The sequence below is a fragment of the Equus przewalskii genome, chromosome 15, assembly GCF_037783145.1.
Source record: "Equus przewalskii isolate Varuska chromosome 15, EquPr2, whole genome shotgun sequence".
In the NCBI taxonomy this organism is placed as follows: Eukaryota; Metazoa; Chordata; class Mammalia; order Perissodactyla; family Equidae; genus Equus; species Equus przewalskii.
The window spans coordinates 37,313,631-38,285,927 of record NC_091845.1 but is presented as its reverse complement, the minus strand read 5'-3'; the positions used below and the strand labels follow the sequence as shown (position 1 = coordinate 38,285,927).

Below are 972,297 nucleotides of genomic sequence, written 5' to 3'. Positions count from 1 at the left end.
CAAAGCAAGGCAGGTGCCAGGACAAATGCAAAGAGCAGGGGACCCCTCGGTGGCCTAGAAACAGACCCTGGAGGTCTGGGGACCCCCCAAGGCAGAGTCAAGCCCTCTCCCTGTAGAGTAGAGCCATTGGAGAGCTTCACTGGGCTCAAGGCAGGCGGAAGGGGATGCTTGGGAAGCTGCATCTGGATAGGCCAATGAGAGTCCGGAGGAGGGTGAGGAGGCTTCTGCTTATGTTCCTACCAGCTGGAAGGGCTCTCCCCAACACCTACACCAAGGCCTCCCTGAGCCTGGTCTGGCAGCTCCAGAGCACCATCTTGCTGAGGTCTTAATTTCTAAATGAGTGAGGAGGAGCTTTGGAGAGGCAGAGGCGGAGGGAGAGACACACAGAGACAGAGAAAGACCTCTGGGAGGATGAGGATGTGGACTCAGCAGTTTGCAACAAGCCACTCAGGTCTCGCCTAAAATCCAAGCCAGCTGCCATCGAGTGGCTGGGAGCAGGCCATGGACAGGAAAGACTGGCAGTGAGTCAGGCATGGGGTAGGAGAGGGGATGGTGCTCAAACCCAGGGGTAGTAGGTATGCCAGGCATGCTCAGGCCCCTCGGAGGGAAGGGCATTATTAAGTGTCGATGAATAACTAAATGACTGTATAATGGTATACCACCTCCATCATGCTGGGGTCTGTGGTTGGGCCTCCATGTGAACCTGCCAGTCCTGCAGGTCAGACCCCTGGGAGTGAGATGGACCCTGCCCTCAGAACTCCATATAACCTTCTCCGGGATTCCTGTGCTCTTCTGTGCCAGGCACATGCTCTGATTGGACTGAGGGCTCCCTATAAACCCCAGCCACTTACCGCCTCCCTATACACACATTGTAGTGATTCTGCTGGACACTCTAGGACAGCTGCTCTTCATTCACGCTGAAGAAGCTTAGCCTAGCTGCTCTTATAGAAAACTGGACAGGTCTGGGATCTCCTCACCCAAGGCTCTGGTGACCCCGTAGCCCTCTATACCTGCTCTTGGCAGAGCCTGGGGACCACATTTTGACCTCACTGAGAGTTTGCTGCAGCTTCCTGGTAAACTGCAGGTAAAATGCCCCCTGGGCTCTGAGGGTGCTCGACCTCCCCACAGGAGTGGCCCTATCCCAACCTCCCCTGGGACTCAGAACATTATGTTCACTGTCCAGAGGAAAAGGGCTTGCTCCCCGTGATTTCCAAGTGAGAATTCTTGATGTTTCCTCCTGAAAGTGAGTGAGAATCATAACCCCCATCATCATTCCCCTTCCCCTCTAGTCCCTCCTTCCCTTCTACATGCCAGGCAAGGGGCCAGAAGGATGCCTACTTCTCACAGTAGCCTTCCAAATAAATAGCATTAGCCCTACTAGGTGGATGAGGAAACTGAGGCTCCAGTAGTTCCGAGTGAGTTGTTCGATTGGGTGGAAAGCAGTGAAGATAGGATCCAACTCTCAATCCAGCTCCTCCTGGGTTGAGGCATGAGGAGCATATTGTCATCTTTTAAAAAAATTTAATAAGCCCATCTTATCTCAATATGCAAAACTATGCACATGGAATGCAAATTAGCCCTTCCTGCCTGCTCCCAGGATGGCAGTGCAGCGTTTGGGTTTGACTAACATCCAATAGTCAGACCTCCTCTCTCTTGCTTGGACTGAACCTCTCTGCTCTGCCTGCTCCACCCAAGGTACCTCCAGGCAGGGCTTTGCAGGCAGCAGTTGGAGATCTGTCTCCCCGTGGCCAGTGAGCAGGCCTCAGATCTCAGAGGTGAGGCAAGGGCTCCCTGCCCCACCCTCTCCCATTCCCTCCATGGACTCCAGGCCCAGCAGAGGTCCTTTGGGATGCACCAGGACAGGGACTGCTTTCTGCTGCGTGATTATGGGAAGACTTTCTAGAGGTAGAGGAAAGGACATTCCAGACGAAGCAAACATTGGAAAACCAGTAAAAGGTGTCAAGGTAGGATCTGCTCCAGGGAAAGCCAGTGAAGCATTTAAGGTCTGTTCTCTTGCGAGAAGTGAGGCTTATCCATGATAGAAGAGCCTAGTTCTGCACTGGAGTAGGCAGGCCAGGAGGCCAGGAGGCGGGCGGCAGGGCTAGATAAAGCTGTGCCCACAAATCATGGGAGAAATGTCCCATGAGCACAGGGTGGAAAGGACAGTCATCCCAGCTCCTTAGCCTGATTCATGGCTGGGGAGGCAGCAGACATCCACTGGGCCCAGGTGACATTGAGTTCATTATCTAATGTCACTGTACCTCAGTCTTCTTGAAGGTAAAATGGGTCCAACAAGCCCCTTCGTCTTCCTTTCAGAGCTGCTGGGAAGCCACTGGGGGCTTGATCCATTGCTGAGTCATAAGCCTTCGCTGAAGGGCACCTGTGGTACCCTCCAGGCCCATGGAGGGAGGTGGGGCAAGAGTGCCACCCTTGCCCCTACACACCACCCAGCTGAGGCAATGAGCCAGGCCCAACACATACCAGGACTGCCGCAGACAGCTTGGAACTGAGCCCCAAGCCAGGGGTAGGACTGGGACTGGAGCACATTTCAGAGTGATGGGTCACTGAGGTTGGGGCAACATGCAGAGGCCTCCTTGCAGCTGCTGAGGTGCACGGGGGTGGCACTGAGCAATGTGACAGGTAAGGACAGGAGGTGGGTGGCCCAGGTCAATCTGAAATTTTACCTTCTGTTAGAGAGGTCCCAGGAAGGATCCCAGGGACTAAACAGATTTGCCCATTAAATTGGTGAGATGGGGGCAACCACCAAGCAGAGAGGGTCCATGGAAGTCCTGTCAGCCTTGTCCAGGACACTGGATTTCCAACTGTCTTTTTTTTTTTTTAAGATTTTATTTTTCCTTTTTCTCCCCAAAGCCCCCCAGTACATAGTTGTGTATTTTTAGTTGGGTTATTCTAGTTGGGGCATGTGGGATGCCGCCTCAGCATGGCTTGATGAGTGGTGCCATGTCTGTGCCTAGGATCTGAACCAGTGAAAGCCTGGGCCGCCGAAGCAGAGCACGTGAACTTAACCACTCGGCCACGGGGCTGGCCCCCAACCCCAACTATCTTTTTAAGCAACAGGGAGTTCGCTTTAGACCAAATTTGATGCAGATCCCCAATATATGTCAGATTTAAGTGGAGGCTGCTCTGATGGAGGATGGCGGGGGTGTCCAGAGGCTCCCAGAACAGAGTTAGGGTGCACACCCCATGCCAGAGGTGGACACAGGGAGGAACAGGTGCTGGGCACAAGACCTCAGCTCCAAACAGGGTCCGACTGTCATTTCTGACCTCCTTGGATGACCTTGGGAAAGGCCTTTTACAGCCGTGGGACTCATGTCCACATCTGCAGAATGGGGAGCTCTTGGTCCCCCAGATCAGCTTGCCCCTCAGTTGCTGGAAGAGGGGCAGAGACTTTTCTCTCCTGGGCTGCCCCCCATCAAGGAATGGGGGTATTTATTCATCCTCCTGAAGCGCTGAGGTCTTGGCGAACTCATTTGCCTCCTGGCCCAGCTAATTGGAATCTCTTCCCCCCTTCTCCTCTGCCTCTCAGTAAATTATGCGAATTCCCCCAGTCAGAGGCCTGGGTGATGGACAGCCCTGTCACAGCAGCCTAAGTGTTTAGAGAGCAATTGTTCTGGGGAAGGCTGCCATTCCTCAAGCCTGTGCTGTGCAAGGAGCCAGAGGGAGAGAGAGCCCAGCCCTGCCCTGGCCTGGCCTGGCTCCTGTTCCACCCCTGCCCAGCCACCAGAGCCTGCTGCCTAGCCCGCCAAGCACAGGCTTCCGGTACGTTATCCTTGTCATAACAATCAGAGCAGCCGAGAGGTATTGCTCTTAAACCCTCAACACACATTTTTATAACCTTTCTGTTTAATAAGAAAGAGACAGCTCCAATTAGCTGGGAATATTCTGCAGAAATGGGATTATTTTAAAAGCTCTGGCAATATTATAAAATAGCTTCAGTAAGTGAACAGCTGTTGCCGGGCTCCACCCGCCATGCGCACTGCGCCTCCCACACCCTCTCACCAGGTGGGGGCCTCTCTCCCCTCCCCAGGCACCCCAGAGTCCCTGAGAACTCTATTCTGGCTGGCAGTCAGGGACCCCTCTTCCGGCACAAGATGTAAGCTGCGGGGTGTGGGGCACAGAGCGCCCTTGTCCAGGCTGGAGGTGAGGGGCAGCTTAGACCTCCCCGTGCAGCTGGACCATGACCTTGCTGGAGTCCTGCCTTTCCCAGGAAAGCCTATGTGGGCGCTCCAATGTCATCTCTAAAGGGCCTCCAGCCCCGTTGTTGCCCTGTGACCCAGACATATCCCCCACTGACAGGACTCCCATCCACTGCTCAGGCTTTCCCAGCCTCTCTGTCTCTCCAGTCAAGGGGGCAGGGCAGAGTTACTGCAGCCCTGGTTATGACTACCGTGTCTGAGTCCACTCTGCCCAGGCCTGCCCCAGGGCCAAGTGAGCATTTTACCTAAGGGCTCCACCTTCCTCCTTCTTGGGGCCAGTTGCTACCCCTTCTTTGGAGCTTCCTCCACTCCCACTCACAGGCCCCTGCATTTCTTCTCTCTAGAAGGAAACTTCTCTCTGTTTCCTTGCTTATCACAGCTGGCAGCTTTATCAGTAACAATGTCTAAGACCTCAGAGCTGAGGGCAGGGGTCCTGTCCGTTTTCTCCTGGGGATCCTGTCCTTTCTCCCCCTTCCCATGTTTGCTGGCAGCGCTCTGTAGAAAGGGGTTCTCAGCTCCTGCCTCCCAAAGCTCTGGGGCTATATCTTTTCCATAGCCCCCTGCATCAGCAGTCAGCCTCACCTGGACCACTTTGGGCAACAGCCCAATGCCACCTCCTCCCTGGGGCCAGCGCTGTCTCTGTGGGGAGGAGCTGGGGGCAGGGCTTTGGGGGAAGCCTTGTGTCCTCTTTGGCCTGCTGGGCAGAGGGTCAGAAGGCTCTGCCTTCCTGCCTTCTCTGTCTGCTTGCCCCTCAGCCGACAGTGATGATGCCCCATGGCACTGGCCCCCTCAAGGCTCAGGCTGAACAGCAGATGTTGGAACACTCTTCAGGGAAGGATAGACTTAGAAGGGACCTCAGAGTCTGGTCCATGGAACCTGTCACTGTGTGGTTGGGGAAACAGAATCCAACTGAGAGGAAGCTCCAAGGCTGAATTCTAAGACAGGATGGGAGGCAGGATCAGCTGTCTGTGTCAGCCTTGGCATTTGACCTTTGTGGGCCCTGGCACAGGTGATGATGCAATTTGAACTCTTGGCCCTGGTGTGGTGGGATGGAATGAGCCCTGCCTCTGTTGCTCAGGTGATCATAGGAAACTCCCTTCCCTCTCTGAGAGTCAGGGGCCCCGTGAGGCCTTGCCTCTGAGGTCAGGACTTCTAGAGCTGCAGGAGTGACGGGACACTATGGGAAGCTGCTGGCAGGGTGGCCTTCTGTGGGCCAAGGGAACACCCACATGACGGGCCCCTCCCAGCGCCATGGCCCCAGCCTCACTGGGCCCAGATCTTGGGGACACTACCTAGGGAATGGGAACAATTTCAGGGCATCCTTGGGAGGAGACTGCAGCCTAGGAACCTCAGCACGACGCAAATGCACCATGTGCTAAATGGGGAAAAATGAATTTTACACCCAGACAAAGTGACTTTTATCATGTTAACGACCATGGTTTGCTCATCATGTCTGCTGCAGCGAAATGGGGCCTGTGGATGTTTTTCTTTTAGTTCTGCTTTTAAATGGAGGCATTTCCCCCCCTCGTAGCAGACAAGCCAAGCCCCTCAGATTGGGATGACAGAAGTGCCGATTCAGCAAAAACAAAATGGAGGATTTTTTTTTTTTTAAATCTTCATCTGTGCCTTCCAGCAAAAATAGAGCTCAGAATGAAGAGCTAGGGTGTGGTGTGAGAAGCCCTGGCCTGGAGGCGGGAAGGTGGCTCTGGACTTGCTCATCCCCAAGTCCCTGTGTGACCCAGGACCTACCTCACCCATTCCTGACCTCAGTTTGCCCATTGGTGGGCTGGAGGTCCTTATACTCAGAGAGCTACTCTGCCCTGGCCTTTGCCCGGGTATCCACATCAAACTCATCATGCTGCATGTGGCTGGGTCAAGAACTGTCTTCTCGGGGGGTTGGCCCGGTGGCTCGGTGGTTAAGTGCACACGTTCTGTTTCAGCAGCCTGGGGTTAGCCAGTTCGGATGCTGGGTGCGGACATGGCACCACTTGGCAAGCCATACTGTGGTAGGCGTCCCACATATAAAGTAGAGGAAGATAGGCACGGATGTTAGCTCAGGGCCAGTCTTCCTCAGCAAAAAGAGGAGGATTGACAGCAGTTAGCTCAGGGCTAATCTTCCTCAAAAAAAAAAAAAAAAAAAAAGAACTGCCTTCTCCATTAGACATTAGACTGGGACTCCCAAAGGACAAGCCAGGGCAGAGTCATCACTGAGTCCATGATACCCCCAGTGGCCAGTGCAAAGCCCTGCATGGAAGGGGCACAGATGTTTGCTGATGGAGCCAGGGCTACTTCTCTGACAACTGTGAGGAGTGTCCAAGAGAAGACTCCGTTAGCCAAGTCCCTGAGAGTCCCCCCAGCACTGCACCCCGCACATATCATTGACACATGGCAACTCCATATTGTGCTAATCAAGAGTCAGGAAAACACCATCTGACGCTTTGTACAGCTGCCCAGCCCGGCACCCAGCTCCCCGGGAGGAGCCTCTGCTGTGCCCAGTGGGGGAGTGCTCAGTTAAGGCAAATGAAGAGACCTCTGGGCCTGGCATATCTGGGAAACCTCTGCCCCAATATCATGCAGTACTGCACTGGAAGGCTCGCCTGGGTCAGGCAGGTAGGGCATTTGATGAGCAGAGATCAGAGGACAATTAGCCAGCCCCAGAGGAGGCAATTAATCAACATCCAAGGCCTTCCGTCCAGGTCTGCTGTGATTGCTCCCCTGCCTGTGCCCTGCCTGTGAAGTCAGGGCTGGGGCCAGGCTGACAGGAATGGACTCGATTGCTGTCAGCATGCCCATTGCTGGCACAAACTCCATCACCAATACTACCTCCAGCAGCTCAGTGTTGCTGTCACCATCACAGTCAACATTGCTGTCACCCTCACAGTAGCATCAACACCTAACCAGGGACTCACTGTCACCATCCCCATCCACACTTACCTGTGCTTACTCTTCCCAATTCAAGACACTTTCACACTGTCCCCTCATTCAATTCTCCTCAGTCCCAAAAGATACACAGGTGGCTTGCTGGTGGGGAGACTGAGGCACAGAGAGGGGAAGGGCCACGGTGGCTAAACCAGCGTGAGAATCTGGCCCTTGGCATACAGCCTACATACCATACATACCATCACTACCATCCCTCTCCTTCTTTCTCCTAGTACTACCTGCTCAAAGAGATGTTCTTCCTCCCCTTCACCAGTCAGGATGGGCTCAGTTAGATTGTAATAACAAAAACTCTAAAATGTAGTGGCTTCAAATAATGAAGGTTTATTTTGTTTCACCGATACATGTCCTTCATAGGTCAGCCAAGGCTCTGCTCCACGTCATCCTCACACTGAGACCAGACTGACCAAACAGCCAAAGTCTGGAAAACTGTCATGGCAGAGGGAGAGAGGGGCCTGAAAGGTCTCACACTAGCAATTAACTGCTCTAGCCTGGAAGCATTGTTTCTGCTCGTCACTCATTGGCCAGAACCAGACGTGCAGCCCCTCTTTACCACCAGGGGGCAGGAAGCTGCAATTCTACCTTTAGCCTGGAAGCAGGGAGAACAGGGGAATTCGGCAACTGCCAACAGTGGCTGTGGGATTTCCCCTTCCTTCACTCCCTGCCTCCATCTCCCAGACCCATGTGCCCACATTCTCTAGCCCCTGGCCCAGCAGGACTTCGAGGGTTGAGATGGGGCTTCCTTAGTCCCCCTGGGATCACAGGCTGGACTTCCTGCTTCAGGAAAGTATGCCTCTGGGGATGAGGCTGGGTGAGCCAAGAAGACCTGGGATCCTGTCCTGTCCCACTGGAGCCTTGTGGAAAGGGAGGGAGGGTTTGAGCTGGGCTGCAGGCAGTGACTCTGGCCAGGGGTGTGGTGAGGGTTGGAATGAAAAAGGCTAAGGCAGAGGCCAGCCAGTAGAGTCCCGTGAGGATTCAGAAAGGGAGAGGATGGGCAAACTGAGGGTGGGAGCCTCAGTAGAGAGGCCAAGACAGAGGAGAATGATGAGTGAAGTGGCCAGAGAGGCCTCCAGCGGCTCTGGGTGACCAGCTGGTTAGCTGGTTCTGGGCTGTGAGCCTCATGGTCTGTGCGAGCATTAATAAGGCACCATCTGGGGTACCCCAGTTACACGATGATCCTCCAAACCTCTAACATGCAGCCTGGCCTCCCAGGGGCTGGGCTGCAGGAGTAAATCTGAGACTAGAGATTAGTGAGGAGAGGGCTGCTTGGGGGCTCTGAGTATTGGGTCTGGAATTCTGGGATTCAGCCCTAGGGCTCCAGATTCCGAATTTAGTGCTCATTTTGCTCCACCCCCACAAGCCAGGGCTGGAGAGGGGCAGTGAGCTGGCAGGATGGGGAGGGTCTGCATCCAGGTGAGGCCACATATGATTCTTCTGGTGCTGGGGTGTCTGTGCCAGGCCAAATGTTGCTCTTCCTACATCATCCATCACTGGGCTACAGAAGGCTGATCATGATCAATAAAACAAACAATTATCCTGTCATTACTGATTGCAAGCCTGGGGTGGGGGCAGCAGCTGAGGGCGGAGCACTTGGGGTCTGGGGGAGCTTCTCATGAGGACAGCCCACACCTGGGGTGTTGGCCCAGGTTGAGGGGGGCAGGGGATGAGGATTGTGGAGGCTGACAGGCAGGGCTGTCTGGGAGTGGGAGGCAGGGCCCAGAATTGGCAAAGCAGGGGGAGTGAGCTCTGTCTGAAGGAGGTGGGTGGCAGGCCAGTCCCCATCCCACTGACAGAGGAAGCGACTCTGAGCGGGCTGGCTGGCCCCACCCTCTTACCTACTCCCCTCATTCTAGTGTCTCTCCCTGAGCAGCCTAAGCTTGGGGAAGGGAACAGATCAGGAAAGGTGGTAACTGAGCAATCCCAGGCACAAATTAGGAACCCTCTTATGCCCACCTGCCCCATCTCAGGATCCCTAAACACTCGGCCAAAATAATCTTGTCATCACTGTCCCTGAGGGCACATTGTCTAGGCTGCCCAGGCAGCCAAGTGTCAAAGGCAGTGGGTATGAGTCTGGCTTCGTGGGGGAGGCAGGAGTGACCACCACTCTGGAACCTGGGTCCCAGCTCCTGAGAGATGCTCGGCTTCTGGCCTGGGAATGGAGGACCTGTACTCGAGCCCCTTGGAGACCCAGGCAGGCCCAGGGCTGCTGACTCAGCAGAGAGGAGCCAGGGCTGCACAACTATAGCCACCTCAATCCCCCCAGTGCTTTGCCCTGTCCTATTCCCAGCCCCACGGAGGGGAAATCTCTCCATCAGAGGGAAGGGAAGAAAGGAGAAGTGATTTATTATTCTATTCCATTGTGCCTGTTTCCAGAGAAACTAATTATGGTGCATTGTTGTATTAGATACTTTCAGAAAGATTACATTTTCTTACTTTGGCCGATAAAAAAATTAAATCCATCAGTTTTCCTAAACACATTACAGTAAAGACAGACTTGCTCCTTGTAATTATTAATCAGTCGGATTTGGGGATGCAAAGCATTTGACTTAAGCTCAATACAGTCACGAACAATGTTCCGGAATCGCATTTGGTATTGAAACAATTTTTCAATTTATTAAAAAGTCATTAAGGCAGTTGGGGTGGGAGGTGCGGGGAGCTGGGCTAAGCCGCTGAGTCAGGGTTGTGGATCTGGGGGTGTTGGTAGGCAAGGGGGGCTCTGCAAGCAAGAAGAGACCTCAGGTCTGTCTCACTCCTAAGCCCAGCTCTATCCGAGGGGGCGGTTCAAGGTGAAATGGGACCCTGGGAAGTCAGCCCCTGCCCCCACCCCACCCCAGCATCCCTATCCTGTGCCTTTGCCTATCTAGCCATCCAGAGTCTCCCGTTCCAGACCGTGAGCTCCATAGGACAGAGCAGTGGCAGTAAAGGGTCCCTCTGGGAACAATGTGGCCTACTGAGCCTTGAGCCCACTTTCTAGTGGTCCTGCACAGAGAGCTGAGAGTCCATCTGATTCCCATCCCTGGCAAGGAGACAGGCCCCTGCTACCAGCTCAGGCCCTTGGAGCCCCCAGGTGGGGTCATGTGGCTATTTGGAAGGACACCTGGTATGGCCAAGTGCCTTGTTCCAGTCGCTGGCCCTGCTCACTCAATCATTTAATTACTCCTCTGACACTTCCTACTCTTGGGAGGGATTTACAGGGGTTTAGGAGGCTGGCAAGCTACAAGCCCAGCTTAGCCTGAGTCCTGGGTGGCGTGGGAGCTGATGGGCAGCAACAGGACCTGGACTCAACTCAGAGCTCAAGTGCATGCAAACTTGACTTTGAACAAGTCAGTTAACCTTGCTGCACCTTAGTCTGCACTCCTGGAAAAAGGGGGTGCGGCTGCCTGTCTCCTCACACACGACAAGGGAGGTGATAAGATCTGTGTCTGTCTCTCCTGGTCTGGAAGTCGGTCATGTCACCTCTCTGCCCCTTTGCCATCAAGGTAAAGTCCTGTCTCCTCCCTCAGGGGCTACTTCACACGTTATTCCCTCTGATTGGACTACTTATCTCCTTCCATAGGTTTTCCTGCTGAAGAATTCCACCCAGACTTCCTTCAGGCCTCTGCTTTAATGACCTTCCCAAATCTGAACGAGGCATGTGGGTGTTCCCAAGGCCCCTGGGCTGCTCCCTGTCATCACATAGTGCCTGACCAGGGCCTTGTCTGCCCCCATGAGGTATGGGCCCCAGAAGGGCCAAGTCCTGTCCCTGACATCCACCAGCAGAGTGGAGACCTCATGCCCTCTCTCTACATGAGACCTAGCCTGACCTAGCCTTGGACCTTGCTGGACCGTGCTGGTCATTCTTTCTGGGGCTGTGTTGGAAGGGTCCAGGACCCCAGAGTCAGAGGACCAGACAATGCTGGGCCCTCATAGGCTCTCTTGATCCAGTGCTGAGAGACCCCATCCAGCAGCAAGACCTCTCAGCTCTGTCCCCTACCCCACCCCAGTGCCCACTCTGGATTTGTTGCCAAGGAGGGAGCTGGGGAGGGAAGCCAGCTCCACTCTTAGGATGCCCTATAGCCACCAAGAAACCCAGGATGAGGCAGGGGCTGGAGCCAAGGCTTGCATTGCCACTGACTTCTGGGTTACCTTGTCTAGCTCTGCCTCCTTGTGCCTCAGTTTCCCCTGTGTATATAATGGCCCCTACCCCATTAGCTGAATAGGGATGGAAAAAATATCTGAATGGAGGGGAAGACTCCAGGATAGGAAGGACCTTGGAGCAGGGCTGGGGTTTGAGCATCAGCATAATTAGGGGTGACTGGTGATATTGGCGCTGGGCCTCCTGCACAGGGTTGGATTCCAGACCGGTCCCGCCCCCTATTGTCACAAGTCACAAGGCCACAGAGAAGGACTGCTGTGCACGGGGGGCACCCTGCCTCCCTCCTTGTGCCTCTCACCTGCGGGCAGGTGGAATTGAGCGTGTTCCAGACACTTCATTTCCCAGGAATTTATGGAGGGTTTTATCTTCCCTCTTTGATTACCGGTGAGGGGAAGGAGAGGGCACACTTGGCTCCCTCCCCTCCAGAGGGGCAAGGAACAGCAGCCTGGCCACCCTTGAGCTTGGAAAATACTGTCTAAATCCCGCCTCAGCAAACCCTCCTTCCCTCTATGGGGCCTCGTCAGGGCCCGGCGGGTATGGGGAGGGGATGGCAGCCATTTAAGCTGTCACTAGCTCCATCAGAGGATTTAAATCACTGACACAGAGTAACAGCGCCATAGATTACAGCACGGGAGCCACGCGGCACAGCCCAGCAGAAGCAGACAAGGGGAGGGAAGGGAGTAAGGAGATATGGCCATTGCTCTAGCATTTCAGTGGGGTGGGGGGAAGCTCTCTGCCACTCGGGTCAGCCCAGCAGGGAGTTTCTGAGTGTCCTGCCTGTCCCTCCATTTGGACCAGTCCCCCACAGAAGCCCCATACCCCTGGGCTGCTCCAGGGCCCTCCCCAGCTGAGGACCCATCCCTTGTGCCCTCCAGATAATGGCTGAAGTCATGGTTCATTTTTCTCCCAGGCTCCCTGTGGACCTTGCACCCAGAGGCCTCACAGCCATGGGCACCCCTGTGAGTGGGTAGGGGTGGGGAGTTGGGGGCACCTGGCAGGGAGTCTGCCTGCTCTCGCTCACAGGCGCCCAGCCATTGTCTCTGATTGCATGGTATTAGCTGTAAATTACAGCCTTTGGGAGGCCTCATGTAAAAATAAAATAAAATAAATGTCAAAAGACAGAGAAAATATTGATCCTTCAGAGAAAAGAAAGGATTGCTTGGTTAAATTAAAACTTTGAGAGGAAGGAGAGTATAGGAAGATGGTCCCTAGGACTGAAGAGCAGCCTGGGGCATGGTGGAGGTAGTCTGGGAGACCATGATTTACTTGGTCATCAAACATGTTGGTTCTGAGATCCTGGCCTGTCTATGCTGATGTGGAGAATACATAGACAAGATGTGACACCACTCACTGGGGAGACAACAGACCCATGAGACTCACCAGGAGGGACCCCAGGCACTGAACCACAGGTAGAATGGGCAGCTGGTCTCCGGCAAGGTTGCAGGAGCTCTCCGTGGCGCTGAAGTCCATCTACGAGGTAAGAAGGCCACTGCCCATCCTGCCCGCCCAGCCCAGGGAGAATCCCAGGCCCCTCCCTCTCTGCCTGGGTCTGGGGCCTGGAGGGAGGCCCACATCAGAGCCCAACTTGCCCCACAGTTCCCCCTCCACAAATACTCCTCTTCTGGTCCCTCCTCACTTTCTTCCTCTCCTCTCTCACTGAGAAAGACAGGGAGATTTCCTGAGCCTGCCTCAGTAAGGGCAGAAACAAAAGAAATATAGACTGAAGGATGGACAGAGGCTCTGACTGCCTGGCAGGTGGACCATGTCCACAATGACATTTCTGCAGCAGGGGGCATTTCCCATTGGAATCTGACAGATCCCAGACCTGCGGGACCTTGAGGCCAAGGCTAGGTACTCAGCATCCCTGCATTCCCAGGCCTGTGGGGTTAGGCTGGGGCAAGGAGGACACTTAGAATATCAGGGGGTGTTAGGGCCAATGGGACAGATAGGAGCCCCTGGAAGTCTTAGCTCATAAGGGCTGGAGTGGCAGAAAGCACCTCTCCCCTACTACCACAGATTTCCTGGAACTTCAGATTTCCAGGGGCCCCCCTTGAAGGGTCCAGGACAAATTTTTTGGAGGCCCCTGGGCCTCAGGTTGGGACACCCATTTGTTTCTTCAATGAGAAAAATGCAGTAAAAGGATATCCCACTCCCAGCAACATCCTCTGGGTCCTTCACTCACCTACCATGGCCATGGGACAGAGGCTCCAAGCTAGCCCTGCCATGCTCTCTTTCCTATTCTGAAAGTGGTCACAGTAGGGGCATCTGTAGGGTGCTTGCAATGAGGGACAGATAACTGGTCACAGAAAGGGCTGGGAAGTTGGATAAGGTTTGAGATGGATCCTGCCAGAGGTGGGGGGAGGGGTTCCTGGAAGTGAGACACCTCACACCAGGGGCACCTACCTGAACTTCTCCTCTCTCTCTCACCTGCAGCCCCTAGCCCCACACATCTGGCTGCTCCTACTTCCTGAGCCCATGACCCAGTCCTGCTTGACCTTGAAGTGTGGCAGGATGGGGCACTGGAGCAGGTCTGCTGGAAAGGCCCTGGCACAGCCTGCACTTCAGCACCTGCTCCTCCATTAGCAAGTGGGTCCAGGTGTGCTATGGCCTGGGCTCCTGCCTGGGAACACCTCCTCTGGTGAAGGTGCCCACCTGACACCAAGCACCTGGGATGAAAGGTACCTGCCTTCCTGAAGAGAAGAGGGAAGCAGCCTCTGGTGTCAGGAACCCCCTACCCACCCTCCTGCTCAGTAGCCCTGAGGCTGGCCATGTTTGATTCTCCACTGGCACTCAAGGCCAAAGCCTAGCCCAGGCCTCCTCTTGCCACTTGGGCTCCCCTGACTCTGTACTCTATGTCCAGCTGTCCTGGATGTCCACACTGGATGACAACTCCAGGACTCAGGAGGTGCCTGGGGTGGGTGACTCCTCCAGGGCCCTACAAGGATCAGGCCTAAAAGCCCCCTCCTCGATGCCTCCTCCTTGACATGGGCATCCACCTCTGGTGTCCTTGAGCCATCCTCCCCTCCCTGTAACTTGGCCCCCAAGGGACCTTTTCCGTCATCCCTCCTTCCTCAGGCTCCCTCACCCCAGAGCCTCTTTGAGTCCCCTCCTTTTAACCCCCTCCCCCGTCTGAACCCTTCCTCTGCCAGGCCCAGGGGTCACGCCGGCTGATTTCACCTTGAAGCTCCCTTATCAGTCTCCATCTCTTGTTTGGCCTTAGCTGGAGCAAAATTGTTTTCTCTGTGCCTGCCTTGAGCAGTGGGGCCAGAGTGGGTGCAGGGATGGGAATGAGCTATGGTGGAAACTCAACTCCTGAGATCCAAGGGCCTCCTCTTCCCCCTCTTCCTGTGCCTGGACCCTATCCCTGCTCTCCACCCGTGAACCCAGGCACAAAGATTTGCTGCTCTTCCCCAACCCACTCACCTCTTTCATCCTGGGCAGAGCTGACCTAGTAGACACTTAGGATGCACCCTCCCCTGTGTGAACATGTTCCCCCTACCCCATGGGCTGGGATCCACACAAGCACAGGCCCACATTCCTTTGGAATCCCCATTTTGTACTTGTGCTTCCCTCTGGACATGCACAGACTCCCCCACAAGAACATGTACCCACATACTTGTGCATGTGCCCAACACAGAGCTCCACAAAGTCAGAGCCCATAGAATCCCAGAAGTCCTTCCCTCCCCTAACCCAGTCCAGATACCCTGTTGTACAGATGTGAAAGCACAGGCCCAGAGGGGTGGAATGGAAGCAGGTGTCCCAGGTGGGACATGGGGCTGGAAAGTCCTAGAGAGGGGCTGGGGTCCAGTTGGTTTCCCTCACTGTTTTGAAAACAGTTCTCTCTGCAGGGCCATTCACCTGGGCACATTCTCCAGCACCCCCACATCCCTCAACCCCTGCCCTCCATCCTCTCCTCTCTATCCCCAGCTTTCTCTCAGGGCCACCTCCCCATCAGGAAAATCATCTCAAGCCCTAGCCATGCTCTGGACTCCTAGCTCCACAATTCTGTTCTGTGACCTCAGGCAAGTCACCTCACCTCTCTGTTTCCATTTCCTCAGCAAATGAAGATGATAATAGAGCTGACCTCATAGCCTCACATGATCTTGTGAATCTGAAAGACTCATCTGGAAGGGACTTAGGGCAGAGAACAGGGTCCTATACCAATATAACAGTAACAGCAGCAATAATAATAAATGTGCTGCCCTTCCTTGCATCCCCCCCTGGCCTCACATTTGAGGATCTTTTCTTCTCTATTAAACTTCTTGCAAGAGTTGCCTGCACCCCGGCTGCCACTTCCTTTCCACGCACATACTCCTACACACATGTGGCCACTGGTGGGAGCATGTCCCTCAAATCCACACCCCCATATGGTACTCGCACATGCTCACACACACGCATGCACAAATGGTAAACAGAATATAATTCATTTGTAAAGGAGACTCCATTCCTGCCATCCGTCTTAACCTAAAATTCAATACTTCCTGCTGCAACTCGCCAGGCCTTGATAAATGGTGAGGACAAAGGCCCCATCCCATGCACCCTGCTCTCTGGAACAACGAAACACCAGCCACCAGCCATGAGGGGCCCAGTGGGGATGGAAAGGCAGTGCAGTGTCCCAGGGATCCCGAGAGTTGGCTTGTAACAGTCTAGAGACCCATGTGGAGCCAGAGTAGGAACTACTCTGACTTCAGTCTCCCATCTGTAGCCTCCCAGGGGTTCAGAATATCCCTTTCTGATGCTGTGTTTTTTTCTGGACCTTTTCAGGGCCAGTGCAGCCTGACTAGGAGTGGACTGAGGCCCCTCCAACTACCTGGATGCCAGCACCCACCTCAATTCCACTCCTCCATCCCCAGCCTCTCCCTCAGCCACCCGCTCTGAAACAGTTCCTGTATCCCTGCCTGCGCTCCACGCTCTTTGAGCCTGTGGCCACTTCCCAAGTACCCCTGACCTTTGCATAAACTGTTCCTCACCCCAGATCGCCATTCTTTCCCTCCTTAACCTGGAGAACTCCTCCACATGATTCAAAGCCCATTTCAAAGGCCCTTCCTCCAGGAAGCCGGCCCTGACCCTCCTGGAAACAGCCAAGTCCCAGGAAGTCAGGGTGGCTAGAGCCGTGAGGCCGGACATGGTGAGGGAGGCCAGAAGATCTGTCTAGGTCCCACTGCGCAGGCCCCTGCAGACCAAAGAGGGGCCTCAAATGCAACCCAGGCAATGGGGAGCCACAGCAGGGATTAAGGGGGAGCAGCACAGCCAACGTGAGGTGCCTGGGCGGGGCTTTAAAAGGCGCTGCCAGGTGCCTTCTCCATCCTAAGCCTGTGTGAGGAGCCCCGGCCCAGGTTGTCAGGGGTCCCAGGCTCGGCGTTGGCGCCAACGCCCGGCTCGCCAAGTGAACATTCTTCCGCTCGCTCGGGGAGTTTTATGGCTCGCGGTGCTTCCTCCGCAATGGTCTGTGCTGTTTACGAACCCCTCTCCGGCTTGGAAATAGACTGTCTTTCCTGAACGATTTTCTCTTTTCCCATTTACTAAACATTGATTTCCCCCCTCCTGCGCCTCTAATAGAGCAGAAACCAATACGTCTTTGTTTGCTTTTCTCGCGCGTTCGAGGCGCGGGCGGCGGCGGGGGGCGCCGGCTGCTGCGGCAGGGCCAGGCGGCTGCTCGGCGCATGTGCATTGTCCAGGTGGCACTGCCCTGCGGCCTCCCGGGCCCCACCGGCACGGCTGCCCGGTGCCCGCAGGATACCAACGTCTTGGACACCGGCACCGGGTGGGGGCACACGTCAGGCCGGCAGAGCCCGATCAGGGAGAAGCCTGAGTCGTCTGGGGCTGCTGCGAGTGCTGGTGGCAGTGGTACCGGGAAGGCAACCTGTTCAAGCCCCCTCCCAACTCTTCGTCTGCAATTTCATTAGCAGTGCCTCACCTCCTCCAGATTCTCCTTTGAAGTTCGAGTGCTTCTGGATGAGGGGCCCATTAATGCCTGGGGCTGTATTCAGTAGTGGCCAAGTGGGGCTGGGACATTCATTCCTACTTTCCTTCATGCATTCAGTCACCAAAGGTGTCAGAGTACCTGCTCTGAGCCACGCTCTGTGCTGGGGGCTTGGCATGGAGGAGGGTGTGCAAGACAGGTGACGTCTCTGCTCTAACCAGGGGCCCCATACTGCTTTCTCCTCAGAAGGGGCTAGAGTGGAGATAATTCTCAGACTGGAGGAGAGGCTCTGTGAGGGGTGGGGGGAGCATCAGATTCCCAGCAGGAGGCCCTGGGCAGGTCACTGCCCCTCTCTGAGCCTCAGGCTGCACATTTGCAAAACGGGATTATAATAGCTCCTCCTGAACAGGGTGGTTTTGGGGATTAAGTGTGGCCTTGCCCAGCATTGTACCTGGCACAGTGTAGCTGCTCAATAACATTTCCTTTCCATCCTGGCCTTGCCCTCCCCTCACCCACTGAAGAAGCAAACAGGTCAGGGCAGGGAGAAAGGAAAACTGAGTGAGAAGACCTCAGTCGCCTGTGGCCGCAGCCTGATTCATGCCTTCCCCAGGCCAGCCAGCGGTGAGAGGCCTTCTCCTGCAGGGTGGGGGCCCATCTCCTTGCCACCAGGGAGCTGAGGAGCCCGGCAGATGGAGGCCCTTCCACACCAGGATTCACATGTGACCTTGGCAAGTCTCTTCCCTCTCTGGGCCTGTGTGTCTCCATCGGGAACGTGGGTCCAGTGCCCAGGTGAACTAACACTGCTGACCAAGGCTGATGCTGCCCATCCCAATTGGAGCACCCAGGCTTACCAGCACCTACTGACCAATCCCAAGACCAGCAGCAGCAGCCCTGGGTTCAAATTCTACTCTGTCCTTGTTACCTGTGGGACCTTGGGCACATCTCTGGGGCTACTGATGGTCCCTACTTCATAGGGTTGTGCAGGGGATCAAATGGCACCAGGGAGCCCAGTTCCTGAAGTCCAGTAATGACTTCATTGGCGGAAAGGGTAGAGGGACTCAGAGAAGGGAAGGGTGGGCCTGGATGAGAGGTCCTAAAGGATGGATAAAAACTGGGTCCCTGGCCTCCTTGCCCACTGGTTGTGTGGCTACATGTCCATCCAGAACCACTATGAGCCTCACAATAGCCCTATGAGAGGCCATGTGGAAACTGTGGTTTGTTTGCATTTTATAGATGAGAAAATTGGGAGCTCAGAGAAGGGAAGGATCTTGCCCAAGTTGCACAGCAAGAGAGAGGCAGACCTAGAATAGGGCCCAGACTGGCTCTGAGTTGGGGGGTCTGTGGTCACTGGATGGGTCAAGGGGAAGAGAGGGTGCATCTGGCAGGGACACCTGCTGGGAGCAAAGGCCTGAGGCAGGAACATGTGTGTGACTCAGGCTGGGGGAAATGAAGGTCAGGTTCAATTTTGAAACTTCCCAGAAACTTGGCTCTGGCTCATTTGTAACCAAGAAAAATGTAGAAAGGGCCTCCATGGAGTTGTGCCTGATGGAGAAGGGGAAACATGAGGCCTCAGGGGGCAGAGACCAGGGGAAGGACCAAGGCTTGGGCAGACACAAAGAGGGCCTTGGCAGACTGAGGGACAAAAAACCAGGCCAGGAGACCCACCGACAGGCTGACAACAGGCAGACAGATGGATAGATAGAGGGATGCACAGACAGATGAGTAGACGATGGACAGATGGATAGACAAATGGACAGACCAATGAACAGACAGAGAGCACTAAGCAGGATTCAGCAGAGCCAAGAGGAGGAAGAGCCTCCCTGGCAGGAGAACCTGTGTGAACAAGGGCTGGAGATGAGGCTGACAGTGACCTCTGGGCCTTGGGCAGTGGAAGAGGAGGTTGATGTCCTGTTACAGTGAATCTCAGAGGCCCAGTGCCATGAGGAAAGCAGGGCTGGGGTGCGTGTCTCCCTCCACCCCACTGCTGACCACAGGCAGCCCTCCCACAACAGGACAAAGACAGTTCTTGGGGGGGGGGGGGTCCAGTCGCTCCTATCCCCCAAGGATCACTGCCCCACAGACCTGTATAGCTGGTGCCCATTGTGTGCTCAGAGGATGGAGCCTGACCACGAAGCCTTCACTGCACCGGGAGTGAGGTGTGTGGCCGGCCTCTGGAGCAAATCTGTGACTCCCCAGGGTCAACCTGGGGCAGGTGGTGGACAAGCCTTGGCCACCCCGAAGGAGCCTGCTGCAGCCACAGCACAGGGAACCTCAGTAGGGGCCTGGACCAATTAGGAAGGAAGGGGAAGCAGCAATAATTAAAAATTAAAAGCCAACAAGACAGCAGTTTAAAAATGGAAGGAGTGAGTAAAAACAATTAGCAGAGACGAGGCAACAGGGTGGGCACGTTACAAATGGAGCTGATCACAAAACACTAACGACGTGGGAAACCTAATTTTTACGGTGTCAGGACTGCGTGATGAAGCACTGGGCCTGCTCCTCTGAAACAGGCGTCATGCGGTCCGGTCTGAGGGCCGTGAGGCTTCATCTCCCTCCACCCACTTCAGAGGGGCCTGAATGGAGGGGCGGGGGCTAGAGAGCAAGGGCTGGTGGGGAGGTTTGAAGGAAAGGAGGCCGAGTGACAGTGCTGAGGGGCAGAGCTGGGAGGCCAGGAATCTGAGGCACGAGCTGGAGGGGAGCAGATATCGCCCCCTTGGCGTCCCCACCGACAAGGCAGCAGTGGTGAAGTCACAGTCCTCCACCGCACCCGGTTGCCGCGGAGACCAGGCGACCCTCCCGGCAGAGGGAGGCTGAGTCAGTTTGAGTAATGGCGGAGAACGCTGCCGCTGATGGGGAAAAATACATCTTCATAACAGGGTGAACCTTTTGGAAAATGGAATAAGTAAAATAATTGAGAGAAAGAAAATTGAGTTTTTATTGCTTTTTAAGTGTTTAAGTGGAGGTTTCATTTAGGGAAATTATCGTTGCTTTTATTTTTAGCCACGGGGTAGGGTGGGGTGGGGCCTAGGGGAACTTTGATTCAGGGCGGGGCTTGGGTCTCCTGCCCCTCCCGCAGGAGCCCCAGGGGCACCCACATCTCAAGGAAGAGAGAAGGAGGCCAAGACTTCAGCAGATGGTCTGCATCCCACCTTGCCTCTTGATGTTTTAGGCTGACCACTTCAACTCCCCTCTTGTTGGTCCCCTGACTGTTGGAATGCCCCTCTTCACTTCAATAGCTCTTGCCACACAGCCTGGAATGGACCTGGTGCCTCCCCTGAGCACCCTCCCCTCAGCCTCTCCATGCCCCCTTGTGATTTCCTGGCCCCTCCTGACCAGTCCTGTGTTGCCTGTACCCAGCCCCACATGGCATGATGGCAGAGGTGGGGAAGGGGGCTCAGTAAATCCTATTGACTGCCTCATCTGCTCCATCAGAGGTGGAGGGGTGAGGAGGGACTCCTTAGACCCTCCCTGGACCCATGCCTGGAAGGTGCTGTTTGAGCCTCTCTGATGCTCTCTGCTGAGCCCAGGTGTCTATAGTCTCATTCATGCTTCTCACCCCCATTCTCTCCCCTGTCCCAGCTCTAGCTGGAACCCTTCCACACCCCGGGAATGGTCAGGCCAGGGCCACCAAAAACCCCACTGGGAAGATCACACAGTGAATGAGGTGGCCTGCCTCTCCAGTCCCCACTGCCCTCCCCCTGCCCCATGTCTAGCTGCTACTTGGGATTCTATCCTGGGCCTGCTCCCATACTCCCTTTCCTCTCCCTGGGATTGGCCTCTCCCAGGCTCCAGTCTTCCTAGGATCTCCTAGACTCCCTCCTAAGCCCCAAATGGAAGCCCCTGCTGGCTGGTCTTCTTCACTCTTTGCTGACCCCACCATCCCCCCTTGCTCAGTTCAACCCCTGATTCATTCATTCCACAGACTCCCTCATCTCTCACCAAGACAGTAGCTCCGGCAGCTCCCTGTCTCCTGCCTCCACTCTTGTGCTCCCTGCCCCAGTAGCTTCTTTAAATTCCTCAACAGCATCAATCTTTTCTCAACCCCAGGGCCTTTGTTCATGCTATTCACTTTGCTGAGAAAGTTTTTCCCCTTGCTTGGCCTGACCAAGCACAGGGGCTATTCTCACCCTTCAGGTCATGAATCAGGAGGCAGAAACCATGACTCATGTTACTGCAGTCACAAAGTGGAATTTATTGGTACAAGTAACTAAAAGTCCAGATCTTTGAGCTTCAGGCATATCTGGATACAGGTGCTCAAACATTATTACCAGAGCACAGCCCTCTATCCTGTTGTATCTCCTTGAGTGTGAACTTCATGCCCAGCCGGGCTCTCCCATGTCCTGCCCCCTCGGTATACCTCATTTCCTGTCCCTCTAGCAGAATCCCAGCATCTTAGAGATAGGGGCAGGGCATGTGTTTGTCCTCAACCCATGGAGAGAGTGTGATGGGTTCAGGGATTCCCCATGGACAACTGGGAGTGAGCACCTGAGCAGGCCTGGCCTCTGCTGAGCCTATGGCAGCGCCTTAACTCTTCTTTCCCTGATTAATTCCGGGAGGGGTGATTCTCTTCTCGTCTGGCCCTGCTTTGGCTGAGAGCCCGGAGGCAAGAACCACACTGTCTTGTTCATCTTGGGTTCCCCAGTACCCATGAGTGAGGGGGATCCCCTCATGTTACAGATGGGGAAACTGAGGCATGAGCTTGGCCAAGATCACACATCCTTGTTCGTGCTAAGATGCTCTATGCTCTGCCCTTCATGTCATCTTCATCGCTCCCTCCATCATCCCTCCTGCCACCCTCCTCCCACTGCTCCCACATCCGTCTCCCCTCTCTAAAACCCCTGCTATTCCTGAACATGGGTCCAGCTCTGCCTGTCTGTTTACTGATCTCTCCTAAACTCCTCCCACAGTGTCCACACTTTGTTTTCTGCTTCCTCAGTCCTAGAGCAGCTGTTTGCTAGCTCCTGCCCAGCTGGACTCCCTCCAAGGCCCTGGTAGCCCCCCACTCACTGACATGCACAGAGCAGCCCCTCACCAGCATGTGGCTTGTCAGTGACTGCTGTCCACATCACATACCTGCCTCCCCTCCTGCCCCCTGGCCACACTGTCTCGGTCCCTTCAGATATGTCCTCTTCTAGCCGCCCCTGCACCATGGCTGTCCCTGGGACCATCTCTCTCACTGCTGGTCTCACACCTCCTCTCCCAGCCCATGCTTGCCCACGGCCTCATTCCCATCCTGGGCCCTGTTGCACACCTTGTTCTCCTAGGTCCCTGACCTCTGCCTCCAATCACCCTATAGGCACCTCCCCTGGGTGTTCCTGAATGCCTGGAACCCAGCAGGTCCATGCCGAGCTCAGGGGCTGTCCCCAGACAAGCTGCCCCGCACCTCATCCAATCCATCCCTCCTCCCAGCCCTGCAGCCCCTATGGAGACCAGGTTACAACACTCTGGTCTGGAAAACCCAGCCTCCCAGGTGGGCCTTCCCATCCCTCTTCTACTCAAAACCACCCTTGGCTCCCTATTGTTCTCAAGACCAGCCCCAGCTCCTTAGTGGGCCCCCAGGCCCTCCCATACCCACTATGCTGACTTCTCCAACCCAAAGCACATGCCCTGACCCTGGCCTCTTGTTCCTACAGATAGACAAGGTGCCATCTCTGGAGGGTGTTCTTGTCAGCCCTCTCCCCATGCCGCTGCCTTCTCCAATGCCTGAGTGCCTTCCCTCCCAGTCCTCCCCCTATGCCCACTCCTTTCCCTGGTTAACAGCTCTTGTTTTTCAGCCTTAGCTCAGGGGTCACCAACTCTAGGAAGCCTTCTGTGCCCCGTCCCCCAAGCCAGACTCCTTTTGTCCCTGTCTCCTCCCTTGCTATAGGATACTTCTCCATGTATGCATTTTCTTCTTGCAACACTCTGTCCCCTCAGGGTAGACAGTGGGTGATTCCTCTCGGTGGCAGCCTGTACCAAACCCTGAGCCTGGTGCTTAGTGGGTGCTCAGTGCACGTCACTGAATGAATGAATGAGTGACTTTCCAGTGATAGTCAGGGCTTTCACACATGGGACCAGTTCTCCTGCACGCAGGATGTGGTCAATCCAAAAGACTAGGCACCCTTGGCAGAACTCAGGACCAGTATCTCCGAGGAGTGGGTCATGAGGCATCCTAGAAATCAGCTAATATGTCTGCAACCTGACTGTGGCCCCTGTCCCACTAGGAAAGGACCCCTGGGAAGCTGAAGGGACACAAGCTCGTCCTCTTGCCTACCTTGTGTCTCCTTTCCATCCTTCCCATTCTGTCTGCCATCACCCAGTCCCACCTGGCCCCCTTGGTCAGTGGCTTTGGTCATAGTTCCTTTCCCCTCCCCTTGGCATCTGCTCTCCTCCCCAGGGGTATTCCACAGCTGTCTCCAGCAGCCACCCCTCCACCTTGCCCTGCCAACTCTTCATTGCCCTCCCCTCCCCGCACAACCTACCTCTCCTACAGCCCTGCCCTCCATCAGCTAAGTATGGCTGCTTTCCTCTTAGAAGTTAAGCTGAATTGATCTGCTGTTTAATTACCCAATGTGTTCATCGCCCACGTGGCCCCTTAGCAGAGGTGGCTGAGGTGGCAGGCAGGTGGACACCTGGGATGTCTCAGTGCCTAGAGGGGCACCTGCTTGCCCAGCTGGGAGCATAGCAGTGCAGATGTGCAGGGTAGCAGGAGAGGAGTGCCCACACCCACCCACACATGCATTCACAGACACACACACATAAACACCTTGTTGAGTTTCCACACACATAAACACATGCACACAGTCATGCCCCCACCCCCTCATATGGCCATCCTGTGTATGCAAACTCACACACACACATACACACCATCATCACACACACACACATCATCACACAACACACATACACACATACCCCATCACACACACACACACCGTTGTCTCCCTCACACACACCCATACCAGCTTACTGTGCTTCCAGCTGCAGCCAACAGATGTTCTTACCTTCTCTCCTGGGCTTGGCATTCAAGGCCTTCATGACCATGCCTCAGCGGACCACTCCAGCCATACCTCCTCGAGGTGTCCCTGGACACAGAAGGGGAGGCTCTCCATCTCTGTCCATCAATCTGTCTGTGTGTCTGTGTAGGCATCAGTCACTCTGGGAGAGTCCCCAGGTTAGACACTCTGAGTGCCCCTCTACAGGTGGTCAGGTCCCGGCCAGGCCTCCCATCCACACACCATCTCTCCCCTTCGCTCTCAGCGCTGACCTGGGCAGCACCTGGCTTCTGAGTTGCCCTGAGCTTGTCCTAGGCACTGGAGAAGGGGGCGGGTGTGGCAGGGAGGACACTTCTGGAGGAGGCAGGACTCACAGGAAGATGAGCTCTCACAAGCACTACTGTGTGCTGGCGATTTCACATCGCTGTTGCATTTGGTCCTGATCACAATCCTGGTCATCCTCAGCCCGCACACCTCCATTCCCCTCCTCTCACAGAATGAGCTCCTCAGGGAATGCCCTTCCCAAGTCACATCGGGTCTGCTTGACCCTCTCTCATGTTCCTTGGCAGTTTTTGCAAGGTGAGGGATATATCCCAGTTGCATCTCTTCTCTGGGCCGGGCAGGAGCCTGGGTCGGGAGGGAGTGGGCCTCATTGTCCTTTCTGTCCACTGCTAACCTAGGTTCATCCGGCCGCATTCAGCCATGATCCTCTCTGGTCTTGCCTCCTATGGGCAATGACTGAGAGCCAGGCAACTCCTGAGGTCCTCACATGCCCTATGGCAGAGGCAAGCCTCATGACCCCATTTTATAGATAGGAAAAGTGAGACTTTGAGAGTTTAGGTGACTTGCTAGGGAGCTCACAGGTAGGAAGTGACTGAGGCAGGAATTGACCCTGGGTCAGGTCATCAACTGGGCTGGCTGACACCCCATACCTTTGATACAGAGGGGAAGACTGAAGCCCTGAGGCCAGGAAAGGAAGACACATGGTGGCCCCAAGTGCTGCAGCATGCATGGTATTCTTTCTGGAACTGGAGGACAAAGCTCCCTCCTGAGGATTTCCCAAGGATTAGACTCCAGATTGCAGGGAGCATGTTTAGGCTGCTGGGGGTAGGATGCAAATCCTTCCAGGTCACAGCTCACATTTGCATCTGGTAATGTGCTGCCCATTTCTAGGCCCTCTTATCTCCACTGTAAAACAGCCTCCAGGGGCCTCTTTGTGGGGTGTCATTAGCTCTTCTTCCCCTTTGGAGGAAAGCGGCCAAAGGGGTCTTTGTTCAGCTGCCCTCAAAGGCTGACCTTGGATGAGTGAGTATAGTGGCCGCTGGCCACAGCCCCCCAACTCCTTTCTTTCTCTAAGGGAGGGCATGGGGTGGGGGAGAAGGAGGAGAAAGAGGGGGAGCAAGAGGAGAGGGTAAAAGGCAAGAGAAAATAGGGAGAGGGAGGAGGCTGAGGGGGAGGGAAGGGGAGGTGAGACGGAAGGAGGGGGAAGGTGAAGGGAGGAGAGTGAGGGGAGGGGAGGGAGGAGGACATACCAACCTGACCTGCAGAGAGGCTGGAGGGAGGGGGAGGCTGGCCGCAGGGGAGTCAGCGATGGCTGCAGGAGACAGATAAGGTTGGGGAGAAAGACGCTGCGCTGATGGGAGCGCAGGGATTAGGGGCTCCAAGGACCTGTCCTGGGCCTGTGGGTGGAAACTCAGGAAGAAGGGAGGGCACCCTAACAAGAAGGGAAGAGAGAGAAGAGAGATCCCTTTTCAGGGGACCCCTGTGTCCTTGGGGAGCAATGAAAAAAGCCCCCGCCTCCACTCCACCTTGGCTGCCCAGTGAACTATCAAAGCAGGCCCAGGCCTCTGGACCCGGGCAGGGCCAGGAGGGACAAGGCAGCATGGAAGAGCCCCAGGGCCCAGGGCCCTCCTCCAATCAAAGAAGACAACTCATGGCTATGGCCCATCCCCCACACGACAACCTGGCATGCTCATACTCTGGCAGGCATGTGTTCCGGCCCATGGAGGCAACAGGAACTCTCCCTGCCCTGGTAGAACTTGGCTACCCTTCACACGTGTGCTATGTCCTCACACACTCATGGCCACGCACCGTCTTTTGGATTCCCACACTCAGCTTGGTGCCTGTGGACTCTCACCTGGGGCAGGTGAGGACATGCCCATACCAGTCAGGCAGGGACCAGATGGCACGTGAGGGGAGAGCCCTGTATGGCACATTGACACTCTCAGGGCTAGATTCTGAGAACACTCCTGTCCTCGCCTCCCAAAGCAGAGTGAGGCAAGTCCCTTGTGGAAGTCCCAGGCCCCAAGCTGGAGGAGTTCAGGCCTGAGACTCCCTGAGTTTGCCCTGGTCATGGGGCTGGGCCTGGGAACCAAGTCCCTCCTGGCCAGGGGAACACAGATCTGTGTGGGTGGAGGTGGGATGCTGACCTTGTTTACCGTGCTGTACCCAGTACCCAACACATGTGGGCATGTGATGGGCACTCACACATGTCTGGTGTGTACTCCTGAACTATTAAAAGCTGAGTCCCTCAGGTTTGGTGGGAATGGGCCCAGAACTGTGCAGGGAATTGCCTGAGGTGGCCTCCTTCCTGGGAGAGTCCAACTGATGAGATTGAGAGTCAGAGAAGGGCTGCCCAGCATCAGCCCCATGGGATGGAAATAGGACCTGTTGGCTGAGAGCCTAGCTGCTGGGAGCAGCTGATGGAGATAAATGGTCCCTGTCCAGGGGTAGGGGTCAGGGCTGGGTAAGGCAGCCTTGGGCCTGATAGATGACTCAGGGCTGTGCCAAGAAGTCAGGGAGGCCTTCTGCAATGGATCTCTCTGGGTAGCAGGAACTCAGCTGGCCGCGGTCTTCTCAGACCACCTCCACAAGGGCTGAGAGTATGGGGTAGGGGAGGGGCTGGACCCTCCCTATAGCAGGTGTGGAAGCTGAGGCCCCGTGGGGCCCTCTACTGCCCAGTGGGCCAAGCCCCGCCAGGGCAGGAAGCAGTGGGTTTTCCTGGGCATGTTTGTCAAGTGGACAAAGACCCTCCTCACAAAGACCTTAGGGCAAGGGTTGGGCCACTGGAGGGGCCTGATCCCAGGCCTCATTCGTCTGTTCATTTGTTCATTCATTCCCATGCCTACCCCTGGTGTCCTCTCTAGCCTGCTATAAACCCCTCTGCACTCAGGGAGGCCAGGCCCTTCCCTCTGCCCTGGCATCGCCTTGCTCATGCCACTCTCGTCCTGTCACACTGGCCTCCCGCTGTTTCTCCAACAAGTCACTGGACCTCTGCTTTTGGTATTGTTTTTCCATCTGGAACTCTCCTGCCCCAGGCGCCTTCATGGCTAGCAACTCTTGACACTCAGGTGTTGGCCCAGGGCTTTAGATGCCTTCCCCTCCTTGAGCACCCATCTGAAGCTGTCCTCCTCCAGTTTTTATTTCCATACAGCCCTGGTGTGTTTCCTTCAGAGCCAAAAAATATCTTTTTTATTGGTCCATCTGTTTATCAACTGTCTCCCCCAGGCACTGGGAGCCCAAAGAAGACATCACCTCACCAAGTCCTAGGGGCCAAGGTCCCAGCTGCTTTCCTTGCTGGTCCATGAGTGCCCAGAGGTCCCCAGAGCCACTCAGGGCCAGGTAAGGCAGGCCCTGTTCATGGACCAGGAGCAAGAAGACAGTTGCCAGGGCAATGGGCTGCCCATCCCTGGGGGTTCCATGTAAAAGCTTAAGGCTTTGAACCCAGGACCTCCAAGGAGCCTACACACCCAGAAATTAGGTTCCTTGAGCCCTGCCTGGGCTAAGCCCTGTGGCTGGAGCCCAAAGAGGGTGCATATGGAGGTTGGCTCCAAGTCTGGCACCTCCGCCCCCAACATGATGGAGATAAACGAGAGATGTCTGGAGCTGTAGCAGATGACAAGGAGGCTGGTGCAGGCTGAGTGATGCAGGGCTTGGGGAGGGGGACAAGGCAGTGGGGGATGAGATGCTGGGAGAATCTATAAACCCTCCAGGGCACCGCCATCCATGGAGAGGAGGGGGCCCAGTTCAGCCTCAGCCTTTGGAGGGGCAATGCCAGAGTCTTTAATACCAACCCGGTGCTGAACCTGGGTAGGAGACCAGGAATGGGCCAGTGAAACCTCACCCACCAGTCCTGGCTCCTCTTCCCACCTGCCCCTCCCTCTTTCTTTCCCTCTACCCTCCCAGTGTCCTTGGGCTCCAGGAAGAGTCCTCTCTGGTTACATTCTGAGAATCAGTGGGCTATGTTGAGCCATGGCTGTGGGTGTCTCGTGTAGCCAAGCTCCTGAGATCCACCCCAGGAGCCCCCAGTCTCTGTTCCTCCCACCTAGCTACTGCCCCACGCAGTCCCTGCATGGGTCGTGCTGGGAAAAGAGTAGGGCCACAGGTCTCCCATTCATCTGAGATGGATGGGGGTCCTGTGCCTTGGCGGGGTGTGGCCTCATCTTTCCTCAGCTCCTTGGTGATCCAGAGCCACCAGATAACCTCAGAGTCTCTTTGGAGGTCAAGTCCGCAGCTCCCAAGGATGGAGTGAGGCAGAATATGACTTCCACTGTTGCCACCTGGTGGTTGAAAGAGGCAAAGCATCTGCTATTCCAATTTCCAGAAGGAGGTGGAAGGACTCTCCTCAGGGTTAGGGGAGAGGCACAGGGGAAGAGGATATGCACTCCCCCAACCCCCACTAACATCTTGGCTGGGAACCTGGGCCTTCACTTGCTTTGGTTCAGCACCATCCCAGGTACCATCAGACATGTGCCCACCAGAACCTTTCAGGATGCCTTCAGGGCAGATCTAGCATCGGAGATGGGCTGTCTGGTCTTCACTGTATTAAATAGAGGACCAATGGCCTCCAGGTCCTCGACATCCAGAGCCACAGCTAATGGCTCTTGATGGCAGAGAAGAGGGGGAGGAGTGGGAGCCAGGAGGAGAGCAGGGAGAAGGGAGAGCAGGGAGAAAGGGGAGCAGGGAGGTGGGTACAGCCCAGCCAAGTTCTGCCTGTCCTGTCCTTGCTTTACTCATGAATGCAGCTGGTTCTCTCTTTGCGGGACCTGAAGTGAGTCCCATGAGGCTCTCCTCAGCACTGTGCAGTCGCCCACTGTGTTGTAATAACCTCCCTCGCTGCTGCAGAATGACGGGAGGCTTTGGCCAACTGGTCCCAGCAGAGGGTTCTTAGGGAGGAACAGATTTCCCTTTCTGCTACCCCTCAATTCCCCACTACACTGCCTGTATCAAGGTTATGTCAAGGTTACAAACTCTACTGAAGGAGTTACGGCATGGCAGGCAAAGCTAAAACTGGGTACCAAAAATGACTGTTCCCGGAGTCCAATGAAAAGATCAAAGGCAGCCCCTCATGTGGGCATTCCACCCCTTTTCTCAACCTCCAGGTTGCCACTGTCTTGCCACTCCATCCTATGGGCCTAGTCTCATGACGTGATTTGCCCCTTTCCACCCACCAAACCCTAGGACATGATGTTGCTCCGTTGGTACATTTCCCAAAGTCTCAATAATTCAGTCAAGAATAACCTCCAAGGGGCCAGCCCGGTGGCACAGTGGTTAAGTGCACACGTTGCGCTTCAGAGGCCTGAGGTTTGCCAGTTCGGATCCCAGGTGCAGACATGGCACCACTTGGCATGCCATGCTGTGGTAGGCATCCCACATATAAAGTAGAGGAAGATGGACATGTATGTTAGCTCAGGGCCAGTCTTCCTCAGCAAAAAGAGGAGGATTGGCAGAAGTTAGCTCAGGGCTAATCTTCCTAAAACAAACAAACAAACAAACAAACAAAAAAAGAAAGAATAACCTCCAAGAAGATATGGTGTCGAAATCACTGGATGATAATCTGGGGAGAAAAAATTATCTTTGACCCCTACCTCACATCTTAAAACAAACACCAAATTCCAGTTGGATCAAAGCTGGAGGGACTAAAGAATGAAGAACAAATCCTAGAAGAAAACAAAGGGATTTCTGTACTGGTTTACTTTGATACGGCCTTTTCTGAGTATAACAAAAACCAGAAAAGCCACAAGAGAAAAAATGTATACATTGGATTACATAAAAATCAAAGTCTAAAGACTAACAACAAGCTGAGGAAAAAAATTACAAATTTCATAATATATAACAGGCCTCTATAAGTTTAGAAGGAAAAGACCAACAATCCCACTGAAAAATGGGCAAAGGAGTGGAACATATAGTTCACATGAAGGGAAATCCAAAAGATTCAACCACTGAAACCAAGCTCAACCTCATTCCTCTAAGAGAAATGCAGATTAAATAGGCAAAGCCGGGAAAGGTCCGTGCACATTCGAGGTGAGCATGGGGAAGCAGAAACTTGTAGTTGCTTGTTAGAGCATAATTGTGTAAGCTCCATGAAAGCAATTTGGCAATATCTGTCAAAATTAAAAATGCACAGATCCTTTGACTTAGCACTCCTCACTTCTAGGAATTTATCCTACAGATAAACCCACACATATGTTATAAGCTCACTCACAAATTATGCCCCAGGGTGTTCACTGGGTGATGTTTCTGAGAGTAATCAACTGGAAACAGCCTACCCTGAGGAGCCCGGTGAGTAAATGTGGGGCATCCTCACCATACATACTATGCAGCTATTAAAACGGATGAAGGTGAGGTAGTGCCACATGCAGTGATATAAGAGCAAGGGGTAGTATGTGTATAGGATGCTAACCTCATGGTCTTTGAAAGGAGGATAAGTGTTCTGGAATACTGCTGGTACCTCCAGACCTCTCAACCCCCATCTCCCCTACCCTGTCCCACCAAGTTGAGCATTGTAGGCGGCATCCACCTGGCTCTGCTCTCTGGTATTGAGTCTGGCCAATGGGAGCCCCCCAGGAGTTTAGCAGGCAGGAGGGGGACGTCGTGTTTATTCCCTTGGTCCCTCTCAGTCCATCCTTCTCTTTCTTTTTCTAAACAGAGATCTGGTCACATCCCTCCCTGTTCAAAACACTCTGTGGCTCCACATTCCCCTCTGGATAGAAGCCGGATCCCCATCATGGACCACGAGGCTTTACCACGGCTTTTGAGGGTCTGCTCCTGCTGGCTGCCTATTCTCTAGGTATCCAAACCTCTCCCAGGCTCCTGGTCTCAGCATAGTTCCCTCTGCTTATAACCCTCCTCCCGTCTCAGGGGACAGCCTCAAAGGACCTCCTTGTCCTCTTCTGGCTGCTGTGTTCCTGCCCTCACAGTGTCAGCCTTCCATTTTAGTGCCTGCCCCCAGGCTGGACTTTACCAAGGGCTGAAAGCAGGGAGCACTCCTCCCTTGCACTCTGCTAGCGCTCCTGGGATGTGAAGTTTGGCTAAATGGACAGAGGTTCCACAGGGCTCTTGGCCTCTGGAACCCTTCAGAGACTGTCCTGTTGCAGGGCCCAGCTCTGGTCCTCCTGGACTTTGGGAAGAAGCTGTCCTGCTTGACTCATCTCTGGGAGGCTGGACTAAAAGAAGCCAGTGAGGACCCAAGGGACTGGAGACTAAGGCTCAGGGGAGAGCCCTGGAAGGCCTGGCTGTAGGAAGGGGCTGTGTGCAATCAGTAAGAAGCTGTGTTTTTAAAAATAACTGCTGTCAGCCGTGGTGAAACAATATAATAAATATGAGAAATAAATCTCGTTACCACGTAATGAGCTGCCTTATTAATGTGTTAAACTTGTAAGAAATGCTTAAGTGTTTAATTGGCACCTAATGAGGGTGCCAATTAGGAATCATTATACATTTCTTTAAAAAATCCTAATTGGCAGGGGGGCATTTCAATCAATGCCACAGGGCTGGCTCCACAGGGACCCCATCCTGGTAAGCATCTGGTAGCTATACCTGCAGGGCATACATCTGGTGACTAGCCCCCCTGGGGCCCACAGCAAGGTCAGGGCCACCTGGATTGGAGCTGCCCCAAACCCCACCAGGCACCAGGACAGGGTTTCTCCTCGGCCGCCAAATCCTGCTTCTGATCAAAGCCCGTCTGCAATGGTACCTCTGTCAGGAGGTCACCTTTTTCTCCGGTCAGATGGGGGCGTTGGTCTGTCTGGAGGCTTCGAGAGGCTGGGAGCTCGCTGAGGCCCAGGACTGTGGCTCTCCACCAGTGCCCAGCACATAGAACCTCAGCATCCCTTGTTGAGCTCCCCTAGGAGCCCAGAGGAGGAGTGAAGGCTGAGCTGGGCAGGGGGCTGCTCCTGGGGTAGTGAGATCCCCGTGGCTGAAGACGGGCTGAGAAGCGGTGCTAAAGAGCATCCTAGGGCACCCTTGAGACCTCCCCAGAGGCACAACTTGGGTCTCTCTCTCTCTTTCAGCTAAATCTCATCCTGGCCACTTTTAAGAGCAGCCCCTATGTGCCTGACAGGGCCTGGGAGAGACCAGGCAATGGATTTCAGAGTAGATTCCATTCCTCCAGCCTCCAGGGCTCAGCCTCCTTCCCCAGGAAAAGTAAAGTTGAGCAGATCTACATTCCAGGCCAGACCATCCGAAGAGAAGCGTCCTGAGCAGCCGGAGCGTGATTAATTACCAAATTAATTACCAAATGAATCACTGGGGTAATTGCCAGAGAGCTGCCAGGGAGGGAGGATGCTGCCCACCAGGGGCAAGGCCCAGCCAGGGGCAGGGTGGGGTATAGCCCTGGCCCAGGCATAGGGTGAGAGGGCAGAGGTGGGAGACTGGCTGCAATCTGAACAGGTGACTTGGGCAGGATGGGAGGTAGCAGACTGAGGGCCTTGGAGGCCAGACTTGGGGGTTCCAGGGTTCAGTGGAAGACTTGCAGGCCTGTGAGTGGAAGACAGAGGAGCCATGGGGCCAGTGGCAAGTGGGGCATGGCTGGAAGCCCTGTTTGGGTGGCTGGGAGGCCCAGGAAAAGATCACCAGGTGGTCTGTGTAGGCATGCTTGTAAGACTTGGGGGGAGGGAGGTGACTGGCCTTTGGGGCTGCAGGCTGGGGGAAGGCCTCAGTTTCTGGCCTGGGGATTGGGAAGGCAGTGGGCATCCCAGAGCCAGACAGAGAACAAGATGGAGCAAAGGGCCAGCCTCTCCCCTGCAGCCTGTGGACTGCAGAACTCCTGGGCCCTAACCTGTCTGTGGCTCTTGTATTAGGAGTGATTGGGGAGGCCACCAAGTAGCCTCTGCCATCTGCTGGTTCTCAGGAACTGTCAGGAACGTGAGGGACCCTATCCTTCCAGTGAAAGAATACTCAAGGTGGCCAGTTGGAGTTAGGTCAGGGGCTCTCTGACCCCCGAGCTCAGGCCCTGCCCTAGACTTGTCACCTGCCCCAGCTGCTCCTACTCATCCTTCCCAGAGTCTGGGCTGTATTTCCAGGAGGCCCCAACTCAGGCCAGGTTTGGAGCAGGGGACTGCCCTATGGCCCTGCCTGTACCTGGCACTGGGGGACTTGGTAGAGACACATTCATTGCTGGGCAGAGACAACTTTAGAACTTGGGCCACTCAGGAGGGTTTGGGGGGTAAGACCAGAGGCCAAGCCAGGAGGTGTGACCTGAACCAGGTGGGCCTGCAGCCCCTGTGACCCCAGGGCTGCCGGAAGGCTGAGCCTATATGGAGCTCAGAGGCTCCTGCTCCTGAGAAGACCCTGTACCTCCAGGCCACCATTTGGCTCTTTAGTGTGATATTTATTTAGCAAATACTTACCTAGCGTTTCCTATGTGTCGGACACTGCTCTAGCCCGTCTACAAATATGGACTCTCAATTCTATCAAGTGGGGAGGACTGGCCCCACTTTGCAGATGAAGAAATTGAGGCAAGAGTTTCAGGGACTTGCCTCAGGTGGCATGGTGGCTGACCTGGGATTCATACCAGCTCATTCATGCAGCAAGGGGCATTGAGGTAAGTCTAATTGTCACAGGGTCCTTGGGCAGGGGTCTCTGGGACAACTGGCACTGGCACCGGCACCGATGCTGGAAGGCAGAGCTGACCTGCCATTAGTCACACCTCCTCCTGACAGCTGAAAGAGGGTCTGGGGCCAGTTGCACCACCACCTCCTCGGAGTCAGGCCGCCTGTGCACTTGATCACGAGGAATCACTTTGCAGGAGCTGCTCGTTTCCTGCTATCTGCCTTGTTGGAGATGATGTATGGGGAGGAGATGGTGCAGCTCCTGCCCTCCCTGGCCATGGAGCTTTGCTGCCACAGGCAGCAAATGCCCCATCTCACGTGTTCACTGATGGGGATGCAGGAACTAAAAGGAGGGGGCCTCTCGGTGACACACCCATGAACCTACCCAGAGTCCAGGACGGAAGCTGGAACGCCATGAGGGATGCAGGGATGAAACAGACCCATTCAGAATCTGGCCTGAGTCCCACAGAGCTGGGTTCAAATCCTGTGTGACCTAAGACAAGTCACTCAGCCTCACTGAAACTTGGCTGCAGGTGGGACAGTTGATGGATCTCATGAAAGCTTAGTGGAAAGAAGCCTCCATGGTAGGGGGAAGGGAGAGACGTTTATCTTCTTTCTGTGTGATGCCCTGGTGGGCACTGAAAGGAGCTAGGATTTGAGGTAAAGATGAGAGAGGTATGTACAGTGGAGGTCCCAGGCTGGGCATCGGTGGCGGTGAGAAAGTCCCAGTAGCGAGGGATCTGTAGATGCTGTGAGCTTGGGCCATGACCACCAAAAGGGCCCCCGAGCCTCACCCCTGCCCAACCTCCAGCCAGCTGAACCTGCCAGCCGGCCAGCCTCGTCAGGGACAGGAGAAGGTTGGCTCCGTCTCCTCCCTATGGAAGCTGCCTGGTGAGTGTGGGGAGGCCTGGTCCTTTTGCCACCCTCAGGGCTTGGTACAGACCTCACTTGTCCCCAAATGTCAACAAAGGCTACTGCGTTGAATGGTGAAGCCTTGGAGTTCGGTTTTCATCCCCAGTTGGGAGAGGCTGTGCAGATCCTAGGGTGGGGCCCACGGCTTAGACCCCTCGAGCTCAAGATGGGTGGGGGCTCTGGGGCCCTGTCCATGCACTGGGAAGAACCAACCTCCATAATAAAAGTACAAGTAACTGCACACATTTATTGAAGACTCTTCACGTGATTTTAATATATTAACTCATTTAATCTCCATGAGGGAAGATCCATTTATCAATTCTCCACTCATGAGTAGCCCGGATTACCTACTATGCAGCCCGCTCCATTCTGGAGGCTCAGGCCCCAGCCTTGATCAGTCTCCCTGACCCAGCCCCGGTCCAGACCTGCTCCCAGCAGGTGGGAAGGAAACAGCTTCTGTGCACCAGCCACTCAGCCTCCTGGATTACTGAAAAAGACCTCAAGGCCAAATTTCACTCAGGGCACCAACCCCACCCCGTGGCCTCACGCCCTCACCCCATAATCTGGGCCTGCACCGCCACCTGGTGGTCATATCAGGCAGTGCTCCAAACAGAGCTCCCTTGCCTCCCTCCACCAAGGGAAATTGCCTCCACTCCACCCACTCAAGCTTGGGGAGATCACCTCTTGGGCGTGAGAACAAGCCTCTTGGGTCCCTCTGGAAGGAGTGGAGATTGGTGTGGTCTCTCTGGGGGAGTCATTCAGCAGCACCATTGGCCTGGTGATTCTCACAACGCAGATCCCCACCCCACCCCACCCCCAGCAACAGCCTGGAAGATAAGGTGAGTACTCAGTAGAGAGGCAGCATGGGTGTGGCACGCGGGGCTGGCCTAGTGCAGCATAGGCACTCCATGTTTGCGAGGTCACCGGGTAAGATCTCCACTGTTAGAGTCCTGGCCCTGAGGAAGCCCATCATCCCTTACGTCTTGTCCCCTGCCTAGCCTGAAATGTCCCCATTACCTTGTGTCTAAACCCAGCCACAAGGCCCAGCACAATGAAAGCCTTGCGCCCAGTCAGAAGTGATGATTCCCCCTCTGAATTCTCCTGTCACCTCACCTGTGTCTCTTGTCACCTCCCAGTGAGGGGTGTGTTGCTGTCGTCAGTGTTGCTGTTCTGGCTCTCACGCCGGGTGGGACTCTTCCAAGGCCAGCCTGATCTGAGTGCCCCTCAGCTCCAGAGTCAGCTGAGGGCCTGGTGTGGAAGAGTTGGGAACATCTGAAGAGAATGAATGAGTGGTGAGAGGAGAGGACAGCTCTGTCTTCAGAGAACATTCTTTCCTTCTTTGGGAGTCTTGAGTGTAAACTCTGGGGTTAACTCACCTGGGGTCAAATCCAGGGCCTGCTGCACGCTAAGCAACCTTATTGTTCTGTGCCTCAGTTTCTTCATCTGTAATATGAGGGCACAAGTGGTGCTCACGCTCTGGGGTTGCTGGGAGATTAAATGGGCTCTGATGCTGCCTGTGAGTGCCTCAGGAGGTTCACACCACAGTCTCCGGGTCTGACCAACCTACAGGGATTTACAGCAGGAATTCTGCCCTCCTCCTTCACCCTGGGCTTCAGCGTCACATTATTGACCCATTATCGAGTCGTTGCTAAGTCCCTTATGTCTCTCATGATCTGGTGTTCTTAACCTTCTCTGGGTAAAGAGCATCTTGAGGATCTCCACCAGGGCCCACATGCTCATTGCTTGGCTGGGGTCTCCAACCTGCTGGCGTGGGAGTCGGGTGGGGTGGGGGGTTCAATGTCTGCCTGCAGGGCCCTGACTGAGTGGGGCCTGCGCAGCAGGGCCAGGACTAAGATGAGGTGAGTAAGGCACCCCAGGGCACAAGCTGAAGGAGGCACTCGTGCTCATGTTGGCACAAGTGCAGTGTCAGCACCTGAGTAAGTGGCTCCTTACTTTTTGAACCCTAGGCCCCTATTCACCCTAGCTTACTCCTGGCTCTAATAGGTGAGCCCCCACGGGAGGGCCTGTGGTATGAAGGCTGCTCTCCATGCCACATGGGGGAGAGACTGAGTGCAGGAGAAAGATCCCAGGATGGAGCCAGAAGAAAACCTGGGGAACCACCAGACAGGTGATTTGGCTGAGGGTGGGCACAGGAGGGCCACCTGAAGTTTCTGTAGCTGCCAGCAGGTGGCAGCACAGGCCAGCATTGGAGGCCGGAAGGCAGATTGGGCAGCCAGGTGGGCAGTGCCTGCTGGGTGCCCTTTTGGGCCCCAGCATCCTCCTGTTTCTGGGGCTTATCTGAGACTCCTTTCCGGAATGGTGTAGGAGAAGAATCGAGCCCCTGGCTCAGAGCCTGATGACCCCACTCTCTGAGTGCTGGATCTCTTCCTCCGTAAGATGGGTGACGGTATGCCCTTGTGAATGACACTGGGAATAAAATGAGATTGTGCCAGGATGGCGCCACTCAAGGGTAACTGTTATTAAGACTGGATTCTGGCCCTTGAGGTAGCCCAATGCCCATTTCCAAGTCCCCTTCTGGCCACTGTCCAGCTGTGCATACCTGTGAGGTGAACGGCATTGCAACTGACAGTGGGGAAGACTGACCTGGCCTTCCCTCAACGAGCTGGTCCACTGTGTCTGGCACATGGCATGAGTTCAATAAATCACATGTCATTATTATTACTATTAGTATTATGGGCATTGTTATTACCCTGAGCTCCTTTATCTCCTGCTGCACCCCAGCAAGGGAGTGCCTACTCCTCTTAACCTAGGCCTCCAGGCCTCCAACAGAAGTGCACTAAGGGCTGGCTGGGTGGGAATGGCCAGGGTGAATACATCCCTCCTCTCCTGTTTGACCAGTGGACAGAGGGACAGGAGGCCCGTCAGCTGTAAGGGCCAAGACATCTGCTGTTGTCCCCTCTCTACACTCTCCCAGCCCAGACCCCGGGGGCAGCTGGGTGTAAAAGACGCTGAGGGGACTGGCTGGGCCTCAGCCTGGATGTCACTGGGAGACACAGGAGAGGGGCCAGCAGGTGGGCACATTCATCCACGAAGCCTTCTAGGACGGCAGGAGCTGGACTAGTGGTGTGAGAGATTGGCAGACTGGGTGCTCCTTGGCAGTGATCTGTGGAACTTTGGCAGCCCCAGGTGGGAGATGCTGGCATCCAGCAATTGCACATCAGAACAGAGGGCTGGCAGGCAAAGCTGTGGGCCCTCCCATTCAACCCCCTACACACACACCTGGAGGATACAGGGCTAGGATCCAGGCTGCCATGGAAGCTCAGAAGTGACCCAGTCCTAGCCCTGGCCTTGGAAAGCTGAGCTGAATCTGTGGCCCTTTCCCTGAGATGCCTAGGTGCAGGGAGCTTAGGGACATGCCCAGCCTCCTGCCAGGCTAAAGGGAGGCCAGAGACCAGGAAGGTGGGGTCTTGGAGCAACTTGGGCCACCCTGGTGGGTGCAGGCAGTGTTGCTTTCCTGAGAGACTCCATGTCAAGGCCTGCCCAGGCCACATGAGCTGTGAGACCTGGGCCCAGGTTGTACCAGGTTCAAAGCCCGGCCCTGATGTGCCCTTCACCGGCTGTACATGGAGTCCTGGGCTGCTTTCCCCTTGCTCTCAGTCTCAAGGTCCTCACTTATGAAATGGGAGTGAGACAGCCCACCTTCCCTAGCCACTGAGGGCATCAGAGATAATGCGTGTGAGTCCCGAGCTGAGAGAAGCTCTGGGCCTCCCTCCTTTCCCTGACACCCGACCCACAAAGGAACCCTCAGCTTACCACATTCGTGGATCCAACCAGGCACCCAGGGAGTCACCTTCCAAGTTGAACCCTGAGAGAGAAGGGAGCCCCTCAAAGCTGAAGGGAAATCTGAGAAGCAGGGCCTCCTCCCCTGCCCAGCATGGAAGATCTCTGACACAGACCACATTCCCCGGGACAGTGGCTGGGAAAAGAAAATCCCCTTCCCAGACAGATTTCAGCCCCACCTCCCCTCTGCTCCCCACACAGACCCCCTCCTGAGATGAGGGCTCTAGACCTGGGGTTTTCTCTGCGATGGAGGAGACCACCCCTGCTTCCTGTTCCTCCTCCTGCAGACTTGCTGTCCTTCCTCTAGCTCTCGCAGGTCTGGGTGTGTAGGGGGGGTCTGCCCCCTGGGGAGAACAGACACCTGCCCTGATCTTCCACTTGCAGAACCGAAGCTCCCAGGATGTGGGGTGGGGGACGGGGACCCCTGCCAAGGGACTCTGAGGTGGGGGTGAGAGAGGTGCCAAAGGCAGACCCGGGCCCAGGTGGGATGGCATCCTCGTCTCACCCTGCTCCACCCCACCTGAGGGGTCTCCATACACCTGATGCTCACACACTTCTTGTTCATTTCTCAGCATCTCTGGCCTTTCAAGAGTGTCCTCTGCATGGCCATAGATGCCCCTGCCTGCAGCTACCCTCTATCCCGAGCCCTCAGAAGCCAGGTGGGATGGGGATGCCGGACCAGCAGCTCCTGGGGTTCCCTCAGACATCCTCAGCCAAGGCCCTCCACACTGAGGCCTGCTATGGGTGCAACTGGACAAGACAGGGAGGAGGTGTCTGCCCCAGCCCCCAAACACCCCCAGGCACACCCGGCCCCTGTTCCTGCCTTCCTTTTCATATAGATATAGATATAAAGATATAGACATATGGTGTGTATGTGTGTGTATAACACACACACGTACACACACTCAACCTTTTTTCCTATTTGACATCTGTCTTCTCCCATCTCAAATGGAGATGCAGAGACTAGGTTGGTTCACTGATAGGACTGTGGTGCTGGGCCCACGTTGGGGCTCGGTGATGTTTCTGGAAGGAATCCACAGCAAGATCAGACTGCTTTACTGGAGTTTCTGGGCTCGCCCCCACAAGGACTTTCCTTTACATTCTGAAGGTGTCCCTGGTGTCTGCCTGCAGCCAGGCAACGGGATTATTCTATTCACTTCGACTCAAAGGTGACACTTCACCATATTAAACTAGAGGATGGCCTCCTCTGAAGGTGCCCATCCACATCCACCCTGACACCACCCACTGCAAACCGCAGCAGCTTCTGCCCTGAAGCCTGGGTCACTATTCATAAGGAGGGGTTTCCCTTATCCCTGTGTGTCTGTGTCAGGTAGGGGGCATTTCCCAAGGGCTCCCTCTAACAGTCATTTCAGGGGCCATAATGGCAGCAGCTCTGTGGCTCTCCCTCTGCCTGGCTGAGGGCAGTGAGGAGAGGCCTGGTCAGCCTGCCAGGTCCACAGTCACAGGAGGACGTGTCAACCAGAACCTTTTACCCCAGTATTTATTGATCCCACACTCTGTGGAAGACCTGGGAACTTGTGGGGAATTTGGGTTTCCTCCAGGACTGGGAAAGAGAGCTAGAAAACAGAAGGTGGGTGGGAGGGAAGAGGAGGTGACTGTGAGGCGACAAGAGATGAAGAAGCGGTCCCCATCACCATAGAAAGCTGCCTGCTGTCCATCACCTAGCCAAGCCCACCCTCAGGGAAAGGAACATGGGGCAGGCAGTGGGAGAGAATGGGGACAGGGGTCCTCCTGGAGCCCCCAGCCCCAGCCCTGGTCCCTGGGTGCCAACCTTACTCTGCAGGCCCTGGTTTTTTAGGGCCCCTCAAACATTGGGTCTTCTGCAGCTTCCACATTCTTGGGCTGAAGGGGTATCCAACAGCATGGGGGCACACAGCCCATGCTCCCTTTCTCCTCTCCCTCCATACCCTCAGAAACCCTTCCGCCAGTCCGTTAAGGGAAGGAGACCCCTCCCCAAGACCAGGATTGTTGCTGACAGGCCCGGCTATCTAACCGTGGGTGTGGTTAGACACACACGTGTGGGTGGCCCATGGGGTGCTTGGGGCTCTCATCCTTACCCAAGGCCCTGTCCCACAGCTCCCACCTCCAGCCCAGCCCTCCACCATGGAACTGGGGGGCTCACTCCCTCCTTGTTTCCATTTATGCTTGCCTGAAGGCTCAGCTTTCTAGGGGAGGGTCTGGATGTCACTTAGAGTCCTGGTTTGTGGAACTTTCAGTTCTAAAATTGGGCAGTTGTGAGAAAACCAGGACAGTTGGTCACCCTAGTGTCATTTTCCTCCAAACCCTTCTGAACCCTGCAGGTGGGTTCCACACACATAACCCTTATGGCTTCCCACCCTACCCATCCCGTGTGTCCTTGTGTTCTGGGAAAGACCACATTATTTTGTTCCCTTTTGTTTCAGACCCAGCTCCTTTGGGTCCTGAGGTGCCATACCTCCCCCTGGCCCTTAGGGATCATGCTCTCTCCCTCCTCTGGTCCCACAAGGTCCTGTCCACTTGGTTTCACCACCCAAGGGGATGGCAGGCATTGTGACCCCATTCCACAGTTAAGATGCAAGGCTCCAGAGCAGCCTTGAACTCAGGACCAGAGGCATTTCATCAGAAAGATCAAGGGAAACCAACTGGGCTGCCACCTCATAGCTGGGATCCAAGTGACTATCCCCTGCCCCCCAGAGCCCCTCACCCATCCTGCTACTCCTGGGGTTTCACACCCCAAGTGTCACAGGCTCACACTCTCTTCGTGTAAACATCTTAATTACATCTTTAATGCTTTCACATGGAGATGCTGTGAGTTAAATTACAGCTTCTGTGCATTCTAAATTACCCACAGCCCTCCACTTGGCTCAAGTGCTAACATATTTATAGCATCTAGAGGAGGGAATAAATCCAGAATCTTCCCCATGTGGGCCTCCTAGGCCCTCACATCCTGACACGTGGTATTTGCCCAACAGAAGATTTGTACATGCCGCCCCCGTGTCCCCTCCAACCAGCGGAGGACCGAGAAGGTGGTGAGGCTGGGCATAGGGGCATGCTTCTGTGCATGCTCATGTGCGCATGCATGCCCAGCATAGAAAAAGTGCCCAGCTTTTGGGGTCTGGCTTGGCCCAATGCCTTTCCCAGATCCCCTAGACTGGTAGAATTCCTGAGGGGCGTGGCGTGGGTAGACAACAGGTGGGTGGGCTGGGTGATCAAAAAACAGACTAGACTTTTTAGCTGTTTCCCAAGGGGTCATCCCCACCCCGTTTCAGGTAGTCAGAACATCCTCTGCTGGCCCACAGCCTGTGACTACTGCCCTCAGACCAATAGCTTCTCCCCCAACCCCAGATCTCCAATATACGCCAGGACAGGGAACCGTTTTCAGAAGCAGGTTCCCTGGCTTTCAGAGCCCAGAGAAGAGATGTGGTGGGCAGCAGAAGCCTTGCCTTTGCGTCCTTCTCCTTTCCGTCCCTGAACATCAAAGGCAGAAAAGGTGGCTACCCTGATGCTCCTCCACATACCATGGGGTGGGGGTCGATTTGGAGGGTAAAGCCAATGCAGAGGGTCTCCATCCTGGCCACTGTGCTGGGACAGGCCCACACGGGCAAGTGGGCACATTCATGCACATGCATGAGGCCTTTCTGCAGGTCTGGGCACTGCATCCCTCCACACCAGTTCCCCCTCTTCCCCCTCGGCTCCCAGCCTAGCTTGGGTCCAGCTAACAGCTGGCTGCCAGGGAGGGGTGGCTGGGAGACCTCATGGGCCCTCTGGAATATGGATGGATCTTGGGTACAAGCAGCCCTCCTCCTGGCATCCTTGCCCACTGGGCAGTTTTAGCTCCATCCCTGGGCCTCTCCCAGGGTGCCACCACACCCTGTCCCCAAGACCTGGGTGGTTGCCTCTCCCCATCCCAGAGGAGGCTCTAGATTCCAAATTTCTCCACACATTTCCTCTACATTAGAGGAGCAGACCCTGATGTGAGGGGTCTGGGCAGGACACAAAGAAGCCAGCAGTGACTCTCAACCTCCCTGACATAAGGGATGCCCTCCATGCCAGGGCCCTCAGATCAGGGATCATCACTGGCCACATGCCCAGCCTGGCCAAGGGCCTCTCTTATAGCCTGGAGAGTCAGCAGGTGGGTCCTCGGAACAGCTGGGGCCTTGGCACTGCAGGTCCTGAGAGTAGGTCTTAACAATCACGGAGTGGGCAGCTCTGTGGGCACTGTGGCAGGTGTCTTCATCAGAGGTCCAGGCCTGTTCCAAGGCCACTCATGCATGGATGGCATTGGCTACATCAGTGAACACCAGCCGGCTGGGCCTCTGCAGTGGGCCTTGAGAGGGGAGAGTGGTCTGCAGAGAGACAGTCAGGGGCTTCAGGGACCTTGACAAAGGCCATGCACTCCCTGGCCCAGTCACCTCCTCCCTTGCTTCCTGGTGTCTGCTTGTGCTTGGCACAAGCTACACCTTCTGCCTGGAATGCCCTCCCTGCAAGCTCAGCCTAGAAATATGACCTGGCCCCAAGGTTCCTCCCCCCACAGCCATCCCTGGCTTACCCTGCCACCTCAGGTGGCTGCAGTACTTACCCTGTGGGCCCAGAGGCTAGATTAATTATGCATACACCACTCTCTCCAGCAGAGGGGGCTCACTTCTGCACCCCCAAGCCCCAGCACAGGGCTGGCACAAGGGAGGTACATAGGAAACTACTGTCAAATGGTCAGTAGTCCCATGGGCTGGATGGACCAAAGTTCTCAGCCCAGTTTCCCGAATATCCCAAGGGGGAAACACGTCCTGATCCAAGTTACACAGAACTTGGTGGCAAAACTGGGGGTCTCCAGACTCCCAGCCTGGACTCTTTCTGAATCCAGTCTCCCAAATCTGTCTCTGGAAGGGCCAGACCCCGCAACAACCTGTGGGGTCAGGGCAAGGAGGTATGTAAAGGGGCTTTATGGGTCTGGGAACACCAGGCCTCCTCATGCTCTGGCCCTTGAGGATTTTGGGGACTGGTGGCAGGTGGCCAGGCAGCCCAGTGGCTCTGGCAAGATGACCACACAGGTACTTGACCCTTTGGACATAGGAGGCCAGTCTGACTGGGGTCTCCACCTGCCAGGGATCTGTCAGTTACTAGGAGCCCACCAGTCTACTCTGAGATACCACTGCCCCAGAGTCTGACCCCAATCTCAACCCATTCAGGACCAGGGACCCTCAGGCAGCAGAGGAACCCAGGGTCTCAGCCCCCAACAATCTCTCCCATCAGTCCTCTCCTGCTTTCCTAGCCAGTACATGGGGGCACATAGGGCAAGATTTAGGATTTTCATTTGTAGATGAGAAGACTGAGGCTCAGAGAGGCCAATGGGGTTTCCAAGATCACCAGGCTATCTGGGCACAGCCAGGCTGGACCCCAGGGCTGCCCCAGCCTAGCCTTGTGCAGTGAGTCCGTGGCTGGCCATGGAGAAATTCTACCAATTTCTAAACAAACCTGACAAAACCCATATACCCGACAGCTGTCACCTGACCACATGGCAGCTGCTGCAAAGCTGTATGAGAAAGGAGGGAGGGTGGGGGTGGGAGAGTCCTGAGCAGGCTGCAGGCTGGGTGGGGAGCCTGCTCATGCCCACCTTGCCCTGTGTGGCCTGCGCGGAGGCAGCAGCCTGCACAGAGGCAGCGTCCCGCCCGTATTCCAGCAGCTCCTGCTCCAGTTCATCTTGTTCCTCCGTGGGGTCAAAGTTGTACATGGGCATGAGCTGGTGGCGTAGCTTCTCAAGCCTGGGGGTAGGGGCAGAGGCTGCTGGGGACAGGGAAGCCCCTTCCCCTCCCACCAGCCCTCCAGGCCCTGCCTGCTGACCAGCTGAGCCACAGCACACAAACATGTTTAGGGTCCTAAGATTTCCCTTGGGATTAAATAAAAGACATTTTCATACCCATAGTACCAGCTTGACCTCTCAGATGAGTGGCCTGCGAGGGATAGTTATGCACTCCTGGGACCAGAAGGGCCCATGAGCCACAGAGCTGTTGTCCGTAGGGTGCACGGGGACTGCCTAGACTAGGGTCTTGTGTGATCCACAGCCCCCAAGAGGCCTGGGTTGGGGGAGGGAAGTTGGTGGCAGTTAGCTCAGGGCAATGGGGCAAGTGTGGCTCAGCCCTCCCCAAGGGAAAGTGGTCATCCCCAACCCAGAGTGGGCAGAAGAGGCCCTGACCAGGGAGGGGGCCCTGATGGTGGGGGACTGTCCTTTCCCACCAGCATCCCTGGGACTGTCCATGGGCTGGAGTTTGGAGTGGCAGCTGGGGAGTTACCTCTTCTTCTTCCTGATGTACAAAACCTGCAAGAGAATGAGCAGCATCAAATGGCCAGGAAAGGAGGCTCTGTTTAACCCAGCAGTCCCCCAGAACAGGGGACTTTCTGAGGCTAATAAACAGGAGAACTGTGGCTCCCCAAGTCCTCAGGAACCTCACCCCAGAAACACATACATCCTTCATTTGTGCCTCCCTTTGATGTTTATTAGATACTGACAGTGCCTAGACTCAGAGGTGGGGAGCAGGCCTGCCCTCGAGGAGCTCAGCATAGGAAAACCACACAGTCAGGCCTTGCCGGGGGGCTGGTGGGCCCCATCTCTGCCAATACTGCTTGTAGCCCCAGGAACTCAGCACCTACCTGGGGCTCCTCAGGACTGAAGGGAGAGGGGAAGTCTTCGGCACACCCCCTCCTCTCAACTCTCTCCAGGCCCAAAGTCATGTATTGGCAAAAAGAACAGGGACAGGCAGTGGCCAGACTCTGCAGGGCAGTGACTATGCAAGGCTCTGGGTTGGGTTCCTAGGGCTTCCATGGGAGGCTGATGGCCCTCAGTGGACAGGGGCTGGAGAGGAGGGCCTGAGGCCCTGGGCATCAGCCCAGACCTAACTCCAGAACCTTGAAGCTGGAGGAACCTAGGAAGGCCCCTGGATCCTAACCCCCATTGTACCGACTTGAAGATAAAGGCCTAGGCAGTCTGAGATACATCCAAAGCCCAGGAGCTCTGGGCTGGAGCAGGAAATCTGGCTACAAAGCACTGAGGGGAGGGAGGAAGAGGGTGAGACTCAGGTGACCACCTGGCAGGGACTCTAGGGACCTCTGCCACCATCTCGCTCTTCCTTAAACTGGAGGTTTCTGACTACCAGGAGCATGACCACTTTTGTCTGGGGGAAAGCCACATCCCTAGAGTCTGTCCCAAACCTTCTGTGGTTCCCACACCCTTTCAGGCCCACTCACAGCTTGAATTTGGTTTGGTTTCCAGCCTGACTCAGAGCTCCTTCTGTTGCTCACTTCTGAGGGACCCCAAAGCCCTGGAAAGAAACTGAGGTACCCCTTGCTCCCCAATCCCCTCCAAGGGGTCACATGTGGGCAGTGCCCCTTGCTCTTCTTTGTGTGGGATGATACAACAGGAGCTTCAGGTTTCTTGCCTGGCCCCTACCCACTCTGAACCAGTGGCTCCAGCCCAGCACCCTGTACTCCCTCGCCTCTCAGCCCTGCCCCAAACCCTCCTCCCTGCCCTTGGCCCGGTGGTACAGAAGGATCTTCAAGAGAGGCCAGAACCTTTATCCAATCTCTACGCCTTGCCTCTGCTGCCCCCCTCTGCCCCAACTATTTACACCTCCCCCACACACATACCTTCCTTTTCAAATCTTCCCTACCCCTCACCATTCAGCTGCAGCCCCATCTCCTCCAGGAAGCCCTCCATGCTCCTCCTGTGTGAGGCACACAGCTTGGTATTGATTTTTCCTCCTTGTACCCAGCATGACCTGGCTCATGGTTGGCATGAGGTGAGAGGAAGCAGCACTCAGAAAACATCTCTGGACCTGTCCCCTGGTACCCAGGAGCTGTTTCCTGCCCTCCACTGCCTTTGCCTCTTTAACTCCCTGCCTCTCTTCTTTTGACAAGGCCGTCCACCCTGGCCCTTCAAATCTTCCTCTAGAACAAAGAGTAAGGCAGTCCCTCAAGTTCCTGGGACAAAATCTTTCACCAAGAGTTACAAGGGCAGATTCTAGGCCCTGCTTTGCACCTGAGTTTAGGATGTCTTGGTCTGCTTAACTGCTGCAGGGGAAACACTGGCGTTCTGCCTCACCCCCTACCCAGGAGACTGCTGAGGCCCCAGCCTCACTCTGCGTGTTGCATCTTGGCCCTGTCTGCTGGCCAGCAGTTGTTCCCTGGCAGCAATCTGGAAACTGCAGGGCCCATATGGCGACCTCGGTTTAACAACAACTCCAGCCAGGCCATGGAGGGAACATCCATACCCCTATTTGTCAGAGCAACATGCTTTTGAGCCTAAGGCCAGCCATCAGAGCCTGTGAGGGGCAGTAGGCAGGATGCCACCATTGCCAGGCCCACTGGGGGACCTCAGATGCACCCCTACCCTTCCTGGTCTCAGCCTGCATGATCTCCAGTGATCCCTCAGTGACATTTTGAGTGTCCAAGTATCATCTTAGGGGGAAAGCCTGTATCTTCAGGGGCAGACACCAGATCTGGAAGCATCATATCCACCATCGGGATGGTGCAGCTCTCACCCCAGCTCACCTCCATCCTGATATCTGCCCAACTCTGCCCCTTCTCATGACACTGAAGCCAGGCCTGCACCTTGAGGTCTCAGCTCTAATGTTGCCTCCTCAGTTGTCCCTGACTGCCGAGCCTAGAAAGGCCCCCTGCCCAATTCCCCAACCCAGTCTTCATGGGCTTCTCTGGGCACCCTTGGTTTTACCTGTCTCCCACTCCCTGAGAGAACCACAGGGCAGGAGCTTCTCTCCCTAGTTCCTGTGGTCCCAAAGGCTTGATCCAGGGCAGGTGCCTAGTAAATAATTGCCAAGTAAATAAAGGAATGAACACTGCCAGCAGCCTGCCATGTCCGGAGCATCCCACCCAGACTCTGCAGCCCACGATCTATCCCAATCACCTTCTGGCCTCTACTCTTATTGCATCCCACACTCACTCACCTCACTGTCTGCCTGCTGCTCACAGAACCTCCTATCTGCTCTAAACTTCTGCCCATCAGAACCCCCCACCTGGAACACCCTCCTCCCCAACTCCTCTGTGACCTTCATGGCCCAGCTCAAAATGCCATGTATTCCTCAGCACCTTCTCTGGTTCTTCCAGTCAGAGGCAGCCTCTTTGGTCTCTGGGCCCCAATGCACAAATCCCTGGGGGAGGGGAAGATTGCACTATCATTAACAGACAATTGTCTTCTGATTAGAATCTCTAATTTCTAAACACTGACTACCTTCCTCCAACTGAGGGCCATCTGGGCCAGCCCCAGCCTGCCCCAGCTCTCACCATGGCCACAGCCAGGCCAATCACTGTGATGATCCCAAAGGACAGAAGCATTGTGCCCACGCCGGCCGAGCCACCAGCCACATTAGGGATTCTGGTGTCATTAAAGCTGGTGGCTTCTGGGCTGAGGGTGGTGGTCTCAGAGGCTGGCCCATCTGTGGCAGGCTCCAGGGCAGGCTCCAAGGTGGGTGGGCGGCTGCTGAACCAGCCCCTAGCAGACGGAATCCTGGAGTTCATGCTGCCTCTGAGACGGCCCCTGCTGAGAGACTGCTTGTGGTCAGTCAGCCTGCCCAGTCACTTCTGACATCAGGAGTGTTCCAGCCTGTGGCCCCCACCACCCATGCTGGCAGCCACCTCCTTGGATAAAGGGAACTCCCTGCCTCCGTGGGTGCTAGAAAGGAAAGAATAAAAACATGAGCCTGAGGATGGGACTTGGTTGCGAGATGAAGTCTCCCTAAGTTCTGAAGGCACTGGGGAAATAAAAGTTCGAGGGCAAGGGCAAGTTCAGGGAACATCAAGACATGTGCTTTACATATCCATGGTTCCCATGTGGATTTAGGAACACAAAAATGAAGCCCTGCTCCCTCTTTGTGGGTAGGATGATCATAGTGAACAGACTTGGAAGATATGAAAGGCAGTGGGGAGGTTAGAAAGAAAAAGTTTCTTCCCTGTGTAATACCCCACCTCCACCCCCTACTCCCCACGCTCCTCCCCTCTTCACTCCCTGCCCCCCATAGCCCTCACCTCCTGCCCGGGGGAAAAAAATACTGCAGCTTTTTCCTTTTCTGGAGGGAAACACTGGCCCAAGGGGCAGACAGGCCTATCTTTGAATTCCAGCTCAGCCACTTAACTGGATGACCCTAGGCAAGTGTCTCCAACTCTATGTCTCAGTTCTCCTGAGTCCAAGGTGGGGATATTAAGAATGCCTCCCTCACAGGGTCATAGCGTCACTGAAATGTCAGGATGAACCAGTCCCCAGAAAAGACATAGCTCAGCATAGCCTCTGCCCACAGTAAGCACCCAATAAATGTCAGATCTTCCCTCTTGTCCAACCCAGTTAGGAAAGGGGGAGCCACCAAGCCCCTGGACCCAGCCCGCTGTGTGGTCCAGGCTGTGCTTGGAGTGGGGGTGGGGACAGGTGCGGAGAGACCAGAAGACAGGAAGGAGAGGGAGGTTAAAGTGAGTTCCTCTGGCAAGGCTTCTCTGCAGGCTCTTGGGGTCATTGGACCCCCTATAGGAGAGCTAGGGGCTGCCAGGGACAAGGAGAAAAGCAAGAGAAGCATATCTTCTGAGGCAGGGATGGAACGCCATCAGGGATGGAACTCTGACATGCTTCTCCTCCCCTTCCCTCCTCCCTCAGGAGCAGAATATGGGAGATATATCCAGCCCAGGATGTGGCTTAGGTCTTCCCAGGCCAGAGGGCCCGGGTAAGGCAGGATGGGAAGGGGCCCCAGCCAAGCTGCAGAATGGCAAGCCTAGGGAGAGGAGGGATACACAGCTCATGCTGCACACATACCTCCTTGTGCTAGCTCGTGGGTATATGTGGGGTCCCTCCCTGTGCAGGTGCATGGGTATGTGTGAGGTGTGCACACACCCATGACGGCCCCTTAGGAAGGGGCAAGCGTGACAGAGGGACATGGGATGGGAGAGGCTCATCCCTCTCTGCCCTCTCCCTCCAGCTAGTCTGGGAACACCAGGAGTCCCAGATTCTTTCTTGGCTCTGCCACTGACCCCAGGCGTGACCTTGGGGCAGCCCCTTAACTCTTGCTCTGGGGCTCAGTTTACTCCTCCATCCAGAGGAGAGAAAAGGCCCTGCTCATCACTGTCCGGGACTGTCTCAGGATTCAAACAGCAAGAGAAGGAAGCCAGGGTGAAAGGGGTCGGAACGACCTCTGAGAACCCGCATTCCGTTCTCCACCGGGTTTCTCAGTCCTCCCTGCCCCAATCCCCATCCCGGTTCCGCGACTGTGATTTCTCCATTCTTGCACAGAAGCGGCGACCTCAGCACTTACTTAATCCTCTCTGGGGCGCGGAGCTCAGCCGGAGAGGCTAGGGGTGGTGGTGACCGGCAGGAGGCCGGGGCGAGGGGTAACCCCCAGGCCCCAGGATGAGGGGTGGCGGGTCCAACCAGAGGACCGCCCTCTCTGTCTGCTCCAATCCGCGGGCTGGGCCTCGCTACGGCCCACCGCCCGCAGCTGCGAGCACCTGCTGTGCCACCTTGGGCCGGGGCAGGCAGGGCAGGGACCCACGGCGGGTCCGCGACGTTCCAGCGCCCCTCCTCGCTGCGCGCTCCTTGGCCCCGGCCTCCGATTGGTTGTCAGGCCCAGAACCCGCCCGGCATTGGCCCGCTCGCCTGTCGCTCGGATCTGGTCCCGTCCCCAGCAGGAGCCGGGAGCCAGGTCGCAGTTCTCGGCGACCACCCCTCACTCCCCGGGTCCTGTGCCGGAGTAGGGCAGTGGACCGTGGGTGGCCAGCCCCTTCCTGGGCAGAACTCGGGCCCCCGGCCGGCAGGGGCTCCACCTCCGCCAGGACACTCGCCCTCCCATAATGCAGGCGGACGCGCGAGGCTTGGGGAGAGCACTGGACTGGGAGTCCTCAGGCCTGCTTTGAACTCTGGCTCTACCTTCTACTGGCTTTGTGATCTAGAGCAAGATGCGTTCTCTCCCTGGGTTTCGGTTCCCTGCTCAGATGGGCTCGTGATAATGATACCCACCCCGGACTAGAAATGGGGCATCTTCAGAGAAGTTGGGAGCGGGATGGTATTATTATTGGAGTCGTATTATTGGGCACCCCAACTCAGGCAAGTCTACATATACGCCTCACAGCCTCGATCCAGGGCGAGATCGTCTGAGGGGAGGGGCCTTCAGATACCATCTAATCCTCAGGTTTTCAAAGGAGTTCATGGGGATTACTGGAGAACGTTGTTAGAAACACAAATCCCCGCAGGGCCTCAGGTCTGGAATGGAGTCCGGGAAACTGCATGTTTAATAGTAGTTTAGTTATCAGTGATCTAGTTAACAATAGATTCTGGGGGCAGGGGGCGTTGGCAGGCCACACTTTGAGGGATTCTGCCATGAATTTTATAGAAGGAGCAACTGAGGCCCATCGAGGGCCAGGCACCTGGACAAAGCCTCGCGACGAGTTGTCAACAAAGTCAGCATTCAAACCCTAGTTTCCTACGTCCGGTTTCGAGCTCCCTGCTCCAAATCCTAAAAGGCAAGCTAGAGTCAAGAGCGACGCTGAGGTCCAGTCGCCACCTGTCCCCGCCCGCACTCAGCGCAGCTCGGGACTCTCCCTCAGCCAGGTCTTGGATACTGGGTCCCGCCCCCAAATTGGTACCCACCCCCAACACTGGGACCCGCCCACGTGCAGCTCTACCAGCTCGCAGGTTCTGTTAGGTCACGCCCCTGGGCGTCTCGCCTCAACAGTGGAACCCAGGGCCGGCTGATGACAGGTCTCGGTTCGGGTTGGTTACACACCGCCTCGGCTGGGTACCCAGACGCCAGCTCGGAGCAGTCACTGCAGGCTGGAAGCCTTATCCCTGCCAAGACCTTCAGGAAGACTCGCTGGTCCGGGTCCCGAGGGAGCAACCATACACGCGTCCATGCACGTTCCGGTCCACTGTTCCTAAGGGCGTGGTGGGCGTGGCGTTCACAGCCTCCACTACTGCCCGCCGAGGCCTCCCAAGTGGAACCCAGTGGCCCTAGGAACCCTGGAGCTGGGCCACGGGGTCTGCCCGAGCCCTTTCTCAGCTGCGCCGACCCCGGAAGCAGGGCTTCGGAGGGAGCTCGCCGCGGACCCACGCCCGTCCCGGAGCTCCGGGCCGGTTCTCCACGTCCGCGGACGCGTGGAGGAACCCTCAGGCGACTATGCGCTACAGGTGGGGCTTGGAACGGGGACGCTTGGACTGCAACACCCTCGAGACGCCCTATCCCCCGATGGACAGGTGGGGAGACAGGCTTGGAGAGAGGCGACCTCGCCTGGGTCATTAACGAAGCCATTCGGGACTGAGAAGGAAGCTGGGCCCTTGACTTCAGGCTTCACCTCCTCCTGGGGCAGCGCTCAGGTGAACAGAACCGCCTCTGAAGTCCAGAGGACCTGGGTTTCGGTCTTGCCTGGCACATTACCTACCTGGATCACTTTGGACAAGTCGCCTCCCATCTGGGAGCCTCCTTTCCCTCTTTTATTGTCTCTGAAAATGTGGCCCCTAGCAGATCCTCAATAAATGCTAGTGTGGACCTTGGTCAGTGTGAAAAGAAAGGGGACCACTGATTCTAAACCTTCAGTTAAACTTGCTTGTTATAACTTAAATATAAAATGAACAGATTTTGTAAATTTTTTAGCTGGCAATTTATGCTAACATTTCAGATTATGGGTTAAATTGGGGAGGTGGTGTTTCAGCATACAAATCAGTGACAGGGCATGCAAAATGTCAAAAGCGAAACTCCCAAGCAAAGGTGATCTCCTCCCACTTGAATTACTACTTAAGAGCATATAACACTGAGTCCCTCCTGAGTGTTCACCTGGCTCCCAGGCCCTTGACATTCATTGACTAATGCACTGTTTGCTGTGGAATTGATGTTATTTTCCTCATTTTTATGGATAAGGAAACTGAAACTCAGAAATAGTGACTTTCCAAAGATCGCACACATCTGTCCAACCCCTAAGCCTCGGTGTTGACCCACCACCAGCCCATTTATTAGCAGGGACTGCTTCAGCCAAAAATGTGAAGAAAACACCACTGGCCAAGAGAAGAAGAATCAGATAGGTGGGTGAGGGTCTAAAATGGAGTCAAGGAGGTGACAGAGCAAGAGTATGCCCTCTCTCGGGCAGCAGATACGAGGGGAATGGGTCACATAAGACTCAGCTGCTTTCCTGGTTCTCCTTCCCCCTTCCAGGGTGGCAGCCACATCTGAGGACGAGAGCCACTTTGAGGAGCCAGGATCTGTGACCTCTGCTGGTCCAGCTGGGACCAGTGACTATTCTAGCATCTGACATCACCAGGAAGACTTGGGGACCTGGGAGTGCTCAGAGGAGCCTTCCCCTGAGACATGAAACTTTGGGGCCGAATGCTGTGGGCCCTCCTTTCTGGCTCGGGGAAGAGGGGAGGTACTCGGGGCTGGGCCTCCAGCTCATGGCAACCCCATCTGCCTCTGGCTGGGTTGAGTGCCACAGAGCTGGTCAGCCACTGGACGGCAGTCTTTGAGAAGAGGGGCATCCCTGAGGCCCGGGAATCCAGCGAGTACATCGTGGCTCATGTCCTTGGAGCCAAAACAGTTAAGTGCAGTGTTGTCAAGAGGGTAGGAAGGAGGGGGAGAGAGGACCTTGGGGAAGAGACATTCAGGCTTTTCTACCCCACTGAGGGTGCTGAGTTGAAAGCCATGGGACTTTTCTGAAGGAATGTCTTAGGCAGATACTTATTCATTCACCCAACAAACTATTACAGTGTGTGCCAGGCATTAGGGATTCAAGGATGACTAGAAGTGGCCAGTGTTGGGCCCACAGGCATTATCCACATAAGAAACCTGGGTCCGGGGAACCAGCCACTCACATTCTCTGTGGGACAGTTTCAGAGCCTGAGGCCAGCACTTTGGACCCAGCCCCTGACCCCTTGGCAGCTACAGTGCATCGAGGAGCTGAGTAGCTGCCGATTGCAAAGGTGAGCATTCATGGGCCAGACCTGAAGGCTCTGTGTGGGGAGCAGGGGTCCAGCTTCCCCCAGCCCCACCAAGTTCATGGTCAGGGAGGAGGAAAGTGTCCAAGGACCAGGGAGGTGTTGAGACGACAGAGTGAAGAGAGGGGAGTCAGGATAGTAAATAGGAAGAAGGAAGGGAGGAGGGAAGACCTTGTCTAGGAGTCCGAGGCCACAGGAGACATGACTCTACCTGACACTTTTGTCCACAAGTGGTATCCCTCGATCCAGGGATGGTCCTGTTGGTCTAGGCTCTGGCACTGATGATCACCCTGCTGCCCCCTCTGTAGGATGCCTGTGCAGTACATCCTTGGTGAGTGGGACTTTCAGGGCCTCAGTCTGAAGATGGCGCCCCCAGTGTTCATCCCTCGGCCAGAAACAGAGGTAGGTGTGCCACCCGGCTAGGACACCTGTTTTGCCCCAGACTTCCTCCAGGGGGCGGTGGGGCCCCATGACTGCTGTTTTTAGAGGCAGTGCCCTTCCATAGTGGTGTCTCCTGACTGGCTAGGTATGTTGGGCTAAGAAGACAGGTCTCCTGCTGGCCTTCTTGACTGTTCTCACATCCCAAGCCCCCAGGGCTGGCAGTGCATCAGGGTGCCCCAACTAGTGCTGCCCACCAGGTGCTTAGCTTGTTCCTGTCATTTCCTTAGGAGCTGTCCTGTGGGCCCATGGCCTGCCTAACCCACGGGAAACAAATGCCCTTCTCCTCCTCAGGAGGCCTGAACAAAGTTGAGAGTCCTCCAGTTGGACATCTGGAAGCCTAGTACAGCTTTGCAACCTTGGGCAGGTCACTGCCCTCTCTGGTCCCAGATGATGAGAGGGTTGGGCCTTCACACCAGGGAATCTGTGACTTGGTGGTCCTTTTAAATCCACTGTCTGGTCAGTAATCAATTGTGTCCCTCAAATTACTAGGACTGGGGAGTGTGTAGCCCCAGAATATTGTCCCTTGGTGAGGCACCATGATCCTGGGAGAGATGCTTTCTATGGCCCTTCTTGGGCTTCTGCCTGACCTGGTAGGTGGCAGAGCTGGGAGCCAGAGAGAGCAGAGCAGGTGGATGGGACTGGGTGGGGGCTGGTGGGCAAGTCTGGTTCTGAGAAGGAGTGTTTCTAGAAAGGCACCTAGTCACACAGACATTCCTGGGAAGGATCAGGTTTCATCCATCTGCCCCAGACAGGGACACAGAGGCCTTCTTCACTTTCCAGCCAAGAAACCCTCAGACCCCACTCACCCCCACATCTTGCAGTTGGGAGGCCGCCAGGTCCTCACCTCACTGCCCAGTGTCAGTAGGAAGCCTGAGACCTTGCTGAAGTCACAAGGCTGCTGAGCGGGGAGCATGGGGACAGCACTTGGACATCCTGACTCCCAGGTCAAGGCCCCATGCTTTACATGGGGCTGCCCCATCTGGCATTGGATGAGCTGGAATAGGTTGCAGAGACTCAGAGAAGGATGTGGCCTGCCACTTACAGACTTTTGAGCGGCCATCCTGTGGGCTCCCCCAAGCACGCGACCTCTAGCCAGGAGGTCATTCACTATCCCTTAAGGCTGCCAAGGGGCAGGGCATGGGAGGGAAGCTACCATGATGACCTTTAAGTCCTCTCAGAGCTGACCTGGCACCAGCCATATGTTCCAGTGTTGAGTGTGGACTTCCAGCTCCCATGTGGGCCCCCCCGCACCTTTCCTGGGTAGGTCTGGACCAAGAAAGTAGCTCTGCTGCAAGGGGCAGGGAGTGGGGAGGAGGGAGGCTGCGGTTGGGAAGCCGGGTCCTTACATCACTGTACAGACATTTCTCAGAACTTGCCAGGTTCGCCCCAATGTGAAGCCGCATTGGGGGTGTCTTACCAAGAACTTGAGAGGACGTGGCCTGTGGCAGGAGTGGGGAGAATGGGTGCAGGGGAGGGATCACAGTGCCTGCATTCTCTCTATCCATTGAAGGGCGGTTTCTGATGATAGGTGCAGAAGTCTGAAATGCAAAGTTGTAGGTGGCATGTGGCCTGACGAGTTGGGTTTTCCCTGGGGGTGGGAAGGTGGCTCAGTCCCCTGCCTGGCAGTGTATACAGTGGGAAACCCAAGGCTGGGAGTGTGAGCCATTCCCACGCAGGCTGGTGAGGTGAGGCACTGTGGGATGTGGGAGACTCAGTGCCTTGTATGTGATTGGATTGAGGGAGGCAATGCCATCTTCCTGGGCCTGTCCTACCAGGGATATAATCATCATGGAGGGTGCTCATGGCACCCAGGTCCTGCTGAGGCCTTAGGCCAACCTCTTGAGGGGGTTGTGGAGTCTTGTTGAGGCATTGGCTCCAGGCAGAGCTGACAACTGCCTGCTCCCTGCCTCCTTCCCACATACCCATCTGCCCCCACCCCACTATGTTCTTGGATTCTTCCCTTGTTCACCTGGAAAAGGTGCCCTGGATCTGTGACAAGCTTGGCTTTCAGCCTCCCTTAAGGAGCCTCTAGCTTTAGGCTGAGGAAGGTCCTTCACTGGGTAAGGAAGAGAGAGTTTCTAGACTTCTTGGGGATGGTCTTCCTCCCTATCCTCCAGGTGGTCTCACAACCAAGATGATCCTCCCATGGTCTGAAGCATAGGGGAGAGGCTTCTCCCTTCATACCCTGCCCAGTCTCTTACCTTCACACCCTGCCCAGGATGGCCATTCACTTATGTGGCGTGTCTCTGAGGTTGGGGGTGTCTCTGTGAGGTGGCTGGCCAACATGGCTGGCTGAAGGGTCATTCTCCAGCCGGAGTAGGTCTGTCTGTGGCCCGGAAACCAAGAGAAGCTCACACTGCTGACAAGTCTGAGCTAATCCTGCCGGCTGCTTAGTACATGGCCTCATCACTGAAACCACAGGCTCTTGGCCACAGCCTTAGATTGCTTACTCTGTGCCAGTCCCAGTGCTGTGGGCCCAGCTTGCTGCCAGCACCCCAACAGTCTCCAGTAGTGCCTGGGAGCGAGTGAGGGGAAGCCCTCTCTAGTTGAAGCCAGGCTCCCTCACCCATAGGCAATAGTTTGTCTGGTGAGGAAGGGGCTTGGGACAGGAACGGTTGGACCCAATGGCTAAGTTCTACCTGTCTTGGATTTGGTACCCTGGGATTTGGGGAGCCCATAAGGATGAAATGCTTTTTGGGACTCAGCACTGAGGAGCTTATGTGAAAAGTGGATCTGAGTGATCTGGAGCCTTCTGCTCCATTGGGGCCTGACTATTGATATTTGGGGCTTGGGGGAACCTGGAGGTCTGAGACTCAGAGAGTAGCTTCCCACAGCCATGGAGAGCTTGCTCAGCACTTGAGAAGTAGCCAAGAGGCCCCTCTGTGGGCCAAGCCCTGGCTGTGGGAGACACTGCGGTAGGTTAGATCCCTTGTCTTGCCATCATAGAGTCTTCAGCCTGGTAGGAGAGGCAAACCCCATCCTAGACCTTAGGCTCCCAGTGAGGAAAGCCATGGTAGAGAGAGCCTGGTGGGAGGTTGAGGAAGCCTTCTGGAGGAAGTGGACCTCTTTTCAGATGAGGGAAGCACCCACCTGCTGACCCCTCCACCAGTTCCCTGAGCCAGCCCTTCCTGGCACCCCAGGTGTCTTGAGCCTCTTGGGGAGCCTCTCCTGCCCTCATCCAAAGGGATGCCTTTGAGAAGGGACTACACTGCTCTTTCCCTGCTCCATATCTGGCTACTTGGGCCCCTACTCACTACTGGTTAGAAACATTTTGGCCAGGGCCGGCCTGGTGGCACAGCCGTTAAGTGTGCGCGTTCTGCTTTGGTGGCCCAGGGTTCACTAGTTCAGATCCCAGGTACGGACATGGCACTGCTTGGCAAGCCATGCTGTGGTGGGCATCCCACATATAAAGTAGAGGAAGATGGGCACGGATGTTAGCTCAGGGCCAGTCTTCCTCAGCAAAAAGAAGAGGATTGGCAGCAGATGTTAGCTCAGGGCTAATCTTCCTCAAAAAAAGAAAAAAAAACATTTTGGCCTTTGGGCAGCAGCAACCCTCCGCCTTCACCTTTACCCTATATTGACTCCCATGCAGTCTGTGGAGGTGGCAGATGAGCAGGTGAGACTTGAAACCATGTTGGTTACAAAGTGACTGTCTGAAATTGTTCCCCTGCTGCCAAGGCAGGTGTGGTGCAGTCAGGCACCTCCCATCACGCCATGCACCTTACCCCATGCCCTGTGTGTGCCATAGCCCCCTTTAGACCCGGGGCTCAGGCAGGACTGTTTTCTCCCTTTCCCCCAGTCATGGGGATTCCCTGTCCATTTGGCCTAGGATCCTCTCTGGGGGCCTCCTACGCTCTCTCTGTGAAGAAGCTGGGGACACACTGGCCCCTGATTCTGGGCCACCATGAGCTGCAGGCCAGGCTTCAGGTGGCACCTTGACCCCTAGGCCTCAGTTTCCTCAGGGGCTGGTTGTGAGGATCCAACAGATTCGTACAGGGGAAGCTCTGGAAGCAGGGCCAGGCACAGAGGGAGTGGCCAGGAACCATCAGGTATGGTTCTTAGCATTGTTGTGAGCATAAAACAGGAGGATATCTGTAAAGGGCTTAGCTGGGGTTTATTGAACACTCACCATGTACCCGGCATGGGATCAGTGCTTCACAAATGCAGTTCTGATTAATCCCCCTCACCTGCCAGTGAGGTGGGTTATCCTCAACTGTGTTCATGTTTACACATGGGGAAACGGAGGCATGGAGAGGCAGAGTGACCTGCCCGTGGCCTCAGCTGACATGTAGTTCAGACTGGCTTTGGTTACCCCCACTCCTACATTGACACAAAGGCTATCTATGCTTTAGCCTCTGTGCCAAGACTTCCAGGGGCCAGGTCAGCACTAACTCTGATCCAGACCCCTTTGCCACCCAGGAGCTGGTTGAATGGGTACTAGAGGAGGTGACCCAGAGGTCCCACGTGGTGGGAGCCCAAGGTGGGCCCCTCATCCTGGAAGTGGGCTGCGGATCAGGAGCCATCTCTCTCAGCCTGCTGAGCCAGCTCCCTCAGGTGAGCCCCCTCTGTATCCCTCCACCCCACCCTGGGTAGACTGACTGGCACTTACTGTCCTTCCTGCTGATCCCTTCCCCACCCGTCTCTGCTAGAAGCACTTGAGGGGAAGTGACTAGAAATAGGGGGACCAGGCTGTCCCTAGGCACCATGATCATAGCCTCTAACTCCCATCCACTTCTGTCTGGCCAGGCCCTGGCCACAGAGTGGGAAAAGCTGTTGGGTATTTCCCTCCTTTTCCAGTAGGGGTTGGAGGAGCACTCTGGTCCCTAGGCCTGGCTTCTCCCATCACCTTGCATCCCACGTACCCTTGGTTTGTTCTTGGGGCAGAGCCGAGTCATTGCTGTGGATAAGGGAGAAGCTGCCATCTGCCTGACCCATGAGAACGCTCAGAGGTAGGTGGGCTGGGGGGACCAGAGGGTCAGGGTAGGGGGAGTCGGACTTTTGGGCCTGATCAACCCTATTCAGGTATCAAACCCACCAATTTCCACTCTATGGGTGTAGCCTGACATGGGTTCCACAGGGTTACAAATGGACGGTGAGTACCAGGTATCTTGCTGGTCCAAGAAGGGTTTATTCTCCCAGTCCTTGTAGCCAGGGGTAGGAGTCTGCCCTCCATGCTCACCCTCACCTTCCCATCTCTCCAGGCTTCAGCTGCAAGACAGGATTCGGATCATGCTCCTCGATGTGACCTTAGGTACCTTCCCCACCCAACTTCCCTGTGGTGGGGATCCTGGGTATAGGTGCTGCTGGGTGGATGAGGCACTCTGCAGAGATGGCGGGAGGGCTTCCCCAACATGCATTCACACACACATGCACACGCAAGGGGTATCTCAGGCCAATCCTTGCTGAGGACAGGCAAGTCCCTTTTGCCTCCTGGGCTGACCTGACCCATAAGGGGACCAGCCACAGGGTCTTTCTTATCTTCTAAATGCCCCATAACTAATGAGTTTAACTAGGGCTTGATGGTGTTAAGAGATAAGCTGAAGCTCAAGAGAAAGCCTTTAGGACCAAAGTACTTGATTGCCATCCCTGCCCTCACCTGACCCAGGCATGACAGCTTGGCCATGGCCTTTAAAGAGTGTCCTTGGGGTTCTGGCTCCATCATGTACCTGCAGGATCCTTGAGCCTCATGTGTCCCTTCCATGGAGTGTGATAATACCTGGTATAGCACTTGGCAAAGGGTGGGACCAGTAAACAGAGCCACCAGAAATCGACTGAGTGAGGCTGGGCCTGCCCTGCATACACTCAATCCATGCTGGCTGTGAGGCAGAGTGTGGCATGCCCAGTGGGGCTGCAGAGGACAGAGGCTCTTGATTTGCCCAGGCAATCAAGAGGGCTTCCTAAAGGTGACACTTGAGCTGAGTCTTGCTGATTGAGGAGGTTTTTGACAGGAAGAAGAGAGGGCAAAGACATTCGAGGTGAAGGGCTGGGGTGTCAAAGCATACACATTCCCAGCCAGGCTGCTGGCTGGGGACCTTGAGCACTAGTCTGTAAGTCTGGCTCCTCAGGTCCAGAGACAGACCCACAGTGTAACATGGGGAGAGGGACTACCCAAGGGACATGGTGGCAGGTGGAGCTACCACCCTTTACCTCTCATTCTCTGCTGTGTTCCCTTTGCCCACAGAGGGGAGCTGGGCACACTTTGTGCCCTGGGGCCCCATGGACCTCGTTGTCAGCAACCCTCCCTACGTCTTCCACCAGGACATGGAGCAGCTGGCCCCTGAGATCCGCAGGTGCAGAGTGGCATGGGACAGGGAGACCAGGCCTGAGAAGGCCTAATGGAATGGGTCGGCCCTGGAGGACACACCATCAAGAGGGACAGGGAGGGTGGGGGTGCTGAAAGGGCCAGTGGTATTGAGAGAGGCTCACTCTGGAGCTCACAGACCTCCTTGGGTTCAGCTTCTGCCTTCCTATACAAGACCACTGGACCTCTCTGAGCCTCATTTCCTACCTCTGAAAGGGGAGTGATAGAGATTTGCAGGGCCATAGGGAAGACTCAGTGATGACTGAAATATCAGATGCAGTGCAGCATACATAGAAGGTGCTCAAATGGGTGCATCATTTTACAGAAGACTGAGGCCCAGAGAGGGAAGGTGCCTTGTCGACGGTTGTGTGGGGGCTTAGCAGGAAAGCTGGGCCTAAGTGCTCCAGGCTTTGCACTGAGCCATCCTGTTCCCAAACACGGGCTAAGAACCAGGGGTAGCCCAGGAGCCCCTGGACGAGGCAGCGGTAATGTGGGTCAAGGTACTGGCTCCCCCTTTCTGGACTCTCACGCATGTCAGGGCCAGTTCCAGCATACACACATTGTTTTTCCCAGACCATGAACAGGAACAGCCTAGTTGTGGGGAGACCCTCATGTCCTGGGGGCTGTCAGTCAGTGAGAGTCACTGAGCATGCCCAGCACTTCCTGGTAAGGTGCTGCCTATAGGAGGTTGGGGAATAAGAACTGCCATCATTAGAGGGCCCCCTCCTCTGAGTCCTCAGACTTTCCTCTCAGGCCAGAGTGTAAGTTCCATGGGACTCTCTTTGGGGAGGGCCCTGCTTAGCTTTCCCAGCCTTTCAGACGTACCCTATCCAGGCTCTCACCTCCCACTTGTTTTCCCTTTCAGCTATGAAGACCCAGCAGCCCTGGATGGTGGAGAGGAGGGCATGGATGTCATTACCCACATCCTGGCACTGGCATCTTGGCTCCTGAAGGACTCTGGGTATGGATGGAGCAGGTCTCTTTGGTCTGTCCCCAGCAGCCTCTTCCCTTCCCACTGTGTACTGGGCCTACCCTGGCAGTCATTCTGTCCCTACCCCTCCCAGCCTGGGCAGCCCAGAAATGCAGGTCCCAGCACTGCCTCGTGGAGCTGACCCATTTCTCCCTAATGTAGAAGCATCTTCTTAGAAGTGGACCCAAGACACCCAGAGCTCATCGGCAGCTGGCTTCAAAGCCGGCCTGACCTATCTCTTGATCTTGTGGCTGTGCGCAGGGACTTCTGTGGGAGGTAAGGCCCTGTCCACCCCCAAGCCCCGAAAGGTATGTTGGTCCTTCCACTCAGATCATCCACAGCTCCGGCTGTGGAGAGAGTGTACTATTTCCACTTTCTGCTCATTCCCCACTGCCCAGGCAGTAACTAGCCCCTTGTCCTTGTCTCCTTAGGCCCCGGTTCCTGCATATCCAGAGGTCTGGGCCACAGCATGGCTGCCCCACAGATGCCTGGCCAGGGCCCCAGCCTCCCAGAGTGCCTGGCTGACACTTCCTCCTGGAATGCTACTTGGAAGGAAGTGGATGGCACCTTCCAGAACCCCAGATGCTTGTGGCATTTCCCATGGCTCTGCGATTCCACATGCTCTATGTTTCTAGGAGACTTAGGAGTAGTCTGCCTTCCTGGGGTGGCGAAGAGCAAGGGCATCCATAGTTCTGCTCAGAAGCTGAGCACACCCAGATTCCCAGTCTGGCCCCATCACATCACATGATGGCCAAGGGCAGGTTGCCAGCTATTTCTGTGGGTGGAAATGCTCTGGGCATGTTGGGAGATATGGTCAATAAAGTGTGGAGAGACCGACAAGTAGTGACCTAGTGTTTTGTTACCATGATTTGTGGGTCCCCTGACCCCTTTCCCCCAGGCAGTGCTGGGGGTAAGGGCTTCCTTCTGGTGGTCAGTCTCCCACCTGGTGGAGATGTGCGAGAGCAGTGTGGAGGAAAGCATGTGGGTGCTCCTTTTGGCCTTGGATGCTGGGGACTGGCACTAAACATCTCACTTTAAGGGTTGACTTAGCCCCCCACTGCCCTGAGGGTGCTCCCGCCACTTTGCTGACTGGGTCTAGGCTGTGGGCACAGGAACCTCATTGAGCCTCATCAGGGATGGCTGCCCACTTCCTGGAGGGTTGGGGCTGAAGGTCCTTGCTGCACAGTTCTGGGGTCATATGTCCACATTCATGTAACTGAGTCTTGAGCCAGTGAGAGGTGAGCAGGACTTGTGTTTACTTTTTACTCCTATACCTTTTAGCTAAAACATCCCTTCCAAGTCAACTTGGAGTTTCAGATAACCCATCTGTCCCTGGTTGTAGCTGGGGAGAATGAAGAGCTGAGACAGTGGGCACCGGGTTGTGACCTCCATTCCAACTCTACTCTTTGCAGACTTGCGGCCACCAGGAGCCCTCAAGGCTCAGCCTGTCTGTCCACAGTGACGGCAAACCTCCAGGTGGGCAAATGCTAATGTGAGCCTGCATCAGGGTGAGTCCTGGGGAACACAGCAGACCAGGCTGGCTCCTTCCTCCAGACTCCTCCACTCCCAACCCTGGTACTTTCAAGGGCCTGACTTGGTGGTGCGGTGGCCAGAGGCAGTGTGGTCTGGTGGGCAGCATCCTCTTCTAGAGCCAGGATGCTGGGTTCCAGGGCTGTGTCTTGCAGTGGGACCTTCGGCATCTCCTTTCCCTGCGAGAAGCTGGTTCTTCTGGCTCCAAGGCCAGCACAAGGTGGCAGCTTCATTTTAGTCTCAGAGTGCCACTCCCCAGGCAGGAACTCCCCAAGGGAAGATATGGCCTGCTTGAGGTAGCGTGGTGGGAGGTGGCCAAGTGAAAATGGGAAGTTAGGTCCTTGCCTTTGGGAAGTCTATATTGCTGGAATCATTCCTGGCCTGAGTGACTCCTCCACCGTGACTAGGGGTTGCATTTGCCTGAGCAGAGACTACGCTGCATCTGCTAGAGCCCTGATATCCTGCCCCCTGCCCAGACCCAGCTGCGTGGACCCTAGGCTGCCCCTGGCTTCCCTTGAAGAGGAGCCAGGGCCTCTCCCTCATGGCTGCTCCAGAAGGAACCTGAGAAGGTGAGGTGAGGCACAGCCAGAGTAAAGCTCCTGGGTTTCCAAGCCCCTCTGTGCTCTCAGACCTTGTCTTGCCTAGGGCATCACCCTGTTGACCTTCCTCTCCTCTGCCTGTGCCCTTTGGCTCTTGCTGTCTTCAGTGGCATCGAGGGCAGCTGCCCTGATCTCCTAGCAGTCTGTTGCCCCTTTGTCACACAGCCTGGGCCACACCTCAGCCAGTGCTGGCTTCCCTGATGGTCTCACCCGCTTGGCTGCAGGCCCATTGTGAGGAAAGGCCTTGGCAAGCATGAGGGTATGGCACCCCAAGAGAGCATAATGATGGAGAGTGACAGTGTAGGAGCAGCGGGGGTCACTGAATCAGGAGCCACGCTTGGGCACAACTTCCTTCCCAGAAAACTATGAGGCTTGACTCTCCTGAGACTGGTGGGGCAGGGCCTCCAGCCTTCAGCCACTGGCTTGATTGGGCCTCGGACATTGAGCTCCAGTGTTGGAGCAATGTCAGCCTGGGTGCAGATCCTGGCATCTGCCTTTCACCAGGATGTGACATTGGGCAGATGATTTCACCTCCCTCAGCCTTGGCTTCCAAGCCTGAGAAATGGGACTGAGTGCTTTATCTTAATAAGATGATTGTGAGGAGCCCATGGGCTGCACCTTTTATGGGGCACTGAGAGTGTTTCCATTGCCCCCCTTGGAGGGCAGACACAGGGAGGGCCCTGTCCCCTCATGTGTCTGTCTGGTGCTCAACAGCAACACAAGGCAGACATAGATACGGCAGTCTAGAAAGGAGGGAAGGCAGGAATTTATCTTAAGCTCTTGACTTCTCTCTGCTCTCTGGAGATGGAGCCACCAAGAGGCTAATAGCCTGGCAGCCCAGATCTTCCCTCAGCCCCTGCTCTCCCTCCTTACCAGGGCCTGAGTGCCCTGAGGTCCAGGCCACATCAGCCAGTGGCTCCAGCCCAGGGAAAGCCAGGCTCACCTGCCCTATCTCCTCCCTCCTTCCTGGGGCCAGAGCCAGAGCCAGCTGCCTCCTTTAACATGTGTCATGGAGCCCTGGGGGCAGAATGGCAGGAAGATCTGGGGCTGAGTCCAGGCTCTGTTGGCCCTGAGGTCTTGAGGGATGTGTCTGCTGCCCACCCAGCCACCTTCAACCAGAGCCCTGAGCATGGCAGAGGGGGCAGGGGGGTCCTGATCAATGTACTCTGGAAGAACAATTTCATCCCCTCTTTCCACAGTGGAGGAAACTGAGACTTTCCCTCACAGTTGGATGCTTTTCCCAGCTGCCTGTGTGTTTCTCCATGGGGCCCATCTAGCTGCTTTATTGAAATGTGCTGCCCAAACTCTTTCTGCTCTCCCGCATCCCTCTTGCACTCTGGGCCGTTAACTGCTCCCAATCCCTGCCCTAAACTTTTGGTTGGCTCCCCATGACCTGAGTGTTGTCTCTGTGTCCTGCAGAGTCCAGGCCTGAAGAGTAGGGGAGGGTGACTATGAGAAAGGCCCTGGGGACTCCTCCCAAGGCCCCATCCGTGCTCTGAGTAAGCTTCCATCAGACAAAGTGTTCCACTGCTGACTGGCTCTGAGAACTTCAACTTCTGTAGGCCAGCACGTTCTTCCCCATCCACCTTTGGATTCTTTTCTCCACTGCCCTAGACTCCAGCCTCCCTGTAGAATTCTCCATTCCCTAAACACATCTCCCTCCTTTTGCCCACCTAGTGCACCCCTCAGAAATGCCCTTGCCCACCACTACCAGTCCAAATCATCCTGTCCTTCAAGCTCCAAAGCAAATGCTGTTGTCTCTGGAACACTCACCTGACTGCTGTGTTCTCCTGGCCAGCCCCTAGCCCATGCTTCTGCCAGCACCAGTGATATTATGCCGCATGCATTTGGAAACCTTCCTGTCCTTCTCATCTCTCTGGGGCTCCATGTAGGTCTGGCATTCCTCAAGCTCAGTAATCGTCCACCAATAAGCCAACAGTGGGTGCATTTTCTAGAATGGAGCTGGAACTTCCCGTGTGGCTCACATCTGAACTGACAGCAGCTGTCACATTTTCCAGTCAGCAGGGAGAGGAAGCTGTGAGGGCCTGGCCTCCCACCCAAGCCAGGCAGCTGTTCTAGTTGAGCCATGGCCACTTCAGGCTCAAGTGCACCTGATCTCTACATGGCGGCCATGCCAGGAGTACAGGCTGTCCTTGGCGGCAGCAGAGGCAGGCGCCCGTTTCTTGGAGCTCTGGGCCCCAGCTAGCCCCCAGCCAGAGTGTCGGCCAGAACAGTGGCCTGATCCCCCCTCATGACTCTCAGTCCTGGATAAGCCCTCTGGATGGGGCTTGGGACTGGTAAAGCATCCCTACCCATCCTGTGGTAGGGAGAATAATGGCCCCAAAGATGCCTACATCCTAATCCCCCAAATCTGGCAATATGTTAACCTTACATGGCAAAAGGAAGTTTGCAGATTTGATTAAGTCAAGGACCTTGAGATGGAAAGAATATCCAAGATTATTCAGGTAGGCTCAGTGTAATCACAAGTGCCCTTGTAAGAGGGAGACAGGAGCATCAGAGTGAGAGAAGGAGATGTGATGATGGAAGCAGAGGTCAAAATGATGTAGTTTGCTGGAGGAAGGGGCCATGAGCCAAGGAATGCAGACATCCACTAGACACTGGAAAAGGCAGGGAAATGGAATCTCCCCTAGAGCCCCAAGAAAGAATGCAGTCCTGCCAACACATTGTTTTTAGCCAAGTAAAATTGATTTTGGATTTCAGACTTCCAAAAACTATAAAATGATAAATGTATGTTGTTTTAAGCCACCAAATTTGTGGTAATTTGTTACAGCAGCAATAAGAAACTAATACAGATTTTGGTACCTGAAGTGAAGTGCTGCTGTGATAAATACCTAAAAATAGAAGTGGCTTTGGAATTTGGAAATGGGCAGAAGCTGGAAGAATTTTGAGGTGCGTGATAGATTGCCTTGAATACCTCTTTTCTGAGAGGCGAGGTGGCTGGGGGTGGGGTTTGGGGAACCCTCCTCAACCTGGGGACCTGAGCTGCCCAGGCCCCTTACCCACATGTCTAACATGTGGTAGAGCTGGCCCTTTCTTGGAGTGAGAAGACTAGAAGCCTGCCCACGGTGGGCCCCAGAGAGGCTGGCCTGGGCCTGGGGGTGAGCGGGAATGGGACTGAGACCAGGGGAGAGGGAACAAGGTTGGCCTCCATAGCCCATCTCTAATGGCATGGGGGCCACCTAGGCCTTAAAAGAGGATCTCAGAGACTGCTCCAAGACTGATCCTGACCCCCTTGAGTTTGTGAGGGTGAGCAGGGGCCCTACACTCTGTGAGTTGCAGGTGCCACTTCTGTGAAATGAGCATGGCAGCTCCTGACCCTGAGCTGGTAGACCTGACCCCTCCCTGTGAGCTGTGGAGAGTTGGGCTCCTTCCAGCCACCAAGCAGTGCTGAGTCCTGCTCCAAGCCTGGACTGGGCTGTGTCACCACTCTGTCTCTGAGATAGAATCAGATTATCCCTGGGATTCTCAGTCTCACAGTTCCCAAAGCTGAAGTGGCCAACTGGAGCCTGTGACCCTGTCCCTGTCCAGGCTGGGACCTGGATGCCCTTCAAGGTGAAGGATACTCAGGGGCTCTGAAGACACCATCCCACCTGGCCAAGGCCTAGAAGCCTTAGTCCCAACTCAGGAGCCACATGGAGAGCTACTGGTAGGCCAGACATGAGCTGATGTGCCTCATGCTGGGTCTGAAAACTGAGAATCTGGGGGATAGACAGTCTGGACACCTGAGTTCAAGGGTCAGCTTAACCCCAAATCTCCTAAATATGTTTTGGATGAAACCAAGAGGGCCTGTTTGTACTGGAAGGGGTGGATTGTATCAAGACTCCCGTCCAATCCCTGATCTTCCCTCTTCCCAAACAGAAAAGGAAGGGTTTTACTCAAGGTCACACAGCACTTGGCTCCTGACTATCAGTACAGTGCTCTCAGTCCCCATTGCTTCCAAGGGTGTGTGATCATTTAAGGGCAGTGTGGCTCTTCATGTAGCTCCTAAACCTAGGGATTTTGGCTCAGAAGGCCCTTTGGGCCAAGTTCATGGGCTAATGTCAGCCACATTAGCCCAACCATAGCCACCGGATGTGTGGAGAGATCTGGGTCCCATCTGAAGCTGGGAGGAGAGCAGGGTTTCCCCTTGCAGAATGAGTGAGCACCTCGTCTTTTGAGGAAACCCCACAAAGGACCTTTGGGCATCTTTGGCCTTATAACCAGAAATCAAATGTGTCAGAGCTTCAAATCCTGAGACCCCTCTCCTTCCAAAGACACCGCACCCCCAACCATCCTGCAGGAGAATGGTCAGGAAAGGTCAATTTTACAGTTCACAGAGTGGGAGAGGCAAGGGGAGCCTATCTCAGCCTCACTGGGAGCCCTGAACTAAGCTGGCCTCCACATGGCCCCAGCCATGGCTGAAGGGAGATGAGATGGCTCAGAGCATCCCTGCCCCGTGGTAGGCAGGCCTGGGTGAGTGGCCCCTTTCCAGGGGCTGGGGTGTCTCCCAGAGACTACCTCTCAAAACAGGGAATGCCACCTTATTGCCCCTGCTGTAGTGGGTCTGTAGCCCTTTCTGAGGCATGCGTCTTGTGGGGTGGAGAGGCCAGATATCCTGCCCTACTGCGCCCAGGGAGCAGATTGTTGGGGCTTGGAGCCCCCAGAAAGATCCCTGTGCTACAGATGACAACACTGAGGCTGAGCAGGGCAGGGCTGGGGCTCAAGCCCAGGTCTCTTCTCTGGCTCGCAGCCATTGGCTCATCATTAACAGCAGACCCCTACTCTGCCTTGCTTTCCAGAACAGTCCTGTCTGCCCGAAGAGGGAGCCAAGTCCCTCTGCCATACCTAGAAGTCTGTGTGAGGCAGAGCTACGTGGGTGAGCAGAGAAAACCTGGAGCTGGAGCTGCTTGAGCCTTGCTTGCCCTTGGACCCTGCAGCTGAGTGAAGTATCTGGCAGTCCCCCCAGCTTTCCTCCTCCTCCTCCACTTCCTTGCCATCATTTCCTGAGCTCCTGTGGGACACTGGGCCCCAAGCAGCTGCTTTGCATTTATTTGAATCCTTATGTAACCCTGCAGACTGGGTTTTTAATCTTCTCCACGATGAGGAAACCAAGGCTCAGCAGAGTGCAGTCATGGGTCAGGTTGCACAGCTGGACTGGAAGGGAGAGTGAGGCTGCCATTGGTGCCCATTTGACTGTCAGAGACACTGAGGTCAGCATAGCTAGGTTCTGGGCTGCCCCCTGCAGAGCTCAGTGCAGAGGTCCACCTGGGCCTATGGATCCTGGGAGCAGGAGTTGCCATGGCTGTCCCCAGAGGGCTTTCTAGAAGCCCAGTAGCTACCCTAATGGGCCCTTCTCTTGAGGTGTGTGCAGCATAAGCCCAGGACCTCAGTCTCCCAAGCCCAACTATGTGCCAGGCTCTGGGGAGACGACACCAGCCAGAAGGGCCTGTAAAACATGGTGCTTGAATGGTGCACCCTGAACCAAGTGCTTCTGGGTTTATTTTACTCAACTCTCATGACATCCTATGAGGCAGACGCTGTGAACCCTTCCATTTTACAGATGAGGAAACTGAAACTGAGAAAAGCTAAGGAACTTGCTCATATGCTGGATGAACTGGGATTCCAGTGCAGGCTGAGTGACCCAGGGCCTGAGCTTCACACAAGGCTTGAAGAGGGTAAGGCACAGGACAAGGGTATAGCAGGCAGTAGGGACAGTCTGGGCAAAAGCCCAGAGGCCTGAGGCAGATGGGCAGGGATGTGTAGGGGCAAGGTGGTGATGGTGGTGGGTGCCCTTGGATGAGCTCCGATTGCATTTCTGGGTACCAGGAACATAATACAAGGGTTTTGAGGTGAGTTACAGGGTCAGGTAGGCATTGAGAATGTTCTCTCTAGCTGCCAGGAGGAGGGAGCTGGGACAGGACGCTGTATCTGGGCCAGAGTCTGGAGGCATCTAGGGGCTATAGCAGTGGCATGTAGCATCAGGCATTCTGGAACAGAACTGACTCACAACCATTGCTGAGGGCTCAGATGTAGGGTGGGGGAGGGGGGTGGCCAGGACCACGATGGGGCCCAGGGCTCTAACTGGGACCCGGGGGTCCTGGGGCTACCCTAAGCTGGGGACTGGAATGCTAGGGACAGTCAGTGAGCTTAAGAGTGTGGAATGCCCTCGAGACATCCCAGAAGCAGTGTCAGGGGTAATGGACAGGGTCATCTGAAGATCCAAAAGCAACCATGTGGGGACCTTGCCCAGAGGCAGCCCTTGAGGTGGAGTTGGTCAGTCCTTCCCAAGCCTGAGTGCTGTCAACAGCAGTAACCGGGCATCTCTGTGTGTAGGCAACTGCTAGGTGCCACACACACTTTGTCATAAATCCTTCTGTCTGGACATCAGGAACACCTTCCTTGCCCCGGTAGACAGATGAAGAGACTAAGGCTTAACCTGCCCAACATCACACAACCAGGAAGTGGCCATGCTAGAGTTTGAACCCAGTCCTCTGACATCCCAGCTGGAAGGGGAGTGAGCAGGCTGTAGAGGGTGACTGCAGCCCAAGGCCTCAACTCCCAAAGGGGTCCCCAATCCCCTGGTGGGGTGCCCCCAGGACTGACGTGGGCATCCAGGGCAAAGGGGAAAGGGGTAAGTCAAACAGAAAGCACCAGACGTGGAGGGAGCTTCCTCCCCTCCCAGCTGCCCCTGAGTGCCAATCTTTCACACTCCACAGCGGAGGAGCTGGGCAAAGAGCCCTGGGGGGTGGGGGTGGGGTTGGAGGGCAGTGAAAGTGGCTGCTACTGAAAGGAGACTGATGTACTCCGGATGTGGGGTGGGACTGAGAGACACCCAGACTCTGGTTCTCAGCTGACAGGTACCTGAGGAAAGTGAGTTCCATCTTAGCATAAGGGGATATGAAACCTGCTGTGTCAGGGGGATCATTTCAGGTCCCCAGGCCTGGGAGGTTCCGGAAGGAGGCACTGGGTGGATGTGCCTAAACCCTTATTGAAGGTATTCCACAGCTGAAGAGCTGACCATAGATCCCACTCTGCCTGCACGGAAGTCCACTGTCTCTTCCTCACTCTGCCCAGCCCCCTAGAGCTGTGGAGTTCATCCTTTCAAACCAAGTTTCATGTGGAACTCAAATATGTGTTTAAAAAAATGTAAAAGAAGCATCTTAAACATACACATATTTTGTGAGTTCACATTCTCAACACTTTCTTAGTATTAAGTCCATCTAGGCAAACAACGATGAGCACAAATGTTTGAACTGGGGGCCAGGATGGGGGTTGCTGTCTTATGTCAGCCTCAGCATCCAGTTTCTTTCAGTGTTTGATTTTGGTGGCACAGGGCCAAGTGACCCCTGGTTCTCACAGATAAGTGGTTGCAGATGGTGGCAGTTTCTTTCCTTCACAGGGACAGCAGGAGAAGCCTTATATCAAGCTCAGCACAAACTCGGTTCTCTGGACATGTGGGGAGGATTCTAATGTGTCATAATTTGGTATTATGCCCATTTAAGTCTGCATGTGGTTTTTTAATTAGGCTTTGTTCAGTTGTTAAAAATATGAAAGAAAGAAAAAGAGGAAAGAAAGGAGGAAGGGAAGGAAACAGAAAGGAAGGGAGAGAGAAGGAACTCACATGGGTTATCTGGGGAGGCCCTCCCTTGGGTTCTTGGTATAGGCAGCCTCTGCCTCTCCCAGGAAGCCAGCCCTGACTACGCAGCCTGGAGGCCCCCAGTGTCTCCACTCACCCATCTGTCCTAGCAAGTGATCTGAGCCACATGCTCCTGAAAAGTCTTGGGAGTCCATGGCCCACTCCTGGCTCTGGTGTGGACCTTTCAGGCACTCAAACTTTGGTTCTGGGGCAGGCAAGAAGCCCCCAAGCAGGGGTCACGGACAAGGGGCTTCCTCCAGGTCTAAGGTAATGCCTCCTAGGGTGGGAGTACTGGGGAACCCAGTGCTCCTGAAAGCCTGGTGTTTCGGTAGTTCTGGGTACCTTCATTTCTGGGAACTTGCTATGCTTTGGAAAGAGAGAAATGAGAAGCAAAACCCTGGGGCCCCAGCACCCCTGCCCCTCCCCTTTTCTATCTTCCTTCCGCTGAGTCACAGCCAAGAGCCCAGCACTCAGCCTCCTCTTGGGGCCACCCCAGTGGGGTCGAATTCAGGGTCATGTGAGGACACAGCATCTGGGATAAGTCCTCTTTTCTTGCCAACATCCTCTGTGAAGGCCCCAGTTGCTGAGGGCTGAGGCTACCTCCCAAGCCTGGGGAAGGGTTGACTGAGGTCCTTATCTGTCCTGTCTCCCCTGCCATCTCCAGATCCATTGTTCATCCACAGGCATTGAGCACCAACTGGAAGCCAGGCCTAGAAAGGTGGGGTGATTCAGGTGAGGTTCCGTCCTTGAGGAACTCGTAGACTTGAATATAGACTTCTGACAGGCCCCTAATGAGTGGCTGGATCCTTAGGCTTGCTCTGGTCAACAATGGGGAGCCATGGGAGGCTTTAGGCTCTGGGAAAGCCAGGCCACATCGTAACACACACATCACAGAGACTGCACACCCCTACACAGGTACCTACATGTACATGCATGTGCACAGGTGTGGGACTTGAGCACTTGGGTCCATGTCCATGATCACAGGTGTCTGGACAGGGTCTCCCTTGGAAGGGGGAGCTCTAGGCTCTGGAAACCAGGTCAGGACTGCATATGTGGGAGTGTCACCCTGTCTTAGAGGCCAAACTACTGCCTCTGAGTCAGGGGAGACCATGGGAGCTTGAACACTGCCCTCATTCAATGGAAAAGAAAGCTGAAGTGCAGAGGGCCCATGACTTGCCCAGGGTCTCATAGCAAGTTGGGAGAGATCTAGGAGGTGAATGAGCCAGACCTGGGCACCTTGTCCACATCCCTGACCTTTCTGGCCTGGCACTTGGGGCTTGACACCCCCTGCTGACCACGCTACATCAAACTCTGGGAGATGAGGCTGGTGATTCTCCTAGCAAACCCACCTGCGGACCAACCACAGGGTCCCCCCAAGCTTTACTGACCATTCCTGATATTTCCCTCACACACCTTTGCTTGGCCTGTCTTAGCTGCCTGGAATGACACCCCCATCTCAATCAATCGCTCTCTCTCATTCTTCGAATACAATCCAGACTTCCAAATTCTGCTTAAATGTTTCCTCCACCTTCTCTGACCCCCTGGAACTTTCCCCTGTCTCTAGCCTCCCCTCGGCCTTTGTCCCCCTCACTCCCACCCACTGTTCACCCACCTACTAAATGTAAAATTAACCCATAGAGCCCTAGGCTGGGGGTGGAGGGCCCTTGGTGGTTGGGACAGCAGGAGCCACACCCAGGCCAGGCAAGCCCTTCAGACTTTGCTAGGCACTGGTGTGGGCCCTGGACGTGGGGGAGGAAATAGCGCCTCTGCCAGGTGTCACCACCTGCCCCAACTCTGCTAGCAGACAAGGCCTGGAGCACTGCCCTCCAGGCAAGGTTGACCCTGAGGAGTATACCACTCCAGGTTTTGGTTATTCCTCTGCACCATGAGCATGCCTCAGCTGTGTGCTGGGCCCGTGCCTGTGTTTGGCAGAGCAAGGGTGGGGGCCAAATTGTCGAGAACCCTCAGGTTTGTTGAGTGTTGCCCTTTCACTAGAACACCCCAGACGGGGTTCTCTGCTCATTTGCAGAGCTCTTCCCTTCCACTGGGTCTCAGGAAGGAGGCAGAGAAGCTGCCTTTGCCCCATAAGGCTCTGAGCTCCATCATTACCTGGCTGTCCCCTTGCTCCCCCACCCCTGATTGGGAGCCTGAGAACCCTGTCCCAGGCTACAGCTGAAGGCTTTGCTGTGTCTCAGGGAATGGATCCCCTCTCTGGAATACCAGCTTATGTGCAGCCCCTAGTACAGGGCCAGTTCAGGGAAGGACATCAGGACCTTGCCTGCACACCTGGCTCCAGGCCCTGTAGAAGGTTTGGTGGGTTATCAGGGGGCGGGAGGGTAAAACTCATAGCCAAGAGGAAGATGGCTCTTGGTTCCCCACGCCTCATTTCCTGCTCCCCAGGCTACACCAGGCCCAGGCCCCTAGTGAAAAGTGAGCTTTGCTGCTTATCTCTTCTCAGATGTTATACAATATTTGTTGTTATTTATCGTACAGAGAGATGACCTCACTGGTTCTTGCTGGTGCATGGGAAAGCTGTTAATTTATGTTGGTTTGTCCTATAACTGGCCACTTTCTTGGTTTCTCTTGGAGTTGTTCGTTCCTTCTCTTAGATTTTCTACATTGATGTTTTACCCCTGAAAATAATGACAAATTTGTCTTTTCCTTTTTAATTTTTGTAGCTCTTATTTGTGTTCCTTGTCTTATAGCTTTGCTAAGATCTTCGATATAATATTGAAAAATAGTAGTGGCTAGAGCATTTGTATCTTGTTTCTCATGTATGCAGGGATGCCTCTGGTGCCTTCTAATAGTACACTTGCTATTGATTTTGGACAGGGAGGCTTTCTCTAGTTCAAGATGGCTCAGTCTAGTCCTATTTGACTCAGTTTTGTTTGTTTACTTTAGAAGCTTAGTTATTTGCATCATTCATGCCACAAACCTTCAGTGAATATCTGCTGACTGTCAGTCTACCCTTGGTACTAGAGCATGAAGGAAAAATTGACACAGACACTGCTCGTAAGGAGCTCATGGCCTAGTAGAGGATAGAGGTAAGTAAAAAGGCCCTTATTCTTGGGCCATGCGGCATGCATTTGATCACTGTCTGCTCAGCATTGTGCCAGGCACTGGAGATGGGCAGTGTTCAGATAAGGCCCTGCTCACATGGAGCCCACAGTCTGATGGGGTCACATCCCCTCGCACTCAAGTTTCCATATAGCAGTTACAGTGCTCAGCCCGAGGCTTTCTCTGCTGCAGAGACCAGCTTGGTAAGTGACCAAAAGTGCCAGGAGCTCACCCTGTGGAGCAGCCCTAAGCCAGTGAAGGGTGGGAGTTGGTGGATACACACCCGAGCTTCTTCATCCCTTCTTCCTCCCTTGGGTGGGACAATCCTGAGGTGTGTTCTATACTATCTCTCAACTGAGGACTGAGCCTCAGGTGCCCACAGAGGGAACCCAGCCCTTAACACACCTGCTTTGGCTTCCTTCCCTTTCCTGTCTCACTTCCCCTCTCCTCTATGTCAGGAACTGGGAAAGCTCTGAGATTTTACCCAACTTGCAAGCTAACAAGTTGGCCTGCCATATTCCCAAGGATGCTGGCAGAAGACACCAGACTCCTGGTTCAGAAATAAACATCAGTTTTTTACCCACAGTAATAGCAGTAGACAGAGGATCAGCTTTTTCCTGTACCACTTTCCTGAACTCCAGTTCCCACAGGATGACCCAGTAAGGGCCAGATGATGCCTGTACATGCAGTGGGTTGCATTACAGGAGGAGAATCCTGAGTTCAGGGAACCCAAATCTTTCATAATAAGGCTTCAAGCAAACCTGCCCAACCTTTGCCCTAGATGGAGATATGATCTTTATTACACTGGACAATAAACAAATCTGCCTTTTTCCCCGGAGGGAGACGCTATCTCTCTCTTCTAAGGCTGCTCACTATAATAATCACCCTTGAAAGGATTTGAAACAAGGTTAGTCAGTGCTTCTACTGGCAAGTGTACAGAAATGGGAAAGACCCATGGGGAATTGTGTCCCAACACCCTACTGGTACTTCTTGGCATCACCTCTCAAATAAGCTATTTGGATCCTTGTACCAGAGCCTGCTTCTGGGGGAAATCCCCCAAGATGGGGCGCTGACGCTAAGTGGGCATTAGTGGATTTCTGATGTGACTCTCCTCTTTTCAGACCTGTCCTGCAAAGAATGCCGGGGAGCCACATGAAGGAAGAAGAGCTTTTCTCACCCAGAATCGATACTGTTGTGACTCCCAGGGAGGTGGTCCAAAGGATTCTTTGGGTTTCATTTTTCAGGTTTAAATTTAGTCCATCTAGAATTTATGGTGGTATCTTGTGTGTGGTGGACATTGGAGTTATTTTTTTCTGAATTGGTCTAATATCGTTTATTGGAAATTGTGCCTGGCCTGTCACCACTCTCTTCTAATCTGCCTGAGATCTGTTATTTAGAACATATGACAGACACACAAAAGATGAGTTCACAATAAGTGGACTAAAGAACACATGGGCGTCACCATCATTGGAGATTTGACACTCAGCGCTGGCACAGCGTGAGACAAACCTGTGAGAACATCCACTCCTGACGATACCATCTAAGCCTCGGGAGGTGCAGGGAGGTTGTGAACCTGCCCCAAAGTTCACAGAGGATTTGAATGTGAATTGGGAAGGTTTATTTCTATAAAAATATTTAACAGTTAATAAAAATTTCAAGAAGTTAAATAAAATTTTGGTTAAAAAAATTTTTTTTTTTAGAGATTGGCACCTGAGCTAACAACTGTTGCCAATCTTTTTTTTGTTTGTTTTTCTCCCCAAATCCCCCCAGTACATGGTTGTAGGTCCTTCCGGTTGTGGCATATGGGATGCCATCTCAGCATGGCCCCATGAGCAGTGCCATGTCCGCGCCCAGGATCTGAACTGGCGAAACCCTGGGCCACCGAAGGAGAGCGTGTGAACTTAACCACTAGGCCACAGGGCCGGCCCCTAGTTTTAAATATTTTTGACTTAAATTTTGATATTAGTTAATTAGAACTTTGTGTTTTCCTTTTAATTTTACTAATTTTGATTATTTAAAAAGTAACTTTGGAATATATTTTAAATAATTTTAGCTTTTTTATATTTTAAATTTAATTTAATTTATATTTTGTGCTCTTTGGACATAATATTTTATTTTAATCTTTTAAATCATTACTGCTAATAAAATAGTAAATATGTGAAAATCTTAACTATAACAACATAATCAATAGTTTTACTGGAATGAAAGCAAGAACAGTAAATGTTACATAATTAGCATATAATACCTTATGAATTAGGTGTGTCTTTATTTTCTTACTCACCTAACATCACTGAACACCTGGAAATGAGCAATAATCATTAAATTCAATCATCTTTGATAACTGACTTTCTGATATTTTTATATGACTTTCAGACATAAAAACCACGTATTTACAGATTTTTTATTGTTACGAAAGTTTATTTGCTGAGTAGGAGGATAAAACGTTTAATTAGCAGTTTGTAACTTGATTTATGACTTTTAAATATTTAGACTCTGTAATATGGGCCTCCATTTGTCCTCTTGCCCAGAGCACTGCAAACGTTAGGGCCTGTGCCTTTGTGGGAAAAGCAGATGTGGCCACGGGTACTTCTTGTTGCAATAAGGGCCAGAGAAAGAGTGCTTCTGAAGGTCATGTCTACATGGCCTCATGGTCAAGGGGGAGCTGGAGGGGTTGGGTGGACTAGGGAGGAGACTCCAAGGAGAAAGAAAAATCACCAAATCTATACATTTACTCCTTACCATAATTCCGTCACCCTACTTTACAGAGGGGGGCTCAGAGAGGATTTGTGACTGGCTCAAGTCACACCGGTTGCCTGGCTCTGGAGCCACCTACAGCAGGGCACCAGTATCCCCTGAAAACCAGGTCGATGCTACCCAGCAGCTCTTCCCACTCAGGCTGGGGACCCTAGGCCCAGTTCTCCCGTGGAAGTTTCTTTCCAGTTGAGGCCAGCCTGACTGGTGTGCAGGTGCCAGGGCCTCTAAGTGGTGGAGAATGTAGCATTCCCACCCACTGCCAGCTGCCTCAGGTGGCCTCAGAGAACCAGTGCTCCAAAGTACAAGCACAGGGGTGAACTATCCCCCTAGGCTGTCCCATCATCCTCCTACAGGGGTCAAAGGACCTCTCTGTCACACCTCTGCCTCACGTGACACAGGCACTGAGTCTCAGCCCTTCTCACTCCCTGGACTGGCCCCTGGAGGATGGTTTGGGGGCCCCCTTCTCTGTGACATGTTGTGGGGAGGGGGTGGGTAGCAGGCTTGGAACTGTGCTAGAGGGAGCCAAGGTGTGACCTGACGGCCTGAAGGGAGAGACAAGTCCCTGCCCATACCTCTGTCCAGTCTTGGCCAGGGAGGGTTCTCCACGCTTCTGAAAGCAAACAGGTCCTGAGTGGTTAAAAGGCTTGCCCAAGGCCACCCTGCCAGAGAGGGAGGCCCTTACTTCCCCTCTGTGCTGACTCTGAACTGCCTCTCAGCCCAACTTCGAGGCCCCTGCTCTGAGGGTGCTGACCCTGGGACCCTGGGACAGGAACACTCATGGCCATTCTCTCAAAATGTGGCTGGGCCCCAGCCCAGTCCCAGACCTGGGTCACACCCGCTACGACCTTCCTGGGGGCCCTGCAGCTTCTCCTCTTCATTCTCTGGGTAGGAAACTGGAGCTCCAGCAGGCCACATGTATGCTCAAGGCTGCACAGCTGGGCACTGGTGCTGGGACTACTCTAGGTAGCCTGATGCTGAAGCTGGGGCCTGTACTCGGCTGCGGGACAGGGATCTGAGGGAAAGGCCTTGTAGGAAAAGACTGGCCTGAAGGAGCCACAGGAGTCCTGGCCAGAGGCTGCCGATCCATCAGCAAGGGGGACTCAGTGAGCAGGGCCCGGCACTGCTGACCCAACCATGCTCTCCCTCTTACACTCCTTTAGCCCTTCACACCCCTGGCTGCTCACAGGCCTGGGCAATACACTCACACCTAACATCCCACTTTCACCTGTGTACCCACGCCCACACACTGCCCCTCCCCCAAGCACACATGCTCCCTTTTTTCCCCTACTGTTTCTGGTTGTCCACACTGTGCCTATCCCTGGACTGAATGCTGAGTATCGCTGAGATCATGCCAGACCTGAGCCTGTCCTGGCAGAATGCTTAGAGGGGCCTAGCAGACTCAGTGCTGAAGATGGGGGAGTCTAAAGAGGTGCCTGCAGTCAGGGAGGGCTTCCTGGAGGCAAGGACCCAAGCTGAGGCCTCAGCATTCCTTCCCCCTCACCTAGGTCACTGCCTGTCCTCTGAGCTTCTCTCCCTGGTGTAGCCAGCGAGTTCCAGGAAGCGTCCCCTCACCCTGCAGTGCTGGTTCCAAGAACTGCAGCTCCTGGCAGTGCTTGCTCAGGATCCTTTCCTAGAACATAGGCCTCGCCCCGCCCAGGCTGCTGGGGTCTCATTGGGCAGCTGATGGAGGTAGTGGAGGAGGGGGTACCCTGGGAGGGGCCTCTGTAGGGACCAGACACTGAGAGGTGGGCCCAGGCTGTTAGCCTGGAGAGGGTGGTCACACTAGTGTGAGGGACAAGGGATCAGTGTATGTGAAAGAGCTTTGACTACCAGTCAGTGATGGGGGGCAGGCCCAGCGGGTTCAGCTCAGAGCCTCCCTGCGACACGAGAGGCTCACTCCTCGGGCCAAGAACTTCCACCAGCTTGTGCACGCCACCCCCATCTCCCCTCTTCCCACTAGCCCAGCATCCTAGCGGCCCATCCCACAGGCAAATGGCACAGGCCTTACTCTGGCCTCAGAGCAGGCCTTCATCAGATAACCTCTAGGTGGACAGGCCAGGGGACAGGAGTGGCAGGTTCTGAGCAGGAAAGGGGGGATGGGACTGTCAGTCTTGGGGCCCTTTGAAGGACGTGACACCTCTATTATTAATCCTGTTATAATTTCACCTTGCCTGGTTAGGGTAGAGGAAGTCACCCCCACCCCCACCCCCACCCCCAGCAAGTCCTGTTGGGTAGGTGGGGGTTGGGGGTGACAGGCCGTGATTCATGGGCAAGGACAGAGCCCAACTTCCCTCAAGGTCACTGGGCCTCCCCTCTGGGGTGTGTCCTCCACCCGCCACCACCTCTGAGCTGGCACCAGGCCTGCTCACCCGCCTGGGACCTGCCAGATCACGTTGAGCAACCAGTTCCTGAGAAGCGTTGAAGGCTGTTTGGTTTAAAATTAACTCCCCCGCTTCCCCCTCCCCTGCCTGTGGGCCTCCTCCGAGTTCTTGGAAGAGGCACTCTGCTCTTTCTTCCTGGGAAGAGGCCTCTAGCCGCAGCTGCTGCAATTCTAGTGAAAACACCTCACCCAGGGTGGGGGCGGGGGGTGCCCACACCTCGCCTTCTCTGCCCTCTGCAAGGCCCAGGAATCCTCCTGGAGTCTAGCATGCCCCTGTTCACCCACTGAGACCCAGAGGAGAAAGGGGGTGATTGTTAAGGTGCTGAGAGGGGGTGTTACTGCCCCCAAAGCCCACAGTCCCCAATCAGGCACCCACTGGCCCTGAGTAAAGAGGTAAAAAGCTATAGAGACCCAGCCTGGGCACCTCTCCGGGAGGGAGAGAGCGAGCGGACTGCACTGACAGCAAACCCAGGACTTTGGTCTATTTTGAGACATATATGGCTCAGAGAGATAAAGCAACCTGCCCAGCGTCACCCAGCTTTGCCTGCCTAAGCTCTGCCTGCTACTAGATGCCAGGCTGATAACGCTTACCTGGCAAGGATGCCCAGGGGCCAGTCCACACAGACATTCACACAGGAGTTAAGAGTGCTCTCTGACAGGAGGCCCCTCCTGTCTCTTACCCAACTCTCTGACTGCCCTGGGACCCTGTCTCCTTCTGGACAAGCCTTTGTTTTCTGGTGTCTCTTTGGGCTCCATGTCTCTGGGGCTTTGGAGAATAGGTTTCCTGAGAACCTGCCCTCCTAACAGTTCCTCCTGCCATGGCCATCTACCAGAAGGAGCTGAGAAAAACAAAGAAATGTTGGCCAAGTGGAAAGGTCAACACACACACACACACACGCACACACACACGCAGTGATGTTGCTCAGAAGTGGGGCTGGTGGGGGTGGGGAGTGGTGAAGTGCTTCTTGGGAGGAGGCTGCGGGCCGAGAGGCACTTTTAAGAACAAAGCTTTGGCCCAACCCAGACTATGAGTGAAATCCTCACCCCTGATGGAAGAGGAGCCCAGCTCTGGTGACAGGAAGGGCCCAGTCTGGCTCCTTGGTGCTGGGTGTGGGGAAAGTCCCTACAACAGGGCTATGCCTGGGGAACATTTGCTGGGTACCATTCCACCTCCAGCCACAACATCGGAGTGTGGGTCTCACCAGTGGGGACTGTGTAGTGGAACAGTCCTAGAGGACTGCCTGGAGGAATCGTGGCAGTCCCAAGTTCCCTCAGCCCTCAGAGGCCACCTCTTGTGCTCTGGGCCCTGCTTGTTTCAACTAGGCCTAGGTCATAGAAGCAACTGTCTTTCTATTGAACGTAAAGCTTTGGCCACACCGGAAAGGCTCCTCTTGCTCTGGGCCTGCCTCCTCTCCTCCTGCTCATAGATGAGCATCAGCTTCCACTCGCTCAGCGTTCCCCCAAAGCCAGGCCCAGCCACCTTCCAACCACTCTGTGGCATGGGCACTATGACTATCTGTGTTAGACAGATGGGGAAACTGAGGGTCCAAGAGGCTAAACTATTTGCCTAAAGTTTCAGAGTGATTTTGGAAGGGCTGAGATGTGAACCCTGCCTACGTTCTTTCCACTTGGCTGATTTGCCTCTTCAAAGACCTCCCCAGGGAATTTTCATGGGAAGCATGGCGTGTGTGCGTGTGTATGACAGAGAGACAGACAGACAGACAGAGAGACAGAGAGAGAGAGAGAGAAATTTCACAAGAAGTTAAAGAATGACAGTTTTGAATTCGTTACGGAAAGTATGTTTTCTGTTCCCCAAGCTGGAGAGACCGGGGAAAACTCAGGCTCCAGGGAGATTCCCCAGGATGCAGTGGGTGCCTAAAGCAGGCATGAACAAATGCTGGGAAGTTAGGGAAGGCTTCTCAAAAAGGAGCATTTGAGTTGGGCTTTGAAGGGTGAGTAAGAGTTTGCCCTGGCAGAACTGAGAAAGAAGGACATTTCAGGATGACTGATACAGTGTGGTGGGCTGTTTGGAGGGAGGCAGAATGGATTGGCTTGGGAGTTTGGGAATCCCGAAGCCTGGGGTAAGGCATGGGCAAGATATGGGAGGATCCTGTGAATATCACTAAGTGGGAGAGGAAGGGCAAGGTTGGGTTTGTAAATAACTCACTCTGGAGATGGTGATAGGGCTGAGGGGCCAAGGACGAGACCATCAGGATGGTCCAGCTAGGTGAGTGAGTGATGGTAAGGCTAGATCGGGCAAGGCAGCCATGGAAAGCAGCAGGAGGGCAGTTTGGGAAGGACTAGGGGCAAGGTGGACAGACTTGGAGAACAACAGGTTGGGGAGTGGGGGTTGTGAGGGTTGTCTCCAAGATGGGAAGAGCATGGACGCATGTGTAGGGGGCAATGAAGAGTCCAGGTCTGGACACAGGGAGTCTGGGAGGGCATGCACCAGGCTGTTCATGTTGCCAGCCAGCAGGCAGCAGACTCCAGTTCACAATTGTAGGATGAGGGGGACAAGCCCTGGCCTGGGATTCAAAGACCCCGGCTCTAACCCCATATGCCCACTTCCTCTCTGGGTGACTGTGGACAAGCTACTTTGCCTCTATGGGTCTCAGGCTTGCATCTTTGAAATGAGGGACAGACCCAGAGTCACCTGCCCAGCTTACCTCCTTCACCTGTAACTCATCTCTGAGGGCACAGACTACTGAGAGCTGGGAGAGTAATAGGCCTGAGGGAGACCCACCCCAACGTCTAGGGCAAGGGTAGCAGATGGCTTACTCTCTACTGGAGCTGTCAGAGAAGTTGCTAGAAGGTTGGGCTGGCCTCACCTCCACTCCAGCCCATGCAGAGACCAGACCAAAGTGTCTGTTCCCCAGGACTAGAACCCAAGCCCTAAGTTGACGAATGATGCCTGAGGATGGAGGGATGGGCTTGGAGGGCAGCATTAGAGCTGATGGGGAGAAGGGCTGTTTATAGCTCAGGGGAGTTCCAGCCCAGCTCCTCTGCAGCCCCCATGGGGACCTCAAGGGTCATCGACACCTGCCAGGCCCACCTCTCAAACGGGATTAAAATAGTGGACAAGGAATATTACAATGACAGCTGCAGCAGCTGCCAGGTTGAACCCTATCAGGCTCTCCTCAGCACCACCTCATAAATCCTCCTGGGCCTCCCATCCCCCCTCTGAGAGGTGCTGTCACTCTCCCCACTTCACAGGCAAGGAATCTTCTGAAGTTCAGTGAAGTTGAAGGAAACTCCTAGAACCAAGTGCACAGTTCATAGCCCAGACTGGAGGGGAGGTTGGGGTAAAACCAGGGGTGGGGATTGGGGGTGCTAGCCAGGTTTGAACCTCCAGGGACTTCCTCTATCTTGAGTCTCAGATGTGGGAGCCTTAGCCTGCTGCCCAGAGTGACCATTGGAGTGACCCCTTGGGTAGCTGGCAGTTGGGGACGGGGCCCCACACCCTGCAGTCAGGGGTGGGGAGGACACATTTGCCATGAGAGGCTGTTGAATTTCTGGCAAAGCCCAAACCTGCTTTATATTAAAACTGGTCTAACAGGTTGGTATGACAGGGCTGCCCAAACCTGCACAGGCTCCACTGCTGGAGGAAGAAGTCCTTTGGGAGGTCCCCAGAATCCTCCTGCCTTCTTGTTCAGGCCTTGTTTCAGGCCCCTTGCCCCTCCACTTTACTGTGGGCAGCTGTGCAGGGTGAGACGGCTCCCAGCTGAGAGTGGAAGCAGCCCAGTCATGCCCTCGGCCCTATTCAGACCTGTGTTCAGCCCAGCAAGACTTGCTCAGTGGGCAGATTAAAAGCTGGGCCCAGGTGCAAGGGCCCCGGTGCAAGGGCCCTGATGATCCAGGGGGTGTTAGGACACTTGGTGATCGTGGTCGAAGCATCCCAGCAAGACCTCTCACTGATGAGAGAAACCTGGATGACCTAGTGGCATCTCTGTTCCAAAGTCATTCCAGAAGGGTGTTGTGAGTTCAGGGAGGGACACCATGCAGGATCAAACGCCAAACTCTCCTCCCTGTGGTCTGGTAGAATCCTCCAGTCCCAGCCCCTGTCCTCCAGAAAGCCCTCCTGAATCACCCTGCCCCTTCTGCATGCTCTCAGCACCTTGCGGGGGCCAAGGCTTCAGCATGCCAGCCCCTGGGAGGCAGAGCAGAGCAGTGGTTACACAAGCAAGGTCTTGAATCAGGGTTTGAACCCTGGCTCTCCCCCTCACAAGCTGTGTGACCCTGAAAAAGCCACCACATCTCTTAGTCTTACCTCTTCTGCTGTGAATCGGGACAACCTCTGCTGGTGTGCAAGCCTGCGTGAGAACTCAAGGGGCACGAAGCCAGCCCAGGATCACAACGTTGCAGCCTTCACCTCCTCCTCCCTCTCACACCCTACCCTGCCATATCCCATACCTCTTAAACTCCTGTCTGGCCTCCTGCCCCCAGGCCCTTGTGGGGCCATCCCTGCCCAACTGACAGGTTCACCCCTTAGAAATGAGCATTGGATCACAGCATTTCCCTGCTAAACTCTGAAGAGGCGCTCCACACACCAGAATAAAATCCACGTGCCCCCCTATCCTCTCCACCCTTCCTCTACCTCCTCAGCCTTCCTGGGCAGCCATTCCAGACTCCTTACTCCTGATCACACCAGGTTTGTTCCTGCCTCGGGGCCATTGCTTTGGTGGTTCCTTCTACCTGGGATGTCCTTTCCCTAAGTTGTCCGTCCAGGTTCAGTGCCACTCTGTTCCACAGCTTTCCCTGACCCTCTCATCTGCAGCAATGTCCCCACACCCAAAGCCACTCTCTGCCCTGCCCACTGGTGTGCTTTTGTCACACTCTCAAAACCTTCCTGAGCGCCCATTTGTTCACTTGTTCATTGTCTCTTGCCCACCAGCCCATGAATCCCACAAGGATGGGGACTGTGTCTGTCTTGTTCCCTGCTGTGCATCCAGGGTCTAGCTGGAGTCTGACCCAATTGGTGCCCAAGGAACATGTGTGCTGGTAAAGGACTCAGTCAGTAAAGGGTTGCCATCAGTTACCGTCTGTATGTTGTGCAGGGTTCTGTGAGCCCACCAGATGGCTCCTCTTTCTCCCCAGCCAGTGTCAGCAGGGCATGCCCCTTTTCCTAGCTCAGAACCACCCAGGGGTAAGTGCATTGCCTAGCGGATTTTCAGCATCTGTTAGGCTGGGTCTGGGGCCCGAAGGCATGCCCTCACTTGCCCCTGTCCTAGGCAGGCATCACTCACTCCCCTGATTGGGAAACACGAAAAGAAGATTGAAGCAGAAAAATATCAGAGGTCAGAAGTAGCTGGCAGCCCCTCCCCAGGCAAGAGTTGGACCCTGGCTTGAGCTGAGGCAAGGGTGAGGAGGATAGGATTCTCTTAGCCATGCCACTGGCTCCAGAGACCCTAGCATGCAGGGACACAGGCATAAAACCAATGTCCAAGAGCAACTCTCCTGAAAGCTGCCACTGTGGCTGCCTGTTCTTGCCATCTCATGTAGCAGGCCAGGGGCAGATGGGCAGTTGGGACCCCTCAGGGTTAGCTCTGTTCTGTGCCTCACTTCCTTAGCCAGTCCCTTGCCCTCTCTGGGCCTCAGTTTCCTTACCCATGGAGTATGGGTAATATTTAGACCCACTCCCAGGGTTGTGGTGAGCACTACAGAGGGTGTAAAGCACTGTCCGTTGCCAGCACCTGGCAGGCCTCCTGAGATGTGTCCCCCTCTATGGACAATGAAGAGTTTCTGGGCTTTTCTTGCTACAGCAGCTTTCTGTCTAGGCTACACAGCACCAGCTAGGGAACAGCCTGCCTTTGGCTCCTCTGTGTCCACTACTCGCCCTCTGGGTGACTTAGATCTGGGAATGGAGCAGACTGAGGGGCCAACTCAGGCATTTTGGGAGTCAGAAAAGGGCTGGGATCCAGGCTGAAGCAATGAAGAACCACAGACATCCCTGGCAGGGCCACGGTGACCTGGAGGAAGTGTGCCATCAGGCCCTGCAGTTAGCAGCAGATAAAGTGCCAGCTTGGATATTTGGGGCCTGGGCACCACTCCCAGTAAAAGCAGCCCTCATCTACCTCTGGCTCACTCTCCCCCAGCATCAACTCCATTCTTTGCCATGACTATCTCCATGTCCCCCAAGGTGCTGTGCCTCCATAGTTCTTGCTTTTTATCCTTTCCTGCCTCCTCCTTGTTATCAACATGTCACTCTTCACACCTCCCTGCTCTCAATCTGCCAGGATTTGCCTTTTCTAATCTGCAACTTCTAACTATCTAAGGGCTAAGAAAACAGGAAGGTTAGAACCATTTCTAAAATAAGGGTTAGAAGGCTATGAATGAGGTTCAGAGGAGCTTTCTTATGATGTATTTAAGTAAAGCTGCAGAAAATTTCAGGATGTAGTGGGATTATAGGCTGAAGTATTCCAAAGTCAGATCATCAGATAATGGAGAGTTTTCATTTTAATGGCTCTTCCACCCACTTCTGGTGTGCAGGACCCTGAATGAGAGAAGAGGGTCCCCCAACTCCAACCAGCCTGGGCCAGAACCCCACCAGCCTCCACCTCAGGCCAGGCCCTGCCAGCTTACTGGCCACTATCCCCAACTCAACTATTCTTCCCCACAGCACAGAATGACCCCTCCCCAGGCCTCTCTATGGTCAGGAATATGAGCTTCCCAGTCACGCCCTGGTGATTTCACATGACCTGTACCTTCTCCCCGGAATGGCTGGCCCTGATTCCTCTGACTGTTGGCCTCATCTCAAATATGCTACCCCCAGGAGTGGTCCACATCACTCATCCCCCAGAATTCTCTACTTTCAATCTTTAATTGGCATCTCCTGTTTACACATCTTTCAGGTCTGGTGCTCCTCTGTCCACCCGCCACCTGGCAGTGACCTGGGCAGTGACTCTGCAGGAAATCTAACTGGCCTTCACCTCCTGCCTCCCATCCTCCAAGGGGAACAAAGGGGAATGAGAGGAAGGCTGTTCCCTGTCCCATCTATTTTATAATGGTCCCCCGGCAGGGCCTGCTCAGCCATATAAGGTCTCTAGGCCTCGGCTGACTCAGATGTAAAGCTGAGGATAGTGATAATAAGATCAAAGGGGACAAACTATGTACAGAACTCAAAAGAGGCCCCAATGGGTGTTCCTTAAATGAAAGGTACGGTTTTATTGTGATTACAGAAAAATCAGTGGAAGAAAAAGACTACCAAACTTTTTTTTGTTGTAATAATTATTTTATAAAATCTTATCAGGTATGTATTTCTTCCCCTTTCTCACGTGCAGGCACCTTCCCGGGCAGGAAGCAGCCCCAGCAGAGCGCGAGCGGCAGCCCTTCAACCAGCACCCGCTTTCCTGACACAGCACATGCGCTCACGTGGGGCCTGTACCCCAGCAAGACCAGCTCTGCGCAGATGGAGCTCTGCCCTGCAAGAGGGTGGAAGGCAGGCTCTGCTGGAAACTGACACTTTGGTTCCAATTTCTTGTCCATTCACTCACCCTCCTAAAACAGGGCTGCGGGCAGAAGAAGGTGGACACATTGACAGGCAGGTGGGTCAGTGCCAGGACTTCCAGGACTGCCTTGGGTCCAGCAACATGTCTCAGGATGGGGCTCTCCGTAGGGAGGAACCAGAGAAGCTGGGGCAGAGCTGGAGTCTCCAGAGCACTCAGGGCTCAGGGCTGAGAGGTGGGGTTGGCTTACCCTGAGACCAACCCAAGAATAAATAAATAAATACTATATAACTGTGCAGTCCCCAGCCCGGCTTGCTCCCCTGCTCCAGGGGACTGTCACTGTCAACCTCAGTTCCTCTGGCTGCCAACCTCCCTGAGATGGGCTGGCTGGAAGGAGGGGGCCCGCCCCACCCTATGGACTAAGAAACCAGGGTTAGGAAAGTCCACATAGTTCAGGAGGCCACAGCAAACCTGTGCCCAGCCCACAGGGTAAGACGAGGTCCTGCCTGTCTCCCTCTCTTCTGACACATGGCTCACCAAAATGGAGCCACATGGGAGCTGGGGGCACAACCTCCAAGTTGTGTGACACTTCCCCCTACCCCTCACCTCCAGCCTTGCTCCTGCTGGCTCTTCCTGCCAGATCCATGCAGGCACCAGGATGACGGGAGGAGGGACAGTGGGAGCCCAAGTCCAGCTGGGCCCAGTGTCTCTAGGGGATGGCTGGGTAAGGCTAGGCGGATGCTTGGCTGAGTCAGAGCTGGAAAGGGTACTGTCGGAGGTAGTCAGCCATGCGCCGGGGCAGTGGCAGGCAGTCCACGTCGGCCACCAGACGGTTGATGACAAGGCGGCATAGGTGCTGCAGGCTGCGGGCACTGCTTCTGCGCACAAAGGGCTGCACCAGTTTTAGGTGCACAGCAGTGGCCGCAGGGGCAGGCAGCGTTGGGTCACCAGGTGCATCTTCCTTAGGGGTAGGCAAGGCCGGGGTGGGTGCAGGCTCAGTGCTGTCACTTCGGGTGTCAGCAGCACAGGAGGCCACATAGTGCTGCACAAGGCTGACCACATCTGGGAAGGCCAGGATGCGTGGCCTGGACAGGCAGTTGGAGTCCAGACGGAAGCTGGAGTCGGCGTACTCAATGCGCACATTGGTGGGGCCGCGAGTGGTTTTGACTGACAGAGTGAACAGGTAGCTGGGGTGAGTGCTGTCCCGTACTAGGAATGTGCCCTCTGGCATCTTCTGCAGGTGTTGCCGGGCCTCGCTGGCAGTAATGGAACCCCAATACCAACCTAGGCAAGTGAAGAGGGGACCGAGAGACTGGTCACAGTGGAAATTAGCTGGGGACACCAAACCAGGGCAGGGCTCTGTCTCCCCCTTCCCACTTTCTAGGCAGGGCTGTACCTCTTCCAGCAGACTCTCCTGGGCAGGGGCATGCCTCCCAAATCAGACTCAACAGGCAAAGCCAAGCTTCCCCTATCAGACTTCCCAGGGCAAGGCCTGTCTCCCTCCTCAGACTCACCGGATTCCCGAAGGTAGGAGAAAGTCTTGGCTATGCACAGCAGATCTTCCTCGGGGTCCAGCACCTTGGGCTCACTCTCTGGCTGGGCTGGGGTCTCCTCTACCACCTCCTCCAAGAAGGTCCCAGCAGGCAAAGGCTGCATAGCTGGCTCAGGCAGTTCCAGGGACTGGGCCCACAGGGGCCGTTGCCCAATCTGCTCCACGGCCAGCAAAGGACAAGGTCTAGAAGAGGGTGGATGGGCAGTGAATGGAGGCCCGGTTCTCTCCCCATTTCCAGAAATCACCTACACCCAAGACTGGCACATGACATCTGGCCAGTTCATCTTACTCTGAGCCTGTTTCCCCTCTGCCCACCCAGGGGCTCAATGAGACCAGTACTTCACCTCCTACTTGTCATCACAAAAGGCCCCTTGATGGCTTCCCATACATGTTGTCCTCTTTTGAAAGAGACTTCTCCACCCTCCTGCATTTATTAAACAGTACTCTCTCTTTCTCTGTTTTGCACTAACCAAAAACACGGATCATTAACTATAGGCATTTCTAGCTCACAGTGGCCAGTTAGCGTTCCCACCACACTGATAGGATCCAGTGCAAAGAAACCTCACATTGGTGCCCTCCTGGCTGAGGTGGGCTGATTAAATGGCACTGGTTCTGGTTGGGTCATGGGATGGGCCTGTGTGGGGTCCTCCAGAGAGGCCTCAAGATTATGGTAGGAGGCCTGAGGTCACATGCTGCTACCTCCCCACAGATAAGAGTATCTGTCACAGGGACCTGGGTCCACACTGGCCAGGACTTAGAGGCTGGAACAATCTCCCCAAACAGGGGAGACTCCTGTTCTCTGTTCCTCCAAGCCCAAGCTCTGAGGTGGACAGTGGCCTATAAAGGCACTGGCAAGTCCCACCTCCCATAAATATGAGCTCCCACCAAAGGGCAGGGTACTCATCCTACATTCCAGATCCCACCCTGGCAAGTCAGCTGTACTAGGCTCTATGATATTTTACACACCTTGCCCTTCACTAGGCCTCAATTTCCACCCTGCAATGAGGGGTCCTACCACCCCAGATACTGACGGGTGCGGCCACTGGTATTCTTAGATGGCTACGCCTGGGTTGCTGAGTTGGCCTCAAACAGAGCAGTAGCTTCCCTCTAGGGTAAGCCCACCCAGCCAGCATGGTGATCCTGGGGCTTCCTGGGAGTGAGAAGCAGGGCATGGCCCTGGTTGCCAAGGAAGAGAGCGCTGGTCCTCCCTCCCTCCTCACAAAATACATCCTCAGGCTGGTCCCCTGCTGGGCCTTTGAAAACAAAGATAATGAAACCATGGGCCCTGCCCTAAAGGAGAACTTATAACCCAAGTGAGAAAAGCAAAAGTGTCATTGGGGAGTCAGGGTCTGCCTGCTCCTGAGCTGAGTCTGCCAGGTCAAAGGAAGGAGGGGGAGGCATTCTGGGCAGAGATGACAACAAGGGTAAACGGTCCCAGGTAGTGCTTACAAGGCAGGAAGAGGTAGGCAGGAACTGATGGCAGGAACCAGATAGAGGAGTCAGATCTGACAGTGTAGGTTATAGGTGACCCTTAGAAGATTTTAACAAATCAGGGCCCCATGCCCACTCATGAGGAGAAGGGGCAGCAAGACCCTGGCACACCAAAGCCTGCCTAATACTTTTCCACACCCAACCTGGCTGCACTATGGGAGCTCTGGAATCCCACTCGGGGAGCTGGAGGCTGAGTTCCAGGGAACTGACTTGTGGCCTGCCTGCTGGGGCCCAGAGTTCAGCTCAGGCCCAGGAGCCTTCCAGGAGCATGGTAGTAGCTAGGTGGTCAGGCCAGAACCTCTGGGGGTAGCCATGTCCAGGCAGTTTAGCAGGGCACATGAGGGCCTGGGCACCTCTGGGGCCGATACGGTGTGTAGGTGTGTGAGTGGCTATATTGGTCTCCACAGGCTCCTGGTGAGTGACTGTGTATCTGAGGAGAGGTGTGTCCAGGGCTGTGTCATCGTCATGGCAGGGGAGGTGGCTGGTGTGTTCCAGGTGTGGGTGGCCTGTACGTGTGTGTGCCTGCTGTGGAGCCCAGCCTGTGAGTCCTGCCTGGGGACGCATGCCAGTGGGGCACGCTCAACCCCGAGGGAGGAACCCTCAGCAAAGCTAGCAGCCCAAACCTACAGTTGGGAATCCCTGCCCGCTACCCCAAGAGGGCACCAGCTGGTCTGTGGCTCTGTGTGTGGTCTTAAAAATCTTACTCCCTGACACCCAACATGCGCTCTGAGGCTCCAAGCGGAATTTCAGCTGGAGCAAAGTGAAAAAGAGTGTGGGACCCAGAAACTGGGAGGGTCCGAGGAGGAAGGCAGTAGTGGGGGAAGTGTTCAGGAGTCCCGAAATTCAGAGAGGAGGAAGGTTGATGCTGGAGACAATCAGGGAGAATTACAGGACAGTTTTCCTGGCACCTCCAGGTTTCCTCCCTAGAAACAGGACTGCTCAGAGCAAGGGGCACTTCAGCCTTGCCCCACCTTCCACCCTTCCTCACTCGGTACCACGCCAGTTCTGATAGCAGCCACTGGGCCACCCGGCTCTCCCTGGGTGTGGAGCACCCAGGCATATCTCCTTTCTCTCTCCCTGGAGTTTTCTGAATTCCTGTCAGATCAGTCTGGAGAGCATCAGACTCCTCTGATGAAGGGGACGCTGAGGCTCTGGGTGGAAGGAATATGCCAAGAATGCTCAGCTGAAGCCAAGACTCTGTCTTATTAGCTCTCACCCCACCTCCACAAGTCTTTGGGAAACTGGAGAAGGGAGACAGAAGCTGAAGTCTTTCTCACAATGGGATCCCAGGCTGGGCTGAGAGGTGGGGTGAGGCGATGGTAGGGGTACCCCAGGAAGGACCAGGCCAAATCCAGACTTTTCCAAGAACTGCTGGTCAGTAGGTCAGCCTGGGGAGAGGCAAAGATCTCAGGCTGGCTTCCCAAGAAGAGCCTAATTTGCTAGCCCACGGCAGGAGAGTGGATGACAGGATAGAGAGGGGCAAGGGCTGGCCCAAGGTCACCACTAGGTCGTGTGGCTGGCAGGCTAGGGTAGAGCGCTCTGAGCCCAGAAGGGGGTCTGGGCAGGTGAGCCACGTCTTGGAGGACGCGCTGCCGTTGGCGTCCACCTGCTCCAGCCAGAACCCAGGCTTAGCTCACCCTGTGTTCCTCCTGTCGCCAGCCGACCTCACAGTTGCCCTACCCACAGTGCGAGTAGAGGTGGTGACGGTGTTGTCACCATTCCCTGTTGTCACTCCCGAAGTCCTTCCGCGCCAGGTCATCTCCGACCCGTCAAGTCCTCTCAATACCCGGCAGCTAGCATGAGGCCGGTACTCCCCGGTGTTCGGGCGCGGAGGCTGGGCGGGAGCACAGAGCCGCGCTTACCCCTGAACGCAGAGGACCATGTCCCGGCAGCGGCAGCTCCGGAGCTGGGGCTCGGCCGGACGGCGGCGGCTGGAGGGAGCCAGCGGGCGCGGATCGCACTCGTAGGGCAGGCTCCCGGGGCGCACAGGCGGCGGGCAGGGACTGAGAGGCGGCAGCACGGGCGGGCCAGGAGGACGCGGGGGGCGGGCAGGGCCGGGAGGGCGGGGCTGGGCGAGCCACCTAATCTTTTGTCCTCTGTGTCCCAGCCCTTCCCGGAAGCGACGTCTTCCTAGAACCGCCGCCTGTGCTGCCGGACTGGGGAGGGGCGCGGTGGGGAGGTGTCAGCTCCTGCGTCTGGGGCGGAGGGTGACTAAAGGAAACACCTTTGACAGATTTCCAAGAACTTTCCAGGAAAATAGGGCGGGGCCACACGCGCCGACCAATCGCCTCGGAGGAGGCGGAGCCAAGTGGCCAGGGCGGGCCAATTGCAGTGCGTGAATCCGAGGCGGACGTGACCCAGCGGCGTTGAGCGTAACCAAGAGACCAGTAGTGAAAGACCCAGTTGAAGAAGGCCAGGGATGGGGAGGGAGAGGGGCAGGGGTCCTACCTCTCCCCCCCACCCCCACCCCCACCCCGAGTCCAGACTTCCTTTGGGCGCTCCGCTTCGTCGGGCACAGGGCCCCTTATCTCTCTGCCGAACCAGTGGCAGCGCGAGGGCGGGGTCGTGGGCCTGTCCTCCCAGCTAGCGGCTACTGCAAGGCGGTCTGTCTGGTGTGAAGCGCCCCCTCTGGGCCGCGCTTGGATCCCGCCCCCCGTACTCTTTGTGGGACGGTGGGAAAGTGGGTGGCTTGGGGTGGGGTTTGGAGAGAGACACGGCCCGGGGAGGAGTGCAGGGGGAGGCCTTAGATCAACGATGGCCCTGAGCAGATCCACGGGGGTCAAGCCTGCGGCCACCACAGCCAAAAGAATCCGGGAGAGAACGATTTCTCTGAAAGAGATGGGTGTGAAGGCACATCCCAACCTTGTGCACCAGGCAGGGCCATCCAGTCTCGGCCCCACGCTGGCCTCTGGCCGGCCGCCAGCCAGGGAAGAAGTGACTACCGACTTGGAGAGGCAGGCACGGATGGTCAGCTCTAGCTGACCCCACAGGACAGTCCACATGTGTCTCTGGGTTGGTGGTCCCCTGCCCCCAAATGTGAGAAAGAGACCTGGAGCTCCAAACACACAGAGATAAACTGAAGTTAGGAGGATAAAGATAGAGGGATGGAGCAAGGACACCTGCTGCAATCTACATGAAGCAGTTGCTGTGTTTGATCCTCAACAGCTGTTATTGCCCCCATTATGTAGATGAGAAGACTGAGCCCCGAGGAACAAAATGCCTTGCTAGGAAATAACAGGGCCAGAGTTTGATCCCAATGCCAAGTCAGAAGTGCATGCTTCTACCCCCCACCCACTCCACCTTTTCCCAGTTCACTGCATTCACCAGGGAGCATCTGGAAAGGCCATAGGGGCTGTGCACACCTCCTCCAAGTCTTTAGGCCAAAAGGAGAGGGAGAGAATTGGGCAGGTGGCAGGGTCCACTTCCCCTCACTGCCCAGTGTATACCCCCAGGTTCCCCAGAAAGAAGGTAAACGTCAGGTTCCCCTGGCAAGGATGACAGACTCCTGGCAGTGTTCAGAAGCCTGAATGATAGTATCCAGGCTTTTCCCAGGGCAGACAGCGCTGAGCTTGCCCTGCCTGGGGTGAGGAGGAGGACAGAGGGGATCCAGCAGCAAAACCCAGTGAGACAGGAAACAATAATTAATTAAGATGAGAAATGACTTCAGGGGACCAACTTCTCTGTAAATTTCCAGAAGGGAAGTTGAGCTTCAGTGTAGCCCTGTGAGCCCCTTCTGAGTAGGCCAGAAGGTGGTTTCTTGGGATGGGGGCTGATGTGGAGACCTCATCACTCACTTTGATGGCTGGGGCACCTGGAGAGCCCAGCATGGGGCCTCTGTGTAAGGTGCTGTCTCTCCAGTAGGAAGTCTGCTGTCCTATTACAATGAAGAAAAAAGGGCTTCACAACTGCCAAGCAACAGAGCTAGGATTTGAACCTGGGTCTCTATGGGGCCAAATCCCAAGCTCTCTACCCCAAGACTCTTCTACCTCCCTCTAACTTTGACTGTTTTACTGAATGCTTACCATGTGCCAGGCACTCTCAGGAATTTCTAGCTTCATTTCATTGTCTAACTACTACATATTGTCCCCTCTTTACAGGTGAGGAAGAGGCACAGAGAGGTTATACCGTACCCTAGATCTCACAGCTAGCCAGTGGTGAGTTGGGGCTTGGATCCCAGGGCCCTTCCCCCACCCCCACTTCCTCTTGAGGCACCTGCGACATGCCAACTCTTAGGCGTCCTTCAGGATCCAGTTTTAACCTTCTCATTGACGCTTCCTTGCCCCAGGCCAGTCAATGTCAGAGCACCATGGGTGTCCCCTTGAAAGTGTCCCCTACAGAAATCAGTGATTGCACAGTTCTGTGTGTAAACTAAAGGGTCCCAAGCGTTTTGCCCTCCACCCACCCTTTGTGAATTTGAGTGTTACGCACCTCACCTGTGGTGTGCTCCTGTTTTGCCCCAGGCACCTGCCTGCCCCATGTGTTGTGGGTCCCTCTGGCCATCTCATTATCGCCTCTCCTGCCCTAGCTGCTCTGCTGGCACCCCTGCTTTGACTGCTGGGCCCACACTGCCACCCAGTGGCAATTCCTCCAGCTAGTGGCAGTTCCTCTTGTGGGTTCACTTGCCAGATCTCCATAGATATTTTTGTTTGTTTGTTTGTTTTAAGATTTTATTTTTCCTTTTTCTCCCCAAAGCCCCCTGGTGCATAGTTGTATATTTTTAGTTGTGGGTCCTTCTAGTTGTAGCATGTGGGATGCCACCTCAGCATGGCTTGGTGAGCAGTGCCGTGTCTGCGCCCAGGATCCATGAACTGAACCACTCAGCCACGGGACGGCTCCAACCATAGATTTTTTCCTTCCAGGATAACTCCTCCCCTGCACTCCAGGGATTGGCCTTGCGGGATCTTCCTACCCCTCCCTACCCAGAACAGTCCCAGCATGGGTCATGAGAATACACAGCAGTGCCTTCCTCCAAGTCTGGCTCATTTGGTTTCTACATTCTCACCATGTGCAGCCTCTCCTCTCCTGGAAGGATAGTCCATAGGTGTATGTATGGGGGGGTTGGGGGTGTATATTCAGTACCTCCTCCCTTAGGCACGCATTGGACCCCCCCACCCCCCATCTCTGTAAGCTATTCCAAAGGCCTTGGCCCCCATCCCCTTGGACATAAAGCTATCACGGAGGGTTGTGTGGCAGAGTCTGCCACCATGAACCCACCCCTGCCCCAACCTAGCCATCCCAAATACTGAATCCTCCCATCAGTGTGCAGTTGGATGTGGCAGATGGTTACTGCAACATGAGTAGCGAGGGGAAATCATGCATCCTGACTCTTCTAGGTTAAGTGAGCAGTTGTAAAACATCTCTGATGGGCCCATGTGGGGAACGTGGTGCTTGTGTAAACACTGGCATTGGATATGGAGACTGCAAGAGGAGAGGCATCGCCATTGCTTACTTTTTACATTTCTGTATAGTTTGAATTTATTATAACAAGCAAGTTTTATGCAATTAAAAATTTATGGAGCCAGCCGGGTGGCACAGCAGTTAAGTTCGCACCTTCCGCTTCTCGGCGGCCCAGGGTTCACCGGTTTGGATCCTGGATGTGGACATGGCACCACCTAGCAAAAGCCATGCTGTGGTAGGCGTCCCACATAAAAAGTAGAGGAAGATGGACACGGATGTTAGCTCAGGGCCAGTCTTCCTCAACAAAAAGAGGAGGATTGGCACCAGTTAGCTCAGGGCTAATCTTCCTAAAAAAAATTTTTTTTAATATAGGGGCCAGCCTGGTGGTGCAGCGGTTGAGTGCACACGTTCCACTTCGGCAGCCCAGGGATCGCCAGTTCGGATCCCGGGTGAGGACATGGCACCGCTTGGCAAGCCATGCTGGGGTAGGTGTCCCACATGTAAAGTAGAGGAAGGTGGGCATGGATGTTAGCTCATGGCCAGTCTTCCTCAGCAAAAAGAGGAGGATTGGCAGCAGATGTTAGCTCAGGGCTAATTTTCCTCAAAAAAATTTTTTTAATATAAAAAAGAGACCAGTTAAAAAATACAATTACAACATTTTTAGGACAACTGTAATCTAACTCCATTTTTATAAAATAAGATAACTCAAAGACCACAGCATATATTGAGTTGCCCTTGGAAGGAACAAGGAGCCAGCCTCCATCCTCAGCTGCCTAGCACTCTGCTATGAGTGGGACCCTGCTTGTCCAGAATAATACCTGCTTAGCTTCAGGTTTGCCTGGCCCAAACCAGTGGCCTCCAGAGGGAGGGTTTGTCTCCAGTCTTTAAGCCGCAGATGCTTCTGGATCACAGGGCTTCCTCCAAGGCTCTGAGATCTTGGATCAGATTCTCAGGTGGGGCTCAGGGACAGAGATTTCTGGGTCCAGCTGTGCATAAATGTGTGTGCATGTGTGGTGTAAACATATGATTGTGTATATATGTGTGCATATGTGAACGTGCGTGAGAGTATGTTTCTACATGTGGATGTGGGAGGGGGGCAAGGAGGCACATGACAGGAGGGCATAGTTTGAGGGTGAGAGCTGGGCCCTGGGGTTGTTCTTGGGGGTTTGGGATGGGGGCTATGCTGTGATAACTACTGACCTTGGGCAGGGCTTGACCTCTCAGGGCTTCTCTCTGTCTTTTCTGTCTGTCCTGTAGACCATGTAGGATGCGTATGACCCTCCCTCCTCAAGTCCCACTGAGGTCATGGGGTGCCCAGGCAGAGCACCCACCCAGCATCTGATCTGAAAGAAGGTTCAATACGGTCAGTTAAGGCTATCATCAGGGTTTCTGTTTCACCGAACCCTGCTAGCTTGAAAGTCACCTCAAGGAGACAAGACAGAGCCCCCACACTCTCATCCAGCTCAACGTCTGCACACAGTGGGTGCCCACTCTCCAGGACCTGCAGCCCAGGCATCCACCGCCACATCACCAGGCCCCAATCCTGAAGCTAGAAGAATGGCTCAGACTCCTATGGGTGAAACCAAGGCCGCAGTGCCTGCAGTCCTGCTGGAGGCCTGTAGATGACAGCAGAGGCCCACTCAGGGATCCTGCCTGAGTTGCCCCTTCTCAGTCCCAATCGAGCCACCTAATTCAGGGGGGTGGGAGAGATGTGCAGTGGTAGTACAGATTTGTCCCAGGAGACAGCAACACCCCCTGCAGCTCTAGATGAGTTGTTTCCTCTCAGGGGGCCTCAGTTTCCTCATTTGTGAAATAAGAGTTGTTTAACAGCCTGTGATGGGAAAACTGGCTCGAAATATGGTCAAAATATGTAAGATAGTCTCTCAGAATAGAGACCTAAATGTGGAAGGGAAACACATAGCTAATGGAGAATATCTGTCACTGGAGTGGGGGGAGAAGACTTTGTGAACACGACACCAAAAGCCCACAGCATAAGGTGAAAAAATGATGGATCTGACCAAATGGGAATTTAGGATTTCTGGTTTAAGAACGCTGTATCCCAAGGGGAAAAATAAGCCACGGATGTGAGAAGGAGATGCACAGAGGGGAGAGATGTCAGTGCCAGGGAGACGCCTAGAGCCACCAGGGACTAGAGAGACGCGAATCACAACGAAATGCCATTTCATTGGGGCATGTTGGCAAAAATTGAGACTTCAGGTACGCGGGCGGTGGGCCACCACTAAAGTCGCAAGCCTCACACGCCAGTGTTGGAGGGCCGCCTGGCACCGTGCAGAGAAAACACCCAATTCAAATGGCTACCTGAGGTTCCAAGAGAAACAAGACTTCCTGCGCTGTCACTTGCTAGGTCGCTAGTAATATCTGAGGCTCGCACTGCCCATGGGGGACCTGGCTGAGCTCGCGCGGTCTCGCCCAGCTGCTGCTACAGCCTACGAGGTTTCCGCCCCTCGATAAGCCACGCCCCCTATTTCTGTCCCGCGTCTCTGGGGCGGGGCCTCGCAAGGGCTTCTGCCCCGCCCCATCCTGCCGGGGCCTGCCTGGCCCTTTAAGGCTGACCTAGCCCGGCCCCAAGTCGGGGACGAGTGGGGGAGGGGGGACGGTCACGTGGGCCACCGGCGGCGCGACTCCGCTCAGGGAGCTCGTGGCTGCCGGCTCCTGCGACCGCCGTCCCTGCCCCTCGCCGGCGCCGCAGCCAAGTGCACTGCCGTCAGGTACGCTCTCGGCAGGTACGCCCTCGCTGGTTCCCTCCACCTCCCGCTCCCGGGACCTCGCGGCCACTCTGCTCCCGGCGCCCTTCCCTCTTGACAGGTGCCTGGGCTGGACTCGCTTGCGCCCAGCTGCGCGACCACTGCCCCCTGCCGCGCGTCCGCACTCTCGGGCAGTTCGCTCCACATTCCCAGCCCTGTCCCCGGCCTGCAGCCCAGTCTGGCTCAGGCGATCCGAGGAGGAATCTGAGCGGAACTCACTCTTCTCCTCTCGCCTAGGTGGCCCTGGACGCGCCAGGCTGGGGCCGCCTCTGAGCGCCCCACGGGGGCCATGGATGTCGAGACAGCAGAGGAGCAGGGGGGCCCCGCGCCCCCGCCAGGTGCATCCTGCGGACCCGGCTCAGCCGGTGCTCCGGCTCTCGGGGGGCGGCGGGAGCCCAAGAAGTACGCAGTGACCGATGACTACCAGTTGTCCAAGCAGGTCCTGGGCCTGGGCGTGAACGGCAAGGTGCTCGAGTGCTACCACCGGCGCACAGGGCAGAAGTGTGCTCTGAAGGTCAGTGACCCCTCACCGCTGCGGGGGTGACCCAGAGGGCCCAACAGCAGAGGCCTGTGGGTGCACGATATGTCCGGGGCCCCTGCTAAGCTTCTTATGCACAGTATCACATTTCATTTTCATATTCCCCTGTAAGGTCAGGCTTCTGGTCCTTCCTGCTTTACAGATGGGGAAACTGAGGCTTAGCCTAGCTAAACTCAGGGTGTTCCGCGGAGCAAGGGGTGGAGTCAGGATGGGTAAAACCTGCTGTACCCGGAAGCAGGGAAGGAGTGGCTCTTGACTCAGGTTCTGGCTGGGCCTATGTGTTGGGCCCTAAGGGGGGACCTGGCTCAGTTTAGCTGCTCCTTCCATGAGAAGATCTTCTGACTGGAATGGGTCTGAGTTTCCCTCTCCCTGAGGCTGAGTCCCCACCAAGATTTGGGGTGAAACTACTTTTCTTCTGTGGCCCCTGCCTGCCTGGGCTGAAATGGTGTGAACCTCCTAGGGCTGGCTGGTGGGCTTGTGCCCATCGCACCTGTGGGCAGGAGGCTGCTGATAGGCTCCAGCTGAGTCACTGACCCCATGTTGAAAGAGGCAGGCCCTGCCCCAAGCCTGACTCACCCTGGTTCCTGGGCAGAGGGTGGGCCAGCCATCTAGCCATGTCACACCACAGGCTCCCTGGAGGCCTGGCTAAGACCTCACTGATACAGGTGGAATCCGGGGAGTTCTGGGGGTGGCTGATCCAGCCAATGTAGTTCTGGCCTAAGCCACTTGGGTCTGGGCCCGGGACCCTACCCTATACCCGGAATCCCTTGAATTTTTCATCACTGGGAACTTTATTCAATTGCAGCTTGTGTCAGCAGCCACCTGGATGGGTAGAGCATGGCAAGGAGAGTGGCTTCTGGAGGTCGGAATACAGCAAAGAATCTTCCCATTTTATAGGTGCTGCAATTATGAGCCTAAGCTCAGAGTCCTGCAGATGTGGCTCTGATCTCTGGCCTGCATTTGCCAGCTCCATGACCTTCGACTGGGTCCTGGACTCTTGAAACCAGGTTTCTGCCTCTGTTCGGGGGGGAAAGATAAGGGGTTGATGTGAGCTTGGAATGAGATGACACACCCAGAGTAATTGGTTCAGGGCCTGGTGCAGGCCTGGAGAGGCTACAGAACTTATTTAGGCCACAGGGTCTGCAAGTATCTGAGCAGGGACCTGAGCCCAGCTCCCTGTGTCTTTCCCGGGGCACTCGGGCTGATAGAGGGATCATCTCCCCTGGGTGGTCTTGGAGGGGATCACGAGGGTGAGTCCAGAGGAGGCTCAGGGCTGGGCTGGTGAGGCTGGGTCCCAGGCACAGCTCCTTTACCTACTAACCCAACAGTGGAGTGGGGTTGGGAGACCCTTTTGGAGCTCCAGGGAAAGGATTCTCTGAGTCCTTCAGGAAAAGGTGTCTCTTCTGAGGGGGATAGTGGCTAAGGGGGTGAGAAGTGAGAGTCTCTACCCCCTCCCTCAGCACCATCTCAGCCCCTTCACTTGTTCCGGGGTCCAGGGGCAGTCTGGGTGGGTGAGGGGCCAACTGAAGCCAGGGAACCTCTTCTTAATACCAAGGCTTTAGCCCTGTGAGCCAGGGCTGAGCTCTGACCAGCCCCTGTGGTGCTCCAGATGCTAAGTGAGGCACAGGTAGAGTGGGAGGCCGGAGTTCGTGGGACCAGGAAGCACCAGCTTTAAGCAGAGTTGGGCCTAGGCCCTTCCCCATAGGTGCTGTGTCTCACAAGTGACTTGGGGAACTTCTGACTATACCAACTTCCAGAGCACCTCCTCTTGAATCTAGGGCCTCAGTGATTTCTCTGTGCTCAACTGGGAACTGGGGCGGGCCTAGAACAGACCCCCTACTCTACCCTTTTAGGCTTTATGGGTGAGCATGGCTAGGGTTAATGGCTTTGGGCCTTCAGGACCTGGTCCTAAGTTGGCCCTCAAGGGGTACATGGGTTAGATGTGGCCCTCACCCCAGCACCTTCCTCCTCTTGCCCTTTCCTACTCCCCCTCCAACGACCAAGCCTGGAAGTCCCTATCCAGCTACACAGGTCCTCATTATCTTCTGAGATGGGACTAGCACAACCTCTGGCACATCATACCTGTACTGTGAGTGTTGACTCTAGCCTTGAGGAGGGAGGGGGCATTTTTTGCTTGTAGCCTCTGCTCCCTGTACAGGAGGCCCAGGGCCTAGAGACCTCAGCATATGGACACACCTAAGCCCAGAGAGCTCAGCCAGTCCATGAATGAGTCTTAATCCTCTCTCTGCCTCTGCTTAGCCTTCTCCCTAGCTGCCTCAGGTCAGCCTAGTTTGAGGCCCTGGTCTCTGTGTCCTTCTGCCTTCCCAGACCTACATCTCAGGTTCCCAGGCTGGGCCATCCTTGTCTTGTAGCGTGGACTTGTTCAGGCCATCTCTGCCCTTCTTGGTGGTCCAGGCCCAGTGTCCTAGCCTCTCTCTATGCCTGTCCTCTCAGCCCTGTTGCTCAAGATGGCAGATAGTGCTTAGCATGAAGGCTAGAACACAGCAGGCACTCATAAAACAGGAAGAGCTGTGGTCACTGTCCCTGTAGCTGTTGCCGTTCTATGGGGGCCCTAGAGGAGCAGGCTCTTCCTTCCCAGGGAGCTGGGCCTCTTCCCCTTTCCCTCAGCCCCTGACCATTGGCTTGGTCAGTCTCCGCCTCACTCACACTCAGCAGGTCCCTCCCTTCTGCCTCTAGTACAGTCATTTACTCTCCAGTCCACCCTAAGCACTCGCTGCCTTTCCCTTGGCAGGAACTGGAGGACTGCCTGCCGAGTATGGGGGGCAGGGGACCGCCTCCTACTGATCTTGCTTGTGCCCCCTCCCAGGCCTAATTGGTTAATTGGCACCCCTTGGCTTCACTCCTAACTGGGCACAGCTCTGCAGATCTGTCCCCCATCAGTCACGCCACCACATCTGAGACCCACCCCCTGCCTCCTGATCACATATATGAAAATTGGGACCTGGGGCCAGCCTGGTGGTGTAGTGGTTAAGTTTGCATGCTCCACTTTAGCGGCCTGGGGTTCACGGGTTCAGATACCAGGCACGGACCTATGCACTGCTAATCGTGCCATGCTGTGGCAGCATCCCACATACAAAATAGAGGAATAGCTCAGTGACAGTCTTCCTCAAGCAAAAAGAGGAAGACTGGCAACAGATGTTAGCTCAGGGCTAATATTCCTCACTAAAAAAAAAGATTAAAAAAATTGGGACCTGAAGTTAGTGGTCAGAAGTCATGTGGCTTGATTGGGATGGGGGATTATAGTAGAGGCCAGAATTGCCTCCCTTGACTTCCTGCCCAGCCCACTTATGGTCCTCAGCCTCCTGGCACGCAGAAGTGACCATGGCGCTAACATGAATAAAAGCAATAAAAGGACTTGAAGAGGGGCTGGCCCTGTGGCCGAGTGGTTAAGTTTGCGCGCTCCGCTGCAGGCGGCCCAGTGTTTCGTTGGTTCGAATCCTGGGCGCGGACATGGCACTGCTCATCAAACCACGCTGAGGCAGCGTCCCACATGCCACAACTAGGACCCACAACGAAGAATATACAACTATGTACTGGGGGGCTTTGGGGAGAAAAAAGAAAAATAAAATCTTTAAAAAAAAAAAAAGAGGACTTGAAGAGACAGAGGGGTTCTGCGTGTGGGAGGAGAGATGGAGTCTTCTTTTCTGCCTCTGCTCTCTGGGCTCTGGGGCTGGGGGCCCTCTTCTCTGACTACTGGAGCATGTTGGAGGCTCCAGGACCAGTGCCCTCCTCTCCCCTTCTTTGTCAAAGACAGTGGAGTGGAGGAGTGCTGGATCCACATGCCCAGGAGATTCCTGCATTGTTGCATGGGCAGGGCTGGCCTGTTTGAGCTGGTGCTATGGAGCTGGATTTGAGGGTGGGTGGGGCTGTCTGGCAGGCCAGGTACTTTCTCATTTGGCAGCTGCCACCCCCTCACCTACCCTCTCTAGACCGGTCAGATCAGCCTCTGTGGGCCCACTTGTTACTGAGTCAACAAATCAGGAAGTGGAGGGACTGGCGGCCTTCTACAGCAGAATCCTCAGTAGTGGTTTCGCTGCACCTGAGCTTCTCCCCAGGCTCCCCATCTCCTGGAAGGAAAGAATCTGAGATGCTCTTGTGCTACCATGCTGGTGGAACCTTCTGAACTGCCAGGGGCGGGCAATTTGCTTTTAAATGTGGATCCTAGGGAAAGCATCAAACCCTAAGAAATGCAATTAGCGCACTTTTCAGCAGATGTTGATTGCTTTGAGATGTTTCCACCCTGGCCAGCTGGCCTTGCTCATAACTTTCAAAGCTGTGCTCCCAGCTTACTGTCAAGATACGCTCTGCTGGGACTTCCAGGGTCTTTTCCCCATCCCATCCAGGAGCTGATGTCACCCCTCCAGGCTTCAGGCCTTGGTGTTGTGGATTCTAATGTTCTCATAAATGACTAACAGTTTTCCAGAGCATTCTGTCTGGCAGGCCTGGTCCCCAGTGCAAAACACGTGTTATCTTACCTAACTCCTGTCGTTCCCATTTTATGGATGAAGACACTGATATTCAGAGAGGTGAACAACTTGCCCAAGGTGCACAGCTGGTGAGTGGCACGGCTGGGATGTGAACCTAGGCAGTTTGATGCTAGAGTCTTAGCATCTAAGTCATCCCCTGCCTCATGCAAGTTTATGGGGACTTGGGAGGATCTCTGAGACTTGGCCTCTGGAAGGATGCTGGCATTGTCCTCCATGGATCCACTGGGAGCTCTGGCAGCCCCAGCTGGGCCCCACGTGATGCTGCTGGTGTTTGTCTATATCTTCCCAACTCTCCTCACTGTTTGGGACTCTGTGCTTGTTTAAGTGGATGGGTGGTGGTCCTGCAAGGCCAGCACGCAAGGACCATGATGGCTATGGGGTTGCCTCAGAAAGGTTGTGTGGTTCATCTCAAGCCTTGTGAGTTGCAGACAGGTCCAGCTCAGCAGAATCCAGAGTGCCACAGGAAGGAAGTCAAGTTGGTAAGTGGGCGAGAGGAAACTGCAGGGCTGGGCTGGCCAGGGGAGGTTTCCTGGAAGAGATTGCCAGCTTTCATCCAGGTTTCCAGTCTGAGAAGGATGTGGGTGACAGAGGAGGGCACAGGGTGTGTAGGACAACATGCCCTGGTTTGGACAGCTCAGTACCTGCTGTGGAGTACCATTTCCCCACTCATAGTCTTGTGTCCAGCAGGATGTGGCTGGTCTCAGTGCGGGGCTGGTGTCCAGGCCCTGACAAACCCTGGGGAGCCATGGAAGGAGTAAAGGGCTCTGTGGAAGAAGAGGCATTCTCGTAGGACCTTGAAGGATGAGGAAAAAAGGTTGTCAGTGACTCTGCCTCTCCATTTGCCCACAGCTCAGAGTCATAGCTCACCCCACCAGAGGCCTCTGTCTGTCTTTGGTGCTCTCCCTCACTAGATGGGCAAAAATCCTTCCTCCTTCCCCCGGAGTTTTCTTTCGTAGCATCCCCAGGACCCTTGTGGAGGGCTATTGCTGGAGGTGCTGTATAGGGCTTCTGGGTCTCCTGTGCTGTCATTGTTCAGTTCAGGAAGGGCCTGGTCTCCATGACAACAGAGGTCTGTTCTATCTCTGCCAAGGTTTGCACTTGGAGGAGCTGTTTTCCCACTTGGATCCCTCATCTTCCTCTCTTAGAGCCTCCTTGGGAGATCACCATGAGAGATCTCTGAGAAGGGGCAGCAGGTGGAGCATCTGGCTCTGCAGTCCCCCATCCTCCTTTGGCCTCAGCCTGGCGACTGGCTGCCTTGTGTCCAAAGATGACAGCCACCAGGCAAGAGCTGAGGATGGTGGTGATCCCTAGGTGAGGGGGCATTCCCAGCATACCTTTGCCGTAAGAGTGTGCACCAAACCCTTCCTGCATAGGTGAGTCTGCTGCTCTCAGGGCAGTGAGGCATGGCTCCCAGGGGCTCCTGTGTTTTCCCAGGAGAACTTTGCTTTCTGCTGCCCTCACTCCCATCTGTTCGAGATCTTGTGTGGCCCCACGTAAGAGGCTCCCTGAGGTTGAGAGAGGAGCAGGGCTCTGGGCTTGAGATTCTTCCTGCCACTTTCTCCCTGAGTGACCTTGGACAAAAGGCAGTTTCAGAATCTATTGCAATACCATTGTCTTTGTGGTGCAGTTAAACCCTGGGTTTGAGCATGTGACAGGAAGCAGAATTCAGTCTCGGAGGCCATAACTATCCCCGAGTTTCTGCTATGAGTTAGCACAGGCCAGCAGACACTTTCAGAGGGCGGAGTTCTCATTTGGGGCCTCCTGGGTGCATTTTCTTTGGTGGCACATTATTGGGCTTTATGAGAACTCACTTGGGCTCACTCAGCACCTGGGGAAGCCAGCCCCTTGTGGGGTGGGAAAGAATGGTGTGAAAGGAACCCTCCCATCCTTTTGGAACTAAGTGGATTAGGTCCTGTGTAATTGTGACTAGAATGCTGCTGTGTGGGAACCAAGAGGGTTTGCTTAGAGCGCGAGCACAAGGCAGCTGTTTGGGGGAACAAGGAGCCTCAGGAGGCCTTTTCAGCACTGGACAGGCCAGAGATGCTGAGAATATTGATTTTGGTTTTTTTGTGGGTTTGATATTAGAGTTTCCTTTTTCTTCAGGCTAGGGCTTTGTCCTTGCTGCTTTCTCCTTGTGGCACTTTCTATCTTTCTATCTTCTCTGCCTCCTTGTCCCTCTCATTTCTTCTTTCCCGTCTCTTTCTTCTGCTGTCACTCAGTCTCTCCCCTCTCAGGCCTTGCCACTAATATTTGTCTCATAGGTCAGGCTCTGCTGGGCCTCTTCTCAGCAGCCTGCAGGCTAAGGGCAGGCGGAGGACACATGCGGGGCTGGTCAGGTGCTGTGGATTCATTCTAGTCAACCTGAAAGTCTCCCCTCTCTCAAGGCAGGGTGGGGGTAGGACAGGAAGGAGGAGCACCTGGCTGTATTCATGCCAGTCACAGTGTCCTCTCCTGCTGTGGGCCTTGATCAGGTGCTGGTGGCCTTGGCAGATGGAGCAGCGGAGTCAGGAGCATTTGGGCCAAACTCGTGACCCGAGGCATCCCCTGTGGAGTGTGGGAAGTCAGCTTCAGCTGCCACCCTGTTGTTGGGTCTCCTTATATGCCTCAATGGTCTGAGACTTTTTCTTGGGACAGTGGTGCGAGACCAGGAGCATTATGACTCCTGAGGATTCCCTGGCTAAGGTTGGAGAATCTGGGGTCTGACTTGAACCGAGCCTCAGAGCCAGCCAGAGGAACCTGTGGAAGGGCTGGGAGGGCTTGAGACATGAGGTGCAATCTACCTCCATTTTGGAGGGCAAAACTGCATGTGCACTACCCCCACACGAGCTGGGATGAGCACCCCAGAGCAGCTGACTCTAGCCTGCACCCTGCACCTGACCCCCCTCACCTCAGTGAAGCTCAGAGGTTGTTTTCAGGGGTGATGGGCTAGGGCCTTGATCTGCTACACCCATCGCCCCATTCCTAAGTGTTCAGCCTCCACGAGGGACTCATAGCTTGTTTTGTGGATGTTCCTCCAACGTAAACAAGCCCCCTTCTCAGGATGTGGCAGAGGGACTGGAAGGTGCTCTCCATGCTTTCTGTTAGGCAGTGGCACATGGGGTGCGGTTGGGGTGGGGCATGGGGATAAGAGCATCCGCTTATCCCTTGAGTGCTTCCCATGTGCTAAACACGAACACAGCAGAATCTAAGAATGGGTGGTTTTCACCCCCATGTCATGGATGCAGAGACTGAGGTTCAGAAAGGCAGAATAACTCAGTCAGGGTCACATAGCAGGGGCATGTCCAGCCAAGTCATGGCTCTCAGCCGTCCCTCCCTGTGTACCAGGCTCAGCCAGGGATCAGGAGCCAGGTCCCTCTCCAAAGCTGCAGTCTGCCCATCTGTAAGATGAGGTGCTGAGTGTTTTGCTTGACAAGAGCCCTTCTGGCTGTGAAGACCCTTTTTGATGGACAGTGATCCTGGGCAGTGCCAGGGAAGCAGGCAGGTGGTGGGGTCCACCTTGCCTCTCGCTAGGGCTGCTCTTGCAAATAGAGAGGCAGCATGGAGACTGGCTAGAGGGTGCCACAAGATGCCTCTCCTAAGCCAGCTAGAAAGTGGTATTGCCAGGGAAACAGTCAGCTTGTGGTGACAGCACTAGCAGGGTCTATGTTCTGCTAGGGACAGGGGCTCTGGGGTTATGACTCAGGTTCAAAGACTCCTCTCCACTGTACTCCATGGCCTAGTTAAATCCTGAGTCAGGCTGAGCCTGTACCAGGGTGCGTCTTTACCCTAGGAAGGCCTGAGAGAGTGGGGATGAGTCATTGCAGCCCATTCCAATGCAGGAATGTCCCTCAGTGCTGCCAGGCTACCACCCTGGTCTCCCAGAGGGCCAGTCCTTCCTTCTTCCCCAGCTTCCTCTTCCTCATGGTTGTGGCTCCATGACATGATCAGAGACCAGGAAAGTTTCCCAGGAGCTGTCTTGGTGTTGGAACCCTGGGAGCCCTCTAGCTGAACAAGAGCAGGAGAGAGACAGGGGCCAGGAGCCAACGGCCAAGGGAGTTGGAAGCCAGTCCCTGCCTCCCCTGGGAGGAGCTTGAGTAGGGCAATGGCTGCCTGTGCTCACCCAGGCCTGTGTGGGGAGCTACAGGGACGTGGATGAAGCCAAGGGAAGTGAGAGAGAGGCCAAGCAGATATGATGTTGGCTTCAGGAAGAGAGGTCAGGGGTGGAGTCAGAAGCTTCCCTAGGGTCCCTGTGCCATGCCTCTGGGAGTGGTCCAGTAAATCCTCCCGACCCCCCACTTCTTATTCTTTTGTTATCTTTGTGACATCTCCAGGGGGAGAGAGACCAACTGTCATTCTTCTGAGAGCCAGAGGCTGTCAGGTCCCATCTCTCCAGAGCTGGGCAGAGGCACAGCCTGCTGGGTGCTTCAGCAGGGGTTGCCTGGGCATGACCTCACTGGCCCTGGTCACTCCCTGCTTAGGAAAGGTGGCCACTGCCTTCTGTAGCCCTGTACCAGTTATGCAGGGATCACAGCAGCACAGTTGGGGAACAGACTGTGGCTGCGGTGGGGTCTCTTCATGAGGAGGGACCATTGAAGGGATATTATTTTTGAGATTAGAATAAGACGCTTGTCTTATTCTACTTGTGTTTGCTAAAATTTTCCAGTCTTATGATGGCAATGTCCTATTTTTATACTACCATAGAAGAAATAGATCTAGGGTAGTGTTTTACCAACGGTGTAGCTGATTTTGACAGAAAAATCCTTTTTTCCTCTGAGAAGTTAAAGGAGGATAATATAAGCTGGACTTCTGTGTGTGTACTCAGGGGGCTGACAAGGCACCTGTGTGGCCTCTCCTCAGCCCCCTATGGGAAGGCTGTGGGCAGAATGCTGGGATCTGGCACCTGCCTGTCACAGAGGGAGTTCTGATCCTGCCAGTTACTCAGTGAGTAACCTCCAGGAAAGCCGGGAGGTCAGAGCTCTCTCCAGGCCTTGTCCCGAACCTGTACAGCAGATGCTGCCTGTTCCCCTCCCCTCTGTTGCCCTTTGTGAGGAGAGTGCATGCACATTTCACAGCTGGGGAGCTGGGACTCAGGAATGTTGAGGGACTGGCCCATGGTCACCACATAGTTTGCAGAAGGGCACGTTGCTCAAAAGGAGGCATGGGGGCCAGCCCCATGGCCTAGTGGTTAAGTTTGGTGCTCTCTGCTTCAGCAGCCCAGGTTCAGTTCCCAGGCGTGGACTGATACCACTTGTTGGCAGCCATGCTGTGGCAGCCACCCACATGCAAAACAGAAGAAGATTGGCACAGATGTTAGCTAAGGGCAGATCTTCCTCAAGCAAAAAGAGGAAGATTGGCAACAGATGTTAGACCAGGGCGAAACTTCCTCAGCAAAAAAAATAAAAAAGATGCATGGAGGAGTTGAGGGGTATAAAAGTGCCACCTGAGAGAGGAAAGATGTGTCTCTTCTCCAGTCTGCCAAAGCTGAGAGCTGGGTTAGCTCCCTGGCTTCAGTCCCCAGCTGTCTGCCTTGCTTCCCACCCACCAGGGTCCCTTCCCTGAGATCAGCCATTACCACTCTCTCCACCCTGGAGGGATTGCTCCCTCCTCACTGAGCCTTTCACAGCAAAACAGGATCCATAGACTCTTTATTCTTGGTCCACTTTTGCAAAGCCCAGTCCAATCCTGCCCCTCTCAGGATCTGAGACCATTTCCTGTGAGCTGCTGGATTGGAGGGGATCTGCCTCTCCTGGGTCCCAGAGGCTGCATCTGGATTTCTGGATTTCCCCAAGTTCTGGAGAACAGGGAAGTGAAGAGTGTGAGGCCACCTCAGGGCAAGACCCAGGGGAATCCTGAAGCCAAGCAAACCTTGAAGCCCATTTCCACTCTGCATGCACTTGGCACTGTGCTAATCTGAGCTGTATGTTCTCATTCCATCCTCATGGCCACCTGGGAATGTGAGTACTGTCACTGTCTCCATTTTCCAGATTGAGCCAATGAAGCTCAGAGAGGTTGTATGGCCTGCCCAAAGCCACAGGCAAGTGGAGGATGGCCTCTGCACCTGGTATCCAGGTCTGACCTGTAGCCCTGTGGTCACAGCTGGTCCTTTATAGTGTATAGTTCCTGACCTGGGGCACTGGGACCCACCCAGGGGTGCCCCAGTTAGCACTCATGTTCCCACTGTCTTGTTCCCTCCCTGCCTGGGAGCCCAGTTCAGCTCCCTCTTTCTGGAAGCATTCTTCGCCTCCCTGACTCCCCTCTACCCCTCCCCAGATTGGCACTTCTGGCTTTGTTTCCAGATTGTCTGTGACTGGTGGGAAGCAGATAAACTGAGGCCACCGAAATTTAGCAAATTGAAGGAGTCTTGTGTTCCTGAGACTTGACAGTTTCAAAATGCATATTGGCTTTCTTGTCAGCAGAGCTTCCTGGGAAGGGCGGAGTTTCCTGAGAAGACAGTGGGCTTTGAGCCTCAGCTGCTCCCTCCTTTCTCAGCACTCTGGTGGGAGGTGGTCAGGGAAGCCCCCATCCTGTTAGCTGTCCCCACCCCTACCCCCTACCCCCTGCCATCAGGTACTGGGGCCTTGGCCTGGAGGGGATCAGCTGTTTGGGGGACCTTCTTTTCCTGGGTTCCCTTAGGAGGGGTTAATCTTCCCCATCTTGCCTGCTCTGACAGCATCTGGCTGGAAAGAAAGGATAAGGGAAGAGAAGGAGACAGGACCAGTTCCATAGGGCCTGTGTTCTCATCAAGCATCCTAATTGGCAGTAATTTATCCAGAGACCCCTAAATCCTTGAGGACAGAATGCCTGTGGCAGCGTTCCCAGCCCCAGCTCTGGGCCTGGCTCCCAGCAGGGCCAGTGAATGTTTGCAGGAGTCAGGAAGGGATCTGTAAAATGGGCAGGCGTCCATGGGCATGAGGGTTGAATCCTGGTTCCCAAAGGCCACCCCAGACTCAGAGGTGGCCACGTATGAACCACGTGACCAAAAGAAGCCAGAAAACCTCCCTGAGCTGAGTCTCCTCAGCTGAAAATGGTGGCTAATGATGCAGTTGTTGAAGGGCAAGAGCTAACAGGTATCATATGCCAGATACATGCAGGGGCTCCATGAACATCTGCCACTGTTATAATAACCACGAAGTGGCAGAGCCTGGTCTAGACTCACGGGTGTGGGTTCAAGCTCCACATATAAAAGGAGCAAAGCAGCTACATGCATGATCCCCTCTGCCTAGATGCCAACAAGTCTGGGTTCAAGTTTTGACTCTGACCACCCAGCTGTGTGACTTTGGACAAGTTGCTTAACCTCTCAGAGTCACAGTTTCCCCACAGGTAAAAAGATGATGCTGGTTCTTCTCAGGATATGGTGAACACTGAATGAGGTGGTATCTGTGACCAAGCACTGTGGCCAGCACAGCACTGGCTAAGCACCAGGGAGAGACAGTTGTTATAAAGGGGGCACTAACACTGACCTGATGCCTTCAGTCCAGAGAATCTGGCTGGGGCATGGGCACTGGGGTCAGTGGTATCATGTAAGCCAACCTCCCTAGAATTTAGCCTCTCAGGTGAGAGGTAAATGGAGAGGGTGAGATAGAGGACAGGATACGGTTAGAACTTAATGAAGCGAGGTCTGATCTGGCGTAAGGCCAACTAATCCCTAGCTGCAAAATTGGTTCCATTAGCTTCCTTAATGAGCTACAAAAGCTAGGAAAATGAGCGTGTGTGAGAAGAATGGCACATGTCTGAGGCTCTAAGTTGAAACTGTGGCTAAAAAGTTAGATTTGACACTACCAGCAGCTCTCCAAATAGCACTAGTCCCCTTGTGGGGAGGGGGAGGGTGAAGGCAGTGAGTAGGGGACGACTCCAGCTTTATGAAGAAGATACTGAGGTCTTCAAAAGGAAATTCCTGCTTCTGAACCCTGAATTTCAGGTCAGTCTATACCACCCCATCCCTGAAGCTATGGCTCTGCTCTGAGTGGCCAGAGCAGCCAACAAGGATCACACTCGTGGCCAGGGGACAGGGTGAAGCATGTTAATAACCCTCACTGGCGCTAACAGCATAGGCAGGGGTAGTCTCAAGAGCTGACTGTAAAATGAATCCTTCTATTGCCATGGTGTCTCTCATAAAATTAGAAATATATCTCCATGGGAAAATAATCCCAAATAACTACAACTGGGATCCAGAAGGGACCTTAGATAGGCTGAGTTGAAAGCTCTTGTCAAGGAAGGAGTATGGTAGGTTCAAAGTGCTTTTCTTATCTGCAACCTCCCTCTGTAGAGAATAGGGCTTCCCCACATGAAAACAGTATGAATGACAGGGGCCGGCTCCATGGCCAAGTGGTTAAGTTCGTGTGCTCTGCTTGGGCAGCCCAGGGTTTCTCCAGTTCGAATCCTGGGTGCCGACATGGCACTGCTCATCAAGCCATGCTGAGGCGGCATCCCACATGCTACAACTGGAAGGACCCACAACTAAAAATACACAACTATGTACTGGGGGGGCTTTGGGAGAAAAAGGAAAAAATTAAAATCTTTAAAAAAAAAATGAATGACAAACCTCTATTTTCCTATAACGTTCTTTTCAGTTCTGCTGCCTGAGTGTTTGGCACTGAGCATGTGTGCTGTGGTGTGATCCACAGCCCAGAAATGCAGCTCTTCAAGCATTCTGGCTGATCACCTGAGGCTAGGATGACACCCCCAGGGTGGGAGAAAAGGTACTGGAGGGACATACCAGCCCTTCCTGCCTCTGTCCTCTCCATACTCTGGCTCAGATCAAAGCTGGAATCCCAAGCAAGTAGAGGGCCTGGTGATGTTATCTCAGCCCTCCTGACAGTCGTGCCAGGCTGCATTGCCAGTGCTGGCCTCAGTCTTTATGGCAGAATCTGTGTTAGATATGTTCAATTGAACCTTTCTGTATCTTTTGCAAAATTATTGTTGAAGGCGTTGCCAGAATCTTATATTTTTCTCTCGTATAAGGTCTGATGCTAAAGCCCTTTTAGAATTTGGTCTTGGAAAAAGTTCAATGAATGTCTTCATCGGGGGGATAAAAGCAGCAGAGCCTACCTGGTTTCTTTCTTTGCCAAGATTCTCAGGAAGGGGCCAGCCCGGTGGTGCAGCAGTTAAGTGTGCACGTTCCGCTTTGGTGGCCTGGGGTTCCCCAATGCAGACATGGTACCGCTTGGCAAGCCATGCTGTGGCAGGCGTCCCACATATAAAGTTGAGAGAGGAAGATGGGCACGGATGTTAGCTCAAGGCCAGTCTTCCTCAGCAAAAAGAGGAGGATTGGCAGCAGATGTTAGCTCAGGGCTAATCTTCCTGAAAGAAAAAAAAAAGACTGCCAGCAAGCTCAGAATTAAAATGTGTGCTTGATTATAGTTATGAACTTACATGGGTTTCTGGTACATTTTATCTTTCTCTTCATTCTAAAGAGAATCTGATGTTTTTTCTTTTATTTGGCTTCTATCATGCTTTAGAATTATAAAATGCCTCAAATCCTGTTGTCAGTGAGCAGGGCATGTAGAAATAATAGGACTTGTAGTGGTCCATGAGGCAGTGAGAGGAACTGGATCCCTGGCCTCCAGGAGGTTCCCTTTGCTATAGGGATGATGTCTCTTAGGCTGTGGGTTGTCATGAAATCCAGAGTTCAAATATCTTAATTTACTGCTGATGGGAGAAATTACAAGCCAGCTCTCTTCCCCCAGAAGGAATGGGTGTTCTGAGAGAGGTCACCGAATAGCTTGGCCTGGGCTGCAGGTTAATTGACTGGGGGTATGGAAGTTGGGGTGGGGTGGGGGAGGATGCCTGTTCAGGCTGGTGGCCTTAGGGCCTCCTGTGTGTGTGAGACAGATGGACATACTATGAACGCTTGAGAAGAGCTCAGCCCTGGGATGAGCTGGAATATAGACACTAGATATGTATGGGCAGGCGTATGGGTCTGCATAGGTGGCCCTTCCTGGGCTGGGAGGTGGCTGGAGAAGGGTGTTGGGGGCTGGTCCCAAAGCTGTGTCTTTACAGAGTTGCTGCAGACATCCCAGCTCTGTTTGATGCTCTAGGAAGATGGAGAAGGTGCTTTTACAGCTCTAGGCAACACGAGGTGATGGGCCCTGCGGCAGAGATGGAGCCTTTGGGAAAGAAGGTCTGAGCAGAGGCGTCTGGGCTTGGTCAGCTGCTTGGGTAAGGCTGTCACAGGTTGAGTTGTGGCAGCAAGACCCCCAGTCTTTCTTGGGCACCTCTCTGTGCCCAGTTCTCTGCTTTTACTTCAGAGGCACTTCAGAGAAATGGAAAATATTGGATGAATAAGTAGATAGATGAATGGGTCCCACTCTCTGGGGGTTCAAAGTCAACACTGCAGAGGCTGGAGATGCATACATACCCATGGTCCACACACTCATACACATCCCCCACGCCCATGCTCCCTAATCCCATACACACCCTATGTATACCTCTACCCATGTTCCCATGCACACACTCTTCCCCCACCCCCCCCCCCCACCCCCCCTGCTTGTGCACACACCCATGCGCCTATGCACACATTTATTTCGGAACAAGTTTCCCGAGTCTTGCAAGCTGTTGTTTTGGTAGTGCCTCCCTGACTTGGGGCCACCCCCTCCTCTCATTTCCCCTCAGGGAGGGGTTGTCTGGATGCTCTCTCAAAAGTCCTGTCTCCTCCCTGTTCCTGCCTTGCCACACTCCATCCGGGTGGCCCCAGGGCAATGACTTCATCCTCCTGAGCCTCTTTTTCCTCAATCTGTAAATTGGGGCTGATGGTCCCTGCCCTGCTTGCTTCACAGGGTGGCACAGAGCATTCCCATGAGATAAGGGAAAAGAGTGTTTTGTAAACTGCAAATTGTTTTCCAGACAGTCAAATGCTGCTGTTGTTTTCCCAGCTTCTGAACTTAAGAATTCCTCCACCTATGTGTAAACCCTGTTCTTGGGTGGGAAGGAACACAGCATGGAGGTAGTGAGGAGACCTGGCCACTTCTGAGGCTCTCATTCTACCTAGTGATGCTGGAAGGGCACAGGCAGGTGTCTGTGGAGGCATGGGCCCCCTCTGCCTTCAACCTTTGCTGGGGTCCGCTGTCTGATGGGGTTGGCAGGGGTCTGCCATCTGGCTGTGGACTCTTGGGCAGGTAAGAGAATTTGGCAAAGCAGAGTGAGGGGAGAAGGGAGAGGGGGAAACCACTTCATCAAAGCCTGAGGATAGAGCAGTGTCATGTGTTCAAGGAAATGTTATCTCAAATTGAATGCTTGTCTAACTTCAGTGGGGCCCACATCTCAAGTACAGCTGGGAGCCCCTCCCCTAGGAGAAAGCCAGGGTTCTGTCTCACAGGTGGGTGTGGGGGTGCCTGTTGGGCACTGGCTGGAGCCCTGGGGCTGCCCAGGAGCCATCACAGACTCTCCAGCTTTGGTGGACCCCTGGGGGGGGGTCCCAGGGGATGTAGGGTAGGAGTGTGGCAAGGGAGGGGATCTTGTTAGGTTGTCAGAAGGCCATCCCATCTTCTTTTCTTCCCAGCTGTGACTGGGGACCAAGGTACCAGGTGGCCCTCATCAGGTTCAGGCATTTGGGCGTGGAGACCCAGCGGCTGCTCCATGGGGGCAGTGATGTAGGAATGGGGCTACAGTAAGTACTTTGCAAGAAGCCCCTGACCAGAGATCCCCCTGTGGTCCCCCTCCCACCAATCTAGCCCAAGCCCTGCAGCTTAACATTGGTGAAACAGACCCAGAGAGGCAAAGGACCACCCCAAGTTCACACCAAGAATAGTAGAACCTAGACCTCCTGTCTCCTAGCCCTCTGCTCATTCCCATGCCTAAGAAGATGGGGCTCTTCCTTGGGGGTACCTTTTATGAAGCATAGTGAGGACTCATGTATCTGCATGAATGAAGCCAACTTGTAGCAATGGCCTTGTGGGCTGGAGCAGTTGGGCTGGGCTCCTTGGAAGAGGAAGTTAAGTCTGGTTTACCAGAGGGGTGGGTGAGGTACAGTGGGGTGCAAGTTTGGCCTGGTTGTCATGTCTCTCAATTTTTGAGCCTTTCAGGGTCCTCCTCAATTTAATCTTATTCTGTCCTCATGATGAGTTGTGAGGGTTTTTTCCCTTTGTCCCCACTTTATCAATTTGTTCACTGAATCTACAAATATTAGCTTAGTCAGTGCTTTGTGCCAGGCCCTGTGCCCCAGTACTGGGACCCAGAGGTGACCAGGCAGATTGGCCCTGCCTTTGTGGGCCCATAGTCTGAAGAGGGAGGCAGCATGGTGCTGGCTCAACTGGGGAAACAGCCATGTGATTTGGGATTACTTCCAAATTACTTCCCCTCTCTGTGGTTTAATTTCTCAGTTAAAGAGGGGTGATAATGAAGTCCCTTCCTTCTCATATTTATAAGGTGCTCACAACAGAGCCAGGCACATCGAAAATGCAGTATCTGTATGTGTGTGTGTGTTTGTTTAAAGAGTTATCAAAGGAACAAGCTAATAGTAGGTTGTGAGCAAGTGCTGCACAGGGGGGAGATAAAAAGGGCGATGACGTGGGAGCTTTCTGGGGAGCTGGAAATGTTTTCCATCTTGATGGGGGTGTGGGTCACAGGGGTGTGTGCAATTGTCAAAACTCATTGAACTGGACTCTTGAGAGCTGTGCATTTTACTACATGTAAAGTATACCTCAATAAACAAAGCATATATATAAAGAAAGAAAAATAAAGAGAGAAGGGAGAATGAGAGACGCTTGAGGTCCTCTTTAGACAGAGTGGTCAGGGGGGCTTCTGAGAGGGGGTGACATGGGATGATTCCTGGAAGAGGAGAAGGCTCTGGCTGTGGGGAAGAAAGATGAGGAAACTGAGGTTCTCATAGATTTGGGGCCACATTTGAGGTCAACCTGAGACATCAAGAATGACAGCCCAGGAGATTTCTTGGCAGCTGGGTCTGGGTGGGGTCAGGTCCAGGGCTCTGGCCCCTGTGATCTTCCCTGCAGAGAGGCCAGAGGGGGACATTTATTGTGTTTTCTGGGAGCAACCCTCTCCCCGCCTCTGTGCCTGTTCTCAGGGCCTTGGTACACAGGGAAGGACTATTTTAATCCTTGTGGGAAATGGATTCCTAAATATGGACTGAGTGGGATGGGAGGTGCTGAGAGGCTCTAACCTCAGCAAGGCACAGGGTGCAGGCCCAGGCCAGGAGCCTCTCTGGCCCCTCCTTGGCCTCACCTCCCTCCTCCTTTTCATCTCTCATCTCCTGTCTCCTTCCAGCCCCATGACCTCCCATCCTTTGATTGTTCAGGAGCCCAATGTTTTCTGCTAGGCCCCAGCCAGGGACCTGGTTAACCTGACCTGCTTCTGTTTTCAAGCTGCTTCCAGCCTAGTGGGAGGTACAGAAGCAAAAACCATTGGAGGAGTTTGCTGGGGGACTTTCTAGAGGAGGAGACATCTGAACTGAGGCAGGAAGTTTTCTGAAAAAGAGGGAGTTGGGGCCGGTCTGGTGGCATAGTGGTTAAGTTCGTGTGCTCTACTTCAGTGGCCTGGGGTTCACTGGTTCAGATCCCAGGCATGGACCTACATACCACTCATCAAGCCATACTGTGGCAGCATCCCACATACGGAACAGAGGAACCAGATGGCAACAGAGGAAAAAGAGGAAGATTGGCAGCAGATGTTAGCTCAGGGCAAATCTTCCTCACCAAAGAAATAAAAGGAAGGAGTTGATACAATGGAGAAGGAAACAGGGCAAGAGTGCACGTGGCAAAGGCATAGAGTGAGGCGTGTTTGTATGTCGTTCTGGCCAGATCAAAATGTGTTCTGGGGCCAGGGGTAGCAGGAAATGAGGTGGGAAAGGGAGGCAAGCCCTGGATGCCAGGGAAGGAGGTGGCCTTTATCTGGAGGGTTGGGGTGGGTATTTAAAAGTAGAGAAGGGCCAGAGAGGGAGAGATGGGGCTGAGGACCCCATCAAAAGTGTTCCAGCTGTGGGCTTGGGATTTTATGTGAGAAGAGAGGACTCCAGTGTATGGGTGAGATGCCAGAAGTAGGGCAGAGTAAGGAGGGGGTTCAGAAGCCAGCCTGGGGGCCCCAACAGGACACAGTCATGTCCGGCTGGGGAAGAGGTAGTGAGGGCCAGGGAAAAGGGTTAGGAGGCCAGGCAGAAAAGCGATACAGAGAGCACAGAGCAGAGGGGGTGGACAGTGCATCTTGGGTCTTGTGGCTAAGGACTGGGGTACCCCTGGCCAGAGCCACCTCAGGACACTGTGGGGGCAAGCTGATGTGGTAAGTGGAGGTGACTGAGCCTCTGCCCCCAGTGCTATGAGCAAAAACCTTGTGCTTGGGAGTAGTGTGGGCATGGAACCAAGGGACATTCTGGGAGGCAAAGGCAGCACGAGCAAAGGATCTGTGCTTTCCAGGCTGGGAGTGTCTGCCCACAGCAGCCTCCATGCACACCTTGTCCCAGACTGGGTAATGGAGTAGGGACTCCAGAGCTGGTGGAAGGGCTTCCCCAGCTACCTGTACTGCTAGGCTAGGGTTGAGGGGAGCAGTGCCAGAGGTAGAGGTAACAGCCAGGGGGCAGCAGATGTGAGAGCCCACTGCCTTCCTCCCTGCCCAGTTTACCTTTGTCTAGACAGCTTGATCCCAGAGCCTACCCCACAGAGTGCCCTGGCAGAGGGGAAACCATCCTGTCCAGGGGTGGCCCAGGGTCCTGTGGTACTGAGCAAGATGGCTGATCTGAGCCCCAGTCTTGGGTGTCAACCCTGGTCCCCAGCCCAGCTCAGCTAGGAAACAAATGTGGCTGGGCCTTGGGTAAGCAGCCCTGCCAGGGGATGGCTTGTCCCTGCTCTCCCCATTCTGGGCCACCTCCCCCTGCATGCTGACTTCTCCTCCTCCCCCAACGCCTCCTCTGAGCAGGACTACTCCAGGGCCTTGCTCATTTCCGGTGATTGGCCTTATGGTTGGCAGCCATAGCTCAGGGCTGAGTTAACCTGAGCAAGGATTCTGACACCCGCCCACCTGCTGCCTGGCTTGCTGTGATGCATCCTGTGGGGATGACTCCATTATTACTCCGTTTTACAGAGCTGTGGGCTGCAGCTTGAAGCTGTCAGTGTTTGCCTGAGGTCACACCAAGTCATTGGAGGAATTCAGTCCTAAACCCAGATCTCATTCCACTAAGCTATCACCTCTCTCAACTAGGGTACTCTCTGTCCCTAGACTCTGCCTCTGGGTCCACAACCCTTGGACCATTCCATTGTAAAAATGAGGCTCAAGGTGTGTGTGGAGTCCCTGGCCTGGGGTCCCACGGTTGATATTTATCTGACTGCAAAACTCACTCAATTTCCATTTCACTTGCTGCCCCCGGGGAGGAGGGCAGGGACTTCTCTGGCCTCTGAGCCATTCCAAGCTGTGAGCCACCTCCCAGGGCCTCCCTGAGCTAATAGCCAAGCTGCTTGAAGCTGACCCTCAGTCAAGTCCCGTGCTCCAATATGCACAGGTCCAATGTGCTCATTGGACCACAAGTCAGGAAAACCTGGATTTAAATCCTTATTCTGTCCTTCATAAGCTGGGTGACCTCGGGCAAGTCACAATTCTCTCTGAACTTACATGTCCTTGTCCGGAAAGTGAGGGCAGTGGCACCATCTGGGTGGCTGTGGGGGAAGTGGGCTATGACCTGACACTTTCTATGCCTACCTGCCCTCAGCTCCTGTATGACAGCCCCAAGGCCCGGCAGGAGGTGGACCACCACTGGCAGGCCTCTGGGGGCCCCCACATTGTGCGCATCCTGGACGTATATGAGAACATGCATCACAGCAAGCGCTGTCTCCTCATCGTCATGGAATGGTATGCCGGTCCACCCTGCCTCCACGCCTCACTGCTACCTCTGTGGCCCCCAGGCTCCCGCCGTTCTTCCAGGGGCCCTCCCTGTTCTTCAGATAGCAGCTTCAGGAGGCACCCCAGTCCCTGAGGGGTAGTGGAAGGGACAGCTGCAGGCCCTGTCCATGGAGCTGTGCAGCTGGCCACAAGGGCATTCCCACAAAGGCGGGAAGGAAACTACAGGGGCTCTAATATGGCCTCCCTAGGTGTGATTTCCACTCTATGAGGAGGGGCTTGAAGAGCTGTCAGAGAAGGCCACCAAGCCCTGAATGTGGGTGGGGGGAAATATGGGGAAGAGAGGGACATATATAGTCCCCTCAGCTTTCTCCCTCCTACCCAGATTTGCGCTCCTATGGTCCCATCAGATGCTGGGTGATCAGGGCCTAGAACCAGGAGCCAGCAGCCTCCTTCACCCTGGGCTTCTCCTGTAGCGCTGTGGCTTAGCTCTAGCCTTCCTCAGACCCTGGGTCCTGTGTCTGGGCCTCCAATTCCCCCCCATCTGCCTTTCAAGTCCTCCCCTCACCCTATAGGTTAGCAGCTCTTGAGTCAGATTTGGGGTTCAGATCCTGGCTCTACTCCCCACTAGCTGTGTGACCTTGGGCAGCTGTTAACCTCTCTGAATCTTTGTAACTCCCATGTAAAATATGGAAGAAGATCTTAATGTAGCATTCACCGTATGCTTGACTCCAATCTAAGTGCTCCATGTGTATTGCTTATTCAGACTTCACGACTCGGTGAGGTTGATGCCATAATCCCCATTTTGTAAAAGAGGAAGCTGAGGCACAGAGAGGTGAAGGGACCATCCCAGGGTCACATAGCAGTGCACACGAAGTGTTTGCCCAGGGCACAGCACATGGTAGGTGCTCAGAAAACAGTGGTCATGATGACGATAATTGACATCTCATTCCTTATTTGGGTAAACTGAAACTTGGTTGGGGATGGGGTACCCAAGCTCCAGCCAGGTGGGGGCAGTGCCACTGGGAACACAGGGGCTCCCTGGTGAGATCTGAGCCCACCACCCTTCCCTAGTTCTAAGAGTTCAGCTCAACCCACCCAAGCTGACAAACACCCATGCACCAGGCTCTGCAAGGTACAGGAAGGCTGACAGTCACTATTCTCTAGGGAAAGAGCTGCAGGGCCTGAGGCCTGGCCCCATGATTCAGGACAGGGGCAGGTTGATGCCTGATTCTCCCCCTCCCTGCTTACAGTCACCTTCTCTTACAGCATGGAAGGTGGTGAGTTGTTCAGCAGGATTCAGGAGCGTGGCGACCAGGCTTTCACTGAGAGAGGTACATGCATGCAGCTGGACCAGTGGGGCTGAGATAGATCACACAGAGTTACTGTGTGATACTGGGCAAGGCCCTGCTCCTCTCTATGCCTCAGTCTCCTCAGATGAATAAGAGAGGGTGTTACAGAGTGCCCATACCCCAAGGGGTTCTGTAAGTCTGTGACACCTTGTTGCAAATGGACTCTCCACAGCCTTGGGATGGAGGCCTCAAAGCCTCTTGGTGCCAACTATCAGTTGAGCTGGGGAGAGGTAGCCCAGGTCTGAGGAAAGAGGTCCAGGTGGGCTGGGAACGTCCCCAGAGGAGATGAGGGTGACTGGGGTGGGGGAATGGGATGGGGGTCCTGGGTGGCAGGAGTACTGTCGCCATCTTACACTGTCACAGGGGAGATGATAGAGTGGGGATTCCCAGGCTGCTTGACTTTTGACTGGCATCACTGACTCCCTCCTCTCTGTCTGCAGAAGCTGCAGAGATCATGCGAGATATTGGCACTGCCATTCAGTTCCTGCATAGCCAGAACATCGCCCACAGAGACGTCAAGGTAAGGCTCCAGGACCCAGGTTGGGGGACCAAGGAGGGGAGTATCATCCACAATTCCTGATGGCTTCCAGCACCCACTAGATGGAGGCCAAGTTCCTTGATTGGCACTCAAGGCCTCTGCCTCCTGGCTCAGACTGCTCTTCTCAGCCTCTTCTCCCATGGTTCTAGCATACTCATTCTGCTCTTGCCAGATGGGTCTCCTTGTTTCCTTCAAACACTGTGTAATCCCAATAGCCATAAGAATAACTGAGTGCCTACCTCAAGCCAGTAGGCCCTGACAAGCATCTCATTTAATCCTCACCTAACCCTATGAGATATATGCTATTACCCATTTTACAGATGAGGAAACTAAGGCTCAGAGATTAAGTATTAAGTGTGTTGCCTAAGGCTGCAGTTGTTGTGCTGGGATTCATTCATTCATTTGTTCATTCACAATTACATCGTGAACATGTAATGTGCCAGGCCTCAGACTGGGGCTGCCTGGGACACTGTTGGGGCTTCTGTGAAGTAACAGCCATAGTTTCAAAAGATTAGGCCCTCTACTGCCAGCAATTTAAGGGAAAGAAGCCATGCTGGGAGGCAAGGAGGAAGGAGCAGAGGCAGTCCCTGGGCCTGCTTGCCCTTTCAGTGGATGGGCTTCAGAGATATTCTTGAAGCTCAGCTCTCCAAATTTCCTGTCCAGAGAGCACTGGGTCTTAGAGGTCATCAGGATCAGACAGATGAAATGCAAACTGAGGCAGCCCCGTATACACATGCGTGTACATGCCAGTCATCATTAGAGCAGAATCTGCAAGTCCTGGGCCCTCTGCCCCAAACCCAGAGCATTACCTCCCTAGGCTTATTTCCTCCTGAGCCTGGGCAGAGGAGAGCTGAGCGTCCAGCTGCTACATCAGGTCTTTCACCTGGCTGAGCATTGCCAACCCATACAGTTATCCTTTGATTCTTGATAGACGTGGAACCACGGCATACTCACCTTTGGAAATCTTGCTTTATTTTGGCCATGGTTTCCTTTTTTTCCCAAGGGGAGCAAAGCCTTCTGGAGAGGATATTTTCCCTTGTGTAGACCAAACCTGCTTCCCTGTTTTTATCCCAGTCCAAGGTCAGATCATCTCAAATAAAGCCTAAGAAATAGCTTTCACTGGCTCCAGACTGGAACTCCATCTGACACCCCGTCCTTCTGTCCCAGCTCTGTTTGAGGGTCTCTCCTGCTCCTCTCCATGGGCCTAGGTCTACCCATTCATTAAAAACCAGCTTCAAGGCTGCCTCCTCCATGCAGACCTCCCCACTGCCCTTGTTTCTCAGGCCTCTTTTTCCTCTGCAACGAAGAACTGCCTCTGTGCAGTTCCTGGGGCCTAGGCAGTGGGGGCTTCTCCTTGAGCAACCTCAGGTGGGGATGCTCTGCTGGCTCATTCTGGGTTGGGTGCAGAACATATGCTTGGCAACACTGGCTCGTGAGCAGCCTACCTTCCCCCTAGAACCCTCATTTTGGCATTTCATGGCAGCATCACCAACTTGGGCTCAGAAGTTCCTGTCCCTGGGCTCTCTGTGACACTTGGTTATTCACAGCCTTGGCTGAACACCTGCCTCAGTTTCCCCTCTTGGAAAGGCAGTATTACCTCCCAGCCACCTTGGTCTTCCATATTTGGCTCATGTTGTTTGTGGCCAAGGCCCAGGTCTTTTTAATGAGACGGACCTGGATCCTCCTGCATCGATTGGGGTGAGATGGGGAGGAAGTCTGGCTGAAGATCACCTTGGGACTCTGCCACCCTGGTGGCTAACTCTAGACCAATATTTTCTCTTCCTGGCTCAGCCTGAAAACCTGCTCTACACGTCCAAGGAGAAAGATGCAGTGCTCAAGCTCACTGACTTTGGCTTTGCCAAGGAGACTACCCAAAATGCGCTGCAGACACCCTGCTACACTCCTTATTATGTGGGTGAGTCCTTGGGACATGGTTTGTACCTCCCTACCCCCAGTGGACCCTGCTGTGGTGTGGGACAGCTGGTGGGTTGCAGAAGCCAAAGGGTTAAAGCCCAGTAAGGAGGGAGGGGAGGACTCTGACTGCATGGAGGCGGTGACGTGGGGGGCCGGAGGCTGCAAAAATATTCTCCCAAACTTCAGCTTCTGCTTTTGAAAATAGATCCAGGAAAATTCTGGCTGTGGCCTGTGAGCTGAATGACATCACAGCAGCTCTAAATATATACGTGATAAAAGGCTGCCATCAGCTCGGGACGGAGCCCAACCATGGTTGTTTTTCTCCAGTTTTTATCTTCCTGGGATTCATATTCAGAAAGTGGGCAGGCCTTTCCTCCTACAGTAGAGGGATACAGGGCACCAGCCACCTGCCTTGTGGGAGAGAGTCCCTTAGGCCAGGGCATGGATGGGACTTGGGGGTGTACACATTCTCATGCTTCCTGGAAAGCTCCCTGGTGCCCTGTAAGTGGGCAGCCCCCAGACTTGGAAAAGCCCCTGCTGAAAGTGCCCTTTACCTGAGTGGGGTGATGACTCACTCTACAGAGGGCTCTTTTCCCACAGGAGAGGCCTTCCAAGAAAGCTCCTTAATGGGGTGGGAAGCCCCCTGAGACAGCTGAAATTGCGCTCCTTTTACCAGGACAAGTTTTGCAATATTTTGACTTAGAGATCTTCTGGCCTACTCATCTCATTGCACAGTTGGGAAAACCAGACCAAGGCCCCATGGAATGGTAGCCAAGCTGACCTTGGAACCCAGAGCCCTGCCTCCAGCCCCTCCCTGCCATGACCTAGGCTGTGCGGTTAGGGAGGCAAGGGACTCAGGGAAGCTGATGGGCTGAGGCCCTCTCGCCTATGGCAGGACCCCTCCAAGCCCCAGACTGGCCTTCTCTCCCTCTCCTCCCTCACCAAGGCTGAGTCTGGCCCAAAGGAGCTAGGAGGGTATCATTCCTTACAGCCCAGCCTAAAAGTGAGTTTATTTTTTCTGGGAGCTATTTTTCCTCCCCCAACTTCACACACATGCTGCCTTCCCAGAAGGTGCCAGACACCAGTCTGCTCTGCCCCACCCACCCCCAGCCTGGGCACCTACTCCCCACCTTGCTCAGGCTTCAGGCTCCCGCCTGGCCTCCAAGACCCTTGGGGCTGAGAGCCCTCCTGTGCCCTCTGCCCTGGTAGCTCCTGAGGTCCTGGGTCCAGAGAAGTATGACAAGTCGTGTGACATGTGGTCTCTGGGTGTCATCATGTACATTCTGTGAGTACCACCACCTCCACCTCCTGCACCCCCCATGAACCTCAGTTCCACTTCTGCTGCTCCCCCCCACCCCCAACCTTGGTGAGGGCCTTGAGTGGGTCACTCCTCATGCAGACTGCCCTTCCCTTTTGGTCATGGACACCCCTCCTTCAGGCTGCCTGAAGGCCTCCCCATGCCAAAGGCAAATGGCATTCCTAGGATGACCTGGGAGTCCAGAGGGCTGCTATTATTCCTGTGGTTTCTGGCTGTCTGTCTCCCTAGTCAGGGACTTGGGGAGGAGAATGGGTCCACTCTGACGCTGCCCCCACACCTGTGCCAAATGACCTCCGCCCCTCCCCAGCCTGTGCGGCTTCCCGCCCTTCTACTCCAACACGGGCCAGGCCATCTCCCCAGGGATGAAGAGGAGGATCCGCCTGGGCCAGTATGGCTTCCCCAGTCCTGAGTGGTCGGAGGTCTCTGAGGATGGTGAGTGAACCTCTCTGCCCCAGCTTGGCCCATTAAACCCCATCAGCCTTCATTCTGGGAGATACAACTTTGGTGTCAAACTAATTTATGTTCAAATCCTGGATCCCCCATATCCCAGCTGTGTGACCCTAGGGTCAAAAAGACCCTAATCTTTTTGAACCTCAGTTTCTATATCTGCTAAATGGGCTCAAAACTTGCCTCCTCAAAACTTCCTCTAACTCCTGTTGCTCATTCTTATTTTCCCTTTGGGGACCACAAACATGTCTGCCCTGTGTCAGTTATCTATTGCTGGTTAACAGATTACCCCCAATGCTTAGTGGCTTAAAACAGGAAACAATGACCAGCCCATTGTTTCTGTGGGTTAGGAATTTGGGAGCATATGCAGAGCTTGTGGTCTACGTGGAGAGATGGGGTGATGACTGGCTCTGAGGAACTTTGCAACCTCACCACTCCTCTCTCTTCCCCAGCCAAGCAGCTGATCCGCCTCTTGCTGAAGACGGACCCCACAGAGAGGCTGACCATCACGCAGTTCATGAACCATCCTTGGATCAATGTGAGCTCCTCCTCATCCTGTGGCTGGCAGGGTGGAGAGCTGGAACAGGGCTGCCAGGCAGGAGGTTGATGGCTCTGGAGGCCCTGGCATGGGCCACAGATGTGTAGTAGTGCCCCACCTACACCCTGACTTTGCCACTATTCCAGTCAAGCTCCTTTATCTCCCTGAGCCTTGGTTTCCCCATCTGAGACTGGGAGAAAGGGAGTGGGTGGAGGAGCTAGTGCTGTCCCAGGTGCCTGCAGGTTCTAATCCATGGGCTTGGGGCTGCTTTCAGCAATCAATGGTGGTGCCGCAGACCCCACTTCACACGGCCCGAGTGCTACAGGAAGACAAAGACCACTGGGATGAAGTTAAGGTGGGTGGACTCTGCCCCGGTCTCCTTGTATGTTCCAGGGTTTTGGAAAAAGTGACTCCAGGGTAATGGCTACCCAGAGCTTGGGTCTTCGGCCCTTCCCCCATACCTGGAGCACAAGGTGTCAGTGACTGCACCAGTGGTCCACCATGGCACTCAAAGCATTGGGCTGCACTACCCTATTCAGGGAGGTGCTCCTGATTCACTCCTTCAGTGAAGAGGGGCTTTGGGCCAGGGGCTCATTGAAGGGGTTTTGGTCCCAAGCTTTGGCCATAACGCCTCTTATAGTCTATGACATTTGGGAGGGTGGTCAGCCTGGTTTTAGGCTCAGCAGAGACCAGGTTTGAGCATATGGAGCAGCAGCTCAGAGCCCCAGGGCACCCACGTACAATCTTCAGGCCCCAGTGCCCTGAGTGCCCAACAAGATGGCCTTCCCTGCAGGCCTTGTGGTTCTGAACAGGTGACATTGATCTAGGTCCTTGCCCTATCTACCCTTGGTGTGTCCTAGGAAGTCTCCATACTTTCTGTGCCTTAGTGGATAAACTCAGTGTCCACAACAAAGGACTATAGTGAGGATTATGTGACTCAAAGAGATGAGCCCAGCACTGGGCACACAGTGGGCACTTGGGCAGCAAAGGTTGTCACTGCCATCACAGTCATTACTAAGTGGTGCCCAGGCAGGAGGGTGATGGCTCTTGACGTCAGTGCATCCTGACCTGCCCTATACCTGTCGCCAGGAGGAGATGACCAGTGCTCTGGCAACCATGCGGGTGGACTATGACCAGGTGAAGATCAAGGACCTGAAGACCTCTAACAACCGGCTCCTCAACAAGCGGAGGAAGAAGCAGGGAGGCAGCTCCTCGGCCTCACAGGGCTGCAACAACCAGTAGCTCATGGGGCCTTGGAGGAGCTGGCCTCTCAGCCTGGGGAACAGACTGGAGTGTGCTGAAGCCCTGACCCCCCAGCACCCAGGGTCATTTTTTTAACAAAAGGATTATTTTGTTGTGTTTTAATGTGTCACTTGGAACTTCAGGATGGGGGACCATGACCCCAAACCTCCTTGGGAACCCCAGAGAGGGGCCAGAGCCTGGGGGCCAGGGAGCCACCTGCTGTAGCTGTAGCCCCTTTGGCCAGAGTGGCCCGAGTGAGCCAGGGCTCAGTCCCGCCCTGGGGCATGGCCTTAGACTTCTGGGCCAGTGGGAGTTGTGGCTTCCCTCCTTCCATGGAGACACTCCCATGTAGGGTAGGCAGATGGGCCTGGCCCTGGGAAAGGCATCCGGCCATTGGTTGCCATGGTGACCAGGGATAGAGTTGCTGTCTGTGAATGCTGAGTGAGTGAGCAAGGGAGAGAGAAGAGGCAATTGAGGTTCTGCCTCTGTCTTCTCGGGGAGGCTGATCTCCCTCACACTGCTTGCCCCTCTCAGGCTCCCCACTCTTTGGTGTCCCTGAGGCAATAGGGTTAGTCTGCCTGCCTCCTGGGTGGTTCAGCCCTGTCTTGCTGCAATCCCATCCCACAGGGCCCTTGGAGCTCTCCCTCCATGGAGTCCCTGGGCCCAGCCATCCTGTTACTACCTACCCCCTACCCAAAGAGTGGCCTCTCATCTCAACTGAGGGTGGGAGGTATTTTTAACCTTTTTCTACTGTGGAAAATGTTACTGTGACAAAAGCCATCACAGGATCCCAGACAGGACTCCATAATGGTTCATCTTCCACCCTGTCCTGATGGATGACAGGGGCTGTCTCTTGGTGTATTTTTATGAGAGTGGATGGCTGGGGGTAGGGCCAAGAGGCTCCCCATTAATCAGGGGTCTCTTTCTATATTCCGGGTGAGACCTGAGGCTGCTGACTGATGCTTAGAAGGTCTGGCCCTGGCTTCAGCCTGAGTCAGAGCAGAGAGGGTCCCTTCCTTGCTGGTTCAGGCTTACCTAGCCCCCCACTGCCCAGGGTAGCCTTCGAGTGCTAAGTGCCTGATATGGGCCTGATAAGTGCCTGACACTCAGGTTTCTGGTTCCTGACCCCTCTCACACTGGCTGGGAAACCCCAGACCACATCAGATAGGACAACACTGCTGAATTTTACATCCAGATATTAATAAACACCATTTTGGCATTTTCTTCTGCCTCCTGGGTTTCTCTTTGTTTACGTGAGTGGACAAAAGTGGCCCAAGGGCAGGTGCTCATGCCTACTAGTGATTTCACCCCTCCTGGAGAGGGTGCCTCAGTCCTAGTAAGCATGCCAGGCTGAGTCCAGGGCCACTGTGGCCTCGCCAGGCATGGAAAGGTCAGAAGAGCTGAGGGATGGCAGCTGCCCGATGCCACCAGCTCTGCGCCGCTCTGGTGCACTGTGTGTGTGACACCCACCCCCCCGCCCCGTGTGTGCTAGCGTCTGCCCACAGTGGCCACTCTCAGCTGCGTGCCAGCCTGCTGAAGGGCGGGCAGAGTGCCTGCTGCAGCGCTGAGCTATTTTCAGAAGCTGCCAGATTTCATTTGGCAGCGAGAATGTCGGGGAGGGGAGGAGGCGGGACGCTGGAGACTGTCTTTTGACTACTCCAGCAACAGAGCACTCTCAGCCCTGGGGAGCCCTTGTGGGCAGCCTTGAGGGGGGCCCTGACTGTGGCATGTTCCCCCAGCTCCTATCTCGAAAACTCCCAGTTTTCCAAGAGCTCATCTGGCACCCACAGCACTCCCTTCTCCACCCACTTCCCCTCAGGGTGTGGGGGAGGGTGTGGTGATGTTAGAAGGCAGGAATAGGCACACACTCCTGAGATGTGCTGCTTCCTAGCCTGGCGACCTTGGATAAGTCCCCCAACTTTCCCAACTCAATTTCCTTAACTCTATAGTGGGGATGATAGTGCCCACCCGGTAGAATCATCAGGGGGATCTGGGCAGATGATGTGTGTGAGGTACTTAGCGGGGTGCCTGGTGCATAATTGGCATCCAGCACCCATTTGCAACCCCAGCATCCTTAGCCATCAGGAAGGAGAGAAATACCTAAAGTTGCTCAAGGGAGAAGCAATCCAGCCTCAAATCTACCTCTGGGACTTTCCACCTGGAAAATTAGGTCTTCTCTACCCATGGGGTCTCACTCCCAAGGGCCTGCTCTCCAGAGCAGCATCATATGGGTTTCCTGGGCCTCAGTTCCAGCCCTGGGCTTTAAAGAGAGGGGCAACTCTTCTGAAGGGCCCTTGGGCTCCCCAGATGAATTCTAGGGGCCTTACAAAGCCTGTGGTTCAAACCAGCCCTTGTCGTGTACTCCGTCCAGTGAAATGCTGGCCAGATGCAAAGGCAGATAGATTCTCTCTAGTCACAAAGCTGCAAGGGAGCAGACAAACTCCTTCACTTGGCTACTGAGCACCACTTTGCCTGAGACTGGTGTTGGGTGCCAGGCAGGCCACTCATGGGAGAGAAGGACAAAATATCACACAAGTAAGTATTGAATCATGGGCTTGATATGGTCTGTGAAGGAAGGAATTGGCTTGAGAAGGAGCTGTCATGGGACAGTTTAAACCAAAGAGGGAATTTATGCACCCCAGTGGCTAGGGAGGGTGCCTGATAGGTTACAGGATTGAAGGCAGAACTGCAGATACCAGGGCCTTAGGGACAGAGGGACTCTGTGCACCCTTCAGCTCTGCCTGTCTGTGCTTCTCCCTGGGGCTGGCCTGGATCTTCTGCCTGCACAGCCTTCTCCACGTGCAAGACCACGGCTGCAGCAGCCTCAGAGGGAGGCACTTGCTCAGATGTCTGCATGCCAGTCCCAGGGAAAGAGTCTTATCGGCCATATTTGGCCCATTGGTGTTGTGGGGGAGGGGCATGCCCCTTCCTGTGACTGGAAACAGAGATAGTTAGCAGAGGAGAGGATGGAAGGATTGCCCCCATGTCTCCCACATCTGCTTGGTGGCCACTTCTAGGAGCCCATGAGGAGTCTGGCCCAGCGACAAGCCCAACCCAGGGCCTGACCCCTTGATCTCTGGCATCAGGTGCAGCTCCCACAAGCCAAGGCCTCAGTGTGGCTGCTGTGAAATGGGAGCAAATTCCTGACAATCAGTTGGTATCAGGTGAACTAAGAAACCAAATGGCCACACGTTCACATCCACCTGTTCAGACACAGGTATTTCATGGGCTCCATGGAGCTTCCCTGGGAACTTTCAATAAAGAATCCATAAGAGGCAAATACACGTGTGTGCGCATGTGTGTGTGACATTTCTTTCCAGTGATACTCCCCCTGACCCAGCTGACAGCAGAGTTCTCTGTCTTGCAAACCTGGTGCTGGCTGGCTTCCAGCAGCCTGGCTTATTGCTATTCCACACCAGCTCCTCTCCGCCCTCAATTCAGCCCCTCCACTGCAGCATCAGAATTGAGTCTCAAAATGCAGCTTGCTGCAACCTCTGCAGGGGTCTCAATGCTTCCAGGCCTGCTTGAAACTCTCTCTCACTGGCGAGCATGGGGATGAAGCACAGGACCTGGGTAGCTGTGCCTGGAACTGGCTGCCTTGGGCTATGCCTTTGCATCACAGCTCATAGCTGCCACCAAACCCAGGGTAAAATTCTTCCCTTTGTCCTACTGGGCAGCCAGCATGTTCACCCCTTGGAATGGAGGCCAGCAGGCAGGGAAGGTTTTGGGAAGCCTACCTCCCACCCTGTGTGTGGGGTGGGGTGGGGTTATTTAGAGCTGGGAGACTTGAGCTTTGGTTTACATGAGGCCTTGGGCAAGGCTGTTCCACAGATTTTTGAGGCTCCCCATCAGTAAAATGAGACATCGATTAATCAAGGCCAGATCCTTCTGGCATCCTTGGCAGACATGCTGCCACCCGTTGATGAATTATGAGAATGCTGTATGGTCTCACACTTTGCTGGGCCTCAGTTTTGTTTCGTTTTTCTTTTGTTTTTAAATTTTATTTTTGGGAGGGGCCTCAGTTTTCTTATCTCTTAAAATGGGAATAAACCTTACAAGAGTGGTGATAAACAAATGGCAAGCAATAGGATGTGTTGGAGTATATGAGGAAACCATTTGGTGTAAAACTAATTTGGCCTAAGTTGAGCATGCATTGTATATCTGCTTTAAGCATTTGCTATGTCCCAAAGATAAGAACAAATGCCCTTAAGCTAAAGGTGCAACTTTCCCCACATTGGCATTTCCTTGAGGATAAGCATCTCCCCCTAGTCTAGAAATTGATTGCTGCACTCACCTGTGACCACTCAGCTCAAGACAACAGACCCGCTACCTGCAGTGTTCATCAAGATAGCAGAACTACTACCTGCTGTGTCCATCAATCACTGTGCTGACAGGGCAATCTTGTGACTATTGTAAAAGTGACTTTTCAATCATTTGTGATACATGCTCTTTGACTGTAACCACTCTGGACACCCTCACTTTGGAGTGCTCCATTCCTTTGTGGAAGGACTCTCTCGGGCTATATGGTCCTCAAATCTGGCTCATAATAAACTCATCCCAATTTTGATTTATAGATTGGTAATGGATTATTTGTGTTGACAGTAGGCAGGGCTGCAGTGGAGAAGGGGAACAGGGTGGCCAAGCCCAAAGGCCCTGGTCACTAGTACAGCCCAAGTGTCTGCTAGTTGACACACCAAGAAGCCAGCACTCTGCCAGTTCTGCTTTCACTCCGTTTCTCCTGACCAGGAGGAGGCAGACGGTGACTCAAGGAACCAGTTTCCTGGAGCTCAGAGCAGCTGATCAGAGCAGGTTAATTAGGGTGTAGGGCCACCTGCTGGTCACCCGGGTGAGCATTCAGTAGATGCCTACTGTGTGCCGGAGCCTGAGGAAGCTGTGGTACTGTCTGGGTAGGGGGGAAGACCACAATCTCATAATGAACAGCTACCATTTACTAAGTACCTACTGTGTGCTCGGGCTTTGCTGGGGCTTTACATGGGTCATCCCACTTAGTCCTCACATTGCCATCTTATGCCTGGAGAAACCGAAGCTCAAGCTACTGCTCTTTTTGCTAGAGGAGAGTAGAGGAAGGAATGCTTCTTTTGGCTGGGGACAATCATAGAAGGCTTCCCAGAGGTGGTGACATGCAAATCTGAATGGCAAGCCAGATTTGGATAGACAAAGATTTGAGAAAAGGGATTCCAGCTGGCAGGTATAAGGTGAGGCAAGGAGAGGAGGCAGGAATGGGATGTACCTGTGTGAAGAACAGAAAACAAGTCTGTTTACTGGGTGAGAGGCAGCCATGGCAAGAAGTTCTCTCATTTCGTCATCCCATCTCCTGCAGGAAGTCAGGGTGGGAATCTCAGGGGTGAGACAGTGGGCATCCGGTGGCAGCTTCTCCTTCTTAGTTCTCCAGGGCAATCTCATGTGTGGCGAATGCATTCTCCCCTCCCCGCATACACATGTGCCTCCCCTAAAGATATACCCAGCTTTTAATGCTGATTTGTCAAACAATCTGTCTACCTCCTCTTGCTGCTGTGGCATTTTCAGGTGGTTCCAGAGTTGGTTGTCGGGGGCCAGATCTTTTCATATTGGACTCCCTAGACCCTCAGAATGTCATTGAGGAGTCCCAGGGTCCTCCACCCCTGCTTCTAATAGTGCCATTTTGTATATTGGAGTTTCTCCTGAGATTTAATTTGAACAAGAGTTTATGTGCTTTAAAAAAAAGTTTGTGGACCACTGAACTAGACACTTCGAGAAATTTATCTCAAATCCTGCAGGTAGGCATTATGATCCCATTTTACAGATGGGAAACCAAGGCTTAGACTGGCTAAGTAGCTTGCTGAGGTCCACGACTGGGCTCTGACATGGCAAACTGGCTACAAGATTATCCTTTCTCCCTTTGTCCCTGCCCCCAGAGAGTCCAGACTCCTTGAGGACAGGCGGACAACAGCCTCCTGCGCTGTCTGCACTGCAACTGAGTGCTAATGAGAGGAACAGAGATGGCTGGGTGATCATGGTTCTCTTAGGCAGGCTTGCTTTCCTTTTTCTGGTGGGGAGTTCAGAGAAAATTGGGGCAAAGAGGAGGTTATGGGGATCAAGAGGCATTGGGGAGCCTGTCTTATCCCCCAAAACCTGCCCTTGCTGCAGGAGCAGTGTGGATAAAGCAGATTACATGCCCATCCCAGCCTTCATCTGTGTTCACAGGAAGTCAGGGAGACCAGCAAGCCAATCCACCTTGAGACCTGGCAGAGATTCTCTGTGCAGGGGTGAGGCAGGCCCTTCAGCTACTCCCTGGAACAGCCCCCTAGTGTGGAAACCCTCCCCAGCGCAGCCTCACTTCCAGGTGATGGGACCTTGCCTCATGGGCCATTTCTCCCCACCTGGGCTGCTGGAGCTGGATGGAGATCTCAGGGTCCACTGAGGAATGGCCAGGTGAGTGAGGGCCCAGCCTACTCAGCTCTGGGCCTGGCCTGCTCCAGTCACACACTGGAGCCCATGTTTTAAGCACCTAGAATGAGCCAGGAACATCTCACACAAGACCTCGTTTACACTTCTGCTCTTCCATTAGTCCTCCTAGGCAGGGGATATGCCCACCTTGCAGACAAAGTCACTGAGGCTTGAGAGGCACTGGGATAAAGTGCCCAGGTTCCTACATGTGGGGTGTGGCAGAGCCAGGGTCTGAACTCAGAAGCATGGGGCTCTATACTCCCCTCCCTGACAGGAAGGCAGTCTCTGCCCAGAGAATCCCAACCCAGGTCTGACCCCTTCCCTGATCTGGCCTGGCTAGAGGTGTCACAAATTTGCCCCTCATTTCCCCTGATCTTCTGTGCTCTTGGCTGCCAGAGGAAGGGCTCTTGGGGGTGACCTCCCATGCCTTCCTGCCCCTGAACCTGAGCAGGGAGTGCAGGGCACCTCTCAGCATGTTTTAAGGTCAGAGCACTTCCCTGCAGATGAGAGAGAAATTGGGCCAGCTCACATAGCTTGTGGTCCCCTCCCAGCTCTGCCCTGTGACCTTGGAAAACTCCCTTAACTTCTCTGAGCCCATCTCTTCATTAGAATGTGTGGACAGGGACACCTACCCTGGACTATGACACTGTGAAATGTAAGGCACGATGCCCTGCAGAGCTTAGAGGTCCTGAAAAATGTCACTGTGGGGTGTGGTGGTATATTGGGAAGTATTGAGTTGTAGGCTAAAAGTCTTCAGAAAGGAGGCTGTCTTCCTGGGAAAAGCTCAGTCAGTTCCTGTCTGATCAAGCTGCCCACCTGCCCTTGGGGCCTCTTTCTCTGAAGGTCCCTGCCAGGCCAGGGCATAGTGGGCTGTGCAGTGAGGCTGGCCAGGGTTTCTAGGGGTGATAGGTGAGACAGAGGAGGCTCTGCCCAATAGCAGCCAGACAGGTCCAGAGAATCCCTCCTCACAGGGTCATGAAGGGATCCAGGGATTGTGGGGCACAGGGCTAGTCACCCACTAACCAGATGAGAGGATGGGCTGTCCCAGAGTGTCTGCTCTGAGCAGGCTTCCCTGGGCTATGGGCTGGGGCAAGCTAGGCAGATGAACTCCTTCTCCAGTGACAGAGCCCATAGCCAAAGTGGGGTATCAGACAAGGACACGAGGGTCAGTGTAGGTCTCTGAGAAGGGGACATTCAGTTGAGGATGAATGACAAGAAGTTGGCTGTAAGAAGAGCAGGAAGAAGGGCATTCCAGGCAGAGAGAATAGCAAGAGCAAAGGCCCTGGGCCTGAAAAGACCTTTGAGTACCTGAGGAGCACAATATGCCTGGAGAGTGCTGGTCTGGTTCAGCCCCCCTTGGACAGAAGTGAGTGTGTGGGCAGCCTTATGGGGCCCCAGGAAATTTGGATTTTTGGAGTGTCTTTCTCTATGCCCTGCCATTGACCACCCTGAACAGGGTCTGGCCTATGGCTCAGGACGGCTTGGCCAGATGTAAATCAGCCCTCACCTGGCCCTCAATTCTACAGATGGAACGTCAGTTCCTGAGGTGGCTTTAATATCTAATCGTTGGCAATAAACTGAACCCACTAAACTGTGGATGCAAAGCTCGTTGGGGCTGTTAACACCGGCAAAGCCAGTGGCCGTGTCTGTTTCCACACTGAGAAGATGCAATAAGATATAACTCACCTCGAGATAGATTCTGATCTAGATAGAGATAGGGCCCTGCCCTCTGGGCCTGGGAGAGAGGGGTGTCAATTCCTCTTAGTGAGCTCCTGTAACTGGGTTCATCTTATTGGAGTTATGTAAATGTTTGGGTGGAAGATCTTGGGGTGAGGGCTGTGTAGAGATTCTCAGCAATAGTTATGCACCATAATCTCAGCCGGTAGGAGACAAGACCCTTCTTTTCCTAGTCCATGTGTCAATACAAGTCGGGAACCGGGGCTGGGAGCACTGACAAGGGAGGAGGGGACCCCAAGGTGTTCTTCCCAGGACAGGCACCCCTCCTCCTACGCCTGCCCTTCAGAGCCTGCCCTTGGAAGGTTTTCTTCCTTCTGTTGCTTTGGAGGTCAGGTGGGTTTCCTCAGAGGGCTAATTCCATGGAATAAATCCTGCCCACCTGAAACTGGGAGGGCTGCCTGGAGGAGGCAAAGATGTATTGGGTGGGAGGAGGTTTAGGGGAGGGGCAGGCAGCCAGGTTCTGCCCTCTAGAAGCGAGGCGGCCAGAAGTTAGCTGACTCATCCAAGGTCACACAGAAGGTTAGTAGTGGAGCTGTGAACAAAAGAAGGCTCCCTGGAGATGGCCCTAAGTTTGGGGGCAGGGAAGAAGCCATCATGACTGGAGGGACTTAGAAGAGCACGTGGGTTCCAGCTTCAGGGATTCTCATGTTTCCTCTTCAGAGACCAATTACATGGAGGGAAAAGCGGTGCTTTTCGGGCCTCTGCACTTTCTCTCCTCTGTGTGTGTCCTCCTGCATTGGCCAAATCCAGCCCTCCAAGGACAGGAGTGGATCCAGGAACAGCTAAAATCAACACAGGTGGGATGGGCAGGCGGTTGTAGTCAGAATATGAGAAGATCAGAGCCAGAAAGTGCCTTATCACATTTAATTTCCATTTTATAAAAGAGAAAATTGAGGCTCACAAGCCAGCCCCTCAGCCTAGACTGTCTGCTCCCATGCGTGCAGCCTGCTTGTCCACTAGTGTGCTCACCTTCTTTTCCCTAGCTTCAGAGTTCCCTCTCAGGTCCTCCTGGCTCTCACCTTCTTCTGCAGAGCTGTTTTCCCTTTCTGCTTGTTTCTAAATAGGACTTTATCAGTGACTGTGCTTAGGGCCTCTATGCCTCTTAATTAGGCTTCCTTGGGTTTCCTTTCCAGAGGCTTTTGGGTGAAGGGAGTATCAGTGCTTGGCCCCGGGATCAGGTATAAGGAGCTCTGCCATGGCACAGAGAGAAGGACAGGTGTGCAGGGAGGCGGTGCTGGGGGTGCTGGGCTGCCAGTGTCTAGAGAGCCTGAAGGCCTAGGGGATATGACTGACCATCAGCGCTGGCTCACATCCATCCTTGGTTAGAGTCTTCTCCTTGACAAGACCTCCCTGGGGCATTCTTAAACAAGCTCCAGGTCTTTGTCAGGGAAGCCAAGCAGTTCTCATGCTGGCAAGCCCTTTGGGTTGCCCCTGCCCTGGGATTTCCTATCCAGTGGAAAGAGGAAGGAAAACTCACGTTATGGATGCTAGAACCCTCAGTCCATGTGACCCTGGCAGCAATCCTAAGAGGCAGGTGCCCTTCTCACCCATTTCCCAGCTGAGACTCCCTCTGATGAACCAGGTCTGCTAAGGCTTCATAGCCCATGCTAGTCCCTTGACCCTAGGGTGCCCCTGGTGCTGCCAGAAGTTCCCTGGGGCCTTCATCTTCAGAACCTGTCTCAGTCTGGATGGCACTTACCTTTACTACGGGCTCCTTGAGTAATGCGGCTACAGCTTAGTTTGGGGACCTTGACCCCAGCTGGGCACTCCTAACAGTCTCTCACTGGCCAGTGGGTGCCAGGACCAATGGCTGCTGACACTTTCCCCACTGCTCAAGAAGCCCTTGAGATTCTCTCTGAATCTAGACAAGAGCTCAAAAATGTAGGCCATACCCTAGAGGTGTTGGGGGTGGAGAGGAAAGTTTCCTCTACTGCCTTCTCTTCCAAAGTCTCTTCCACAGCTTCCAGACTTATCCTCACGAATGTCACGGTCCTAGGTCTGGCACTGTCTATTATAGGTTCTGCAGAAGGTTGAAGTTTAGCCCCTCAGAGACTCTGGCCACTGCTCTTTCCTGATAAAGAGAAGGGGTTTTTGTGTCAGGAAACACTTGGAGCTCTGTGGCTGGCTGCTGTGTGTGATCTTGAAACAAGTCTCTTCTCCTCTTTGGAATCTCAGTTTCCTTGCCTGTAAAATGGCCGCAGTGATCCTTACAGGGTTCTTGGGAGGGCTCAGCGTGAGAACATATGAGAAAACACCATAATCAGAGTCTGCTGCTCAAAGAGTTGAGTTACTCCAACTCAACTGGTGGGAGTCGTGGTGGGGCTGGACCATTTCTAGTGTGAGGAAGGAAAAAGGGTCTAGAGGGGAGGTAGCATCTGTTCTGACAGAAAGGGCTAGGTCAGCTAGGAATCCAGAGGCTCCTCTGCCTTGCCAAGGCCTCTGCAGTACAGACATTGAGGGTGGTCTGCAATTTACCCAGAAGAGTTTCTAACAGTCAAAAGCTTGGGGTCCAGGGAGCCAGGAGAAAACAATGTTGGGAAGCCAGCAGCCAGCTTAGAGGAAACAGAGGGTAGGTGGAGGGAGAAGGAGATGCGTTCCTCTTCTCCAAAGGCCACACGTGTGCTCCTGAACTTGAGTCATCCCTCAGGCCTTGAGTGTTTGGGAGTCAGTCTCCCACCCTCTGCCCCCAGGACCAGTTGACAGGGATGAGGAGCCTTCATATTTGGTGAGGGCCAAGGACCACCTCCCAAACACAAGACAAACCTTGAAGGTACTATCTGGTTCTAGGCTTAAGGAGGGAAGACTTCAGCCCCCTGTTCCAGCCTTATCCCCTGGCAGTCTTGGTCCATCTCCCTGAGCACAGATCTACACGCCCTCCTGCTCTGAAGGGCCAGATTTCTGAGCCCAGCAGCCAGAACCTGCCTTGGACCTGATGAATGAATCAGATCAAATACATGCAGTATGCTCCCAGGCCTGACTTATCCAACCCCTCCAGACCACGCCAGAGGTAGAGCTATGGAAACATCCACACCTTCATTCCCACAAGGAATAGCATTGGGTCTGTGATAGGTTCTAAGAACAGACTATAGGTTTGTCAATCGGCCACTGTTATGGTCAAACAAGCAGCTTCCAAAGTTTGTTTTTGAGGTATAATTTATAAAAAGTGAAATCTTAAGTGTAAAGTTAGGTAATTTTAAACTAACGAATATACTCCGGTAATGAGGATTCCAGTCAGGGATATAGAACATTTCCATCACCTCAGAAAGTTCCCAGTAATCCCCCACTGTGGATCGTGATCTGATTTCTATCACAAGAGATAGTTTTTGCCTATTCTAAGAAGTTCATATAAATGGAATGATACAGGATGGAAGTATGTAGGTTTTTGTGTCTGGCTTCTTTTGCTTCTTTTTGAGATTCATCTATGTTGTTGTGTTAGTAGTTCTTTCCTTTCTATTGTTCTTTTTTATTTTTTATTCCATTTTATGAATATACCACAATTTGGTGCTTATTGGGTTGTTCCAGTTTTTGGCTATTATGAGAAAAGCTGCTATGAACATTTATATATAAATCTTTGGACTTGTGGATATATGCTTTCACTTATTTTGGGTAAATTCTTGGGAATGAAAAGGCTAGTAAATACCTAGAAGTGAAATTTCTGGACATACATTAAGTGTATGTTTAACTTTTTAAGAAGCTTCCAAGTTTCAAAAGTGGTTGTATCATTTTACATTCCCACCAGCAATTTATGAGACTTCCTGTTGCTCCACATCCTCTTCAACATTTGGTGTTATCAGTCTTTTATTTTTCTGAGGAAGATTGGCACTCAGTTAACATCTGATGCCTATGTTCCCCTTTTTCTTTTTGCTCAAGGAAGATTAGCCCTGAGCTAATCTGTGCCATGTGTGCCAATCTTCCTCCACCTTATACGTGGGTCGCCACCACAGCATAGCTGACAAGTGGTATAGGTTTGCACCTGGGATCCAAAGCTGTGAACCCAGGCTGCTGAAGTGGAGTGTGCCAAACTTAACCACTGTGCCATGGGGCTGGCCCCTGGTGGTGTCAGTCTTTTTAGTCTTCGCTATTCTGATGGATTTGTAATGGTATTTCATTGTAGTTTTTTTTTTTTTTTAAAGATTGGCACCTGAGCTAACAACTGTTGCCAATCTTCCCCCCCCCGCCCCCCCGCCCCCCCCGCCCAGCTTTATCTTCCTAAACCCCCCGTACATAGTTGTATATCTTAGTTGCAGGTCCTTCCATTTGTGGGATGTGGGACACCGCCTCAACGTGGCCTGACGAGCAGTGCCATGTCCGCGCCCAGGATCCGAACCCTGGGCTGCCGCAGCGGAGCGCGTGAACTCAACCACTCGGCCACCGAGCCAGCCCCTCATTGTAGTTTTAGTTTGCATTTCTCTAGTGATTAATGATGTTGGGGAATTTTCATGTGATTATTGGGGCCATTTGTATATCTGTTCAAGTCTTTAACATATTTTCAAACATTGTGTTGTTTGCCTTTTTTTTTTGTTTTTTTTTTTTTAAAGATTTTATTTATTTATTTATTTTCCCCAAAGCCCCCCAGTACATAGTTGTATATTCTTCGTTGTGGGTCCTTCTAGTCGTGGCATGTGGGACGCCGCCCCAGCGTGGCCAGATGAGCAGTGCCATGTCCGCGCCCAGGACCCGAACCAACGAAACACTGGGCTGCCTGCAGCAGAGCGCGCAAACCCAACCACTCGGCCACGGGGCCAGCCCCCGTGTTGTTTGCCTTTTTATTATTAAGTTGTAGAAGTTCTTTATATATTCTGGATTCACATCCATTGTCATACATATGTTGGGAATGTTTTCTCCTACTCCATGGCTTACCTACTCATTTTCTTTCTCCCTTCCTTCCTTCCTTCCTTCCTTCCTTCCTTCCTTCCTTCCTTTCTTTCTTTCTTTTTTTTGTTTTTTGAGGAAGATTAGCCCTGAGATAATATCTGCCAATCCTCCTCTTTTTGCTGAGGAAGACTGGCCCTGAGCTAACATCCATGCCCATCTTCCTCTACTTTATATGTGGGACGTCTGCCACAGCATGGCTTGCCAAGTGGTGCCATGTGCACACCCGGGATCCGAACCAGCGAACCCCAGGCTGCCGAAGCATAACGTGCCCACTTAACCAGTGCACCACCAGACTGGCCCCCAACCTGCTCATTTTCTTAATGGTGCTTTTGATGAGCAGGAGTTTTTTGGTTTTTTGGTTTATCATTTTTTTCTTTCATGAGTAATACTTTCTATGTTGTCTCTAAGAAATCTGTACTTATTCCAAGGTCAAAAACATATCCTTCTATGTTTTTTTTTTTTCTTTCCTAGAATCTGTATAATTTTAGCTTTTACATTTGGGGCCATGATCCACCTGTAATTGATTTTTTTTGTATGGTTGGAGCTCAGGATTGAGGTTTATATTTTTCTATATGGATATCTAAGCGGCACCATTTTTGAAGAAAAATAAATATTCCTTTCCCCATTGAATTGCTATGGCACTCATCAAAAATCACTCGACTGTGTATGTTTGGATCTAGTTCTGGACTCTATTTTCTTCCATTGATCTCCTGGTTGTCTATGTATTTGCCAATATCATACTGCCTTGATTACATTCAGTCCAGGAACATGGTGTATTTTTTTCTTTATTTAGGTCTTCAGTTTTTCTTAGCATTATTTTGTAGTCTTGCACATCTTGCATTGCTAATATTTTTAGTTTTTTGATGCTATTGTAAGTAGAATCTAAAAATTTAAAAAATTTCCAGTAGTTTATTACTAGTTTGTGGAAATACAATTGATTTTTATGTATTAATCTTGTATTCTGTGACATTGTTTAATTTACTTATTAGCTCTAGCAGTTTTCTATATTCACAATAATGTTATCTGTGAATAATGACAGCTTTACCTCTTTCTTTCCAATCTTTATGCCTTTATTTTCCTTGCCTGTGCACTGGCTGGGACTTCTAATACAATGTAGAATAGCAGTGGCAAGAGCAGAGTAAGACTGAATAAGTAGCTGAGGCTTTGTTTCCTGGGAGGCCTTTCTTTTGACTGGAGGAATGACATACTGTGATTTACACTTTAAAAAAATCTTCTGGCCCCCTGGGAAGAATTGCAGGGGCAAAAGTATAAGCAGGGAGACTCACAAGAAGACTGCAGAATTCCAAGTGAGAGAGGGAGGTGGTTTGGCCTGGGATGACAGGAGATCTGGGATGTATCTGGAGTTGGAGTCTTAGAACTCACTCTATGGATGGAGGTAGGGGAAGGAAAAGGGCACCAAAGATGACTGCTAGAGTGTTACAGTGTTGCCTTGAGGTACTGGGGAGATGGAGGTGCTGTATCTTGAGACGAGGAGACTTTAGGGGGTATAGCTTTGCCCACTATCCTTTCAAGATACTATTAGACATCCAAAGTGTCAGGAGACAGCTGGAGTGATGAAGCTTGAGGCACAGCTTTTGGGAGACATCATGATTTAGATGGAATCCAAAGCCACAGCACGAGACAGGAGATGAGAGAATGTGGAGAGTGATGAAACGGAGACTTAATTTGGGAGCAGAGGTTGGGGAGGCATGAAGGAACCAAAAAAGTAAACTTAGAGGGAACATTGAGGTAGGAGAAACACCAAAAGAGTAGTTTTTTGGAAGTCTCTTGAAGCGAATGTTCCCAGAAAGAGATGGTCACTGTGTGGATGATGCTAAACAGGAAAAGTAGGACAAGGACAGAGAAACAATGATCAGATTTCCATCACAGACATCCTTAGTGGCCTTAATATGGGTATTTCAGTGCAGTGATAGGGCTGGAAGCTCAATTGGAGAGATGGGAGCTGAAGATATGGAAGTGGAGGCAGTGAGCACAGTGAAGGGGAATGGCAGCCTTTCTCCAAGCACCCAGTGAAGAGCCTTGAGGAGCACTAGGCATCTGCTGAGGGACCAAAGCCCTCACTGGCCATGAGAGAGAAAAATGGGCCCTGTGTCTGGAAATCAGGGCCTGGGCCAGCCAGGGTGGATGAGTAGATGAGACAGGCTGGGGAGAAAGAAGAGGGTGAAGCAGGCACAAGAATCCATGCCCAATACTGTCCCCGGCTCTCTATCATGCGTGCCCAGCTTCAAAAAATCCTCCATGCTCATCACCAGGAGGGAGGATCTCTGAGAAGGGTGGGAGGGTTGATTCCAGAGTACAGGGCAGCCAGTGCAGCCCAGCTCCACGTCCTGCCTATATGGGTTACTTTCCTGAGAAAGCTGCACTGCTTTATCCAGGCAAGTTTGTCATAAAAGCAACACAGACTCATTGGGAAATTGCAGAAAAGAGGGAAAGGTTTGCTTCTTGATATATTTTACTCTGGCTTATTTCTACATGCGATTGTTCTTGCATAATTATAACCATATTTTGAACAGAGTTTGGGGCCTGATTATTTTTCACTGAACGTTACACAATAGACATTCTCCATGTTGATACATGTAGCTTTCATTGTTGTTATTAATTGCATGGGGTAATGCCCCATGTTCAACTAATTCATCCCCTACTAGTGGTTATTTCGGTTACTTTCAATATTTATAGACAGTATTGCATTGAACATTCATGTGAGTGGCGCTTTCCCTCGATCCATTTTCACAGAACTAACGTTTTTGGTGATTGTGATACCAACTTGCCACATTGCTGGTAGCGGGTCAACTAGACCCACTCCACTGAGAAACACTACATGGGGCAGCCTACTCTCATATTCCTAACTGCCTGCACACTGTCATTTAAAATTTTTCTTTTTATTTAATAGGCCAAAGAAAGGATCTCATTGTAGCTTCAATCTGTCTGTCTTTGATGGTTAGAGAAGATGCTCATTTTCCCATTTGTTCATTTACTGGTTCTTTTCCCCTCATGGGAGGGAACAGATCCCATCAAGTGATCTGCACTTGTCCCTTTCCTAGTGGCCTCTCCCAAAGGCTCACCATGCCCTGCCAGGACCGTCCTTACCCATTGAAGTGATCCAAGGTCAAACTTTTGTGTCTTCCTGGACTGTTACTCCCTCTCCCACCAGCCAATTTTCAGGGTCACATTCTTCCTCTGGAAGACCTCATGTAATCCTTTCTGCCCAGTTTTCAGTGCCACTGTCTCAGGTCAGACCCACATCCTCATATCAAGGAACCATGGAATAGTCACAGCAGCTTCTTAGCCTGCCCAGTAGATTCTCCTCTAAGCTATCATTGACTCTGCCTCCGGCCACTTCCCCTGGGCCTAGAAGAGCCTTTGGGAAACACACCTTGACTGACTGACCAATGTAGTCTCTACTGACTGCTAGGAATTCTCTGTTGTCTGCCTCCATCCACCGGCCACCTCCCCCAAGGAAATCTCAGGCTCTGGTCACACTGGCCTTGTTGCTGCCTTTCATAGGACTTTCTTGCTTCTCTCCGTTCCTTGGTTCATGAGACCTCCATCAAGAGTGCCCCCCTTTATTCCTGAACCATATTTAACCAAACTCATCCTCTTGGACCTTGTCTCTTCAGTGAAGCCTTCCTGGATTTTTCTGTTCTGCTTGGCATCCCTGCCCCTGAATGTCCATAGCATTTATAGTCTACAAGGGCTCTCTCAGAGGGCTCTCAATAAGTAGTCCCCTTTCCCCAATCCAACTTAGAACAAGTTGAGAGATAAAAACCCATATGGAGGCCAAAGCATCACCTTCTTCCTTGATGAAGGCTAGGGGTAGACAGCAGCTTAGTGTGAGGCCAAATGGGCTTGTGAACTGAGCCCAGAATTATGTGACTCCCTCTCTGTCCCCTAGTCTCACTTGCTCTGGGTGAGTGAGGTCAGGGTATCACAGACAATGGAGACTAGCACATGGAAGGGAGCATTGGGAATGAGAAATCCACCACCCCCAGTCCATACCCCAGGGAGAAGTGCTGAATCCTGTCTTGAATTATTATGTAGTCACTTACAGTGGGTTTTGTTGCTTCAATTCCGCTGTGAGCTCCTTAAGACTAAGGTATGCAGAGCTTCTTATCCTTGCAGTGCCTCCAAGTGGGTGAAGAGGACTTGCTCTTTGCAAGTCCCTCCTCCTCCATGCATACCCATCCCAGCTAAGTCTGAAATTCTGTTCTGAGAGCCTCATTTCTCTATGGATACTGGCCTGAATAGATGGAGACCCTGTGGGAGCAGGCAGGGATGTCACCATTGTCATTCACTCAGGCCTCAGTCAGGAGAGTAATAGGCACTTTCCTGAGAGCAGGATTCCAAGGGGATGTAGGGCATGGGGGCACAATTACTCTTGGTGCCCTTGTACTAGGAATGAGAAGAGAGCCAGACAAGCAGTTGGGATGTCACAGGCATGACTTGTTTAACTCACAGTTGTGCTGAGAGCCTCCTTTGGGCCTTTACTGAACTGATTGATGAATGATTGGGTCATTCAAGGCCTGGGGGATTAATTATTTTTGGCTAAGCAGGGCTTCCCATGGACAGAGCCAGGTTACAAACTCCACTGCTCCACTGGCTGCTGCTTTCTAGAAGAATTTGAGCCCTCACAGAATTTGGAGCCCACCTGGTAATGCCTGGATTCCAGAGCTGTGGGTGCACACACATCACTGCACCATGTAGAGTTAGAAAAAGATTTCTCTAAAAATAACCACCGAGGAATATTTAATTTGATAGCAAGACTATGACTAATGTATGAAACAGAGAGTCTATGTGACAAGACACAGTACAATAATGGGGAGAAATTCATGTTTGACCTTTAAACCAGTGCAAAATGAAACAGATCCAAGCCTTGGCAGCTGAGGACCTTTTGGATCTGGGGAAACTGGCTATAAGCAGGGGATATGATGGTCACGGAGCAGAACTGATGGGATATGCAGTTCTCAAGAGTGTTGCATCATGGAAATATCCCAGAGAAATCAATACCTTTTGGTATTAAATAGAGAGAAGGGGCTGGTGCTGAGCTAAGCGCTGGCTGGTGAGAGGCGGATGTGGGAGGCCAGCCCAGCTGGATGGGGGTGACCAAACCAGCTCTTACAGGCTGGCTCAGAAGAGAGGCAGGTTCCCCAAATGTGAGACCCAGCATTTCTGGGAAGCAATCTGAGCCCTCGGGGAGGGAAGCAAGGTTCTAATTGAGTGAATATCTACCCTGTGCTAGGTTCTGTGTTGAGAGCTTTGTACACATTATCCTCATAAGTATCCCTGGTGTAAAAGCCATTATCATTCCCACTTGACAGAAGAGGAAACTGAGGTCAGAGAGGTTAAGCTAGTTGCCTGGGATCACCCAGCTGGAAAATGTCTGGAGCTGGATATGAACCCATAATCTTCAAGCTCTATTCGCTGTTGCTGGGTCACTTAAAACTTGAAAAAGCCCAAGGGCTGGCAGTTGCCTAGAGTGACAGGTTGGGGTTGGGGCAGGCTAAGTGTGGGTTGTGATTTCAACGTGGGCCTGGTGATGAGTTCTCATGAAAAATTGCCATGGCTCCTGGCATGGCAGGTTTCGGATCAGGATCACTTTCCTGATCATTCTGTAATTCATGACCGCATATTATAAATTCTGATCCATCACCTTCATTGCTAATTGGAGAACAAAACAGTCTCCATTTCTCAGAGTTTCTCCTCCTCAATGGCAACAGGTTGAGTACTGGTCCTACTGCTCCCCAGGTCATGGTCATGCATGTTCTGAGTACACATCAAGGTATGGTCTCAGGAGAGAGGTCTTTGAAGATGTTTTTCTGTATCCTTTACTAAATCTTTCTCAAAGAAGAGATTGGCAGTAGTCCCTGATTGGATTCAGAGCCAGTTGTTTCTTGCTATGTTTGGTGATATTCTTTCTCAGGACCCTTAGCATGGGCAGGTCTGTGGGTGATAAGCAAAGAGTTGAGATCTCAGTTGAAGCAGTGAGGCCCAGAACTTTTCCTAGACTCAGGAGAGTTGGCTCTGCCAGGAGGTAAGCTACTCTTCCTCTCTGAGACTGGGAGATGAAGGCTGAGCCTATGCTCAGGTGTGCCATCTTGAGAATCAAGGAAGGATTGGCTCAAAGAGGAAAGGGAAGCCTGGAGTGGTTTGGCATAGCCTTTGTTGGGTGCTGGGAGAAATGGGGAACATGCAGTGTTGCCTCTGAGACCAGCACTCAAGGGGATGGGCCTTTGCCTAGATTGTTCCTCTAACAAGCCTAGGATCTCCTGGATGGGCCTGGTCTTACTCACTTCTCTCATCTCTGCTTCTGACCCAAAGCCTGGCAATGGTTGGTGCCCCAGTGTTATGGGACCCCAAAGACTTGGTCCTGCCTCCCACTTCAGCCACATTTCTCCCCACTTTCCACTTATTTGCTCACTTACTCATCACATCTTGGTCACACTGGCCTTTCCATTCCTCGGATACATCAAGCTCTTTCCTCACCAGACCTACCTCTCCAATGCTGTTCCCTCTGCCTAGAGAACTTTCTCCCCTTTACTTGACTGATTCAGCTGCATTGTCAGGTTCTAGTTTAAACATCATTTCCTCCAGGAAGTCTTCCCTGACTTACCAAACTAGGGCAGGCCCCTTGGTGGATGCTCTCTTTGTACTCTGCACTCTTCTGTCCTAGTACTTATGTCCCTAATTAGAGATTCACTTGTGTGATAATTGGTTTAATGCCTCTTCTCACTAACTAGATGTTAAACTCTGTGACAGGAAAGACAATGAACATCTTCTGCTCTGGACCTCGTCCAGAATAGGCACTCAATAAATATTTGGCAAATGAATAATTAAAATTTCCCACACTTCAAGGTGAATACTATGAGGAACTGGTGGTAACAGAGCCTCAGTTCCCTTTCTAGTCCCAGCCCCACAATAATTCAGAGATGGGGTAGGTGGTGCTACACCAAACAAACAGGCTTTGTTTTGCACTTAACTCAAGTGAATTGGTGAAGGCATTGCAATTGGTTGCTTTTTATGTGTAGAGAAATTACCTCTGTCCTGATTTGCAATATCTGTGCTATTTTGGGTTGTTTTTCTCTTTTGGACCTATTTGTATTGGAGCAATAATTTCACCATTTGGCTACGCAGAGGCCCAATTAATATTACAAATATGGTCCCATAAAATTCACTTCTTGACATTAGAACGTTTTGTTGCTAATTACTCTCCAAGGTTTTTAATTTCAATTCCTCCTTGGTGACTTAGTGCAGAAATTCAAGGGCACAGTTATTTCCCCCAAAGGGAAAGGAGGACTAAGTAATGCCAAGTTTCTATCTACTTGCCCTTCCTTCCATGGGGTATGTTGTTTTTGACTCTATCTCTTCCCATTTTCCTGCCAGAAACAAACAACAAACAAACAAAAACCATATTGGAACAAAGACATAACTTTCTGCAAAAAGAAAAAAACCCCACTCATTCACTAATATATTCATTCAAGCAATATTTACTGAGTGCCTACTATATGTTAGATCCTGTGTGACAGGCACTAAGGACACTAAAAAGAATACAGTATGACACTGTCTCCAGGTAGCTCACAGTCTTGAGTGGGCAGGAAGGAAGTGCTGAGAAGCCTGTGACATATCCGGGGGTGCTTCTCATGGTGGGGTTTGATAGCTATAGCCCATCCAGAAGTGCCACGTTAGTCACCAGCGGTTGAAATAAGGGAAGCGTTGGTCACTTCTCATTTGAAAAACCCTGGCTAACTGCAAGGAATCTGCATTTTAACAATATTTTGAATGGGTTGATAAAACAGGAACAGATGGTTAAAGTTTGTCATTTTAGGGAAAATAATGAAATATTGCACTGCTTAATCTGTCTCCTTTTCCACACTCTTCCCTATCCCTTCCCCACCACAAAGATATCCAGATGCAACAAAATTTAAAGCAAAATATTAATAATAATCTTCTTAGTCACCTGGGTCTCTTCACCTGAAAGGACCCTAACTTTGTCAGCTATCTCTGTGTTAACCTTTATTCCAATGTTGCCTCCTTAGAGGAGGTTTCCTAAAAGGTACTGCTTTAGGGGAACATAAGGGGTGTTAGTGAAGTGAGACTAGCTTGGGTGTCTCTCTGCCATGAAGAAAACTACCTCTGCAGATGCTTTCTTAACCAGAGCAGACCCCCTTCTAGAGGAACCCAGCGGAGAAGAGATGAGTTGGGTAATGCGTGTTCCTGAGCCTCCTATCCACCTGCCCTTGGCCTGCATGTGGGCATAAGCTCTAGATGCAGGCACCTCCCAAGAAGGCAGAATGTCACCACTATCACCTGCACTTGGACTTGCCTCTATACCCACTGCATTTCTCTGAAGTTTTCCCACTATTCTGCTTGGACAGAGCTTCAGATGAGATCACCTGCTAGGAGAAGAAGTGAGTGCTACTCTAGCACCATGGCCAGAAACTCTTGGGAGAATGAGCATCATGTGTCACTTGCCTACTGCTTGCTGACTTCAGTAGCAAGAGCCTCCAGGATGCTCCTGGATAAACATCATCTTTGCGGCCACACATTGTTTTATGAGCTGAGTCATCAGACTGGCTGGCTCCTTAAAAGCTGCTGTCTGATTCTCCAGGCAGCACAAAACAAGGAGAGAAGATATGAAGCATAGCTCATTGAGCTTTGTAGAGGGCCAGTCCCATTCTCCAAAGGGGATGGGGGATTTATCATTATGAAGTTTGTTTATGTTAAAAATTACTGATTAACTTAAGTTCCAGTTAAGACAAAAAGATGATACCACCTGCATTTCTTGTATATTATATGCAAAATCTATTTATGGGCTATTTTTTTTTTTAGGAAGATTAGCCCTGAGCTAAGATCTACCACCAATCCTCCTCTTTTTTTGCTGAGGAAGACTGGCCCTGAGCTAACATCTGTGCCCATCTTCCTCTACTTTATATGTGGGATGCCTACCACAGCATGGCGTGCCAAGCAGTGCCATGTCCGCACCCAGGATCTGAACCAGCTAACTCCGGGCCGTTGGAGTGGAATGTGCGAACTTAACGGCTGTGCCACCGGCCCAGCCCCTGGGCTATTTTTAATAGTCACCAGTCTCAAAGAATTTGTTGCTGAAAACTTGATTCCTTCCTCACTCATCAAGTTGCAATTTACCATCTGAGGCAATGAGTTTAACCCAAAAGTAATAGTGACATGTTAAGTCAAACTATTTGCAGACTTCTTTGTTTCTTAGATACGTAGCTCAACCATGTTTATCTTTTATACAGCTACTCAATAAGATGTCTCAATGAATTTTTAATTAAAGCCAATGTGCCTATATCATGGAAATTTACTCTAATTAACTCAAGTTTCTGAATTTGGAGATTTGTGACTTGCAGAAGTAAATTTCTCAGTTCTCTTTTCCAACCTATTTCATTATGGTCTCAGGAAACATACAGGCAGATCATTCACCCAAGAGTATACGTTGAATTCCTGTTAGGTGGCAGGCACTATGTTGCATGGGGTAAAAATAAATGAAAAGCAATCTTTGCCACTAAAGAAGGAAACAGATGTTTGTCAATGTGCAAAGTGGACACATTTGATCTCTTGGAGGAGAGGGGGACAAGTAGGCGCTACAGGAAAGGTCCTCATGGGAGAGCAAAAATCGTTTAGCCAAAGGCAGTTGGGGAAGATTTCACGGGGAAAGCTGACCTTGGAGGGTGAGGAGGACCCATGAGTTTTGAGAGAGGAGACTATATGGGCTGAGGAATACTGGATGTAAGGCCCAGCCAGAGCCAGAGAATAGCCGACACTTGTGTCTGGAGTTGGAATGGCCCTGGGGACTTCTAGGAGAGCAGTTTCCAGGAGGTGACAGAATCAGAAACCAGACCTTCAGAGACTGAGAGTCAAATAAATTTCATCGAAATAAGGGATCTGGAGTGGATAATTCTCCTTGGAAGTAAGTTAGAGAGAGGGGAAGAGAGAGGAAATGGGGGATGAGGATACCCACAAGGCAGGTGTTCCTGGGATCATGGAAGGAGCCTGTGGAACAGAACAGGGTGAAAATGGGGCACAGGGAGCAACACTGGTGCAGTGGGTTCCTGGGGATCCTGAGAAGGAGCAGGCAATGAACCTGAGTGGTGATGAGAACATTACGATGAGTGAGTGGAAAGGAGAGGAGGGCAGGGCAGTGAGGCTCCTGATTTTCAGAGGCAAGGTGGAGGTCGGCTCACATGCTGGGAGGGGTGAGAGCAGATTAAGAGCCTCATTCAGTTGAGTGGACTGAGAGCCTGAGAAAGAGCTCAGAACAGATGCTGTAGGTATAGGAGAGTGGGTGCATAGCCCTGCCAAAGGCTGATTCTCCACAACATGTGCTACGCCCTTTTGCTTCAACTCAAGAAAACAATCTAAATTTAGTACAAACAGGCTCTCTAGGAGTCTAGGACTTATCAGACGCCCTCCTTCTTACCTTGATCCCCTTTCTTTCTCCTTGGCTGGTTGGGATTAATGCCCTCTCATTCCTGAGCTGAGGTGTGCAGTTGTGGATTGGGACTGTCTTCATCTGGGGAAGTCATCATCTAAGATGGATTCAGACTGAGAATAAAAGAGTAAACTTTGGGGAAATCAGTCCTTAGGTTCTGAAACTGTCATCACGTACATCAGCCAATGGAGAGCAACTAGAGGATGAAATATGAGCTTTAAGGTTGTTTAGAAAGTCTCTGTAACTTGGCCCTACTTGCTGGATAGCTCCCTGGAGAAAGCTTTGTGGGAATGTGACTTCTTTCCATGGTCCATGTTCCATAGTGGCCACTGGGCAGGGGTCTATCTTCCTGGAACAGTTAGCTACATAAACAAGGATCTCTCTTTTATTATTTCTTGGACCAAAAAAAAAAAAAATGTATCTAGTTATCGAGAAACTCAGTCACTTCCAGAACATTTTCCTGGGGCAGGATTGGGCAGCCTTCATTGGTGGGAGGAGTCTATAGGTCAGGAGCTGGGAGTCTGTGGCAATAATCCAGGTGAGCACAGTTAAGCCTGGGAATACTAACCAATCATAAAGGACATCACGAAGGAAGAATCAACGAGATTTATTGATTACCAAGATATTCTTATAGTAGTCTTGTTTCCTACTCAACAAGTGTGTGCCAGGTGCTAGGCTGGGTGCTGAGGTACCAGAAAGGTGACTTTAGCCTGGCGCTTGCCTTCTGGGAGCTGACAGTCTTACGGGAGAAATAAGACACAAATGCATAGCTGGAATCACAGGCAAAAGAGCGAAGGATCCAGTCTGCTAGCTGCAGAATCAGGGAAGGTTTCCTGGAGGTGAGGTGATGAGCTGGGCTTTAAACAGGTGGGGTGTCCAAGAGTGATAGCTAGGGATGACACCAGGGTTTTGACTTGGTAGTGCTGGTGACAGAGATGGATGGATCTGCTGGGATTACGGCTGGGAACACCATGTGGTCCAGATATAAGTGGAAAGGAGAAGTCCTGCAGTTGCCAGGACTATCCTGGTCTTTGATGAGTGGTTGACCTAGGGTCACAAGGTGATAGCTGTAGTTGTAAGAGTGACCGGATTCTTAGGGAGGAGAGAAAGGAGTAAAGTTTCAGGCCCTAGCCAGAGACTCACAATGACTTGGGAAGCAGAAACCTAGGAGCAGCAGAGAAGGTGCCCAGGGTAGGGACCCGGGATCCCAGCGAGGAGGTGCTTCCCTCTAGTAAGGCTGCTGTGATTGTTCAGGCCCAAATATTTACGGCGCAGGCCAACTCACCGAAACAAGAACCAATGAGACGTCAGCTGTTTCGCCTAGAAGGCGTCCCAGAGACCAAAGAGCGAGGGGCACGAATATGCCCTACCCGGTTGTCCCGCCACGGCCCCACCTTGAGGGCTGAGGAGATGCTCAGGGTGGCTCGCGGGACCTTTCCGGGCATGAGGCTGTGACAGCGCTGTGGGTGACACTAGGATGGGTCTGAAAAGGGCATCGTTCCCTCTCTTCCCAGCTCTCCCCTCTCAGATTGGGGGCCCGCGACGAACTCGGCGTGCCTGGCAGAAGGCACTGGACGCTGAAGCCCGTGGAGGGGAGGCGAGAGCCTCCCACTTGTCCAGCCCTGCCTCCTCCAGAGCTTGCTGTCACCAAGAGCCCGCGCTGCGCCGAGGAACTAGTCCTGACCCCCGCGGGGCAGTCCAATCGCCTCTCGCGGATTTCCCTCGGTTGGCGCGCGGCGGTGGCGCGTGGGCTCGCGCGCGGGCTCGGGCGGCGCGAGCCCGGGCAGCGGCGCATGCGCGGGCGTCCTGCGAGCCCGCTGAGGAGATCCGAGCCGCGGCGGCGCTGGGAGCTGAGCCGCGGAGCTGTGAGGAACTGAGCGGCGGCGCCGGACAGGTGGCGAGCCCGCATCCGCACCCGCACCGCCCGGGACTGCTGGGTCGCCTGCGGAGCCTCGCGGTCCGGACGTGGCAGCTGCATCCCGGACGGCCTGTGAGGGATGCGCCGCCCACTGCCCCGCGCCGCCTGACCGCCGCCGCCTCGGCTCGCGGTGCGCCACAGCCGGGCCCGCGGTCGTCCCCGCCGCGCTGTCGCCTGGCCGCCGCGCCCGCGGGGCCGCGTCCGGCCATGTGGACCCCCACGGAGGAAGAGAAATACGGCGTAGGTAGGTGAGGCTTGGGCCTGGCCGCGGCGGGGGTTCCGGGGACGCGCCCGTGCTCTCGGCCCCGTATCGGCCCCGCCTCACCTCGCGCCCGCGCGCCCCCGCCCCTGCCCGCAGGCTGCGCGGCCTCGGCGTGGAGCGGGCGCGGGGCAAGCGCGGGGCGGGGGCGGCGCGGGCGCGGCGCGGCGCGGCGCGGCGCGGGGGAGGGAGCGGCTCTCTGGGCGCCGGGAGGGCGGCAGGGGGCGCTGGCGGCGCGGCCTCGGCAGGTGCGGCCGGCGGGAGGGGCCGGCGAGGCCCCAGCGGCTGCCTGAGGTTTCTAGTGTGGGGCGCAGGGCAGTTTTACCCAAGAAGCCAAATCCTGGGAGTCTCTTTCCTCCACTCCCAAACGTCAGATTTAATGTTTCCGCACCTGAGTTGGTGAGCCGGATGACTGTTTATTTTTGGGCTGGAACCTTACAAATAAAAGGATAAAAAACGTTGACATCATTTTTCCCTGTTCAAAATTTTGCAGACATTTGACTACAAATGTTTGATCCATTTTGATTTGCAGTCAGTACTGATTTGTCTTCAGTATTAAAACTAATTACGTTACAGTGGGAAGTGTTATTGGCCATGTCTCAATGTTTAGTGTGTATTATAGTCACAATTTAGAAAAAAATCCCGTTTTCAGATGAAACCATTATTCCTCTTAGAATGTTCTTTTTGTCTGTTACAAGTGTAAAACTCTAGAAGCTAAATAATTCTCATAACATTCAACTTCTTAATAAGAATATTCGATAATTTGAGGGATTGAATGTTAGTTTTACTTTTATAATGTTGGTGTTTTGTGGCAATTACATGGTAGAAGAGTTCACCCACATTGCATTATTGTAAGTCACCTGTCATCATGTTCAGTTAGAAACAGATTTAAGATATTGAGTGTATAGGGTTTTTTCCCCCTAAGCTTGTGATGAAAAACTGTAGATAGGGAATCTGTCTAAACATAGATTTTTGTTCCCCATTTTTTACTGCGGTTCAATCAAGATTTAATTCACAGTTCACTACAAAATAACTTTTTAAACTGGCAGTAGTAACAAATGTTTATGGATACTGTCAGGCAAGTTATGTGAAATTGAATTTATTTAAATTTAGGGACCTGCAGAGAGAGCTTCTATGCTGGTAGAAAATGTTGTTTTGAAAGATACCTTTCTGAAGTTTTTAATTAGCTATGCAATAACGGCATGATAACATGCTAGGATGGAAGTGATAATAGAAGCCCTAGTTTCTGTTGAGAAGGAATTGGGAAACGATGCAAAGAGCCGTGATTAACCTCTGGGGACATTTTACCCTTTCTCTTAGAGCATTCCCTAAATACTAAATAGATTTTGTGAAATGAGAAGTTGATGGTTTGTCTTCTCCAGAACTTTCTCTCAGAACTGCTTAGCTATAAGAACAAATAATTGATGTGAAAGTGGTCACCTATCCAGTGGCACCTAAGTAATAATTTCTTTCCTTCTGGGGAGGAATCCTTGAGTAGTGGAGTTGGCAGAGTTCTGAGTCTTGGCTCCTCTTTGCTGCTGTTGTGGGCAAGTTACTTAACATCATTTTCTTAATGTGTAAATTAGGGATAATATTTACCTACAGGGTTGTGAAAATCAAACGAGAGCATACCAAGTGCTTAATACATGTTAATTCTTTCTTTTCCCTTTAGTACTTGGAGTAATAATAACGCTAGATGTTTCCTCAGGTTTGTTAGTTTCGAGGGGGCAATATAAGGTACTCAAGATAGGCATATGTGAATCTCAGAGTACTGGGATTTGGTGTGTGATTTATTCAGGAAGATGGAACGAAATTCTTGCATTCCTAGGACTGTGGGTTCAGCTTTAGAAAAATTCTTTCCTATGGAGGGGCACTGTGTTGGGCACAGGGCAGGACTTAAATGCTTGTTAAATGGGAGAGAGAGCTATTCTGAAGACATCAGCAGCTGTGATTTAGTGTAATTTAGATGCCTTTTCTGCCAAATGAGGCAACTCTTCCTACTTCTCTCGGAGCTTTCTTCCACTGTCCCTTCCTCAGTTATGGTCTGAAAGTTCTTATGTAAATTGTTCAAAACTCAGGCTAGGGGCCGGCCTGTTGGCACAGCGGTTAAGTGTGCACTTTCCGCTTCGGCAGCCCAGGATTCACCAGTTGGGATCCCGGGTGCGGACATGGCACCACTTGTCAAGCCATGCTGTGGCAGGCATCCCACATATAAAATAGAGGACGATGGGCACGGATGTTAGCTCAGGGCCAGTCTTCCTCAGCAAAAAGAGGAGGATTGGCAGCAGATGATAGCTCAGGGCTACTCTTCCTCAAAAAAACAGAAAAAACTCAGGATACATTTTTTTTGTAAGCATGTTAGGCCTACACTCCCAGGCCTTTTCATAAAATCCAGTTCCATCTATCAAGTAGCTTAAATATTGTACTTACAATGAGAAAAATAGTCAATTAAAATGGTATGTTAGCTGCATTGTTTAATTGCTAGTTTGAAGAGCTAACCATTATCGTTATTCCTATGAGAAAATGTTTTGAGTTCCAACTTTGATTTTTATGACCAACTTGGAGCACAGATTTCTCTCTGCTTGCTAACCCATAATCCTTTACAGCAAGGAGGGAAAACTTATACCTACTTCCCACCAATTTGGAGAAATTGCTCGGATGTTGGTGAGGGAAGAAGTCCCCTGTTGCAACAGTGCAAAGGAGTTTTTTCCACTGAAGCTCTTCATTTTTATTTGACATTAGTAAGGTTTTGGAGATCCTGTAGTAATATGTTACTGCCTTTTAGGCTTTTTATAATATAGGAATTCTGTACAAGTTATAACATTTTCAAGTTATTTGGTTTATTCACTTAGGACTAGGTGATATCTGAGCTTTGCTGTCCTTTGTAATATTCTGTGATTGACTTTAGAGGGAGGGGAGGCAACTACCCTTTTTTGAGGATCAAAGTTTGCCCTGTCAGTGTGCTGGGGATTCTCACTCGTGTTATACCATGTAGATTCCCAGAGCAGTCCTAATACTATCTTCATTATACAGATAAAGAAACTGGATCTCAGAGGTTGTTTAGTCCTTTTTGTCCTTCAACAATTGAATATTCCTCTTAATTTTCTTATTGGCGATGGGTAGTATTTTGTGATATACTTGACTCTCTTCCTGTCCTTCTCTGATAGTACAAAGAGCTGTTATTTACTCAACCCTTTAGCCCGTGTTCTGACTCCTTATGTCTCTTTCCCTCTTAGAGATTCTCAGCTTTCCTTTCTGTTGCCATGTATGCTTGGAAAGCCCTGCATCCTTCCATTCTTTATTTTACATTTCTAAGAAGCTTCCTGTCCTGAAGTGCATTTGGTGAGAAAAATCCAACCATTTTTGTGAAACATCTTTTTCCCATATTGATTGCACCCAAACTACTAAATATAGAAACCGAAGACCAAGAAAATACTTTTCCCATCTTCTTTTTTTTTTTTTTGAGGAAGATTAGCCCTGAGCTATCATCTGCTGCCAGTCCTCCTCTTTTTGCTGATTAAGACTGGCCCTGAGCTAACATCCGTGCCCATCTTCCTCTATTTTATATGTGGGATGCCTGCTACAGCATGGCTTGCCAAGCGGTGCCATGTCTGCACCAGCGAACCCCTGGCCGCCAAAGCGGAATGTGCGCGCTTAACCACTGCCCCACCGGGCCGGCCACTACTTTTCCCATCTTCTAACAGCAGCAGCAGCAGCAAACACCAATAGCAAATAAAACATGAATGTTTGTAATTAAACTCCTAAAATAGAATAGCATCAAAGATTTGAGTGCATATCTATTTTTTGGCATCTTAGAATTGGAAGCTACTTCAGAAGGTCATCTTGGGGGCCGGCCCTGTGGCCGAGTGGTTAAGTTTGCGCACTCTGCTTTGGCAGCCCAGGGTTTCACCAGTTCGAATCCTGGGCGTGGTCATGGCACCACTCATCAAGCTATGCTGAGGCAGTGTCCCATATGCCACAGCTAGGAGGACCCACAACTAAAAATACACAGCTATGTACCCGGGGGCTTTGGGGAGAAAAAGGAAGAATAATCTTAAAAAAAAAGAAGGTCATCTTGTTTATTTTTCTGTCATGAAGTAAATTTTTTAATAATTCAGGCCATTTGTTGCTTAATTGTTCCTAATCCCCACTTAGTAGACCATGAAATATTTTCCACGTTACCAACCAGAATACCTTATGATTTAGTTTTGTAATGTTATATTTTTTCCTAATTTAAAAAGTAATGCATCCTTTCTGCCCTACTTTTACCTAATTTCATTTTGCTTGATTTTCCCCAGATAGGAAAAAAGAAAGTACTTAAAAAAAAAGTCCTGAGTCCCTAAAAGAAATTTAACTTATAAAGATGCTGTGGTGCAGAGGCATCTGAAGGTGGGGAGGGAATAGATCCGTGAAACCAGATCTGAAAGAAACAGTGTTCAGAAAATTTCACTAAGTTTGTTGATAAATGGGCTACAACTGATTGAAATAGGATGAGGGCAGTGGGCGCTTTAGTTATGTGCTCCATGAGGAAATCCGAGCCTTTGAAGCCTCTGAAAGGGCTCCATACGTCTGAGAGGTAAAGATATCCACTAGGGGTAGAGAAGATGTCATACACCCTGGACTTCATTTTATTTTGAAAAGTGAGGATGTATTCTCTGTTTTATGATCAGGAGTTTAGTGTTTACAGGAAACTTTCACATCATGATTCTGCTTGAGCTTTACACCATAATACCACCTCTCCCTTCTTTTTTAAGCAGATGAGAAAAAAACTTTAGCTGAGAGAAGTTGTGATTGATTTAAGGTACTTAAGCCAATAAATTCTGAATTGAGATTTGAACTCAGGACTTGGGGATTCTAAGGCAAAGCTTCTTTCATTACACCACGTTGCCTCTGAAAGGAATTTGTCAGTACTGTATGTCTCTGGTTCAAAAGATAAGACATTCTCTACAGACTTTTCAATTTAAACTGCATAGTTAGATTTAAGGAATTTTATGTCTATATTAAACATTTTTATAAGACTACTTAGTTTTTGTTGTTCTGCTTCTGAATGTGATGATTTGCATTGGTAATGAATACAGATTCAAGGCATGACAAGTCAGAAGGCAGGTTTTTAAACAGTCCTGAGGAGTATGTTGAGTACTATTGCTTTCTTTTTAAGATACTGTTAGTAGGGAGGAAAGAAGTTAAATTCAGCAAACATTTGTTGAGTGCCTTCTCAACCCAAAAGGTCTGTTTTGATCTGTCATTCTGTAAAGCAAACAGGAAATAATCAATTGGAAATTATCAGCATTTTTAATGGAAAAGTCAATTTGCAACAGTATTTGATAGACTGTTCAAATGTTACAGTTCATTTTATCATACAGGTTCTAAGATTGTGCTTTATAAACATTAAGCTAAATTGTAAACATGACACCATTTTCTGTCTAGCATTTTTAGACACATTTGGAGGCATGACAGTCTTAAAAGAATCATTGAAATTGAAAGTACTTTGTATTCATACCACATTTTTACGTTGGTACTTAAGTTTAATTTTTAATAGTTTGTAAGTTGGATCTTTTTTTGAATTCTTGTGTCTTTATTCTCTTTTTTCTTTTTTTTAAGATTGGTACCTGAGCTAACCTCTGTTGCCAATCTTTTTTTTTTTTAATTTTTTTCCCTGAAGCCCCCCAGTACATAGTTGTATATTGTAGTTGTGGGTCCTTCTAGTTGTGGCATGTGGGATGCTGCCTCAGCATGGCCTGATGAGCGGTGCCATGTCCGCGCCCAGGATCCAAACCAGCGAAACCCTGGGCTGCTGAAGCAGAGTGTGCAAACTTAACCACTCAGCCATGGGCCCGGCCCCCCTTGTGTCTTTATTCTTGATGACAAGAAATTATTCCCAATGTGTAAGCGTTATTGGATATACTATATTAGGGCTTTAATTCCAGTGTTGTGCTTTTGCTTTAAGGAACAAACCTGTTTATGATTATGCTCTCAAGGCTTTCATAACGTCTCTTGACAGATTTTGTATGAAAAAGCAAGATTTTTTTTCATGTAAAGGCTCTGGGAACGTAAAAAAATTTCATAAATACATTGCCAGATTATTTTAGCTATGGCCCAGGTACTTGCAGTTGATTTGCTATATCACACATTAGGATACTCTAGTGGAGATAATTACTATGTTGGGAAATGTCATTCAGAAGCTTCCTGTTTTCCTACTTATCTACAGTGGAATAAAATTCCTACCTCCTGCTACCATCTGTTTGTTTCTCCCTCTCTCTTCAAAACTCATTCATGAGCTCTTGCTGATTGATGAGTGAGGACCAAAATTGATGGAAGAATTAGCATATGATAAATGCTGAACTTTATTTATTATAGACTTAATCTCTTACCTCAAACAGATGTACATTTGGCCTTTATTCAAATACATCTAATGACACTGCACTCACCACTTTTTGGGACAGCTCATTTTATTGTTAGACAGTTGTGATTAGAACGTTCTTCCTTATTGAATACAATAGACTCCCTGTAATTTCTTATTAGTCCGTGTTCTGTGTCTACATATAAATAATTTGTATCATAGCCCTTCAGTAATTCATAAAATTTTAGAATTGTGAGGGATCTTAGAGATAATATGGTTTAAGAGTCCAGAACTATGTAAGGCTAGTTGGAATAGTTAACAATCATTAAGTATTTACTGTGTGTCCAGCACTTTCATGTTATGGCTCAAATTTGCTTTCTCTCTCATCTGCTGACCTATTTGTACTTTACACTTTAGCCAAACTTAACTTTCCCCAAGTCCTTCTGTGTGGACTTCATTATACCAGTGCTGCCATGTGCCAGGACTATTTGTCACCTATTAAACACTTGTTATTTGCTGCTTCATGTCTTTGTTCGTATATTCCTTCTATATGGGGGCTTTTACCCTGTCTTCATCTCTCAAATTCTTTCCTATCTGTCAAGGCTCCTTTCATATATTGCTATCTTTGTATATCTTTTTCTAGGCCTTTGACCATACCCCTCTCTATCTCTAACCAGATGGGTTTTATTCTTTTAAATTCTATAATTTGTACCTTACAGTGGTATATTTATTTTATCCTCTTCCATTAGATTAATGTCTAACTTTTGACTATAATCTACAATAAGAAATACATTTAAAATGATCTCTTATGTATATACATATGTATATTCACATAAATATACATATATGGATGTATATGAAAAAGTTAAAGTTTCATGATATAGTACTGTGTATTTTGTACAGTGTACTCTGATATTTTCTGTTCATTTCTATTTCGTTAAAAAATATTGGTAGCAACTCACTCGATTTTGTGAGCCATGGTTAAAAAAACACTGCTTTAGGCTATAAATTCTTAAAATTAAGGATTGTGCTATATTTATCTTTGTATTTTTTTTAAGATTTTATTTTATTTATTTTTTTCCTTTTTCTCCCAAAGCCCCCTGGTACATAGTTGTGTATGTTTTTTTAGTTGTGGGTCCTTTTTTTAGTTGTGGCATATGGGATGCCGTCTCAGCATGGCTTGATGAGTGGAGCCATGTCTGCGCCCAGGATTTGAACTGGCGAAACCCTGGGCCATCGAAGTGGAGTGCGCGAACTTAACCACTCGGCCATGGGGCTGGCCCCTATGTTTGTATATTCTTGACGGACATAACTCAGTATCAGGCATGTAGAAGGTCTTATACACATATTCATAGCATTGAATTGGACATTTTTTGTCAGTGTGGCATAAAACCTGATTTTTGGAGACTTTTGAGCTGCCATTTCACACTAATTACTCAGATTGAATTTATAACAACTAAATTGTAGGTTTTATTTCATATGAACTGAAGTCAAGCTAGATCTCCTCCGTCTTGAACTTGTATGATTGATAATAAACATAAATGTAAAATTTTAGTTTTTCATAAATGTAAAAGTTTCATTTTTTTAAAGATTTTATGTTCATTTCCATTACATTTCATTGAGGGGGAGCATATTTGGCTTGCCTTTGTTGGTCTAAGTTGGGGGAGGTGGCGACTAGATGTATTTGGCTCGTCAGTACATCCTGTCAAGTCTTTTTGAAGCTTGAGTTTGTTATCCCACATATTATTATCTTTTATTTGAACCTTTAGCTACACAATTGATAAAATTGTCTTCTGTCTTTTTTCCAAGTGGCTGATGAAAATGTTTGACAGAATCAGAAAAAATTTTATTATCTAGAGGGAAGTGTCCAGTTTATAAAAAACTAGATTTTGTTGTGTCGTGTTTTGAATACAAATTATCTGGCTGACTTATTGAACGTTTCATGGCAGTGCCAGCTGTGCCACCTTTGTGAACCTGACTGTGTTTGGGGTTAGGGTCGGCTCCTGACCAGACCATGGTCTGTAGCCAAGGAGGAGAGATGCTGCTAAGAGGTCTCTGTGGCCTTAATTTTAAGTGTGGGGAGTGACAAATTTTAGCATTGAAAAGATGTTAAGTCCATTTTCATCTTTATGTACAGGAGGAAGGGTGGCACCAAACTTGTCTTGAGTTTTGTTTCTGACATCCTCTCTACATTCCCTGCACTTTAGATATGCTGGACAACTCCACCGTTTTCCAGACAGGCCTGTAACTTTCCTACCTTTGTTGCTTTTCTCAGGTTGTTATAATATGACAGGAATGCAGTGACTACCTTTCTCTGCCTGGGGAGTGCCAACTTAAAAAGCTCAAATGTCATCTCTTCTTTGATGCCTTCCCCAGCTCTGCCCAATATAAATAAGCACTGCTTCTTGCTCCTACAGCAGTTGGTACCAGTCTCCAGTATGGCGCTTATCCGTTTAGATCATACTTAATTGCATCTCTTTGCCTCAGGAGATTGAGCTTCTCCAGGATAGGAACTTTCTCTTCATGTTTGTAACTCTGGGACCTAGCAGATAGTGTGTGATCAATAAATGCTTAATTAGGAGTCCAACCTAGTGAAGAGTTTCATTTTGCTTTGTTAATTCTTACAGTATTTTAAAAGGTGGGCTGTAAATCTAACAATACTTAGTTGTTAGAAATTTGTGACATCATGAATACACTTTTTTTCTTGGCCTTTCTTTTTTTGAGCCTGTCAGGAAGGTTTACTGCTGAGATCAAATGACTGATTTTGGATGGTAGCTTTAGGATTCCAGTATGAATTCACCTCACCTTGAGTTTCACAGTTATTACAACAAGGATTTGGAAATCTTGTAGCAGGTAATTGGGATGCAGTTTGAACTTACCACAACAGTATCTCTTTCATTTGACGTTTTTGGGGAAGTTGTGTTTTGGATGAGTGACTTTTCCAGAGGACTCAAGGTTAAACCTTTAAAAGCATCAAGAAAAGATTTTGTCTTTTTCTCTTGAAATTTTTTCTAAAGTATAACGTATTCTATTCTTTCCTGTATTGTGAATTTAATATGCTGAATACATTTGAGTTTTTTCTTTTTCTATGTAACATTTCCCCTCTGATTACATAAGATACATGCTTATTATAGAAATGTCAGTAAATATAGGAAAAAAACACAAAAAAAGAGAATAAGGATGATATCTTCTTTTTGTTACCCAGACATAAACCCTCTCAGTGTATTAGTATATTTTTCCAGTCTTTATTCTGTATACATTTAAGTAGGCATTTAAAATAAATTTAGGACCATCCTGTATATGTTGTCTTAGAATCTTTTAAATATATTATACTATAAACATGTTCTTATGTCTGGAATGTTCGTTGTTTTAATGACTGCTGTTCCATAATATGGATGTACTGTAATTTAGTCTCCTACTTCTGAGTAGTTGGTTGTTTGAAATCAACTATTGCCAGGACAGTGAGGGTACTTGTTTCTCTGCATCCGTGTCAACATAGGGCATTATTTCCTCTACAGATTTGTATTTTCAAAAATTTCAAAATTGATACATGCTTGAGAGGAATAAATCCTCAAGCATTACAAAAACAAAATGTCCCATACTACGTTCAACTTCTTGGGCATCAATTGTTTAACTGAACTTTCTGATAATTGGGCGTTAATACAAACGAGTGATTATGATATTAGTACTGTGGTACTTGTTTGCTTCCTCACTGAAGTCCCTAGAAAAATGACTGATTCCAGTTAGTGGTTCTATTGTTTGTTTATTCTTTTCTCATCTGGCTGTGATGCTCTCAGGGAATTTGGGGGGATATGTGGGACTCTGACTCACTGATATGACTTGAAATGACATTTTTGTTTTTTCTGTGTATTTTTTCTCTCTCTGTATATTTCTTTTCTCTGTAGCTACTTTGAGTGTCATCCTTTTCCTTTTCCTGTTTGTCAGCTGCTCATTGCTGTTTGCTTCTCTCCTCGGTCATACATTTCCAAGCTAGACCTGAATTGAACTTGTTCATGGGAAAACTGGGTAATCAGCTGTGTGAAAAACTAAAGCAGCTCCTTTCCTCTCCTTTGGAGATTCAGTGCCTTTATAATGGACTCAGTCCTGTTAAAAGAACTTTCTGACTCATGGTCAAGGCTAAGCTTTGTAGGAATGCCTATCTTTGGAACAGAAGCAGTTCTCTGGGAGTGATAGAACCTGATGTAAATTTGGTGTGTACAGAGGGCAGTTTCTCTTCTGGGTATGACATCTGCATGAGGAAAGCCAAGAAGGAGAGGGTTTTGTTTTACTTTTTGCTATGGGAAAGGGAGGAAGCACTTAAGGGTGCCTGGAGCACTATGGATGGAGGGAAGGAATCATTTGAAAAGAAAATATTTTGGGCTGACCAGGTGGCGCAGTGGTTAAATTTGAACCTTCTGCTTCAGTGGCCTGGGGTTCACTGGTTCGGGTCCCGGGTGCGGACCTAGTGCAGACCTACGTACCACTTGTCAAGCCATGCTGTGGCAGGCGTCTCACATATAAAGTAGAGGAAGATGGGTATGGATGTTAGTTCAGGGCCAGTCTTCCTCAGGGAAAAAGAGGAGGATTGGCAACAGATGTTAACTCAGGGATAATCTTCCTCAAAAAAAAAAAAAAAATCTTCTGATGCATCTAAACGTACTGAAATATTTAGGCACTGAGCCAGTGGTATATGACTGTAGGTAATGGTACTGTAGTTGTCCCATGAAGCACTCATTGTTTTTATTGATTTGCTTTTTCGGAAACTATGGCAGGTTTCTGTGTTAGGTATGTAGAATAATGATCTGCTTTAATTGGTTAATTTTTCACCTCAATATTTAAAAATTATTTATTTTTATTTTGGTAAAATAAACATAAAATGTATATTTTACCCATTTTAAGTGTACAATTCAGTGGCATTAAGTACATTCAAATTGTTGTATAACTACGTGTATAACTATAGTTTACATAGTTATATAAATAGTTATATGTAAACTATAGTTATACATGTATAACTATAACTATCTGTACTGTTTATTTCCAGAACTCTGTTATCATCCCAAACATAAACTCTACCCCTCCCTCTAGCTCCTGGTAACCTCTGTTCTACTTACTGTCTCTATGAATTTGATTATTCCAGATACCGTAAATAAATGAAATCATATAATATTTGTCCTTTTGTTTCTGGCTTATGTTACTTAGCATAATGTCTTCAAGGTTCATCTGTGTTGTAGTATGTATCAAATTTCACTCCTTTTTATGACTAAATAATATTCCATTGTATGTGTATATATCACATTTGTTTATCCATTCATCTGTTGATGCACATTTGCGTTGTTTCCACCTTGTGGCTCTTGTGAATAAAGCTGCTGTGAACATTGGTTTACAAGTATCTTAGTTCCTTAGTTCCTTAGTTCCTATTTTCAGTTCTCTTGGGTAGATACCTGGGATTGGAATTGCTGGATTAAATGGTAATGTTTAACTTTTTGAGAAATTGCCAAACTGTTTTCCACACTAGCTGTATCATTTTACATTACCGCCAGCAATGTGTAAAGGTTCCACATTCTCACCGACATTTACTATTTTCCTTTTTTGGATAATAGCAATCCTAATGGATGTGGTATCTCATTGTGGTTTTGAAATGCATTTCCTTAACGATTAGTGATGTTGAGCATTTCTTCATGTGCTTATTGGCCATCTGTATATCTTCTTTGGAGGAATACTATCTTGTATATATGTATCACATTTTGTTTATCCATTCTCTGTTGAGGGACACTCGAGTTGTTTCTACTTTTTGACTGTGAATAATGCTGCAGTGAACATTTTGCATACAAGTGTCTGTTTGACTCCGTTTTCAAATCCTTTGAGTGTAGACGTAGAAGTAGAATTACTTATCATATGGTAACTCTATGTTTAATTTTTTGAGCAACTGCCATATTGTTTTCCATAGCATCTGCACCATTTTACATTCCCACTAGCAATGCACAGGGATTCCAACTTCTCTATGTCCTTGCCAATGCTTATTTTCTATTTTCTAAAAAATGTTTTTATAATAGCTATCCAAATGGGTGTGAAGTGGTATTTCATTGTGATTTTGATTTGCATTTCCCTAATAATTAACTATGTTGAGTATCTTTTCATGTGCTTTTGTCCATTTGTATGTCTTCTTTGGAGAAATGTCTATTCAAGTACTTTGCCTGTTTTTAAATAGTTTTTTTGTCCTTATTAAGTTGTAGTTCTTTATATATTCTCTATATTAATCCCTTACCAGATAGATGATTTGCAAATGTCTTTTCCCATCCTATGATTTGCCTTTTCACTCTGTTATAGTGTCCTTTGATATACAAAAGTTTTTAATTTTGATGAAATCTAATTTATCTATGTTTTCTTTTGTTGCCTGTGCTTTTGGTGTCATATCCAAGAAATCATGGCCAAATCCATCATGAAACTTTTCACCTATGTTTTCTTCCAAGAGTTTTATGGTTTTAGCTTTTACAAGTTTAGGTCTTTGATCCATTTGAAGTTAATTTTTGTATATGGTGTTAGGTAAGGGTCCAACTTCATTCTTTTGTATGTGGATATCCAGTTTTCCCAGCACCATTTGTTGAAGAGACTGTCCTTCCCCAGTGAATGGTCCTAGTCCCTTAGTTCGAAGATTGTTTGACCATGTATGCTAGCATTTGTTTCTGGGCTCTCTGTTCTGTTCTGTTGGTGTATATGTCTGTCTGTACGATGGTACCACACTGTTTTGATTACTGTTGCTTTGTAGTATGTTTTGAAACTAGGAATTGTGAGTCCTCCAACTTTGTTCTTCTTTTTCACGATTATTTTGGCTATTTGGGTCCCTTGAGATTCCATATGAATTTTAGGATGAATTTTTCTATTTCTGCAAAAAAATGCCATTGGGATTTTAATAGAGATTGCACTGAATTTATAGATTGTTTTGTTTAGTATTGTCATCTTAATAATATTAAGTCTTCCAATCAATGACCATGGTATGTCTTTGTTTATTTAAGTTGTCTTTGATTTCTTTCAACAGTGTCTTGTAATTTTCAGTGTACAAGTCTTTCACTTTTTTGGTTAAATTTATACCTAAGTGTTTTATTTTTATGATGCTATTTTAAATGGAATTGTTTTCTTAATTTTGTTTTTGTGTTGTTCATTGTTAGTGTATAGAAATACAACTGATGTGTTGCTCTGTATCCTTCAACTGTTAGCTCTTACAGTTTTTTTGGGAGGGAGTATGGATTCTTTAAGGTTTTCTACATATAAGATCATGTCATCTGTGAAGAGAGATACTTTTACCTCTTCATTTCCAATTTGGATGCCTTTTGGTTTTTTTTCCGTATTTAATTGCTCTGGCTAGAACTTCCAGCACTATGTTGAATAGGTGAAAACAAGCGTCCTTGTCTTGTTCGTGATCTTAGGGGAAAAGCTTTCAGTATTTCACTGTTGAGTATGATGCTGGCTGTGCGTTATTGTTATTTTTTGCTCGTAAACCACAGAAATTTATTTCTCACAGTTCTGAAGGCTAGGAATTCCAAGGTCAAGGCACTGGCAGATTTAGTGTCTGGTGAGAGCTTGTTTTCTGGTTCATGGGCAGCTGTCTTCTCTCTGTGTCTTCATATGACTTAAAGGACAAGAGAACTCTTTGGAGTCTCGTCTTTCTTTTTTTATTGAGGTAACATTGGCTTATAACATTGTGTAAATTTCAGGTGTACATTATTATATTTCAGATTCTGTATAGACTGCATTTTTGCTCACCACCAAGAGTCTGGTTTTTATCCATCACCATACATGTGTGCCCCTTTATCCCTTTTGCCCTCCCCCTCCCTCCTTTGGTAACCACTAATCTGTTCTCCTTATCTATGTGTTTATCTATCTTCCACATGAGTGAAGTCATATGGTATTTGTCTTTCTCTGTCTGACTTATTTTGCTTAATATAATACCCTCAAGGTCCATCCATGTTGTCACAAATGGCACGATCTTATCATTTTTTATGGCTGAGCAGTATTCCATTGTGTATATACACTACATCTTCTTTATCCATTTGTCCATTGTTGGGTACTTGGGTTCCTTCCATGTCTTGGCTATTGTGAATAATGCTGCAGTGAACATAGGGATGCATACATCTCTCTTAATTGTTGATTTTATGTTCTTTGGATAAATACCCAGTAGTGAGATAGCTGGATCATATGGTATTTCTATTTGTAATTTTTTGAGAAATCTCCATACTATTTTCCGTAGTGGCTGCACCAGTTTGCATCCCCACCAGCAGTGTGTGAGGGTTCTCTTTTCTCCACATCCTCTCCAACACTTCTTATTACTCGTCTTCTTAATTATAGCCATCTGACGGGTGTGAAGTGATATCTCATTGTAGTTTTGATTTGCATTTCCCTAATAATTAGTGATATTTAACATCTTTTCATGTGCCTGTTGGCTATCTGTATATCTTTGGAAAAATGTCTGTTTATAACCTCTGCCCAGTTTTGGTCGGGTTGTTTGTTTTTTTGTTGTTGAGTTGTATGAGTTCTTTATATATTTTGGAAATTAACCCCTTGTTGGGTATGTGATTTGCATATATTTTTGGTAAGTTGGTGGGTTGTCTTTTCATTTTGTTGATGGTTTCCCTTGCTGTGCAGAAGCTTTTTAGTTTGATGTATTCCCATTTTTTTCTTCTTCTCTCCAAAGTGCCCCAGTATATAGTTGTGTATTCTAATTGCAGGTCCTTCTAGTTCTGCTATGTGGGACACCGCCTTAGCATGGCCTGATGAGCGGTGCTAGGTCCATGCCTAGGATCCAAAGCAGCAAAAACCCAGGCTGCTGAAGCAGAGCGCGTGAACCCAACTACTCGGCCATGGGGCCGGCCCTGATGAATTCCCATTTGTTTATTTTTTCTTTTGTTTCCCTTGCCCAAGTAGACATGGTATTCGAAAAGGTGCTGCTAAGACCAATGTCAAAGAGTGTCCTGCCTGTATTTTCTTCTAGGAATTTTCTGGTTTCAAGTCTTTAGTCCATTTTGTGTTATTTTTTGTGAATGGTGTAAGCTAATGGTCTACTTTCATTCTTTTGCATGTGGCTGTCCAGTTTTCCCAACACCATATATTGAAGAGACTTGACTTTCTCCATTGTATCTTCTTGGCTCCTTTGTTGAAGATTAGCTGTCCATAGATGTGTGGTTTTATTTCTGGGCTCTCAATTCTGTTCCATTGATCTGTGTATCTGTTTTTCTGCCAGTCCTATGCTGTTTTGATTGCTATAGCTTTGTAGTATATTTTGAAGTCAGGGATTGTGATGCCTCCAACTTTGTTCTTTTTTTTTTCAGGATTGCTTTGGCTGTTTGGGGTCTTTTGTTGTTCCATGTACATTTTAGGATTCTTTGTTCTATTTCCATGAAGAATGTCATTGGGATTCTGGTTGGGATTGCGTTGAATCTGTAGATTGCTTTAGGTAACATGTACATTTTAACTATGCTTATTCTTTTTTCCCCCCTTTGTATACACATTTAGTTTTCTTATAACAAAGCAACTTGTCCACTCTTTTTTTAAAAGTATTCTTTTTTGGGGGGGTGGTGTGAGGAAGATTGGCCCTGAGCTAACATCCGTTGCCATCTTCCTCTAATTTTGTTCTTTTTTCTCCACAAAGCCCCCATACATAGTTGTAGATCCTAGTTCTAGGTCATTCTAGTTCTCCTATGTAGGATGCCGCCACAGCAGGGCTTGATGAGTGGTGTGTAGGTCCGTGCCCAGGATCCAAACTGATGAACCCCAGGCTGCCGAAACAGAGCACCTGGACTTAACCACTCAGCCATCGGGCCGGCCCTCACCTTGTACACTTTTAATGTTTAAAACTGAGCTTTCTAAAATTGATCATCTTTCCTTTCTAGTGAAACAAAAAGAACATTTAAAAATAAATAGGAACAAAATTGTAGTAGAGAATGTCAATTCCAAATAAGATCCTACAGGTTCTTCTGATTCTCCCATCGAGTGGCAGGGCTCAGGTCATTATTAGGAGACAATTTTTTTTAGAAGTGTCATCTTAAACTGCAAGGATGTCTGTTAAACATCACAATTAAACATGCCAAAGGAGAGGCCATGTTGTTAAAATGCCCACTTAACCCACCCAAACATCTCAAATTCACCCTTTGCTGACCTTCTATAACCCTATTTTTTAAAGTTTTTTTAGCACAAGAGAAAGGAGACAGATATATGTTGGTAAATGCTAACTGTACATATTCACATGGAGACACAGTGTAATCTCTGAGCCCAATGTACAGAGAAAGAAGGAGGAAAGCTAGAATTCTGTGCACTATACACAGGAGCCTAGCAACCTCCAGCTTCCGGGAGAGCTAATGGAGCAGAAGGTTTTTCTTTTTCCCAAAGAGCATGGTGGTGTGATTCCATAAAGTTTTTGTTGAGACAGGAAGGGATAAAAATGAATTTGGAACAGCAAGGGGTAGAGATTCTTTTCCCACTGTATTCTGCTCAAGGTATTTCCCCCCCAAATATGGTATAAAGGAGAGAAAAGAACCATGGTATAAAGGAGAGAAAAGAAACCTCAAAAACAGGACAACTGAGCAGAAGATGGGGAAAAAAAAAAAGATTGCGGCTTGCTCCCAGGGACTGGAGAAAATGAAAAAAGGAAGGTTGGAATCCATCAGTGCTCCATTAGGCATCTTCTTCATCCTCCTCTCCTTCCTCTCATCATCATCTTCACCTTCGTCCTCCTCTCCTTCCTCTCATCATCATCTTCACCTTCGTCCTCATCCCCTTCTTCATCAATATCTTGTAATCCTACTTCTTCATCATCAGCATCATCATCATCAGCATCATCTTCTCCTTCTCCTTCTCCTTCTCCATCATCCATGTCAGGAACCAAATAGTACTGTAATGGATTTGGCCAAATAGCATCTTTGGTGACCTCTCCTAACTCATCTGCACCTGCATTGGAATGGTTGGTAAACCAGGTAAAGCAGCTCTCTGGTTCCTCATGCTGTCTCTTCCTGCTGGCTATATTCTTCATTTGACTTGAATGTTTCCTCCAGTCCTTTCCAGATTCCCATTTTATTTCAGTGGATTTTGAAGATGGATCACCAGTCTCATTCAGATGAAATTCTTTGGAGAGAGCTTTATGTTCAAAGTAAGGGTTTTCATCAAAAGAAAAATCTATTCTGTAGCCTGATTTAATATCTTCAAATTCTGTCACTTCAACTCTTTTCAAATAATGCAGTCCCTCTTCATCCTCCTCTCCAAGCTATGCAGACACTTGTGGATGGTTGACAAATGTTGTTACCCCCAGATTTGGGATTTTGGTGATAAATTCTGCCCTCTTCTGAAAAAATGGTGGCGGAGTTTGTTATATTTTTGTTCTCCTTTCAAAATCTCCTCGCTAGCTTGTTCATTAAGTCTCTTTTGTTTTGTACTTCATCAATAAGTTCAATTGCTTCTTGCTGTTCTTTTTCTGAGGTCTTGTCGGCCCCACCATAGTTGGAGTTGAGCTCCTTTTCACTGACGTTGGCCACTGGTGCAGATGTGGTGCTACTCTGTGGTCGAGTGAGGTGGGGAGTGGGGAGGAGGCGGAAGGGAAAGGGAAGGGGGTGCTTGCTTGGTTGTCTGTCTACTCTGGGGCTCGCTCTCTCTATCTCTCCTCTTGGCTCCCATGCACGCACTGCCCTCGTGGCCTGGCAATGATGGAGGGGCTGGGGCAGCATGCTCACGGCCCCTGGCCGGACTCCTGGTTACGGAGGGGAGGCTTCAGCAGGCAGCTCAGCTCCCTCCCTCACGCTCTGCACTCCAGCTCCTGCTCACTCTCTTCTCTTCCTCTCAGCTATGTTTATTTTTCCAATCCATGAGTGTGGATTATCTTTCCATTTCTTTATGTCTTCTTCAGTGTCTTTCAGTGTCTTACAGTTTTCAGTGTACAGATCTTTTACATCCTTGGTTAAATTTATTCCTAGATATTTTCTTCTTTTTGTTGTAATTGTAAATGGGATTGTATTCTTGACTTCTCTTTCTTTTAGTTCATTGTTAGTGTATGGAAATGCAACTCATTTTCGTATGTTGATTTTGTACCCTGCAACTTTGGTGTAGTTGTTGATTATAGTTTTCTGGTGGATCCTTTAGGGTTTATTGTATATAGAGAATCATGTCTGCAAACAGCAATAATTTTTCTTCTTCTTCCTTTCCAATTTGGATACCTTTTATTTCTCTTGCTGGCCTAATTGCTCTGGCCAAAACCTCCAGTACTGTGTTGAACCTATGTTTGTCTTTAGAGCTGAGATGTGTTTCCTGGAGGCAGCATATTGTTGGATCTTGTTTTTAAATCCCCCAGCCACTCCGTGTCTTTTAATTGGAGAATTCAGTCCATTTACATTTAGAGTGATTATTGATATATGAGGGCTTAAGACTTCCATTTTATCTCTTGTTTTCCAGTTGTTCTGTATTTCCATGGTTTCTTTTCCCTTGTTTTTCTGACTGCCATTTCAATTTGGTGGTTTCTGTGATGGTTTTCTTAGTTTTCCCTTTATTTATGATTTGTGGCTCTGCTCTGATTTTTTTCTTTAGTGGTTATTGTGAGGTTTGTATCAAAGATCTCATAGATGACATAGTCCTTCTGATAGCCTCTTATCTCCATTAGCCTAAGCAGATTCTATCCCTTTCCTCTTCCTCTTCTGAGTTATTGTTTTGACAAATTATTTTTTTGTGCTGTAAGTTTGTGACTCAATTGAAGTGTTTATAGTTATTTTTGATGCTTTCCTTCCCTTTATCTTTTTATATTATAGTTGTTTGCTAACATATTCTGATAGAGAGCTGCAGTTTTCTGATTTTGTCTGTTTCCTTGCTCAAAGCTTTGTAAATCTTTGTATTTTTGTTCAGGTAGAAGAGCTCCCTTCATCTTTCCTTGTCAGGCAGGTTTAATGGCAATGAACTCCCTCAGCTTTTGTTTATCTGGGAAAGCTTTTATTTCTTTGTCATATCTGAAGGATTATTTCACTGGATAGAGTGTTCTTGGCTGAAAGTTTTTGTCTTTCAGTATTTTGAATATATCATTTCATTCTCTCCTAGCCTATAAGGTTTCTGCTGAGAAATCCACTGAAAGCCTGATAGGGGTTCCTTTGTAGGTTATTTCCTTCTGCCTTGATGCCCTTAATATTTTTTCTTTGTCATTGACTTTTGACAATTTTAATATTATATGCCTTGGAGAAGGTCTTTTTGCATTGATGTAATTAGGAGTTCTATTGGTTTCATGTACTTGTAAGTCCATTTTTCCCCTCAGGTTTGGGAAGTTCTCAGCTATTATTTCTTTGAAGAAGTGCTCTGCTCCTTTCTTCCTCTCTTCTCCCTCTATAATACCTGTAGTCATTAGGTTACTTTTCCTAATTGAATTGGATATTTCTCAAAGAATTTCTTCGTTTTTTAAAAATTTGAGTTCATAATAGTTTACATCATTGTGAAATTTCAGTTGTACATTATTTCTTGTCTTTCACCACCTAAGTGCTCCCTTTCACCCCCTGTGCCCACCTTCTGCGCCTCTTCTCCTGGTAACCACTGAACTGTTTTCTTTGTCCATGTGTTTATTTATATTCCACAAATGAGTGAAATCATCTGGTGTTTATCTTTCTCAGTCTGGCTTATTTCGCTTAGCATAATTCCCTCCAGGTCCATCCATGTTGTTGCAAATGGGATGATTTTTTTTATGGCTGAGTAGTATTCCATCATATATATGTACCACATCATCTTTATCCAATCATCAGTCGATGGGCACTTGGATTGTTTCCATGTCTTGGTTATTGTGAATAGTGCTGTGATGAACATAGGGATACATATGTTATTTTGGATGGTTGATTTCAGTTTTTTTGTGTAGATACCCTGTAGTGGGATAGCTGGGTCATATAGAAGTTCTATTTTTAGTTTTTTGATGACTCTCCATACTGTTTTCCATAGTGACTGCCCCAGTTTGCATTCCCACCAGCAGTGTATGAGGGTTCCCTTTTCTCCACACCGTCTGCAGCATTTGTTATTTTTAGTCCTAGTGATTATAGCCATTTTAACAGGCATATGGTGATATGTTAGTGTAATTTTGATTTGCATTTCTCTGATGATTAGTGATGTTGAACATCTTTTCATGTGTTAATTGGCCATCTGTATATCTTTTTTGGAAAAATGTCTGTTCATCTCCTCTACCCATTTTTTGATTGGGCTGTTTGCTTGTTGTTCAGTTGTGTGAGTTCCTTATATGTTGTGGAGATTTACCCTTTATTGGATATATGATTTGCAAAAATTTTCTCCCAATTGATGTGTTGTCTTTTGGTTTTGATCCTAGTTTCTTTTGCCTTGCAGAAGCTCTTTAGTCTGATGAATTCCCCCTTGTTTATTTTTTCCTTTGTTTCTCTTGTCTGAGAAGACATGGTATTCGAAAAGATGCTTTTAAATTTCATGTCAGAGTGTACTACCTATATCATCTTCCAGGAGTTTTATGGTTTCAAGATTTGTTTTCATGTCTTTGATCCATTTTGAGTTTATTTTTGTGTATGGTGTGAGATAATGGTCTTCTTTCATTCTCTGGCATGTGGCTGTCCAGTTTTCCCAGCACCATTTGTTGAGGAGACTGTGTTTTATCCACTGTGTGTTCTTGACCACTTAGCTGTTCGTATGTGTGTGGTTTTATTTCTGGGCTTTCAGTTCTATTCCATTGATCTGTGTGTCTGTTTTTGTACCAATATCATGCTGTTTTGATTACTATGGCTTTGTAGTACATTTTAAAGTCAGGGATTGTGATCCTTCAGCTTTGTTCTTTTTTCTCAGGATTGCTTTAGCTATTTGGGGTTTTTGGCTGCCCCATATGAATTTTAGAATTCTTTGCTCTATTTCCGTGAAGAATGTCATTGGGATTCTGATTGGGATTGCACTGAATCTGTAGATTGCTTTATGTAGTATGGAAATTTTAACTACATTTATTTTTCCAATACACATGCATGGAATCTCTTTCCATCTTTTTATGTCATTATCTATTTCTTTCAATAGTGTGTTATAGTTCTCATTGTATACTTGGTTAAATTTATTCCTAGGTACTTTATTCTTTTTGGTGTGATTGTAAGTGGAATTGTGTTATTGAGTTCTCTTTCTGTAAGTTTGTTATTAGAGTACAGAAATGCAACTGAGTTTTGTAGGTTGATTTTGTACCCTGTCCCTTTACTGTAGTTAATTATTTCTATTAGTTTTGTGATGGATTTTTTTGGGTTTTTATATATAAGGTAATGTCATCTGCAAACAGTGAGTTTCACTTCTTCACTCCCTATTTGGATTCCTTTTATTCCTTTCTCTTGCCTAATTGATCTGACCAAAACCTCCAGTACTATGTTGAATAAGAGTGGTGAGAGTGAGCATCATTGTCTTGTTCCTGTTCTCAGAGGGATGGCATTCACTTTTTCCCCATTGAGTATGATGTTGGCTGTGGGTTTGTCATATATGGCCTTTATTATGTTGAGGTAATTTCCTTCTATTCCCATTTTGTTAAGAGTTTTCATCATAAATGGCTGTTGGATCTTGCATCTGTTGAGATGATCATGTGGTTTTTAGTCCTCATTTTGTTAATGTGGTGTATCACATTGGTTGATTTGTGGATGTTGAGCCATCCCCGTGTCCCTCATATAATTTTCACTTGATCATGATGTATGATCTTTTTGATGTATTGCCGTATTTGGGTTGCCAATATTTTCTTGAGGCTTTTGCATCTATGTTCATCAGCAGTATTGGCTTGTAGTGTTCTTTTTTTGTGTTGTCCTTGTTAGGCTTTGGTATCAGAGTGATGTTGGCCTCATAGAATGTGTTAGGAAGTGTTCCATCTTCCCTAATTTTTTGGAATAACTTGAGAAGGATAGGTATTGAATCCTCTCTGAAAGTTTATAGACTTCCCCAGGGAAGCCGTCTGGTCCTGGACTTTTATTCTTTGGGATGCTTTTGATTATTGTTTCAATCTCTTTACTTATGATTGATCTATTCACATTCTCTATTTCTTCTTGATTCACCTCTGGGCTGTTGTAAGAGTCTTAAGAATTTAACCATTTCCTCTAGATTGTCCATTTTGTTGGCATATAGGTTTTCATAGTATTCTCTTATAATCCATTGTAGTTTTGTGGTGTCCCTTGTTATTTTCCTCTTTCATTTCTAATTTTATTTATCTGAGCTTTCTCTCTTTTTTCTTTGTATGTCTGGCTAGGGGCTTGTCAATTTTATTTATCTTCTCAAAGAACTATCTCTTTGTTTCTTTGATCCTTTCTACTGCCTTTTTTATTTCAATAGCATTTGTTTCTACTCTGATTTGTATTATTTCTCTCATTCTGCTGACTTTGGGCTTTGTTTATTCTTCTTTTTGTAATTCAGTTAGGTGTAGTTTGGGGTTGCTTATTTGAGATTTTTCTTGTTTATTAAGATGAGCCTGTATTGTGATGAATTTCACTCCTAATACAGCTTTTGGTGCATCCCGTATGAGTTGGTATGGTATATTTTCATTTGTCTCCAGATATTTTTTGATTTCTCCTTTAATTCTTTCAATGATCCGTTTCTTGTTCAATAGTATATTGTTTTGTCTCCACATCTTTGTCCCTTTTTCAGCTTTTTTCTTCTGACTCATTTCTAGCTTTATAGCAATTGTGATTGGAAGAGGTGCTTGTTATTATTTCAATCTTCTTAAATTTATTGAGGCTTACCTTGTTTCCCAACTTATGGTCTATCCTTGAGAATGTTCTGTGTGCACTTGAAAAGAATGTGTGTTCTGCTGTTTTTGGATGGAATGTTCTATATATGTCTTTTAAGTCCAACTGGTCTAGCTTTTCATTTAATTCCGCTGTTTCCTTGTTGATTTTCTGTCTGTATGATCTATCCATTTATGTGAGTGGAACGTTGAGGTCCCTTACTATTATTATTATTAATGTTTTATTTCAGGTTGTTAATAGTTGCTTTATGTACTTTGGTGCTCCTATGTTGGCTGCATAGATATTATTTCTTCTTCATGGAATGTTTCTTTGATCATTATATACTGCTCCTCTTTGTCTCTCTTTACCTGTGTTATCTTGGAATCTAGTTTGTCTAATGTAAGTATTGCAACACCTGCTTTCTTTTGTTTGCCATTAGCTTAGAGTATCATTTTCCATCCCTTCACTCTGAGCCTGTGTTTGTCATTGGAGCTGAGATGTGTTTCCTGGAGACAGCATATAGTTGGGTCCTGTTCTTTAATCCATCTCATCACCCTGTGTCTTTTTATTGGAAAATTCAATCCGTTTATGTCTAGCGTGATTATCGATACATGAGGGCTTCATGCTGCCATTTTATCACTAATTTTCTCATTCTCCTGTGTTTCCTTTGTTTCTTCTCCTGTGAATTTTGGTCTACCAATTGAGTTATGTAGTTTTCTATGTTGTGTTTCTTTGTTTTCTCCTTATTTATTATTTGTATCTCTGTTTTTTTTTCTTTAAAGATTTTATTCTTCCTTTTTTCTCCCAAAGCCCCCAGGTACATAGTTGTGTATTTTTAGTTGTAGGTCCTTCTAGTTGTGGCATGTGGCAAGCATGATTTGATGAGTGGTGCCATATCCGCGCCCAGGATTCTATCTGGCGAAACCCTGGGCCACCAAAGCAGAGCACGGGAACTTAACTGCTAGACCATGGGGCAGGCCCTTGTTCTGATTTTTTGTTTAGTGGTTACCATGAGGTTTGTAGGTTTGTATCTCGTGGATAAGATAGTCCCCTTTCTGATGGCCTCTTATTACCTTAGACTAAAGCAATTCAGTCCCTTTCCTCTTCCCCTCCTAAGTTGTTTTTCTCACATCTTATTCCATCTTGTGTTATGAATTAGTGGTTAAAATGACAAGATTATCTTTGTTTTTGGTGTTTTCCTTCCCTTTGTCTTTAATGCTATACTTGAGTATATGCTGTCTTCCTCTTAGTCTGTTTACCTGTTTATCTCTTTACCCTGTGCTTTGTAACCCCTTTCTCCCTTTTTTTTCCCCAGGTATGAGGGCCTTCTGGAAGATTTCTTTTGGGCAGGGGGCATCTCATGGCTATGAACTCCCTCAGTTTATGTTTGTTTGGGAAAGTTTTTATTTCTCCATCTATATGAAGGATATTTTAGCTGGATAGCGTATTCTTGGATGAAAGTTTTTGTCCTTCAAAAATTTGAATATGTCATTCCAGTCTCTCCTGGCCTGTAAGGTTTCTGCAGAGAAATCCGCTGAAAGCCTGATGGGGGTTCCTTTGTAGGTTATTTTCTTCTGCCTTGCTGCCCTTAGTATTCTTTCTTTGTTATTCACTTTTGGCAGTTTCACTATTATATGCCTTGCAGTAGATCTTTTTACATGGACATATTTTGGAGATCTGGTAGCCTCTTCCACATGGATTTCCATCTCCTTCCCTAGGTGTGGGAAGTTCTCTGCTGCTATTTCTTTGAACAAGCTTTCTGCTCCATTCTCCTTGTCTTCTTCTTCTTGAATACCTATAATTCTTATGTTGCATTTCCTAATTGAGTCAGATATTTCTTGGAGACTTTCTTCATTTCTTTTTAGTCTTAGTTCTCTTTCTTCCTCTATCTGGAGCATTTCAACATGTCTATCTTCCATTATGCTGGTACAGTTCTCTATGATGTCTTCTCGAGTGTTCAGGGAATCCATGTTTTATGTCTTCCATCTCTAATATTTCTGATTGATTCTTCTTTATAGTTTCAGTTTCTTTTGTGAAGTAGCTCCTGAACTCATTGAATTGTTTCTCTACATTCTCTTTTAACTTGTTGAGTTTTTTGATTATAGCTATTTTGAATTCTTTCTCATTTAGATTCCATATTTTTGTGTTCTCAGGACTGGTTTCTGGGTACTTGTCATTTTCTCTGTCGTCTGGGGATCTAATATAATGTTTGATATTGGTAGAGAGAGTGGCACTGTTTTTGGCATTCTGGTATTATTTGGTCACAGTTACCACCTATTGCAACTGGGTGGGGGTCAAGAGCCTCATATTCTGAGCCCTCTGCCTTCCTTGAGATCCCAGGCAGTGGAACTGGGCAGGGCGGGTAGGGGGAGGGGTGCTTTCTCCTGGGTGCTCCTGCGGATTTCTCGCTCTGCTCTTGCCATCAGCTCTCCTGGGGTGTTGGCTTGACAAGGTCACCCCCTGCAAAAGCTTTCACCCCAGTAGAGGGCTTCCCTGTAGGCTGCAAGGGCCCACCGGGCATCCTTGATGTTCCCATGAATGAATGTCCCCTCCCCCCGTTCCTTCCCTCTTCGAGGCCTCCCTCTGTCCAGATTGCAGTTTTTGGAGAAGGAGTGAAGTTTTCTCTTACGCTGTTCCACCTCCTCCAAGGGGCACTCCAGCCTCTCTGCCCTGAGTCATATGGCTGTGTGGGTCTCTCCACCATTTTTTGTCTTGTGTTTGGATGTCCTCTCTTGAAGTAGGAATGTCCTTTTCATTGTATGTTGGAGGGGAGAGATTACTGGGAAAGCTCACTATGCCTTGATGCTGACATCACTCCTCAAGAATTTCTCCATTTTTAAAAAATCTTAGTTCTCTCCTCCTCCACCTGAAACATTTCTATATTTCTATCTTCTAGTTCACTAATTTCGTCTTCCATAAGGTTTGCTGTATTATTTATGGCTTCTGCATTATTTTTTTTTTTTTATCTCATAGTGTTCCTCATATCCAGAATTTCTGTATAGTATGTTTTTTAAGGGCTTCAGGCTCTTTGGTGAAGTGTTCCTTTTGTTCATTAATTTTATGCCTGAGCTCATTGAACTGTCTTTTTGTGTTTTCTTATAACTCATTGAGTTTCTTTATGACAATTATTTTGAATTCTCTGTTATTTCGATTGTAATTTTCTGTGACTTCAGGATTGGTTTCTGGAGACTTGTCATTTTCCTTTTGTTCTGCAGTGTTACTGTAGTTTTTCATGGTGTTTGATGAATTGATCCTCTCTTGGCGTATATTTGGTAGTATCAGGTCGCAGATTCCACCTGCCACTGCTGGTGAGGGGTGCAGCAGCTGTGTTTTCTGATCCTGTCCCATCTGCTTTTCTGCCAGTCAGGCCACCCTGTAGTGGCATGGGCCAGCTGCAGCCCACTTGGCAGGGTGTGCTCACTTGGGCAGGACTTCCATGCTTGCACGTGGGTTGTGGCTGGGCCTGCTGTGCTGTGTGGGCAGGTTGTGCTCCTGTAGGCGGGGCCATTGCAGTTGGCAGGTGGGTCTGGCTGAGCTGCTGTGCTAGGTAGGAGGGTTGCTTTTGTGTGGGCTGGGCTGCTGTGCTTGGCAGGTGGGTCACACTTGCATGAGTGGGGTGCTGTGCTCCCTGGCGAGTCTGGCTGAGCTGCTGTTTTTGGTGGGCAGGGCGCCTTTGCACAGGCTCAGCTGCTGCTGCTTGGTGGTGGGTGTTTGCACAAGTAGGGCCACCTCAGTAGGTGGGTGCTCCTGCAGGCTGGGCCATCACTCTGAAAGTGTTTGTGTGTGGCCAGGGCTGCCCCTGCCTCCACTCACAGTTCCACTGGCCCGTGTCTGGAGATCTGTGACCTGGATTGCTGCTGCCAGGGAGAGGGAGGAGGAGGGGTCCACTCACATAGTTCCACTGCTTCCCGGGGATCCAGTCCACCCACCTTAGGTGTATAGCTGCATGATTCTCTCAGGTGTCCTGTTGTGTTGGGAATCCTCTATTGGTTAATGAATGTCCATTTAGTTATAATTTAGAGAGGAGAGACAAAGGGAATGATTCACTTTGCCATGATGCTGACATCACTCCTCTCCAGTCAGGGATTTAAGTGGTCAGATCTGTGTTGCAATTTTAGTAAGAGTGGTGTCTGTTTCCCCTTGTTTCTATGGTAAGGCTTTCTTGGGCTTTTATTTGAGAGATTGGTCTCTTGAGTCCTGAAACACTGTAACAGATTCATTTATGTCCTTGAGAAGTTATTATCTTAGCATGCTGCTAAATTTGGCAAATACCTTGAGGATTAGACTGGTTTTCTGTTTGATGCTGGTCTCTTCCTTTGGCAGATGTTTGTTTCCAAAACACTCCAAGACTTCAGGAAATTTCATTCTCTCATAGAGAGATTTTAGCATCTCTTCCCCTTAATCTTCTGCATGGCTCCATAATTCAGCAAATGTGTGGGGTCATGTGTTTGAGCCCTCTCAGGTTTCCAGTTTATTACACCATTTCTGTGTAACTTCTAAATGCTTTGCTGGTTTCTTTTTGTTTCAGCAGCAACCCTTTGTCTGGATCAAACTCAAACTTCAACCTATATGCATAATTGGCAAACACTCCCAAGGAAGAAAATCAGCTGGCATTTGTTAGCTTAGCTTGGAAAGGTTCTCACTTCGCTGGAATTTTGGGTCATCTGGTGTTTGTTACTTCCCAAGTTCTCTAATGACTTTAGAAATATGATAATTTAAATTTATTCAGCTTTTTCTAATTGTTGTAGTAACGTTAGCCAGCTGCTACTACAATTAACTGTATTGTAATTTATGTTTTGTGTTAACTTTTCTAATTCCTATTCTCTTTTACTGTGTATTCTACAGTGTTTATTTTCCCTTTGCCTGTTCAAATTCTGTCTTCATTTTTATTATGGTTTGTTTTTTCTTTCCTCTTTTCCTGAGTTGTGTAAATTTTTGTCTCATTTTCTTCTATTGTTCTATCATCTATTTTTTGAGTTCTTGTGCTTATGCTTTCTGGTCCTTTTTCATGGAGGCTTTATTGTGTTTTTAAAATTAATGGTGGAATGCTTGATCACAACTTTTATCTGCTTCATTGCAACAGTCATGAATATTCCTGGTCTGTTGATACATTTTGCTGCTACTGTCCACCATTTTTCATTTAGTCTGTTTATATCAATGCTATTCTAGTTGCTTTTTAAAAATAGCTTTATTGAGGTATAATTAGCATACAATGAATTGCACGTATTTAGAGTGTACCATTTGATACATTTTGATATATGTGTATACTTGTGAAACCATCACCACAATCAAGATAATGAACATATCAGTTACTCTTAAAAGTTTCCTAGTTCCCTTTGTAAACCATCCCTCCTGAATCTCTGCAGTCCATTCTTAGGCAAACCCTGCTCTGCTTTATGTCACTATAAATTAGTTTGCATTTTCTAGAATTCTATATAAATGGAGTTAAAAGCATGCACTTAATTTTTGGTCTGACTTTTTTCACTCAGAATAATTATTTTGAGATTCATCCATGTTGTGCATATCAGTAATGTTTTCCTTTTTATTGCTGAGTAGTATTCCCAAACATACAGAATTACAGAGAGAGACAAATATATCCTAGGACAAAAAAGACCCGTAGCTGGCTGCTTTTATCCTAGGGAGAATGGTGGGAGGTGGTGAGAAACTGTCACAGACAGGATAGGAAGAAGCTGGTTGAACTTTCAATGAACTTTTAGTGATTGATCAGAATCCCATGGAACCCCGAGTCACAGAGCAAGTTTGCACTCACTAGCCAATTATTTTCCACTGTGTCTTCACTTAGTATGGGTTGGGAGTGTGCCAGAGGCTGAGGAAAGTGCAGAAGGACTGTGAGGAAACCCCCAAGATTCATGGGGTCTTTACCAAGTACATGGCAGTGGTGTGCCAGTGACTGGTGACAGGACATGAAAACTGAGAGAGATCTCCCTGAGGTACATGAGATCTTCATCAAGAGCATAGCAACAACTTGCTGAAGACTGAGAGTAAGGCAGGTAGGTGGAAAGTGATTTCCCAAGATATAAAAAGCCAAGGACCTAAAAGGCTGGTAGCTTGGCTATAAATCAGAGAGAAACACAGCATGAGATAGATTGAGTTCTCTGGTGGTTTGTGAAGCAGAGAGAGAAGTCTCTTGTGGTTCAACTGGGCTGGAAAACCATAGATATTCATAATCTTGCTGGTGCTTAGATTCCTAACCTTGCTGAAGGAAAAATTATGGTTCTGCATCCAGAACATTTGTGAAGCAGTGGTGAACTAAATCAGATTAAGCTGAAAACAAAACTAGACCCCGCTTAAGTGTTTATTAGATTGATTCAGTCTCCCAGCCTAGTGGGCTGATAAGGAAAGGGCATGAAACGATTGTCTTTACACAAAATTGTCTGGCATACAGTAAAAAATTATGATACACACAATGAAGGAAGATAAAAATGACTCATAATCAAAAGACAAAATAGTCAATAGAAGCAGTTTCACAGATGACCTAGATGTTTGCATCAGCAGATAGGGACTTTAAGATAACTATAATAAATATGCTAAAGGATATAGGATAAAAGTGAATAACAAGTATGAAGAGATGGGGAATGTCACCAGGGAAATAGAAACTGAAAAAGAACCACATAGGAATTTTAGAAACAAAAAGTACAGTATCAGAAGTCAAGAATTCATTTGGTGGGCTTAGCTGCAGACAGGATGTAGAGGTAGGAAGGATGAGGCAACTTATAGACAGCCCCATAGAAATTATCTATACTGAACTGTAAAGAAAAAGTTGGATAATGAACTGAACAGAACTTCTGAGATCTCTGGAATAAAATCAGAGTAACATATGGGTACTTGGCGTCCCAAAAGTAAGGTAGAGAGGAAATGGAAGAAAATAAATAATTGAAAAAATAATTGCCAAGAATTTTCCACTATTGACGAAAGATACCAGTCCATAGATCCAACAAGCTCAGGGCAACCCACACAGGATTACCTAGGTAAATTATATTGAAAGAAAATCTTAAGATTAGCCAGAGATAAAAGGCACTTAGGGGAGAAACAAAAAGAATGATAATAATGTGTCATAGAGTTTATAACATATGTAGAGGTAAAATATGCCAACAGGAGCACAAATGGTGGGGAAAGAGAGATGCTGAAGTCAGTTCTTACATTGTTTCTGAGGTATTAAAATATTATTTAGGGAAAGATCATGGTAAGTTAATGATACATATTGTAATCACCAAAGTACTGAAAACATCAAATAGCGTGCCTAAAAGTCAGTAGAAGAAGCAAGTGAAATTTTAAAATGTTCTCTATTAACCAGAAACAAAAAAGGGACATGAAGTCACCAAGAATGGCAGAGTAGGGAGCTTCAAGGATTCACTCTTCTACTGATGCAGCAATTAAGCTGGCAAAAACTGTCATAATGAACTTTTTTGGCACTCTGGAATCTAATAAAAAATTTAGAACAACCAGGTAAATGCTCAATGAAGAAAGAGGCTGCTAAATTTTGGTAAGAGTTTTGTGACTCTTTTGCTTACCCACCTACCATCCCTCATTCCCTAGCTGTTAGCAGCTATGAGGTCAGTAGCCCACATTCCTAGTGTGGCTTGCTAGTGCCAGAGGGGTCAATATGGACTTTATTCTCAAAGAATTGTCGTTGTGCATTTTGACCTGTCTAGAAGTACTGTGAGGGGCTGGCTCAGGGGCTTGCCTTTGTTTTGCCCCACTCAGAACTCCTTCAGGACTGGAGTAGCCTCCAGGGCAATGTTTGTTGAAATCACTTAAAGGCATATACTATCTGCAGCCACCTGCGGCAAGGGGTGGCAGAAGAGACAAGCAGAAGACACACTGAAAAACCTAGGAAGGGATAGGCTGGTGAAGGAGATACACTGGGGAATAATGTGCTTTACAGAGGGTATACCAGGGAATTGAAAGTTCATCTGCCTACCCAGTGCTAGACACACGCTCAAAAAAGACCTGAGAAGACCCTAAACTTGTACTTCTGTCTGATCTTTAGGTACTGTGTGTGCAGGAAGTAAAGGTTAAGGGAGAATTGTGAATGGCCCAGCTAAGCATTGGAGGTGTGCCTTAACTCAGCCCAATCTATAAAGGCCAGGAAAGTAATTTTTTCTCTCCACTTTGGCTCCAGGCCTTTAAGAAAATCTCTGTAAAACCACAAGCTGAGCACTAAGCCAGTGGAACCGAGACTTCAGTGACCACATACCACAAAGAAGTACGCTCTTCATAAAACTAGTTTAGAAAAGTCACTAAACACACAACTACAACCCACAATAAGCAAGAACAAACAGCTTCGGGGAGGAGAAAGAATCAGATTTCCAGAGTTACCACATTATAATATTCAAAATGTCCAGTTTTCAACAAAAAACCTTCTAGGACATGCAAAGAAACAAAACCTATAGCCCATTCACAGGGAAAAAAAGAAACAAAAACTGTCCCTGAGGAAACCTGGAGATTAGAATTACTAGACAAAAACTTTGTAATTTTTAAAAATTGAGGTCACATTGGTTTATAACATTATGTAAATTTCAGGTGTACATCATTATATTTCAACTTCTGTATAGACTGCATTATGTTCACCACCGAATGTCTAATTGTCATGTCACCTTACACATGTGCCCCTTTACCCCTTTCGCCCTCCCCCTACGCAGTTCGCCTCTTGTAACCACCAATCTGTTCTCTGTATGTATGTTTCTTTGTTTATCTTCCACGTATGAGTGAGGCCATATGGTAATTGTCTTTCTCTATCTGACTTATTTTGCTTAGTGTGATATCCTCAATGAGGTCCGTCCACGTTGTCACAAATGGCAAGATTTTTGTCTTTTTTATGGCTGAGTGATATTCTGTTGTATATATATATATCACATCTTCTTTACCTGTTCATCCGTTGATGGGACTTAGGTTGCTTTCAAGTCTTCGCTATTGTGAATATTAGAGCTATGATATTGGGGTGCATGTACCTTTTTGAATTAGTGTTTTCATGTTCTTTGGATAAATACCCAGAAATAGAATAGCTGGATCATATGGTATTTCTATTTTAATTTTTTTGAGAAATCTCCATACTGTTTTCCATAGTGGCTGCACCAGTTTATACTACCACTAACAGTGTACAAGGTTTTACTCCACATTCTCTCCAACATTTGTTATTTTTTGTCTTTCTAATAGCCATTCTGATGGGCTACAATCTCATTGTAGCTTTGATTTGCATTTCCCTAATAATTAGTGACGTTGAACATCTTGTTATGTGCCTGTTGGCCATCTGTATATCTTCTTTGGAAAATGTTCATATTGTCTGCTCATTTTTTGATTGAGTGGTTTGGTTCCTTTGTTGTTGTGTTGTATGAGTTCTTTATATATTTTGGATGTTAACCCCTTATTGGATATATGATTTGCAAATATCTTTTCTCAATTAGTAGGTTATCTTTTTGTTTTGTTGAATGGTTTTCTTTGCCATGTAGAGCTTTTTAGTTTGATGTAGTCCCATTTGTTTAGTTTTTATTTTGTTTCCTTTGCCTGAAGAGACATGATACTCAGAAAGATACCGTGAAGACTGATATCAAAGATCATTCTGCCTATGTTTTCCTCTAGGAGTTTTATGATTTCAGGTCTTACATTCAAGTCTTTAATCCATTTTGAGTTAATTTTTGTGTATGATGTAAGATAATGGTCTGCTTTCATTTTTTTGCGTGTCGCTCTCTAGTTTTCCCAACACTGTTTATTGAAGGGACTTTCTTTTCTCCATTGCACATTCTTGGCTCCTTTGTCAAAAATTAGCTCTTCATAAATATGTGGGTTTATGTTGGGGCTCTCAATTCCGTTCTGTTGATCTGTGCATCTGTTTTTCTGACAGTATCATGCTCTTTTGATTACTACAACTTTGTAGTATACTTTGAAATCAGGGAGTGTGATATGTCAAGCTTTGTTCTTTTTTTCTCAGGATTGATTTGGCTATTCTAGGTCTTTTGTTGTTCAGTATAAATTTTAGGATTCTCTGTTCTATTTCTGTGAAAAGTGTCATTGGGACTTTGGTAGGGATTACCTTCAATCCGTAGATTGCTTTAGGAAGTATGGACATTTTAACTATGTTAATTCTTCTAATTCATGAACACAGAATATCTTTCCGTTTCTTTGTGTCCTCTTATATGTCTTTCAGTAATATTTTATGATTTTAAGTGTACATGTATTTCACCTCTTTGGTTAAGTTTATTTCTAGGCATTTTATTCTTTTTGTTGCAATTGTAAATGGAATTGTATTCTTGATCTCTCTTTCTGGTATTTTATTGTTAGTATATAGAAACACAACTGTTTTTTGTATGTTGGTTTTGTACCCTGTAACTTTACTGTGTTTATTTGTTGTGTATTCTTTAGGATTGTCTACATATAAAATCATGTCATCTGCAAATAGTCACAATTTTACTTCTTTCTTTCTGGTTTGGATCCTTTTTATTTCTTTTTTCTTGCCTAATTGCTCTGGCTAGAGCTTCCAATACTATGTTGAATAAGAGTGGCAAAAGTGAGCAACCTTGTCTTGCTTACTGTTATTAGAGGGATAGTTTTCAGTTTTTGACCGTTGGCTATGATGTTAGGTGTGGGTTTGTCATATATACCCTTTATTATGTTGAAGTGCTTCTCTTCTATACCCATTTTATTGAGAGTTTTTATCATAAATGGGTGTTGGATGTTGTCAGATGCTTTCTTTGAGTCTGTTGAGATGATCATGTGGTTTTTATTCCTCATTTTGTTAATGTGGTGATGGCATTGCTTGATTTGCAGATGTTGAACCATCCCTATGTCCCTGGTATAAATACCACTTGATCATGGTGTATGGTCCTTTTAATGTATTGCTGTATTTGGTTTGCCAATATGTTTTTGAGTATTTTTGCATCTGTGTTCATCAGCGATACTGGCCTATAATTTTCCCTTTTTGTGTTGTCCTTGTCTGGCTTTGGGATTGGGATGATGCTAGCCTTGCGGAATGAGTTAAGAAGTGTTCTTTCTTGGGCTGGCCCTGTGGCCGAGTGGTTAAGTTCGCGCGCTCTGCTGCAGGCGGCCCAGTGTTTCGTTGGTTTGAATCCTGGGCACAGACATGGCACTGCTCATCAAACCACGCTGAGGCAGCGTCCCACATGCCACAACTAGAAGGACCCACAACGAAGAATATACAACTATGTACTGAGGGGCTTTGGGGAGAAAAAGGAAAAAAATAAAATCTTAAAAAAAAAGTGTTCTTTCTTCTTCAGTTTTTTGGAATAGTTTGAGAAAGATAGGTATTAAGTTGCCTTTGAATGTCTGGTAGAATTCTCCAGAGAAGCCATCTGGTCCTGGACTTTCATTTTTTGGGCAGTTTTGATTACTATTTCAATCTCTTTACTTGTGATTCATCTGTTCAGATTCTCTGTTTCTTCTTGATTCAATTTTAGGAGGTTGTATGAGTCTAAGAATTTTTCCGTTTCTTCTTGATTGTCCAGTTTGTTGGTGTATAGGTTTTCCTAGTATTCTCTTATAATCCTTTGTATTTCTGTGGTATCCATTGTAATTTCTCCTCTTTCATTTCCAGTTTTATTTATTTGAGCCTTCTCTCTTTTTTTTCTTAGTGATTGTGGCTAAGGGTTTGTCGGTTTTATCTTCTCAAAGAACCAGGTCTTAGTTTCATTGATCATTTCTACTGTTTTTTTTTTTTTTTGTTTCTATTTCATTTATTCCCACTCTAATTTTTCTTATTTCCCTCCTTCCCTCCTTGGGCTTTGTGTGTTCTTCTTTTTCTAGTTCTGTTAGGTTTAGTTAAAGGTAACTAATTTGAGATTTTTCTTGTTTGTTAAGGTGAGCCTGTGTTGCTACCAATTTCTCTCTTAGGACCACTTTTGCTGTATCCCATGTGAGTTGGTATGGTGTATTTTCATTTTCATTTGTCTCCAGATATTTTTTTATTTCTCTTTTAATTTATTCATTCATGATTGTTCAGTAGCATGTTCTTTAGTCTCCACGTATTTATCTCTTTCCCAGCTTTTTTCTTATAGTTGATGTCTAGTTTCCTAGCATTATTGACAGAAAAGATGATTTATATGATTTCAGTCATCTTAAATTTGTTGAGACTTGCCTTGTTTCCCAACATATGGCCTGTCTTTGAGAATGTGCCATGTGCACTTGGGAAGAATGTGTATTGTGCTGTTTTTGGCTGGAATGTGCTCTCTATATATCTATTAAGTCCATCTAGTCTACTTTTTCATTTAATTCCACTATTTCCTTGTTGACTTTCTGTCTGTATGATCTACCCATTGATGTAAGTGGGGTGTTGAGGTCCCCTGCTAGTATTGTGTTGCTGTTAATTTCTCCTTTTAGGTCTGTTAATAGTTGCTTCATGTATTTTGGTGCTCCTGTGTTGGGTGCATATATAAGTGTTTTATCCTCCCAGTGGAGTGTTCCTTTTAATATTATATACTGCTCCTCTTGTTCTCTCATTGCCTTTTTTTATCTTGAAGTCTACTTTGTCTGATATTAGTATGGCAACACCTGCTTTCTTTTGCTTGCTATTAGCTTGAAGTATCGTCTTTCATCTCTTCACTCTGAACCTGTGTTTGTCTTTAGAGCTGAGATGTGTTTCCTGGAGGCAGCATATTGTTGGGTCTTGTTTTTAAATCCTTCCAGCCACTCTCTGGCTTTTGATTGGAGAATTCAATCCATTTACGTTTAGAGTGATTATTGATATATGAGGGCTTAATACTGCCGTTTTATCACTTGTTTTCCTGTTGTTCTGTATTTCCCTTGTTTCTTGTCCTGTGTATTTCGGAATACCCATTCTGTTTAGTGATTCTCTATGATGATTTTCTCAGTTTTCTCTTTATTTGTCATTTGCGTCTCTATTCTCATTATTTTTTTAGTGGTTACTGTGAGATTTGTATAAAAGATCTCATAGATGAGATAGTCCATTTTCTGATAACCTCTTATTTCCTTGGTTTAAGTGGTTCCATCCCTTTCCTTTTCCCCTGTAAGTTATTGTTGTCACAACTTCCTCTGTTTTTTGTTGTGAATTTATGATTAAAATGAAGTGATTATAGTTATTTTTGATGCTTTCCTTTCCTTTACCTTTAATGTTATAGTTAAGTGTTTGCTAACCTGTTCTGATGGTAACCTGCAATTTTCTGGTTTTGTCTGTCTCCTTACCTCCTTGCTCAAGGCTTTGTAAACCCTTTCTTTCTTTCTTTTTTTTTTAAGGTATGAGGGCCTTCTTGATCATTTCTTGTAGGGGAAGTCTTGTGGTGATGAACTCCCTCAAGTTTTGTTTATCCGGGAAAGTTTTTACTTCTCCATCATATCTGAAGGATAGTTTTTACTGGATAGAGTATTCTTGGCTGAAAGTTTTTGTCTTTCAGAATTTTGAATGCATTATTCCACTCTCTTCTGTTTTGTAAGGTTTCTGCTGAGAAATCCGCTGAAAGCCTGATAGGGAGGGGGTTCCTTTGTAGATTATTTTCTTCTGCCTTGCTGCCCTTAAGATTTTTTCTTTGTCATTGACTTTTGACAGTTTTACTAATATATTTCTTGGAGGAGGTCTTTTTACATTGATGTCATTAGGAGTTGTCTTAGCTTCATTTACGTTTAATTCTAGCTCCTTCTCCAGGTTTGGGAGCTTCTCAGCTATTATTTCTTTGAACAAGCTCTCTGCTCCTTTCTCCCTGCCTTCTCCCTCTGGAATACCTATAATCCTTATTTCCTAATTAAGTTGAATATTTCTTGGAGAATCTCTTCATTTCTTTTTAGTTTTAGTTCTCTGTCTTCCTCCATCTGAAGCATTTCTATATTTCTGTCTTGTAAATTACTAAATCTGTCCTCCATAAAATCGGCTGTGTTTTTTAAGGACTCCAGATTTTTCCTCATCTGATCCAGTGTGTTCATCATTTCCAACATTTCTGATTTTTTTTATAGTTTCAATATCTTTTGTGACGAATTCTCTCTGTTCATTCATTTTATTCCTCAGTTTATCAAACTGTCTTTCTGAGTTTTCTTGTAACTCATTAAGTTTCTTTATGACAACTATTTTGTATTCTCTGTCATTTAGATTGTGAATTTCTGTGCCTTCAGGATTGATTTCTCGGTACTTGTCATTTTCCTTCTGGTCTGGAGTGTTAATCTACTTCTTCATGCTATTCGATGGGGTGGGTTTTTGCCATGGCATAGTGGTAATATCTGGTTGCAGATTCTACCTGCTTTCATGGGGGATGGGCAGCAGCTGTGTTTTCTGAGCTCAACACGACCCTTGGCAGTTGTGCCTGTCTGTTGGAAGCTATGCCAACAGGGCCTGTGTGTCTTTTACCACTGGCCACCTCTGGCTTGCAGGTCACACGTATGGATGCAGGTGCTCTGGTGGGGATCCCCTGCTCTGGCCAACCAGCCAAGCTGATGTGCCAGGTCCGGGTGGAAGGGCACTTTATTTCGCTTGCTTGCTCCCGTGCAGTCCCACTCTGCACTCACTGTCCCCTGGGCTGCTCTGCTTGGTGGGGATGCCCCCATGATTGCTTAGCCACCCTGTCATGGATTGGTACCTTGGGCTGGGAAGCAGTTCCCACAGCACAAGTGTTTCTGCTGAGGGGTGCCTTTTCTCCCTTCTCTGAGAGTCATGCAACAGCCACCATGTGAGGTCCTGTGCCCTAGGTCACTGCCACTGTGGAGGAAGAGATCTGCTTACCTCCTTCACTTGCCTCTCAGGGGGGTCCAGCAGCCCCACCTTCAGAAGTATGGCTGCATGGATATGTCAGACATCTGTTGTGTTGTGTGAATGTCCTCTGTTGGTTTATGAATGTCCTTTTTGTTGTATCTTAGTGGGGAGGGATTAAGGGAAGAGCTCATTTCATGATGCTGACATCACTCCAATCTTTTTTTAATTAAAATATAGTTGACATACAATAGTCTGTTAGTTTCAGGTGTACATCATAGTGATTCAGTATTTATATACATTACAGAATCGTCACCTGGATAAGTCTAGTTGCCATCTGTCACCATGCAAAGTTATTACAATATTATTGATTATATTGCCTATGCTGTACGTTACATTTTCATGACTTTTTTATAATGATGAAATAGGTGAAGGCAATTAAGAGATACAAGCTTCCAGATGATAATCTTATCGAGGATTCCTTTTATGTGATGAGTTGCTTCTTTCTTGCTGGTTTCAAGTCTTTCCTTGTATTTTGCTTTTGATAGTTTGATTATAGTGTCAGTATCTGAGTCTATTTTTATCCTACTGGGGGTTTCTTGAGCTTTTTACATTTAGAGATTCATGACTTTTGTGAAATATGGGAAGTTTTTGGCCATTGTTTCTTCATCTATTCTTTCTACCCTTTTCTCTTTTCCTTCTTGGGCTCCTGTAGTGCCTGTGTTGGTCTGTTTGATGGATCTGCTCATTTTTCTTTCTGCTCCTTGGACTGATTAAGTTCAGTAGTCTTATTATTATTTTTGTTTTAGGAAGATTATCCCTGAGGTAACTTCTGCTGCCAATCTTCCTCCTTTTGCTGAGGAAGACTGGCCCTGAGCTAACATCCATGCCTATCTTCCTCTACTTTATATGTTGGACGCCTGCTACAGCTTGGCTTGCCAAGTGGTGCCATGTCCGCACCTGGGATCCGAACCAGCTAACCCCGGGCTGCTCAAGCAGAACATGCGAACTTAACTGTTGCACCACTGGGTTGGCCCCTCAGTAGTCTTATTTTTAAGTTCACTGATTCCTTTTCTACTTTCTCAATTCTGTTGTTGAACCCCTCTAGTGAATTTTTCATTTTTATTATCGTTTTCAGCTCTAGGATTTTTAAAAATATCTATCTGTTGGTATTCTCCTTTTGATTGTATATTATTTTCTTGATTTCCTTTATATGTTTGTCCATGTTTTCCTTAGCCCTGTGAGCATACTTAGGACAGTTGTTTTACTCTGTTTTGTAAGTCTGACATGGGCTTCCTCAGGGACAGTTTCTCTTAGTTCATTTTGCTCCTTTTACTGGGCCAAATTCTCCTGTTTCTTTGTATGCCTTGTGATTTTTGTTGAAAATTGGCTATTTTACTAGTGTAAGGTCATAACTCTGGAAATCACATTCTTCCTCTTGTCCAGGGTTTGTTGTTATTTTGTTTTTGATCATTGAAAGCTGTGGTAGTCCATTTATTTTGAGACTTTTTCAAGTTGCTTTGCAAAGATTATTCCTTGTTGTGTGTAATCACCCAAATCTTTGTTCCTTTAGCCTGTGGTCAGCTAATACTTCGACAAATTTCCTTGAGTGCTATGAGCTCCCCCAGTCTTTTCGAATTGGCTTTTTCAGATTTGTGATCTTGAACACTTACAACACTTAGACAGTGTTTTTCTGAGACTAGGAATCAGCCAAAGGTAAAATCTTAAAGTCTTTTGAGGTCTTCTCTGAGCATCCATCTTCCTTAGCCATGCGTGTGTCTTTCTAAATCTTCTGTATCTATGGCTACTTTTGAGTATCTTAATTTCCCTAAATATTCTCACCCCATCTTTCTCTCTGGGGTGTTATATGTCTGTCTGTTGTACGCATGTTGTATGTTAGATGGTCTGTTGTGTGTCTCATTACTCACAATCTCTTGCTCCAGGCTTCTGTGGGTATATAGTCATTTTTCAGCTTTTACAATTAGTGTCACTGCTGCTTCTGCCTGCCTTCTGGTTTAGGCAAAACAGAGATGAGTGCCTTCCATCAGTCCTTCAGCTACCTCCCAGACGAGTTAGAACAGATGTAAATAGTAATTTGAAATAAGGACTGTTCTGCTCTATTTGGATTCAGGAAAGGAACTGGGAACTGTTCTACTCTATCTTTAATGCCAAAACCTTATGGCACTGGGTAGAGTGTGGGCCAAGAGAAGTGAAAATGCCACAAAACTTTCCTACCTTTTTAAAGATATATGTGTTAATCTTTTGCTTTTTAGTATATTGTTGTGTGGATTAAAATGTTTATAGCTTTTTTTCCATATAGAACTGAGAATACATAGACAAATATATACTTCTTTATAGAAGTAAAATTAACTTTGAAATGGAATCTTTTTATACTTGAATAAAAAACTAACTTGTTTTATGTTATTTTCTTAGATTGTTTTAATTATATGATTTTCTCAGACTGTGTTCACAGTTATTTGTTACAACCAAGTGGCGAATCTTGTTAAATCTTTAAAATTGGATTAGTGAAAAAGAAACTACAAGCAAAAACCCAATAGAAGTATGTCAGAATTGCAAGCCTTCACTTCATACTAATAAGCTTAGTGGTAAGTGAGTGATGAATAAAGCTGACGTAGCAAGTGAATTTAGGTTTCTAACGATGATTAGTAAAGTCTTTCCTACTGGTTTCTCTTTTTCCTTATAGGTAGAAAATAAAGGTAATTTTTAATATGTCAATTTGTATATAAATTTTTTAAAAAATCCCTTCCGCAGCCATTGCTTCCGTTTTTTTTTTTAAGATTGGCACCTGAAGTAACATCTGTTGCCCATCTTGTTTTTTTGTTTCTTCTTCTCCCCAAAGCCCCCAAATACATCATTGTATATGCTGGTTGTAAGTCCTCCTGGTTGTGTGTGTGGGATGCCGCCTCAGCATGGCTTGATTAGTGGTGCCACGTCCGCGCCCAGGATCTGAACCAGCGAAACCCTGGGGCACCAAAGGGGAGAGTGCGAACTTAACCACTTGGCCATGGGGCCAGCCCCTGTATATAAAATTTTTAAAGAGCGTTTACCTTATATTTCTCTCATGGTAGATGATGAAGCATTTTACCAATTTCCCAAGTGAGAAAAGAAACCAGCTTGGCCTTTTTGTTTAGTTTCATTCCTCTTCTTTTATCTCATCCTACTATAATGTATTTTAGAACATTTTGACAGTAACTTTATTTTTCAACAAGTTCTAAATCTTAATATTATAAACACAGGAGAATATATGTAATGTATATGTAGATTATGAGGCATAGTAATGAAACAAACATTCATGAATCCACTTTAAAAACCAGAGTAGTGGTAGTCCAGAGCTTCTGTTTTCAATAATGACAAATAAGACCCCTATAGATGACTGTGTTGCAAAAAAAACTATGATATTTCAATGTAAAAAAAATCAGCTACCTAAAGTAACTGGAATGTGAGCAGAAGTCAGCAGGCTGATGTGGAGAACACACTCTGAGGAGAGAACTCTATGAAGTATGTTTTCATTTTCATGACTTTTAGTCGGGTAGTGGGAGTCCTGGTAGAAAAATCACAGTCTTACCGGCTGGGTAAAGCAGAGTAATGATAATTATGGTCTCTCAGTAAAATGAGGAAATTGTGAAAGGAAAGATCCAGAGAGATGATCCTGAAATTCTCTCCACAATCCTCGCTGGTCCCTGAACTGAGCATTTGCGGATTCCTTGCAGCTCAGCAAACAAAAGATCTGAACTGAGACTGAAGCTACAGCCCAAGAAACAAATTTATGTATGTATACATAGACATATGTATGTGTATACACACACACACACACACACGTATACTTATTTATTTTCTTTTTTCTTTCCTTTATTTGTTTATTTTCAGATGTACATCATAATATATTTTGAATTCTGTGTAGATTACATCATGTTCACCACCTGAAAACTAATTACAGTCCATCCCCTCACATGTGAGCTTAATCACCCCTTTTGCTCTCCCTCCTCCCTGCTTCCCCTATGGTAACCACCAATCCAATCTCCAATGCTATGTGTTTGTTTGTCGTTATTTTTATCTTCTACTTATGAGTGAGATCATATGGTATCTGACTTTCTCCCTCTGACTTATTTCTCTCAGCATAATACCCTCAAGGTCCATCCATGTTGTCACAAATGGTCGGATTTCATCATTTCTTATGGCTGAGTAGTAGTCCATCGTGTGTAAATACCACATCTTCTTTATCCGTTCGTCCCTTCATGGGCACCTAGGTTGCTTCCAAGTCTTGGCTATTGTGTGTAATGCTGCAGTGAACATAGGGGTGCAGGTATCTTTATGCCTTTGTGTTTTCAAGTTCTTTGGATAAATACCCAGCAGTGGGATAGCTGGGTCATATGGTAGATCTATCCTTAATTTTCTGAGGATACTGCATACTGCTTTCCATAGTGGTTGCACCAGTTTGTACTCCCACCAGCAGTGAACTAGGGTTCCCTTCTCTCCACATCCTCTCCAACATTTGTTGTTTCCTGTCTTGTTAATTATAGCCATTCTGACCGGAGTGAGGTGATACCTCATTGTAGTTTTGATTTACATTTCCCTGATAGCTAATGATGTTGAGCATGTTTTCATATGCCTGCTGGCCGTCCGTATATCTTCCTCGGAGAAATCTCTGTTCAGATCTTTTGCCCATTTTCTAATTGGATTGTTGGTTTTTTTGTCATTGAACTGTATGAGTTCTTTGTATATTTTGGATATTAACCCTTTATCTGATATATGGTTTGCAAATATCTTCTCCCAATTGTTAGGTTGTCTTTTCGTTTTGTTGATGGTTTCCTTTGCTGTGCAGAAGCTTTTTAGTTTGATGTAGTCCCATTTGTTCATTTTTTCTTTTGTTTTCCTTGCCCGGTCAGACATGGGAGTTGAAAATATGCTGCTCAAACCGATGTCAAAGAGCGTACTGCCTATGTTTTCTTCTAGAAGTTTTGTGGTTTCGGGTCTCACATTCAAGTCTTGAATCTATTTTGAGTTGATTTTTGTGCATGGTGTAAGGGAATGGTCTGCTTTCATTCTTTTGCCTGTGGCTGTCCTGTTTTCCCACCACCATTTATTGAAGAGACTCTTCTTTCTCCATCATATGCTCTTGGCTCCCTTGTCGAATATTAGCTGTCCATAAATGTGTGGGTTTACTTCTGGGCTCTCGATTCTGTTCCGTTGATCTGTGTGTCTGTTTTTGTGCCAGTACCATGCTGTTTTGGTTAGTATGGCTTTGTAGTGTATTTTGAAATCAGGGAGTGATACCTCCAGCTTTGTTCTTTTTTTCTCAGGAATCCTTTAGCTATTCGGGGTCTTTTGTTGTTCCATACAAATTTTAGGATTCTTTGTTCTATTTCTGTGAAAAATGTTGTTGAAACTTTGATAGGGATCGTGTTGAATCTATAGATTGCTTTAGGAAGTATGGACATTTTAACGATGTGAATTCTTCCAGTCCAAGAGAACGGAATATCTTTCCATTTCTTTGTGTCGTCTTTGATTTTTTTCAACAATATTTTATAGTTTTTGGTGTACAGATCTTTCCCCTCTTAAGTTTAATTCCTAGTTATTTTCTTCTTTTTGTTGCATTTGTAAATGGGATTGTATTCTTAATTTCTCTTTCTCCTACTTCGTTGTTAGTGTATAGAAACACAACCGATTTTTGTACGTTGATTTTGTATCCTGCGACTTGACTGTATTCCTTTATTGTTTCTAAAAGTTTTTTAGTGGAATCTTTAGGGTTTTCTAGATATAAAACCATGTCGTCTGCAAAGAATGACAGTTTCACTTCTTCTTTTCCAATGTGGATCCCTTTTATTTCTTTTTCTTGTCTGATTGCTCTGGCTAGGACTTCCAATACTATGTTAAATAAGAGTGGTGACAGTGGGCGTCCTTGTCTGGTTCCTGTTCTTAGAGGGATAGCCTTCAGTTTTTCTCCGTTGAGAATGATACTTGCTGTGGGTTTGTCATATACGGCCTTTATTATGTTGAGGTATTTTCCTTCTATACCCATTTTATTTAGAGTTTTTATCATAATTGGATGCTGTATCTTTTCAAATGCTTTCTCTGCATCTATTGAGATGATCATGTGATTTTTATCCTTCATTTTGTTAATGTGGTGTATCACGTTGATAGATTTGCGGATGTTGAACCATCCCTGCATCCCTGGAATGAAATGCACTTGATCATGATGTATGATCTTTTTAATGTATTGTTGTATTTGATTTGCTAGTATTTTGTTGAGGATTTTTGCGTCGATGTTCATCAGTGATATTGGCCTATAATTTTCTTTTTTTGTGTTGTCCTTGTCTGGTTTTGGTATCAGGATAATGTTATATACCGCATCTTCTTTATCTAATCATTGGTCTGTGGGCACTTGGGTTGCTTCCATGTCTGGGCTATTGTGAATAGTGCTGCAGTGAACATAGGGGTACATATGTTACTTTGGATTGTTGATTTCAAATTGTTTGGGTAGATACCCAATAGTGGGATAGCTGGATCATATGGTAGTTCTATTTTTAGTTTACTGAGGAATCTCCATACTGTTTTCCATAGTGGCTACACCAGTTTGCATTCCCACCAGGAGTGTATGAGGATTCCCTTCTCTCCACATCCTCTCCAGCATTTGTTATTTTTAGTCTTAGTGATTATAGCCATTTTAACAGGCATACGGTGGTATGTTAGTGTAGTTTTGTTTTGCATTTCCCTGATGATTAGTGTTGTTGAACATCTTTTCATGTGTTTATTGGCCATCTGTATATCTTCTTTGGAAAAGAATCTGTTCATATCCTCTGCCCACTTTTTGATCAGGTTGTTTGCTTTCTTATTGTTCAGCTGTGTGAGTTCCCTATATATTATGGAGATTAACCCCTTGTCAGATACATGATTTGCAAAAATTTTCTCCCAGTTGATGTGTTGTCTCTTTGTTTTGATCCTACTTTTTTTCGCATTGCAGAAGCTCTTTAGTCTAACGAACTCCCGCTTGTTTATTTTTTCTTTTGTCTCTCTTGTCTGAGAAGACATGGTATTTGAAAAGATCCTTTTTAATTCAGTGTCAAAGTGTGTACTACCAACATTATCTTCCAGGAGTTTTATAGTTGCAGGACGTATCTTCAAGTCTTTGATCCATTTTGAGTTTATTTTTGTGCATAGTGTGAGATAGTAGTCTACCTTCATTCTCTTGCATGTGGCTGTCCAGTTTTCCCAATACCATTTATTGAAGAGACTATCTTTTCTCCATTGTATGTTCTTGGCACCTTTGTCGAAGATTAGCTGTCTGTAGATGTGTGGTTTTATTTCTGGGCTCTCAGTTCTGTCCCATTGATCTGTGTGCCTGTTTTTGTACCAGTACCGTGCCATTTTGGTCACTATGGCTTTGTAGTACATTTTGAAGTCAGGGATTGTGATACCTCCAGTTGCGTTCTTTTTTCTCAGGATTGCCTTAGCAATTTGGGTTCTTTGATTGCCCCATATGAATTTTAGTATTCTTTGCTCTATTTCTGTGAAGAATGTTATTGGGATTCTGATTGGGATTGCATTGAATCTGTAGATTGCTTTGGGTAGTATGGACATTTTAACTATGTTTATACTTCCAACCCATGAGCAAGAAATCTCTTTCCATCTCTTTAAGTGATTATCAATTTCTCTCAGTAATGTCTTGTAGTTTTCATTGTATAAGTCCTTCACCTCCTTGGTTAAATTTATTCCTATGTACTTTATTCTTTTAGTTGCAGTTGCAAATGGAATTGTATTCTTGAGTTCTCTTTTTGTAAGTTCATTATTGGAGTATAGAAAAGCAACTGATTTTTGTAAGTTGGTTCTGTACCCTGCAACTTTATTGTAGTTGTTAATTATTTCTATTAATTTTCCAATGGATTTTTTTGGGTTTTCTATGTATAAGATCACGTCATCTGCAACCAGTGAGTTTCACTTCTTCTCTCCCTATTTGGATTCCTTTTATACCTTTCTCTTGCCTAATTGCTCTGGCCAAAACCTCCAGTATATGTTGAATAAGAGAGGTGATAGTGGGCATCGTTGTCTTGTTCCTGTTCTCAGAGGGATGGCTTTCAGTTTTTTGCCCATTGAGTATGATGTTGGCTGTGGGTTTGTCATATATGGTCTTTATTATGTTGAGGTAATTTCCTTCTATCTCCATTTTGTTAAGAGTTATCATAAATGGCTGTTGGATCTTGTCAAATGCTTTCTCTGCATCTATTTAGATGATCATGTGGTTTTTATTCCTCAATTTGTTGATGTGGTGTATCACGTTGATTGATTTGCGGATATTGAACCATCCCTATGTCCCTGGAATGAATCCCACTTGATCGTGACATATGATCCTTTTGATGTATTGCTGAATTTGGGTTGCCAAAATTTTGTTGAGAACTTTTGCATCTATGTCCATCAGTGATATTGGCCTGTTGTTTTCCTTTTTTGTGCTGTCCTTGTCAGGCTTTGGTATCAGAGTGATGTTGACCCTTAGGAGACTTTTTTTTTTAAGAAAATGAGAAGTTGATTTTAAAATTTATATGGAAAGGCAATGGACATAGAACAGTAAAAGCAATCTTGAAAAGGAAAAGTAAGATTGTAGGACTTCGAATACCTGATTTGAAGACTTACTATCAGTCTACTGTAAATTAAGACAATGTAGTATTGGCATTAAGTATAGACATATAGATCAATGAAATTGGATAGAATCTAGAATTAGACCCATACTTATATGCTCAATTGATTTTGACAAATGTGCCAAGGCAATCAGTGGGGGAATGAACTGTCTTTTCAATAAATGGTGTGGGAACATCTGGGTTTCTGTATAAAGCAAGAACCTCAATCTTTTCTCAAGGCAAAATTAATTTGAAATGTGTCAGAGCTAAAACTATTAACTTTCTAGGAGAAAATACAGAAGAATATCTTTGTGACATTGAGTTAGACAAAGATTAAGACAAATAGCACGCAAGAGGCACGAACTATAAAAGGAAAAAACTTGGTTAAATGTACTTAATAAAAATTAAAAACATTTGCTTTTTGAAAGACACAGTAAAGAAAACTAAAAGGCAGCCACAGTCCTGGAGTAAATATTTGCAAAACATTTATATGGTAAATGACTTGTAACCTCAAAACTCAGTAATAACACAATTAAAAGGAATGGACAGAAGATTTGAACAGAGCCTTCACAAAGGAAGACATACCAATAGTCAATGAGCTGAGCCATTGGTATCAAATCTGTTCATGTCTGCATCACTCAGTGGTCAGTTTGGGACTTGGGTGAATAAACAAAGTGTGGTATGTCCATAGAATGGAGTACTACTCACCAATTAAAAGGAATGAACTGTTGATAAATGCAACCACTCAAAGGAGTTATGCTGAGTGAAAGAAGTCAATCAAAAAGGTTACAGACTATATGATTCTGTTTTTATGACATTCTCCAAAGGGCAAAACTATAGTGGTAGAAAACATGTTAGTGATTGCTATGGTGACTATAAAGAGATAGCATGAGGGAGTTTTTTTTGGGTGATGGAACTGTTGTGAATGTTGTTTGTGGGTATGGTAACACAAATATATGCATGTGCTGAAATTCATAGAACTATGTGCTGAAAAAAATTTCAACTTATAATTTTAAAAATAAAAAATTAATGTAAGTCTAAGATTCAACAGTGCTGTGTGTAGCTCTAATGTGTTATTCTTCATTAATCCATTCTTCTGTCAGTTGATACTATTTTTTTCCCACTCTTTTGTTACTGAGAATGGTGCTGCTCTGAACCTTCTTGTGTTGTCTCCTGGCATACATGTGTATTTTTCTTAGGGTATGTGAGTAGGAGAGAATTGCTGAGTTCTAGTATATGCACAGTCCAATTTGAAAGATAATGTCAAATTGTTTTCAGTTTACATTTTTTTCTACAGTGTGTAAGTTATTTGCATGTCTGAAAATGTCATCATTTTATCCTGAATCCTTATTTGTAGTTTAGCTAGGTATAGAATGCTGAGTTAGAAATCATTTTCCTTCAGTATTTTCAAGGCATTGTTCCATTGTCTTCTGGCTTGCAGTGTTAGTATAAAAAAGTCTGTGATTCCTGATCTTTTGGGTACAATCTATTTTTCTATTTGGGAACTTATTAATAGAACCATTGTTCTGCTCCCAGTGTTCTGGGATTTCACAATATGTTCACAAATTTCTCAGCATGTTCCTTAGCGTGGGCTTATTTTCATGCAGTATATTGGGTCCTTGGGGGCCCTTTCCATTAACTCTAAATGGATAGCATGAGAAGGCCTGAAGGGTATAAGCCTTGGATAAGAGAATTCTGAGAGCCAGAGTTGGAAGAGGGCTGGAATTTTTTCTGTGTATGTTCACATAATCCTTCTGCTTTTTGTGTTCATCCCCAGATGCGCCTGGTGTCATCCAAACCAGAGTAAAAATCCACTTACTCTCCCAGAGAGTAAACTTCTAGTCATTTTCCTGAGTGGAGGAAAAGGGATACACTGAGATATAGATTGATAGAGGTGAATTTAATGATCTAAATGCTGTCTGGACAATTTTAAATCAGTCTTTTCTTATTTTACCGCCTCCTTTGAAGTCCTCCCTTCCTCCTTCTTGCCACTTCCAGTCACCTGTTACTGAGCCTGTTAAGGATTTTGAGGTGTAAATTGGGTTGGTTCTTTCTACTATTGGTATGAGTTTGATTTTCTCAGACTTGCCCATCTGTTTTTCAGCTTTTAAAGTTATTTAGGTTTTGTTTCCTTTTCCATTTTCTTCATGGGTTACAGAATTAAAAACAATTTTTTTTCTTAACTGTGGTTTCAGTTAGATTTTAGGAGAGAGTGAAATTAGATACTTGTATTTGGCTAGCTTCCTTTGGAATTTAAATTTTTATATTTTGTGGCTCAACTGTATGTTAGAATAGAGAAAGTGAGGATTTTTAACTTTCCCAACCTATCAAACCCAGTAATTCATGAAGGAATTCCTTCTCAGGTGTTGGGAAGCTTCATACAATATCTGTGTAGTGTAGGTTCTGAAGAGCTTTTCCCTGTAAAGAACCACGAAGCCTTGTTTTTTGAATGCTTGACCCAGAAATTAAAGATCAAGAGTGTTAAATACTTGTGATCTTTTTAGAAATCAGTGGCTGCTTTGTATGGATATCAGTGAACTTAATGTGCATTGTTCTCAAGGAGTGGCCATAACTTTCATCAAATTCTCAGGCGCTTTTCTCTACTTGAGGCACGAAGTTAGATTTTAAAGAGAAGTGATTTAGGGGATTTATCCTGTTTTCTGTCATAGGTGAAGATTAGATTCACCCTTTGAATCCCAGCATTTTGTCATTGTTGGCGTTTAATGCAGTTAGTTACGGTGAGGGACTGTTTACAAATCACAATAGAAAATTGTAGGTTCTTTTTTCCTGCCTTAAAGTATCACTTTATTTTTATTGCTTATTTTAAGTCTATCTGCTGTGCTTAATGAGCCTGGTTTGTGTTAATTTTCTAGGTTTGTGATTTAGCATCCCTTGTCTTACACTATCATATTTCAGATCTCAGTGTATGGTTGCTAGGTTTTTTTTTTAAATCATATTTTTTGTACTTCCAGACAGAAACAGTTCTCTGTAATTATGCTACTGTATAATGACAGTTTGCCCGCTAAATAAACAGCATGTTGAGATTGTGTGCTGTGATTATTGTACCAACTTTTTAAGTCATCTTCTTATGCTTGAGTTTTTGGGGATTTTATTTAGATTTAGTATTGTAGACTTTAAAATATCCTCTAGCGTAGTAATTTTCTCTAATATTCGTCTCTTTCAGTTTTTTGTATCATCTTGCTGTCTTATTTTCTCATTGACCTATTATGGGGAATGGGATAACTCTCCTTTATGCAGAACAGGTGTAGACCAGGGAATTGCACTAAATTAAAAAAAAATATATTTTTAGGTTGAAGTCAGTCTACCAATGTATCTTTTGCCTTTTTTTTGTTTTTTAAGGAAGATTAGCCCTGAGCTAACATCTGCTGCCAATCCTCTCTTTTTGCTGAGAAAGACTGGCCCTGCTCTCCTATCTCTGCCTATCTTCCTCTATTTTATATGTGGGTCAGCTGCCACAGCATGGCCTGATAAGTGGTGCATAGGTTCACGCCAGGGATCCAAACCTGCAAGCCCCGGGCCGCCTGAAGTGGAACATATGAACCTCACCTCTGTGCCACTGGGCTGGCCCCCTATCTTTCTTTTTTTTTAACTGTTTTTATTTTATGTTATTTATAGACCAACCAAGTCATTTTGTTGCTCCTCCATACTTGTCCTTTTCACCTTTGTGACTGTGTCTTTTGCATTGTTCTGCAGTATCTTCCTTCAAACATTTCTGCCTTTTAAAATTGAACCACATGTTGCTTAACACTTCATTTTGTTTTTCTCCTTAGCCTTTACTTGACCGTCTGACGTATCATACATTTTTGTTTATAACCTTTCTATTTCTAGAATGTTTAAGCTCCACAGGTGCAAGAGTTTTTGTTCACTGCTATATCCCCAGAGTAGAATAGTGCTGGGATTTAGTAAATATTTGTTGAATGGATGTTATCCATTCATATGCTTCTCTTCCTTCAAAAGAAATATAAAAAGAAAGGTCTTGGGGCCCGCCCCGTGACAGAGTGGTTAAGTTCGTGCGTTCCGCTGCAGGCGGCCCAGTGTTTCGTCAGTTCGAATCCTGGGCGCGGACACGGCACCGCTCATCAAGCCATGCTGAGGTGGCGTCCCACATGCCACAACTAGAAGGATCCACAACTAAGAATATACAACTATGTACTGGACTGGGGAGCTTTGGGGAGGAAAAGGAAAAAAAATAAAATCTTTGGAAAAAAAAAAAAAAAGGAAGGTCTTGATTACTACACAGTCCTGGATTTGAATCCTGGTTTTACTTCCTACTAGTTCTGTGACCTTACTTCCTACTAGTTCTGTGACCTAGTTCTGGCCAATTGAACAACCTGGTACCTGTTTCCTTCTCTATATGACTGACAATTAAACTTGTATTTTAAGTGAGCCGTCTTAGTTCACCTTGACTGCTTTTTAAAAGACCTCTGTATTGAGTTAAAATTGACATGCAATAAACTACACCTATTTAAAGTGTAAGTTTTGACATATCTAATTACCCTTGACTCCATCCCTGTAATTACCCCTCAGAGTTTCTTTATGCCCAGCCCTTCATTCTTCCTTTCCCGTCTTGCCCATTCCCCCATCTTCAAACAACCACTTATCTGCTTTCTGTCACTGTAGGTTGGTTTGCATTTTTTAAAGTTTTACATAAATCAGTCATACTATACGTACTCTTCTTTTGCCTGCTTAGTTATTTTGAGATTTATCATTGTAGTTGTTGCATGTACTAATAGTTCATTGCTTATTTTTGCTGAACAGTATTCCATTGTTTGGACATACCACAATTTACCCATTCATCTGTTGATGCACATCTCGGTTGTTTCCAGTTTTTTACTTTTACAAATAAAGGTATAGATCTTGTATAGATCTTGGAATGGTTGTCTTTTTCCTTTTCTCTTGGAGAAATACATAGGAGTGGAATGCCTGGATTATGTGGTAAATTTGAGCTTAACTTTTTAAGAAACTGCCAAACTTCCTTCCAAAATGATAGTACCATTTTACATCCCCATCAGCGGTATATGAGAATTTCAATTTTTCCATGTTCTTGCCAACATTTGGTATGGTCAGTCTTTTTAATTCTAGCCATCTGTAGGTGTGTAGTGATATCTCGTTGTGGCTTTGATTTGCATTTCCTAGTGACTCATGATGTTGAGCATCTTTTTATGTGCCATCTGTTTACTTTCTTTGGAGTGAATGTTGAAATATTTTTGCCTGTTTAAAATTAGACTGTTACTGTTGGTCTTATTTAGTTGTTGTTGAAGTTGTGGAATCATTAATTTATTTAAGCCATGCTTTCGATTGGTCTTAAAATGTCATGCCCCATATCTCGGTTTTTCTTTTTACTGTAATAGCTTTTAAAAAAAAATTGTGGTAAAATCTAACATAAAATTTACCATTTTAACCATTTTTTGAGTACATTCATAATGTTCTGTAGCCATCACCATTATCTATTTTCAGAACTTTTCATTATCCCAAACAAAACCCCAACCCCATTAGACAATAATTCTCCATCTGTCCCCTACCCCAAGTCTAGATATTTCATATTAGTGTAAGCATACAGTACTTGTTTTGTATTTGGCTTATTTCACTTAGCATGATGTTTTCAAAGTTTATCCATCTTGTATCATGTATCAAAACGTTACTACTTTTTGTGGCTGAATAGCATTCCATGTGTGTTAAGTGTCTTTGTGACATTTTGTTTATCCACTAATCTGTTGCAGGACGCTCAGGGGCGCTTAGGTTGTTCCCATCTTTTGGCTATTGTGAATAACACTGCAATGAACATTGATATACAAGTATCTGAGTCCCTGTTTTCAGTTCTTTTCGGTAATATGTGGGAGTGTAATTCTTGGATCATGTGGTAATTCTATGTTTAACTTTTTGAGGAACCGCCAAACTGTTTTCCATAGCAGCTGCACCATTTTATATTCCCACCAGCAATGTGCAAGGGTTCCAATTTCTCCACATCCTTGCCAACACTTACTATTTTCTGGGTTTTTTTTGGGGGGGAAAATAATAGCCATCCTAGTGGGTGTATTGTGGTATCTTGTGAATTTAATTTGCATTTCTCTAATGACTAATGATGTTGAGCATCTTTTCATGTGCTTATGGCCATTTTTATATCTTCTTTGGTGAAATGTCTATTAAAGTCTGTTGCCCGTTTTTGAATTGGGTTTATTTTTTATTTTTATTTTTGTTTAGCTATAGGACTTGTTCATATATTCTGTATATTAAAGCCTTTTAAGACATATGATGTGCAGATATTTTCTGCCATTCTGTGCACTGTCTTTTCACTCTCTTAATAGTGTCCTTTGATACACAAAAGCTTTTAATTTGATGAAGTCTAATTTATTTTCTTTTTTTGTGCTTTTGGTGTCATATCTGAGAAACCATTGCCAAATCAAATGTTAGGAATATTTGCCCTTATATTTTCTTCTGAGAGTCTCATAGTTTCAGCTCTTTTATTTAGGTCTTTGATTCATTTTGAGTTTATTTTTGTATATGGTGTAAGGTAAGGATCCAACTTGGTTCTTTTGCATGTGGATTTTGTTTTCCTAGCACAATTTGCTGAACAATTTCCCCTCCCTGAATTTAATAGTCTTGGCACTCTTGTTAAAATCTGTTGACTACATGTGTTAGGATTCATTTCTGGCTCTTAATTATATTCTATTGATCTATATGTCTATCCTTATACCAGTTCTACACTATTTTGATTACTGTAGTTTTGTAGTAAGTTTTGAATCTAGAAAGTGTAAGTCATCCAGTTTTGTTCTTCTTTTTCAAGATTGTTTTGGCTATTTGGGGTTCCTTGAGTTTCCAGATGATTTAGCATGGGTTTTTCTAGTTTTGCAAAAAATACCTTTCAGATTTTGATAGGAATTGCATTGAATCTATAGATTGCTTTGAGTATTATTGTCATCTTAACAATATTCTGTCAATCCATGAACACAGGATGTATTTCCACATATTTAGATCTTCTTTAATTTCTCTCAGCAGTGTTTGTAGTTTCCAGTGTACGAGTCTTAGGCCTTGTTGGCTAAATTTATTCTTAAATATTTTATTCTTTTTGATGCTGTTGTAAATGGAATTGGGTCACAATCAAGGCAAAAGTCTGCACTGGTCCTTCAGGGATCCACCAGATCATCCAAAGTGTGTAACACTGAATTTTTGGAGGACAAGGTCCACACTGTCTGCTCTGGCACCAGCTAGCTGCTCCAGGAATGCAGTCTGGTATTCCCATTGTGGAGCAGGGGCTGAGGAATGGGCTACGATAGCTGGTTTGCACATGTTGTTTTCCTACCCAGAATCAGCAACCTCTCCCTTCATCCCTTCTTACCGAGCACTCGTCTGTTATAAGTGTTCAGTTAGGTTCCAGAGTTCTAAGATAGTTGATTCTGGTCATTGTTACCAGTTTACTGGTTCCTTCAGTGGAGGGACTAACTCACAGAGCTTCCTACTCTGCCATTGTGTGTGACATCACTCTTGTTGGATTTTAAGAGTTTTTAAAAAATATATTTGGGATACAAGTCCTTTATCAGATATATGCTTTGTAAAGATTTTCTTTCAGTCTGTGTCTTGTTTTTTCATTCTCTTAACAGTGTCTTTCAAAAAGAAGTGTGTGTATGTTTTCATTTCTTTTTTATTGAGATCATAATAGTTTAGAACATTGTGAAATTTCAGTTGTACTTTATTATTTGTCAGTCACCATTTAAATGTGCCCCTTCACCCCTTGTGCCCACTCCTCACCCCGCTTCCCCTCTGGTAACCATTAAACTGTTCTCTTTGTCCATCTATTAGTTTATCTTCCACATATGAGTGAAGTCATACAGTGTTTGTCCTTCTCTGTCTGACTTATTCCACTTAGCTTAATACCGAAGAGGAGAAGCTTTAAATTTTGATCATGTCCAATTTAACATTTTGTTCTTTTATGGATTATGCTTTCAGTGTTTTATCCAAGAAATCTTTGCCTAGCCCAGTGTCACAATGATATTCTGAGATTGTCTTCTGGAAATTTTATAGTTTTAGATTTATATTTAGGTCTGTTATCCATTTCATGTTTTTTTTTTTTTTTTAATATGGTGCAAGGTATGGATCTAAGTTTATTTGTTTAAATATGGATATCCAGTTGTTCTGACACCATTTGTTGAATAGGCTATCCTTTTCCCACTGCAGTGTCTGTGTATCTTTGTAAAAAATCAGCTGTCTGTATACGTGTGAGTTTATTTCTGGACTGTTTCTTCTGTTCCCCTGATCTCTTTGTCGTTATGTTAATACCACACTGTTTTGATTATTGTAGCTTTATAATAATAATTGAAATCAGATAGTGTTAGTCTTCCAACTTTTTGCTTTTTCAGAGTTGTTTTGGGTATTCTGCATCCTTTTGTTTCTATATGATTTTAAAAATCAGCTTGTCAGTTTTTATAAAAAACTGGGATTTTGATTGGGGTTGCATTGAATATAGATGAATTTGGAGAATATTGTCATTTTAACAATATGAAGTCTTTCAATCAATGAACAATGCATCTTTCCATTTATTTGGGTTTTCTTTAATTTCTCCCAGGAATATTTTATAGTTTTTAGTGTACAAATTTTTCACATTTTGTTATATTTACCCCTGTGTATTTCATATTTTTGATGTTATTTTAAATCTCATTTTCTGTTAGTGTATAGAAATATGATTGATTTTTGTATAGTGATCTTGTAATGTGTAACCTTACTAACAAACTTATTAGTTCTAGTAACTTTTTTGGTAGATTCCATTTGATTTTCTGTGCAGACGGTTACATCATCTGCAAATGAGGTTTACTTCTTCCTTTCCAATTTGGTTGCTTTTTATTTCTTTTTCTTGCCTGACTGTACTGGCTAGAACCTTCAGTACAGCCTTCAAAGTGGTCAGAGTGGACATCCTTTCTTTTTCCTGATCTTAGAGGGAAAGGATTCAGTCTTATAAAGTTGACTTCTGAAAATTAAACTAATGAGTTCCCACAGTGGATGTCACTCACCACTGCAGGGAAAATCAAGAGCTTATGTAGGTTGCCAAAGGGTTTGGGATGTCCTCTCCAGGGAGCAAATATTGCAGTGTGGTCACAACTGTGGAAAAGAGCTCCAAAGGGCCAGATGTTGGTTGTGTTTGTGTGCTCTTCAAAGAAGAGAGACATGAGTTTTTTGGAACTAAATACGCAAACTCTGGAGAATAGTGCTTTATGGTGGGACAAGGTTGGTGCTTTTAGGCTTTGCGTGACTTTGATGAAACAACTCCTTCAAACTCTCCACCCCCTTTCACAATGGTTTTTTCTTACCAAACTGCCTTCTGATACACTTGTAGTATATTTTACTACCAGTAGTATTGCTTAAATAGTAGACATCAGCATCTTGCATGCTGGGAAAGAAAATTCTACATTAAAAAGTTAATTACTTTTTAATTTAATTTTTATGTTTTGGAATTGATTATGAGGGCTAGATTGGGGTGACTATTATGAATCAGATGAACTCTCTTGGAATACCTTTTCATTTATTGTAATAAGTAATGCTGTCTTTTAGGTCTCTTAGAGGACTGCCACCTACATTTCTCCTGCTGATTCCTTCCTTTCCTCCTTCCTTCCCTCCCCACCCTTTCTCTTCTCTTCCGTCCCTCCTCTCTCTCTCCTCTCCCCTTCCTCCTTTCTATTGGGTGATGTGTGTGATATGCCTAGGAAAGTGCTAGGCCTTCATCAGTTTCTTTCTGTCAACACTCACCTCCTCTCTATATAGCCTTTGTAGATATAGCTTTAAATAGTCTTCCCTTATTCCAAATATGTAATTAATCCTTGTTCTGCTTCCACAGCCTACAACAACTTAACATTTAATATTTGCATAGTTAAAGATGAAATGCTTTTTATCACTTAGGTTCTATTGGAAGTACATTTGTAGTGTGTAGTACAGCACAGGGGAATAGGAATAAGGAAGGAAGAAGAAAGAAAAGAAGTAAAACCTATGATTTTCTTCTCTACCTGGCCTTGAAATAGCTTCAGGTGGTTAGCTTACTTGTAAAAGTGGGTTGTTTGGTTGTCTGGTGTAAGGCTGGAGTGACTTCTTAAGGATAGATGTTTTTATGAATCAATCTGTAGTCAATATCTCTTTCTAAACTTGTTTTTATTCCTATTTTTCTCAGTCCCCAGTGGACATCATCTTTGACTACCTCTATGGATTAAGCATGGCTTATAGAAAAATCGTATCATAGGGGCTCCTTATCACCTAGTAACTATTCTAAAAAGAAAGGTAGGGAAGTCTATCTAGAAGCAAATTATGGTTAAATTGGTATATTTACTTTCTAGTGAAGATCAGAAAAAAGTCTTGGACCATTTCTGTAAACTTAATCATTCCAGGTGTGCTAAGGTGCCATTTAACTGACAATATTTTCTTTGGAGCCTAGCTCCATGGTTAATTATCTTATTTCCATCTCTCTTCTCAATTCATTATACACATTGGCCTTTGCCCAGTTTCCGACTAGCCCTTAAGGAATATACAGTCTACCTTTTATTTTATATTGCAGTGCTTCACTTGCTTTGCATGAGATCATGCTAAAATAATAGTTCATTATCAGTTGGGAAAGAGGGGTGGATTACTTTCGCATTATTCATGGCCAAATTTTGTGTGCCTTAAGCCAGATTTCCTTTGCTATCCATTTACTCCTAGGGTGTGTCACTCCCTTTTCCAGCTCAAGGAATGCAAATTAATTTCATTATCAGTCCAAGAAAAACTTAATTAAGAGATGAATCTTCTCTAAGGGATCATGTATTGCAAAGCTAAACAAATTATTTTTTGTTTAAACCATATTTTTTTCTTTTTCCTTTCACTGGTATAGATAATACAAAAATTATTGTTGAGATGGCTTCTCATTTAATGTAATCATTTTAGGACTAATTAAAATAGCAGTGCAATAATGCTTCAAATGCAAACTCTTCTGATACATTTTTAAACCTAGAAATAAGGAAAAAACTCCATAAACTGTGTAAGGGACTCATAATATTTTTGTGGGTTCTTAAAGCAGTACCGAGTGATAATGTGGTACACTTGTTGCATTAAAACTATTTTTAAGGAAAAAAAAGTCCTTGAGGTGATTATTTCATGTGTCCTTGGACCTGTAACTTGATTGTTGCAGAGGCTTAAAAAGAGTTGACTTTTTATAAGCAGTTTTGGTGAAATGGATACACAGGTATTACAGTTCATGTAAATAAATGTTAAGTGAAATTCATAGTAGTCCTTCCATCTTGATATTATTATACCATGAAATAGCAGCAATTAATTACATGCACAATAGCAGTAATGAACACGCATGTTCATTCTAATATTTTGATGATTTGAAGTAAACCAGAGTACCATAAGAATTTTTTTGTTGTACTTTTCCTTTGTGTTTCAAGGGGAAGTTGTCAAATGGAAAATGATAATTCGTAGGAAGCTTTGTGAATTCTTCATAAGAAGAGTGTGTAATGTAGTTTTAAAATAGACTTAGTAAAGAGATAAAAAACTACTCAGTCATCATAACGTGGAGGCAATCAGGGAACTAGTCTTAAACTACTTCTCATATAGTGAAATGACCTACAACACTACATAGATTTCTCCCTCCCATATTTGGTCCTACTTTTTTCACACATTTGACTTTTCAAAATACTACAAATACACAACACATTGGTACTATTTTTGCATTAGACTGGGAGTTGGCAGATATTTTCTCTAGAGGATCAGATAGTAAATATTTTAGACTTTAAGGGCCAAGAGGCAAAATTGAGGATATTATATACGTACTTATAGCACAAGAAAGGAAACAAATTTTCACATATTTTTTGATGAAATTCAAAATGTGGTAATAAGCACAGGCTTTTTTGTAATATACATCTAATGAGAAGAATAGAAGTTTTTTTTTGAATTAACATTTTGTTTAATTGGTGTTCAATGTTAATATTCCCTATGATCAAAATCAGTTGCAAATCATCTGTTAATGTTAATCTGTAATGAGATTTTGTTTTCCATCTTTATAAATACCTTTTCAGACAGATAGGTATTGCCAAATACTGATGTCTGTCCATAGGGGAATATTTTAATTTGAGAATATTCATCACTTGGAAGACATTTATGGAATTTATTAGTGTCTTCTTTTGTTATTTGCCATTTAGCATGTCATGACATTGCTGATTAAAGTACTTCCAACTGATGTTAGGTGGAGGTTCCTCGGTTGCACCATTAAATGGATTTTGAAATATGGAAATTTCCTTTGCCATTGCATTGAAGTTTAAAAAACTCCGTGGGAACTGTATTTTGAGCACAAAAATGTATGTGCTGCAAATTTGGGTGAGAATGGAGATCCTACTGCTTATTTTAACTTTTGACACTATGGGAAGTGTATAAAGCAGCTTGACATTAGTTGTGATTCAAGTTGTCATTGAAATGACTTTACTATAGGTGTAAGTTTCACAAATAAGCATGGCTTTAAGTTGCATTCATTAAGAAACATCAAGACTGATGTAAAAGCTAGTTTTCAAAGCCATTTATTACTTGATAATAGTGGTTGAAGGCAGTTCTCATTCAGAAAAATTTCTGTCATAACTCTAAGCTCAATAAAATTGCAGTAAAACTTGACCATTACTAAGACATCTTGCTGCTGTGTACTTGAGCAAGTCAGGATATTCAGCTTCTGTTTCTCATAAAAATTCAGGGAAGTAAAGATGGTCAAGTCCATGAGAGCAAATGAAGTTAATTTGTTGACTAATGGTAGACTAACATATGACAGAGTCATATAATTTCTGCAGAGCACTTGATGAATAATACAGTAAATAACCATAGGTTTTAAACATCTCACATTTTCATAAGCTTATTAGTAAATTTGTCCAACTAAACCTTTTTCTGCTCCATATATATTTTCCACCACCATTAATTATAATGCATCTTAGTAGCTTTCACTTCAGATTGTACTGAGTTAGTGTTGTCTCAACTTGTCTAGTCACTTCAGACTTGGCATTGACTCCTTGACTATAACTAAGCAGCATCAGTAACATCTGTTAACTTATCAAGGGTCAAGGAAAACCACTTACAGTCCTTTGCCTTTAAAAAAACAGTATACAATTCAGTGGTTTTAATATATTCAAAAGGTCGTGTAACCATCACCACTATCTAATTCTGTAATATTTTCATCACTCCTTAAAGAATCCCTGTACCCAATAGTAGTCACTCCCCATTCCCTTCTCCCCGCCAGGACATGGCAACCACTAATCTGCTTTCTGTGTCAGTGGATTTGCCTATTTTGAACATTTCATATAAATGGAATCATACCATAAGTGACCTTTTGTATCTGGCTTCTTTAACTTAGCATGGGTTTTCAAGGTTTCATGTTGTTGCATGTATCAGTATTTCATTTTCTTTATGGATGAATAATATTCCATTGTATGGACAGACCACAATTTGCTTATCTGTTCATCAGTTGATGGCTATGTGGATTGTTTCCACTTTTTGACTATTATCAATTCTGTTAATGAACATTTGTGTATAAGTTTTTGTGTGAGCATATGTTTTTACTTCTCTTGGGGTGTATACCTAGGAGTGGAAATGCTGGATCATATGATAATTATATGCTTAACTTTTTGAGGAACTGCCAAACTATTTCCACAGCAGCTGCACCATTTTGCATTTCCACCAGTAATATGTTCCCACATTTTTATTGTCAGTCTTTTTAAATTACAACCATCCTAATGGGTGTGAAGTGGTGTATTGTGGTTTTGATCAGCATTTCACTAATGATTAATGATGCTGAGCATCTTTTCATGTGGTTATTGGCTGTTTGTGTATCTTTTTTAGAGAAATGTCTATTCAGATCCTTTGTCCATTTTAAAATTAGCTTATTTTTTATTATTGAGTTTTCAAAGTTCTTTATATATATTTTGGATGCAAACCCCTTATAAGATATGATTTGCAAATATTTTGTCCCATTCCTTGAGTTGTCTTTTTTCACTTTCTTGGTGGTGTCCTTTGCAGCACAAAAGTTTTTAAGTTTGATGAAGTGAAATTTATTTATTCTTTTTTTGTCTCTTATGATTTTGGTATCATAAATAAGAAACCATTGACTAATTTAAGATCACGAAGGTTTACTTCTGTATTTTCTTTAAGAATTTTATAGTTTAGCTCTAATTAGTCTTAGATCAATTTTGAGGTAAAATTCAAATATATTGAATTGCGCAAGTCTTAGTTATATACTTTTGAGTATACACTTATGTAACCCACTCTCAAACACAATTTCTGTTTTTCCAGAACATTCTTTTTATGTTTATCCAATCAAATCCCTATTCCTCTGGAGGCAAGTGTTGTTCTGATTTTATTCACCTTAGATTACTTTAGCCTCTTTTAGATCTTTTCGTAAATGGCATTATATAGTATGTATACTTTTGCATCTAAGTTATTTTGTTCCACATAATGATTGTGATATTTACCCACTGTGTTACCTGTATCAGTGGATCTTTATTTTTTTTATTGCTAAGTAGTATTGCATTGTATGAATGTTGCATATTTTATCTGTTCTTGATGAACAATTGTGTTGTTTCCACTCGTGGACTATTGTGAATAAAGCTGCTGTAAACATTCTTGTAGAAGTCTTTTTTTTTTTTCCGGTCTGGCTAGGGATTTATCAATCATTTCAAAGAACCATCTTTTGGTTTCATTGATTATTTTTTTCCATGTTGTTTGATCTTTTTTTACTTCACTGAGCTTAGCTCTTTGCTTTTTCATTTCTTCTCTTCTTTGAATTTAAATTGCTTCTTTTCTGGTTTCTTAAAGTAGGATATTAGATAATTGATTTGAGTTTTTCTTTTTTCCTAATGTTAGCATCTTCTTTTCATCTTTGGAAAATTATTAGCCATCATGTCTTCTAATATTTTTTGTGTTTTATTCTCTCTTTCCTCTCCTCTGGGACTCCACTTATATATGAATTGGAGATGTCTGTTAGCCCACATGTCTCTTATGATATATTTTTAATTTTATTCTTTTTTATATCTGTAGTTTAGTTTGGGTAATTTCTATTCTCCTATCCTTGAGTTCACTCATACTTTCTTCAGTTCTATTCATTCTCTTGTTAAGCCCATCCAATGAATATGAAATTTATAATATTCAATTTTCAGTTCTAAGTTTTCATTTAGGTCTTTTTTGATAAGTGTTTTTGAAATTTAAATATCACTCTTTTTTATAGTGTGAAATGAAAGCAAGAATCACATAAGTTTTAAATTTTTTTGTACTGTGTCATTTACATCAAGCACTAATGAAAGCTTAATTAATAGTTTTTGGATGTATAAACATTGTAATTAAAATTAGAACTTCTTTGCTTTGGTTAATAGCTATTTTTCTATATAATTTAATGTATTAATACACCTGCCTTTGGTTTGGAATGCATAGAATCTAATGATCAATTTAGGGAGAATCTATATCTTTATCCTTTTCCGTCTTGCAATCCATTAATATGATGTATATCTTCATTTATTAGGCTTTTAATTTCTTTAATGTCTTGTAGTTTTCTATATAGAGTTCTTCCGTATATCTCTTAGATTCATTTGTAGTTACGTGGCATTTTTTGATGCTGTTATAAATGGTATATTTCTAATACATTCCATTTTCTAATTCTTTGTTCCTATATAGACTTAGAAAAATTCACCTTGTATCTAGTGACCTTGCTATATTCACATATTCTCTGTTAATAGTTTATGTCTAGGTTCTTTTGGATTTTTTACATACATATTCATACCTGTGGATAATGACAATTTCCTTTGTTTCTAATCATTATATCTTGTATTTCTTTTTCTTCTTTGTTTGCACTGCTGGCCCTTTGGTGTGATGTTGAATATATATGGTAGTGGACATCCTCTTCTTGTTCCTAACCTTAGTGATAAAATAAATGTTCAGTATTTCACCTATATGTATGATGTTTGCTATAGACACATTGTATAAACCTTTATTAGATAAAGGAAGTTCCCTTCTATTCTTAGTTTGTTAAGAATTTTAGTTATGAGTGGCTATTGAATTTCATCAAATGCCCTTTTTTGCATTTATAGAGATGATCATATGATTTTTTCCTTCATCAATTTTCTAATATTAAATCAATCTGGCGTTCCTGGAATAAACGCAAGTTGGTCATGATGGATCAACCTTTTCATGTACAGTTGGATTTGATTTGTTTTTTTATTTTTTAAAAAGATTTTTCTATGTGTAATCTTGAAAGAGATTGGCTTATAATTTTCCTTTCTTATAATGTCCTTGTTAGGTTTTATTATCATGCTGAGTTCAAAATGAATCCCCTTTTCCCTGTTCTCTGGAAGAGTATTTATGATTGGTGTTATTTCTTCCTCAAATGTTTGGAAAATTCACGGGTAAAATAATCAGGACCGGGTATTTCATTTGTGGGAAGATTTTAATTACAGATTCACTTTTCTTTAGTAGATATCAGACTATTCAAATTTTTAACTTCTGTCAGTTTTTATAAGTTTTATCTTTCTATAAATTTGTTCATCTATTCTAAATGTTCAAATCTGTATGAAGTTTTTTGTAATATTGTTTATATATCATTTAATTGTTAATTACATTAATGTTTTTAATGTTTTGATTGCTGACATTGATAATTTGTACCTTTACTCTTTTTTTCCTGATTAATCTTGCCTATGTGTCTATCAGTGTTAGTGTTTTCAAAGAACCAATTTTAGATTATAAGGCTTGATATATGATAATGTAAGTCTTTTAAGGTTGGCAGGACTATTCTTGGTTCTTTGTATTCTTGTGTAAATTTTGGAGTCAATTTATTACTTTTCTAAAAAAAAGACATGGATTTTGATTAGTATCTATAGATTTTCTCTGTTGTATATTTGCTTTTTATTTCATTAATTTCTGTTTCCATTTTTATCATGAGGATTCTCTTTTTCAGAGAATAGTAATAATTATTTGGTAATTCTTTATAAAAATATCTATTTGTTTATAGTAGATAAGAAGCTTCCAATGTTAGTTTTTTCGTAAGTAATTGATGCATATTTGCCCAAAAAAGACACATGAACACAAGTCATGCTGAGGGAAAGAGAGACTTTGTGTACAGAAATGTTTTCACCCACAGCACGCATACACACACCACTTAGGAATAGTAATTGTGCCAAAATGTACTTCAGTGTTCTGAACTATTTAATATTACCTTTCAAAATATAAATTAACTAAGTTGAAAGGGGCTTATATATTTGAAAGATGAATTAGTGGGGAAGGGAGATTATATGTTTAAGAAAATTTAATGCTTGATTTCAGTACAGTGACCCTGTCTCACTATATAAAAATGCTAATTGATGTGTTTATCTTTATTTTTCTAGTGATATGCAGCTTTCGGGGATCTGTCCCTCAAGGGTTGGTCTTAGAAATAGGAGAAACGGTCCAGATTCTTGAAAAATGTGAAGGTAAGTATGAACCTATAAAGCACACAAATAGTGATAATTTGGGGCAGTATTATATACATTTATTTTGTAGTAATAGATTATAAGCAGTCATCTTGAAGCCGTAATTAAACCACATTATGGTATACTGTTATAAAATCCTTCCTGATCTATGTTCATCCTAAAGGTATGAGCTATTTTGACTCTAATCTAATAGCAATCATTGAGTAACTCATTGGCTGTCAGAACATGATTTTTGTATACTATGTCAAATGACTATTTTTGATTTCCTACAGTCGTATAGATAATCTTCCACCAGGCTTAGCCGCATTTGAATAGAATTGAATTGTAATCAGTTTATTTGTATGTTTCTGTCTGATTGGCTGGACATGATCAGTCATAATTAAAACAAGGAGTAAATACGCTCAAATGAAGTTTCGCTTGACTACTGTTCTCTTCTGTGACATATATGGGTATTTCTTCTATAACATTTATGCATTATTGAAAAGTACTACATTCTTCAAAAATCATACACTCAAATCAACAAGATATATGGGGAAAATTAAGTTAGGAAGAAATCATGCAAAATCAAAGCATTGACAAAAACAAAATTGATACCATGGGAAATAACCTGGGCAGCCTAGACTAGCAGTTCAGCATGGCTAGCAGCCATCTCAAAGTAACAGAGTGGAAATGTTGCTGTGTGGACATGAAGACAATGTACATGGAAGTGGAGCTCTCATCCGTTTGGCTCCTATTAAGGTGGATATGGGAGTAAGGCAACCTGCCATAACCTAGGAACCATATAAGTTTGGGAGTGCACTTTCTGGAAAGAGAGCTCTAGCGCAGCACTCATTTAAAATTTTCATAAAACAGAAATATAAATCAACACCCCTTCACGATAAAAACTCTTAGCAAAATAAGAATAGAAGGGATTTTCTTAATCTGATAAAGGATATCTACTAAAAAGCCTAAAGCAAACATCATATTTGTTGTGAAATATTGAAAGATTTCCCACTGAGTTCTCAAAATGAGAACTGCTATCACCACATCTGTTGAACATTGTACTGGCAATACTAGCTAGTGCAGTAAGGTAAGAAAAAGAAAATACGTAAGGAATGGAAAGATAAAATTGAAACTATCATTTGTAGATGATATAATTGTGTATGTAGAACATCCAGTAGAATCTATAGAAAAAACTATGAAAATAAATAAGGGAGTTTATCAAGCTTGGTGGCTACAGTGTCAGTATTTTAAATATACATTATTTTTCGAGGTGTTCACAACAAAGAATTGGGAAATGAATTAAAGAAACAATGCTGTTTATATAGTATCCCAAACATCAGATGCCCAGAAATAAATCTAATGAAAGAAATATAAGATATCTACATTAAAAACTACAGATATATTATTGATAGAAATTAAAGAAAATCTAAACAAATGGAAAGATTTACCATGTTTATGGATTGAAAAGCTTACTGTCAAAAGATGCCAGATTTCCCCAAATCGATCTAGGTATTATGCAATCCCAATAAAAATCCATCAGGTTTTTAAAATAAATTTTTGGTATGGAAATTGAGCAGCTGATTGTAACATTTATATGAAAATGCAAGAGGTTACCAAGAGCCGAAGACAATTGTGAAGAAGATAATCAGACTGGAGGATTTATACTACCAGATATCAAGATTTATTATAAATTAAGACATTGTTTTGGGGCAAAGAAAGAATAATGAAGTAGAATAGAGGGTCCAGAAACAGACCATTATGTATATCATCCAGTGATACATGAAATAGGTGATATTGCAGTGCAGTGGGCAATTGATCTTCTTTACAATATGTGATGCTGGGCCAATTGGAATTAAAAATGATGGCCTAGTCAATAAATGGTATTGGGTCAATATTGAAAGCAATGAATCTTGATCCTTACCTTACAGCATTTACCCCAAATTTCAGGTGGATCATAGATATAAATGTGAAATGTAAAACAATAATGCACCTTGAAGGAAACATAGGAAAATATTCTTCTTAACCTTAGGGTAGACAGAGATCTTTTGTAAGGATACATAAAGCACTAACCATAAAGGAAAAGATTGATAAGTTGTACTTTATTAAAATGAAGATCTATTGTTCCAAAGATAATCAAGGAGAGGGAAAAGGCAAGCTACAGAGTGAGAAGTATTTGACAAATGACTTGTATTTAAAGTATATAAAGAACTACTACTAATCAAAAATAAGAAGACAATTCAATAGAAAATGGGCAGAGAAGGCTTGAATGTGTTCCTCACAAAACAGGTAGTCTAATGGCTCATAAACATGTGGAAAGGTGTTTAATCTCAATCATCAGTGAATGCAAATTAAAACCACAAGGAGATACCACTACACAGCCATTAGAATAACTAAAATGAAAACAACGACAATACCAAGTGCTGATGAGGATGTGGAACAACTGATAGTCTCATAACACTGCTGGTGGGAGAGAAAATGGGATTACCACTGTAAAACTCTCTGGCACTATTTACTAAAGTAGAATGTACATGTACCTTATGATCCAGCAATTCTACTCATAGGTTTAAATCCAACAGTAAAATACATATATAAAATTTTAGTAGCAGCTTTATTTATAATTGCTGCAAACCGGAAAAAACCAAAATGTTCATCAGCAGTAGAATGGGTAAATAAATTGTGGTATATTCATACAATTGAATGTGATACAGAAGGGAAAATGAATGAATTGTTGCTACACACAGCGGTACAGATGAGTATCACAGATACGCTCTTGACAGAAGAAGCCAGATGTAAGTGTTCATGCTGTTATGGTTCCACGTACATAAAGTGCAGAATGAGGTAAAACTCACTGTTCCTGATATTAGTCAGAATAGTGCTTAGATCTGGCTTCTTTTGCTAAGAGTATATTGTATATAGTAACAATTCATCCATGTTCCTTTCTGCATCACATTCAATTTAAGAGGGTGTGTGTGTGTGTGTGTGTGTGTGTGTTTTAGTGACTGGAAGAGGCACGAGTGGCTTTTGGGAAGCTGGTAATATTTTGTTTATCTGAGTGGTGGGCATACAGGTGTATGTAGTATATACAGGCATATACTTTTTGAAAATTTATTTAGCTGTAGACTAATGATTTGTACACTATGGATGTTATGTATCAATAAAAAATTTACTTAAGAAAATAAAATAACTTTGTAAAAAATTGATGAAAGTACAAAGATGCAACAATATAGATGAATCTAAAAAATATTATGTTGAACAAAAGGGCCAGATATAAAAGACGACAATCTCTATGATTCCATTTCTATGAAATTAAAGAACAAGCAACACTACAAATCTATGGGGATAGAAATCAGAATAGTGGTTGCCTCAGGAAGAGGATTGACTGGAAAGAGACATGAGGGAACTTTCAGGATGATTGGAAAGTTCTACATCTTGAAAAAATATGGGTTACGTGGGTGTTACATTTGTCATTGCTCATAGAACTGTACATTCATGATCTGTGCGTTTCACTGTATGTAAGTTATGCATCAATGAAATGGATTAATGTTAAAAAAGGAAGAAAATCAAATTGTAGACTGAAATTTTTTTTCAGTTGTCAACGAAAATAATCCATAACCAATCTATAAATGAAAATTTGGGAGAGTTTATTCTGAGCTAAAATCTGAGGACCATGGCCCGGGGCCTTTCTTGCCAAAGGAAGAAAAGGCAGCAAAGAAGTGGGGTGCACAGAGTGGTTATATACCCCCAAACAGGATGTTTCACATATGATTGAAATGTCCTTTTACAATAGTCGCGAGACTGCTCTGTCGGCACAGCGATTGATGGAAACAGCAGGTAGGTCTACTGTCTGGTGAACACAGCAGGGTGGCAGGTCTGTTGTCTCGAGCCGGGTGGTCACAGTTGAGCTGGCTGGTCAAAGGTGAGTACAACAATCAGTTCCTAGCCTAAGGAAAGATGCTTATCCTTAAGGAAATGCCAATGTAGCGGGAAGTTGCACCTTTATCTTAAGGCCATTTGTTCTTGCCGTAGTAAATGTTTTAAAGCAGATACACAATGCGTGCTCAATGGCCACAGTCCGGCCCTTTTGGGAAAACAAAGTCAAGCCGAATTAGGTTTACACCAAATGGCTTCCTCATGTACTCCAGTATATCCTATTGCTTGCCATTTCTGTTTGTCACAGTGATATAACTGACAAACAACCAGAATATAAAAGAATTCTTGTAAACCAATAAAAATAAACAATAGGTGAATAGAAAAATGAACAAAAATATGACCAGGGACTTCACAGAAATGCTCAATCTTGTCAGCAGTCAAGGAATAGTGAGTTAAAATGAGAATGATGGACAGTGCCACACACATTAGTTTGAGAAGACTGAAATGTCTGACATATCCAGATGTTGGTACAAATGTGTTTCAGTGGGAATGCTTATACACTGCTGATAGCTTATTAAGTCAGATGTGCATTTCCTGTGACCTAGCAGTTTAACTCCTAAGTTTATACTTTAAAGAAATGTTTTTTAAGCTATCCTTATCAAATCATTATGGAGTTACAAAATCCATTTAGTGGCTCACAATCAACGTTAATCAAAAAGAACAGAATAAAAAATAATCAGTAGTACATTGCTCTATCAGTCATTATCCAATCAGGAGACAGAAATCACACTAATAATTTGGATAGGGAATATTTAATATAAATAATTGTTAACTAGTAAAAAGTGGTTAACTACTAAAAGGAGTGAAAGAAGATTGAAAGGGATGTAGAAGTAGCAAATGCAGAAATCAACTGCTACTTCTAGGGCTGAGGAAAAGCTGACAAAGAAGGAACTAAGAATTTAAAAGAACACCTCTCCATCTCAAAGCTGAGATTCAGACCCTTTTGAAAAGGGCATGGTTGCCATAGGAATTTGTAGCCTGCGCATGATAAAGAAACTTGGCAGAGGGTATGGATTGGAGTTGGTCTGTAGGAGCAACCTGCTGGGTAGCCGAAAAACTTATGGAAAGGCACGAGTGAGCCGGAGCTTGTCCATAGGTGCAGCTCCTCAGATGGTGGAGAAATTTGCAGAGTAAGAGCCATAACTTCTCTGTGAAGGTGGCTGAGGTAAGCTCTACAGGACCTCCAATGTGCCAGTTGGCTAGGGTGCTGGCAATAAAACAGCAACACACCAGAACCAAGAAGGGAAACCCCATTTTCCTGCTGTGGCCTTCCGTGTCCTGTTAGTACCCTCTACTGCAAAGCCTGACACTGAGCTGGCAAAGGAGAAATGTTTATACAGTCTATATTAGTCTGGGTTTTCCAGAGAAACAGAACCAATAGAAGATATATGTAAGTATATATGTAAATAAAGATTATTGTAAAGAATTGGCTTACATGGTTATGGAGGCTGAGAAGTCTCAGGGTTTGTGGTTGGCAAGCTGGAGATCCAGGAGAGCCAATGGTAGAGTTCCAGTTGGACTCTGAAGGCCTGAGAACCAGGAGAGCCGATGGTGTAAGTTCCGGAATGAGTCCAAGTCTGAAGGCAGAAGAAGACCGATGTCCCAGCTTGAAGACAGTCAGGCAGAGAGAGCAAAATCTATCTTACTCCACCTATTTGTTCTATTCAAGCCTTCAGTGAATTGAATGAGGCCCACCCACCCACATTGGGAAAGACAATCTGCTTTACTCGGTCTACCAATTAAAATGTCAGTCTGATCCAGAAACACTCTCATAGGCACACCCAGAATAATGTTTAACCAAAAATCTGGGCACTTTGCAGCACAGTAGGTTAACACATAGGATTAACCATCACAGGGCCCAACTCGGAGTATTAAAAAGCAGGATAAAGAAGGGTAGATTTGGTGCTGAGGGGCAGTAAATTGGTAACTGGCACAATTGCAATGTAACATTATTAAATTTTTTCTTCATGAGTTTTGCTTCAATTTATGTGTATGGGATTAAAATATATTCTAAGTCTGGGCCATGGTAAAAAATATTTGAACGCCATTCATCTGGAGACACTTCTACATATGTACACATGAAGACACCAAATTCCTACAGCATTGTGTGTAGTAGCAGAAAATTGATAACATTTTAAATGTCTAGCAACAAGAGAATGTTAGAGAAATAAATTGTGGGATCTAATGTAAGCATGGTGATTATACTTAATACTACTATATTAAATACTTGAAAGTTACTAAGAGAGTAGATCTCAAATGTTCTCACCACAAAAAAGAAATGGTAATTATGTGACTTGATGGAGGTGTTAGCTAGCCACTCTGGTGGTAATCGTTTTGCAGTATATAAGTATATAAGATCAACACATTGTACATTTTAAACTTACACAATGTTATATGTCAATTATATCTCAATAAAGCTGAAAAAAATAAAAAATAAAAGCAATAAAATAAAACAACATGGAAAAACATGCTTGTATTTCTGTTTCTTAATTTTTTCCATTTTATTCTTATATGTTCACTCTGTGCAGTGGAAGATAAGATTTTAGCTCTGTTATCCTTTTGCATTTCAAACGTATGCAAACATACTTCTTACATTCTTATACTTGTTAGTTAAATTAGTATTTGGTATTTATATTATTTTGATTAATTCATAGATGATCTGTATAGTATATTGTCATTGTATCTTGTAGTACCGTTTGTTATCTCTGGAATTATTTAACTTATTTTTTAATTTGCTTAGTTTTCCATGTACCTATCAATTTATCACCAAATTTCTCAATAGTACTTGAAACTATTGGACCATTCAAATGTCTCAGATGTTGGTTTTGGTTATTTTCCTTCATGATCATCCTAGGAATAACCTTTGTTTCTTTTCATGTTGAACTCTCTGTTTCCTAGATCTGAATTTATCCTTTTTTTTTTTTTTTTAGGACATTCTAATTTTTGTGGAGGAGAAATCCTCTAAAAGTTTCTTGAGAAAAAATGTTATGGAAGGTAAATTTTTTTTTTGAGAGCTTGAATGCATGAAAAAAAATCTTTATTTTGCTCTCCTGCTTGACTGATAATTTGGTTGGGTGTAGAATCCTAGAATGGAAATTATTTGTTTTCATACATTTCAAGGCATTGCTCCGTTTGCTGTTGCATAAATAAGATGGCATTCTGATTTTTAATCATTTTATTTTCTGGAAGCCTTTAGGCTGTATTTATTTTCAGGATTCTGATATTTTACAATCCTATGCATGCTTTTGGGTATGTTATTATTCGTCTTCTCCCCCATTTGTTGTGCTGAGCATTCACTGGACCTTTTTAATCTTGAAGCTAATATTTTTTCCATTCTAGGAAATTTTTTCATTATTTTTAGGATTATTTTCTTCCCTGTTGTTTTTTCTGTTTTTCCAATCCTGTTACTTGAATGGTGCCTCTCCTATCTAGGCTGAATCTGTCAGTTGATAATTTTTCCTCATCTTTCTGTGTCTTTATCTTTTTGTTCTTTGTTTTGGGATATATAGGCAATATTATCTTGTAAACCTTCTGCTGGAGTCTTTGTTTCTGCTCTTATATTTTCTTTTTCCAAGAGCATTTCTTGCTATCTAAATGTTAATAGCTTCTTGTTCTTGCTTTATGAATGTAAATCTATGTTTTCTCTCTGAGGCTATTATCGTTAAAATTTTTTTTGTTTTAACCTTTATTCTTCTTCCTGTATTCTTTCTCCTCTGAATCTCCTCCCTTTGCCCCCCTTTCCTGTTTTGATCTTTGTGCTCTGTGTTAGAGGTTTTCCTTAAGTGACTGGTGAGCTTTATTTGTGCGTGTGTGACACTGAGGAGGGGAGGGCTTCACACTGGTGGCTAATCAGGTGATTTCTTTGACATTTGTGTTTCATTAGAGGATACTATCCTGCCCCCAGCCCAACTACCACTGCCCTTAAGATTTTTTCTCTTGAACTAGTTACCTTGAAGGACTAATCCTCCAATATTTTCTATGGGCATTAGAAGCTTATGCCACTGTCCTGGCAGCCCAGTAGGAGTAAGGATTGGGATCTATTTTCAGTTTGGTGCTCATCTCTGTCCTTAACAAAGCATGGCTTCCTGAACCCTGAGCCTGCCTGCTCCAAATTCTCCAGGGAGTGATCCTGTGGTTTTCTGATAGTTTGGAGAGGTAGAGGCATATCTAGTCCTGCTTGGTGGGCAGAACAGAGAAAGAACTGCAGAATTTTGGCTGTTTTTCTTATGGAGTTTTAACTAGTTCTTTTGTTTTCAACCCCATGCCATACCCAGGCCTTCTGTTTTTTTCCATTTTCCATCTTAATGAGATATAATTGACATATAACATTGTGTAAGTTTAAGGTGTAGATTGTGATGATACACATATATGTTGTGAAATGTTTGCTACAATAAAGTTAGTTAACAAATCATTTACCTCATGTAATTCCTATTTTGTTGTTATGGTGAGAACATTAAAGCTATACTCTTAACAGCAATTTTCAAGGATACAGTACAATTATTATTGTTAATTATATTCACATTTGTAATATAGTTTGAAATCAGGAAGCATGATGCTTCTGGGGTTCTTCTTTCTCAAGATTGCTTTGGCTATTTTGGATCTTTTGTGATTCCATATGAATTTTAGGATTTTTTCTATTCTGTGAAAAATCTCATTGAAATTTTGATAGAGATTGCACTGAATCTGTAGATGGATTTGGGTAGTATGGGTATTTTATCAATATCAATTCTTCGAATCCATTGACACAGTATATCTTTCCATTTATCCTGTGGTCTTTTTCAGTTTCTTTCCTTAATGTCTTATAGTTTTTGGCGTATAGATCTTTCATTCCTTGGTTAAATTTATTCCTGTTTTATTGTGTTTGATGCTATTGTAAATGGGATTGTTTTCTTAATTTCTTTTTCAGATAGTTCCTTTATAGTGTATAGAAACTCAAATGACTTTTTAATATTAATTTTGTGTCTTGAAACTTTACTGAATTTTTTATTCTAGCAGTTTTTTGGTGGGGCCTTTAGGATTTTCTATATGTAGGATCATGTCATCTGCAGGCCTTCTTGACCTGATACCTTGAATTCCTATGATTTGCTAGGGTTTTGTCTTGGGAATTGACTCTTGTTGGCTTCTCTGCTTGTACATTTAAGTTTTACTATTTGTCTGTTTGCTTTCAAGCTTCCAAATGTTTTAAGTGCTTATCGTCTGCTGTAATCTAAATTACTTTTTCCTAGGCTGTGTGGGTTTATTCATTCATTTTTAGTCTTTTACTCACTGTCAATTTATTGAGGTTTTGGGAGAGAACAGAGATGAACAGTTTTGTTCAATCTCCTTTTTTTTTTTTTTTTTAAAGATTTTATTTTTTCCTTTTTCTCCCCAAAGCCCCCCGGTACATAGTTGTGTATTCTTCGTTGTGGGTTCCTCTAGTTGTGGCATGTGGGACGCTGCCTCAGCGTGGTCTGACGAGCAGTGCCATGTCCGCGCCCAGGATTCGAACCAACGAAACACTGGGCCGCCTGCAGCGGAGCGCGCGAACTTAACCACTCGGCCACGGGGCCAGCCCCTGTTTAATCTACTTTTTAAAGCTAACATCTAACATTTGAAATTAAATTGAATGTATATTTATTGAGTTGATTAATTACTGGCTAGTTTTTGATACAGAGGTCTTCTTCCAGGACATATTTTTGTTTTTCCTTAAATATTTAAGTTCTCTTTTTGCATCTGCCATTCCACATATTTTAGTTAGTGCTCCATTATTTATTTGAAAACAAATGACAGATGGTAGATGGAGAATCTCACATATAGTGAGTACCTAGAATTAAATAACAAAAATAGTACAAGAAGTGTATTTACGTTACTGTAGGTTCTGGAGAATATCATGGTGAGAATATGTCCCAAGCATGCAGTGACTAAAGGGCCCCTGGTACATGAGCAGAGTAGCTTTAATATTGTACTGTTGCCCATGTGGGTCAGTGGCATGTGTCATTTACTGATGCCTGCCATGTGCAGGCCCTTCCTGGATTGGCTCTGGTGATACAGAAGTACAATGTTTTATTTCCTCTATCTTCCTGAAAGGATTGTGTGTTTGCTTGGGGTGAAAGATATGTGAACGTGTATTTATACTAGAACACGTTAGATAGAGGTCAAGTGCAAGGTGTTATGGCTGCACAGATGCCTGAGCTGTTGACTTCACTAGGACAGGAAGTGGGTGAGGAGAGAGGAGCAGGGAAGATGATTTTATAAATATTTCGGTATTGAGCTGCCTTGAAAGAGGAGAAGTTTACCAGGCCTGAGAGGTTGTTGAGTGTTTAAAGTGTTGTTTTTTGTTTTTTTTTAAAGATTTACTCCTGAGCTAACAACTGTTGCCAATCTTTTTTTTTTTTTTTTCTGCTTTATCGCCCCTAAATCTCCTCTGGTACATAGTTGTATATCTTAGTTGCAAGTCCTTCTAGTTGTGGCATGTGGGACGCCGCCTCAATGTGGCCTGATGAGTGGTGCCATGTCTGCGCCCAGGATCCGAACCGGTGAAACCCTGGGCTGCTGCAGCGCAGCTTGCAAACTTAACCACTCGGCCACGGGGCCGGCCCCCTAGAAATTGTTTTATGGCAGCAGTCAGGTGGCCTCAGACTATTGCTTGATGTGGGTGATTAGTTAATGTAATTTTCCCTGTTATAAGTAATATCAAAATCTAATTGTTTCAAGAGCCAATTCAAGTAGGCACCCTGTCTTTAGTATGTCAACTCTAAGCCAGGAATTCCACTTAAATTCACTTGCTGGGCTTATGCTTCTAAATGAAGTATGTAAAAAATTCCCTGGCTTCAATACTGAGATGCTATTTGTTGCTTTTGACGTATGCTTTGTGCTGGAAGACTCATACCAATTATCCACATTGTATCTGTTTGCTGATTTGTTGTGTGTATAGCTCTCTGAAGCCATCTTATTCATGTCTTGCCTTACTATCTAGTGAGAAACCTACAGCAGGAGTACATGCAAGACCCAGGGGGTCTTGACTTTGGATCTTGCATGTACTCCTGCTGTAGGTTTCTCACTTGATTCCAGCTTCCGCTTTACCTTGAACATTTCTACCATCTATCCCTTTCTCATTCTCTTAGTCTGATTTGACTTAGTTGTCCATAGCCCTAAAATTGATCCTGGCTTTTCTGTAAGAACACTTACACTATCAAGCTGGAGAGTTTAAATCTATTTTTTTCCTGAATTATGTCATAGATATAGTTTCATACATATTTAATAACAGGTTTCTCTTTTAAAGTGGCATTAAAAAGCCATTCTACTTCTAAAATTAGCTAAAGTTTAAAAAAATAATCTCTTATTCTAAGTGATCTAAGTAATATAAATATTTATTAATTCTTTTAGTGTCTCTCTGACCAGAATGAATCCAAATATTGCCATAATTATTTTGTTTGCAGAGGGAGAAAAGAAATAATTAATTCACTTTTCATGTTGCTCAAGGTGAATGTATCAGTGAGTAGACAAGGTCAACCAGGTTAAGTCATCTAGAAATCTTCTGATTTCCTTTTTTAGCTTTTGATTCATGTATATTCCAACCAGTAAAACTGTTTTGTGCCAGCTTTCTATTTGTTTAAATTTGTTTTTCCTTTTCTTATCTTACCTTACTATAATATTCAGACTAAGAATCAGTATCAGCATCAGCAGAAGAGTGTTAAATTTCTGATACACATATAGAAATGAAAGAGGTTGGTTCATTATTGCTAATGTTATTGAAAAATTATGTAGTAAAGAGACTCCTAGGTTGAGTATCAGTTTTATTAATCTCTCCTGTACTTTGTTGGATAAATATTCCGTACCACTAATGGCGCTTAAAAATTGAGGATTTTTTTTTGAGGAAGATTAGTCCTGAGCTAACATCTGCTGCCAGTCCTCCTCGTTTGGTGAGGAAGATTGGCTCTGAGCTAACATTTGTGCCCATCTTCCTTATTTTATTTGTGGGACACCTGCCACAGCATGGCTTGATAAACCATGTATCAGTCTGCATCTGGGATCTGAACTGATGAACCCTGGGCTGCCAAAGCGGAGTGTGTGAATTTAACCACTGCACCACCGGGCCAGCCCCCCAAATTTAAGTATTAATGAAGTTATATCGATAGTAAAAATTTGCATCTTTCTGATAAGAAGAAAGGCTTCTTGTAATTGTAAAGACTTTATTTCTGTTAACTTTAGGAAATGATTTATTTTATGTCTGAAAATTGTCACAGAATTTCAGTTTAGAGTACTTAGTGTACATTTGTGTAATATAGATTTGAACACTTAATACTGTTACTTTTAAATGCTTTGGCGAATTTTCCGTTATGCTTGCAACTTAATGTTTAAAAGTAAAAAAAAAGTTTTATAATAATCATTTGCTCTCTACCTACCATGTTGTAGGCAATGTTAGTAGATATTGCACATTCGTTATTTCAACTAATCCTCAAAATAACCTTATGAAACATTACTATCTCCATGTTTAGTTGAGGAAATTGAAGCTCAAGAGATTGAAAGGAACGTAGCTGGAATGTGGCAGAAAGAGGATTCTGTTTATCTGCCCTGAGTATTAAGCTATTTGGAATTCATTGAGACACTAATTTTGGAAAAACCACTATTTCTCGAGATCCATTTCTAAAGTCTGTTGGTTTCTGTGGGGCTTGTTATTTCTCCTAATAGGTTATTTTAATAAGTGAATGAATGAACACGACAGATGCATTTATGAGGTTTTCTATTTTTGGACATTTGGGCAATAGAGGTAATTTTAAATCACAGTTTTCTGGTCACTAGGAAAGTTTTTATTCATGGAATATTATATGAGAGTTTGTTAAATTAGTAGTAAACCGTGGACTATAGAAAAGAAGCCTTAGTGTTTGAAGTTTTATATAGATATGTGTTTTCCTCCCCTGGGTCCTGAAGATGGCCGATGGTGAGCAGAGGAGGGCTGTAATTTTTTTTGTAGTTTTGTGAACATATTTGAAACCAAGTTTCTCAGGTGTTCAGAGTGATGCTGATAATCTAAGTCTCACATGGCCTTTGCTGAATGGCCCCAGCCACCTCAGACTGCTTTGTCTCTTCTCTTTGTATTCTCAAGTCCTTCCTATTCACTACCATTTCCTAGTGTACCTTTATCAAGATATACCACTGGTTTTTGTACACTACTGGAGAGGATAATGGAGTGGATCTTGGGAGACCAAGCCTCTATTTCTAGCACTGTAGTGGATCATTTATGACAGTGAGCATGTCTTGGTGATGCCTCAAGTTTGCTTTCTATAAGATATGCAAGATAGCTGTTTTTTCATGGAAATTTTAAGTGGACAAGTTAACTAATATCCTTGAGGTTTTAGCAGGAAAATCGCAGTTTATATGCAGATTTGCCTTTGATGGTGTTGCAATTTCAGTTACATGCTAGAGTCCTTTTTTCATTTTTAGTCATTTACTATCTTATTTAATGATTCTTTATATTAAATTTTCCCTGTTTGAAAGGTTCGTTATAGTTTCTGTCTCCTGGCTAGACCCCAGCTGATTCCCTGATGTCGGTTTCCATAGCAAATGGTAGCCAGATGTCCATACCGTGATTCGTAAGATCAGCAAGCTTCATCCATGCATTTAGAGCTTCCAGTTAACTTTTATTTATTTATTTATTTTTTATTTATTTTTTTTTGTTCAGAATATTTCTTCATTCTTTTTTTTTTATTGAGTTATTGATAGGTTACAATCTTGTGAAATTTCAATTGTACATTAATGTTTGTCAGTCATGTTGTAGGTGCACCACTTCACCCTTTGTGCCCACCCCCCACCCCACCTTTCCCCTGGTATCCACTAAACTGTTCTTGGTCCATAATTTTAAATTCCTCATATGAGTGGAGTCATACACAGATTATCTTTCTCTCACTGGCTTATTTCACTTAACATAATTCTCTCAAGGTCCATCCATGTTATTGCAAATGGAATGATTTTGTTCTGTTTTGCAGCTGAGTAGTATTCCATTGTATATATGTACCACATCTTCTTTATCCATTCGTCTGTTGCTGGACACTTAGGTTGCTTCCACGTCTTGGCTATTGTAAACAGTGCTGCAATAAACATTGGGGTGCACAGGACTTTTGGGATTGCTGACTTCAAGCTCTTTGGATAAATATCCAGTAGTGGGATGGCTGGATCGTATGGTAGTTCTATTTTTAGTTTTTTGAGGAATCTCCATACTGTTTTCCATAGTGGCTGCACCAGTTTGCATTCCCACCAGCAGTGTATGAGGGTTCCTTTTTCTCCGCAACCTCTCCAACATTTGTTGCTATTAGTTTTAGATATTTTTGTCATTCTAACGGGTGTAAGGTGATATCTTAGTGTAGTTTTGATTTGCATTTCCCTGATGATCAGCGATGATGAGCATCTTTTCATGTGCCTATTGGCCATCAGTATATCTTCTTTGGAGAAATGTCTGTTCATGTCTCCAGCCCATTTTTTGATTGGGTTGTTTGATGTTTTGTGGTTGAGTTGTGAGAGTTCTTTATATATTATGGATATTAAGCCTTTGTCAGATATATGACTTGCAAATATTTTTTCCCAGTTAGTGGGTTGTTTTTTTGTTTCAATCCTGTTTTCATTTGCCTTGAAGAAGCTCTTTAATCTGATGAAGTCCCATTTGTTTATTCTTTCTATTGTTTCCCTTCTCTGAGAAGGCATGGTGTCCGAAAAGATCCTTTTAATACTGATGTCAAAGAGTGTACTGCCTACGTTTTCTTCCAGAAGCCTTATGGTTTCAGGGTCACCTTTAGGTCTTTAATCCATTTTGAGTTTATTTTGGTGAATGGTGAAAAAGAATGGTCAATTTTCATTCTTTTACATGTGGCTTTCCAGTTTTCCCAGCACCATTTGTTGAAAAGACTTTCTTTTCTCCATTGTATGCCCTCGGCTCCTTTGTCAAAGATAAGCTGTCCATCCATAGATGTGTGGTTTTATTTCTGGGCTTTCAGTTCTGTTCCATGGATCTGTGCACCTGTTTTTGTACCAGTCCGATGCTGTTTTTATTACTGTAGCTTTGTAGTGTGTTTTGAAGTCAGGGATTGAGATGCCTCCCGTTTTGTTCTTTTTTCTCAGGATTGCTTTAGAAATTTGGGGTCTTTTGTTGCCCCACATGAATTTCAGGATTCTTTGTTCTAATTCTGTAAAGAATGTCATTGGGATTCTTGGTTGGTGTTGAATCTGTAGATTGCTTTAGGTAGAATGGACATTTTAACTATGTTTATTCTTCCAATCCATGTACATGGAATGTCTTTCCATCTCCTTATGTCGTCATCCAATTCTCTCAGAAAGGCCTTGTAATTTTCATTATATAGGTCCTTCACTTCCTTAGTTAAATTTACCCCAAGGTATTTTATTCTTTTTGTTGCGATTGTGAATGGTATTGTATTCTTGAGTTCTTTTTCTGTTGGTTCATTACTGGAGTATAGAAATGCTACTGATTTATGCAAATTGATTTTATACCCTGCAACTTTGCTGTAGTTGTTGATTACTTCTAACAGTTTTCCAATGGATTCTTTGGGGTTTTCTATATATAAGATCATGTCGTCTGCAAACAGCGAGAGTTTCACTTCTTCCCTCCCTATTTGGATTCCTTTTATTCCTTTTTCTTGCCTGATTGCTCTGGCCAGGACCTCCAGTACTATGTTAAATAAGAGTGGTGATAGAGGGCATCCTTGTCTCGTTCCTGTTTTCAGGGGGATGGGGTTCAGTTTTTGCCCGTTGAGTATGATGTTGGCTATGGGTTTGTCGTATATGGCCTTTATTATGTTGAGGTAGTTTCCTTCTATGCCCATTTTGTTCAGAGTTTTTATCATAAATGGCTGTTGGATCTTGTCAAATGCCTTCTCTGCATCTATTGAGATGATCATGTGGTTTTTATTCCTCAGTTTGTTGATGTGGTGTATCACGTTGATTGATTTGCGGATGTTGAACCATCCCTGTGTCCCTGGTATGAATCCCACCTGATCCTGATGTATGATTCTTTTGATGAATTGCTGAATTCTGGTTGCTAAAATTTTGTTTAGAATTTTTGCATCTATGTTCATCAGTGATATTGGACTGTAGTTCTCTTTTTTCGTGGTGTCCTTGTCAGGTTTTGGTATCAGCGTGATGTTGGCCTCATAGAATGTGTTAGGAAGTGTTCCATCTTCCCTAATTTTTTGGAATAGCTTGAAAAGGATAGGTGTTAAATCCTCTCTGAAAGTTTGGTAGAATTCCCCAGGAAAGCCATCTGGTCCTGGGGTTTTATTCTTTGGGATGTTTTTGATTGCTGTTTCAATCTCTTTCCTTGTGATTGGTCTGTTCAAATTGTCTGCCTCTTCTTGAGTGAGCTTTGGGAGATTGTAGGAGTCCAAGAATTTATCCATTTCCTCTAGGTTATCCATTCTGTTGGCATATAGTTTTTTGTAGTATTCTCTTATAATCTGTTGTATTTCTGCAGAGTCTGTTGTTATTTCTCCTCTTTCATTTCTGATTTTGTTTATTTGAGCTTTCTCCCTTTATTTCTTTGTAAGTCTGGCTAGTGGTTTGTCAATTTTATTTATCTTCTCAAAAAACCAGCTCTTTGTCTCATTGATCCTTTCTACTGCCTTTTTCGTTTCAATAGTATTTATTTCTGCTCTGATTTTTATTATTTCTCTCCTTCTGCTGACTTTGGGCTTCATTTGTTCTTTTTTCTCTAGTTCAGTTAGGTGTGCTTTAAGGTTGCTTATTTGGGATTTTTCTTGTTTGTTAAGATGTGCCTGTATTGCGATGAATTTTCCTCTTAATACAGCTTTTGCTGTATCCCATATGAGTTGGTATGGCATGCTATCATTTTCATTTGTTTCCAGGTATTTTTTTATTTCTTCTTTAATTTCTTCAATGATCCATTGCTTGTTCAGTAGTGTGTTGTTTAGTCTCCACATCTTTGTGCCTTTCTCAGCTTTTTTCTTGTGATTAATTTCTAGCTTTATAGCACTATGATCTGAGAAGATGCTTGTTATTATTTCAATTTTTTTAAATTTGTAGAGGCTTGCCTTGTTTCCCAACATATGGTCTATCCTTGAGAATGTTCCATGTGCACTTGAGAAGAATGTGTATTCAGCTCTTTCAGGGTGGAGTGATCTATATATGTCTATTAAGTCCAATTGTTTTAGTTTTTCATTCAGCTCCACTATTTCCTTGTTGATTTTCTGTCTGGATGATCTGTCCATTGATGTGAGTGGGGTGTTGAGGTCCCCTACTATTATTGTGTTGTTTTTAACATCTTCCTTTAGGTCTGTTAATAGTTGCTTTATGAATCTTGGTGCTCCTGTGTTGGGTGCATAGATATTTATAAGCGTTATTTCTTCTTGATGAAGTGTCCCTTTGATCATTATATATTGTCCCTCTGTGTCTCTCTTTACCTGTCTTATTTTGAAATCCGCTTGGTCTGATATGAGAATTGCAACACCTGCCTTTTTTTCCTTGCTATTTGCTTGAAGTATTGTCCTCCACCCCTTCACCCTGAGTCTGTGTTTGTCCTTGGGGCTGAGGTGTGTTTCCTGGAGGCAACAAATTGTTGCATCGTGTTCTTTAATCCACTTTGCCACTCTGTGTCTTTTTATTGGAGAGTTCAATCCATTCACATTGAGAGTGATTATTGATGCATGTGGACTTAATGCTGTCAATCTGTCGCTCATTATCTTGTTTTACTGTGTTTCTTTTCCTGTGTGCTTTAGACTACCCATTTAATACTGCAATTTCTTATGCTGGGTTTCTTAGATTTTTCCTTATCTATGGTTTGTGACTCTGTTCTGTACTCTATTTTAGTGTCTACCTTGAAGTTTGTATTTAGAATCTCGTGTATAATATAGTCTATTCTCTGGTGGTCTCTTACTTACTTGACCAATACTGATTTAGACCCTTTGCTCTTCCCCTCCTAAATAATTATTTTCATTTTTTATTCCAACTCATCTTATTAATTTGTAGTCAGAGTGCTAAGATCGTCCTTGTTTTGGTAGTTTCCTTACTTTTAGCCTAATGCTATAATTGAATATTTGCTATCCTGTTCTGGTTCTATCCATCGGTCTCCCTAGTATGTGGATTGTGTCCCCTTTCTCCCCTTTTTCTTTTTTCAAGTATGAGAGCCTTCTTGAGGATTTCTTGTAATGGAGGGCTTTTAGTTACAAATTCCCTTAACTTTTGTTTGTCTGGAAAAGATTTAATTTCTCCCTCATATCTGAAGGAAATTCTTGCTGGATAGAGTATTCTTGGCTGAAGGTTTTTATCCTTTAAAGCTTTGAATATATCACTCCATTCTCTCCTAGCTTGTAGGGTTTCTGTAGAGAAATCCGCTGACAGTCTGATAGGGGCTCCTTTATAGGTTATTCTCTTTTTTTCCTTACTTCCCTGAGTATTCTCTCCTTATCATTCCTACTTGCCAACTTTACTACTATGTGCCTTGCAGTAGGTCTTTTTACATTGACAAATCTAGGAGATCTAAAACCCTCCTCTACACACATTTCTCCGTTGATCCCTAGATTTGGGAAGTTCTCTTCAATAATTTCATTAAGCACACTTTCTGCTCCATTTTCCTTTTCCATATTCTCGGGAATTCCTATGATCCTTATGTTCTTACTCCTCATTGAAACCATTATCTCTTGGAGATTTTCCTCATTTTTTTAAATTCTTAGTTCTCTTTCTTCCTCTGTCTGGTGCCATTCAGCCTGTCTGTCCTTGATTATGCTAATTTGCTGCTCTAGGTTGTCTACATGGGCATTCAGGGAATCCATATTCTGTTTTATCTGGTCCATTGTGTTTTTCATCTCAGGTAATTCTGTTTGATTCTTCTTTATGATTTCAATCTCTTTTGTGAAGTAACTCCAGAACTCGGCTTGTTTCTCTATCTTTCTCTCTACCTCATTGAGTTTTTTGATTATAGCTGCTCTGAATTCATTGTCACTTAGTTTACCTAATTCCAAGTCCTTAGGACTTAATTCTGTGTTTTTATTGTTTTCCTTCTGGTCTGGGGCTTTTATAAATTGCTGGATGGTAGAGGAGCGGTTTTTTCTCATGGTGGTAGAATTCAGTTGCAGTTACAGCCTGTCGCCACTAGATGGGAGTCGAGAGCGGCGTGTTAGCGCTCTGCCTTGGGGCAAGATGGCTGCGCCCACTGGCTTTTCTGGGGGGCAGGGGCTGTTACTCACACGCACGGGTCTGGGGTCAGATCAGTTCTGTTCTCTGGTCTCCCAAAGCCCTTGATTTATAGGGTCCCTGCGGACAGAAGCTTTCCCCCCGTCAGCGGGTCTCCACTGAATCAGCGGCAGGAGTCCTGGATGATCCCCCGGTCGCGCGGCCCCTCCCCGGCTCCTTCCCGACCTGCGCCGCAGCCATCGCAGACTCTAGGGAAGGGAGCGATGGTCTCTCCTACGGTTCCAGCGCCTCTGAAGGTGTAAGCAAGGTTATGATCTCTGCCTTCTTGGTATTGTAGGTCTCTAATGAGCTGGCATTATGTTTATTCTCTGAAATTCAGTTCTTCCAATCTTTTGTTGTATTTTGGAGGGGAGAGAATCCTGGGTCAGCTCACCCTGCCATTTTGCTCCACCCCTCTAACTCCAGTTAACTTTTTATTTCCTTTCCTTTAAATATGAGCAGGAAACCAATCATACAAGATATTTGAGGATGCCTCTAATGTGAAAGATGACTCCTGTCCTCCCCCCCAAAAAAGGGAAACGAAAAAGGAAAAAAAATAGCAACTTGTGGAAAAGAGACTACATACAGTAAAGAAAACTTAAACAAACAAACCTTATCATTAATATCCTCTGAGAGAGAAAGGAAGACATTGCATCCATGAAATAAGAACAGGATGTTATAAAAAAGGGAACATTCAGATGACAGAAAAGAGCTCTTGGAAATTAAAAATATGATAGCAGGAATGATAAATCTCAGTAGGAGATATTAAAATTGAGGAAATTTCCCAGAAAGTAGAGCAAAAATACAAGTCATAGAAAGTTAGAGAAGATAGGAAAATTAGAGGTCAGCTTCAAGAGGTGCATCATTTGGTGGAGATTCAAAAACGTAGAAGAGAGAAACTGAAGGATAGAAATTAACTGTGAAATAATTCAGGGATATTTTCCAGAATGGAAGGTCATGGGTTTCCATATTGAAAGGACCCAGCCGAGTACCCAAGACAAATGAATGAAAATAGACCCATATTCTTGTGAAATTTCAGAATAGTGGGACCAAGAAGATTCAGCAGGCATTCAAAGACAGGAAAAAGCATGGGATATGCAAAAGATTGGATTTTTAACTATGGAATGTAGAATACAGTGGAGCAGTGTCTTCAAAATGTTGACAGGAAATGATATCTAATCTAGGATTTTGTAACCCAGCCAAACTATGAATTGAATATGAGAATATACTAAAGATATTTTCTGAGATGCAAAGGTCTCAGTTTTCCTCCTATATCTTTCCTCAAGAAGCTACTAGCAGATGTTTTCCTTTAAAACAAAGCAATAAAGTAAAGAATAGGGAGACATGGGATTCAGGAAACAGGAGAATCCAGCACAGGAGAGACTGTTGAAGGTAATCCCTAGGCTGAATGTAAAGGGCGATAATCAGGATGGGGAGTGAGTACTAGATGTAGAAAGTAATCAGGACAAATTAGAACTGTGTGATGAGAGACAGATAGACAGACAGAGACAGAGACATATTGAAGGCTGTCATCACCATATTCCTTGCTGCCATTGTATCACTTTTTAAATCTGAGGATAGAATGACCAATTGAGTTGTCCCAGGATTTTATATGTACTTGTTTTAACAAGGTTCCTACTCTGCTGCATCTATCAGCTGACAATACTCATTCTACCACTGTAAGCCTGTATGTAGAGTGCAAGTAGTCTGAAGAGTCTATGTGAAAATGAAGTGGCAGTCTCAGATGTTGCATGTGGAGGGGGAATAGGTAATTAGAAGGGAGGCACCCTTTTGAGGTGTGAAGAGCTATACATTAGTTGCAGGAGCTCCAGAGTTAACTCTGTTGTAATTTGGTGTTTTTTTCTCCACATCAATGTAATTTAAAGTCCATAGTATTCTCTGACACCTAGTAATGTTGAAGGCACAGATTATATATGACTTTATTTGCTCTCTTTTTTGATCTGTATGTCCTTCTGTGGGCTATATGGAGAGTTTTAATGCCTGCCATTATTCTAGGGCCAAGTAGAAGTCACCCATTGTTTTACTTTTAACTTTTATGCATTCTTATTTTTAAATTTGTGAGTGTAGAGGAGGATATGTAAATAGAATGTAATAGGGATTTATTTTTATTTAGTTTGACAAGCTTAATTGTTTAGTCTATTTGCATTTGGTTATTGAGCTAGTTAGATTTAAGTTTGTTACCTTGGTCTTTGTGCCTTATCTCTTGATTTATCCTTTCTTGCCTTCCTTAAACTAACCTAGCATTTTTATTATTCTATTTTATTTTCCTCTAATTAGCTTGTTGGTTTTAAAGTGTTTTATTTGTCCCTTGGTGGTTACCCTAGGGTTTAAAGTACGGATCTTTGACTTGTTGGAGTCTACTTCAAATTTATGCTTTTACCACTCCCAAGAACGCATGAACTTTACAGTCATTTTATTGCATTTACTACTCTCTTACCTTTTGTACCAGTGTTGTCATATTTCTTTCTTTTGTCTATATTCATTTGTTTGCCTACATTTTTTACCCTTTTCAAAACTTTTCCTTTCTTTCTGCTTTTTTTTTTTAAAGATTTTATTTTATTTCCTTTTTTCTCCCCAAAGCTCCCAGTACATAGTTGTATATTGTTCGTTGTGGGTCCTTTTAGTTGTGGGATGTGGGATGCTGCCTCAGCGTGGTTTTGATGAGCAGTGCCATGTCCGCGCCCAGGATTCAACCAACGAAACACTGGGCCGCCTGCAGTGGAGCATGGGAACTTAACCACTCAGCCACGGGGCCAGCCCCTGTTTCTGCTTTTTTATGGTTCCATCTGGGATCATTTTCTTTTTACCTCAAGTACTCCTTTTAGTAATGTTTCTTTTAGTGCAGGTTTGCTGCACATTCATTCAGCTTCTGTTTATGTGAATCTGTTTTTAATTTATCATTTTTGAAAGATATTTTCCCTGAGTGTAGAATTCTAGATTGATGGATATTTTCTTTTATCATTTTAAAGATTTTACTTCATTAATTTTTCTTTTTTCCCTTTTTCTCCCCAAAGCCCCCTGGTACATAGTTGTATATTCTTAGTTGTGGGTCCCTCTAGTTGTTGCATGTGGGATGCCGCCTCAGCGTGGCTAGATGAGTAGTACCATGTCCACGCCCAGGATTCGAACTGACGAAACACTGGGCTGCCTCCAGCGGAGCGCAAGAACTTAACCACTCGGCCACGGGGCCGGCCGCCTTACTTCATTAATTTTTGATTTCTGAAGTTTCTGTTGAAAAGTCACTGTGAGTGTTGTTACTGTTCCCCTAAAGGTAATGTGACTCTGCTCAGCTCTTGAGCCCCTCAGTTGCTGCTGTCTGCTGGACTTCTTCTAGTCTTGCCCTGTGTGCCAGTTTAAGAATTGGGCAATCCCAAGAGTGGAGATTGTATTCGTAGCTCTCAATGTCAACCCTTTTCTCCTTATCTTAACTGGACTGTCATTTTTGCTGGGATGCCCTCAGGGAAGAAGTCACGTGAATGAGGAGCTCACTTTAATGCAATTCTCTTTTCTTAAGGATTATACTGCCTCAAGTCTATTGCTCTCCAATGCTCTTATACAATTGTTTCATATATTTTGTTCAGATTTATATTTGTCCAATGCAAAGTGTTTTGTCAGGGCTAGAGCCGGAAGTTTGTAAAGGTGTTTTATATGTATTTGAATTCTAAAAGAGTTTTAAAAATATCTTAATAAATGGACAGTATTATTGAAATTTGTTTATGGCTCTCCAGAGTGACTGATTTTTTTTTTTATTAATGTTATGAAAGATTACAACCTTGTGAGATTTCAGGTGTACATTTTTGTTAGTCATGTTGTGGGTACACCACTTCCCCCTTTGTGCCCTCCCCCCCCCTTTTCCCTGGTAACCACTGATCAGATCTCCTTATCAATATACTAACTTCCACCTATGAGTGGAGTCATATAGAGTTCGTCTTTCTCTGACTGGCTTATTTCACTTAACATAATACCCTCGAGGTCCATCCACGTTGCTGTGAATGGGCCAATTTTGTCTTTTTTATGGCTGAGTAGTATTCCATTGTGTATATATACCACATCTTCTTTATCCAATCATCAGTTTCTGGGCATGTAGGTTGGTTCCACATCTTGGCTATTGTAAATAATGCTTCGATGAACATAGGGGGGCAATGGACTCTTGAGATTTCTGATTTCAGGTTCTTAGGCTAGATACCCAGTAATGGGATGGCTGGGTCATAGGGTATTTCTATTTTTAACTTTTTGAGAAATCTCCATACTGTTTTCCATAGTGGCTGTACCAGTTTGCATTCCCACCAACAGTGTATGAGGGTTCCTCTTTCTCCACAACCTCTCCAACATTTGTCGCTCTTGGTTTTGGATGTTTTTGCCAATCCAACGGGTGTAAGGTGATATCTTAGTGTAGTTTTGATTTGCATTTCCCTGATGATTAGCGATGATGAACATCTTTTCATGTGTCTATTGGCCATATTCATATCTTCTTTTGAGAAATGTCTGTTCATGTCCTCTGCCCATTTTTTGATCGGGTTGTTTGTTTTTTTGTTGTTAAGCAGTGTGAGTTCTTTGTATATTATGGAGATTAACCCTTTGTTGGATAAGTGGCTTGTAAATATTTTTTCCCAATTAGTGAAAAATATGGAATGCTTCACGAATTTGCGTGTCATCCTTGCGCAGGGGCCATGCTAATCTTCTCTGTATTGTTCCAATTTTAGTATATGTGCTGCCGAAGCGAGCACCAGAGTGACTGATTTTAAGGGAACAATAATTCATTGGGAAGCAAAAGTTCTCACCTTTTTTTTATTTTTAAAGATTGGCACCTGAGCTTACATCTGTTGCCAATCTTTTTTTTTTTTCTTTTTTCCTCCCCAGAGCGCCCCTAGTATATAGTTGTATATTCTAGTTGTAGGTCCTTTTGGTCCTGCTATGTGGGACACTGCCTCAACATGGCCTGACAAACGGTACTAGGTCCTTGCCCAGGATCCAAAGTGGTGAGACCCTGGGCCGCTGAAGCGGAGCGCACGAACTTAACCACTTGGCCACGGGGCCGGTCCCAAAAGTTCTTAGTTTTTTAATGTGTATTTATTTATTGCCAGTTAATATCTTTTCTACTTACTGCTTACAAGTGAAGATTTAAACTAGCATGAAATTATGCAAATAAATACAGATTATTCTTTAATAGTTTTCAGTGAAAATAATACGAAGAGGATTTTCAATATAGACCTTTTGAATAATTATGTTTCCCCATTTTTGGGCTGAATTCCTTACATAAGTTTCATTTCTTTCTTTTTTTTTTTTTTTGCAAGTGGTTGGCATTTTCTTTCCTGCCTATTAGTTATATAATTGGAAAAGGATAAAGAATTGGGTGAGTTGTGCCTATTTTTTTTGATGTACCAAAGAGATATTTTTAGAAGATTGTAGATTTTGTTTTTTGCCCTTGACTTTACAATTGGTTACTTAAATGATCTCTGAGTGGATCTACATGCAAGTCTGCCATTCATAATGAGCCATGATTTTTTATTAAACTATTTTTAATCATGATATGGTATGGAAGAGAAATTGTGCTTTTTGTCTACCTGTCTGTACTTCTGGTGCAGCTATTACCTGGGGTTGGGGGAGGGGGTAAATAAATTTGCATTTTTTTCCCCTTTTGTCAGTGAAGAATATGTTATACCTATGAAGTAAAAAGTTTGAAACTTTGTATTGAAGGGTACTTTTTGTTGGATTGCATTTACTTCTTTTGATCTGGCTTGATTGGTTTGCACCTGGAATCTTTTTAAAGGACTGCTGGTTGCTGATCATCACATGTCCTGATCAATATAGAGGCTTCATTCTTTTAGGTTAACACTGCTGACACTGTCCTGCAGCCTCTCTGTCAATAGCAATTGTAGTGGGACTGTTGGCTCTTTTTGATGGTATAGCCTCACTTACATTGCAAGGACATTTCACAGTCTAAATAATAATGCATATTTAACCAAGTCGTGTTCAGTGTTTGAGATCATAGATGTAAAAACACCTGGCACAGAGCATGGCACAGGGACTGGTAAGCACTATTTTTTGTCTATATGTTTAAATAATCGTAGTTTTCAGAGGAATTAATTTTATTAATATATATGTTCACACATGAGACCCAGAATATTTTCCCAAACAGCTTTTCCTCTCAATTTGTATTTTCCTTCTTATTGATTGTTTTTCTAACCTAATGGGATTACGTTTTTTTAAAAAGTTCCATTAAAAAAAAATCAGAGCACCAAAGTACATAAAGGCACTATTAACAAACCTAAACAGAGACATTAACAATAACACAATAATAGTAGGGCACCTCAACACGCCACTTACATTGATGGATAGAACATCCACACAAAAAGTCAAGAAGGAGATGATGGAGTTAAGTGAAAAACTAGACCAGATGGACTTAATATATATATATATATATATATATATATATAAGACTGCATCCAAAAACAGCAGAATATACATTCTTCTCAAGTGTGCATGGAACATTCTCAAGGATACACCATATATTTGGAAACAAGGCAAGCCTCAAGAAATTTAGGAAGATTCAGATCATATCTAGCATCTTTTCTGACCATAAGCTTATGAAACTAGAAATCAGCTACAAGAAAAAAGCTGGGAAAGGAACAAAAATGTAGAGACTAAACAACATACTACCGAACAACCAATGGATCATCAAAGAAATAAAGGGAGAAATAAAAAAATATCTGGAGACAAATGAGAACGAAAACACACCATACCAACTCATATGAGATGTAGCAAAAGTGGTCCTATGAGGGACATTTATAGCAATACAGGCCCACGTCAACAAATAAGAAAAGGCTCAAATAAGCAATCTTAAACTACACCTAATAGAATTAGAAAAAAAAGAACAAATAAAGCCCAAGCTCAGCAGGAGGAGGGAAATAATAAAAATTAGAGCAAAAATAAATGAAATTGAAGCAAAAAATACCATAGAAAGATAAATGAAACAAAGAGCTGGTTCTTTTTTTTGAGGAAGATTAGCCCTGAGCTAACATTGGCCACCAATCCTCCTCTTTTTGCTGAGGAAGACGTTTCCTGACCTAACATCTGTGCCCATATTCCTCTACTTTATATGTGGGATGCCTGCCACAGCATGGCTTGATAAGCCGTGTGTATGTCTATGCCCAGGATCCGAACTGGTGAACCCCAGGCCACCGAAGCAGAGTGTGCAAATGTAACTGCTGTGCCGCTGGGCTGGCCCTAAGAGCTGGTTCTTTGAGAAGATAAACAAAATTGACAAACTTAGCCAGACTCACTAAGATAAAAATCGAGAAGTCTCAAATAAATAAAATTAGAAATGAAAGAGGAGAAATTACAATGAATACCAATGGCTGAGTAGTGTTCTGCTGTATATATATACACCACATCATCTTTATCCAATCATCAGTCAATGGGTACTTGGGTTACTTCCACATCTTGGCTATTGTGGATAGTACTGCAGTGAACATAGGGGTGCATAGGTCGCTTTGAATTGTTGATTTCAAGTTCTTTGGATAGATACCCAGTAGTGGGTTGGCTTGAGTCATATGGTGTTTCTATTTTCAGTTTTTTGAGAAATCTCTGTACTGTTATCCACAGTGGTTGCACTTGTTTGCATTCCCACCAGCAGTGTATGAGGGTTCCCTTTCCTCCACAACCTCTCCATCACTTGTTATTTTTTGTCTTAGTGATTATAGTCATTTTAACAGGCATAAGGTGATATCTTAGTGTAGATTAGTGATGTTGGACATCATTTCATGTGCCTATTGGCCATCTGTATATCTTCTTTGGAGAAATGTCTGTTCACATCCTCTGCCCATTTTTTGATTGGGCTGTTTTTTTTGTTTTTGTTTTTCTTTTGTAGTTCAGTTGTGTGAGTTCTTTATATATTATGGAGATTAACCCCTTGTTGGATATACGATTTGCAAATATTTTCTCTCAGTTGATGGGTTGTTTTTTTGTTTTGATCCTGGTTTCCTTTGCCTTCAAGAAGCTTAGTCTGATGAAGTCCCACTTCTTTATTTTCCTTTTGTTTCCCTTGTCCTAGTAGACATGGTATTCGAAAAGATCCTTTTAAGATCAATGTCAAAGAGTGGAACTGCCTATGTTTTCTTCTAGGAGTTTTATGTTTCAAGTCTTACCTTCAGAAGTCTTTGATACATTTTGAGTCTATTTTTGTGTACGGCATAAGGTAGTGCTCCACTTTCATTCTTTTGCACGTGGCTGTCCAGTTTTCCCAGGACCATTTATTGAAGAGGCTTTCCTTTCTCCATTGTAGGTTCTTGGCTCCTTTGTCAAAGATTAGCTGTCCGTAGATGTGTGGTTTTATTTCTGGGCTTTCACTTCTGTTCCACTGATCTGTGTGCCTGTTTTTATACCAGTATCGTGGTGTTTTGATTACCATGGCTTTGTAGTACATTCTGAAGTCAGGGATTGTGATGCCTCCAGCCTTCTTCTTTTTTCTCAGGATTGCTTTGGCTATTTGAAGTGTTTTTGTTGCTCCATATGAATTTTAAGATTCTTTGTTCTATTTCTGCGAAGAATGTCATTGGGATTCTGATTGGGATATCGTTGAATTTGTAGATTGCTTTATGTAGTATGGACATTTTAACTATGCTTATTTTTCCAATCCCTGTGCCTGGAATCTCTTTCCATTTCTTTATGTCACTATCGATTTCTTTCAATAATGTCTTATAGTTTTCCTTGTATAGGTGTTTTACCTCCTTGGTTAAATTTATTCCTAGATATTTTATTCTTTTTGTTATGGTTATAAATGGGATTGTATTCTTGAGTTCTCTTTCTCTTAGTTTGTTACTGGAGTACACTGATTTTTCTAAATTGACTTTGTACTCTGCAACTTTGCTATAATTGTTGATTAATTCTAATAGTTTTCCTCTGGATTCTTTAAGGTTTTCTATATGTAGGATCATGTTGTCTGCAAACAGCAAGAGTTTCACTTCTTCATTGCCTATTTGGATTCCTTTTATTTATTTTTCTTGCCTAATTGCTCTGGCCAAAACCTCCAGTACAATGTTGAATACGAGTGGTGAGAGTAGGCACCCTTGTCTTGTTCCTGTTCTCAGTGGGATGGCTCTCAGTTTTTCCCCAATGAGTATGATGTTGGCTGTGGGTTTGTCATATATGGCCTTTATCATGTTGAGGTAGTTTCCTTTTATCCCCATTTTGTTAAGAGTCTTTATTGTGAATGGCTATTGAATCTTGTCAGATGCTTTCTTTGTGTCTATTAAGATTATCATGTGGTTTTTAGTCCTCATTTTGTTAATGTGGTGTATCACATTGATTTATTTGTGGATGTTGAATCATCCCTGTGTGCCTGGTGTGTATGATCTTTTCAATGTATTGCTGTATTTGGTTTGCCAGTATTTTGTTGAGGATTTTTGCATCTATGTTCATCAGCGATATTGGCCTGTAGTTTTCCTTTTTGTGTTGTCCCTGTCAGGCTTTGGGATCAGGGTGATGCTGGCCTCATAGAATGTGTAAGGAATTTTTCCGTCTTCCTCAATTTTTTGGAATAGTTTGAGAAGGACAGGTAATAAGTCTTCTTTGAATGTTTGGTAGAATTCACCAGGGAAGCCATCTAGTCCTGTACTGTTGTTTTGGGGAGGTTTGTGATTACTGTCTCAATCTCTTTACTTGTGATTAGTCTATTCAGATTCTCTATTTCTTCTCAATTCAGTTTTGGGAGGTTGTAAGAGTCTAAGAATTTATCCATTCCTTCTAGGTTGTCCAGTTTGTTGGTGTCTAGCTTTTCATAGTATTCTCTTATGATCCTTTGTATTTCTGTAGTATCCATTGTAATTTCTCTTCTTTCATTTCTATTTTTTTTCCTGAGCTTTCTCTCTCTTTTTCTTTGTAAGTCTGGCTAAGGTTTGTCAATTTTGTTTATCTTCTCAAAGAATCGTCTCTTGGTTTCATTGATACTTTTTACTGTCTTTTTTGTTTCAGTTGCGTTTATTTCTGCTCTGATTTTTGTTATTTCCCTCCTTCTGCTGGACTTTGGGCTTTGTTCTTCTTTTTGTAGTTAGGTGTAGTTTCAGATTGCTTTGGATTTTTGTTGTTTGTTAAGGTGAACCTGTATTTTGATGAATTTCCCTCTTCCTGCTGCTTTTGTGGCATCCCATATGAGTTGGTATGGTATGTTTTCATTCTTGTTCATCTCCAGGTACTTTTTGACTTCTCTGATTTCTTCATTGTTCTGTTGGTTGTTCAGTAGCATGTTGTTTGTTCTCCCCGTCTTTGTTCCTTTCTCAGCTTTTTTCTTGTAGTTGATTTGTAGTTTCACAGCATTCTTGTCAGAAAAGATGCTTGCTATTATTTCAATCTTCTTAAATTTATTAAGGCTTGCCTTATTTCCAAACATATGGTCTACCCTTGAGAACGTTCCAATCACACTTGAGTATTCTGCTGTTTTTGGATGAAGTGTTCTATATATATCTGTTAAGTCCATCTGGTCTAGCTTTTCAGTTAATTCCACTGTTTCCTTGTTCCTTGTTGACTTTCTGTCTGGATGATCTATCCATTGATGTGAGTGGAGTGTTGAAGTCCCCTACTGTTATTGTGTTGTTAATATCTCCTTTTAGGTTTGTTAATAGTTGCTTTATGTACTTTGGTGCTCTTGTGTTGGGTGTGTTGGGTGCACAGACATTTATAAAAGTGCTATGTCTTTTTGGAGGAGTTTACCTTTGACTCTTATATACTGCCCCTTTTTGTTTATCTTACCTGTCTTCTCTTGAGGTCTACTTTGTCTGATATAAGTATTGCAACACCTGCTTTCTTTTGTTTGCCACTATCTTGGAGTATTGTCTTCCATCCCTTCACTGTGAGCCTATGTTTGTCATTGGAGCTAAGCTCTGTTTCCTGGAGGCAGAATATTGTTGGGTCTTGTTCTTTAATCCATCTCGCCACTCCATGTCTTTTTATTGGAGAATAAAATCCATTTACATTTGGAGTGATTATTGATATATGAGGGCTTAATACTGCCATTTTATCACTTGTTTTCTGATTCTGCAGCATTTCCTTCGTTTCTTGTCCCATGTGTTTCAGACTGTGAATTTGGTTAGGTAGTTTTTAATGCTGGGTTTCTTAGTTTTCTCCTTATTTGTTATTTGTGACTGATCTGCTTTTTTATTTAGTTGTTACCCTGAGGTTTGTATGCACAATCTCGTAAATGAGATAGTCCGTTTTCTGATGACCTCTTATTTCCTTAGACTAAGCTGATTAAGTCCATTGCCTCTTTCTCTCCTAAGTTATTTTTGTCACATCTTATTCCATCTTGTGTTGTGAGTTTATGGTTAAAATGACAAGATTATCTTTGTTTTTGATGTTTTCCTTCCCTTTAATGTTTTACCTGAGTATTTCCTAACCAGTTCTGTTGGATAGCTCCAGTTTTCTAATTTTGTCTACCTATTCCTCTTCTTACTCAGGGCTTTGTAACTCCTTTCTTCTTTTTTTGGGGGGGGGGGTATGGGGGCCTTCTTGAGGATTTCTTGTTGGGGGAGGTCTTGTGGTGATGAACTCCCTTGGCTTTTGTTTATCTGAGAAAGTTTTTATTTCTCTGTTATGTCTGAAGGATATTTTCGCTGGATAAAGGATTCTTGGCTGAAAGTTTTTATCTTTCAAAGATTTGAATGTATCATTCTGCTCTCTCCTAGCATTTAAGGTTTCTGTTGAGAAGTCCACTGAAACCCTGATAGGGGTTCCTTTCTAAGTTTTACTTTCTTCTCCTTTGCTGTCCTTAGTATTTTTTCTTTGTTATTTACTTTTCTTAGCAGTAGGTCTTTTTACATAGACATAGGAGATCTGGGGGCCTCTTTCATATGGATTTCCATCTCCTTCCTCAGGTGTGGAACGTTCTCCACTATTATTTCTTTAACATTCTTTCTGCTCCATTCTCCTTCTCTTCTCATTCTTGAGTACCTATAGTCTGTATGTTGCATTTCCTAATTAAGTAGAATATTTCTTGGAGACTTTCTTCATTTCTTTTTAGTCTTAGTTCTCTGTCCTCCTTCTGAAACATTTCTGTGTTTCTGTCCTCAATTATGCTGATTCATTCCTTTATGGTATTAGCTCTACCTTTCAGGAAATCTATATTCTGCTTTATCTCATCCATTGTGTTTTTCATCTCCAGTGTTTCTGATTGGCTCTTCTTTGTAGTTTCAATCTGTTTTGTGAAGTAGCTCCTGAACTCATTGTATTGTCTATCTGCATTCTCTTTTAAACTCGTTGAGTTTCTTTAATGATAGCTATTTTGAATTTTCTCTCATTTAGCTTTTTAGATTTCTGTGTCTTCTGGATTGATTTCTGGGTACTTATCCCTCTTCTTCTGGTCTAGGGATTTAATATGTTTTTTCATACTGTCAGATGGTATGGATTTGTACTTTCGCATTGTGGTAGTATTGATTGCCACTTCCACATTTTTGGATGGGGGTCAAGTGCTGTGTAGCCTGACACCAGTGGCATCCACAGGGACAGCTCCATGGTACTGGGCTGTGGATCTGGGTGTGGGGGAGAAGTGCTTTCTTCTCCTGTGTGATCTCTGGGGCTTCTTGCTCTGCCCTCGCTATCTGCTCTCCTGAGCCGTTGGCTTGAGGAAGACACCTCCACGATAGCTAGTCCCTTCTGTGGGGGGTTTTCCCCCAGGCTGCAAAGGACCTCAGAGATCTACGGAGTTCCTGCAGAGGACTGCTGCTCCCTCCCATCCTCTGCTTTCCTCCTGGAGGCAGTGTGCAGTCCCTGGGCTGCTTTACTTCAGCCAGGAAGAGAAGCGTTCTCTTACCTCATGCCATTCAGCTCCTCCACCTTCTGACATATGGCTTCATGGGTCTCTCAGATGTCTTGTGTTGCATGGATGCCCTCTGTTGGAATATTAATGTGCTTTTCATTGTATCTTTGAGGGGAGAGTTCACAGGCGAGCTTACTCTGCCGTGATGCTGATGTCATCCTCTCTCTGTGGTTTTTGATTTGCATTTCTCTAATGACTAGTAATGTTGAACTTCTTTTTGTGTCCTTATTGGCCATTTGTATATCTTTGGAGAAATGTCTATTTAAATCCTTTGCCCATTAAAAAAATTAGATTATTCAGAATCCCAATGATATTCTTCATGGAAGTAGAACAGAGAATCCTAAAATTCATATGGGGCAACAGAAGACTCCACATAGCTAAAGCAATTCTGCAAAAAAAGAAAAAACCAGGAGGTATCAAAATCCCTGAGTTCAAAATATACTACCAAGCTATAGTAACCAGAGCAGCATGGAACTGGTACAAAAACAGATGCAGAGATCAGTGGAACAGAATTGAAAGCCCAGAAATAAAATCACACATCTACGGACAGCTAACCTTCAACAGAGGAGCCAAGAACGTACACTGGAGGAAGGAAAATCTCTTCAATAAATGGTGCTGGGAAAACTGGACAGCCACAAGCAAAAGAATGAAAGTAGACCATTATCTTTTGCTGTACACAAAAATTAACTCGAAATAGATTAAAGACTTCCAGGTAAGATGTGAAACCATAAGACTCCTAGAAGAAAATATAAGCAGTACAGTCTTTGGCATTGATCTTAGAAGAATCTTTTTGAATTCCATGTCTACTCTGGCAAGGGAAACAAAAGAAAAAATAAACAAATGGAACTTCATCAGACTAAAGAGGTTCTGCAAGGCAAAGGAAAACAGGAACAAAATGAAAAAACAAGCCACCATCTGGGAGAAAATATTTGCAAATAATATATCTGACAAGGGATTAGTCTTCAACATATGTGAAGAACTCGTACAACTCAACAACAAAAAAACAAACAACCCCATCAAAAAATGGGCAGAGGATGTGAACAGACATTTTTCCAAAGAAGGTGTACAGATGACCAACAGGCACGTGAAAAGATGTTCAGCATCGCTAATCATTAGGGAAATGCAAATTGAAACTACAATGAGATATCACCTTATACCTGTTAGAATGGCTGTAATTACCAAGACAAAAAACAATAAATGTTGGAGAGGATGTGGAGAAAAGGAACCTTCATGCACTGCTGATGGGAATGCAAACTAGTGAAGCCACTGTGAAAAAAAGTATGGAGATTTCTCAAAAAATTAAAAATAGAAATACCATATGACCAACTATCACACTACTGAGGATTTATCCAAAGAACTTGAAATCAACAGTTCAGAGAGACTTATGTACTCCTTTGTTCATTGCAGCATTATTCACAATAGCCAAGATGTGGAAGCAATCCAAGTCCCAATGACTGATGTATGGATAAAGAAGATGTGGTGTATATATATATATACACACACACACACATGCACACAATGGAATACTACTCAGCTGTAAAAAAAGACAAAGTTGTCCCATTTCCAACAACACGGATAGATCTTGAGGGTATTATGTTAAGTGAAATAAGCCAGACAGAGAAAGTCAAACACTGTATGATTTCACTCATATGTGGATGATAAATAAACACATGGACAAAGACAACAGATTAGTGGTTACCAGAGGGGAAGGGGGTTAGGGGGTGGGCATAAGGGGTAAAGGGACACATATATATGGTGACTGACAAGTAGTAATGTACAACTGAAATTTCACAATGTTATATAAACTATTATGATATCAATAAAGTAAAAATAAATTTAAAACAGAAGAGTTAAGGTACAGAACAGTGGAAAAATTAGGTTATGTTTTTATTTAGTTGTACAAGTTCTTTATATCTTCTGGATACTGGTCTCTTTTTGGATATATAACTTGTAAATATTTTCGCCCATTCTGTGAGTTGTATTTTCAGTTTCTTGGTGTCCTTTGAAGTACAAAAGCTTTTAATTTTAATGAAGTCAAATTTTTAAATTTTTTCTTTTGTTGCTTGCATATGAAACCATTGGTCAACCCAAAGTCATGAAGATTTATGCCTGTGTTTTCTCTAAGAATCTTTGCCTTTTGAAATTATAAATATTTATAGTGTTTCCTCTAGCAACTCAGACCACCCCAAGATTTCCAAAAATTCCTCTAGAGTTCCATAGTATCCCCAGTTCAGTGTTAGTGTATGAGGGATAATATATGGAAGTAGAATTTCAGTGTCATGCAATATGCAGATAACACTGCATTATTTTTGAAAGTGGGGACCATTTATTGTCACCCTTACTAGCAGTATGTGATTGCTCCACGTTTTCTTGCCAACACCTGATGCAGTTAGAATTTAAAATAAAAATTCTAACCAATGTCTTAGATATGAAATGTTAGGCTATTTTGTGTGTGTGTGTGTGTGTGTGTGTGTGTGTGTATGTATGTATGTTGCAGTCAGGTTAAGTATAACTTATATACAGTAAAAGTCACCATTTTTGGAATACAGTTCTGTGAGTTTTGACAAGTGCATAATCTTATAACCATCACCTCAGTCAAGATACAGAACATTTTCATTACCTCCAAAATATAACATTATGTTCCTTGTAGTTAACCTTCCTTCCTCGCCCCTTTCCCCCAGCCCTGGGAACCATGGATCTATTTTCTCTCTCTCTCTAGTTTTCTGTTTTCCAGAGTGTCATGTAAATGAAATTATACATCATATAGTCTTTTGTGTCTGGCTTTTTTCACTTAATATAATCCGTTTGAAATCCCTTCATTTCGTATCTGTAATTTATTCTTTTTGAGTAGTATTTTGTCATATAGGTTTAAACCACATTTTATTTATCCTTGCAGCAGTTGGTGGACATTTGAATTGCTTATTTTTGAAGATTATGAATAAAGTCATTATAAACATTGGGCATAGATTTTAGTGTGGACTTTTTTTTCTATTGGGTAAATAGCTAGGGATGGGATTGCTGGCTCATGTAGTACTAAGTGCACTAAAAAAATAACTTCATTTTTTAGAGCAGTTTTAGGTTCACAACAAAATTGAGCAGAAAGTATGGAGAGTTCCCATACTCCCTGCCCCCACATATGCACAGCCTCCCCCACTATCAACATCTACACCAGAGTGGGTGCATTTGTTATAATCGATGAACCTGCATTGACACATCATTATCACCCAAAGTCCATAGTTTACATCACAGTTCACTCTTGGTGTTGTACATCCTATGGTTTGGATAAATGTATTGTTTCATTGCCCTAAAAATCCCTCCATCCTTGCTAACCCCTGACAAGCACTGATCTTTTTACTGTTTCCATGGTTTTGGTTTCTTCAGAATGTCATATAGTTGGGATCATACAGTATGTGGCTTTTTCGATTGGCTTCTTTCATTTAGTAATATGCATTTAAAGTTCCTCCATGTCTTTTTGTGGCTTGGTAGCTCATTTCTTTTTATTGCTGAGTAACATTCCACTGTCTGGATGTACCACAGTTTATGTATCCATTCACCTACTGAAGGACATCTTGGTTGTTTCCAAGTTTGGCAATTATGACTAAAGCTGCTATAAACATCCATGTGCCAGTTTTTGTTTTGACATAAATTTTCAACTCATTTGAATAAATACCAAGGAGTGAGTCTGATGGATCATATGGTAAAAGTATATTTAGATTTGTAAGAAACTGCCAAACTATCTTCCAAAATGGCTGTACCATTTTGGATTCCCACCAGCAATGAATGAGAGTTCCTGTTGTTCCACATCCTTGTCAGCATTTGGTGTTACCAGAGTTTTTGGGTTTTGGCCCTTCAAATAGGTGTGTAGTGGTATCTTGTTTTATTTTTTTTTAAATTTTTTTTTGTCTTTTTTTTTAAAGATTGGCACCTGAGCTAACATCTGTTGCCAGTCTTCTTCTTCTTCTTCTTCTTCTTCTTTTTTTTTTTTTAACTCTTCCACTTCCTTTCTTTTCTTCTTTTTAAAGATTGGCACCTGAGCTAACATCTGCTGCTAGTCTTTTTTTTTCTTCTTCTTCTTCTTCTCCCCAAAGCCCCCCCAGTACATAGCTGTATATTCTGGCTGCAGGTCCTTCTGGTTGTGGCATGTGGGATGCCACGCCAGCATGGCCTGATGAGCGGTGCCAGGTCCGTGCCCAGGATCTGAACCTGTGAAACCCTGGGCTGCAAGTGGAGCATGCGAACTTAACCACTCGGCCACGGGGCTGGCCCCCCAATCTTCTTCTTTTTTCTTCTTTTTCTTCTTCTTCCTCTTCCTCTTCTTTCCCTTCCTTCTTCCCCCTTCCCCCCACCCCAAAGCCCCTCAGTACATAGTTGTATATTCTAGTTGTAGGACTTTCTGGTTGTGCTATGTGGGATGCTGCCTCAGGATGGCCTGGTGAGCAGTGCCCTGTCTGCACCCAGGATCTAAACCAGCAAAACCCTAGGCCACCGAAGCAGAATGCGCTAACTTAACCACTCGGCCACAGGGCCAGCCTCGAGTGGTATCTTGTTTTAATTTGCAATTCTAAATCACATAAAATGTTGAGCATATTTTCATATGTTTATTTGCCATCTGTATATCTGTTTTGGTTGGGTACCTGTTCAGGTCTAATGTACATTTTGAGGTAATTTTGTTTATAGTGCAAAGGTATAAGTTGAGGTTCTTTTCTTTTCTTTTTTTTTGTATATATATGTCCAGTAGTTTCAGCACAATTTTTGAAAAGACTTATCATTTCTCCACTGAAGCACCTTTACACCTTTGTTAAAAATCAATTGTTCATTTATGTGTGGGTTTCTGGATTTTCCAATCTATTTCATTGATCTGTGTGTCTATCCTTTAGCCAGTAATACGCTATCTCAGTTATGGTAGGTTTATATAGAGTCTTAAAATCAAGTTATGTGAGTCATTCAAATTTATTTTCCTCTTCAAAATTGTTTTGATTATTCTAGTAGTCATTTGCCTTTCCATTTACATTTTAGAAAGAACTTGTTAGTACCTACCGAAACTTTTGCTGGGATTTGATTGAGATTGCATTGAATCTGTAGATCAATTTGGGGTTAATTGACATCTTAACAATACTGAATTTTGCAATTGGTGAACATGGTAAACCTGTTCATTTATTTAGGTCTTCTTTGATTTCCCCTGTTCTATCCTCTTCAGGGGCCATTAGGTATTTTTGATTTTCACCGTGAACGCAGGGCTTTTGGTTTTCAAGTTTAACACAGGGCTGCAGAAAGGGAGATGGGATGGGGCAAGTTAAAAAGGTCATTGTTCTTATCAAGATTCAGATTTCTTGAATAAATACGCTTTGGCTTATTTCAAGTCTTTGGTTTACTTCCAGAGTTCTAAATTTTCTTTCTTGAGGAGAGGCTTTTTAGAGATCCTTACTCTGCCATACCTGCTGATGTCATTCTCTATTCTGTTTCTTAAGACACTGTAAAGTATCACGTTGATAAGGTTATTATCACTTTTAAAATTTTTAATAAATGAAGATTTAAATATTTCTTTATTTTATTTAATATGTATTTAATAAATTAATTTTATTTTAAAAATGAAATTATTATTATTATTTTTAAAGATTTTATTTTTTCCTTTTTCTCCCCAAAGCCCCCCGGTACATAGTTGTGTATTCTTCGTTGTGGGTTCTTCTAGTTGTGGCATGTGGGACGCTGCCTCAGCGTGGTCTGATGAGCAGTGCCATGTCCGTGCCCAGGATTCGAACTAAGAAAACACTGGGCCGCCTGCAGCGGAGCGCGCGAACTTAACCACTCGGCCACGGGGCCAGCCCCAAAAATGAAATTATTTTTTAATAAATGAAGATATTGAGACTCAAGGTGTCATTCAAATTATGATCTCAGCTGTTGTGCTAAACAGAAGCAAGGATGTTTGTTATGAGTTCAGGGGAGAAAAAGTGGATTGTTCTCCTCAGCTTTGTTGTAAGATTTAAAGGTTAATACATGGAACAACTTCTCAATTCCAATACACAGAATTAAGAACAGTAAGCTCTCAATTAATATTAGCTATTATCAATAATCTCCTCTTTCTTTTCTTCTTCATCTTCCTCTTTTAAATAGAATTCTTGCCTTCCTTTCTATCTCATTGGAGCTGTTTCCTCTTAAACCCAAGCAGAGAAACTATAGCAAAACTCTGCAGATAATAGTTTGGAATTGAGAAAAGTTGGCAATAAAATTTCCTTTCTCTGAAAATTGTTTTTATTGTGTAGTTGACTTTCATCATTATTGCTGTGTATGAATGCTGAGAGGGAATAAATGAAGCACGAATGTCAACTTTAGCAGCTGGAAAGCTAAGAAGTGAGGATACTATAATTTAGTACATGAGAGATTGAATGAGATCAGGAAACAGAAAGTCTGGGCTGTACTCCCTATCTGCCATTGAAAAAGTGATATGGTTTTGGCATTTTCCTGCCCCTAACAGTTTCATCTGGGAATTTTCCTAGAGTTAGATTACATGTCCTCTGAGGTCTTTTCTAATTTGTTGTGCCTTATTCAGTTGAAAGGGCTTTGTGCCTTTTGGTGAAAATTGGGAATGTTGTATTTATTGTAAGACTGGGTTTTTTTCCTGAATAAAATACTCCAAAGTTTTTCATTAATTAATTTTTTTCCTAGAAATACTCATTATGTCTCTTATAGAAAAGTGACAACAGTATGATTTTAATATTCTTTGTATGCTTTGTTTTAGGTTGGTACAGAGGAGTTTCAACAAAGAAACCAAATATAAAGGTAATGAAAAGTTTGTTGTTACCTTTTGTAATGTAGGAAGCTGCCTAGTATGTTCGTTTGATATAAAAACAATTCTTGCATGTTCATCTCTTAATCTTTTACAATAGCCACACTCATTCGTTCCTTTACAGACCTGTATCAGACTCTGCTCTGTTTCAGCAGTATTAAAATGTTTTTTTTTTTAACAGGACAGAAGATGCATGTATGGTCATAGCTGTAAAGCTTATTTTGAAAAAGTCTAGTTAAGACATTTAATATTTTTTCCTTCAAATATTTGACAAAAAAGTACACTGACTTATTCATAGGCCTAGTCCTGTGGAGCCATGTGATTATTTAGATGAATTTATTTCTAAAATAAAAAATGGAAAAAACTTTCAAATAATGTTCCACTAGATAAGTGTTTGTGATTATGATATTCTTGTTAAAATGTGAATTTAAACAAGACTTGTAAGTGCAGATACTAATTTAATAAACTAGATTTTGTTTTATTCTGTTACCAATTAATGTTAATTTGATCGAACAAAATATATTTTAGTTGGCAGTCATAATACATGTAGGAACATTCTTCTCCAGTAATGCATTTCCAAAAATTTATTTCTGCTTACTCTTTCATATAATTAATATTATCAGCTTTTATTTCATATTTTCTGTAGCTTAATTAATATATTATGCTTTTTATTGTATGGAAAATATCAGAATTATCGCATTATTTTTATTAAAAAGGAAAATTGCTCAGGGTTCTAACCACCTGTTTTGCCAGTAGAATCACTCATTTTGTAAGTTTCTAAGGTAATGATTATAAAAAGACAGTATTTTCAAATTTTAATTCCTCATAGCCAGGGCTTCTCATGCTTGGCACTGTTTACATTTTGGGCCAGATAATTCTTTGTTGTGGAGGGCTGTATTGTACATTATATAAGATGTTTAACAGCATATATGACCTCTACTCACTAGATGTCAGTAACTTTACTCCCTCAAGTTGTGACAATGAAAAATGTCTCCAGACCATTGCCAAAGGTCCTGGGGCAGGAAGTGTGGTGGTAAAATTTCCCCTGGCTGAGAGCCACTGTTCATAGGTAATTTTTTCCTTGTATTTCTAGTTTTAAAACACACTTTCAGGTGTTATTTTCATCTCAGGAATGCCTCTGTGGAAATAATTTCTATCTGTACTTTGTGTTTTTTTCTCTTGAGGAAGATTAGCCCTGAGCTAACATCTGCTGCCAGTCCTCCTCTTTTTGCTGAGGAAGACTGGCCCTGAGCTAACATCTGTGCCCATCTTCCTCTACTTTTTATATGTGGGACGCCTACCATAGCATGGCTTGCCAAGCGGTGTCATGTCCGTACCCAGGATCCGAAACAGTGAACCCCAGGCTGCTGAAGCAGAATGTGTGCACTTAACCGCTGAGCCGCCGGGCTGGCCCCTCTGTTTTTTTTCTTGATTTAAAATTGTCAGAAATTTGGAACTTGAATAAATAAGAAATCTTATAAATGATTGGGAAGCTGTAATTTGTGATATTACATGCATTTAATTTATTTAATTTTAGTAATATTTGTGATCTTGACCACTCCACCACCTTGCTTCTAATACTAGTGTTTGGGGATCAGTGTGGAGAACCATGGTCATTGAAATTATTGTGTGTTTGTGATTACCATATCAAATTGATGCACAGTGTGTGGCCTGAAAACCTTAGTTGAGTGAGACGTGAATGATGATAATGTTAAAATATTTTCTGTTAACTGTACAATGAAGTGTCCCAAAATTTGGTGGATTAAACTAGTCACCATTTTCTCTCTCATAATTTTGTGCCTTGACTGAGGTCATCTGGGCAGTTATTCTGGTACATGTGATATAATCTGTGGCTACAGTCATCTGGGAGCTCAGCTGGCTGAAATGTCCAAGAGTATTTACTCACATGTCTGGCATCTTGGCATGGATGGCTGGAATGCTGTCCTCAGCCAGACCACCGAAATAGCTAGGCTTCGCCATCTAGTCTCAAGGTCTCTCCCTCTCCATTTAGCTTCTCCAGCAGGGTAATCAGAGTTCTATTTTAGAGTTAAGGAAAAGTGCTCAGAACCTGATACCTATTTTCTAAGTTCTTTTTCCTACAATAAAGGTGTTTAGAGTCTGTGGGAGAGGCCATTTTGTGATTATTCTTAGCAATGATTTGACAAGCTAATCAAATTGAAGAAACCAAATTGCACTAATCTAAAGTGTTGGAACTCATTTTGTCTGATCAGACTCCTTTAATTTCTTTATTTTGGGCTAATGTGGTACTTCTAAGATTGTATATTTTGGTAATACCAACTCCACTCTAGAATCAGATTATTGTAGCGTTTATTAACGAAACATATCTGTATACCTCTTAATAGCTTGTATTTGTATTCCTAAATCCTAAACTTAAAAAAATTAACAGATGGAAAGACAGTATTAATAATTGAATTTCATTTCTTGTAGTAGTGATATTTTGTGGAACCACAGTAAAAATTCTTTATTATTTGTAAAAGATAATCATTTAATGATTCCACAAACTTAAAATTTAAAAAAAATGCATTCTTATTTCGTATTTTATGTGTCTTAATGTTATGGTCACAATAAGTAAAAAATTTCAATAGGTTTTTCATAGCTGTTAGTGGTTAAAGAAAAAAAAGATGACTTATTAAAGTATATCTTTAGTTATGTATGATGTATACTAATAAATAAAACTTGAATTAGCCCAAATAAAATGATTTCTGGACTAGATAGCAAATATACCATTCAGAAATATTAGTAAATGGTAAAATATTTCTTTCTATCAAGCAGTGTAAAAAGAACTCTCAAAGCCTAATTGTTTTCATCTCTGTAAATACTTTCTAGTAAGATATAGTGAACATTGTGAAGGAGAAACTGGGGTGATTATAAAATACCCTTTCAGTTATATATTTTTGCAACCCTATGTTAAAATTGTACAGTTTGAGAAGCATTATATGCAGGAAATATGTACTACTAAATTTTATGTTAAATTATTTTAAGAATGATAGTTTCTTGTCTTTTGCAGTTTTTTGAAGACTTTTTTTGCAGTATACACTTCTAGGGTAAAACTTATTTTAGCTTTATAATTTTAGAGATCAAAAGTTTTTGAGACAGAGTATTATCTTCTGGTGATATGTCATGTTATTTATTTGTTAGGCTTGCCAAAATACTAGCTTTCTTAAGAACATACATAAAGAACTAAAGAATAAGAGAATAAGATAAAATTAAGAAAAAGGACAACAGATATTTGATGACAATTTTGTGCTTTTTATAAAACATATACTCAAGAGGAAAAGAATGAAATTCAAGAGAGTTTATATTTACTCCCATTTTGTTGTTTCAGGATCAGCTTTTATACAAGAATTGTCTACTGGATACCTAGAATTCTGCCAGATAGGAACAGGGTATTATAGAATGCTTTGCATAGCAAAAGCAGAAATATAGAGGCATGAAATTGCAAGGCATGTTTAGGGAATGGCAAATAGTCCGACTGACTAGGGCATAGTATGGTGATGGATGGTAAGGCAGGAAAGGTAGGTTGGATCTATATTGAAAGAGTCTTATATGCCAAAGAATATAAGGAATGCTAAGGAATTTGGATTTTGTGTCTCTGGCAACAGGGAATCTGTTATTCAACACAGGCACGAATCCACTATTGCCACACTCTATAACTATAAAATAGAGTTTATCAGAGAATCAGTAAGCACCTTGTTAAAGATAGATATTGAAGTATTTATGGATGATTTCTAATATGTGCTCTAAAATACTGCAATGGGTAAAAATATGTATGTGGGGATTAATGAATCAAGATTGACAAAATGTTGATAATTGTTGAAGCTGAATGATAGGTTCATGGAGGTTCAATATGTTATTTTCTCTAATTTTTTGTATATTTGAATTGAGGATAACATGATTACTTATAGAATTCTTATGAGGAATCAAAGAGCTTATTTGAAGCTCTTAACACAGTGCCTAGCACATGATAACAGCACAGTAAATATTTGCTTCTTTTGCTATAACAGCTACTACTATGAGCATAGGGCTGAAAATGAGACTTTAAAGACTGCCAACACCTTGGAGGATAGAAAAAGGAACTAGCACAGAGAGACTGAGAAATGGAGGTACGCATTCTAATTAGCCAGAGTGGAAAGAACTTGGTGAACACATGGGTCTTCAGTAAAGACCCAGTTTGACTGCATATTAAGAGTAAAGTCAAACAACCCTAGAATAATGGCCAGTCTAGGCATGCTTTTACTATTTTGATTACTATAGCTTTGTAATATAGTTTGAAATCAGGAAGTGTGATGCCTCAGCTTTGCTCTTTTTGCTCAAGATAGCTATTTAGAGTCTTTTGTGGTTCCATATGAATTTTAGGATTGTTTCTTGTATTTCTATGAAAAATGGCGTTGGAATTTTGATAGGGATTGCATTAAATATGTAGACGGCTTTGTGTAGTATGGACATTTTAACAATCTTAATTCTTCCAATCCATGAACATGGGATATTTTTCCATTTGTGTTTTCTTCAGTTTCTTTCATCTATGTCTTATGCTTTTCAGTGTACAGATTTCACTTACTTGGTTAAATTTGTTCCTAAATATTTTATTCTTCTTGATGCTGTTGTAAAAGATATTGTTTTCTTAATTTCTCTTTTTGATGGTTTGTTGTTAGTGTAAGAAATGCAACCTTTTTTTAAAAATTTTTTGCTGAAGAAGATTAGCCCTGAGCTAACATCTGTGCCAGACTTTCTTCACTTCATATGTGGGTTGCCACCATAGCATGGCTGACGAGTGGTGTAGGTCTGTACCTGGGATCTGAACCCACAGATCTGGGCTGCCAAAGTGGAGTGTGCTGAACGCATACCATGAGGCTGGCCCTGCAACCCATTTTTTTATATGTTTATTTTGTGTCATGCAACTTTACTGAATTCCTTTATTAGTTCTAAGAGTTTTTTGGTGAAGGCTTTATGGTTTTCTATATTTAAGATCATGTGATATGTAAATAGATATACCATATCTTCTTTATCCATTCATCTGTTGATAGGCACTTGGATTGCTTCTACAGCTTTGCTATTGTGAATAATACTGCAGTGAACATAGGGGTGCATAAAGCTTTTGAATTGTTGATTTCATATTCTTTGGATAAATACCCAGTAGTGTAATAGCCAGATCATATGGTATTTCTGTTTTTAGTTGTTTTGAGAAATCTCCATACTGTTTTCCATAGTGGCTGCACCAGTTTGCATTCCTACCAGCAGTGTTCAAGGGTTCCCTTTTCTCCACATCCTCTCCAACATTTATTGTTTTTTGTCTTGGTAATTATAGCCATTCTAACAGGTGTAGAGTAATATCTCATTGTAGTTTTTGATTTGCATTTTCCTAATGATTAGTGATGCTGAACATCTTTTCTTGTGCCTGTTGGCCATCTGTATATCTTCTTTGGAAAAATGTCTGTTCATGTCCCCTGCTGATTTTTTGATGAGGTTGTTTGTTTTTTTGTTGCTGAGTTGTAAGAGTTTTTTTTAATATATTTTGGAAATTAACCCCTTGCCACGTATGTGATTTGCAAATATTTTCTCCCAGTTCGTTGGTTGTCTTTTTGTTTTGTTGATGATTTCCTTTGCTGTGCAGAAGCTTTTTAATCTGATGTAGTCCCATTTGTTTATTTTTTCTTTTGTTGCCTTTGCCTCAGTAGAGATGGCATTCGGAAAGATATTGCTAAGACTGATGTCAAAGAGTGTACTGCCTATATTTTTTCCTAAGAATTTTATGGTGTCAGATCTTGCATTCAAATCTTTAATCCATTTTGAGTTAATTTTTGTGTATGGTGTAAGATAATGGTCTACTTGCATTCTTTTGCATGTGGCTGTCCAGTTTTCCTAAGACCATTTATTGAAGAGACTTTCCTTTCTCCATTGTATGTTCTTGGCTCTTTTGTCAAAGATTAGCCATCCGTAGATGTGTCCATAATACTTGTTGAGAATTGTTTTCCATCTTTGTTTATCAGGATATTGCCCTATAATTTTTGTTCTTGTAATGTCCTTTTCTGCCTTTGGTATCAAAGTAATACTGGCTGTGTAAAATGAATTTGGAAGTGTTCCCTCCTCTTCAATTTTTTGGAAGACTCTGAGAAGGATTGGTATTGATTCTTCTTTAAATCTTTGGTAGAATTCCCCAGTGAAACCATCTGGCACAGGACTTTTCTTTGTTAAGAGATTTTAAATTACTGATTCAATCTACTTACTCATAATTTGTTTGTTCAGATTTTCTATTTCTTTATGATTCGTTTTTGGTAGGATGCATATTTCTAGGAATTTGTCCATTTCTTCTTGGTTATCCAATTTTTTGGTGTATAATTGTTATAGTAGTCTCTTATGATCCTTTGTATTTTTGTGGTATCAGTTGTAGTGTCTCCTCTTTCATTTCTAATTTTGTTTATTTTATTCTTTTATTTTCATTAGTCTAGCTAAAGGTTTTTCAATTTTGTTTATCTTTTCAAATAACTAGGTCTTAATTTCATTGATCTTTTCTATTGTTTTTCTAGCATCTATCTCAGTTATTTCTTCTCTGATCTTTATCCTTCTTCTGCTAATTTTGGGCTTAATTCATTCTTCTTTTTCTATTTTCTTGAGGTATAAGGTTAGGTTGTTTTTTTTTGAGATCTTTCTTTTTTTCTTTAGGTAACATTGGTTTATAACATTATATAAATTTCAGGTGTGCAAAATTATATTTCGATTTCTTTGTAGACGACATCATGTTTGCCACCCAAAGAATAATTACCATCCATCACCATATACATATGCCCTAACAACCCTTTCACCCTCCTCCCTCCCCTCAGCCTCTCTAGTAATCACCAATCTGATCTCTGTATCTATGTGTGTGTTTGTTGTTTTTATCTTCCACTTATGAGTGAAATCATATGGCATTTAACTTTCTCCATCTGATTTATTTTGCTTAACATAATATCCTCAAGGTCTGTCCATGTTGTTGCAGATGGCAAGATTTCTCTTTTTTATGGCTGAGTAGTATTCCATTGTTCTTTTTTTTCTTCTTTCTTTTTCTTTATTCTTATTGTAGGCATTTATCACTATAAACTTCAATCTCAGAACTGCTTTTTCTGCATATTATAAGTTTTGGTATGTTGGTGTTTCCATTTTTGTTTGTCTCATGATATTTTTTGATTTTTTCTTTGATCCATTGGTCATTCAGGAGGGTATTGTTTAATTTCCACATACTTGTGAATTTTCCAGCTTTCTTCTTCTTCTTGATTTCTACTTTTGTATCATTGTGATTAGAAAAGATAATTGATATAATTTCGGTCTTCTTGAGTTTGACTTGTTTTGTGGCCTAATATGTTATCTTTCATGGAGAATATTCCGTGTGTATTTGAGAAGAATGTGTATTCTGTTGATATTGGGTGGAATGTTCTCTATGTGTCTGTTAGGTCCGTTTGGTCTAAAGTATAATTTGTCTAATGATTTCTTATTTATTTCTTTGGTTTTATGATCTATCTGTTATTGAAAGTGGTGTATTGAAATCCCTTGCTATTTTCATATTGCTGTCTTTTTCTCTCTTCAGATCTGTTAGTATTTGTTCAGTTTATTTAGGTGCTCTGTTGTTTAGGTGCATATATATTTATAATTGTTATAGCCTTGTGATGAGTTAACCCCTTTGTCATTACATAATCACCTTCTTTGTTTTCTTGTTTTTGACTTGAAGTCTATTTTGTCTTTATAAGTATAGCTATCCCTGGTCTCTTTTAGTTTACATTTATGTGGAATATCTTTTTCTGTCTTCCCTTTGAGCATATATTTACCCTTAAAGGTAGAATGAGTCTTGTAGGCATCATGAAGTTGGATTATATTATTTTAACCCATTCAGCTATTGCATGCTTTTTGATTGGAGGATTTATTCCATTTATATTTATTTAAATGTATTTATTTACGTATGCATTTATTTAAATTGTTGGTAGGTAATGACTTACTAACGCCATCTTGTTAATTGTTTTCTGGCTCTTTTATAATTCCTGTGTCCCTTCCTTCTTCTGTTGTTGTCTTCCTTAGTGAATTGTTGATTTTCCATAATGGTATAGTTTGATTTCCTTCTCTTTACTTTTTGTGTATCTACTGTAATTTTTTTCTCTGTGGTTGCCAGTAAGCTTCCATAAACTTGTAGACAGTCTATTTTATGCTGATATCACCTTAACTTTAATCCCATATAAAAACTCTACCCATTTACTCCTCCTACCCACATTTTATATTTTTGATGTCACAATTTACACCTTATATTGTGTATCCATTAAGAAATTGTTGTAGCTATTGTTATTTTTAATACTTTTTTCCTTTAACCTTTATGTTAAAATTAATATGCCAGCATATTATAGTGTTAGAGTATTCTGAATTTGACTATATACTTACTTTTACCAGTGTGTTTTATATTTTCATGTTTTTTTATGTTACTAATTAGTGTCATTTGATTTCAGCTTGAAGAACTCCTTCAGGACTTCTTATAAGGCAGGTTTAGTGGTGATGAACGCTCTCTGTTTGTGTTTGTCGTGGAAAGTCTTTATTTCTCCTTTATTTTTGAAAGACATCTTTGCTGGGTAAAACATTCTTAGTTGGCAATTTTTTTCTTTCAGTACTTTGAATATATCATCCCACTCTCTTCTGGCCTCCAAGGTTTCTGCTTGCAAGAATTCTGCTGATAGCGTTACGGGGGTTACCTTGTAAGTTACACATAAATTTTTTCACTTGCTTCTTTTGAAATTCTCTTTGTCTTTGATTTTAGTCAGTTTTATTATAGTGTGTCTTGGAATTGATCTTTTTGGGTTTGAATGTTTTTGGGACCTAGCTTCATGAACTTGGATGTTCAAATCTCCCCCCAGATTTGGGAAGTTCTCAGCCATTATTTCTTTAAATAAGCCTTCCATCTCTTTCTCCCTCCAACCTCCTTCTGAAACTGCAGTAATGCATAGATTATTTCCTTTGATGGTATCCGATAATTCACATAGACTTTCTTCACTCTTTTTCATTCTTTTTAATTGTTCTCTTCTGGCTGGATAATTTTGAAGTTCCTGTCTTCAGTCTCACTGAGTTTTTCTTCTGCTTGATCAAGTCAGCTATTGGCACTCTTTATTGCATTTTCCATTAAATTGATTGTAATTTTCAGCTCCAGAATTTTCTGTTTGGTTCTTTTTTTATGATTTCTATATATCTTTTAAACTCATATTGTTCAGGTATTGATTTCCTGATTTCATTGAATGATTTGTGTTTTCTTGTAGCTCCCTGAGCTTCCTTAAAACAACTATTTTGAAATCTTTATTGGATAAATCACAGACTTGTTTCTTTGGGTTGGTTACTGGAAAATTATTTTGTTTCTTTGGTGGTTTCATGCTTCCTTCATTTTTCATGTTCCTTGAAGTCTTTCATTGCTGTCTTTGCATTTGAAGAAGTAGTCACTTCCTCCATTTTTACTGACTGTCTTTGGTAAATATTTTTTGTCAGCTTTGCTGGATATTCTGAGGCTTTCTTAGACCTTTACTCTGAATGCACCTGCTGCACACTTCTTGTTCCATTTTGGGGCTTAATTCTTAAGATTGTATGCTTTCTCTCAAACCCACAAAGTCAGGCTGGATACTGACAGCCTCCTGTTTGCTTTACCTAGGGCACTGCTGAATGCTCCAGTTTTCTTGCTTTCTCCCAGTCCTGCAGAGTTGGGCAGCTTTCTGTATATGCTTAGTAGCCATCTACAAAGGCTTGCACTCATTGCTGCCCTCGGGGGTGCACACAGGGAGCTGGTCATAGAATTGGAGATTCTGTGGGGAAGGTGTATTCCCCTGAGCACTGTGAGTGCCTGTGGTCCAGTTGGGGAGATCTGCAGGCAAGACATCGCCATTGGCTCATGGACAGGCTTCCTCATGGAGTCTGTGAAGTGCTTAGTAGGATCCATGTCCCTTTGATGCCTGCCCTTCGAGAGTTCTGGCTGCTGTTCTTTTAGCCACTCCCTGTGGCCCCCAGTTGTGCAGCACACCTCAGCATTCTGGATGGGGTAAGAATGAGGTGGGCCTCTTTGACAGCATCCAGTGTAGCCAGGAAAGCCAGGTGCTTACTTGTGTGCTCTCGCATCCCCCCATGGGAGAAATCGCAGGCCAAGAAGGTCTCTTTTGGCACTGAGCTGTGCTGCCTTGTGGGAGGGATGATGCAGGTGAAGTGAAACTGTTCCTCTTAACCTCTTCAATGTGTGCAATCTCAGATTTTATTTTTTCTCCAACAGTGTGCTAGAACTTTTCTGCTATACTCCTGGACTTCTACAAGGTCACTCTTGTCCATGGTTTATTGTCAAAATTGGTGTTCTTTGGTGGGAAAATGGTAGAAAACTCCTTTTCCGCCATTTTGTTTAGGTCACTCCTGTGTGATTCTATTGCTGTTTTTCTGAGAATTTTATCATGAATTGGTGTTGAATTTTGTCACATGCTTATTCTGCATCAATAAGAAATATGTGATTTTTCTTCTTTAGACTATTAATATGGTAGATTACGTTGATTGACTTTTGAGTATTGAAAATACCTTGCATCCCTAAAATAAACTTCATGGTACATATAAGTGTTCTTATTGCTGAATTCTATTTGATAACATTTTGTTAAGGATTTTTACATCTATATTCATGAGGCATATTGGTCTATAGTTTTCTTTGTTTATTCTATCTTTGACTGATTTTGGCATCAGAGTAATAGTAGCTTTGTAAAATGAATTAGAAAATTTAGTATCAGAGTAATACTAGCTTCAGAAAATGAATTAAGAAAGTAGTTTTCACTCTTCAGTCATTTGGTAGAAGTAAGGAGTGAAGCCATCTGGGTTTGAAGATTTCTTTTTTTGGAGTTTTTAAAATAGGAATTCAATTTCCTTAATAGTTATAGGGCTATTCAAATTATATATTTTATATTGGTTGAGTTGTGGTAGTTTGTTTTTCAGGGAATTGATTCATTTTGTGTATGTCGTCTATTTATGTGTGGAGTATTTTTTGTAGTATTCCTTTCTAATCCTTTTGATGTCTGCAGGGTCTGTATAATACCCCATTTCATTCTTGATATTTATGATTTGTGTCTTCTCTGTATTTTTATCCATTAGTCTTGCTAGAAATTAGTCAATTTTGTTCATCTTTCCAAAGACCAGCTTTCTTCGCTGATTTTCTCTGTTTTTCTTTTTCTATTTTTATTGATTTCTACTCATCTTTTTTTTTTTTTTTTCTTTCTGCTGGCTTTGGTTGTATTTTGCTCTTCTAGGTTCTTGAGGAGGGAGCTCAGATTATTGATTTGCAGTTTTCCTCTTTAATAATTATTTAATGCCAATAATTTTCCTTTCAGCGCTTCTTTACCTATGTGCCACAAATTTTGGTATATGTTATTGTCATTTTCATTCAGTTCAGTGTAATTGTTTATTTTCTCTGAGAATTCCTCTTTGATGCATGGATTATTTAGAAATAAGTTGTTTTATTTCTAAGTGTTTGGAGATTTTCCTTTTATTTTTGTGTTATTGATTTCAAGTTTGATTTCATTGTGGTTAGAAAAATCAGTCTGTGTGGGATTTCAGTTGTTTTAAATTTGTTGACATTTGTCTTTTTGTCCAGGATGTGGCTTATCTTGGTATATGTCCTGTGGGCACTTGAGTGTGTATTTGCTTTTGTTGAGTGGAGTGTTCTGTGAATGCCATTAGATCTTATTGGTAAATAGTGTTGTCAGGTTATTCTTTATCATTGCTGTTTTTCTGTGTAATTGTTCTATAAGTCTCTAACTGTAATTGTGGATTTGTCTATTTTCGTTTCTGTGAGAATTGCTTCACATATTTTGTAGCTCTGTTTAGTGGGTATACACTTATGATTGCTGTGTTTTCTTGGTAGTATCACCACATAATGTCCTTCTTTGTGTCTGATAATTTTCTTTGCTCTGGAGTCCACTTTATCTAATATTAACTTCCACTTTCTTTTCATTAATTTTTGCATAAGATATGTTTTTCCATTCTTTTGCTTCCAACTTGCCTATGTTGTTATATTTATAGTGAGTTTTTTTTTGTAAATAACTATATATTGGGTCAAGTTTTATAATCTTCTCTGCCTAACTCTGTCTTTTAAGTAGTATATTTAGATTATCTACATTTAACATAATTATTAAAGTCTTCTATTTCATTTTTTTCTTTTCTCTTATTTTTCTTGTTTCTTTTCTTTTTCCTACCTTCTTGTGGGTTACTTGAACATTTTGCAAGAATTCCATTTTGATGTATATGTCATTGTAGAGCTTTTTAGTGGTTACCCATAGATATTATATTAAATATGCAGAACTTATCACAGTCTGCTGGTGTTCCCGTTTTTCTAGTTGGGTCAATTGTAGAAACCTTATCTCCATTTATATTTGTTCACCTTTCTGTTTATAAGTCTGTTAAATATTTCTCTAATACATTTAGAACCATATCAGATAGTGTTACGATTTTTGCTTCAACTATCAAACATAATTTTAAAAATTCGAGAGAAGCAAAGTCTATTGTATTTATGCATATTTTTGCTTACTTTCTTTTTTCTTTTTTCCTGATGTTTCAAGATTCCTTGTTCTTGAGCTCTTCTGTTTAGAGTATTTTCTTTAGCCTTTCTTTCAGGGTAGATCTGCTGGTAACAAATTCTCTGAGTTTTCCTTCATCTGACAATCTCTTGATTTCTCTTTCATTCCCAAAGAATATTTTTGGTGGATATAGGATTCTAGGTTGACACTTCTTTTCTTTCAGCACTTGAAAACTTTTGTACCACTTCATTTTGTTTTCTGTGTTTTTAAATTTAAATTAAAAAAATATATATCCTATTACAAACATTTTAATTTTATAGTTATATTTAAAAATTTAAAAGTGCATGGTAAAATGCACAAAAATATTTCTCATTTAGTACATTCATAGTGTTTTACAGTCATCACCACTATCTAATTCCAAAACATTTTAAACATCCCAAACAGAAACCAATTCCCCTATTCCCCAGCTCCTGACAACTACTTTCTGTCTCTATGAATTTGCCTATTCTGGATGTTTCATTTAAGTGAAATCATGTAATATGTGACATTTTGTGTCTAGCTTTTTAAATTCAGTGTAATGTTTTCAGGTTCTTCCTTGGTGTGGTATGTATCAGTACTTAGTTGTTTTTATGGCTGAATAACACTCATTGTATGGATATATCACAATTTGTTTATCCACTCATCAGTTGGTGGAGATTTGGGTTGTTTCTGCCTCTTGGCTATTGTAAAGAGTGCTCCTGTCCTTTCTGATTTTGGTGAAAAATTCACTGTCATTTGAATAGTTTTTTTCACTGTAGAGACAAGGTGTTATTTCTCTCTTGCTACTTTCAAGATTTTTTTCTTTGCCTGTAGTATTCACAATTGGAACTATGTTGTGTCTTAGTGTATGTTTCTTTTGGTTTATCCTGTTTGGGGTTTTCTCAGCTTCTTCAATGTGTAGGTTTATGTCTTTTGCCAAATTTGGGAAGTTTTCTTTCTGTTTTTATTTTAAAATTTCTATTAGACTTTATTTTTTAGAAAAGTTTTAGATTTGCAGAAAAATTATGCAAAAAGTACAGAGAGCCTCCCCAGTTTCTCCTTTTATTCACGTCCTACATTAATGTGGTACGTTTGCTACATTTAGTGAACTAATGTTGATACACTATTAATATTATTCATAGTTTACATTAGTGTTCACTCTTTGTGTTGTACAGTTTTCTGGGTTTTGACAAATGCATAATATCAGGTATTTATCATTACAGTATCATAGGAATAGTTTCATTGTCCTAAAAATGCTCTATGCTCCATGTATTCATTTCTCTCCTTCTCCTCCAGGACACTTGGCAACCACTGATATTTTTACTGCCTCTATATTTTACCTTTTAAAGAATGTCATTTAGTTGGGATCATATAGAAGGTAGTGTTTTCAGATTGGCTTCTTTCACTCAGCAGTGTGCAGTTAGGATTCTGCCATGTCTTTTTGTGGCTTGATAGCTCATTTCTTTTTATTGCTGAATAATATTCCATTGTTTGGATGGACTATAGGTTGTTTATCCATTCATTTATTGAAGGAAATCTTGGTTGTTTCTAGGTTTTGGCATTTATAAATAAAACAGCTATAAATGTTTGTGTGGACAAAAGTTATCAGTTCATTTGGGTAAGTACCAAGAAGTGTAATTGCTAGGTTGTATGTTAAGAATATGTTTAGTTTTGTAAGAAGCTGCCAGACTGTCTTCCAAAGTAGCCCTACCATTTTGCAGTCCCACAAGCAGTGAATGAGAGTTCATTTCTCTATACCTTGGCTAGGATTTCTTCAAGTATATTTTAAGCGTTCCTGTGCCCTCTTTCCCTTCTCCTTCCAGGACTTGATGATGTGATTTAGATATTTTTTTGTTGTTGCCATAGTCACAAAGGTCCCTGAGGTTCTGTTCATTTTTTTTTTCAATTTTCTGTTTATTGTTTAGTCTGATGTACTTCTACTCCCAACACTTCTGACACAAAACACATGGGTTTTTTCTAAACCAACAACCAATTATCCAACTGTCTGGACAAAAACTGAGTGTCCAATGATTCCATCCAGTTCTGACACTAACTCTGGGTAGTTAGTGTCAGACTGCACATGTTAAGGACTCAGTCCTACAAGATGCCGATCTCAAGTCTTGGGTTTCCCATACTTCTGACTAACCTGTTATAAACTGAGGGTTCCCATGCTCCCCTTCTAACAAATTTGATAATTTGCTAGAAAAGCTCAGAGAACTTAGGAAAACAGTTTAGTTACTATTACCAGTTTATTATAAAGGATACAACTCAGGAACAAACAAATGTAAGTGATGCACAGGGCATGGTATGTGAACCAGGGCATGGAGCTTTTGTGCCCTCCTCAGCACGTTAACTTCACAGCAACTTGATGTGTTCACCAACCTGGTAGCTCTCTAAACCCCATTGTTTAAGATTTTATGGGAGTTCCATTATGAAGACATGATTTATTAAATCACTGGCCCTTGGTGATTAACTCAGTCTCCAGCCCCTCTCTCCTTCCTGTAATCACATGATTGATTCCCCTGGCAACCATCTCCCATCCTGAAGCTATCTAGGATTGAAGCTAGCAAGAGTCACCTCGTTAGCAGAAACTCAGGAACAGTTGAAAGGGGCTTATTATGAATAACAAAAGATGCTTCTTCTAGCCCTATCCAGAAATTCCAAGAGTTTTAGAAAGCTCTTATGGCAGGGACTCGGGATGAAGAAATATATATTTCTTATTATATCACATTCAGATGTGTTGTTTTTAATTTTTCTGTCTTCTGGTTCACTGCGTATTTCCCTCTGTCATCTTCATTCTGCTATTGAGCCCATTCAACATCTATTTCTTTGTTGAGACTTTTTATTTGCTGAGACTTTTTTTCATTTGTTTCAAGCATGTTTGTAATTGCTCATTGAAACGTTTTTATGATGGCTCCTTTAAAATCTTTGTGAGATGATTCTAACACCTTTGTCCTCTTGGTGTTGGCATGTATTTTTTTCCCCATTAATTTTGAGATCTTCCTGGTTCTTGGTGTGGCGAGTGATTTTCAATTGACACCTGGACCTTTGGGTATTATGTTATCAGATACTGCATCTTATTTAACCTTTCTCTTTCAGCCACCTTTATGTGTTAATGCTTCTGCAGGAGAAGCAGTTCTGCCTTATTACTGCCAAGTTGGGGTTGAAGTCCATTTTCCCCCACTCAGCTTCTGTTGACACCAAAGGAGGAATAGTGAAAATTATGTCTCCTCCATCTTCCTGGAAGTATATGCCAATCCTGTGTCTTTTTAACTTTTTACTATTAATTTTTTCTTTATAGATAACCAGTTCTCATTATTTAGGTTTGGTTGCATGCAGTTGTGTGTTTTATCCTATTTTAAGTTCCATATTTTCTCTTATTAGTATTCCCTAGTGGTATAGGTTATTTTTTATTACAAGTCAGTATATAAAATGTGTTACTGGTGGTCTTGATGTCAGCATTATGGTGGTATAAGACGTCTCTAGTTTTTGTCCTCATTCTCACCAACAAACATGTGGCATCCATCCACAAACAGAAATGCCTTTGTGAGAGCTGTAGGATCTAGCATCATATGCCAATGGACCCAGGAGAAGTCTCACCCACCTGTGCATAACTAATAGGCAGGCAGACCTCAGTCCCAGCTGTGGACCCTGAAGTAACCTGTGAACTAGCTCCAGCCTCTCTTGAATGCAGTCTGTGAGCCTCTGGAGAACACTGACTTAGACAATCACCCACAAAAGAGAGAGCCTTTTGGGAAATCCAGGTTTCTAGCAGAGAAGATCCAGCACTCTGTTGGAGCAAAAAACTAAGAGTTTGAACACACTGCAGTGGGTAGTAAGAACAGTTTGACTTTACCCATGTCAACTGTCTCCCAAAGTGGCATAGATTACAGTCGGGACATCTTCCTAGGCCTGTGATTAATCCAGTGGGGAAAGAGAGAGCATATTAGTGAGCATCCGACTCCTCTAGCTCTGCTGATGCTGCCAGAGAGGCTCATTTCTCTCTCGCCTAATCCAGAGTACTAAATATTAGGGTGCTCCATGACTAGGGGGTGGAATAAATTTGGGAAAATGGGATGTATGATTCTTAGAGGGTATTAAATAGATGCAGATTCTACTAACTGTATGGCAGACTCCATCAAGAAGCCCACCCATAGATCCCCCTAACTGGTCCATGGGCATCCCCAGTGCTCTGTGTGCCTTACCCACATATACCCTGTTGCTGCAGCTGGATCACTGTGCATACTTCTTGAGGTGGTGGCAAGAGCAGTCTTTGGAAGTGAGCACACACAGAAGTGAAGCACACACAGAAAGAAGACCTGCATCTGCAGTCCAGAGAGACCGCAAACTTGAGCTGTAGTGCTACTTTTGGGAAAACAGAAGAGTGCCTGTCAGCACTCAGCCTCTAGTGCATTGCAGGATCAATGGAAGGCATATAAACTGAAGAATTCAGCCACAAAAAGGAGCAAGAAGAATGGAGCAGGTGTATCTATAGGTCTGAGAAATATGAAGAATCTCTGGGAGGGTTGATAGAAGGTATTTCTCCCCTGATGGCAGTTAGTAGAGACTGGAGGAGGTGACTGCTAATTCTGACGTGAAGATAGCAACGTGAAAGTCCAAGAAACCTGAAAAATCAAGGACACCTACAACAACAAAGGGTGACAGTAATCTTCCAGTAACTGAATTCAAAGACATGGAGATCTTTGATTTACCTGATAAAGAATTCAAATAGCTGTTTTAAGGAAATTCAGTGAGCTCAGGAAAACACAGAAAGACGATTCAATGAAATCAGGAAAACAACACTTAAAAAAATGAAAAATTTAAGAGAGAGAGGTTATAAAAAAGAACCAAACAGAAATTCTGTAGTTGAAGAATTCAGTAACTGAAATAAAAAAATTCAGTAGACTGCATCAGTAGCAGACTTGATAAGCAGAAAAAAGAATAAGTGAGATTGAAGATGGGAAATTTGAAATTATCCAGTCAGAAGAAAAGAAGAAAAAAGAATGAAAAAGAATGAAGAAAGCTTTTATGATCTATGGAAACTAAAAGGACAAATTTGTGAATCATTGGAGTTCCAGAAGAAAAGAGAGAGAAGGAGGAAGAAAGCTTGTTTAAAGAAATAATGGCTGGGGCCTGGCCTGGTGGCGTAGTGGTTAAGTTTGCATGCTCTGCTTCAGCAGCCCGGGCTTCACAGGTTCAGATCCTGGTTGTGGACCTGGCACCACTCATCAGGCCACACTGTGGTGGCATCCCACATAAAGTAGAGGAGGATTTGCACAGATGTTAGCAACAGTCTTCCTCAAGTGAAAAGAGGAAGATTGGCAACAGGTGTTAGGTCAGGGCCAGTCTTCCTCACACACACATAAATGAAATAATGGCTGGGGCCAGCCCCAGTTGCCTAGTTGTTAAGTTCAGCATGCTCCACTTTGGTGGCTGGGGTTCGGTTCTAGGGCATGAACCTACACTGCTCTGTTAATGGCCATGCTGTACTGGTGGCTCACATACTGAAAAATAGAGGAAGATTGGCATGGATGTTAGCTTAGGGTGAATCTTTCTCAGGGCAGGGGTGGGGAATGGTTGAGAAATCTAGGGAGAGATTGGCACATCCAACTTCATTAAGCTCATACGTCACCAAGCAAACTCAGCATACAGAAATCCTCTCCAAGACGTATTATAATAACACTGTCAAAGTCACAGATAAAGAAAGATCTTAAAAGCAGCAAGAGAAAAAAGTTTGTAACTTACAGGGTAGTCCCCCATTAGGCTATCAGTGGATTTTGCAGCAGAAATCTAACAGGCCAGAAGAGAGTGGGATAATATATATTCAGAGTGCTGAAAGAAAAAAAACTTCCAACCAAGGATACTTTATCCAGCAAAGCTATCCTTTAGAAATGAAGGAGAGACATAAGCTTTCCCAGTTAAACAAAAGCTAAGGAAATTCATCACCTCTAGACCTGCCTTACAAGCTATACTGAAACAAGTTCTTCAAGCTGAAATGAAGGGATGCTAATTAATTACTAATATGAAAATATAAAACACGCTGGTAAAGGTAATTGTACAGTCATGTGCTGCATAATGACATTTCAGTCAACAGTGGACACGTATATGACAATAAGATTGTAATGGAGCTGAAAAATTTTTATTGCCTAATGACACTATAACCATTGTAATGTCACAGTGCAACACGTTTGTGGTGATGCTAGTGTGAACTAACCTGTACTGCCAGTTGTATAAAGGTATAGCACATACAGTGATGAGCAGTACTTGATAATACTAATAAGCAACTGTGTTACTGGTTCATGTATTTACTATATTATACGTTTCTTTTGTGTGTGTGTGTGAGGAAGATTTGCCCTGAGCTAATATCCATTGCCAATCCTCCTCTTTTTTCACTTGAGGAAGATTAGCCCTGAGCTAACATCTGTGCCATTGTTCCTCTATTTTTGTATATGGGATGCCTCCACAGCATCAGCATGGCCAAGGAGCGGAGTAGGTCCAAATTTGTGAACCTGGGCTACCAAAGCGGAGCTCATGGAACTTTAACCATTCAGCCATGGGGCAGGCCCCTACTATACTATACTTTTAATCATTATTTTAGAGTGTACTCTTTCTACTTATAAAAAAAGTTTACTGTAAAGCATTATGCTGTGTATGTTGGCAGCAGCTGCATACATCTTGTGCTTATAGCATCTCTTGACTTCATCATTTCCTGTTGTGCTTGATTTAATCTTGTGTTGTTTTGTTCATCATGGCCCCAAGCATACAAAATTCACTGCACATGTTGCCAGTAAGTGGCCATGTCAAATGATTGACCCAGAAATTAAATTAAAAGTGATTTTAAGGACTATGAAGGTGGAAAATCAGTGACGGTTATTGCTTGTCAGTCAAGCACGTCTCATTCCACCATAGCTACGATCTTGAAGAACAAGAACAAACTGACAGAAGCTATTAAAGGATCTGCTTTATTGAAGGCAATGAGACTACCAAAAATGTGAGAAGCACCTATATTAGACATGGAGAAACTTCTAATGAGCTTGAGTGAAGACCAGATGCAAAAGCATATCCCTCTCAGCACCATGACAATCATGGCCAAAGCGAAAAGTTTGTTTGCAATGTTGAAAGAAAAGCCTGGACCTGACTATGATGTTGAACTTACTGCTATCTCTGAGTGGTTTAAACAATTCAAGAATCATTATTAATTACATAATGTGAAAGTGAGTGGTAAATCTGCGAGTGCTGATGTGAAGGCAGCTGAAACTCTAGATAAGCTGATTGTGGAGAAAAATTATGTGGCCAGAGCAAATATTCAATGTGAATGAAACCTCCCTATGCTGGAAACAGGTGCCTGAAAGGACTTTCATCCATAAGGAGGCCAAATCAATGCGAGGTTTCAAGGCTTTTAAAGACAAGATAACAGTCTTGTGTAGGGGCAATGTTGCAGGCTACAAATTGCAACCCTTTGTGATCTGGCACAGTGAGAACCCCAGGACCTTCAAGCATGTCAGTAAGCACACACTGCCAGTGTTCTACAGGAGCAATAAGAAGTCATGGATGACCTAGTTCTTCTTCCAAGATGCCCTCTTGCATTGCTATGCTAGCAACATGGAGAAGTCCTACTTGGAGAGTAACATACCTCTCAAGATTTTGTTTATTGTTGATAATGCTCCCAGACATCCTCCTTTTATTGGTGATTTTCATCCCAATATCAAAGCAGTGTTTTTCCCTCCAAACACCACCTCTTTGATTCAACCAATGGATCAAGGGGTTATAGCAGCTTTTAAGGCCTACTGCCTGAGAAGGACCTTTGTCCAGACTATTGCTGCAACTGAGGAAGACACTGATGTATTTCTGGAAGGATTATGACATCTGTGACTGCATCAGTAACCTTGCTTTGGCTTGGGGTGATGTCACTAAGGAGTGTATGAATGGCATCTGAAAGAAGACACTCAAGAAGTTCATCCATGACTTCAGAGGATTTTCCAAGAATGAGGAGATTGCAAAAATCAACAAGGCTGTGGTTGAGATGGCAAACAACTTTAACCTGAGTGTGGATGAGGATGGCATTGAGGCACTCCTAGAGGTGGTTCCTGAGGATGTGACAAATGAGGAGTTGTTGGAACTGGAATAATAATGCATAGCTGAAGAAGAGGCAAGAGAAAAGGAAACAGAAAGACAAGAAAAAGAAGAACTCCCAAGAAAATTCATAGTGAAGGATTTATCAGAAGCTTTTGCTGTTATCTCTGTAAGATGTTTTATGTAAGCACCATGGTAACCACAAAGCAAAAACCTACAATAGATTCACAAAAGATAAAGATATGGCAATCAAAGAAGTATACTGCTATGGAAAGTCATCAATTCATAATGGAAAGCAGCAAAAGAGATAGAAGGAATAAGGGAACTATAAAGCAGCCAGAAACAATTAGTAAGATGGCATTCGTAAGTCTTTACCTATCAATAGTTACTCTAAATATAAATGTATTAAATTCTCCAATCAAAAGGCCTTGAGTGGCTCGATGGATTTAAAAAAACAAGACCCAACTATATGCTGCCTACAGGAGACTTACTTCAGCTTTAAAGACACATATAGGTTGCAAGTGAAGGGATGGAAAAAGAGACTTTGTACAAGTGGAAACCAAAAGAGAGTACAGATAACTATACCTATATCAGACAAAATAGACTTTAAGCCAAAAACTGTAAGTAAAGATAAAAAAGATCATTATATAATGATAAATGGGTCAACTCATTAAGAAGATATTACAATCATAAATATATATGCACCCAAAACAGAGCCTTTAAATATATTAAACAAATACTAACAGATTGAAGGGAGAGGTAGAAAACAATACAATAAGAGTAGTGGACTTCATTGCCTTACTTTCAGCAATGGATGGATCATCCAGATAGAAAATCAACAAGGAATGCTTTGGGCAAAGTGTACCTAACAGACACGTATAGAATGTACCATTCATCAGCAGGAAAATACACATTCTTTTCAATTGTACATGGAAAATTCTTCAGAATAGATTACATGATAGGTTATATAATAAGGGTTAGCAAATTTTAGAAGATCATACCATGTATCTTTTCTGACCACAGCGGTGTGAAACTAGAAATCAGTAACAAGGAGAAAACTGGAAAATTCACAAATATGTGGAAATTAACACATTCCTGAACAACCAGTGGGTCAAAGAAGAAATCAAAAGGGAAATAAAAAACATCTTGACACAAATGAAAATGGAAACACAGCAGGCCAAAACCTATGGAAGACTGTAAAACCAGTTTTTAGAGGGAGGTTTATAGGGATAAATGTCTACAATAACAAAAAAGAAAGATGTCAAGTGAACAACCTATCTTTATACTTCTAGGAACTAGAGAAAGAAGAGCAAACTATGCCCAAATTTAGCAAAAGGAAGGAAATAACACAGGTCAGAGTGGAAATAAATAAAATAGAGACTGAAAAACAATAGAAAAGATTGATGAAACTAAGAGCTGGTTCTTTTAAAAGATAAACAAAATTGACAGACCTTTAGATAGACTAAGAAAGACAAAAGACAAATAAAATGAGAAATGGAAGAGGAGACATTAAAACTGACACCACAGAAATACAAAAGATCATAAGAGAATGCTATAAACAGTTATATGCCAACAAATTGGAACCCTAGAAAAAAATGGGTAAATTTCTAGAAACATACACTCTACCAAGAATGAATCAGGAAGAAATAGAAAATTTGAACAGTTCAATAACAAGCATGGAGATTGCATCAGTAGTCAGAAATCTCCCAACAAAGAAAAATCCAGGATCAGATGACTTCACTGGTGAGTTCTACTAAACTTAAAGAATAATTAACACCAATCTTTCTCAAACTCTTCCAGAAAAATTGAAGAGGAAGGAACACTCCCAGACTCATTTCCTGAGGCTAGCATTACCCTGACACCAAAGCTAGATAAGGAAACTACAGGAAAAGAAAACTATATGCTAATATCCCTAGTGAATATAGGTGCAAAAATTCTCAACAAAATATTAGCAATCTGAATTTAACAGCACATTAAAAGGATCATATACCATGATTAAGTGGGGTTTTTCCAAGGGATGCAAAGATGGTTCAACATTTGCAAATCAGTAAATGTGGTACACTGGGGGGCCGTCCCTGTGGCTGAGTGGTTGAGTTTGTGCACTCCACTTTAGTGGGCCAGGGTTCACTGGTTCACACCCTGGGCATGAATCTATGCACCGCTCATGAAGCCATGCTGTGGTGACATCCCATGTAGAAGAACTAGAATGACCTACAACTAGGATATACAATTACGTACTGGGGCTTTGGGGAGGAAAAAAAAAAAAAAGATTGGCAACAGATATTAGCTCAGGACCAGTCTTCCTAAAAAAAAAAAAAAAAGGGATGCACTGTATTAATAGAATGAAACATAAAAATCATATGATCATCTCAATAGATGCAGAAAAAGTATTTGATGAAATACAACATTCGTTGATGAATAAAACTTTCAACAAATTGGGTTTAGAAGGAACATACCTCAACGTAGTAAAGGCCAGGTATGACAAGCCCACAGCTAACATCATACTCAGTGGTGAAAGATTGAAAGCTTTTCCTCTAAGATGAAGAACAAGTCAAGGATATCCACTCTCGCCACTCTTATTCAACATAGTACTGGAAGTCATAGCCAGAGCAATCAGGTAAGAAAAGGAAATAAAAAGCATCCAAATAGGAGAGGAAGAAGTAACATTGTATTTGTTTATAGGTGATACACTATTATACGTAGAAAATCCTAAAGACTTCACCAGAAATGGGTTAGAACTAATCAACAAATTCAGTAAAATTTCAGAATGTAAAATTAACACAGAATTTAGTTGTTTCTATACACTTGTAACAATGAAATATTTGAAAAAGAAATAAAGGAAACAATCCCATTCACAGTAGCATCAAAACAAAATCAAATACTTTGGAAAAATTTTAACCAAAGAGCTAAAAGATGTGTTCACTGAAAACCTTAAAATGCATTACTGTAGTGCAGCTGCTGATGGTCTTGTATAAATTGAGTTTATTATTGGTAGTGGTGTGGGCCTGAGTATAAAAAAAAATTTAGGCAATCTGTGATCTGTTTGAAGGGAGTTTCATACATAATGATATGGAGTGAAACATTGATTGGAAAACTTAATTGTTTTTTAAAACAGAATACTTTTTTTATTCCTTAGGAATTGAAATCAAATTATGGCAGATATCAAAGTGGAAACCATTTGAAAAGAGTAAAATAAGAAATATTTATAGGAGCTCCCAAATTGATTCATTCTTGTGAATACAAATGTTTGAGTCAGAGTCTGAGAACTATTTCTCTAGCTCAGAGCTGGATAATCTGTAAGTTGTTGATTAGATTATGTGGTTGGTTTTGTATATTCGTGTCAGGCTCTGTATATAAGTCTATATCCTGAGAATGATTTGATGGAACATTTCCAATCTGTAACTTAAAAAAATTGTTTGTAGTTGCTTAGGACCACAGTTTTCCCTGAGGATAGACTCTGATTACAAATGACAATGAAATTCCTATCTAAGACAGTTGTACAACTTTGCATTTTTAATTAATATGCAAAGTGGGTGCTACATTGAGAGATATACTATATTGTTGATAGAGTATTTTTCTGCTAAAAGCTGACTGCTATTTTAGTATATATGAGATGTTAATCATAAATTACTTTTTCTAATGGGAAATCTTTTCTTTTTTACAGGGGATCTTCCCTGCAAATTACATTCATTTGAAAAAGGCAATTGTCAGTAATAGGGGGTGAGTAGTTGGCCATACTAAATTTATTTACAATTTTTATGGGTTGTAGAGAAAGACATTTTTCTTTTTGGTTCATTGTGTAAATATATTATTGGCATGTTTTCCTGCCAAAAATTTGCTTGTTTTATCATATAAAATTCCAAGGACGTAATTTTTTCTTAAAATACTGACAACTTTAATCTCTTTTCCTATATACTAGAAAGGTAACCTGAGCTGTGAATTTTATAAAAACAATTATGCATACAGTATGTTTTTTTAATTATGTACTGTTTTGAGAATAGTCCTTGATAGGATAGAAGTAAATGATAAATTTGGCATTTAATTTCTATATGCTGAAGTGAGGACGACTTTTAAAATCTTTTCTTTTTTCAAATAGAGATTCAAAAAACATTAAAGGCATACCTTAGGGATAAAAAGGCAGTGTACAAAATGGATACATGGTTTGATCACACATTTGAGAAACAAAATGTAAATATATCAAAATGTTAACATTTGTTGTTTTTGCACATTTGGATTGTGAGTGATTTTTAAAAATTCTCTTCTGTCATGTCCTATTTTTAAAGTTATAAATATGTATTATAAAATTGATTTTATTTTTTAAAAATTTTCATTTTAAAATATAACATTTATTGTTACTATATAAATATGATAGCTTTTGGTACTAGAAATTATGTTTCTAGTACCAGAGGTTGAGTAAACATCAGAGTAACCTTGTGGTAAGTTAGGATTTAGTCAGGAGGAAGAAACTTATGAGTCAGTTTACAAGGTAGAATTTAATATGGGAAATTCTTTATACACGTTTGAGGAGTGAAAGAAAAAAAGAGGAAATACTGATATAAACCAGAATAATAACTGTGGAAAGCAGTCTACATTTTAATGGCTGGGAATGCAAAAGATAATAGGTCGGGAATACCAGAACCCAGGAACTTGGAAGATGGGTCTTGAGACGCTGGAGCTCAAACGTCTGAGGAGGGGATGTCACATGGTTGCTGCTAGTGTGTATGAAGAAGGGCAGTGAGGCTGTTTCTGAGAATGCCAAAAGCAACAAGAGACTGAAACCATTTTTCTCTGGTGAGGAATTTTTTATAGGAACAGCAAGAAACACTTCTCCTTACCTCCCTTTTCCCAATGTCTTTCTAGTGCCCTGTGCTGACAAAGAAGTGTGTGAAACAAAAGTTTGCAAATCCCAGCCGCAGAATCAGTTCCTAGAAGGGCAGATTGGAGATGAGAGTTATTAGTAAATGACTGGTATGCTTTCCAAGATAAAATTTGTTATTGGGGCATAGTAAGATGATAACTGAGAAGATTCTGAGATGAATGCGTGACCAGCATACTTCTTATTTGTCCCCTTCTCCTTTTAGAAAACATCAAAGACAGAAAGATAGAGAGAAAGAAAACTTGAAAATCCTGTTAGTGAACCTTTGCAACAAATAATATGCCACCTCAAGTTTATAAGTAAGGACTGCCTAAAGCATCAAGACTGGATAGAAGTTGTGTGGAAAAAGGAAAAGAGAGTATCTAGACCAGGATCAGGAAAGCGTATATTTAGGAAAGTGCTAATAAAATACATTTTGTGAATGTGAATGGCCCACCTTCAAATGCAAAAATAATACCCCTGGTTTATAACATTTTGGTCAGTAATGGGGCTGGTGAGAGCTGAACTGGTCAGAAGGTGCATGGAGGTGAGTTGAGAAAAGGAGAGTGTCTAGGGATCCAGAAATAGAGTGCTTCAGGAAGTGCCAGACAATTAATACGCTTCCTATTACCAAGGGACTCATCTTAAATCCAGGAGCCATCTACTCTATTTATAACAGTCATAAAGGCAGTTGGGGAACACTTTGCTAGCAGAAGAATCCCTACCTGGATTCATTTTGTTTCAGCAATGCAGAGCAGATATGGCTGTAAAGAATTACACAGAGAAGCTGTATTTATTGGAAGCAGAGAAATAGTCTTTCAGTTGTACATCTTAGAAAACTACCCAGAATTAATTCAGTATATAAACCTCCTGCAGATTGATGGTCCAGAATAACATTTCTAAGATCTGAAGAAAATATTTTAAAAGATTTTTCTGCAGGTGCTGAAGAGCAATCAGTGTAGGCAGGACGTTGAGGGACTGAGATCCTTGAGGGAAGGGATGCACACAAGGAGAGTTCATATTTACTTTGGCTTTTTTTCCTACAGAACTTTTCAGTTTGTTGTGATGTGGTGGAACAGACCCCGAACAGAAAGTGGTAGTCTTTTAGGGCTGAGGAAACATGAATTGGAGTTTGGAACTCTCAAAGAGGCTGGAAATTAAGAGGCAAAATCCCATAGAGGAGGGAATCCCAGAGAATTAGGACCTTAATTTGCATACAAATTCCCCATATGTGATTGAGTGAGTCCTAGCTTCTTTTGGGCTTTGCAAGACTCCAGGAATCTTAGTAGAAGAGTACAGCTAGCAGGCTAAAAAACTGAGTAGACTTCACCAGCCACCTAATACTGGTGAGAAAAATAGTAGACTTCAAGGGCTGGCATTGTAGGGGCCTTGGTAAAATATTTTGGGCTTTCTGTTGAAACCCCTGAAGACCCATACCCTGTAAGTGAGGGCCATGCCCTTAGAGCAAGGACCAAACCATAGGAGTTTGGGCAAAATTGAAATAGACCAGTCCTAACAAGGCTTAAACCTCTGAAAATACCAGGGATGTGTGAAGAAGAAATAAAAGCACTCATGATACTCTCATACAGAAATAACCACTTTAATGGGTTAATGTCCTATTTTTTAATGCATGATATTTTTACTCTGTTCCCTATTATATTTGTGAGTTAATTCTCCTTATTCCTTTTTTTCACTGTTAATAAATATTACTTTGATGAACTTCTCTTTTTTTGCATCTTCCTCTTTGGCCTCACTTTGTATTCTTTTTTTTTTTTTTTTTTTATTAATGTTATGATAGATTACAACCTTGTGAGATTTCAGTTGTACATTTTTGTTAGTCATGTTGTGGGTACACCACTTCCCCCTCCGTGCCCTCCCCCCACCCCCCCTTTTCCCTGGTAACCACCGATCAGATCTCCTTATCAATATGCTAATTTCCACCTATGAGTGGAGTCATATAGAGTTCGTCTTTCTCTGACTGACTTATTTCGCTTAACATAATGCCCTCGAGGTCCATCCACATTGTTGTGAATGGGCCAATTTCGTCTTTTTTTATGGCTGAGTAGTATTCCATTGTGTATATATACCACATCTTCTTTATCCAATCATCAGTTTCTGGGCATGTAGGCTGGTTCCACGTCTTGGCTATTGTAAATAATGCTGCGATGAACATAGGGGTGCAACGGACTCTTGAGATATCTGATATCAGGTTCTTAGGATAGATACCCAGTAATGGGATGGCTGGGTCATAGGGTATTTCTATTTTTAACTTTTTGAGAAATCTCCATACTGTTTTCCATAGTGGCTGTACCAGTTTGCATTCCCACCAACAGTGTATGAGGGTTCCTCTTTCTCCACAACCTCTCCAACATTTGTCGTTCTTGGTTTTGGATGTTTTTGCCAATCTAACGGGGGTAAGGTGATATCTTAGTGTAGTTTTGATTTGCATTTCCCTGATGATTAGCGATGATGAACATCTTTTCATGTGTCTATTGGCCATATTCATATCTTCTTTTGAGAAATGTCTGTTCATGTCCTCTGCCCATTTTTTGATCGGGTTGTTTGTTTTTTTGTTGTTAAGCAGTGTGAGTTCTTTGTATATTATGGAGATTAACCCTTTGTCGGATAAGTGGCTTGTAAATATTTTTTCCCAATTAGTGAGCTGTTTTTTTGTTTCAATCCTGTTTTCCCTTGCCTTGAAGAAGCTCTTTAGTCTGATGAAGTCCCATTTGTTTATTCTTTCTATTGTTTCCCTCAACTGAGGAATTACAGTGTCCGAAAAGATTCTTTTGAAACTGATGTCAAAGAGTGTACTGCCTATATTCTCTTCCAAAAGACTTATTGTCTCAGGCCTAATCTTTAGGTCTTTGATCCATTTTGAGTTTATTTTGGTGTGTGGTGAAAAAAAATGGTCAATTTTCAATCTTTTGCATGTGGCTGTCCAGTTTTCCCAGCACCATTTGTTGAAGAGACTTTCTTTTCTCCATTGTAGGCCCTCTGCTCCTTTGTCGAAGATTAGCTGTCCATAGATGTGTGGTTTTATCTCTGGGCTTTCAATTCTGTTCCATTGATCTGTGGACCTGTTTTTGTACCAGTACCATGCTGTTTTGATCACTGTAGCTTTGTAGTATGTTTTGAAATCGGGGATTGTGATTCCGCCGGCTTTGTTTTTCTTGCTCAGGATTGCTTTAGCAATTCGCGGTCTTTTGTTGCCCCATATGAATTTTAGGATTGTTTGTTCAATTTCTGTGAAGAATGTTCTTGGGATTCTGATTGGGATAGCATTGAACCTGTATATTGCTTTAGGTAGTATGGACATTTTAACTATGTTTATTCTTCCAATCCATGTGCAAGGAATGTTTTTCCATCTCTTTATGTCATCGCCTATTTCTTTCAAGAAAGTCTTGTAGTTTTCATTGTATAGATCCTTCACTTCCTTGGTTAAGTTTATCCCAAGGTATTTTATTCTTTTCGTTGCGATTGTGAATGGGATAGAGTTCTTGAGTTCTTTTTCTGTTAGTTTATTGTTAGTGTATAGAAATGCTACTGATTTATGCACGTTAATTTTATACCCTGCTACTTTGCTGTAGTTGTTGATTATTTCTAATAGTTTTTCTGTGGATTCTTTGGGGTTTTCTATGTATAAGATCATGTCGTCTGCAAACAACGAGAGTTTTACTTCTTCGTTACCTATTTGGATTCCTTTTATTTCTTTTTCCTGCCGAATTGCTCTGGCCAGCACCTCCAGAACTATGTTGAATAGGAGTGGTGAAAGTGGGCACCCTTGTCTTGTTCCTGTCCTCAGAGGGATGGCTTTCAGCTTTTGTCCATTGAGTATGATGTTGGCTGTGGGTCTATCATATATGGCCTTTATTATGTTGAGGTACTTTCCTTCTATACCCATTTTACTGAGGGTTTTTATCATAAATGGGTGTTGGATCTTGTCGAATGCTTTCTCTGCATCTATTGAGATGATCATGTGGTTTTTGGTTTTCATTTTGTTGATGTAGTGTATCACGTTGATTGACTTGCGGATGTTGAACCATCCCTGTGTCCCTGGTATAAATCCCACTTGATCATGGTGTATAATCTTTTTGATGTATTGCTGTAATCGGTTAGCCAAAATTTTGTTGAGGATTTTTGCATCTATGTTCATCAGTGATATCGGCCTGTAGTTCTCCTTCTTTGTGTTGTCCTTGTCAGGTTTGGGGATCAGAGTGATGTTGGCTTCATAGAATGTGTTAGGGAGTTCTCCATCTTTCTCAATTTTCTGGAACAGTTTGAGGAGAATAGGTATTAAGTCTTCTTTGAATGTTTGGTAGAATTCTCCAGAGAAGCCGTCTGGTCCTGGACTCTTATTTTTGGGGAGGTTTTTGATTACCGTTTCTATTTCCTTACTTGTGATTGGTCTATTCAGATTCTCCATTTCTTCCTGATTCAGTTTGGGGAGATTGTAGGAGTCTAGGAATTTGTCCATTTCTTCCAGGTTGTTCAATTTGTTGGCATATAGTTTTTCATAGTATTCTCTTATGATCTCTTGTATTTCATTGGTATCTGTTGTGATTTCTCCTCTGTCATTCCTGATTTTATTAATTTGCGATTTCTCTCTTCTTTTCTTGGTGAGTCTGGCTAGGGGTTTGTCAATTTTGTTAATTCTTTCGAAGAACCAACTCTTTGTTTCATTGATCCTTTCTATTGTCTTTTTTGTTTCAATATCGTTTATTTCTGCTCTTATTTTTATTATTTCCCTCCTTCTACTGACTCTGGGCCTTGTTTGTTCTTCTTTTTCTAGTTCTGTTAGGTGTCGTTTGAGGTTGCTTACGTGAGCTTTTTCTTGTTTAGTGAGGTGAGCCTGTATTGCGATGAATTTCCCTCTTAGGACTGCTTTTGCTGCATCCCAAATGATTTGGTATGTCGTGTTCTCATTTTCATTTGTTTCCAGATAATATTTGATTTCTTCTTTAATTTCTTCAATGATCCATTGTTTGTTGAGAAGCGTGTTGTTTAGTCTCCACATTTTTGCACCTTTCTCTGCTTTTTTCTTGTAGTTGATTTCTAGTTTAATAGCGTTATGATCAGAAAAGATGCTTGATATTATTTCAACTCTCTTGTATTTATTGATGTTTGCTTTGGTTCCCAAAATATGGTCAATCCTTGAGAATGTTCCATGTGCACTTGAGAAGAATGTGTAACCTGCTGTTTTTGGATGAAGTGTTCTATATATATCTATTAAGTCCATCTGGTCTAATTTTTCATTTAATTCTATTATTTCCTTGTTGATTTTCTGTCTGGATGTTCTGTCCATTGGTGTTAATGGTGTGTTGAGGTCCCCTACTATTATTGTATTGTTGTTGATGTCTTCTTTTAGTTCTATTAAGAGTTGCTTTACAAATTTTGGTGCTCCTGTGTTGGGTGCGTATATATTTATAAGTGTTATGTCTTCTTGGTGGAGAGTCCCTTTTATCATTATATACTGTCCCTCTTTGTCTTTCTTTATCTGTTTTGCTTTGAAATCTACCTTGTCTGATATTAGTATAGCGACACCTGCTTTCTTTTGTTCATTATTAGCTTGGAGTATTGTTCTCCATCCCTTCACTCTGAGTCTGTGTTTGTCCTTGGGGCTGAGGTGTGTTTCCTGGAGGCAGCATATTGTTGGATCTTGTTCTTTGATCCATCCTGCCACTCTGTGTCTTTTGATTGGGGAGTTCAATCCATTTACATTTAGAGTGATTATTGAGACGTGGGGACCTACCACTACCATTTTGTGTCTTGTTTTCCGGTTTTCTTCAGTTTCCTTTGTTTCTCGTCCCATGGTTTAATCTGTTCTGATGTAGAGCTGCTACTCTCTGTTGTTGTCCTTCTACTTATCTCCTCTGCTCTTGGTTTTGTAGCCCCTTTCCTTTTTTGGATTTTTCAGGAATGAGGGTTTTCCTGAGGATTTCCTGAAGAGGAGGTTTTGTGGCAATGAACTCCCTTAATTTTTGTTTATCTGGGAAAGTTTTTATTTCTCCATCGTATTTGAAGGATATTTTCGCTGGGTAGAGAATTCTCGGCTGTAGGTTTTTGTCCTTCAGATTTTTGAATATATCATTCCACTCTCTTCTAGCCTGTAAAGTTTCTGCTGAGAAATCTGCTGATGGCCTGATGGGGGTTCCTTTGTAGGTTAGTTTCTTTTGCCTGGCTGTCCTTAATATTTTCTCCTTGTCGTTGACTTTTGCTAGCTTCACTACTATATGCCGTGGAGTTGGTCTTCTTGCATTGATAAAGTTTGGAGATCTATTGGCTTCTGTCACCTGAAGATCCATCTCCCTCACCAGATTTGGGAAGTTCTCAGCCATTATTTCTTTGAATAGGTTTTCTGCCCCTTTCTCCTTCTCTTCTCCCTCTGGTATACCTATAATCCTTACGTTGCATCTCCTAATTGTGTCTGATAATTCTCGGAGAGTTTCTTCATTTCTTTTAAGTCTTGCTTCTCTCTCCTCCTCTGCCTGCAACAATTCTATATTGCCATCTTCCAAATTGCTAATTCTTTCCTCCATATTATCGGCCCTACTGTTCAGAGCATCTAGATTTTTCTTAATCTCCTCTATTGTGTTCTTCATTTCCAATATTTCTGTTTGGTTCTTCTTTATCGTATCAAACTCTTTTGTGACATAGCTCCTGAACTCGTTGAGTTGTCGGTCAGAATTCTCTCTTAACTCAGTGAGTATTTTAATGATGGCTGTTTTGAAGTCATCATCATTTAGGTTATATATCTCATTTTCTTTGGGATTGTTTTCTGTGTATTTGTTACTTTCTTTCTGTTCTGGAGATTTAATGTATTTTTTCATATTGCTTGATGATGTTGATTTGTGCCTCCGCATGGAGATAGAGTTTAGTTGCTCCTTTCACTTGTTTCAGCTGCTGCGGTGGGGGGAGCAGCTGTTTATACTTCACCAACCAGGAACCCTGTCCGTAGTTGCTAACTGGGCCTGGGCCCCTCTTCGTAGCCACAGTGGCCCTTTGGATTCCCTCCTCTGCCGTGGGGGCCGTCACGGGGGGCTTCAGGCTGCAGGGGCCTACTGTTGTTGCCCACCTAGATGCGCTCTCTCCTTGGGGTCTGCAACGGTGTTATGGGCTTTTCCAGCGGCCAGGGGTGGGATCACTTATATTTGTCGCTCCGTTGCTGTCGGCACCCACCAAATCTCACTTGTCCTCTATGGGTCGCAGGAGAGCTATTGGCATCTTCTACAGTCTGTGGTTAGTACACCTAGCTATGCTGCTTTTGCCCTGGGGTCTTCCAGCCTTGTGGCTGGCGGCTGGGTGCCTTCTACTGGTGCTGTGCAGAGGCTTTCCCTAAGGCTTCTGTGAGCCTGTAGGGTTTCCCCCTAGGCTACTAAGCTGGGTCTCTGGGACTCTCTCCAGCCCCAGTCCTCTCCGAGATCTCCGGCAATCCCTAGCCTCACCGGGTGGGCAACGGCAGCTGGGGGTCGCCCCGTCCTCTGGGCTTCTCTCCGGGCCTCTGCCGGGAGCTCTGAATGCTCAGCGTGGCCCCTCTGCTACCGGCAGACAGAGAGTTTTGTCTGCTGCCTCGCGGAGCTCCGGCGCTTCCCCTCCGGGTCGCCGGACCCGCCTTTGAAAGTTCCCCCGCCCCGGTCCTCTCCGAGATCTCCGGCAATCCCTAGTCCCACGGGGCGGGCAACAGCAGCTGGGGGACGCCCCGCCCTCTGGGCTTCTGTCCGAGCCTCGGCCGGGAGCCCTGAATGCTGGGCGTGGCCCCTCTGCTAATGGCAGACAGAGAGTTTTGTCTGCTGCCTGGCGGAGCTCCGGCGCTTCCCCTCCGGGTCGCCGGACCCGCCTTTGAAAGTTCCCCCGCCCCGGTCCTCTCCGAGATCTCCGGCAATCCCTAGTCCCGCGGGGCGGGCAACGGCAGCTGGGGGTCGCCCCGCCCTCTGAGCTTCTCTCCGGGCCTCTGCCGGGAGCCCTGAGTGCTCAGCGTGGCCCCTCTGCTACCGGCAGACAGAGAGTTTTGTCTGCTGCCTGGCGGAGCTCCGGCGCTTCCCCACCGGGTCGCCGGATGCGCCTTTGAAAGTTCCCCCGCCCCGGTCCTCTCCGAGATCTCCGGCAATCCCTAGTCCCCCGGGGCGGGCAATGGCAGCTGGGGGTCGCCCCGCCCTCTGGGCTTCTCTCCGGGCCTCTGCCGGGAGCCCTGAGTGCTCAGCGTGGCCCCTCTGCTACTGGCAGACAGAGAGTTTTGTCTGCTGCCTGGCGGAGCTCCGGCGCTTCCCCACCGGGTCGCCGGATGCGCCTTTGAAAGTTCCCCCGCCCCGGTCCTCTCCGAGATCTCCGGCAATCCCTAGTCCCCCGGGGCGGGCAACGGCAGCTGGGGGTCGCCCCGCCCTCTGGGCTTCTCTCCGGGCCTCTGCCGGGAGCCCTGAGTGCTCAGCGTGGCCCCTCTGCTACTGGCAGACAGAGAGTTTTGTCTGCTGCCTGGCGGAGCTCCGGCGCTTCCCCACCGGGTCGCCGGATGCGCCTTTGAAAGTTCCCCCGCCCCGGTCCTCTCCGAGATCTCCGGCAATCCCTAGTCCCCCGGGGCGGGCGTCTCTCTGGGACCCTCCGGGCGTCCCGAGCACCAGGCTGGGTCTCCCCGCCAATGGCGGGGAGAGACTCTCCCCGCGGGCTCAGGTGTGCAACTCCAAAGTTTCCCTCTGCGTTTAGGAGTAATTGCAGGGGGTTTAAGTAGGGTTCTGGTCACCTGTTTCCACCGTCGCTCCTCTGTTGTGTTCTCGCTCCTGCCCTAGATGTGTGTGGATCCTCTGGGGGCGTCCGTTGGAAGAAAGCCGCTTGCGGGTACTAGGCTGCCCGTCGGGGTCGGAGAGTTTTCACCTATTTCCACATCCTCCCGGAGGAAAGTCCGTCCGCCTTCCGATGTATAGTCGCGTGGGTGTCTCAGACGTCCTGAGATGCTGTCTGGATATCCTTTGTCAAGCGATAAGTGTCCAAATAATTGTAGACTCGAAGGGCGAGAGACAAAGAGGACTACTCACGGCGCCATCTTGGAATCCACTCCTCACACTTTGTATTCTATTCAGAGTCTTATTCTGCTTCCCAGGCCCTGAAGTACTATTAATTCATGAGTTTTCTCCCTACTCTGTTTTCTTCCTTTACATGCAGCATTGGCCTGTCCTGTTCAGGGATAGTAGGGCAGACAATTTGACTATAGTGCTGTACCTAGAGGTGAGGGCAATAAAAGGAGATAAGCCCAGAGTGGCAGCAAGGGAATGAATATTGTAGGGCCTTGTAGTCCATGTGAGGGGTATTAGCTTTTACCGAGTGAACCAGGAAGCTACTAAAGGCCTTTGAAAAGAGAAGGGACATATTCTTGTTTAATTTTAAAAGGATTATTCTGGGCTGCTTTGTTGAGACTAGAACTGTTAGTGGTGCAAGAGCGGAAGTAGGGACACCTGGAGCGAATTACAGTAGTCCATGGAAGATGACGTGATAGCTTGGACTCAGGTGTTCACTGGAGTGATAAGAAGTGATAAGGTGCCATATATATTTTTTGAAGTTAGAGCTGACACGATTTGCTGATAGCATATAGATTAGAGAAAAGAGGAATTGAAGATGACTCCGGGGATTTTGATCTTAATAACTGTAAGAATTTAGTTGCCATTCACTGAGATGCAAAAGTTTGGGAAGGATATGATTTGGGGAGGAAATAAAAGAATTCAATTTTGGACATGTTAAATTTGAAATCTCTTACATATTCAAGTGGAGATGATGGGTAGGCGATTGGCTATATGAATGTGGAGTTCTGGGGAGGGTCTGGGGCTAGAGACATAAATTTGCAAGTCATCAGCATGTGGGTAGTATTTAAAGCTATCGGGGTGGATAACAGTAAAGGAGTTACTGTAGATAGAGATGAAGTGAGTGAAGACAGAAGACTGGGGAACTGTAGTGTTTAAAGATGGGGGAGAGGAGAGTCAGTCAAAAGAATCTGAAAAGTTGTGGACAATGAGGTAGGTGGAGAAATGAAACAGGAGTATCTTGGAGACCAAGCAAAGAAAATATTTAGAGGATGGACTAATCAAATATGTCTTGTGTTATTGAAATTGAGTAAGATTGAAGATCTTGTTAAGAGCAGTTTGGGTAGAGTGGTAGGAGTGAAAAACTGATCAGAGGTTTGAGGGAGAATGAAAGAAGAGGAAGTAGAATACAGTGTAAAAGACTCAAGTTATAGCCTTCATAACCATAACTGAATGGCAGATGGCAACATAGTTGGTTTTGGAATGTCTTCTATGTAATCCTTTAAAAACATCTGACTCTTTTAATCTAATTTTTTTAATTTTGAAAAGTTTTAAATCTTACAAGTTGCAAGAATAATATAAATTAACACCCATATCCTTTCCCTTAGACTCACCAGTTCCCAGTATTTTTCTGTGTTGTACTCATGTTCTCCTCCCAGCCCTGCTTTTATACACGAGAGTAAGTTTTAGGTATCCTAACACTTCACTGCTAAATATTTCAGTACATAGCTCCTAAGAAAAAGGACATTCTCTAACATAATCACAATATAATTATTATACTCAGGAAATTTAACATTGGTACAATAGAACTGTAAAATATATAGTCCATATTCAAATGTCCCTAATTTTCCCAAGAATTGTCCTTTATAGCTGTTTTTGTTTGTTTTCTTGAGGGAGAGGATGTGGTTCAGGATCCAATTAAGAATTAAATATTGTAAATGGTGACATTTTTACTTCTTTCTTTCCAAATTGGATGCCATTTATTTCTTTTTCTTGCCCAATTGCTCTGGCTAAAATTTCCAGTATTATGTTTAATAAAAGTGGTGAGCGTGGGCATTCTTGTCTTGTTCCTGACTTTAGAGGAAAAGCTTTCAGTTTTTCACTGTTGAGTAAGATGTTAACTGTGGGCTTGTTGTATATGGTGGCCTTGATTATGTTGAGGTACGTTCCCTCTATACCCACTTTGTTGGAAGTTTTTATCATAAATAGATGTTGAATATTATCAAATGCATTTTCTGCATCTATTGAGATAATCATATGATTTTTATCCTTCATTTTGTTAATGTGATGTATCACCTTAACCTGTTTTTTGACCTAACATGTGATCTATCCTGGAGAATGTTTTATGTGTACTTGAGAAGAATGTATATTCTGCTGCTTTTGGATAGAATGTTCTATATATATTTATTAAGTCCATCTGGTCTCATTTGTTGCTTAAGGCTTATGTTTCCTTACTGGTTTTCAATCTGGATGATTTATCTATTGATGTAAGCAGAGTGTTAAGTCCCCTGCTATTACCGTATTGCTGTCAATTTCTCACTTTAGTTTTATTAATATTTGCTTTTTATATTTAGGTGTTCCTGTTTTGCATGCATAAATATTTACAAATGTTTTATCTTCTTATTGGATTGATCTCTTTATCATTATGTAATGCCCATCTTTGTCTTTTATTACAGTCTTTGTTTTTAGGTATATTTTGTCTGATACAAGTGTAGCTACCCCAGCTTTCTTTCGGTTTCCTTTTGCATGAAATATCTTTTTCCATCCCTTCACTTTCAGTCTGTGTGTATCCTTAGATCTGAAGCAATTCTCTTGTAGTCAGAATATAGAAGGGTCTTGTTTTTATCCATTCAGCCACTCTGTATCTTTTGAATGGAGCATTAGTTCATTTACATTTAAAGCAATTATAGATAGGTATGTACTTACTGCCATTCTGTTAATTGTTTTCTGGCTGTTTTGTAGATCCTGTCTGTTCCTGTCGTCTTCTCTTGCTCTCTTCCCTTGTGGTTTGATGACTTTCTTTAGTGTTATGTTTAGATTCCATTCTCATTATCTTTTGTGTATCTACTATAGGTTTTTGCTTTGTGGTTACCATGAGGCTCACATATATAACCCATATATATAACAGTCTATTGTAAGTTGATAGCAAGTTAAGTTTGAATGCAGTCTAAAACTCTACATTTGTACGTTTCTTCTCCCACGTTTTATATTTTTGATGTCACATTTTGCATCTTTTTATTTTGTGTGTCCTTAGCCAATTATTGTACTTAAGGTTATTTTTACCACTTTCGTCTTTTAACCTTCATACTAGCTTTGTAAGTGATTAGTGCACAACCTTTATTATATATTTACCAGTGAAATTTTTACATGTTTTCTTGTACTAATTAGTGTCCTTTCTTTTTAGCTTAAAGAAGGCCCTTTTACATTTCTTGTAAGATTGGTTTAGTGGTGGTGAACTACTTTAGCTTTTGCTTGTGTAGAAAATTCTTTGTCTCTCCTTCAATTCTGAATGATAGCCTTGCTGGGTAGAGTATTCTTGGTTGGAAGTTTTTTGCTTACAGCACTTTGAATATATTATGCCACTCCCTTCTGGACTGCAGAATTTCTGCTGAAAAATCTCCTATATAGTCATATGGGAGTAGCCTCATATGTAAAAAGTTGTTTTTCTCTTGCTGCTTTTAAGATTCTCTCTTTAACTGTTGATATTTTAATTATAATGTGTCTTGGTGTGAGTGTCCTTGGGTTCATTCTTTTGGGAAGTCTCTGGGCTCTCTGGTTCTACATGTCTCTTTCTTTCTTCAGGTTAGGGAATTTTTCAGCCATTATTGCTTCAAGTAAGTTTTTTGTCCCTCTGTCTCTTCTCCTCTGGGACTCCTATAATGTGAGCATTGTTCTGCTTGATGTTATCTTAGAGGTCCTTTAAGATATCTTCACTTAAATTTTTTTTTTCTTTTTGCTACTGTTTGGGTGACTTCCATTGCCCTGTCTTCCACATCGCTGAGCCTTTCTTTTGCTTCACCTAATCAGCTTTTGATTCCCTCTAGTAGTTTTGTTTTTTTTTTCTGGTGAGGAAGATTGTCTCTGAGCTAACATCTGTTGCCAATCCTCCTCTTTTTGCTTGAGGAAGATTGTCCCTGAGCTAACATCTATGCTAGTTTTCCTCTATTTTATATATGGGACACCACCACAGCATGACTTGATGAGTGGTGTGTAGGTCTGCGCCCGGGATCTGAACCCATGAACTCCGGGTTGCCGAAGCGGAGTGCACAAACTTAACCACTGTGCCACCAGGCCGGCCCCTCCCTCTAGTGTATTTTTCAGTTCAGTTATTGTGTTCTTCAGCTTTGTGACATCTGTTTGGTACTTTCTTATACTTTTTATCTTTTTATTGAAGTTCTCTCTGTGTTCATTCATTCTTTCAAGATTTGTGAACATCTTTATGACCATTGCTTTGAACTCTTTGTCAGGTAAATTACTTATCTCTGTTTCATTAAGGGCTTTTTCAGGAGTTTATCTTGTTCTTTCATTTGGAACATATTCCTTTGTTTGCTTGACTCTCTGTGTTTGTCTTTATGTATTAGGTGAAACAGCTACCTCTTCCAGTCTTCAAGAAGTAATCATAGGAGGACTGGGGGTGTGTTTTAGTTTGTTGTCTTTGTGGTGCCCTTGGGGTAGTAGCTTGCCAATAACTGTCTGATTATTTCAGTCTTGTGGGACTCAGAAATGCAAGCCCCACTGGCCACCAGAGCCAGGCCTTCAAAGGGTGTCTCCTGGCTCAGGCAAGGACACAGGGGAGCACCAGGCTGGCATGTGCCTGCCTGTCAGCTTTGGCAGGGCTCTAGGGATAACACAGGGGTGGGGCAAGCTTATGGCATTTAGCAGGCTGTGGGAGAGTGCAGGGGTGGAGCCAGACTGCCTGTGCGAGCAGGGTAGAGGGAGAATGTAAAAATGTTGCTCACCAGTGCTTTTGTCCCTGGAGAGAGTTCCAACACACCCCTGTCCCTCTGCAAACACTTTAAGATTAGGAAATGATTCTCCTTCACATATGGTCTAAGTGCTTGCCAGACTGCTGCTTTTGTGCTAGGGCTAAGTGCGAGTGAGTGAGTACGTCTATGCATGAGCCCTTTAAGAGTGGAATTTGTTTCCTACAGTCCTTTAGGTCTTTTGGATGTAAAGCCAGGTGTTTTGGGGTCTCATCTCTCTGGTGCAAGTCTTAAGAGTTGGAGTGCTTGATGTTGGGGCTTGAACCCCTTGCTCCTCAGGGAGAAGCTCCGTACTTGTGAGATCTCTTCCAATTGTGGGTTGCTGCCCTGGGTGGTGGGGTTTTTGGTAAGACAGTGTCTCTACCTCTCCAACCAGTCTTGATGTGGCCCTTTTATTCTTTGTTGTGGAGGAGCTGTTCAGCTAGTTTTTAGATCTTTTTCAGAGGAAATTGTTCTATACGTTGCTACAGATTTGATGTGTTGGTGGGAGGAAGTGAGTTCGGGATCTTCCTATGCTTTAATCTTGAACTACTTCCTCTTAAAGACAGTATTTCTAAAAGTAAGATTGAGGATTTATATAGTAAAACCGAAATGTTTTTATATTTATTCAGTTCATTGACACTATTGCAGTGTATTACTGCAAAAGCGTCTTTAATCAATTAGATGTACTTCTCTATATTTGCATGAATTTAAAATTTGAGTTACACAGATTGGAAAGGGCAGTAGATAGTGTTCTGGTGTTTTATCAAAGATAATGTGGCTGTTTGTTGTGCTCTGGTTCTAGGCAGTATGAAACTGTGGTTCCACTCGAAGATTCTATTGTGACTGAGGTTACAGCAACTCTACAGGAATGGGCCAGTCTGTGGAAGCAACTTTACGTGGTAAGTAGTCGATAACTAGTTTACTAGAGCATTAGAGTTACATTGTACCAAGTGAAAAAAAAATTATCTTACTTACGCCAATTGCAGATTTTTAGATTTCTGAATATTTGCAGTTTTTCAAATGTATGTTCCTAATATTCACTGAAACACAGTAGACTGAGCTTTGTCCAACCTGAAGAGGACACATTATTCATGTGCCTGCAGTCCTTCTATCCTATCCCAGTCAGTAGAATGTAAGTTCCATACCATCAGGCATTTTAGCTGTCTTACTCATTGCTGTATCCCCAGAAGCTTTCATAAAACAAGTATTTATTGAATGAGTGAACAAACATGAGAGTTACATTGTGAACCTCATGGTAAAGGCCAAGAAGTTGTATCAACAGTTTCTTAGCAGCTACTAAGCTTAAAGGATACATCATGTATGACACTTTTTGTTAGGCTAACAATTAATAGAAAGATTGATAAAAACCCAGTCCATATGCTTTGGAAATTTACAGAGAGTGGTAAGAGACAAAAAATCTAGATTAAAAATAAGTGACAGGGTTGGATTCGAACAAGATGGAGTAAATACATTCTATTTTACTCCTCCTAGTCATCAAAACAAAAATCATGGATAAAACCCATGAAAACTCTGAAAATTAGAGAAAGAAGGTGGACTGACTAGGGACCTTGGGATTTAAGGATTAAGGGAATTCCCTGATTGTTGTTTTTTCTTGCCTCCCATATGTCCTGGCCTGGGCTCTAGAGAATCCTACAACCTGGAAATGCTCTGGGTGCAGACAAAAAAATAGCACCAAGGAAAGCCTGTTCTCTCTAGCCAAAGGATGACCCAACAAGACAGAAACCTTTTAACTTATCCTGCCTATTCTCTAGGAGAATGTCACAAAAAAGCTGCGCTCCCTCCCACTCCAACAGGCATTGTAGCAGTGGAATTTGTGGCCAGAGCTCTTACACACACACCCTTCCCCCCACCTGCAGTAACAAGGAGATGTCCCTCTCCATTGGAGCCTGTGGGCTGAACTCTGGCTTCTACCCCTCCCCTCTACAGTAATATAGCAGTACCTCTCCTCAGTGGAGTCTGTAGAGAGGATTCTGACTTCCACCCCACCAGCAGTTACAAGGTGGCACCTCTCCTTAGCAGAGCCTGCGGGTGGGACTTTGGCTTTCACAACTACTCAATATTAACAAGGTGGTTCCCTTGCCCTGTAGAGTTCTGTGGGCAAAACTCTGACTTCCTCCTGTGTTCTGAAGTAAGGAAGAAGCATCCTTTCACAGAGGAACTTGTGGTTGGAGCTCTTGATTTCCACTGCCTCTGCAGTAATAAGGTGGTGTTCTCCCCAGCTGAACCTGTGGGGGGAGAATCTGACTTCCACACTGCCACCTCCTGCCCTCACACATTATTGTGGCAGCGCCCCTCTGTAGTACACTGTGTGGACAGAACTCTGCTTTCCATCCTTGTCCTGCTGAAATGACAAAAAATCTCGGTGTGCTTTACATTTTCTCCCTGATATCGTACTCTCTGTGAACAAATTAAATTTGAAACTCCAAGGAAGGAAAGACCTTATTTGTGACGTAGACAGATAGACCCAAGAATTTTTGTGAAAACAAACTTTTTGTAAAACAAATCACTAATAATGATTTTACAGATTTTAACATGAATTAATATGCAGATTTTAATTATAATTGACAATGTTATTTGAATTGACTACAGACACTATAACATACATTTGAACAATTTTTGATATTGATTAATTTATAATTACTTTTCAATTTATGCAGTACCTCTTTGGATTTGATGTTAATACTGCTGATTTAACATAAGAGTGATTAACTTAACTTGGATAGATGTAGTCTCTACACTGATAACTGCAGAATCGGATAACTGATTACTGAAGGTCAAATGAATTATACTAAAAGAAATGAACTGGTTTTGTCACTGTGAATGTAAATATGAAAGGAGAAGCATTTTTTTAGTACTTAATTCAGTTTTGGGGAAAACTTTTAAGTATATTTGGAACAACTTGAGTATCTTAGTATATGTTTTCTAACTGTAAACTTGATGAAATATAAATACAGATGAAATATTATTATGAAAATTTAGCATCTGAAGTGAGGTGTGCTCTAAGTATAAAATAGATGCTAGAGTTCTAAGACTTAGTACATAGAAATTAATGGAAAATATTTTGTTAATACTTTTTTATATTTCCTATATGTTGAAATGATATTTTACATATATTAGGTTAAATAAAATGTATTTAAGAAAATAAATGACATGTGTATACTTAACTGTTTAGACCCTAAAGGAAAAGAATTTTTAAAAACCAGAATAAATAAAATCCATAGAGAAGAGTGTTTAGCAACTCTTTAAAAAATTAATGGTACTCATTTCTGTATGCAAGGAAGAAGTAATCTGAATTTAGATTACAGGAAGATACACATTTTCTAACATTTGGATTTAAAATATAAATGGTAGCACTTTTTTGGTGTAAAGTTGAGTCCATCACTGATAGTTAATAAACAACTTCTTAAGTTGGTAGTACTCTTAAATCATAATAAGTATATGAAATAGAAACACATTTTACAGATGGACTTCCTCTTAATCTCCTTAAATTTTCTTTACTCTCCATCAAGAAAACAATTTTGAAAAGTTACATAACTCAGGAGCACTTCTGATTAATATAAGAGAAGCCTTTGTTGGGGAGTGATATAGTTCCTATGTTAACTCATTAAAAATAACACGAATGATAAGTTATTTATTTATTTCATAGGAATGATGATATAACATATTCGAGTGCGTACGTTGTGCCTGTGCTTCATATTGTACATACATTATCTCATTCTAATTATCACTACAATTACTATAACTCTCTCATATTATTGATTGGAAACTGATCCTTAGAGAGAATAAGGAATGTGCCCGCAGTTAGTTAAGTAATAAATGCCCCGCCATAGCCCAAATCCAAGTTTGTTAGACTCCAGGGCTCTTAATAAGTACATTATTTTATCTTCTGAATTAAATCCTTTTAATACATCTAGCATACAATTTATTGTGATTTTAGTAGTTGCTTATTACCATCTTCTGCTATGGAAGTTGCATTAATTGGGGTGAAGATTATCTGGAATGACACTCCCTTAAAAATTAATAGTGTCTTAAACACAATAGACATTTATTTCTTTTTCAAGTAAGCACAAGCAGTCTGGATTCGGTATGGCAGCTCTGCAGTTGTCAAGACTCAGGCTCATTCTGCCTCTTGCTCTACTTTTTTCATTACAATGCTTCAGCCTTGTAGCCCAAAATGGCTGCTCTTGATAGCACACCTGCACTGCAGCTGTAGGATGGTGCAAGGGAAAGAAAAAGAGCACACTCCTTCCTTTTAAAAACTCTTCTTGCAAGTTGCACAAAATGTTTTCTGCCTACTTTCTTGGTGGTCAAAACTCAATCACAGGGTAACCTCTAGCTAAAACAGAGACTGAGAATTGATCTTTTTTCCAGATGGCCATATACTAACCGAAAATCAGCACTTCTGTTACTGTGGAAGAGGGAGGAGTGAATACTGAGGGGATCACTAGCAATCTCTGCCATAGCAATTGTGGAAATTGTGTGTAAAGTTCTAATGTATTTGTCTTCTTTTGCCAAATCTGTGAAATAGTGGAATTATGCGTTCACTATCACTTTAACATATTATTTATGTGGACAAGTGAATTTTAGGTAAAACATGAAAAAGTAGTGAAGTTGGTAGGAATCATTAGAATCACCCAAACTTCCCTTTAAAATGTTTTGATAACTTGATATACATTTGTGAAGATAAATATATTGTGCCTAAAGGTTAAAATTGTGCGAATATAATGTCTTCTTTTATAGTAGCTGATCCTCCTAAAAAATATTCTGGATAATTTGGAGCTGCTATTTGGTACATTAGGTTAGAACATTTAAATTTTGAAAAATCTTTTAGGGGTGCTTTGAGACTTACGTACTTACTTACCAATTTTCTAGAGATACGCAAAAACTTGAAAGTTGGAGGCTGTATTGAAAAGACGACTACTGCAACCAATGATTTTTATGTTTTATACTCAGAGTTTGAAATTACCATTATAGTTTTGAAATTTACCCTTTGATGAATGGAATGTTGTCTTTCTTTGCCATTTTAACAAATCACAGTCTTTCTGGTTAATTCTTTTTAACCTGTTATTAATATGGCAAATGTCAAATGGTTGTTTTTATTCTATTATGCATGTAGGAGATCAGACATGCAGCCAATTAAATTAAAAACAAATGAATACAAGTCTTCTCCAAATGACTTTCTATTGGAAGAGAATAAACGTCTGTTACATTACTAAACTCAGTCAGAGAGTTAAATATTCTTTTTTTCCTAATTCATTTCAAACCTTATAGTTATTTTCTTAATCTAACTTTACTAAGAGGCAATTAATTACATGGCTGTTCTTTGAGAAGGAGTATACTTAAGAGCCAGAATGATTCTAGGTTGACAACTTCTGAAGTCTAGTTTATTTCATTTTGAAAACAATTGGAAATTGACATAAATAAAAGACAAACAGTAAACTGTGAGAAACAAGTCTCAACATATGTGACTATAAAGATTAATACATTTCTCTGAAAGTGCATAAAAATCAATAAGAAAACCAGTAAAGACACCAATAGATAATCAGCAAAGGATACGAACAAGCCATTCATAAAACATTACATTAAGGAAATATTCAGTCTTAGTAATAATCAAAGAGAGGCAAATTAAATCAATAAAATAATAAATTCTCCTTCCAATTAACAGGTGAGAAGGTGGGACTTATCCTCTGCCATTGAATTTCTACTGAAATGAATACCTCCATACTTGCTGGTAGATAATCCAGTTTGGTTAGCATATTTGAAAAACGATTTAGGAAAAGCCTTAAAATTCTTCAGACCTTAGTAATTCTAATTCTTGGAATTTGTTTTAAGATAATGTTAAGTATGGGAGGGGGTGAATTTCTATTTCATAACTATTTCCATTGAAGCATTATTTGCAATAGCAAAAATAAATTTATTTCGCTGAATGTGCCAACTATGGTCCAATTAAGACTTACATCTAAAGAGCCATTAGAAAAATTTAAATAGTGTGTTTTATAATAAAGTGAAAATTAATACACAAATTATGTATAAAGCATATTCTCACCTGTATTCTGAAAACATATTTGGAAGAAAAATTAAGAAAATGCACCAGGATATTAATGGACATTAATTGAAGGGTTAAGATGTTAGATGTCTTCTTTTTCTTACCTTTCTGTTTTCAAAATTTTGAATTGTGAATATATATTATTTTAATTGTTAGGAAAAAATAAAATAAAGTGTTCATTAAAAAAATAATATTGTAAAATAGTACTACCAGTATTAAGTGAGTAAGATGTGTATACAAGAGTTTAAGGTAAGAGATTATACTACTTTATTTGCTATGTTTAGCTTTTATCACAGCATCAGCAAGTAAGTATGACTAGAGAAAGGGCTTTGGATCTGGTCTTTAATCTGAGTGTTTTACCTTCTATGTTGGGCTTGTTATTAGGTCTTAACTTTATAATACTCATTTCTAGCACAAAAAACTATTTCAGAGGATTGTTAGAGACTAAATAAAATTACATATAAAGCTTCAAACAATCAATGTTAATTGCATTATCCTGTTTTTGATATTAACTATATGTCTCTCCAGGTATGCATAACGATGTGTATTCTCTCATATAGGTGATATTTAGAATGATAGTAGTTTCATCACTTAAGAAGCTGCTTTATAAAAGAGAGAAATAGATTCAATGAAGTGACCTTCATTTGTATAATGGGATATTTGATAAGAGTGTATGTATACTTGAGCTAGGAGAGAAAATCCCGATCGTTCAGAGGCAGTTAAAACCATAATCTCCCCATCTACTAATCCTATTTTGATTTGAAAAAGATTATCTGAGAACCATCATTTGTGGAAAATGACATCATTACTCATTCCTGTCAAAAAGATTTCAAATTTTAGATATTTATGCTACAAGTGCTTGTTTTTTTAACCAAAAGCACATTATAAATCACACACAGAAGGTATCTTCCTCCTTTTGCTAAGATAACAATTGAGGCCAATTATTAATAAAGCTAGAAGATTAATTTTTACTCAGAATTATCCTTATTCTTCATTTTTAGAGTTATCACAGCAATGAGAAAAATAGAATTTTCCAACAACTAAGAAATCTTCATCAAAAATCTGTGTAATTGTTTGCATTTTCCATAAGAGGGTTTAACATCCAATTATAGTGTCTATTAATAGGACACTATAAATAGTAAAGGTATGTATGTGTACTGGTATTAATTTTTGACTATAAATTTTCCCTCAAGTGTGTAACTGAAGCAATTTATAATTGTAGCTAAATTGTTTCCATCATTTGTACTATTTTAGGGTGACGTAGTATTAGAATTTTTGATTTCCTGTTGAAAACTCACCTTTAGTTAAGCAGAGATCTTTGATAAAGTTTACCTTGTAGTTTGCTTTTCCTTTGTGATGGAATATAGCTTAGTGGAGCAATATTTTCATGTTGGGAACATATCAAACACATTTCTACTAGAACATAGTTACTGAAGATGATATGCTTTGTAACAATTCTACTTTGTATTGCTGTGAGAAGTTATTTTTTCAGGAATCCCTAAGGAATGAACAATTTCTAGATTTTACTGGAACTAAGGCACAGTTCTCTAAATTCTGCGGTATAGTGTCTTTTTAATCTTTGGAAGATTGAATTTTTAATTGGAAGGTGGCATGTCATATTGGGGCCCCACCTCAAGAATAGAAGATATAAAATTTATTTTTATGGTCATCCCAAGAATATTGATTTGCCAAACATTGAGAACGTATTTGCTTACGTCATCGTATATTTAGGGTGCATATAAGAGGAATTCAGCAGAGGGACGTCATATAGTGCCTAAGTGCGTGGGCTCTGGAAAGAGACTTTCTGAGTTCAGATTCTGATGAGTTCAAATACAGCTTGCTAGCTGCATGATTTTATACCTCTTGGTTTCCTCCTAGGAGATAATAATGGTATCTCCTAGGATTATCATGTCATTTAAAATAGAAAAAGCTTAGAATAGTGCCTGGCACATCTTAAGTGTTTAATTAATTGCTTACTCCTTATTTCCTTTTTTTTGTTATTTAATAAGAATGGTATTTACTATTGTAGTAGTCTATTTCTCAAGCAAGTTTTCTACCTCTGTTAGTCCTATTTTCCAGATATATTCAGATATATCCTAGCCTCCTGTTTCACCCTACCCTACTTTTTTTTTTTTTTTTTTTTTGCCAAGGAAGAGTAGCCCTGAGCTAACATCTGTTGCTAATCTTCCTCTTTTTTGCTGGATGAATATTAGCCCTAAGCTAACATCTGTGCCAGTCTTCTTCCACTTTTTATATGTGGGTTGCTGCCTCAGCATGGCTGACAAGTGGTGTAGGTCCGCACCCAAGATCTGAACCTGCAAACCTGGGCTACTGAAGTGGAGTGTGCTGAACTTAACCACTACACTGCAGGGCTGGCCCCTAAAATTTTTAATCTTTAGGAGGGCAAGCCTTTTTTCTTGCTACATTTTAAAATATATTTTGTACATAACAAAATGATAGTTCTAAAGGGTTTTCTCTCAAAATATATTATGTAAATCAGTATTTTAGTGATTTAAGGCTGGTTCTTTTTTTCAGTTGAGGATAACTTTTAGTGTATTTTATTTTAGCTAGGTTTAAAATCTGAAAGAATATTTTGGCAGATATCCTTGTAGCTATCTAGTATCCAGATTCCTCTTCTTCCTTATTAAAAGAGGTCCAAACTATTTAGGTTGGCAGTGTGTACAGCTAAAGTATCCATCTTTCCAGACTCCCTTCAAACTAGGGGAGGCTGTGTGATGTATTTCTGACCATGAGCTATAAGCAGAAGTTTCTACAAGGACATTCTGGAAAAGCCATTGTTTTTCTTGTAACAAGTGACTTTACTACATTGGCCTATGGTGGAGCTGCCATCTTATTACCAGAGATGATGATTATGAAGTTAAAAATCACCTTCCAAGGGTTACAGAGCACAAAGATGGAAAATGTCTAAGATATTGCTGATATTGTAGAATCACTGTAAAAGCCCTGGATTTATTTACTTCTGAACTTTTTCTCATGTGAAAAAATAATCCTCCTCTATTTAGTTAAACCCTTTTATCAGATTTGTTAAATGCAGCCAAACACAAATCTAATTGATTTATGAGATGTCACTGAAGGAATGGGGAATTGACTCATTAAATGATTGATTCCCAATATTTTTAATTTACTAATTTTATTTGTTTTGCTGTAAAATAGTGGACTTACCTTTGCTACTGTCTGTATCCATTGAAATGGAGAGGAATTGATTTTTAAATTACTTATATGAAAACATATATATATGTATATATTTTTAAAGATTGGCACCTGAGCTAACAACTGTTACCAATCTTCTTTTTTTTTCTTTCTGCTTTTTCTCCCCAAATCCCCCCAATGCATAGTTGTATATTTTAGTTGTGGGTCCTTCTAGTTGTGGCATGTGGGACGCATCCTCAGCGTGGCCTGATGAGGAGTGCCATGTCTGTGCCCAGGATCCGAACCAGCGAAGCCCTGGGCCGCCACAGTGGAGTGCATGAACTTAACCACTCAGCCATGGGGCCGGCCCCAAAACATATATTTTTAAATTTACTTTTTCTTTCAAGTTGAAATTTCAGTGATTTGATTATTTTAATCTTATAATATATAGCTTTTATACCAGACGTACTCAACTTAGATTAATTTGAAAACTTATAGTCTCCATGAAGACATGATAACTAAGTAAAAGATAAACTAAGTAGTTGATATTTCATTTTATAATGCTGCTTTTCTTATATAGCTAAATTTTCTTTGTGAAGTAAATTTTCCTTTCAGTGTTCTTATTGAAAGTATTTGCAGAAGAAATGATTTACCAGGGTTCTTAGATTACTTTTGTATCATCATTGGGGAATTGTTAGAATAGTTGTATGGGAACAAAATGTTAAAATTGGACTGTTTATATCTTACATAGACTTATATCCTATTTTGAGCCCCAGAACTACCCCCACTACTACCCATGTGCAAGATATGCCAGGAAACTGTGAAGCATGTTTGGCTAGCATTAGGTCAATTTTATGAAATATGTTCAAAACTTTTCCACTAAAAACAACAAAACATTACTGAATGAAATTAAAGAAGACCTAGATAAATGGAGAGAAAAATCATTATAATGGTGTATTACCATTGGTTGCTCTAATGTTGAGTGCATATATGTTTATGATTGTTGTTTATTCTTGATGAATTGACCCCTTTATCATTATATAATTACCTTCTTTGTTTCTGTTACAGTTTTTGACTTTATATAAAGTCCATTTTGTCTGATATAAAAATAGCTACCTCTGCATCTTTTCATTTTCATTTGTGTAGAATATCTTTTTCCATCCTTTTACTTTCAGCCTATGTGTGTCCTCTAAGCTGACGTGAGTGTGTTATAGGTAGCATATTCTTGGATCTTGTTTTTTATCCACTTAGCCATTCTGTGTCTTTTGATTGGAGAATTTAATTGATTTAAATTTAAAGTAATTATTGATAGGTAAGGATTTACTGTTGCCATTTAAAAAATTGTTTTCTGGCTCTTTTGTAGTTCCTTTCTTCCTCTCTTGGTCTCTTGTTGTGTTCCTTTGTGATTTGATATTTTGTAGTAGTATACTTTGATTCCTTTTTCTTTTTCTTTTGTGTATCTTTTGTGTAACCTACCTACTGTAGGGTTTTGCTTTGTGGTGCCATGAGGCTTACGTAAAATATGGATATAACAATCTATTTTAAGCTGATAACTTAACTTTAATCAGACAAAAACTCTACACTTCAAATTCTCTCCCCATATTCTAGGTTATTGATGTCACAAGTTTATCTTTTATATATGATGTATCCATTGACACATTATTTTAGCTATAATTATATTTAAAACTTTTGTCTTTTAACTTTTATACAAGAGTTAAAAGTGATTTACATACCACTGATACCGTCTTAGCATATTCTGAATTTGACTATGTTGTTACTTTTACCGGTGTGTTTTGTAATTTCATATGTTTTAGTTTTGTTAGTATTCTTTTGTTTCAACTTGAAGAACTCCCTTTAGCATTTCTTGTAAGGCAGGTCTAGTGGTGATGAACTCCCACAGCTTTTGTTTATGTGGGAAAGTCTTTATTGCTCCTTCATTTTTGAAGGGCAACTTTCTCAGGAAAAATATTCTTGGTTGACAGTTTTTTTCTTTCAGCACTTTGAATATATTAGCCCATTATCTGTTGGCCTGCAAAGTTTCTGCTGAGAAATCCACTGATAGCCTTATGGAGGTTCCCTTGTATGTGACTAATGTTTTTCTCTTGCTACTTTTAAAATTTTCTCTTTGTGTTCAATTTTAGACAGTTTTATTATAATATGCCTTGGAGAACATCTTTTTGGGTTGAAACTTATTGGGTGACTGGCTTCTTCAGGGAAAGCCGTTCCAGAGATTCTGGGTGGGCTCTCTGGTAGCAGACTTGCTCTTGAAGTCCTTGGGCAGGCAGGCATAGTTCCTGGGTCAGCTTGTAGGCAGACCTGGTGCTTGAGTCCACAGGGGCTGGCCTAGTGCATGGGTGCATAGGAGCAGGCTGGAACCTGGGTCCACTGGGGCAGGCCTGGCACCTATGTCTGCAGTGGTGGGTATGGGACCTGGGTTTGAGTGGTGGGCTTGAATCTTGGTTCCATGGCAGCCAACAAGGTGCTGAGCACAACTGGGGTAGGCCTGGTGACTGTGTCCATGGGGGCAGGCCTAGCATCTGGGTCCATGAGGGCCAGCTTGGATCCTATGTCCGTGGGTGTGGGCCTGGAGCATGTCTCCTTAGGGGTTGGCCGAAAGCCTGGATCCACAAAGGCTGACCTGGTGCTGCAGTGGGCCTTGAGCCTGAATCTGTACAGGCTTATCTGGGACTGGGGTTGGCTTAGTACCTAGGTCCACATGGATGGGTCTGGTTGTGAGTCTGCAGGGGCCAGCCTGGCACTGGGGTCCACTGTGGGCAGGCCTGGTGCCTGAGAGCACAGAGGCAAGCCTAGTGTCTGGGACTGCCTGAATCCATAGGGGTGGGCCTGGATCCCTGGGTTTGTGAAGACTGGTATGGTGTTGTAATGGACCTAGAGCCCTAGTCTGTGGGGGCAGTCCTGGAGCGTGGATCTGGAGTTACTGGCCTGGTGTCACCTGAGTTCACCAGAGCGTGCCTGTACCCTGATTACACTGGACTCTGGGGCCACAGAGGCCAGTCTGGAGCTGGTCTCCAGTCTGTCATGGTGTTGGGGTGGACTTGGAGCTTTAGGCTGTGTGAGGTAGTCTGGATGCTGGTGCCATGTAGGCCAGCTTGGAGCTAGGGTGGGCCAGGAGCCTGGGTCTGTGGGTGCTAACTTGGAGGTTGGGCCCATGGGAGGGCTGGACCTGGGTTGGTGCAGGATTGAGCCTGGAATCTAGGTCCGTGGGGGTCAGCTTGGTGCAGGTTGGGGCTGGCAGTCTGGGTTTGTGGAGTAGGCCTAGAGACCAGATCCGCAGGAGCTGGCGTGGTACAGGGGCAGGCTGGGAGCCTTGGTTCGTGGGTACCCACCTGGAGGTTGCGTCCCGTGGAGGCGTCCCCAGCCTGATGCTTGGTCCATGGGAGCCAGCGTGGTGCTAGGGTGAGCCTGGAGCCTGGGACTGTGGGAGTCTGCCTGGAATCTAGGTCATGGGGTTCAGTTGGCACTGGTGTTGGCCTTGTGCTGGTGTCTGCGGTGGAGTTAAGGTGCTCACTTCACTCTCCTTCCCTTATGGAAAGGGTATCTCTCTCTGCACTGGGCTGCCTGGGCTTTTCGGAAGAGTGACAGGAGTAAGGTGAAACTCTTTCCTACTCTCTTCAGTGTATCTTTTGTTCTTTCTGTGCTCCACCCATGCGCTGTAATCCCTCACCTGGAATCTTTAGCTCTCGTGAAGGTATTTTCATGCATAGAAAGTTGTTCAAATTGATGTTTCTGTGAGGGGACAAGTGCTGGAAAGTCCTATACCACCATCTTGCTGATGTCATTTAATTTTTGACAAAGGTGACAAGGCAGTTAAAAGAGGAAAAGGAAAGTCATTTTAACAAGTGAGGACAAATGGATATCCATATGTGGGGAAAGATGAGCATTGACCCTTACCTCATACCCTACAGTAGACCCAAATATAAAAGCTAAAACTATAAAACTTCACAATGAAAACATAAGAGAAAATCTTAGCAACGTAGGGATAGTCTGGATTTCATAGGACATTAAAAGCACACACCATAAATGAAAAAACTGACATATCACACATTGTCAAAATTAAAAACTTTTGTTCTTTGGAATGCACTGTGAATAAAATGAAAGGTAAGTACAGACTGGGAGAAAGAATTTGTTACATATTTCTGACAAGGGAATTACATCCTGAAAAAAGAACTCTTACAACTTAATAATAAGACAACCCAACCAAAAAGGGGGAAGCATTTAAATAGACAATTCAGAGATGAAGAAGTATGAATGGCCAGTAAACAGTGAAAAGATCATGAGGGAAATGCCAATTAAAACTTCAATGAGATATCGCTATGGATCTATTAGAATGGCTAAAATTAAAAAGACTTAGTGTCAAGTGTGGACAAGGATGTGGAGCAACTGCAACTTTTATACACTGTTGGTGGGAAGGTAAAATAGTGCAACTTTTGGAAAATGATATGACAGTTTCTTATGCAGTTAGATATATACATCTACCCAAGGGAAATGAAAACATATATTATCACAGAGACTTGTATACAAATGTATATTTATGGCTTTATTTGTAATAGTTAATACTGTAGACGTCTCAAATGTCTGTAAATAGAAGAATAATCAAATTTTGGTATATCCATATAAATGAATACCAAGCAATAAAAATAAATGAACCCCTCATAGATGTAACATTGATGGATCTTAAAAACATGCTGAGGGACCGGCCCCATGGCTGAGTGGTTAAGTTCGTGTGCTCTGCCTTGGTGGCCCAGGGTTCCGCTGGTTTGGATCCTGGGCGCGGACATGGCACTAATCATTAGGCCATGCTGAGGCGGCATCCCACATGCCACAATAGAAGGACCCACAACTAAAATACAACTATGTACCGGGGGGATTTGAGGAGAAAAAGCAAAAAAACTAAAAATTGGCAACAGTTGTTAGCACAGGTGGCAATGTTTAAAAAAAACCATACTGAATAAAAGGAGATAGAGTACATACTCTGTGATTTCATTAATAAGTTCTAGGATAGATAAAACTAATGTTTATTCATAGAAAGCAAATCAGTGATTGGGGCTGGATGTGAAGCTGGGCCTAAATGCAAAGATATGGTATAAAACTTTGGAGGATGAGGAAAATGTCTGTCTTGATTCTTGTAGCAGTTGCATGGTATATAGATTTTGTAAAACTCATTAAATTGTACAGTTAGAATAGGTATAGTTTATTATATGTAAATTAAACTTCAAAAAAGATTTTTTAAAAGAAAAAGACGTATTGAAATACTCTATCGTGAAAAAACCAATTTCTAAGCAAAAGGAGTAGATGTTTGAGTTGGTCAGTTTCTCTAGTCAGCATTGCAGTTTATTCAATTAATGCCATCACTTAGGTTACAACTGAATATAGTTCTAGCCTGGGAACTATTTTATTTAGAATAAACGTGCGTGTCATATCCCAAACATTGAATATTCTTTTTACTGTTAGAAATTTTGAGAGTAATTGTGTTTCTACCATCAGGGGATCATCCCATCGATGTACCTTTTTCTGAGTCATAAAGCAACCTACTTATTTTGGTGACTTTCACTCTGAATGAGCACCTGTTTTCCTGTTGTGGTTTTACATTTGTAATTTAGCACACATGAATTTGTATATCTCATGTACACAGCATAAATAACAACAGCAACAACAGTCCAAGCACCTACTACTCACCTTAGGGAATAGAACCAATCTGAAAATCTTTCAAGCCCCTTTTGTACTCCTCTGTGATCACACTCCCTTCTTGCCCTGCACTGTTAATGACTGTTCTGCATTTTGTATTAATTTCCCTCTCTGTTTCTTTATAAATATATATCAACAATATATTTGTTATCGTTAGTGCCATTGAGTGAATTCTGACTCCTAGCAACCCTTTGTACAGCAGAGCAGAACCCTGCCTGGTCTTTTTGCGCCATCCTCTCACCTTCCAGTGCTATATCAGACAGTGCTCTGCTCCTATTCATAGGATTTTCATGGCCTATTGTCTTTTTCTTTTCTTTTCTTTTTTTGAGGAAGATTAGCCTTTAGCTGACTTCTGTCGCCAATCCTCCTCTTTTTTTTGTTGAGGAAGACTGGCCCTGAGCTAACATTCATGCCCATCTTCCTCTACTTTATATGTGGGACGCCTACCACAGCATGGCTTGCCAAGCAGTGCCAGGTCTGCACCCGGGATCAGAACTGGCGAACCCTGGGCCACGGAAGTGGAACATGTGAACTTAATCCCTGCGCCACCGGGCCGGCCCCCTTCGTGGCCTATTTTCTTGAGAGGTGGGTGGCCAGGTCCTTCTTCTTAGTCTGTATTAGTCTGGAAGCTCCACTGAAACCTGTCTTCACCAAGGTTGACCCTGCTGGTATTTGAAATACCAGTGGCATAACCTGCAGCATCACAGCAACACACAGCCAGCACAGTATGACAACCAAAGGAAGGGTGGTATGATTCCCTGACAGGGAAATGAATCTGGGCCAAGGCAGTGAAAGCACCACATCTTAACCACTAAACCACCAGGGCTGGCTATAAATCATATATATCATAAATATCATACATATAAATATATATATTTCCATATATATAGAATAATAAGTATGAATCTTAAATATATTTGTTTGGGTATTTATATGGATATAATTACTCTGTACGTATTTTTCTACAGCTTCCTTTTACTTTATCCCAAAATTGTTTGTAGACTTATTCATGTTGTTGTATTAGTAGTTCATTTCATGATTATATAGTATTCCATATGGTTATACCATATTTATCCATTCTACTGTTGGTTGACATTTTTTTGCCCATGTTCAGGAGAGACTGTGTATAATTTCCCTTTCTCCAATGAACTTTTCTGATTTTGATATCAAGATTATACTAACCTCATAAAATGAATTGGAGAGTTTTCTCACTTTTTCTATCTTCTAAAAGAGTTTGTATAACATTGTGAATACCTGTTCCTTGAATATTTGGTAGAACTCACCTTTAAACTATCTAGGATTGTGTTTTCTTCATGAGATAATTTTTTTAAATTAATGATTTCATTTCTCTAATGGTTTTGGAATCATTTGGGAGTTTTTGGTCAAGTTTGAAAATTTCTTTGTTCTAAGAATTTTTTACCTCATTTGAGTTTTTAATGGTAAAGACATAAAATTGCCTTCTTGGAGTTCCGTAGTTATTTCCTGTTTTCATTTCTAGTATTGTTTATTTGTGCCACCTTATTCATCTCACTCAGACTTGCTAGAGGTTTATCTATTTTAGTAGACTGTTCAGGTAATGTTTTGGCTTTGCTGATCCTCAATTATAGTTTCATTTTCTATTTATTTAATTTGTGTTCTTATTTTTATTTCCTTCCACATTTTTTTGTGAGTCTATCCAGATTTTCTTTTCCCACCTTATAAAGTTGTATACTTAGCTCATTTTTTTTTTTTTTTGGAAGATTGGCACCTGAGCTAACATCTGTTTCCAGTCTTTTTTTTCTTCTTCTTCTTCTTTTTATCCACAAAGCCCCCCCAGTACACAGTTGTCTGTTCTAGTTGCAGGTCCCTCTGGTTGTGCCTGTGGGATGCTGCCTCAGCATGGCTTGATGAGCGGTGCCATGTCCATGCCCAGGATCCGAACCAGTGAAACTCTGGGCTGCTGAAGCAGAGTGTTTGAATTTAACCACTTGGTCATGGGGCTGGCCCCCTCATTTGTTTTTAATTCTTTCTTCAGACATGTCTAATCTGCTGTTCAACCATCTATGAGTTCATATTTCATTGATTACATTTTTCATTTCTGGAAATTCTATTTGGTTATTTTTTAAGTCTGCCTGGTTAATTTTGACAGTCTTTTCTTCCTGTTATGTACTATCCTCATTTATTTCTTTAAACATATTGTATATAGCCTTTTCATATTCTCTGTCTTATCATTTCAATCTTCAGTTTTTGTTGTTCTGATTCAATTGCCTTTTTGTTTCCCCCTGGGGAAGATTCGCCCTGAGCTAACATCTATTGCCAATCTTCCTCTTTTTTTTTTTTGCTTGAGGAAGATTAGCTCTGAGGCAACATCTGTGCCATTCTTCCTCTGTTTTGTATATGGGTCCCTGCCACACCATGGCTGACAGGTGGAGTAGATCTGTGCCCAGGATCCGAACCTGCAAACCTGGGCTGCTGAAGCAGAGTGCACAGAACTTTAACCATTAGGCCATGGCCCCTCAATTGTCTTTTTATTTTCTAACTCTTGTTCATATTAGCTTGTTTTAATTCTGTTATTGGTGTTTTTTTATTTTTAGCTGATGTTTTTTGGAACTCTAACTGTAGGATTTCCTTAAAGCTTGGGTTAAAACATTTCTCAGAGAGGATTTCCATTTGATTTTGCCGGGTTCTTGGGGTGTTACCTATCTGGAGAAACATTAACATTTAGATTGAGGTTTCTTAGGCTATAACAGTAGTGTGGATTCCCTCCTCAGACCTCTGGGAGTGCTTATTTGCAATTACTGTTTCCTTTTGCTCCTCACCCCACCCGCAGCCAAGGCTGAGACACATACCTAGTCTCAGTGTCTCTCTGTGCTTGGTGGGATTTTTTTTCTCCTAATTCATTCACTGAGGGTATCTGCCTTGTAGAATTCTAGCCTTCCAGCCTAGCTCTGGCCTAAGATACTTGGCTAAAACCCAGGGATTGGCAGGTGCCCACAGGGCAAGTGCAGATGCAGCAGCAAATGCTCCTTATTGTGATGTTATAGTAGTTTCTGGCCTTCCTTTCCTATCCATTCAACCATATAGTAGATATTTTGCTTTCATTTTGATGTTATCCTTCAATTATAGATTTCATTTTATGTGAAGGGGTTATCTGATTTATGATATTCCCACATTTTAGGATAAGTGTTCTATGTTCTTGAAAGCTTCTGTTTCTTTTTAAAAACAATTCTCTCCAAGAGTTTTCTTTCTTTAATAAAAGATGGCCATCATTTATTGATGGTCTGCTATGGATGCAGTGCTGTTTATACAGTTATAAGCATTTTGTACTCACAGCAGCCTTGTGAGATGGCATTCATATTCTCACTTCATACTGTGATGAATCACACAGCTAAGAAGTGACTGAGGTGACTTGGTAACACACTACCTCCCTCTTTCTTCCTCTTCCCTGGGCCTGATTTTACTGGATAGGAATTGATGGGTGAATAAATCTGAGTTATTCTTTTTGCCTTAAACCTTGTCTCCAGCCAAATCCCAGAAAGATTCACCATATTGCTACGTTAACTAATCCTCATTACTTCTCCATATTCGGCTTCATGTGAGTTCACAAATGAAAAGCCAGTATCTTCTTCCCATATGAATTCTTTATGGACTAAATAATGGCTTTTCTTTAAACCCATTTAGAGATAGTGTCAGAGTAAGAATGTTATTGAAATCTTGATCCACTGGCTTGATAAATCTTGATCTATGTCAATAGGACAATGGATGTAAAAGATGTATGATTTTGTCTAATTTGCTGTTAGAGCTTTTCCTTCATTCTTATTAGGATCACTAAGACTATTTGGGTTGTCAGATAATTCTCTAATAGTTATCCATAATTTTAGTAAGAGTGTTTTAGACTATTGTCCTGTTTTAAAACAATCTTGAGAGAGAACACTGTTCATAAAAACTGTAAGAGGAGATTATGCAATTCAAAAATAAGACCAAAAAAATGGTACCTGTGATCTCACTATGCTATGATGACATAAGGTACTTGATTTAATTTTTCTTACCCTTTGATACTGTTATGAACTGTGGCAGTTATATCACAATGTTCATTTCCAACGTTCTGTAAAAATGAATTTTCAGTGAGAAATGGCATCCTCCTGTTTAAATGTAGCTTGAGCTGAGTTATTAGGCTTCTTTTAAGTGCACTTTCAATAGAAATGTATTTAATATTTCAGATAAACAGTGACGAATTGGCTGGGGAGCTTGAGTTCTCTCAGAGGCAGCCCCAGCAGAATTGCATGTCATCTTACATTTGTGTGCAGAGCATTGGGTGAGCAAATTATACCCAAAGACGTTCTTTTGATGAGACACAACCAGCTCTGAGGCTTGCTTTGTAAATTTGAGTTATGCCAGAAACATATTTAAAAAGCTTAAAGTATTATAACATTTTCCTAATTTCCAGGAAATGTTTTTACCTTATGAGGAGCTGAAAGTGATCGTTTCAGGTGTGAAATGTTGTAAAGCTATGGATCAGGAACATGCAGGAACACAGCAGTGTTTAGAGATGATTCAAAGGGTATAAATCTTTGTTTCTTCCCTAAAAGACTAAACTGGAGGCTAAGAAATTCTGTATTCACAGAAAATAGTATTTCTAGGAAAGCAAATGCCTTGCTTTTCTCAAAATTCTCTCTTAAAGAAGAGCCCATTTTTTAGAAACCTGCTTTTAGAAGCGGTATATATTTTCTTACTTTTAATAAATCTACTTACTTATTTATTGTTACATAGACAATTTGATCTTTCCCCAAATGGCCAGCTTCTTTTTGCTCCCAGGTCACACCTACCACCTAAGAAACAGAGCCTCATTGGGTTCCATGGCAGGCTGTAGTCATCAACTACCATACCAATTTTATTGCACTTAATAGTTGATAGAGTGGAAAGTACATGAGCTTTGACATACACCTGGGCTTGAATCCCAACTCCCCAAGTTTCTAGCTTTGTGGCTTAGTGCAAGTTATTTAAACACTCTGAGTCTTGATTTCCTCAGCTGTAAAATTGAAACAAGAGCCAGCCCATGAAGAGAAGTGAAATAAATAACAGTATATAAGGGCCCTTGCAGACTATCTGTGTGTGGGAGGTGCTAAAGGTTGATCAAACTTAAGTAATTTTCTTAAAATTTTTGCTTTTTGCTTATGAAGCTCTTCTTCCTCAGATGTCATAGTTCCTAAAACCATTCTCTGGCTTCTTAATCTCTAAAATTTTCAGGTATTTTTAAAGAGTTGGTGTATATTCATTAATAATTTCCTTGAAACTTGATTAATATTTCTTTAAGAAAAACATTCCTTTGAAATTAAGCAGAATCAAGCAATCTGTAAAGAAAAAGACCCTAGTCTTAAAATCTGATTTAAAAAATTCAAATTTCTTTTTATTTAGAAAATGGCATTCGATTTCCAAGATTTGATTTCCAGTGAATGCCTGGTTAATCTATTAAATGACTGAAAAGTAAAAAAGTAGAGAAGACGTATCTACATTTAGTAGTAGTCTGAGATTGGACATAGCAGAGCTTGTGTCCTTCTTGGTTTTCAAGGAATCCTAGAAGAGTATTATGAATGATCCCATTTCACTTCCCACTCCCAGTTTACAGCCATCCGTGTTAGGACATTGGCTTGCCAATTGACAACTCATTTCATAGAAACAAGAAAGGATCATTTCCTGCATGACTAGAAATTTCTACTTCTTGAATGACTAGAGACCTCTGGAAAATTCAGTACATTGAATATAAAATGCATGTGGGCAACTCTCAACTGAAGAATATATTTCCTGGGAAAGACAATAGACATAAATATGTATGCAGGTATATATATATACACAGATAAGCTCTTCCTGGAATATTTTAGGAAGAATGAGAGAGGTAATATGTTAAAGTTCGTTTGGCTGTCTTTTTATCATTTAGGTCTTAGCTCACATTTCTTCTCCTCAGAGAGGCTTGCTCTGACCACCCTGTCTGAAGAGCCCTTGTCTTTTCCCTCTTGTTCATTTATTCAATTTCTTCTTGTTAGCACTTATCACTGTATATTATTTGTGTTTGTGTATTTATTATCTGTCTTTACCACTAGGCTTTTAGATCCACCAAGGCAAAGAGCCAGAGTTAGTCTTGTTTAGTCTTGACAGTTAGCACTTAGCATTGTGCCTTTGTTTGAGGTTGGGTCCAATCAGGATAATGAAACCACATAGTATTTGGAATGGAGAACATGTAATATAAAGATATATTCACTAAAACAGGGGATTGGAGTAACAAGGGATGACAATAAGAAGTAAAGAGATCTCTAAAGGATATAGAAGTAATAAAAGAATCAGGTACAACCCCTTTGGCTGAGATTAGAGGACCCAAGGAAAAGGACCCCAACATGGCAAAGATCCTGACCTTGTTGGGGGAGGCTTGGCCATGGCTCACTGGAATGCAGAGAAGTTACTGTGGCTGTTCTGACAAAACTTGTTGGAAATCCACCCTCTGGAATTTGGTGGAAATCTGCCCTCCAGGATAGGAATTGGCCAACTATAACGTACAGGCTGGACACCTGTTTTTGTAAGTAAAGTTTTACTAGAACACAGTCTCACCCGTTTGTTTATGAATTGTTCACGGTTGCTTTCACACTGCAGTGGCAGAGTTGAGTAGTTGTGACAAAGATCATATAACCTGCAAGTCTAAAATATTTACTATTAGCCCTTTAAGAAAGTTTGCTATCCCCTGCTCTAGGGTGTTAGGAAAGCTGATCATAGGAAGGTGTCTCATTCCAGGCTCTACTACAGAGCTGCCTAGGGTGGGATGAGGGGCACTGTCAGGGCAAGCTGCCAGCTGCTGGGTTCTACTGGCCACTGTATGCGCAGGAGCCAGGTAATGGCGAAGCTGCAGGTGATATAGGAGCCTGCCGACCATACATACTTGGAACGCAGCAGCAAAAAATCTTTCCTCCTAAAATGTCTCTTCAGTGTTCTCTACTGAGAAAGCTTAACATCATGCCAGCTGGCAAAGAAAACGTATTTGTGGGGTCTGTGTTAATTGTTTCAGAGCAAGCAAAAAGGGTGAATTTAGAGACTAGAGGCACCTCTTTGATATCTAGCAAAATCCACTCCTTTGACTCCTAAGCTTCCACATACAGTATTTTACACATATAACTCTTATACAAAAACAAAGCAACTATATATTTCTACATATTTTTTTGGCGTTAAAAATATTTTTTGTGGTAAATACACATAACAAAAATTTATCATTTCAGCTATCTTTAAGTGTACAGTTCATTGGCACTAAATACATTTACATCACCATCAGCCATCTCCAGAACTTTTTTTATCTTGCCAGACTGAAACTCTGTACCCTTTAAGCACTAACTCTCTGTTCCTCCCTCCCCACTGACCCCTAGCGATCACCATTTTACTTTTTGTCTGTGAATTTAGACTGCCCTAAGTACATCATATAAATGGAATCACACAGTCCTTTTGTGACCCGCTTATTTCACTCAGGATAATGTCTTCAGAGTTCATCTACCTTATAGCATGTGTCAGAATTTCCTTCCTTTTTTTAAAAAAGTTTTTTTATTATTTTTTTAAATTAAAAAAAATTCTTTTAAAAATTTTTTGAGGAAGTTTAGCCCTGAGCTAACTACTGCCAGTACTCCTCTTTTTGCTGAGGAAGCCTTGCCCTGAGCTAACATCCATGCCCATCTTCCTCTACTTTATATGTGGGATGCCTACCACAGCATGGCGTGCCAAGCGGTGCCATGTCCACACCCAGGATCCAAACTGGCAAACCCCGGGCCACTGAGAAGTGGAGTGTGTGAACTTAACCGCTGCGCCACCAGGCCGGCCCCAGAATATCCTTCCTTTTTAAGGCTGAATAATATTCTGTTGTATGTATATACCACATTTTGTTTATCCCTTCATCTGTTGATGGACAGTCTGGTTTATTTTACCTTTTGGCTTTTGTGAATAATACTGCTATAAACATGGGTGTGTAATTACCTGTTTGTGTCCCTGCTTTCAGTTCTTTTGGGTTTGCCAGAAGTGGAATGTTTGGATCATATGATAATTATTTTTCATTTTTTGAGGAATTACCATATGTTTTCTACCTATTCTTACAGTAAGGAAGTTCTCACCTTTTCCCCAAAATGGAGATACAAGATGATACACAGTCCCAAAAGTAATTTTATTTTATTTTATTTTTGGTGAGAAAGATTGGCCCTGGGCTAACATCTGTTGCCAATCTTCCTCCTTTTATTTTTTCTTGAGGAACATTATCCCTGAGCTGGCATGTATGTCAGTCCTCCTCTACACTGTATGTGGGACGCCTCCACAGCATGGTTGATGAGTAGTGTATGTCCATGCCCAAGATCTGAACCTATGAACCCAGGCCACCAAAGTGGAGTTCATGGAACTTTAACCACTTGGCCATGAGGCCAGCCCCCCAAAAGTAATTTTATCCATCCATTGCTGGCCATATTAATTCCTCCTCAAATTTGGAGTACAGTCCTACTGAATATTCTTTAAAGACTAAATTATACAGTGAACTTCCAACTTGTATATAAAATGAAAATGGGAAGGAGAGAAGAATAAAATGGTTACATATACAAATAAACATATGCAACATGACAAGCAATAGAAAACATGCAAAGGTACAACAGTTTTTGTTTCCATAATTGGTCATGAGGTCACCATTGATAAATATTGCTTCTTTCTTCTACTATCCAGTCTGTGTTTCCCAGCAAGACCCTCAGCTGGTTAGGTTTCTTTACCTGGTGGAATGACTTAAGCATTCATTCCTGAAGGATCTGTCTCTTAATCATCCTGTCTTTTTCAGGTTGTTGTACTTTTCCATTAACTTTTACGGTAGGGGATGGAAGTACTAGTGGTTCCATATGGTTCTAGACATAGTTCTCCTTGCCTCCATGTGTAGAAGCAGCTCAGTTTCCTAGGAACTTGGTAACTCCAACCAGCAGTGATTATTTTGCCTGTTGATTCAATAGCATAAGAAGCCCCAGATGACCAGGTGGAAACCTCATCTTCCAGTTTGGTGGAATCATTGTTTTGTCCCGTATTGAAACATACCTCCTTTGGAAACTAAGATCTCCAAACTAGCACAGCTCAGATTTGCTGAGATGGGAATTAAAAATTTTGTGAGTGGGTTATTTATTGTAATAGTGAGAGGAGTCACTCCCACTTCCAACCATGGATTCTCAGATACATGTATTCTGGCTATGGGGAAGACCACACTGTATAATGGGCTCTGATTTAAAGCATATGCTACATCCTGTAAAATAGATCTTTACAGGTGTTGTCTCCCAACAAGCTCTATAACTGAGTCTTCAGTAAGGCATTCTGCCTTTCAGTTAGGCTGGCTGCTTCTGAGTGATTGAGTATGTGGTTAGACCACATATTCTATGGGAATTCTATGGGCAGGCCCACTGTTGCACTTCCTTTTCTTTGAAATAAATTCCTTAATCAGGTGCAATCCTGCATGCAGTGCCATTATGATGGATAAAGCATTATGTGAGTATGTAGATAATGGTGCTGGCAGAAGCATTATAGGTAAGGAAGGCAAATTCTTATTTAGAATATGAATCTATTTCAGTGAGGATGGATCTCTGCTCCTCCATCATGGAAGAGGTCCAATGTAATTAGCCTCTGACCAGGTCCACACAGGGAATGGTGCCATATTGAGGACTCAATGCTGGTCTTCACTGTTGGCATATTCAGCACTCAGTAGTAGCTTTAGGCAGGTCAGCCTTGATAAGGGGAAGTCCATGTTGTTGACTCGATACATAGCTTTCGTCCTTGCTCACCATAGCTGCTTGTTCAAGGGCCCATTGGGCAAATGCTGGGATGGCTGAGGAAAAAAACTGATTGATAGCCATAAAATGTGTCATTTTGTCCACTGGTCCTTTGATCAGTATTCACATGGGACACAAATATCTTCATATTCTTTTACCATTCAGAGAGGTTCATCCATATACCTTTACCCCCAACTTCCTTGTTACCAGACTTCAATTCCTGTTCCTTCCAAGTCTCTGACCATCCAGCCAAACCCTTAGCAACTGCCTGTGAATGAATGTATAACTTTACTCCTGGTTGTCTCTTACGCTAGATATAGTTAACAACCAAATATACTGCTCAAAGTTCTGCACACTGGGAATATTTTCCTTCTCTAGTGTCTTTTGGGGTCACCCCTGGGCCTGTCATGCTGCAGCTATCCATTTTTGTGTGGTGCTAGCATATGGTGCAGGCTTGTCTGCAAGCCAGGATCCATTTTTTTCTTCCTCAGTCAGTGGGTCAAAAGGAACTTTCTAGGAGCCCATAGGCATGGATTAAGGGAGAGGAGGCAGTACGACTGGATTTGGTATCGAAGAAGTCTGAGCCACCTATTCATGCAACTTAGTTGTATCCTTCAGACCTGCCCAAGCTTGGTCTCTTATATGCACTTCCCGTTTGATAATATATTGCTGCTGTGCATGACCAACTTTATGGCTAGGTATGTCAGAAGATGCCCAGTTTATGATGGGAAGATCATGTCACATGGTTGTCTGATGTTCTTTAGTTAGATGTTCAGACTCAGTAGCAATCCTAAAAAGGAGAGCAGTTACCTGAAGAACAGGACATAGATTTGCTTCAAATCCTAAAGTTTGCATTATGATTTTCCTATTGTGTTTGCCTGAAGCTCCATACAGCATTCCAATTTGCCATGGACACTTTCAGAATCATCGGACTGCTAGATCATAAGGCCCAAGTGGTAAAGCAGCTTATACTGCAGTCTGTACTTTCTGTAGAGCCTTCTCTTTGTCTGCTTCCCACTCCAATCTGGCAGCCTTATGGGTTACTCTGTAGATGGATGGGCTGAGGTAACATACTCAAATGTGGTATATGTTGCCTCCAAAATTCAAAAAGCCTACCAAGAATTGTGGCTCATTTTTCACGGTAGATGGCACAAAGTATAGCAACTTGTCTTTCACTTGGGAGGGGATATCGCAGCATACCTAGACCATTAGAACGCCCAGAAACTTTATTTGGGTGTAAGCCTCTGAATTTTTGAGGAGTTTGTCTCCCATCCTCAAAAGTTATGTCTGTTATTTTCTCTGGATACTAGAATTACACGTGACACTTATTTTGGGGGGGTTTAAAATAAGCTTATGAGATCTTATACTACTTTTTTTAAATTGCATATATTGATTTTATTTTTTATATTTTTTCCAGTTTTATTGAGATATAATTGACAGATAACATTGTATCGGTTTAAGGTTTACAACATAATGATTTGTTATATATATTATATTGCAAAAAATTACCACAAGTTAGTTAACATCCATTGCTTCACATAATATAGTTAGAAATTTTTTCTTGTGATGAGAACTTTTAAGTTCTACTCTTGTAGCAACTTGCAGATACACAAAGAATATTGTTAACTCTAGTCACCATCCCGTACATTACATCCCCAGAACTTATTTATCTTGTAACTGAAAGTGCCTTTTAACTGCCTTCACCCATTTTCCCCACCCCCTAAACCCTGCCTCTGGCAACCACCAATCTGTTTTCTGTTTCTCTGAGTTCAGTTTTTTAAAATTTCACATATAAGTGATTTTAAACAGTATTTGTCTGTGTCTGGATTATTTAATTTAGCGTAATACTCTCAAGGTCCATCCGTATTGTCGCGAATGGCAGGATTTGTTTTTTATGGCTGAATAATATTCCTGTGTGTGTATATATATATATATATATATAAAATCATATTTTCTTTATCCATTCATCCTTTGATGGATGCTTAGGTATTTCCAGGTCTTGGCTATTGTAAATAGTGTTTCAGTGAACATGGGGTTGCAGCTGTCTCTTTGAGACAGTGATTTTTATTTCCTTCAGATATATACTCAGAAGCAGAATTGCTGGATCATATGGTAGTTCTACTTTTGTGTTTTTAAGGAACTTCCATACTGTTTTCCATAGTGGCTGCACCAATTTACGTTCCTACCAAGATGCACAAGGGTTCCCTTTTCTCCACATCCTCACCTACACTTAACTCTTTTTTTTTTTTTTTTGGATAATAGCCATCCTAACAATTGTGTGATATCTTATTGTGGTTTTGATTTGCATTTCCCTGATGATTAGTGATGTTGGACACCTTTTCATGTACTTGTTGGCCATTTGTATGTCTTCTTTGGAAAATGTCTGTTCAGTTCCCCTGCCCATTTTCTAATTGGGTTGTTTGTTTTTTGCTGTTGAGTTGTATGAGTTCTTTATGTATTTTAAATATTAACTCCTTATCGCATATATTATTTACAAATATCTTCTCACAATCAGTAGGTTGCCTTTTTGTTTCGTTGATGAGTTCCTTGGCTGTGTGGAAGCTTTTTAGTTTGATGTAGTCCCATTTGTTTTTTGTTGTTGTTGTTGTTGTTGTTTTTGCTTTTATTGCCTTTGCATTTAATGTCAGATCCAGAATGTTATTTCTAAGATCAGTGTCAAGGAGCTTAACCCCTATGTTTTCTTCTAGGAGTTTTATGGTTTCAGTTCTACATTCACAACTTTAATCCATTTGAGCTGATTTTTGTGTATGGTGTAAGATAGGAGACCAATTTAATTCCTTGCATATGGCTGTCCAGTTTTCCCACCTCCATTTATTGAGGAGACTATCCTTTTCCCATTGTATGTGCTTGGTTCCTTTGTCATAAATTAATGGAGCATATATGTGTGGTTTTATTTCTGTGCTGTCTTATTTGGTTCTGCTGATCTATGTATCTGTTTTTATATCAGTACCATACTGTTTTGATTACTCCAGCTTTGTAATATAGTTTGAAATCAGGAAGTGTGATGCCTCTGGCATCATCTTCTTTCTTTGGTTTGCTTTAGCTCTTCAGAGTCTTTTGTGGGTCCATACAAATTTTAGGATTGTTTTTTCTATTTCTGTAAAAATGCCATTGGAATCCTCTTAGGGATTGCATTGAATCTGTAGATTGCATTGGGTAGTGTCGATAAATTAACAATATTAATTTTCCAATCCATGATCATAGAATATGTTTCCATTTATTTGTGTGTTCTTTGGTATCTTTGATCAATGTTTTATAGTTTTCAGTGTACAGGTCTTTCACCGCCTTGGTTAAATTTATTCCTAAGTATTTAATTCTTTTTGGTGCATTTATAAATGGAATTGTTTTATTTTTTTATTGTGATATAATTGACATATTATGTTAGTCTCAAGTGTACAAGATTATTTTCTTAATTTTTCTTTTTGATCATTGTTACTGTATAGAAATGTAACTGATTTTTGTATATTTTGTATCTTGAAACTTTACTGAATTCATTTATCCTAACAATATTTTTGGTGGAGCCTTTAGGGTTTTATATAGGTAATATCATGTCATCTGCAAACAGAGACACTTTTACTTCTTCCTTTTTAATTTGAATACCTTGTATTTCTTTTTCTTGCCTAATAGCTCTGTCTAGGATTTCTAGTACAATGTGAATAACAGTGGCAAGTGTGCACATCCTTGTCTTATTCCTGATCTTAGAGGCTTAGATCTTGAGCTTTTCACTGTTGAGTATGACATTAGCTGTGGGCTTGTCAGGTGTGGTCTTTATTGTGTGGAGTTACATTCCCTATATACCCAGTTTGTTGAATCGTGGGTGGATGTTGAATATTGTCAAATGCTTTTTCTGCATCTATTAAGATGATCAGATGGTTTTTATCCTTCATTTTATTAATGTGGTGTATCACATTGATTTGTGGATGTTGAATCATCCTTGCATTCCTGCAGTAAATCCCACTTGATAGTGGTGTATGATCTTTTTAAAGTATTGTTAAATTCAGTTTCCTAATATTTTGTTGAACATTTTTACATCTATATTCCTCAGGGATATTGGCCTGTAATTTTCTGATTTTCTTGTAGTGTCTTTGTCTGGTTTTGGTAATAGGATAATGCTCTCTTATAAAAGGAGTTTGTAAGTGTTACTTCCTCATTTAATTTTTGAAAGAATTTGAGAGGGATTGGCATGCATTCTTCTTTAAATGTTTGATAGAATTCATCAGTGAAGCCATCTGGTCCTGGACTTTCCTTTGTTGAGAAGTTTTGAGTACTGATTCAATCTCCACACTAGTAATTGCGCTGTTCAGATTTTCTGTTTCTTCATGATTCAGTTTTGGTAGGTTGTATGTTTCTAGAAATTTATCCATTTAGTTTCTTATGGTTGTCCAATTTGTTGGCATATAATTATTCTAGTAGTCCCTTATTATCCTTTGTATTTCTGTGGTAAAGTTGTAATATCTCCTTTTCATTTCTGGTTTTACTTGAGTTCTCTTTCTTGGTAATCTAGCTGAAGGTTTTATTTTTTCAAAAACCCTTCTCTTAGTTGTATTGATCTTTTCTATTGCCTTTTTGGTTTCTATGTCATTTATTTCTGCTCTGATCCTGATATTTCTTTCCTTCTAATAACTTTGTGCTTTGGACATTTCTGACTAACAGCCTCTATGCTGAGCCCTGGGGGGATAGCTGGTTAAGAATTATGGTTTTTTGCTACGATCATGTAGGACCCACAAACACAAGCCTCACTAACCACCAGACCCGGGTGATCAAGGTGTGCATCCTCTGACTGGCAGCCACAAAAACTAGAGCACCAGATGCGTGCACATGCTTCTTCCAGGGAGATACTGGTGACCTGGAGTGGGGCAGAGGGAGAGTTCATAAGTGGTACCAGCAAGTTTCCCTGGTCTCTGGAGAGGATGGCAGTCAGTCCCAAATATGTGCTAAATTAGCCTGACCCTCAGGCTACAGCTTTTAAGATATGCAAGTAGGCCTCTCTAGGGAAAGACTGGGAGATGGGCATTTCAGTCCACTCCCTCTGTGCTGAGCCCTGGGGGGACAACCACAGTGAATCCTTGTAAGCCCATTAAGAACTGTTTCTTTGTTTGCTATAGTCTGGTGGGTCTTGTGGACAGAAGCCCTGTTGGCTTTCAGAGATAGGTGTTTTGGGGGCCTATTTCTCAGGTGGAAGTATTAAAAGTTGGGGTGCTAGATGTGGGATCCAAACCCTTCATTCTTTAGGGAGAATCTGGGAGGTGTGAGTTCCCTCCCAGTTGTGTGTTGCTGTGCCAGGAGTGGGGTTTATTTGTCTTGCCTGTTCTACCTGTTTCAGTGTGGGTTTTTTCTCATTTAGCAATGTAGAGGAGTCACTCAGCTAGTTTCTGGATTTCTTTTGGAGGAAATGGTTCCCTGTATAGCTGCAAATTTGGTGTGTCCATGGGAGGAGGTGAGTTCAGGAGCCTCTCATGTCACTATCTTTTAACAAAACCCATGTATTTTTGATCCTGGGTAAAATATCGTACCAGAGTTTATGATATGCCTCCTGTCCTTCAGGATTTTGTATTTTAAATGAAAGAGAAAGTAGATGTAAACCTCAGAGAGAGAGAGATTATCACCAAATATATTTTTGGAATGAAAATTATTTACTGTGGTTTTAGTTTTTTTTTTTTTTGCTTCTCATGCTTTCTCTTCTTGCAGATTGCCTGTGTATATTTTGGTGATTTGATTTGAAAGGAGAAAGCATCTTCAATTATTTAGGTTGCTTCAAAAATCATGTCACTGCCACATGTGAAAGGTCCTGTAACGTTAAATGTGGATACCTATAGATGATCTTTATTAACATATGTATCTATTGTATATTCCTTAAGGAAGCTGAGGTTATTAGAAATGAATTAATCAATCCTCACACTACCCCTAAGAGAGGTGGCCAATTTCTATTTTAGGGGCAAGGGAGCTGACATGCAGAGAAGTTCAATTGCTTGTCCATAGTTATTTGCAGAGGTGGAAATAAAATTTTGAGTTTATGACTTACCATGTGACATAAAGAGCAAACTGTCTACTTTTGGAAAATGCGTTTTTGCTTTTTACATTCTAATGAAAATAGTTTTTGCATTCTAATAAAATACTAGAGTCTACTTCTGGACAACATTTAATCCCTGTGATCTGTATTCTGAAAACTATCCCCTCATAAGATGAACAAGTCCCAAATTATGCTTTTTCATAGTGTATTGAAAGTAAATGTTACTACATAAACCTTTTTATTCATAGATTATCAGGGTCAGTTTAGGTTAGAAGCATTTTAAAATTCTTGCGTTCAAATCAATGAAACTAAGTTTTTGAATGGTTTTTTAAAAAACCCTTCTCACTTTTGTATCCATCTTATGGAATCAGTCCTTTTCGTTAAGAAGCATTGAACCTATGCATAGAACCTATGCACCGAACATAGGAGCACCCAAATATGTAAAGCAATCATTAACAGACATAAAAGGAGAAATAGGCAGTAATACAATAATAGTAGGGAACTTTAACACTCTGCTTACACTAATGGATAGATCATCCAACCGGAAGATGAATAAGGAAAGATTGGCCTTAAATGACACATTAGATCAGATGGACTTAGTAGATATATATATAGAACATTCCATCGAAAAACCACAGAATACACATTCTTTTTGAATGCGGATGGAACATTCTCCAAGATTGAGCACATATTAGGCCACAAAACAAGTCCCAATGAATTTAAGAAGATTGAAATAATACCCAGCATCTTTTCTGACCACAAAAGTATGAAACTAGAAATCAACTACAGGAAGAAAAGCAGAAAAGTCACAAAAATGTGGAGATTAAACAAAATGCTACTGAACAACGATTGGGTCAGTGAAGAAATCAAAGGAGAAATTAAAAAATTCCTGGAGACAAATGAAAATGAAAATACGACATGCTAACCTCTATGGGATACAGTAAAACCGCGGTTCTAAGAGAGAAGTTTGTACCAATTCAGGCCTACCTCAACTAAAAAGAAAAATCCTAAATAAATAATCTAACAGTGCACCTAAAGGAACTGGAAAAAGGACAAATGAAGCCGCAAATCAGAAGAAGGAAGGAAATAATAAAAATCAGAGCAGAAATAAATGAAATAGAAACTAAAAAGACAATGGAAAAAATTAATGAAACCAAGAGCTGGTTCTTTGAAAACATAAACAAAATTGACAAACTTTTAGCTAGAGTCACCAAGAAAAAAAGAGAGAAGGCTCAAATAAATAAAATCAGAAATGAAAGAGGAGAAATTACAACAGACACTTCAGAAATACAAAAGATAATAAGAGAATGCTATGAAAGGTAATAAGCCAACAAATTTGATAATCTAGAAGAAATGGATAAATTCCTAGAATCATACAACCTTCCAAAACTGGCTCAAGAAGTAGAGAATTTGCATAGACCAATCACTAGTAAGGAGATTGAAACAGTAATCAAAAACCTCCCAAACAATAAAAGTCCAGGACCAGATGGCTTCCCTGGTGAATTCTGCCAACATTCAAAGAAGATTTAATACCTATCCTTCTAAAACTGTTGCCAAAAATTGAAGAGGAGGGGGGGCTTCCTAGCTCATTCTACAAAACCAACATTATCCTGATACCAAAGCCAGAAAGGACAACACAAAAAAAGAAAATTACAGGCCAATATCACTGATGAACATGAGTGCAAAAATCCTCAACAAAATACTAGCAAATCAAACACAACAATACATTAGGAAGATCATACATCACGATCAAGTGGGTTTCATTCCAGGGATGCAGGGATTGTTTGACATCCATAAATCAATCAACGTGATACACCACATTAACAAAATGAAGAATAAAAATCACTTGATCATCTCAGTAGATGTGGAGAAAGCATTTGACAAGATACAGTATCCATTTATGATAAAAACTCTAAATAAAGTGGATATAGAAGGAAAATACCTCAACATAATAAAGGTCATATATGACAAACCCACAGCTAATATCATTCTCAATGGAGGAAAAGTGAAAGCTATCCCTCTAAGAACAGGAACCAGACAAAAAGACAGAAAGCCCACTTTCACCACTCTTATTTAACATAGGGTTGGAAGTCCTAGCCAGAGCAATCAGACAAGAAAAAGATGTAAAAGTGAAACTGTCACTATTTGCAGATGACATGATTTTATATATAGAAAACCCTAAAGAATCCAGTAAAAAAATTTTGGAAATAATAAATGAATACAGTTAAGTCGCAGGATACAAAATCAACATACAAAAATCAGTTGGGTTTCTATATACTAACAACAAAGTAGCAGAAAGAGAAATTAAGAATACAATCTCATTTACAATCTCAGCAATAAGAATAGAATACCTAGGAATAAACTTAACCAAAGAGGTGAAAGATCTGTACACCAAAAACTATAAAACATTGTTGAAAGAAATTGAAGACGACACAAAGAAATGGAAACATAATCCATACTCTTGGATTGGAAGAATTAACATGGTTAAAATGTCTATACTCCCTAAAGCAATCTATAGATTCAATGCAATCCCTATCCAAGTTCCAACAACATTTTTCACAGAAATAGAACATAGAATCCTAAAATTTATATGGAACAGCAAAAGACCCCAAATAGCCAAAGGATTCATGAGAAAAAAGAACAAAGCTAGAGGTATCGTACTCCCTGATTTCAAAATATACTACAAAACTATAATAACCAAAACAGCATGGTACTGACACAAAAACAGACACACAGATCAATGGAACAGAATCGAGAGCCCAGAAATAAACCCACACATTTATGGACAGCTGATTTTCGACAAGGGAGCCAAAAGCATACAATGGAAAAAGGAGAGTCTCTTCAATAAATGGTGTTGGGAAAACTGGGCAGCCACATGCAAAAGAATGAAAGTAGACCATTCCCTTACACCATGCAGAGAACTCAACTCAAAATGGATTAAAGACTTGAATGTAAGACCCAAAACCATGAAACTTGTGGAAGAAAACATAGGCAGCATGCTCTTCAACATCGGTCTTAGCATATTTTCAAGTACCATGTGTGACTCGGCAATGGAAACAAAAGAAAAAACAAACAAGTGGGACTACATCAAACTAAAAAGCTTCTTCACAGCAAAGGAAACCATCAATAAAAGGAAAAGACAGCCTAACAATTGGGGAAAGATATTTGCAAACCATATATTGGATAAGGGGTTAATATCCAAAATATACAGAACTGATACATCTGAATGACAAAAAAACACCAAGAACTCAATTAAAAAATGGGCAAAAGATCTGAACAGAGATTTCTCCAAAGAAGATATATGGATGGCCAGCAGGCACATGAAAACATGTTCAGTGTCATTAACTATCAGGGAAATGGCAATCAAAACTACAATGAGATATCACCTCACTCTGGTCAGAACGGACAAGACGGGAAACAACAAGTGTTGGAGAAGATGTGGAGAGAAGGGAACCCTTGTTCACTGCTGGTGGGAGTGCAAACTCGTGCAGCCAGTATGGAAAACAGTATGTAGTATCCTTAGAAAATGAAGAATAGATCTACCATATGATCCAGCTATTCCACTGCTGGGTATTTATCCAAACAACTTGAAAACACTAATGCATAAAGATAGATACACCCTTATGTCCATTTCAGCCTTATTCACAATAGCCAAGACTTGGAAGCAACCTAGGTGCCCATCAAGGGACAAATGGATAAAGAAGATGTGGTATATATATATATACACACAATTGAATACTACTCAGCCATAAGAAAGGATGAAACCCGGCCATTTGTGACAACATGGATGGACCTTGAGGGTATTATGCTAAGAGAAATAAATCAGAGGGAGAAAGTCACATAGCATATCATCTCACTCATAATTAGAAGATAAAAACAATGAGAAACAAACACATAGCAACAGAGATTGGATTGGTGGTTACTAGAGGGGAAGTGGGGAGGGGAGAACGTGAAAGGGGTGATTAGGCACACGTATGTGGTGATGGATTATAATTAGTCTTTGGGTGGTGAACATGATGTAATCTGCCCAGAATCCGAAATATATTATGATGTACATCTGAAAGTTATATAATGTTATAATCCAATGTTACTGCAATAAAAAAAGCATTTAAATATTTAAAGATAATTTCTTTTTGATGGCTATTTAGGAAATTTATAGAGTTTAAGAAATATAACTTAGGCTTGCTGATTTTCTTATGGATAGTTATTACACCACCCATTTGGGTTTATTAGATGAATAGATCTAATAGAATAAATGGTACCATACAAAATATTATGGCTGCCATTGGCACTTGATGTGTATGTATATAAAACTCACACCTCCCCATTAGGCTTTAGGAAGCTTTTACTGGCTCAATAGTGATGGCTGTTCCTGGTAACTCATTGGTGAACTATAGCCACTGATTACATGTGCCTGCTATTGGCGTGATTTCTTTAGTGCTCTAAGTAAATTATAATAAAATTATAGTAGATAATAGATAACTATTTGATCTAATAAATGTGGTGGTATGGGGATAGAGAGATAGACTCTGATCTCAAGATAGTTTCACTAGGTTTGAGTTAAAAAGAACTTTTTAAAAACTTTTTACATGTATCATTTAATACCACCTTCTCTCGGAGAGGAGATGGTATTATCAGTACTCTACATTAAGAGGAGAAAAAACTGAATTTCAAAGAGGTAAAGTGCTTGACACGCAGTCCTGTGGCTGGTTAATGGTGGAGAGGAGTCTTTAACCTTAAAGACCACATATACCCTCTGTCATACCACAGACCACTGCCAGAAGTTAGGGCAAGCCGGCATTTGGTTTATGGTGACAGGGGCATGGTATGCTTGAGATTTTGAAGCAGGAGGAGGTCACTTCTGATAGGCATAGAGGGAATTCTGGAAGACTCCAAGTATACCTTGGCACTACACAAAATCCAGGTAAGTATGCCAATGGGTTGATTTGAAATAGTTTTTATATGATATGATCACTTTTTTAATTGCCAGAAAGGCCAAAATGAGCAACAGATTTTGGGGCAGTGGGCAAAAATGGTACTTATTATCAAGTTTGTTGGTAAATATTGAAGGTTAGATATTCTACATTGAATGTTTATAAATAATTGGACAACATAAAAGTTAGTTACTTATCAATATTTATTTTTATTATTAATTTATTGAGGTCATATTGGCATATAACATTGTATAAATTTCAGTGCATTACTATATTTCAGCTTCTGTATAGATTGCATCGTGGTCATCACCATTAGTCTGATTTTTAATCCATCACCATACGTATGTACCCCTTTACCCGTTTTGCCCTTCCCCCATACCCTTCCCCTCTAGTAACCACTGATCTGTTCCCCTTTTCTCTGTGTTTCTTTATTGATACTTGTTTTTCAAAGCTCGTCAACAAATAACCCAAAGCTGAGGTAAGGGAAAACCTTTCTATCTGCAGTGCCTGGAACACAGTAGGCACTGGTAAATGTACATTGCATTATTGATAAAATTTTCTGATGTCTTTCTTAATTCACATTATGAGGTCACATTCTTGATACTTGTTTGATCAGATATACATTCTTTAAACTTGGGAACCAGTAGTAATTTCCTTGCTTATGTAACAGTCTATACATATGGTATACACAAAAAATGCACATAAGCGTAAATACATATACATATTAAAATTCTCAGAGATAGTGGGTTTATAGTTCAAATACCTTTTTGTTAATGGCTGTAGAATATTATATGGCGTGGATACATGGTAATTTGTTTAACTTTTCTCCTATTGTTGGTTACTTGCCTGGTTTCCTCTTATTTGCAACTTGGAATAATGCTGTCGCAAGCATCTCTATTTGGTCTATATTATCTTTGTTCCTTGCTTTAAGTTATTAGTTTTCTCTTTTGAGCTTTAACAGTTGAAGACCATATCATTCAGCAGTCAGTTCTGACTAATTGTCTTGCTTACTCAGTGTTGTTGCTATCTTAAACCTGGTAACCATTCAGGCTTATCTAGACTGTCTTGGTTTGAAAAGCAATTATCATTTTGTCCACACTATGTTAGAGGATACCTATTGTCTATAACTCAGAGAAATGGCTCAGAAAAAAGAACAGATCAAAAGAAATAATGAAGCCAGGAAAACCTAAAGTAAACATGCTTTTGAGAAAGTGATGGTAATGTTAGGTTTACAGTACAGCAGAAAACCCCGAGAGAGTATGTAGAACAAATAAAGATCTTGTTAAAGTTTTTAACTCAAAGTTAAAGATAAGGAAAAAAAGTTAAAAGACTGGAGAGGAGAAGATGAGGCAGCAGATACCAGGCACAGTCAGTTTCTGAGGGAGATTGTCCAAAGCCACTTGTGATTAGGATTGGCTAATTGCACAAGCTGTGTGCATGGTATAAAGCAGAGAGTTTGGGATTAGCATTTAGTGCAAGCCCTAGTGTGAGGCTTATAATGTGGGAGTTTGGAAACAGATGAAATAGGAGGATGCTACATGGAGAGAGAGAGATGTAGTGGCTCTAAGATGGGGAAATTGCTGAGATGTTTCATTATTTAAAGCTGAAAGAAAGATTTATACCTCTGGCTGAACTTTGAAACTCTAGAAACTTGTTTGCTAACAATCAGAATGTCAGAGCATTTGGATTTGGCTTGTTGTTTACATGACATCATTTGTGGCTTCTAATCCACCTTTGGATTGTTTTGATGAAGGAGACTGCTTCTTTTGATAGAAACAAATATGTTTGTGTGCTGAAAGCTAGAGGAGATAATCTTGAAAGACATTTCACAGTATAGCACGTTTCCAACATGTTTTAAAAGGGGCAACAAATGTTGCCTTTATTACATTTCCATTGTATTGCACTTTCTCCAGTTTGAGAACGCTAAACTCTAAAGCTTTAACAGTCTGCTGTGGTTTTATTTGCTAATGGTGATGATTCTCTTTCTAAGAATCAGTGGCAGGGCCACTGGGTAATTTTCTAGCTCAGTCAAAATCTTAAATTCCTTAATTGTATTACCCAGACATAATCTTCTTCACCTGAGGATCTCCAAGCACAATTTAGGAATGATCTTACTCACTTTTTCTTGGGTAAAGTTATGATGCCCAAAAGATTTGGTCACAACTGTTCAGAAATGGTACTTGGCTGTCTTTAAGTATAATTTAGTGTTTGAAATTGTCTTCAAGATGAGGGAATAATTGAATCTATGTTGGAGTTTGTGTGCTCACAATATGGCCAGGTGGCAGCAGCAGGCGGGATATCTTGCCGTAGTAACCTCTGTGGGTGCACAGTGGAGGTGGTTGTTGTCAGAAATTCTGCTCATCAAGAGTGGTAGGATCTGCTTCCCTGTTTTCGAGCCTTTGAGGTCCATGTTTCACATTCAAACTATAACAGCTTTCTACCTTACAATAGGCTTAGCTCAGTTTTGTGTGTTTTCATCAGAAAAGTATAATTCTTCTACGATTTAGTATTTTTATTTATAATATTTTTTCCTTAATTTTACCTAGGATATTTGGGATCTCATGTTTATGTGGAATCTGAGCTTTGCATACATAACAGTACGGAAAGAACATGGATTTGGGAGTTAAATATTACTAGGTTCAAATCCTATTTAGGCCACTCACATGCTCCGTGACCCTGATGTAGATTTATAATTTCTGAGTCTCAGTCTCCCCACTTACAGAATAATAAAAACAAAACCTTTTTGATGGGGTTGCTATACAAATTACATTATTTATATAAAGCACCCAGTACAGTGATGGGCCCACAGAAGGCAATCAAGGCTAGCTGTTGCTGTTATCCCCATGACCAGCTCTAAGTGGTGACTCTGATGTATGCCTGCTGTTAGCCTCTCCATGCCCTCTGAAGATGATGGCCCTAGTATTGCAAATTATCATTCCAAGTCAGTATTTAGTCGTTTACCTTCATGCACACTGAGCCTGCCTTGATTGTGATTCTAACTTTTTACTGAGGACAGCTGTCTTTTGGTTATTGTGCACCACTTTTTTTTCCTAGCTGGTCAATTCGTCAGCCACTGTTCCATTTGCATTTAAGTCAGAATTTCATGTCAACTCACTTTGTAGTATTCTGCTGATACACCAAATCGATCTGCATTTCAAGTTGCCTTTTATAGAACATATTATAGGGAAATATGTGAGGATAGGAAAAAGTCCATGATTGAAGAACAACTCCAATAAAAAATAAGAAACTATAGTGCCCATGGATTAGCTGTTAGAAGATTGTATTGGTGAGCACAGATGTTTTAAGAACCACAGATTTACAAATCAAGATTCCCTGTCTGTGTCTTCAGTGTAACTCCTTGTATAATTAGATCCTTTATCTTTACCTTGTGAGTCATAGGAAAGTTAGGTTTATCATTTTGGCTATTTATGATATGAAGTTGAATAAAAAAAAGCAGCCTAGTATTTAATTCTGTGAAATGCATGTTGAATTTTGGTAATAATTATACCACCGTATGTTTGGTTGCTATATTTCAGCTTGAGTGCTTGGCATCCATTTTTCCATTTTATCTTCACTACATCCCATAAGGTAGGCAGGAAAGATTGTTTTTTCCTTCTCCTTCTGTTTTATAGATTAGGAAACTGAGGATTAAAGAATTGGAGTATCATAACCAAGCTGAAGGAGATAGATTCTGTCTAGCTTAGTAGGCAAAATGGAACTAGATCTAGTTGTCCTACTTTGACTCCAAAGTTTTCCATTCTGAGAGATTTGGACTCAGTTAAATTGAACAAATTCACAATACTTGTAAACCATTAATTGTAAAGATTTTAAAATGAAAAAGTTGATATTTTACTTTAATCAATTTTTTATTGTAATGTCTGGATAATACTAATACATGTACAAATAGTAACTATTTGTACTAAAATTTTCTTTAATATTTGTATATTTCAAGTGCTTAAAATAAGAAAATTTTGATCCATAATATTGCAAATAAATAGCTATTGTTTAGATACTGAAACAAAACCTTTCTGTCAACAGAGAGGAAAATATTTGTAGCTAGGTATTAATATTGAAATTAATTTGATTTCAAATTGATATTTAATATAAAATAACTTTTTAAACTGACATTTAATGAGCATTAGGTTTCATTTCTAATTAACTCCCTTAGCCTCCATAATCTAGAATTACCTACTTGGGGTTTCAAATCTTGGATGTTTTTAGGACTGCCTCACACTGAAAATTACTCTGCTAATCTGTCAGAACCAAATACTGGGACAATTTTCCATTGAGTGTTATTACCATAAAAACAAAGTGCCAGCTTCTTTTTGACTCCTCATTCTGAGCACTTATACAGCAACACCTTGTTTAATAGAACAAGCTGTTTCAGGAGGCTTTTTTTTCCTTAGACAAATAGCTTTTCTTTTTGCTAAATTTGTGTACTCAGGTAAATATTTTAAGGAATGCTTACATTGTTGAACACCAGCCATAATACCAGAATATAGCAGACAGATACTTTCAGGTTTTTATGCAGAAACCTTCTGATGTGTGACAGTCTCCTTGTATTATTCTCTTAATGTCTTTATTAAATTTTAAATATTTGTATTAAAATATTCTGCTGAGCAATGCGTTAGAATAACTAGTTCTCTTTGTTTGTTCATTGACTTCACTGGGTTAATTTAGAAAGAAATATTCCTTCTAATTTACTTAAATTATCTAAAGCCAAATTTTCCACTCCATAATTTCCTCACTTTATTCTTTATTTTGTCTGTTTGAAAGCTTACTTGCAGTTTCACAGGTTTTTGTTTGTGTTTTATGGCCTCTCTTTTTTTCCTGTAGATTTCTCTTCTCTTTCTCTCCTACCCTGCAGACATCATATGTTTTTCTCGCTTATAGCAATTCTTCCTTTGATATGTCTTTCAACTTCTTTTTATCCAGTCCCATTCTTGTCATCTGGAAATTCATCCTCTTTGATAGAATTAGTTTGTTTCCTCCTTCAAACTATTCATGTCATTCTTTTTTTGTTATGTTGTTTCTCTACCCATAGGCTCTCCTTGACTTGGTGGTTTTTTGCAGGAAGAATAGCTGCACACTCATTTCTCCTGTATACACTGCCTCTGCTCACTCAGTCTCATAGTTTCACAAAAATGATGATTCCCAAAGTGTGATGAGCCAGATCACTCCACTAAAGAGCATACTCCTATTTCCAACTGCCTTTTGGCTTATTAGTTATATCTGCCTAGATGTATTCCAGGTGGCTCAAGGCCAACATGTCCATTCTGGCCTCTGTGCTCTCTCATCCTTTTTGTGTCATCAGGCTCTTGTGAGGATGAACTATGGTAGTACCTATGTAAGTCCTGGATAATCATTGTTTGGAATGCATTTGTGAAAGGGTATAACATTAATGGTGGACAGTGCTGAGCATAACACAAGTTTGAAATTTATATTCTCATCAGAGAAATACAATAATTTATTCAGTCATTCATTCAACAAATATTGAATGCTTTCAGTGTTCAGTATGCTACAATATTCCCCACATTGCTACTGAGGATTTAGCAGTTAACAGAAAAGGTAAAGTTTCTGTCTTTCTGAAGCTCACTTTCTAGTGTGGGAAAACCGATAATGAACAAACAAGAAATGTATTTAATATATTCTGAGATACAGGGTGTTTCATGTTTCTGATTAATATCAGAAATTGGGAAGCATCTTTTTAAAAACAGCTTTGCAATTTGTATACCTTAAAGTTTATCCATTTTAAGTATACAGTTAATTGATTTTTAGTAAATTTACAGAGTAGTGCAGACATCGCCACATCCAGCTTTACAATATTTCCATCACCCCAAAAATAGACTGTGTCCATTTACAGTCAGTCCCCACTTCCACCAAGGCCCAAGTGACTATTTGTCTGCTTTCTGTCTCTGTAGATTTGCCTTTTCTGGGCATTTCATTTAAATAGAATCATATGATATGTAATCCTTTGTATCTGACCTCTCTTACTTAGCATAATATTTTTGAAGTTTATCCATTTTGTAGCATGCATCAGTAGTTCATTCCTTTTTATTGCTGAACTGTATCCCATTCTGTGGATATGCACTATGTTTATCCATTCATTAGTTGGTGATTATTTGGATTGTATTTTTTGGTTATTATGAATAATACTGCTATGAATATTTGTGTACAAGTCTGTATGTGGACATATGTTTTCATTAGGAGTTGGGATAGATACCTAAGTGCAGAATTTCTGGGTCATAGGGTGAATTTATGTTTAACTTTTTTTTTTGGTGAGGAATATTGGCCCTGACCTAACATCTGTGCCAATCTTCTTCTGTTTTTTTGTATGTGGGATGCTGTGCTTGATGAGCAGTGTGTAGGTCCACGCCCAGGATCCAAACTTGCAAACCCCAGGCTGCTGAAGTAGAGTGCACGAACTTGACCACTATGCCACTGAGCTGGCCCCCTGTTTAACTTTTTAAGAAACTGCCAAACTTTTCCAAATGGCTGTGCCATTTTCTATTACCACTAGCAGTGTGGGAGGGTTTAATTTTCTCCATATTTCTGGCAATGCGTGTTATTGTTATTGTCTGCCTTTTTTATCATAGCCGTTCTAATGGGCGAGAAATGGTATCTTATTGTAGTTTTGATCTGCATTTCTCTAATGGCTAATGTTGTTCAGCATCTTTTCAAATACTTATTGGCCATTCATAATATCTTCTTTGGTAAAATGTCTATTCAAATCTTTTCCTAGTTTTTTATTGGGTTGTTTGCCTTCTTGTTGAGTTGTAACAATTCTTTATATATTCTAGATATAAGTCCTTTATCAGGTATATGATTTGCAAATATTTTCTCCCAGTGTGTGGCTGTTGTTTTCATTTTCTTAAGAAGTCTTTTGAAGTAGAGAAGCTTTTAATTTTGATCTCCAATTTATCTATTTTTTTCTTTTTATGGCTTGTACTTTTGGTGTCATACTTAAGACTCTTTACCTAACCCAAAGTCACTGTTTTCTTCTGAGTTTTATAATTTTAGACATTATGTTTACACCTATGTCCATTTTGAATTAGTTTTTGTGTATGGTATAAGGTAAAAGTCTGAATTAATCTTTTTGCATATGGATGTGCAGTTGTTCCAACATTTGTTGAAAAGATTGTCATTTCCTTCATTGAATTGCCTTGGCATAATTGTCAAAAATCAATATAATGAAAGTATAAGGGACAACTTTTGCACTCTCAATTGTGTTGCATTGATCTGTATTCTTGTTTTTATGCCAATATCACATTGGTTTGGTTACTATAGTTTGATAGTATATTTTACAAGTGGAAAGTGTGAGTCCTTTAACTTTGTTGTTCTTTTTCAAAATTTTGTCTATTCTGGGTCCTTTGCATCTTCATATAAATTTTAGGAGTAGCTTGTCAAAGAAATCCAGAAACATAATTTATGGTTTCTTATGACTGTAATAGGCAGATTTTTTTCTTTCATAGTGATGTTACTTACACTGACTAATATCATAGATTTAGTGAATATGGTAAAATATCAAGTGATGATACATACAAAGGAGAGAATGCAGTGAGAGAAATAGGAAGTTCTGGAGTTGGTATTGCATTGCTATTTTATAAAGAGTGATGAAAGGAAGCCTTCTAGGTAAGGTGACTTTTGAATAGAGATTTGAAGAAGGTGAGGAAATGAACCATGGCGATTATCTGGAAAGTGGTCCAGTCAGAGAAAGAACAAGTTCAAAAGCTCTCAGGAACACATTGGTTTTTTTCCAGGAACAAAGATGAGATGATAGAAGAAATTAAAAAACACCCAGGTTGAATTTCTAGAGATGAAAACTTCAATGTCTGGGATGAAATGTATACTGGATGGGATTAACAGCAGATTGGAGATTGAAAAAAAAAATTAGTGAACTTGAAAACGTAGCAGTTTAATTACTTAAATGCCTTTAAGTGATAACTTAGAGTTTGAACAGAAGTATTAACAATGTGTTGTGGAGCTTATAACATATATCTAAGTAAAATGAATGACAACAGTAGCATAAAGGATGGAAGGGAAGAAATGGAAGTGTACTATTATACTTTTGTAAGGTTTTATACTGTACAAAAAGTGATATAATATCACTTGAAGGTAGACTGTGATAAATTAAAGATATATACTATAACTAAAGCAACCACTAAAGCAACAAAACAGTTATTACTAATAAGCCAATAAAGGAGATAAAATTATAAAGATTTCCCAATTAATCCAAAAATAGGCTGAAGAGGAGGATCAAAGAAGAGATGGGAAAAATATAAAACAAATAGCGAGATGTAGATTTTACCACAACCATATTAATGATCGCACTAAATGTAAATAGTCTAAACACTCAATTTAAAAGGCAGAAATTAAAAGATCTAAACATCCCAATTAAAAAACAGAGATTATCAGATTGGTTTAAAAAAAAAAAGAAAGCCCAACTATATAATGCCTACAAGAAATCCACTTTAAATATAAAGACCTAAATAGGTTAAAAGTAAAAGACAAAAAAAGATATACCGTGCAAACATGAATCAAAAGAAAAATGAAATGAGGGCCAGCCCAGTGGTGCAACAGTTAAGTTCGCACGTTCTGCTTTGGTGGCCCAGGATTTGCTGATTTGGATCCTGGGTGTGGACCTATACACTGCTTGTCAAGCCATGCTGTGGTAGGCATCCCAGAGATAAAGTAGAGAAAGATGGGCATGGATGTTAGCTCAGGGCCAGTCTTCCTCAGCAAAAAAGAGGAGGATTGGTGGCAGATGTTAGATCAGGACTAATCTTCCTCAAAAAAAAAAAAAAAGAAAAAAAGAAAATTGCAATGGCTGTATTAATATCATGCAAAGTAGATTACTGGGCAAAGCATATTTCAAGGGATAAAGAGAGTCATTTTATAGTATTAAAGGATCAATTCACCCAAAGGATGTAAATCCTAAACACCTATTCTTGCACCTGATAATAGAACTTCAAAATACATGAAGAAAAAGTGATAACACTAAAAGGAGAAACACTCAAATCCACAATTATAGTGGGAGAATTCAACCTCTCTCTCTGTCTCAGTCAGTGATATAACTAGACAGAAAATTATGAAGAATTATAGAAGACTTGACAACTGTATTGACCAACTTTGACCTAACTGGTATATGGAACATTCAAGCCAACAACAGCAAAATACACATTCTTTTCAAATACACACCGAATACTTACCAAGGTAGGACATATTTTGAGCCATAAAACCAGTCTCAATAAAATTGAAAGAATTCCTATCATACAAAGTATGTTTTTTGACTACAGTGGAATTAAATTATAAATCAATAATAGAAACTTATCTAGAGAATCACAAAATATTTAAAAACGTACATACTCCTAAATAATCCAGGAGTCAAAAAGGAAATAAGAAAGCATTTGACCTGAATAAAAATAGAAACACAATGTTTTAGAACGTGTGGGATGCAGCTAAAGCAGTATTTAGAGGGAAACTTATACACTAAATGTCTATAGTAGGAAAGAAGAATGACCTCAGTGACCTCAGAATCCACCTTAAGAAAATAGAAAAACAGGACAATGGGAAGATGGCGCCGTGAGTAGTCCTCTTTGTCTCTCGCCCTTCGAGTCTACAATTATTTGGACACTTATCGCTTGACAAAGGATATCCAGACAGCATCTCAGGACGTCTGAGACACCCACGCGACTATACATTGGAAGGCGGATGGACTTTCCTCCGGGAGGATGTGGAAATAGGTGAAAACTCTCCGACCCCGACGGGCAGCCTAGTACCCGCAAGCGGCTTTCTTCCAACGGACGCCCCCAGAGGATCCACACACATCTAGGGCAGGAGCGAGAACACAACAGAGGAGCGACGGTGGAAACAGGTGACCAGAACCCTACCTAAACCCCCCGCAATTACTCCTAAACGCAGAGGGAAACTTTGGAGTTGCACACCTGAGCCCGCGGGGAGAGTCTCTCCCCGCCATTGGCGGGGAGACCCAGCCTGGTGCTCGGGGCGCCCGCAGGGTCCCAGAGAGAGACACGGAGGGCACGGAGGTCTCCCAGCTGCCGTTGCCCGCCCCATGGGACTAGGGATTGCCGGAGATCTCGGAGAGGACCGGGGCTGGGGGAACTTTCAAAGGCCGGTTCGGCGACCCGGAGGGGAAGCGCCGGAGCTCTGCCCGGGCAGCAGACAAAACTCTCTGTCTGCCGTTAGCAGAGGGGCCACGCTGAGCATTCACGGCTCCGGGAGAGGCCCGGAGAAAATCCCAGAGGGCGGGGCGACCCCCAGCTGCCGTTGCCCGCCCCGTGGGGCTAGGGATTGCCAGAGATCTCGGAGAGGATCGGAGAGGACTGGGGCGGGGGAACTTTCAAAGGCCGGTTCGGCGACCCGGAGGGGAAGCGCCGGAGCTCCGCCAGGCAGCAGACAAAACTCTCTGTCTGCCATTAGCAGAGGGGCCACGCCCAGCATTCAGGGCTCCCGGCAGAGGCCCGGAGAGAAGCCCAGAGGGCGGGGCGACCCCCAGCTGCCGTTGCCCACCCCGTGAGGCTAGGGATTGCCAGAGATCTCGGAGAGGACTGGGGCTGGAGAGAGTTCCAGAGACCCAGCTTAGTAGCCTAGGGGGAAACCCTACAGGCTCACAGCAACCTTAGGGAAAGCCTCTGCACAGCACCAGTAGAAGGCACCCAGCCGCCAGCCACAAGGCTGGAAGACCCCAGGGCAAAAGCAGCATAGCTAGGTGTACTAACCACAGACTGTAGAAGATGCCAATAGCTCTCCTGCGACCCATAGAGGATAAGTGAGATTTGGTGGGTGCCGACAGCAACGGAGCGACAAATATAAGTGATCCCACCCCTGGCCGCTGGAAAAGCCCATAACACCGTTGCAGACCCCAAGGAGAGAGCGCATCTAGGTGGGCAACAACAGTAGGCACCTGCAGCCTGAAGCCCCCCTGTGACGGCCCCCACGGCAGAGGAGGGAATCCACAGGGCCACTGTGGCTACGAAGAGGGGCCCAGGCCCAGTTAGCAACTACGGACAGGGTTCCTGGTTGGTGAAGTATAAACAGCTGCTCCCCCCACCGCAGCAGCTGAAACAAGTGAAAGGAGCAACTAAACTCTATCTCCATGCGGAGGCACAAATCAACATCATCAAGCAATATGAAAAAATACATTAAATCTCCAGAACAGAAAGAAAGTAACAAATACACAGAAAACAATCCCAAAGAAAATGAGATATATAACCTAAATGATGATGACTTCAAAACAGCCATCATTAGGATTCTCAATGAGTTAAGAGAGAATTCTGACCGACAACTCAACGAGTTCAGGAGCTATGTCACAAAAGAGTTTGATACGATAAAGAAGAACCAAACAGAAATATTGGAAATGAAGAACACAATAGAGGAGATTAAGAAAAATCTAGATGCTCTGAACAGTAGGGCCGATAATATGGAGGAAAGAATTAGCAATTTGGAAGATGGCAATATAGAATTGTTGCAGGCAGAGGAGGAGAGAGAAGCAAGACTTAAAAGAAATGAAGAAACTCTCCGAGAATTATCAGACACAATTAGGAGATGCAACGTAAGGATTATAGGTATACCAGAGGGAGAAGAGAAGGAGAAAGGGGCAGAAAACCTATTCAAAGAAATAATGGCTGAGAACTTCCCAAATCTGGTGAGGGAGATGGATCTTCAGGTGACAGAAGCCAATAGATCTCCAAACTTTATCAATGCAAGAAGACCAACTCCACGGCATATAGTAGTGAAGCTAGCAAAAGTCAACGACAAGGAGAAAATATTAAGGACAGCCAGGCAAAAGAAACTAACCTACAAAGGAACCCCCATCAGGCTATCAGCAGATTTCTCAGCAGAAACTTTACAGGCTAGAAGAGAGTGGAATGATATATTCAAAAATCTGAAGGACAAAAACCTACAGCCGAGAATTCTCTACCCAGCGAAAATATCCTTCAAATACGATGGAGAAATAAAAACTTTCCCAGATAAACAAAATTAAGGGAGTTCATTGTCACAAAACCTCCTCTTCAGGAAATCCTCAGGAAAACCCTCATTCCTGAAAAGTCCAAAAAAGGAAAGGGGCTACAAAACCAAGAGCAGAGGAGATAAGTAGAAGGACAACAACAGAGAGTAGCAGCTCTACATCAGAACAGATTAAACCATGGGACGAGAAACAAAGGAAACTGAAGAAAACCGGAAAACAAGACACAAAATGGTAGTGGTAGGCCCCCACGTCTCAATAATCACTCTAAATGTAAATGGATTGAACTCCCCAATCAAAAGACACAGAGTGGCAGGATGGATCAAAGAACAAGATCCAACAATATGCTGCCTCCAGGAAACACACCTCAGCCCCAAAGACAAACACAGACTCAGAGTGAAGGGATGGAGAACAATACTCCAAGCTAATAATGAACAAAAGAAAGCAGGTGTCGCTATACTAATATCAGACAAGGTAGATTTCAAAGCAAAACAGATAAAGAAAGACAAAGAGGGACAGTATATAATGATAAAAGGGACTCTCCACCAAGAAGACATAACACTTATAAATATATACGCACCCAACACAGGAGCACCAAAATTTGTAAAGCAACTCTTAATAGAACTAAAAGAAGACATCAACAACAATACAATAATAGTAGGGGACCTCAACACACCATTAACACCAATGGACAGAACATCCAGACAGAAAATCAACAAGGAAATAATAGAATTAAATGAAAAATTAGACCAGATGGACTTAATAGATATATATAGAACACTTCATCCAAAAACAGCAGGTTACACATTCTTCTCAAGTGCACATGGAACATTCTCAAGGATTGACCATATTTTGGGAACCAAAGCAAACATCAATAAATACAAGAGAGTTGAAATAATATCAAGCATCTTTTCTGATCATAACGCTACTAAACTAGAAATCAACTACAAGAAAAAAGCAGAGAAAGGTGCAAGAATGTGGAGACTAAACAACACGCTTCTCAACAAACAATGGATCATTGAAGAAATTAAAGAAGAAATCAAATATTATCTGGAGACAAATGAAAATGAGAACACGGCATACCAAATCATTTGGGATGCAGCAAAAGCAGTCCTAAGAGGGAAATTCATCGCAATACAGGCTCACCTCACTAAACAAGAAAAAGCTCACGTAAGCAACCTCAAACGACACCTAACAGAACTAGAAAAAGAAGAACAAACAAAGCCCAGAGTCAGTAGAAGGAGGGAAATAATAAAAATAAGAGCAGAAATAAACGATATTGAAACAAAAAAGACAATAGAAAGGATCAACGAAACAAAGAGTTGGTTCTTCGAAAGAATTAACAAAATTGACAAACCCCTAGCCAGACTCACCAAGAAAAGAAGAGAGAAATCGCAAATTAATAAAATCAGGAATGACAGAGGAGAAATCACAACAGATACCAATGAAATACAAGAGATCATAAGAGAATACTATGAAAAACTATATGCCAACAAATTGAACAACCTGGAAGAAATGGACAAATTCCTAGACTCCTACAATCTCCCCAAACTGAATCAGGAAGAAATGGAGAATCTGAATAGACCAATCACAAGTAAGGAAATAGAAACGGTAATCAAAAACCTCCCCAAAAACAAGAGTCCAGGACCAGACGGCTTCTCTGGAGAATTCTACCAAACATTCAAAGAAGACTTAATACCTATTCTCCTCAAACTGTTCCAGAAAATTGAGAAAGATGGAGAACTCCCTAACACATTCTATGAAGCCAACATCACTCTGATCCCCAAACCTGACAAGGACAACACAAAGAAGGAGAACTACAGGCCGATATCACTGATGAACATAGATGCAAAAATCCTCAACAAAATTTTGGCAAACCGATTACAGCAATACATCAAAAAGATTATACACCATGATCAAGTGGGATTTATACCAGGGACACAGGGATGGTTCAACATCCGCAAGTCAATCAACGTGATACACTACATCAACAAAATGAAAAACAAAAACCACATGATCATCTCAATAGATGCAGAGAAAGCATTCGACAAGATCCAACACCCATTTATGATAAAAACCCTCAGTAAAATGGGTATAGAAGGAAAGTACCTCAACATAATAAAGGCCATATATGATAGACCCACAGCCAACATCATACTCAGTGGACAAAAGCTGAAAGCCATCCCTCTGAGGACAGGAACAAGACAAGGGTGCCCACTTTCACCACTCCTATTCAACATAGTACTGGAGGTGCTGGCCAGAGCAATTCGGCAGGAAAAAGAAATAAAAGGAATCCAAATAGGTAACGAAGAAGTAAAACTCTCATTGTTTGCAGACAACATGATCTTATACATAGAAAACCCCAAAGAATCCACAGAAAAACTATTAGAAATAATCAACAACTACAGCAAAGTAGCAAACGTGCATAAATCAGTAGCATTTCTATACACTAACAATAAACTAACAGAAAAAGAACTCAAGAACTCTATCCCATTCACAATCGCAACGAAAAGAATAAAATACCTTGGGATAAACTTAACCAAGGAAGTGAAGGATCTATACAATGAAAACTACAAGACTTTCTTGAAAGAAATAGGCGATGACATAAAGAGATGGAAAAACATTCCTTGTACATGGATTGGAAGAATAAACATAGTTAAAATGTCCATACTACCTAAAGCAATATACAGATTCAATGCTATCCCAATCAGAATCCCAAGAACATTCTTCACAGAAATTGAACAAACAATCCTAAAATTCATATGGGGGAACAAAAGACCGCGAATTGCTAAAGCAATCCTGAGCAAGAAAAACAAAGCCGGCGGAATCACAATCCCCGATTTCAAAACATACTACAAAGCTACAGTGATCAAAACAGCATGGTACTGGTACAAAAACAGGTCCACAGATCAATGGAACAGAATAGAAAGCCCAGAGATAAAACCACACATCTATGGACAGCTAATCTTCGACAAAGGAGCAGAGGGCCTACAATGGAGAAAAGAAAGTCTCTTCAACAAATGGCGCTGGGAAAACTGGACAGCCACATGCAAAAGATTGAAAATTGACCATTCTTTTTCACCACATACCAAAATAAACTCAAAATGGATCAAAGACCTAAAGATTAGGCCTGAGACAATAAGTCTTTTGGAAGAGAATATAGGCAGTACACACTTTGACATCAGTTTCAAAAGAATCTTTTCGGACACTGCAACTCCTCAGCTGAGGGAAACAATAGAACGAATAAACAAATGGGACTTCATCAGACTAAAGAGCTTCTTCAAGGCAAGGGAAAACAGAATTGAAACAAAAAAACAGCTCACTAATTGGGAAAAAATATTTACAAGCCACTTATCCAACAAAGGGTTAATCTCCATAATATACAAAGAACTCACACTGCTTAACAACAAAAAAACAAACAACCCGATCAAAAAATGGGCAGAGGACATGAACAGACATTTCTCAAAAGAAGATATGAATATGGCCAATAGACACATGAAAAGATGTTCATCATCGCTAATCATCAGGGAAATGCAAATCAAAACTACACTAAGATATCACCTTACCCCCATTAGATTGGCAAAAACATCCAAAACCAAGAACGACAAATGTTGGAGAGGTTGTGGAGAAAGAGGAACCCTCATACACTGTTGGTGGGAATGCAAACTGGTACAGCCACTATGGAAAACAGTATGGAGATTTCTCAAAAAGTTAAAAATAGAAATACCCTATGACCCAGCCATCCCATTACTGGGTATCTAGCCTAAGAACCTGATAACAGATATCTCAAGAGTCCGTTGCACCCCTATGTTCATCGCAGCATTATTTACAATAGCCAAGACGTGGAAACAGCCTACATGCCCAGAAACTGATGACTGGATAAAGAAGATGTGGTATATATACACAATGGAATACTACTCAGCCATAAAAAAAGACGAAATTGGCCCATTCACAACAACGTGGATGGACCTTGAGGGCATTATGTTAAGCGAAATAAGTCAGTCAGAGAAAGACGATCTCTATATGACTCCACTCATAGGTGGAAATTAGTATATTGAGAAGGAGATCTGATCGGTGGTTACCAGGGAAAAGGGGGGGTGGGGGGAGGGTACGAAGGGGGAAGTGGTGTACCCACAACATGACTAACAAAAATGTACAACTGAAATCTCACAAGCTTGTAATCTATCATAACATTAATAAAAAAAAAATAAATAAATAAATAAAAAAAATAAAAAGCAGAAAAGAGAAAAAAAAAAAAGAAAATAGAAAAACAAGAGTAAATGAATTCCAAAGTAAATAAAAGAAAGCAAATAATAAAGATCATAGTAGAGATGAATGAAATAGAAAAACTAAATAGAGAAATCAGTGAAATCAAAGGTCATCCTTTGAGAAGATCAATAAGATTGATAAAACTCTAACCAGAATGCTCAGGAAGAAAAAAAGAGACGACACAAATTTATGGTATCAGAAAAGAGAGAAGTGACTGCACATTTTGTAGTTATTAAAAGGATTATAGAGGAGTATTGACAACTTTGTCAGTAAATTTGATGGCTGAGATGAAATGGACAAATTCCTTGAAAGACATTATCAAGGCTCACTCAAGAAGAAATAGATAATCTAAATAGTCCTATATTTATCAAATAAATTTAATTTGTAGTTGAACGTCTTGTCAGATCAAACTTCAGTCCCAGATGGCTTCACTGGTAAACTTTGTGTCGCATTTAAGGATGAGGTTGTACCAAATCTATACAAGTGTTTCCTGAAAATTGAAGACAGACTCAAATATTTATAGTGCCTTTTTTTCTGTGACTTGTACCCATAAATAACGAAATCAAGGAGTGTCTCTTTATAAAATTATTTTAACTAGTAAATGAAGAAATGATGGAAATAGAATGGAATATTGGAACATCAACATTTTCAGCTGGCACTGAATAGATACAGGTATTAAACATAAACAGCTGCTAAGATCACAAAAAAAATATTTAACCAGACATGATGTGCTTCTTTCAGTCTTGCCAAATACTATCTATAGTCTTGACAAAGGGATTGAACCTGAATCTGATCAAGCCTCTGAATCCAGCTGCCAATTTGCAATAAATACAGAGAAATATGTTGAAGTGTACCAAGAGTATGCAATCAACAAAATCCAGACTGTGGGAAACTGTAAGTCAGATAGACCAGGTTCTCCAACAAATAAGTTTTAAGGAAATGACGGGATTGTGGTGGGGAGAAGTCTGTAGATTAGGAGAGACTTAAAAGACAAAATTTTTTGAGTGGGCAAGATTAAACTGTAGTGTCTAAGAATGTACACATGGGTGATAAAACTAGAAGAAAATGTAAAGGAACTGATTACGATAAAAGTTAGGATAATGGGGGGCTGGCCCCATGGCCTAGTGGTTAAGTTTGGTGTGCTCTGCTTTGGTGGCCTGGGTTTGGTTCCCAGGCACGGACCTGCACCACTTGTTGGTGGCCATGCTGAGGTGGCGACCCACACAAAAAAAGTTAGGATAATGGTTACTTGTGGTGGGAGGGAAGGGGGGCTGTGGTTGGGATGATCTTCTGGGGTGGCTGGAAAAGTTCTGCTTCTTGACGTGGAAAGTGTTCATCTTATAATAATTCATTAAGCCATATGTTTGATTTGTGTGGTTTTCTGTATTTGTGTTTTAGTTCACAATAAAAATATTTTTAAACAATTCATCAGAACAGGAGAATAACGAAATGGATATGGCTAAAAAGCAAATTAGGAATCTGGAAACCAACAGCAAGAAAAATCACTTGCAACATACAACAAAAATACAGATGAAAATTATCAGAGAATTATTAGAAAATACAGAAAACATATTCAGGGGTTCAATATCTGCTTAGTAGGAAATAAAAGTGAAAATAGATAGCTAGAAGCAGTAGGAAAAATAATTCCTGTTATAAAACTTCAGACTAAAGGGCCCCCTCAGTATCAAACAAAATAATATGTAACCTGTACACATTACATACATACACCTATGTGTGTACATATAAATGTACAGGTATTAAATATATATGGAAATAGAATCACATTATATATGTATATTTATGAGACTTGCTTTTTTCAGTTTTATACTCCGAAGTTGTCAGAATATTTACAAACCTTGTTATCTAAAATAATCTTAAATATAAATCTTGTGTTTTTTCAATCACTAAACAGTTTTAAACAGTGAACATTCATATGTCATCATATGGATACACATTAATTTTTTACTGTATTGGACATATGCTCTTAACTTTCAATTACTATTAAAAGCCCTTAGTGAGGTATGCTAATTTTGAACTATATCTTCAATTGTCCTTTTGAGTATATGTGTTGAAGAGGAATTTTTGCTTTTCAACAATATTTTTCCATTTATACTCTTACCTATGTGTCAGATGAATCTGATTTTCTTCCCACATCCTCACTAACATTAAACATGAGTATTTTTTGTTTTCCATTTAATATATGTAAAAGGTCTCAGGTGATTTTAACAAAAGCATCATAGAGATGCTTTACTTGGTTCTGATTGTACAGTTATCATGGCCGTGGGCTTTGAGAGGATGTATTTATTCACTGGACTGGCATACATCATGTTACCTCTTTAAAATGATAACTCTGCCTATAGTTAGTTCAACAAGGATATATTAAGCACCTTTTATGATGTGCCAGGCATTGTACTGGCCACCTCAACATATAGAAATGATTAAGACAGGTGTTGAACTCAGAAACCTCTATCATACCTAAGGTTAACATTTTTTCCAAGTATGAATGTATTTTTAGAGCTATTGAGACAAAATATTTTAAATTCATTTAGTAAGCCAGAGATGTATTGTTCCCATAACATACCCATGTGGCTTTCCTCCAATATTTTTTGCTAATCCTTTTTTTTTAAATAACTTTTTAAATCCTATACCAGTGTAGCTGTTTTTGTTCCCGGTGTAGTTTATCTTGTGCTTACCTTTATTAAATATCTGTCTACTCTGTATGTTGCCACTCCCTAGTTACCAAATATTTTGACTCTGTACCCTTGATTCACTACTTCCAATAGCATACTTACCTTAATAGCGTTGGTTTGATTTAGTCTCTATCAAGTTCAACCAACAGTTATTGGAAACCTACCATATGCCCAAACCTTCCCTGTCTTAGGACTTAGGACTAGAAAGATAAATGACCTAAGATCTTTACCCTAGAGAGTTTAAAGAATCTTGGAGGAGCTAGATGAATAAGCTGATTAAAAAATTATGCAAGTTTAAAACTATGTCCACACAAAAACCTGCACTTGGATGTTTATAGCAACTTTGTTCATAATTGCCATAACTTGGAAGCAACCACGATGTCCTTCTGTAATTGAATGGATTAATAAACTGTGGTACATCCAGATAATCGAATATTATTCAGTGCTAAAAAGAAATGAGTTATTGAGCCATGCAAAGGTATGAAAGAACCTTAAGTGCATATTACTGAGAGAAGCCAATCTGAAAAGGGTACATACTGAATGATTCTAACTATATGACATTCTAGAAAAGGCAAAACTATGGAGACAGTAAAAGGGTAACTTGTCAGTGGTTATTGGGGAGGGAGAGATGAATAGGCAGAACACAGAGAATTTTAGGACAGTGAAACTACTCTGTAGGATACTATAATAGTGGATACATGTCATTATACATTTTTACAAACCCATAGAATGTATGACGCCAAAAGTCAATCCTTATGTAAACTGTGGACTTTGGATGATAATATTGTGTAAATTAGGTTCATCAGTGGTAACAAATGTACCACTCTGGTGAGGGATTTGATAAGGGGGGAGGATATAGATGTGAGGGGGCAGGGGGAGTGTGCAAAACCTCTGTACCTTCCCATTAATTTTCTGTGAACCTAAAATTGTTACTTAAAAAAAGTCCGTATTAAAAAAAACTATGCAAGTATGGAAATTGCAATCTCAAATAAAACCCAAATATGTTATGTTCATTCATTCCTCCTTATCATAAACCCCTTTAGTCCTGTTTGTTTGAGTTTGTCTGTGACATATATCACCGAGAATGACAAATTCCATATTCAACTGTGAAGCTGAGTTTGGCTACTATAAATGCCATGTCCAATATGCAAATATGACAAATTCACACACACACACACACACACGCGCGCACATGCACACGCACACTCTGTCCCCACTCAGTTACACAATAACATGATTTTGGCATAGTCTTTCTTAGGGTGGTTCCCATTCTTAGTAGAATATCTTTTGAGATTTCAAAATAAACCTTATTATACTTTGCATTGCCTTTCTGAATGTTTTGAATAATCGCATTCTTTTGGATTTTCACTCTTGGAATTATGCTACATCTGTTCTTTCTGTATTACATCTGGCATGTTTTTATTTTAAAAGAATATTATTAAAATATTTATGAGGCAGATTAAATTACATAGCATAAAAACAATACATATTTACATAGAACTCTGTATGTCATCAGTGTAAGCTCAGGTTTATATCTTACAAGAAAGGGTATTACAGAAGGATCCTAAAAGTTGTTCAAGCATAACGCTTTGATTTATGGTAAAAGTATCATTTATAAGAACAGCATACTGCTGTAACCATAAGGTGCTGAAGCCCAGAAACTCATTGCCTGGCAACCAGATACCAGCTGTGTCCCTTCCCTGGGCAACCTTATCCAATCTCCAGTATGTCTTGATTTTTCAGCCATAGAAATTTTAATAGTTTAGCAAAAATTGCTGCTTCTCTTTGTGATTATCTCCAAATGGCCACATGACAGGAGATGTTTGCATTCATAATTTCTTTTATTTCCTTACAGTCTCTTTATCACAGTACTGATTTTCTACTGTTGAATGTACGTTGGTGGGATTGATGTATTGAATCTGTAACAAGTGTTTCTTTTTGCACTGATAAATATTTAGAAATTCTATTGATAAAAATAAAGAATATATTCTAGAAATTTATCATCCTTGATCTTTTCAAGTTTAGTTTAATGTATTACTAAAGATAACCGGTAACATTATACTCAATGGAGAGAAATTGAAAGCTTTTCCTCTGAGATCAAGAACCATGCAAGGATGCCTACTCTCACCACTTGTATTCAGTATAGTACTGGAAGTCCGAGCTAGAGCAATTGGCAAGACAAAGAAATAAAAAATATTGAAATTGGAGAGAAAGAAATAAAATTGTCATTTTCTGATAGTATGATCCTATGTATGTAGAATTCCAAAAAGTCAGTCGAAAAACTTTTGGAATTAATGATTTCAGTAAAGTGGCAGAATACAAAATCAGCATACAGAAATCAATTGCATTCCTTTACACTAATGAGGAAACATCTGAAAAATAAAACCATCCCATTTTATAATAACATCAAAAACAGTAAAATACTTAGAGATAAACTTAACCAAGGAAGTAAAAGATCTGTACAATGAAAAATACAAAATTTTGCTGAAAGAAATCAAAGAAGACACAAACAAATGGAAAGACATTTCATGTTCATGGATTGGAATAATTAATATTGTTAAAATGGCCATACTGCCCAAAGCCGTCTACAGATTCAACACAATCCCCATCAAAATACCAAAGGCATTCTTCACAGAAATAGAAGAAACAATCCTAAAATTTGTGTGGAACCACAAAAGACCCTCAATAGCCAAAGCAGTCGTGAGAAAAAAGCTGAAAGTGACACACTTCTGGATTTCAAACTATACTACAAAGCTGTAGTAATAAAAGTATGCTAGTGGCACAGGAACAGACACACTGACGAACGGAACAAAATATAGAGCCCAGAAGTAAACCCCAGCCTATACGTCAACTAATATTCAAGAAGGGAGCCAAGAATACCCAATGGGGAAAAGATGCTTTCTTCAACAAATGGTGCTGGGGAAACTAGAGAAACACATGCAGAACAATGAAATTGAACCCCTATCTCACACCACTCACAAAAATTAACTCAAAATGGATTAAAGACTTAATCATAAGACCAGATACTGTAAAATTCCTGGAAGGAAACGTGGGGAAGAAGCTCACTGACTTTGGTCTTGGCAATAATTTTTAGGGCATGATTCCCAAAGTACAAACAACAAAAGAAAAAATCAACAAATGGGACTGCATCAAACTTAAAAGCTTCTGCACAGCAAAAGAAACAATTAAAATGAACAGACAACCTACGGAAAGGGAGAAAATTTTTGCAAAGCATATATCAGATAAGGAGTTGTGTCCAAAATATATAAAGAACTTGGTCAACTCCATAATAAAAAATAATCTGATTAAATAATGGGCAGAAGAACTAAGTGACATTTCTCCAATGAGGACATCAAAATGGCTGATATACATGTGAAAAGATGCTCAACATCACTAATCATCAGGGAAGTGCAAATCAAAACCACCATGTGATTTCATCCAAACCAAAATGTGATATCATCTCACACCTGTTAGAATGGCTATCATCAAGAAGACAACAGAGCCAGCCGTGGTGGCCTAGTGGTTAAAGTTCAGCACTCACCACTTTGGCCGCCTGAGTTTGTTTTCCAGTTGCGGAACCCTACCACCCACTTCTCAGTGGCCATGCTGTGGTGGTGCCTCAGATGGAACAACTAGAACAACTTGCAACTAGAATATCCAACTATACACTCGGGCTTTGGGGAGGGGAAAAAAAACAAGCAAGATTGGCAACAGATGTTAGCTCAGGGCAAATCCTTCGTTGCAAACTGAAAAAAAAAAGACAAGACAACAGGTGCTGGTGAGGATGTGATGAAATGGGAACCCTTATACATTGTTGGTGGGGATATAAATTGGTCCAACCACCATGGAAAACAATATGGAGGTTCATCAAAAAATTGAATAGATCTACTATATGATTCATCACTTACACTTGTGGGTATGTACCCAAAGGAAATGAAAACAGGATTTTGATGAGATATATGCACTCCCATGTTTATTGTAGTGTTATTCATAATAGCCAAGATGTAGAAACAACCCACATGCCTATCGGTGGGTGAAAGAATAAAAAAATATGTGGTACATACACACAATGGGATATTATTCAGCCATGAGAAAGGAAGATATCCTCCCATTTGAGACATCATGGGTAGACTTTGAGCACATTATGCTAAGTGAGGTAAGTCAGACACAGAAAGACAAGTACTGTGTGATATCACTTGTATGTGAAATCTAAAAAAGTTAAACCTGTAAAACCAGAGTAAAATGGCAGTTTCCAGGGGATGAGGGAGAAGGGAAGAACAGTGATAGTATTTAAGGGTACAGACTTGTAGCAAGTAGTAAATAAGCCATACAGATCTAATGCACTGTATAATGAATATAGACAATAATACTGTACTGTAATTATGTACTGTGATAAATATTGCTACATCAGCAATCACATTACAATATATAAATACATCAAAGTAATACATTGTACACTTTACACTATGTTACATGTCGTTTATTCAGTAAAAAGAAATTAGGAGCAAAAACAGTCTTTAATATTTACCCATATATTTACCATTTCCAATGTTATTCATTTCTGGAGATGCAGGAGTTTTCTTTTGATGTCGTTTCCCTTCAGTCTATAGAATTTGCTTTAACATCTCTTGTAGTATGAGTTTGGTGATGATGTAGTCTCTTAGTTTTCCCTTTTCTTAAAATGTCTTTATTTCATCTTCAGTTCTTGAATGATATTTTTTCTGGATATAGAATTTGAGTTGACTTTTTTTCTGGTACATTAAATATATTATCCCATTGTGATCTGGCCTCATAGTTTCTAATGAAAAGTCAGTGGAAATGTGAATCATTATTCTGCTGAATGTAGTTTACTGTTTTACTCTAACTGCGTTTAAGATCTTGTCTTTATCTTTGGTTTTTAGCAGCTTGTCTATGGTATACCTATGCGTGGGTTCTTTTAGTTTCCAGGTTTGCTGAGCTTATTGAATTTCTAAACTTAGGTCCTTCACCAGTATTAGAAAATTTTTTGCCATTATTTCTACAAATATTTTTTCTGCCTCATTCTCTCTCTTCTCTGTCTCTGGGGTTCTAAATGTTAGAACTTTTGAAATTGCTCCACAGGTCTCTGAGGCTCTACTTTATTTTGTTTTTCAATTTTATTTTCTCTTTTCAGATTAGATCAATTCTGTTGATTTGTCTTCAAGTTCACTGACTCTTTCCTCCATCATTTTTTATTTTGCCCTTAGCTCATTCAGTGAATTTTTAAAATATCTCATATTATGTTTTCTGTTCTAAAATTTCCAAATAGTTTTTTATATTTTTCATTTTTCTCCTGAGATTTCTTATTTTGTCATTTATTAAGAGCATATATATAATTTTTTACCTCACTGAGGGCAGTCACAGTAGATCCTTTAAAGTGTTTGTCTGATAATCCCAACATCTTAGGTTTAGCATCTGTCGATTATCTTTTCCCTTGAGACTGGGTAACATTTTCCTGGCTCATCAGATTCATGTCCAGTAACTTTGGATTGTATCCTGAACATTTTGAATGTTATGTGGTGGGGAATCTGAATTCCCTTATATTGCTTCTAAGAATGTTGATGTTTTTATGTGTTAACACAGTCAATTAATTTGGCTAGACTGAAACTGCACACTGTTATGCACGTGGCAGGCAGGGGCTCAGATCTTATTCAGTTCTCTAAGCCTCAGGTGCAAGCCACTTTCAGCTTTTCCTATGCAGGCATGGTTAATGGGTCAGCCAGAACCTCGGTCTGTATTTAAACACGTAATTCAGGGTTACTGTTATCAGGCTTTCTCCTTTCCAGTGTTTTCTCTCTTCTCACTAGGGCCCTGATTGCTCAGCATCTTTTCCTGTTTCCTTCGGCCAGAAAGATGACTGGCTTTTTATCCAGGTTTTAGTGGCCGTGAACACTGCAGTCTCCCTCAGAGCAAAATCTTAACAAAAGAAGTGGGGAGTGAGTTACTCCATGTTAATCACTTACTCCACATTTGACTCCCTTCCCAAATCTGTTTGCCTTCATTCACTCTCCAGAACTCTCACATAGTTTTTCTTTTTTGTATTTTTCCGAGAATTGATAGCTATTATTTGTGTGGGAGGAATGGTTTGTTAGATAGTCACTCCTCTTTTTAGGAAGTGGAACTCTAATACTGTATTTCTTCTTGAGAGATTGGAATGAATTAGAGCAGTTATCTGCAGAACACTGATTGTTGGCACTCTGTGTTTGTAAAAAAAAAAAAGGAAGCTTTCACAAAATTTGTCTTTCTGGTTAACCAATTCTAAATCTAGAGACCAAATTACTCTTTGCCTGACAGTCTGAGAGGTGATTATTATAAGTAGGTGAACATTCTACCTTTGACTGGTTTCTCTTATGCTGTAAGTCTCATACCTGTTACTCTGCCATGATCATACGTATCCTTTGCTTTACTTTTTATTTAAATACCTTCTAGAATGCTATCTTAACTAATGCTATGGTTAATGTGTAAGGATATAATTCAAAACTTCACAATATATCCTATAGGACTTTGTGCCCTGAGCTGTTTTCCTAGCTTCACTTACTTCTTTTTTCCCTTAATTTAGATTTGTTTGGAGTCAAGACTAGGTTAAAAAACTTTAACAGAACATAACATTTGTATTTTTGATGACCTGTAACTAACAGACTACATCATCACCAAACTTGCACTATAAAAATTGGTGAATTTTTTTTCTTTTTTAACTTACAAAACATATCATACATACAGAAGAGTATATAAATCATGTATATACTCTTTAGTAGAAAAAGTACATAATGTACATAGCTGTGTAATAACACCCATGTTAAGAAATAGAACATTGCCAGTACTTTAGAGGGCCCCTGTGCTGCCTTCCCTGCTAAAATGGCCATTACCTTGACTTTTCTTCATATGTGAAGAACTTGTGAGCTTTTCATTCATTCCAGAAATATTAATCATTTATTACACTGTACTTTTTTTTTTTATAGATTCTAGGGATGCCACAGTAAATGAAATAGACGTTAATACCTGCCTTCATGAACTTTACACCCTAGTGATCGAACTTACATTTTGTGGTAAATTTTATTAAAATACCTCTTAGAGAACCTGTAAGAAGATTTATTGTGTAGCATCATCTCTGTAGACCATTAGTAACATTTATTTTTCTTCTTTGTCTCTCTCTCTCTCTCTTTTTTTGGTGAGGATGATTGGCCATGAGCTAACATCTCTGCCAGTCTTTCTATATTTTGTATGTGAGATGCTGCCACAGCCTGGCTTGATGAGCAATGTATAGGTCTGCGCCTGAGATCCAAACCCACAAACCCTGGGCCACCAAAGCGGAGCATGCGAACTTAACCACTGTACCATTGGGCTGGCCCCTTTGTCTCATTTCTGTATTCATTGATCAAGTATTTATTGTGTACTTAAAGGAACTGTGTTATGCCATAGAATACAGTAATCAGCAAAAACTGACGAAAGAGTCGAGTCCTTATAAACATGTTGGTAAAGGAATCTCATTTTCTTTCTTGAAGACAATTTACAGATTAGGAATGATTCCCCCAACTGTTTCAGTTTAGCAACATCTGACGAATCTGTCATTCAAGTGTTAAGCTAAATCATTATCTGCTATGGTCTGAATTTTATGTCCTCCCAGAATCTGTATGTTGAAAACCTAATGCCCAATTGTCATGGTATTAGCAGGCAGAGTGGAGCCATCATGAATGGAATTAGTGCTCTTATAAAAGAGACCCCACAGAGTTCCCTAGCCCCTTCCACCATGTGAGGATACAGTGAGAAGTCCATAATCTGCAGCCCAGAAGAGGGCCTTCACCAAAACCTGACCAGACTGGCACCCTGATCTTGAATTTCCACCCTCCAGAACTGTGAGAAATAAATTTCTGTTGTTTATAAGCCATCTAGTCTATGGTATTTCATCATAGTAGCCCAAACGGACTAAGACATTATCTTAACATGTAAAAAGAACACTGACTTTTTATTCTTCTTCCTCGTCCTTAAGCATTGATGAACTTATTCAAAGCAACAGTATTATACCAACTATGTAAGTCAGTCATTTCTAAGGCTGAATATTTATAAAGAAAGAGAATTGGTCTAGGTAAGTGAAAAGCAACCATAAGAATACTAAAGAGAAGTAGTGTTCTTTTTAATGGGGGAAAGAAGAGTAGCATAGATCTCTTGAACTTTTATTTCTCTTACCAAATATCTGAGGGGAGCTAAGAAGTTGGGCATATGTTGATTCGTTGTTAATTATATAGTGTAGTGGTAACAGGTTTGGGTATTAGTGACCGTTCTCTTAGTCTATGACAGTAGTTCTTAATACAGGAAGAAAAGGGTTTTTTTTTTTTTTTTTTTGAGACTTAGTATTTCTAGTACCATTCCTTTGCATATGTCATTTCCTTGGATTTGAGCCTTGAAATAGCTTTACCCAGGTTTAATTCCAAAATACACTTTTGTTTATTCTCCTTTGTATTTGAAAGTGATACTCCTGATGAATTAAATTCAGTTTTTTACAGATAATCGTAACATGACATGATTTCTTTCTTAAGATGCAAGTAGATTGATTCTGTCTTTAAAACAAGGACCATACTGACAATAATAGTTCAAAGCTTATTATTATCTGTTGTATTTTATTACCTAATAGCAGTATTGTTAAAATGACAACTTTATGACATTTAATATCATTTCATTTTACCAAATTTCTGGTCCCAAAGTATTTTAAACTTTCACCTAAAGGAGAACTCTGATTTTCTGTCCATGACCCTTGAACTATGACATAAAGCTGCAATAAGCTTAACAAATCTGATCAGAGTCAAGGGTCCCATAAGAGACACATACTAAGGATTAAGAGAAAAGGCTTGAATTGGGGAGAAATTCATTGCACCAAGCATGTCATTGACTCTAGGGGATGTCATTAAGAGGCAATTTAGAGGCCAGGTCTAACACGCTAGATCTGGCCTTAAAGGCAGTAAAAGAAGGTAAAAATGAGGTTGTCATCTCCAAGAACTTTTGAAATAAGGAAATAAGTTTTGTGTCTGGGAGTTAATAAAAAAGCAATTTATAATTCTTTATAGCATAGTTTCATTACCTTAGAGAAGGAATGCAGCCTACCAGACGTTTTAGGAACTATTATGAATTTATCTAAAGAAGAATGTATCAGCTAGAAGAGTGATTTTTAAATAAGAGAGACAGAAAAAAGGGAGAATCACAGAGTCAAATGTTAGTACTGCCCATCCAGATACTGTATAGGGAAAAGGGAGTCCTGTTAGGCTGGCCCTACCCCTTCCATTTTGGGGGCACATCCCTTCTGGTAAGCTGGAGTGTACGTGCAATACGTTGGCTAGGATATAGGCAGGAGACAACTGATTATTCAGGAGTCAGCTATGACATAAAGTGGAATTTAAGATTTGACCCAGAAAGTGGTAAATCCAGGTACTGCGGTAGAAATCAACTAATCAGAATAATCAGAGCCAGTGGAGATTTCATGAGGCACAGTCTATAGAAGAAGAGAGGCATTTATAAGCAGAGAGAGGTCTGAATTCATTACATTTTGGAGATGCACGTATAAGACTATCAGACTATACTTTGAATATCCAAATGACCCATCCATTTCCCCTTGTTAGGGTCCATTCCAAGTGTGTAACCTTGATGTTTTGACTCTTTATGTATTGTGTTGGTAAGGCCAGTGCCAACAGCAGGCTCTTTTACTATATCTCATTGTGGAGTGATAACTTGGCATATTGTTTTGTTTATTATATTTTCTTAAATACCTTAAGTGAGTGTTGAGATAGTCATACTCCCTGGTTCATGGCACACTGTTGTCATCAGTGCATTTAAAACTCCTTTTTTATCTTGTTTATTTATAAATATACTTTTTTTCCCTTTATCCCCATGCCCTGTACCTCCTTTTATTCTCCCACCATCACTGCTGTGGGCACTTTAGTATATTTAATGGATATATTATTCCCCAAAGATTTTATATATGTATTTAAAAAATTTTTTTCTTAAAGATTGGCACCTGAGCTAACATCTGTTGCCAATCTTCTTTTTCTTTTTGCTGCTCCCCAAAGTCCCCCAGTTTATAGTTGTATATTTCTAGTTGTAAGTGCGTCTGGTTGTTCTATGTGGGACGCCACCTCGGCGTGGCCTGACGAGTAGTGCCATGTCCGGGCCCAGGATCCGAATGGGTGAAACCCTGGGCCACCAAACCGGAGCTGACCAACTTAACCACTTGACCACGGTGCTGGCCCCTATATATGTATTTGTAATTTATGCAAAAGCATTGAAATTTATATTTACCCAAGCAATATAATGTTTCTGTATGTGCATCTAGGTTATTATTTCTTGCCGTTGTTCCTAGTTTGCCTCCAACTTCCTGATGCTATAAATAGTGCTGTGATAAACATCCTATAAATGTTTCCTAAAAGTTCTGTGTGTGAGTTTCCCTGGGATATCACTGAGATAAGCTGTATTGTAAAGTATATGCCTATTTAATTTTACCAGGTTACTCCCCCAAATTGCTGACTGGGCTGTACTACTATCATGATTTTTGCAATTCTGGTAGATGTAAAGTTGTATCTTATTGTCATTTTCCTTTGATTTTTTTTCTGATCAGTAGTGTTGCTCACCATTGCTTTATACCTTTGTTTTTAGGATTTCCCCATATGTTAATTATTATTCATATCCTTTAGTCTATTTTTCTTTTGGTTTTTGTCCTTTTCTTATTGATTTGTAGTAATTCTTTATAATTTTTAGATCTTTCATTGCCAATTTTTGCTATTGTATATATCTACTGTCTACTCCCAGTCTATCATCTATGTGTTTCCTTTGTGATTCCTTCATTGCACAGAAATCCTGAACAGTAATATAATCACCCCCAGACTTCTGCCTTATGGTTTTTGCCTTAGGTTCTGTTTAACAGATCTTATCCCATCTCAGAGTCACAAAGATATCCATACTACTTTTTATTTTATTAGCTCCATGGTTTTACCTTTCACATTTATGTCTTTAAACCATCTGGAACTCACTCTCCAGATGGAAATCTGGAATCTCAGCTTTACTTTTTTCAATATGGTAAGTCAGTTTTCCTCACACCACCTACTAATCAAGTTGTTTCTTCTCCACTGATTTGTAATGCCATCTCTTTTATCTACTGGCTTCTCATATACACATCAGTTTGTTTCTGGGCTCTCCTTTTTGTTGTGTAATGTGATAATTTTTATCAAGTGGCTTTGTAGTATTCATCTATAATACATATTATATTTGAGTTTACAGAGTTCGTTTATAAAAATATGTTCTGGAATTTATAATGGAATGTCACCGAATTTAGACATTACTTGGGGGGATATTTAATTTATTTACAATGTCAAGTCATTCCAATTATGAGCATTTTATTTCATAGTCTCCCTTTTTTAAATTAAATTTTTTATTTTGAGATAATTATAGATTCACAAGCAGTCTTAAGAAACAATACAGAGATTTCATTTACTTTTTACCCAGTTTTCCTTAGTGATTATATGTTTTGAAACAACCTACAATATCACAACCAGGATATTGACATTGATACAATCTGCCAATCTTGTTCAGGTTTCCCCAGTTCTACTTGGACTCATACGTGTGTGTGTATTTAGTTCTATCCAATTTTAGCTTGATCATGTTGGGAGATAGATGTATAGGTTCATTATAACCAGTTCCATAACCATGAAGATGCTTTGTGTTGCCCTTTTATAACCACACCCACATCCCTCCCACAACTGCCCCCTCCAACTTGTCCTTTTTTTTTTTTTTTTTTTTTGAGGAAGATTAGCCCTGAGCTAACATCAGCTGCCAATCCTCCTCTTTTTGCTGAGGACGATTGGCCCTGAGCTAACATCTATGCCCATCTTCCTCTATTTTATATGTGGGATGCCACTACAATATGTCTTGACTAGCAGTGCTATGTCCACGCCCGGAATCCGAACCTGCGAACCCCTGAAAATGAGTCTTAGAGCTTTGCTGCATAGTATAAACATTTTGAATAGGATTCAAGGTAAGAGACTTGATTATTAATAGCAATAAAAATGGAATACTGGAGAAGTTTGAATAAATTCAAGTTTTTAATAGTTAATTTGTTAACAAAAAATAAAAAATAAGCCATCTACCTAGATATAAATAAAGGAATGTTCAAAAGTAGGAGGTAAAATGGAGAGAGATCTGGGAATCTTCCGTTAACAACTTGAACTTTAGATGCAATGTTTAACTTCCATAAAATTGATTTTCACCTAAAGTTTTTAGTACTCATGGCAGGACATTTGTTCTCTTTGAGGAGAGCAGTACTTTTGATGTAATTTTCTTTTAATTAGATTTTCATAATCTTATATTAGCATATATTAACCAGTCTTTATGCATATGTAGTTTTAAAATAAAGGTAGCGTACTTTATGATAGATACTCATTTACTAACTCAGAGGCATCAGTACAACACAACTTTTCTTTCCACATTGGGTTACAAGCAGTTTAGTAAAAATAATTTTTAAATCAGGAGTATTAAAACTCAAAATATGTCTACAGAGTTCCAGGGATTCTTTCACAATGATGAGGCAAATTCTACTTGACGTGCGGTTGTGAAGTAGTTTAATTATTCTAAATTTTTGGTTTCTGCTGACTCTTTAGTATACTTTGCAAATGCTCTGTGACTGTTCTTGACAAATACAGGCTATAGAGCTTTTGGAGAGAATGAGTGGGTTGCTAAGATGGGCTACAGGTTTCTTATCTGATATGTGGTTTGCAAATATCTTCCCCCAATTGTTGGGTTGTCTTTTCGTTTTGTTGATGGTTTCCTTTGCTGTGCAGAAGGTTTTTAGTTTGATGTAGTCCCATTTGTTCATTTTTTCTTTTGGTTCCCTTGCCTGGTCAGACATGGTACTTGAAAATACGCTGCTAAGACTGATTTCAAGGAGCATACTGCCTGTGTTTTCTTTTAGAAGTTTCATGGTTTCATGTCTTACATTCAAGTCTTTAATTCATTTTGGGTTGATTTTTGTGCATGGTGTAAGATAATGGTCTACTTTCATTCTTTTACATATGGCTGTCCAGTTTTCCCAACACCATTTATTGAAGAGACTCTCCTTTCTCCGTTGTATGCTCTTGGCTCCCTTGTCGAAAATTAGTTCAGAAATGTGTGGCTTATTTCTGGGCTCTTGATTCTTTTCCATTGATCTGTGTGTCTGTTTTTGTGCCAATACCATGCTGTTCTGGTTACTAAAGCTTTAGAGTATATTTTGAAATCAGGGAGTGTGATACCTCTAGCTTTGTTCTTTTTTCTCATGAATCCTTTGGCTAGTTGGGGTCTTTTTTTGTTCCATATAAATTTTAGGATTCTTCGTTCTACTTCTGTGAAAATGTTGTTGGAACTTTGATTGGGATTCCATTAAATCTAGAGATTGCTTTAGGAAGTATGGGACACTTTAACTATGTTAGTTTTTCCAATCCAAGAGCATGGAATATCTTTCCATTTCTTTGTGTCATCTTCAGTTTCTTTCAATGTTTGATGGTTTTTGGTGTACAGGTCTTTCACATCTTTGGTTAAGTTTATTCCTAGGTATTTTATTCTTTTTGTTGTGATTGTAAATGAAATTGTATTCTTAATTTCTCTTTCTGCTACTTCATTGTTAGTGTATAGAAATGCAACCAATTTTTGTAGGTTGATTTTGTATCCTGCGACTTGACTGTATTCATTTATTATTTCTAAAAGATTTTAGTGGATTCTTTAAGGTTTTCTATATATAAAATCATGTCATCTGCAAAGAGTGACAGTTTCACTTCTTCTTTTCCAATGTGGATCCCTTTTATTTCTTTTTCTTGCGTGATTGCTCTGGTTAGGACTTCCAATACTATGTTAAATGAGTGGTGACAGTGGGCATCCTTGTCTGGTTCCTGTTCTTAGAGAGAGAGATTTCAGTTTTTCTCCATTGAGGATGATATTAGCTGTGGGTTTGTCATATATGACCTTTATTATGTTGAGGTATTTTCCTTCTATACCCATTTTATTTACAGTTTTTATCATGAATGGATGCTGTATCTTGTCAAATGCTTTCTCTGCATCTGTTGAGATGATCATGTAATTTTTGGCTGTCTGTAGATATGTAGTTTTATTTCGCGGCTTTCAATTCTGTTCTATTGATCTGTGTGCCTGTTTTTGTACCAGTACCATGCTGTTTTGATCATTTTGGCTTTTGTAGTACATTTTGAAGTCAAGGATTGTGATGTCTCCAGTTTTGTTCCTTTTTCTCAGTATTGCTTTAGCAGTTCAGGGTCTTTGGTTGCCCCATATGAATTTTAGGATTCTTTGTTCTATTTCCGTGAAGAATGTCATTAGGATTCTGATTGGGATTGCATTGAATCTGTAGATTGCTTTGGGTAGTATGGACATTTCCCCATTAAGTATGATATTGGCTGTGGGTTTGTCATATATGGCGTTTATTATGTTGAGGTAATTTCCTTCTATCCCCATTTTGTTGAGTTTTTATCATAAATGGCTTTTGGATCTTCTCAAATGCTTCCTCTGCATCTATTGAGATGATCATGGTTTTTTTTTTATTCCTCACTTTGTTAATGTGGTGTATAACATCGTGGTGTATTGATTACTGTTTTGATCTCCTTACTGGTGATTGGTCTATTCAAATTTGCTTCTTCTTCTTGGTCCAGTTTTGGAAGGTTGTATGATTCTAAGAGTTTATCTATTTCTTCTCGATTATCAGATTTGTTGGCGTATAGCTTTTCATAGTATTCTCTTAAAATCTTTTGTGTTTCTGGGGCTGGCCCCGTGGCCGAGTGGTTAAGTTTGCGCGCTCCGCTGCAGGCGGCCCAGTGTTTCGTTGGTTCGAATCCTGGGAGCGGACATGGCACTGCTCATCAGACCACGGCGAGGCAGCATCCCACATGCCACAACAAGAAGGACCCACAACAAAGAATATACAACTATGTACCGGGGGGCTTTGGGAAGGAAAAAGAAAAAAATAAAATCTTTAAAAAAAAAAAAAAAAAAAAAAAATCTTTTGTGTTTCTGAGGTGTCCGTTGTAATTTCTCCTCTTTGATTTCTGATTTTGTTTATTTGAGCCTTCTCTCTTTTTTTTCTTGGTGAGTCTAGCTAAGATTTCTCAATTTTGTTTATCTTTTCAAAGAACTACTTCTTGATTTCATTAATTTTTTCTATTTTTTTTTAGTCTCTATTTCATTTATTTCTGCTCTGATTTTTATTATTTCCTTCCTTCTGCTGATTTGGGGTTTTGTTTGTTGTTGTTTTTACAGTACCTTTAGGTGTACTGTTAGATTGTTTATTTAGGATTTTTCTTTTTTGTTGAGGTAGGCCTGAATTGCTATAACCTTCTCTCTTAGAACCGCTTTTACTGTATCCCATAGATTTTGGCATGTTGTATTTTCATTTTCATTTGTCTCCAGGTATTTTTTAATTTCTCCTTTGGTTTCTTCATTAACCCAAGCGTTGTTCAGTAGCATTTTGTTTAATCTCCACATTTTTGTGACTTTTCTTCCTGTGGTTAACTTCTAGTTTCCTACTTTTGTCGTCAGAAAAGATGCATGGTACTATTTCAGTCTTCTTAAATTTATTGGGACTTGTTTTGTGGCCTAAGATGTGATCAATCCTGGAGAATGTTCCATGTGCATTTGAGAAGAATGTGTATTCTGTGGTTTTTTGTATGGAATGTTGTATATATATGTACTAAGTCCATCTGGTCAAATTTGTCATTTATGGCTAATGTTTACTTATTGATGTTTTGTTTGGATGATCTATCCATTGGTGTAAGTGGAGTGTTAAAATCCTCTACTATTATTGTGTTACTGTCTATTTCTCATTGTATGTCTGTTGGTAATTGCTTTACATATCTAGGTGCTCCTATGTTGGGTACATACATATTTACAAGTGTCATATCATCTTGTTGGATTGTTCCCATTATCATTATGTAGTGCCCTTCTTGGTCTCTTGTTACAGTTTTTGTTTTAAAGTCTATTTTGTCTGATGGAAGTATTGCTACCCCTGCTTCCTTTTCTTTGCCATTTACATGGAGTATCTTTTTCCATCCTTTCACTTGCGTTTGTGAGTATCTTTAGGTCTGAAGTGTGTCTCTTTATGCAGCATATATATGGGTCTTATTTTTTTATCCATATATATGGGTCTTGTTTTTTTGTCCCATTGGCCACCCTGTGCCTTTTAATTGGAGCATTTTGTCCATTGACATTTAAAGTAGCTATTGATAAAAATGTATTTAATGCCTTTTTTTGCTTTTTTTTTTCTGGGTATTTTACTAGTTCTTCTCTGTTCCCTTCTTCTTCTCTTGCTCTCTTCCCTTGTGGTTTGATGGCTTTCTTTAGTAATATGTTTGATTTCTTTCCTCTTACTTGTTTCCTTATTATAGGTTTCTGTTTGTGATTATCATGAGGTTCCTATATAATATCCTACCTATATAGCAATCTGTATTGAGTGGGATAGTCTCTTTAGCTTGACGTCTAAAAGCTCTACTCTTTTACTCCCCTCCTCCCACATTTTATGTTTTTCAAATCGTATCTAATCTCTTGTTTTGTGTGTTTCTATCCACTTCACTCTTATCATTGAAATGAATAATTTTAGTACTTTTGTCTTTTAACCTTCATATTATTTTCATAGGTGGTTGATTTGGTACCTTTACTATATTTTTGCCTTTACCACTGATTTTATTGCCAAGTTTAAAAAAAATAATTTTATTATCCCTATTTGTGGTCTTCTCTTTCCCACTTAAATAAGTCCCTTCTATATTTTTGGTAGAACTGGTTTCTTGGTGATAAACTCATTTAATTTTTGCTTGTCTGGGAAGCTCTTTATCTCTCCTTCCATTCTGAATGATAACCTTGATGGATAGAGTATTCTTGGCTCTAGGTTTTTTTCCTTTCAGCACTTTAAATATGTCGTGACACTCCCTTCTCGCCTGTAGGGTTTCAGCTGAGAAGTCCACTGAAAGCCTTACAGGCTTTCCTTTGTATGTCGCTTGTTGCCTTTCTCTTGCCGTTTTTAGGATTGTCTCTTTATCTTCAGTTTTGGACATTTTAATTATAATGTGTCTTCGTGTGGACTTCTTTGTGCGTATCTTATTTGGTGCTCTCTGTGCTTCCTGTACTTGGATGTCTGTTTTCTTCCTTACGTTAGGAAAGTTTTCAGCTATTATTTCTTCAAATAGATTCTCTGCCCCTTTTGTCTGTCTCTTCTCCTTCTGGGACACCTATAATATGAATGTTAGTGCACTTGATATTGTCCCAGAGTTCCCTTAGACTCTTCTCATTCTTTTTAACTCTTTTTTCTTTTATCTGTTCAGCTTGGGTGATTTCCTCTAGTCTTTTGTCCAGCTTGCTGATCTGTTCTTCTGTATTGTCTACTCTGCTATTGAGTCCCTCTAGTGCATTTTTCATTTCCTGTATTGTATTCTGCATTTCTGATTGGTGCTTTTTTATATTTTACAATTCTTTGTTGGTGTTCTCACTGTGTTCATCCAGCTTTCTCCCAATATCAGTGAGCATTCTTATAAGTTTTTGTTAGAACTCTTTGTCAGGTAGGTTGCTTATTTCTGTTTCATTTACTTCTTTCTCTGAGGTTTTGTACTGTTCTCTTGCCTGGAATGTATTCCTTTGTCTCCTCATCATGCTTCTTTCTCTGTGCTTATATCTATATATTAGATGAGTCAGCTACATCTCCTGATCTGTGAGAAGTGGCCTTATGTAAGAGAAGCTTTCTGAGGCCCAGCAGTAAGCCTCCCTCTCATCACCAGTCCAAATGATCCTGGAGTGACCCTTGTTTGGGCTACTTGTGTCCCTGTCCTGTGGCAGGGTTGCTCTTACTGCAGGTACCTAGGCAGTCTAGTCTTTCCCTCCCTGGCCGGCTGTTTGTAAATCAGGTTTGGGGCACCCCAGCACTGTTGGCTGCAAGGTCTAATAGCACACTTCTGTTGCAGTTTTCCTGTTAATTGGGTAGGTGCCTAGTGTAACTGATTGCCAGGCTCAGGGGTTTGCAGTTGCTGTAGGCTTCAGCCTGCAAGGCTGTTGTCAGCACTCTTAGGATTACAGCTGAGTGGGCCTGACCCTAGGCACAGGAGCACCCAATTGTTTCAGGCTTTGATAGGTGGGGCTAACCCTCTTTGTAGCTGTTTGTGAAGCTCAGGTCTTCTGCCACTGATAAGCCTTACTTGCGACAGGTACACAGACACTCTCAACACAATCCTGGCCTGTGCACACTTCCCAACCCCCTTGAGTGTATCCAGTTTCCTCAGAGGCTGCCGCCTCTCCACCAGTGCCCCTCACAGTTCACCTGGTCCTCATACAGGCCCTGCCACACAGAGGCAGACACATTCACCTGCCTCTAGAGGATCAAGGCACCCAGTCTATACAGGCCGACAAGTAGCCTCAGGGCTTACTGTTGGATGGGGCTGGTCCCTAGGGCAGGCTGCCTACCCTGGCTGAACTGGATTAAATCTGTGCTCTAGTGAGTGTGGCAGACCCCTGGGCTAATGGGCCAGGGGAAGAGCTTCAATGTCGTCTTCCAGTGTCTGTGTCAGCGCACCTGTACTAGGTCACAACAATGGATGCCACCAATGTCTCAGTCTCTGGAGAGGTCTCACCTCTCACTGAGATGCACCCACTGCCTACCAGGTGAGTTTCTCTTCACCAAAGGACTGTTCAGCCTTCTTTCTGGTGATTTTAGGTTGCTCTCTGAGATGGGTGAATTAGTGAATGAGCCTTTTAAGAACTGGGTTTTTTCGGCTTTCTCTGATAGCTTTTCTAGGGGTATTCCCCATTGTGGTTAATAGCCAGCGAAGCCAGAGAGCAGGACACTCATCTCAGTTGTGCTGAGTCTGAAGCATGCTTATAGTGGTAATGTACCCCCACTAAAGTCCCCATTCCTCCAAGGAGGGCTACATACCTTAGGGTGGCTCCCACCTGGCTGCCTATGAATCTCTGTGGCTCATGAAGGTGGCTTTTTTTGTCTCCAGAAGCAATTTCTCCTTCTTCCGCTTCAGTCAAGACTGTCCCTTGTTGTGAGGGTTCTTTTTATCCAGTTTTCAGTTTTCTCTCCAGGGTAATAGTTCCAAACATTGTTGTAACCTGGTTGTGTTCGTGGGAGGAGGTTAATTCAGAATCTGCCTACACCACCATCTTGATGAGATCTCCTTTTTTTTTTTTTCCTGTTTTTATTTTATCAGTGACAGGAACTAGGGATGCAGGAAAGCTGAACGTTAGTGCCCAACCTAATTATACTGTTATTTTAATCCCCTCAGAGCAGACCTTTTAGTAGACAAGGATTGTTCAGCCTAAGTGGGATATTCAGCTGTCATGTGGCATCAAGTGATCCTAGGTAAATTGTGTGCTCTTTGGCCAGTCACCCAGATTGCTCACCTTGAATAGTATGTGTTACTATTAGAGAAGAGAACTCTCCTGCTAATAAACCCAAGAGTGCAGCGTGGTGTCAGAGCAGTGCTGGTGGAGCCTTTAGTGCTAGGGCTTCTGGTCAAAGAGCTTGTTAGGTTGGCCTGGACAAATAAATTAGCAGCAAATTGGTTGTCATAATAGTGCTGCTTTCTGATTTTATGATCCATTTCATTGTAGTGCAGGGATAGCATTCCCAGCTTTATATAATTAGAAATAGTAACATAGTCTATTGTAAAAAAATACTGTACAATTGTTCCAGTTATCTACATAACAGACTACCCCAAAGCTTAGTGGCTTAAGACAACTATTTATTATATTTCATTCTTCTCTTGATAGAATGAGCTTAGTTGGACAGTTTTTACATAGGGTTTCTCATTCCGTTGCAGTCAGATGTTGGTAGGAGCTGTAGTCCTCTGAAGGCTCGACTAGACTAGGCATGGCATCTAAAATGGCTGGCTCACTCACTCAGCTGGGACTGCTTACTGGAGTGTCTCCTTGTGGCCTCTCCATGTAGCTTGGACTTTTCACAGCGTGGCAGCTGGATTCTGAGAGGGAACCTCCCAAGAGTATGTATTCCAAGAGGCAGGAAGCAGAAGCTGCCAGGCTAGTTAAGGGCTGTGCCTAGAACTAGCCTAGCTCACTGCTGTTGTGTTCTGTCAGTCAGAGCAGTCTCATGACCTGCCCAGATGCAAGGGTGTGAAGAAATAGACTCTACCTCATATTGGAGGAGTGTAAAGGTCACATTTTTGCAGAAGATCTCTTGGGGTGGAGATATTATAGTCATCTTTGGAAAATATAATCCTTTAGAAACTCTTGATTAAAAAAATAACTATATAGTGCCTTAAAAGATTATATTAGTATATTCTTGCATTGATATTGTATATATGTGTGTTGCATAGATATTGTGTGTGTGTGTGTGCATATATACACATACACATAAATATATATATACACACATACATATAAACATGATATTTCAGTATCAATTTCAGTATATCAGACATACTTCAGTATACTTTGCTTAAAAAGAAACAACTGTACTTTATTTTAATTTTTTCAAATAATTTTATTGAGATCATAATGGTTTATAACATTGTGTAATTTCGAGTATACATTATTATTTATCAATTTCTGAATACACTTCATTGTGCTCAACCCCATTAGTCTTAATTTTTATCCATTACCATACATTTGTGCCCCTTTGTCCCTTTTGCCCAACCTCCAACCCCCTTCCCCTCTGGTAACTATTAATCTGTTCTATTTATCCATGTATTTTTTATCTTCCACATATGAGTGAAATCATGCAGTTTGTCTTTCTCTGTGTGGATTATTTTGCTTAACAACTGCACTTTTAATTAGTGTTCACAAATCTCAAAACCATCTGGCAGTTGAATCAACTTTCCCCTACCAATTTGCGTTACCACTCTCTGTGAAACTGTTTTACATATTCTCCTCTAGTCTCAAACCTCTAACACCCCCTCCCACCCCACTCACTCTGAGCTATGACCTTGCTTTTTATTTCTTTGAGAATAAAGCAGCCAGAGAAAAAATTTAGTTCTCCTATCACCAAACCTCTCAACTACTTGTGTTATTACCCGTATTCTATGCTTTTCCTCTCTGTGACAATAGGTAGAGTATCCAGCCTAAGCAAAACCTCCCCTCTTGCCCAGGACCCATCTCTTTTTGGCTACTCAAAGATTTAACACCTGCAGCATCAAATTCTCCCTCTCTTCTAGATCATTCCCTTTAGCATACAAACAGCCTGAAATTTTGTCTCATCTTTAAAAACTTCCCCTTCATCACACAACTCCATTCTGCTGCAACATTTCTCTGCTGGAAATGCTGAAAATTCTCCAGAAGGGTTTTCTGTGCTCCGTCTCCATTCCCTCTTCTCCCATTGCTCTTGAACTCACTCCAACCATTCTATCAAAACTACCTTTGTAGAGGTCATTGATGGCCACTACAGTACCAGAGCCAGTGCCCAATTCTCAGTCTATATTTTATTTAACCTCTCAGTGCATTTGACAAAGTCCTCCTTAAAACCCTGTTTCCAATATTCTCCTGTTTTTCCTCTCACCTCACTGGTTACTCCTTACTTTCCTCTGCTAGATACTCTCACTTTTGTGACCTCTAACTCAATGTCAAACTTAACATGTGCAAATTGAACCTTGTTTCCCTCTTTCAGACATGCTCTCCAGGCCAGGAAAAAGAGTGATCATTTACTACATTCATATTCTACATCTATCAGCAGATCCTGACAGGTCTACATTCAAAACTTGTTAAAACTCCAAGCCCCCACATTTTTACCGTCACCATTCTTACCTTCATCCAGTCAGCCATCATCCTATGGGTTGTTGTAATAAATAGCCTCCTGACTGGAATTCCCACTTTTCTCTTTGTCTTTTTCTGGTTTATCCTCAACAGAGCTTCAGAGTGATACTTTCAAGACTTTAGTCATATTACACCACTCTTCTGCTCCAAATCACCAGTGGCTTCCCATCTTGCTTGGAATATAAACCAAACCTCTTAACATGGCTTACAAAGGCCCTGCCTAATCTGATCCCTGTTGCCTCTCTGACTGCATCTTCCTTGTTCACTTTGCTTCAGGTGTACTGACCTCTCTGTTCTCAATGAAAATGCTGAGTTCACTTCCACATCAGGGCATTTGCTCTTGCTGTTTCATATGCCTCTAAAACTTCCCCAGTTTTCCAAAATGGCTACGCCTTATTTCATTCAGGTTTCTATTTAAAGTTCAGCTCCCAAAGAAACTTTTCCCTGGCCACCCTACTGGAAGTGATAACCTTCTTCCACTCTCCAGCCAGTCCACCCTTAGCCACCCACTGTCCCTACTCTGCTTTAATTTTCCTTCGTAGAACTTATTGCTGCCATTGTATATTTGCCTGTGGTCTGTCTCTGCTCTCCAGAATAAAAGCACCATAAGAGGTAGGGATTTTTGATCACAACGAAGTGAAAGCACTCAGCAGGTGCTCCAGAAGCATTTGTTAATTGAGTGAGTGAATCAATGTTTGTGTATGTATGCAGTGGATTATTGTATATGGTTTGATGGGAAAAAAATAATTCTGACTTTCTATAACCTAGACAGGTGGCCCTGTTTTATCAAAAAGAAATGCATGTACTGGAAGCAAACACTACATTGCCTTTATTGCTTATCCTCAAGATCTCAATTTTCCAGATGATACAATTTGCTTAGGCTTGTTGCTTTTTGAGGTGGCAAGAATTTGTGAGTTCTGACCTTCTGCCTGCGTTGTGTACCATCAAGGTGCTTAAGTTTTCTTCATATGTTCATTGAGTGAAGACAGGGCAGCATGCTATTTGAAATGATGTAGTTAGAGTGGTTGATTTCTAAGATCTTCTAGTTAAAAATTTTTCTTTAAGATGGACCTTTAAAAGTCTAATGTCTATTAGATGGTTTTTAAGTAATATGGTGTTCTAAACATTTTGCTCATAAGATCATTGCCACATAAAAACTAACTGTTTCTACTGGTTTGTAATTTGCTTTATAATTAGTTTTATTTATAGCCGCTTAAATCAAGCTTATTTTGGCAAGCGTCTTTTTTAGGGGAAATCTCAGATAGAAACTTTACTAACACTGTGGTACAGGTTGATCTGCCTTTAAAAGCATTCTTTATAGATAATTCTAAGAATTTTAATTATCATATAAATATATGCTTCTCTATAACAGAAACCTAAAATTCCAAAATCAAGATTTCACTTGTGAGCAAATAGGGCTTTAGTTTTTAAATCTATATTCTTAAGTAAATATTTTTGCTCAAGCTCCTACTGTCATGGCACTTACATTTCTTATTTGTAAGGTTAAAATCTCTATGATGTCCATAATTAAGCTTCTTAAGATGTTTCTACTTAACTCTTAAAAAGGAGACATTTTTTATTAAACTGAAAAGGTGGAAATCTGTGACACTAGGAACACCATTTATTTACAGAAAGCTAATTAAAGCTAGATAAGGCCTGGAAACCTGAAGTGAATATCACTCCAGAGACTGCAGCTTTGTGTTGAAACCTTAGTTCCTTCAAAATAGGGCAAGTGATTCTTTCTCTCTTTCCCTCAACTTGAGTATCCCTCTTGGGGAAACCAGAGATGTTACTGGATGGGTGAAATCTTTGTTGTTACATACAGAGTAACTTCTGTCAGGCAAAACAGCTCTAGGCTTCTGTGTAACGTTCCATTCTGATTAAGTTTAGTAACTTTGATTTACTGGAAAATGAATAGTCCAGGATGGAGTAAAAATAAACAAACAATACTTTGTATGATCCAGATCAATTATATTGCTTATTAGATGTCACTGTGTGGAGGTTTTTAGACATTAGGAACTAAGGGCTTTGTTTTAAGACTCTTAAATAAGCTCTTCTTTACATTGCCTAAGAGATTCAGAGAAATGAGCACTTTCCATATTTTAACTACTTCTTTCTCTTTTTTCATTCCCTTCCTGTATCCCTTTTTTATTTCATCCAATACCAAAAATGCCCTTCCAGAAACACAAAGTAGATCTTTTCTACAAGCTACGCCATGTGATGAATGAACTTATTGACCTTCGAAGGCAGCTACTGTCTGGTCACCTGACTCAGGATCAGGTGAGGGAGGTTAAGCGGCACATCACCGTACGCCTGGACTGGGGTAATGAGTAAGTATGAGTATCATTTGGGCATCTCTTAGTTTCATTTCTGATAACTCATTTCTCATAGATTTTGTACCTGATCAGAGGTTCTCTTTAATGATTAAAAGATGTTGTTATATTCTCCACTAAACTTTGATCATTTTTATTATAAGTAACTGTTTCTTTTAGTTTAGCAAAGGAGACTCACTGTTTCTACTCACAGAAACTCTCTCAGCCTCTATTTTCACTTCTGGAAAATTAAATAATTGGACTATATTATCCTCTGAGATCTCTTCTAGCGCAAATTCCTTGATTCTAGACCTCAGTAATCAGAATACATTTTTATTTCATCTTTTAGTACCTTTTTTTCCCACGTGAATTTGGTGTCCTTTACATTTTATAGCCATACAATGAATATGAATAAGCATATACTACAAATGGGAAACTGTCTACATCTGTACTTTAGGATATTCTTAACTAATTTGTCATTCAAAAATAGTCCTGTGTTATGCAGTGTGTATGATTATTTGCTATTGCCATAAAAGTAAAATTCTAAGACTTTGGCATGGAAAACTAGAGTAGATAGTTTTCTGATTTTATTTCTTTCTAGATTTAATATTGATATAATTTTCAGGAGCTGTTGTCATTCTCTTAAAATCGGGTACATTGAACTTTGAAGTGACCAGGTTGCTTCCTATTTAAGATACACACACACACACACACACACACACCCCTACACATACCTCAAGTGTATTTTAGTACAAGTCTTTAGCTCCTCTCCTTCTCAAGACATCGTTTAAATTATAGAAAATTTTAAAAAATGGGAGGGAGCCTAGCAATGATGGAGATAGATGAACCCATTTCTAGAACCTGGAAAGTAGATAACTAGTGACAGAGGATGCCCCAGTATATGTGAAGGAAACTTTAGCTAATTAACCAACTGGTCTGCCCTGCAGGTTCCAGAATCATGGAGGATGGGAGTGTGCCTTGAAACTTAACAAAGGGGAATTGCTTAAGTATATAAAAGGAATAATCTACCACCATGAGCAGAAAGCCTGGCAGCCAGGTGTTTCTCTTTCAGATAAACAAATACACAGAACAACTGCCTGGGGGGATACTGGGAAAGTTTGAACTGGGAGCTTATTGCAAAGCCCTTCATACTGTGGCATTTAAGGGTTTCAAAGTGTAATGACCAGATCACTTCCACATACTAGAAGGAGAAGCTTGCTAGTCACCCACCCATGTACAAAAAACTCCCCACACTTCTTCTAGTGCCTTTTAAACTTGAATGGACAATCAAATATCATCAGGTATTTGAAGAAATCCTTCCACAGGCAAGAGAGACCAGTATAAACAAAATAGCTTCCCCTAGAGGAAATAACCTGACCTCAGAGAGAACTAAAGAACTTTAAAAAAAAATCTCTGAGTATCCTCAAAGAGAATTAATATCCATTATGTAGAATGAAATGCTTTGAAAAAGTAATGGAGAACGTGATTTCCAAAATAAAGCATTCAGGAAGAAAACAGAAAGATAATTTTTATGTTATCTCTAGGGAAATAAAACAAAAAGATGGGAAATAGTTGAGGAAAGAAGAGCAATACAGAGGTTCAATCCAGGGGGTCCAATATCAGACATTATAATTTCTAGAAAAAGAACAAAGGCAGTAAAGAGGAAATTCTAAAGAAATGACAGAAAAGAATTTCCCAGAGCCAAAGAGCAGGAGCTTTAGGATAGAAAGAAACCACCAAATACCTAATATAATGAATGGGTCGGGGGGAGAAAACCACAGCAAGGCATGTTAGGATATTTCAGTATTCGAGGCATGAAGAGAAAATACTAAAAGGTTTTCAGACAGAAAAACAGGTCTTCTTACAAAAGAATAAGAATCACACCAGTCTCAAAAGTTTTATTAGTAACACTGGATGCTATTAATGAAGTAATATCTTCAAAATTCTGTAGGGGAATAATTTGCCAGCCAGAATTTTATAAACAACCAAATTATCTAATCAAGTGTAAGGGCCAAATAAAGCCATTTTAAAGTATTCAAGGATGCAGAAATTACCTTTCACAGCCCCTTTCTTAGAAGGGACTTGAGAATGTGTTCTTGTAGAAGTGGAAGAGAAAATCAGGAAAGAGGAAACACAGAATCTAATAAGCAGTGGATCCAACCAAGAGTGGTACTGTTCATCAGTAGAGAGGAAAAGTAAATTGGCTATTTGTGACCTTTTGAAGTGATAACATCCTATCTTTGTTTGTTTCATTAAATTACACCCTCTCTTGACTGTTAATAGGGTTGCTTGGCACACACCACAGACTTCATGTGTAATATTACATGGATTTAGGTGTACCATAGATAAGACAGTATTCTCTATATCTATCTTGGGACAATAAAAATCTTAGCAAAATAGAGTATGTTAACTTATAGCATAACTACTGATGCTGTCTCCTGGGTTTCAAACAGTACTATGTTATAAAATGGGATCATTTCATTTACTTAAAAAATCAATAATAGTAATAATTGCAAATATAACTTTACTATGTACCAAACAAATTGTTATACTTGAACTGAAGACACACAGTGGTATAAGTCATTAGGTTGCAGTTTAACTACAGCTATACATACCAGTAACTAAAGAAGAGAAATATTTTAGAAATATCAATACCTCTTTATAGTAAAACTTGGAAAACAGACCAATCAGATTTTGCAGTCAAATCTGAAAACATAAAGATGATAGCTTGAAAACAAGTTCAAATTATATTTGAAAAAGTCAAAGACCATTATAAATACCTGCCAGTAAATTAAACAGCTATTCCACCTTCATTAATAAATTTTTCTCAACAAGAGTGTGTGTGTGTGCGGGTGTGTGTGTGTGTGTCGGGAGGAGCAGTTATATGTCCATTTTAATAAATAAAAATTAGGAACATAGTTTCATGCCCCTCCCCAACTTTCCTTCTCCTTCCCCTCTCCCTTGTTCCCCTCATCCCTTCTGTGTATCTTCTTCCTTCCTTTCTCCCTCCCCTTACACTTCTTTCCTTCCTCTTTTCCTCTTCTTTCCATGTTCCCCTTTTCCCACAGGTGGAAAATATAATCACCTAAAACCTTAAATGAGAACTTTGTAGGTCTGTCATTATTAATGAAAAAAGACATATTGTCCCCAAAACTGATAAGACTCTTCTATCTGGTTCTCACTTGAACTAACTTTTTAAAAAATTTTCCTTCTTACATTGAAAGAAGAGATGGTATACTGCAAAAAATAGTCATTTCATACCGTTAGGTTACATAAAGGAGACTGTTCCATGCAACACCTGAACACTGATAAACATATCCATTGTTCCTATTTTATGCCCTGATAGTTCCACACTTCTTGTTCCACCCCACTTTTATAAATGCCATAAAATATTGAAGCTTAGCATATGTTTGCAAGTGGTGAATGTGCAGTGTTTGCTAAATGTATTTTTACATTTTGACTGATATAATTAATATTAATTATATATCATTTTAAACTTTTATGCCTTTTCTGTAAGCTCTTACACAGACATTATAGCTCTGCCTTTTCAGAACCTATTTCAGAAGTTACTAATAACAGCTTTTAATAGTTTATTCAGTACCTCTACCTGTATATTACTGTAGCAAGTGCATATTCTAACTTATATGCACTGTTACAATGAAATGCTATTGTGCTCTTCCTAGACAGGAGCTCCATTTTACCTAACGAGGAAGCTGAGGCTCAGAAGTACTTTTTCCAGCGTTGCATAGTGAGTGGTAGAGCTGCTGTTTGCACCCCGAACTGATCTCAGATACTTATATATGATCTCAGATACTTATACTTTATGTAGAACCTGACCATCTATCTGATTTTTTTTTTTGACGAAGATTAGCCCCGAGCTGACACCTACTACCAATCCTCCTCTTTTTGCTGAGGAAGACTGGCCCTGAGCTAATATCCATGCCCATCTTCCTCTACTTTATATGTGGGACACCTGCCACAGCATGGCTTGACAAGTAGTGTGTAGATTTGCACCTGAACTGGCGAACCCCAGGCTGCTGAAGCGGAACATGTGAACTTAAGTGCTGCTCTATGAGACTGGCTCCCCCCCCCATCAGATTATTTTTAAGTGTGAGTCTTAAAACCAGATAAATTATTGCCAGTATTTCTAGTCCGTGAGTTATTTCGTCTTTGTTCTATTCTCTTAGAGTGAATACTGTGTGTCCCATCTGATTTAGCACTGAGTTAGAACTTCCAAGGATAGAAACTAAACTTTTAGAGTTTGCATTAAATGCAGAGCTCTACATATGTACATAACAATAATTTTTATTTTGTTTCCCGAGATTAGAAATTATTATTTATCTGGCCAAAAATTGGAAGAGTCTGGGATTAAATTTATGTGGCTTAAACTTGGCCTGTTTGCATATGTGTACACTCATTTCATAAGTGAAAATTATTAAAATAATATCAGGTAGAAATCAGCACTTACTATGTTCCTAAAATTTTAGAAACTTAAGATACAAGAAGGGCATGAGCAAAGTTGTGTTCAAATTAACTAGCCATTATCTCTGCTCGGGTCTCCTGTTCAAAGAATAATGTTATCAGTTAATTACATCCTCTTCAAGAGAATTTTAAATAATTTGTCTAGCAATGTAATTTTAATGGGTTGATTTAATATTTTCAACATCTTCTCTAAAGATGTTAAAAATTTCTTCTCAGTCTCTAACCACATCGCTATAGTAAATATAGCATAGCTAAGTTAAAATTGCATTAGCCTAGGACTGACACAACCTAATTGATTTTTGCCTTAGAAAAATATCTAAGTAAGAAATATTTTATTTCTGGAATAATTTATAGGATTTTTGTATTTCTCCTATAGGTAGAAAGTACAGAGTTGAATAAAATGTAAACATTTTATAAGCTTTTGTTGAATTAGAATTATGTTTCTATAGATTATAAATATCAAATGAAATAATTGGTATCTTTTTATTGTGCAGTCACAATGTTTAAAACAAATCATCAATAAATATGTAATTCTAGTTTTTTTGTTCTTTCCATCTCCCTCCATCATATTCTTTCCCTGCTTCCCCTCTCTTTTGTACCTTCTCTCTCAGATTTTCATATATCCTAACCAACCCTTATCGCTTTCTTCCTGCTTAGTTTATGTCCCTCGCCAAGGAATTGCTCTTGGAGGAAGCAACACAAGCAGTAGTTTGGGTTGTAGTATGCAGAAAATTCTGCCACCCTACCCCTCATCCCAACAAGTTTCCTCTGAGTAGATTTTTAGCTAGGACTCAGAAAAATTTATGGCTCACTACTTTCCCTTTAAGGGCATGGTGATATTTTCCAGCTTCAGGATATCTGAAAGTAGCAGAAGTCTCCAAAGACTTTTTAGAGTTGTTCTTATACAGGGTGTTGTGCCCATCAATCAGTATCTTGCCCTACTGAAGAAGTCTGAGATAACTATTTTAAAGTGTGTGTGTGTCAGAATCCTTCTGTCAAGTTATCATGTTCAAATGATTACCTTACACACACACACAGACACTCACTCACTCTGCATCTGTTTTGCCTACTGTCATACCCTGCACTTAGCACAACACCTGCACTTGGTAGGCACTATGCAAATGTATCTAAGTAATAAAAGGGGTTTGTTCTTATACCTGGTGGCTACTCTTTCACCAATCTGTGTTTGCTTCCTTCTAGATTGATGTATTGACACAGAATCATTCCTCAAAATATTATGACTTAATTGATCACAATCACTTGCAGCCATTAGTACTTAACTTTCATAGTTATTGGTAGAAAGGCAGCAGGTGTAGTGGAAATACTGTAGATTCAGAGTAAGACAGATCTAGCTTGAGACAAACGCAACTCTGCTCCCTTAATTAGGCCACCTAGTTAACCTCTCTGGGCTTCAGTTTCCTCAATTATGAAATGGGTCTAATACTGTCTACTTCCCTAATGCTTAGAGATGATATACATAGAATGCCTATTCCAAGTAAATGTTTGGTAAAGGGTAGCTATTACTAATTATATTTTATTATATTTTTATTATATAAATATAAAATATACCATGCTTTTGTTAGTGTAGTTATCTGTATGCTGTCTTTACTATAAGTATTAGAAAAGGACACTGCCCACAGGAAATCTTAGTATATCCAGCCTTTCTCAATGATTCTGGAGGAGAACTAAGTCCTAATGTCTTAAAACATCCATTGTATGTAATTAATTAATTTCAAATTATTTTCTCTGTTCTGTGGTTCAGATAAGGAACCCTAGAAGAAAAAGATACAAATAGAACATAGAATAGAATATAGAATATTCAAAAGAAATGTAAAATTCAAAGAATTTGATATAGAGATTCTGGGCCCTTACAGAGGTACACCTGAAAGAACGTAGGACCAGGAGTATGTCTCTTATTCACTGCTTTGTCCCTAAGTTTAACACAAGAGCCTGGAATAAATATTTATGGAATTACTGGAATGGATGGATGAATGGTCAATGGCAGGTGGTGAGAGGAGACTAAATATTTTTGTAAAGCTTGTTCAACTAAGACCGATTTTGAAAACTCAGCTCTGTACTACATCTGTATGTAGCTGTACATAGATGTATGCCTCCTGCTTGTGTCTAGCTGTTTGAGTCTTTTTTTCAGACACTATAGCTGTTTGATCACCATCCCTATACTTTAAGCCATATTTGACTAATGGCATAATACATAATGATAATAATTATAACAGCAGTAGCAGTTCACAATGCCAGGCAGTATTTTGAGTGCTTTACATGGGTGAATCCTTACAACAGCCTATGATAGTAGCTGAGACAATGTGACTTGATGAAAGAGCCAATATACAAACCAGGCAATCTGTCATCAGGTGTCATGCTCCTATTAGACCCATGCTCCTAACTGCTGTGCTGCACTGCCTCCCTTTGCTGTGAAGATAGGAAAGAGACTAAGTTGACCATTCCCTGCGCTTACTGTTCACTATTCTTAGAGTAAACCATAGGAAGAAATAGCCAGGAACCTCTTTTTCAGAGTTGAAATTTGTAGTGAACTTGTCTTGCTTCTCACTGTGCATCTCTACCTTCTCCCAATGAGGACAATCCTCCAATTTAACTTTTGAAAACTACTCTTCCTTCATAGAGACAGTCTTAGTAGAAGGAACTCAGTCTTCAGTTTTGTCAGATCACCCATTAATCATTTTCTTATTTCTTGAGATAACGAAATCAAGAAACTAAAAGATACTGTGCTCTAGCAATGTCTAGGAGAGGGAAAACACTCTGCTCTCAGGGGAGAATTGGCGGGATGAATACGAACATTTGCTTGACTCAAAACTGCTGTATTCCCTGTATCCAGCACCCTTGGTGGTACATGACAGGTCCTAGAGAGTTTCTGTGGTGTGAGTGGATGGGTATATGTTTAGATAGTTGAATGGACAAGCAAAAAAAGCAAAGGGTGTCATAGTGCTGAGAGAGAGTTTGGCTAGATGCCAGTCTCCAGAAAGGTCCATCACTATGTGTGGCACACTGCCATAGAGCACATACACTCAATCCTGGCCTTATTGAGTTAGATTCATCTGGATTTTTTTCTTAAACTGTTGCACTGAAAAAAATCTAGTTTTATTGGGTTATTTACACAGTCCTTTTTGTTACTTAATTGTAATATTTAGACTATCTTATATATTTTTTGACTACCAGTGGTTAAAGAATATGTATGAAATTTTGTCTCTTCATTTTTGTATTTAAAAAAATTTCAATAGAATGGCTACAGAAAACTTGGAAAATTTTTTAAATGATTAGTTGTGTAATTCCATTTCCCTAATACAAATACTAATATCATTTTTGTGATCTTTCTACTGTTTTTCCACATGCATATAAAAGCATTTTAAATGTTCAAGATCATATATGCAAAATTAGCTTTATAATGTAAATTGCTTTTTATGACAAGAGAGGTAGAAAAGATGTAATTCAGCTCTTTCTTAGCTCTCCGTGACACTACTCCTTTACGTGCTGTGTTAGAAGCCAGAGGCCTGAAATGATTTCAGAGAAATTAAGAATAGCTAATAAGAGGTGACTAAAAGGAGTATTTCTTTGACATGGGAAGACAGTATCCCAGTGGAAGAAAAATAAAATCTCTTGTAGATTTAAGTGCATTAACTTCAATAATCAGATTCAATGGCATAGTTTTACCATCAAACTGTAAATTCTTGTAATTAAGGCCAAGAGTATATTACTGATTTCATCATGCAAAACGGTAAGATTTTTTTTTCCCAGCATTTATTACCAAAAAATTATTTCATCTTCAAAAACTCATTTTTTTATTAAAGGATAATGCAAGTTAAAATAATAGATAATAGAAAACCATGGGTTTTTATCCTTTAAAAGAAAAAATAGGTTTCTCCTCTTTTCTTTGTGTGCTAAAAAGAACACATCTAAATTTTAATTCTTAATCATAGTAATCATATTAGCCACATGATTAGTATATTTGCTTATACCTTCTTCATATAGGTTTGATTTTCCATTTTTACTTTAGCAGTCTTATTGCAATTTCTTTAACCTCTTCGTATCTTTTCTATAAATAGGGTGCAAATTATAAAGAAAATAAAATCTGCATTTTGGATATACACATGGCTTTATTTTAAGTGAGTGGGAGTTTTATGCACAGAAAGAGCCTACAGATTTAGTTATGCTAGCATATTCTAAAAGTACTTCATAGTCTAGTTGAAGAGAAAAAAAATGTATACTTCTCCTTCCATTGTCTATGGAATACTTTTGCCAGATGCAGTAATTCATAACCTTTGTTTTGGAGTAGGGTGATCACAGAGCAGTTCTGAAACTCTGATGAGAGTTATAGACCCCCCCCACAGAAAAAAATCATAAGTGAACATACACATATACTGCTGTAAGCAGTTTCAGGGGTCCACAACCTCCTAACTCCACTGGACTCCAGATTTAGAGCTGTTGTTATAAAGAGTGAGAAAGGAGCTAACATTTATTGAATATAAATCATGTACCATATTTAAACCCAAGAGTTCTGACTGTCCAGAGTTATTTCCACTCCCTTATACTGCCTCCCAATCAAACATTAATCACCATCACTTATTTCTTCCTGCCCAGGTTATACTAGATCTTCTAAATACTGTTTTCTTTAGCATTAGTGCTTCTTGGTTAAACTTCCATCTAAAGTTTCTTAAGATATTGGATAATGTGTGGTGAGTTCTTTACTATAACCCAATTCAGTATTAATTAATTGAGAATGAGATAAAACTCAACCAAAACATACATTTCTTTGAGTTTAATATCTTCAGGAGGTGATTTTTATGTGTTTGACTTTGGATTACAAATGTATTTGGACCCTGAATAATTTTTTCATCCTAATGAAAGTAATGCATGACTGAACCTTGAACATTCTTGTAAGATAGAGAGAAATAGAAAAATAAACATGACTTATTAATGATCTATAGAAAACCCATCCTTAATGAATTCAAACAATCTGTTATAAACATGATACTGAATGAATCCTTCCCCCCCCTTTTTTTTATTCAGGTCACTTTGGTTTGTAACATTATATAAATTTCAAATGTACATCATTATATTTTGACTTCTATTAGACTGCATCGTGTTTGCCAGCAAAAGTCCAGTTGCCATCCATCACCATACACATCTGCCCCTTTACTCTCCCCTCTCTTTCTCTCTGGTACCTGTCAATCTGTTCTCCATATCTATATGTTTGTTTATCTTGAATGAATCTTTTTACCATCACAAGGGGGAACTGCTTGATGACTGAAACTATCACAGCCTTAAAATCCCTAGCCTCACTTATTTACCTAAAGATGAGCACAATTAGGTGTTACTGGATAAAAGAATGTCCCTGCTGGGGCAGTGTTTGAACCTTTGTCCACAGGGTCATGGCAGGTATAGTCTCCCAGGCACATGAAGAGAGATGAGTAGTCTGAGAACACAGCATGCTGAGTGTGGTCTTTCTCTTTACTAGGCATTTGGGCCTGGACCTGGTACCTCGAAAGGACTTTGAAGTGGTGGATTCGGACCAGATTAGTGTCTCAGATCTCTATAAAATGGTAAGAAATGTAACACAGGGTAGCTTGTTCCTGTACACTTCATTTTTGCTTCTTTGTTTATTATCCCTAATTATGTTATGAAACAATATTGCTAAAATTGTTCCTTTGTGTTTGTCCCAATGTATTTAAGGGGTCTTCCTTATTCTGACAGTTGCTATTACACTTGCTTTGTAACTGTAGTTACTGTGTAGAACTGCTGGGCTTACTGTAATGTCTACAGGTCATTTCTCTGTTGGTTTTGCTGGTAAACAAAGCTTCTTCAGCCTGCAGCAGTAACTAAAATTCTGTAGCTCCCCACGTCTTAAGAAGACAAGGTAGTTGAAGCTGAAAATAACCAGTTATTGGTTAATGTAGTGATTAAACCTGGAAATAATGTACCAGTATTTCTAAGAGAGACAGAACCTTATAAAAATGTATTGAGTTGACTAATGACCAACATTACACTTTACAGGTTAAATGAGAAGAAGTAATTAAAAGAAAGGTACAAAATTTTAAACTAAAACAAATAAACATCGGAAACCTCAGGTGACTGTTAAGCTTAGAGTAAGGGAATGAGTAAAACCTAATTTTGAGGAGTATATATTTAGGTCTATATATATTGGTGAGAATTACAAGTTTTAGAAAGAATTACAAGTTTCTCTTTAAGAAAATGTAATTTTTTAGGGAACATAGAAGATATAAAGTGTTTTACCTGGTCGAGGACCTTAGGAGATTTGCCTAAATAATATACAAATAACATATCAGTTGCTTCTGTATATTTGCTTATGTCTATTTGCTAATGTACAAAGCATTTGTGTATAGTTGCCTTAACTATGCTGTCTACAATGTGATAAAAGTGTGAGACATAGAGATTAAAGGTGAACAAGACTTATCCCTTCCCTCAAGAATATCATCATTGAGCATATTGGTTCTTAACACTTTCTGGGTCATGGAGGATCAGATGAAATTTCTTCTCAGTTCAATGCAAGTGGTTTTGCATACAAAGTTTTACACTCATTTTAGGGAATTGATGGCCAGTTCCTTCCAATGCTTGCCCCTGAAGCCCATAAATGGTTCACATGTTTAGAAACTACTCTAGTGAGGTCAGGTAGACCACAAACAAACAATTGCAGTTTATGTGTTGCATGCCATAATTAAGAGATACACTCATATTGTCAGAGGGAGTGACTGATTTCCTGGGCCTAGGAAAAATCAGTGAAAGCTTCAAGAGGCAATAATACTTAAGGTGAGTCTTGAAAGATGAGCAGCACTTCACCAGGAACACAAACAAGAAGGAAAGACATTCCAAGATGGCACACAGCATAGGAAAAGTGGTAGTTCCAGGAAACTGTAAGATATTTGGTAACTTAGGCATGCTGGTATATGTTAGTGATTGGGAGATAAGACCAAGAAGTAGGCAAGAGACAGATCATGAAGAGCTTTGTAAGCCCCAAATTGAAGTCTGTCCAGTAGTCTGATAGAAGCATGAGAGTGACATGATCGAATATGGGTTTCAAATGCTGATTCTGTCTATAGAGAGTATAAAATGCAGAAAACTGGAATCAGAGAGGAAGGAGACCATGGAAGTGATTCAGGCAAGAAATAATAGGTAGGCAGTAATAGGAATGGAAGAAATGCAATAGAGAATGTAGATCTTATTAAGTAAAAAGGATGAATTTTGATGATCAATTACATGTGGAAAGTGAGGGAGAATGGGAGTTTGAGGCTAAGAACTCCCCTCAGAATGGTGGCTTGGAGGATGCTATTTTTGGTAAACATTTTGAGTTTTATTCTAAAGTGTGACAGAAGGCTTGTGAAGGTATTTCAACAGGGGAATCACATCTTCTGGCTTACATTTTAAAAAAATCCCTCCAGCTGATAAGTGCAGAAGGACTGGAGTGGGGCAAGAATGGAAGCAGGGAGCAATCATTCAAGCAAAAGAGTTTAATTTCAGTATCTTGGGCTAAAGTTTGAACAATGGAAGTTGTAAGAAGTTGTTGGATTCTGAATATGTGTTGTAGATAGAGCCAGTCAGAGCTGTTGATAGGTTGAATTGGTACGTGTATGTACAAAAAAAGAAAGGCCAGAGAAGAATGACTCCTGTGTTTTGACCTGCCCAACTTTGACCTGGGTAAAAGTAGGATAGGAAACATTATGGGAGAAGCAGATTTGGGAGTTAGGGATCAATAGTTCTGGTTTTTCTTTTCAAGTCAGGAATGCCTTTTAGACCTCCAAACTGAAATGTTGAAAGTCACAAGTGAAGTTCAGATGTAAATATTTTAGAATCATCAGAGTATATGAGGTATTTAGAGCTGTTGGATGAGATGACTACTCTCTTTCCTAAACCTCCATACTGTGAAACCCAGCACTTCCAGACAGCCAAGCATCAATAGACATTGGAGAAAACCTCCCACATGAAAGTTAGAGACCAAAACAAATACATATGAAAGGAACAAACTCAGCAAAGAAAAATGGTGATTCCTGTCCTCAAAGAGAAATGAGGAAAACAACCAGGAAATAGAGTGGAGCACTCTGAGAAGCAATCCAAGGAGTGCTAGAAAATTACAAATGAGATAACTGGAATAAAGTTGGTATAAAGATTAGAAGATAAAGTAGAGAAAATCTCCCTGAAAACAGGATGACAACAAAATAAATGAACAATTGGAGTGAGGTGTTACAAAATTAGAGGTTCAATACAGGAGGTCCAATATCCACATAATGGAGTTTCAGAAGAAAGAATAGAGGGAAAGAAGAAGGAAAGTTACTTAAAAAAATCACTTAAAAATTTTCCCAGGGTTGTGATACCACCAAGATGGAGAAGTAGGAGAACCCATCCTCTGTTCCTCCACAAAAATCAACAATTAGCCAGCTATCCGTGAACAAAAATAGCTCTGGGAGAGCTCAGTAGAAATCTTCCACTTAAGAAGCTTCAGCAACACAGTGGAGCAAAACCCTGAGAATAACCATACAAAAAGGGTAAAAAGAACAGTTTCATTTTGCCTGCATCATCCCCTATTTCCAGGCTGGCACTGCCAGCACCAAGAAGGAATTCCCTGGCCTGAAAGAGTTCCCCTCTCCAGGAAAAGGAGAGCAGAGTAAACAACCAGCTTCCTCAGGCCTGCAGGGCACTGGAAAAAGGACCTGCTTCAGTTTTACCCCACCTAGAGACTGGCAAAGCTGAAACATCTAGAGATAGCTAGGAACAAGGGAGAAGGGCAGGGGTTACCAGTATCGGATATGCAGCAAGAGCCACCATGGATCCCAGTGGCCTGCTTGGCATGGGATCCCAGCAGCATTTGTTGCTGAGGACCTCAATAACCCTTGAAGACACTGCAGACACCATTAGCTTTTGTCACCGAGGACCTCATCATGGACTCCAACAGACAGCTCCACAGAGAACCCCCACATCTTTCATCACTGAAGAAACCAATGGCCAGCACAACAACCATAGAACCCTTGCAGATTTTGCTCGTAAAGTTTTCACCCCACAGGTAGTGGTGTTCACAGATGCCAGCCACCTAAGTTCCCCTGTTCCTTCCCCACCCCTTGCCAGAGAATGAGATATGCAACAGCAGCCAGCCCCAGCCTCTGCGGTAGTGTGCATGTAAAATGCCAGCCTAGGGGCCTATCACTGACCCTCACTACTGTGCATGTGCTCATGTCTAGCTCCTGCAGCTGTGCACCCACGCACCACGAGCCTGACTCCTATCACTGACCTCCACTGCCATGCCTTCAACCATGGTGAGCCCCAGTAGCCACAGGAGTGTACATTAACAGCCATGGCCCCCACAGCTGTTTGTTGGCCCAGATCTAGCCTTGACTCTTGTCACTGGCCTGCATCGCTGGGCTCATCTAAAGCAACTGTGCATCTCCACAGTGCCAGCGTGAATCCCAGCCCAGCCTCCACTGCCATAAATGCACTGATGGCTAGCCTTTACAGCTGCATGAATGCATGCCTACAGCCAAGGCCCCTGCAGTTGCTAGTGCATCTGCACTTGGCACCAGCACTCCTGCTGGTTCTGGCCCTTGCTGTTGTTACCTGTTTGCAGCTTCACCGTGCCACTCTGCAGGCACCTGCAGATGGCCCCTGCAGCTGAGCATGTACACACCACCAGCTCTGGCCACCACTGCTGCCTGCCCTGGTCCCTAGCTGCTGCGTCTAGAAGAACCACCAAGGACCCTAGCATCCCTTGCAGCCACTGTGGACCCTCTACAGCTCTCCCCAAGGATCATGTAGTTGTTGATGTTGTGGACCCATGTGGCCTGAGCTAATGAGACAACCGTGTACCTCTGGACCCAGAGCTGCCATATAACCCACACTTGGCACCTTGCACCACTAGACACAAAGTCACAGCATGCTCTAGCATGTCTCCTTTCAGAGGTGAAGGTCTTTCCTTACTGAAGTTAGTCCATAAAGTCTGGAAGAAGTGACTGCTCTTCAAATGTACAGACAACTTAGCAAGGCTACAGGGATGACATGATCTTATGTGTAGAAAATCCTGAAGACTCCATCAAAAAACTGTTAGAATTAATAAATTCAACAAAGTTTCAGGATACAAAATCAACATACAAAAATCATTTGTAAAAATCAGAATATACTAACAGCAAACTATCTGAAAAAGAAATAAAGAAAACGACCCCTTTTACAATAGCATCAAAAACAATAGAATACTTAGGAATAAACTTAGCCAATGAAGGGAAGATCTGTACACTTAAAACTGTGAGACGTTGGTGAAAGAAATTAAAGAAGACACAAATAAATGGAAAGATATCCCATGTTAATGAATTGGAAAAGTTAATATTATTGAAATGTCCATACTACCCAAAGTCATCTGTAGATTCAGTGCAATCCCTATCAAAATTCCAAGGGCGTTTTCCGCAGAAATAGAAAAAACAACCCTAAAATTTGTGTGGAACCATGATAAACCCTGAATAGCCTGAATAGTTCTTGAGAAAGAACAAAGCTAGAGGCATCACACTTCCTGATTTCCAACCGTATTACTAATCTCTACTAATCAAAACAGCATGGTACTGGCATAAAAACAGACACAGAGCCCAATGGAACAGAATCAAGACCCCAGAAAGTTTCTGTGCAGCAAAAGGAACGAAAAAATGAAGTCAACCAACAGAATAGGAGAAAATATTTGCAAACCATATATCTGACAAAGGGTTAGTATCAAAATATGTAAAGAACTCCTAAAACTTAACAGCAAAAGCCCAAATAATACGATTTTTAAAATGGGCAAAGGATCTGACTTTTTCCAAAGACATACTAATACATGAAAAGGTGTTCAATATCACTAACCATCAGGGAAATGCAAATCAAAACCACAATGAGATATTACCTCACACCTGTTAGAATGCCTGTCATCAAAAAGACAAGAGATAAATGCTGGCAAAGATGTGGAAAAAAGAGAATTCTTGTGCACTGTTGGTGGGAATGTAAATTTGTACAGCCACAATGGAAAACAGTACAGAGGTTCCTCAAAAACTCCAAAATAGAACTGCCATATGATCCGATAATCCTACTTCTGGGCATATATCCACAGGAATTGAAATCCGGTTCTCAAAGAGATAGCTGCATTTCCATGTTCATTGCACCATTAGTCACAACAGCTAAGACATGGAAACAACTTAAGTGTTTATCAGTGGATGAATGGATAAAGAAAATATGGTGTATATATACAGTGGAATATGATGCAGCCATAATAAAGAAGGAAATCCTGCCATTTGTGACGACGTTGATGAAACTTGAGAGCATTATGCTAAATGGAATAAATCAGATAGAGAATGACAAATACTTTATGATCTCACTTATATGTGGGATCTAAAAAAGCTGAGCTCATAGAAACAGAGTAGATTGGTGGTTGCCAGGGCCTGGGGAGTGAGGGAAATGAGATGTTGCTTAAAGGGTACAAACTTCCAGTTATAAGAGAATTAAGTTCTGGGGATCTAATGTACAGTGTGATGACTGTAGTTAACAATGATGTATTGTCTACTTGAAAGTTGCTAAAAGAATAGATCTTAAATATTCTCACAACAACAACAACAATGTAATTATATTAGGTGAAGGATGTATTAACTAACCTGATTGTGCTACTCATTTCGCAGTATATATATGTATCAAATCATCACATTGTACCCCTTAGACTTATATGTCAATAAAGCTGGGGAAAAAAACTTTCCCAGAACATAGTTACGAGTTTCCCGATTGAATGGGCCCAACAAGTATTTAGCACTTAATTGTGAAATTTCAGTTCACTAAAGCTGAAAGCTTCCAGAGAGAAAAATACGTCGCTTACTAAGGATTTGTTGTAAGAATAGCACTTGTCTTCCTAATAGCAACATTGAAAACTAGAAAATAATGAAGCATCGCCTTTAAAATTCTGAGAGAAAATAAAATTCAACTTAGAATTCTTTATTCACTTAGCCACATTATCAGTCACTTGAGAAAGTAGCCTAAAGAAAATTTCAGTCACTCAAAGTCTCAAAAAAATCTCTCTCTTCAACCCCTTTTCAGGAAATTACTGAAGAATAAATTATTTCTTTAAAATGATGGAGTAAACCAAAAGATGCTATTATGTGCCCAGGAAAAGGATTCTGACTCAAGTGAGAGGTGCAAAGAATCCTCAGGTTAACATCAGAGGGAAATCCCAGGATGACATTTGTGCCATAGGCCTAGAGAGTAACTGGTCCAGATTAAAGCAGAGAAGGGTAGCCAGGAGGGATATCTCCAGGAGAAAAACCACTTCATAGAATATCTGGTAGTTTGTATCATATGAAGAATGTTATTGAAAAGTATTTTATAGAGCTGTTGGAGGGCATAGGAAAAGGCCCTATAATTTAAATAGAACTAAGTATCTCCAATATAAAAGCAGAAAGTAGGAGAAGATAGGAAATGTAATTAAGTGCACTATTTTACTCAGTAGTAAATATTATTTAAAAGTTACAATAGTAGTATAAACAAGTTTTAGCTAAAACTTGTGAGCTATTAGGAAGGTAGATGAAGGGAAATGAATGTAAACAAATGCGGAAGTCCTCAGCTGCCATAATAAGAAGCCAATAGATAAATATAAAATTGGATAAAGAGAGAGCAGTCTAAATATGACATTTAGAAATATTTGATAAATTCTAGAAAAAAAAATGGTAAAGAGTTGAAGGTACTTATCTCTAGGGAACAGGACAGGGTGGACAGAGGACTGATAATTTTATTGGAAGCCTTTTAGAGCTATTTAACTTTTAAAACTATGTGCTAATATTCTTTTAATAAATAAAAATGTTAATTAAAAATGTTGATTTATCAAAAAAGCCTAAAGTTCAAGTCTCTTTTTATTTTATGCTGATTTTTCTGTCTTTTTCTTTTCTTTTCTTTTCTTTTTGAGGAAGATTAGCCCTGAGCTATTATCTGCCAATCCTCCTCTTTTTTTGGTGAGGAAGATTTGCCCTGAGCTAACATGCGTGCCTGTCTTCCTCTACTTTATATGTGGGACGGCTACGACAGCATGGCTTGCCAAGTGGTGCCGTGTCTGCACCTGGGATCCGGGCCGGCAAACCCCAGGCCTCTGAAGTGGAATGTGCACACTTACCCACTGCGCCACTGGGCCAGCCCCTGATTTTTCTGTCTTTTTATCCCATGTGTTTGCTTTTAGTTAGAAAGAATTAGATATGATGAAGGAAAAACTGATTTTTTTTTTTAGGAAGATTAGTCCTGAGTTAACGTCTGCCCCCAATCCTCCTCTTTTTGCTGAGGAAGACTGGCTCTGAGCTAACATCCATGCCCATCTTCCTCTACTTTATACATGGGATGCCTGCCACAACATGGCTTGCTGAGTGTTGCGTAGGTCCACACCTGGGATCCAAACCAGTGAGCCCTGGGCCACCGGAGTGGAACATGTGAACTTAACCGCTGCACCACCAGGCCAGCCCCAAAAAACTGATTTTGAGAATCCATAAATTCATTGAAAACCACTTATTTTTACATTGAATTGCATACAGTAAATGCATAGTCAATGTTTTGGTTAAATCTTAAATTTATCAACAAGGTTCAAAGGAATAACCTATTAAAATCTTTTTGTATTAACATTTAAATCTGTTGCTGGAGATTACAAAGACTCAATATGAAACTCTGATTGTAATAATACTCCTTGCCACACATTTTATAAGAAAACTTTTTATCCTGTTTATATAGGATTATACCTTAAGTTTGCATTTAGAGCAGTTTGTTTTTTATTAAAAAAAAATCAAGCCCCTACACAAATGTTGAGTGATAATGACTGATAAAAATCTCTTTAAATATACAGATGGATTTTCTATTCTATATGACAAGAACCAAAGGAATACGCTAATGCTCCTCAGTGCTTACTTCTGCATAATAACAAGTCTAACACTTTCAGTAATAGAGAATTGGTACTGCCGAAACTAGAAGGCATTTCAAAGGCCAACAACAGAGTATTTGTGTTAATCTTAATTAGCTATGCCTCTTTTGGGAATGTAGACACTTGAAGATTACATAATATGAGAGCTTCTAAATTGTGGGAAGATCTAACAGAACATTCACATTATAACCTCCTGCCTTATTGTTATCCTTCCACATTAACATGTGTTGGGAACTGTGTTAGTCTGTTATCTTTTAGTGCTAAGTAATATTTTTAGTAGATCAATGTTTATACTTCCATTTCCTGATTTAAGTCAATTGATTAGATTGTTTACTAACAATCAGGCATCGTTTCATTGGTGATCCTGACTAGATATGGCTTGTTTTTCCTTGTAAGGCCCACAGTACCTAACACAATTCCCAACATATATAACAGGCAATTAATTGTGTTATTCAGTTGAATAGAATGTCTAAGCTGCACAGGTGTTTTTCCATATTGGTAGACTTTTGTAGACTAAAGGGACCAGAGGCTTCAAAGGGCTGAAAACAACTTCTTTTCAGGGGAACATTTGGCAAAGGTAGTAATGTAGTACATGCATTTTTTAATTAATTTATATTTTTGATGTACATTGCTAGAGACTTAGGATATAAAGATGATTAAGACAAGTACTTTGCTCCCTGGGAGGGAAAAGTCTAGAGTTGGGTAGCAAACATGAGAACATAATACATTGTAGCTCAAATACAGCTGATGATGGCTCTGAAGAAGGAAGTATCAACCGGCCAGCTAAAGGCAGCCTGACAACAGGGTAGTGGTTTTTCCTTACAGTGCCGTTGAAAGACAGTTCAAAATGCCAGTTTTCATGCCTTTCTCTGGTTTGCTTTCAGACTAGGTTGAAAAGTTCTCCCAAAATTTGATGTCTCTGAAATCTAGAATGGCATTTATTATTGTCAACAGGGATGTTTTATACTGAAATTAACTGTATACTCTTGTATATAGTTATAGTTGAATATATATGTTTTTGATTGGTAGTCATTTTTAAGAGTTAGTCAGTAAATCCACTTGAGAAGAATGACTTAGTGCAACCCCTGAATGTAAAATAAAACAATGGAAAGCATTTTAGGCCAGTAACCTTCCCAGTGGAATGTGATCAGTAAACTGTAGAAAGCTTGACTTTTTTTTTAAAGACTGATTTTTTAAGAGCTTTTTTGTAGCCTATTTTATATATGAAGTTTGTTTTGTACATATACATTCTATGTGATGATGTCCTCAGCTAGTGGAGGCCTGTTTTTAATTATATTTAATATGTATCATGGGACTATATAGTCTTATGAATGAGCATTAATAGTCAATAATAATTAGCTAATATGCACATGAATATTTAATAATTATCAGATATAGCTATTAAGACATTTAAATTAATATTCAATTGTACTTCCATTTTATTTAGGGTTATGTGTGTGTATTTGGGGAAAAAATGAAACAATTCGACTCAACAGCCATTCTTCTTACACACGTGATATGCAACAGTTCACCAAATGAGGCTGTCTCACATCTCCAGGACCCAGAAGGGAGCAGGATAGCTCATTATTGAGTTTACCAAAATCAGAGACTGAATGTTTGTGAACCCACCATTCTTCCTGGTTAGGGTTTACTTCTAAATGTGGCTGAGTTTTCTATAATAACTAATTATGAAGAAGAATACCAATAGTAAGAGGAAATAATTATAGATAACAGTTATCAACCATTTACATTATGATAGGTACTATACTGGGTTAGTCTGCACAAAACCCTATGAGGTTGAGTTCAGCATAAAATGTTATCCTCACTTTACAGATGAGGAAGCACAAGTGTGAGTCAAGATTTAAAGCTATGTGTCCTGGCTTCTGCGCTTAGGTCCCTAACTTCTATGTCCTGGTACTTCTTATTACACAATTTGAGCCTCATAATAACTCTATGAGGAAGACAATAAAAGCTTTTATCTCAGTTTTAAAGTTGAGGGAAATGTCTCTTGGAGAGAGTAAGCAATTTGTCTAAAGCTTCACAACCCATTTGCGTAAAGCTGGGATTGGAACTTGCTTCTTCTAACTTCAGCCAACAGCACAGGAACAGTATGAAGAGATGTTTGGGAGGAAGCCCCTTTTGGCTAAAGGCAACACCTCCTCCTCTTTCAGAGAGCCTGAAGAAGCTGGATCATGCAGCTCAGGATGTGGTACACTGTGTGGAGAGGACAGTACCAAAGCAGAAATCCAGTAGCAAGCACCCACCTGTGACTTGGCTGGTACTCTGAGCTGGAGGGGCTTGGGTTTGAACCCAGACTTTGCTGCTTTCTTGCTGTGTGACCTTTTGCAAATCACTTCCTTACACTAGGCCTTCGTTGTCTCCATCAAATATGAATAACATTTGTCTAACAAAGTTATCAGAGTTAAATGAAATGATATGTATAAAAGATGTAGCAGAATCTCTAACATATAGAAGGTACTTAATACAAACTAGTTTCCTTCCTAGTTGAGTGAATTTTTTTTTTCTTTCTTTCCATAGCATTTATCTAGCCGGCAGAGTGTACAGCAAAGCACATCCCAGGTAAGCAGTTTAATCAGGCCTCCCAGTCTTTTCCCTCAACTCTTTCAAGAGATCACAACATAGGGATGTACCAGGAAATGACAGACACCCCTGACTTCTTGAATGTGTGGTGCCTTTCACCTAAGGAGGCCTGACCTCCAAGCAGATTTGGCCAGTCTCCACTCCTCTGTGCAAATTTACATAAGCACAATTGAAAGCAGCAGACTGAGAGACTGAAATGAATTAGTCTGGGAGAAAATAAAAATGTCTTTTAGAATGGTAACTGTTACCATCTGACAGTGTAAATCAGGTATATCGGGGTCCAAGAAATGTCTTTGAAAATGGTTCCCTGAAGAATTTAGATGTTTGTGACCTGATGGAGATTTTGAGTTCACTGTAAGTTGGAATTACTGTTCCCATGTCTCTTTCACTCTGTTTACTTCTCCCAGCTGCCTATTTGTCCACCTCAAACCAAGCATATTGATGCAGCACCCTCTACTAGCAGAGAAAACACCTTCAGTCTCTCTTTTAAATGATCCCCTTCAGCAATATGAGGAGAGTTAGTCATTTAGTTTTCATTTTATTTATGATTAGTGTAATGAACAACAGAAATCACTGTCTTTTGCATTCCTTATTAGGTAGATACAATGCGCCCACGTCATGGGGAAACCTGTCGGATGCCAGTGCCACATCACTTCTTTCTCAGTCTGAAGAGTTTCACCTACAATACCATTGGGGAAGATACTGATGTCTTCTTTTCCTTATATGATATGAGAGAAGGCAAGCAGATCAGGTAAAATTTACTAGATGTTCTGGTGAGGTTGAGACTGTGTTAGTATGGTATGGCCTGGGTCATAGGCATCTCTGGCCTTCAGAGAAGATAGGTACACAGAGGAGGCAAAACAAGATAAAGTGGCCTCCTCTTACTTAGCTGGGAGTTTTGCCTCAAATCCCAGTGTACCCTGAAGGCACATGTGGCCTCTTTTTTGTTCTATGCCTATTTCCACATCGAAGCTCAAATCCCAGTCTTGGCTATCATCACCTCAGGGAGAGAAAAGGATGCATGTGTTCAGAGAAGATAAACTGCCAGAGAAAACACATAGTAGAAACATAAAACAAAGCAACACCAGCAAAGAGGGCAAGTTCTAGAATGCAGGAAGCCCTGGACTCTCCCTTCTGCAACTGGGAGAGAGGAGTCACAGGGAAATAAGCTAATGGTGTCCTGTCTGAGGGTAGCCCCAGCCTTCAATGCCTTTCCAGCCCTGTGAAGGGGAGAGCATCTTCTAAGAAGAAGAGAAGGTTGGCCTGACTCCGTTGTTCATCTTTGCCTTAGATTGGAGGAGGGGATGCAGAAAGGAGCTGACACATAGCTTGGCAGAGCACTGAGGCCTTAAAGCATGAGCAAGTGCAGCAGTGCTTTTGTCCTTGAAAGGTAGGGAGGAATCAAGGAGACACTCTAGGCTTCTCTTCTTCTGGAGGCCAGCAAGGCTATGATGGGATGAGATGACCTTTGTAGCTAAGTTGGAATTTTAGGAAGTCCAAACATTTCTCTGTAGTCATCGTCTAGGTGGGACAGAGAGAAAATAAATCTTGGGATAATTTTATATTGTTTGGTGGCTTCCTGTGTTAAGAGTGCTTTATGGGTTTTTTGTTTTGTTTTTTTACTTAAAATTTGAAAACAACTGTGAAACAGTTGTTCACTTTTCCAGTTCTGTGTTACATGTGGGAAAATTAAAAATGGAAGTTATAACAGAGTATAAAAGGAAAGCAGTTAATTTGCATGCTCCACAGTGCCTCTGGTCTTGACCACTACCCACCCCAAAGTTAAAGGACTGTGTTTCACTTTGGCATAGGAATAAAATGATATACTCATTAATGAGGGCATGTGGGTTTTTCCTTGTCACCAATGGCTCCCAATATGTGCTTCTAGGAAAACTGTGGTAGAGAAGGTAGTAGTGGTGGTGATGGCAGCAACAGCTGCTACACACAGGCAAGACTACAGGCCAGGGCTGCATGGGTATGGATTTTGCCTGCTCTTGTTTTTTCTATTAGACTGAAGGTTTGTAAACTTTATTGTTTATTTTTGTGTCTGGAAGAATTCTTTCTTCAAGCTAAATTTTGTGAGCAAGTTCAGTGTATGAAACAAATTAAATAGAACTACTCCACTATTGAAGGGAAAGGGGAAATAATAGGAATCTCACTATTCTCCTGCCCACCCAATATTCTGTGGAACCATTGAAAGTCCATGGGTTGCAGTTTGAAAACCAGAGCACACCACTTTGTCATCCTTGAGTGCCAGGGACTGTGCCTTCTCTCTCTGTGATCCTAGTACCTCACACAGTGCCTGTGTCCAGTACATGCTTTATTGGGCTTATTGCACAGACAAGCTCCCAGCCCAGCAGAGGCACCCTGCTGCTCTGGTTTGTAATCCATGCATTGCACCAGTTGATTTATCTTTGGACTTATTGTTTATAACTTAGCCTTAATAAATAAAAAAACATTTTAAAAGAGGAACTATAAAATAAAATTTTTTTTGTGGAGTTGCTGGAAATGTGTATGTAGGTCATTTAAAAATCCCTCGACATTACAGAACTATATCACCTTCCCACTCACGTAATATAAATATAAGATCCTTAGTTGAAAATATCATCCACTTTCTTTAGTTTTAAGAGTGAAGTAATAAGCAGAATTTTAGATCTGGGTTTAATCAATAAATGTTCTTTCTTCTTTCCATTAGGATTTATGTAGTTCTATAAGCTCTCAAAAATTTTAGCTGATATTGAGCTAAAATTACCAGATAATTACGCTTTCATTATGATTAGGTATTAAATTGGTCATGTATTATTTTCTTGAAGCAGTTGTCAGAGTCATGAAAGGTTAGGGATGTATTTCATCAGGTACACAGAGTATTGATACAGAGCAATTGGTTTAATTGTTTGTTCCCCTCAAGAGAAGTCCTTGAGTGACTCTCTTTCCAATCAAATATTGCTAGTCTAGTCTCCAATCAAATGGTGCTAGTCTACTGTTAAGCATTACCAGAACACTCTCACCTCTGTGCCAAACAGTACATGTGAGCAGAGGGAGCAGGCTAAAGAGAAGACCAGATATTCCTCCACTTTAAGTCTCACTGCTGATTCCACAGGCAAATCTAGAGGAGTTAAAGTGAATGACAAATTGCAAACCCACATACTGCATTCTTATACATATGTTGACTGATGTGTGAATATTAGATGATCTGCAGGAGGGAAGAAGCAGCAGCTGGCAAGGCCTTGGTAGCTCTATGTTTTGTGACATTTCATCATTCTGAACAGAATCATAAATATTTAGCCTTGAGATCTAAATCTCCAATGAAGACCTCTCCCGTGAGCTTCAGGTCTTCATGTCCTTTTTCCTACCAAACATCTGCCCTTGGATGTCCCCCAGACAGTTCTACCTCAACATGTCTAAACTAAATGCATTTTCTTTCTTGACACATATACTTCCTCCTGTGCTCCTTAAATCAAGTGAAGGACATTATCATTTGCTCAGAGATCCATGTCAGAAACTTAGGAGTCTTCTTAGTCTTCTCCCTCTCTATCTCAATTAATCACTGTATTCTGTCTATTTTCTAAATATTAATCAAATCACTGCCCCCACTCCATCCCCACTGTCACCCCAGATCCTTCACATTTCTCCCCAAATGTAGACTCCCTGAATCTACTGTCTTCCTACCCTGAGTTATTCTCCACACCATCGCTATTACTTCTCTTTTAAAAATGCAAACTGTTCACGTCAGCTCCCACTTAACTTAAAGCCCTTGTTACTTAGTGTGGCATAAAAGGACCAGCATGATATAATTCTGCCTATTTCTCTAATCTTTTTTCATGAATCCTCTTTTACTCCTGATGACTTATTCAGCTTCCCTAAACATGCCTTACTCTTTCATGATGCCCTACTCTTGTTGGCTTAGTAAACTCCTATCCATTCTTTAAAACTCAACTTTATGAAACTTTCCTCAGTCTATATGTAGGATCAGGCTCTGGGGTTTCATTGCACCCATGATGACACCCTGTACCTAGCTTTATCCCATTACTAGCTATTATTTGTAATTGTACACATGCATATAGACTTCCTCCACTGGAATGTGAGCTTCTTTGTGTGTTTTTTGTTCCATTTTCTCTCTAGTGCTAAGCACAGGACTTTGGATATTGGAGTATTAAATAAATATTTATTGAGCTTATGAATGAATCAGTGCATCTATCAAATAAGTACCAATCAATCACCTATGAATCAAGAAATTTTCATGTAATTAAACAGTTTAACTGTAGCTTTTATTGAGGGTTTCTTGTTTGTAGGCCCTTGCAATAACTGCGAGGGATTTAGAGGTTAAAAACAAATGTCCCTGATCCTGAGGAGGTTTGGACAGGTCATTATAAGATTCCTAAAAGATGTGAAACATGTTGTTCCTGATTTTTGATACCCAAACAAGCTGAGTGGAAAAGTAAGGTGGGAACATGTCTTACTGACATGTGGTAAGACTTTAAGCACAATAAGAAATCAGGGAAAAACAAACAAGAAATACAACCTGTTAAGATAGAAACTTTTATAGAGTTTTTCTAAGCTAAAAAAAGGAAGTCCTCTCCAAATCCTGGTGGTTTTATATATTTTTTCTAATCAGTTACATTTCAGACTTTGTTTTATATTTAGGATTAAATTGTATAGTTTGGGAAAGAGATACAGTTAGTTTTACAACGTAATATACTGAGAGAGATGGCTTTTCCTGTCATGATGAGCTGGATCAATTGTCAGCAGGGTTTTGAATTCATGGGAACTATTTAAAAACAGGAAAAAGTAGTCAGGGAAGAAGAGGATCATTGAGAGACTGAGAAGCCAGAAAGGGCTCTGGAAGAAAATGAAAGTAGTTCAATTAAAGAGTATCCGAGATTCAGGATAGAGTCTTTTAATTCATTTGTTCAGTGAATATTTATTAAGCATCTGCCAGATATTGGGATAGATGCTAGAGAGAGTGAGCAAGAGAGATATCTGCTCGTCTTCCTGGAGCTTACAATCTACTAGAGAGACCAACTCTCTCTAGTAGAGAGATTATTAAATACATGATCACATTAATAAGTGTATAGTTTAAAAATTGTGATAAGTGCTAAAAGGAAAATCATGCAGGGTGCTATGAAATCTCATGTAGATTGGAGTGAGGGGAAGCTCTCATGGCTTCCAAGCCAAGGCTCAAAATATGAGTAAGCAGAAAGAGTGGATAATGTGATCTAGGCAGAGGAAGGCCTAGATGCAGGGAAAAACTTGGTACGTTCAAAGAACTGAGGAGTGGTCAGTGTTGTTGGAATGTAGTAAGTGAGAGAAGGAAAAGATATCACAAGAGGCAGTTGAAGAGATAATCAGGGACCACATTATGCAGAGCCTTATAACCAGGGAATGATTTTGGATTTTATTGTAAATTCAAGAAGAGAGGATATTCAAGAATGAAAAGTAGCAGAGGCAAAAGCATGAGTCAGAAACAGTAAAGACATCAGTGTATGTGTGCAGGAAGTTAGAAGAAGCTATTAGAGCTAGGAAAAATTTTGTTGACAGTAAACTCCGAGTCTTGAACCTGTTTCTTACCTGTCTTTGACTGTTCACGGTCCCTTGAACAAAGAGAGAGCACAGTAAACATCCAATCAGAAAACGAGTGCTAGAGACAAGATTAAATATGTCTAGGATAGCCCTGAAAACCCTGTATACTAATTGAGACTTAATACGTTAGGTAACCCTTATGAGTCCTTGGTCAGGAGAATGACATGTTGAAGGTGGTGATTTGAGATGATCACAGTGGTAGTATATATGTTAAACTGGAAAATAGATGAGTTAGAAACTGTGGCAGACATGAAGTGATAAGACCCCAGGATAAGGGGGCTAGCAGTAAGGTTAGAGATGAAAGGCCGTCTTGTCCTATAAGATCTGACCCCAGCCTCATCACCTCTATAACCTAATTTCCCATCGTTCCTTCCTTGATCACTCTACAATGGCCTCTTTACTGTTCCCTGAAAATGTGACACGTGTTCCTACTTTAGGCCCTTTTTTTGCACCAGTTGTTTCCTGGATATCCTCATGGTACTTTAATCCTCACCTTCTTTAGGTTATTATTCAAATATCACCCTCTCAGGCTTTTCCTGGCCACCCTGTCTAGAATTGAAACCATTATTAATGTGAGCTCCCAAATACACATACATATTCTCAATGTCCCTTCCTTGCTTTATATTTTTCCTAGGCACTTAATACCATTTAGCATACTAAATAGTTTGCGTATTTGTCTTCTTCATTCTCTGTGTCCCACTGCTGGACTGTAAGCTCTATGAGAACAGAGATTTTTTTTATCTGATTCACCAGAAAATCTCCTAAACCTAAGAGAGTGTTGGCATATGGTAGGTACTCAGTAATTATTTGTTGAATGGATAAGTAGTCTGCAAAATTAGCGACAAACTTAGTTCTTCCTTTTATCTCTTTCTCTTTTTAATACATATAACTCAATGGTTTTTGATGTTGGAAACAAGGAGAGTGCTGCTACAATAATTGAAAGCCAGCTGAATGAGAGAAATGATGAGTTCAGTTTTGGCTATCTTGAGTTTGAAGTGATAGCTAAACAACCCACAGGCCATGTGGTGGGAACAGCTGGGATGCAGGTGAGATGCCACAGATGAAGAGGAGAATTTTCATGGGGATAGTTCCTTCATGCAGAAACAAAGTTATTTGAAAAAGTGTGAGCATGTAAAGAGAGCAAAGGCTAAAACATAGGGAATATTTCAGTCATTAAGAAAAAATTTTATGTACCTAACATGTACAATGTGCTGCCAAGTAATTTAGTTCATTTAAGGTTGAGAAAGAAGTACAGGAGAAGAAACAATTGAACAAAACTGGGAGCATCACACTTCTTAATTTCAAAATATATTACAAAGCCACAGTAATCAAAACAGTATGGTAAGGGATTAAAAATAGGCATAACGACCAGTGGAACAGAATAGAGAGCCCAGAAATAAACCCATGCATATATGGTCAACTGATCTTTCACAAGGGTGCCAAGAATATACAATGGAGAAAGGGTAGTCTTCAATAAATGATTGTTGGGAAAACTGGGTATCCATATGCAAAAGAATGAAGTTTTACCCTTCCATTATATACAAAAATCAACTCAAAATGATTAAAGACTTAATGTAAGACCTGCAACTGTACAACGCCTAGACGGAAACATAGGGGAAAAGCTTATTGACTTTGGCCTTGGCAATGACTTTTTAGATATGACACCAAAAACACAACAAAAGCAAAAATAAAGTGAGATTACATCAAACTAAAAAAGTTTATTCTGCACAGCAAAGGAAATAATTAGCAAAATGAAAAGGCAACCTGCAAAACTGCAGAAAATATTTCTAAGCCATATATCTGATAAAGGGTTAATATCCAAAATACTTAAGGAACTTCTACAACTCAATAGCAAAAAAAACCCAAATAACCCAATTAAAAAATGGGCAAAGGAACTGAACGGACAGTTCTCCAAAGAAGACATATACATAGCCAGCAGGTCTTTGAAAAGGTACTCAGTGTCACAAATCAACAGGGAAATGTAAATCAAGACCACAATGCTATATCACCTCATAATTTTTAGGATCACTGTCAAAAAGATAACAAGTGTTATGGAGGATTTAGAGAATAAGTATACTTTTGATACTTACTTTTTGATTTAGAAATATTTTCTGCAGTTTTGTACACTGTTGGCTAACTGCTGGCTGCATTAGATGCCCATAGCTCTGCTGCAGCCCAGAGTGGACAAATGAGATCCAGCACAACCAGACAGTGGCAGAGCTGTGAGTCTGGGCAAACCAGCTCTCGGCTGCCATGAAAGCCCATAACACCACTGCAGACCCTAAGGAGGGAGCATGTCTAGGCAGTTCTGTGGGAGCAGGCACCAGCAACCCAAAGCCCTTGTGTGATTGTTCCCACAGCTGATGGGAAACCCCACAGGGCCACTGCGATCCCAAGGAGGGGCCCAGGCTCAGTCAGGAACAACTGATAGGGATCCTGGTTGGTGCAGATTATGCAGCTGCTGCCCTCCCCCCCCAGTGGCAGTAAGTGGAAGCAGTAACCAAACTCTGTGTCTATGCAGAGGCATAAATCCACACCATCAAGCAGTTTGAAAAAATATATTAACTCTCCAGAACAGAAGGAAAATGACAAGTACCCAGAAAACAATCCTGGAGACACAGAAATCTATAATCTAAATGACAAAGAATTCAAAATAGCTATCATTAAAAAACTCAATGAGTTGAAAGAGAATGCAGATAGACAACTCAATGAGATCAGCAACTACACCACAAAAGAGGTTGATACTATAAAGAAGAAGCAATCAGAAATGTTGGAGATGAAAAACACAATGGAGGAGATAAAGAAAAATCTGGACTCCCTGAACAGTAGGGCTGATAATATGGAGGACAGAATTAGCAGTTTGGAGGATAGGAATATAGAAATGCTTCAGATAGAGGAGGAGAGAGAACTAAGACTAATAAGAGGTGAAGAAACTCTCTGAGAAATATCTGACTCACTTAGGAAATGCAACATAAGGATTATCGTATCCCAGAGGGAGAAGAGAGGAGAATGGAGCAAAAAGCTTGTTCAAAGCAATAATAGCTAAGAACTTCTCAAACCTGGGGAGGGAGCTGGAAATCCATGTGACAGAAGCTAATAGATATCCAAATTTTATCACTGTAAAAAAACCAACCTCAATGCATATAGTAGTGAGGATTGCAAAAGTCAATGACAAAGAGAAAATATTAAGGGCAGCTAGGCAGAAGAAAATAACCTAGAAAGGAACACCTGTCAAGCTGTCAGCAGATTTCTCAGCAGGTACCTTACAGGCTAGGAGAGAGTGGAATGATATATTCAAAACTCTGAAAGACAAAAACTTGCAGCCAAGAATACTCTATCCAGCGAAAATATCATTCAAGTATGATGGAAAAATAAAAACTTTCCCAGATAAACAAAAGCTAAGGAAGTGCATTGCTAAAAGACCCCTTCCCCCCACAAGAAATGCTCAGGAAGGCCCTCATACCTGACACACACACAAAAAGGAAAGTGGTTACAAAACCCTGAGCAAAGGAGATAAGTGGAAAGACAAAATCAGAAAATTGCAGCTCTTCATTAGAACAGGTTGGCCAATGCTTAAGTATAACATTAAAGATAAGGGGAAGGAAAACACCAAGAATAAATATAATCTTGTCATTTTAACCACAAACTCACAACACAAGAAGAAAAAAATATGTAACAGTAACAACCCAGAAGAAGAAGAGGTAAGGGATGGAACCAGCTTAGTCTAACAAAATAACAGGCTATCAGAAAATGGACTATCTCACCTATGAGATGTTTTATACAAACCACATGGTAACCACTAAAGAAATAATTAGAACAGAGACACAGATTACGAATAAGAAGAAAACCAACATAGAAAACTCCCTAACTGAATTGGTAGTCCAAAGTTCATGGGACGAGAAACAAAGGAAATGCAGGAAAATCAGAAAACGAGCGATAAAATGGCAGCATTAGGCCCCCACATTTCAATAATTGCTCTAAATGTAAATGGATTGAATTATCCAAACAAAAGACACAGAGTGGCAGGATGGATTAAAGAACAAGACCCAACAATATGCTGCCTCCAAGAAACACACCTCAGCCCCAAAGACAAACACAGACTCAGAGTGAAAAGATGAAAGATGATACTCCAAGTTCATAGTGAACATAAGAAAGCAGGTGTGGCCATACTTATATGAGACAGACTTCAAGGCAAAACATGTAAAGAGAGACAAAGAGGGGCATTTTATAATGATAAAAGGGACATTCCACCAAGAAGACATAACACTTATGAATATATATGCACCTGACACAGGAGCACCAAAGTATGTAAAGCAACTGTTACCAAAACTAAAATGAGATATCAACAACAATACGACAATAGTAGAGGACCTCAACACCCCACTAACACCAATGGATAGGTCATCCAGACAGAAAGTCAACAAGGAAATTGTAGAATTAAATGAAAAACTAGACCAGATGAACTTGATAGATCTATATAAGAACACTTCATCCCAAAACAGCAGGTTACACATTCTTCTCAAGTGTGCATGGAACATTCTCAAGGATAGACCATATGTTGGGAAACAAAGCAAGCCTCAACAAATGATTGAAACAGCAATCAAAACCCCCCCAAAAAATGAAAGTCCAGGACCAGATACCTTCTCTGGAGAATTCTACCAAATGTTCAAAGATTTAAGACCTATCCTTCTCAAACTATTCCGGAAAATTGAGGAAGATGGAGAACTTCCTAATGCATTCTACAAAGCCAACATCACCCTGATCCCAAAACCAGACAAGGACAACACAAAGAAGGAAAACTACAGGCCAATATCACTGATGAACATAGATGCAAAAATCTTCAACAAAATGCTAGCAAATCGAATACAACAGTACATTAAAAAGATCATATACCATGATCAAGTAGCATTTATACCAGGGACACCATGATGGTTCAACACCCACAAGTGAATCAACATGATACACCACATTAACAAAATGAGGAACAAAAACCAAATGATCATCTCAATAGACAGAGAGAAAGCATTTGACAAGATCCAACATCCATTTATAATAAAAACTCTCAATAAAATGGGTATAGAAGGAGAGTACCACAACATAGTAATGGCCATATATGACAAGTCCACAGCCAACATGATAGTCATTGGGGAAAAACTGAAAGCCATCCCTCTGAGAACAGCAACAAGACAAGGGTGCCCACTCTCACCACTCGTATTCAACATAGTACTGGAGGTTTTGGCCAGAGCAATTAGTCAGGAAAAAGAAATAAAAGGAATCCAAATAGGCAATGAAGAAGTGAAACTCTTACTGTTTGCAGACTACGTGATCTTATATATAGAAAACCCTAAAAAATCCATTGAAAGCTATTAGAAGTAATCAACAATTATGGCAAAGTTACAGGGTACAAACTTAGCTTACATAAATCAGTAGCATTACTAAACTCTGATAATGAACTAACAGAAAGACAACTCAAGAACACAATCTCATTCAGAATCACAACAAAAGAATAAAATATCTTGGAATAAATTTAACCAAGGAAGTGAAAGATCTATACAATGAAAACTACAAGACTTTCCTGAAAGAAATTGATGAGGACATAAAGAAATAGAAAGACATTCCATTCCATGCACATGGATTGTAAGAATAAACATAGTGAAAATGTCCATACTACCTAGAGCAATCTACGTGTTCAATGCAATCCCAATCAGAGTCCCAATGACATTCTTCACAGAAATAGAACAAACAATCCTAAAATTCATACAGAGCAAAAAAAAGACCCTGAATTGCTAAAGCAATCCTGAGAAAAAAGAACAAAGCTGGAGACATCACAATCCCTGACATCAAAATAAACTGCAAAGGCACATAGATCAATGGAATAGAATTGAAAGCCCAGAAATAAAAGCACACATCTATGGACAGCTAATCTTTGACAAAGGAGCTGAGAATATACAATGGAGGGAAAAAAGTCTCTTCAACAAATGGTGTTGGGGAAACGGGACAGCCACATGTGAAAGAATGAAAATAGACCATTCTTTTACACCATTCACAAAAATAAACTCAAAAAGGATCAAAGACTTAAAGGTAAGACCTGAAACCATAAGACTTCTGGAAGAATACATAGGCAGTACACTCATTGACATCAGTTTTAAAAGGATCTTTTCAGACAACATGTCTTCTCAGACAAGGAAAACACTAGAAAGAATAAACAAATAGGACTTCATCAGACCAAAGAGCTTCTACAAGGCGAGGGAAAACAGGATTGAAACAAAAACACAACTCACCTACTGCGAAAAAACGTTTGGAAATCATATATCTGTCAAAGGGTTAATCTGCATAATATATAAAGAACTCACACAACTCAACAACAAAAAATCAAAGAACCTGATCAAAAAATGGGCAGAGGATATGAACAGATGTTTCTCCAAAGAAGATACACGGATGGCAAATAGGCACGTGAAAAGATACTCATCATCACTGATCATCAGGGAAATGCAAATCAAAACTACACTAAGATGCCACCTTACACTGGTTAAAATGGCTATAATTGCTAAGACTAAAAATAACAAATGTTGGAGAGGTGTGGAGAAAAAGGAACCCCCATATGCTGCTGGTGGGAATGCAAACTGTGCAGCCACTATGCAAAACAGTATGGAGATTCCTCAAAAAATTAAAAATAGAAATACCATATGACCCAGCCATCCCACTACTGGATATCTATTCCAAAGAACTTGAAATCAGCAATTCAAAGAGACTCATGCACCCCTGTGTTCACTGCAGCATTGTTTACAATAGCCAAGACATGGAAGCAACCTAAGTGCCGATTGACTGATGACTGGATAAAGAAGATATGGTATATATATACAGTGGAATACTACTCAGCCAGAAAAAAAGGATAAAATCATCCCATTTGCAACAACATGGGTGGACCTTGAGGGTATTATGTTAATTGAAATAAGCCAGCTAGAGAAAGACAATCTCTGTATGACTCCACTCATATGTGGAAGATAAACAAACACATGGACAAAGAGAACAGATGAGTGGTTACCACGGGAAAGGGGGGGTAGCAAGTGTGCACAAAGTGTGAAGTGATCCACCTCTGATATGACTGACAAGTAATAATGTACAACTGAAATTTCACAAGGTTGTAAACCATCATAACCTCAATAAAAAATAAGATAGAAAAAAATAGAAAATAGAACTGCCATATGATCCAGCAGTCCCATTTCTGGGTATATATCCAGAGGAATTGAAATCGGGATCTCAAAGACCACAAGCAGCATATAAAGGGAAGCCCATCAGGCTATCAGTGGACTTCTCAGCCGAGACCCTACAGGCGAGAAGAGAATGGCATGATGTATTTAAAGTGCTAAAAGGAAAAGACCTACAGCCAAGAATGCTCTATCCATCAAGGCTGTCATTCAGATTGGAAGGAGAGATAAAGAGCTTCCCAGACAAGCAAAAATAAAGGAGTTTATCACCAAGAAACTAGTTCTACAAGAAATGCTGAAGGAACTTATTTAAGTGGGAAAGCAATGACCACAAATAGAGATAAAAAAATTATTATCAAAAAAACAAAACAACAACAGCAACAACAAAACCAGGCAATAAAATCACTTGTAAAGGTAAAAATATAGTAAAACTAGCAGATTAACTGCCTGCGAAGATGATATGAAGGTTAAAAGACAAGTGTAGTAAAATCACCTATTTCAATGATAAGAGGGTAATGGGTGGACACACACTAAACAAGAGACTATATGTGATTTGAAAAACATAAAATGTGGGAGGAAGGGAGTGAAAAAGTAGAGCTTTTAGAAAAAGGTCAAGCTAAAGAGTATCAACTTGATATAGACTGTTATATACATAGAATATTATATAGGATTCTCATGGTAATCACAAGTCAGAAACATATAATAAGAAAGCAAAAAAGTAAGACGAAAGAAATAAAACCTATTACTAAAGATAGCCATCAAACCACAAGAGAACAGAGCAAGAGAAAAAGACAGGAACAGAGGAGAACTACTAAAACACCCAAAAAAAAGGTAACAAAATGGCAATAAATACATATTTATCAATAGGTACTTTAAACGTCAGTGGACTAAATGCTCCAATCAAATGCCATAGGGTGGCGAATTGGATAAAAAAACATGACCTATGTATATGCTGCATACAAGAGGCACACTTCACACCTAAATAAACTCACAAACTGAAAGTGAAAGGATGGTAAATGATATTCCATGCAAATGGCAAAGAAAAGAAAGCAGGGGTAGCAATACTTATATCAGACAAAATAGACTTTAAAACAAAAACTGTAACAAGAGACAAAGACGGGCACTACATAATGATAAAGGGAACAATCCAACAAGAAAAATATAACACTTGTAAATATCTATGCACCCAACATAGGAGCACCTAAATATATACAGCAATTATTAACAGACATAAAAGGAGAAATAATAACACGGTAATAGTAGGGGACTTTAACACTCCACTTGCACCAGTGGATAGATCATCCAAACAGAAGATCAGTAAGGAAACACTGGCCTTAAAGGACACATTAGACCGGATGGACTTAGTAGGTATATACAGAACATTCCATTCAAAAACCACAGAATACATATTCTTTTCAAGTACACATGGAACATTCTCCAGGATTGATCACATCTTAGGCTACAAAACAAATCTCAATAAATTTAAGAAGATCAAAATAGTACCATGCATCTCTTCTGACCACAAAGGTAGGAAAATAGAAATCAACTACAGGAAGAAAAGCAGAAAAGTCACAAAAATGTGGAGATTAAACAAAATGCCTCTGAACAACGAATGGGTCAGTGAAGAAATCAAAGGAGAAATAAAAAAATTCCTGGAGACAAATGAAAATGAGAATACAACATGCCAAAATCTGTGGGATACAGCAAAAGCGGTTCTAAGAGGGAAGTTTATAGCAGTTCAGGCCTACCTCAACAAAGAAGAAAAATCCCAAATAGACCATCTTAAAGCACATCTAAAGGTACTGGAAAAACAACAACAAACAAAGCCCCAAATCAGCAGAAGGAAGGAAATAATAAAAATCAGAGCAGAAATAAACAAAATAGAGACTAAAAAAAAAAGAAAGAAAAATTAATGAAACCAAGAGCTGGTTCTTTGAAAAGATAAACCAAATTGACAAACCCTTAGCTAGACTCACCAAGAAAAAAAGAGAGAAGGCTCAAATAAATAAAATCAGAAACGAAAGAGAAGAGATTACAACAGACACCTCAGAAATACAAAAGATAATAAGAAGATACTATGAAAAGCAATACACCAAAAAATTGGGTAATCTAGAAGAAATGGATAAATTCTTAGTAACACTCAACCTTCCAAAACTGGACCAAGAAGAAGTAGAAAATTTGAATAGACCGATCACCAGTAAGGAGATTGAAACAGCAATCAAAAAGAAAAGTCCAGAACCAGATGGCTTCCCTGGTGAATTCTACCAAACGTTCAAAGAAGACTTAATACCTATCCTTCTAAAACTCTTCCAAAAAATTGAAGAGGAGGGGAGGCTTCCTAACTCATTCTATGAAACCAACATTATCCTGATACCAAAACCAGACAAGGACAACACAAAAAAAGAAAATTACAGGCCAGTATCACTGATGAACATCGATGCAAAAATCCTCAACAAAATACTAGCAAATCGAATACAATAATACATTAAAAAGATCATACATCATGATCAAGTGCGTTTCATTCCAGGGATGCAGGGATGGTTCAACATCCACAAATCTATCAATGTGATACACCACATTAACAAAATGAAGAATAAAAATCACATGATCTTCTCAATAGATGCGGAGAAAGCGTTTGACAAGATACAGCATCCATTTATGATAAAAACTCTAAATAAAATGGGTATAGAAGGAAAATACCTCAACATAATAAAGGCTGTATATGACAAACCCACAGCAAATACCATCTCAATGGAGAAAAACTGAAAGCTATCCCTTTAAGAACAAGAACTAGACAAGGATGCCCACTGTCACCACTCTTATTTAACATAGTATTGGAAGTCCTAACCAGAGCAATCAGGCAAGAAAAAGAAATAAAAGGGATCCACATTGGAAAAGAAGTGAAACTGTCACTCTTTGTGGACGACATGATTTTATATCTAGAAAACCCTAAAGATTCCACTAAAAAACTTTTAGAAACAGTAAAGGAATACAGTCAAGTCACCGGATACAATATCAACATACAAAAATCAGTTGCGTTTCTATACACTAACAATGAAGTAGGAGAAAGAGAAATTAAGAATACAATCCCATTTACAATTGCAACAAAAATAATAAAATATCTAGGAATAAACTTAACCAAAGAGGTGCAAGATCTATACACCAAAAAATATAAAACATTGTTGAAAGAAATCGAAGAAGACGCAGAGAAATGGAAAAATATTCTGTGCTCTTGGATTGGAAGAATTAGCATCATTAAAATGTCTATACTTCCTAAAACAATCTACAGATTCAATGCAATCCCTATCAAAGTTCCAACAGCATTTTTCACAGAAATAGAACAAAGAATCCTAAAATTTATATGGAACAACACGAGACCCCGAACAGCTAAAGGATTCCTGAGAAAAAAGAACAAAGCTGGAAGTATCACACTCCCTGGTTTCAAAATATACTACAAAGCCATGGTAACCAAAACAGCATGGTACTGGCGCAAAAATAGACTCACAGATCAGTGGAACAGAATCGAGAGCCCAGAAATAAACCCACACATTTATGGACAGCTAATTTTCGACAAGAACCAAGAGCATACAATGGAGAAAGGAGAGTCTCTTCAATAAATGGTGTTGGGAAAACCAGACAGCCACAGGCAACAGAATGAAAGTAGACCATTCCCTTACACCATGCACAAAACTCAACTCAAAATGGATTAAAAACTTGGATGTAAGACCCGAAACCATGAAACTTCTAGAAGGAAACATAGGCAGTAAGCTCTTTGACATCAGTCTTAGCAGCATATTTTCAAGTACCATATCTGACTCGGCAAGGGAAACAGCAGAAAAATGAACAAATGGGACTACATCAAACTATAAAGCTTCTACACAGCGAGGGAAACCATCAACAAAAGGAAAAGACAACCTAACAATTGGGAGAAGATATTTTCAAACCATATATCAGATAAGGGGTTAATATCCAAAATATGTAAAGAACTCATACAGCTCAACAACATAAAACCAAAAACCCAATTAAAAAATGGGCAAAAGATCTGAACAGAGATTTCTCTGAGGAAGATATATGGATGGCTAACAGGCATATGAAAATATGCTCAACATCATTAGCTATCAGGGAAATGCAAATCAAAACTACAATGAGGTATCACCTCACTCTGGTCAGAATGGCTGTAATTAACAAGACAGGAAACAGCAAATGTTGGAGAGGATGTGGAGAGAAGGGAACCCTAGTTCACTGCTGGTGGGAGTGCAAACTGGTTCAGCCGCTATGGAAAGCAGCATGGAGTTTCCTCAGAAAATTAAGAATAGATCTACCATAAGATCCAGCTATTTCACTGCTGGGTATTTATCCAAAGAACTTGGTAACGCAAAGGCATAAAGATGCCTGCACCCCTATGTTCACTGCAGCATTATACACAATAGCCAAGACTTGGAAGCAACCTAGGTGCCCATCAATGGATGAATGATTAAAGAAGATGCGGTATTTATACACTATTGAATACTACTCAGCCATAAGAAATGATGAAATCCGACCATTTGTGACAACATGGATGGACCTTGAGGGTATTATGCTGAGTGAAATAAGTCAGAGGGAGAAAGTCAAATACCATATGATCTCACTCATAAGTAGAGATAAAGACAACGACAAACAAACCCATAGCAATGGAGAATGGATTGGTCGTTACCATAGGGTAAGGGAGGGAAGGGCAAAAGGGGTGATTAGGCTCACATGTGAGGTGATGGACTATAATTAGTTTTGGGGTGGTGAACATGATATAATCTACACAGAATTCAGAATATATTATGATGTACATCCGAAAGCTATATAATGTTATAATCCAATGTTACTGCAATTAAAAAATAAATAAATAAGAAATCAGGATCTCAAAGAGATAGTTGTACTCTCATGTTAATTTCAGCATTATTCACAGAAGCCCAGACATGGAAGCAACATAAATGTCCATCATTGAATGAATGGATAAAGAAAATGTGGTATATACATACAATGGAGTATTGTTCAGCTTTAAAAAAGGAAAGGCATCCTGCCGTTTGTAACAACATACATGAACTTGGAGGACATTATGCTTCATGAAATAAGCCAGACATAGAAGGACAAATATTATGTGATGTATATCAAAATATTTGATATTACCACTTATATGAGTAATCTAAAATAGTCAAACTCATAGAGTAGAGAGTAAAATGGTGGTTTTCAGAGCCGGGGGGAGGGGAAAGTGGAGAGGTATTAGTTAAAGGGCTCAAAGTTTCAGTTATGAAACAAGATGAATAAATTCTAGAGATCTACCATACAACATAATGCCTACTGTTAACAATACTGTATTGTATACTTAGAAATTTGCTAAGAAGGTAAGTCTTATGTTGTGCTCTTATTTCACACTCTAACAATAGTAATAATAAATTGGGAAGGAGGAAACTTTTGAAGACGATGGATATGTTTATGACGTAGATTGTGGTGATGGTTTCACAGGTGTATACTTATCTCCAAATTCATCCAGTTGTGTATATTAAATACGTGTACCTTTTTTGTATGTCAATCATACCTCATTAAAATGGTTCTAAAAAAAGGAAGTGGGGTTGGCCCTGTGGCTGATTCGATAAGTTTGCGTGCTCTGCTTCAGTGGCCCAGGGTTTTACTGGTTCAGATCCTGGGTGTAGACCTAGCACTGCTCATCTAACCATGGTGAGGTGGTATCTCACATGCCACAACTAGAAGGACCCACAACTAAAATATGCAACTATGTACGGGGGGCTTTGGGAAGAAGAAGGAAAAATTTAAAAAAAAAGGTAGTGTGGGGAGATGTGAATTCTTCTGCCAGGTGTTGCACCTAATAACAATGCACAGCTTACTAAAATGTATATGTATTTTCTATGTCATCACGTAACCAACATGACAAACATTATGCAGATTTGCCTTGTTTATGCTGTGAAACAGAATTTTCTAAGGTAATCATTGATCTCATTACAGGCAGATAAAATTGTCTTTCTTTTGGAGAAAAAAACAGAGAAGGAATTATCTTCATCTCCTTTTTCTTTTTTCAATGGCATTCATTACTTTCTACATTCTACATAACTTAGTAATTGTGTTTATTGCTTACTGTCTGTGTCTGCATTTTGTCTTTTAAAATATGGGCTCCTGGACAGGAGTGTATTTAATTTGTTCACTGAGGTACCAAAGTGCCTGGAACAGTGCTTGCCACCTAGTAAGTGCTCAATAAATATTTGTTGTATAAATGAGTATAGTTATCCAAAATGTAACAAAGAGATATAAGAAGATGAAGAATATAAAAGAAGTATTAAGGGACATGAGAATAGAATGATAAAGGGTAATAAACATCTAATTAGAATCGTAGAAAAAGAGTAAAGAGTGGAGAAGATGTTCTCCATGAGGAAATGGGTAATAATTTTTCATCACTGATGAAAGACATGAAGATACAAGTATAAGGCTGCTTATCTGCTTTGCTCTCACAAGTGTCTTCCTCTGGAGCAATGCAGTCTTTGACAATTGTCAGAGGATGGAAAAGCTGAAGTTGTTAAATAGAACTTGTCCTCATTCCCACCAAGTCACTCTGTGGTAATGGTGAATTTAGAATATCCAAGTTGGCCCAGAATTCTTTGTTCTTAACAAATATAGTGTAAGTTGGGAAAAGACATAAGGCCCACTGATGGTTTATGGTGTCTTGATTAAAGAAGGTTTCACCACCACCACCACCACCAACAACAACAACAAAATTTTTGCACTATGTGACTTTTTAAGCACTCTTCCACATGGATACAGTTAAAATATAAATTTTAAAAATAAAGGTATTCACAGAAGAACCCTTAGATTCCCTAACCCAACTTAGAGTCAGATGTGATCCTAAATGAGGTCAAGCACTACTGTGACATCAAATTGCTTTTATGGGAAAGCTACGGTACAGCTGTTCCTTTAGCTGCTTCCAAACACTGGCCTTTGGGGGTAGCTGCTGAAACATGTCACAACCTTGCCTGAGAGTTTGTCAGCAGATAGTTGCCTTTCTGTGCCCCTCAATTGTGCTGAGCACCTCCTCCATGTTTACATTCCAGTTGACAACAAACCAGGTCCTTGCCAAGCAGCCCCCTTGCCTCCAAATGAAGAAAAATGAGTATTGTTTTTATCTTAGGATTCTAGAAAAAGAAAAACAAAGTAAACCTAAAGAAAGCAGAAGGAAGACAATAATATAATAATAGAATTTAAAAAAATAAACCAGAGAGGATCAATAAAATAAAAGCCAATTCTCTGAAAAAAAGAAAGTTTAACATAATAGACGTACCAGAAGCAAGAGTAATCAAGAAAAAATACATAGATAACATATAAATATTAAAAATTATATGGAACACATTTTTTAAAATTGAAGTAAGATTGACATAACATAAAATTAACCATTTAAAAGTGAACAGTTGAGTAGCATTTAATACAATCAAAATATTGTGCAACCACCATCTTTATCTAGTTCCAAAATATTTTCATCAACCCAGAAGGAAGCCCTGAACCTAATAAACACTTGTTCCTCATCTCCCCACTCCCAGCCCCTGGCAGCCACCAGTCTGCATTCCATCTCTATGGATTTATCTGTTCTAGGTATTTCACATAAATGGAATCATACAATATGTAACCTTTTGTGTCTGGATTCTTTAACTTATAATGATTTTAAGCTTCATTCACGTTGTAGCATGCATCAGTACTTCATTTCTTTATGTGACTGAATAACATTCCATTGTCAGGATATGCTACAATTTGTTTATCCATTCACTCATTGATAGACAGTTGTGCTGTTTCTACCTTTTGGCTATAGTGACTAGTGCTATTATGAACATGTATGTGTATGTATTTGTTCGAGTGCTGGTCTTTTATTCTTTTAGATATATATCTAGGAGTGGAACTGCTGGATCATATAGTAATTCTGTGTTTAACTTTTGATGAACTGCAAAACTGTTTCCCAGTGGCTGAGCCATTTTATATTCCTACCATCAAGGTACAAGGATTCCAATTTCTGCACATCCTTATCAACACTTGCTATTTTCTTTTTTTTGTTTTGTTTTTTTCATTATTCTAGCTATCCTACTGGGTGTGAATTAGTACCTTATTGTGGTTTGATTTGCATTTCTATGATGGCTAATGCTGTGAGCATTTTTTCTTGTCTTTGTTGACCATTTGTAGATCTTCCTTGGAAAAATGTGTGTTCAAGTCCTTGGCCCATTTTTTAATTTAATTTAATTTAATTTTTTTTTTTTTTTTTGCTGAGGAAGATGCGCCCTGAGCTAACATCTGCTGCCAATTTTCCTCTTTTTATACGTGAGCCACTGCCACAGCATGGCCACTGGCAGATGGGTGGTGTAGGTCCATGCCCAGGAACCAAACATAGGCTGCTGAAGTGGGGTGTGCCAAACTTAACCACTAGGCCAAAGGGACTGGCCACATTGGCCCATTTTTAATTGGATTATTTGTCTTTTTGTTGAGTTCTAAGAGTTCTTTATATTTTCTGAATAGTAGACCCCTATCAGATATATGATTTGCAAATATTTTCTCCTATTCTGTGTCTTTTTACTTAATTGATAATGTCATTTGATGAAGTTTCTAATTTTGATGAAGTCCAATGTGTCTATCTTTTTCTTTTATTGAAGATGCTGTTGGTGTCATAGAACACATTTTTAAATTTGTGTACATGTATTGTGAACAATTTGATACCAAAAAACTTGTGCTCATATGTAGAAGAATGTTATTTTTGTAATAGCAGATATTTTAAGGCAATCTAAATGTCCTTAAGTAGTAGAGAAATGACTAAATAAATAATAGTGTAATGCTTGAAAAGACTGAGGTGAAAAGAAGTGAGAGAGGGACTAAATTAGTTTTCCATCGTTACATAACAAATTAACAATAAATTTAATGTATTAAAAACTTACCCATCTTTTAAGTTCACAGTTCTATAGGCTAGAAGATGGCCAAGGCTTGACTGGGTTCTCTGCTCGGGGTATCACAAGGCTGAAATCAAAGTGTCAACTGGGCTGCATTCTAGTCTGAAAGCTCTAGGTGAAATTTTGCTTCAAGCTCATTGGTGGTGGTTGGCAGAATTCAGTCTCTTACAGTTGTAAGACTGAGGTTCCCATTTCCTTGCTAGCTGTCAGCTGGGAGCCTCTCAGCTTCTAAAGTCCACCTGCTTTCCTTGCTATGTAGCCCCCTCCATCTTCAGGTTAGCAACAGTGATATGAATCCTTTCCATACTTTCAATCTCTGACTTCCTTTTCTGCAACTAGCAGGAGAAAATTCTGGCTTTTAAAGGACTCCTGAGACTAGGTCAGGCTCATTCAAATAATCTCCCTATTTGATGGTCAACTATGCCAAGTAACATAACCTAATCATGGGAGTAAAAGCAACCATATTTACAGTCGCAGGGATTATGCAACCCTAGGATTGGGGGGCACGGATTTGGAGGACCATCTTAGAATTCTGCCTACAACAGGGACTGCTTCTACCTAACCACATTCTATAAATAAAAGAAAGTTAATGAAATATTGTTCAGTGAATGCAGCAAATTTACAACTGTGTGTATGGTATGACTTGTATTTGTGGGGGAAAATTATATATGTATATGCATATTATATATATATATTATAATCTCTAGTAATTTTTTAAGAGACTGCAATTTTTTTCAATTATTTTATTGAAGTCATGATGGTTTATAACATTGTGTAATTTCAAGTGTACGTTATTATTTATCAGTTTCTGTATAGACTGCATTGTGCTTACCACCAATAGTCTAATTTTTATTTGTCACCATACATATGTGCCCCTTTACTCATTTTGCCCTCTCCCCAATCCCTTTCCCCTCTGCTAATCACTAATCTGTTCTCTTTATCCATGTGTTTGTTTATCTTCCACGTATGAGTGAAATCATGCAATGTTTGTCTTTTTCTTGTCTGGCTTATTTCGCTTAATATCATAACCTCAAGGTCCATCCACGTTGTTGCAAATGGGACAATTTTGTCTTTTTTTATAGCTGAATAGTAGTCCATTGTATATGCACTACATTATCTTTATCCACTCATCAACCCAAGGGTACTTGGGTTGCTTCCACGTCTTGGCTATTGTGAATAATGCTACGATAAACATGGGAGTGCATAGATGTCTTTGAATTGTTGATTTCAAGTTCTTTGGATAAATACCCAGTAGTGGGATAGCTGGATCATATGGTATTTGTGTTTTTAATTTTTTGAGAAATCTCTATACTGTTTTCCATAGTTGATGTACCAGTTTACGTTCCTATCAGCAGTGTATGAGGGTTCCCTTTTCTCCCACATTAGTTATTTTTTGTCTTGATCATTATAGCCATTCTGACAGGTGTAAGGTGAGATCTCATTGTAGTTTTGATTTGCATTTCTGTGTTAATTAGTGATGTTGAACATCTGTTCATGTGCCTGTTGGCCATCTGTATATCTTCTTTGGAAAAATGTCTGTTCATGTCCTCTGCCCATTTTTTTTTATTGAATTAATGGTAGGTTACAATCTTGTGAAATTTCAGTTGTACATTATTGTCTGTCAGTCGTGTTGTAGGTGCACCCCTTCACCCTTTGTGCCCACTCCCCACCCCACGTTTCCCCTGGTAGCCACTAATCTGTTCTCTTTGTCTACATTTTTACATTCCTCATATGAGTGGAGTCATACAGAGATTGCCCTTCTTTATCTGGCTTATTTCACTTAACATAATTCCCTCAAGATCCATCCATGTTGTTGCAAATGGGATGATTTTGTTCTTTTTTATGGCTGAGTAGTATTGCATTGTATATATATACCACATCTTCTTTATCCAATCGTCTGTTGATGGGCACTTAGGTTGCTTCTACGTCTTGGCTATTGTAAATAATGCTGCAGTGAACATTGGAGTGCATGGGACTTTTGGAATTGCTGACTTCAAGCTCTTTGGATAGATACCCAGTAGTGGGATAGCTGGATCGTAAGGTAGTTCTACTTTTAATTTTTTGAGGAATCTCCATACTGTTTTCCATAGTGGGTGCACCAGTTCGCATTCCCACCAGCAGTGTATGAGGGTTCCTTTTTCTCCACAACCTCTTCAACATTTGTTACTATTTGTTTTAGTTATTTTTGTCATTCTAATGGGTGTAAGGTGATATCTTAGTGTAGTTTTGATTTTCATTTCTCTGATGATCAGCGATGATGAGCATCTTTTCATGTGCCTATTTGCCATCCATATATCTTCTTTGTAGAAATGTCTGTTCATGTCTCCTCCCCATTTTTTGATTGGAGTGTTTCATTTTTTGTTGTTGGGTTGTGTGAGTTCTATATATCTTATGGATGTTAAGCATTTGTCGGATGTACAACTTGCAAAGATTTTTTCCCAGTTAGTGGGTTGTTATTTTGTTTCAATCCTGTTTTCCTTTGCCTTGAAGAAGCTCTTTAGTCTGATGAAGTCCCATTTGTTTTTTCTTTCTATTGTTTCCCTTCTCTGAGAAGACATGGTGTCTGAAAAGATGCTTTTAATACTAATGTCAATAGTGTACTGCCTACATTTTCTTCTAGAAGCCTTATGGTTTCAGGTCTCACCTTTAGGTCTTTGATCCATTTTGAGTTTATTTTTGTGAATGGTGAAAAAGAATGGTCTATTTTCATTCTTTTACATGTGGCTTTCCAGTTTTCCCAGCACCATTTATTGAAAAGACTTTCTTTTCTCCATTGTATGCCCTCAGCTCCTTTGTCAAAGATTAGCTGTCCATAGATGTGTGGTTTTATTTCTGGGCTTTGAGTTCTGTTCCATTGATCTGTGCACCTGTCTTTGTCCCAGTACCATGCTGTTTTGATTACTGTAGCTTTGTAGTGTGTTTTGAAGTCAGGGATTGTGATGCCTCCAGCTTTATTCTTCTTTCTCAGGATTGCTTTAGCAATTCAGGGTCTTTTGTTGCCCCAGATGAATTTCAGGATTCTTTGTTCAATTTCTGTAAAGAATGTCATTGGGATTCTGATTGGGATAGCGTTGAATCTGTAGATTGCTTTAGGTAGAATGGACATTTTAACTATGTTTATTCTTCCAATCCATGTGCATGGAATGTCTTTCCATCTCTTTATGTCATCATCCATTTCTTTCAGAAAAGCCTTGTAATTTTCATTGTATAGGTCTTTAACTTTCTTAGTTAAATTCACCCCGAGGTATCTTATTTTATTTTATTTTTTTTATTAAGACTATGATAGTTAACAACCTTGTGAAATTACAGTTGTACATTATTATTAGTCATGTTGTAGGTACACCACTTCACCCTTAGTGCCCTTCCCCTACCTCCCCCTTTCCCCTGGTAACCACCGGTCAGTTCTCTTTGTCTATGTGTTAACTACCACCTATGAGTAAAGTCATACAAAGTTTGTCTTTCTCTCTCTGGCTTATTTCACTCAACATAATACTCTCAAGGTCTATCCATGTTGTTGTGAATGGGACGACTTTGTCCTTTTTTATGGCTGAGTAGTATTCCATTGTATATATATACCACATCTTCTTTATCCAATCATCAGTTTCTGTGCACTTAGGTTGGTTCCATGACTTGGCTATTGTGAATAATGCTGCGATGAACATAGGGGTGCATGGGACTTTTGGAATTGCTGATTTCAGGTTCTTAGGATAGATACCCAGTGGTGGGATGGCTGGGTCATAAGGTATTTCTGTTTTTGACTTTTTGAGAAATCTCCATACTGTTTCCCATACTGGTTGCTCCAGTTTGCATTCCCACCAACAGTGTATGAGAGTTCCTTTTTCTCCACAGCCTCTCCAACATTTGTCACTCTTGGTTTAGAATATTTTTGCCATTCTAACAGGTGTAAGGTGATATCTTAGTGTAGTTTTGATTTGCATTTCCCTGATGATTAGTGATGATGAGCATCTTTTCATGTGTCTATTGGCCATCTGTATATCTTCTTTGGAGAAATGTCTGTTCATGTCCCTGCCCATTTTTTGATTGGGTTGTTTGATTTTTTGTTGTTGAGCCGTGTGAGTTCTTTATATATTATGGAGATTAACCCTTTGTCAGATAAGTAACTTGTAAATATTTTTTGCCAATTAGTGGGCTGTTTTTTTGTTTCCATCCTGTTTTCCTTTGCCTTGAAGAAACTCTTTAGTCTGATGAAGTCCCATTTGTCTATTCTTTCTATTGTTTCCCTCCTCTGAGGGGTTATGGTGTCCGAAAAGATTCTTTTGAAACTGATGTCAGAGAGTGTACTGCCTATATTCTCTTCTAGAAGACTTATTGTTTCAGGCCTAATCTATAGGTCTTTGATCCATTTTGAGTTTATTTTAGGGAATGGTGAAAAAGAATGGTTAATTTTCATTCTTTTACATGTGGCTCTCCAGTTTTCCCAGCACCATTTGTTGAAAAGACTTTCTTTTCTCCATTGTATGCCCTCAGCTCCTTTGTCGAAGATTAGCTGTCCATAGATGTGTGGTTTCATTTCTGGGCTTTCAATTCTGTTCCATTGATCTGTGCACCTGTTTTTGTCCCAGTACAATGCTGTTTTGATTACTGTAGCTTTGTAGTATGCTTTGAAGTCAGGGATTGTGATGCCTCCAGCTTTATTCTTTTTTCTCAGGATTGCTTTAGCAATTCGGGGTCTTTTGTTGCCCTGTATGTATTTCAGGATTCTTTGTTCAATTTCTGTAAAGAATGTCATTGGGATTCTGATTGGGATAGCGTTGAATCTGTAGATTGCTGTAGGTAGAATGGACATTTTAACTATGTTTATTCTTCCAATCCATGTGCATGGAATGTCTTTCCATCTCTTTATGTCATCACCTATTTCTTTCAAGAAAGTCTTGTAGTTTTCGTTTTATAGATCTTTCACTTCCTTGGTTAAATTTATCCCAAGGTATTTTATTCTTTTTGTTGTGATCGTGAATGGGATTGAGTTCTTGAGATCTTTTTCTGTTAGTCCATTGTTAGCATATAGAAATCCTACTGATTTATGTATGTTGATTTTATACCCTGCAACGTTGCTGTAGCTGTTGATGGGGTTTTCTATATGTAAGATCATGTCGTCTGCAAACAGTGAGAGTTTTAGTTCTTCGTTGCCTATTTGGATTCCTTTTATTTCGTTTTCCTGCCTAATTGCTCTGGCCAACACCTCCAGTAGTATGTTGAATAAGAGTGGTGAAAGTGGGTACCCTTGCCTTGTTCCTGTTCTGAGAGGGATGGGTTTCAGTGTTTGTCCATTGAGTATGATCTTAGCTGTGGGTTTGTCATATATGGCCTTTATTAGTTGAGGTATTTTCCTTCTATACTTATTTTATTCAGAGCTTTTATCATAAATGGATGTTGGATCTTGTCAAATGCTTTCTCTGCATCTATTGAGATGATCATGTGGTTTTTGTTTCTCATTTTGTTAATGTAGTGAGTCACATTGATTGACTTGCAGATGTTGAACCATCCCTGTGTCCCTGGTATAAATCCCACTTGATCATGGTGTATAATCTTTTTGATGTATTGCTGTATTCAGTTTGCCAAAATTTTGTTAAGGATTTTTGCATCTGTGTTCATCAGTGATATTGACCTGTAGTTTACCTTCTTTGTGTCGTCCTTGTCAGGTCTGGGGATCAGGGTGATGTTGGCTTCATAGAATGTGTTAGGGAGTGCTCCATCTTCCTCAATTTTCTGAAATAGTTTGAGAAGGATAGGTATTAAATCTTTGAATGTTTGGTAGAATTCTCCAGAGAAGCCATCTGGTCCTGGACTCTTATTTTTGGGGAGGTTTTTGATTACTGTTTCTATTTCTTTACTTGTGATTGGTCTATTCAGATTCTCTATTTCTTCCTGATTCAGTTTGGGGAGGTTGTAAGAGTCTAGGAATTTATCCATTTCTTCTAGGTTGTTCAATTTGTTGGCATATAGTTTTTCATAGTATTCTCTTATGATTCTTTGTATTTCTTTGGTATCTGTTTTGATTTCTCCTCTCTCATTTCTAATTTTATTTATTTGAGACTTCTCTCCTTTTTTCTTAGTGAGTCTGGCTAAGGGTTTATCGATTTTAATTTTTTTGAAGAACCAACTCTTTGTTTCATTGATCCTTTCTACTGTCTTTTTTATTTCAATATCATTTATTTCTGCTCTAATTTTTATTATTTCCCTCCTTCTACTGACTTTGGGCTTTGTTTCTTCTTCTTTTTCTAATTTTGTTAGGTGTCGTTTGAGGTTGTTTATGTAATATTTTCCTTTCTTATTGAGGTGAGCCTGTATTGGAATGAATTTCCCTCTTAGGACTGCCTTTGCTGTGTCCAAAATAAGTTGGTATGGCGTGTTTTCATTTTCATTTGTCTCCAGATAATACTTGATTTCTTCTTTAATTTTTTCACTAATCCATTGTTTGTTCAGTAGCTTGTCATTTAGTCTCCACATTTTTGCCCCTTTCCCAGCTTTATTCTTGTAGTTGATTTCTAGTTTCATAGCCTGATGATCTGAAAAGATCCTCCATATTATTTCAACCCTCTTGAATTTATTGATGCTTGCTTTGTTTCACAAGATATCGTCTATCCTTGAGAATGTTCCATGTGCACTTGAGAAGAATGTGTAACCTGCTTTTTTTGGATGAAGTGTTCTATATATATCTATTAAGTCCATCTGGTCTAATTTTTCATTTAATTCTATAATCTCCTTGTCGATTTTCTGTCTGGATGATCTGTCCATTTGTGTTAATGGGGTGTTGAGGTCCCCTACTATTATTGTATTGTTGTTGATGTCTCCTTTTAGTTTTGTTAATAGTTTCTTTACAAATTTTGGTGCTCCTGTGTTTGGTGTGTAATTTATAAGTGTTATGTAATCTTGGTGGAGTGTCCCTTTTATCATTATATACTGCCCCTCTTTGTCTGTCTTTATCTGTTTTGCTTTGAAGTCTACTTTGTCTGATATAAGTATGGCAACACCTGCTTTCTTTTGTTCAATATTAGCTTGGAGTATTGTATTCCATCCCTTCACTCTGAATATGTGTTTGTCTTTGGGGGTGAGGTGTGTTTCCTGGAGGCGGCATATTCTTGGATCTTGTTCTTTGATCCATCTTGCCACTCTCTGTCTTTTGATTGGATACTTCAATCCATTTACATTTAGAGTGATTATTTAAACATGGGGGCCTTCTGCTGCCATTTTATCACTTGTTTTCCAGTTCTTTTGCATTTCCTTTGTTTCTCATTCCATGATTTTTGGATTCCTCACTCAAGTAGGTAAATTTCTGTATTGGCTTTCTTCTTATTTGTTATTCTTGTTATTTGTTTAGTGCTTACCAGGTGGTTTGTATAACACATCTCGTAGATGAGATAGTCCATTTTCTGATAGTCTCTTATTTCCTTAAATTAAAACATTCCATCCCTTTTCTCTTCCCCTTCTAGGTTGTTATTGTCAGATTTTTTTTCCTCTTCCTTTTTGTGTTGTGAGTTTGTGGTTATAATGACTAGGTTATATTTATTCTTGGTGTTTCCATTCTGTTTATCTTTAATGTTTTATTTAACTTTTGCTAACCTGTTCTGATGGAGAGCTGCTACTTTCTGTTGTTGTCCTTCTGCTTATCTCCTTTGTTCTGAATTTTGTAACCTCTTTCCTTTTCTTGATTTTTCAGGTATGAGGTTCTTCCTGAGCATTTCTTGAAGAGCAGGTCTTGTGGCAATGAACTCCCTTAACTTTTGTTTATCTGGGAAGTTTTTATTTCTCCATCGTATTTGAAGGATATTTTCACTGGGTAGAGTATTCTTGGCTGCAGGTTTTTGTCCTTCAGAGTTTTGAATATTTCATTCCAATTTCTTCTAGGCTGTAGGGTATCTCCTGAGAAATCTGCTGATAGCCTTATGGGGGTTCCTTTGTAAGTTATTTTCTTCTGCCTGGCTGCCCTTAGTATTTTCTCTTTGTTGTTGACTTTTGCTAGCTTCACTACTATATGCCTTGGGGTTGGTCTTCTTACGTTGATAAAGTTTGGAGATCTGTTGGCTTCTGTCACATGAAGTTCCATCTCTCTCCCCAAGTTTGGAAAGTTCTCAGCCATTATTTCTTTGAACAGGCCTTCTGCCCCCTTCTCATTCTCTTCTCCCTTTGGTATACCTATAATCCTTATGTTGCATCTCCTAATTGAGTCGGATAATTTTCGGAGAGTTTCTTCATTTCTTTTTAGTCTTAGTTTTCTCTCCTCTTCTGTCTGCAGAATTTCTATATTCCTATCCTCAAAATTGCTAATTCTGTCCTTCATATTATCGACCCTACTGTTCAGAGAGTCCAGATTTTTCTTAATCTCCTCCATTGTGCTCTTCATCTCCACTATTTCTAATTGGCTCTTCTCTTTTGTGACATAGCTCCTGAACTCGTTGAGTTGTCTACCTGAATTCTCTTTTAACTCGTTGAGTTTTTAAATAATGGCTGTTTTGAAATCATCATCATTTAGGTTCTAGATTTCATTGTCTTTGGGATTGTTTTCTGGGTACTTATCATTTTCCTTCTGTTCTGGAGATTTAATATATTTTTTCATACTGCTGGATGGCATGGATTTGTGCCTTCACGTAGAGATAGAGTTTAGTTACTGCTTCCACTTGTTGCAACTGGTGTCAGGGGAGAGCAACTGTTTAGACTGCACCAGCCAGGAACCCTGTCAACTGTTACTGACTGGACCTGGGCCCCTCCTTGTAGTCACAGTGGTCCTGTGGGGTCCCTCGTCAGTTGTGGGGGCAATTGCAAGGGGGTCTCAGGCTGCTGGTGCCTACTGTTGCAGACCACCTAGACACGCTCCCTCCTTGAGGTCTGCAGCAGTGTTATGGGCTTTCCCAGCAGCTGGGAGCAGGACCATGTATAATCGCAGCTGTGTCACTGTCAGAGCCCACAAGATCACACTTGTCCACTATAGGTCCCAGCAGAGCTATGGGTATCTTCTGCAGTCTGTGGTTAGCTCACCTAGCTGTGCTACTTTTGCCCCAGGGCCTTCCAGCCTTGTGATTGCCGGTCGGCACCTCTCCACTAGTACTGTGCAGAGGCTTTCGCTGAGGCTGCTGTGGGAACCTGGAGTTCCCCCCTGGGTCATGTAGCCATTTCACTGGAGCTCCACCCAGCCCCCAAGCACGCCCACGGGAACTCTGGGTGCCTCTTGCACCGTCCTGGGCACAGCCGGAGACCATGGGCCCAGCAGTGGCTGGCAGGCTGGTGCCGTGCTGGGGATTCCGCTCTTTGGTTGCTTCCCGGTGTTCTGAATGCTGGGCAGGGCCTCTCTGCTAATGGCGAGCAGAGGCTTTCCCTGCCGGTGGGTGTGGGACCCTGGAGTTTCCCCCTGAGCTGCGGAGCTGGGCGCTGGAGCTCCACCCAGCCCCCAAGCACATCCATGGGAACTTTGGGTGCCTCTTGCACCATCCCGTGCACAGCCGGAGTCCGTGGCCCCGGCAGCAGCTGGTGGGCTGGTGCCCTGCTGGGGATTCCGCTCTTTGGGAGCTTCCTGGTGTTCTGAATGTTGGGCGGGGCATCTCTGCTAATGGCGAGCAGAGGCTTTCCCTGCCGGTGGGTGCGGGACCCTGGAGTTTCCCCCTGGGCCACGGAGCCGGGTGCTGGAGCTCCACCCAGCCCCCAAGCACGTCCACGGGAACTCTGGGCACCTCTTGCACCATCCCGTGCACAGCCAGAGTCCATGGGCCCGGCAGCGGCTGGTTGGCTGGTGCCCTGCCGGGGATTACGCTCTTTGGGAGCTTCTTGGTGTTCTGAATGCTGGGTTGGGCTTCTCTGCTAATGGCGAGCAGAGGCTTTCCCTGCTGGTGTGTACGGGACCCTGGAGTTTCCCCCTGGGCTTAGGTGTAATTGTGGGGGGCTTAGGTAGGGCTGTAGTCACCTGTTTCCACCGTCGCTCTGCCCGTGAGTGTAAACTCCCACCCTTGGTGCGTGGCGATGCTATGGGGGAGTCCCCGGTAAGAGAGCCTGTTGCAGGTACTAGGCTGTCCGGGGGTTGGGGGTCAGAGAGTTTTCACCTATCTCCACCTCCTGCAGGGGGGAAGTCTGTCCGCCTTCCAATGTATAGCAGCACGGATCTCTCTGGCATCTTGAGATGCTATCTGGATATCTTTTGTTAACTGGTGAATGTCCAATTAGTTGTAGATTGAAAGGGGAAGAGACAAAGAAGACTACTCACTCCTCCATCTTGGTCCCGCCTCCTAGTATTTTATTCTTTTTGTTGTGATTGTGAATGGTGTTGTGTTCTTGAGTTCTTTTTCTGTTATTTCGTTATTAGAGTATAGAAGTGCTACTGATTTATGTAAATTGATTTTATACCCTGCAACTTTGTGGTAGTTGTTGATTACTTCTCACAGTTTTCCAGTGGATTCTTTGGGGTTTTCTATATATAAGATCATGTCACCTGCAAACAGCCAGAGTTTCACTTCTTTGCTTTCTGTTTGGATTCCTTTTATTCCTTTTTCTTGCCTAATTGCTCTGGCCCAAACCTCCAGTACTATGTTAAATAAGAGTGGTGATAGAGGGCATCCCTGTCTCGTTCCTGTTTTCAGGGGGGTGGTGCTCAGTTTTTGCCCATTGAGTATGATGTTGGCTGTGGGTTGGTCATATATGGCCTTTATTATGTTGAGGTAGTTCCCTTCTATGCCCATTTTGTTCAGAGTTTTTATCATAAATGGCTGTTGGATCTTGTCAAATGCTATCTCTGCATCTATTGAGACGATCATGTGGTTTTTATTCCTCAGTTTGTTGATGTGGTGTATCACGTTGATTGATTTGCAGATGTTGAACCATCCCTGTGTCCCTGGTATGAATCCCACTTGATCATGATGTATGATCCTTTTGATGAATTGCTGTATTCGGGTTGCCAAAATTTTGTTGAGAATTTTTGCATCCATGTTCATCAGCAATATTGGCTTGTAGTTCTCCTTTTTCATGCTGTCCTTGTCAGACTTTGGTATCACCGTGATGTTGGCCTCGTAGAATGTGTTAGGAAGTGTTCCATCTTCCCTACTTTTTTGATATAGCTTGAAAAGGATAGGTATTAAATCCTCTTTGAAAGTTCGGTAGAATTCCCCAGGAAAGCCATCTGATCCTGGGGTTTTATTCTTTGGGATGTTTTTGATTGATGTTTCAATGTGTTTCCTTGTGATTGGTCTGTTCAAATTGTCTGCTTCTTCTTGACGAAGCTTTGGGAGATTGTAGGAGTCCAAGAATTTATCCACTTCCTCTAGGTTATCCCTTCTGTTTGCATATAGTTTTTCGTAGTATTCTGTTATAATCCATTGTATTTCTGCAGAGTCTGTTGTTATTTCTCCTCTTTCATTTCTGATTTTGTTTATTTGAGCTTTCTCCCTTTTTTTCTTTGTAAGTCTGGCTAGTGGTTTGTCAATTTTATTTATCTTCTCAAAGAACCAGCTCTTTGTTTCATTGATCCTTTCTACTGCATTTTTTGTTTCAATAGCATTTATTTCTGCTCTGATTTTTATTATTTCTCTCCTTCTACTGACTTTGGGCTTTGTTTGTTCTTCTTGCTCTAATTCAGTTAGGTATAGTTTAAGATTGCTTATTTGGGATTTTTCTTGTTTGTTAAGATGTGCCTGTATTGCGATGAATTTTCCTCTTAAGACGGCTTTTGCTGTATCCCATATGAGTTGATATGGCATGTTATCATTTTCATTTGTCTCCAGGTATTTTTTGATGTCTTCTTCAATTTCTTCAATGATCCATTTCTTGTTTAATAGCATATTATTTAGTCTCCTCATCCTTGTGCCTTTCTCAGCTTTTTTCTTGTAGTTATTTTCTATCTTTATAGCATTATGTTTGGAGAAGATGCTTGTTATTATTTCAATTTTTTTAAATTTCTAGAGGCTTATCTTGTTTCCCAACATATGGTCTATACTGGAGAATATTCCCTGGCAGCTTGAGAAGAATGTGTATTCTTCTGTTTTGGGATGGAGTGTTCCATATATGTCTATTAAGTCCAACTGTTGTAGCTTTCTGTTTAGCTCCACTGTTTCTTTGTTGATTTTCTGTCTGGATGATCTGTCCATTGATGTTGGTGGGGTGTTGAGGTCCCCTACTATTATTGTGTTATTTTTGATATCTTCTTTTAGGTTTGTTAATAGCTGCACTATGAACTTTGGTGTTCCTGTGTTGGGTGCATAGATATTTATAAGTGTTATTCCTTCTTGATGAAATGTCCCTTTGATCATTATGTATTGGCCCTCTATGTCTCTCTTTACCTGCCTTATCTTGAAGTCTGTTTTGTCTGATATAAGTATTGCAACACCTGCTTTCTTTTGTTTGCTATTAGCTTGGAGTATTGTCTTCCACCCCTTAACTCTGAGCCTGTGTTTGTCTTTGGAGCTGAGGTGTGTTTCCTGGAGGCAACAAATTGTTGGATCTTGTTCTTTAATCCATTTTGCGACTCTGTGTCTTTTTATTCGAGAGTTCAATCTGTTTACATTGAGGGTGAGTATTGATGCATAAGGGCTTAATGCTGTCATTCTGTTGCTCGTTTTCTGCTTTTCCTGTGTTTCCTTTGTTTCTCGTCCTGTGTGTTTTAGCCTACCCATTGACTTTTGCAATTTATTATGCTGGGTTTATTAGATTTTCCCTTATTTATGTTTTGTGTCTCTGCTCTGTTTTTCAGTGTAGTGGCTACCCTGAAGTCTATATTCGGAATCTCGTGTATAAGATAGTCCATTTTCTAGTGGTCTCTTACTTCCTTAGCCTACACTGATTCACTCCCTCTCCTCCCCCCTCCTAAATTATTATTTTCATCTCTTATTACAACTTGTGCTGTGAGTTATTGGTTAGAGTGATAAGATTGTCTTTGCTTTGGTGATTTCCTTCCCTTTATCCTAATGCTATAGTTGAATATTTGCTATCCTATTCTCATTCTATCTATCTCCCTACTCTGTGTTTTTTGACCCCTTTCTCCCTTTTTTCTTTTTTCAGGTATGAGAGCCTTCTTGAGGATTTCTTGTACTGGAGGTCTTGTGGCTACGAAGTCCCTTAGCTTTTGTTTGTCTGGAAAAGATTTAATTTCTCCCTCATATCTGAAGGATATTTTTGCTGGATAGAGTATTCTTGGCTTAAGATTTTTATCCTTTAAAGTTTTGAATGTGTCATTCAGTTTCTCCTAGCTTGTAGGGTTTCTATAGAGAATCTGCTGAAAGTCTGATAGCGGTTCCTCTGTAGGTTGTGTTCTTCTGCCTTCCTGCCCTGATTATTCTTTCTTTGTCATTCATTTTTGCCATTTTTACTACTATATGCCTTGCAGTATGTCTTTTTACATTGACAAATCTAGGAGATCTGAAAGTTTCCTCCACACACATTTCTCTCTCAATCCCTAGATTTGGGAAGTTCTCTTCTATTATTTCTTTGAGCACACCTTCTGTTCCATTTTCCTTTTCCATGCCCTCAAGAATTCCGATTATTCTTAAGTTGCATTTTCTCATTAAGTCAGCTATTTCTTGGAGATTTTCTTCAGTTTTTTTAATTCTTAATTCTCTTTTTTCTTCTGTCTGGAGCCATTCAGCCTGTCTGTCTTCAGTTATGCTAATTTGCTCCTGTCTGGTGTCTACATGGGCATTCAGGGAATCCGTATTCTGTTTTATCTGATCCATTGTATTTTTCATCTCTAGTATTTCTGATTGATTCTTTTTTATAGTTTCAATCTCTTTTGTGAAGTAACTCCAGAACTCGTTGACTTGTTTCTCTGTATTTCCCTTTACCTCATTTAGTATTTTGATGATAGCTATTCTGAACTCATTTTCACGTATTTTACCTATTTCCAAGTCCTCAGGACATACTTCTGTGTTTTTATTGTTTTCCATTTGGACTGGAGCTTTTATAAATTGCTGGATGGTATAGGAGTGGCTTTTGTGCATGATGCTATTATTTGGTTACAGTTACAGCCTGTCACCACTAGATGGGGGTTGAGAACCGCACATTCTGAGCCCTCCACCTTCAGCCCTGATGGCAGTGTGCAGCACGGGTTGAGGGAGGAGGGGCACTTTCTCTCACATGCAGACCTGGATTCCAATCAGCTCTCACTTTCTGGTCTTCCAGGGCCCTGGCTTGATTGGGTACCCCCAGGCAAAAGCTTTCCTCTGTTAGAGAGTTTCTGCTGCAGGGGCAGTCGGTGTCCTGGTGGACACATGGCCCCTCCCCCGCTCCTTCCCTCACCTGCAGCAGCGATCCCAGTCTCTAGGGGAGGGAGCAAAGATCTCTCTTACCATGTTCCGGCTCCTCCGAGGGTGGCTTCAGCCTCTCTGCCCTCTGTCATTTGTCTTCTGTAGGTCTCTGATGATTTCCGTTATTAGGATTTTTGTTTGGTTGGAAAACAGTTGCTCTTTTTTATTGTAATTTGGAGGGGAGAGAGTCCTGGGTGAGCTCACTCTGTCATGTCCTTTAGTTACTTTTTGATGCTCTCCTCTGCCCATTTTTTTATTGGATTCTTTGTTTTTTTGTTGTTGAGTTGTGTGAGTTCTTTATATATTTTGGCAATTAACCTCTTGTGAGATACATGATTTGCAAATATTTTTTCTTAGTTGGTGGGTTGCCTTTTCATTTTGTTGATAGTTTCGTTTGCTGTTCAGAAGCTTTTTAATCTGATGTATTCCCATTTGTTAATTTTTTCTTTTGTTTCCCTTGCCTGAATAGACATGGTATTCAAAAAGATGCTGCTAAGACGGATGTCAAAGAATGTACTGCCTGTGTTTTCTCTTAAGAGTTTTACGGTTTCAGGTGTTACATTCAAGTCTTTAATCCATTTTCAGTTAATTTTTGTGTACAGTGTAAGATACTGGTCTACTTTCATTCTTTTGCATGTGGCTGTGCAGTTTTCCCAAAACTGTTTATTGAAGAGATTTTCCTTTCTCTCTTGTATGTTCTTAACTACTTTGTCAAAGATTGACGGTCCATAGATGTGTGGTTTTATTTCTGCACTTTCAGTTCTGTTCCATTGATCTGTGTGCCTGTTTTTGTGCCAGTACCATGCTGATTTGATTACTGTAGCTTTGTAGTATATTTTCAAGTCAGGGATTGTAATTCCTCCAGCTTTGTTCTTTTTTCTCAGGATTGCTTTGACTCTTCAGGGTCTCTCTTTGTTCCATATAAATTTTAGGATTCTTTGTTCTATTTCCATGAAGAATGTCATTGGTATTCTGATTAGGATTGCATTGAATCTGTAGATTGCTTTAGGTAATATGAACATTTTAACTATGTTTATTCTTCCAATCTATGAGCATAGAATATCTTTCCATTTCTTTATATCTTATTCAATTTTTTTTCAATAATGTCTTATAGTTTTCAATGGATAGGTCTTTCACCTGTTTAAGTTTATTCCTAGATATTGTATTCTGTTTGTCATGATTGTAAATGGGATTGTATTCTTCACTTCTTTTTGTGCTAGTTCATTATTAGTGTATAGAAATGCAACTGATTTTTTTAGTTTGATTTTGTACCCTGCAACTTTTCTGTAGTTGTTGATTATTTCTAATAGTTTTCTGATGGATTCTTTAGGATTTTCTATATATAGAATCAAATCATCCACAAACAGCAAGTTTCTCTTCTTCCTTTCCAATTTGGATACGTTTATTTCTTTTTCTTGCCTAATTGCTCTGGCCAAAACCACCATTACTATGTTGAATAGGAGTGGTGAGAGTGGGTAGCCTTGTCTTTTCCTGTTCTCAGAGGGATGGCTTTCAATTTCTCACTGTTAAGTATGATGTTGGCTGTAGGGTTCTCACATATTACCTCATTATGTTGAAGTATTTTCCTTCTATACCCATTTTATTGAGAGTTTTTATCATAAGTTGATGTTGGATCTTGTCAGTTGCTTTCTCTGCGTCCGTTGAGACTATCATGTGATTTTTATTCTTCATTTTGTTGTTGTGGTGTGCCACATTGATTGATTTGTGGATGTTGAACCATCTTTGCATCCTTCGTATAAATTCCGGTTGATCATAGTGTATGATCTTTTCAGTGTATTGCTGTATTCGGTTTGTCAATATTTCATTCAGAAGTTTTACATCAGTGTTCATCATTAATATCAGCCTGTAGTTTTACTTCTTCATGTTGTCCTAGCCTGGTTTTGGTATCAGGGTAATGTTGGCCTCATGGAATGAATAAGGAAGTGTTCCGTTATCTTCAATTTTTTGTAATAGTTTGAGAGGGATAGATATTAAATATTTGAATGTTTGGTAGAATTGTCAAGAGATCCCATCTGGTCCTGGACTTCTGTTTCTTGGGAGGTTTTTGATTACTGTCTCAAACTCTTCACTTGTGATTAGTCTATTCAGATTCTCTGTTTTTCTTAGTTCAGTTTCTTGAGGTTGTACTAGTCAAGAATTTATCCATTTCTTCTATGTTATCCAATTTGCTGGCACATCATTTTTTATAGTATTCTATTGTAATCATTTGTACTTCTGTGGTATCTGCTGTAATTTCTCCTCTTTTGTTTCTAATTTTTTAAATTTGAGGCTTCTCTTTTTTTTTCTTAGTAAGTCTGGCTAAGGGTTTGTCGATTTTGTTTATCTTCTGAAAGAACCAGCTTTTACTTTCATTGATCCTTTCCACTTTTTTTTAGTCTCTATTTCATTTATTTCTAGTCTACTTATTATTTTCCTCCTTATGGTCACTTTTGGCTTTGTTTGTTCTTTTTCTAGTTCTTTTAGGTGTAGTTTAAGATTACTTATTTGAGGTTTTTCTTATTTGTCGGGGTGGGACTATATTGTTATGAATTTCCCTCTTATAACCACTTTTGTTGCATCCCATATGAGTTGGTATGTTGTATTTTCATTTTCATTTGTGTACAGGTATTTTTTAATTTCTCCTTTGATTTCTTCATTGATCCAGTGGTTGTTCAGTCACATGTTGTTACTTTCCACACTTTTGTGACTTTCCCAGCTTTTTTCTTGTAGTTGATTTCTAGATTCACAGCATTGTGGTCAGAAAAGATGCTTGATGTGATTTCAGTCCTCTTCAATTCATTGAAGATTGCTTTGTTTCCCAACATATGGTCTGTCTTCAAGAATGTTCCATGTGTACTTGAGCAGAATGTGTATGCTGCTATTTTTAGATGGAATGATTTATATATATCTATTAAGTCCATCTGATCAGGTGTTTCATTTAGATCCACTGTATCCTTGTTGCCTTTCTGTCTGGATGATCTGTCCATTGATGTAAGTCGGGTCTTGAGGTCCCCTACTGTTACTGTGTTGCTATTAGTTTCTCCTTTTAGGTCTGTTAATAGTTGCTTTATATACTTTGGTACTCCTGTGTTAGGTACATATATATTCATAAGTGTTATATCCTCTTGATTGACTGTCTCTTTTATTATTATATATTGCCCCTCTTTGTCTCTCATTGTCTTTTTTATCTTGAAGTCTACTTTGTCTGATATAAGTATGGCAACACCTGCTTTCTTTTGTTTGCCGTTTGCTTCGAGTATCATCTTCCATCCCTTCACTCTGAGCCTGTGTTTGTCTTTAGCACTGAGATTTGTTTCCTCGAGGCAGCATATTATTGGATCTTGTTTTTTAATGCATCCAGCCACTCTGGATCTTTTTATTAGAGAACTCAATCCATTTACATTTAGAGTGATTATTGATATATGAGGGTATAATACTGCCATTTTATCTCTTGTTTTCCAGTTTTATATTTCCATTGTTTCTCTTCCCTTATATTTCTGAATGCCCTTTCAGTTTGTTGGTTTTCTCAGTTTTCTCTTTATTTATGAATTGTGGTTCTGCTCTCATTTTTTGTTTAGTGGTTATCATGTGGTTTGTATAAAAGATCTCGTAGATGAGATAGTCCATTTTATGATAGCCTCTCATCTCCATTAGCCTAAGCAGATTCCGTCCCTTTCCTCTTACTCTTCTGAGTTATTCTTGTCACAAATTATTCTGTTTTGTGTTATGAGTTTGTGACTAAATTGAAGTGTTTATAGTTTTTTTTTGTCTTCCTTCCTTTTATCTTTTATATTATGATTAGGTGTTTGCTAACCTGTTCTGATGGAGAACTGCAGATTTCTGATTTTATCTATCTCCTTGCTCAAAGCTTTGTAGACCTTTCCCTTTTTGTTTCAGGTATGAGGACTTCCTTTATTATTTCTTGTAAGGGAGGTCTAGTGGCGATGAACTTCCTCATCTTTTGTTTATCTGGGAAAGCTTTTATTTCTCCATTTTATCTGAAGGATTATTTCACTGGATAGAGTATTCTTGGCTGAAAGTTTTTATCTTTCAGTGTTTTGAATATATCATTCTGTTCTCTCCTAGACTGTAAGGTTTCTGCCAAGAAATCCACTGAAAGCCTGGTAGGGGTTCCTTTGTAGATTATTGTTGTTCCTTGCTGCCCTTAATATTTTTTATCATTGACTTTTGACAGTTTTACTATTATATGCCTTCGAGAAGGTCTTTGTCATTGATGTAATTAGGAGTTCTATTGGCTTCATGTATTTGTAAGTACAGTTTCTTCTCCAGGTTTGGGAAGTTCTTAGTTACAATATCTTTGAACAAGTTCTCGGCTCCTTTCTCCCTCTCTCCTCTGTCTGGAATACGGGTAATTCTTATGTTGCTTTTCCTAATTGAGTCAGATACTTTCTGAGGAATTATTTCATTTTTTACAGATCTTAGTTCTCTCTCCTCCTCCACCTGAAGCATTTCTATATTTCTATCCCCTAAATCACTAATTCTGTCCTCCATAACATCAGCTCTATTTTTTGAGTATTCTCAATTGCTTTTTATCTCATTAATTGGGTTCTTCATATCCAGAATTTCTGGGGTTTTTTTTTTATAGTTTCTGTCTCTTTGGTGAAGTTATTCCTTCTGCTCATTAATTTTATTCCTCAGCTCATTGAACCCTCTTTCTGAGTTGTCTTGTAACTCATTGAGTTTCTTTATGATAGCTATTTTGAATTCTCTTTTACTTAGATTGTAAATTTCTGTGACTTCAGGTTTGGTTTCTGGAGACGTGTGATTTTCCATGTGGTCTAAATTGTTACTGTAATTTTTAATGGTGTTCGATGGACTGATCCTTTCCCAGCATATTTGTGGTAGTATCAGGTCACAGACTCCACCTGCTACTGCTGGAGGAAAGCAGGAGCTGTTTCTGAACCCACCCCATCTACTGGAAGTTGTGCAGGTATGGTGGATGCTCCTTCAGGCCAGGATAGCATTTGAGTGTCTGCTGGGATGCCACTGCCTCTTATTACAGTCACACCAGCCACTGTGCTTGGTGAGCAGTGCTTCTTCCAAGGGGCCACTCATTCAGGCCGTAGCAGCACGCTGGGCCTCCTGCAGGCTGGATTAGCATTTGTGCTTGCATGCAGGACTGCCACTGCCTCCTCTTACAGTCACGCTGGGGAGTGTTCCCACTGGCAGGGCTACGGCAGCATGGTGGGCACTCCCACAGGCTGGGAAAGCATTCATGCATGGGCTGCCACTGCCTCTTCTTGCAGTTGCACCAAGGCACATCCCCACTGAAAGGGCCTCAGCGGCACAGTGTGTTCTTCTGTGGGCCAGGATAGCATTTGCCCACAGTTTGGGCTGTCCCTGTGTGCTCTTAGAGTAGTTCCAGCTGCTGTGAGAGACCTGAAACCTGGCTGATGCTGCCAGGGAGGGGTAGGGGAGCGCCCAGCTCTCTCCACTGCTTCCTGAGGACCCAGTCCATCCACCATTAGGTGTATAGCTGTGAGGTTCTCTCGGGTTCCCTGTTGTGCTGTGTATGTATCCTCCATTGGTCAGTGAATGTCCATTTAGTTGTAATTCAGAGGGGGTAAAACAAAGGGAATATCTTACTCTGCCATGTTGCTGACATCACTCCTAAAATTTTGAGAAAGAATTCTTGAACTGACAGATATTTGAAGTTTTGGTAGTAATAATTTCTTTCTTAAAGTAGCTGGCAACAATCTTAAGGAAAAGACACTTATAGCAAATTATAGCAAATATTGGCTTTCCTGTGTGAGTAGAAAAATACACCAAACATTTTTCAGTTATGCTTCTCTCCTTCTTCAAATGGCCACCTTGGCAGTGTGGAACAAACATCTGCTTTGCTTTTGAGTGCTGAGGGGGTAAGAGAAGAATAGATCATGTAAATGACCAGAATTGAAAATATCTTATGTATTGTTTTCCTAATACCATGGGTTCCCCTTCTGTAAGGAACTCATTGCCTCTTTTTAAGAAAAATTTGTCTGTATACACATTTATTATGATTATTAACCGTCATCTTAATGTATTTAATAATTACCACATAATTACTACCTCAAAATAATACAAAATGTTCTCTGAGAATAGAAGTTGTATTATAATCTGCATTTGGTTCTGTATGGATATAGTTATCTTTTCCATTATGTGAATTTCCTTATTCATAGGAGGAGTATCATTGTGTAACATATTTTCTCTACACCACTGTTGTGCTTGTTAATATGCCTGGTTCTCTCAATGGCCCTCTACAAATTTAGCAGAGTGCTCTAAAGCTTCGGTGTGCCAATAATTGATTCCATCACTCAACTGGCTTTCTCTAAGGGGTCTACTCTATGCCAACTTTTCCTCTAAGGCCTTGGGAATACAAAGTTGCCCTCAAAAACTTAATCTCTCTTGATTATCATGTGAAAACACTTACGTTAGCCATTTTTTCATGGATGTTGTGCAAAAGTAAGCTAAAGAGCCTCATTCTCTTGGAGTTCACTCAGCATTCAAAATACCCTTGTGTAGAATTAACTTTTTCTTGAAAATCAGTTACTTCTGTAACTGAAGTAGAGGGCTCTGCCTGAGAGTCAAGCATTCTACCCAAATGAGATAAGCTGCCTCTGTGAAAATCTTGAATGCCCCTGGAGGGAAATTTTCTTTTAAAATGCTGGATGAGAACTTTGTGTATTAAATCAGTTTTTCTTCCCTCTGCAAAAGATGTCGTGTCTTATAATACAACTGGAGGTTATCTGCAGGAGCTCAGGCAGGCAGTGACAGACCTGCAGTTCAGTCTTTGTTCTTCCACTCAGGGCCCCACAAGCTGTCTGATCTTGGTCTGGGACATACACTCCAGCTCACTACCCAACATTCCCCCAAGAATTTCATGTGACTACCAACAGGAGTAAGAGGAGCTGGTATATGGCTCTAGTAACTGTCAATATCACTTTCTTTTCTACCCTGCTTTCTAGTCTGTCATTATCTTTATGCATATTTTCCCTAGAAATTACAAAAGTCTAGGGAAGTTAAAAATTAGCTTACTCTCTCTCACACAAAGGAAGCCAGGGATCTTTGCCCTATGGATGGAGAAAATAACACACTGATATTTAAGTGAAACTATTTATAATCCTCTTGTCTTATAAGTTTTCTCATTAATATTTCTTATGTAACTCAAAATGAAAATAGACAGAATGAATGCAAATACAGTTTAAAGCTAAATATCTTTTATTCCAGTGTCTAAGCTAACCCAACACATCTACGTAGGCATTAGATCTTGCTCAGAAATAAGAGAGTGAAATCTGCTAAGAGATAGGCAAAGTGAAACTTTTACTTTAGATATATACGTTGGCCCATGGTTAAACCTATATCTTTTTTCATCTGAGAATACATTCAGAAGTTCTCTCCTATGTACAGCATTTCTCATTATGTTCTGAGTCTAGATGTCAGGCTGGAGAAAATTTTTAAGACAATATCCTACAGAGTCTGGATAAAACAGTAAACAAAATTATCAGGTTCTTTAAGAAGTTGTTTACAAGAAATTTGCCTTCTGCTTTGTCTGGACCATAACACACAGTACACAGTAGAATAGAATGACTAATACTTCTGATATAAGCTGTAAAAAATCTACTGCCTAGAGAGAAATGTGGAGAATTAGGTGATATCAGAGATAGAAGTTATAGTGGATTGATATAGTCATTTGTTTATGAATCAAATATTTATTTTGTGTAGACTATGTGCTTTCGCTCTTATAGACTCTAGAGATCTGACAGTGAATAAAATACACAAATTCCTGCCCTCATGACACTTACATTCTGGTGGGCAGAGTCACTCAACAAATGTAATAAATGAGTAAATTATATAATATATTTAGAGGGATAAATATTATGGAATAGAAAAAGTAAAGTATGAGGGAGAATTTGCTATTTTGAATAAGGTAGTCAGGGTAGGCTTTACTGAGAAGGTGAACATACCATGGGACTGTCTTCCATGGGAGAGACCTCTTTTCTACTATCCTCTCATCCTTGGATTCAAAATGACTTCCACATTAATGAGGTGGAGCCAAGGGATGAAATTACAGTCAGCCTTCTCACTCTTGTGGTCACTTAGTATAAATAAGTAAACTAGATATAAAAACTTTGCAGTAATCCAGATGAGAGAAGATGGTGGCTTGGATTTGGGCTACTTTTTATAGGTAGAACTAGAAACTAGACTATGCTGGTTTCCTTTCTGGTAGGGTAGAGTGAGCTCCTAACAGAGCAGTGCTTCCACAATTAAATATTAACACTGAGTAAAATCTAAAAAACAACCACCTTTGGTTCTTCAGATTGAACAAAAGCAGGCAGATATTGGAGGGGAGTAAAAACTTGGAGAAAGGGACTAACACAAGGTAAGTTTCCTTTTTTTATGGTTTTGATACGATCTGTAGTCTCAGCATAGCATGGGGTTAGTAAAACTCCACCAGAAAGCCTGCCGTATTTTTAGCATGAGGAACCAAGAGATGGAGCCTCAGGCAGGCGTGACCACTGAAAGGATTCCTAGACAGGAGAGAGTAGGAGATGGAGAATCCCAAATTCCATATATGAACTCCGCCCATGTCACTGGTTGATCCCTGAACCACACATAGGCATGGCAAACTCAAAGCAGCTAGCAACTAGGGCTAAATGAGTGCTAAGATTTGAACAGTCATCAATCACAGGAGGAACAGATTACAGATTAAGTCTAACCAAGTTAATTCCCTATTAAAACAAAAATACTAACTAACCGTCTTCAGAAGAATGTAAGAGAATCTAGAGGCTTCACAACATAGAATTACAGTGTATAAGATACGATCCAAAATTATGGGATGTACAGAGAACTAGGAAAGTGTGACCCATTCTGAAGGGAAAAAATCAACAGAAGCCAATCCTGAGATAACTCAGGTGTTGGAATTATTAGAGGAGGACTTTTTTTTGATGAAGAAGAGTCAGCCTGAGCTGATGTCCATGCCAGTCTTCCTCTATTTTTTAGTATGTGGGCCACCAGCACAGCATGGCCACTAACAGAGTGGTGTAGGTCCTTGCCTGGGAACCAAACCCAGGCCACTGAAGCAGAGTGTACCGAACTTAACCACTAGGCTACTGGGGCTGGCCCCAGACAAAGATTTTAAAGCAGTGATTATAACATGTTCAATGACTAAAAAGATAGTAAAAATCTCAACAGGAAAATAGAAAATATTTGTTTAAATACCACGTGGAAATTTTAGAACTGAAAAATATAATATCTGTGTTAAGAATATCTGGAATAAAAATATAACTGGATGAGATTAATTGAACCATGAGATGATAGCAGAGAGAATCAGTGAATTTGAAGGCCAATGTAACTTATCCAGTCTAAGGAAGAGAGAGAAAAAATATTGAAACAAAACAAGATAAACAACAAAGCCCCTGGGTGACAATTTCAAAAGGCCCATTGAAATTTCAGAGGGTTGGGGCTGGCCCCGCAACCAAGTGGTTAAGTTCACATGCTCCACTTTGGTAGCCCAGGGTTTCGCCTGTTGGGATCCTGGGTGTGGATATGGCACCATTCATCAGGCCATGTTGAGGTGGCATCCCACATACCACAACTAGAAGGACTCACAACTAAAATATACAATTATGTACTGGGGGGATTTGGGGAGAAAAAGCAATAAAAAGAAAAGAAGATTGGCAACAGTTGTTAGGTGCCAATCTTAAAAAAAAAGAAAAGAAATTTCAGAGGGAGAAGAGAAAAAGAATGGAGCAGAAAAAACATTTGAAGAAATAACGGCAAATGACTTCTAAGATTTTGTGGAAGACATAAATTTACAGGTTCAAGAAGCCCATCAAACAACAAACAGGATAAATATGACACATCATAGCCTAACTGCTTAAAACCAATAAAGAAAATCTTAAAAGCAGCTAGTAAAAAATGACGTATTTGCATACAGGGAGCAACAACTCGAGTGATCATGGACTTTTTATCAGAAACTATAGAGGCCGGAAGACAATAGAAAAACATCTTTAAAGTATTGAAGGACAAACAAATACAAAATTATATATCTGCTGAAAAAAATATTTCAAGAATGAAGACAAAATAAAGTCAATTTCAGATAAAGAAAAACTAAGAGAATTTGTCACCAGTAGAATCGTACTTCAAGAGATACTCACAGAAATTCTCTAGGGTAAAAGAAAGAATTGAAGGGAAACTCAGATCCTCAGGAATGAATGAAGAACACTGAAAATGGTACATATATGGGTAAATATAAAATCCTATTTGTCCTCTTAACTTGAAAAAAATACATGATGTATGAAGCAAAAATATTTTCTTGAGGCTGTTATATATGTACATGTGCATATGAGAACTATATAGCAGAAAGGATGGGGGAGTGTAATTTAGTCTCTACAGTTGCAAGATTTCTACATTTTATGTAAAATAGGGAAATATTAACTCTAAATTCACTACAAAAAGTTAAGGATGTATAAAATAATGCAAAGAGGTGTAGCTAAAATGCTCAATAGATAAATAGAATTCTAAAATATCCCCAATAATGGGAGATTTCTGGAACTATTTTGGTTCTATCCTCACATTCTAAAGTACATGTTCATGGTGCTTAAAAGCCAAGTCACATTAAGAGAGTACAGTTTCAGATATCATTCAAAATGATAATGAGTTGCTTCAGTGGCTAAATTTAATCTTTCTTAGATAGAAAATTGCCTGACAGTAGAGGTCAAAATCATCAAGACATAGAAGAAAACAGATAACCTGTCGTAGAAGGAAAATCCTTTTTTACCATTAAGTGGTGGTAAAGTTTTTCAACTTAAGTTGAAAACTAGAAAATTGCCATTATGTGCATTCATTGATTCCTCCTTCAGTTCTTTTTCTTTAGAGTATTATGTGTGCACACAAAGATGTTAAAGAGCCTGCAGTTAGCTGGTAACATTTATCAAATGAACGAATGACTTTTTATAAACTCTCAAGATGGTCTTTCAGCATTGTCTATAGTTGCAAAAATGACTTTGTGTAGAATCTGGCTGAATTCAGATTAAAGGCATTCTCTCCTTTCCGCCATTTCTGCTTCTGCCTCAAGGCCAAAGCTACAGGTAGAGTGATTCAAGTAGATTAGTCACTCCCTCTCCTATCCTCACCATCCACTTGGCTCCACCCCTTTGGCTGCTGATTCCTACTAGGTACTAGTCAGCAGAAGATAGTCTCAAAGGATCCACACCATCCATCCTGGTCCTACAGATCATTTAAATAACCGCTATAGTCTTCTCAAATACTTCTACTGCAGATCACAATCTGTTAAAAACCAGCAGAGAGCTTCTGCCAGCGATGTCAGTGCCCAGGTTGGAATATCCACTGGTCACCACTAAGGGTTTTGTTAAAGAAAAATATTATTCAGGGGCTGGCGCCATGGCCTAGTGGTTGGGTTTGGTATGCTCCAATTTGGTGGCCTGGGTTTGTGGGTTTGGATCCCAGGTGCAGACCTACACCACTCATCAGCCGTGCTGTGGCAGCGACCCACATATAAAATAGAGGATGAGTGGCACAGATGTTAGCTCAGGGATAACCTTCCTCAAGCAAAAAAAAAAAAAAAGAAAAGAGTAGGATTGGCAACAGATGTTAGCTCAGGGGTAATCTTCCTCAGGAAAAAAAAATTATTCAGACACTTGTTAAAAATAGCAAGGCAGACTTTATTCAGGACCGTTGTGATAGGTGTAAGATCCACTGCAGTGGAATTTTGCAGTAGAGGAGGGAGATTGGGCTTAACTATGAATACAAGGAAAAGTGGGAATTTATAGCCAGAGAGCAGGGTGGGAGTCGGTGGATGGAAAATTACTTAAAAAAAAAAAAATCAGGTAAGGGGAGATACTGGCTAGACCAGCCTAACCAGATTCTTGCTGAAGGCAGGCCAGGGTGATCAGACATCACCTGGGAGGTGATGAGGAATGAGGAGCCTGATAGATATTGAGGTTGATCAAACATTGAAGGTGGGGGATTCTCGCTAAATCAGCTTAGCAGTATTCTTGCTAAATTAGACAATGCAGAGAAGGAAATGGAAATCTAAAAGTTGAGGCCTAGTTGGAAAAAAAGCTCAGAGGAGCCTGACTAGAGTTTGGTCAAGGAGAGAATCTCTGTCAGCTTCCTTCTCAAACTGTATAGTCTGGGTTTGGTCAAAGAATGTCTGACCATCAGTGAGTCAGCAGGTCTTGACCCAGCACCTCTTGTGTTCCTGATAAGAGAAGCCCTGCCCTCTGGGAAGCACATCTGATAAACATTTTTTTTTTTAAGATTTTATTTTTTTTTTCCTTTTTCGCCCCAAAGCCCCCCGGTACATAGTTGTATATTCTTCGTTGTGGGTCCCTCTAGTTGTGGCATGTGGGACGCTGCCTCAGCATGGTTTGATGAGCAGTGCCATGTCCGTGCCCAGGATTCGAACCAACGAAACACTGGGCTGCCTGCAGCGGAGCACATGAGCTTAACCACTCAGCCACGGGGCCAGCCCCTGTGATAAACATTTAAACAAGATAGTTTTATAGCTAAGGAGACGGCTTTTTAAGAGGAAATTCCATAGCCACAAGTATTCTGTGAAGGCCTTTTGATCCAGGAGATGAGCAAAACTGCGAAATAAACCTCAGAAGATAGCTGTCAGGAAGCATTTAAAGGCTCTGGCATATGGAAGCAGAAGTCCCACGTTTCAGTGAATTGACAATGGGCTAAGAGCCCTTTCTTCAGGAGAAGTGTGCATACTTTTCTTTGCAAGGGGACTTTTTCTCTTCAGACACATGCAGTGTCAGCTAGGGCTTGCTCTTTTCTGAGCCCATTGAATGTTCCCTTTTTCTTGCTGCCCTTGCTAACCCTGACACCAGTACAAACTAATTTCTTTTATGGTCCCAATCTCAAGTTTGCAGAGTACCTAAAGATACTCCAGAGTAGCAGATGCAGGAAAATACAAAGAGATTGAAGAAGGTACAGGATTGAAGTTTACTATATTTCTTGTGTTTCTTTCAAAAAGCTTTATTATTGTTAAAATATACTTGGCTTGGGGAGATTTCAGCTAATTGGTGTTTCCCTGGAAACCAGATGCTTAGAGAAACAGCTTAACTGTAAAGCCTGTGTCTGGTGTCCTTAGAGTCATAATCCTGGAGAATCTCTGAGGCTAGATTCCCTGAGACACAACTTGTAGTGATTGGAAGTGTTTCTGTCAGAACCAGAGTCGTTTCTTCACGAATTAGGGCTTATATTGTTTGTCTTCACAAAGCAATGTAAAACATCTGCCTGGCTTTAGATCTGGAGTTATTAGATATCATCTGAAGACAGAGCAAGCTCTTTAAAATGGAATCTTTGAATCCTCACATGGAAGTGGAAAAACACTAGGTACTGGATCCTGTCACCAGATCAGTCAGTGCATCAGGACTGTGTTTTGAAGGATGTGCTATATGCTGTTTAAAAGCAAAGAATGGAGACTGGTGAAAGAGAATGGGAAACTGAGCATTAGATGTGTAGGCTTGGTGTCCATGAAGCAAGCTGTATGGCTTTTGTTAGGGTAACTAGAAATCAAGCACAAAGGAAGGGAAGAAATAGTGGACAAAATAGCACAAATGAGAGGAAACTGTGAGTCTAGGTTGATCCTTTGCAGTAGATGGGAACCAGGACAGTCCACAGTTGTGACTTGTTAGACAAAGGTAAATGGTATGAGAGAAATGGAAATTTAGGATTTCAAATACAAAATATATACAGTTACGAGCTTTAAAAAATGAGTTCTTCGGTAGACAGCAGTGGAGAATGTTTTGTCACAACATTCCTGTTACTGAACCTGAAGTGAGTTCGCTCACCCGTTGCACAGCAAGCCAGTTTCTGACACTGGGTGTGGTGGAAGAAAGTAGGAATTTTATTTATCCACAACGCTGAGCAAGGAGAGAGGGCAGCTAATGCTGAAATCCCAAACTCCCTGAAAAGCTAAAAGAAAGGGTTTTTATTTGGGGTTTTAGGTAGGGGAGGGAGAGCATATGGCCTTGCTGGTCGGAGCTTTCCCACCAGCCTGTCTTTGGCCTTGAGACACTTACAGAGAGGAGGGAGCTTGTGACCTTGCTGGTCAGCAGCTTTCCCACCAGCCCGTATCTCTTTGTGGGGAGGAGATAGTCCAGGTGCTTGTCCTTGACAGTGTTTGTCTCCATGGAGGATAGTGGATTCTGGAGGCAGGAAGCCAGAGAGTCAGCAGGGAATGAGTGTTTTGGTTTTAACCCCATATATGCTGGGTTTAATGTGAGGAAACTGATATCACTCCCTATACAAACTTATTTTATCTTAATATGGCATCTAGAGATGTAGCTGTACTTTCTGAGGGAACACTCCAAGTAGCTTTCCCTCTGAGCACATTTAGAAGAGACACTCATGTGGAAATAGATTCTGCCACCTGATTACCTTGAACTCAGTTAATTATTATTAAAACTCCTAGTGCTCCCCCAAAAGCCATAATATACTTTATATGGACTCTTCAAATCAAAGTTGTAAAACCATTAATATATACCTGATTGTTTCCCTAAAGTTTTGAACCTAAACGCATAAAAAGATAGCCTATTCTCACAAGAAATTTTAATGGAAAATAGAAATATTTCAGTACCTCAAGACAGAAGGGAGGGATACACATAACAGATGCACCAGACCAATGATAGTGGAGGCCCAAGAGCTAGAGCCTAAACTAAGATGCTTGTACAGAAGAAGGGAATACCAGAAAAAAAGAGATTCCAGTACCTGGTGAAGTGAATGCAAAGCTAGTTTGTAAGTTGCACAGGAAAAAAAGTCTTATAGTCATCCTTTGTTTATTGGACAAAAATCGTATTATCTTCCTTGGTTATCCAACTTTACCAGACTTAGCTCTGAATTACTTTTTGGAGTGACTATTGAATGTATGTTGAGGCCATTATTCACGGAAGGGAATACAAAAGGAGTAGACAGGTTTAAGGGGACTGGTTTTAGACCAGTAGTTCTTAACCTTGGCTGCATGTTAGAATTAAAGTTCCCAGTGTCCAGGCCACTCACCAGATTAATTGAATCAGGAGCTCTTAAGTGATTCCAGGGTACAGGGAAGGGAACTTTGAGCACTACCAACTGGGACAGCTGAGTTTAAGGAATCTGTCAGATTTTGTGTAGAGCTACTACACCCAGAAAGCAGTAGGAGGGTGTTAGAAATAATTTGTCAGTAATATAGTTACAGTACTGATTTGAAAATTATTTTTTGTAAATTAGAGTGGATTTGAGGTAATAATTATAGTATTCTTCTTGCTAATTTATTCAACATATGTTGTACGCCTACCATGTGTAAGACATTGTTCCAGGTGCCAGGGATTTAACACAAGACAAAGAAAATCCCTTCCGTCTTGTAGTTTACATTCTAGAGGAGGAAACAGACAGTAAATAAATATATACTATAAAGCCAGGAAGAAAATGAAGCAATTGAGAATCACAGAAATAGGACATGGCACTTTTAAAATTGAGGTGCTTAGGGAAGACCCCTCTAAAGAGATGACACTGTCTCCTCAGCATATTAAATCACTGAACCTCTCATGACTCCAGTGACTGATCCCTCCAACAAATCCCCTAGAATAGGCTCTGGAAGATAGGTAATCTCAAATATTCACAGTTATCATCATTATTATATGTGTTGGAGCTTCGCTCTTGAGTCCAAACGTAAGTGTTCATTATATGCTTTAGTTGGGCTTCTGAAAGACAAGAATGGCAAATAAAGGTCAGTTGCCACTGCAAAGATTCTTCCTATCGCAGAGGCTCTGCTTTTGCTGGCAAGCAGCCTCCCCTGCACCCTCAAGTGACAGGATCTCTGTCAGCTTTGCCTGGGTTGCAGGGCAGCAGAGAGATTCCACCAAGCCAAGATGTCATCAGAGCAGCGTGGCAGCAGCAAGCACATTCTGAATATTCATTTATTGCTGTTAAGCTCTTGGGAGCCTTTAAAGCAGGAAAAAGCTGTGTGTGTACAGATGGAGCCTTCTTTGGGAAAACTGCCCCTTTTTTATTTCTCATTTTGCTCTCAGCTGCCTTGGTATTTTAATTGTGTTGTCCTTATAAAGTCATGAGAAGTCAAGAAGATTTTATTAGGTGAAATTTATTTTTATTTAGTAAGTATCTATAAACTGTAAGCCTCTTTGCTTGATTCTTTGAGGATAGCAGAGATGTAGGAGGTAACACTCCCTGCTGCTTTACAAACAAGGAAAGTGGACTTAAAGCGTGTGTTGGAGATCCCCAGGACAACCCCTAGTGCTCATTCACTAGAAGGACTCATGGGTCTCAGCATATAGTTGTACTCATAGGTGAGATTTATTACAGTGACATAGTAAGGATACATAGCTGGATCATAAGGGAGACTGACACAGGCAGAGTCTGGAGGAATCCATGTGTAGGCTTCCTTATGCTCTCTCCCTTACATGAGGGGTCACACAGCATAGTCTTCCAGCTGTGAAAATGCAGCAACATGTGTGTCGTGTTTTGACCCAGGAAGCCCATTAGAGACCCTATACCCGCTGTGTGTTGGCAGTTGTCACATAGACACCCTCTGATGAGCATGCACAAAATTCCCAGAAGGGAAGCAAATGTTCAGCATAAATCATATTGTTCACGCAAACAGTCTGGGCAGTGAGTCACCTTTAACTGCTGGGAATACTCCAAGAGCTGTATTCCAAGATGCCAGCCAAAGGCAAACCTTACAAGCAGGCCTTTTTAAGGATAGAAGTATCACGCCTGCTAATTTTTTCTGCACAGAGAAGGTGTCACATATGTACACAACCAGCTCTAGTCCTAGCCTGTCAGAGTCACTGCCATAACTGTTTAGATGTTAGAGAAGGAACAGTTCCCTTCTGACTGGTGGGGTCATGGAAGCCTTCGTGATACTGGATGTTTGAGCTGGACCTCAAAGAATAGGCAGGGTTTGAGCAGCAGAAAGAAGTAGGGAGACAGGATGCAGTCAGCAAAAAGTACTTTTAGGGAAAGGCAAGCAGGCCCATCTGGCCTGAAACAAGATACGTTGATGGAAGTAGGAGAATCTAGGAAGGCAGGGAGAGGACAGATGCTGGAGGGCCTAGACTGCAGGGTAGAGGTTTGTGGGCTTCTTCTACAGAGATGGAACACTACTGAAGGTTTCTATTTAAGAAAGGAAGTCATATGGTTCAAGCTGTGTTTGCAGAAGATGTATCTGGGGATAGTAGATAGCTGACCTGGAGGTTGGAGTATCTAGAGGTGGAAGGCTACTGAAGATACCTGGGCATATTCTCAAAGAGCCTGGGCTTCAGAATATGCTCACTCATTTATGGCCCACCTCAGTCTATAGGAAATACATGAAATAAATGGGGAAGGTAAAGTCTTTGTCTGTGTTATGAGTGCCCTATAGTACCTTTGCTGTCAGGCCAGAGGTGACTAAGCCTGTCTTAACGTGTGTAGTGAATTTGTGCCTACTGCTGCAATGTTCTAAATGCAGAGAAGAGATTGTATTTACCTAAAAATATTGTGCCAGCCCTGCTGGTCTAGTGGTTAAGATTCAGTTCTCTCACTCTGTGGCCTGGGTTCATTTCCCAGTCAGGGAACCGACAGTCTGTCAGTTGTTATACTGTGGCAGCTGCATGTAGCTGTGATGCTGAAAGTATGCCACTGGTATTTCAAATACCAGCAAGGTCACCCATGGTGAACACGTTGCAGCAGAGCTTCCAGACTAAGACAGACTAGGAAGAAGGACCTGGCCACCCAGTTCTAAAAAAACTGGCTATGAAAACCCTATGAATAGCAGCAGAGCATTGTCTCATATAGCACCAGAAGGTGAGAGGATGGCCCAAATGATTGGACAGAGTTCCACTCTGCTGTACACATGGTCACTAGGAGTCAGAATTAACTTGATGGCACTAACAACAACAAAATACTGTGCAGCCTGCACTGATCAGAGTATTCGGAAACTGCCAAATCCTCATTCCAAGTCTGCACAAATATCTGGCTGTCTTGTCCCAGCCCCAAGCATCAGTAGAGCAATGTCTGCCTTAGTACACCTTCTTTTATGAAGCTGCAAGTACTCTATGCACACTTTTGGGTTTCAAGGCCACTCTACTCTCATCAAAAGGTTCAGAAGGGGCCAGAGGACAGACCACATGGGACCTGCTCACTGGCAATTCTTTAGATTCTATCTGACTTCCTGGATTCTTATGCCAGATCCCTGGCCATGGACATCTCAAACTGCCTCACTTGGGCCCTATGCTCCTGGTTCACAGAATTTTGATCCAGCGTATTTGTGATGACCACAGGCTTCCTTGTCTATGCTTTGATTGCTAGGTTTTCATAAGTCAACTTGCGTCTCATGCCCATTTCTAAATCTTAGAGACCAGGAATGCCTGCCCCAGAGAATGCCATTCCTAGACCAGGCCCTCTGAACATCTTTCCTCCAGCCCCAAAACCCTACCTGTGTATCCTGATCCTAGGGTTGCCAGCATATTAATTTTGTACTTTGGAACAGTACTGCTATGCAGTAGTATAGAGCCCTTTGTCTCAGTGACCCTCCACAGACCCTATAGAGCCTTGCTGTCCAATAGAACTTTCTAGGATGATAGAATCTATCATTATCTACATTATGGTATGCATGGTAGTTACTAGCTACATGTGGCTATTTAGCACCTGAAATGTGACTGGTGCGACCAAGAACTGAGTTTCTAATTTCAGTTAAGTTTAAGTATAAATAACTACATGTAGCTGTAGTGGCTACCATGTTGTATAGCATAGCATAGAACCTGGTGGACTGAGTGATCTGGTGAACTGGTTGTGCAAGGCCATGGCAGAAAGAGTAGACTGAGTCCATGTGCATAGGATATTAAGAGGAGGGAAAGACATGAAGCAAAAGAGGAAAATTAAGAATGAGAGAGTTTTTCGTGTTCTCAAATGTATCCATTTGTGCATTTATAGGTGTGTAGTATTTAGAGACATGTAGCTATTTTCAAATTGGCTTATTTCTTTTTCATCAATATTAAATCTTATTTTCACCACTTAAATTTATATTGTGAAAGACAATTGAAATGATTGCAGACTTTGGAAAATCCAGACTTTAGTTGAAATCTTGTCTCTATACCTTACTAGCTATGTTACTATAATATTGTTTTTAAAATAATATCAACAATTTTTTCCATATTTTAAGAGAGAGTAAAAAAGAATTTGACATAGTGCAGTGAACATTGTTCCTATATTTTAAACTTTTTTAAAAAATTTAGAATTCATAAATACTTTAAAAGTTTTAGTACTTGTGAAATCTTTACTTGCTGTTATTGCTTGAGATTTTTCCTGAGCTTTTTAGTCTTGTATTTTAAAAGCCTAGAAAATAGCCAGTAAAATGTCTGACAGATTTAAATATTTATTTGGCTTTCAGGTTAGCTGAATTTTCTAGCTTCTGTTCAGAAAACAATCAAGATTTTTCTATTTCTCCTGTGTATGTTTATTTTGGTTTCTAGAAGCTCTGCTATTCCCATCAGGACTCCCTCGTGACACATAATATCATATTAAACAGCAAGACTTTACCTCATTGAGGGGCTGGCGCCATGCCAAGTGGTTAAGTTCACGCGGGGCTCCACTGCAGGCGGCCCAGTGTTTTGTTGGTTCGAATCCTGGGCGCGGACATGGCACTGCTCATCAAACCACGCTGAGGCAGCGTCCCACATGCCACAACTAGAAGGATCCACAACAAAGAATATACAACTATGTACTGGGGGGTTTTGGGGAGAAAAAGGAAAAAATAAAATCTTTAAAAAAAAAAAAGACTTTACCTCATTGAGGCACAGCATTGGTAGGGAAATCTCTGATACCAGAAATAGTGACAAGAACAAGTTAATAAGTATAAATAATGTATTTTCTGGTAAACTTAGAGGACTTAGGTAGTTCAAACAGGCCAGATCTGTAGGAGTGTATGGGTGTGTGTGTGTTGTATGGAAGATCAGGAAAAACCTTAGACAAATACTGTGATTTTTCTTCCATCTGTCATTATATATTCCTATTACCCTATATCACGCCGAACAGAAAAACGTATGTAGTGAGTAAAGGAATTAAATTAAAAAGAACAAAAATGTTCACATTCTGAACAACGAACTAGAAAGCACAGAACAAAAGATTATCAGTGTAAGTGTGGATAATGAGGGAAGAAGGAAGCAGATCAGGAGGATACTCTTTCCAATGAAAACTTGGAGTATTCCTGCCAGGTTCCCATTTATCATATGAGGTACTATGCAAGAAAATGCTGATAAAATCTAAAGTGCAGTACATGTGTTGCTAATTGCTGTCATCCTGTTCAAAACCTTGGCATGTGTTTCATTTCCATTATGCTATGTAGAAGTTCCAAAGCCTCACTGTAAATACTGTGGAAAGTCTTATGCATTGAATTCCTGGAGAGTGATATTTTCTCATTCAAAGTTTGTTTTACTTGCAACCAGATCCTACTAGTAAAAGTATGAATTTTTGAGGTTATCTTTTTGCAGTTATTAGAATATCCGTTAGGAAATGCCATGATTGGATTATGTTGGGTGTGATTTTTCATAAAAGACATATATTTTTCTATATATTATTTCCAAGACAGTGTTTTTACATGAGGCCTTAGAGAGCAAACACACTTTAGCAGTTGTTAAAATCTTTCCAGTTTGCATAGTAAATACATTGGAAAATATTATGATAAGTAAATAGGAAAACATTACATCTTGTTAGCAGTGACTTGCTTTTAAATGCTTTATTTTTCTCTGGTAGTGCTTAGTCATATATTTATCTAAGTATAGTCAGATAAATTGAGGTAGCATTCTATACACTTGGTGAAAGAGTTCTTAGCTAAATTGATTTTTTCACCCTTCATTCATGAATTGATTTGTTCAGCATTTCTTGCAGAACTGTTAGATCTGGGTTACTATTGGGAAGTTTCAAAGGACCCATCTATAAAGGGTACATTTGTCTATGCCAGACAAAAGAGCTGTTATGGAATACAGAGAAGCAGCCACTATTCAAATGCTGCTTTTTTGGCATCATGGGCTAGCATGGTTACTTTTCCATAACACTTCAGACTACTTGACCTTCAGCTGAGAAGTATAAAAGTGTGACATTTTTTAGTCTCCATAGGCATGATTAGCAAAATACATAGAAGGCAGGGTCAATCTCCCTGCCCCCCAGCTTCCCCATATAAGTGTACACCTTCTTTAGAAGCATTATGACTTGAATGTTGGTGATGTCAAAGATGAACTGAGTCAGCATTATACTATCCTGTCATCAGAGCTTCATCCTCACTTCACTCCCATTTATTCATCTCTGTGTTTTTTGTTGTTAGAATTGAGAAGCTGATCCCAGAGTGAGAGCATAAATCATTAGAGTGAAAACAACTGTATTTCCCCCCATAACTGATCATTAATTTACTGTTTATTTCATTTTCATGAGAAGTGCATGATTTCTAAAGGCCCTATAGGGGCTGTATGATTATAAAATGCTTTTATAACTATTTGAGAATATGTGATAACAGATTTACTCATGTCTCTTTTGCTTTAGAGAAAAATGAATCTATTTTCTCGGATTGTTTGTCATTCAAGAATCTCTGCTTGTTCCAAATCAGGCAAAGCGTTGCCCCCATCATCTCTCATTTTCCTCAGTGGGAGTGTCATGAACTTCAAACAGACTACATGCCACCAGCAGAGCTGGAATAGGGGATTGGCAAGAGACTTTGTAGTCAGAAGGGTCGGAGTGTTCCGTGTGGGTAACAGAGATCCTGAGGCTAGCTGGGTTTCCTGTGTGACACAGACACTCACTGTGCATGTCTAGGGCAAGATGTGGTTTGCAGCATTTCCCAGATATATTTGCCCATGGAACCCCTCCCCTACCTTCCCACCACAGACTTTTTTTTCAGTGCTCATTTCATAAGATGAAATACAGATGAAGCTTGGGCTTTGAATTCAAACAGATGCAGATTAGAATTCCAACTTCATAACTCTCTCTCTACTTTCTGATCTCAAACCAGAAACTTTGCCCCTCTCACTCTCAGTTCCTCAAAGGTGAAATGCCTATTATGAGAATTAAATACAATTAGGCAAGAAAAGAAACACTTTAAACAATCTGTGGTATACAGAAGACACTCATTAAGCGGCTACTACTGTGCTGCTGTAGCAAGCTGATGAGTACCAGAACCATATCTTCCACCCACATCTTTTCCCTGAGCTTCAGACTTGGGCTTTCAGCTGCTTGTTTTCTGTTCACCTACATATACCACAGAGACCTCGGACTCTACACGTACATCTGAACTTGCTGTCTTCCTCCCTTGTATTTTCTCTGGTTGACACTACTACATCCAGTCAACTGCTAAACCTGGTCAGCTCTGTATCCTAAATATATCTCACATCCATTCATGTCTCTTCAGCCCCCAACTGCCTCTTAGTTTGCTGGGACTGCTTCAGTTGTCTTCGGAGTATTTTCTATATTACCAACCTGTCTTCCACACTGTAGCCCAAGCAATCATTCTTAAGACTTATGAGATCAACAGTGCTTCTCATAACACCCATAATCAGGTTTTCCAAACTTCCTAATCCTAACAGCCAACTGAGACCTTTTTAAAAATGCAGATTCTGGGGTCGGCCTGGTGGCACAGCAGTTAAGTGTGCACGTTCCGCTTCGGCGGCCCGGGGTTTGCCGGTTCGGATCCCAGGTGCGGCCATGGCACTGCTTGGCACGCCATGCTGTGGTAAGCGACCCACATATAAAGTAGAGGAAGATGAGCATGCATGTTAGCTCAGGGCCAGTCTGCCTCAGCAAAAAGAGGAGGATTGGCAGCAGTTAGCTCAGGGCTAATCTTCCTCAAAAAAAAAAAAAAAAACCATGCAGATTCTTGAACTCCCTCCAGGAGTTGTCTCTTAGAGATTCTGATCCAGAAGATATGGGATGGAACCCAGGAATCTGCATTTTTAATAAGCTTCCAGAAACTCCGGATGATAGCCAAATTTGGAGAAACCTTGCATGTAAGTTCACACTGCGGATTTGATGATTCTGTGTTGCATGATGCCTTTGACCACTCCCCGGCTCTCCAGTGCCCTCTTAACTCATGCTCTGAGCTCCCCTACCGTCAAGCTGCCTCATAGTTCAGAGAGTCTGTACGTGGAGCACTCCCCTCCTGGAATCCCCTTTTCTTCATCTCTAACACCCTTTACCAAATGCTAGAAACCTAGCAATGTTACAAGAATCTGTTCTAGTATCTCATTCAGGCAGCCTACGCTCATCCCAGGAAAGCTTGTCAGCCCCTTTCTATGCAGTTATAGCATTTTCACATTGTGTTGAAATTTTTGGTTTATGTCTCTCTCTCTCCCAATAGACTTGGAACCTTGAGGATCGGGACCATTTCGTTTCTATATTACCAGCATCTACCTCAGTTTGTAGAACAAGGTAGAAATTCATGAATATTTGTCAGATGAATAAAAAGGAGAGAGGAAGCCTGAAGAGAACCTGGAATTATCCTAGTAGTTATAAAAATATTCTTTGAAGCCCTTAAGTGTTCAGAGACAGTTGATGGTTAAAAGAGAGGCCTAAGTAGGGAGGGTTCCTGCCTCTGCTTCCCAACCACCTGATTCAACCAAAGTAGCTCTGTTTTTAAATTTTTCATATGTTGGTGAGTAGTGTAAGGTTTTGTTTAAAAGAAGGGAAAAGCTGATACTAAAAATAAATTTGAAAACCACGGCACTGATTTGTCTTTATGAAACTGCTTTATGCATTTCTGCTCTCCATGCTTTAGAATGAAATGAGAAAACTTGAAGAATTTGAGAAATAAAGCCAAGTGATCTAAATTGGAAAATAAATCTATGAGGGAATATTAGAGATTACCTAATCTGTGTAGTATGGCCTTGGGGCTACTTGCCTGTTTTTAAGCACCTGGGAGTTTATCGTGAGAGAGATGCTAAGTAGTTGTCATCCATCTCTACAGAGGACCAAATGATAAACATGAATATTAAATTGAAAGTGTTGAGAGAATTCCTCTGTATTTATTTGAGTAGTGTGCCTATATTTCCAAAACAGAGGTTTTCAGGATAGCCTCCCTGAGGATCAGAGACTCTGTCTTTGCCTCAGTGCCTGAACAACACCTCATTGCGATCACTGAACACTTACTGTAGGGATGCATGAATTACTATCAATGGAGAAGTGTGTAAAGTGTGTGAATTAGAACTCTCATAAAAGCAAATGATCTTAAAATTAAGACACTAATAGACTTGTCACAGATTCAAATTATGGAATTCATTTGTAAGAACTTGCTCAATAATATGAAATTAATGTACCTTCATATAGTGTTCATGCATAGCTCATCATAAAGACAACTAAATGTAGAACAGTTCTCTTATGACATGGCTTATTGAACAGTAAGAATTTAACACAATTTCTTTTCTTCTCTTGAAAGAATTAGAGTTTTCTCACTCAGATTGTCTAAGAGAACAACTGACCTGTTGCTGTCATATAGAGCTGTGAATGTTTGTCAGACCTCATGAATAAATTTTACTCTTTTGGCCACAGTTCCTTTCACACCTTTTGGAAATATGAGTGAGGTCCTAGAGGGTAGAAACCTTCTGTGTTTAATGCAGTATTTCCCAACAATATTTGACCACTTCTTTTGCAGAATAGCTATTGCCACATCAGGAAACATTGGATTTGCCTTCAGATGGTTTGAATGTTAACAGAAAGCAGCATTTATTTATCATACCCATTGGAGAAGCTAGCAAAACAGGAAATACTTAGATGTATACCCAAGCCCTGTGAAATGAGAAAACAGTTATTTTGAGTCTCACAAATTGTGAAGAAAGCCAGGTAAAACCAGAAGCATGAAAGACTAGGAAATGTGAAGCTCGGGTTAGGCATTGTGAGAACTGCTGTAGGAGCCTTCTTTCCCTATTGAGGAGAAAGAGAAGTTCTTGGGCTCTGATAGGGCCAGCAACCATGTCCACCCAGGAATTTGCTGTATTTACTCTTTTATCTTTGGCCCAGAGCTTGGTGTAGCTCCTCCAAATAGCACCCCTCAGTGTGGGTATCTAGCAGCTCCAAATGACAGCCTGCTTAGTGGATGTCTGCCCTTAAGAGAGTCACAGAGAGTGGTAGTGTGATGGTGAGAGCAGTTGTATGTCTTCCTTCCAAAGAAGAGTACAAAGTAACAATAAATCCTCTTGAAAAACAGAAACTTCCTGAAATTGTTTTCATACTCATATATCAAGTTATTATATGTATGTATACATATTGGTAATTGGGTGGTTATTATATGTATGTATACATATTAATTCGGATAGATCAACTGCTGTAACAAACAGACAGAAAAATGTGTAATGGCCCAAACAAAAAGAAGTGTATTTCTTGCTTGTATAACAGCACTGGGTGGGTGAATTTGCAGTAAGTAGGATGATCCTCATCTGCACAGTCATTCAGGGACTCAGAATAATGGATACTCTACCATCACCAATACATGGCCCCAAGGTTGCCCAGGTGGTCGTCTCCACTCCAGGCATCTGAAATGGGAAAGAGCATGAGGGTACATGTGTAAAAGTTTTTTAGGGCTAAGTCTAGAAATAGCGCACATTGCTTCCATCCACATTTCAATGTCTAGAACTCAGTCACATGGCCATACCCAGCTGCAGGGAGCCTAAGAAGTATGGTCTAGCTGGCTTCCCAAGAAGAAAAAGAAAGCATGGGTTTTAGTGAGCAGCTGGAAGACTCTGTCTGCCACAACATATTTGATGCTTCTCAGTCCTTGGCCACCAAGGTTGATTTGTGCTGACCATCTTGTTTGCTCTCTATTAGTTCATCAGTCTTTCTGCATAGTATGATGGTGATGTTACCCATCCAATTTATGGTTACCTTCATCAGCCTGCTTCCAGACACCATACAGCAGTCCTTCATGGAATTTCCACTTTTGTTTATTCAACATTTATTGAGCACCTATTGTAGGTTAGGCTCTTGAAGTACTAGAAATAATAGCAGTGAACAAAGGCCCTTGTTCTTGGGGAGCCTATTCTCTCACATAAGAGAAAGATAAATAATTAGTTTGTGCCAAGTGCTGTAAAGAAGAGAGAGGGTAATGAGGAGGGGAGAAGGAGTATTGCTTTTGCTAACATCGTCAGAGCTGGCTTCCCTGGGAAACTGGCATTTGAGCTAAGCCACTTGGGCTGAAAGAACAGCATTCCAGGCAGAGGTATCAGCACATGCAAAAAGTCCTAAGGCAAGAATGAGCTTGGCTTGTTCAAGAAACTTCTATCTGGGAGACCAATTTGTATGGAGAGTAGTAAACAAGAAAGGCTCCTGTGAGATGGCACTGTAAAGATATGCCAAATGTTCCACACAAGGCCTTGAAGATCTTGGAGATCTGATTTTTATTTTATCTGAGAGCAAGAGTAAGCTATGAAAAGGTTTGTTGTTGTTGTTGCTGTTTGATTTTTGCAACAGATTTATGAGATATAATTCACATACCATAGAATTCATCCATTCAAAAGGTACAATTTAATGTATAATTTTGTTAATTTTGTATATTGGAGTTGTGCAACCATTACCACAGTCAATTTTAGAACATTTTCTTCACCCACAAAAGAAATTTCATACCCTCGAGAAGTCACAGACTTCTAGAAGTCACCATTTCCTCCCAAATCCCAGCCCCTAGACAACCACTAATATATTTTCTGTCTCTATAGACTTGCCTATTCTGGACATTTCATATAAGTGAGATCATACAATGTGTAGTCTTTTGTGACTGGCTTCTATCACTCAGCATAATATTTTTGAGGTTTAGCTATCTTGTAGCCTGTAACAATACATCATTCCTTTTATGGATTAATAATATTCCGTTGTGTGGATATACTTACCATTTTTTATTTATCCATTCATTTGTTGTTGGAATGTTTTGATTGCTTTCACCTTTTGGCTATTACTAATAAAGCTGCTGTGAATGTTCATGTACAAGTTTTTGTATGGCCATTTCTTCATTTCTCTTGGATATATACTTAGGAGTAGAATTGTTGGATTATATGTTAAACTGTATTTAACCTTTTGAGGAACCGCCAAACTGTTTTCCAAAGTGGCTGTACCATTTTGCATTCCCACCAGCAGTATATGATGATTCCAATTTCTCCACTTCCTTGTTAGCACTTGTCATTATCTGTCTTTTTGATTAAAGCCATTCTAGTGGAAGTGAAATAGTACCCTCATTTTGGTTTCAATTTGTGTTTCCCTAGTGGCTAATGGTGTTGAACATCTTTTCATGTCCTCATTGGCCATTTGTTTATCTTCTTTGGAGAAATATCTATTCAAGTCCTTTTATTATTGAGTTGTAAGAGTTCTTTATATATTTTAGATACAAGTCCCTTGTCAGATATAATATTTGCAGATATTTTCTCCCATTCTCTGAATCTCCCTTGCTTGATGTTGCCCTTTGAAGCATAGAGGTTTTTAATTTTGATGAAGTGCACCTTATCTATTTTTTCTTTCATTACTTGTGCTTTTAGTGTTCTATCTAAGAAAGTATTGCATAATCCAAAGTCATGAAGACTTATGCTTATGTTTACTTCTAAGAGTTTTATGGTTTTCATGCATACATTTATATTTATGATTTATTATTAGTTAATTTTTATATATGGTACAAAATAGAGGTCCAAGTTCATTCTTTTTCATGTGGCTATCTAATTGCCTCGGCACCACTTGTTGAAAATATTATTTCTTCCATTGAATTGTCTTGACATCCTTATATAAAAAAATCAATTAACCATAGGATAAGATTTTAAGATGGGAACTGGTGTGATCTGATTCACATTTGAAAAGGATCAATCTCTCCGAAGAATGAGTTATAAAGAGGTGAAAAGGAAGTAGAGAGATCAACTGGGAAGCTGTTATAATAATCCCAGCTAGAGTCCAGTGGTGGCCTAGTCTAGTGGTAGTGAAGGAGATGGAAAGATTTATAGTTTCAAGATTATACTTTGGGGAGAGCATTGACTCAGCTGAATGTTGTTTATTGCTACTTTTCCACTTGTCCATGTAACAACCATCATTTCTACTTTCCCTTGTTATACTTTCTTTCAGGTGGTCTTCAGAATTTTTCCTGTTTTTTTTAACTTTACTTTGATGTTCTTATTTCCTATTTCTCTCGTAAGCCTCAACTTTCCATTACTAAAACTACAAACTTATTTGTATCTACATCTATCATTTCCTACTTTACTATTTCCTTAATTCTTTCAGTTCCCTGAGGAGGTGGAAATCTCTTTTTCCTTTCCCAATTATTTTTTCTATCTCTTCTGTCTTCCATATCTCCCCTTTTAAAAGCATTGTCTCATTAGATGTAAATGTTCTTAGCTGTACCCCATCTTTTTTTCAAGTCAGGTTTGTTGAACTGTAATTTACCTATGGTAAAATTCACCCTGTTTAATGCTTACTTAGTTCAGTGAGTTTTGACAAATCTATAGTTGTGAAAACACCATAGTAAAAAAAATAGAACATTTCATCATTCCAGAAAGTTCCCTCATGCACCTTTGCACTCAATCCCTGCCCTCCTTCCTCAGCCCTGGAAACCCTTGATCTCATTTCTGTCCCTTTAGTTTTGCCTTTTCTAGAATGTACTATAATGGAGACATACAGTATATGGTCTTTTGTGATTGGCCTTTCACGTAGCATAATACTTTTGAAACTCATCCATATTATTATACATCTCAGTAGTTTGTTCTTTTTATCATGAAGAAATATTCCATTGCATGAATATGCCATTGTATGGATTATCCATTCATCTCCTGATAGCCTTTTGGGTTCTTTACAGTTTCTGGCTGTTAGGGATAAAACTGCTGTAAACATTCACATACAGGTATTTGCGTGGACCTGTGTTTTCATTTCTCCTGAGTGAATACCTAGGAGTAGAATTGGTGGGTCATATAGTAAGTGTGTGTTTAACTTTATAAGAAACTGTCAGGCTGTTTTCCAAATTGGCTGTACCATTTTGCATTCTCCTCAACAGTTTGTGAGAGTTGTAGTTGCTCTACATTCTCGCCAATCCTTGGTATATTTAATCTTTCATTTTAGCCATTCTAATACATGTGTAGTGGTATCTCACTGTGCTTTTAATTTGCATTTCTCTAATGACTGATGAAGTCTTCTTGAGCTTATTTATCAGCCCTATATATTCTTTGGTGAAGGATCTGTTTAGATCTTTTGTCCATTTTTTAATTGAGTTGTTACTTATTATTGAGTTCTGAGAGTTCTTTATGTCTTCTCAATACACTCCTTTCTTAGACGAGTATTTGTAAATATTTTCTCCCAGTCTATAGCTTGTCTTTTCATTTTCTTAGCAGTGTCTTTCAAAGAGAAGATGATTTTAATTTTGACAAAGTTCAATTTATCATTTTGTTGTGATTGATGATATTTGCTTAGTAATCTGAGATCACAAAGATTTTTCTTTTGTGTGCTAAATATGGAAATATAAATGTGAACAAAATATACAAAGGTACTTGTCTTCATTTTTTTCCCTGTGTTTTCTTCTTATAGTTTTAGCTCTTATGTTTAGGTCTATGATCCATTCGAGTTAATTTTTGTTTGTGTGTGTGTTTTACTTTGTCTGTTTTTGTTAACAAGTTCATTCTGCTACTAGTGATAACAGTAGAGCCTAAAATAAAAGCAGTTTTACAGAGTTCTCTGGATGATTGGAATAATCTAGTTAATTGCATGAAAGATCCAAGTTTTTCATGAAAAAATCCTTTTTAATTTCCAGCTATATTCTAACTTAAATTTTTAACAAAAGAAAATATAATTAATAAATAATAAAAATTCACTATGTGACTTTAATATTTTTAGGCAAGGATCAAAGTTCAGTTTTTTTCATACGGGTTGTTCAGCCGCATTTGTTAAAACTACGATGCTCCCTTATTGAATTTTGATAGCTTTATTGAAAATTGAGTCTACACATGTGGGTTATCCCATCTTTTAGCGAAGACCTCCCTCAACCCAACATGCCCATTAACTAAAAGTTCATCACTTCTACCTCTTCATAGCCGTTCTTTAAAGAGTGTTCTAGACTCACTATTTCTGCTTCCTCACTTCTTATTCCTCACTGGACTGTCTCTACCATTCCATTAAAACAGTTCTTGCCAGAATCACCAGTAATCTCTGTTTTGACATCCAGTGGACACTGTTTTGTTCTTGTCTCATGTGATTCTCAGTGGCCTCATTGATCCCTCCCTTCTCTTTCAAACACTTTCTTCCCTTGACTAAGGTAGCATCCCACCATCCTGCTTATTTTTCTTCTGTTTTTCTATTTGTCCCTATGTGTCTGCTTTGCTAGTTCTTCTTCTTTTGCCTATTTCTTAAACATCAACGTCCCTCAGGATTCTGACCAAAGCCCTTTTTAGTTCTCATTCTATGCACATTCTCTCCTTATTCCCGTCTAATCCCCTTGTTGAAGAATCTCAAATTTATATCTGGCCTAAATCTTTTCTGAGCTTCATTTCTGCATATTTGACTGCCTACCAGGACCATGAGCTCTATGAAGAAAAGTACCTTGTGTATATCTTGTTCACATTTCTATTCCCATGTTTAGCACACAGGACTTCATAACTATTTGTTGACTAAATGAACAAATGAATACATGAACAAAGTAAGCAACCTATGCAGTTGATATAATTCTAGTACAGTATTTTAATATTGGCCCTTTTACTGATAAAACCGAATATATGTAGTGAGTATATAACTATGGCCACAGGAGAAGTAAATTATTTTTAGAATCATGTACTTTGTCTTTGCCATGGCTCAGTTTTCCTTTTACAGTTGGTAGGGAATCTTGGGGTGAAGAGATGGGAATCAGATCCTGGCCAGGGGCCAGGAATGAGATGAGAGAGCAAGGAGACATTTCTTCAGATGTTGCAAACACTGTTTCTCAGGTTTTTTTAGTCCAATAATTTCCTTCAGGAATTAAATTCTCTTGTTTGGGGAATAAAATATTTTAATGGCCCTATTAATTTCTCATTGCAGCTTTAGTTATAATACATTATTTCTCTTTGACTTTTCACCCAAATTTTTCTAAGTCCCTGTAACATTTTTTTCTTAGCCCTAAAATGATTCTCGAGGGTAATATAGGAAGATGTAAACTGGGTAATGTAGATTCTTTTGGATCCAGTATGATGACTATTTTTATGAACTGAGTGTTCACATCAAAGAATGTATATACTTCTTATGGGCTTAGCATTATGCCTGGAGCTTTGGGGTTATTTGTAAAATATCTAAGACACAATCTTCATTGCTGCCCTCAGGGGGCACACAACTTTAGGGGAGATGAGAGCCACAACCAGCAAGTAAACAGCAACATCTGTCAAGCAGTTTGTAGTGTCTGTTGCATATTGCTTGGCAAGAAAAATAGTGTCCTGCCACTAGACATGTATCTTTGACCCTGCCTGTCACTGCAAGCTGTTCTGAAAGTGTTTAGGGTTTATCTATAAATGCCCTTTTTATTTGTTCTGGAGCCTGCAATCCCTTACATTTCTCTATCTTTCTCTCCTACATTTCAGTGAGCGGTTTCTGGTGAGACTGAACAAGAATGGTGGGCCAAGGAACCCAGAGAAGATAGAACGAATGTGTGCCCTTTTTACAGTATGTGCAAATTTTCTTTCCCTTCTCTGCTGTTGACTCTAACCAGGGGCCTGTTATGTGGATATTGTCACCATGGAAACGAGCATTTATTCTTATTTCCCCACACATTGGGGAGAATAGGACTTAATTTATGTTTCTCTCAGGTTTCAATGAAATATTTAAAGACAGCTGAAATTAGCTTCAGTTTTTAATTGAATTTTTTATTAAAGAAATATAATCAAGTGCCTTTTACTGACATACATTTTAGAAGCTACTTTATATGATAATCACTTAAAGTCTGAGAAAAGTCTTTCTTATTATTCTTATTCAAGACCGGTGGACATCCCTGATGTCTAAGTGTAGTTTCTGTAAAGGCATCCGCCAAATTTACCGCTGTGCAGTTTTTTAGTGAGTGCATATAAAGAGAGACAAATGAAGTAGTTCTTATCTTTCAAATACCAAACAGAGGGTCTTTTCCTGCGATAATCTGTACGTCAGTTTTTTCTGAATAACCATGCTTTTGCTCATAGTCTCTGAGATCATGGATTCATTAGCCCAGAGAAGGCTTGGTAATCTGTTTATTGGAATGTGCTAAGCCTCACAATACCACATTGCCTTGTGTATTCTTCATGTTGCTTCTGATTTACTAAATTTTTTCTACTCAGTTAAAAAACTAAATGCTCAGCTTTATTTATTTGAGTTGATTTATTTGCTGAAAAAGAAAACAAGACTGTGTCAAAATTTTAAACCAGTTTGGACTATCGTGGATTTTTTGGACTATCGTGGATTTTTTTATCTGCTTTAGTGATACTGAGATAGATCAAGACCCATTGAGTGTGGGGAGGTGTGATCGTCTCACAATGCCACTGCCCTTGTGTGAGTTGCACAATTGATAGTAGGGTGTCTTAAAGTGGAGTGTCAAAGTCTTACAGTGGAGTTCTTAAAGAAAAATGGAATGTCTCGGGATCTGATATGTGATTTTCTCTTAAAGATAAAATTGGACTTGTTTACCTCACTTTTTTGTTTGTTTACTACAACTTTGTCTTTCAAAATCTCAAACAATATTACTGGAGAATCAGAAACCACTTTCACAAGGATAGCTTTTATTGAAAATGTGCCAGAGGTACAGAAATATTTATAAATCTATCTAAGCTACAGTGATGTTTTGTCCATCTTTGAGCTCAGCATTCAAAGTTTAGGAGACAACACAGGAAGAAAGAGCAAGAAAAGCAGACCCATGAAGCTGGTTAAGGGAGTTGAGATAGTTTAGTCCGGGAAGATCAATGCTTTCTCTTCAATAGGAAAAGAACAAGGGAAAGAGTTCAAAGTGCACTTAATGAGATTTAGGTTAGAGTATTGGGAGAGAGCTTCTGAAGTAAGAGTGCCTAAACACTGAGATAGTTCTCTGGGGCCGCCTTTCTGAAACAGAATTAGAAAGAAATGAGATACTCGTATGTCTAGAATGTCTCAGTCACCTTAGGTTTTTCTAGATCCTGGTTTTCTGGTATTATTTGGTTAAAGCAGCAAAAGAAATTGTTGATTCCTTATTCTTTGGCATTGTGGCAACAGAGCTGTGTGCATGTGCTATCCTTGAATTTGATGAGTGCAGACTTTGTCTCTTAAAAAATGAACTTCATTATAATAATATTTGAATATAATTACAGTAAATCAAAACTTTCATTTTGCTGCATTTTAGTTATCTGTATGGGCCCAGAGGGCTAAGCTGTAGCTCCAACTTTATAAATCAGAGATACACCTAACACTCATAATGTGCTCTTATTCTGCCACAATGAGAAGGCACAAGGCTGCTAAAAATACCACTTCTATAGTCCACTTTCCAGTACAGCCCTGGATTTTTTTTAAAAAAGATCCCAAAAGTGATTTGAGGAATTTTTACAAAGCGCATAAGATTTTTGAATAAGATTGTCTTAGCCAAGATTTTCATGTTTTACTTTAAGCTATAAAAAATAATAATTTTGGTGGAACCTGTTTTCTGATTATCTAAGACTTGAATTCCTCCTGTGGGCTAAAAGAATTTTCCAGATTGGTATATATGTGTTACAAAGTTTCAGAATAAATGCAAGAAAATGCAACCACAGCTGTGGTCAGTGCCAACCTCTTAGCTTACCATAGCTTCAGGAAAAGAGGACCATACAAACTGAGCAGTTTTGCAGGATTACTCAAACCGACTTCAGAGCCATATTACAAACAGTCACATTATCCATGGCATAACCTTGTTCTCTGTAAAGCCTGGTTTTTCTAACCTTGTTAGATTTCAGAGCTTCCTGTGCAGGAAGAGTTTTATCCAAAAGGGAGATGTTTCATATTTATGAATGTCTAATACAGTGAAGATTTTTCTGACTTTCAAATTAGAAACAATGGCTGTGTGTATGAGTGTGTAAGAGCATGCCTGTGTATCCACTCATTACTACATATCTAGTGCCTCACACATAGTGCCTGGCAAATACTAAAGCCTCAGTAATCATTTGTTATATAAATAAATATATGTTTATATTTTATTATATTTGAGTGACCAACTCAGAGAATGAACTTGTGCTGTTTTCTCTGCATTAGTTGGAAGTCTATTTTCTACATTTTTTTACACTCTTCCACATTTCAAAATAGAATTTTAGGTAGTAATTCCTTGGAATTAAGAATGAAGTTGATTATTAGTATAATAACATCACGTGTTAAAGTATTGCCTCCTTTTCTGCAGCGTTAGTATGAATAAATTGGCTTTGTTTTGTATTTGTACATTCCATTATCTCTACAGAAAAAGAGCAGTCCAGGCACAGGGAAGTAAATTGACTTTTCCATGTTTCAAATGGCATATCAATAACTGAGTCTAAGATGCTGAGCCCTGAGTCACTGCCCTGTCTACCCACTGTGTAGTTGGGAACCAGCTTCTAGTTCTATAGGACTGGAGAGTATGGTTCAGTGAGTAAATCTAAATTCAAACCCTGCTCACCAGGTGAATGATGAATTGAGTCACCCCTCTTCCCTTCTTGGTTTACAGTCTTGTGAGTATTTTAACATGGATAACCACACCTGGTTCTTAGTCTGGAAGAGTTTATGTTTAGTAATTCTATGGTAACTGTGTTTAACCATGCACTTATATTTAATAAGATAGCTTTTACATTGAAATTTGGCATTGAAATTAAGTAGGACTCACAAGTAATAATTTTAGTTCAAATATTTTCTTGCACTGATTATTATCATATTATGTTTGTTGACCTCAAATAAACACCATAGAGAGTTCTGGGTACCATGTACAACATGGTCAGAAAGAGCCCCTACCCAGCCACTTGGAAAATACCATAAATGATATTTAAGCCTTCTTTCTTTTATTCACTCAGACAGAGCCGAGGCAGAGATCCTGTGCTCTTATATGCAACCCATCTGATTAGTGTTTGTTCATCTTTGGTAACTGGCTTGAATTCTCTAGATTTATTGAGATTGATAATTATTTTGGTCATTTGATAGTTTGGATTAACACAATCTAGTATGTAGAAGGAACCATTTCACTCTGATATGTGTCAAATGTTTCTGTATCCTTCAGTAATAGACATGTTTCAATCCCCAAAGCACATGAAAATGGTAATCTGCTTTTCAATTTCTATTTGTTATTTAGTAGCTCTCTTAATAAGTTTCAAAATACAATGCTATTTTAAGAATATCATTTTAAATTCTATTTCTAAATTAAAGGAATTAGTTAAATGGAGCCTGAAACATCCTTTTTCAATATCAAAAGACAGCTTTTTTTGTAAAAATGTATCTTTGTGATTCCAGAGATAGCAATTTATGTAAATTATTTTGTAATGTATTTTATTGTAAGCATATTTCATTGTTCTATCAAGTATTTGGTGAAATATTATAACCATTTAGAATCTAAAAGTTTCAATTTTACCATTACACATTACTTTTTAATGTTTCCTTTGCTCTCATATGTTTGAGACCACTCTAGAGGGCAGAGCTGGGACTAAGGTGAGATAACCAAAGTACAGAATCCTGAGAGTGAGACCTCCTTAAATTTTGCACCTTAGCTGTTTTGCTTGTCTTGCCGTAGTCCTAACCCTGCAATAAGGTATAAAAATAAAGCAAACATGGGGACTCGATCTCAAAGCTCATTCGAAATTTTGACTGCCACTTGATTGTCCCTCTTCCTGCTTTATTGAAGAGAGAAAAACATCTGGGACCAATCAGAAGATGAAAGATGGGAAGGAAATGAAACTAAGGGACTTTTTCCTAGAAGCAGAAAGGAAATAATGGGAACCTGATTTGGAGGTTACTCCATATTCACAACAATGGCTTGGAGTGAGCAGCAAGTTAATGATCTGGTGAAAAGTGTGAAACAGGATATATATTTAAAAAGTTTTATTAATTGAAGTACAGTGTGTTAAAGTATAAGTACCCATAAACAAACATTTTATTTCAAAATGCCTTCTGAACAAATAATTTAATGTATAAAATTATTTCCATAACTGTAGTTTTAAAAGTTTCTGATTCTGAATCAGATTTGTTTACTTAAAGGAAGCCCCTAAAATTTTCCAGATAACATTATTTTCAGCTTTATACTTCAGTACAAATGGTAAATGTCTAAAGGTAGAAATGGAGATCAAATTAAGCTCAGCTGCTGTGATAGTGTATAATAATCATTTGTGGACAACAGAATAAATGTAAAATTAGTAACGGATAAACTTGTAGATTTTCAGTTGTTAATGAGCTTTTTGGTGTTTTCTTACTTTTCTCTGCATTGAACATTTCTTTTGTTAAAAAATGTGTGGGGTTTTTTGAGGAAGATTAGCCCTGAGCTAACATCTGCCATCAATCCTCTTCTTTTTTTGCTGAGGAAGATTGGCCCTAAGCTAACATCTGTGCCCATCTTCCTCTATTTTATATGTGGGATGCCTGCCACAGCATGGCTAGATAAGTGGTGCATAGGTCCGCGCTCAAGATCCACACAGGTGAACCCCAGGCTGCCAAAGATGCCAGCTTAACTGCTATGCCACCAGGCTGGCCCCACAAAATATTTTTATGTGATGTTAGAATAAACATGGGTAAGGCAATATCGTGAAGATTTCTAATGTGAAAACACTTATAGATATTTGTTAGTTCTAAATAAGAGCTGGAAAAATATGGTCAATAAAATAAACTTCCCAAGGCATATAAGATATCCAAACTTTCACTGCAGCAATCTTATAAACATTAAACTGCTATGAATCCCCCTCCTCCACCTATAACATACACTAAAAGTGACAAAAGCAAACCATTATGAGGTTCAAAATGAAATTTTAATTCTTTTCTGTGTATTCATTGCCTTAATTTACTTATTTTTTCTCTTCTCTTAGGATCTGAGCAGCAAAGATATGAAGAGAGATTTATATATAATTGCCCATGTGATACGAATAGGTACTGTCCACCTTGTCTATTCACATGATTAAGACCAGCCCAACTTGGGATAAGTATCTACTATGTATGAGCTTTGTCTTTTCCCTAGATCTTACCTGTTACGTCAGGTCTCAGGAGTAGAGTTCAGCTTGTATTACAGTTCTTCTTTAAGCTCAGCTACTGTCATAGCTGAGTTTGATATAAAGGAATGCATATTTTTTTCACTTGAAATCTTCTGCTTCCTATTTGTTTTTCGTACCCAAACTCTTTTTTCCAAGTGGTCTACTTTTTGACATTCTCTTCCTCACAATACCCTGCTTCTGTACCAGCCCTCCATCTCAGAGATCTTATAGAAGGTTGCCAGAGTTACCAGTTTAACAGGTGATAAATTGCTTTGCTGTGTTTCATATCCACAAGTGTCTATCTATGCTATTTTCTACAAAATTACTGTGCTTACTGCAGTAGGTGAAAGGTATCTCACTTATACCCCAACTCAAGATGAAAAAAGTGATTTTTGTTACTGCTCTGTGGTTGGTTTCCCAGCCTTATTTCAAGTTTATGACATAATCTGGGGGGCTGTGACTAACCAAGTCTTCCTCCATAGATTTAGGCTCTGGCGTATCTTGTACATTTTTGTCAAAGGATATTTTTTAATGCTTTGCCAACAAAACAACTGTTTTGCTGTACTTTTCATTTTTGTTTTGCTGTACCTAATAAAGCATTTGTTGAGGTTCAAGTTTTGCATTTGTAAGTCCTTTTGCTACTGTAGGTACAACCTTGGTAAGCTGGAAAATCAAGCTTTCGTCTACTTTCTGAGACTGCTTTCACTCCCAGAGTGGTTTTGGAGCAGTTTTGGCACAAAATTTGGTTGGAAAAATAATAAATTGTCCTCCTTATCTGTGCATACATAGTTTTTACCTGGCAGCTAAAATACTAAACTTTGTATCTTTAATATGCCTAAAAAGTTTAACTGTTAGCACACTATTTTTTCTAAGAAATTCATGAAACCACTGTTTTATTTTTATATGATTAATAAATGGACTGTTGGTGTTGAGGTACATTGTAAGGACGATTGATTGAATGTGGTGCAGGGGAAGATCCCTGGCCAAAGGCCTGTTTTGCATTCCTCCACATAAATATCCTTGCATCTTTGGATGACTCCCTTCACTCCTAAATTAGTCTTCCAGTTTAGAGGATCTCTAAGCTGCCTATAGCTCTGGCATCCTTGGATGAAAATCAGGTGATGCTGAAGAGAAATTTGGAATTCTTAATCTGACTGGTGTTTTCTGCTGTACGCCAGGCCGGATGCTCCTGAATGACTCAAAGAAGGGCCCTGCTCACCTGCACTACCGGCGACCGTATGGCTGTGCAGTCCTAAGTATCCTGGATGTCCTACAGTCGCTCACAGAATTAAAGGAAGAAAAGGATTTTGTTCTTAAGGTTTACACGTGAGTAATGGATGTTGGAAATGTTAATGATTGGCAACATTAGACATCCCAGCACTGTTGACAGTTCTCAAGCTTTGTGGGACACAGAATCTTCAAGATATGTTGGATAGGGAGTTTTTTGAAAATGCAGAGACTTCGAATAAGGTTTGGGTTGGGGCTTAAACAGCTATATTTTAAATAAGTTTCCCAGGTGATTCTGAATCAGCTGAATTTGGAACCTTCTGTCCTAAAGTAAAAGTCTGGTAGTACACATTTCCTCTTCTATCCAGGATTAACCAACCTTATATATTCACAGGAAAACTAATAATGTAATTTCTCATGTGTTTTGGATATAAAAGAGTCCTCCATGTCTAATACTTGCCCACCAGCTATTGTAACTGAGCTGGTTACTGATGCAGATTTCTTCGAAGAATGACCACAAGTCAAGGTGCCCTATCTTTGAAGAAAAGCCAGTTTTTCTGAGGAGCTGAGGTTTCACTCTTCACTTCTGCCACCACAGATCTGTAAGACACGTCCAACCAGGTGTGGCATTATTTTTAGTGTTCATAAGCCAAAGGGTCTGCCTTATAGAAGCAGTATGTTTCCTCCTGACTCTTGTTAAGCAATAGAAAAAAACAAGGAAAAGAAACACAGAATCCAGGCATATCATCTGGATTTGCTTACAGAGACTTAGGCATGAATAGTAGTACTGAAAACATGATCAGTCTTGAGGGTTTTTTTGGGTTTTTTTGTAAGGAAGATTGTCCCTAAGCTAACATCTGTTGCCAATCTTCCCCTTTTTGCTTGAGGAAGAGTGTCACTGAGCTGACAGCTGTGCCAATCGTCCTCCATTTTATGTGGGATGCTGCCACAGTGTGGCCTTACAAGCAGTGCTAGGTCCACACCCAGGATGCAAACCTGCAAACACTGGACTGCAGAAGTGGAGCACATGAACTTAACCACTACCCCGCTGGGCCGGCCCCGTAGTGAGTTTTTAAAGCAGCTGTATTTCTAACTGTGAGATTTTTTTTTTAAAATCTGTCCTCTTTTGGTTTCAACCCAATATTGTTTTTCCAAATTAAATCTTATACTGCCAATCACCGTGTTAATATATCTTCACCATAATATTGTATGGATATTTTTCTGTATTATCTGTCCTATCTGATTCAGTCAGGAAATGAACTTAATTCATAATTACACTTAATTTGGACCTTTATGTAATCAACCACATTTTATTAAAGTTCCACTTTAACATCTAAAATATAAATCCTACATAATTCCATCCATAATATCTTAATTGCTCCATAATGGTCACATAAAATGTCACCTGTTTTCAATAGTAATACCAGTGTACATTTGTTTAGTGCTCTGTGCTCTTTCAGAGCTCTTCTGGATGTATAATCACATTGAAACTTTATACCAATCTTGTGCACTGAGTGGGGGTTCACCATCTTACTGAGGAAGAGATGGTCAACACCATGGTTAAGTAAGTGACTCGGCAAATTAATGACATTTCTTAGAAGAACAAGAGAATGGTAGTAATCATATTTTAATTTAAAAAAATTAATCTTTTATTTAACCTATAGTGATTCAAAAACAGCAACAATAACAAAAAATGCTAGGAATAGAAGTCATGTCACAGGCTTTATAGAACAGGTTATTTTTAAAATGTTAATTCTTCCTTATGGTCAATGTTTAGTTTTTATTGCTGTTGGGTTATCATACTTCTTATTAACCAGTAATAATAAAGGCACAAATTAGGTTAGAAAACTGCATTAATATTTCTGTTACTAAAAATTTGGACATTTCTATCCTGAAGGAAACCCAAATAGAAATAAATGCAGCATATATAATCATCCATCACAAAGGTCCATGTAAGAACATAGATCATACGGTACAACAGCTGCTGTAAAAGAGCATTTGAGAAAAATCAGAATGCCTAGACCAAAAGACAGAAGAAAGCCCATCCATATCAATTATAACAGTAAATATAATTGAGATGAAAGAAAACCCTATTAGATAAAAATTCTGGAAAAAGAGTCCAAAAAAATCCATCTATGTGATATAGTAAGAGACAAAGATAGTGGGAGACACAAAAAGATTAAAGCCGGCTAAGTATAGTAGTCAAATACAAACAAAATGAAAATATGTCACAATATTAATGATAAATTAAGGTAAAATCTATGGAATGAGTGTCCTGTGTCAGGAAAATCAGGGATTGATAGAAAAAGAACACACACACTGTAAGGTTAAATTTGATTTCCTATTTATCCTCCAAGAACTCATGATCTCACGGGAAGCGAAGTGACTTCTCAGGCCAGGCACAGACACAGCACATGACAGCACCACTCACTCCCTCAGCCCCAGAATCCCCAGCAGGACCAGCCCCTGATTACTTGGTCTCTGCAAAGTAGAGGGTTACTTCTATGCTACCCATTAAACTCAGGGTTCCTACCTCCATTCTGGAGACATTTGCCCAACAGTCCATGTACTTCAGTTTAAAGAAATCTTGACCAAACTCAGCCTTAACATACCTACTTCCTTAACTGGGGGAGAGAAAGCAGGATGAGAGTCTAGGTGTCCTTGCCAACATCTCTGCCTCTATCTCACCTGTGTTCCAGAAAGCCCTTTTTTTCCCCTCAACAGGGATAGAAAGAGCTTTTATACCAATACATGGTGGAATGTATGGTGAAGATCTGGTTGTCATGACCTTTATGTATATAACTAACATGCCTCTTCACAGGTAAGAAGACAAAAATAAATAAGGTTGGAGACAAATATCTAAATCAGATAAATAAATCTGACTTAGGAGAGAATCTGAGTAAAATTGATGTGACAGATAATGACAGTCATCATTGTTACGCACTCATCATGAGCTGTTACTGTCTGTCTTTTACAGATGAGGAAACAGGGCAGAGGATGGTGAGGCATGTGCCTGAGCAGCCTGGTTAAGAGACCATACTCTTAGCCACTTTTTCTCCTACCTCTAAGTAGGGTGAGCATAATTTATCATCTAAATCAGGACTCTGTAATAGTCAAAAGGAGTGATGTTGATGCCAGCACAGTAGGTATAACCAGAATATCCCAGCTCCCCAAGCCATATGTCTCCCAGCTCTAAGCAAATTTTTTGTCCAACAAACAGAATATATCTTTTCTGCTGCTCATGGAACACTTACAAAATTTATTCATAGAAAAAATTTCTATAAATTCCACAAGGCACAAGCCGCATTTTCTGATCACCATGCAGTTAGCATAGAATACATCAGAGGGGAAAAAACTATGCAATCATCCTAATATCAAAAAAGATACTTGACAAAAGTCAACCTTCATTCCCCATTATTTAATAATTTCTGCTTAGTAAACTAAGAATAAAATTCTGTTTTTGCAGTTTGAGGGGGCTAATGGATATCAATAGATTGGTTCTGAGATTAGAATGTTAAGCAAGTGTATATAAAAACGGCTATACAATGTAGAGTAGCATAGATATAAATTTGCAGTGTGTATATATATGTAAGTAGTACAGATAAGTGTGTCACCTTTATTAGTGACAAAACTTAGATTTGAGATTATAGTCTAGATCTGTGAGCCACGTGGACTTTTGTATTTGTTTCCTATGACTAGTATAACAAATTACCACAAATTTGGTGGTTTAAAGCAAAAGAAATTTGATCTCAATCTGAAGGCCAGAAGTCCTGAATCAAGATGCCAGCAGGACAACACTCCTTCTGGAGTCTCTAGGGTAAAATCTGCTCTTTGCATCTTCCAGCTTCTGATGGCCATAGCATGCCTTAACTTGGGGCTTCATCACTCCAGTCTCTGCTTCTGTGGTCACATTGCTTCCTCTTCTGTCTGTATCTTTTTCTCTTCTGTCTATCTTAAATTTCCCTCTGCCTTTTTCTGAGAACATTTGTCGTTGAACTTGGGCTCAACCAGATAGTCCAAGATAATCTCCTCATCTGAAGATCCTTAACTAATTACACCCATGAAGACCATTTTTTCAAATAAGGCAGTATTCACAGGTTCCAGGGATTAGGATACGGACATATCTTTTTACCATTCAACCCACTACAAGTTGTGATTAACATAACCCTGAATTAGAAAGACTTTTAAAGTCACCATCATTGTGGAGCCTGGTGGTGCAGAGATTGTATGCTTTCTGCAAACAGGTTGGTCCCAAAAGGAAAGAGGAAGAACTGAGATGTTCATGCCTGGGTCCTTCTCCTGGAAGCACTGGCCAAAGAAGTCACTTCTTCTCCCAGGAAAGTGATGGAAGGGACAGAGGTGTTACTCATGGAAGCCCTTCTACCACCTGAAAATAAAAGTAAAAATAAGTATTCCTGAAAGGTGCCATCAGCATCATGGCAGAGTGAGTTGTTCCCTTTGTTTCTCCCCTGTAAGTTACAACCAGTAGGACATCCATGGCCCAACAAAAGATTCTCTGCACAGCACACCAGAATGCCTGAGAGATCCATAGATCTATACATCTGAAGGTGGGTGGACTGGACCTCCTGGAGACATTGAAACAAGGGGAGCAGTAGCAGCAGCTCCTGAGACTAGAAGCTCCAGGGCTGCAGCCATGCCTGCAACCAGAGGTCCCAGGAGCTGCAGTAATGCCCATGAATGGAGGCCCCAGGAACCCAGGCAGCCCATGCTCCCAGCGGCACCAGAAAATGCTGAGGGACCCATACCAGAGGCTCCAGGAACCACAACTGTACCTCTAACCCAGCCTCCTCCTACATCCAAGACCCCAGGCCCCCAACAGCAGCGGAAGTGTCTGTGACCTGAGGTTCTAGGAACCATGCTGGCACCCAAGACCAGAGGCTTCAGGAGCCCTGGCAGTGCTTGCAACCCAGATAGCCCTACCCCTGTGGCAGTAGCATTGTTGCCCATGACCCCAGCTCACCTGGCAGCAGTGGTGACACCTACGAACCCAGTGGCCCTGGCAGCATGGTACCAGTGCCCCCAGAAAATCTGGGAGTAGCAGTGCCTGAGCCCTTGGAGAGCCAGGTAACAGCAACAGCAGAGCCCACAACTTTAGTCCCCCCTTAGCTGCAGCTGTGCTCACAACTTTGACTCCCCAACCTGTAGCAAGAGTGCCTGCAGACCCAACAAACCTGGACATGGCAGAGGTGCTTGTGACTCCAGTTCCCATCCCACTCTTCTCCTTCCTGTGCCATGGCGAGGGATTCCATGACCCAGGCTACCCCAGAAGCAGCAGACGTGCTTGCCAGCCCACTGACTCTGGTGGTGACACCCATCATTGCAGCAATATCATAAGCAGCAAGGCACCAGCAACCTCAGAGGCACAAGCAGGACAACAAGGGCACTGATAATAACACTTCTGGCAGAGGCAATGGAAGGTGGGAAGCACAGGCTCTCAAATACAACCAGAGGCAGCTCAGAATCAAAGAAAACAAAGCCTTACCCAAATAAGAAACTTGTTTGCTATTACGAACGTGCCGGCAGAGGACCAACTCGTCAAGGACCATGAAAAACTACAGTAACATGGTATCACAAAAAGAAAATGAAAACTCTCCAGCAACCCAACTTGAAGTCACAGAAGATTGTGATCTAGCTGACAGAGAATTCAAAATAGCTGTCATGAAGAAACTCAACAAATTACAAGAAAACTCAGAAAGACTCAATTAGCTCAGGAATAAAATTAATGAACAGAAGGAGTACTTCACCAAAGAGATTGAAAGTCTTAAAAAAGAACCAAACAGAAATTCTGGAGCTGATGAACATAATGCATGAGATGAAGAATAAAGTAGAAAGCATTGGAAATAGAGCAGACCATGTGGAAGAGAGAATTAGCTAGCTTGAAGATAGAAATCTAGAAATGATTCAGATGGAAGAGGAGAGAGAACTAAGATTTTTTAAAATGGAGAAATTCTACAAGAATATTTGACTCAAATACCTATCTGCAATGTAAGGATAATGGGTATCCCAGAAGAAGAAGAGAGGGAGAAGGGAGCAGAGCGCTTATTTAATGAATTAATAGCTGAGAACTTCCCAAACCTGGGGAAAGAACTGGATATACAAGTACATGAGGGTAACAGAACACCTAATTATCTCAAAAGACTTTCTCCAAGACATATCATATTAAAAGACCTTCTCCAACGCACATTCTGTCAAAATTCAATGATAACAAATATTAAGGGTGGCCAGAGAGAAGAAAATAATAACCTACAAAGGAACTCCCATTAGGCTATCAGCAGATTTTTCAGCAGAAACACTGCAGGTCAGAAGACAGTGGAATGATATATTTAAAATATTGAATGATAAAAAGTGTCAGCTAACAATACTCTATCCAACAAAGTTATCTTTCAAATATGAAGGAGAAATAAAGGCTTTCCCAGACAAACAAAAGCTGAGGGAGTTCATCACCACTAGACCTGTCTTACCAGAAATCTTGAAAAGAGCTCTCCTGCCTGAAGCAAGAAAGCAAAGGTATACAAAGCTTTAACCAAGGTGATAAGTAGACAGAGTCAGAAAATTGTAACTCTATATCAGAACAGGTTAATAAACACTTAATTATAACATAACAGCTAAAGGGAAAGGAAGCATTAAAGATAACTGTAACCACTTCAATTTGATAACAAACTCACAATAGAAAAAGGGATAATTTGGGTCAACAAAAATGTAGAAGGGGAAGAGGAAGAGGATGAAACCTGCATAGGCAAATGGAGATGAGACACTATCAGTAGAAAGGGGCTACCTCAGCGTGACCGGGGATCATCCAGGACTCCTGCTGCTGGTTCAGTGGAAACCCGCTGACGGGGGGAAAGCTTCCGTCCCCGGCGACCCCATAAACCCAAGGCCTTGGGAGATCAGAGAACAGAAGTGATCTGAATCCAGATCAGGCGCGAGAATAGCAGCCCCTCCCTCCCGGCAAAGCCACTGGGCGCAGCCATCTGGCCTGTAGGCGGAGAGCTCACAACACGTGGCTCTCGACCCCCATTAGTGATGACAGGCTGTAACTGCAACCGAATTCTACCACCATGGGAAAAAAACCGCTCCTCTACCATCCAGCAATTTATAAAAGACCCAGACCAGAAGGAAAACAATAAAAACATAGAATTAAGTCCTGAGGACTTGGAATTAGGTAAACTAAGTGATAATGAGTTCAGAGCAGCTATAATCAAAAAACTCAATGAGGTAGAGAGAAAGATAGAGAAACAAGCCAAGTTCTGGAGTTACTTCACAAAAGAGATTGAAATCATAAAGAAGAATCAAACAGAATTACTAGAGATGAAAAACACAATGGACCAGATAAAACAGAATACGGATTCCCTGAATGCCCGTGTAGATACCATAGAAGAGAAAATTAACATAATTGAAGATAGACGTGCTGAATGGCTCCAGAGGAAGAAAGAGAACTAAGAATTTAAAAAAATGAGGAAAATCTCCGCGAGATAGTGGATTCAATGAGGAGTAAGAACATAAGGATCATAGGAATTCCCGAGAATGTGGAAAAGGAAAATGGAGTAGAAAGTATGCTTAACGAAATTATTGAAGAGAACTTCCCAAATCTAGGGATTGAGGGAGAAATGTGTGTAGAGGAAGCTTTCAGATCTCCTAGATTTGTCAATGTAAAAAGACCTACTGCAAGGCACATAGTAGTAAAATTGGCAAGAAGGAAAGATAAGGAAAGAATACTCAGGGAAGTAAGAAAAAAGAAGAGAATAACCTATAAAGGAGCCCCTGTCAGACTGTCAGCGGGTTTCTCTACAGAAACCTTACAAGCTAGGAGAGAATGGAGTGACATATTCAAAGCTTTAAAAGATAAAAGTCTTCAGCCAAGAATACTCTATCCAGCAAGAATTTCCTTCAGATATGAGGGAGAAATTAAATCTTTTCCAGACAAACAAAAGTTAAGGGAATTTGTAACTAAAAGCCCTCCACTACAAGAAATCCTCAAGAAGGCTCTCATACCTGAAAAAAGAAAAAAGGGAGAAAGGGGTCACAATCCACAGACTAGGGAGACTGGTGGATAGAACCAGAACAGGATAGCAAATATTCAACTATAGCACTAGGGTAAAGGTAAGGAAACTACCAAAGCAAGGACGATCTTATCACTCTAACTACAAATTCGTAACACGAGTTGGAATAAGAAATGAAAATAATTATTTAGGAGGGGAAGAGCAAAGGGTCTAAATCCATATTGGTCAAGTAAGTAAGAGACCACCAGAGAATAGACTATATTATACACGAGATTCTAAATACAAACTTCAAGGTGGACACTAAAATAAAGTACAGAAAAGAGTGACAAATCATAAATAAGGAAAAATCTAAGAAACCCAGCGTAAGAAATTGCAGTATTAAATGGGTAGTCTAAAGCACACAGGAAAAGAAAGGCAGGAAAACAAGATAATGAGCGACAGATTGACAGCATTAAGTCCACATGCATCAATAATCACTCTCAATGTAAACGGATTGAACTCTCCAATAAACAGACACAGAGTGGCAAAATGGATTAAAGAACAAGATCCAACAATTTGTTGCCTCCAGGAAATACACCTCAGCCCCAAGGACAAACACAGACTCAGGGTGAAGGGCTGGAGGACAATACTTCAAGCAAATAGCAAGGAAAAAAGGGCAGGTGTTGCAATTCTCATATCAGACCAAGTGGATTTCAAAATAAGACAGGTAAAGAGAGACACAGAGGGACAATATATAATGATCAAAGGGACACTTCATCAAGAAGAAATAACGCTTATAAATATCTATGCACCCAACACAGGAGCCCCAAGATTCATAAAGCAACTATTAACAGACCTAAAGGAAGATGTTAAAAACAACGCAATAATAGTAGGGGACCTCAACACCCCACTCACATCAATTGACAGATCATCCAGACAGAAAATCAACAATGAAATAGTGGAGCTGAATGAAAAACTAAAACAATTGGACTTAATAGACATATATAGATCACTTCACCCTAAAAGAGCTGAATACACATTCTTCTCAAGTGCACATGGAACATTCTCAAGGATAGACCATATGTTGGGAAACAAGGCAAGCCTCTACAAATTTAAAAAAATTGAAATGATAACAAGCATCTTCTCCGATCATAGTGCTATAAAGCTAGAAATTAATTACAAGAAAAAAGCTGAGAAAGGCACAAAGATGTGGAGACTAAATAACACACTACTGAACAAGCAATGGATCATTGAAGAAATTAAAGAAGAAATAAAAAAATACCTGGAAACAAATGAAAATGATAGCATGCCATACCAACTCATATGGGATACAGCAAAAGCTGTATTAAGAGGAAAATTCATCACAATACAGGCACATCTTAACAAACAAGAAAAATCCCAAATAAGCAATCTTAAAGTACACCTAACTGAACTAGAGAAAAAAGAACAAATAAAGCCCAAAGTCAGCAGAACGAGAGAAATAATAAAAATCAGAGCAGAAATAAATACTATTGAAACAAAAAAGGCAATAGAAAGGATCGATGAAACAAAGAGCTGGTTTTTTGAGAAGATAAATAAAATTGACAAACCACTAGCCAGACTTACAAAGAAAAAAGGGGAGAAAGCTCAAATAAACAAAATCATAAATGAGCGAGGAGAAATAACAACAGACCCTGCAGATATACAACGGATTATAAGAGAATACTACAAAAAACTATATGCCAACAGAATGGATAACCTAGAGGAAATGGATAAATTCTTGGACTCCTACAATCTCCCAAAGCTCACTCAAGAAGAGGCAGACAATTTGAACAGACCAATCACAAGGAAAGAGATTGAACAGCAATCAAAAACATCCCAAAGAATAAAACCCCAGGATCAGATGGCTTTCCTGGGGAATTCTACCAAACTTTCAAAGAGGATTTAATACCTATCCTTTTCAAGCTATATCAAAAAAGTAGGGAAGATGGAACACTTTCTAACACATTCTATGAGGCCAACATCACGCTGATACCAAAACCTGACAAGGACACCACGAAAAAAGAGAACTACAGGCCAATATCACTGATGAACATAGATGCAAAAATTCTAAGCAAAATTTTGGCAACCCGAATTCAGCAATTCATCAAAAGGATCATACATCATGATCAAGTGGGATTCATACCAGGGACACAGGGATGGTTCAACATCCGCAAATCAATCAACGTGATACACCACATCAACAAACTGAGGAATAAAAACCACATGATCGTCTCAATAGATGCAGAGAAGGCATTTGACAAGATTGAACAGCATTTATGATAAAAACTCTTAACAAAATGGGCATAGAAGGGAACTACCTCAACATAATAAAGGCCATATATGACAAACCCACAGCCAACATCATACTCAATGGGCAAAAACTGAGCGCCATCCCCCTGAAAACAGGAACGAGACAGGGATGCCCTCTATCACCACTCTTATTTAACATAGTACTGGAGGTCCTAGCCAGAGCAATCAGGCAAGAAAAAGGAATAAAAGGAATCCAGATAGGGAGGGAAGAAGTGAAACTCTCGCTGTTTGCAGACGACATGATCTTATATATAGAAAACCACAAAGAATCCATTGGAAAACTGTTAGAAGTAATCAACAACAACAGCAAAGTTGCAGGGTATAAAATCAATTTGCATAAATCAGTAGCATTTCTATACTCCAATAACAAAGCAACAGAAAAAGAACTCAAGAACACAATACCATTCACAATTGCAACAAAAAGAATAAAATACCTTGGGATAAATTTAACTAAGGAAGTGAAGGGACCTATATAATGAAAATTACAAGGCCTTTCTGAGAGAATTGGATGATGACATAAGGAGATGGGAAGACATTCCATGTACATGGATTGGAAGAATAAACATAGTTAAAATGTGCGTTCTACCTAAAGCAATCTACAGATTCAACGCTATCCCAATCAGAATCCCGATGACATTCTTTACAGAATTAGAACAAAGAATCCTAAAATTCATATGGGGCAATAAAAGACCCCGAATTTCTAAAGCAATCCTGAGAAAAAAGACCAAAACGGGAGGCATCACAATCCCTGACTTCAAAACACACTACAAAGCTACAGTAATAAAAACAGCATGGTACTGGTACAGAAACAGGTGCACAGATCAATGGAACAGAATTGAAAGCCCAGAAATAAAACCACACATCTATGGACAGCTAATCTTTGACAAAGGAGCTGAGGGCATACAATGGAGAAAAGAAAGTCTTTTCAACAAATGGTGCTGGGAAAACTGGAAAGCCACATGTAAAAGAATGAAAATTGACCCTTATTTTTCGCCATTCACAGAAATAAACTCAAAATGGATCAAAGACCTAAAGGTGAGACCTGAAACCATAAGGCTTCTAGAAGAAAATGTAGGCAGTACACTCTTTGACATTAGTATTGAAAGGATCTTTTCCGACACCATGCCTTCTCAGAGAAGGGAAACAATAGAAAGAATAAACAAATGGGACTTCATCAGACTAAAGAGCTTCTTCAAGGCAAATGAAAACAGGATTGAAACAAAAAAACAACCCACTAACTGGGAAAAAATATTTGCAAGTCATATATCTGACAAAGGCTTAATATCCATAATATATAAAGAACTCTCACAACTCAACAACAAAAAGTCAAACAACCCAATCAAAAAATTGGCTGGAGACATGAACAGACATTTCTCCAAAGAAGATATACTGCTGGCCAATAGGCACATGAAAAGATGCTCATCATCGCTGATCATCAGGGAAATGCAAATCAAAACTACACTAAGATATCACCTTACACCCGTTAGAATGACAAAAATATCTAAAACTAATAGCAACAAATGTTGGAGAGGTTGCGGAGAAAAAGGAACCCTCATACACTGCTGGTGGGAATGCAAACTGGTGCAGCCACTATGGAAAACAGTGTGGAGATTCCTCAAAACCTAAAAATAGAACTACCATACGATCCAGCCATCCCACTACTGGGTATTTATTCAAAGACCCTGAAGTCAGCAATCCCAAAAATCCCATGCACCCCAATGTTTATTGCAGCACTGTTCACAATAGCCAAGACGTGGAAGCAACCTAAGTGCCCATCAACAGACGAATGGATAAAGAAGATGTGGTACATATATACAATGGAATACTACTTAGCTGCAAAACAGAACAAAATCATTCCATTTGCAATAACATGGATGGACCTTGAGGGAATTATGTTAAGTGAAATAAGCCAGCAAGAGAAGGATAATCTGTGTATGACTCCACTCATATGAGGAGTTTAAAATTATGGACTAAGAACAGTTTAGTGGCTACCAGGGGAAAGGTGGGGTGGGGGGTGGGCACAAAGGGTGAAGTGGTGCACCTACAACATGAATGACAAACATTAATGTACAACTGAAATTTCGCAAGATTGTAACCTATCATTAACTCAATAAAAATAAAATAAAATAAAATAAAATAAAGAAAGGGGCTACCTCATCTATGAGATCTTTTGTACAAACCTCATGATAACCACAAAATAAAAATTCAGAGCAGTCATGAAACATAAGAAGAGAGGAAAGTGAGAAACACGTGACAGAAAACCACCAAACTGAAATGGCACACGGAAACACAAGGAGAAAGAAACAATGAAAATATAGAACAACCATAAAATGAAAGATAAAATGGCAGTATTAAACCCTCATGTCTCAGCAATCACCCTAAATGTAAATGGATTGAATCACCAATCAAAAGACACAGAGTGAGTGGATAGATTTAAAATCAAGATCCAACAATATACTGCCTCAAGGAGACCTGTCTTAGCTCTAAAGGCAAATGTAGGCTCAAAATGAAGTGATAGAAGATGATACTCCAAAGAAATGGCAACCAGAAAGAAAGTGGGTGTAGCTATACTTATATGAGACTAAATATATTTCAAGCCGAAAACGATGGTAAGAGACAAAGGTGGACTTTATATAATGATAAAAGGGAAATTCCACCAAGAAGGCATAACATTCCTTAATATAAATGCACCTAACATAGGCCCACCAAGTATATAAAGTAACTAGTAACAGACCTAAAGGGAGAAATTGACAGCAGCACAATAAAAGTAGAGGACTTTAATACCCCCCCTTACATTAATGGATAGATCATCCAGACAGAGAGTTAACAAGGAAACAGTGGCCTCAAATGAAACGTTAGGTCAGATAGACTTAGTAGATACAAATATAATATTCCATCCAAAAGCAGTGTAATGCACATTCTTCTCACGTGCACATGGAACATTCTCAGAGATATACCATATGTTGGGAAACAAAACAAGTCTCCAAATTTAAGAAGATTAAAATCATGTCAAGCATCTTTTCTGACCACAGTAGTATGAAACTAGAAATCAACTACAAGAAGAAAGCTAGAAAAGTCACAAATATGTAGAGACTGAGCAATTATTGGATCAATGAAGGAATCAAAGGAGAAATCAAAAAATGCCTAGAGACAAATGAAAATGCAAACACAACATACTGAAATCTGTGGGATGCATCAAAAGCAGTACTATGAGGGAAGTTTATAGCAATACAGGCCTATCTCAAATAACAAGAAAAATCTCAATCTAACAGTACACCTAAAGGAACTAGAAAAAGAAGAACAAATGAAACCAAAAGTCAATAGAAGGAAGAAAATAATAAAAATCAGAGCAGAAATAAAACAGAATCTGAAAAGATAATAGAAAAGATCAATGAAAGTAAGAGCTGGTTCTTTGGAAAGATTAGAAAATTGACAACCCTTAGCTAGATTCACTAAGAAAAAGAGAAGACTCAAAGAAATAAAATCAGAAATGAAAGAGGAGAAATTATAATGGATACCCTAGAAATACAAAGGATTATAAGAGAATACCATGAAAAGCTGTGTGCCGACAAATTGGATAACCTAGAAGAAATGGATAAATTCTTAGAATCATACAACCTCCTAAAATTGAATCTAGAAGAAATAGAGACTATGAATAGATCAATTACTAGTAAAGAGATTAAAACAGTAATCAAAAACCTCCCAAAAAACAAAAGTCCAGGACCAGATGACTTCTCTGGTGAATTATACCAAACATTTAAAGAGGATTTAATACCTATCCTCCTCAAACTCTTCCAAAAAATTGAAGAGGAGGGGACACTTCCTAACTTATTTTATGGGGCCACCATTACTCCCAAAAGCAGACACAACAGAAAAAAGGAAAATTACAGGCCAGTATCACTGATGAAGGTAGATGCAAAAATTCTTGACAAGATATTAGCAAATCAAATACTACAATACATTAAAAGGATCATACACCATGATCAAGTGAGATTTATTCCAGGGACTCAGGGATGATTCAACATCTGCAAATCAATCATTGTGATACACCACATTAACAAAATGAAGAATAAAAATCACATGATCATCTCAGTAGATGCAGAGCAAGCATTTGACAAGATTCAACATCCATTTACAATAAAAAATCTCAATAAAATGGGAATAGAAGGAATGTACCTCAGTTTGATAAAGGCCATATATGGCAAACCTACAGCTAACATCATACTCAGTGACAAATTGAAAGCTATCCCTCTAAGAATAGGAACAAGACAAGGATACCTGCTCTCACCATTCTTATTCACCATAGTATTGGAATTCCTAGCCAAGCAATTAGGCAAGAAAAATAAATAAAGATATCCAAATTGGAAAGGAAGAAGTAAAACTGTCACTATTTGCAGATGACATGATTATATGTATAGAAAACCCTGAAGACTCCCCCAAAAAACTATTAGAAATAATTAATGAATTCAGGAAAATTGCAGGGTACAAAATCAACATGCAAAAATTAGTCACATTTCTATACACTTAACAGCTAACTAGCAGGACGAGAAATCAAGAATACAATCCCATTTACAATTGCAACAAAAAGAATAAAATACCTAGGGATAAATTTAACCAAGGAGGTGAAAGACCTATACACTGAAAATTATAAGATATTATTGGAATCAATTGGAGACAGTATAAAGAAATAAGATATTCCATGCTCATGGATTGGAAGAATTAACATGGTTAAAATGTTCATATTACCTAAAGCAATCTAAAGATTAAATGCAATCCCAATCAGAATCCCAACAACATTTTTCACAGAAATAGAACAAAGAATCCTAAAATGTATATAAAACAATAAAAGACCCTGAATAGCCAAGGCAATCCTGAGAAAAAAGAACAAAGCTGGAGGTATCACACACTCTGATTTCAAAATGTACTAGAAAGCTGTGGTAATCAAAACAGCATGGTGCTGGCAAAAAAACAGACACACAGATCAATGGAACAGAATTGAGAGCCCAGAAATAAAGTTACAAATTTGTGGACAGCTAATTTTCACACAGGAGCCAAGAGCATGGAATGGAAAAAGGAAAGTCTCTTTAATAAATGATGTTGGGAAAACTGGACAGCCACATGCAAAAGAATGAAAGTAGACCAGTAACTTACACCATACACAAAAATTAACTCAAGGTGGACTAAACACTTGAATCTAAGGCCTGAAATCATAAAACTCCTAGAAGAAAACGTAGGTAGTGTGTTGTTTGGTATCAGTCTTAGCAGTATCTTTTTGATTACGTCTCCTTGGGCAAGAGAAACAAAAGAAAAATAAATGGGACTACCTACATCAAATGAAAAAGCCTCTGCATGGCAAAAGAAACCATCAACAAAACAAAAAGACAACCAATTGGGAGAAGATATTTGGAAATCATATATCCAATAAGGGGTTAATATCCAAAATATATAGAGAACTCATGCAACTAACAACAAGAACAAAATAACCTTATTAAAAAATGGGCAGAGGATCTGAACAGATATTTTTCCAAGGAAGGTATATAGATGGCCAACAGGCACATGAAAAGATGTTCAACATCACTAATTATTAGGGAAATGCAAATCAAAATTGCAATGAGACATCACCTCATGCCTGTCAGAGTGAGTATTATTAAAAAGACAAGAAATAAGTATTGGAGAGGATATGGAGAAAGGTGAACCCTCATACACTGCTGATAGGCATGTAAATTGGTGCAGCCACTATGGAAAACAGTATTGAGATTCCTCAAAAAATTAAAAATAGAAATACCATATGATCCAGCTTTTCTACTTTTGAGTATTTATCAAAAGAATATGAAAACATTAATACTAAAAGATAGATGAACCCCTATATTCATGGCAACATTATTCACAATAGCCAAGACTTAGAAGCAGCCTAAGGGCCCATCAATGGGTGAATGGATAAAGAAGATGTGGTATGTGTATATATGTGTGTATGTGTGTGTATATATACACACACACACACATATATATACAATGGAATACTACTCGGCCATAAAAAAGACAAAATCATGCCATTTGCGACAACATGGATGCACCTTGAGGGTATTATACCAAGCAAAATAAGTCAGACGAAGAAAGACGATTACCATATGATTTAACTCATATGTGGAACATAAATAAGCAAACACATAGATATAGAGAACAGATGGGTGGTTACTGGAGGGGAAGGGGAGAGGGTGGGTGGAAGGGATAAAGGGGCGCATGTATTCAGTGATAGATATCAACTAGATTTTGGTGATGAACACAATGCAGTCTATACAGAAATCAAAATATGATGTACACTTGACATTTATATAATGTTATAAACCACTATCTCAATAAAAAAAGTATCTAAAGCACTATAATTTTATGTATTCTACTTGTCTTTTTTCAATTGTCTGTATTAAAATAAGCATGTATAAATACTAAAATAAGAAATCGTTCAAGTTTTTCGTAAATAAAAAGGCAATTTCTCATAGCCTGTAAGAGCCCATCCAGAATGAATCAGATTGGTTCATTGTATCAGCTTGATCTTAGAGACTGCTCACTTAGCCCATTTTTATGAGAATGCATGTGGTTTTTCTTTATTCTTCTTGATGCTTCTCTCTTCTTTTGCACTACAAGTAAGGACTGCATGAACTGGTGGTCAGCATCAGTAGTGTTCCTAAGTCTGTAGGTTATTGCCTATTTTCTAGCTTATTAGGACTTTCAACCAAATAAGGCCAAAATAAAGCAGGTCACAAAGAGAAAGAATTTTGTATGGAATTTTGGAGTTTTTGCTCTAAATTGTTTTAAGCCATAGTCAAGACTGAATAGTTCCAGTTAGGTGAAAGTAGACAAAATGGGCATGTTGACTGATGGCGGGGAGACAAGTACTCTGAAACCTGGGCAGGAGTAAAAGGTTTTCAGGGTTAAGGTACTTTGTAGCCTCTCCTCTCTATTGCCTGCCTGCCCCTGGCCCTGCTTTCAGGACCAGGCAAACCTACATTTAGACTCCAGCTCCACCTCACTCTCCTCATCAGTAAAATGATAATACCTATCTTATAGGATTATGAGAATTAAGTGAAATAAAATATGGGAAAATATCCCAATCATCATTTGCCTATAGTAGGCAATCTTCTAAAAATACAAACTTACAGGTGTTACAAACCATCTAAAATTTCTTGGATACTTTTTTGAGTTGCTCACCATGGAGAAAGATGAGAAGAAAGTTGGGTGAATACCCATCAGAAACACAGAAATCAAGAAGATACGGAGGTATTAGGGAAGAGGCAAATAGTAAAGTGTGCTCTGATACATGAGTGAATAAGAAGAGTATTTTGAACTCTCTTTGTTGAGCAGAACCTGCACATCTACTCTGGTGCTTCTGAATGCTTGGAGATCCCTTGGAGAATACCAAAACCCTCTCATCCCTCTGACTTATTTCTTGGGTAAAATCCCTGGACACATAGTATTGAAGTGCTGCTTCATTGCCTTTGCTTGTCGTTTCCTCTGTGGGGGAAGTGGACTGCCACAGAGGCACACAGACTTCTTCTAGATCACAATCCCTCATGCTTCTTATGATTGAGGACAAACTATTGACATCAGTAATAGTGCTCTAAATATTTATTTGATTGGATATGACATAATCATACCTCACTGTAATCACAACTCAGATTATTTAATAAATGCTTACATTTATAACTTTTCCTTACAAAATATCCTAGTGTTTGGTTAAAATATGCTGATAACACCACATCCACTTAGTTTCAGATGACTTGAGTAGCTCATTGGGGCATTCTGGAAAGGGAGTTTGAAAGGCCAGATAGGAGGTGATAACACTGATTCAGAAGAGAGATGATAAATGGCTGAACCAAGAGCATGAAGAGAAGGGGTCAGATGTGGCAGATTTTAAGATAACAAAATTTGTAGGACATAGCAACAGCTAGAAGTGTTCTGGTTTAGTGAACTAGTGTGTTTCACTCAGTGAGAGGGAGTCTCTGGGAGCAGACAGGTGAGGGAGAGATGATAAGCTCCCCTGTGGCCATGCAGGTCAGGAGCTTAGCATGCGTCTGTGCTGGAGACACTATTTTGGGGCTTGGCAGCTTCTGGTGGTGATTGAAACTATGGAGTAGGGTGGGATTGCCCAGGAAAGCTTGTAGGGTAAGAAAGAAATGGGCTGAAGGTAGAGTTGTGAAGACCACCAATAGTTAAGGGTGTGCAAAGCGGGAGGAACGGCAGCAACAAGCTATCTGTTGCCAGGCATCTGAATTATATGTGAGTATGTGTGTATTGGGTAGAAAGGTACATGCGAGTGAATAATACACATTGTTCACTGTCGATGTGGTCAAGAAAGCACCAGCTCCACTGTACTGCCAAGGAGCCAGTGAGTGTTTTGTTGGAGAAATAGTAAAATTACACCATATATTGGAGGGAGGGAGCAAATTTCCAAGACTCGTCTTTTGAAATGAGAGGAGTATGTTATTTATGACAAACTGTAGTCAGATTTCTGTTAAAGTAACTACTGATCTTGCAAACCTAGAAAGTGACAAAAATCTGACAGCAAGACATGCCTTTGAATCCTCACCCGCTGGGCACTTCTCTGATGTATTGACTGGTTGGAAGAGATGAGACAGTGTGCATGTCAGACAGGAAGGGCTGGATGTGCTGCTGCCAGCACATCTCACTTTTGATTTCCAACTGAGTTGCTAAATCACAAGTGATCATTTTAAAGACCACTTTCCCCCTTCCTTTGTTGGGAAAGAATTCTGCAAGCAGGAAGTTATCCTCACAGCTCTGAACTGTGAGAACCTCATCTTTGACAATTCTTTGCAACATCTCTGCATGAGTGAAGCTTATTTATACTGACTAAGGAGTCCGAACAGCCACTGATTGAGTAACAAAATTAAGGTAGTGACCATCCTCCTTTATCTCTGAATCGTCACTATACAAACCTTTTATTTAGAAACCAGTTGTGCTTCACACTGTTGATGGCACATGATATAACTCTTACTGGGGTTTCTTCTTGGAAGTGGCTGTGCTGGACCGCACACTTCTGAGTAACCATGGAAAGATTCTGTGGGTTTTCCTTTGTGTGTGGGTCCTGTTTTCTGGGGTCAGTGGGTTTGTACCTTCCAACTGAGGAAGGGCTGGGGTGAAGGCTATGGGGACTCCCAGTGTCACATAAAAATTTTCAAGAGAGGACCTAAATCTCATTGCAATTATTTCTTTGAGGTGTCTGCATTAGGATGAGGAATTCCTAGTCTCTCTTCCTAAGCTATACCAAATGGTTGCATGGTTGCAGTCCTTTTGGAATTTCCCTTTAGAGGGGAAGACTAAAATGTCAGGAATTAGAGGTGCAGTGTTGCTCCTCCATTCTCTCTTTTGTCCCAATCCCAAAGTCCCTAGGAAAGAACTTAATTCTTACATATTTAGGCATCCAGCCTTCTCTACTAAGTCTTCCTTCCCCTTGACAACAAAGACTTTCACAGTGAACCAAACCTACTACTCTTCCAAACTTTTCTTCTTATCTTGGTCTGGCTGAAATAAAGCCACAAACAAATATCTAGATTACCCTGAGCTCAGCAGGGTTTTCCTCTAGGGCTAGTATAATGACATTGTAAAGCCAGTATGGAAGTTTCTAAACTTGTAAGTAGTACTTGTCGAGAAAAACTGTTTTTTTCTGTATCAGAAAGTTCCCTCTGGAGCCTAGTTTTGTGCGTGTGTGTGTGTGTGTGTGTGTGTGTGTGTGTGTTTGTAAGGGACTAAAAAGAAATTGTCACATGGGAGAGTGCTACTTTAGAGAACAGGATATTTTGCCACTTAAAAAATATTTATAGAGATTCATTTTAGAGATTCTGTTCTTTCCCCAAGTGTAAATCTTCTGTGTGCCTTAGACAGAAAAGAAGCCTTGCTAAATTTGGTAGAACATACATTCATTTCTTTAGGAAAGAGAGTTTGAAGTTTCCCTTCAAACTTAGTGTTACACAGTGGAACATCAGACCAGATGTTTAAAACCCTTGAGAGTCATAATGTCTGTCCTTCTGTTGCAGGTGCAACAACGAGAGTGAGTGGTCCCAGATCCACGAGAATATCATCCGCAAGTCCAGTGCCAAGTACTCTGCCCCCAGCGCCAGCCATGGTGATGTACTTCTCTGGCTAGAAGACTTTGTGTTACATTTGTAGTCACTGATCATACACACCTAAATTGATTTGTATCGATCAGTTGCCATACATAAAGTTCAGTTCCCTACAGACCTTTATTCTCCTGTTCAGGCACTTTCTATTCTTTCTTTTTGTGATAATTTGAGACCTTCCCAAATTATTTCCCACCAAAATACATTTCCTGATTTTTTTATGACGGATTCATGTGCTTTGATAGGTAACCTGAATTCCAATTTAAATCCAGAGTGAACAGAAGTGTTGCAGCATTTGTCACATTGTGAAGTCTGTGTTTTCCTGAACAAAGATTACACACACAGCCCCCAAAAAAGACAAATATTAATATTACTTTTTCTATTCCTATTCAGTGTTAGCATCACCAAGAAAGCCTGACACTAATGAGAATCAATGATTAGTCTGCCAATATCTAGTTATTCTGGAACTAGACTAGAAAATCTTTATTTCAAAGCAGCTTTCTTTCATCTTAGCTCAACTTCTTTTCCTTTTCCCTTCTTTTCTTTTAAAACCCTGTTTAAATAATCTCCATCTAAATCCTGTGCAATTCTACCCACTAGAAAGATTATATTTTCTCAATTGAACTTTAATTTCTTGATTAAATTAGAAGTGCTATTTAAAAGCCTATGAACTTTTATATACTTTTGAAGATAGCTATCAAATTTACATAGAACCGTGTTTCTCCTGACAGTTTTTACCTCTAAATTATTTCATAACTTCTATTACATAACCTTCTTCGTGTTAACTTTCATAGACTTGTTGTAAATAAAAAGTTGGCCTTAAATAGCAGTGTAAAGCCACTATAAGACATGGCAGTTTTCCAAAGTTGCGGAGAACTTTTTTTTTCCCTGTCAGGGTCAGCAGATATTCAGCTAGGAGGGTCCTCAGAGCAGCTCTACACCAGAGGCTGAAAGTTTGAGACCCTCAGCTGGGAGTACTTGATTCCTCTACAACCTTGTAGCATGGGGGTCCTCAGGGCCGCTCTCACTATTTTTTTTTTTTTTGAGGAAGATTAGCCCTGAGCTAACTACTGCCAATCCTCCTCTTTTTGCTGAGGAAGACTGGCTCTGAGCTAACATCCATGCCCATCGTCCTCTACTCTACACGTGGGACACCTACCACAGCATGGCTTTTGCCAAGCGGTGCCGTGTCTGCATCCGGGATCCGAACCAATGAACCCCGGGCCACCGAAAAGCAGAACGTGTGAACTTAACTGCTGCGCCACTGGGCCAGCCCCCTGCTCTCACAATTTTTAAGTAACTGTTTTCACTTATGTATGTGCCTGGATGCCAGGGAGCTCCATGCGGTGTGCTTGAAGGGGAAAGGGAGTTCATACTCCTCACCTAAAACTAGGCTACAGCAAGTGTCAAATAAATCTTGTTTTTTAAAATACAGAACAGTTACTAGCAATTTTTTAAACTACTGTTCACATCACTATTTGTAATGTTCTTTATTTACTTAGTTGATTTATAAGGAGCTACCCTTGGCTACAAGTTTTTGGGACATGATATGGTTAAAGTAGGAAGAACATTTTAAAAGAGAGATGATGGTAATAGCACATTAAAGAAACAACTGAAAGAGCAATTTTCACTATCACCTCACCAGGTTCAGATGTTGAGTTTTGTCTCACTCCCCAGAGTGAGCAGGGACTGTGCCATCTTCAATGTCGTGGTTCCTGTGCAAACTTCACAGACATTTGCCTTTTAAACAGTGTTAGAAAGGTTTCTGTTCTTCTCTGCTGAGGGCACCACAGACTTCAAAGTGCCTCAGTTAGGATAGCTCTCATGAGAGGAGGTCTCCATGCACCTGTGGAAAAGCCAGGAGGAGAACTAGGCTGCTTCCCTTTGAAGTGTGTGTCTAACTGCTTCTTGGCAAGGCTTGACTTGGAAGCTGGTTGAGATCTTAGAAATTATCTGTTTTGGCTCCCTCCTTAAATAAATGAAGAAACTGATGTTCAATGAAATGACTTAGTCACTGAACAGGGAGCCCAGGTTTCCACACTCCAGGCCACTGGCGTTGCCCCTCTATTGCCAATCTTCTGAGCATGGGTTTTTCACTGCTGGGCCCTGGGATCTTCATGTCAGAGAATTTCGTAGATTATTTCGTAGATTATTCAAGGAATAATTCAGGTCTTTATTCGTCTCCTTAATTAAAGATACATCTTCATAAAAAATTAATTTACTTTGCTGTAAACTGTCACTCATCTTTGTTAAACATCATGGACAGTTCATTGCCTTGGCAGTTCTGTTTCAGAAGTCATTAATGCTTTCCCTTCAAGTCAAATCATATAAAAATGCAGAAGGAATTTCTACATTAGTTTTTAATGCTGGGAGTAAATGTATCATTCAGCAGTAACTCTCTTAAATGCAGCTTTAATATATGTCTCCTCATTTCCATTGTTGGCCTCTTAGATATGTAGCCACAGACCTAACTTTTAGCAATTCCAGTAGCATGAAGGTCATTAAGAATAAATGAAGGCAAACAAAGCAATTGACCACATTGGTTTTCTATGTATTTTTAAAGGACTATTAACTACAGATTTATTTACATATCTTGGGCTAAGATTAATTTACATTATTAATCTTCGTCCACCTCTTCCACAAGAGATGGAGGTAAAGAGGGACAGGGACAGGTTGCTAACCCTCCAATATTCCATACAGGTATCAATTTGTCCTGTTACTTTTTTATGCGACAGTCTTTAATCTGAGATGAAATTCAGTAAGAAAACAGTTTTCTTGTGTCAGGGATCATATTAACAGAGACATTGTATAGACTTAGTTACTTTCAAGATCTTTTTGTGAGAGCTGGATGATTTGTAGGTAGAACACCAAGTGTTGCTGAGGGACTGTTTGCATATTGGGTAGGCGAGTGGGTCACTTTTCTCAGTTATTCACAGAGGCTTTTCTGTCCTGCTTTAGCATTATTTGGCAATGTGCCTCAATCACCCAGGGTTTCAGAAGCAAAAAAAAGACCCAGAAGTTCCAGGATCCCAACTCCTACAAAAGAGGATGAAGTTGTTATAGCCTCCATTGGTGACTTCTTTCATTCTTTGTGTGCCTTTTCACTTGCTCTCTTGCATAAACTGAAGCTCTCTTCATCTTATTTGACACATTTAGAGGTGGAAAGCAGCTGCTCAGGATCCTTTTGAATAGCTTGAAAGCTAGATGTGACTCTCACAGCACTTTCAGTCTACATCCTCACAAGTTGCACTTTGCATCTCTAAGCCAATTTGATTGCCAGAAAGTGAGGAGATGAAAGGCAGTCAGTGGATTCTTGAATAAATCCTTGCCTATGCAGAATGATGAGTACACCCGCTGATTTTTTTCCTTTGCCCTCCAACCACCATCTCAAATTCTGAAAACTGTCCCATCCTCACCTGTCTACTCCAAGCTAGGCCATCTCCTAGATCAGTGGATTTCTGCTCACCCAGAGGATAAGATGTGATAGCTGTGTAAGGATACTGCAGATAAATGAGCTGGGGTTGTGCGGGAGGGTCGAGTATCTCCAAAGCTGCTCTTCTCTACAGAGATCATTGTGGTATGGGTTCTGGCCCCCTACCTTCCAGATTCATAAACTGATTGTAGTTGAGTCCACCAAGTGCTTAGGCTGGAAAACTTACTTTAGGGTGGTCCAAATGCCAAACAGTGATTATGTAACCATAATGCCAATTGGAATACCATATGTCAGCTTTTTAGGGCACTGTGATCCTGCAGTTAATGACACCTGGGACATCATATGTGTGATCCCAGGGTTTATTGGAGAGTGTGAGCTTAGCTGAAGCAATGAGATCATCTTGAGGTTCTGTCTGGGCTGCAGTAGAACTGTATTTCCTCCCCTGGCCCAGCTGTGAGAGTACATATTCCTAGTTACTAGAATATTTTGATCTGCCAGTTGCAATGTCTGTGGCTCTTCTTTCTGACCTCTCTCTTTCTCCTCTTCTCCATCCCCTCTTCACTCTCCATTCCCAGACCATCCTTATTCTACAACTCTGTTTATTGTTGTCTCCATTCCAGGCACCACTCTTCTGCTCGTCCTAATGTTCATAACATCTGTCCTCATTTCTAGATGTTCATCTTCTGTGCAACTCTCAAGTTTCTAGATTGACAAGGTTGCTGCCTGCTGACCCATAAATCAGCACCTAAATTCATCATCCTGTTAACAGTTGATCTCATTCACAAAGTCTCAGAAGGCACTTCCTAACTCCATCTAGCCTCACAGCCTTCTAGCCAGTGGCTGCAGTGGGGAACCTTTGGGGGCAGGGGAGGAGGTGGTTTCCAGAAGATTCCTGCTTTGTGCAAAACTCCCTAGGGTACAAGTAGCTAGCTTACAGATTCTCCCAAGTTCTGAACAAAGCGCCTGGAATCATCTGGAGGGTCTGAAACTTTCAGAGTCTGATGCAAGGCTCAATTAGTCCCATAAGACACCCCTTCTTTTCCTTGCAGTGCAGTGGTTCCCTGCAGGGACAGTGTAATGTCTGCTCTGCTGTTTTCTTTACATGCCATTGCAAGATTGAACCAGCAAATTGCTTACCACATTTTGGCATACTCCTGCCATAAAACACAGAGCCTCTTAGCTCATTCATTTCCAGCTAGTGGGACACCTTGACACAAGGTCTTCTTTGGTTACCCTTGTTTTTAGTCTTCCATTGTTTCTATAGACTTCGGGTCCCTAAATCTACAGTTTATGTAGTTCAACACTCCCATTCAGTATTCGCTAGGGCCCAACCAGGCCCTGTGTTGCATGCTGACGAAGAGAGAGGAAGGCAACTCAATCTCCCAGACCTCAGTCTGTGTTTAATAGACTACTTCTCTGGGTTATTGAGGTAATCTTGACTTAAATTCCTTTAGCTTTCTAGAATATTTCTTCAGAATAACACATGCTTTCTACATCAAAATTTTTCTCAAGAAAAATGCTGAACTTGGAACATTTTCCTCTGAAAAAATGTGAGGCTTTATGTCTTTTCTAATACTACAATACAGGGTGGAACTTTGGTTCTGAGTAAGAAAATGCTTTTGTTTTTGCAGGTCTTATTATTTCTCTGCAGCTTCTTCGTGGAGATATGGAACAGATTAGGAGAGAAAATCCCATGACATTTAATAGGGGATTGGCAATTACAAGAAAATTGGGATTTCCTGATGTCATCATGCCAGGTAGGCAGAACTTCTTGGGACTGGGATGGGAGAAGGGTTAGGAGGATGGAGTTCAGTGCTCCTCTCATGAGCAGGTGGTGAACCATGCATTAAAAGCCTCTGCATCCCAAGCCAGGTTGCTGACTGCAGTCTGCATCCAGTGGCTCCTTTGGCTCTTGTTAGCATTTGTTCTTTTCCAGAAGCCCCCACATCCCATTCACCAGTGCAACATGACAATCCAGAAGATGGGCTTTGTTATCTCCATTGGAGGCTGGCTGGTAGGAACCAACGTGGAACTCTTCATAGGGATGTCTTTTTACACTCTTCTCTTCCATTACATTTCTTAGAAGAGAATTGGCTCACAAGAACTTCCTCTTTAAGGGGAAGAATATACCAAAATATGTGCCTGTAGTATTGATCAATCCCAATTCATTTAAGGATAACAGATACTTTTTAATGTATCAGAAAAATGGATCAGGCAAATGGTATAAATTAGGCATGTGAATTGTACTACCTGGCCAGTTTCTCAGGAATTGTCTTACCTGCCTCATCTGATGCCTGATGGAGAGCAGAAAGTGGGAATGCATTGACCCTCAGGTGTGCTTCCAGCACGTCAGTTCCAGGTTCATGCTTCCTAGTCAGGCACATGCAGGCACAGCTGGAGAGGTGGATCCAAACAGGCCTTCAGAGCCAAGGGGGACTATAGGAAGTGAGGAAGGGTAGAGGCATGGCTCAGACGGATTGCAGGTGGTCTGCTAACCAGAGGAGATGTGAATAAGGAATGGAAAATCAGAACAGGCAAATAGCTGGTTGTCTGGATGGATTACAGGAGGAGTGAGCCTTCCCTTTCCATTGAGTTTTAATGCTCCATGAAAAGCTTATTTGCTTTTGTTTAAAAGGTCCAAGCCAGGCTAGACCGAACTGATTGTGACTACTCTAAATATCACCTCTTTGGAGTTATCCATCGTGCATGGAGTTCTTCATCCTCTTGTTGGAATTATTTGCCAACACGTACCCAAAGAGGAATGTGACCTGAGCATAGAGAAGACCCATGTGGTAGATTCCAGCTGGCTTCCAACTTCCCACACTATGCTTGGCTTGTTTCCTGTCACCTCCTTTCCCTCTCCATAGACACTGTGAATGCAGAGCAAGCTGCTGTGAACAGCCTTCATCTCCTGTTCATACACACAGGAGGGTCTTTTGGATGGGAAACCTAGGTCACGCAGTTGAGTCCATGTTTATCTTTAAAGGCTAAGGAGACTTCATGCTTATGAAAGGCCCTCATCTGGCTGTTGTAGAGGTGATGCCCTCCACAGGACGTTTATCCCATCTGTTCTGACAGCATTCCTCAGCCCTCTGTGGCCCTAGTTATGGGGAAAATAAGAGCCCAGGCATAGTCCCTGGCTTCTTGGCAATGTGTCATGGAAGAAAGAATAGGTGGTTACCAAAATTGATCTGGTGATCTTTTTTTGATTAGAGATCCAGGTTCATAAAATACAGTCATATATTCCAGAGATGTACTTAAAGTCCTTCTTTTATTTTAAGAACTTGTTTGTCTAAAATTTGGACGTTTCTGTTAGCCTTCACACAGTCATAGAATTAAAACCAAGTGAGCAGAGACTAGAAAGGAACAAGTTTCAGTCAAAAAATATTTTTAAGCAATCTTTGATTTCAAGTTAAGTTGTCCAAACCTCAGCTATGGAAATAGATCTTTTTGTGGGGCACTCTGTATCTCTTTGTATATTGACACACAGGTTTATAAAGGACTCCTGGGTATGCTGGATATCACTGTGGAAATCTGCTGTATCAGGCATTGGTAAGGCAAGCTGAAGTTAAGGGGATTTCCCCTTCCCTGGGCAGTTATGGGATCATTATATGATTTGCCCCACAAGGCTGAGACACTGGGCAATCCTGGGAGGTCTAGGCCAGGGCTGTGAGATGCTACTTCCTGGGTTGTCTACCTTTGAGTACTGAGTGCTAGAGCTGAAAGTAAGGATTGGTTCACAGTCAGGAAGCAGTTTTTTGTGCATAATATGTCTCCTCTGCTACCCTTCCTTGCTCTTTTGCAAAGGTGGCCACTAACAACTGACAGCCCCCTTAGTGTACCCCAAAATACCATCAGAGTGGATTTGCCATCCTTGGGCAAGGTGATAGGGATGGCCTGCAGGTCCTCCTGGAGCAGTAGGAAAAATGCGCAGGAGTGTTTTACATTGCAGTCAACCTATCTTGGGAAACCGTGACATGGCAAGAAGTGCCTTGGTGAGACTTTCAAGTCCTGGCACCTGTCCAGCTGCATCTGGTCCACCCCTCACCTGGGAGAATGTTGTACCTGGGCTGCAACAGTCCCTCAGCCCTCACAGTGCTGGTGTGACCAAGTTACAAGAAGTTGCAATTTCTTCTTGACACATGGACATATGGGAAATGAACAGGAAATAAATTATCAGTAACTGTAAACATTTCAATATAAATCGGAGAAATTAGAGTAAACGTAAAAAATAGAATTACTTATGAACTTACGATCCTTGTTTTAAAATTACCCAGCATTTAGCAGTAACTACCAGTTACTCATTTGGAGAGGTCTTTTTTGTCAGGATGGTCCAAATAGGTCCTTGTCAAAGCATATTGACATAGCTTATAGCTCTGAGGTAAATAGCTATAACTCTCTACAGTTACAGAGTTCAGACAGGCTCTAGCCATACCCATATCCAAAATACCATTTCAAAACAGATCTTTCTGATAGTCTCCCATTGCTTTCCATGGGTATTTACATATACAGCATGTGACTAATGTGAACGGGAGATCTGAGGCCCTGACTTCACAGCCATCTAGCTCTGCTCATGACCCAGGGTAATGAACAAGAGGCAAGAGCACTGTTGCTGGTATTCTGGGAGGTCTCAGAGAAGGCACGCCAAACTGGAAAATGCCGTTCTAGATTATAGAAGAACAAATAGATATGGGAATTTAAGCCTAATATTGAAACTGAGCACTTACAGCCTTTTGTTGGTTGATCACCGTATTTCTATGAATACTTCCTCCTTCCCTCCAAACTTATTTTAGTTCAGTACAAAAGTTAATAACTCTATAGCACACTCTTACTCCTTTCCTTTTTTCAAGTAGATGGGCGGGAAAGACTGGAGCAGGACAGGTATTCCAGGTGAACAAGATGAAGTTCACTGTTCCCATTGACTCACTTGTCAGAATTAGCCAAAATAAAACTTTAAAGAAAACTGTCAGCCAAAAGACTGTAAACTGAAAGGAATGATTTAAAATTTCTTGCTCAAGAAAGGGCTGTACCCTTCTCCAGACCATGTGTAAGCCAGCAGAGATGTACCATCACCTTCTACTTCTTTCTCTAGTTCTTTGCTTTCCTGGAAAGTCTGTTCCCTGGAGTCATAGGAAATACTTAGTTCTGTCATGGCTCTGTGGAAATTACGTTTTAATTTGTTTTCTAAGCCTTGTTTTTTTTTTTTTTTAAAGACTGGCACCTGAACTAACAGCTGTTGCCAATCTTCTTTTTTTTCTTCTTCTTCTCCTCCCCAAAGCCACCCAGTTCATAGTTGTATATTCTAGTTGTGAGTGCCTCTGGTTGTGCTATGTGGGATGCTGCCTCAACACAGCCTGATGAGCTGTGCTGCATCCACACCCAGGATCGAAACCAGCAAAACCTCAGGCTGCCAAAGCAGAGCACGCGAACCTAATTGCTCAGCCACGGGGCTGGCCCCAAGCCTTGAATTTTTAAGGTTATCATTTATTGTGGGCAATAAGGGCTAAGTTTCTATTAGTTAGATGGTCTTCAGTCTTGTCAGAAGAAATCTGCGCTTTGATTTAGTATGGTCTAGCTGATGACTAAGTTTTTCTTAACACAGTAGTTCCCTAACCTTAGTATGTATCAGAATCACCTGCAGGGCTTGGAAAAACACAGATTGCTAGGCCCACCCCAGGAGTTTCTGATACAGTAGGATTAGGGTGGGACCTGACAATTTTCATTCCTCACAAGCTCTCAAGTGATGGTGATGCTACTGGTTTGGGACACCCTTTGAGAACCATGTCCTAGAGAGTACTCTGCTTTAGAGATGCTTTGCCTTTGCCTGGGTTGGACCTGGCACAAGTACTGCACCTCTCTGGGTTGCCCTGAACTTGCCCGTTAGGAGGCAGCTGTGCAGGTATGGCATCCCTCTGAGGGACCCTCTGACTCTTGCCCTTGTACTCAGAAATACACTCTGTCCTTTGCTTTGACCCCTGATAAAAAGTGCATGCTTCATCACTGACCTGCAAGTGATGTTTTTTCCTCTTTTCTTGTTTGTCTTAATTGTTCTTGTTTCTCTCTGTGCTGTCCCCTCATTTTCGCCCCTTTCTTTCTGGTGCAGAGATGAAGATAGTTGGGTGTAAGTTCCTGCTTTTTTATGTCCTGTCTGCTTTTTGCCTGCTTTGTTTCCATCTTCATTTGTTTCATGGAATGTTGCAAAACTGGGTTGGGGTGTCATGTACATTATTAATCTTTCATCAGCCTCACCTTTTGAGGTAACTGACAAGACATAAAAAAAAGAAGCTACCAGCCCAGCCTAGAAGGCTGTGTATTACTTTGGGTGTTCATTAAGATCTGAGGAAACTAAAGACAATTGGAATGTTTAGAAAACCTTAATAAACCCTAGGTGTATAGCTACAGGAAAAGATTTTTATGAGATAGATCAGCTACTCCCATTGAAAGGAAAATGAGTAGTGCTTATCCCAAGCTACAAAGAACCAGAGGGGTTCTCTTTTCAGTTCTGCTGGACACATCTCGTACAAAAGGCAAACAGATACAGACATGACTTTTGAAAGAAAGCTCTCCTCAAGGGGAGTGATGACAGTATGCACCACAAGTAGATTCATAGGACCATGGTTAGACTTAGTGTCAAATGAGGCTTTAGCAATATCTGTAAGGGATAGTTTAGGAATGATCACATCCGGACCCATAATGGGTTGGAAGATCATCACATCCCTGGCCCAAGAAAAGAATAACTATATATAATAGTGTCACACTATACCCATGCCTGTCATCTTGTTAGAGCAGAGAACATCACTGACTTTGTAACAATAGAAACCAGTAGAAGTGTGACACTGAAGACATGGTTAGAAAAATAAAGAACTTATCTTTTCTGGATACTCTAAACAAGTCCCCCCAAGTGTCTCATCCTCAAAATAATAACTACAACAAAATAAAACATTGGTCATATGCCTGAAACTGTTCAAATTGAATGGTTGTTAACATCTCCACTTTTCCATGAATGCTGTCAAGAGACTTCATTCCTATCCTGCCAAGAAATAGAATTGTCGCCATCCTGAGCAAGCAGCTGTGTCTGCTGGAAGAAAGTTCTAGTTTTATATGGCCTTAACGGAAAGAAAGCACTATCCATAGAAGCCCCTCCTAATCCTATCTAGAGGTAGACAACATATAGATAATGTAGTATTAAATACTATTATCCTTAAACCCCAAGATTCCTAATATGTGGTGTGAGTAATTTATGCAAAAGGAGTATGAATATAATAAACAATCCAAACAAGACTGAGTGCTCAGACCTGTATGGGCTGTCCTGTATAATTTCTCCTGGGGTGGAATTCAACATAGGCTGGACCCATTTGGCCCCAAAACTCCAAGGCAGGCTGGAGTGTCTGGCAAGAGAGTCTCTTGCTAACAGATGCTTTGGTTTCTGAGGTGAACCTCAGAGGTTTGGAAACCTTTATGGAGACTGCTCTCAGAAGACACCTGCAAAGATATTGTGAGCTTTGTTTCTCCAGAGTCATACTGGGCTGCAGGTCTTCAGAGGATCAGACCTGACACTGAGAGTTACAGTTCTCTGTCACTGCTGGATGCAGCTCTATCACAGTGCTCTGCTAAGATTTCTGGTAGCTGAAAAGCACTTTTTCCTTCTAAGACCTCTCACTCTGTAAGAACCCAGAATGTTTCAGGCCAATCCCTGATGTAGTAAGATGGCTTCAGGTTCATTACGCTGCTCCTTCCCAGCAGTTGTTTGTGTAGACTTATAGGAATCTGGATTTTTGGTTTGTGGTTGCAATGTAGTGAACCTGTTCTTGACACAGGCACTCCAAGTCAAGTATCAGCAAACTATAGCCCATGGGCCAAATCTAGCCAGCAGCCTGCTTTTGTACTACCTGCCAGCTAAGAATGGTTTTTTACATTTTAAAAGGGTTATGAAAACAAAGAACATGTGACAGAGACCTATGTGAACCACAAAGCCTAAGATATTTACTATCTGGTCTCTTACAGAAAAAGTTTGTCAACCTCTGCCTACTCTTAAGTCCCTAGTTCCCTGACATGCAGCTGTACTAACAGCTGACATTGGCTACTGTGTGAAACTGTGAAAGGGACAGAGACTATTTGTTCTCAGGCCCTCTTACAAGAACAGCCTCATTCATTCATCTTTGCATTCAAGAAACTCTGTTGCTTGTCATCTGAGCACTAAACACTCAGAGATGTAAGGCATTGCTGCTGCTGTAAGATGCACTGCCCAACTTAGGAAGGAGAGGACATCTAACAAGGGGAGGGAGGCCTACCCTCAACAATACCTATTCCTACTCCCTGCAGAAAAGCCTCCTCCTCCCTTGCCCCTTCCAGCATTCCTCCATGCTGCCTGAGAGCTGTGCAGTCCCCAACCCCCAGCCAAACTTCATCAGTGTCTTCCCAGCAGACCCCCAGGTCCTGGTCCCCTGGTATTAAACCCTGGAGAGCATCAGAATCATCTGGTGATTTTTTTTTTCAATATATGTACACAAGCCCCATCCAAGATCCACTGGAATCTCAAGGGGTGGATGCTAGAGATAGAGTTTTAACAGGCTCACTAGGTGATTAAAATATAGCCAGCTGTGCAGTGGTCTACAAACTAACCTCAAAACCACTGCTCAGGCCTTGTCTTTCCCACCCCCATTGTAATGTGCTACAAACTAACCTCAAAACCACTGCTCAGGCCTTGTCTTTCCCACCCCCATTGTAATGTGCCTGTCCTCATCCCCCTTCTGGTAATATTTCCTGGCAATTAGAGCTAAACTTTGCAGAGCCTCTTGGAGACAGCGCCTTAACCCAAAGGCATGATTCCACCGGTAGGTTTTGTGAACGTGTAACATGCAATAGGGACAGCTTAAGAGCAGGGAACCCTGGGAGACTATCTCTAAGGCAGGCCCTGGAGCTTTTCACATTTGCTTCTTCTTGGGTTTTCTTCTAGTTCCAGGAGGATTAGTGGAGAGCTCAATTTAAATGATCCCCCAGACAACTTTTGACAAGAAGACCCCAGCAACATTAACTATCACAAAGTCCTAGTCTCAAAATTGAGGCCATAATTTGCAAAATTCCAGCCCATAAGGCAGCCTCACATCTTTTCTGACTGAGAACAGCCCTCATTTAGGCAGATCTCTTCTTCAAATAAAGAGCAGCCAAAGATCTGATGAAATCGAGAGGCTTCGGTCTATAACTCAAGAGGATACAGTTACTTGTATCGATAAATATTCTAAGCTAGATGATGACCAAAGGCATTCTGTTTAAATAGAAAATTTTAAAAGAATGAAAACTTAGGAATGTCTAACTCAGCCCTTCCATTTGAAATTGGCATTTTGGTTTAAAATGCCCTGGGGGAGCTGCCCAGAAACTATGAGTTCACTCCATAAAACCAAAACAGACCAAATTCTGTCATTATCAATTTCTAAGACAGTGCCCAGTTTTGTATTAGTATTCTAGATCATATATTGCTGGGAAAAGTTTGCAATATTTCATTTGAAGGACATGTTTATTGTAACATGTTTAACTTGTGTATAGAGGCACAGAAATTAGGAATATTTGTACAAGCTAGAATTCTATTGCTGGTAGTCAGCATCTGCTTTTAAAAGCCACGTGGTGATGTACATTTGAAATTTGTATAATGTTATAAACCAATGTTACTTCAATTTTAAAAAAGCCCAATATCATCTAATTCCTACTAAAATCATTTGAATAGATTATTATAAAACTTAAAATCTATAATGATGATAACTGTTTTTACCATTGAATCTCAAGTGGAAAGATTTTGGATTTGTTCTAATACTATTCCAAATAGGATTATGATTCTTAAAATGTAAAAAAAAAAAAAAAAAAAAAAAAGCCACATGGATTATCTTGAGAATAACTTCCAGAGAGTGCTGGTTTAAACCAGGATAATATTTAAATAAAGCACCTATTTAGATTAGACATTAAAATTCTCTAGACTATTTATTTTATGCCAAATCAGCCTAGAAATTGAATGATTATTTAAATTCCATAGAAAAGGTAATGTGTGACTAAAAGGCTTTTCTCAGAAGAAAGCTTTGAGATGTCTGTTTCAGTTGTTAAAATTCGAGATGTCTGATTTATCCTTTTTTTAAAAAAAAAGATTGGCACCTGAGCTAACATCTGTTGCTAATCTTCTCTTTTTTCTTATTCTTCTTCTCAAAGCCCCGCAGTACATAGTTGTATATTCTAGTTGTAGGTCCTTCTGGTTGTGCTATGTAGGATGCTGCCTCAGCATGGCTTGATGGGTGGTGCCATGTCCGTGCCCAAGATCTGAACTGGTGAAACCCTGGACTGCTGAAGCAGAGCACACAGACTTAACCACTTGGCCATGGGGCCAGCCCCTGATTTATCCTATTATAATAGCAATAACTCATAAAAGAGTTCCCAGTTAATTTTGAATTTTACTTTCAGAACTGATTTTATTCAGCCTCTGTCCTGACAGAGCAAACTGATAGATTTGAGTTTCTCCTGCTTGCCTTCCCTACCATACCTGCACACCTGAGTGCTATTTTAATGATGTTTAATGAGGGCCCAAGCAGGATGTCCAAAAGAGGCAGATTAAAGTTCCAAACTCATCAGAAGTCAAAGCAAAGGCTCTACTCAACCCAGAAGAAAGTCTGTGTGGATTGCAAGGACGGACACCCTAATGGCTGTCCCACCTTCCCAGCAGTTGCACTTATGTGTGATATTCAGAACACATTTTCGTTTTCCCCTCATAGTAGTTTCAGGGCTGTTTGTTTGGGGAACAGCATGGCTTTCACAAATTAGAGTAAGTTCTCTGGGCTGTCAGAGAATACTTAATTGCTTTTCACAGGCTGCTCTTTCACTTGAGCCAAAGTATTTTGAGAACTTCATGATGCGACCAAATAACCATGATTTCAGTCTTGGAGTAGGAAGGTGACCTGAAGAATGGAAAGTCTGATCGTGAAGACCCCAAAAGCCCAAGATACATGCCAGTCCTGGTCTATCATTGTTTCATACATAAGAGACATTCAGACACTTCCACAATTAGAGACAAAGTCAGTGCAGAAAAAAGGCTGTCATTATGTATCTGACCAAACCAGAAAGCTCACTTACCAAAAGCAAAATCTGTTTATGTCATTGTGATTCCAAGTAATGAACATATTTAGATGTGCCAGTTTTTCTAAGAACTGAAGCAGAAAGAATATCTGGGTTCTGAATTGGCTTGCTTTGCCAGGTAATTGTTCCATCACCTCTCAGTTGAGTTCTTCAGGCTGCTAACACATCTTCACTTTGGTCTTACCTGTTTTCCTTTGCCATTTTCTTCCTTTGAAGATTTTTTTCCCACAGCCTTTGCTATGTTTTTGTTGTTGTTGTTGGAAGTCGAAAGCTCTTCTTTAGAACATGTGAATAAAACTGGTCATGTTACAGATTTAGAAACTCAGAGCAGCCTAAATAAGCTCTTCTTACTTATGGACAGATAATCCTATCCCCGCTAAAAAAGGGAGATGTGATTTAGGTCATTTTAGACTTACAATTTGAGTTGCTTCTGCCCAGTCTCAAGCACCAGATATGGGGAAAATGGGCTGGAGTCAGAGCACAGGGAAGCAACAAAAGCACAACAGATTGTTACCGCAGTGCTTTAGCACCTGTGCTTCTGGAGAGTCCTCTGCTCCCAGAGCATTTGCAACTAAAAGAAAAAAAACTTGACAGTCCATTGCCCTCTCCTGGCACTCCAGCAGGAAATAAGACTTAGAGCTAAGCCTCCAGAAGGAAGAAGTAGTGTACTATCCTCTAGTTATAAGGGTTGAGGGCTACAAAAAGAAAACCTATAAGAGAAAAAAGAAACTACTTTTTTTTTTTTTAAGGAAAGGAGGAGGGATTAATAAAGACATAGACATGATTAAAATAAGTATTATTCCTGTCGATTCTAAAATCTTTCCTCTTTGGAAGGCTTAGATTACAGCTATTCTGGAGGGGAGAGAGACTGAACAAACACCTATAATTTGAGAGAAGATTCTCTGCCCTGTCCTTTCCCTCATTGGACAAGCTGCGGTGAACACCTTTAGGATTCAAACTTAGCACATGACTAACCAACCTGAGTGCTGCTGCACTGATACTGGTAGAATTTCCATTGTTATTAACCAAGCTTGGAATGCCCTGAGCACACACTTTATCCTTGGAGGATCCAAATGCTAGACTGGTCCTCCATGCAGATGGGGCAGTGTGGCTTCTGTAGTCATGAAGACATGGCGTTTCTTTCCCCACAGGTGATATCCGCAATGACCTTTACCTAACCCTGGAAAAGGGGGATTTCGAGAGAGGGGGAAAGAGTGTACAAAAGAACATTGAAGTGACCATGTATGTGCTTTATGCAGATGGAGAAATATTGAAGGTAAGGCTTGCCAGTCAGTTTGGAATAGAGGCTAACCCTGTAAAAGTTCTAGTACTTCTGTAGACTTTGTTCAAAGACCCATTCTTCTCAGGCAGGACTGAACTCAAATCACCTCATATTCTTCTCTGCTTTTTCCTTTCTTCAAGGAAACTCTACAGTATGCTTTGATAATGACTTCCAGTGTCATACAGCCTTTTTAGAAATTCTTCCTAGGGTCTGACCTGAATCCTTCCCTCTCCAATTTAGACCTATTCCCTCTAGTTCTATCCTGCGTGTTACTTCCTCTGTCGTACCGTCTAGCATCAAGCTGTCTACTTTTGATTACTCTTATTCGGTTCCACACTTTTTGTTCCTTGGGCTAATACAGAAAGTTATGTTTGTTCCTTGGTAAGAGGTGGTACTTAGGTACTCACTTGCTGGTACCAAGTCATATGACAAGGGACAGTAACAGACTCAAGCCCTAAAAGATTATTTCTAGCCAATGCAGTACAAAGATCCTCTGTCACTCTTCATTGAAAGCAAAGACTTGGAGTGCTATTATTTCTATTGTCAGTATGTAGTTTTTCCCTCAGTCATATCATGGTGAAGTCCGTGGCAAGAAAATTGCATGGCACTTGGTGGAAGGCAAATCAGTCTTTTACAAACCTTGCTTCTCTATGTTGACAACAGCCTTGTGAGAAAGGCAGAATGGGAGTGATCATCCACATTTTACAGAAGGAAGAAGGTAAAATTAATCAAAATCATCTCCTAAAGCTAGAAAGAAATGTGGGAGAATGTTGAAATGGTGGTAGAAACAATGATTTGTGTGTCATTTTAAAAACCCGCCTCAAGAACTAGGACATGTCCATTGCTTGCATGAATAATGCCAAGGTCAGCAGAGCTGTCAGCTGTTCACACTACCCCTGTGCAGACAGGGAGCTGCTCCTGATTATATTGCCTGAAGCTTCCTGTCCTCCAGAGAAGGGCCATGGACAGTCCCAGGACTGCTGCTTCATGGCAATATTTAGGAACTTAGGTCAAGCTAAATCTGGTCTATCTTGTTTATATCCAAGGACAGTCAACCAAGGGACCTAAAATGCCAGTGTAACATTGGGCTGAGGAAGATTAGAAAAAAGGTCTCTCCACTTTGTAACTTAATTATTTTTCTGACCTGGTAAAGTACCATGTGCAGTTGACTTCTCCCATGGAATTTATTGTTCCCTTTCTTAGTGAGGATGAAGAGCCTACCTTAGTGATTCATATACACTCCTCAGCTTCCCTCTAGTTTATTGAGCAGTGTGTGTGGTTACTTCTGGCCAAAGGAAAACAAGGAGCATTGGGACTGCTGATTCCTTATACCATCTACACAGTTGTTTCAAAAAGTATTAAATTTAAGTCAAATGAATTTTCTCATCTTATAAATTTGGCCTGGTGGTAAAATGAGAAAGTAAGTTGTCCTAGTGACACACAGAAATCTAGGGACTCCCTCCACAAAGATGACACCTTATGGTGCTTCTCTCTTCCAGGATTGCATCAGCTTGGGTTCAGGAGAGCCAAATAGAAGTTCCTACCATTCCTTCGTCCTCTACCACAGTAATAGTCCTCGCTGGGGAGAAATTATCAAATTGCCCATCCCCATTGACCGGTTCCGGGGCTCCCACCTGCGCTTCGAGTTCAGACATTGTTCTAGTGAGTGAGACTTCTCTCCACATTCCTTTGAGGATATGAATGTAACTCTTTCCTCTCTGAAACAGAATTAAGAGGGTTCTTATTATTGGGGCAAGAAAATGAGGAGTTATGAATAAATAGGCACTTAGAAATGGGATGTCATCAGAGACTGCTTTTTGGACAGTGATTTAAACCCTTGGGTCTGGTATTGACCCTTCCTAGTGTCTGACCTGGACACTGGGTAATTGCCAATGTCATTCCCCTTTGAGTGTTTCCTTTGTAAGTGTTAAATTACTTCTTAAAGAGCCCCTGGTTTATCAAGACCAGCAGTTTAGTTTCTCTTTGGGTCTGGGTAGCCCACATACCTTGACTTATAAATGGAAATCCAGTTCAGTACATTTCTCATCATTCCTGCAATCAGGTTGCTACCTAATTAATGAAAGAAGTAAGGGGCAAAGAAGTAAATTGCATAGGCGATAAGCACAAGGGGGATTTCTGTTAAAAAGCAAGAACTACTAACACTTGCCTCTGATTGCAGCAAAGGACAAAGGGGAAAAGAAACTCTTTGGCTTTGCATTCTCACCCCTGATGCGGGACGATGGTACCACACTCTCAGATGATATCCATGAGCTCTATGTATACAAGGTATGGGGCCTGGCTATCTCTCATCCCAACCATCACCCCTCTGAGGCTACTCTCACACATGAGTCTCAGTTAGGTGGTTTTCATTGGGTGGGCTAGAGGATCCAGGGTAGTGTACTGGTGGGTGACAGCAGGACAGCTGTGGGAAGCCTTTTGTCTTCTAAATACAGTCACCTTCCTCCTACCAGTAATGCCAGCAGGACCTTTGTTCCCCACCTCCCACTCTGCTAGTAATAGAAATCCATTACCAACCCCTCTGTGCCATTGTGGCCCTGGCTAGTAGATTTGGAGATCTACTATTTGAGATCATGTTTCTGTCAGCTGTTACAGTGTAGCTGCCAATCAGGGTTGTCTGCGCACCAGGTAGAGACCACATGCCCTGCTATGTTCTCTTTAAAAGGCATGTGAGCCATCCTGGTGAGTTTCTTAAACATAAAGCACTCTTCTAAAAGGACCTCAGACCCAAGGTCCAGCCTCAGAAAGATGAGAGCAAATATTAACTCAGAAATTCCCTGGGACCTGATTTTTATGTGTGGTGTGGTTCAGGAAACATTCTGTATTCTCTACTTTTGCCTACAGTGTGATGAGAATAGCACATTTAACAACCATGCTCTGTACCTGGGCCTGCCCTGCTGCAAAGAGGACTACAGTGGCTGCCCTAACATTCCCTCTAGCCTCATCTTCCAGCGCAGCACCAAAGAGTCTTTCTTTATTTCCACACAACTGTCCTCCACCAAACTCACCCAGAATGGTAGGTGATGGTGCCCTCCTCTATCCTCAGTTGCTGGTTCCACTTTGCTAATGTATGTTAAGGGAGACAGAATTTATTGCTTTTTCATGCCACAATGAGAGGATTCTTTTCATTAAATCTCTTGGCAGTAGCAGCCTGTGAGGTTTCTCATGGTTTTTAGCAGCTCCAGAGTGCACATCTGGAGTTCACAGATGTGTCTTTGGCCTTGATCTCAGCACTAAAGAGTTGTAATACTGCTATTTCTGTTCTTCTAGATCCCACCTGTCCTTGTCTGGGAGAGTCTGGGCGTCACTTGTCCTTGACATAACAGGGCTCACAATCTTTTGGGCTTACTTTCTAGTGGACCTCCTTGCTCTGCTGAAATGGAAGGCCTTTCCAGACCGGATCATGGACATCCTAGGGCGGCTGCGTCATGTCAATGGGGAAGAAATTGTTAAGGTATGACTTTCACGCAGTTTTCACACGCTGCCTGAGCGAGCAGCAGCTAGGCAGAAGGCCTTACTTCCCCTTGATTTCTGCCAGTAAGACCATTTTTCAAGATATATAATTAGATGAGTAGGAATAAAGTTTTTTTCTTTTTTTTTTAGTTAGCTTCTTTTTTAAGAGTAGGTGTCACATTAGGTTTATTACCTTTTAGAAACTATGTTTAAGTTATAAACCCTATTTTCTGACTACTTCTTCTTAGAAAGCAGAACGATAATTAATGGTAAAAGCATCCTCTGAGAAACAATCCCAGTGCTTTATGCTGCCTGCCTTCCTTTAGGTCTCCTCCCTGATTCAACTGCTTTCTTCAGGTACCTGGTGACATTTCCCATCTTATGGCCTGAGCAGGTTGACAGCAACACTACCAGTCCCCGGTTGTTTTCTGTAGGACTTCTTTGTACTGTGTAGAGTATTTTCCCACCTGGTTTTAGCTCAAAAAACCCCCCAGGCACTTCCTGATGGTGAAATCCCAGCAGGTAGATTCTACAGAATGGACTGAACTCTACAGAGGATAATGGAGGTCCTTTTGGTGATCAGCAAGAGCAGTCGAATATAAAATAGAGATTAAACTTCAAGAAGGCAACTTGTCCATCGATGAGCATTCTTAGCTTTATCATTGCGAGTATCAAATCAGTTAGCACACATGCACTGTCTATACTTTCATTTTACAGCTCCATTGACTCAATAATGCACAACACGGTGTCTTCAAATGAGGAGCAATTTTAGTCTGTGTACCTCTTTGTACTTTTATGAAGTCTTGTATGAATTTTGTTTTAATCAGTTTATCAGAGTATCATAAGTTTTGGAAAGAACTCTTCACAAACAAGCTAATACTAGTTTTTGAAACTTAAGATAAATTCATGCTCAGGGCATTTTTTCCTTCTAAACATATTAAAACTAAAACTATCAGCCGATAAACAGACAATGTATTAAGAAAAGTTTGTGATCTTTTTAAGGCTGAGTTGTCATATTCCTTACAAGAGAACATCCTACCAGCATGTCTGGTTTTGGCGTCAATGGTTTGTCTCAAGCCAGCCAGAAGAGATGTGAAGAGCATTTGAAAATATTTCTTTATTTTTTATTGGAAGATTTCAAATGTGCAGAAAAGTAGACAAGGTCCTGGCCCTGTGGTGTAGTGGTTGAGTCCTACATGCTCTGCCTCAGTGGCCCAGGTTTACAGGTTCAGATCCCAGACACAGACCTATACCACTGTCAAGCCGTGCTGTGGCAGTGACCCACATATAAAGTAGAATAAGATTGGCACAGATGTTAGCTCAGGGCTAATCGTCCTCCAGCAAGAGAAAAAAAAAGGAAGATTGGCAACAGATGTTAGAGTGAATCTTCCTCACCAAAAAAAAAAAAAAAGTAGACAAAATAGTATAAAGAACCCTGCCTGTACCCATCGCCCAGCCCGAACTATCATCAGCCCGTGACCAATCCTGCCCATCAACCTCTCTGTCTACACCTTCCACCTTATATTGTTTTGAAATAAATTGTAAACATTGTATCATTAAATTGTATTTTGACCAATGGAATGTTAAATTTTAGTTTTAAAGACTCCAAGCATCCTTGAATATTTATTATGCTCTCCCCTGGTTTTTGCATCTTAGAAAGAAAAAGGCACATTCTCAAAAAAAACAAACAAAAACCGGTGCTTCCTAGATCTTTTACCCTCATTGACAGCCCTCCTCAGCTGTATTCTTCCTTCTTGGATACTAGTTTCTAGACCAGAAGATAGTTTCTGTAGGTAAGGCCTAGCTTGCCACACCTGCATCCAAATGTCCTCTATAGAGTTAGGCCATAGTAGAGAGTAAGGGACTCCTGAACTCTTTGGGGTCCCAGAAAAGTGAGCTCTTTTTCTCAAAATGAAATTGCCGTGAGAATCACTTAGATTGTTTTTATTTCAAGATTGCTGTTCTATACGGATGTCCTATGTTTTTAGGTAATCGTTTTTCCCTAGGAGTTATCACTTACCCAACAGGAAGAGCCTCTCTAGGTCTCTCTCCAGGTCCTTTGGGCTATAAGCAAACACCCCAAGTCCACCTAGTTATCCCTTAGCTGGGTGGAGGTGGGGTACTAGATTATTTTTAAGTGGTAGTTTGAGATCTTAGGAGATCTTTGACTTTGTTTATTGGGACATAAATTCATTGATATATGCAAGTTTGACCATGTGTACAGAGTCCTAAAGCTTGAGCCCTCTGATTTTAATGATGTTGCAGTTTCTGCAGGACATCTTAGATACACTCTTTGTGATTTTGGATGATAATACAGAGAAATACGGCCTGTTGGTATTTCAGTCTTTGGTAAGTCTCATCCTTCCTGACTTTTCATTTTTATTAATTATTCCTGTCATATATTTTTAAAAATCTAAGGGAAGAAATTTATTAGGGTGAGTGAGCACAAAGTGTAGATGTTTCCAATAGAACAGAGACTGAGGAATATCACCCAAGGAAGACAAACTAACCAACCTACCAGGCAGAACTCTGTAAAATCAAGTTTGAAAAATTCAGCATGGTCAGGTCCAGGCCTCAACTTTGTAGTTCTGGCATTCAATCTCATCACTATTTCAAGGTTGTCTGACCCCTGAAATAGTGACCTACACCAACAAAAGGCCCAGAAACTAATATAGAAAACAAGACAGCTTGTTTTTCACTTACAAAGTAGGATGTAACCACCAGGAAAAGCAGAGACTCACTCGTGCTGGTCTGAGCATCATACTCTCTCCCTCTGCGCAGTTATTTTGGAACCAGAGTCTCAGAAGTTTCCTTAGTGAGAATGGACAGTGATTTGAATGTTTAGTGCATTTACTTAATATATCCAGTCTCACAGGAGGGCTGTATGTTCAAGGAGAACCGGATACTCTAAGTCTACCTTATAATGAGGAGCAGAGGTGAGAGTTAAATGGCACTTACATAGTTTGCCCCTCTGGCTTTTCTTCTTTCTTGCTTCCCTGGCTAGCCAGCCCCATTTCTGAAAGGCATAGCCTTTCATAGCTGATTTGGCTCACAGGACAATCTTTTTTTTCTCTCTTTTCCAAGTTTTTTGAGACACCTTAGTGTTTATGCCACCTACATAGGTATTGTTTTACCTTCCCCTGGTCCGTATTTTACCACCCAGCATTATTGTAAAGAGAGAACCTCAGAGTAACACTGACATAAACAGATGAGTCCCAAAGCTGGATTGGGAGGCTGGGGGTGATACGAATAGAACAGACAAGACAGAAATACAGACACAAAATGGAAATATTACATTCACTGCCCATGGTGAACACTAGAGAAAACACTGATAGTTTGATGTTCCTTGAAGAAGCAAGAGTTCTGTTTCCTGCTGGGGATACATCTGAGGCCTCCAGTGAACCCTGATACTCTCCATTTCTCCCAGGTATTCATCATCAACCTGCTCCGAGACATCAAATATTTCCACTTCCGGCCTGTAATGGACACTTACATCCAGAAGCACTTTGCTGGAGCCCTGGCATACAAGTAAGTTGTGTTTGATATCATGAATAGGACTTGTGTTTAAATAGAAAGACAGGCTTGGGACTGGCCCCGTGGCCGAGTGGTTAAGTTCGCGTGCTCCGCTGCAGGCGGCCCATTGTTTCATTGGTTCGAATCCTGGGCACGGACAGGGCACTGCTCATCAAACCATGCTGAGGGGGCGTCCCACATGCCACAACTAGAAGGACCCACAACGAAGAATATACAACTGTGTACCGGGGGGCTTTGGAGAGAAAAAGGGGAAAAAATAAAATCTTTAAAAAAAAATTTAAAAAAAAATAAAAAATTAAAAAAAAAGAAAGGCTTAAAAAAAGCTCAGTGGCAACCACTGTTCATTCAGCTGACCTTTCTTTTTAACTTCATTTATTTATTTTTTTACTTGTGGCAAAATACACATAACATAAAATTTACCATCTTAATCATTTTTAAATGTACAGCTCAGTAGCGTTAAGTATGTTCACATTGTTGTACAACCATCATCACCATCCATCTCCAGAACTCATTTCATCTTGCAAAACTGAAACTCTATACCCATTAGACAATAACTCCCCATTCCCCCTCCCCACCCCAGCCCCTGCGAAACCACCATTATACTTTCTGTCTCTATGAATTTGCCTATTCTAGGTACCTCATCTAAATTGAGTCATACAATATTTGTCTTTTTGTGACTGTCTTATTTCACTTACCATAATGTCTTCAACATTTATTCATGAGGTAGCGTGTGTCAGAATTTCCTTCCTTTAAGGCTGAATAATGTTCCTTTGTATGTATATACCACATTTTGTTTATCCATTCACCTGTTGATGAATATTTCGGTTGCTTCTAACTTTAGCTATTGTGAATAATGCTACTATGAATGTGGGTGTACAAATATCTCTTTGAGACCCTGATTTCAGTTCTTTTGGGCATATACCCAGAAATGGAATGGCTGGATCGTATGATAATTGTATTTTTAATTTTTTGAGGAACCACCATACTGTTTTTCACAGTGGCTGTACCATTTTATATTCCCACCAATAGTGCAGAAGGATTCCAGCATCTCCACATTCTCACCAAGACTTGTTTTCTGTTCTTTCTATTTTGGAAGTTTTTTTTTTTTTTCTAAAGATTGGCACCTGAGCTAACAACTATTGCCAATCTTCTTTTTTTTTTCTTCTCCCCAAAGCCCCCCAGAACATAGTTGTATATTCTAGTTCGGCTATGTGGTACGAAGCCTCAGCATGGCCTGATGAGCCATGCCATGTCTGTGCCCAGGATCCAAGTTGGCAAAACCCTGGGCTGCTAAAGCAGAGCACGTGAACATAACCACTCGGCCATGGGGCCGGCCCCTGGAAGTTTTTTGATAGTAGCCTTTCTAATGGATGTGAGGTGGTATCTTGTTATGATTTTGATTTGCATTTCCCTAATTATTAGTGATGTTGAGCATCTCTTCATATGCTTATTGACTATTTGTGTATCTTCTTTGGAGAAAAACCTTTTCAAGTTCTTTGCCCATTTTTTAATTAAGTTGTCTGGTTTTTTGTTATTGAGCTGTAGGAGTTCTTTATATATTCCGAATGTTAACCTCTTATCAGGTATACAATTTCCAAATATTTTCTCCTGTTGCCTTTTTACTCTGTTGATTGTGTCCTCTGATGCTCAGAAGTTTTCAATTTTGATGTAGTCCAATGTATCTATTTTTTATTTTGTCAGCTATGCTTTTGACGTCACATCCAAGAAATCATTGCTTAATCCAATGTCATGAAGCATTTCTCCTATGTTTTTGCCTGAGTTTCATAGTTTTAGCTCTTACATTTAGATCTTTATTCCATTTTGAGTTAATTTTTGTTTCTTGTGCGACATAAGACTCCAACTTTATTTTTCATGTGGATATCCAGTTTTCTCAATACAATTTGTTGAAAAAGATTATTCCTTCCCCATTTATTGGTCTTGGCACCCTTGTTGAAAATCATTTGATGGTACTGGCTCAAAAAGAGACACACAGATCAATGGAACAGAATTGAGAGCCCAGAAGTAAACCCACACATCTATGGACAGCTAATATTCGACAAGGGAGCCAAGAGCATACAATGGAGAAAGGAGACTCTCTTCAATAAATGGTCTTGGGAAAACTGGACAGCCACATGCAAAAGAATGAAAGTAGACCATTATCTTACACCATGCACAAAAATCAACTCAAAATGGATTAAAGACTTGAATGTAAGACCCAAAACTGTGAAACTTCTAGAAGAAAACATAGGCAGTACGCTCTTTGACATCGGTCTTAGCAGCATATTTTCAACTACCATGTCTGACCGGGCAAGGGAAACAACAGAAAAAATGAACAAATGGGACTACATCAAACTAAAAAGCTCTGCACAGCAAAGGAAACCATCAACAAAATGAAAAGACCACCTAACAATTGGGAGAAGATATTTGCAAACCATATATCAGATAAGGGGTTAATATCCAAAATGTACAAAGAACTCATAAAGCTCAACAACAAAAAAAACCAACAACCCAATTAAAAAATGGGCAAAAGATCTGAGCAGAGAGTTCTCCAAAGAAGATAGATATACAGATGGCCAACAGGCACATGAAAAGATGTTCAACATCACCAGCTATCAGGGAAATGCAAACCAAAACTACAATGAGGTATCACCTCACTCTGGTCAGAATGGCTATAATTAACAAGACAGGAAACAACAAGTGTTGGAGAGGATGTGGAGAGAAGGGAACCCTTCTGCACTGCTGGTAGGGGTGCAAACTGGTGTAGCCACTATGGAAAGCAGTATGGAGTATCCTCAGAAAATTAAGAATAGATCTACCATATGATCCAGCTGTTTCACTGCTGGGTATTTATCTAAACAACTTGAAAACACACATTCATAAAGATATGTGCACCCCTATCTTCATTGCAGCCTTATTCACAATAGCCAAGACTTGGAAGCAACCTAGGTACCCTTCAAGGGATGAATGGATAAAGAAGATGTAGTATATATACATAATGGAATACTACTCAGCCGTAAGAAAGGATGAAATCCGGCCATTTGTGACAACATGGATGGACCTTGAGGGTATCATGCTAAGTGAAATAAGTCAGAGGGAGAAAGTCAAATACCGTATGATCTCACTCATAAGTAAGTAGGCGATAAAAACAACGACAAAAAACACGTAGTAACAGAGATTGGATTGGTGGTTACCATAAGGGGAGAGGGAAGAGCAAAAGGAGTGATTAGGCTCACATGTGTGGGGATGGACTATAAGTAGTTTTTGGGTGGTGAACATGATGTAATCTACTCAGAATTCGAAATATATTATGATGTACATCTGAAAGCTATATAATGTTATAATCCAGTGTTACTACAATAATAAATAAATAAGAAAATCATTTGACCATATATACAAGGGTTTATTTCTGGGCTATTTTATTCTGATGATGTTTCTATCTGTCTTTATGCCAGTACCACACTATTTTGCTTTATAGTAAGTTTTGAAATCAGGAAGTGTGAATCTGCTAACTTTGTTCTTCTTTTTCAAGATTGTTTTGGCTATTCAGGGTCCCTTGAGATTTCCATATGAACTTTAGTATGGATTTTTCTATTTCTGCAAAAAATGCCATTGGGATTTTAATAGAGATTGCATTGAACCTGTGGATCTTTTTGGGTAGTGTTGACATCTTAAAAGTATTAAGCCTTCCAATCCGTGAACATGGATGTCTTTCCATTTATTAGTATCTTCTTTAATTTCTTTCAGCAACAGTTTGTAGTTTTCAAATTACAAGGCTTTCACCTTCTGGTTAAGCTTATTCCTAAGTATTTTAATCTTTTTTTTTATTGAGGTGACATTGATTTATAACATTATATGAATCTCATGTGTACATTGTTATATTTCAACTTCTGTATAGGTTGCATCATGTTCACTACCAAAAGTCTAGTTTCCATCCGTCCCTGTACAAATGTGCCTTTTACCCCTTTTGCCCTGCCCCACCCCTTCCACTCTGGTAGTCACCAGTCTGTTCTCTGTATCTATGTGTGTGTTTGTTTTATCTTCCACATGTGAGTGAAATCAGATAGTATTTGTCTTTCTCCATCTGACTTATTTCACTTGGCATAATACCCTCAAGGTCCATCTATATTGTCGCAAATGGCAAGATTCTATCTTTTTTATGGCTGAGTAGTATTCCATTGTATAACACATTTTCTTTATCCATTCATCTGTCCATTGGCAGTTAGGTTGTTTCCAGGTCTTAGCTTTTGTAAGTAATGCTGCCATGAACATAGGGATGCATATATCTTTTCAGATTAGTGTTTTCATGTTCTTTGGATAAATACCCAGAAGTGGAATAGCTGGATCATGGCAGTTCTATTTGAAATTTTTAAAAAGTCACCATTTTCTTCCATGGAATTAGCACAATTTTTTAAAACATAAATAAAACTCAACCGTGGCAAGACTGTGAAGTCACTGGAACTCTGACACTTTATTGTTACTTTCAAGAGCAAGCACTGTGCTAGGTGCTTTACATGTGTCATCTCATTAGTGTTCACAATAACTTTGAGATGTACAATTGTTTCCTCCATATTTTAAATGAAGATAATGAGGCACAGAGGGATATAATAAATTCCCAAGGATATAGAGCTAGAGACTGATAGGCCCCAGATGTGAACCCTGCTGTCTGAACAGGGCCTGCACTCTTGACTTCTGTGCTCTATTGCCTTGTAAACGTTCAGGCAACTTCTGATCCTGTAATCCTATTCCACTCAGATGACTTGGTCCTAAGGAAATAAGATAGATGGGATGGAGGTGGAGCAAGGAGGGACACATGGGGCTATATATCTTTATTCAGACGCTGCTGTTTACTAGTAATTGTTGTGTGTTCTAGAGACATAGCAGTTTTAGACAAAGTTAAAATACACATCCAGTCCAAGACTTTGGGAAAACTTTCTCGTAATCAAAGAAGAAATGTATGTCAGGGAGAGTGGGAAAGAATAGTTATAGTTGTTAATTAAAATGTGGCAACTATAGGGGGCCAGCCCCATGGCAGAGTGGTTAAGTTTGCACACTGCAGTTCAGCAGCCCAGGATTTCACCAATTTGGATCCTGGGCACGGACATGGCACCACTCATCAAACCATGCTGAGGTGGCATCCCACATAGCACAACCAGAAGGACCTACAACTAGAATATACAACTATGTACTGCGGGGCTTGGGGGAAAGAAGAATAAGAAAAAGAAAGAAGTTTGGCAACAGATGTTAGCTCAGGTGCCAATCTTTAAAAAAAAAATGTGGCAACTCTTTATGGACAAGGAGTGTTGTCTGTTCTCAGATGATCGGAGTTTTACAGCTGTAATGAGTCCATTACTCCATTCTAGCTCATCAGCAGGATAGTATTTCCTGTGTGGCTAATTCAGGGCTGCAGATATTTCAGGCTGCATTGCTTTTGGATTGAAATGTGATTTCTGAAACTGTTTTCTTTCTCAGGGAGCTTATCCGCTGTTTGAAGTGGTACATGGACTGTTCAGCAGAACTGATTCGGCAGGACCACATTCAGGAAGCCATGCGGGTAACATACTGAGCTTGCTGTACAAGCGCCCACCCCTGCAGTTATTTGTGAATAATCTCAATGGTGTAGTGTGCTGGACAAGTGTAGACGTCCGAGTACACTGCCTTGTTTTCAGGAATGACCGCCTTGATTCATGTATTTCCCCTTTCCTCACCTCGATTTTGCCCCAGAATATTTTTATTCCTGATAATGTTATCTTAAAGGAAGAGGGAGGGATAATGTACACATGGCTCCTCACCATCCTTCCTCCCTGGTTTTTACCAACAGCATCAGTCTTTGCTTCTCCTCGCTAAAGTATAATATCTCCTTCTAAGCCAGTGTTGGTAGCAACATTGATTAGAATTAAGATCTTCCGTTACTTTTCCCTTCTTTAGTAGTTACTAAACATTATTTTTTAAAACTGTTATAAGTAAAAAGAGCTGAGTGGATGCTCTGTATATGGATATGTTGAGAAGAAGATAATCTTAAAACCTTGACCTTTTGGAGGAACCCAGAGTCCTGCATGACAATACCCCTTCTTGGGGAAGTTCCATGACCAGACAGCCCTTTGCATTGCTGGGCAGCTCCGCTTTACAGGGAACCGTCCTTATTGTGAGTTAATTCCACTTTCTGGTAACTTCTTTTCATGGCTACGGCTTCTACTGTAGAGAATCACCTATGAGAATGTCGATTCCTCTTTTACTCAGTAGTTCTCCAGATATCTATTTGAAGAAAGCTGTCATATCCTCTGCAAATGCACTTAAAGCAAATCCATGCTTTCTCTCTTTCTGTCCCTGTCTTTTCTTGTTCTTGAGTTACTTTTCTTTTAGTTGCTTTTTAACTATGTCTTTCCCACCATTTCTGGTTAGCAATAAAAGAAGGGCAGCAAAGTAGCTCAGCTTTCTCTCTATCCTCTTTTAATATCACATCATCTGCTCTAAGTACTACAGGGCCTATGATTTTGCTGTTCTTTTCACATGGTAACAGATGAAACAGATGTTTCTCTAAGGATCATCAGCATCATCAGATTGAAGAGGCAAAATTAAATCATAGGTCTGTGTTTCCCCTGTCTCTTCTCTGCACATTCTGTAAAAATCTAAGGCCACAAGTCTCATTTCTGTCCTTCTTCATACATTACATGTCTACTGAGCAGTCAGCATCTGTTACAGGTGCTAAGATGCAAACAGGAGTAAGTTTGGCCTCTCCCCTTAAAAGAACACATCCCCTGTGTCCTGAGGGGAAGAAGTACAAACACAGGTGTAGAGCACCATTTGGAGTCCGATATGAGGGCCGGGCCTGGGTTCTGTTCTCTGAATCCCAGCATCTGTTAGGTGCCTCACACAATATTTGAGGGCATAAAAATTGAGTTAAATGCAAAAGATTCTGGTGACTCCATAAATTAATTGCTTAAGGATCCTAGAGGAGACGTCACAGAAGTCGTTTTTTCCTAAGAAGCATTCATTCAGTCAGGATTGCTTGATATCTACCATGTGTTAGACACTCTGTTAGCCACTGAGAATTCAGCAGGGGCCAAGCCAAAAAGGCGAGGCCTTCACGGCACTTCCATTCAAGTGGGGGAAAGACAGACAATAAACATGTGAAACAGATAAATACACAAAGTCAGTGAGAAAAAAAACACTTGTTGAATACCACGAAGGAAATTAAAAGGATCATGGAATAGACTAGCTGGAGAGGAAGGTTTACTTCAGATCAAAAGTTTAGCAAAAGCTTCTCTGAGGAGGTGACCTCTGAGCTGAAATCAGTATTAACAGCTGCAGCATTCTAGACTGAGGAAACAACTTGGTTAAAAGCCTGAATGGGAAAGAGCAAGAGTTTCCTAGTAACCAAAAAATGGCTGACGCGACCAAAGCATAGGCTTTCAAATGTTAGATTGCATGTGGGACGTGACAGAAAGGGAAATCTGAGGTTTGTTCCAAGGGGTCTGGCTAGATCAGCTGAGTTGATGGCAGGATCACTTCTGGAGGTGCAGAATTCCTGGAGATCAGGTGTGGGTGGGGAGAAGGAAGAGTTCCATTGAGGGAGTACTTTTCTGAGGTACTTTCATACTACTTCTTACTATTTCAAACTTGTTTGAGTGGCATCTAATACTAATGCATGTAGGCCTAAGGTTTTATCAGGCCATTTCCCTTTCTTCATCAAATTTTGGTTTACAAGTCCTCTTGACCAAACTGGTAAGTCTCTGTCCAATCTTGTTTTCATCCTTCTTCACAGGATGCTTATCTCCTAGCCTGGCACCTCTTATTCTGGTATCATAAGCTTTGGACCAGAAAACCTCCTCCTCTTTATTGCTCTTTATTTAATTGCTCCTCTTTATTCTTGCCATTCATATTCCATCTCTTCCTTCACTTTCAGAGTCATAACCTTTCCAAAAAAGTTCTTCCACTAAAGAAGATAAAAATCAAGAGTCCTTTATTTTCTTACTTGGTTATATTATTTGTTCCCATGTGAATGACCTGTAGCAGGTCTCCTTGGTGGATTTGAGGAAGGTTTTTGGCAAGACATTCCCAAAGACAGCTCAGTTTTCACTGCTGAGCTGCATACCTGGTCTTTACCAGGGAGCCATGAGGAGGAAGGAGAAGGTAAAATGGATCTCCTTGGTGATAGAAAGGTTATAATAACTTTCAGGATCTCTTTTCCTTTCAGGCCTATTAACTTAAGTTAAAAAAGACAGAGGAGCTGCTTCGGCCACAAAGTGTTCCATCATCTCCACACAGGGCTGGGAGCACCCTTGAACTTTTAACAAATTCCATAGGATCCACCCCTTATCTTCTACTCCACTCTTCTACCCTCCTCTCCTACCCCAGTTGCATCTGTCACAGGCAGCTGGCATCATCTGGTCCTGGCCAAGCTGGTACTGAACATAAAAATCAAGAGGACTGGGAAAGGGGGAAGTCAGGTGATGAAGGATGACCAGAAGTGGACCTGTTTTCCATGCCCTTGTCCAGATTTTCACAGGGCTCTCTTTGACACCAGCCTTGTGCTTCTCTGCACAATATTTTCTATTTTAGAAATTAATGGAGAAACTAAGCCCTCATGCCCAGGAAGTACATGTGACTTTGCTGTCTGATTCTGCCTCTCACTTTGAAACTAGTGGATGTTTCAAGCCACTCAGTACATCTCTTGTGGTAGTTGTTTGAAACTGAAAAAAACTGATGATGAAGAAAACATTTTTCTTTTTAAAATTAGAGTATGTAGCGCAGACTTTCTAGGTTCTTTACAGCCAGGCATTAAAAGACTACTGGCATGGAGGCTGTAGCATTTATGGAGATGAGGCCACACACTCTACAAAATCTTCTGGTGCAAACCTTGGAAGACACATTTTTCTAAACTAGCCATCCTCCAATGCCAGCTTAGTTTAGTGTGGGCCACAAAAAAAAAAAAAAAGAGTTTTGCTTTGTGAAACCTGACAGATGGATAGATCATGAAAAATAGCTTGGGAATTGTTTCCTGTTATATATTTTAAGTAACTGAGCTCCATTTGTTTCTTCCTTGGATAAGTTTCTCCCTTTCCAGTGTCTGGGAAATGTGTGGCATTTCTTTAACTAGAAAGCATAATCTCAAATCTTGAATCTGTTCTCTTAAAAGAGAATTACTCTGTTCATAAGCATGGGCCAAGCTGCAGGGACTCTCAAAATCAGATTCTGCTCCCAAAACATATTATTGGAGCATCCTCTTCTGTATTGTTCGTGAACTGTTTATGGCAGGTGTCCTGCTCTGGAAGAAGATGAAGAATGGCTGTGTCAGGTCCACAAGCTGCTGTGCAACCAGGGGCAAGTTTTTGCCAGACTTGACCCCTGGTGAGAAGGCTAGCACTGTGTCAGGCTCCAACTATTTTTCAAATATGCAGAAGACTCCTTAAAAGACTCTTCCTTCTGGGAATAAATTCACAAGAGGTTCTTACATCATTGCCTTTGTAGCCTCTTATTTTCAGAACTGAAAAAAAAATGCAGAGAAACTTTATTTCATTTTGATCCTGTATATTCTTGAATTCAGCTACTTTCATACCAGTCTATGGTTCCTCAATTCCAGAACCTCAGAAAACATTCAGGAAATAATTTGATGATTCTCTCAGTAAGAAGACAGCTGCTGCTTGGTAACCATTTAGACTTTTGAGGAAAAAGTTTAAAAATAAAGAAAGTGCTTGTCTCCATAGTTGGAATTGTCCATCACCTGATTTTGGTGTAGAATTTGCTTTTACTTTTCCCTTTATTCCCTGCTATGTGTTCCTAGTCATCTTTAACACCTTTCTATCCCTTTTCCTCTCATACCCCCAGGCCTTGGAGTACCTTTTTAAGTTCATCGTTCAGTCAAGGATCCTGTATTCACGGGCCACGTGTGGGATGGAAGAGGATCAATTCCGGTCCAGCATCCAAGAACTTTTCCAGTCTATCCGGTTTGTCCTCAGTCTGGACAGCAGAAACTCAGAAACACTCCTTTTCACACAGGTTTGTGAGCTGCAGGGAAGTTTTGCTGCTAGATTCTTCTCTGTCTTAGGAGGTGGTTTCTTTGTCCTCTGGCTTCCAAAGTCAAAGAAGCCCTGCCAGGTTCCTATGTGTTGGGTAAGAGGTGATTTACAAGGAAATACCTAATAGAACAAAACGCTACTTTTACTTCAAAGCCAGCTGTGCCCTAGCTGCCAAATAGAAAACAGCTCAATGGCTTTACGGTGAAGAAGCACAACTTTGTTCTCAGGACCCCTCTTTAGACCAAATTTATTTAATTGTTTATGAACATCTTATTTACAGAGGATATTCAGAATGTGTATGGAATTTTATTTCCTAGTCACTGTATTAATTTAAAAAACCTTAGATAAGTACTTGTCCATTCCAGCAGCTAAGAGTGAAATAGGTTGAAAAACAGCAGAAATAACTATAAAACTTTTGCTAAGATTTAGAATTAGATTCTATTGGAAATATCAGTGTGGAAGGAAATTTGCTTCCTTATGTTTAAGGTGTCTGATCAGCTAATCTGTACCTTTCTATGTAACCTCACCCTAGAAAGGATCAAGGATATTGTTCATTACCCCAGTCACAGGGGGGTTATTTTCTCTTACAATAAATGTCAACATTGTATCTAATGGATTACTCTTCTTTGATTGTTGAAGCCAATTATCAAAACCTGTCAGCAAAGACCAGAAAGCCTCTCTCATGTCCGTTCACTCAGTTTCTGCCAAGTCTGTCATTAGTGCAAATGTATGTTTAAATATCTTGTTTAAGATTAGAATAGTCCCTTTTTTGTTTCTACTTGCCTCTGTGTTGCCTGTTGATGCCAGTTGCCCTTAGGCCCGTTGGCCCAGAGAACAAGTGAGCAACTGGGAGCTAGACTCTATAAAAAAGTCAGAATACCTCAAGGTCGCCAGGTGCCTCTATAAGAAAGGCTCCTTCCATGGTCTCCCCTCCTAAGTACTCCAAGCAACTCATCTTCCTCCTCCCTTCCTCTCGCTCAGCCCGTCTATTCCTGCCAACAAGGGCCCAGGACACCTACTCCTTCATGTTGATTATGAAGTGCCTGCTTTTCCCCCCTTGTCTTTTGTGTCTAGCTGTTTATAATAATATGTTTTTGTACTGGTTCTAATTACTGCAAAACAATCTGTTTGATATCTCAGGGAGTTATAAATCTGCAGATAGAATTCATATAGGTTCTGTACTCTAGGCCAGTGAGTGAGTGAAATTACTGCCTTTTGAAGCAGTTAAGAAAAACAGCTTCCCCTCCCCTCCCTGCCACTTAGGAAGAGTACACTCTCACCTTCTTGTCTCAAGGTGCCACTCCATGTCCCTTTGTAAATCTTGGGTTAATAGTGTAAGAGGACTGAAAAGTGGGAAAAGCCTTGTTCATGCTGCTTCTGCTTGTCTAAGAGAGAAGAATGAGAGCCAGCATTTATTGAAGGCCTATTGTGTGCCAGGCACTCTGCTGGAAACTAACTTTAGGCACCTAATATTTTTCTTCATACCAATACCAGGAGAGAAGTAATAGCACTGTCCCCATTTTATAGATGAGAAAACTGCAGATTAGGCAGTAATTCACCCAAGGTTGTACGGCAGATAAGGGGTAAAACTATGATTCAAACTCATGTCTTTCTAATTCCAAAACCCATTCTCTTTTTCCTGTCCTACTCTGCTTCCCCAAATCTCTGGAACTATTATCAGGTTGTCCTTAAGAGGCCACCTCATGGGTCTACTAGAGCTGAGATCCTAGAAGAGAAGTCTTAGAACACACACTCTTCATTTTCTCAGGCCATCTAGATCGCTGAACTCTATCCCAATGCCATCAACAGTCCTCAAGAGTTCATGGATGACTAAATCCAAACATTCTCCATCCTTTTGCATTTATACTTGAGACTGCCAGGCATCACATATGAAGGAAATAATTTACAGAGTCTTTGGATTTTATGGTTTCAAATAAATGTCTCTGTTCTGGGAAAATAGTCCAGCTCTCAGAGCTGAATTGCTGGCTGCAAGGCTGTGAGTGGAGTTCAGCTAGTGCTGCTTGGAGGTGCTCAGCTATCTCTGCCATACATGCTTTGAGAGGTTCCTGGCTTGAGTTTGGAACCAAAATTGGTAAGTCAAGAGCTTGGTTTTAGAGACATACAAAAACTTTTAATCCATTTCATGAGCAAAAACAGCTTTGGATATTAAACCGTGTTGAGCTGCTTTCTCTTTATATTCCCTTCTCTTGCCAGCAAATGCATTGGCAAGTTATGAAAGCTTCAAGTGGCCTGGGCGCTAGTAAATTCTCTTGTTTTGGTTTCCTTTTTGATCCTTCCTGTTCCATGCCACAAGAGCGCTGAAGGGATGAATGGGGTCAAAGGCCAGGGAGGAGCACATCTGAGGCAGGGGTGCTACAGTGCATGAATATGCAAGATAGAAATACTCCTAACTCTGAGCTAACCGCAACTTCACTTGCTTCTGCAGGCTGCACTCCTCAATTCCTTCCCAACCATCTTTGATGAGCTGCTGCAAATGTTCACCGTGCAGGAGGTGGCAGAGTTTGTGAGAGGGACTCTGGGGAGCATGCCCAGCACTGTGCACATTGGGCAGTCAATGGATGTCGTGAAGCTACAGTCCATTGCCAGGACTGTGGACAGCCGCCTGTTTTCTTTCTCAGGTAAATCAAGTTGGGATGAGAGTCAAACCCACCTTTCTTCCTTTCCAGGGTGTTAGCCCAATGGTAATCAAAGGATCAGCTATGTCAACCATTGTGCAAGAAGCCAGTGGCCCTTAAAATGCAGTTTTGGGGGGACCAGTCCTGTGGCCAGGTGGTTAAATTTCCATGTGCTCCCCTTCAGCGGCCCAGGTTTGCAGGTTCAGATCCAGGACACAGACCTACTCCGCTCATCAGCCATGCTATGGAGGCATCCCACATCCAAAATAGAGGGAGATTGGCATGGACATTACCTCAGGGCTGATCTTCCTCAAGCAGAAAAAGAGGAAGATTGGCAACAGAGGTTAGCTCAGGGCGAATCTTCCTCACCAAAAAGAAAAAACTGAAAAAAAATCCCAGAGTTTTTAGTAAACTATGTTAGAGAATGCAGCCAAGACTAGGCCTGCTGTCTCACTCACAGTTTATTCCGAGGGACCCACATGGGGTGGTGCTAAGCAACCTTCAAGACAACAAGTCTAGCCAGTTTCCAAGAGTAGGGCCTGCCACACCCCCCAGCAGGAGAGGAAAGCAGAAGGAAAGGAAGGGGAGCAAGAAAAAAGGATCTAGCCCAAGGGGATATGGATAAGTCAAGGACATACTAAAGGAGACCCTAAAAGGGGACCCTGAGGACACACTGTACTTTCTTGGTCCCTTGCCTCACTAGTCAGATAGATTCCTTTTCCTTTCTTTGAAGGAGGTTCTAAGGATTAGACAAAAAGGATTAGACAAAGGGAGCCCTTCACGCTCCTCAAGAGGTCAGGACAGCCTAACAAATACCATCAGCAACCCAGCCTGCCTTTCAGAGAGAAACTCCAGATCCACACCCAAAACCACATTGAATGTGATAAAGTGCAACCTTGCAGTGGTACCAAGCACTCAGTGGCCAGGTGTTAAGATCAATATGAGCCTGATCCTTTAAGCAAAATATCACTATCGTGGAATACACTTCTAGGGCATAAGAATAAATCTGAAATGCTAGCAAAACTATTATTATTAGAATTTTTATAATTAGAATTTTTGGTAGGAAAATTTTTTAAGTTTGACTTTTAAAGTATGAGAACAGTAATTTCTCAGCCCAGTACTGTACATATTTGCAGTACTAAATAGATGTTCCCTTTAACTTAACTCTGCAGTGTAGGATATTGCTGATGGTAAAGCTGTACCAAGAAAGTCAGCTTTTCTCAACTAGTAACTGTTTATGGTAAACACTTCTCTCTTCACCAGTTCCTGGACTGAAGATTTTATCACTGGTTTGGACACACTATCACTGAGGCCATTGCACACACTCAAGCTTTGTGCACTGCTTAGAGAAGAACTTTCTGAATATACAGGAATGGACACAGCAGACTGCCCTCACTGACATAGTTTACTTCTAATATTTTTTTATTTCTAATGTTTCTAATATTTTTGTATATTTTTGCCACTTCCCATAATCACTTAAGAAAAATTTTTCTTAAACTTTATATAGCAGTGGAACTATGTAATTGGATTTTGAGATGACAAACCATCACCAGATTTTCATTTGCATCTCACTTTCATTGAATCCCTGAGTTGCAGCATCTTCCCTGAAGCAGAAGGATATTTACCAATGGTGTCGTTAAATCAACACTTATATTCTCAGAGTGTATCAGTTTGGTCTCTTCTTCAGCAGGTTCTAGGTTTTGTCTGCAGGCAGCTATTGGTTGTTATAAATCCTGCTATGTTGGTGTTTTGATCTACAAAATACAGTATGAACTTCTCTTTTATCCAAGTATCCCTTAAACATAGAATGGCTGTCATTCCATTTTATTTGAACATATTTTAAGTATTTGACAAGGCAGTCCCAAAGTCTCTTGTATGTCATGCAATTTGTCTTTGGCTGAAAAGATTTTCTTTGAGTTTTTTCTGGAACACAGTTATAATTATGGGCAAATATGAACAATAAATCCAAAATGCCGTAGCTTGTGTTACTGTTCATCTGACTGAATCATGCTGGCCAGGTATGAAGGTACCTACAGAGTTACACAATCACTGAATGAATAGGAGTGCAGGACACCAGAAACATGTTGACGCTTGTATTTCACTTTGGCTTCTCGCCACACCTGTGAAATAAATGTGGAAGAGGCCATTAGCACCTCATTCTACAGATAGGGAAAATGAAGCCCATAGGAGGAGTCAGCCTGCCTAAGATCTTAGAGTGAATTAATAAAGGAGTTTGAACTAGGATTCAGCCTTCCTGAATTCAGCGTTCTAAATATAGTCACCTCCTGATGAAAATGCTATTTAGGTAACATTGAGGAGAGAAGAAAAGAAAAATATTTGAATGTATGCAGTGTATTGGCAATAAGGTTTAGATAATTATCAAAGGCTTATAACAAAAGTCCTGCTTCTATTCCCTTCATTGCTGTGGACACTACTAGCATCCCACAAGCCTGAGGGGAAAAGGAAGCATCATGGCTACCACAAAGTAAATGCTCATGGGGGTGGAAGTGCCAGGCCTTCATGGCATAGCCAGGGCATCATGAAGAGGGGCCATTTATAATCGATATCAAGTCTGTAAGTTCAATCAATGTAGTTCATAGAAGTAGGTGTGTCATTTAAATGGAGCTTTCACTGTAAGCTGTGCTTTTAATTTGGAGTCTAGTCCAAATTAAAAGAGATTTTTTGGGGGGAAGCAATCTCCTGACAGTCATCCTGCACAAAATGCCATAGATACCTAGGCTAAAATGAGAAAGCAGGAAAGAGAGATAGAAGGATAATGCTGTGAAATATCTTATAACGTCCAGAAAGTGAGCTTTTAGGCCCACATAAGGTAAGGGGGTGTCCTCAGCTTGGCTCCAGTCCAACCCCCACCTGCTTTGAGACCAGCTAAGTCCCATGGTTCCACTGGCTTCCAGAGATAGCTAGTTCTCCTCTAAAGGACTTCTTCACCTTTGTGTTTTCTCTCCCAGAATCCCGCCGCATCCTGCTTCCTGTGGTTCTCCATCACATTCACCTTCACCTGAGGCAACAGAAAGAGCTGCTAATCTGCTCAGGGATTCTTGGCAGCATCTTCTCCATCATCAAGACCAGCTCTCTGGTAGTGGCCCCATATTCACTCCACCCCCGAGCCACCTCTCCCCCAGTCTTGTGTTTCTTTAGCCAGAGGCAGGCTAACAAAGATCACTTTGTACACTTCTCAGTCAGAGAAGCTTGCATCAGTGACAGGAAGGTGCCCAAGTGAATGGAGGCCTGTGTGTGCCCAGCAGGCTTCTCAGCACAACATAATCTTGCTATTTTAAAAAGTTGTACTACCATAAATCCATCCAGAAGCGTAGTTATCTATTGTACCAGAAAGCCCAATCCTGTGCCATGCTCTCTTTCTATCAAAAGGTATTGATTCTGTGCTCCTGAGAGTGTTCTGAGGATGCTCAGACATGAGCACAGGGAGGCAGGCCCAGGCTGAGAGGCAGCTTGCTCATTCAGACTTTTCTGTCAGCTTCCTGGCATGGCAGCTTGATTCCGCCCATATGGCATTCCTATACCATGACAGATGAGGTCAGGATGTACAAGAGATAAATGTTGCCCACAAGAGCTCTGAGCTTTCATAGGATGGTAGAAGTGTACTTTAGGAGTCAGGTTTCAACTAGTAATGCTTTTGCGTATTTTCTTTCATCTTTATTTTTTCTTTTTCAAAGAGATCTGTGGTGAGAGGGGAGTGAGGAGGATAGGAAAAGAGGGAAGAAAAGGTGTATCGTGCATGGATAGGGTAGGAATTTATTTTAATGATACTTATTTTATATATTTATGATAACAAGAAATGCACGTTTCTTATAGAAAATTTGGAAAGTACAAAGAAATAAATTAAGAGCAACACTGAGTTTTTTACTACATCATCTTATTAAGTTGAGATAAGGTTTCTAGAGAATAAAATTTCAAATGCATTTAAAATGAAGGCCGATAGCCAGATGATAAGAACATAGGAGGTTAGGCTATCCAGGTAGAGCAGAAGTGGGGCTTGAAAAGAAGAGTATGCTTGGTTTGAGTAGGATACAGGGACCCAATAGGGTACTTTGGTGTCCAGATTGAAAGTACCATCTGGTGACTGGGACCCAGCTTGGCAGAGTGACTATGATGGTCATAGTGACCCTGTTGTTTGCTCTTTGCTCCAGGCAGGGCTTAGCAGCTCTCCTTCCCACCAGGCTTCAGAGAGGCAAGACCAGCGCATAAGGTCTACTGGTAACCCAAAGTCAGACTTGAGGGGATGGGAGGCTTATTGCTAAAGGAAGGAGAGGAATTTAAGGGAAAAATAAAGGGAAGGGAGGAATGAAGAGTAAGGAGAACATGTGAAAAATTTGAAGGAGATGGTCTGGTTGTATTTGTGGGGCTAGAGAGTTGGGTGCAATTAATGGTTTACAACTACTCAAAGAGATAACGCAGATAAGAGTGTTATGATGAGTTCAACACATGAGAAAGATGACTCTTGCCCCAAGAGCTGCTCAAATTCTTCGTTTAGAATGGGGCACAGTATAATTATATTGAATGGATGAGTAGGGGGTAGATGAAGTTTTAGCTCCATGAGAGCAGCAATATGTCTTTCTTGTTCACCTCTGTATACTTAGGTTCTCAAACAGTGACTGATATATGGTAAATGGTTGATGGATGGATGGACAGATGGATATTTGGACCAGTAACAGTATAAAGAGGCTGGAGAGGTGGCAATCGGAATCTCTTTATGAGATAATTAAAATCAAGCTGCAGGATTTGAGATTGAATGTGAGAAGTCTATAAAAGGATGGCATGGACTCTTCCTAAATTCATAGCATGATACCTAGGAAGTAGCCCTTAGTGAGGAGACATGCTCCATTGTTTTTGTGAGGCTGCCCAAGAAAGGTGCACTGAGATCAGAGTTCTTCGGATGGACCAGGGGACACAAACAAGAATACTGAGGAGCTAGAAGCGGGACCCAGGCATACCTGGAGAGCAGTCGGGGCTGGCAAAGATTAAGATCACCCAAGGAGAAAACCCTGAAGGAAAAACGGTCTTCAGAAAGACTGAGATACTTCTGTGTGCATTAGCAATAGTGAAGGTGCTACCACGACACCCTGTGGTGTGAATACTTACCATTTTCTCGAAGTGTTACCAGTGTTGTGCTTTCCCCTGACTTTTCTAGGGAAATGAAAGAAAAATTTAACTCAGGACCTTTGTTTCTGCCCTGTATATTGAAATTAACGTATCTGCCTGAGGTTCAGAATTGTGGATGTTAGGGTAGTGCTAGGTTAGGGTAAGACTCCAGCCACCATACCAGTCAACAGTGACAGGTGTGCCTCACCTCCTCTCAGAGCTGTTGTTCCAAGTTCCTTCATACTGCATGCTAGTGAAGCCGAGAGCTCAGTGTTGAGAACCCAGTCAGAAGACCACTCCTGACATGACTGATTTAGTAAGTACTGCCAGCTGAATGTCAGCCTGGCCTGATGCTAATGGTGTGCTCTCTCGCTGCTTGCTCCAGGAGGCAGATGTCATAGAGGAGGTAGAAATGATGGTGGAGAGCCTCCTGGACGTGCTCTTGCAGACTCTGCTCACCATCATGAGCAAATCGCACGCTCAGGAGGCGGTAAGAGGGCAGCGGTGCCCGCAGTGCACAGCCGAGATCACTGTTAGTAACTAACATTCAGGTTTTCTTGCTTTCTTTTCTAACCTGGGGCTCCTCCACGCCAACCTCCATCTCAGCATCCTGTCATCCTCCCTTCCTCCATGGTTGCCAGCATGCCACCCTTTTCCCTCCTCGAATCTGACTTGCCTCTCCACTCTGAAAACTCTAGGTTCATACTCCTAGAAGTCTACTTTAGGGCAGATTCAGAGAATGCTTCTTGTTCTGTTTTCCTGCACACTGTCTCCATTGGCTTTTGAGTCAAGTCACTTTCTATAATGTGGAATGAAGCAGAGATGTGGTAAGAGGTAAGGTGAAAAAATAGGCTATTCCTTCTAAGAACAGGCTCTCCTAAATGATGTATACAACAGAATAATTTTCTCAGAATTTTCTTGTAACAAAGTAGTTGCTTTTGTCCATAGTGTTTGTATCTAAATGTCTATCACCAGGAAAAATGTGATGAGATAGGATTACACTGGCCTTACTGGATAATGATCTCCCATGATCTAATTAGAAGAGAAACAGACTGGGAAAGCCTCTCAGAAGGGGCAGAGGCAGCCCCCAGAGCCCCGTCTCCTGTTTCCAGAGTGGACTTATTAGCCCTGATGTTGGAATATGATAAACAGATTGCATGGAATCTTCCAGTTGGCAGGTGGGAGATTACAATAATCTCTTTGAAGAAAACTCTATGGGAGCAAGCCAGGCTCCAGCATGCTAGGGAGAGCAGAGAGAGAAGAGAGCTGGCATGTGTTCTGGAGCATTGGGCTTGGAAAGAATGTCTGCTACCTTTGGAGCTCCTATTGAGGGCAGTCTTGCTGTAGGTAAAAATATATGCTCCCTTGTATGTCCTGGTAACCGATCCTTCTAACCAACAACAACATAGTTCTTATTGTGGGCCAGACCTTGCTTTATGCACTTTACAAATATTAACTCATTTAGCAATACTAATGAAGCAATTCATTTTATATAGATTTAATGAAGATGATAATTTATTGAGCACTTCTTTATGCACTGAACTTTTTACTTAATTGCTTTGTATACAGTAATTCATCTGATCCTCACAACAAATCTATGAATTATGGCTTATTATGCCCATTTTTTCAGATAAAACTGAAGCTCAGGTACACGTATATACTTTACATGCATATAGGTATAATAATTTCATGGCTCTAGAAAGGATTTGAGAAACTAAAAAACTGTTATCAAATTCCCCGTGAGTTTAAAAACATTTGAAAATTGTCCAAATGGAGTGATTTTCCTCCATCCCTTTTGAAGAGGCAACCTTCTAAGAGGAGGCCATGCTTGACTACCCCAGGCCAAAACTTGCTGTAAGATAGTGAAAGTCTTTGGAGTCCTTAAAGCAGGGTTTTCTTCCATGTACCCCAGTTGGAACTTGAAGAAATTTTGAAAATTTATTTTTTATCCTTAAATTTTTACTTGTTGTAAAGCCCGTAGTTCATCTTCTCATAAAAGTCAGTTTTGACTCCTCTACTTTCCAGATGGTTATGTTGATTTACTATATTCCATCTGCATGTCTGGTAACCACATGTAAGCTCTGGAAAGTCCCCAAAGAGATCCTTGTAGAAGAGCTGCTCCAGCCCAACAGGATGAACAGAGAAGGTTGAGCACCCTTTTCTGAGTAGCCCCTCCAGATTTCAATACAGTGCCCTGGCAACATATAGTGACAAAGGACTGTTTAGCCAAAACTTTCCTAGCAAAAAGCAACTAGACTATTGAAGTACTTCTTTGTTATAGGTTAAGGTTTTTCAATTAGCTCAGTGCTGCAGAGGTCTTATTAAAACTCCCAAGCCCTTCAGGCCTCCCTTAGCAGAAAAGAAAACTCATTTTCAGGGCCAGTGTCATCACTTTCCCTTTCATGATCATTGGGGCCATCTCAGACCCTTCCTTTTCTCCTTGCCCTCTATGGATTGGGGGGACACAGCCTTTGTGATTGACTGTGCTAAGTGGTTTTTTGGTTGGTCCCCAGGGCGAGTATGTGTCCTGCCTTCTCTCGCTGCTCCGCCAGATGTGTGACACCCATTACCAGCACCTCTTGGACAACTTCCAGAGCAAAGATGAACTCAAGGTAGGCAGCAAAACACTGACTTTTCACCCAGAAAGGGAGGCATGCAGCTAAGACTACCCAGGGGCTTTTCATCTGCCAGAGAGCGAGTGCAAGTGACCAGTACTGCCAAGGGTGTAGCTCTACTTTATAGCTGAAAGTGTGGCTTTCAGGACCTCAAACTGGCAATGTCCCCCATATAGCCAAACCCCAGTAACATTGGCACGTTTTCCCTGACTGATAGCAGCCCCGTTACCATGTGCCTCTGTGAGAGACTGTGGGCCTCACTGGTTGTCAGCAAACCAGTTCTCCTCTCTTTCTTATGAACTCAACAGTTGCCTTATATTTTGTCTCTGCAAATCAGGCTCCACTGTTTAATAACTATAATAATAATGATGTGGCAACTAGACTTTTGGTGGGGAACATGTTGTGGTCTATACAGAAGGTGAAGTATAATGATGTACACCTGAACTTTATACAATGTTATAAATCAGTGTTACCTCAATTAAAAAGATAATAATGGTGACAACTTTTCATTACAATGTATTTCTGGAAGATACCTGTAGAGAGCAAAAGTAAGCACTGCCCATCGGCTGCCAGACTCTGGATCCAAACACTGAGGGGCAGATAGTGCAGAGAAATGGGCTCATGATCCAGACGACAGGAGAGCGTTCCCAAGCTTTTTGCAGTATCCGCTTCTGACAGACTCCTGGAGCTTTTGTCTGCATTAAAACATGCTACTAAGTTCATCCCTGGATAAAGGAACTACTGCAAACTTTAGGTCTGTGCTCTGCCTCCATTCAGAGCCAAGTCACTTGTTTTTCCTGGTAATTCATTACTCCGTTTTTCGTTTGTGTGATCTTTATTAATCATATTGTTTCAGTTAATAAGTATCAGCTGTCACTTTCTAGTATCTGATCCTGCCTGTCTTTCCACAGACATGGGTCTCTGCAGGTTGTTATCATTAACTCATTGCACTGAGGCCAGCCTGTCATCTCAGAGGGTGAACTTGATAGCCTTTGAAGCAAGCTGAAAGTTAGCCAGAGCCGGAGCTCACATCCAGGCCAAGTAGTACTTGAGCTGGGGTGTGGAGCCTGAAAGTCCAGTCTTGGCTGTTCAAGATCATTTTCATCCTCTGTCTTTGTTTCTTACGTACTAACTGATTCTCCGTCAGAAGCTCAGGGTGGCATCATTCGCTTACTTTTTAATTAAATGTTTATTTTTATAACAACAATATATATACATAATTTTTGAAACCAAAGCATATTACAAAGCTTATAACATAAAACGGTGGTTCCGTGCCTCAACCTGAGCTATATCCAGTTGCTACTCCCCAAGATCAGCCATTTTACCATTTTTTTTTTTTTTGAGGACGATTAGCCCTGAGCTAACATCTGCTGCCAATCCTCCTCTTTTTGCTGAGGAAGACTGGCCCTGAGCTAACGTCTGTGCCCATCTTCCTCTACTTTATATGTGGGACGCCTGCAACAGCATGGCTTGCCAAGCAGTGCCATGTCTGCACTCGGGATCCAAACCAGCGAACCCAGGGCCACTGAAGCGGAATGTGTGCACTTAACCGCTGTGCCTCCAGACCGGCCCCCCAAGATCAGCCATTTTAAACTCTTGTGCTGCTCTCTGAGTAGCTTCTACTGCCATTTTAAAATTTTTAATTGTTAGTTATTATCTATTTTCTTCTTCCCATGGAAGATGAGGATGTTTCTCCTGAATCGTTCATCTCTCATGTATACATGTCCTTACTCTTGTTCTTTGAATACAGTTTGTATACATTTTTGTTTAAACTGGTAATCAACTCTTTATAAAAAACAGCTAGGTTAGTACTGTGGTGAGCCAGGAGTTGTACTATTAGACTTCCTTTCTTGTAAAACATTTTGTTTTTCTTGGAATTAATTGCCTCTTTTGTTGTTTTCTTGTTTTTTGTTTTCTTTTGGTTTTCAAATCTGGCTAGGATTTCCTACTCCTTCTATCATTTCTGTAATAGACCTCTTCTTCCAACTTTCCTCATGGTCAAATCTGTCAGATACTGTTAGGTCACTTTTTTTTCCTGGAGACTTGCCCTGTTTTTATTTGTTTCAGTCTCAGTCTTTCATGTTAGAGACTTTTCTCCTATATGCAGAGACTCCTGGATGTCAGTCTTTGTCTAAAAGTGAGGTACTTTGGTGCTTTATGTGTGTGTCTCTAGCAGGCTTCCCTGTAGATGACCAAAGAGGATCTGGTCATTCAGTCAGAGCATCCTCTAATTCCTATGTCTGTTGGCCTGTTCTCTTGGTTTTGTCTACTTCCCTAGATAGGAATCCTTTACCCCTCCCAGGGATGGAGTAGCCTGCCAGTATTTTGGGAACCAAATAGCAACAAGGGCTGGCAGTCTTCCAGATAAGCAGGTCAACCTTCTCTCAATGCCTGTTTTCGTTTTGACATCTCAGCCCTCAGCTGTTGCTGAATCCTTGAGAACAGATCTTCAGGGATCAGCTATTCCAGAGAGCAGCCCTCAGTCTTCTGACAGCATGGGGAAAGGCTCTCCACCTACTGATGTGAGATGGCTGAGGGGATCTTGGGGAGACTGTAAACCAATCTTCCTGGTTTTAACCCTCATACCCCAGTCTCACAGAGGTGTCTGGTGATGCCTACAGTTTCTGAGATTCTTGCTTCCTGGTGCTGTCACCTCCAAATGCTCTTAGCTATTGGTTTTCTTAAGTATCTAAGTTACCAAAAAAACTTTCAAAATTTATTGATCTCTTTTGATTACTGTGATGACCTCATTTGATTACTGTATTCTCCTCTCCTCTTTTCTTTGTCTCTGTGGACCTATGTATTTCTGTTGCTTGACTGTCATTTTAGAGGATTTAAGGAGAAGCAGAGATGAGGGAACATGTTCAATCTACCGCATTGGATATGGAGTTCTGTACATGTTTTCTTTTATTATGACAGCATTATTGAAATATAATTTGCATACCATAAAATTCACACTTTTAAACTGTATAATTCAGTGTCTCTTTGATTATATCCATCTTAAAAGACTTATCACAAGTGACAAGATCAAGTTAACAATTTAAAACTTCCCACAAAGAAAAGCCCAAGACAAAATGGCTTAGTTGGTGAATTCTGTCGAATTTTAAAGAACTAGTACTGATCCTTTACAAATTCTTTCAAAAAGCAGAAGGGGAGGAACATTTTATGAGGTCAGTTTTACCCTGATACAAAAACCAGACAAAGATATCACAAGAAAAGCAAACTACAGACTAATATCCCTTATGAATATAAATGCAAAAATCTTCAACAAAATACTAACAAACTGAATCCAGCAACATGTTAAAAGATGTATACACTGTGATCAGGTTGGATTTATCCCAGAAATGCAAGGTTGGTTTGACAGATAACAATAAATCAATGCAATACATCATTAAGTAGAATAAAAGACAAAAACATAATCACCCTAATACATGTAGAAAAGGCTTTTTTTTGCTGAGGAAGATTTGCCCTAAGCTAACAGCTGTGCCAGTCTTCCTCTGTTTTTTAATATGTGGGCCGCTAGCACAGCATGGCTGCTAATGGAGCTATGTAGGTCCATGCCCAGGAACCGAACCCAGGCCACTGAAGCAGAGCACCCTGAACTTAACCACTGGGCCACCAGGGCTGGCCCAAAAAGGAATTTTTTAAAAATCCACCAACCTTTTGTGATAAAACCATTCAATAAACTAGAAACAGAAGGGAACTTCTTCAAACTGATAAAAGGTATCTGTGGAAAACCCACAGCCAGCATCATACTTAATAACAAAAGTCTGAATGCTTTCACCTTAAGATCAGAAAGCAGAGAAAGAGGTCCTCTCTAGACAATTATATTCATTGTATTGGAGGATCTAGCCGGGGCAATTAGGCATGAAGAAGAAATAAAAGGCATTTAGATTGGAAATGAAGAAGTGAAACTATGTCTATCCTCAGATGATATTATTTTGTATACAGAAAATCCTAAGGCATTTGCAAAAACACTATCAGGAGTAATGAACAAGTTCAGCAAGGTTGCAGGATACGTGATCACTGTACAAAAATTAATTATATTTCTTTACACTAGCAATAAACAATCCAAAAATGAAATTAAGAAAACAGTTCCATTTACAATAGCAACAAAATGAATAAAATAATTAGGGAAAGAAACTAAAGAATACCTGAGTAAATGGAAACACATTGCTCATTGATTGGAATACTTAATTTTTTTTTTGAGGAAGATTAGCCCTGAGCTAACACCTACCACCAGTCTGCCAATCTTCCTCTTTTATGCTGAGGACGATCATCCCTGAGCTAACATCTATGCCCATCCTCCTCTATTTTATATGTGGGACACCTGCCAAAGCATAGCTTGATAAGCAGTGCGTAGGTCCACACTCAGATTCTGAACCAGTGAAGCCCAGGCCACCAAAGCAGAACACATGAACTTTACCACTGCACCCTGGGCCAGCCCCTGGAATACTTAATATTTTTAAGATGACATTACTTCACAGAGTGATCTACAGATTTCATGTAAGACCTATCAAAGTTCCAGCTGCCTTTTTGCAGAGACTGACGATCTGACCCATAATTCATATGGATATGTCAGGGACTCAAAATAGCCAAACAATCTTGAAAAAGAAAACAAAATTGGAGGAATCACACTTTCCAGTTTCAAAACTTACAACAAACAGTAACTGAGACTGGTACTGGCATAAAGATAGATATATAAATCAATGGAGTTAATTGAGAGTCCAGAAATAAACCTTTATGTTTATATTTGATTGATTTTCAATAGTGGTATCAAGACAATTCAATGAGGAAAGAACAGTTTTTTAAAAAAATGGTGCTGGGACTACTTGATATTTACATGCAAAAGAATGAAATTGTATCCCTTCCTCACACCATGTACAAAATTAACTCAAAAGGGATCATAGACATAAGTGTAAGAGCTAAATTATAAACCTATTCAAAGAAAACAGGAGACTATCTTTATGTTCTTGGGTTAAGCAGCGGTTTCTTAGATATGACACCAAAAGCGTAAGCAACAAAGGAAAAAATAGATGTTAGACTTCTATTCAAAACTTCAAAATTCAAAACTTTTGTGTTTCAAAGGACACCAACAAGAAAGTGAAAGACAACCCACCAAAGGGAAGGAAATATTGGCAAATCATATGTCTAATAAAGAATTTGTGTCCAAAATATATAAAGAACTCTTACAATTCAACAATAAAAAAGCAAAAACCCAATTTAAAAATGAGCAAAATATTCTAATAGACATTTCCCCAAAGAAGATATATAGCTAGCCAATACACACATGAAAAGATTTTTAACATTATTAGTCATTGGGGAAATGTAAATCACAGTAAAATACCATTTCGCATTTGAAGTGGATATAATCAAAAAGACAAATACTGGTATTAAATCTAGTTTAAACATTTGGTAAAATTCACTGATGAAGCCGTCTAGTCCTGTACGTTTCTTTGTCTGAGCTTTTCAATTATTAATTTGATCTCTTCATTTGTGATAAGTATATTCAGATTTTCCTTTTCTTCTTAAATGAATTTTAGTAGTTTGTATGTTTCTAAGAATTTGACCATTTCATCCAGATTATATAATTTATTGGCATACATTTGTTCATAGTAGTCCCTTATAATCCTTTTTAGTTCTGGAACATTGGTAATGCTGTCCCTTCTTTTATCCCTAATTTTAGTAGTTTGAGTTGTCTCTCTCCCTCTTTTTTTTTTCTTGGTCAGTTTAGCTAAAAGTTTGTTAATTTCGTTGATCTTTTCAAAGAACCAACTTTTGGTTTACTTTTTTTCTGTTTTTCTATTCTCTATTTCGTTTATTTCTGCCCTAATTTTTATTATCCCCTTCCTTCTGCTCGCTTTAGGTTTAGTTTGCTCTTCTTTTTCTAGATTCTTAAGGTGTAAGGTAGGTTATTGATTGGCAATCTTTCGTTTTAACGTAGGCATTTAACTGCTATAGCTTTAGCTTCATCCCTTAAGTTTTATTTGATGTGTTTCCATTTTTGTTCATCTCAAAGTATTTCCTAATTTTCCCTTGTGGTTTCTTCTTTGACCCATTGGTTTATTTGGGAGTGTGCTGTTTAATTCCACATATTTTTTATTTTCCCAAATTTTCTTCTGTTATTGATTTCTAACTCCCTTCCATAGTGGTTGGAGAACATGATTTATATTATTTCAATTCTTTAAGTTGATTGAGACTTACTTTATGGCCTAATATATGGTCTATCTTAGAGACGAGAATAACACATATCCTTCTAGGTGCATTTGAGAAGAAGGTGTGTATTCTGCTGTTGTTGGATGGCGTAGTCTATGGATGTCTGTTAGGTGTAGGTAGTATGTAGTATTGTTCAAGATTTCTTTTTTCTTGTTGATCTTCTGTTTAGTTGTTCAATACATTTTTGAAACTGGTATATTAAAGTCTCTGTTATTGTTGAATTGTCTCTTTTTCCTTTCAATTTTCTCAGTTTTTGCTTCATGTATTTTGAGGCTCTGTTTTAAGTGCATATGTGTTTATGTCTTCCAGATTTATTGACCCTTTTATCATTATAGAATGTCATTTTTTGATCTCTAATAACAATTTTTGTTAGTCTGTATTGTTGATGTTAACATAGCCACACCAGTTGTCTTTTGGGTGCTATTTTCATTGTGTATATTTTTCAATCCTTTTACTTTAAATATATTTGTGTCTTTGAATCTAAAGTGTGTATCTTGTAGACGGCATATAGTTGGATTATGTTTACGTTTTGTCCCTTCTTATCTCTGCCTTTTGGTTGAAGTGTTTAATCCACTTTACATTTACTATAATTACCCATAAGTTAGGATTTACACCTGCCATTTTGCTATTTGTTTTATATCTGTCTTATGTCTTCTTTGTTCCTATACGCCTCCATTTCTGCCTTCTTTTGTATTATATAAATATTTTTAGTGTACCATTTTAATTCTCTCATCATTACTTTTAGTATATTTTTTAAGTTATTTTCTTAGTGGTTTCTCTGAGAATTGCAATGAACATCTTAACTTAAAACAATCTAATTTGGATTCATACCAACTTAATTTTAGTAGTATTCAAAAACTTTGCTCCAATATAACTCCATTCCTTCCTCCTCCTTTGTGCATTACTGTCATACAAATTACATCTTTATACATTATATTCTCATCAACACAGTTTTATAATTATTGTTTTATGCAGTTATCTTATAAATCAAATAGGAGAAGAAAAGAGTTATATATATTTACTGTCTTTTATATTTACCTATGTAGTCACCTTTCATGGTGCTCTTCATTTCTTCATGTGAATTCAAGTTACCTTCTAGTGCCATTTTATTTAAGTCTGAGAGACCCCCTTTAGTAGTTCTTGTAGGACAGGTCCACTAGTAACAAATTCTCTCAGTTTTTTTTATCTGAGAGTGTCTTAATTTCTTCATTTTTGAATGATAGTTTTTTTAATTTTTATTTTTTATTGCAGTAACATTGGATTATAACATTAAATAGCTTTCAGATGTACATCATAGTATATTTCAGATTCTGTGTAGATTGCATCATGTTCACCACCCAAAAACTAATTATAGTCCATCACCTCACATGTGTACCTAATCCCCTCTTTTGCCTTTCCCCCTCCCCCCTTCCCCTATGGTAACCACCAATCCAATCTCTGTTGCTATGTCTTTGTCATTGTTTTTATCTCCTGCTTATGAGTGAGATCATATGATATTTGACTTTCTCCCTCTGACTTATTTCACTTAGAGTAATACCCTCAAGGTCCATCCACGTTGTCACAAATGGCTGGATTTCATCCTTTCTTATGGCTGAGTAGTATTCCATTATGCATATATACCACATCTTCTTTATCCATTCATCCCTTGATGGGCACCTAGGTTGCTTCCAAGTCTTGGCTCTTGTGAATAATGCTGCAGTGAACATAAGGGTACATGTATCTTTATGTATTTGTGTTTTCAAGTTGTTTGGATAAATACCCAGCAGTGAAATAGCTGGATCATATGGTAGATCTATTCTTAATTTTCTGAGGATACTCCATACTGCTTTCCAGAGTGGCTGTACCAGTTTTCACTGAATGGTAGTTTTTCTAGATTTAGGATTGCTGGTTGACGTTCTTTCAGTACTTTGAATATGTCATCCCACTGCCTTCTGGCTTCCATCATATCTGCTGATAAGTCAGGTATTAATCTTATTCAGAATCATTTGTACATACTGAGTTGTTTTTCTCTTGTTGCTTTCAAGATTCTTTGTTTTGGCTTTGGCGGTTTGACCATGATGTGTCTGTGTGTAGATCTCTTTGATTTTATTCTACTTAGAGTTCATTGAGCTTCTTGTATATATAGATTAAATTTTCATCAAATCTGGGAAGGTTTTGGCCAGTATTTCTTCAATATCTCTTCCACTTTGTCTCTCATCTCTATAATACTGCCATTATTTGTATGTTTCTACACTTGATGGTGTCCCACAGGTCTCTGATGCTCTGTCCAGTTTTCTTCATTTTTTTTTCTTTTTGTTCCTCTGGATAATCTTAATTGACCTATCTTTAAATTCCCTGATTCTTTCTTCTGCCAGTTCAGATCTGTTGTAGAGCCCCTCCAGTGAATTTTTCATTTTAGTTGTGGTACTTTCTAGCCCCAGAATTTTTATTTGATGCTTTTTAAATAATTTCTATTTTATTGATATTCTATCTTTGGCAAGATATTGTTCTTATACTTTCCTTTATTTCTTTAGGCATGGTTTCCTTTAGTCCTTTGAACATATTTATAAACAGCTGATTTAAATTCTTTTCCCAATAAGTCCAGTGTTTGAGCTACCTCAGAGAAAGAGTCTATCAGCTTTATTTTCCTGTGTGTGGGTCCATACTTTTCTGTTTCATTTTATGTCTTATTTTTGTTGTTGTTGAAAACTGGATAATTTAAATAATGTTGCAACTCTGGAAATCAGATTACCTCCCTCACCCCAGGGTTTGTTGTTGTTGCTTTTTGTTGTTTTGTTTTTGTTGGTGTTTGTTTGTTTGCTTGTTTAGTGACTTTCTTGGACTAATTCTTTAATGTCTGTATTCTTTGTTGTGTGCAGTCACTGAAGTCTTTATTCACTTAGCTTAGTAGTCAGTTAATAACTGGAGAGTGATTTCCTTAAATGCCTTGAATCAATGTCTTCCACATTTTGTGAAGTGGCTCTGTGTATGTGTTGGGGCTCAGCTTCAGTGTTCCATCAGTTTACATTTCTGCCTTAGCCTTCACTTCCTGCTTGCATAGAGCCTCAAAGTCAGCCAAATGTGAGAGATTAGTCTTTTTAGGTCTTTCCTGGGAATGTGTACAGCCCTGCACATGTGTTTGGCTCCTATATCCCCAGGAATATTTCAGGGCTTTTCAAAGACCCCTGTGGATGCCTCATCCCCCATGTTTTTCTTTTAAGTGTTTTGGTCATTCTCTTGTTTGCCCCAGCTGATATGGCTGCTTCATGCAGCTGGGATGTTAAAGTATTATGCCTGATTTTTTTCACCAAATTCCTAGGGATAGGGCTTTTCTCAATGAGTGAGCTCTGAGTCAGGTCAAATAAGCCCTCTGAATAATGCTTTCCCAGGGAACTGCCAAACCGATCAAAAAGTGACAAATCTCTGGGGATGGTGCTTTTTCGCAGGCTCCAAAACTATTTTGTGCCTTCCAGTGACTGCCAGGATGCTGGTTTTCACTACTACTGTAGTTCCACAGCTGCTTGTTTTTAAGGTTATTGTGGAGGTAGGGAAAGAGAAGGGATGGGAATAGGCAACTTAAAACGCAAAACGCTCACTGTTCTTATTGAAATTCTGCTATTTTTCTTGAATAACACTCCTTGGATTGTTGCAAGCCTTTGATTAACCAGTGTTTGCCACTGTTCTCATTGCTTTCATGGAGGAGCACACTTTTGGAGGTCCTCACCATGCTTTTCCTAAAGTGCTTCTCTTGTCAATGTTTCCTTAAGGTCCAAGAAAGCAGGTTCTTATGATCAAGCGCTCAGGGGCCAGGCCCCAAAGAACGAGACCCATGGACTTAGTTGGATACCAGTTCTGCTGGACTCTGGCTTTCCTTACATTTTAGGCTTTAGACACCAGACTAAGTGGTTACAGAGCTGCCTCTGTTCTGCCCAGTTTGGGTCTGCCCCATCTGACCTGTGAGAGTACCTAGAACTCACTCTCATGCAGTCCTCTAAGAGAAGAGCAACTCACAAAGGGAACCAGAATCTAACCCAGTGTTCCCACCCATTCTCATGGCCTAGAGGTCAGGGGAGCCCTGTTGAGGAAATGTGTGCTGCAATGGTAGTAGTGGTGTCTCATGTCAGATTTTTCCTCTTGGATTAGGAATTCCTGCTGAAGATTTTCTGTGTGTTCCGGAACCTGATGAAGATGAGTGTCTTTCCTCGGGACTGGATGGTGATGAGACTTCTCACAAGCAAGTGAGTGTAGAAGGGCCCTGCACCAGCATCCACTGAACTGTTCTCAGACTAAGGAGAGTGTGCATATTTGTGAAAGAGAAAGCAAGACAGAGATCAAGGCAATGAGGGAAGAGCGGAGAGGGTAAACGTGAAAACTGTTTGGAGGCACAATCACTAGGACTTGACCATTTACCATAAGTTCAAGAAGAAGAAAGCTTCAAAGATAGTTCAAAAATGGAGTCTAAGTGCCTGGCAGATGGTGTCATGGTAAGAACAGAGAAGGAAATATTAAGGATGTGAAATATAATACCTAGAGAAGGGTTCCTCCTTGAGGAAGGCCTGCTCACTGGTCCGTTGGCCTCTGTTGCTCTCTAGTTTCAGGCGGTATCCCAAACTCTCCTCTTAATTTGATTTGCATTGTCTGCCAGACACTGCTTGCTTCCCACAGCTAGTGCTAATTACCAACTTGAGTCCTGGCTATGAGGCTCTGACCACTTGTGACTCCAGCCACAGAATTCGCTCTAAGGCTGACCCCAAATTTTCTGTCTCATTCATAGTTCTAACCTGTGCTGCTTCTTGGCAAACCAGACAAGTGATGCAACTGGTAAAGTGTTGGCTCAACTGGTCTTCCTCCAGTCAGGAGAAGGCCATTGGCCTCCACTCTCTAACCTGCTGCCTCCTCCCATGGATCTGCCTTTTATGTTGGTATTATGCAGAATGTAGTATTATTTGTGTTAGCTATATTAGCAGGGTATCAGCATGGTCTTTCCACTTCATACCTTTTTTTTTTTTACTGAGGAAAATTAGTCCTGAGCTAACATCTGTACCATTCTTCCTCCACTTTATATGTGAGTTGCTGCCACAACATGGCTGACGTGTGGCGTTAGGTCCGCACCTAGGATCCGAACCTGCAAACCCAAGCCACCAAAGTGGAGCATGCCAAACTTAACCACTAGACCACAGAGCCAGCCCCTCTTTGTACCTTTTATAGGGATATTTTTTCTTTTTTCAAAACTGCAAACCTTTTATACAGAACAGAAGAATGGTTATAAACAAGGTTTCACAGATAGCTTCTCAAATAGAGGATTTTCCATTTGACTTCCTCTTGTTTCTGTCTGGTAGCTTTACTCAGAGTACTTCAGGCTCCCCAGCCCATCCTGCAGGAGCAGCCTCTTCTTTCAAGTCTCTTACCTTTCAAATTTGTTATCCCCTCTGCTGATGGGCTGATCTCTCTAATACACCGTTTTTGCCTTGCCCCTCTTCTGCAACAAAGCCTGGTGGTCATTGTTAGACATAACCTCCTTTGCCAGGCAGCCAAGGCCCTCTGTAATCAAGCCCTTACTTGCCTGTCACACCTCACTTCCTCTCTACCTCAACCTGTGCCCTTGGTTCCAGCAAGCGAGGCTCCCATTGCCCCTTACATATGCCCAGGCTAAAATTGAGAGTGATATTCTTGACCAAAGGCTAAAATCACATGCCTTATAAATGAAAAGAGTAGTATATGACAAAGTAGGTACTTAATAACTATAAACCCTTATTACCAAGTAAAATAGTAAAATTATATTCTAAGTCCTCTGGTGTTCATAATATGTGTTCATTACCCAAAAGTCCTCAAAATGCTAGAATCACTCTTTGAACTGTAAGAAACTTTAAAGAAATATCAAACCCCACCCTCCTCCTTTTATAGGAAGGGAAATGGAGCCTAGAGAGAATTTGTACCAAGGCCAGGTCATGGCAGAGCATGGTCTAGAACCCACTGATGTTCTATTCTGTTCTGCTAACTATGGGGCATTTCTCCAGTACTGGTTTTTTGTAGGGTTTGTGCCATCTCTCTTTCCTTTATAGTCACATCTTACATAAGAGCAAGTTGTACTCAAGAAGTTCTCACACAAGCCATAGACAATTGATGCTAAGCTGTTGGATGCCATTGTTAGTCTTTTAACTCTGCCAACGCCTTGTTCCCTTACTGCAGTATTATAGTCACTACTGTCCAGTACCTTTCTTCTGCACTGCACAAGAATTTCACAGAGACAGACTTCGACTTTAAGGTAGGAGCTCCGGAAATCCATCACTATCTTTGTAATAACCCTAGAAAGCCAAAAACCAAGGTCGCTATTTTTGTTTTTGTTTTACTTAAAACAACCATTTTATTTCGCTTACAACTTTGCACATCAGGAATTTGAGAAGGACTCAGCCGGGTGTCAGCTAGGGGGCTGGGGGCTGGGAGCCAGGGCAAGCTCACTGGTTTTTGCTTTATTAATGTGTTCATAGTATCAAATAGCTTCTAAGCTTGATAGAGACTGGAATATGACCTAGGAGCTCCCCTGGTGTTGGGAGCCAGACATTCACGAGTATGCTTTCTAGTCCAGAATCAACACTATTGGCTTCAGAGGAGTCAAGAAAGAAAAAAAAAAAAAGTCTATTTCCAAAGATATATAAAAAGGAAAAAAAATCAAGATCTTAAAATTGTAAAATGAATTCTGTGCTACATGCATATATTTAGAATCTCTCCTTGCAAGATTAAGGACTCGGGCTGTCAGATGTTTCCTCTTTCTCTGTCTCTCTAGGTATGGAATTCTTATTTTAGCCTGGCAGTTCTGTTCATAAATCAGCCAAGCCTCCAGCTAGAAATCATCACTTCATCCAAGAGGAAGAAGATTCTAGATAAGTAAGACATATGTCTCTTATTCGTCTCTCTACCACATGCCCAGATGGGGTTATGTTTCCATGAGAGGCTCCTTTAGAAGTTACAAGGTTCTCACTGGGTAGCTTCCCAAGGAGCCACATATGAGAGTTCACTTGAGAACCAAATGACTTGGTATTTGGGGAAGCATTAGAAACTGTGCTGAAGTACTAGCCTCAGTGGGTTTGTAGTCCTGTCTTCCTGAACCTTCTCCCACTAACAGCTGGTTCCTGTGTTACTATTTCCAGGTATGGGGACATGCGTGTGATGATGGCTTATGAACTGTTCAGCATGTGGCAAAATTTGGGTAGGTCTTTTCTCCCTATTTTTCCCTTCCACATGTTGCATAGCCAAATAAAAAATAATAAGACTAATAATTTTCCCCAGGTTTTATGATTGTTAATTCAAACCCAAGAGATCTTTACATATCTTTAGTATAACACCTCAGATGGATAGTGGAACACATGTACACAAAGCCCTTGGCAGGAAGAGCTAGTTTGAGAAATAAGACCTCGTAATACATATGCACAATATCTTTTTTTGTTGTTTGTTTGTTTTTGTTTTTTTGTGAGAAAGATTGACCCTGAGCTGACATCTGTGCCCATCTTCCTCTATTTTGTATATGGGATGCTGCCACAGCATGGTTTGATAAGCGGTGCATAGGTCCACACCCAGGATCTGAACCTACCAACCCCAGGCCACCAAAACAGAGCACGCAGACTTAACCACTATGCCATTGGGCTGGCCCCTGCAATCTCTTTTTTGAGAACTGAAGTCAAAAGGAGAAAAAAAGATGAGGGCTCCAGTAGTTTTTCCCAGTTTGAGAACTCATGCCTGTAAAATCCCCTGTGCTCTTCATGTCCCAGTCCAGATGTTGCAGGCTCAAAAGCCTAGATCTTGGAGATACTCAGCACATGAGCAAGGGCAGCTATTCATTTTAATAAAGATTGAAACACTTCTTGGGTCTCTGGTATTCAGGTATGCAGATCAGGTTCCTGACATCAATTGCATGAAGATTGAGTATGAAAGGGGAATTACAGCCCCTAGGTAAGATTGATTTTAGCTTCCTTTCGACAGCTTCTCTTTACAGCTTCTCTAATAGCCATTGCTTTGGATCTGAAATTGTTAAAAGAGTTTTGGTAGAATTCTTGGATTGCCCTGGTGACTAGGTGGGCCATCCTTTGGAACTGGGCTTCTGAGTGCCCTGTCAAGATGCTAGAGAAGCTGTTTTTACTCTTCCTAGTGAAGTCTGCTTTCAGCTGAGCTCATGGCTCTGAAGCCTTAGGAATGATGGTCATAAAATCTTACAGTCCTCCATTGACTATCCTAGTCACTAACCCTAGAGGCAGCAGGCATGGTACAAGCCATTCCTGCCAGCAAGCACTAGGGCCTTCCAGCCGATGAGTGGGGATGCATTTCCCCAAGCAGGCTTTCCAGCTTCAGTACTCTTACTCCCTATACCTAGCACAATTTGGGTATAGATTTTGACCTTAAAGCTGACTCTGAAATTCTCAGGAACACAAGGGACTAGCAACTGTACCAATTATCAAGATTGGAATATACAGAATTAGCCTTAGGGCTAACATTGTTTCCTTAAATAGGCTTTCAAAATGAAAGAAATCAAAAAAGATGCCAAATTTGTCTGATAAAACCATTCCTGCCTCATTGTTTTTGGTGGAAATGGCATTTTCTGTTCCTCAAGAACTGATTTACTTGGCTGTAGCAATCAGTATACAGGCCCAGTTTGTCTTCTTCTTAGTCTCTGAAGGACTGAAAGCAGAGCTCTGGAAAGTGGTTCACTCTGTTTCACCATTGCAAGGAAGAGAAAATTTCTGTCCCAGGGTCCTCAGGACTGACCCTGACTTCTGGGAACATGCCCCAGATGGCAATGCAGTCACAGGGAAGCCCACATCACCCACTTCCATGGAAAGGCCTTATTAAGAAAGTTGAGGGATGAGCTGAGCTGGTCTGAATAGATGTAATGCTACCATCAGAAATGGAATGTGAAGACGGGGCAGGGGGCAGGGAGGTGTTACGGAGAGAGTCTCTAAGCTGCTCTGTCAAAGGAGGGCTGTGCAGGAGGCTCCTGCTAACTCAGGAGAGGGCCTTTTGGGCATACATGAGTGTAGACAATGAAGAGGCCCATGGATTTCAGACTTCTAGTGGCTGGACCAGGGACTGAACATCCCCATCACTTAAATGCCTCTGAGCTAGTGGTAGAAACCCCAGGGATAGGGTTTGTGTTTAAGCATAAATAGATAGATTTTCCTTGATAAATAAACACTTTGAACAGACTATCTGAAACTGTCACAGGTTACTCAGAAATCCTATTCTGTCTAGAGTAGTGAACTCTGTTCCTTGACCTCAGAATGATTTTCAGTTAATTTGTGGAATCTCACAGTAAATTCTTTGGAAAGGCAGTTTGTGATTGTTGAACATTTGTTTTAACTGGGCTGGGCCAATTTTATCCATGAACTCTAAAAAGCCAAGAGAGGGAATATCTCAGAAAACTGTAGGGGAGAGCTTCCTTTGTTCTCATATGCTTCCAGTAGGGATCAAAACACGTGCCGTGGCCCCATTTTGGAGGCTTCCATGGAAGGAGAAAGGCAAGCATAAATTAATATCTGTTGGTTTTGTTGTTCAGGTGAACATAAGATCCACTTTATTCCGGGAATGATTGGTCCTTTTCTGGGCGTGACATTGGTCCCACAGCCAGAAGTGCGAAATATCATGATTCCCATCTTTCATGACATGATGGACTGGGAGCAGAGGAAAAATGGCAACTTCAAACAGGTAAGATGACACCTGGCAGTGTTCAGGGTGCTCTCCTCTGGAATGGACCCCTTGTGTCCAGGCAGGTGATGCAGATGGCCAGGCTATGGTTCCAGTGGGAATGGGCTGTGACTTGGCCATCTTGAATCCTGTTCAAGGGTTTTCTCTTACTTGCTGGCCAGAATTGATTTGTGGATTTTTTTCACAAAGTTAGAGCCAGAAAAGAATCAGAGGAAAGGAATGAACATCATGTGAAAGGAGCTTTCTGAGCAAGGAGAGAATAGCTAAGACTGTAACCTCCCAGCTTCACTCAGGAGAAGGCCCTGGGAGTGTGCTGTCCTTCCTCTCTGGAGGATCCCCAAGGCATGGTCCAAGCATTTCTAGGGCTGGAGCCCAGACCGGATGACTTCATGGCTCAGGGCAGCCCAGAATTCCACAGATTCCTGCACAGAGGGGTGGGTCCAGGAGGTATAAGCCCTTGACTTCTGACTGAGTAGCTTCAGGCTATCCCTCTGTGAGATTCTTCTGCCATTCCTATGGTATAAGAGATGGTCCCTGCCTTTATATCTATAGCTCCAGGATATGGGACTACCAGGGTTCAGTGATAGGGAAGCCGGTTTTAGCTAATAAAAGAAAGAACTTGCCAGCAATAAGAACTTTCTGTTCACTGTAAGCTGGCCTGCTTTGGGAGATGGGGAGTTTCTTTTTGCTGGTGGTTCTCAAGTAGAAGCTCCCAGGAGGCCTCTAGGGGAAATTTCCATATTGGTTTGGGGACTGTACCAGTTCCCCACTAAGCTCCCTCCCAAACTTGTGATTCTGGGATAAACCAGTGGTCTTAGAGTGAGTGACTGTAACAGTGAGGAGCAGACTAGGCAAACAGTAATTTGAAAATTTTTTTTAGTTTTAAACTTACAAAGAATTAAATTCACTTTTTGATTTACAGTACTATGAATTTTGGCAAATAAAGAAAGTCATATAACTACCGCTGCAGTCAAGACTTTTTAAATTCCTGTGCTTTCATCTTGCTGCCCTTTTGTACTCAGACACTTCCCCTACCTTTAACCTATGGCAACCACTGATCTGTTCTCCATCACTATAGGTGTACCTTTTCCAGAATGTCATGTAATTGAAATCATGTAGAGTGTGGCCTTTTGAAACTAGCTTCTTTCACTTAGCATAATGCCTTTGCAAGATTCATCCATGATGCGTGTATCTGTTTTTCTATTGCTGAGTACTATTCTGTTGCGATTTCTTCATTCACCATTTGAAAGACATTTGAGTTTTCACTTTTTTGATGATTATGAATAAATCTGATAAAAAACATTTCTTTACAGGTTTTCGTATGAATATAAACTTTCATTTTTTCTTGGGTAAATACCTAGGAATAGGATTGTTGAGTATTGTGGTAAATATTTATGTTTAACTTTACAAGAAGCTATCATACTCTTTTCCAAAGTGGCTATACCATTTTGAAGTCCCAGCTGCCATGGTATATGAGAGTTCTGGTTGATCTGTATACTCACCAGCATTTGATATCTCTGTTTATTTTAGCCATTCTGATAGGTGTATAGTTGTATACCATTGTGGTTTTAATTTCCATTTCCCTAATGACTAATATTGTTGAGCATCTTTTAATGTGCTTATTTACCATCTTTTTATCTTCTTTGGTGAAATGATTCTTCAAAACTTGCGTTTTGGGGAGGAGGGGGGTTTAGTGTTTGTCTCTTGACTATTTCCTTTACTATTTCTTTGATTTTTTTATTGAGGTCACTTTAGTTTATAACATGATATAAATTTCAGGTGTACATACATGTATTTTGACTTTTGTATAGACTACATCGTGTTCACCAGCAAAAGTCTAGTTTCCATCTGTCACCATACAAATGTCCCCCTTTACCCCTTTTGCCTTCCCCCCACCTCCTTTCCCCTCTGGTAATCACTAGTCTTTTTTCTGTATCTATGTGTTTGTTTGTTTTGTTATTTTTTTTCTATCTCTCACATATGCATGAAATCATACAGTATTTGTCTTTCTCCATCAGACTTATTTTGCTTAGCATAATACCCTCAAGGTCCATCCATATTGTCACAAATGGCAAGATTTCATCTTTTTATGGCTGAGTAGTATTCCATTGTATGTATACATACCACATATTCTCTATCCACTCATCTATCAATGGACACTTAGGATTTTTCCATGTCTTGGCTATTGTAAATAATGCTACAGTGAACATAGGGTGCATATATCTTTTCAAATTAATGTCTTCAGATTCTTTGGATAAATATCCAGAAGTGGAATAGCTGGATCATATGGTAGTTCTATGAAACTTGTGTTTATTTTTAATTGAGTTGTTTGTTTTCTTATTGTTGAGTTTTGAGAGTTCTTTATATATTCTGGATGTAGGTCCTTTGTTGAATATATGATTTACAAATATTTTCTCCCAGTTTTTAGCTTGTCTTTTCGTTTACTAAACAGTCTCTTTCATAGAACAAAAGTTTTTAATTTTTATGCAGGCTAATTTATCAATGTTTTTCTTATATGAATCATGCTTTGGGGATCGTGTCTGAGAACTCTTTGCCTAACCCAGGACCACAAAACTTTTTCCCTTATGTTTCTTCTGGAAGTTTTATAATTTTACATTTAGATCTATATCTATTCTGAGGTAATGTTTGTATAAGGTATGAAGTATGGGTCAAGGCTCTTTTTTTTTTTTTAAGGAAGATTAGCCCTGAGCTAACTACTGCCAGTCCTCCTCTTTTTGCTGAGGAAGCCTGGCCCTGAGCTAACATCGTGCCCATCTTCCTCTACTTTATCTGTGGGACGCCTACCACAGCATGGCATGCCAAGCAGTGTCATGTCCGCACCCGGGATCTGAACCGGTGAACCCTGGGCCACTGGGAAGCGGAACGTGCGAACTTAACCACTGCGCCACCGGCCCAGCCCCCAAGGCTCTTTTTTTTGCATATAGATATCCAGCACTTTTTGTTGAAAAGACTATTCTTTATCAAAAACACCATTTGGATCTCTTTGTGGACTCATTAGTCTTTCCATTGATCTACATGTCTAATCTTTCACCAATACCACACTGTCTTGATGATGGTAGCTTTATAGTTAGTCTTAGAATTAGGTGATGTGGATCCTCTAGCTTTGCTCTTTTTTTTTTCAATATTGTATTAGCTGTTCCAATTCTTTTTCCTGTAAATCTCAGAATCAACCTGTCAATATCTACAAAAATTCCTGCTGGGATTTTGACTGAGATTGCATTGAATCTACAGAGCATATTGGGAAGAATTGATACCTTAATGATACTTCTAGTCCATGAAGACAGTATATCTCTCCATTTATTTAGATATTCTTTGATTTCTTTTATTAATGTTTTGTAGTTTCAGCATACAGATCGTGCACATATGTTGTTAGATTTATAGGTATTTCCTTTTGGGTGCTATCATAAGTTATTCTGACTTTTAAATTTTATTTTCCAGTTGTTTGTTGCTAGTATAGAAACAGAATTGTTTTTATATATTGTTAACCTTGTATCCTACACCCTTGCTAAACTCACTTATTTTCAAAGCTTTTTTGTAGATTCCTTGGGATTTTCTATTTAGATGATCCAGTTACCTGTGAATAGAGACAATTTTATTTCTTCCTTTCTAATCTGTATGCCTCTTCTTTCTTTTTCTTGCCTCATTGCACTGACTAGGACCTCTGATGTGATGTTAAATAAGAGTGATAAGAGTGGACATCCTTGCCTTGTTCTTAATCTAAGGGGAAAGCATTCAGTGCTTTACAATTCAATATGATGCTAGCTCTTGTTTTTTTTTTATAGATGCTCTTTATCATGGGTAATTAGTATTTAAGACAAGAACACATTTTTGGAGTGTGCAGCTCTAATGCCTTCAGAGCTTCAGGAAATAATAACTTCAAACAGAAAAGAACTGTTGCTTTTCTATGTTCTCACAGCCTGTGCCTTCTAACTGCAAAATGCACAACTGCCTGATGAGAGAACCCAGTTACTAAGAAGTAGATGACATTGCAGAACCGCACCATGTGTCATCTGAGTCTACTAAGAGAGGGGCTGGGCTTCATCACACCATCACTAACACTGAATAAAGAAGGTTAGCTTTATGGAAGACTAGGTTGGAGTTCGTTTGTCTCACACTTCAAGACTCAGCTGATGAGCTGTGTTCTTTCCTCCAATAAGACTGTCATGAGTAATTGATATCCAGCAAGCCATGTAAACCTTGCTGTCCTTGGTTTGAAAAATCTTGCTGCTGCTTCCTTTTGCCATCAAATACTTTAGAAGAGTGGTCTTCTCTTCTAACCCCCACATTTCCACTTCCCACCCTCCTGAAATATCCTATTTCAATCTAGAGTATATTGCGCACCCGCTTTTGTGGAAACTATTCTCTTGAAGGTCACCTATAATCTTCTAATCACTGAAATCCAATGACTTTTTGGTCTTGATTCCAAGTGTGCTTTCCACAGCTTTGGCTCTGTTAACCACTCCCCTACTTCTTACTACCTACTAAAAATACTTCTTCTAATTATAAAAAAATGTACTTATTTAATATAGAAAGATTAAAAATGAAAATAAGCTATAATGAAAAAATTTAACTCATAATTCTACTGTTACTAGTAACTTGTGGAGGAGGAGGGCAGGGTATATCTTTTTTAGACTTTTTTTTTTTCCAATACATAGTTTTTAAAGTTAAAAAATGGAATCATTGTATATATTGATTTTTCAGAATCATTGTGTATATTGGTTTTTAATCTCCCTTTTTTAGTGGCACCATGTCATACCTATCTCTTTTTGTTAGTTAATGCTTCTCTGCACTACACTGTCAGTTTAGAGGCTACATGGTATTCCATTGCATGGCTGGACCACAATATATTTAGTCAGGCTCCTAGTTTTAGAAACTTAGGTTCATTCAGAATTTTGTTAACATTGCAAAAAACATATACATTCCTAATTTTTTCCTTAGGTAAATTTCTCACCTGTAATTTCTGGGTCAAAGACCAAAAACATGTTTTAAATTTTTATGACACTATTTCTCGAAACTCTGTTGTCTGTGGACTTCTCAGTCCTCAGGCCACCCTTTCTGTGTGTGCCCCTTCCAAGCACTGACCACCCTGAGCTGTGTCAGCTGTTGTCCTTGCCTCCTATACCAGATGGTGAACTATTGGGAACAAAGATTATTTCTTGTACTTTTATTTCTTAGAACCCAACACGATGCCTGAGACATGGTGGGTTCCTAGAGATGAAAATAAAAACTACCATTCATTGAGCACTTCCCAAGACCTAGGGCACGGTGACGCTGAAGAGGAATGTTAACCACCATTACCATTTCACAAACGAAGAAACTTGTTATAAACAGACCCTTTTCCCCTTGGGAGGCTTGTGGCCAGCTGATTGGCCTGGTGAGACAAGACAAGCTTTGGATTGGGAATGAAACACCTTGGCTTCTAAGCCCAACTCTGCGTGACTTTACTTGACTCTAGGCAAGTCCCTGCTGATGCCTCTTCTCTATGCAGAGAGAGCTGGATGACATCGATCCCTAAGGACCCCTAGTGTCAGACTTCCTATTTCCTCTGAAATGTATATTCAAGCAGCTGATTCGTCAGGCCAAACATAAATATACAACAGTCCCCATCCTGGCCATGTAGCAGACCACTATAAAAAGGGCCATATTTATTCATCCATTCTCATTTTATGCTGATGGGATTTCAGAAACCATAATTGCCTTCAATGAATTTCCTAATTCAATTATTCTTTTATTACTTCATCGCCTTAGGACTCTTTGGCCCTATGTGGAATAAGAAAATGCTTCTGTTTTAGTTCATTATTAAATGCAGTCATGACATTTTTTGTTTATATGAAATCCATATAAATGATACTACAATACCACATTTCTAAGGCAAAGGAATGACTTAAAAAACTTTATCTCATATCACTTGCAACTAATTTCTCACCTCAAGTAAATCCAGTGAGGCCTATTAGAAAATGGCTGAGCATTGCTGAATGCCTTCCTGATCAGTATAAGAACAAATGCAATATTGGTGCCTCACAGTTTAGTAATCCAATAACAAATGCAGGGGGCCCCAGTGATGAGGCAGTGGCAGGGACAGCAGCCCCAAGGGCTTTAGGTCCTGTGGGGACAAACAGTGGAGCCTTTTATCCTGAAGGAGAATCTCAGAAGGAAACACTCACATCTTACACAACCCAGCCTAATGCCAGCTGTTAGTGTGAGGACCAGTCCCCCAGCAAGCTTGCTTTGCTTCTGGCTGACAAGAGGGTAAAGTTCTAACCAAATGTATTTTATACATACAAATTTTTTTGAATGAACATTTTTAAGAAAGAAAAATACTTAACAAAAGTCTCTTTTGAATCCAAAATACTTTTCTCTCCAGGGAATCCTTGCTTTTTGCCCTTAGACTAAGAAAACAGTATCTGAGACTTTTAAGTCCCAACTCATACTTCAACGACTACAATGGGAGGCCTTTCTGACTGGGGGAGGCAGGGTGGTTTCTTGGTGCTGTAGATGAGATCCTGCCTTCCCTGGGATTTGTTTGGTACAAGGACAAAATCAGGAAGCAGTTCCCCACCATCCTCACCTATCACAGGGGCTGGATATCCCATCCTTCCTCTGAGGTCAGCTCGGGTTTACAAAGTCTCTGCTTCCCTCTAGGTGGAGGCCGAGCTGATTGACAAGCTGGACAGCATGGTGTCAGAAGGGAAAGGCGACGAGAGCTACAGGGAGCTCTTCGGCCTACTGTAAGCTGCTTCAGCCCCAGGCACCCCATGTTGGGGGAGGGGGTGAAGTGGGCTAACGAAGGGTAGGGGTGCAGCCCATGCTGGGTAGGCTTCAGAGGGTGGGTAACAAGAGAGACCCAGGTGGTTTCTGGTAGTAGCAGTGTTCACCTTCTGTCAGTAAGAAAGTGGCCTCATGACACAAGCTCTCTCAGGGATTGCCATAGTTGACTGAACAGGTCGAGACAAGTGATAACTCCGAGCTCCTAGATTTCCTGATAGGAAAAGGGTCATCGTATGTCTTCATAGCATGCACTGTTTCCATTTGGGCAACAGCTCATGGGTACTCAGTGAAGGCTCAGTGCTGGCATTTCTGAGGGAAAAAAAGTTAAATCTCTGCTTTGTAAGATCATGCAATCAGCTTGAAAAACACTACCATGCATCTTGTGACTTGACAAGTCATACTCCCTCTCCAGGCCAGTTTCCCTGTTTGTGAGACAGGGTGATTGAATGAATGGCATCAAAGGTTCTCCCAGGTCCACCATTTGTGGAGTCTGTCTTGAGTTGATGGAAGCCAAGAGACCTTATAGGGCTAAGTCCAAAGGAAGGACTCAGAGGAACCATGGTTTTCCCAGATAGATAGCGATGTTGGGTATTTAATCTTCCTAAAAAACAAAATCTTGAGACTGTTACAGCTCTAGAGTCCCCTCCCATCTCACTCATTATTTCCAGCTTTGAGATTTTGTTTTAGTGCCATTTTGAAGACAAACGTGTGATGTATTTTTCCAATAATAATACTGTACATTTGCTTAGAACTTTACAGTGTACAAAATGTGTTCACATTTCTTATTTAATCCTCACAATACACCCCTGAGGTGGGCAAGGCAGATGTTATCCCAATGAATAGAGGTGATGAAACTCAGCTCAGAGAAGTGTTAGCATGCCTTAGATTGCATGACCAGTAAGAAGAAGTTCTTGGCGGAGCACTCAGATGTTCTGATTTCAAGAGAGGGGAATTTCTCTCTGCTATAACATGCCCACTTTGTTCCCTGATAAGTCATGCAATAAATATGAATTTATTTGAAACTTAAATAATTATAATTTGTGAAAATTAATCCATACTTTAGCATTTCTCTTTTAGTTGAATTGTTTCTAACTGGGAAATAAGGCAGAGAAATCTATTCCTAAGCTACTAATAGATGACTTTACTACAAAGGAAAAAGCACAGAAATAACTTGCAATTACTGATTACCTGACCAAATAGTCTTTCATGAATTTCTAAAATCATGTCTGAGAACTGAAAGCCACTGATATCCATGGAACAGCACTTCCAAATTTGTGTTTTGGAGAAGATATTTGTATGTATGCTAGAAAAAAAATAACAAGTGGATCATGGGCTAATCAGTTTAGAAAATACTCAAACAAAATTGAATAGGCCTCTGTATTGTAGGCTTTCTCAAAGCCTTTAATGTGCACAAAGATGTGAAAAATCTCCAAAAGGAGGGTGTAGTGACCAGTATTTCCCATGCTTATTTGCTCACAGAACACTTCTCCCTGTCCTCCAGGACAGCAGAGCTCTGTAGAACACAGTTTGAGAAATGTTGACGCTGTGGCTTTATCCACGTAGCTTAGGGGCCAGAGCCAATGGTCCTGCCTTCTCTCTCTACTAATATGGATCACATGGCAAACTCTCACTTTCCCAGAAGGCTCGGCTCAGGGTGGATGCTCTGTGCAGGGAAGGGAGTCATTGTCATAGCAGCATTAACAGCAGCCAGACTGTGGGTGTGAGTCCTCAGTACTGGGCCCCCTAGCTGGAGCTAGGGACAGTGTGGAAAGAAATCAAGAGTGAGACCTGGACCTGGGCTTATCACTGGAGCAAGCAGAAGGAGTCAGGTCATCGTTCCCTAGGAGAGACCTGTAGGAAAGCAGAGGATGTCAGAAGCCAGGCTCTTTGGAGAAGCCAGAGGCTGCCCTGAGGTACCAGGAGCATGGGGCTGGTGAGTGAGAAAAGGACCTGGGCATTTAGCTCTTGTCTCTGGCACATTTTGCATGGGAGCATCTCCTGAAAGTGGAGATGGCTGTGTGTAGTTCCAGGATTCACTCACTGTCCCTCATGTTGGGCCCTCGAGACTAGTGGGAATCTTTCCTTTGGTTTACGTGAAAAAGTTGATGTATATGCTTGAGGGTGGCTCTAAGAAATGATAGAGGCAGTGAGCCAATTGGCAAAGCCAGAGCCAACCCTCAGTGGGCTCTTAATCAGCTGCCTTTTTGGAACAGACCTTACTGTGTACAGATAAGGGGGCTGGGGCTTTGAAACCTCTCCCTCAGTTCAATGGCATCCTTAGGAACTTGTACAGGAAAATGGAAGATATGCTCATTTGTTGTTGCCAGTTCAGTAATTGCCTTGTCTTTGCTTTCTGCTGCATGGAGTAGAACCCAGCTGTTTGGGCCCTACCCCAGGTAAGACTGAAGGGTGGTAAGTCTGCCATCTCCAGATCCATCACAGGCCCCATGGGCTCTGGAACCTCACTTTTATGGCCAGGGAAGGCTCATGAATTGTATATTGTGTTTGCTTCCTTCATCTTTTCACCAATAGTCTGCTGGAGAAGGTTGAACAAGAAACATGGCGTGAGACCGGCATTTCCTTTGTGACCTCAGTTACCCGCCTCATGGAACGCCTTCTTGACTACAGGTATCTACTCAAACACCTGCCTGACCTCATCTCTGGTCAGGATACTCTCCCCAGCAAGGACATCCCTTGACCTTAAAACTGAGACGATGTGCCTTTCAGGGGGAGGACTATTCTGGTGTTGGGTGCCATCACTAGTCATTAGGAGTCTACTTATGACCAAAGAGAGAGAGGGGAGAGAGCCTTCTGCCAGGGGTAAACCAGGGCTTCCTGGGATCCCCCTGATATGTGGGCATATGTACCCAGGAGGCATCCCAGGGACATGCAGCCATCTGGCTTTCCATCCAGAAAGGTCAGGGCTGAGAGGAATGGGCACAGCAGGGGGGAAGAGAAAGGCTGTCTCCAGAGCAAAGCATGGAACCAAGTGTAGGTCCTTAGTGCAGGCCTTCCTCAGAGCCATATGGTAGATAGTCAGGGAAATGTCTCTTGGTACAGAAGTGTGACCCAGGAGGACTTTCAGTTGGCTTTCCCAGGGACCAGAGACCCCACTTTTCCATGCCTCCATTCTTTGCCTAAAGTCTGTTTATTTCTGTCCCTTGGTCCTGGTCGTGAGAAGAGTGGAGGAAGCAGCCTGTGAGCTCAGAGATCTTTATGCTATGTTCAGTCCTATAGATCATGTGAAATTAGTTTTTTCATGAAAGCCTGCCTTTTCAGTCCTATCACTATTTCTGAATTAGTCCAAAAGTGACAATGAAGCTACCACAGCATCCTTAATTATTCTCTCATCAGAGTTCAGGTGGTGGCTAAGTGTGCCTTTTGGGAGCCTAGAGGAAGATAATATGGAATGAAGAGGAATGATAAAGAAAACCCAGCCCCAAGCAATAGTTTTCTTCTCTGTGCTACAAGATATGCAAATGCCAAGGGGGAGCATTTTCAACCCATGGATCAGGAAATGAGAGAGGTTAGGTCACCTCCAATTGCTGCTGAATAGAAGGTGCTGCTTTGCCAAGACATCTGCTATGCAGAAGACTTAGGTGTCCAATGCACTGGCCTTGATATGGAAATAGAATTCCTGAGAAATGTGCTCGCGTCTTGAGCATCCCCTCTTCCTGTAGCACACTTGCACTTGTGTGAGCCCATTTTTCTTGGGCCTTATTAGGGCACAGATAGCCTTTGGGGGTCCCTTTTAGAAGAGGGGGCTCTTTTATTCATATCATATTCCTAGCCTCTCCTGCACCTGCCATCAGACAAGGAAGAGGGGTGGGCAAAACTCTGTACCTCTCCCTCACTACAACATTTACTAAAGGTCAGCCCTATTTGCTGTGGCCTACTAGAAAGAGTGGAAATTAATTTCTTAGGCTCCAAGGCCTAGTTCCAGCTACCTGTTTGATTTCTCTACCTACCTTTCATAAGTAACTCAAACTCATGGCCAAAACCAATTTCTTTCTCCTCCATTTCTTGTCTCCATGATGGTTCCTACAAAACAAAGTTCAGACTCTTTCACGTGTCATCAGAGGCCCTTCATAAACTGGCCTTTGCCCACCTCTCCTGCCCTATCTCCTGCCAATCCCCAATACCCATGCCCTGTATCCCAACCTCCCAGTGCTGCTTCTTGTTAGCATAAAAAGAAAAAGCATGATGTTTATGATAGCTTTCATTTGTTAAAAATATACCATGTGCTTTGTGCTTTACAAACATTGTCTCTAGTCTCATAAGCAGCCCTGAAAGATTGTCCTTGTTTTTACCAATGAGGAAATACCATTGGCAGAAGTGCCATTGCCAGAATTTGAAACCAGATCTATCTGACTCAAGAACCATGCCCTATCTCCTCATCTATGTTGTCGCCACTCACATCCTTCCCTTCAGACTTCTGTACATGCTGTGACCTTCCAACCAACCCCCATCAAGGAGGCTTTCCCAGCCAGCAGCTTACCTGGCTCTCTGTGCGTGCTTCTTGCAGAGTGGGAGTCACACTGATGGCGATCATTTGTCACCTTTCTGATTCATCCAACAGAGGAAAGCCAGCTCCTTGAGGACAGGGACCTTGTCCTTATCTCCCTGTGCCCCTGCATGGAGCCTTGATGATCCCCTGGCAGGTGTGCAATACGTCTTGATTGAATGGATGAACTTACTGGGAAGACCGTGAAGGAACCAAGAAAGTCTCTTCTTCTACCCCAGTGCAGTTTAGTTGAACAAGAACTTACTAAGAAAATAGTTCTTGAAAGCTAAAAAATATATACATTGATTAAACAAATAATCAATAGTTTGTACTCCAGAATGACCTAAGCCTCTTGAGTGTGAGACTCAATTTTAGACTAGCTCAAACCTTAGGTACTCAGAGGAGTACCTCTTCAACTTCTGTGTTAATGTCTTCAACTTTTGTGTGAATCCCAGACACTGTGTATCAGATATAAAGATGCTCAGTGGTAGCAACTATATTTCCCAGGTTAGAAAGCAAAGCCCTAGGAGGGTTTTCTTAGTGCCCTGGAACAGACAGGGTCAGAGTTAGGGTGGCCAAGCCCTTGGGGCTCTAAGTGGAACCTCCACCTGGAAGAGGCAACTGGAGGTTATGGAGCCTTTCTTTCCCAGGCCCCTCCAGTCTCACTGAGGGCTGCCTGGCCGCTGGTCTAGGCCACCACCACTCGCTGCACATAGCCACACCCAGAAAGCTTCAGAAGCCTCTTTCAGGAGTGTTTTCCCTGTTCATCTGTCAGAGAAAGAGTGAAAGAGGGAGCAATGGTTGCACCCAAGTCAGAGGCTTTAAAAGGTGTCCTCTCTTGAGTAGCCACACAGCAAAGAAGAGTCTGCTGTTAGCAGTGCATGGGAGAAGCAGTCGTGGAGCACAAAGGTGTGTTGGAATGCCCCTGGCATCACAGGGTTGTGGCCACTGCTTTTCTGTTAAATTGATTTGGCTGTGAAGTTCTAGCTATGGCCAAACAGAAGGTGACGCCTGAGAAATGTTTCTGATGCTTTCTAGAAAGAAAACATTAAATGCCAAAGTAGCTAGGTGAGATCTCACTACCCTCCAACTTATTGGAGGGACAGGTGCCTCCTGCCACTTCGTGGGTTGCTTGGAACAAGTTGGCCATCTGGCCCTTAGGTTCACTCCTCTTGAAGACTCCTCTTGAAAAGTCACGGCAGTTTCCTGTCCCTCTTAGCACTTAAATGACAGGTTCTGCAGTGCCATGTTCAGCACACCCATGTCTGGCTACTAAGGAACCAGATGCTTTATGGGATAAATGTGCTGATAGGGCACACCTAGAGAGGAGGGCCTTGGTTCCAAACCCCACAGAGCTGCCAGCTCTGACAGGAGCCCTCCAAAGGAGGAAGGACACTTGGCTTTGCAGAATACCATGAGAGTGGTGTGGATTTTCAGTATCCCTTTCTTTCAAAGAATCATCTCAAAGAAGTCATCCTTTTATGTGCTGGGATGCAGCTGGGAAGGTGAGGATAACTGAGTTTGTCAAATGACCATCCAGAGGCTCAGTGACTTGGACTAGGTCTCCTGACTCCCAGCTGTGATGTTCTTCAGTGTGCCCTGTGCCTGTTAGTGGAGCAAAGCCAAGGCACATTCTCCACCTGACCCTAGTGGTCCATAAACTCCCCTTATGCAGCCTTTCCCAAAATCTGCTAACACACAGCTACAGGAGGAACTATATCTTCTCCAGAGCACTGTGCAGTGCCACAGAAGGAGACACAGCATTCAGACGGGACTCTGGCTGGCTATGTGTACAGGAGGCTTCTTGCTAGATTTACAAGTCTGGTTCTCATTCTTCTTCATCACCTTGTGTCAGGCCTCTGCTCTTCCCAGAGAAGCTTGGCTTTGACCAGTCCCCTCTCTCCCTTGGGAAGGATCCATTCTCAGTGTTCCCATTGTTCTGTGTCTCACAGGCCAGCCCTGACCCCCCCATACCCAACTCTGCTCAGCATGAATGCAGCTAAGCCCTGGGTGAAGCTACCCCTAGATCAGAAAGAAGCTCCAAACCCGCTGCTTCTAGTTGGAGGGGGTTCCAAAACCTAGTGCACAGGAAGAAGACCATACGGAGAACAGCCAATGAGGTGGTGAATGTGGCAGCCAATGCCATGGTTGCTCTGGTCAAAGGGTGCCAAGCTAGATCCCTGGAGTGGAGCATCTTGGCTTATATTCAGCACTATCCTACAAAATGAAAGTTACCCTTTAAGGAAAGCTCTGTGCCTCTTCTTTTGGGAACTTGAGGCGTGAACCTTCTACTTTACTGACACACTCTTCTGTGCTGAGGAGAATGGTAGGTATAACTTAGTACCCTGATGTAGCTCTACACTCTGCCACCAGAACAAGGGGTTGAGTTGAACAGAGATCTTTGAATCCTAGGAGTGGGTCCAAAGCTCAGAAGGAGCTCACAGTACAGTCCTCATCTGTGGAATCCCTTCCTGTTGGAGAACATCCTAATCTTGGGTTTGGTCATACTTATGCCTCATTGACACTGCAGTTCTGTGTCTTGTCCCAGAGGCACCACTTTGTGCCATGGAACACTCATCTGTGCTTTCCCTTCCAGGGATTGCATGAAAGGAGAGGAAACAGAGAATAAGAAGATCGGCTGCACTGTTAACCTGATGGTGAGGACATGGGCTCTTCTTCCTGTCTGCCTAGTAGCATGGTTTCTGTCCTGCACTGTGATTGGCTTGGCATTCCTACAATACATGGCTGTAAGCCTAAGAGTTTGAGTCAGGGCATCAGCTCTGTTACTGGTTTCTTGGAGACCTGCACCTCATCAGTCACATTCCCACTTGGGAAAGGAATGAAATGAGCTTCTCTTTGGACAGAGCTCTAGCCTGGCCTCTTGGCAAGGTCCCACAAACTGTGACATACCCTAATTCCCAGTCTTCTCTGATCCCCATTCTGCCCTGGTGCTCTTCCTCTTTCTCACTACTTAGGGCTCCTTCATATCTGCTAGTGGTTCCACTCACAGCAGGTGTGCCACTGGCTGGTCCCTTCTCTTTCTGGTGCTGACTGCCTCCATGGCTTGCCCTCTCCCTCCTGCCAAGCATAACCAGGGCTTTGGCCAGCTGCCTGGAGCTCAGATATGGCCTCCAGAGGTGGCACCCTCTCTCATCTTTATGTGTATTTCGTTCTCTCTTACAGAACTTTTACAAATCTGAGATTAACAAAGAAGAGATGTATATCCGCTACATCCATAAGCTTTGTGACATGCATTTGCAGGCCGAAAACTACACAGGTGAGTGGGAAGCAGAGAGCCATGCCTCCCAGTGAGGACAGACTGGACAAATATGCACAGCTGACAGACAAATGCTCTGGGCTGGTGCCTGCCATATCTTAGCAGAGTATTGGGACCCTTGCTGCCCCCTCAATTCACTCCTTTCCCTCAACTCCTTTGTAACATATGGTGGAGAGAAAGCAGGCCGAACTTCCTCTTGTGCCTTTGTGCCATGTCCTTTGCTGCCTGAGGCTGTAACACTCTCCTTGCCTCCTATCCATTCCCATCTGAGGCCTCAAAGGTGACTTCCAAATTCTGGTGTGCCAGGTTCAGAGCATCCTGAGCTCACTGTCATTCCTCATGACCAGAGCCTTTCTTAGGACCTTCACAGCTAGAGCTAAGTCAGGTCATAACACAGGAACATATGCCTAACCCTGGGACTTCTAGAACTCGCTGGCAGACCTCCCTTGCAGTCTAGGCTCTTCCCCTGCAAAGGCACAGTGGCCCCACATTGAGCTCCCACTGGAGAGTATGGAAAGTGTTCATCTGACTTTCTGTCGGCCCCTTTCATTTTATCTACAATTTAAACCCTTACTAAGGCCTTTTCTAATAGAGCAAACTTAAAAACATTTCAATGTTCCTGTTACACTCTGTTTACAGAGCACCACTCTGAGTCAGGAGGGTATGTGCATGCATGTATGTCCTGCTTGATAACCTTGTGCCATAGGTCCCCCAAAATAGCCACCTTCTTCACTGTGGTGACCAGCTACTACATCTTAGCTCTTGGGCCATAGGACTTAAATTTGTGTGATAGACCAGGAAATTCAAGCTATTCTTGTCCACAAACATTACTAGAATTAGATGGATTTCTAGAAACACAGAATCTTCCTTCCTTATCTCTAGATGTTAGAGAGTGTTTGGCATAGATGCCACCTTTTCTGACAACACAGCTTGGCAAGAATTAAATTTGAAATGACTGGGCTGAATTTGCCATTCTCCACGTCCACTTCCAGCCATGATCCCAGCAACCCTCAGAGACAGCAGCAAAGTGACAGACTGTGATAAATTCCACGTATCAGTAGAGGCATATACTAAACTTCTGGAGAACTGAGCCACGACTGAGAGGCTAGGTCAGGAATTTAGACAGAGAGAGTGCTGAGCCTTGTCTCTGGTGACCTCGGGAATGACGTCTGAAAAGAATATAGGCAGGGAAGGAAAAGCTTTCATATGGCTTTCTAAGCTCAAGAGGGAGGCCCTGAGTGCCTCAAGGGCTTGTCTTCAGAGAGGAAAGCCTTCCTGGATCCAGTGAGAAGGTGTGTGCATCCCTGGGCAGGAGGATCCAGTGGCCAGAGCACAGGCAGAGAGGCAAGGATGGGGAGGAGACTAGAGAGTGTCTGCAGGCAAGTGGGCCTAGCTAAAACTGGAAGTGGGTCACAAAAAAATTAGAAATAAAATTATTTATGGTCATGGGGAGCAGACTTGAGTAGGGCCTTGAAAGTTGGGCAAGAACTAGAACTAATTAACTTGCCAGTAGGAGATGCCCACTAAAAATGAGCAAATAGAACAGGAAAGAACAGACTGTGTAATGAGGATCCTAAGCAGTGGCTGTAATTCAGTGTGACTCATTCCTTGGAATTTAGGAAGCCACAGTATTGAGCTACTGTTGTCTTATATAACCCTCTCTAACTGTTCCACATGTAGGGTAAGGTGTCACTGGGCCTTTGCCCTGGGTCCAGAATCAACCTCCAGGAATAGAGCTTCTGGCTCCAGGCCCATCACTCAGTTACCACCATTCACACTCTCTCTCTGGTCCTATTAGAAACAATAGAGAAGAAGAGAAAAGGTCATTCCCAGGCTCATGCTAAGGAAAGAAAATGGAGCTGGAGGCATTGAGGCTGGCTTAGGGAGGGCTAAGAGAAGCCTTGATCAGTGCTCACCCCTGAGAACCACTTCTGATAAGCTTAGAAAGGAAGCTCTAGTCAGGTGAGTAAAAAGGAGCCCAAGAGCTCTCTCTGATATGTGTGTGTCTCCCAAAGCAAGGCAACCTGTGCAGACTCTCAGGTAGCTGGGCCATACTTTATGTGGAGCCCAGAACAGATGACCAGGCTGTGGGAGGAAGGTGTCTACTAGGATTTTTTGTTCCTTCATGCTGTGGTCACCAGTTATTGGCTGTCTGGGCAGCCCCTCTATCTCACTTTTGGTATCCAGTGTCCCAGACCTGGGTTGCACATGCCTTGCCCTGGCATACTGCTTAGCCCAGTCCCCTGCACCAGGCTGCTCCTGGACCCCTGATAAGAAGCCCCTGGACCTCTATATTGCCTCCCCCCACAGAGGCTGCATTCACTCTTCTCCTCTACTGTGAGCTGCTGCAGTGGGAGGAACGGCCACTGCGGGAATTCCTCCACTACCCATCTCAGACAGAGTGGCAGCGGAAGGAGGGACTGTGCCGCAAGATCATCCACTACTTCAACAAAGGCAAGGTAGGTATCATTAGGCAAGTCTTTCAGCCCCTCAGCTTCCGCTGTAATGCATGGCATCTCAACACTGTAGGGATGGCAGCAGCTGCAGAGGGTGGTGTGTGGAATGGTGAGTGGGTGGATGCCTGTGTGTGCATCAGATTTGGAGGCAGCATGATTTTCTCTGAGGAAAAAAAATAACAGCTTAATTCTGTGGCTTGAAAGCCAATTCCAGATTAGGGGTTAAGAGACAACCCCACATACCAGCTTTGCACATCTATAAATGCTAGTGCTACTACAGCAGAGGCTTTTGGGCCCCCACTTGTATTTATTAGACTTACTTAAAGAATTGATGTGGCTTTCTAATCTGCCATAGAAAAAATGAATGGATTTTAGCCATAACCAAAGGAGGCCTATACTGCCTCTTACTGGGACGTGTTCTTGCCTTGAATTTCCCTTCCTCATAGCACAGCCTGGGCTTCTCTCATTGGGGTTATTCTCCATAAAACTCAATTCTGTAGGATTGGCAGGCATTGTCAGCATTGGTTCAGACTTCCTTGGGGCTTCTTGGCCATCCTGTTCCCATCTCTAGGGGAGCTCCTTGTGGGGCCCCCTCACCACCTACTTTTGAGTATGGGCCATACACTGGAAAGGCTGAGATTGTGTAACTTGTTGAGGCTGTTCTTTCATTACTCAGCTTTGAGCTTGTTTTCAAAAGCTGAACTAGGATCATCTGGGGAATTGTAGTGGCTGAGTCCCTGACTCAAATAGAAATTGGTTTTTAAAAATGAGTTTTTTCACCATAAAAAAGAAAGGTTTAAATGTTAATGATTTTTGCCCACAAATCAGAAAACATTCATCAGTTTTACATAACATAAGAGGCTTTTGTATTTGCCAGAAACGTTGACCCATGTGGGGAATGCACTTGCAAGCAAGAACCTTTCCAAAACCCCAGGAGCTCTTGTGTAACCTAGCCCAGAAAGGAGGCCCATGCTCAGCTCTCAGCCAGCCACGTGTGACTAATCCACAGTGCTGGCCCAAAGGCCCCTCTCCTTTCTGGTCCAGGGCTGGACTTAGGGCCCCCTGGCAGCACTCTTTTAGGGCTATCTTCCTGGCACCTGGGCCACTTGGAGCTGCAACTTAACCCACATACCCAGCAAGCACTCCCAGCTCAGGGGGAATGGCACAGGCCTGGTAGAGCTTGGTAGAGCATGAGTGCTTTTAGTGTATTAGTTCTCTTTTTCCATGGGCACAGAGTGCAGAGTGGAGTGTTATCCTAATCTGATTGAGACTACCAGTGGGACATGTAAGCATTAATGGCCCCCTCTTCATCCCACGCTACAGTAGTATTTAGAAAATCTGGTTTAGTATGGACAAGGAAATGAAATGCAAAACCTGCCTGAGTATTGTGGATGAGCAGGAAGGAAAGAAGGATTGGGAGGCTCCATAGGTCATCTCCTCAGGGATCTCCCACTTCTTCTAGCAACCCTGCCTTTGCTGTGAATTGCTGAGAGAACAGGTTCTGTGCTGAGTACAGACCACTCAGTGAGCCATTTCCTGAGCTCATTCTCAAAGGGATGTTTATCAGATTCATTCTCTTGGGCTCATACAGAAGGTCCCACTTTCTATTTCTGTGCCTCAGTACCTGATGGAACCCAGTGAGTAGGGCTAACCAATTCTTGAAAGCATTCAGAGTTCTTTTTAATGGCTCCAGAAAAGCAAAACCTGGCTGCTACAGGAAAAGTGCTCCTGTAGGGTTCTTGACACCCGGAGAAAAGCTACTTTGGCAGCAGGAGGAGGGCAGGAAAAGGAGAAGGCTCCAGGGAGGGGGCAGATAAAGGGGTTCTAGCACTGCCAGCACACCCTGCCTCACAAGCCAGGCCCTCCTAAAGTTTCTTCCACACACTCCCAGCCTCTCTGTTATCTTCTTAGACAACCTAATCTCCTTTGGTCCCATGTTTATTTCCTGAGTACCCAGAAGGACTGAGTCAGAAGTTCAACTCATTGCCATAGCCTAACCCTGAGCCATTCTCTCCAATGGTGAGGTGGTTAACCTAGGAAACTGCTCGAAGGTAAACTAGGCTTCGGTCCACGGAAAGTCAGCTCTCTCAGGCCAACAAGGAGACAGGCACTTCAAAGGGATAGGGTGTGGCAGAGTGGGAGTTGAAAGAAGGAAGGGGAGGTGTGAAGATGGGAGCTGGTCCTTCATCACAGGGCAGAGGGATCAGACAGGAAGGGAAGCTGGACAGAGTCCTCTGGCCGCCGTGTATCTAGGACACAGACCATTAGGACTAGACCAGCCTTCTCTGTGGGGGTAAGCTTGGGCTCTTCCTGCTTGGAGTGTGGGATGCAATTGCCCATACTCCTTTGAGGGAATGATGAGTCTGTTGCTTCTAATATGTTGTATGTAAACAGAAGTACAAAGACTGCTAGTCTTGAGTCCCAGGCCTTTGCCTTCCTTTCCAGTTTGATTAAAGTGAGGCCTAAGTCATTGCAACTTTTGTGCCATCCCTGTCAGAGAGCAACTAGGATTTGTAAAAGCACACATCTGCCAGAGCTGGTAGAAGTGATTAGATTTCATACACTGGTAAGGGGTTTTAGAGTTGTTTTGCCTCCTGCCAGAAGGAAGGAAAACAAGCGAAAACGTGTAGATGGGGATGCACTGTGCCTGCAGCACATTTCCTGCCAGTGTTCAGAGGCAGCTCTCAAAGCCCCCAGCCCACCAGTGTTCCAACACAACCTCTCAAGGCTGGCAGAGGGTCTTAAAACTCTTAGTCCCGGCTCACTATAAAGATAAGTGTGGGGTTGGGGGAGGGCTTGGAGCAGCGGGGTTACAAATTAGGGCAGAGATGACAGCAAGGCAGATGAGCATTGATCCCAATAGGGGAGAAGACCTGCTTTACTGGGAGCTACTGTCAGCAGGCAGAGTGCCTTTAGCCATACATGGGGCTCTCATCACCTAAATGAGTAGTTCTCCGTGGGGTGCTCTTGTCAGGCTAGCCAGAAGTCTGCATACTGCTCAGCTGCTTAGCCAGCTGCCTGCCAGGCAGGCCCTGTTGTGGGCCCTTGGCTTAAACCTACCCTAGCAGCTCTTGGAGCCAGGGAGAGGACTGATGTGTGCCCCTTTGAAAGCTTTCATATGGAGATGTAAGAGGCTTTCTAGCTTGCGGAGGCAGAGGCATTGTAGTGGGCAAGGAATCGGGGTCTATTTAAAATTCTCTTTGGTTTGTTTCAATCTTATTAGTGGTTCAGTTTCAATCCATATGGCATTAATTTCTTTAAAGGATAGAAATAATATGCTCTTTTTGAGAAACACAGTCCCAAATGAAATAGTATTGTCCTTCTCCTGGATGCTATTTCAAATAGTATTTTTAAAAAATATAGTCCTTATTGTTTAAACATTCATACTGAAATATTTGTGGGTGAAATTCTATGATGTCTGAGATTTGCTTCAAAAACTATGGGGAGGAGTAAGTAGATGGGATATGAATGATACAGGACTGGCCATGAGTCGGTCATTATTAAGGCTGGGTAATGAGTACCTAGGGGTTCATTCTTCTATTCTATTTTTCTATATGCTTAAAATTTCATAATAAAAAATTTTTAATTAGTACTTAGAAGCTGGCGAGAAGAATCTGGCTAAAATATCAAGAAACTGACGATTCCCAATCTAACCAAGAGAGAAAGCACTATATTAAAAAGAGAAGGAAATGAACAATATGGCCCCTTAGTGAAGGCCACTGCAGCCTTCCTCAGGCACCTGTTAGATGGGCCTGTCACCATAACAAGAGCCATACCACAGAAACAGCCTGGAACCTGACTAGGCAAGGATCATCTGAAGCCTACTTTAAGATTTGAAGCTTTCTGTAAGGGAAACTGGCAGGCCTACTACCAAGTCCTTGGATAGCCACTTCTTGCTTGGTTTCCATAATTTTTTCTGAGCTTATATGATTTTAATTTAGAAGTCATTGTTTCCTTCACTGACTGAATCATTAAATAAATCTTTATTAAGTGCCTGCTCATTCTTGGCACGGTTCTAGGCTCTGAGGCTAAAGTAAATAAACAGAGTCCCTACTGTCCTGCAGTTTATCATCTAATTGAGACTAATACAACAAAAAAGTAAATACTTTTTTTAAATAAGATAACTTCAGAGTAATGAAACAGAAAATGGATGGGGAAGTGCCTGTCATTGACGAGATAGAGAAAGGCCTCTTGGAAGTGGAGACGTTTGAGTAGAAATCTGAAAGCTGTGCCTTGAGCTAGAAAGCCACAGTGCTGTCCAGTGCTGTCTGTTGTGCTTTACAAATTGGTTTTGACCATATATTCTTTGTGACATATGAGTTTCAGGAGGCCTTTTGTTGTACTCCCTGATGAGTTTGATGTGGGCTTGGGTGTTCCAAGGATGCCTGAGGTGCTGAAGCCTTCTTCCTATTTCTGATGCAGAGCTGGGAGTTTGGGATCCCACTGTGCAGGGAGCTGGCGTGTCAGTATGAGAGCCTCTACGATTATCAGAGCCTCAGCTGGATTCGGGTGAGCTTTGCCCCTTCCCCAACCCCAACCCTAACTGGAGGTGACAGAATTCTCCTCACATCAGTTTCCAAGTGAGCATTCACTTGCGGGCCCAGCCCTTGGTTTAGTGGTATGGACAGTACAGAAGCAGAAGCCAAGGTTCCTGCCTTCAAGGTGCTTGCAATCTGGCCGAGGAACCAAACACACACTTGATAAATGATCGTATGATCCAGACTCAAGGACACTAGTGCTCGAGGAAGGGAGAAGCAACATATGCAGGATAGGATGGGGGTTTCAAGGAGAAGGTGGCAGCTCAACTTCATGAAGAAGCTTTTCCTTAAATGATTCTGTTCAGGGATGCTTCATCTGAAAACTTTGTAAAATCTTTCCCTGTTTTAGCTTGTGGTCACTTTCAACCACCTTGTTAATACTCCTTTCTTTGAAGCAAAATATTCAAAAATTAAGTGAATTGCCCCATGCACTTTGAAGGTCTCCACTAAATTTTTCCTGGTTGTTGGTACCAGGTTCTGAATCATAACAGCTGCTGCGTTCGTTGGCAAAAAGAGATCAGAAATGTCAGCTCACCCTCGTCCTGCACCTTTGTCAGTGTGACTAGCTCTGCTGTGTGGTTCTCTAGCAGTGGCTTCTTGACTGGGCCTTGAAGGCCTCTGCTTCCTGGCAGGCTGGCTTGATTGAATGCATTAGAGCTATCTTCCCAAAGTTCAGTGAGCTTTTCTGAATGTGAAGCCAGGTCAGCCAAGACTTAAAAACTTCCTGACCTTGGTAATGCCAGACATCATGGATTTTAGTTTAACTTTTAAACTTTAAAATGTCCTAAACTGAAACCAGTACCAGTGATGCTGGCAATTGAGTGCTTCCTCACTTCCTCACTGACAATCTTTAGTCAGATAATAGATGAACAAGAGCAATGCAGTTGGACTGATGTGAAATGGTGCTGAGAATTGCTGTTAGCCACCTTTAAGCAACACTAGCCAGGGGTCAATTGGTGTAGTGAATATCAGTCAAAACCAGAAATTCCTGGAGGAAAAAAAAGTCCATGTTAAACTTGTGCCACTGAAAGTGCAGGAAGCCTGGGTCTCTGTGGGTCCATGACCACCCACTGGGAAGGACACTCAGAGCAGCCTCTCAGGACTGCAGTGGGCAAGCCTGTCCCCACCCCACCCTCAGATGACAGCGGAGGAGGAGTGCTTCCTCTTCCATCATGTGGCTTCCTTGGGAGAGGCTGATCATGGCTAGGGGCTCACTCTTTATCTAGACTGAGTTACCATGTTCTCTTTCCAAAAAACAATGTCTACTTGGGCCTAGAAGTCCTTGCTTTGGACACCACTAGAAGTCAAGTCAACCTGAAGGCAACTGCCTTTCTCATTCACAGAAGATGGAGGCCAGTTACTACGACAACATCATGGAGCAGCAGCGTCTGGAGCCTGAGTTCTTTCGGGTCGGCTTCTATGGCAGAAAGTTTCCTTTCTTCCTTCGGGTGAGTTCCTTCAGGTAGTCATAAGAACTTCTGTCATATTTTACACATAATTCATTCATAACCTGTTCTCCTTTTTTTTACCTTTTTGTCTATTCTACTGAATACTTCTTGTTTTGAAAGACTGAGCAGTCAACAAAAGGTATTTGGCTTTATTTGGCTGAACTGGCTGCCAAGTTTAGACTCTGTTTAACTCTGCTGTACTATTTCGTAACAATCTGGAGTGTATGAAGGTGGTTTTCTTACCAAATCAACCAAGTTCCTTTAGGAAATGACCAGAGTCTGAGAATGTCCCATAGACATAGTTAGAAACCTTCCAACTTCTGCCTCCATTGCCTAGAATCCTCCATTGTGACTGTTCTCAGCCAGACAGGACACCAGTACAGCCCTGACCTCGACAGCAGGCTGGCCTTTTGGGGTCTGTCATTTAAGATGTTGGTTCTTCCCACTGGCTGCACTGTAGGCTGTGCAGCCAGGACGGAGAACTGCTGATTTGAGAGAACCCAGAGGACAGTCCCCTTTGCTCCTAGGACTTGTGAGAATTGCCAAATATTGGCTTGGCTGTGGAAAGCCTTTTCTATGCAGCCAGTTCTCTGGCCCAGGATGATGGCAGCCATTTCTCTCCACTGTTCCCTGGAAAGCTGAACTGGGACAGTGGAAAGAATGACTGAGCATAGGCATATTGACACCTATTGAATAGTTGTGATTTTCTTCTTTATTCAGCACAAGCCAGAGGCTTCAGGAGGAATCAGCAAGGGCTTTTGTAGGCTGTAGCCCATAGGGATTCATTGTTCTCAGATGACCTAAATGAAGCTGTGTTGATGAAAGGTCCCTGGGGCTGCAGTTGAGACCTAAGACTATCTCTGATTGTCCCCAGTTCCAATATCTTACTAAAGTTCACTGTCCACAAGTCTCAGTGAGCAGCTGGGAAAGTTCATAGGATCCCTTTGATATGTTTGGGATCCTGTCTTATTGGAGAAATTGCTTTAACCAGTGAGCAATAATAAGTTTGATATCACATGGAAGGGCAACTGGGCTTAATGGTTACTTTAAAAAAGCCAGTCTGTTAGCAACAGAGTCCAGACTAACCACATTTCAGATGTAAGGCAGGTCAGTTAGCACATTTCCTGAGCAGTAATCATTCTAATCTAAAAGTAAAAATAATTTCAGTAGGAACTAGTAATACTGACAGGGACAGCAAGCACACTCTGCCTAATTGTGATCCCCAGGAAGCTTCTAATTCCGTTCCACAGGAATGTTTCTAGTAGCAGAATGTGAATGAGTAGAGGACCTCCTTCACTCTCTAGGGACTGTCCAGCCCAGACATTTCAGAAGTAGCATAATTTGTTGCCCTCATCAGCATAGATCATACCACAGCAGTGGAGGTAGAGGTCAGCAGAAGAGAAGGAATAAATTGTACAAGAATTAGAAACCAAAAGCATCTTTAGAAAGTTTTCTGACAAACTAATGATTCTTGCCCTGTAACTTATTTCTTTTTCATTTTGTCTTTGTAAATTATGCTTTATTGTCATTTTATTTTCCTTGTTTAGTGCCACAATCTGTACATCATAAACCAGATTTTAGTCTAAAACATCATTATTTTGGATATTACAAAATCAGGCCCTGGCGTCCCCCATTTCTGTCCCTGCCAAACAGGAGGTCTCCATCATAGTACAGCCTGGTTCCCCCCACCTCATGTTCATGTCACAAGGCACATCAGTGTCTCAGGGCTCTCAGAGCTTTCTGACAAGTAGGATCTGGCATAGAACCTGCATCTGAGCTACCCAAACAATGCTCACAAGTGACGGTCTGAATGTTCAGACATGGTTTCAAGGGGGCCAGTAATGGAGGAAGAATAACAATGGGTGTTAGGAAATGTCACCCATCAGTCTATCCACATCTCCACATGAGGAGCAGTCCCTAGGAGCTATGTTTCATACATGCAAATCTACCTAGTCTAGCCACATGCTGCCTTCCCTTCCCTCAGCTGGTCACAGTTTGTGCCAAATACAGTAAGTCCCAGTGGAGGTAGCTGTTTACCTTGTAGATGGCAAGGACAAAGTGCAAAGCAGTGACAGCCAGATCTGCCTTGTGTAGGGATGCTGGAGCTCTCACTCGCGCAAACTTGAAACTGACAACCAGCCTCAAGGTCAACACTATGTACCTTTCTCCTGCTGGGTCTTCCAGCAGGCTAGGCTACCGCCTCACCTTCCCTGAGCACACAGGCCGTCTATTACTTTAACTTTGTCAGCTTGGTTTCTCTGGACCATCTGCCTACCTCGCTTCACAAATGTGATTATCTACTAATCTGCACAGAGACAGGAAAACATCCAGCCCTCCCTTCTTGGGGGAATTTCTGTTTCTCTTCACTTGACCCATGAACAGACACTGGTGAGGATTGTACCTTTGCAACTAGATATGAAAAGACAGATTCTTCACAATTACCTTCTTTGTCAGTTCTGCATGTCAGTCAAGGGACTTAGAAATACCTCTGTCTTTTGACTGGTCTATTCCACTGGAGAGGCCAGGCTGCTCCCCCTGACCTTGACTTGCCTTCTAGTGTTGCCATTCCATTCTGATCCATCCAGACATGTGGCCCAGCCTTAGCTGAGTTCTCCTATAGTAAGAGGGGAAGTGAAAAGGGAGCAGAAATCCTATCCCAAAACGTCTGAGGTCCTGCAAGGCCTGACCTGTGATCATCCCTGTACCAGGAAGCATATGGCTGGCCCTGTAGAACTTCTTTCTCTATCTTCCTCTGAAGGCATGCCAGGAGGGGCTGCCAATGCTTGACACCACTTTGTCAAAGTGGATCTGGTGAGGCACCTGGCTGGGCAGACAGATGTGACCAGAAGGCTTCAGAGGAACCTCCTCTAGCCACTCACTCTTGACCGCTGTGAGGTAGACAAAGCAGCAGGATCAAAGGTGCCTTGTCATGACTTCAATTCACAGAGAGAAAAACTGCGACCTAACTCAAACCAAATATGATGTAACGCAAGATTTTAAGAAATGTGTAGTTAGAATGATAGCAATTTGTTCTGCTGACAGATTTGCAAAGGATTTGCTACAATAATTAATCACTGAATACTGGGCAACGTTTAGACTCTTCCTCCCAGCTGACAAAAGGGATCCTTCAAAGCATGCTCCTGATCACCCCCCTTTCTGAAATTATTTGGTGGCACACATAGTGATCACACACACTTTGGCACACACCTGCAGGCCTCTTCAGTCACCTTCCCACCAGTCTCCACGTGCACCCTCCGTCCAATTGCACCTTTTCTTGTCTTGGCTGTTGTCCCTTGGTTGTCACTGTGCCCACATAGATTGCCCTTCTCCACTCCTCTCTACCAAGCTAACCCAGGTGGACCTTTCAGGACTCTTTTCAGGCATGGTTTTTTTCTAAAATCCCACCTCCAACCTTGCACCCCTTCCTGGGTAAGGTGCCCTCTCTCCTCCAAGCTTCTGCAGCATGTGCCCCACCCCCAGGGCTGCCACCTCACTGTGCAGTTCTCCCTTCTTCTGTCCCTCTTCCTACTTAACCATCATTTCCCTTAGGACGGGGATTGAGTGCTGTGCCCCATGCCTGCCACAGGATTCCTAGAACATGTTTGTGAAATGAGTAACTGCTGACACCCATGTTTAGGTTGGGGGCTACAGGCAAGGCATAGAGTGTGCTCTCATGTTTGCGGCAGAACAAAGAATATGTGTGCCGTGGCCACGACTACGAGAGGCTGGAGGCCTTCCAGCAGAGGATGCTCAGCGAGTTCCCACAGGCCGTCGCCATGCAGCACCCCAACCACCCTGATGACGCCATCCTGCAGTGTGACGCCCAGTGTATCTTTTGACACTTGGTGGGGGAAGAAATGCTGGGGCCCTGGGAGGTGAGGCCCACCGGTCAGCTGCCCTTCTGCCATGTTGTTGGCCTTACAGGCTAGGTTACCCATAAGTCCTGAACCAGAGTATATCCTCATCACTAAGCCCACACTCATGCCTCACAGAGGAGGCTGTGGCATGCCTTCAGCCATGGAGGGCTTAGTCATCATCAGGGCTTCAGGGGGACCCTTATCCCTCAGGCTGGTTGCTACCAGCACCTTATTCCCCCAATCCTGCCCTCTGAGAGACCTGCCTAGGCAGCCAGGAACAATCACTACACAGGGTGATTTGGACTCCCACCATGATTTGTGCCACAGGGATGCCAAAAATTCTGTGCCCTGCTCCACTCCCATGTGCACCTGTTATTATCTCTCATCTTTGTCAGGAGAACTGAGGCAGAACCCCAGGGTTAGGGGCAGAGGGAGTGGGGAAAGAGATAGGGGGTGTGCCTGTAGTCTTGGTGGCACTTGAAAGTCTGAATGCAAACACTGGCCTGCCCCTCATCCCCCTGACACAGCTTCCTTGGAAGCCTTATGACAGTTACTATGACTGTGGCAAGCTTATTCCAGAGAAGGGAGGGCAGGTGGACTCCCATATGTTGTCTCCCCACAAAGACCCCAAAGAATATTTTATTAAAATGTTGTTTTGCAGTAAATACAGTTTACCTACAGTGGGCAGGCCCAGGCCCTTGCAGCTTTCTCACTCCTGAGGGGTGGGGCACCTGCATTCTCCTGAACCCTTTCCCCTTCTTTCTTAAAGGGGCACTGAAAAACACTTGGCCATTGACATCTCACCTTGGCTGAGTGCTCAGGAGATTCACTGCTGTAGCAGAGAGAGGTACAGATAGGGAGATCTGGTCTAACTGTGCTTGGATCTCATCTTCCCCTTGAGATGCTGCTACTGCCGGTAGAGAACTAGGGCTACAGTGTTCTCTCCTTTGAGGGGATGTCAGGAGTCACCTACTCAGGTCCATCTCTCTGGCAAGTCTGGGTTTACCCTTCACTTCCTGCCCAGACTTGCAGATCTATGCAGTGACGCCCATTCCAGATTATGTGGATGTCCTACAGATGGATAGGGTCCCGGATCGAGTCAAGAGCTTCTACCGTGTCAACAATGTGAGGAAGTTCCGGTACGACAGGCCTTTTCACAAAGGCCCCAAGGACAAGGAGAATGAATTCAAGGTGAACAAATCTAGGAAAGCAGAGGGAGGGCTTATAGCGAGGCCAGAGGCCAGCCCCTCTTTCTCGGGAACTCCTTACTGTCTCATCCTTCAAGCAGGTGGGGTGTGGCAAAAATTGCCTAATGGCCTGTACCTGCCTATGCCCTCCCTACAGAGCCTGTGGATTGAGCGTACCACGCTGACCCTGACCCACAGTTTGCCTGGCATCTCTCGGTGGTTTGAAGTGGAGAGGAGGGAACTGGTGAGACACATTTCAGATGGGGCTGATCTTCACAGCTGCTCCCTCAGCCCTGGCTTTGGGGACCTTTCTCTAAGGACTGAAGAAAGAAAGCGAGCTTTGGCCGCCTGCCTGGCCTAGGCTCCCACAGGCCCATTCTGTGCTGGGGGCTCTATATACCTTCTCTCATTTAAACCTCACAACACCCCTAAGCAGCAGGTGTTTTTAATCTCCCAGCTTACAGATGCAGAAACTGCTCTCTGAGGTTCAGGATGCCAGAGCTCTCTGACTTCAGAATTGGTGCTCTTCACTATTTGCTGTACTTCTAAGTGCCTACAAATCAAAAGAGAACATTAGAAAGGGCCCAGGGAGTCTCCAGTCCACAGGAACAAGGGTGGGGAATCAGCATCCCAGGTCTTAGATCCCTGCTGTCAGGGCTGTGATGAGGGAGGGGTTATCATTGTGCCTTGCATGATGTTATACACTGTGTGCCTCCAGGTGGAGGTGAGCCCACTGGAGAATGCCATCCAAGTGGTTGAGAATAAGAACCAGGAGCTGCGGGCCCTGATCAGCCAGTATCAACACAAGCAGGTGCACAGCAACATCAACCTGCTGAGCATGTGCCTGAATGGCGTCATCGATGCAGCAGTTAATGGAGGCATTGCACGCTACCAAGAGGTGAGCTGAGGCCCTAGACCAAACCCACACAGGCAGCCTGGCTGGGAAGGTGGTTCTTAGGCTCCTCTTCTTGAGATTCCAGCCTCCTAGGATAGTCTTCCCAACTAGCCCTCTCCTGGCTGTGCCTCAGCTGACTGAGGATGGTCCTGGGATGAGGCTTTAAGCTCTCTACTTCTGTGGCACAGCTCTCTGGTAGAGCCTTTCTTCCTTTTTATTCTTCCTTTATTAAACCCATCTGATTATGGAAGGATGTTAAGTGGCCTCCAAGAGGAGCCCTGGAGCCCAGCACTTTACAAGTAACGAGCTGTGGGCTGTCTAAGAGACTAGACACCCTGGCCACTACCCAGGCCATCCAGTCTTAAGGGACCGGGACCAGCATCCAGGCTTAAATGACTTAGCCACCATCAGTCCTTCTTAGATGCAAAAAGCATACCTGTGATTGCAAGATGTTCAAGCAGGCCAGGCTAGAGCTGTGTTGGTGTGTGTACCTGTGAGGAGGCAGCCCAGCTGTCTTTCAGGTGGCATCTTCAGACTCAAGTTTCCTGGGCCCCATCTAACTAATAGTCCTGGGAAGAGTCTTCCTGACTTGGCCTTTCCTTTCACAGGCCTTCTTTGATAAAGATTACATCACCAAACACCCAGGAGATGCTGAGAAGATCACCCAGCTCAAGGAGCTTATGCAGGAGCAGGTATGTCTTGCAGGGCTTGGAGGCCAGTGGCCAGGAGGGAAAGGCTTTGCAAAATAGGATGGCTTCAGTTCTCAAGGGCTGTTTCCTGGCTTAACAGAGTGCCCTTGTCTGTCTCTCTAATAGGTCCATATCCTTGGAGTCGGACTGGCAGTTCATGAGAAGTTTGTGCACCCAGAAATGCGCCCTCTGCATAAGAAACTGATAGATCAGTTCCAGATGATGCGGGCCAGTCTCTACCATGTAAGCTGATCCCTGTCCTGCCCCTGCAGCAGTAGAAGCAGGTGTCCCTTCCTCCAGACCTGTGCATCAAGCCACAGGATAGGTGGGAGAGGGAGAAGGAGAATGTGAAGGAAAAGCTGTCCCTACCACAGAGGGGCAGAAGGCAGAGGTGGGTACTCTATCCACGGGAAGGATGCCCAGAATCCCCTTATTCACTCCCTCACTAAGGAGAAGTCAGATTCAAGGGCAAAGAATGCTCTTTCAAGCCATTGTGCTGGTGAAGAGAGGTTTTCATATGAGGAAGAAAAGAGCTGAAGTATATGGCCCACAGATAGGGGTCTCTTTGGAGATATTTTTCATCCCAAGAACCTGCAGAGGTAAGGCATAGCCTGAGCCAGCCCTCTGCGTGCGCTCGCTCTCTCTTTCTCTCTCTCTCTCTCTCTCTCTCTCTCTCTCTCCTTTCCTTCTCTTTACCGTTATCCTTTTATCCTCTAGCTCTCTTCCTACCCTCCCTCCTTCTTCCTCCAATATGTCTGGTGAGCCAGGCTCACATCTGAGAAAGCCTAGGGCAGGCAGTACTTTCGTGCTCTTAGAGGAATCAGGAAGGTCCTGGGGCTGGCCCAGGCCCTGGAAGGTCTCCCTGACTCTGGCCTGGCTCTTAGGCCTCCAAAGCAAGATTTGGCCCAAGGACTCACACACACAAGCAGAAGCAAGACCTGTGTTCCAGGACTAGTTTCCCTTCGAGGGTCTTACAGGAAATACTGGCTGGCTGAGAATAGGGTTCAAGTTGTCTTGAGCCCCCTGTTCACATGCCCTTACCCCATTTTCAATCATGAGGTTGACTCCAGGTGTTTTCTAGAGAAACTTACCTGCTAAACAGGCTGGCTGCCAGATCTCAAGGGTTGTGAGTCCAGTTACCTGCTGCTCTCTTCTTATCACCCAGGACCACTAGGTAGAAGTGGCAGGAAGGCAAAGGAAGTAGAGCTGTTTGGTGTGGGGCAAGGCCATCATGGACAAGAAGCTCCCCTTCAGGGATGACCACTGGCCACAGATGCCGTGGGAGACTGGACTACTCAGACTTAGTGGGCCTAACCTGTTGGGGTCAACTTGCTTTGTTTTTGGATGCTGGAGGTTCTGGTTATCTCAGTCCCTCCAAGCCCCTAGAGTATGTCTCAGCCTGTTCCTGCACAAGTGTGAACAGCATGAAATGTAACAAGAGAAAAAGAAGCTTGTCTACTGTTTGAGAAATGGGCACATTTTCCAGAGGGAAGCCCATAGTACCTGAAATTTCTCCTTTCTGTAATGATTTCCCCAGGGTATTTAAAGGTGAAACATGCAGAGGAAGTCTTTTATGTTTTTCCCTTAAAATTAGGATGTACATTTAGTAAAGAACTTGGATAGTGTCACTGAATCTGAAGGGTATTCCATTACCTCTCTCTCTACTGTGTCTCCTGCCGGTGTGGCTGCTCTCTGCTGTGTACAAACTTCCCCATCCCAGCAAGTGACCCAGACAAGCTAGAGCCTGGCCGCTCAGGGGGTCTCTGCCATGCAGGCTATCAGGTCACTGCAGCAAAAAACACAAGATGCTTGCCCACGTTTGTCAGGGTCTCCAGGACGCACATGGAGGTGTCCTCTCCAGCTGTAGGAGCACATTTCATCCTTCTGCATGCTTTGGAAGAGGGAATGGAAAACCTGCTACTTCTTTAGGCCACCCTCAGAAACATCCCCAGTAGACTTAGGGTTCCCAGATTTTGAAGGACTTGAGGAAACCTGGACAGTTGTGCTTTGTTTCCTCAGAGTCGCAAATAGGGACACTAACCAATGTGCTGTCACCCAGGAGGGTTTGGGATCAAAAGTTTCTGCCAAGATGTGTATGTACTTAATGAGAATTTATTTATGCTAAAATAGAACTTACTGTTTTTCAGTTACTTACATCAGGATTTTGTGTCCTGTCTTCCATAGGCAGTGTCACAGACAACTCAACCCAGGTCACTAAGAGGTGGGCCATTTAGCAATCCAATAAAGCCCAACCCCAGTCCTTATGTAAGAGGTGCCCACTGACTAACAGCTAATAATCAGCTCTTTCTCTCCTGCCTCCCAGCTCTTGTTTTACTTGTTCTGCAGTGAAAGCCTGTTAACACACTCCTATGAACTCAGACCAACATCAGCCTTTTCCAGATGGGTTCTCTTAATGGGGTCAACCTAGGGCCTCACAGCCTCTAGTCTAGATTCCAGTGCGGTTAGGAGGGTATTTTAGTCATGAAGAGGTCATTGCCCAAAAGAAGTCAGCAGTTCAGGTTCAGCCAACAGTATACAATTCTTTTTTTTTTCTTTTACATTTCTACCACCAGTCTGCTCTTCCCTCTCACCCCTTAATTACTTATTTGTTCTTTACTCTCTGGTGAAGGGGTATTCATTTCTCAACAGGAGTTTCCAGGTTTGGACAAGCTAAGTCCTGCATGTTCAGGCACCAGCACCCCACGGGGAAATGTCCTAGCATCCCATAGCCCCATGAGTCCTGAGAGCATGAAGATGACCCACCGGCACAGGTACGGCCTTAGGACTGGGGAAGGTCCCCTCCACAGAGGTAAGTCTGAATGTCAAGGGTCAGAGCAAGGAAGTCTGAAATAGTGCTTATGTGTACTCACTCACATGCCCTCTTACCCAAGAACAGAGCAAACACTTACACAGTTCCTGACACAGGACCCATTCTCTGCATCCTGTCTGTCGCTATCCTGGGTAACAGGATAGTATACATGGTATTGTGGTATTGAGGAAGGGGCATTAGGGTAAGTAGAAGTTTGCTAGGCAGAAAACAGTTGGGATTAGGAGGGTGATGGAGCAAGATCCAGGCAAAGTGACTGACATGTGCAGATGCCTCAAGATCTGAACAAGCCAGCCTGGTTAGCACTACAAGTAGAACCAAGTGGTTGGAGTACAGGATTGAAGGGCATGGAAGGGGGCCAGGACCAACTCTGAATGGGCCTTGTTCATTCAGGCCTTTGGACTTGATCCCAAGGGGAATGAGGATCACCAGTCAGTTTTAAGGAAGAGAACAACATGGTGATGTGGATATCAAGGTGTGGCTGCTCTGAACTCAGGAGTCCTGGTCTGCCTGAGCTCAACCAAGGATACACAAAGCATCCAGGGTAGGAAGGTCAGGCCAGGGGAGAAGCCAGCGACAGGAGCCCCTCACTTGGCTTTGTTTTCCAGTGTGAGCTACAAGTCAGCACAGAGTGAGCACTTAGCAGAAGAGAAGGAATGAATGAATGAGGGGCTGCCGAATATTGATAGTTGGCAAGCTTCTGGCCACAGATGTGAAAGGAAGCCAACAGATGGTTCACAGTCAGCTCTTTTGATAGCTTCCCCATATGAGGAAGACACCCTTGATCTAGGAGCAGATCCCAGCAGGGGCTGGGTGCTGGCTCAGATTAATACCCCATAGGAAGGGGGATCAGGGATTCTTGACCCGATTCAGCATATCTCTCTTATTCTTCTTAATTGAGAAACTGCTGATTGTCATCAGACTGAGTAGCCATAAACAATTTAAGTAGAGGCTATGCCAGTGTAGCATTGGCCTTCCCAGACCAGGGGCCCCTGAGCAGCAGGGTGGGGTTCAGGACTGCTCCAGGCCTCAGATGGATATGAACATTAGCTATGGAACCCTCAAAACCAGTGGTGACTGAGGCTGGGAATGACTGTTTTGCCCACCCCCTTCTATAGTCCCCTCACCTAGCATGGTTTCTTGGCTCCAGGCCTGACTCTTCCCTATTTCCCACTCTTGTTCACAGCCCCATGAACTTGATGGGGACAGGCCGCCATTCATCATCCTCTCTCTCATCACACGCGTCTAGTGAAGCTGGAAATGTGGTGATGCTCGGTGACAGCAACATGGGCGAGGCTCCCGAGGACCTGTACCACCACATGCAGGTACCAGAGCTGTCTAAAGAGAATGGGCCAGGGTCCTGTACCTGGAGGACTCACCTCTCTACTGGCTAGTCTGATTTGAGGGCTGGCAACTCTGCCTAGTTCCCTAGTTCCTGAATTCAGAACATCCAGAGCTAACAAAACTGCCTACCCTCCACACCATCCCATATCACGGTTCCCAGGCCTTATTTCCCAAGAAAGAAATCCAACTTCAGTCCTGGCTGCTGTTAGAGATCTCGTAGGAAAGATCCTCTGCAAATTGCCCTCCTGCCTGGCATTCCTGATGGCTGAGTCCTGCTTGCTCCATGGGCACCATCACTAGAGCCAACCCAACAGCTCTGCTCCATGGGTGGTGTGGGTGACCCTTCGTGGTGTGGGTGACCCTTCGTGCTGTCCATCAGCCTGGCTTCCATCAGGTCCCAGGGTACAGCATCAGATACTGGGTCTAGGCACCTCATGGCATGAAGATGCCAACTCTGGGCCAGTCCTACAGTCTGGCCATTCAGACCTCTATCCTGCTGATTTTTCTCCCTTTACAGCTCGCGTATCCCAATCCCAGGTACCAGGGCTCAGTCACCAACGTCTCTGTTCTGTCCTCGTCCCAGGCAAGCCCTTCTTCCTCCAGCCTGAGTTCCACTCACTCAGCACCATCCCAGATGATTACCTCTGCCCCTTCCAGTGCCCGAGGTAAGGATGGCAGGGCACTGCTTACAGAATGGAGAGGAGAGGGAAGCCTCATGAGGCCTCACTCCTCCTCCTCTCCTCTGTGGCTGTGTCTTTGAAAGTGGTCCTGTGACTGAGAGAATGTTCATCTGTGCTTTCAGCACTAAGGACCCAGGGTTCCTACCTCTAACTCTCTCTCTGGCTGGCTTCAGACCCTGCTCTGAGCATTGGCGGCAGCTGTGCTGCCTCTGAGGTCACCAGCCAATGCATCTCTACCTCAGTTAAGGGGACACACAGCTTAGGAGCTCAGTTCTTTTCCATTGAAGTGTGTGAAGAATAAAGATCAAAGTTAAGGCAAAAGTGAGTCTTGTCTTGAGGAATCAAGCATGATGACAAAGTATGAAAATTAAATTTGATGGCTAAAATTAAAATGGAAAATGTTATTCTAAAACAGTAATAATAACCAGAAACACTTTCTTCAGGTGGGAATGGCTTAATCAAGAGAGATGGCTCTATAAAAAGCTATTTACTTTGCCAATTATTGCTTGATTTCTTATTCAATTGGATAAATATTGTTCTCTCAGAGCCAGCATCTTTTTCACATTCTGATCCTTGATCCTACATTAAAATTTGATTCTCTCTCCTTTTAGGTAGGATCATTGCAGTAGGATGGAAATTAGCTGTGGTAACTAAGATCTAGTGCTTCCCAGGGTTGGCTATGCAGGATAGTAACAGGAGAAAGTGGTCTGAGCTTGCCAGCCAGTCACTGGCTGTTGCTTCCAGGCTTCAGAGGGATAAAATCTCTTTGTTCTTCTTATTCTGAAGACAAAGAAATAGCACACGTTTATGACATGGAGAGTCATTAAGGAAAAAAATCTCTTCAAAGCACACAAACCTCTAAGGCCCACAGTTGAAGTGATAGAGAGAACAGGGGCAAAGTGATGGAGAGATGCAGTGGCCAACCAGGAAAAGCTTCAGGAGACAGCAGAGTGGGATAAGGTTGCAACAGGTGCAGCCACAGACTCACCCGAAGCATCCAGCCCAACCCCTCATTTGCTGTGGGGGAAACAAGACCAGTGAGAGGGGCTTAAGGTTATCCAACCAGTTTGTGACCAAGCTGAATTTGGAGTACAAGTCTTTACACCCTCCAGCCCTCAATCTGATGCCCATTCCACTTTCATAGTTGCCTTCCTAACATGGATTATAACACTCAGAAAAGGGGAGCCAGCGTTTGGAAGCAGGCATTTTTAGTGTTAAAGAAGACAAATGAACCAACAAAGGGGCACTTGTTGAAGATCAGTCCATATGTGAAGGCTGCAAACATAAAGAAGGAACAGTGATTTGTGTTATAAAGAAGGCACATTGAAAAATGGCTTTGGAGATAAAAAGGAAGGAAACCCTGAGAAGTTAGCCACAAATACTGTAGTGGAGGTCAGCATTTGCAGTGTTTTAACACTGAACAGAGGTATAGAAACCCAGATTTTGTAATCTAATCTGTTGTGTGGGTATTTTCTAACTTGAACAACTCTCTAAGATATACTCAGCCATATCTAAGACTTTATCTGGGTGTTCTTGCTGAAGACAGATCTCTGATCCATGATTGTTGATAAAAAACAGAAGGCCGCAAAGAGTGGACATTTTAACTCAATTCCACTCTGACATTGTTCAGATACTTCCTCTAGGCTGTGCCTGGTACTCAGTGCCCTGGACAGAATGCCATCCGGGACCTCATAGGCTTGTTGTTACCTTCCAGCTAACCATTTACTGATCTCTGTTCACTCATCAAGCTTTTGCAAGTGCTCAGTGAGGAATCTGCGTGGCTCTTGCATCATCAGAGTTGAATAGAGAGATATTATTTTCTCCTCATTTGGAAGTAATCCCTCTTTATTTCAAATGGCTTGGTTATCTATGGCTGCATAACAACCCCCCTGAAAACGTAGTAGCTTAAAACAACAATTTATTATCGTCTCTCATGGTTCTGTGGGTTAACAGGGCTCATTGAGCGATTCTCACTTGCATTCTCTCATGAGCGTGTAGTCATATGTCACCTGGGGCTGGGATCATCTGATGGCTCAACTAGGCTAGACATCCAAGATGGCTCACTCACATGGCTGGCAGTTGATTGTGGCTATCAGCCAGGAGCTCAGCTTGGGCTATCAGCCTGAGTCCCTACATATGGCCTTTCCATGTGGCTTGGGCTTCTCACAGCATGCAGCTGATTTTCCCCAAAGCAAGTATTCCAAGAGACTCAGGCAGAAGCTGCAAGGCTACTTTTTACACAGTCTTGGAAGTCCCAGAATGTCCCTTTTGCCACATTCTCTTAGCTGGTCAAGTCACTAAGGCCAACTCAGATACCAGGGTGGGGAACGAGACTCCACCTGATGATGTGAGGAGTGGCATGTGTGTTTTGGGAGGGAAGGCATTGATGGTCACCGTCTCTGGAGACAAGCTATCGCAAGGGCCAAACTCCAGGTTATCATATATCGAGAGGCCAGTAGAAGCCCCTTCCCTTCCCACAGTAGACATTAAGTCCACCAGTGGCCTTCCTCACCATGCTCATTAACACTCTCTGCTGTGGTCCCTGTTGCTTTGGAAACCTTCAAGATGAATGGGCTGCAAGGCATGTTAAGTAAACAAAATGGTGAAATAGAACTGGAAAGAAAGCATGGAATGGTGATAAGGGCAGAGGCAGTTAAGAAAGAGCAGGAAGTCACTTCTAGGCTACAACATCCATGCAGGCCCATCTGGAGAAAACTGTGAGCCCAGCATGTATCAGGCACAGTCTTAGGCCCTGTGAGAGAAGATAGAAGAATGTGACCCAGCATCATAGAGGAAGACTGATATTTTCAGATAAATGTGGTAGATGCAGTAGTAGATGCACTGGGCACAAAGAAGGAAAGGAGCAGTCCACTCTGTTTGGGGTTTATGTCTGGTGTTACAGGTGAGGGGAAGGCTTTCATGGAGAAGGTGTTCTGGAGGGTTCTTTGCATTTGAGTCACTTCCCCCCCTCCCAGGAGTGGTCATGACACCAGTGGCCTCCCTCACCATGCCCATTGAAGCTCTCAGCTGTGGTCCCTGTTACTTTGGAAACCTTCAAGATAAACGGTTGGCAAGGCACAGTCTTAAACTCTTGTATGTTGGCAGCTCCCTCTGGTGGTCAAAAGACTGATCCGGGCCAGGAAACACAGGGATTGTGATTGATCCTCCTAGAATAACAGTCATCTGAGATTTGGTGGCTCTGGGGTTTACCAGACTACAACTCAAGTAGTTCAGAAGTCCTGTGACACAAAAGCTCTTGTGGTTGGTGAAGTGTTTTCATGAAAAGTAGTCATCATTCTCTCCAACCATGGGATTGGCTGCCCAGGGCAGAGGGCAGTGGAAGGGAAGTGAGATGGTAGAGTTGGAAAATTCACAATCCCTTTGTTATAGCACCAGAGGGCCTTCTGTGACAGACGCACATCCTCAGCAGAGCCCCTGGGGCCTGCAAGTTGCTGTCCCTCCATCCTAGCCCCCAAATATGTATCAGGATATTGGGTACACAGATCTGAGGTTGGCCTAGTGAGCCCGGCTGTGAGCTTCGTGAGGTCAGGGACTATGGCCAACCTAAGCAAGGCAGTATACCATGTTCCAACTGCGTGCCTGGTATGGAACGGGTATTAGATATGAGTTTGATGTAACTGAGTTTGTGTAAAGGTGCTGTATCTCTTTCTTTTTTTGTTTCTTTTTTTAAAAGATTTTATTTTTCCTTTTTCTCCTCAAAGCCCCCCGGTACATAGTTGTATATTTTTAGTTGTGGGTCCTTCTAGTTGTGGCATGTGGGATGCTGCCTCAGCATGGCCTGATGAGCGGTGCCATGTCCACACCCAGGATCTGAACCGGTGAAACGCTGGGCTGCCAAAGCAGAGCACAGGAACTTAACCACTCGGCCACAGGGCTGGCCCCGATGTATCTCTTTCTTTGCCTGTTTCTGTGCATGCTAAGTGGAGGATATCCCGGTCCAGAGCTGTGACTTGCAGGGCTCAGGGAACATTTGGAGTTTCTTGCTGGGAAGGCACTATAGAAATCAGTTGGATTAGGAGCTCTTTTCTTTTTTTCTTTATACAGTCATTCTCTTGATGTTCCCTGAGAGCAAAAGTTCTAAAAGAAAACATTGAAATCTGTAAAGAAAATTACCATAGTAGCAATTCAAACCTAGTTTTTCAAAAAAGCATACTTTACTCATTCCCTTATGAATGAAGGATATTTTTATGACTAGGTCTTAAAAAGACCTTAAAGCCAGCCCTGAGGTTCTGCAAACAGGATCGCTTAGACCAGCTGTAGAAGAAGTTTACATAAATAATAATTGCATTACAGGTTTTTATTATACTGACTTCTTCAAAGTATTTAAGCCTCATCTTCTTGGACTACAATGAGTACCAGAGGAATCTCTCAAGGACTCCTGGGCAAGCTGGCTGCAGAATATCTTTTTAGTTGTGCTCTGATAGAGCCTGCACTGCACAGTCAAAGGAAGACCCCAGAGACCCTGGGTTTCAGGGCCACAGAGCCTCCGGAGCTGCAAGTTCACCTCTCAGATGGAGCCCAGCCTCACTAAGAGCACGCCACAGAGAGAGGTTTCAACCACTTGAGCCAGCGAGAGGCTGCCAGTGGACAAATAGGGGGCACTAGGGTTTAGGTAACCCTTGCATGAGGGGTCCAGAAGACCCCACTAGTTTTTCATGCACAATCTGGTGTCTGGCACAATGACTAGTGCCCATTTGGAGTGCGTTCCAAATTATCCATTCCCAGCGAAAGCCAGTAAGTTATTCTCACTCCTTCTGTGGAAGGTCCCCTCAAGGACCATGGATTGACAGGTTCCTGGGCCTATAGCTATGGTTTACTTTGATGGGGACTGGGCCATACCATATGTGGCGTGGTCTGGCCTCCATAACAGCTTCTTAGACCAGAGGAAGTCACCGCAGAGGCCTCACAAGAGAAGAATATGAACCAAGTCAACTCAAGAGCCTGGGTTAAAGACCCAGAACTCCCAGACTAGTGCCATGACCCCCGAGTTTACTGAAGGGCAAGTCTCAGAGTGAGAAACCCTGTAGAGCCACCTATATGCAGGGCCCTAGGCCCCCAGCCTCTCTAGCTCTAGGGCTACAGTAGGATGGCCAGGAAGACAGAGGCCAGGTTCTGGGGGCCTGGAATCTGGGAGGGAGAAACCTCTGGGAAAAGGTGGTATGGGGCCAACTGAGAACAAGGCCAGTGGTGTCTGGAGAAGGTAAGTGTGTAGAGACAAAGTGTCAAGTAAGAACTGTGCTGCTATGTTATCTGAGTGTTTCTGTTTCTGTGATGGCTTCTTTGCAAGCTGGTCTGTGCCCATGCCTGGGCCTCCTGAGAGAGCCCAGCATCCAGGCCATACCCATCTCCCAATAGTGCTGGGTGCAGGGGGCCGCTAGAGCCTGGTTCCACTCCTCAACTCTCCTCATGATCTGCCTCTGAGCATGGTGAGGGGACTCTGTCAGTGGGTGTGCATCACCCCAGTCTGCAGTATGTCTGCCTTGGCTGGGACACCAGGTGCAGCCCCCACAACCATCTAACCACCAGGCTCTGCTTCATTCCTCCTGTGCTTGCCAAGCTCATCCTCACCCCAACTGCAAGGGAACACCTAACCTGGCTCCCTGGCCCCGAGGATGCTTGCCCGTTGGGCTCTCCATCTGTGGCTTGTCATCTGTGCGTGATTGTTCTCACTTGGTTACAGGCTCTCCCTCTCTGCCAGATAAGTACCGCCACGCCCGGGAAATGATGTTGCTGCTGCCCACACACCGGGACCGCCCAAGCAGTGCCATGTATCCAGCAGCCATCCTGGAGAATGGTCAGGTAGTACACCCAGCCTACTGGCTGCCCTCTGCTGCAAGTGTGTTGGCCTAGACTTCCCTCATTGCATTTGCTAGGCTTTCTGCATTGTCTTACATCCCTCTCTCATTCTGCCATAAGACCCTCAGAAGGCTGCTGAGTTCCCAGATGGGGACTGCACTGAATCTGAGGACCAGCAATCCAGACAGAGTACAGTTGTGGGTAGAATGGCAGCAGAGTTGGAACCACATTGCCTGTGTGGCTCTCTGTCCTTCTGGTCAGCCTCCTGGACTCTGCATCCCTAAACAGTCTGGCAAAGGAAATTAGTTCTTTCCTGTCCTGAGAAAGCAGTGCTGGGCATGGGTCTGGAGGATGGCCTTCTTGGACCATCTGGACAGTCTTCCTACAGCTGGCCTGAAGTTCTCAACACATCTCACGCATGAGCCGTACCGCTGCTTTGAGTTCCCCATCTGATCTTGGAATGTCCTGCCTCCTGTAGCCCACAACACTGCCCCCAAGGTGTAACTGGTTGTTTTAACCCTCTTTGATGTTTTCTCCTTTCCTCAGCTGCCAAATTTCCAGCGGGCCCTGTTCCAGCAAGTGGTCGGAGCCTGCAAACCCTGCAGTGATCCCAATCTGTCTGTGGCTGAAAAAGGTATTGTTCCCCTTCCCTGGCAGCCTTCCCCCATGTCTGTCCCCATCCTGAGCATCTGACCCTTGTCCCTGGGCACCAGCTAGCCAAGGCTGAGCCATACTCCAATACCTAGGCCTGTCTATCTGTCCAGAGTCCTGACCAATTCCTATGCTCACTGCTAAACCCACATCTGGCTTGATGCCGAGGTTTGGATCCTGTTAGTTTGGATCCTAGTTTGTATCTCTCCCTCCCAGGACCCACCCTCAGAGAGGCCCCAGCTGCCACCTGCCCCGAGCCCACCTTTATGAAAACTCAGGCTGCTATGTGCAAACCGTGGGCAACTACTCCCCTGGGATCCTCCCAACCAGCCCCAGAATTCAGCAGGCCCTGTGGCCCCTTTGGTCTTTGTCAACTTGAGCCCTCAGGGACCTCTCCTTGTTGTTCAGAACAGGTCTGCTGCCCAGCAAGCCCCAAGAAGAATGGGAAGGACAGGCCATGGCAAAGTGAATTTCCCAGAGACGGTCCTCTCCAAGGGAAGTCCTGGGTACCCCTAAGGGAGTCCAGTCCTCCTCTATTCACTCTGGCCAGCAGCTGCTTTGAGTCCATCTTATACATTGCCAGCCCATCCAACTATACCATGAGACTGGGCAATCCTTAGAACAGAGGCTGTTTGGATAGTGGAGTTTACCCTATGTTCTGCTCCAACAAGCTGATGGAAGAACCAGGCTCAGACCCAAAGACCCAGACATGGAGACCTGAGTTAATTTTAACACAGAGCAATACCTATATGGGACTATGCTAAACCTATCTGCCACACCAGAACCTGGTCCCGTATCATTCCCTCTCCTTGTAGGTTCCTCTCGCCTCTCTTCCATCTGTTGGAGTTTAGGGTACACTCAGTCCCCAACAATGCGACCTGTTCCCATAAGAACATATGGGAACTGCCCACCAAGGGCATGGGAACCTGCTCCCATGTTCCCATACCAACATGTCCCTCCAAGCTGTTGTCATTGCATCTCCTCACTAAGTGCTGTGTGCTGTCCCCACTGTCACTGTTCCTCCCTTGCTCATTACAGAGGACGTGTCTCTGTATCCTCTTTACGAGACCAAATACTGAGTGCATGACCTCAGTGCCTAGTCGGCATTGGTGCCGGGTGCTCAACCACAAAGGGCATGGAAATTCTGACTGAAGATGCTTTCCTAGCCTCAAGATTGCACATCCCAAAAACATGTGGCTTACCTGGACCCCCCTGCACCTGTGCCCCCAAACAAAGTGCCCTTTTAGCCTCAAGGGCCAGAATCATCCGTGGCTTTTCTTCACCTGAGATGTGGAGCAATCTGAAAACCAGCCAAGAGCACAGACAGGCTCAGAGCTCCAGTGGGTGCTGGTGACCAGACCAGGACCCTAAGCCAACTGGACACAGAAGAGCCTCAGGCCACAGACCACGTTGCAGCAAGAAGCTGGACACGCACCCCCAGGTGTCGAAGGAAAGACAGTTGTCTCAGAACAGAAGCTGAGCCCAGAGCAAGCATGTCCACACGACAAGGCCAGTGCTTTAGTGGGCAGCAAATTAGACATTTACATAGTGGGAACACATAGGCCAGAGTAATAACTCCCTAAGTCTCTACCTGGATCCTTCAGGACAGGAACTGTACATACTTGTCACCATTCTCTTGTTATCAGGATCCTGAGTTCCACAAGGACTCTACTTCTTATTTGCAAGTATCTTTCTTTGCCAGGCAGTGATTCCTAGACCAGGCAAGCCTGCCCTCAGGGCTATGGGCTATGCACTAGGGACCTCAGGCCAGTGCTGGGCCATTGTAAACAGAGAGAGAGAAATGGCCAGAACACAGTGGGGATTGCCCCTCTTCTCCTAGAATAAGTCACTCTATCTTATATTTTCCCTTAGCCCCAATGCACTTGTGCTGCATTGCAAAGGTCCACCAGCCACACTGCTCACAAACATCAGGCTGTGGGGCGAGCTTGATGATTTCTGGTTCACATGGAGTGGCTCAGGCAGGCACCCTCTGTAAACCAGTGCAGCCTTGTCAGCTTTCTTCCACCATAGCCTTCCTGCATGCAAGTTCCTTTGGTCCCTTGTGGGTAAACTTTTGCAGCCCCACAATTCTTCTAGGGCCTAAATGTGCAGGTGAGATCTTGAGCTGTCAGAACCCCTTTGGGGAAGCTGCCCAAACCTACCTCCTAGCTTCTTATTCCCTGAAATTTGGTGGCTTTTTATGGAGATGGACCTTTTCTTTTTGGAGAGGGGAAGCTTCAGTGCTGAGGACCAGGCAGCTCATGCCACATCTTGAGGAAAGCCTGCATGAGAGTGGACCTGTCCTGATCTTGGGGTGGCTCAGGCTCTCTGAGGAGGCCTTCTGTTGGAATCCACCTGATGCTTATCAGATTCAGAATTCTTTCCTCACTTCAGATGACAGCTGAGTGCCTGCCCACCCAATCACTGCTACACCCTCCCTCCTGTCACCAGCCATCAACCATCCCATGAGACTGAGCAATCTTCCTTAGAATTGAGACTGTTTAGATAGTGGAGTTCTACCATATTTTCTGCTGCAAGCCCACGCCAGTTCCTGACCAATGAGGAGGAAGAGGATGGACGTCACATCTTCGTCACCTGGACCATGTGGGGCCCAGCCCCTCCTGGCCACATCCTCCTCAAAGGCTAGACTCCAGCTTCTCCCCTTCCAGAGCCTCTCAGGTCCCATTAGGCCCTGGCATTCCCCACTCAGTACCTGGAGCAGAAAGAACCCAAACCCCAGCCTTCTCAGGCTCTCTTTAACTATGACTGCCTCGGAATACGGCTAGGCCCCTGGATTGTGAGCTGCTTCCCTGCTGCTGACAGCCCAAAAAGGAGTTTTGCTTGCCTAGTTCATCAGAGAAAGGGCGTATTTCTTCTTGGTGGTATTTGTTCTCCAGGAGGAGTTGGCCAACAGGATTCACATGTCCCCTGCTGCTCCTGCAGTGGCACCCTCATATCCCAAAGTCCAGCCATTCTTCCTCTCCTGTCCCCTCCTGCAAAGTAGCTTACCCCAGCTTTGGCCAAGGGGCCAGTATTCTGGCACTGGACTCTTTCCTTAGCATAGGTGGACACTCCATGTTCCCCTTTGTCCAGGACCCCCTCTACCCTGCATCCATGATATGTGAATCCTAGGAACTGGGCCTCTCTACATGCCCAAAAGCACCCATGGGCTTCACAGCCCTGCCTCCTCTTGGGAAGTAGCAGGTCCAGCTGGACCTGGACCACAACATCTGGGCTTTATACTCTTTTCTCCAGTGGGCAAAGCGAATAAGAGTCCTCACCTAGAAAAACCCCCTGTGTATCCCAAACCCAGCCAGTGGGCACAGAAGAAATGGAAATAGGCGAAGATTGTATGTTACCACAGGCCCTTTGTCAGGGCAGCTTCTGCCCATTCCCTGGCCATGCACCAGCTCTAGGAGGCAGTCTCTGCCTCCTGCCCATCCTGCTCTCTGCTTTTCCCATTGGGCTGGGGCAGTAGGAGGGCCCTGACTCTTGACTTTGGTGAAAACCTCTGTGGCCTGTGCTCTCTCTGTATTCTCAGTCTCATCAACCTGTTCCACTCTCCTCTTTTCACCTCTTCTGTTCTCTTCTCCTCCTGGCAAATTCTGGAGGCTGCAGATGTTTACTCCTTGCTGCACTTTGTCAGCTTGCCTCATCCTGAGTACTCTTCAACATCAGTTCACTCTGTTGCCATCCTCTTAAGCGGCTTCTATCCCTGGCCACTCTCCACTGTGGGTCACAGTGTCTTGCTTAGCCAATGTTTTTCTGTCCTACAGGCTGGCATGCCACCCCCACATGTTCTGGGTACATAGTGCACACCTGGAGAAGCCATATGCTATGGAGAAGCATATGGAGAAGCCCATAGAATGGGCTTCTCCCAGAGGGTGGCTCAAGAAGTAACCTCCCTTCATGCCATCTGTTTCCACCCTTCAGCGGTGCCAGCAGCCCCCAGCAGCTGGAGCCTGGATAGCGGAGCCCGAGAGGCCCAGCCCTTCCTGTCTGCCCACACGGGGTGCATCCTGGCCCCCCCAGTGCCTCCCCGAAGCCTGCTGCATGGTAAGAAGACCTCCAGCGGGTCCCCCAGATAGTCCCTGGTCTCAGACTCTGCTCAGGGGCAAGGGCAGCAGCCCTCAAGGCTGAGAAGATGGGCCATTCTCTGGGCTGACTCAGTGAAGGAAAATACATCCCAGCCACAGAAAGGATCCTGCTGGGCTTTGGGGTCAGTGAGGTTTCTGAGTACAGCAGGTAAACTCAGTGAGGCCCTCCCAACCAGGGAGGCTGAAGACAACAGAACTGACTGTGCCAAGCCCAATACTCATCAGCCTGTCATCGCCCAGCAGCGGGCTAGAGAGCCACCACTGCCTGTGACCTGTTGTTCCATGGGCTCTGATGCACTCAACTTTCTTGACCTTCTGTGTGGCGTAGGTGTCTTTTACTCCAGCAGCCTATGTTTTGGAGAACTTTGATGAAGAGAGGTTTTTCTGTGGCCTTCAATGCTGAGAGGTCCCCAGGAGACTCTTCCCACACCTGCCCAGTTGGCTCAGCAAAATGTGCTGGCATGCAGCCCAAGAGTGGCCCCAGCTTAGGCTCTGGTTCTGTTCCCTTTGCAGGTCATTACTCCTTACACTTTGACGCCTTCCACCACCCCTTGGGTGACACCCCCCCGGCCCTCCCTGCCCGGACCCTGCGCAAGGTAATGTACTGAAGTGACACCCCAACAAGCTGTGAGATGAGCCATCTTGTCTGCTCTGGAATCACCCCTGGGGTCTACAGAAAGAACCTGAGCCCTCCCCTGTTCCTCTGTCCCTGAGAGCCAAGCCCAGCAGAAGCTGGGGGTGGCCAGAACCTCACTTGGGATGCAGATGACCAATGTGTCCTGCAACAAATGCAATGGGGACAGGGAGGTCAGAGGGTCCTGGAGACAACAACACACAGCACCTGGAGTGTGTAGGCAATAAGCAGTGGGAAGCCGGGGGACTCTGCCAACGCCATGAGGTATCAACACACCACAGTTCAAGAGGTAAAGATACAGTCCTGTGGTCCAGTATAGAGCATTTTAAACTAGAGTCCAGTCAAGTACGAAGTATCAGGCACCAAAGCTTAAATAATGAAAAACTTATTAATTCTTCTGCAAATTGGAAAAGACTGACTCTATCACAGATTTTAGCAGCAAAATGCACTCATCTGGCCCATGGCCCACTAGCGTACTTTCTGGCCTGACGACCCAGCCCTTCTGTCAGTACCCTAGAGCCACATCCAACAGCCTGGGACCTGGTTCCAGGGGGCATAAATGCCCAGCAGCCAGGGCAGGGCCATTTATTGGCCCATAGAAATGCAGGTGATTCTGGGGCTCCACTGGCTTGCTGGGGACCGCAGGAAGGTAAGGGGCTGCTGCTGAATAAACAAGAACCATGCGGTTGATGAGAGTTAAAGTTCATTAATAAGCAGAATCCTGGTCTTCTCTTTGCATGGTGGGCCAGTCAGCCTATCTGGAGAGAAAGATTCTAACATGCCTACCCTTTCTTTTGCAGTCTCCCCTCCACCCTATCCCAGCCTCCCCCACGAGCCCCCAGTCGGGCCTGGACGGCAGTAACTCTACACTGTCCGGCAGTGCTAGCAGTGGTGTGTCCTCCCTGAGCGAGAGTAACTTTGGGCATTCCTCGGAGGCCCCACCTCGCACCGACACCATGGACTCCATGCCAAGCCAGGCCTGGAACGCTGATGAAGATCTTGAGCCACCCTACCTCCCTGTCCACTACAGCCTCTCTGAGTCTGCCGTCCTTGACTCCATCAAGGCCCAGCCGTGTCGAAGCCACTCAGCCCCAGGATGCGTCATCCCTCAGGACCCTATGGACCCACCTGCGCTGCCACCCAAGCCCTACCATCCCCGCCTGCCGGCCCTGGAGCACGACGAGGGTGTGCTGCTGCGGGAAGAGGCCGAGAGGCCTCGGGGCCTGCACCGCAAGGCCTCACTGCCTCCTGGGAGCGTCAAGGAAGAGCAGGCCCGCATGGCCTGGGAACATGGCCGAGGAGAACAGTGAGGGGCAGAGAGGCGGCTGGGATGCCGCCCTCGGTGAGCAGCTTGCCCAACTACTCCAGGTCTGAAATCCAAGTCCCCCCCCAGGGAGCCAGAAGAGGCCTGGCACTCAGGAGAGAACCACCCCGAGTCTACGTTCTACTGCCGTGAACTCATGTGTTGCCGTGTCCAGAGGCCTCAGCAGCATGAAGGGTTGTGGCTTCTTTTTATTTCATTTTCTACCTATTTCTATGAGTTTTCTTTCTTTCGTGCAGTAGATGCTTTCTTCCTCCTGCAGTTCCAGACCACGTGGAGCTATATGGAGATATTGCACAGACAGAATTGCTTTGCAGCTCTGCAGGGCCTGGGGGTAGGAGCCCAAGCCCTGCCTCCAGGGTAGAGATGCACAGAAGAATGGAAATTGCACTAGGGACCTCTTCCTTTGCTATGTGGACAAGAGCTCATGGTTGTATTCAGGGATTGCAAGGCCCATGTGGACTACATGTCACAGGTGGACAAGGGGACTACGAGCCTTTTTGCACAAATGCCCACCTGCCCACTCTTCCATCCAGGTGTGTGCAACTGAGGGGATGGCTGGGCCAACCTGCCAGCTCAAGCATGTGACCTGGCCTAGCTGCACGCCCAGGGCACACTGCCAGGCTTCCATGGGCCAGCCCTGCCTCCTACTCTACCTTGGATTTTTCCCTCCATCACTTTTATTTCTGACCATTTGCTCCCCCACTCTCAATACACCTCACGTCCTGCAGGAGCCTCCTTGGCAAATGGATCTGCAAAGGTTATCTCCCATCCTGTGGGGTTTGAGTGAGGGTGTAGAGCCAGAGGGACTACCTTAACCACCTTTTCCCCAGGGCCCAGGAGGCTATGTGTTGAGAGATGAGCTGGTATAGGAGTGAGGCTGGGGTGTGGCAGGGGCCAGAAATCCTCTGAGCTTTCAGAAGTGGCCAGAATGCCTGTCATGCAGCTCCTGAATCAGGGATTTTCAGCACTACCTCCGAGCAGTGGGGTTGGCTGCCCAGCCAGGCTACCAAGCCCTGAGGACTTGTGGTCAGGGTCAGCAAGCTCCTGGGTAAAGAGAGTAAGGAGTTTCTCCTTTTGGAAGCAGAGAGCCACACCAGTTGAATTATCCTTTCCAAGTGGCCAAGTGCAGAGGCCCCTCTCCAGGCCTGTGGGACCACCACTCAGGGTTCAGGGCAGGCAGGAGGGCAGTTTCTCCAGCTTCCCCAGTCTGTTGGGCAGAGCGCAGTGGTGTCTTTATAGGAAACTTTTTCAGATCAGGGCACTGATTTTCCTCTTGGTTTATTATTTGGGAGAACAGAGTGGGGTAGTAATGGTCTTTTACCAGGGTGCTTCTAGGTTACTTTAAAAAAAGTCTACAAAATATTTTTTTCTTCCATTTGCGTGAGTTCATAATTTTGATGGTCACAAGACTGGCTTCTCCTTGTTGAGCTGGTATGTTCTCCCCTAGTTCCTCTTCTGCTGGCCTGTCTGAGCTCCACGGCCAGGCCCTGGGACCTGATCCCCCAGCCCTTTCCCACACCCCCCTTTCCAAACAGACAAGGCCATGGTCAAGGTGTTTTTCTCTTGAAAAGAAATGCCAGCTTGTTTAACAGGAATGCCAGCAAGTGACCAATTAGGGAAGATGGAGGACCACATTACTTTCAGGGCATCTGGGGGCATTTATCACTAGTATTTGGGGGTCATTTCTATACTGTAATGTTGACTCCAGGCAGAGTGGATCAGTCTTGGCAGCACCAGCCTCGGAGGACAGGCCTGGACTATCTGGTATTCACAAGTGTCAGAGGGTCTGGGGCTAGCTTTGGATTTGATTGTTAGGTAGAGGGCACATTTAGATTTTAGGGCACTTCTGAACCTCAAGCCCTGGACAAGGCAGTCATCACATAAGAACATCTCCCTTCTCCACCTGGTGGCTCTGGAGGGTAGGGAGGGGAGTGTAGGTTCCTCTGGCCTTGCTTTAAGCAAGGTGAGCCAGGTTCATTTTCCCTACCTAGATGAAAAAGACATCCTCCAAATCCCTTTTGTTGGAGAATCAGCCAGTCTGAGGGGAAGTGGGAGGCCAGAGATAAGAGTCCTCTGAAAAGATGGTGAAATACTGATTTTCATTCTTTCAAGCTTATTTGTAAATACCTATTTGAATGCTGTGTATTTGTACAGGAATTTGAGCAAAAAATGTATAGAGTGTGATGTCCAATTGGTATTCAGCCCTATAAATGTGTTTTTAACCTCTGGCATTCTGTGCTTATTTAAAATAAGAAAACTTCTAACCATTTCTTTTGTGTATTTATGTTTTAAAAAAAAGTGATTTAAAAATGATCTTACCTGTACCAGAAAGCAAAGTTAAAAAAATTTGTACTAGTGTCCCAAGAGGTATTTTACTGTATATATTGTGCTAGCATGTTCTAAATCCAACAAATAATGTGAATTTTAGATGTAAATATCTGCCACTTGATTTTTCCCACTTTCCCCACTCCTTTGACTGCTGTGATGTGAATTAAAGATGAATACTTGACACTGATCCACTGAATTCACTGAATGGGAACAGCACAGGTGCCCCTCTCCAACCCTGGTCGCTGGGCTCCAAGCCCTTTTAGCCCCATAGAAATCTTTTCTACACTGAGCCCAGCCAGCCTTTCCCACGTTCTACCTTCCGGGACAGGAAGCTAATAAGCCTTGCACTTGAAAGGAAGGCAGCCAAAGGCCCCGAGCGCTCAGCTGGGAGGCAGGAGGCGGCGGGCCAGCCAACTCGGCGAGGCTTCCGGAGCTTGTGAGGAAATGTGGGACTCTTCCAAGAGTAGGGGAAAAACCTAAACCCCCTTACCTCCCCACTGCGAGGCGGGACGGCTCTGATCCCACAGCCACGGCACCTAGCCCGGGCGCTTCCCTGGGTCTAGGAGGGCAGCACGGACGTGAGCCCTTCCGGTGGGAGGTCCTCCAGCCCAGAGCCTGCAGGTCTCCTCCCGTGCCAGACGAGCTCCTGTCAGCCGGGGTTCAAGCGGGTGGGCGCCTGAGCTGATGGGAAAGTCCGGGCCGGGTCAGCAAGCCTCGCAGACGCTCCTCCAGGGCTGGTTCCCCCCGCCCACGTAATCGTTTAAAAAAAGAAAAAGGAGAGAAACCTCTCCGGAGCTTTGCCTGCGGCCGGCCGCCCACCCTGCCGGCCCTGTTGGGTCGCGGCTGGCCCCAGCACCCCTCACCCTTCCCGGGCGGGGCCCTGGGCGGGGTTTTGCGGACAGGTGTGGGGCCCGCAACGGCGGACACGCGGGACAATTCAACATGCGCGGGCAGCGTCGCAATACCACTCCAGCCCGCGGCGCCCGGCCACGGCCAAAGCTGCTGCCCCTACCCAAGATGGCGGGCCTTACCGCTTCCGCCGCCTCAGCTGCCGCTTCCTGCGGCCGGCCCTGGTTCAATCCGCGGCCGACAACTGTCTAGGGCCCGGGGCGGTGACGCCACCAGCCAATGGGGGAGGGCAGCGTGGAGCCGGCCGTCTGGGCTCTGGGGCGCGTGGACCAATGAGGGTGCGGCGTGTGGGAGGGTGCGGGGCTCTCCCGCCAATGGGGCGCTACGGCGCGCGGCCGGGGCCTGGAGGCAACGCAGCGCGGCGGGCGCGGTTCAGTCGGGCGGCGGCGGCGGCGGTGGAGGATGTGGGCCACGCACGGGCTGGCGGTGGCGGTGGCGTTGAGCGTGCTGCCGGGCAGTCGGTCGCTGCGACCCGGCGACTGCGAAGGTGCGGTGGGGCCGGGGTCCGCGCGCTGTGGTTGGCGTGGCGGCGGCGCTGAGCCCAACCAAGCCCGGAGCGGCCGAGAGGCCGGGGCTGGAGCGGGCGGGGGCGGCGGCTGTCCCCCGCGGGGTCCGTCCGATGAGGGCCAGAGGCCGGGCCCAGAAGACGTTTCCTGGGCCTAGAAAACATTGGTCCGACGAGGAAAAGTCGGGACTAGGTGATGCTGAAAACTTGGCCGGAAATTGAGATAACGCCGGAGTTTTTGTCCCTTCCCATCACTGGGCAGAGGCTCTCGGGAGCGGCCCTGGCCCGGGTCGGCAATCCTGAGGGCCGGCCGTGGGCACCGCTACGGGTCTGGTCGGGTTGCGAAGCCGCACGTCGGGGTTCGATGTTATATTTGGAAATGGGCAGCATTTGGATCGTTTTTCTCTTTGGCCTCCAGTTTGTCTCTTTATGAGGTCACAGTGAGTCCATCTCAAGGACACGTGTTCAGTCTTGGCTGAAACTTTATGGAAGGAGCAGGGAGGGGTTTGTGGGTCATTGGGTGATGCTCGTTCCCCGCATGCCCTGGGTGTACCAGGGAACCGCAGCAACCTGGAGCTAGGTTCTGTCCACCTCTGGGCACCTGAGAAAAACCGGTGATGGAAAAACTCACCTCTCTCTGTGTCTCCTATTATATTTGCTGACGGAGTTCCCTCCTGGTGGATTGGGGTGCAACTTGGTGATTGCTGAGCATCTTCCTTCCCTTTCTTTTCCAGTGTGTATTTCCTACCTGGGAAGGTTTTACCAGGACCTCAAAAACAGAGATGTCACATTCTCACCAGCTTCTGTTGAAAAAGAACTTACAAAGTTCTGCCGTGAAGCAAGAGGCAAAGAGAATCGGTTGGTGAGTAGCTGGTGACCCTCCCCAGCTGGCCTTGGTCCCTGTATAAAAAGTACTGCCCTCTTGTCTATTCAGGAGGCCAGCTGTCTGTCAGTGAACTAATGTGGGACTAAAGTGCTTTCATATATTCTGCAGTTGTGATGTCTTTCATTCTGTTAGTATTGATTAAGCACATACTGTGTGCTGGGCACTGGGAGTATTAGGAGAGAGAAATGACAGTCGGACAGACAAAAGATGCAGTGGGATGGGTGACACGAAAAAATGGACCCAGATGGTATGGTAGAGAGGGCAGGTGCTGATTTAGACAGAGTAGTCAAGAATTTCTCTGAGGAAGGGCCATCATTGTGGTGGGGAAAGAGTCCCAGGCAGAGGGAACAGCCGGTGTGAGTGCCCAGGGCCAGACTGAGTTTGGCATGTGTGAGGACAGACGAAGATAAGTGTGCACAGAGCAGTCCAGGGCTCAACTGCGGACAAGAACCCTAATGAAATGGTGGCTTTTGTAGCTTTAATTTCCTGGCAGTCTCTGGTTTGTCTGTCTCTGTTTAAAGGTTTGAACCCTGGTGACTCTCAAACTCATCTTGTAGCTGTCAGCTCTGGGACTAAGCATGTATTAAGAGCCCAGGGTTTACACTGATTGAATCTGATGGCCAGTACAGGCAGGGCATGGAAAAACGAGGCCCTGGCAGAGAAGGAAGATGTTTTGAGATGTCAGTATGTTTGGGAGGAGATGGCTCGCGAGTGGAACCTCCTGAAGCCACTGTCCTTTCTTGCTGCAGTGCTACTACATTGGGGCCACAGATGATGCAGCCACCAAGATCATCAATGAGGTGTCAAAGCCCCTGGCCCACCACATCCCTGTGGAGAAGATCTGTGAGAAGCTGAAGAAGAAGGACAGCCAGATCTGTGAGCTAAAGTATGGTGCGTGTGGCCAGGCCTTATTTAACACACATTGTGCCCCCTCTGTGCTCAGGCATTATGGCATTTACTTTCCAGCTGAGAGAGGCAGGGGATAAACTAAAGCCGTCAGGAGTGAGTTATATAGCATGGTAGATAGTGCTAAAAAGGGGCAGGAGGGGGAGCCGGAGCACAGATCTGGCACCATGGTGGGTAGAGGTCAAAATAGGCCTCAAACTTTGAAGGAGGAAGGAGATTAGCCAAGAGGACATTTAATGGAAAAGCATTCCAGGCAGAGGAAGTAGGCAGTGCAAAGGCAGCCAGGGGCGTGACAGCTGGGCAGGCAGGTCACAGAGGGCCTTGCAGATTGGTGAAGATTTGGCTTTTAGTCTGAGTGAAGTTGGGAACGTTAGTTTTTGAGCAGAGAATGGATGTGGTCTGACTTGGGTTTAACACTCTTGTCCTGGCTGCAAGCTCTCAAGGCCCAGCAATCTTTATTATTTTGAAAAGAAATGCTGTGTCCAGACAGGCAAGCTTGAGAGTTTTGGGCACTGCAGCATCTCTCTGGCTGAATAGGTCTCTAGTGGAAAAAATAGTCCAGGTCTTCAGAAGGAGTCAGGGCCAGAAATAGTTGTCCTCTTCTGTAAAATGTAAACAGCACCAACATATTTTATTGTGACTTGAGTGTCCAGGAGCCTGCGCTCCCCCACTTGTGTCAAGGATGCCCGGGCTTCTGAGAGTGATCCTGGGACAGGTACAGTTGGCTCGAGGTCTCTCTAGTCACAACTGGTTATGGAGAGTAAGCTCCTGGCTCAATTGGGGCTAGGGGTCTGTCTGCTGTGTCACCCTGGAGTTGTCATTCTACAGTCACTTGACCTCTACTGTGACTATTTTAAGAGGCACTTGAGGGAGTAGGAGCTACATTCCTCTTGTAAGGTTCCTTGCGGCCTTCATCCCTGTCGACACTGTGTATCTCTGGTGGACACCGCCAGCATGAGACCCACCCCCCTGGTGAAGGTTCCTGGGCCAGTTCCCCGTATTGGGGGCAGTGGACACTAACACACCTAGGTGTGTCTGGATGTATCTCTCCCCCCGTACGACCACTAGGGCTGCTTGTTTTAAGGGGTGATGTGGCTGTGCAGGGGTGATCCAACCTGGGACTGTTGGGGGTCCATGGCCGCTCCCACCCAGCTCTTTGCTCTCCCTTTTCTCTCCTCCAGACAAGCAGATCGACCTGAGCACAGTGGACCTGAAGAAGCTCCGAGTTAAAGAGCTAAAGAAGATCCTGGATGACTGGGGGGAGACGTGCAAAGGCTGTGCAGAGAAGTCTGACTACATCCGGAAGATTAATGAACTGATGCCTAAATACGCCCCTAAGGCAGCCAGTTCCCGGACTGATTTGTAGTCTGCCTGACCCCTGCTGCACCTGAGGGAAAAAACAGTTCATCTGGGTCTTCCCCAAACAGCCTTTTTGTAATTTATTTTTTAGGCCGGCTCCTGACAATGTCAGGTGTGAAGCCTGGAGCTTTCCTGATGATGCTGGCTCCACAGCGCCCCCGTGGGGGGATTCACTTCGTTCTGTTGCTGGTTTACTCTAGGACTTCAAAGTGTGTCTGGGATTTTTTTATTAAAGGAAGAAAATTTCTAGCTGTCCTTGGAGAATTAAAGTGAATACTCAAACAGGGTTTTACCTCTGATGAAGATCCCACCGGTTTATGCGTCGCAGTTTACAAAGAGTTTTCAGGTATATTCACATTTGTCCCTCAACTGCCAGTGCTGAAGATACCAGGGCTGGACCAGGGGCTGAGGCCTGTGGGGTTGTGCAGGACTCGGGGGAGCCTGGGAGAAGGCTGGGCTTGATACCCAACCCTGCAGTGACTGTCTCACCCACAGGAGGGACTGGAGGCTGCACAGCTTCTTGCTAAGCGCAGGAGATTGAGTCTGATGTACAAGGGAGGGGCTTACCTCGGGGCTCGGTACCAGCAGCACAGGGCGTGTTGACTGTGGTTTTCTGGGATGATGACTTCAATAACTGTATGTTGAGTGCTGTCATATTTCTAAAGATGCTTGGCCTGGCTACCTCCACCAAACACTGTCCAAATCTGGCCACCTACTCACTCATCTGAGTTTGTGGTCTAGTGTTAGTCTCAAGCCTCTGATGCCTAATTGGGGTTTTCCAAGACTGGCAGGAGTCGGTTTGCACAAAGAGCCAGTGAGAGGCTGCCTTTTGCCTTTTTTACCCAAGGTAAGTCTAACAGTTGAGGTCCTGAGGGTTTGTCCCCAGAGTCTGGTTGTTAGTTGCTCTCTGTGGGGTTGGTGCTTGGGAAACCCAGTTGTCAGCGTGAGCTGCGGCTTGATGGAGACACCTCTGCTCCTTGGGCCTGCAGACACCACCTGAAAGGAAGGACTAAGAAGCAGTGCTTTCCGAGGAATTGCTCTGACCTCAGATCACATCATTTGTGCAGTTCCTAAATTCAGTGCCTATGGAAGGGACCGCACAGCCCACTGTGGAGTCTGGTAATGCTTGGCGGCAGCAGTCCCACATTTTGCACCTCTGCAGCGCTACTTCTGAGGAAAGCAAGAAGGTTGAACCACTTCGCAGGCCAAGACTTTCCCATTTGGGGGAATTGGACGGGCTGTTAAGATCTGACAAGTACAGTGTCCTAAACTGAAAGGTGCTGGGAAAATCCATGGCTGGAGCCGGAAGTCTTAGGAGATGGAGCTGTCTCAGCTTACCACCCTAGTCTGTGTTCCCATGGCGCCCATGTCCTCCAGCCCACGCGGAACAGGGGAACAGGGAAAACAGCCCAACTACTACTGCTCTAGGGCTGACTCCCAAGGTTATCTACGGAGAGGTTAACTCCCTTATTTCTGGAAACAGATTTCAAGAGGTCGTGCAATGTTACTGGTGTATTTTCTAAGACCTCTCCCCTTGCACCTGCCTTAGTTGCTTCAGGAGCTGCTTTCTGCTTGTGGGAGGAGGGAAGAGCTATGGTGCGCTTTTCCCCATCCCACGGTTTCTGTGGCTGACGCTGGGTCAAGTTCTGCGATGCTCTAGCAACTCTCCCTGAAGAAAGCAAGCTTCCCCAAGGGGCCTGGGAACCTGGGCAGGATTCCCCCTCGCCCCACTTCACCTCACTTCCGAAGAAGAGGTGCTGCCTCTGGAGGTGGATAAGAGGGCACCGGGCACCGAAAGGTAAGTGTGTCAAGCTGTGGGAACTGCTGGGTTTGGCTTTCTGTTCGTCCTTGGCTCCGTGGCCCTGCCCTTAACAGCCCGCTGTCTGCTTGGATGCCCATAGCAGAGAGTGGGGCCCCGTGGGGCCAAGGAGCCTATTCCCATCCATAAACTGCAGATTTGTTGTCTCAGGTTTCTCTGCTTGGGCCTGGACGGGTCTTGTCTTGTGCATGCGTAGTCATGGTCCTCATGGCCTTTCAGGGGACTGCTGCAAATGAACCTGAACCAGAGGATGCCCGGACGGGGCCTAGGGAGCGGTGTGCTTCTGTGCTCCGGATTGTCAACCCCAGACTCCGGTCAGGAGGTGCCCTGGCCGAAGGATGGGAGTCACCCAAGCCTAGTCCTGGAATTGGGGGGATACCACGTAAAGAGGCCGCTGGGTCAAGGCCCGGGACCGGGGCACCCAAGGACACTCCCTGCTATTCCTGCTCCATCAGCGTGGATCCCTGCCAGGAGTGGCAGGCCTAGGTCCCGCCCAGCCTGCTAGAGTCATGGACGGTGCGAGCCAGCCCGCATCTCTAGAGGGCTACGATCTCTCCGCGTAGCTGAGGCCGCGCGGTGGCGCCAGAGCTCACCGCTGGGCCGCGCTTGCCCGCCTGCTGTGGGGTCACGTGGCGCGGGGCGGCGCAGTTCGATGACGTACGCGCAGCGCCCTTCTCGCCCCGTCTGCCGCGGGGTCACGTGGCGCGGCCGGCGCAGCTAGATAACGCGACGCCCGGCCCCTGGTCGCTGCTCCCGCCCCGCCCCGCCGCTACCGCGCCGAGTCCTTTTGTCCAAGATGGCGGCGCCGGGGGCGCTGCCTCTTCAGCCGCCGCCGCCGCCGCTGTGAGGGGCCTGCGGGCCGCCCGCCCGCCCGCCGCGCCGGCGCCATGAAGAGGCAGAGCGAGCGAGACTCGAGCCCGAGCGGGCGCGGCTCGTCATCGTCGGCCAAGCGGCCGCGAGAGCGCGAACGGGAGGCGGAGGCGGGCGGGCGGCGGGCGGCGCACAAGGCCTCGGGCGGCGCCAAGCACCCCGTTCCAACGCGGACCCGCGACAAACCCCGCGGTACCGGGGGCGGCGGGGGTGGGCATCGCGACGGCCGCGGCGCCGGGGACGCGAATCACCGTGTGAGCAGCGGCCGCTCCTCGGGCTCGGGCGCTGGCGGCGGGGGACGCGGCGGCAAGGCCTCGGGGGACCCGGGCGCCTCAGGTGCTTCGCCCCGCGCATCTCCTCTGCCGCCACCGCCGCCGCCGCCCGGGGCCGAGCCCGCGGGTCCCGGTTCGTCAGCGGCCGCGCCCGAGTACAAGACGCTGCTCATCAGCAGCCTGAGCCCTGCGCTGCCCGCCGAGCACCTCGAGGACCGGCTTTTCCATCAGTTCAAGCGCTTCGGAGAGATCAGCCTGCGCCTGTCGCACACGCCTGAGCTGGGCCGCGTGGCCTACGTGAACTTCCGGCACCCGCAGGACGCGCGCGAGGCCCGCCAGCACGCTCTAGCCCGCCAGCTGCTGCTCTACGACCGCCCGCTCAAGGTGGAGCCCGTGTACCTGCGTGGCGGCGGCGGCGGCGGCGGCGGGAGCAGCCGGCGAAGCAGCAGCAGCAGCGCCGCCGCCTCCACGCCGCCCCCCGGGCCACCCGCACCCACCGACCCGCTGGGCTACCTGCCGCTGCACGGCGGCTACCAGTACAAGCAGCGCTCGCTGTCCCCTGTGGCCGCCCCGCCACTGCGGGAGCCCCGCGCCCGCCACGCCGCTGCAGCCTTTGCCCTCGATGCCGCCGCTGCCGCCGCCGCCGTAGGACTATCTCGGGAGCGGGCCCTGGACTACTACGGGCTGTACGACGACCGCGGGCGTCCCTACGGCTACCCCGCCGTGTGTGAGGAGGACCTGATGCCTGAGGACGACCAGCGGGCCACGCGCAACCTCTTTATCGGGAACTTGGATCATAGTGTGTCTGAGGTGGAGCTGCGACGGGCCTTCGAGAAGTACGGCATCATTGAGGAGGTGGTCATCAAGAGACCTGCCCGTGGCCAGGGCGGGGCATATGCCTTCCTCAAGTTCCAGAACCTGGACATGGCCCACAGGGCCAAGGTGGCCATGTCGGGCCGGGTGATTGGCCGCAACCCCATTAAAATAGGTTATGGCAAGGCCAACCCCACCACTCGCCTCTGGGTGGGTGGCCTGGGACCTAACACCTCATTGGCGGCTCTGGCCCGGGAGTTTGATCGCTTTGGGAGCATTCGGACCATTGATCATGTCAAAGGAGATAGTTTTGCCTACATCCAGTATGAGAGCTTGGACGCAGCCCAGGCTGCTTGTGCTAAAATGAGGGGCTTTCCCTTGGGTGGTCCAGACCGCAGACTGCGCGTGGATTTTGCCAAAGCAGAGGAGACTCGGTATCCCCAGCAGTACCAGCCCTCACCCCTTCCTGTGCATTACGAGCTTCTCCCAGATGGATATACCCGGCACCGAAACCTGGATGCGGACTTGCGGGTGCGGGATAGGACCCCCCCACACCTCTTGTACTCAGACCGAGACCGGACCTTTTTGGAAGGGGACTGGACCAGCCCCAGTAAAAGCTCTGACCGCCGAAACAGCCTGGAGGGCTACAGCCGCTCAGTGCGCAGCCGGAGTGGTGAGCGCTGGGGAGGAGATGGGGACCGGGCCTTACCCAAGCCCTGGGAGGAGAGGCGGAAGCGGAGGAGCCTTTCCAGTGACCGCGGGAGGACAACCCACTCCCCTTACGAGGAACGGACCAGGACCAAGGGTGGTGGGCAGCAGGCAGACCGAGGCTCTGACCGCACCCCTGAGCGCAGCCGCAAGGAAAACCACTCCAGTGAAGGGACCAAGGAGTTGAGCAGCAACTCCCTCAGCAACAGCAGACATGTTGCTGAGGAGCGGAGCCACCACCACCACCATGAAGTTCCAGATTCTTCCCACGGGAAGAAGACACGAGAGAGCGAGCGCAATCATCGGACCACTGAGGCTGAGCCCAAGGCTCTTGAAGAGCCAAAACACGAGACCAAAAAGCTCAAGAATCTTTCGGAGTATGCCCAGACACTGCAGCTGGGTTGGAATGGGCTTCTAGTGTTGAAAAACAGCTGCTTCCCAACATCTATGCACATCCTAGAGGGGGATCAGGGGGTTATCAGCGGTCTCCTCAAAGACCACACTTCTGGGAGTAAGCTGACCCAGCTGAAGATTGCCCAGCGCCTTCGACTGGACCAACCCAAGCTCGACGAGGTCACACGGCGCATCAAGCAGGGGAGCCCGAATGGCTATGCGGTGCTCCTAGCCACCCAGGCAACTCCCAGTGGGCCTAGCACTGAGGGGATGCCCTCGGTGGAGCCAGGCCTACAGAGGCGGCTTCTCAGGAACCTAGTCTCCTACTTGAAACAGAAGCAGGCAGCAGGGGTGATCAGCCTGCCAGTGGGGGGGTCCAAGGGCAGAGACAGCACAGGCATGCTCTATGCCTTCCCGCCCTGTGACTTTTCACAGCAGTACCTCCAGTCAGCACTAAGGACATTGGGCAAGCTAGAAGAAGAACACATGGTGATAGTGATAGTAAGAGACACTGCCTAGCCCAAACCTGTCTTTTCCAGCTCCATGTTTGTGTCACAAAAGCAGTTATTTTAAAATCTGATCTTCCCCCCTGCCCCCATCCTATCCCCTTGGTTTGAATTCTCTGCTGGGTTATTTTGGTTCATTTGGTGGGTGACCAAAGTCCTGTTCCCCACCAAAACTAAGGTCTTAGGTTTGGGGGTGTTTTTTTTTACAGCGATGAGAAGGGAATCCTGTCATGTTGATTTCTAGTGTACAAGATACTGTCTGCTGTGTTCTGTATTTTTTTATTTTTTGACTAATTGTATGGAAAGTTGTCAGTAAAGCCTTTGTCAGAGGATGGATTTTTAATCCTGTTCAGAGTCCTGGTTTAATCAAGTTTTTCCTCAATGGAAGCGTTTCCCCCCTGCATGTACAAAAATGCTGTATGTCACCTTTCCAGCACTGGTATATCTCAGAGTCCTGCTCCACTGATGGCTCTCAGCCCCTCAGCTTTCTGGGCTAAGTCAGAACTGTGTTCACATTTGTTGTTCATCTTGAAAGCAAGTAGGCTTCAATTTGGGCTCTGGATCCTGCCATACCACCCCGAGCAGAGCCCATGCAAAGGAAAGGGGTGAGGCTAAGGTCTGTAGCCAGCAGCTGTGGTACTTTTTGGTTTGTCATCCTGCCCCAAACAACTTGTGTGTCCATCAGTTTGAGCTGTAGATACTGGACAAAGCACCCAATATTAAGGCCTTTTTGAAAGCAGGAAGCCTAGCAGTTGTGTGGTCTTGTAGTCATGGGAGGAGCAGTGCAATATTAGTGCCAGGGGTCTTGGTGCCACGGATCCGTGTGGGCTCCCTCTCTCATTCTGCCTCCCTTCTAGCCTTAATGCAGCGGCTCTGGGATACTCAGTTGGAGCCAGAGCTGCCTCAGGCTCCCGGGGACACTGGAGGCCAAATCCTGGAATGGAGGGCGGGAGACAGCTTTCCTTGGTTAATTCTTGAACTTTGCCTGGTGTTTGTGAATTCTGGCTCTGCCTTTGGTTGGTCGGGGCTGATGTGTCAATGGAGTGGGCTAGTGCCCAGTCGCTAGAGCTTTGTGGGGAACACTGAATCCCAGGACTGAAGAATTTTTGCAATGCTGCATGGGAGTGCAGCGGGTTAGGAAGATGTTCTTTTTAACTGACATGACTGTTTCCCAGGTGCAGGGTGAAAACATGTGCCTAGGCCTCTTGCCCTGATACTGAGGAGGTGGAGACCACTGTGATGTAGGTGCTTCTGAGGGCAAGCGAGGTCACACTCACTAAGGTGTTGGGTAGTGCTAGAGCTGTAAACTGTTGAAGCCACGCAGGGGAGGAAATGTGGAAGCATCCTCAACCTGGGAGAGAAGGATGGCTTGAAGGGGCCTTAAATTCTGTCCACACTTGTCTCTAATAAGGTAGTATGGCCAGCATTGGCAAATAAAGCCAGCAGTGTCAGGGACCAGGGAGGGAAACCAGAGTCATACAGCAATTGTCACCATAGAACACAGCCCAAACACCTTTCTTCAAGGTGTTTGTGTGGCAGCTGGATGTTCTAAAAGGATTTCAGGGCTGAGGGAGAACAGAAGCTTCAGTGAGAGAAATGAGCCCCCAAATGACCAAGAACTCCAAGTTCTGTTGGCCATGCCATCCTCTCTCCAGGTCTGGTCCACTAGCCCAACTGGCATCAGGCTGCTGTGCACGTGACAGCTGGATGTTTTGAGAGAGAGAATTCATGAGGTGGAGGCTGGGCTCACTGCAGACTACATGGAGAATATACACTTCTCCACAGGACAGTGAAGAGTGTCTTTTCGAGACCTTGGAGATTTAAAATGAACAGAAGGTGCCTGGGGACGTCCTGCTCACTGGGCTTCAGCTGGCGCTCATGAGAGAAACAAGATGTTTGTAACAGAAACATCAACACAAGGAAGTGTTAAATGTGTTTGTCTGTTTGTACCTGAACTGTGGCCACGACCGCCAGGTATCTAAGCAGGTTCGTTGGGGTGGGGGGGGACAGGAGGCAGCTGGTACTGCCAGAAGCAGGAGTGGGCCTCCTCTTATTTAGAGCAAACGAGGTAGGGTGGCTTGAAGGCACGTTGTTGCAGGGTTTCCTGCAAATGTTCAACAAATGCCTAGGTCACAGGCCAGAGCTGCCTTGCCGTGTGAAGTCCAAAACTCCCCTGGGCTGTTTCTTCATAGAGTGGGTGCTCAGAATAACATGCCTCCTAGCTATCCCAGACAGAAACCTGCTAGAAAATCTGGTTGGAGAAGACAATTCAACCCTTGCCTTGTCCACCCTTCTTCAGGGATAGGTGCTCTCTGGCCCTAAGAAGAGCTACAGAGTTTTGGTGAAGAACCACAGACCACTGAGTGGCCTTCCTCCTCCTCTTCCTTGAACCCTCTTCTCAACCACTTCCTTCCTTTGGCTCTTAAGACACAGCAAGTTCTGTGACCTTCTCTCAGAAAGGCCTTGGCGAGCACTAGTGAGGGTAGGTCAGGTGGTCAAGGCCCCGGTTAATTTATGAGACTGCCCTCAGAGAGAAAACTATTTAACTAGGTGTCCAGTGCCTCCAACTTGCATTTTAGGTCCTGTCTGAGGTATCAAAGGCAAAAACCAACCTAAGGCGAAATTTGTCTCATTGGTGGTTTGCTGTTGTTCTACATGTTTCTGCCTAAGTGACTCAGATCTTGAGCCCTAGTAGAATAAGAAAGAGGGCTCATGTTTCCTTAGCCTCTTAGTGTTCTTCCCTAAGGGTATGTTGTCCCGTCAACCAGACTTCTGCTTTCCTATTGGAGGTCCCCATTTCCCCCCGAGACCTGTGGGTGCTCCCAAGAGCTCCTGGCAGAGTTCAGGGAGACCAGTGGCTCAGCTAATGACTAGTATAGCGCTTTTACTACTTCTTGACTTTTAACCTGTTTTCTTCTAATGTATTCAGCACCAGCAGTCAAGACTATTCCACTGGGTAGGTGTTAGCAACCCACTTAAGCCGAGGCATGAAGCAACTTAAGAGCTGAGATCTCTGCTCTCTAAGAGGACCAAGAGGTACCTGTAACACAGGTCCACTTCATTGTGTGAGATAAACTGTATGGTGCTCCGAAGCCCAGCAGGGCTTTACCAGCCCCTAGTGAGTTTTAGCCGTCTTGTCTCACCTGTTTACTGCACAACCAAATTTGTCCCTTTTTCTCTCAGCAAGGGGAGAAAAGTCTTTTTAGCTATTATAATGCCTATATAGTAGAAACCAAGAAGCTGTTACTTAGGCAAGCTCAAAGGAAGAAAGACTAGGGTCTCCTATTTATTATGGGAAGGAAAGGGGGTGAGAAGGGGTGGGGTGAACGAAAAGGTAAGAGCACCTGGTACTTTCCCTGTAGCAGTAGCACTTTAACCACAGGCCAGTTTTAGAGGCCTGTGAAGTGTCTGCCAACCCGGCCTGACCAAGCCCCAGCTGCCCCTAAACTGCCAAAACTGAAGAACTGCTCAAGTCCGCTGTTACACTCCCTTTCAGGAAACAGTAATGACAGTCACTCAACTTCAGGTATAGCCAAAATGCTTTCACTCCTTAGCTTTGCCAGCTCGTTCCTTCAAAACGTCTTAGGAACCCTAACTTTCTGACTCCACCAAATCTGTACTCTGGAGCTGCCTTCTTGATTCAGAACCTGGGGATAGAGAGATGGGTCCACAGTGGACAATGCCCTGAGCGCCTCCCTCCACCCGCTGTGTGGTACTCTTACAAAAACAGATACTCCCTCTGGGGGAGAGCTGCAGACCAGGGTTAGACACTGTGACTAAGCTGCTTTCCTCCCCAGAGTGCTTTATTTGGGCAGAACGTGTTCTCACCACCGTCCTGGACTGCCTCTCTTGGAAGGCGTCTTCTCTAGTGCCTGGCTAGAGCTGCAACAAAAGGGACAGACCCCACTTTGGTAAAAGAGAATAGGGAAAGGCCATAAACAAACAAAGACAGACTTGTAGTTTATTTTGTATTTTTTTTAAATAAATACACTTTACATTAAAGAAAAAGGCCTTTGATTTGTAATTTCCACATTGGGGAGAAAGGGAAGAAAAAAAGATTTTGAAAAACTGAATCACAAAGAAAAATAGAGGGAGTGAACCTATATCCTAAGTTCCCTCAACTCCACAAAACCAATATCCACAGCGACCTTGCTGCCCCTAAACCATGAAGGTGGGCGAAGCTAGGCATTTACTCAGCAAATAAGCAGTGCCTTCCTCCCCACCTCTGGCATGAAGAAAAACAAATTGACCTGACAGCATATGAGGCAACAAAACAGGTTAAAAAATCATATATTATATTTATAATAAAATATTCTTAATCCTTATCAATTTAAGAAACCACGATTTTCCTTTTCATTTAAATACGTATGTAAAAATGCCTCTGTATTGTTCTTTAGACATCATTTTCTTCCATAGAAAATGAAGTGCAGGGACAAGAGACCTGGTGGATATAAGTTCATACCCTCAGTTATAAATGCCTGTTTTTTTTTTTTTTAAGTTTTATAAAAAACTACTTCTTGTTCTTTAAGTAAAGAACATTATACAAAGAAAATATATTGTGAAATAACCCCAGAGACATGTTTTTTTTTTTTCCCTTGAGGAAAGATATGTCCATCCTACGAGAAGGGGGAAGCAGAATAGGGCCTAACCTCTGTTGTCTTTCTTGTGGTTGTTATTGTGTTTGGAAGGACCCTCAGAGTCCAATGAGATTCTCTAAAGCCATAATCCTCTGAATGCAGGGCATGCAATTCCTTAAAAGACAGACAGCCCTGGGAGAAAGGGAAGGGAAGGTGTTCTGAATTCATTTGACTGTTTCTCGCCTGCCAAGAATCGCTTCCATGTGGTGATGGCTCCTCACTCATTCAGAGATAAGATGATGTCATCTTCCAAATCAGAGTTGTCAGAGCTGTCGGCTGAAAGGTAAGAAAAGGGAGAGACTAGATTATGCACTAGGCTTATAGGAAGCTTTCAGGAAGGAAGCACCTGCATACAACATACATTTATGCCTGAGCAAGGCTAATTACCAGTTTTCAGAAAGAAGAAAACACATCAATTAACTCCTTGGAGCTGGCTCTGGAGAATATACTTGTTGTTGGCAACAGTGGTCACCCCCGGGACCTCTTGCTCTCTTACCTTTCAAAGGGGCTGGATGCAGTGCCCTCTGCTTCCTAGAGGTTCTTCCTGCCTGGGAGGCCCTAAAGGAACCAGGCTAGCCCTCTCTGAAGCTTCCACCCATGACCCCTGAATGGCTGCAAAGGGGCAGGGTGAGGGGAGCAATGAGTGAGCCCCCACAGCCCTTTGCCTCTGGAGTCCTTCAGTGATGAGTACAGGTTTGCCTCACCCCAAGGACCACTAAAAGGGTAGGCTGAGCCCCATCAAAAGTGAGATTTATCTTTCCTTAAACTCCTTAGCCTCTCTCTTCTCAGAAGACCTCTTAAAGGCAGAGATAGTCAACCTAGGATTCATTCCTCTGCAGTTTCTGAATATAATCTGCAGGGAACAAATTCCCAAAAAGTTACTGGCCAGCTTGCAGCAATACCAGAGAAAGAGAGCCTAGAAACTCTAGGCTAGAGGCCAGCAGGGAATAAGTATGATGCCCTGGAAGGTGGCAGTATGTCTGGCACACAAGGAGCCCTCTGCTTGACCATCTGCCTTCTTGGGCAGTGAACAAACCACATTAACACCTCTGGAAAGACCTATCAAGGGGTGAAACTGTCAGTAGCAAAAGGAACCCTCAAAATGAGGTAAACATGCCATGTCAAAAATGGAGAGAAACAGAGTACCTAGCTTACAAGGACTCTAATATTTGCTGAGTGACAGTAAGGGAAAGGTCTTAGTGCCCATTTTGATTCTCACAGCTCAGAAAGCTGTGAAATGATTTTAACAAGGTCATCAGGGAAGTGAGCAGACAAAGCAATGCTGAGCTGGAGCCCTGCAAATGCCCAAAGGCTCTGGCGTTCTCATGTAGAGAGGGACAGGCACTGGTTCCGGAGAATCTCTCATCAGCCTTTCCCAAGGATACACAAGAGAATCAACTCTCAGGAAAGCTGAGGAAGAACAATACATGTTCCCAAACCTTCCTTCATTCACTGCAATCTCCTTTAGGAAGACAACTGAAGTGAGTAAAGTAAAACCAAGAAAAGCGTGGCTGTGATACAAGAAAGTCCTGACGGTAAACAAAAGAAATGGCTGGAAAAACCAGTGTTCCTGGGTCTAAAAGGGTGCAAGCATGGCCTGATTCTATTGGTGAGGAGTAGGGAAAACAGGATGGAGAGATCAAAGAACCAATACCTGACAGAGCTGAACCAAAGAGCCTCATCAACTTCCTTGCTGCAAGCGCTCCAGGAGGAAGTGCCAGCAGGGAAGAGTAGGGCCTGCTGCCCAGAGCCAAGCACTGCACTGTGTGCCGGGCCGTGGTAGACCTTCGAAGAATCCTCCAGTGCTCACGTGATCTAAGATCCAACAATGCCAAACCCACCTACCTGAGACCTGTCTGCTCATCAGCTGTATAGCTAACAATCTTAACAACTCTGCTTCACATCTAAGGACTGTAAATGCAGCTGGACGAGGATCATAGCACAATCTTCTTTAAGCAAATAACCGTCAGGAGCAGAGTTTGAGAGAGAACCTTCAGGGCTTGGGCACTGACTCCTCTCCTGGTGGTCAGGTGGCAGGACTCCTTTCTCTACCTTTCTTAGGCTTTTCTCATCCTCCAAGTGTTGAAGAGATCCAATCCCAGATGCTAGTCAGGACCTCTCTTTCTGAAAGGCCCTCTGAGGCAAAGACAGTCCAGATATAATCAATCCCTGCAATGTTTAATCTGTTGCTCTACAACATACAGGCCTTTTGGGGAGGCAGAACAGAGAAACACCAAGACCTGAGAATCAAGGTGTTTCTCTTTGTAGGGCTGGGGTTCTGCATGTGGAATCAATCACTGGCTATCCAGGGAATCCAAGGCCTATACAAAGTTATGTGGGGGCACATGGATGTGGTTTTCTATGGCCACGATGATTTTCATCATATCCTAAAAGGGCTCCATAAGCCCAAAAAGGTTAAGAGCTACTGCTCTAGAGGATTAGTGTGAGGCAAAACACCGGCAAACCAAGAGTACAGAGAATGCTCCCTTTGTCTGCTCTGTTGTGAGCTGCTGTGGGCCTCTATAAAACAGAGGAAGAGCATGGAGTACACGCCACAGATGCCACCTTTACATCACCACCTTGGTTCTACAACCCAAACTGAAATGTCCTCAAGTTATCATCTATTACAGCATTTCACATCATAAATATTCCCACCAAGTTCAAGTAAAATTCATTCTTATTGCTAATAGAATTAAAGTTTTCCAGATTACCTATTAGGCTTAAAAGAAGGAACTTCCTAAGCAGTTAAAGACTAATAATTTTACAGGCCAAATACAAATTTAGTGGCTTTATATTCAAATTAAGAATGGAATAATTAGTGATACTCTCTTATGTCAGGGGCACCACCACCTGCTGCTCCCCTAGTCTACCTTACTACTCGTAGTTGAAGGAAAATACAACCTGTGCCCTATGTGTCACTATTCACAGAAGACAGAAAGGATCAGTAAAACTTGCCCTTTTATTCCTATCAATACTGTCATGTGTCCCTTGCCCCTTAGTCCCTCTTACCTGGCTCTCTGACCATGGCTAGGGACTAAGGCAAGTCCTTCTCCACTGAATCACCTCAACCTCCAAGTATGGAAAAATGGAAGCTGGTACACAGCAGATGGGCAGATTTAAGGCACTCCCTCCCAGCGCCCCCCAGAGCTTCCTCAAAATACAACTTTGGCAGGAGGACTTATGTAAAAAAGACAGTCTCCCCTAAGCAAACTGCCTTCTATCTTGAGGGCTAGAAGCACATATAAGATTTATCCCAAAGAAAATGGATTCAGATAACTGTGGAATAGGAGAATCTTTCATATATATGCTTAACTATATACTGCCACCCACCCTCCCCTACCATACACACACATACTCTTTCTCCTACCACCAATGATTATAAAAACCAGGAATCTGCCATGAAGAGGCTTGGCATTTGTTGGGCCTAGGCCAGCACAACAGAATTTTCTGTAATGATGCAAATGTTCTATATCTGTGCTGTTCAATATGGTAGCCACATGTGGCTACCGAGCACTTGAAATGTGAGCATGAAAATGAGGAAGTAAATTTTTAATTTAATTAAAATTTTAACGGCCACATGTGGCTAGCAACTTCCATATTAGGCATAATACCTACCGTGGTTGTGAGAATGCTGGCTGGGTTAGCTACAAGAAAAATAGCTGGGTATCACAGGGATTACTCCCTAACCAGGCAGGGCAGCACTAGGAAGAACCAGGACCACAGCAAGCATGAGTTTGTCAACAGTGACACATATCACAGTGATGCCAAATAAGTCTTCTTGAAACACACAGAGTACAGCTGCAGAACTAGCAGACTCTTAGAACTATTATTAGTTGATTTATTTAGGATTTGTTAGCATAGTCAGGAGACAACATGACTTCAGAAATCTTCTTCTTCATAACTTAGAATAAGAAAGATTTAAAAAAAGGAACAAAACAGAAGCTAAGAGAAACATCGTCCCCTGGCCTTTAAGAGCAATTAGGCAAAAGCAGACAGGAAAGGGCTCCTCCATGAGAGGGCTTTTATTGTTTCGTAACTTCAGAAAGGAGCAGGCACAGCATCCCATTAGCAGCTGCCTCTGACAATTCCAGCTCTGCCCTTCGGGAAGAACTACACTTTGGCTTTCCATTCTAAGGCTAATCCTCTAAGGCAGGGGTCAATAAACTACAGCCCATGGGCCAAATCATGCCCATCACCTATTTTTGTAAATAAAGTTTTTTGTTTCTGTTTTTGTTTTTTGAGGAAGATTAGCCCTGAGCTAACATCTGCTGCCAATCCTCCTGTTTTTGCTGAGGAAGACTGGCCCTGAGCTAACATCAGTGCCCATCTTCCTCTACTTTATATGTGGGATGCCTGCCACAGCATGGCTTGACAAACAGTGCCATGTCCACACCCAGGATCTGAACTGGCGAACCCCGGGCTGCCAAAGCGAAACATGTGAACTTAACCACTGCACCACCAGGCTGGCGCCATAAATAAAGTTTTATTAGAACACAGCCACAATCATTAATTTACATCTCATCTCTGGCTGCTTTCATACTACAACAGCTGAGGTGAGTAGCTGCAACAGAGACCATATGGCCCACAAAGCATAAGATATTTACTGTCCGGCCTTTACAGAAAAAGTTTGCCAACCTCTGTTTTAAAGATAAGAGGTAACAGCCATTTGGTTATATAGTCTGATGACAGAGCAGATGATCAGGGACGTGAAACTGCTTTTCCTCAAGAGGCTAGAGTGGCCAATCTACACTTCTGGGGCACAGAACCCTGGTGTGGCTTGCCTGCTGGGCTGGCACAGGGAAGGGACCTTTCTCTGGGTACCAAGGCTCAGGCTTATGGTTGGCCCTAGACTTACTGTCCCCCAGGATCAGTTCCACTTCCTCGTCTGCATCAGAGTCTTCGTCCTCCCCGTCCTCTCCCTCCTCTAGAAGATTTGCTAGCTCCTCATCAGAAGGAGAAAAGTCATTGTCCCCATCCTCCCCTGCGTTCTCGTTGTTGTCATCCTCCTCCAACTCCGCCTCCAGCAACTGGTCAGTGTCAAGCTCATCTAGATCATCAGTGTCGTCATCATCTTCATCATCATCTTCTTCCTCCTGTTCTTCCTCTTCCTGGTAAGAGAGCACGAGGTCCATTAGGGCAAATACAAAGGCCTAACCCATGTGGGCCCCATGGGGAGTCTTTCCCTCCTGCCCAAAGGACAGAGGAGGAAAGTGTCAGTAGAGAGAGTGGTAGTCTAGGTTAGCAAAGACTTCATGGGCCAGCCACACTTGTCAATGAAGGCTGAGACAGGCACATATATGTCCCCCAGGACACTCAAAGCACCCCTCAGACAAGGATTACTGGTCACTCCACAAAGGCATTGACTAGTCATGCAGCCTTTATCCAAGGAAACAGCTCACCTCACAGAGGTCCCTGCCATCAATATTTTAGGTTCCTAACTAATTAATAACAAACCCAAGAGGGCTCTTCTCTCTCTGCTGCATCAACCAAACCAAGAGAAATCAGCTGAGGCACTGAAACAAAAGCTTCTACCTGGAACCTAAAAAGCAATGCTTTAACAAAACACAGGAAGAACAAAGCAGCTGAGTCATCAGCTCCTAAGCCCTTCAAGTTCTTGCCCTTGACCTTATAACCAAGGATTTCAGTAAACCTCTGACAATGCTATCATAAGCATCCGATGATCTGAACATCCAACAAAAGACTTTTACAATATAGAACATTGATGGATATCCACATTTTCTGTTTCAAGCCACAAACACACACACACACACACACACGAAGTATGCTAGAAAAACTGTCTATCCTTCTGTTCTTAAGAGAACTTCCCAAAAGCAGAAAAATTACCAGAAAACTATTTAAATACTTGATTCTAGGTACCCTGGGCTTTGTAAATGATACATTCTGGCATCTGCCACAGATTTCAACTTTGCACTAGAATCCAAATTGTTTGCTTTCAAGCAGGAAAAGACACAAAGACACCTCTTTGCTAAGGATGACAGCTACTCCCAAGTAAATGTGACCAACATTCAATCACTTATCCTTCTGCTCAAACATCAACTGTCAGCCTTGCCAGTAGCAAAAGGATTCTAATTCCTGCAATAATAAAATATAAAATTCATTTAATACATCAGCCTAATGAAAGTCAAGACAGAACAAGCCTAACATAAGGAGAAAAAATATTTTAAAAAACCATTTTTCAAAGTGTTGCTGCATGCCAATCACTTGAAAACCAAATACTTTGTGCTTATCCAGCCTCTAGTGTCCATCAGCTGTAATGTAAAACTAGGCTCACATCAGCAGAGTAGCTCTGCTTTATGAACTTTTGATAATTCTGGAACCACTATTTAGAGATTTTTTGATATGCTGTTTGACCCAGTGATTTACACTTTTCAACAATTTCTATCTAGTAGCTATATGGGAAAAACTGACCCCTTTAAATACCTAGTAATCCTAATGCCTGTACAAATGTCTGTTTGTTCTACACCAGAGTTTGCGTGTGTGTACATGTGTGAACGCACACAGATGAGGACCTGAGACGACCGTTCCACAGCTTTGGCCGCCCATTACCTCCACATGGACAGCTACTAAGCATCCACTCACTTGAAAGGAGCTGAGAGTACTTGAAGGCAGTAACGATAAGCTGAGGTACAGACAAGCTCCTAGCCCCTACGAGCACATCAGCTCATACAAATAACTGGGAAAGGGGAGAAGGGTCAAAATTCAGGGAAATAACCCAAAGTGCTTACCAGATTACAACTTTTGCCTCTTTTTTCCAGGCATATTTTCATGGCCTTGACGACTAAAGTTAGTTCTAATCCATTAATAAAGTCACAGTTAAAAACAAATACATTAAAAAAGACAGTATCCAGGGCCCTGTGTTTCTTAAGCCTCTATGGAACAGAATAATTACATTTAAAATTTAAGATATCTTAACTTTTTTAAATTTCTGACTCTGAAATTAACTTAATACATAGTTATTGATATGCACATTCATCATTGTTTGAAGAGTATGGGACAGGAGAAAATGCCTAGGCTTTGGGATCAAACACCCAGGGTTAGAATCCTGGCTCTGCCAACTACATGTTGTGTGAACTTGGGCAATTTACATACATTTTCAGTGTCTCAGGATAGCATAACTTTTTAAAGGTCTACTGTTGAGTGGGTATATAAAAGGCTAAACTGTTCAAATAGGCATCTCTTCACCAGCAAATTTAGGAAGACTGTTCTCTTTCATTTCTAAAAACATCAAAGCTTAGCTGATCCAGGAGAACTGAAGGAAAAAGCTCCAAAATCAAGAGCAATCCTAGAAAATATGTTAACCAGGGTCTAAGCTTTGAAGTACAGACACCATTCCAAATTCTTCCAGGAGCCTACAAACCCAAGCTTTATTTAATCTTGCAGCGGAAGAAATAGTTTACTCATCCCAGACGGCCATGAAGACATATTGTGACCGTGACAGGGGAAGGGAAATGAGAAGGAAGAGATCATCTACCTCAATCTCATGTAAAACACATCACTTCGTGATTTATACTCTGTGTTTAATGACTAACACTGGTTTAACGGGTATTTTGTTACCCATGGACATGGCCATAAACTCACCTTCTAAATTTTAAATCTGAAAACTGGATCATGAAACAGAGGCTCACGAGATGTGTCCAAAATGCTGTGGTAGAATCTAATTATGTGGTTGAACCCAAAAGAGAGTCTAGGAAGCAATTTTAGGAACACTCTTTCCTGGGTTAAGTACTTGGTTGGTAACATGAGCCCCTCTCCTTCATATCTAAAGAATAAAGCTTCCATTAATTAATGGTCAAAAAAAGTAAAAACTAAAAATTACTTAATGAAAAAAGCAAATCTTGCTAGAACCTGACTCAACTCCGGCAATATTTAGATAAGGTATTAGATCTAGGAATATTGTTTTTTTAATTCTCTAATAAGATTTCTCTTTAAGGGCTTGGAAACAGAATTAGAGGACTCCAGGGCCAGGCTAAACTACTAATAAATTTCCCTACAGAAAGAATTCCAAAACTCTTCTCAATTCCACCTTAAGTCAATTTCATGGCTACCCAAAGCCCTAAACCCCTGCAGATAAACCAATCCACTCTCCTCCTGTACAGAGAATAGGTCAACCGGCATGAACTCCCTCAGCTGCCCTCTGGTTCCCTCTTCACATCTAAACCTGACTTCAACCCTGGTCTGAAGAAGAAGCAAGCCTTTCACTCCTGCTCGGGACCTCAGTCCACCCCAGGACCTCATGACCACAGTTATACTTTTCTCATCCCCACCCCACTCAGAGTCTACCCTCACACATCTCCACTGCCTTCTCACCTTCTCTGAAGAGGTTCAGCCTCCCCAAACCTAACAATTTCTCAATCTACACAGGCTTCAAATTCCTTCCACCTATAGACTTTTGAAAAGAGTGACCTAAACTCTATTCCTGGCCGCCAGGTACTCAGCCATCAACTTGCTCACTCGTTCATTCACTCTGTCTCTCTTCCTCTAACACTTGACAGTTTGGCTTCTGCCCATATCACTCCATAGTGTAGCAGTTAATGGTGTGTACTCTGGAGCCAGGCTATCTCCACTGAATCCAAATCCTACTGGCACTGTGATTGACTTTGGGACAATTTGCTTAACCTCATGGGGTTGTTACCAGCATTTAAAAGGGAAAAAAAACAGGTATACGCATATGTATATAAGCTCTTTGGAAAGTGCCTGTCATACATTAAGGGTTCGACAAGTGTTCATTTGCTGTTCCTGTTACAATGACTGAACCCTTCCTAAAGGAATACAAAGGCCTGAATGGCCAACCACAGGCCTTCTCTACAGTGACTGACACTAATGTATCCTGGCCTCCATACTGGGCTGCTGGACTGATCTTTACCTGGTCTCTTCCAGATCTCCTCTTCTAGGCATAAGGGTTCCTACAACTTTTATTTCTGCCTTCATCTTTCCTCTCATTCATAAATCTTGAACTCTCATTATATAGCTCTATACATCTGTACCACAGAAATTTTAAATCCCTAAATTCTAAAACTGAACTCAAAGCACCCCTACACCTAGCACCTTTTCCACACTTCTCCAAATTACCAGATGAAAATATCAAATGTCTTTCAATTCTCCAACCTCTGTAGCTTCATACCCACAAATCTGGGATCCCCAGTACTCCCTCCTATCCACTCTCATTGCACTCATGTACTGCATTCTTCCTCCTCCTACCCATCTCATCTCTCTATCTCTCTATGGTCTTATCCCTTCCCAGATCAAAAACCCCTAGGAGCTCTATAATGCTGCCCACATTACAGAATTACAACAGGAGCAATAACCATTTACTTGACATCTATCTAATGGTAACTTCTCTGAATCTCAATTTCTTGTTAAAGTAGGTGATTTAATTCAATCAGGGGCTCCTACTGGGTGTGACCATCAGAATCACCTAGGAAAACATTTTCCAAAATACACATGCATAAATCCCATACAGGGTCCAGGCTGATAGAACCAATCTTTACAAATGAAACTCACACAGGTGGGTTTTGGAAAGGTTCCTCTGGAATTGTGAAATGCATCTGTAATGAAGAACCACTTAGGCATAAGATGACCTCTGAAGTATCTCCCAGTTCTCAAGTTCTACTTTTCTGTAATAATATATACCCTATCCACAGACTCCCAGAGACAGAACCAAAAAGGTGAATCCATTGACCTTCTTGGCTACATCAAACTGTCTTGCTGTCTAGGACTTAAACAATTTGACTTTTTAAATTTGTTTCTAGACTATTCAAAATTCTTCTTTTTTCAAGAGAAATAGCTTTTAGCCTATGCTGCCTTAAAAAATATAACCAATTTCAGAAAACCAAACCTCTGATCATACTTTAAGAACAGTTAACCTAAAAACTAGGATAGCTTTTCAAAAAATGTCATTAAAACCTGAGCCTACAGTCTTGACACTTCAACAGGTCATATTTTGCAAAATTTAAACTCCTTTCTCCTTTGACACTTGTTCCTGGTGTTAACTATCCTTAAAAGCTCTAGGTTCATTTCAGGGTTGTAACTGCTTGTGTTTTTCTCTCCTCACTGGCAGAATCTAACTTACGTACATTTTAAACTTTTTAGACAAAAAAAAAAAGGTCTTTCAGGAATCACTGACCAGGCTTACAGCAGGTGTGTCATCAGTAAAGACTCTTACCATCCGCTTCTAGGCAGTGGAAAACACACAGGAAGCACAGCACACAGTGTGTCCCAGATTTCAAAATGGAGTGGAGAAAAGAGAGCATTACTATTCCCTTGGTTTTTTGGGTTTTTAAAATAAATTTAAGGTTAACTATAACTAGTTGAAATGTATTGGCTTTTCAAAATCTAGGAACAAAGTTCAATTGCTAATCTTCTGTTTTATAATTTTCCTAAAGGCCAACATCAAAGTTGATAGAAATTGATTTTTAAAAACAACACAGATACCAAAATTCTAATGGATAATATGAGCTTTGATAAGTGACTAGTTTATCTCTGCTTTCATCAAATGCCCAAGACTAGCAGCCCCAGGAACCAAACAGTTGTGGCTGTCAAATACATAGTATATGTTTTCATTCAACAATATAGGAGTACAGTTCATCTCTTCTTGTTAAACTCCAAACTTATTTAAACATAAGGGCAAAAGACAACCATTTTTATGGTATGTAAATTATAACTCAATAAAACTTTTTAAATAAATAAATAACAACCATTTATACATATATATAGGCTCTTTATGCTGGACCATTTTATCAAATGGCAGCTGACTAATCAGGCTTCTGAGTTTATTTTGCTAAGGTGAAAAGGCAAATTCAAAAGGTATCAGTCACAGGTGCCTGCATCCCTGAGCCATGTAAGTCATACTTGGAACATATGAGAAGACCTGAGAGCAGATATCTAGACTACAACAAAACTTTGAATAGAAAATGACTCATATGAAAATGAAGTCTCCAGTTTTAAAATCAGGTTAGGCACACTAAGAAAAGTGAGTTAAAAAAAAATCAAGCTGGCACAGGAAAGAGGTGGTGAGGAGACATCTGATGGAGAGGGGGCAAATATAGCAAAACACTAATGCAAGATTCCAGGAGGACATGTGAATCAACAGAATTAAAGTTATAAAGGAAACTTGCTTAAATAGATATGGTATTATCCCACTAAGACATCTCTAAAACAAAAATCAAAATACCAAGGGCTTACACGTAAAAACAGTTCTCTAATGGATGTCCTTGAAATATGAAATGCACCAGATGATCCATAAGGACTGTGGTATCAATATGTAGTGAAATGTGCCTCGATCCTGGGAAATCCAGAAGCAATGCTAACTCATCCATACTGCACACCTACCCACACAACTAATCCTCTCCCAGCTAGAAAGCTTTCAGGCTCTTCTGCAGACTGGGCTTTGGGGCCACTCATCAGGATCCTCTTGAGACTGCCCCTCTCAACCTTGGCTGGCCACGCAAAGAAAGCCTCTATTTTTCCTTCCTGTACCAGAGTCATAAATCCTAACAACCACCCTAACCCCCTTTCGAATATCTTTCTCTCTTAATCTCTCAAAAGGAAAGTTAAACAGAACCACAGAAGAAGAATCAGCCTTTCCTCTGACCCAAGCCTCCCTGGAAAGGGTAGGATAGGAAGAGAGAAGCACTTGAGTTGTTCCTTTATAGTGGTCGCTTGATTCCACAGCCAGGCACCGAAGAGTCTCCTCTCACCACTCCACATCTGCAAGAATGAGGCCAACCCTGAGAATAGCCCTCCAGCTCCCAAGATGTCTAGGGCAATGCTAGCTTCTTTTTTCTTGACCTCCTCCTCTTAGACACGACACCAGATATCACACGGACCCAGCTGACAATCACTTCTGCCCACTACTCATAAACTGCAAGGATGTGGGAGGGTAGAGATAATGATAATGATGAATAACTTAAAATAAACCCAGTTTTTGCTTCAGATTTACAGTTCAACATGTAATATCCAAGAAACATGACACAGAACTGGTATCCAGGTAGTGATCTGTAGTGATAGGGGTAGTGATGAATGTATTCATGGAGGAGGAGACAGTCTGCAGCCACCTGTACCACTGAAATATACCGACAAACAGCTTGACAACATCACCTTCTATATCTACTCAAGGATAAACTACATCCTATTTCATGACAGCTAAAGTGGAAAAGAGCATGCGTTAAGGGAGAGATAGGTGTCTAAGGTAGCAAAAGGCCATAAGAATAAAAGAACAGACACTATTAAGAAACCAACCCAAGGCAACCACATGACGTTAGGAGGATCTAATACCACTTGCGAACTCTAGTACCAAGACAGACTATCAACATGTAAAAGTTAAATAGTACGGCACTCAAGAAAACATGAAGATCAATGTCACAAATAAATCAAAGATTTCAAGTATCCACCTGAAGACCTCTCCCTTTTACCCATATCTCATAAACTAAATGAGCTTAAAACATTGCCAGCTCCTCATCCATGAAACCATGTGATCACTGAGGACCCTACAGACCATGCAGCTAGAGAGCATTAAAGGAATCCTTTCTATACCAGGGAATCTCTGGCAGGTTTTGGTGAAGTGGTTTAAACTCTGAAGCCTAACTGTCCTTTATAATAAATACAGTGTTTAAAAAACTATGGTACTGCTTCTGGTTTCCAGTCTGGCATGTAAGAAGTTGGAAGCCGCCACTCTACCCTAACAATAAGTAAAAAGCTGAACAAACTGAAAAATCAACAATTCTTCTTAGAATCAACAGACAGGCAGGGTCATAGGGCAAAGCACCACTCCCAAAATTGGAGAGAACAACAGGCAAATACAGACAACTGTAACCTGCCAGAGCAGAACCCCAGGAACACAAACCTCCATGGGAACCAGTGCTAAGGTATGGAAACCCAAACTATAACTGATCAATTGCTGGAGACAATTCTGAGGAATGTCTGAGACAGAAAAACTCCAGGGATAAACAGTCACCAGGACTTCCAAGCTTTTTTGAGTTTTACCTCCAGGAGCTTGACCAAGTTCTTATGTTGAATATCAGAGAAAAATCCCCTTGTGCTTCTGACAGGGGGAAGGGAAAAGGGACCATTTTGAAACACATCCAGAGCATTCTGTTCTTCTTAATAAGGCCTGCCCAGAGGAGAAACTATTTAACCAGAGCCTAACTGACATGGGGGAAGGGAAATACCCAACTCCAGCCCACTCTAGCCATCCTGTCCCACCAAAAGAGGATGGAAAAAACTGAGAAGCAGATGTGAAGTTCATGGTACAGAGGTATAGACTCATTAAAAGACTGAGACCTACTCATATAACTATTAAGCACTTCCCCTTCTCCCCCACCTCACCACCACAATACTAAAGACCTATTTACAGCAGTTCCGTCTACCCAGCACATCATGTCCAGCTATCAAGAAAAATTACAAGACATACTAAAAGGGAAAAAAGCACAGTTTAAAGAGACAGAGGAAGCATCAGAACCAGACTCAGACATGGCAGGGATTATCAGACGAGGAATTTAAAACAATTATGATTAAGACGCTAAGGGCTCTTAATGGATAAAGCAGACAGCATGCAAGAACAGAAGGGCAATGAAAGCAGAGAGATGGAAATTCTAAGAACCAAAAAGAAATGCTAGTGATCAAAACCACTGTGACAGAAATAAAGAATGACTTTGATAGGCTTTATTAGTAGACTGGACACAGTTAAGGAAACCATCTCTGAGCTTGAAGATATCTCAACAGACCACCAAAACTGAAAGCACAGAACAAAAACTGAAAAACACAGACTAGAATATCCAAAAACTGCGGGATAACTACAAAAACCATAACATAACGTAATGAGAATTTCAGGAAGAGAAGGGAAAAAGGAACAGAAGAAATATTTGAAACAACAATGACTGAAAATTTCCCCCCAAATTAATGTCAGACACCAAACTACAGATTCAAGAAGCTCTAAGAACACTGAGCAGGATAAATGCCAAAAAGAACACCACACCTAGGCATATCATTTTCAAACTACAGAAAATCAAAGACAAAGAAAAAAATCCTGAAAGAAACCATAGGGGGAAAAAAACCACCTTACCTATAGAGAAACAAAGAAAAGAATTATATCCCACTTCTCAGAAACCATGCAAGCAAGAAGAGAGCAGAGTGAAATATTTAAAAAACTGAGAGACAAAAACTACCAACCTAGAATTCTGTACCCTGTGAAATTATCCTTCAAAAGTGAAGGAGAAATAAACTTTTTCAGACAAACAAAAATTCAGGGAATTTGTTGTCAGTAGATTTACCGTGCAAGAAACATTAAAAGAAATTCTTCAGAGAGAAGGAAAATGATCAAGGTCAGAAAGTGATCTATATAAAGGGCATTAAAGAAGGAATAAGTGAAGGTAGAATAAAAATTTTATTTTTCTTATCTTAACTGATCTAATAGTTATTATTTGTTCAAAATAATAACAGCAACAACTATATTCAATTATGTATAAGTGTGGGATGTGTGTATGTATGTGTGTGTCTATACACACATGCTTATGTATGCTTATAAGTGAAATTAATGAAAGCAATGAAACAAGGGACAAGAAGGAAGACATTAGGATTATTTTCATATCAGAAAGTACTTGAACTACCTATGAAGAGGCAGATTGTTATTTTAAAGTGGACTTGCTGGATTAGGTGTAAATATATATTGAAACCTCTAGAGCAACCACTAAAAAAAGTTAAAAAAAGAAGTATAACTAATAAGCTAATGAAGGAGAGAGCAGAATCCTATAAATGCTCAACTAAATCCACAGAAAGCAGAAAAAGAGTGGAAGACAAAAACAGGAACAAAGCACAAGGGCAACAAATAGAAAACAGTAACAAATATGACAGATATTAATCCAACTATATCAGTAACTACTTTGAATATCAATGTCCCAAATGCATCAATTAAAAGAGACATGTATCAGAGTAGAACAAGAAACAAGATCCAACTACATGTTGTCTATAAGAAATCCACTTTAAATATAAAGACACACATAGAAAAATGAATGAAGACATATATACCAGGCTAACATAAATCAAAAGAAAGCTGGGACAGGTAGATTAATTTCAAGACAAAGCACACTTCAGACGAAGGAAAGATATCAAGGATAAAGAAGGACATTATATAAGGATAAAGGAGTCAGTTCTCCAAGAAGACATAACAATCCTTAACATGTATGCACCTAACAAGAGAGCCTCAAAATATGAGAGGCAAAAACTGACAGAACTGCAAGGAGAAATAAATGAACCCACTATCCTAACTGGGGACTTCAACACCCCTCTAGCAGAAATAGATACAGCAGGTGGAAAATCATTAAGGACATAGCTAACTCACCAACATCATCAACCAGGTGGATACAATGGACATCTATAGACTATGTGATTAACAACAACTGAACACACATTCTTCTCAAGCTCACATGAAACATTTCACCAAGGCAGACCACATTCTGGGCCATAAAACACACCTTAACAAATTTAAAAGAAGAGAATCATAATGTCTGCTCTCAGACCACAATGGAATTAAACTAGAAATCACTAACAGAAGGATAGCTAGAAAATCTCAACATACTTGGAGGTTAAACAACACACTTCTCAAAAACACATAGGTCAAAAAAGAAATCTCAAATTAAAAAATACTTTGAACCAAATGAAAATAAAAACACAACATAAAAATGCGTGGGATGCAGCAAAAGCAGCAAATAGAGGAAAATGTATAGCACTGAATGCACATAGAAAAGAAGATAGATCTAAAATCAATCACCTAAGTTTCCATCTTAGGAAACTAGAAAAAGAGCAAATTAAATCTAAAGCAGAGGAAAAGAAGTAACAGAAATCAGAGCAGAAATCAATGAAATTGATAACAGGAAATTAATAGAGAAAAAAAATAATGAAGTCAAAAGCTAGTTCTTTGAAAAGATCAATAAAAATCAATAAAGCCTCTAGCCAGGCTTACTGAAAAAAAGAGAGAGGACACAAATTAGTAATATCAGAAATGAAAGAGGGAACATCACTTACAGAGTTCATGGACACTAAAAAGATAATAAAGGAATACTATAAACAACTCTATGCCCACAAATTTGATAACCTAGATGAAATGGATCAATTCCTTAAAAGACACATTTTGCCAAAATGCACACAAGAAAAACAGACAATCTGAATAGGCCTATATCTATTAAAGAAATTGAATCAATATTAACTTTCCAAAACAGAAAACACCAGGCTCAGATGGGTTCACTGCTGAATTCTACCAAGCATTTAAAAAAAAAAATTATATCTATTCTCTAAAATCTCTTCTAGAAGACAGAAGCAGACAGAATACTTCCTAATTCATTTTAAGAGGCCAGCATTACCCTAATACCAAAGCCAGACAAACTCATTACAAGAAATGAAAACTAAAGACCAACATTTCTCATGAACATAGATGTAAAAATCTTCAACAAAATATTAGCAAAACAAATCCCATAATGTTCAAAAAGAACTATACACCACAACCAAGCAGGATGTATTCCAGCTGTGCAAGGCTGGTTCACATTTTAAAAATCAATTAATGTAATTCGTTATTTCAACAGGCTAAAGAAGAAAAATCACAGGATCATATCAATAGATGTGGAAAAAGACTTTAACAAAACCCAACACCCATGATTAAAAACTCTCAGCAAAATAGCAATGAAGGGGAACTACTTCAACTAGACAAAGAACATCTACAAAAAACCACAGCAAACATCATACTTAATGATGCAAAAAACTCCACAATAAAACAAGTCACACAAATTTTTTGGTTTCCCGGTGCATGTAAAACTTATGTTTACACTATACCGTAGTCTATTAAGTGTGCAATAGCGTTATTTCTAAAAAACAATGCACATACCTTAATTTAAAAATACTTTACTGCTAAAAAATGCTAACCATCATCTAAGCCTTCAGAGAGTCATAATCTTTTTGCTGGTGGAGGGTCTTGTTTAAAAAAAAAAAGAAAGAAAGAAAAAGAGTATCTGCAAAAGGCAGTATAGCAAAGTACAATAAAAAGAGGTACACCAGTATAGCTGCTTTCCTATATACGAGCAATGAACATGCTGAAATTAAAATTATAGTGTCATTTACATTAGCATCCAAAAAAATGAAGCACTTAGGTATAAACCTAACAAAATATGTACAAGATCTACATGAGGAAAAGTATAAAATTCTGATGAAAGAAATCAAAGAACTAAATAAATGGAGAGATATTCCATGTTTGTGGACAGGAAAACTCAATTTTGTCAAGATGTCAGATATTCCTCACTTGATATATAGATTCAATGCAATCCCGTTCAAAGTCACAGAAAGTTATTTTGCGGATATCAACAAACTGATTCAAAAGTTTACAGGGAGAGGCAAATGACATAGAACAGCCAAGACAATACTGAAAGAGAAGAACAAAGTTGGAGGACCAAAACTATCCAACTTCAAAATTTACTATAAAGCAACAGTAATCGAGACAATGGGGTATTGAGAAAAAATAGACAAATAAGTTAGTGGAACAGAAGAGAAAGCCCAGAAATAGACTCACATAAATATAGTCAAATGATCCTCAACGAAGGAGCACAGGCAAAACAAGGGAAAAAAGTTTTATCAATAAATCATGTTTGAACAACTGGATATCTACATGCAAAAAGATGAATCTAGACACAGACTTCATATCCTTCACAAAAATTACTCAAAATGGATCATAGACCTAAATGTAAAACGCAAAACTATAACACTCCTAGAGATAAAATAAGAAAATCTAGATGACCTTGAGGTTGGCAATAACTTTTTAGACGCAACCCCAAAGGCACAATCCATAAAAGAAATAATTGATAAGCTGGTCTTCATTAAAATAAAAACTTCTCTGCAGAAGACAGTGTCAAGAGAATGAGAAGAACAAGCTACAGACTAGGAGAAAATATTTGCAAATGACATATCAGATAAAGGACTGTTAGCCAAAATAGTCAAAGAACTCTGAAAACTCAATAAAAACACAAGCAACCCAATTTAAAAATGGGCCAAAGACTTTCAACAGACACCTCACCAAAGATATACAGAGGGCAAATAGGCAGACGAAAAGATGCTCCACATCATATGTCATCAGGGAAATGCAAATTGAAACAATGAGAGAGACTTCTATTAGAAAAAAACTCCCTGAAGAGGAGGAGAAGCCCAAAAGGGATTGTAGGAGAAAGTATCCTTCTTTTTGGTCTTGAGCAGCCATCAAGAGGGGTCTCAAAAAGGCTCAGTTAAATGATTTTCAAAAACACATTTGTAGTAGGCTAATAAAACTTCAAGACCTAAACTCCTTTCTACTAAAAAAGATCTTAAACTATACATTTTGATTGTGTGTAGATGTTGTTCAACTAAAGAAATAAATGTCTATTAATTTTTTAATTAATAATAGAATACCACTATACACCTATTAGAATGGCCAAAATCCAAAACGCTGATGAGGATGTGGAGCAACAGGAATTCTCACTCACTGATGATGGAATGCAAAATGGTAGAGCCACTCTTATAGCAGTCTCTTACAAAACTAAACATACTCTTACCATACGATCCAGCAATAGTGATCCTTGGTATTTGCCCAAAGGAATTAAAAACTTATGTCCACACAAAAACCTGCACATGGATGTTTATAGGAGCTTTATTCATAATTGCCAAAATTTTATTCAAAATTATGCCAAAACATAACTGCCGAAAACTATTCAAAATCACAAGTAAGATGTCGATCAGTAGCTGAAGGGACAAATAAACTGTAGTGTATCCAGACAATGGAATATTATTCAGCACTAAAATGAAATGAGCTATCAAATCATGAAAAGACATGGGACAAACTTAAATGCATAGTACTAAATGAAACAAGCCAATCTGAAATGGCTACATACTGTATGATTCCAATTACATGACACTCTGGAAAAGGCAAAACTATGGAAACAGTAAAAAGATCAGTGGTTTTCAGGAGGAGAAGGAAGAGAGGGATGAATATACAGAGCACAGAGGCTTTTTAAGGCAGTGAAACTATTCTGTATGATACTATAATGCTGGATACATGTCATTATACATTTGTCCAAACCCACAGAATGTACAACACCAAGAGTGAACCCTAATGAAACTATGGACTCTGGATGATGATGTGTCAATGTAGGTTCATCAATTCTAACAAATGTACCACTCTGATGTGGGATGTTGACAACAGGGGAGGCTATGCATGTGGGGATAGGGAATATATGGGAAATCTCTGTACCTTCTGCTCAATCTTGCTGTGAACCTAAAACTGCTCTAAAAAATAGTCTATTCAAGAAAAAACAAAAACTATTGTCCTGAGGATGTCATTTTCAGTAAAGTGCTTTATAAAATAATATTATTATGGTATCCAACAAGGATCATGACTATATTCGTGTCATGTGTGTGAGGGGAGAGAGAAAACAGAGTTGGGAAACTGCCCCTCCCAAAGAAGGAAGCACCGAAAGCATGGTGCCTCTGTGTGAAGAAGCCAGCCCTGAAGAAGGCACTGCGCTGCTCCCACAGTGACTACTAACCCCAAATACATACAAGAATCTCCTTTCCTCGCTCTGCTCAGAAACCCATTTCTGGGGATTGTGAATCATCTCTAAGCTTTAATAAAATGCATGCTTAGGTAGTCAGAACATTCCACCAGAGACAGTGGAGATCAAGAGAGCAAACACAGGGGACTGTTAGGTGAGTTTCTGTTTTTGTTTTTTGACCCCAGGTGACAGAGTATTCAAGGATTCCATTTAGAGAACAAACTGCAGGTTCATAACCTGTAAAGTCCAACAGTGGAACACACATCTAAATCTCAAACTGGCAGAACAAAAGACCCTTGCTTTGTCAGTACTAAGTCTTGTCAGAGAAAAACATGATTCATTCAACCATAGTATTAGACTTGCATCCAAAAAAATACTTTTAAAATTACCATTTTCAAAATTTTTTGCTTTTAAAAACTCTTTTAAATCTTAAGTACAAGCTGTTTGGGAAGAATGCTAACAGAAAGCTATTCCATTAGCCCTAACCACTGAGCATGATTTACCAAAAAGCAGGGGAGGAATGAGGGTAGGAGCGATGGCAGAGCAAACAGAGGAAGGTGTGATTCCTCTTGTCCTATGGTGGCCCCGCCCATCACCCAGAGTTATCTCTGTGCCCTTAAGGAGGAGACAAAGCACCAAGACGAAGAAAAAATAGAAATGAACCCAAGATGTGGAAAAGACATTTCATCTGTTCTAATATCTGCAACAAGAAAGTAAAATGCTGGTCATTCATTTTCAACCTTATGTTACTCATCCAGCAATAAATATTTCTCAGATTAGACAAAAGAATCTGGCCTGGAGAGTGTGTGCTTGGAAAAAGAACGTGATATGAGCCCAGTAAACAGGAAAGATCTACTCAAACTCTTCAGAACTAATACTGACACACCACACAGGCAAGCACCTGGCATAACATGACCATAAATTAAAACCCCCTATGAAAAAGGAAGACCTAAGACTTTAAGAGACAGGATACTATCTATCCACATTTTACAAATGTTTACTCTTTCAAAAACATCAAAATATTCTCTTTACCTATAAGTTCCACTCTATTACTCTGAAAATAGACTATGCCATAAAGCTGAGAAAATGGAAACCAGGACTTTATAAAGGTTAAGCCATTTCTATGATCTATCTCAGCAGAGTGACTTCCATTTTGTATTGACATTGGGAGTATGGCAGCTGCTTAGGCTGAAAGCCAGACAGGGCACTGATGCTGAGGGTGAGCTCAAGGAAATATCTAAAAAATAATCAGAGATTGCTAAACTGCAAATTAATCTACAAATGGAACTCACAGGACCATCAGGTACTGGTTAAAGTTTACTAACAATAAAAATCTGCTTTCTTCTGAGTATCAGTGATCAAGGGCACATGACAGGCCTTCACAATATGTCAATAGGTAGCAAAGGCTGATCTTAAAAACACCCTTTAGCAAAAAGCAGATGAGCATAACCTCCATAAAGCATTGTTCAGCAGAAAGAAATCTCAAAGACCACTGACCTGGTCCTCCTCTTCATCCTCATCCTCTGCCAGACGCTGCCTGCCCACTTCATATAGCCTGCACACTGTATCCATGTTCAGAGCATCCATGCTGCCTTGGTTCTGAAACAGAACATCCAGTCCATAAGTAGCAGTTAGTTTTCAGAAGGCCCACATCCACACCTCAGCTCTTAGTGGCACCCATGTACCTTGACCCTATAACTATCAAAGCTTCAATACCCAAAATTCTTGAACTGACTCTGAAAATGTTACACGTAGGACACAGAGGGGGAAAGAAAAACAGGATGAGAAGTCTTGGGCAACGAGGGATATAGGCACAAGAGAGACCACCATCCTTGGAACAAACCTGTCTTGCTCTGGTGAGAGATCCAGACTCTTCTAAGAAAGGGATGATAGTGTGAGTCCAGAATAACAGGAGACAGGGCTCTCCATGCTGTTTTATATTGGGATTTTCTTATTATTTCTCTCCTACTGTATATCTCTCAAATCCCATCAAATGAGTAGGTTATCAATAATCTACCATCAGAAATGCATCAATTTTAGAACCCATCTTACATCAGACAAGATGTCTGTAGTATAACTTGAAAATGATCCTAAACATCAGAACAAAACAACAGGGTTTCTGCTAGCTCCCTTTACCTCAATGACAGCAAGATAGCAGTCTTTGGTGTCTGTACACAAGTCAAAGATGTTCCGTTTCACATCAATGGTTGCTGGAAAACAGAATATGACAAGACTCGGGATTGGACTATGGCTGTGACCTTACAACCAACTTTTCCTCTAAAGGAATTCAAAGTGACTGTTCACAAATATTTCCGTAACTCCTCTGCTTTTCAATAAAAAATTACCTTAAATAAGGTCTGCCCCTTCATGCTTACCTATAGGTTTGTAGTCAGTTGCATTAAATGTTCGGAAAGATGATCCAAAAGGGCTTTTCATCCTCTCTTCTATTAACTCATCTTCATCGTCTGGCTGCAACATAGCTGGTTGGGAAGGAAGGGGGGAAGTGAAATACTACTGGAATCACAAACATCCCCTATTCACAAGTGCAGAAAATGTTAATGGGCAATCAAGACTTCAGTGAGTCTATCCCCACTTCCCCGGCCCCCACCCCCGTACTAAATTCACTCTGCCTCTAGTTAGTTCCTTGCATATGCCAATGATTGTGATAGACAATGTCCTCAACCTCTCATCTAGCTCCCAACAAGCATTACAGCTGAAGGCTGACAACACTGCAAGACAACAATGAAAAGGTTTTTAAGTTCAAAATGATACACTTGGGAAATTACTGCATGAACTTTCTTTCTATACAAGATTTACTTGTTATCTTCAAAGCTAGTGGCCTTTTACCCTTAACATTATTTTCATCTTTTCTTTTGTCACCATTTGTACTATCATTTTATCTTTTACATTACAACTTTCCAATTCACATTTGAGAGATATGTCCAAAAAGGAAGTATCAAATTAAGTGAGGAGGGAGAAAAGGGAGAAAGAGAATGATGAAGAAAAATAAAAAGTTTATTACCTCCATACATCACTGTCCCTGTGTGGTTGAACACCACACGACACTGATCCAGAGCAGGAACTGTGTGTAAAAGATGGAAAGTGCGAAGGTCCCACTAGGAGAGGAGTGGTCAAGGAAAACTATTTTACAGAAAACTTCTTATCTAACATCATGGGGGAAATTCTGAAATAACACTTTTTTTCCCTTCTGCTAGATATTAATGCTTTAAAAGTGAATGAGATCAAGGTAAAACAAAAACGCATAGAATATATATTATTAAATATGTTTCTGAAAATCTTCTATGCTATCCTTATACACATAAAAGCTACACGAGCTCCCTTCCTCTCAACAGTAGCACTTTATTTTACTGTTATGTCTAGCAATTGAGTTTTATAGAGCAAAAGTAAAATCCTTCTGAAGAAAGATAAAAGTCAATTCACTATTCACGGAAGTGAGAGGGAGGAATCTGGTCACTCTTTCCAGTACAAAGAAAAGTGCTAGTGAAAGTCATCAGTAATTACCAACATCATCCAGAGTTCACTAACACTTCAAATCAAAGGAGAGACACCAGATTATTATCTGAGTGGATACTTTAACCTTTAGCCAGGTATTAATAGAAAGATCAATTATTTCTGCATGACAAACTAGATAACAAATGGAAAGTAAGTGACGGGTGTAAAGAATACAATCTCAGTATTAATGATGACCTCCAGCCCATTCGGATGGAAAACGCCACTGATGTTCATGTTGAACTTGTCAAACTTGTGGATGGCCTGTGCAGAGCGGACATCCCAGAGGACGCCATCGTTTAACACAAGATCATCTGTAGGATTAAACGTGGCACAGTTCCTCTTGTAGTTGTTGGCAAGATCTGGGTTAAACAGAGTCAACAGCTTGTTGCCAGTCTGAATATCATAAATCTTTAGAGAAGAAGGGGTGGGAAGAGAAAAATCAGACCAATCCATCCATTGACAAATTCAAAGAGATGTTTTGTAAAATATCTGTCCCGTGCTTTCCAAATCCCACCAAAATTACAAAAGCTCTCATATTATAAAATAACCGGAAAGTAGGAATACCACACCCATCCAACCAAAGCTGAAGTGTTTTAGTTCCCATTCAAAGTTTGAAAAGTCTCTTTCCCACAAGTAAGACAATGAGAAGTGAGACTGCAAAAGGGATAAGAAAACTCTCTTCTTCCTCTCCCCCTTTCAAGAAACAGAAAACGTTTCCAAGATTGAAACTGAGAAATTCTCCATGTGGATGAACCAACAATTACCCACAGAATACTCTTAAGGGTTAATTTTTGGAGACAGGCATCAATGAAATACCCTTTTCTCCTTAAAATCTCCTAATACACATATTTTAGCCCTACAATACTAAAAAGTTCCAAAGTCTACAATGTCCAACCCACGCAGAGACCAGATCTTTCCCATCAGCTTACAGACATGCTGTAATATTTCCAGTCTTTAAAAAAAATCCTCCTCTAATATAGGAACAAATAAGGAGACACCACAAGGAAACAATCAGACAAATCCAGATAATGGGACAAGACAACTAGCCTGGTGTCTTCAAAAGTCAATGTCATGAAAACTGGAGAAATGATTCTTGGCTTTAAAACATTAGTGAGACCTAATGACCAAATGCAATATGTGACTCTTGCCTGGATCCTGGTTCAAAAAAAAAAAACACTTGAAACTAAACACATCAGGAACAATTGGGAAAAGTGAGTATGGAATGGTTATTAGATGATATTTGGGAATTACTATAAGTTTTCTCAAATTTGATAATAGAGTGTGATTATGTGATAAAAAGTCCTTACGGTTAGGCTATACATGCTATAAGACTTAGGGACAAAATGTTATGACATTTGCAACTTACTTTCAAATGATTCAGAAAAATACACATTTACACAGAAAGAAAATATGGGAAAATATTAAATTGATGAATCTAGGTGGTAGGTATATGTACTATTCTTTCAACTCTTCTATATATTTTAACATTTCAAATGAAAAGTTCAGGAGAAACCCTCCCTTCATTACCCCATATCCACCCCCTCAACCTACTACCTCACTTCTCTGCTTTGTTTTTCAACAAAACACTTCAGAAGACAGCTATACACAGTTTCTCCACTTCTCTCCTTCTGTTCTCTTATGAACCCACTCTAATTAAATTTTTACCCAAGTGTATGGAACTAGCTCCTGACATGGTGAACAATGACCCCCACACTGTTAAATCAAAGGTCACCTCTCAATTCTCATCTTATGCACCTCATCAGCACTTTCTGACCCAGGTGACTGATCCTTTCTCAAAAGAGTCATTCCTTACCTTCTAGAGCACATCTTTTTCCTGGGGTCTCCTGCTGCCTTACTGGCTACTTGCTTTGGTCTCCTTCCCAAGTTCCCCCTCACTTGGCAACTTCTAAATATTGACACATGCCAGGACTCTGTCCCCACACTTCTTCCCTTCTCTAGCCTCGTTAATGATCTCATCCAGGTTCATGACTCTAAATACTATCAACATATAGACAATCCTATATTTGTGTTTCCCATCCAAGATCTCTCATTTGAACTCTCAATTTGTATACTCAATTGCCCATTCCCTATTTGAATGTCTAACAGAATCACAAACTTCATGTTTCCAAAACCCCAGGGCCCAGCCCTATCAGTTGTCATCACCTCCACCATGTCTACCTGGGCCTAGCTCCACTGCGGCTCTCACATGTGAGCTTGCAGAACACCCTCCTAACTGGAAAGCTTGCTCTTGCTTCTCTCACAGAAACCAGACTCACACTTCAGGAACTTTACATCCAGTCATGTGTCTTCTGCTCACCCTCCAGTGTCCTCATCTCACTCAGAGGTAAAGCCAAAGGTCCTAACAATAGCCTGCAAGATACTACATGGTATGGTCCCCAACACTGACCTCAGCTCTTACCCTCTCCTCTCCTTCCACCTCCCAAGTAAGAGCTTACCCCCTTGCCATTCTGCATTACAGCCACACTTCCTTCAAGATGCTGCTGAAACATTACCCAATCAGTGACAGTGACTGTCCTAAATAAAACAGAAGTATCCCATACCACCACCAAGCGCTTCCTACCTCTTACACTGTTTTCTTTTCCTCGGCAGCACTAATATATTTGCTTCTTTATTTACTATCTCGCCAAGGAGGCTCCATAAAGGCAGGGATTTTATTTCATCTAAAAGTTAGTATTTGAAAATATCTACTATGCTAGTGATAGCATTCTCAAATTGCAAGATTAAGTTTATGTTCAGTCCTTTTACATTTTTCCCATATAGCTTAGAACTACTTTATTACACTTCTAAATTCTAACTGTAAAGAATATCACTGAGTAATTTCTAGTTGCCCACAGGACTTAAGTCTTCACATTCAGTCCAGAAGATTTCAGTACAAACAAATGAGCACAAACCAGTCCATTAAGTACTTACGTGGGCAATGTCTCCTTTTGTGCCTATGACTCGATCCTGAGAGTGCTTACTGAACTCAACATAGTGATCTTCTGTGAAGGAATGCCTATGGACAAACAACAGAACTACTGATGATGGACCTTCAGGACATACCCATTCAAGTGACTGAAGATAAAGGTGATCCTCAGGCTCTTGCCCAACGACACTCGCCTGAAGATTCTCAGCTCCCAAAGAGGAAAAAATTGTACACTTAAGATTAAAAAGAAAATTCTCTCAACAGTTTATCCAAGCAGATCCAAAATAATTAATGGGAATTACCTGGCTAAAGAAATAGCTAACAGGGTGCGTGTGTCTTTGCAATATGGCCCTGCAAAGAGTGCAGCTGTCATATGTGAACAAGAGAAAATACAGATGTGCCATTTTGAATTAGTGAAGAGTCTGCTGTGTGATGAGAATACATATACCTGATAAGAATATCCAGGAATTAAGAAAGATAAAATCTTACTAAACATGAGCCACAGGTGAGGAAAAGATAAGTTAACAATAATTCACAGCATTCTTCTTTTCCCAAAAGTCTTCAAGTCTAAGCATCACATGAAGGGGAGTGTAAATCAGGTAAACTGTAAAACAGAGGGAGTAGGTTGTAAAAGTAGATACATACTTCATATCAAATACTGATTTCATTCCCCAAAGTGCAGACAGAGGCTGGCTCCAAGTAGCAGATGTCAGTAGCAAGGATCCATCCTAAAAGGAGACCCGAGATGGATAACCACATGTTTAAATAAATGCAGACATTGCTATTTGCCATTGGCATTTTAAAATAAAGCTTAAAAATATTGTTGGATTATAAAGAAAATAGGAAAACTACCAAGAACCAAGAAATGCTCAGAGGCTGCTAGGATTTAAGTACGTGCATCCGTGCTGTCCTAAAAAATAACTAAATTTAATCCTCCTGAACTAGGAACATAAAATACAATAGTTCCAAGGGTAAGGGGAAAAAAAAACCTGGAACGATGACAAAGATGATTCCTCATTTCTTAATATTTGGCCATATTCCTCAGTCTCCTTCATAGGAAATATCAGAAAACTGAAAGCATTTGTTAGACTTTCTGGCTAAGAACTCTTAAATGTTTTTCAAAGAGAAAGCCCAATAAAGGGTGAGCCTTCTTTACTCTAAAATCAAGAAAATTATCCATCATCTTAATAGTCCTGACTTTTAGAAATAGCAAAGGTGTCAATTCCATCCACAGAACAGTATTAATAAACTACAACTCACTGGAATCATATAATGCTTGTTTTCCTAAAAATTCACAGTACTTTGAGATTTCTTTCTGACATAGAAAGAAAACTTTTGTGGTCATAAGTGATAATCTCTGTTTCCAACTCAGGCAAATTTTTAAAAAATTGCAAATGTATATGTGTGTGTATGTATATATGTGTGTCTATATATATATATCTCTAGGTCTTAGAACAGCAGATGGCAAACTTTCACATAAAGGGCCAAAGAGTAAATACTTTGGGCTTTGCGGGCCATATGGTCTGTGTTACAACTACTCAATTCTGCTGCTGTAGCACAGAAGCAACCGCAGACAACACATAAATGTACGAGAACAGCTGTGTTCAAATAAAATTTTATGTCCAAATACAGGCAACCAGCCAGCCAGCCCGCCCACAGGCCTATACTTCATCAACCCATCTGAGAAGAATGATTGAGAACAACCTAGGAAGGGACCCTTACCCTGGAAGGTTCAAGGTGTGTGATAGCCGAGTTGTGACAGTTATAGCTAGCCTCCTCCTGTCCACTAAACACATTATACAACTTCAACTGCCCAGTGCAGGTGCCAAGCATCAGGAATCGCTCCCGTGCTGAAAATGCACAGCAGGTGAAGCCACTCTCATCTTCATTGGCTTCCCGGAACACTGAAATAGGACGAAACCTAAGCAAAAATAAAAAAAGAGAACCAGAGACAAAGAACATGCAGGGAATCAGAAAAGAAAACTTTGCTAGAAGGGTGAAAGAAAAAACAGAGCATTTATGTTTCAAATGGGTTCTTACAAAATATCACAGTGACCTTCAGTGGTCATTTTCATTTTAAATGAGAAAAGGAGCTCCACTTCCAAATTTATACAACAACAATTCCCATGTTTAAAACTTGTGATCCCATAATCTTCATGTAAGATTTGTAAAGAATCAGAATAGGACACAACTTGGACCAGCACAGAAACAAGTTTGGGAACCCAGTTAGAGACAGCAGGTTGCATGGGTTCTAAAAAACACACTAATTTAACAAGAAAACAGAGTATCACATCAATATATTGCCGATGATCACACAAGCAATCTATAGTTGACAAAACGGGGTACAGTCACACCAACACTCATATATTCACACAAAGTGACACTCACTGGTATTTCAGGCCAAGAAATGGCTTTCTGAACTAATAAGTCTATGTTGATATTACCCAAGCACTTTGATTTAAATAGAAGAATCATTCCAATTCCCAGGGAGTGAGGTGGCCTCTCCTTACCTGCTAAAGATAAGGTGCCTATCAAAGCATCCGCCATCCACCCCTCCATACTTTGGAAATGATGCCCTGCGGTTTAGCCTTGAGGTAAAGTTTATTGGCGCTTGCCGCCTCTGTTTTGGCTCAGGACATTGGTGAGGAGTAAAGAGAGAGAAAGGTGGGCAGGTGGCAACTGGGTTCTTGCAGCGCGCATGCTGCTCTCTAAGATATTCTGTGATGATACTGTCCAGCGTAGGTGGGGAAGGAAGATGTCTGTCCAACTGCTTTTTTATGGCTGGGCTTTGGCTATAGGCGCCATGGTCCGACTTCTGCCGCAACACTCTGATTTTCCTGCCATTGCAAGGTGATGGCCTCTCTCTGATAAAACTGATCCTACCAATCAAAGGGGAGTTGCCTGCATAAGACGGGCCAGGCAGAGCTAGTGAACCCTGGGGGGGTCGTGGCTGAGGATGAGCAGTGGGAGCAGAAGGGGCAGCGGCACCCACAGCAGGATGGCTGCCCAGTCGAGTTGCAATGCCATTGGCGATGCGAGGGGTTCGGGGAAGAGAGACAGGAGAAGCAGCAGCAGTGACTGGGGTGAAGGCAGAAGAATGGGAGGCAGCAGTCATGGGTAGGTCAGCCTCTTTCGTCAGCACGGTTGCTGTCTCCCCAAGCCCTTTTGAAATGAGATGGTTTCGTATCAACAGAAGCAGCTCTTTCTCAGGGAAGGAGATCCTTGACTGGGCAACAACATCTGCTTTCTGTAGTCGTGCCAGGGACACATCAGTGCCAATGAGAAGTGGCTTTCCTGACACCCGTTCAATGAGCTCAGCGGCATACTTGCAGAACTTGACATGATCACTGCGCTTGTCCTGCAGCACAGGCTCCTTCATCAGCTGTTGGATCTGGCAGCTGCTGAAAAGGGGCAGTTTGCTGATGATCTGCCGGACAGTGCTACTGCGAGACAGGCCCACTAGGGCCTTGCAGGCCAGGGCCCGGATCTGGTCTGCATCTGTGATGGGCATCTTGATGGAGAGTAAGGATAGGAGCACCTTGATGCCATTGTTGGACTGGACCACATTCCACATCTTGGCCAGGGTGTGCTCGCTGCTTTTGGGAGTCTGAGGCAGCTTTCTCCGAGGAGTTCCAGAAATAAATTTGCCAATACTGGAAATTCGGTTATCTGGGCCACATACACAATTGATGATAATCTGAAGTGCTGACTTCTGAATTTCAGCATCATGGATAAAGAACTCACCCTCAGCCACTCCCAAAATAATGCTGATACCTATTGGGGAAAAAAAAATATTATATTATTCCTCATAAAACTAATGGCCAACTTCAACAGTTGTTCCAGAGTCAAAATTTAGAATTCTATTCATTTTGTTCCACTTGAAAAAAATACCACACTTTTGGTAAAACTACAGTCATGCACCGCATAACAACGTTTCAGTCAACAACAGACCACATATACAACGGTGGTCCCATAAGGTTAGTACCCTAAAGCCTAGGTGTACGGTGGGCTATAGCATCTAGGTTTGTGTAAGTACACTCTATGATGTTCAAAGAAAGACAAAATCAGCTAACGACGCATTTCTCAGAACATATCCTCATCCTTAAGCAAGGCATGACTGTACAAGGAATTGTTTTTATAAAATACAGTCAGTTCTACAACAATGTATCTTTATGATGCAATACCTCATATGAAGTTGTTAAATAGGGGAATGATGTCAATATTATGTGGAAGTCACCAAGGTTTCGTGTGCAATTTTTCCTAGGTAAGGAACAAGCAAAAATACTGGGAATAAATTAAAACCTTCAGCAAGAAAGGAAAAAGCCCTCAGCCTGGCTGCTACAGTGGCAGCAGTAACCTTTCTGCTATACATGAAGTACGTTAAAAACAAGTGGCTATGCCTTGGACTTTCTCCCCAGAGTGGTGCACCCCAGGACCCACAGCCAGTCACACTACTTTCCACGTTCGCCTTAGCAGCAGCCCTCATCAGCCCTGCTCTTAATAAAATATATTTTCAAGCAAAGTCTATCATCCTTTTGTTTTTCTGTATGATAGCTTCTATTCGTTCTGAGCTGCTTGCCAAATAAGATTTTTTTAGAGCCCAGATTACCAAGTTGCGTGAGTTGTTTACTGTCTGTCCCAGTCCATTTTTCCTATAAATCCTATTTTTAACACAAGACCCTGCAGAGTACAAGGTTTTCAGGAATGCACATGTGCCATTATAGTAGAAATACCTGTACCACTCAGAAAACCTGAGTTTACTAACATGTCTCCCTTATGGGAAACTGCATGGCATGACTTAGAAGGGACAGACAAGGTACTCCCTTCTGCTATCTTCTATTCTAATATCGCAAAATTAGGTAAGTTACCATGACCAGAATAGCAAAGGAAAACAAATTCAGACCAAGCAATAACAAAAATAGCAAGGCACAGGGGCTGGCCCCGTGGCCGAGTGGTTAAGTTCGCACGCTCCGCTGCAGGCGGCCCAGTGTTTCGTCGGTTCGAATCCTGGGCGCGGACATGGCACTGCTCGTCAGACCACGCTGAGGCAGCGTCCCACATGCCACAACTAGAAGGACCCACAACGAAGAATATACAACTATGTACTGGGGGGCTTTGGGGAGAAAAAGGAAAAAAAAAAAAAATAGCAAGGCACAACCTACCTACAGTGGAGACAGTGGAGCCAGCCTCATCCAGCACATCCACTGATTCTGCCAACTGGAGCTGGATTTTTGGCACAACAGTAAGAATAGCCAGGACATCCAGAGCAAAGCGCACAGTGTCATTCCTGGACAGGAAGAAGAATTAGTCATAAAGAAACTAGGATAAAACCACAAAAAACAACAGTTAAAGAGAGAGAGAGATACAATGGATCAGAACACCACTACCTGTGTGGCTCTGTCCCTATCCATGGATGGCATCAAGAGGATTTGTAAGTCACCATGACATTACTTTCAAAATACGTGGGAATGGAATTTTCACCTATCAAACTGCTAAGATTAAAAACAAAGGATAATCCTCAATGCTGGTAAGGATGTATAGAGAGGAATGCTCTCAAACTTTTGGTGGGGGTGGAAACTAGGATACTTTTTTTAGAAAACAATCTGGAAACATGAAACAAGATTCTTAAAATGTTCATAACCTTTGGCCTGGAAATTTCACCTCTAGGAATCTGCCCTAAGGAAATAATCAGAAGTATAAACAAGTATTTATGTATTAAGATGCCCATTATCACTTCGTTTAAAATAGCAAAAGAAGTAAAAAATCTACAGAGACAACAGAAATACACGTGTTAAGTTATTGTACACTCATATGATCAACTATTCTGCAGCTACTGACAATTGTTTTCAAAGAACTCTAAAGGATGTGGGAAAAAGACTCAAAACATAACATTAATGAAATAGAAAAAGTAAGATATAAAATTTAAAATCTGACAATACCAAGTATTGGCAAGAAGGTAGAGAAATGAAAACTCCCATATACTGCTGGTGGGAGAAGAAAACGGTATGGTCATTTTCCAAGCAATTCAGCAATATCCAATAAAGAAGAAATGCAAACCCTCTACAACCCAGGTTGTACATATCATACCCTCAAGACAGACTCCAAAAGGAAGTTCATGGTGCCATTCATTTGATAGCAAAAATAAAACACAAAACCACCACCAAACATCTATCAATAGGAGAATAAACTATAGTATAAAAACATAATGGTTCAAATAAATATCAACACACATACATCTCAAGAATATAAGGGTGAAAAAAGTCGCAAAAAAAATGCATATAAGATAATATTTATATAACTTAAAAACATACAAAAGACTATTATATTATTGTTTATGTACACACACAAATGTTGGAGTAGAAAAACATGAAGGAAAAAATGCACTCCAAATTCAGAAGATTAGTCAGTCTAGAGAGGCAGAGAAAGGAAAGGAACTGAGAAAGAAGCAAATACAGCAAGATGCCAACTCTGGGTATGTAGTAGTAGTCATATTATTCTCTGTACCTTTCTGTATTTTGAAATATTTCATAAAAAAGATGAATTTGATTAAATACTATAATCTCAATCATGTAACTTACATCCACTGTGGGGAAAAAACTGGGAAGAAACTAACAATAGTTACAAGTAATTTTCCTCTCTCTTTATAAGGTTCTGTATCTCCTAAGCAGAAACAAATATTTTATTTTTATAAATAAACTTTTAAAGAACATATTCCAAACATACTTATATTTTCTTAATAATCCAAACACGGATGTACCTGTCTGAAAAATGTATCTAACCTTCCTAGTTATCTTCTGAGTTTCCATCATCTGATAAGCAAAGTTCGCCAAGTAGACAAAATATCCTTTCAATACTCTAGAAGAGTGGTTCTCAAAGTGTGGTTAGGGAACCCCTGTGTCTCTCTGAGACCTTTTCAGAGGTTCTGTGATGTAAAAGCTATTTTCATAACAACACTAAGATATTCTTCGCCTTTCTCACTCTCATTCTCTCATGAGTGTATAGTGGAGCTTTCCAGAGGCTGTCATGTGTGATGTCACAAAAGACTGAATACAGAAGCAGATATGAGATATTAAAGCTGGATGCTTTAAAAACTTGCTGAAATCATCTAGTTTTATTTTGGAAATTCTTCATAAAGAATGTTAGCATGCAATGGGTTCATATTATTTTTAAATAAATTCATAAATATTTTTATATTTCTAAGTTTTAATTTTCAATATGGTAAATATCAGTAAATGTTTATAACACAAAAACAAAGCTCTTTGGGGTTCTCAATAATTTTTAACACAGTAAAGTGGTCCTAAGACCAAAAAGCTTGAGAATGGCTGCTCCAAAAGTATCCCCCTAGATTGAATATCCTGGGATTTAGCAAACAAGCTACATGCGCCCTAAATAAGCCCCTCCTGTCCTTATGGCAATGGGTGGACAGAGAAAGAAGGTCAAGAACCACTGTACACAAACTTTAATACTATCTTCTCTTTAGATTCCATCTCTTCCAAAATAGTTTTATTCTTTTTACATCATCCTCACATAGAACCCACTCAACCTCCTGATTCTATCAGTTGTTCTTTTCTGAGCCTCATCCTGCTCTACTCTGCTTTTAACTGAACTGTGAAAATCACAGGGCAAAAAATATAGCTTTATATGAAGGTACGATAAGCATTATATATGGTGGCCAAGCAGTAGAGAGACATTTAAAGTCTAAGTATGAAAGAATACTCTACTCCAGTCTTGAGACAGGACTTCAACCCCATCTCTGCAGCTGTAGCCACGTAAATTATATAACTTCTCTAAGAGTACAGATGTTGATCCCTGCCTATTGTGTATTTATAGTCACCAGACCATAAACATAAACAAATTCTCTGTGAATTAAAAGTGCTATCATGCTTAATTTAGTTTCTCAGATTCAAGCCCAAAATTTCACCTCAGTTCAACAAACGTTTAAGTGTACTCTATGTACAAACCAACATCAACTTTAGCAAAAAGCAGAATCTAACTTCATTTGAAACTTCCCTCTGGTCCCACCTTGCATAGTAGGTCTTCCAATTGCAGGCAATTGAAATAAGCTGCAATAAGAGTTGGACACAAGAAAGTTTGAGGAAGACTTCAGCTGGTTCCCAGTATAGCTGTGCTGGGCCATATTCTATCAAAAACTCCATCATTTCCACAATCTGTTCATGAGTATACGAACATGCCTATAAGGAAAAACATGTATTATTAAAGAACTCTACCACCTGCCTGCTACCTTCTCCTGTATAGCTCAATGGCCAATAGGTTTTAATAATAAAGCTAAGTAATAATAGCTTTCAAATTCCACAATTTTTTTCACATTAGCCCACATGTGAAAAAATGAATATATGCTTAATCTTTTATTTATAACTAGACCCACAATACATTTTGCCCAAAAAGGTAACAAAATGTTCAATGTGTTGGTGCATATACCTCACAGCTTAAGAAGAGAAAGCAGCAGCATGTAAAATAATTGGTTCCTTTTCAATTTGTGATTTTTAAAACATGCGGAGCCAGCCCTGATGGCCTAGTGGTTAAAGTTTGATGCGCTCCTCTTTTGCGGCCCAGGTTTGGTTCCCGGGCATGGAACCATACCACTAGTCTGTCAGTAGCCATGCTGTGGCAGCAGTTCACACAGAAGAACTTACAACTAGAATATACAACTAGGTACTAGGGCTCTGGAGTGGGAAAAAAAAGAGAGAGAGAGAAAGGAAAATTGGCACCAAATGTTAGCTCAGGACAAATCTTTCCTAGGGGGGAAAAAATGCAGATACTAATCTTCATCCCAAACCATACTGACTTAAGTTCAAAAATGAGAGAGAAGTGGAGTTTTAGACATACCCTTTTAGAAAAGAAATTCTACACAGAGGGTAGGATATCTAGTATTTTTCATAAAAGAAAGCCTTTTGCATACACTTCAGGTCATCTTTTACTTCTAGTATCCCAGGGAAGTAGCAACTTACAACTGGGAATAAAATAAGCTCTTGAAATTCACCTGTTACACCCATTTTTAAGCATTCTGCCTCCACACAGGGCAAGTATAATCCAACAGTGTACATCTCACATAGACTCCACTGATCTGAATGTGTCAGGCCCGAGATTGCTATAAAGAGTATTAACAACTTTCCCTTTTAAGAGAAAGCCCTCTCACCTTGTACGGGGGTTGAGGATGGACAAGAATGCCTCCCTCAGTCCTCTGAAGTGACTGCTTCACTTGTTCCAATTTAATGGCCAGGTGAGCCTCAAAGTACTTGCGCAGGGCCATGCAGGTATGCTTCCCAGTTTGTCGGCTAGCAAATATTTCATCATCACTCAGAAGTGCACCCTGATCTTCTAAATTTAGAATCTCCAAAGTACTGATCTATTAAGAAAGCAGCAAAAGAATGGAGCAAAAGGGGTTGGGGGGAAACATACAAGAACAGAAAATTAAGAGGAGGAAAAAGATTTCAGTAAACTTTTATGCTCAACAAGACTGACAAACATCAAAGTACATCTGTCTATACAACATGATAAGAGCAGCCATATGAAAGCAAATTGAAAATGCATATTGAAGAAGTACAGAGCTTTCAATCATGTTGTAATCCATACAGGCAGAAATCCATTGCTCTTAGAAAGATCAAGATTATTGACAGCAATTCCCCCTGTAAGATTACTTTATTCAAGGCATGTCTACAATGGCAGAGTCCCCTAACTACCTAAGAGAAAGAGAAACTTGTGAATGAAGGGGAAAAAGACATTTCATGCACGAAGAATGACAGCCAAATTCCTCCAGTCAGAAGCAGCCAAGACAAGCAGGACCCCCACTCCTTGCAAAGAGAAGCCACTGAAGAACCTTACCAAGTTCACCAGACGACGAAGACCATCATAGCGGTCAAAGAGCTCCAACACGGCCCGAAAGGAGAAGCAGATTGAGAAAAACATGGTAGCATGGCAGCAGCCTGAGGCATGAGAACATTCCATTAACCACAGGGTATAGTTCACCACATCAGACAGAACATTGTGGGGATGCATGCAAACCTGCAAAAAATAAAAATACAACAAAGTTTTTAAAAATTGGGAGTAAAAGAACCTTTGAAAGGGATGAAAAAACTCACCAGCAAAGATAAAGATTTTTGCAGAATACAACAATCATTCCTGGTCAAGTCAATCTGAGTTTAAAGCTTAAGTTACAAATGAAATTTTGCAACAATCCATTTCAAATCTGAAAACAACCTAAACTTATATAACTATTTAAATTTGACCTACACTTAGTGAGTGCCAAATTTTGCAAATGTTTCCATCCTTTAATGCTCACAATGCTCTGTTACATAGGTATTAGGATTCCTACAGACAAGAAAGAGGCTCAGAGAGGTAAGGGACTTCTCCAAGGTGATAAAAATGCCTGAGCAATCTGATACTAAAGTCTACAAGTTTAGTATCCATTCGCTCTCTGATTCATTCATGCATATTTTGATGCTTCCTATGAGTCAGACAACGAATTCCAAAACATTCCCCAGGTTTGCCTGGTACCTTTTCCTCTATCTTAGCCATAACTGATTTTGTATATATGCACACAGATTAGGTTACTATTCTCAAAAAACTACATATCCCTGCATAATGTTGATCTCAAAGAGAAAAAAAATTAAAACATTATCTTATTAATAAATATGCAAAGATGAATAAAGACATAGCCCAAAAAGAATTTACCAACTTCACTCTACCAGAAAAGCCACATTACACAGAATATTACAAAAATGTTCCAGGGAAAGAAATGACAAGAGCTTTCCTATGGGTTTCTGGGTATCCATTACTTTCCAAACATACAACCCACCTAAGCCTTTTTTAAATCACTAAATAAAAGCATCTTAACTTGAAAAAGAGAAGAACTAGACAGGGAACCTCTGAAGCCCTGAGAACAACTGGAATGATTTTACTATCTCCACCACAAACTATTTGTTAACATACACAAAGCATCATCTGTTGTTTTTGTAACAGATTGACTAAAAAAATGCAAACTATAACTCCACTGAGGGACATTTGAAAAAAGCCTGAAGACTAATCCTAATGCAACCGAAATGGCAAAAACTAAACAAAGCTCCCAGACCCCAATCCACCTTTTTTTTTTTTTCATAAAGCCAGGAAGAAAAAACACCTTTCCTAAACAATTTTAAATTTTTAAAATACTTTGTGAAGACCAGACATTCATGCTGCTTGCTTCTTCCAACAAAATTTACTCCAACTATTCATTTTTTCTTATCCAAAAGTCATCCTGTGAATGTGCTAGACCATGCCTCCACCCAATCCCATTACCATATACCTGAATGAAACGGACTTACTCTTTCCATGGCATCCTGGTTGTAGGACAGGTAATACAAGCACATGGATACACCAGTTGCAGCCATGGAAGGACGAGGAATTTCCAGTAATTTCTGTACTCCACCATGTGCAACAAATTCTGTGGCAAACTTGTTATGAAGCAGGAGAGATGCTAGGTGCTAAACAAAGAGGACACATGTTACTGTGGAATAATCTAGAATAATCACACAATCTCTTCACAAAATATTAAACTGGCTAAATACAAGGAATCCTCTGAAGTAGAAAACAGCTCCCTCATTACAGAATTAAAACCAATACTGCTTAAAGGAAACAAAAAAAAAACTAAGATTCCATAACATTCCCTTCCAACACAAAAGGTTTTCATGAAGGTGAAAAACAAGAAATGAAAAATACTGCTATACATAATGACATTATCCTACAACCATTTTTTTATTACATAGCTTCCCTAAAAGATTTTTGTTAAACTTCCCATTTTATTCCTTTTAACATAATCAGCTCTATGTTCTAGCTTTGGCTCAGCCACTAACTCATCATATAATAAAATCTCAAATTTTGGGGCCAGCCCCAGTGGCCTAGTGGTTAAGTTCAGTATGCTACGCTTCAGCAGCCCAGGTTCAGCTCCCAGGCGTGGACCTACACCGCTCTGTTAGTGGCTATGCTGTGCTGGGTGCCCACATACTACAAAATAGAGGAAGATTGGCACAGATCTCAAATTTTGCCTTCTTTTAAAGTGATCCTCAATATACCCCCAAAGAACAATCTTCAGCAAATTATCAAAACCAGTAAATTTTTAGAACTAATCAAAATACGCTTTAAATAGATCTTTAAAAGTTTGTTATCTTTTAAGTTTTGTTAACTTCCTGTTCAATTCCCACTAGCCCCTCTGGGTGGATCCTATCTCCTGGGCAATTTTAAAGGCAGGGAGTGCAATGCAAGCAGCAGGCTGCTGGATGACTCTGAACCCAAGCCAATGTGGACAGCGCCTTGAGAGAGCTAGAGCTCCCCCTCCTGTTTCTCATGGCAAGGTGTCTTCCAGCTGATGACGCAGGCACAAGGTAGAGACAATACAACACAGATTTACAATTACAGTAGTCTCCCCTCATCAGCGGTTTTGCTTTTCAGGGCTTCAGTTACTCACAGGCAACCAAGGTCTGAAAATATTAAGTGGAAAATTCCAGAAATAAACAATTCATAAGTTTTAAATTGCACACCATTCTGAGTAGCATGATGAAATCTTGGGCCATCCTGCTCTACCCCACCCAGGACATGAACCATCCTTTGTCCAGCATATTCACATTGTATACGCTGCCCTCCCATTAGTCTCATTTAGCAGACATCTTGGTTATCAGATTGACTGTCATGGTATCACAGTGCTTGTGTTCAAGTAACCCTTGTTTTATGTAATAATGGCCCCAAAATGCAGGTGTAGTGATGCTGGCAATTCAGATATGCCAAAGAGAAGCCATAAAGTGCTTCCTTTAAGTGAAAAGATGAAAGTTCCTGACTTAGGGAAAAAAAATCATATGCTGAGGTTGCTAAGATCTACAGTACCTTTTATTACAGTATGCTGTTATAATTGTTCTATTTTATTATTAGTTACTTTTGTTAATCTCTTACTGTGCCTAATTTATAAATTAAACTTTATCATAGGTATGTACGTATAGGAAAAAACATAGTATATGTAGGGTTTGGTATTATCTGCACTTCAGGTATCCACTGGGATCTTGGAACATACCCCCCACAGATAAGGGGAGACTACTGTACATGATTTGATACCTGTGTGGATCTCACCAAAATCAATGGCAAAAACAATAGGCATGTACCCTCTTCAGAAGTTCTCCCAACACCCAGACTCAGACTAATGCTTATAATTCAAATCCTTTCCTTCTTTATTCTATTTTTTCTCTGTTACACAAGCCTCTACCACACTCCCACCCAGTCCTTCCTCCAAAAACAGCTAACCCATATATGGTCCCCCTCTAACACTTATGCCACTGCATATGGTTTTTCTCACAACGTACTACCACAAAGTGGCAGTTCCACTGTCCAGATAGGTAGGTGGGGAACCAGAGACCAAGCAGGCTCAACCTCTACTGAGAACCTTAATTCCATTTGGCCCAACCCAGACTAGAACCTGGCTCACCTCACTCATGTGAACACAGATTCCATTTTCTCTTTACATTGTATCTCAATATAAGGCCTAATTCTTCAATTTATTATTTTAACCCATTTTGTTACTACTAACTTCAACAGCTGTCCCTTCTCCTACACAACTCAGTCTTTTATTTAATAAAACAGTACACATAACTTTCTACATTTTTATTCCCCATAAAAAGGATCTCTTTTGTGATTTTCCCCTGTTCATTCCTATTTTCTTTAATCCTCTATATGACTTTGCAATGAAACAGTTGAATAATAATAAACATTATTATTCCTCATACAAAAACCTACAGAAAGAGTAACTGCCCAAATCTCTTCTTCCACTATATCCTGTGCAGGACTAGATGCTGCATCTTTCTGAAAGCAATACGTTTGGGCCACATACACACACAAAAAAACGTATCCCACACATAGGGACATGTTACTCCAATATATGTCTGACCTCCTCCAAATTCAAAATTTCTGGAGTCTGAAAGGCAAATTTCCTCATTTCTATTTCATTTTAACATACTCTGGAACTATGCTGTCCAGTGCAGTAGTCATTGGTCACATATGGCTAAATAAACTAAAATTAAGTTAAAAATTTGGTGCCTCTGTGGCACTGGCTACATTTTAAGTGCTCACATATGGCTAGGAGCCACTGTGTTGAACAGCACAGACACAGAACACTTCCATTATCACAGAAAGTTCTATTGGACAGCATAGCTCTTGAATACAAAAAAGGAAGTTGTGATTTTAAAGACCCAGAGAGAGCATCATCTCTATTCAGAAGTCCCTTCTGGAAACTCAGCAAGAATAGACTACTTCTTCCTTTGTGTCACACTTTTTTCACAAAACATCTGTAATATCTAAAAGAAATCATAGGTTTACATGCCTGTCTTTCTTAACCAAACCATAAAGAGCAGAGACCTGATTTATTTGTTTAATATTGTAAACATCACAGAATGGTACTTTATTCATTAGTTACCTTTTGGGTAGAACTGTAAGACACCTACAATGTTATTCATTCAACTTATCTCTCTCCACTCAGATTATCCTAATTACGATCGATAGGTATGGATTTGGTGGGCTAGACTTAACAGCTCTCCTGTATTTAGCCACTTTGCAACCTAGGAAATCAATTACCTTTACTGAATTTGGGTCTCCCTCTGTTTCTTCACTTATTTTCTGGTTTATATTTTGTTTGTCCTAGATAGTCTACCATCATACGATATACCTATAGTCAAAAATTTAGAAAAAGTGTCGGCTGACACAGGGAATATCTAAATGGCAGTATGACATAAAGTACTACACACAGTTTTCCATTCCTATTCAGTAACAATAACTGAGGCCACTCCTAGGTCTAGAACCAATTTCTACCTTAACATTCAACCCTTAAGGGCTGACCCCGAATTTATGTGGAGGCACCTGGTAAGCCTCATCTCTTCTATCTACATAAGAATTTTTTATTTCACTATTTTGACACATCTGGCAAGAGAAAGTCCTGAGCAATAAAACCCAGAGATGCTATATACTAAAGCACATAGGCACATCCACCTCAATAAAATACTCAAGTGACCTAATATTTTTAAGAACTTTACCTTTAGTGCCTCAAACGTAAGCAGGACATCATTAGTCTGTTTCAGGTCAATATAGAACATCATCAACTCCCGTGATCCAAGCTGCATGAATATGGGAAGTAACTGAAATGAAAACCAAAACCAAGTCTTAACCTTTGGCTTTACTTTCACATATTTCCTATTCCATTATGAGGAGAGAACAGTAAAGAAATGGAGTGCCTCTTCCCCTCTCCTTTATGAAGATAAATACACAAACACACTTTGATCAAACAGGCCTTATCAGAAGTGACCTGCATAAGACTTTAACAGTTTGGAGCAAAGACATTTCTGTCAGAGTAAAAACACATCAATGTATAAAATGTTACCATAAAATACCTCAGAAATAAATACAGTAGTCTTAAAGAATGAACAGTAATCTTCCAAATAAGCTTACCTCCTGATATTCTCCTAAGGGAGTCAAATACTGGAGAATAAGTCGCTGCTCAATAGCAGGAGTCATAGGATAAAGGGTATAATTGGTGCCAATCACCCAAGGGGACATTTCTGACCAGCTGCTATTAGACAGCTCCACAAACATGCGATCTGGATCAGATGATGAAAAGCCCAACTTTTGCTTGGCTTTCCTAAAGCTCTCTCTGTCACCCTGTTTGGCCAACTTATTTTTCCTCAATCCTCCTTCCTCAGGTTTGGTTGCTGAGTTCACTCTGCTACTGGTCTTGTGGCCTGAATCAAGATGAAAGGAGATCTCCATGTCTCCAGAGGCTTCCTCTTGTTCACCATCCACTACATCTACAGCCATGTCGCCATAGTCCATATCCACAGCTTCTTCATCCAGAGGCAAAAGGGGTTCAGAGGAGAGCTTTCGTGGGCTGGGACGCTTGTTTTCTTGCCGCAGAGCCACTTCCTGAAGCTGTAGCTCCCTCAGTCTTCGCAGTACTATTGCCACCTATCAACAGATATTGGAATAAAAGGGGTTGTCTTAGTGTCTGCATCATAATTTAAATGATTCTTAATAAATAATTCTGATTTCCACTTAAGGAGAACTGGATACACAATTATCCCAATGCCTGGTGAAAGTAAAGATTTGATAAATACTTTGACTTGATTCCTACAGATTGATGAAATAAGCAATGGCTAAAAGTATCATTCCCCATGAAATTTACCAAAGAACCCAAAACCAGAAGATTTGCACATAAAACACATCATTCACAATTGATCTGTTTGCATTAAACTGGGGAGGACCATCATACCTAGAGAGGCGGACACTAGAGATATTCATGATATTTTAAAATCATCTTTGAAAATCGAGCATGAAAGTTTCTCAAACTTGAATATGTTGTAAGTTGTATTCTGTTAGATACCGTCATCTATGTTACATGTAATTACATAATCTATTTTTCAAGTTCACTATTTATTTTTTACTTTTAAAGTACTTATTTTTTGGGCCAACACTAAAATGTAGTATTATGCTTAGTTTTAAAGAGAGGTTATGTCTACAATTTACTTTGAACTGCATTAAAGAAAAAGAATGGTGAATGTACAGAAGGAAGGGTGGATGGATGGATGGATCTGTAATAAAATAAGTATAATAAAATGTTCACAACCAATTTAAGTGGTGTGTATACAGCTCTTCACTGTAAAATTCTTTCCCTTTTGCTCTATGTTTGAAAATTTTCATAATCCAAATGTTGAGAAGGGAAAGGGAATGGTACTATTCTACATCTAGTATAAATTATCATGATCCTTGACAAGATGAAAAAGAGCTATTTTCATGCTAAAAAAGAAAAAAAAGTAGGGGCCGGCCAGGTGGCATAGTGGTTGAGTTTGCATTCTCTGCTTCAGCAGCCCAAGGTTCACAGGTTCAGATCCTGGGCACAGACCTACACACTGCTCATCAAGCCTGGTGTGGCAGTGTCCCACACACAAGAGAGAGGAAGACGGGCACAGATGTTAGTTCAGCAATAATCTTCCTCAAGAAAAGAGGAAGACTGGCAACAGATGTTTGCTCAAGGCCAATCTTCCTCACCAAAAGAAAAAAAAAGAAAAAGTAAAATCAAAACTCTTACAACCGTGGCTGGCCCTGTGGCCGAGTGTTAAGTTTGCCTGCTCTGCTTCAGCGGCCCAGGGTTTTGCCAGTTCAGATCCTGGGTGTGGACCTAGCAGCGCTCATCAACCCATGCTGAGGCGGCATCCCACATAGCAGAACCAGAAGAACCTAGAACTAGAATATACAACTATGTACTGGGGGGCTTTGGGGAAGAACAGGAAAAAAAAAAGATTAGCAACAGATGTTAGCTCAGGTGCCAATCTTTAAAAAAAAAACAACTCTTATGAAAAATAATCTTGATATGTTGAAATTATAGCTACAATCTAGTACAAAGTAATAAGATCTACCTATTTGAGTTCAGGTAGCAAGAAAGAACTTGTAAATACTCTCCCATCTTATGAAAAACTTCATTGTAACATGGTCCTTACCAGCTGTGAATTTTCATCCCGGTAGTTGGCAGCAATGTCTTGATTTTCCATAGCACCTCCTAATAGTCCAGTAGAATATGTTCTCAGTGGCTGATCAGCCTCTCTGGCCCATTTGAACAGATTCTCAACAATTCCTTCCTATATTAAAGGAAATGAAATAGCACAATTCAAAAGAAACCCATTTTCATAATTAAATATATAAGGCAAGACTTCAGTCTCATGAAAAAAATTTTTAAACAAGTATTTCAACACTGCTCCTAAGATTAAAAAATGTAGGTAAACTAACTGTCCAATATTAGGTGGTTTAGTTAATAAAATATTCGTGCTTTTGTGAAATAGGATCCTATTTAGCCATTAAAATTCAAGCTATAAGGAGTGACGTCAGCATCATGGCAGAGTGAACTATTCCCTTAGTCTCTCCTCACTAAGATACAATGAAAAGGACATTCATAAACCAACAGAAGACATTCACATGACACAACAGATGTCTGAGAGAGCCATGCAGCCATATGTCTAAAGGTGGGGGTGCTAGACCCCCCGAGGAGGCAGTGGAAGGAAGTAAGCAGACTTCCTCTCCCTCCCGCAGTGGTAGCAGGCAGCAATCTAGGGCATGAGACCTCACGCAGCAGCCAACACAAGACACTGAGAGGAGAAAGGAGAAAAGGCAGCTCTCACAGGAACACTTTCACTCTCGGAGTTAGCCCCCAACCTGAAGGAATGCTCCACACAATCATAGGGGTGCAATCATGGGGGCATCTCCACCAAGCTGAGCAGCCCAAAGTGGGCAGATAGTGACTGCAGAACAGTAACACACAGAATTGCACAAGCAAAAGAAACCCCCCCCCCCCACCCTGCCGCACCAGCTTGGCCAGTCAGCCAGAGCAGGGGATCTCTGCCACAACACCTGTGCCTACATGTGTAAAGCAGCAGCAGCCAGCAGGCAAATGCAGACAGGCCCTGTCAGCACAGCTTCCAACGGACAGGCACATCTGCCAGGGGTTGCAGCATGCTCAGAAAACACAGCTCCTGTCCTCCCCAGTGGTGGCAGGTGGAAACTGCAACCGGATACTACTGCTGTGTGACGGCAGAAGTCGACCACATCAAATAGCATGAGGAAGTTTATTAAAACTCTAGACCAAAAGAAAAATGAAAAGTTCCCAGAAATCAATCCCGAAGTCACAGAAATTTACAATCTGACAGAGAATTCAAAATAGTTATCATAAATAAACTCAATGAATTACAAGTAAACTCAGAAAGATAATTCAATGAACACAAGAATAAAATTAATAAAAAGAGAGAATTCTTCACAAAAGAGATTGAAACTATAAAAAAAGACCAATCAGAAATGTGGAAATGAGGGGGCGGGCCTCGTGGCAGAGTGGTTAAGTTCACGCACTCCAATTGGGCAGCCCAGGGTTTCGCCAGTTCCAATCCTAGGCGCAGACATGGCACTGCTCATCAGGCCATGCTGAGGTGGCGTCCCACATGCCACAACTGGAAGGACCCACAACTAGAATACACAACTATGTGCTGGGGGTCTTTGGGGAGAAGAAGGAAAAATTTTTAAAAGTTAAAAAAAAAAGTTGGAGATGAAACACATAATGAATGAGATAAAGTAAAACCGGGAATCCATAAAAAACAGAGCTGATATTATGAAGGACAGAATTAGTAATTTAGAGGACAGAAATACAGAAATGCTTCAGAAGGAAGAAGAGAGAGAACTAAGACTAAAAAGAAATGAAGAAATTCTCTGAGAAATATCCAACGCAATTAGGAAACGTAACATAAGGATTATAGGGCTCCCAGAGGGAGAAGAGAGGCAGAAAGGAGCAGAGAGCTTATTCAAAGAAATAATAGCTGAGAACTTCCCATAACTGGGGAAGGAGCTGGAATTACAAGTAAAAGAAGTGAAATTAACTCCTAATTACATCAACGTAAACAGACCTTCTCCAAGGAATATATTACTAGAACTGGCAAAAATCAATGACAAAGAAAAAATATTAAGGGCAGCAAGACAGAAGAAAATAACCTACAAAGAAATCCCTATCATGCTTTCAGCGGATTTCTCACCAGAAACCTTACAGACTAGGAGAGAGTGGAATAATATATTCAAAATTCTGAAAGACAAAAACTTTCAGCCAAGAATACTCTATCCAGTGAAACTATCTTTAAGATACCATGGAGAAATAAAAACTTCCCCAGATAGATAAAAGCTGAGGGAGTTTGTCGCCACAAGTCTCCCCCTACAAAAAATGATCAAGAAGGCCCTGATACCTGAAAAAAAAAAAAGAAGGTGGGGTTTACAAAGCCCTGAGCAAGGAGATAAAAAGACAAAATCAGAAAAGTGCAGCTCTCCATCAAAACAAGTTAGCAAACAATTATAATATTACAGATAAAGGAAAGGCTCAAAAATAACTATAATCACTTCATTTTAATGACAACACAAAACAGAATAATTTGTGACAACAATAATTTAGAGGGGGAAGAGGAAAGGAAGAGAACTTGCTTAGACTAAGGAAATAAGAGGCTATCAGAAAATGGACTGTCTCATCTACAAGATCTTTCATACAAACCTCATGGTAACCACTAAACAAATAATCAGAACAGAGTCACAAACAATAAATAAAGAGAAAATAGAAAACTATCATAAGAATCACCAAGCTGAATTGGCAGTCTGAAATACACAGGACAAGAAACAAGGGAAATACAGAATAACCAGAAAACAAGTGATAAAATGGCAGTAGTAAGCCCTCATATATCAATAATCACTCTAAATGTAAACAGCTTGAATTATCCAATCAAAAGACACAGAGCAGCTGGAGGGATTAAAAAGCAAGACCCAAGAATACGCTGCCTCCAGAAAACACATCTCAGTTCTAAAGACAAACAGAGGCTCACAGTGAAGGGATGAAAGATGATACTTCAAGCTAATGGCAAACAAAAGGCAGCAGGTGTTGCCACACTTATATCAGACAAAGTAGACTTCAAGATAAAAAAGGCAAGGAGAGACAAAGAGGGGTAGTATATAATGATAAAAGGGGCATTCCACCAAGAGGACATAACACTTACAAATGCACCTAACACAGGAGCACCAAAGTAAATAAAGCAACTATTAACAGACCCAAAAGGACAAATTAACAGCAACGCACTATTAGTAGGAGACCTCAACACCCCACTTACATCAATGGGAAGATCATCCAGACAGAAAGTCAACATGGAAATAGTGGAATTAAATGAAAAAACTAGACCAGATGGACTTGATAGATATATATAGAACATTCCATACAAAAACAGCAGAATACACATTTGTCTCAATTGCACATGGAACATTCTCAAGGACAGACCATATGTTGGGGGAACAAGGCAAGCCTCAATAAATTTAAGAAGACTGAAATCATATCAAGCATCTTTTCCAACCATAATGCTACAGAACTAGCAATCAACTACAAGAAAAAAGCTGGGAAAGTGACAAATATGTGGAGACTAGACAACATGCTACTGAACAACCAATGCATCAATGAAGAAATTAAAGGAGAAATAAAAAAATATCTGAAGACAACTGAAAATGAAAACACACCATACCAATTCACACGGGACGCAGCAAAACCAGTCCTAAGAGGGAAATTCATAGCAATTCAGGCCCACCTTAACAAACAAGAAAAATCTCAAATAAGCAATCTTAAACTACACCTAACAGAAGTAGAAAAAGAAGAACAAACAAAGCCCAAAGTCAGCAGAAGGTGGGAAATAATAAAAATTAGGGGAGAAATAAATGAAATTGAAACCAAAAAAACAGTAGAAAGGATTACTGAAACTAAGAGCTGCTTCTTTGAGAAGATAAACAAAACTGACAAACACTTAGCCAGACTTAGAAAAAAGAGAGAAGGCTCAAATAAAATTACAAATGAAAAGGAGAAATTACCATGGATAACACAGAAATACAAAGGATTATACGAGAATACTATGAAAAACTATATGCCAACAAATCAGACAATCCAGAAGAAACTGATAAATTCTTGTTGTTTGTCTTTTTAAAGACTAGCCCTGAGCTAACACCTGTTGCCAATCTTTTTTTCTTCTTCTTCTTCTCCCCAAAACCCCCCAGTACATAGTTGTATGTTTTACTTGTAGGTCCTTCTAGTTCTGCTACATGGACGCCACATCAGCATGGCTTGATAAGCTGTGCTAGGTCTGCACCGGGGATCTGAATCAGCAAAACCCCGGGCTGCTAAGGTGGAGAGTGTGAATTTAACCACTCAACCACAGGGCCGGCCCCTGGATAAATTCTCAGACTCATACAACCTCCCAAAACTGAATCAAGAAGAAATAGAGAATCTGAATAGACCAATCACTAGTGAAGAGATTGAAACAGTAATCAAAACCCTCCCAAAAAAGTAAAAGTCCAGGACCAGATGGCTTTTCTGGAGAATTCAACCAAACAGTCAAAGAAGACTTAACATCTATCCTTCTCAAACTATTCCAAAAAATTGAAGATGACAGAAGACTTCCTAACTCATTCTACAAAACCAGCATCACCCTGATCCTAAGACAAGGACAACACAAAGAAGGAAAATTACAGGCCAGTATCACTGATGAACATAAATGCAAAAATCCTCAACAAAATATTGGCAAACCGAATACATTAAAAGGATCATATTCCATAATCAAGTGGGATTTATACCAGGGACACAGGGATGGTTCAACATCCACAAATCAATCAATGTGATATAACACATTAAGAAAATGTGGAATAAAAACCACATGATCATCTCAATAGTCGCAGAGAAAGCATTTGACAAAATCCAACATCCATTTACGATAAAAACTCTGAATAAAATGGGTATAGAAGGAAAGTACCTCAAGATAATAAAGGCCACATATGACAAACCCACAGCCAACATCATACTCAATGGGGAAAAACTGAAAGCCACACCTCTGAGAACAGGAACAAGGCAAGGGTCTCACCACTCTTATTCAACATAATACTAGAGATTTTGGCCAGAGCAATCAGGCAAGAAAAAGAAGTAAAAGGTATCCAAATTGGCAAAGAAGTGAAACTCTCACTGTTTGAAGACAGGATTTTTTTTTTCTGCTGAGGATGAGTCACCCTAAGCTAACATGTGTTGCCATTGTTCTTTCCGCTTGAGAAATATTCACCCTGAGCTAACATCTGTGACAATCTTCCTCTATTATGTATGTGGGTCGCCACCACAACATGGCTGCTGATGAGTGGTGTAGGTCCACGCTTGGAAACCAAACCTGGGCTGCTGAAGTTCATTGTGCCGAACTTAAGCACTAAGCCATGAGGCCAGGTCCCTGGAGACACTATGATTTTATATACAGCAACCCTAAAGAATCCATCAGAAAACTACCAGAAATAATAAAAAAACTACAGCAAAGTTACAGTATACAAATCAACTTGTAAATATCAGTTGCATTTCTATACTCTAATAATGAACTAACAGAAAGAGAATTCAAGAATACAATCCCAGGGTCTGGGCCAAGTGGTTAAAGTTCTGCGTGTTCCACTTCAGCACACACGGTTTGTGGGTTCAGATCCCAGTTGCGGACCTACTCCATTCATCAGCCATGCTGTGGAGGCATCCCACATACAAAACAGAGGGAAAGGCACAGATATTAGAGTGAATCTTCCTCACCAAAAAAATAAAAATAATGAAAAACAAGAATACAATCCCACTTATAATCACAACAAAATAATAAAATATCTAGGAATAAGTCTACCAAGCAGCTGAAAGACCTATACAATGAAAACTATAAGACATTATTGAGAGAAATCAATGATGACATAAAGAAATGGAAAGCTATTCCAGGTACATGGATTGGAAGAATAAACAAAGTTAAAATGTCCATACTACCTAAAGCAATCTACAGATTCAATGCAATCCCAATCAGAATCCCAATAACATTCTTCAGGGAAATAGAAGACAGAATCCTAAAATTCATATGGGACAACAAAAGACCCAGAACAGCTAAAGCAATCCTCAGAAAAAAAAATAAAGCTGGAGGCATCACAGTCACAATATCCTACAAAGCTATAGTAATCAAAACAGTATGGTATTCTTACAAAAACAGACACACAGATCAATGGAACAGAAGTGAAAGCCCAGAAATAAAAACACACACATCTGCGGACAGCTAATCTTCAACAAAAAGCTAAGAATATACAATGGAGAAAGCAAAGTCTCTTCAATAAATGGTGCTGGGAAAACTGGACAGCCACATACAAAAGAATGAAAGTAGACCATTATCTTTCACCATACGCAAAAATTAACTCACAAGGGATTAAAGACCTGAAGGTAAGACATGAAACCATAAAACTCCTAGAAAAAAATATAGGCAGTACACTCTTTGACGTTGGTCTTAGAAGGATCTTTTCAAATATCATGGGAAATAATCTTTTCAAATATCAAGGGAAACAAAAGAAAAAATAAATAAATGGGATTTTATCAGACTAAAGAGCTTCTGCAAGGCAAAGAAAACCAGGAACAAAATGAAAAAACAACCCACCAACTGGGAGAAAATATTTGCACATCATATCCGACAAGGGGTCAATCTCCAAAATATATAAAACACTCACACAACTCAATAACAAAAAAAGAAATAACCCAATCAAAAAATAGGAAGAGGATATGACATTCTTCTAAAGAAGATATAGAGATGGCCAACAGGCACATGAAAAGATGTTCCACATGACTAGTCATCATGGAAGTGCAAATCAAAAGTACAATGAGATACCAATCTTACACCTGTTAGAATGGCTATAATCACCAAAAAATAACAAATGCTGGAGAGGATGTGGAGAAAAGGGAACCCTCATACACTGCTGGTGAGGAATGTAAACTGGCGCAGCCACTATGGAAAAAAGTATGACGATTTCTCAAAAAATTAAAAATAGAAATACCATTCGACCCAGGTATCCCACTACTGGGTATCCAAAGAACTTGAAATCAACAATTCAAAGTGACTTAAGGTTTCTCAAAAACCTAAAAATAGAACTGCCATTTGACCCAGCTATACCACTACTGGATATTTATCCAAAAAATCTGAAATCAACAATTCAAAGTGACTTACGCACCCTTATGTTCACTGCAGCATTATTCACAATAGCCAAGACCTGGAAGCAACCCAAGTGCCCATTAACTGATGAATGGATAAAGAAGATGTATACAATGGAATACTACTCAACCATAAAAAAAAGACAAAACTGTCCCATTCACAAGAACATGGATGGACCTTGAAGGTATGATGTTAAGAGAAATAAGCCAGAGAAAGACAAACACTATATGGCTTCACTCATATGTGGAAGATAAACACACGGACAAAGAGAACAGATCAGCGGTCACCAGAAGGGAAGGGGGTTGAGGGGTGGGCATAAAGGGTAAAGGAGCACATATGTATGGTGACAGACAAATAATAATGTACAACTGGAATTTCACAATGTTATAAATTATTACAATCTCAATAATTTTTTTTAAAAAACTCAAGCTACAGATCAACAATCACGTAATACAGTCCTACTTTAGATGTTAAGACCCAAACGTTCTATGACTAAGAGAGGAGTGCTAAAAATTCTATGTCCCTCTTTAAAGTTCACAATGCACAACAATTAACATTATTAATGCTCTGAGAAATCCTCCATCAAAGAAGTATTTAACTCCATATATCCCGAATGTATTTTTTTATGAAATATAATACATATAAAACATGTCCAGTCAATAAAATGAAAATTACCTAAGATCTACAACTGAGCTTAAGAAAAAGAAACCTCCTCTGTGTCCCTCCCTGTACTACCTGCCTCCTCCTTTCACAAAGGGTACTTACATTCCTAAATTTTAACAATTTCCTTGTTAAACTTTTGTTAAATATTATATGCTTTGAACTGTATAAATTGCGTGGCACTTTATATATTTTCCTGCAACTTGTACTCAATATTATGTTTTTAACATTCATCTATATTGTTATATGAAATTGCCACACCTAATTTTAACAATCAACATAAGAAAGGCTTTACAAATAATAACTTATTCAATCCTCCTATCAACCCTATACGAGTGGGTTAGTTTTATATTTGCAGAAGAGGAAACTGAGTCACGATGAGGTTAAGTAACTTACTAAAAGTCACAAAACTAGTAAGTGGCAGAGCTGGGGTCTGATCCAGGCAGTGTACCTCCAGATGCTCTTCACCTCCTTATTTTGCTTCTATTTTGTTGGCTTAACTAATTCTAACTTTGCGTGTGTGTGTGAGGAAGATTGGCCCTGAGCTAACATCTGTTGACAATCTTCCTCTCTTTTATTTTTAACTCCCCAAAGCACCCCCCCAGGACATGGTTGTATACCATACTTGCAGGTTCTTCTAGTTCCTCTATGTAGGATGCTGCCACAGCATGGCTTGATGAGTGGTGTTGGTCTGCACCAAGGATCTGAACCAGTGAACCCCAGGCCGCTGAAGTGGAGCATGTGAACTTAACCAGTTGGCCACAGGGCCAGCCCCATATCTTCTATTTTAAATGTCTTTTATTGTTCTCTCTTTCCAAATGGTATAAAGAAACTTAAAAGACTACCTCCAACCATCCCCCCCTTCCATTTACAAGTTACTCAGAATTTTTGTTCTCCATTTTGCCCTCCAAATTGTTTATTTTGGTCAATAATGCTAGGTTTACAGGAGTACTCTGAGGACATTTTCTATTATTATCTGGCTTCTCTTGCTGCACTGGTGAAGTCTGCTCTGGTTAATCATTTGCTGGAACTTTTTTACTCTGGCTGCTTTCAAAATCTTTGTTATTCTTCATTGGGCTTCGTGAATCTGAGTGGCCATGTGTTTCACTTACTTGTAAAATCCTACCCTCACCTCTCCAAATATTGCCTTTCCCTTATCTGTTCTCTCCTTCTAATACTCTTCTTAGATAGTTTGAAATTTCTAATTCTAGTCTCCATATCTGAACTTCTTTCATATTTTTCATCTTATTTTTAGGAACTTGGTTACTGGTTATCTTGTCAGATCTTCCAGTTGATTAATTCTATCTTCAGCTGTGTCTAAACTTCACTCTAACTCATCTATTAAGTTTTTAAATTCAATATTGTAATTTTCATTTCCAATAGTTCTTTGGTTCATTTTCCAAATGGCCATTTTTTTCCAGCATATTGAACTTTTCTTAGAGTTCTGATGTGTTTACATCCAATAATTTTTAACCATTTTTAAGTGTACGATTCAGTGAGATTAAGTACATTCACAATGTTGTGTAACCACTACCACTAACTATCTTCAAAACGTCTTCAGTATCCCAAACAGAAATTCTGTACCCCTATACTTTCAATAATGGATAGAACAACCAAACAGAAGATCAATAAGGAAACAGAGGAGTTGAACAACACTATAAACCAATTAGACCTAATAGACATATAAAGAAAACTCAACCCAACAAGAGAATACAGATGCTTCTCAAGAACACATGGAACATTTTCCAGAAGAGATCATATGTTAGCCCAAACAAGCGTTAATTAAAAATGACAGAACTCTTACAAATAATCTTTTCCAATAACAATGGAATGAAACGAGAAGTCAACAACCCAAGGAAAACTGGAAAATTCACATGTGGAAACTAAAACAACACACTCTTAAACAACCAACAGATCAAAGAAGAAATCACACGGGATATTAGAAAATATGAATGAGAACAAAACCACAATGTACTAAAATTTATGGGATATAGCCAAAGCAGTGCTAAGAAGGAAATTTATAGCTGTAAACACATACAATTAAAAAAGAAATATCTCAACCCAATAACCTAACCATGAACTTTAAAGAACTAGAAAAAGAGCAAAGAAAACCCAAACCTACCAGAAGTAAGGAAATAATAAACATTAGAGTGGAGATAAATAAAACTGTGAATAGAAAAATACAAAAAGATAAACCAAAAGTTGTTTCTTTGAAAAGATCAACAAAATTGACAAGACCTTAGTTAGAGTGACCAAGGAAAAAAGAGAGAAGACTCAAACTACTAGAATCAAAAATGAAAGAGAGGACATTACCACCAATTTTACAAAAATAAAAAGGATTATAATACTACGAGCAACTATATGCCAACAAATTGAGTTAGACAAAACGGACAAATTCTTAGAACCACAATCTACCAAATCTGATTCATGAACAAAAAAACCAAATAGACCTATAACTAATAAAGAAATTGAATCAGTAATCAAATATCCTGTTATAAATACTTCGTTTATCATCCTGGTTTTCAAAAGAATTCATATTAACATATTTTTGACAATAATATAGACTTTTTTGGGTCTCCCATAGTGGTAGCTAATTTGAAATTTTCAAATCTAGTCTGTATACAATACTGCAAATTACAGCATTAATTAATGGGTTTTTTACTTTTTTTTTTTTTTTGGGTGAAGCAGATTGGCCCCGAGCTAACATACTGCCAATCTTCCTCTTTTTGCTTGAGGAAGATTGTCACTGAGCTAACATCTGTACCAATCGTCCTCTATTTTGTACATGGGATGCCATCACAGCACAGCTTGATGAGCGGTGTGTAGGTCCACACCTGGGATCCAAACCAGCAAACCCCGGGTTGCTGAAGCAGACCGCACAAACTTAACCACTACGCCACCTGGCTGGCCCCTAATTACAATGTTATACTGTAAAATATTTTATGTGACACAATTCTGTAATAAAATTTTTTTAAAGGTTAAATGAAAATCTATTTCCAGATCTTTCATTTGGTTTATACACTGAACTATACTAATACTTCCAGATTGTTTAGAAGAAAATTTTTAGTATCTTTAGAAACAAGGAAAACTATATGGCATACGCAATTCATCCTGCAAATTCTTAATGTTAGGAGACAAAATACCTATATTATTTCTAAAAATAGAGCAACTAATTTTTGACAGTTCAAGTATACACATACAGTCACTATCAACTAAGACCATATTCTGGTCTTCACAGCACTTATCCTTAGTGGAAATTATCAGCTTATTTGTATCTGCCCTCCCAAACACATATATGAAGGTAAGCTCCCACCTTGCTGATAAAATATTCCCAGCACCTAGCATAAAACACAGCACAAAACAGGTCTTCAAATATTAAGTAAAGGGAATATTAAATACCATCAAGAAGAGGATGGGCTTCCTCAGAATAGAAAGTCCTTTATCACTGGGGAACACCACTCATCATCAATAAGAGTTTGGATAAGATTATAAATCCATTCTAAAAACATATGATACTAAAATTATAAAAAATACTACAGCACTCAAGCAGTGAGTACTCATTAAAATAGTTATTTTTAAATTTCTCTTATCTTGATTTCTTAAATTTCTATAACATATATTACTATCGTATAAAAAAAACTAATAATTATTTTAACAAAGACAAATCAATCAAACAGATCACCATTCAATTAAAAAGTAGAATGACTTTTCTTTTTAGTAAGTACCTTTTCTTGAAAGACAACAGCAGTTTCCAGCCCTGGCATGATGTCCAGCAGGAGTCTGCAAGCCGCAGTATTCAAAGGGGGTTCTCGGCTTGTCATCACATATGCATTCACTAGCTGTAAAGAAAAGAAGGAATACTTTTCATCTGAAACTTAACACTGTCAAATTAATGAAGTCTAATAAATCCTTAATAAATTCCCATCACTCATCTAAAGAGTATTAAAGAAGACTGTACATAACAATTAATAATTAAACCTTTTATTATTATAGTTATGATCCTGCTGAACCATGATAATAGCACATATAATTTCTTCTATAGCTTTAAAGTCAAATCCCCCCAAAACAACAACTCAGCAACCATAAAAAACTTAAAGCTCAAGGGGTATCACCAAGAAATCACCCCCATCCTCACATACACTTCTCAGAAGGATAAAGCAGGGCAAGATAAGCCCCCCACTCCACATTCTTGACAACGATAAATGAAAACCTTGAATTTTGTATTTTCATATATATAATATATAAATAAATGTATTAATAAAATTTTCCTTTTAGCACTCATCAAATATTTACTGAATCTCTACTACTACGTGGCACTGCGTTCTGTGCTAAGTATACAACAGTGAATAAGACACGTTCCCCCATCAAAGGATTTCTAATCCAACAGAGGTGACAGCTGGGAAAACAAATATCATGAGTACAGGATGCTACAGAGCCTATAGGAGGCCACACAACCCCTGCAGAGGAATCAGAGAAGGCTTTAGAAAGGAAGGGATTCCAAGCCAGAACGTAAAGGACAAGGGGTAGTAGCTATGGAGGCATGGAGAAAAGAGGTGGGCCAAAGGGCAAGAACTGAAAATTGAAAGAACAAAGGCCAGAGACAGATTGGATTTATATACTAAACTAAGCAAGAGGGTGCCATGATCACTTTTTGCATTTTAGAAAGATTTCTGGGCTATAAAGTAAAGAGAGGGTTGGAGAAAGACAAGATGAGAAACCAGTGAAGAGGCTATTGCAGTAACCAAGCATGAGATGGTAGTGGCTAAACTAAGGTCTGGCAATAAGAGCAGAAAGAAGTGGAGGGATTTGTGAAGATTAAGGGATAGGGAATGATAAGACCTATAAGTTCACTGAATAAGATAGCTTGAAGGAATAAAGGATAACTTCTAGCTGGCTAGACCAAGCACACCATTACTGAGCTAGAGAACACACTGTAGAGCAAACAATTAGCTACATGGAATTCAAGGTGCCTGTGGGTGATATCCAGGTGGAAATGTCTAGAAGGCAGATGGAAGTGATGTGAAGCTGAGAAAAGACACTGGTGATAGAGAAATAAATTTGGGAGTTAATACAATACAGATAATAATAATAGCTAATACCTACTGAGCCCTCATGTGCCAGGTTCTGTGCTAAGCACCTTTCATGCATAATTTCATTCAAGGATTACAAAAACATTTTAAGGTAAGAACTATCATCTCTATTTTGTAGATTAGGAAAATAAAGCCTGAAGAGGTTTAAGTTGTCTAAAGATGAAACTGTCAGTGAACAGTGGAGGCACATTTGGATCCCAAACATGGATCCCAAACCCCATACTCAAGCATCATGCCATTCCACCTCCAAAAACAAACCTAACAGCAGCAATTTATTGAGCAACTACTCTACTACTATGTTCAGGAGCTATGAGTGCTATACATATTTACTCCCCGGCTCATTTACTCTTCAACAGCCCTGAGTTCGAGAAAGCACCTTTCTCTCCCTCCATATGCCCAATGCACACACCACAGTTGTCAGTGCAGAATCATGCCACATACACCACTCTTATTTTTCTACTCAGGAACCCAACAGGACTCCTATATTCCCAAACTCAAAATTATCTTGCCCAAGGATGAGCAGATACCTTGGGAGCCCTCACCAATATTCAACTGAGGAAGTACACACCAAAGAAAAATACCTTGGCCACAACCAGGACTTTGGTAAGAAAGTAGTTCACGTTTACTCTTTATCTCATTGAACCAATACCAAATGAAAACATCTACCCACTCTATTTCCAACTTTGTCAAGGCCTCAGCAGAAAGCAAACTACAAAAAACAATAAAGGTACAACATCTGCTGATGATAATCTCTGGAGAAAAGAAAGAAGCAAACCTACTGCATTCATGAAATCATCATTCTTGAAGAGTATTCTCAGCAAGTGGCCCAGCATACATTCTGGATCAGCTCGACCTAACAAAAGAAGAGGGGAGGAAAAAACAAAGGAATGAGTAAGTCATCCCAGTCAAGCAACTTAGACCTCTGGAAAAGCACCTGGATTTTTATAAGTACTATTAAAATGCCAGCAAAAATAAACATAAACACAGAAAAGATTCTTTTGATGAATTAGATTTCATAACACACACTGTTGAAGATTAAAAGTAACAATATAAAACTGAGACAATGCTCTGTAAACTTCCACGTCCCCGGCATGTAGCCTACACAGGAATGCTGAATTAAATGAGCACTAGACCCAGACCAGCATCACTAAGAGTATACAGGTCTAAAAAAGAATCATAAAGGAGCCTAAAAGAAAGGAAACTCTTGATTTCCCAACCAGAAAAAGGTAGGAAGCACAACTTCTTTTGATGAGCGGCCTGGAGAAGATAGGCTCCAAGTCCAATGTCTCTTTCAACTAAAATGCCAACAGCAGCAGAAATGCATCCTCAAACCTGTAATGACACCCCAGATTGGGAGGGAATCCCACTAAGCAATCACCAACTCTACAGATACAGTAACCTTGGCCATTTTAACTTCTGAGCTCCTGGGGAAAGAAAGGAGGCCAGGAACCTAGGATCTACTCAACATACAGCCTAAAGTCAAATTAGTTAATGGTTGAAAGAATTATTGGTTTGTTTTTAAAACAGATACCATCTACTTTATTTAATTTTCTTTTCATAGCATTGGAGTGGCAAATTTAGTAAACGATACAATTTCGGATGAAGAAAAGATGTAAGCCGCTAAGAAGTTTTTACTAAGCTCTAATTAGTATCCCAAAGTAATTCACAAAAAGAAAAGTTAGAGAACAGTATAATAAAAACAAATGAGGAGTCCGACTACCTAACTTTCTGTTTATAAATGATGAAAGAGACCCATAATAAAAATTAACAGAAATTATGCCCAATGACAAATACTGCTTAACATTAGGAGGTAGGGAGGAAAAAATTATCTTTAAATTTCTACTAAAAAAAGGCATATCATTTCTGTCTCTCCCTTCTTCCTCATTACCATTTCATTCCAAGGCAATGTACTAAGCATGATCATCTCTCTTTTAATTCCTTTCATAATGCATTAACTTAATTTTTTATTTCACATTCACTTTCGTACTTCATGTTCTGACTGCTTTACTGAAGATGTGGGTTAAATAGGTGAATAGTCCTCTGAAGTCACAAGTGGGGATGTCTAGGACAAGAGCAGCAGGTAACATCATATAAACAACTAGACACCATCTGAAACGCCTAGCTTCCTTACATTTGAGAACAAATGTGTAAGAAATAAAAATAAATCCTGGAACATTAGGTGGATATACAATGTTCTTATTTTTCTAACTCCCACTCATGCTCACTCTCTCTCCACATACAATATCCTAGACTCTCCTCTCCACAAAGGACTGCTTTTGGCTTTAGAGAGAGAGTTTACATGCAGTGTGGGCCCATACATGACTTAAGCTTTGCCCATTGGTAATCTACCTTAGAGAGAACATAAAATGGCAAAGTCTCAAGTCCCATATAGTTCTGTATCATATAACAAATTCCATGCCAAAGCAGGCTGGGTTGTCATGGCTCTAATTAAATCAGCCCAAAATAAAACCAAATTAACATGAGACGGCATACTTTAGCTGATGAGACACTAAGAGAGACATCATGAAGTCTGTTTTCCACATGAATAAGGAGAACAGATTAGTGATTACCAGAGGGGAAAGGGAGGGTAGAGCAAAAGGGAGAAAGGGACACATGTGTATGGTGATGGATAAAAACCAGACTATTGATGGTAAGCATGATACAGACCATACAGAAATTGATATATAATAATGTACACCTGAAATTACAGTTATAAGCCAATATGACCTCAACAAAATAAATAAAAAATAAAATTTTTTTAACAAAGAAGTCTGTCTATTATTCAAGGTTCCAAGTATCAACTTCACAGCTAAAAGCAAAGCACTGAATGCACTCTCAACTACATTTCCCTCATCAGTAAAAGAATAATTATCGTTGTTAAAAAGATAAAGGTATAGAGGGGCTGGCCCAGTGGCGTAGTGGTTAAGTTCACACGCTCCGCTTCAGTGGCCTGGGGTTCGCAGGTTTGGATCCTGGGCATGGACCTAGCACCACTTGTAAAGCCACACTGTGGTGGCATCCTACACAAAATAGAGGAAGACTGGTACAGATGTTAGCTCAGGACCAATTTTCCTCACCAAAAAAAGATAAAGGCACAAAGGATAACACTTTTTGGTTTAAAAGTCAGACAGGGAGAACATTTTTCTCTTTTTAAGTCTTTGTACTCATACCAACTGAGTCAATAAGGTATACTTATATAATTTAGTTCCTTTAAATTAATTACATTCTATGTGATCAGTAAATATTACAAATACTTCAATTTTTCCTCACTGCCCCCACCTTGAGCAATACTTTAACAAATAAAAGGTCTTAAAACTTAGCATGAAAGAAGCTATTTCAATTGAAAAGTATTCCTACTAAGCAATTTTCTTTTGTAAGAAAATTAGAGCCAGGCTTAAGAGAACACAGGTCTCACCAGGGTGTCGATCATCAAATGGGTCTGGATCCCCTTTACGATATTCTTCAGTTTCTTTTTCAATCAATTCAGACATCCTAGCACAAAGGGAAGACAGGGTCAACTCTAAACAAGACAGAAAAAAATGTACCACCATCTACAATAGTCAATTCAACAAGCAAAGTATAAAATAAAAGAAGAAAGTTAGAAAAAGGGTATTTTCCTGATGAACACAAAGATCTAAACAACCATCTCATAAAACAATTTCCAATTCCAAACTCATTCTTCTCTCTACTTTCCTGTCTCAAAATACAGCACTACCATTCCCTCAGAAGCCAAATACCTAGGAGTCATCAATAAAACGTTCCTTTTCTCCTCATCCTCCACAATAATAATTCCTGTTAGCTCTGTTAACAATGAATACTTTAGCTAACAAGACACTAAAGCAAACATCAATAAGTTTGTTTATTCACATGGATAAGAAGAACAGATTAGTGTTCTAATATAAAATATCTCTTGACATTTCTCTAAATCTTGACCATTCCTATCCTTGTTCAGACTACCATCATGAACTGCCTGGACTACTTGCAGTAACCTTTTCCCTAGTCTCCTTGCTTCTTGCTGCCATGCCTGATCTGACACAATTCATTCTCCAACTTCCAATGACTTACCACAGCAATTTGAATTAAACCCAAGTACTACCATGGCTCACAATAATCTGGCCTCAGCCTGCATCTCTGACCCGTTCTACAGCTCCACTCATCCTTCATTAAGCTTCAGTCACATGGCCTTCTCTGCTCTTCAAAGAATTCAGGTTTATAACCGCTTTATGGCCTTTCCATGTGCTGTTAACCCAGCCTGTAACATTCTTCCCCCACCTAAGTTCCCACTCTTGCCCCAAGCAGCCACTCATCTGCTTTCTCTCACTACAGGCTAGTTTTGCCTATTCTAGAATTTCATATAAACGGAATCATATATACTCGTTTTATGTCTTGCTACTTTCGCTCAGCATGTTTTGAGTCATCCATGTCGCTGTATGTATCAATAGTTCCTTTTTATTTATGCATTCTTTTCAAAACAAGAAAACTCACTTTTTGAGTATCCTAAGCAAGACTGACATTTTAATCATTATAGTGACAATCAAATACAAGGCTATCACACTCTCCAATATCTAGCATGCTCTGTCCTAACACAAACTCTCCTATATGCTTTATTTTCACAGAACCATATTTCCTAGCCTTAAGGGTTAAGCTCCCTGCAAAAATTCTTGCTCACTCTGGTATATTTTGTCCATCAAGCCTCAAGAGTACTTCTACTTTTTCTACTTTTCCCTCTCAACTCTGAAAATTCTCTTTGTCACAAACGGCAATCACACAAAAAATATTTAGAATTAAGTACAATCTACTAATATCTTCAGTTGAAATTAAGCAATCTCACACAGTATAGGTTTAAAAATATGGATTCTGGAGTTACATGGCCAGGGTTCAAATCATACTTCTTCCACAATGTGTGACTTTGGTCAACCTACTTAACCTCTCTGTGCCTCAGCTGTAAAATGAGGATAACAGTCCCTACTGTATAGCTTCCCTGAGGTTTAAGTTATGTACTCTGCTTAGAACAAAGTCTGACATGTGAGAGCTATTTAGGTGGTATTGTTATGAAAACTGGGAGTCAAAAATAACTAAAAGAAAAAACAAATTAGGAGAGATATTGAGTGGGATGGGGCAGGAGGAAGCCTTCTCGAGGTGGTACTGAAGTTCTATAACTTGATCTGAGTGATTTCTTTGTGTGTGTGTTTGGTTTTTTGTGGGGTTTTTTTTGCTGGGGAAGATTCACCCTGAGTTAACATCTGTTATCAATCTTTTTTTTTTTTCCTCCTCCCCAAAGCCCCAGTGCAAAGCTGCACATTCTAGTAGTAAATCCTTCTAGATCTTCTTTGTAAGCTGCCGCCACAGTATGGCTACTGACAGATGAATGGTGTGGCTCCGCGACTGGTAACCAAACCTCGACAGCCAAAGTGGTGAGAGCGTTGAACTTTAATCACTAGGCCATCAAGCTGGCTCTGAGTGATGGTTTTACAAGTAAAACAATAAACTATGTCTCAAAAATATCAGTAATAAATTATATCTCAAAAATATCAAAAAAAAAAAATACAGTACCTAGGTGAAGCTCACATAGCTTGGCCCAATGCCAGTTCCTTTTCACAGAATCAAGACAAAGCCTCAATTATAATAAAAAAAGTGTATGTATAATAAAAAGACAACTAAAGTTATAAACAGTTGTACATTTTTTCTTAGGAAAACTGCCCAAAGAGCATAAAAATAGCGGTCAATAAAAGTGTAGGTAGGCCTGAAATTGATATTTGCTTCCCATAGAATATACTAAAACACTCAAAACTGCAGCCAGTTGTGGGGGAAGGGGGACTGTGAAGGTAGTTCAGGAAATATCCAGTGAACTAAAAGACTCAACAATTTGGAGGATGGCGGAAGTTGCTCTTATCTATAATAAAATAAACTACACTTTGAATTCATCCTGCTGTCTCTTAAACTCTCTAACCTTGGAGATCTTTTTAAGATCTTGCGCCATACAACTTTATTTTCCATTCCTACCTTATATTCACCCTCCACTCTGGTGGGGCCCATTTCTTCACTGCTGCAAAAACATGCCCCAGTTCCTTCTCCCCTTAATGTCTTTTTCAGTCACATTTTTCACTTTTCCTAGAAAACCTTGTCTCTCTGATTTTCATCAAGCTATCATTCTACCATCTTTCAAGTCCCTGTTCCAAGGAACTATTACCACATCCTATACTGGAAAGCCCACTGGAGTTGGAGTTAAAACCCAATCTTACAGGGCTGGCCCCATGGCCGAGTGGTTAAGTTTGCGCGCTCCGCTGCAGGCGGCCCAGTGTTTCGTTGGTTCAAATCCTGGGCGCGGACATGGCACTGCTCATCAAACCACGCTGAGGCAGCGTCCCACATACCACAACTAGAAGGACCAACAAAGAAGACTATACAACTATGTACCGGGGGACTTTGGGGAGAAACAGGAAAAGATAAAAATCTTTAAAAAAAAAAAAAAACAATCTTAGGGCAGGCCCAGTGGCATAGTGGTGAAGTTTGCATGCTCCCCTTCAGCAGCCCAGGGTTCACGGTTTCAGATCCTGGGTGCAGACCTACACACTGCTCATCATGCCACGCTGTGGTAGCATCCGGCATACAAGATAGAGGAAAACTGGCACAGATGTTAGCTCAGCAACAATCTTCCTCAAGAAAAAGAGAAAGACTGGCAACAGATATTAGCTCAGGGCCAATCTTCCTCAACAACAACAACAAAAAACAAAAAACCACCTTAGCTTTCCACTGCCTGGCTATGCAGTCTTTTGCAAGTAGCTCTGATGGTGGCTATCTCTAACACTGTAGCTCTCAGTGATACTTTTAGTGACAGATGAGCAAGTTGAGTTCAGACAAGTCTCCCGTAGAGTTCTGATACACAAAAGGTCCTCAAATATTCGTTGAGTGGATAAAAGAAACTGACTCACTCAAGTTCTTCTCTTTTGGCTGAGGCAGATTCACCCTGGGCTAACATCCCTGCAAATCTTCCTCTGTTTTTTACTATGTGGGCTGCCAGCACTGCAGGGCTACAAACAGAAAGCGGTGTAGGTCCGTGCCCAGGAAGCAAAGTGGGCCACTGGAGCGGAGTGCACTAAACTTAACCACTAGGCCACCGGTGCTGGCCCTCATTCAAGTTCTTTCCATTTTCATAACCCCTAAAATATTTATGAACCATATTGTCCAAGTTAGCACTTCATTATATATTATTTCGTACTACTCTGCAGTGTTTCTTATCTGTTAGTTGCCTCTCAGATGGTTATCTCCTTGAAGACAGGGCCCCTCTATCTTAGGCTTTGCATTGCTGAATATCATAGCATAGCGACAAAGACGAAGGTCAAATAGGATAATGTAAAAATAGCCTTGAAAATAAACTGAGTATTTTTAGTATACATGCAAATAAATATTTTTTGAGCAATTAAGTAAATACACGACTAACATCATCATCCCCATTTATGACTCTCCTACTTTCAGTTACATCAATAACCCACACGTTAACTGCACAATACTTAGATTCTTTAATTGACTGTGGCTGCATTTCAAGAATCTTGCAATTAGTAGTTTTCAATCTCCAATGTCTCTACAAAATGCACTTTCCACCAGTCAGCAACAGTCCTGTCCCTAAAAAAAAACTGTACTTTCACACGCTCCCCATGTATCAAGAGCAGTTATGAACAAAGCATTTATTTCTGTTTAAACTTTTATAGGATCATAGTTCTCTTTATCTCTAAAGAATAGATAATTGCAAAAACAAAAAGTTTTCACTGTTAGAATATCAAAGATTAGATGTTAAAGATCCCCGTGTTCCAGTGATCTCCTGCTTAGAAAAACAATGAGCACCCCCTCCCCAGCCTTTATTTTTCACTTTTTCTCCTCCTTAACACATTCATTCAATAAAATTATGTCCCGCACAGTTACTACGTACCAGGGAGAGGGCAAGTCATTGTCTGAGGAGATACCAATAAAAAGATATAGTACCTGCTTCAAAAAGCTTACAATTTAGTGAGGAGACATATGTAAAAAGACAACTATAGTACAATGTGGTAAGAGTTAAAATGGGAGAAATAATAATATATATATGAATGACAGGAATATTTAACAGAAAAAAAAAAAAAGGAGTGCCCAAACCTACCTAGGGACATCAAAGCCAGAGAAAGTTTCACAGACATGATTCTTGAACTGCTTCTTGAAAGGACTAGAGCTTACCAAGGTAAGGCATTTTAGGCCAAAGAAACAGCAAATGTAAAGGCATACAGATATTAGAAAATATAATACTATTCCTTACTGAAAAAGACCAACACAATAAGGCAGAAAAAGGAGGTGGGGCAAATCATAAATGGCCGCATAGGCCACTGAAAAAGTTTACATTTTTTTCTGTAGGAAAAAGGGAGCCAGGGAAGAATTATGAGCAGAGGTATGACAATCAGATTCGTGTGGCAGAAAGATGAATCTTTCAGCAAAGGGGAGGATGTATTAGAAGAGGGTAAACTGGAGACAGAGGGATAATGCACACTGCCTAAAGGGCCAGTCAAGACAAGATCGCTATCTAATGAAGGAAGTGGTATTAGGGATGGGGAAGAGGAGGAAGCAGAAATCCTCAGAGCTTGGTGACTAAATTGTGCTGGTAGAGGAATACACTGGGGAGGCTGGTTTTCAGTTTTTTTCATTTAAAATCATATACACCAAGGCAGGGAATACAAAAGCACAAGTTGTGAATAGGGAGGGAGGGAGGATGAAGACAATAAGCCCTATTTTGGACATGGTATGCTTCAGGTGTTTGTGGAATAGCCAGGTAAAGATGTATACACCAAGCAGCTGAGAAATGGATCTGAAATTTTTAGAAAGAGGGATCTCAAGCAGATATAGCAATCTGAAAGTTAATTTAAGAATAATGTTTTAAATCATGGACAGGGAAAAAACTATCTAGGTAGAATATTTAGGGTGAATAGAGAAAAGAACCACACACAAAACCCTGGGGTTATAACACAGGCAAGAGAACAACTACGAAGGAGAATGAGGACAAAGGGCCTGAAAGGAAATGTAAGAAACTTAAAGAGCTTCAAGAAGTAGGGAGATAAAGACTAGTTCTGAAAGGGAAAGAAAATGGATTTAGAATTCACAGCATTCAGAACATTTCACAGATGAAAACGTTCCTATACTATTCTCCAATTTTTCCTCTTTTTAAAACTAATTTTTAAAAAAACGTAATTGTTCATACCTGGTAAGGATAGGTACCATGTCCTGCCCACTGCCATGTTCCTTTTCCCACTGCTCCAGCAGGGTAGTGAGCTCAGCTTTGGAGTCTACATGTACCGCTACTGTAGTCATGGCTTGGCCTAAGGAAGCAAAAAAAGAACAATAAATGACCACAGGAAAATAAACCTGATATACTTCATACAAAAGGAAAAGTGAGGAAGGGGGAAAAAGGGATGAGAAAGCAAGGAAAATAACTAAAAGCAAAGAAAATTTAACCCTTGGACCCTATAGATAATTTTATTTGTGGTACAGTGGGAAACCTGGGATTGGGAGCCTCATCAAGTGATGATGAACAACTCCTGTCACCTCTCTCAATCTCAGTTTACCCAACTGCCAAATGAAACAGGGAATGGGATCAAAATAATGATTCTTAACCTTTCTAGGATCAAGAACCCCTTTGAGAATCAGACAGAAGTTGTGGTCCCTTTCACCCCTCAAAAAATGCAAATACCTACATACCATACATAGAATAATTCCAGGTCTAGATCTCTGAGGTCCAAAACTCTGAGGGTAACATTTCTTTTTTTAAGATACAAAATGTAGCAAAAACTACTCCCCAAAATATTTTGCTCTTCTAAGTCTTTGAGGGAAAGTTCTATGAAAGATAAACAACACATTAATTCTTAACAAAAGGCTGAGACCTGAAGTAGATATCATTACCAACATGAAACTTGGGAAGGAGTATTATAATCCATTTGTCCTTCAGGCTTCCTAACCTCTCTCTCAACTGATTTCCTGGAAGGAAGATAACAGGCCTGGAGAGAGACAGAGAAATCTGCTGGATTAACTGGTTGGCCCAGGAGTATACAGGGACAGGGAGCTGAGACAGGCTTTACAGGAACCGCAGGAGGCATACACATGGGGAAGAGAGGTTTATAAGAGACTCCAGAAGAGATAAATGAGACCAGAATGTTTAGATGATTTACAGCTCAAATTCTTTGCCAAAGGAGCTTTACGATCAAAATGCCAGATCCTGGAATGCAAAATGTACATTTTCACAAAAACAAAAACTGTTCTACAAAAACAGTTTCACACCAGAAAAGGATTACTAGCTGATCTAGGATTATTTTTCACTCTTCTAAAGATATCTAACATAAGACCAAAATAAATATATGTAAAAGATGACACCACCTCTAAAATGTAAAATATTTGTTTTAATAAAGTAGAGTCAATACTAATAGTTAGTAGACAGTAATTCACGCCACCTGGGCTACCCATAACTCCAAAGAAGAGTATTTCCAAAGAAACAAAATTAAAAGGCTTCTTTTCTGCAGAGAAGAATCCACATTTTCAGACTTTCTAACCAAAGTCACAAAAAGGAAATGCTACAGGTGTGACCAACTAACATGGACTTCTGACCTTAACTTGAGAAAACCCTGGCTGTACTTTTTACTACAATCTACTAACGATACATGCATTTTTTAAGTAAACTTACTTGGATTAATTTTAGATTTACAAAAAAGTTGCTAACATAGTAGAGGGAATTCCCATTTACCCTTCACCCAGTTCAATGCTACCACCTTATTTTATAGTGGTACACTGTCAAAATTAAGAAATCCAACATTGGAACACTTATCTCCAGACTTGATTCAGACTTCACCAGTTTTTCCATTCATGTCCTTTTTCTGTTCCAAGATCTCATTCAGGATACTACATTGCATTTAGTTGTCATAACTTCCTAGTGTTCTCTAATCTGTGCCAGTTTTTGAGTCTTTCCTTGTTTTTCATTACCTTGACAATCTTGAGAAGTACCAGCCAGGAGGGCAGAATGGAGCAATAATTCAACGAATTTTTTTCATTGGTAAAGTTTTATTCTAAAGTGAAAGCTCTAGAGACTGGGTAAAGTAGTAACATACAATAACAGCAAAATTAATCTCTTAAGACACATCCTAAAAGTGTGAGAGAGAGATGGTTTTACTGGTAAATTCTACCAAACATTTGAAGAATAATTAACATCAATCCTCAAATTCTTCCAAAAAACAGAAGAGGAGGGACACTTCCTAACTTATTCCATGAAGCCAGCATTACCCTGATACCAAGCCCAGATAAAAACATCACAAGAAAACTACAGGGGCTGGCCGGGTGGCGCAGCAGTTAAGCGCACACGTTCCACTTCAGCGGCCCGGGGTTCACCGGTTCGGATCCCAGGTGCAGACATGGCACCACTTGGCAAGCCAATGCTGTGGTAGGCATCCCACATATAAAGTGGAGGAAGATGGGCACAGATGTTAGCTCAGGGCCAGTCTTCCTCAGCAAAAAGAGGAGGATTGGCGGCAGATGTTAGCTCAGGGCTAATCTTCCTCAAAAAAAAAAAAAAAAAAATCAGTTGTATTGCTATACACTAGCAATGAACAACCCAAATATAAAATTAAGAAAACAACACCATTTACAACAGCATCAAAAAGAATAAAATATTAAGGAATATATTTAACCCAAAAAGGCACAAGACTTATACAGTGAAAACTATAAAACACTGATGAAAGAAGTTAGAGAACAGAAAGACATCCTATGTTCATAGATTAGAAGATTTAATGTTAAGATGGCAATACTCTCCAAAATGGTCAACAGTCAAAATCCTAATGACCTTTTGGGCAAAAATGGAAACACTGAACCTAAAATTCATATGTAATTGCAAGGGACCCTGAATAGCCAAAACAATCCTGAAACAGAATTTTGGAATTCTTGGAGAATTGGAGAATTCATACTTCTGATTTCAAAACTTGCTATAAAGCTACAGTAATCAAAACAGTGTCGTACTGTTTTGATGTGTACCAATGCAATAGAATTGAGAGTCCAGAAATAAATTCTCACATTTATGGTCAACTGATTTTCAACAAGTGTGCCAAGACCATTAATAGGGAAAGAATTTGTTGAAACACCATTAGACAAATTGTACTGAGACAACTGGACATCCACGTGCAAAAGAATGAAGGTGGATCCTTGTCTAACATCATATACAAAAATTAACTCAAAAGGATCAAAGATCTAAATGTAAGAGCTGAAACTATAAAACTCCTAGAGGTAAACACAGGGGAAAATCTTTATGACCTTGAAACTGGCAAGGGATTTTTATTTATGACATTAAAAGCATAAGCAACAAAAGAACAAACAGATAAAGTGGACTTCACAATTTAAAATTTTTATGCATTAAAGGACAGTACAAAGAAAGTGAAAAGACAACCCATGGAATGGGAGAGAATATCTGCAAATCATATATCTGATAAGGATTTAGTTTCCAGAATACATAAAGAACTCCTACAACTCAACAACAACAAAAAACCTGATTCAAAAACGGGCAAAGGACTTGAACAGACATTTCTCCAAAGAAGATATTACATATGGCTAACAAGCACATGAAAAGATGCTCAACATCATGAGCCATTAGGGTAACGAAAATCAAAACCACAATCAGATACCACTAATACCTATTATGATGACTATAACCAAAAAATCAGAAAATAACAAGCGTTGGCAAGGATGTGGAGAAACTGGAACGTACACTGATAATGAGAATGTAAAATGGTACAGCAATTAAGGAAAACAGCTTGGTGGCTCTTCAAAAAGATTTTTTTTAAAGTTAAACATAGAATTACCATATGACCCAACAATTCTACTCCAAGGTATATCCCGAAAAGAACTGAAAAGATATTCAAATAAATACTTCCATACAAACGTTCAAAGCATCATATTTACAATAGGCAAAAGGTGGAAACAACCCCAGATGTCCATCAAAAGATGAATGGATAAACAAAATATGGTTATATTCATACAATGCAATAGTATTCCGCCATAGAAAAGAATGAAGTACTGATATACGCTACAGCTGTGGATGAATCTTGAAAACAATACGCTAAGTGAAAAAAGCCAGACACAAAAGGTCACATATTTTATGATCTATTTACATGAAACATCCAGAATAGGTAAATCTATATAGAAAGCTGCCTAGTGTGGCCAGGGGCCTGGGGGAGGAGGAAACAGGGAAGGACTTCTTAACGAGTAAGCAGTCTCCTTTTGGGATGATGAAAATGTCTTGGAACTAAAAGAGGTTATGGTTGCACAACATTAATCTACTAAATGACAGTGAACTGTATACTTCAAAATGGTTCATGGTTAATTTATGATACGTGGATTTTACCACAATATTTTTCTAATGGTTAAAAAAAAAGGTCCAGGAGAGAATGCCTTTTGGGTAACTTAAGCAATCAGCCTAGTGGAACATACAAAGGCAAAGCTTAAAGAAAACACTACCTCTAATAAAGGTCAACTCAAGGCAGTAAAATACTAAAATTTTCAAGTGCAATTTAGACATATATATACTTCTGGTGTCATTTTCAAAACTTCCAATTAATTATGCCTGAGAATAACTATAACTTTGGGAATAATCACTTGTGCAGAGAAAATATAAACTTACAATAAATTAAAGTAACAGTATCAATGATAATTCATTTTACTATCAATGAAAAACTATTAACAAAAAATGTAAAAAGTGCAGTCATCTTGCTATGCACAGGATAATGAAGATGCATCACTTAATTCACCATGTTTTAAAGCGAGAGCTTTAAGTGGTATGCAGAATTTATGGCTTGCCCTATAGTGACACTATAGTTACCAATTAACAAATATTAGTATGGAACAGACATTTGGCTAAGCAATTCACTTGTTATTCTGAATTTTCACAACCACCCTACCCTTTTTCACAAATGAGGAAATGGGCTCAGAGAGGTCCCAAAACCAATCAACTGTTACTTGGTAGAAAAGGGTTTCAAGCATTCAAATCCCAACTCTGCAGACAAACCTGTGAGATCTTGGCCAAGTTATTTAGCTTCTCCAAATCTCAATTTCCTTATCTGTAAAATGGAAATGGTACTCATGAGGGTAAAATGATAATACTGTCCATACAATGGAATAATATAAAGGCCTACAAAAAATATGCACAATGTTTTTCTTCTAAAGGACGGCTGCCAAGGTATTTAGGGGTACGATGTTTCTGCAACCTATTTTGAAACAGTTCCACAAAATAAAGAAATACACACCACACCTATAAATAGAGAAAATATGGCAAAATATTAACAACTGTTGAATCTGGATGGATAAACAAGTGTTCATTTTACCATTTTTTCAACTTTTTAACGTTTGAAAATTTTCATACTAAAAAGTTAGAAAATAATTTCCTTTCCTAATTTGGACCAACTCTCAAATACACTGTCAAGTGAGAAAAGTAAAGTGTGTGTGTGAGAGAGTGTGTGGGGGGGGTGTGTCCCTGGAAGAAAATATCCCTGGAAGAATACACAAGGATAATATCTATCACTTTGCACAGGTAATTGACTTTCTGAGGGATAAAGATAGCAGAAACACTTTTCACTATACACTATCACCCTAGCTCTACAATTTTTCCACTATTTTGTAACCTTTTGTAACTTTTTAATTAAACCACAAATCTGTCCTCTTCTAACATACAATACTGAATGGCATTTGGCAGAAACTATCGCAAAGTCTAAAATAAAGTCCATGTTAAGGACAGATTCTCATAAGGTTATAATCCTGAAACAAATGTCTGAAAGTATTCTTCCTTATCTAAAAACAAACAAAAAAAAAAAACCAGGGGAAAAAAATCCAAGTTTGGAGCTTCAAATAAAATTTATCCAATAATTAGTATCACATATAAGATCATGTGTAACTATTTTCTATTACTGTCCATGACCATCTCCCTTACAAAAACAATGTAACAAAATTGGTAATAAACCAACTTCAATCACTTCAAACTAACATGTGGTTCATTCTACCAGATCCTCCCTTTAGTAAATTTAACAACTGTACAACAGGTAGAACAGTAAAAACACTGCTCAGCAACCACTCAAGAGATTTTGAGCAAAGTGATTTTCTTTATATTCTCCAAATTCTGTATCTATTATCTCCTTAACATCCAAAAATATATCACCACTCAAAAATAGATAATGAATAACTGGTATATACAAAACCCAAATCTTGACAGCATCAAGCAAAAAAATACCAAGTTGATTTCTAAAGAGTCTAAATATACAAGCTTATATAAACCTTAAAGGTAAACTCCAGTAAGCTGGAAAAAGAAAATTACAGGATGACACTGCCAATGAACCTCACTCTGTACCTTTCAAAACGTTGAGAACAGAAAGATGCTGCTAATACAAATTAATAACTAAAACATGTAGACTAAAAGTGTTCATTGAAAAGAAAGAGTAAGGAAAAACTGAGGTCAACATGACTAGGACAAGGACAAGTCATTTGGGACTCAAAAATAACTACTACAAACACTCCACAACTACTTCAACAAATGCGAAACCCGAGCGCTAACACAGCAATATGAGGAAGTGAGACGAAAATCGTCTAGGAAGAAAAGAGTTGAGCAAACGCCTCTGAAATCCCAGCTAAAAACAAGTATAACCCCCAAGAATAGGGTCCTGGGAAGTGGGAGGATTGGCTCCACTCTGCAGGACCCTCACACCTCTCTCCACCATGGGTGTGGGAGGAGTGCCCGGAAAGCTCCACCCCCCCCACCCGCGGTCCGAGAGCCGGGCGGTGCAGAGGGAGGTGGCACGAGGCCGAGGAAGCGGAGAGCCCGCCCAGGTGACTGGAACTGGAGGCGGAGACAGAGTCTGGGAAAGGGGCCGCCGTACGGCAAGGAAGATGGAGCCCCTCAGCTCGTACGGAACAGAGACTAGGAGGATTGGGAAGAAAAAGGCGACGAGGGGTATAAGAGACGCCCCTCCTCCAGGTAGGGGTGACACCTCCTACCCCCGACTCCGGGCGGAAGAGTTACTCTCGGGAAGCTTCTTTTGCGGACTGGAGGAAGAACGTGGAGGCCCCGCCCCCGAGCCAAGAATCAGGAGGAGGAAAAGTCCTGTCAGGCCCCCAGCCCAGCCTCCCCAGCAGCCCGGCCCGCCCCCTCCCCGCCCGCGGCCCAGGCAGGTGCCGCCCCTCCCCCAGCCCGGCGCCCACTCTCCCGCCCGCTCTGCCACGCGCCTTATCTCCTCGCGCCCCTCCCAGAGACCCATCTCCTTCCCTTCCCCACTCACCTTCCCGGGCGGCTCCGCCGCTCCCCCCTGACCCCGCCAGCGGCCACAGTTCACACACACCGCCTCAGGTCCCGCACTCACTCTCCCTCACTCACAGCGCGACCACGGCTCCAGCGCGGCACACATATTATGCGTCACTCACGTGCTACGTGCCCAGCGCGCGCGCGCGCGCGCGCGCGTCCCGACTTGGCGCGAGGCTTGGTGGTGGGAAGTGGGAGGCGGGAGGAGAACGCCAGCACGAACTGAGGAATATTGACGAGCCCCGGGGCCGCCGGGAAATGAAGTTCCGCTTTTAGGGACGGGGCCCACTAATCTTGATTGGCGCATGAGCACTTCGCCCCCGCGCATTGACTTCTAGAATTTGTAGTTTTTAGGGATAAAGGCGAACTGCAGTGTACTCATTGGCTGCTTCGGCAGGCGGAAGTGAAAAGCGAGTCCCCAGATCCTCCCAAGCTAGGGCTATAAGCGCTTGATACCTTTTCAGTACCTTTTTCTGCCTTGTGTGGCAGAGGAGAGCTTTTGTTTTATTCTCCCGTTTGCCCCATTATATCTAGAACATACCAGGATCTGAGAAAATACTTTTCACGAGCGTATCAGAAATCACAGCGCTCTTTAAACAGAAGGCACTGGTTTTTCTTTGTCTTTCTGTTCAAGACCTAGCCCGTAGGATCAATAAATATTTATCCTAGGTGTTATATGTGAGGCAGAGAAAAGGAAAAAATCAAAAGGCAGGGCTAACCTGAGAGGTCATCTAATTGAATTCCTTTATTTTGCGGCTGGGAAAAATGAGGCCCGGAGAGAATGAGAGACTTGCGTAACATCACACAACTATTAGCTTAGCTGCAGAACCGGAATCATTCCCGATTCTGATTCAGGGATCCCTTTTTAGGGACATGAAAGATAAACGTGACTCCACAGCTTAACAGACTCTCTCCTTGACGGTATCCTATCCAGCTTTTGTCTCCCTGGAAGTCCTGAGCAAGTTTCTGTGCATTTCTATAGAGTCCTCACAGCCAACGCTTTTACAGAGGGAACAGAGGACACAGCAAGCCTGCTGCCATGCTCAGCTTTGGCTGCTAGTAAGAAACTAACCAGCGCCTAGTTGCTGGATGCTTGATTCCATTCCCCACTGGCCAGACTCCATTCCCCTTCTTTCCAGAAAAGAGATCTCCTTCCTTCACTTAAGTGTATAACTTGGAGCAGCTGCTCAGGCACAAAATTCCAGAATGTGGGGTGGCAGCGCCACAAACATGTCGCATCTCTGCAGCCTTTTCATCTGCCACGACACAGGGCTCTCCATGGTTCTGGAACTTTGCCTATATCAGTAATGGCCGCTACCATTTCCTTTGACTTTACAGCAGGCTCAGCTCTAAGCCAAGCTTTTTACTCACACTTTTTCATATAACCCTCACTACCATCCCACAGGGTAGATACAGTTAGCCACCTATACAGATGAGAAATCTGAGCGCAGAGAGGTAGCCCAAGGAATGGGGACGAGGTTTGTGGATCCAGAGGCTGGACTTGTTAACTTTCCTATGCTTGACTTACAGCACTGCTTCAGCTGACTTTCCTGCCACGCCTCCCCAGGCCGTGAACCCAAAATGCTTGAGAATAGAGTGTTCAAGCCTTAAATACCCTCCTTATGTCCATGGTGTAGCCAGCGCCATGGTGAATTTCACCGCTGGTCCTGAAAGTGGGAACCTAGGATCCAGCTCACCTGCTCCTGGCACAACCTCATCCTGCCACCAGATGGCACTACTCTCCTTTAGAAACCCAGCCTGGGGCACTGGTTGAGTAAAGGCAGCAAAGGGCTTTGGAGAAGCCAGGGCGCAGGAAGCTGAGAAGCAAAGTAGAAGCTATAGAGCACCTGCCTAGCAGCTCCTCCTTCCAGAATCTCTACTCTGTAACTCCTGAGGTGCCCGCATCCCTGCCAACACCCACACCCACAGCCGCACACTTGCAGGCACTCCCAGACTCCCACTCTGGGAGTCCCACTCTGAATCTTTGGAAAGATATTCCTTGGCCTTTTTGAAGAATATCTCTGGACTCTGTCCCTCTTGCTCTGCCTGTGCCCACCCACCCTGTGATGTACCTCAGAAAGCAGCAGCCACCATCAAAAGGGCAAGCAGTAATGCTTGCAGGAGTACCCAATGGCAGGGGGCAAAAGCTGCCCAGCCCTGACCCCAAGGGCTACAGACTTAGGTGCTCTACTCACTTTTGCCCTCAAACATGCCCATGCACTGAGGTAGGAAAATCAATGGCATCAAGTCCTCTAGGCCTCAGGATGCTACTCACCTTTCTCCCCCTCTTCACCCTACCACCACCCCTTCTCTCCCATCACCTACTTCACAGTCTCCCCAGACCCACATGCTCCCAACCAGCCCATCCCTACCCTGGTGCCACCATAACTCCTGTGCCTCCACCTACAACTCCACAGGGTCGGGAGGCAAGGCCAACTGTCCCACATCCACTTTCACTCTCCTGTTGGCTGAACAAGACTGCTACTGCAAGTGTCCAGGAGTCACAGGAGCTACCAAGGAGAGACTCAGGCCTGCCAGGCTCTGGGGACCCCAGCCTGGACAAAGAGGAAATTCTAATCATTTACTGGGTGACCTCTCCCTACCTAGAAGCCCCAACAGCCTCCTAGAAAAGTGGAACGTTACGCTCATTATCCAAGAGGTGTACAAAGCAACCACTCCTCTATGACTACATCCACACCCACCACTCTCTTTTTACAGAGGGAAAAATTGAGGCTCCACACAGTTTAAGCCTCCACCTTGTCCAGTGGTCACAGCAGCTGCAATCTCCAGAAATCAATCTCTCCTGCTCCCACCAACACAACTTCCTGGAGGGGCCTGAGGCTCAAGTGATAAATGAAGCAATGACCCTCAGCCACACCCCAGCTTCCACATACCAGGGACCCAGCTAGAGCAAGGAGCCCCAAGAAGAGCTCCATGCAATATTTAAGACATACTTATATTTTCAAAATTATTGTTTATCTGAAATTAAAGTTGCACTAGTCATCTTATATTTTATCTGGCAACCCCACCTCAGAACCACTGCTCAGCCACAGACCCCAAGCACTCCCCTCTGTGGCCCCCAAGGCCTCACTTAAATCATCTGTAAAATGACTGGAAGCAAATCAGAACTGCCTCCCAATAGGTCTCATTAAAAATTAGACAGGCCAAGTAGTCAAGGCTCCCTTATCTAAAAGCTGATGATCTGGGTAATATCAAGCTCAAATTCCTTTCTACCCTTCTCTCTTTAACCCTATCCCTGATCATCAGGGATAATAAAATAGTTTTTCCTCTTTATTGGGAAGAGTTTGCAGGAGACAGGTCAGAAGCTGAGTCCAGCTTTGGAGGCAAACAGACCTGCATCCTAATACTGGTGCTCCCATTTACCGGCTGTGGGAGCTTGGCCTAATTATTTCACCTCTCAAGCTTCAGTTTCCCTGGCTGGAAAATGGGAGTAATGATACCTCCTTTCTAGCATTGTTATGAGGATTAAATGTGATAATGCATGTAAAGTGCTTAGCTTGGGGCCTGGCACACACTAAGTGTCAGCTACGTGATGGCGATTCCTCTTTGGATTATTCTCAGCCTGTGGTGTTCCAGTGCACTTCTTCAGGACCAGCTCATCTCTTCCTGGTTCCTCTTTCCCCCAGTACTACCTGCTGGAAGAGCTCAGGTTTTCCTTGTTTACATGAGAAATGAGCTGCTTACCAGAAAAATCCTAGGGCACATTTTCAGAAGCACTGGGAAATAGTGGAGTAGCCACTCTTGGGGATCACCTATTCACTCTCTGTCCCAGCAGAGAAGAGGGTGCTTTTAAGAGGATCTGCTCCCAGGCCTCCTCATGCCTGTGCGGGCTATCAATGATCAAGGGTGAAGCAGTCAAGGCCAAGGAGCCCCTTGGATGGGAAGCTCCCCAAACCAGCCCATGGACCCTGCCTCCCTCCTGGGATGAAACCCGCATCTGGAAACCCTACACAGAGAACACCCACTTCCTTCCCTGGGGTCCTCTGGCAGGATAGTGATGTCACAATCAAAGTAGAGGCCAGAGGGGGTCGCCAGAGGTTGCATACTCTGGGCGACCCTCACAATGGACCTGCCCAGCACAAACAGGGGCTGTAGCATAAAGAGTGCCAAGCTCTGCCCTGCAGATAACCCCAGGACCTGTCAGATCCCCCAGCCTGACTGCCAGTTATCATCTGACTCCTGGGGCCCTGCCTTCTCGGAGGCTATGCTCCAGGTAAGTGTTAGAGGTAGGGAGACAGAGGCAGGGAAGGTAAGGAGAAAGAGCCCCCAGTCTCTTTTGTCTCAGGTTCCTGGAATTGTAAATCCTTCTGGGAGGAAACAACAGTGGAGTCAGCATTGGAGAGAGAAGCCTTTGGATTTTTGGCAATGCCCGTCTGTAGCCACAAGACCTTTCTACAGGCTTCAGGGATCTCTGGCCTGACCCCTTTGAAAGTACTCTGGGGGCTACTGGGGCACACCCTGATGAAGACTTAGGTCAGATAAAGCTTACCACTCTGTCAGTTCTTTCACTTTGAAAAGCCTAGAGAAGAATGGCTTTGTCTAATGGGAGAAGGCTGGTCTGACCCCAGATTCAGAGGTCAGAGACCCACCACCACCACCTGGAGTAACGACCTCCTGCTCCTCCCCAAACCTGGCTGCAATGGGCCTGGACCCCCCCCCCCCCCAGAGATATTGCCTGATATAGCCAGGAGTGCCCAGTTAGGCCTGGGAGCTGAAGTCATCAAGGAAATATGTTTCTAAGTGTAGAATATGTCCTGGGTTCTTACTAAGAGGCGGTTCCTCTTCATTCTCTCAGAGATGGGGCTGTCTCTCCATGAAAAGTCACATGATGTTCCTGGGGGGAGCCCCTCTGCCCAGCTCTTGTTTCATTAGGCCCAAACTTGTCACAAGATAGCCTTTTGTGAAGTCACAAAAGCTAGCTGCCTCCCCACAGGAACAGGGACCAGGACAACCAGGGACTAGTGGGCATGACTTGGGTGGACAGAGGGTTTCAGAAGTGGCCTTTGGACTCTGGAGAGGCATGTGAAGTTTAGAGATGCTCAGGTTGTTGAGAGTGAGGGGGTCTGTTGGAGACCTGGTGATGAGGACAGTTTCTCAGGTCTTGGTCATTGCCAGGAGGTAAGAAAGCTGGGGCTTGGGTCTGTGGTCTTTGGCCATGGGCCTATCCCTTGAGACCCAGGGGGTGGCAAAGGGGGTGGGGGGCCTGCCCCAACTGAGTATATATAAAGGTCCTGATCACTGATATTCTTTTTTTTTTTAAGATTTTTATTTTTTTCCTTTTTCTCCCCAAAGCCCCCCAGTACATAGTTGTACATTCTTCGTTGTGGGTCCTTCTAGTTGTGGCACGTGGGATGCTGCCTCAGTGTGGTTTGATGAGCAGTGCCATGTCCGCGCCCAGGATTCGAACCAACGAAACACTGGGCGGCCTGCAGTAGAGTGCGCGAACTTAACTACTCGGCCACGGGGCCAGCTCCGATCACTGATATTCTGGGTGTTCCATTGCAAAGAGAGGTTAAGACCCACAAGTTGGGCACCAGATCTTCCCCTCTACGCAACCTGTCCATGGTTATCTACTTGAATATTCCATGCTGCCAAATTCTGCTGCATTGATAAGCAGCCCTGATGGCCTTGGAGTGCCCTCACCTGTTGGACTGCTCCAGGTAACATTCAGCTTTGCCTGATTCTCTTCTGAGACCCTTGTAGCCTCTAGAATTGTCCCCTTTTTTTGTTGTTTTGCTGAGGAAGGTTTGCCCTGAGCTAGCATCCGTTGTCAATCTTCCTCTTTTCGAATGTGAGCTGCCACCACAGCATGGGCACTGACAGGTGAGTGGTGTAGGTCCTTATCCGGGTACTGAACCTGGGCCACCAAAGCAGAGGGCCCCAAACTTAACTACTAGGCCATTGGGGCAGGCCTGTCTTTGTCCTTCTTTGAATGCAGGACATATTTGATTTCATGGGCCTGCCAGCCTCACCTAGGAGCCAGAAGATGCCCAGGGAAGCCTGGTGGAGAACAAACTCTGTCCTCCCCATTTCATTTCCCCTAAGATGCAGAGCAGAGGGGACTTGGGCAAGGTGGGTTCCCCACCCTACATGCCAGGCAGATCTGGATTCCAGGGGCTTTTGTTTGAAAGAATCCATGAGAAACATCAGAGCCTTGCCTACTCTAAGAAGGACAACAAATTCAGAAGAGCAGAGTAATGGTGCAAGGTCCACAGGTGAGACACAGGCATCATTGTTTTCCAAAGTTCCCCAGGCGATTAATTCACAGCCAAGGCAGAGAACCACTGGTCTAGGAGGAGAGATTGGTATTAAACAGAATATGGGCATGAGGGTCTTCACCCTGAGGTGGGGCCTAGAGGTGTGAAATCCTGGGGGCCAAGTAAGCTGGGCCCTGCTCCTACTGGAAGCCATGGGATCCCCCTCTTCCCCAGCTGCCTATCTACCCACCCACCCACCCACATACTCCAGAGTACTTATTGCAGGGAAAGAAGGATAGAAGGCTCAGGGATCCAGCCTCAGGCAAGGAGAGCATACACTCTGGTTTAGAATCTTGACCCTGCCCTTCTCTAGCTGTGTGGCCCTGGCAACCCTTCTGAGTCTCAATTCCTCATCAGTAAAATGGGGCAATATTGCCTACTTTGAGGTTAGTTTCCAAGGAAACACCTAACTCACAGGAAGAGCTCCAGAGATGGGGCTGCTAGCAAATGCAGCAGCCCAGACTCCCTCTATCATCACAGTCAGGGCACTAGTGATCACCTGTCCAAGCCCCTGGTTTTTCACGCAAGGACCTCAAAGTCCAGAGGGGAGGAGTTTTCCCAGGCCATGCAGCCAGCCGGAACCCAAATCTCCCTCCACGCAGGCAGCTTCACATCTCAGCAGCCTTCCTTTATTGGGCTTTAGCTGTCCACTCTTCTCATCCAGCAAAACTCTGAAAATAATTACTGGTGCTTCTAAAGAAGCAAGCAGAGATTTTAAAATACCTTTAGAATGTCTTATTTGCTATGCCCGGTTGACCCTTGGGGTAGAGGGTGTGTTCAGCCAGTCTGGCCAATTGGCCCCATTGGCCGTTTATCCTCAGTCCCTTTTGATGTTCCTGATCCAGAGAAGAAGGTTCCTTACCTCAGTGCCAAAGTTGCGGCCCCCTGAGGCTGATGACAACAGAAAAAGGATGACACTCTGACCCCTGGGGCCTGGACCTGGGGTTAGGAAGGGTGGGGATGGCAGGAAAGAGGCATGGTTGGTTTTCCATATAAGCCTTTTTTGTACTCAAACTTTGTAGCCACTAAGAATGTACTATTTTGATAAAAATAAAATTGTGTTGAAGGGCCAGCTCCATGGCTGAGTGGTTAAGTTTGTGCGCTCCACTTCGGCGGCCCAGGGTTTCACCAGTTCAGATCCTGGGTGCGGACATGGCACCACTCATCAGGCCATTCTGAGGTGGCGTCCCACATGCCACAACTAGGAGGACCCACAACTAAAATATACAACTATGTACTGGGGGAATTTGGGGAGAAAAAGCAGGGAAAAAAAAAAAAGCTCCTCAGGAGCAAAAATACTTTAAAAAATTGTATTGAAAAATAGAGCTATACGTATCATTATGCATCTGTCAAAACCCACAGAATGTATAATACCAAGAGTGAACCCTAATGTAAACTATGAACTTTGGGTGATAATGATGTGTCAACGTAGATTCATTGATTGTGACTAATGTACCACTCTTGTGGAGGATGTTTATAGTCGGGGAGGCTGGGGGGGCAGACGGTTTTGAGGAACCCGGTACTTTCTGCTCAATTTTGCTGTGAACCTAAAACTGCTCTAAAAAATAGTCTATTTATAAATTTTAAAAAATAAATAAAAACTGACATATGCAGAGAATAGTACCCTCCCTATGATATTTGCAAGGATTATATGAGCTAACGGACAGGTGATTGCTCAATATAAGTTGATTTTTGTGTTTTATTCTAAAGCCATCTCTGTCTCATGGTTCCTTCCCAGCTGCCACTCATGGGAGGGAGATGGCCCTTCCTGCCCTTTATCTCAGGATGCTGAGGCACCAGAGGCTTTGTCACTAGCTCAGTCACATGGTTTAACTGGTGATGCTACAGCCAGGCCTCTTGTGACAGTGATTAGCCTCTGTTGGGGCTTGAGTTCTGCATTCAATCCAGACTCCTAACAGGCACTGAGCACCTACTTTGTCCAAGGTCTTATGCTCAGCCCTTCAAAGTGTTCTCTCACAGTCCTACAAGGTAGGCATCATGCTCCATTTCAACAAATGAGGAAGCTGCAGTTCAGAGAAGTTAACTAACTTGTCCAAGGCTGCTCAGCTCTAAGGATAAAGTCCAGAGCTCCTGCTCTCTCCTCCATCAGGAAAGGAGGCACAGGAGGTGAGCATTCAGCCAGCACCCCAGGGACTACTTGGCCTGAAGCACTCACCCCCCTCCCAGCAGCCTAATGAAGATGCCATCTTGAAGGACGACATCTTCTTCCCAGAGGGCCTGGAGCAGCCCAGCAGACTCCACCAGGTCTGTTGACACCTGCTCTGAGGAGGGATGAGGAAGCATCTAAGCCCCCCTCCTTTGGAATCTGGGGTTGGAGGTGCTGGAGCAGGGGCTCTCATTCCTCATCTTCCCTTCCCTAGCCTACCCTACTCTTTTTAGATAGCTCATGTCTCTTTTTGTGAACCCCCTGCTTGCATCCTTCTCCAGGTGAGAGGGAGATGGGGACGAAGAGCTCTTCTGCAGGCCCAGACCTTCAATGTGGTACCTGGGCGCAATCTGGGAAGGCTTTCTGCAGGTGGGTTGAGGGACAGGCTGCAAAGGAGAGGAAAGAAATAAATGAAGGGGACCACAGTAAGAACCCAAACTGGGATTTCCCTCAGCCTTCTTAGAACTGCAGGTGCATCTCTCTCCTGCTGGTTACTCTTTTGCTCCTTCCTTCCTTCATTCATTGAGCACCATGTGCTGGGCAGGAAATTGCATTCTGCCTCATGTTCACAAGCTCCTAGAGGAGACAGCTACACAAATAGCCATATAGTGTGACAAAGGCTGCAAAGAACATGTTCTGGGACCCCAAAGGCTACTTAAGAGGGTCAGAGCATCCAGAACAGTTGACATGTAGCTCTTTAAAGGCCAAATCTATGTTTCCTAACCCTAGATATGCTTACGTTGGAAATAAATGCTTTTTATAGGAAAAAATATTTACTTTGCTCTTACACAATGCTTCAATGTTGTGCTTATGAGCCCCACATCCACCTGTAAAAACATTTTTCTGGGTCCCAGTGGTTCTTAGCTAATGTTTTTTTCCATTTTTTAAATTGTGATAAAGTACACATAACATAAAATTTACCATCTTACCCATTTTAAGTGTACAGGTCAGTGGTATTAAACACATTCATAATGTTGTGCAGCCATCGCCACCATCCATCTTCTTAACACTTTTTATTGTGTAAAACTGAAACTCTATAACCATTAAACAATAACTCCTCATTCTTCACTCACCCTTGCCCCTGGCAACCACGATTCTGCTTTCTGTTCCATGAATTTGACTACTTTAGATACCTCGTATAAGTGGAATTGTATTTGTCTTTCTGTGACTGAGTTGTTTCATAATGTCCTCAAGGACATTATGTGTCCTTAATGTCCATTATGTGTCCATAATGTGACTGAGTTATTAGCATAATGTCCTCAAGTTTCATCCATGCTGTAGAATATGTCAGAATGTCCTTCCTTTTTAAAGGCTGAATAACATTCCATTGTGTGTGTATATATATATATATATATCATATTTTGTTTATCCATTCATCTGTCGATGGACACTTGGGTTGCTTCCACATTTTAGCTATTGTGAACAATCCTGCTGTGAACGTGGATGTACAAATATCTCTTTGAGACTCTGCTTTCAATTCTTTGGAGTACATACTCAGAAGTGGAATTGCTGGATCATGTGGTATTTCCATTTTTAATTTTTTGAGCAGAAGCTCTACCATTTTACATTCCTATCAACAGTGCACAAGAGTTCCAATTTCTCCACATTGTCACGAACACGTGTTATTTTTACTTCATTGCTAATGTATAGAAATGCAACTGATTTTTGTGTGTTGAGTTTGTATCCTGCTACTTTGCTGAATTCATTAGTTCTAACAGGTTTTTTTGTGTGAAATCTTTAGGGTTTTCTACATATAAGACCCTATTATCTGCAAACACGGATTATTTTACTCGTTCCTTTCCAATTTGGATGACTTTAATTTCTTTTTCTTGCCTAATTGCTCTAGCTAGAAATTTCACTACTATGTTGAATAGAAGTGGCAAAAGCAGGCATCATTGCTTTTTTCCTGATGGTAGAGGAAAAGCTTTCAGACTTTCACTATTGCATATGGTTTTTGCTGTGGATTTTTCATGTATGACTTGTATTATGTTGAAGTAGAAGTAGTTTCCTTCTTCTCTATTTGTTGAATGGGGTTTTTGTTTGTTTGTTTGTTTGTTTGTTTTTGCTGAGGAAGATTAGCCCCAAGCTATCATCTGTTGCTAATCTTCCTTTTTGTTTTTAGCTTGAGGAAGATTAGGCCTGAGCTAACATCTGTGCCAATCTCCCTCCACTTTATATGTGGGTTGCTGCCACAGCATGGCACGGGCCAGCCCTGTCATATGCTTTTATCATGAAAATGTGTTTAGTTTTGTCAAATGCCTTTTCTGCCTCAATTGAGATGATCACGTGTTTTTTTCTCCTTCATTCTGTTAATATAGTACATGACATCAATTTTAGTATGATGAACTATCCTTGCATTCCAAGAATAAATCACACTTGGTTGTGGTATATAATCCTTTTAATATGCTGCTAAATTGTTTGCTAGTATTTTGTTGAGGATTTTTGCATCAATGTTCATAAGGGTTAAAGGTATATATAGTTTTCTTTTCTTGTAGTGTCTTTATTTAGCTTTGGTATCAGGGTAACGCTGATCTTATTGAATGAGATTAGCATGTGTTCCCTCCTCTTCAAATTTTTGGAAAAGTTTGAGAAGGATTAGTATTAGTTCTCCTTTAAATGCTTGGTAGAATTCACCAGTGAAGCTATCATGTCCAGGGCTTTTCTTTGTTGGGAGATTTTTGATTATTGATTCAGTCTCCTTCTAGTTAGAGGTCTATTCAAATTTTCTACTTCTTAATGATTTAGTCTTGGTAGGTTTTGCATTTCTAAAAAGAGTTTGTCCATTTCAACTAGGTTATCCAATTTGTTGGCATACAATTCTTCATAGTAATCTCTTATAATCCTTTTGATTTCTGTAGAACTGGTAGTAATGTCCCCACTTTCATCTTTTTTTTTTTTAAGATTGGCACCTGAGCTAACAACTGTTGCCAATCTTTTTTTTTTCTTTCTGCTTTTTCTCCCCAAATCCCCCCAGTGCATAGTTGTATTATTTAGTTGTGGGTCCTTCTAGTTGTGGCATGTGGGACACCGCCTCAACATGGCCTGACAAGTGGTGCCATGTCTGTGCCCAGGATCTGAACCAGCGAAACCCTGGGCCACTGCAGTGGAGCGTGCAAACTTAACCACTTGGCCATGGGGCCAGCCCCCCACTTTCATTTCTGATTTTAGTAATTTGAATCTTCTCTTTTTTCTTGATCAGCTGAGCTAAAGGTTTGTCGATTTTATTGATCTTTTCCAAGAACCAACTTTTGGTTTCACTAACTTTCTCCATTTCATTTATCTTTTGGTCCTTAACTTGCTAGGGATACTCTCCCCAGAAAACTGCCCATACACATCAAAGTCTGTATACATATTCAGGGTCTTCACAGACCCCTAAAACTCAAAGGTCTCTGTTTACAAATTTTGGTGCTGAAGGGCTTAAAATTCCCAGTGGTCCCTGAAAGGTTAAACTGGGTAGAGAGCAAGGCACAGGCAAAGGAAGGGGCCCAGCACTGATAACTCATCAGGCGCTGAATCAGTGAAAGCCTCTTGAATTTTATTGTGGTAGATTGGGTTGGGTCCTGAGTATCTACACTTCTAACAAGCTCCCGGTAAGGCCAGAGCTATTGGTTCTGGTCCACACTTTGAGGAATGAGGCTCTAAACAACCACATCCTCTCTAGCTCTGATTCTCAGCTAAGTTTCCCTCTCCATAAAAGGCATCCCCAGGTAGGCAGTGTCACCCTGACTCCTCCCTTCCCTTAACTACACTTTCAGTTACCAAGACCTGACAATATCATTTCCTAAATAACTTTGACTCCATTTGTCCATTTGTGCCTTCCTCCTTTCAGTTTAGTCCACCAACATCTCCTGCTTGGACGATTGTAGATTTCTCCCTACCCCCAGGCATGATCTCCTAGCCTCCAGTCTTGGTGCAATTTGAAATGCAAGTTGTCTTAGACTTTTGTGGTTTACAAGGGCCGGTGTGACCGTGGCCCTGGTCATATCTCCAGCCTCATTTCTTCACATCTTACTCATGCAGTTCCCACCTCTTGACTTACCTCTGCTCTTCCTTTACTGAAAATCTTCCTCCCCATCTTTCACCCGACTCCCATTCCTGTTCCTGCCCCCTTCTCTCCTCTCACCCCAGTCTAGGTTGGGAGCTTGCCTGGTCACACCTGCCTCCATTAGGGCCATTTTGATAATATCCAAGCCACATGAAGCTCCTTTAAGCAAAAGATGAACTGACTGTAAGGAGAAGAGGAAGTATCTTTTGGACTCCACTGAAAGGAATCCTGGTCCTTCCTTCCTTCTCTCCTCTGGGATTCTCAGCCCAGTGTCTTCTGACTGGTTGCTTCATAGCTCTTTGCATCTTTGAAACTTGGCTCCAAATTCTTGGCATATAGAATCTAATTGAACCATCTATAATTATGTATTCTCCTTGGGCCCATCAGCTACTGGTAGGGTACTGAGACACAGCACAAACATACTCTCCAGGCCTCACTACTGAATGGGTCGGCAGTTTTGCAAAGGGGAGTATGGGCTAAGTAGACCCGAAAGATGTCTCTTGAAACTCTTAGGGTATTTATCTTGTGCTTTCCTCTTGTAGTGGGGTAACTGCCTGCTACTGGTCTGCCTCCCCCAGTGGACATGAGCTCTTAGGATAGAGGACAAGTTGTATAACTCTGTCTCCAGGGATGAAACAGAATGTGCCCAATAAATATTTGTGGGATGAAGTGCCAAGAAAGCCCAGAAAAGGACTGGCCTTCAGGTGCACAGAGGCATCACAGAAGAACTGACATTTGGGCCAGGCATTAAAGCAGATTGAGTTTCCTAACTGGGAGGACAGGTTCAGCAAGAGGGGATGGTGGCTCTGTGGCTTGAATTAGTCCAACCACACGTTACTGAGCACTCAATGATTAACAACACATTGGGTGACAGCTATGAGAACAGGGTAAGACTTGGAAATGAGTGAGGAGTAGCTGAAGGGAAGTTGGGACTCCTGGAGTGTCTTAACCAGATATTTCCTCCTTTGAACAGCTGCTGATAGTTTGTTCTCATAGGAGTTAAGGCTGTATTATAATTATGTTTATGTGCCTGTGTCCCCCAGGAGTCTCAGGGGCTGTGTGCTTTTTGTCTTTGTCTAACAAATCCCCAGGGTCTTTTGAATGAAACTGAATCCCCTCAAGGCAAATGGGGGCTGTGGACAACCCTAATATTCTGTTCAATACATGCTCAAGGAACCCAATCCTGTCCTAGACTTTGAGGCTACTGATATGGACCAACCTGGTCCCATCTGGGGAAGTCAGACACAATTCCAATAAGAATGAGATAGATGCTATTTATAACTAAGATAATTGCAAAAGTGCAGCTAAGTCTGGGGAATCCCAGCCAATCTCATGTAGAGTGAGTAAGAACCTATAATCCTCTACCAATCCTGGTAGAATTGACTTAAAACAGCAAAGATGTTAGCCTAATTATCTTTGAACTAAATTAACCTGCACATGTCTTTAGCTCTTTCAAACACTGTTTGCAGCCACTTTCCATTTCTTTCTCACCATTGCAAGCATATTATCCCATTTGACAGATGAAGAACCCATTTCAGGGAGGTTTAGTGATTTAGTGATTTTAGTGATTTTCAGACAGCGTGTGAGAGGATCTGGTCCCCACTGCCCCCCCCCATCCCTGAGGAAGAATCTTTCCCTTCTTGGAGGGAGTTACAGCCCCTCCCAGATACTTCAGATTTTCTCCAGATCTTAGAGTCTATAAGTGGGGACAATTCTTTCTCCCGTACTCAGAAAAACAGGTATTGATAACCTACTATGCAGAAGGTCTCATCCCTCCTCCCTTATTGAAACCTGCTCTCAGAAAAGCACTAGCATAATAGTCATTTACCTCTAAAGTAAGTAAATACTCCTACCTTCTCACTGTGCAACATATATATGTATGAATTCTTAGATCTGGGTTCAAATTCTGGCTCCACCAGTTACTGGCTGTGAGATCTTATGTAACTTGAACTCTCTGAGCTTCAGGTTTTTCTTTTTTTTTAATTGAGGTAAAATTCACATAACAGAAAATTAACCATTTAAAATGAAAAATCCAGTGGCATTTAATACATTCACAATGTTATGGAATCACCACTTCTATCTAGTTTCAAACATTTTCATCACCCTGAAATAAAACCCTGTACCCATTAAGCAGTTACTCACCATTGTCCACCCCCCACCTCCTTCAGCCCCTGGCAGCCATCAACTGCTTTCTGTCTCTCTGGATTTACCTATTATGGATATTTCATGTAATATGTGACCTTTTGTGTCTGGCTTATTTCACTTATATTGTTTTCAATATGCTTCATTTTATAGTATGTATCAGTACTTCATTCCTTTTTATGGCTAAATAACATTCTATTGTATGGATATACCACATTTTGTTTATCCATTCATCTGTTGATGAACACTTGGGTGGTCTCCACCTTTTGGCTATTGTGAATAATGGTACAATGAACACCGGCATACAAGTATCTGTGTGAGTCCCTGGTTTCAATGTTTTTGGGTAAATACCTAGGAGTGAAATTGCTGGGTCATATCATAATTCTATGTTTAATTTTATGAGCAACCATACTTTACTGCCAGTACCATACTCTTGATAGCTGTACCTTTGTAGTAGGTTTTTTGGGTTTTTTTTGAGGAAGATTAGCCCTGAGCTAACTGCTGCCAATCCTCCTCTTTTTGCTGAGGAAGACTGGCCCTGAGCTAACACCCATGTCCATCTTCCTCTACTTTATATGTGGGACACCTACCACAGCATGGCTTGCCAAGCAGTGCCCTGTGTACCCAGGATCTGAACCGATGAACCCCGGGCCGCCAAAGCAAAACCTGTGAACTTAACTACTGCGCCACTGGGCTGGCCCCTGTAGTAGGTTTTGAAACTAGGAAGTATGAGTCCTTCAGTTTTGTTCTTCTTCTTCAAGATTTTTTTGACTATTTGGGGGTCCCTTGAGATTCCACACGAATTTTAGGATGGATTTTTCTATTCCTGAAAAAACTATTTGTATTTCTATTTGATAGACGTTGCATCAAATCTATATAGTGCTTTGGGTACTATTGACATCTTAACAATTCATGAACACAGGATGTCCTTCCATTTATTTGTATATTATTTAATTTCTTTTAGCAATGTCTTATAGTTTTCTGTGTACAAGTCTTTTGTCTCTTTGGTTAAGTTTATTCCTAAGTATTTTATTCTTTTTGATGCTAGTGTAAATGAAATTGTTTCCTTAATTTCCTTTTCAGATTGTTCAATGTTAGTATATGGAAATGCAACTGATTTTTGTGTGTTGGTTTTGTATCCTGCAACTTTGTTGAAATCATTTAATAGCTCTGATCTTTTTTGTTGTTGTGGAATCTTTAGAATTTTCTACATGTAAGATCATATCATCTGTGAACAGAAATCATTTTACTTTTTTTCCAATTTGTATGCCTTTATTTCTTTTTCTTGCCTACTTGCTCTGGCTAGGACTTTCAGAACTATGTCGAACAGAAGTGGTGAAAGTGGGCATCTTTGTCTTATTCTGATCTTAGAGGAAAAAGTTCCCTCAAATTTCCCACCATTGAATATGATGTTAGCTATGGCTTTTCATATATAGCCTTTATTGTGTTGAGGTTGTCTCCTTCTACTCCTAGTTTGTTGAATTTTTTTTTAATCAGGAAAGGGCCAATTTGGATGGCTTTCATATTTTTCTTGTGTATTTGCTCTGGCTAGAACTTCCAATGCAGTCTTAAATAGCAGTGGTGAAGGCAGGCATCCTTGTCTTGTTCCTGGTCTTAAGGAGAAAGCTTTCAAAGCTTTCAGTGTTTCACCACTGAGAACAATATTAGCTGTGGATTTTTTATAAATACCTTTATCGTGTTAAGGAAGTTACCTTCTGTCCTAGTTTTCTGAGTGTTTTTATCATGAAAGCCAACCTTGCTTCTGGGAGTATGCGTATGTGGTGAGGGTGGGCAGATTCTCACGGCCCTGGAGCCCAGGACTCCTCACATTTCCCACCCAGCCTTCACATGAAGCTGGTTAAATGGAACCTGAACCACCAAAACTTTGGCTATAAACTGATCTGGGAGTGACCACTGACTGAGCTGTCAGCAGTTACACTGAGAGGCTGGGAATGACCCATCCCAGCTTGCCTAGCTAAACCCTGAAGTCCAGCTAGGACTACCTCTTTCTTGTCTTTCCTATATCCATGCCCTTTCCCATGCTGTTCTGCTGTCTAAGGCCTCATTCTTTCTTTCTTTTTTTGAGGAAGATTAGCCCTGAGCTAACTGCTGCCAATCCTCCTCTTTTTGCTGAGGAAGACTGGCCCTGAGCTAACATCCATGCCCATCTTCCTCTACTTTATACGTGGGATGCCTACCACAGCATGGCTTTTGCCAAGCGGTGCCACGTCGGCACCCGGGATCCGAACCAGCGAACCAGCGAACCAGCGAACCCCGGGCCACCGAGAAGCATAATGTGTGCACTTAACCGCTGAGCCACCAGGCCGGCCCCAGGCCTCCTTATTCTTAAAGATCCTTCTTTAGCAAGTCTTCTTTTGTACTACACCCCTACCTTGTGCAAGGGAGCTCTTCCCTCCATTTTCCCATGGCCCCTCATTGATACCATCCTTCAAGAAATGACCTCATTCTGTAGGGTATCACAATTCAGGTAAACTTTCCCAGGCATGCCAAAATCTCCAAGGGACCCTCACCCCTTCCCTTTCATTCCCAGTGCCTCACAGGCCTGCTTCAAGAATGGGCCCAAGACATTCCAATTTGTTAAGCATATTTGTCGAGCTCTTCTGTAACTATTCTAGATTTTGAGGATCTTAGTAAGATTGACAAGATCTTTGTTCCATGGACCTCACAATCTTGAGGGGAGAGAGATGAAAAACAGATAAAGAAAAATATCAGATAGCATTAAGGTCTCTGCAGATCTAGAAAATGGTGGTGTAATGGTGACTGGGCAGCTACTTAAGATTGGGTAAGGTAGTCATGGAGGGCTTCTCTGAGGAAGCTGATGGAACTGAATGGCATTATTCTCTATAGGACTTTTAAAAAGCAACTGTCTATGACATCTATCTATTGCCTTGGCAAATGTACATGGTTATTTATCAGGTACATTAATCTGTGCTTTTCCCCTAGGAGTTGATCAACAGCATCTTTCACGCTTTCCCCAGGGCCAGCCTGAAAAGTGACCACTTCAAGACCATGAAATCTGGGAGAAGGGCTAAAGGCCACTTCTCCACTCTCCAGGGCAGTCATCTGGGAGTTCTCTCTACACGCCATGCTGCGCCTGAGCGCTGGTCCTTCTGCCTGGAATTCTCCTTCCCTGAGCCTTCACATGCTTCTCTTTAGCATTCTTGGCATTCAGCTGTCTGCTAACATGTCACCTCATCAGTGTGTTCTTACCCAATGCCTCCCCTCTCCTGATAGCCTCTCTTCCATACAGGCCTCTGTTTTATGTTTTTTTTTCTTTTTTTTTGAGGAAGATCAGCCCTGAGCCAACATCCACCGCCAATCCTCCTCCTTTTTGCTGAGGAAGACTGGCCCTGAGCTAAGATCTGTGCCCATCCTCCTCTACTTTATATGTGGGACACCTACCACAGTATGGCTTGCCAAGTCATGCCAGGTCTGCACCAGGGATCTGAACCAGCGAACTCCGGGCCACCGAAGCGGAACGTGCACACTTAACTGCTGAGCCACCAGGCCGGCCCCTGTTTTATGTTCTTTTCAGCACTCATTAAAATTTGAAATTATTTTGTACTATTTGTCTCCCTTGATTAGAGGTGAGCTACTTTAGGGTGGAGACCTGTTTTCTCTTGTTCAGTGCTGTGCTCCCCAGGGCCTGGATCAGCATCTGAAGTACAGTTTGGGGACAATAAGTATCTGGTCAATGAACTTCCACACGGGACAAGTTTTTATTAGTTACACTTCATTAGTTACAATTATAGAAGGATTCTGGACCAGAGTCCTTCAAATTCAAATTTGAGCATAGTTCTTCACTCACTTCAGTGCATGGTTATGAGTAGGCTCTGGACCTAAGTATCCTGTGCTCAAACCCAACCTCCCAGCTTCAATTTTTCTGTCTTTGAAGTGGGATAGTAATTGTACGTACCTCACAATATCAATGTGAGGATTAAAGGCTTTAATACCTGTCAAATGCTTACAGTTATGCTTGACATGTCTTATTACTATTCCTCAGTATGCAGTACAGTACCTGGTAAGGTAGTTACCCAGTAAAAAATTGCTGAGTGGGGAATGTTATGGTGCAGCAAGTTTGCCAGGCCTTCATTAGACACTGTGGTGGATTTTTTTTTTAAAGCCTCCCAGAGATTATAATCTAGTATGAGAGAAGTAGTGTACAAGCAGAAAGTTAAACAAATCCCAAGAAAAGCATGGCTGTTGAAGAAAGAAATACAGCTATTTGCCACCTTGGAACCTGGTTCAGAATGATCATGGCTTTGGCATCCAGAAGTAGGGGTGGGCTAGAAGTGTTGCTGGTGGATAAAGGACTGAGCTGGCTTTCATGGAATGAGGAGGTGAAACAGGCGAAAGGAAGAGGGTGTTTTTCCAAGTGTGAGTTCACAGTGATAGAGAAGGCTTAGTTCTAGTTTCTAATTGATTAACAAGTTGCTGGCGAGTCTTGTCTAATCCCAGCAGGAAGATTCCAGAGTTTTTAACCTCTCTTAAAGGCAGAGCTATCAATAGGCAGGTGTGTGTGTAAATCATTCTAGGAATTTCCCTCCTAATAGAACCCATTTTCCTACAGGTGAATTGGGGGGGGGGTGCCATGATCTTCAAAGGTGGTTGCGAGGGCATAACATCATCCAAGTTGTCAGGGAAGCTCCTGGAGGGTAGGGAGGAATGATGTCAGAGAAGGGCAATGGCATGTTGGGAGGAGAGAATGGAAGGGGCTTCCATCACCAGGGGAGCCAGCCCTGGCCCTAGTTTCTCCAACCTCAATGACAGAGGAGGAAGGTAACTGTGGGTGTCTTTGATGATTGCGTATTGGGTCTTTTGAGGGTGGGTAGGGAGATAAACAATCAGACTCTTTTCTCAAGTCTCTGCTCAGCTTCACTGGTCTCTTTCTCCTTCCTTTGGTTATCTCATCTGAACCTGCTTCGACCTTGAGATCAGAACTGCTTTATGTGTGACACAGTTAGTCCAAGCTAAGAGGTCAATTGGGGAAAATGCAAGGCCTGGAGCAAAGAGGGGTCAGAGTGCTGATCTGACATTGGCATGGTGAGAAAAGTGAACCAGCTTTTGAGGCACGTTTTGTCCTCTAAGTATGTAGGATGAAGTCCCCTTACTTGCAGGAGTAGAGAGCCTCCAGAGGTTTTGAGGATGCTGCTTTCTAACCCATGAGTCTGCCATTTCCAGATGGTTAACAAAAAGCCTTCAGACAGGCAGAACTATTTCCTTAGTTCAAGAGGACAATCTAAATGGAAATCCATGTGAGTTTGTGTGTGACAGTGACAAAATTTCACTCAGGTGCAAGTGACTGATATCAGAGCCTTTTGGAAAGTCTCTTCAGACAAGAGGGAAGGGTATCAAGGTAAAATTTCCTGAGTCTCAGAAGACAAGGGACTAAGTGAGAAAGGAAAATTTAAGAACATGTAAAAGCTGTGATTCTTTTTGGAGTACCTTCTGTAGATCTAAATTCCCATCGATAGTTTGAGTACACACCCTTGTATTTTTATAACCTGAAAATAACTATGTCTGATATCTAGAGGTGTGAAGGCCCAGAAGAAAAGGGAGATGGGGAGGAGAAAGGATTTTTTATCCTCTTGATTTTATGAAGAAAACAGAACAAAATATTAAAAAAAAATCTTTCAGAATTTTTTCCTTATCTCGCCAGTGTTGGAGGAGGAGGAGGACAAAGAGGAGGAGGGGTATGAGGAAAGAACTTGGGGTTGTAGTGGAGAGAGCTGACAGAAAAACACTTTCCTCTTAATTGGAGCCCACGTCAGTAATTCCCAATTTGAGAGAGGAGAATCTGCGTCCTCAACCTCCCCCTGAGAGTCAGTGATCAAGAAAGCCTTTTCTTGTCCCTGCTTTTTTTCCAGGGAATTCCGAAGACAGCTTCGGTCAACAGGAACTGGGACAGGAGGGGGAAGGGGGGAGGGAGGAGGAGTGAAAACCTAGCGTTACAGGTGCGCATCAATTTCAGGCATCCTTGAGGACTGCGCACAACCTCTGTTGGCGGCGATGGAGGAGCTGCAATCATCACCGGCAGCATCAGCAATGACCGTGCCCCCAAGTTGAGCCCCATATCCCTGCACCAGACACTTGCATCATCCCATTCAATCCTAACAAGGCTCTGAGGTTATCCCCAAATGAGGAACGAGGAGGAACAGAGGCTCAGTTGAAACACTAAGTGACCGGCTTGCCTCTCTGCTGGCTGGCGGGGCGCAAACCCATTCCGTCGGACCCACCCTGGAACCATTCCCAGGTGGATTCCGGCCTGGAATTTCCGTGCTGCATTAATTCTCCAAACGGTCACCTATAGCACAGAAGTATCTATCCAGGGAGGAATCGCGGTCCACCTGGCGCCGGGGAAGAACGGCCTCTGCTTGGCTCTCAGCGGAACTTTTCTGTCGGCGGCGCGTGTTCCCGTCCGGTCTGCCCGGCGCGCGGGCCGGGAGGGGGACGCTTTCTGGCGCGGACCGCGAGCGGAGGCTGCGAGCGCCGCCGCCGGAGAAGACCGACGCTCGGCCGGAGCCAGCCCGCGGCGTCCGGGCCTGGCTGGCTGCTTCCCGCCTCACCCGCCACCCCCGCCGCCGCAGACACCGCCGAGGCGGGCGCAGCAGAACCCGCGGCCACTCGGCCCTGCCCGGCCCGGCACGGCCCGGAGCCGCGGCGCGGGAGGTGAGTGCCGGTGCCGGCCCCGGCTCCCCGCTCGGGCCGCCGGGACCCGCAACAATGGAGCCCGAGTGGGAACGCGGCCCGGGCCCCTGGCTCTCAGCGGCCTGGGGCAGCAAGCCGGTCCCGGCAACCCGGGCCTGGGGGCACTGGATCCGACCTGGGAAACTCCAGTGGCCGGAGGCTTGGTGGGGGTTTTGTCCTTGACTCGGGGCCTCGGTGGCTTGATATTTAGGATTTTTGTAGCCGGAGAAGGGAGTCAAAGAGGCAGGGGGACTTAACTCTAGTGGCATGCGTTCTTAGCGCTTGATGCAGACGACCAGGAGGCTGACCATGGCGGGGTGGGGGTTGGGGGGGGGATCGCGTTTGGAATTCTAGGGGCCTCAGTGTGCCTGGTCCCTAAGGCGCATCAGGATGCCTTACCCCCGCCCCCAGGTCTGTGAACTTGGCAGACTGGGGTCTGGCTGGGGAGAAAGGACATTGAGAGTTAAGCTTCTCTGGAGTAACTGGTGATTAGTTCCTGGAGAGGCAGGAGCTCAGCTGGGCTTAGGGGAGTTGAGCAAGGAGCTGGATTCTCTGGGGCCCAGATGCATCCTGCCTTTGAGTGGTTCTCAGGTGGGGAACTTGTCACAAGAGTGTGACGGTGAGTAGTCTTGGCTACCTTGGTGTTAGGGTGAGGCCAGGGTTGTGATTTGGGGAGTGTAAAAGAGAGTTGATAGGCTGCTGAGGTTGGAGAATTAGCTTTATTTGGGCCATGGTGGTGGCAGCCTGGGAGATGAACAAGGGAACTTTGCAGAGTGGGCTTCATGATAGAGAATGACCTCTTACTGCGGAGGTGTGGGTGACTCAGATCTGCTAGAATTCCTGTCCCTTGCTCATGGATATGGCTGACCGTATTGTTGGCTGGGCACTGAGGTAGTTGGAGCTGGAAGGGGCATTTGGGGGCTGAATGAGTTACTTCCTGAGTAGAAGACAGTGTGGACCCTTCCTTCTTACTCCAATCAGGATGGTAGGTGTCATTGATAATATTTTAAGTAAAGAATTTCTTTGTGGTATTTGGATCCAAAGCTTTCCTCTGTTCATTTTTTTTCTGCTTTGTTTTTGAATTGTGACTCATACTTTCTTTTCAGCACTGTGGCTATTGTTTGTAATGATGGACAACTTAGACACCATAATATATGTAAATTCTAGGCGTTTTCAGTCCAATCCTTATAAATGTAAATTAATTTAAGAGGCTGTTTTCACTAATTTGTGTGTCATTGTTTAATGTGGCAACTCTAGAGAGGGAGACGAAAACCCTAACAGTTTGTTTAAAAGTTCTTTATATTCCTAAATCCATGAAACTTCATTTTCTCCTACTGCCATGAAGTCATTACATTGAATCTGTTAAATCTTAGTGACTGTCATTTCAGCTCTCATAGGACATTGTCTTCACTAGAAGTGTTAGCCATTTTCAGTGAATTTGGTCTGTACACTGTGTGTCATCTGTACATTGAAAGACAGTGTGCAAACTTCGAATCTGAGGCCTGCAGCTGTGCACCAGAGCTCTCTGTGTAGTATTCAGACAAAAGTTGGTGTGTTGTCTGTAGATGAGATATCAAACCCTGTATGAAGAAAACAGTATCAGGATCATTGCAATTTCTGAGTTTATTCAGAGTGTGAGGAGATACTGCCTAGTTAGTATACTAGAGTATAAATTTTCAGGTGAGATGTGGGGTAATTCTGACTATTTTTAGTTGTACTGGTAGTTCTGGGGATTGTGTTCTCCCTTAATCTTTAAAAAAATCGTGTATTTCCCTTGTATTCTTTCTGTTTCTTTTTCTCTCTTTTAAATTTTCTATCCTAAGTAGTTCGTTCTTTCATAAACCAGTATCTGTTGAATTACACTAGGCACTGTGTTGGCCACCTCCACAATGGTGGTATTTTTGACATTTTAATAGTTGTAGTTCTTAGTTCAGAAGTGGCTGTTGGGGCTGGCCCCGTAGCCGAGTGGTTAAGTTCGTGTGCTCTGCTTCACCAGCCCAGGATTTCGCCGGTTCGGATCCTGGGCATGGACATGGCACTGCTCATCAAGCCATGCTGAGGTGGTGTCCCACATGCCACAACTAGAAGGACCCACAACTAAAAAAATGTACACCTATGTGCCAGGGGGCTTTGGGGAGAAAAAGGAAAAATAAAATCTTTAAAAGTGGCTGTAGATCTATGAAAGAAGTGATTCAGGTATATCAAGCTTTTAATCAGTAAAGCCATTGAATAAAGTTTTTATAAAGATTAATTTTGACTAGTGACAATTGATTATCTTTATATGTTTCCATGTAAAAGGTTTGTCTATGGTGTCTCAGATTGGTATGGGCTTGTTTTTGCATTATTTTGTTTAAATACACCGGTTAACTTTAAGTACTCCTGTAGATAAACCACAGGGTAAACATTTTGTTTCTGTGTGTCTGGATGAACGGTGTTTACAAATACTGTATATATGCTCAGGTTCCCAGGAAGCCATCACACTTTCCTTCCCACTGTGGTTTTGGGAGCGTGAAGGCATTTCTTATCCCCTTTGTCTGGTTCACTGTATGTAGGCTGGGAGTGTCTGCTGATTGCTTGGAGTGTTGTCCCTAGAACAGGAGGAATAAGATTGAGGTAAGGCTCAGTCTATTTGAAATTGCTTGCCTCTTAATTTTTACTGCATGGAATATAATATAAATTAGGTTTTGAATTTTTTTTTGCTTTAATTGTTATTCTCCCTTCTGACCTAGTATAATGAAATTTTGTCCTTTCTCTCTTCTCTATATCTCTCTGTGTATATATTTTGGCCAAAAATAAATGAAGAAGTTTAAAATCAAGGTACTTAGATAATAAATGAATTCTTTGAAATGTCTCTCATTTTCCATCTGGAATATTCCCTTGATCAAAGAAAACAAAACTGGTTTGTTTGTTGCTTTGAAGGCAAAGTGATTGCTGGAAGAAATGTTTCTGACTAACTCTTAGTCAAATGGATCAAATTCAGAAACTCTTGGAAAGAAGGCTTCGAGTTTTTGATTTCTTTAGAAAAATTCTGAGGATCCTAGTACAATGGGAAGAGCATGGTCTTTGGAGTCATCCCACCTCTACCTCTTGCTTGCTTTTTGACCTGGGTAAGCTATTAACCTCTCTGAGCCTTGTTTTTTATTTTATTTTTTTCCTTTAAAATGGGGCTAATATAACCTTCTCTGCAGGTTGTAGCGATGACTGGAGATGAAAGCCTAGTGCTTTGTGGGGACAGTGCTTGCTGTTAGTAGTAGTTAGTGTGTGATATTATATGGGGGCACTGTTCTCAGCAGTATTAGTGGTAGGAGTGTAGATGGGTGCTATGCATGGATGAGTGGCTCAGTTTCCTTTTCTAGTGATGAGCACAGCCTGCTCTCTGCACGTGTTGGCATCCTGGACAGGTGAGAGAATTGTTGAGGCAGTCTTTATCTAGTATTGGTGGGCAGGAGTCCATGCTATAAAGTCCAAGGTCATTCCTGGCACTGGAAGGTTTTTTTCCTGGCACTTCCAATGGGGAAGCCAGGAGGTAACTGGCATGTCCTTGTTTTGCAAACAGTGGGCATTCCCATTGACAGAGTGCTAGAGTATGCCAGGCAGCATCGTGTTCTGTGTAGCCCTTTATCAGAATGTTCTCTAGCTTTCTTCTGTTGGCATTAGAGACCTAACTTTGGTCTTTTTGCCTGAAATGCTCCAGATGCTGGAGAGATTTGTTATCTTTCTCTAATTTGGGCTACTTTGATAGAATCTAGCATTCTGTTCAGAAATGTTTTTGATGAACAGAAGGTTCACAGGCTTTGTTATAGAATTGTTCAGTTTTATTTTTTCCCTGTGAGAGAAAAAAAAAGTCAAGAGAAAAATAAGTATGAACCAGATAGAAGTGATTCAAAATAACTGACCCTAAATCTCTTCTAATCTTCCTTGGTCCAATCCCCCCTCTATTCCAGTGGTCTTTAATTCCAGCTAAAAGTAAATAATATTCTTCTGGCCTCAAAATGCCATGAATATATAGATTCTGGTATGTCTCTACTTCAACATCTCACAAGGACCATTATGACCCAGGCTCTTTGGTATCTTCCTTTCTAGGCCCTTGTCTGCTGTAATTCCTTGGGTACTTGAGGTTCCGTGGACTCCTTGTAGGGCCTAGCATGCTCAGATTATTCCTCTTGCTATTTTCCTCTCCATTCTAGTGCTTGTCTGACTCTTAGGCTTGAATTTACCAGGATTTCAGGTACCACCATCTCTTAAAAATTTTCCTTGATTCTTTCCAGATAAGCTAAATGCCTCTTCTCTGTATGGCCATTGCAATCTGTGTAAGCTTCTTTCATAATCACACAGTACTCATCTTTTGGTATTTTTGTGTGTTTTCCATGCCTAGGTTGTGACCTACTTGAGGGCAGGACTTTGTCTTGTTTATCTTTATATCCCAGTACCTAACCATTTCTGACGCAGAGTAGCTACTCAGTAAATGTTTGTTGGGTGAACAAATGAATGACCTCTGCATATGAAATAGCAGGAAATCATTCCTTGTGGAGCTGGTGGTGTGATGAGAGTTCTGATCTTATGGCTGATCTGATCCTGGCTGAAGCAGTGCTTCTGCTTTTGTATTTCCAGGTTGCTAAAAGCAGTAGTTTATTTTGCCGTGAAAATGTGTTGCTTATTCCGTATGTTCATGGTTTTGAGGCTGGGGGGCCATTTCTCGGTCACCTTGGGTCTTGCTAGCGTTTCCCTTAGACGAGAATGTTGCGGTTCTTCATTAGTGTCATCTAGATCCTCATCGGCCACCTACTGCTCTGAGCACTTTGTCCTCATGTAAAGAAAACTGACTAGTCAATTTGGGCCACAGGTTCTGCAGACAGCTACTGGCCAGCCTGGGAGTAGGTAATGGATTTAACACTAGGGATGTTGTGACGTTTGTAGGCTGATGGACCTTTTGGAGACCCAGCTGAGCCCAGTGGCACCATACTTAGGATGTAAGATTATTTGCCCAAACTTTATTTGGGAGTTTGAACTCAACAACTATAGAAGTCATCTGTACTAGTTCTTTGCTCAGCCTAATACTGTACTAACACTGAAACTGATATATTAATTCTTTGTTTGGTGGCTGTGTATTCTGAGTTATTAACCTAGAAATTATGGAATTTTGATTCTTTTAGTCACCCCCTTCGATCTTCTTAGTGGTAAAATAACTTGAGAGTATACTATCTAATTACTTTGATTTAGTTTTCATGGTTGATCAGATCATATAGGAATTCCACTGAAGGCTAGGTGTGAGGAACCTCACTGAAGCCTACATTATGCAGTTGTTCTTTCATGCAGGTGACAAACATAACAGACTGCAGAAAAGGAAAGCAGGAAAAGTAACTGTAGTTAGATAAAGATAAAAGATAGAAATTGATCTGAGATAAAAAGGAAAACTGAGACAAAGCATAAGGCGCTTTAATGTGGCAAGCAACTCTTAAATTGAAAACATTTTGAGAGCAGTATTGAGATGGTGAGAAGGAAATTGTTATAATATAGGTTATAAGCAGTAAAAACGTGGACAGTTTCAGGGACCGGCCCCATGGTCGAGGGGTTAAGTTCGCGCGTTCTGCTTCGGCACCCAGGGTTTTCCTGGTTTGGATTCTGGGCGAGGACATGGTACTGCTCATCAGGCCATGTTGAGGCAGTGTCCCACATAGCACAACCAGAGGGACCTATAGCTAGAATATATAGCTATGTACTGGGAGGGCTTTGGGGAGAAGAATAAAGGAAAAAAAAAGAAGATTGACAACAGTTGTTAGCTCAGGTGCCAACCTTTTTTTTTCTTTTTTTTTTTAGGAAGATTAGCACTGAGCTAACTGCTGCCAATCTTCTTCTTTTTGCTGAGGAAGACTGGCCCTGAGCTAGCATCCGTGCCCATCTTCCTCTATTTTATACATGAGACACCTGCTACAGCATGGCTTGCCAAGTGGTGCCATGACCGCACCTGGGATCTGAACTGGTGAACCCCAAGCCGCCGAAGCAGAACATGTGAACTTAACTGCTGTGCCACCAGGCCGGTCCTGGAAATCTTTATTTTTTAAAAAAGTGGACAATTTCAGGCAGTATAGGCACCTTGGAGGTACTTCTGCCCACTTAGGGCTTTATTAGCACCATTGATGAAAGTTATATGTAGGCAGAAATGAAAAATGTTTGCTTTACTATGATAAATATACCTTGTGTATGTATGATACTATAGTTTATAAAGCACTTTCATATACGTTTACTCTTCCAACAACCCTGTGAGGAAGATATCCCCATGTTACAGATGAGGAAGCAAACACAAAAAGGTGAAGTGGCTTGCTTTCAAGTGCACAAAACCAGTAAAAAGAAAAGCTAGGGACTGACCCGGTGGCGTAGTGGTTAAGTTTGCATGCTCCACTTTGGTGGCCTGGGATTTTCAAATCCCAGGCATGGACCTAGCACTGCTTGTCAAGCCATGCTGTGGTGGCATCCTACATAAAATAGAGGAAGATTGCCATAGATGTTAGCTCAGAGACAGTCTTCCTCAAGCAAAAAGAGGAAGATTGGCAATAGATGTTAGCTCAGGGCCAATCTTCCTCACCAAAAAAAAAAAGAAGAAGAAGAAAAAAAACTAGGACTTGATGCTGAGTTTTCTGATTCTAAATTTACAGCCTTTTTTATGTCCTATAGGATACTTTTAGGGCTTCAGTTTGGGGTGCCAGTCACCCCTTATTCCAGGCTTCTGGCCAGTAGAAGATACACACAAAGAAGTTAGTGCCCCACAGGGAGTAGAGTTTCTGCTCCGTTAACAGCAGCCCATTAATTCTGGAAGAGCTGCCTGGGGGAGGAACATAGCGGGAGCCCCACCTTCCTCACAGGTCACTTAGTGGTCAAGACAGAACTAGGTGGAGATGTTTTCGTACTTGAGACCCAGTGACACAAGTAGGGGTCTTCCACCTAATGTAATTATAGAAATTGGAAGAAAATTGGAAGTTTGGGAAAGAATCCTTTAGGTGTGATTCTGGCTTGAGCTCAGGCTCTTTGCTCTTATTGTACCTTCCAGTCCCACTGTCTCCCCACCTCATCTCTTCACCTTTCTCTTCCCCTCTCTTTCCCCCTCCCACCTTAGCTTCAGTGCGGGTTTGTTGTGGTCCACAGTTTCAGTGCTGCCCTCCCTAGGTCTGAGAACCCTTTGCCTGCCTGACTTTGTGCTCTGTCCCTCTGCCAGTTGTCATCCCTAAATTCTCTCCCTTGGCTTCTTTTGCTGACCCTAGGTTGTCCAGTGTTTCTGGGGAGTCAGGAAAATGGGCTGTCTTGCTTGTCTTGGCAGCAGTTCCCATTGCCTCACTTGAGTTCTCTGTCCCTCACGGTGCCCCTATGCTGCCTTCTCAGGGTCCCATTTCCCACAGCAGCCACTTGAATGTTTCCCAAGGCTCTTTTTTTTTCCCTCAGGCCCTAGACCTGCTCTCCAACCCTCTCATTCTTGACCTGTGACTTCACGTTAGGAATTGTGCTCCCTAATTTTTTTCCCCTTTCCTTTCTCTCGTGATGCTTTCATCACTCAGAGTCTCTTGCTTTTGGAAAGTTTTTGACTTTTTGACTGTTTTTCCTGATTGTACAAGTAATATATGAGCACAGTAAAATTTAGACTTTTTTAAATAAGGAAAGGAACCCATAATCCCTTGCCTCAGTGTTAACCACCATTAAGAATTTGGTCTATATTTATCTAGATTTTTTTTCCCACTGTGTATGCTAATTGTGTGTATGTGTGAGATAAAGTAATTCCTTTTTGCAGAAATGAGATCTCAATAAATCTACTCTTCTGTAACTTGTTTTTTTAATGCTTTTATCTTGGGCATTTTCCCATGTTTAGGACACATATGGATCCTGTCTTTTAATAGTTATATAACATTATGTTGTATATTTGTATCAATTTTTCTAGTCCTCTGGTGATAGATATTTGTTTCTGCTTCTTTGCTGTTGCAAGCGTCTTTGTATATCTGTATCTTTGTATACCTCTTTGTATACATTGTATACATCTTTCTATACTTTGTATACTTCTTAGGATAAATTCCTACAAGTGGAATTTCTGTGTTAAAGGCTATGAATGTTTGAAATTTTGCTAGATATTACCAAATAACTTTCAAAAGATTGTATCAATTTATATTTCTCCTCTAGCGCTGAGCATAATCAAATTTTTAATCTTTGCCAATTTGAAGCCTAGATAAAGTAATTTTTATTTATATTTCCTACTGGAGAGCAAGCATCTTTTCATGTGTTTATTTCGTATATATTAATTGATCAATCAATTAATTGATTAATCAGTTATCTCCTTTCTTGCATCTTCCTATCTTCTCTCCCCTCCCCTTTTTGTTTTTACCTACATACAAGGTAGAACCAGGTAATTTTGCTTAGCTCTGAGCTTCTTGTGCTACCCTAGCCCTCTCCTTCCTTTCCCTCTCTTTTATCTAAAATCCAGTTTTATTACCATTTCCTCACCACATGCTTTATCTATATCTCTTAATCCTTTGTAGGTTGGATTCGGGTCCTATATTTATCCTGAACAGTATCTCTGAGGTGAATTCCTTGTTGCCTGGACAATGATTTTTTCCTTGTTACTTGTTCTTCCTTGTTTTGACTAACTCCTCACTCCTCACCATCTTTTCAGGGAGGGAAGCTACACATGAGTGGACTTTATATTATGGAAAATTTCAAACATGTACAACAGTAGGGAGTATAGTATAATGAACCCCATGTACTCAATTTCAACAATTACCAACATTTCCCCAATTTTTTCTTTCAATTATCCTCCCCACTTTTTTGTTATTGTTGGCATGTTTTAAAGCTAAATCTCAGAAATTGTCACTGAGTGAGTCTCCAATAAGAACTTTTTATTATAACATCATTACCTTACCGTTTTCTACCCTAATAAAATTTAATGTTTCCTTAATAGTGAGGACATGATTTTTTTCTTTTAGGAAGATTAGTCCTGAGCTAACTGCTGCCAATCCTCTTTTTGCTGAGGAAGACTGGCTCTGAGCTAACATCTGTGCCCATCTTACTCTACTTCATATGTGGGACGCCTGCCACAGCATGGCTTGCCAAGCGGTGCCATGTCTGCATCTGGGATCCAAACTGGTGAACCCCAGGCTGCCGAAGCAGAATGTGCGAACTTAACTGCTGTGCCACCAGGCCGGCCCCGAGGACCTGATTTTTAATCCTGGCTCTAATACCTGCTGTTTAATGTGGGTAATTTATATACTTGTTTTCTTGTATTGAAATGTGGTGAGGATAATGTGGATAATGCCACCTCATAGGGTTGTTGTGAGGTTATCTCATTTACTCCCACATAAAGTGCTTAGCAAAGTGCTTTACCTATGTGGAGGCTCAAACATTTTTTGTCTTTACTCTGTATTCATCCATGCATCCATCCATTCATTCAGCAGATATTATTGAACGTGTTTGTGTCAACTGAAGAGGAGATACTGACCTTGGCTTCTAGGATTCTGCCCTATCTTGATTCTCTGTCTACCTCTCAGATGTACCTTTTTAAAATCCCTCCCTTTTGCTCCCCTTGGATGTGGATGTAACCCAGGTTTGTTGTTTTCCTCTTCTGTTCCCTCCATAGTCTGGCCCTCAGAGGTCTAGTTCTTTTACTCCCACCACTTCAAGCTATCTGAGTGACTCAATTTTGTAACCCTGGTTCCTTTACCAAGCAACAAACCCACATTTCATCCTGGCTTTTGGACATTTCTCTCTGGCCAGAAGGATGAGTATAAAGTGCATTGAGCTGAGTCTGTAGACTAGGGCTGCAGCTCAGTCTCAACCACTAACTTAATGGCTTGTACAATTCAGTCACCTCTCTTGGTCTTGATTTCCTCGGTCAGAAAGATGGAAGGGCTGGATTAGAGTCTGAAGTCCTATCCAGTTGTAAAAGCCTGTCAGCTGTGAGAAGATGGTTTCAGTAATGTCCTACTTAGCATATGTGGAACCACATTCACCATTCTGCTCCCCAAACAAGTTTCTGACTTCCCCTGCCTGGCCTCTCTCGGAATCCAGGCTTCATTCTATGGCTCTTTCCTCTCATTTGTCCTCAACACTAGGCCACTTACCACATGGCTTGTTCTCAGTTAATCCTGACTCCTGGCTCTTCTGGGAACAGACCTTTGGTCCTTGTCAGATTTGCATCTGTATTCACGTTTCCCCTGAGCATGTGTTCCGGCCAGTTGAAATTATGTGCTGTCTTTCTAGGCTGAGTTCAGGTGACAGCTTCATCTGTATTGGAGGTGAGTCCTCCCTCTTCTGATTCCCTAGCAGTGCATCAGTGACATTTCACAATATACCTGGTACTTCAGATATTTGTATGCATAAGTTTTTCTTGCCTTCTAGTTTGTAAGCTCCTCGAGTACCACATTTACGTTGGGTGTAATTTTGCACCCTACAGTGTCTAGCACAATTCTTTATACTAATAGTTTTTCAATAAACACCTATTGAATAAGTGACTGAACTAAAGCAGACTTTGCTTCAACTTAAAACATCTATGGAAATTTTTTAAACCCAGGTGTTCTAAGGATGTGATGATTGCATAGTCAAAAATGAAGAAGGCCTAGGGGCCGGCTCCGTGGCCGAGTGGTTAAGTTTGCGCGCTCCTCTGCGGTGGCCTAGGGTTTGGATCCTGGGCGCGGACATGGCACTGCTTGTCAGGCCACGTTGAGGCAGCGTCCCACATGCCACAACTAGAAGGACCCGCAACTAAGATATACAACTATGTATTGGGGGGTTTGGGGAGATAGAGCAGAAAAAAAAAAAAAAGATTGGCAACAGTTGTTAGCCCAGGTGCCAATCTTTAAAAAAAAAATGAAGAAGGCCTAGCTTGTGAAATGGTACCAGTGGTACTAATTCAGATACTAATTCCTTGATCTCAAAATTCAAAGAATCCTCTGCTTTCCTGTCTCAGAGTTGGGAAGATTTTCTGACTCTTTTGGATAATATGATTTAGCTTCTCCAAGGCATTGCTGGTAATATTATTGTCATCGTGAAGTAGCTAAAGGTAATTGTCAATGTTACTGAAAGCTAACTTACCATATGCTAGACACTGTGCCAATTGCTTTATTTTTTCACTTAACGTAGAAAATAATCTTATATGAGATATGCATTATTATTATTCTCATTTTATAAATAAAGAAACTTAGGTTTAGAGAAACTATCTTGTTTAGTGTTCCATAGATAGAAAGTGGCAATGCTGGGAGTCTGACCCAGGCTATCTCATCCCACAGTCTGTGTTCTTAACTGGTGTAGTGCTTTCCTGTCCAAAACATGTTTATTGTCAGTAGCTCTTTTATATGTTTATTTTCTAGACTTATCCCTCATCAAATATCTTGCATGGATTTCTTTGTCCACCTCCCCCCGCCCCCCCCAACCAGCTAGCCCTCTATTGTTCTTTCTGATTTTGTGAAGGGTATGCGATTGTTTTTGCAGTCACCCAGACTTCAAGCCTTAGAGTCGTATTTAATTCCTCTCTTTCGTTCCTGTAGAGAAGATTCTGCTGAGTTTTCCTTGGTAATGTCTTAGACCTGCTCCATTCTCTCTGGTTACTTTGCCTTCCTCTTAATCCAGGCTCTCCAGGTCTAGTCCTGGATTATGACAGTTGATTTTCCTTCCGCAATTCTCTTCATCTTTGCAGTCCTTTGAAAGGATTGCCTTTCACCCATCTCTCTCCAGTTAAAAATCCTTCTGTGGTTCTTGTACTGCGGTTCCTAAAAGCCAGTTTTCAAATGTCACAGTCACCTGGGGAGCTTCTTTAAAGCATGTAAGTCCTCACAGTAACACTATTATTTCCAGTTTAGAGATGAGAAAACAGAGGCTTAAAGAGGCTGAGTCACCTGCCTAAGATCACTATTAGTTGGAACTGGGGATCTTTGTATTTTTAACAAGCTCTCTAGATTCTGATGCCATGACAGGTTTAGAAAACACCAGGCAGCTTTCAACTCTTTTTAGAATCCCCCCTCCTCCCATGCTGTCTTTTTCTGCAGTTCCAGTGACCCCTTCATCCATTGGGTCTGAAATTTCTGTAGCACTTGACTCTGTTGATCATGCCCACCTTGCTAATGCCCTGATATCATACTTCCGTGGCTGGTTCTTTCCCTGCCTTTCTGACTCTCTATGTACGCTCCTTTTCCCCACTCCCTCATGATTTGTCCCATCTTGGCTACACTTCCCCCACTACACATACATTCTCGAGCATCTTCCGTATTTGAGGCTTCAGCTACCTGAATGTGGCAGGAACACTCAAATCTGTATCTCTGACCTCAATCCATTTTCCAGCTCTTTCTGACATTTCACCATTAACAACACTATTACTTACCCTGTTGTTCAAGCTGGAAACCTGGGCCATGGATAAGAGCTTGGCATCTGGAATTAGAAGTCTGGGTTGGAATTGAAGTCTACCACTCTCTAGCTGGGTATATTTGCGGCAGGTCACTTAACCTCTCTAAACCTTAGATTCCTTATTTGTGTGATGGGGGTAACATTACTTTCCTTATGGTATTGTGAAGATTCAATGAAAGACTGTAGATAAAACACTTAACAATTTGGTTAATATTTATGGAGCCCTTCCTATGTACCAAGTACTGCGATGGATGCTGGGGAGATAGTGGTGAGCAAGGCTGCCCTCATGGGGCTCCAGTTGGCTACTGAAGTCTTACTGGTTTTGCCTGCTCGGTCTCTAATATTTCCTCTTTTCTTCCTTCTCTTTGCCTCTACCGTAGGTCATGGTCTCATCACCTTTTGCACAGACTGTTACAATGGCTTCCTATTGAATCTCCTTGCCCCTACACAGCCACCAGAATATTCTTTTTAAATTGGGAATTCAGATGTGCCACTTCCCTGCTTGAGATCCCTCAGTGGCTCCCACTGGAGGCACAGGGACTGTGGAGAGGATTGCATGGGGATGAATATTGAATCCACTTCTGAGCTCAGCAGAGAAGGGCTCAATGGATAATAGTTATGTCTGCCAGAGGTGCAGACAGGGAAGTGGTGCCAGCTCGTATATTTGCCAATCCTTGTATAGGATAAAGTTCAGACTCCCTAGTAAGTTCCTGAGGACACTGCCGGATCATGATCTGGCCCGTCCACTTCTTATCTCTTGCAATCTCCTCATTTATTGCCTCCAACCTCTAGTCCTGTGGAGCTATACTTCTGCATGCGTCATTCCCTCTCTCTAAATGACTTCATCCTTCTCTTCTTAAGGAAAGCTCTGTTTGTCCTTTAACATTTAGGTTTGTTGCCTCCTCTGGGAAACCTTCAACAGCTTTTCCAGGCAAAATTATTTTCTTCTCTGTCCTATGGAACCTTGGTTTGATTTTTCTTTTCTTTCTTTCTTCTGAAATATTATTCATGTACTATAAATTTCCCTGTTTTAAAGTGTTCAGCTCAGTGGTTTTTAGTATGTTCACAAGATTATGAAACCATCACCACTGTCTAATTCCAGAACATTTCATTACTACAAAAAGAAACCTGTGCTCATTAAACAGCCACTCCCTATTCTCTCTTCCCCCTATCCCCTGGTAGCCACTAATCTACTTTCTGTTTCTATGGATTTGCCTATTCTGAGCATTTCAGATAAATGGAATCATACAAAATGTGGCCTTCTGTGACTGGCCTGTTTCACTTAGCGTAATGTTTTTAAGGTTCGTTCATGTATTAGCATGTATCAGTACTTTATTTATTGCTGAATACTATTCCATTCTATGGATATGTTACATTTTGTTTATCCATCGTGATTTGATGAAGAACTTTAGTCATTTGTTATATTTAATAAGATTGCCCATGGTATACATTTACATATCTGTGTCAGTTGACTGGATGATCCCTGGAGGGCTCCAATTATCACTCTATGACCAGAGTTCTCTCATCTGTGTATCTTCAGTGGCTACCAGTACTGGTCAATAGTAGGTGCTTAATGAGTATTTATTGATGAATCATTTTATCTCCCTTTCCAGAAAACCTGACACTTCTGCCCTTTCAGCATTCCTCAGATCCAAGTCACGATTCCTGTGTGGAATATCCTCTCTTCCCCTCCTCACTTGTCTAATTCTTCCCTGCTTCAGGGATTGTCTGAAGGTCTGCCTCCTTCAGGAGGTCTTCCAACAGCATCCAAACCTCAGACTCTATTACTTTCTTCTCTGAATTCTGGTACATCTAGGGTCGCTGTCATTCATTTGGCACTTTATAAATGTAGTCTTAACTGTGTCCTTAACTAGATTGATAGTAAGCCCATGAACACTAAGAGTCCCTTTTTGCGCTCCCAATAAAAATATGTAGTGGAATTACTGCTAACATTTTACCTTACTTAAATTCAACTATACGCTTTGCAAAAGGAAAAAGAGCAAGAACAAAGAATGATGATTTGAATGGTGAGGTAATTTCTACTCACTCAGTGAGTACACACAGGCCGTGGATGCAGTCAACATTGTTACAGTTAGTATGATTGACAAGACCTGTACATTTAAAGAATTCTTTCATTGGCAGAAGAGAAATTGTTTAGGTGGCGTGTTGATGGATTGGTAAGTATTCTACCAAAAAAATAAATAAATAAGAAGAATTGAGGACCATAAAGAATTATTGACTCACAAAGATTTGTTGGAAATGATAGGGAAGAGGATGACTAGGGAAAGCCTACAAGCTGAAATCTTCGTAAAATTGCTGGTCTGATCCAAGCAGCAAAACACATGAGGGGTTTGATTTCTGAATGTTACACCCTTTTGGAATTATTTTTGGTGTATATAGCTATAGGAATACATACATAAAACTATTTATACTATATTTACGTGGGCAATTGAAAAGCCTTTTTCAAGGGTGACTTTAAATATTGATGATTTTTTTTCACATGCTGATTTTAGACCCTCCTGTGAGCCCTAGCTAAAACAGGGCCCTTGTTGTAGACACCCAGTGACCTTTGGCACTATGGCAAAAGTTGCCACTTTTGAGAACACTATGGTACTATGAGAGCTTGCCCTGATTGGTCACTGGATGTGGATGTGGATAGGGGTAGTCACAGCCTGAAAAATATGATGCTGCTAAGGATGATGATGAGGCCAAGCAGGATTTGTTTGCTGATGGCTTGACTTTACAGAGAGAGAATACATGTATAAAGATAAAATGCTGCTTTTACAATTATAAAGTCATATTTGTTGCAAAACAAAAGAATAAAGAAGAAAATAATAACTTTTTTTTGATAAAACTACCATCCAGTGATAAAAAACAGTTAACTTTTTGGTACATTTCATTCTTGTCTTTCTTTTTTTTCCCGTATGCATATATAAATATTTGGACATGTGTAATTTTATTTTTTAAATTGGGATCTAAATATTGTTTTTTTGTGCTCTTTATACATTATATTGTAAAAATAATCTTGAAAATCTTCCCCTGAAATTTGCTCTACTGTATCTATTTTATGTTCTGAGAAAGACTCTTCCTCTAAGAGGTTAGAAACCTCTTTGATAGAGCCATCTGTTTCGTATATTGGTAGATTTGTTCATGAACTTCACCAGGTCTGCTTTGCAAGCTCTGGTTAGGGCAAATTAGAATTCACTGATTGACCTAGTCGGTGCTCTCAGCCGAAATTCCTCCATCAGAGACTTGTGATCTGGTCTCATTTGTCAGATCACCTCTGTTAGACTTGCTCTCCATCTACCAACTCTGCAGTGGATATTTCCGATTAAATGTTTTTAAAAACATTTTAGATATTTAGAGGAAGATTTGATTTTTTACAATCAAAACCATCTGCTTTAGCAGCATCTTAACAGTTCCATGTCGAGGATATTTTGGCAAGTTTTTCTCCCTTGAAGATTCACTTCTCTTACTATTCTATAAGTGAAAGTAGAAAAGAATGCTTTGTGAAGTATACAATCAATACATTCCTTATGAGAAATCGAATCTATAAAATAGCAGTATGAATAAAATATTCTACTGAAATGGAAACTGTTACCCTTTCACATGTAGTGTGTTTAAATTTTGTCTCCACAGATATTCTTCCTTCCCCAGGTTATATCTCTCCAGGTGCCTAACCTCTCATAAGGAGTCCTGAATCTTAATGTGGATAGAGCATTTGGTTCTTATTGCTTCCATAAATATTATCCCTGGCTTAACAGGGAGGACATCTATGTCCCAGATATTTTTCATTTAGTAACTTTGGTGTCTTATACTTGGGAACTTTTGCCTCACCTGGCTTTCTTCAGATCTGAACTGATACATTCCAGAGCCCTGTTTGGTTGCTTTCTTGACCGTTGGTGGGCCTTTAAGTATGCATTATTTTGGCTGTCTCCGTGTTCTCTTCCCTTCCTTACTGTTTTATCCACTCGTTGTTTTTAGACTTGGTTTAACCAGTTTTGTCTGGGAGGAATGCCTGTTTTCTGGGCTTGGGGCCAATTTTTTACTTAACTTTTGGGTAAAACTGTATAGTATCCCCACTGCTGTTTCCAGAGGTGAGCTCTCCACAACAAGTTTTATTTACTTGGAAACCAGATAACGCATATTATGATGGAAGATGTTACATACATATTGGAAATAAAAACAGGCTCTCTCTAAATGGAACATTGGTTGCCTAGGTGAGAACCAACATACCAGTGTATACTGGGCAGTCTCAGTTTCTGAGGCTTCCAAATGGGATGGTGCTGTGATAAGGCTATAGTTTTTCATGAGAGACACTGTAAAATAAGTTTCACATCTATGGAGGGTTTATTTGTGTTGTACTATGTTATGGCATGCTTATTATGTTGCTGGGTCATATGCTCTGTGAACTCTTATAGCACCTGACGTATAGGTGTCATTATTCCAGATGAAGACTACGTAAGTAATTTGCTCCAGTTAATTGGTGCCATTAACCTGGGCCTCTCTGACACTAAAGAGCTCCCACTACATTGCCTCTTCAGCAGGGCTGATAGTAAAAGCTGGGAAATTCATGGCATCTGGTCTCCAGCCTGGGCTGGTGTCTATGGGGGAGGAGGTGACAGCATCACCATAGGTCCTGGTTAGGGAAACCTGGAAGAGAAATCTCATGTGTCTTTCACTCTTTCATTGAGGCTTACAGAACAATACTCCACTAGCCCTGTTTATTTTACCTCCTAGCTAATTCTCAAATCTGGCCTTTCCTCTGGCATGTTAACTGGCTACTGTTTCCCTTCCCCTTATTCCATCTTCCACATTTCTTCCAGCAAATTTTTCTTCCAGACCATGTTATGAATACTTATAATGTGCTAAATACTGAGCTGTGTCTCTTCTTAGTACAATTTACATTTATATTCATTCATCACCTGATTCTTTTAATAATCCGTGAAGGTAGGAGTTACCTCCATTTTATAGATAAGGAAACTGTGGCCCAGAGAGATTAAGTGACTTGCCCAAGGTCACACTGAAAAATGAGCTGGGATTTGTTTTCCGTTTGGAACTGCATATACCTATGCTTTTATCCAACATTCAATAGTACAGAGTAATCTTTTTTTTTTTAAAGATTTTATTTTTCCTTTTTCTCCCCAAAGCCCCCTGGTACATAGTTTTGTATTTTTAGCTGTGAGTCCTTCCAGTTGTGGCATGTGGGATGCCACCTCAGCATGGCCTGATGAGCAGTGCCATGTCTGGTCCAGGATTCGAACTGGTGAAACCCTGGGCTGCTGAAGCAGAGTGCGTGAACTTAACCACTCGGCCGCAGGGCCGGCCCCCAGAGTAATCTTTATAAAAGATCTGATCATGTCATTCTAATCCTCCTTGCAGGATAACATCCATTCTCCTTAGCATTTATTCAGGGTGCTCCATAATCTTGGCCCTGTTACTTCTCCAGGCTCATTTTTTACTCTTTCATCATACTTTCTGCTTTATGCTCCAGTAATACAAACTTCTTGGATTTCCTTTAACTTATTCTGCTCTTTCTCACCTCTGAACCGTTGTTCATAGTTCCCTGTCTTTGAACTCTTCCCTCCTCTTCTCCAGTCATCTCCAGTCCATACCTCTAGTCCTCTCTCCTCCCCCCAACCCCCGACATTATCTAACTCTGTGCAACTCTTTCTTCAAAACTCAATTTGGGCCTCACTGCTTTTTTTTTTTTTTTTTAAAGGTTTTACTTTTTCCTTTTTCTGCCAAAGCCCCCTGGTACACAGTTGTGTATTTTTAGTTGTGGGTCCATTCTAGTTGTGGCATGTGGGTTGTCGCCTCAGCATGGCATTATGAGTGGCACCGTGTCTGCGCCCAGGATTTGAACTGGTGAAACCCTGGGCCACCGAAGTGGAGTGGGCAAAGTTAACCACTCGGCCATGGGGCCAGCCCCAGGCCTCACTCCTCTTAACGCTTGACCTGACCTGTCTTTGTTCTTTATCTTTCTGTGCCCAATAGATGTTCATTGTTTAATGAGTTCTTTTTTTTTTTTTAAGATTTTATTTTTTCCTTTTTCTCCCCAAAGCCCCTCCGGTACATAGTTGTATATTCTTCGTTGTGGGTCCTTCTAGTTGTGGTATGTGGGACGCTGCCTCAGCGTGGTTTGATGAGCAGTGCCATGTCCACGCCCAGGATTGGAACCAACGAAACACTGGGCCGCATGCAGCAGAGTGTGCGAAGTTAACCACTCGGCCACGGGGCCAGCCCCTGTTTAATGAGGTTTTGTTGAGCTGAACGGAACTTTTGGAGATGTGACTCTCTAGAAAGAGACATTTCAGAGACCACCAAAGCTTCCACAGTGGTCAGTTGTTTTGCTAATTTTACTAACTTGAAGTAGGTAAGGGTTAATTTCAGACATGAGGGACGTAACCTGTTATTAAAGACAGAGCCTGAGGTTTTTCTGATTTTAGCATTTGGATGTGTTAGAACTATCTTTGTATAACCATCTTTTTCCTTCTTTTTTAAATTGGACCTTCACTGCTATTCAGAATTTTTTGTTGACTGGTACCCTAGGAGGCTGTGTCCTTAAGTAACAGCTTTGGTTTCATATGGTTATAAGCTTTCCAAGTATTGGTTCTCAGTTATCACTTCTGTTCTTTCTCTGAATAGAATAGCCTGATCCAAGATCTCAGAAGCTCTTTATGTCAGGGTTCACAGAATACGCATTTTAGTAAAAGAACCTCTTGGTTTGTAAGTCATGGTCTCCATGCCTTCCCCTGCAGTGTGTTTTTCAAAAATCACCAGGGTCAGCAGTTAGAATGTAGTAATGCCATAGCAATGTCTTTATCATTTTGCTAATAACGGTTTATTTCTTTTTAACCCTTTTCTGTGTGTAAGCATTTGGTAGTACATTTAGTGAGTTGTAACTGATTGTTATATCTGCGGATAATGAAAGTATTGACTTTCCGTGACACAGGAAAAGGCCTAGGTGTGGGAGGATTAGTTACTAGGTGGTAGAGTATCCAGAGTATCAGCTTGTCCTCCACAGATCATAATCCCTTTCCTTTCACTGAAGTTCCTCTCAAATAATTCCCTAAACAGGCTGTGGTTATTTTCACATCTTCCTTAAAAATCACTTACTTCCTGTCAAGTATAGAGGCAGCCCAGAGGGAGACTTTTGGAAAGCAGAATTATATAATTGATTCAGCTACCGATCGGCTTTTCAGGGTTTCCAGTCACCTGGCTATAGCCTCTTTATCCTGCTGTTAATGCGTTGTATAGATATAAGCCTTCTGAAGTGTTTGAAGCTGCTGCCAGGGCGTGGTAAGGACTTAGGACATCCACAGACCCAGGAGTATCTTCCCCAAAGCAGTGAAGCAATTTGTCTCTGCCAGGAAAACAACAAATAGTGACCATGAGCCACAATTAGCAGAATTCGGTAGGTTTGGGGTCCTCCATTACACATAACTGAAGATGTGAGATTTGTTATCTAGGATGCCTAACCTGATGTAAACATAGAATGTGGAATTAGAAGTAGAGGGACTAGATAAGAGATATAAGAGAGGCTCTTGTGGTCCGCCCTTTCCTTTAATCCTCTAAAGAAAGGGCTAATTGATATTATTAGGATTCAGTAAAGCATAGATATTGGATTCTTGGCTAAACCAGATATAGCCTGTTAAAGAAACTAGCCCAGAAATGATGAATAATAGGGGGAAAAAAAGTGCTGGAAGAGGGCAGTTCAACTTTGTGGGAGTGTGTAGTGCATGTTATTTATATGTTTATAATAAGATGCTGTTAAGAAACAGCATTTCATTTGAGGATCATGTGTTTGATTCCTCTCTACAAATCCAAATGAGAGAAGCTTTATTACTTCCCATTTTGTTGATGACACTGGAGGGTATGGGACTCCTGCAGGCAGTGTCTAGAGATGAGAACAAAGAGGTCTTTCCACTCCTGTACACTACTCAGTCCAATTGTCAGTCTCAGATGCTTTGGGAAGCCTATATAAGTTGCCAGTATTGAGCTTCAGGAACATGTATATATATTGAACCTCCTCAGTCTCTCAGATTCTTTTCTCATTGAGATTAGGACCTTTTGTCTTTAGAGTGGCTTAACACCACTGCCCACAAGCCCCACTTCTCTTGTTTTTAAGGAAAAGAGGCTTTGCAGCAGCAGCACTGTCAATTTCCTGGGCAGGTGACTGTCCTTTGCCGGGAATAATGTCCTCCCACTCCTAGCCCATCACCCATCTAGCACAGGCTACAGCACAGGTAGAGGAGAGCTTGCTGTCCTTCTGTTTCATCCCTCCAAGGATGTTCTTCCTTCACAGTGTGTTTATGTCCATCAAATGTTGATTCTTGTTACTTTTTAAAAACCATCATTACACATTAATCCAGTTAGAACTAGTGTGAGAATTTTACGAAGTTATACAATTTGCGAAACATAGCATTCCTGTGGAACTCTGTTCAGCAGATCAAAATGTCACAAGCATGTGTCCTGAGTAATTGACAACGGTGATTTAGGGTTGGGTCACCAGCTGGAATGTTGTGATAAACCCCCACTTATCCAAGTTTCCATCGTAGAGCTGGAACTGATTTTTTTTTAACTAATTTTTAATGCCCCAAAATGGCATTTTGGGGTGGCTGCCTTTTAGAACTTTTATTTTACTATGTTGGGTGAGGGTTGTTTGTTATCTATTTTATTTCAAACATATAGAACAGTATTCAGAATAATATAACAAATACATGTTCATGGCCCTCCAGCTTTGTCATATCTCAGCATTGTACCATAATTTTGCTTCAGATATTTATACTTAAAAAAACACACACACACAGAATGAAGATATTTAACTTCTCAGTCCCATTTTCTTCCCTCCCCCCAGAGGTAACACTATTCTGAATTACATATTATTCCCATGCGTGTTTGCATGTTTTTCTTCTTTTACTATATGTATGTTTCCTTACAGCATTGGGTGTTATTTTGTATATTTTAAAACTATAAATGGTTATCATCTTGTATTTATCTTTCTGCAACTTTTTTTTTTCACTTAATATTATGTCATTGAAGTTTATCCATGTTGATTTGTGTTATACTATAGGTATTTATTTCAAGTCATGTAATATTCCATTGGATGAGTGGGGTACAATATAGGTATAATTTTCTTATTAACGAATATTTAGATTGCTTTTTATTTTTCACTGATCCTTGCAATGATACAATGTTAATTTAAAATTGCTTGTGTACGTGTTCTAGAATTTCTCTAGGAGTAAAATTTCTGAATTGTAGGGCATGGGCATTTTTAAACTTGCTAGATGGTCCTAATTATTCAAAGTATCAACTTGTACTCCCACAGTTGTATGTATGAATCTCCCTTGCTTAGCAGCTTTTCTAGTACTTTGTACTGTCAAACTTTGGCATAAACTTTATCTAATGTGTGTGAAACATTTTTTTGCCATTTGAGTTTTCTCTTCTGAGTTACCTAGTCATATCCTTTGACTAGTTTTCTCTAAGGTTTATCTTTTTCTTACTGGTTTTTAAGAGTTTCTCATATGTTGTGGATGCTAATCCTTTGGTTCTGTGTTTGCAGATATCCCCTAGACTCTGGCTGGTTTTTGCTTTATTTATGGTATTTTCTTGTGCAGACATTTTCATTTTTGATGTAGTGAAGTTGATCTTTTCCTTTGTAGTTTGTACATTTTGTGCCTTTGGATTTTGATGAGAAGTGCATTCAGTTTATAGGGAAACGACGTTTTTTAATAGTCTCTTCCCATCCATGAATATGTCACATCTTTCTGATTATTTAGGTCTCTTTTTAATATCTTTAAGTGAAGTGTTATACTTTTTCCACAAAGGTCTTACATATCTTTCCCTAGATTTATTACTAGATACCATATGGTTATTGTTGCTATTATAAATAATACTGTTTTTAACATTATACTTTCTAAATGGGTGTTGACTGTATAGAAATAAAACTGATTTTTCTGTATTGATCTTTCATTCAACCACCTGACTGAGCTCTCCTGTATTTCTAATAGTTTACCTATAGATTTTCTATGTTGAAATAATATAATCCTTGACTGTTGACAATTTCCCTTTTTTTTTTCCAATCCCTGTGCTTTTTGTGGGTGTGTGTGTCTTATTTGTTGGTTAGAATCTCTAAGTTGATATTGATGGAAATATTGATAGTATGCAACCATGTCTTGTTTCTGAATTTAAAGAGTGTGCTCCCAGTGCCTCATACTAAACATGGTGGTTGCTTTTGGTAGACTCCCTTTGTCCAGTGAAAGAAGTGTTCTTCTAGTTTGCTAAGAGTTTGTTTGCTTTTGTAATCATGAATAGATTTTGAATTTTATGAAAGCTTTTCCTGCATCTTTTGAGATAGTATGCAGTTTATTTCCTTTAATCTGGTAGTTGTATTGTCAGAAGTTTTTAGGAGACTGACCCTGTTGTCTCTCGCTTTTGTTTGATGAGTCCCTCATGTGTTTGTATTTTGATTATGAGCTCATCTTCAGTAAGGCTTTATCTGTGGGAATCTTATATGGCCCATGTTGAGGTGTGTTCCAGAGATGTTTTGCATTTCCTTCTAGGCAAGCAAGGTGTATCGCTTGTCTGGGACTACTTTACTTATGGTTAATTTCTTGGACCATGTAGGTGAGTATACATTTCAAGGGCAGAGTCATAGTTACAGACTCCCATTGGATACCTTTTTTCCCTCCTCCAACCTAGGTTGATACAAGCTTTTATGTTATTTTCTCTGTTGGTGGTCAGATTTTTTTTAGACTGCTCTGTCACGAGAGTAGAGCTCTCCAAGATCCTGGCTTTATGTGGAGGTTGCAGTCCTTCCTTTTTAGCTTCTTTGAGCCCAAGGCATTGTCTCTTTTCTCCCTTCCTTTTCCCAAGATTGGCACCCTTCTCTTCCCCTAGGACTGCTATTAGTGTTTGCTCTCAGGAGTATTCATCTGTGTTTTAAGTTTGCCTGTCATTTTTGGTCCTTGATGATTTCTCTTACGTTTTTTGTGAAAACAGCTGTGCATTCAAAATGGATACTTATTATAATTTTATTCATATTTCTAGGTGTTTTGCAGTGGGAGAATTTCAGTCTTCCATTTGCCAAGGTGCCAGGCAGGAAGTCTTTGTCCAACTTGTTAGAAGTACCTTGCTCATTGTGGTGCTATCTTGTTGGTTTCCACTGGATAGTTTCTAAAACTATTGACCTGGAATCTTCCTCTGGTGCTGTCCTGCCTTTATGACTCTGGTATACCCAATATTCAAGTACTGTCTGTCAGTTAATTTCTTTTGGAGATAATAATTTTATAGGCTTTTGCTGCAAAAGTGGAATCAGTGGGGGAGCTATAAAATGGCATCCCTTAATCTTGGTTTGAGTTAATTCTGAGATTTGAAATGGAGCATATTGCATAGTTCTTGATCCAAATAGCAGCACTAAAGGTATTTGTAAAACTGCATGGGTCCTTTCCATCCTCTTATGTGAGTGACATTTTTTACAATTCCATCCGAGCTTAAAATAGGTAATTATTCTTATAATTTCAATATTTTGATTATTGTAAAGATTAAAATACAGTTTGAATAATGCTAATATCACGTCAAAAATCTAAGTAGAGGCCTGCCTCATATGTCATATCCAAGCTAGTACAAAAATAACTTAAGAGCAGGACTGTATTAAAATGGGGACATTTGAATGTTAAGAGGCCTGCCTGTCAGAATTGTTTATGGAAGGCGGGGTTTTGTTTTGTTTTGTTTTTGCTGAGGAAGATTAGCCCTAAGCTAACATTTGTGCCAATCTTCCTCTATTTTATATGTGAGTCACTGCCACAGCATGGCTGACGAGTGGTGTAGGTCTGTGCCCAGGATCCAAACTTGTGAACCTGGGCTGCCAAAGTGGAGCACGCCAAACTTAACTACTATGCCATGGGGCTGGCCCCCGGAAGTCAGGGTTTTTTGTGCTTAGTTAATAGGAGAGGTGAGGAGATTGTGGATATGGCTGTGATGTGGGGTGTTCAGTAGTTTATCGATCAGCACGGATGAGTGGCAGCCTCTAGCCATGGTTTTATAATGCCCTGTAGATGCCACTGTTGACTTAGCTGGGCGTTTTTTTTAGCTTCACTGTTCTGTGACAGTGAGTTGTGCTCCTCATTCTTGTATGCTGTGGTGAGCAGGAGGGAGGATTAGCTTTTCATCCAGTCCTTTTACTGTCACTCCATCCCCTTCTTTTTTGGGGGGCATTTTTATTTTGGCTGCAGTGCTGGGGCAATGTCCACCTGAGACAGGTCACAAGAATCTTTAATAACTACTTGTTGACTGAATGACCTGAAGATTGGAACTTCATTAACTTGCTTGCTCAAATGCAGGCCTGTAGTCTGTCTTTGAGATTTTGCAGTTGTCTCTAGGTGTTCCACTTTTATTCTTTACTCTCAGTCAACTAGATTGTCTTGGATGGTGGTTGCCAACTGTTGTAAAGTTGGCATAGTGAGCACTGATGAAGCAGAGGTTTGAGGTTTAATTCTAGGGTACAGCTTCACCATGGTTAGAGAGAAACCATGCAGCCCCATACTGTACCCTTGACTGCACTAGGGTGATTGAGTATCCTTGGGCACCAGGGGACCAAGTAAGAGAGTGTGGATGTGTTTAGGGTAGATGTTTACTGTAATTAGGGGAGAAAATGCATTGTAAATTTCCTAGTGGGATAATAATGTCATTTGTCATTTTGTCATTTTTGTATTAGGGATATCAATTTAAATTATGATTGGATTTGATATTTATTCAAATGTTACAGACGTCTTTGGTGTCCCCAAATGGCATTTTTGTTGATTCTTTCTGTTTTGGAGTCAGATAGTCCTATGGCTTCTTGCTCTGCCTCTAAGTTTTCTTCTTTGAGGCATGTGTTTGTATCACTCCCACAGTGCCTGGCACAGTGTCTTTGTCGTAGAAAGTACCTAGGCTTTGGACTGAATAAATTAGTAGCTTTTCTGCCTTTCCGTTTGACCATTCTTTCTCCAAAATAATTATCTCCCACTTTTTTCTTTAAAATATTTCCTTAAGCTTTTAGTTCATCTCAACCTTTGCCCTTTGTCCTCTCTACCATAACAAAATCTCCTGGCCATACGGTCCCTGTGTGAATTATTTTGGTCTCTGTACCTCCCATTTGTTATAATGAAGTTTGGCCTTGTCTCCATAGTATAGTATCTTTATCTGAAGAGTGACAGGAGGTAGACACAGATAGCTGTGTGCGCGTACACAGGCCATGTTCCAGTCTTTGACAGATGGCTCTTCTTCCCAAGGGTTAAAATCTGTAATTTTCTGTTTTTAGAAGTGAGACTTTCCTGCAGGTCCTCTTCTTACTTGCAAAATCTATAGCCTGAATTTTGTCCAGTATCCATATGCTTTTCCCCAGAGAAGTTATAGAAGTATTAGTTTGAAAGAAGAAGCGTTTTTCCTACTTCACTCTATTGTTTTTAGGTCAAGTGCACACTTTGTTTCCCACTTATTTTTGCTAGTATCCAGATGTCACTGTATTCTTCAGTATTTATGTCCAGTGTTAGACTACTTATTTCTACAATGCTGAAGTGTCTGTGTGTGTGTGTGTGTGTGTGTGTGTGTGTGTAACAACCTAAGAACTGGACACAGATTGAATAACTTTGGCCATAAAGTAACAGTGAAATATGCAATCTAGATAGATTACATAAGTCTTCTTAGAAGACTGTTTGGAACTGGGCCACATCTACACAAAGAAGGGAGGGCAAGCTTTCGAGTCCAATTTCTACCTTTCTACCTGCCTGTGGGGTGTTATTTGTTTATGACACTGATCAGACCCAGAGCTTTCCAGAGGGAACCCAATTGAGACTTGCCTCAGAGGTGGTTTGTGTTCCTGCTGGGCTCAGGGGAAGAGAGAGAGAGGCCTATCCCCTAGAAAGAGGACATCCTGTCTGTTTATAGGGATGCTGGGAGGCTTAATTAGCCTTTTTAACCCTAAGTTACTGGGTCTTAAAGGAAGGGAAGTTTGTTACTAATTTGTTACTAATCGACTATAGAGAATGGTCAGCTAGGTAATGTTTCAAATCTGTACTTTGAGATATTTTTGTTTTCAAGTGTTTAAATCTTTGGAGAACTCAGAACAGATGATTTTATTCTTTCTTGTTAACTGTCTTTTAGAAGGTTATTTATTTATTTTTACCATGAAATACTTCTTCGTGTATTTCTTTTTTTTTTTTTTAAGATTTTATTTTTCCTTTTTCTCCCCAACGCACCCCCGGTACATAGTTGTGTATTTTTAGTTGTGGGTCATTCTAGTTGTGGCATGTGGGATGCTGCCTCAGCATGGCCTGATGAGTGGTGCCATGTCCGCGCCTAGGATCTGAACCAGCGAAACCCCGGGCTGCTAAAGCGCAGCGCACGAACTTAACCACTCGGCCACGGGGCCGGCCCCTCTTCGTGTATTCTTAAGGACATTTTCTGACATAACCACAAAACAATTCTCAAAATCAGGAAATATAATATTGACACAATACTATTGTGTAATCCACAGTTCATATTCAATTGCATTAACTGTTGTCCTCACTATTGGCTTTTATAGCTGTTTTCTTCCCCAGGTCCACCATCTAACCCAGGATCCGGCATTGCATTCAGTCTCCTCTAATCTGAAACAGTTCCTAGAGAATTATTTTACATGTATGATGGGGTGTACACAGTCTCAGGATTCTTATCTTCTAATTCTCCTTCTCATCCTGACTTCCTCATGGAATTCTAGAGAAAAGTACCACCTTGAGAGGAAAGGGATTGTGTTTGAATGGAACTCATTTGTGTACTTCAATTCTTCCACATTTTAGCAGCTAGTAATAGTTTTGGGTAGTCTAAGGGGATTTGTTGGCCAAGGGAGGGGAGGTGTCTAATGGCCAGGTGTTGGGTTAGACTATGTATTTTGAACTGCTTAGATCGCTAATGATCCTCATTGGTTCTGGTAGACTCCTAAGTCTCATAATCAGTTTTTATTTATATTTTATTGGAAATACTGAAAACAGTGCATCTGAAACAGATTTGGTTGATCTGTGCTTCTTTTCTTCCTTTGTGATTTGAGGAGGTAAACCACTATGGATTCCCATTTACAAATCCCTGTACCATTTAATTACTGATTTAAGTCACCTGGAAATGTCACATTTAGTAGTTTACAGGTGCAGCTCACCTGTTGCATTGAAGTAAATCCCACAATTTGTTTTTGCACATGGGAAGTCAAGAAATACTGGATCTTCAGACTTTTTGTTGCACTTTTCAGATGTAAACTTTTTACCATGATTTGCCACTTAAATCTTTGTGGCACTGGGATGTTCTCTAGCACCAGTAACCAATTCTCTGATTCTCCAGATAGCAATTGAGTGTTCAACAATTCAGTTCTGACACTACCTAGAGTTAGTGTAGACCCTACAGGTTAAGGATTCAGTCCCACAAGACTGCCCCTACTTCAGATACCAGTTATAAGTCCTTGACTACGCGTACTTCTGACTGACTGAGCCTAAGTCAGGGGTTCCCATGACTCCCTCCTTAGATTCAGTAATTTGCAAGAAAGACTCAAAGAACTGAGGAAGACTTTTTTTTTTTGAGGAAGATTAGCCCTGAGCTAACATCTGCTGCTAATCTTCCTCTTTTTTGCTGAGGAAGACTGGCCCTGAGCTAACATCCGTGCCCATTTTCCTCTACTTTGTATGTGGGACACCTACCACAGCATGGCTTGCCAAGCGGTGCCATGTCTGTCCGCACCTGGGATCTGAAGCAGCGAACCCTGGGCTGCCGAAGCAGAATGTGCGCACTTAACCACTGCACCACCAGGCTAGACCCTGAGGAACATATTTTACTTATCTTTACTGGTTTATTTTGAAGGATTCAACTCAGAAACAGCCAAATGGAAGAGATGTATATAGTGCAAGGAATGGGTGTGGGAATGGCATTGAACTTCAATGCCCTTTCCAGGTATGTCACCCTCCTAGTACCTTGATGTGTTCGCTGATGCAGAAGCTCTCCGAATCTCAATGTTCAGGAGTTTTTATAGAACTTAATCTCCAGCTCCCTGTCCCCATCTTGGAGGTTGGTGGGTAGAGCTGAAAGTTCCAACCTTCTAGTCACTTGGTCTTTCTGGTGACCAGTCCCATCCTAGGCTATCTAGGGGCCCCACCCTGTCACTTCATTAGCATAAATTTAGATGTGATCAAAAGAGTCTTGATATGAATAGCAAAAGACACTCCTGTTACTCAGAAAATTCCAAGAGTTTTGGGAGCTTTGTGCCAGGAACCAGGGGCAAGGACCAAATATATTTTTGTATTGTACCACAGGCATCATAAGGGGTCAGCACCTGACTAGTATTACCATTCATTTTAGAACTGTGAGAAGTGGAGCCAGGAGAGTTTATCTCTGTCTTTAAAGAGCTAGGTGCACAGAGTGTCCAAGTCACTGGCAAAGCCAACGTGAAAACTTTGAGTAACCATATAAATACAATTATATTAGTATATTATATTTTCCTTCTAGAATATTTTGAAAATTTGAATATATGTTACAAAAGAGTAGTTATCTACTAAAACTTTTGTTACTATAAACAATTATAAATAAACTAGATACCAGTGCAGGAAAAACCACAGTATACAACCTGTATACCATGTATGTAGAGCTGTTTTTAAAAGGAATAATTGAAAATCTAAAGTTATCAGCATCAACTCAGAAAATTAGTGGTTATTTTTTGTATTATAGAGGGATTCATGTAGAGTCCCTGCTATAGTCTTATTTTTAAAAGGTTCGATTTGTTGAAATCCTGCTTGCACAGAGCTTTTCAGAATTGTGTCCGATGGGTAGGTTGACTAGATACAGAGAAGTCTTTACCACAGTTCATGCTGAATGTTTGTAGGGCTATGAAGGGCAAACCATCCCTTCTGTGCACAGCTTGTATTTATCTAGGTTTGAAGGGACCCAGATTGAGCTCCATGGCTTTGTGATAGAATCCTTAGGTGAAGGAAGAGCCTCAGAGGGCTTGGGCTTTGGGAAGGGTCTGGTGAGGGGGAGTGGAGGTGATGGTGATGGGGGAGTTTGAGAGAGGACACCATGATTTGGCTTCTCTCCAAGCTTCTTCAGTCTCATTGTCTTAGATAAATCTGATCTGCTTTTAGGCTGATCTGGGCTCAGGGCTGGCTTGAGCTCCAGGAAGCCTAGGGAAAGGGGGTCATCCACACCCCTGACATGTGGGCCCTTATCTCTGTAATTCCCATTTTAAGAAGTTAGAGTTGTATGGAAAGAGATACAAGGCTCATAAGTTGAATGGTAGTATGTTTAGCCAGAATTGCTTTTACTTCTGCAGCATCCCTTGTGTCCAGAGATCTGGGGACCTTACTTACTTTCTTTTTTATACCACCCTCAGATTACACTGATCTGATGTTTTAATATATGTGTGTGGGGGGGGGGGGTGTGTGAGAGGGAGAGAATTTTTCAGTGCCCAGATTTCTCTGGGGAGCAGTGGCTGTGTTACACAGGCTTTTCATAGCCAAAGCTGTCATCCCTGCTTTAGCTCATATCTTCCCAACTCAGTTGTTCCTTCTCTCTCTTCTCTCTCTCTCTCCCTACCCTTCTTTCTTTTTTTCTCTCCCTCCCTTCCTCTCCCTTTCTCTTCCCCCATCCCCCCTCTCTTCTTGTTTTTTTTTTCCCAGCTGACTCCATGGAGAATGAAATGAGTCTTTGATTTGCTCCCCTCAGCAGTGGCCTTCTAGTACTTTTACGCCTACTTATTCAAAATGCCTGGGACTGACCCTGCAGCGATGTGTTGCTCAGTGACTTCTTGGATGAAGGGCCTAAGTCGGGAGAATTTTAAGGGGGAACACAAGAAGCCTCAGCCCTTGGCCATTTAAAAGGGGGTGATACCAAACCTGAAGTGAGTTCACTCACTCGTTGTGCAGCAAGCCAATCTCTGACACCGGGTGTGGTGGAAGAAAGTAGGAATTTTATTACTGCACAGCGCTGAGCAAGGAGAGAGGGCAGCTAACGCTGAAATCCCAAACTCCCCGAAAAGCTAAAAGGAAGGGTTTTTATTTGGGGTTTTAGGTAGGGAAGGGGGGGCATATGGCCTTGCTGGTCGGCAGTTTTCCCACCAGCCTGTATCTCCTTGGCAGGGAGGAGATAGTGACTGCAGGTGCTTGTCCTTGGCAGTGTCTGTCTCCATGGAGGATAGTGGATTCTGGAGCCAGGAAGCCAGAGAGTAAGCAGGGAATGAGTGTTTTGGTTTTAACTCCATATATGCTGGGTTTAATGTAGGGAAACTGATGTCAAGGGGGTGTATAGGGCCGGCCCTGTGGCCCAGTGGTTGAGTTTGCGCGCTCCACTACAGTGGCCCAGGGTTTCACTGGTTCGGATCCTGAGTGCAGATATGGCACCGCTCATCAGGCTGCATTGAAGCGGTGTCCCACATGCTGCAACTAGAGCAACCGCAACTAAAAAATATACAATGTGTACTGGGGGGATTTGGGGAAGAAAAACCAGAAAAAAAGAAGATTGACAACAGTTGTTAGCTCAGGTGCCAATCTTTAAAAAAAATAAAAGGGGGTGTGAATAGCAGAGATTCAGTGGTAAAAGTAAAACTTTGACTGCAAATATAGTATTAACTTCAGTCATTGAGAAAGTTTGCTCTTGATGGTTAATTACATTTATAAAGTAATCGGTGTATATCGTTTATATATCAGATTAATCTTGTAATTTTTTATTTGAATGCAGTATAGAACTGTTCAAATATTTTAGGATGTTCATGTAGTGTGAACATTTTAAAAATGCTGATTTTTCTTTCTTTTGATACCTGAAATTTAGGGGAAGAGACCCTAGATCTTAGAACAGTAGTTCTCAAACTTTTTGGTCTTAAGATCCTTTTATACTCCTAAAAATTATTGAAGACCCCAAAGTGCTTTTGTTTATATGGGTTATGTTGGTCAATATTTGCTGTATTAGAAATTAACTGAGAAATAAAAAAATACTCTTTTAAAAATAATGAACTCATTATATGTTAAAAATTTTTTAAATGAAAAATAACTATAATTTCCAGAACAAAAAAATTAGAAGAGTAGAATTGTTTTACACATTTGAAAATTTGAAAATGTCTGGCTGAATAGAGATAGCTGGATTCTCAGATCTGCTTCTGCGTTTAGTCTGTTGTGACATTGTTTTGTTGTTGATTTATTATATTGCTGAAGTACATGAAGAATGTAGTTGGAAAAGGGAGGACTGTTTTACTAGCCTTTTCAGATAATTTTGTATATTCTTTGATACTATACCAAAACTCTGACAAGTGGTAGTTTCTTCAAGATTAATTGTAATATGGAATTTGAAACTATATCAAGGAACTTTTTGTATTGTTACATTAAAATCCATTGGCTATCTTGCACTTTGAATGTCTCTTTAACTCATGCATGTTTTTGACTTTGTGGCTCCCTTGAAAGAATCTTGAGGACCCCCAGGGGTCCCTGGACCACCCTTTGAGAACTGCTGTCATAGACTCTGGAAGAGATCTTGAAGATGAACTCAGGCCCATCTTTCTTCTGGGCTAGAATAAGAGGGGTCATGGAAGCTGAGGGAGAACTGATTTGCCCAAGGTCATGTAGCTAGTTTCCCATAGAGCTGTGGCTAGAATTTAGGTTTCTTGACTGATTGTGTAAACATGGCTCCAGTGCCTCTGCTGTGCTTGGTGCTGAGTCCCCCTGGGCCTGGCCCCACTGCATTGCCTTGTGGAGAGAGTTGTCTCTTGTGGCCCTGCTCCTTGGAGTCCTGAATGTGTTTGTTCACCTTTCCTTCTTATTTTGTCTTACGTTCCAAATTGTCATTAGATTTCCAAGTAAAATATTTTGAGTTGTGTCAGTTTAGCTCTGTGGTGCTTTGTATGTATTAAATGTGTTTTTAAGTAACTGACAGATAATCGAAAGGCGTTTGGGCTACAGGGAAGTTTGAAGTAAACATCAAGTCTTTGTATTGCACAGGAGAGGTGTTTTGAAATAACTTTAGAGACTCGCAGTGGATCTCTTCAGCAAACTGGAAGAATCTTGTTGGGTACCCAATTAGTACTATACTATATGTGGACTGAACTCTTTTTTTTTTTTTTTAAATCTTTGAATTATATAAATTCTTTCACTAATGGGTTTCTTCGAAGGGATATTGCCTAAAGTTTTGGATTGAGTGTTTTCATGCTCTTAAAAGACTTTTTTTCCCCTTTGTAAATTAGTGTAAATGTGTGATTTTGTTTATATTCTTAGTGGAAAAAAAAGTGAGTGGCTCTTGCTGTGGAATTGCTTTGAGATCATTTGAGGAGATATGCTACTACTCAAGGTCACCAAAATTAATGAGGACATGGCAGTTTGGAATGGATTGTTTTATATTAGAGTTGGATCAGGATGCTGCTGAGGACCACAGAGACATCTCTGAGTTTGCATGGGCTGCCCCGCAGTGGTGAGGCAGTATGGATGTCCGCAGTTTTGTGATTTTCACTGTAAACTTTCCAAGCATGGTGTGCTTTGTAAATAAAAGTTTTGATAGTGTGTTTGTGTGTCTTTGTGTAGATTTTTCCTCCTGTTTATTCTTCCACCCAGGGGTGTGTCTAGAGACTGCCCACATGATTAATTCTGCTGATTCTTGGCTAGGCACCACTCTATAGATGGGTGTCATTGTCTTTGAACTTAGCAGGGCAGAAGAACCTTTTCCTTTACTCTCAAGATTGCTGTGAGGAGCTGGACTGGGATTGGCTGTGGGTTTCTACATAACTGTAGCTTCCTTTTAGCAAATCCAATATATTAAACTCTAGACATTAACATATAACTTAGGGATTGAATATTTGCTTTTCAGAGTGGTTTTCTTTAGAGTTCCTTTAAATAGCTAGTTCTCCAGTTTCATGAAAACAGAATTTGATTCCCAGAATTGGCTTTGTAGGAATACAGGTCCTCAGTAAGGCACAGCACAGCCATAATCACTCTCCTAGTTTCTCTGTGTTAGAGGCAGAACTCCTCTTCATTGGAGATTGAAGCAGTGTTTCACGTGTGATGAGGAGCACATGGGGGAGATGCATTTTTCCCTTATCAACTTTTTCCCATATGTCTGTCTGATAGTTCTACTAAGAGCTAATTTCTTGAATCAGGGTTGCCTTTCCTGTGTTCTGAAAGGCTGTACCCACATAGAAGTGTCTGTGTGTGGGTGGAGCCCCTTAGAGACAGAGTGTAATTGACTGTGCTGCTGCCCCTAAAATCAGCTTTTCTCCTGCCATTTTCCCTTTGTTGCTGTTTTGAATGAGATCAGTAACAGCAAAACCTGCCCCTTAAGTAGTTGGTATGGTTCTAAAGAGCTGAGAACAGCATTCATTGTGTCATCTCTGTAAAGAAATTTAGTGGCTCATGGAAGGGAGGGAAAGAGAAAACCCCAATTTGATAGGACTTAAAAAATCTATCACTTTGCAGTTTCTTCTCTGTTATGGGTGTCTGATGGCCTAGGTACTATTTTAAAGTGTCTGTTTTTAAAACGTGTTGAGTAGGGGGCTGGATCAATGTTTCCCGTATTCTTATAGTATGTGTGGTTGTTGGATGTTTAATTAATGTTTGCTTCTGTCTGTCAGGAGCTGAGTTTTTTTTTTTTTTTTGAGGAAGATTGGCCCTGAGCTAACATCTGTCCCATCTTCCTCTTTTTTTTTTTAATATGTGGGACGCCTACCACAGCGTGGCTTGATGAGCAGTATGTAGGTCCCCACCTGGGATCCGAACCGGCGAACCCCAGGCTGCCGAAGTGGAGCGCATGAACTTAGCCAGTACACCACTGGGCTGGCCCCTGATGTTATTTTGAAGATGTTTGTTAACTGAGGGTTTACAGGAGGCTTTTGCTTGTTACTGCTTACCTCTAAGTGATTGTCATTCTTCCATCACTACACAACTTCTTCTCTAAAATGACATTCAGATTACTTAGAGGTACTTGCTAATTGAAAACTGTTCTCTAAAAGCCACTCTATAATCTGCCAAGCACACTCTAAGCAAAAACTTATCTCAAGCAGTCTAGGATGAAACAGGGGTTATGCAGATCATGAACACTGACTTCCAAACACAGAGGAGTTGCTGATGAATTATCATTATACTAGTGTTCAGAAACAGATTTCACCATGAATGTCCAGAAATTTCACTTCCGAAACTGCTGTCTAATTGATTTACTACTTCCTTTCTATAACCTAATGAACTAAAAACATAGGATAGTCATTACCTCAGAGATCTGGAATCTGCTTTGTCACTCAGTGAATGGTAGCTCAGCATTAGTTATATTAATTTGTATTTGTGGATCACCTTTATTCCCTGTGCCTTAATGCCCGTTGTAGATGTTTTTGGAGGTGTATTATTAATGCAAAAGTTTAAATTTTATTACTAAACATTTCACAGCTGTTCTTTGTTTTAATTGTCTTGAGGGGCTAAGTATGTGACTCACTGGGACACACACTCATAATTCCTGTGGTTTTTAATTGAGCAGTCTTAAGTTCTAGTTTTCCAAAACTCTAGAGGATCCACTTTCCTTCATTTCGTTTCTCTTTCTGTTCAGGAGAACATAGAAGTTCTGTTTCAAATTGTGTCTAGACCTTAATGAGAGATTTCAGTTCTGGAATAGTTTTTGTGTTGTGTTTTCAGTTTTTATTTTGGGAGATGGGAGGAATTTTAAGATGACCTGATTGTTAATGTGGTTGTCTGCAACCGTTTGTTTTGTAAAAGATTATTTGTCGGGGCCGGCCCGGTGGCACAGCAGTTAAGTTCGCACGTTCTACTTCTCAGTGGCCTGGGGTTCATCGGTTCAGATCCTGGGCGTGGACGTAGCACCGCTTGGCAAAAGCCATGCGGTGGTAGGCGTCCCATGTATAAAGTAGAGGAAGATGGGCATGGATGTTAGCTCAGGGCCAGTCTTCCTCAGCAAAAAGAGGAGGATTGGCAGTAGTTAGCTCAGGGCTAATCTTCCTCAAACAAACAAACAAAAATTATTTATCTTGTGCCCTTTCCCCACATTTTATTATGAAAAATTTGAAATGTACAGAAAAATTGAAAGAATTGGTCAGTGACTCTTTGTATTAACATTTTGCTGTATTTGCTGTATCATAGAGCAATCCATCTAGCTTTTTTTAAATTGAGGTATAATTGACACATAATGTTATGTTAGTTTCAGGTGAACAACATAATGATTCGATATTTGTATATATTGTGAAATGATCACCCCAATAAGTCTAGTTAACATTTGTCACCATACATAGTTGCAGAATATTTTTTTCTTGCGATGAGAACTTTTAAGATTTACTCTTAGGAACTTTCAAATATGCAATATAGTATTATTAACTATAGTCACTATGCTATATATTACATCCCCATGACTTATTTATTTTATAACTGGAAGTTTGTACCTTTTGACTCTCTTTACCCATTTTGCCCACTCTCCTATGCCTTGCCTCTGGCAACCACCAGTTTGTCCTCTGTATCTTTGAGCTTTTTTTTTTTTTTAGATTCTGCATGTAAATGAGATCATATGGTATTTGTCTTTCTCTGTCTTATTTCACTTAGCATAATGCCCTCAAGGTCCATCCACATTGTCGCAAATGGCAAGATTTCCTTCTTTTTTATGGCCGAATAATATTCCGTGGTGTATCCATATGCCACATTTTCTTTATCCATTCATCCATCGATGGACACTTAGGTTGTTCCCATATCTTGGCTATTGTAAATAATAATGCAATTAACATGAGGGTGTATATATCTTTTTGAGTTAGTGTTTTCATTTTCTTCAGATACATACCTAAAAGTGGAATTGCTGGGTCATATGGTAGTTCTATTTTTAATTTTTTGAGGAATCTTCCTGCTATTTTCCATAGTGGCTGCACCAATTTACATTCCCACTACAGTGCACAAGAGTTCTCTTTTCTCTACATCCTCGCCAATACATGTTATTTCTTGTCTTTTTGATAATAGCCATACTAACAGGTGTGAGGTGATATCTCATGGTGGTTTTAATTTGCGTTACTTTGACGATTAGTGATGTTGAGCATCTTTACCTGTTGGCCATCTATGTGTCTTCTTTAGAAAAATGTCTATTCAGATTCTCTGCCCATTTTTTAATTGAATTTTTTGCTATTAAGTTGTATGAGTTCTTTATATATTTTGGATATTAATCCCTTACCAGATAGATGATTTGCAATTATTTTCTCCCATTCAGTAGGTTGCCTTTTCATTTTGTTGATGGTTTCCTTTCTGTGCAGAAGCTTTTTAGTTTTTAGTCCCACTTGTTTATTTTTGCTTTTGTTGCCTTTGCTTTTGGTGTCAAATCCAAAAACTCATCCTCAAGACCTATGTCAAGGAACCTACTGCCTATGTTTTCTCCTAGGAGTTTTATGGTTTCAGGTCTTATTACATTTAAGTCTTCAATTCATTTTGAGTTAAGTTTTGTGTATGGAGTAAGATAGTGTTCTGGTTTCATTCTTTTGCTTATGGCTGTCCAGTTTTCTCAACACCATTTATTGAAGAGACTGTCCTTTCCCTGTTGTATATTCTTGGCTCCTTTGTCATAAATTAATTGACCATATATGCATGGGTTTATTTCTGGGTTCTCTATTCTGTCCCATTGATCTATGTGTCTGTTTTTATGCCAGTACTGTACTGTTTCGGTTACTATAGCCATCTAGTTTTCTCTTTACCTTGTTTTTTTCCCCCCTCAAGAAGAAATGACCTGTATAGCTAACAGTAAAGTGGAGAGAGACAGACAGAGAGACATGCACAGTGCCTGGCATGCAGTAGGCATAGTAGAGCAGGTTGGCAAATGAGGGGTGAATGTGAATGAATGAATGATCTGAATAGGACATGCTTCTAGCTCCAAGATACAAAGAAACAACTCCCAGATAATTCCTTTACTATTGGGTCAGGAGGTGAGAAACCAAAGAAGGCAAACCGCTTTGCCAGGTAGCCCATATGAAGCCTTCAGTGAAGGTCAATGTGTTCAGCATGGCTACTGGAGTTCAGAAGAGGGAATATGATCCCAGAAGATAGGGTGAGTTGACAAGGGCTTCTTGGAAGAAAGAGAGCTGGAACAGGGCCAAAAGGTAGGGCAGAGCCTGAGAGCAGAGCTGGGCACAGGGTCATTCTGAGCCATGAGGAGCCTGAAACTCCTGACATGCTTGAGAGAAGTGACAGTGTGGTGAGTAGCCAGCTGCCCACTGGATGCCCTTCACTGGGTGATTAGAGAGTGGACTGTCTTCCTTGTAGTGCTTCAAAGCAAGACCCACTCCCCATTCCCTGAGTACTCCCAGTTATTCCCACTCCAGGGCTCTGCCCTTGCTTCTTACTCGCCTGGAACACACTCCCTCCAGATATCTATGTGGCTCCCTTCTCCTTCTGGCCTCTGCTCAGTGAGAACTTCCCTGACCCCCCACCCCCCACCCCCAGCCACCATATAAAATAGCAGCTTCTTTGGGGACAAACCAGTCTCCTAGAACTCCCCAATATGCTGTGTTTTGCTTCCTACTGTGTCCCCAAAGCCTAGTATAGTGCCCGTGATTATATATCCATATATGTATAGATATGTGTTTCTCTCTCTATAGATATAGAAAGTTGGTGCTCAGGAAATAGTTGATACGTGAAGGAATGATCAAATGGAAATTCTGAGATATATAGTGTGTTTATTTGTTTGGTTGCTTTAAGATATTTTCTGTGCAAGCAGCTAGGAGAAGCTTCAGCTGGGCAGAAAGCCACCAAAACATATCTCAGGGCCAGTGTTCTTGTGGAGAAGGTTGAGGTTTGGGTATGGTTAGCTTGCCCTGGGAATTCATCCTTGGCATTTTGTCTTTGAAAGATTCATGCTCCTAAGTGAAGTCCTTGGTGATTCTAATCCCTCTTGTCCTCCTTTTAGAACCCCTACAGTGGGCCATGAGTCGGTAATGCCCACTGAGGACCTCTGGGAGCCATGTCAGACGAATCCGCCTCAGGGAGCGATCCAGACCTGGACCCGGACGTGGAGCTGGAGGATGCGGAAGAGGAGGAGGAGGAGGAGGAGGTGGCAGTGGAGGGGCATGGCAGGGATGACGAGGAAGACCTGCTGGATGGTGAGTGGCTCTAGTGAGTGACAGAGGTTTCCTTATCTTTTCTTCTAATGGAATTTTTGCTGGGAGAGCATGGTGTTTCCACTTGGATTTCTTAGATCATCCATCATGAGAAGGCAGAGACTGTGAACACAGCAACAATGAACGTGTATGCTCCTTCTCAGGAAGCTCTCTACATAAGCCTCACCTTAGAGCTGGAAGGACCTTTAGCATTTAGCTCATATTTGACAGACATGCAGACTCGGGTCCAAAGATTTGAGAGTGGAGCATACTTGTCCAAGTCATGAAGGAATCAGTGGCAGAGTCCCTGTGGTGAGACTTTGTGGTCTGGGGGTCACGGAACCATCAGGTGGCCACAGATAGGCATAGGGGTAATTTTGAGTGGTCTGTGAGTTTCCTGAAGTTACACTCACAATTTTGCTTGTGTGAACTTGAGGAAATTATCTGGGGAGAGATTCTCAGATAGGTTCACCACTCCAGAAAGCTTATTGCTTCTCCTGCAGTGCTGCTCTGCCTTCCAGCCAATGACTATAAATTGTTCTGATAGACCTCCTTTGGACTCCAGTTTGGTTTGCTTGGCTCACCCCTTCCTTAGCTCCCAACTTGTTGAAGGGACATTGGACTTTTTCTTTTCATCTTCAGTCTAATATTAGGTCATCTGGCCAGCCACAGGGCTTCTCAATTAATTCCAGCCTTTCATGGTATAGGATTTGGTTGTTTGTAAGCTTCCTGTTGACTGAGGAATAAAGTTTTTGTTTGTTTATAACAGATCACCCTAGTTGAACTTAACATTGTATTAGATCATCATTGCTTAGATCTGAAGGAGCATAGGAAAATGTGCTCCTGCCATTCTCCACATTCCAGGAGGATGAACATTGATTCTCTTTCTTTGCTGATGTTAGTATGTTCAGTTCTCATTCATCCTAACAGCTGCCATATGGTTCAGGGATCAATTTTCTCTCATTTATACTGTCTAGAAGTCTCTGCCCCTTTTCCACGTCACCTCTGGCAGGGAAATTACCATTTCACCTTTTTTTCCCTGACAGCATTGTTTGCTGTCTACTGCTAGCTTATTCAGTTGGAGTCTCCCCAAAGCTGGTTCTGTAGATCCTTTCTGTAAAGTAGAATGAGTAGAAATAATGGAAGAGAGTGATGTGAGGGTGCACCCTCAGACTATCTTGCTTGGCTCTCATGGTTTCTAAGATGGCATTAGAGTCCCCAGGTATCTGCATCACTGCTTGCTTTTTATCATTTGGGTCCTCAGAATTATATTTTCAGACACCCCTAGAACTCCTGTGAGGTTTAGATTGCATTTTAGATGCTGCTGGTGAGTATAACATATATATATATATATGGTCTTCCCTCTGGTCATCCCACTGTACTAATGGGCAGAGCAGCCAGCTTTCTAAAATTGGGAATTTGTTGTTATTAGTGCTGTTGAGTCAGTTCTGCCTCCTAGTGACCCTGTGTACAACAGAGCGGAACCCTGCCCAGTCTTTTTGCGCCATCCTCTAATCTGCTGGAACTATATCAGACAGCGCTCCACTGTTATTCATAGGGTTTCCTTGGCCAATTTCTTTGAAAGTGGGTGGCCAGGTCCTTCTCCTAGTCTTAGTCTGGAAGCTCTGCTGACACTTGTCCACCATGGGTGACCCTGCTGATATTTGAAATACTGCTGGCACAGCTTTCAGTATCATAGTAACACGCAGCTGCCGCAGTATGACAACCAACAGATAGATGATCTGGTTCTCTGAGCAGGAAACGAACTCCGGCCGCTGGCAGTGAGAGCACCAAATCTTAACCACTAGACCACCAGGGCTGGCTAAAATTAGTAATAGCTATGAATAATCTTGTTTTAGCTGGTATAGTGTAATGTAGTCCTTTTGTTTTCTTAGCGCAGTGGTTCTCAACCTGGGATGATTTTGCCTCTCAGGAAACAGTTTACGTTTGAAACGTTTTTAGTTTTCAGGACTCCTGGGGGGTGGGGTAGGAATGCTACTGGCATCTTGTGGGTAGAGACCAGGGATGCTGCTAAACATCCTACATTGCATAGGACAACTCCCTCCTAAACAATGATTATCTGGCCGCAAATTGTCAATAGTTCTGAGGTTGAGAAACACTTTCTAAAGGGAAACTGTTACTTCAGCCCTTTTATTTGAAGTTTTGTCTCTATTGAATAACAGTAGCTCACTTTTATAGTGCTTCTTCATAGTTTACACAAACATCTGAACCATCTTAGTAACCTTTTCAAAAAACTGCCTTTTGACTTTGGTAATCCCCTCTATTGTGTTTTCTTTGTAATTTCTACTTTATGATATTCTTCCTTCTACTTTTGGGTTTATTTCACATTACTTCCAAGCTTCTTAAGAGTGTGCTTACCTCATTTCAGCCATTTTTCCCCTAATAAAAGCATTTAAAACTATAAATTTCCCTCTATTTACTGCTTTAGCTTCATCTCCTCACAAGTATTTTGACACACTTTATCTTACGTGATTATCTTGATAATTGTATGTGTTAGGTAGGGCAGATACATTTTACAGATGAGGAAACTGAGGCTCGGAAAGATGAATGGCTTACTCAGTGTAACTTAGCAAGAAAGTAGCAAAGCTGCACTTTTGGTTTTTAAGGTGATGCTCCTTTTACAAACCCATGCTGCCTCTGAGATCATAGATTCATATAATTCCCTTGCCTGTGATGTGTTTGCTTTCTTTCTTCATTTGTGCTTTGAGGGAAGAAGTTGATTGGTGATATTGTTGACCAGAGGTGAGAGAACAATCAGAAGAAATAGCATGGGGGTTGGCCCTGTGGCTGAGTGGTTGGATTCACACACTCTGCTTCGGTGGCCCAGGGTTTCACCGGTTCGGATCCTGGGCACAGACATGGCACCGCTTGTCAGGTCATGTTGAGGCTGTGTCCCATATAGCACAACCAGAGGCACTCACAACTAGAATATACAACTATGTACCTGGCGGGGTGAGGGCAGGGCCTTTGGGGAGAAGAAGGAAAACAAAAAAGATTGGCAACAGATGTTAGCGCAGGTGCCAATCTGAAAAAAAAGAAGAAATAGCATGAATAAAGGCAAAGTAGAAAGGAAAGTATGGCATATGCTAGAGAGTTTAGGACAGTTAGAGCTGTCCTATTTGCTATAGAACTGAACGCAATAGGGGGATGACTGGAGCCTGTGGTCAGATCATAGAGGAGTTTAGAAATTTTTTGTTTTTTTAAGGATTGGCACCTGGGCTAACAACTGTTGCCAGTCTTTTTTTTTTTTTTTTCTTTTCCTGCTTTATTTCCTAACCCCCACCCCCTCACATAGTTGTATATCGTAGTTGTAGGTCCTTCTAGTTGTGGGATGTGGGACACCACCTCAACGTGGCCTGACAAGTGGTGCCATGTCCGCGCCCAGGATCCAAACCCTGGGCCACCTCAGCAGAGCGCACGAACTTAACCACTTGGCCATGGAGCCAGCCCCAAGAATTTTTTTTATAGGTAGCATGAAATTGATGAAAAAGACTGAGGAGCATTCATTAGGCTTTTGACTTTAGGAATGTTATTCTAGCAGTGTATAGAAGAGATGACCTGTAGATAGGGAAGACCAGTTAGGTCTGTGGTAGAACTTTATGGGAAGAGTTAATGAGGATTTGAACTGTTGGGTCAGTTGACCTGCACTGAAGGAGTAAATGGTCAGGTTTGTTGCAGTAGAGTTTATAGGACTTGGTGACTTATTGGATATGTGTGTCAGGTTGAAGATGGAATAGGTAAAGCCTGGGAGGATGATGAAACTTTTACAGAAATGGGAAGAATAGGATAGGGAGTGGATGGAGGAGTTAAAGATATATTTACTTTTGCTACATTAAATTTGGGCATTGTCTCCTCCTTGGCACTGACCTTTGAATGTTAACTTGTAGGATATTAGTCTGAGAACTGACTGTGATAGAATATGGACGCTTTGGCTTTTGGGGAACAGCACCATGAATTTGTCTTCAAAAAAGCGTGGAGAAGACAGTACTTTCTGTTTATAACACTTTAGGAGACCTATGGTGTGTTGTGAGACATTTTGGATTGGTTTTTCATTCCCCTGTTGTTCTTTTCTCTTGATGTCTGTGCTGGGCTTTCTCAGTTCGTTTGGAATGGTGGCGAAAGTTGGGTGTCAGCACCTTTGGGGTCTGTTGTTATTAGAGGCAGAGGTTCAAAACCTGCTGCCTTTGAATTGGCTTTCCATGTGCAGTGGTTTTTCCGGCTCAGTATTTTCTTCTAGCTCAGCTTCAGGTCTACTCTTTTGCCCCAGATAAGGCACTTTGAAATATTTAGATGAAGGGAATTCCTAGAATAATCTAGCTTTACAGAAAAAGTTGGTTTTCACTTGCTGCTTAATGTGATCCAGTGGATGTGAAAGTGTGGCATGACTGATGCATGTCACAGAGTCTTATGTTTTCATGGCTGTGTAAGGAGATTTTCCTGTGCCTTAATGGTTCATTGACACATTCGTTTTTCTCAATGTCATTCCACTCTTTCTTTTTTTTTTTGGTGAGGAAGATTCGCCCTGAGCTAACATCCCTTGCCAATCTTCCTTTTTTTGCTTGAAGAAGATTGTTGCTGAACTAACATCTATGGCAGTCTTCCTCTATTTTATATGTGGAATGCCACCACAGCATGGCTTGATGAACAGTGGTAGGTTGGGATCCGAACCCATGAACCCTGGGCCCCCGAAGCAGAGCATGTGAACTTAACCACTATGCCACTGGGCAGGCCACTCATTCCACTTTTTTTTTTTTTTTTTTTTTTGAGGACGATTAGCCCTGAGCTAACATCTGCCGCCAGTCCTCCTCTTTTTACTGAGGAAGACTGGCCCTGAGCTAACATCCGTGCCCATCTTCATCCACTTTATATGTGGGACGCCTGCCACAGCATGGCTTGCCAAGTGGTGCCGTGTCCGCACCCGGGATCTGAACTTGGCAAACCCTGGGCTGCTGATGCAGAACATGTGAACTTAACCGCTGCGCCACCAGGCTGGCCCCTCCACTCTTTAAACCTACAGTAGGTTCTTCCTTTCATGGTCTTCGCAACTATAGGTGATAAGGAATCTGGATCAAGAGGTATTTTCAAGGGTTTTTCTGTCTGTACAAATGGCAAATATCCTAACGTTGTTTCCCCAAGGTAGTCTTGTCCTCCTGCAGCAGGGAGACATGGGAGAAAAATAACGAGAAACCTGGGCCTAAATATGTGCTAGAGGTTGGGGGGTGGGGAAGGTGCTTAGAATTTAATATTTATTTAACTAGAACTTCATGTCTTTCTTGTTAACATTCATCTGGATTAATGGATCCAATTCCTGGTTTCACTCTGCAATTTCACTTGTTCTCCAGGTGTGGAATAAAGCTTAGTTAATAATGCGATTCCCTCTTCCCTTACCACTAGCACTTCTTTTAGGCTACCCTTATTCTTGTGGAGTATTTGCAAGGAAAAGCTAGATGCCCCATTTCTTTTCCTTTGGTATTACCTCATTACCTGTGCCGATTTCTCTGGGCTTTACCTGGTTGTCCAGCAGGGGTCCTGGAGCCACCACTACCCTTTTGTTCTGAGAGCACTCTGCTCATCTAAACTGTTTGGCTCTGCAGTCACTTAGAACCCTTCAGTGGGAAAGCCCTGATTTAAGTTAATCAAGATCTGGACACAGACTGACTTGATGGACACATCTCTTTAGAACATATAGGCTGTTTTTTTTCTTCCTGTTTTATTCTTGTCTATTTCACATGGCGTATCAGGATACTAGGATCTTGGAATTGCAATTAGATGCATAGCATGCTTAGTCCATTCTGGAACCTGCTTCATAGCCATGTTGTTGGCAGAAAGCTAGCCTCCTGGATGTTGATTTTGGCCTCAGACTGACCCCCTTCACCTTGGACCACCGGTCAAGGAAAGCTGGTCTCCTTCTCCACTCCTGGGTCTCTGACTCTCCTGCAAGGAGTTTGCTTTTTGCTTTCTCTCTGAACTCTTCTATTTGTCCTCTTTGCTTGCAATATAAAGAATCAGGGGTAAAGTGTTCTGTGCAGAGGGCCAAGGCAAAGGCTCTGGGGTGGGAACACATTTGCTTGTTTAAGAATCAGAAAGGTAGAGGCCATGGCAGCTGGAGGTAGAGAGCAAAGGGCAGAGTGGTCTGGGATGAGATAGGCAGGGGCCTGAGCGTGTGTAGGGCCAGTGGTGGCAGGTTGAGATGTACCTGGAACCCTGGATTTATTTGCTTGGATTCTAACAGATGCTATTTTCAGACTCTCACCGTGAGTTCTGGACAGATCAGTAAATAGCAGCAGTCTGCAGGAAAAGTCATGCTCTCTGAGCAGCTGGAAGTGGAAGTGTAGGGGAGCCTCCAGAGTTTTTAACTAAGATCAGAGTGGGTGGTTTTTGTTTCATAAAGAATTGCGCCTGGGAGGAGAAGTTTCAGCAGTCTAAAGGGAATCCCAGCCAATGTTTTCTCCCTCCTGTGGAAGCCCCCAGGGCCCTTCACAAGGCAGTGTAGGTTATGGAGGTTGTAGTTTTCACCATTTATTATGGTATTTCTGTCGTATTAGACATCCCTATTTTGAGCCTAGATTTCTTCCTCTTCTAAGAATAGTTTTAAATTAATATTACAAACCCTGTGATTGTCTAATGTCCTGGATCCTCCTTTGGAGAATGTGTCTGGAATTTGCATAATATTTAAAAATCTATAGTGCCAAACTACTTGTTGACTTTACTATTTAGCAATAACTTTCTGATTATGAGTAATATGTGCTTATTAAGTAAATTTTGGAAAAATACAGATTATGAAGGACACAAAAATTATTCATAATATCATCAGCCAGAAATAGCAAGAGTGCTGATATTTTCTTATATTTTTTCGAGTCTCTTTTCTATGCAAACATTATTTTTACAAAACTGGAATCCTATTGTGTATCTGTTCTTGCAGGTGTCATTTAAAATTCTTCAAAATCAAAATTGTTTTGTAATTTCATGGCATGTCATTTATGTTTACTTTTCTAAGTTTTTATTTTTAGCAAATAAAAAAATAAAAGGATCAGTAGTTGCCAGGGGTATAGCAGGAAGGGAAGGATGAATCGGCATGCAGAGGATTTTTAGGGCAGTGGAGCTACTCTTATGATACCATAATGGTGGATACATGTCATTATATATTTGTCCAAACCCATAAAATGTACAACACCAAGAGTGAACCCTAATGTAAAGTATGGGCTTTGGAGAATAATGATGTGTCAGTGTGGGTTCATCCATTGTAACAAATGTACTACTCCGGTGGGGAGTATTGATAATGAGGGAGGCTATGCCTGTGTAGGGGGAGGGGGTATATGGAAAAGCTCTGTACCTTCCTCTCAGTTTTGCTGTGAACCTAAATCTATGGGAATGTTTTGTGCCTTCAGTCTTTCACCCAGTGTTTTCAGCTTTCATTTATGATTCTTGCCTGAATCAGTTATTAATATTAATTAATATTAATAGTAATAAGTTGTGATTTTTTTTTACTGATTCTATATACCTTCTACATTTATTTGCATTTTTTGGTAGATGAACTTCCTTCCCCACTTTTTTTTTTTTTTTTAACATCAGTAGGGTCCCAGATTCTTTAAAAAAAAATTTAATGTGGTAGAATCCATTCCTGTTATTTATTTTGATGCTCATATTGTCCCAGATTTAGCTAGTGGGAGCCCCTTCCAGCTGACTTCTGTGTTCCTTTGACATATCCCTTACAATTTGTGAGCACTTCCTTTTCTTTCTGGCACAATAATATGTTCCAGGCCAGCTTATATTTCTCTGTTTCAACCTGGGAATTGGCCTTTTCTCCAAGGAATCCTGGTTTCTTTTAGAGGGGAATGTTATTTAGAAACCAAGATCTGGGCTGTACATGTGCTCACTACCTCTGAGGTATTATTGGTTGTAGGCTCTTCTGGTGGGTAGAGCTAGGAAATACATTTATTTTAAACATCATGTATTCATAACAATATTCTTAATTTTAATTCTTTTTCCGTTCCACATCTGTTATCTCCCTTCTTCCATAGTGAGAACCTGGCTTCCAGCAGCATCATTGTGTTTACTCATTTGCTCAGTCCTACAGTATACTCAAAATAGTTTCAAATAGTTCCACTACAAACAATGATCTAAGTAAAGTTCAAGTTTTTCTTTCCTTTTAATATGTCCCACTGAGGCTGTGTGTATATTCAGAGTACTCTATAGTTCAAAAGTTACCTGGAATTTTTTCCTTTTTTTTTGAGGAAGATTAGCCCTGAGCTAACATCTGCTGCCAGTCCTCCTCTTTTTGCTGAGGAAGACTGGCCCTGAGCTAACATCTGTGCCCATCTTCCTCTACTTTGTACATGGGACACCTGCCACAGCATGGCTTTCCAAGCGGTGCAGTGTCTGCGCCTGGAATCTGAACCAGCAAACCCCCGGCCACTGAAGCGGAACGTGCACACTTAACCACTGCGCCACTGGGCCGGTCCCGATTTTATTCCTTTTTTTCCATGTTTTTTCCTTAGCTTTATTGAGATTTAATTGTATGCTATGTATATAACCCTGAAACCATCATCAAAATCAAGATAATGAGCATATCCATTACCTCTGAAAGTTTCTTTATGCCCCTTTGAAGTCCCTCCCTCCCCTCCCTGCCCTCTAACTCTGTCCCTAGGGAACCACTAATCTGTTTTCTGTCGTTATTGATTAGTTTATATTTTCCGTAACTTTTGTATAAATGGAACCACGTAGTATATTCATTGTCTTTCCAGGGGTCTGGCTTCTTTCACTCAGTGTAATTATTTTAAGATTCATCCATGTTGTGTATGTACGTCAATTCTTCATTCCTCTTCATCACTGAATAGTATTCCGTTGTATGGATATACCCCAATTTGTTTATCTATTCCTTGTTTTTTTGGGGGGGAGGTAGTATCCTCCCTTTTTTTTTTTTTAACTATTACAAATAAAGCCACTATGAACATTCATGTACAAACCTTTGTGTAGACATATGCTTTCATTTTTCTTGGATAGTGGATTCTGTCACCTCTATTGGCTATCCAAGTATGTGGGAACATGGAATTGGATAGAACTGAGAATAGAACCTGGTGACCTTTTGCTAGAAACTTCCCTTTAGATGTACCGTTGAACCATTAACTCATTCATTCAGTGAATAAGATTATTCATCTGTCTGTGAATCCAAGTGACTATTCTCCAGCCTACAGACCACCATCTATTTACAAGATTATCAGAGTAAACATTGTAAAATACTTTAGTTGAAATCAAGTTCTTGTTAGAAAGGTACCTAATAGAGTCTGTTAGGAGTCAAAATTGCTTGAAAGTTGTGTAACCCAGTGAGTATCAGTGCCTAAAAGAGTGGCAGGTCTCAAAGAGAGCAGGGGTGTCAGGAGAACAATACAATGTGTGAGCGTGGCAAAGGGGAGAGGGATGCATTCATTCAATAATATTTACTGAGCATCTACTCTTTGCTAGGCATTGTCATAGGCATTGAGAATACAGCAGGGAATAAAAATGCCTCTCCTCATGGGGATTTTCATTTTAGTAGCCGGAGATAGATGATAAGTAAGTATATAAACAGTATGTCAGAAGATGTTAAATGCTATGAAGAAAGGGGGACTAGGTAAAGTTTGAATGAGGGGTGATGCTATTTTATGTAGAACGGTCAAGAACAACCTCACTAGATTAAGTGACTTTTGAGTTGAGCCATGAAGGAAGTAAGGGGGGCTACCCTGGTGGTTGTCTAGGGAAAGAGCATTCCAGGCAGGTAGGATAGCAAGAGCAAAGATCCAAAGACAGGAGCTTTCTTGGTGTGTAGGAGGAATACCAGGGAGCCAGGGTAGCTGAAGCAGAGTATACCAGGATGAGGGTGGTGGAAGAGAGGCCATGGGGTCAGACCGTGCTGGGCTTTATTCTGTGAGGTGGGAGCCATTGAAAGGTTTGAGAAGAGGAATGAAATGATTTGACTTAGGTTTTTAAAAGATCACTCTTGCTAATATGTAAGGAACAAGCTGTAAGGGAGATAAGGGCAAAAGCAGGGAGCTTAATTAGGATATTGCAAAAATCCAGACAGGAGGTGATAGTGGCTTTGTGGAGGAGGAGGTAGAAGTACTTGGATTCTAGGTATGTTTTAAAGATAGAGCCGATAGAATTTGTTGATGAAACGGATGTAGATTGTGAGAGAGAAAGAGGGAAGATTAGGATGGATTCCAAGGTTTTTGGATTGAATAACTTGAAGATGCCATTTTCTGACCTTGGGAAGGTTGTGGGAGAGGCACAGATTGGGGGCAGATAGGAGTTCAGTTTTGGAGACATGTTAATTTTGACATGTCTTATACCTTCAAGTCCAGAAGGCAGTTTGACTACAAAGCTGAAGTTCAAAGGAGAACTCTCCATTGGAGATAAAGACATGGGATATATCTGTATATAAATGGTGCTTAAATCATAGGGCGGAATGAGATCATCCCAGGAGTAAGAGAAATGATCTGAGCAACTAAGCACTGGGCACTCAGAGATGTGGAGGGGATGAGGATGATCTAGGAAAGAAGACTGAGAAGACATGGCCACGAGGTAGTAGGAAACCCAAGAGAAAGATACTAAGGAAGCCAAATTAAAAAAAAAAAAAAAAAATCATTGGGGCTGGCCCCGTGGCCGAGTGGTTAAGTTCGCGTGCTCCGCTGCAGGCGGCCCAGCGTTTCGTCACTTCAAATCCTAGGCTTGGACATGGCACTGCTCGTCAAGCCACGCTGAGGCAGCATCCCACATGCCACAACTAGAAGGACCCACAAGGAAGAATATACAGCTATGTACCGGGGGGCTTTGGGGAGAAAGAGGAAAAAAATAAAATCTTAAAAAAAAAAAATCATTTCAAAGAGGAAGTGATCAACTGTGTTAATCAAAGGCTACTGATAGCCCTGGTAGTCCGAGACTAAGAGTTGAACATTGGATTTAACAGTGTTGTGAGGGTCGTTGGTGCTCTTGATGAGTGGTTTCAGGGCAGTGATAGGGCCTCAAACAAGAACAGCTGAAAATTGGAGACCCCAAGAAAAGACAACTCTTGAGGAGTTTTGCTATGTAAGGAAACAGAAAAAAGAGGCAGTAAATGACAGGGTAGTTGAGAGCAGGGAAAGGCTTTTTTTTAAAAGTTAAAAGATTTTATCCTTTTAACTTTTTGCCAGTGGAATTGATCAGGTAGGGAGGGAGAAATTGATAATGCAGGAGAGATTGAGGGCAGTCCATATTGGCTCAAGCCATGCTGCAACTGTGGCCTGGGAGAGCCTTTGTCTCAGTGCCTTAGTGTGTAATAGATAGAGAGAGGAACATCCCTCAGGGCAAGCCAACCATCTTCATCTAAACTTTTGTGATCTTGGCCAAGTCCTTTGGTTCTCTTCCATAAAATGCAAAGTCTGTCACCTGAACTCTAGATCTGTTGTTCTCTTGTTCCAGATGAATACAGGAAGGATGGGCATCTTTTTAGGAACAAAAAGGAATCACCAAAGCAGAGAAAAGGGCTGTGAATCAGCCTTGGGGAGCAGTTAGGCCATATGACTGAGTGCATTTGGACAAGACAGTGTTAATAGCTCTCTATTGCATTTCAGTATTTTCTTCTCTACTTAGATGACCAACAGCATTCCTTAAATTACAGATTCAAGCCAGATCTTTTTATTCTGTGTTTGTCCTATTTTCCTTCTCCCCTTCCCCAGAAAGTTGTATCACCTTTTCCTGAGACAACGTGAATATCTGTTGTTGGACTGATTTTTCAGAACAGCCCAAGTCAGAGTTTATGGTGACCTCCTTGTTAGAAATGAAGTAGCGCCAATTTTGATACTAGTTCTGTTCTTTTCTGTGTGCCAGGCTTAGAGACACAAAGGGGCAGAGAGTTTGGGTGTGCTGGGAACAGAAAATTGTTTTGTAAACTTGCATCAGAAAAGCAAGTCTAATGTTGCCCCGGTTATTCAGAGTGACCTTGTAGGATTGTTAACACTCCTGAATAATCCAGGGGGTGGGAGCTTGATTTTGGGTTTAATTTGCATTTCACTAATTACTTAAGATGTTGAACCCTTTTCCACATGCTTATGATCATTTTCACTTTTGTGAAATGCCTGAGCACATTCTTTTGACCATTTTTCTTTTTTTCATCCATTTCTTATTGACTTATAGGAATTCTTTATATCTGGATACGAAGTCTTTTGTTGGGTGCACACACACATATGCACACACACACACAGATATACACATCTTTCCCTTCTATATTTCTTGATTTTTTCACCTTCTTAATTGTGGGGTGTTTTTTTGCAGTTTTATGCTTTTTTAAATTGTAATTTTGGTGAATAGATGTTCTAATTTTTTTTTGTTTGATCCCTGAACTAACATCTGATGCCAAGCTTCCTCTTTTTTTTGCTTGAGGAAGGTTAGCCCTGGGCTAACATCCATGCCAGTCTTCCTCCATATTATATGTGGGTCACCGTCACAGCATGGCTGACGAGTGGTATAGGTCCATGCCTGGGATCTGAAGCTGTGAACCTGGGCTACTAAAGTGGAGCATGCCGAACTTAACCACTACTCCACAGGGCCGGCCCTAGATGTTTTAATTTTAATGAAATTGAATTTATCATTTTTTGCCTTTACGTTTAGTGCTTTTTTTTTGCCTTGTTTAAGAAATCTTTGTCTATCCCAAGGTCATGAAGATATTCTCCTGTTATCTTCTAGAAGCTTTAATGTTTTACTTTCACATTTGGGTTTGTGATCCATCTGGAATTGATTTTTGTATGGTGTGAGGTAGGGGTCAGGGTTCATCCCCCTTTTCCCCAATATGATTATTTAATTGATCCAGCACTCTGCATTTCCTTTTTGTTGTACCCTTTGTTGTAACTCAAGTCACTATACATATGTGGCTCTGTTTCTGAACTCTGTTTTTTTGCCACATAACTTTCAGGGAAATGGGAGAAGAGGGGAGATTGTGTAATGTGGTGGCTAAGAGCATGAACTCTGAAGCCAGATCAACCACCTGGGTTCAAATCCTGTTTTTACTACTTATAGCTTTGTGAGGAAAATTTCCTCATCTGTAAAATGGGAATAATTATAGTGTCATCTACTTAATATGGCTGTTTTGAAGACTGAATGAGTTAATATTTGTCACATGAATAAATCCACCTGAAGAAGGAAAATGAGTATTGGTGGTGGGCTGCACCCCAGTGCTTCCGGGAGCAGAGCTAGTGACTGGAACAGTTGTTAGGTGGCCTTGGACATGACTGGGGATTGGGTGGGGTCTGTATGTAGCAGGGCTCATTGTAGACCTGGTGCTGGGGCTGCAGCTGTTCATCAGTTGCTGTGCCTGTCCTGACTTCAGAGTTACCCAGCAACTCTCCTGAAGGGAAAGTCTTTAAGTATTTTCTGAATCATCTTCTGAAGTCTTCACATAGTCTTTGGTCCAATTTAGAATACAGAAGCAGGTTGTGCCAGGTTTGAATGAAATTCCTCAAACAGCAAAGCAAGAGAGACAGCAACAGCTATTAACTTTCTCTTTGTGGCTATATTGACAGGCACTGCAGCTTAGCAATGTTGGGCACATGCCGAAATAAAAAGGAAGAAACCTAGAGAAGACTTTCTGGAGGCTAACCTTTAAGTGGAGACCTGAAAGAGAGTATGAGTTCGAATTAAGTCATTAGAATCTAACACAAAGTTGTTAGCTGAAGAGATGGGGGGAAAGGGACACAGCATCAGCAAAGGCCAGAGACCCTGAGAGGCCTGTGCTTTTGAGGCTGGAGAGCATGGAGCAGAGGGTGTGTGGTTGGAGGTGATTGAAGGGAGGTACTTGGTAGTCAGACAGAAGGCTGAGGCTAGGAAACAGAAAAGGCCTTAAACATTTTAGATTTTATCCTAAGGGCAGAAGAGACAGTTTTAAAGTGTTTTAAAAGATCCTGGAGGGGTAGAGACTGTGACATGATCATATTCAGCAAGCTCACTCTTACTGCAGTGTGAACTGGAGGGGGAGCAATCAAGAGGCAGGGAGACCCTTTGGAGGTTGGTGCAGGGATCCAGACCAGGTAGTAAAGTAGTATGGAGATGAGAAGAGTGGGATATTTAGGTGCCTTCTTCCGGCACAGAATTCGTGATTGAACATGAGGAGAGGTGAGAAGCCATGGATGAGATTTTTTTTCGTTGATGGTGCCCAAATGTGGTAGAGGTCTATAGATTGCAACGTCCTGGGAGAGCCACTGCTGAATGCTCTTTCAGCTTAGAGACTTTGTACTTATGTTCTAGCCCCTCTTCTTTTAATTGTTCCTTTTACCCATCAGGAAGCAAAGCTGCAGTGTGCTCTCAGATAGATAGATATTTTCTTTGCATTTTCTGTGGTCCCAAGGAAAAGGTTTGTTGTTTTATTTTTTTATTTTATTGAGGTCATAGTAGTCTATAACATTGTGAAATTTCAGTTGTACTTTGTTATTTGTCAGTCACCCTATATATGTGCTCCTTTACCCCTTATGTGCAGTCCTCAGCCCCATTCCCCTTTGGTAACCACTAATCTGTTCTCTTTGTCCATGTATTTGTTTATCTTCCACATAAGAGTGAACTCATACGGTGTTTGTCATTCTCTGTCTACATTGTTTTGCTTAACATAATACCCTCAAGATCCATCCATGTTGTTGCATATGGGACAATTTTGTCTTTTTTTTTTTATAGCTGAGTAGTATTCCATTGTATACATATACCACATCTTCTTTATCCATTCATCAGTCGATGGGCACTTGGGTTGCTTCCATGTCTTGGCCATTGTGAATAATGCTGCAGTGAACATAAGTGCATAAGTCTCTTTGAATTGTTGATTTCAAGTTCTTTGGCTAAATACCCAGGAGTGGGGTAGCTGGGTCCTATGGTATTTCAATTTTTAATTTTTTGAGAAATTGTCTTCCAGGGTGGCTGCACCAGTTGGCATTCCCACCAGCAGTGTATGAGGGTTCCCATTTCTCCACATCCTCTCCAACATTTGTTGTTTTCTGTCTTGGTGATGATAGCCATTTTAACAGGTATCAGGTCGTATCTCATTGTAGTTTTGATTTGTATTTCCCTAATGATTAGTGATCTTGAACATCTATTCCTGTGCCTGTTGGCTATCTGTATATCTTCTTTGGAAAAATGTTTGTTCATGTCCTCTGCCCATTTTTTGATCGGGTTGTTTGTTTTTTTGTTGTTGAGTTGTCTGAGTTCTTTATATATTTTGGAAATTAACCCCTTGTCGGATATATAATTAGCAAATATTTTCTCCCAGTTGGTGACTATTTTTTTGTTTTCTTCCCAGTTTCCTTTGCCTCGTAGAAGCTCTTTAGTCTGATGAAGTCCCATTTGTTTATTTTTTCTTTTGTTTCCCTTGCCCAGGTAGACGTGATATTTGAAAAGATCCTTCTAAGACCGATGTCAAAGAGTGTACTGACTATATTTTCTTCTAGGAGTTTTATGGTTTCATGTCTTATCTTCAAGTCTTTAATCCATTTTGAGTTAATTTTTGTATATAGTGAAAGATAATGGTCTACTTTCATTCTTTGCATGTGGCTATCCAGTTTTCCCAAGACCATTTATTGCGGTGACTTTCCTTTCTCCATTGTATGTTCTTGGCTCCTTTGTCGAAGATTAGCTGTCTGTAGATGTGTGGTTTTATTTCTGGGCTTTCGGTTCTGTTCCATTGATCTGTGTGCCTGTTTTTGTACTAGTACCATGGTGTTTTGATTACTACAGCTTTGTAGTATATTTTGAAGTCAGGGATTGTGATGCCTCCAGCTTTATTCTTTTTTGTCAGGATTGCTTTAGGTATTTGGGGTCTTTGCCCCATGTGAATTTTAGGATTCTTTGTTCTGTTTCCTTGAGGAGTGTCATTGGTGTTGTTTTATTTTTAACATGGTCTGTCAGAAATGGCTTTACCTGTCTTTCTCTGACCAGAGTATACTCTTCAGCCTTTCACATTCAAAGAGTTAACATTTAAGGTTTCAACTAATGAGACAGTTCAGAAGGTCTTTGACATCCAAATTTATTATTTTGCCTAGGTATGACTTTAAATGATGCTATCTTTAGACTGGGGTGTGGGAACTGATCATTGAGCCATGCCCTCCACAGCATCTGCTCCTCAATTGGCCCTGTTCTTTGCTCTCAAATCAGAAATTCTTATCAGCATTAAGAGTCTGAAGGGATCATTTAAATGTTTCAGTTATATGTGAATGCATTTTGTGGAGGAAATTATGTGCTGTAGCAGTATTCTCTACATTTTGGGATTTTGCAAAGGTGTTTTACTTCCTCTCTTGCCAGCTGTGCTTTCCCAGCATGATGTCTACTGTAAAGACTGTTGCTCTGCCTGTGAAACCCGTCTTTGTTCACAGCCCTTTCTCAACTGCTCAATACTTCCGGGAATTTTGTGATTTTATTTTTATGTGGTTAGCCTAAGTAAGTGCTTCAGAGTGATCATCAGTAGAATGGAAATGTAAACTGACTTCTGTTGATCACCTCCAACACACACACACAGGTTACTACCATGCTTTTGTTTGTCCATGAACTGGTTTTACTGTCTTCTACTCTCTTAGGTTGACACAATAGTAACACATTTTGGAGGATTATCACCTTAGTGTGTGTACCTAAGTCCTCGCTCAAATAAAAGAAGCAGAATGAGCTGTTGGTGTTTTTCTTTGCCCATTCCGTCTTAAAAGGGGCAGCACTTGTGCCCTCCTAGTTTCCTCTTGCTTATTGCGGACACTCTTACACCGTGTCCAAACCCCTAGTGGAGTTTGCATGTTTTTAAAAATTTTTTAAATTTTAAAATTTTTAAATTTTTTGTTGTTTTCTGAGGAAGACTGGCCCTGCGCTCACATCCGTGCCCATCTTCCTCTACTTTATATGTGGGATGCCTACCACAGCATGGCTTGCCAAGTGGTGCCATGTCCGCACCCGGGATCCGAACCAGCAATCTCCAGGCCGTCTAAGCAGAATGTGCGCACTTAACCACTGCGCCACTGGACTGGCCCCTGGAGTTTGCATGTTATGGAAAGATTTGTATATTATTCTGTGCCTTTGCCACCATTTAAAATGGATTTCCAGGCAGGAAAATGGGTGTGACTGGACCAGCAATGTGGGGCTTTATCTGCCTAAGCTCCAGAGGGAAGGGCCACAATCCTCCGAGGCTGCAAACAGGCTTGTTCTCTTCATTCTTCTTTTAAAATCTCCACTTTGGGTATGTGGAGGTTGTGTTTGCCCCTCTAACTCTCATCTCTCAGGCTCACTCCTTGAGAGAGGCTGCCAGTTGGAGGCCTTTGAACCAGCTCTAGTCCAAACACCTCTCTCTATTTATATGACATCAAGCAGCTTGCAGTGTCCAGAATCACTTTAATTCCCTCTAGTGTGGATGGCAGGTGGAGGAAGCGCTGGCCCTTTAGTGATTCTGAAGTTTCCAGGAATAATTTGCTTGAGTCTTTAATTCTATTTTTATTTCTCCTGTGTTTGGATCAACTGTACTTTGGGAAACAAGCAAGAAAACATTCCATTGCCTCTTTTCCCATTCAGATCCCTAACCCATTCCTTTTTAAAAAAACTTTACTAGAGAGGTGAGAGATTCTTGGAGGTTAAATTGGGAGGGGAACTCTTGAGGAAAGAGTGGACAGCTTATTGTCACTTCAGGCCTTTGGCAAAGTCTGGAAGGAAGGACTCTTCCCACAGGAAGCTGGCTGCGGCTCAGCAGGTGCCACAGTCACCAGGTGTGGGTCTTGTGTTGCTCTTGGATGAGCTGCAGCCATTTCTAGATAGATTTGGCTCTTTCTCCACCTTTTGCTCTGTTGGCAATGAGGTTTCCCTTCCTTAATGTGTAAGTGATGGCTAGGTGTAGGGTTGGTTGCCTCTGGAATTCTGGAAGATGGAAGGAATTGGGGAAATCAAGCTGAGTTTGTGACTTGGCATTCATGTTTGGCATAAAGACTTCGCTTAAGGAGAGACAAAGTTAGTGGATGTTTTCTCACAGCTGATGTATAGTAAAGTTGAGTGGTTGGAGAAAGTTGGGGATTACTTTCCTAGCTCAAATTAGAACCAACTCAAATTTCTGAAGTAATTATGTCAATTTTGGTTATTAGAGGTGGTGATGTTTTTCGTATTTGTAAATGTTATTATATTCTGGATATACTAATCCTTTGTTATTTAGACAGTTGTTATATGTGTTATTTATAAAGTATATTTACACACACACTATACTGTCTGCAGCACAGGACTAGAATTTCAAATGAGTTGAAAAGATATGTGGTTGTGTTTACAAATGATTGTTTCTTTACTATTTTAGCCTTGATTGTGCTAAAAGTAGTGGTTCTCAACAGGGAGTGATTTTGCCCCGAGGTGACATTTGGCAATGAATGGGGAAACTTGGGTTGTCACAACTGGGAAGGTGCTATTAGAATCTAGTGGATAGAGGCCTGGGATGCTGCTAAAAATCTTATGGCACTCAAGACAGCCTCCCACAACCAAATATTATCCAGTCCAAAATGTCATTAGTGCTGAGGTTGAGAAACATGTCGTAGACTTGGTATCTTTTAAAAATGGTTTGCAGTTGTTCCCCTCCCCTGTGAGAGCTAAGTGAGAAGGCTGGCTGTTTCTTTTCTTCATGTCTTATGTTGTTTCATGAGTTAGTCAGAATGGTATTGGTCGCCTTGCTCTCAGATCTCGTTTTTAAAGATATGTTTAATTTGGAATCCACAAATGCTTTTTAGTATTAATGCTACAAAGAATTATTTCTTCCTGAGGAACAACTATGATCAGGATTTTTTTTCTCCCTCAAACTGTCTTTAATGACTATTTTGAAGGTGAATCACATTTAGGTTTGCATGAGTTTTTAACTTTTTTAGGCCTATTGGCAAATATGTTGGCTTTCCATGACATTTATAGAGTCAGGGAAAGCTTGGTCCACAGAGAACATCAGTATGTGCTTACAAATGGTAAATAAACATTGAATAAGATCTGATATACTTCAGTGGATTTTTTTATTCATATGTATTTTTCTCTATTGGCAATTTTTATAAAATCAAACTCATTAAAAAAATTCAACAGACGTTTATCGAGCGTCTGTTATGTGGCAGACAGTTTTGTTAGGCTTTAGATAACAGGCCTGAAAGAGATGGACAGAATCCCTGTCCTCAAGGAGCTACGTTCTACAAGGAGAGAATCAAATTACTAAAATAGCTTCTAATCTTGATAAGAACCATGTAGACAATAAAGGAAGAGAATGAGCCTCAGGGAGGAAGGGCCTGTTTTAGCAAGAGTAGTGGCAGTGGTGGTGGTAGGCTCTCTGAGGATGTAGCATTTATGCTTTTCTTTTCAAAGAGTCAAGTTTTGGTTTTGTTTTTGCCTTAAAGTAGTTTTTCTCTATTTCATTAATCTGCTCTTATTGTTTTCTTCCTACTACTTTCTTTGGGTTTAATTTCCTGTCCTTTTTCTAGTTTTGTGAGAAGAAAATTTACATCATTGATTTTCACTCTTTATCATTATTATTATTATTATTATTATTATTATTTTTTGGTGAGGAAGATTGTCCCTGAGCTAACGTCTGTGCCAATCTTCCTCTTATTTTGTATGTGGGACGCCGCCACAGCATGGCCTGACAAGTAGTGTGTAGGTCTATGCCCAGGATCCGAACCCGTGATCCCCAGGTTGCTGAAGCAGAGCACATAAACTTGACCACTGCCACCGGGCCAGCCCCACACTATTATTTTTGGCATATTAATTTAAAGCTATCAATTTCTCTTTAAGCGTAACTTTAGCAGTATCACAAAATTTTAAAAAATAGATGTCATTATGTAACTTACATACAGTAAAATTCACATCTTTTACGTGTACAGATGACTGTTGACAAATGTGTGCACCCATGTGTTTACCATCCTAAATCAAGATATAGAAAATATCCCTTTTCCCAGAAAGTTCTCTCATACCCCTTTGTAGTCAATTTTCTAGGCAACCACTAAACTGATTTCTATTATTACAGATTAGCATTGCCTGTTCTAGAATCTCATATGAATGGTATTATACAATGCATGTGCTTTTGTGTTTGGCCTCTTGCTCAGCATAATGTCTGTGAGATTCTTCTGTGTTTTTGCATGTGTTCTTAGTTTGTTCCTTTTGATTGCTGAGTAGTAGTCTGTTGCATGAATATGCTACAACTTGTTTATCCATTCACCTGTTGATGGACATTTAATCTTTTGAATAAAGCCACTCTGAACATTCCTGTAAAGTTGATTTGTTGATTTTTTTTTAAAATTAGAGATACGATTTCAATTCTCTTGGATAAAATACCTAGAAGTGAATTGCTGGGTCATATGGTAGGTATATGTTTAACTTTATAAGAAACTGATGAGGCTGGCCCCATGGCCGAGTGGTTAAGTTCATGTGCTCCACTTCAGTGGCCCAAGGTTTCACTGGTTTGGATCCTGGGTGTGGACATGGCGCTGCTCATCAAGCCATGCTGAGGCAGTGTCCCACATAGCACAACCAGAAGGACCTACAACTAGAATATACAACTATGGAGTGGGGGCGCTTTGGGGAGAAGAAGAAGGGGAAAAGGGGAAAAAAAACCCCAGAAACGACCAAAATGTTTTCCAAAGTGATTGCACCACTTTCCACTCCTGCCAGCAGTACATGAGAGTTCCAGGTGCCCCACATCTTTGTCAGCACTTGGTATGGTCAATCTTATTAATTTTAGCCATTCTAGTGGGTGTCAAGTGGTATCTGACTATAGTTTAAATTTGCATTTCCCTAATGATATTGAACATCTTTTCATGTGTTCATTGGCCATATGTACATGTCTTTTTTGTGAAGTATCTGTTCTTCCCCATTTGCTCTTCTTTATTGGGTTGTTTCTCATCCTGTTGAGTTATGAAAGTTTTTTAAAATATAGTCTAGATATGTCTTTTGTTAGATATATGTATTGCTAATGTTTTCTACAAGACTGTGACTTGACTTTTCTTTTCTTTTTTTTTTTTAAAGATTTTATTTTTTTCCTTTTTCTCCCCAAAGCCCCCCAGTACATAGTTGTATATTCTTCGTTGTGGGACCTTCTAATTGTGGCATGTGGGACGCTGCCTCAGTGTGGTTTGATGAGCAGTGCCGTGTCCGCGCCCAGGATTCGAACCAACGAAACACTGGGCTGCCTGCAGCGGAGCACGCGAACTTAACCACTCGGCCACGGGGCCAGCCCCCTGACTTTTCTTTTTTAAGTTTCTTTTTTTGGAGAGCAGAAGTTTTTAATTTTGATGAGGTACACTTTATTAGTTTCTTCCCTTGTGGTTCCAGCTTTTTGTGTCCTGCTTAAGACATCTTTGCCTACTCCAAAGTGGCAAATATTATCAGATTTTTTACTAGAAGTTTTATAGTTTAAGCTTTTACATTTACGTCTTTGATCTATTTTGAATTGTTGTTTGTATATGATGTGGATTGAGGTGAAGATTGAGCTTCCTTGTTTTTCTATAAGGATATCTATCGCAAACGGTGTGTTGAAAAGATTGTCTTTCTCCATTGAATTATTTTGGTGCCTTTGTAAAGGATCAATTGACCATAAATGTGTGGTCTAATTCTGGACTCTTCCATTAATCACTATGTCTGTCCTTATGCAAAACCATAGTTACTGTAGTTGGAATCAGGTAGTGCAAGAATTCCAACTTTGTCGTTCTTTTTAAAAATTCTCTTTATTATTTTAGGACCTTTGCATTTTCATGAAAATTTTAGAGCTTGTTAATTTCTCTTGCAGTCAGATAGTGGCCACAGCTGAAATAGCAAACAAGGTAGAAGCTACATTGCCTTTTATGATCTAGCCTTGGAAATTACACAGTGTCACTTTTGTCTTATTCTTTTGGTTATAAACAAGTCATAGCCCACCCAGATTCAAGGGAAAGAAATTAGATCTACTTTTCAATAGGAGGAGTGTCAAGATCATACTGTAGAAAAAAGCATGTGGGATAGAAGATGTTGTTGGATTCATCTTTGAAAAAAACAGTCTGCCACATTTCACCCTCTAGCCAAAGTAATTGACATCTCTCATCTGCAAAATACACTGCTCCCTCTCCTTAAGACCCCTAAAGTCTCATCACATTACAGTATCAGCTCAAAGTCCAAGATCTTGTCACCTAACTCAGATCCATGTGTAGATGTGCCTTTCAGGTATAGTTTCTTAAGTTCACTTTCTAAGTACATTTTCTCTTATCTGAAGACTTTTATGACTAAAGAGACAAGTTATCTGCCTCTCCACCAATATAAGATGTTGGTACAGGGATAAGATAGATAGTGTTATTCAAAAGGTGGAGCAGGGTATGGGGGAAAAGAGAAGGGAATGAGAGGCACACAGCAGTTGTTAATCATAATTTGATATTACTCACTGGGAACTCAATATTTCTCCAGGACTTTTGGCTTTATCCTCTGGGCTCTTAGTTCTGCCCTCTGAGTAATTCTTCTATTTCACAAAAAGTAGCCTGGATTACAGCTGAATCTCAGCCTGCTGACTGCCTCTAGAAGTTTGAGGGCCCAAACCCTTTTTTCACTTTGTACTGTCTCTATCCCTTGCAGTTTAGGCTCATACAATTCCTTTATAACCCTATGGATCAGTATAAAATCCGCTTCATTAGACAAAAGCCACACCCACAAATCTCTTTGAGATAATCTCTTTTCTACTTGGCCTTGCTAGGAGGATGCTATGGGACAATACTCTAAGATTTTTCTAAGTTTTGTTGTTTAACGGAGAAGATCTGCTAGGCATGCCTTTAAGATCTTTATGAGGCCTTTTCTCTGTTTGAAAAGGTCTATGAGGGTACTACCTTAAATATTTGTGAGATTATAACAAAGGATTTTACAGGTCTACCCTGGATTTGAGCTCTATTTTCCATGTTGCTGCAGGTGACAGAATTGCTAAACTTTCTGATGCAGTGTCTCCTTTTCTTTAGCTTCCTATAACATTTTCCTTTAAGCCTTCATCAGTAATCTCCTTGAGGCTGTTCAGGCTTTCACTACCAGTCTCCTCATGGCCCTTCCAGCTTCTGCTCACCACTTGATCCCAAACACAATGCCATGGTTTAATTTTTTATTGTGACAGCACCCTAGATATCAAGTTTCTGTTTCAGTTACTATTACTGTGTCATAAGTCTCCCCAAAACTTAGTGATTTAAAACAATAGCATTCATTTTATTATTTCTCATGGTTACTGTGGGTAAGCTATTCAGGAAGGGATTTGCTGGCAGTCTAACCTCCAGACCATATAGATTTCTCTTGATTGAATTCTTCTTGACTGTGGATCATATTTTCCCATTTCTTTGCACATCTGGTGATTTTTTATTAAATAGTGGTCTTTGTGCATAATACATTGTAAGACTCTGCGTTCTATCATCTTCCTCTGAAGAGTGTTCATTCTAATTTTGGCAGTCAGTTCAATTACTGATTGATCACTTTGAATTTGTGAAGCCTTGGTTTTATGCTTTTTCATTACCAATCTGTGAAAAGCCCAAGATGTTTCCCAAATCTAATTTGGCAGGACTCAGCCTCTAAATTCTGTATCCCTGCAGATCTTGTTAGGGCTTGGTTTTAGGCTTTGTTAGGGAGGATCTAATATAGGTCTTACTCTAGAGTATGGTTCTTATTTCTAGGGACAGCCTTTCTCTTGTCTCAGCTGGATGGTAGGCTAATGGTTAATAAGATGTTAATGAAATCTTTCCACTCTGATAGGTCTGGAACTCCCAAATTCCCCTGGCACTGCTGGACTTCTAGTATCTCTATTCTGCTCTCACCCCAGTAACTGCTGCTATCTGGTAAGCCTAGGGTTGTCTCACCCTGTGCATTTACAGCCAAGCCTGTATCATAGACTCAGGGAGTCCTTCATTTGGACTTCTGGGGCCCCCTTCTTTGCATAATTCTCTTCCTTCCAGCGCCGTCCCCCCAAATTTCAGCCATTTAAGCTGCCCCAAACTCTGATCTCTACCTCCTCAGCTTAGTGGTGCTTTACTTGGGCTCCAGCTGTTTATGCTGCAGTAGGAAATTGTCCCCAGGCAGAGTGCTGGATGATCGTGGACTCATCTCATGTTGTTGTTAGTGCCATTGAATTGATTCCAACTCCTACCGACCCACTGTACAGCAGAGTGGAACCCTGCCCAGTCTTTTGTGCCATCCTCTCACCTTCTGGTGCTTTATCAAGCTGTCCTCCTCTGCTATTCATAGAGTTTTCAGGGCCAGTTTTTTCAGAAGTGAGTGGCCAGGTCCTTCCTCCTAGTCTGTCTTAGTCTGGAAGCTCTACTGAAACCTGTCCACTGTGGGTGACCCTGCTGGTATTTGAGATACCATATAGTTTTCAACATCACGGCAACGTGCAACTGACACAGTATGACAATCGACAGATGGGTGGTGTGGTTCCCTGACTGAGAAATGATCCCGGGCCACAGTGGTAAGAACTTAGCTTGTGAGTTTTCCCTTTTCAGCATTTGCAGTCTTACACTGCTTGTTTGACACTGCCTGAAATTACCTTCCTTAAATATTTTGTCCAATTTTATCATTGTTTACAGAGGGAGGGTGTTCCAGTTACTATTATTACATAAAAAATATATCTTAAAACTTACCAGCTTAAACAGTCATTGTATTCCGCTCATGATTTTGTGAGTCAGGAATTCTGGAAGACAGTGGCTGGGCAGCTTTCACTTGGGCTCTCTCATGCAGTTGCAGTTATCTGAAGGCTCGACTAGGCTAGACATCCAAATTTACTCACAGAGCTGACAGTTAATGCTGCTTGTTGGTGGAGAACTCAGCTGACTCTGTCTACTGGAGTGCCCACATGTAGTCACTCCATGTGACCTGGGCCTTCATACAGCATGGCACCCTCAAGAGTGTTAAGACTTTTTACATGGTAGCTGAGGGTTCAAAATGCAGTGTTCCAGATCACGAGGCATCTTTTGCATTGACTTTTATGACCTAGTCTCGGAGGTTGCATAGTGTCGCTTCTGTTGTACTCTTTTGGGTTAAGAAGTCATGAGTTCATCCAGACTTGTGGGTGGGGTAGGGGAGGGCACCCCAGCTCTTGTTAGAAGAGTCAAAGAATTTGCAACCATTTAAGAGGAAAGTCACTGCAGAAGGCTAGTTCAGGACCCGTTAACTCTCTCATGGCCGGAAGAGGAAGTTTATTCCTCAAGTTTCTATAATGTTATATAATTATGTTCTAATTTCCATTGATATTTCTTTTTTGACCTATGGATCATTTAGAAGTGTATGGATTACTCAAAAGTATATAGATGCAGTTGGGAATTTTTTGGTTATATTTTTGTTTTTTATTTCTAGCTTAATTCCACTGTGGTCAGATATATACTATGAATGATTTTAGTTGTTTGAAATTTGTTGAAGTTTGCTTTATAGTCCAGCGTATGGACAGTTTTGATAAATGATGCATGAGCTGTTGAAAAGGATGTGTGTTTTGTCATCGTTGAGTGAAGTGTTCTAAATATGTTAGTTAATTCAGGTTTGTTAAGTGTTTTGTTCAGCTCTTATATAGCCCTACTGTGGTTTTTTTGTCTGTTGGCTGTTATTAGTTATCAAAAGAGATATGTTAATCTCTCATTATGATCATAGATTTGTGTATTTCTCCTTTTAGTTTGGTCAGTTTTAATATATTTTGAAGCTAAGGTATTGTGTGCATATAGACTTGCTGTCACTGTATGTTCTTTGTATATTGACCCCTTTGTCATTATGCCTTTTTATTTCTAGTAATGCTTCTTACCCTAATGTCTCTTTCACTTGATACCAGCTTTCAGTTAGTGTTTATTCTTTTACTTGAAACTTTTTTTCTGTTCTTAAGTTGTTTCACCTGCTAGCACAAGATAGTTGGGTTTTGTTCTTTTAATCCAGTCTAACAGTTTTAGTCTTTTAATTGGAATATTTGGTTCATTTATATTTAACGTAATTATTGATATAGTTGTGTTAAAATTTACCATATTACTTTTTATTTTCTGTTTCATCTTTGTTCTTTCTCTTCTTTTGGATTCATCAAGCTTTATATATGTATGTACATATGCATGTGTTGGTGAGGAAGATTGTCCCTGTGCTAATATCTGTGCCAATCTTTCTCTATTTTTTGTATGTGGGATGCTGCCACAGCATCCTGCTTGATGAGCAGTATATAGTCTGCACCTGGGATCCGAACTTGTGAACCCCCAGCTGCCAAAGTGGAGCAGGCACACTTAACCACTAGGCCACTGGGCCAGCCCCAAGGTTTTTTCTTATTTTTAAATGATTCACTTTTCTCCCTACTGGATTGTTATACAATCTTTTACTGTACTTTTAGTGGTTATCTTAGATTACAGTATGTATCCTTGTCTAATATAAATTATTGCTTTTATTACTTCCCAAACTATATTAGGACCTTAGAACACTTTAAATTCGTTTACCACTTTCTTCTTTTATGTTATTTTTTTTTAACTTTTAAATTGTATTTATTTATTTATTTTTAATTGCAGGAACATTGGATTATAACATTATATAGCTTTTGGATGTACATCATAATATATTTCGAATTCTGTGTAGATTACATCATGTTCACCACCCGAAAACTAATTATAGTCCATCCCCTCACATGTGAGCCTAATCAACCCTTTTGTCCTCCCCCCTTCCCCCTTGATAACCACCAATCCAATCTCTGTTGCTATGTGTTTGTTTGCTGTTGTTTTTATCTTCTACTTATGAGTGAGATCATACGGTATTTGACTTTCTCCCTCTGACTTATTTCACTCAGCATGATACCCTCAAGGTCCATCTATGTTGTCATAAATGGCTGGATTTCATCATTTCTTATGGCTGAGTAGTATTCCATTGTGCATAAATACCACATCTTCTTTATCCATTCGTCCCTTGATGGGCACCTAGGTTGCTTCCAAGTCTTGGCTGTTGTGTATAATGCTGCAGTGAACATAGGGGTGCAGGTATCTTTATGCCTTTGCATTATCAGGTTCTTTGGATAAATACCCAGCAGTGGGATAGCTGGATCATATGGTAGATCTATTCTTACTTTTCTGAGGATACTCCATACTGCTTTCCATAGTGTCGGCACCAGTTTGCCCTCCCACCAGCAGTGTACAAGGGTTCCCATCTCTCCACATCCTCTCCAACATTTGTTGTTTCCTGTCTTGTTAATTATAGCCATTCTGACCAGAGTGAGGTGATACGTCATTGTAGTTATGATTTGCATTTCCCTGATAGCTAATGATGTTGAGCATCTTTTCATATGCCTGTTGGCCATCCGTATATCTTCTTTGGAGAAATCTCTGTTCAGATCCTTTGCCCATTTTTTAATTGAGTTGGTTTTTTTGTTGTTGAGTTTTATGAGTTCTTTGTATATTTTGGATAACCGCTTATCTGATATATGGTTTGCAAATATCTTCTCCCAATTGTTATGTTGTCTTTTCGTTTTGTTGATGGTTTCCTTTGCTGTGCAGAGCTTTTTAGTTTGATGTAGTCCCATTTGTTTATTTTTTCTTTTGTTTCCCTTGCCCGGTCAGACATGAGACTTGAAAAAATGCTGCCAAGACCAATGTCAAAGAGTGTACTGCCTATGTTTTCTTCTGGAAGTTTCATGGTTTCAGGTCTTACATTCAAGTCTTTAATCCATTTTGAGTTAATTTTTGTGTATGGTATAAGATAATGGTTTACTTTCATTCTTTTGCATGTGGCTGTCCAGTTTTCCCAACACCATTTATTGAAGAGAGTCTCCTTTCTCCATTGTATGCTCTTGGCTCCCTTGTGGAATATTGGCTGTTGATAGATGTGTGGGTTTATTTTTGGGCTCTCGATTCTGTTCCATTGATCTGTCTGTCTGTTTCCGTGCCAGTACCATGCTGTTTTGGTTACTATGGCTTTTTAGTATATTTTGAAATTAGGGAGTGCGATACCTCCAGCTTTGTTCTTTCTTCTCAGGAATCCTTTGGCTATTTGGGGTCTTTTGTTGTTCCATATAAATTTTAGGATTCTTTGTTCTATTTCTGTGAAAAATGTTGTTGGAACTTGGATAGGGATTGCGTTGAATCTATAGATTGCTTTAGGAAGTATGGACATTTTAACAATGTTAATTCTTCCACTCCAACAGCATGGAAGATCTTTCCATTTTTTTGTGTCTTCTTCGATTTCTTTCAACAATGTTTTATAGTTTTCGGTGTACAGATCTTTCACCTCTTTGGTTAAGTTTATTCCTAGTTATTTTATTCTTTTTGTTGCAATTGTAAATGGGATTGTATTCTAAATTTCTCTTTCTGCTACTTCATTGTTAGTGTATAGAAACACAACCAATTTTTATACATTGATTTTATATCCTGCGACTTGACTGTATTCCTTTATTGTTTCTAAAAGTTTTTTAGTGGATTCTTTAGGGTTTTCTAGATATAAAGTCATGTTGTCTGCAAAGAGGGACAGTTTCACTTCTTTTCCAATGTGGATCCCGTTTATTTCTTTTTCTTGTCTGATTGCTCTGGCTAGGACTTTCAATACTATGTTAAATAAAAGTGGTGACAGTGGGCATCCTTGTCTGGTTCCTGTTCTTAAAGGGATAGCTTTCAGTTTTTTTCCATTGAGAATGATATTTGCTGTGGGTTTGTCATATATGATCTTTATTATGTTGAGGCATTTTCCTTCTATAGCCATTTCCTCTAGAGTTTTTATCATAAATGGATGCTGTATCTTGTCAAATGCTTTCTCTGCGTCTATTGAGATGATCATGTGATTTTTATTCTTCCTTTTGTTAATGTGGTGTATCATGTTGATAGATTTGCGCATGTTGAACCATCCATGTGTCCCTGGAATGAGACCCACTTGATCATGATGTATGATCTTTGTAATGTATTGTTGTATTCGATTTGCTAGTATTTTGTTGAGGATTTTTGCATCAATGTTCATCAGTGATATTGGCCTGTAATTTTCTTTTTTTGTGTTGTCCTTGTCTGGTGTTGGTATCAGGATAATGTTGGCTTCATAGAATGAGTTTGGAAGCGTTGCCTCCTCTTCAACTTTTTGAAAGAGTTTTAGAAGGATAGGTATTAAGTCTTCTTTGAATGTTTGGTAGAATTCACCAGGGAAGCCACCTGGTCCTGTTCTTTTATTTTTGGGAGGTTTTTGATTGCTGTTTCGATCTCCTTACTGGTGATCTCTCTATTCATATTTTCTGCTTCTTCTTGGTCCAGTTTTAGAAGGCTGTATGTTTCTAAGAATTTATCCATTTCTTCCAGATTATCCAATTTGTTAGCATACAGCTTTTCATAGTATTCTCTTATTATCTTTTGTATTTCTGAGGTGTCCATTGTAATCTCTCCTCTTTCATTTCTGATTTTATTTATTTGAGCCTTCTTTCTTTTTTTCTTGGTGAGTCTAGCTGTAGGTTTGTCAACTTTGTTTATCTTTTCAAAGAACCATCTCTTGGTTTCATTAATTTTTTCTATTGTTTTTTAGTCTCTATTTTGTTTATTTCTGCTCTGATTTTTATTATTTCCTTCCTTCTGCTGATTTGGGGCTTTGTTTTTTGTTGTTTTTCCAGTACCTTTAGATGCGCTTTTAGATTGTCTATTTGGGAGTTGTCTTCTTTGTTGAGGTAGGCCTGAATTGCTATGAACTTCCCTTTTAGAACTGCTTTTGCTGTATCCCACAGATTTTGGCATGTCATATTTTCATTTTCATTTGTCTCCAGGAATTTCTTGATTTCTCCTTTGATTTCTTCATTGAGCCAATCGTTGTTCAGTAGCATTTTGTTTAATCTCCACATTTTTGTGGCTTTTCTGGTTTTCTTCCCGTAGTTGTAGTTGCTTGGTATTGTCCTAGAGTTCCCTTAGACTGTTCTCATTCTGTCTAATTCTTTTTACTTTTTTCTGTTCTGCTTGGGTGATTTCCTCTAGTCTATCATCTAGTTCACTGATCCGTTCTTCTGCATTCTCTACTCTGCTGTTGAGTCTCTCTAGTGAATTTCTCATTTCCAGTATTGTATTCTTCATTTCTGATTTTTTTTTATGTCTTCCAGTTCTTTGCTGATGTGCTCACTGTGTTCATCCAGTCTTCTCCCCATATCTGTGAGCATCCTCATGATATTTTGTTTGAACTGTTTGTCGAGTAGGTCACTTGTTTCTGTTTCATTTAGTCCTTTTTCTGGGATTTTGTCCTGTTCCCTTGCTTGGAAAGTATTCCTTTGTCTCCTCATTATGCCTCGTTCTCTGTGCTTATTTCTCTGTATTAGGTGAGTCGGCTCTGTCTCCCGATCTTGGAGAAGTGGTCTTATGTATGAGATGCCTTACGAGGCCCAGCATGTGCTTCCCTCTTGTCACCAGTCCAGAAAATCCAGGAGTGACCCCTTTGTGGGCTACTTGTGTCTTTCTGCTGTGGCAGGGTCGCTCCCACTGCAAGAACCCAGGGAGTCTAGTCTTTCCTTCCCTGGCAAGCTGTTTGTAAATCCGGTTTGGGGAACCTCAGCACTGTTGGCTACAAAGTCTATCAGCAGACTCCTATTGCAGTTTTCCTCTTAATTGCATTGGTGCCCAGTGTAACTGGTTGCTAGGCTCAGGGGCTTATAGTTGCTGTAGGCCTCAGGCCTACAAGGCTGTTGTCAGTTCTCTTAGGAGTGCAGCTGAGTGGGGCTGGCCTAGGCACTCAGTTGTTTTCAGGCTCTGGGAGGTGGGGCTGATCCTTTTTATGGCTATTTGTGAAGCACAGGTCTTCTGCCACTGATAAGCCTCACCCCACACAGGACCACACACACCATCAGCACAGTCCTGGTCCTGCACACTTCTCAACCCCCTGGAGCATACCCTGATGCCACATTGCAGAGGCCCCCCACCTCTCCACCAATGACCCCCACAGTTCACCTGATTCTCACACAGGCCCCTGCCCCACAGAGGTAGACACCCTTGCCTGCCTGTAGAGGATCAAGGCACCCAGTCAATGCAGGTTGAAAAGTAGCCTGAGGGCTTGCTATTAGGTGGGGCCAGTCCCTAGGGTGGGTTGCCTGCCCTGGCTGAACTGGATTAAATCTGTGCTCTAGTGGGCATGGCAGACCCCTGGGCTAACAGGCCAAGGGATGAACCTCAATGGTGCCCACCGGGGTCTGTGTCAGCACGCCTGGACCAGCTCAGAACAATGGCCTCCACCAATGTCTCAGTCTCCGGAGAGGTCCCTCCTCTCACCAAGATGCCCCCAGAACCCACCAGGTGAGTCTCATTTCACCAAAAGACTGTCAGCTTTCTCTCTGGTGATTTTAGGTTGCTGCAATGAGTGAGTTTGTGCATGGTCCCTTTAAGACCTAGGTCTTTTCAGCTTTCATCCATTAGCTTTTCTGGGAGTATCCTCGCTGCAGTTGATAGCCAGCAAAGCCTGACAGTAAGACCCCCGTGTCAGTTGGGCTGAGTCTGAAGGATGCTTATAGCAGTATCGGCTCCCCTGCTCTGGTCCTCACTCCTTCAGGGAGGGCTGCATACCTTAGGGTGGACCCTGCCTGGCCAGCTGAGAAGCTCCGATGCTCCCAAAGGTGGCGTTTTTCCTCTCCAGCAGGAATTTCTGCCTCTTCTGCCTTAGTCAGGACTGTCCCTTGTTGTGGGAGTTCTTTTTATCCAGTTTTCACTTTTCTCTCCAGGGTAATTTTTCCGAAAATAGTTGTAACCTGGTTGTGTTTGTGGGAGGAGATGAGTTCAGAGTTGCTTACGCTGCCATCCTGACAAGATCTCCCCTTTTTTTTTTTAAGATTTTATTTTTCCTTTTCCTCCTCAAAGCCCCCGGTACGTAGTTGTATATTTTTAGTTGTGGGTTCTTCTAGTTGTGGCATGTGTGATGCCACCTCAACATGGCTTGACGAGCAGTGCCATGTCCGCACCCAGAATCCAAACTGGCGAAACCCTGGGCTGCTGAAGCAGAGCACGTGAATTTAACCAGTCGGCCATGGGGCCAGCCCCTATGTTATTATTCTTATGCATTTTAATTCTATGTATATTAAATACCATAAAACGTTGTTTTTCTGTAGTCAATATTCATTTGTATTTTCCACACGTATGTCTTTTTTTGTTGTTCTTCATTTCTGTTTTCTGTCTGAGATAATTTTCTTTTGTGTCTGAAGGACTCCCTCTGGTATTTATTTTTGTGTGCATTTTTCTGGCAACAAACTTAATTCTGTGTATTTGGTTGCCTGAAAGTGTCTTTATTTTGTCCCTTTTTTTTTTTTTTTTGAGGAAGACTAGCCCTGAGCTAACATCTGCTGCCAGTCCTCCTCTTTTTGCTGAGGAAGACTGGCCCTGAGCCAATATCCATGCCCATCTTCCTCCACTTTATATGCGGGACACCTGCCACAGCATGGCTTGCCAAACGGTGCCATGTCTGCACCTTGGATCCGAACCAGCGAACCCTGGGCCGCCAAAGCAGACCATGCGCACTTAACCACTGCATCACTGGGCTGGCCCCCTATTTTGTCCTCATATTTGAATGATAAATTACCTGGTACAAAATTCTAGGTTGCCAGTTATTTTCTTCCAACACTTAGAAGATTTTCCACTGTCTTCTAGTGTCTTTCATGTCTCAGGAATCTATTGTCATTCTTATTGTTGCTCCTTTGAAGGTAATGTGATCTCCCGCATCCATGACTGCTGGTACAATTTTCTCTTTGTTTATAGTTTTCAACAGTTTTGCTGTAATCTCCCTAGGAATGGTTTTTTTGGTGTTTATCCTACCTAGCATTCACAGAGCTTCTTGGTTCTAGTTATTATATATTTTGTTTCTAGAATTTCCCTTTGGTTCTCTTTTTTATATATTCTGATTACCTGGTAACATTCTCCATCCTTTCATTTATTTTCTCCATTTCTTTCTTTGTTTTCTTGCACACTTTATCAGAGTTATTTTTCGTATCTGGATCACCACTGATTCTAGTTCTGTTGTCTGTTTATCCCTCTTTGTTTTTGATCAGTTGATCTTGCCTTCTGGCATACCTGCTAATTTTTCATTGAATACTGGGCATTGTATATAAAATTGTAGAGACCATGGATGATATTTTTAGGGAGGGTTTCCCTTTCCTCTCCTAGGCAGATACATTGGGGCTGATCACCTTAATCCAGTTGGACAGAGCTGAATAAAAGCTGGATCGTAGTTTATGTCTTTGTCTAATACTACACACCCCTACTTCCAGGATGCAGCCGTCCTACCAGTTACAATTGAGAGCCAAGGTGTTCACTGGGCCCTTCTGCTCTGGGGGGCCCTAAATACTAATCCTTGTCTTCTCTGCACCTGGAGATTGCAGAAATATCTGCTCTGCTTTTCAGTGGTTTTCTCCTTAGCTTGTTAGCCTCCTATCTTATTCAGCTTTAGAATGAAGCAAATGACTTTATTTATTTATTTTTTTTGAGGAAGATTAGCCCTGAGCTAACTGCTGCCAATCTCCCTCTTTTTGCTGAAGAAGACTGGCCCTGAGCTAACATCCGTGCCCATCTTCCTCTGCTTTATATGTGGGATGCCTACCACAGCATGGCTTGCCAAGCAGTGCCATGTCCGCACCCGGGATCTGAACTGGGAACCTTGGGCCGCCGAAGCAGAATGTGTACACTTAACTGCTGAGCCACCGGGCTGCCCCTGCAAATGACTTTAACAGAAAATGAGCTGAGGGTTTGGCTCAGTTCTGCCTTTCCCTTCTCACCAGGATCTTGGCTCCTGGTGTCTCCAGCTTTTATCCTTTTAGCACCATGAAATTGTCAAGAATTCTTCTGGTTTCTTTGCTTCTTAGTAATAGGCCTCTGTTTGGGTGACTTAGATTCTCAGCTTCTTGCCCCAGCACCCAGACTTGCAAAAGGGGAAAAAAATGGCTGTAGACTGTTGGCTTACCTCTTCTCAATTTCCTCTTCTCTGGAATCTTGTCCCTTCACCTTCTGGTTGTGTCAGCATGTCTTCAATGTCTTCAAAATATTTTTTTGTTGTTTGTCTTTTTAAATTTGATAACTTATTTCTAGCTGTTGTTTGTGTCAGCATTGGTTTGCCTCAAGCTATTTCATCTTAGCTAGAAGCACTAAGCCAACTTTAAAATATATATATGTTCTTACTGAGATATTATTCATGATTTTAAAGTGTACAGTTCAGTGGTTTTTAGTATATTCACAAGGTTGTGCAACCATCACCACTGTGTAATTTCAGAACATTTTCTTCACCTCAAAAGGAAACCCTGTTACCCATAAGCAGTCATTCTCATTACCCTCTTCCCCAGTCCCTGGCAACCACTATCATACTTTTTGTCTATATAGATTTACCTGTTTTGGGCATTTCTACAAATGAAATCATACATTATGTGGCATCTTGTGTCTGACTTCTTTAATTTAGCATAATGACTAAGCCAAAGGCCAGCCTCAGTGGCCTAAGTTCGGCATGCTCCGTTTCACAGGCCTGGGTTCAGTTCTTGGGCACAGACCTACACCACTCATCTGTCAGTGGCCATGCTGTGGTGGCAGCCCACATAGCAAAAAAAAATAGGATGATTGGCAGCAGATGTTAGCTCAGGGTGAATCTTCCTCAGCAAAAAAAAAAAAAAAGACTAAGCCAAGTGTGTGTGTGTGGTAACATATATGTAACATAAAATTTACCATTTTAGCCATTTTTACTTCAGTGGTATTAAGTATATTCACATTGTTGTACAACTGTCACTACTATTTATTACCAGAATTTTTTTCATCATCCCATACTGAAACTCTGTACCCATTAAACAGTTACTCCCCATTCCCTCCTCCCCACATCCCTTGAGAATCACCATTCTAGTCTCTGTCTCTTTGATTTTAAGTTGCTAAGTACCACATGTAAGTGGAATCGTACAATATTTGTCTTTCTGTGACTGGCTTATTTCACTTAGCGTAATGTCCTTAAGATTCATCCATGTTGTAGCATGTGTGAGAATTTCCTTCCTTTTTAAGTCTGAATACTAATCCATTGTATGTATATATCACGTTTTTCTTATTCTTTTATCTGTTAATGGATACTTGGGTGGCCTCCACGTTTTAGCTATTGTGAATAATGCTGCTATGAACATGGGTGTATAAATATTTCTTTGAGACCCTACTTTCAGTTCTTTTACATATACACTGAGAAGTAGAATGGCTGGATCATATGGTAATTTTATGTTTAATTTTTTGAGGAGTCACCATACTGTTTTTCATAGCAGCTGTGCCATTTTACATTCCTACCAACAGTGCACAAGGGTTCCAATTTATCCACGTCCTTGCTAACACTTGTTTTTTGTTTTTTTGATAGTAGCCATCCTAGTGGGTGTGAGGTGGTATGTTATTGTAGTTTGGATTTGCATTTCCCTAATGATTTGTGATAGTGAGCATCTGTGCTTATTGGCTGTTTTTATATTTTCTTTGGAGAAATATCTATTCATATCCTTTGCCCGTTTTTTATTCAGTTTGTTTTTTGCTGTTGAATTTTAGAAGTTCGCCATATATTCTGGATATTAATCTCTCATCAGATATATGATTTGCAAATATTTTCTCCCATGGGTTTCCCTTTTCACTCTGTTGATAGTGTCTTTTGATGCACAAAATTTTTAAATTTTCATGAAGTCCTGTTTTTTTTCTTTTTATTGCCTGTGCCTTTGGTGTCATATCCAAGAAATTATCCAATGTTGTGAAGCTTTTCCCCTGTGTTTTCTTCTAAGAATTTTATAATTTTAGGTTTTACATCTAGGTCTTTGATCCTTTTGAGTTAACTTTTGTATATGGTATAAGGTAAGGGTCCAGTTTTATTCTTTTGCATGTGGATATCTGGTTTGCCCAGCATCATTTGCTAAATAGATTGTTCTTTTCCTATTGATGGTATTGGCACTCTTGTTGAAAACCACTTGACCATATATGTGAGAGTTTATTTCTGGGCTTTCTATTGTATTCCATTAGTCTATATGTCTGTCTTTATGCCAGTACAACACTGCTTTGTTTACTATAGCTTTGTAGTGAGTTTTGAAATCAGGAAGTGTGAGTCCTCCAACTTTCCTCTTTTTCAAAATTGTTTTTGCCTGTTTCTGTAAATAAAGTTTTTCTGGAACACAGCTATGCTTGTTCACTCATTTGTTTGTATATGGTTGCTTTTGAGGTATGATGGCAAAGTTGAGTAGTTGCAACAGAGACCTTATGGCCCACAAAACCTAAAGTATTTACTATCTGGTCGTCTACAGAAAACAAGTTTGCCAAGCCCTGAATATTAAAACTCTTTGCTCAGTGCCAGCCCCATGGCCAAGTGGTTAAGTTCGCAGGCTCTGCTTGAGCAGCCCAGGGTTTTGCCGGTTCAGATCCTGGGCGCAGACATGGTACTACTCATCAGGCCATGCTGAGGCAGCGTCCCACATAGCACAACCAGAAGGAATATGCAACTAGAATATATAACTATGTGTTGGGGGGTTTTGGGGAGAAGAAGAAGAGGGGGAAAAAAGGAAGATTGGCAACAGGTGTTAGGTCAGGTACCAATCGAAAAAAAAGAAACTCTTTGCTCATAGATTGTGCCACAAATAAGAAGTCAAAAGGAAAAATAATTTGTAGAAAGATACTTATGCCACTATAGATGCAAATGAAAAATAACAGCCCAAATGCCCAGCAACAGTAATGATGAAGCATTCTGTGAGTGTCCATCGATGAATGCATGGATAAAGAAATTGTGGTATGTGTGTACACACACACACACGCACACACGCACACACAGGAATATTATACAGCCATAAAAATGAACGAAATCTTGCTATTTGTGACAACATGGATGGACCTTGAGGGCATTATGCTAAGTGAAATAAGTCAGAGAAAGACAAATAGCATGTGGAATCTTATATGTAGAATCTTTAAAAAAAAAAAACAAGCTCATGGGCACAGAGAACAGATTGGTGATTGCCAGAGACAGGGTTGGGGGATAGGAGAAATGGGTGAAGGGGATCAAAAGGTAAAAAGAAAAAAGTATATATGGTACTATGGTGTGTTACTGAGCAACAACAACAAAATGAAGCAATTTTTTTTTTTTTTTGGTGAGGAATATTGGCCCTGAGCTAACGTCTGTTACCAATCTTCCTCTTTGTGCTTGAGGAAGATTGTCCCTGAGCTGACATCTGTGCCAATCTTCCTCTATTTTTTTTATGTGGGATGCCACCATGGCATGGCTTGATGAGCGGTGTGCAAGTCTGTGCCTGGGATCTGAACCTGTGAACCCCGGGCCACTGAAGCAGAGCCTGTGAACGCAACCACTACACCACCAGGCCAGCCCCTCAATTTTTTTAATAAAAATAAAAACTTGCAGTTTATAAGCCCAGAAGTTCTTGTTCAGTGTAGTTAAATTTCATGAACAGACTGTTACTTCATAAGTTATCATGCTACACCAGCATTGAATATTGCACTTTATTCTAGCTTTGTCTATAACTTTCTGTTCAAAAAAGTATGTCAAAAACTGCAAACACGTAACTACTTTCAGCAATTTTATAAAGACTTGCTAGTGCTGCAGAAACTAAAATATATTGACACTTGAATACAGTGTGTTTTCTTAAATATCAATAACACACAGCTTTAAAAAAGACTTTGAACTTTATACCACCATCATTGAAACTAGGGAGAATTTAAAATCACAAAATAAACTGTCAATTATAGAGAGGAAATTAATTTTAAATAGCAATGTATGGTTCTAATAAGTTTATCTTTAAAAAATAGAATGTTACATTAAATAACTTTGTAGAAATCAGCTGACATGTGATTCAGTATCAATATTCAAATACTAATCTTGATCTTTATGTAAACTTTGTTTCATTTTAAGAAATTATAAGCCACACTGCAAAATTTATGTACTATTTCCCTTAAAATTTTTTTTTTGTTTTCCATGAGGAAGGTTGTCCCTGAGCTAATATCTGTGCCAGTCTTCCTCTATTTTTTATATGTGGGATGCCACCACAGCATGGCTTGATGAAGGGTGTGCAAGTCCTTGCCTGGGATACAAACCTGTGAACCCCAGGCCACTGAAATGGAGCATGCAAACTTAACCACTATGCCACCAGGCTGGCCCCTAAAATATTTTTAAGCATGGAGAAGTGAATATATAGTAAGCAAATCATGCTTCTTGTGTTCTGGTATCTTTTCAGATTGCTTATCAAAAGAGAAATAAATACTTGCACAATTACCTTATACGTAAGTCTAAAATCTGTAAAAGTATGTACCAAGCAATAATAGATTAATATGCTGAAGTGTCAGATAAATTGCCAAATATTGATGGAAGTATCTTGATTGATGGAGTAAACTACCTTTATAAAAATGAGGTATTTTTAATTATCAATAAAAAGGGACAGTAGCTCGTACTAAAATTCTATTTTTTCTCCCATGGAAGTATATTTTGAATTTAGAAAAATTTTCCCTTTAATAAAGATGCTAATCGGGTCAGCCCAGTGGCGTAGTGGTTAAATTCATGGGCTCTGCTTTGGTGGCCAAGAGTTTCAGGGTTCAGATCCTGGGCACAGACCTACACATCACTCATCAAACCATGCTGTGGCAGCATCCCATGTACAAAATAGAGGAAGATTAGTACAAATGTTAGTTCAGGGCCAATCTTCCTCACCAAAAAAAAAAAACCCCCACAAAAAGACAAATTGCGCTTCTGCTATTGCCAATGCTTCTGCCATCAATATGTGATGAGGATTCTTTGTCCCAGTTATGTGTTGGTGGTCAATGAGTTTGACCAGCTTGGTCTAAAGTACACATCTTCTGTTCTTCCTCTCAAGCCAATAGCAATTTATTTTTACTGCTCTTATAGCTTTCACCACGTTGGTCTAAAGTACAGATTTTCTGTTCTTCTTCTGAACCTAATACCAGTTTATTTTTACTGCTCTTATAGCTTTGATCACACTCTTCCTTATCTTATCCGATGATTAGAGTCTATACTTCTTGATATTTCCTACCAGGTCTATTTTCCATTCATTTATCTAACAAATATGTATTTAGCGGGCCTAGATCACCATGTGTAGGGTACAAAGTCAGTGCTCCAAGACTAAAATCCAGTAAAAAAAAAAAGTGCCACAAGATTGGATAAGGTCAGTGAGGGGATGAGTTGCTGAGATCAAAAGTCCAAGAACTACATCCTGGGTCAAAACTAATGCTGAAAGGTTTGGGAGAAAAGTAGAAGTCAGCAACAGAGGGAGAGAAGGAAAGGCCAGTAAGTTCAGAAAAATACATAAAACAATAACAGAACAATCATAAAAAGAGTAGAATTTACTGAGCTGAAAACTAAGTGATGGAAGGATTTCAAGGAGGAGAAAAGAAAAAGCATTCTGTGATATACTGATATTCTGCCATTAAAATGACAATTATGTGGACTATGTCAGAAAAATATTTGTATCTAACAAGTGACCAAAAGCAGAACATAAAATGATGTGTATTCATTGATTACTAGTGTAATTTGTGCAAATATATGTTAACAAATGTAGAAAAGTTGAGCTCTAAATGGTTTAGAGATTAGTGCTTGTTACATTTTATTTTTCATTAAAACTTCTAAAATTTAAAAAGTGAATTTCTCGTGCTGGAAAATTTCAAACATGATTAAAAAAAACAGAGACAAGGGTAAATGAACCCTGTGTTCTCAATACTGTCTTCAATAGTTGGGAATACAGGGCTAGTCTTGTTTTATTTATTCTCTCCAACCTTGTATTATTTGGAAGTAGATTCTTAACATTGTCGCATTTTATCTGTAAAAACTTCAGAGTGTATTTATTCTCTAACATCTAAAGTCTCAGAGAATGGGGCTGGCCCCGTGGCCGAGTGGTTAAGTACGCGTGCTCCGCTGCAGGCAGCCCAGTGTTTCGTTGGTTCGGATCCTGGGCATGGACATGGCACTGCTCATCAAACCACGCTGAGGTGGCATCCCACATGCCACAACTAGAAGGACCTACAACGAAGTATATACAACTATGTACCCGGGGGCTTTGGGTAGAAAAAGGGAAAAAAAATAAAAATCTTTAAAGTCCCAGAGAAACAAAAACCAAAACAAACACAATACCATTATCACACCTAAATTTTTTAAATCAATAATTCATTATGCCATAATATATCCAGATAATCCCTGATTATCTTAAAACATTTATTTTTACTATTAATTTATTAAAATCCCTTTTGTTGTTGTTAGTGCTGTTGAGTTGATTCCGACTCCTAGCGACCCTGTGTACAGGAGAGCTGAACCCTGCCTGGTCTTTTTGTGCCAACCTCTCACTTCTGGCACTATATCAGACCAGGCTCTGCTGCTATTCATAGAATTTTCATGGCCCATTTTTTTGAAAGTGAGTGGCCAGGTCCTTCTTCCTAGTCTTAGTCTGGAAGCTCCACTGAAACCTGTCCACCATGGGTGACCCTGCTGGTATTTGAAATACTGGTGAGCTTTTAGCTTTTAGCATCACAGCAACACTCAGCCACCACAGTATGACAACTGACAGATGGGTGATGTGGTTCCCTGGCTGGGGAATGAACCTGGGCCATGGGAGTTACGGCGCCAAATCTTAATCACTAGACCACCAGGGTTGGCTATTAAAACCCCTACAAGGTCCACAGTTAGTTGATTTGTCTTTTAAATCTCTTCAATTTATAAACTTTCTCTAACTTTTTCGTTTTCTTTTTTTACTTGCAACTTATTTGTAGAAGAAAAGGATTCACTTGTTCTGTATTCACACATTTCTAGATTTTGCTGATTGTATCCCTGTGGTCTTGTTTAACATGTTTAACATAGTCCTTTGTCCCCTGTATTTTTGCAAATTGGGAGTGAGGTATCAAGGTGTGTTCAGTTTCAGATTCAGTATTTTGGCATACATACATCATAGGTTGTGGTGTATACATCCTATCACATCGTGTCAGGAGGCATGTGGAAGACTGGAATTCACTGATCTTCGTTTATACAGATGAGATTAAGGAAGAAGAAGAGATGGAACAGCTGGAGAAAGGGCCCTGGGACTGTTTGTACTCTGTACACCCGATGAATGAAATGTAGGGCTTTTTCTTTCAAAGCTACTCATTTGCCTAGTCGTATTTGTCATGGTGATGTTCATAACTCATTCCTGAGAAGCTTATGTAAGTGTTCATTGATAGTTATGTAACTCTGGTGATTACTGCCCGTAGCTGGCTCACGTGAAGGGGAAAGTTCAGGGGTATTTGTGACTGGATCTGATTCTGTGATCCTGAACTTGGGTGGTTATAGTCATTGACTTTTTTTTTTAAGCATTAGGACATTTTTGTTGTCACGTGTGTATGACTTCAAAGTCATGTGTTTAGGCAGGATAATTAGCCTTATGCAAAATTCTGAAGTAGGCAAATTCCATCTCAGCCTTCCAGTTCTTTTTTTTTCTTTTTTATTGTTGTAACATTGGTTTATAACATTATATAAATTTCAGTTGTACATTGTTATATATTTCAGTTTCTGTGTAGAGTACATCATGTTCACCACCCAAAGACTAATTACAATCCATCACCACACACATGCCTAATCACCCTTTGCACCCTTCTTCCTCCCCTCTCCCCTCTGCTAACCACCAATCCAATCTCTGTTGCTGTGTGTTTGCTGTTGTTTTTATCTTCTACTTATGAGTGAGATCATATGGTGTGTGATTTTCTCCCTCTGACATCTTTCATTTAGCATAATACCCTCAAGGTCCATCCATGTTGTCACAAATGGCCAGATTTTGTCATTTCTTATGGCTGAGTAGTATTTCATTGTGTGTATATACCACATGTTTTATCCGTTCATCCTTTGATGGGCACCTGGGTTGCTTCCAAGTCTTGGCTATTGTGAATAAGGCTGCGATGAACATAGGGATGCATGGACCTTTATGCATTCATGTTTTCATGTTCTTTTGATAAATACCCACCAGTGGAATAGCTGGATCATATGGTAGATCTATTTTTAATTTTTTTTTATTGAGTTAATGATAGGTTACAATCTTGTGAAATTTCAGTTGTACATTAATGGTTGTCATTTGTGTTGTAGGTGCACCACTTCACCCTTTGTGCCCACCCCCCCCACCCCACCTTTCCCCTGGTAGCCACTAATCTGTTCTCTTTGTCCACATTTGTAAATTCCTCATATGAGTGGAGTCATACAGAGATTATCCTTCTCTAACTGGCTTATTTCACTTAACATAATTCCCTCAAGGTCCATCCATGTTATTGTAAATGGAATGATTTTGTTCTGTTTTACAGCTGAGTAGTATTCCATTGTATATATATACCACATCTTCTTCATCCATTCATCTGCTGATGGGCACTTAGGTTGCTTCCATGTCTTGGGTATTGTAAATAATGCTGCGAACATTGGGCTGCATAGGACTTTTGGAATTACTGACTTCAAGCTCTTTGGATAGATACCCAGTAGTGGAATAGCTGGGTCGTATGGTAGTTCTATTTTTAATTTTTTGAGGAATCTCCATACTGTTTTCCATAGTGGCTGCACCAGTTTGCGTTCCCACCAGCAGTGTATGAGGGTTCCTTTTTCTCCACAACCTCTCCAACATTTGTTACTATTAGTTTTAGATATTTTTGTTATTCTAATGGGTGTAAGGTGATATCTTAGTGTAGTTTTGATTTGCATTTCCCTGATGATCAGCGATGATGAACATCTTTTCATGTGCCTATTGGCCATCCATATATCTTCTTTGGAGAAATGTCTGTTCATGTCTCCAGCCCATTTTTTGATCAGGTTGTTTGATTTTTTGTTGTTGAGTTGTGAGAGTTCTTTATATATTATGGATATTAAGCCTTTGTCAGATATATGACTTGCAAATATTTTTTCCCAGTTAGTGGGTTGTTTTTTTATTTCAATCCTGTTTTCATTTGCCTTAAAGAAGCTCTTTAGTCTGATGAAGTCCCATTTGTTTATTCTTTCTGTTGTTTCCCTTGTCTGAGAAGACATGGTGTCCAAAAAGATCCTTTTAATACTGATGTCAAAGAGTGTACTGCCTACGTTTTCTTCTAGAAGCCTTATGGTTTCAGGTCTCACCTTTAGGTCTTTGATCCATTTTGAGTTTATTTTGGCAAATGGTGAAAAAGAATGGTCAATTTTCATTCTTTTACATATAGCTGTCCAGTTTTCCCAGCACCATTTGTTGAAAAGACTTTCTTTTCTCCATTGTATGCCCTCAGCTCCTTTGTCAAAGATTAGCTGTCCATAGATGTGTGGTTTTATTTCTGGGCTTTCAATTCTGTTCCATTGATCTGTACACCTGTTTTTTATACCAGTACCATGCTGTTTTGATTACTGTAGCTTTGTAGTATGTTTTGAAATCAGGGATTGCGATGCCTCCCGTTTTGTTCTTTTTTCTCAGGATTGCTTTAGCAATTTGAGGTCTTTTGTTGCCCCATATGAATTTTAGGATTCTTTGTTCTAATTCTGTAAAAAATGTCATTGGGATTCTGATTGGGATAGCATTGAATCTGTAGATTGCTTCAGGTAGAACAGACATTTTAACTATGTTTATTCTTCCAATCCATGTACATTCCATGGAATGTCTTTCCATCTCCTTATGTCATCATCCAATTCTCTCAGAAAGGCCTTGTAATTTTCATTATATAGGTCCTTCACTTCCTTAGTTAAATTTACCCCAAGGTATTTTATTCTTTTTGTTGCGATTGTGAATGGTATTGTATTCTTGAGTTCTTTTTCTGTTAGTTCATTATTAGAATATAGAAATGCTACTGATTTATGCAAATTGATTTTATACCCTGCAACTTTGCTGTAGTTGTTGATTACTTCTAAGAGTTTTCCAATGGATTCTTTGGAGTTTTCTATATATAAGATCATGTCGTCTGCAAACAGCGAGAATTTCACTTCTTCCCTCCCTATTTAGATTCCTTTTATTCCTTTTCCTTGCCTGATTGCTCTGGCCAGGACCTCCAGTACTATGTTAAATAAGAGTGGTGATAGAGGGCATCCTTGTCTCCTTCCTGTTTTCAGGGGGATGGCGCTCAGTTTTTGCCCATTGAGTATGATGTTGGCTGTGGGTTTGTCATATATCGCCTTTATTGTGTTGAGGTAGTTCCCTTGTATGCCCATTTTATTCAGAGTTTTTATCATAAATGGCTGTTGGATCTTGTCAAATGCTTTCTCTGCATCTATTGAGATGATCGTGTGGTTTTTATTCCTCAGTTTGTTGATGTGGTGTATCACGTTGATTGATTTGCGGATGTTGAACCATCACTGTGTCCCTGGTAGGAATCCCACCTGATCATGATGTATGATCCTTTTGATGAATTGCTGAATTCTGGTTGCCAAAATTTTGTTTAGAATTTTTGCATCTATGTTCGTCAGCGATATTGGCCTGCAGTTCTCCTTTTTCATGGTGTCCTTGTCAGGCTTTGGTATCAGCATGATGTTGGCCTCATAGAATGTGTTAGGAAGTGTTCCATCCTCCATAATTTTTTGGACTAGCTTGAAAAGGATAGGTATTAAGTCCTCTCTGGAAGTTTGGTAGAATTCCTCAGGAAAGCCATCTGGTCCTGGGGTTGTATTCTTTGGGATGTTTTTGATTGCTGTTTCAATCTCTTTCCTTGTGATTGGTCTGTTCAAATTGTCTGCTTCTTCTTGAGTGAGCTTTGGGAGATTGTAGGAGTCCAAGAATTTATCCATGTCCTCTAGGTTATCCATTTTGTTGGCATATAGTTTTTTGTAGTATTCTCTTATAATCCGTTGTATTTCTGCAGTCTGTTGTTATTTCTCCTCTTTCATTTCTCATTTTGTTTATTTGAGCTTTCTCCCTTTTTTTCTTTGTAAGTCTGGCTAGGGGTTTGTCAATTTTATTTATCTTCTCAAAGAACCAGCTCTTTGTTTCATTGATCCTTTCTACCGCCTTTTTTGTTTCAATAGTATTTATTTCTGCTCTGATTTTTATTATTTCTCTCCTTCTGCTGACTTTGGGCTTTGTTTGTTCTTCTTTCTCTAGTTCAGTTAGGTGTAGTTTAAGATTGCTTACTTGGTATTTTTCTTGTTTGTTAAGATGTGCCTGTATTGCGATGAATTTTCCTCTTAATACAGCTTTTGCTGTATCCCATATGAGTTGGTATGGCATGTTATCATTTTCATTTGTTTCCAGGTATTTTTTGATTGCTTCTTTAATTTCTTCAATGATCCATTGCTTGTTCAGTACCGTATTGTTTAGTCTCCACATCCTTGTGCCTTTCTCAGCTTTTTTCTTGTAATTAATTTCTAGCCTTATAGCATTATGATCGGAGAAGATGTTTGTTATTATTTCAATTTTTTAAAATTTTTAGAGGCTTGCCTTGTTTCCCAACATATGGTCTATCTTTGAGAATGCTCCATGTGCACTTGAGAAGAATATGTATTCTGCTGTTTTAGGATGAAGTGATCTGTATATGTCTATTAAGTCTAATTGTTTTAGTTTTTCATTTACCTCCACTATTTCCTTGTTGATTTTCTGTCTGGATGATCTGTCCATTGATGTTAGTGGGGTGTTGAGGTCCCCTACTATTATTGTGTTGTTTTTAACATCTTCCTTTAGGTCTGTTAACAGTTGCTTTATGAACTTTGGTGCTCCTATGTTGGGTGCATAGATATTTATAAGCGTTATTTCTTCTTGATGAAGTGTCCCTTTGATCATTATATAGTGTCCCTCTGTGTCTCTCTTTACCTGCCTTATTTTGAAATCCGTTTTGTCTTATATAAGAATTGCAACACCTGCTTTCCTTTGCTTGCTATTAGCTTGAAGTATTGTCCTCCACCCCTTCGCTCTGAGCCTATGTTTGTCCTTGGGCCTGAGGTGTGTTTCCTGGAGGCAACAAATTGTTGGATCTTGTTCTTTAATCCATTTTGCCACTCTGTGTCTTTTTATTGGAGAGTTCAATCTGTTTACATTGAGGGTGATTATTATTATTATTTTTTAAAGATTTAATTTTTTTCCTTTTTCTCCCCGAAGCCCCCCATACATGGTTGTATATTCTTCGTTGTGGGTCCTTCTAGTTGTGGCATGTGGGACGCCGCCTCAGTGTGGTTTGATGAGCAGTGCCATGTCTGTGCCCAGGATTCGAACCAACAAAACACTGGGCCGCCTATAGCGGAGCACTCGAACTTAACCACTCAGCCACAGGGCCAGCCCTGAGGGTGATTATTGATGCATGTGGACTTAATGCTGTCAATCTGTGTCTCGTTATCTGGATTTCCTGCATTACCTTTGTTTCTCGTCCTGTGTGCTTTAGCCTACCCATTGACTACTGAAATTTCTTATGCTGGGTTTATTAGATTTTTCCTTATTTATGTTTTGTGGCTCTGTTCTGATTTTTAGTTTAGTGGCTACCCTGAAGTTTGTATTTAGAATCTCGTGTATAATATGGTCTGTTCTCTGGTGGTCTCTTACTTACTTGACCAATACTGATTTAGACCTTTTGCTCTTCCCTTCCTAAATTATTATTTTCAATTCTTATTCCAACTCGTGTTATGAGTTTGTAGTTCGAGTGATAAGATTGTCTTTGCTTTGGTAGTTTCCTTACCTTTATCCTAATGCTATAGTTGAATATTTGCTATCCTATTCTGGTTCTATCTATCTGTCTCCCTACTCTGTGTTTTATGACCCCTTTCTCCCTTTTTTCTTTTTTCAGGTATGAGAGCCTTCTTGAGGATTTCTTGTAGTGGAGGACTTTTGGTTACAACTTCCCTTAACTTTTGTTTGTCTGGAAAAGATTTCATTTCTCCCTCATATCTGAAGGATATTGTTGCTGGATAGAGTATTCTTGGCTGAAGATTTTTATCTTTTAAAGTTTTGAATATGTCACTCCATTCTCCCCTAGCTTGTAAAGTTTCTGTAGAGAAACCCGCTGAAAGTCTGATAGGGGTTCCTTTGTAGGTTATTTTCTTATCTCTTGCTGCCCTGAGTATTCTTTCTTTGTCTTTCATTTTTGCCATTTTTACTACTATATGCCTTGCAGTACGTCTTTTTACATTGACAAATCTAGGAGATCTGAAAGCTTCCTCTGCACACATTTCTCCCTCAATCCCTAGATTTAGGAAGTTCTCTTCTATAATTTCATTAAGCACACTTTCTGCTCCATTTTCCTTTTCCACGTTCTCCGGAACTCCTATGATCCTTAAATTCTTTCTCCTCATTGAATCTGCTATCTCTTGGATATTTTCCTCATTTTTTAAAATTCTTAGTTCTCTTTCTTCTGTCTGGAGCCATTCAGCCTGTCTATCTTCGATTATGCTAATTTGCTCCTCTATGGTGTCTACACGGGCATTCAGGGAATCCGTATTCTGTTTTATGTGGTCCATTGTGTTTTTCATCTCTAGTAATTCTGTTTGATTCTTCTTTATAATTTCAATCTCTTTTGTGAAGTAACTCCAGAACTCGTTAGCTTGTTTCTCTTATCTTTCTCTGTACCACATTGAGTTTTTTGATTATAGCTACTCTGAACTCATTTTCACTTAGTTTACCTATTTCCAAGTCCTCAGGACTTAATTCTGTGTTTTTATTGTTTTCCTTCTGCTCTGGAGCTTTTATAAACTGCTGGATCGTAGAGGAGCGGTTTTTGCACATGATGATAGAATTCCGTTGCATTTACAGCCTCTCGCCACTAGATGGGGGTTGAGAGCCCCATGTTCTGAGTTTTCCGCCTTTGGGCAAGATGGCAGTGCCCAGTGCGCTTTGCTGGGAGGGAGGTGCTGTTTTTCTTGCACGCCTATCTGGATTCAGATCAGCTCTGTTCTCTGGTCTCCCAGGCCCCTGGCTTTATGGGGTCCCCTCACACAGAAGCTTTCCCCCGTCAGCGGGTTTCCACTGTACCGGCGGCGGGAGTCCTGGATGATCCCCTGGTCATGCGGCCCCTTCCCTGCTCCTTCCTGCACCCGCGGCAGTGATCACAGTCTCTAGGGGAGGGAGCGAAATTCTCTCTTACCCTGTTCCAGCTCCTCCGAGGCCGGCTGCAGCCTCTCCGTCCTCTGTCTTTTTGGTACTGTAGGTCTCTGATGGTCTGGCATTAGGTTTATTAGCTGAAATTCAGTTTGTTTCCAATTCTTTGTTGTATTTTGGAGGGGAGAGTCCTGGGTCAGCTCACCCCGCCCTTTTGCTCTGCCTCCTCCCTCTTTAATTTTAAATTAAAAATTAAATTTTTAATTTAAAAAATTAAACTATTTTTAATTTTTTGAGGAATCAGCATACTGGTTTCCATAGTGGCTGCACCAGTTTGCACCCCCACCAGCAGTGTATGGCATTCCCTTCTCTCTGCATCCTCTCCTACACTTATTGCTTCCGTTTTGTTAATTATAGCCATTCTGACAGGAGTGAGGTGATATCTCATTGTAGTTTTGATTTGCATTTCCCTGATAGTTAACGGTGTTGAACATGATCTTTTCATGTGCCTATTACCCATCCATATATCTTCTTTGGAGAAATCTCTGTTCAGATCTTTTGTCCATTTCTTAATTGGGTTGTTAGTTTTTTTGTTGTTGAAATGTATGAGTTCTTTGTATATTTTGGATATTAACCTCTTATCAGATATATAAGATCTTCTCCCAGTTGTTAGGTTGTCTTTTCTTTCTGTTGATGGTTTCCTTGCTGTGCAGAAGCTTTTTAGTTTGATGTAGTCCCATTTGTTTATTTTTTTCTGTTGTTTCTCTTGCCCAGTCAGACATGGTACTTGAAAATATGCCGCTAAGACTGATGTCGAAAAGAGTACTGCCTATGTTTTCTTTTAGAAGTTTCATGGTTCCAGGTCTTACATTCAAGTCTTTAATCCATTTTGAGTTAATTTTTGTGTACGGTGTAAGATAATGGTTTACTTTCATTCTTTTGCATATGGTTGTCCAGTTTTCCCAACATCATTTATTCAGACTTTGCGTTCTCCATTGTATGTTCTTGGCTTCCTTGTCAAAAATTAGCTGTTCATAGATGTGTGGGTTTATTTCTGGGCTCTCAATTCTTTTCCATTGATCTTGTGTCTGTTTTTGTGCCAATACCACGCTGTTTTGATTACTACAGGTTTGTAGTATATTTTGAAATCAGGGAGTGTCATACCTTCAGCTTTGTTCTTTTTTCTCAGGATTCTTTTCGCTATTTGCAGTCTTTTGTTGTTCTGTATAACTTTTAGGATTCTTTGTTCTGTTTCTGTGAAAAATGTTGTTGGAAGTTTGATAGGGATTGCATTGAATCTATAGATTGCTTTAGGGAGTACGGACATTTTAACTATGTTAATTCTTCCAATCTAAGAGCACAGAATATCTTTCCATTTCTTTGTGTCTTCTTTGATTTTTTCAACAATGTGTTATAGTTTTCAGTGTACAGATCTCCCACCTCTTTGGTTAAGTTTATTCCTAGATATTTTATTCTTTTTATTGCAGTTGTAAATGGGATTGTATTCTAAATTTCTCTTTCTGCTACTTCGTTGTTAGTGTATAGAAACGCAACTGATTTTTGTATGTTGATTTTGTATCCTGCGACTTGCCCTATTCATTAGTTCTTCTTTTTTTTTTTAAGATTTATTTTTCCTTTTTCTCCCCAAAGTCCCTCAGTACATAGTTGCATACTTTTAGTTGTGAGTCCTTCTAGTTGTGGCATGTGGGATGCTGCCTCAGCATGGCCTGATGAGCAGTGCCATGTCTGTGTCTAGGTTCTGGACCAGTGAAGCCCTGGGCCGCTGAAGCAGAACACGTGAACTTAACCACTCAGTCATGGGGCTGGCCCCTCATTTATTATCTCTAAAAGTTCTTTAGTGGATTCTTTAGGATTTTCTATATGCAAAATCATGTCATCTGCAAATAATGACAGTTTCACTTCTTCCTTTCCAGTTTGGCTCCCTGTTATTTCTTTTTCTTGTCTGATTGCTCTGGCTAAGCCTTCTAATACTCTGTTAAATAAGAGTGGTGAAAGTGGGCATCTTTGTCTGGTTCCTCTTCTTAGAGAGATAGCTTTCAGTTTTTCTCCATTGAGAATGATATTAGCTGTGGGTTTGTCATATATGGTCTTTATTATGTTGAGGTACTTTCCTTCTATACCTGTTTTATTCAGAGTCTTTATCATAAATGGATGCTGTATCTTGTAAATGCTTTCTCTGCATCTGTTGAGATGATCATGTGATTTTTATTCATTTTGTTAGTCATTGACTTTTAAATCATGCAGACACTAATTTCCCTTTGTTGTCTGTCAGAATACATGTCTCTTTACCTCCTTGTTGAACTTTTTCTCTTTTTTCCTCAGTGGCTTTTGGTGGATTATATTCTAGGATTTGGGGAAGAGCTGTTCTTTGAAAGTTAGATGAATTATTTGGATTAGGTTATAAATTCACGTTTCAGTATTCAGAAGGTACAAAAGAGCATGTAGTAAAAAGTTACATTTTGACTTAAAAAATTATAGAAATTTTGAAATAATTTTATTATTAAGAATAGTTTAAGGGGCCAGCCCGATGGTGCAGTGGTTAAGTGCACACGTTCCATTTTGGCGGCCCAGGCTTCGTCGGTTCAGATCCCAGGTGCGGACATGGCACCGCTTGGCAAAAGCCTTGCTGTGGTAGGCGTCCCACGTTTAAAGTAGAGGAAGATGGGCACGGATGTTAGCTCAGGGCCAGTCGTCTTCAGCAAAAAGAGGAGGATGGGCAGCAGATATTAGCTCAGGGCTAATCTTCCTCAAAAAAAAAAAAGAATTGTTTAAGATGTGGGATATATTAAAATGTTATTTGTAAACCAGAAACTTCATAATGAGCATCATGAAGCAGCAATGGAGCACTTGTAAAAACCTGACAACAAACTTTAAATATTAGTGCATCTGTAAACTAAAGCTTTTTAGCAAGCAAGCAGTAGTTGTTAAACCCAGAGCTGAGGATTCATTCCAAGAATGCTGGGTGGTAAGAAGCTGGTTTAGACCTGTGTCTTTTATATAAAGGAAAGGGGAAACTTGTGTCTGAACTAAGTGTGCATGAGAATTGTATATATTGTGTCTGATCATTTTAACATTGCTACTGCACTTGGCCACATTCAACCCCTGCCAGACAGGAATTCATAGCCAGGACTCACAAGTTGGCATGTTTGGTAGTGAATTTGTCTGTGATATTGAAAGACTATCAGGTTCTGTTCTTCCTTCTCTCAAGAACAACCTTCTCTGTGAGGCAGAAACCAGAAGAAAGAAATATAACAGTTGGCAACCAGTTCCCACTGCCCGACAGATCAAGTTCAAACCCCTTGGCCTGACATTCACAGCCTGCTCTCTATGCTCTGACTTTGTCCTGTCTGTCTGCTCTCTACCCTTGCCTCTAACTATTCCTCCAAGTGATTACTCAATAAATTTGCTTGTGAAATAGAAGCAAAACAAAAGACCTTAAGGCCAGGAGAGCATCAAAGGTCATTATCAGACCAGGTCAGAGGACCCAGCAAAACACCAAGTTGAAGTGTGCTAATCCAGCCCCAAATGTAGTTGGTGTGTAGGCCAAGCTGCAGTGTTGGTGGAAGTGGCCATTTAGCAATGGATATCCCCTCTTAGAGAGTCTGCTGTCCAGCCACCTATTCTTTGGGAGGAGGGGAATTTGATGGCTTCCCCTTTTAGGAGGGAAGAACTCAGGGCTGTGAGTTAGGAGAAAGGTGACATTAGTATAATGTGACAATGCCGTGGAAGTATTAGCTCTTTGGAGGGATGGGTGGCCTGAAGGAATGATAGTTCTTCTTAAGGAAAACAGAATTGCTGAACTTTCCTCCTGTAGTGCTTCAGATGGAAATGAGAGAGGGCTGTTTGAAGAGGGTTATGAATCTGGGAGGGAAACTAGTCAGACTTGGAGCTCCTCTTTGGAGCTTCTCTTTTATGTCTCCACAAAAGCTGTGCTTTTGTGTCCATGTCTGGCTGGACACGTGAGCAGTGGCACCTTGCTTCCCTAGCAGATGGAACATGCTCTTATTGCATTCCCAATGCTTGTTACCACTCTGGACTCTACTGTCTTTGGGAGGTCTTTTATAAAAGGCCTATGTGGATCCAGTGATAACAGAGAGGGGACTAGGGTGTTTTAACCTCTTCCTCATGTTAATGGTATTGTAGTGTCCTATCATGAGCATTCCTGTCTGGTGCCTCCCTTGACCATTTCCCCTTTGCTCTGCAAAAAGCAAAGGTTATCTACCTGAAACCTTCAGTCGTCTCTCAGTGTAAGAGCCAAGGAAGATGCTTCCAGTGCTGCTGCAGGGGGAGTGAATCACCTTCGGCGTTCACCTATGAGTGTGTGTGCATGTGTGCACACATCTTCACACCCATGTATCCCCTTCTACCACCCACTTTTACAATGGCCACATTAGCTTCCCTCTCCATCCAAACACCAAGTAGTGGAATGTAGAATACTAGGAAGAAAAGGCCTTGGAAGTAGTCTTCCCTGGGACAGGGGTTGACTTCTGTGCCAGCATCCAGGAAGGATCTTGAGTCTACACTCAAGTTGGTTTATTGGGTTGGAAGGCCCCTCGTGCTGCTGCTGTGCTTAATTCATTTTAGCCGGTATTGAACTGCACGTATTTTCTCAATCATTCCACCGTATTTAAAGTCTCTATTCCTTTTGCTTATGCTCCTATATCTGCCTAGTATGTTCCTTCTTTACTAGCTGGTGTCTACCCATTCTGTTAGATTAAATCCATGTTTCACCTTTCCCAAGGAAGTGCCTCCATGCCCAGCCCTAGGCAAGGGTGGGTTAGGTGTCCTTTCCCAAAGTGTTGTTGCTCTTAGGCACTCACCACACTGTATACGTGTTTCCCTGTGTGGACTGTTCCATTGTGCCTTAGCACAGGGCCTGGTATATAACAGATGCTCAAATGTGTGTTAGTCTAAACGAAAAGCAGGGGATAGGAGAGTCAACAGTAGCTGGTTTGTGGCAATCTCATGTGGAGAGGTTTAGAATAAAGCTGTGGTCTGCAGCCTCATGTGGAGTGTGCATGTGTATGTTTGTAAGAAACACTCATTTTTTGACAACAAAATGCAGTTTGCACATGTCATTTCGGCTTCCCCCTTTCCTTTCTTATTTCCGATCTTTGATTAGGGTATATAATTGAAGTCTTAGTTCTCTATACAAATAAATACTGCTACCCAGTATGGCTGACTAAGCCCCAGAGCTTTGTGTGCTCCCAGATTGTTCATAATGGTTGGGAGTATGGAGTTAGGCAGACCTGGGTTTAAGAATAATATTTTCCATGAAAGTGCTATTGACATCCCCATTTTACGGATGTGGAAACTATGGCTCAGAGAAGTTGAACCCATGAACACAGAGCTAGTAAGTGACAGAGAGGCTTCAACGCAAGGATTCCACACCAGGGCTGCCTGACTACAAAGCTTGTTCTCTTAACTGTCTGCTCCTGTTTCCCCATTTATTTCCTATATACCCATAGGCAAGTCTTTTTAACTTTTTACGGCTTTGGTTTTTCGTATTTAAAATGAGGGGAGCAGAACTCACCTTGTACTGTTATTGTAAGGAAGAAAAGAAATAAGAAACCAGAAATCATAGTAAAAGCAGCAGCTGTTGTATGTAGTCATTGTTTTAGCACTTTATTTAGGCTATCTCATATAATCATCACCACAGCCCTCCGAGGCTGAGTAATAATAGTACAGTTGTTATTCTCTTTTCGTAATTGAGGAACAGAAAGGTATATAGTAAGGGACAGAGCTAGTGTTCACACCCTAGCGATCTGGCTTCAGTGTCCATACTGAACCCTTATGCTCTGTTATCTCTTGGTTTCCATCTCCATGCTGTTCTAGAATCTGGCATCAGTATGGAAAAGATCATAAGGAACCAGAATGATAATAGGTCGAGGAGGGGGCCACACCAAGCCACAGAAGGTGAGAAGTAACGGAATGTCTGGTATATTCATGATTCCCTGACTCGGCCACTGACTGGTGAGACGGCCCATTTGTTATTTTTTGTTGGTTGCATGCCTAGGATGAGGTCTTTTCTTACGTCTTTCTTTCAGTTTGGGGACATGAGTTTACTGGTTCACTCATTGAGATCTGTGGCAACCCTGCCTCACTTTATCAAAGCCTACAGAATTGAGTGTTTCTCACCCCACTGACACTTCAATGCATACTGACATAAATGTTGAATATATAAATGAGGGAGAAGGGACAAATTTCCCTTACAGAAGACTTCCAAGTAATAAATGTAAAAAGCAAAGAGTGTAATAGAAAATCACCATTACAATACCGTAGTAATAATTGTTGCAGGTAAGATCCACTGATGAATGTTAACATTAGTAGAGGAACCTTTTAAGAAACAGGATATTTGCATCCTCAAAGCCTCAAAGTCCTGCCTTACCAAACAATTTTTTGTACATGGTTTTAATATAAATCCAGGAATTCTTTGATGCCCTTTCCTCCAGGAACTAGAGCTTAATTCTCTTCCCCCTGACTGTGGGCTGGGCTTAGTGATTTGCTTCTAATGAGTAAAATATAGAAAGAGGAACAATAGTAATTTTACAGTGGAGAAATCTGGCAGACACCACTTTAAGCAAGCGATTAAGTTTAGTATTACCAGTACTAAGTCTTGCTGCTATCATGTGATGTGATGAGAAGGCACTTTACTGCTGTAGTATTCTTCCCCCAAAACCGTAACCCTAATCTAATCATTAGAAAGCATCAAACAAACCCAGACTGGGGGACAGTCTACAAAACATCTCACCAGTACTCTTCAAAAAAAGTGTCAAGCTTATGAAAGACAAGAATAGGCTGAGAAACTGCCACAATTTAGGGAACACTAAGGAGACATGACAACTAAATGCAAAATGATATCCTGGATAGGATCCTGTAACAGTAAAAGGATGTTCGTGGAAAACTGGTGAAATCCAAATAAACTTGAAAGTTTACTTAAAAACAAACAAAAATAATCCCACCAAAAACACCATACTTCCTAACCAATAAATTGGACCATGTAGAAGAAATGGATAAATTCTTAGACTCTTACAACCTCCCAAAGCTGAATCAAGAAGAAATGGATAATTTGAACAGACCAATCACAAGTAAAGAGATTGAAACAGTAATCAAAAACATCCCAAAAAATAAAAGTCCAGGACTAGACAGCTTCCCTGGAGAATTCTACCAAACCTTCAAAGAGAATTTAGTACCTATTCTTCTCAAACTATTCCAGAAAATTAGGAAAGAAAGAATACTTCCTAGCACATTGTACGAGGCCAACATCACCCTGATACTAAAGCCTGACAAGGACAACACAAAAAAGGAGAACTACAGGGGCTGGCCCCGTGGCCGAGTGGTTAAGTTCGAGCGCTCCGCTGCGGGCAGCCCAGTATTTCGTTGGTTCGAATCCTGGGCGTGGACATGGCACTGCTCATCAAACCATGCTGAGGCAGCATCCCACATGCCACAACTAGAAGGACCCACAACGAAGAATATACAGCTATGTACTGGGGGGCTTTGGGGAGAAAAAGGAAAAAAATGAAATCTTTAAAAAAAAAAAAAAAAGGAGGGGCTGGCCCCGTGGCCGAGTGGTTAAGTTCGTGTGCTCCACTGCAGGCGGCCCAGTGTTTCGTTGGTTCGAATCCTGGGCACAGACATGGCACTGCTCATCAAACCACGCTGAGGCAGCGTCCCACATACCACAACTAGAAGGACCCACAACGAAGAATATGCAACTATGTACGGGGGGGGCTTTGGGGAGAAAAAGGAAAAAATAAAATCTTTAAAAACAAAAAAAAAAGGAAAACTACAGGCCAATATCACTGATGAACATATATGCAAAAATCCTCAACAAAATATTGGCAACCTGAATACAGCAATACATCAAAAAGATCATACACCATGATTCAGTGGGATTTCTACCAGGGACACAGGAATGGTTCATCATCTGAAAATCAATCAATGTGATACCCCCCCATTGACAAAATGAGGAATAAAAACCACATGATCATCTCAATAGATGGAGAGAAAGCATTTGACAAGATCCAACATCTATTTATGATAAAAACTCTCAATAAAATTGGTATAGAAGGAAAGCATCTCAACATATTAAAGGCCATATATGACAAACCCACAGCCAACACTACACTCATTGGGGAAAAACTGAATGCTGTCCCTCTGAGAACAGGAACAAGACAAGGATGCCCACTCTCACCACTCTTATTCAATATTGTACTAGAGGTTTTGGCCAGAGCATTAGGCAAGAAAAAGGAATAAAAAGAATCCAAATAAGAAATGAAGTGAAACTCTCACTGTTTGCAGACATGATTTTATATTATAGAAAACTCTAAAGAATCCATTGGGAAACTATGGAAATAATCAACAACTACAGGAAAGTTGCAGGGTACAAAGTCTACTTATAAAAATCGGTTGCATTTCTATACTCTAATAATGAACTAACAAAAAGAGAACTCAAGAATACAATCCCATTTACAATCACAACAAAAAGATAAAATATCTAGGAATAAATTTAACCAAGGAGGTGAAAGAGCTATACAATGAAAAATGTAAGACATTATTGAAAGAAATCAATGATGACATAAAGAGATGGAAAGATGTTCCATGCACATGGATTGGAAGAATAAACATGGTTAAAATGTTCATACTACCCAAAGCAATCTACAGATTCAACAGTGCAGTCTCAATCAGAATCCCAGTGACATTCTTCACGGAAATAGAACACAGAATCCTAAAATTTATATGGGGCAACACAACACCCCAAATAGCTAAAGCAATCCTGAGAAAAAAGAACAAAGCTGGAGGTATCATGATCCATGACTTCAAAATGTACTACAAAGCTATAATAATCAAAACAGCATGGTACTGGTACAAAAACAGGCACACAGATCAATGGAGCAGAATTGAAAGCCCAGAAATAAAACACACGTCTCCAGACAGCTAATCTTTGACAAAGGTGCTAAGAACATACAATGGAGAAAAGATAGTCTCTTCAATAAATGATATTGGGAAAACTGGACAGCCACACACGAAAGAATGAAAGTAGACCATTATCTTTCGCCATACACAAAAATAAACTCAAAATGAATCAAAGACTTGAAACCATAAAACTCCTAGAAGAAAATATAGATAGTATAGTCTTTGACGTTGATCTTAAAGGATCTTTTCGAATACCATGTCTTCTCAGACAAGGGAAACAAAAGAAAAACAAATGCGACTTCATCAGACTAAAGAGCTTCTGCAAGGCAAAGGAAACCAAGATCAAAACAAAAAGACAGCCCACCAATTGATATTTGCAAATCATATATCTGACAAGGGGTTAATCTCTATAATATATAAAGAACTCACACAATAACAACAACAAAAAACAACCCGATCAAAAAACAGGCAGAGGATATCAACAGACATTTCTCCAAAAAGATATACAGATGGCCAATAGGCACATCAAAAGATGTTCAACACCACAAATAATCAGGGAAATGCAAATCAAAACTATGCTAAGGTGTCACCTTATGCCTGTTAAAATGGCTATAACCACCAACTCAAAAAATAAAAAATATCGGAGAGGTTGTGGAGAAAAGGGAACCCTCATACCCTGCTGGTGGGAACGCAAACTGGTGCAGCTACTGTGGAAGACAGTATGGAGATTTCTCAAAAAACTAAAAATAGGAATACCATATGAACCAGCTATCCCACTGCTGGGTATTTTCCCCAAGAACTTGAAATCAACAATTCAAAATGACTTATGCACTCGTATGTTCATTGCAGCATTATTCACAATAGCCAAGACGTGGAAGCAACCCAAGTGTCCATTGGCTGATGACAGGATAAAGAAGATGTGGTATAGGGGCCGGCCCTGTGGCCGACTGGTTAAGTTCAAGCGTTCTACTTTGGCAGCTCAGGGTTTTGCCGGTTCAGATCCTGGGCACGGACATGGCACCACTCATCAGGCCACGCTGTGGTGGCATCCCACATGCCACAAGTAGAAGGACCCACAACTAAAAATGCACAACTGTGTACTGGGGGGCTTTGGGGAGAAAAAGGAAAAATAAAAATCTTAAAAAATAAAAAAAGATGATGTGGTATATATACACAATGGAATACTACTCAGCCATAAAAAAGTCAAAATCATCTCATTAGCAACAACATGGACCTGGAGGGAATTACGTTAAATGAAATAAGCAAGACAGAGAAAGACAAACACCATATGATTCCACTCATTTGTGGAAGATGAACACACGGACAAAGAGAACAGTTCAGTGGTTACCAGGGGAAGGGGGCTGCCACAGGGAGTGAAGGGGAACACTTATATGGTGACAGACAAGTAATAATGTACAACTGAAATTTCACAATGTTGTAAACTCTTATGAACTCAATAAAAAAAACAAATGAACAAACAAAAACCCCCAAACTTCCCGAGTCCTTCCTGACTGAGAGCCAAGTGGCATTGACTAGAGCACCTGAGTTATAGCATTTATGTTCTAGTTTTGAATTCTTCTTACCTTTGGGAAAGACCTTTTGGTTGTATAGTGTGTGTATCTGGGAGGCTTTGGTGGATTTGGGGACAGGCTTATGGTCTGTGTGACTCAAAGCCTGCCCATCTAGTGAACAGAATGCTGCTCAGCTGACTTAGGAGAGGGATGTGCACTCGACTTTCCTACTCCAACCCCAGTCCTTGCTGGTGTTTGATGTCACAAATGACATTCCCTCTGCCAGGAATTTCTTCCCTTTTTCCCCCTGTCCCTAGTGCAGTTTCTTTAGACATCCTGCTTAGCTTTCAAGGCCTCACTCCCATTTTACCTCCCCTATAGTTTCTTGTGTGATCATCCCACGAAATAGTCTCTTTCATATTCCTATGACCCTAACACAGTTATTCTTGGTTTAGCTAATTACCTCTGGCTGAAAGTGGTATCTTAAACTTTTAAGCTCTTTAGGTCAGTTGGCCTACCCCTCCTGTTTAGCACACTTTGCTTTATTATGTCTAGAAAACAACCTCCTTGAAGGGAAGGAGTCTTATAAATATCCCTTGAAGCATCTAGGACAGTGCTTGCCATGTTGTAAGCCCTCATTAAATGATTGCTGAATTGAATGAGTGAACATTTTAAGACACTGAAAGGAGGAGTATTCTCCCTGTTTGCTGATGAGACTTGCTTGGAGTCACACAAGTGAGTGTGAGCTGTATTTGGAACCCAGCTGTCCCTTTCTGAGCAGTCTCAGGCCAAGAAGCTTCGCCACTCTGATCATAGTGCTAAATTATAGCAAGCGTGATGGCTATCATTTATTGTGAGCCTACTCTGGGACAGGCTGGGTTCTAGGCATGCACACTATTTAGTCCTGTCAACAGCTCTGATGTATGGGCATCACTACCATCATTTTATAGATAAGTCCATTGAGGTTCAGAGTGGTAAGTAACTTCCCTTAGATCATCAGTTAGTAAATTGCTGAATTGAGATTTGGACCCAGGTGTGTCTGGCATCAGAACCCATTTTTTCCCCCAGTGCAGGTTGGTCCCTGGTACCTCTTTCCCCTTGTCTTTTCAGACCCATCCCTGGAAGACATGTGTGGCACTGAGTGTGCCCAGCTGGAGGAAGATGGGCAGCAGCCACCGCGGTGCACTTCAACTACCTCATCTCAGTCTGAGCCTTCAGAGCAGCTTAAGCGCCACCAAGGCAAGAGCCTAGCCTCTGAGGACCCCAAAAAGAAGAGAGCTCAGAAACCCTCCCACATGAGGAGAAACATACGGTGAGCTGTGCTCTGGGTAAGAGGAGAAGAGAGAGAATAGAGGTATTACCTTCATTTGAAGGCTGTCAGTAGCAGAAGGACTAGTATGAGGAGGAGACTCTTCTTCCCAAAGGAGAAAAGTATAAGCTGTGTGCCCCAAATAATAGTGAAAATGCAGCTCAGGATCACTGGTCTGGGAGTGTCAGAGGATGCGTGGTGGATGTGGATGGCACTCAAATACTGCTAGGGAATGTCTCACTCTATGGAGGCCCTGGGAAGCAGCCCAGGGATGATAGGATGCTCTGGTTGGACTCGTTTCTTCCTTTATTTTTTCCTTATGTCAAAACAAGAGGAGTTCATCTTCTTGGAACTCAACTTTAGTTGGCCAGGGACTATGGTCCAAAGCAGAGCTTCTTCCTTGAGCTAAGAAATCAGCAGATGTGAACTTCCTTAACTATCCAAATCCCCAACAGTCCTTCCTTCTACCAAATAATTTTGCTGCTGAAAGAAGATAAATGATATCTTTTTCTGTTTCTACCCTCATCTTTTTTTGTTTTTAAACATAATGACAACTTGAAAATATTACTCTAAGTTTGGGAAATAAGGATGTAGAATCCGTAATCCTACTTTCCTATGTAACAAATCTATTATTTAATACTGCTTTTCAGCTTTACAAATCTCACATTACTCTAGTTTATTCTTGATCTGTTATGTGCAGAGATGAGTAGGCAGGAGCATCTGTCAGGAAGTTAAATAATATGAAAAATATGTTAGCCCAGAACCACCTGAGTCTTAAAGTATCTTTTTTTTTTTTTTTTAACCTTGCCCATTGCATGGGTGTAGTGTGAGTGATGTGGCTTCTCCTTTTCTCTTCTCACCTCAGCTCTCTGAGCTCAGTACTGATGATTTCCCTATTTAGCCTGACATTACATTGTCCAAATCTCAAGTGAATCGCAGTGTTCTCTCTTATTTTAATGTTTAGAAAGCTACTACGGGAGGATCAATTGGAGCCAGTTACCAAAGCAGCACAACAGGAAGAGTTGGAAAGAAGGAAACGCCTGGAGCAGCAGAGGAAGGATTACGCAGCCCCCATTCCCACTGTTCCCCTGGAATTCCTTCCTGGTAGGTAGTAGAGGTGGCAGGAAGGGCCCTGAAGAACAGGGAGAAGAGGCCCTTGGCATGTACAGTGGTCAAGGACAGATCTGGAATAAGATCATGGTCTCTCAGGAATCCTTTTGTGTCATTCAGCTTCTTGGGAGCACCCAATCAGAAGGGTCTCATTTAAAAAGTTAAGAGGGATAAAAATATACGCCTGAAATTGATCTTATTTAGGTTTTTCCCCCCGTAACTTTGAATCTTAATATGCTAAAGGATTAGGACCTTTTCTAGTGATCAGGTGGATACCAGGAAGTAAATTTGGAATGAGGGCTGAGGTTTCTGAGATGTCCTCTACTTCTCTCCTCAGGGGACAGTCCCCCTGAGAGCAAGAAAGGAGGAGGGGTGGTGAATCAATTTTGGAAATATGTTTGAGCTAAATATGGTTTTGACATTCCCTTCCATCTTTCTTTTCCTAGAGGAAATTGTCTTAAGAGCAAATGATGGTCCCCAACTGCCTCCTCGGGTCTTGGCCCAAGAAGTCATTTGTTTGGACAGTAGCAGTGGCAGTGAAGATGAAGAAAGCAGTCGAGATGGTAAGATTGAGCCAGAGGTGCCTCTGCTTCCTCTTGACCCAATGTTCACCCTGAGAGATTGGCTATACCTTTGAATAGAAAAGAGTTCAGTTCTTCCTCATTCAGTTTGGGGTCTGACTGTGACAAATTTCCCTGAGTCTCCTTGGTAAATGTAAGTTTTTCCCTTGTCTTAGCTTGAAGTTGAAAGAGAGAAATAATAAAAATCAAATTTTTCCTAACTGATGACAAGTTCTAACTTTGTTTCCATGCTCTTTTGCTTTAACAATGGACAGTAAATTATCTTTGCTCCCTGGGTTTTATTTTGTTTTATTTTGTTGGTTGCCTCAGAGGTGATTGAACTGAGCTCTGGAGAGGAGGACACTCTGCACATTGTGGACAGCAGTGAGTCCGTCAGTGAGGAGGATGAGGAAGAGGAGAAGGGTGGCACCCATGTGAATGATGTCTTAAACCAGCGTGATGCCCTGGGGCGGGTCCTTGTCAACCTGAACCACCCTCCGGAGGAGGAGAATGTCTTCCTGGCCCCACAGTTGGCACGGGCAGTGAAACCTCACCAGGTACTGCAAATCTTGACTCTCCTGTCCTTTTCAGCGGACATCACCTGCTGGTAGTTGTTACTTTGCAGCCTGTGAAGTACTTGTTGGTACCACAAGCAGCTATTGGAAAGGCCTGATCCTTCCTTCTAGCAGTTGTTGCTTTAGGATTCCTAATGAATGGGAAGGGTCAAGCCTCAGATTTGCCCTATCATGTAGAAGGCACTGGATCTCTTGGCTTAATAATCTTTTTTTTTTTTTTTTAAGATTTTATTTTTCCTTTTTCTCCCCAAAGCCCCCCGGTACATAGTTGTATATTTTTAGTTGTGGGTCCTAGTTGTGGCATGTGGGATGCTGCCTCAGCATGGCTTGATGAGCAGTGCCATATCTGTGCCCAGGATCTGAACTGACAAAACCCTGGGCTGCCTGCAGCAGAGTGCGTGAACTTAACCACCTGGCCACGGGGCCAGCCCCTTTGCTTAATAATCTTGATCCTCCTTCTGTGAAATATGCAAGATTGACTGAGATGCTCTCTGGAGAGCAGTGCTTTGATTAGGAAGTTGTGGCTCCAGAAGACTTGTGAGAGTCAGAAGTCTGAGGGACTTTCTGATAGGAGGGAACAGAGTATTTGGTGTTGACCCAGAGCCTGGAACCAGAACCAGTGAGTGAAAATTTCATGAACACAGAGGTTGACTCAATATAAGAACTCTGACAATAAGAATTGCTCCTCATGGAATGGGCTACCTCAAGATGAGCAGCCAAAGGCAGCCAGCCCAAGGCTGAATAGAAGACCCTGTTAGGAATTTGGTACTACAGATTCTTGTTTCAGATGGGCCGTTGTACCAGGTGACTGCTTCTCTGTGTTTTCTCCAAGAAGATTATCACCAGCCAATAGACTAGTAAGGGTACAGGGAAACTTCTATAGCTGTCCACATCAGCTGTCTAGTATAATGTCTGCTTATTTACTTAATTCCTACTAGTTCCAAAGTGAGTAAAACTAGAGCCATGGTCTTTGCCAGTCCCTCTGACATTTGTCTGTGTTTGTCCCTTGTCAGATTGGTGGGATCCGGTTTCTGTATGATAACCTGGTTGAGTCCCTGGAGAGGTTTAAGACCAGTAGTGGCTTTGGCTGTATCCTGGCCCACAGCATGGGTCTGGGGAAAACTTTGCAAGTGATCTCCTTCATCGATGTCCTCTTCCGCCACACACCAGCCAAAACTGTCCTTGCCATTGTGCCGGTAAGAGTTTGGGAAGGCACCACTTAGTCACCCCTCTGAAGAGCTCTGGGTTAATGCCTTACTGGGCACTGAAAAACTTGATGAGCTCAGCTCTCAGCTTGTTCTTTAAAACTCTCTTTTTTGGACTTGGCCTTCTGACAGGTTAATACTCTTCAGAATTGGCTGGCAGAGTTCAACATGTGGCTGCCAGCTCCTGAAGCCCTTCCAGCTGACAACAAGCCTGAAGAAGTTCAGCCTCGGTTCTTTAAAGTTCACATCTTGAATGATGAGCACAAGTAGGTGGCTTGCCCCCTCCTCTCTGCCCCTTTCCTTTTAGACTTCTTCCCGGGATCCTGATGTCATGGCAGTTTGTTTGGATATGTGCCCTGTCCTCCAAGATTCCTTTTGGTTTCTTGATGTGTCCCTCTCTTTCTTCTTGCTACTCATTTTTTTCTCAACCTAGCTTCTCAGTAAAGTCAAAGTTAAGTAGCTTGTGAAATTTCTTGTGTTCTGCTTGAAGCAGCTTTTATACCCTGAAATATATGTGTGCATGGTCACATTTTCCCATGTATATAGTAATAAAATTCAACGTGATAAAGTGAAAGTTTCCATTTTCTAACTTTTCACCTTTTACATTTCTCTTTTCTTAGAAACCTAATCATCAGTCTCTTCTTTTAAGCACCAATCTACAGTTGACCTTTAATGGTACAACTTCCAAGCTTTGAAAGGTGCAAACCTTTGTTTGTTTTGGATTTAAATAAACTTCTTTTCCATTCCATAAGTTCAACCTGACTTCCAAAAATCTAACCTCAATGGATAATTGAGAAGGTAGACTTTCTTTTCTTCAAAGGCTGCCTTTTGTGATGATTGGTCACACACATCAAAATGAGGAGAGTGTGAGTGGCCCCAAAGGTGGTTGATCACCTGCTCTTCTTTCCTAGATTTCAGGACTGTTAGTCCTCATGCAGTTAATGAAAGACAGCCAGGGCTCAGTTGTTGAGGAGTAGAGGGACTGTGCTGAATGTCAATCTGGTCTCTGCTACTCTAACTCCTTCACTGCTTATCTTCGGCTCTTTATTTACTGCAGCTTGGGCAGGTTAAATGCAGAATGTTGCCTTTGCTTTTACTACCTTGTATTTATTATAGGAATGACTTGAAATTCTCCCTCAAATGTAGAATTGTAGTCATGTGTGTACATCCAAGGAGGTTGTCGCTTTTGTTTGCCTTGTGCCATTGAATTTCTGTTTTTTGCTGTTTAACCCTCATCAGCGACCCAGTTCATCCTTAGAGCAATTGTATCTTTAGGATACTGGGAGAGTTCTTGGGCAGCTGACTAGCCCTGTGCTGCTGCCACATGAAGTATTTGGCAATAAGAAGTTCTGAATATACATCAAAGCAGCTTTGATTGTGAGAAATTCTTCCTGGGGAGCAGTGGAAGTAATAATATTTTCTCTCTGTTCACTCTTGCAGGACAATGGCAGCTCGTGCTAAAGTGATGGCTGATTGGGTGTCAGAGGGTGGGGTGCTGCTGATGGGGTATGAAATGTACAGACTCCTCACCCTGAAGAAATCCTTTGCCACAGGTAGACCGAAGAAAACCAAGAAACGTTCTCACCCGGTCATCATTGATCTGGATGAGGAAGATAGACAACAGGAGTTTCGGAGAGGTGGGCAACCTATCCCGGGAGTACTCTTAGGCGTGTTTCAGGAAAAAAAAAATAGGACCTAGTCAAAAGTGAAGCATTATTGATGTGAGTTGTGTTGTTATGAAACAGAAATCTTGATCCCCAAGATAAGTGGGATGCTTTCTCTGCAGGCAGTGGAATTCTGATTAGGCCAGGCCACAGACTGGCTCAGGGAAGACTACCCTGCCTGTCTGGCCCTGTTTCTCTCACAAAACACTTGAGAGAGTAACAGCTTCTTTTACCACTTCCTAGAGATATTCTGAGATAGCATTTGGAAAGTATTTATAAAATATTTAAATCATTAATATACAGAGTAGTAATAATATTATTTGTGAATTTATAAAAAAAGAATTTATCCCAGGTTTTTTTTTTGAGTGAAAGCCATTCATCTCATAGTTCTAGTTCTACTTGCTCTTCTAAGGGGCCTTTGCCTATTTGGGCAAGAAACGTTTTTTTAGAGTTCACAAGCTGTTTCGTTTTATAGGTCTCTTCATCTATGAGATTGTTTGTTCTAGGTTTGTTTCTGTGGTAGAGCTGGGATGAATTTGCCATTTAGCAATGACTGGCGAGTAACTCCAAGAAGATCTTGTCTTTTAGCTAGCTCACACCAGCTGGCCCTCAGGTGGCACCACGATGCTGCCAATGGTGAGAGCCGACTAAAGTGTCTGGATTATTCCTATCAGTTTCATCTAGACTCATTTTTAATCCTAGGCTGGTACTCTGTAAGGTCATGCTTTCTGCTGCCCACTTAGTGTAAGCCCTAAGAATGCAAGTCAGTTTTGCTCTTAGCCTAAAGGAAAAAAAAATAGAGAAAGGAAAGGGAGAAAAGGGATATTTACTGCAAGAGTCAACAGGCCAAGTTAATGTCTCATACCAAATGTGCAGGAGCTTGGATGGCTGGCTCCCTTTCACCAATGGGGGCTGACTCTTGCTTTCCTGCTTCCTTCATTTCTTCTGTCTCCTCCAGGGTGCACCCCTACTTCTCATATTGTTGACTAAGAGCAGGCCCTCTCACCCTCTGACTCCGGATCCTCTTCCCTCCCTAGAGTTTGAGAAGGCCTTATGCCGCCCTGGCCCTGATGTGGTGATCTGTGACGAGGGACACCGCATCAAAAACTGCCAGGCCAGCACCTCGCAGGCCCTGAAGAACATTCGCTCTCGCCGTCGGGTGGTGCTGACCGGGTACCCCCTGCAGAACAACCTTATTGAGTACTGGTGTATGGTGGACTTTGTGCGCCCAGACTTCCTCGGCACCCGGCAGGAGTTCAGCAACATGTTTGAACGCCCCATCCTGAATGGGCAGTGTATTGACAGCACACCTCAGGATGTCCGTCTCATGCGGTACCGGAGCCATGTCCTGCACAGCCTCCTGGAGGGTTTTGTGCAGAGGTGAGCCATCCTCAGGGCTCTGCTTTCTGAATCCTTAGAGATCCCGTGGTGTAACAACAGCATGCCAAGGCTATCCTGAAGGAGAATGTTCTTAACAGTGAGAGGGCCCCTTCCTAGTGGGGCAATAGTAAAATTTTGCTTTTCCTGAATCGCTTTTCCTGAATAACTAGCAGTTGATGGGTAACTACTGTTTTAATCCTGTGAAAGTTTGGCCTAGAAATGCTTCTCTCAGAAGTTAATCTTTGCAGTTGCTAGGGATACCTGCCTTGTTGAGAGAAGCAAGAGAGAGCTAGCATTCTGTTGACTTGGGTGAAAGAATAGAAGTGGTGGTTCTAGGGGATATGGCCTTGCCAGTTTCAGCATTTCAATAGATGTAGCTTAGGCTAATCTAAAGCATTCCCCTCGTTTTCCCTTGTTAACATGGCATATGGGAGAAAGATTAAAGAAGAAGCCCTAGATCAGGGTAAGAACCTGGAGTTCCCCTGGTTTCTCTCACCCAGTCAGTGACCTGAGACACGTCACGCTGCCTCTTTGCCTTAGTTTTCATCCTTAAAATGAGTTTCTTCTGGATTGTTGGTGAACCAATCCTTATTTTTGCAAGGCTGCTGTGAATGTTGAGATCCTCGAGAGGAAAGTGTGGCAGAAGTGCAGGGTTCTGTTTTTATCCTGCACTGACACCTCCTGGCCACACTGCCATGTCAGTTCTGATCTTTACCTTTGTAGGAGAGGCCACACTGTGCTGAAGATTCATCTCCCTGCCAAGGAAGAAAATGTGATCCTGGTGCGGCTCTCCAAGATCCAGCGAGATTTGTACACACAGTTCATGGACCGCTTCCGGGACTGTGGTAGCAGTGGCTGGCTGGGGCTGAACCCCCTCAAGGCTTTCTGTGTGTGCTGCAAGGTGTGTTGAAGTCTTAGGGAATACTGAGGTACAGAGTAAGGATGCACATGGTCCCAAGGGAATTACTCCTGCTGGGAGTCCTTGATAAAGGGAGAATAAAGTGAGAGGGGCCACCTTGATTCACTGCATTGGAGGATTGGGGGCGCCAAAGAGAAATGTGCTGCTTGTGTACTGCACAATTCCTGGGGGTGCCACTCAGAGACTGTAATGTAAGTGGTGTCTCTTGCAGTTGTGCAACTCAGCTGCACAACTTGTTATACCAAACTTGAGAAATCGCTTTCTTTCTCACCAGTTTTTTCACTTGGAAAAAGGAGGTGAGGGAGAACATTGTGGGGCAGAGCTTTTGACTGCTAGCATAATCAAGATTCAAGAAATATATAGCTTAGACAAGTTATTAGGGTACCTTCTATTTGATTCTATACTTAGATTGAGAGCTCTTTCGTCCTGATAATACTTGAGATGGTTTGTGGATAGCAAGGCCCAGGTATCTTTAGCACTAAGACTTGTGAACAGGTTGATGAACCCTGACTTGTCTTTGATCTGGCGAAGTGCTCCCTGTTGCCTCATGAGGGACCTGTTTCTTTGACATCTGTCAGCTGACCCATTAGGTATTATTCCCAATTGACCACTGCTTTATAAGTCAGCTGAAGGTGTGTGTCTGGGGACCGGTGGGGTTTCAAAATATTTCTTTTGTAGCCGTAGTCCTAGACCAGGGCCAGGAAGCCAAAGCAGACAAGGTCTGTGAGGATGCTGCAGTGCCAGCATACCCTTCCTACCTGCCCACTTCCCTCCCTGGGAATTCTCAACTCCTACCAGGAATAGTCCCTGAAATGACTTGTGGTTGATCGTCTATAAGTCAGATACATTTGTCCATAGGGAGAGATTGGTTTTGTTTCATAGTTTCATAAAGTAGTTGACTGTATTCTTATTTGAATAGGAATGCAATGCTTGGGACACGGTGTTTTTGATAATATACCAAACATATTGGCATGCCTTCTGGTATGGACTCTCCCATTCATGTGTCATGGTGATCAGAGTTAGTTAGTGAAAACGAATGTGCAGGCTCTTTGGCTATGAGGGAGTTGGGAGACTTTAATTTCTGGTGTGACAGTGTGTGCTGTGGGGGTTGCATATTTGAGCAGGTACATGTCTCCAGACTCCCTGGGACACCTTTAGATTGTTCTCTGCCCTATGCCACCTCTCCTTTCACTTGAACATCAGATTTGGAATCACCCCGATGTGCTGTATGAAGCCCTTCAGAAGGAGAGCCTAGCCAATGAGCAGGACCTAGACGTGGAAGAGCTTGGCTCAGCAGGAACTAGTGCCCGCTGCCCATCACAGGGAACAAAAGGCAAGGGAGAAGACAGCGCCTTGGCCTCCTCAATGGGAGAGGCAACCAACAGCAAGTTCTTGCAAGGGGTCGGCTTCAACCCTTTCCAGGAGCGAGGCAACAACATTGTCACATATGAATGGGTGAGTCAAGCAGTTCCTTCTGTGGCCATAAACCAGTACTGAGAATGGATGGTGCAAAACCTACATGGGGAGAGGGTGAGGGGGTACACAGTGCACTATTGCCAAGGTCTCTGCAGGGAAGTATAAAGGTTGCTCGTGAACTGCTGCCTTGGAGGGAAAGAATTTTATTTCTAGTGATCTGGCCGTGGACCTGCTCCAAGCTGCCTCATTTCTCTCTTGCAGGCCAAGGACCTTTTGACTAATTACCAGACTGGAGTCTTAGAGAACTCTCCCAAGATGGTGCTGCTTTTCCACCTGATTGAGGAAAGTGTGAAGCTTGGAGACAAGATCCTTGTGTTCAGGTAGGAAGAGAAATTCCCAAGTGATGCTGTGTGTCTTTGGTAAAGAGTAACACAGCCCCCGTAGAGGGAGACTGTCTGGGGTCACACCAGCCCCTTTTTCCTCTCCATGCCTCTGCAACCCAGGGTTTCTTGTGAAAACCTTGCATTTCGTTTCTTTCTTGGAATTTCTTTCTTTGCCCAATCTGATTTCTCTGCAGAGAACAATTCAAAACTCTAGGCTAACATTGGAGATCATAGTGTAATCCTTCAAATTGTGGCCCACGCCAAATCTGACCTGTGGCCTATTTTTTTTTATAGCCTGAGAACTAGTTTTTATGTTTTTAAAGTGTTTAAAAAGAAAAAAAGAAAAGAATATACAACAGAGACTGTATGTGATCTGCAAAGCCTAAAAATATTTACTATCTGGCCCTTTACAGAACACATTTGCTAATCTGCTTCTATACCTCCCCAGCCTTTTTTTTTTTTTTGAGTTTTGTATGTAAGGCCAAATAAGTAATGTGCTTTGTTCCAGAGTCACGTTCTCAGTCTGGCTAGAGCTTTGAGTCCCCTCAAGTCCTGACTCCTCAGAGAAGAAGACATAAAGTAGATTTCTTCTCCTTTTTCTGACTAGCTTATGCTCTAGTGATAGCTAAGTTGCAGGAGTCTGGCTTAGGCGCCTCAGATTGAGGGTTTCCATGTGTGACACACTTTGAGAGGACAATAGTGATTCTAACTTGGGAAGAGCCTAATGGATCACTTCTGAGGAGGCTGGCTCTCTGCATAACTTGGAAGCAGCCAAGTAGTTCTGTCTTCCTAGTAAGACCCATAATGTTGCCTGTGGCCTATAATTAGATCTAATGTATATTCATGCAGTGTTGGTTTTTAATGCTGATGCTATTTGTTACTATGCACTGAGCTAAACCCTAGAATTTTTCAATTAAGGAAGTAATAGGATAGAGAAATTTTTAGTGAGGTGGTGGTAATAAGTGTGACTGACTCTGCTCCCATTATGAGCTAGAGAGAAAATCCTTGGTGGTTCTTCATGGGATTATCTCTTACGGGGAGTAGGTTGTGAGAACTCCCACTGTCAGAAGGCTGTGTGATTGTGGTCATGGTGGGGAAAAAGATTCCCTTGGGTCTGGGAGTCTTCTGAATCAAATGTTGTCCCTTTCAGCCAGAGCCTTTCCACCTTGGCTCTCATCGAGGAGTTCCTAGGGAAACGAGAAGTACCCTGTCTACCTGGTGCTGAGGGGCAAGGAGTACAGAAGTGGGTTCGAAATGTCAGCTACTTCCGTGAGTTCATTGCTGCTTTGTTCCTGGAGCCTTGACAAGGTCTGCTTAAGGGTTTCCTTTTCTACTCTTTTTTCTCTTCTCCTACTCCCTTCTCCATCAAATGCTTAGGAATATCTATGATTAGCCAAGGAACAGGGAGGTACTGAGAGCGAGCTGCTGTGTGTCAGGCACCGTACTAGGGGCTGGGGAGCTTAGGTGAGATAAGGGGAGTGCAGAGAAGTAGAAGGCATAGGCCTTGTCTTCATCTGAGATGTGAAAACTTGAGGACAAATACAAAGTAGCACTGCTCAAGTGCCCTAACTGGGGTTCTAAGGAGGACAGAATCATTGTGGTGAGGCTGGTTGGAGAAGGCTTCCTGGAGGAGGTAGAACTTGGACTAGATTAGCAAAGATGGGGAGAATTTGAACATACAGAGCTGGTGTTGCCCAAAGATCATTATAGGTGGAAGGAGCAGAGTGAACACAAGCCTAAAGGGGTGAAAATTGGTTCTTGAGGGGACAAAAAATATCTTAACTTTTAAAACGTATAAAGTGCAAATTGCATACAGTAAATAAACATATACAGTATGTCTGTGGCATTAAAATTTCACGGGGGGCATGGTGATTGGAAAAAAAGAATGTAGTAAAAAGGCTCCTTAAGGGAGTGGAATGAAAAAAAGTTGAGAAATATTGACCTCAGGCACTTACCAGACATTGACATTTGGATCCAATAATTCTTTGTTGTAGGGGCGGTGCTGTGCATTGTAGGGTATTTAGCAGCATCCCTGGTCTCTACTCACTAGATGGCAGTAGCATCCACCCATTATAACTACCAAGAATGTCTCCAGACTTTGCCAAATGTCTCCCATTGGATGAGAGGGTGGGAAAATCACACTTATTAAGAAGCACTGGCCTAAAGGAAGGATTTAGAGAAATGGAGATTCAGGCAGTGGTGAGGAGACCTCTAGCACAGGGTCTGACCTTGAGCCTTGTGTTGATTGTAGGCTTGCCCAATGAGTCAGTGCTGAGCTGTGCTCAGAATTGTGGGAACTCAGGTTGGAAAGGTAGGTTGGGGTGCTGATTGAGAGGGCCTCTAATACCAGGTAATTAAACTAATGCTTCCTACATCAGTAGTAATTCAGTTCTCCATGTGGTGTTTCATGCCCTTAGTTTTCCCTTTTCTCTGTTTTACCTGAGGTGGTAAATATAGCCCCTCCTCTCTTATTCATGCTTCTTCTTAACTTAAAAAAGCTTACTTTTTCTCCTACTTTTGAGCTTCCTTCTTTTCATTCATGTGTTCCATCTCAGTGCTCCAGATCTATTCCTTTTATGTCTCCTTATGGCAAGTTCTTAGCTTTAGGAGCATGTTAACAATGCAGATTGCTGGTGGAGGAACATCATCAGTATCAAAACACGAAACCCTTAGTCCTTCTGCACTCACCAGGATTCACAGGACTGAGGGCAGTTCTGGTTACCAAGCTTCCATATTTAGGGTGATTCTGAGTACACTCTCAAGTCTAGGAACCTTGGCCTTAGAATTAGCCCAAGATACTAGAGGGAGAAACATAGTTATAATCCTTGTTGCGCATGAGAATCATCTTGGGAGTATTTTTAAGTTATAGATACCTGGGTCTCATGGTAGACCCATGGAATGTTCAGGGGGTGGAATCTGAGCACCGTAGTGTATGTGTGTTTGTTTTGTTTTCAAAACACACTTGCCCAGTGATTTTGCTGTGTACCCCTGCCCTCATCTGTCTACCCCTGTCCATTTCTTGTGGTTTTCCTTCTGTCCTAGGGCTAGATGGTAGCACCCCTGCCTTTGAGAGGGAACGGCTCATTAATCAGTTCAATGATCCCAGCAACCTCACCACCTGGCTGTTCCTTCTCTCCACAAGGTGAGTGGATCTTGAGAGGGGAGGTCAGAGGGCTGTGTTCAGGGCAATTGGCCACATGAGCAGGTCCCCAAAGGCTCATTCAAGTTCTGTCAGAAGACATCTGCTCAGGTTTGTGACTTATTTTTGGGGTCAGAGAGAGGACCCCAAAAGGCAGCTGTGTTAGAAGGGCAATTGTGATAGTGTCATGAAGTTCTCTGAGACCTTCATTAACATTGGTCATAATTAACTTTTCTCTCAGGAGTGTTCTGAGGCTTAAACAGTGTGATGAGTGTAAAAGTGCCTTAAAAATTAGAAAGTGCAACCTAACTGTAAAAGGCTGATGGCATTATTTATCTCATGCCAAGCAGCTTGAAGGCTGTGCTGCTTTCTGCCTTCAGAATGCCTTTGGGTATGAACCGGTCATTCTCCTAAGCTGTTAAACTAAGCACACCAGAAACATCTATGCAGACGTTTTGCCCTCACCAAGTGACATCACTTTAGGGCCAGGATGTGGGAGCTTTACTCATCACAGAGGGGCGGAGAGTAGGTTTTCTTTCTGAGCATGTTGGATTTTCAAGGCATACTTTTCAGTGCTTGAAGAATGTACTGTTCATCAACCGGACAGCAGAATTCTCCAGTATGTTGTGCTTAGGAAAAAGAAGGTGATATTGGGGTAGGAGTCACAGAGCATAAACCAATTTGAAAACCATCTTTAAAAGCTCTGTGATTATCGGCTTGTGTTTTAAAGGGCCGGGTGCTTGGGCGTGAATCTGATTGGTGCAAACCGAGTGGTCGTGTTTGATGCTTCCTGGAACCCTTGCCATGATGCCCAGGCAGTATGTCGGGTATATCGTTATGGCCAGAAAAAGCCCTGTCACATCTATCGTCTTGTGGCTGATTTCACCCTCGAAAAGAAGATCTATGACCGTCAGATTTCCAAGCAGGGCATGTCAGGTGGGCCATCTTCCAGGCTCAGAAGAGGCACATTTATACAGGCTACTATCCTTATTGTATTAAGGGTGGGAGGAGAGGGGCATGTTGTGGGAACATAGGCAGGCTTTCAATGATAGAAAGCCAGCAGGTTCTCCTATCTTGTTCTGATTCAAATAATTGCTTAAGTGAGGATTGACCTCAACTTGTTGAAGCTGAGTTTAATGATAAGAGCTGAGCTAGTTATTCAGGTTTCTCTTAGGATATTTCCATTTCACTAGGGCCTCAGACCTGGTCTTTGACTTTTAGATATGGGATGGCCTGAGGTGGTTTAGATACTAGTGACAATTATGCCACCACAACCTCTCTTTTTTCTCTCTGCATGTCTTTGTAGATTTGCTTTTGCAGTCTTCTTTGCCATGTACTGACTTTCTTCATGTCTTCTCCCTTCTAGATCGGGTGGTGGATGATCTCAATCCAATGCTAAACTTTACCCGGAAGGAGGTAGAGAACCTGCTGCACTTTGTTGAGAAGGAGCCAGCTCCCCAAGCATCCTTGAACGTAAGGGGGATCAAGGAGCCAGTCCTGCAACTTGCCTGTTTGAAGTACCCTCACCTCATCACCAAGGTAAGAGCCTGGTATGCATGCAATCCCTGGTACAGCAGTCTCCATCAAAGGAGGCTTGTCTGGCAAGCTTGTTTCCTTCCTCTGAAGTTTTTTTTCATTCAGATGACTTAGACTCAACTGGATCTTTTCCTTGCTCCATGCAGTCCACTCTCCACCCCCAACCACCTACCCCCACCCCTACTCTGGTCTTCGAAGTCCTGAGCTGAGATAGGTGGAATAATTTGGCCATTGCGAGTTTCCCTAGCAGAAAGAGAGGGCAAAAGTTCTGAAAATGTAGTCTGTTAATTCTCTGAACACTCTCATCCTTTTGATATAGAAGGCAGATGGGTTGTCTAAAGCTAGTAGGTTAGAAATGTGAATTACACTCTTGACAGAAAGACAGTAAACCTGCCTGTGTGTCTGTGGGCAGCTTCTTTGCTAGTGCTGGAGACAGCCAGCCCTTTCTTAGTTTCAAAGTAAGGCTCATTGTATATCAGTCATGTTGGCACAAAGACTGGTAATTAAATCAACATCCTTCTGTGTCCCCAGGAGCCTTTTGAGCATGAGTCATTGCTCCTTAACCGAAAGGATCACAGGCTGACCAAGGCTGAGAAAAAAGCAGCAAAGAAAAGCTATGAGGAAGACAAACGCACATCGGTCCCCTACACCCGCCCGTCGTATGCACAGTATTACCCTGCCAGTGACCAGAGCCTGACCAACATCCCCGCCTTCAGTCAGAGAAACTGGTGAGTCACTGAAAGGAGAGGAAGGTCTGCTGCTGGGCCAGGCCCAGATCTTTCAATTGGTTCCTTTTTTAGATAAAGGGAGAGCCTACAACTTGCTCTTTGGCTGCTATGAACTGACAGGTTCTGCTCTTGGACAAGGTGCTGAAGCAGCCCTGGTGTTTTACGTGGCTGTGGCTGGAAGAGTGAGCTGCTGGCCTTGTGACTCAGGAGAGTCCTTCTGGACTCCCAGGGAGATGCAGCTTCCCAAAACACAGAGGCCTAGCCGTCCTGTACAGCTGCCTCCTATCCATAGCACCTTGGTCCTAGACTTGGCTTAGCAGTGAAATTCAAGGGTAAAGGCCAGGTCCTCCATGGGTTTTGGATTGCAGCCAGGGAATTCTGTCGCTCCTAATGGGATTTCATTCTGTGGCTGTGCCATGATGCTGAGCAAAAGATCTTTTTCTTGAGTACAACTTCTAGAACTGTTCAGAATATGAACAGGATGAAAGCCAAGTGCTAAGCAGAGAGAGAGGCTCTTTGTAAGATTACAATTAAGAACAGTTATCTACGTTTAATTTTTTTTTTCTATTTCAAGACAGAGTGCCTCATAGCCCTTACCAGATCAGCTGCCTGATTGGGTGGTTTGCATTTTTAAGTTGTTTGATTATCTTGAATTAAAGATAGTTATTTAATACGAGGAGGGTAGATTTAGAACTTTTTTCTTATGAAGATTCCATGTAAAAAAAAAAAAAAACTTGCCAAATGAGATTCTAAAGGAACTAAAACCATGTGAAATTTTATGTGAGACTCTAATTTTTGGTGAGTAACTTTGCTACTTTTTATGTACAAGATGCTTTCAAGTAGAAAGTCACTCTATTTCAAAGCCTTCATACTTTATTTCTGTGTTGTTTTCCAAGATACTGTTGCTTGGGATGTTCTTCTCTTTTGTCCTCTACTCCTTTTTTTCTCTTTTCTGGGCTTTTCCATGTAACAGCAGAAATGGCCTAAGCCTGCACCCATGGGGAGAAAAGCCATGTGGGGGGAAGATATGACAAATGGGCTAGGCTGTGAGGGGATGTCAGTTCCTTTTCTGGCCCAACTCTCACCCTTTGGGAGGCATGGTCCTCTCACAGGATTTGTTGAGCCATACCATGATCCTACTGATTTCTTATCCTGTCTGGGTACGTATGAGGAGGCTTCCTGCCCAAATTCCTTGCGTTAGCCCCTGCAGAATATGGAGCTTTGGCTAGGTTTCTGTTACACTTCTAACTTTTGATCCTGAGAAGAGTCCCATTGACATTGCAGGGGCCCCTAGCTCCTGCAAAAGCCATCTTGGGCAGACATTGAGGAAATGGGCCCCAGACCTAGTGAGCTTGTTGTGCTATCTGGCCTATTTGGGAATTTGGGAGTCCATAGGGCCCAGGCAGCTGCCCAAGGGGGCCTGTAGCAACCTGAGAGCAGTGTGATTGAGGAGTCATGCTGACCAACTCCAACAGCAAGTGGTGTAAAAGTTTTCTTTTATGTGCCAATCTTCAGAAGGATGAGAAAGAACACACCAGTCCAAGGACGTCTCTTTCCCAGGACTAAAGACTAAAGATGCAGACTTTAGAAAGCTTATAGACAGGAACTTAATTTCAAAAATCTTAAATCAAGAGTAGCTTTCTCAAGGTACCAATATCCAATTGAAAGGAAAATCAAGGGGCAGGAATACATCATTCACCAGGGGGTAACATTTTGGCATTTTGGTAGTAAGAGTTGCACAGCCATTGCTTAGGCTGGTCACAGTCATATGCCATTTAAAAGCCCGGCTTCTGTGCACAGCATTTTGGCTGCTGCTGCTTTTTTGGTCGTCAAGACTAGAGGGGCACTTTGGAGACTGGCCCCAGCAGGAGCCCAGTGAAAAGTAATGCAAAGGAGAGAGAGAGGTATCTGCATTATTTATTGAAACTTGAGGTTTCAGAGAGTAAAGATGGTTAAAGTTGGACAGTCTCTCAAGATCACCGGAACATGTGGCATCACATGGCCCTTTTTCCTTGGGTGAATGAGAGAATTCCACCCATTTGTCTTCAATTTAGCATACATTGTGTTTTGAAGAACTTTTCCTCTGATTGCATCTTTGCCTCTTCCTAACTTCCCTCTAAGGACTAATTACTAATGTATGTAGACAGTCCAAATTCTAGAAGAGCAGATGTTGCTTCATATCTCCAAAAAGGTATTATTCCACTGATATATGGTTCTTCTTAGACTCTCAGAGGCTTTATCCCTCACTGCATCCCTGTCTCTGCTCTGTCTCAGTCCTTCCTCTAGTCTCCTTTTGAATTGACCATACCCTGCAGGTTCTTCTGATCCTTCTCTTAGCAGCAACTGAGGCTATAGAAAGGGGGAAGTCTGGAGAGGCTCTGCAGCCTTTGCAGAAAGGTAAGTAAGGGCTGTTCTGCCGAACTCTTTTAGTATGCTTGTCTTTCTCTTACAGGCAGCCAACACTGAAGAGTGATGAGAAGCCTGTGGCCAGTGTTCGTCCTGTACAGTCCACCCCCATCCCCATGATGCCCCGGCATGTCCCACTGGGAGGCACCGTAAGCTCTGCCTCCAGCACAAATCCAGCTATGAACTTCCCAATCAACTACCTGCAGCGTGCAGGAGTCCTTGTGCAGAAGGTGGTCACCACAACAGGTTGGGAACTCCCTGGGTTCTCTTGTAGGTGTGCTGTCCCTTTTAAAGTTACTTTGTTTGTTCAGGAAGTATTTATCAAACACCTTTTGTATCTAGGCCTTACTACATTGATACCATAGGTAAAAATGGAGAGGACAGCAATCCCTGATCTTGAAGAGCTGCATTCTAATGAAATATCTTAAGAATAATGACACAGAACTGGGTTTTCTTTAATGTGGTGGGTGGGATAGACTCTGATCACTGTAGAGATTGTGGAAATATCACTGGGACACAGGGTCTTCTGAGAGAGGTGTGAATGTGTTGAGTCCGGCCTGACTCTACGGTCAGTTGGATATAAGGGACAGCTGTCAACCTTCCTGAATGTTGCTTGCTTCTTTCTTTGTGAGATTGATGTGGATCGAGCATGGTAGGCTGGTGGTAGGAGGTGGGCAGCCCATCCATCCCTACAATTGGTTCTGTGATTCAGGATAATTGAGAAGGAAAGCATTTCATGATGATATTTTTCATCTCGTTAACCGGAAATGTTCATGATATATAAATTTTAATGAAAATATCTTAATTGATTTTTTTGAGTATGAAAATAATACATGTCCATTGTAAAAAAAAAATTTGAAACGAGTAAAAACAAAAAGAGAGACTCTTGTAATCCTGCTTCTCTGCTGATTCTTGAAAATACTCTTCTTTTCATTCTTTAGTTAGGTATGGAGTAATGCCAGCAAGGAAGAGGATGAGGCCACTTTTGGAGCCTAAAGTAATGTGGGGCAGAAACATTCAAATAGCTTAGGGAGGAGAAAAAAAAATACATAGAAATAACCATTTTAACTAAAACTTTTTGCAAAACAAAAGCTCTATGAATTCTTAATTAGATCAAGGGAAATTGATCAGAAAGATCGTCAGATTTCTAAAATGTTTCTTGTTTTCACAATATTCTTTATTTAGACAATTGTGAAAGGTCCTGCCTTGCTTCACCTTCCTTGGTTCTGACCTCAGCTCCACTGAGAGGCTTTAGGGAATCCCTTGAGGAATGAGCTGGATGTGAACTCTGCATTTTTCTTTCCCTCCTTCAGTCAGGCCCTGTGTAATCTAAATCTAAGGTCTCTGTCTTCACTAGATATTGTTATTCCTGGACTCAACAGCTCCACAGATGTACAGGCAAGAATTAATGCTGGTGAGAGCATCCACATCATCCGTGGGACGAAAGGTGAGAGCCTGAACAACGGGCCCATCCCCTACCTTTTTGGTTGAGAGTGCTGGGCTGGGAAGCAGAATACATATGGCTTGAGCTAGAAGAGGGATAGGAATCATCCTATAAGTGTCACATGTGGGGAAGCATGAGAAAATGACATTTCTAGGAGCTTAGCAGAGTTGGGATGGGCCCAAAGGATATCTGTCAGTGGCTTAAAACAAAGGAGTTAGAGTCTCTGCATTCCTGTATTTTGCCATCATTTTTATGGAGAATCTTGGGGTGCATTTGGATAGACACAGTATTTTGTGTCAGTCTCAATCTATCTATAGTGATGCCTATCAACTAGAAATGTTTGAGGCACTCATGTGGTCCCATATTATTTGTGGCGAGCTCCCACAGACATTTCCTTGGAGCTAATGTTGTGGGTAGGCGGGCCCTTGTGCTTCTTATTATGATTATAAGATGCACCTCAGCAACAACTGTTAAGGGACTTAGAAAAGGCAAGGTTTATTACTTGACAGGTCCTAGAAAAAGCAAGGTTTATTACTTGGCACAGCACGGCATACTTAAGGGCCACACAGGGAGGTCATGGTGGGGTGGGGTGAGAGAGCGAGCAAACGAGTGCAGCCCTGGGTCTCTGCCTTTGTTAGGGTCCAAGAGTGAGATGGCTAGGGTTTTGCTGGTTCACTGTATATTGGCAAATTTAAAACCTAAGAGCAGGAATTAGGGCATGGCAAGGGAAAAGCAGGGTCACTCAAGGGTCAGTTATCTAGGTCACCCTGGGCTTTCTAAAAGGGAAACTTCATGGGTGGGGGCAACCTGGTTCCTTGTCTAGTTCTTTAGCTAGTAGCTGTGTCATACAGCTGGCAATTTGTTCAAGATGGGTATCTTTGAAATGGATACTTCGGTAATCAGAAGCTTGATGTCTGGCACTTACACTACACACAAGGAGACCAGAATTGGAGGGAAAGAGCTGTGGAATGGGTTATAAGCCAACATGTATGTTATCGTGTTGTCTTACCTACTTGCTAGGAGTGGGGTAGAAATCTCTAACTAGGAAATGTATTAAATAGGTGGATGAATTAGTATACATGGATTACACCACAGAATTTTCGAGTGTAGTAATTTAAAAAGTCCACTGCCTCTGGCCTCCTTACAGAGAGAGGTGAGATTGCTGGAGTGAAAAATCTGGGCTAGACTGTGTCGGGACACAATCCAAGCCTATCTTTCATATCAGCCTTTACTGTGTGAGGCTCCCTGAGGCTCTTTGTTTAGTAAGGAGATTTTATGCCAGCCTCTGGTAGGTCAAAGTACCATTAGGTTCAGGGAAAAGATGCCATGAAATACATGATGCACAGAGAAGATGTACCTAGCCCCTTACTGGGCTCTTCCTAGCCTAGAGCAGGGGTTGGCAAACTGCAGCCCACAGGCCAAATCCAGCCTGCTTCCTTTTACTTTACCTGTGAGCTAAGAATGGGTTTTACATTTTCAATTGGTTGAAAAAAAATCAAAAGAATAATATTTTGTGATATGAAAATTGTATGAAATTCACATTTACACTGTCCATAAATGAAGATCTTTGGAGCACAGCCATGCCCAGCTGTTTTCATGCTACAGCAGCAGAGTTGAGTAGTTGCAATAGAGGCCTTATGGCTCACAAAGCCAAAAATATTTACTAATTGGCCCTTTAAGAAAAAGTTTGCTGACATCTGGCCTAGAGGCAGCCCTGATATTCCAGGAAATTGATCAAAAGACATATGCAACTGAACAGAAGGTAGATTAGTGCCCTGTGGGAATAGAATGCAGGTCTTGAATTATTCCTCCCAAGGGAGAGAGTATTGAGGCAATAAGCCTCCTTCCTCCCAGGTCAAGAGGAGGAACCCGGGCCAGAGTCCCTGGTCCAGACCAGAGGGACTCACCTTATTCTCTTTCACAGTACCTCATTTATTTCCTCCAGTGTGTTTAACCTTTCCTGATATTTTCTGGCATAATTGTCTGTCTTGCCCTCTAGGGGTAAGCTCCATGAGGCAAGATCCTTTTCTGTCTTATATACTTCAGTGTCTGGAACAGTGTCTAGTAGTCATGCAATCAGTGTTTGTGGAATAAATGAATAATATTGGGTCCACAGTTCAGTCACTCCACTTCTCATTCAGGAGTCTTGGGAGAGGGTGTGAGACCTAATTTTATTGCTGTTTCACAGCCCACAGTGCCTAGGCCTGGAGTTTTCCAGGGTTAGCTGTATTACATGTCTGCTCCTAACAGTCTTCCTCATGTTTCGTCTTAGGGACGTACATCCGCACCAGCGATGGGCGGATCTTTGCTGTCCGGGCGACTAGCAAACCAAAGGCCCCTGAAGATAGTCGGATGGCTGCCTCAGGTATAGTGGCTTCTACTTTCCATTGACCCATGCAGCATTTTTTTGTTTGGTTTGGTGTGGTTTGTAATTAATTTATTTTTTGAATAGATAATGTGTACATGGTTCACAATTCAAATGGTACAAAAAAGGGTAAAGTGAAAAGTAAGTTTTTCTCTCCCCATACTCCCTGCCATCCATTGCTCCTTCCTGGAGGTGCTGCTCTCATTTGTTTTTTTTCAGAGATATTCTATACATATACATGGTACAGGGATGTGTGTGTGCACATGTATGTGTGTGTATAAAAAATATACGTATATAACTTTTCTTTGTATTTCTAAAACAAATGCTAACTTACTATAAGATACTGTTTACTCCTTTTTTCACTCATCAGTGTATCTCAGTGCTTGTTCCTTATCATTTCTTTAGATGTGCCTCATTGAAGGTTTGCATAGGATGCCATTAGATGGGTATAACACAGCGCATTCCTAGTTCCCTGTCCTTGGTGGTTTAGATTGTTTTACTCCACTGTTACAGTACTGGTTCACAGTCATGTGGGTGTATCTATAGGATAAATTCCTAGAAGTGGGATTGCCAAGTCAAAGAGTGTATGTGTGGCACATTAACAACGTTAGGAAGTCTTGCCAAGTTCCCCTGTATGGGAATGGTTCTCCTTTATCCTCCCACCATGAGGTATGAGAGCTAGACTGCTCTTGTTCCCAGCTTTTATTATGGAAATTTTCACACATATAGACAAGTTGAAAGAACAGCACTGTGAGCACTCATATACTTTGCATCTAGATCCAGTGACTATTACTGTTCTCATAAACTTTCTTCTGTCTCTCTCTCCCTTCCTAATATTTGAACTATTTCTAAGTTGAAGTCCTCATGTCATTTTGCCTCTAAATACTTCAGCACACATCTCCTAAGATTAAGAACATTCTTTTTCTAGTCACAACACCATTATCACACTAAAAAACAGTTAACAATTCCACAATATTACCTACTATCCAGGCCATATTCAGATTTCCCAGTTGTCCCACTTGTCTTTCATGGCCATGGATTTTGTTGTGTTTTTAAAACAGGATGGACTGCTTTTTAAACTTCGTCTTCCTCTTTCCTCCCATCCTGGTCATTGAGTGTCTTTGCCCCCAGAAAGAGTCTGACTCATTATAAGAATGATCTCTTAGCGTTTCATGTCCATTATCTCATAGGATTCACCTTGGTGGAGTTCTACAAATTGAGGACTAGGGTAAGGAAAGTTACGTGTCTTGTCACCGATAGACTTGTTTACCAGATCAGAGGATTTCTTTCTTTGTGACTGGGAAAAGTTGACTGAGTGATGTTGTTTGGACGTCAAACAATTTGAATTTTGGGGACCACAGGGCAGGATTTTTTTTTAATGGAATTTTTTCCTATACCCTCCTTCTTTCCCTGGGCATTCTGGTTCTCAGTTACCTACATTTTGTCCCCAGGTTCCCAGGGGCCTTCTCTCGAGTCCACAAGCAACGGCAGACACAGTGCCTCATCACCCAAAGCCCCCGACCCTGAGGGGCTGGCCAGGCCCGTCTCTCCAGACAGCCCAGAGATCATCAGTGAGCTCCAGCAGTATGCAGATGTGGCTGCTGCCCGGGAATCCCGTCAGAACTCCCCAAGCTCCAATGCCGCCTTGCCTGGCCCCCCGGCCCAACTTGTGGACAGCAGTGCTGTTCCTGGGACAGCTCTCGGGACTGAACCACGACATGGGGGTCATTGCCTCAATAGTTCCCTCTTGGTGACCGGCCAGCCCTGTGGTGACAGGCACCCGGTGTTGGACTTAAGGGGCCACAAGCGAAAGTTGGCCACACCATCTGCTGCCCAGGAGTCAGCCCGCCGGCGGTCCAGGAAGGGCCATCTGCCAGCCCCCGTGCAGCCGTATGAACACGGGTATCCAGTTTCTGGCGGGTTTGCCATGCCACCCGTCTCCTTAAACCATAACCTCACCACCCCCTTCACCTCCCAGGCTGGGGAGAACTCCCTCTTTATGGGCAGTACCCCCTCCTACTACCAGCTGTCCAATTTGCTGGCAGATGCCCGCCTGGTGTTTCCAGTGACTACTGACCCTCTGGTGCCAGCAGGCCCCGTCAGTTCCTCTTCCACGGCTACCTCAGTCACTGCCAGCAACCCCTCCTTCATGCTCAACCCCTCTGTACCAGGGATATTACCCAGCTACTCACTCCCATTCTCACAGCCACTCCTGTCCGAGCCGAGGATGTTTGCGCCTTTTCCTTCCCCTGTCTTGCCCAGCAACCTTTCACGGGGCATGTCTCTCTACCCAGGCTACATGTCCCCACATGCAGGCTACCCAGCTGGTGGCCTCCTCCGGTCCCAGGTGCCTCCATTTGACTCTCATGAGGTTTCTGAGGTGGGATTCAGCTCCAATGATGATGAGGATAAAGACGATGATGTGATAGAGGTCACTGGGAAATAGCTGGGGAGCTCCTCTCCACCTCAGTGGGGCCTCCAGCAGGTTGCCCACCAAGCTGGAAGGCAGTGATCTGGGCTTTCTGAGAATAGGGCACTTGGCAGGAGGGGAAAGGAAGAGGACAAAGAAAGGCTGTTGACCATAGTGGCAGGGCTCTGTTGCTGTTTAATGAAAGAGGCAAAAAAAATCCAACGGAGCAGCAATAGCAGGAAATCAGGGACCCACAACAGGAATAGAGGGGCAGGGCAGCCTGCCTCTCCTCCTGCCTGCCTTGCTTATGCTGTCTGCTTGCTTGCTTGCCCATCTGAGTGTGGAAGCTCATATCCCATTTCTGTCTTTGGGAACATTCTCTCCCAAGAGAGCTGCCTTACTGGGTGACTTAGCTTGGCCTGGAGAGGGGAGGGGAGGGAGGGAGGGTAGGAGAAGGAGGGTGGGCAGGAAGAGCAGACTGAGATTCCATGTGAAGTGGAGTCTTTTTAGAGGGTGGGAAAGAAGCAGACCAGGTATGTGTGTTTGTGTGTGTGTGTGTGTTTATGTATGTATGCTTATGTATGTAACAGAGCAGGGTTGAAGGTGGGAGGGAATGGAGGGAGGGAGGGACTATAGGGGAAACTGAAAAATGAATTTATCTTTTAAAAATAGAAATCAGAGTGTGGTGGTTCATGGCAACTATTAGTATGAACATCAGGGTAAGCCCAGGAGAAGAGCCATGGAAACCACAAGTTTCCTCTAGTTGGGTGAAGAGAAGGCCCAGCTAACCTGAGTCCCTGGTTTTCACAGCCACATTTATTTTAGAATTTGGGGGAAATTATGAGAGAAAATGGGCATTACCAATCTCTGTCTCTTTCCCCAGTGGCCGTCTTTAAGCAGCTCTCCCTTTCCAGAGTGTGAGATTGTCTGTGTGCCGAGGCTGGGAGGGAGAAGTGCTACAGTGTGTGAGTGAGAGGTCATGGAGTTGTGGCCAGAAAAGACATTCTTCACAAGGATGGAACTGAGCCCCCAGCTGCCTATCCTGGTGGCCTTTCCTTTCCTTCCCCGTTAGAGAGCTCCATGTTAATTTATTTCTTATGGGCAATTATTTATTATTTGGACTTTTCATGTGTCTTGTTTTTTTTTTTGTTTTGTTCTGGGGGGTGGAAGGGGAGGTTAGGGGTAAGGAGGGTAGGAAATGGGAAGGGAAATGTTAAGATATTCCAGACCCCATAGCTGCTGGTGAATAAATGCCAGGTGGATGGTGAATTGACCAAGGAAAGGGAGTTAGGCTTGACCAAGGTTTATATGAAACAACTATGTTTTCAGAAAATGGCCTCTTGGGAAGATCAGGGAATCCTGTGACTGGATAGTTAGTGAGAGTGAGACTTATTCCATAGAGATTAAAACTTAGGATCATGTAATTTGCTATTGGGAAGTAAGTGGCCCTAAATTTGGAGCTGTTTCTCCTGGGATGGCCTTAGAGGCGGGCTCTCTATGCTGAATAGTGGAGCTTTGTATTGGTGGCTGCTGGTTGATGGAACAGACTCTTGATTTCCTTTTGGGAAATGTCTTGGCTTCCCCAGCTTATCAGATGATCAGTGCGGGCCTGGTATCTGCTACCTCCATCCTCTTTGAAGGAACATGGAGGAGCCCTTCCTCTGTAGAAGCCTTAAGTCTGGCTTTTGTCTTAAAAGAACACATCAGTCATTCTGGGTCTCCCCTTTCTTGTTGCCAATGCCAAGGGAGGGGGCGTCTAGTCTTTAAGCATCAACACTGGCTGTCTTCCTATTGGCTTTTCCCACCCCCGCTACTAAGACCTTGCTAGGCAGTTCTTTATGATGAACAAACTTTGTCTGGCTTTAGAGCTTTACCATCTGCCCATGGGTCCCTCCTCACTGTGCAGCTGCTGCACCTGCCTCTTCCCAGCCCTGGAAGCAGCTTAGCCAGGTCACCCCAAGTAGTAGCTTCTGCAGCTCTTCTGACCAGCCTGTTTCCGTTGTTGGAGGGCCTGCAAACACTCTGGGTGTTGTCCCCAGAGAAGAGACAAGGAGATGGCTGATGGGGGTGCGTGCATGTATGTTTGTGTGCTGTCCAGTTATACCAAAAGTGGAACGTAAGGAGCTTTCTTTCTCTGTTTTCATAAGCACCCTGTCAGACACTTAATTCTCCTACTCATAGAAGCCTTAGATCTACAATTTAGCTATGCAAATTATTTTGATAATTTAAAAATAGCAGTTCCAACCAGTGCTTTCTCTTTCAGATGCATCCCAAGAATGGATGGTGAAGTGACTGAGTTGGTGTGGGCTCTCAGGTTGAGGCTAGTACAACGGGAGTGAGCTAGCCTAGATCTCCGATTTGCAGAGCATACTCGCAACCTGGTCTACAACTGATGTTTCTAAGGCCTGAGAGCACTGGGATCCCAGAATGCTTGTGCGCCTGCGTGTGCGTGTGTGTGTGTGTGTGTGTGGTCATGGAAGGAGGGGTATTTGTGTGTTCACCTATAGGAAATCACAGCAGCAGGCTCTGAGAATCCAGAAACTATCCCAGCAAGGAATTGAAACTAGTCACTGGAGGGATGGGCTTTTGAAGGTACCAGGAAGTGAATGGGTATTCTGAGAGACAGCCCATGCCTGCTCCCTACCCAGTGGTTCCAGGGGCTGGGTCTTGCTTCAACTCGGGAGGGGCCTTAGTTTTGGGAGGCTGACCTAGCTAGAGAAGGCTTTCTTTGATATGCGCAGCTTATATTGTATAGGGGGTTGGGGTTGGGATCATGGGAAATTGGAGTGCTACCAGTTTCATTTTTTTTTTTTTTTAATGAGCCTGAAAACACTTCTCTCACTTTTCTGCTGCCTCTTTATGTGTGGTGGTAGGCAAGTGTGCTTGCACACCAAACATGAGCATGTATGTGAGGGAAGCAGGAAATGTCTCAGAGCCTAAGAACTATGTTTTACAGCTTCTTTGATCAAGAATACTTGGTGGTCACTTCCACCCACCATCCAGGCCTGAGTGAGGGAAGGATGGTGATATGAGGGAGGGCAGAAGATCAGGCCTAGGCATTTTCCTTCAATATTGTCTTCCACAGAATGTTTTCAGTGGCTTCTCAAGCCACATCCATCTGGGGTAGCCTAAATCCTCAGCCTAGGGAATATAGTATTACTTGATGATTTCAGAATTACCATTTGTGGTAATGCTTGATTTCCTTTTCTTAATATCTTTGTGGGTAAAAATCAACAGAGACAGAGTAGTCATTTAAGTAAGAAAGTAAGTGAACCATGTTGGATCAGATCTGTTTCTTCAGATTAGATATCTGCAAAGTCCTCACCCCCTTGAGCTGTGCTGCTTAAGCATCTATCTCGTCATCCCCTGACTTAAGGATAATTCTGTCTGGTCCTTGGAACTCTCTTCCCTAGGAATTAGTGTGTAGAATCTCTATATACTTGTGATTTACAACTAAATATGAAATTTCCCACTTCAGGGCGTGAAACTGGGGTAAAGTTTTGCTGATAGGTTGAAACATTCAACCAAACTTTAGTGGTGTGGGTGGGCCTGTCACTCCCAAAGCTGTCAGCAGAGCAAGGCCCTCTGCTTCAGTCTGTTCAAGCCTGGCATTGCTCTGGAACTGAGTCCTCATCCACTGGGGAAGGTCTTCTGGGGGCTTTATGTTCCTTGTTCCTGGTGATCCTGGCCATGACCCTCTTCTTCCTACTTCCCAGTTCCCTGTGATCTCTCAGAAGACCAGTCTCTCTCTTCTGAGCCAGGGCCTCCTGTGCACCCAGCTAAGTGGCTTTTCCCCCACCAAAATGCCTGAGAGAAGAGCTCCTTCCCCCAGTGGGCCACCAGGTGACATTCTGGCCCTCTGCTGAATATTTCCAAGAAATCCACACCTCAAGGCCTGTCTGAGAATGCTGTTCTCTCCATTGGTCACCTTCAGGCTCCATTCCCCTTCTACTGACTTCTCTCTTGCCCTGTGTATTCCTGTGTGACTCCTTAACGTCTGTTTTGTGCCAGTAGCTTGGCCCTAGGCCTTTTATGAATACCCGAGTCTTACGATGAACTTCCTGAGCAGGCAGTGTCCAACTTCTTTGCTCTTCAGGGACCTGAATCTGCCCATTTCCTCTCTTGCAGGTCTATTTATATAGTAATCTAGTGCATTGGGGAGAAGTAGCCAAGCAGGCTGCAGAGTCTGTAGTGCAGAGGGCTGGGGGAAACTTGGGTACTCTCTGTTACCACTACTGGGATGACACTCAAAAGAGAGGGGACCTCATACTGTGACCTGACCCAGGACTCTCCCCTGGAAGAGAGCTCAGCCCAGATATATGTGTGTGTGTGTGTGAGAATGTGAGTGTGAGTGTGACACAGAGTGTGTGTATGCACATGTGTGCTCATGTGCATGTGGGTGTAAACTGACTTATCTGGTTGTGTTACTCAGGGTGGGCTGGGGACTCACCGGAAGAATCCCCTCAGCCTACCCAAGACTGGTTTTTTCCTGTACCCTCTCCAGAAGGGTAAGGGAAAAGGGGGTCCAGGTGGGTTGAGGGGGTTGCAGTGGATAACCACTAAGGCCACACTGCTGCCAGGAGGAGTGGGGGGAGATGAGGTGGCCCCAGGGACCTGGCACCTGGCTTTGGTTTTCCATCTTCTTTCCTCAGGACGCCCCCTGAGGCCTCGGACCTGGACCTGGCTTTGAGGAGCATCTGTGGCTGGGTGCTCCAGCTGCTGGTGTGATCATGGGCTTCCCTCCTCTCTCCACAGGGCAGGTGCTCCTGCCCCAGAGATTGGGCAACTGGCTGTTTCTATGACGTATTTATTTTTACTTGTGTTTCATGTCACTTTTTTAAAAAAGCAAACAGAACAATTGTAAGTCAGTATAACTGCCTATCAGTTTTCTTTATTTCTCTTTTTGTAAAATAAAATTTAAACTCAAGAAGGCAGCATTGTTTGATCAAGGAATTTGTCTGAATAGCCATTTGACCAGGTGAAAGGGATATAACTTAGAGCATAGTGGGCACTGGGATGGCACCTGGGGCAGAGGGAGGTGGGAACAGAGGGCACACTACTGGCAGTCTCTTTGTTGCAGTGGGGTTCACTAGTTTTTTTCTGCTTTTGCTCACCTGAAGAGGACCACATGTATAGGCTCTAGAGGAAACAGCAAAGCTGACTCAAAGTGACTTGAGGCTAGCTGGTTCTCACTCATGGCAAGTCCTGCAGGGAAAGCTGACTGGGCTTGTGAGTGGCTGGGGATTGGGTGCAACATCAGTGCCTTCAGAAGGTGAGAGATGGCTGGTGGCAGGGTTTGCAGAGCATCATACACTGCATGTGCATTCTCTGTTTGCCATCTGAATTAGAGGATCTAGCCACTGCCTCACAGAGAACTAACCAGGGCTTTGGAATGTGAAGAGGTGGGGGAAGGAGGGGACAGTCCACTCTTTGGCTCCCAAAGTTTGGTCCCTTTGAGAGGAGGAACCCTGGGGAAACATTCTCTGGAAATTTACTGAGGGTGAATTAGAGAACCTCTGTGGGGATTCATTGGACAAAGGGAAGACATGAGGAAACAAAGGTGAAATCTGGGCTCATTAGAGGAGAATATGTACTATTGGGAGATAGGACTGGGAGTGGAGCGTAAGTGGGGCAGATGGCTAGCTAGGTGAGCAGGTCTGCTCAGACTTGCTACAAGGGGGAGAGGAACGTGCCTTGATTGCTGCCTCCTGGTGGCCAGCAGAGGCCTTGCAGGGATCTTGCCAAGGGCGGGGCTTGCCTTTTTGGGAACAGCCTGAGATGAAGCCACGAAGGCTGATGGCCAGCTGCCCCAGTCACAGCCTGACTCCTTTCATGACAGAGGTGCTGAAGCTCCTAAGGCACACGCTGAACTCTGATTTGGGACTCTGGAGTTCCCCAACCAGGCTAAAGGAAGTGAGCAGAGAGGAAAAGATGAGGAAAGGGCAGCTCTGGACAACGGTTTCCTGGGAGAAGCACATCAGCTTCTAAGAAGCAGAACTAACCGTGCAAACCCTGCAGGCAGAGGCTGTCTGTCTCTGTGCCAGTGTAGTGGCCCTTCCCTGTCTCACAGGAAATGCTTCCAAGTGTATAGGTCACTTGCCTTGGGCACGCACAGGTTTTGATCAAGTGCCTGATCAGAATTGCCAGCCCAGTCCTGAGTGCCTGTGAGGGGCCAACTGCCCATTCTGCCAGTCTGCCTAGAGGGTTGGGACAGGCTTGGCCCTATGGATGAGGTTCAATCTTCCCTGCCTGTGGAAGGAACAATGCGAAGTAGAGGAAAGGAAATCAGAATTATGAATGCCTCTGTGTGCCCAGTCTGTCCTTTGCTAGTGCAGTAGTGGGCTCCACAGTAAGATGACTCCCCACCCAAACATCAATCCTCCATGTTAGGAGCACCAAGGTAGCTCTTGGCCCAGCCTGTCTTGTAGCCAAGCTTGTGAGCATAGTTGTCCCTTCCCAAACCCCCTCCACTGCAAGACTGGGCCTCCCACGAAGGCAAGATTTTATCTTTGGGACTCTAGAAGAGTGCTTTGTAGTTTGTAGGTCTTCAGAAATATGAGCTGGAGGTTGAACCTGTCTTCAAGGAGCTTACACCTGACCTGAGAGTTACCTAGAATACCTTAAGCTAGAACTCCTTCTCCCACATCCCAGCCACATCCAGGGAACTGAGGGAGGAGCCTGGAAAGGGCCTCGGTTTTGTTCACTCAGCATCTTCAGCCTCTAGAATTGTCCTGGCAGGAAGTGGTACTCAATAAGTGTTGAATGATCACCCCTGTGTTCTGGTTTGGGGTGGGGTGGGGTGGAGCGTTTAAGGCAGGAAGCTGATATTTGCACTGCCCAGAGATTGGATCCACTAGCTTCTTCCCTGAGCCCAGATTGGGCTTCAGTTTCCTCAATTGTAAAACGGGAGCTGTAAAACAGGAGCGAGTGGCCCTGCCTTGCTCGGTTTGCAGGTTTGTCGCGAATCCTCAGTGAGAGAAAGTGGCAGGACTAAGGGTGGTACAAATGCCAGAGGCTGATACTGCTGTGCTGCACTTCCCAAACCTCTTCAAACACTTCTCTCTGGCGCTGGCTTCCTCGACCCAGCTTGGCTCTCTGCTGCGGGCCACCAGGCTGACTTCTCCCCACGCCTGGGGCCAGGCAGGCGTGGTGCTCTCGCCAACCCAGATGCCAAGGTGTTGTTGCTAAGTCACCCTTGGCATCCCAGAAGTTTGTGGGAGGCAGGAAGCTGCCCGGTGGGTTCAGCCCCTGACAGCTCCGGGGGATAGGAGCACGCTCGGTTGTCATGGAGACGGGGTGGGGCAGGCCTCCGCCCTTCGGGCCCGGCGCGCAAGCGCCCACGGCCACGGCCACGTCCCGCCGCGAGAGGGGGCGGAGCGAGCGTGAGCAGCGGGCGCGCGCAGGCTCCGCGACCGAGCCTTGGGCCGCCTGCTGGGGTCGGCGTCCGCGGCGAGCGGCCGCTGAGGTGAGGGCCAGGCTGGAGGCTGGGTGTCCCCGTCGGGACGGCCCCGCGCGCACCGAGGGCCTAGGACCTCCATCCACCCGGGCGTGACCTCCGGGCCCCCGGCGTCCCCTCAGTGGTCCCCGCGGCCCAGGCCACTCTTTGCAACTCGTCTCTGTCCACAGCTGGTCCCGGCCGGGTCCAAGGGCCCGAACGCGACCTTGAACCAGCCCTTCCACCCCAGGCCGTCCCCGGCCTCGGCTGCGGGTGCAGGGCACGCCCCGAGGCAGTGGAGCCCAGGTTGGCGGGGTGGGGAACGACATCGAGGCAGGAACCGCACTTTAACTCCGCCCCCGTTCCCTGAGGCCGCGCCTCACAGCCGTGGCTGCAAAGTTTAGCGTCCTTTAAGTTGCGAAGGTGCGTGGGGCCTCGTGAGGTCGTGGCTGGAAAGAAGGGGGCTGATAAATAGGCGAGGCGCGGGTGAGCAGGGGCTAGGAGCCGAGAATGGGAGGCGATGTTCCCTCCTCCCGGCCCAGGCCCGTCGCATCCCCGGTCTTCCCGCTCCCCGCCAGCGCTCGAGTTTTGCCTGCGGCAGGGCCCTTTAAGACCAGGCCTGTCGCCCCGGCGCACGTGAGCGGCTCCAGGAAGCCGGCGCGGGGCAGCCCGCCTTGAAGCTCGCCTGCTCCCTGCCGGAGGCCACCACGCCGGGCGTCTGACCAGAGGAGAAACCGAGGCCTGAGAGGCGGCACAGCCTGCCCAAGGGCAGCAGCAAGGGCTGTTTCAGGGCCAGGTGCGGTGGCTGGACCCCTCCAGGAAGAGGGCTTTCCAAGAACGGGGGCGTGAGCAGGGCCCCAGTCAAGAGTTGACATTGTGAGGCCAGGTTTGGCTTCTGATTTCTCGAAGGAGTCTGAGAACGTGGTGGAGGTGCAACGTTATGGCGAGGAGGGAGTTCTTGTAGAGGCCCTGGTGGGCTTTCCCTGAAAAGGGAGCAATCAGGATATGGTGCCTGGCTCAGTGGTTATTTTCTTTCTGCCACCAGCACTGGAGCGCTTGGAGCACTTGGTCCCTGCCTCGCTGGATGCCATGAGTTGCTAAAAGTGAGCCTGGCTTTTCAGGTGAGCTTTTCTAGCCCTTCTCCTTCCTTTTTTCTTGAGTTTGGGGAAATTCACAGTGCCTGGCCTCCTTCCTGTGTCAACCAAAGCTCTGGGACCCCCCAGGTCATTTCACCACTGTTCTGAGTAGTTTAGGAAGTGAGAGGAAGAGAAAGGTGGGAACTAAATTCTTTTGAGGGGACAGGGAGTGTGCAGCCAAGAAGGGAAGGTCAGAGTGAGGGCTGGTCACTCCCAAGGCAAGTGAGAAACCTAGATGCTGAGAACCTTCAGTTCAGAGATGTCCAATGCTTGGGCTTTCTAGAAACCCTGTCACCAGGGAGGAGAAAGTGGAAATGGGGGCCTGGAGTCAAACTGCCTAGGTTCCTATTGCCTGCATTCTGGTCCAAGCGGCTCTACTTAATACCTGTGTGACCTTGGGCAAATCTCTTAACCTCTAACCATTTGTTTCTTGATCCATACCTACGTTGTTTTGAGGATTAATCAAGTAGCTGTGTTTCAACATTTAGACAGTACCTGGCCCATAGTAAGTACTCAGTGAAAGATTTATCATCAGAGAAGACGGAATGAAACTAACTGGAGGCAAGATGAGTGGGACAGGGAATGCGTCCAAAAAAAAAGATAGTGCAGCTGTGGGGCTGGAACATGGATGGGTGAGAAGACCAGTGTGAGGCACGTCAGTGTCAGAACACCAAAGGTTTAGAAGTTTGCTTTGCCTCTTTGTGGGGCAAACGCTGTGTGCAATGACTCCAAAGACAATTTTCAGCAAAAAATTTTGACACCCAGAACCCACAGGGAACAAATCATTCCATAGAGCTAAAGTTTCCTTAGGGCTGAAGTGTTGACTTTCAGCAACCAAACCTTTTAAATTTTAAATATTAATTTTAAATGCTTTGGGTGGGAATGTTCCTCCAGTGGGTCACATGCTTCCCTTCCTCTTTAAACAGTCTTTTCTGGGCTGTGATTTTTTTTTTTCCTGGGTGACTCAGGTCAAGCCCTCTGTATAAGAGGCTTAGGCTTCTAGTCCCAAGCTTCATGGAGGGCTGGGTGGTCTGCCTTGAATGGCTCACACACCAGCCTCTGTGTTGTATTCCTGGACCTGCTCTTGGATAGCTTCTCTGCTTTTTTTTTTTTCCCTGAAACGAATGCTTTTATTGTTTGTAGGAATGGGGAAAGGCCAGTGGGGAGGAGGGAAAATTGTCAGATAAATGACATACACACACAAAAAGGAAAAACGATCTCCCCCCACTTCACCCCAGGATGCCTTCTTGTGAACTACCTAGTACAGGAAGTGGGGTGGGGAGATCAAAACCACAAAAACTAAATTCTGAATACCTGGAGTTGCCCTCCCCGATTGGATGAAATGTTCAGGCCAGGTACAGTAACTCTTCTTCTCCCTGCTGTGTGTCTCAACTTCTAGCAGCCTTTTCCTCCTCCTCCTTGCAGTTTCTAATCTATGGGCTGGAAAAGTGGGATGAAGCTTGTTAGCACCAGTAGCTCAAGTCTGGGAAGCATAGTGCTGGACTTTGTTCTGGCTGCTCAGGCTGTTTTGATCTGGTCTCCTCTGGTTCTGGATGGGTGAGCTTGCTGGATAGGGAGATTCTGCGGGTCAAGGGTGCTTAGCATAGGAGAGTTTCCTATGAGAATCTCTTCTGTGGCACATTTTCACAGTGGGGTTTTGTTCCTCATGGTTTCCTTGTTTGTTAATAAGCATTTGGACCCTGCCGCTTGCCTGTCCTCCCCCTGGCACTGATCCATGAGGCTTGGGGAGGCTGGGTGAGCAGTGTGGCTCAGCTATGGGAAGGAAGAGGCGATGTGGGGAAAAGGCAGGCTGGCTGACTGGCCCATCCTGGGGGAGGCTGGTCAGGGCTGGGAGTATGTCCCTGGCTGATTCACTCCTATCCCCCTCTATGACTCAGTTTCCCCAGGTGTGACCAAGGCTGCCATCTGACAGAGCTGCTCTGAGAGCCTCAACAATTGTGATTAAGAAATAAAGAGGCTTGTGGCTTCAGTCATCCTTTGTGGCTCCCTTCTAGGTCACTCTATATGTAAACACCTCTGGTCCCTCCCCTTCCTGGGTTAGAGCACCCCGGGCTGAGGTTGGGCCAGAACTGGCTGGCGGGCAGGTGGGCACGTTGGTCAGAGCAGGCTAATAGCCTCCTCTCCCTTCTGTCTCCTTTGCAGCTGCCTTGGGGTGCGGTGTGGAGGCACAGAGCCATGTCGGACCTGCTACTACTGGGCCTGATTGGGGGACTGACTCTGCTGCTGCTGCTGACACTGTTGGCCTTTGCCGGGTACTCAGGGCTGCTGGCTGGGGTGGCAGTGAGTGCTGGCTCACCCCCCATCCGCAACGTCACTATGGCCTACAAGTTCCACATGGGACCCTACGGCGAGATTGGGCGGCTTTTCACTGAGAGCTGCAGTGTCTCCCCCAAGCTCCGCTCCATCGCCATCTACTATGACAACCCTCACATGGTAAGGAGCCTCCTGTGCCCTGGCTGGGGTTCCACCATGGATAGACAGAGGGCAGAGCTTGTGTGGGGAGCAGTGTTTTGGTTTCTGAGGAATGGAGGGAAAATTTTTGAGCTGGGCCTGCAGACCATCTCCTCTCTGAGCCTGAAGCTCCTTCCAGATTTATCCTGGACTTCTGCCCCAGGCATCCATATGCTGGCTTTCTACTTGCCCAGGACTGGTTCCCCTGGCTCATGGCTACCCATGGACTTCTAAGTGCAGGGGGCCATACCACTGTGAGTCCCTAGCCTCTGCCGGGGCTTTGGTCCCCTGCGTCCCCTTCTTGCTGTCCCTCCCTCTTCCATCCGCACTTGAGGCCAGTGCTCTAAGGCCAGGCTGCTCAGATTCTCCCCTCTCTTTGGGGTCATATCTTGTTTTTTCTGTGCTTCCCTCTTTCAGCTCTCCTGCTGAAAGAAGGTAGAATCCAACCTCTTTGGCCATTATGGTGGCCCCTGGCCCAGTGATAAGGCATTTCTTTGGATGTCAAGCTGCCTGATAGGGGAGGGGGGTTGGGGGGCGTGAAGCAAGTACCACCAGATGAGCCGCCTAGGATGCTGGGTTCAGAGCCTAACCCAGCATCACTGGCACCCTGTGGGCGTCTGGCTTCACTCACAGCCTGTGGTGAGTCAGGGCTTACCAATGTTGCCTCTTGCCTTGCCATGGGGGTGGTGCTGCCCACAGCTGCATGGGCTGGCAGCCCTGCCAAGGGTTCTTCAGCCTCCACCTCTGAGCCTTGGCAGACCAGGCGTTTGGAATCCCCGGCTCTGGTTTCCTTGCCTGGAGAGCTCAAGTAGGCAAGGCCTATAGCCTACCCACTGTTTGCTGACCAGGCCTCAATGGGGCACTCAGTTGAAACAAGGGTATGCTGACTCTGTCTCTCTGCCAGGTTCTGCTTGACACCTGCACTCTGGAGATCAACAGACCTGGCCCTGCCCTCAGGAAGCTTAGGTAGTTGGCAAGTCAGCCCCACAAATGAATCTCCAACAAGGAACTGTGCTCAGTGCCCACAGAGCTTTGAGCTGTGGGTTTGGGGAGGGTGCCTCAAGTCTGCTGAGGAGGCTCAGTGAGGAGGTAGATTTCAGCTGGACCTTCTTCCGTGAGTAGAATTTTGCTCTGCTGGGAAGGGCCTCCTGGCTAAGAGAACTGCAACAGCAAAGGCCTGGAGACATGAGATGACATGGGAAGTGTGGCCAGTGGACATACAGTGGAGGGAGAAAGAAGTAGAAGTGTTCACTGGGCCAGGTGGTGGGAGGTACAGTGGTTGGGAGGAGAGGTGTGGCACAGTTTGCCACCTGTGATTTAGGGAGCTAACCAGATGGCAGGTGGAAGAGGGAAGGAGATGAGGCAGGGAGGCCATCGAAGAGGAGATTAGGCTGGGCCCAGGTGAGAGGTGCTATGGCTCAGTTGAGGGGAGAGTAGCTATGGAGATTTTGAGGTCACATGGCTGGGAGATGGCAGTAAGTGGGAGTTGAGAGCACTGGGGCCCAAGTGGGATGTGGCAGGTGCTTGCCTGTGGGAAGCCTTTAGACCAGATGCCCAACCCCTAGCCCTGCAAGGGTCTATTGTTTAAGTCCCTGCCTCTCCCATACCTGGTCTAGTTGAAGGCCTCAGTAGGAGGGAGGAGTGCCCTTGCAGCTGCCTCTTTCCTCGTTGGCATGTCTGCCTCTTCCAGAAGCAGCATGTTGCCTCTTGGGTGCTAATTCCAGGGTGAGAAAAGGGTAAGGTAGCAGGATACCTTAGGGTCAGTGCTGGAGGCTGGTCCATGGAAAAGTGAAGAACCCCGGCATGATGTGTTCTCCCCATGGCCTACTGGCCCAGCCACTGCCTCCAGGCAGCCCACCATACAGCTCTCCTAGAGGTATGGTGGACCCTATGGGGAGGGCCTTGAGTGTCTAGGGTTGGCTGGGCACAGCCTGACTTGGGTGCCACTGTGGGGGGCCATGGCCTGAGACTACAGCCTTGAGGCTGGTAGTCCTGGGTTCTGATTCTGTCTTGTCACTGTTCTGCTGTGTGATCTTGGGCGTATCACATAATCTCTCTGAGCCTCATTTCCTCATCTGCTGAGTAGTGTTAAAATACCTGCTTCATAGGTAGGCTGGCAAGGGTTAAATTAAGTGACATAGGTGAGACATTCACCTCAGCACTTGCTCCTCAGTAGATGTTTAACAACAACAAACAAAACGGTAGAAAAAACACTCATGCTAATTAGGTGTGATGAGGGTTAGGCTGAGTACTCATGACCTGGGCCTAGACCCTTGGCCTGGCTGTGGACATCTGGTTGGCACAGAGGATGAACGTATAGGTCAAAGTGGCCCCTCTGATCCTGTCCCTCCCAGTCCTGGGTCACTCCAGAAGACACTTGTGTCCCCATTCAGGGCTAGGTCATATCCTGATATCAGGGATGGCTCAGGGATATTTAGTCCCCACCTACTCTGGGAGCTGGGTAGTGTATTCCCTTCCTGGTAGAGATCCTAAAAGTTCAGTGAACCATGGACCCTAGGCTTCAGGTGCTCATGGCTATCACAGACTCTTTGGTCCATAAGGACCTGAGACTTCTGGGTTCACACTGCTGGTGTTATAGAGGAGGAGACTGAGGATTAGATAGCAGGAGTTGAGGTACTAATTTCACACAGTTCACTCATGCTTTTTTGTTTTCATTCAACAAATATTTGAGCACCTGATTCCTTCCACTCTCTGCTGAGCACTGGGGCACTGTGGGGATCAAGGGACCCAGCCCTCAGGACTTCTCCGTGTGGAGGTGTCGAGAGCCTGAAGGAGAGGCCCCATCCAGTCCTGGAGAAGGCTAAGAACCCAAGCTTTCTGCTCCGTAGGTTGCCTCCCCCAGCAGTGTCCAGCATGGGGCCCTGCATATGTGGTTCACAGAAGGAAGGGAAAAGATAAACTGAGCTGAGTGTCCCATCCCTCCTCTCCCTCTTCAGCTCAGCACAACAGGAGCTATAACCTGTTTCTCTGTGAGTGTGGGGAGGAAGTAAGGCTATTTCAGGCTATGTGAGTGGGGCAGGGGAGAGGCAGCCAACTGCCATGGATGCTGCTCACCCCCATGAGGCATGGGATGACAGGTCCCTAGCCACTCTCCTTCCTAGGCAAGGGGAGGCTGCTTCCTGAGAGAGGCCTGGTGAGGCCTCACCTGGTCTGGCTGTGGGCCTAGGAAGTGACACAGGAAAGGGCACCAGCAAGGCAAGATTGTGGCAATTGCTGTGGACCCTTTCATATCAGATGCTGCTTGAGTATATATATCCTGGAGATAGATAGATATGGATTAATGTATGTATGTCAGCCCTGTATCCTGGAGTTCTGTATGGGAGGAGACTGCAAAGTCTGGGCAAGTGGTTCATGTGAGGCAGGAGGAAGCATTCTGTTTTCCATCCCTGAGGGCCTTGGTGGAGTGAGGGGAGGAAGGAAGGAGCATATGGCAGCAAATGGACAGACCCTGGCAGTGGTTCATAGGTGTCCCTCTTCTCTCCAGGGCCGGGCATTCATGGTGTATGGCCATTTCCTCTTCTAAGTACCGATGGAGGGGGGTGAGTTCCGGAGTCAGTCACTGATTCTGCGCATCCCCCCCACCCCCTGCTCCCCAGCACACACATGCACACAGATACACAGATCCAGTTCTGCTTTGCCCTTGTATAGCTGGAGAAGGGTCAGAACTGCTCTGCTCTTAGCCCTGCTTCTGAGGTGGGGCCTGGGGGTTTGGATAGTGACTTTAGCCTACCCATCTGGGCCTGATCTCTCTGGGAGCCTTGGGTGTTGGGGAGAGGGAAGGAGCTGGACACCTGAACACCTCACTTGATCCTGGCCAGCTCTGGCCTGTGGACAGGCTCTAGTGGTTGGGCTGCTGTCACTGTGCCCATGGGTCTATTCTGTCTGCCAGCCTGGCCTTCCACCTCGTGCCCCACCCTCTGCTGCCACTGTCTCCACTGCTGTTTGGGGCTTGAGCAACCTGCCTGTCTGCCCTTGTGGGGAGCCTGGCTGAAGCAAGTGGGGCATGGCATCTGGTTCAGTTTACCTGGCCAAGGTCTAGGAGGGGGTGCTTGCCACAGGCATGGAGTGGGTGGGGGGACTGATGACACTTGGGTGCTACTTTTAGTAAGCTGGACCGCATAGAAGCTCTTTTTTTCCCTTAGTCCACTGAGAGTTGGCCCAGGGCCACCAAGTCTGCAGGAGCTGAGGCTGGTGAGAGTTATGACTTAGGCCTGTGCCATACTTCCCCTTCCACTTAAGTGTGTGTGGGATGGGGCCTCCCTCCCCTTCCTGGAAGCACTGAGGTTACATGGAGCCTAGGAAAAGGTGAGAGAGAAGGATTTCCCTGGATTGACCTCTTCACAAGGGCAATGGGGGTGTGGGCTGGGCTGATGTTTCCTGAGGGATGATTTTCCCCCAGGATGATTTTCCTGTGATGATTTTCTGCCAGATGGAGTTCAGGCTTTTGCTCCACAGCAGGTTAATTGCATGGGGCAGCCCTGGGAAAGCAAGCCCCTCTTTGCCCAGCAGAGCTACCTTTGGAAGGGAGAAGGGATAGGTGTGGGAGGAGAGGGCTTTGGGCTCCTCTTCAGTTTGAATCAAGGCTCTACTACTTACCAGTGTGTGACTCTGAGCAAGACACTTGGCCTCTCTGAGAATCCCTACCTCGAGGTTTTTGTTTCTCTGGGGACTAAATAGTAAGGATAAAGCCCAATGCCCGGCCCCTAATAGGTGCTTAGCCCTTTTGGCATCCACCCTTGCCTCTGAGGGCGTTGTCCCACTGGGACTTTGTACTTTCAGGAACCCTGCCTGCCTGCCTCTGGCCTAGCCTCCTGCAGGTTTCCTGGGCTGTGGGAGGAGGTGCAGCATAGGAAGAAGCTATTTTCCAGGCCGTTCCTGGCCAGGGCATATTTCTCCGGGTCCCAAGTGACTGTGGGTTGTGTGGAGCCAGTCTGCCTGGGTTCGAATCCTGACTCCAACACTGCCTTGCTGTTTGACCTTTGCTGTTTCTGGGTCTCAGAGTTGGTTACAGTACCCACTGCACATTACTGTTTGGATTTAATGAGCTGATGTGTGGAAAGCAGTAACTGGGGCAGGTGGTGAGTACCTTGTCAGATACCAGCTGTTGTTGCTAGGATTATGCTTAGGTGTGAAAAGAGGAAGGCCCTTAAAGACTTCTAGATGGGCGCTCCCAGAAAGCCCCTGGATCCCCGCTTTGGAGGTTGATAACCTACTGACTTCTTTCCCCCTTAGCCTGATATATGGGTCTTGTCCTCTGGCATGGGCATCTGCGTTGCCCACGTCCTGGTTAGTGCCGGCCCCACTGTTCACCCTCCAGTAAAGGGCAGGTGTGGCTGCTCTGTTCCCCTGGGGGGCACCAGTGCAAGCAAAGGGCACTTCCCCTCCTTTTCCCCTTTCCTTGGGCAACTGGATAGACTGGCCAGGGAGGAGTCAAGTCTGGCCTGGGATTGGCAGACAGTGCAGCTGTCCCTGTCACGTTATGGAGATTATGGACTTGGGGCTGGCCATTTCTATTGAGCCCGAGGGCTGGATTTGGTCTGGGCTGGCTGACACCATTTTTTCTTCCTGGATCCTGGGAGATACCGATCTTGTCCAGTTTCCAGACTCAGGGAGTCTTGGCCAGGCAAGAACCCTCTCTTCACTATGGTCTCACACAACAGGGTCAGCAGGGTACTGTGAGGTTTCTCCAGAACGGGCAGTGGGGCCAGCTCATACCTGGAAGCTTTAGGTTTCAAGCAGTCTACCTCAGGAATCCTCATAGCCTGAAGGAAGTGCTCTGATATCTCTTTCCTAGTTCTCTTGCTTTGAGGGCAGATTCTGGCCTGCTTTTACCCAAAGTGGTGGTAAGTCCGACCACTGCCCTGTCTTCCTGGTGTGGCTCCTTGCTGGTGGTAGTTCTGGTCCAGCTCTTGTTCTGGGCACAGGTGCTGAGAGAATAATTGATATCGGGAGGAAAGGGAGCAGGCAGATGGAACTGGGAGAGCCAGGCTGACCTCCTAGGGTCAGATCCAATAAAAACGTTACATTGAACCAAGGTGGGTGGGGTTTCTAGCTATCAGGACACTCCCACCTTATAGGCCTTTGACAGCCTCAGTGGGCCATTCCCCTGGAGGTAGGCCTGGGCTCTTCTTGGACTCCAGGGAAGCCTTCCCCTGCTCCTAGACCAGTCTTGTCACTTCCTGGCTTGTCTTAGGGCCTATCCCATCTTCTCCTTGCTGGTGCCTGTTTCAGCTGCCCTCTGGCTCCAGCTTAGTACAGGGCTGCTTAGCAGGTGGTGGGCTGCCTGAGTAACATCCTAGGCTGCCCCTTAGCCACTGGCCAGGGCAGGGGTGGGGGCAGGAAGTACCCTCACTTGTGGAATTGAGAGTTGCTCAGGCAGGCAAGGGAGTACCTGTGCCGCACACACCTCTGGGAGCTCAGGAGCTCTGTCTCCTTATTAGCTGCTTCCCTGCCCTGTGACAGAAGCTCCTCCTTTTTCAAGGTGGAGGGAGAGTAGATTTGCTCATGGTGCAGGGCCCATGTGTGCATGCATGTACTGTCACTGAGCGCACCTGAAGAACTTTCTGTGTGCCTGGATTTTTCTGCCTAGGGTCCTGGAGTGATGGGGAGAGATGGAGAGGCCATGAGTTACAGTGCAGCACAAGACCCACTCCCTCGGGTGGGCATTGGGGATCAGAGAATAGAGGCTGCTTAGCAGGGAGCAACAGAAGGCTTTGAGGAGGAAGGTTGAGCTGAGTCTTGAAGGAGAGGCATGAGCTTCCCAGGCACAAGGGACTCTAGAGAAGAGTGAAGAAGGACATTCCAGGCAGAGGATGTAGCTTACGAAAAGGGAAATAGTTGCACGTGGGTGTGCAGGGGCGGTGGGAGGCTGGCAAGGTGGGCTGGGCCAGAGCCTGGGTTTGTCCTCCCTCTGCCACTCAGATGCTTAGTGGGCACCTGCCCACCTGGGTCCGAGCCCCTGCTGGGGCCTGGGGATGCAGAAAAGGAGTGCTAGGTGAGTGTATGGACAAATCTAGGCAGTCGTGTATGGGCCACTTAAGACAGCCTTGCATGCTGGGCTTGGGCATGTCATCTTAGAGGTGAATTGGGATCCATTGAGAGGTTATAAGCAGGATGATCACAGGTGTTCTGGTGCCTTTTAGGGTCTCAGGAGGATGTTGAGCTGCTGAAGTAATCCCAGGAAAGACCCTGGGACCTAAACCCAGGCAGGGCAGGGGTTGGAGAGATCAAATGACCTTCCATCCATTTCTCCATCTAACCTATATTGGATGTTTCTTTTGTACAGTATAGTTTGCTAGGGTCAGGAACAGAAAGACGAGCTTTGTGGCAGCAGGCACTGTCCCTTGGTCTGTGCCTGCTGGAACCTCCTGCCTTTCTGGCCTTTCTCAAGTCTTGGGGTGTGAATGGGGCAGTTGCACCACCTAGAGACAAGAGGTGGTACTGCAGTGAGCTCCTCCAGTGCCTCTGCCTGGGTAGGGTGGGAGGAGCGTCAGGCAGAGAGAAGTGACTGTGCTGTAAGGTAGACTTGATGTGGGCAAGAGTTTACAGCAAAATGTTGGTGTGCGTATGTAGGGGTACCACAGAGCCACCCTGAAAGACTCCCCAAGAGGATGTTTGAACCTGAAGGGTGGAAAGGGTGGAGCTGCATGTTCAGATATTTGGGTGGATGGGCATTCTAGGCCAGGGGTCACTTGTTTGGTCTGTGTCTATAGCTACTAATAACTAACAACAATTGTGGAGTCCTTGCTGAGTGCTGGACCAGGTAAGGCCTCATGTGAGGTATCTTGTTTAATATGACAATTCTGTAAGTGGGTATCAAGGAACTGGGGCTCCAAGAAACCAAGGGACTTGTCCAGAATCACACAACTCAAGATTGACACCCAGGCCTGTCTCTTTCCAGAAGTTGTGGTCCTGACCACTAAACCATATTGCCTGCCACTAAAACCCTGAGCTAGGCTTAATGACATAGGATTCAAGGGAGCAGCAAGGGGGCCAGAGCCCCAAAGAGCTGGGGGTTACCCCAGGGGCTACACAGAGGTAAGAGCCTGGAGTCAATGCTCCAGTCCCAGGCGAAGTGAGACTCCAAGGACAGGGCTGGGTTGGCCAGAGTAGAGAGCCAGAGCAGGGCTTAGAAACCCCTGGAAGATTGTTGACAGGGCTTGGAAAAGGCCAGAATGGGAGGGCAGAGACAAGAACAGGTAAAAATGACTTCATGGTGCTACGAAGATGGGCTAGGGAGAGGAGCACGTGGAGGCAGAAGAAATTTAAATTCAGAAGTTAGTGGGCCCTGGGTAGAGGAAGAAAGGGACCTTCAGATTGAGGAAAACCCGGGATTGAGAGCACGAGGTTTGTGGTGAGCCTCTTGGATTTAGAAACCAGTACTCCTAGGGGCCCAGCTTGAGGACTCGTACAGACTTAGGCAGCAGGAGGTGAGACAAACTGGGGCCCCTTGATGCCAGGAGGAGAAGTGAGTGCTGGGCCTTGCAGCTCTGGGGTCATGCCTAGCAAGTGTTGGAGACTTACATAGGGGCCCCACCTAGCTGGAGTTTGTGGGAGCCAGGGGAGGGAGGGCAGCTAGGGAGAACAGAGTGCAGTGAAGTGATGGTACTAGGGGCCCAGAGAGACTTGGAGGGGAACCAGCAGTCTCTGGGTTAGCCCAGAAGGGACTTGGGAAGTGGGGCAGGGCCTGGGATGGGGCATGGGTTGGAGAGGAGGTCTGGAGGCCCTGGTGATGGTGGCTGGCCCTGCCTGAGGGACTGGGGAAGAGGATCTCTCACACAGTTTCATCAGCAGAGTCTGATGCCATCTCACTTCCTGACCAGTGCTTCCCACAGCCACTCACAGCCAGCACAGGGCCTGTTTATTGGAGGAATAAATGAAGGGATGGATGAGTCCTGCAGCAGGTTGCCACAGGCTGGGGCCACAAATAGGTTCCAGCAGGAAAATAATCCTCTCCATCCTGGTTTCTAGGGCTGTGTGGCCTGTTGGAGCTGGTGGTTCTGCCAGGCCTGAGCTGGCACAGGACCCATGAGGCAAGAGATTTAAGGGTCTCCTTCCTTTGCCCAACCCTGACACTCCTGCTTTGCCTCCCCAGGTGCTCCCTGAGAAATGCCGCTGTGCGGTGGGCAGCATTCTGAGTGAAGGTGAGGAGTCACCCTCCCCTGAACTCATCCACCTCTATCAGAAATTTGGCTTCAAGGTGTTCTCCTTCCCGGCACCCAGCCATGTGGTGACAGCCACCTTCCCCTACACCACCACCCTGTCCATCTGGCTGGCTACCCGCCGTGTCCATCCTGCCTTGGATGCCTACATCAAGGTGAGACACAGGCTGGTGTGTGTGTTGTTGGGGGACAGCCAGTTCTTTGGGTGGGAGCCAGGGACAGCTGCCCAGGCTGGGAGGAAAAGGTGGTTTGGGGATGGCAGCACACTGGGGCCCTCGTGGAGCAGGTGCTTGTGGAGCTAGGAAGATGGGCAGAGGCTGCTTGCATCTCTTCCAGAGGCCTGAGATCTTGTGAGCCACCAGGGTACTTACCAGGAGCATGGGGAGCTTGTTCAGAAATCTAGCCTGGTCAGTTCAGCTCTGGCCTGGACCAGAGACATCCTTAGTGCTCAGACCCCTCTCTGGGCTCAGATGGATGGACAGGCCCACCCTGACACCATCCTGATGGAGGCCTACAGAACATGGGGCCTGAGGCTCCCAGTGGCTGGCAGGCCCCAGGTGTCCCTGTGTTGCCCTTGGTCCTACCTCTGCATGGCTTATGTACCTGCTCCCTGAGCCCAGGACTGGGGCAGCAAAGGCAGGCCCTGTCTCCTTCAGTTCCTAATCTAGTCATTGGCAATGCTGGCAGACTGGCCTGCCTGGAGGGAGCAAGAGAGCAAGATACCAGGAGATCTGACAGCGTCCACAAAGATTTTGTCAAACTTTCTCTGTTGCATATCCCTCCTCCTCTAAAACATTTTGTAGGCTTGGGTGCTAGGGAAGTGACCCCTGTTTGGGCTTGGAAGTGATTGTTTAGTCATCTATTCAACTTGTATTTACTGAATGTCTGTGCACCAGGTGCTGTGCTAGACACAATGTGAGATGTTGGTGTGTAAAATAAGCATTTGCAATGAGGTGGTGGAGATAGGTAATGAAGTCAGACAAAAATGGGATGTGCTAGAAAAGAACAGGATGAGAAAAGGCAGGGGGCCAACTGGGGCAGAGTGGTTGAGGATAGCCTCTAGGAGGAGGTAGCCTCTCAGGCAGAACCCTAGAAGAGTCGTTGGAGAAGGGCTAAGAAGGTTCTAGGCAGAGCAGAGTGAGAGCTTGGGTTTGATCTAAAGGCAGTGGGAAGTCACTGCAGTATTCCAGCCAGGAAAGTAACACAAGCTGGGCCGTGCCTGTACAAGTATATGCTATTTCATCCCTGGGCAGAGGGGGACTGGATCATGGATCCGAGGGACTAGTTGGAGGTGCTTAGGAAACTGTCATAAATCCTGGTGTGAATGGCAGCGGCTTGGATGGAGCAGTGGCTGTAGAGATGCAGACAAGGATGGAGATTTACAATCTATTTTGGAGGTAGAACTGATGGACTTGTGGGTGGATTGGATGTTGGAGAGGGAGAGAGTGGGAGGAGCACAGCAGGCTCCTGTCCCCTCTGGCCTGGGCAGGTGGGTGAGCGTGTAGTGGTTCTTTTCACTGAGATATGGAGAGCTGAGGGACGACCGGGTTTGGGGGGCACCTACCTCTGGGCTGTGTCAGGAGAGCTGGCTGAGAGACTTCCAAGTTGGGGTGTGGCGTCGGCAATGACATGTTTAGTCTGGAGCTTAGAGAAGATTGGGCTGGTGGATATGTTAGGGGACATGAGCCTATTGACAGTATTTGCCCTGGGGGATGGCGTGTGGCAGAAAAGGCTGCACAGAGGGCGTGGCCAGTGTGGCTGGGGTCAGGGAACAGGAGAAGAAAGTCTGCAGGAATGTAAACTTGGCAGATTTGGAGGAACCTGGTGTCTTTGTTCTCCAGAGCAGCTTGGGGAGAGGGACAGGGCCTTGATGATGGAAGTGGGAACTCAGACAGGTCCTGGTTAAGGAGGTGTAAGAGTGGTGTTAGAACTGGGGAATGAATAAATGGATCCCTGAGTCACCAGCTGTGGCCTTTGTGGTCAGGGACAGGAACAGAAGAAACAGGAGGGCTCTCGTGGTAGGGCAGGGGCACAGGGAAGATAGAGGTGGATTTCCTTTGTGAGCTGGAGGGTGGCAGCCAGAAGGGTGCTAGAGAGGATGTGCTTGCCTGGGAGTGGGATTGGGCTGGAAGCTGAGGGGCGGGTGAGGCAGGAGGTTGGGGAGCTGCCTGGTAGTGAGGGCAGGAAAGGAGACATCAGTGCCCAAGGTCTGCTCAACATGCCTCCTGAGGGGGCCTCACCCATTTCACCCACAGAAGGGCTGGTGTGTGGTGTCTCTGGTCCTGTCTGTGCCATCCTCAACCTCAAGGGCCTATCTGGAGGAGCACTCCTGGGAAGAGACTCTCTGGGTTCCAGACCTCAGAATAGGACATGTGGCATGTGGTGTGGTGGTGAGCAGCTCAGTCACCAAAGCCTTTTCCTGGCTTCAGGGGATTATTTTTAGACACCTTTGTCCAAATTTCCCGGCCCCTGACAGCTTCACAGGTTGCCTGGTTTTGACGTCACCTCTTTGATGAAACCCTCCTCCTTCGTCCTCTTCCCATGGGAGCCTGTCAGCTGTGCTCTGGGCTTAATTCTCCTGGGGTGGGGGCTGGAGCAAGGGGAGTACCATCCTCTTTCCTGCCTGGGATGAGGAAGTCAGGGGGTAGCAAGGGGCTTCTCCAGGCATGTCTGTGAGCCTGCTGGTGTGGGCTTGGCCACCAACTGAGAGAGTGAGAGAGATGCCAGGCTGCCCATGAGGAGTCATGTCCCAGGGTACTCTGCTGGTGCTTGGAGGCAGGGGTCACCTCTGCCCCTGTGTTTAGCCTGATCTTACATCCTAGGGAACAAAGCCAGTGAAAGATGAGGAAGGGGCTGCCTCTCTTTGTTGATCTCAGCTTGCAGTAGACAGGGAGGTGACCCTGTGTCTCTCTGAGCCCAAGAGACAGAAGAGAATATAAGGCTTCCTCCCACACCTGCCCTCTTCCCCAATGCCCTGGCACCAGAGAAAGGGGGCTGCTAATGAGACTCGGGCTCTTCTGACTCTCCCAGCCCTGACAGCTGGCTGCCTTTAACTGTATGTGTGTGTGTACATGCGCCCTTCTTTTTCTCCACCTCTCTGACTGCTCTCTGGATCTGAGCTGAGTACTGTGGAGGTGCTTCAAATGGAATGACAGCAGCCATTGGCTTTCTTTCTCAGGAGGGGTGAGGGAGGCCAGTAGCCCTGCTGCCAGGAGGAGGAAGGGAGAGCCTGGCAGGCTGGGGCTAGTGGTGGAGGTGAGTGGTCTTAGAGCTTTGGGGAGGGAAGGGAGAGCAGCTGCTGTCCTGGCAGTTGCAGATGTGCCTGAGCCTAGGGCAGGATTGGTCTCATGGGACAGCAAGGGTCATGGGGGTCACTGTGAGGAACCTGAAGAGAAGCATTTGTCAGGCATCTGTGGGGATTCTGCAAAGGATGTCTGGGTCCCAGCTTTCTGATCTGTGTGACAGCCACTGGCTCTCTGGCCAGCCTCCCCCATCTTGGCAGCCTGGCAAGCTGAACTATAGGGGCTGGAATTCTGCCTTTCTTCGTGTAAACCACTGGAGACCCACAGGCTGAGCACTCTGGGACAGCGTGTGTGTGAGGGATCCCTGAGTACTGTGTGGCTGTCAGTCTATGTGGAAGATGCCCCAGCTTTGTCAAGCTTCTCCACCAGAGTTCAAGGAGATGACCTCCAGGGCAGGAGGAGACTTCACTCCCTGAACCCCAGAAAGGGGGGTCTTCTGGCAGCTGCAGGAAGGAACTGAGCTTCCTTGAAATTGTAAGGCCACAGAGGAGATGGGCCCAGATGTCGGCTCAGAGCAATAGGCAAAGGCCCCAAAATTCACCGCAGGGTAGAACCTTTTAATGAGTATCCAGGGAAAGCTTGAGGCACATAGAGCAGACCAGGACTGAGTGAGAGGCCTGGGGATCCCATGTGTGGGATTGTGTGTGAGAGGTTCCCAAGCTCAGTACTTGGCTCATATCTCTCTGTAGCAATTGGCAGGGGAGGTCATTGAGAGTGTTAGACTGGCCAGCCGAGCTCCCCTGTGCATGACTTCCTCTCAACAGGATCCATAACCTTTTTCATAAACCCCCTTCCCTAGAGTCTGCTTTCCAGGAGTTTTCAGTGGAGAGTCTTTGTGAAATGTTTGGGCATCTTCTCCTGAGCTCAGGGAGACACAGGGCATTGTCTGAATGGAGGCTGGCTGGCTAGGAAGTATAGACAGGGCCTGGAAGTCAAACACTGACTCTTTCTCCATAGAATTGGAGAGAAGCTGGGCGATTGGGGGTAGGGTGAGTGTAGTGAGCCAGCGTGGGGAAACCTTGGTGTTAGAGTTCTGGGATGGCTGGGTTGATGGAGTTGTCCTACCAGGGGTTTAGAGTGGGTGGGGACCACAGATCATAGATCTCAGATTGCTCTGGGGAGGAGCCTAGGGACTGTGTTGAGGTCCCCCCGTAGCTGGCAGCCAGGGGTAGGAGGGCTGCACTTGGACCCTTACCTGCTCCAACTAGAGTAGCTCTGCCTCTGGGTTTTACACACGAGATGACTTCATGAGCTTTTGTTTGGAGGAGGACATTTAAGACTTATCTGGTTTGAAAACCTCTTTCCTAAGGGTGGTGCGCAACTGGACAGCTGCTCCCTCCACCCCTGGCCAACTGCGTGTCTGTTGTCAAATCTTGAGGTTGCTGTGGCAGCAGCTGCAGTCTGAGTGGAGCTGGGAGGCACCAGGGCTCAACCCTTGTGCAGGTGGGGGTGGGGGCTCCCAGAAGAAGCAGCTGTTTCTGGGGGAGCATGACTGATTGGAAGCTGGACCTGGAGGGAGCCCTGGGAATCTCAGAGTGGAGATCTCCCTGGGGTGATTGATACTGAACTCTCAAGTGGTGGGTGATAGAATGGCAGTGTCATGGGGCAGCCAGCTGGGAGCTAAGGAACAGGGGCTTCAGCAAGGTGTTTGCGGAAGTAGGTCAGCCTGTTGAGCCTAATTGTGCCTTCCAGCAGCGCAATTCTCTCCAGTTCTGCTGGAGGCTCCTAGCAGCATGGTCCTATCCAGTGGCTCAGAATCTCTTGTATTTGTTTCCCCTTAACCTGCCTGGACGACTTTGAGGGAGTCAGTGGTAGAGATGGTTTGAGTCCACACTGGGGCCAGAACACCAGTGGGGAGCAGCATGGCCCTGGCAGTGGGAATCCAGGTGAGGAGGCACCAACAGGATGTGAAATTTGCGGTCATCTCTCTCTCCCTGCCCGTCACCTTTGCAAGCTAATGTGGGAGGATTCCAAGCTTTGTTTTTAATAAGGAAGGCCCTTCTGGCACTTCAGCTCAGTCACTTACTTACCAGTTATTTACTGACCCTCTTTTGTGTGGCATTGTTCGGAACATGGGGGACCCAGCTAGGAGGCAGTCATAGGGTCCTAATCAAAGCCAGCATCCCTATGATTTTACAAAAGGGGACACTGAGGCCTGGGAAGGGGAGATTACCCAGGGTCAAGGGATGAAGCAGTGGCTGAGTCCAGACTGGGTTCCCTGGGCTGAGGATCATTCTGGTAGCTACATGCCTTTTGCCACTCTGCTCTGTCTGTTAGTGGGGCTGGGCCTAAGAGGCTGAGGACTTGTCATGAACTTGGGATACACTTGGGATGGTGCCCAGGGTGGGCCTGTGATGGCAGCACTCTGGCCCAACAAGCACTTGACCCTCTGTCCCCAGCCCTAGTAGGCAGAATCGGGGGCTGAGGCTGCCAGTCTGGGAGACTGCTAGGGGAGCAAGAAGCAAAGGCCAGGAAGAGCCCAGCTGCCCATTGCCCAGCAGGCACTTGTTAAGAGAGGCCTTGGCAGCTGCTGCAGGTGCCTTATTGGGCCTCATATCCTCACCCTCACTCAGGTGGAGACAGCTCCGTTCCTAGGCTTCCCTCACTGGGGCTCCAGGGCCAGCTCGTCTGCCAATGCTGCCACCTGCTAATTGGCCTGCCCCAGCTCAGAGAGGAGGGCAGTCTCAGCGGCACCAGGACCTGGGGCTGAGTGACAAGCCCCCATAACTCTTTTCTTCCCCATTTTCCCCAGCCCCAGGGCTTAGCCATGCCTAACAGGAGTAAGGTCGGGAGGGGAGGGATGGATTCACGGGGAAAGACAAAGAAGACTTGGGGGTTGTGGCATTTAGGCTGAGCCTTGAAGGATGGGTAATGTTCTCTAAGTGGGAAGGCAGGTCAGGCAGAGGCACTCACCTGGGCATGGCTTGTGTATCCATTGTGGCTGGAGTGCAGGTGGGGAGCAAGGGTTTGGGCCCAAGAGATGAGGTTGCTTCTTGCAGGCTCTAGGGAGCCACTGCTGGTATGTGAGCAGATGGGTGACAGCATCCAGGCTGGGCTTTTAAACATGGGGAGATGGGGAGGAAGAGCTGAGGGCCACAGCTGAACTCTGAATGAGGGTAACAAGATAACTGAGAATAACAGTGACTCTCCAGTCCCAAATACCCCCAAGCCAAAAGGAGACCACCCTCCCCCCCCGCCCCCCCACGCCATGCCAGGGCTTGGCTTCCGTGACTCCCCATAGGGAGCTTCCCCTGGATGTTGAAGTGTGGGGGACCCACAGGAGGCCCGCCCTTTCCCCTCCGCTGGCCTAGGCCCTGGAACCTGTTCCTCAGCCTCTCCGGCTTCACCTATCCTCACTCCTCTAGCCCAGGACTCAAAGCACAAAGCCAGCCTTTGCTGAGGCGGGCGTGGGAGCCACCACTCTCGAAATACCAGCTTGAATATGGTAGCTTGGCAGCCCTGCAGGACCCTGGGGGCTGAGGCTTGTCTGGATAGTGCTGTGGGGTTTGGGCCATCACCAATCCAGAGGGAGCCTCCTTCCCCAGGCAGATGGGACTTACCAAGGAAGAATTCTGTTGCTCTTCTCCAGAAAGCTTGAGATTCTGGGAACGAGGAAGAGAGAGAGATTCTGAGGAGGGGGCTTGCCCTCCAGAGCTGAAAAACTCTGCCCTTTGACAGAGTTAAAGACAGGAAGCCTAAGGCTCCAGAGGCAAGGGCTTCCCTGAGGGGCGAGCAGAGGACAGAGGTGCCGGTCGGAGATGACAAATTCAGGGCCTTCTCCTCCCCTACCTTCTCTCCTTTCCCTCTTCTTCTCTCCATCCTCACCTGCCCACCTGTCCTTCCCCTCTGGCACTTCCTGATTCCTCTGGCTCCCAGGTGCTTGGCTTCATGGCTCCATCTGCAATGAGCAGCCTTCCTGCTGCTGGGTAATCAATCAGCAACATTTTCTTCAGCTTTTGAGCCGGTCAGGGCTCAAGGTCCTTGACTGCACAGATCCTGCAAAGAGTGGCTGGATCTTGGAGGGGGGTGGATTGTGGAGCCTGCCATGGTAGCAGCAGCATCTGGGAGGCCGTGGCTCCCCTCCTTGATTTGGAAGGGAGAGTGGTGGGATCTGAGGACTGACCCTCCAGCTCCCTATGGGGCACTCAGTCCCACACTCCCCACCCCACTGGTTTTGCTCCACAAGGGCACAGGAAGGCCAGAGCAGGGCTGAGCTGAGGTTGGATATTGGCTTATCTGGGCCCTGGGGAAGGAAAGGCTGGGCAGGGCTGTAGAGTCAGGGGCTTCCCAGTCCACCCAGGTACTAGGGTTCTTCAGGTCCTGTGTCCCCTGTGCCTGCTTAGAAGAAATCACCCTCTCTTGCTCCTCAATGCCCCAGCCCACCCTGGTCTCCATTGCTGCCAAGTGCCACTACCCCCCCCGCCCCCCACCCCCACCATGGCCCACCCAGGAAGCCAGGGCCTGGGTGCACAGGAATATGAGCAGAGGTGTAAATTGCGTGGCAAGCTGTCGGCTGTGAGGTGAAAATGAAAAGTCTTCAGGCAATGGCAGCAGGAGGCACAGCAGGCTGGGGTGCCAGGCACAGTGCCCCGCCTCACTGCCCCACTCTCTCTCACACCTTCCCCTTTCTGCAGTCTTCCCCAAGTTCCTGCCCAGACCTGGCTCCTCTGCCATCCCCTCCACTGCCATTCAGGGGGGCTCCCAGATCAGCCCTGGGCTAGCCCCAGCCCGAGGAGGGCCTTTATCTCTTGCTTCCATTATGTTTGCCAACTGGCTGACTAGGCACAGAGACATGGGCTGTGCTTTTTGTTCATTTGTGACCTTCATGTTTGTGGCAGTTTCTCCATTGATTCTTTTTGGGTTTTTCAAGTATATAATTGTCTTAATTTAAGTGATGGTGTTTCTATTTATCTTTTCCAACTCCTCACTTCTTCTGAGATCATCGATTCCAATCTCTTTATTTTTCAGTTGGGGAAATTGAGACCCAGAGAATAGAAGCCACCCGTTTGTCAATATCTAGACCAAGGCTCTGGGCTCCTGCTTGAAGTTCTCTCTACCACTTCCTGTTCCTTCTCTCCCCTCCCTGGCAAGTCTCACCTCATTTCTTGTCTCCTTTGCCTATCATTTTTAGAGCTTCGGGCCCTCCTGCTGTGAGGGGGGAGGGTGCTCACCAACCCTTCTGCAGGCTCTCCCTCCTCGCACTGCAAGGCCCCCAGAGCTGTCTCCTGCTGTCACCTCCCACCCCACAGTCAGGTTTAGGTTCTGGGCCAGAGGCTGTTGGGAGGCCCAGTGGGGATGAGAGGGAGCCAGGGGGAGGGAGTTTGACAGAAGTTTCCTGGGCAAAATAATAACAATGTGCCACATGCCAGCCACAGCCCCTGCTGCGCCTCCCCCATCACTTTGCACTTGCAATGCAGACCAGCTGCCTAAGGGGCCTCTAGGGTCTGAGCCCCCGCTTGCAGGGACTGCTGTGTGCAGGCGGGTGCACGTTGGTGTCTGTGTAATTAAAAATGAGCATGCCTCACTTCACCCAGTGAGGAGAAGCCACCACCTCGGGTGGGATGCAACAGCTCTTTGCTGGCTGTGTGGCTGCCTGGCTGTCCGGATGGAGGGATGGATCAGACTGGGCAGCTCAGGGTGACAGGCAGGACAAGTGCCCCTCCTCCTAGGAGGGTAAGGGCCTGTGATAGGGTAAACACGGACAGAACAGATCTCATCCCTTTCTGGGCCTAGAACTCATGTAGGAGATATGTGACCCATTGCCTTGACCCATACCCATTGCCTTGCCCTTTTAGGGATTTGAGGCCACCTAGATCTGAGCAAACCCAGCCTCTGGGCAGCCTGGGAGTGGGATCCACTCTCAGTCTCCATCTGGGCCTGACCTCTTCTGTTTCCCACACCCTGCCCACCCCTACCTGAAGCTAGGGCGTAGGTTGATGCTTTGAGAGCAGAACACCAAACAAGGGTAGTTCAGGTCCTCTCTCTTTCCTTCCTCCTCCCCTCCCCTAATTCAGTAAAAATATTCAGTCAGGAGAGGCACTGTGGGTCCTATGGGGAAACCTTGGCCCAGCATGTCAATCTAGCCCCTTTGCAGGAACTCTGAGCTGTGTTTGGGCCAAATGCTTGCCCCTCACCCGGGAGGTGAGCTCAACCTGATGTGTGGAGGGTAGTGTGGGGTTGTGTCCTCAAGGTATCTGAGGCAGTGGCACCATGGCAGCCTTGTGTGTGCTGCTCCTTCCTTTGTCCGCCAGCATGGAGTGGTGGTGGAGGAAGTGCTGGCGACTAAGGTCTCCTGGAAATCTCTGCATTATAGATGGTGTCCCAAGTCCCCTCTTGTGTCTGCTTGTGGAAGGCCTAGGTGGGAGGGAAGACTTAGGGGTGTGTCAGAGGGACTAGAATTCCTGAATCCAGTTTCTAGCAGTTCCTGGTGGCACCTTGGCATGATTAGCTGACTTCTCCCTGTTAGGTGGGGAGGGTTGTAGATGTCTGCATCTCTCCCACCTTGGAGAGGGGCCTTGTGGTCCCCTTGAGTCTGTGTGTGGGAGTCAGTTGCTCTGGGTTGTGGCCTCATCAGATAGCCTGTGGCTTCAGTGCCAGAGCAGATTCTCTGTCCTGGTGCTGCTTTCAGAAGCCTCTCACTGTCTGGGCTGTGGGAGAGGGTGTGCCCAGGTCTGGGAGGCCTCCAGGCTCACGCAGGCCCCTTTCCCTAGCAGTACCAGCCCAGCATGGCATTGACCTGGTGTCCTTGGCCCTTGGCAATGTGCTCTCCAAGGTCTCCCTGGGGCTAGCTGAGGAAGAGGCAGCTGGCCTTGCCTTCCTCCGATGATTTTCCAATATTTACCAGCTCATCGACATGTTGCCCAGTCTGCAGCTCCTGCTGTGGAGCAAGGACCTGAGAGCTGGCCCCTGGCTACCCTCGCTTCCCTCAGAGGCTGCACCTGGCTGGGAGGGAAAGGGCTTGTCCTCTCTGCCTGATCTCTTAGGGACAGGGCATATGGCTAGTCCTGCCCCTCACCCTCTATCCCCAGCCCCCACTAGACTCATAGCTCAGTGGGAAGAGCTTGGAGAGGGGTCTCCCAGGAGAGGCTGCAGGGACAACTATAAGCCCCTCCTCTGCCTATGGGCCTGGATTGGAAGTTCATGCCTTTGCCTTCTTCCTGCCCCTTCTCCTCTGCCCCTGAGTCTGAATTTTGACAGGACCCAGCATGTGTTAAAATGATTTGGGGCTGAGCCATCAATGTGATTTTAATTAGCTCTGTGCTTCCCTTCAACAGGGAGGGCCAGGGGCCCCCAGGTGGCAGGGGTAGGACCCGGCTGGGCTCTGGTATGAAGCTGCCCCTCCAGGGGCTTGGGGGACAGGCTTGGGCAGCTGGCGCTCCCCGTGTGGGATAGTGTGAGGAGGGAGGACTGGGCAGAGAAGGAAGGGCTGTGTAGCCAGGCCACAGTTTTCTCTCCCTCTTCTGTCTCCTCTGTTCCTCTGTTCTCCCCGATGGCTTTGAGATGAAGGCGACGGCAAGGATGGAGGATGTAGTTTCCATGGCAACGGGGCTGTCCACAGCCAGGCAACTTCAGAGCCGGGCTCTCTGGAGGAGGCAGATGCGCAGAGCAGCCGCAGAGCTGCCTCCCGCCTGCCAGTGAGGGGGCTGGCAGAGCAGGTGGCAAGGGTGCCTGCCTGGTGCTGCCCACCCTGATGCCCGGCTTAGAGCAGAGGGTGGAAAGCACTATTGCTGTTATCATCCCTGTTACTTCTAGAAGGGAAGCTAGGTGTGTGGCCTGAGTGTTGACAGGGTTGGGGTAGGGCCCCATTGTCCTTGGAATTTCTGGGTAGGCACAGGCTCTCTGGTGCCTGGGAGCATCCCCAAAAGCCAGTTGTCTACAGCTCTTGAGAGATGGGCCTCCAGGTAGCTGATGGCCGCTCAGTGGCTTCCCTTTGTGGACCTTTTGAATGCCCAGAGCGTGGGGATGCTGGTGAAGGCCATGCCCCGATTGGGTTTCGGGGCCCTTTTCTTCCATTTAGCTGCCAGGGTAGGACCTGGACCTTCTTCAGGGAGCCTCCCTGACCCTGGTCTTAGTGACCTGGCCCAATTCACTGAGTGGAGCTCAAGTTTGGCAGATGCCTGCCTACAAGTGCTGGTGTTAGAGGAGCCCCAGAACCTGGTGGCTCCTGCTTCCTGACGTTAGACTCCTCTTGAGCACCAAGGTTGGGGTGAGTGTGTGGGCAGATGGAGAAGCAGAGGCAGCCATTGGTTTCTTCAAAGATAGGAGGAGCTGGAGGCATGGACTCATGAGATGCCCCAAAGATCACCCAGGTTGGCAAAAAAGATTGGACTCAAACTATTAAAAAATAATAACTTTCCTTCATGACCCTGGAGGTGTCAGGGCTAGGCTGTCCCACTCTGCATTTGAGCACACAGAGACTTAGGATGAAAGGCCTTCCCTGGGTCACTCATGGAGTCAGAGGCTGAGCTGGCAGCTAGACCTTGGGCCGGGCCATCCACCCCCAACGTGGCCTCCTAGATGCACCCTGCCTCCAGCCGGCTGCTGAGGGCCCTGGCTAGATAAACCTTTCAGGCTTACCCCTCCTTCTCTCTTTCCCTGAGGGGTTCATTTTTACCCCTTTTCACTTGGTTTAATTGGAGGGGGTTCCTGAACTCTAAGGTTGGCCAGGCAGGCAGACAAGTAGAGTCCTGGAGTGACTTCTCCCCACCAGGCAATAAGTCTCTCATTACCGATGAGTGGAAGGCTCATTTCAGAGCTCGTGGTGAGAGCCGGGCGGGTGCTATAAATAGCCATGTTGTGAAGGTTGGCGGGTGAGCAGTGACAGGGCAGGGGCCTCACAGTCATCTTAGTGGGTAATTGCACTCCATCACAAGAAAGGGGGATGGGCTCGGGAGCAAGATGCTCTTGACCCCTTTCTGATTGTTCCTGCCTGCCTCAGCACAGCTCTGGCATATGTCTGTGCCCTCTTCCACACACATTGGGGGATGGGGAGCTTTGGGTTCTATGTCCAGGCTGAGGGGAGTGGAGTGTCTGTCTCAGAACTTGGGGTCCCATAAGCTGGTACTTCAGCCCACTGGGGAGTTGGGATAATGTCCAGTGTTAGATCTGCTTGTCCTGCTTGCCCTTCCAGTCTAGGGTCTGCCTCCTCCCCCTTGGCTGAAACTATGGGCCCAGGTGCGAGAAGGGATGGGAACCAACCACATCTGATAGTCTTAGAGGTTGGTGTAGACCTGAATTAGCAGGGGGATAATAGTGGAAGAGGGATTTAGCTGGCCTGGAGCCCCTGTCCAGGCTTCTTCAGTAACATGTCTGCAAGGGCAGGGTCAGGGGCACTGACCTCTCCTGATATCTGTGGGTCACTCAGCGTTGTTTGGGGTGCAGAGGAAGTCACAATCAGGGGATCCTGGGATGGAAAGTCTGGCAGATCAGACCTTGCCTTGGCTTGGGTGCCTGGGGCCATAGTTCATGGGGTCCCTGTCCTCGAGTAGTCCAGGGTGCTAAGCTTCATGGTTCCATGAGACCAGGGCTTTCTGGAACAGCCTTTTGGTCCCAGACATACACATAGGATTAGCAATGCCAGGCTCCTGGGTTCTTTTAGTACCTGTCCTAGGGTGTTGTCCCAAGGACTTCTGAGTCCTCAGACCACTGCCACCTAGAATGTGGGGCCCTTCCCTTAGGGTGCTCTATGTGTGCCTCCCTCCTTGAGGGAGATTGGGGTAGGAGGCAAAGCCAGCCCCCAGGAAGGGAATAAACAATAGACAGTTCCTGGGACCACTCAGGGACAAGTGGGTCAGAGGCCCTATAGGGCTCGTTCTACCTTTTGCCACTCTGACAAGGAACGGAAGCTGTGTGCCCACCCTCGACTGGAGATCTACCAGCAAGACCAGATCTATTTCATGTGCCCACTGGCACGGCAGGGAGACTTCTATGTGCCTGAGATGAAGGAGACAGAGCGGAAAAGCCGGATGCCTGTGGAAGCCAGTGATGCCCAGATGGATGGCACAGGTATGTAGGATGGGAGAATCAGGGTGGGGCCCTGCCTGGAGTCCTTCTCTCTGGACTTGCTGGGTATGGTTGAGGAGGCTTCTCCCTGGCTGAGTTGGCACTGTGGGTGTCCAGGCTAAGCTTGGCAGAGATGGAGGAAGGAGACCTGCCTACCCCAGGCCCCACATGCAGATGCCTATTCCAGACGTGTGAATCCATGTAGATGTAGATTCACGCATATTACCCCTGGCAATACAGATACAAAGACCATGTCCAGATCCCCCTCAGATGCAACAGGAGTACCCTTGGAAACACAGATCACAGACAGCTTCCACGTGCTCGTGGGAGGGGGCTGAGGCTTCACAGGAAAGGTATCACTTGGGTTGGGCTCATCAGGAAATAAGATTGGCACTGGATCTGGAAGGTAAAGAGGGAACAAGATGTTTTCCAGTATGGGGCCCTGCCCAGAACCAGCTGCTTTTGCCCTGCCAGAGAGCAACCAGGGAGCTTGCAGAGGGGAGCCAGATTAGGGCCCTTCCACCAGTGCAGCTTTCATACCCCAGGGCCAGGCCAGTTGCTTGCCTGCTCTCAGCCCACCCCCCTGCCATGACCTCTTGTGACCCTAGGCTGTCCCCAAGGATGAGGGGGCCTTCTGGTAACATCCCAAGTAGTCCAAAGGGCTCCAACCCTTGGCCCTGCTGGTGAAGCCTTGTGTGACTCTGGAAGTCCATGACCTGTGGGAGTGGCACAGGGCTGGGAGGAAAGCGGCTGTCCCTCTTCACCTCCTTTAGGAAGCTCCCTCTGTCCATCCAGTCTTCAACAGTCAAGGTCACGCTAGAGAAGCATGTGTTGGCAGGGGCAGGGGGGTACTGGGAGGCAGTCTCCACTCCCTAAGGGCCATGTCTAACACAGTTAACTTCATCTGCCACTTAATTACCTCCATGGAGCACTGTTCCCACCCGCCTGGTAGTGCCCGGCAGACACTCTTCAGCGCCTGTACTGTGGGTACAGGACGTGGCACAAGGTCAGCAGGCCCAGGCAGTCCCCTGGGCAGGAATGGGAAATGCTGTGACCTTCCTTCAACCTCTCTCTGCTGCCTGCGTCCCCCTCCATGGACCACCCACCCAACTTCCCTCCCAAACACTGCCTGCCAGAGGTGTTGAAGGACTGCTTGGCATCCACTACAGCTGGCTGCAGCTGAAGCTCCCACGCCCCCAGCTCTTTGGCCTGTCCTTCCCAGCAGCCTGCCTGCCCAGTCCCTGTTGGGCGGAGGGGTCTGCCCACCTCTGACAGGGTCTGCTCTGACACCCAGGGTGGACTCCGGGTGTCTGCCTGCCAGGTGCATGCCACTTGTGTGGCAGTGTGTGGTGGGCGCCTGTCCACCCAAGGCTTGGCCTGACCCTGCCTGCCTCCCCGCTGAGGCCCCTCTTGGGCTGGGAGGTGAAAGGGGATGATTAGCTGCCTTGTGCCTGTTATTACATTGATGTATTATTTAGCTCCAGAGAGGCGATGAATATTTGATCTCTTTGCACTGGCTGTGGGCAGTGGAGGAGGGAGGGACTGGGGTGATGGTGGCAGCTTCATTCCCTGCCCCAGCAGTCCTGGAATTTAGGTGCTGCCCTGCCTTGCTTGTCCTCTTCTGCCCTGGGACTCAGGCCCAGGACTCTGGGACTTCCTCCTATGCAGACCTTGGTGGGGCTGGAGGGATGCCACTTCCCTGCTTTGGACTCCTTTGCCAGAAAGTGTCCACATGTCCCTAGGGGCTGTCCCCATCCCAGCCTGGTGGGCCCTGGCCTGAAGGGGCACCCCTGGGCTCCTTCCTCTGATCACTCCTAGCCCAGGAGCTGGGAGAGGGAGGAAGCAAGCAGGCAGATTCCCACAGCTGAGTCCCAAGAGAGCCAGTGAGTGGGTGGGTGGGTAGAACATGACAGTTAAAGGAGGCCAGGGAAAAACTATCCCCTTGCTATGTTCCTTTCAGGCCTGCAGCTCCTGGGGCACTGATCATTTAAGGAGCAAATGAGGGGCTGGAGTCCTGCCCCAGAATCAGAGGGAACTACGTATTACTCAGGGCATTGCTCGGCCTCTCCTTGAATGCCTCCACCCTGGGAGCCATGACTGGAGCCCCAGCGAGAAGAGAGCCCTGGGTCAACAGCCTGGCACTTCCAGAGCTCAACATACCCCTGCCAGTAGGACCCAGAGGACATCTTCTTGGGGCCAAGGGGATCCAGGGGGCAGACCCCAAATCCCTCCACCCCTGCCGTAGGCTCCAGCTGAGGCTCAGTAAAAGTTCCAGGCCAAGTCCAAATGCCAAGCAGTCCCCAGCTGCGCCTGGCTCAGGACTCTATCACCATGGAGACAGGATTTGGGGAAGCTGGCCCACCCTTCACCTTCTGTGATATTCAACAGCTGCCCCCCTCTGTCTCACACAGGAAGAGAGGCATATCAGCCTTCTCTCAGTCTGGATTCCTACACAGTGGGCCTGAGCTCTTTGCCCCTCATTGTCACCCCTCAACTGCTGTCAGTGCCTCTGATCTGGGGAGATGAATTGAGGAGTTGCTCCTGAATAGGGGAGATGAGGGGGCTGCTTGTCTGGTGGACATGTTGGGGGTCGAAGGAGCAGGCTGGGAGGGATCTGGACTCTCAGCCCAGCTCAGGACCATCTCAGGGCTCTCCAGCTGCCAGCAGAGTGCTCTCATGGTCCCCTCTGCTACTTTGTGGCTCAGGAACCACCATTGGTTGGGCAGGGTAAGGGCTCCTCTGGGGTGACCCAGGCACAGGGTAAGAAAGCCCCCAAGATGCTTCATCCCAGCACCCTCCTCCTGTGCAACTGGTTGAGCATTTCTCAGGACTTCTCCAACCCACTCCTGCCCCAGCCTCCTCCTCAGATCAGGGCTCAGCCAGAAGCAAGGGCCAGCTGACTTCCTGGATATGGATGTTCCTTGGGGAGCCCTGCATGGAGGGAGGTGGGCAGGAGAGTAGGCCTCCTGGTCCATTTTTTCCATCCTCATGCCTTATGGGCAATGTTCTGTAGCTGACCTTGCACAAACCTCTCTCCAAGCCTGAAATGGGCAGTGGAGGAGGGGACACTACTTGAGTCTCTTTGTTCTTCCCTCAGCTCCTCACCTCTGGGCTGAGTGGTCCTTAATGGACTGTTGGCGGGGGAGGGGGTTGGTGGGCAGCAGGCTTTGTGGGAGTGCAGGGAGCTGAGGCTAATTCGGGGTAAGGAGAGGAATGCACAGCAGGCTACCCTCCTTCCTTCCCTCCCCGCTCTCTCCCTCTGCCCTGTCAGTGCAGCCCCAATCAGGGCAGAGGGCAGAGGGCAGCTGGAATGAGCCTCCTGAGCCAGGGGCAGAGGGCAGCTGGAATGAGCCTCCTGAGCCAGGGGCAGCTTTATTATTCATGAGCACACTGTGTATGCTGAGTTGATCGGATGGTGGTGGAGCTTCTGTCTTCTCCCAGAAGGAGGGGGCAGGGGTCCTAGCTAACCTGTGCTCCCTCTTCCTGGCCCAGGAGCTGACACGATGAGTGACACAAGTTCTGTAAGCCTGGAGGTGGGTCCTGGCAGCCGAGAGACTTCCGCTGCCACACTCTCCCCTGGGGTGAGCAGCCGTGGCTGGGACGACGGTGACACCCGCAGTGAGCACAGCTATAGCGAGTCGGGTGCCAGCGGCTCGTCCTTTGAGGAGCTGGACATGGAGGGTGACGGACCCCCGGGGGAGCCAAGGCTGAGCCCTGAGGCCGAGCCCCTGGGGACTGCCAAGTGGCCCTGGGAGCCTAGTACCCCTGAGAAGGGTGAGGAGTAACCCAAGGCCCACACCCTTGTGTGGTGTGCTTACTAAGGAACTGAGCAGATTCTCCAGCCCTCTTTCTCCTTCACCTCCCATGCCCAGGCTGGAGCCAGGGATCTCAGGGAGATCTGACTTCCACGGCCCTGGGCCTCTAGCCAAGCCTTCTCCTCATTGCCGGTTCAGCTCCCAGGGCCAAAGGAGCCAAGGACTGTTTTCTGCACCCAGCCTCCTGGGCTGCCACCCCTGTTACATTTTTTTCAGATTTACATTGGAGCTTCCAGGACCCAGAATAAAGCAAATGATTTTGTTGTTTCACCTGGATTTGGGCTGTGCATTTGTTTGTTTGTTCCACCTTGGGGAGCCCTGTGCAGATAGGCGTGGAGTGGGCAGGAGCACCCCAAGCCCAAGGAGAGGAGGGAATGTGGCTAGGTATCCTCGGGTTGGGGGAGGAAGGGTGTATTTGAGGCCCTGCCCTCCCTGCTCTGTGGCCTCAATTGACAGCTGCCCCTCCATTGCAGCAGCTCCAGGGACTCCCTCAGGCTGCATGAGAGCAGGCAGAGCAAGGCAAAGGGTGTGACAGCTGAGCATGGGGTGCCCTCCAGGGCTCAGGAGTGGGGAGCTCACAGCCTGCCTTTGTCTGCCTCCAAGGGATGCCTTTGTATCTGAGGCTCGAGTGTGCCTGTGCTCATGCTGCTATCTGCCCAGCAGGTGAGGACGTCTCTGCTGTGCTTGCCAGTGCTTGTGTGCCTGTATGTGTGTCTGTGTGCGCACATGCACATGCCTTTGGTTCAGCGTAACCATGGATGGTCTGCTGGTAGTGGTCCTGGGTGAGACTATGCCCATGTGGACATCAGGATGTGATTGTGGTTGGTCATGGCTGTATTTGTGTGGATGGCTATGTGGCTATGTGCACATGTTGCTGTACTTTATGTGTCTAACTTTATGAGCTTGTATTATTGGGATGTGAGTCTGGAAAGCTAGGATCTTTGTCCATATACAACTATCTGTGTGTGGCTATGTGTCACAGCTGGGTGAGCGTGATTGTGTATTCATGTGTAAAGCTATGTGTTTTTCCTTGTGTCCATATGTAAAGCTATAGGTCTGTGCAGCTGTGTGACCATGAGTACAGCTCTTTATGTGTGGACATGTCCATGTGTACAGCTATATGTATGTGACTGTGTGTCCATTTGTACAGCTCTGTGTGTGTGTCCACATGTAAAGCTATGTATTATGACTGTTTGAGTGTGCACGGCTGTGTGTGTGGTTGTTTACATGTATTGCTATGTGTGTGGCCATGTCCACATGTACAGTTCTATGGGTAAAGCTGGCCATATGTCTTTGTGTGCACAGCTGGGAGTGGTGGCTGCATAGCTGGGTGTGTACCTGCATGTCCGTGTGCTGCAGTGGGACTGTGCAGCCCACCTGCTACTGGCCACATAATGGGCCTCTCGGGCTGACCTTGTTTAAAGCCCAGTTTCTTCTGTGAGGCTGCCTTGGTGAATGGGCTGGGATTGCTGGGCAGCTCTTCTCTCCTCAGCACCCTGCTGCTGTCAACCCCTCTACTCCAGGGCCTCAGTCCATCACTCACCTGCTCCAGGGAACAGTTGCTCAGAGGCAGTGAGAGAGTGAGAGCAGCCAGAGCTGGAAGACAGCATGTCTGTCTCTCCAGCCTTGTCTGACAGCTGTGAACCCTCATTCTGCTGCCGCATTGCCTCCCGTTAGTGATGGAGTTTGTTTTTTTGAGTTTGATGTGTTTGTCTGTTTCACAGCTATTCTCTTTCCAGAGCAGTGGGTTATCGGGTTTCTGTGTCCAAGGAAAAAGCCTGTTCTTCCTCGGTGACACCTCCCCCAGCTGTCACATGCACATGTAGCTGTGTGTACCAAAGGGGCTTGGGCTTGGCATGTGTTCGTTAGCATGTGTCTGAGCTGGCTTTGCCTCTCCTGATACCTGGGGAAGAACGGGCAGCACCAGGGGGACGTACGTAGGGATGCCATGCTTCTTAGCACTTGTTAGTGTCTGTGCATGCTGGGAGGAGATAGCACAGGCTGACAGGCTGTGGGGCTAAAGCTGGGTGTAGGCCCCCTCCTCAAATCCTTCACCACAGTCTGCTGCTACAGTTTATCTACCACTCCCTACCCAGAGGCGTCCTTCCCCATTGCTGCAGGAGGGAAGAAGAGTCAAGAGCATCTTCTCAGAGCTGTCCTCCCTCTGCTTGGACTCCAGCTCCTGCTCCCTCCTACGCAGCAGTCAGTTTCAGGAGCCTCTTCCCCAGCCCCCTCCTCTCCCAGCTCCCTCTGCCAGCCCCAGCATGTCCCTCAGGATTGACCCTAGTCCCTGACCCTGCAGCCCCCCACCCCGGGTTGATATCTCTTTACCATAAATGTCCTTTGCATGTGAGAGTGGGGATTACTGGAGGGCAGGAGTGGGGGAGGTCAGGACTGGGTGTGCGTGGAAGAAGGTAGCAGATATACAGGTCATCTGAAGGAAGGAAGAGGAGGTCCCATCCTCCTCTGACCCCCCCCCCCCCCAGTCTCTTCTTCCTGGTGACTCAGGCCCCAACTCTTGCATGGGGCCAAAGACACATGACCCCGCCCCAGACCTGGCTTGTGGACTGAACTGCAGTCCATGGGTAGGGAGAGTGGATGTGAATACAGGGACAGACTTGTCGCAGCAGGCTAAGCAGTCCACCTATCTCCCACGTGCCCCCTTACCTATCCCCCAGTGGCACCCTGCGACCCTAGGGCCAGCGCCGCCTCTCTCATAGATGGGAATCCATAGCACTGTGCGCACCTCCCGGGGCTCAGTGACCTTCCAAGCCCTGTGCCCCATGCTGGCGGCTGCTCTCTGGAACGCAGTCAGACCGCGGGGTGGAGGGGGCTCCCTCAGGCTCCTGCTCCGGCTCAGAGCGGGAGTGTCGGAGGATTCAGCACCACGCGGCGGACAGCTCCAGGCCAGCGGCCCTGCGAAGAACGGGAGCCGGAGGCGCAGGGCGAGGAGCGGTGGAGTCTGGAGAGAGGCGGAGGCCCGGCTGGGAACGGAAGATCGGGAGTGGGGAGGAACGGAGGAGGGGCTGGGGGCGGGCCGGGGCCGGGGGCGGGGCAGGCCGCGATTGAAAGCAGCGGGGCGAGCGGGCGGGCAGAGAGCGCAGAGCCGCTGAGCGAAGCGAGCGAGCGGGAGCTGGATCCCCGCGCCCCCGGCTCTTCTCCGTTTCTCTCCGCGCCAGAGCCGGGCGCGCCAGGTAGGGTAAGCCCGTGGTGCGGCGGCCACCGCCGACCTTATCGTTCCTGACCCCACGTCCCGAGTCCCACGGGCCCTCGAGTTGTGGGGCGCCTGGGCAGGGACGGGCCGGGGCGTCCAGACAGCGCTCGCCAGGAGCTCGGGGAAAGGGGAATACAGCTCCAGGAGTCCCGCCTTTCTTCCCCAGAGAACGCAAGCCCTGCATCGCTCTCCCTCTTTCCTCCTGCTCCTCTGTCCTTTGGTCCGTCTTTCTGTCTGTCTTTGTCTCACCCTCTCGGGCTCAATCTCTCCCTGCCTGGATTTTGTGGCCCAGGCTCCCGGGCTGCTTGCCTCTGGGGTTCTGTGTCTGTCCCAGCTTTGGTCCTGGCCGCCCCTGTGGGAGGTTCGTGGTCTTGACCACTGTGGGCCTCAGCCCCCATCTGAGTCCCCATCCGCATCTGTGTTGGTCTTCATGCTTGCCTCTCCTGTTTGCCTGGTTGAGCTGCTTCTGTCAGGATACCCGGAGGATCCCAATCCCCCTGCCTTGGCCCCAGAGGGAGATTAACCCTAGGGAGCTGAGGGGTCAAAGTGAAGAGCCCCAGTCTCTGTGGCCAGGACATGGGGTCCTTGAACTAGTTGCTCCCCTTCTTCAGGCTTGGTTTTTCTCTCCTAGCCTGCCCAAGTCTGCATGATTGTGAGAGCCTGTGTGGAGTGGGTATCTGGGAGGGCAGCTGGGCACAAATGATGGGGTGCAGAGTGGAAGAGGGAGGGAGTGGTCTCTGAGGGCCAGGGAGGGGGTGGACAGGGCCTTGAGGCTTAGGATGAGGAGATTGGAGATGGTGATTTTCTCTGCTTGGTTCTGAGCTGAAGAGAAAACAGAGGCAAAAATTCTTAAATAGCATTCTATGTAGAGCTAAGATGTCCAAAAGTCTCACCTTGAGCATTATTTTGAGATTTTGATCAGATGAACTTCCCCCCACCCCTGACACACACATACACTCACAGCTACTTTCCCTGTTGACTTAGGACCTGTGACCGCTTTGGTGTCCCTCCCTGGGGCCAGCCTATCCACCTTGCTGTCTAACTCCCAGGGCCTAGAGTCTCTATTACTTCCTCAGTCAGGGGGTGTCTGGGGATGGCTTTTTAAGAACCAGAGGCTGGGAACCTTGGGAGCTCACTTGGGCTCCAGTCTCCCTTGGTGTTGGAGGCTACGCTTTAGAGATTCTTCCTTCCCTCTTCCCTGGTGGGTTCTAAGCCAGCAATGGCCCCTTTCTGGAAATCCAAGGCTCAAGATGGAGACTGGACCCCCAAGTTTGTAACTCTGACCTGGCCTCTGCTGCAAGGCTGTTGACCTTGGGGTTCTGGGAGGTTTGTTCAGTGTCTTGGACACTCTGATTCACAGTGGGATAGATGTTGGCTGCGTTCTGCTGACTTCTGTCTGGGCCTCTACTCTCTGCCTCCCTCTCTCTCTGCTGAGTTTGGGATGGGCACAGGGCCCATCTCCAGACCCAGAGCAGGGCAGGGCTGAGAGACAGGCCAAAGGAGTGTTCCAAGAGCTTCTCAGCCTAGTTAGTGACACCACCTCTCCTGAATCCTGAGTCCCTGGGAAAGGGGTTTGGGGGAGGTAGAATCAGGAGGGGTAGCTGCTCTCAGTTCCACTTCTCCCTGTCCGTTTGTTTGTCTGTCTCTCTCTGCAGGAGCTGGGTCCCTTCTCATCTCTCTTCCTGTCTGTCCTTTCCTGGTCCCTGTTTCCTCCTCTCTTTGCCTTCGCTGCTTCTACCTCATCTGCTGAAGGCATCTGCTGGGCCCATCCATCCCCTCTGGGGCCATGGGATCACTGCTTGCCCTCCTGGCACTGCTGCTGCTGTGGGGCGCTGTGGCTGAGGGCCCGGCCAAGAAGGTGCTGACCCTGGATGGGGACCTGGTGCTGGGTGGGCTGTTCCCGGTACACCAGAAGGGGGGCTCAGCAGAGGAGTGTGGTCCTGTCAATGAGCATCGTGGCATCCAGCGCTTGGAGGCCATGCTTTTTGCACTGGACCGCATCAACAGCGACCCCCGCCTGCTGCCAGGCGTGCGCCTGGGTGCTCACATACTTGACAGCTGCTCCAAGGACACACACGCGCTGGAGCAGGCACTTGACTTCGTGCGTGCCTCGCTCAGCCGTGGCGCCGATGGTTCACGCCACATCTGCCCCGATGGCTCTTATGCCACCCATGGTGATGCTCCCACTGCAATCACTGGTGTCATTGGCGGCTCCTACAGTGACGTCTCCATCCAGGTACATGGGAGCTGCCCAAATGGGGGCTGTGGAGGGAGGCTGGAGGTGGGGACCTGGAATTCCCACAGAGCAGGGTCTCTGGGATGCCATGCATTGGAAGAGAAATTAGAAGCTTCCTTTGAGTCGCTTTTTACAGAAGACTAAGACAGTGCCCCTGTCACATAATGGGGGTCAACTTTTAGAGACTGTGCAAGGAAAGCATCCCACTTCCAACACAGACACACAGGCACACACACCACACACACACCTGATGTTAAACAGCTCTGAGAAGCTTAATAGCCAGGCCTCTTGAGCCAGAACTCCAGGTTTGAATACAGGCTCCCTTAGTTACTGTATGACTCTGGGCATTATTTCTCTCTTCTGTGCTTCAGTTTCCTCCTTAAAAGGACTCCAACACTTGCTACTTCTAGGGTTGTGTGGAAATTTAATGGTAATACATGAAAAGCATATATCAGGGGCCTCACAACTCGTAAGGGCATAATCAAAATTAGCAGCTATTATTGTTAACCCATTTTATAGATGAGGAAACTGAGACTTGGAGAGAGGCAGGCCACAAGTCAAGGCACCTGCAAAGTGGAGATGTGAACCTAGGGCTTTTGGCCAACGGCCTCCAGGTCTGTCAGATCATTTCTCCATGGATTGGAAAGGGGTGGAAAATAGGAGCACCCCAGAGAAGAGAAACAGGGGTGGAGGACTCAGGAGGAAGAGAAGCAGAATGCGTATGGGAGGGTCCCCTAGGGTCTCCAGGGGCTGCAAGATTTGAAGGGGTGGGAAGGTGAGGAAACCAGGCCCTCCCTTCTCCTGTTCTCCCACAATGGGTCAGCAAGAGGATACTGGCCCAGCTGATGTCCCTGGGCATGCCTGGCTCCTTTAGCCCAGGTAGGATCCTCCTGCTACCTGACTGGGCCCCACCTCTCACCTAGACACTTACCAGCCTGGTGCCCAGCATAGGCTGCTAGAAGATGAGTCCAGAACTGGGATCAGGGTTGGGGGTTGCCAGGAGGGCTTTGACTGGGGCCTCAGCTTCCATTAGGAGGCTGGCTGAGGGTATTGCCATCAGAGGCAGTGCCAGGACCCCTGACCTGAAATGTTTGTTCAGGAGAAATGAAGCAGGAATCTGAACCATGGAGTCAGCTTCTGGCCTGGAGTCGGGGAGGCCTGCTCATCCCCCTACTGCAGGGAGTGAATTATTAGTCCTGCTAGTCCCAGCAACTGGAGGTGGCCAGTAGTGGTTTGGATAGGTGTGGCTGTGCCTGCACCCACATCTGCAGCCCTGGCTGGGGGCAGGGATGAGCGGGCAGCCTCCCACTTGATGATGTCTTTAGGGGCCTCTAGGGTGCTCTCCAGCAACCCGCTCTCCACAATTCTCTTCAGGGCCTCATGCATTCATCTCTAGGAGCCCAGTTACCTCCCTTTCACCCCAAGTTGCCTGCCTCTTATAGCAGGGCCTACACCTCAAGGTCGGTCTGCCTTTTCCTTGTCTGGGTCAAAACAAGGCCCAGCCCTTAATCCTTAGGCTACACCTGCCTGTTAATGATTCTGTCTCATTTCTGTCCCTTCTCTCTTGCCCAAATTCCTTTCAGCTTCCATATGCCAGGTACTGTGGTCTCTCGCGCATCATCATTTTTATCTTCTCAGCAGCCTTGTAAGGCAGGAATGAGAAACTGAGGCTCAAGAGGGTTTGCTAACTTGCCTAGGGACACAGAGTTGAAGGTAGGGGAGAAGAGGGCATTGAGACTGTCTGCATAAGAGCCCATGTCCCAGTTGAAAATACAGGACCTAGCGACCTCCTGTGGAGCCTGGACCATGCCCTGCTCTCACCTACTCACCATCCCACCGGGTCCTTGGCTGGACCCTACTCTTGGGGGCAGGCCCCGGGACCTAAGGATGGGAGAAGGGCTACCAGGCAGCCAGTGGTAAGCAGGACGCCTTGTTTATTTCAGGCTCAGGCATCCAACCAAGACCAACCCTTGGGCTCTCAGGGCTGTGGGTGCCCTCAGATCTGAGTCTTCCTTCCTGCGGGAGCCTTTTCCTTCTTTTTCCATTTTTCCATAGGATTGACTCTGGGAAAGGGTTCCCGCCCCAAACAGGTAGAGAGCTTAAGAGCCCTGAGCATCCCAGATGCCGTCTAGTGCCTCCCTCTCCCCTATGCAGCTAAGTGCCAACCTTGCTCCACCCTAGGACTTGGGTCTGCTCTTGGCTCCCTACTTCTCCTACTCCCATGTGTCTGACAGGGACAGCAGAGGAGTTCAGGTGTGGCTCAGGCCCTGGTGCCTCAGCCCTGGGTCTTCTCTCTCCCAGTCCTTGGAAAGGGGTAGAAAGCTCCCTGCCCCCAAGAGGAAGACACATCAAGATAGGATATAGGTCTTTTGGGAGACAGAGACCTCAGGGCTGACCATGTGGATGCTGGATTCCAATGTCAGATAGCTGTGGGGGACACAAGTGTTTGACTTGGTGTCTGATCTTTGCCCTTTCTACCCCTCCCCCAGGTGGCCAATCTCCTGCGGCTATTTCAGATTCCACAGATCAGCTATGCCTCCACCAGTGCCAAGCTGAGTGACAAGACCCGCTATGACTACTTTGCCCGCACAGTGCCCCCTGACTTCTTCCAAGCCAAGGCCATGGCCGAGATTCTCCGCTTCTTTAACTGGACCTATGTGTCCACCGTAGCGTCTGAGGGTGACTATGGTGAGACAGGCATTGAAGCCTTTGAGCTAGAGGCCCGCGCCCGCAACATCTGCGTGGCCACCTCAGAGAAGGTGGGCCGCGCCATGAACCGTGCGGCTTTCGAGGGTGTGGTGCGAGCCCTGCTGCAGAAGCCCAGTGCCCGCGTGGCCGTCCTGTTCACCCGTTCCGAGGATGCCCGCGAGCTCCTTGCTGCCACCCAGCGCCTCAATGCCAGCTTCACCTGGGTGGCCAGTGATGGCTGGGGGGCCCTGGAGAGTGTGGTGGCAGGCAGTGAGGGGGCTGCTGAGGGTGCCATCACCATCGAGCTGGCCTCCTATCCCATCAGTGACTTTGCCTCCTACTTCCGGAGCCTGGACCCCTGGAACAACAGCCGGAACCCCTGGTTCCGTGAGTTCTGGGAGCAGAGGTTCCGCTGCAGCTTCCGGCAGCGAGACTGTGCAGCCCACTCGCTTCAGGCCGTGCCCTTTGAGCAAGAGTCCAAGATCATGTTTGTGGTTAATGCAGTATATGCCATGGCCCATGCACTGCACAACATGCACCGAGCCCTCTGCCCCAACACCACCCGCCTCTGTGACGCAATGCAACCTGTCAACGGGCGCCGTCTCTACAAGGACTTCGTGCTCAATGTCAAGTTCGATGGTAATGGTGCTGGCCAGTGTCCACCAGGCTGCTGGCCTTCGGAGGGTGAGAGGGAGCAGGCCCTCAGGTTCCATTACTTGGCTAAGAAAACATAGCCTACAGCAAGTAAGGGGACTGGTGTCAGAGCCAGGACAAGGATGGCCAGGCAGAGAGGACTCCAACTGGAGCCAGGACTGAGGTTCCACTTGCTGAGACCCTTCCAGAGAGTAGACTCTGGCCTGGTCCTGCACTTTGAGGGTGTCTGGTTCCTGCCTGGGCCTTGTCCTCTCTTTCCTGTCTCTTTATTATGCAGGGAGTAGGAACCAGGGGTCCTCAAGCCAGTTCTCAGGCAGCAGAACATCAGTGAGAATAAGAATAAGGGTGGGTTGAGAGCGAACATCAGGATGACAATTTTCCGGGAAAATTTCTATTGCTAATCTCTTTTTTCCACTCAAGGTGGCCACAGTCTCTTCAAAGCAAAAGTTATTTTAATAAAAGTTCCAGCTTTAAGAAAAATGAATGCCTCAGAATCATCACTGTGCTTCAGGAAGCACATGGTGTGGTCTTTAGGTTTGTGGAGATGTCTTGGATTTAAGGTTGGGGTTCTATTTGGGGTTTAGGGTTGAAGTTTGTTGTAGCCTGTCATTTAGGAAAATGGTTGGGGATAAGGCCGGCTTTAGTGTTAGGTAAGGATCGGAAGGATGAGGAGTGGCCCCAGTTCTTGGTTTGGGTTCCATGTTAGGGTGAAGGTTGAGGTCACATCAGGATGACCCACCAATCCTACCCTCTCTTCCTTCCATCCCCCACCCCAGCCCCCTTCCGCCCAGCTGACACCCACAGTGAAGTCCGCTTCGACCGCTTTGGTGATGGCATTGGTCGCTATAACATCTTCACCTATCTGCGGGCAGGCAGTGGGCACTATCGCTACCAGAAGGTGGGCTACTGGGCGGAAGGCCTGACCCTGGACACTAGCCTCATCCCATGGGCCTCGCCTTCAGCTGGCCCCCTGCCCGCCTCTCGCTGCAGTGAGCCCTGCCTCCAGAATGAGGTGAAGAGCGTACAGCCAGGGGAGGTCTGCTGCTGGCTCTGCATCCCCTGCCAGCCCTACGAGTACCGGCTGGATGAGTTCACCTGTGCTGACTGTGGCCTGGGCTACTGGCCCAATGCCAGCCTGACTGGCTGCTTTGAGCTGCCCCAGGAGTATATCCGTTGGGGCGATGCCTGGGCCGTGGGACCTGTCACCATCGCCTGCCTAGGCGCCCTGGCCACCCTTTTTGTGCTGGGTGTCTTTGTGCGGCACAATGCCACACCAGTGGTCAAGGCCTCAGGCCGGGAGCTCTGCTACATCCTGTTGGGTGGCGTCTTCCTCTGCTACTGCATGACCTTCATCTTTATTGCCAAGCCATCCACAGTGGTGTGCACCTTACGGCGCCTCGGTTTGGGCACCGCCTTCTCAGTCTGCTACTCAGCCCTGCTCACCAAGACCAACCGCATTGCACGCATCTTCGGTGGGGCCCGGGAGGGAGCCCAGCGGCCACGCTTCATCAGTCCCGCGTCGCAGGTGGCCATCTGCCTGGCACTTATCTCGGGCCAACTGCTCATCGTGGCCACCTGGCTGGTGGTGGAGGCACCAGGCACAGGCAAGGAGACAGCCCCTGAGCGGCGGGAGGTGGTGACATTGCGCTGCAACCATCGCGATGCAAGCATGCTGGGCTCACTGGCCTACAACGTGCTCCTCATCGCGCTCTGCACGCTGTACGCCTTCAAGACCCGCAAATGCCCTGAGAACTTCAATGAGGCCAAGTTCATCGGCTTCACCATGTACACCACCTGCATCATCTGGCTGGCCTTCCTGCCCATCTTCTATGTCACCTCCAGTGACTACCGGGTGAGCCACCTGCTATAGAGGTTGGAGGGTGGGACACTGGACCTTCTGTTTCTGGTATCTCATTTAATCTTCTGATAACTCTGAGACTCCAACCGGTTAAATGCACACCCAGGGGCACACAGCTTGTAGTGGCCCAGTTGGGACTGGACCCCAGGGGAAGATGGGAAAGCTGAGTGGGACCTGGGGAAATAGCCAGAGAGGTGGAGGAATTAGAGCTGAGAAGAAATTTCAGGACTCACATGTCATCCCCTAACCTGGGAGGAGATGAGGGTGCCAAAATAAGTCCAAATGAGCAGAGCCTCTGCCCTGCTCCACTGAGGGGTTGGCTGCAGAAGGGGACTTGCCTCTGCTCTGGGGGAGCTACTGGGCTAGCTGGGTGACGTACCAAAGAGCTAAGTCAGGAAATGCTGCTGACTCGTTTAGGTTGACAAAAGGCCCCAGTGAGAGTGCAGAAGAGGGAGATGTGTATGCGGTGATGGTGGTGGTGGGGCGTGTGCATGTGTGTGTATATGTGTAGAGAATCAGGAAGGGTTTCTTGGAAGAGGAGTCCTTGAACTGGGCTCTGCAGAACAGGCAGATTTGAATAGGTAGGGTGGAGGAGACTGGGGAGGGCAGCCAATACGAGGCTGATTAGAGCAGAGGGTATGCATTGGCCTCCCATGCTGAGGAGGGAAGGCATAAATGGTGGAAAGGCAGGTAGAAGTGAAGGTGGAAAGCTGGAATGTGAATGTGGCAGAGCTATTGAGCCACACAGCTCCAGAGGGTACCACGCTCTGATGCAAAGCTCTGCAGTGTGGCGTGGTGCCCACTGGAGCCATGCAACTCTGAGGTTGAAAGATGAAACCAGGGAAGGCAGGAAAGATGGAACAAAGAGGGGCAGGAGATCTGGGGTGTAGGGTTGAAGAAGGTTAAAGCAGGTGAAAACTGTACCCTAGTTGGTGGCTTCCAAGCAAAGTTCCAAGTGGCGCTGAGTGTCTCAATGGGTCTCCTCAGCTTCAAGGGGCAGTAGCTGCTTCAGATGGAGTGGTCAGAGAAGACCTCTCTGAGGAGGTGACAGATGAGCTGAGTTCTGAACGGGGAGAGGATCATCTTGGTGAATCCTCATGACTCTGGAGTAAACTCCATGGCTCTCCCCATTTTACAGATGAAGAAACGGAGACTCAGGGAGGTTCAATCGCTTGCCTATGTTCACTCAGCTTGGGAGTGTAGAGCAGGGTCTGAACTGACAATCTTAACAATTAAAGGAGCAGGAAAATCGAGACAAGAGCCCCTGCAAAGGCCCTTTCCCCCAGGACAGAGGTATGGTGTGCAGTGCTGGGGGTCAGGGACGGCTGGGCTTGGCTGCTCTTGCACCTGCTGGGCCACCTGCTTGGTAGTGGAGGCTGGGGCTGGGGAGGGACTCTGCTCTGATTCAGCCTGCATTTGCATATTATTTGCATTTGCATGCCAATCATAGGCAGCTAAGCACTCGGTTGGGACACACACACAGACCCATACAAGCATCCATGTGCACACACTTACCTGCGTGTATATGTATGCAGATACACACATACGTGTATCCCCACATGCACACACACGTGCACACACACCAGCATGCCTGGTACACACACAGATCTTCCCACCTACACACACATCCATACACATGCATCTACACTCACGTACACTTGCACACACTCACCACCCCTATGTACCCACACCCACACAGATATACACTCATTTACGTGCATGTACTCCATACCCACACCTCTCCACACACACACACATATGCCTGCATACTCACACACATTCCCATGCATACATGCACTCCTGCATGATCAACCCCCACAGCTGCAATTTTGGTCTCCCTGGAAGGATGGTCCACTGGGGCTGACGCTGGGACTGTGCCCAACCATCCTAGAAATTCTTTGGGGCTTGGCAAATGGACCAAGGCCCAGTGTTGGATGCTTACCCCATTTCCTACCCTGCAGCTCAGGTAGGGTGTCAGGCCTTTGGGCCAGACTCATCATTGACCTCACCCATCGCAGGTGCAGACCACTACCATGTGTGTGTCAGTCAGCCTCAGCGGCTCTGTGGTCCTTGGCTGTCTCTTCGCACCCAAGCTGCACATCATCCTCTTCCAGCCACAGAAGAATGTGGTTAGCCACCGTGCGCCCACCAGCCGCTTTGGCAGCACCGCCGCCAGGGCCAGCTCCAGCCTTGGCCAAGGTCAGCATATACCATAAGCACCCCTTTCCGCCTGTGCCCTGCCCTCTCTCCCTGCCTCAGCTCCTCAGCATGGGGGCCACTCCTGGTTGCTGAGATTCCTTGACTAGGGGCAGACTGCTTCCTAGATGAGGCCGGATAGGAATGGCAGAGTGGATGAGAGCTTGTTTCCCCTGTTGCCTGCCCTCCATGGAGGACCTCGGCATTGGCCCCAACCTCTGGTTTCCTTTCCATAGGGTCTGGCTCCCAGTTTGTCCCCACTGTTTGCAATGGCCGTGAGGTGGTGGACTCAACAACATCATCGCTTTGAGGACCCCACACTCCTGCCCTGACTTGGCTGCTCCCTGGAACCCATTGCAGACCCACATCCAGGGCCAGGAGGAAGTTGGCTGGAACACTGCAATAACACCAACCCTATTCCCACCCTCAGAGCCACTTACCTACTGTCTTGCTCCAACCCTTCAGAGTCAGAAGTCAGCGTCCTTGGCCCAGGAGCCTCCGCAACAGCTGCCAACTGTTCTTGCAGCGTGTCCCTTCCTTGCCAGGCCCAGGACTCGGAAGGGAGCAAGCCAGGGTCCACTCTGCCCTGGAACAGAGTGGCTGAGGACTTCAGGCCCCAACCCCCAATCAGCAAAGGTGCTTCCAGTCCTGCCCCTCCCTCCTCCTAGGACCTTTTTAATTTTTTATATAAGTTATTGTGGGATGAGAGGGGGATTGTTGTGGGGGCCATTCCTCCCCCTGCGCAGTAGTTTGTCCTGTGGTTTATTTTGTATTATCTGTAAATAAAGTGTCTTTATTAAAAAAATCATTCCTTGCTCTTGATCCAGGGAGGCCCCTCATGCCCGCCACAGTCTCCCAAACTTGATTTTGCCAGTATTTGTTGACTCTGCTCTGTGCCGCCTGCTAGGACCTGGCAACCACCAAGACAGACCCAGCCCTGCCTGATGGGAGACAGAAAATGAATAAGCCATCCTTTCTTAAAAGGAGCCACTGCAGACTGGCCAAGGCACTACTGGGGTGAGGGCAGGAGGTTTAAATGGATACAAGCTCATCTGGCAGTCCGAGGAGGACCTGGATGGTGTGGAAAATGGGGCAGCTGACTGTGACCCCTGAGAACTGTGGGCTTTTCCATAGCTAGCATGCCTGGCACTTGGAGGAGCCTTGGTCAGCACAGAACCAGTCTGAGCATTTGGTATGGAGGGAACCAAGACGAGGCACAGGGCCGAACTTCGCCTGTTCACGTGGCACATACTAAGCCAGAAAGAGCTCGTGAGGAGGGAGAAAATGAAGGAGGCAGGGCAGAGGCTGGGCAGTTGGAGAGGTCAGCTGCTGTCTGGCTTGGTGAAGGTGGGAGAAGGGGGCTTTTCTCCAGTCCCTGGAGGAGCTCTGGCCCATGACTGTGTTGTGAAGCCCAGCGCCCCTTGAACATGCCCTGCGTTTGCCGTCTGGGTCTTACCAGGAGAGGGTGCAGAGACACGGTCGCAGCCACTCAGCTCAGCCAGGCATCTGCTGCCCTCCAGTGGCCTAGGGGGCAGTGGGCACTGAACCCAAACAGGAGCATAAGGACCTGGAAGCTTCAGGGGAACCCCTAGACTGCCTATCTCAGAGAGGCAAGGTCCTGGGTTGGGAGACAGGCAGGCCAGGGACATTTGTTATTTTTAAGTGAACTCATTTGCATCTACAGGTCGGTGAGGTTATGGAAATTTAGGTTATTAAAAAAATGAAAACAGGAAACTGGAAAAAGAAAATTGAAGGAATGGCTCTTCCTCTCCAGCCAATATTTGGGGTGTAGGGATGCCAAATAAAACACAGAATACCCAGTTAAATTTGAATGTCATATAAACAATGAATAATTTTTTAGTATAAGTGTATCCCATGCAATATTTGGGACATACTTATACTAAATATTTTTGTTGTTTATCTGACATTCAAATTTAACTGGGCATCCTATATTTTCATTTGCTAATTTTAGCAACCCTATTGGGTTGTCAGTTCCAGATCCCTGGCCCCAAATGACCCAGGCCTGGATGCAGCCCCTAGCAGCTGGACACCAGGGCACTGCACCCCATGGGAACTGCAATGATGTTCCCTGCTTCCGGGGTGGCCTTTTCTGGGCCTTCCTACCAAACTGGACCCAGGGAACATTTGCCCACCCTCCAAGCCCCTGGACAGGCCAAGACAGGGCTCTGATCCCCTTGCACCTGAAAAGCAACCCTCCTTCGCATGGCTCAGGGGCAATTTCCTTAAAATGTAATAAGAATACTAATTTTTAAAAGGTAGTAATTAACATGTAATTAACAGCTAAAAAGGTACAAAAGGTATTCAGTGAAGAATCTCCTTGTATCCCTGCCACACATCTATGGGGAGGGATCCAGAGGTCTGGGGGTCGGGAGAGAGGGCAGGAGGTAGGTGAAGAATCCCTAAGGGCCAGTCCTCTCGTCTGTCAGCCACATCTTTTTCCTTCTGCTGGCCTCATTCTCCCTCCCTTGCCATCCCTACTCTACCCCATCCCCAACAGTGTTGTAGGTGGAGAATCTCTTGGCCTTCACTCCTCAAATCTCAATCCTCATCACGTATTACTAAGATCAGGCCCCTCCAGCTCCCCTTGCCCCCAGTTCTTCTCCTAGTCCTGAGTGGCCTGAGTTTATGTCTTTGCTCTCCTCTCTAATACCACATCCATGTCTCTGACACAAAGCCTGATCCCTCTGCCTGGGAAGGGGGTGGGGCTCAGGGGTCCCTGCTGGGCTGACCTTGCTTATGTGAGACTTGGAGTCCTCAAAAGAGACCCCTGCCCTTTCTGGAGACCGAAGAGCAGAGAGGCCAAGCATTTGAGGTTCTCTCCCACCCTAGGGAGCTGCCCATCCTGGTGAATTGAATGTCTTTGAGCATAATCCCCAGGGTCAACTTGAAAGTAAAACAGCTAGTTACCTTACCAGCAAAATTAGTTTATTCAGGAATAGCCAGAGGAATTGCAATTCAGGAATGCAAGCTATGGTGGACCAGAAGCAAATGTAGAGAACAAAGGAAAGGAGCTTGCTTTTATAGAGAAAGGGGGAGGGGGGCGGAATTGGGAAAGGCTGTTCTAAACGAAAGTTCATTGGAGGAAATTAAGAGTTCAGGATGGCTACAGCTTCTCATTGGCTGAGCTGTGGCATTTCTCATTGGCTGGGCTGTTGCTGGGCAAGAATATCTTTCTTCCTCCTACTGGAGTAGTAAAGTAGTTGCACTTCTACCCAAAATTGTAAAGTAAGCTGCAAAAGACTGTGTGTACATGAGAGCTCCTGCTACAGGGCTTCCTGACTCCATTTTAAATGTTTTCCTTTTATGTATTAATTTTTAAACCAGTTTGCCTTGCTTGGGTAGCCAGAGTTTACCCTGGGTCATGGTTGTTTCTCCCCATGGCTTTGTTCAAAGACCCTCCCACCCCACTTCCATCTTTTCACCTGTCCCTTGCACTGGTCCTGTGCAAACTACACAGTAGCCCTCAGCCTGTCTGGCTGGGCCTGGGCTTTCTCACTCAGCCATGAATCCCTGTGGCTTGGGTGAGGGTGGTTCAGGCCTCACCTACTCACTGCTCCCCGCGTCCTGGCATGGGGTCAGGAGGAGTGAGCTCTCTCCACCAGTAGACCCTTGAGATACAAAATCGCAATCCAATAAGAAGTCGGTGATGTATGGAGCAAAGGTTTTGGGAACAAGAAATGGAGCTGAAAGGATGGCATAGAGCCAGGAATAAGGTTCAAGCTCTTCCACATCCCTGAATCCTGTGGGAAACCATGCCCCAGAGCTACATTCATGCCAGAGCTCTCTCTCCATTCCTCCCATCCCACTCTGGCTGCTCTAGCCTCTTCTCCAGGTGTGGGGGCCATGGGAGGCAGAGGAGAAAGGAAGGGTCACTGAAGGTCTCAAATCCCTCGTCTGCACCCCAACCTTGTACAGCCAAAGGAAAGGAGCCTGCCACTCCTACCCTCCCTGGACCAGCGGGGCATTAAGCACTGAAGATGGCGGAGAGCGGCTAAATCTGGAGGAAGCACGGGAAGGAAAAAGGTGGAAGTTAAAGGGAAGTGAAAAGCTGGGAGGGCAAAAAGGAAGGGAGGAGGGAAATGGAGGAGACATGGGGGGAGACGTGGGAGCCGGGAAGAGGAGCAGGAGGAAGACAGTGAAACATGGAAGCTTTGAACCCTGAGCGCTCTTGCCAAGATGTCAGGATTTTGGATTTTTGTTTTTTTTAAAGAAAAATTACTTTGTTCTTTCCATGAAAACAATATATCCTCTCTATAAACAGTTTAAGCATTGCAAAAAAGTAGAAAAAGAAAAGTGTTACCCCAAGTTTCATCATTCAATTATAACCATCATTAACATTTCTGGTACAGCATCCTAGACTTATTTCTATGCATTTTTACAGATAGAAGGAGAAATAGAAATACTTTCATAAAAATGGGATCATGCCATATGTCTATTTTTTTGGTGAAGATTTAATTTTACTTGATTCTAATTGAAGAATATGAATCTGAAGTGAAACTGAAGAAATTCTTGAACTTCACATACATTTCTTCACCAAAAAAGATATTTTTTCTCCCTGAAAGTTCCCTGTAAGTTTAAGAAAAGAGACAGAAGTGGCATTTAGAGGTAAACATTCCTTTAGTCTCAGGGAATCTGAGGAGAGTTTGACCCGTGATTCAAGCCCTGCCTGTCACACACTGCTTCTGGTCCTGGGACTTGTTGACTGTCTAACCTGTCATTCGCGCAATAGTACCCATACTCAACAGAGGGAGGCAGGCAGACACCTTCAGGCGCCAGGTGGCTAGCAAGGTGTTTCAGCAGAGTGACCCGTGGCCCTGCAGCTTCTCTGTGCTCTTGTGGTGTGCACTCATGTCGGTTCCCGCAGGAAACCCGCAGGGATGGCAGCATAAGAAGCTGCGTCTGGGTCTCTGAGAGGGCCCTGGGCTGCTAGCTTCCTTGTTCTGCATGCTTTCTCCAAGCAAAATAAACTAGTGCTGAAACAGCCTCTTGTGTCTTCTGAGTTTGAGTCACAAAACCTGAAACTCACTCCAGTGGTCTTGCAGCCTCGTTATGTTTTTGTATTAACCATATTTTCATTGTAGACCATACTGATTGATTCCTTGTTGAGAAATTGTGAATATTAGCATTATTAGTAGTTTCACATTGGCCAGTCTTTTCACATTTAAATTCTGTTCTGTAGCAGTAATTTACTTCGTTTTTTAATGTTCATTCTATATCTAACGTATTCACTGGTCACTACCAGTCCTTTTACTTCAGCTTCTCCATTCCTGAGTTCTGACTTTTGATTTACTTTCAATCATTGGCATTTTGTTAAGTAGTTTTTATTTTTCATGAAGGGCTCATGGTACCCATATTCTGAGTTATTTTATATTTGACAATACTCTTTCCCCCTTTTGCCGTGTATGTTATTACAAAGATTTGGCTTTATTAGTTTATTTTATCAAATTTTAATACAACTCATCTTAATAAAAAGATCCCCTTGCCTCCAATTATTACTTCTCCTTTTTATCATGAAAATGTTACTTATATATAAAACAGTAGAATACCTCCATGAACTGATTAGCCACCTTTAGAATTATCAACCTCTGGCTAATATTTCTTTCATATATACCCCCATTCTTTTCTTCCCATCTCCTCCAGGATTTTTGAAGTGTAAATTAGGGGTGATACTCTTATCCTTTTAATTACAATAGTATGTAGCATTTATTGAGCATTTTCCGTGTTCTGCACACTGTTACTATATATTTATGTTATTGTGAGTATTGTACTTAGATCATTTCATTTAATCCAATAGCCATATTAGATATATTCTATTAATATATCTATTATGCAGATATTAAATATTTTTTTATTGAAAAATACACACAGTTCATGGAGATAAATCTCAATGAATTTTTTCCACAAAGTGAATACACCATTTAAACATGATCCAGATTAGTGATAAACCTCTTGACTTTTTGCTTGAATAAATTATTGGCTGGTTTTAGTATTTTTGGATCCACGCTCTTTTAAAAAAAATTTTTGTATTATTTTATTTTTATTATTATTTAAAAGTTTTAAACAGTTTTTGGTTTATAGGAAAATTGTAAAGATAGTACAGAGAGTTCCCACATATCCCACACCCAGATTCCTCCCTTATTGACATCTTATGTTAGTAAATTAATAACAAATAGTACATTTGTTACAATTAATGGACAAATATTGATACATTATTATTAACTAAAAATCCTTCGTTTATTCAGATATCCTAGTTTTTGCCTAACATCCTTTTCCTGTTCCAGGCTCCCACAGGATAGTTAGTCATCGTGTCTCCTTAGGCTCTTCTGGAGGAGGTCATTGAGAGGACTTGAACACCGGTCGACCCGAGAGCTCAAGTCAGGCAATCGGAGGCTCTTCCTTCACTCCTCTGTCCTTGGAATGTACATTCCGCCCACCATTCCCACAGTGGAAGCTCTTTTAAGGATGCAGCCTTGAGAGAGCAATGTGTTGTCGAGACCATCTGGCTGGTTTACATGACTGAACCCAGTTAAGGCCTCTAAGTAAACATCGTAGATTCTGGCAGGCAGGCGCAGAGGTCTACTCCTCTGTGGCTGCCCAAGATAAACCTCGTAGGTTCCCTTGCTTGTTAAAACTGCCACCTCCCAATCTGGAGTGGTCTGCTTCTTTTCTTCAGTCTCTCCTTGTCTTCTGTGTATGGGGCCAGTTTGCCAACCAGTAGGCTCCTCTTTTAAAAATTTTTTTATATATCTCTTTTTTCCCCCAGTTTTATTAAAACATAATTGACATACATCACTGTATAAGTTTAAGGTGTACAGCATAATGGTTTGACTTACATATATTGTGAAATGATTACCACAGTAAGTTTAGTTAGCACACATCATCTCATATAGATACAATAGAAAGAAAAAGCGGGACCAGCCCATGGCCTGGTGGTTAAGGTTTTTGCACTCCACTTCAGCTGCCCGGGTTTGGTTCCCCAGCACATCCCTACACCACTCATCTGTGGCCATGCTGTGGCAGTGACCCACATACAAAATAGAGGAAGACTGGCACAGATGTTAGCTCAGGGACAATCTTCTTCAAGCGAAAAGAGGAAACTGGCAACAGATGTTAGCTCAGGGGCAATCTTCCTCACAAGAAAAAAAAGAAAAAAATTTGTTTTCCTTGTGATGAGAACTCTTACGATGTGCTCTCTTAACAACTTTCATATATACCAAGTAGAAATGTTAACTACAGTCATCATGTTGTAAGTTACATCTCTAGTACTTATTTATTTACTTATTTTTTGGATTTGTTTTTTCTTTTTTTTTAAATTTTTTATTGAGTTAATGATAGGTTACAATCTTGTGAAATTTCAGTTGTACATTATTGTCTGTCAGTCATGTTGTAGGTGCAACCCTTCACCCTTTGTGCCCACCCCCCACCCTCCTGTCCCCTGGTAGCCACTAATCTGTTCTCTTTGTCCACATGTTTAAATTCCTCATATGAGTGGAGTCATACAGATATTGTCCTTCTCTATCTGGCTTATTTCACTTAACATAATTCCCTCAAGGTCCATCCATGTTGTTGTGAATGGGACGATTTTATCCTTTTTTATGGCTGACTAGTATTCCATTGTGTGTGCGTGTGTGTGTGTGTGTGTGTGTGTGTGTATTTATCTTCTTTATCCAATCATCTGTTGATGGGCACTTAGGTTGCTTCCACGTCTTGACTATTGTAAATAATGCTGCAATGAACATTGGGGTGCATGGGACTTTTGGAACTGGTGACTTCAAGCTCTTTGGATAGATACCCAGTAGTGGGATGGCTGGGTCATATGGTAGTTCTATTTTTAATTTTTTGAGGAATCGCCATACTGTTTTCCATAGTGGCTGCACCAGTTTGCATTCCCACCAGCAGTGTATGAGGGTTCCTTTTTCTCCACAACCTCTCCAACATTTGTTACTACTTGTTTTAGTTATTTTTGTCATTCTAATGGGTGTAAGGTGATATCTTAGTGTAGTTTTGATTTGCATTTAATAGATATAGGCCTACTCAGATTGTCTATTTCTTCCTGTGTGTGCTTTGCCAGATTGCATCTTTCAAAGAATTAGCTCATTTCATCTAGGTTCAAATTTGCGGGCATAGAGTCGTTCAAAGTATTCCTTTATTATGCTTTTAATGACCATGGGATCTATAATGATGTCTCCCCTGTCATTTCTGATGTTAGCAATTTGTCTCTTCTCTCTTTTTTCTCAGTTAGCTTAGTTGGAAGCTTATTGATTTTAACATCTTCCTTTAGGTCTGTTAATAGTTGCTTTATGAATCTTGGTGCTCCTGTGTTGGGTGCATAGATATTTATAAGCGTTATTTCTTCTTGATGAAGTGTCCCTTTGATCATTATATATTGTCCCTCTGTGTCTCTCTTTACCTGTCTTATTTTGAAATCCACTTGGTCTGATATGAGAATTGCAACACCTGCCTTTTTTTCCTTGCTATTTGCTTGAAGTATTGTCCTCCACCCCTTCACCCTGAGTCTGTGTTTGTCCTTGGGGCTGAGGTGTGTTTCCTGGAGGCAACAAATTGTTGGATCGTGTTCTTTAATCCATTTTGCCACTCTGTGTCTTTTTATTGGAGAGTTCAATCCGTTCACGTTGAGAGTGATTATTGATGCATGTGGACTTAGTGCTATTAATCTGTCGCTCATTATCTTGTTTTCCTGTGTTTCTTTTCCTGTGTGCTTTAGACTACCCATTTAATACTGCAATTTCTTATGCTGGGTTTCTTAGATTTTTCCTTATTTATGATTTGTGACTCTGTTCTGTACTTTATTTTAGTGTCTACCTTGAAGTTTGTATTTAGAATCTCGTGTATAATATAGTCTATTCTCTGGTGGTCTCTTACTTACTTGACCAATACTGATTTAGACCCTTTGCTCTTCCCCTCCTAAATAATTATTTTCATTTTTTATTCCAACTCGTCTTATTAATTGGTAGTTAGAGTGCTAAGATAGTCCTTATTTTGGTAGTTTCCTTACCTTTACCCTAATGCTATAATTGAATATTTGCTATCCTGTTCTGGTTCTATCCATCGGTCTCCGTAGTCTGTGGATTGTGTCCCCTTTCTCCCTTTTTTCTTTTTTCAGGTATGAGAGCCTTCTTGAGGATTTCTTGTAATGGAGGGCTTTTGGTTACAAATTCCCTTAACTTTTGTTTGTCTGGAAAAGATTTAATTTCTCCCTCATATCTGACGGAAATTCTTGCTGGATAGAGTATTCTTGGCTGAAGATTTTTATCCTTTAAAGCTTTGAATATGTCACTCCATTCTCTCCTAGCTTGTAGGGTTTCTGTAGAGAAATCCGCTGACAGTCTGATAGGGGCTCCTTTATAGGTTATTCTCTTTTTTTTTCTCACTTCCCTGAGTATTCTTTCCTTATCTTTCCTTTTTGCCAACTTTACTACTATGTGCCTTGCAGTAGGTCTTTTTACATTGACAAATCTAGGAGATCTAAAACCCTCCTCTACACACATTCCTCCGTCGATCCCTAGATTTGGGAAGTTCTTTTCAATAATTTCGTTAAGCACATTTTCTGCTCCATTTTCCTTTTCCATATTCTCGGGAATTCCTATGATCCTTATGTTCTTACTCCTCATTGAATCCATTATCTCTCGGAGATTTTCCTCATTTTTTAAAATTCTTAGTTCTCTTTCTTCCTCTGTCTGGCGCCATTCAGCCTGTCTATCTTTGACTATGCTAATTTGCTCCTCTGTGTTGTCTACACGGGCATTCAGGGAATCCGTATTCTGTTTTATCTGGTCCATTGTGTTTTTCATCTCAAGTAATTCTGTTTGATTCTTCTTTACGATTTCAATCTCTTTTGTGAAGTAACTCCAGAACTCAGCTTGTTTCTCTATCTTTCTCTCTACCTCATTGAGTTTTTTGATTATAGCTGCTCTGAACTCATTATCACTTAGTTTACCTACTTCCAAGTCCTCAGGACTTAATTCTATGTTTTTATTGTTTTCCTTCTGGTCTGGGGCTTTTATAAATTGCTGGATGGTAGAGGAGCGGTTTTTTCGCATGGTGGTAGAATTCAGTTGCAGTTACAGCCTGTCGCCACTAGATGGGGGTCAAGAGCCGCGTGTTACGAGCTCTCCGCCTTGGGGCAAGATGGCTGCGCCCACTGGCTTTGCGGGGCGGGGAAGGGGGGAGGGGGAGGGGCTGTTACTCACAGGTGCCGGTCTGGGTTCAGATCAGTTCTGTTCTCTGGTCTCCCAAGGCCCTTGATTTATGGGGTCCCCGCGGACAGAAGCTTTCCCCTCAGCGGGTCTCCACTGAATCAGCGGCAGGAGTCCTGGATGATCCTCCGTCACGCGGCCCCTCCCCCACTCCTTCCCCACCCACGCTGCAGCGATTGCAGACTTTTGGGGAAGGGAGCGATGTTCTCTCCCACCGTTCCAGCGCCTCCAAAGGTGTAAGCAAGGTTACGATCTCCACCTTCTTGGTATTGTAGGTCTCTAACGAGCTGGCATTCTGTTTATTCTCTGAAATTCAGTTCTTCCAATCTTTTGTTGTATTTTGGAGGGGAGAGAATCCCGGGTCAGCTCACCCCGCCATTTTGCTCTGCCTTCAAAGACTCGGAAGCTTATTGATTTTATTAATCTTTTCAAAGAGCCAGTTTGGTTTGGTTGATTTTCTCTAATGATTTCCTGTTTTCATTTTCACTGATTTCTGCTTTAATTTTATTATTTATTTTTTTCTGTTTACTTTTGATTTGATTTTCTTTTCTTCTAGTTTCCTAAAATTAATGCTTAGATTATTGATTTCAGATCTTCCTTTTTACTAATTTGCATTCAATGCTATAAATTTACCTCTAAACACTGCTATTGCTGTGTCCCACAAATTTCTATAAGTTGTATCTTTATTTTCATTTAATTGAAAATATTTTTAAATTTATCTTGGGATTTATCATTGACCCATATTGTGTGTTGTTTATTCTTCACTTATTTTGGGATTTTCCAGCTATTGTTCTGTCAATGATTTCTAGTTTAATTCCACCATGGTCTCAGAGAAGACAATGTATGATTTATAGTCTTTTAAATTTGTTAAGGTGTGTTTTATGGCCCAGAATGTGGTCTATCTTGGTGAATGTTCCATGCGAGCTTAAGAAGAATGTATTCTTGGATGACTATAGATGTCAATTATATCCAGTTGATTGATGGTGCTGTTGAGTTCAACCACATCCTTACTGATTTTCTGGCCTGTTGGTTCTGTCCATTTCTGATGGAGAAGTGTTAAAGTTTCCAATATAATAATGAATTCATCTATTTCTTCTTGCAGTTCTATCAGTTTTTGGTTTACATATTTTGACACTCAGTTGTTAGGTGTATGCACATTAAAAGTTGTCATATCTCCTTGGAGTATTGACCCCTTTATCATTATGTAATGCCTCTCTTTATCCCTGGTATATTTCCCTGCTCTGAAGTCTGCTCTGTCTGAAATTATAGCTAATCCCTTTCTTTATATTAGTGTTAGCATGGTATATCTTTCTCCATCCCATTACTTTTTTACAATTAGACCTTATTTTTTCAGAACAATTTTAAGTTTATAGCAACATTGAAAGGAAGGCACTGAGATTTCCCATATACTCCCAGCCTCCCAACATGCATAGCCTCCCTCATTATTCATATCCCCCACCAGACTGGTATATTTGTTACAACTGATGAACCTACATTGATACATCTTAATCACCCAAAGTCCATAGTTTATATCATGGTTCACTCTTGGTGTTGTGCATTCTATGGGTATGGACAAATGTATGATGACATGTATCCATCATTATGTTATCATGTAGAGTAGTTTCACTGTCCTAAAAACCCTTTTTGCTTCACTTATTCATCCCTCCTTCCCCCCATTCCTTTATTTTTATTCTGTCTTTGTCTCTCAAGTGAGTTTCTTGCAGACAACATATAGTTGGATCTCGTTTTTTGGTGCACACTGACAGTCTCTGTCTTTTAATTGGTGTATTTAAACAAGACATTTAAAGTGATTATTATATGGATGGATTAATATCTATCAAATTTTTTACTGTTTTCTGTTTGTTGCTCTTGTTCTTTGTCCCTATTTTTCTTACACTTTTTTCTCCCTTTTGTGTTTTTAATTAAGCATTTTATATGATTCAAAATCTCTCATTTTTTAACACAGTTATACATTTAAAAAACCTTTTTTTAGTGGTTGCTCTAGAGTTTGCAATATACATATACAACCAATCCAAGTCCACTTTCAAATGACACTGTACTGCTTCACAGGTGGCACAAGTACCTTTTAATGACAACATATTCCTAATTCCTCCTTCTCATCCCTTGTATCATTGCTGTCACTAATTTCACTTATACATAAGCTATAATCATTGAATACTTTGTCATTATTATTACTTTGAACAAATTTTTATCTTAGATCAATTAAGAATTAATTAAAGAATAAAAGTTATTTTACCTTCACTTACTTTTCTCTAATATTCTTCCTTTCTTTATGCAGATTCATGTTTCCAACCTGCATAATTTTCCTTCTCGCTGAAGAACTTCAGTTAACATTTCTTTGAGTCAGGTCCATTGGCAATAAATTCTCTCAACTTTTGTTTGTCCGAGGAAGTATTTCTCCTTCACTTTTGAGGGATAATTTTTCAGGATACATAATTCTAGGTTGGGTATTTTTTCTCTCAGCACTTTAAATATCTCACTCCACTTTCCTCTTGCTTGCATAGTTTCTGAGGAGAAGTCGAATATAATCTTATTTTTGCTCCTCTATAGGTTAGCTATTTTTTTCCTCTGGCTTCTTAACAGATTTTTTCTTAATTTTTGCATTTCTGCAGTTTGAATATGAAATGCCTAGATGTAGTTTTTTGGCATTTATCTTGCTTGGCATTCTCTGAGTTTCCTGGATCTGCAGTTTGGTGTCTGACATTAACCTAGAAGAAGTTCTCAGTAATTATTGCTTCTGTTCCTGTCTCTGTTTTTTTGCTTTTGGTATTCCCATTACACATATGTTACACTTTTTGCTGCTGTCCTATGGTTCTTGCATATTCTGTTCCTTTTTTTCGGTTTTCTTTTCATTGCTTTTCAGTTTTGGAAGTTCCTATTGACATACTTCAAACTCAGAGATTCTTTCCTCAGCTGTGTCCAGTATGTTAATCAACTCATCAGACATTCTTAATTTCTGTTATATTGTTTTTGATCTCTAGCGCTTTCTTTTTTCTTTCTTAGAATGTCCATCTCTCTGTTTACATTATCCATACGCTCTTGCATGTTGTCCACTTTTTCCATTAAAGCCCTTATATTAATTATAATTATCTTAAATTCCCAGTCTGATAATTCCAACATCCCTACCATAGCTGATGCCAGCTATGATGCCTGTTCAGTCTCTTCTAACTGTTTTTGCCTTTTTTTTTTAAAGATTGGCACCCGAGCTCACATCTGTTGCCAATCTTTTCTCCCTCCTCTGCCTCCTCTCCCCCGTCTCTCCTGTCTCCCCCCTCCCCCTTCTCCTCCTCCCCCTTCTTCTTCTTCTCCCCAGTATGTAGTTGTGTATCCTAGTTGTGAGTGCCTCTGGTTGTGCTATGTGGGATGCTGCCTCAGCATGGCCTGATGAGTGGTGCTGTGTCTGCACCAGGATCCAAATCAGTGAAACCCTGGGCCGCCGAAGAGGAGTGTGCAAAGTTAACCACTTGGCCACGGGGCTGGCCCCTGTTTTTTGCCTTTTAATATGACTCGTAATTTTTTGTTGAATGGTAAACATAATATACTGGGTAAAAGTAACTGCAACAAATAGGTCTTCAGTAATGTAGTTGTAAGGTGTGTGTGTGTGTGAAGCTGTTACTGAGCAAAGGCTCACTGCCTGATGTGCATGGAAACCAATACTACAGCAGTGGCTTTTGACAGAAGAAAGAACTTGATTGCATGGCTGACCAGTAAGGAGACAGGAGGTAAGGCTCAAATCTGTCTCCCATAGCCAAAGTGGGGACAGAGTTTTAAGGAGTTGGGAGTGGGAGGGGTTATACAAAAATGCTAACTTGGTGGAACTGATTGGAGGGTGGGAATTTAACAGCCTTATAAGTCCGATGTGCCACAAATCAAGGGACCCCTCGCTTCTTATCAGCTCCCCCATTCCACTTTCTCTTTACAATCAGTTCTGTAGTTGGGGAACTTCGGGTTCCTAGGCAGCTCAAGGCCATCTGAGGACAAGATTTCCATCTTGTGAGCATGGTTTAGCTACATGACTTGCAGTTTTTGCTCATTACCCTTGAAAAACAACTTTTGATACAACATTGTTATTGATACAAGAAGATACAAGAAGGTCAGTACAATTGGCCTATGATGGTTACAAAGTGTACTGTAGCCCCATGATTAGGTCTCAGTTTTTGAGGAGCCTATGTCCATGGACTATGAACTTCATAAGTGCTCAGTTTTTTTCCCTTTAGGTGGGGCAGGAAGGCTAGAGGGGGCTGGAGTAGGGTATTTTTTCTTACCCTAGGTTGGTTAATCTAGCAAAAAACCTCAGTAAGCTAGGCTCTGGTAAAGTAGTTTCCCTGAAAATTAGGCTTTGTTAAGAAGAGAATGCTGTGGTATCTTACAAAATGGTTACTGTTCCCTAACCCTGTCAGAAGCATGAGATGATTTTTCTCTCATCTTCACTGTGAGAGCCTAGTAGAGCTCTTGCAGGTAAAACACAAAAATGTGGGCATACTCCCTTAGCGTTGGCCTCCTTGGAGTTTTTTCTCTTAGACTTGTCTACACTGAGCCTCCAGTAATTTGTCAATTCCAATTTAGGTTTTTCTGCCCCTGTACTGGCTCATGTAGAGATTTGTGCTCTGGTAAGTTGTGATTCTCTGTTTCTGCCTGTCTCTCCAGTTTGGGGGGCATCAGTTTGCCCTGTGAGCTTGATTCTCTGATAGATCTACAAAAAATTGTTGTTTCAGTTTGTTCATTTTTTTACTTGCTGCTGGGATGGAGTGTTGACTTCCAACCTACTTACGTATTCCCTCTCCTTCACTGTTTCCCCCATATTTTTTATTATGGTAAAGTACTTGTAACATAAATTTTACTATCCTAATCATTTTTAAATGAACAGTTCAGTGGTATTAATTCCTGTTGTTGTGCAATCATCACCACCATGCATCTCCAGAATTCTTTTCATCATGCAAAACTGAAACTCTATACCCATTAAACAGTAACTCTTCATTCCCTCCTCCCCCCAGCCCCTGGCAGCCACCATTCTATTTTCTGTTTCTATGATTTTGACTAAGTACCTCATATAAGTGGAATTATATAGTATTTGAATTTTTATGATTGACTTTCTTTTTCATTTAGTATAATGTCCTCAAGGTTCATACATGTTGTAGCATGTGTCAGAATTTCCTTTGTTTTTAAGGCTGAATAATATTCCATCATATGTATCACATTTTTCTTTTTCATTCATCTGTCAAGGGACATGTGGATTGCTTCCATGTTTTAGCTATTGTGAATGATGATGCCATGAATATGGGTGTGAAATATCTCTTTGAGGGTCTGCTTTCAATTCTTTTAGGTATATTCCCAGAAGAGGAATTGCCGGGTCATATGGTAATTCTATTTTTAATTTTTCTGAGGAATTTTCATGCTGTTTTCTGCAGCAGCTCTACCATTTTGCATTCCTACCAGTAATGCACAAATGCTGTAATTTCTCCACATTCTTGCCAACGATTGCTATTTTCTATGTTTTTGATAGGTTGTGAGTGGTATCTCATTGTATTTTGATTTGCATTTACCTAATGATTAGTAAAGTTGAGCATCTTTTCAAGCTTATTGGCCATTCATATATCTTCTGTGGAGAAACGTCAATTCAAGACTTTGCCCATTTTTGAATCAGTTTGTTCTTCTGTTGTTGAATTTTAGGTGTTTTCTATATATTCTGGATACTAATCCCTTATCAGATATATGATCTGCAAATATTTTCTCCCATTACATGAGCTGCTTTTTTTTACCCTGTTGATAGTGTCCTTTGACACACAAAAGTTTTTAGTTTTCACGATGTCCAATTTTTCTATTTTTTCTTTTGTTGCCTGTGCCTTTGTTGTCTTCTCCAAGAAACCATGGCCAAATCCAATATTATGAAGCTCTTCTCATTTGTAGTCTTCTAAGAGTTTTGTAGTTTTTGTTCTTATATTTAGGTCTTTGATTCATTTAGAGTTAAATTTTGTATATAGTTTTAGGTAGGGGTCTAACTTCATTTTTTGGCATGTGGATATCCAGTTTTCCCAGCTTCCTGGGTTGAAAAGACTGTACTTTCCCTATTGAATAGTCTTAGCACCTTTGTCAAAAATCACTTGACTATACATGTGAGGGTTTATTTCTGGGCTTTCTTTTCTATTCCTTTGGTCTATCTGTCTGTCTTTATGCCAGTACCATACTGCTTTGATTACTAGCTTCGTAGTAAGTTTTGAAAGCAGAAAGTGTAGTCCTCCAACTTTGTTCTTTTTCAAGATTGTTTTTGCTATTCAGGGGCCCTTGAGATTCTGTATGAATTTTAGGATGGATTTCTTTTTCTGTTTCTGCAAAGAATGTCATTGGGATTTTGGTAGGTATTACATTGAATCTGTAGATCGCTTTGATTAATATTGTCATCTTTCCAATATCAAGTCTTCCAATGCATGACCATAGGATATGTTTCCATTTATTTATACTGCTCTAATTTTTTTAGCAATGTCTTGTAGTTTTCATTGTGTAAGTCTTTTATGCCCTTGATTGTGTTAATTCCTACGTATTTTATTCTCTTTCTCCTTGATGCTATTGTAAATGGAATGTTTTCATAATTTCCTTTCAGATCGCTCATTGTTAGTGTATAGAATTGCAACTGATTTTTGTGTGTCAATTTTGTATCCTGAAACCTTGCTCAATTTGTTTATTAGTTGTAACAGTTTTTTTGTGGAGTCTTAATCTACATATAAAATCACGTCATCAGGAAACAGAAATAATTCTACTCTTTCTATCCAATTTGTATGTCTTTTATCTCTCTCTTGTTTTTTTTTTTTTTTTTTTGCCTGATTGCTCTGTCTAAGACTCCAGTACAATGTTGAATATGAGTGGTAAGAGTGGGTACCCCTATTTTGTTCCTGATCTTAAAGGAAAAGCTTTCAACCTTTCACCATTGAGTATGGTGTATAATATCCTTGTATTAACTTTATCAAGATCTTTATTTCTTCATACAGTTTTGAGTTACTGTCCAGTATCCTTTCATTTCAACCTGCAGGACTCCTTTTAGCATTTCTAGCAAAGAAGATGTAGTGGTAATATTTTTGTTTATTTAGGAATGTTTTAATGTCTCCCTCATTTCTGGAGGACAGTTTTGCTGGATATAGGATTCTTGGTTGACAGGTTTTTGTGTTTTTGTGGGTTTTTTTTTTTTTTTTAGCACTTTGAATATATCATCTTATTGCCTTCTGGGCTCCAATGTTTCTGATAAGAAATCTGCTCATAATGTTATTGAAGATCCCTTATATGTGATGAGTCACTTCTCTCTTGCTGCTTTTGAGAATCCCTCTTTTCTCTCTTTGTCTTTGTCTTTAGACAGTTTGATTATAATGTATCTTGATGTGTTCATCCTACTTGGAGTTCATTGATCATCTTGGATGTTTATATTCATGTTTTTCTCAAATTTTGGAAGTTTCAGCCATTATTTCCTCAAATATTCTCTCTGCTTCTTTCTTTTTTTCTCTCTCTTTTCCTTCTGGGATTCCTAATATGTGTAATGTGTATGTTGTCTTCTTGATGGTGTCCCATAGATCCCTTACACTCTGTTCACTTTTCTTGAATCATTTTTATTTCTGTTCCTTAAACTTCATAATTTCCATTGTCCATCTTCAAGCTGATTCTTCCTTCTGCCTGTTCAAATCTGACTTTGAATCTCTCTAGTGAATTTTTAATTTCAATTATTGTACTTTTCAGGTCCAGAATTTATTTTTGGGCTTTCTATCTCTATTGATGTATCCATTTTGTTCATACATCATTTTCTTGACTTTCTCTACAACTTCCTTTGGTTCTTTGAGCATCTTTAAGGTGCTTGTTTTAAAGTCTTTGTCTAGTAGATCTGCCATCAGGTATTCTTCAAGGAACAGTTTCTGTTGCTTTATTTTTTTCCTTTGAATGGGTCATCCTTTCCTGTTTCTCTGTATGCCTTGTGAATTTTTGTTGAAAACTGGACATTCGAATCTAATAATGTGGTATCTCTAGAAATCAGATTCTCCTCCTTCCCCAGGGTTTGCTGTTTTTTTGTTGTTGTTTCTGTTTTTTTATTATTATTATTGTAAGCTATCTCTGTGTGTAAAGTTAAGTATTCTCAGGTCTTTTCTAAGCCTGCAACTTTCCCTGGGCAAGCACAGTCATTTTCTAATTTTCTCCATATACACAGTTGCTTTTGAATGTCCTAGTCTTTAATGTCTGACTCCCAAAAGAGGAAAAAGAAAAAACTTCTGTTACCGTCTCCTCCTACCAACTAAGTAGTGTCCTCATCTTCTCTCTATGGACTTTCTCTACTTCATAGCTTTGGTTTTCTCAGAGTGCTCATGGCCTGCCCTCTATTTGATGAAATCTAAGACATGTGCAGCCTCAGTACATGCTGTTTAATGATTTTCTCCATATTTCCAGGGAAATTCTAGCTCATGAGAGTCTTACTGATCCAGATCTTCTTTGTTGGGCAGAGGTTTTTCATGCCATACCATCTTGTAATAGATCAGGTTTAATGGGCTTTGATCAGTATGAGAAGATATAGCACAGAACACAGATATTTGCATCTGAGTGTCTGCAGACCAAGATATGTCTATTAGAAAGGGCTACAGACCTGGTCAAATTGGGTTTGAAAAGCATGTCCATTAGGCAATTAGGTTTCCAGCAACTTAGTGGCCTAGGAATCCTAAATAATCTCCATGCTGAAAACAACAAAAAATGTTGGATAAAATTTAAAAACTACATTTTAAAAGCATTGATAATATGGTAAGATAGAAAGGAATACTCAGGCTCAAAACCAAATCAAGGTGGGAATTCAGACAGGTACTGGAGTTGTGAAGTTAATTTTTTTCTTGAGGACATTTTGTCTTGAGGACATGTGAACTTGAGCTCTGTTTGTCATGGCATTATGGGGCTCAGGGAGCAAGAGGACATGCCCAAGGTGGAAAGTCAATTAGGCAATCCTCTCCCATAAGGCTGGGACCCCCAAATCCTTGAAAACTGCAGAGAACATTTCTAAGCAGATTTTTGTTACTGGGCAAAGGAAGAAAAATAACTCCTGAGGGCTTACAACCAAAGCCATCCGTGCTGCAGGTTTTCAGCCAAAATTCATGCTACATAGATTGTCCAAAAGCACTCAAGCTGAGATTTTAGTTTGCAGTCCTTCTGGACTAATGGTCTGCCCGGGCATCTGAAAGAGGCAACAAAATCCTCTCTGAAGGAACCTATATGCATCCCAGGAAGCAGGTAATTCCCACAGGTAAAATGAACAGATCAGGGCCAGCCTGGTGGTGCAGTGGTTAAATTTGCAAATTCTGCTTTGGCGGCCCAGGGTGCGCTGGTTCAGATCCCGGGTGTAGACATACCCACTGCTTGTCAAGCCATGCTGTGGCAGGCATCCCTGATAAAGTAGAATAAGATGGGCACAGATGTTAGCTCAGGGCCAGTCTTCCTCAGTAAAAAGAGGAGGATTGGCGGCAGATGTCAGCTCAGTGTTAATCATCTTATTCAAAAATAAATAGGGGGCCAGCCCCGTGGCCGAGTGGTTAAGTTCGTGCACTCCGCTTTGGTGGCCCAGGGTTTCACTGGTTCGAATCCTGGGCGCGAACATGGCACTGCTCATCAGGCCTTGCTGAGGTGGCATCCCACATGCCAAACTAGAAGGACCCACAACTAAAAATATACAACTGTGTACTGGGGGGGGGAGTTTGGGGGAGAAAAAGGAAAAATAAAATCTTTTAAATAATTAATTAATTAAATTTTAAAAATTAAAAAAATGAACAGTTCACATTAAAAAAAACCTACTAAACACACAAAGAGAGAAGGCACCGCAAATGAGAACTAGCAGGAATGAATCTGCAAAGACTTCAGATAGTGAGTTTGTCAAGCCCAGAAATAAAGTCACTATATGCAATAAGTTTAAATAAGTGAAAGACAAACATAAAATATTAACCAAGAAACAAGAAATTGTAAATAATAAGCAGATTTGGAAATAAATCAAATGAAACTTATAGAAATGAAAAAATATAATAACTGTAACAAAAAATTAATGATAGTATTTTTGATTTCCAGCCGAGCATGTAAGGAGTTTAGAAGTCTTCACTCCATCCTAACAAGTCAAAAGCTGAACAAACTGAAAAATCAACTATTCTTATTCTGTCAGAGAAGTGAGATCACAGGGCAAACCATTGCCCCCAAAATTGGAGAGGCAGACAGGTGGATACAGAGAATCACAATTTATCAGAGCAGAAACTTCCATGTTAACCAGTGCCCGAGTTGGAAAACCTGAGCTATGATTGGTGAATCACTGGAGGCTCAGTGTGGACAAGCACAAAAGATAAAAGCTCCAGGGGGACCCAGCTGTGCATGGACCTTCACGCTCTGTGGGTTTAACCTCCAGAAGCTCTACTAGATCTTCACAGTAAATATCAGAGAAATATATCCCGTGCTTGTGACAGGAGGAGGGGAAAGGAATCATTTCTGAAATATGTAAGAGCATTCTTTTCTTTTTAACAAGGTCTGCCTCCAGAAGAAACTATTTTACCAAAGCCTAACCTGCTGGAGTTATATCACAGCCTAATCTTCCAGGGGAAGAGAAATACTCAACTCCAGTTTGCTTTTGCTTTCCACGTGGGGAGGACAAATACACAACCCCAGTCCCTCCAACCATTCTGCCCCAGCCATGGAGGGAAAAAGGCTGAGAAGCACTGGTGAAGTTCACAGTCCAGGTGTTACCGAACCTGAAGTGAGTTTGCTCACCCGTTGCGCAGCAAGCCAATCTCTGACATCGGGTGTGGTGGAAGAAAGTAGGAACTTTATTTTTGCACAGCACTGAGCAAGGAGAGAGGGCAGCTAATGCTCAAATCCCAAACTCCCCGAAAAGCTAAAAGGAAGAGTTTTTATTTGGGGCTTTAGGTAGGGGAGGGGGAGCATACGGCCTTGCTGGTCGGATCTTTCCCACCAGCCTGTCTTTGGCCTTGAGACACTTGCAGAGAGGAGGGAGCTTGTGACCTTGCTGGTCAGCACCTTTCCCACCAGCTCGTATCTCTTTGTGGGGAGGAGATGGTCCAGGTGCTTGTCCTTGACGTTGTCTGTCTCCATGGAGGATAGCGGATTCTGGAGGCAGGAAGCCAGAGAGTAAGCAGGGAATGAGTGTTTTGGTTTTAACCCCATATATGCTGGGTTTAAGGTGGGGAAACTGATACCAGGGTCAGTATCACAGGGGCACAGAATCGCCAAAAGGCTGAGACATAATCGCAAAACTGTAGAGTACTTTGACCCTCGCCATATCTTACCACTATGTTACTAAAGGCCTGTTTATCATAATTCCTTTTCCTAGTACATCATGTTAACCTTTCAGGAAAAATTAAAAGGCATACTAAAAGCAAAAAAAAGCCTAAACAAAAACAAAACAATGTGAAGATATCAAACAAGCATCAGAACCAGAGTCAGATATGCAGATGTGGCAGAAAGGTTGGAATTATCAGATGAAGAATTTTTTTAAATCTATGATTAATATGCTAAGCGATTTAATGGAAAAAGTAGACAACATCCAAGAATAGATAGATAATGTAAACAGAGAGATGAAAATTCTAAGAAGCAATAAAAAGGAAAAGAGGTTTAAAAATGTAACAAATAAAGAATGCTTTTGATGACTCATTAGTAGACTGGACATGGCTGAGGAAAGAGTCTCTGAGCTTGTGGATCAGCTCAGAGGGTCAAAGAGAAAAGAGACTCAATCCCTCCCAGAAAATGCAAGAACTGTGAGCTGACTACAAACGGTGTAACACATACGTAATGGGAATCCTGGAAGGAGAAGAAACAGAGCAAGAACAGAAGCCATATTTGAAGCAATCACGTCTGATAATTGCCCCCAAATTAATGTCAGAAACCACATTAATTAATGTCAGAAACCACAGATTCAATAAGCTTAGAGAACACCAAGGAAGATAAATATCAAAAAACCTACACCTAGGCATATTACGTTTGAACAGCAGAAAATCAAAGACAAAAAATTCTTGAAAGAAGCCAGAGGAAAAAACATTTCACCTATAGAGGAACACATCTGACTTCTCCTCAAAAACCATGCAAGCAAGAAGAGAGTGGAGTGAAATACTTAAAATGTTGGGAAAAAACATCCACCAACCTAGAATTCTGGATCCGGTAAAACTATCTTTCAAAAGTAAAGGAGAGGGGCTGGCCCTGTGAGCTGGGGGCTAAAAGTTCTGCGTGCTCTGTTTTGGTGGCCCAGGTTTGCAGGCTTGGATCCCAGGTGCAGACCTACTCCACTCATCAGCCATGCTGTGGAGGCATCTCACATAGAAAGTATACAGGATATATTCTAATTATGCAGGGCTGGCTCACATTTTAAAATCAATTAATGTAATTCATTACTTCCACAGGCTAAAGAAGAAAAATCACATGACCATATTAAGATTCACAAAAGGACTTTGACAAAACCCAAAACCCATGATTAAAAACTCTCAGCAGAATAGGAATGGATGGGAACCTCTTCAACTAGATAAAGAAATCTACAAAAACCTCACAGCTAACATCATACTTTATGGTGAGAAACTCAAATCTCTCTTGCAAAGATCAGCATCAAGATCACTGCTTTTCAACATCATACTGGAAGTTCTAGCTAATGCAATAAGACAAGAAAAGGAAAGAAAATGTATACAGATTGGGAAGGAAGAAATAAAACGTTTTTCTGTGCAGATGACAAGATCATCTATGTAGACAATATAAAAGAATGAATAAAAAGGCTTCTAGAACTAAGGGATTATAGGAAGATTGCAGAACATAAAGTTAACATGCAAAACTCAATCGCTTACCTGTATACCAGCAATGAAAAAGTGGAATTTGACATTAAAAACACATTACCATTTACATAGCATCCCCAAAAGTAAAATACTTAGACACAAATTAAACAAAATATGTACAAGATATATATGAGAAAAACGATAAAACTCTTTAAGTTATCAAAGAAGAACTAAATAAATGCAGAGATATTCCTTGTGTATGGATAGGAATACTCAATACTGTTAAGATGCCAGTTCTTCCTAACTTGATTATAAGATTCAACACAACCCCAATCAAAATCCCAGCAAGTTATTTTGTGTATATCCACAAACTTATTCTAAAGTTTGTATGGAGAGCCAAAAGATCCAGAACAGCCAACGCAATATTGGAGGAGAAAAATAAAGTCAAGTGACTGCCATTACCTGACTTCAAATCCTACTGTAAAGCTACAGTAATCTGTTGAAAGAATAGACAAATAGAACCCACACAAACATAGTCAACTGATCTTTGAAAAAGGAGCAAAGGCAATCCAATGGAGAAAGGAGAGTCTTTTCAACAAATCATGCTGAAAAAATTGTACGTCCACATGCAAAATAAATAAATAAAAATTCTAGACACAGACCTTACACCATTGACAAAAATTAGCTCAAAAGGGATCATAGACCCAAATGTAAAGTGCAAAATTATAAAAATCCTAGAAGATAATGTAGGAGAAAACCTAGATCACTTTGGGTATGGTGATGACTTTTAGCTACAACATCAAAGGCATAATCCATGGAAGAAATAACTGATAAGCCAGACTTCATTAAAATAAAAACTTCTGCTCTGCAGAAGGCTCTGTCAATAGAATGAGAAGACAAGCCACAGACAGAGAGAAAATATTTGCAAAAGACACATCTGATAAAGAACTATTATCTTGATAAAGAACTTTGTGAAAAGTACAAAGAACTCTGAAAACTCAGCACTAGGAAAACAAACAACCCAATTAAAACTTGGACAAAAGACTTGAAGAGACACTTCAGCAAAGAAGATGTACATATGGCAAATAAGCATATGAAAAGATGCTCAACATCATATGCCATTAGAGAATTGCAAATGAAAACAACAATGCAGTACTACTATACACCTATTAGGATGGACAAAATCCAAAACACTGATGACAGCAAATGCTGGCCAGGATGTGGAACAACAGGAATTCTCATTCATTGCTGGTGGAAATGAAAAATTGTCCAGCTGCTTTGGAATACAGTTGGACAGTTTATTACAAAACATAACATAATCTTACCATACAGTCCAGCAAATCGTATACCTTGGTATTTACCCAAATGAATAGAAAATGCATGTCCACAGGAAAACCTATACACAGCTGTTTACAGTAGCTTTAATTATAATTGCCAAAACTTGGGAGCAACTAAAATGTCCTCAAGAATAAATAAATAAATGAATAGGTAAATAAACTATGGTACATGCAGACAACGGAATATCACTCAGTACTAAAAAGAAATGAGCTATCATGCAGTGAAAAGACATGGAGGAAACTTGAATTCATATTACCAAGTGAAAGTAGCCAATTTGAAAGGCTACATACTGTATGATTCCAACTGTATGACATTTTAGAAAAGCAAAAACTATGGGACAATAAAATTAGTGGTTTCCAGGACCAGGGCTTAGGGAAGAGAGAGCAATGAAAAAGCAGAGTATAGAGGATTTTTAGGGCAGTGAAACAATTTTGTACAATACTACAATGGTGGATACATGTCATTACACATTTGTCAAAATTCATAGAATGTACAATACCAAGGGTGAATTCTAATGCAAACTGTGATTATTGTGTATCAATGTATGTTCATTGATTGTAACAAATGTACTACTTTGGTGTGGGATGTTTATTGTGGGGGAGCTTGTACACATATGGAGATGGGCTATATGGAAACTTTCTGCACTTTCTGCTCAATTTTGCTGTGAACCTAAAACTACTCTAAAAAATAAAGTTTATTAATTAAAAATATTAATGATTGCTTTGCTGCAGGTTAGATAAAACTGAAGAGAGACAAAGTGGAGGCAGTATTTTAAAAGATAATGGGTGAGAATTTTGCAGAATTGATGTCAGAAAACAATGGACAGATTTAATAAGCCAAAATAATCTTAATCACATAAACAAATTAAACTCTAGAACACCAGATTCAAAGAGAAAGTCTTAAAAATAGCCAGAAAGAAAAGAGAGTAAGCCTTGCAAGGAAGGACAGTTAGACTGACAGCTGATTTCTCTACAACAACAATGAAAGTCAGAAGGTGGTGTAATAACACCTTCAGTGTGCTGAAGAAAAATAGTTGCCAATCAAGTATTCTATTCCATGTGAAAATATCATTCAAGACCGATGGGATCATTCAAGACCGATGGGAAATGAAGACATGTTTAGTCATATAAACACGGAAAGAGTTGACCAACATTTGGTCCTCATTAAAGGAAATTCCATAGCATGTATTTCAGGTAGAAGAAAAGTGACCCCAAATGGAAGGTCTGAGAGCCAAGAAGGAAAAAAGAGGAAAGAAAATGGTAAATATGGGAGAAATGTAAGCAAACATCGACTGTATGAAACAACAGTAATAAAATATAGTTTGAGGTTATAAAAATTGAATTAAAAACACAATGATAATGTAAGTTGGATGGTGGGGTAAATGAGTTAAAATGTTCTAAGGTTTTAAAATTGTTCAGCAGTTAAGTAGGTATGTTTCAGTTTCTAAGGTGACTACTAAAAGATCCAAGTCAGATTGTATAATTTCTAAACTTGTACAGGGGAAAAATGGAATGGGAAAAAAAGTCAATGAAAAAGTAGAAAATATTGAAACAATGGAAAGCACAAAATAATATGGTAGAAATAAATCTCAATTGATCAGTTGTTACAATAAATGTGAATAAATTGAACGTTTAGGTAAAGAAGCAAAGAATGTCATACTGAATTTCAAAATATATCCAGCTATATGCAGTTGACAAAAGACACATCTAAAACACTAATGTACCAAAATGTTGAAAAGAATGTCTCTCCATTTACTTAGATCTTTAATTTTTTTCAGTAATATTTTGTAGTTTTTAATGTAGAAAATGTGAACATCTTTTGTTTATTTTATTCCTAAGTATTTTGTTCTTTTTGATGCTATTTTGAATGGAATTGTTTTCTTTATTTCATTTTGGATTGTTTATTGCTAGTGTATAGAAATACAATTGATTTTTGTATGTTGATATTATATCTGCAACCCCGGTGAACTTGTTTATTATTTCTAATAGAGTTTTTTGTAGATTCCTTAGGCTTTTCTACATAGATGATCATTTCATCTATGAGTGAAGACAGTTTTATTTCTTACTTTCTAATGTGATTTGGATGGATTTAATTCTTTCTTCCTTCTTTCTTCTTTCTCTCTTTCCTTCCTTCCCTTCTTCCATCCTTTCCTTCTTTTCATTGCCTTATTGCACTGGCTAGAACCTCTAGCACATGTTGAGTACATGTGGCAAGAGCAGATATCCTTGCCTTTTTACTCATCTTAGGGAGAAAGCATTCAGTCTTTTATCATAAAGTATGATACTAGCTGTAGTTTTTTTTAAATATAATTGCCCTTTATCAGGTGACAATGTTCCCTTCTACTAGTTTATTGAAAGATTTTTTTCATGTATGGGTGTTGGATTTTGTCAAATCCTCTTTCGTGCCTATTGTGATGACCATGTGGTTTCGTCCTTTATTATGTTAATACGGTATATTGAATTAATGGATTTTTGGATGTTAAACCAACTTTGCATTCCTTAGATAGATTCTACTTGGTCATGGTGTGTAATCCTTTTATATGTTGCTGAATTTGTTGTGGTAATATTTTGTTAAGAATTTTTGTGTTTGTAGTCATGAGGTATATTGTCTGTAGTTTTCTTTTATTGTGATATCTTTGACTAGCTTTTGTATTATTTCTTCTTTAAATATATTGTAGTTTTCACTAGTGAAGCCATCTAGGCCTTGACTTGTCTTTATGGGGAATTTTTCATTAATAATTAAATTTCTTTACTTGCTATTAGTCTATTCAGATTTTTTTTTCTTCCTGAGTCAGTTTTGGTAATTTGTGTTTTTCTAGAAATTTGTGCATTTAATCTGAATTTCCAATTTGCTGGCATAGAATAGGGCCAGTAGTAATGTCTCATATTTTAATTCTGATTTAGATGATTAGTCTTTTTTTTTCTTTTCTTTGTAACTATAGCTAAGGAGATGCCAAATCTGTTGCCGTTTTAAAAGAACCAACTTTTGGTTTTATTGTTTTTCTGTTTTCTATTTCATTGATTTCCATACCAATCTTTATTACTTCCTTCTTTCTCCTTGCTTTTGGGTTTAGTTTTTTACCCTTTTTCTAATTTTTAATGTGGAAGCTTAGGTTATTTATTTGAGATCTTTCTTTTTTCTGATATGGATATTTAATGCTCTAAATTTCCTTTTAAACACTACTTTTCATATATTCCATAAATTTTGATGTTTTGTTTTATTTTCATTCAGTTAAAGATATTTTTAAACTTCTCTTGTAATTTCTTCTTTGAGCCGTGAATTATTTGGAAGTGTATTGTTTAACTTTGAAACATTTGTGGCTTTCCAAGATTTCTTTATCTTGGGTGATCTCTAATTCCACTGTGGTCAGAGAACATACTTATTATGACTTCAATTTTTTAAAATTTATTTAGGCCTATTTTGTGGCCCAGTGTATGGTTTATCCTGGACAATGTTCCATGTGTGTTTGAAAAGAATATGTATTCTGCAGTCACTCCGTGATGTTCTACAAGTGTCTGTTAGGTTCATTTGGTTGATGGAGTTAGGTCTTCTATAATCATGATAATTTTTTGTCTACTTGCTGTATCAATTAACAACAGAGGACTATTAAAACCTCCAATTATTATTGTTGAATTTTCTATTTCTCCTTTACATTCCACAAGCTTTTGCTTCCTGTGTTTTTGGGCCCTTTTGTTAGGTACACTTACGTTTATAATTGTTTACTATCTTCCTAATATATTGATTCTTTTATCATTATGAAATATTCCTCTTTGTTTCCAGCATTATTTCTTTTCTTAAGATCTATTTTCTCTTATGGGGCCATTCCAGCTCTCTTTTCTCAACTTTTACTTCTTATTTGTGTCTTTGCATCTAAGATATGTCACTTGTAGACAGCATATAGTTGGATCTCATTTAAAAAAAAAAATCCAGTCTGACAATCTTCGTTCTTTAGTGTGATTTTTAGCCCATCTACATTTAACGCAATTATTGTTATGGCTAGATTTATGTCTATCGTTTTGCAATTTGTTTTCTATTCATTGTTTTATTTCTGTTTTTTTGGTTTCTTTGTTCCTCCACAACTGCATTCTTTTGTATTAAATAAATATTTTTTTAGCATACCATTTTAATTTCTCTGATGATTTTTTACTGTATTTTTTAGTTATTTTCTTACTGGTTGTTGAAGTGCTTATCACAATATACATCAGAATGATACTGATTTAGTTCTGGGGTCATAAATATGTGGCCCTTTCAGATTGCATTCTTACACTTAGAAATATGAGTTTTTACAAAATTATTTTATTGAAGTCATAATGGTTTATAACATTGTGTAACTTCAGGTGAAATATTTTTTTAAAGGTTTTCCATGCCTTTTTGTGGCTTGATAGCTCATTTCTTTTTATCACTAAATAATATTGCATTATATGGATATGCCACAGTGTGTTTATCCATTCACTTATTGAAGGACATCTTGGTTGCTTCCCGGGTTTTGCAGTTATGAATAAAGCTGTTATAAACATTTAATTGCATGTTTTTGTGTGGACGTAAGTTTTCAACTCATTTGGGTAAATACTAAGGAGGACAGTTGCTGGATCATATGGTAAGAGCATGTGTAGTTTTTTAAGAAACAGCCCATCTGTCTTCCAGCTGATCTGTAGCATTTGGAATCCACCGACAATGAACGAGAGTTCCTGTTGGTCTGCATCCTCATCAGCACTTGGTGTTATCAGTATTTTGGAATTTGGGTATTCATATAGGTGTGTAGAAGTATCTTGTATTGTTGTTTTATAGCAATTCCCTAATGACTTGTGATGTTGAGCATCTTTTCATGTTTGTCATCTGCATGTCTTCTTTTTACTCCAGCTTTATTGAAATAATATTTACTTATACCATATATAACTTTAAGGTGTACAATGTGATGATTTGATACACATATATATTGTGAAATGATTACCACAATAAGGTTAGTTAACACCTCCATCACCTCACATAATTACCCTTTTTTTGTGGTAATAACATTTAAGATTTACTCTCCTAACATCTTTCAAGTATCTAATATAGTATTATTAATTATAGTCATCATGCTGTACATTAGTTCCCCAGAACTAATTGATCTTTTAGCTGGAAGTTTGTACCCTTTGACCAACATCTCCCCATTTCCCCCACCACCCAGCCCTTGGCAACCACCATTCTGCTCTCCATTTCTGTGAGTTTGTCTTTTTTAGATTCTGCATATATTGAGAACATACAGTATTTGCCTTTCTCTCTCTGACTTATTTCACTCAGCATAATGTCCTCCAGCTCCATCCATGTCACAAAAAGCAGGATTTCCTTATTTTTTATGGCTGAATAGTATTCCAATGTATATATGTGCCATATTGTTTTCATCCATTAGTCTGTCAGTGGATATTTAGGTTGTTTCCATGTCTTGGCTATTGTGAATAATGCTGCAGTGAACATGAGGGTGCAGATATCTCTTTGAGACAGTGATTTTATTCCCTTCACATATATATCCAAAAGTGGGATAGCTGGATCATATGGTAGTTCTATTCTTAATTTTTTGAGGAAACTCCGTACTATTTTCCGTCATGGATTCACCAGTTTACATTCCCACCAACAGTGCAAAAGAGTTCCCCTTTCTCCATAGCCTTGCAACACTTATGTCTTGTCTTTTTGAAAATAGCCATTCTAAAAGATTTGAGGTAATATCTCATTGTGGTTTTGATTTGCGTTTCTCTGATGATCAGTATTGTTGAGAATATTTTCATGTACCTATTGGCCATTTGTATATTTTCTTTGAAAAAAATGTCTACCAAGTCCTTTGCACGTTTTTAAATTGGATTATTTGTCTTTTTGCTATTGAGTTGTATGAGTTCCTTATATGTTTTTTATTCTTTGGATCTCTAGTATAGTTTCTTTTCTTTACATTTTACTAGTCATTTTTTTAATGATTTCATTTTTCCTTTTTCTCCCCAAAACCCCCCAGTACATAGTCGTGTATTTTTAGTTGTGGGTCCTTCCACTTGTGGCATGTGGGATGCCACCTCAGCATGGCTTGATGAGTGGTGCTATGTCCTCGCCCAGGATTCGAACTGGCAAAACCCTGGGCCACCAAAGTGGAGAGTGCGAACGTAACCACTCGGCCACGGTGCTGGCCCCCTTACTAGTAATTGTTTAAAAAATGGGAATGGATGCTTAATTTTAATCATATGATTTTTTCTTCTTTAGTCAATTATAATGATGGATTTTTCAGGGTTGAATCATCATTGTTTTCCTGGGGAAACACCTATTTGGTCATTTTATATATATATATATATATATATATATTTAATATTGATGGTTGTGATTTACTAATATTCTAGCTATAGTTTTAACTTCTATATTTATTATGGGCAGTGGTCTTAATTTTCCTTTCTTATAATACGCTTGTCTGTTTTTTTTTCAGGGAGTTTTTTTCAGCTTTATTGAAGTATAATTGACAAATAAACTTATAAGATATTTAAAGTGTACATTGTGATGATTTGATATATGAGTACATTATGAAAGGATTCTTCCTATCTAGTTAATTATCGTATTCATCACTATGCATATATATATATTTGATGAAAACATTTAAATTCTACTCTCTTAGCAAATTTCAATTATGCAATGCAGTGTTATCAACCATAATGTATAACTAATGTTATACATTAGAGCCTCAGAACACTTGTCTGGTTTTTCTATCAACACTATGCCATCATCGTAAAGATAGTTGGATAGCTTTCTGCTCTTTCTATACTCTGTAATAGTTTATATTACTTGGAATTATCTGCTGTTTTGTATTCTGCAGAACTTCATGGCAGCAAAGACTGCCCACTGCCCTCAATACTCATTTTATCCTTTAAATGCATGTGTTCTTCAAGAGCTGCATTCTATCTCGGCTTTCTTACAGCTAGAGCCACAAGTCTCCTTGAGGAGGCAGTTGGGAGAGTGGTTAAGAGCCCAGGTTCTGGAGTCAGACACCGTTATTGGAGTCCTGGTCCCTAGTCCTTTTGCACCTCTGAGCACTCATTCTTCAGCTTCCTCCTTCTGCTTCATCCAGCACCCCTCTCCTCTTGCTTTCCCTTTTCCAGAATTATGGTCCTCTCTTATCCACTGATGGCCTTTATCTTAGTCTGTTCACAACTGTGAGCCATTTTTGTTGACGTTAATTGCATTCTCTTCATTTTACTTGGATCTCAGGAGAAAGGAGATTAAATGTGTTTTTAAACAGCTAAATTTTCTCTCATGATTTTTTCTGCCATTTTAGTTTCAGTCTCCAGCTTCCTTTTATTTCAGATGTGTACAGATCCAACATATGGTTGGATATTTTTTAAAACCCAGTGTGAGATTCTGTTCATAGACAAATTTTACCCATTTCCATTTAATACGGACTTATTCCTATCTTTGGCTTTCCATCATGCTTTCTTATTATTTTTTCCTCCATTTCATACGTCTGTTGATTTGATTGAGCTTCCTTCTTCATCTTTTTCCTCTAATGTTTTAGGAGTTGTGGCAGAGGCAGTTGGTTGCCTCTCCAACATCTACTCTTGTAAATGGAACCCTGAGGTAGGGCACATTGATTTGTTCACCAACATTCTTGTTCTCCTATCCTTTCAGGTATGTGGAGAAATTGAATTTTCCTTCTCCTTGAAGTTAGACACAGTTACATAACTGTTGAAGCAATAAAAAGGGAACAAAAGTGAAATATGACACTTCTAAGTGAAAGACTATAACGCTCGTGCTCTTCCCTCCAGCCCTTGCTTCCCCTGCTTGGGCAAGTGCAGCCACAGGAGTTCATATCCACATGGAGGTGGTGTAAGAGTGGAGCAGCCTGGAAGGCTGAGCAAACACACGGAGGGATACTGCCATGGAGAGTTGCCCAGACCCCAGCAGACTTTGCATGAGTGAGAAATACATTTCAGTTAAGCCACTGAGGTTTGAAAGTTTGTATTACAGCAGAATCTAGCCTCTTTGGATACACCTGAATTTAGTCTTGGTGGCAATATGTGTCCTTGTAGCAGAGAGGGTCAGGTAACAGTTCTAGCTGATGAAATATAAATGGAGGGGGCTAGGTGAGTGAGCCTTCTAGGAAAGGCCTTTAAAGGAAATGAAGTCAGCTGGCACAAGTGGTTTCTCTTTGTGCCCTTCCTCTTCTTGCCTGAAGTGTACACATGATGGCTGGAACTCTAGGAGTCATCTTGAGAGTATGAGGACTAGGATCCCATCCCAGGGTGCAGTGTGGAAACAGAGAAGAAGAAATGACCTGTCGACATTGTGCAGCTGCCGTATCATGGCCTTCCCATTGCTGGGCTTCATTTATGGGAGAAGAAATCAAACTTCTATTTTGCTTAAGCTACTGTTTTTCAGGTTTCTCGTCCTAAGAGCCAAGCACAATTGTTCCTAACTGTTATGGAATTTATTTAAGTAATTTTTATTCCTCTATTATTTATACTAAAATTATTTTTCATGTTTTTATTGTGGAAATTTTCAAACATATCCAGAAGTAGACAGAGTAGTCATCATCTACCTTCAACAATGATCAACTCACAGCCAGTCATCTTTCACTTATACCTCCCACTCTCCCTGCCTGGGCTGGTTCTTGAAGCTGGCCCTGCCTGCCTGCTCTTGTGGGTGCCATGTTGTTCTCAGCCCACCCCCAACAGATGAACCTACTTGGGTCGCCCACTTACAGACCTAAACACACCTTCTGTGATGCCCGTGGTCTCTCCCTTGGTCTTGAATGGTGAGCTCCCCACAGCCTGTGCCTTCTTGTCTCTGTCCTAGATGTCTTTGGGACCATCAGTCCTTTTGACACTTTTACCTCCCCCTTCCTAGGGGTCCAGGGACTCTTGGCTACTTCCCAGCCCCATAAGGGAGTATACAGGGCTCAATGGAGGTAGCCCTCAGACCCACCACTTTGGCACCTCCCTCAACTTTCACAACCTTTCACCTTTGTGCCATGTGGTCTCTCTGGGTTATGTTCTCAGATTCCTCTATGCCTATTGGGGTGATCTGAGGGGAGAGGCTAAGCTCAGGATCTGGCAGCAGGCTGCAGCAGTACTCAAGCCCCCTCAAAGTCCTCTGTCTCAGGGTCATGAATGGGCTTTTGTCTCTTCCTGCGTGGCTGAAACTTTCTCTACCTGCCCTGTCCCACACCCCTTTTCACTCTCAGAATCTATGGTCATCCTCTTTAGAGTCACACTCTATCCTAAGTTCTTTGTTCTTGACACTTGATATGAAAGCCCAGCTGGGAGGGCCAAGAAAACAATTTTTCCTTTCAACTCATTCTAGCTCTTCTACATAATAAGCTTCCAGACTGCTAACTTGTGGTGGACTTGAACAAACTCGATTTTTAGAAACAAAGCTGAGCAAAGAACTCTTTACACCAAGCAACATCCACCTGGTGAGATGGGAGTCAGGAGGGGTGGTGGTCAGAGCCAGTGTCCTCCAGGAACGTGTCAGATGTGTTTTTGTGTGGTCAGTGGGATGTTGGCCCACTCAAGCTGCCTGGCATGGCATGGCAGTGGCTATGGCCATCTCACTTTGGGTTTGGCATGTGGGACAGAGAGAGACAGAAGACAAGGCAGGATGGGGACATGGAGTGGTGGTGGGATCAGACCTGAGGTTGGTAACGCATCAGGTGAGGGGCTTGAGAGCAAGAGGTGGGTGTCCTGGAGGCAAGGAAGCTAGATGCCATCTGGGAATCATTTTTCAGGGCTGGAAGGGACCTGCAGAGGATGGGCCCTCGCTTACTGAACTATCTTCTTAGGGGCCCAGGAGGCTGGTCCAGTCTGAAGGTCAGTATATTTCTTTGTTTCTAGGGCACATATCCCTTGGGGACACAATGTCACCTGGGAGAGGAGAAAGAGTGGGGATACAGAGTCCCCTGGAGTGCTCTCAGGCGCACTTCTGCCCCAAAGCTGCAAGCATGCTCCTCCCATTCCCACTTCTATTGTTTCAGTGTATTCTCAGGAAGAGTTTCTTATGCAGCTCAATTCTCAATGATGTTGGGGAAGAGAATGCAGGGTCTGTGAGGTTCTGCAAGGGTTTGAGATGTATACCTCTGAAAGCCCCACCTACAGCCTCACCCCCACTGAGGAGGGGAAGGTGGCTCTACTGATCCAGGCAACACTAGGCAAGCCACAGACCACACTATTAAAGGGGAGCCCCTCTCCTGAATCACATCCTATGCCTCCTTCACTTCCTCTGCCTGGGGATCTCTGATGCCCAACACCCAGAGGTCCAGGCCATCTCTGGCTTTTCAAGACCTCTGACCATTGGAGGGACACCTACCGTGCTGGTAAAGACCTTGAATGAAGCTTGGCCTTCTCGGGCTGGCCCCTGAGACTCCATTGCTCACACCTGTGTGGTGCCATCTTCCTGGGATCCTGTCTACCTGGGACAAGAGACCCCACCCACATTCCTCCCAACAGCCTCTCTCCATCCCAGCCCCCAGCTAACAGGAGGGGTTTTGTCTTCCTGCTTCCAAAGGTTTTTGACTCAAAGTGGCTCTTCTTCCGGATCCCTGTTTCTCTTTGCATTCTTAGCTCATCAAAAAGCAAACAGCTTTGATTACTTTGAGCTCTCTGAGTGTTCAGATTGGAATTCTGCATGACCATCCTCAGGTGGGACCACACAGGCTGAGTGGGAGGCATACAACCTAGACTGGGAAGGGCTTAACTCAGCACTGTCCAAATTGTGGACACATATTGAATTCTGATGCCCACGCCTCCCCAAGTCCGATTAAAGCAGAATCTCTGGATGGGCATAGGCATCAGTATTTTTTGTGTCCAAGGGGATTCCAATATTCAATGTGGGCTGAGAACCAGACACTTAAACCCTTGCCAGCACAGGTTTTAAACTCCTCTCACTGCAGGGGTGGCACCTACAGGGCTAGTCATGCAGAATTCCCATCATGTTCAGCATGCAGACCTAACCAGTTACCTACCACTCATTGCTGCTAGTAGCAGGAGGAGAGATCTGTACCCAAAGCTCCTGAAGGAGGTCCCTTGGAAGAGCGAGGTACCCCTGCTGTGTTATTGCCACCTGTAGCTACTAGAGGTAATGGGTGTCAGCCTCAACCCTGAATCCTTACATCTGCCACAGCTGTTCTGGAGACACCCTCCCTGGAACCCCAAACACATACACACACACACACACACACACACACACAAGGGGGCCTGGGGTGAGGGAAAGCCTTACCAAGCTGCAAGGCCCATGAAGACCTGTGACTTCTGTATACCTCCCAAACTGGTCCTCCCATCCCTCGTGCAAAGCCACCCATTGCAAAATCCTGGGGAGTGTCATGGAGCTCAGGCTTCCGGGGTGAAGTTTCAGAGGCAAACATCTGAGGGACACAGGGTGAGAGTGAGGAACCTTGAACATGGATGACAAAGCAGAGACTGTGAGATCACGTACAGAGAGAGTTGAGCCACAGATGCAAGAGGTAACGGGAGACTCAGCAGAGCAGAGGCCCCTCAGCACCCACTCCAGGCAGGCCCGGCAGGGGTGCGGCAGTCTGTGGAGGGTTGGGAGAAAGAGAGGGGATCTTGGGGGGAGGCCAGCACAGCCGCTTCTGAGGATGTGGTAGGATTTAGAGGCTGCATCCCCAAACCAATGGCCTCCAATGGCAGAAGCACAGCCCCTCCCCCTGCCCACCCCTAGTCCTCCTCTGCTTGTTTACCCACTCCTGACCCCCCCTTGGCTCCCTCTCCCCTCCCTTACCCCATGTCTGGATCTCCCAGGAAGTGGCCAGCGAAGGAGAGGGAAGCCTTGTCTCTCAGCCCCTGGGAGGGAGGCAGCAGGCACAGCTGCTGCTCCTCAGCTCCTGCCCTGGCCTTCCCCAGGGGCTGGCTCTGGCTGGCTGTCCCCCAGTGAGACACAGTCCTGCTGTTGCTCAGTGGGGATGCCCTGTCCTCCTGGCTCCCTGCCAAGTGCTGTTCTGGCCCCAAGGACTCTGCCAAGCACAGGCCTGTGGAATCCTGGCCTTTCCAGCTGGCTCTGGCTGCAGCCAGATTCTCTGGTGTCCTATCCTGAATGGAGATACCTAGGCAGGGCTGCATAAAAACAAAGCCCAGTGCCTACCATTACTTGTGGAGGTTGCTGAGATCAGGCTGGCTGAGGTGTCAGAGCCTGACCTGGGCCCTGGGGTCTCTTTTGGGTGCAAGATTGGTCAGCTTTGCATTAGGAGCAAGGGCCTAGGATAGGTTGCCCTAGGATGGGCTCTAGACCATGACAGGGAACCTTTTTTTGGGTAGAAGGCAGGAAGGTTAGGGCTGATCTCTCTTCCAGGGGTCTAATTTCCAAGGGGCAAGATCGTTGTCAGTAAATGTCTTTATTGGAAGAGAGATCCAGTCTCCTTGGCTCTGCCAGTGACCTAGGTCATGAGGATTTCAATGTCGAGCTCCAGCCGGCTGGCTCTGACCTCATAGCAGCCCCGGATCAGGCCTCTGGTTTGGCTGGCATGCCAGCGCCAGTAAGACTGGATGACGCAGGCCGCTTGGCGTGCCTGGAGAAACCGTCTGCGGGCCTGCCACATTCGCACCTGTGCCTGCACCTTCACCACGGCCCACTCCTGGCAGGTGTAGACTCTTAGAGCCAGGCGCCGTCTTTGCTCCAGCGTCTTGGCCTGCACGGACCTCCACCAGCACTGGATGACCAAGGCCCTGAGTGCTGCGTGCAGTAACGTCCGGCGCACCACGTTGCCACGCCACCATGCCTGAATCTTTATGGCTGCCTTTTCTAACTGATCAGGGGAAGAACAAGAAGATGCTCAGGGGGGTACCCTCCCATTCCTATCCCCACCTCTGGTGCTGAGAGGAAAGGGGGCCTGGCCCAGGTGGCCCTGCCCTTTCATTTCTAGGCCCATCCATCTTATTTTCAATCCCCCACTCACTTTCAGACACTGCTCATCATCTGGGGGGCAGATCCCTCCTGTATGGGCCTTACCCACATTTTGTGTGTCCATGGCCCTGGTCTTTAAAGTCCACTCATCTATCAGTTAGGCCACCCTAGTCTTTAGCCCCGCCCTCAACTGTTAGTCACCTCCTATCATTAGACTCCGCCCACCTGCACACAAGGCTCTCCTCATCAGGCCCTGTGCACCCACATTTTAACTACATCTCTCTCTCCTCTTCTCTTGCTTGTGTCTCCTTATGGGTTAACCAGTCACCTTCTTTATTGATTCCCATCATTTCGGGGGCCTGCCATTATCTCTTGCTTTCGGTTTATTTCTCAGACCCAACTCGTGTCTTAAGTCTTTCTCTTTCTACACCTCCAGTCACTTATTTCTGTTCCTGCTGGTGGCAGTGAAGAGAGAGATTCATGCAGCTTTCCTTCACATAAGGGGTTTTACTTCAGAATACTCATCGCTAGTAGCTGGATTTCTGGAAGCTTCAGGGTCAGAGCCCATGGGAGGGCCCTGAGTAGTGTGTTCATGGGGCAGTATATTTTTGTGTAAAATTTGTGAAAGTGAGATAATTTAGCTGCAGTTGGAGAGGGCCTCTGTCTCCCCCGTCTGACTCCCTCTGTCACCCTTCTCCTCTTGGGTAGCGTGGAATGGCTATAGCCTCTTTTGGGACATGACTAGGGGGAAGCTGAGTTGAACTATACTTAGTTTAGGATAATTGGGATAGATTGATGTGGCTCACCGTTCCCCCTGGGGTTAGATACACTTTCACTAGCCATTCTGCTGGAACTGGCTTCCAGGGCTATGCTTTCCAGTTTCCGCTTCCACTCACCTGTCACAGTATGAAGATGTGGGGACAGAAGTGCTGCAACGGTGATACGAACATGCCCTATAGTGCCCGGCACCAGAAGTATGTGGGCAGGAGAGGAAAAGCCGGGTTTGAGAAGTACGGTAACAAGAGCTGGTGTGTAGAAAATTCTTCCTGTTAGCAGACGCGTAAAACCGTAAGTGGAAGATTCTGTTCTCACTGACGCCTGATTAAAATTGAAGTTCTGTCTTGTCTGGAATATACTTGACAATGCAGTGAGACGGTTATAAACACACCATACTTTTTTTCTTTTTTTGTTGTGAATTTTGTGAAATAGAATTTATTGGAATTCTTGTGATTGCGGGGCACCAGCTCGCAGAACTAGTCTGAGCAGGGTGTACGGTGGGATGAGAAGCTGTATGTTTTATGCACCCTGTGTCAATAATAAACAAGTTTCTATAGAAAATGATATTGCAAAATCATCATATGAAGAAATAATCAAAGGTTATGGAGCAAAAAACATAGGAAAAATGTTATACAGGTGAGACAGTTAACCAATATGTACATTATGTTTTGGTATTTGCCAACTTTTAAAAATTTGCAATCCGTTGTGATTTCTTTACTCATCCTAAATATTCACATGCCTCATTTTAAGTCTGTAATTTTGTATTCTTTTTCTCAAAGTAGGCCTTCCAAATTATGTAAGCTTCAGGTCCCACAAAACCTGGATCTGCTCCGCTGTGCTGTAAGAATGAAACTGTGCAGCCAGGCCTCCTGGGAGCTCACAGAGAGCGGCGTTTCTGGGATTCAGAGTTCGGACTGGAACTGCAGGTGCGGGTATGCAGAGATGCCGGAGTCCTTTGGGATTCGGAAGGCTATTCTGGCTCTGGTTTTAGCTAGCATGCTATCACTCATTTTTCTGCATGAGGGTTTGCTGGGATCCCACTGCTTGAGAGGCCATGCACTATCTGTGGCTCCTGTTTATGTGTTTTTGAGGCCTCATACCATCACTCGTACTAATTGCCATGGTACTGTCCATTGGTGTCTTACAGGTTCTGGCCCTGTTGTCAACCAAGCAACCTCTTTGCCTCATGTTAAAAGTGCTCAAGAGTGGACCCTATTGCTTCCTTTAACGACTGTCAATCTGAGTGAGAAGAGCCCTGGGATCAGCTATCTCGAAGGCCTCCGTTGCTGCATTAAACCATTGGTCCTGGCATCTGGCATCCATTCCCAGCCCAGTATGCTGGATTCCGCAGAAGGGATCACTCAGAAGGGGGCCGTGGATGCGGCCAGCCCTCTGAGGCTCAGTCCATGCAGGCCGGGTTGCCACGATCAGGACGCCAGATCACGCTGTTCCTTGTGGATCCCCGTCCCCACTCTTCCCTGGCTGGTTGCCAGAGTATCCTGGCTTTGTCCTTTTCTTAGAGGTTCCAGGAAGAACTTGCCAGCCCCTTCTATATTCACGCTTCTGCAGCTATTGATCAAGTGGCAACAGACGGGGCGGAGGGGTAAGATGAACTCCCTGAATCCAAGTTCTCACAGATCACAAACCTCGGTCTCTACTTTCTTACTGCTCCCCTCCCCAGCTTCCGATTCTCTCCTTCTTGCTTGATTTTTTTTTTCCTGATTATAAATATAGTACATCTGTTGCTAAAATTTCAAATAATGCAGAAACAAATAAGGTAGATAGTGAATTTCCCATGAAATTTGCTCCCAGAGCTATTCTTCCAGATTTTATACAGTGAACAGACTGACTTACATTTTCTATTAAAAATAACGTATTTGTAATTTATACATTTCAAACTAAAATTTCCCTTGGCAATCAATGTTTCCTCCCTGACATGATTACTGCTCCCAGCTTGGAGGGTATCCTGGACAATTAGCTATGCACTTACATACACAGTACATGCATGAACCTAAAGAAATATAAAGCTGTTTTGTGTGTTTCTATGTATCTTTTTAAATTAATTGAGATAAAAATCATATAACATAAAATTGACCATTTAACCACTTAAAAGTGTGCGATTCAGTGGCTTTTAGTACATTCACAATGGTGTACAACCACCACCACTACCTAATTCCAATTTCTAATTTCATCTAATTTTAATTCTAATTTCATCATCCCCCAAAGAAACCCCGTACCCATTAAGCAGTCACTTCCCGTTACCTTTCCCTCACCCCAGGCCCTGGAAACCACTAAGCTGCTTTTAGTTTCTATGGATTTGCCTATCCTGGACATTTCATATAAATAGAATCATAAAATACATGGCCTTTTGTGTCTGGCTTCTTTCACTTAACATATTTCATCTGTGTTGTAGCGTGTATCAGTACTTCATTCCTTTTTATGGCTGAATAATATTCCATTGTGTGTATATACCATGTTTTGTTTATGCATTCATAAATTGACAGATAGTTGAGTTGTTTTCACACATTGGTGATTCTGATTGTTTTCACGTTGGTGATTGTGAATAGCACTGCTATGAGCATTTGTGTACAAATGTTTGTTTGAACACCTGTTTTCAGTTCTTTGGGGTTTATACCTAGGAGTGGAATTGCCGGGCCATATGGTAATTCTGTGTTTAACTTTTTGAGGAGCCACCAAACTGTTTTCCACAGCAGCTGTTCTATTTTACATTCCCACCAGTCTCCACATCCTCACCAACGCTTGCTTTTTTTTTCCATTTATTTTTTATTATAGCCATCCTGCTGTGAAGCGGTATCTCGTGGTTATGATTTGCATTTCCCTAAGACTAATGATGCTGAGCATCTTTTCAAGTGCTTTTGGGGCATTTGTATATCTTTCTTTGGAGGAATGTCTATTCAACTACGTTTCTCACTTTTTAATCAACTTCTTTTTGTTCTTGAGTTGTCATAATTCTTTATATATTCTGGACACCAGATCCTTATCAGATATATGATTTGAAAATATTTTCTTTCATTCTGCAGGTTGTCTTTTCACTCTCTTCATAATGTTCTTTGGTGCACAAAAGTTTTTAATTTTGATGAAGTCTAATTTATCTACTTTTTCTTTTGTTGCTTGTGCTTTGGTGTCATAGCTAAGAATCCATTGCCAGATACAAGGTGATGAAGATTTACCCCTGTGTTTTCTAAGAGTTTTATAGTTTTATCTCTTACATTTAGGACTTCAATGAATTATGATTTAATATTCATATATGTTGTGAGGTAAGAGTCCAGCTTCCCTTTTTGCATGGGGTTATCCAGTTGTCCCAGCACTGCTTATTGAGGAGGCTATCCTTTCCCCAAAGTCTTGGTACACTTGTTGAAAATCAGTTGAACATAGATATATAGAGTTATTTTTGGTCTCTCAATCTAATCCATTGATCTGCATATCTATCCTTATGCAGGACCACACTGTCTTGATTACTGTAGTTTTGTGGTAACTTTTGAAATGAAGAAGTTTGCGTTCTCTAACTTTATCATCTTCAAGATTATTTTGGCTATTCTGGGACCCTTGCAATTCCATATGAACTTTAAGATTAGCTGGTCTGTTTCTGTAAAGAAAGGGAGTGGGAATTTTGACAGGGATTGCATTGAATCTGTAGATCAATTTGGAGAGTCTTAAGTCTTCCAATGCATGAACACAGACTATCTTTCCACTTATTTAGGTCTCCTTTAATTTCTTTCAACAATGTTTTATAGTTTTAAGTGTCTTGCATCTTCTTGGTTTAATTTATTCCTAAGTATTTTATTCTTTTTTGATGCTACTATAAATACAATTGTTTTCTTCTCTTTGTTGTTTTTTGGTGAGGAAGATTGGCCCTGAGTTAACATCTGTTGCCAATCTTCCTATTTTTGCTTGAGGAAGATTGCTGCTGAGCTAACATCTGTGCCAATCTTACTCTATTTTGTATGTGGGACGCTGCCACAGCAGGCTTGACAAGCAGTATGTAGGTCCACACCCAGGATCCAAACCCTCGAACCCCAGGCCACCAAAGCCGAGCTGACAAACTTAACCACTACGCCACCGGGCTGGCCCCAATATAATTGTTTTCTGAATTTTATTTTTGAATTTTCGATTGCTAGTGTATAGAAATATAAATGAATTTTTGTGTGTTTATCTTATATGTTGCAACTTTGTTGAATTAGTTTATTAGCTCGAATGATTTTTTGGTGGATTCTTTAGGATTTTCTGTGTGTAAGATGGTGTCATCTGAAAATAGAGAGTTTTACTTCCTCCTTTCCAATGTGGATACATTTTAGTTTGCTTTCTTGCTTAACTGCCCTGGCTAAAACTTCCAGTACGATTTTGAATAGCAGTGATGAAAACAGATATCTTTGTCTTATTCTTCATCTTAGAGAAAAAACTTTCAGTCTTTCACCAATAAGTATGATGTTAGTTGTGGGTTTTTCATAGCTGCCCTTTATCAGTTTGAGAAATTCCCTTCCATTCCCAGTTTATTGAATATTTTTTGTTATGAAAGGGTGTAAGATTTTGTCAAATTCTTTTTCTGTATCAATTGAGATAATCATGTGATTTTTTTCTCCCTTTTTTCTATTAATATAGTATATTACATTGATTTTCATACGTTGATACTGTCTTGGATTCCTGGGATAAATCTCAGTAGGTCGTGGAATATAATCATTTTAATATGCTTTTGGCCTTGATTTCCTAATATTTTGTTGAAGATTTTTGCATCTTACTCGTACTTGGTATTGATCTTTAGTTTTCTTTTCTTATGGTGTCTTCGTCCGGCTTCAGTGTCATGGTAATACTGGCTTCAAAGAATGAATTAGGAAGCGTTCCTTTCTCTCTTATTTCTGGGAAGAATGTAAAGGATTGATGTCAGTTCTCCTCTAATGCTTCATAAAATTCACCAATGAAGTCCTCGACTTTTTTTTATTGGAAGTTTTTTGATTACTGATTCAATCTCTTTACTTTTTAAATCTATTCAGATTTTCTATTACTTCCCTTTTTTTTTTTTAAAGATTGCCACCTGAGCTAACAACTGTTGCCAATCCTCTTTTTTTTTTCTGCTTTTTCTCCCCCAACCCCCTGGTACATAGTTGTCTATTTTAGTTGTGGGTCCTTCTAGTTGTGGCATGTAGGATGCTGCCTCAGCGTGGCCTTGTGAGTGGTGCCATATCCACGCCCAGGACCTGAACCAGGGAAACTCTGGGCCACCAAACAGGAGCACGCGAACTTAACCACTCGGCCACGGGGCTGGTCCCTCTATTACTTCTTCAGTCAGCTTTGGCAGTTTGTATGTTTCTAGGAATTTGCCCATTTCATCTAGGTTATCTAATATATTGGTATACAACTGTTCATAGTATTCTCATATGATCCTTATTATTTCATAAGTTCCCCACCTTCATTTCTGATTTTAGTAATTTCAGTCTTCTCTCTCTTTACTTGTTCAGTCTAGCTAAAGGTTTTTCAATTTTGTTGGTCTTTTTAAGGAACCAGCTTTTGGTTCTATTGATCTGTTGTTTTTCTATTTTCTATTTCATTCATCTCTGCTCTAATCTTCATTATTTCTCTCTTTCTGCTTGCTTTATGTTTAGTTTGCTCTTATTTTTCTAGTTTCTTGAGGTGTAAGGTTATTAATTTGAGATAGATAGTTCTTCTTTTTTAATGTAGGCATTTACAGTAATAAATTTCCCTGTGAGCACTGCTTTTGCTGCATCCTACCAGTTTTGGTATGTTGTGCTTTTGTTTGCAATCATATCAAAGTATTTTCTAATTTTCCTTGTAACTTCTTCTTTGACCCATTAGTTGTTTGAAAGTGTGTTGTTTAGTTCCATAATTTGGTAAATTTTCAAGATTTCCTTCCATTGATGATAAATTGTTATTAATATTCCACTATTAATATATATTTTTATTATCATTCCATTGTGGCCAGAGGAGATACTTTATGATCTCGATCTTTTTCAATTTATTGAGACTTGTTTGGGGGCCTAATATATGGAATATCCTGGAGAATGTTCTATGAGCACTTGAGGAGAATGCTATTCTACTGTTGTTGGGTGGAGTGTTCTGTAAATGTCTGCTAGGTCTGGTTGCTGTATAATGGCGTTCAAATCTTCCAATTCCTTGTTTATCTTTTGTCTAGTTGATCTACTGGTGATTGAAAATGGGATATTGAAGTCTCCAACTATTATTGTTGAACCTCCTGTTTCTCCCATCATTTCTGTCAGTTTTTGCTTAATTTATTTTGGAGGTCTTGTTACATGCATATATGTTTATAATTATTATATATTCTTGATATATTGATCCTTTTATCATTATAGGATGTCTTTGTCTCTTGTGACAATTTTTGTCTTAAAGTCCATTTTGTCTGATAATTAGTATAGCCACTCTAGATATTTTTTGGTGTCTTTTGCCTGGCATATCTTTTTCCATCCTTTCACTTTCAACCTTTTTGTGCCCTTGGATCCAAAGAGAGTCTCTTTTAGATAGAATATAGTTGGATCATGGTTTTTTTTTCCTCCTGAGGAAGATTAGCCCTGAGCTAACATCTATGCTCATCTTCCTTTATTTTACATGTGGGACACCTGCCACAGCATGGCTTGACAAGCAGTGCATAGGTCCATGCCTGGGATCCAAAGCGGTGAACCCTGGGCTGCTGAAGCAGAGCACACAAACTTAACCACTGTGCCACCTGGTGGGCCCTGGATCATGTTTTTTTGTTTGTTTGTTTTTTAAATCTATCTTACATTCTCTGCTTTTTGATTGGAGAGTTTAATCTGTTTAATGTAATTACTGATAAGAAAGAACTTACTTCTGCCACTTTGCTGTTTGTTTTCTATATGTCATAGTCTTGTTGTTCCTTAATTCCGCCATTACTACCTTCTTTTGGATTAGATGCTTTATAGTTTACCATTTTGATTCCCTTCTTGTTTCTTTTACTATATATTTTTTAGTTTTTTCTTAGTGTTTCTCTGGGGATTACAATTAGCATCTTAAATTACAACAATCTTAGTCAAATTAATACAATTTTAGTTTCAAGGGTATGTAAAAACTTTTGTCGTCTATAGCTCCACAGCTCCCTTATGTTATTGTCTTTACAGTTTCCTTTATATGAGCCCCATGTTTAATTTATTCCTCAATATTTAATAGTTTTGTTGTTATGGATGGAATGTTTTAGCCAATTCAATTTAGTTACTCTTAATACAGAGGAACACTGTAGATTTCTGTATATTTCTTTTGTATCAGGCCATATACCAAATTCTCTACAGTTTCTCCTAGACTTTTTTCCTCATTAGATTCTCTTGGAATTTCTAGGTAATTGATCATATCAGCAGCAGGAATAAATAATTTTTACCTCCTTTTCAAACTTTATACTGAATTTTCCATTCTGTTGCATTTGCTGGAACCAAAACAACGTGTATGATGGTAATGATAGAAGGCAACTGTCAGTTTCTTGATTTTAATGGAAATAGTTTTCTTCCCCCCATCACTTAGAATGCTGTTTGCCCTAAACAAAACAAAACAAGTCTTTATCAATTTTAAGTAATTTCTTTCTATTCCGGTTTTACCTAGAGTGTTGTTAAGTTCAGCTGTTGAACTTTATAAGTGGCATTTTTAGCATATATTGATTTGATCGGGGGCTTTTTGTTTTTCCTTTAAATTATTCACTAAAGACATATGCTAATTATTCCTGATTTTGAGCCTTTTCTGGAATAAACTTTATTTAATCCTACTATATTATTCTTTTGACATATTGCTGGATTCTATTTGGTAATGTATTATTTCACATTTTACACCTATATTGACTAGTAACATTGGGCTATATTGATCAGCAAACTACTGACCCCAGGTCAAATCTGGCCCAATGCCCATTTTTGCACACCCTGCAATGTAAGAGTGGTTTTCAAATTTTTAAATGGTTGAGAAAATTCAAAAAGAGAATAATATTTTGTGACTTGTGAAAATGACATTAAATTCAAATTTCAGTGTCCATATTAAAGATGTATTGGAAAATGGGTGTAGAAGGAAAGTGCCTCAACACAAAAAAGGCCGTATATGACAAACCCACAGCTAGCATCATACTCAATGGTGAAAAACTGGAAGCTTTCCCTCTAAGATCAGAAAAAACACAAGGATGCCCACAGTTGTTACTTTTATTTAACATAGTATTGGAAGTCCTAGCCAGAGCAATTAGGCAAGAAAAAGAAATAAAAGGGATCCAAATTGGAAAAGAAGAAGTGAAACTGTCACTATTTATGGGTGACATGATTCATAGAAAACCCTAAAGACTCCAGCAAAAAACTATTAGAAATAATTAATGTATTCACTAAAGTTGTAGAGTACAAAATCAATATATAAAAATCTGTTGCGTTTCTGTACACCAGCAACAAATTATCTGAAAGAGAAATTAAGAAAACGATCCCATTTACAGTTGCAACAAAAAGAATAAAATACCTAATAAACTTAACCAAGGAGGTGAAAGACTTGTACACTAAAAACTATAAGACATTTTTTAAAGAAATTGAAGAACTCACAAAGAAATGGAAAGACATTTTGTGCTCATGGACTAGAAGAATTAACATTGTTAAAATGCCCATATTATTTAAAGCACTCTGAAGATTCACTGCAATCCCTATCAAAATCCCAATGGCATTTTTCACAGAAATAGAATAAAAAGTCCTAAAATTGGTATGAAACCACAAAAGATCCCAAATAGCCAAAGCAATCTTGAGAAAAAGATCAAAGCCAGAGATATCACACTCCTTGATTTCAAACTACATTGAAAAGCTGTAGTAGTCAAAACAGTATGGTATTGGCAGGAAAACATACACAGATCAACGGAACAGATTTGGGAGCCCCCAAATAAACCCATTTATATATGAACAACTAATTTACAACAAAGGAGCCAAAAACATACAGTGGAGGAAAGAAATTCTCTTCCATAATGGTGTTTGGAAAACTGGACAGCCACATGCAAAAGAATGAGTGTAGACCAGTATCTTACACCATACACAAAAATTAACTCAAAATGGATTAAAGAGTGTAAGACCTGAAACCGCAAAACTCCTAGAAGAAATATATGCAATCCACTCTTTGACATTGATCTTAGCAGTTTCTTTTCAAATACCATGTCTAATCAGGCAAGGGAAACAAAAGAAAAAATAATCAAATGGGACTACAAACTGAAAAGCTTCTGCACAGCAAAAGAAACCATCAACAAAGTGAAAAGGCAACCTAATGAATGAGAAAAGATATTTGCAAACCATATATCTGATAAGAGCTTAACATCTAAAATATATAAAGAACTCATACAACTCAACAATGACAACAACAACAACCCAATTAAGAAATGGGCAGAGGATCTGAACAGACATCTTTCCAAAGAAGACATACAGATGGCCAACAGGTGCATGAAAAGATACTGAACATCACTAATCATCAGAGAAATGCAAAACAACACTACAATGAGATATCACCTCATGGCCCATCAGAATGGCTGTTATCAAAAAGACAAGATATAACGAGTGTTGGAGAAGATGTGGAGAAAAGGGAACTCTTGTACACTGTTAGTGGGAATGTAAATTGGAGCAGCCACTATGGAAAACAGTATGGAGATTCCTCAAAAAATTAAAAATAGAACTACTTTATGATCCAGCTATTTCACTTCTGGATATTTATCTGAAGAAAACAAAGACCTAATTTGAAAAGATATATCATCCCCATGTTCATTGCAGCATTATTCACGACAGCCAAGACATGGAAACAACCTAAGCGCCCATCAATGGATGAATGAATAAAGCAGATGTGGTATATATATACACAATGGAATACTACTCAGCCATAAAAATAATGAAATCTTGCCATTTGCAACAGCATGGATGGGCCTTGAGAGTATTACACTAAGTGAAATAATCAGACGGAGAAAGACAAATACCATATGAGTTCACTCATATGTGGAACATTAAAAAAACAAAACAAAACAAAACTCACAGACACAGGCAACAGATTGGTGGTTACTAGAGGGGAAGGGGGTTGGGGGGTGGGCAAAATGGGTAAAGAAAGTCAATTGTAGGATGGCAGATGGAAACTAGGCTTTTGGTGGTGAGCATCCTGTAGTGTATACAGATGTCAGATTATAATGTTGTACACCTGAAACTTACATATGTTATAAACCAATGCTACCTCAATAAAAAAAAAAAGATTTATTGAAACACTATGCCACTCATTCATTTATATAATATTTATGGCTGCTTTTGGGCTTCAACACAGAGCTGAGTAGTTGAAAGAGAGACCGTGTGGCCCACAAACCTAAAATATTTATTATTTGTATCTTTACAGAAAAAATTTGCCAACCCTTGTCTAGTTTTATTTTTTGGGCCTGTCTGTATCAAGTTTGGCATTCAGGTTAAGTCGGCTTCATGAAACAAATTGGAGAGTTCTTGTTCCTTTTTTCTGTTAGAAAATAGTTTAAATAGCTTTGGAATTATTTCTTCCGTAAACAGTAAATAAAACCCAGCTATGAGACCATCTGGTCCTGGGGCAAAATTTAATATATAATAATATAATCTTCTGTAGCAACTGATCTGTTCAAGTTTTCAACTTTTCTGGGATTGACTTTGGTAATTTATATTTTGCTAGGAAATCATCCATTTCCTCAATATTTCCAAATTTTGTTAGCCATAAAGTTGCCTAGAATATTCTCTTCAAATAATTTTAATTTTTTTTAACCACATCTGTATTATGTCTGAGTTCTCATTTCCTATTTTGTATATTTTTACCTTCTCTCTTTTTTCTTTAATCTGGCTCATAGGAGTTTATCTATTTTATTAGTCTTTTTTGTAGAACCATCTTTTGAACTTATTTATCGTTCCTGTAATTATTTTAGGGAGGAGTTCTGTTTCATGAATTTGAACTTTAATTTTTATTATCTCCTTTGTCCTCATTTCTGTTGGATTATTTTGTTGTTTTTGTTTTGGTTTTTTTTTTCCCCGTTCTTAGGATAATTACTGAGTTCCCACATTTTTACTCTTTCTTCCTTAATAATGAATGCATTTGAGGCTGTGAAGTTCCCCCCAAGCTCAGGCCTAGTAAGAAGTAGTCTCTCTTTCAGAGAACAAAAAAGCAATCTTCTTTTTCTTTTTGCTCTTTCTGTAGTTTGCAATTTCATTTTGGTTTTGCCTTCCATCAAGGGTTTTTCTTAATTACCAATGAGGAAATTTAATTTTTAAATTACTTGCTTCTGATATTATTGGACATGATCACTGATTAGTTTTGCAAAATTAAGCTTTCTTTGGTGGCAAAGTGCATGACAGTCCTCTGTAAATATTCTGTGGACAAATGAAATAATTCATCTCTGTTTGAAAGATGTAAAGTTCTGTTTGTATTTGATGAATTTTGTTTGTTGATTATTTTATTCAATTCCCCCATGTCCTTAGTTTTCAGCTACTGATATTAAAATGTCTTACAATAATGATCACATTCTCCCTGCATTTCATACTTCCAGTAGTTTTTTAGTTGATTCTTTGGAATTTTTAAAGTAGATGACCAAATCAATGGTAAATATTGACAACTTTGTAGTGTTTCTTCCCCCCAGTATGTCCACCTCTTTTTTTCTCTTTTTGTTTATCATTCTTGCTACACAAGGACTCCAGCACAATGTCAAAAAGCATTTGAGGGAAGTGGTACCACTTTTCCCTCTGACTTTAATGCTTTTTATGCTTTCCTACCAACGAGGATGTTTGTGGGAGGTTTATTTTAGCTAACTTTTTCAAATTAATGAATTAATTCCTATTCTGACATGCTAATGAGTTTTTTAGACTTTATTATTTTTAAAAAGACTATTTTTAAGATCAGTTTTAGATTCACAGCAAAATTGAGGAGGAGATACAGAGATTTCCCCTATAGCTCCTGCCCCTATACATGCATAAACTCCCCCATTATCAACATCCCACATCAAAGTGGTACATTTGTTACAACTGATGAACCTCCAGTGACGCATCATTATCATCCAGAGTCCACAGCTTATATCAGAGTTCACTCTTGGTGTTGTACATTCTATGGATATGGACAAATGTATAATAAATGACATGTATCCACCATTATAGTATCATACTGAGTATTTTTACCCCCTTAAAAATCCTCCGTGCTCCACATATTGATTCCTCTCTCCCCCAGCCCCTGGCAACCATTGATCTTTTTAGTCTCTCCATGGTTTTGCCTCTTCTAGAATGTCCTATAGTTGGAATAATACAGTATGTAGCCCGTTCAGATTGGTTTCTTCCACTTAGTAATATGCGTTTATGGATCTTCCATGTGTTCTCATGGCTGGATACCTCTTTTTTTCCCCTTAGCGTTGAATAATATTGCATTGTCTGGATGTGCCACAGTTTATTTATCCATTTACCTCCTGAAGTACATCATGGCTGCTTCTCAGGTTTGGCAATTATGAATAAAGCTAATATGATCATCTGTGTGCAGGTTTTTGTGTGGCCACAGTTTTGAACTCCTTTGGGTGAATACCAAGGAGCAAAACTGCTGAATCATGTGGTAAGAATATGTTTAGTTTTGTAAGAGACTGCCAAACCATCTTCCAAGGTGGCTGTACCATTTTGCATTCTCAAAAACAATAAATGAGAGATTCTGTTGCTCCATATCCTTGCCAGCATTTGGCATTGCCAATGTCCTGGATTTTAGCCATTCTAATAGGTGTATAGTGATATCTCATTGTTGTTTTAATTTGTGCTTCCCTGATGACATATGATATGGGACATCTTTTCATGTGCTTATTTGCCATTTGTATATCTTCTTTGGTGAGGTGTCTGTTAAGATCTTTGGCCCAGGGGCAGGGCCCGTGGCTAAGTGGTTAAGTTCACGTTCTCCACTTTGGCAGCCCAGGTTTTCGCTGGTTCGGATCCTGGGCATGTACGTGTCACTGCTCATCAAGCCATGCTGAAGCAGCGTCCCACATAGCACAACCAGAAGGACCTACAACTAGAATATACAACTATGTACTGGGGGGCTTTGGGAGAAGAAGAAGAAAAAAAAGGAAGAGGATTGGTAACAGATGTTAGCTCAGGTGCCAATCTTTTAAAAAAAGAATACTATGGGGAAAAAACCCATCTTTGGCCCATTTGTTTTGATAGGTTGTTGGCTAACAGTTGTTTCAAATGAAGAATTTTATTAAATACTTTCTTTTTACAACTGCAGAGAGGATTACATGGTTTTCCTCTTTGATGTGTTAATATCGTGAATTGCATCAATAGATTTTTTATTGTGCAAACCTTCTCATATTGGTGGGCCTTGGCCATATTTTAGACGACCTGACACCTGAGTCCCTTCCCTATGTTTGGGGACTACCCTTCTTATCTCTCTTGGTGGGAGACAACGTGCCTCTAGTTATAGAGAAGAAAATGCCAGCTTCTCATTTTCCCAGCTTACCTGGCTGCTGGGCAGACATGAGACCAGGTTTGGCAAATCAAATGTACCCACTAGGAATTTTCAGTCTGCAGCTTGGGATCCAGAGACCCAGGAGAGCATTCTTTGTGCCAGTGATGGAATCTTTATCAGGCTGGTCCCATGATGTGGCATTTTTTGTGGTTCTGGATATGTAGCTTCTCTTTACTCTGCCTGTTTCTAAGCCTAATCCCCAGGCTTCCTGAAAATCTGGTGAGCTACTAAATATTGTTTCAACACTTTATTTTCTGCTTAAATAAATACGAATCAGCTTATGTTGTTTGTAGTTAAGAACAATGACCAATATACTTGCATTCATGGGATAAATCCTACTCATTTAAGTATTATTTGAAATCATCATTAGATTTAGTTTGTTAATATTTGCATCTGGGTTCATGAGTTAAATTGGCCTATAGTTTTCTCTTCTTGTGCTGACTTAATCTGATGTTGGTGTCAAGAGAGTGCTAACTCTGGGGAATATTTCTGTAGGAAAAATTCCCAGAGTCGAATTGCTGGATCAAGGAGTCTGTGCACTTTTAGTTTTAATGGGCATTGTCAAATTGCTACTCAGAGAAGTTTTGCCAATTTACATTCTGACCAACAACATATGATACTGCCTGTTTCTCTTCACCCTTACCAACATGGCGAACCTGTCATCACCAATCCACCTGTAATTCTTTTTGGATAAATTGAGCATCTTTGCATATGTTCAGAATCCTTTTTTTCCCTGTTGTTTTCTTTTTCTATGAACTGTTTGTTCATGTACTTTTCTTGGGTGGTTGATTTTTCTTCTTATTTGGGGGAAATCCTGGTTTAACCTTTTATCCTGCAGTGATCTGCTGGTTTGGAGTTTAAGCTCACTTCCCTTTGATACTGATTTTTAATGGCTGCCGAAACTGTGAAAGACTGTCATGAAGACCTTCAACTTAGAGAGAAATTGGCATTGTTGGCTCTGCTTCCTAATTCAAGACACTCACTTTCCAACTGTATTTGCTGTTATGCAAAGGTTTTTTAATTGAAATCTGGATAAAAAATTCCATATTCTCTAATGACAATCAGCTACTCTATAAACCAATCCAGAAGATGTTGCATTTTTATATTTTTAACTAATGGATCCAAAACCAATGCAATTTGGGGGGGGGGGGGGATAAGTAAGTGAGGAAATTATATTTCCAAAGTTTTAAGTGTTTAGCTATAGGAGTTTTTATGAGAGAACCACATTCCTTTTGACAACAAAGTCACACAAAGAAGGAAATTTTTCAAAACACCTGTTTTCTAAAAGCGTTTTCCATGGCATCTTATTTTGGCTGATGAGGCACTCCCTCTAGAGGCAAGAAAAATATCAGCACCAGGGTTTCTGTCGGTGGCTTGTGCTTGACAGTAACACTTCAGTCTAGGATTTTTGCAGGAAATCTTTTTAACTCATTTGCCCATGTTGGTGAGGGTTAGCATTGTTAAAACTGGACAGCACGATCCATAAACCCCTTTGTCAGTGCACAGCAAACACAAAGGGTCATCCATCCCAATTCATGGAAAGCATATTTATTGGTTTGTCTCCCTCCCTGGAATGTTACCTCCATGCAGGTAGGGACTTTGCCCATCTTACGCTTTGCTGTAACAAATGCCTGTAAGGGTACCTGGCACATAGCAAGGATTCAATAATTGTTGAATGAATGAATGAACCTTTGAACAAACATTCTCAGCTTAGTGTTGCTTGGAATCCATGACCAGGTGCTATGGCCATGGGAAGGCACTTGTCTGTGACCTAGGGCTGAGTGACCTGTGCTCAGTAGGATTTATTTAACTGGTTTGGACCAAAAGCATTCACTCAACACTTTTTTATTAAGTACCCACTCTGTGCCACACAATGTTGTAGGGGCTGGGGACCCAGCAGCGTAAAAAGCAGGCAAGATTCTTGCTCTTATGGAACAGTTATTTAGAGTGTTTAGATGGTAATATCTGTTATGGATAAAAAACAAGCAGGGGACGGAGACAGAGCATGCTGGATGGAGAGCAGATCTCAGTTTTATGTGAGTGGTCAGAGAGTGCCTCACTGAGAGGTGAAGGAGGGAGGGAGGGAGGGAGGAAGCTATGCAGCCATCTGCGTGATGAACAAGTGTCAAGGCGCTGAAGCATGTTTGAGGAGCATCAAGGAGGCTGGTGCAGCAGAAGCAGAGTAAGAAAGGGGATAGAGTCAGAAAGATAAATTAGGAGACGTGCAGCAGAGATGTGAAATTCCTAGAGAGAATGGTTGAGATTTTCCAGCAATTAGGAAGGACCTTGTGAGTCAAAGGCAAAAGCAGGGCTGGGCCTTCCCCAAAGACTTTCCTGCTTCGAAATGTGGCTTCCAGCTTGGCTTCTCAGAGACATTTCCTTGGAAAGAATCTGATCAGGACTATGAGGTGATAACTCCTAAGGTGGTTTTGATATGGCACACGTCAGAGGATGGGAGATCTTCTAGGATGGCACAAGATACATATTGGGGGAATCTGCTGAACCAGATTCTTGCTGAACTAAGTTGAATTAAGAAGAGAATACCTTATGGTTAGGGGAGGATAGAGGGACCATTAAATTCTCCCTGCCCTTGTCTGCAGGGCATGTGGCCAGCTTAACTCACACTGCCACCACTGCCCTCACTGACCAATGAGAATCTTGAAATGAAAACTCTCGAAACCTCTCAGCATCCACTGACTCCAGAAAGGGACAGCCTCCATTTGAGATAACAGAACAAGATTAAATTTCTGGACACTGATATGATTCCCCGTAGCCTCATCCTGTTACTGTTGGACTCTTTTGTACATTGTCACAGGCTGGTAATTGTGCTAAATTTTCTAGTGTGAGTGATGATGGACAATGGACTTCCTGCTGCCCACTTGAGGCGAGGTGTGTGCTGTTGCCAACACCTCTTGCTGCATCTGGATTAATAACATATTCAGCTGGCTCAGCACCAGATGGGGAGCCTGGCTACAGTGGATACTCTAAGTGGGCCTGATCACCCACCTGGGAGTCACAGTTATGGACATTCTCATCCAATGTTGTCTAAGACAAATAAGACTCAATCCCAAATCTGCACAACTAATTAGGGTATCTGATGGGGTAGCCTAGGCTCCTGAGAAGTTTTAGCTAGATATATGAAAGTCAGGGGATGGAGCTGTAGAGGAATGACTTTGCCATGTCAAGCTTGCACATATCCACATAGGTTACAAAGACAAAGGCTTGAACCGCAGAGAAGCTGAGTCTTGGCTGGATGCTGTGGGGTCCTTCCGGAACAGGAGCTAGGAGGCTTGGAAGGAGCTGCTATGAGACTCCTTATCTTCCTCGGGTGACATGTCATGAGACAGTTCCCATCTTCTCCAGGGTGGAACTCTCTGCCCTGCCCCCCCCCAGATTTGAGCTGCAGAATATAAAACTACTTAGCTGCAATCTACACTTGACTCCTCAGCAATGAGGTGTCCCACAATCTGCATTGTAGTTTTCACGTCATTCCTTTTGCTGTGTGGACAAGAACCACAGAGAGCTGGCACTTTGGCTAACCTTCCTTGCACTGTCCATGTGAGTAATAAACTGTCTGAATCTAAAGCAGCTTACTGTATTCTTACTGGTTGGACCAGTCAGGCCTTGGCCTTGGTTTTCCCTTGTCACATGTCTTGTGTGTGCTTGACAGAAAGCCATGTACCAGGGGCTGGTTATCTGTCTTCGTTTCTATGAAACCTCTGGACTGGGAGAGTTGCAAGCTGTAGGCTGATCTTGTGCCTACATGACTGGAATGATATAAAAGACAAGGAGGAGACTAAGCACTGGTTTTCTGTGTCAAGGGGCCCCTTGTGAGTGTAAGCTGGGGAGGAACAAGCATCTGCATGCATGGGTAGCTGCTGGACTCCTCAGGAGACCAAAGTTGCCACACATGCTGATTTCTTGACCTGTGTTTTCTACAGAGTTAAGTAAACTTAGTGATAGATTAAAGTCTGTTGTGTCTTGAGTTTGATGGCTAACCTACCCTGCCAGTGGTAGACAGATCTGAATTTTCAGATTGAGGACAGAAGTAAGTGCAAGTATGTCAGTAATCACAATTAGTGTAATGCATTAAACTCAACAATTAAAACATAGGTTCATATATTGGGCTAAATATATTGAATGCATCTACAAATGTTTTTAAGAGGTACATCTAAAACAAAGTAACACAGAAAGTTTGAAAACAAAAAGATTTACAAAAGTTCTATCGGGCAAATTCTAAACAAAAGAATACTATTGTAACATAGAATAGAATAAAATAGAACATGAAATGGAATTTAAACATTAAAAGGAATAAACGTAGTTTATATATTAGAGGTCAGCAAACTACGGCCCAACAGCCAATCCAACCCACTGCTTGTTCTTTTAAAAAAGTTTTATTAGGACACGATCACTCTCATTTGTTTACATATTATTTATGGCTGCTTTTGAGCTATAATGGCTGGGTGGAGTAGTTGCTACAGTGATTGAATGGCTGGTAAAGCCTGAAATATTTACTACCTGGATCTTTACAGAAAAACGTTGTCAGTTCTTATTTTAAACCAACAAAAGGAACATTATTCCAAGAAGCTATAATAACCGGGGATTTTTATGTTTTCAACAACATACTTCAAAATACGTAATTAAGAAACTGATAGAATTATGGAGAGAAATAGAAAATTCTCCACTTATACCTATCCATAAGTGTCTGCTTATGGATCGAGCAGACAAAAAATGGTAATAGAATATTTGAAATTTTTAATGGATATATGTGGAAAACAGTATGCTGTTTCCTTAAAAAATTAAAGATAGGGGACGGCCCCATGGCTGAGTGGTTAAGTTTGCGTGCTCTGCTTCGGCAGCCCAGGGTTTCACTGGTTCAGGTCCTGGGCATGGACGTGGCACTGCTCATCAGGCCATGCTGAGGCAGTGTCCCACATGTCACAACTAGAAGGATCCACGACTAAAAACAATGCAACTAGGTACTGGTGGGATTTGGGGAGAAAAAGCAGAAAAAAATTAAAGAGAATTACCATATGATCTATTTCTCAGTATAAACCCCAAATAATTGAAAGCGACATCTTGAAGGATATTTGTACACCCATGCTCATAGCAGAATTATTCACAATAGCTAAAATATCAAAACATCCACATGTCCATCAGTGGATGAATGGATAAGAAAAAGTGACATATAAATACAATGGAATATTATTTAGCCTTAAAAAGGAAGTTAATTCTGACTTATGCCACAGCATTGATGAACCTTGAGGACATTATGCTAAGAGAAACCCAGTCACGAAAAGACAAATTTTGGATGATTCCACTTATGTGAGGCACTTAAGAGTAGTCGAAATCACAAAGACGGAAAGTAGAACTGTGGTTGCCTGGGGCTGGAGGTGGGAGAATGGCTGATTATTATTTAATGGATATAGAGTTTAATTTTTATGAGATGAAAAGAGTCATGGAGATGGATGATGGTGATAATTGCACATTATGAATGTGTTTTATACCACTGAACTATACATTTAAAAATGATTAAGATACTAAATTTTATGTTATGTGCATTTTACCACAATAAAAAAAGGAACGAGTAAAACAATTAAAATGCAGAAAGTTGAAGAAACATTTTCAGGGAAGCAGAAGATAGGTGGATGTTCCATAAAAATAGAAGAAACCCAGATTATTGATGTCACAAGCATGAAGTGCCCTGGGCCCAGAATTAAAAAATAAAAAGGGTCAACTCAACATTGGTATCTTGTTCCTCACCTCCCTGATTAGGGGTAGAGGTGGTGGGAAGGGTGGTGAAGAGGCAGCTGAAAAGCCAAGGAGCTGAACTTTTGAACAGAATTTTTGACATCTTCTTTGTGAGAAGGCACAAGAGTTGGACCAGGCCTGCCACGAATGAGAGCAAATCCCCAAACGTTTAGTGTTGGAAGCCAAGAGCGTTTACAATATTAGGAGAAAGGTGAATTGAAAATAAACCAGCATTTCCAATGATAGAAAGCCAGTTTCACATCATTTCAGTCTCTGAAATTGGATTAAGGTGATCCAGGATTGCTAATACTCCAGTCATATTCCAGAAGCAAATATAAATCATCTCTGAAGGAAAATAACACCATCTCAGATCTCAACTCATTTTGAAAAATTTTCTTATACAACATCTATCACTCAATAAAAAATAACCAAATATAAGACCCCCCAAAAAAATGCTTGAAAACAAGAGAAATAACTGACAACAGATATAGACTCACAGAGGATCCAGATAATAAAGTTGTAGATACAAATTTTAAAATAACTATGCTTGATGTGTTGAAAAAATGAGAATTCAGCAGAAAACAAATCTATTTAAAAAGTATCAAATGGGGAGTTTTAGAACAGGAAAACACAATAGCCAATTAGAAATCCAATGGGTGAGATTAACAGAAGATTAGATAAAGATGAAGAGAGAATTAATGAATTGAAAGATAAATCAGGAGGAAAGATAAACAGTAAAGCACAGAGGAACATAAGGATGGAAATACAAAAGAAAGGATAGGAGACACTAGGGATATAGTGAAAAGGTCAAATATATATAATTAGAATCTAATCCCAGAGGAGTACAGGGAATGAGGCAAAGGCCTTATCTGAAGAGACAATAGCTGGGCACCTTCCAAAACTGAGAAAAGACATAAAACCACAGATGCAAGAAGCCAAAGAAGGAAAAATTAAAAAGAAAACCACACAAAGGCACATAATTGTAAAACTGGTGAAAACCAAAGACAACAAAGAGAAAACTCTCAAAAATATAAAGAACAAGATTACGTCAAAGAAGCAACAATTAGACTAATAGCTGACTCCTTAGCAGAAGGAATGGAAGCAAGAAAACAGCGAAATTACATTGTTAAAGTATTGCCACCACAGTGGCCTGGATAAAATTTCCACTGCTCTGCTGCCTCCACCTGTGTTCCTTCTCACAAGAGTGTCTGCATCATCACACCAGCACAGCTCATTGGCCCCTTTTCTCTACTCTTATTTATTTATTTATTTATTTTGAGGAAGATTAGCCCTGAGCTAACATCTGCTGCCAATCCTCCTCTTTTTGCTGAGGAAGACTGGCCCTGAGCTAACATCATGCCCATCTTCCTCTACTTTATATGTGGGACGCCTACCACAGCATGGTGTGCCAAGCGGTGCCATGTCCACACCCTGGATGCGAACCGGCAAACCCCAGGCCGCTGAGAAGTGGAACCTGCACACTTAACTGCTGCACCACCTGCCGGCCCCTTCTCTACTCTTAAAGTTCCCATCTTCTCTCCTCCATTGATGCCCATAGAACACTCCATTTTTCTGCTCCTCTCTCTTCTCTTTAACTACTAAATCAGGACTCTTTGAGTTCCAAATGACAGAAAACTGACTGAGCTTTAAAAAAGAGAGAATTTACTGGTTTACCTAAAAGTTAAGAGATGTAATAGTTTATGTACCTGCTGTAACAAATTACCACAAACTTGGTAGGTTAAAACAACAGAAATTTGTTCTCTCATAGTTCTGTAGGCTGGAGTCTGAAAACAAGGTGTCAGGAGAGCCACACTCCCTCCAGAAGTTCTAGAGGAGATTTCCTCCCTTGCCCCTTCCAGCTTCTGGTGGCTGCCAGCATTCCTTGGATTGAGGTTGAATCACTCCAATCTCTGCCTCCATCTTCACATTGCCTTCTCTTCTGTGTCTCTCTCAAAACTCCCTCTGCCTCGCTCTTACAAGGACACACATGGGTCGCATTTAGGTCTTACACAGATAACCCAGGATAAGCTCCTTGTCACAACATCTTTCACTTAATTATATCTTTTGTCATATGAGGTAACATTCACAGGTTCCAGGGATCTGGTGTGGATATCTTTTGGAAGCCCATTTTTCAAAGGGGTAAATGTCTCTTTAGATGCAGCTAGATTCAGGACCTCAGACAATGCTACCAGGTCCCTCCATACTTCCTATCATATCTGTATGGTCTGCAAAGCCAGATGGAACTTGAAATAGGAGGTCTTGAAAAGCCAGAGATGGTCTGGACCTCTGGGTGTTGGGCATCAGAGAGCCCCAGGCAGAGGAAGTGAATGAGGCATAGGATGTGATTCAGGAAAGAGGCTCCCCTTTAATAGTGAGGTCTGTGGCTTGCCTAGTATTGCCTAGTATTGCCTAAATCAGTAGAGCCACCTTCCCCTCCTCAGCGGAGGTGAGGCTATAGGTGGGGCTTTCAGAGGTAGACATCTCAGACCCTCGCAGAACCTCACAGACCCTGGAAGACCCTGGAAGAAGCAGAAGAACTTACAATTATACACAACTATGCACCAGGGCTTTGGGGGGTGGGAAAGGAAGGAAAAAGGAGGAAGATTGACAACAGATGTTAGCTTAGGGTGAATCTTCTCCTGCAAAAAAAGCCCCGCAAAAAACTCTACAACTGTAAAACATATATATATATATATATATATATATATATGGCTACCAGAGTGCCAACCATCATGTGTACATTTCAGGAAAGAAGAAGGGTAAAGGCAAAGGACAAGAAGGCCATCCTAGCTTGAGGCAGCCTCTTTACAAGCTTTCCCAGAAGACCCACCCAGTGACTTCTGCTTACATATCATTGGCCCGTGAGTGCCACATGACCATCCTTAGCTGCAAGGGAGCCCGATGAAGGTCGTCGTTTTTGTTCCCCCTCTCTAATCTGGACATATTGCTACTCCAAATTATCATGGTTCTATTAGTTAAGAAAATGAATAATAGCTAGGCAACTAGCAGTCTCTTGTTTCAACTTCTAAAATAGTAAAAGGAATAAAATTCCAAAGAAAACTCAATCAATCCAACAAAAATAGGGAAAAATGAAAAAAAAAATGGTGATAGATGGAAACTATGAAACAATATGGCAATAAGTCCAGTCATATTAGAAATCACAATAAATGTGAACTTGCAGTATCCATCTATTAAAAGTACAGAGACATTCTTGCTGGATCAAAACAGACACACCTGTATTTTATTAACAAAAGGAGAACTTAAAGCAATGGATAAAAATATAACAGGATAGAGACTCCCACTTCTGATAATGGTGTGCTAAGCAATTAAGATTAATTCTTTTGCTGAGTATAACTGGAAAAGCTGATCAAAATATTTTTAAAATTTCTAATTGAAGGAACTGAAAAGTAATATAGTAACATATAGTAAAAAATTTCTGGGCTGTGATCTAAACTAATCCAGAGATGCGAGCCTGGCATTTGGGGATGGCTAACACCTTCATCTTCAAACAGATGCTTCCTGTCCCATGTATTGCACTTACCACTTCCCCCATCTTCCAACTTGCTCCTGTCTTCCCCCGCCCTCATCGCATTAACTTCACACTGATGCCTCCCAGCCTTAAATGACCTCTTCTTCTTCTCTACATCTCCCCCATAGCCCCAACTGGTCTCCCCAACACTCACCCTCCACACTCTAAATGTGCTCCTCCGTGACCCCTGGGGCTGTGAATCTGAGGGGGAACCAGGTCCTCACAATAACCCCAAGGCTTTAGCCAGGAGCCCTTCTGCTCGGCATTGACCTTGTGGCTCCAGAGGTGTCTTCAGACGCCAGGAGCAGGCAGCGATGGGGGCCTGCTTGTGCAGAGGCTGACCCTCACCCATCTCCTGACTGTGCCCTTGAGGCTCTCAGGAAAAGAGGAAGACAGGAGAGTGCTTGTGGCCACTTGAGCCTGAGATGGGGACCCTGGCTGGTCCTGGGGGCTTCATGAGTTTTCTGGCCTGCGTGGGTCCTGATCTCCCAGGAGGCTGAAGACTGGGAACCTGACAGATGGACCAGACACAGGGTATGGTCCAGACAGAGCAGATTCAGCCACAGTGAGCTGACCCCACCAATTCCACTATCCTCATCAAAGATGATTATTGTTAAATTTTTATAGTTTATCTCCCTAATCACCTCCTTTTAAAAATAATGCCTGTATGACTCATACCTATAAATATATACCTAGATAGGGACCATAATGTTCTTCAATTAAATTTGTTTTACTTGTACCTTCCATGTCAGTACGTAGAGAACAAACTCATTCTTTGTGGTTTTATTAAGTACTTCTTGATAGATGAGTTAGATGAGTTTTCACAATTCCATATCTCCCAGTAACCACCACCCAAAACAAGATATAGCACATTTCTTTTTGTTTCTTTGTGCTGTTTGCAGGCAGTACCTCTTATACCCCTACACTAGATATAACTCTGTTCAGAATTATTTTATCTACCGTTTAGTTTTGCCTGTTTTAGAATTTTGCATAAATGAAATCGTTCTCTAATTACTCTTGTATGTCTGTCTTCTTTCATTTAGCCTAATATTTTTGAGATTCATCTATATTATTGAGTGCATCAATATTATTACTGCATATTATTTCATCATATGAACATATCACAATTTCTTTGTCTAGTCACCTGTTGATGAACATTTGAGTTGTTTCCAATTTTGACCTATGTGAATAAAGGTGCTATGAGCATTCATGCACATGTTTTGTAGACGTGTTTTCATTTTTTTGTGTGTAAATGCCTAGGAGTAGAACTGCTGAGTTATAGTGTGGATATACGCTTAACTTTATTAGAAACTGCTAAACCATTTTCCAAAGTGCTTCTCCTGTTTCATACCTTCCCATGAGCAGTGTATAAGAGATCCACCTGCTGTAGATCTTTGCCAATATCTGGTGTTGGCAGTATTTTTTATTTTAGCAATTCTCTAGGGAGTCTTGGGGTATCTCATTGTGGTTCTAATTTTCATTTCCCCCATGACTAATGATGTTGGGCATCTTTTTTGTGATTATTAGCCATTCATAAATCTCTGTTTGTGAAACACTTATTCAATAATTTTTTTAATTCTTTCTAATCATTATTTGGTTCCATTGTTTGATTGAACTGAAATCCATGTAATTGAATTCTCTATTGATGGTTTAAATTGTCTCAAATTTGTTTTTATCAACCATCCTGAAATGACTAAATCTATACACTTTTCTCCCAGTGAGCCAATATTTCCAGTATCCTGCTTTGTTAACCAAATTTGGGGCATTTATGGCAGGAAAGAATGGACAGGAGTTCCACATTTTCACCAAAAAGGGCTCAACTGTTGGGAACCATCCTGATGCCTGAGTCATAAGTGCCCTTATGACATCACAGCTCTCTCCCCTCTTCCTGTCAGAGCAGTGGCTGAAGGAGTATAGACCTGACAGCAATGGAACCATCGTGCTCCTAACTATGGGAAATTTAGGGGATTGCAGACCTGAGGGGATTTGAACCATCTATTTCCAAGTCATGGGCATTCAATGCTGTGTAAGAGAGAGCCAGTCTACCTAAAGTGCAGGCAGGGGAAGGTGGATTTCCATATTAACTCAGGAAGCAAGTCCTATATCTAGGGTCTCTGGGCAAGCCAGGAGGTTGAGCATGTGGTGGACCTGGCATAGAGTAGTACAGAGAACAACCTACCCATACATTTCCCCTCTAAACTCTAATTACAGAAGAATGGACAGTTTTGTGAAATTGTAGTAAAAGACGTTGATGAAACCACATTGCTGAAAGAGAGAGAGAAACAGAAGAGAAAGGAAAAGAAAAAAGAACCTCCACCATCTCCACCCCCTCCACCAAAGGTAGGTCGATGGAGGCCACAGGAGGTCAAAGCTGAGGGTGACCCCAACCTGCAACATCTCTGACGAAAGTCACCCCGGAGTGATGGATTTTCTTCTTTGTGGCTCATACCATGGGATGATCATGAAATTTGTCATCTAAAACAGAATATGTTTGTGAGTGAAAGATAGTGCTATGAATTATTACTCAGGAACAATAATCATAAACCAAGAATGTCCCAGCCCAACCAGAATGAACGGCTGCCCTAGCCAGAGCCAGAATGAATAGGGATTGACTCATCCCTGACTCTCCTTTTCACCTTTCTTCTTGGTCTGAGAAAGGTGGATGACTGAGACATGAACACTTGGTTGTAGGGAGGAGAAACCTGACAAGTGGGAGTCAGACTATGCAGAATTAGGCGTGGGGGCTGTGTTTGGGGAGTGCATCACCAAGTACAGAGAAACCCAAGTCTAGAATTATGTGGGAGTGTGTGTGCACAACGTGTGCATTTTCGTGTACTAACTGAAGTTTAAGGTGTGAGAACCAAAGGAAATAAAATAAAATAAATGAGAAAGACTCCAAACTGTGTGGAGCAGAAAAACTTCTAATACTGTGACGACAGAGGGAGACAGCGGGTTGTGGATTGGAGCTGGAGCCAGGCGTGAAAGGCAAGCAAGGGATGTCACTTCTCCAGCCTGCGGGTGGGGTCTGAAAGGAAAGGATATGCATCCCAGGTAGGTGGTCAGGCCCAGTGGAACATGATAACCCTTGGATCCATAGACCATGGTGTTCTTGACCAAGCCTGGTCAACCAGGCCCTTGTAACCAGGTGAAAGCTAGGTCAGTTGTGCCCCATGTGGCAGATGAGGCCCCTGAGACTGAGAGAGCAACATGATACATGTCCATTAAGGAGAGAGTGGGGGTCAGCCTGGTAGCACAGCGGTTAAGTCCACAACCTTCCACTTTGGCGGCCTGGGGTTCACCGACCCGGATCCCGGGTGCGGACATGGCACCGCTTGGCAAGCCATGCTGTGGCAGGCGTCCCACATATAAAATAGAGGAAGATGAGCACGAATGTTAGCTCAGGGCCAGTCTTCCTCAGCAAAAAGAGGAGGATTGGCAGCAGTTAGCTCAGGGCTAATCTTCTTCTTCTTCAAAAAAGGGAGAGAGTGGGAGATTCAGTATTCTTACCTGTTCTTCTGACTCCAGCCGGTGCCCTACCCTGTGCTCCTGATGGCTGAAGAAGGGGCCATTGTTGATAATGGATCAGGATGCCTACTTGACACACCCTGGGGCTGAGGTGGGTGGGGAACGTTTCCTGAGCGTCCCTTCTTTTTCCTAGAAACCCCGCCCCCCAGAGATAAAGAAGCCTCCTGACAATGAGCCAATAGCCATAAAGATCCAGGCCTGGTGGCGGGGCACCCTGGTGCGCCGGACCCTGCTGCACGCGGTGCTCAGAGCTTCGATCATTCAGCGGTGGTGGAGGCAGACGATAGCGAAATTGCTGGAAAAGAGGCGGCGGGCGGCCCTACTGTGCCATGCGCTGCAAGCACAGGCAGCAGTCAAGTTGCAGTCCTGGGTCCGCATGTGGCGCATCCACCTTCGTTACTGCCGTTTGCTTCACGCTGCCCGCATCATCCAGATTTACTGGCGTTGCCATAGTTGCCATACTCGTGGCTTTTTCCATGGTAGCTATGAACTCACTGCAAGCCAGCTGGAACTCGAGCTTGAGATCCTTCTAGGGTCACAGATTTGTCGCATTACAGACTGCATCCCCTTCCCAATAAAGAACTGATCAGGTCTGCTCCAGCCCTGTGTCAGCATGATCTCAGACAAGTTCCATGAGGTCCTTGTCTCAGCGAAGGGTCGGGGAAAATGACAGATACTGAGCATCTCACAGGTCAGGTCTGAGGAAGCAGCAGGGGTAGTCTGGGGTCCGGTGTGGAGAAGCATTCTGAGATCCCCGTGTTGAATGAGCAGGGCCTGTGATTGATTAGCCATGTCTGCCCTGGGTAAGAGAGTTGGGGATGCCAACTCTCTCAGCTCTTGGGGTTGCAAGGCCGCCAAGTCAGCCAACTTCAGGGAGAAGCCTTCAAGCATGGTCAATGTAAATGGTGCCCCCTGTAGTTGGGCAACATGGAGGCCTGTGTCATAGATGCTCTTAATGCTTCAGTGACTTCCCATTTAATTAGAACAATTTGAAAAGCCCTCCCCAGGTCTACATAAGTCTGGGTGGTCTGGCCCTGGGCATCGCATCCTCCCAGTCCTCCTGACTGCTCTGCTGTTATCAGACATCCCCAGCACGCTCCCATCTCAGCACTTTGCACCTGCTGCCTCCTCGCCTTGGATTGTCTTCTTCCAGATGGAGCTCTCACTCCATTCAGGTTTGTCTCTGCTCCAGGCTCCCTTCTCAGGGAGGCCTTCTTTGACCGTCTCATTGAAATAGCTTTCCCTCCCCACTACTGCATGCTCTGGCTCCTGACTCTGCTGTTTTCAAAGTCTTCATCCCTGCCCGGTTATCTGCCCTCAATTTCTATTTTCTGCTCCCCTTACTGGAGGGTGAGCTCCAGGAGAGCAGGGACTCTGGGTTCAGTGCTGTGTTCCCAGGACCCAGAACAGTAGATTCTCTCTTTCTCTTTTTCAACACGTTATTGTGTACAGTTTTTATTTTCTGTGTATTATGATGTTTTGACATCTTAAAAACAAAATCCCTTTCTGGCTTGGGAGAGGCTGTCCTTTCCCATAAAGACTAAGCCAATTCTTAGTCTTAGTCCTGAATCAAAGGACGCAGCCTGGTGCATGCCGTGGATTTGAAGACTAACCGATCTGGAGCCACACCCCCTCTCTCGGGCCTGTACACCTCAGGAGGCAATACTCGGCTGCCCTAATCGTTCCAGGACCAGGTGCCTGGCATCTGGGGACCACCCCTCTAGCTTAGAGCTCACCGAAATTACTCAAACTAGCCAATCCTAAACTGTTCACCCTGCCCTGCCTTGCCTTTCCCACTCCAGTAACGGCCATGGCAAAAGCTCTTTTCTCACTCCTGTCTTCTGCCAACTGACCAAAACCTGATGCTTCCCCTGTGACCCTGCGTGACACGCGGTGACCTCCTCTCTAGGACCTATGAGTGTAATAAACTTTGTTTTCTTGTGTCTCTCCTATTCTCTTGTGGCCACACCTGACTGACCATCACATAAAAGAACACGAGACATATATATGGTAAGTGAAATTCACATAACCGTGTTTAGATTTACCACATACTGGTAAGCATTAACATAAGGGTATCAATTCAGTAGCATTTAGTACATTCACGGTGTTAAGCAACCACTATCATTTATATCAAGTTCTAAAACATTTTTATCATCCTAAAAGACAACTCCATTCCCATTACCCAATCACTCTCAGTAACCACTCCTCCAGCCATTGGCTACCACCAATCTGCATTCTGTCTCCATGAATTTGCCTAGTGTGGACTTTTCTTATCAATGGAATCATACAGTATTTTGTGTCTGGTTTCTTTCACTTCTCATGATGGTTTCAAGGGTCATTCACATCGCAGCATGCATCAGTACTTCGTTGCTTTTTATACCTGAATAATATATCCTTGTACGGAAATGCCACTTTTTGTTTATCAATTCATATGTTGATAGACATTTGGATTGTTGGTACCTTTTTGGCTATTGTGAATAATGCTGTTTTGAATATTCAGCTGTTACACCATTTTACATTCCCATCAGCAATGTACAAGGGTTCCAAGTTTTCTACATCCTTGCCAACACTTGTTATGTTTCATTTTTTAAAAATTCTAGCCTTCCTTGTGGATGTTAAGTGGTATCTCACTGTGGTTTGATCTGCATTTCCCTCAAGACAGATGATGTTGGGTATCTTTTATGTACTTGTTAGTCATTTGTACATCTGCTTTGGACAAAAGTCTATTCAACATTTTTTGAGTTGTGGTTGTCTTCTTGTTGTTTCAATGGATATTTATGTAATGAATAAATACACGATTCCATCCCACCCTTGGATTTGTGGCTTCACTATGCTTCAAATCTTACTCCCTAGAATGACTGTCCCACTATCCCTGAATGAATCTCCCAGACAACCGACCCAGATCACTTATATCCAATAGACATGTTGTTCTCGGCCTCTTTGAATCATTATTTTTCCCTGACAATGCCTCTGTGCATGTGTGCCAGTGCGCATGTCTGTATGTTTGTGTGTATGTGTGTATCCTGGGCAGTAAAAGGAGGATCCATTTTTGTCTCTCCATTTCACCTGTGCAGACTGCTCCCTCTCTTTTTTGGTCTTTATCTCTGACTCTCTTTCTCTAATTTCTCATAATTTTGCCTTTCACTATATCTATAATTATCTCTTTATGCTCCTCAGTGTCTTTCTCCCTCAGACTCTGCTTCCCTCTATCTACACAACTTACAATGTCATGTCTCCCTGTATCTATTTCTCTGACTCACTGGGTTTTCTGGATCTGTAAATTGCTGGTAGAGATCATTAATATTTAGCCTGCCAATCCTCAGACATAGCTCTGCTCTTCTAAGCCCTGATTACCCCTTATCCCTAATAGCTCTATGATGATGAGATGGAGAAGCCCCATGGAAGGCACCAACGTCGTTGCTCTTGAGTAATGAAGACACTTGCTTAACCCAGGCTCAACCTAGGATGTACAAGTACTTAGAGGAATATCAGAATCTTTATACATATGGACAAAGTAATTGGTTCAGGGGTGAGCACATGACACAAGCTAGGTGAATGAGACCCAGTTCCGGTGCTGTGTGGAAACTACTGGGAAGGCTAACTATAAGGATTATGAAACCAGATTTTCTGGGAAACACCAAATGGAAATACATTGCTGAGAATAGAGCCAAAACAATAAAGTAGAGCCAAAAGATGGAAAGAGAGAGACTAAGTTTTAAGAATTCCTTTGGGCCTCTGGATCCAGCCATGCCTTAAGCTACCACCAGATATACTATGGGAATTCATAGTTTTGAGAGCCAACAAACCCCTGTTTTCACTAAGTCAGTTTGCTAAGATAGATAGCAAAAGAGTAGGAGACTTCAATAAATTAATGAGCACTTAAAAAAGATTGAATTTAATGTGATTTCCTGGGGGTATTCCCCATCGTTGTTAGTAGCTGGCAAAGCCAGATATTGTGAGTCCAAAAGCTGCTTATAACAGTTAAGCCTTCCCCATTCAGATTCCCCACTCCTTCAGGCAAAGCTTTGTACCTTAGGATTGCTCCTGGCCAGTTGTGAATTGTCATGGCTCACCAAAGTGGGTTTTTTTTCTCTCCAGAATGGAATTTCTGCCTCTTCCACCTCAGTCAGCACTGTCCCTTGTTGTGGGGATTCTTTTTATCCAGTTTTCAGTGTTCTCTCTCTCTCTTTTTATCCAGTTTTCTAGTTGTTCCAAGAGTAGTTGTAAATTTGTTGTGTCCAAGGGAGGAGATGAGTTCAGAGTCTGCCTGCACCACCATCTTGACACTGTCCCCCACGTTGTGTCATTTTAAATGCCCAGTTTTCAACAACAAAAAATCACATGATGTGCAAAGAAATAAGAAAGTACAGTCCATATTTAGGAATGAAAAAGCAAACAATAGAAATCATTCTTTCAGACGCCCAGATGGTGGACTTCCTAAACAAAAACTTTAAGTCAGATATTTTAATCATGTTCAAAGCAAAGGAAACCACATCTAAGGAAAAATTAAACTATGAGAACCAAATTCTCACCAAACAGAGAGTATCAATAAAGAGGTAGAAATTACTAAAAAGGAACAAATATAGGTTCTGGAGTTGAAAAATACAATAAGTACAATGAAATACAGCAATGAAAAAAAGAGACAAAAATATTTGAAGAAATAAAGACATAAAACTCCTCAAATTCTCTGAAAAAGATCTACACAAGAAGTTCAACAAACTCCAAGTAGAATAAACTCAAAGATATTCAAACATAGACATGTAATAAAACAGGCTAAAGACAAAGAGAGTTTCTTAAAAGCAGCAAGAGAGAAGCAACTCATTACATAAAAGAGATTCACAAAAAGATTATGAGCTCATTTCTTATGAGACACTATGAAGGCCAGATGGCAGTGGCATGACTCATTCAAAGTACTGAAAGAAAAACCTATCTGAGAGAGATGTCATCAAAATGGAAGAATAGGAATTTTCTATCATCTTTCCCCCAAAGAACACTGATTTTGACAATCATCTCTGGACAAGAGAGGTGGAAGCCCAGAAGTCAGCAGAGAAGTTCCCGCACACCACTGGAGCAAAAATAATCAGACTTGGTGCATTGAAGGGGATAAGAGGAATGGTTTAGCTTTCCCTGCATCACTCCCACCCCAAGGCAGCACAGCTCAGTGCTAACAGAGGCTTTCTCAACCCATGATTTCTCCTGTAGGAGAAAGTGAGAGCATATGAATGAGCATCTGGCTTTCCCAGCTGTGCAGGATGCTGCCAGAGAGGCCCATTTCATACTCACCCCATCCAGTGTACTGAGACATGAACTGCATGACTGGGGAGCCATGAGCAGCTGGGAAGATAGCAGCCAGGGCTTGGAATGGAGCATATCAAAGGGACATGGATCCTACTAACCACATCGTGAACTCCAATGGGAGGCCTGCACACAAGTCACTGGGGCCACCTCAGGTGTGGGTCCCCTGAACTGGCCAACAGGCACCCTCAGCATTCTGCATACCCATGCACACCCTAACCCCATGGTCGGTTCCTTATGTGTGCTCCTGATAGCAGTGAGAGTGAGCTTTTGAAGAAAGCTACTGGACCACATGGATAAAGCCAGCCTGAATATTCAGGCCGGAGAGAAATCACAAATTTGAGCATTCAGCTTCACCCCAGGGAAAAGGAAAGGGAAGCTGCCATCACCTGGCCTGGTTTTGCAGAATCAAGAGAAGGCATACAAGCTTAAGAATTCTTCCACAAGAGGAAGCCAGAATTTTGGGGCAGGTGTAACCATAGAAAAGGTTTGAAAGCCTCAGAATGCCTAGCAGGGATAAAAGAAGTTTCTACCCCAAAACCAGAGAATAAAGACTGGAGGAGGTGACTCCTTCTTCAAATGTGAAAATACAAATGCAAGACTTCAAGGAACATGAAAAATTAAAGAAATATGACACCACTAAAGAAACACAAAAATTTTCCATTAACTGACCCCAAATAAAGGGAGATCTGAGATTTACCCAATAAAGAATTCAAAATAGCTATTTTAGAGACATTCAGAGAGCTAAGAAGTACAATGAACAATTGTACATCAACAAGCTGGATAACCTAGATGAAATGTATAAAGTGCTAGAACCACAAAAGCCATCAAGACTAAATCATGAAAAAATAGAAATCTGAATAAATCTATAACTAGAGATGAGACTGAATCAGTAATCAAATTTCCCTCAAAAGAAAAGCCATGACCACATGGCTCTCCCGGTGAATTCTACCAAATGTTCAAAGAAAGTTAATACAAATCCTTTTCAAACTTCTCAAAAAACTTAAGGAAGATGGAACTCTTCCTAACTCATTCTATAAGGCCAGCATTACATTGATCTAAAGCCAGATAAGGACACTACAAAAAATCTACAGATCAATATCCCTTATGAACATTGATGCAAAAACCCTCAACAGAATACTAGCAAACAAATTCTACAGCACATTAAAAGGATCACACACCATGACCAAGTGGGATTTATGCCTGGAATGCAAGGATGGTTCAGCATACTCAAATCAATCAATGTAATACATCACACTGACAAAATGTATTAAAATCATATGATCATCTTAATAAATGCACAAAAAGCATTTGACAATACTCAACATCCTTTCATGATAAAAACTCCCAAGAAATAGGGTATGGAAAAAACGTATCTCAAGATAACAAAGGTCAGGTATGACAAGCTCACAGCTGACATCCTACTCAGTGGTGGAAAGTTGAAGCTTTTCCTCAAAAATCAGGAATAAGTCTCGGGTGCCTACTCTTACTACTTCTATTCAACATACTACTGGAGCAATGAGTACTGGAGCTATTCAACACAGCCAGAGCATGAGACACTTATACTTGCACACGCAAAAATCAAAGGCATCCAAATCAGAAAGGAAGAAATAAAATTCTCTCTGTATGCATGACTTGATCTTATATATAGAAAACCCTCAAGACTCCACCAATAAACTATTAGAACTAATAAACAAATTCAGTAAAGTTGCAGGATACAAAATCAACATACAAAAGTCAGTTGCATTTCTATACGCTAACTACAACCTACCTGAAAAGGAAATTAAGAAAACAATCCCATTTACAATAGCATCAAAAGCAATAAAACACTTAGGAATAAATTTAACCAAGGAGGTAAAAGATCTATATACTGAAAACTACAAGGCTTGGATGAAAGAAATTGGAGAAGACAAATAAATGGAAAGATATTTTGTGTTTTTAGATCAGAAGAGTTAATATTATTAAAATGTTCGTACTAACCAAAGTCATCTACAGACACAACGCAATCTCTGTCATAATTTTAATGGCATTTTTCACAGAAATAGAAAAAACAATCCAAAAATTCATCTCAAACCACAAAAGTTCCCAAATAGCTAAAGCAATCTTGACCAAGTAGAGAAAGCTGGAGGCATCACACTTTCTGTTTCACATTATATTACAAAGCTATAATAATCAAAATAGTATAACACTGGCATAAAAATAGACACATAGACTATGGAACAGAACAGAAAACCCAAAAATAAACCTTCACATATATGGTCAACTAATCTATGACAAGGGAATCAAGAATACACAATGGAGAAGGATAATCTCTTCAGTAAGTGGTGTTGGGAAAAGTGGATATCCACATTCAAAAGAATGAAACTGAATCTTTATCTTACACAATACACAGAAGTCAACTTAAAATGGATTATATACTTAAATGATGTAATACCTGAAACTGTAAAACTCCTAGGAGAAAACATATTTGCTCGACAGTGGTCTTGGCAATGATTTTTTGGATATGAACCAAAACTTGGTGACAAAAGCAAAAAATAAACAAGTGGGACTATAACAAGGTACGGATCCTCTGCACAGAAAAGGAAAAAGCTCAACAAAATTCAAAGGCAACCTATAGAATTGGAGAAAATAATTGTAAACCATACATCTGATAATGGATTAATATAGAAAATACATAAGGAAATCATACAACTCAACAGCAAAAAAAAGAGAAACACACACATACAAAAATAATCCAATTTAAGAATGGTCAGTGACAGACATTTTTCCAAAGAAGACATACAAATGGCCAGTAGGTAGATGAAAATGTACTCAACATCACTAATCCTCAGGGAAATGCAAATAAAGCCGCAATGAGTTATCATTTCATACATGTTAGAATGGCTATGATCAAAAAGACAAGAGATAAATGTTGGCAAGGTTGTGGAGAAAAGGGAAGACTTGTGTACTGCTAATTTCAATGTAAATTGGCACAGACTCTACGGAAAACAGTATGAAGGTTCCTCAACATATTCAGAATAGAACTACCATGTGATTCAGTGATCCAGCAATCTCACTTCTGGGTATATATCCAAAGGAAATAAAATCAATATCTTGAAATATCTGCATCCCCATGTTCATTGTAGCATTATTCACAATAGCCAAGATATGAAAACAACTTAAGTGTCCACCATCAGATGAAGGTATAAATAAAATGTGAGATTACACATATATATCACACTTCCCAATTTCAAAACTTACTTCAAAGCTACAGTAATCAAAACAACGTGGTAGTGGCATAAAGACAGAAATATAGATCAATGAAACAGAGTTGAGAGTGCAGAAATAAATCCATGTGTCTATAGTCAATTGATTTTTGACAAGGGTGCCAAACTCATTCAATGGGGAGAAGATAAACTTTTCAACAAATAGTGCTGGAACAACTGGATATCTACATGCAAACAATTAATTTGAACCCTAACTCACAACATATAAAAAACTTCAAATACATCAAAGACCTAAATGTAAGAGCTAAGACTATTCAACTCTTAGAAGTGTAAATCTTCATGTCCTTAAATTAGGTAACAGTTTCTTACCTATGACACTTAAAACGCAAGCAACCAAAAGGGAAAAACAGATAAATCAGAATTCATCAAAATTAAAAATTTATGTTCTTTAAAGAACACTTCAAGGAAGTGAAAAGACAACCCACAGAATAGGTGAAAATATTTGCAAATCTTATATCTGATAAGGCACTTGCATCTAGAATACAAGAACTCTAGGTTATAAAGGACTGTTAACAACTCAGTAATAAAAGTACAAATGACCCAATTACAAGTAGGAAAAGGATCTGGAGACATTTTCCAAAAATGTACAAATGACCAATAGTCAGAAGAAAATATGCTCAACATCATTATTCATCAGAGAAATGAAAATAAAAACCACAGTGAGATATTTCTCCACACTCAGTAAGGTAACTGCAATTTTAAAAAGTTGGATAATAACAGATGTTGGCAAAGATGAGGAGAAATCAGAACCTACATACACAGCAGGTAGAAATGTAACATGGTGTACTCACTTTGGAAAACAGTGCATCTGTTCCTCAAATGGTGAAATAGAAAGTTGCCATATGGCAAAGCAATTCCACTCCTAGATATGTACCCAAGGAAAATGAAAACATATGTCCACCCAAAAACTTGTACACCAACATTTATGGCAGCATTATTCATAATAGTGAAAAAGTGGAAACAACCCAAATGTCCATCACTGGTTGGATGAATAAACAGAATGTGATATGTCCATACATTTATATTATTTGGCCATAAAAGGTATGAAGTACTGATTAAAATTACAACATGGTTGATCCTTGAAAGCCTTATGCCAAGTGAAGCAAGCCAGTCATAAAAGACTGCATTTATGTGAAAAGTCCAAATAGGCAAGTCTGCAGAGGCAGAAGAAGATTAGTGCTTCGGGCTGAGGGATAGAGGCAGGTAGGTGGTGAAAGCTAAAGGGTACATGATTTCTTTCTGAGGTGATAAAAATGTTCTAAAATTGTTCTAAAAGTGGTGATGGTTACACATATCTGTGAATATACTAAAATTCATTGAATTTTACACTTTAAATAGGTGAATTGTAAGTTAAGTGAATTATATCTCAATTTTTAAAAAGTAAAAGAACAACTCATAGAATGAAAGAAAATATTTGCAAGTCATATACCTGATGATAGTACAGTATCCAAAATATAAAAAGAACTCTCACAACTCAACAGTCAGAAAAACAACCTAGTTAATAAATGGGTAAAGAATTTGAATAAACATTTCTCCAAAGAAGATATACACATGGCCAATAAGCCCACAAAAAGTTGCTCAACATCATTAGTCATTACGGTAATGCAAATGGGAACGACGATGAGATACCACTTCCCATCCACTTTGATGGCTATAATTTTTTCAAAAAAGGAAAATAACAAGCGTTGGTAAGTATGTGGAAAAACGGCCCAGCTGCCATGGAAGGCTGTTTGGCAGTTCCTCAAAAAGTTAAAATTAGATTTACCATATGACCTAGCAATTCCACTCCCAGGTATATACCCAAGAGAATTGAAAACATATGCCATACAAAAACTTGTACATAATATTCATAGTAGTATTATTCATGAGTCAAAAGTGGAACTAACTCAAATGTCTATTAACTAATGAGTCGATTAAAAGGTGTAGTACATACATGCAGTGGAATATTATTCAGTCATAGAAAAGTATGAAGCATTGACACATGCTACAGGCGTGAAGGTATCTTGAAAACACTCTGCTGAGCAAAAGAAGCCAGACACGAAAAGTTACTTTTTGTGTTATTTCAATCATATGAAATATCCAAAATAGGCAAATCTATAAGATTTAAAGCCAATCAGTGGTGGCCAGAGATTAGGGAAGGGGAGGAGAATGGAGGTTGACTGCTAATGGGTATGGGGTTTATTTTGGGGGTGATGAAAATGTTCTAGAATCAGGTAGTGGTGAGAGTTGCACAACTTTGTGAATACTCTAAAAAAACCTACGGAATTGCACAGCTTTAAATGGTGAGTTTTATAGAATGTGAATTAATCTCAAAAAAAGAGGGCTTTACAAACAAAATTTTAAAAACTTTATAGAAAGACATAAAAGAATTCCTAAGCAAATGGAGGGATAGTCCATGTTCTTAGAATGGACTCAGTATCACAAAAGCTTTTCTCCCCAAGATTACAGCACTTTCAGTCAAAATCTCAGCAGGACTTTTCAGGAAACTCACACGGACACCATGAAATGCTTGATAGAAATTTCTGTCTTTAATAACAGCTTTGAAGAGCTTGTCACATTGTGAATATCTGAATTTGTAATTTTTAAATATTTGAGTATGAATCTACCAGGTCTTGGTGTCTTATTTATGGTGGATCTTTAATAGCTGTCTCAATTTATCAGTTTTACATATTTCCTTCAGTTAATTCTAGTAATTTACATATTATTAGGAGATCATTTCCTCTTAGTTTTCAAATTTGCTAACATGCTATTCTCTTATATTTATTTAAATCTCCCTGTGATTATTTCCCCTTTCTCATTCCATTTTTGTTCTGTTTCCTGATCACTCAAATTCATGGGGTGTTCATCTGTAATAATGGTTTTTCAAAATACCACCCTTTAAGTTTATTTTCCACCACCCATTTTTGTTTCCATTAAAGTGTTTATCTTTATTCTACTGCTTTCAAGATTCATCTGGTCTTTCTTTTTCTGATTTCCTACAGTGTGCTGAGGGACTGAAACGTGAGTCAAGGGGAGACAGGAAACGCTAAGTCTGAGAAGACACCAGAGAGCTGTGTGGAGATATGCTGCCATGGTATCTCCTGCTCTCCTGTGTGACTCATCATGAGAAGGGGAGTGGACAGGCCTCACTGGAGGAGAGCCCTGGCATGGAATGGACTCAAGTGCCCTGTCTCTCCACTCTGAGCTCTGAGAGGTCTCTGACAGGAGGGACGTAGGCAGGCAGAACAAGGCCCCATGGAGCTTGTTTCTGAGGAAGACTCAACTGTGCGGCAGAGATCTTAATGCCTATGTCATAATGGAATTGTGAACTCACAGCTCTCCTCCTCATATTACTCATGCCAGACACCGGGAAACAGAGAAATCAGGGCTGGTGAACCATCTAGTGACACGCCATGGGGGTTCGATTTTGTGTAAGAGATATAGCCAGATCTACTGGGCAGGCTAGGGGTGGGTGGGAATCACTCTGGACTTCACAGGCCTTGGGAAAAGAGCAGATGCTGAGGCAGTGGGTATATTTCTGCAGAGCCATAGAGAGAAACAGCAGTCTAACTCATCCATTCATTTTCAATTTCATTCTGTTGACAAAAAGATGGCCACTTCATTGTAATTATAGTTAAAGATGTTAAAGAAACAACTGAATGGAAGATAAAGAAGCGGCAGAAAAGCCAACTAAGTAAAACCTCCGTGTAGTTAAGTGATGTCCAGAAAATTTATGTCTGTGTCATGAGGTGTGGAATTGTGCCTCTTATGGATCCAGAATATAAAATAATCAAGAGTCAGCTCATTATTGGCTCATTTTCCCTCCACTTACTTCTCAGCATGGGCTCTCTCGGCCTAGGTCTAACAGTGACCTAAAGACTAAGTGGAGAGAATGAAAGCCATCAAAAAATGCATGGGACTGGAAGGTGAGTATGTGAGGACTCTGAATTACAGTCAAATATTCAAAATATAGGAAGGCTAGGAATAGAATATGTGATGAGGGTGCTGAAAACCCACCACAGTATTGAAATACTACATAGTTGTGGCAGAGAAAAATCAGCCAATGGTGGTTTGGGACTAGGATTAGCAGAGAATGCCAAGCAAAAGCCTTATGAGGCCAAACTTCCCAGACCCAATAAGCACTGAAGAGGTAGAATGTCACTAACAAAGTCCCTCTCATCCCTAATACCCCCTTCTAGTTACTAATGGTTTTCCCTTGATCCGCGCACCCATGAGGTAGTCAAGAGGATGATGCTGTGACTCTGAGGGCAAGGTGATGTGTCCATAATGGCAGAGGAGGGCTCGCAGTCAGGTGTCCTGGCTCTTAGTCAGCATCCTGCTAACTCCCCTGAACTCTCTAAAGAAGAGCTGATTGTTAAGTGAATCCAGACCTCTTCCAGGAAGACCCTGGAAGTTAGTGGCAGGAAGTTCTCTGAGTGGTCTCTCTTATCTCTGCCTAGAAAGATTCAAAAAAAAGAGCAGCAGCCACGAAGATCCAGGCCTGGTGGCGTGGCACTCTGGCACGCCGGACCTTGCTGCATGCCGCCCTCAGGTCCTGGATCATTCAACGCTGGTGGAGGCACACAGTGGTGAGGCTGCTGCAGAGGAAGCGGAGGGCTGCCCTGATTACCTACGCAGACAGAGAGAGGGCAGTGGTCAAGCTCCAGTCTTTGGTCCGTATGTGGCGCATCCACTGGCGATACTGCCAGGTGCTCAATGCCATCTGCATCATCCAGTGCCACTGGAAATGCCAAAACTGCCAGACCTGTGCTCTCCTCCGGGGCCACTGCATAGTCACAGCTGATCACCTGCAGTTCCACATTGAGATCATCAACCCCTAAGAGATGGCAAGAAGGGGCACTGTGTCTCTTGTACCCAGTAAAGGTCTAACCTGGTCTGTCTCATGGTCTCCCCCAGCTAATGGAAATTTTGAGACTTAGGCCATGCTGCCTCCTCTTCTCCCTGGGAAAGAACTTCAGTGAGGTTTCCCTCATGCCTATGGACCGTGTTCTGGACTGACAATGACCATCTGCTACTTTGTTGTCAAAACAGAAATTGAGGTCCTAGTCTCTCTTGGTACAGGACAAAGCTAGAAGTCCCGGTTCCCGCCCCAGCCCCATTCCTTTCTTCTCATCCGAGGATCTGAGAGACAGCTGGGCTGCATCTTCCTGATGACTCTAGGCACATCTGCACGTGAAAATGGACTCTGAGGCTCTTCTCTGTCAGCCTGGAGTCAGAGATTGGCTGGGTCTGGGATACCTCAGACAAGGTATCCTTGACAAGCACCTAGAGACAACGCCAGCATTTGGCTGACTCTTCTGAGAGCAGCGCAATGCAGCCCCAAGTGAAGGATAGGAGATTGGCTTTGTGATAGGTGGGACTGGGGATGCTGATGAGCAGGTTATGACTCCAGGGACTAGTAGAATGCAGGAGTTCCCGGCACTTCAACTCGTGTCTACACAATTCCCTCGCCAGAACTTCTCTCCCCGAAGGCTGTGCAACAAACAGACTTCCCTCTGATATTACCCCCATCCCTACCCTTGTCTCCATTCTTGGTGATTTTATCATTGGCTGAGATGATCCTCTCAATCTCCTTAATTCTTACCCTAATAAATCTTTTTTTGTTCTCCTCCTCAGCCATTCACTCCCATGGTCATACTAAAGCAGTGCTATTCAACAGAAGTTTCTGTGATGATGGAAATGTTCTGTATCTGTACTGTCCAATGTGGTAGCCACTAGCCACACATGGTTGTGGAGTGCTTGTAATGTGCCTAATGCAACTAAAGAATTGAATTTTATTTTTATTTAACTTAAGTTTAAACAGCCTCATGTGGCTGGTGGCTATTCCATTGGACAGTGTGGCTCTAGACCTCACACCTCACCATTACCAATAATTGTTTGTTGTTGTTAGTGCCATCAAGTTCTGACTCCTAGCAACCCTGTGTAAAGCAGAGCGAAAACCTGCCCTGTCTTTTTTGGGCCATCTTCTCATCTTCCGGTGCTATATCAGACAATGCTCTGCTGCTATTCATAAGGTTTTCATGGCCAGTTTTTCCAGAAGCGGGTGGCCAGGACCACCTTCCTACTCTGTCTTAGTCTGGAAGCTCCACTGACACCTGTCCACCATGGGTGACCCTGCTGGTGTTTGAAATATCAGTGGCATAGCTTTCAGCATCACAGCAACACGCAGCCACCACAGTACGACAACCAATAGATGGGTGTTATTGTTCCCTGACCTGGAAATGAATCCGGGCCGGGGCATTGAGAGCACTGCATCTTAACCACCAGACGACAAAATACATAAAGCAGAATTCTCCTGTGCCCCTTTGCAGTCAACCACTACCCCATCACCAGACCCTAGTAAACACTGATCTGTACTCTGTGCCTATTGTTTCACCTTTCCCAGAATGTCATATAAAAGGAATGATAGTTTGTAGCCTTTTGAGTCTGACTTCTTTCACTTAGCATAACGTGTTTGAAATTTCTCTGTGGTGTCATCAGTACCCACTTGTTTTTATTGCTGAGAACTATTTCATCTTAAGGATGTTACCAGAGGCTTTCACCAGTTGAAGGATCTTGGAGTTGTTTCCAATTTTTGATGATTACAGATGAATCTGCAGTGTATATTTGCGTAGTTTTTGTGTGAACCTAAGTTTTGCACTTTATTTGGTTAAGAACCTAGGAACAGGAGCTTCCAATTCCGGTACAAGATCATGTTGATTCACTTTTCCCTTCTCCTCCTCTTTAAAAACTAAATACGCTAAAACCAATTCAACAGACAATCACAAAAGGACTGTGAAATGTAGAAAGAAGAACGTGGATCAGCTAGGAACCTCAAGATCTTAACAGATACACCATGATGAATTCCCTGGGTTTTCTTTTTATCTATCGTATATCTCAGAATGAACACCAGACATGTCTGCAGCCCAGAACCACCAACATGCATAGGGAAAACATAAAAAAAACAAAGAAAATCCTACACTCTCTGGCCAAAGGAAGGGGAAGCCCAGCAGTGACTAAGCAGGGAGACCCATACCTAGTGGCAATGATAGACTGAACTGCTTGTAGCAGCAGCACCAGTACCCAGATGAACCAACCCATCCCACACCTGACACCTGCTGGTAGCAGCAGCCATTAACTGCCCACAGCAACTGTAACAGTGGAAGCCAGGCTTATCCACCCACTCTGCACTGCACATCTGCTGGCAGCAGTGGCCCACTTTGTCCTCAGCAGCAGTAACAGCAGCATCTAGGTGGGTCAACCCACTGCATTTTTCATCTACTGGCAGCGCAAGGCCAGATCCACCTACAACAGCAAGAGCAGAACTTGGGCAGATCAAATCATCTCTCACACCAAACTAGATGGGAGGAGGGAGAAAAGGGACCATCCCCCGCTTCTGTACCTCAGCTCTAGCAGGCCTAGTGTCTTTTGGCCTTCCAACCTACCACAGAGGGCAATCCAGATGCAGCAGCTCCTGGTTGTCCATCCAACCACAAAAGGAGATCCAGGAAATGAGTCTCCTGGCCCTCTAGCCAACAGCAAAATGCAGTCCAAGTAGGCCCTTTCCTCCTCTGATGGCACCAGCAGAGACAGAATGGGAAACCCACTGGCACCAGGTGGCCAGAGAATAGGTAAGGGTTCTTCTCTCCATTCCATAGGTCCAACATGCCTAACCCTCCATCTAATTATGACAGGAGACCCAGAGAAACACCTTGCAAATACGATCTTGCACGTGGCACCAGAAGAAATCCAGTGGAAGCCCAAGAGGAACCAAAAGAATGAAGCACACCATGATTGCACTGAAGGAACTCGGAAAAGTAAATTCTCATTAGAAATAGAGCCCACAAAAATAGGACAGAATCTACATGCTAAACCTCGACAGGATGCTTCCCTCTAAAATAGAACATTTAAATAGCATCGAGAGTTTCCTAACATAATATCCAAAAGGTCTAGCACACAACAGAAAATCACTCATCATACCAAGAATCAATAAAATCATAACTTGAATGAGAACAGACAATCAACTGATGCCGAAATGAACTAGATGTTGGAGGTATCTGACAAAAATTTTAATCCAACCTCCACAAAATTACTTCAACAGGTATTTACAAGTTCCCTCAAAGCAAACAAAAAAAGAGAAAACCTCACTAAAGAAATACAAGTTACAAAAAAGAACAAAATGGAAATTATAGGAGTGAAAAGCACAATGACTGAAATTTTAAAAAAGACTTGTTAGATGGGCTCTATTAGTAAAGTGGAAAGAACATAAGATAATATCAAAAAACTCAAGGGCAGATCAATAGAAATTGATATAATTTATATAGTGTTATCAACTAATGTTATAATAATAAAAAAATCAACTATAATAAAGGGATATTACGTAATGATAAAAGGATCAATGTGCCAGGAAGATGTAGCAATCCTAATTGTGTATGCCCCAGACAACCGAGCTCCCAAATATATAAAATCCAAATTGATAGAGCTGAAAGGAAAATAGATAAATTCACAATTACAGCTGGGACTTCAACACCAGACCCTCAGCAACTGATGGAACAATTAGACAGAAAATTAGAGAATATGTAAAAGAATGAACAATAGCATCAAGCAAAAGGAGTTAATTGACATTAGGAACATCCCATCCAGGAGCAGAATACACATTCTTTTCAAGCATGGAAGGAACCACCATCAAGATAGACTTATCCTGCTTCATAAAACAAACGTCAACAAACTTAAAAGAATTGAAACAATACATAGTATGTTCTCTAACATAATGAAATAAAACTAAGATTCACTAATAGGAACATCTTCAGACACTTAGATATTAAACAACACACTTCTTTAAGAAAAAACATAGATCAAAGAAGTATCCAAAGAAAGTTTCAAATACATAGAACTGAATTAAAAATGAAAACATGACATATCAAAGTTTGTGGAATGCGTGTGAGAGGGAAATTTATAGCATTAAATGATAATATCAGGGAAAAAATGTTCTCAAAAAGTAGTCTAAATTCCTACTTCAAGAACCTAGAAGAAGGGTAAAATAAATCCAAAGAAAGAAGCCCAAGATAGAAGAGAAATAATAAAAATAAGAGCAAAAATCAATGAAATACAAAACAGAAAACAATAGAGAGAAAATAAATGAAGCCAAAAGCTGACTCTGAAAAAATCAATAAAATTGATAAATCTCAAGCAATACAGACAAAAATTAAGAGAGAGAAGATACAGGTGGATATCACTACAGATCTGGCAGCCATTAAAAGCATAATAAAGGAATACTGTGAGCAACTTTACTCTCATAAATTCAACAACTCAGAAGAAATTCATCAATTGCTTGAAAATCACACAATACCAACTCAATCAGATGCAACATATGACCTAAATAGTCCTATAACCATTAAAGAAATTGAATTTGTAGCTTAAAAGCTCCCTAAAAAGAAATCTCCAGGCCCAGATGACTTCACTGGAGAACTTTTACCACATATGTAAAGAAGAATTTTTACACCAATTTTACAGAATTTCTTGCAGAAAATAGAAAAGTAGAGACCACCCCCAACTTTCATCAGGCCAGTATTACCTTGATACCAAAATCAGACAAAGGGAACAAAAAAAATTGTAGATCAATATTTCTCAGGAAATTAGATGTAAAAACCCACAGAAAATATTAGCATGTCAAACCTAACAACGTACAAAAGGAATTATACACCATGACCAAGTAGAAATTTATTCAAGGTACACAAGGCTACTTAAACATTCCAAAATTAATCAATCAACCATATCAACAGGCTAAAGAAGAAAAATCAAATGACATAAATATAGTCAGGAACAGAAAAATCATTTGACAAAATCTAACACCCGTCACGATAAAAAGGAATCTCTCAGCAAGTTAGGAATAGAGGGGAACTACCTCCACTCGATAAAGAGAATCTACAAAATGCCTACATTTAACATGATACTTAATAATGAAAGACTGAATATTTCCCCCCCTCATATCAGGAACAAGACAAGGATGTCCACTCTCACCAATTCTCTTCGATTGTATTGGGATCCTAGCCAAGGCAACTAGGCAGGAAAAAGAAATTTAAAAAGGCATACAGATAGGAAAAGAAGAAATAAAACTTGTCTCTATTTGCAGATGACATGATTATCTACATGGAAAATTCAAACGTATGTCAAAAAAAATCAATCCAAAGAAAATGAAATACTTAGATATACACTTAACAAAAAATGTATAGGATATGTATGCTAAATATTACAAAATGCTGATAAAAAAATTTAAAAAGACCCAAGTCAATGGAGACACATATCATGTTCTTGAACTGTAGGACTCAACAGAGTAAAAACAACAATTCTCCCCAAATTGATATACAGTTTTAATGCAATTACTATCAAGATCCTAGAAAGGTGTTTTGTAGACATAGACTAGCTTATTCTAAAATTTATATGGAAAGGCACAAGCCCTAAATTAGCTAAAACAATCTTGAAAGGGAAGAATCAAATGGGAGGAATCACTCTCCCAGTATTGAGGCTTAGTGTACAGCTACAGTAGTCAGGACAGTGTGGTATCGGTATAGGCTTTTGATTAATACTGGCCCTGATATCAGTTCCCCTACATTAAGCCCAGCATATACAGGGTTAAAACCAAAAGCATGCATCCCCTTTCCCTGCTTCTTTAGTTACCCTTCTGTGTAAATCTCTGTTTCTTTAGCCTTTGTCTCCCTGGGCTTCACAACCAAATAGAAGCTACAAATTGTCAAAGCCCGGATGACCTCATGCTGGGATCACACTAAAGTTTTGGCTAATCTTGGGTCCTTGAAGTTTATTACAGGGAAACTGATGTCCAGAGAATATCAAGAAACTGAAGCTTCCCAGGCCCCAGCTCCTTGGCTTCCTGGCACCAGAAACCACCATCCACTATAGAGTCAGACACCCAGGAATATCCACCTGCAGATTCCCTTATCTCACCATCCCCCTTCCTGAAAGCAGCCTCACAAGCCCAAACACAGGCTGGTGGGAAAGTGCCAACCAGCAAAGCCATATGCTCCCTCTCCTTACAAGCAACCACATTCCTTACAACCTTTAAAACCTCTTACCCACTTCTTAACAGGGAGCCAGCAGTTTATCAGGTGTGAGCCTCCTGCTACTCCCTTTGCTTGTCAAAGAAAATAAAACCTGATGTTGCTTTTCACCAAGAGCTCTGTTCTTGTTACTTGGGTTCGCACCGAGCTCAGAGTCCAAACTTTCAGTTAACAGTATTGGTGGAGGGGTAGACATGTAAATCAATGGAATTGAACAGAGAACCCAGAAATAGACCTACACAAACATGGTCAACTGATTTTTAACAAAGGAGCAAAACCAATTAAATGGAAGAAGGATGACCTTTTCAGCAAATGATACTGTAGCAACTGGACATCCACAGGCAAAAAAAAAAAAAAAAGCTTTGACTTAAGTCTCACATTTTATGCAAAAATTAACTCAAAATGGATCATCATTGGGCCAACCCCAGTGACCTAGTGGTTAAGTTTGGAGTGTTCTGCTTCCATGGGCTGGTTTCAGTTCCCAGGCATGAACATAGACCGCTCTGTTAGGAACCATGCTGTGCTGGTGGACTGCATCCTAAAAACTAGAAGATTGGTACAGATGTTAGCTCAGGGTGAATCTTTCTCAGCAAGAAAAAAAAAGTAAAAATATAAACCTTTGGGAAAAAATGAGAGAAAGTCAAGACAAAAAGCTCTTAGACTTGACAGCAAAAGTACAATTCATAAAAGGAAAATTGATACATTAGACAATCAAATTTTAAAACTTTTGTTCTATGAAAGACCCTTTTAAGAGGATGAAGACAAGTTACATGATGGGAAGAAATATTTGCAAACCACGTATCCAATGAAGGACTTGTATCTAGAATACATTTTTGTCTTTTTATTCAGCTTTATTGAGGTGTAATTAAAAATAAAAATTGCTTACTTTTAAGATGTACAACGTGATGGTGTGGTATACATAGACATTTTGAAATGATTACCACGATCGAGTTAGCATATCCATCACCTCACATAGTTAATTTTCTTTTGTATGAGAACACTTAAAGACTACTCTCTTAGCAAATTTCAAATATACAGTGTGTAATTATTAATTATATTCACCGTGCTGTACTTTAGATCCCCAAGCTTATTCATTATATAACTGAAATTTTGTGCACTTTGACCAACATTTCCCCACTTTCCCTACCTCCCAGCCCCTTGTACCCATGGTTCAACTTTATTAAACTCCACATATAAGCGAGATCATACTGTATTCATCTTTCTCTGGTTTATTTTGCTTAGTATAATGTCCTGCTTGTTCATCAATGTTGTCACGAATATAAGGATTTCCTTCTCTTTTTATGGCTCAATAATATTCCATTGTATATATATATCCATTCATCCTTTGATAGAAACTTAGAGTATTTCCATATCTTGGCTGTTACGAATAATGCTGCAGTGAACATGGGAATGCAGATAACGCTTTGATATAGTGATTTTATTTCCTTTGGATATATATCCAGAAGTAGGATTGCTAGATCATATAGTAGTTCTATTTTGAATATGCTGAGGAACTTCCATACTGTCCAATATAATACTTGTACCAATTTACATTCTTACTAGCAGTTTACGAGGATTCCCTTATCTCCACATCCTTGTCAATACTTGTAAGCTCGGCTTTTTGATAACAGCCTTTCCAACAGGCGCGAGGTTATATCTCACTGTGGTTTTGATTTGAATTCTTATGATGATTAATGATGTTGAGTACCTTTTCATCTACCTGTTATCCATGTATGTCTTTGAAAAAATGTCTATTCGTGTCCTTTGCCCATTTTTTAATTGGCTTATTTGGTTTTTTTGCTATTGAGTTGTATGAGTTCCTTTTATATTTTGGTTATTAACCCATTATCAGATACAAAATTTGCAAATATTTTCTCCCATTCCGTAGGTGCCTTTTAATTTTGCTGATTGTTTCCTTTGCTATGTGGAAGCTTTTTAGTTTGATACAGTCCCACTTGTTTATTTTCACTTTTTTCCCTGTGCTTTTGGTGTCAAATCCAAAAAATCATTGCAAGACCAATGTCAAGCTGTTTATCCTCTATGTTTTTTTCTAGGAGTTTTACAGTTTCAGGTCTTACATTTAAGTCTTCAATCCATTTTTGAGTTGGTTTTCATATATGATATAAGGGTCCAATTTCATTCTTTTGCACATGGATATCCAGTTTTCCCACCACTTATTGAAGAGACCATCCTTTGTCCATTGTGTATTCTTGGCTCTCTTGTCTAATATTACTTGACCATGCATCCATGGGTTTATTACTGGGCTTTCAGTTCTGTCCCATTGGTCTATGTGTCTTAAGCTTTGTAATATAATTTGAAATCAGGAAGTGTGATGCCTCCAGCTTTGTTCTTTTTTCTCAAGATAACTTTAACTGTTCAGGGTCTTCTGTGGTTAGATACATATTTTAGGATTGTTTTTTCTTATTTCCGTGAAAAATGGTGTTGGAATTATGACAGAGATCACATTCAATCCATGGATCAAAGCATGGACATTTTAACAATATTAAATTTTCTGAACCATGAACATGGGATATCTTTCCATTTATTTGTATCTCCTTCAGTTTCTTTCATCAATGTTTTATAGTTTTCAGTGTATAGAACTTTCACCTCCTTGGTTACATTTAATCCTAAGTATTCTATTATGTTTGGTACTATTGTAAATGGGATTGTTTTCTTAATTTTTTTTCAGATAGGTTATTGTTTATGTGTAGAAACACAACTGATTTTTGTATGTTGATTCTGTAACTTTACTGAATTTGTTTATTAGTTCTAACAGTTTGTTGGTGGAGTCTTTAGGGTTTTCTATGTATAAGATCATGTAATGCAAACAGAGAGAATTTTACTTCTTCCTTTCTGATTTGGATGTCTTTTATTTCTTTTTCTTGCCTAATTACTCTGACTATGAATTCCAGTACTATGTTGAATAGAAGTGGTGAGAGTGGGCACCCTTGGCTTGTTCCTGATCTTAGAGGAACAGCCTTCAACATTTCACCATTGAGTATGATGTTAGCTATGGGTTGTTATATATGGCCTTTATTAGATTGAAATGGGTTCCCTCTATATCCAATTTGTTGGGAGTTGTATCATGAAAAGATATTGAATATTGTCAAAATTTTTTTGCATTTATTAATGTGATCATATGATTTTGATCCTTAATTATGTTAATACGGTGTTTTACGTTATGGATTTGAGTATGTTGAACCATCCTTGCATCCTAGGGATAAATCTAACTTGATCATGGTACATAATTCTTTTAATATGTTGTTGAATTCAGTTTGCTGATATTTTGTTGAGGATTTTTGCATCTATGTTTATAAGAGATATTAGCCTGTAATTTCCTTTTCTCGTAGTGTTCTTTTCTGACCTTGGTATCAGGGTAATTATGGCCTTATAAGTCGGTTTGGGAATGTTTTCTCTCTTCTATTTTTCGTTAAAGTTTTAAGAATTGGCTTTAAATGATTGCTGGAATTCACTGTCCAGCATGTGGTCTTAGTGTTTCTTTACTGGGAGGTTTTTTGCTTACTGCTTTAATCTTCTTACTCATTAGTCTGTTCAGATTTTCTATTTCTTCATGATTCAGTTGGTAGGTTGTATATTTCTAGGAATTTATTCATTTATTCTAGGTTATCCAATTTGTTGGCATATAGCTCTTTGTAGTAGTCTCTTATGACCCTCCATATTTCTGTGGTATCAGTTGTAATACCCATTCTTTCATTTATAATTTTATTTATTTGAGTCTTCTCTCTTTTTTTCTTGACTAGTCTAGCTGAAGGTGTTTCAAAATTGTTTATCTTTTCAAAACAACCAACTCAGTTTTTTTTCCCCGTTATCATACTGTTCTCTATTTAATTTATTTCTGCTCTAATCTTTATTATTTCCTTCCTTTTGCTCACTTGGGTCTAGTTTGTTCTTCTTTTTCTAATTCCTTAAGGTGTAAAGTTAGGTTGTTTATTTGAGATCTTTTTTTTTCTATTGTTGCAAGTGGGGTTATAAATCCCCTAGCATTATTGTATTGTTGCCTATTTCTCCCATCACTTCTGTTAAGATTTACTTTAAATATTTAGGTGTTACAATGTTGGGTGCATATATATTTATAATTGTATACAGCATTACACTTCTAGAAGAAAGTTGAGCAAAGACCTCAAAGTTCTGAGGAAAATTATTTTCAATGTAGAAATAGATTTGAGAGTATAATAAAGTCATCTTTAGACATGCAAGTCTCTACAAATGTATATCTATGGATCTCTCCTTAGGAAACTATCATAGGATGTGCTCTATCAAAATGAGGGACTAAATCCAAGAAAGAGGGAGACATGGTGTGCAGGATCATGTTCCTTTCTCTTGCTGAAGACCTCAATGTAAAACATAAACCAGAATCTAATAGAAAAAACATGTGAACTGGGATGGGAAGGTACTAGTTTAAAAAATTTCAAAAGCACAATTATAAAGTGGGAAATGAATGGAAAGATATCTGTGAAATGAAAGATATCATGAAAAAGTTAACAGGCAGATGACAGTCTGGGAAAGGATATTTGTAACATTTCTATCCCACAAAGAGTTATCCAAGGAAGTTGGACAAGAGAATGATGGGAATCCAATAGAAAAATAGGCCAAGGACAAGAACAGGCAATTACACAGAGATCCCAAATGGCAAAGATGCAACAATAAATAAGAGCTAAAAAACATGGAACAGTACTAGGACCAAATGCCCTTCCAAAGATTTCACCTGTATGAATCCTCACAACAGCTCGATGAAGGAGGAATGATGTTTCTATCTCCATTTTACCCAGCAAGTAACAGACACAATGAGGCTGAAAGACTTGCCCAAGTTCACACAGCCAGAAGGGGTCTGTGTCAAGATTGGAGCCCAGGTACTCACCCCTAAGAATCACACTCAGGGGGCTGGCTCAGTGACATAGTGATTAAGTTCATGCACTCTGCGTCAGCAGTGCAGGGTTTGTGATTCGTATCCTGGGCACAGACCTACACACTGCTCATCAAGTCATGCTGCGGCAGCATCCCATATACAAAACAGAGGAAAATTGGATGTTAGTTCAGGGACAATGTTCCTCACCAAAAATAAAAAAGAAGAAAAAGAAAAAGAATCACACTCAGCAACATGGTGGAGTGAGCTGTTCCCTTTATCTCTACCCCTGTGAATTACAACTGAATGGTCACTCATTGATCAATGGAGGATATCCACACAGCACAACAGAATGCCTGAGAGACCTATGCAGCTATACATCTGAAGGTGGGTGGACTGTCCCCAGGGAGGTGGTGGAGATAGGTGAGCACTCCCTTGGCTCCCAGCAGCCCTGTGCACGCATGCAAACACTCTCCCAGCTGGCATGAGCACCCATAGTACCAATGTGGCCCTGAGGGTGGGAGTGCACCTCTGTGAAACTGAGAGAACAGGCAGCAGCATGTCTAAGCCCCTGTGTGATTCCTTTCCTATCCAGTGGGAGAGCCCACACTGCCACTGTGGTCCCAAGGAATGGCCCAGGCTTGGACCCTGTGAGGAAACACCACCCACTGGGCACAGCAGCCGGTGTGAACATAAGAAGAGGCAGCAGCGGATCTATGTGCCCAGGAGAATGATTTCCTGGCTAGGCAAGCACCCATAGTACCCTACAACTTCCATCAGATGGGATGGGATCAAAAGCACAGATCCTGCTTCCCTCCAGGAGTAGCATGTGGAATCTGTGACCTGATAGTGCCACAAATGCCATGGCAAAAAAACATCAAACACTATGCAAAACTACAGCAACGATTCAGAGCAGGAAGGAGAATGACAATTCTCTACAAACCAACCCTGAAGTCACAGAAATTTACAATCTAAATGAGATATAATTGAAAACAGCTGTCATAAACAAACTCAATGAGCTACAAGAAAATTCATAAAGACAGTTCAATGAGCTCAGGAATAAAATTAATGAACAGAAGGAATACTTCACCACAGAGATTGAAACTATAAAAAAAAAAAAAGCAGAAATTCTGGATATGAAGAACAACATTAATGAAATAAAAAAATAATCTAGAATGCTTAAAAAATAGAGCTGACATTATGGAGGAAAGAATTAGTGATTTAGAAGACAGAAATATAGAAATGTTTCAGGTGAAGGAGGAGAGAGCACTAAGACTTTTTTTTAAAGAAGGAATTCTTCGAGAAATAGCCAACTCAATTAGGAAAAGCAACATAAGGATTACAGGTATTCCAAAGGGCAAAGTGAGGGAGAAAGGAGCAGAGAGTTTGTTCAAACAAATAATAGCTGAGAATTTGCCACACCTGGGGAAGGAATCTGACTTATAAATACATGAAGCCAATAGAACTCCTAATTGCATCAATGCTAAAAGGCATATAATAGTAAAACTAGCAAAAGTCAATGACAAAGAAACAATATTAAGGGCAGCAAGGCAGAAGAAAATAATCTACAAAGGAGCCCCTATCAGGCTTTCAGTGGATTTCTAAGCGGAAACACAACAGGCTAGGAGATAATGGAATGATATGATCAAAATATTGAAAGACAAAAACTTTCAGCCAAGAATACTCTATCCAGCAAAACTATCCTTCAGATATGATGGAGAAATAAAAGCTTTTCCAGATCAACAAAAACTGAGGGAGTTCTTCGCCATTAGACCTCTCATACAAGAAACAAAAAGACAAAGGTCTACAAAGCTTTGAGCAAGGAGATAAATAGACAAAATCAGAAAATTGCAGCTCCCTTTCAGAACAGGTAAGAAAATACTTAATTATAACTTAAAGAAAGGAAATCATCAAAAGTAACTATAAACACTTCAACTTAGTCACAAACTCACAATACTAAACAGAGTAATTTGTAATAACAATAACTCAGAAGAGGAAGAGGAAAGAGATGGAACGTGCTTAGGCTAAAGGAGATAAGAGGCTATCAGAAAATGGACTATCTCATCCATGAGATCTTTTATACAAACTTCAAGGTAACCACTAAACAAAAAACCAGAGCAGAGCCAGAATTTATTAAAAAAAAAAAAGAGAGAGAGAGAAAACCTCCACAGAAAACCACAAAAATGAGATGGCAATCAGAAACATGAAGGAAGAGAAACAGTGGAAACATAAAACAACTGGAAAACAAGAGATAAAACGGCAGTATTAGGCCCTCATATATCAATACTCACTCAATGTAAATGGAATGAATTCTCCAATCAAAACACAGAGTAGCTGAATGGGTTAAAAACCAAGACCCAACAATATGCTGCCTCCAGGAAATACATCTCAGCTCTAAAGGCAAACATAGGCTCACAGTGAAGGGATAGAAATGATGCTCCAAGCAAATGGCAAACAAAAGAAAGCAGGTGTTGTTGTACTTATATCAGAAAAAGCAGACTTCAAGATAAAAAAGACAATGAGAGACAAATATGGGCAGTATACAGTGATAAAAAGGACTTCCTACCAAGACGATATAACACTTATATATGCACCTAACACAGGAGCACCAATGTTTATAAAACAACTATTAACAGACCTCAAGGGAGAGATTAACAGCCACACAGTAATAGTAGGAGACCTCAACACCCCACTTACATCATTGGGAAGATCAACCAGACAGAAAGTCAACAAGGAAATACTGGATTTAAATGAAACACTTGATCAGGTGGACTTAATGGAAATATAGAAAGCATCCCATCCAAAATCAGCAGAATACACATGCTTCTCAAGTGCATGTGGAATGTTCTAAAAGATAGACAACATGTTGGGAAACAAAGCAAGCCTCAATAAATGTAAGAAGATTGAAATCATATCAAACATCTTTTCCAACAATAAGCCTATGAAACTAGAACTCAACTACAAGAAAAAAGCTGTGAAAGTCACAAATACGTGAGTACTAAACGACATGCTACTGAAAAACCATTGGATCAGTGAATAAATAAAAGGAGAAATTAAAAAATATCTGGAGACAAATGAAAATGAAAATATAACATACCAACTGTTACGGGATGCAGCAAAAGCAGTATAAGAGGGAAATTGACACCAATACAGGCCCACCTCAAAAAACAAGAAAAATTTCAAATAAGTAATCTTAAGCCACACCTAACAGAATTAGACAAAGAAGAGCAAACAAAGCCAAAGTCAGCAGAAAGAGGGAAATAGTAAAAATTAGAACAGAAATAAATGAAATAAAGACTAAAAAAACAGTAGAAAGGATCAATGAAACTAAGAGCTGGTTCTTTGAGAAGATAAACAAAATTGAAAAACCCTTAGCCAGACTCACCAAGAAAAAAAAGAGAGAAGTGTCAATTAATAAAATTAGAAATGAAAGAGGAAAAATTACCATGGACACTGCAGAAATACAAAGGACTATGAGAGAATACTATGAAAAACTATATGCATGCAAATTGGATAACCTGGAAGAAATGGATAAATTCTTATACAACCTCCCAAAACTAAATCAAGAAGAAATAGAGAATCTGAATAGACCAATCACAAATAAAGATATCTAAACAGTAATCAAAAATCTCCCAAAAAACAAAAGTCCAGGACCAGATGGCTTCTCTGGAGAATTCTACCAAACATTCAAAGAAAGAAGATTTAATACCCATGGTTCTAAAACTATCCCAAAAAGTGGAAGAAGAAAGAATGTTTCCTAACTCATTCTATGAGGCCAATGTTACCCTGATACCAACACCAGACAAGGACAACAGAAAGAAGGAAAATTACAGGCCAATATTGCTGATGAACATAGATGCAAAAATCCTCACAAAATACTGGCAAACTGAATACAGCATTACATCAAAAGGATCATACACCATGATCAAGTGGGATTTATACCAGGGACATGAGGCATTCAACATCTGCAAATCAATCAATGTGATGCATCACATTAACAGAATGAGGAATAAAGATCACAAGATCATCTCAATAGATGCAGAGAAAGCATTTGACAAGATCCAATATTCATTTATGATAAAAACTTTTAATAAAATGGGTATAGAAAGAAAGTACCTCAACATAGTAAAGGCCATATATGACAAACCCACAGCCAACATCATACTTAACGGTGAAAAATGAAAAGTCATCCCTCTGAGAACAGGAATAAGACAAGGGTGCCAGTATCAACATAGCACTGGAGATTTTGGCCAGAACAATTAGACAAGAAAAAGAAATAAAAAGGATCCAAATTGGAAGGAAGAAATGAAACACTCACTGTTTGCAGACTATATGATCCTATATATAGAAGGCCTAAAGCATCCATCAGAAAACTATTTGAAATAGTCAACAACTACATAAAAGTTGCAGGGTAAAATCAACTTAAAAAATCAGTTGCATTTCTATACACTAACAATGAACTAGCAGAAATAGAAGTCAAGAATGTAATCCCATTTACAATCACAACAAAAAGAATAAAATATCTAGGAATAAATTTAACCAAGGAGGTGAAAGACCTATACACTCAAAACTATAAGACCTTACTGAAAAGAAATTGAAGAAGATATAAAGAAATAGAATGATATTCCATGCTCATGGATTGGAAGAATAAACATAGTTAAAATGTCTGTACTGCCTAAAGCAATCTACAGATTAAATGCAATCTCAATCAGAATCCCAATGACATTCTTCACAGAAATAGAACAAAGAATCCCAAAATTCACATGGAACAAAAATGACCCCAAATAGCCAAAGCAATCCTGAGAAAAAAGCGCTGTTTGAGGGCATATAACCACTCTGTACATCCCACTGCTCCGGTGCCCTTCCTTCCTTGGGGAAGGAAGACCCCAGGCTATGGCTCTCACACTTTGGCTCAGAATTAACCCAAATTTTCATTTATAGATTGGTTATGGATTATTGGAATCAAGGCACATATATATGGTGACGGGTAAAAATTAGACTATTGGTGATGAGTATGATGCAGTTTATACAGAAACTGATGAATAACAATGTGCACCTGAAACTTCACAATGTTATAAGCCATTATGACTTCAATTTAAAAAAATCACACTCGGCTCAAGTCTATAGTCAGAAATGCAAATTAAAACAGCAAAGTGACACCACTTTACATCTTTCAGTTCAGGAAAAATTAGGAAGTGATTGACAGAGGTTAGACTGGTGCTGCCACTGTGGAGAGCAATCTTTCAGGATTTAGGGGCATAGAGGAGCCACCTGTCCTATGATTCAGCTAGCCACCCAGCATGTATCCCCTGGAGAACGCCTCCCGTGGCTGCACAGAGACACACAGGAGGATGCTTCTCACAGTACTGTCTGCTGTAGAGAATCACTGGAGGTGACTTAGAAATCAATTCATCGGTGGAGAAGAGAGGAGAAAAACAGATTCTGTTGGGTCATGAGTACATATGGAGCCATTATCTATTATCAAGTTTTGTATACATTTAAACATTTTCATAATGAAAAGCTTTTATGAAGTTGTGTGGAAAAAGCAAGGAAATCCGAGTGTGCTCCATGGCACGGCTATCAGCAGCACTTGCACAGTCATGATAATGGAAAGCCTGAATTATTGTCAGACCTAAATTGCAAATAACCCCATGGGAAGATGAAGGGAGAAAAAGCAGGGTCGTTTGGGATGACGAATAAATGAAAAGCAATAAGATGTCTTGGAGTATATGAGGAAGCCATTTGTTTTAAAACTCACTTGGCCTGACCTTATTTTTCCAGAAAGGCCTAACATAGCCTGTTGAGTATGCATTGTACATCTGCTTTAAACCTTCACAATGTCCCAAAGTGGGGAATGATGCCCTTAAAGAAAGGGGTTTTGCCTCCCCACGTATCAGCATTTCTTTATAGATAAGCATTTCTTCCCAGAAACCAAGGATTAATTACTGGCCTGCTGTGTTTATCTTGTGACCACTGACCTGCTGTGATAGCAAAGCATGTTGTGACTGTAGTGAAAGGGATATTCCTGTCATATTTGATGTATGTTCCTTGTTCCAAGACAGTATATAACCACTCTGTACACCCCACTTCTTAGAGTGTTTCCTGGGGAAGGAAGCTCCTGGGCTATAGTCCTCATAACTGGCTCATATAATAAACTCACCCAAATTTTGATTTATAGATTGATTATGGATTATTTGTGTCAACAGGGTTGAGGCAGAAAGCTAAACATTCATATTCCTTGGTAGGAAATTGATAGATAATGCCTTGAAATGAAGAGCCCACATCAGCGTGTCATGGAGATCTGCAGGGAGCCATACACAGCATTCATTAAGAGAAGTGAAGGTGGCTGGGAAATGGAGGTGAGGACAGCCAGAAGCTGGCTGGTTTGGGAAGCAAGCCTGAATAACTAGCTGATTCCTTAAAATATGGACACTGTCGCCACCAGAGGAGTCTACCACGGCAAGGACACTATCTGCTACATAATGACTTACGTTTGGAAAATTCCTCCAGCCCTAAGTTTCAGACACAGGATGGAAGGGCTTGTTTTGTTTTAAGGAACATATATTGTCTTGCTAAGCACCACCAAAACAGCTACAGAAGGACAGGGAGTTACAGCAGCTGAGGGGAGAGAGTAGAAACTGCCTGATGTACCCCCACCCTGACCCTTCCTTGGCCCCTTCTGCTTAACCTTCATACTCCCACTGATCCGCATTAGAAGAAGGACTTTCCCACCCACTGAAGAAGAGGCAAGAGGGCCCAGGCAGCAGCCTGAGCCCATGCTACTTCCTCTGTACCGTATGAGCTGCTCTTCTCAGTGGCTGATCACAGGATAGTCCTGTGGGTGGGCCAAACTGGAGATCACCCATGAGACAGGACATACTCACAGGGACTGTGGTTCCACTGAGGACTCTGGTCC

At 42.8% G+C, this 972,297-nt stretch overlaps 14 protein-coding genes, 2 long non-coding RNA genes, 1 other non-coding gene and 1 pseudogene across 91 annotated transcripts in view; 11 read left to right on the top strand and 7 right to left on the bottom strand.

Annotated features, from left to right (window-relative positions):
• Window positions 1-41,487: 41,487 nt before the first annotated feature.
• C15H3orf18 (chromosome 15 C3orf18 homolog) lies at window positions 41,488-51,501 on the bottom strand. Of its 7 annotated transcripts, none has more exons than XM_070577103.1 (6): window positions 50,030-51,501; window positions 48,021-48,408; window positions 47,452-47,538; window positions 45,017-45,042; window positions 44,341-44,488; window positions 41,488-43,075 (listed from the first exon to the last, which is right to left on the bottom strand). In XM_070577103.1, the coding sequence occupies exons 2-6, from the start codon at window positions 48,252-48,254 to the stop codon at window positions 42,995-42,997; spliced, it is 576 nt and encodes a 191-aa protein (XP_070433204.1). In that variant the 5' UTR covers window positions 48,255-48,408; window positions 50,030-51,501; the 3' UTR covers window positions 41,488-42,994. The 7 variants fall into 7 exon arrangements, with proteins under 7 accessions (XP_070433204.1, XP_070433209.1, XP_070433205.1 ...); XM_070577108.1 differs by having other exon boundaries at window positions 48,021-48,273; window positions 50,030-50,315; XM_070577104.1 differs by having other exon boundaries at window positions 48,021-48,284; window positions 50,030-50,277.
• Window positions 51,502-51,514: 13 nt separating this feature from the next.
• HEMK1 (HemK methyltransferase family member 1) lies at window positions 51,515-62,243 on the top strand. 8 transcript variants are annotated; one of them, XM_008532767.2, is made up of 11 exons: window positions 51,515-51,897; window positions 52,916-53,293; window positions 53,585-53,676; window positions 54,000-54,093; window positions 58,552-58,686; window positions 59,017-59,081; window positions 59,334-59,383; window positions 60,314-60,422; window positions 61,299-61,394; window positions 61,566-61,679; window positions 61,835-62,243. In XM_008532767.2, the coding sequence occupies exons 2-11, from the start codon at window positions 53,069-53,071 to the stop codon at window positions 61,926-61,928; spliced, it is 1,074 nt and encodes a 357-aa protein (XP_008530989.2). In that variant the 5' UTR covers window positions 51,515-51,897; window positions 52,916-53,068; the 3' UTR covers window positions 61,929-62,243. The 8 variants fall into 8 exon arrangements, with proteins under 8 accessions (XP_008530989.2, XP_008530987.2, XP_008530986.2 ...); XM_008532765.2 differs by having other exon boundaries at window positions 51,633-52,083; XM_008532764.2 differs by having other exon boundaries at window positions 51,633-52,785.
• A 24,247-nt stretch (window positions 62,244-86,490) lies between these two features.
• CISH (cytokine inducible SH2 containing protein) lies at window positions 86,491-92,256 on the bottom strand. 3 transcript variants are annotated; one of them, XM_008532776.2, is made up of 3 exons: window positions 91,707-92,256; window positions 88,316-88,536; window positions 86,491-88,085 (listed from the first exon to the last, which is right to left on the bottom strand). In XM_008532776.2, exons 1-3 carry the CDS (start codon window positions 91,724-91,726, stop codon window positions 87,553-87,555), a joined length of 774 nt encoding a protein of 257 aa, XP_008530998.1. In that variant the 5' UTR covers window positions 91,727-92,256; the 3' UTR covers window positions 86,491-87,552. The 3 variants fall into 3 exon arrangements, with proteins under 3 accessions (XP_008530998.1, XP_008530997.1, XP_008530999.1); XM_008532775.2 differs by having other exon boundaries at window positions 91,482-92,065; XM_008532777.2 differs by lacking the exon at window positions 91,707-92,256 and adding an exon at window positions 90,279-90,526 and having other exon boundaries at window positions 88,316-88,540.
• LOC139076154 (uncharacterized) lies at window positions 92,213-97,086 on the top strand. The gene is made up of 4 exons (XR_011527452.1): window positions 92,213-92,856; window positions 93,942-93,998; window positions 95,614-95,726; window positions 96,499-97,086. It is a non-coding gene; the product is annotated as an uncharacterized lncRNA (long non-coding RNA).
• Window positions 97,087-97,750: 664 nt separating this feature from the next.
• Window positions 97,751-127,377, top strand: MAPKAPK3 (MAPK activated protein kinase 3). Of its 4 annotated transcripts, none has more exons than XM_070577093.1 (11): window positions 97,751-97,970; window positions 98,244-98,520; window positions 118,678-118,817; window positions 120,075-120,139; window positions 120,598-120,677; window positions 122,487-122,610; window positions 123,819-123,894; window positions 124,235-124,359; window positions 124,827-124,912; window positions 125,187-125,267; window positions 126,002-127,377. In XM_070577093.1, exons 2-11 carry the CDS (start codon window positions 98,296-98,298, stop codon window positions 126,152-126,154), a joined length of 1,155 nt encoding a protein of 384 aa, XP_070433194.1. In that variant the 5' UTR covers window positions 97,751-97,970; window positions 98,244-98,295; the 3' UTR covers window positions 126,155-127,377. The 4 variants fall into 4 exon arrangements, with proteins under 4 accessions (XP_070433194.1, XP_070433196.1, XP_070433195.1 ...); XM_070577094.1 differs by having other exon boundaries at window positions 97,829-97,985; XM_070577095.1 differs by lacking the exon at window positions 125,187-125,267 and having other exon boundaries at window positions 97,796-97,970.
• A 23,869-nt stretch (window positions 127,378-151,246) lies between these two features.
• On the top strand, window positions 151,247-596,710 carry DOCK3 (dedicator of cytokinesis 3). 38 transcript variants are annotated; one of them, XM_070575183.1, is made up of 55 exons: window positions 151,452-151,840; window positions 215,554-215,637; window positions 222,480-222,543; window positions 254,286-254,326; window positions 278,637-278,692; window positions 294,380-294,476; window positions 372,157-372,305; window positions 382,258-382,342; window positions 393,235-393,276; window positions 393,894-394,048; window positions 460,812-460,893; window positions 466,221-466,281; window positions 467,561-467,708; window positions 487,990-488,078; window positions 493,138-493,263; window positions 503,770-503,894; window positions 505,400-505,562; window positions 506,080-506,186; window positions 506,763-506,934; window positions 507,275-507,372; window positions 509,637-509,720; window positions 510,799-510,899; window positions 516,375-516,456; window positions 520,731-520,901; window positions 523,368-523,560; window positions 526,527-526,654; window positions 529,064-529,210; window positions 531,192-531,290; window positions 541,632-541,726; window positions 543,678-543,753; window positions 544,273-544,373; window positions 544,637-544,695; window positions 547,033-547,181; window positions 553,845-553,930; window positions 556,340-556,366; window positions 556,503-556,598; window positions 561,071-561,131; window positions 561,658-561,751; window positions 564,062-564,210; window positions 568,630-568,716; window positions 570,089-570,193; window positions 573,880-574,021; window positions 575,075-575,241; window positions 575,395-575,481; window positions 575,956-576,135; window positions 576,741-576,824; window positions 576,948-577,064; window positions 579,471-579,592; window positions 580,835-580,973; window positions 581,510-581,657; window positions 587,374-587,492; window positions 588,036-588,123; window positions 592,074-592,196; window positions 592,751-592,833; window positions 593,672-596,710. In XM_070575183.1, the coding sequence occupies exons 3-55, from the start codon at window positions 222,537-222,539 to the stop codon at window positions 594,179-594,181; spliced, it is 6,102 nt and encodes a 2,033-aa protein (XP_070431284.1). In that variant the 5' UTR covers window positions 151,452-151,840; window positions 215,554-215,637; window positions 222,480-222,536; the 3' UTR covers window positions 594,182-596,710. The 38 variants fall into 38 exon arrangements, 34 of the variants coding, with proteins under 34 accessions (XP_070431285.1, XP_070431276.1, XP_070431280.1 ...); XR_011526961.1 differs by lacking the exon at window positions 222,480-222,543 and having other exon boundaries at window positions 151,264-151,840; window positions 581,576-581,657; window positions 585,987-587,492; XR_011526960.1 differs by lacking the exon at window positions 222,480-222,543 and having other exon boundaries at window positions 151,264-151,840; window positions 585,987-587,492.
• Window positions 151,918-169,903, bottom strand: LOC103559275 (protein SET-like; annotated as a pseudogene).
• LOC139076268 (U6 spliceosomal RNA) lies at window positions 239,362-239,468 on the bottom strand. The gene has a single exon (XR_011527680.1). It is a non-coding gene; the product is annotated as a U6 spliceosomal RNA (small nuclear RNA).
• Window positions 585,339-597,573, bottom strand: LOC139075937 (uncharacterized). The gene is made up of 2 exons (XR_011526963.1): window positions 597,014-597,573; window positions 585,339-585,770 (listed from the first exon to the last, which is right to left on the bottom strand). It is a non-coding gene; the product is annotated as an uncharacterized lncRNA (long non-coding RNA).
• Window positions 597,550-601,374, top strand: MANF (mesencephalic astrocyte derived neurotrophic factor). The gene is made up of 4 exons (XM_008535944.2): window positions 597,550-597,919; window positions 598,672-598,799; window positions 599,573-599,714; window positions 600,911-601,374. The coding sequence occupies exons 1-4, from the start codon at window positions 597,835-597,837 to the stop codon at window positions 601,093-601,095; spliced, it is 540 nt and encodes a 179-aa protein (XP_008534166.1). The 5' UTR covers window positions 597,550-597,834; the 3' UTR covers window positions 601,096-601,374.
• Window positions 601,375-603,610: 2,236 nt separating this feature from the next.
• On the top strand, window positions 603,611-606,812 carry RBM15B (RNA binding motif protein 15B). Its single transcript, XM_008535945.2, has one exon. The coding sequence runs from the start codon at window positions 603,795-603,797 to the stop codon at window positions 606,480-606,482; it is 2,688 nt and encodes an 895-aa protein (XP_008534167.2). The 5' UTR covers window positions 603,611-603,794; the 3' UTR covers window positions 606,483-606,812.
• A 3,604-nt stretch (window positions 606,813-610,416) lies between these two features.
• DCAF1 (DDB1 and CUL4 associated factor 1) lies at window positions 610,417-688,708 on the bottom strand. 3 transcript variants are annotated; one of them, XM_070575223.1, is made up of 24 exons: window positions 688,583-688,708; window positions 676,686-676,803; window positions 670,881-670,957; window positions 668,245-668,318; window positions 666,101-666,214; window positions 654,639-654,776; window positions 652,597-653,109; window positions 652,185-652,286; window positions 648,444-648,602; window positions 646,966-647,145; window positions 646,280-646,489; window positions 645,145-645,314; window positions 642,285-642,409; window positions 639,633-640,896; window positions 638,845-639,043; window positions 637,768-637,850; window positions 637,128-637,212; window positions 634,371-634,604; window positions 633,706-633,799; window positions 633,059-633,163; window positions 632,820-632,893; window positions 632,181-632,282; window positions 615,962-616,214; window positions 610,417-611,382 (listed from the first exon to the last, which is right to left on the bottom strand). In XM_070575223.1, exons 2-24 carry the CDS (start codon window positions 676,793-676,795, stop codon window positions 611,324-611,326), a joined length of 4,524 nt encoding a protein of 1,507 aa, XP_070431324.1. In that variant the 5' UTR covers window positions 676,796-676,803; window positions 688,583-688,708; the 3' UTR covers window positions 610,417-611,323. The 3 variants fall into 3 exon arrangements, with proteins under 3 accessions (XP_070431324.1, XP_070431325.1, XP_070431322.1); XM_070575224.1 differs by lacking the exon at window positions 688,583-688,708 and adding an exon at window positions 683,918-684,111; XM_070575221.1 differs by lacking the exon at window positions 688,583-688,708 and adding an exon at window positions 683,776-683,941.
• LOC103566924 (RAD54 like 2) lies at window positions 687,859-864,058 on the top strand. 14 transcript variants are annotated; one of them, XM_070575209.1, is made up of 28 exons: window positions 704,940-705,117; window positions 743,401-743,593; window positions 797,301-797,381; window positions 803,006-803,207; window positions 804,169-804,308; window positions 804,761-804,877; window positions 805,205-805,431; window positions 806,463-806,645; window positions 806,787-806,920; window positions 808,095-808,291; window positions 809,356-809,698; window positions 810,422-810,599; window positions 811,821-812,072; window positions 812,295-812,413; window positions 813,567-813,685; window positions 815,459-815,558; window positions 816,286-816,491; window positions 816,922-817,094; window positions 817,623-817,819; window positions 820,272-820,471; window positions 821,583-821,672; window positions 823,942-824,034; window positions 825,486-825,936; window positions 834,925-835,000; window positions 837,179-837,469; window positions 846,603-846,824; window positions 859,808-859,976; window positions 863,466-864,058. In XM_070575209.1, the coding sequence occupies exons 2-28, from the start codon at window positions 743,455-743,457 to the stop codon at window positions 863,756-863,758; spliced, it is 4,992 nt and encodes a 1,663-aa protein (XP_070431310.1). In that variant the 5' UTR covers window positions 704,940-705,117; window positions 743,401-743,454; the 3' UTR covers window positions 863,759-864,058. The 14 variants fall into 14 exon arrangements, with proteins under 14 accessions (XP_070431312.1, XP_070431311.1, XP_070431318.1 ...); XM_070575211.1 differs by lacking the exons at window positions 704,940-705,117; window positions 797,301-797,381 and adding an exon at window positions 687,859-688,029; XM_070575210.1 differs by lacking the exon at window positions 797,301-797,381 and having other exon boundaries at window positions 704,420-705,117.
• A 1,879-nt stretch (window positions 864,059-865,937) lies between these two features.
• On the top strand, window positions 865,938-877,442 carry GRM2 (glutamate metabotropic receptor 2). Of its 4 annotated transcripts, none has more exons than XM_070575225.1 (7): window positions 866,856-866,982; window positions 868,658-869,238; window positions 871,728-872,565; window positions 873,357-874,432; window positions 875,577-875,731; window positions 876,457-876,637; window positions 876,871-877,442. In XM_070575225.1, the coding sequence occupies exons 2-7, from the start codon at window positions 868,789-868,791 to the stop codon at window positions 876,964-876,966; spliced, it is 2,796 nt and encodes a 931-aa protein (XP_070431326.1). In that variant the 5' UTR covers window positions 866,856-866,982; window positions 868,658-868,788; the 3' UTR covers window positions 876,967-877,442. The 4 variants fall into 4 exon arrangements, with proteins under 4 accessions (XP_008541692.1, XP_070431326.1, XP_070431327.1 ...); XM_070575226.1 differs by having other exon boundaries at window positions 866,870-866,982; window positions 868,755-869,238; XM_008543470.2 differs by lacking the exon at window positions 875,577-875,731 and having other exon boundaries at window positions 865,938-866,982.
• A 35,883-nt stretch (window positions 877,443-913,325) lies between these two features.
• Window positions 913,326-914,032, bottom strand: IQCF6 (IQ motif containing F6). 2 transcript variants are annotated; one of them, XM_008543466.2, is made up of 2 exons: window positions 913,903-914,032; window positions 913,326-913,752 (listed from the first exon to the last, which is right to left on the bottom strand). In XM_008543466.2, the coding sequence occupies exons 1-2, from the start codon at window positions 913,972-913,974 to the stop codon at window positions 913,384-913,386; spliced, it is 441 nt and encodes a 146-aa protein (XP_008541688.1). In that variant the 5' UTR covers window positions 913,975-914,032; the 3' UTR covers window positions 913,326-913,383. The 2 variants fall into 2 exon arrangements, with proteins under 2 accessions (XP_008541688.1, XP_008541689.1); XM_008543467.2 differs by having other exon boundaries at window positions 913,956-914,023.
• Window positions 914,033-939,248: 25,216 nt separating this feature from the next.
• On the top strand, window positions 939,249-941,502 carry LOC103566920 (IQ domain-containing protein F5-like). Its single transcript, XM_070575171.1, has 3 exons — window positions 939,249-939,403; window positions 939,589-939,717; window positions 941,036-941,502. The coding sequence occupies exons 1-3, from the start codon at window positions 939,386-939,388 to the stop codon at window positions 941,486-941,488; spliced, it is 600 nt and encodes a 199-aa protein (XP_070431272.1). The 5' UTR covers window positions 939,249-939,385; the 3' UTR covers window positions 941,489-941,502.
• Window positions 941,503-953,729: 12,227 nt separating this feature from the next.
• On the top strand, window positions 953,730-954,283 carry LOC139076073 (IQ domain-containing protein F2-like). Its single transcript, XM_070576390.1, has 2 exons — window positions 953,730-953,816; window positions 953,903-954,283. Exons 1-2 carry the CDS (start codon window positions 953,730-953,732, stop codon window positions 954,281-954,283), a joined length of 468 nt encoding a protein of 155 aa, XP_070432491.1.
• Window positions 954,284-971,587: 17,304 nt separating this feature from the next.
• Window positions 971,588-972,297, top strand: part of IQCF3 (IQ motif containing F3) — an 8,219-nt gene continuing 7,509 nt past the window's right edge. Inside the window, exon 1 of the mRNA XM_008510442.2 lies at window positions 971,588-972,297. This exon is cut by the window's right edge and continues 219 nt beyond it. The gene's annotated coding sequence lies outside the window, so the exon portion shown is untranslated.

Bases quoted from the DNA above. Each gene is read 5' to 3' on its own strand.
- DCAF1 (XM_070575223.1), bottom strand. From the start codon at position 676,795: ATGACTACAGTAGCGGTACATGTAGACTCCAAAGCTGAGCTCACTACC. The intron at 648,603-652,184 runs GTAAAGTTCTTA...CTCTTTGTTTAG, and splicing joins TTACGTTTGAGGCACTAAAG to CACCTAGCATCTCTCCTGCT. The intron at 634,605-637,127 runs GTAAGTACTTAA...TCTTCTCTAAAG, and splicing joins CAAAAGGAGACATTGCCCAC to ATTTATGATATTCAGACTGG.
- LOC103566924 (XM_070575209.1), top strand. From the start codon at position 743,455: ATGTCAGACGAATCCGCCTCAGGGAGCGATCCAGACCTGGACCCGGAC. The intron at 804,878-805,204 runs GTAAGATTGAGC...TGGTTGCCTCAG, and splicing joins TGAAGAAAGCAGTCGAGATG to AGGTGATTGAACTGAGCTCT. The intron at 820,472-821,582 runs GTTGGGAACTCC...TGTCTTCACTAG, and splicing joins GAAGGTGGTCACCACAACAG to ATATTGTTATTCCTGGACTC.
- HEMK1 (XM_008532767.2), top strand. From the start codon at position 53,069: ATGAAACTTTGGGGCCGAATGCTGTGGGCCCTCCTTTCTGGCTCGGGG. The intron at 54,094-58,551 runs GTAGGTGTGCCA...TTTGCCACCCAG, and splicing joins TCCCTCGGCCAGAAACAGAG to GAGCTGGTTGAATGGGTACT. The intron at 58,687-59,016 runs GTGAGCCCCCTC...TTCTTGGGGCAG, and splicing joins TGCTGAGCCAGCTCCCTCAG to AGCCGAGTCATTGCTGTGGA.
- CISH (XM_008532777.2), bottom strand. From the start codon at position 90,408: ATGCGTCCCCAGGCAGGACTCACAGGCTGGGCTCCACAGCAGGCACAC. The intron at 88,541-90,278 runs TCAGATACACAG...ATCCACCCTCTT, and splicing joins AGCCCTGGACACACCTCTCC to CTAGACCTTGTCCTTTGCTG. The intron at 88,086-88,315 runs GTGAGTCTGAGG...TCACTTGCCTAG, and splicing joins CTCCTACCTTCGGGAATCCG to GTTGGTATTGGGGTTCCATT.
- LOC103566920 (XM_070575171.1), top strand. The intron at 939,718-941,035 runs GTAGGTCGATGG...TCTTTTTCCTAG, and splicing joins CTCCACCCCCTCCACCAAAG to AAACCCCGCCCCCCAGAGAT.
- DOCK3 (XM_070575172.1), top strand. From the start codon at position 151,804: ATGTGGACCCCCACGGAGGAAGAGAAATACGGCGTAG. The intron at 580,974-581,509 runs GTACCAGAGCTG...CTCCCTTTACAG, and splicing joins ACCTGTACCACCACATGCAG to CTCGCGTATCCCAATCCCAG. The intron at 581,658-587,373 runs GTAAGGATGGCA...ACTTGGTTACAG, and splicing joins TGCCCCTTCCAGTGCCCGAG to GCTCTCCCTCTCTGCCAGAT.
- MANF (XM_008535944.2), top strand. From the start codon at position 597,835: ATGTGGGCCACGCACGGGCTGGCGGTGGCGGTGGCGTTGAGCGTGCTG. The intron at 598,800-599,572 runs GTGAGTAGCTGG...TTCTTGCTGCAG, and splicing joins GAGGCAAAGAGAATCGGTTG to TGCTACTACATTGGGGCCAC. The intron at 599,715-600,910 runs GTGCGTGTGGCC...TCTCTCCTCCAG, and splicing joins GATCTGTGAGCTAAAGTATG to ACAAGCAGATCGACCTGAGC.
- C15H3orf18 (XM_070577103.1), bottom strand. From the start codon at position 48,254: ATGAACTCCAGGATTCCGTCTGCTAGGGGCTGGTTCAGCAGCCGCCCA. The intron at 47,539-48,020 runs GTGAGAGCTGGG...ATTATTTACTAG, and splicing joins TTGGCCTGGCTGTGGCCATG to GCACCTGCCCTGGATCAAGC. The intron at 44,489-45,016 runs GTAACTCCCCAG...CCCTACCCCCAG, and splicing joins TACATCAGGAAGAAGAAGAG to GCTTGAGAAGCTACGCCACC.
- RBM15B (XM_008535945.2), top strand. From the start codon at position 603,795: ATGAAGAGGCAGAGCGAGCGAGACTCGAGCCCGAGCGGGCGCGGCTCG.
- LOC139076073 (XM_070576390.1), top strand. From the start codon at position 953,730: ATGGCAGAGGAGGGCTCGCAGTCAGGTGTCCTGGCTCTTAGTCAGCAT. The intron at 953,817-953,902 runs GTTAAGTGAATC...ATCTCTGCCTAG, and splicing joins TCTCTAAAGAAGAGCTGATT to AAAGATTCAAAAAAAAGAGC.
- MAPKAPK3 (XM_070577093.1), top strand. From the start codon at position 98,296: ATGGATGTCGAGACAGCAGAGGAGCAGGGGGGCCCCGCGCCCCCGCCA. The intron at 98,521-118,677 runs GTCAGTGACCCC...ACCTGCCCTCAG, and splicing joins GGCAGAAGTGTGCTCTGAAG to CTCCTGTATGACAGCCCCAA. The intron at 122,611-123,818 runs GTGAGTCCTTGG...CTGCCCTGGTAG, and splicing joins CTACACTCCTTATTATGTGG to CTCCTGAGGTCCTGGGTCCA.
- IQCF6 (XM_008543466.2), bottom strand. From the start codon at position 913,974: ATGGACACACAAAATGTGGGTAAGGCCCATACAGGAGGGATCTGCCCC. The intron at 913,753-913,902 runs GTGAGTGGGGGA...TCCCCTGATCAG, and splicing joins ATGATGAGCAGTGTCTGAAA to TTAGAAAAGGCAGCCATAAA.
- GRM2 (XM_070575225.1), top strand. From the start codon at position 868,789: ATGGGATCACTGCTTGCCCTCCTGGCACTGCTGCTGCTGTGGGGCGCT. The intron at 874,433-875,576 runs GTGAGCCACCTG...CCCATTTTACAG, and splicing joins TCACCTCCAGTGACTACCGG to ATGAAGAAACGGAGACTCAG. The intron at 875,732-876,456 runs GTATGGTGTGCA...CACCCATCGCAG, and splicing joins CCCTTTCCCCCAGGACAGAG to GTGCAGACCACTACCATGTG.